The 1,153,433-nt window shown below is 45.9% G+C and overlaps 1 protein-coding gene across 2 annotated transcripts; it reads right to left on the bottom strand.

Moving 5' to 3' along the window:
• Positions 1 to 297,109: 297,109 nt before the first annotated feature.
• On the bottom strand, positions 297,110 to 1,014,048 carry CMBL (carboxymethylenebutenolidase homolog). 2 transcript variants are annotated; one of them, XM_078687646.1, is made up of 6 exons: positions 1,013,844 to 1,014,048; positions 836,942 to 837,165; positions 675,737 to 675,844; positions 607,500 to 607,642; positions 474,695 to 474,786; positions 297,110 to 297,369 (listed from the first exon to the last, which is right to left on the bottom strand). In XM_078687646.1, exons 2-6 carry the CDS (start codon positions 837,154 to 837,156, stop codon positions 297,190 to 297,192), a joined length of 738 nt encoding a protein of 245 aa, XP_078543772.1. In that variant the 5' UTR covers positions 837,157 to 837,165; positions 1,013,844 to 1,014,048; the 3' UTR covers positions 297,110 to 297,189. The 2 variants fall into 2 exon arrangements, with proteins under 2 accessions (XP_078543772.1, XP_078543773.1); XM_078687647.1 differs by lacking the exon at positions 675,737 to 675,844 and having other exon boundaries at positions 1,013,844 to 1,013,982.
• Between the last annotated feature and the right edge of the window lie 139,385 nt (positions 1,014,049 to 1,153,433).

Below are 1,153,433 nucleotides of genomic sequence, written 5' to 3'. Positions count from 1 at the left end.
GTCTAGCATACATGCCCCTATTATGATCAATCTAAAAAGGTATGCAGTTCCTAAGAGCAAAAGGAGGGGACAGTAGGACTGGGTGGTCTTCATTCCTAAAAGATTACAGAAGGAATGGGAATTCCTTCTGTTGGAATTCGGGACCTCACACAGCCGGCAGGGTGTCATGCTTCACCGCAGGGCGTGCTCCTCGTCAGGTCGATCCTGCAATACCTGACGGGCTACCTATGAGGGTCTCTTTGGCAAAGTTCTTTTATTCCAAAGTGCTGTTTGGTGCCGTAGGGGTGAGGGGTGTAGGTGTGTAGATGGATGAAGTGCAGGTGACTGATCAGGGTGAGTATTAAAATAGGGTATGGAAGTTCCAGAGAGAATCATTTTAATCAGCAAGACTTCCAACCTGATTAAAAAGAGGAAGGAACACTACTGAAATAATGAAGACCACCCAGTCCTACTGTCCCCTCCTTTTGTTTTTTCTCTTTTGAACTGCATACCTTTTTGGATTCAACACAACAGAGCTGCCATTTCACTAACACTTTGGGCTGATATTATAGCTACAAAAAAGGCTCCTTTGTGTAAAGAAATGTATTATCCACAGACATTAAAGGTTCAAAGGCATTAGTTTCAAGCTATTTAATAACCGAAGGAAGATCCTAAGGTGGAGGTACAGGATATTCAGGAGGCGTAAAAAGAGAAAAAACTTTTGAATAATCTAGAAACCAGCATGTCAGCCTCCAAAGGATTAATTAAATCCACAACAGTCATTTATAGCACACCACTGAGCCTTCACCGTAGAAAGAACAAGATTCATATGGAAACCATTCCATAGAAACTGTAAAATGAATGAAAAAGTACGTAAAACAACAGTTGAAATTGAATGTAGAGAGCACCATTTGTGGGAAGAAGCTAGTGTCTAGAACATCTCTTTGCAGTAAACAGTATTTCATATTTTTTTTAAATTTCAGCAAGATAAGATGGAAGACTTTTACTTGGTAATCCTTAGCTCTCGACTTCCAAACTGACAGATAGCTTGACTGGAAGGGGCAGAGTCGAAACTCATTACAGGAGATCAAAATATTGGAAGAATCCAAGAACGAAAGATAGCTAGAAACTGAAGAAGTGATTGATCCAGGATCTGCATGGACAAAAGGGTATCACCAAATACCACCCGTCTCCTCCTGAGTCTTGCCCAAGAGTTTTGGAAACAGAAAGGCTTTAGTTATCGCCTGGTCAAATCCCTCTTTAATGCATCTACTCCCAAGCTCCTGGAAAAACGGGGCAGAACCTGGATAGCTGGACACTGCTTCTTGAGGCAAAAGGGTCTAAACATTGGATGCCGAACACCTTGTGAAACTTTGCTGGGGACAATGACAGATTCTCAGATGAAGGCTGTGTTTTTGATAATGGAAATGACCCACTCTGTTGGTGTGCTCAAACATTTTTTATCGTTTGTTGTGCCTTGCTCCTCTTGCTGCTTCCATTGTCTCGCCTTTTGTTTTGCTCCCTGCTGTTTGTGATATTCTTGCACATATCATGCTCGATTGCTAGATTTTGACTTGTGTTTGGCGTGATTGTTTATCTTTCACTGTTTTTTATCCCACCGCTGTTCGGCCGATTCCCGCCAGCCCTGCTCTGAGCCTCCCAGCGACCCTCCCACCTCCTAGGACCTATTTAATGGAAGTCACAGCGTGACTTCATTGAGCAGGTTCCCGTGTCCTGCTCCCCTTGCTGTCTCCATTGTCTCTCCTTTTTGTTTTGCTTTCTGCTGTGTGTGATTTTCTTGCACATTGAACACTCGATTGCTAGATTTTGTTTTGTGTTTGACCTGATTGTTTTTCTTTCACTCTATTTGCTTTTACCATCATCACACACCCAATCCCAGCTGGCCCTGCCCTCGGCCTTCCAGCGACCCTCCCACCTCCCTGGACCCATTTAATGGAGGTTGCAGTGTGACCGCAGAGCAGACGCGCTTCTGGCGCACTAAAGACATGCCAAAGGCAAGCCTGTCTGTGCCTGAACTGCGCCCAGTGCCAGAAACTCTGGCAATCTGCTCAACCACAGATACTCCTCTGCAGAACTCCAAGCCCTGGATGCCGCAACAACTGCAGCCTCGCATCGCATTGTTCCACTGCAGGACCGTTCACCTGCCACCGCTGTCTCTTCATCTGCAACTCAGGACCTCCCATCCTCACAGCATCCCGCGCCATTCCCAACCCGCCGATTGAGACCGCCCAGGAACCACCACTCTGATGATGCTTCCTGCTCAACGCCCACTCTGATGATGCCTCCTGCTCAACGCCCAATCACTCTGCAAACATGGCACCGAAGTTTGGGACACCATCTCCACCCTCGCCCCGACATGAATTTCATCACAAAGGCCTGGCTCAACCCCTCCACCACCCCCAACATCACCACAGCAACACCCAAAGGCTACAAGATGACACACTGTGACCGCACCAACAAATACAGTAGAGGCATCGCCATCATCCACAAAGAAACAATCCACAGAACCACCACCGAAGATGACACCAAGCCGATCATGGAACACCTCAACTTCCAACTCCACACTGACCACGAACAACCATCAAAGACACCCTTGCCTATAGACACCCAGGACCACTCCCCGGCCTCTGCGACGCTATCACAGAGTTCATCGCCCCACTTGCCATCGAGTCCAACACCGGACGACCCCGCAGACACAAACTCCAGCAACCTTTTGGAACGTATGTGCAACAACGGCCTTACCCAGCTGGTCACAGACCCCCAGACCCAGAGCAGGAAAGAAACTGAACCAGATCTTCACATCCAGCGACAGAATCAAATACAGCCATGCCACAGAACTCACCTAGACTGGCCACTCCATCGTCCACTTCGTCATCGCAGGATCACTGCTAACAGCATTCCCAACTCCTACTTTTGCAGCTGGAGCAAAGTGACACAGACCCAGTGGATAGACTCCCTCAACATCACCCAGCCTGAGCCCGCAACCAACCTGGAACAAGAAGTCCAGAAATTCACCATCTGGATCACAAATGCCGCCGATCTAGTCACCCCCATCAAATCAGTCAAGACCCGCAAATCCACCAAACAAGTCAGCTGGTACACTCCAAAACTCAGGACAATGAAACACAGATGCAAATAACAGGAGAGAAGATGGCGCACCAGCAGAGACGGTGAACAAAGTGATAGAATGCACACCTCCTTGTACTCATTACTATTCACATTTTTCATAGTGGCAATTGATAATTCCAACCTGTCACCGACGAGGCCTGGATGGGCATGCCGGTTGCATTTGAAAAAGTGTGTAATAATGCTGTCCTTTAAGTGAATGGATAAAGAGTGGAAGAAGTTTGGTATGATAATAAAAACATGGATTATACATGGATTGCTTGATTAACAGTGGTTTATTGCGAGGAAAAAGACTTTCAAGGCTGCACGAAAGAGTTGGAGCTATTTGGGGCAGAACACATTATCAGTCTGCACGCCACGACTTTACAATGAAAAGGTGAATAGTAATGAGTAGAAGGAGGTGTGCATTCTGTCACTTTGTTCACTGTATTTCAACTATCTGTCCAAAATGACTAATTGCACCCGGACGTATAATTCAGTTAATAAATGGGGAAAAGATGGAGTATCACTTTAAGGGCAGAAGAAGTTCATCGCGTTTTCAACAAGGGAGCCCACTTGGTTATCTATGAATTGCATCAAAGGAACTGCAATATATTCTACAAAGGACATTTAAGTTTTGTTCAGGCTAATTTAGGACTTATGAACACGACGAGCTACATGCATAGTTTAAATATGTTTTCATCAAATACATTGTTGACACCTGGAGAATGAAATAAAGAGGGTTTTTAATTTTACGATGGTCGATTTTGTGTTGGAAAATATTAGAGGGAAGTGCACTATTTAGTTGCGGTGTGGGGATTATATTTCTTATAGGTTTATAGTTCAAACGGACACTTGGTCATGAGTATGTGTGTCTATCCTCCATGTGAGATGGCCTTCATGTGGGACATTTCCCAGGCAACGTTAAGACGAAGGAGTGGGAAATCATGGTGGGTTTGGAGAGTGCGGAAGAGGCGAATAGGCCGCTTGAAAGGTATAGAATATTATAAGTTGATGCTTCTGGTCGCGGAGCGGAGATTATGAAAGACTGTATTAACACTGGGTGATGAGTTTGATGTTTCTTACTGTAGTTCATTCACAATGGATATTTTTGTTTGTAGAATAAAGTGAAACATTTCTGCGTGATTGTTCACAAAAATGGGAGGAGTGAATCTAGTATTAAATTTATGTTTGAATTAGTCACAGTAAAACACAGTGGTAATTACTGACCAGGCAGTCTGTTTTTTAATTAAGTCATATTGGTAGGGGGGTTTCATTGGAACCGAGTAGAATATTTATGTGTCCTTTTTTTACCATTTCAGTTACATCTGACGAAGGGCTATAGAGCCCGAAATGCATTGGATGAAAAAGTATAAGGCTAGCTAGGATGAATTGTTAATCCTAACATGCCGCCGACAAGGCCTGGATGGGCATGGAGTAGCATTTGAAATAGTGTGGATTAACGCGGTCCTTTAAGTGAATGGATAAAGAATGGAAAAAGTTTGGTATAATAATTAATAAAAACATGGATTATTCATGGATTACTTGATGAACAGTGGATTATTGCACCAGCAGAGACACCACAAACCAAGCCACCTTCAAATCAGCCCTCCACAAATAACACCAATGACTCAAAGATGCAAAAAAAGCCACCCTACTAGACAACATCAAAGCAAGCGGCAACCACACCAAGGAACTCACCAGCATTCTCAGAGAATCCTCCTGCCCTTCAACCACTAAGAACAAAATCCCTCCTTCACAGGAAGTCCGCGATGCTCTAGCGAACCACTTCCACAACAAGATATCCACCATCTACCTGAACTTCGAATCCCAACCCACTGACCTTCCAAAACCTCTGCACTCCAACGAATGCCCTCCCGACCAGCCACTCACCGTATGGGAACAGATCACATCACAGAACACTACTGCCATCATGAACTACATCCACTTAGGAGCACCCACGGACCCCTGCCCTCACAGCCTCTTCAATCTAGGGAGTTAAGATATCAGCCGCCAACTCACTACCATCCTCAATGCATCTGTCGCCACAGCCACCTTTCCCAATGCATGGAAACACGCAGAAGTCAGACCTCTCCTCAAGAAACCCTCCGCCAACCTGAGCGAACTCCAGAACTACCGCCCCATCTCCCGGCCTTTTCCAGCCAAAGTCCTCTAGATGGTCCTCTAGCATCAGCTCACTGAACACCTGGAGAGAAACAACCTGTTAGAAGCCTCCCAATACGGTTTTGTGCCACCCACAGCACAGAGACCACCCTGATCACTGCCACTGGCTACATCTGCACCCTACTCAACAGGGGAGAATCAGCAGCCCTGGTCCTCCTCGACCTCTCCTCAGCATTTGACACTGTGTCCCACCATGCACATAAGAGACTGCACCACATCAGGATCCAGGGAAACACACTCAGAGGGATCGCATAGTTCCTTACAGGACTGAATCAGAAAATCCTCCTACCTCCCTCCACCTCAGAACCCAAGAGCATCATCTGCGGTGTCCCTCAGGTTCATCCCTCAACCCCACCCTCTCCAACACCTACATGACACCTCTAACCAACATCATTAGAACCCATGGTCTCAAAATCATATCCTATGACAACGATACTCATCTCTTCCTCTTGCTCTCAGCAGACCCCACCACCTCAAAGACCAATTTCCACAACTGCTTGAAGAATGTGGCCGACTGGATGAAGGCCAACTGTCTGGAGCTCAACACTACAAGACCAAAGTGCTGATCTTTAGCAATAACACTTCCCCTTGGAATAACACCTGGTGGCCCGCCTAACTCAGATTCACTCCCACACCGACGTACCACACCCCCCAACCTCAGCATCATCCTGGACAGCAAACTCCCCATGAAACGTCAGATCAAAAGCAGTCTCCTCCACCTCACTCTCTCTGCATGCTTCGAAGAATCTTCAAATGGCTATCCCATCGGTGCGAGGAAAAACCATCATTCAAGTCCTAATCACCAGTGAGCTAGACTACAGCAACACACTGTATATGCTAGAACCACCACTAAACTCATTCGAAGGCTCCAGACAATACAGTACTCAGCAGCCAGGCTCATCCTCATTTAGCCCAAATGGATCCACATCACCCCACAACTCAGGAACCTCCACTGGCTCCCCGAAGAAAATGATTGTTAAAGATTTTGACGCACGCCTGCATAGCCCTCCATGACCAGGGACCAACATACATGAACCACCGCCTGAACATCCACCAACCATCCAGAGACCTTCACTCTGCCTCCCTCGCACAGACACCCCACACCCGCCGAAGCCAGAGCAGAGGCCATCCTTCTCCTACCTCACCGCCACACATAACATTCTGCTGAATCATCTCGAGCGCAGCGGCATCTCAGGCAAGGTGCTGGAATGGATTAAATCGTTTCTAACTAACCGCAGACAAGCGGTTACGTTGGGGACGATCCTTTCAGCAGAGCGGAACATCTCAATAGGTGTCCCTCAGGGTTCCTCATTGAACCCATTGTTGTTTAATATTTATATGACCCTGTTTATCTCTCTGATTGGATCATTTGGGATAGAAGTTACATCACATGCAGATGACACCCAAATGAACCTTTCCTTAGATGATACCACTTCAGATGCAGAAAGTAATTTCAAAAGTTGCCTAGCGGCGGTCTTCCAATGGATGAGGAACAACAACCTTAAATGCAACTCAGACAAAACAGAAATCCTCCCGGTGGGGAAGGGTGTTCTGTTCCAGCCCGAGAAGTGGTGGCCGGAGGGCACCACCCCTCCGCCAGATGTGGTCAAGGTGGCAAAGAGTTTGGGAGTACAATTTGATGCCGGACTCTCCTTTCATCCTCATGCTACAGCAGTAGCGGGGACATGCTTCAGTATTATTAAATCATTAAAAAAAATTCTTTCATTTTCTTCCACTGGCAGCAAGGAAATCAGTGGCAGTGGCCCTGATTCTCTCACGTTTAGATTATTGTAACAGTCTGCTCGCGGGAGCGAACAAAGTAATCTTCAAGAAACTGCAGGTGGTACAACATGCAGCGGCACAAGTGGTGTTTAAACTCCCACAAAGATCGTCAGCATCTGCAGCATTGAAAAGCCTGCACTGGCTTCCAGTGCACAAGAGAGTCCTCTTTTAGATGCTCTTGATTACCTTTAGAGCCAGGTTTAGTTTAGGACCCAAGTATTTGGTAGGACGTTTTACTCCTTACACTACAACTAGGTCCCTCAGATCATCCTCAGCCAATTTGCTTAACCCCCCCCCCATTTTCAGATTTAAACGGAAAGGAGGCAAAACTGTGGCAGTTCTTGGGACCAAAGCCTGGAACTCACTTCCATCACAGTTAAGGCTACTCAACACAGAATCACAATTTAGGAAGGCCCTGTAGACGTGGGTCTTCACTGCCCCAGATGAACTATGTCTTTCCCTCATCTAGCATCTCTTTGGTTTATTCTCACTTCCCTCCAGGATAGCGCCAGGATACTCCTAGCGGAGTGACAGTTGCGCTCTACAAGTACTGAATTACATTACATTACATTACAAGTCCTGGAAGGGCCTCCCCCTCGGGACATCACAATCACTGGCGTACTTCAGGTAGAGAGTCAAGACCAGGGTTTTTAACTTAGGCCAGCAACTGAGTGCCTGGATACACTTACAGGTGATTAGCAGCGCTCTACAAATACTGATTGCTTGATTGAACTGCTGATAAAGATAGATGTTGAGCCTCTGTCAAGATTGCACTATAAGAACAGAGTTCAGCGGCTTCAAAAGGGTTCTCTGAGAAAAATGATACTATGTTGTCTGATTTCCCCAGTACATTGTTCTGTTGAACCTCTAGCTGAAAGCGTAGTGTTCTCAAAACTGTTGTCAGTTCTCTCCAGTTTGAGGATTGATTACCGTCTATTGGAACCACATGGCTTGAAAAGATTGGGAGTCCAGTGATGCTCCCTATCCCATTTAATTGGCCTCCATTGTCAGCCCTATTAGAGGATCTGGGTGCTTCATGACACTCTTGGAAAGAAAGACCGGTCCAACCACCATAGAAAATTCATTTTGATTTCTGAAAACCCAGGAACCATGGACTTCAGTAACTGGAAAGCTCGAGACCAATGTTTCTGTACCTGGCTTATTAAAGGGCCAAGATGCTAACTGGATTGTGAATACACAAGTGGACTTATGACCATAGCAAAAAGCAATGTCTCTTTCCAATTCCGGAAGGAACATTTTTGTTCAGGTCCATTCTGAATCTTGCTCCAAAGAAGATTGTCTCTGGATGAAATTAGTTGACATTTCAAAATATTCAGAAGAGATTTGTGATAGATCAGAGTGGACTTTGTTATTTCCAGCTACTGTAGAGTTTTGATTTCTGATGACCTTGAATCAGCTAGCCTTCAAGATAAGGATATATTGGAATCCCTCGGAGATACAGGTGAGCAACAAGCAGAACCACCACCTTTGTAAATACTCGACACTGAAAGGAGACCACATGTGAGAACCTTGAACTGCCAGTGCTGTTACTGAATGCAAAACCACAGAACCTTCTGGTGGCAACTTGCAATACGTATGTGGAAATAAGCATCCATCAACTCTATTGTAACCATGAAGTGATTCATGGGTACTGGCAGAAGAATTATTTGTAAAATCTAGCTCTTGAAAGGGATGTACTTTACCCACTTGTTCACCTTTATGTGGTCTGTCACTAAATACTACCGTTGCCTTTGGTACCAAAAATACTATTGAGCAGGCCCCATCTCCCTTGCTCAAATGATGGAACTGGAATTATTTTGTTATTTTCCACTGAGACATTTAGAAATATATATTTTTATTTTCATCCCCTGGGGAGCAGCACCATTGCTGTCATCATTTCCTGATGTATCCAAATATAAATCATCATGCTCTGGTGATTTCCTTCTTTAAGCATCGTTCTTCTATTTCTTAGAAGCCAAAGACTCAACAATAATCATCCCATCCTATCCTCATCATTGCTTTGGCTGTAATGCCTGCATCTTTGTGGCTAGGAGGATCCTGAGGAGTCTAAAGATGAGAGGGGTACATGATTCTTCTTTGCAGTATGTTCCTGCATAGCAAGGACTGGATTAATCCGGTATTCAGCCAAGAACCCAAGCACAGACTGAAAAGACCTTCATTACTACTGATATGGCTTTCTTCAAACAACATGCGGCTGCCGTTGCAGGGCCAAAAAGAAATACTTACTGCTCAAAAGGTTCCACCACTCCAATCCAAAATCCCTTAAGTTCTTGGGCACACTGCTTAAATAACCTTGGGATCCCCTGTTGCCTCTCCGAATTACCAGGCCAAAAATAAAAGCTAGTACTTCCTTCTGCCATCTCGATTTATGGTAAATGCAGGTGCCTCAGCTGCTTCCGCTTTGCCATAGTAGGAGGACTGAATTTATTGAACACAGCTCTTTGTCCCTTGCTAAGGACCCAGTATGAGCTCCAGTGGCTAAGGGTCAAGTCAAATCGCTCCCAGTGCTAGTACTCCCATAGTTGTTTTCTGGTCCACCTGAATTCTAGCATTGAAAGAGCTCAGACACCACACTAGTGGCCTAAGAACAGCAGGGATCTCTGCCCCATGATATCCTGGTCTCAGTGGAGATGGGAAGCAAACAGGTGTTTGTTGCGAATGCCAGCTCTGTCGGGGCGCCCAGCTGAGGATGTGTGGGGCTTGCATTTTGAGTAGTCCTGTCTCGATTAACCGCACCTCATAAGTAATGGCTGCAATGAGACATCTAGAGGTAATAGCTCATCTACTACTCATTTTCTTTGTTCTGATACTTAAAGACTTAAAGACTTGCAAGAGATAAAAGCAACTCTGCTTTTTATACTGGCCTGTTAGTAGTATCCTACTACTTTTGATTAACAACTGCACAGCGCTGGTTCCCGGAGCTTTTCCGGCCCTCGGGCCTGTGGAGTCCTGGAGCCGGGGCCTCGATTTGTGGACCTGGGCCGGGCACTGGGCGGTGGGCGGAGACGCTAGCAGAGGGACGGCGGGGGTGTGCGAGCTGCGCGTCCGGGCAGCCATGGGGCGCCGCTGTGCGATTTTCGGCGGCCCGCACTGTCACCACTCGTAGGGCCTTTACACCCCCCCACTCCTCCTGCTCTACGTGACGGGAGAGGGCCGCTTCCCACCACACCGCACTTTGAGGGTGCATTCTTCACGCTGCATCTGACATTGGGCCTTGGGCCCTGCTGAGGCTGACCAGACCCTTATTCACCTGGGCCGACTCGTCTCGACTGTCCGACTACTGCGACACTGCTGTCGGTGAGACGCACTGGAACTGGCTGAAACTTGGTGCTGTCCTGCCGCTCTCACTCACCACCGACCTACCGGCACCGCATCTCCCGACTCTGCTTCACCCTCCGGGTGTCCGAGGAGATGGGGAAGAGAGATCCTAACCAGAGGAAACTTAGCTTTGACAAGACTCCCCTTCTCGCCACGGACCCCCCGCCAGGCTCGGCGACCGGGGCCTCCAACTCTGCTGACCTGGGGTACGCGGTGGCAATGGTCGCCACCATGATGGGCGAGATGCGTGCAGGCTTCAAGGCGCTCGACACCCGCTTTGACAGTTTGGAGCAAAAGTTGGCGGACATGGGTTCGAAAGTACAGGCCCATGACAGAAGGCTCGATGTGGCTGAATCGCGATTGCCAGACATTGAGGATGGTGCGTCGAAATCGCTTAAAAGGCTGGAGCGTGTGGAGAAAATACTCAAGGACGTGGCCCTAAAAAACGAGGATTTGGAGGCGCGCAGCAGGCGCAACAACATTCGCATCCTAGGTGTGGCGGAAACGACGGCCACGGGTCGGTTAGACGTTTTTGTCGAAACTCTTCTGGTTGAGCCATTTGGAAGAGACACCTTCACTGCTGGCTTTGTGGTTGAACGGGCACATAGGTCACTGGGGCCTATACCTCACCCTGGCCAGCTACCATGACCCATCATCGCCAGGATCATGAACTTCCGCGACCGTGACGCTGTGCTGCGTGCGGCGCGTGAGGCGGGAGACATACAGTGGCAGGGCAGCAAGCTGTCCTTCTTCCCAGACTTCACACTCATGGTCCAGGAGGCGCGTCGCAAGTACAACAGAGTTAAATCCTCCCTCCGCAACTTAGGCTTGAAATATGGCATGCTGTGCCCTGCCAGGTTGAAGGTAGATGTGAACAGCAGATTTCGCGTTTTTAATTCTCCTACGGAAGCGCAAGACTTCTGCCACAATTACAAGAAGCGGGGTTCTGCGGCTGCTACTGGTTCGCCTCCCAACACTCCAAATCGGAATGACACACAATTCAGTGCTGACCTCTTTGCTGAGACTGGCCAGGGCTGACCTCCCAGTGATGAACACAGTCGCACCCTTCTTGAACTGCTGTTCTCTGGATGTGGACTCTCCAATGTTCATTGACTAGGTCTCCGGTTCGGGGGCCGCCTGTTTGGTTGCCCGCATGGAGTGGCGTTGCCACCCCCATTGGCGCGGGCCATGTTGTTGCTCTCTATTGGGACCTTTTCACATTTTTCTTTGCAGTTTTATTATTTCTTTGACTGGTTGTCATCTATGGTAATCTGCACTATTTTCAAGCGATGGTCTGGGGATTGCCTCTCGTGGGGTTCTGGGAGGCTGGGAGGTGGGTGGGGGATGGGAAATGTTTTGTTTCAATGGTCATATATGTTGGTACTTAGCTGCGAGTATTGTTTGAGGAACCTGTCGTATGCACACTTGTTACAGGATGTGTTGACATTAGGGGCATGGCCGGGATAGGTCTACAGACTGGTCCTTCCAGACTGACTTTGATGTCGTGGAACGTTCGCGGCTTGAACACCACACGGAAGCGCAAACAGGTGCTGGCTTATGCGGCGCGACACAGGGTGGACGTCCTCTTTCTGCAGGAAACCCACTTGGTGCAGCTGGACGTGGCACCGGTGGCTAGGGGGTGGGGGACACACAAAGTGTTTTCCTGCTATAGTAGGTATGCTAGAGGCGCAGCGATTCTTGTGCACAAACGAGTACCGTTTGTGATGACTGGCAGTAAATCTGATGTGGAGGGTAGATATGTGCTTCTTCAGGGTTTGCTGTTCGGCTACAAGATCGCACTGGTGGGGGTGTACGGTCCTAATGTGGATTCCCCTGCTTTTTTCCAGGAACTGCAGATGACACTGCTTCACTCCGACATCGACTTGCTGGTTCTGGGGGGAGACTTTAATATATTGATGAATCCGGATAGGGACAGCACTTCGCCTTCTCCTGACTACAAGCCGAGGTCCTGTGCGGTGCTGGCGGACATCTGTACCCACTTTTCTCTAGTAGATATAGAGGCCAGATTGCACCAACATACTCCTGCCTACACGCATCACTCTGGCTTCCACAACACCAGTACTCGGATTGACTAGTGGCTCCTCTCCCCTGGCATTGCAGGTTGGGTGGATGGCCTTTCCACACTACCTCGCACCCTTTCGGACCACTCTCCCGTTGTTTTAACTTTAGCGATCCCCAGATTGGGGGGATATGAGAGACAGTGGCGATTTCCTAGTAGGGCCCTGCTAGATCACACATTCAAGGAGGACATACGCACTGCTATCGACGACTACTTCGACATAAACACAGGCTCTGTCCCCTCCTGGTCCACGCTATGGTAAGGCTTTAAGGCCACCTTACGAGGGGTTTGCATCACTAAGAGTGTGGGTTCCCTTCGCGAGATTCGCTCCACCTTGTCTCGCATTGAAACGGATATCAGTGGGTTGGAGAAGGAGTGCCTTGAGGATCCTTCGGTGGACCGCGAGGCTAAACGCCTCAAATTACTTCTGGAATTCCGTGACGCGGCGGATAGAGAAGTGAAATTCATGGGCAAACATTAAACTGCACGGCGGTACGGCGAGGGGGACAGGCCAGGCAAATTGTTAGCGCAATTGCTTCGTCCACCACACCAAACTGCTTACATTACGGAGGTACTTGACACCCAGGGCACACAACACCATTCCACCCCCGAAATATCCGACACCTTTCTATCATATTACAAAAACCTTTACACTTCCACGCTCGCGGGGGATCACCGCCACCCGGGCTCTTACCTGAATGAAATCGCCATGGTGTACCTAGAAAAGAACATGCAGGAGTTTTTGGCCATGCCCATTACACCAGATTTTATAAATGAGGCAATTGATTCAATGCGGAGCTCTTCTGCTCCCGGCCTTGACGGCTATACTGCCGACTTTTATAAAGAGTACAAGGAGGAACTCGTACCTAAATTGGTCGAGGTATACGCGGAGGCACTGGAGACGGGCGTTCTTCCACCCACGCTCCGGGAAGCAGTTATTGTTCTACTTCCCAAACAGGGCCGTGATCCCTCGCTATGCAGCTCCTACAGACCCCTATCCCTCCTAAACTTGGACTACAAGATTTTGGCCAAGGTCCTTGCGATCCGTTTAGCGCTTTTAGTGGAAACTATAATCTCGCCGGCTCAGTCCGGGTTCGTACCACACCGCTCCACTTCTCTGAACCTTCGGACACTGTTTTCTGTTCTACACAGAATAGAGCCCTCCACACCGGCTGCGGCAGTGTTCCTGGACGCAGAGAAAGCGTTCGACACCCTGGAGTGGCCTTTTTTTCTGTCTATAATGAGGAGAATGGGGATGCCTGACATGTTTGTGGCGACGGTGGAGTTACTGTACTCGGCCCCCACCGCCCGGATCCGGCTCAACGGCACTATTACCGAAAACGTTGCGCTTTCACGTGGCACCCGACAGGGATGTCCACTGTCCCCGCTCCTGTTCATCATTGCCATGGACCCGCTGGTGCGACACTTCCAAGAGAAGCATCTCCACCGCAGGCTCCAGTTTTGCACCGGCCCATTGCTGATCTCGTTATATGCCGATGACATGGTTTTGTATGTTCGAGCTCCCCAGTCCAACTTGGAACCTCTATTGGTCGAGCTTTCCCGCTTTGGGGATTTCTCGGGCCATAAAATAAACTGGCATAAGTTGGTGATTTTCCCTCTCACCCCCTCCACTGCGCAATGGAACTGCTCGTTCCCTCTGGACTGGAGCACGGACTCAGTGAAATATCTGGGAGTACACATTCACCTGGACACGGTATCCATTATCCGATTGAATTACGGACGAGCCCTCGATTTTTTAGAAGACAATACAGATCGCTGGATTCGCCTCCCGCTGTCTATGGCTGGTAGGATTGCCATCATTAAAATGATTGTACTTCCCAGGTTTTTGTACTTGTTTAACAATATTCCGATCCCCCTCACCAAGATTTTTTTCTCCCAACTTCGCTCCTCGCTTCTGCATCTGCTATGGGGAGGCAGGAACCCACGTGTGTCCTGGTGAACGTTAACACTTATGAACGAGGCGGCTTCGGAGTGGCAGACTTTTTTCTGTATTATTTGGTGGCGCAGAGTTCTTACGCGTACCCGTGGTTTCACCCTGATGCCAGGATTCCCCATCTGAGACCAGAGGCCGACTCGGCGCTCCCTGTGGCCCTCTCCTCTGTCCTTCCTAAGGGTCTCCCCCGGGACCCGCAGGACATACAACCTTTGTCCGCCACTTGCTGGGCCTGGGACAAAATTTGTCGCCTCTTACATTTCGAGAGGCTGTACTCGCCCGCTCTGCCGTTGCCCAACCCCCACTCGATACCCATCACTGGTGAATCAGTGGTGCGTCGCACACTATCCAAATTTCAAATACACACTGTCCGGGACCTCTTCCCGGACGGCCACGCCTTTTCCCTTACTGAGGATCCCCGATTCACGGATAGAACCTTCATGGACTCGTTCACACTGACCAGACTTCGCTCCATGCTCAGGGCTGAGTTCCCCACATTCCCTCTCCCTCCTGATGACACACACGTGCTCACATTCTTAATACAGAATCAAACGGGGGTGCATGTCGTCTCCAAGTTGTATAAGCTGTGCCTAGCCTCGGTTCCCTCACTCGACACTAAGGTGCGCGCTGACTGGGAGGGTGACCTGGGTATGCAAATCACGGACGACCAATGGGCTGCTTGTTGTGCCACCACAAGAGACGTGTCCATTAACTCCAGACATAAACTCATACACTTTAAGTTCCTGAGGAGGGCGTACCACACTCCCGCTCTTGCTCATAAAATTGACCCAAGCAGACCGCACACTTGCCCTAAATGCAGTGGCCCACAGGCTGATTTCGCCCATCTTTCCTGGACTTGTCCGAACCTGCACGCCTACTGGCTGCAGGTGCACCGGGTTTTGGGGGAGATACTTGGCATGGATCTACTACCCACCCCTGAAATAGCGCTGCTTGGTTACGTCGCCAACTTCCCGCGCCCACTTCGTAAACTGGCGTCCATTGGTCTCCTTTTGGCTAAGCGTGAAGTGGCACTGCTCTGGTGTGCTAGGCGCGCTCCTACTGTTCGTGCTTGGCTACGTAGTATGGCCTATTGTAATGTGAACAGTGCTGAATACTCCGAGACGGTTCCTACCGCTTCCAGACAGCTAGATATATGGGGACCATACCGGAAATACATTGTGAAACTTGCCCAGGAGACACAATCCCCACCCGTTGACTCCTTTGTCCCTGTGGGGGTGGGATAGGAAGAGCCACACTACCTCAGGGGGACTGACTCTGACGCTATTCCACTCTGAGGCGTGCTTATCTGACATTGCTAGACCCTGGGATTGCTCGCCCTGGTTACTTGCTTATTGTTATCTGCGCCCGCACGGTGTGTTGACTTTATCAATGTGGGGTTCCACCTTCATCACTGTGAAGTTAGCCACATTGCGGGACTGTGTCTAAGAGTTTTATTGGCCCATTCGATCTGGGCCATGCTGTGGATCCATTGGATCTTGGTGCTGACTTGTTTGCTCGATATTGCTTGCACTATTAATGTCTTCTATCATTCTTTGTACGTGTATGACCACCTTTTATTTAGTTTTACTATGATTTTTCATTTACTTTCATGTTTGATCAACAAAATTAATAAAAATGGTACTATCGTATTATGTCAATCAGACAGTTTGCAATCCCACTGTAATTTGCTACCTTATTGTTCCCTTCGCCGATCAATGCTTGGCTATGTTTGCAATGATACATTTGTCTGTAACGCTTGGATTGCTTCTTTCTGTGCAATAAACAGAATTACAAAAAAAAAAAAAAAACTGCACAGCGCACACCAGTTCACACTACATTAGTCTCTGAGATATCCCCAACTCAGAGATATATCTCACGATTTGAATTTGCCAGCTGAGGGCCATGATTACTGCAACTAGACAAAACCAAAGATAACTCACAAATTTCCACACATGCATGCGTCGAAGACCAAACAAGCTTATCATCTCCTATACTCGGAGGCAGTAGCCAGTTGATCAAACCAAAATCCTCTGTGACAGACATGGAAGCCACCTCTTGATTCACCAGACTTTGCATTAACTATGCTTATGAAGGAACTGGTGAACATTAAGGTCTCAATTGTTGCACTGGCTACGACAAACATGGAATTACAATCTGTGAGAGGTGACATTACCATGTTCAGAAACCAACTCACATTAATGGAAGGAAGACTCACCGAAGTAGAAAAACGCCTGAATAATCAACCTGACTAGGGCCAAGAAATATGGAGACTATATAAAAAAGACTATTGACCTGGAGGACTGCAGTAGTAGAGATAATGTACAGATCTCTGGGCAGCCAGAACAAGTGTAAAATGGATGACCCTGCAACATTTCTGGCATTTTAATTCAGAATCTGATAAACCTCACATTCGACCCACCAATTGAGTTTTTAAGGGCCCACATGTACATTCCCGAACCGCATCTGCTGGAACCCACACCAGACACATTCATAAATGGTGTGTTCAATGTCAGTGAGACAGTCACACTTATGAATGCTAAGAGGAAATGGTTCATTGCTGTACACCCAAGTCTATGGCAGAAAGACATCCAGTAGTAACCTCCTGGACCCCTGCGACAACTTTGATAATTCCCCACGCGACTGAATAAGATGATGCAGAAATACCAGAATATTTAATAGATGACATGGAAACTGTGAATATTGGATTGTAGACATCTAAACCCTCTCTAAACCATCACCAGAGGAATCAGGAAGAGAAACAACTGCTGACCAGGAAGAATGTTTACTCTGGTAGAAAATAAATGACATGGAAATGATCATAGAAAATTAAACTGCAATCATGGACACCTTCAAAAGTGAGGAATAAATCCAGATCTCCCCTTAAGGCTTGAGACAATGATTGTGCCCCTGGCTCACCCACAGGTTACTGGGGACAAAGACGTCTTGCCTTTTTGTGTGCTTCCAGATAAGAAGGGCACAAGAAGTTGGTTGGGGAAAACCCCTATCTCACTTTTAGCGAAAGGCTCGTCAGTACTTCCACCTTGTCTCTCCTACCGATTTCCCCACTTCCCTCCTATTCCTTGGACAGTTCCAGAATGAAGTACTCCCCGCCTGCTTCTTCTTATTGATCACATCCCTGCAGCCAGCTGAATATAGATTACTAGAATATTGCTCAGTGGCCCTGCCCCTGCTGGTTGCGACACCACTCCTAGCACCTAGTAAAGTGTTGACACCTTAGTCGTTACCTCACTGAACACTACAACACCACAGACCCTAATCGCTGGGCTGTGACTTTGTTTTATCTTTGACTGTCTGAACTCCCTGGTCCCATATCCATACTAATATTATAAAGAGAGAGCCCAAACCTTTGAGGCGGGTAATCTCAGTAACCACAGCACCAATCACAACATCCAATGCAGCGTTGGAAAGGGCAGTTGCAGCGGAAGGACATAGGCTATGCAGACGGCCACCATATTTTTTTTTTGCATAGTTTTATATAGCACGAACTTGACCTGAACTGAATCAGGTATCAGAGCGCTTTAAATTGCACCAGTTACGTTACATGTGGACACACATTCATTTTTGTTAGGCACGGGGAGATTAAGTGATTTGCCCAGAATCACAGGATGTTTGGCGTCGTTACCAAGACTCGAACCCAGATCCGAGGTCGAGTGCCTTAGCCGTTAGGCCAACTCCTCTATACATTTAAAAGGTAAAAGAACCGTGCCAGCAAAGTAGTCCCTTGTGGGCGTGTCTGCGTTGTGCTGTGGGCGTGGGCTGGGGGCGTGATTAACGCTGGGGGCGTGTGGTACGGCCATCACATCGCGGGCTGTGGGCGTGTGCTGGGGGGCGTGACAAACGCTGGGGGCGTGTGTCCACCCTTCATGCCATGTGAGTCGTACATACAAGCGACAATTACCTTGCTGCGCAGCATCAAGGGGCACGCTGGGGGCGTGACACGCTGGGGGTGTGAGAAACAATGGGGGCGTGTGTCCGGCCTTCATGCCATGTGAACACAATTGCGCCGCATCAAGGGGCACGCTGGGGGCGTGAGAAACGCTGGGGGCGTGTGCTACGTTCCGCCCTTCATGCCATGTGGGTCGTACATTAATCAGAAGATCGTCTGCTGTGACCGTGTGCTGGGGGCGTGACAAACGCGTTCACCTGGAGTCCTGGTAAGTAACGTTACTGCAGCCTCTCCTGCGCGCTGTTACTGAACTCTCTCATTCAACAAAATTACACGCGCCTGCTACCATCAACCAGGGCTCTAGCCGGGCTCAGGCGGCGGATCAGTACACTAATTACACACGCCTGATAACATCAACCAGGGATGCAGCTGGGCCTCAAGCGGGGGAAGACACGCCTGCTAACATCAAACAGGCCTGCATCTGGGCCTCAAGCGGGGGAACACGCAAATGAGCGTGTCTGCTGGGACAATTACTGCAGCCTCTCCTACTCGCTGTCACTCAACTCTCTCATTAAACGGATTTACCCGCGGCTGATAACTCTCTCATTTAACGACATTACACGCGCCTGCTAACATCAACCAGGGCTGTAGCCGGGCTCAGGCGGCGGATCACTACACCAATTACACGCGCCTGCTAACATCAACCAGGGCTGCAGCTGAGCCTTCTCCGTCCCTATTCTAATGAAACAAAAAATGTTGTCTACCGTGAGATTTTAAAATAAATTGCCCTTGCCAAATACACACATTACACACGGACAACGTCGGGATGGGCTGCTAGTCACAGTATAAAGCAAATGGTTCATACCCTCCACAAAACTGCAAGATCTTTAGTCATTCGACATATAGCAATATGTATTACAATACTATTACAAACGCCTCTAAATGATGCCTAATCCCTTCTTTCTGAATGAGATAAAACTTACTGACATCAGTTCATTTATTCTTGGGACTTCAATTACAATCCCTCTTTTGCCAGAGGAGCCCCTACAGGAGATCCGTCGCAGACACACATACCCTCCAGCCCCAGAAACCACTGAAGGTAACCTCTCTAAACATAAACAGCCTAACATATTTTATAAAGGTTAAGAAGGTATTTATATTCCTTGGCCGTGAAAAGCCAGACCTAGCCTTCTCACAAAAGACCCACCTTACACTTGTAGAAAGTTAAGAACTCCTTGGGGACTGGATGGGTAGGGTTATCCACACGAGCTCCAATAACAATGAACAACCCCCATCCCTGTACCAGCCTCTAGAAAACTGAGAGTAACAATACTTGTACACAAATCACTCCCTTTAAAAATTCTGCTGTCATGGTCAGTTGTAGATGGGAGCCATGTCTTCGCAAAAGTCTGCATATTTGGCACCAACATAATAATGGGCTTTTTTTTATGGTCCTGTAGGTGACAAATACGACTTTCTGTCCAAACTAAGTAGACTGCTTTCCTAATTTGGGAATATGAAGATTCTTTTCCAAGGCTTGGTCTCCACCTTGATAATACAGACTGTGGTATCAGACCATGGATTGATAGACATACTGCTGCACTTAGATCTGATAGCATCCCGAGAGGATCCTGGAGGGTGAATGTCTCCAAATAGACAGTTCCAAAAAATGAAGCATGCCTTGGTTTTCATTGTTCAGCATTCTGTCCATCAGTTCTTCGTTTCGCTTTTGTTGACCTAAATGGGAAAGGTATGCCCAGACGTTGGTCCTGTGCTCACTGCGCCACTGGATTCAAGTTAGCCTGGCTGATGAGGGATGATGCCCCGAAACAGGCCCCAAGATGCTTGTTTCTGGCCCAGGGAGGACATGGCTAGACAGTTCAGGCTTGACAGGGTCAAGACTGATTTGCATATGGCTGGGTCCAAACTGGAGTGGCATAGTGAGCAAAAGAACAATGGATTACACTCAGATCTTTGTGACTGGGGGTGAATATTTGCATTGGTCAGCATTCTGTCCATCATGTGTTCCTTTTCCTTTCCATATGCGTCATTTTCTCGCAAAAAAACAAAAAATCAGTGACATGCACTTAGAGACTGTAGAGGCGAGAAAGGCGGGTATAAGAGGTCTCTTAATAAGAGAATTGGCTATAGCCTAGAAACAACTCCATGTGACTTGGCTCCAATTAGAGTTGAAAATCAAACGCATGATTGCTGCTTACTCTAAATCTCCCACACATGGCATCTTGCAGTAACTACTTGTAGCCAAAACCAATATCAATGTCTTGTCTACTTCAGATACAGAGAAACTTCTCTTTCTCTTACACCAACAGCATTGTAAAAGGGGAGAAAGGGGGCGTGGCCAAGATGGCGGCGGAGTAGGACGCGCTTTCAAGTCCCTCCGGCGCCAAACCCTACTAAGCCTTGTGTAGCACTCTCCCGGGCTGTCGGGATCCGAAAACCCCCTGCTGCTTCTTCTCCCCGGGCCTCCGGTGCTGGAAACGGGGACTCCTGGAGCGCCTCCGGCGAAGGTAGACGGCTGTACGGCAACTCCGGAGCCGATGCGGCCCTCGCGCGGTGCTCCAGTCGGGGGTGCCCTGTGCTGTGTCCATCGGAGACCGCGACCTGCTTAACTGCTCCCGGCAGGCTGGCGACGGACTCCAGACGCCCTCTGGGCGCCGGCCTCTGCCGGCGGAACAGCGGATCCTCCGCGCTTGGTGTGCGAGGTGAGCAGCGAGTGGCGTGGTGACTGCCCGGCGGCTCGGAGGTGAGGAAATTTAGCCTGGGGATCCCCGGCCTGCGTTGCTGGCCGACGGCGGCCGTCTGGACTCACCGAGCTGGGTGCCCGGCCTTCCTTCCTGTGCCCGACCCGGACCCAACTGCATGCCACACCGGGACAGCATATTTTCCCAGCGCCGATGAGGCAGCACCCCTGGGCCCAGTGAGTGCCTCGAGTCGCGGGGCCCACAATCGCGAAAATCGAGCCCGGGGATCATGGGCCTGCGGCTCCCACAGACGCCCGGGGCGGAACTACCGAACTGGCTCCTGGCTCCCACGGGGGGCTCTTCATAGCGTACCTGCAGACCGCTTAGGGAGTGGCATAGAGCTACAGGCACCTCCGATTCATCAGCGAGACGTGGGATACTCCATGGACGGCTGGGCCTGAAGGTGAGGCCTGCTGGTGAGGGGGCTGGGCACAATCTTAGTCCCCCACGTACAACCTCGAGCTTAGCCTACAAGGAAGGACACCAGTGACTTGTGGGGTATAACATCTCGACATGATACCCCCCTCCGGCTTACCTGATCAACTTTGCATGAGGGGAGAGACCGTGATACGGAGAGTGACCAGGGCGGAGACGGACGTGTGTGAGGTGGTCCACCCCGCTGCCTGTCCGCCCTGCGGAGTCTTTGGTCCTGCACCACCCACCAGACGAACTGGACATTTGCTGCCTGGAGTTGTTCTTTGGAGCGAAGATCGCTGGCCGGGGCTTGCCACATGCTCGCAAACGGGTGCCTCACTGGAGAGGTGGTGAGATCATCGGATGGTTCATTGATTCACTGGCCGACCAACGTTGGAACGCCTGTATTCGCCCCTGCTCCTGGCACAGACGCCTGCACGCAATTAGGGCAGCGACACTGAGTAGTGGGGCCTCCTCCATTGGGCCCGTATCTGGCGGTTTCGCACGGACTTCGCCACCTGGGACTTCCTGCCCCGCTCCCTGTCTGGAGTTGCCTGGGACAACGCACCCGACACAGCCTCGTCGTGGCCTCACCCGGGTCCGTTGGACGGGGCTGTTCTTGCTTAACGCCTCTGGAGTGGTGGCCCCACCGAGCAGAGGCCATGTCCAACCTAACGCGTAAAGGGAAGCCGGGCAAGGATGCCCCTTCGAGGGGCTCCCAGCAGCCGGCGTCGCCTGGCCCCAGCACCTCGCCCAAGCCAGGAGATGATGAAGCACCTGCCACCAAAGCCTTCATGCTGGAGCTGTTCTCCGCCATCAAAGAGGATATCTCAGAGCTCCGCTCCCAGCTCGCCTCGGACCTCCGTGAGGTGAGGAGGGATGTGGATGACATTGGGGAACAGGTGGCCACGTTGGAGGAGCATGACCTAGGGGTGGCTGACGAGGTGCATCAGCTCCAACAAGATGTGATCTGCCTCACGGAACAGAACTTAGATCTCCAGGCACATGCGGAGGACCTGGAAAATAGATCCCGCCGGAATAATATCCGTATTCGAGCGGTGCCCTGGGATGGAGAGGCTGGAGACCTGCGGGGCTATGTAGAGGCCCTTTTTCTGCAGATTTTGGGTGAGGAAGATCTTCACGAAATCCGCATGGACAGAGTACATAGAGTGGGCCTGCCTAGAAGCGGTGGAGCTCCCCCCCCTGATATCCTCGTTTGTGTGCATGACTTTCAGTTGAAGGAACGCATACTTAAGAAGGCACGGGGGCTCCCCACGCTGCAATTCCGGGATCACCACCCCCAGCTCTTTCAGGACTTAGCAGCTTCGACTCTTCAGAAACGACGCGAATTTCGACCAGTTACCTCCTTTCTGCGCGACCAAAATGTGGCCTACTCCTGGGGCCACCCCTTCAGACTCATCTTCAGATGGCAAAACAGATTGGTGCAGCTTCAATCCCTGCAGGCCGCCAAGGATCTCCTGGGACTGGACGACGCGCCCCCCCCCGGGAGGGGGGGGCTCCCCATCGAGGCGAAGGAGGCGCTCTCCCTCCTGGTGCCGAGTGGGCAACGCGACCACGTTAAGGAGGCCGGATCCAGCGGCTAGTCTTCAAGAACGGGGGGCTGCAGTCGCATCTGTGACCACGGTCACAGTAGCTTCATCGCAGGACAGCTCCGGAGCGGCCTGATCTTTGGTCGAATGAATGGTTCGTGTCGGAGGGACACCTTCGGATCAGACACCCCGGTACGGCCCACTGGGGGATCTCTGACTATCCCCCGGGCCCCCTTTTCCTACGGAGGCCCGAACCTATTCATGGTATGGAACTGTCGATTCCTTTGATCTGTTTGGGGGGCTTTCCCCTTGCCTCCCCCCACTGTTTCACTCTGTTCTGTTATTTTGTGAGGGGTTTTCGGGGACCATGGGGAGAGATGGGTTTTGGGTGGGTTCCTGCGGGAGGAGGGGATGTTGGGGAATGGGGGGGGGCGGTGGTGGTGACCTAGTTGGATGCGTGTGGACGGATGCCTGTTGTTGGACTGCTGTCTGTTGTAGGAGAACGATACCATGCCACGACTCTGGGCTGCCTCATGGAGGGGGGTTGGTGGGGGTTTTGGCGGAGTGCGCGCAGCGAGGGGGGAGGTTTACTTACGCTATGTTACTTAATGTAGGCACGTGGAACGTGAAAGGTATGAACTCCCCGCAAAAGCGTCAGAAAATCTGGAAATATGTGCAGGACCATCATTTGGATGTGGTGGGCCTCCAGGAGACTCACCTTGCGCGCAAGGACGAGTTGCGCCTCAAACATAAAAACTTCCCCCTTATATATAGATCCTCGGCCACCACGAAGCATAGGGGGGTTGCCCTTCTCTTCCGATCTACTCTTCACTTTCAGCCCTTGGGTGTGCGCAGCGATAAGGATGGGCGTTGGCTGATGGTCAAGGGGTTGTTGTTTGATAGAATGTGCACCTTTGTGGTGGTGTATGCTCCGAATGTGGGCCAGAATAGCTTTTTGCAGGACCTGCTGGGGAGGGTGGAGGACTTTGTGGAGGGTGCCCTGTTTGTGTTGGGTGATTTTAACCTGGTTTGGTGCAAGGAAGTGGATAGCTCCCACAGTCCGAGATTGGACACTGGGGTGTTTTCCGCTGCAACTCAACGACGGGTGGGTGACCTGGGGCTGGTGGACGGGTGGCGCTCTTCCCATCCCCTCTCTCGAGATTACCCCTTCTTCTCCCATGTTCACCACACCTACTCCCGCCTGGACCACATTTTTTTAAGCCAGTCACTTGGAGGAGATGTCCGCGACGCACGTGTGTTCCCGCTCTCGGTCTCTGACCATAGCTTGCTAGTGCTAGGCCTACATTGGTCAGCAAGGGGGGATGGCCTCCGCAAATGGTACTTCCCGGCCCGCTTGTCCGGGATGACACCTCGTGTAAAAAACTGAGCAAGTCCATACGTGAATTTTTCGATCTTAATCCCGTATCTGACACGTCGGTGTTTACCACCTGGGACGCCTTTAAGGCTTCCACAAGAGGTACTTGCTTGGCCCTTAATGCCCAACTTAACAGGTTGCGCCATAAAGAACGTGAGGAACTGGAGAGCGAACTCTCCATTCTTGAACAGAAACATAAGCAGAACCCCTCTAGAATGACCCTTCGCCCATTAACAGCAGTCAGGGGGAAACTTAGAGCCCACTACAATAACAGAGCTGAGTTCACTCTATTGAAACTTCGACGCCTCTCCTATGCCCAGGGGAACAAAGTGGGGAGACATTTGGCTCGCCAGCTCCGAGACAAGCGAGAGCGGGAATATGTGGGAGGGATTCTGGACTCGGCAGGGACCCTGCACCATCGAGATGGGGCCAAGGCCGATCTCTTCGGCCGTTTCTACGAGGCTCTCTACAGGGGGGAGCCCTCTGATCCTGGAGCCCAGCGGAATTATTTGGGGGAGCTTCCGCTGCCCCGAGTCTCCACGGAGTGGAATGGATTGTTGGAAGCCCCGTTCACTAGAGAGGAAGTTCTAGCCGCTATTAACAATTTGAAGCCCCACAAGGCCCCTGGGCCTGATGGCTACACCGCACTCTTCTATCAGACCTTAGCGTCTGAGGTGAGCGACTTTCTGGTCTCCCTTTTTAACACCATGGCGGACACTGGGGAAACGACGGGCTCAATGGCCGAAGCTGTGATCTCCGTTATTCCCAAGCCGGGGAAGGACCCATCCAAATGCTCCTCCTACCGGCCGATAGCCCTCCTCAACATCGACGCCAAACTGTATTCCTCCATCATAGCAGGGAGGCTCCAGGACTTGATGCCGGCTCTCATTCACCCCGATCAATCTGGTTTTATTAAGGGGCGCCAGACCCATGATAACACAAGGAGAATCATCCATCTGATTGAGAAGGCTCGCAGGTTCCGGATTCCGGCGATCCTGGTGGGCCTTGATGCCGAAAAGGCCTTTGATCGAGTGGACTCTGGCTTTTTATTTCGCACCTTGGAGGCCTTCGGCTTTTCAGCTAAATTCATCTCGATGGTGAGAGCGAATTACAGCGACCCTCGCTCGAGAGTTGCAGTGAACGGTCACCTTTCGGCCTTTTTCTCACACTCGAGGGGCACCAGGCAGGGCTGTCCCCTTTCCCCCTTGCTCTTCGCCCTGAGTATCGAACCGCTGGCGCTAGCATTCCGTGAACATGAAGAGATACGGGGCCTTCCCTTCTCCGGGGAGCAGCATAAGATCACCTTATTTGCGGATGACGTCCTCCTCTCTATTGAGGACCCAGCCCGTTCCCTCCCTAACGTCCAGCAAGTTTTGCTACGTTTTGAGGGCGTGGCCGGCTTCAAAGTTAATTATGATAAGTCCTTTATTCTTAATCTTACGCTTCCCGAAGCGGAAGTGGATCGGCTACGGCCCCTCACGCCCTTGTCGTGGGCCTCTCGATCTATCCTGTACCTCGGGGTCCGGCTGACTCCCTCGATTGGGCAGCTGTACGCCGCAAACTTTCCCCCGCTGCTGGCACAGACTCGTGCGGAACTGGAGCGCTGGAAGCCGAAGTACATCTCGTGGCTGGGTAGAATCCATGCCCTTAAAATGGTTCTTCTCCCCAAATTTTTATACCTTTTCCAGGCACTCCCTATACCGCTTGAGGCTGACTTCTTCCGTCATCTTAAAACCCAGATGCTGTGGTTTGTCTGGCAGGGAGGACGGGCACGCTTCTCCTTTGCCACTCTTCGCCGACCGCGGAAGGAAGGAGGCGTGGGCCTCCCCGATATGCACTTATATTATAAGGCTGCGCAGTTGCGGGTATTGGTGGAGTGGTCCCAACAACTCTCGGAGAAGCACTGGCTGCACATGGACAGATGTGTGGCGGGTCGATCGATTTGGGATCTGGCATGGAAACCCAAACACGACAGGCCCAGGAATGCTTACATTAGTACACCCACTAGCACTACTCTAAAGGTTTGGGACACGGTGACTAATGATGACCGCTGGACTACGTTCCCCTCTCCCTTCACTCCAATACACTTTAACCCGGCCTTCCCACCGGCGCTGCATGATGGACCCTTTGACGGCTGGCGGGAAGGTGGCTGTCACGCTCTTACACATCTGTTTCATGGCCACGCTACTCTCACCTTAGACAATAGTATGCGGGACTATGGAGTGCTGCGATCCGAGCGCTTCCACCATGTCCAATTGCTCCACTGGGCTACGTCCCCTGCGGTCAATGCCGCAGCCACGAGACCCCCCTCCGTCTTTGAGGCCTTCCTCTTGCGCACCTCTTCTATGAAAGGAGTCATCTCCTTCCTCTACAACCTCCTGCTCACTTCCGCGGTGGCGCCTCGCCCCCGTTACATGAGCACTTGGGAGGACTGTCATGTATTCCTATAGGTTCTGAATCGATCCCCCTATTCCTGACCCTATTCTGGTTAAACTAACTATCAAGTTAACTAACAGTCAGCCCATGAGGCAAGAAAAGCCCCCATGATGCAGATACCGTTATCTGACGCAGTCACACTACGGCACAGGAACGTGTTATCTGATTAGGTCATAACGCTTGAGATCTAATTAGACAAGCGACATTCCTCCAGCCCCTGATAAGGCATACGACGTTCTCATAACAAATCAAACCTATGACAACCTGGAAAATCCGTGCGGCCATTGTTTTGATTTCACAGAGAACTTCAGTAAAAGAATGTGCTAACGAGCAAGTCGTATGACATCTTTATTGACGTATCTATGTCCATCCTTACGTCAATCTCGGCACCTTTAAGGTATAAATATTGCCGATCTTGCCCTATGCAAACACACGCGTGGTGACGAGACGGAGCAGCCATACTTGCCGAAGCCCAGAAGCAGAGCAGACCCCGCTGGCAGCAGCCCCGCCTTCCTGACGCGCTGAGAGACGCGCTGCTATCTCCTGCCGAGAGACCCAGCACCGGCGCTTTCGGGCAGCCCTCGCAGGCAGCCTGGAATATCGAGAGCAGAGAAAGAGATACCATTCCTCATTCATCCTAACTTCCAGGTACAGAACTGAATAACCCCTCACAGAGAATTCTTTAGTTATTCACTTGGCAAAAACAAACTTAACTTAAACTGTAACTTTCTATTCCCGCCCACGCATTAGACTTAGGTCAGGTACACGGGGTAGGCGTATTTAGAAACACCAGTTGAGTACGTTTAGTCAAATGTATATGTGTATGTAAATATATTTTAATCATTTTAAACATCATATGGCTCAGAAACCATATCAATGTTTTTACAGTATTATTTTATACTATTGCTTTTAATGTATGCACTTTACTTAACTATAAGTATTGCAATAATATCGATCCATTTCTCTTGTACGAGAAAAGAGACTGATCAATAAATAACACCTTTTTATTGAACACGCCCGTCTCTTCCTTTTCTCTACAATCTGATGAGACTAAGAATGCACGTACTGACTGAGTAAAATAATTGCCTTGTGCTCACACGACTCTGGAGATACACTCTTGATTAGGGGAGAGCAAAGTTGTCATGTTCTATGGTTGTCAGAAACTAAATCCCTTCTTGTCTAATCAGGGGAGTTAATTCTTTCCTGAACATTCGAGAAAGTTTCTAGCGAACTCTGAGCTACGCTGGCAAACCCAAAACTTAAGTCTAGTATCGACAGTAGTAGACCTAGTTAACGTCTGGCCTAGGCCTTTACTGCTGTATGTATTATTCCAATGCGCAGAGCCTATTGGGACGATAGGAACTACACTACATGGCGCCCAACGCGTTTGGAAAGGGCGGTAAAACTAACGTAAGACATTTAGAGTAACTCAGTCGTGCTTTCTCACTCAGACCCCTTTTCCCAAATACTCCAAAGACGTCTGGAGTGGGTGAAAGGTAATATCCTCCAAAACCTCGCAGGAGGGAACTCCTATGTAAGGTTCTTGGTTTAGTCAACGTTAAAGGATACACTGTTCCAAAATATTGTGCATCTAATCTTTGTTCCATAAGAAACCTGATCTGCAAACAAACATAATACCATCCTGTCGGTAAAATGGGAGACAGTGATGAAGAAAGAGAGGCAGTTAGATTAGCAGCTGAAATAGCAGCAGCTGATACTGCAGCACTAGATGCGGACGGGGATATAATACTCATCCCGGTCGCCAAAAGGAAATCTATAACCTTAAAACTTATAGAAAATGGACTGACACCTAGAGGTGGCACAGTCATATTCGTAATTGAGGCACACGAATATCGGCAGACAGAGGTATACTATACATGGATACATTTTCCAGCAGCAAATGCTGTAACAAAGTACTTCCACTATTACAAAATAGAGGTTCCACCCGACATTTACACTCCTTTCGAGGAGGTGGAAGTACCACTCAAATTCCAAGAGCATTTGCTCTTATTTGATGGCGCCCTAATACATAATAATCACATCACCAGGCTCGGTCCTTTAGGTAGACCAGGAGCAACGTGGCCGGTCTTAGCCGGATACACACCACACCCAGACATCGAAGGGATGTCTACTGGAGAGCTGTTAATACAGCTAAAACAATTACTAAAAATTCATAGACAATTAGTCCAGTATGTAATGTGGACTTCAACAATTCAGCCAGCGATTAAACTTCCACAGCTGACCCCTCACCAGGGGAACACAAATAAAATCACACCACAGAACATCCAATCCTGCCTAGGTAAAGTTCCGGCTAAACGAGAACAAATACCATTCTGGTTGGCACAGAAAATCACCCAAATAGAGGCGGTGTTTCCTGACACCACCCCGCTAGAAAAACACAGGATTCTGACTATATGTCTCCCAATGGGAATCGCACCACACATAGAGGACTGTGACAATTGGGGTACAGTCTTTGCTTCAATCTACACAAAAACGCACGGTGTTCCATCCATTTCGGTAATACCAGATGTGCTAAAACAAATTCAAGATGAATACGGTCCAGAACCAGCTTTAACTCTTGGTATGAAATTACTGAAAGACTTCAAGCAGGTCTCGGCTATATTATTAGCCAACATAAAAGGTGAAGCAGCAAACGTGGCGATCCGCCAGAGGTTAAAAGAGACAGATATAGCAGACCAACCAGCTGAAATTGCCAGAATCATAGAAAAATCCTATGAAGAACTAGGTAGAGACAGTTTAGGTGGAATACCAGTAAAACCGCAACTGACTGAAAGTCCAGAAAAAATATTTTTTAATAATAATTCACCAAAAAAGAACTGGGATGGAAACAAACAATCCAATCCAAAAGAAAAGAAATTCCAGTCCCGAGGAAGGTCTCCTAGGCGAAGGGAGAAATCTCCGAACCAGAGACACAGGTCACCCCAGAGTGACCCCTCTGGGAAAAGATATGACCTTAGAAATAGGGATAATATTAAAAAACCTGATAGATATCAAGACATTGATACACGTCCCTCTCAATCTTTTCAGACTTCCTCGCAGAAATCGGAAAGAAGAGGACGATCAGAACAAAGAGAAGAGCACGCCAAGTCCAAAGACAAGGAACCTGCTCAACAAAAAAAGAAATTACAATTTCCAAAAAAGAAGGTAGCCAGTATCAAGGTAGTTAACAATGCCGAGAATACTGAGGACACAACTGAAAAACGGAGAGTGGGCTCAGACAATGCTAGACAGCGCAGCAGAAGTGAGCATAGCTTGCAAAGTCCTTATGAATCATCTGGAGACAGTGGACACGAATGAATATCTTCAAGTGGAAACTGCAGACACCAGAGTTAGCAAACCCCACAAGATATACGAGATAACATTACGTATAGAGGGAGATAAGACTAGGAAAATAAGGGGACTATTTTGGGATAACCTCTCCAAGGGTTATGACATCCTTCTAGCTGAAAAAGACTGGCCACCAGAGTTTGTCAGGGAGTGCCCTCATGGCGAAGAAGTAATTATGCCTGCCTTCTCGAATCAAATCCCGATTCATAAAAAATACACACTTGCTAGAAAGTGGGCAGTGGCCTTAGCACCTGCTTTATATAAAAATCATGTAGGATGGGATGAGGATTCTCCTCCTCACAAAATCCAGTTAAAATCACAACCTACTGCACAAAGGCAGTACCCAATTAAGCAAGAAGCTAAAAAACAGGTAAATGAAATACTAGATCAGCTAGAATACCAGGGGGTGATTGAAACTTGCACCTCACAAATGAACAATCCTTTGTTTCCGGTCTCCAAACCAGACAATTCATATCGTCTAGTTTTGGATTACCGACACCTTAACACATGTTGCAAAACCTTTGCAGTGCAAAACTCACACAGTGCTGCACTAATGAATAACATAGTGCGCAAAAAATACAAAACAACCTTGGACATCTCCAATGGATTCTTTTGTCAAAACATAGCACCAGAGAGCAGATATTTAACTGCATTCTCAGTAAATGGCACTCAAAAGCAATTCTGTCGGTTAGCCCAGGGGTACAAGAACAGCCCGGGGGTATTCTCAGCGAGAGTAACAGAATTACTACAACTATATGATGATGAAGCATTATCTTATGTCGATGACATTTACTTAACAGATGATGACTTGGAGACTCACTTGAAAAGAGTGAACACCATAATACTTGGGTTCGCAGCAGAGGGTTACAAATTCAACTTTAAAAAATCCAGAATTGCCCATCTGACAGTCCTATTCTTAGGATATGAGTTATCAAGTGAAGGTAAAAGCCTGGCTGACAATTTCCAAGAGAAATGTGCCGTAATCCAAGCTCCTAAAACACTAAAAAACCTACAGTCAATTCTAGGCTTCCTAAATTTCGGAAGAACATACATTGCAAATTACGCAGAAAGGGTCAAACCCCTTTATGATCTAATTAAACCAGACTTTAAAAGATCCAATTGGACTCAAACACACACAGAAATTTTGAGATCCTTACAGACATGCTAATTAAAACAAAATTAGAAACACGTGATAACACACGCAATCTTGTGATTCGAGTCATCCCAGGGAGATACGGATTCACATACCTGACCTCTAATGAGGGAGAAAAGGTACCAATTGCATTCAAATCACACTTGTACACAGAAGCTGAACAGAAATTCAGTAATACAGAAAAAATCATTCGTGCAGTTCAAACCGCAATAGCTAGAGAAAAAGACATAGCTGACGGTAGACATATCACAGTCAGAACAGCAGAATCAGCCTTTGAGGCACTAACAACACCATGTAATTTACCAACAACAACATTGAATCCGGAATGGATACAATGGGTGAATTCAATCACAACGGACAAAGTATACTACTACTTTGATCCAGAACTAGAAGAATTAAAAAATCTAAAATATGAAAAGACGTATCCTCTGCCAATCGACATTCTGCCTCTACGACATTACGCCTGTGTAATCTATACAGACGGACATGCTCAACCCTCCGTTTGGGGAGAACAAGCATACAACCCCACATGTGAGATTACAAAAGAAGTGTGGCGCGGAGGTAAACTCAAACCTCTATTAACAAAAACACACTCAGTAGAAACTAATTCAGAACAACAAACTGAAATAATAGCATTGAAAATGGCGCTAGATAATGCGGATCGCGAATTCCCGACACTTATAGTGTCAGATTCATATTACTGCGTCAAATCATATAACAAGGATTTGCAGACATGGATTCAGAACGGTTACAAAGATGACACAGATGCACCAATAAAGCAGAAACTGCTCTGGGAACAAATAGCTCTTTTACAAAAAGAACTACCAAAGACTCACGTGATACATACACTGAGTCATCAACGTGATGGCGTTCACGTTGTAGGGAATTCATTGGCTGAAACAGCCACAGCGGCAGCCACTAAATCGGCTCCCGTAGTTCGAAAAAAGCGTACATTAAAAAACATTGACGGTGAAACAGTGCTGGCAGTGAAAACGTCATCAAAAGGCGACTGCTCAGCGTTACCGATCAACTATCCACTCAATTATACATACATAATCGATGCAAACTCCGTCCCTTTTGCTCGAATCCCTGGAGTGGGGGATAGAGTGATTCCAAACATGGACAGGAGAAGCTTGTTAATCGCAGACGCACATATGGGCGAGGGTCTTAGACACCTTAAATTAAAAGATTCTCTGGAAGAATTACAATTACGGTACTGGTGGCCAGGCATGAGCCTGCATCACACCATGTTTGTAAAAAACTGCCCAAACTGCAACAGAGATCGCAGTGGGGAGAGAAACAGTTTAATACCTCGTCGTATCAAGGCAGATAATATGACCAATAAAAAGCAGGGCTTGCGATTAACATATACAGGCTAGTTTCCACTTATAATGTCGATCCTCAGCACTCGTCTGACGTCCGGACTATTATACAAAGATTTGCGAGTCTAAATGGCATATACGCTAAGAGCATGCTACGTTCGACCATTGTTCTCACTCAAGCCCTCCGGCCGGGGGGGAAACATGGCCAAATGAGCACAGCCCAGCGGGAATCTTCTCACTTCCTTCCTGAGGGTACGGGATGGTGTAAAGAAAAAACCAAGGCAGAAAGCAATCTATAATGGAAAGGATATTAGGTTCGGGAGCTGGGTGGGTCAAACATCTAATAAGTGTCCAACGTAGTCTAAATAACTTGCCAAGAAATTCTCTGAAGGGATTCAGTCCGTACGAATTATTATTTGGAACTAGAATGATTATCTCTGACCTCGACAGTCAGACTTCAGTGGTTAAAGAAAAAAGCTTTGATGTCAAAGACCGTTTGGCTATTTTGCAGGACTTAAACAAAACAAGAAAAGACCTGAGCAACATACAGTTGAAACAACAGCCAACAACCACTGAAGAATCACCACCTGTCCCAGCAAGACCTGTCTGGATTCCAAAAGTCGGGGATCTAGTCAGGGAGAAGATCGCGGTAAAGAAGGAATTTGGGCCTTCTTACAGAAAAGCAGTTCCTGTCTTGTCTGTCAACGGGACAAGATCAGTTGTACTACCGCCACTTGCTGGTAAAAAGGAGAACCGAGTTGTATCCATCGACCTGGTAAAACCACAACATGTGGCCGATAACAAACAGTAGGCCAAGTGGACTCCCAATAAGTAGCAGAACACCAAGGTTTGCTACCAGTACAGAGGTCCTAACAAAGAGGCTCATCACATTCGAAACGCCTACAGAAGAACAACAAGGACTATGCAACAATGCAATAGAACTCAGACCTCTGAAAACCCAAATAAAAACATTTAGCAGAGACACACCAATCTATAATGAAGTACCAGGTGAAAATGCAAGAAACAAAAATCCTGAAGCAATTGGAACAATTGACAGAACTGCATCCGGCTACTTCATCAACTTCGATGATTCCTCTGAAAGCCTCAGTGAATCAAAGACACAGCCATCATCAAAATCCTTTAAAGACAAAGCTAAGGAACTTTTGAACCAACTGAAAGAAACATATCTGATTTCTCCATGGATTGAATTTTGGGTGGGTTTTGGTGCATTTATCCTCATACTTTGGCTCATCATGGTATTAACTTTGGGACGCTTCATTGAGGGAAAATATGCTAAAATGGACACAGCAAGTCAGGACATCAACTTGGTCCTCAAACCACACACATCTTCACACGTCGAGAAAAGAGAACTTTCTTCAGCCAACTTCACAGCCAATCCTATACCTGGTGGGGTAGCCTGGGACAACACTGACTATGAAATGTATGGTCCGGTCGAGATCCTGAAATATCCACACCAAATCAAGATCTCCTTGAGTGACTTTGCAAAACCAAACTCATTTGCTGATGATTGGGACTTCGAAAGCATTAATAACATGATGTCTGACTTAGTAATGTCTGCTAAATTTACAAAACATGATTATTTGCAAGGTTCTACAAATTATGATAGTATGTATTGCTATAACCACTATGGTAACCATTTTTTACATAAATCTGCACAACCTAGAAATGTTTTAAATTATAATCAATGGGAACATTGTGCAACACCTCCAAAAGGGAGCTCAAGAACCGTATACGACAAATATTCATATTTTTCAGGTTTTAACACAAGTAATGCTGAAACATTCTATTTTAAATTGTCAAACAAGACAGGGATGAAAACCATGATAACCAACACAAAGTTGATATATTCAGATTCATTCTTCGAAGAAATGAATACTTTTGGATTTGATTATTGGGACAAAAATGTTGATTTGAAAAGTGTTTGGGGTACAAAAGAATGGCAAGTACAGGGTTTAGAAGCTTTGTTTAGAGCTTGCATGATCCCAGAACAAATGATATTTTTAAATGACACTGTTCAACAAACCACCTGTCTTGGCCTAGCCAAAATCAAAGATTTAAATAAACCGTCTATTCCAAAGCCAACAATGTTTAGCAATAGCTCTGATACGGATGAAGAGATAGACGTAAACCATATATTAAACCAAAACAGAACACATCCTGATTGGAAACAATGGTTAATCTGGCCCACAGATACAAATAACTGTCAAGACAGATTCCTGAATAAAACACAGGGGGCCTCGTCTGGCGTATTCTTCGGCCCAACTCTCATCTCTCTCTGCCTCAATCCCTCTTTCCCCATCTATAGCTCTACACTTATCCTCGCATGATATCTACGCCCCCCCCCTCCCCGGTGTCATTTTGCCTTCTTCTTCTTCTACAATCTCTTCTCTGCCTTCCCCTCCTTGTGTTTCCCCTGTCTCCCTTGATGCCTCTGCTATTCTCTTGAACACACGCTCTGCTGTAAAAAATCAAACCGCCCTTTTCAACCTATTGGATACGGACCCCCCGGACTTTCTTTTCCTCACTGAGACTTGGTTTTCCTCCCATTCACTTCCTGACCTTCTTGCTATCCTCCCTGCATCTCACTACGCCCTCCGTGCCGACCGCCCAGATGGAAGAACTGGGGGTGGCGTGGCGATGATAGTCCGCCGATCCCTGCAATTCCAGCTTCTTTCGCATCCTGGCATCACCAATGTAGATTTTCTGGTGGCCCGCTCTCTCAACCTCCCGGTCCCCCTCACGGTGATTCTTCTGTACCGCCCCCCTCAGTACATGTCCTCTTTTGTGTCCTCTTTGCAGGATCTCCTGGCCACCCTGGCTGTAGACAACTCGTCGCTAATTCTGCTGGGGGACTTTAATTTCTGGCCGGGCGACCCGCAGGAGGACCCCCTCGCGAAAGACTTTTCCGCTACTCTCTGTTGTCTCAACTTCTCATCCCACGTCTTGACCTCTACCCACATTCATGGTCATATTCTCGACCAGATCTGGTCTCTCCGTTGCAATCCCCTGGTGTCTTCTATCTCCCCCTGTGGTTGGTCTGATAATTTTTTGATCTCCTTTTCAATCCCCTTAGGTCAGCCCGAGAAAACTACTCTGCCCAAGAACATCTGGGCTCGGTGCTGGAATAAGGTTGATCTCAATGATCTTTCCTCCTCTCTCTCTCTATCGGCCCCCGCTCTGACCGACCTCTCTGTGGAAAATCAGGCGGCTGCCATCCACACTTGGCTTTCCTCGGCTTGCGATCAGGCCGCTCCTCTTAAAAAGATTCGATCGGCCCGTCTTCACGACGCCCACAGGTGGTTCTCCGATGACCTTAGATCCCTGAAGCTCGAGCTTAGACGGTCGGAGCGTCGTTGGCGTCGCACCTATTGCCCCACTCTCCGCCTGAAATATAGGGCCCTCCTCAATAATTACAAATCCGCCATTTTAGCAGCCAAATCCAAATACTTCTCGGACCGCGTTGCCCTTTCGGCCAACAAAACTCGTGAGATCTTTTCTCTGGTCCGTAGCCTTGCCACCTCTGACCGTGCTGGTCTTTCCCCTGCTCCTTCGCAATCCCTCTGCTACTCGTTGAACTCCTATTTCATCAACAAAATAACCACCATCAAGGCCAACATCCCGATTGTTCCTCCCCTTGATTTACCGGACCATCCCCCTCTCTTTTCCCCCGTTTTTGATCATTTCACACCCATCTCACCCGAGCTTTTTCTCGACCTCCTTATTAAGGTCAAGTCCGGCTCCCCGGTGGATTGTGCACCTGCTCGTATCCTCAGACCTTTATTCACTAGTTGTCCCACCCCCCCCCCCTAACTTTTCTCAACTCTTGTTTGGCCCTGGGCTCTGTCCCTTCTTTCTTTAAGTCTGCCATCGTGCTTCCCATCCTGAAGAAAGCTGGCCTGGATCCCTCCCTTCCATCGAGCTTTAGGCCGATTTCCCTCCTCCCCTATCTAGGGAAGATTCTTGAGAGCCATGTAACATCTTGTCTCTCTTCTTACATCGAGGGGAACAACATCCTGGCCTCCCACCAGGCCGGCTTTCGTCCGGGCCATTCCACTGAGGGCGTGGTCCTTGCGGTCCTTGACGAACTGAAGGGCAAGGCCGATGGCAACCTTCCTCAGGCCTTAGTCCTTTTGGATCTGTCCGCTGCGTTTGACACGGTCGATCATACTATTCTTCTTGATCGTGTCCGCGCAGCGGGCATCCAGGGCGCTGCCCTCTCTTGGATCGCGTCCTTTCTGCAGGGACGCTCACAGGCAGTTCACCTCTCCTCCTTCTCGGCTCCTCCCCTTCCGGTCACGTGTGGGGTACCCCAAGGCTCCTCTCTTTCCCCCCTCCTCTTTAACCTCTATATCCGTCCTCTCATTTCCTCTCTCCTTGAGCTGGGGGTCTCAGTGTATAATTACGCTGATGACCTCCAGCTCGTCTTTGATCTATCCTCCCCCACTCACTCTCTTCCCAAGCTCAGGTCAACTCTTGTCTTTATTTCTCAGTGGATGAGCCTCAATCCTTTGAAGCTCAACCCTGACAAGACAGAGCTTGTCCTCACTGGTGGCCCCTCCAACCCTTGGTCCTCTGTCCACTGGCCCCTTTCGTTTGGTCCTCCACCTTCCCCGGTTCCCTCTGTTCGGACTTTGGGCATCAAGGTCAGCAATGACCTCTCGATGCACGCGCACATTAGTTCTGTTGTATCCTCTTGCTTTCTCTCCCTCCGCCTCATCCGTAAGATCTCCCGGTTTTTTTCTGTTGATGCCCTCAAAGTTATCATCACTGCCCTTATTACATCCCGCCTGGATTATGGCAATGGCCTGTATGTAGGCATTCCTGCCTACGAGACCCGTCGTCTCCAGGCCATCCAGAACCAGGCGGCCCGTCTTGTCCTTCGTCTTCCGAAGTTCTCCCACATCACTCCCGCCCTAAAAACCCTTCACTGGCTCCCCGTTCAGTTCAGGTCCCAGTTCAAACTTGCCTGCCTGGCCTTTCGGGCACAGGCCCGGTCCGCTCCTCTCTTCATCAACTCTCTGATCTCCTCCCATGCCCCTCCCCGTTCCCTCCGATCCTCCTCCCTTTCTCTCCTTCATGTCCCCCGCTTCCGTAAGTCCCGCACAGGGGGCACCCGCTTCTCTGTGCGTGCTCCGCAAATCTGGAACTCCCTTCCCATCTCTATCCGCTCCATTCCCATTTTTTCTCATTTTCGGAAAGCCCTTAAAACTTTTTTCTTTCATCAGGCTTTCCCGGGCTAAACTCTCTCGCACCAGTTAGGCAGATACCGATGTGTTCCTTAGCGCCAGGAAGCCGCTTGGCCACAGAGCGCTCTATAAATTTCTTTTTCATTTCATTTCATTTCATTTCGTTCAAAATGACCAGGCCAGACCCTAGATATCCCCAAAGACATCACCCAGGGATAATAACAACCTACAGTGTGGGCAAATTATGCCTTCAGTGGCTACAAACTTCCACACTGCCTGAAATTAAGCAACACCTAACTTTACTTACTGATGGTGCTGACTTGCGTGATTTCATAATGGGACCACACAAACAGCGTCAAAAGCGTTTCATAGCAGCCTCTGTATATGCAGCATACAATGAGGCCTGGAAGGTTAATCAAATTGAAACAGCAGAGAGAATACGGGAAATTGACCGTATTAATTTGGAAAAATCACTTTCTGTAGTGGACAATGGGTTAATGACTCTGTCCTCCAGAATTTTTTCATTGGACAGCATTGTGTCTTCAGCAATCGATATATTATCGCAAGACTTACTGTTATTACAACATGGTCAGTCACAATTGCGTTCTATTGTACAGCTTGGCTGGACGTTACAAAATCTTCGTTCAGGCTATGTGCCTTGGCGTTTAATCAACACAACGTCACTATTCCAAATCTTTAACCTTACTGATAGACAAATCGGTATGGCGCAAAAGGGTGCTGATTATACAATCTTGAGCATTGAAAAACTAGAAAGATTACCAATGACAATGTCAGAACGACCTGTCAGTGAATGGATAATCCACGGAATCATAAATATTCCAATCTCAACCTTCAGGTTTCAATACTGCCAAAAATATATACAGGCTGGCATGTACGAGAAATTGGGGAAGGGGTACCTTAAAACAACTTGGAACCTGCCCTATTCACATGCATGTGTCAGTAATAAAGGACAGAAAGTGTTTCTTAGTGGCAACAATTGTGCCATGTCACTAAGCGGCACGCTTCTGTGTAACGGAATTAGTTTGCATGGAGCCTGTGAAGGGAATTCATACAACCTTTCATGTCACCAGCAAGGCGCACCTGCAACTGAAATAGAACCATTCTTTCAAAGACTCTATAATGGGAGTTACATTCTTATTGTAGACCGCAAATGTTGTAGTCTTATGCCCGGGACTCCTTATCTAGTCACTACGACTGCGAAGGTCAAGTGCTGTGGACGTTCTTTGTTCCCCAGCTCCTTTCCAGACAGGGAGGCAAGGGCATGACCCAGTTTGAAAATTACTTCTATTCGAATAGATACTTTAAGCAGAATGAAAACAGTGCTTCTTCAGACGCCTACAAGGCTCACGTCATCAAAAGAAACATATGATCTACAAGTCGCAAGGACGACTGCAGAGATACATACATTATTATCGACTAATTCCCCCGTACATTTCGCGGAAATCCTGAGCGAAATCTTAAATATTTCTGATACCACTGGGGTCTCAAAGGTATTTAAGACAGTATTTTCGATGGCATTAACACCATTCAGAGCCATACTGGGTATTTTTCCAGATTTCGTCCATTCGATTTTTGGCGGACTTCCCCTGATCCTGGGACTAATTGCAGGAATCCTATTCTTAGTCCTTATTTTTCGTTATGGCAACCCATGTCACAGATCAAACTCTTGCGACAATGGAAGAAACAATCCTAGCCATTGGATACCGGGACCGGATATCAAAAATCCTGGGACTCTCCCGGCTTAGAGACCTGAACATGACTTGGTTTCTATCATTTCGACCAATGTGGCAAAGATGTGTTTTACCTGTATTAAGGTGTCTGCTATGCGGAGAAGAATGCGTGTTAGACACCTGTCTGACGCTACAATCGGATGCGCCAGTGGATGCAGATACATTGTTGGTTCCTACCAAGGTTCACGCTTTGTGCTGCCCTCAAAGGCTGCCAATCCTGATGACGGCATTCGTGGAATCTTCACCACTACGATTGAAGAGTAGTGAAGTTCAAGATGAAAGCAGCATCGATCAGGTACGACCTTCTGTCAGCAATGCGAATCAGAATGTCAATGGAGGCAATCATGCGCACGAATGCATGGTTACACCTATTTCCGACTTAGTGGAACTTTCCCATGAAGCTGTTGACAGTTTTTTCGAAAGCCTTAATGATATGATGTTCTCTCCAGAACAGAAATAGAGACTTTTGAGCAAGCTCGCACACGGCGTTCCCTGAATTCGGCCTTCAACTTTAAAAATAAAGTCACATGAACAATTTTTCCCACCAGTTCACGGACAACAATTTTTTAGCAGCCCCAAATTATTTTTTACAAAATTTTCGGGACACTTATCTTCTGCTTAAAGTAAGAAACTATTCCTAGAGAACTAAGATTTCTATTTTTAGATACTTTATAAACTTTAGTTGCCCGCTGGTATGTTCACAAATATTCTATTATGTGATGAAATGGTCTCGAACTTTCTTTCTGTATAGCCATATTTAGAGCCATTTCATGTGTATTTCTCATATACCAAATGAGCAATAATGTCTACAAATGCGTGTTTACTTTAGCGTTTAATTCATAGCTTAAGTGCATACAATATATATGACTGCAATTTTTCAGTATATTTGAAAATTTCAAAATGCATTTATGTATTTTGGGGTGGTGAGGTATACACTATACTCTATAGTATGTTGTACTATGTTATACTATGCATAGATTAGTAAATATGACCATAGTTAGCGTGGAGTGGGTGTCATGTATTCCTATAGGTTCTGAATCGATCCCCCTATTCCTGACCCTATTCTGGTTAAACTAACTATCAAGTTAACTAACAGTCAGCCCATGAGGCAAGAAAAGCCCCCATGATGCAGATACCGTTATCTGACGCAGTCACACTACGGCACAGGAACGTGTTATCTGATTAGGTCATAACGCTTGAGATCTAATTAGACAAGCGATATTCCTCCAGCCCCTGATAAGGCATACGACGTTCTCATAACAAATCAAACCTATGACAACCTGGAAAATCCGTGCGGCCATTGTTTTGATTTCACAGAGAACTTCAGTAAAAGAATGTGCTAACGAGCAAGTCGTATGACATCTTTATTGACGTATCTATGTCCATCCTTACGTCAATCTCGGCACCTTTAAGGTATAAATATTGCCGATCTTGCCCTATGCAAACACACGCGTGGTGACGAGACGGAGCAGCCATACTTGCCGAAGCCCAGAAGCAGAGCAGACCCCGCTGGCAGCAGCCCCGCCTTCCTGACGCGCTGAGAGACGCGCTGCTATCTCCTGCCGAGAGACCCAGCACCGGCGCTTTCGGGCAGCCCTCGCAGGCAGCCTGGAATATCGAGAGCAGAGAAAGAGATACCATTCCTCATTCATCCTAACTTCCAGGTACAGAACTGAATAACCCCTCACAGAGAATTCTTTAGTTATTCACTTGGCAAAAACAAACTTAACTTAAACTGTAACTTTCTATTCCCGCCCACGCATTAGACTTAGGTCAGGTACACGGGGTAGGCGTATTTAGAAACACCAGTTGAGTACGTTTAGTCAAATGTATATGTGTATGTAAATATATTTTAATCATTTTAAACATCATATGGCTCAGAAACCATATCAATGTTTTTACAGTATTATTTTATACTATTGCTTTTAATGTATGCACTTTACTTAACTATAAGTATTGCAATAATATCGATCCATTTCTCTTGTACGAGAAAAGAGACTGATCAATAAATAACACCTTTTTATTGAACACGCCCGTCTCTTCCTTTTCTCTACAATCTGATGAGACTAAGAATGCACGTACTGACTGAGTAAAATAATTGCCTTGTGCTCACACGACTCTGGAGATACACTCTTGATTAGGGGAGAGCAAAGTTGTCATGTTCTATGGTTGTCAGAAACTAAATCCCTTCTTGTCTAATCAGGGGAGTTAATTCTTTCCTGAACATTCGAGAAAGTTTCTAGCGAACTCTGAGCTACGCTGGCAAACCCAAAACTTAAGTCTAGTATCGACAGTAGTAGACCTAGTTAACGTCTGGCCTAGGCCTTTACTGCTGTAGGTATTATTCCAATGCGCAGAGCCTATTGGGAAGATAGGAACTACACTACAGGACCTCCTGGGAAGAGACATCTCGGATGCTCAGTGGTCAAATTTGTGGCGGGACATCACTGCGCATAATCATTCCGTGGAGCTCAGGGAGGCCCATCTTAAGACTCTCATGGATTGGTATCTGCATCCCGTCCGCTTGCATCGCATCTTCCCAGCTACCTCTGACAGGTGCTGGAGGGGCTGCGGCCTTCTCAGGGATTTCCGCCACATTTGGTGGGACTGCCCGATCATCCGCCCATACTGGGAGGAGATTCTGTCCCATGTCAAGGACATTCTAGGATATCCAGTCGCTGACTCCATGGCTCATGTCCTACTGGGTCTTCGAGACCCGGCGCTCGAACACAAGACCCGAGCGGACAAACGGATTCTATGGTTGTGTTTAGGTGCTGCTAAACTCACCTTGGCAGCAGCATGGAAGTAATTAGAGGCACCGGCGATCTCCCTGTGGCACGCGAGGTTATGGAAACTGCTGAGCATGTAACGGGTGGCGGACATCTTCCTGGGTAACTTCAAGAATTTTATGTTTCACTGGGGACCCTTGGTGCGCTTCCTCTCCAGGGGACTCCCGTCCGCTGTCTGTCCGGCCACGTTTCGAGCCCTCCACCTATTTCAAGTCTGAGTGTTGTTTTCGGTTTGCCTGCTGAGATGAGTGCTGTCACCACCACTGGGGGGAGGGGGGAGGGGGTTTGTTCCTTGTTCTCTGTTATCATGCGTCACATCTCGTAGCATCGGCAGCGGACGTACGCCTTACGCCATAGGCTACGATATTTGCTGTGGACTGCCTTCCTATATGACTGTCCTTCACTGCCATGCCCTTTGCTTCACGCCTCTCTCTTCGGACATTGCCGTGATTGCCTTGAGACCTCCAGTTCTGGCCCTTTGATCTGCATGATGTGCGCTCTGTCGCCAGTAATGCCCTGCGTCCAAGCCACTATGATTGCCTCCTGTGTGAGGAGATGTGCGGGATTGTCGCTGATTGATCTTTTTCTTCCTTCTTTCTCTCTCTCTTTCTGTTTCTTCCTTCTTAAAACGAGAAATAAAGGTTTTACAAAAAGGGGAGAAAGTAGACCAACTGTTAGCCTTTCAACTCCACTAAGTAGAATCAAACATAACAACACCAGCCCTAAGAAATGTTATACAAAATCTCCTAACACGCCCTACTGAGACATACAGCGAACTTTGAACGTATTTCAAGACTCTGACAAGTTCTGATCAATGGCCATGGTTCACTGGAGAGATGGTGTTCTTTGATGGTTTACAGTTACCCATCGTAACGAAGGACCATTCTGATGCAATGGAGGGTGAAATCTTCGAAGTAGAGATCACACAGGTGATTGACGATATGGTCACTAGGAAAGGAGGTGCCTAGGCCCTGCCCTCTCTGGACTAGTCTTCTGACCAGTCATGGCCCTTGTCGACCCGGCTTATTCATCTGAGATTACTGCCTCTGCTCAAGCTCTTGCTCTTGGCTCCAATATTTCCTTTCCTCTCTTCTGGCACTCTGTGCTCAGTCTTCCTCGCTTTCTGCACTTGTTGCCTTGCCTGTTATCTCACTCACTCTGCCCTCTCTTTCGCAGTCTGCTCACTTTGCACTCTTTGCTCATTTCTGCACTTTTACTCTTTTCTTCTATTGCTTTACTTACTCCTCTATGACCTTCTTTTGCCTCTTTTACCTTGTCTTCTCCCCTCTTGGTCCTTGTTTTCTGGCCCCCCGTGCCCCTTCCTCCAACTCCCTGCTACTTTCCTGCTCATGCCAGCATCGCCTATTGCCATCCTGTAAGCCCCTCCCACTGCCCCTGCACTCCTCCTCCCGCCTGGAACTACTTAACAGCGGCCGCAGCGCAGACAGGCAGCGGGCACACCGCTGGTGCAGTTAAGGCAAGCCTGTCCGCCCCTGGACCATGCCTAGCACCACAAACCCTGGACTTTCCAACCCATACGCCACACAGTGGTGTTCCTTTGGTCATTCAACCCAGGGTGCCCTTCCAAGCACTGCTGCTGTGCCGCACCATGCTACACAGAGGGAGCATTCACTTGCACCCACTTCTGTTTTGCGTGCATCACCACGCCCACACCACCGATGCCCACCAACAAACACACCCCCAGGACAAACTTTCATGAAAGCTCCTTAACACCTGAACACTTACCAAACGCTCCACAGAAATCTAGGACATCCTGGACAATGACGAACTGTGCCTTCTCTTCCTTACAGAAACCTGGCTAACTTCCGAGTTGACACCCGACATCACTACGGTCATCACAGCTGGATACGAGATTGCACATCAGAATCGCCAACACAGAACAGGAGGAGGAATTGCAATAATATTCCAAGAATCCTTCAGCTGCACTACAATCGCAGAGAACACCACACCTTACATGGAGCACCTATATTTCAAAGTATGAATCACTGCATTCTACACCGTGAGCGGATCCCTTGTCCACTGACCACGAGCTACTTTCACCGATGACAACGCTGATTTTGTTAACCATCACCATCAACTACATCCTAACAGAAGATTTCAACTTCCACCTGGAAGACGGGAACAACACCATTGCACTCCTCAAGAGCTTAGGGACTCTCAGATTGACACAACATGTCATCTGATCTATACACTCCGCCGAACACACCCTCAACCCTGTCTTCACCACCTCCAACGACATTGAAATCCCTGCAACCAAGCCTCACATCAGGACCGACCACCAGCATCATCCAATTTAAAATCGGCATCTCCCTCCAAACAAAACCTGCCACCACAAGTCTGGCAAGATGCAGCAGCATCATGGAATCCAACTGGCTTGACACCCTGCACCCAGCTAAACTCTACCAATGATCTCAACATAGAAATCAAACATTTCGACAAATTGATCTCAGTATGCACCGACTCCCTGACACCAGCAAATCAAAGAAACCAAGAGGAAGGCCCTAGCAGAATGCATAGACAACTGCTTCAAAATCAACAAAGAAATCTTTGGAATAATCAAAGATTTTACTTTCCAAGCTTTCACGACGAACAACATCACACCCTCACAAGAAATATTTGATAACCTCTTGCACTTCTTTAGCAAGAAAATTAAAGCAATCTATACCAACTTCGAACTCCTGCACCCTCTCCATGACCCTACCTACAAATAGCCACTGAAAACCCCTAACTTCCATGGGAAACATTCACTGTGGAAGAAACAGCAAAAATCATGAGGACCACCCACTCCGGGTCTCCAGGGAACCTCTTCCCCCTCCACATCTGTAATATGGGTGCCACCTTTATCAGTGAAGTCTTTTCTGCACCTTGAACAACTCCATCACCTCCGAGACGTACCCGGATGCCTGGGAACGTGCATGGGTCCTCACTCTGCTAAAGAAAACTTCAGCAGACCCCACTCAACTAGCAAGCTACCATTTGATCACCCTTCTACCCTACCTAGTCCCGGTCATGGAAAAAGCTGTCAACAAGCAACTCACTCACTACCTCAACATATACCAGCTCCTAGACACAACGCAGTCAGGTTTACAGCCCAACCACAGCCACAAGAATGCACTTATCACAGCCACAGATGACATCAGGCTTATCCTCAACTGTGGGGATACAGTGGCCCTCATACTGCTCGACCTCTCAGCAGCCTTTAACATGGTCCCCCACTCCATCGTGATCAGAAGACTACATGAAACAGGCATTCAAGGACCTGCCCAAAACTGGATCTGCTCCTTCCTCACAAGAAGAACACAAAACATCAACCTGCCACCCTGCACATCAGATACCGAGAATCTCATAGGATCTTCTCTTAGTCCGACACTTTTCAACATCTACATGAACCCACTAGTGGACCTCATCAGATCATATAACATCAACCTACTCTCGTACGCGAATGACACCCAACTGACAATCTTTCTGTTGTAGAAGATCCTCACAACAAAAAACAACTTTGCCACCTGAATGACTGGTAGCCACTTGGATGAAATCCAACTGTCTCAAGCTCAACACAGACAAATCTGAACTGGTGATATCCGGAAGGAAAGCCTCAGCCTGGGAATACAACTGGTGGCCAACAGACCCCGGCCCCACACACACCCCACTACCTACTCCTGAAATCTTGGAATTGTGGAAATTTGGCAGAGATCAATGTTAGCATTTAGCTGAAGCCATCTTGTTTCCAGCAGCCATTTTGTCTGCCATTTGCTAGCCATGTGCTCTTTCCTTCTTCTCTGTCATTTACCCTTGTGCCTTGCTCAACTGACTGGATATACTTATCCTCTGCTACCCTACACATGCTCAGTTGAGCGTGTAGCTGCCCATGCACCTGTTAAGGTCTGTTACTGTCAGGATGTTGAGGTTCTGAAAAACTGGATTTCGTATAATTACTCGAGAATTAAAACTTCGTCGAAACATGACGAATTTGGTATCAAAAGACCGAGAATGACGAGTACATCATGTACATATATTTTCAGCATACTTGAGTGGCGATTTCACCTCGAAATCACCATTCACGTTCTGACCCTTGGCTTCATTTATATGTTGCCCTTTACATAGGCCTTAATCCAGTTGATTTCAATTCCACAAGGACACGTACTCCTTAATCAACTTTTCCATGACCTCAGTGCAAGTTGGAACCATTGCCCCAGGCCGAACTCGTTAGGTCAGCTCCCTCCCAGTGGCCGAAGCAAGATAACATCTAGGCTCAACAAACCATAAAACCATTTCAGCGCGCACACCTGCCATATCTCGCTCACATCTATCTTCACTCTTTTTGCTTCACTTACTTTATGGTGGGGAGGTGCCCGGTTTTATTAGGGGTCCAGCGATATCTGATGAAATGTTGGGCCTTGCCAAATGATTTGTTGTAGGCAGCACGAAGTGAAATATGGACATGTCATCATGACTCTGCTTTCTCTTTGTATTGGAAATATGTTAACGATTTACTTTACAACCAAGAATGTTTCGCTCTAGGCCAAAAACTGTGTATAAGAAGAGAAGCCTGACTTTGCAAAGGTGTGCAGTCTCCTGAGAATATACCCGTGTTGTACTTCTAGGACACTTGTTACCTTGGTTGCAGCCAATAAACTAATCTTTGACTTCACCTAGAAGACTCCGAGTTTCTGTAGGTCTGGATCAGGAAGAACCCGAGGTCTCTGGGTGTTGATCCCCTGGCACCGCTGGGTTACCGGTTCTGTGCCGGTTCTTAAAAACCCAGTACCTCAGTTGGCGCCCAACGTTTGGGGCGATTCCAGTGGTACCAGTCAGCCAGAAGATCGTGAGGAGCTTCGTGTGGAAATTCCGGAGGACGGCCAACCACCTCATCGACCCCTGCATGTCGACGTGGTCCGAAGGTCTTTGCTGCGAGGTTCCCCGCTTCCCGACGGCTACAAGGACTGCTGCCCTGGCTATCGCCCTGATTTGGACCCTTGAAGTTTTTGGTAGAGCGAAACACTGAGACGAGTCTTCTGGTGACGCCATCGATATTTCAGTTAAGTATAAGTGGAGCGTCTCCCAGTCCTTAGTTGGACCTAGTTTTGTGTATCCTTGGGATACAAAGGTTTGTGTTGGTACTTGCAAGCACCAAAACCGAAGGACTCGTGTATTCACGAGAAATATCGTAATCGATAATCCTTTGAAGTTTGGAACTAGACTAGAGAGCGAGGATGCCTAGTCTTAGACTTGGGAATTTGTTTTGTCTTGGTAGTAATAATAGGGACTCCCGATTGGAGGACTCATGTCCGGTTCCTCCAGTTGGAACTCCGACTTACGAGCTATATGTGAAACATGGGGTAGGCCCCATCACTTACAACGAAGTATGGATTAAATACACCAGGAAAGATGGTGTTCTAAAATGGCCCCAATATGGTAGCTTTGACTCCGAAATCTTAGACAACCTTGAAGTAAAGCTCTTTAAAAAGAAAGCCCGGCCGGCGATGTTTGACTCTTTCCGCCTATGGCGCAAAGAAGCCAAACAAAAAGATATTAAATTAGCGAAGAAACATAAAAGAGAGGGAGGACTTTCAGTAATGCAAGCTGCTGAACAGTTTAAAGACAATGAAGAAGAGCAGATGAATGAGCAGTTGCACAGGCAACGTAAAATGGCAATAGATAAGTGTTATCCAGTTTTACCGTCTCTTCAGCAAGAGGCAGCAAAAGAGCGTGAAAAAGACTCATTAATGTCGCAGTTACTAAATTCACCACCCCCCTATGCGCAGAATGCCACAGCACCCCAGCAACCTTTAGTTGCACAAACTGCGCCTCCTGCTCCTCCACAGCACCCACCAGCTGTTCTTCAGCTGGCTCCTACTTCTTCGGTGCAGCCTCCTCCAGGCCCACCGACCACCTCTGTTTCACCTGTGTTTTCTACGGTTTTACCTACTGTATTCTTTTCGGCTCATAATGCTCCCTCTACGATTTTGCCTAGTGCCCCCTCTATTTTCCCTGACGTCCATTCTACTATTTCTACCCCTGTCTTATCTCACCCCGTTTTTCCATCTGTTTGTCCTTCAGTTTCACCTTCCATTCGGCAGAAAATGGCCAGCACTGTTACTAACCTTCTTTTACCTTTTTTCGGGTCGCCTACTACGACCCCTAACACTGGAAGAAGACAGTTGCGAAGTCAACTGCCTGATTATCAAGAGAGAGATTCACTGAATAGTTTAGCACGGAAATGGGTCATGGACACTGTAAAATATGATGTACAGTCTGTCATGGAAGTTTTCCAACAATGGGAAACAGCTACACAGAGATATGTTTTCGAACAGATGTGTGTTTTCCTTTGCGAGGATTTAGAAGACAATGATCAGGATTGCCTCCCACAAGAGATGTGTCGTGTGCGGTTTAAGTTTAGACAGGGTATGATTGTAGGTCCAGATGTGGAGAAAGCAGTTGAAATGTTGTTATCATATCGAAGTAAGGGAAGTAGTTCTGGGTCACCATCTGCATCTAATACATCCAGTAGGAAAAAGGCGCGACAATACCCTATGAGAGAAGTTCCCCCGCAATGGAGAGAGGGTGACACAACCGCTAACCCACCTATTCTGCCACACTTCCAGCGTGTATGGGTACATGTCCCATGGAAGCGAGCTGAAGTTTTAGCACTCAAGCAAACACTACCAGATCCGCGTAAAAATCCTGCAGGGTACTATAAAGAGTTGTCACAAACTGCTGGGTCATGTATAATGAATCTAGCCGATATCGATATGTTATTTGGGAACGTTGTTCCACAGCCTTTATGGGGAAAAATTCGTCATGTAGATCATGACCAGGAATTAGGTGACACATGGGCTAATATTACTGCTGTAGATGCCCGACAAGTTGGTGGTGCCAAGCCTGAGCCTTTGATAGCAGAACTCCCTGGTAAAATAATAGATTACATGAAAACGATAATGCCTGCAATACGCGTAAATTGGGATAAGTTGTCTGCGTGCAAACAGAAGAAAGAAGAAACAGTCTCAGATTTCTTCACCAGATTTGAAGAAACATTCGTTGACCACAGCGGTCAAGATATGACCACAGAAGGTGGTCAGAGATTGTTTGTCGATAAATTCGTGCACAATCTGCTTCCAGAATTGTGTAAAAAGTTAAAAGATTCAGAAAGTTCTTGGGCAGTCTCATCTTCAGCCCAGATATTGGCTACCGCACAATATTACGAGAATAGAGACAAAGATGAGAAAGATAAAGTAGAAAAGAAAACTAGAGAATTAAAAACGAAGGTTTTGCTACAGCAAGCCTACCCACCACGTGGTGGTGGTAATCACAATAATAATGGTCAGAATCACTACCAAAATACTTTTCAGCAACCTCAACAATATCAGAGAAACTTGCAAAGATTCGATTACACTCAACCCCGTGTAGGCCCCAACCAGTGTTTATATTGCAAACAAGAGGGTCATTACAAATATAATTGCCCTGCCCTATCACAGCGTGCAAATGGAGTTTCTGGTGTTAGAGGTCGTGGCAGTCAGCAAGCACCTAGAGGTAGAGGGCGTGGAAACGCCCCACAGGACACACGTCCCCTTCCACCACAAAACTCTATGAACGGGTTTGATCAGCAAAATAACGTATCTGACAGGACAGCTCAATACTATGTTGAAGATTATTACACAGAAAACGAGCAGTGGGAGAATAATGATTGCTAGGACAGCCATAAACAAAGAAAGGGAGTTGTTTCAGTTCCAGTAGATCAGAGTGGACCTTACGTTGAGGTGATTACATCAGGTGTGTCAGAACCTTTTCTGTTGGATACTGGTGCTACAAAGAGTTCTATTATGCACTCCAAACTCCCTGGCGCACCTTTGTCTGGCGAAATGAACGTTTCAGTAGGTTTTTCTGGCGCCCCAGTTAGGAATCCAATTTCTGACCCTTTATCTCTTTCTGTTGGTCCTTGTGAATTCGAAGCACCCCTTATTCTGACAACAGGTTGTGGTGAAAATTTGCTAGGATTAGATTTGCTAAAAAGATTGTATGCGGCTTTGTACTGTTCTCCTTCAGGAGTACAACTCACTTTAGGTAAGAAAGTGGTTTCTCCCATGTATTTGTCGAGAGATGCACTCCCAGCTGAATTGTCACTCCTCCCAGATATTCTTTGGGCCACTGGAACTAATGATGTAGGTCTTTTAGAAATTCCACCATATGTTGTAACATTGAAGTCCAATGTCAAAATGCCACGAATCCCCCAATACAAAATATCTAATGAGGGGGAAAAAGCTTTGCTAGCGATTGTTTACGAATTGATTGCAAAAGATGTGATTGAGGAGACACGAGGCAACGTGTGCAATAGTCCCGTTCTGCCTGTTTTAAAACGAACTGACCCTTCTCAGCCACCTGTGTACAGATTCGTAATTGATCTTCGAGAAGTGAATAAGATAGTTGTGCCACAATTCCCAGTTGTCCCCGATATTACCACATTATTAACCATGATTCCAGCTTCTGCTTCGTTGTTTTCGGTAATCGACCTAAAGAATGCTTTCTTCAGCATTCCAATTGCTGAGGAGAGCAGGGATATTTTTTCCTTCAGTTTAGGAGGTCGAAGCTTCCGCTTTAAACGCGCTCCTCAAGCCTACTGTGAAAGCCCCTCAATATACAGTCAGGCTCTGAAAACATAGCTTGACACGATTGTTTTGCCAAAAGGCGCCACTCTTGTACAGTACGTGGACGATTTGCTCATTGCTGCAGATACTGAGAACATTTGTAAAGAAGCCACATTGACATTACTGCGTCATCTGTGTGATCTGCATCACAAGGTGTCACTTTCCAAGCTCCAATATTGCCGACAAGAAGTGACCTACTTAGGTCACCTCTTATCGAAGGAGGGAAGGAAACTGACCCCAGAAAGAATCCAGGCAATAGCGAAATTGAATGTGCCAAGAACACAGAGAGAAGTGCGTGCTTTCTTGGGCATTACATCGTACTGTAGACAATGGATTCCAAATTTTTCATTATTGGCCAAACCCTTGGTGGCATTAACGTGTAAGAATACACCCAATCCCATTCCTTGGTCTGAAGCGTGTCAGAAAAGTTTTCTCGAATTACGCACAGCATTATGTTCAGCTCCGGTGTTAGGTACCCCCAACTACAGTAAACCTTTCACATTGTATGTCCACGAGAAGGAGGGCTGTGCATTGTCTGTGCTGACTCAATTATTCAGAGGTAGACAGCGGCCATGCGCCTATTTTTCATCGACTTTGGATCCGGTAGCTAAGGCATTGCCAAGTTGTTTGAGGGCCACGGCAGCAGCAGCTGTTTCTATTCGACAGTCTGCTGGTCTAGTAATGAATAATACACTAATTGTGATGGTTCCGCATGCAGTGGACACATTGTTAAATAGGACCAAGACACAGCACTTAACTAGTGCTCGACTGTCAAGCTACGAATTGACACTGCTAGCGAGCCATGTGCACATAAAAAGGTGCAGTACCTTAAATCTAGCCACATTGTTACCAATTACAGAAGAATCAGATGCTTTAGAACAGCACGATTGTTTTCTCACAACAGAGGAAGAAACAAAAGGGAGAATAGATTTACTTGACACTCCTCTTACTGAATGTGATGGTACATTATGGGTGGATGGTTCATGCTTTAAGCTCCCAAATGGCAACGTGACCGCAGCATATGCTGTCACGACTTTGCACACAGTTGTTGAAACTGCACGAATACCACATGGTTCAGCTCAAGCTGCAGATCTGATTGCGCTCACGAGAGCATGTGTGTTGTCTAAAGGAATGAAAGTGACTGTCTATACCGACAGCCAGTATGCATTTGGAGTGGCTCATAGTTTCGGACGATTGTGGAGAGAACGTGGATTTCTGACTTCGCATGGAGCTAAGATTCAGCATGGTCAGTTGGTGAATGAGCTTCTTGAATCACTGACCTTACCCCTGCAAATGGCGATTGTGAAATGTAGTGCTCACAAGAAGGTGACTGATGATGTTGGTCGTGGGAATGCATTTGCTGATGAGACCGCTAAAGAGACGGCAAAGAATGTGATGAGCCGAATGTATGTTGCAAGCCCTGAAAGATGGACTGGTGATGTTGGAATATGTGAGGACACGATAGAAAGTGTGAAGTCCATCCAAGCTGAGGCTACAGAGAAAGAGTTGAACACGTGGAGAGAGAGTACAGGAAGAATGGATGCAAATGGTTGTTGGATTGAATTGGCAGAGCATCAGAGATGGTTGTTACCCGATGCATACGTGCTTGCAGTGGTTACAATGGCTCATGGAATGGCTCATATCGGCGTGAAAGGGATTTGCGAGTTGTTGGCCCCAGTATGGAAGAATTCAGGGATTCCCAAGTGTGCAGAGAATGTTGTCAAGAATTGCATGGTATGTCTGAAGCACAATCCTGGTAGGGGAACCCCAACTCCAGCTGGTCATTTTGCACCTCCTACATATCCGTTCGAGGTTTTGCAGCTAGATTTCATACACATGGAGAGGTGCAACAACTTAAAATACGTGCTCGTGGTTGTTTGTGCTTTCTCAAGATGGGTAGAAGCCTATCCCCTAAGAGACAACACTGCCTTGTCCACAGTAAAAGCCCTTGTAAAAGAGTACTTCCCCAGGTTGGAATGCCTAGAATGGTCTGGTCTGACAACGGGAGTGAATTTGTGGTTCGTGTGATGAAAAGAGTGTGTGAAGGGCTAGGCATTAGGCAGAAGTTCCACGCTGCAAATCACCCCCAATCAGCTGGATTAGTAGAATGTTACAATGGCACACTTAAACTTAAATTGGCCAAAATCCAAGCAAGCACAGGTCTTAAATGGCCTGACGCTCTACCCTTAGCACTCCTATCCACCAGAATGACTGTGCATTCGCGAGTGAAACTCAGCCCTTATGAAATTGTCTTTGGCCGGCCAGCCAACATATGGGGAGTGCCTAGGCCCACAAAGTTCAGCGAGCTACAACACCCTATTTTGCTTGATTACCTGTATGAATTGACGGCTAAATTGCGTGTTTTGCATCAACAGGTTCACAACACCCTGCCTCCGGTCTCTGAGACTCCCGGTCACTCCATTGATCCTGGATCCTGGGTTCTAGTTAAAAATTTCCAAAGGACAAAGAACGACCAGCCCAGGTGGACCGGGCCTCACCTTGTCCTTCTTTCTACAAGATCTGCAGTTCGAGTGGAAGGGAAGGCCAACTGGGTCCACGGGATCCATTGTAAAAAAATAACATTTCCTCAGCCCCATGACCAATGGGTCCAGAAAAGTGTCACTGATCCAGGACCTGACACATTGCCACATGCCACCCCTGTTAAAGATTTACGCACAAAAAGAACTGACTCTGAACCAGAAAGTGAGAACATTTCGCACAAGGCTGTGCCACCGTCCAAGCTATTGAACACTGCAGAACCTGACTTGTTGTTTCCGGACCAGACAATACCTGGGAAACAACGGTACGACCTGAGACCGAGAAAAACGAACTAATGAAAGTTTTCTTGCAATTTGAGACCAAAACCTATGGACCAATAAAATATTCCTTTTTTCCTCCCAAGTACTATTTTTTAAAGTGCAGATCTCCCATCTAGGTAACTTGCTTATTTTTGTTTTTCGAACCGCCATCCGGGTTCCGCTGCTAGGGCCGCGGTTGACTAAAGTCTTTTGGGTGCAGCTGACGACGTTAGGTCGGTAGTTCTGGTCGGTCCAAGGGAGTTGCCCTAGACTGACGGAAGCATCCTTTAGCAGAGGCAACCTACCACCGCGGGCAGCACCTTAGAGAGGATGGAGTTTCCTGATGTGGAGAGACCTGCCAAACAAACGAACTTTAAGCAGAGACTGTGTAACACGATGACAAAGAAAAGTTTTATAATATTGTGTATTTTTATGCTATCTAGCGTAATGATTTTTTTGATAAGTTATGTTTTATTGTCCTTCCATATAACATTTGTGCCCACAGCATCACCCATACCTCCTCCTACTGTTTCCTCTCATTCTTTCCACCCTCTACCTGACCACGAATCGAATAGGAGACTAGAGTTCATTAATAACTCCTTTGTTCAGCTATTACACCAACACCAGCTTGTAATAAACACAACCAACTGTTGGGTGTGCGGTCTCATGCCTCACACCACGGATAAAGGTATCCCCTATTTAGTCCTGCCATTTAGTCACAATGGTTCAGTATGGGCATATAGGACAATGTTCATATATGCACGAGAAATCCAACCCCTACGTTCTGTAAAAGACAACCTCAAAACTAGCGCCCTAGTCAAAGGTATAGTTGACATGATCAAGGAAGTAACTTCGTATGAAGATACTCCGGATGATGAGATACTTGCATATGTAGGTTGGAACGTGACCGGGTATAGCACTACCTTAAGTGAGAAACAGCAAGCCAAAAGACCATCCCCTATCTGGATCATACCCCATCAAGGTCACCTGTGTCTGCAAGGTATTGGCAAGAATCCTAGAGCTCAGCTAGGGAAGAGTATCTGTACAGAAACGTATGTTTTTGGATCTCAGACTTCCCCTGCGTTTTTAGCCGCTAAGGGTACTTATTTCATCTGCCATGATAGAGCCTATACATGGTTGCCCCCTGACTTCTTGGGCTCATGTTTTGTTTCATTCCTGTTACCTCCCACCTACACAGCAGCGGCGGATTACCACCGGACAAGGGTAGTTAGAGGTGTCTTGAGTAAAGAAGACACTGCAGGTCAAGAATTTGGGGACTTTGCAAAGGGTTTTCTGCCGTTCTGGGGATCCATGGCTAACAGTAGAAACATAAGGCAATTAACAAGGGTGGTTGAGTCCACAGTGACTGAAACTGCGGGTGCCCTTAGTAACTTGACTGCTGAGCTCCAGTCGGATCGACTTATGACCCTTCAGAACCGGGTCGCTTTGGATGTAATACTTGCAGACCGAGGTGGAGTATGCAAATTGATCCAATCTAGTTGTTGCATTTTCATCCCAGATAATGCTCCAACCGTGTACAAGGCCATCTCCAAACTACATAAGATTTCTGAATCTATTCATGTGGATAAAGGAGATTGGTCCTTAATGGGATGGTTCTGGGAACTGATATCTGCCTGGGGATGGAAAATTCTAATGGTCATTGGGATGGTCTTAGCCATTCTTTTCCTGTTCTGTCTGTGTATACAGTGCGCTCCTGCAATATGTGGCCTCTGTGCTACATCATGTGTGAGGAAGCCTGTGTCAAGAGATGAACTTAGCACTAGAATGATGTTACAGCAACATCTCAATGACTTCACGAATATCGATCTGGACTCAGACTAACATGAGGATAGATTAATTGCCTATGTAAGGGCAAAAGGAGGGGGTGAGGTTCTGAAAAACTGGATTTCGTATAATTACTCGAGAATTAAAACTTCGTCGAAACATGACGAATTTGGTATCAAAAGACCGAGAATGACGAGTACATCATGTACATATATTTTCAGCATACTTGAGTGGCGATTTCACCTCGAAATCACCATTCACGTTCTGACCCTTGGCTTCATTTATATGTTGCCCTTTACATAGGCCTTAATCCAGTTGATTTCAATTCCACAAGGACACGTACTCCTTAATCGACTTTTCCATGACCTCAGTGCAAGTTGGAACCATTGCCCCAGGCCGAACTCGTTAGGTCAGCTCCCTCCCAGTGGCCGAAGCAAGATAACATCTAGGCTCAACAAACCATAAAACCATTTCAGCGCGCACACCTGCCATATCTCGCTCACATCTATCTTCACTCTTTTTGCTTCACTTACTTTATGGTGGGGAGGTGCCCGGTTTTATTAGGGGTCCAGCGATATCTGATGAAATGTTGGGCCTTGCCAAATGATTTGTTGTAGGCAGCACGAAGTGAAATATGGACATGTCATCATACTCTGCTTTCTCTTTGTATTGGAAATATGTTAACGATTTACTTTACAACCAAGAATGTTTCGCTCTAGGCCAAAAACTGTGTATAAGAAGAGAAGCCTGACTTTGCAAAGGTGTGCAGTCTCCTGAGAATATACCCGTGTTGTACTTCTAGGACACTTGTTACCTTGGTTGCAGCCAATAAACTAATCTTTGACTTCACCTAGAAGACTCCGAGTTTTTTTAGGTCTGGATCAGGAAGAACCCGAGGTCTCTGGGTGTTGATCCCCTGGCACCGCTGGGTTACCGGTTCTCTGCCGGTTCTTAAAAACCCAGTACCTCAGTGTTTCTACTATAGTCAGCAACTGTTAGCTCCTCCTTCTTTGTTGACTGTGCATTTCTGTATGACCATCTATGTATGTAACTCTCCTATGTGTGCTTGTACCGCCTTCTTTTGAGCCTCTGTGTGGGTATAAAAGGCCCATGGTTCTTCTACTCCTTGTGCTACTTCATACACTACCGAAGGGTGTTGTGTGACTGTAGTTCCACCTCATGAGGTTTAATAAATATCTCTTTTACATTTCAGTTTCCGTGCCAACTTCTATTTACTGGTCTGAGGACTTGTGTGCAGAGAAGGGTGAACCCCTAGCACTGGTAGGCCTGGCTGAGGCCCACCTCTACAGATTGGCACCCAACCACTGGGGCTCATCAGCGACTTGGATGCCCGAAGGAGTGGTTGAAACAGAGGATTGGAATCTCGCTACGGACGATCACTGCCCGAGGAGACCTACGTCTTGGCACCCAGGGCGTTTTTCCTCTCTTCCTGCTCTGACCCTCCAGGTGGTGCAGGTCCTTGACTGAGATCTCTTCTGGTGTTCGGCGTGCAGAGACCATTTGGTCGATTCAGAACTTGGCAGTTGGAATCTGGAGATTTTTGCTTGGTAAGGTCGTTTGTTGCGACGCTTTTGGTTAAGGTCGTTTAATGCGACGCTTTTGGAATTGTATGGAAATTGGCCAATATTTGGAATTTGGATATGTATAAATTGTAATTTATATAGACAGGTAATGAAGAGACTTTTCTCTACTTTTTATAAAATCTGAACGGCACACCGTATTTTAAGTGCTACTTTGCGTATAATATTGCATATGCTGCAATACTTTTGGCATGCCTATTTTGAGCACACTTCGTAGAATGTGCTGCTTTTGTGGAAGTACTCGTATGTAACTCGAGCTGAATCAGCCGGCTCCCCCGGAGGGGACACCAAATAGGGACATGTATATTAAAATTGGTATTTCTTCTATAATGTACAGCACGTTATGGAATAAATACACTAGTAAGGATCCTGAGTTGCGTTGGCCTATATATGGGTCATTTGATCTTCAAAAGATTCAGTATGTGGAACAATGTCTGTTTAAACGTAAAAGTAGACAGGTTATGTTTGACTGTGTATGAATGTGCAAGAAAGAAGCGCGTGAATGAGTGAGAAGAGAGCAAGCTTTGATAGAAAAAGAGCAACGCAAAAGTATCCATGTGAAAGCGCTGGAATTGAAAAATAAAGAAATGAAGGAGATAAAAGAGAGAGAGGATAGGGAGCGTCGTTTACAGGTAAATGGCCAATACCCTATCCGATGCCCCCTTTACCCTCTACTAAATAAACCTCAAGATGATTACATTTTGTTATATCGCTTCCCGCCTCCATATACTTTTCCCTCTGCCCCTGAAGTTGATTCTGATGATGATACTTCTCTTTCCGATAAAGAGAAGTTAAGGTTGGATGCTTTGCGAGAGACTCGCTCAATGCTGACCGCTGATCGTGCGGCTACCCTTAGATCCGCTGCTCGTAAAGCTGCCCGTGAAAACGTTTGCTTCAGATCTTTCAGCTGAGGTACAGCAATGGCAGGATAGAGAGCAGTTATATTTTGTAGAAATGTTTGCTACAGAAGTGATTGAACAGTTTAGAAAGCATTCCACAGAGTCAGAGCCTCCTGATATTGCAAACGATTGTAAGCAATTACATGACTGTCCTTTTCTTCCCTCTCAGGTGGCTGACTTAATTAGACACCTGGCTAAACTGCGATCTGATGCACTCCGTTTGCGAGAGGAGAAAAGGGCAGCAGGATGACATTTCAGGGACAGATAAGGATATTGTTGTTCATGTAAAACCTATGCGGGAAGCCGCGCCTTTGTATGTCCCCCCTAAGGGTGCGGGAACAGATGATAATAAGGATTCCACTGAAGCGAAGGGTTATTTTTTTTATAACTGGGTTTATACTCCATGGAATAGAGCAGATCTTATGGCTCTTAAAGCTGCTTTGCCTGACCCGCGCAAAAATCCGGCCGCTTTTTATGAAGAAGTTGAGGGAGCTACTAGTTCTTGTACCATGACCTTATTGGATATTGATATGTTTTTTGGGCTTATTTTACCCCCTGATATGTGGAGATCTATTCGTAAAGTCGATGATCATACAACTTTTGGGGATGTTTGGAAGGAGCTAGAAAGGATTGATGCAGTAAGGGAACCTGCGCAGAAACCACAAGTGATTTTAGATCTTCCAAAAGCTATAGTAGTTAACTTGAAAACTCTCATTTCTCCTAAAAAGATAGATTGGACTGTGTTAGCATCTTGCAAACAGAAGGTAGATGAATCAGTCTCTGATTTCTTTACACGTTTTGAGGAGGCATTCCACGACTTTAGTGACGGATGACACAGGCAGGCATCTGTTTGTAGATAAGTTTGTTGCGAACATGTTGCCAGGACTAGCTAGTCGCCTAAAGGCCAGCGAAAGTTCATGGACTACATCTTCCCCAGTCTCTCTTTTGACTATGGCTCAGTATTATGAACGGCAGGAATTGGAAGCTAAGGGAAATGAGGATAAGAAGAATAAGGAGTTGAAAACAAAGGTTATGCTAGCTCAGGATTATGGCCCGTCCTATAGGGGTGATGGTAGAGGCGGACGTGCGTCTTATGATCTGACCTTGTCCACTTATGCTCGACCGACTCTGTTTTCTGATCAGTGTGCGTATTGTAGAAAGATTGGACATTGGGCTGTTGATTGTCCGGCATTGCATGCTCAGCAGTATCAGCGTGGTCGGGGACAAATGAGAGGTCGCCCGGGGAATCCAGGACATAGGGAAGGTATGGATGATTGTGCTAGATTTGAGACTGTTGGGCATCCTCCAAATTCTTCAAATACATTTGATAGGCGTAACCAATACCAAATGTCTAATTATTTGGATTCGGATTTGAAGGACTCTGCTTATGCATAGGAATGCCTAGGATGGGGTAAGGAATCAGTTGAAGTCCCAGTAGATCAGAAGGGTCCGTATGTCCAAGCACATGTTTTGGATTCTACTGATCGGTTTCTGGTCAACACAGGAGCTACTCGTAGTGCACTGTCTAAACAATTGGTTCCAAGGGCTCCCCTGTCTGGCTTAACTATTACATAGATAGGTTTCAATGGAACACCTTCCCTTAGCCCACTGTCACAACCACTTGCATTTCATATTGAAAAATTTACTGCTCCATGTCCATTTTTGCTTTCTCCTAACACACCGGATAATATTGTGGGTCTTGATATGCTCAAGTATTTTAGGGCTATGATACATTGTTCCCCAGAAGGTGTGCGTATTAATTTATGGTTTAAATCTTTTATTGAGTTTTTACACAAAACAAAATAACTTGACCCAACCGTATCAGACATGTACAGGGCGGTAAGCTTCAATGTTCTAGGCACAGGCGTGTCCGTTGGTGAAAGAAGCCTATCTGTGCTGGAGGTCGTGGAGAACTTCCAAGAACAATCCAACAAAACCCACCCCCCTCCCTGCCCCCGAAGAAGAAGTGAGTCAATGAGCAAGAGTAGCCTCCGCGCATGGCTTCCGTTTGCGCGCGGGCACCTGCTTATCCGGGATGGGGGTGTCTGCTTATTGGAGAAGGCGAAGGTATCGGGGACAGCTGAGCTCTCGGAATTCACCGGTGAGGAGGGACAGGAATGGCCGCCAAAGTTCCGGAAAGTCACCTCCCCTACCCGCCTGTACCAGGGACAGTTTCTCCATTCCAAGGACCATCCACAACCTGTGTAACTAACCAGTATGAGGGGGAGCTTGCACAGCCGCCCCCAACGCGATAGCAATCAGGCGGCCCCTCCGGGATTTCAGGGGGTATATTAGGGCATTAGGCAATCCCAGCAAAATGTACGCAGGGAACCGCGGGAGTTGGGTGTCCAGGTGTGAGTCAATATCAGCTAGGATCGTGTCCCAATAACCCTGTATGCGGTCGCAGCTCCAAAGCAGGTGTTCCAGTGTACCCAGTTCCCCGCACCCCCTCCAACAGCGATCACTGATGTGGAATCGAACTGGCGTAAGCGCTCAGGCGTGTGATACCAGTAGGTGGCCACCTTGGTCAAAGTCTCAGTCAGCCCAGAGTGATATGCGGAGTGTCGTGCTCTGTAATAGATGTTACCCCACTCCTTATGTGTTAGGGGCCTCCCCAGTTCCCACTCCCACCGACATCTACCCGCGTTGTATGTATGGATGCCTGTGAGAAGGAGATGTTGATAGAGGTCTGAGATTAGTTTCTTCTCCGAGGTACGCGTGACCAGCCACTTCTCGTATGGAGTTAATGGTCGTTGTGCTCCTGGTCGGACCTCCGGGTGGAGTGCCCAGTGACGCACCTGTATGTAGGCAAGCCGGCTGTCTTCCGTGATGCCATAGTCCTCTTTCACCTGTGTGAAGGAGAGGATACCCTTCAGGTCAAAAAGATGCCCCAGCTCCCTAAAAGGGGATTGCCGCCAGGCCGCAAAGGCCCGATGGTCCAGGCCTGGGGTGAAGTCGGGATTATCAAAGAGCGGTGTCATAGGGGAAGGGAATGATGTCAATCCGTGCGTGGTCGCGGTCCGATCCCAAGTCTTCATAACCGTGCCCGTGATCTGGGATGCGTAGAGATTGGGCGGCCTGTGGCGTTTGGGGAGAAAGGGAATCCCCTGGAGGGGTCTGCCTGCCACTGCCTGGTCCTGAAAGAGCCAAATTTTCCCAGACTCCAGTTGATACCATTCCACTAGGCATCGGAGTTGTGCTGCGTTAAAGTAGAGTTGGAGGTCTGGGACTCCCATGCCACCATGTTCGGGCGGGAGGATCGCTATTGGGTGCTTAAAGCGAGGGCGCCGCCCCTGCCATATAAAGCGCGCTAGGTCAGACTGCGTGCGTTGGATCCAACCTGACGGTGGTCGTAGGGTCAGGTTCTGGAACAGGTAAAGTATCTGTTGCAGCAGGGTCATTTTTGTAGCGGCGATCTTCCCGAGCCATGAGAGAGAGTAGCATTTCCAGCGCCGAAGTTCATCGCAGAGCTGCGAGCGGAGTCTGGCGTAGTTCACCTCAATAGTTGCCGGGATGGTGGGGCCCAAAAGGATGCCGAGGTAGGGGACCGTGGTGCAGGACCACTGCACATCATGTTCCTATTGTACCTCTACTAACGTCGCGGGTGCCAGGGACATGTTAAGGGCAGTCGATTTATCAGAACTGACTTTGAACCCGGAAGCGAGGCCAAAATCGTGAAGCTCAATAAAAAGCGCACGAAGGGATTGGACCGGCTCAGTAAGCGAGAGTAAGATGTCATCAGCATAAAGCCTGATTTTGTGAATATCACTGCCAAAAGATATGCCCTTGATAAGGGCATGCTGCTGGATCCGCTGCACCAGCGGTTCTATATAGAGGGCAAACAGGATAGGAGAAAGGGGGCATCCTTGACGAGTCCCCCTACCGATCGGAAAGCGGGAAGAGGTGTGACCGTTGACACGGACGGATGCAGTGGGCCGCCTGTAGCAGTTCAGGATGCGGGTGCACAAGGTTTCCCCCAAGCCAAAGTGACGTAGCACCAGTTCCAGATAGGGCCAGTGCACCCTATCGAACGCTTTTTCGGGGTCGATAGTGAGGAGCATGCAGTCTGGCCGTGTACGTGAACCAGCTTCGATGAGGTGGAGGACCCTCCTCGTATTGTCGCTTGTCTGCCGTTGCGGGATAAAGCCCGCTTGGTCCGGTTCGACCAGTTGTTGCATATAGGGTGCGAGTCGGCTTGCCAAAATCCCCGTGTAAAGCTTAAAATCCACATTAAGCAACGAGATGGGCCGGTAAGAACCGCAGTGGGTTTTGTCCCTGCCTTGCTTCGGTAGAACCGAAATTGCAGCCTCCAGTAAGTCTGTAGGGAGTGCGCCCGGCTGTGCGAAAGAGTTAAAGAGATCGCGTAAGAGAGGAGCGACCTGGTGGCAGAACGTCTTATAAAAGGATGCAGGGTACCCATCAGGGCCAGGGGACTTCCCAAGCTTCAGGCGGGAGATCGCCGACACCACTTCCTCCAAGCCTATGGGTCGGTCCAGGAACTCCGCCTGAGCCGGAGACAGGGAGGGGAGGCGCGCCCCCCGAAGATATGTCAGGCCTGCCTGAGGCTCAAGGGTCTCGCCGGTGTAGAGGGACTCATAGAACGACCCAAAGGCCCCCGCTATTGCCGCATCGTCCGTGACAACACTTTCCCGATCCGTCTGTATGGCCTGCACCCCCTGCCGTTGGTGCCGCTCCCGCAACTTATTCGCCAGCAGCCGCCCGCACCGGTCACCCCCAGTATAGTAGGCGTGACGGAGACGGAGAGCAGCGTATTCCGCCGCATCTTGATCCAGTGCGGCCAGCATCTTCCGCTCGGAGCATAATTGGCGCCAAGCCCGTGCTGCCCCCGTGCGCTGGTGCATTTGCTCCAGCTCTGACACTCGACGTGCTATCTCGGCTCTTTTCTGCGCTCGCTCCCGATTATTGGCTGTGGCAATGGAGATAAATTCACCGCGCAGTACCGCTTTGAGGGCTGCCCACTGTGTGGCTTGTGTTGTGTCAACGTTGTTATTGTGTAGCTGGAAGTCCTTGATGGCGCTCTGGATGCGTTCCACTATCGATGGGGTGGAAAGAAGGTTCTCCCTAAGACGCCAGTGTCGCTGCGCGGGTGGTGTGGCAGGGAAAAGGAATGAGGCAACCACTGGGGAGTGATCGGACAGCGAGGCCGGCAAGATCTCCACTTCCCGTGCTCGCGTTAGCATCTCAGATGTGCAAAGAAAGTAATCGATTCTGGCATACGACTTATGGGCCCCCGAATGGTATGTGTATGCGGTGCTGCGTGGGTGGAAGTGTCGCCATAGATCCGTGAGGCCCAATTCTTGAAGGTGTGCGTGCCCGGATTTGGAGAGGGACCCCACTTGACCCGACCTTTGGCAGGAGCGGTCAGCCACGTTGTGAAAGACAAGATTAAGGTCGCCCCCGAGAAGCAGGTGTCGTTCAGTGTTGGCGGTGGCGGCAGCCAGCGCGGTCTGGAGGAAAGTCTCCAGCCCCTCATTTGGCGGGTAGATTGAGCCCACTAACAGTGTCAGCCCCGCTATCAGAAAGCGGTATACCAAAAGCCGCCCCTTTATCTCCGCCTCCCGCTGCAGTACTCTACCCTTAAAGGTTCTAGACAGAAGTATTGCTACTTTTATTAATTAACAACAAGAGAGGAAGGATTAGAAAAGGATCACTCCTATATCCCCAATAATAAATACAAGAAACAACTAAGGAGTGACTTATTGGAGCCTTGGACATGAAATTAGAGTCAGACAACCCATAGGGCAAGAAATTCTTCCACCTCCTAGTGAAAAACCGATATTGGAACCAGACAAAGGAAAACAAGTGAAAACACATACATAGGAAACAATTAGTAATTAATTAAGAAGAACCCTCACTCACCCTAGTGGTGACATGCTTCATCACGGGGTTCCCACTGGAGGAACCGAATGTCCCTCCAGTGTGCTTCAACGCCTGATTTACAGCGGAGCAGGTTCTTGTGAATTGGTCTTAGTGTATGTGATTAAGTGCAGGTGGTAGTGAATTAAAAAATATTAGTTGTACCCAAAATTATTTTATTCAGTGGTCAACCAATATTGTTAAAAACAATGTGTGGGATATTCTGGGTGGTAATGTTATTGACCACTTCTATCCCTTCAAAGGTAGGTCGACATGTTTCAGCTGTCTCTTTATATTCATGCAGCTTTCTTCAGGACCAGTGACGTGAAAATCCCTGGTGGTCCGTGCTCGCTAAGGCACGTCCGACCAGTGGATATATGTGAAAAATAAGTATTTGAAAAAATTACCATAAAATACGGTTGCTGCACCCTAGTATTTCCAGGTGCACAAAAAAAAGCACGGAATTAAAGTGCTGTCATCTGTGGGCTTAGGCGGGGGAGGCTATCTTCACGCTACTGCCATTTGCTCGTAACGGCTCGCCTCCTATAACCTACTGGATCCACTGCCGCCGCCCGGAAAAGTGTGGTGGTGTGGCAGGGAAAAGGAATGAGGCAACCACTGGGGAGTGATCGGACAGCGAGGCCGGCAAGATCTCCACTTCCCGTTCTCGCGTTAGCATCTCAGATGTGCAAAGAAAGTAATCGATTCTGGCATACGACTTATGGGCCCCCGAATGGTATGTGTATGCGGTGCTGCGTGGGTGGAAGTGTCGCCATAGATCCGTGAGGCCCAATTCTTGAAGGTGTGCGTGCCCGGATTTGGAGAGGGACCCCACTTGACCCGACCTTTGGCAGGAGCGGTCAGCCACGTTGTGAAAGACAAGATTAAGGTCGCCCCCGAGAAGCAGGTGTCGTTCAGTGTTGGCGGTGGCGATGGCGGCAGCCAGCGCGTTCTGGAGGAAAGTCTCCAGCCCCTCATTTGGCGGGTAGATTGAGCCCACTAACAGTGTCAGCCCCGCTATCAGAAAGCGGTATACCAAAAGCCGCCCCTTTATCTCCGCCTCCCGCTGCAGTACTCTACCCTTAAAGGTTCTAGACAGAAGTATTGCTACCCCAGCCACCTTTTTAGAGGAAGAGGAGAAGAGTTGTGTGGAAAAGGCCCGTGTCCTGAGGCGGTGGTGGTCCTTGGGCAACAAATGAGTCTCCTGGAGGAGGCATATGTCAGCCGAGGAGTGCTCCAAAAGGGAGAGGACTGCACGGCGCTTAATCGGGTTATTGAGTCCCCGCATATTGAGGGAGAGGACTTTAAGGCAGTGTGGTGTTATAACTTATCACAGTGGGCATCGGGCTTCCGCATAGCGCATGAGAAACAGGAGAAAAAAGAAAAAGAGTGGACAAAGGGAAACACCCCCTCCCAAAAAGTCCCGACCCCCCCCAATATCCAAACTTCCCACCCATTCCACCCTCCCTCCCCAAACCCCCACCCCAGCCCCAACCTCAACCCCACCCCCCCCTCCCTCCATCCCATCCCCAACATCCCAACTGTGTGAGTTCAAAGTCCCAGTCCTGCCAGTCCAACACAGGGCTGCGGTAGGTTTACCTAGGGGAGCAAAGTCCATCGAGGATCCCCATGGCCCCCCGCCCCTCCCCTGTTTGACATGCAAGCGTGCTGAGTTGATCCCCCCCGGGAAGTGTAGTTAATCAGAGGGCGACGTTTCTTTGGCCACTTCCAAGATGGCCTTGGCTCTCTCATGTGAGATGATGTGGGCTTCAGGTTTCGAACGCAATGTTAGGGAACGTCTGCGGCCCACCGTGTGCCAGCCGTCCCTGGAGTGTCCTTGTGAGGGTGTTACAGGCGACGTGTCTTCTGTCTGCTCTATGCCCAGCAGTGCACAAGTGTCTTTGAGCGAACGCAGCTGATGCAGGGACCCGTTCCATTTGAATATACGTCTGAATGGGTGACCCCAGGAGTATGGAACCTCATGTTGCCCTAGGAAGTCTGTGGCCGCCTTGAATACCTTCCTCTTCTGTAGAGCGTCAGCCGAAAGGTCTTGATGCAGGGCTATGGGCTGGCCGCGGAATTGAAGGGGTTGGGCCCGTCGGGCCTCGCGCAGACTCCTTTCTTTAAGCGGGAAATCAGGGAGGTGGGGCAGGTGAGCGTCTGGGGAGTCCCACTCTATGCGCCCTGTCTATCCTTATGACAAAGTCAGAGGGTTCCCCAAGGACCTCGCGGAAAAGATCTTGCAGGTAGCTAGTGACATCCGCCCCCTCTGCCTTCTGAGGGACTCCGCGGACCCGTATGTTGTTCCGGCGGGACCGGTTTTCTAAGTCCTCCGCGTGGGCCTGTAAGTCAAGCTGCTGGTCCTTGAGCCGCAGGACCTCCTGTTGGAGGTATTCGATCTCCTCACTTCTGGCTTGGTCGGCATCTTCAATAGCGACCATGCGCTCTCCGAGGCCCTCCACGTCTCTCCTGAGCTCTCTCACCTCCCCGGCAACCTCCTGCTTCAGTGATTTGAAATCGTCTCTAAGGGAGTTAAACAAGGACTCCAAAAATGACTTGGTGATGGGCATCTGGTCTTCAGAGGGCGTCGGCTGTGATTTTGCGACTTCGGGGGAAGGGGGCCCTTTTTTGGTCCTAGGTTGACCTTTCGCGAGCATTTCTGGGAGCGTGCGGTCCCCTTTCTTCCTGAGACCCGCCATGCTGTCCACAGCACCACGTCTGGGTCAGAGTCCCGGGGTCAAGGACCCGCGCACCGGTGTTGCCGCAGATATAGTCCACTCTAATTGCGCTATTGGTGTAGATGCTGCGCAAACGCGGGGCCACAGCCCCTCCAGCTCCAGCAGCCGACGATGGGCCCCGTGGTATGGCGACCGCCACCCCAGGGGCCGTCCGACGCAGGCCCGAGACCCAAGCAGGGTCTGGCCAGGGAAATCACTTAGGCCTTCAATCGCGCGCTTCAGGGGGAGGCCCCGGGACAAAGGCAGATCCCTCGCAGGAGTCAGGCTGGTGGAATCCCTTCCTCGTGTGGCAATCTTGACCCAGGGGCGGGCTGGCGCTTATGTCTCCCACGCAGCACGCCACCCTCGCATTGAAAGTGTGCGGCTGTGAGGCCTCGCTAGGCCCGACGCCGGGGGCTCGAGTATGCCCCCCGAGCTGTCTGCCCTCCCCAGCTGCACGCAGCGCCCCGCACCTGCTTAGGAGCCCCAGGGGCCGCCGCTCGATCAGCTCTGCTGCAGGCCGCCAAAATCTGTGCGCGGGGCCCTGTCCACACTCCAGGGTCTCAGAGGGTGTGCGCAGCGGTCCCCGCATAGGCCCAGAGCAGGGGCCTCGATTTCCGTTCCTCCCAGTCGGCTCCGTCTCTCGACGCTAAGAGAGACGCGGTGGCTGCTGTGCCCTCCGCCCGCCGTGCACGCACCTTCCAGCCTCCGGGGACAAGCGGGCAGAGAGCTCGGGTTGTGCGCTGCTGCAAGGCGAGCCCGGGCGAAGGACGAAGACCGAGGCAACCGCACTCACTCGGCAGGACCGGCCGCCATCTTCTGCGCCACACGGCGGGCAGGCTCCACACAGCAATGAAAGAGCCCGGAGGCCTCGCAAATCGGGCCACGTTCACACCGGGGCGGCCACAAGATGCCTCGACAAGGCAGCTGGGTGTCAAGGTGCGTGGGGGGGGTCTGGCTGCTCTGAGAAAGGGCGTTAAGGGGAACTAGGACGGGGAGCCATGAAAACAAACGTCCGTTCAGGCCGCCATCTTGGCCACACCCGTGCGTGTTATTTTAAATGACAACTACCCCATGGTTGAGAAGTCTTGTCTTTTTAGAGAAGATGTTGCGTTGGCTTCACTCCCTAGTACTTTGTGGATTACATCACCAGTGCATATTCAGGTGAAGGAGGGTGTTTCATTGCCTCGATTGCCTCAGTATAGAATTTCTCGAGAAGTTGAAGAGGCACTGGTACGCATTGTGCATGATCTGATTGACGTGGGGGTTGTGGAAGAAGTCCCTTACAATATTTGCAATAGCCCTATTCTGCCTATTTTGAAGAAAGGCACTGATACTAAAATCTACAGGTTTATCATTGATTTGCAAGAGGTTAACAAGATCGTAGTGCCACAATACCCGGTAGTTCTGATATTACGACACTCCTTACCATGGATCCCCCGACAGCGACCACCTTCACTGTGAATGATTTAAAGAACGGTTTCTTTACTATCCCTATTCATTATGACAGCCGATATTTGTTTTGCTTCACTATTCACATAATCGATCCTACCGATTCTGTAGAGTTCCTCAGGAGTATACAGAGAGTCCTAGTATTTACAGCCTAGCATTGAAAAGACAACTTGATTCTTTCCCTGTACCCACAGGGGTGGCTCTCATACAATATGTCGATGAGATCTTGTTGGCAGCTGATACGCCTGAACAGTGTGAAGAAGGCACACTGTCCTCACTTTCATTTCTTGCATCACACCATCATAAAGTTTCACGTAAGAAATTGTAATATTGTAGACAGAAGGTTATCTACTTAGGTCACCTCCTGTCTAAGGAGGTACTTGCACTCACACCAGATCACATTCAAGCTATTTTAGACACACCAGTGCCCCGTACTCAGAAAGATGTTCGTGCATTTATTGGTCTTTTTGTAGGCATTGGATTTTAGGCTTCTCACACATTGTTAAACCATTTGTTGGCTCTTTTGACGAAAGACACTCCAATGCCCCTTCCATGGACGACTGAATGCCAGAATGCTTTCCAACAGTTGCGACAAGCTCTTTGTTCTGAACCAGTATTAGGCACTCCAGACTATACTAAGGCTTTTACCCTCTATGTACACGAGAGAGATGGTTGCGCACTTTCAGTGTTAGTACAGACACACGGTGACAAGCAGCGTCCTTGTGCATATTTTTCAGCTGTTCTCGATCCAGTTGCCCGTGCATTGCCTCGGTGTTTTCGCTCTGTTGCAGCGGCAGCTGTGTCCATACGTCAGAGTGAAGGGATAGTCTTGTCACACAGACTGTTGGTGTTGGTACCCCATGCAGTTGATTCCCTTTTGAATCAAACTAAAACACAGCATTTAAGTACTGCTAGGTTGACAGGATACAAATTGACACTTTAGGCCCCTCATATCACTTTAAAAAGATGCTCAAACTTGCATCCAGCTACTTTATTGCCATAACCAGTGACTCAGTCCCAGTCACAAGAGCTTCATGATTGTATATTCCTTACTGAGGAACAAACAGATCAGTTGACAGGGGGTGAGTGCTTGTATTGTCAACGCTCCGTCCATAATTTCCTTTGGTTTTGCTTTGTTCAACATAAGTTGGCAGGGTATGCTCAGACGTGAGTCCCTTGCTCACTTTGCCACTGGATTCAAGCTGGCCCGGCTGAAGACGGCTGCAATGCCAGAAACCGGTCCTGGGTAGCTTGTTTCCAGTCCAGGGAAGGCATGGCTTGGCAGTTCGGGCTGGACTGTTCCCATGAGGCACAGGGTCAGACTGATTTGCATATGGCCATGTCTGAACTGGGGTGGCAGAGTGGGCTAAAGAATGGTGATGGATTAAACCCAGATCAGTTGACTTGGGGTGAGTGCTTTTATTGTCAACGCTCCGTCCATCATTTCCTTTGGTTTTGGTTTGTTCGCCTTAAGTTGGCAGGGTATGCTCAGACGTGAGTCCCTTGCTCACTTTGCCACTGGATTCAAGCTAGCTCGGCTGAAGACGGCTGCAATGCCAGAAACCGGTCCTGGGAAGCTTGCTTCCGGTCCAGGGAAGGCATGGCTTGGCAGTTTGGGCTGGACTGTTCCCATGAGGCACAGGGTCAGACTGATTTGCATATGGCCATGTCTGAACTGGGGTGGCAGAGTGGGCTAAAGAATGGTGATGAATTAAACCCAGATCAGTTGACTGGGGGTGAGTGCTTGTATTGTCAATGCTCCGTCCATCATTTCCTTTGGTTTTGCTCAGCGCTGTCTAATAGACACCAGCAGCCATATCATAATAGGCCTCTGCAGAAATACATGAGAGAGTGTAGGCAGAGGGTGCAGGCAAAGGGAGAGGGTTGGTGCTGACAGAAAATTAGATAATGCAGGCAGAGACTAAACTGGTACAGGCAGAGGATAGATGATGCAGGGCTGCAGGTAGAGGGCAGATGGTGCAGTCAGAGAAAAGATGGTGCAGAGAGAGGGTGAGATGGTTCAAGCAGAGACACAGATAGTGAAAGCAGACACAGACATGGTACACACAGAGGATAACATGGTACAACAGAGAAGAAATGCTGGAAACAGTAATACAAATGCTACATGCAGAGGCAAATTGGAGCACACAGAGGGGGAGAGAGTGAAAACAGAGATAAAATGGTACACGCAGAGGGTGCGAGACTACAGTCAGAGAAGGAAAAGATTTAACATGGTAGCGCTGTCTAATACACACCAGCAGCCATATCATAATAGGCCTCTGCAGATGTACATGAGAGAGTGCAGGCAGAGTGTGCAGGCAAAGGGAGAGGGTTGGTGCTGACAGAAAATGAGATAATGCAGGCAGAGACTAAACTGGTACAGGCAGAGGATACATGGTACAGGGCTGCAGGCAGAGGGACAGGTGGTGCAGTCAGAGAAAAGATGGTGCAGAGAGAGGGTGAGATGGTTCAAGCAGAGACACAGATACTGCAAGCAGATACAGACATGGTACACACAGAGTATAACATGGTACAACAGAGAAGAAATGCTGGAAACAGTGAGACAAAGGCTACATGCAGAGGCAAATTGGAGCACACAGGGGAAGAGAGTGAAAACAGAGATAAAATGGTACACGCAGAGGGTGCGAGACTACAGTCAGAAAAGGAAAAGATTTAACATGGTAGCGCTGTCTAATACACACCAGCAGCCATATCATAATAGGCCTCTGCAGATGTACATGAGAGAGTGCAGGCAGAGTGTGCAGGCAAAGGGAGAGGGTTGGTGCTGACAGAAAATGAGATAATGCAGGCAGATACTAAACTGGTAGAGGCAGGGGATAGATGGTGCAGGGCTGCAGGCAGAGGGACTGTTGGTGCATTCAGAGAAAAGATGGTGCAGAGAGAGGGTGAGATGGTTCAAGCAGAGACAGAGATAGTGCAAGCAGACACAGACATGGTACACACAGAGGATAAAATGGTACAACAGAGAAGAAATGCTGGAAACAGTGAGACAAAGGCTACATGCAGAGGCAAATTGGAGCACACAGGGGAAGAGAGTGAAAACAGAGATAAAATGGTACACGCAGAGGGTGCGAGACTACAGTCAGAAAAGGAAAATATTTAACATTGTAGCGCTGTCTAATACACACCAGCAGCCATATCATAATAGGCCTCTGCAGATGTACATGAGAGAGTGCAGACAGAGGGTACAGGCAGAGGGAGAGGGTTGGTGTAGACAGAAAATAAGATAATACAGGCAGAGACTAAACTGGCACAGGCAGAGGATAGATGATGCAGGGCTGCAGGTAGAGGGCAGATGGTGCAGTCAGAGAAAAGATGGTGCAGAGAGAGGATGAGATGGTTCAAGCAGAGACACAGATAGTGCAAGCAGACACAGACATAGTACACACAGAGTATAAAATAGTACAACAGAGAAGAAATGCTGGAAACAGTGAGACAAATGCTACATGCAGAGGCAAATTGGAGCACACAGAGTGGGAGAGAGTGAAAACAGAGATAAAATGGTACACACAGAGGGTGCGAAACTACAGTCAGAGAAGGAAAATATTTAACATGGTAGCGCTGTCTAATACACACCAGCAGCCATATCATAATAGGCCTCTGCAGATGCACATGAGAGAGTGCAGGCAGAGGGTGCAGACAGAGGGAGAGGGTTGGTGCAGACAGACAATAAGATAATACAGGCAGATACTAAACTGGTACAGGCAGAGGATAGATGGTGCAGGGCTGCAGGTAGAGGGCAGATGGTACAGTCTGAGAAAAGATGGTGCAGAGAGAGGGTGAGATGGTTCAAGCAGAGACACAGACAGTGCAGCCAGACACAGACATGGTACACACAGAGGATAAAATGGTACAACAGAGAAGAAATGCTGGAAACACTGAGACAAATGCTACATGCAGAGGCAAATTGGAGCACACAGAGGGGGAGATAGTGAAGACAGAGATAAAATGGTACAAGCAGAAGGTGTGAAACAACAGTCAGAGAAATAAAAGATTTAACATTGTAGCACTGTCTAATACACACCAACAGCCATATCGTAATAGGCCTCTGCAGATGCACATGAGAGAGTGCAGGCAGAGGGTGCAGGCAGAGGGAGAGGGTTGGTACAGACAGAAAATAAGATAATACAGGCAGAGACTAAACTGGCACAGGTAGAGGATAGATGATGCAGGGCTGCAGGTAGAGGGCAGATGGTGCAGTCAGAGAAAAGATGGTGCAGAGAGAGGGTGAGATGGTTCAAGCAGAGACACAGATAGTGAAAGCAGACACAGACATGGTACACACAGAGGATAAAATGGTACAACAGAGAAGAAATGCTGGAAACAGTAATACAAATGCTACATGCAGAGGCAAATTGGAGCACACAGAGGGGGAGAGAGTGAAAACAGAGATAAAATGGTACACGCAGAGGGTGCGAAACTACAGTCAGAGAAGGAAAATATTTAACATGGTAGCGCTGTCTAATACACACCAGCAGCCATATCATAATAGGCCTCTGCAGATGCACATGAGAGAGTGCAGGCAGAGGGTGCAGACAGAGGGAGAGGGTTGGTGCAGACAGAAAATAAGATAATACAGGCAGATACTAAACTGGTACAGGCAGAGGATAGATGGTGCAGGGCTGCAGGTAGAGGGCAGATGGTACAGTCTGAGAAAAGATGGTGCAGAGAGAGGGTGAGATGGTTCAAGCAGAGACACAGACAGTGCAGCCAGACACAGACATGGTACACACAGAGGATAAAATGGTACAACAGAGAAGAAATGCTGGAAACACTGAGACAAATGCTACATGCAGAGGCAAATTGGAGCACACAGAGGGGGAGATAGTGAAGACAGAGATAAAATGGTACAAGCAGAAGGTGTGAAACAACAGTCAGAGAAATAAAAGATTTAACATTGTAGCACTGTCTAATACACACCAACAGCCATATCGTAATAGGCCTCTGCAGATGCACATGAGAGAGTGCAGGCAGAGGGTGCAGGCAGAGGGAGAGGGTTGGTGCAGACAGAAAATAAGATAATACAGGCAGAGACTAAACTGGCACAGGTAGAGGATAGATGATGCAGGGCTGCAGGTAGAGGGCAGATGGTGCAGTCAGAGAAATGATGGTGCAGAGAGAGGGTGAGATGGTTCAAGCAGAGACACAGATAGTGAAAGCAGACACAGACATGGTACACACAGAGGATAAAATGGTACAACAGAGAAGAAATGCTGGAAACAGTAATACAAATGCTACATGCAGAGGCAAATTGGAGCACACAGAGGGGGAGAGAGTGAAAACAGAGATAAAATGGTACACGCAGAGGGTGCGAGACTACAGTCAGAGAAGGAAAAGATTTAACATGGTAGCGCTGTCTAATACACACCAGCAGCCATATCATAATAGGCCTCTGCAGATGTACATGAGAGAGTGCAGGCAGAGTGTGCAGGCAAAGGGAGAGGGTTGGTGCTGACAGAAAATGAGATAATGCAGGCAGAGACTAAACTGGTACAGGCAGAGGATACATGGTACAGGGCTGCAGGCAGAGGGACAGGTGGTGCAGTCAGAGAAAAGATGGTGCAGAGAGAGGGTGAGATGGTTCAAGCAGAGACACAGATACTGCAAGCAGATACAGACATGGTACACACAGAGTATAACATGGTACAACAGAGAAGAAATGCTGGAAACAGTGAGACAAATGCTACATGCAGAGGCAAATTGGAGCACACAGGGGAAGAGAGTGAAAACAAAGATAAAATGGTACACGCAGAGGGTGCGAAACTACAGTCAGAGAAGGAAAATATTTAACATGGTAGCGCTGTCTAATACACACCAGCAGCCATATCATAATAGGCCTCTGCAGATGCACATGAGAGAGTGCAGGCAGAGGGTGCAGACAGAGGGAGAGGGTTGGTGCAGACAGAAAATAAGATAATACAGGCAGATACTAAACTGGTACAGGCAGAGGATAGATGGTGCAGGGCTGCAGGTAGAGGGCAGATGGTACAGTCTGAGAAAAGATGGTGCAGAGAGAGGGTGAGATGGTTCAAGCAGAGACACAGACAGTGCAGCCAGACACAGACATGGTACACACAGAGGATAAAATGGTACAACAGAGAAGAAATGCTGGAAACACTGAGACAAATGCTACATGCAGAGGCAAATTGGAGCACACAGAGGGGGAGATAGTGAAGACAGAGATAAAATGGTACAAGCAGAAGGTGTGAAACAACAGTCAGAGAAATAAAAGATTTAACATTGTAGCACTGTCTAATACACACCAACAGCCATATCGTAATAGGCCTCTGCAGATGCACATGAGAGAGTGCAGGCAGAGGGTGCAGGCAGAGGGAGAGGGTTGGTGCAGACAGAAAATAAGATAATACAGGCAGAGACTAAACTGGCACAGGTAGAGGATAGATGATGCAGGGCTGCAGGTAGAGGGCAGATGGTGCAGTCAGAGAAAAGATGGTGCAGAGAGAGGGTGAGATGGTTCAAGCAGAGACACAGATAGTGAAAGCAGACACAGACATGGTACACACAGAGGATAAAATGGTACAACAGAGAAGAAATGCTGGAAACAGTAATACAAATGCTACATGCAGAGGCAAATTGGAGCACACAGAGGGGGAGAGAGTGAAAACAGAGATAAAATGGTACACGCAGAGGGTGCGAGACTACAGTCAGAGAAGGAAAAGATTTAACATGGTAGCGCTGTCTAATACACACCAGCAGCCATATCATAATAGGCCTCTGCAGATGTACATGAGAGAGTGCAGGCAGAGTGTGCAGGCAAAGGGAGAGGGTTGGTGCTGACAGAAAATGAGATAATGCAGGCAGAGACTAAACTGGTACAGGCAGAGGATACATGGTACAGGGCTGCAGGCAGAGGGACAGGTGGTGCAGTCAGAGAAAAGATGGTGCAGAGAGAGGGTGAGATGGTTCAAGCAGAGACACAGATACTGCAAGCAGATACAGACATGGTACACACAGAGTATAACATGGTACAACAGAGAAGAAATGCTGGAAACAGTGAGACAAATGCTACATGCAGAGGCAAATTGGAGCACACAGGGGAAGAGAGTGAAAACAGAGATAAAATGGTATACGCAGAGGGTGCGAGACTACAGTCAGAAAAGGAAAATATTTAACATTGTAGCGCTGTCTAATACACACCAGCAGCCATATCATAATAGGCCTCTGCAGATGTACATGAGAGAGTGCAGACAGAGGGTACAGGCAGAGGGAGAGGGTTGGTGTAGACAGAATATAAGATAATACAGGCAGAGACTAAACTGGCACAGGCAGAGGATAGATGATGCAGGGCTGCAGGTAGAGGGCAGATGGTGCAGTCAGAGAAAAGATGGTGCAGAGAGAGGATGAGATGGTTCAAGCAGAGACACAGATAGTGCAAGCAGACACAGACATAGTACACACAGAGGATAAAATGGTACAACAGAGAAGAAATGCTGGAAACAGTGAGACAAATGCTACATGCAGAGGCAAATTGGAGCACACAGAGTGGGAGAGAGTGAAAACAGAGATAAAATGGTACACGCAGAGGGTGCGAAACTACAGTCAGAGAAGGAAAATATTTAACATGGTAGCGCTGTCTAATACACACCAACAGCCATATCGTAATAGGCCTCTGCAGATGCACATGAGAGAGTGCAGGCAGAGGGTGCAGGCAGAGGGTTGGTGCAGACAGAAAATAAGATAATGCAGGTAGAGACTAAACTGGTACAGGCAGAGGATAGATGGTGCAGGGCTGCAGGTAGAGGGCAGATGGTGCAGTCAGAGAAAAGATGGTGCACAGAGAGGATGAGATGGTTCAAGCAGAGACACAGATAGTGCGAGCAGACACAGACATGGTACACACAGAGGATAAAATGGTACAACAGAGAAGAAATGCTGGACACAGTGAGAGAAATGCTACATGCAGAGGCAAATTGGAGCACACAGAGGGGTAGAGAGTGAAGACAGAAATAAAATGGTACACGCAGAGGGTGTGAGACTACAGGCAGAGAAGGAAAAGATTTAACATGGTAGCACTGTCTAATACACACCAGCAGCCATATCATAATAGGCCTCTGCAGATGTACATGAGAGAGTGCAGGCAGAGGGTGCAGACAGAGGGAGAGGGTTGGTGCAGACAGAAAATAAGATAATGCAGGCAGACACTAAACTGGTACAGGCAGAGGATAGATGGTGCAGGTTTGCAGCAGAGGGACAGGTGGTGCAGTCAGAGAAAAGATGGTGCAGAGAGAGGGTGAGATGGTTCAAGCAGAGACACAGATAGTGCAAGCAGACACAGACATGGTACACATAGAGGATAAAATGGTACAACAAAGAAGAAATGCTGAAAACAGTGAGAGAAATGTTACATGCAGAGGCTAATTGGAGCACACAGAGGGGGCGGATAGTGAAGACAGAGATAAAATGGTACACGCAGAGGGTGCGAGACTAGAGGCAGAGAAGGAAAAGATTTAACATGGTAGCGCTGTCTAATACACACCAGCAGCCATATCATAATAGGCCTCTGCAGATGCACATGAGAGGGTGCAGGCAGATGGTCAGGCAGAGAGAGAGGGATAGTGCAGACAGAAAATACATTTCCAATTTACAGCACTATCTCTATACCAGCATTTAATCAAAACATGGGACACAATATCAAAATAAAGAGTACCCTATAAGCAGAGAGATGCAAACTGTGAGGAGACACAGGTGACATTATAGAAAAAGGTGCAAATATAATTCTTTAATTTACACAGACACTCAGTGTGATCCTAGTCAAAAATGTTAAAACCATACATTTTACCAAAACACATATACCACAGTATATAATTTAAGAGACAAAACACAGCCCATGTAAATGAGCACTACATTACAGTGCAGAAACCTGACTCATTTCCAAAATACATTTCCAATATGCACCATTAGTTTTTTGCCAGCATTACATCCAAACATGATACACAATGCAAGAAGAAAGAGGCCCAATATGCTTGTTAATCTGCCCAAGAGTGTATACAGCACTCCTCTATATTAAGTGGGTCATTGCTAAGAGGAGGTTCAATAAAACAGAGAGTATTATGAAGAAAGCAGAGGAGGGAGTACAAAAAGAAAGGAAACATTAAGGGACAGTAAAGACAACCACGACAGAGAGAACACAAGAAACAGACAGTTAAAAAATAGCACTCTCAAGAAAGACAAGAAAAAATAAGGAAATAGTGGAAATTTCAGAAAACAAAGGACAGTATAAGTAGAGAGAGGTAGACTGTGAGGACAGACCGGGTGGAATTATAGAAAAAGATCAAAATGTAATTCTTTCATTTAGACAGACACTCAGTGTGATACTGGACCAAAAATGTAAAACCATACATTACAGCCAAAAACAATACATGATGCAGGGCTGCAGGCAGGGGAGAGTTGCTGCAGACAGAGGGCATATAAAACAGAGACAGGGTAATATGGTTCACACAGAGAGACAAATGGTGCACACAGACACAGAGATAATGCACACAAAGGGATAACATGGTACAGCAAGAAAGAAATGCTGCAAACAGAGAAAGAAATGTTACATGCAGAGGGGAGATGAAACACACAGAGAGGGAGATAATACACACACAGAGAAAATGGTACAGAAAGAGGGCGAAAAGCTACAGGCAGAAAGAGAAAAGTAAATTATTCTGCCAGAATCTTCTAAAATTAATACTGACTCACACTGTGATCTTAGACAGAAATCCTTGCAATTCAGTCAAATGATTACTACAGTGAAAGGGGGGGGGTATTGCTAGTAGTGTTGTATAAAGAGAGCAAAGGTGAGGGAGAGAGAAACAGAGAGTAAATCAGATGGAGAGAGGGAGTTAGAAAAGAGGAGTAAAGGAAAGGGATAATGACAGTGAAGAAAAAGATATGAGGGTAAGGAAAGGAGAGTGAGAGAAAAAAAGCATATTAAGAAAAAGGATAAAGGAGTAAGTGAAACAGAAGAATTTATAGAAAAAGAGAGGGAGAAAAAAGAACAGTGGTGAAGAGAAAGGAAGACAGTGAGAGAGAGGAAAAGAGAGGGAAAGTGAGTAACTTCCACATTAGAACACATTTTTATTATTAACTTAAAGTGCACAACATATATCCCCTTACAAATTAATAACTCACCTTTAAAACTGATTTTGAAGATTTAGAACTATGTCAATCACACACCAGATGTACTTAAGCAGAATCTCTGAAATGTACCTCAGACACTGCAACCACAAAATGGCCCCGATTCCCTCTCTTTTTTCACACATATCCCTGTACATAACCAATGAAATTTCTTCCCACACAAATTCAAAAACAAACTAACATTTTAATTGGTTGTATATTTCAACACTTTCAACCTTACCCCACTGCTCTCTCTGCCTGTTACCATGATAACTCTCCATAGAACACCTAACTGAACTCAAAAGGTGAAAAGTGCATCACTCAATGTTGCAAACCAAAGCAGCAAGTGTGTTTGACTTCTCAATATTCCAGCTTATCCTGTGCAATGTTCTTTTCAATGACTTTTTCTAAACCAATAGTATTATTCCTTTTAAAAACCAATAGTAGGCACCCTAGTTTTCAATGTTAAATTATCAGAAAACACCAATCATTTCTTAGTTTTTCAACTGCACTGAATCTCATCCACATTTTTTTCTAAACTCCAAGTTTTCAAACTGCCATTTCATTTCCAGAGCCTATCTGAGTACAACCAGATCTGCCTTCAAGATGCTTAGAGTGTGGATTGTAGGACACAGTTTTATATTCTGGAGTGAAATGTATGCAGCAAATAGATGCTTTCTCAACCTTGATTTACAAAATGTGGATATTATGTGGATTGGCCAGAGAGGATTAATATGTCACCAATTGATGCCATTGGTAAAATCCTTTTTGCATCTCCCACACCCTGACCTCATAATTGTGCAATGTGGTGGAAATGACCTGTGCACTTTGACTGGGGAAGGTCTGGAAATGCTTTTAAAGGACACCTTTGGGCAATTGATGTCACTTTTTCCACAAACTGCCTTTGTATATTCTAATATATGCCAAAGGCAAAAATGGAACTGGTCCAACCAATATTGTCCGCAGATTGAGAAAGCAAGGAAACATGTGAATGAGTCTGTTTCTGCTTTCCTCAGAGACTATGGTATGGGTTCTATATACCACAACAACTTGCGTTACAACATGCAAGGCATCTATAGGAGAGATGGTGTACATTTCACAGATGAGGGGAACAGAGTCTTCCTTTTAAACTTTAGACTCTGCATCGGTACTTACTTGTAGGTACAAAAAACACTCAATGAACACAACGGCTCTTTTTAGAGCCAACCAACATCTAAACACTCAAACTTATTATTTAACTGTCTTTTTTTGTTGTTTTTTTTCCACCGTGCGCGCACCTCGCGATTTGTTTTTTTTGCCCTTTGGGGTCCGCCAGGGACCCCCTGAGAAGGCCTAGGGGGTCAGGGAGACTCTACCCTGCCCCCTTTTCACGTTTTCCACTTTTGTTTTTCACTCTCTTCTGAAAATACACAAAATGGCAGCTGAAGGGTGCGCGCAACGTGCGCGCACCTCGAAATAAAAAAAACAAAACATTTTTTCTGCCCTTTAGGGTCCTTTAGGGACCCCCTGAGAAGGCCTAGGGGGTCAGGAAGACTCTACACTGCCCCCTTTTCTCATTTTCCACTTTCGTGTTTCACTCTCTTCTGAAACTACACAAAATGGCGGCTGAAGGGTGCGGGCAACGTGCGCGCACCTCGCAAATTTAAAAAAAACAAAAAAAACATTTTTTGTCCTTGACCCCCTAAGAAGGCCTAGGGGGTCAGGAAGACTCTACACTGCCCCCTTTTCACGTTTTCCACTTTCGTTTTTCACTCTCTTCTGAAAATACACAAAATGGCGGCTGAAGGGTGCGAGCAACGTGCGCGCACCTCGCGGTTTAAAAAAAAAATGTTCTTTTGGCCTTCGGGGTCCTTCAGGGACCCCCTGAGAAAGCCTAGGGGGTCAGGGACTCTCTACCCTGCCCCCTTTTCATGTTCTTCACTTTTATTTTGCCCTCTTTTCAGTCTCACACTGACAAAATGGCGGCCAACACTTCCTGGTTACCACCGAATCGAATGTTCACAGATGTCTAACAGCAAATCAGAATTCCGCTCGCGCATGCTAGGTGCGTGCACTGTGCGCGCTTATAGATATATACATTTTTTCACATTTGATTTTCTCAACAACTACTGGAGGGATTTACACCATTTAAACAAAAGGGCGATCTGCGAATAAGACTCTACCATTTTGCCAAATTTCTTGTAATTCCGTTCAGCCGTTCGGGCTGTAGCCGTGTCTAATCGTCCTATGGAAAATAACATGGGGAAAACACGTTTTGCGACCCCCCTTTTTCTCAGCCCCCACTTGACAAATCCCCCCAAAACTTTCAGGGAAGGAGCGGAGCGGAGCGGAGCGGGCCATCTTCTTTGAGAAATTCACGAAGATTCATCGTCCGCGGCAAAGTTATTCCCTATAGAAGGTTGCGGATTTCCTATGGAAACTAGGTCCTAACTATAACTACCTACTGGCGTAGGCAAGGTGTATTGAAGGATGAGTGGGTGTGTAAGTGTCTGGATGGAGGATTTAGTAGGTGTGTGACTGACTGTTTAAGTGAGTGATTACATGTTTCTTACTGAATGCACAGGTTAGTGACTGATCCAAACATTCACACAGTTTAGTTTGTCAGTAGGTGTGTAAGTGGTTGCATGGGTTGGTGAGTAGCTAAATGAGGATATATATGGGTCATTGATTGGCTGTCTGAATATCTGTATGGGTATGTGTGTGGGTGCGTCGGAGGTGTGTGAATCTGTGCATAGATGTTTGAGTGGTTGATTCACTGTGTGTATGGTTCCAAGACTGCATGTGGAAACAGCTGTATGAGTGTGTGTGTGTATGGTGTGTTGGTGAGAGAATGGATGTCTCAATGTTACATGTCCAAGTAACTACATATATAAAAGGTAGTGTATATGAAAGTTGAAGTATATAAATGACTATACATGAGAGTTAGTGATTGTGAGAGTGGCTGCATGGATTAGTGTGTACTTGTATCAGTGATTGTAGAAGTATGAATTTGTTTCTGTTTTAATAACTGATGTGGTGTGTGTATAACTATATAGGACAGTAAATGGAAGTGTGATTGATTATTTGCATGACTGACTAGGTGTGTTAGTAACTCTGGTTGAGTGGTGGTGTGTGAGTGTCTGTATAGATGTATGAGTGCTTATGATTGTGTATTGATGAGTGACTACATCTATGAGTGATTCTATGGGTGAATGAGTGGATGTGTATGTAGACTTAGGAATCAGTGAGTGTGTATGTAGTAACTGGTACAGTGGGTGTATCAAAGATTATATTACAGTGTGAGGAGGTGGATCAGATTTTCACGTGGATGATGTCATTTGAGATGTCATCAGTGATGTCATCAGTGATGTCACTGACCATGTCATGAATGATGTAATATGTAACATCATCAGTAGTGCATTGCGGGGGCGCAAGTTATAGTTAGCTGAACTAACTATAACGGGGGAATTTCTATGGTTTCGTACGAGTGAAATGTCCAACTAACTATAACGTCCCTGAAACCTATGTTTTTTTCAGTGAATTTCTAAGGTTTTTAAATGCTAATTTCTAACGATAACGTGCCTGAATACTATGGTTTTTTCAGTGAATTTCAATGTTTTTTAAATGCTAATTTCTAACTATAACGTGCCTGAAACCTACGTTTTTTTCGGTGAATTTCAATGGTTTTTTTAAATGCTAATTTCTAACTATCCCTATAAAGTTAGGACATGTGAAGAAAGAGGAAGAAAAGTGCAGCAAGAAACAAGACAAATGCAGAAAGAGGCAACAGAAGTCCAGAAAGACAAAGAAAAGTGCAGGAAGAAGCAAGAGATGTGCAGAAAGAACCAACAGAGGAGCAGAAAGTCCTCCTGTGCCCCTAACCTTTTAGTGATGGGTACCGGTGGTAACTGACTCTGACTAACCAGGACTGGAGCCAGTGCTGTGCTAAAAGACCTTTAGAATACAGTGAAAACACCTATATATACCAGGGAACACTATGCGTTGGGGTACCCCTGTAATGAGCATGACCTCCTCTGTATTGCCATGAGTTAGTGCCTGAGTCATTGCATGAGTACATGGGTACTGACTGGAAGATTAGAGTACTGCAAGGAGAGTGCATTGTGAATTTATAAGGGCCTGGGTTTTGGCGGAGTGAATGGATAAGTACATGGTGCTCGCTGGGTGATTGGAAGAGTGCATGGGTAGTGACAGGGCAATGGCTGGACTGCATGGGTACTGCTCAGGGTATGGTAGCAGTGCATGCGTTAGTGCATGGGTCATTGCATGAGTGCATGGGTAGTGACTGGATGATTAGAGTGCTGCAAGGAGAGTGCATGGTGAATTTATAAGTGCTAGGGTTTTGGTGGAGTGATTGCATAAGTACACACATGTCACACCAGGCCCGCCCCCTCCCTTCACCACTGTGCAAACGCGCCCCGTGGCGGGTTTTAATTTGGGGAATTAATTACCCTTGAATCCTGATGGTCCATGGGGGGCCACTAGCCCACCATGTACCTCCAGCAGGTGCCAGATTACAGTGTTGCAGAGGTGGTCTGAGGCCACGCTCCTTTTGACACCTCTCTGCAACGCAACTCTGTGGCGCTTCCTGGACGTACCTGGTGGGCTAGTGGCCCCTAAGGACTCTCAGGATTCAAGGGGACTTAATCCCCCAACTTAAAACAGGCCAATGGGGTGCGTTTGCACAGTGGTGCAAGGAGGGAGCGAGACCTGAGGTGACGAGTGTGCAAATGCGCCCTGTGGCGCATTTTAAGTTAGGGGATTAAGTCCCCTTGAATCCTGAGGGTTCCTGTGGGCCAACTAGCCCACCAGGTACTTCCAGTATGCGCCAGGGAGCTGCGTTGCAGAGAGGTGTTCAGAGGCTACACCCCTTTTTACACCTCTCTGCAACGCAGGTCTTTGGCGCTTACTGGAGGTACCTGGTGGGCTAGTTGGCCCCCAGGGACCCTCAGGATTGAAGGGGACTTAATACCCCAATTTACAATGTGCCAGGGGGTGCATTTGGACACTTGGTATGTCAGGCCCCACCCCCTCCGTGCACCACTGTGCAAATGTGCTGCGTTGCAGAGAGGTGTAAAAAGGGGCATGGCCTCAGACCACCTCTCTGGAATGCAGGCCTCTGGCACCTACTGGAGATACCTGGCGGGCTAGTTGGACCCCAGGGACCCTCAGGATTGTAGGGGAATTAATTCCCCAACTTCAAACGCGCCACAGGGCACATTTGCATAGTGTTGCTGGGAGGGGGCGGGGCCTCCGGCTTTTTTTTAATTTTGTTTTTTAGAAGGGGGGCTGTGTGGCCCCCCTTCCTTTCCTATTGTTTGGACCCTAGGGACCCCATCCCACAGGGCCTGACCCCTAATTTAGTTAATTTTTTTTTTTAAATGGAAGGGGGCCGCCTGGCCCCCCTCCCGAGGCCATTTTCGGCCCCGGGGACCGCATCCCCCAGAGCATGGCCACTAATATATATATTTTTTATATAATTTCAAAGGAGGGGGGGCTGCGTGGCCCCCCTCCTGAGGCTTCTGTTAGCCCCGGGGACCCCATCCCCCGGAGCTCTGCCTTGTTTTATTTTTGTATTTTACTGGGGAGGGGGGCCACATGGCCCCCCTCCCGGGCCACTTCTGGACTCGGGTACCCCAAACCCCGGGCCGCCCCTCTCCTTTGGGGACTGTGGGGGGAGCCCCAATGCCCCCACTGTCCTTGCCAGCTCCCCGCCTCCTGCTCGAGCCGGCATTGCTTTTTCCACATGGGGAGCTGCTAACATGCAGCTCCCTGTGTGAAAAAGCAATCTGCTTTGCTTCATTGAAGCGAGAGCAGGTTTCCCTACTCTTTTAGTGCCCTGGGGAGGTGGCGGTTCCCGGGGCGTGTGGGGGGGACCGCCACACGCCCCGGGGCACTAAAATGCCCCGGGGCGTGTGCATTCTAGTTTTGCAGAGCGTTGACTCATCTCATTATGAAATTGAATTTATTGCTGTCACATCGTTTCCTCCTCAGGTCAACATAACCTATTAAAGTATAAAATAGAAACTGTGTGACCCAAGTAAATATGTAGAACTGTGCAGTGTAGTGTTTTTGTTATATGCCACAGGCACAGCTTGCGTGCTGTGTTGTGTTCTTTTTTCATCCCACCTTTCGTATTCTCGCATGGGTTAAAGAAGCTTAGCATGGGGTTTATTGGCCTTGTTTACAAGTGTCTTTGGATCCTCAACAGGGCCCATACTCCCTATCCTGCTAATCTTTTGATGTTCGTTTGGGGTTCATCATTGCCGCTAATATGGTGACTTTTGGTCAAGTCCAGAAATCTTACTCAACTTTGGCTGGTCTGAGAGGGTTCAAGGAGAGCGCCGGAGACTAGCTTCAGATTTGTGAATATGCTCTTCCTTCTTGCTGCGATCTCTTCTGTCAGCTTTTGATCCATCCTTTTGTTTTTTACTGTTTCCCATCTTCCTCATGTATTCCTCATTTCTAATTCACCCATTGTGGCAGAGGATGTACTTTAACAATTTACCAATTTAGTCCCAGAAGTGTGCATGTCTCAACTTTGTTGTGTTTCCTCCCACTGGTAGATGATCCGGAATAGGTGACATCAATCTGTGTTATATTCATTTGGCCCTCAGCCATTGGTAACAGGTCTAATTGATCTGCCATCCACCAAGGAGATGGGTGATGAAGCTTGGAACAGATGTATTGACACTTCATTAAAGGAAATGGAACCCTCTCAAACTTGTGTGTTATAGTGGCTTCTTTCTCCTTGAAAAAGCAGACTATACTCAGGACATCCGGTGTAACCCCTTTACACCCAAAGATTGGTAGGTCTATTCAATTTAATTAGTTCTAGGCTGGATCAAGAATGCTCTCAAAAATATTAGGTCCTTGTTGCGAGTATCCGTAAGTATTCCGCAGATGCAGATGTTATTTCATTACAATAATTTTTTAACTGTTTGCATGTTTCTTGTAGACTAGCATGTTGTTCCTTGAGGATAATCATGTGCAGTTTCATGTGTTCGCAGTTGTTTACTTGTTCATAAACGGCTTTTTCTACTTCATCCACAAGACCTCTAACGTCTGTTATTTCTCCTGTCCAGCGGATCTCTTCAGACATCAGTATTAACTGTTAGTATGTCCTCTTTGACCCCCTGAAAGACTTGCATGAGGAAATATCTGGTGACCCCAAGGCAGGGTTAGATTGGGAACAAAATTAAGCCAGGGGAACAAAAGAAAAAGTGGGCCACATCTGTGGATAATGACCTGTCATGAGATTCTGCTTACTAGCTGTAGTAGTATTGGGTGAAATATCTGATAAATTAAGCTTTCTAAACTCTTGACTCTTGGAAGGGCTGTAGCATTGACCAAGACTAGACACACCATTATTCCACTGCAACTCACCCACAGGTCTCCTCACCTGATCCTCAGGCCTATACATTTCTGTAGTTTGGGTGCCTAAATGTGTTAGTCACCTATTGGTCCCTTATTCTGCACTCCTCCCCCCAAAGATCCCTGAATATCCTGTATTACATCAGGCCATGAGTCATAGAACCATGCGCATCATTTGTGTCTGGAGGCTTCTGTTCATCCTCCAGGAATCAGGGGTCTTCCTCTTTTGGTTGTCACTTGGGAATCTCTACAAGCAATGTCTTTGTAGATTTCATACAACTTCATACTTGATATCTTTTGTATTGTGGGTAGAGAATTGATTTGAATCTGGAAAAGCTGCAGGAATTCACTCCAAATACCATTCATTCTTTCTGTCTCTATACCCCTTTCTTACTTGGTGTGTGCACCTCTCTCGTTCTTCCTATCACTTTTTGCCCCTCTACTAGTTCTTCCTTTTTCTCTCATACTATACCTGTTCCGGGTAAGGAGCTGACACCAGCTACAAGGGGGAGCACAGTGTGTGAGAAGTTGGCCTGGTATATGATGTTCACTATTCTAGTGAGCACCTTGCACCAGTCCAAACAACCCTTATGGTGATGGTTGTAAAGTCAACCTTATAGACCAGCTATCCTAGTGGTAGCATGGACAAAGCAGTCTTAGGCTAAAACTTCAGAGAGCATGTGAAGCAAGCTGTTTTACCATATGTAACCCCTTGAATACCAAATGAAAGGACACCACACAGGTTATATATAAAATATATATGTATTTATTATCAACACAACCCCTCTGAACTCTTTATGAGGTCAGAGGACAAAGCAAATAACAAGTTACTCAATTATCATACAATAAGTTGCACAAAATACAGTCGTGCCCTAGGGGCACCGAAGACCATATACAAAAATAGTGGAATGAGAACCACGTCACGAACAGAGGATAGGCCTAGGGCCTAGGGAATTGCTGGGGCTACGCTGAGCTAACAAGAGTTAGGAAGCAGGAGGCCCACGCGATGCGTGTGCAGTGTCTAAACACACACGGGAGTTACCATAGGGAAACAATGGGAACGTAAGAGTTAGAAACTAGTTCTTTTAGGACACTTCCGTATGTACTAGGAGAAAGCCACTGAAAACTAGGACACTAGGATAGTCAGTACCCACAGGAGCAATGGAGTGCCCGTGTTACCTCACCCACAGGAGCCGGGTGCATAGGTGTCCAGTTGTGTCGGGTTTCGGCGCTGAATCCTATGGAGACCTGTAAAAAGATGCTGCAGGCGACCAGGAGAGAAGTGTCCAGTTGGATCCAAGAGCGGATCGAGGATGAAGAGTACCTGAAAGCAGAGGGGACAGAGTCTGGGTCAATAGCCAGTGACCAGGAAGGAACCAGGCGATGCCGCGAAGCAATCATGTGATATCATGAAGCTTGACTCTGCAGCCACGTAGATCAGGAGGCGTCGATGACAAACAGGAGCTGGATACGGACTGTCCCACAAAGGATCTCGCTGTTGGCGGCATCGACTTCCGGATTGGAGTAAACAGGCCTTGGCAAATGCAACCCACGCAGGAATCAAATATTCGCTTCGAGTTAGACCAGCAAGGTCTAGGGGGCTTCTCCTTTGCAGGGAAGCAGGGGCCCACCTGGAGCAACCAGGCAGGTGGTTCAGATTCAAAGGTTCATCATCACAGAGGCCACTAGCCAATGGGCAAGTGACCGGACAGACGCGTCAAGCACAAAAACACTAGCAGGCCCCACGCGGCACTCATGGAAAGTGAAGGGCTGTGCGGCAGTGCAGAAGGTGCTCGGGGCTGGGGCTTCCCAATCCCCAATGCACAACTTCGAGGGTGCCTCAGAAGCTGCACAAGTAGCAAAGAGCAGGTTATTCAAGATGGCCGGTCCCACTTCTCTTGTCGCCTCCACAGGTCTCAGCTTTGCTATGGCTGTGGATCGTGGTCAAAGAAGTTTGGAAGTCTGGCTCTTGTTGGACTCTGTGCTCGGGCTACGGCAGGAGCGTTGACAAAGTAAACCGCAGATCGCTGAATGGTGCCTGTTTGCACAGGGTGGTCACTCCTTGACCACAAGGGAGATTCTTCAGTCTTCTAGTTGCAGTAGAATGTCGAAGGTCCAGAGTTTCGTTACAAGTTTCAGTTCAGGATAAATCTAAAGTCTCTTGACTCAGCTCCTACCTATATACCAATCTGAGGGGCTGGATTACCTGCTAGGTCCCTCCTATGGGTGGGACCAGGGAAGGGGGTGGTTACACCCCTTCCCCTTTGTCCAGTTTCGCGCCAGAGCTGGGGCTGGAGTGCCCCAGCAACTGGTTTGACCCGGGCTATGCATGGGACACCTTGTGTGCCCCTGGCAGTGTCTCATTTCATTCAGCCCTCCCAACCCCAATACACTAATGCCTGTCTGGGGTGGTGCTGTGGAAAAGTAAATTTTGCCATGTTCTGTGTCCCTACGTGTTCCCCATCTTATGTTATATGTGCATGATTAATATGCAATATGTATTCCCCATGACCGATTAAAGACGCAATTACAGTTGTGTCCATCTCTAGTATGCCAAGTTCCCAGTTCTCGTGAAAGCTACGAGTATTAGGCCTATGTAAAGCTATGTTGCCACGTTTCACAGTGTGCACGTTAATTCAGTAAAAGTCCCCGTTTCTAGGCCTCAAAAGGGCCCGGACACCAGATTCAGCTCCTGTCTCCTGAACCCTCTCCGAGGAGCGATACAGCCCCCACCTGTATCCCTGACCCTTCACTTACTTCATGCCTCACAGTGCCCGGCTCGGCCTGGCTCTGCCTGCCAGTCTGCCAAGAGTATGTTATGATTCTAGTTATCAGTCCAGCTCTCCTTCTCTGCATTCCTAAGCTACTGAATCGCATCAATAGTTTCAGTCATCGTCTAGCCTTTACGTCTCCATGTAAGAGAAATACTGTATTAATGGTCATTTAATATTCCTCAACACACACTACATGTAGAATAATGCATGCACCAGTCTTAGAGTCTGTTAGCCTTTACCCTGATAACTTTTGGATTCTATCAACATGTTCTCTAAACATCAGATACATCAGATACTAGATAGTGTTTAGGTACATGTCGCTCTGACTCTCCAGACTTTAGTCTCTCCTTCTAGCGCAGAAGTCATAGCCCCCAGCTTCTCCCTAGTAACACGTCATTGCCAGTTTGCGCGCATCTCTAGGTTAGAGGTCCCGGCTCCTTAGGTAGCCCCCTCCATGTTTCCGCCCCATTTATGACATATTCTGTTACGTTTGCATCACATGTCTATGTATACGCCCTGTTCACGCCTCTTGTTACACCTACTTTCTGCCTTATCTTTCGCGACTGCTACAGGCCCTGCCCACTGCTACGCCTATTGTATTGAATACCATGTATTTTGTTTAAGTATATATACTTGTGCACTGTTATTAAAAGTTACCATTCCTTTGTCCCTGCCCCAGGCAGCGCTGCCATCCTATTCCCGTGCAGGTTGTCCTGTTCCTGTCCTTTATGCTGTATTAAAACCTGCAAACTCCAGCTACCTCGAATCTTGACTCTTATTTATTGAGCTATCTGTTATTGTATATCTAGTCAAAAATAGAGGTATTATTTATTTATTTACCACATAATGGCGCCCGAACAGGGACTTGCCCTTTCCCCACGCGCCGGAGAAGCCACGCAGGCCCCCTGATCCTCTGCAGCCGTGACGGAACCATACCGTGCCCGTGCAGATATTTCTGCTTCAAGTATCCCTCAGGCCCACGGAGGAGACGGAGGTTGCGGTCCAGCATCCAGACGAGGCGGTGGAGGAACGCGGCGAGTCCCGACCAGAGCCCAAGCCGAGAGTCCAAGGTCCGAGGTATCCGGAGGCCCACCCGTAACTGAAGTCCGAAGTTCGTCCGTCCGTCGTCGTAGCAGTCCAGTCCAGTCCGAGGCCTTCCGTTCTTGCTGCCCGGTGAGTACCGTTGCTGGGGTAGTATCTAGACAGGGTCAATTGTATTGTCTCTGGTCCGTGGGTTTGGGTACACAGATCCAACACGAAGTGTCCACTTAGGTGGATGCGGGTCCTGACGTGTCTCTTTATGAGACCGGTAAGTTTCGTACTGTTTTAGCAGTGCATCTAGTTTCTGTTCTAGTCTGTTCTGTTCTCGAGAAATTTGTGTATTCTGTTTTTGGTATTCCAGGTAGTATTTTGTCCGAACTGTTATCCTAAATGTCATTCATGTATTTCAATGTCGTGGTATGAATGTGTTGTTCTTCAGTAATTATCGTGTTCGTTGTGTATTGTATTGTGTCTAGACTCCAGCCCAATCATGCCTTTGTTCTCCAAATTACGTCAGTTAAAAACTAGAAAAGGTCTGTTAGAAGAAGCAGTTCCTGTCCCGCCTAGGGACAGTCCAGGTCATTTTATGTATCAAAAGCATGGCATAAGTGCCATATTATATCTAGATTTATGGGTGGAGTACACCAAACAGTTAGAAGAAAAGTATAGATGGCCCGTATCGGGTACATGGGATGCCGAGTGCATCATGCGAGTAGAAGAAGTATTATGGAAAAAGAAAGCCAGACAGTCACAGAAAGATGCCATCGAGTTATGGCGCAAAGAATCTCATAAAAGAACCGAAAAAGAAATCAGAAAGTCAGAATTAAGTAGAGAATCCTTAGAAAGAGCCCAGGAAAGGGAATTAATCGAAATAGGTGAACGAGTTAAAACCGAACAGTCAGACAGACAGAGGAATGCCCTCATTAAGGGTATGTATCCTCTTCTTGCCGAGGGCTTGCCAAAAGCAACCCCGGAGGCATCCAGTAATTTCCCGCCACCATTAGTTCCGACCAAGCTACGTCACAAACCGACCGCAGCTGATATTTTTCTCTCGTCCTATTTGGACGACACAGTCCCAGAATATGCAAATCCTGTTCCACCAGCTCCTGTAAATAATGTAATTCATGGTCCTCCAGTCACCGGGGCACCTGTTACAGCACCTGTTACGGTACCCCCGGTCCAGTCCGTAGTACAAATTCCCGCCACACCAGTCACTTTGCCAGCACGAAGAGTATCAGTCGACGATTCCAGTTCAGGGGCCCCGGGAGGAGGTCCTCCTGGTACCCCGCCGCCAAATAGACGTCTAGGGGTAGTCGAGTTACATGAACGTGCGTTACAGCGTACGCCCAAATACCAGTCCATTGCAGAAATCAGGCGAGCTCTTACTGAATGCTGTTATGATCCAGTCCCAGGCGAGGATAGTATGGTTATATATTCCGTACGTATAAGGCAGGTGTCCGAGTATTTGGTCACCCTACCGAATATGAAAGAAGATCTAGACAGAATGTATCGTTTCATTCGTACAGGACAAGATCCAGAAAGTATCGGTGAAGTCATGTCTCTCAGGAAATCTGAGATCCAGTTCATGCTATTAAAGTTTCTGATCAATTGTTTAATTAGGGAACAAGATTCCCCGACTAAAGACCCGAACGAAATGAAAATTCTGACAAAGTGGAGTGATAATATAGCCGAGGGTAAGCACAAGACACTCAATAGTATAGAGAGTATGTACAAGAAAATACGTAAAGAAATAATAAGGTTACACGATAAACGCAAAGAAGCTCTAGGAAGCGAGAAAGAAAATGACTCTCCTACTGAAGAGGTAGACGACGAGAATCCCGCCAGAATAGCGTATGTAGGTAAATCTAGATTTCCAGACCGACATTTACGCCTAGAGCACAAGAAAGTCTTTCATCTTCCAGCACCAGAACAAGGCTCTCTAGAACAAGTATTTCAAGCTACCGATCAAATTCTGAAATCACGAATCGGTTATAGTGAGTTAGGTACCATGCATGAACAAGAACTAGCCCGATCAGCAGTCCGATGGATTACTGATTCTACCACTTTTCCAGACGAAATAGTGGCACAAATGTTTCTGAAACTGCCCCCAGCCGAGCAGCGACTGGTGGGTATGTATATGATCCAGCACCTCATTACACTGTATGAGGGTCAACATTCTGATCCAGGTCCGTTACATGATGTCCTGAACGAGTTACTCCAGTATAGATGGAAAGGTTTAGGTACCGATTTAATTAGTGTCATTCTAGAACAGCGCCATAAATATAGAACGTTTCTGAACCCGCATTTTGTTCATGTCTCACCTCCAGAAAGTAAACCGTTTTACATAGACAGACAGCATCCGTTACGAGAAGTACACCCAGTTAGGACAGCGGGTGGTGAAATGCAACGAGTATTTGTTTACACCCCAGTTACCAAGATGGAACTCTTAGAAATGAAGAAGTTAATTCCCTGTCACGACAAAGATCCAGCAGGGTTCCACCGAGAATTAAAAGACATGCTCCGTATGGGAGAATACACGTATCCAGATATTATTAAAATGTTAAAAGTCCTGTTGCCTGCGGGCATATATGAAAAACTCAAAGAAAAAGATTGGGAGGTGGGAGAGAAAAAGATCGATTGGACAGCTCTAGAAGCTGAAGATAAGATACGAGTACCAGGTACCGGTCTTGGAGACAAATGTAAAGAATTACCAGAATTATTAATACAAGTTTTACCTAGATTATTAGCCACTAAAAAGGAAGACTGGGATGCAATCTCAGCATGTAAACAGAAACAAGACGAAGACACTAGTGATTTTTATTCTAGATTCGAGAAATGTTTTATAATAAACAGTGGTTTAAAGACGAGTAGCGAGTCATACCCTCATCTTTTTGTTACTAAATTAGTCGAGAATTCAAGTCCACAAGTTAAGAATCGAGTTTTGAAAGTCGAAGGTACATGGCAAGCTAGTACTCCGTCCCAGATGTTACAGATGCTCCAGTATCACCAGAATAGAATCAGAGAAGAGCAAGAACACGAGAGAAGACGTATGAAAGACACGAAAATGAAAGTACTAGTTGCACAATCTGTTCCACAAGACAGTCAGAAGAGGGGTCCGAATCCAGCCAGTCATCCTGCAGTTCCTGTTAAAGGGACCTGCAATTATTGTAAACAGCCAGGTCATTTTATAAACGAGTGCGCAGTTCTGAAACACAATATAGCCACTGGTAAGACTAAAGAAAGACCACGTCCGCCTAGACAAGAACAAGTTTCACAGACTTCTCAGTCACCCCAGAACGCACAACAGACAGTTCCAGCACCGCAGCCTATAGCTGCAACACAGCATGTTACACAGCAGATGTACCAGTATGCTCAGACAGAGTATCCAGAGTATCAAGCGTATTCATGAAACAGCCTAGAGAGGGAGGTAGGCTTGCCTCTCATCGAGATTCCTGTAGATCAAGAGGGTCCCTATGTTCACAGTCAAGTATTAGGGAAAGACAGAAAGTTTCTGATTGATACAGGGGCAAGTAGGACTACTATCAGTCATGACGAGGTTCCAGGGGCTCCGCTCTCAGGCTCTAGAAATATTTCCCTTGGATTTTCCGGAAAGCCTATTGTAAACGAGATATCAAAGCCAGTTACTCTAGAAGTAGGTCCATTGTCCCGAACTACTGACCTGTTACTTACGAAATCATGTCCAGAAAATTTATTAGGCATTAAGACATTGAAAGAATTAGGTGCAGTCATATGTTGTTCCCCAGAGGGAATACGTTTGTTTTTGCGTGACTTCAAGGGTCACTATGTATTACGTGATTTTGATCCGAGATTGTCTAATGTTCCGCAGCATCTATGGGCACAAGGTCCAACTGATGTTGGTTTTATGCAAATCACACCCCATCGTGTGACTCTCAAGCAAGGTATAGTCTTACCACGAATCAGACAGTACAGATTGCCACCTGAGGCTGTAGCAGCCTTATCCAAAATTATTGACGAGCTCATTGCTCAAGGAGTAGTTGTAGAAACTGACTCCAATGTATGTAATTCTCCTATCATTCCAGTCATGAAACGTACTGATCCAAATGCACCCCCAGTATATCGATTAGTGATTGACCTTCGAGAACTCAATAAATGTATCATTCCCCAGTACCCAGTTGTTCCAGATATTTCATCCCTATTGACAGCTATTGATTCTGAAGCTGTATTTTTTACAGTAATAGACCTCAAGAACGCATTTTTTAGTGTCCCCATTCATCCAGACAGCCAGTACCTTTTCGGTTTTTGTTTAAATGGAAGGAGCTATAAATTCACACGAGCTCCTCAAGGTTTCACAGAAAGTCCTAGTATTTACAGTCAAGCACTTAAGAGACAACTAGACAATATTCACATGCCAACTGACACTGCCCTGCTCCAGTATGTCGATGATCTACTGATCACAGCCCGTTCTGAACGTGCTTGCGAGCGTGCATCACTTACAGTTCTGTATTTCCTAGCCGAGATGGGGCACAAGGTGTCCCCTTCGAAGCTTCAATTCTGTGTCCAGCAAGTTATCTACTTAGGCCACTTGCTGTCCAAGAGGGGTAGGCAGTTGACACCTGACCGTATCCAGTTAATAGCGAGTCTTCCTCAGCCCAAGACCCAGAAGGAGGTACGTGCTTTTATCGGCCTCACTTCTTATTGCAGACAATGGATTCCTCAGTATGCATTTCTAGCCAAGCCACTGATACAGTTAACGACGCAGGAGGCAGCCACATCGACTGTTCTCCCTTGGACATCTGAACATACACTTAGTTTTAATGAGTTGAAGAAAGCCTTATGCCAAGCTCCTGTTCTAGCAACACCGAACTACAGTAAGCCTTTTACGCTTTTTGTCACAGAACGTGAAAAACAGCATTATCTGTTCTCACACAAGATCAAGCCGGACAATACAAGCCCTGTGCTTATTTCTCGAGCACATTAGATCCAGTAGCCCAGGCTCTGCCTGCGTGCCTCAAGTCAGTTGCAGCCACAGCACTAGCTATCAGACAAAGTGATTCTATAGTGTTAGGACATTCCTTGACAGTACAAGTTCCACACTCCGTGGAAGTTCTTTTAAACCGAACACAGACTCAGCACTTGACAATTGCACGTTTAACAGGTTATGAACTGACACTGTTCCAGCCACACATAGAAATCAGACGCTGCAACGTTCTAAATCCTGCTACACTGTTACCGTCAGTTACTTCAAATCCTGCCACACATGACTGTGTGGAAGTGGTTAACACCATGACTAAGCCAAGACAAGACCTGACAGATATTCCATTACCTAATCCCGACCTGACACTTTATGTGGACGGTTCATGTATGAGAACTAGTACAGGAGAACTAGTAGCCGCATATGCAGTGACTACTGACACTGAAGTTATTGAAACACACCGTATTGACACTCTGTCCGCCCAAGCAGCAGAGCTAGTTGCTCTGACCCAAGCCTGCATACGTGCCAAGAACCTGAAAGTTAACATTTACACAGATTCACGCTACGCATTCGGAGTCGTACACGACTTCGGAGTGCTCTGGCAAGAAAGAGGTTTTATGACTTCTCATGGAACCAAGATTCAGCATGGTTTCCTTATTCAAGCTCTGTTAGATGCAATACATTTACCGACAGCTATCGCTATCATGAAGTGCAAAGCACATACGAAAGTCACTGACACTATTTCTCAAGGAAATGATCTAGCAGATCGAACAGCCAAGCTTACAGCACAGACACCAGACATACCAGTTAACAAGACACCGACATCCACTCCAGATCAGACTACTTGTATGACAGTTAAGGAGCCCACTCAAGATGTCATAGACATACAGTCACATGCTACTCCTGAAGAAATCAAGAAATGGTCCGAACAAGGAGGGGTCCAGACAGATCAGGGATGGTTGACGAAGGGAAAGGCCACATGGTTTCTCCCCGACTCAATGGTTCAAGTCATTATCAATACCACACATAGTCCAGCACACTTAGGAGAAAAAGCCATGTTAGACAGTATCCAGAACCTTTGGTTCAACAAGCACTTACGAGCTGCAGCCAAGCAGAAAGTCCGTACCTGTATGATATGTTGTCAGTTCAATCCAGGTAAAAGTGTCCCGGTGGAACAAGGTGGATTCCAGCCCCCTGACCACCCTTTTGAAGTCCTCCAGATGGATTATATTCAGATGGAGCGATGTTGAGGTTTCAAGTATGTCCTTGTAGTTGTATGCGCTTTGTCCAGGTGGACAGAAGCATATCCAGTCCCAGATTACACAGCCGCGACCACTGCCAAGCAGTTGGTTCGTGAATTCTTCCCTCGTTATGGACTCCCTAGGGTCGTGTATTCTGATAACGGCCAGCCATTCTCATCTGAACTCATGAAGCACGTTTCCCTTTTGTTAGGGTACCAGTGGAAGTTCCATTGTGTACGCCATCCTGAAGCAGCAGGTCTCGTAGAGAGACATAATCAAACCTTGAAAATCTGCATCGCCAAAGTCTGTAAAGAGAAAGGTGTAGACTGGCTAGTAGCTCTGCCAGTCGCTCTATTCTATATGCGCATGGTCGCACACTCCAGATCAGGTCTGTCCCCTTATGAGGTCGTATTCGGCCGCCCCCCGAATATGTGGGGTACACCTAGACCCCGAAGTATTACAGATGTTTCCAGTAATATGCTGACAGATTACCTAGCTTCCTTGATGTCTGCCCTACACTCTTGTCGTTCACAGGTTGCCGCTGCATTTCCCGACAATACTGAAGTCAAGCCACACGAGGTCCTTCCCGGCACCCTGGTTTTAATCCGGAATTTTGATCGTTCAAGTCCGCTGGAGCCTCGCTGGAAGGAGCCGAAGTTAGTCCTTCTGACCACCCGTACTGCCGTCAAGTTGGAAGGCAGGAAGGGGTGGGTGCACCTGTCGCATGTCAAGAAATTTCACGGACTCCGACTAAAAACTGTTTCCAAGAACATTTCCAAGGATTGTCAAGATTTTAAAGACTGCCAAGATACTATTCTTAAGGACTGTCCCGCTATTGACTTTGACTCAAAGCCCTCCCTGTTAGAGAAAACTCCGCAGCAGGAGTATAAAAGTAAGCTCCGGTCTAGTAAAATAAGTCAGCCAGTTTAATTGTCTAAGTCCCCCTCGGGTGAAACGGTTAGACAGGTATCTGACATGTATGAGATAGACCCCCATAGTGAGAGAGTTAGTCAAAACTCAATCCGATGTATCGTTTTTCTAAGTTTTATATTATTTCTAAGTTTGATGGTTACCTGCACAAGTTATGCATTTCATTTATGTTTTCCAATTTCTCATGTCAATATGTTTTCTAATGCTACAGTAGAGCACACGTTTAGTGATCTGCCTCCTCACGAACTATCCTATCGTCTTGCTATGCGCAACAATACGTTTATCCGTATGTTACATTATTCACACCAGACCAGCAATGCCACTAATTGTTGGGTGTGTGGTCGACTCCCCCCTTTCCAGACACCGAAGGGAGTTCTGCCACTGTTTCCTTATCCATTTTCACATAATGGTTCGTGTGGAGCATGGTCCATGTTAACGTCATCCTCAACAGATATGTCTCTTCTGAACAGTACATGTTTTCCAGACAAGCAAGGTCTTCCCCACAGAACAGGGTTAGATCTAGAAAATGAAGTTTATAATTTGGGTAATTATTCTTCGAATTTTATGGTCCTGAATGTTCAGTCTGATCCTACTCCAGACTTACCTGCTATTTCAGTACTACCAGTCAAAGGCGAATTATGTGTCAGAAATAATGGTTCCGCACATGTAGGACATAGTGATTGTACTACTATTGTCGAGTATAGTGACAGTGGGAAATCTATTTTCAAAGCCTCACGTCATTCTTATTTTGTTTGTGGTCAGACCGCATATGTTCGTCTGCCCCTCGATTGGGATGGAACCTGTTACATTGCCTTCCTACTGCCACCAGTTTTTCTAGCCCCATCTGATTATCATAGAAACACACATCTAGTACACATTAGACATAGAAGGGAGATCGAGTCCCCAATTGTCGATCAAACTGAAACTGCTCTAGAACAGTATACAGATTTCAATAAAGGATTCTTCTTCTTTATAGGCCCTATCCAGAATAGTAAGCTAATCCGTAGGTTAACCAGAACCCTTGAAGCAGTAGTGAATGAGACTACTTCTGCTCTAGGTAACTTAACCGAAGAGCAATCTGCTATGAGATTTGTCGTGCTCCAAAATCGTCTCGTTCTTGACGTCATACTGGCCGATAGAGGAGGAGCATGTAGAGTCATCGGATCTAGTTGCTGCATTTTCATTCCTAATAACGCGCCGTCTGTTTATTCAGCTATAACCAGACTTCATAAAATTGCCCATCAGTTACACCAGAATCCAGGCACCTGGACATGGTCCGGTTGGTTCTGGAGTATAATTTCTGCCTGGGGATGGAAAGTATTGTCATTTCTAGGTATTGCAGTAGCGATCATATTCAGTTGCTGCCTCTGTATACAATGTGGCCCTGCGATTTGCGGCATTTGTGCTACCTCTTGTATTCCTAGTCCCAAGTCCCGTCCTAGATCCCGTTCCAAGACAATTCGAGACGAGCAAATGATACTGTATGAAATGATAGATGGTATCATGAATATAGATGTTTCCTGATGGAAACGTAGTGACAAGGAGGGAATGTGGAAAAGTAAATTTTGCCATGTTCTGTGTCCCTACGTGTTCCCCATCTTATGTTATATGTGCATGATTAATATGCAATATGTATTCCCCATGACCGATTAAAGACGCAATTACAGTTGTGTCCATCTCTAGTATGCCAAGTTCCCAGTTCTCGTGAAAGCTACGAGTATTAGGCCTATGTAAAGCTATGTTGCCACGTTTCACAGTGTGCACGTTAATTCAGTAAAAGTCCCCGTTTCTAGGCCTCAAAAGGGCCCGGACACCAGATTCAGCTCCTGTCTCCTGAACCCTCTCCGAGGAGCGATACAGCCCCCACCTGTATCCCTGACCCTTCACTTACTTCATGCCTCACAGTGCCCGGCTCGGCCTGGCTCTGCCTGCCAGTCTGCCAAGAGTATGTTATGATTCTAGTTATCAGTCCAGCTCTCCTTCTCTGCATTCCTAAGCTACTGAATCGCATCAATAGTTTCAGTCATCGTCTAGCCTTTACGTCTCCATGTAAGAGAAATACTGTATTAATGGTCATTTAATATTCCTCAACACACACTACATGTAGAATAATGCATGCACCAGTCTTAGAGTCTGTTAGCCTTTACCCTGATAACTTTTGGATTCTATCAACATGTTCTCTAAACATCAGATACATCAGATACTAGATAGTGTTTAGGTACATGTCGCTCTGACTCTCCAGACTTTAGTCTCTCCTTCTAGCGCAGAAGTCATAGCCCCCAGCTTCTCCCTAGTAACACGTCATTGCCAGTTTGCGCGCATCTCTAGGTTAGAGGTCCCGGCTCCTTAGGTAGCCCCCTCCATGTTTCCGCCCCATTTATGACATATTCTGTTACGTTTACATCACATGTCTATGTATACGCCCTGTTCACGCCTCTTGTTACACCTACTTTCTGCCTTATCTTTCGCGACTGCTACAGGCCCTGCCCACTGCTACGCCTATTGTATTGAATACCATGTATTTTGTTTAAGTATATATACTTGTGCACTGTTATTAAAAGTTACCATTCCTTTGTCCCTGCCCCAGGCAGCGCTGCCATCCTATTCCCGTGCAGGTTGTCCTGTTCCTGTCCTTTATGCTGTATTAAAACCTGCAAACTCCAGCTACCTCGAATCTTGACTCTTATTTATTGAGCTATCTGTTATTGTATATCTAGTCAAAAATAGAGGTATTATTTATTTATTTACCACAGTGCTAGCACTTCCCAAGGCAGGAAATCTATTGTCCTAGCCTCCCTGACTGGAAGGACTCTCAGCAGCAGGAGGTCAGACTTGTGTCTGTGGCAGCAGCATCCATTTTGTGATGCTGAGGCTCTGGTTAACTTTAACCGGGATTAACAGGAACAACATGTCTTCTCCCTAAGAAAGGGTGGAATGCTACCCCCGTTGCCAGAACTGGCGAGGGGGTAGTATTCCAAAGCGTATGACACCTTACACGACATGTTTTGATAAAGCCAAACCAAAGTTAGCAATAACCGCGAGGATCATAATGCACTTAAGAGTATATGGTATGGCTATATCATAGAACAGCTATAAGGACATGGTTCCGAAAGCTGCAGACAGGCTCAGCTCATGCTAGAGCCTCATCTCACATAAAACCAAACACTCTGCCTTCAGGATTGTTAAGGCCTACAATAGGAGTGACTTATAGGTATATATGTGTGTATATATAATGGTAGGTATAGGAATACTATACCTAAGCAAGGGGTGATTACACGACCTTGCCCCAGCTGAGTGATCAGCCAGTTGTGTCAGTTTGGATGGCCAGCCAGGGGTGGCATAAGATATGCTGCAGCCCCTGGTAGGCCTTGGATGCACCTATGCCCTGGGTACCTAGGGTACACTATACAGGGGCTCACAAGGTGACCCAACATCCAATTAGAGATGTACCTAAAGTACATGGAGTCCATTTTACAGTGAGAGCAGATAGCCTGGGGCCCTGATCAGCAGGATCCCAGGCCAACTAAGTCGAAAACCAGCTAAACACTAGGCAAAAAGTTGGGGGTAACCATAGTCAGGTATCCATCCTCCTACACAACCCCCCCAAACGAAAGGAGATAAGGCTATCTTTGACCAGGTAAGCCTATATTACCTGAGTGGCCATATAAGGAGGAACCTGCACTGGCATGGTTATCCCCTGCCTCATGGTCCACTAAGCAATCCCTCACCCTAGGGGTATCAGAGGTTCTCCACCATAGGGCATCCCTACCTGTGGTGTGCTTTGGCAAAGTAAAAGGCTGGTGTTGGGATGGAGTATTGAAGTGAGGCTCCACTAATGTAGGGATCAGCTTCTTCCAATCACTATCCACCATACATGCCTTTCTTTCCATGAATGAGTTGCACTGTGCTCTCAGGGTCAACCTCTGGCTACCTATAGCTGGAGGCTGGGTCCCTTTTGTGGGGCTTACTGGAGGGACAGGTCAGGTTTGGGGCCCTTAGGTCCCAGGTTTGGCTGTGCCCAACAGAGTTCATCTGGGGGAGGTTCCTAACTAAGAGTAAGGGAGATCCCTCAGGAGTTTTTGGAATGTTCACCTTGCTAGGGCTGCTAGCTTTGGTGCCCCTAACCTGCTGATGGGGGTGTTCTTTTGGACAGGGGTCCCTTTGGGGTCCACTGGCCTTCCTGACCTCTACAGCCCTGGGCTGACTGAGGCAGGGTAGAGAGGGGCAGGTTACCTGCTCCAGACTGGGTCCCACCTTGGAAGGGTCCACTGACATCAGAGGCTCTGTCAGGCCAGGCCTGGCTACCTCTGGGGCAGTTTCTTCACAAGGGGTAGGGTCAGTTCCCTGAGGAGGCTGACTCTCACCTAATGTCTGCTGGGAGGGAGACTTCTCTTCCTCTTCAATACTCTCTGTCTGTGTGGAGTGATCCATAGTTTCAGGCTTCACAACACAAAAATCGGTTTGCGTGTGGGCTGTGACCATCACAGCCCTGTCAACCTGTTCAGGGAAGAAATCTGCTTGAGATTGGGCTGAGACCATCACAGCCCTACCAACCTTTTCAGGGAGGAAATCTTGAGCTGGGGCTGTGGCCAGAAACCGGTCCTCGGAAGCTTGTTTCCGGTCCAGGGAAGGCATGGCTTGGCAGTTCGGGCTGGACTGTTCCCATAAGGCACAGGATCAGACTGATTTGCATATAGCCATGTCTGAACTGGGGTGGCAGAGTGGGCTAAAGAACGGTGATGGATCAAACCCAGATCTTTTGACTGGGTGTGAGTGTTTGGTTCAGATGCTCCGTCCATCACCACACCCTTTTGCACCGCTTTGGCCGCCATAAGTGTGGCAGGGTATGCTCAGACGTGAGTCCCTTGCTCACTTTGCCACTGGATTCAAGCAAGCCGGGCTGAAGATGGCTGTAATGCCAGAAACCGGTCCTCGGAAGCTTGTTTCCGGTCCAGGGAAGGCATGGCTTGGCAGTTCGGGCTGGACTGTTCCCATGAGGCACAGGGTCAAACTGATTTGCATATAGCCATGTCTGAACTGGGGTGGCAGTGGGCTAAAGAACGGTGATGGATCAAACCCGGATGTTTTGACTGGGTGTGACTGTTTGATTGGTTCAGATGCTCCGTCCATCACTACCCCCTTTTGAACCGCTTTGGCCGCCATAAGTGTGGCAGGGTATGCTCAGACGTGAGTCCCTTGCTCACTTTGCCATTGGATTCAAGCAAGCCGGGCTGAAGATGGCTGTAATGCCAGAAACCGGTCCTCGGAAGCTTGTTTCCGGTCCAGGGAAGGCATGGCTTGGCAGTTCGGGCTGGACTGTTCCCATGAGGCACAGGATCAAACTGATTTGCATATAGCCATGTCTGCACTGGGGTGGCAGTGGGCTAAAGAACGGTGATGGATCAAACCCGGATCTTTTGACTGGGTGTGACTGTTTGATTGGTTCAGATGCTCCATCCATCACCACCCCCTTTTGCACCGCTTTGGCCGCCATAAGTGTGGCAGGGTATGCTCAGACGTGAGTCCCTTGCTCACTTTGCCATTGGATTCAAGCAAGCCGGGCTGAAGACGGCTGTAATGCCAGAAACCGGTCCTCGGAAGCTTGTTTCCGGTCCAGGGAAGGCATGGCTTGGCAGTTCGGGCTGGACTGTTCCCATGAGGCACAGGGCCAAACTGATTTGCATATAGCCATGTCTGAACTGGGGTGGCAGAGCGGGCTAAAGAACGGTGATGGATCAAACCCAGATCTTTTGACTGGGTGTGAGTGTTTGATTGGTTCAGATGCTCCGTCCATCACCACCCCCTTTTGCACCGCTTTGGCCGCCATAAGTGTGGCAGGGTATGCTCAGACGTGAGTCCCTTGCTCACTTTGCCCCTGGATTCAAGCAAGCCGGGCTGAAGACGGCTGTACTGCCAGAAACCGGTCCTCAGAAGCTTGTTTCCGGTCCAGGGAAGGCATGGCTTGGCAGTTCGGGCTGGACTGTTCCCATGAGGCACAGGGTCAGACTGATTTGCATATAGCCATGTCTGAACTGGGGTGGAAGAGTGGGCTAAAGACGGTGATGGATCAAACGCAGATCTTTTGACTGGGTGTGAGTGTTTGATTGGTTCAGATGCTCCGTCTATCACCACCCCCTTTTGCATCGCTTTGGCCGCCATAAGTGTGGCAGGGTATGCTCAGACGTGAGTCCCTTGCTCACTTTGCCACTGGATTCAAGCAAGCCAGGCTGAAGACGGCTGTAATGCCAGAAACTAGTCCTCGGAAGCTTGTTTCCGGTCCAGGGAAGGCATGGCTTGGCAGTTCGGGCTGGACTGTTCCCTTGAGGCACAGGGTCAGACTGATTTGCATATAGCCATGTCTGAACTGGGGTGGCAGAGTGGGCTAAAGAACGGTGATGGATCAAACCCAGATCTTTTGACTGGGTGTGAGTGTTTGATTGGTTCAGATGCTCCGTCCATCACCACCCTCTTTTGCACCGCTTTGGCCGCCATTAGTGTGGCAGGGTATGCTCAGACGTAAGTCCCTTGCTCACTTTGCCACTGGATTCAAGCAAGCCGTGCTGAAGACGGCTGTATTGCCAGAAACCGGTCCTCGGAAGCTTGTTTCCGGTCCAGGAAAGGCATGGCTTGGCTTGGCAGTTCGGGCTGGACTGTTCCCATGAGGCACAGGGTCAGACTGATTTGCATATAGCCATGTCTGAACTGGGATGGCAGAGTGGGCTAAAGAACGGTGATGGATCAAACCCAGATCTTTTGACTGGGTGTGAGTGTTTGATTGGTTCAGATGCTCCGTCCATCACCACCCTCTTTTGCACCGCTTTGGCCGCCATTAGTGTGGCAGGGTATGCTCAGACGTAAGTCCCTTGCTCACTTTGCCACTGGATTCAAGCAAGCCGTGCTGAAGACGGCTGTATTGCCAGAAACCGGTCCTCGGAAGCTTGTTTCCGGTCCAGGAAAGGCATGGCTTGGCTTGGCAGTTCGGGCTGGACTGTTCCCATGAGGCACAGGGTCAGACTGATTTGCATATAGCCATGTCTGAACTGGGATGGCAGAGTGGGCTAAAGAACGGTGATGGATCAAACCCAGATCTTTTGACTGGGTGTGAGTGTTTGATTGGTTCAGATGCTCCGTCCATCACCACCCCCTTTTGCACCGCTTTGGCCGCCATAAGTGTGGCAGGGTATGCTCAGACGCGAGTCCCTTGCTCACTTTGCCACTGGATTCAAGCAAGCCGGGCTGAAGACGGCTGTAATGCCAGAAACCGGTCCTCGGAAGCTTGTTTCCGGTCCAGGGAAGGCATGGCTTGGCAGTTTGGGTGGACTGTTCCCATGAGGCACAGGGTCAGACTGATGATTTGCATATAGCCATGTCTGAACTGGGGTGGCAGAGTGGGCTAAAGAACGGTGATGGATCAAACCCAGATCTTTTGACTGGGTGTGAGTGTTTGATTGGTTCAGATGCGCCGTCCATCACCACCCCCTTTTGCTGGGGCTCTGGCTATCACAGCCCCACTAACCTTTCCAGGGAGACCTACCATTTTGGAATGGGTTTCTTGTTCTACCTCAGCCCAGGCTGAGATTTCTAGATCATTTCCCTGTAGACAATCTACAGGCAAGTTTGTAGACACTGCCACTCTCTTTGGGCCAGTGACACCTCCCCAGCTGAGATTTACTACTGCCATGGGATGATCTTTCTGCACTCCATCAATATTGACCACCTGGTATGTGTACCCAGGTAAAAGTTGACCTGAGGGGACTAGACTCTGTCACCATAGTGATGCTAGCCCCTGTGTCTCTATAGGCTTCAACTTTCTGATCATTGATGAGGGGCTCCTGTCTATACTTGCCCAAAGTGTTGGGACAAGCAGTGAAGTTGGCAAACCCCATGCCATTCTCACAGACAAGAGTAGCTAATGCAGGGGACCCGGTTATGGCAGAATCCACCTGAGTTCCCCAAGTAAACCCAGCCAAATTCTTGGGGGCACTCCCACCACCTGGGGGATTACTACTAGTAGTAACAGGAGGTGTTGGAGTATTACTTGGTGGAATGTTTTCCTTATTGTTGGCCTTTGGGAAACTACTGTCAGTCTTCCAGTGGCCAGGTTGTTTACAGACATGGCAATAAGGTTTCTTTTGGGTAGAGGAAGTGTTTTGGGACTCACCCCCACCATTGGAGTTTTGGGGCCCTGTAGGAGACTTGTCCTTGGATTTATCCCCACCTTTCTCTTGAGTCTTGGTATTATCTTTCTTTTGGTCACCACCCTGATTTTTAGGCCTAACCCTGGTTCTGACCCATTTATCTGCCTTCTTACCCAATTCTTGGGGAGAGGTCAGATCAGAGTCCACAAGGTGTTGATGTAGAAGCTGGTTCTGACTATTATTAAGGATCTGCTCCCTCATAATCAAACTATACAATCCTTGATAGTCATGTACCTTGCTGCCCAATAACCAGCCCTCCAGAGCTTTAGTAGCACAATCTACAAAATGAGTCCAGTCCTGAGTCTGTGTCTTCTGGGTATCCCTGAACAACAACCTATATTGCTCAGTAGTTAAGTCAAACCCATCAATCAGAGCACTCTTCAGGGCTGGGTAGTTTTTAGCTTCCCCATCACTAACTGTGAAGAGCTTATCTCTGCCTTTTTCTGAAAAGGAGAGCCATAAGATTGCTGCCCACTGACTTTGGGGTACCTGCTGTACTTTGCAAGCCCTCTCCAAAGCAGTAATCCACTTGTGGATGTCATCCCCAACTTTGCAGGGGGGCAAAATCTTGCTTAGGTTTCTAGTATCATAGGACCAATCTTTATCCTTGGGGATAATGCTGCCATCAGTGGGATCTAACCCACACAATTTTTGCTCTCTGGCAAGGGCAAGTTTCTCCTTGGCGAGGGCAGTTTCCTCCCTCTGGATCCTCAGATTGACTTCCTTCATTCTTGCCTGATGTTCTCTCCTCTGAGGAGAAGTAATTCCCCTCTGAGCAGAGCCATTAGAGCGTCTAGAAGCATTAGAGTGGAGAGAGTCCCTGGAGTGGGACCTTCTCCTCCTATACCTCTGGTTAAGTCCACTTGGAGGCCTGTATGGGGCTAGCCCATGCTCAGCCCCATGTAGGCTTAGGTTAGCCTGGCTAAGTCTTCTAACTTAGACCTGGCTGTCTACTTCCTCCCCAGAATCTTCTGCCTCCACCTCTTCCTCATCATCTATGATTGTAGGGTCAGTGGCATCTTCTGCTGAGGGTAGGACCTCATCTGCATTCCCTGAGGGGTCTGGGTTAGAGGCTTTTTGAGCATCATTACCTTCCATGAGCTCTACCAGGTGCTTGAGGGTAGGGTTGGAACCCTGTTTTAACCTTCTAGTTGTGCACAAGTGCCTCAACTCATGAAAATTAAGGGTATCATATCTGGAAGGTATCCTTGGAGGATTTGCCTCCACTGGGCGAGATCCACTTGGTTCTGCTCTCAGAGACATGATCTAGTGAGGTGTGGTGTGTGCACCTACCCACACTAAGTGTTTTCTACTGGAACCTCTCTAGGAGTTGTAGTCAGGGTATGCTAAGCCCTTTGCTCTACAACAACTAAGTTCAGTAGAACTTAAACTATTATAAGACTTGGTATATGTACCTATAGGTACCTAATGTGATCTTTCAAATGATATCTTAAGATTACAATTGGTAAAACAACAGCAAGCTCTTATCCCACCGCTCCCACCAATGTGAGAGGTTGGCCTGGTATATGATGTTCACTATTCTAGTGAGCATCTTGCACCAGTCCAAACAACCCTTATGGTGATGATTGTAAAGTCAACCTTATAGACCAGCTATTCTAGTGGTAGCATGGACAAAGCAGTCTTAGGCTAAAACTTCAGAGAGCATGTGAAGTAAGCTGTTTTACCATATGTAACCCCTTGAATACCAAATGAAAGGCACCACACAGGTTATATATAAAATATATATGTATTTATTATAAACACAACCCCTCTGAACTCTTTATGAGGTCAGAGGACAAAGCACATAACAAGTTACTCAATTATCCTACAATCAGTTGCACAAAATATAATCGTGCCCTAGGGGCGCTGAACACCATATACTAAAATAGTGGTATAAGAACCACGTCACGAACAGAGGATAGAGCTAGGGCCTAGGGAATCGCTGGGGCTACGCTGAGCTAACAGGAGTTAGGAAGCAGGAGGCCCACGGAATGCGTGTGCAGTGTCTAAACACACACGCGAGTTACCATAGGGAAACAATGGGAACGTAAGAGTTAGAAACTAGTTTTTTTCGGACACTTCCGGATGTACTAGGAGAAAGCTACTAAAAACTAGGACACTAGCATAGTCAATACCCACAGGAGCACCGGAGTGCCCATGTTACCTCACCCACAGGAGCCGGGTGCATAGGTGTCAAGTTGTGTCGGGTTTCGTCGCTGAATCCTATGGAGACCTGTAAAAAGATGCTGCAGGCGACCAGGAGAGAAGTGTCCGGTTGGATCCAAGGGCAGATCGAGGATGAAGAGTACCTGAAAGCAGAGGGGACAGAGTCTGGGTCACTAGCCAGTGACCAGGAAGGAACCAGGAAGGAACCAGGCGATTTCGCGCAGCAATCAGGTGATGTTGTGAAGCTTGACTCTGCAGCCACATGGACCAGGGGGCGTCGACGACAACCAGGAGCTGGATACATTCTGTCCCACGAAGGATCTCGCTGTTGGCGACGTCGGCTTCCGGATTGGAGTCAACAGGCCTTGGCAAATGCAACCCATGCAGGAATCGAATATTCGCTTCGAGTTAGAACAGCAAGGTCTAGGGGGCTTCTCCTTTACAGGGAAGCTGGGGCCTACCTGGAGCAACCAGGCAGGTGGTTCCGATTCAAAGGTTCGTCATCACAGAGGACACTAGCCAACGGGCAAGTGACCGGACAGATGTGTCGAGCACAAAAACACTAGCAGGCCCCACGTTTTACTCGTGGAGTGTGGAGGGCTGTGCGTCGGTGCAGAAGGTGCTCGGGGCTGGGGCTTCCCAATCCCCAATGCACAACTTCAAGGGTGCCTCAGAAGCTGCACAAGTAGCAAAGAGCAGGTTATTCAAGATGGCCGGTCCCACGTCTCTCATCACCTCCACGGGTCTCAGCTTTGCTGTGGCTATGAATCGGGGTCAAAGAAGTCTGGAAGTCTGGCTCTTGCTGGACTCTCTGCTCGGGCTCCGGCAGGAGCGTCGACAAAGTAAACCGCAGATCTCTGGATGGTGCCTGTTTGCACAGGGTGGTCACTCCTTGACCACAAGGGAGATTCTTCAGTCTTCTAGTTGCAGTAGAACGTCGAAGGTCCAGAGTTTCGTTACAAGTTTCAGTTCAGGATAAATCTAAAGTCTGTTGACTCAGCTCCTACCTATATACCAATCTGAGGTGCTGGGTTACCTGCTAGGTCCCTACTATGGGTGGGACCAGGGAAGGGGGTGGTTACACCCCTTTCCCTTTGTCCAGTTTTGCACCAGAGCTGGGGCTGGAGTGCTCCAGCAACTGGTTTGAACCGGGCTATGCATGGGACACCTTGTGTGCCCCAGGCAGTGTCTCATTTTATTCAGCCCTCCCTGCCCCCATACACTAAGGCCTGTCTGGGGTGGTGCTAGCACCTCCCAAGGCAGGAAATCTATTGTCAAAGCCTCCCTTGCTGTAAGGACTCTCAGCAGCATGAGGTCAGACTTGTGTCTGTGGCAGCAGCATCCACTTTGTGATGCTGAGGCTCTGGTTAACTTTAACCGGGATTAACAGGAACAACATGTCTTCTCCCTCTAGAAGGGTGGAATGCTACCCCCGTCGCCAGAACTGGCGAAGGGGGAGTATTCCAAAGCGTATGACACCTTACACAACATGTTTTGATAAAGCCAAACCAAAGTTAGCAATAACCGCGAGGATTGTAATGTACTTAAGAGTATATGGTATGGCTATATCATAGAACAGCTATAAGGACATGGTTCCGAAAGCTTCAGACCGGCTCAGCTCATGCTAGAGCCTCATCTCACATAAAACCAAACACTCTGCCTTCAGGATTGTTAAGGCCTGCCATAGGAGTGACTTATAGGTATATATGTGTCTATATATAATGGTAGGTATAGGAATACTATACCTAAGCAAGGGGTGATTACACGACCTTGCCCCAGCTGAGTGATCAGCCAGTTGTGTCAGTTTGGATGGCCAGCCAGGGGTGGCATAAGATATGCTACAGCCCCTGGTAGGCCTTGGATGCACCTATGCCCTGGGTACCTAGGGTACACTATACAGGGGCTCACAAGGTGACCCAACATCCAATTGGAGATGTACCTAAAGTACATGGAGTCCATTTTACAGTGAGATTAGATAGCCTGGGTCCCTGATTAGTAGGATCCCAGGACAACTAAGTCGAAAACCAGCTAAACACTAGGCAAAAAGTTGGGGGTAACCATAGTCAGATATCCATCCTCCTACACAGTGCACCACCTATCCACACACCTCGCCTCTTTGTTGGCTGCTTACGTGGCACTAGCGCGGCCGGCTTGCCTTACCATGCACGGCGGCCACATTGGAGGGGAGTGGTATCATGCCCACTGCATTTCAGGCTGGCAGAGCAAGGTCAAGCGATAAAATGAATCGGCTGGAGAGCACCAGAGAACCGGCTAAGCTGCCCAGACCCAGATGCTATTTAACCAGTCGTGTAGACCCTATTGACCCGTGCATTCCTCCTCTGTCCGGCGGTAAGGCCTATAACTTACTCTAAAAGCACCAACAGACTCTGGCAGGGGTGTGCCATTACAAACATCAGATGCAGTGGTGCAACATTGGTTGAAGCTCAGCTGCGCTTTCGACTAGGACTTGGGTGGTCGGAGGCAATACAATACCCACTTGAGCTGCTGGGACATTGGCAAATATGCATAGCGGTGTGGAGGGAGTGCAGCGAGAGGCTCCAGAGCTTGCCCAGTAGAGTCCTCAGGCAACCTCAGGGCGCCACAAACGGGTGAGCAGCCTCCCTCTTCAGGACAATAACTGCTAGCCCTCAATCCCACTAAATATGGGCAGACAAGAGGGTCCATCTTTTCCCCATCCGCGAGTGTCATTATTGTGAGTTAAATCCGTTTAAAGATGGCGCCGATTTTCGAGAGGGCGGTCCCATGTTAATGTTGATTACAAGTCCAGGAGTTCTTTAACGCGATAGCAATAGTTTGTAGCAAAGGAGCTGCCGACGAGCAGTAGAAGAGATTTGAGACGTTGTGGCGGTTAGCTTTATAGAAGTTTGGATTTTTGCTAGCAGGTACCAGCGTTAATGTGTTTCATGAGATCGGCTTACACGCCGAGCATCTGCGTGTATTGTGAGACTTACGTGAGTCGTTTTTTTTGCAGACTCACTCGGGGGTTTGTTTGAGGTGAACGAAGTCAGGGATCCAGGGAGAAGTTCTCGTTTTATCCTCGTTTGCGGTCAGCAAGGAGGTAAGAAACTTCAGATTCATTTTGGAAGAGTAGCGTGTTTGGGCACATTTTAGTACTGATGTCTAAATGGCGTTTTACCTCATTTCTCTCATTTCAGTTAATGAGGTTGTTTTCTACAGAAGCCGGTTGTTGTAAGTTTATTATCTTGTTACTTTTGAGTTATCACACACAGGTTGGTGAGGTGAAGGGTCTTTTATGTTCTTATATTTTGAAAGGTGGCAACTGTAATATGGTGATGATTCATAACATCCTTGAGAATAACATGTCATTTTTTTAAATGTTTATAAGTGCAATTTGAATTGGGTTGCTGAGTACTGTTCATATATCATTTTGTAGATACATAAGGCTCCTGATGAAGGGCCAATCTTCGGCCCGAAATGCATTGAGCCGGCAACGGACATCTGAAGAAGATTATTGTAAAGATGTAGTATTTGTTTAAATGTACCTTCGTTGATTGGTGTATTATGATTCGAAGAATATATGTGCTTTACTTTAATGAAAACATTTTTTGCAAAGTAAAAGCGAACATTGATGAAAAGATATTTTTGTGTTGAATTTAAATAATTTTAAAAAAGGGCAGACAATTCAATCAAGCATTAAAATAGAGTGTTTTAATACACAATTGAAAAAGTTGGGGTAATCACCATAGCTATAGTGCGCAGTGGTTGAGCCCTGCCAGCTCAAGGTAGGTAGAAAAACAAGAGGGTAGCCAAACCAAGCTTCCATTTGAGAGAAAGTGCAGTGCCAGACAAGCGGACCACGCAGAAGATAGTCGGGCGGTGCATAATCGAGCAGAGGACTCTGATGAGCATGATTTGGACTTAAAAGAAATACTTGTAGATGGTAAAACAAGCCTGAAAAACATAGATTCCAAGTTAGACATACTTACATCGCTTCTAGACAAAGTCAGAGGAAGAGTGGATGAGCATGATACCCGAATCGACCAGCTGGAGACTCGAGACTCTGACATAAATGACAATCAGGCAGTAGCAAAGGAACAACTTCTACATATGGACAATCTACTGGAGGTTATAAAGCTTAAGAATGAAGACCTCGAAGCCCGCTCTAAGCGAAATAACATCCGTATCGTGGGGGTATCAGAGAGTACTGTGATCACCAAAATGGAGCATTTCGTGGACACCCTGCTCAGAGACCTCTTTGGAGTTGACCTATAATTGGCATTCATCAACGAAAGGGCCCACAGGTCTCACTGCCCTAGACCCCCTTCCGGTGTACCCCCGGCCCATTGTGGTGTGACTGCTGTATTATAAAGATCAAAACGTATTACTCAGGCTGGCTCCAGAAGAGGGACAGATCCAGTATAACGGTGTCAAAATATCCTTTTACTCTGACTTCACAGTGGTGGTGCAGGCCGCCCTGTGAAACTTCCTGCTGGCCAAGCATCTGTTACAGCAGGCGGGTGTGCAGTAGGCCCTCCTCTACCCGGCCAAGCTCAAGATCATGGACGAGGGTAAGGCATACTATTTCACGACGCAAAGCAAGCCCTCAAATTCACCAAACAGAAAATAAAACCAGCAAGATCTCAGGCAGGCTCACCACACTCCTCTGCAGAGGCACGATAGAGTGACAATGATTAGCAATCATGAACTGTTAATGTTAAAGCACCACTTACAGCAGCCCGCAATATGTTTAGAACAGTTATTCCATTAACTGTTTTGAAATAGTTCTTAGACATAGAATGTTGTTACAGGCACCCGTCGCAATGATCCAGGCAGATCTGTTCCCCCGCTTTTACATAACAATGTCTACTTCTCCTTTTGATGCAGTTGGGTCGCCCTAATATAAGTATGCTTGGCCACCCAACCTCCATGGCTGGTAGTTAGCTCGGAGTTTCCACGGACCCAAGGGATTATTCCCAGGTACAAATGTTGTGGAGTTGGGTATCACAACCTTATTTGGGGGGGTCTGTGTAGGTGGGGAGTGGGTGGGAAGTTTCTTCAATGTTTCTAGGGAGCTGGGTGGGAGGAGGGTAGAAATGTTCAATTGTTGTTGGCCTACATCTACATATGGACGCCTTAGCATTTGACACTGTCATGGATCGGATATTGTCACAACATGCACACACCCAGGCTGTGACCTCCCTGCTGCAAGATCTTCCTTCCTTACTCCAATGCTGAAGTGAAAGGCCACTGTTAATTTCCTTAGGGGGAATATATGCGGGCTAAATGACGGCTGAAAGGTTTGACTAGTACATGCAAAATCAGCATCTATCTGGGGCAGGTCTCCTTAACTTGCTTACGCTGGGTGGGGTATGTTGTACACTTCATCCTATTCCAACTATGCACAAGGGATATGCATCCACATACTTAAGGGCCTTGCTTGGAGAACGACCCAGTTTATTAGTGACATGGACAGTCAATATGCCATATTAATAGGCATATTGTTTAACCACACTATAACACTGGCTACGGTCTGTGGACCAAATGTAGACAACCCCCAGTTCTTCATTAAAGTTGGTACCTAAGCACTGATACTGGCCTGCGGATAGTGCTGTGGAGCGGGGATTCTAATGTTTCTGTCACGGTTACCAGCTTCCTCTGGATCAGGGTGATGCTCAAAAGGGGTCCACCTCCTGACGTCCCCACACTCTGACTATGATAACTACAGAGCATAAAGGCAGTCAAGCGAGGGAAAGGGTAGGGTAAGGACAGCAGTGGAAGGGACAACCTGTAATGACACAAACACAGAATTAATACAACACCTTTCTCCGTCTGGCTACTCTGATATTATTCTCACTAGAGTCAGAAACATACCATAATCAAGAATGATCCCAGAGGTAAACTCCTCTTCTCACTTGGATAAGATACTTCTCTTTCCTTAGGAAGGTATTCACATCTATAAAACAAAACACAGGTTATACACCAGTTAACATCCCTGAGCTGTGAATGCACTGTCCTGTCGTTTCATACGTACCATCTGTCACACTCCCTTTATCCCAAAAGAAAGACCAACTCCAGCACCAGGAACAAACTTTTAAGGTAAGAATAATCCAAGAGTCAGAGTTCAATGTTTTCCTGCATGCTCCAAAGAATACCAGAAGAAAACCATAATATTGGGACTCCAAGAAACCTGTTCATAAATCAGCGATTCAGTTTTGGTAAGTCTGAAATGAATCCTTAAGGCAAAACAACAAGCCCCAGAGCTGGCAAGGGAGAGCTTACCGGCTTATTGTAGCAGGCACTGAAAGAATCCTGGCTGTTCAAACAACAGCCGCGGAGCGCACAGAGAACAGTACCTTGGAGACTTCATAGAGGCGCCAGCGGGACAGAATCCAAGCAGAAACGAACAAACGCTCAGCCAAGCGAAATGGATCTAAACAATCCGGAGAAGGAGCCCGATAGCCACCAACAGGAATTCTCCCGCCACGTTCACGCTCAGCCGAGCCAAAACGCGATCATCTGCTCACTAGGTAGGGAGCCAGCAGCCTCACAATCCTTAATCCAAAAACCCCTACAGGATCCAAGTAGGGAAGGTACACGAAACAGGAGGCTTCAGAGCGGCCGCTCTGAAGCAAACCGGAACTCCTAACAGTCAGAATCACGTACGACGCTCCTAGCGCCATTGTGATTAAATCATCCTGATTCCCCCAGAAGGCTTTCTGGGAATTGTAGTTCAGGAGTTCAGTTCCCGTCTGCAAGGTAGGTGCAATTGCTTCAGCACCTGACAGTACGCCCGCCTCCCAAGCACCTCCTAGCTCCAGGCTTACCTGGATTACAGGCATAGAACAAACGAACAGCACGTGGTGCATGCACATCAGAACTCGGCTCCCAGGAATAGTCCTCCGGCAGATACCCCTTTCAGGAAACCAAGAACCACAGGCGCCCCTGCTGATATCTGGAATCCAGAATACACCGCACCTCATATTCCAGCTGACCGTCCCTCAACACCGGCAGAGCAGCTCTTCTCTGGGCACCCAAGGCAGGCTTCAACAACCCACAATGAAACACAATGAAACACGGGATGTATTCTCAGAGAGGCTGGAAACTTCAGTTTGTATGCCACTGGATTGATTCTGCGAAGAACGGTATAAGGGCCGGTGAACCTGGGATGAAAGATGCTACGATATTTGAAGCGAATATTTTTTGTCGAAAGCCAGACCCTGTCGCCCGTCTGATATGAAGGTCCTTCTTGGCGATGAATGTCTGCCCATCTCTTGTAGGAAAGTTTAGCGTGATCCATATGGGTTCGGATTCGGTAGGATGATTTTGCACTTCTCTGGGAACCACCAAAGGCAAGGTATTCGCATGAAAACCATTGTTAGCTCGAAAAGGGGTTTCACCAATCGAGCTGTGCCACGCGTTGTTGTATGATAGTTCAGCCAACCACAAGAAAGACACCCAGGATGTTGCCGCTTCTTCAGAGTAGCAACGCAAGTATTTTTTCAGTGTCTGATTTAAGCGCTCCGTTTGACCATCAGTTTGCAGATGGAAACTGGTCGACAGGGCATCTTCCATGTGAAGAGCTTTGCACCACATGCGCCAAAATCGTGCTACGAACTGGGGACCTCTGTCCAAAATAATGACTCTGGGCAAGTCATGTAAACGAACCACATGAGTTAACAACAGTTGAGCAGTCTGGCTAGCTGTAGGTAGATTTTTACACAGAATAAAATGACCCATTTTAGTCAGGCTGTCCACAACGACCAGGGTAGCGTTGTATCCTTGATCTGTTGGCAGGCCAAGTACAAAGTCCAAACTGATGGTTTGCCACGGGTGAGAAGGCGTAGGTAGTGGCATAGGTTTCCCCTTGCTCTTGCTCTGTTCCCCCTTAGCGCGGGCACAGGTCTCACACTGTTTCACCCATCTTTCCCCATCCTTGGACATCCCTTCCCACCAGAACTGCCTCTGCGCCAGATGTAGAGTTTTCTTATTACCAGGATGACCTGCCAGAACAGCATCGTGACACCAGTTGAAGGCCTTCAAACGGAGAGTGTGAACAGGTAAGTACAGTTTGTTCTTGTACATAGGGACCCCATGTTTGAGGGAGCGGTCAACCCTGATGCTGCCCACTCCTGCCACTGTGCTGGAGAACGGTTGCCAAGGACTTGTGCCAGAAACTGATCCACGGTAACAGTGCTTACTATTTTGTCAGGGTTTGTAATGGCCTCTTGTTTTTCCTACAGAGGAACAACATCCTCACTTTGTCGGGACAAAGAGTCTGCCTTTTTGTTGTCTGCTCCTGGACGAAAAGTAATCAAAAAATCATACTCTGCAAAAAACTGCATCCACCGCATCTGCCTTTGGGACAGATGACATGCGGTTTTCATGAATTGAAGGTTTCTGTGGTCCGAATAAACAGTTATGGGGCGTTGAGCCCCCCAAAGGTAATGCCTACACTCCTGGAATGCCGTTTTAAATTGCCAAGAGTTCCTTTTCTGCCACAGTGTAATTGCTTTCTGATGAGTTCAGTTTTTTAGAAAGAAAGGCCACCGGATGTAATTGCCCGGTGCTCTTGTCTCTTTGGGACAACACCTCCCCAATAGCCACATCTGAGGCGTCTGCCTCCACTACGAATGGTACCTCCGGTTGAGGATGCCTCAAGATGGGAGCAGTACAAAATGCCTTTTTGAGCAGTACAAAGGCCTCCATGGCTTCGGGTGTCCAGAGGAAGGGTATTCCCTTACTCAACAATCTGGTTACTGCAAGAAATGCGAGATAAATAGTTTGAAACCCCCAAAAAACATTGTACGTCTTTCACACTCTTGGGCACCGGCCAATCCTGAACTGCCTCCACCTTTCTCTCAGACATCCTGAAACCTAGTGGATTCAGTATAACCCCCAAAATTCTACCTCCGTAACGCTAAACTCGCACTTGCTGAGTTTGCAATACAAGCTGTTGTCTAGCAGTCTTTTAAGGATCAAGATAACATGACTCATGTGTTGGGTCGGCGAGACGGAATAGACCAAGATGTCGTCAATATACACAATGACAAAGTGATCTATATAGTCTCTCAGTACGTCGTTGAGAAAGTACTGGAAAGCCGCCGGGGGGTTGCACAACCCGAACGGCATAACCAGGTACTCAAACAGCTCATATCTGGGTTTGAATGCTGTCTTCCACTCATCCCCACTGCAGATCCTAACTAGGTGATAAGCCCCTCTCAGATTTAACCGAGTATGAACCGTGGCCTCCCTCACCTGGTCCAACAATACAGGGATGAGTGGAAGAGGGTATCGATTTCGCACAGTGTTTTTATTCAGTAAGCGATAATCGATTCACGTTCTCATCTCACCGTTGGCTTTTGTCGTAAAAAAAAGGGGGGATGCTGCTGGAGAACGAGAAGGTCGTATGAAACCTATGGCCCTGAAATGATCCAGATATTCCCTCAAATGTTTGTTTTCGAGTTCGGAGAGCGCATACACCCTACACGAGGGGAGAGCTGCCCCCTCCACCAGATCAATGCGACAGTCATTGTCGCGATGCGGGGGTAATACCTCTGCCATGGCTTCACTAAACACTTCTCCATAGGCTTCATACTCACAGGCCAACACTGTATCCTTCTCGGCTGCTGTAGCAACCTGGTATATATGTGCCAGAGCCAATGTATGAGAGTTATACTTTCTGAAACAGTTGGTTATACATTTCGAGGATTGGAAGCCGATTGTTTTCTGTCTCCAATCCATAGTGGGGTTATGCTGCCATAACCACGGCATGCCCAAAATACCCTCATATTGAGGTGCTTCGATAATGTTCAGGGTGTTATCCTCAACATGATCCTGTGGATCCCCCTGAATAACCAATTCTACCTCCTCGGTGTGTTCCGTAAAGGGGCCTGATTTTAAAGGGGTGCCATCTACAGCTCTTTCTGGCCTGAGGCTGGGCACTTGTACTAACCCCAGGCGATGGACCAAGCCACAGTCAATAAAATTGCAAGTGGCACCTGAGTCAATCATAGTCCACACCTGATGTTGATGTTGCCCAGATCTTAGGATCATGGACAACACTATGGGGTCCATTAGGATGTCGGGCGGTGGCAACACCGCGGTGGTGGCGGGGCGGAAAATCAGCTTTTTCCGCCAACGAGCAGCGGAACTCACGTCCGCCACATTAGGATAGGTAAACACAGGTCATTTCCCGTCCGCCGCGGAGCGCCGCGCACCGCCATCAAAGTGCGCCCGCCACCGCGGCGGCGGGAGCCTATCGGGACCCTCCGCCGCGCCCGATGACGTCCGCCCGCTCGACAAATTAGGATGGCCCAAACAAGCAGACGCACCGCAGCGGAGACACCGCACAGCTGAAGCAGGCGGAAAGTCGACAGCGGAGCACGAACGCAGAGACCCGACATGAACCCCATGGACCCAGCCCTCCACATGCATCCGGTCATGTCCCTGCTGCAACACTATCGCCAGATGGGCCGCCGCGGACGCCGCCGCAGGTACGCCACTACACATATGCACCACACAACACACATGCCGACACAGGGCCCAAGCTCCACAATGGCATCCTGCTGGGGGGCACAACACATCCACATGGGCACCCACACATCACCCACCTCACAACAAGGCACCCCACAGCATCCGGAACACACAACGTCCGCCAACCAGCAGCAACGTTCCGGCCACGGTCACGTCACCGCCGCGGTTAACACATGCGCACTATGCAGACGGCAAGGCCACACCAAGGCATGGGCAGGGCACCAACATCACAGGGACACACCACCCCAAACCACACTGCACCCCACCCGAGCTAGCCACAGGCCAGGTTCTTATCCCGTGCACCCCCAGGCACACCAACAAGCACTGTAACAACAAGCACAAAACACACACACTGCAACACACAACCAGGGACACAGGCACTTCAGGATTGGCTGACAAGGAACACACAACACCAGTGCACTCCCCACAGCCCACACAATTGCATACAATCATCCACACCGGGCAAGACAAAACAAACAACAGGCATACAACTCCTGGCTGACACATGTGTGTCTCACACCATACAGGGGCACACATACATACACTACAAACTAACACCCTTCACACTGCACACCTCTGCCACACCCAACACCACACATGCCATGTAAGCCATGCCACCAGGACTAAGGGCCAACACAAGATGACCATACACATACACGCCTGGGCACACAGAAAGTAAAACACACATATACCTCAATACCTCATGACATCACAGATAGCTACAAAATCCCTGAACAGCTGTACACCCTGTGCTGCCAGTGTCCCCCAAGGTGACCAGTGAACAGTGTATGCAGCAATAGCAAATCACCAACAAGAAAACTGCATGGCCTGTAAAATAGCCATCACAGAGTACAACATCAGCTGGGCCAGAATGGACTGAAGACCCTGTCACCCCTGTCTAAAAATAAGATGGCCACAAAGAGCCTACCAATGGTGAACTGAAAAACAGAGCATGGTACACAGTCAAGCAAATGCACACAAGAAAAGGACTTTAATCAGCAAGGAGACTGATAAAACACACACCAGAAGTATCTGTATTTATTCATATATTGCACAGATGTAGCAATACAACATTAGTAGACAATAGTGTAGTGTAGTCCCTATTATCCCAATAGGCTCTGCGCATTGGAATAATATCTTCAATAGTATAGACCTAGGACGGAGGTTAACTAGGTCTTCTACTGACGATATTAGACTTAAAGTTTTGTGTTTTGCCAGCTAGCTCAGAGTTCACTAGAAACTTTCTCGAATAGGCAAGGAGGATTTTAACCTCCCTGGATAGACAAGAAGGGATTTAGTTTCTGACAACCATAGAACATGACAACTTTGCTCTCCCCTAATCAAGAGTGCATCTCTAGAGTCGTGTGAAAACAAAAGACAACTTATTTTACTCAGTCAGTTCAGTGCATTCTTAGTTTCACCAGATTGTAGAGAAAAGGAAGAGACGGGCGTGTTCAATAAAAGATGGTATTTATTGATCAGTCTCTTTTCTCGTACAAGAGAAATGAATCGCTATTATTGCAATACTTATAGTTAAGTAAAGTGCATACAGTTAAGACAGAATTATAAAATAATACTGAAAAAGCATTGATATGGTTTCTGAGCCATATGATACTTTAAAATGGATAAAATAGATACATACATATATACATTTGACTAATCGTACTCAACTGGTGCTTCTAACCACGCCTACCCCAGTGTACCTGACCTAAGCCTAATACGTGGGCGGGAGTAGATAAGTAGCAGTTTAAGTTAAGTTTGTTTTGCCAAGGGACTGACTCAAGAATTCTCTGCAAAGGGTTATTCAGTTCGGTACCTGAGATCTAGAATGGTGGAGGGCTGGTATCTCTTATCCCAGGTCTTGATATTCCAGCTGCCTGCGAGGGCTGCTTGGAAGCGCCGGAGCTGGATTTCTCGGCAGGAGAAAGGCAGCGTCTCGTTCTCAGCGCGTCAGGAAGGCGGGGCAGCGCCAGTAGGCTTCGCTCTCTGCTGGGCTCCTCGGCAAGTCTCGCTGCTCCAATCTCTTCACCACCGCGTGTGTTTGCTTAAGGCAATGTCGGTAATATTTATACCTGAAAGGTGCGGAGATTGATGTAAGGATGGACATATATACGTCAATAAGGATGTCATACGAACGGGTTCGTTCGCACATTCTTTTACTGAAGTTCTCGGTGAAATCAAAACAATGGCTACGGGAATTTCCAGGTCGCTGTAGGTTTGATTTGTTTTGAGAACTCCGTATTCCTTATCAGGGGCTGGAGGAATAGTGCTTGCCTAATAAGATGGCATGCGTTATGACCTAATCAGATAACGCGCTTCTGTGCCGTGGTGTGGCTTAATCAGATAACGGTTTTTCCACCGTTGGATGGCTGCTAGTTAATTATTAACCAAACCAGGGTCAGGAATAGGGGGATCGATACAGTACCTATAGAAATACATCACACCCACTCCACGTAGACTATGTCCATATTTACAAATCTAGGCATAGTGAAACTAGTAGCGTTTGTGTATACCGTACCACCCCAAAATACATTCATATGCATTCTGAAAATTGGAATTTATGAAATATACGAAACACAATCACATGTACTGTATGCACAATCAGTATAATAATGCTAAACATATAACGCATATTTCAAACTCAGCATGAATAAATTGTGAAAACTACACATGAAATGGCTCTTTTATACAGAAGAAAAGTGCGAGACCATTTCATCACAATCATAAAGTTTTGTATGAAAATGCTAGAGGGTAGCTAATGTCTCTTGACTACCTAAAAATAGAAATTCAGTTCTCTAAGAATAATGTCTACTTTAAGCAGAAGATTAGTGTCCCAAAAAATTGTAAATATTTTGGAATTGAGGGAGGTGAGAGGAGAAAAAAATATTGTTCCATTTCATTGCTCTACTTTTAAAGTTGAAGGCCAAATTCAAGTTTGCAGGGAACTCCGTGTGCTAGCTTTCTCAAAGTCATTCCTTCTGCTCTGGTGAAAACATCATATCATTTAGACTGTCGAAAAAACTGTCAGCAGCTTCTTGCGAAAGTTCCACTAACTCGGAAAAAGTTGTTATCATGCATTCATGAGCATGATTGCCTTCATTGATGTTTTGATCAGCATAGCTGACAGAAGGTCGTACCTGGTCGATGCTGCTTTCATCTCGTACTTCACTACCCCTCAATCGTAGCGGTGAAGTCTCCACGAATGCCGTCATCAGGATAGGTAGCCGCTGGGGGCAGCACAATGCATGAGCCGTTACCGGACCCAACAAGGTTTCTGCGTCCATTGGCACATCCGATTGTAGCGTCAGACAGGTGTCCAACACGCATTCTTCGTCGTATAGCAAGCACCTTAATACAGGCATAACACAACGTTGCCACATTGGTCTAAATGAAAGAAACCAAGTCATGTTCAAGTCCCGGAGCCGTGCTAGTCCAAGGACCTTAGTTATGCGGTCCCGGTAGCCAATGGCTAGGATCGTTTCTTACCTTGTCGCAGGTGTTTTGTCTGTGACATGGTTTGCCATAGCGAAATAACAGGATCAAAAATAGGATGCCTGCCACCAGTCCCAAAAGGAGAGGAAGTCCGCCAAAAATGGAATGGACAAAGTCTGGAAAAATACCCAGGATGGCTTTGAATGGTGTCAAAATCCCTGAAAACACTGTCTTAAATACACTTGAGACACCACTGGTATCAGAAATATTTAAGATTTCGTTCAGTATTTCTGCGAAATGTATGGGGGAATTTGTTGATAACAATAAATGAATCTCTGCCGTTGTCCTTGCAACTTGGAGATCATACGTTTCTTTTGATGACGTTAGCCTGGTCGGCGTCTGTAGGAGCACAGTCTTCATTCTGCTTAAAGTATCAATTCGAATAGAAGCAATTTTCAAATCGGGCCATAACCTTGCCTCCCTGTCTGGGGAATCGTTCGGGAACAATACCCGTCCACAGCACATGACCTTCCTAGTCACGGTTATGAGATAAGGTTTTCCGGGCAGCAAACTACAACATCTGCGATCTACTATTAGAATGTAACTCCCGTTCCAGAGTCTCCTAAAGAATGGTTCTATTTGTGTTGCAGGTGTGCCTAGCTGGTAACATGAAAGGTTATTTGAAGTCCCTTCACAGGCTCCATGCAAGCTAATACCCTGACACAGAAGTGTACCGCTTAGTGATCTTGCACAATTATTGCCACTAAGAAACACTTTCTGGCCTTTACCACTGACACATTCGTGTGTATAGGGCAAGTTCCATGTTGACTTAATGTACCCTTTACCCAACCTTTCATACTGGCCTGCCTGTATATATTTTTGGCAGTATTGAAACTGGAAAGTAGTTATTGGAATATTTATTATTCCATGTATTATCCATTCAATGACAGGTCGTTCTGACATTGTCAATGGTAATCTCTCAAGTTTCTCAATGCTCAGAATTGTATAGTCAGCACCCTTCTGTGCCAAACTGATTTGTTTATCAGTAAGGTTAAAGATATAAAATAATGACGTTGTGTTGATTAAACGCCAAGGCACATAGCCTGAACGCAGATTTTGTAACGTCCAGCCAAGCTGTACAATAGAACGCAATTGGGACTGACCGTGTTGTAACAACAGTAAGTCTTGCGATATTATATCTATTGCTGAAGACACAATGCTGTCTAGAGAATATATTCTGGAGGACAGAGTCATTAACCCATTGTCCACCACAGAAAGTGATTTTTCCAAATTAATACGTCAATTTCCCGTATTTTCTCTGCTGTCTCAATTTGAGTTTCTTTCCAGGCTTCGTTATAAGCTGCATATATAGAGGCCGCTATGAAACGTTTTTGACGCTGTTTGCGTGGTCCCATAATGAAATCACGCAAGTCAGCACCTTCTGTAAGTAAAGTTAGGTGTTGCTTAATTTCTGCCAGTGTGGACGTTTGTAGCCATTGAAGGCAGAGCTTGCCCACGCTGTAGGTGGTTACTATCCCTGGATGTTGTCTTTGGGAATATCTAGGGTCTGGCCTGGTCAATGTGAACCCCTGTATTTTGTTCAGGAATCTGTCTTGACAGTTATTTGTATCTGTGGGCCAGATCAACCATTGTTTCCATTCAGGATGTGTTCTGTTTTGGTTTAGTATATGGTTTACGCCTATCTCAACATCTATAGAGCTATTATAGTTCACTGTTGGCTTTGGAATAGACGGTTTGTTTAAATCTTTGATTTTGGCTAAGCCAAGACAGGTAGTTTGTTGAATAGTGCCATTCAAAAATATAATTTGTTCTGGGATCATGCAGGCTCTAAACAATGATTCTATACCTTGTACTTGCCAATCTCTTGTACCCCAAACAGTTTTTGCTTCAATATTATTGTTCCAGAAATCAAAACCAAATGTATTCATTTGCTCAAAAAATGAATCTGAATATATCAATTTTGTGTTTGTAAGCATGGTCTTCATACCTGTCTTATTTGACAATTTGAAATAAAATGTTTCTGCATTACTTGTGTTAAACCCTGAAAAGTATGAATATTTATCATAAAATATTTTCGAGCTACCTTTTGGAGGAGTAGCACAATGTTCCCATTGGTTATAATTTAAAACATTCCTAGGTTGTGCAGATTTGTGTAGATAATGGTTACCATAGTGGTTGTAGCAGAACATCTGATCATAATTAGACGATCCCTGCAAATAATCATGTTCTGTAAATTTAGCAGACATCACAAGATCAGACATCATATCATTAATACTTTCAAAGTCCCAATCATCAGCAAATGTGCTTGGTTTTACAAAGTCACTTAATGAGATCTTGAATTGGTGTGGATACTTCAGGATTTCAACCGGACCATAGATTTCATAATCAGTTTTGTCCCATGCTACACCGCCTGGTATAGGATTGGCTGTGAAGTTCACTGAAGAACGTTCTCTTTTCTCGATGTGTGAAGATGTGTGTGGTTTAAGGACCAAGTTGATTTTCTGGCTTGCTGTGTCCATTTTAGCATATTTTCCTTCAATGAAATGTCCCAAGCATAGTACCATGATGAGCCAAAGTATGAGGATAAATGCACCTAAGGCCACCCAAAATTCAATCCATGGAGAAATCAGATAGGTTTCTTTCAGCTGTTGATAAAGTTCCTTAGCTTTATCTTTAAACGTTTTTGTTGATGGCTGTTTCTTAGATTCACTCAGATCTTCAGATGAATCATCGAAGTTGATGAAGTAGCCGGATGCTGTTCTGTCAATTGTTCCAATTGCTTCTGGATTACTTTTTGTTCTAGAAGTTTCCTTTGTTTTATCAGCTTACTCATATGTTACTTCATTGTAGGTTGGTGTGTCTCGACTAAATGTTTCTATTTGCGTTTTTAGAGGTTCAAGTTCCATTGCTTTGTTGCATACTCCTTGTTGATGTTCTGTGGGCATTTCGAATGTGATTAGCCTCTTAGTTTGAACCTCTGGATGTGTAGCAAACATCGGTGTTCTACTACTTCTTGGGAGTCCACTTGGCCTACTGTTTGTTATCGGCCACATGATTGTGGTTTCACCAGGTCGATTGATACAACTCTGTTCTCCTTTTTACCAGCAAGGGGCGGTAGTACTACTGATCTTGTCCCATTGATAGACAAGACAGGAACTGCTTTCCTGTAAGAAGGCCCAAATTCCTTCTTTACCGCGATCTTCTCTCTGACTAGATCCCCGACTTTTGGAATCCAGACAGGTCTTGCTGGGACAGGTGGTTTCTCTTCAGTGGTTGTTGGCTGTTGCTTCAACTTTACGTTGCTCAGGTCTTTTCTTGTTTCATTTAAGTCCTGCAAAATAGCCAAACGATCTTTGATATCAAAGCTTTTGTCTTTAACCACTGAAGTCTGACTGTCAAGATCTTGGATCATCATTCTAGTCCCGAACAATAGTTCGTACGGACTGAATCCCCTCAGAGAATCTCTTGGCAGGTTATTTACTCTACGTTGGACACTTATTAGATGTTTGACCCACCCAGCTCCCGAACCTAATACCTTTGCTGTTATAGATTGCTTTATGTCACGGTTTTTTCTTTCTACGATTCCGTTTCCCTCGGGATGAAATGGACAAGAGTACCGCAATGCAATACCCATGCTGGTCATGGCCTCCTTATAAGCTTGAGAGCTAAAGGCAGGTCCCTGGTCAGAATGTAGCATGCCAATTGCGTATGTGCCGATAAAGACTCGCAAATCTTTTATAACAGTTCTGGCGTCAGCCGATCGCTGGGGCCACATCCATATGAATCTCGTACAAGAATCCACTGCGATCAAGATATATTTATAGTTACCATCCCTCTGTAAGGGACCACAGTGCTCCAGATAAACACAGGCTAATGGTTTATCTGAGATTAGAAGGGGCGTCTGTGCTGGTCGTCTCACTTTTGATACCTTCATTCTTTGACATATTTCACATTCTAGAACATAGTTCCTTGTCTGTCTTCTCATTTGTGGCCACCAGTATCTCTGCTTTAGTAATGATACTGTGGCTGAAACGCCAGCATGTAGAGAAGCAAGCCCTTCGTGTGCCGCTATGATGAGTCCTAACCTATGTTCCATGTTTGGAATTGCCCTATCCCCCACTCCAGGGATTCGAGCAAACGGAACATTATTTGCATCAGTTATGTATGAGTACTTTACTGGAAAGCCTTTTGGGAGTGTTTCTATCGCTTCTTTTACTGTAGCGCTGACAGCCTGTAATATTTCGCTGTCTATTTTTGTTTTTGACCGGGTGATGGCAGCTATGGAAGCCGTTTGCACAGCTGCCTTCGCGGCCTCATCAGCCAATGAATTCCCTGCAACGTGAACGCCATCACGTTGATGACTCAGTGTATGTATCACGTGAGTCTTTTTTAGTTCTTTTTGTAAAAGAACTACTTGTTCCCAAAGCATTTTATGCTTGATTGTGCCACCTTTCGCATCTTTAAAACCATTCTGAACCCAGATCTGTAAGTATTCATTGTAAGATTGAACGCAATAATACGAATCGCACACTATGAGTGTGGGGAATTCTCGATCTGTATTTTCAAGCGCCATCTTGAATGCCAGTAGTTCTGCTCGCTGAGCTGTACAATCTCCTAGAGATTGCGTTTTAGTGACCAGTGGTTTAAATTTTCCTTCGTGCCAGTGACCTTTAACAATCGCGCACGCAGCACTGTAAGCTTGTTTACCCCCCACTGCGGGTTGTGCTGATCCGTCTGTATATATTATACAGCCGTAATGTTCTAGAGGCAGAATTTCGGTTGGCGGAGGTCATTCAAATTCATATTGGAGAAATTCTTGTGTTTTTAAGTTGGGATCAAATTCGTATACCACATCTGTTGCAGCAAGAGAGTTAGCCCACTGTATCCACCTTGGATGGAGTGCTTTAGCATTCGGAATGCTCGCCTTCGTTACCGCCTCCAGGGCTGGTATCGGTGTCACGATGATTATTCGTTTACCTTGTGCTAGGGCCCGCTCCTTTGCTACAGCAGTCTGTACCGCGGTCAGAATTTTTTCCGTTGGGCTAAATTTCATTTCAGCTTTTGTGTACAAGTGTGATTTGTATGCAATTGGTACCTTTTCTCCCTCATTAGAGGTCAGGTATGTGAATCCGCATCTTCCTGGGATGACTCGAATCACAAGGTTGCGTGTGTTATCACGTGTTTGTAATTTTGTTTTAATTAACATGTCTGTTTGTAAAGATCTCAAAATTTCTGTGTGTTTTTGAGTCCAATTGATTCTTTTAAAATCTGGTTTTATTAGATCATAAAGGGGTTTGACCCTTTCTGCGTAATTTATAATGTAAGTTCTTCCGAAATTCAGGAAGCCTAGAATTGATTGTAGGTTTTTTAGTGTTCTAGGTGCTTGGATTACAGCACATTTCTCTAGGAAATTGTCAGCCAGGCTTTTGCCTTCACTTGATAGTTCATATCCTAAAAACAGGACTGTTAGATGGGCAATTCTTGATTTTTTAAAGTTGAATTTGTAACCCTCTGCTGCGAACCCAAGTATTATGGTGTTCACTCTCTTCAAGTGAGTATCCAAGTCATTGTCTGTTAAATAGATGTCGTCGACATAAGATAATGCCTCGTCATCATATGTTTGTAGTAATTCTGTTACTCTCGCTGAGAATAACCCTGGGCTGTTCTTGTGCCCCTGGGGTAAACGACAGAAATTTTTTTGCGAGCCATTTATTGAGAACGCCGTCAAATATCTGCTCTCTGGTGCTATATTCTGACAAAAGAATCCATTAGAGATGTCTAATGTTGTTTTGTATTTTTTGCGCACTATGTTATTCATTAGTGCAGCACTATGCGAGTTTTGTACTGCAAAGGTTTTGCAACATGAGTTAAGGTGTCTGTAGTCCAAAACAAGACGATATGAATTGTCTGGTTTGGAGACAGGAAACAAAGGGTTGTTCATTTGTGAGGTGCAAGTTTCAATCACCCCCTGGTATTCAAGCTGATCTAGGATCTCTTTTACCTGTTTTTTAGCTTCTTGCTTAATTGGGTACTGCCTTTGTGCAGTAGGTTGTGATTTTAACTGGATTTTGTGAGGAGGAGAGTCCTCATCCCATCCCACATGATTTTTATATAAAGCAGGAGCTTGAGCTACTGCCCACTTTCTTGCAAGTGTATATTTTTTATGAATTGGAATATGATTTGAGAAGGCAGGCATAATTATTTCTTCGCCATGTGGACACTCCCTGACAAACTCGGGTGGCCAGTCTCGTTCAGCTAGAAGGATGTCATAGCCTTCGGAGAGATTATCCCAAAATACACCCCTTATTTTTCTAGTCTTATCCCCCTCTATACGCAATGTTATTTCGTATATTTTATGAGGTTTGCTAACCCTGGTATCTGCAGTTTCCACTTGAATGTATTCATTCGTGTCCACTGTCTCCAGATGATTCATAAGGACTTTGCGAGCTATGCTCACTTCTGCTGCGCTGTCTAGCATTGTCTGAGCCCATTCTCCGTTTTTCAGCTGTGTCCTCAGTATTCTCGGCATTGTTGATTACTTTAATACTGGCTACCTTCTTTTTTGGAAATTGTAATTTTTTATTCAGATGAGCAGGTTCCTTGTCTTTGGACTTGACGTGCTCTTCCCTGTGTTCTGATCGTCCTCTTCTTTCCGATTTCTGCGAGGAAGTCTGAAAAGATTGAGAGGGACGTGTATCAATATCTTGATATCTATCAGGTTTTTTTATATTATCCCTATTTCTAAGGTTGTATTTTTTCACAGAGGGCTCCCTTTGGGGAGACTTGCGTCCTTGGTCAGGAGATCTTTCTCTCCGCCGAGGAGACCTTCCTCTGGACTGGAATCTTTTTTCTTTAGGATTGGATTGTTTATTTCCATCCCAGCTCTTCTTTTGATTGTTTAGATTATTTTTAATAAATACCTTTTCAGGACTTTCAATTAGTTGGGGTTTCACTGGTATTCCACCCAAACTATCTCTTCCTAGTTCTTCATAGGATTTTTCTATTATTCTGGCAATTTCAAATGGTTGGTCTGCTATATCTGTCTCTTTCAACCTCTGGCGGATCGCCACGTTTGCTGCTTCTCCCTTTATGTTGGCTAGTAATATTGCCGAGACCTGCTTGAAGTCTTTCAGTAATTTCATACCAAGAGTTAAAGCAGGTTCTGGACCGTATTCATCTTGAATTTGTTTTAGCAAATCTGGTATTACTGACATGGATGGTACACCATGTGTTTTTGTGTAAATGGAAGCAAAGACTGTTCCCCAAGTGTCACAGTCCTCCACGTGTGGTGCGATTCCCATTGGAAGACAGATAGTCAGAATCCTGTGTTTCTCAACAGGGGTGGTATCTGGAAACACCGCCTCTATTTGAGTGATTTTTTGTGCTAGCCAGAAAGGAATTTGTTCCCGTTTTGCGGGTACTTTACCTAGACAGGACTGTATGTTCTGTGGTGTAATTTTATTTGTGTTCCCCTGATGAGGGGTCAGCTGTGGAATTTTAATTGCTGGTTGTACTGTTGAAGTCCGCATTACATATTGGACTAATTGTCTATGTATTTTTATTAATTGTTTTAGCTGTGCTAAAAGGTCTGCTGCAGGCATTTCTTCAATGTCTGGATGTGGTGTGTATCCGGCTAGGACCGGCCACGTTGCTCCTGGTCTACCTAGTGGACCGAGCCTGGTGATGTGATTATTATGTTTTAGGGCGCCATTAAATAAGAGCAGGTGCTCTTGGAATTTGAGTGGTATTTCCACCTCCTCAAAAGGAATGTACTCATTAGGAGGTTCCTCTGTTTTGTAATAGTGGAAGACCTTTGTTACAGCGTTTGCTGCTGGAAAATGTATCCATGAATAGAATACCTCTGTCTGCCGATATTCGTGTGCCTCAATTACGAATATGACTGTACCACCTCTCGATGTCAGTCCATTCTCTATAAGTTTTAAAGTTATAGATTTTCTTATGTTGACCGGGATGAGTATTATATCCGGGTCATTTCCCTGCATAGTAGTATCAGCTGCTGCGAGTTCAGCTGCTATTCTAACTGTCTCTCTTTCTTCTTCACTGTCTGCCATTTTACCGACAGGAAGGTTCTTCTGTTTGTTTACAGATCAGGTTTCCACGGAAACAAAGATTAGATGCACAATATTTTGGAACAGTGTATCCTTCAACGTTGAATAAACCAAGAACCATACATAGGAGTTTCCTCCTGCGAAGTTTGGCGGATATGACATTTCACCCACTCCAGACGTCTTTGGAGTATTATGGGAAAAAAGGGGCTCTGTGTGAAAAAGCACGACTGAGTTACTCTAATGTCTTGCGTTAGTTTTATCGCATATCCAAACGTTTGGGCGCCATGTAGTGTAGTTCCTATTATCCCAATAGGCTCTGCGCATTGGAATAATATCTTCAATAGTATAGACCTAGGACGGAGGTTAACTAGGTCTTCTACTGACGATATTAGACTTAAAGATTTGTGTTTTGCCAGCTAGCTCAGAGTTCACTAGAAACTTTCTCGAATAGGCAAGGAGGATTTTAACCTCCCTGGATAGACAAGAAGGGATTTAGTTTCTGACAACCATAGAACATGACAACTTTGCTCTCCCCTAATCAAGAGTGTATCTCTAGAGTCGTGTGAAAACAAAAGACAACTTATTTTACTCAGTCAGTTCAGTGCATTCTTTGTTTCACCAGATTGTAGAGAAAAGGAAGAGACGGTCGTGTTCAATAAAAGATGGTATTTATTGATCAGTCTCTTTTCTCGTACAAGAGAAATGAATCGCTATTATTGCAATACTTATAGTTAAGTAAAGTGCATACAGTAAAGACAGAATTATAAAATAATACTGAAAAAGCATTGATATGGTTTCTGAGCCATATGATACTTTAAAATGGATAAAATAGATACATACATATATACATTTGACTAATCGTACTCAACTGGTGCTTCTAACCACGCCTACCCCAGTGTACCTGACCTAAGCCTAATACGTGGGCGGGAGTAGATAAGTAGCAGTTTAAGTTAAGTTTGTTTTGCCAAGGGACTGACTCAAGAATTCTCTGCAAAGGGTTATTCAGTTCGGTACCTGAGATCTAGAATGGTGGAGGGCTGGTATCTCTTATCCCAGGTCTTGATATTCCAGCTGCCTGCGAGGGCTGCTTGGAAGCGCCGGAGCTGGATTTCTCGGCAGGAGAAAGGCAGCGTCTCGTTCTCAGCGCGTCAGGAAGGCGGGGCAGCGCCAGTGGGCTTCGCTCTCTGCTGGGCTCCTCGGCAAGTCTCGCTGCTCCAATCTCTTCACCACCGCGTGTGTTTGCTTAAGGCAATGTCGGTAATATTTATACCTGAAAGGTGCCGAGATTGACGTAAGGATGGACATATATACGTCAATAAGGATGTCATACGAACGGGTTCGTTCGCACATTCTTTTACTGAAGTTCTCGGTGAAATCAAAACAATGGCTACGGGAATTTCCAGGTCGCTGTAGGTTTGATTTGTTTTGAGAACTCCGTATTCCTTATCAGGGGCTGGAGGAATAGTGCTTGCCTAATTAGATGGCATGCGTTATGACCTAATCAGATAACGCGCTTCTGTGCCGTGGTGTGGCTTAATCAGATAACGGTTTTTGCACCGTTGGATGGCTGCTAGTTAATTATTAACCAAACCAGGGTCAGGAATAGGGGGATCGATACAGTACCTATAGAAATACATCACAACAGCAAACCACAAAATCATGTACAAATGGAAGAGACTATGCACAGGTCAAACACAAACAGGAAGGGCAGAGTCCATGGCAGGTGACACAGCAAGTACATGAGAGGCTGCACAGTGGAGAGTACAGCACATCAGAGCAACAGGCCCTGAGTCCTTGGCAGGGGAGAGTACAGCACATCAGAGCAGCAGGCCCAGAATCCTTGGCAGGGGAGAGTACAGCACATCAGAGCAACAGGCCCAGAGTCCTTGGCAGGGGAGACAGCAAGTACATGAGAGGCTGCACAGGGGAGAGTACAGCACATCAGAGCAACAGGCCCAGAGTCCTTGGCAGGGGAGAGTACAGCACATCAGAGCAACAGGCCCAGAGTCCTTGGCAGGGGAGACAGCAAGTACATGAGAGGCTGCACAGGGGAGAGTACAGCACATTAGAGCAACAGGGTTAGCAACACACCCAGGTCGCAAACAATGGTCTTGACTAGCACACCTGTGTGGGGCACAGGCGTATGAGGGTGTTGACAACTCACTCCTGGCTGTCATGCAGACTGGGACCTGGCTGTGTGTCAGGGACAGCAGGCCCACTTGACTGCTGTGACAGAGGCCCATGTGATGTGGTAATAACAGAGGGCCTGCAAGGTGGAGGGCTGTGTGGACCAGGTGGCACTGTGGCACGTGGAGGTGGAGTCATGCACACCCCTGACACAGTGTGGGTGGGAGAGGTTGGAGGGGTGCCCTTCCACTTTTTGGGAACATGAAATGGCTTCCCTGTCTTGGGATTGATGGGAAGTGGTGAGGACACAACAGGTACACACACCAACTGTCCCACATCAGGGGCAGACACTGGCACCCCCTCTGGTGATGTGCTTGATCCTGCAGAACGCTTGGGCTGGCTACGCCTCCGGACCACCTTACCCCCTCTGGAAGGTGTACCCCTTACAGTGCCCACCTTCCCACTCCCCCCAGGGGTGGTGTCTACACTGCCTTCCTTTTCCTGAATCACTGGACTGGTCACAACAGGGCTCTCCTCTGCCTCAATGACTGGGCTGGTCACAACAGGGCTCTCCTCTGCCTCAATGACTGGGCTGGTCACAACAGGGCTATCCTCTGCCTCAATGACTGGGCTGGTCACAACAGGGCTCCCCTCTGCCTCAATGACTGGGCTGGTCACAACAGGGCTCTCCTCCACCTGCCTCGATGTACTTTGTTTTGGGGTTGATGTGGTGGGTGGTTGTGTCCCTGTGCTCTCCCCAGGTGTAGCCATGACATGCCACACATCCTCTGTGGGCATAGGTGAGTCCATTTCTGGCGATGCCTCTTTATCATGTGAGCCTGATGTCTGCCACAATGATCTTCTGGCCTTGCTCTTCTGTGACTTCACCTTGTCTGTGCATATTGGGGGGGCCCTGCTCTTCTTTGGGGATGGAGTCTGTGGACGGGATTGTTTGGTTTGGGTCTGACCTTTGCTCCTAGTGTTGTAACGTTTAGTTGACGTAGGTCCCAAGTGGTCAGTGTCATCTGATGTGGCCACTGAATGGGTGGTCGTCACAGGCACCTGAGCTGCAATGGGACCATGTGCCTGTTGGAGCGCTGACTTGACTGTGGCTGACAATGCCTGGACTGTACGGTGTAGCCCACCCACGTCAGAGTGTATGCCCTCCATGAATGCTAGAACCTGGCCTAATTTGTGCTCGTGGGTACTGAAGGCATTGAGCAGGGCGGTTTGGCCCACGCAAAGTTGTCGCAGGAGCTCTACGCACTCTGCACTGAGGGCAGCAGGGGGGACAGGTGCAGGGGCAGCGGTGCCATGTGTGAATGTTACATGTCCCCTTTTAGTAACACGGATACGGCCAGCACCAGAGGAAGTGGATGGGAGGCTGGGCAGTGGCCACTGGGTGTCAGATGTTGCAGCAGACTCCCCATCCCCTATGCCTGCCAACAAGGACGCATCCCGGCTGGCATCAGAGGAAGTGGTACTCTGTGTCTCAGCCATAGATTCCTCATGCACACTCCTGTCACCCTCAGGAGCGCTGGTGTGCTCAGTGTCACTTGGCTCAGTCTCACTCGCCTCCGCTGCCGCGTCGTGCTGGTCTCGCCACCACTTGCTTCAGGATCATGTACCGCCGTGGCGTCTTGCGAATCTGAATTAGTGAGAGAAACATGATTGTGTAAGTGTCATCATCTGTTCACACGATTTCAGATCAATGCAGCACAGTAGAGGCCTAGAGCTACATGGTAACCACCACACCCTGCAATCACTGTGCATCTACACCCTATATAGACCACAACAGTGCCTGTTATGTAGACAAACTGCCATGAGTGAGGCATGTCCATGCCACACAGCACTACACCCTGCCCATGGATGGTGTTCCCCCAGCCCACATTGACCTGTCCCATGGACATGATGTAGCCACAACACACATCACCACTCACAGCCCTACAGGGAACCAGAGGGGACCACACACACCTGTATTGACTACACATGCCACAATGCCAACTAGGCCATAGCAATCATCATGTGCCAATCAGGGTTCACATTGTCGTTGGATGTGTGGGCCTCAACCATCATGGTGCATGCAAAGTAGACAGACATGGTCTAACACTCATTAAGTGGACACTGCAGTTCACCACAATATGGACTCCCCACACCATCACAAAGAAGAGTGACCATGTGTACACAAAAAATCTGTCAAGGACTGAGAACTGCATGCATGAGCAGAACAGTAAGGCCATGGTGGCCCAATGCCTCATACAGGCACACATCACAGTCGCCACTCACTTCACATATCACAGCATTGCAACACATGCACATCACATGTGTCACCGCTGCCACAGGCCCTGTACACATGCATCCACTCCCAGACAAACTCTCCCTCCCCAGATACTCACCATCTCTGTCTTGCTGCTGATGCACCTTCAGACGTGCATCCAGGTCTGGATTGGTCACTGCCAGTATGCGTTCCATCAGCGGAGTCATGGTGCGCCGTACCAAACGCCTTGTGCGTGGTACCATCCCCAAGGTCATCTCTGCCACTTGCTTAGCCAGCTGGCTGATGTCGTCCCACCTCTTGTGACAGTGTGTGTGTCATCTGTTTGATACCCCCAGGGCTCGCACCTTTGCTGCCATGGCCCTCCACACGGCCTTACGTTGGTGTACCTTGAGCTGCAGGTATGAGAGTAAAGAAAGGCAAATTAACAATTACACAATGTCAGATGTCAGCATCTATCATTACAGCAGCCAGACACAGACTCAGGACTCACAGTGACCTCCCTCCCTCCAGAACTGGGGGTACCCTAACAAGGGCACTCTGCATGGCATAAACATTAGTGAATGCATGCACACATTGTGGTTCCTAGTCCCCATGATATTCACACAAATGCCTGATGCCTCAACACAAATGTACGACAGCAGTGTGTAATTCAGAAATTGTACAGGGCACTGATGGGGCATATCTACTAATCAGTGTGAAGCAACTGTAGCATGTAAGTTGGCTGATGTTCAACGTTTGGCTGTGCAGCCACTGAACCTACTCTGTGGGTCACACTCACTCTGACTACAGGGGCACCCTGAAATGTCCTCACAAGCGTTCACTGTCCTGGCATCTAAAAGGCTAACAACCGTTGGTTCTGTATGCCCGGGAATGTAACACACCCCACTCACACATATGAGTACAGGCCTAGGAAAGAGTCACATTGCAACACACACACTCCCTCGGCCCGGATACAGCTTGTCTGTCAGTGTATGTCATCACCCCACATCCACAAGCATATACTGCAGCATCACGACTACACGTCTGACACCACCCTGCCCTACAGCTCCCTTCATGGTGACTTACCACAACATTGGGACCACCAAACAGCCGTGGGTACTGTGCCAGCACCTCGTCCACAAGGACATCCAGCTCCTGACTCGTGAATGGACTGGCACGGATCTTATCTGTTCTTGACATCCCTGTGGATATGGCAGACCTGTTGCGGAAGTGAGTTGTGAGGGGTCCCAGGCAGCAGGCTCTTGAAGCAGCAGGACAGGGTCCCAGGCAGCAGGCTCTTGAAGCAGCAGGACAGGGACCCAGGCAGCAGGCTCTTGAAGCAGCAGGACAGGGTCCCAGGCAGCAGGACAGGGTCCCAGGCAGCAGGACAGGGTCCCAGGCAGCAGGCTCTTGAAGCAGCAGGACAGGGTCCCAGGCAGCAGGACAGGGTCCCAGGCAGCAGGACCGGGTCCCAGGCAGCAGGTTCTTAAAGCAGCAGGACAGGGTCCCAGGCAGCAGGACAGGGTCCCAGGCAGCAGGCTCTTGAAGCAGCAGCAGCAGGAGATGGTCCCAGGCAGCAGGCTCTGTGAGCAGTGGGAATGTGAGGCTCACTCCCACAGATTTATAGCCCCCTGGGGTCATTAGGAAGCTTGAAAGCTGCTACAATTGGTTGTCCGGGTCTGCCTTATTCAAAAGCACCCAATGACTGCCTCCGCGGTAGCGGAGCTCACCTTTCGCGATTTTCAAATATGTATCATGCCACCGCGATCATCGCTGCCATTGGCTGTATGCAATGCTCCACGGCGGTGACGCACCGCGGGTGCCCGGGGTGTGCTACCGCGATGGTGCATCATTTAAAAGGATCCAATGACCGCCTCCGCGGTAGCGGAGCACACCTTCCGCGATTTTCAAATCTGAAACATGCCACCGCGATCATCGATGCCATTGGCTGAATGCAATGCCCCATGGCGGTGATGCACCGCCGGGGCCCGGCGGTAGGTACCGCGACTCATGCGGCGGAGCATACCCACCGCCATATACACATGTCCATATGCCAATGGCACCTTGGCTGGGTAGATGGTAGTGCTGGGGTCACACCGCCGGGGCCCGGCGGTAGGAACCTCGACTCATGCGGCGGAGCATACCCACCGCCATATACACATGTCCATATGCCAATGGCTACCTTGGCTGGGTAGATGGTGGTGCTGGGGTCACACCGCTGGGGCCCGGCGGTAGGTACCGCGACTCATACGGCGGAGCATACCCACCGCCATATACACATGTCCATATGCCAATGGCTACCGCACTTGTGAAGGGGGTGGCGCTGGGGTCACACCGCAGGGGACCGACGGTAGGTACTGCCATGTTCGTACACATTGCTGTGTATGTCAATCAAGGACACTGTATCAGCACCCTGCAGCAACATGATGAAGGGAACATCATTGTACACACGATGCCACGCAGCCATGTCATCCACAGGTGGACGCGCGTTCAGTGTGAGACAATCAATTTCAAAGCTTTATTCGACTTTTAGTCATAAAAGCAAACCTCCTAACCAGCATACAATAAATACTAAATATAAGAATAATTCATTAAAAACATATTAAACAGCGACAGTCGAAATGCTAATAATTCTAAAAGATGTATACATGCAATTTTATAAAAAATCATTTAAAAATGTTAAAAGGGAACAGGCAAATTTATACAGGCAATTAATAATTCATATTAATCAATAGGCTTTAGAGCACGTGATCTTATTGCCCACGCCCAGGCAAGGAATTTTGCTACGCCTATTACCAATGGTGTTGAGGAATCAGATGTTAAGATTCTTAGGGCCTGTGAGGAACAGCGGGTGCCCATGTTCTTACAAATTGGTTTTAGCCACTTTCGACGGGGAGTGGCATACAGGGGACAGGAAAAGAACAGGTGTGCAATGTCCTCTGTTTGATTTTTACAATGGTCGCAGTAAGCGTCCTGTAATGGGGACCAGTTTTGTGTAAAAGCATTCACTGGCAGTGTTCCCACACGGAATTGGAAATATAGTTTCCTATCAAATGGACGTTCAACTACATCCCAATATTTTTCGTATAATGGAAGTTGTTTAGTATCCAAAAAACATGATGACAGGGAAGATTGCAAACCTTTACGATACAGTGTTACGTAAACTGACTCCCAGTAGATATCCTTCAGTTGCTTTTTAGAAGGAAATAGGGCAACATCCTTATTACCCCACAAATGGTCCAGGCCCAATTTCACCAATGTTCCCCGAAGTTCCTTTAGCCATGCAATGCAGTGAAAACGATCAAAATTCACAACATCAAAAAGAGCCGATGCATAGTGACTTAACTCTGGGGTTACCATTAGCCGCCTCCAATACAACAAGGGACGTAGGCGGGCAATATCTTCAATATTTTTTCTACCTAGGTCCATCTTAAGTGGGATTATAGGGGTACTTTGTGGGGCCCTAACAAGCCCTCGCAGAAATCTATTTTCCGCCCGCCCTAGGTCTCCTAGGTTTGAAAAACCCCAGAGCTCAGACCCATATAAGCATGCACTTACTACTTTCATACTATAAACTTCAAGTGCACAATTTATAGGTCTTGTCAAAGAAGTGTTATGTTTGATGGTAACTGCACCTGCTAGCTGGCTGAATTTTAAAGATGCCATATTGATGTGTGATTTCCATTTCATGTCCTGTTGAAGAGTGATTCCTAGATAAGCAAAAGCATCTACTTTTTCCAGTGGTTCACCCTTATATTTTATCACCCCCTTAAAACCTGTTTGGGAACTCAGGCACATAAATTTGGTTTTGCTGGTATTTAATTCCAGGCCCCGGCTATCGCAAAAAACCCCAAAGGCATCAACCGCTTTCTGCAATCCACTGGGCGTACGTGATAATAAGAGCGTATCGTCCGCGAACATTAGTACGGGGATGTGTACACCTGCCATGATTGGAGCATCATTTGGAGATTTATTTAAATGCTCCACAATTCCATTTATATAGATTGAAAAAAGCGTTGGGGCCAGGACGCACCCTTGCCTCACCCCTCGTTCTACTGGGAAGGGGGCCGTCACTTCCCCCTGTTTGCCCCACCTTATTTTTGCAAAATTATTTTCGTGAAGGCGCACCAGCAACGTAAGGAGCTCATGGCTTATTCCCGCCTCAACCAGGGTTTCCCACAGTTTCTCTCTCGGCACCAGGTCAAACGCAGCTTTTAAGTCCACAAAAACTGCATACAATGTGCCTTTTCGCAGCGTGACATTTCTCCAATAAATGGCTAGAAAATAAAAGACTTGGTCAACACTACTAGTCAAGGGGCGGAATCCCGCTTGATATGGCGACAATATATTTTGGTCTTCAATCCACTGCTGTAGTTTATTCTGGACTAGTCGACCCATTATTTTCTGCGCTGTGTCAATTAGACTGATGGGTCTGTAGTTGTTTGCCTGGGTTTTATCCCCCTTTTTATATATAGGGATGATTTCTGCCCCTTTCCATGAGGCTGGGACTTCTCCACCCATAGCTATTGCATTTGACAACATTGTAAAATATGTGCACCAAGAGATCCGGTCAGATAGGAAAACGTCTGCTGGGATGCCATCCATGCCTGGCGCCTTTCCACCCGACACGCAATCCAATGCCAAGCTAACATCCTTTTCAGTGAATATCTGATCACTGAAAAAGACAGCTTGGGGGGGAGATATGGATGCATATATCGGACATCTGGCATACTGAGGTTGAAAAAAATCATTCCAGCCATCTTTTGGCACATGGTTTTGTGGTTGGGCAGCTGTCCCACCCCTGTTCCATTTAACTAGGGCCCAAAACTGCTTGGAATCTTTGTTGGTACATGCCTGCTTTAATTCACTCCAGCCCTCTTCATCCCAGCACCTCTTTGCTTGCTTTTGTGTCAGCCTATAAAAATCCCTTGCCCTTTTAACAGCTGTTGGGTTTCCAATTTTTAATTCTTGACTTAAGTTTTGCCTTGCCATTCTACAGCTTTTATCATACCAGCCTTTAACGGCTAGATGTTTTCTGGCTGCGGTTGGGTCTACTGTTTTAATAAAAAAACTTTGCAGTTTATAAAATAAATTTTTATGAGCCTCCATCATGTATTCCTGGAAATTAGGATTCCCAGAATGCGTTTTGATATTGCTCACTTCCTCTCTTACCTGCTTTTTCAAATGTTCTAATTTTCTTGCATCTCCTAACAACATTCCCCATTTCAAATGTCTTTGATTATTTGAGCACACAACATCTCGTGTTACCATCAACTTTTTGTTTGTGAGTACTCTAGACTCTTGATAAGAATGAAATGTCATGTACAGGGGGTGGTGATCACTCTCTAATCGTGATACAACTGCCATGTCTAATAGCTTGGGCCATGCTCTTACATCAATTAAAAAATAGTCAATCCTGCTTGTAGCACGACCATTGTCAAAGGTAAAATTGCCATTTAAGTCGGATTGTGTTCTCCCGTTCGTGGCTCTCAAACCTCTGGAGAGGCAGAGGCTCTTTATTCTAATGGCCGTAGCACTCCATCTTTTTATAGGAGGAATCTCCAATTGCGGTATTCCCCATCTACTATCCTCCTCTTCCGTTAGACTCCTATCCTCTTCTCCTAAGGGCTCAAAAGTTGAGTTAAAATCGCCGCCCACTATAATGTGGGGATTAGGAAGAAGAGTTTCAACATCTTGTTCTAGGATGGAAAAGACATCAGATGGAATACCTGCGCCAACCCCCCTAGCATAGATGTTATACAAAGCTACTTCTTGGCCATTTGGCCATCTGATGTTCAGTGCTAGGATGTCATTAGATATTATTTGCCTTTGTGATATAGTGCAAGTCAATGCTTGACGAACCCATATCAACAATCCTCCAGAGGGACGTCCTTTTCCACCTCTAGATGCAGGTTTAAAAAAATGTAGATACCCCATTCGAAAAACTGGGTTGACTGACCAGGTTTCTTGCATCATGACTATATCATGCTTGGCAATATAATCAACCCATTCTGGGCTATCTAGCTTACTAGCTATGCCTGCTATGTTCCAAGATATAAAAGTTAATGGTTGTTCTCCTGGAATTTGGCCTAATGTACATGGCACCTCCATATTTCTCCTAACATTCACACTTGGTGGTTCCCCCTGCTCAGGGCTTAAGTCATCCCCATCTGTTAGTCTAATATTAGTAGAATGCTCTGACCCTGATATAGGTACGTTACTATTTGGACTTAGGGGGACCTTATAATCGGGATCCAAGTTTTTTTTATGTTGGTCCATTAATTTGTCTAGATGACATGTGGGATCACTCGACTCGTGTTTCACTAATGATCCTTTATCTATTGTGAGTCAGTCACACTCGTTTAGATTAGACAATGCTGTGAATCTATTATCTAGGTTTAGCCCCCAGACATTAGATGGACCCTCCCTTACACGTCTACTGGCCACTGTAGACCATTTGGTTCTCAGGATGCTCGGGTTTGACACTAAGCCTTTCTTCTTATAAAAAAAGTCCAGGGTGAGTGGAATTAACTCCGCTGTTCTGCGTTGGGGTGGAAGAAGGTTATTCAAGATTTCAGGTAAAACTTCGGGGCCTTTAAGACTCAAGACCACGCAATCCCCTGAGAATTTCTTAATACTACTCCCTATCCATTTTACCCGTCTTGCGGTTAATAAATCTGCTGCCAACTTGTGTTTACCCCCAGGACCCATATGCATGTTGTTATTTAGCCATTGGAGTGCCTTGTTTAATAGGGATTCAGGATGTTCTATCTGGCCTATATTTAAAGGGGGAACATTGGCAAGTACCAGGATAAGAGGTGAAGCTTCAACAATTAGCTCCATAGGGTTGTTTTCTGTGTTGGGCCCCTGTAGTATACAATTCCCTTTCGGCTCTATAGGTGCAGTAGTAGCAAGATTAACTTGATCTGGGCCAGGCTCGGATCGAACCTGCTCGTTCTGTGACAGCTCTATTACACCTTGAGATGGGCCTTCTAGTCGAGTTTTTTCAGCCAGTTTTTCTACCAGCATGGTCGGCAATTCCTCCATTTTATTATTAGTTGCTTTTATATAGTCCTCCATTTTATTTATTTTAGCTGTAAGATGATCAATTTTTGACAATATGGGTTTTACTAGCTGATTTAACTTGATGTCCAGCATGCCCATGAGTTTTTTTAATATACCATCATCATCCCAACCTTGGTTCACATCTCCTCTGCCCGCATTCCCATCTACATTTTTCATGTTAGGCGGAGTAGCTGGCCTTTTCCTGCTAGACCTTAACCCTTCCCTTTTTGTCGAGATCTTAGTAATCGCTTTTGTTACTCTTGGGGCAGGAACAGGAACAGGGGGTGAGAGGGAGGTGGAATCTACTATTTCCAAGTCTGGGTCTGGATCGTGCAGAGAGACATCTAAGTCTAGGTCTAGATCCCCAGTTGTCGTTTCAGCATTAATAGCTGAATGTACCATGGCCGATACATTTTGTGGTAACCCCATATCCAGCCCATGGGAGGCTGGGGATGAGTTATTTGAGGTGCCCTGAAAAATTGGATCCGTATTTAAGATCTCATTTTGGGACAGCGTCGGTGGGGTGCCAAGACCCAACGATGACCTCCGCTCATGATTAATTTTTTCCACAACTTGTACCAAGTAATTATCCATGGTATTACCCGGAGCAATGACATTTTTTACCTTCGACATTTAAGTACTAGTTAAAATTACTAACAATCTTTGCCCCTCTATAGTCAATATAGTCAATTGGAATCACCAAAAAGTCTTGTTACCTTCCTGCTTAACTTCCCAAATGGTCCTGGTTCAGAGCAGGCAACAGTGAGTAAGAAGGGAAAACTTTTGTAGGCTGCAAGTAGACGTGAATCCTGGGAGTCTTGAAGATAATGAATCTTTGATATGCAAAACGAAAGAGGGGTGGCCCGTCCCGTCACCTTAGGTCCCCTGAGGGCCACAGAGGGCCCGCCCTTTGCCCGGGCTTCGCACCGGGCGTCCCGCTCGCGTCCAGCGAGACGGTGGTGACGCCTTTTTTATGCGCCTCCTGGCGCTCCCTTCACTCGCGGACCCCAGCAGGGCTTCTGGGTGTTGTAGTTCTGCCTCGCCTGTCTCCGCTCGGCGGCTCCCGCTGAAGGTGGAAAAAGCGGTAGAGCGGCGGGAGACTGGCGGGCGGGTCAGCGGAGGGCTAGGCTGGACAGAGAAAGTCTTTTGGAAATGCAGCAGCACGGCAAAGATTAGCACAGGCTCGAGCAAACAGGAAACCCACTTTCAATAGTGGTGACGCCTTTTTTATGTGCCTCCTGGCGCTCCCTTCACTCGCGGAGCCCAGCAGGGCTTCTGGGTGTTGTAGTTCTGCCTCGCCTGTCTCCGCTCGGCGGCTCCCGCTGAAGGTGGAAAAAGCGGTAGAGCGGCGGGAGACTGGCGGGCGGGTCCGCGGAGGGCTAGGCTGGACAGAGAAAGTCTTTTGGAAATGCAGCAGCACGGCAAAGATTAGCACAGGCTCGAGCAAACAGGAAACCCACTTTCAATAGTGGTGACGCCTTTTTTATGCGCCTCCTGGCGCTCCCTTCACTCGCGGACCCCAGCAGGGCTTCTGGGTGTTGTAGTTCTGCCTCGCCTGTCTCCGCTCGGCGGCTCCCGCTGAAGGTGGAAAAAGCGGTAGAGCGGCGGGAGACTGGCGGGCGGGTCCGCGGAGGGCTAGGCTGGACAGAGAAAGTCTTTTGGAAATGCAGCAGCACGGCAAAGATTAGCACAGGCTCGAGCAAACAGGAAACCTGACACTTTGGCCTGTGGTTCAGCCATTTTAGTAAGAAATTTGATGGCTGATGATGATTGACAGACTTCAGCTGGTGTAAATGTTGTTCTGACGTTAAATGTGTTGTGAGTCAGTACAGACCATGACCTGGATGGTGTCACTGCATTGTATCAGACCAGACGTGTGCATTCACAACTGCTCATGCACACAACCGGAAGTGTCCCTGCTACTGTGATCATTGTGTTGATTAATGTGTTCTGACTTTACATGATGCATTGAGGTGTGGCAGGTACAGCAGATGGGTATGATAGACATGGTAATTCACAATACATTGGCGGCTCTTGCTGCACCTTGTCTGCACATGTGAATTGTTCATCCATTATATCCGCATTCACTGCCCCAGACGTGTTTGTGGCACTTGTGTTTTGTCACTGGAGAGGCGTGCCCTCTGTGTGTAGCTATTGGCCAGCCATGTAACCTGATGTGCCATGCATCTCTCTGGAACTCGTTGTTTTCCCATTACATCATTGATGCTTTGTGCTATGCTCATCTCATGATGCTTGTCACTGACATATTCATTTCACTCCTCAACTAGGAGGAGGCCGAATCTACTACGTCACCTGACAGTTCTGCAGGACCTGGAGAATGAGGCAATCATCAGGAAATTCAGGCTGGACAGACCAACACTGAAGATCCTGTGTGACCTATTAAAGCCCCACCTGCAGCCTCGCAGTCACTATCCTACGGCATTCACACCCACCTACAAGGTAATGGCAGCCCTCTACTTTTTTGCGACTGGTTCCTTCCAGGAGACCGTGGCTAACGCTGGGGGGATGTCACAGCCCATGTTCAGCATGGTGCCGAGGGATGTTCTTGCGGCCATGATGCTATATCGCAATCGCTACATACATTTCCCCAGGGGACGTGAATTGGCTGCTGTGAAGGGTGACTTCTATCCCCTTGGGCGCATCCCACATGTAGTCGGTGCCATTGATTGCATCCATGTAGGTCTGTTGCCACCGCAGGCGACGGAGCACATTTATCGGAACCGCAAACACTACCACTCCATAAATGTGCAGGTGGTGTGCCTTGCGGACATGACCATATCACATGTGTGTGCAAAGTATCCTGGTTCGGCCCATGATTCGTACATCATGAGGAACAGCATGGTGCCACGGATGATGGAGAATCTGCATCCCGAACGTGCCTAGATTGTGGGTGAGTTTCACTACTGCTATGGCGTGCTGTGTGTCACTTGCTGCACTCTGGCTGTACAACATTGCAATGTGTGTTTGTCATTCACAGGTGACTCAGCGTATCCCAGTCGGCCATGGCTGTTGAGCCCACTCCGGAATCCCCGGACACCAGTAGACATCCGCTACAATGAGGCCCATGGCAGGACCCTACGGGTAATCGAGCGGACTTTCGGCCTGCTGAAGTCAAGGTTCCGGTGCCTTGACAGGACCGGAGGCGCACTGGCATACTCACCTGGGAAGATCGTTATGGCATGCTGTATGCTGCACAACCTGGCCATCCACAAGGGGATCCCCCTGCTCCTGGACGATGGTGAGGAACCAAGGCCACAACCTGCTCAGGGACCTAAATCAGTGATGAGGACAGTGGAGAGGAGGAAGGAGTTGTCCTGCGCCAGCAGCTCATCGAACGCTACTTCACTTGAAGGTGGGTGACGAGGTACAACGTGTACATTGTCTGGTGTGGTTGCTTTTGTTGTGTATGGCTATGCGCGGATGTAACCGATAGGCACATGTTCTGTCACCTATGTGTGGTATTGGTGAAATTGATGTTCCGTACGGAGATGTATGCTGGACCGTATTTGTGCACATCTGCTAGACATTGTGTAGTATGTCTGTGATGTCTTGGATATTTTTTGTGCAGTGATCTGTGTGTGTTGCCACAATTAGACCAGTGACTGTTGTCCTGTTGTGTCTCCCTAGGTGCTACAGAGTGTTCCTGCCCTGCATACTGTACATCATTTTTACACATCATGGACATTATCAACAATGTAAATACTGCACTAAAGTATTCACTACACAAAATCTGGGGTGTCAGGTATTTTATTTTGGGAGTGGACATGTGAATTGTGCGGGAATATTTACAGGAAGGTGGGGAATGAGCAGTGAGTTGACAGTCATGGTCGCAGAGATGCAAGAGTAGACACCACATGGATGTGGTGACCCAGTCCAACAGAGAGAGGTGCCATTGCCAAGGCAATGTGGGAAAAGACAGTCCAAACAGTGAATGCAGTTGAGGAGAGGGTTGTCTTCACGGCTGGCTCAGTGACTGGCGTGTGGCAGGTGCTTTGCCTCCAGAGACTCCCAGGCTCTTCTTTGGATGCCCCCTAGATCTTTTTGGCGGTGGGGGGCCTGCTGAATGGCCAGCGGCGTCAGAGGACTCGCCCCTCTCTGTTGGCGCAGGGGAGAATGGTGGACTGTCATCCTGCGGCACAACAGGAGGGGACGGAGGTGGTGGTTGGGACACAGGCCTGTCCCTCTGCAACGCCACTTGCTGGCCCATGAGGTCCACCATCTGTCCCAGGCGGTTATCGATGGACCTCATCAGCAGGATGAGCTCCCTTAATAGTTCATCAGACCGGCCACTTTGTCCCTGGACCTCTTGATAGGCCTGCACAACTCTGGTGAAGTGGTCCAGGAATGGTGTCCACTCCTCCCGAGGTCTGGTGTTGTCCCTGGCCCTCCCACCTGCTCTGCTGCCACGGACATCTTCCCTCGCCACTGGGGGGCCACGCACTCTCTCCCTGGCCTCCACAGGTGTTGCTGTGGGATGTTCATCCCTAGGGACAGGGAGGGTGCTGCAGGTGGTACTGGTGGTACTGGTGGTGTTGGTGTTGGTGGCAGTGGTGGTGGTGGTGATGGTTGTTGTGGTGGAGGCAGAGGACGTGACAGCAGGGGTCTGCTGCGTTGTTGTTGCAGCAGAGGTGGTGGTGGGGAGGATGGGGACCTGGGACCTCTGGGTCTGTGGCACACCAGATGGGCCGGGCTGGAGCTCATCATCCAAACTGTCCTGGGAGTCCACATCTGAGAGTCCATGTGCCGGGGGTGGAGACTGGCTCTGCTGGTCATTGGTGTGGTCCTCAGCAGTGAGTTCTTCATCACCTGTGGAGTAGATGGGGAGTGGTCAGTGTTTGTGTCATCTGCATGTCATCATCTGTCTGTACACTAGTTATATATGCAGTCATCAGTAGTACAATATATGGCAACACCGTGTAACATTTCATAGTGCAGAGGGACCACATGAAGTCATACATGTTGAATGTCGATGCATTGCGTGCAGTTGTTGTTGGTTTTCTAGATGCAGGTCCTCCACACACACTTCATGAAGATTTACGGTAGGTACGTACCTGTTAGGTGAGTGTGCACAGTGCAATGGCTGACACATGCTCCTGGGTGGGGGAGGCCTCCATGCTGCTGGGGTATGGGCCAGGGGGTATGGTGGTAGTAGTAGTGCAGGCCTCCCTCCCCCACACACCCTCCCTGTGATGATGGCTACCAACCTGTAAGTCTGTTTGTTAAACAGTGCAATGGCTGACACGTGCTCCTGGGTGGGGGAGGCCTCCATGCTGCTAGGGTGTGGGCCAGGGGGTATGGTGGTAGTAGTAGTGCAGGCCTCCCTCCCCCACACACCCTCCCTGTGAAGATGGCTACCAACCTGTAAGTCTGTTTGTTAAACAGTGCAATGGCTGACACATGCTCCTGGGTGGGGGAGGCCTCCATGCTGCTGGGGTGTGGGCCAGGGGGTATGCTGGGAGTTGTGATACAACCCTCCCACCCCCAAACAGTGCTCCAATGCAAGATGGCTAACAACCTGTAAGTCTGTTTGTTAAACAGTGCAATCGCTGACACATGCTCCTGGGTGGGGGAGGCCTCCATGCTGCTGGTGTGTGGGCCAGGGGGTATGCTGGGAGTTGTGATACAACCCTCCCACCCCCAAACAGTGCTCCAATGCAAGATGGCTACCAACCTGTAAGTCTGTTTGTTAAACAGTGCAATCGCTGACACATGCTCCTGGGTGGGGGAGGCCTCCATGCTGCTGGGGTGTGGGCCAGGGGGTATGCTGGGAGTTGTGATACAACCCTCCCACCCCCAAACAGTGCTCCAATGCAAGATGGCTACCAACCTGTAAGTCTGTTTGTTAAACAGTGCAATGGCTGACACATGCTCCTGGGTGGGGGAGGCCTCCATGCTGCTGTGGTGTGGGCCAGGGGGTATGGTGGTAGTAGTAGTGCAGGCCTCCCTCCCACACACACCCTCCCTGTGAAGATGGCTACCAACCTGTAAGTCTGTTTGTTAAACAGTGCAATGGCTGACACATGCTCCTGGGTTGGGGAGGCCTCCATGCTGCTGGGGCGTGGTCCAGGGGGTATGCTGGGAGTTGTGATACAACCCTCCCACCCCCAAACAGTTCTCCAATGCAAGATGGCTACCAACCTGTAAGTCTGTTTGTTAAACAGTGCAATGGCTGACACATGCTCCTGGGTGGGGGAGGCCTCCATGCTGCTGGGGTGTGGGCCAGGGGGTATGGTGGTAGTAGTAGTGCAGGCCTACCTCCCCCACACACCCTCCCTGTGAAGATGGCTACCAACCTGTAAGTCTGTTTGTTAAACAGTGCAATGGCTGACACATGCTCCTGGGTGGGGGAGGCCTCCATGCTGCTGGGGTGTGGGCCAGGGGGAATGGTGGTAGTACAGACCTCCCTCCCCCCTACAGGCCTCCTAATCAGGGTGGCTGGCTACATGATGGGTGGGGATGGACAGTGTAATGGTGTTTGGGTATTGCAAGGAGGTAATTCTCATTGTGGTGTTAGACATTTGTCTGTACTTACCAGCCTCCGCTCCCCCGGCTACTCCTGTGAGACTCTCAGGAAGCCGGATGGCAAGCACCTTCTCCTCCCATGGTGTGAATGTCTTCTGTGGGATGGGAGGGCCACTGCCAGTCACGTTTGCCAGCGTCCAGTTCTTGCTCCTCTTCTCCTTGACAACCCTCTTGAGATCATGCCACCGCTTCGTGATCTCCTTCTTGGATCTTGGGGTGGCCCCTACTGCATTCACCCTTTGGACTATCCTTTCCCACATTTGTGTCCTGGTGGCTAATGGTGACTGTTGGACCAGGCTACCAAATATTTGTGGCTCTACTCTTACAATCTCGTTATTATTATCGTTATTTATGTTTTTGTGTATGTGTGTTGTATATTTTGTGTGCAGGGCTACTTTGTTTATGCAGTGTTAGGCATCACTGCGGTGTTTTCACATCGACCGCCATGTTTATCATGTTCGTCCGCAGCGGTGGCTTTGCTGCTGCTTGACCGCCATTTCTCCCATTCACTCCTGGGTGCGACCGCGGCGGTCGGTGTCGGCGGTTCCGGCCGCGACACCCCCGGGGATATCGTAATTTCCCGTGCGGTGTCTCTGCTGTACCTGTGGACGGTTATGTCTTTTCCGCTGCTTTTCTGGCCGCCGCGGTCGGAGTTTTGGCATCACCGCACGCGTCGGGCTGTTTTGTTTCGCCCGCTACCGCCACGGTCGGTTTTTTGTGGCGGTTGATCCTAATTCGACCGCCGTTTTTTCCGCGGTCATGGCGGGCGGTTGTTTTCCGCCTCCATGGCGGTCGGGTGGTTTTCCGCCCGCTATCCTCATGGGCCCCTATGTGTGTTTCTGTTGTTTTCATGTCGGTGACCGCTAAAGATGGTATTTTCCATTCCTTCTCTATGACTTTGTCCCTACTGTTTTCTGGTGGAGAGGAGTCCCTTTTCTCAGTATTCCCTACTGTAAGAGAAGCCACTTGTTTGCCTTAATAGTACAGGTTCCTTTTCTTAGGTTTCGTTGTGCAATCCCTCACGTAGTGCCCCTTTTTTCCGCAATACATACAGAGACCTAGAGCACGCCGGTTCTCTCTCTCTGTTTTGGATAACGGAGGCCTGACAGCACCTACTTCCATAGGCTCAGGATCTGACTCTTTGAAGGAAGAAGAGGAATGGTTTTCATGTTTTAATCCCATCTGGGTTCTCTCATTTTTTTTGCGTTCACCTCCTCACTCGGCCAACCTATGATCCAACAGTAGCATGAGGTTGATCAAATCAGTACAGGTCGTAGGTTGGGGATCTATTTGGGCTAATACATCCTTCATTTCGTCACTTAACCCCATGTAATATAAGGACATCCGTATTTCTTCTGGCCATGCTGTCTCGATCACTAACGTCACCAGATCTTTCTTACCCTGACGCAGCTCAAGCAATTCTCTGTCTGCACTCAATTTGGTGGCACGTCGATCAAACCCTCTCTCAAAGCCACCCAATCTGTAAGTAGAGGATCATCGTTCTTTACTAGAGGAACCTCCCAATTGGCAGCGTCCCCTGTAAGATATGAAATGGCAAAAGCTACTCTCGATAGATTAGTGGGAAATGAAGCAGGTTTACATGAGAAATGTAGGGTTATCCCGCATGATTCATGACATCTTCCCAACTCCCCAGAGGGCACTGCAAGACCTGGAACACATATACACTATTACCTCACAGGGCAAGAAGATAACGCCTCTTTATCAACACATGGACCAGACCACACCAGTGACTACTTCAAAGACGCGCTAGGCCTGGAATGCAGACCTAGCACTCACCCTGTCCGACACACAATGGTCGATTTGCTGCAATCGGGTTTGAATGTTTACATAGACTATACCGCACAACAGCACAACTATTTTGGATAGGGCTGTCTTCTGACTCTCATTGCCTGCGCTGTCATGGGTAAGTAGACATAATATCGAGTATAAAATATTGTTGTATAATAATACCGGGTTTTTAACGTCGATACTTGAAAATATCGCTGTATGTAATATTGATATCAAGAATATCGATTTAGTATGGTGTATAAAATATCATTGTAGGAAATATCGTCAGTAAAAATATCGATTTGTTTTAGATGTAATATATTTTTAATAGTATACATTTTAAATATCTTACTATTTTTGTTTATAATTTGAATGTTTTATAGACAAATTGTTTTCGGAGCAGGATGTTGGGTTTATAGGGAATAAGGGTGGGAGGTGTTTTAATATATTTTTTTAATTTGAATAAAAATTTAAATTAATATCAAAGACATTTTAAGTCATTTTTTAGGAGTGGAATGTTGGGTTTATAGGAGATACGGGTGGGGAGTGTTTTAAAATGTTTTCAATTTTTCAAATGTTAAAAAAAATATATTTTTAGGTGTGGGATATTTGGCTCATAGGAGAGAAGGGTGGGTAGTGTTTTAAAATGTTTTTTAATTTTATTTTTAGGTGTGGGATGTGGGGTTCATTGGGGATAAGGGTGGGGAGTGTTTTAAAATGTTTTTTTATTTTGTAAGTAATAAAAAAAGTTTAAATATTATTTTGGAGTGGGAGCTTGATGGTACAGGGGATAAAAGTGGGTATTTTAAAAAAAATATTTTTATAAAACAATTTAGATTAAATAAAATGAAATAAAAAAAATTATAATTCATTTTTTTACAATAGTGTGATGTTGTGTTTATAGATGTTGGGAGTGGGATTTTTGTTTTAAAATAATAAAATGTGTAATATTTTTTTTTTAATTTACAAAAAAATTATATTGATTGTTTTGTATCTTCTTGTTATTGCAGATAGTTTTATGGTGTTTTTCAAAAATTAGACTAAATTAAAAAGTATGTATATTTTAAATAATAAATTAGTAACATTTTTGTCATTAGGTGTTTGTTTATTAGGGGATAAGAGTAGTGGTTGAAAAAAATATTCAATTAAAAAATAAAATTGCAAAATGTGTAATAATAAATTGAAATGTGAAATATTTTATAAAAATACAAATAAAAAAATAAATATTTGTGGAGGGGAACTATTTGTGTTTATGATTTATAATATCAACAAAAAAAAATTTCAATGTGGGAATTTTTATGTTTGTATAACAAAAAGTAAGTCAAATATTAATTTTCAAACATCAAAATTGGTATTATATTATATTGTAAAAATGAAACAATTGTTTTTATAAATAATTTTGAAAAATTTGTATAAATATTTTTGGGATATGTTTTCACAAGTGGAACTAGTATAATATACATGTGTAGTGTGTACCATTTTTATGTTTTAATGTAGGTTGCTGTGGGTGTATTACATTATATGATGTTATTGTCCAGCACCTTCTCTTTTTTATGTAGTTTGGAGTGGGAATAGTATATTTGCTATGTTTAGTTTCCAGCACCTTCCTTGAGTTTATATAGCTTAAAGTGGGAATAGTAAATGAAATATGTTTATTTTCCAACGCTTACCCTGCTTTAATGTAGCATTGTGAAGGAATAGTTAATTATATATGTTTAGTGTCCACAACTTTACCTTAGTTAATGTGGTTTGGAGGGGTAATATCAAATTATATCTGTTTACTATCCAGCACCTTCTGTCTTTTAATGTAGTTTGGAGTGGGAATAGTATATTTTATATGTTTAGTGTCCAGCACTTTCCCTGAGTAAATCAAGGGGGACATTAGCATGGCGGGTGGACTTTGTCCGCCCGCCATACCGTCGGGAAATGGGTCCGCCCGCAATGCACGCAGCGGTCCCGCACATCCCATTTGGATGCGCCCGCCCGCATTTCTGACATTGCGGCCCCGCCCGCAACAATGCCAGAAATGCAAGTTGTGCATTTGACAGTACAACGTGGCAGGCACCGTGTAATGCCTGCCATGTTGTACTGTCAAATGCAGGGGGGTACCATAAGTACCCCCCATGTGCATACCCCCACCCCCCAGAATCCCTGGTGATAACCGCCTGCCTTTCCGTGGCGATGTTGCTGCCACAGAAAGGCACAACCCTGCATGCATCTTAATATTGATGGCGGTGTCTACCAGACACCCCCACCATATTAAAAAAAATTCCGCCCGGTAGGCAATCGGGTAGATTGCCTACCGGCGGACGGTCTTTCCGAAATTGGCATGGGGGCGGGCAAAAATGTCAGGCGGAACGCCACCGCCATGAAGGCGGTGGTGATCCGCCCGACATACTAATGGGCCCCATAGTTTCAGTATCGACGATCTTCACTCGGATTACGGTAGGATTTAATTTTGTCAAGTGGCTGCTTTTAATCGACTCGAATGTGGAATAACTTTACCTGGCTAATTGCTTCCTATGAGGACATTTGGGAGTAATCAGACACACTATTCACCATGTCCTGTAAAGTTGTGCAATTTTAAAAAGTGTGCTTTCTGCAGTTTTCAGGATCGCAGTGGAAGTTAATCTACGGGGATTGTTCAATTTTTGGCAACCGTTGTGTTTGTTGGACGCGCATTTTATAAACTATTGTTAGACATTCTTCTTTACCAGCGTTCTTTCTGCTTACGACATTTCTGCATTCCGGAACCTGCTCTCCTGTGCAGAGAACTCTGGGATTACATGACGTAGCACGTCCAGCAGTGCCGGTGTGCATTCTTCGTGCTAGGAACCACTCGTTCAGTTTGTAAGAAAGTGGGCCACTTTCAAAAAGTGTGTAGGTTTCAAAAGAAAAGTGTAAAAATTAACAATGTTGATTGGGATGATTGTTCTGAATCCATGGACAATCTATTGTTAACCTTGGACACAGGAGAAGAGGAGATTAAAGGTCCTTTATGTTTATGCTTCAATTATCAACGGAGTGCAGTTGCAAGTGATGGCGGACTCCGGCTCGCCCATCACTATTCTTCGGGATTCTACCTTCTATGAAAAATGGGGCAAGGAAATGGTGCTTTTGGAAACAGACGTCAACCCTAAAGCATTCGGAGAAAAAGACATTGATATGCTGGGGTTCTTCATGGGTAGTTTAGAAATCCTGGAAAGATCCATATGTACAAAAATATATGTGGCAATAAAAGGGAAGAATATCGTGGGATGGAAAGATCTTGCCAGAATGAGGCTATATTTAGTTCCAGGGGACGAAAATCCCATAAGGGCAAAAGATTTACCAATTTGTTGTATTGAGAATACGAAGATTGATCGTGGAGATCTGGTAAAAGAGTTCAAAAATGTTTTCTGTGACAAAGTGGGCCTAGTAAAAGGTGTAGAGCATAAGATTAGACTACTTCCCAATGCTTCCCCTGTTGCTCATAAGGTTCACAATGTACCATTAAGTGTAAGAACTGAGCTTAAAAAAATGTTGGAGGATTTATGTACACAAGGGATCATACAGCCTACTGAGTCTTCACATTGTGGTCGCTCGAAAAAAAAAAAATGAAATTAGGTTGTGTGCGTACCGCAGAGGGTTGAACAAGAACATCAAGGTGGATTGTCACCCTCTCCCAAAGATTCCGGAGTTATTGGCAAATCTGGGAGGTGCAAAATGTTTTGTGTTAATAGATCTCAAATCTGCCTACCACCGGGTCCCACTATCTAAGGAATCCCAGAAATTGACCACTTTCGTCACTCCGTTTGGGGCGTTTACATTTTTGAGACTCCCTTTCGGATTGGCGTCAGCGGCCAGCGGTAAGTGAACGGGGAATGACTATTAGAGAAGATAAATGCAAGTTTGGAGTGGAAGAGCTGGAATATCTGGGACATACCACATCAAGTGCTGGTATTAAACCAACATTTTCTGTGATTAAGTCTTTAAAAGAAGCAAAAGCTCCCACTGACAAGGATTCACTGCGCTCTTTCTTAGGGCTAGCTGAATACTATGCTAGGTTCGTTAGTAACTACGCCCAAATGGTGGAACCTCTTAGGATTTTACTGAAGAAAGGTCAAAAATGTGTGTGGTCAAAAGATTTGGATGTAACTTTTAATAATGTGAAGGAGTTGATTGTTTCAGCTCGCCCTTTACATGCATTTCGTGATAACTGTATTTCTACCATTGCAGTGGATGCAAGTATAAGTGGTTTATGAGCTGTTTTAAGCCAGGAGGTTGATGGTACAGAAAGGACTGTGGCTTTTGAGTCAAGATCTCTAAAGGAATTCGAGAAGCGCAACAGTACTATAGAGCGGGAAGCGTTAGCCTGTGTTTGGGCAGCTCAAAAATTCAAGATGTTTGGGGTCGCAAATTTATTATGTTGTCAGATCACAAGCCTCTTTCCTTTATATTCAGTAAGGTGTCTGGAAGTAACAATTTGTCACCTAGAATAACAAGATTAGTTTCGAAGTTACAGGAGTACAATTTTGATTTAAGGCACATTCCTGGCGGGAAAATTTTTCGGCCGGATTGTTTGTCCAGAATGTCACTGGATAAGGATGAGGTGGATGATTTAATTGAAGATGATGTGGAATGCCATTGAAGAATTGAAACTTCCGGTTTCAGAGAATGATTGGAAAGTGGCAGGAGAGAGAGATACAGTTTTGTCCAAGGCAATTGAGTTCCCATCTGGGAGATGGCCAGATGTGAGAAATTTGTCTGGAGATCTAAGAACTATGGCTCAGGTCTCTGAGGAGTTGCCTGTAAAAGAGGATATCTTACTTCGGGGCGATAAGGTTGTTCCCCCTTCTGAATTCAGAAAGGATATTATAAGATTCGCACATAATGCTCATTTAGGGGTGACAAAAACAAGCATGAGGATTAAGTTACATTATTGGTGGCCTGGTCTGGACGCGCAGGTTAACTCAGTGGTAGATAATTGTGAAGAATGTTTACTTTCGGATAAACATTGGAAGTCATCTAGCGCCCCTTTACATCCTACAGTTTTCCCAAGTCCGCCATGGGAAAAAGTCGGCTTGGATTTTTTAGGACCTTATAATGTCTTACCTGAGAAAATGAAGTATCTGATTCTAGCGGTGGACTATTTTTCGAAATGGTTGTATTATAAATTTGTGGATGCCTCTAATTCGGAGAATACCATTAGGTTTTTGAAAAAGTTATTCATGTTGGAAGGTGCTCCTACGTTTTTGGTGACGGACAATGGTACTCACTTTGTATCTGAAAAGATGTGTACATTTTTGACCTCCCAAGATGTAAAGCAACTTAGAGTAGCCCTTTACTCTCCCGCTTCGAATGGTCTAGTTGAACGCGGTAATAAAGTTATGAAAGAGGGTATCCGGATGGCCATTTCTTCAGGTTTGGATGTAGGGACCGTTATTGAAGAAAAGGTCTGGAATTATAACACCTCTCCACATTGTACTACAGAGGTTACACCTTTTGTATTACTGAGAGGAAGGAAAGTTCATTCGACGTTGTTCCCTGCTTAGTTGGATAGGAAATATCCCGTGGTTGTTAGAGAAAACTCTGGTAAAAGTTTGTTAGAGGTGGTTAAAGAGAAACAAGAGATAATGAAGAGAAATTATGAAGGGAAAAAGTGCTCGAGTTATGTGGGAATTTCAGTAGGGGACTGGGTGATGATCAAAAAACCTTTCAAAATTGCCAAAGAGAATTCCGTTTTTTCCAGTCCAGTTCAGGTAGTCAAAATAAGTAAGGGGGCAGCTTTTTTTTAGGAGAGAAGGGCTGGTGGAATGTGAGACAATTGGTGAGAATGTCTAGGGATCAAGCCATGGTGGTCAACAGTGCTAAAAGTGAAAATGTTTCGGATAACTGTGGTTGGACTCATTGGTTACAAACTGATATGGGGGAAAAAGTCAGTGATCAGAGTAGTTCAAGTCTGAGTGCTTCTACTTCCAGTTTACCTTCTACTTCTTTCAGTCGGAGTGGAAGACTAAGAAAAGCCCCCACGAGGTTCAATGAATTTGTTAGATATTAGTTTTAACATTCTTTATTTTTACTGATAAGGGGGGAGGTGATGTGGTAGAATGTTAAGATTGTTAACAGTGTTTCTTTAAGATTGCATAGTTTGTATTCTTTGATATGTCATGACTTGCTTGTATTGCTTTAAACCACATGGAGTGTTCTGGGCTCGTGGTTCCTTCTTTTAAAAAAATCTAACTGCCCTACCAAGCACATTTTGGTAATCCCCTGATACTGAAACTCGTCCACCCAACCCTATTTAGAATAGTGATATTCATTACCACTTACTTGGTCCTGATGAAATGCCATGGATCCCTCCTGGACCACTGAGGTGTGAAACATGTCAACCTACATACATTGTTAGATTTTTTTTCTTCATAATTAGAAGTAAACGATTGACACATAGTTTTTATCCTCACCAAGGGGACCCTGGATTAAAAATATTTTTGGTACCCCTTAGGAATTTTTAAATTCATTACTTCACTGATCCCACACACCCGCACTCATCATCACAGCTATTTTCATAAAAAGATCTGCACCAAAGAGCCCTCTCGCCAAGCCCATTGGGGAATGGCAACACCAACCCCACAAGGAGCTAAGAATGATGATGAAGCATGACACTCTTACTGGTGTGTGAGGTCACTACTTCCTAATAAGGAAGACCCCCTCACTACTTCCACCCGGAGACACACCACTACAGGAACAGTTACCCTACTGGTATTTTTTTTTTTTTTCACAACAAATTTTTATTGATTGATTCAAACAGGATCAGGAAATGGTTCCCCACAATCAGGAGATCGCCACCAAGTATCGTGGTACAGTTTACATTGCAATCACCATGACCAATCAAGAATAGGAGCAATACCAAGTAAAAAAAAAAAACCCTCCCTCACCCCTACCCCAACCAACACCCAGTACCCAACTACCCTACTACCCACCCCTTATCCCTCCCTAACCCGATGCACGTGCAATAGAAAACCTTCGGTGTTTGGACGTAGTGCGATGGGCATGACACAATTTACAGGCCCGTACGGTACCCATCATTTACACATCTTCCTCATGATCCACAGGGGGATCTAGTGGCAGCTCTCTATAATCCGCCCACCTCTTCCAGATCTTGAAGTGTTTGCGGGGGCATCCTCTCGCCTCAAACACTGGCCGTTCCAGTCCCATATAGTAGTCTAGTCCAGCCTTCCATGCACATAGGGGGGGGGCTCGTTCACACTTCCACGCTCGGGCTAGATCCCTCTTGGCAACCACCAGCCCTAGCAACAATAAATGGCGCCTATATATATTCCCACCAACCCCTTCGAATATGTGGAGCAACCCCAATCGATGAGTGCGTGGGAGGTCCCATCCCAGAACTTCAGACAGGCAGCCCCAGACACCTCTCCAAAAGCCAGTCAATCGAGGACACGACCACACCGTATGGAGCAGCGTGCCCGCTGCACCTCACATCTCAGACATTCCGGCGAACCAATCAGTCCTGCCTTCCAAAGCCGCTCTCGGGTATAATAGGCCCTATGGAGATATTTAAATTGAACCAATCTAAGCCGCATTGCTATTGCGGTCCCACGACGGGATTCTAGGGCCTCCCTCCAGTCATCCTCGTCCAGGGGGCCAATATCAGCCTCCCAAGCCGTCTTCAGAGGAAGAAGGGTGGAGGAGCAATGAGTGACCATCGTTTGGTAAATGCGGGAGACCTTCTTATCTCCGAGATCTCCCATGAACACCTTCGCGTCAACAGGGCTAAATTCAGGGAGCGACTCCAGGTTGGCTATACTGGGCGTAAGTGCGTGCCGAAATTGTAAATAGCGATAGAACTGGGTCTGGGGCATGTGGAACTCAGCACTAAGTTCCTGGAACGATTTAAGGGTGACCCCAGACAGTACATGTCCCAGCGTCGAAATCCCAATTGCATCCCAGCCACCAAATCCAGACAGCGTGGACAGTTCGGGGAGTCGTCCATTGTGCCACAGCGGCGTCTCCGCAGTTAGCCTGCCCCACCAGCCCATGCGACGCAACGCCTGCCGCCACACCGCAAAGACAATTTTCGTGACGCTAGGCAAGGTTCGCCGCAGCCGGGCTGAATAAAGTATCGTGTGTAGGGTATTGTCTCCCATAGGAGAGCGCTCTAAGGCGTATGCCGGGTCCCCTCTGTCACCGTACCACCATTCATTGAGTATTAGCAGCTGGGAGGCTTGGTAATAGGACAGCAGATCCGGGGTGGCCAAGCCTCCACAATATGTGGATAAGAAGCATGTCCGCAATGCCACTCTGACCGCTCCTCCAGCCCACAAGAAACGACCCAAGGCCGAGTTGACCTGCCGGAACCACTGGGGAGGGATGGGGTAAGGATGGTTCTGCAGCTGGTATAATAGACGCGGGAGCGCCACCATTTTGAACATTGCAGACCTACCGTAAATGGTTAGAGGCATGCGGGACCATGTTTTAATATCTGCCTGAACCTTATCCCACACCGGTACTATGTTGCGGTCCCATGCGATGTGCTGTGACTCGGAGAGGAACACCCCCAGATATTTCAATCCACCAGTCGCCAATTGTAATCCCGAGGCCCAGGGGTCCTTCACATCTCCGCCTCCCAGCACCCACAGGGTGGACTTGCCTAAGTTTAGATAAAGGCCTGAGACCTCTCCAAAGATTCTCATAATTTCTAATACTCGGGGCCCCGAGCGACACAGGTCGGTAACGAAGAAGAGGACATCGTCCGCATATAAGGCAATTCTGTCCACAAGAGTCTCGGACCACACGAAGCCGCGCATCTGTGCGTCAATGCGCACCCAAGAGGCCAGCGGCTCCATGGCTAAGGCGAATAAGTATGGGGAAAGGGGGCACCCCTGACGGGTCCCCCGACCGATGGAAAACGTTTCCGATATCGCCCCAGCGACCCGGACTGATGCCGTGATATCCGTGTACAGCAATGATATATACGACAGAAAGACTGGGCCCAAGTTGAGACGAGGCAGGAGCGCGAAGAGGTACGTCCAGCTAACCGAATCAAAAGCTTTATGAATGTCAGCCAGTAACAGAGCCGCCTGTTCCCCGGTGGCCCCCATGGCAACTATTGCCGCCTGTGCGCGCCGAATGTTATGTCGTGTCGCCCTATGAGGCATAAAGCCGGCCTGGTCAGGGTGGACTAGATCAGCCATATATGGGAGTAAGCTGTTAGCTAGAGCCTTAGCCAGTATCTTAGCCTCTATATTGAGCAGTGATATGGGGCGATACGAGTCATGTCTGTCAGGGGGCCTACCCGGCTTTTGGAAAACTACAATTTCAGCATGGCGCGAGTCAGGAGGCAATTTACCCTGCGCCCGTGCCGTCTCCAGTGCACAACGATAATGGGACCCTAGTTGAAGCTGGAATTTCTTAAAAAATTCACAGGGGTAGCCGCTCGGGCCGGGTGCCTTCCCGACATTAAGTTGACCCAGTGCTTCCCCTAGTTCATCAGCCGTGAGGGGAGCATCAAGCGTTCTCTTTGTTTCATCGCATATCGCTCTAGGTGGCAAGTCGACTATGAATTTAGTAACGTCGTCTACGGAAAGGCAGTCCCGCGGGGTGTATTGCACTTTGAAATAAGTAGCAAAACTCGCCGCTAGTGCGGTCGGGTCCGTAATCGCCACTCCATCCTCAGCAGTGAGACCCGGCAGCGTGATCGGTTGAAGACTGCGCTGACACAACCGATGTGGCATGGTACAAGATTTATCTCCCCACTGGTAGACTCTGCTCCGTGTGGCCAACCACGCCTGCCGAGCCTCATCCATCAGTATAGAGGCATAGGACTGTTGTGCCTGGAGAAGCAACCGTATCGCGACCTCGTCTCCCCCTCCCCGGCTCCGCCGCTCCAAGTCTTCCACGAGCGCGGCCGCTGCAGTGGCCGACTCCCGATGTGCGCGACGAGCCGCAGCACACCACGCGATGTCTATCCCCCGTATAGTGGGCTTCATTGCCTCCCAGACGATTGCCGCGTCCATATCATCTGTCAGATTCTCCCGCCAGTAATGGGCGATCGCCTCTCGTAGGTGTTGGACATAGCTGGGTTGCTGAAGATGCCACGAGGACATCCTCCACCGGAATGGTTGTCGTGTCCTAAGGAGGTCTACTTGGACCAAAACAGGGGAATGATCAGACAGCCCCCTTGGCAATATCACAGCTTCCCTTACTCTGCTCAGGCAGACACCATGCACAAACACATAATCCAGTCTCGAGAAGGAGCCATGTACTGCAGAGACATACGTGTATTCGCGCGCTGCGGGGTGCATATGTCGCCATACATCCACCCATCCCATTCCCTCAACCATAGCATGCAATCGGGTAGGGGAGACGGGGAGAGGACTAGCAAGTGACCCCTGTCGCCTCTGACGATCTACACACACATCCATCACCTCGTTCCAATCGCCCCCGACCACAGCCAACGACTCCGGGTTGTCACCCCACACCATAAACAATCTCTCGGACAGGGCCCACTGCAGAGGGGGAGGGGCATAGACACTTCCCAAGACCACTGGTTCAGCTCCCACCATTCCCTTGACAAAAATAAAACAACCTTGTGGGTCCGCCCACTGCTTCTCATGTACATAGGCCACTCTGCGATGTATCAAGATAGCCACCCCTCTGGAACCCCTAGCAAATCCAGCATGAAAGACTTGGTGATAACCAAACCTCTGTAAGCTAAGAACCTTAGACCCCATCATTTGTGTTTCTTGGAGCAAGAGCACATCGGCAGACTCTCTCTTCCCCCAACGCAAGACAGCTCCTCGTTTAATCTTATCTAGCATCCCCCTGACATTCCAGGTGACCACCCGCAGGGACGCTCCGGGGAGGCCAGGAGACATATCAGCCATAGCCAAATGAGAACCACCAATTAGGCCCTCTGCGCCACCCCCACACACTCCGCACCTTCTGTAAAACATCCATAAACAGCACGTGCATTACCCCCCGCCCCAAAACCCCCAAACAGCAACGATAACATCCCCTGCTTGACACCCCCCCTACACCTCCCTCCCCAGTCCTCAGTCCCCAACACCCTTCACCCCCATACCTCAGAAAACGCTGAAGTACCTGTCGCGGCATGGGCAGCCCCGGGTCCAAAACAGAGGGCCCAAGACCAACCATACCAATGGATCCCAACACCCCTTAGGAACAGTAAAGCCCGCCCCTCCCCCAGTCAACACCCACTATGTGGTAGTTGGAGGCCCCTGTCCAGTCGCCCCCGAGCCTCCATCCGCAATACCACTTATAGCTAAGCCATCTCTGAGAACATACAATGCAGGTAGTGTCAATGTTATCAAAAGATGAAACCTGACCGTGGGACCCGGACAGTCCTAGTCCACAGCATCAGCAGAGAAATACACCCCTCCTTAGGGTCTCAAGAATTATCTTCGGAGTGATCAGATGCTACAGCTCCATTATCTTGCGTCGCGCTGGCGGACGCGGATCTCTTCCGCGACCGGGACCGCCGATGTCGTCCGCTTCGGGCCGGCTGGCCTCTCTGCTCCTGCGATGAACCACCAGGGCCACCAGGATTCAGACCCGGTTGAGCATGCGGCCTGATCGGCACGGATTCGTCAGTCCATCGGAAGACTTCCTCAGGGGAGTCAAAAAAGTGAGTCCGGGACTGATAGACAACTCTCAGGCGGGCCGGGTACAGTAGAGAATACTGAATCTTCAGTCCCCGTAGTTTTGCCTTGGCTTCAACGAAGGACCGGCGCTGCTGCTGCACTAGCTTGGTGGTCTGCGGGAAAGATCATGATCTTCCGATTTTCATATGTGATGGCGTCCCTGGTTCTTGCTTCGCGTAGGATAACGTCCCTGTCATGATAATTCAGAAGCCTGGCGATTACAGGTCTGGGACGCTCACCTTCCGGCGGCCTCTGTGTCAAGGCCCGGTGTGCCCGTTCAATGATAAAGCAGTTGGAAAGGACCCCCGAGGGGAGCCAACTCTCCAGCCATTGGGTTAGGAACAGTTCCATATTGTCTTTCTCGCACCGTTCCGGAAAGCCAACAAAACGGAGGTTGTTTCTGCGTGCGCGTCCTTCAGCATCCTCCACCCGGGTTGCGAGGTTCTTTTGAGCGTGTTCCATCGCCGCCATCTTGCGTTTCAGGGACCCAACGTCGTCTTCTACCGTCGAGATCCTCGATTCTGCCTCCGTAATCCGTGCCACAGCATTTCGCAGATCCTGGCGCAACAGAGTCACATCTGCGCCCACGGCCCCAATCTTTGCGTCCAGCATGTCCCTGGACTGGGTGATCGCCGCCATGAGCGCCGCATTATCCGGCCCTGCTCCACTTCCACCACCGGCTGCTCCGGACCCTCCACTGGGCCCCGTAAATTTGTCGATGGGCCCCTGTTTGGGCGGACCACCGCCACCCCTGGTCATGGCTGCTCGTATTCTCAGGACAGCAATATGGGAAGGAGTTGCGCAAGCACGACTGCGCGGTAGGTCTTCTGCTGCCGGGCGAAAATGTCCGGGGCACCGCTGCTACCGGAGCTGAATCGATCCTCTGCCAAGCCAGGGCCAGCGTCACGGGTCAAGTGTAGTCCACCCCCGCTGTACCGGTCTCCGGGTGACCCTCTTAGCTCCACAGCCGACCCCACCAAACAATGGAATCGGAGCAGTCCCAGACAGCCCACAGGCAGCCCCAAGCAAAGCCAGCACACCAACCTGCACAAGGGCCCAAAAGTCCGCTTCAAGGGGCAGCTGCACAGTGTCACTCAGGGTCCGTCACAACTGCTTCAGCTCCCCCAGGCCCCACCTCAGGTCTGGGTCGGCCCCGGGAGCACGAAAATCGAGGCCCCGGCTGTGTAGCTTCCACGCAGGCCTCAGTGTCCTCCAGGGGGCCCAATGCGCACCCAGAACCTCCACGGGGAGCAGCGAGGCAGTCAAGTGTTCAGCCCAAGGCAATTCGGGTGCTCCCCGGTCCAGGGTCCGGCCACCGGCCGCACGGTCCGCCCAGCTGTCGGGCCACCTCCACCAAAATCTAGTCCCCGGCCTCGGCGTCGGAGATCAGGCCGCATGTCTCCGCCGGCAGCGCTGCCTCACCGGGCCGCTCAGGGAAGCCGCTCGCGGCACCGGATGGTTCCCAGCACCGTCTCTCACACTCGCCCCAAGAAGGTATGGCGGGATGGGCTCAGGGGCCAGGATAATGAGTCGGATTTCGTCCGGGCCGGCGGGAGCTCTACAAGGCTGCGACCGCCATCTTCGCCCGTCAAGCCACGCCCCCACCCTACTGGTATTTTTAATAGTGCCCCGATACACCTGAACCGGCTCAGATATAAGGTTCCCCATTTTGACCCTCGAGGTCAGTCGTTCATAAAGGAGTTTCAACAAGCGAAGGTATTGAGATCCAATACCATATTGTGGGAGGTTTTAGATTATGCTCATCGATGCTCTCGTAATGCCATGTATAAGTTGAGCATTCGCTGCACCATTTTCTTTTTCAGACTCTATATGAGTTTCTCGAAGCTGCTGCCTCTGTCCCATCGGAGGGTGCCTCGCCCAGCGGTTATCCCGACTGGAGTCCTGAATGGCGAACCCGTGATCTGACTGTTTGGTCCGTAGATTTGGCAGTGGAGAACTGGTCTATCTGTGCGTCTGACACCAGGTGAGTCTGTTTCAGTTTATGTGGCTGTGGTACCACTGTAAATCGGTGAAAAGTGTTTGCAAATACTTTGCCAGGTAAAATAACAACTGTTTTTTTTTTCTTTGCACTGTCCGGTTTTAGTAAAATTCGGAGTTTGTGTCATGGTTGTTTTTCTACCCAGGCACAGTTGGCAGAATCCCATTCTGCACCTCTTAAGGGCAGTCCTAATTTTGACATGTTTATAAAACATGGCCTTGGCACTGTTATGTTTAGTAAATTATGGCACGAACATACGAGGGACAATGCAGAGTTACAGTGGCCTTTGACAGGCTCCTTTAATGAACAAAAGATGGGATTTCTTCAAGAACAGTTGTTTAAAATACGCAGTATACAGTCCATGTTTTTTTTTTAAAAAACCTCTTTTTATTGGGTACATGGCTTGCGATAGTATTGCTTGCAGTTATAAAAACTTACATATAGCATATCCATGCTCCACTTTACATCATTCCATCTACAGGTATGCATTTCTATCACACATATACATTTGGTGAGTTATTTCGCCTGCGGCATCGTAGTTTATTAACTGTCTTCCAGTGATGGCCTCGTCAATGGTGGGGTACAGATGCCTCCCATGAATGTGTTAAATTTTCCCCACATCCGTTTCCACTTCCTGGGGCACCCTCTGTGAATATAAACAGCCTTTTCAGCCACCATGGCAATATCCATATCATTACATAGACAGTCCATGTTTGACTCCTTCCGTACTTGGCAGAAGGAGGCCAAACAGGCGATTAAAAATGAAAAAGGATGCTAGAAAGCGAGGTTTGCAGACCCTTACACAGAAGGCTGTTACTTGTGATAAGGAGAAGCAGGAAAAGGAATATAATGTGCGGACAGGAGATTTCGGTTGCAAATTGATAAGCCCCATATGGCTCAGGAGGACGGGGATACTTTTATGGAGACTATATTAGATGCCCGACCCCCACTACCATGTGTCCCAGAATGGATAACCCTGTTGTTCCCCATCAGCAACAACAACCTGCACAAGGTGCACCAATCTCTATAGCTGTCACACCTACCACCCCTGTTAAAGTACCCCCTACGTTTTCTCTTTCATTATAATCTCTGACTGGATCAATTCCTGTTACTCCCTTTCCAGTCATTCATCCTTCACTGTCACTAATTACTGACACACCAGTGTGCTGTCCGGAAGATAGAGATTTGAGCTGAATCAGAGAACGGTTAGGTCCTTTAATGCGATCTGGAGTGGGGGAGGAAGAGAAGAAAGTAATAGCAGACCAGGCAATATCGTGGGCTTGCAACCCAATTGACATTCTTTAGGATATCTGGCACGTAATGCGAGACATCGACCCTTTTCTGCAGCAACATGCCCTTAAACACTTGTCCTCCACCCTAATTGACCTCTGGCGCACACACATCGAAATGGAAGCACCTCAAATACTATTTGATATTAATGAAGGCCCTTATATAAATAATTTTGAGCTGACCTCTCTGTATAGGAATGTTTCAACACTGCTGACTTATAGAGGTAGGCTGCATGATAAGAATCCCACTAAAATAATTAAATTCCCAATGTGAGAGGTTCACCCCATTTATCACCCGGAGATTCCTGAAGTGGTGGATCAACATGGAGCGGTTACCAGACCGGCTGTGGCTGCCCGTTTTCAGGAACAATTGGTTTATACTTCATGGAAAAGGATAAAGTTCTGGCCCATAAGGCTATGTTGCCTGATCCTAGAAAACATCCTCCTGCTTACTATAAAGATTTGACAGAGGCTGCCTCTTCTACTGTGATGACCCTTGCTGATATTGAAATGTTTTTTGGCCTACTAGTTCCAGTTGATATTTGATGACATGTGCATACCCAAGACCATGTTGCCGAGTTGGGCGGAATGTGGGATGTGATTAAGGGTTGGGATCGAGATAGGAAGCCAGGAGAAAAAACATGTACTGAGCAATGTTCCCTCTAATTTTTTTCCTCTGTGTGCGGCAGTGGAGGGTCTCTGTGCGCTGCAACCATGGCTATGTACGCCAGGAACCAAACCGCGCGTGTCTGCAGCGCCAAATGGCACTCAAAACCTTTACTTTACAAAGTGAAAAGATGGTGCATTTTCACACATACAGCGCCACAATAAGGGTCTTAAGGGCAGTTTGCAAATTGGATAAGCACGCCATGACGTGATTTGGTTAAACTTGCCCGTTCTGCCCTCTGTTCCACTCGTTTTTCCCTCGTTTTTGTTCCCCTCTGCCATCTGTTCCACTCTTTTTTTTTGTGCCTTTCTGCCCTCTGTTCCACTCGTTTACCCCTCGTTTTTGTGCCCTTCTGCCCTCTGGTTCACTCGTTTGCCCCTTTTTTTGTGCCCTTCTGCCCTCTGTTTCACTCGCTTTCTCCTTTTTTTTTGTGCTCTTCTACCCTCTGTTCCACTCGTTTTTTGTGCTCTTCTGTCCTCTTTTCCAATAGTTTTTTGTGCCTTTCTGCCCTCTGTTCCACTCATTTTTCCCGTGTTTTTTGTGCTCTTCTGCCCTCTGTTCCACTCGTTTTTTGTGCCCTTCTGCCCTCTGTTCTACTTGTTTTTGTGCCTTTCTGCCCTGTTTCAATCGTTTTTCCCTTGTTTTTTGTGCTCTTCTGCCCTCTGTTCCACTCGTTTTTTGTGCCCTTCTGCTCTCTGTTTCACTCGTTTCCCCTTTTTTTGTGCCCTTCTGCCCTCTGTTTCACTCGTTTTCCCCTTCTTTTTTGTGCCCTTCTGCTTCACTCGTTTCCCCCTTTTTTGTGCCCTCCTGCCCTCTGTTTCACTCGTTTTCCCCTTCTTTTTTGTGCCCTTCTGCCTTCTGTGTCACAGTTCTTGTGTGCTGTGAGGACGCGGGGCAGACTCTGGCCTTTTGTGTTCTTTAGCACACGCTGTGTTTGGAAACTGTCTACGCTTTTGTTAGTAAAGCACAGGGCAGACTCTGGCCTTTTGTTTAGGTATTGCTGTTAATCGGAGCCCATAGAGGGGCTCTGATTAACAGCAATACTTAAACAAAAGGCCAGAGTCTGCCCCGCGTTCCCACATAGCCACAAGCCCTCCCCGCCTCCTTACCTGCAATCCTCACGACCGCTCCGCCGCATTCGGGCCGCTCGCTTCTTTCAAAGCGGCCGGCGGCGCGACGTCCTGACTGTGTGCGCGCTCCACGCGAGGGGGTGCGCGCTGAGGTCAGGAGCGGTGCGCGCGCGTGCGCCCTAGAGGGAACGGTGGTACTGAGTTACTTGCCTTGTCTGGTCACATAATAACATATATGCATACACTCATTTCTTCCAGGAAAGTTAGTTGAGACAGATTGACTGCCTGTCTGCCAAAGCAAGACGAAAGTGTTTCTGATTTTTTCACTAGGTTTGAAGAGACATTTCTGGATTACAGTGGGCAGGATATGTCTACGGTGGGAGGAGTCCGTCTATTTGTTGATAAGTTGGTTTCTAATCTCCTTCCCGAAATAATGTCTGGACTTCAAGCAACTGAGAGTCCTTGGTCTATGTCTTCCCCCTCTGTGATTTTAAATATGGCCCAATATTACGAGCATAGGAATAATGAAAAGACAGATAAAAGTGACAAGAAACATAAGGATTTGAAGACAAAGGTATTACTGCAACAAACGTATTGAGGTAACACTAGGGGACAGGGACATCATTAGCAACTGTTCCGCGGTAGACAGCCACCCATGACCCCTCTGGGACAGAATCAGTGTGCTTACTGCAAGGAAGAAAGTCACTGGCGTAACCAGTTCACTGTACTGTTGCGCAATGCAGCGTCCACTAGAGGAAGAGGTCCTGGAAACAGGGGCTGTGGGATCAATAGGCAGCAACACACTACTGCCTCTGTAGACCTTTCTGACAACTATTTTGACGACACTAGGGATAGGCAATACTACAATGACGACTATGATATTGATGACGTGACAGGAATGTGTCAGCTAGGACAGCCAGGGACAGGGTACGGGACCAGTTCACATACCTGCAGACCAATGTGGCCCTTATGTCAAGATAGATCTGCAAGGATCTCCTAAGGAATTCTTGGTTGATACAGGTGCCACAAAAAGCTCTATTTCCCAACACCTGGTCCCTGGGGCACCCCTGTCTGGCCATAATAATGTTTTGGTGGGTTTTTCAGGAGTACCGGTTGTAAGCCCATCTCTTGCCCTTACTGTTGCCACTTTTACCGTGGATTCCCCATTTCTTTTGACTTCCAATTGTGGTGAGAATTTGATGGGCTTGGACCTTTTAAAGAGGTTGCAGTCTACTATGTATTGTTTGCCTGATGGTGTCTATATTACCATAGGCTTGGACGTGGGTACCAGACAATGTCTATATAAGGATGCTCCCCTACCACCTGAATTTGATCAAGTAACACCCACGTTATGGGCCACTGGTGACACCGATGTAGGCTTGTTACATATACCCCCAGTTTCTATACAGGTTAAGGACAATGCCATATTGCCACGCATTCTTCAGTATAAAATACCACATGCAGGAGAACAAGCTCTTCTTGATATTGTTCAGGACTTAATATGCAAGGGAGTTGTTGAAGAGACTACAGGCAACGTATGCAATAGTTAAAAAGGGCACCTCTAGATTCTCCTAATAGTGCTAATGATGTATATCGTTTTGTGATTGATTTGCGTGAGGTCAATAAAATAGTGGTCCCCCAATTCCTAGTGGTTCCTGATACCACTATACTCTGTAGCGCTCCTCAAGGCTATACTGAAAGTCCTAACATCTATAGTCAAGCATTGAAAGGTCTGTTGGATTCACTTGCGCTTTCTCCAGGTAATGCATTGTTGCAGTATGTCGATGATTTGTTGATTGCTTCTGTTATGGAACAAGGTTGCAAGGATAGTACGGTGAGGTTGTTGTTACACTGTAGTGTAGTTCCTATATTCCCATTAGGCTCTGAGCATTGGAATAATATATCCTATAGATATGACGTAGGACTTAGGTCAGTAGGTCTCTATCAAATATACTAAACTTAATTGTGAGTGCCAGCTAGCTCAGAGGTCACTAGAAACTTTCTCGAATACACAAGAAGGGATTAGTTTCTGACAACTGCATAAACATGACTATTTTTTTTTCCCTAGGACTGGAATAACTATCTTCAGAGTCATGGAAACAATAGATAACTATTTTACTCAGTCAATCGTGCATGCTTCGTTTCTACAGAGGGTGCACAGAAATAGAGAGACTGGCGTTTCAATAAAAAGGGTTTATTGAACAGTCTTCTTTCTCATGCAAGAGAGGTGAACTGCTACAATCGTTAGGCAGAATGCAAAGTATAATGCGTACAGCGTAAACAGTAATATGAAATAATACTGTAATAGCATTGTATGTTTTTTAAGCCATATAAAAATACATACATAAATAACACAGGCTAAAATACTCAACTGGTGCTTCTAAAATATGCCTACCCCAATGTACCTAACCGAAGTCTAGTACGAGGGAAGAAGTAAGTATAGTCTTTAGCATAGTTTTAGTTTTGCCAAGAACTACTAAAGGTTTCTCTAGGTTCTAATCAGCTCCATACCTTAGAATGAAGGAGGTTTGGCATCTCTGTCTCGGACTCGATTTCCCAACGACCTGAAAAGAGGAGGGCAGCTTTCTGATCAGTGTGTCAGCTGGAGAGTCGGCTTCCTTCGGCACTTGCTGTAGCGAGCTGCGTCGGGCAAGTAGGTCGTCGAACTGCACCGAACCACACCGTGCTTTGCCATAGCAAGTGAAGGTATATTTATACCTTGAAGGTGTTTAGGAATGCCATCTTTGACGTAAAGTCGGGCATATGAACGTCATGAATGAATCCCTAAGGAATAGATGTTCATGCATAATAAATGAGTTCTGGAGAAATCAATATCCAGGCTGGGGGAAGTCCCTTCTGCTTAAGAGTCAGGTTTTCCAGGAAATCGTTGTGACGTTTGGTGAACGGATGGAAGTAGCCATGCCTGTATTTGGGCAGCATGGGCTATGCCTAAATAAGGACTGGATATCTATGCCTATATAAGGGCAACGCAAATTGTACCTATATAAGGGCATGAATCGGGAAAATTCATTCGGAATCTAAAACGCCATACAACATCCACTCCACTTTCTTATGTACGACTTCTACTAAGTACTAAGTTCTAAACATGTATAAACGCATCTAAAAACTATCTATACAAAAAGTGTTTAAAATCCACCCAAAATACATAATAAATGCATTGGTACTGGTTGTACACAAACGAGCATAGGTGCTGTACGCTTTCAAAGCAATGTTTCATTCTAAGCATATAGTTGACATTTGAAAATTCTTTCTGAATGAATCATGAAAATATACATTAATGAAATGGCTCGTAAATACAGAAAAAAAGGTGCCAAAACCATTTCATGTCAGATTACATAAAACTATTTGTATGTGGACAAGGTCAAATATAAAGAATTCTAGTTCTCTATGAATAGTTCTACTTTAAGCAGATTACTTTGTGCCAAAAAATGAAAAATACAAATTTGGAAAAAAAAATTATCAAAGGAAAAAGAGTTCCAAAGTCAGAACTTTGTTTTGAAAAATGAAGGTCAAATTCAAAGTCTCTCAGAACACTGTGTGCCACATCAAAAGTCAGTGTTGGTATTTGGAGAAAACATCAAATCTTCTAAATCTGTAAAAAAGTTGTCTACCATTGTGGGTGAGAGTTGGATTACCTCGTTTAGAAGATTAACCGCACATAGATGTGAAGCATCGCCGTCAGCATTGGTCGCATTAGCAATGTTCGAATCGGATGGTACCTGTGTGGCTATTGTTTCACGTATCTCAACAGTAGCATTTTGTGTCTGTGAGATCTCAATGAATGCCGTCATCCGAATTGGTAGCCGCTGGGGACAACACTGTGCATGGGCCGTTACTGGTTCAAGCAAAGTATCAACATCCGTTGGCATGAAGGATGGGAATGTGAGACAAGTGTCTAACACGCATTCTTCTCCGCTTAGCGGGCAGCGTAGAACAGGTAAGATGCAATCTTGCCAAATTGGTCTGAATGACAGAAACCATGTGGTATTTAATTCTCTTATATGAGGTAGTCCCAAAATTTGGACGATGCGCTCACAACACTTCATCTCCATGTGGAACTGGGTGTCGCTGGTCTATTGACTTGCCATATCGCAGCAGCAGGAGCAAAAATAGTATCCCTGCAGTAGGTCCCAAAATGAGAGGCAATCCGCCAAACACGGAGAGCACGAAGTTATGAAATATTCCTAGGACTGCTTCAAAAGGTGGTAACAGTCGAGAAAATTCGGTCTTAAATACGTGTGCAATACCACTCGTATCAGACATGTTTAAGATACGACTTAACATTTCTGAGAAATGTATAGGGGAGTTTGTAGTTAAGAGGGCATGTAGCTCTGCAAATATGCCTACCCCAATGTACCTAACCTAAGTCTAGTACGAGGGAAGAAGTAAGTATGGTCTTTAGCATAAGTTTAGTTTTGCCAAGAACTGCCCAAGGTTCCTCTAGGTTCTAATCAGCTCCATACCTTTGAATGAAGGAGGTTTGGTATCTCTGTCTCGGACTCGATTTCCCAATACCCCGCAAGGGGAGTCAGAAACACTGGAGCTGGATTTCTCGGCAGAGGAGGGCAGCTTCCTGATCAGTGCGTCAGCTGGAGATTTGGCTTCCTTCGGCACTTGCTGTAGCAAGCTGCGTCGGGCAAGTAGGTCGTCGAACAGCACCGAACCACACCGTGCTTTGTTATAGCAAGTGAAGGTATATTTATACCTTGATGGTGTTTAGGAATGCCTTCTTTGACGTAAAGTTGGGCATATGAACGTCATGAATGAACCCCTAAGGAATAGATGTTCATGCATAATAAATTAGTTCTTGGAGAAATCAATATCCAGGCTGGGGGAAGTCCCTTCTGCTTAAGAGTCTGGCTGAAATCGTTGTGACGTTTGGTGAACGGATGGAAGTAGCCATGCCTGTATTTGGACAGCATGGGCTATGCCTAAATAAGGACTGGATATCAATGCCTATATAAGGGCAACGCGAATTGTACCTATATAAGGGCATGAATTGGGAAAATTCATTCGGAATCTAAAACGCCATACAACAATACCTGGCACATCATGGTCATAAGGTTTCCCTTTCACAACTTCCATACTGTCGACAGGTGGTCACCTATTTTGGTCACCTTCTGTCGAAGGAGGGTAGAAGGTTAACGCCAGAACGCATCAATACCATTAATCAAATGCCCTGTCCACAAACTCAAAAGGATGTGCGTGCTTTTATAGGCATCACTTCCTACTGCCGGCAGTGGATCCCGAACTATTCCTTACTAATTAAACCTCTGCTTTCATTATTAACCAAGGCAGTGCATGAGCCTTGCCTTGGACTCAGATTGTCAGAAATCTTTTGAACAACTGAAACCTACGCTTTGCTCTGCTCCAGTGATAGGCACACTTGATTGTAGGAAACCGTTTGTGTTGTATGTCCACGAGATGGCTGGTTGTGCTCTTTCTGTCTTGAACGAAACATTTGGTGATAGACATAGACCTTGCACTTATTTCTCTGCTGTGCTCGATCCTGTTGCAAGGGCCCCCCGAGCTGTCTGCCACTTCAATTAGACAATCGGCTGAACTTGTACTTGATACTGACCGCACAGTGATGGTACCACATGCTGTGGATACACTTTTGAATAAAACAAGGACACAACACCTCACCACTGCACATCTTACCGGCAATGAATTGACAATGTGAGCTAAGCATATCACAATTAAAAGATGTGCCACGCTGAATCCAGCTGAATCCAGTTACTACCCCTCCCTTCCGAGAACGATGCTGTTGACAAACATTACTGTATTTTCCGGACAGAGGAAGAGACAAAAGGACGGGTAGATTTGACTGATGTTCCCTTATCTGATCCCCAAGGAGAACTACATGTCAATGGCTCTTGTTTTAAATTATCAGATGGCACCACCACTGCAACTTATGCTATCACTACATTGGGTACAGTAGTTGAGACATCACGGGTCCCCTAGCAATCCGCCCAGGGAGCAGAATTTGTTGCCCTTATACGAGCTTGTGAATTGAGCGAGGGGTTAGTTGTCAATATTTATACAGACAGTCAGTATGCATTTGGGGTTTCGCACAATTTTGGTCACCTGTGGGCAGAGCGAGGGTTCCTTACCTTATACGGTACTAATGATAAAACATGAACATCTGATATTACGATTGTTATCTGCAGTAACACTTCCTAAGAAAATGGCTATTGTAAAGTGTATTGCCCACAAGAAAGTGACAGATGACGTAGGTAGAGTGAATTCGTTTGCAGACCAGACAGCCAAGGAAATGGCTCAGAGTAAGTTGAAGAGACTGTTTGCTGCAGGCCCAGCTAGATGGGTTCCTGAGAACGCCATGCTTGAAAACACGGTTGAGAGTGTGACAGAGATTCAAAGTGTTGCCACGATAGAAGAATTATCGGTGTGGCAAGAGAGTACAGCACGTTTAGATGACAAAGAGTGTTGGGTTGATTTGACTGGAGAACAAAAATGGATGTTACCCAATGCATATGTACTATCTGTGGTTACTATGACTCATGGTCCAGCTCATATCAGTGCAAAAGGTATTTGTAAGTTATTGGCCCAGTTCGGTAAAATGATAATATTTCCAAGACCGCTACACATTTAGTGAAAAGTTGCATGATTTGCATGAGGCACAATCCATGGAAAGGTACCCCCACACCATCCCGTAACTTTGCACCACCTACATTTCCCTTCGAAGTCCTCCAGATGGACTTAATTGAGCTAGAACATTGTAACAATCTCAAGTATGTCCTAGTGGTTATGTGCACGTTCAGTAAATGGGTTGAGGCATACCTCACTAAAGACAATACGGCCACCACAACTGTGAAGGTCCTCTTTAAAGAGTACTTCCCATGATTCGGAATGCCCAGAATTATCTGGAGTGATAACGGATCTAATTTTAATGGGAAAGTGATTAGGCCAATAGGTGAAAGCTTGCATATTAAGCAGAAGTTCCATTCCATCAATCACCCGCAGTCAGCGGGTCTTGTTGAGAAGTAGAATGGAACATTAAACCTGAAATTGGCAAAAATTCAAGAAATGACAGTGTTAAGATGGCCAGATGCTCTTCCGTTGGCTCTTTTGTCAACCAGGACTACAGCACATTCTAGAACTGGCTTCTCACCCTACAAAGTAGTTTTCAGCCGCCCAGCAAATGTCTGGGGTGTCCCAAGGCAAAAAAAAATATTAAGACATTAAATATCCTGTATTGCTTGCTTATCTTGGACAATTGACAGAAAGTTTGCGTTCTTTTCACCAACAGATGCGAGACTTCTTACCTCCTAAACCAGAGGGACCTGGCCACAGCATTCAACCTGGGGACTTTGTCCTGATAAAGATTGTTCAGAGGAAGAAGAATTTGGAACCCCTTGTGGAAAGGTCCGAAGCTAGTCCTTCTGGCTACACAGACGGCTGTGAAGGTTGCTGGTCGAAAGAATTGGGTCCATGCAACCCACTGCAAAAGAATACCTTTGCCATTGCCTTATGATCAGTGGGTCAAGGAGGGCATAGGAGACGTTGAATGTGAACAGGTGCCCAGATTCGTGCCCTTTAGCAATGCAAAGCATGTTTGAACGCAAACTGACAAAGAGAACGACGATGTTTTGAATGAGGCTGTCCCACCAGAAATACAAGCTATCCAGGAGCCTCTGTTCAGTGATCACACAGTACCTGGAGCTGCCAGGTACAATTAATGTCCTCGGATGAGGACCTCCGAGTCTGGGAAAAAGAAAGACTAGTGATGGACTGCATAAGGTAGGAAAGTACTGAGTAGCAGTACCAACGAGGGAGTGGAATCAACGAAAGTTGCATCTGTTTTGCTCTTGTTGTTTGAACATTAGTCAGAAAAGTATACTTTGAAAGTATACCACCTTTATCAGCGTGGGATAGATTAGGAAAGAGCTTAGGACAGCACAAGCTTCAGAGCCTGTGCTCAAGAGCTCCAACTGATTGATGAACGATAGGATCCTGTACCAGTGAGGTTCTGACGGACACTGGAACACTCACATTTCTTGATTCCTTTTTTCCCCCCTTTCCCCCTTGTTTATTATGCATTCTTTTGGTAGACAAGTTACTGAGCCAACCAATTGCTCCTGTACAACGTAGTACGATGTGGTCTTTACGAAGTAAAATTGTGTGTGTCATTGTTTTTGTAACTCTGGCAATAATAATATGTGGGGTGTCGTAGTTTCTGGAAGGTGTACATAGTGCACCCACACTTGATGTAGGTGAACACATTTCCCCCAAGATGCAATAAAAGAGGGCAGCCACACATAATGTGTTTAACAATACATATTGTGATAATTTTTATATGGAAGCACAGAATATAAAACTAGTGGGTTGGCATGACAAGGAGTTGACAGTACCCTGAGGCTGGTTATTACCCTGCTTTTTGTCCCATAGTGAAATGTACAGATACTTTTTTGTACATCAATTGTTCAGGGACAATACTGTATAAAAATATCCTGACTCTAGTCAATAAAAAAGATTCAAGCACTTCAGGAATGAATTCCAGATATGCTGCAGTGAATTATGAGGGGCCGATAAATGCACATCCAGGGCTTTTCTTTCTGTCCAATGGGACTTATTCCAATGTCTATAATGGTAACGATGATGTGGCTCTTGAAATGGTACTGCGCTTGGGTGTTCCATGTAAATATGCTCAACCTAGAACAAGATGGGTAAAAAGGACTCTAACAAAATAATTTTGTGAAGGGGTAACATACTTGGAAGTGACCAGCTATAGTAATGGTATCACACTTGGATTCATCCTCTCCTCCATCTTTACATTGGGTGGGACATCCATGGCCAGGGGTGAAAAAGCCAGCTCAAAGTGGACACCATTGCCGTGAGGGAAACGGCCTCAGACCTCTGCTGCCGGCCATGAGGAAAACGGCCTTTTAGCCCTCTGTTGCCTGCCGTGAGTGGAACGGCTTTCAAAAACTACACTTCCCAGAAGCCCAGCATCGGCACCTGACGTGACGCTGTTGGCCCGCACCCGGAGGCGCGTTAAGAACCCTGCCGGCCTCCCGCAGCGCGGGCCGCCAGCTCAAAGTGGACACCACTGCCGTGAGGGAAATGGCCTCAGACCTCTGCTGCCTGCCGTGAGGAAAACGGCCTTTTAGCCCTCTGTTGCCTGCCGTGAGGGGAACAGCTTTTAAAAACTACACTTCCCAGCAACCCTGCATCGGCGCCTGACATGACGCTGTTAGTCTGCGCCTGGAGGCGTGTTAAAAACCCTGGCGGCCTCCAGCAGCGTGGGATGTGCGCGGACGTGCCCAGGCCAAGGGTGGGCCCCAGAGGCCGGAGGAGGCTGGGCTGGGCCACCCCCCTGAGAGGTGGTACACAACAAGCTGTGTTGCTGTGTTGAGGTGAGTGCCAAAAAATGATTATATCAACATGGGGAAGCGCACTACCATACCAACCCCCTGCTCTACCACTACTATAGACAGTATGTTAGAGAGAGCTGTCAATATCGGCACCACGGAAATTGAGCTAACGGAGAGGTGATTTTCCTTGGGACTTATAGTATCCCGAACAACTCCCACGGCAGGGGAAGACCAGGGGGAGTATATTGGACCTCCCCTATCACCAAATGTAATATTCACGACCACAAGACACTCACCAACCCAGAGAAGTGGCTGTGACATGGAAAGTAATCGGGGTAACAATGGTAATGAAATTTCTGTGGACGATCGAGCTATGGGTCATACAAAGGACATTATTCCAAACAAAGATGTTTCCCCAAACTCGATAACTACCGGAGCAAAAAGAAAAAGAGCAATAGCTAAACCAACCAGCTCTAAGATTAAACAACCCCCACGCTCAAAGCAACAACAATGCACAGCCTTGAGCTCATGGATCCAAAACACAGTGGTTCCTGCAACTTTAGCAAATGCGGAACCTTCTGATGCCACACTGGTTACCACAGTCGATCTAACCCTATCAGAAACATTAACTCATTCCATTCATACACAAACTGAGAACACTGTAGCCCCCACAACTCGCATGCGACCTGGCGATTTTTCAATTGATACCGTAGCGGACGTGGTATATGAGGGCATAAGAGACCTGGTGGATAAGAACTTTAATGCGCTCTGGAAATGCCTAGATCACTTGGAGACATTGATAAATAAATCAAATGTACATACCAGTATATCTAAACCTACAGAGAGAGCGAAAACGGGATGTCGGAGGAAGTAGCCCCAGACTTGTCTGGAGGTCTCAAAGCCTTTCCGCTACTAGATCTAGCTACCGTGGAAAGTCTCCTCAACAACCTGAAATCGGAATCCCCTCTGGATGTTGCGCCTCCGGCGGTTCTCAAACAGGTAGCGGGGACGGTTTGCCCGGCGGTAATGCAGGTCATTAACGCGTCTCTGACATCAGGAGTAGTGCCCCCCAATTGGAAGATGGCAAAAGTCAGGGCCCTGCTAAAAAAATCTAGTCTGGACCCTGAAGACCTGGCTAATTACAGGCCCATCTCGCTGCTACCGGGTCTCTGCAAAATAGCTGAAAAACATGTAAATCAGGTCCTGTCTTCTTTTATTGAGACCGCGGGTTCACTACATCCTACCCAGACAGGGTTTAGAGCCAAGCAAGGAACGGAGACGGCTCTGGTGACGGTGGTGGAGGCGGCCAGGGGCATTGTGGATGCAGGAGGCTGCGCTGCGGTGGTCCTGCTGGACCTCAGCGCAGCCTTCGACACTGTGAATCATTCCCTCTTGCTGCACCGGCTACGTCTTGCAGGGGTTTCCGGATTGGCCCTTAAATGGCTCCATTCTTTTCTATCAGACAGATGTTTCTCCGTCTTTGAGGAAGAGGTATCATCGAACCAGCTGCAATTGAGTCACGGCGTTCCCCAGGGATCATCACTCAGCCCCACCATGTTTAACATCTACATGAGACCTTTGGCTGAGGTGGTGCTTCCCTGGGGAATTCAACTTGTCACCTACGCTGATGACACGGAGCTGGTCGTCTCCCTGGTGAGGGACGATGCGTTAGATCAAGGGATCAACAATTTGACCCCGTGTCTCACCAAAGTCCTGGAATGGATGACCTCCTCTTTTTTAAAGCTAAATGGGGCCAAAACGGACATCATGCTTTTGGGTTATAAAGCCCCAATTAACCTGGACCCCTGGTGGTCACACTGTTTGGGACCCGCTCCGGTGCCTAAGACTCAAATAAAAAGCTTTGGGGTTTGGCTGGACTCCTCTCTAGGATTCCAATACCAGGCCAAGAAGGTGGCCGCGACTTGTTACGGATTGTTGAGGGTCCTTAAGAAAGTTTTGGATCTTCTTCCATTTGAAGCCAGACGCGTGCTGGTCCAGTCGTTGATTCTTTCACGCCTGGACTATGCAAATGCTGTCTATATGGGGGCCCCAGCAGGTCCTATAAAAACTTTGCAATCTGTGCAGAATTGTGCAGCTCGTCTGCTGATGAAAATCCCTAAACGATGCTCGGCAAAGGCCTCACTCCGGTGGCTTCATTGGCTACCAATCCAGGAAAGGATTATGTTTAAAACCTTGTGCTTGGCGCATAAGTCCATCCATAATGTCGGCCCTACCATTCTCGGCCCCCTGTTTCGTCGCCATCAATCGGTGAGACCTCTAAGATCCAATCAGCGAAATCTGCTGGTAGTACCCAGGGTGAAGTTAGCCCGGATGGGCGGCCGCCAGCTTTCCTTCCAAGCGGCCAAGGGATGGAACAAACTCCTAGATAACATCAGGCATGAAACCAACCATCTTGCTTTCAGGAAGCGTCTAAAGACATTTTTGTTTCAATAATGTCTCTTCACGTCCTCTGGTCTTACATCGCTGGAATGCCCGAGGGTAGCCATGCGCTCTACAAGAAAGTATTCATTCATTCATTCACAACCAAGCCAGGGGGGTTCAGAACCCTAAGTCTTTTAATGGGAGAACTCAAATGCCCAACGGCAAACTTCGAATCTTACATCTCTCGCCTTTAGAGATCCCAATGTAATATGCAGTAAAACTAAAGATAGCTTACCTTCTCAACCTATACCTATGCCCAGTGGAAATATCCCATTATGCACAAGGTATACTGACTACACTAGCAGCCCACACCCTAATACCGACATAGCCAATTGTGCCGCTACCACTAACCCTTTAAACTTCGCCCGCCTGAGGCGTGACAATCAGACTGCTATCCCCACCTCAGACAATAATGATATCCTAGAGCCTAGGGGCGGTGTTCTTAACTTACCACCTGCAGCATGTCCCTATGTCCTTGTTTTGGCAGGCGTCCCCCCCTAAGAAAAAAACAAAACGAGACCTGGGACCAGCTGCGGAATACAAGCGCGGATTGGCTGGTTAAACACAAAGGTTTTAGGGTGGCAAATATAGGTGAGATCATAATGGTACGTAGGGTTGGTTGGGTAGGATCTCCACAAAAGAATATTGATGGAGACTGTGTCGTCATTAATTTTAGACGACCGCCACTGGTAAAATCAATACTGATGACACAGGAATCCAATAATAATTTTACAACCATCGTATGGTCACTGCCCCTGAGTTTTTACTACAATCCAACTCCGGGTTCAAATACCTTTACCATTTCTCAACATATCATGCATAACAGATTCTCTGCTTTGTCGGGGTTAGATAGTATGGATTGACTACACCCTACTTCGATACCAGCTGCACCTGCCATTTCTGATTCCTTGTTCGACTCTTTGAAGATCATTACCTCACAATCACATGATCAGAATGATCCTAACTTGCAGGTACTTAGCTGGAATGTTGCAGGTTTGGCCTCCAAGTTAAGCTCCCCAGACTGGGTCAATATAGTCCAAAAATATGATATATTAATGTTCCAAGAAACATCGAGTACAAGGGATTTATTCTGAGAAGGCTTCGCTTGTTTTAATAATACTGTACCCGTCCCCAAAGTGGGTCGCCCATCTGGTGACCTTTCAATTTGGATTAAAATGTCATCAGGTGGTAGCGTAAAGTCCCTCCCTACAAATAATGACAATTTCCAAGCTTTGATTTATACACGGGGAGTCTCAATCTGTTTTATCCATTTTTATAACAATGATTTTGTAAGTCATCCTAACATGAATTTTATTTAATTGTTTGATTTTATTGCTAATTTGCAAAATCAGAACCCGTGCCGTAATTTGGCTGGAATCTGTCTTGGTGGTGACTTTAATGCTAGACTCTCAAGAGAAAATGGAATAGCTACCACATTTACAGCCCATGAGTTTGCATGTAAAAGATTGGTGGAATTGTTAGACCATTTGTCTACCTGTAATTTACTCAATGTGATGGAAATCGCAGATGCGTGCCAAGATAATAATTGCTCAATACCTACTTACAGGGGTCGTGGTTGCGCCTCAATTATTGATTATGTTTTTATATCTGCCTCTCTGGAAGATCTCTTATTAAAAGCAGAGGTCTTATGCACTTCACAAGGCGATCATAACCCAATTTTAACGACAATTGGATTCGCCCCCAGATCAAGTCTTGGCAAAGAGCCTGGGGCAAGTAACCTAGCATTTTCGACTAACAAATTAAGGGTTATTTGGAAAGGTATTGATAACAATATCCTATTTTCTAATATGATAAAATCGCACCTATTACTCATCAAAACCTGTTTGTCATCTAGCGACCCCAATCCAGAGGTTGTCAGGGCATTTAGTGATTTGTGTCTTGGCATTAAACAATTACTCTCTAGACCTGCGTTAAACATTAACCGGGACCCTTGATGGTTCAACAGTACTTGCTCGCGAGCAAATAGAGAACTACGTGTAGCATTAACAGTAAGAACAAGGGATGCAACTCTTATTAAATCTCTTCGGCGCCTTTATAAAAAAGCAGTCAGGCACCGTAAAGATGAGCTCCTTAAAGAACGTTGGGTCAACCTTGCTTGTGCCGCCACACTCAATGATGGAAATGGATTCTGGGCAGCAGTTAAAGACATGAGATCTATGGGCCAAACTCTCTACCCAATAAGCTGCAACATAGCTAGCGAAGCCTGGAAAGCCCATTTTTCTAAAATGTATAGAGCCTCGCCCCTGAATGAGGCATCGTTAAACAATCCTCCTGCCACCAAATTCCAATATCAGTGTCAGAAGTAGAGGATGCCATTAATCAAAGTTTAGGGAATAAGGCCCCAGGGTCCGATGGGCTTTCCATTGATCTTATTAAATATAAACCGGATTTCTGGGCGCCTCTTTTACTTAATGTTTTTAATAATTTAAAAAGCACCTTTATTCCAAGCACTTGGTCTACCAGCACAATTGTGCCTATTTTTAAAAAAGGAAATCGATCCAACCCTAGCTGCTACAGACCAATTTCTCTGATTGACAATACCTTGAAGATCCTCGGGAGGATTGTGTTTAACAAAATAAGGTTTTGGGCTGAAAGGGAATCCAATTTAAATAGTTTTCAACTGGGTTTTAGAAGAAAACTAGGAACAGTGGAACAGTGCCTTAACTTAAACTTAATTATTGGCAAGTACACGATAGCCCGGAAGTCACCTATCTACCTGGCCTTTATGGACCTTACCCCAGCCTTCGACTTTGTCAATAGGTTGCGTCTGTGGTCGGTTCTTTTAAACTATGGGTTGGATGAGACATTGGTTCATTTTTTAGTATACTTGCATAGAGACTTGAAGGCACGGGTGAGGATTAGCAACAACGGGGAGGTTTCAAGGGACATCATTATTGGCAGAGGGATCAGACAGCTGTGTGTACTGGCCCCTCTTCTATTCATTCTATACATAAATTAATTACATAATGTACTGTCAGAACTTAACAAGGACATACCCATAATTAATGGTAATGTACTCCACGCTTTACTATATGCGGATGATGCAGTCCTAATGGGCCGCACCCCGAATGCACTACGCACTTTAGAAAGGGGTTTTGTTGTTTTTATGGCAGATCTAGACATTTGCACTAATTTTAAGAAGTCTTTTATAATGACTTGTGGACCAAAAAAACATTGTATTAATTCAATAACCTCAGGTTCTGAACATTTAGTATGCACACGCACTTTCCCATTTTTGGGATCAGTATTTTCTGATACTGAATCCTGGGCGGCCCATGCTGCAAACAGCAGAGGTACATTTATGAAAGTGAGAAACTCGATTTTGAGTCTCCCTCAACCAAAATGTGCAGAGGTAGTTTTATCTTAACTAAAATCTATAAAACATAGTGTATCCCAACCACCACATATGGTGCAGAAGTTTGGGGTTTTATAAATTGTAGTGGAATCCAGAGAGAGGAAAACAGATTCTGTCAAACTCCTGGGGGTACAAATTTCCTCACCAAATTTTGTGTGTCATAAGGAATTAAATTTGTTTTATATAGAAGATTTTATAAGGTCTCGCCGAGCCATATTTTGGCTAAAAGTGTGGCAATATCCAGCAACTACCTTGACAAGGGATATTATAGTACCTCAATTGTGACAAGGGAGGGAGCATACCCTGGCTTTCCGCTGTTAGAAAAAGCCTAAGCAGCCTGAATATGGAGCATGTCTTTTTGAATCCTTTGGGCCACGAGGGAATAAGTAAAAGGGACCTAATGGACGTACTATATGACTCATACAATAATGTAAGACATGCCACAGAGCTTTCAAAACCGATGGTCGCCAGGTATATGTCGCTAGTGGAGGATGACAGCACCCTAACCCGTATGCCCTCCAAATATCTTTTGAAGAATTTAAGCCGATGGGAGAGAAGCCTGCTCTTTCACCTCAGGGACGGCACTTTAAAATACTCACTTTGCTTTCCTTTGGGATTTAACAGTAACCTTGAGCAAATGCCTTGCCCCTGTGGCACCCATAGAAATCAAACGATGATACATTTTTTTTATTTTTATTTTTATCAAAAATATACTAAACAATATTTGAGACCCTATTTTAAGGCATTTGCAAATATTAACTATAGATCAGCTTATTTGGAAATTCTCAGACTAGAGCAGGATGATTTGATTTTCCGCATCAGCTCCTTTCTGAGAGTGGCTGTCCGTTCACGTGCTTCTATGAGCACTTTGTAAATGCATTTTAGCGTTTGGGAACACACAACACTGTCTTTTTGTATGAACCTACTTACATTTTCAGTAGGGAACACTAAATGAAAGTGTTACTTGTAGATTTGACTGCCCTACAATATCAAAATAAATTGCACTTTATATTATGCTGCTAAAATTGTTTACAATGAACTGCACTTTATCATAATCTGCTGTTACCTGTTTCTCAGGGATTATTCCAGATCAAATTAAACTGTACTTTATATTGTGCTGCTAATTGTACATAATCGATTGCACTTTATCGTAATCTTCTTCTATTTGTTTTTTGAACCCCTGAAAGTGCTCAATATTCTCATATTTTGCCCATTTAATAACCTTTTCTATGATATTGTCGTTTTGCACAAAAATTTTTCTTTTTAACATATATTTATAATTGGAGTCCTTGTAATCAGATACTCTTCTTTTTATTATATTGCGTTTTAAAAAAAATTGTATGTTGCTATTTTTGACCTGTGCTTTCATGGATATTTTATATCTGAATAAAGATTATTGAATTAAGTTGAATTGAAAAGCCATAGAATATTTTGGATGTAAGTTACAGATTTTATCCAGTACTATAGTGGCAGGCTTGATAGACATTACTACTCAGTTAGAAAGCATGCGGTGTATTCAGAACAGACTAGATATGCAGTGGATTTTATCTTGGCAAGAGTGGTGGAGTATGCGCAATAATTGACTGTTGGCTTAGAGAATTTGGAAAAAAAATACAACACATTATGGACATCATTGAGAACGTCAAGGGGATGGAAAGTGGAAACTGGCGTTGGTCTCTTTTGGGTAATTGGGTTTGGATCCTCAAGGAAATTATTTATTTTAAAGCAGTATTACTATTCTGTTGCATTCTCATCCAATGCCTCCCCCTTTGTTGTTCCTATTGTGTCACTGCTTTCACACCCAAACAGAAAATATCAGCCCATGTTACCAACGCTGCAATGATGCTCTTATGAATATAGTTGAGGGAATATTCGAGGACTCATCCCTTCTTGCTCTCCCGATTTCTGATGTTGACTGTAAAGCAGAGTTCTTCAAACTTTTTTGCTCTGATTCCCCTTAAGCAAAATGTTTTGAGGTTGGCCACCCTCCAAAACTTTATGTATATACAAATTGGGGGAGCGGGAGGGACATGGCTATGTTTAGGGGCAGGCACCCTCCCCCCGCAAGCAATCAATCACAGAGCTAAATAAACCATATTTACAATACTTGTGCCTCAGTAGGTACTGGTACTCTAACAAAATAATGGCACTCCTAGGTACCATTCAGAAAAAAATTTAGAGACTCAAAGACCTAATTAGCTGCCACATGCAATTAATGCTGTCCACAATGAGTCACAAATATGTCCACATATGTGTTTTTGAGAAAATTTATCAATTTCCTTAGTGCACAATAACAGACACATGAAATTCTTGATTCACTGAACATAATAAAAAATGAGCAAAGTGTCCCCACTGAAACAGAACCACAAGGAAAAGAAAACAACATATTTTGACGTCTGCAACTTTAACAAGCAAACTAACAACATGGGGACATTTAAAGTAACATTAAGGCCATTAGACTACTAAAGATTATTTCTTGTAGTTGTTCCTTTTTAGAAACACACATGTACAGGTGAATGCTACATGGAAATCTATCTGCATTTTCCCCACATTCGCTCATTTATTCCTATTTTCTATTTGCCTTTCCCATCCATAACATGTTCAATTCATCTTACTATTCTACCTCACGCCTCATTTTTTTCCACCTAAACCTCTGTCCACTTTCCTCCTCTTCCTGTCTTCATAGCCCTCCACCCCCAACTCCTTCACGCCCCAAATATTTCTAATAATATACAATCACATCCACTTTGTTCCTTAAACACTCCACTACAGACCCAAAAAGTAAATAACAAACATTACAATTTATGACACCAATAGCTTTAACTTTTTCAAATGCCAGACCTTTACTTTGAAAAACACAAAACACTTACTTACATCTGTTCTCGTGTGTATGAAATGCGTACACCTGACAGAAACTTCCATGCAGGAGTGCCCACTTGCACGTGTCTCCTCTCTGTATACATATGATGCCAGTGATAATCCCCATTTGAGCTGTTTTGCTGTTTGAGTGGTGCCTGAACCCTGTATCGAGGGGGCGTCTGCCTATCACATTTCTGTATTCATAGCTTGACTGACATAGCTCAACATTCTGTCCCAACAGCTTGCAAGACCGGTCACTGCTATATGGTCCTCAACTGGAAATACAATGCACACAATGGTATACATTACATTGTTACCAGGGCAGAGGCCTTTGACTGAACCACCGCACACGCCCGCGATAAAATCTGTGCGCCTCAGAGCCATTAGGGATGACTTGATAAGTGGCGCGCGCTGCGTGCACTGTGCCTCGCGCTCACAAGATTTCTTTTTTGGCAACCTCCTTGACCCTGCCAGCACATTTACTGACCCCTGCCCTCACTGTACTCTGGAATAAATGAAGACTGCCTGGAAATGCGGAAATTAAAGATCGCCGCACTTCCAGACCATCTTCATTTACATGCATCTGCAGAGGTAATCGCGCCCCACAGGGAACCCAACCACGCCCCCCCAGGAGGGCGCGCCCCACAGTCTGAAGACCTCTGCTGTAAAGTATACCCATAGCTTCACCCTGATTGCATTTCTAATTTTGAGGCTCTCTCAGCTTTAGATGATTGTGTAGTGGCCGCGAATATGTGTCTATTTTTGAATAACAGAAAATGTCTTTAGCTCATTGTAACCGGGAGGCGGGGGACGCCCCCCCTGTATCCCGAAAGGCTAGTATAAACTATGACCCCCCCCTCTTCTTTCAACAGGTGGCCGAGGGAGCGAGCTGGAACCAGGGGATGGCCCAGTACAGCTGCGATGAGGAGGATATGGGGCACGGCCCCTTTAACTGGCCCGGACCGAGTGAGGAAGAGGAGGAGCACACCCTCTGCATAAAGGACGCCCAGCTGACAGAACAGGTGTGTTTATACACCGGAGGAGCGGTCAGGACGGAGCAGAGCGGAGAAGTGGCGTGGGGCAGCGGAGTCGAACGAAGGAGAGGAGCGGCGGGGAGAGAAGAGGAAGCGTGGAGTGGAGGAAGAGCGTGGAGTCGAGGCGAGACGGCGAGAGAAGCGGCTTGGAGCAAAGGAGCCAAGGACGTAGAGGAGGAGAGTGCGGAGAAGGAGGGCGACGGCGCTTCAGGAGACGGAGACCCACAAAGAGAGGAGAAGAAGGACGGAAGAAGAACCAGGGTCCTATTCAGAACACCGGGAGAGACGGTCCCAGGAGGGCAACGGAACCACGATTCGCCCAGCCACTCCCCTGGAGGGGCGTGGCTAACAGAGGTACGTGGCAAGGTTACTGGGTGGTGGCGGCTAAGAAAGGAAGAACCCAAGAGTCCATAGCATAAAGTCCCCGTGCACATCCCTCACAACCCGGGACCTAACTGAAGCACTAATTATTCCCTCACTCCTTTTCCCGAACGCAACCTGGGAGGTGATCCCTGTACTTATACTACCTCTGTTTCTGTCTCCCCCTTCGGCGGATCCTGGGCCAAGACGGACCACGACGGGAGAGGACGGCGGAGCCCGACCCGGCGCCGAGAGGAGGGCGTCATCCAGAAAAGCAGGAAGGAAAGAAGCCGCTCACCGCGGCCTGTGCAGAGTCGCCCTACCTGTACTGATAGACTCTTTCAGCTAATAAAACCTGGTTTACTCACAACTAAAACTCGCCTCTTGCCTATTCCCACCCAACCTGCAACACTCATGCTAAAAGGAGGGTTTATTAGATTATGCTCGTTGATGCTCTCATGATACCATGTATAGGTTAGCATTCGCTGTGCTATTTTCTTTTTCAGAATCCATTTTGTGTGAGGTTTGAAACTAATCCTTCCCTGTTCCGAGAGATACCCTTTGCGAAGTTTTGTTTCTTTACCGAAGAATTGCTTGCGCCAGTGCAAAGTTTTTCCTAGATAAAGAACCTCTCCCACCTGTCAGGCAGTTTGATCGCAGCAGTGCAGCACAGGATGGAACAGCCTTGAGAGTGTCCTGTACTGTGCAAGATATGAGAATAGAAACCTTTATTTGTGTCTTTCGCTGTCTGGCCACATCTGTTTGGAAAATTCCACTGTGGGTGTGTTCTTAGCCAACCATGCAAAGTACATAATGTATTTTTATGCTTTTTTTCCTCAGTTCCCTCTGTAGTACTCTTATGAGACTGTGTAGACGAAGCCCCGCTCTGAGCATATACCAATAAACGATTATTGGTACATATTCTCCACTGTTTCTCTGACTCTTCATTCGGTATGGAAGGCTGAGAGGTGGTCTTTGGTGACCCGGGTGGCCCTAAGCGGGTCACTTCCTTCAGAGGATCTGAAGTAGATAGGCCCATTCAAGGGTGTTGAACGCCTTTTCCAGATCTAGTACCAGGCATCTCAAAGGTGGCCAGGTGTGTGGGTCATAGCGTAAGATCCGAAAAAGGCATCTCATATTGAACGAGGTGGTGCAGGCCGGAATTAACCCATTTTGGTCTCCATGTATCAGAGAAGCCACTAAAGGTGCTAGTCTCTCATCCAATATCTAAGCCAATATTTCTATAATCTGTATTCAATAACACCAGTGGTCAGTAGGAGCCTGTTAGACCTGGCACCATTGGCGTGGGTCTCCCTTCCATTTTTTCTGTTGCCTTATGTGTTTTTGCTGGTCTTAGATGCTTTGGGCACTGTGCCACTGCTGTCACGTACCACAGTGCAAGTTCTCCCTATTCTAAATGTATGTGTTAATTCATGATTCCATGATTGGCTGATTTGGTTTACTTGTCAGACCCTCGTACAGTGCACTGAGTGTGCCCAGGGCGTGTAAACCAAATGCTGCTAGTGGGCTTGCAGCACTGGTTGTGCCACCCACAGAAGCAGCCTCGTAAAATGTGTCTAAGGCCTGCCATTGCAGAGCCTGTGAGCAGTCATGTACTGCCATGTCGACTGAGCACGTCCACCCACTGCCAGTCCCTAAACCTTCCCTTTTCTTCATATCAGACACCCCTATGGTAGGTCCAAGGGCAGGGTACATAGTAAGTATAAGGTAGGATATGCCCCGGTGTGTGTGGCATGTCCTAATAGTGAATTACAGCCATTTTCGTTTTTCACTATTTCAAGGCTACCTGTTCTCCATAGGCCAGAATGGGTGGTTAGATTGTTACATCTTATAAACCTAACTGACTCAGGGAACACAGTAGAAATTCGAATTTAGTATGCCTGGACTCAGAATGAAAAAATACATCTTTTAGTGAAGTTGGTTTTAACATTCTGTGTTTGAAAATACCATTTTTAGAAAGTGGGTATTTTCTTGTCTAACTTTCCAAGCCTGCCTCTGCTAGGTTGTGTATTCCTTGTCTGGAGTTTTGTGAGTGACAGGGCTGGGGGATTCCAGGAGACAGAATAGGGTAGCCCAGTGGTGAATAGAGAGATCTGCATCTAGATAGGTGGGAGGAGTTGCACCTGGGACCTGAATAGGGCTGGGCCTGCCTTCCACAATGCTGGCTCCACGTCCTGGGGGGAGTCTGATGTTTCTGCCCTGCACTGTGAAAGGAAAGAAGGAGCCATGTAAACAGAGTGCTCCAGAACTGGTTTGGACTGGGCAAAGGCCCCTCTGCCCTCAGAGGACAAATGATTTTGGGGTATAAGTATTGGGACCCTGATCCCAGGAAATTAGATCACTTTTGTACTACAAGAAGAGACCTTTGCTGAGGAGAGGAACCTGAAGAAACTGAGGAGAGACTATCCCTAAGCTGAAGTGCTGCTTGGGGGATTGGCCTGCAGTGGTTGCCTAACTGCCAAAGAAAGGAGAAATAACTTTGTGTACTTTACTTTCAACTTGTGAAGGATCTCCAAGGGCTTGGAAGAGAGCTTGCCCCCTGACCGAAGTCTCAGGACCAGTAGACTTCACCAGCCTTTGTGGATTGCTGCTGGAAATGCTGTTTCAGAGGCTACAGTGGCAGGGAGCTATGACCGACTCTCACGACCGGCCCAGTGTCCTGTAGGCTCTGCAACAAACAACGCACGCATCTTGCAACGTAAGCTCTGAGCTCACCGACTCCGTCCTGACGCCGTCACCCAGCCGTTGGCTGTACCGTAACCTGTGGACACCGCAACGTGCAATGCCTCGCTTCACCGACTCGTACTGGTCTAACCGACGCGGTCACTGCTGCTGACTTTGATTTCTGTTAACACATCGGAGTTGGGCATTGCCTCGCACGCTTTGAGACGCACCGCCCGACTCGCACCGCTGTCAGGACTGATCGACGCCGGCTCCCTAACTCCGGCTCTGTCGCCGCACCGCAAGCTGGAAGCACAGCAACAAAGCACCGTCTCGCCCTGTAACGTACGCCTTGGACCCACCGACTCCGTCAACAGGCCGCTGCCTGCACCGCATCGAGCGACAACGCGTGCTGCAATGCTTTCATTTCTGCACGGCGACGAACGCCTCAAGTAAAGGTACTGTGATTGAGTCTGTCGACATTTAAGTGGGCCCGGACCGACACGGTCCACTGGATTTGTTAGACTCTATGTTATTTCAGCAACGCTGTAGCCGGACAGGGCTACCGACTCACACAGACTGTGATTTAAGCATTTTTAACAAGAACTCTTGATCTTTAATAGTATTGTGGATTATTTCTGTTGTTTATGGTCTCGTGGTAACTCTATATAAAAGATACTTATTTTTATAACTATACAACCTGTGTGGTGTCCATTTGTAGTGTTGTCACTTGGTTACTGTATGTGTTCACAAATGCTTTACACACTGCCTCTGAGATAAGCCTGTCTGCTTGTGCCAAGCTACCAAGGTGGTGAGCAAGGGTTATTTTAGGAGTGTACCCCCTTACCCTGACAAGAGGAGAGGGTCCTTATTTGTCACAAGTCCCTACCTGTGCCAACTAGAGACCCCCAATTCTAACAAATCCGAACAGCATAGGACCCCTGTCAGGCTTTGGAAGGTTGACAAGTGTGGCCTCATAGAGGGAGTCGGGAAGGTGAGAGGAAAACAGCGCCTCATCGTACATACACTGAAGACGAGGGACCAAGAGCTCTGCATAGGCTTTAGAGAATTCAGTCGGATGGACATCAGGGCCCAGTGATTTCCCAGTGGCAAGGGCCCGTTTTGCGTCCCGAATTTCCACAGGGGCGATGGGGCCATCTAAATCTGATCATTGGTTCAGGGTTAATCCAGGAAAAGGCAGTGAGGACAGGAAGGAGTCAATTTCTGATGCGGCTGCTGACTGCGTACTGGTATAGTAAGGTGTAATGGTGAAACATCTGAACATGAATTTCACGTTGTGTGAAGAGTAAGGTACCTGCTGCTGGCCTCAATGTGACCATCAGTTGTATCGGCTGCTCATGTCGATTATCCATACAAGAAGTGGTCCAGGCCAGTCAGCAGTGGCATGTACCCTAGCAGAGTGGGCTTCGTAATTCAGATATTGTAAGCGCTCCAGCAGGGCTGTGTGTCCATGCGTTGCTCTTTTAAGGGCAGGTGTATGCAATGGCTCAGAAGCTATGCGGGTCTCCAGCGCCAGGCGATCCCATTCTTTCTGAGACAGTTTGCTGTCTATCTGCTTCCACATGCCACATCCCTGGCCAAGATAGTGACCCCTCAGTGCCACCTTCATTGCATCCTATTATAAATTCGAAGAGGACGTGCCTGTGACTTGGTGAAAGTAGTCTTCTATAGCAGTACCTAGGAGGCTCGTAAGGGAGGGTCTTCTAACATAGCGGGTTGTAGGTGCCAAATGGGGATCGGGGAAGGTCCAGTATCCCATGTGAGGTGCTAGTAGTCTGAGTTATGATCGACATGGGTGCATCTCAAATAATCTCTTTGCAGGATAGAGGGTAATAAATTCCTGTGCATAACAACCAATCTATCTTAACATGTAGTTTGTGTGGGTAGAAGTAGAAGGAATACACTAGGGTAAAAGGGTTTCGCGACCTCCAGACATCAGCGAGTTGCCAGTGACGCAGCCAATACTGCAGTGCCAATGCATTGGCAGAGGCCAAAGTATATCACAGGGGAGGGAAGGAGATGTCCAGACTAGTGTCTAAAGCACTGTTGAAGTCTCCTCCTAATAGCCACGGCAGACCACACCATCTAGAAAGTGTTTGGGATATCGACCGTAAGAAGGAGCCCTAATCAATGTTCAGTGCGTAAATTTTACTTAACAGGAAAAGGCGCCCATCTAACTTGCCCTCGATAATTATGTAGCGACCCTCGTCATGTATCTCAACCTCCTCTGCCTGAAAAGGAGTTCAAGGCCTGACCGCGATCCATACCCCATGGGCATAGGAAAAGAAATGTGTGGTGAAAACTGCCTCCTCTACCTGCTCTGCAGTGTAGTCGCCTCAAACAATGTTAAATGTGACTCCTGTACTAGTGCTATATTTGCAGCGTGACCTATGAGGTAAGAGTATACTTCATATAAGTGAGATGGAGCCTGCATAGCTCGCACATTCCACTTTATAATGTTAATGGGTCATAATGCAACTGGGTGAGAGTGTAATCAGTGATTTGGTCTAAGAGAGCACCCAACCCCATGTGCAGGAGCAGAACTGGGAACCCCCTGTGGGTAAGTGCAGCAAGTCCAAAGCAGCAAAAGGTGTGCACCAGACGGCAACCTGGCTTTTCTTCAATACTAAAGAAGCAGACCTCTTGAGAAGGCTGCCCAAACTCAGACATAAACCATGTCAAAGGTATTAAACTCAAAAGGTATAGGAGAGATGGGAAGCTTCGAAAGTCCAGAAGAAAGCACCCCCTAACTGGACGAAGGTGATAAGAGCACCAAGAGCGCTGTCTGCTGGTCAGCCTCCATCATATCCTAAAATGCACAAATACAAAGAGAGGAAGCGTACATCACCTAACGTTACCGGACCAGGCTCAGTTCGATGAGTACCATTGGGTTTCTCATACGGGTATAAGTGAGTGGGGATTTACAATAAGATTAACATAATTGTACAATTTGACACGCATTCGTAACAGTGAAAGGCATAGCAAAGGCGTAAATGGCGGAAAAGATTATAAGATGTTATTTAACATCTGCGGGTGATAGCAGGTGGAGTCATCAAGTTCGTTTTGGATGGACATGCGCAGATGATTCCTCGTCTCCAGAGGACCTCGCAGACACTGACTTCTGGTCAGATCCAGTTCACCGTTGCTAATCCGTGCTGCCTCCTGGTTGGCCCGTCGTCGTTCTGAGATGATCTGCTCTAAATTGTGGACAGCCATGGGGCATGGGGTTGAGTTTCCTATGTCTGCGGCACAGTCTCCCCAAATTCTCTATGATGTGGTACTGCCCCCCCCAAACATTACTAGTGCATTTTCCACCCTGATGTCCTTCAATTTCCAGGTCTCACACAATACTGAAACCTTGTTGCGGTAGTGTAACAATTTGAATATGAATGGTGTGGGGCCAGCACCAGGACCCACAAGCCTGGATATGATGTGCCCTCTTTATGGTGAAGTAGCTGAGAAGGAGGATTCTGGAAATAATTCCTTGAGCCACCGCTCGATGAATGAAACAGCGTCCTGTCCTGCTCCATCAGGAAGGCGGATAAGGCGAACACTATTTTGCTTAGAACAACCCTCCGCATCCTCATCCACGACTCCAGAGTCTGGATTCTAGCGCCCTATTCCCACAATTGCTGCTCCTGTTGATGGGTGGTTGGTTGTATCTCCGAGAGAGTTTGCTCTGTAGCTGTCACAATGCGGCTAATTTGTGATGAATGGTGTGCAGCAGCGTGAGGTCCGGAACTGCATTGTCAATTGTGGATTCCTGTGATACACAGAACTTCTCAATAGCAGCCAATACAGCCTCAAACCTGTAGTGTAGAAGCGCGAGGAGGATCTAGAGTTGGCATTTCGTAGGCGACCCATCTCAGCTATCACCGACATCAGAGGGGGCTGATAGAGCAGGGGTGATCGAGGTTAGGTGAGCCTGATTGATGATGCAGCAGTCAATGGCTCAGCACCGTAGCACGAGCAGCCGCAGAGTCTACTCCAGACATCAGCAGCATTCTGCTTCCTCCCTTCACTCAACAGAGAGACAGTTCTATCGGAGCAGTCCCTTCCTAGCTCCTCTCTGCAATCCCCCATGTGCTTTACAAACAGAGCCATGTGCTGCAGTAAACACAGGTTAAACCAAGTAGTCACTACGACCTGGGCGGAAGGTTTATATAGACAAAATGGTCCCAGCTAAATACACAATTAACTCAACTATAACATCAATAAATTATATACACGAATATTCATAACAACATTGTTTTTAATCACAACGTGTATCGTAAATTCATTCATGAGAAAATACACAGAATATATAGAATATACAATGCCCATGAAGGTTGAAAAGGGAAGGGTAGTGTTGGGATGGTGAAAGTAAAGAAAATCACGAGTCACTAAGACCTAAATACAACAAAAATATTGCTAAATTAACACAATGGAACAAGTAATTCGTCAATTAATTGGACAATCATGCCTCAGATAAAATCACAAATGATAATTCAGGGAAGAGGCTGAACACAAGAGGGAGTGTCGACGTTTCGACCCAAGTTGATGCAGGCGTGGTGTGGACCTTGCTAGAGGGTCTTTATCAGGACGGGGGTTGTAGAAAATGGGGCAGTGATTCTGTATGAAAGATTAATAAATATATTATTTTACCACGGGTCTCATTGGATCCCTAAAGAGCTCTTAAAAATAATAGTAAAAAGCCAAGCTGGGAACAAACTCATATAGTGTGGACACGTGGAATACATCATAGATAACATGGGGGTAGTTCTCAATGGACACTTTATGAGGCAAAATAAGTTGGAAAGAGGCCTCAAGAATATACTATGTTTCAGGTCGAACTCTTAATGGGACAACCTCGATTGACACTACACAGCAATAGTGGGACAACCTTGATTGACAACAATGGTTGGCATATAGTGTGCGTAGCCAAGACATGCGCTCAGATTATGAAGCCATACGTTGTCTATCAATTTATAGTCTGCAAGTCATGTAAGCACAGAGCAAGTCTGGGACAAGTAAAAAAGCATACCTTAAGATGGTATTGGGATGCAGTAATTTGGATTTGATAGCAGAGTCTTTGGAGTGAGGGTATTTCTAGGAAATCAAAAGTGGTTTTCAGATAACATAGACGAAGAAAAGAATTTTTGTTTTACTGTTAACCTCACAGATTTCAGCACTTTTATTACAAGAGTAAGTGTAAACCTCAATGGTTGCGTTAATTAACAAGACAGAATTAGGGCTGAATAGATACCGTGTATACAGGTCTCTGTATATAAACACCAAATGGTTATAGTATTTATTCCGCATCATACACATCGCTTGAGCAGTGAACAAACATTTAAACACCACATTTGGGGCTGTAATTATACTGATAGTTCCAAATCAGAATGGAAGAGAGAGCATCCAATGTTCACTCATAATACTTCATATGGGTGTCTGGGGTGTCGACAGTTAATGTCAAGTAGAAGTAAAATAACCCCACTTACAAGTTCGTAAATATCGATGACAACACCAGTTCACAAGTAAATGTATAGCGTTGTGGTCATGTTCCGGAAAAACGTGGTTGGATACAGGATCTAGACAGTAGCGTGGCAGAAAGTTAGTGCCTTAGCTGAGAAACAAACAACAGCCTTTACAGGATGCCTACAAATTTAACATACCTGCCAAACGCAGGAATCCAGCAGAAAAGGAGAATTCGGCTGTGAATGTTGATAAGTTAGTCACCGTTGGTTATAGAATCGAGGTAATCGGGATTCATTAGTAATACCAAATCTACGGGATGGAGCAGCGTATTAGTATTATAATTCTGGCGTCAATGCAAAAATTCACGTTCATGGTGTTCGCGGTGACATACCTGGTGAGGGCAGGATTACCACGCAGCGTGGAAACTAGAATATAACTGTAGATGAAAGACCAACGGCCGCTGTATTGTACAAACAGAGCCAACAATAAAGAATGGTGAGCAAGGAGTCAAGAGCTGGCCATAGCACTGGTATGGTTAGATATGGTCCGCCTCCTGAGCCTGCTTGCAGATGCCCCCACGTGGATCCTAAGCAACGCAGCATGTGCAGCTCCAGGTGCACCTGCCCTCAGCATTGGAGTAAATTCTTATACCTGGAGGTGGAAAATTTGTAGAGGTGGGGTGAAGCAGAATGTCACGGCTGTAAGAGCCGAGTCCTTCCACTATTGCATGTGCTGGTAGTCCATCCTAGGGAGCTAATCCCTGTAGGTCGGCATGGGCTGTAGTGAATATGATTCTCTGTTTTCTAGTGATCCAACAGGGTCCAGAGGGTGAGCAGTCTTCATTCTGTCTTCAAGCCACTACCCGGGGGAGGGGGGCTCCTGTTCCTCCTTATGCTGTTTTCCTTGTGCTGTTTTCCCCAGTGGTATGGCTTGTCTCCACCAAGTTGGCACTCCCTAGTGTGTAGGCCTTGGGCCTGTCTCAGTGGCACTGGCTGTGGCCAGACAGCAGCCCATCTTGATGTGTATCAGGGCCGGCTTGGATGGGGCGGGGCTTATATCCAGGCCTCCTCCGGTGGTGTTCGCAGCGGCCTGTGCTTAGGCTTCCTGATTTCACCACTACGTGGTTGTAGTGGCGCTGGCATGGAGGGTTTCCCGTGCGCACAACGCGCTGTGCCTCATTGGGCGCAATGCACCGATCACGTCTGTGGCCTTCCGCAGCCCCTCGTTCCCTTGGGCAGGCGGGGCAATGCCGACCGCTGTAGCACCACGTGGGCGGCACAACACAAGCTGCACGCAGCCGCGGTGATGGGCCACGCGGCAGGCGGCTCCTCAAGTGCGGGTCACAGCAGAAGCAGGCTCACCTCCGCAGGCCACACCGGGCCACGTCAACCGCACAGGACAGGGCTTCACTCGGGTCTCCGGGTGCCAGGAAATTACAGCGCCGGTCATCGGGGCACAAGCGCCATGAGCAGCACAACACGCTGGCGGCCGCCTCACTGAAGCGCAAGGGCACGCCCACCCTCGTCGCCAAATGTTGTGTTGTGTGCGTGGGCAGTGCCAACACTTGCAGGAGACACCAGGGATACTCAGGGCACACTTATTATTTAATGACCACAGGAGCCAGTATGCGTGGTTAACCTCATGGGGTTCGCCTCCGTCGCCAACAGGCGACGTGAGCGCGTCCCATTACTTTTATTAACTACGGGTCACATGACCCTCACGTTCCCGACGTGCCGATGAGGTCACGATATCGCGACATCACACATGGCAGTCTGCTGGCTACTCCGGCTTCAGGACAGCATGGCACTGGGGGAGGCCAGCAGGGCAGCATAGAAGGACCCCACAATTTTGTAGATGCCGCACCTGGGGTCTGATAAATGTTGAATAAAGGGAATGGGTAGCGGAGCAATGTTAAGGTGCGCCGCCATCTTGGCCTTGCAAGCCACGCCCCCACAAAGGAGTTCCTCTTTATTGTTAATTGCTGATATACCAGAAAACGAAGTCCCTCCACCAAGGAGTTACACACCTCTGCTCAGCCTCCCCCAGTTGATACTTAAGAACCTGTTCACCCCTTTTTGGCATAAACAATACCAGCTCCAGCATTTTAGGCAGTGCAGAGTCTATTGGGACATATACGAAGACTGCATGTAACACAGAGCACTCCTGCAAAAAAAGGACTATAAACGTCCAGCACAGCTTCTCACTGTACAACACAAACATATACAGCCTGATTCATGTAGCCAATAGCGCTCGCAAAAGGGCCAGATTCTGAGAATCTGGCCCTTTGCGAGTGCGATTTTTGCATTTGGTATTCATGATCCCAAATGCAAAAATCGCTATTTAAGAATTAGCAAATATGCGAGGAATAGCATTTAAGGAATCTCTATTAGAGATTCCTCAAATGCTATTCATGACACATCAAGAAATTGCGATTTAGCACTTTTGGGGCCGCTATTTACCGAGAGGTCAGACCTCTCGGTAAATAGCAAAAACTCAGAGAAATGCTTTTAAAAGCATTTTTCTAAGTTGCATGTTGCACACACACATGTCCTTTGGACATGTGTGTGCGCAACACCTGTTCAAATGTGCTTTTTGGGGTGCTACAGGGTGTCCTTTGGACACCCCTGGCACCCTTAACATCGCTATCTTATTTGCGAGTAGCAAATTGCTACTCGCAATTAAGGGATACTCCCCATTCATTCCTATGGGCCTCTTGGCCCATAGGAATGAATGGGGAGTTTTTGCGAGTAGCAAATTGCTACTCGCAATTAAGGGATACTCCCCATTCATTCCTATGGGCCTCTTGGCCCATAGGAATGAATGGGGAGTTTTTGCGAGTAGCAAATTGCTACTCGCAAATAAAGAACATGTAGGAATCGCTATTTAATTAGCAATTCCTACATGAATGCCGTTTTGCGTGTCCTCAATAGCGAGTCGCTTTGATTCGCTATTAGGGCCACGCAAAACGGCCTGTACATGAATCAGGCTGATAGTCCTGAAGACAGAACATCGAATTTGAAAGATCAAAAAGGGTAATGCATACAGGTACAACTAGAGGCGTAGCTTTAAGAGGGTGTTTAGGGTGTTACACCCCAATAATAAATGTATTCTGTAGTAAATCATTGGGTACAGGAGCTTTAAGTCAGGTATAGTGAGGTGTTTTGTTTGATTTCACTCGTTTTTTTTACATACACATGCAAACAAAAACCCACACATTCTTGTATTTGTTTTAAAGGTCTTAAAAATGGTTATTTTACAAAATATTGAGTTATAAGAACCCCTAACAATCTGCACTCCTCTCCCTTTCTAACGCTCCTTAAGTCCCCTCGCCCCTCTTCTTTTCATATAATGTATTTTAACCTGCGTGATTGTTGGGAAATCTGAAGCTCACCGCCCATTCTTACTGACCAAGCTACGCCCTGGGTACAACTATGCTGAACAATAATTGCATATTGTAAACAATCTTGAGAACTCTGAAGGTCCAAAAGCAACAGAGTTCATCAAAACCTGGCTAAACACCATGGCGTCTCCCCCTTCTTTGTAGTCAAGTGAACAGATAGGGGTAGATTTTCAAATATTTTGTGCTGGGTTAGCAGCACAAAATGTTTTTTACCAATTTACTTTGCAGCGCAAAACTTGTTTTGCTTTGGAACGTATCCTACAAGTAATTGCAAAGCAACGTGAAGCATTGCTTTGCATTACTTATTGCCAAGGGGGCGTTACATGATTGGAACATGGGCATTCTCATGCAACCCCCATGCCTTTTGATGCAAAGCCCTATCTACAAACAATTGTAGACCGAGTTTAGCGCCAAAAGTTAACCCCATCTAAAAGGAGGAGTTAAGAGTAGAAATGTTTGCACTTCTCCTTTCTTTTCCTACTTTGCATGCATGCTGCACTGTGCAGCACACATACAAATTGGGATAAGTGTTTTTATTTGTTTAGGCATAGTATTTTGTACAGGAAGCCTACCCTTCCGGTACAAAACCTATGCCAGACTCAGGTACGGACCTTAGCACTATGGCACTACAGTGTGTGTCTGGTGCCGCGCAGCTGAAATCAGTGCCGGCACTAGGAAGAGGTAGGGAGTGAGACATATATCTCTGTGGATATGGCGCTCGCCTGCTTCCTACCTGTCACGCAACGCAGCACAGCATTTTTGGCTGCTGCGCAACGTCTTTGAAAATCTTCCCCATAGAGTCCCGGCTCCCAGACCACCACCCAGTGCCGTACCCAAGCCCATTGTTGTTCAACTACTCAAGTATTGTGGTTGCGATAAAATCCTTCCAACTCTCAGGGCAAGGGGTTCATTGTCTTTCAAAGCCACACTGTAACAAATGGGTGTTGTGGAATGCCCACCACAACACCCATTCCCCAAAGTCTTCACACTAATTAGAGTGTGAAAGGCTGCCTTATTCACAAGGCTGCGTCCAGCCACGTCAACTGGCTTAACACAGCCTTGTGAATAAGGTGTAGCCCCTATTGCCAACACAACGCCAAGAAAAGTGATGCTGTGGAGGCAATAGTGCCTGGTGAATATATCCCTCAAGTTGTAGTAACAAATATGATCACATATACTTGCAAGATCGTCATGTAGTCCACAAGCCTGCATTGGTCATGTGGTGTGTGTCAGACAGACCATTCACATCCCTTCATGTAGGCAACATGAACAGAGACATGACTGTAATAGTTAATAAATTTTTATGTAGATGACTTCAGTATTGAACATGACACGTGGCAACTCATGTCTGATACACACTAGTTTTTCTTGTGTCACAATTGGTCGACCATTGTTCACTCAGGGTGATATTGATGACTTCAGGGATCCACACGCCACTGGTGAGTGCCTTAGGGCCGTATGTATGAAGGCAATTTTGCGATCGCAAAATAGCTAATAGGTATGTATGGAAGCAAAATAGCTGCGCAATATAAGGAATCGCAAATTTGCGATTCCCTATTTTGCGCATGCATTTAAGGAATCGCAAATTGCGATTCCTTAAATGCAATGTATGAGGCCCAGAAAATGTGCAATTTGGCCTTAAAGAGTTGGTGGTAATTTGCGATTCTTTTGAAAAATACACTTTTTTGCATTTTTCAAAGTGCCACATGGGCACACATGCCCATTTCAGGGGTGCAACAGGGTGTCCCTGGCACCCTTGTAATTGCATTCTCAATGTGCGATTCTCTAATTGAGAATCGCAAATTGAGAATGTCTTCCTATTCATTCCTAGGCCCATAGGAATGAATGGGGAGGTATTCCTTAATTGTGAATTGCGATTCTCAATTAAGGAATATGTAGGATTTGCTAAATTATTTGCAAATCCTACATACATAGCATTTTGCGATTCTCAAATTGCGAATCTCTAAAAATCGCTATTTGAGAATCTCAAAACTTAAGTTTCATACATATGGCCCATAGTCCATGTATTTTGCTTTTCAAAAAAAGATATTCTTAAAGGAATGCTCTGATATGTAGTTGAACACAGTCTGGGTGTTCTTGACATGCATATCACCTCTACCATGAGGAGGCAGCATGTAGATGAGAATGTTTGCACATATTTATGATGAACTGATGGATTACAGCAGTAGCCTTCTTGACTTTTCGTAGCATATGCCCAGTTTGTAAATGTACCCCTGCACTGTACTTGCAACAATACAACTCATTTCAGTGTTTTGCCCTGTCATGGAGAAAATGTTGTTGCCTCCGAAAGGATGTAGGCACTCTGGCATCATTGTGCAAGGAGGGCCTGCGTTGATGCTAGGCAAAAAAAGTGGACACTGATGTTAATGAAAACTGGTGTGTGTGCCCCCTAATATGACACATTCCTTGCATCCATGCATTTGCAACATGTTGGAGCAGATTGTCAACCAATTTTGTATGACACCACCCTACACCATTCTTCTCAAAGGGTGCCCACATACAATCTATTTATCTGATGGTCTGTCCTATCGTATCCATTGTGTTCCCCCTTCACATTTTCTTCGGATGCTCTGAGCTGTGGGTGCTTCTACCAAGATCAATACTGTCTGAAGTTGTTACACTATGGGGCATGTTTACAAGCCCCTGTTGTTACCACAATGCCACTTTTCCAGATGTTGTGGTTGCAATAGGGGCTAAGCCTTATTTACAAGCCAGCATTAAGCCACTTAATGTGGCGTAACGCTGCCTTGTACATAAGGCACCTTTTCACGCTGCACTTAGCATGAAAGGGGAGGGCAATGGTTGTTGTGGTGGGCGTTCCACCGCAACACCCATTGATTTTCATGCTGCCGCCTATTTACAGGGGTACCAGCCAGGGAATTTGTTTTAAAGAAGAATTTCCAGAAATCAGATTGTATTTAATACAAGAGGAATTAATCTGATTGAACCTTATTGGGGTCTGAGTATAATTTGTGAGATAAAATCCAGACAAATCAAATGTTATAAAGTTAGCAACACGGGAAATCTTTATGAAAGATAATTGTTTATTTAAATCAATAGAGACAAATTCATAGGGTACATATTTTGTCATGAATTAAATCAAAAGATTTACAAATGTTTAAAGGAATAAATAAATTGCCCTCTCAAACATCTGAATGCAAGTCCAATCCAAATAAATAACAAATGACTCCTATTGCACTAATAGTGAAGATCAAAAACGTAATTAATCCACAGTGGAGAAATGGACTTTGATAGTCGATGTTTCGGTCTTATGTTCTTAAATCGCAAGACCTTCTTCAGGACAACATGTATTTTGTGGCGGTAACCCCTTGCTCAAGAGAGCTAAGCTTTCTAATCCAAATTTAAAGCTTGCAATCAGTCACCTGATATATATAAGAATTGAGCAATCTGAATGGTTCTTATTTGTCTTAATCACTCTTATAACGCTCAGTGATCTCTGATTAGTAACTTCCAGAGAAGTTGTGGCGCAGGTAGTTCATATAGTTCAACTCTCAAGAAATGTTCATCTACCAACGAGGATTCAGTCACGTCTGGTTGAGCAAGGGGTCACCGCCACAAAATACATGTTGTCCTGAAGAAGATCTTGCGATTTAACAACATAAGACCGAAACGTCGACTATCAAAGTCCATTTCTCCACTGTTTTTTTTTATAAATCTTTTTATTATTATAACACAAGAGGAGAAATACACATATCAGATGTCATCAACGAATACAACACAGCTGTGGACGGGCAAGTGAAGTGAAGAAATACCGTACAGTCAGAATCAGCAAAGAAATCAACGCCAGCGTAAAGCAGAAGCATAACAATGAGATAGCAATGACCGCAGGCACCCCCCCACAGCGCCCGCCCACCAGGAGTACAGGATATATGAGGCAGACATATGACACCCAGATACGTTTAGGCAAAAAACAGGAGAATACGCCACATCTCTTGTGAAGAAAGGAAAAGGGAAATAGAATGGTCATAGAAAATAACAAAGGAAAAATAACCCCCCCCCCACAACCCCCCACCCTACACCCCTGCAGATGGCTACGACCTAACCCCACTAGCAGCGTGCCTGTCGCCCCCTAAACTACGCCCCAAGGAATGGAAAAAGTTGGAGGAGGAGAATGTTGCAAAACTATACGAGCTCCCGGACTCCCATCCCCCCGCCAAAAGCAGACACCCCCCACCGTAGTATTAAGCAAAGTTCAGCAGATCAAAAGACAGTCCGCAGGGGAGCCGCAAACAGAAAAAGGACCATCCCGCCCGACCCCCGGCACCGCAGAGGCAGCAAATCCCTTCCCGAGCATATCAGACTAATAATCAGACAATCAGATTCACATCTGGCCCTCGCTCCCACAGATACCACCCAGCAAAGACAAAAGAAACAGTGCATCAAAGTCCAATCAAGTTCAGCCCAAACCCTCGCGATCCATCACGATGACCCCGTCCAGTACAAATAGGTCGCTGCGTTTCTCCACGCAGGCTCTGTCCAGCCGAACCGCCATCCCAACAAGATTAACAGAAAATAGTAGAGTGTCAAGATCAATTTGATAGGAGGGAAAGCAGGATAGACGGGCACAGAGTCCAAAAGTCAAAGCAAATCCACTGCCCTCCAGCGAAAAATCAGCAAAGCGGTTTTGAGCACTCACAAAAAGAGGCAAAGGTGTAGGCCCACAGATGTTGGAGAAGTCACAATGGCTCACAAAGATAGTCACGTCCATCTCGGGCGGGGTCGACATAGGGCTAAAAAAACGTCCAGTTCTTTCGGGCTCGATAGCCGCCATCTTAGGGTCACAGTAGATGTCCGTGTCGATATCCTGCACAGGGTCCTCGGTAACAATCAAGGCGTTATCCGCGGAAGAAGTGTCTCGGCTCTCCAGGAACAAAGGGCTGGAGTCCGGTCCCAAGCCTATATGATCGGCAATCATGATCATCTCCTGGAAGGTGGCGGTGAATCGTGTGTGAATCTCCAAAATGGCGGCCATTACAGTGCGTAGCGACGGCGTAGTTTCAGCCCGCTCCATCGCCCCTCAATGAGCAACCGGGCGGGTGTCCGAACCTCGGAGGTCGACTTCTCCGGGGCACAGGGCAGAGGCAATGTAGAAACCACCATTAATACGTCCTAAGCACGATAGCAGTACCGTCGCCGCCCACGAGGAACCGAGCCCAGAAAACCCCGGGAGCTCAACGGGGCCTCCGGGCAGCGAAACCCCGAACAAATAGTCGGTACAGTAGGCCACCGTAGGTGCTGGGTAGAGCTGTCACCAAACCACCATCCATAACGGGAGAGGAAAAACGCCACTTCTGGAGACCGGAGCCGCCCACGGTCCGCGGCCGATGTTGTTCAACTCCAACTCGGCCGGATTAAAACTCGAGGCCCCGGCTTCAAATCTGAGGCAGGCCAAGAATGGCACACGACCTATCTTCGTCGTCCGAGCAGCTAGAAATTCCGGGAGTGCACCTTTCGAGTCAGGCGCAGTTCACCTGCACAGGGGTCCGGCGGGAAATCAGGATAGAAGTCAGGATTCATGAGCTTCTGGCGGAGGTCGGCGGAGCCGGGAGCTTATGCGGCCATCTTGGTTACGAGCGTAGCTCCTCCCCCATTTCTCCACTGTTGATTAATTACGTTTTTGATCTTCACTATTAGTGCAATAGGAGTCATTTGTTATTTATTTGGATTGGACTTGCATTCAGATGTTTGAGAGGGCAATTTATTTATTCCTGTAAACATTTGTAAATCTTTTGATTTAATTCACGACAAAATATGTACCCTATGAATTTTTCTCTATTGATTTATATAAACAATTATCTTTCATAACGATTTCCCGTGTTGCTAACTTTATTACATTTGATTTGTCTGGATTTTATCTCACAAATTATACTCAGACCCCAATAAGTTTCATTCAGATTAATTCCTCTTGTATTAAATACAATCTGATTTTTGGAAATTCTTCTTTAAAACAAATTCCCTTGCTGGTACCTTTCACGTTACACAAATTGCCCGAGCCCGCAAGGGTATATTGGGTCACCCACCTCATTGAACATTATTTACAAGGGTGGCGTAAGTAGGAGGCAGCGCAAAAATTAAGACCAGGGAAAGCATGGCCTTAAACAAGCTAAACAAGGACAACTGCTTTTATTCGCCTCAATTTTGCTGTTTCCATGTGTGCTGCGTTGTGCAGCACACATAGAAGCATCAAAAGGCCATTGATTGTTTATGTGCAAGAAGGTGTTCCTTCCTGCACATGAACATTTATCCCTTCAATGCAGCCTGCTAAATTTAGCACCAGGCAGAAGAAACGCTGGGCTGCACCATATTGTTGTACATATGGTGCAGCCCTGCGATTCAGAAGCTTCGGAGCACGGCATTAAGCCAAGGAGGCTTACGCCACGCTCTACCACTTCATGGTAAATATGCCTGTTGTGTTTCAAATTGCTGAGTTGTGACATACATCTACTCAGATGCTTCAAGTTGATGTATACAGCTTGAATCATCGCTGTGTAGATGTGGAGACACATCCCACTATGTAGTGATTTGATGATATCTGATTTTAGTGACTGTTGTACATGAGTAACCCTTTGGTGCTTAGTGGTCTGTCACTATTTTCACCAGTGCATCCTATGTCTTGGGTAAATGCAATGGGCCTGTAAAGCTGTCTTCTTGGGGACATTCCCCTGGTAAACTCAGCTAACCTTCCCGTTGTTCATGCACTCTGCCATTGCTATGTCCCATATCATACATGACCATGTCGGTATCACTGTCAGGTTGTGATAAGAGTTTTGCTTCACATGTAACTTGTCAGGTCACGCTAGAAGTATCAAACAGTTGACAAGTGTAAAGTTCATGTTTTTGTGTTCGGGAGATACATGCTGAACCTTGTTCTTTATTCTTACATCTTGCCATGTGTGTATTTCATTACAGACAAGTCAGCACTTTATGCAGCAAGTGTGTTGAATCTGCAGAAGGACCGTTATAAGCACATCCACAGAGTTGCTAAGGGAGACACCAAGGAGAGGAGGCACCATGAGGAGAGGGCGGCCTGACGGTTGAAGGCCATTCACAAGGGTGCCAAAAAAGCAGCAAACCAGAGTGGTGTGCTGCCTGCCTCTTCAGTTCAGCAGAGGGACAATGACAATATGCCAGTCCCTTCTGGCATACAACATAAAGGCACACATTCAGTGCCACCTGCTGCTCCCCAACCTCCAGCACCTGCCCTACCACCTTCAGCTCATCCACCGTCTGCCCATCATAACCTGCCCCGCCAAGCATAGAAGCTCAACTGGCTGCAGCTGCACCAGCACAACCAAGACATGCTATTGGGTACAGCCATGGGGACAGAAGGCTACTTTTGGACCTAAATGTTTGGGTTGCATCTGTGGAGCGGGGCATTTCTGAGGTACTGACCCACCTACAAGACATAAAGGGTCCCCGGGGGCTCCCTTTATGAGCCAAACCTGCTTTCGCACTCCCCCTTGTACAGTCCTTTTATTCCTTGGTACAAACTTTTATATGTTTTATTAATGTAGAGTATTATGTAGTGTTAAGTGTAGGTTTAGAGTAGGTTTAGTTTAGTGTTTTTTTTTTGTTTAAATCTTTTTATTGAAATTTTACAGATCAGGGCCCCCGAAAGGGGGTGATACATCAATCATGCAGCCAATATATCACACATTGAGGGGTTACATAAAACACACAATTACGATCATCTGCAATGTGTAAAGGTCCCCCCTGTCCAGCAAATTCACAATCAATTGTCCGCGGAAATGGTGGTATGGAAGTCAGTTGCGTCGTGGTAGGAATGTTTATGGTTCGCCACTAAAGCTGCATGCTAGCTGGGGTAGGGGTTGGTGTCGTCCCCGTGCGTGGTGATGTGACCCTGTATCAAAACGGCAGTTACCGTGAGTGAAGTATGTGTCGGTCTCCAACTACCGATGGAAGAACTAGGTGTGTAACTGCGGGGGAAAACCTTTCCTAGAACCATGGGCGGTGGGGATACGTGTGGCGGGCTGGCTATGACTGGTGGGCATGGCAGGTAGAGGGTGCCAGGGTCAATGACTCCAGGGGTTGGGGTCGCAAGGGCTTCCGGAGCCTGAGGTGGTGTTCCACCAGGGGTGGCAGTCCGCGGGTCCGCGAGGGAGCAATGCTCACCCTATCTCGTCTGGCTGGCGTGGGGCGCCGGCATCAAGCAATTGACTAGGGGGGTTGGGGTGTTGTGGGGAAGCGTGGGCGTGAGGCGGGGAAGCCTCTCAGAAGTCGTCCGGGGTTGTCTCCTGTCGAAACTGTACAAGTAGCTGTGCCCATTCCAGGGAAATGGGGTGTTTGCGCGTTCCTTTCACTTCCTCTTCGCGCAGGATGTTCTCTTCCGCTGCTCCCCACTTGCTCACCACTCCTACCCAGGCCACCTCCGGGGGGCCCGAAGGGGCTCTCCAGTGCATAGCGATAACACGCTTCGCCAACAGTAGGGCGAGGGACGCAAATCGCCACTGTAATTTTTCGGATTTCTTCCGTCTGTATGTTCCTAGGGCGCAGATTTCCCAGGAAGCAGTGTGTGGTAGGCCTACTATTGCGTGGAGTGTTTGGTGGATCGAGGCCCACTAATGTTGCAGAGAGGGGCAGTCCCAAAACATGTGTCGGAAGTTCGCCTCCGGCAATGCGCAACGTGGGCAGTTAAATTGCGTGTCCGGGTAGTACTGGTGCAGCTTGTCCGGCGTGAGATAGGCCCTGTGGAGGACGTTGAATTGTATATTTTTGAACCATGCGTTTCTGGATACTTTCTTGGTGTATTCCAGAGCGCGTGCCCATTCCGTGTCATGGAACACTCTGCCAATGTCGTCCTCCCAGGTTTGGCGCAAATGATCTAGGGGGCGTTTAGTAGTTCCCTGATGGCCTTATAGTGCCATGTAATGAGGTGCCTGCCAGCTCCCATGCGGAGCATCGTGTTGAGCACCGGGTGTGTGGGCGGTTCCCCATCGCGTAAGTTCCAGAACGGTTGCGTGCTGTCTAAGAGTTGCCCGTACAGAAGGAATTGTCCTTGTGGGAGGTCATTCCACTCGACTAGTTGTTCATAGGTGTGCAATTGCCCCTCGCGGAACATTGCCTCCATCTCCGTCACGTCGTGGTCGGTCCAGATTTGTAGGGCTCTAGTGGTGTAATGGTTGTCTCCGCGGGTGAGACCCACCAGGGGCAGTAATGGGGAATAGAGTGGCCGGTCTTTAGACATTCGATGAATACGCATCATACATTTGCGCGCAATGGAGACTTGAATTGGGTGGGTACGGGACGGCTTGGTCCCAGGTAAGAGCATCCGTCTGATGACTGGAAGAGGTATTCTACCGGTCTCCGCAATTGTTTCCCCGACATGTCTCTTCGCTGTCCAGTGGGAAAGCCACTGAAGTTGTGCGGCCAGGAAATAGGATTCGAAGGATGGGGCTCCCAAACCTCCGTCTGCAGTGGGCAGATACAGCGTGCTTAAGGCCACTCTGCGCCGGCCGGTACCCCATATGAGCATGGTGAGTAGGGTATCCAGTTCTCGGAAGAATGACCGAGGTGGGATCACCGGGAGATTGGTGAAGTGGTAGAGCAGTCTGGGCACCATCAGCATTTTCGCTATGGCTTCCCGGCCAATGGGTGCTAGGGGCAACGTTTTCCAGAAGGCCACTGCCGATCGCAAGCTCGTCAACACCTTACGGTGATTGCCTTCATATAAATCTTGCGGAGAGTGATAGAGTCGTACTCCCAAGTATCTGGGGGCAACCCCGCTCCAACGCAGGACCTGGGTGCCGAGTAACACCTCGTGTGGTGCCAAGTGGGGGCCGAGCGGGTAAACGGTTGATTTCCCCCAATTGACCGTGAGGCCTGAAATGGCGCCGAAGGCCTGCAGAGTCTCCCAAATGGACGGGAGATCTCCCGTCACGTTGCGGACATAAATCAATAGATCGTCCGCGTATAAGGATACGCAATGCGTCGTACCCGCAATCGGGATCCCCCAGGCCTCTCCCTCCAGTCATAATTGCGCGGCCAATGGCTCGACCGCCAGCGCAAACAGGAGGGGGGAGAGAGGGCACCCCTGTCTGGTCCCTCTCTCCACAGGGAACGGAGCGGAGATTAGTTTGCCGACTCTCACTCTGGAGGTGAGTCCCCTGTATAAGAGTCGCATATACGCCAGTAGGACCCGACCGGCGTCCAGCGCTCGGAGGACCGCAAACAAATGGGGCCATAGCAAGGTGTCGAATGCCTTCTCCAGATCGAAGATCAGGCACGCGGCGTGGGGGAATCTGTCCCGTGTACTGTCTTGGATATGGAAGAGCCGTCTCAGATTGTGGGATGTGTTGCGTCTGGGTACAAAACCACATTGGTAGGGGTGGATGAGGGTGGGCAGAATCTGGCTGTAGTGGTCAGCCAAAATGTTCCCCAGGATTTTACAGTCCGCGTTGAGGAGCGTAATTGGCCGATAGGAAGACGGGTGTGTGGGGTCTCTGTGGGGCTTTAGAAAGGTCACCATTGTGGATTCACGGAAGGAGGCGGGGAGAAGCCCCTTGGAGAGGGCCTCTGCATATGTGGTCGTGAGATGGGGTACCGTCTGGGCCGCGAATATGCTATAGTATTCTAGCGGGAATCCGTCCATCCCCGGCATCTTCTTTCGCGCAAGGGACCCAATTGCGTGTTTAATGTCGGAGGATGTAATCTTACTGTCCAGGTCTTTCTTCTCCGCTGGGGAGATTGTGGGGAGTGTGTGCGTGCCCAGGAAATGTGCTAGTGCATGAGGTGACGCTGGCGCTGGGGTACGGTCGCGTAATAGGCGTGAAACACATTAAGAATGTCGAGTTAGGAAGTGTGAAGCTGCCTGGACTCGTCTATCAGTTCAGTAATGGGCTGCGAGGTCATGTCCTGTTTGGCCATCCACGCTAGGAGTGTCCCCGCCCTGTTGCCCTGCTTGTGAGCCCGTGTAGCGTACATGCGGAAGTTATATTTCCGCGAATCCCGTAGTCTTTCCGCGTGTGTGAGCTTCGCCGCCGCGATATGTTCTAGAGTGGCCCCTCCCCGGTCCGAGTCGCGGGATAGTCTCGCAAGCGCTGTCTCTGACTCCTGCAGTGCTCGTTCTAATGTTTTGCACACCCCCACCACTTGTTGTATGCAATGTCCGCGCGCGGTGACCTTGTATGCGTCCCATTCTATGGCCCTGGAGGAGGCAGTGCCCGCATTGCGCTGAAAGCGTGCTCGAATGAAGTCCCCGTGTGTTTGACGAAAGGCTTGATCTCTGAGGCATTCCTGGGGGAGTCTCCATGTGGGGACCGGGGGATGGGGTGGTCTCCAGCGGAGGGTCACCGTGTGTGTGTCATGGTCTCATAGGATGCGCCCCAGCTAGTCAGTGTGCTGTATTGTGGGTAGGATTGTCGCGGAGCACATAAACCGGTCGAGCCGCACTCGAAGGTCGTGTGGGACCAAGTGAAAGGAATATAGCTTGGCTGTCGGGTTCCGCGCTCTCCAGACGTCTGTCAGCGCCCAGTGGTCCACCCATTGTTGGAATTGTTCGGTTTGTTTGTGTGTCGGGGAGTGCAGTGGGGGGGTGCGACCCGCCTAGGTATAGATCTAGTACACAATTGTAATCCCCACCCAGAAGCCATGGCATCGTCGTGTAGCGGGCTAGCACTGTAGTCAGCTTGTCCCAGTAGTGTCCCTGGTCTGTATTTGGGGCGTATATACTACCGATAAGTATCGGTTGGCCTTCTAACAGGCCATTGAGAACTGTATACCTCCCGTCGTGGTCATTGAGTCGGGACTGTTCTTTAAATGGAACACCGGGTCTAATCCAAATTAACGTGCCCCTAGCGAAGACGGAGTATTTCGTGGCACACACGATACCGCGCCATTTCCTATGCAGGTGGTTCACTTCTTGCTCCGTCAGGTGTGTCTCCTGGAGGAGGGCCACCTGTGCCTGCTGTTGCTTAATGTAGGCGTAAATCGAATACCTCTTCGTGGCCGTATGCATACCCCTGATATTTAAAGTCACAACTTTGAGGTCTGTGTTCGGTACTCTGGCTGTCATGGGTCAGTTACGTGGTTTGTGGACCCCATGTGAAGCCCTCGTCCCCTGCACCAGAGTCCTCCCCTGGCCCTCCAGCGCCTCCCCGGCCCGGGGATGTGTGCCATGATCCTGATGTGTCAAGCCCGCCAGCCCCAAAATGTCCAGGAAAGTAAGATCACAAAGGGGGATGAACCATAACTCTGGGGAACATTCCCAACTGGGGGGACCTATTGCTCGGGGCAATACGTCCAAACGATGTTGCATATGGGTTCTTTAGTTCGTAGTTGCGGGGTAGTGGACGACCGCCGTCCTCATCGCTGCGGCTCCACAGTCAATGCAGAGTGGTTGAGGAACTGGACCCTCAGGCGTCCCACGCCGTGTGAGTCTCCGGTGTAGAAGCGAAGTATTGGGGCTAGGCGCCCGAGCAACTGAAGAGCTGGCGACAGACTCGCCATCCCCAACGGTCGTCTGGGCCGCGCAGGGTGCATCAGAGGATGTAGTTCGAACTAGACCACGTTGTCAAGGGGTTTCCGTGGGTGTGTCACAGTCACATCAGCAGGTCCGCTGTTTGGGGTGTCACTGTTGGGGGTGTCTGGGACCCCTTGCGTGTGGCCGGGGCGTTGCTGGCTTCATCTTCCGAACTGAAGAGATGGGGTTCTCTGTCCACATCCAATCCTCCTTCCACCGGCCCGATCGCCAACACCACTTGGATCGCTCTCCTGCGCTCCGCAATGATCTGGGTGATCCAGGCATCCGCTTCTTTCGGGTCTGTGAAGAAGTGAGTGACTCCGTCGTGGAGGATCTTGAGTTTGGCAGGGAACAAGAGGGCGTATTGGATATTCTTCTGTCGGAGTGTACGTTTTAGCGATTGGAAGGTGGCCCTTTGTTGTGCACAGCCTGGGAATAATCAGGGAAGAGCATCACTTGCTTGTCTTCCACTTGCAACCGCCCGTGTGCTCTGGCCGCCCTGAGAATGGCGTCCTTGTCTCGGAAGTGCAGGAGTTTCAGTAGGAACGGTCGCGGAGGCAGGCTCGATTTGGGTTTGCGCGTCGGGACTCGGTGCGCTCGCTCAACAGAGAAGTAGGGAGTCAGGTCTGTGGCCGGTGAGAAGGTCCCGATCCAGTCTGTAATGTATTGTATGGGGTCGGCCCCTTCCGCTCCCTTGGGCAGGTTCATGACGCGGATGTTGCTCCTCCGGGAGCGCCCCTCTAAATCGCCCGTCTTGTATTCCAAGGCCTTGATCCGGGACTGGAGACCCGCAATATCATGGTGATGTTGCTGTATTTGCGGGGTGAGTGTTTGCAGCTTCTTTTCTCCTTGGGTGACCTTGTCTGAGAGCTTTCGATGATCATCCCGAAGAAGATTGAGATCCGTAGCCAAGGTGTCAAATTTGTTCTCCATTGCCTCTCGGGATTGCTCTATGGCTGCGAGTACCTGATCCAACTTTCTGGACGTGGAGTCTGCACTGTCGTGGCCGTCTCGCATTGTGGTTGGGGTTGGCTCTGGGGCAGTAACTTCTGGTGGTCCGGGCCCTGCGCGATTCCCCCTGTGCGGTGGCCCATTCTGGGGGTCAGGGGTCTTCAGTGGTGGTCCGCGCGAGTAATGGCTGGCGGGAAGGATGCTCTCAGGGCAGTCAGAGGGCCGCAGGCGTGTTCCCGGTGAGTGGGACACCGGTAGGCCCCGCAGCAGCTTGCGTCAGCTAAAAAAGAAGGGGGGGGTGGCTGTCCCTACACCGGCTCCCCACTCCTATGGCCGAGGGGGTGTACGCCGCCCTCAGTCAGTCGATCACCAACCGCACGTGTCCCTCCGCGTGTTAGTGGTGCACGGGTATCAGCGGGCGGGAGGTGGGGGATGGTCCAGCGCCGCGGATGTGTGGCGTGGGATCTCCAAAGTGGTATCCCGGGCCGTCTCACTGTCTCGCCGTCTCACTGGATAGCTGGGCCCCGAGGCGTCTAGCAGGCCGAGAGAATGTCGTCGCGGTGCTGGGCCATCCCCGGTGTATCAGTGCAGGCCGCCAACGATCCTCAGCACAGCAAGGCAGAAAGGTGTCGGGCAGCACCTCGGGTAGTGCTAGGTCCCAGCCCGGTTGGACTCCATCTCCCACAGGGGACGTTGATGTGGTTTGGGACCACGTCGAGCCCTGCGGGGTCACTGAAAGAGGGGGGGGGGGGGTTATTGGCAGGCGCCGTCCCGTCCCGTTTCCCCTCTTCTGGAAGGTGGGGCTGTATGGCGGTCGGGTCCGCAACGAGTCTCGTTGGGGGCTTCTTAAGGAGTGGGGGGGGGCAGCCGCACTCACCCCCCCAGGGCAGCCAATAGTGGTTTCTGCATCGCCGGGGCCCCGCACCACTCCTCAGCTCTGTCAAGCGGGTCCGGGGCCTGCACAGTGATGGTCGGGTCCGGCGGGGGCAGCCCGCCCCTCGTAGCATGGGCCGCTCGGGCTACCTATGGTGCCTCACCCCCGCAGCTGTGCGTCGCGCTCGGCGCCATGTCGCGGGAGCCGCCTCCTCACCTGGGGCGCAACAGATGCGCATCGTTGGGGATCACCAGTCTCTCGCCCCACGGAGTCAGCAGCGCCCGGGCGCCGTCGCACTACCCGGCGGCCGTCATTTTGTCAGGCCGCACCGGGGAGCAACGGCGGATCGCCGCGGGCCGCTCAGGGATCGCACACGGAGGCTGCAGGGAGTTCAGAAGGGTCCCGGGCGGTTCTGATCATCGGCGCTGCCCCAGTGGTCCTCGTGTTGGGTGAGGGGACGTCGTGAGGTGCTGAGGATGTGGGCCGGGAGTCGGAGCTTTACAGGGATCGGTCCACCATCTTAAGCGGCTTAGCCACGCCCCCCAGGTTTAGTTTAGTGTTAGGTGTAGATAAGGTTTTATATTGGTGTTGAGTTATACATAGCTTTTGGGTTACGTTTCCTTTTCCTTTGTGTGAAGTGGGGATGTTTTTTGACTTGTATAATAAAAAATGTTTAAATAAAAAATATATATTTGTTTAGATATATGTTTAGTTAGTGTTTGTCTAGGTTAACTTGTCCTTGTCCTGTCTCCAGATGTGCCTTAAGGAGGGAGGGGGGGTAGATTTTTCATATATGTTGTTATGTGTATAGTTTAATGTACAGTAGTTAGTTTAGTGTTTATAATAATTAGCATAAGTTAGATTATTGTAGGTTAGGATAGTTTATTGGAAGTATGTTTAGCATAAGTAATATCTTTAAAAAAAGTTATAGTGGTTAGTGATTTGTGGTGTCGCTGAGGTTTAATGTGAATCAGTGATCTTGGAGTTAGATTTTGTATACATCAGATTAATTTCCCCAAAACTCGATTTGATATCTAAAAATGCACTGACGTCATCTTCTAGGGACATGCTACTGGCATACTGCTGTTTGATTGGGATTTACAAACATGCATGATATGTAAGCTAGCAAAGTTAAGTTTTGAGATTGCTGGATAAGTTGTCATCTAAAAAGTATTTGCTTAGTATAAAAACACATTAGACAATGAAGGCATTGAACCCCCACCGGTTCCATGATGTAGGTATATTGGGTGTTTGGCATATTTCCAAGCCCCTAGTGCCAACCCAACGCCACTTTTTCTGATTTTGTGGTGTCAAAAGGGGCTTTGCTTTATTTACAAGCAGCAATAAGCCACTTAATATGGCTTAACTCTGCCTTTAACATAAGTGTAGGAGAGTAGAGTCTGCTTTCCTATGGTCACCCCAATTTTTGCTTTTTGCTTCACTGGTTTTCGACTTAATGTGGCTGTGGGCCTGCTAATCAGACCCACAGCCTGCTGTTTTCTCTCTAAATTCATATCCATGTACTATAGGTACATCACCAATTTGGTACTGGACACCTTATCAGCCCCTGTACAGTGTACTATAGGTACCCAGGGCATAGGTGCATCCAAGGCCTACCCGGGGCTGCAGCATATCTTTTGCCACCCCTGGCTGGCCATTCAAACAGACACAACTGGCTGATCACTCAGCTGGGGCAAGGTCGTGTAATCACCCCTTGCTTAGATATAGTATACCTATGTCTAAACCTATATCTGGACACATATGCACCTATAAGTCACTCCTATGGCAGGCCTTAACATTCCTGGAGGCAGAGTGCTTGGTTTTATGTGAGATGGTGCTCTAGCATGAGCTGAGCCTGTCTGCAGCGTTCGGAGCCATTTCCTTACTGCTGTTCCAGGGTATTGCCATACCATATACTCTTAAGTGCATTATAATCCTCGCGGTTATTGCTAACTTTGGTTTGGCTTTATCAAAACATGTCGTGTAAGGTGTCATACACTTTGGAATACTACCCCCTCGCCAGTTCTGGCGACGGGAGTAGCATTCCACCCTTCTAGAGGGAAAACACATGTTACTTTACTTAAACGCGGTTCAATCTAACCAGAGCCTCAGCATCACACAATGGATGCTGCTGCCCCGACACAGGTCAATGCCTCCTGCTGCTGACCGAAACCTGGCAGGGGAGGCTTGGACAAAGAGTTTCCTGTCACAGGGAGGTGCTACACCACCCCAGACAGGAGATAGTGGATTGGAGCAGGGAGGGTTGAAAGAAACTAGACACTGCCTGGGGCACACAAGGTGTCCCATGCAAAATCCAGTCAAACCGGTTCTGGGGCACTCCAGCCCCAGCTCTGGCGCGAAACTGGACAAAGGGAAAGGGGTGTAACCACCCCCTTCCTGGGTCCCACCCATAGGAGGGACCTAGCAGGTAATCCAGCCCCTTGATTTGGAATAACGGTAGGAGCTGTGCCCATGAGCATTAGATTTATCCTGACTGAAACTTTGATACAGAACTCTGGACCCTTCGACATCCCACTCGATGTGGAAGACTGAAGAATCTCCCTTGTGGTCAAGGAGTGACCACCCTGTGCAAACAGGCACCATCCAGCGCCCAATGGTTTGCTTTGTTGCAGTTCCCGCCAGAACTCGAGCAACAGAGATCAACAAGACCAGCTTCCCTCGACTTCTAACAGCCCGATCCACAGTCCCAGCGAATCTGAGACCCGTGGAGAAGACGTGAAGCGTGGAGCCGGCCATCATGGAAAAACTACAAAGTGCTGACCGTGCAGCTCCCAAGGCTCCCTCGAAGCTGTGCATTGGGGTTTGAGAAGCCCCAGCCCCGAGCAGCTTTTGCACTGAAGATCTCCCCTCCACACTCACCGAGTGCTGCGTGGGGCCCTTTTGCATTTTTCTACTCGACGCGTTGGTCCGGTCACTTGGCTGTTAGCTAGTGGCCCCAGTACCGACGAATCCTTGAATTTACACTGCTAGTCTGGTTGCTCCAGACTGGCCCTCGCTCCCCTAAAAAGGAGCAATCTATCTGACCTTGCTTGTCCGAACAAGAAGCGATCTTCCAATACTGCGTGGGTTGCACTTGCCAAGGCTTGTTAACTCCGATCCGGAAGCCGACACCGCCGACAGTGAGAGCCTTCGTGGGACAGCTTGTGATTGACTCCAAGTCATCCTCGGTGCCCCAGAGTCCACGTGGCAGCGGAGACAAGCTTCTTGACAACCACCTGATTGCGCCCAACATCGCCTGGTTGCTTCCTGGTTCCTTCCTGGTCACTGGCTAGTGACCCAGACTCTGTCCCCTCTGCTTTCAGGTACTTCACATCTTCGATCCACCCTTGGATCTAACCGGACTCTTCTCTCCTGGCCGCCTGCAGCATCTTCATCTCCAGGCTCCATAGAACTCCACGACGAAACCCGACACACTTTGGCACCTATGCAGCCGCTTCCTGTGGGTGAGGTAACGCATGAACGCCGGTGCTCCTGTAGTGGTTTACACCTCTAGTGTCTTAGTTTTAAGTGGATAAGTTCTAGTCCAGTCGGAAGACTTCTAAAACAGTAACTTTGTAACTTTTACGCACCATTGACTTTGCATTGGTGCATGCGTGTGCTTTTAGCGCTGCACCCGATTCCCACGGGCTACTCCCGTCCTAACTGCTGTTAGCCCAGTGTAGTCCCAGCGATTCCCAAGGCTCCAGGCCTTACCACTGTTCGTAAAGTGATACTTATACCACTTATATGGTTCGAGTGGCCACCGGCCTCATCCATAATTGTGCAACTTTCATATGTTAAACTGTGCTTTTGTTTAAACGCGTGTGCTTCTATAAGAGTACAGGGGATTATTCTAGTAATAAATACATATATGTTTATAATATATAACTTGTGTGGTGTCCTTTCATTTGATATTACAGGATTGCATATGGTAAAACAGCTGGCTTCACATGCCCTCTTGAGTTTAGCCTAAGACTGCTTAGTCCATGCTACCACTAGGATAGCTTGTCTACAAGGTTGACTTACAACCACCACCATAAGGGATTGTTTGGACTGATACAAGGTGCCCCCAGAATTGGAGACATCATACATCAGGCCAACTTCCCACATTGGTGTGCAGCGGTTGGGATTTGAGCTTGCTGTTGTTTACCATTGCAATCTTTTTATCATTTGAAAGATCACATTAAGTACCATAGGTACATATAAACAAAGCTTACATATTTAAGTTCTACTGAACTTAGTAGTTGTAGATTAAAGGGCTTAGCACACCCTGCCTACAACTCACTAGCAAGGTTCCAGTAGGAAAACACTTAGTGTAGGTAAGTGCATCACTTACACCTCACTAGAGTCATGTCTGGCACAGGTGAGCAACCCATTGCTCTGCCTGTGGTAGGTGACCTTACCAAGGCACCTTCCAGCTATATCAAACTCAGCTTCAAGGACTTGAGTGCCTGTGTACTACACGGAAGCTGAAAAAGGGTCACAACCCTACCATTCCTGTCCTGATAGCAATCCTAGAGAAGGATGATCTTGAGAAAGCTAATGCAGTTCCCTCAGGTAATTCAGGAGAAGGAGTGAACCCCCCAGATACTGAGAATACCACCCCAGTGGTAGAAGATGAGGAGGTGAACCCAGAATCAAGTGATTCAGATGAGTCATATCAGGATCAAGGGGATATCCAGGTACCAATTGGGAGGCTTAACCAAACCAACTTGGACCTACATGGAAATGGAGAGGGCCAGCACCTCCCCAGATTCAATAGAAGAATACTCCCAGGTAATAGAAGGAATAGATCCCCTTCCAGGGAATCTAACGTTTCTAATGCCTCAAGGAACTCTCAAAGGGGAATGACTTCCCCCCAGAGAAAAGAGCATAAGGCCAGGATGAGAGCTGTCAAACTCCAGATAGAGAGGGAAGAGATAGCCCTGGCCCAAGCTAAACTTGCTTTAGCAAGGGAACACAGATTGAGTGGGGAAACTCCCACTGGTGGAAGCATTATTCCCAAAGAGAAAGACAGGTCCTATGATACTAGAAACCTGAGAAAGATTGTGCCCCCCTATAGGGAAGGGGATGACATCCACAAATGGATAACTGCTCTGGAGACAGCCTGCATGGTACAGCAGGTTCCTCAAGAACAGTGGGCAGCAATCTTATGGTACTCCTTTTCTGAGAAAGGGAGAGACAAGCTCCTCACTGTTAGACCTGAGGATGCTAAAAACTACTCTGTCCTGAAGAGTGCTCTTATTGATGGGGTTGGCCTAACCACTGAGCAATACAGGTTGTTGTTCAGAGATACCCAAAAAGCTCAGACTTAGGACTGGACTGAATTTGTTGATTGTGCCACTAAGGCTCTGGAGGGATGGTTGCTGGGAAGTAAAGTCTTAGACTATACAGGATTGTACAATCTAATAATGAGAGAACAGATCCTTAACCACTTGGCTGCTAAGGCACCTCTGGCCCCTCAATGTAATTTCCATTGAAATCAATGGAAACTCCATGACGAGTTACCCTTGCCATTAGCACTGAAGGGGTTAATAACTGTCAGAACCAGCTATTGCATCAACACTCTATTGACTCAGATTTGACCTCTCCCCAAGAATTGGGAAAGAAGGCAGACAAGTGGGTCAGGACAAGGGTTAAGCAGAAACCCCAGAACCCTGGAGGTGATCAAAAGAAGGTAGACCAGAAGGGTGGAGATAAGAAAGAAAAAGACCAGAAGTCTTCTTCAGGCCCCAAAAATAATTCTAATAATGAGGGTGGATCCCAGAATGGAAACAAGAAGAAGAAGAATGATGGCCCAAAGAAACCTTGGTGCAATAACTGTAAATCAGTTTCTCACTGGGGTAGTGAGTGCACTAAGAAAAATCCAGTACCTACCACTGCAGCCCCTAAGGCACCTGCGCCCCCTAGTACAGTTAGCAGTGGTAGTGCACAACCCAAGGGATTAGTGGGGTTAACCCTGGGTACTGAGATGGAGTCTGGCCTAGTCAGAATCCCTACTCAGGCAGTTCTGCTCTATGATGTGGACATGTCTGTGTCCACTACAATGAGTCCCAATACTTTGGGCAAGTATAGGCAGACACCTTTATTTAATGAGAAACTGGCTCAGGCGTACAGGGACACATGTGCCAGTGTCACTATGGTGACACCTAACTTTGTGAACCCTGGACAAATTGTACTAGGTGAGAACTTCCTAGTGACCAATGCTAGCAAAGCCACTACTACGCACAGTGTGGCTGTTGTTAAATTCTCCTGGGGAGTGGTAACTGGCCTCAAGAAAGTTGTTGTGAGTGCAGACCTCCCAGTTGACTGTCTTTTCGGCAATGATATAGAGGAATCCTTATGGTCAGAAGTGGAGTATAGGACTCATGCAGAAATGCTAGGGATTTCAGCACATGTCCTTGCTGTAACCAAGTCCCAGGCCAAGAAGTGCCTACCTGAACCTGTGGTGGATCTTGAAACAATATACCAACCACAACCCAAGAGGAAGAGCAAGAGGGTTAAGGCAGTGCCTTCCCACTTGCCCCAGGTTGAGGATCAGCCCTCTCAGGAGGATGATTCTGTGATCCAGGAGGAGACTGTCCTGGAAGAGCTTGAACCTGATCAGGTTGAGTTTCTGGGGACAGGGGGACCCTCAAGGGCAGATCTGGGGCAGGCTCAGTTAACTTGCCCTTCTCTTGAACCCCTCAGACAGCAAGCTGCTGTGGAGGCTGCTGGGAATGCTCAAGGTACCCATAGAGTGTATTGGGATGATGGGCTCCTTTATTCAGAGGCTAGAGACCCCAAGCCTGGTGCTACCAGGAGGTTGGTTATACCTCTGCAATTTGGGGGTTCCTTCTCACCTTGGCCCATGATATTCCTTTAGCAGGACACCTAGGCCAGAACAAGACTTGGGACAGGCTTGTCCCTCACTTTCACTGGCCTCACATGTCAGAGGATACTAAGGAGTTTTGTCGCTCCTGTGACACCTGCCAAGCCAGTGGCAAGTCAGGTGGTACCACAAAGGCCCCCCTCATACCACTACCTGTGGTGGGGGTGCCCTTTGAGAGAGTTGGGATAGACATTGTTGGACCAATGGATCCCCCAACAGCATCTGGGCACAGATTTATCCTGGTGGTAGTGGATCATGCCACCAGGTACCCAGAGGCAATTCCCCTGAGGACCACAACAGCTCCTGTTGTGGCAAGGGCCCTACTTGGAGTTTTCTCCAGAGTGGGCTTTCCAAAGGAGGTCCTTTCAGACAGAGGTACCAACTTCATGTCTGGATACTTAAAAGCAATGTGTAAAGAGTGTGGAGTAAACTATAAGTTTACCACACCCTACCATCCACAGTGCAATGGGCTTGTTGAAAGGTTCAACAAGACCCTAAAGGGAATGATAAAAGGGTTACCTGAAAAGCTTAGCGAAGATGGGACATCCTTTTACCCTGCCTGCTCTTTGCTTACAGAGAGGTCCCACAGAAGGGGATTGGCTACAGCCCTTTTGAACTTTTGTTTGGCCACCCTGTGAGGGGTCCATTGTGTCTTGTTAAGGAAGGATGGGAGTTACCTCTCAAAAAGCCTAAGCTTGATATTGTGGACTATGTACGTGGTCTCCGCTCCAGGATGGCTGAGTACATGGAGAGAGCAACCAAAAACCTGGAGGCCAGACAAGAATTACAGAAAGCTTGGCATGACCAAAAGGCTGTTCTGACTGAGTACCAGGCAGGGCAGAAGGTGTGGGTGTTGGAGCCAGTGGCCCCAGCAGCTCTCCAAGACAAATGGTCTGGACCCCACACCATACTTGAGAAAAAGGGAGAGGTCACCTACTTGGTGGCCCTTGGCACCCCTAGGAGCCCCCACAGGGTGCTCCATGTAAACAGATTGAAGGCATATGTGGACAGGGAAGACATGGGCTTGCTCATGGCAACAGATGGGGAACAGGAGGAAGAGAGTGACCCTCTCCCAGACTTGTTATCCCAAAACCCTGATGATGGTTCAGTGGATGGAGTAGCCTTGGCAGGCAGCATCTCTGACCAGCAGCAATGGCACTGCAGACAAGTGTTGCAGGCTCATAGACATATGTTTTCTCCTACACCCAGTCAAACTAACTGGTGCACCCATGAGGTGGACACTGGTGACAGTCTGCCTGTGAAGAATAAAATCTACAGGCAACCTGACCATGTCAGGGATTGTATAAAGGCTGAGGTGCAGAAAATGCTTGAACTTGGACTTAGTGAGCCATCAGAGAGCCCTTGGGCCAGCCCAGTAGTCCTTGTGCCAAAACCTCATACCAAAGATTGAAAGAGAGAAATGAGATTTTGTGTGGACTATAGAGGTCTCAATGCTGTCACTAGGACAGATGCTCATCCTATTCCAAGGGCAGATGAGCTCATAGATAAGTTGGCTTCTGCCAAATTTCTGAGCACATTTGATCTTACAGCTGGCTATTGGCAAATCAGGTTAGCTGAGGAGACCAAGGCCAAAACAGCATTCTCAACCCCCAGTGGACATTATCAGTTTGTGGTAATGCCCTTTGGTTTGAAGAATGCACCTGCCACTTTCCAAAGTTTGGTGGATCAAGTCCTTGCTGGGTTGGATGACTTTTGTGCAGCATATCTAGATGATATTGCTGTCTTCAGCTCCACCTGGGAGGATCACCTGATCCACCTGAAGAAAGTTCTGGAGGCCCTGCAAAAGGCAGGCCTGACTATCAAGGCTACCAAGTGCCAGATAGGGCAGAGCAAGGTTGTGTACCTGGGCCACCTAGTAGGTGGGGGTCAGGTTCAACCATTGGAGAGCAAGATACAGGCCATACAGGACTGGGCTCCTCCAACTACCCAGACACAAGTCAGAGCCTTCTTGGGCCTGACTGGGTATTACAGGAAATTTGTGAAGAACTATGGGTCCATTGTGACACCATTGAATGATCTGACATCCAAGAAGATGCCTAAAAAGGTTCAGTGGACAGTTAGCTGTCAAAAGGCATTTGATGACCTGAAGAAGGCCATGTGCTCTGCACTTATCCCGAAGAGTCCTGACTACTCCAAAGAGTTCATTGTCCAAACAGATGCTTCTGAGTTGGGGGTGGGAGCTGTGCTTTCACAACTTAATGTAGATGGTCAAGACCAGCCCATTGCTTTTATTAGCAGAAGGCTGACCCCTAGAGAGAAACGTTGGTCAGCCATTGAGAGGGAGGCCTTTGCTGTGGTTTGGGCCCTGAAGAAGCGGAGACCATACTTGTTTGGCACTCACTTCCTAATTCAGACAGACCATACGCCCCTCTTGTGGCTTAATCAGATGAAGGGTGAAAATCCCAAACTGCTCAGGTGGTCCATTTCCCTACAGGGGATGGACTTTACAGTGGAGCACAGACCAGGGACTGACCATGGCAATGCAGATGGTCTCTCCAGGTATTTCCACTTAGAACATGAAGACTTATCTGGTCAAGGTTAAGTTTAATGTCCCTGTGTTGGGGGGGGGGGGTTATGTAGGAGAGTAGGGTCTGCTTTCCTATGGTCACCCCCATTTTTGCTTTTTGCTTCACTGGTTTTCGACTTAATGTGGCTGTGGGCCTGCTAAACAGACCCACAGCCTGCTGTTCTCTCTCTAAATTCATATCCATGTACTATAGGTACATCACCAATTTGGTACTGGACACCTTATCAGCCCCTGTACAGTGTACTATAGGTACCCAGGGCATAGGTGCATCCAAGGCCTATCCGGGGCTGCAGCATATCTTTTGCCACCCCTGGCTGGCCATTCAAACAGACACAACTGGCTGATCACTCAGCTGGGGCAAGGTCGTGTAATCACCCCTTGCTTAGATATAGTATACCTATGTCTAAACTTATATCTGGACACATATGCACCTATACAGCCACCTCCAATTACGATAACTGGATTACTAACACCCTGGACCAGGTTCTCCCGAAAGAATCTTTGCATTCCATAAAAAGATCTAAAGTAGCCCCATGGTACTCCTCTGCCCTGAGAACCGTGAAACAGTCATGCCGTAAATTGGAGAGAGCTTGGAGGCGAGATTACTTGCAATCCAAGAAAGCTGAGTATAGAGCTGCCATCAAATCATATAAGAATGAATTGAAGGCCGCACAAGTCCAATTCTATGACTCCAAAATCAACTTAGCTGCAAACTCACCCAAACAAATCTTTAAAATCGCTAAGTCACTAATCTCTCCCCCTCCTGAGCGTTCATCTCTGGTCGGCGCGCTCGCCCGATGCAACAACTTAGCAACCTTCTTCTCTCAGAAGATTCAGGCTATTTATTCCTCTTTTCCCACGGGTGCTAATGATCTGGACACCGGTACATGCATTAAGCCGGACTCTCCTGCCTCCTGCTCGCTCGATGAGTTCTCTCCTGTAGATCTTATCTCATTGGATAAAATACTCTGTAAAGTTACCTCAGGATCCCCCAATGACACTGCACCCCCGCTGACCCTTCTCAAAGTCATCGAGGCCATTCGTCCTGTCATCCTGGATGTCCTTAATTCCTCCATCTCCTCTAGCTCGGTCCCAGCCCAGTGGAAATGTGCGATGGTTAAGGCCCTTTTGAAGAAGCCTACCTTAGACCAGAACAACCTGGCCAATTTTCCCCCTATCTCCCTTCTCCCCTGGATGAGCAAGCTGTTGGAGAGGCACATTAACAACATCCTAGTGGATTATTTGGAATCTAATAATCTGCTATGTGCCTCCCAGACGGGATTCCGCCCCCAACACGGAACCGAAACTGCTCTATTAGCAGTAACGGAAGAAACAAGATCTGTGCTGGACCGGGGGGGGAAAGCAGCCATAATACTATTAGACCTCAGCGCCGCGTTCGACACGGTTAACCATGCCACATTATTACATCGTTTAGCGGGCATGGGCGTGTCTGGCGCGGCCCTGGAATGGCTGACTTCCTTCCTGGACGAGCGCTTCTTCCAGGTGTTTGAGGGCGTAGTAGCATCCTCGAAACAGCCACTGAGCTGTGGGGTTCCTCAGGGCTCGGCCCTGAGCCCCACGCTCTTTAATGTCTACATGAGCCCTCTAGCAGGGATAGTCCATCCCTTTGGTGTGCGTATTGTCACCTACGCGGATGATACCCAACTTGTGGTCTCCTTGGATCACACGGAGGGATCATCCAACACCCTGGGGCCCTGTCTAGAGGCTGTAGCCAAGTGGATGCATTCTTCGTGTCTCAGGCTCAACGGGGAGAAGACTGAGATTATGCTGGCAATCTCGCACCGACCACTCTGGTTTCCATCTGGCCCGCCTGTCTTGGCCCCCCTCCCTCTCCTAAACCCCATATCAAGAGCCTTGGAGTCTGGCTTGACAAAGCACTAGACTTATCTGTGCAGGCCACCAAAACGGCCTCCATCTGTGTCGGACTAATGAGAATGCTCCGGAAGATACTCCCACTGCTTCCTTTCCAGGCGAAGAGAATCATGGTTCAGGCCTTGATACTCTCCCGCCTGGATTATGGAAACGCGTTATACCTAGGAGCTCCGGCAGCAGTGATCAACAGACTCCAAGTCACACAGAACTGCGCTGCCCGACTTCTGTTTAACATCCCTCGTTGGCAGTCAGCAAGGAAGGCCCTAAAAGAACTCCATTGGCTTCCAATAGCTGCTAGAACACACTTCAAAGCCATGTGCATTGTGCACAAAGCCTTCCATCAAACAGGCCCAGCCATTTTGCTCCCTTTGGTTGTACCTTACACTCCATCAAGAACCCTCCGTTCCAGCGTCTTGCATCTAGCCACCACTACTAAAGTTAATAAAGCTCGCTGGGGAGGCAGGGCTTTCTCACATATGGCGGCGAAGATGTGGAACTCCCTCCCGCCGAATCTCCGGGATATCAACAACCGGATGACTTTTAGGAAAGCGTTGAAAACCCACCTGTTTGTTAAAGCGTGTTAACTACCCATGCCCTCGCCACAGTAATCAGTCGAAGCACTGCGAGGCTTCCGGGTATGTACGCGCTATATAAATATCATTTTTCATTTCATTTCATTATAAGTCACTCCTATGGCAGGCCTTAACAATCCTGGAGGCAGAGTGCTTGGATTTATGTGAGATGGTGCTCTAGCATGAGCTGAGCCTGTCTGCAGCGTTCGGAGCCATGTCCTTACTGCTGTTCCAGGGTATTGCCATACTATATACTCTTAAGTGCATTATAATCCTCGCGGTTATTGCTAACTTTGGTTTGGCTTTATAAAAACATGTTGTGTAAGGTGTCATACACTTTGGAATACTACCCCCTCGCCAGTTCTGGCGACGGGGGTAGCATTCCACCCTTCAAGAGGGAAAACACATGTTACTTTACTTAAACGTGGTTAAATCTAACCAGAGCCTCAGCATCACAAAATGGATGCTGCCCCGACAAAAGTCTGGCCTCCTGCTGCTGACTGAAACCTGGCAGGGGAGGCTTGGACAAAGAGTTTCCTGTCACAGGGAGGTGCTACACCACCCCAGACAGGAGATAGTGGATTGGAGCAGGGAGGGTTGAAAGAAACTAGACACTGCCTGGGGCACACAAGGTGTCCCATGCAAAATCCAGTCAAACCAGTTCTGGGGCACTCCAGCCCCAGCTCTGGCACGAAACTGGACAAAGGGAAAGGGGTGTAACCACCCCCTTCCTGTGTCCCACCCATAGGAGGGACCTAGCAGGTAATCCAGCCCCTTGATTTGGAATAAAGGTAGGAGCTGTGCCCATGAGCATTAGATTTATCCTGACTGAAACTTTGATACAGAACTCTGGACCCTTCGACATCCCACTCGATGTGGAAGACTGAAGAATCTCCCTTGTGGTCAAGGAGTGACCACCCTGTTGAAACAGGCACCATCCAGCGCCCAACGGTTTGCTTTGTTGCAGTTGCCGCCAGAGCTCGAGCTACAGAGATAAACAAGACCAGCTTCCCTCAACTTCTAACAGCCCGATCCACAGTCCCAGCGAATCTGAGACCCGTGGAGGCGACGTGAAGCGTGGAGCCGGCCATCTTGGAAAAACTACGAAGTGCTGACCGTGCAGCTCCCGAGGCTCCCTCGAAGCTGTGCATTGGGGTTTGAGAAGCCCCAGCCCCGAGCAGCTTTTGCACTGAAGATCTCCCCTCCATACTCACCGAATGCTGCGTGGGGCCCTTTTGCATTTTTCTGCTTGACCCGTTGGTCTGGTCATTTGGCCGCTGGCTAGTGGCCCCAGTACCAACAAATCCTTAAATTTACACTGCTAGTCTGGTTGCTCCAGACTGGCCCTCGCTCCCCAAAAAAGGAGCAATCTATCTGACCTTGCTGGTTCGAACAAGAAGCGAACTTCAAATCCTGCGTGGGTTGCACTTGCCAAGGCTTGTTAACTCCAATCCGGAAGCCAACACCGGTGACAGCGAGAGCCTTCGTGGGACAGCTCGTGATTCACTCCAGGTCATCCTCGGTGCCCCAGAGTCCACGTGGCAGCGGACACAAGCTTCTCAACAACCACCTGATTGCGCCCGACATCGCCTGGTTCCTTCCTGGTTCCTTCCTGGTCACTGGCTAGTGACCCAGACTCTGTCCCCTCTGCTTTCAGGTACTTCACATCTTCGATCCACCCTTGGATCTAACCGGACTCTTCTCTCCTGGCCGCCTGCAGCATCTTCATCTCCAGGCTCCATAGAACTCCACGACGAAACCCGACACACTTTGGCACCTATGCACCCGCTTCCTGTGGGTGAGGTAACGCATGAACGCCAGTGCTCCTGTAGTGATTTACACCTCTAGTGTCTTAGTTTTAAGTGGCTAAGTTCTAGTCCAGTCGGAAGACTTCTAAAACAGTAACTTTGTAACTTTTTACGCACCATTGACTTTGCATTGGTGCATGCGTGTGCTTTTAGCGCTGCACCCGATTCCCGGGGGCTACTCCCGTCCTAACTGCTGTTAGTCCAGTGTAGTCCCAGCGATTCCCAAGGCCCCAGGCCTTACCACTGTTCGTAAAGTGATACTTATACCACTTATTTAGTATATAGTTCGAGTGGCCACCGGCCTCATCCATAATTGTGCAACTTTCATATGTTAAACTGTGCTATTGTTTAAACGCTTGTGCTTCTATACTCATAAAGAGTACAGGGGATTATTCTAGTAATAAATACATATATTTTTATAATATATAACTTGTGTGGTGTCCTTTCATTTGATATTACAGGATTGCATATGGTAAAACAGCTGGCTTCACATGCCCTCTTGAGTTTAGCCTAAGACTGCTTAGTCCATGCTACCATTAGGATAGCTTGTCTACAAGGTTGACTTACAACCACCACCATAAGGGATTGTTTGGACTGATACAAGGTGCCCCCAGAATTGGAGACATCATACATCAGGCCAACTTCTCACAATAAGACACAAATTCACGCTATACTTAGTGTGAAAGGGAAGGGCAATGGGTGTTGTGGTGGCAGTTCCACCGCTAAACACCCAGATTTTGACATTGGCACGAGCAGAGGACCGGAACCTAAGCAGGTTGAAATACGGGGTGAGTAATCAAATTGAAGACCACCCACATTATCTTTCCGGTCCTGCGTGATACGCGCAGCTTTCCCGAATTGAATGGAGGTTGGCAGAAAACAGACACACTAACATATCACACACAGCGAGGAGCAGCTACTCTGCCCTCGTATAACGGAGAGAATAGGGACTCCCCATCCTAATAAATTTCCTCACATAGGGGGTTTCCAATTGCCCTGAAGAAAGTCCAGGACCTTTACGGCCACCCAGGACTGAAACATGTCGGCACCAGGGTCTTAGGACCATACTACTCCAACAAGACCCGTTTTTTAGATTTGTTAACAACCCAGACAGACTCAAGAATAAAGGGAAACCGGGGGTCTGACTGAGGTATTTTAATCTTTAACCTCCCTGGACTTTATCTATCTAAAGAGCTCCCAACACTGTGGTTGAGCCCACCCCGACTTCTAACTCTGCCTTTAACATAAGGCACAAATTTACGCTATACTTAGCGTGAAAGGGAAGGGTAATGGGTGTTGTGGTGGCAGTTCCACTGCTAAACACCCAGATTTTGACATTGCCCCATATTAACAAGGGTGTCGTAAATATGGGGCAGTGCCAAAACTAAGACCAGGGTTAACCTGGACTTAGCATTGTGCACCAAGTATAAATGTACAATTTCTCTTCGTTTTTGCTGGTTCCATGTGTGCTGCGTTGGACTGAACATATGGAAACAGCAAAACGTAATTGGTTTTTTATGTACCCGAAGGGACACCTTCCTGCAAATAAAAATAACTTCACCTGAAACACAGACACCCTTATGCTATGGTGCAAGGGTTCCTTCATAGGGAAAATGTTGGATCAGGCGCTGGAAGGTGCCCCCTCCTGCACATGCACTGACATTCATGTTGTTTACTGTCTAGATGTGTCCAGCAAAATGCTGCACGACTATGTATACGAACCAATGTTTTATTTACACGCCATTTATCCTCCGACAGCAATATTAGTACATCATCTTTGGGAATATGGTGAGGGATCTATCTTAAACAGTTTTTTTCCAGTTCAGCCATCACAACACCCATTGTACACAACATTGACAATAAGTATAGGGTAAAAGTATGCCTCGTTAGCTAGGCAAGGTTAAGCCACTTCAAGTGGGTTTACGCTGACTTGATTAGTGAGCAAGGCTCTAGCCCCACATGAATGTTGGGAAAAGTGAAATTCCAGTAACAATGTTGCCTTGGAGATTTAAAATATAAAATCTGTTTATTAGAGTTATTGTGTATACATATCAACGATAAACAACATTTCCCAGGTGGTCATACATAAATTGTTATTTCTCAGTACATACCTGTAAATGTTCAGTTTTGCACACATTAAACCGGTCGCAGTTTCTTCTTTTCATCTCTAGGTAACTTTATCCATAGTTACATTATCACAGTTACATTTCCATGTCCAACATCTCGCCTCTCTTGTTCACATGTGAGGTCAGACTATTGTTTTTCTTGTGAATGCTTTAGGGACCTCGCCCTTCAGTGACTCTTTCCTCGCTTCTTCCTGTTTTCACTCTCTTCTCCCGCCTGCAGTGGCCCATTTTGTGTGTTCTGCTCTGAGCTAGCCTGATCTGATTGGTGTTCCATCAAGTAATTCCGTAGGGGGTCCCATATATCGCGAGGTCTGGAGGTAATTGACATTAGCTCTGCGTATGCGAACAGTTGATCCTGGCAGTAGATGAGATCGCGCCTCCATTCCTTAAACTTAGTTGCTCTGCCCCTTCCCCATTTGCAAGCTATTCTCTGCTTGGCCAATAATATCCTGACTGATGTCTCTATCTCCGCTGTGTATCCCAGCAGTGTTGTCAGTGGAGTGTTTGGGACTGAGGAGCCAGTCATCTGCTCCAGTGCGTGTAGGACTTGTGTCCAGTATTCTTGAATGGCATATTCCCAGGCCAAGTGTAGGAAGTCTGCTCTTTCTTTATTACATCTTTCGCATCTATTGTTATCTCGGAGATTAAATCGATGAAGCCTAACTGGCGTATAATATATGGTGTAGCTATTTGAAGTGTATGATGCGTAATCTACTACTTGCTGACCGCTGAAGATGGTGGACTGAAGCCGCCGTGAGTTGCAGCAGGGACCCTCTCTCCGGTAAAAATGCGCACGGAGCACGGCGCACGGAGCTTGTAGTATGCACTGAGGAAAAAAAAAGGGAGCCAAGAAACCTACCGGACTCGATTGGTCCTGGCGCTGGTACTCTTACTGGAAGATTCAGAAGAAGAGCGCGGAGGACGCAGGCGGAGCACGCAGGTCAGCGGTGTGAGTGCGGAGTGGTCGGCCGCGAACCTGCATCGGAACTTGGAGCAAGGAGTGGAGGCGGAGTGAGAGACTGCAGCCCAATCTGATGAGGCAGAGGTGTCAGAAGCTGCAGCGTGTCGGAAGCTGCAGCGCAGACGCTGGTGTGGCCAAGATACACAGCGGAGCTCGATGAAAAACTACACCAAGACAAGTGAGTGGGTGGGAGAAGCTTCTCCCATACGAGAGGTTTAGGTTTAGAACTTTCGCCTTTGTCTATGCCACAATACTAAAAGACTTTGTTACATCATCTAAGACTGGGACAATTTACCACAATTATCACATTGTGGAACCCCTTTTTTTGCCATTCCCGGGGCCTGATAGTCTATACAAAAGTAACTAATTTCTGGGGCTGCTGTGGACATTGCTTTTCCCCTGACTCACCAGGACCTTCGGCGGCATAACTTTGGGCCCTCTGGACCCTCTGGTGCTTCCTGTTCTGTGCTTGTTGAGGTGCCAGGACAAGTGGGCGACGCGCTGGTCACTCGCGAGGCCCCGGACTCCAACTCCCAGGGGGCCTCACGGCGCGTACAGCCGTGACGCGGCATCAGGGCGACTGAGGCCCATAAGACCGGCCGTACACTCCCGCACACTCCGGATACTGTTTTGGGGGACTATCGGCACCGACCAATAACTTTCACCTCGCTGAGACAACTACCCGGTGTATTGTTGGACATAAAGCCTTGTCTTTAGCCGTGTTATTTAGAGACTTATCTTATTTTTATCATAAAAAAATTGTCACCTTGATCTATGTCCAAATCCACACATAAAGGGGGGAATGGGGTGGGGGCTGTGGGTACTTTGGATGCGTATCTTTCCAGGGCGGAGTCTATCATAACCCAGGACATCCAACTAACGGAGCAAAGGTTATCTTTAGAACCTTTTAATCTAGTTCTACCACAAGCTCCCCGCTAGAACCAATTATTACTGTAGTAAACCCCCACACAGGCTCACCGGTTATCCCACATACACAGCCCCAGGGCCTCTTCAAACCACTGACGTTGGTCAATTCATCATGTTTCTTACCACCCCCCTTCTACTCGTAGCAGGCAACTGAAAGCCATGCCTGCCTCTAAGGGCAAAGATCAAACAAAAAAGAGAAAAGCTTGTAGCATTCCTAAATCAAGCCACCAGACCGCAAAGTACGCTAAGAATAAGACAGACAGGGAGGACAGGCAGCTATATCCCCAGCCACAGATAATTCTAAGGGGGTTGGCAACGATACTAATCTACTAGTAGGTGCAGTGGAGCTTAATTGCCATCAGGAAACCGTTGGAGTTCTAAAACAACTAGAAGATAGGCTATCCAAAATAATTAGTCCTGTGATGGCCAAATTGGAAGCAATCGAAGAGAGGTTGGGTATGCTAAAGAAACATATACTTAAAAACCCTAATGCCACCATGGCACCCAATAGAGGAGAGTTGGCAGAGGTCATATCGGTAGAACAAATGGGAGATACCATCAAAGACCCTATAACCTCTAGTCCCCTGCAAATGCCAAATCCAGCTAATAGACCGATGGGTACCAGGAATAGTGACAGCAGAAGTAAGGGTGAAATGCCTTTTAACGCCCCAAGTCCTATTGTTTTACAATTCCACCCCAATCTACACCTTTGGTGGCAATTTTGGGGGATGTGCCGCCCCTTCCTCCAAGTTCCACTGAAGATTACCCCCAACTTAAAAACAAGGTCATCCACTGGCTATGTACTAACTTATCAGTGAACCCTACAATAAGCCGTAATATAATAATGGCCCGTCGTGTAGGATGGGTAGGTAACTGGAAGAGGTGTGGCGCCGCGGCCAGGGCGACTGACGCTGGAATCTGGGGACCACGGTTCGATCCCCGGCTCCGGCGGCAGGTTAGCCCAGCACCATGTGACTCTGGGCAATAGCTCGCTTAATCTTCCCGACGGCCCCCCAGCGCCTAGAGACCCTTACGGGTGATTGTGCGCTTTACAAATGTGGACTTTACTTTAACTCCAGGAGATCAGGCACGGGGGACTGTATTGTTGTGAACTTCAACGACTGTAAGCTCGTTGAAAGGCTATTCAGAGAACATAGTTTAGGTACATCCAACACCGGCTCCAGTATTCAGTTTCTCCCCTTGGGATTTTTTTATAAACCTGAGCCATCAAACCGTAACCTACAAACCCCACATACCAATTGGCAGGTACGTGGCAAGACTACAGCATTAAAGCCCCCCTCTTACATCCCCATGGTAGCTGAACAATATCGCCAAGGGCACCCGGACTTATCACTACCCAGTCTAAGCAACAGATTTGCTGCCCCAAGGCATCCTGACTCATTACCCAGTTTAGGTAATAGATTTGCTGCCCTGTCGTCCCTAGAGGACTGTGATTGACTGAATATATCTGCAGCCCATATCGTCCCTGCACTGCTGTATCCAAATAAGGTCTGTTTAAGGGCTCCACAGGGGAGGGTCCATTTGTCACTCAGACCAATGACTCAATATCCACCCAAATTATAGCTCCAGGTAAACATGTTGATTACAACATAATTTCCTGGAATGTTGCTGGACTGGCAGGGAAGTCTAAAGATCCCAAGTGGTTGGAGTTTATCAGGCTTTTTCCCGTGATTTGTTTACAAGAGACTTGGCTGATGGACTGTGCCTCTTTTTTTCTAGAGGGCTACAAGACCTTTTTTGTCCCGGCCAAACAATCATCTAGTGGCAGAGCCAAGGGAGGTCTGGTAACATACATTTCTTTAGCCCTGAAATGCACAATAACTCCAATATCCAGCAAAAATTGTAATTTTCAGGCAATCACCTTGAAACATGGGAATGTAAAGCTGCTCCTAATTAATTTTGATAATGCATGGCCCTTGACAGATTACTCAATTGAGCGGCTTCGTTAACAAATGCTGTAATGATGTTTCACATTGTATGCTGCTCTTAGGAGATTTTAACACTCACCCATGTGGCAACCCAACAACAACTGCCTTGGGAGACCTGGGCTGTGACAGAATGGGTAGGCTACATTTTGAACACTCTCCACGTGGTGAGGCCCTCAATCAACTACTAAATAAATATGACCTGGTTAGTTCCATGTCTGTGGTGGATGTTGGCAGTAAGATGGTTGTGCCAACATTTAAGGGACACAAGATTTCAAGATTTCAAGATTTTGATTTTGGGTGATCGATCTTTTTAAAAACAAAAACCATTACACCAAATAACAGTTTTTATGTTTCGACCTGGCGAAAAGCTGCGCAAGCAGCGATTCGCGCAGGCGAAATCTTTTGTTTTGCAGTATGGGGGACTTGAATCCGCCCCTTCTTCCATTGGCTAGCTCCATAAATGGAGGCTAGCCATTGGAAGACAGAGGCGTGCGTCATTCACCGAGGCGACTCGTGGGCGTTCCTGGGATGTTTTTCTCATCCAGCCCCTTTTAGGACGTCAGTGCGGCGGTGGGCGGGGTTTATTTTTTTGGTCGTCAACGTTTGTTTGGGTCATTTTGCGGCCGACCGGCGCTGGAGGAAGTCCAGGTCCAGGTGAGTGCTGGCTGTTCCCGCCGCCCCCCCCCTTCCCGCTGTCCATGTCTTTCCCGCCCCCCTCCCGCTGTCCATTCCCGCCCCCCCTGTTCGTGTGCCCGTAGGTGCTCGTTATGTTTTTTTTGACGAACGTCTATGTAGAACGTCTCTCGGATACTTTCTTATGCCATTGATCTTTCTAGCTGTTTAATATTGGTTTTGAAATCATCTTGGATTGCACTGTGGGCTTTTCACGTACTTACACGTGCAGAGTAGTTGGCTTAGCTTATCCAAAGTACACATACGCACAGCTCCATATCAGTGAAGTTTTGTGATCATTCCGACATTTGCGATTTCAACTGTTCGCCGTGTGTTTTTATCCGTACGTAGGCTTGATTTAATTATTAACCTTTATGCACAGTAATAGGGGCAGAATATATATATATTATTTTCCAGTATGTTTGGGCACATCGATATTACAGCACATGCGCATGGAAATAGTGTACTCGGTTCGCGCATGCGTTGGGCTTATGGTTACGTCTTCCATCACATGTGAGCCCCGATGCATGCTTTGATTGGCTTACATTACGGAAGGATTATCTCAAAAGGAGGCTTGAAAAAGTCCCGGTCCCTACGGCTTCAGGCTCTACAAATTGCTGCGTACCGACGGACAGGGAAGCCCCCCGCAGGTACTCTGTGTTTCTTATTTGTAAAACCGTCTATCGTTCGGTTTTTTAGCTAAGTGGGCTCCCTCTTGACCTATATGATCGTTATATTTAAGTCACCTGCACTTGTGACTTGCAGCAACCTTGTTATAATCCAGCCTCACCCTGATGTTTACACACTTTCAGGAACCCTTTCTTTAGGGGGTTGGTAGACATTTTCTACTTGTTTATGGTAAAACTTGTTCATGCGATGTCAGCCTCATGTTTTCTCCCATATTCATTTTTCGCGATAGGTTGGTCTAAGTGTACTGTAATAATGAAACTTCAAGCTTCCCCTACCAATTGAATAAAAATATGATACTCCATAGCGGGCCTCCGGTATAAAGTTACAACCCAGATGTATTACTGGTATAATATGCATTGTAAAATGGTGCATGCAAACTTCAGCAACGCAATTCAATAAAACTGTTACATTTGGACTACGCGACGCCATGGAATGCGGGGAATGTACCAGTGAAAGTGGGGCACTCTCTGGGTCTGGTCATCGGGCGGCACCCCGTGGCGCACCAGAAAGTGACATCTGTCATTGGCCATGAGCACGTATCTAGGCGAATTCTAGCAACAATGCTCCAGTGCGTACGTCTGACTCGGGGAATGTAAAAAAATGGAGATGATAAAGGAAAACAACGTTTGCGCGTAAAAACAAAGATAAGCAATACAAGGCAAAGAGCACGAAAAACATTTCGCCTGCACCGAATTGAAACGATCCCTCCCAATGTTTAGGCCAGAGCCTGAATACCTTGGAACCACTAGACAACAAAGAGGAAGACGTCGGAATCAAACTGTTAACACAACAAAACACAATATAGACAAATATAAGCTGGCATGGCACAACATTTGCAAAACATAGCATAGGCCAAAAACCAAACAGCATTGCATTACAAAACACAGCTTAGCATAGCAATATTTACCCTAGCGTCACATTACATTTCATAGTAGTCAGCAACGCGGCATAACAACTTAACATTGCGTAGATTCCCTTTATTTAATAACAAAGCATGGCAAAACATAGGATAGCTTGACATCATGCAACAAAACATAGCATAAGAAAATGTAGCTTGTCATTGCAAAGCATATCACAAAACGGTAGAACCGATCAAAAAAAATGTCGCGATTGTTTAGTTGTGTATAACAAACTGCATGATGGGGGAGGGGCGGGACTTCACAGTTCATCCATCAAAGTGAGCTTCTTAAAACTGATAGCTAAGGTTTAAATCAACAAAACGGGCATTCAAGAAATAAAATCAACCAAACCAGTTCTATCTGTTTGCCAATGCACCAAGTATATTAAATTAACTACATGGAAGTTAGATGAAACATGCATGAAAGCGGTCAGACTTGTCCAGAGTTGTTTGTGTGTGCGACATGCGAGATATATGATACATTTCAGTTAATTCCAAGATGCACAGACAAGCCCTGAGCAGCACCCTCCCTGTCTGAGCACGGCTCTCAGTTTTCCTGTTTGCTCTCTCGTAGTCTGTGTTTGGAGCCGTTCGACGCTGGATTGTTTGCACTGCAGTTTTTAATCGAGGCCCCTGAGGTGAAATGCATATGCAGATTCCCTTGCAGGTGTTCATGTCATGTTTGCAGACCGCATTCATGGGAAACCGGATGGAAGGGAAAGCTTGGAGCTGTGACTTGCGCTCAGTTTGTGCTTCTGGCTGGGGTACCTCGCCACAGCTGAGGGAAGGCGGGACTTAGCAGGGTTCAGGTGGTGATGGCACTAAGAATGTGAGGGTCATGGGTTCAAATCCCCACACTGACAGATGAAGTCTTTCAAACTTCATTTCCTTTCAATGACAGACATGTTAAATACCGGTCTCTGAGATGGCAGACAGGGCAGTCAGTAGAAGCAGAGGTCTCAGAGCATTTAAATCTACCTTTCCCAGTGTCTGCACCCCAAACAGCATCAAAAGTAACACGCTGCACATTCAGGGGGGAAAGGACAAGCAAGGCGAATGACATCTTTGCCTAATACCTTATTTAGAAGAAAATAGTAACCAACTATGTCCTGTTTATTTTTTGTGCTTTCAATCATTTAGAAGAGGCAAGAATATCACGACTTATTAAGTCCCCAGGAGCACTTGCTATGAAACTCTCATACCCCCTGTCTTGTCACTCACACAGAGTGGCAGTTCAGATCTGCATACCTAGAACTGGGGATTCGCTCTCCTCTATAAGAGGTGCTGGAAGGTTGAAAAAATCTGTGCCGAATGCTTGGGAGGCGCTGATATATTAGGGGTCAAATTCGAGGCGGATAGAGATTGCCTGGTCATCCTGCTGGTGTATCGTCCTCCTAGGGCTACCCCCGACTTTGCGGATGGGTTTGTGGAGCTGGTCCATGACCTTAGGACTCGTTACAAGGACCTATTGGTCATGGGAGACTTTAATTTCCATTGAGAGGTATCCCCCAAGGAGGGGCAGGCAAGTCACATAGAGGAAGCATTAACAACGCTTGGATTAACTCAACATGTAGTAGGTCCCACCCATGACAAGGGCCACACGTTAGATCTGGTGTGGTCGACTGACCCTGGAGATGGGACAATAGTTGGTCGACCCTGTGCATGGTCTGACCACTATCTGATTAGGGGACAGAAAGTAGCACCTAAATATGGAGCGAAATCCAGGCCGGCGTGGAAAACTGTGAGGCGATGGAACTCCATAAACGAGGAAGATCTGGTGAGAAACCTACTAAACCCCGTCGTTCCAACCACATGTGACGATAATCTTGAGGTTATCTGCCAGATGGTAGTGGACAAGCTAAAATCCACCATTGACCTAATGGCACCGGCCAGAAGGGTGAAAATGGTGGATAAAGGAGCAGGAGCACCTTGGTACAACGATGAGTTGAGGTCAAGGAAACAGGCCCTGCGAAAGGCTGAGAGAGCCTGGAGGCGGGATTACAGTCCGATGGCACAGAGTTTATATCAACTTGAGCTGGCTATGTATAAAAAGGCTATTTTAGTACGAAAATCCGAGTTCTTCGAGACTAAGATTGCCACAGCTCGCAACCCGCAGAAAGAAATCTTTAAGGTACTCTCCAAATTGAGGAAAAACAAGGAGCAGAGACTTGACTTCTCGCAGGAGGATTACCAAATTTTCCAGGACTTCTTCATTAAAAAAATTGAGGACCTTCTGTTAGAAATTTCGTGCACCCCTGCCCTGGAATGCTCGCTCCAAGTTAAGCCTATCACGCCTAAAGTTGATAACCCCTTAAACATCATCCCCTTGATTACGAAGGAGATGCTAGCCAGCTTGATAGGGAGGGTAAAATCAGGCTCCCAGGCGGACCCTTGTCCCCCGAGAGTTTTTAAACTAGCTATGCCAGGGATGGAGGAGGATATTCTTAACCTGCAAAATAAGTCCCTTGAAACTGGACAAGTTCCAGCTATGTTTAAGGAGGCCCGGCTGATCCCGCTGCTAAAGAAGCCAGGGGCGGACACAAAAGTTTAAAAAAATTTCAGACCCATTTCCCAACTACCTTTCTTAGCAAAGGTCTTGGAACAACATGTGCTGTCATATCTTTCTAAGCATTTGGAGACAAATGATCTGCTAGAGCAAAATCAGGCCAGCTTCTGGGTTCATCACAGCACGGAGTTGGTGATGGTGTCTATTTTAGACGAATTAAGGTGCAGAGCTGACAAGAGGATCCCTGGTGCCCTTGTGCTACTCGATCTCCCCGCGGCTTTTGACACGGTTTGTCACAGTCAACTGCTGTCGCGTATGAGAGACATGGGCATCAGGGGGCATGAGCTAGGTTGGCTCACCTCTTTTCTGCAGGATAGATCACAGAAGGTGCAGCTGTCCGACCTAGTCTCAACATCAGCGGCCATCACTTGTGGAGTGCCGCAAGGCTGTGCCCTCTCACCACTCCTTTTTAACATCTACCTGCAGCCACTAATTTCAGCTCTTAACCAGATGGTCTGTCAGATTTTTAATTACGCTGACGACATGCAGATCATCATCCAAATAGAGGACTCTCCAGGTGCTCAAACCAGGTTAAATAATATCTTAAGGTTTACAGTAAATTGGATGTCCGCCAACTCCCTGAAGATCAACCCGGACAAAACCGAGGTGCTGCCCATAGCCATCCAGGGCAGCCCATGGAATGACGGTTTTTGGCCCAGGGAGTTGGGCAAGACACCGGAACCAGAAACCGTGGTGAAAAGCCTGGGAATCCACATTGACAGCAAGTTGTCCATGAACAAACAGGTGTCTGTAGTGGTAGGCACATGCGTTGGTCTTCTGAGACAGCTTCGTAAGATCTCTCAATTGCTGTCATTTTCCACCTTAAGAAACGTTGTGTCTGCTATGATTTTGTACGCCTGGACTACGGCAATGCGCTGTATATAGGGCTACCTCAGCGATTACTTACGCGGCTGCAGACGGTCATGAACGATGCAGCGAGACTGATTTTTAAGAAGCCTAGGACAACGCGTGCTTCTCCTCTCCTGCATCAGTTACACTGGCTCCCTGTCAGACAGAGGGCACTGTTCAAAGGACTGTGTATTTCACACAAGGCACTTTACGGTAATGCGCCCAGCTACATTAAAACCAGACTTGCTGGATATATTCCGGGTAGGGTGCTACGGTCCTCTGAAGCCACTCTTCTGGCTAATCCACGATTCCGCCTGTCCACTCTTGGTGGGCGTGCTTTTTCCACTTTGCTCCCTGCAGCATGGAATAAACTTCCAATTAACCTTCGGAAGGAGCCTAATCTTCTGCTTTTCCGCCGAATGTTAAAGACAATACTTTTCCGGGAAGCATGGGGAGCGTTATAAGTTAGACATCTGTTATCTGTAGAGTTGGTTTCTCTTTGTACAAGCGCTTAGAGACCCTGGGGTGATAACGCGCTATATAAATTGAAATAAAAATAAATAAACTGGTCCTATGTTGATATAAGTCCCTTCTCTGACCTTGTTTTAAATTGTCATAGTCAGAAAACTTAAAAAGAGAAACAAAAAAAGGACTCTCTCTGACTCAATGTTTCATTCAAGGCCACTCTCAAGTGTTGGGATGTAGGCTTGTAATATATATGCAAGGTCTAGTATGGTGTGGTATGGTATAGTAGTGCATTGTATAGCACTTTTATGTACAGTATAATATTGTACAGAACAGTATAAAAGAGTGCAAAGTATAACAAAAGGAGAACAAATGGCCACAGTGTAAAATACATTATGTGTGATGTTAAGTTAAACAATTTGTGTAATGCACAAGTTTCTCGTTTACATGGCCTAGTGGCATAGAGTGTCATCGGCAGGGTGTGTGTTTCCCCTCTTTGGGGAGTCTCATGGGACTATCAATGGTCAAAACATTCAGTTTTTTCAAACACTAATTTTCCAAAAAGCTTAATCAAGCCAGTTTTGGAAGAATGTGTAGAGAAATTGTAATCACGTCAAGTATGGCAGCAAATATATCTGTCTCAAGGCCCCTGCCCCTGCTTACGGACCAATCCCCGCACCACACTGAATGCCCAACAACTCTGTGGTGGGTCAGCGATGGGTTTCATGAACAAACCTTGGCAAATTCTATAGTTTTAGTGTCATTGTCAACAGGACGCCCCCACAGCTATTGGGCAGCCCCCCCGTGTCCAAGGCACATCACTACCATGAACAGAGGGCTATAAGGTGACTATGTTTGCTCTATCAAACTGGCCACCAAACGAGAGGGACTGCCCATGCAACCCAGCATGGCACACTGCATAACATCATCGGAGTACCTGTAGTTCCAAAAAACAGGCGTTGAGTCGGAATCCTATCGGGCTCTCCATTTTTGCCCTCACCCACCGGTTGAAAAAAAAGTCTTACCTCTGCAGTAGTGTCATCCTTCACTGCCTTTGGGGTAACTTCGAAGAGCCTCGTTAACGTTCTTTCACAGTCTTAGAACTGAAGGATTGTTACATTATATTCAAGGAAATCATAGTTACTGCTTATGCAACTAACAACCATTGACACAGCCAATCATTTTGGCTTGCTGTAGGTGTGATGTTACTTGTATTAGATATCTGATTGCAATGACAGAAGCAGCAAAATACCAGTCGGGCAGCACACTATGCTAAGCCCTTCAGGCCTGTCCCCAGTCTCCCTCCCTGTGCAGGGAGACCCTCCAGGCCTGAAATGAGACTCCGCCTTTGTGCAGCTAGATCATGCAAGTGGGTTCTAGCCTGCACCAAAATAACAGATACAACTTTGTTTTGGTTTTTCTTGCCTTCTGCCTTTTGATTGTGCCTGTGCCTGTTCCCGACCCCCCTCCCGCTGTCCGGGTGCCCGTTCCTGCTCCCCCTCCCGCTGTCCGTGTCTCCGGCCCCACTTGTAAATGCTTGTTTTATTTTTGCAGTATATTTCCTTGGGAAAGCACATGTCTGTAGTTGCATTTGGGGAATGAATCTCTGAAACAGATCTGTTTTGAATTTGGGAAGTGCTTCTCTTAGAGACAGCAGCATAGTGTGGGCTATGAGAGCTGTGTGGGCTGTGAGAGCTGTGTGGGCTGTGAGAGCTGTGTGGGCTGTGAGAGCTGTGTGGGCTGTGAGAGCTGTGTGGGCTGTGAGAGCTGTGAGAGCTGTGAGAGCTGTGTGGGCTGTGAGAGCTGTGTGGGCTGTGAGAGCTGTGTGGGCTGTGAGAGCTGTGTGGGCTGTGAGAGCTGTGTGGGCTGTGAGAGCTGTGTGGGCTGTGAGAGCTGTGAGAGCTGTGTGGGCTGTGAGGGCTGTGTCGGCTGTGTCAGCTGTGTAGGCTGTGTGGTCTGTGTGGGCTGTGTGGTGGGCTGTGAGAGCTGTGTGGGCTGTGGGAGCTGTGAGAGCTGTGTGGGCTGTGAGAGCTGTGTGGGCTGTGAGAGCTGTGAGAGCTGTGAGGGCTGTGTGGGCTGTGAGAGCTGTGTGGGCAATGAGAGCTGTGTGGGCTGTGAGAGCTGTGTGGGCTGTGAGAGCTGTGTGGGCTGTGAGGGCTGTGTGGGCTGAGTGGGCTGTGTGGGCTGTGTGGGCTGTGAGAGCTGTGTGGGCTGAGAGAGCTGTGTGGGCTGAGAGAGCTGTTGGCAATGTAAATAACAATGCCATTTATTTATAAGTAAAAAAAAAAGAAATGTCATGAGCAATGCCAATAGCTCTAACTTTTCCAAAGGCGAAACCATTGCATTGTAAATGCTTGTTAAATAATACTACTACATATATACACATAGAATAGCTTGCTTAATCATACAAAAATAATCAATAAGTTACTTTTATGCATCTAATGTTTAAAATTTCGTTTTTAGAGAATCTTTTTTACTCTCTTTGTAATTTCAACCGATTTCTTTAAATACACCTTTACAAATTTCACCTCTCTACATGCTAGTGGGATTGAGGTTCCGCTTAGCCAGGTGATTACCGCTTCTCTGCATGAGCGTATAGTCAAATTGTTCAGTAGAGATTTTAAAAGTGCTTTCCGTTCTTTTAGTAAGACAGGGCATACACCAAAAATGTGTTGAATGGATTCATCTTTATAACCTCATAGTCTGCAGTCTCGATTTTCCCTTTTATCCTTCCATGCTGGGATTAAGTCTTTTGTTTCCCACATGCCCAGCCGCAACCTCATAAATTGATGTTTTAAAGTACGTGAGAAATATGCTGATAAATATTCCTGGGGCTTCTATTTCCCATATGAGTTAATGACTGTCCAGTCATGCCGTCTCTGTAGTAGGGTGTTCTCGTCCTTTGAATGAGACAAACATTTTATTGTGATGTTAATTAGTTTGTTGAATTCCTTTTTTCCTATGCTAAGATTCCAAATATCTAAAGCGGAGAGGTCCGTTATCACCTGGTTTAAGTAACTACCCCAGGAACCTTGCGTTTTCTTTCCTTTTTGACTTTCTATTTCTTTCCAGCATAGATGATCTATAGTTCCACTAGCAGAGGCACGCAACCTCCAGCACAGTTTTATAAAAGCTCCTTTGCTGCGAAATTCCTGGTTTAATAAGCCAAACTCTAGCCGCACCTGAGCAGGCGATGCGATTTGCTGGATATGGAAGACTTTTTTATATACTTTTGTTTGAATTTCGTTTAAAACCGTGATTTCACATCCTTTCATTATTCCAGTGCCATAGGTTACTGTTGGGATTAACTGTGCATGCATAACTGTTAATAAATTGCAATATGATGGACAGCTTAATTTCTTTTTTAATACATTGAAGCCATGTATTAGATTTTGAGATTTTGACTTCATTGAAATGAGCTGTGAGTTGAAGGTTAATTTTCGTTCTACCATAAATCCGAGATATTTGTATGAAGCAGCTATTTCTACTTTCTTCCGCTCTATATACCAAGTGAATTTCTTGTTTTTGGCATCAACTAGCCGTACGACCTTTGTTTTTGTTAAATTCAGTTCTAGCCCTTGTACTGTTAAATATTTGACTAAGGCATTCATTCCTCTTTGGAGACTGATTTGCGTTTGACTTAGCAGTACTAAATCATCAGCGTACTGAAGGCACCTAATTTCCTCATTGCCAATCGATGGAGGGTGACTATTGATTTCCAAAAGGGCATCTTCAAGATCAGATATGTACAGGTTAAAAAGCGTAGGAGCTAACACGCACCCCTGTTTCAGGCCATTTTGGGTGTTTATTTTCTTAGTTACCCACCGGCCATCTCCTACCTTTACCCGGCTCCATGTACACGAATATAATTCTCTGATGGCCTTTAACAGATTTATAGGGATGCCCCAGCTGGCGAGTTTTTCCCAAAGAATTTCACGGGGCACGCTGTCGAAGGCTTGCTTGAGGTCCACAAAACAGGCGAACAGGCAGGTTTTTTTTAATTTGGCTTTTTCGCCTAACAATGTTAATGCCGTTAGATTTGTTAGAGTTCCTGCACCCACCCGAAACCCTGTTTGAGATCTCGGGATGTGGTTATTTTCATTGGACCATTTTTTTTAGTTTGGTTAGTAGGCAACTTGCATATAGCTTTGCTTCGACATCAATTAAGGCAATTAGGGCTAGATGTAGGTAAATCAGATTTACCGATTCATAAATACCGAATTTTACCGATTCGGTATTCATAAATCGTTAAATCTGATGTAGGTAATTATTCGGTAACAAATACCGAATCGGTAGGATTCGGTATTTACAGATTCGATAATTACCGAATCGGTATTTGCCATTGATTCCTATGGGCCTTGAAGCCCATAGGAATCAATGGCAAATACCGATTCGGTAATTACCGAATCGGTAAAAATATCGAATTGCCAAGGGGGACAGGGTGTCACTTTGACACCCTGTTGCACCCGTTTCTGGCTTGTGTGCCATGTGACACACAGACATGTCTGTGTGCCACATGGCACAGGTGTACATGCACAGATGTGCATGTACACTGGAATTCGCTATTTACCATGCAATAGTATTACATGGTAAATAACGAATTCTTACTGTCCTGTGGCACTGTTTACTGTGCCACCTACATATTGATTTACAGAATCTGTAAATTTACCGATTCGGTATTTTACAGATTCTGTAAATTTACCGAATCGGTAAATTTACCGATTTTTTAAATCAAAGGCCTCCTACATTACAAAACTCAAATACCGGTCGGTAACGGCGGAAATCGGCCGTTACCGACCGGTATTTGGTCTCCTACATCTGGCCCTTAATCTATAATTGATCGGCATTGATGACTTTCCCCTTTGAAAATTGGCTGTATGATACTTCCCCTCCAGGATTCAGGGATTCCATTTGTTTCAAACAATTCATTAAAGAGTGGGGAAAAATAATGAGCCCAATATGAAGCTTCTCCCTTGAAGAGGGCATTTGGAATGCCATTTGGTCCTGGCGCGCCCTCCAAGTTTAGCTTCCTGATGATTTTTATTAGTTCGTTGACTTCTATTAAATTGTCGGAGCTTTTATTTTTCGGGGAGATTAGTTTGTTATTCGCATTTAGGCCCACTGGGAGACTTTGGCCTTTTTGTTCTATTTGGCTCCAACTGCCCTTTTTTGACGTTGGAGTGCCTGGGGTTGGATTAGGTTTTGATTCTTTATACATACTCTTTCTGTGGTCTACCCATTCTTCCTCGTTTATCCCAGCATTTTGATGTCTGTTTTTTCCGAGTGTCAGTAAATTTATCTGAGACCAGAAGTGTTTTCCATTCCGTTGTTTGCTAGCCAAAAGGAGTTTATTCCATATTGCGGCCTGATAACTCAATTTGGCTGCTCTGCAGTTTTTCTTGTACTGTTTTCTTAAGTTTTTGAGCACGCTTCTGTCAGGTCTACCCCCTGATTTTAATTGATTTGAGATTGATCTGATTCTGCGTACTATTAGGCTTTTTTGCTTGCGAAGTTCTTAATTGAACCAGGGATGGTGGTTGCTTGTCCACACCAGCTTCTTCTGGTGCCTGGCAGAATGATCACCTTTGTTGTCTGAAAAGAGTTCCAATAAGGATCATGTTAGGGTGTCCCAGGCTCTTACTCTTTCACCTTCCCTACTTTGTGATGGGTCTGGGCTTGCGGATTCCATTGAAATTTCTTCACTTGTACCCGCTTGGTGGTATACTTCTGCCATCACCTTTTCGATCCCTATTCCACGCCATTTCAGTCTTTTTAAATTGTAGGCATGTGGCGTGGAAAAAAGATTTTTTGCGGCTGTCAGCCTGGCTGTAAAGTGCTCTATTTGCAATAATTGTGGCATGTGGTCGCTTTCTATGTGTGGAACAATTAGGAATGTTCGTGTTTGGCATGCTACAGATTCACTCACTATGGTATGATCGATTATTGAGCTTTTTGACCCACTTAAATAGGTTATTGCTGCCGGTGAATCATCTTTTGTATTTCCGTTGAGGTGAATCAGTCCAAAAGATTCAAGTCGTCGTCTGTTGTTATTTCCCTTTTTATTCATATTCCCTGGGGAAATACAAAAGTTAATATTAAAGTCACCGGAAATGATGAACTGTACCTGGCAGTACAGCCTCTGAAATAATTTTATTATTCCTAACAACGTATTCATATGCTCATCTTTTGTCTCCTCACTCGGGTGGATATAAACATTAAGTAGTATTAATGTTGTTGCTGTCCCATTACTTTTGTGCTGTTCCAATTTGGATACAAGGACCCAATTCGTCCCGATAGTTAATTTTTCTAGGGTCCAATCCAGTTTGGTCGAGAAATAAGAAGATAGGCCGCCCTTTGGGTGACCAAATTTTGCAGATTTTGTTGCTGGCTCGTGATGGCCGGCAAAGCCTGTAATATTGTTCTCAGTTATGCTCCATGTTTCTGGGGCTAAGATGATATCGTGTTCTTGCAGAAATTACACTGCACCGGGGTTTCCTATGAGGTTTTCTAGGCCGAGGGTGTTCCAAGAGCAAATGTTAATAAGTGTTTGAGTTTCTTGCGATACTTAGGTTCGTCAAGATTGCGAGTTAAGGTGACGTTTTTGGGGCCCCAACCTATTGTCTTTAATCCCTTGTTTGATTATATTTAATTCATCTGTACTCCTATCAATTAGGGCTGATGCCCAAGGCCTGGTGATTATTAGTTTTCAAAGAATTTGTAGTTTGTTTCTGCTCCTATGGCTTCTCTCAATAGGGACCCCTCGATTTTCTTTTTGGGGAGAAGCGGACCTGGGTAGCATGGGGCCTCTATCCTTTGTAGTTCAATACCCCAAGCCTTAAACTTTTGCTGTTGAGCCATTATGTGCTCTGCAATTTCCGATGAGGACCAAGTTGTTACTGTTACCTCTCTCTTGTCCATGAATGGGTGTGATTTAAATTCAATCGATAGTAAGTTTGAAGAATTAATATAGGCTATTTCCTGTACTTCCTTTACCAGTTTTATAATTGTACCTCTGTTTAAGGTATCAAAATTACCTCTTGAGATATAGTTTGGAAGTAACATTATTTTATTTAATTCATTTTCCCTTGATATATTTGAACTTGCAGCTGCAACAGTGATGTGTCATTTCCTTCCGACCTGCGTGGACTTCTTATTCTAACAACTTCTTTGGTAGTTACTCTGAGCCCTGAACTCCTTTGATCCTCTTCCTCTGACTTGGAATTCCCCTAATTTCTAATGTTAGCAGATTCCGAACAATTATTAGTCATAGAGTTTTGCCTGCTTAGTGATGTCTCTTGTTCGGCTTCTGCTGACAATGGTCTGTTTTCAGAAACATTTGTCGCGGGTAAGCAGGTTGTTTCCTCGATTTCTATTGAATTGAGTTGTTGGATGATTGTTTTTGAGATTTTAGATTCTAAATATGATTTTGTATCATTATTTAAGGGACGTGACCTGCTATTCTTATGTTGCAAGAATAATGGCCATATTTTCTTTTGTTGGGCTACTTTTCCTTTGTTACCTGCTTTTCTTTGCCTCTTTTTTTCTTTCTTTGAGAGTGCTGGCTTAATCTCCACTATTTCTATATTTTTGTTATCTTTTTTTTGCTTAAGTCAGGGTTAATGTCTTTTGCCTTAGTGTTTATTTCACTTGTTTCTGTTAAGCCGGATATTTCCACAATAGACGTTTGCATAATTTGTGTGTTATTTAAGTCTTTTTGCGATAAGCCTGTTGTTTTCTTTGGCGAAACCTTCACTGCCCTATCTTTATTGGATGAACTGGTAGCTTGGGCTCTCACTTCCGTCAATATGTCCGTCAAAATTGTGGTGATTGTTAGTGAATTTCCGCATGGCGATATGCATTTGCAGTTTACTTGCTGTGTATAGTTATACTGTTGCGCTCTCGTAATCAGATCGTTCAGTGCCTGTAGCTTCTTATCAATACCGACTATGTATATTGCCATTATGTTTAATAGATTTACTTGGATGTCGTGTTTGTCCGCTTGGTGAGAGATTGCTGTGGAGTTTGTCTCCAATGTTGACAATAGGGCGCCCCAAGTACTGGAGTGGGCTTGATCTTCCATATTTGTTGAATGAATGGGTTTGATTGGGGATGAGTGCTTGCTTGGTTCCAGATATTGAGCCCCCAACTGTTGTATAATTTCTGAGACCTTTAGTTTTTCTGTTATTAAAGGAAGCAAGATTAATTGTGACTAAGCATGGGCGTAAAATCCGTTCCGCTCGCGGATTTTTCGGATTTTCGACAAATTTGCAATCCGCGAACGCTCGCGAATTTGTCGAAAATCCGTGATTTCGCTCGCGGCGGATTTTTTGCTTGGTGATACAATATTGCGGCGCGCGGCGTGGTGCACGGCGTTCACTTTACGTCATTTAGCGTTTGCCGAGTTGTTTTTCTCGATCATATTTAGCGAGTGCTGCGCCATTTTGGATCTTGCTGCGGGATCCCGCGGGAGTTTGGCGCCCGCGAATACGTAATCGCGGCTTGCCACCTTGCACAGCACGCCTCGCGAGAGTTCGCAATTGCGAACACGTAGTTGCGGCGGACAGGAACAATCTCGCACTCGCGAAATAGAGATTTTGCAATTCTGCACAAGAAATTCACCAGCAAACAGGATAAACCTTCAGAAAATGATGATTTTTATCAGAATCACTCCTCAGGTTGACATTTGCATGGCCTTTTTTTTTTGCAAGGAGTCCATTTTTTTGGGGGGGGGAGGAAGGAAGTGCCCCACAGTCTCCAACTTCCTGTTCCTGTCCAGCAGGCTCCTCCCAGTGCTTTCTTCATGTGCTGGTCACTTTCATTTGGACCTTGACCTGGAAGGATTACTTTTTGTGGGTGCGGCTGGATATTTGGATTTGAGGCCTTTTTGACTTTCTTTGGATCACTTTTGGATTATAAATCAACTTTCACAAGTAAGTTTGTTTGGGGCATTATAGTTGTTGCAACTACAATTTTGGAACTTTTTCAGAACATTAAATACAATATATTGTGGGAAGCCACAGTATCCAGTAGGACCAGGGTTGGTTATGGGTGCATGATACAACTGTTTTGTTGAATTTAAACACCATTGAGGCCATGGATGGGCTGGGATTGTGCTGATTTTTGTTGTTTTTGTCGTTTTTTTGGGGCTGCTGGTGGGGCCCTTTGCCCAGGGGTGGTGAGTGTTGCATGGGCCTAGTCTTTCTGTGTGGTGTCTTCTTGAATTTAAACATCATTGAGGCCATGGATGGGCTGGGATTGTGCTGATTTTTGTGTTTTTTGTTGTTTTTTTGGGGCTGCTGGTGTGGCCTTTTGCCCAGGGGTAGTGGTGCATGGACTGAGTGTGCCTGTGGTGTGGTCTCACTCTCTTTAATGTAAACATCCTGGATGGCATTGGATTGTGGTGATTTTTGGGTGTTTTTCAGTTTTTTTGGGGTGTACTGTTGATGTGGACTGGCCATGTGGGTGGTGGTGGTGGCCATCTTGAGTGCTGGCTGGTACAGGCAACATGTGCTTGGGGTGCAAGGGTCCATTTTGAAGAGAGGCAGTGTCTGAGGCCTGCACTTATTTTGCCTACTTTTCATCCATTATGCCCAGGGGTAGTGAGTGTTGCATGGGCCTAGTCTTTCTGTGGGGTGTCCTCTTGAATTTAAACACCATTGAGGCCATGGATGGGCTGGGATTGTGCTGAATTTTGTGGTTTTTGTCGTTTTTTGGGGCTGCTCGTGGGGCCCTTTGCCCAGGGGTGGTGAGTGTTGCATGGGCCTAGTCTTTCTGTGGGGTGTCCTCTTGAATTTAAACACCATTGAGGCCTTGGATGGGCTGGGATTGTGCTGAATTTTGTGGTTTTTGTCGTTTTTTGGGGCTGCTGGTGGGGCCCTTTGCCCAGGGGTGGTGAGTGTTGCATGGGCCTAGTCTTTCTGTGGGGTGTCCTCTTGAATTTAAACATTATTGAGGCCATGGATGGGCTGGGGTTGTGCTGTTTTTTGTGTTTTTTGTCGTTTTTTGGGGCTGCTGGTGTGGCCTTTTGCCCAGGGGTAGTGGTGCATGGACTGAGTGTGCCTGTGGTGTGGTCTCACTCTCTTTAATGTAAACATCCTGGATGGCATTGGATTGTGGTGATTTTTGGGTGTTTTTCTGTTTTTTTGGGGTGTACTGTTGATGTGGACTGACCATGTGGGTGGTGGTGGTGGCCATCTTGAGTGCTGGCTGGTACAGGCAACATGTGCTTGGGGTGCAAGGGGCCATTTTGAAGAGAGGCAGTGTCTGAGGCCTGCACTTATTTTGCCTACTTTTCATCCATTATGCCCAGGGGTAGTGAGTGTTGCATGGGCCTAGTCTTTCTGTGGGGTGTCTTCTTGAATTTAAACACCATTGAGTCCATGGATGGGCTGGGATTGTGCTGAATTTTGTGGTTTTTGTCATTTTTTGGGGCTGCTGGTGGGGCCCTTTGCCCAGGGGTGGTGAGTGTTGCATGGGCCTAGTCTTTCTGTGGGGTGTCCTCTTGAATTTAAACACCATTGAGGCCATGGATGGGCTGGGATTGTGCTGTTTTTTGTGTTTTTTGTCGTTTTTTGGGGCTGCTGGTGTGGCCTTTTGCCCAGGGGTAGTGGTGCATGGACTGAGTGTGCCTGTGGGGTCTCACTCTCTTTAATGTAAACCTCCTGGATGGCATTGGATTGTGGTGATTTTGGGGTGTTTTTCTGTTTTTTTGGGGTGTACTGTTGATGTGGACTGGCCATGTGGGTGGTGGTGGTGGCCATCTTGAGTGCTGGCTGGTACAGGCAACATGTGCTTGGGGTGCAAGGGGCCATTTTGAAGAGAGGCAGTGTCTGAGGCCTGCACTTATTTTGCCTACTTTTCATCCATTATGCCCAGGGGTAGTGAGTGTTGCATGGGCCTAGTCTTTCTGTGGGGTGTCCTCTTGAATTTAAACACCATTGAGGCCATGGATGGGCTGGGATTGTGCTGAATTTTGTGGTTTTTGTCGTTTTTTGGGGCTGCTCGTGGGGCCCTTTGCCCAGGGGTGGTGAGTGTTGCATGGGCCTAGTCTTTCTGTGGGGTTTCCTCTTGAATTTAAACACCATTGAGGCCATGGATGGGCTGGGATTGTGCTGAATTTTGTGGTTTTTGTCGTTTTTTGGGGCTGCTGGTGGGGCCCTTGGCCCAGGGGTGGTGAGTGTTGCATGGGCCTAGTCTTTCTGTGGGGTGTCTTCTTGAATTTAAACATCATTGAGGCCATGGATGGGCTGGGATTGTGCTGATTTTTGTGTTTTTTGTCATTTTTTTGGGGCTGCTGGTGTGGCCTTTTGCCCAGGGGTAGTGGTGCATGGACTGAGTGTGCCTGTGGGGTCTCACTCTCTTTAATGTAAACATCCTGGATGGCATAAGATTGTGGTGATTTTTGGGTGTTTTTCGGTTTTTTTGGGGTGGACTGGCCATGTGGGTGGTGGTGGTGGCCTGGCCATGTGGGTGGTGGTGGTGGCCATCTTGAGTGCTGGCTGGCACAGGCAACATGTGCTTGGGGTGCAAGGGGCCATTTTGAAGAGAGGCAGTGTCTGAGGCCTGCACTTATTTTGCCTACTTTTCATCCATTATGCCCAGGGGTAGTGAGTGTTGCATGGGCCTAGTCTTTCTGTGTGGTGTGGTGTCTTGAATGTAAACATCATGGATGGCATGGAATTGTGCTGATTTTTCTGTGTTTTTCCATTTTTTGGGGTGTATAACTGAACTGATGTTCCTCTGTCTTCCATTGCTTTTAGGTGCACAAGACTCAAGAGAACCACCAGTGCCAGGAAGAAGTCCTGCAGCGGTGTGTGTGTGCAGCATAACGGCACGCGACGTCACGTCTGGACACAGACAACTCTGCAACTCGTGCAACTGCTGCCTGCTGTTCTGACCTGCTCTGAAGAAGATGGCCCCAAAAAAAGTTCCCCGTAGCTCCTCTAGCAAGAAAGTTGCCAGTAAGAAGCAGAAGAAGCAAGTTACCAAGGAGACTGGTGTGCCGGCCGCCCCTTTTTTTGGGAGGAAAAAAAAAAGTATGCCTGCAGCAGCAGCGGGATCTGCTGGGGACCAAGCTGGGAGGAGCACCCCCGCTACATTGGGCTCAGTGCCACCACCACCACCACGCCAACTTAAGTCCAAGCCCTTGACTGCTGCAGAGGCAGTTAGTCTAGTTGTTCAATCACCATCGACCAGTGATGTTAGCTCATCGCAAGAAAGTAGCAGCAATGTCCCTCAATCAACACAGGTTGTTGTAACTCATCTGACGAGTGTTGAACAACCACAGCCGCAACAAAAACCACATGTGCAAGTACAAGCCCAAGTACATGTGGAAGGAGAGGCAGCGCAAGGAGATGCGCAAGCAGAGGTGCATGGAGGGTCACAAGTGCCCACAATAGTTGTTCCTCCCGAAGTAGGGGCACATCAGGAAATCGACAATCAAGGTGAGGTATCATTTGAGGAAGACACTCCTCCTGATGATCATTCATTGTCTTCCACACCCCTAGCAAGGAAGAGATCAAGGGTGGTGTCTACATCTTCTTCAAGCACACCTCCTTCTGATGATACGGATCAAAATTGGGAACCAGCACCACTGCCGTCTGAGAGTGAGGCACACCATGATCTGACAAAGGTAGTTAAGCGTAAAAGGAAGCTCGTCCAAAGTCTCAGAGTTATGGAGTGTGATGATGAGGCTCAACAAGAAGTGGCGGATACTGCTGCTGATGAACACTCTGACAACGCCGACCCAGTCATCATAAAGGTCACTGCAGCCCCAGCGGGCATGCAGCAAACAGACATTTTGACCCTAGCCCGAAAAGCTGCTGAGCGTGATGATGATGATGTTGTCGACGAGGAGGCAGTGGAAAAACCACAATCATTGGAGTTAAGTAGTACACCAACTCGTACCGCTTCCATATTTCTTTCTCACAAGAAGGGACCTCCATCCACCTAGACCTTAATTAGTGGCGGTGAAAGTGCACAACGTACAAAAGTTGGGCAATCCAGATCCTCCACTTCATCTGGCATTAGCAGCATGACCACCACCACCAGTATCGCCGCCTCCTCCAGGCCCCACAGACACTTCAAGTCCCCAGTTTGGAACTTCTTTACTGTTTGCCCAAAAAGGGAAAAGTTCGCCATTTGTACCCTTTGTAAGGTTGGAGTTAGTCGTGGTAAGTTAGGTACCAACTATGGTACCGGAGGCCAGAGAGGTCATCTTGAGAGACAGCACGCTGTCCTATGGTTTGCGCACCTAAAGGCGATCAAGGAAGCCCGAATTGGAAGTCAAGAAAACGTTGATGTTTCATCTGATGATGACGAGGAGGAAGAAGACGTGTCAAACACTTCACTTACACCCAGTACCCCTGTCAGCAGCACACCCCATGTGAGGCACACTAAGAGTGTTGGAGCGAGTGAGACACCAACGCGAAAAAGTTCACCAGCGAGCATAATTGGGTCAACAAAGTCATTATCATCCCGTAAATGCTTGGTCCAGGGCAACATTAGAACCATGTTTTGTTCAGACGCGCCATATGAACGCAACCACCCACTGACGCGTCTGTATAACACTAAGCTGGCTAAAATGCTAGCTGTGGACCTTCTCCCTTTTTCTTTTGTAGAAGCGGTAGGTTTTCTAGAATTAGTGGCAGCGCTCTGCCCTAAATGGAAGGTTCCTAGCCGGTTCTATTTTGCCAGAGTTGCGGTTCCAGCACTACATGAAGATGTGCTGGAGGTGATTGGGGCAGCTTTGCAGAAGAGTGCTGTTCACACTATACATCTGACAACAGACATGTGGACCAGTGGCGCAGGCGCTGATTACATGTGCATCACTGCACACTGGGTCTCTTTTTCAGGGGTTAAAGCAAAGCTAAACGCAGGTGTTGACCCGGACCAAGTTTTTAAAGCTGCTCGGAAACATGCAACACTAGCCATGTTTGGCTTGGAGAAAAGTCACACACCACGAAACATTTTGGACGAGTTTAACAAAAAGGTCTTTCACTGGCTGTCCCCAAAAAAACGCAAGATTGGTTATGTTTCCACAGATAATGGCGCCAATGTAGTTAAGGCCATGTCGCTGGGTGACTATTTCAGAGTGCCGTGTTTGGCGCACTGTATCAACCTGGTAGTTCAAAAATTCTTGAGTTATAAAGACAGTCCAGCGTGCGAGGTAATGGCCACCTGCCGAAAAATGTGCAACCATTTCAGCCATTCTTTTAAGGCCCGGAAGCATCTGAGGAGCCTGCTACATGAACGTCGAATGCCAGTGAAAGCACTCATCCAGGAGGTGGCAACACGTTGGAACTCAACCTTCTACATGCTTGAGCGTCTGTATGAGCAGTATACGGTACTCGATCACTATTTCTTAAAACAGGGTACAGCTCAGAAGGACCTGAGGATGGGTGCGGCGCAATGGGACATAGTTAAAAGCCTGACAGACATGCTTCGTCCTTTTGAGGTCTTCACGCGTGCAGTCAGCAAGGAGGACTGTAATTTGGGAAAAGCTATCCCATTGTTGTGCATGCTGGAGCACCAACTGAAGGCGGCGTCTTCTGAGTTAGAAAAAGATGAAAAAAACAAAGACCCTTTTGTTTGTCGGAGAAATTATTAGAGCGCCTACGTGGTGATGAACGTCTTAAAATGATCAACTCAGAACAGCATTACATTTGTGCTACTATTCTGGATCCACGCTACAAAAAGGCGCTGGCAGGCCAAGCATTCTTTCCTTTTGCTGATGAAGATGTTAAAAAGTACAAACGTTGGCTAGCCTGGTCAGCCAAGAGGTTTGAAAAAGAACGGCAGGATATTGAAGGAGAAGGCAGTACATCAGCATCAGCATCAGCAGGCCATCCCCAGTCAAAAGAATCCACTTCTGCACCTGTGGCTCTGGCACAAGTGACCTCTCAGCCGTTAAAGACACCGGCAACCGGATCATCTGCACCACTCACAAGAGTAACATTGGCTGCTGAAGAGGATTGGCTAACTTGGCTTGGGTATGGTTCTCGAAAACAGGTCACAAGCACAGCAAAAAGTAACCAAAGTGGAGGAACCGTTGAGGACCTTGAGTCGATGGTGCAGGACTATCTGACTGACTCAACAGAGGTCTTTCTTAATGATGAGCCATTGCAGTATTGGCATGGGAAAAAACAATTGTGGCCACACCTCTCCAACCTGGCTATAAACTACTTGTCTTGCCCACTCGCAAGTGTGTCTTCTGAACGTGTTTTCAGTGCTGCTGGTGGCATTGTAACTCCCAAACGGAGCCGCCTCTCGCCCAAAAATGTGGAGAGGCTAACAATGATCAAGATGAATCAGCACCTCATACCACCAGATTACAAAGTACGAGAAAGCACGCAGCATGAAGACGAGGAGGACAGCAACGTAGATGAGGGAATTTGTTCTCTGTTCGGTGACGCTGACCTCATCCTGCCTGAATTCGCAGAGTATGATGACGAACTCTTATTCTTATTCCCTGACACCAAGCCCTGAAAATGAGACAATGAATCAATAACTTTCTTTTTCGTCCTTATTCACTTTTATTCCTGTGTGTCTGTCTTTCTTTGTTTTGCACAGTTAATTTAATTCAAACTTTAATCACCTAATCACAAAAACAAGCCCATCAGCAGAACTGTCTACACTTGTTTGCTTAGTGATTTGAAGGTGCCGCAGTCTACATTCCTCAGGTTCACAAGTTCAGAAGAACATGCTCCTCTATCCTCCTCCTCCAGACTCCTATTTCCCTCAAAGCAGAGGGCTGGATTACGCCCAATGAAGAAAGACTCAGCACTTGTGGAGGTGTTCTACTTCTTTGCGGGTGAGTTGACGGCTCTGGGCCCATTGCTGTGAAGCTCTAATAACGGATAAAAGTGTTTTGGACCAAATATGAGGCGGAAATTTCTTGCCGTTTTTGCTGACTTGCTTGCCTTTGAGGTGCTCTTTGGCGGGGTTCCGGGTGTTTGTGGGTGAGTTTTGGGGTCTGGGAGCACTGCTGCGACAGTCTAATCTTGATTGCATTTGCTTTTCAGGAAATCCGTGGTGGAAAACAGGAGTTATGATGATGACCTAGCTGCACAGCGCGTTTGGACCGAAGGCCGAGAGATATTGTAAGTATGAGATTTTGCTTTTTGGCTGTTTGGGGGTGTTGTCGCGTGCTTTTTTGCGGGTGGGTTGGCGGGTCTCTTGGGGCATTCCTGTGAAGGTCTAATACCGGATAGAAGTGGTTTGGACAAAATCCATGCAGAATTTTTTTTTGCTATTTCTTCTGACATCTTGCTCAATGTAGCGTTTTCGGGGGCCTGTTTGGGGGGCTTCCTGGTGTTTGTGGGTGGGTTCTGGTGTCTCTGTCGGAGCACTGCTGCGACAGTCTAATCTTGATTGCATTTGCTTTTCAGGAAATCCGTGGTGGAAAACAGGAGTTATGATGATGATGACCTAGCTGCACAGCGCGTTTGGACCGAAGGCAGAGAGATATTGTAAGTATGAGATTTTGCTTTTTGGCTGTTTGGGGGTGTTGTCGCGTGCTTTTTTGCGGGTGGGTTGGCGGGTCTCTTGGGGAATTCCTGTGAAGGTCTAATACCGGATAGAAGTGGTTTGGACAAAATCCATGCAGAATTTTTTTTGCTATTTCTTCTGACATCTTGCTCAATGTAGCGTTTTCGGGGGCCTGTTTGGGGGGCTTCCTGGTGTTTGTGGGTGGGTTTTGGTGTCTCTGTCGGAGCACTGCTGCGACAGTCTAATCTTGATTGCATTTGCTTTTCAGGAAATCCGTGGTGGAAAACAGGAGTTATGATGATGATGACCTAGCTGCACAGCGCGTTTGGACCGAAGGCCGAGAGATATTGTAAGTATGAGATTTTGCTTTTTGGCTGTTTGGGGGTGTTGTCGCGTGCTTTTTTGCGGGTGGGTTGGCGGGTCTCTTGGGGCATTCCTGTGAAGGTCTAATACCGGATAGAAGTGTAGTGTAGTTCCTATTATCCCAATAGGCTCTGCGCATTGGAATAATACCTTCAATAGTATAGGCCTAGACCAGACGTTAACTAGGTCTTCTATTGTCGATATTAGACTTAAAGTTTTGGGTTTGCCAGCTAGCTCAGAGTTCACTAGAAACTTTCTCGAATAGGCAAGGAGGAGTTGAACCTCCCTGGATAGACAAGAAAGGATTTAGTTTCTGACAACCATAGAACATGACAACTTTGCTCTCCCCTAATCAAGAGTGTATCTCTAGAGTCGTGTGAAAACAAAAGACAACTTATTTTACTCAGTCAGTACGTGCATTCTTAGTCTCACCAGATTGTAGAGAAAAGGAAGAGACGGGCGTGTTCAATAAAAGATGGTATTTATTGATCAGTCTCTTTTCTCATACAAGAGAAATGAATCGATATTATCGCAATACTTATGGTTAAGTAAAGTGCATACAATAAAAGCAGAAGTATAAAATAATACTGTAAAAACATTTATATGGTTTCTAAGCCATATGGTGGTTTAAAATGGATAAAATAGATACATACACATATACATTTGACTAATCGTACTCAACTGGTGTTTCTAACTACGCCTACCCCGGTGTACCTGACCTAAGCCTAATACGTGGGCGGGAATAGAAAGTAGCAGTTTAAGTTAAGTTTGTTTTGCCAAGTGACTGACTCAAGAATTCTCTGCAAGGGGTTATTCAGTTCTGTACCTGGAATTTAGGATGGTTGAGGGATGGTATCTCTCGTCTTTGGTCTCGATATTCCAGGCTGCCTGCAAGGGCTGCCCGGAAGCGCCGGAGCTGGATTTCTCGGCAGGAGAAAGCAGCGTCTCGTTCTTAGTGCGTCAGGAAGGCGGGGCTGCGCCAGCGGGGTCTGCTCTGCTCTGGGCTTCGGCAAGTCTGGCTGCTCCGATCTCGTCACCACCGCGTGTGTTTGCTTAAGGCAATATCGGTAATATTTATACCTGTAAGGTGCCGAGATTGACGTAAGGATGGACATAGATACGTCAATAAGGATGTCATACGAACTGGTCGTTAGCACATTCTTTTGCTGAAGTTCTCGGTGAAATCAAAACAATGGCCGCAGGGTTTTTCCCAGGTTGTCATAGGTTTGATTTGTTTTGAGAACTCCGTATGCCTTATCAGGGGCTGGAGGAATATTGCTTTGACTAATTAGATGGCAAGCGTTATGACCTAATCAGATAACGCGCTCCTGTGCCGTGGTCTGGCGTAATCAGATAACGGTTTCTGCATCATGGGATGGCTGCTAGTTAACTTGTTAACCAGAATAGGGTCAGGAATAGGGGGATCGATACAGAACCTATAGGGATACATCACAGAAGTGGTTTGGACAAAATCCATAAGGAAAAGCCTTTTGGCACTTTTTGTAACTTAGGGTTCGTTAGGGTTAGCCCTAGCAGCAGGATTGCATGTGTTTCGGGGTGTTCTAGATTTTTGCAACTGAGTTCTGGGGTCTTAGAGCACTCTTGGAGCGATGCTGGCTATGGATACTTTTGCTTGCTTGCAAGTGGTTTGAATACAATCCACGGTGGGTAAGGGGGTATTTGGGCCTACTTTTACTTTCAAAGTCCGTTTTGTCACCATTTTTCTGCTAGGCCTCGTTTTTTGAGATCTGATTGGGGGTCTTCTACATTTTTGCGACTGGCTTTAGTAAGGGTCTGGGTGGGAGCACTGCTGGGAAGGTCTAATTTTGTTCTAAAACACAGTTCACAGTACACCGAGCTTGAGGGGAAAGATCCGCTAAATTAATTTGGCCATACTTATTTATCCTTCAAAAGGTGACTCAGACAGAGTACGCAATTTCAAAAATATTGTACTGTCTATTAGGAAAATCAAAGTGTGACTTTTTGCACCACACAGCGTACATACCTTATATTTGTTTATCAGTGGTATTGTAATAGCACTTCCTGTTTTCCGTTCAATAATTACAGGCCGGGTTTCAGTCTGTGCAATGGGGAAAAAAGATGGAGTCAGGCTTCACATTAACGAGCCGCAATTCAACATCCGCCAGGCAGGCAGTGGACAGGGTGTCTTCTGTCAGTGGTCACCAACATTGATGGACGAAGCGTCAGCTGGAATGGAGGAGTGCCGCTAATAAGAGGAATTGTTTGCTGCATGCAACTTACTTACCAAATTCAACAGGACAACTCCAACAACATACAGATACAGTATCCATTGTTTTCTTCTATGAGTGTGACTGCATTTCTTGGATCTCTCTCTGCTTCTAAATTGATCCCAGATTTCTTTATCTTCAATTATTGTTTGACCATGCTGTGCTTTTTTTTCTTCTCTCAACAAAACCTACCCAAAAAGAAACCCCCATTCCCATCCATTTTCCAAACCCTAACCCTCTTCCCTCGGGCTGTGTGGTTTTGCTTGATGTGTGACTAAATGACATCAATAATTCCACACACTTGCTGGGGAGGATAAGGTCATAGCAACAGGCTGGTGAAGGAATCCGAGGATATATTCTAGACTTACTCAGCTTCAGTACTATTTCTTGTAGTAGTAGGAGCCAATGTCAAATAAATTCAACGCAAGTACTAGTTATACTTGCAATACTTTACCATTTGTTAGGCTACATTATGGCACTGTTCTAGTGTACTGTCACCTGCTATATTCTCTATCGTACCGTAACCGTTGTAATGCTACAGTAAGGACAAACCAGGTTTCGTTTTCTTTTTTTCCATAGGCATGCAACTGCCACTGTGTCACACCACTAGTACCACCGCAATGAGGACATTTCATCCGCCCAGGATTGCCAACCTTAATCCCCATTTCCCGTGGAGCCTGCCCTGGGCCTAGCCCTACTTTCAAACACAAATTACAGGTAAGATAAGCGTTTGGTGGGAGGTAGTATAATGGACTATTAGGACTAGACGAGAGATTGACGGTAGTACTACTAAAGTCCTAGGACTCTTCAGGAAAACAAACTTACTGTTAAACCCCCACCCACCAGACTCAAAAGCAGTAAAAAACAGGTATGGTCAGATAAAGTTTAAAAAATTATATTTATGTAGCCCTAACAAAATAATCTCCCTCAAGACCCTCCCTAACCCCAACGATTGTCTTTCAAAAGTCCCAAAAAGAACCCAACTCCCAAATCCCGCCCCCCCAAAGTCTCTAAAAAAAGGGCAAGGGACACTACACTACTGGAGGGTGCTGTTGAATTTAGCGGCCAGGGCATCATACTCCTTGCGGAGGGTGGCATGGTCGAAGCGGAGGCCCTCCACCAAGTTCTTGTAGCTAAGGACCTCCTGCTCCAGGTAGGACATTCTTAGGGATAAGCGGCGCTGGCGTGCCTTGCAACTCCTGTGGGGGGCAGCTGATGTCTTTGCTGCTTGGCGGTGGCGGTTGGCTTTGGTAGCCCGGCTCCGTACCGCTGGAGCACTGCGCTGTCTGGCAGCCCGTGGGGGCACGGAGGAGGATGCAGCTGTCCCAGTGGAGGATGTTGTGGTTCCACCGGTTGACTGTGTGTCCTCCTCCTCCAGGGCCACCAGCCGCCGATATTCGGCGACAGTGGCATCCAGCCTCCGTTGCCGGGCCATTCGAGCCTGCTCCCTCCGTGATGTCGATTTGGAAGGAGCAACTATATGAAGAAAGAAAGACATAGTCTGTAACCAATGCTCCTTAACATTAATAACACAAAGTGATTGAGCCGAAAGTTGTGTCACAGTACAAGTAGAAAATTGAAAGCACAGTACATAACTATTGAGGACAGTATCTATCTAACCTCCCACTTCTGCATCCTTGCTCTAACATTAGTGGGAGTTTAATGAACAAATTCTACGACCACTATGGACTTCCATTACAGTCGACTATGACAGTACACCAGTCTTATTCTTCTTCTTCTCTCTTGTTTAGGAAAATTGGTACGTTATCTTATGCAAGCCGGCAGAATGTCAGCGCAGTGAACTTGCACCCGAGAAAAACAGACGCACACCATGATGAGTGAGACAGACTTGCGTTACTGTACCGGTCCAGTACATGCAGGTGGTGAAGCTATTACTTTTCTATTACGGGTGGCACTGAGAATACTCTGTTAAAAGGGCTACTGCTTAATTAATTTACCTTTCACCCTACAGTGCAAATAAGTACTAGTAAAGGAAAATGAAGAAGCTAAATAATTTGATTATCTATCACTTCACATGGGATGTATTTGATGACATATGGGATGACTTTAGGTGCTTTGCTTATTATTGAGTGAACAGTGATACACCCACACATGAATGACGTACTACTACTAAAGTAAAGTTATTAAGAGAGGTACGGAGTGTCCACCGTAATAACCGGATATATGCTGTGCTTGCAGTTGCAATACAAACTACTGCTACTATTCATGGTAGTATTGGACAAATTTACAACTTCTTTTCCTTGCCTTCCCTACACTGGAACGGACGTGCGGGTGCGGTGTTACATGCTCTTCAAGGTAACACTTAGTTCATCCAGTGACCATCTACTCTCTCTAGATACACATATGCTATCTAAGAGTCAGATAATACCATGCTCCAGGCATCCATCCATTCAAAGTATATGCACACATACAGTTTCTGTTTCACCCACCCAGGCTGTTCTCCTTCCACCCATCCTTGCTTCATCATTGACCCAGCCATGCACCATACCATATTCTTTCCTTCCCAGCCACCTCGGGGACCAAGCAAACACATATCATTCTTCTTTGCCAGCCATCATAAAATTTCTCGTCCTTCCACACTTACTTACACCCTTCTTTCGCTTTTCGATCATCCCATCCATCAAGTTCATCTAAGATCTTATTGGGATTCTTCTCACCAAAAACTTCACAGCTAAGTCGAAGTACATTTAGAGGAGGATACTACCTGGTTGATTTATAATACACCCGTGCAGAAAGCACACTATGCAGTCTTCAATCTCAATAAGTAAGGAATATATAGCTTACCTCTTCCCGCCACCACCGTGTGAACCCTCACAGGAACGTCCGGCACTTGCACCGCATCCTCCCCAGAGTCCTCGTCCAACACCACCACCTCCGCGCTGGCCCCGCCACCAGATGTTACACCTACAAAGTACATTTAAGAATGTTAGAAATACACCACTCACTACTATATAATATTTGGTCTAGGAGGAATAAAGCAATGTTAAAAAAACGAAATACAATGTAATAATTTGTAACTGTATACTCTAAAGTAAAAATGTCCCTTTTTCCAGGGAAGGCTGTTGTCTTGCAGCACTTTTTGGCACAACTGATGAATGCTTGCTTTTTATTTTTAACACGCACCACTTTTTCTCCTAACAGACAGAAGCTTGACTTCTAAGAACACGAGCAGGATCAAGTTCAAACCAGGTGAGAGCTCGGCTCGACCACAAGAAATGTGTCCAATTAATCGTCAGCACTAAGCACTTTTCCATTTTCAGTTAAACGTTTAGTTTTATGACAAAGTTGATTTTAATAAATGTGTTTACTTTTAATAAAGCTTTTAAACTTAAATAGACTCTGTGGTTTTTGGTCCTCCAGACTAGAGTGGATGAGCTAAAGGTTTTGGAATTTTTGCAAGCATGAGTCCGTGCCTCTGACACTTCTTGACTCTGACTCCGTACTCTTGTCCTGCGTTGGATAATCTAATCATCATTGGGGATCAATCATCGGTGACTTTGGGAGCTAAATGACTCTGCCACACTATCTAGTCAGTAAGGAGATTGGGGGTTCAACTACAAAGTCTGTTATCACTGAGGTATGTGGAAAGTCTAACAGCACCTATTATAATTGATAAGCTAAGCAATGCATTATTTAGTGTCCATAGTTCTGTTTGTGCAGATTTGTCCCTGCAACAGTAGTAGAATGGATTGTCCTACTATCCAAACCAAAAGTAAAGTAGTATCTTATTCTTTCTTGGTGGTCATTCACCTTTTTATTGTTGGCAATTGTCAAAGCATAAACATTTAGAAGACTTGAAAAGACATTATGGACAATCCCAGAGGACTGCACTCAGTGCATAGAGCTATTGCTGACTAGAATGGGAGTCCAATGGAATTGCCAAATGTGCAATCTTAGTTAGCTACACAGACAGACTAATAAGAATAATCTAGTAATACCACAGGGAGTCATAGTCGAGGCAGGATAAGAATTTAGATCCAGTCTACAAGAAGATCAAAGACGATTTAGAAAATATCGAATGAGGAACGCTAGGAAAAAATAGGTACTCTATATTAAAATTAAAACTTACTGGGGCCAGCAAAGGAGCCCTCGCCTGCCCGATCCTGGCCTGCATCCTCCTGAACAGCACCCTCCTCCTCCTCCTGTGTCCTCTTGCCCTTGGGGGGAGCTGATGTACAACATGAAAGAAAGAAAGACCAGAAAACATAGATGAGATTTGTCAACCAAATCAAACATTTCAAAAGAACAATAACAAAATATTTTGGAGAAATAGCAAATAGATAGACAACTATTCCACGGGATATATTGACCAATCTCATGTGGTATACTACGTTATTCGTATTGCCTGATTTGCGGACCGTTGACTTTCAAAGTTCCTATGTAACTCACTAAACAGACTACTAAAAAGGTTTGCCTAGGCCTGGCAGGCAGCAGTCCGCAGCACGCGAAGTGGCAGACAAAGTCCATCGTGCTTGCAGATCAGTGAATACTCAAACTATCAATCCACCGACCACCACCACTATTTCTTCTTATAGCCATGTGTCTAAAGGAAGTACTGGACTTCAGTCTGTTGGGGCTGATTTAGAAGTCCCTTGCGGCTCATTTTCCTCCATTGTTGCGTGACTTTTGTGACGCAGCGGCAGAACAAAAGAGGCGCCATGGTGCGGCGTATATAAAAAAAAAAAATGACGCATATGGGAGATGCATCAGTCACGTTGTAAAGCCCTGCGCCATCAGGGGGCGTTCCGGCGCAAGGGAGGGCGTTCCTGCGCAGGAACGAATCCTAAAAGTGGCTGAGGGAAATCTACAAGATGTCAATCAGTCACTTTTAGGACAATGATGCGTGATTGAAACCCTGCGCCTGCTTGAAGCCGACGTACGGCTTGATGCAGCATTGGGGAGATAGGGCGCTCCAGAGCATTGCTGGAGCTGCGCCATCGTTGGCACGCAACTCCAGCAATGCGCCGCCTTTACGGCACAGATGCGTAAGGCTTCTGTGACGTTTTGGGCCCATGGGTGGTGGTGGTGGCATGGCGCACAATTACTGCCGCATCCCTGCTACTTTGCAGGGATGCGCCGGTAATTGAAAATATGACCCTTAGTGTCTAGCATTACGCAGTTCTTTACACTACACTCATACATAATTTCTCAGGCCAATGAAATGAACACAAAATACAAAACAAATAAGCATAGTAGCAAGCAAGGCTACTGAGAAGGAGAGCAGTGCACCTGAAATGCATAGAAGATTTTGAAATATAATTTACCTACAATGTAATCGGCAGCATTATTGCTCTTGGTAAAGAACAAACATTTGCAAATAATAGAGCCAGATAAAACAGAGTAGTGATGAAATAGCTAGAAATAGCTACTACTACTCACCAAGCCCGGGGACCTCTTCGCCGAGCGCGTCCAGCAAGTCCCGTTCCCGGTCCATGACATCCGTCCAGCAGTGGGTGGCCTGGTTATAGGTGCGCCGGACCCCAGAGAGCTTAAACATGGCCCGGCACACCTTCTCCCACCGCTTCCGGCGCTCCCGGATGCCATAGCCGGTTGCGATCTTGCCGCCTCCCAGGATGGTCTTGGGGAGGCGGCGCTGGACGTGGAAGATTAGTGCGGCCACCTCCTCCGCGCTAAAGATCTCCCGTGGCATCACTAGGTCCCCCCTCAAACGCCCGCACGGGAGCCGGGCACGGGGTGCGGGACCCTTCCCCTTCTCAGGGTGCTTCCCGGCTCCCTTTACCATGGTCTGGGCAGAAATGAAGTTAAATAATAAAGAAGAAATAGAATAGGGAAGAAGAAAAGAAATGAGTTTAAAAAAGTAGTTTAAAATTAACAAAAAGTAGCAGAAAACACAAAAATATAGAGCTAGAAAAATAAAGGGATAGATAATAAGTAAAATAGATCAAATAAACTTCAAACAAGCAAAGGATGGCAGAGATTCAGAGAGGATACAGAAAGCATGCCCAGAACCATAGCAATGAATGAGAAACAAGATGGCCGGGCCCATTCACGACCGCGTGGGTAAGTTCGCGCGAGATTTTCCTCGCGATCACGCGCGAAATTGTACTAGCGAGCAGCACACTTTGTGAGATTACACATAGCGGCCGGAAACGGAATTATGTCACGCAAACAAGATGGCCGCGCCCGTGTACGACCGCGTGGGTAAGTTCGCAAACGTATCACTACAAGCGCCTTGCGAACACGCAAAAAATCACACGAACATACACGCCGCAAAAAAAAAATAGTGTATTCGCACGCATTCGCGGCTTCCGAAATCGATCTCGCACGGATTCGCGCCCCGCAAATCGTGCGAAATTGCAGAAAAACGATTTTTGCTAAACTGAAAGCAATCACCAGGTGCAAAAGTTCAAACTTAACATTAGTAACCATTCACTCTAGTGCTTCCTGAGGGGCCCCTCCAGAGTTCAGTTGCCTATTTGCAACTATTCTATGACCCTGCTATGACCCAAACAGCAGGCTCATAGAATAGCTACAAGTAGACCATAAAGGTCCTGTGAAAAAAAATTGCACTGCAACAGAAAGCAAATTACAGATAAGGAAGGAAGCAGGTGCCAGCCAGACTGGAAGTTTCAAAATTACTGACACATTATTCACCCCCAAATTAATTCATGGCAGTTGAAGAAGGGCAGGTGTGCTTGCTTTCACTGCAACAGAAAGCAAATTACAGATAAGGAAGGAAGCAGGTGCCAGCCAGACTGGAAGTTTCAAAATCACTGACACATTAATCAACCCCAAATTAATTCATGGCAGTTGAAGCAGGGCAGGTGTGATTGCTTTTTTTCACCCCCATAGTCTACAGTGATAAACAAACCTAATGGGTGGCAGTGAGGATGTACCAGAGGGTGGCATGGGTGTACCAGAGGGTGGCAGTGGTGAAACAGAGGGTGCTGTGAACCTGTGATGATAAACCAGACGTAGAAACAACATAGTCGCGCCCGTTGCGAGCCGAAAAGTAAGTTCGCAATTGCGAAATGGTCCACAAATCCTCGCGAACGCTCGCCAACACAAAAACCGTAAAAATCCGCAAATCCGCGAGAGTTCGCGTATTTTTGCGGATTGCGAATCCGTAAATTCGCAAATTCGCGTACGCGAGATCCGCTAGATCCGCGCATGCTTAATTGTGACCCTATGTCTAGTTCTAGAGGGCTTTCTACCATGCACACAACTATCCCTTCTCCTGGAGAGGTGGAGATGACACGCCCTCTCCTTTAATTAATGAGGTCTGTTGATTGTTGTAGTTTAGTGACCTCCTTACGCATGGAGGAGAAGTTGTTTCCAAAAGTTCCAATGCTTTGGGGTCAAGCTCTTTTCCTTGGACCGGTGAGTTGAATGACTCCTGTTGCTGAATGTAACTGAGTCCCTCTCTCTGATCTTCCCAATTACTGAGATTGAAGGAAAAGAGTGTTTCACTTAAGTTATGATTATGAATTACTGCGTTTGTTATTTTCCTGGGTGAGTTTTTTACTGTGTGCTTACTTTCTGAGCAGTCCTGATTTGAGACTTCTGCAACAATTTCTTTGCTTTGTACATCGTTTAAAACTGCTTTACTACTTATGGAATGTGAATCCCTTTCGTGATCAGACTGCTGTATCGTTGCAGATGCATCTTTGGTTTTGTTGTCCATCAATAGTGTCTCACTGTTTGCAATTCTCTTTTTTATTGACCCTTTTGTAGTTAAGAAATCTGTTATCTTATATCCTTCTTTCTTTTTGCTGTGGGTCATCCTTGCTTTCTTCATAACAGAAACCTTACTAGGAGATTCCTTTTCATTTTCAATGTTTTCTTTTGTATCATTCCGGGTTATTTTTAACTCCTGCTCTTGTTCCTGTCAGGGTGAATCTTTCCTTAGCCTCTTTGGGTATCTCTGATTCCCTTGTGAGAAGCCTTCCCCCTGGTCCTGGTCCTGCTCCTGGGCAGCTCTATTTTTTCCTGAGCGCATTTCTGAGTCCCTCGCTGCACCTTTGTTATGCTACTTGCCGTTGCCTTTCCCCTTGCTGGATGTTAAAGTGGATGTTGAAAAGTGGCCCCTGCCTTTTCGTTTTGTTTTTTTACCCCCCTTTGTTGTTTTACTTGCCTACTCCCCCGGACTTTCAGTCTTTCAGTAACAGTAAACAGTAACAGTACATACTCCGTCAGCAATACTGAAAACTGTACTCGAGAGGGAGCCTCCAGCAGTAATCCGTGCCTGTGCGTGTAACTTGGAGAACAGATGGCCACTTAAATATGATTAAATGCAGATGCCGGTGATAAGTTCCGTCCACCGCCACCCCTTTGTCACATAAACCACATAGACCACATAGTCCACCGTCTCCTGTACTCACAGACTCTCCTTGAATCCTTGAATCCTGCCGCTCCTCCCCGGGTCTTCTCAGGATCCTTACTCTCTGCTGCTCTCAGAATTGACCGCAAATCTCGAACTGAAGGAGGCCACCACACTGCGAGACTCTTATCAACGCCCTGCGGGTCCTGCGTGTGGGGAGCAAATCGCTGCCCCCCCTTGCAAAACAACTAGCGACCTGGAGGTGACCCGCGGCTCCTGCCACGCAAGATCACACAAGAAGCATGACTGGGCGGCGACTTTGCGGGCCCGCCGCACTAGGAGGTATCTCGTGGCTCCTACCGCTCTTAGAGGCACTCCGCGGGGGCACTGCAGAGCTCTCAGCTGCGTTCGGAAAAGCCCGGCGGGCGCGGGCGCTACTCCGACAAAGACCAGCTCACTGCCCAGAAATTCCGCTCCCTGAAGCCCGGCCCGCGGCTCACAGCAGCCTACAGCTCACAGGGAGCACAGGAGAGCACAGGTGTACACTGCAACACCTGTGGCTGCAGCTTCTGGCGTCTGACGTCACTTCCGACAATTCAATTCATGCCTTCCACTATTTTCAGGGACACAATGGGGGGACATTTATTGATCATATTTTAATCACGGAGGCCTTACGGTCTCGTTTATTGGGCTTTGAAATCTTAGAGAGTATATATAGCGACCACAACCCCGTCTGTATCCAGTTGTCAGGAAACTTGCTGATTGAGCGGGATAGGCCTCCCACAAATGGGGCGCAGAAAGCTACGGACGGAAGGCACCGCCTAAAGTGGTCTAAAGTGAATGCGGACTCTCTATATAGAAGCATACATAAAACGTGAACTCTAGAAATTGAATCATGTATTTGTCCCAACTCTGCACCTTCAGATATCCTGGGATCATTTGAAATGATTACAAGTAAAGTGGGGGCATTGCTGACTACCCCGTCAACAGTTGCTAAGCTCAGGGACCCAAGATGGTTTGACCACTCATGTTCCCTTGCAGCCAGGAATTTGAAGGAAGCCCTAAAGAGTATACCAATAGATTGACCATTGATACACTCATTACGTTTATCATACAAGAAAACTCCAACAAAGCGTAAGGCCGAATTGAAAGAGAAAATATGGAAGGATCTCTTGGACCCCAGTACTCTATCGGATAGCGAGAAATTCTGGGGTATTAATAACAGACCACTGTTTGATACAGGGAGGGATCCCGACATAGTAACTAACATTTCAGAGGATGAGTGGGTACAGCATTTCAGCTTAATGTTCAGGGCCAACACATCACAGAAAGACCTGTATAAGGATGGGCAGGGGGCACTATTACCACATTTCACTTTAGGCGAAATTGAGAGAGGAATAGCTGGTTTAACAAGCAAGAAAGCTCCAGGCCCTGTCGCTATACCCCCGGACCTCTTTAAGTTAAATGTGACACTATGGGCGCCGGTTCTCACAGCAGTGTTGAATGCAGCGGCAGTCTCTGGTTGTTCCAGGCCATGGGGTACTTCTACGATCGTCCCAGTGTTCAAGAAGGGAGATTGCAACAGTACCACCTGTTTTAGGCTGATCTCCCTGATCGACTCAATAGTTAAGGTTGTGGGTAGAGTGGCCCTGAATAGATTGTCAGCATGGGCCGAGGAGAAGGGGATTACCTCATCTATCCAATATGGGTTTCGCCCGCGACACTCAACGTTGGCACAATGCTTAAATCTATATATGATACTGGGGAAGTACACCATGGCAAGATAGGGCACCATCCACATGGCGTTCATGGATCTCTCCTCTGCGTTTGATTGTGTAAACCGGGGGAGATTGTGGGATCTAATGGGTGCCATGGGGGTGGAGCCTGCCTTGGTTTCGTTTTTAAGGGACCTCCATAGGGATACCAGAGCAAATATAGATACTCACAAGACCTTAGGGTATCAAGAGATTTCCCTGTTGAGAGAGGTGTGCGGCAGGGCTGCATCCTGGCCCCTTTCCTTTTTTTTTTTACTTTTTTGAAACATTTTGTATTTGCATTTTGAGTAAAGGTCAACAGTACAGTCATACATTTGGCAACGTTCATCCCTCTATTCCCGAACCCGCCTCCCCACAATCGTAAGCAGTTGGTATGCGTCATCTTATACAGTTGAAAAAGAATTGTGATCGAAGAATAAGCTTCTCTGAACGTCTCATCCCCGTCCCTCCCGTCGTCACCCACGGAAACCAGTAAATTAAGAACAGGCTCAGCCATCCCCCAACCCTCCATCGAGCCCATGATAGTGTCTCCATCTGGACCAAATCTTTCGGAACTTCTTAGGGCACCCTCTGGATTTGTAGGTCACCCTCTCTGCCGCCATGTACAGGTCTAGCCCAGTTCTCCAGTCATCCAAGTCCGGGGGGATCGGAGACCCCCACTGTTTTGCTATGTCTCTTTTTGCCACCACCAAGGCCAAAACCAGAAAGATCATGAGAGGGCGCGGCAGATCTACGTCATTAGACATCCCTAGTAAAGCCAGCTTGGGCTCCTGTGTAAGTGGTACCTCCAGTATCTCACGTAGTTCCGAGAAAATGCGGGTCCAATATGTTTGAATTACCCTACATGACCATAATACATGATAAAAATCTCCGCCTGCCCTGTGACATCTAAGACATTTGTCATCCTCTATTTTCCCCATCTTATAGAGACGCACCCTGTCGTAATATGTTCTGTGTAGCACATTGTATTGTATGAGGCGGAGTCTGGATTTAATCGCCACATCTCGGGGATGCATTAACACCATCTCCCAATCCAAGTCCTCAAGTGCTCCTACCTCACTCTCCCAAGTACTTCTAAGCTTCGCTAGGTCCCCCAGCATGTTGTTGGTTAATGTTTTGTAGGTGAGTGAGACAGCTTTTCCCTGAATCTGTTCCTGTAGGAGACTCCCCTCCAACGGTGCGTATTCTGATATCCCCGACAGGCGAATATTCTGCGCCTTCCAAGCATGGCGGAACTGGGTATACTTGAAAATCTGTGAGTGTTGGAGTCCAAATTCGGCTCTCATAGCTTGGAAGGACTTCAGATCCCCCCCGGCTATCACATCGCCAATAGTGGAGATTCCGATGTCATCCCATCGCCTGAAACCCTTTAGTTTGTGTAGTTCATGCAGCCATACACAGTGCCACAGTGGTGTCTGTCGGGTGGGAGTCCTAGCCTAGCCTGTGCGTTTCATAGCCTTATTCCAAGCACTTAATGTTATCATAGTCGCCGGAAGAAGTGCTCGTTTTGTGGGGCCTCCATATAGGTAATGTACTAAGTTGTGGAAGGGCAGTTTATGCCGTTCTAATGTATCAGTGGGATGGTCCGCAGATGTGTGCAACCATTCATTAATTGGAATCAGGTGTTCCGCCCAATAATAGGCTTCTAGGTTCGGGAGCGAGATTCCGCCGCTATATTGGTGTCGTTGGAGCGTAGTCAATGCTACTCTAGGTTGTTTTCCCAACCAGAGAAAGGTCCGGAGATCTGAGTGGATTTTACGCAGTAGCGTCTCCGGGAGGGGATAATATTCATTTTGTAGGGCGTATAAGTATTTGGGAAGAACAATCATTTTATACATGGCCGCTCGACCCAAGAGCGTCAGTGGCAGGCGCTTCCATCTCTCCATGTCTGCGGCGGAGTTTAGCGAGACCCTTTCTATATTTTTCTGGAGCGAGAGGGTCTTATCAAGGGTAATATAAATCCCTAGGTATTGAAAACCTTCAGTAGTAGTGATTAATTGTCGTGGCAAGGTTGTCCAGTGGTTACCGCCCCCAGGATCGTATAGGATTGATTTATTCCAATTAATTGTGTAACCAGAGTGGTGGCCATACGCTTCCAATTCAAGAAAGAGTTCCGGGATGGTTGTCACCGGGTTAGCGATGTATAGGAGTACATCGTCCGCGTAAAGGGACAACTTCTCCTGGACCAGATCCGTGTTTGTTATTCTAAATCCGCTAATTGTGGGGTTCTGTAGAATCCGGGACGCCAGGATTTCGATGGTGAGTGTGAATAAGAGGGGCGACAGAGGGCATCCCTGACGAGTCCCTCTCTGGATCTGGAATTCCAGAGACAGGCCGCCATTAACCCGTACTCTGGCTCGTGGCGCAGTGTAGAGGAGCCAAACCCAGGTCTGGAATTTAGGGCCAAAGCCAAATTTTTTCAGTACCCCCTCCAAAAATGGCCAATGAACCGCGTCAAAGGCTTTCTCTGCATCGAGGGAGAGAAACCAGTGTGGGGATTCTCTGTCCTTCATCTCTTGCAGCCAATTGTGTGTGCGTCTAAGGTTGAATTTAGTGGCCCTGTCGGGTAGAAAGCCGGTCTGATCTAAGTGTATCAGGTCAGGTATCACCGACCGCAGTCGCAATGCCAGGACTGTTGCAAGGAGTTTCACCTCGGTGTTCAGGAGAGATATAGGTCTGTATGACGCACAATCCTCTCGCGGTTTGCCCTCTTTATAAATCGGGACGATGGTTGTCGTGGATAGGTCAGTGGGGAGCTTCCCATCCTGATACGCTCTTAAGAAAAGGTTTTTTAAGTGTGCAGCCAGGATGTCCACCGTGCACTTGAAGAATTCTGCCGGGAAGCCATTGGGCCCCGGAGTCTTCCCAGATCTCAGTCTAGCAATGGCCAAAGAGATATCCTCAACCGTGATGTCGGCCTCCAGTGTCTTAACGGCCTCCGGGTCTAGCGAAGGAACCTCAGTCTGGCTCATATATTGAAGAGCAACGTCGCAGGAACCCAAGTCTCTGGCGGTGTAGAAGCGCTCATAACGGGTAGCAAAAGTCTCAGCGATAAGTGTATCAGTGCCGGCGAGCCTGCCGTCCGGTGCCCTAACTTGCTCTATCCAGCGTGCTGCCCGTTCCTTCTTACTGAGCCATGCCAGTAGCCTACCTGATTTGTCCCCCACGTCATATAAGCGATGGAGGGTGGCCAAATTCTGAGTTTTAGCCTCGTCAGTCACCAGCTCCCTATAGTGGCGCTGTGTGTCTATCAATTTCCGCAAGACAGTGGGGGATTTCGTAGTTAGGTGTTCTCTCTCTAGGTCTAGTATTGTCCTTTCCACCTCCGCTACCGTTCCCTGGAGTTTTTTCCTTTCCTCACTTAGTCTATTCATTATCCTGTCTCGCATGACCGGTTTTAAGGCTTCCCAGAGGGTTACCCCTGAGTCCACCGACCCCTCATTGTCGGCTAAATACACTCGTACATGAGCCCGCATTCCCTTTAGGACAGTTGGGTTTTTAAGGTTCTAGGCGTCTAACCGCCATGTAGCCCCTGTCGGTCTACGTGTCTGACCCACTCGTACCAACAGCAGCAAGTGGTCCGAGATTCCTCTCGCCCTGTATTCTGCAGTGGTGTCAGGGATCAAGTCCTGTCTGGACATAAAAATGTAGTCCAGCCGTGAGAACACCTTGTGTGAGGCTCAGAAAAAGGCGTATGTCAGCTGGCCCGGGTGCAACCACCTCCAGACATCAGTAAGGCCTATTGTGGCAATTAGCTGGGCTAGTGGGGTCTGAGTATCTTTGGGAGGTGGTGCCCCTGAGCGGTCCATCTTCCTATCCATAACATCGTTAAAGTCTCCTCCCACCAATTGAATAGTGTCCGCCGATTCGAGGAGTATGTTGGCCAGCGTTTTAAGTGTATTAGCCTGAAGTTTGGGGGTGCATATACCGATATCAACGTGGACGTGCGTCTACGCCATGTCCCCTGAACCCCTACGCAGGTCCCTTGTGGATCCTCCCAAGAGCGGGTAGTGCAAAATGGGGAGGTGTCCTTTAGAATTATGGCTACTCCCCTGGAATCAGTGGTGTATCCCGCGTGTGCCAGCACTTTATAACGCCCCCTGGCTAAGAAGGAGCAATTAGATCCCTTAAGGTGTGTCTCTTGTAGGAAAATTACATCTGGTCCTATTCTCCTAAGGTAGGCATTTACCAACCCTCTTTTAACCTTATTACCAAGACCGTTCACATTCCAAGACAGGACGCTGAGACTGTGGTAGTCAGCAGAGTGTGTTTCTAGTGTACTTGCCATTCTGAGGTATCAGCACAGTAATGTGGGTGGTTCCTGGTGCAGGAGTGTAGAATGTCGCAACCTTGTACATGACTGTATTTAACCAACTGTTTCCCCCCCTCTCCCAACAACCCCACCACCAAACTGTTTGAACGACCCAACACCCCCCCACCCCCTCCCCACCTTCTCCTCCCGTCCATCCCATACTCATAACCGACAAAGCACAGGACTTTCAGGTGGTAAAGGTCTGTCGCCCTCCCGCTAGCCCCCCCAACTAGCCTAACACTAGGGCTTCAGCCGTCGCTGTCCCCGGCTCGACTGTCTACTCAACGACAGTACGGGGAACCCCAGCCCCGTGAGCCCCTATCAATCAATCAATCAATCAAGACATTTGTAGAGCGCACTACTTACCCGGAGGGTCTCAAGGCGCTGGGGGGGGGGGGGTGCTGCTACTGCTCGAACAGCCAGGTCTTGAGCTTCTTCCTGAAGGAGAGGTGGTCTTGGGTCAGGCGCAGGTCAGTCGGGAGGGAGTTCCAGGTCTTGGCGGCCAGGTAGGAGAAGGACCTTCCTCCTGTTGTCGTTCTTCGAATGCGGGGGACGGCGGCGAGGGCGTGACTGGCTGATCGGAGATGGCGTTTGGGAGCGTAGAAGTTGATGCGGTTGTTGAGGTAGCTCGGGCCTTGATCGTGTAGGGCTTTGTGTGCGTGGGTGAGGAGACAGAAGGTGATTCTTTTGTTGACGGGGAGCCAATGCAGGTCTCTCAGATGTCCGGAGATGTGGCTGTGTCGGGGGATGTCGAGGATGAGTCTGGCTGAGGTGTTCTGGATCCGCTGGAGTCTCTTCTGGAGCTTGGCGGTGGTTCCGGCGTAGAGGGCGTTGCCGTAGTCCAGTCGGCTGGTGACGAGGGCCTGAGTGACCGTCTTCCTGGTCTCGGTGGGGATCCACCGGAAGATCTTCCGTAGCATGCGCAGGATGTTGAAGCACGACGAGGAGACGGCGTTGACTTGTCTGGTCATGGAGAGGGAGGAGTCCAGGATGAAGCCCAGTTTGCGTGCGTGGTCTGTCGGTTTGGGTGCGGTGCCCAGGGCGGGGGGCCACCAGGAGTCATCCCAGGCGGAGGGCGAGGAGCCCAGGATGAGGACTTCCGTCTTGTCTGAGTTCAGTTTCAGGCGGCTGGTCGTCATCCACTCGGCTACGTCTTTCATCCCTTCGTGAAGGTTGGATCTGGCGGCGGCGGGGTCGTTGGTCAGGGAGAGGATCAGCTGGGTGTCGTCAACGTAGGAGATGATGTTGAGGTTGTGTTGGCGTGCGATGGCCGCGAGGGGGCTCATGTAGACGTTGAAGAGGGTGGGGCTCAGCGAGGATCCTTGCGGGACGCCGCAGATGACTTCGGTGGCCTCTGACTTGTACGGTGGTAGGCGGACTCTCTGTGTTCTTCCGTCGAGGAAGGAGATGATCCATTCCAGTGCCTTCTCCTGGATTCCGACGTTGCTGAGGCGCTGCACTAGGGTGCGGTGGCAGACAGTGTCGAATGCCGCGGAGAGGTCTAGGAGGATGAGGGCCGCTGTTTCTCCGTTGTCCATCAGGGCTCGGATGTCATCGGTGGCAGCGATGAGGGCGGTCTCGGTGCTGTGGTTGGCTCGGAAGCCAGACTGTGAGGGGTTGAGGGATCCATTCGTCTCGAGGAAGGCGGCCAGCTGTTTGTTGACGGTCTTCTCGATGACTTTGGCTGGAAACGGGAGGAGCGAGATGGGGCGGTAATTCTTGAGTTCGGTGGGGTCCGCTGTAGGTTTCTTTAGTAGGGCGCTGAGTTTGGCGTGCTTCCAGCTCTCCGGGAAGGTGGCGGTGTTGAAGGAGGTGTTGATGATGTCCCGCAGGTGGGGTGCGATGACAGCGTCGGCCTTGTTGAAGACGTGGTGAGGGCAGGGGTCGGTCGGAGATCCGTAGTGGATGGAGTTCATCATGCGGGCGGTGTCTTCGGTGCTGATCGGAGTCCAGGCGCGGAGGGTGGTGGTGGGGGGCGGTGGTTCGGTCGTGGCGTGCGACGGTTGAGTGCTGAAGCTGTTGTGTATGTCTGCGATCTTGTTGTGGAAGTAGGAGGCGAGGGAGTTGCAGAGGTCTTGCGATGGGGTGATGTCGTTGTTTCCGGCGTTGGGGTTGGAGAGCTCTTTGACGATGTTGAAGAGTTCCTTGCTGTTGTGTGCGTTGTTGTCCAGCTGGTCCTTGAATGCAGTTTTCTTGGTGGCGCGGATCAGTTGGTGGTGTTTCCGGGTGGCAAGCTTGAGGGTGGTCATGTTGTCCGGTGTTGGTTCCCTTCTCCAGGCTTTCTCGAGGGCTCGGCAGTTCTTCTTGGAGCTCTTGAGTTCGTCGGTGAACCATGGGGCCTTCTTGCTGCCAGGTCTGCTGGGCGGGGTCCTCAGTGGGGCGAGTTCGTCCGCGCAGTAGCTGATCCACTTCGTGAGGTTGTCGGCGGCCTGGCTGGGGTTCGCTGAGCTGGCGGGAGGGTGCTGGCTCAGGGAGGCGGCGAGCTGGTCGGCTGTGATCTTGTTCCAGCTTCTTCGAGCAACTTGTGGCTGGTGGTGGTGGATCGTCGTTTTTCTGAAGGTGAAGTGGACGCAGCTGTGGTCCGTCCAGTGGAGTCCAGTGGCGTGGCTGAAGGCGATGTCTTTGCTGGATGAGAAGATGGCGTCGAGTGTGTGTCCGGCGAGGTGGGTGGGGGTGGACACCAGCTGCTTGAGACCGAGGTTGGCGAGGTTGTCGAGCAGGGTGATGGTGTTGCGGTCGTTGTTGTTCTCCAGGTGGAAGTTGATGTCCCCCAGGAGGATGTAGTCAGCGGAGGGGAGGGCGTGCGGGCTGATGAAGTCGGCGATGTCCTCGCTGAAATGTGTGCGTGGTCCCGGGGGTCGGTAGATCAGGGTGCCTCTGAGGGTGGTTTTGGGGTCCGTGTGGATCTGGAAGTGCAGGTGTTCGGCGGTTGTCAGGGTGTCGTCGGTGTTGGTCTTGATGCGGATGGTGTCCCTGTAGATGATGGCGATGCCTCCTCCAGTCTGGTTGTTGCGGTCTCTTCGGGTGATCTTGTAGCCCTCTGGGATGGCGATGGCGATGTCGGGCGCTGAGGAGTCGTTCATCCAGGTTTCCGTGAGGAAGGCGACGTCAGGAGCTGTGGTGTCGAGGAGGTTCCAGAGTTCGATGGCGTGTCTGTGGACGGAGCGGGTGTTGAGCAGGATGCACTTCAGGTGGTTGCTGCTGGTGTTCGGCTTGGCGGGTGCTGGTGCGGGGCAGGACCGGATGCAGGTGAACTTGCAGGCGTGGCAGCTGAAGGGTCCGTGGGTTCGTCTCGGGGTGGCTCGGTAGCATCCCGGGATTCGGCCGGTGTTGAGTGCGAAGAGGGTGGCGGCGTCGTAGGTCCGGCGGGTGGGCTGGTGTCTGCGGGGGCCAGGGGTCCTGGCACTGGGCGCGGTCCAGGCACGGACGGGCACAGACGGGCTTACCTTTGGTGCGCCTTCGGCGCGCAATCGGCGCGCCCGCTGCGCGTGCACGCTGCACGTTGGCCACTCTGCCATAAGAGGAGAGTGGAGGGGGCGGAGCGAGGGAGGGGCAGCTGAGAGGCGGGAGCGGGGCGGCGAATGGGAAGGCTCCAGGTGGAGGGGGGCGGGGCCGCAGGGGATCAGCGGCGGGGAGCGGGGAGGTGGCGGGGGCACGGCGGGAAAAACGGCGGACTGGGCAAGAGTCTGACAAGAAGATAGAAAGGCTGGGCAGAGCGGGGGAAAGCAGCCCCAACACAGGGGGACAGACGAGAGTGCAGAGGCAGGAACAAAAAGGTCACGCAGGCAGCAGTAAGCGGCGCTGCGCTCCAGAAGCAGAGACCACGCCTCGTGGTCAGGGGCACAGCTGCGAGCAGCGGCGGGAACGGGGCAGCAAGGGCACACCCACGGGGAGTGTGCGCAGTGCGTGGAGGAGTGACCGGCCCAGAGGCACAGAGGTCACAGATCACCACTGCGTGCACTCCTCCCTATATGCTCCAGTGGGAGGGAGGGGCAGCTGGGAGGCGGGAGCGGGGCGGCGAATGGGAAGGCTCCAGGTGGAGGGGGGCGGGGCCGCAGGGGATCAGCGGCGGGGAGCGGGGAGGTGGCGGGGGCACAGCGGGAAAAACGGCGGGAAAAACGGCGGACTGGGCAAGAGACTGACAAGAAGATAGAAAGGCTGGGCAGAGCGGGGAAAAGCAGCCCCAACACAGGGGGACAGACGAGAGTGCAGAGGCAGGAACAAAAAGGTCACGCAGGCAGCAGTAAGCGGCGCTGCGCTCCAGAAGCAGAGACCACGCCTCGTGGTCAGGGGCACAGCTGCGAGCAGCGGCGGGAACGGGGCAGCAAGGGCACACCCACGGGGAGTGTGCGCAGTGCGTGGAGGAGTGACCGGCCCAGAGGCACAGAGGTGGTAACAAGGCAAACAAGCAACAACAGTGTCAGAGTATATTCAGAGAGTAGTGGTTGTAACTTGCGTGTCCTCGGCAGCGGTGCACTGCCGTCACGGATATCTGTGCCATACTTCTTCACGAATGGGAGTCTTGTGTGTCCAGATCACGGTCGTCCGCACCCCCAGTCGCTCCCTGTTACATCTCTCGGATCGCTGCTACCAGCGGGTGGAGCGAGCGGTCTGTCAAATCCTCCAAGTCCGACAGATGGTCATTTTCAGTGTCTTCCATTCCTTCGACAGTAGGATGAGCCAGGTTGCTGAATCTGGACCCCGGCGCCGGATTTTCGTCCGTGGTCGCATCTCGGCCACGTTCACCACTGAGTGTCGCGGGCTTTCCTGAGTGTGTCGGTGAGAGTGAGTGTCGTTTCATTCTTGGAATATGAGACCTCTGCGATTTAGGCGGGCTTCTCCGGAAGTTGGCCGCCGCCATTTCAAAGCGGATCCTGGGACCTTCCTCCTCTGCTTCACGGAGCATCGGTCGTTCCTCCAGCCACTGCCAGGCCTCTTCAGGGCGAGTGAAGAAGAGCGATCTGCCTTTGTATAGTACCTTTAGTTTTGCCGGAAAGAGCAGCATGTAGGATATATGTAGATCTCGGAGTTTTGCCTTAACTGAGTCATAGGACCGGCGTTGTTTCTGCACATCCTGGCTATAATCCGGGAAGATCATAATATTTGCATTTTCCAGTCTGAGCTCACCCTTTTTTCTTGCCTCTCTCAGGATGAGGTCTCTGTCTGCAAAGTTCAGGAAGCGGGCAATGATCGGTCGTGGCCGAGCCCCCTCCGGTGGTTTCATGAGCAGGGCCCTGTGTGCCCTTTCTATTATAAAGCAGTTCGAAAATTGGGCTTGTGGAAATGTCGATGTCAACCAGTCACGGAGGAAGGCCGCCACGGTTGTTGCGCCGCGCCCTATTTTCGGCATCATCCACCCTCCACAGCAGCTGTTTGTGGGATGCCTGCAGTTCCGCCATATCTTTCCGGAGCGCTGTAAGTGAATCCTCTGCCTCGCCAATCCTGGTCTCTGTGGCGGTCACCCTCTCCGTTAGATTCCGGAAGTCCTGACGCAGTAAGAGGACCTCCGAGCCCACCTCACCTATCTTTGTCTCAAGTGCCGTCCTAGAGCTTTGAATATCTGCCCTCGAGGCCTGGATCGCTTCCATGATTATAGCTGTGTCCGTGCGTGCGTCGAGTGTCGCCGGGGCCGTCTCCCTCTGCGACCGTGTCGTGGCATAGCTATCGATGGTCTCCTGTCTGGCCGGCCTCGGCGGTGGGTCTCTTTTCCCCATGTCAAAGCTTGGCCCTGGGCAGGGGTCTCTTGGCGCGGCCAGAAAGTCAAACGAGGCGACAGGGAGAGAAAACACTCAGGTCCGGTCCCCCTCAGACCGGTATATGCCCCGCACGCAGGTCCCAGTTCAGTAAGCAATCGCAAGGGCCATGGCGGAGGGGGGTGGAGTGGTGAGGTGCTCAGGGTCTCGGGCACAAGTCTCCGGTAAATCCGACGACGGACCCCTTCTTTTCCCGCGTCCAACACTTACGGCAGGGCCCCCCTCGTGGAGGCGGCGGTGATCGATGGCCCCCTCGCCGCACCTCCAGCGCCGTTCCGTGGGGTCTCCAGTTGCCTCTGGTCGCAGTCCTCGGCCCGACCCCTCTGGGGGAGAGAGCAGGTGACCCAGCCCAGGTCGCGAGGCAGCAGGCGCCAGCACGGCCCAGCTCAGTCTATGGGGTACCCCAGGATGATCGAGGCCCTCTCTCCCTCGATGACAATCAAGACCTTGCCCCACCAGTTCGGGTGTTCCGTGGGCAGTGGGTCCAATCTTCTGCGGTTGATGGCGGTAAGCGGTCCCCCAAAAGATTTGTTCCAAGGGCCCACAGACCCAGAGGCGCGCTTCGTGTAGGGTTATGTGGTTCCCGCCATTCGGGCCCTCTGGCAATGGAGCAGAATTATGTTTGCACGGTTAGCCGCGCGCCAGCCTAATCCCCTCGGACCGATGATCCGGATCACTGCAGGCAACGTGGGTGCTCTTCCCCACAGCGCCCTCCTCTCAATCGCTTATGCAGGCCTGCGGTTCTTCTCCGATGGAGGCCCCGGCCCAGTCTTCACTCGCGGGGGGGGGATGGGTGAGGGGAGGGCTGGGTCACACTCACCGGCCGCCGGTCTTCGGCGAAGTCCTCCGTACCGGCCGCCCCCCGCCCCAGGCGGCAGCGCTCCTCTTCAGGGCCGGATGCAACAGAGCGGGTGTGCCCGACACCAGACTCGGAGGGGCCCTCCTCCAGGGTCTCTTGGGTAGCACCGTCTCTCGGCACCCCCGAGTCTGAGGGCTCCGGATCTCGCCCTGCAGCGACTCCCCCGGGGATCCACATGCCTCCGTCGCGGGCCTCCCACCCGATGGCTGGCGCCACCCAGTCTTCACTCGCGGGGGGGATGGGTGAGGGGAGGGCAGGGTCACACTCACCGGCCGCCGGTCTTCGGCGAAGTCCTCCGTACTGGCAGCCCCCCGCCCCAGGCGGCAGCGCTCCTCTTCAGGGCCGGATGCAACAGAGCGGGTGTGCCCGACACCAGACTCGGAGGGGCCCTCCTCCAGGGTCTCCTGGGTAGCACCGTCTCTCGGCACCCCCCGAGTCTGAGGGCTCCGGATCTCGTCCCGCAGCGACTCCCCCGGGGATCCACACGCCTCCGTCGCGGGCCTCCCACCCGATGGCTGGCGCCACCCAGTCTTCACTCTCGGGGGGGATGGGTGAAGGGAGGGCAGGGTCACACTCACCGGCCGCCGGTCTTCGGCGAAGTCCTCCGTACCGGCCGCACCCCGCCCCAGGCGGCAGCGCTCCTCTTCAGGGCCGGGTGCAACAGAGCGGGTGTGCCCGACACCAGACTCGGAGGGGCCCTCCTCCAGGGTCTCCTGGGTAGCCAGTCTCTCGGCACCCCCCGAGTCTGAGGGCTCCGGATCTCGTCCCGCAGCGACTCCCCCGGGGATCCACACGCCTCCGTCGCGGGCCTCCCACCCGATGGCTGGCCCCGCCGGGTGCGTCCCCTCAGCCGCTGCAGTTACCCCCCGCCGCCGCCCCTCAGGGAGCCACTCACCGGGGACAGAGTAGGCGGGGGGGGGCGCAGGGTGTCGGATCTCCACGCCGTTGGCTAGAGCCTCCCTCCGATCCTGAGGGCGAAGGCGCTCCGCATGCAGCAGACCCCTATGCCGGGGCAAAGTCAGACTCGGGCCGATGGAGCGCGCCCGGCCGCCATCTTAGGGAAGCGATCCCGCTCCGGCTTGCAATCACCCGCAGCCGACTACCACCTGCGAGCACTGCAGAATTTTGGCAGCAAAAGTGTCGAGGCTCGCCCCTAATTCGTTTTTTGGGGCTAATCAGGACGATTTGGCAAGGATATTTCGTCGGATTAATGCAGTGCACCGGGAGCCGAGCCGACGCACGTCCTACTCCTCCATGCGGCTGGCCACGCCCTCCCCCTTTCCTTTTTAATCTATATATCAATGAATTGGATACATTTCTAGTAAAAACAGACGCAGACTTTCCTTACGTTGGGCGCAGGGGCTTGCCAGTTCTGCTGTATGCCCACGATGCTGTCCTCCTGGCAAGAACCCGGAAGGGCCTACAGACTCTATTAAATGCATTCCAGGGCTTCATGGCTGATCGAGATCTTGCCCTTAATAACACCAAATCATTCATCATGCAGATAGGAGCGTGCCAGAAGAAACTGTACTCATTCATGGTCAATGATGTAAAGATAGCCCTATCTACTACCTTCTCTTACCTGGGAATCCTATTCAATGACCAGTTGAATTGGGCTGCACTGGTAAAGCCGAAAAGAGGCGAATTGATACGTACCAACGCAGCCATATTCAATTATGCTTCGAAAATGAGCAAACGCCCAGTGCCTGCCCTATTGAAGATGTACCAGGCCAAGAGTGTGGCACTAGGCAGCTACGGGAGTGAACTATGGGGTTACGCCCCAGTTAAAAGCATTGAGTTGGCTGAGAACAATTTTCTGAAACAACTACTGGGCGTCCCGAAGGGTACAGCTAACCTAATAGTCCATGAAGAAACTGGAACACCTTTCATTGGTGATATTTTATCATTACGGCCTTTATTGTTTTGGCTAGAATGTTGGCTGAACAAAGATCTGACCCTTAACCACCAGTTGCTAAGCAAAGTGCTTTCACAAGATCACGCGCTTAACGTCCCCTGGCTTAAATATTTAAAGAGATGTTTTACAGAACTGGGGCGCCCAGACCTGTTCTCTAAACCGAGTACAATTGTGAAGGCTGATGTAGAACTTGTCAAAAGACGTTTTTCCATAATGAAAAGTTTGGAACGTGAAGAAATGGAATTGAGAAAACCAAGTATACGATCATTCATTAAACTTAAAACTACCCCCTAATGGAGCCTTACTTATCATGGCCCATAACAAGCCATGAGCGGTTCCTATTAACAAGGTTCCGGCTGGATTACTACCATCTATTATTTGCCATTCCTAGGGGGTCCCATAGAGGTAAAGTGTTACCCTCCTGCGGCTGCGACAATTTGTCTCCGCAGGATGAGGTACACTTTTTATTTATTTGTCCATTTTACGACGTTCCACGCAGGTTCTACCTAAAGCCCATACTAAAGAGTTTACATTTTAAACAGGTCCATCCGGCCTTATATCACTTACAAATGGTAAAACCTGAAAGCACTTTATATCTGGTAGGGTTCCTTAAATTAGCTCTGAAAATTAGAAATAGACGGGAAGAGTGATGTTTCTCTTTTAGCTGTATTTTAATATTGTATTTTTATGAATTTGAAATGAACTGTATAATACCTTTGGGAATTCTGCTCATGTATTTATTTTATCAAATTTTATGTGGATATTGTAATATTGCTTTTATGGTTTTTAATATGAAAAACCGAATAAAGTATTTGATTGATTGATTGATACTTGCTGACACTTTGCCTGTTTGCTGACAGTAGTATGGCCACTGGTCACCACTAATGGCTGTCCCCAATTCCTCATCCCAATGTGTACGTGATTTCTGTTGCATAGTGGGGCTATGTGACTGGGTGGCCCGATATAGCATAGAGCCCACGTGTGGGTGTAGTGCTTTGGAGCAGCATATGCAGCGGGACAAGCGTTTCAGGCTCAGCAGGGAAGTCGAGTGTTGCCGTTTTTACATCCTGGCGTAAGCCAACATAGAGAAACAGTTCCATTGGTGTGTGTTGGCGCTCGCGGAAAGAAGGCCTCATGCGTACAGAAAGTGCCCTTGTCATACAGATCATTCCATGTTTGCCTGTCGACAGGCCATTTCATGTGTTACCGGTAGGTCTGGGTGATGTAGTATGCCCAGCAGCGGGGAGTATAGCATGGGTGTTTGCAATCGCCTGCCAATTTTCTGCCAGTCTGCATGTGTACAGTCGGCTGTCGTCGGGTTTGTCCCTCTCAATTGTTTGGCGGAGCCTAGGAATGCTTTGGTCAGGACTGGGTTCATGTAACCCTGTTCCACTGTTAAGGGTGGCATATACGGAGGTGGCCTCATCCAGTACGCTGCATAATGTGCCTGTGCGCACTGGAAATAAGATTCCAGGTCAGGTGCTTCGAAACTCCCTCTTGCGAATGGGTGGGTCATCAGCTCCCATTTCAATCTGGGTTGTTTTCCTCTCCAAGCTAATTGCATCAGCTGAGTATGAAGAGATTTGAAAAAATGCCTACTGGGTGCATACGGTATATTAATGAATAAATAGAGCAGCTTCAGGAGTATTATCATTTTAATTAGGGAGATTCATCCCGCTAAGGATGAGGGCATAGATATCCATTTCGTGATTGAATCTGCCAGAGACTCAAGTGTGCGTCAGTGGTTAGTCCACATCAATTCTGCCTTATCTCTTGTTATTGTTATTCCCAAGTACTTAATTTGTGCTTCGCACCATTTTAGTGGGTAGTCAGTATCAGATTTTCTGACCGCTTTAGTGAGGGGGAATATTTGGGATTTTTCCCAATTTATGCATATTCCTGAACGGAGACCAAAGTGTATGAAAACCCTAAGTAGCGCGTTAAGACTTATGCTGGATTCCCGCAGATATAATGTGGTGTCTACTGCGTACAGTGACACTAAAATCTGCCTGGTTGGGTAGATTGACGCATATTCCCTATGATGCTGTCAGAGTTTATATGCCAGGGGTTCCACCGCCAAGGCAAATATTAGGGGGGATAGCGGGCATCCTTGTCTTGTTCCCCTAGTGATCTTAAAAGGGGGGGAGCATATCCCGTTGATTAGGATTTTTGCCTGTGGCTGATTATATAACAGCTGGACCCAGGAGAGAAAGGGAGGGGTGAAGCCCATAAGTTTCAGTACACTCATGAGATAATTCCATTCCTGGGAGTCAAATGCCTTAGTGGCATCTAAAAACACTACTACCACTTCTAAATCAGTGGCTATATCCTGCATTAGAGTAAATAGGGTTAGGGGATTATGGGATGTTGCTCGTCCGGGCACAAATCCCGATTGATCTGGCATTACCAATACGTTCATGAGTAAACTCAGATGGTTGGCCAGTATTTTCTCTATTATTTTCGCGTCGCAGTTTATGAGCGACACGGGCCAATACGAATCACATTTGTATTGCCGTTTCCTGGGCTTTGGTCGTGATATTATGAGCACTTCCCGTAAGGTAGTCAAAAGTGTCCCTAGCTCACGTGCCTCCTCATAAAGTTTTTTCAATAGTGCGACCAGGCTTTCACTGTATGCTTTATAAAATTCTGCAGTGAGGCCATGCGGACCTTGGGCCTTTCCCGAGCACAATTGCATTTCTGCCACCCTAAACTCCTCCTCCTCGATCTCAGCTGAAAGGAACTCCCTCTGACCATCCCCTAACCAGGTTAGTGCTGTGTCTTCGAAGTATGATGTAAATTATATGGGGTATGTCCTCTGTATGCTATATAGTGCAGTGTAACATTTGTGAAATGCTTCCAGTATGGCTGGCCTATCCCTACAAATGGTGCCCTCTGGCTCTTCTATCTCTAATATAGTGTTGGAGAATCTTGGCTTCCTAATAAGCTCCACTAACGTCTTCCCTGGCCTTTCTCCTTCCCCAAATCTTCGGGCCTCATGATATTTCCTGTGGAAGCGGCATTCCCTCTCTGCTGTCTCCTGATATTCTGTTAGTTTTTTCTCTAATTTTTGCTTTTAATTCGCCATCCTTAGCCTCTCCCAACTGACACTATCTGATGGCTATCTGTTTCCAGGCCCCTCAGCCTGTTTCTAATGTCCCTCAGTATGCCCCCTCCTTTTGCGATGCATAATCCTCTGACAGTGACTTTAAACGCTTCCCATGTCGTGGCAAATGTTGGAACTGTGTCTATATTACGTTGAAAGAAGTCTGTTATCTCCTGTTGTAATTCTATTTTAAATGGGGCGTCTAGGAGGGCATGGGGTGTCAATCGCCAAGACTAGTATAGCGCTGTTAATCCTGGGGGGGTTAGTTTTATCACCAATGGCGAGTGATCGGTATAGGTACGAGCCAGATGGCCGGTGCTCGTTAGCCAGGGACCCATTTCCTTAGAGATCAACCAGGAGTCCAATCTCGACCAGGAGGAGTGTGCTGTGGAGTGACATGTGCCTTGTTTGCTTTTTTGGTGTGGCACCTGCCATGTATCTAACAGTTTGTGTTCCTGCATTATGTCTCTCATCTCTCTGCTGGGCTTTCATGTAGTGATAGGGTTAGGGGTGTAACCTGTCCATCCCAGGATTTAGTGTGATAATAAAGTCTCCTCCCCACAAAACATAAGTAGATCCTATAGCTGTGATGGTCCCCCATAGCACCCATTCTAGGTCATCTCTATTGGGTCCATAGCAGCTCACCATGGTTAGCGAGTATGATGCCAGTTTGCCCCACATTATGGAATAGCGCCCCTGTGGATCTTGCATGGAGCCTTGAGCTAGGCATGGGACTCCCTTCTTAATCAATATCGCTGTTCCGTGCGCGTATGTTGAATATCTTGCAACGCTTCATTGCGCTGCCCAGCATGAAGCAAAAGTGTTCGAGCGGCGGGCCTAAGTGTGTTTCCTGGAGCATAGCGCAGTGTATGTTGTGTCTATCTAGGTAGGCGAGGAGATGTTGTTTCTTACGCAGATTGCCGAGTCCCCTCACATTCCACGTCAGAAATTTATAACAAGGTAGGTCAGGTTTTGCGTAATTCTTGCATATAGCAATGTGATATTTAGAAGGTTTGCCACTGCGTTCTGGCCTCGTGTGTGTCTGTTGATCTCTATGCCTATTTGTCGTGTCTGTAGCCACCTTTAGCCATGTTCCCTCTTCCCCCCCACATCAGCATCCCAAACTTGCTGTGTTTGACCTTCCCTCGCTCCCCCCACCCAAAAAAGTTCCAACTACTGAGTTTCCACCATCCTCAACGGTCCCCAATCGCCGCACATTTGAAGTTTGGGCCTTATGCCTTGTGTATCGTGACTTCCCTATCCTTGTGGGATTTTTTCCAGTCCCCACCTGGGGAAGGTGCAGTATGGCCTTCGGCCTGGTCACCCCCATGCTCCTGTGCCTGCTGTCGCTGCCGCAGCCCCAGCCTCCCGAGGGCCGCCGAGCCCACACCAGCTTCTCCCGCCGCCCCAGCCTCCCGAGGGCCGCCAAGCCGGCTCCAGCTTTTCCCGCCGCCCCAGCCCGTGGCCCCGCCCCCCCGACAGCCGATTGGCTCGCGCTCCCGCCTCCCCGCAGACCCTCCCGACCGGCTCCCTTCTTATGACGTCCCCAGAGCGACCGCGCAGCGGACGCGCGCATCGGGAGCACCGATTGAACGCCGAAGGTGCGCCAAAGGTAAGCCCGTCTACGCCCGTCCGCGCCTGGACCGCGCCCAGCGCCAGGACCCCTGGCCCCCGCAGACCCCAGCCCACCCGCCGAACGTACGACGCCGCCACCCTCAACGCTCTCAACGCCGGCCAAACCCCTGGATGCTACCAAGCCACCCCGAGACGCACCCACGGACCCTTCATCTGCCAGTCCTGCAAGTTCTCCTGCACCCGGACCTGCACTGCACCAGCGTCCACCAAGCAGAACACCAGCAGCAACCACCTGAAGTGCATCCTGCTCAACACCCGCTCCGTCCACAGACACGCCGTCGAGCTCTGGAACCTGCTCGACACCACAACCCCAGACGTCGCCTTCCTCACGGAAACCTGGATGAACGCCTCCTCAGCGCCCGACATCGCCATCGCCATCCCGGACGGCTACAAGATCATCCGGAGAGACCGCGTCAACCAGACAGGAGGAGGCATCGCCATCATTCACAGGAACACCATCCGCATCACGACCAACACCGACGACACCATCGCACCCGCCGAACACCTGCACTTCCAGATCCACGTCAACCCCAAGACCACCCTCAGAGGCACCCTCATCTACAGACCCCCGGGACCACGCACACAATTCAGCGAGGACATCGCCGACTTCATCAGCCCGCTCGCCCTCCCCTCAGCCGACTACATCCTCCTCGGGGACCTCAACTTCCACCTGGAGAACAACGACGACCGCAACACCACCACCCTGCTGGAAAACCTCGCAAACCTGGGACTCAAGCAGCTGGTGACCACCCCCACCCACCTCGCCGGACACACACTCGACGCCGTCTTCTCATCCAGCATAGACATCGCCTTCAGCCACGCCACAGGACTCCACTGGACGGACCACAGCTGCGTCCACTTCACCTTCAGAAGAACGACGACCCACCACCACCAGCAACAGGTTGCCCGAAGAAGCTGGAACAAGATCACAGCCGACCAGCTCGCCGCTTCCCTGAGTCAGCACCCTCCCGCCAGCTCAGCGAACCCCAGCCAGGCCGCCGACAACCTCACGAAGTGGATCAGCAACTGCGCGGACGAACTCGCCCCTCTGAGGACCCCGCCCAGCAGACCCGGCAGCAAGAAAGCCCCATGGTTCACCGACGAACTCAAGAGCTCCAAGAAGAACTGCCGAGCCCTCGAGAAAGTCTGGAGAAGGGAACCAACACCGGACAACATGACCACCCTCAAGCTTGCCACCCGGAAGCACCACCAACTGATCCGCGCCACCAAGAAAACTGCATTAAAGGACCGACTGGACAACAACTCACACAACTGCAAGGAACTCTTCAACATCGTGAAAGAGCTCTCCAACCCCAACGCCGGAAACAACGACATCACCCCATCGCAAGACCTCTGCAATTCCCTCGCCTCCTACTTCCACAACAAGATCGCGGACATACACAACAGCTTCAGCATTCAACCATCGCACACAACGACCGCTGCAACGCCGCCCACCACCACCCTCCGCGCCTGGACTCCGATCAGCACCGATGACACCGTCCGCATGATGAACTCCATCCACTCCGGATCTCCGACCGACCCCTGCCCTCACCACGTCTTCAACAAGGCCGACGCTGTCATCGCACCCCACCTGCGGGACATCATCAACACCTCCTTCGACACCGCCACCTTCCCGGAGAGCTGGAAGCACGCCGAACTCAGCTCTCTACTAAAGAAACCAACAGCGGACCCCACCGAACTCAAGAACTACCGCCCCATCTCGCTCCTCCCGTTTCCAGCCAAAGTCATCGAGAAGACCGTCAACAAACAGCTGGCCGCCTTCCTCGAGACTAATGGATCCCTCGACCCCTCACAGTCTGGCTTCCGAGCCAACCACAGCACCGAGACCGCCCTCATCGCTGCCACCGATGACATCCGAGCCCTGATGGACAACGGAGAAACAGCGGCCCTCATCCTCCTAGACCTCTCCGCGGCATTCGACACTGTCTGCCACCGCACCCTAGTGCAGCGCCTCAGCAACGTCGGAATTCAGGAGAAGGCACTGGAATGGATCGTCTCCTTCCTCGACGGAAGAACACAGAGAGTCCGTCTACCACCGTACAAGTCAGAGGCCACCGAAGTCATCTGCGGCGTCCCTCAAGGATCCTCGCTGAGCCCCACCCTCTTCAACGTCTACATGAGCCCCCTCGCGCCCATCGCACGCCAACACAACCTGAACATCATCTCCTACGCCGATGACACCCAGCTGATCCTCTCCCTGACCAACGACCCCGCCGCTTCCAGAGCCAACCTTCACGAAGGGATGAAAGATGTAGCCGAGTGGATGACGACCAGCCGCCTGAAACTGAACTCAGACAAGACGGAAGTCCTCATCCTGGGCTCCTCGCCCTCCGCCTGGGACGACTCCTGGTGGCCCCCCGCCCTGGGCACCGCACCCACACCGACAGACCACGCACGCAACCTGGGCTTCATCCTGGACTCCTCCCTCTCCATGACCAGACAAGTCAACGCCGTCTCCTCGTCATGCTTCAACATTCTGCGCATGCTACGGAAGATCTTCCGGTGGATCCCCACCGAGACCAGGAAGACGGTCACCCAGGCCCTCGTCACCAGCCGACTGGACTACGGCAACGCCCTCTACGCCGGAACCACCGCCAAGCTCCAGAAGAGACTCCAGCGGATCCAGAACGCCTCAGCCAGACTCATCCTCGACATCCCCCGACGCAGCCACATCTCCGGACATCTGAGAGACCTGCACTGGCTCCCCGTCAACAAGAGAATCACCTTGCGTCTCCTCACCCACGCACACAAAGCCCTACACGATCAAGGCCCGAGCTACCTCAACAACCGCATCAACTTCTACGCTCCCAAACGCCACCTCCGATCAGCCAGTCACGCCCTCGCTGCCGTCCCCCGCATCCGAAGAACGACAACAGGAGGAAGGTCCTTCTCCCACCTGGCCGCCAAGACCTGGAACTCCCTCCCTCCCGACCTGCGCCTGACCCAAGACCACCTCTCCTTCAGGAAGAAGCTCAAGACCTGGCTGTTCGAGCAGTAGCAGCACCCCCCCCCCCAGCGCCTTGAGACCCTCCGGGTAAGTAGTGCGCTCTATAAATGTCCTTGATTGATTGATTGATTGATAGTGTGGTTGGTTCTCATTATATTGCAGTAGGTCCCTTAACAATTAGGAGTTTTTAGCCTTTCTATTTGCGTTGTAACTGATGACATAATAAAGTGTCATCGAAACAGATCGAGGAAGACGGCAGAAAAACCAAGCTAACATGCAAAAGAAAATACCCATTACGGGTCAGGCTTTTTCCTTCCGGGGGAATCGCAAGAGGGCACATCGGTGACTCCCTGATAATCAAGGGGTGCCCGGGCTGTCTTCTGTTGTCCCTTGTGCTCACGGTCGCTGTCTATCGTGTCTTTAATCTGTTGTCCTTCTTTTGTTCATATTTTTCTCTATACTTCATTTCTGACTTTCCCCTTTTGTTCCAGTATTATGGTTTCCCTGTTCTGTCTTATTGCCCAGTCACACTGTCTCTGACATCGCTGATGGTGAATGCGAGCGCTCTCTGGATGCTTGAGGTTTTGGGGCTTGTCTAGCTATGCTCTTTAAGTAGTCCGTGACTAGTTGGGGGTTTGCGGAAAAATGTTGTTTCTCCTGGTGTTCACCTGGAGACGTGCTAGATACAACATAGCGTAGGTAATATTGTCTTGCTGTAATTTCTTTTTGACAGTTTGACATTTTCGCCTAGCTCGTGGACCGAATTAGTGAAGTCCGGGTATATAGCGATGTTGGAGCCTTCACATGAGAGTTGCTGTTGTTCCCCTGCTAATCTCAATGCAGTGTCACGGTCACAATAATTAGGTAGTTTGGTGATAATTGGTCTTGGTGGGGCTCCTGGCGGAGGGAGACTCGCAAGTGACTGGTGTTCCCTCTCCACAATGAACACTTATGAAAATGCTTTTCTTTCAAAGATGGTCTTGAGTAGGCGCTCAACATATTCCTCCATCCTTCCAATGTTCGTCGTTTCTGCCACCCCCAAGATCCTGGTGTTATTTCGCCGGGAGCGCAATTCTAAATCTTCATTTTTGGCCGCTATTACTTTCAGTAGCCAGTCCATGTTCAATAGATGTTCTTTTCGCCCCACTGTATCTTCAAAGTTGGAGATGCGATGTTCTGTCTCTTTTAGGCGCTTGTCGTGTTGTTCAATTTTGTGAGTAATTTTATCCATCTGTGCATTCATGGCATCCATTTTAGATTTGATCGAGTTAAGGCTAGTATTCATAGTTAAAAGCAAATCTTTGAGGTCATTGACTGATGTTTGCTCCTCTAAGGGTGCCTTTTCTGCCATATTCTCAACTGTTTTGCTGTTCTGCACCCAGTCGATTCTTGAGTCTCAAATTGTAGCTTGGGTTGCCTACCGTCCCTCTTGCTCATCCTGCGGATGTTCCACTAAGTTGAAGCGTCGTTATGCCCCCTGGGCAGATCCACTATCCTTTATGCTATTAAGTGGCGGGTAGGATTATTTATTTCTGCAGGTCCTGCACCTTATTTTGCTATGGATTATTGCATGTTCGCGTAGTGCCTTTTCCCTTATTGGCGTTTATGTGCCCAGTATACTTTTTGCAAGGGTGAAGTTAGGTATGATGTCTTTGTTGTGAGTGGGGGGGGGTTGTTTGCTTGGTGGCTTTTTCCCCGCTCCTTCCCCCTGTTCCCGCTGTTCCATGCATAGGTGTATGGCCCCAAATGATGCGCATTCCAGTTCGCCATACAACGAAGAAACAGAAAGAAGTGGGGGGCAGCACCAGCACTTTATTGTTGGCTCTCAACACTTTTGCCATTCTGCAGCGCCCTCAGTGTGCTATTTTTAATGTACTGGGACGATGCCACCTCTCTCCTCGTGGCGTGGCCTACGATCTTACCCCATATGTGCCAGTCTCGGTGGAAAATTGCACTTTTTTACTTAGGGGGAAGCGGGAGTCCCAGCCTATAAATCTTTCCATGTAGTGTATAGGCGAGGAGTGGCAGCTTCTTTTGCGCTATTTGTACCCTTAATGCCTGGGCGCAGTGGCCATTTGCTTTCACTGGGTGTTTGTTTTGGGGGCAGTCCCCCGTGCCCAGTAATCACCTCCCCACGGGATGTGCCACGTAGCTTCCTCCGTTGCCTAGCCCTGCTATTCAGCAAGTCTCGGGCTGCAGCCGTTCGTTTCAATGGGATGTGGGGGAAAGTCAAAACGCTCCTTATTGCACCGTGTGGACAGAGGCAGCCCCAACACTTACTTTTCTTTGGCATCTTGGTCAGCAGCCAGAATCCTGCGCTGCCTCTTGTTGTACTGTCGGCTATTTCCCAGCGATTTGCACTAGTTACACCGATGCGGTCTCCGGGTGCAGAGTTCTCTGTTTCCCCGCAGCTCAGTTGTTCCTTTGGCAGCTGTCCGGAAAAATGTGCCCCGCTGTCACGGTGCTCAAGTTTCGGCAGGAATGTCATGCAAGGATGATAGGTCCAAACCTCCCGCGACCACTGGATTGCCCAACAAAGTCAAAGTAAAACAGTGAAATCTGGGGAAGAAGGGAAATAGTGAAGAGACACAAATAAACGTCCCTCGTCGTAACCTCTTCAAGGACAGGACCACACAATCAGGAAAGCCCTAAATAAAATAAGAAAAATCACTAAGTACTAATATTACACAGAAGCTATGTGTTGTTACTATATCATGTTATAAATGATTCAGAAGTACCTAGGTTGTCCCTTCTTCCGCTAAAGAAAAATAACTTGTGTAAATGAAGTACCAGTATAAATCTAAGACTAATAGTCTTTAGTTTTTTAAATAACAAATGAAGATAATGCCCCCAAACACCTATGTAACTATCGGAACAAACTCTTTATAGCAAGGTGGTGTTTCTTGAACACCATGGGGCAATCATGAAAAGCCAAAAAAGAAGGATGAATCTCCATGGACATGTCGTCACACCAAATGACCAAATGAAAAGGAGGAGTAATGGCACCGAGGGAATATGCCTAAAGGAACTGTCTCCCTGTAATTAAAAGAAGCGGAGGCGTTATATATCAGAGACAAAAAGGAATGCACCTACCGAGGATTCACTTTACCCCACGACTGCGGGGAACCGACGCAATGCCAATCTGAACCTCGGTGAATGCGGTTAGAAAATGAGGACGCCAACAATCAGCGCAGCCTCGAACAGGAACAATCGCAGGGGGATGAGGACGTCTTGAGCAGCAACCTCAAGTTCGAACTAGAGCAGGGAGACAAGGACGCCAGGAGCAATATGGGCAGAAGCGATTCAGGAACAGGAAGCCCGACGGCTAGAACGCGAAGCGGTCTAGTGCGGAGTCCGAGGGATTTTATTGTCCTCCGTCTCTGCTTGTGACCGCGAACTCAGACAGACCTGACACCCACCGTGTCACCTCTAGGCCTTTCTCGCTATTCGCTCATCTCCTCAGCGGGTGCCTGGTTCTCTTCTCCGGGTGTCCGTCATCTTGTGTATGCCGCGAGCTCCACCAGATATTTTGCCGTTCCCAATCTCTACTTGTCGCCAGCAGAAGCAGCCCTGCCTCACACCGATTGATGCACCTGATCTTCCGTCCCCATTATTTTAAGTGTTTTTATTTACATGTGGGAATTTGAAATAGTCAGACGGGAGCAGTTCTTTTGACAACAACCCCCAAATTGAGTACATAGGTAGGTGATGGCCAGACAGAGTCCTTGTGGGGGACATGTTGAGGAATCAGAAAACCTCAGTCAGGAGGATGATTGCAGTGTCATTGAGGATCAATGGCCACATTGACAGTCCATGAAATGTCCAAGGTAAACGTAGCAAAGCCAATCTGAGGACAGTGACTGGTGATGTTCAGAGACATGATGGTAAGCAGAGGGCTAAGCAGAAACTAGCCACTTGCAAGAACTGAATGCTACTGCTGGCTTCTCCTTATGATTGATTTATCATCCACATCTTCCTCCTCTAATGTGTCTGGTGCCTCCCGTGCGGGTGATGTTGGATTTGCGGCAGCCCAGGGAGACACAGACACATCAGAGGCAGAAGAGGTGGATGCTGTAGGTGCAGCAGCATTCATCTGTGCCAACAGATGAGGCATCAGTGCAGGGAGGATGAGCTGCAGGGCTTGCAGGACTCCAGCAACATCACAGTGGTAGGCAGCCATGGCAGCCAAGTGGGAATCCTGCTTCTGCTCCATATTCTCCAGGATCCTCCTCATTGCCCCCAACTCATAGGCAGATGAGTTGTTGTTGCCTCTGCATCATGACGCAAGCAATGTCAGCCAGGGACTGCTGTAGGCCACGGAGCAGACTATAGGTGCCTCTGATGGCATTTGAGTGGTCCATATTGGGACTGAGGCATCCACGGATCCTCTCAACTTCGGCTGCCAGGCTCTCCAACCCGCCCGCACCTTGTCTGTCATCTCACGTTGGACTCCTACCGCACTACATTGAAATTGTATCTGTGGGTCCTAAGAGTCCAGGTTTGTGGCAGTGGTAATAGGTGGTGCCTGCTTGATGTTTGGCGGGGTATTTGGAGAAGCCACAATGCTGCTGGATCGGGTGCCTGTGGAGTCAGGTGGCTCTTGATGGTTGTGACATCTTCTTCCACATCATTATCATTGAAGAGTGGGACAGGTTGCTGAGCAGGGGATGATGTTTCATGGGAAACATCCTTGAAAACAATTTTTTTTCCACGCAGTACCTTTACAACGCAGGAATTACAACGCAAGTCGTTACAACGACTTGCGCTGGAGGGCGCTGTAGGATAGGGAATAGTTTAATTTACTATCCAAAACCTTCCCTACTATCCACGGGGACTGGAGTTGGAATAGTAAATTAAACTATTCACTATCCAGTGCCCCCCAACGCAAGTCGTTGTAACGACTTGCGTTGTAAAACCTGCGTTGTAAAGGCATGTGTGGAAAAAGCATGCGTTGTAACGACATACATCCATGTTTCATCCTCTGCAATGTAAAGAGCAGATACTGTTGTATGTGTCTGTTCAATTTTTCAAGAAATTTAAGCATTTGATAATCCAAGGGCATGACACTTTACATTCTCTTGTGTTACATAGTACACCTGTTACACGCAGCTTTGTATGTCAGTGTACAAAGTCCGCAACTGTTACAATTAGGTTGTTCATTGATTTGGACATTTTCCCTGTATGCCAACAGTGAGGGGCATATCTATAAGCCCATACTACACCTGTTATGTTATCTATTCAGACCTGCCTGTGGTGCTGGTTACTTCACCTTATTTACAATGCTGCACTGAGCTACTTTACATTGATTCACACCGCACGGATGATTAGGAACCCTTCCATACTCCAGTTTGAGTACAAGATTTGGCCCCAGCACTATTGCATTGCCAGTACGTCACTTTTTTGACATTCTGGTGGCGCATTGTGCCACTGGCATATTTATAAGGCCACGTAAAGCCATGTTAGGTGGCTTTTCATGGCCTTATGAATATCTGCTCCTTTCACACAGAAAACTGCTTCAAAGAGGCGTTCATTGGGTGTTGCAGGAGGTGCTCTCAGCAACATCCATGTTTTTTTTGACACTGCCTTAGATTTACAAGAAATCGTTAGTTTGAGGCAGCACCAGAAACGTAAGCCTCCCAGGGGAGGCGTAAGGGCAGCACAAGAAGAAATATCTTAATATATCAAAATCTTTGCTCATTCTATGTGTGCTGCATTCTGATGCATACATGGAAAGAGGGAAAAGCCTATTGTGATTGGTTTTGTGAAGGAAGGTTTCCGTTCCTTCACAAAACAATGATCATCCCCGTCAGCCTTGCACCATGGTGCAAATGCTGCCTAAGATGGCCCCGGCATCCTATTGTGCACCAGCGCAGGGTAAAAGGACAGGAATGTGTCATATCTAATAGATACAGCCCAGCCCATTCCTGCCCTTTTCTTTTGCCATAGGGCAGCGCAGCAGCAAGGCCTGCTGCTCTGCCCTACAGCAAAATACACATGAATGCTGCCTAGAGTTTTGAGGTGGATATCCCACTGAAACCCCCACCTTGATATTGCCACTGCCACCTATTTACAAGTGTGGTTTAAAGATGAGGCCACTCATGCACTTGAGCCTAGGGATACCTAAATGTCATGGTTACTGAGACAAGGTTATTTGTTAAAATGATCCCAATCTAAGATGGGTCTATGTGTTTTAATGTGTGCAGCACACATTTAAACAGGTCAATCCCATGAAGGGATGTTTGTGTGCAGGAAGGAACACCTTCCTGTTTATTGACAATCATTCCCTCTACCCAGACCCCCTAGCACTTTATGCCAAGGGTGGCTTGGATGATGCGAGGTAGCTTTGACATACACAGGTACAATTACGAGCGCACGGTGAAGCTTAAAGTGGGAAATCTACACAACCCAGATTTTTCATGATGGTGACGCACGTTGGTAGTAAATTAAACTTATACACATTCTTTGCCTTTCAGTGGTTAAGGACTACAAAATGGCTACATCTATTCCTAACCTATGTATCACATGGTAATCACAGACATCCTTTGTAAGTCGATACCAAAGGGGACGGTGGACGGAGCATTTGAGCAAATCAAACACTCACCCCAGTCAACTAATCTGGGTTTAATCCATCACCATTCTTTAGCTCACTCCGCCACCCCAATTCAGACATGGCCATATGCAAATCAGTCTGACCATGTGCCTCATGGGAACAGTCCAGCCTGAACTGCCAAGCCATGTCTTCCCTGGAACAGAAACAAGAATCCTGGGACGGTTTCGGGTTCATAACCCTCATCAGCCAGGCTATCTTAAATCCAGTGGCAAAATGAGCACGGGACTCACGTCTGAGCATACCCTGAAAACGTAGGGCGAATAAAGCGATACCAAAGGAGATGATGGACGGAGCATTTGAGCAAATCAAACACTCACCCCCAGTCAACTGATCTGGGTTTAATCCATCACAATTCTTTACCTCACTCCGCCACCCCAGTTCAGACATGACCATATGCAAATCAGTCTCACCCTGTGCCTTATGGGAACAGTCCAGCCCAAACTGCCAAGCCATGCCTTTCCTGGACCGTAAACAAGCATCCTGGGACGGTTTCGGGTTCATAACCCTCATCAGCCAGGTTATCTTGAATCCAGTGGCAAAGTGAGCAAGGGACTCACGTATGAGCATACCCTGCCAACTTAGGGCGAATAAAGCGATACCAAAGGGGGGGTGAGGGTTTGATTTACTCAAACGCTCTGTCCATCATCCCCTTTTGTATCCTTTGTAAGTCAGCATAGGTATGTCTACTGTACATGGGTATGTGTCCATTGATCCCTCTGTGTATTTGAGACTGAGATCAGGACACAAACAACTGACTGTCACACAGTTATGTATCTGTTTATGAGTATTTTGTATTGTGGCTACTACTCTTGCGTATTTTGTGGCTTGCCATAACAGGAAAATGTTGCAATCTGTTAGAGGGTGACGTGTCATTCAGCTAACTAGGGGATGCTTTATTTTTGTTAATGGTGAGATTTGACTACATATATCCCATAGACCTTAGATTTTGATTGGACATTGTGCAGTAAATTGTTAAAGTGCTCAAGCCAGAATGTGTCCACAGACACGGGACTGAGCCAGAGTGAAGAAGTGCGCATCTTCCCCTTGTTTTTTCCACAGCAGTGACAATGATGACTTGATGCAAGCAGGAGGACATGTGACTCTGAGGTATGCTTAATGGATTGGTGCATTGTTGCATAGCAGACCTTTGTTGAACAGCACAGGGGTGGGGACATTGATGACATGTACTGTAGTGTACATAGTCCTTTGATGCATTTGTTACTGGATGAATGATTACAGACATCAGTAGCTATGCATTTTCTCCCAGGCACATTTGACTTTACCTAAGACCCATGTTCCACACATATCTATATGTGTCATTGACCAACAAACCCAGGACCATTTATACAATGACATACTGCCAACGGAACATCACATTAGGCAACTTGCACGTGGATAAAAGCATTGTGGAGAATAATAGCAAGGCAGGGTGTAGCCAAGTAACATGCATAGTTGCAATATTGTGAAAGAGGCCCATTCTTACCCTTCACTTACCATGATAGGAATGTGTGGTTTGATGAGAATAGCATACACAACAGACATGTTGATATTTATAATGAACCCATCCCTACAATGCTAGGGCAGTAAACAATAGTTAAAAATGCAGAACACATCTGCAAACATTGAATGCACATTCAGTATGTAATTTATATTCATTATAATGTGCCCATTAGCAACGTAAGGTGCTTCCATAAGTTGTACGGTTTTTTATGTTAACAACAGGAGTGAGTCACCTTCAAATAGTTGCATCCAACAATTTGAAATGTGGTTATGTCTGCTGCATCATTCACCTGCACACATCCGACCTGCATTTGAGAAATTAATGTGAACTGTTGCATATTTCAAAGCCACTATCACTATTTTGGACTTTTCTCGGTGAAACCGTGCTTCGCAGTATTTACTATATATTATGAACACGGGTCAACCCAAGAAGTCACTGGGACCTGGGCAGTATAGCAGTACAAACAAGGTGGTCCCAGTAATATAGAACAAATAGAGAACAATCAATAACAAATAAAAATAATAAATGTACAATTAATTATAGCAACACTGTTTTTAATCACAATGTGTCTCCAATCACATTACTTCATTCAATACATGTACAATATATCACTTTTTAAAGGTGCCCCTACGAGAGTAAGAAAGGGAAGGGTAGTGTTGGGATAGTGAAAGAATAAGATCTTCAAGGAAGGTCTGCAAAACCACAGTATAACCAATGGATTGTATACAGAATTAAATCATCTTCTATTAAACAGGATCATGCCTCAAGAAAAAACAATACTAATAAATGATAGTCGAGGCTGAACATAGAAGAAAATGTCGACGTTTCGACCCAAATGGAATGCAGGTGTGGATAAACCTTGCTAGAGGGTCTTCATCAGGACGGGGAAGTTGAGGGGTGGGGCAATGGATCTTCTTTTAAGGCAGGCTCGCTCAATATTCATACAGAAACGGTCATCAACACGCACCAGGGGCCAAATTCAACAGGAGGGCGATGTCGTTGCCACCCCTGACGTGCCGCTTTTAGTTGCAGAGTGGTTGTAACCCCTGCAGGGTGATTGTTGCTGGGGGTCGCGTAACTACTGTGTTAAACAGAAGAGGCTCGTTCTAAACAAGGGCGGTCATCTACACGTACCGTCTGTCAGGGTCGAGCCACGGCGAGGTAGTTGCCGACCTTGGGGTGATCAAATAACCAGCTCCCTTGGATGCCCGGGTAAAAGGCTTCGTGTTCCCAAGTCGAGAGCTTTTCAGCGTTGAATTCCGTCTGGCAGCCAGCGTCCATTGATAGACGCTGGCTGCCAGACGGAATTCAACGCTGAAAAGCTCTCGACTTGGGAACACGAAGCCTTTTACCCGGGCATCCAAGGGAGCTGGTTATTTGATCACCCCAAGGTCGGCAACTACCTCGCCGTGGCTCGACCCTGACAGACGGTACGTGTAGATGACCGCCCTTGTTTAGAACGAGCCTCTTCTGTTTAACACAGTAGTTACGCGACCCCCAGCAACAATCACCCTGCAGGGGTTACAACCACTCTGCAACTAAAAGCGGCACGTCAGGGGTGGCAACGACATCGCCCTCCTGTTGAATTTGGCCCCTGGTGCGTGTTGATGACCGTTTCTGTATGAATATTGAGCGAGCCTGCCTTAAAAGAAGATCCATTGCCCCACCCCTCAACTTCCCCGTCCTGATGAAGACCCTCTAGCAAGGTTTATCCACACCTGCATTCCATTTGGGTCGAAACGTCGACATTTTCTTCTATGTTCAGCCTCGACTATCATTTATTAGTATTGTTTTTTCTTGAGGCATGATCCTGTTTAATAGAAGATGATTTAATTCTGTATACAATCCATTGGTTATACTGTGGTTTTGCAGACCTTCCTTGAAGATCTTATTCTTTCACTATCCCAACACTACCCTTCCCTTTCTTACTCTCGTAGGGGCACCTTTAAAAAGTGATATATTGTACATGTATTGAATGAAGTAATGTGATTGGAGACACATTGTGATTAAAAACAGTGTTGCTATAATTAATTGTACATTTATTATTTTTATTTGTTATTGATTGTTCTCTATTTGTTCTATATTACTGGGACCACCTTGTTTGTACTCGCAGTATTTACTAGGCAGTGTTGACCCACCTGATGTGGCTTGGCAACACTTTGTATATGTGGCACACTTCCACACTGTACTTGTGTGCATATGTACAAGACTTTGACAGACCGCTGTGTTATCATTATTGGCTTGACACCACACTCAGCAACTTCTTACACACAGGTCTGATACATATTTACCACAATACAGTGCAGCATGCCATTTTACCCAGTGCCGCAGAAAACTGTATTTGTATATGGCAGATACAGTTGAAAATCATCATGCATATGAGAATCATCTGCCACCCCACTAACAATATTTTTAAAGAAAATCTTATACTCTTTCTCCCATATAAATCTCAGATTGCTTTTAAATCATGAAATCAAAGAATGAATCTGGTTACTAGAAACACGGTTGCATTTTTGTAGGCCTGATTTCACAATAGTATCATCTTCTCAGCAACACGGGCAACATCACAAAGATGAAACTTCATATTCCGTTAATTTTAATCATTTGTGCATTATTATCATAACAGAGTTGATTGTGAATTTTGCTCTCGGTCTCGTATTCAAATGTATTTATTCAACCACTCGATCATTCGTCTTCTTGCCTCCTCAATGTATGGTTTATCGTCAGGATTAATATCTTCCTTCCTGCGGTGAACAAAGCCATGGGTCTGTCCAGGATATACTTTAACTTCATAATCAACCTTACACTGTTCCTCAAGTTTCTGTTCCAGGAGGGTGACCTATGGAGAAAATTAAAATCAGTTTTTCTCTAGTCCACATTTTTGTTAACTCAACTTTTGTTTTCATGTTGAAAGCAAAGCCATCACAAATAAAAACATTTTGTTCATTGTAACATATTTAAACAGTTAATGCATGTTTTATCTTTTTATTTGCATTCGAGTACCATGAAGAAATCAAAACCATGAAATGAACACATTAACCAGAATGTGCCTCTCACCAATATGCCAAACACCCCTCCTACCAATGCCCTACCTCCCCCCACCCACGCACACAATAATCAATACCACATTCAGCTCAATGATCCTTACAGGAGTACTAAGGTTATCCGAGAGAAAGACTTCCTTGTGTCAATATTAATCCTGTCATATCCACTTTTTTCTTCCTTACTAAATTAAGACAGTAAGCACTTTAAATCTCCATGGACATGCACATTTCACCCTAAGCTTGACCAGGAATTGAACTGACCGCAGCTCCACAGAGCACACGTGTTCAGACTGAGACACTGTGTAAGCCTTTGAATCATTTGGAGTTTAACATAGGGCCAGGATTACTTGCACCAGAATCTTAGAGTGAGGTTGCTATCTGTTTGTGTTGCCCTGAGGGAGACCCCACACAAATCACAAAGAAACAGACATCCAATCCAAACGATGGTAAAGAGGCCATGCTCCAGGCAAGGGACAAACACGAGAGGAAGGAATCCCATCAAATAAGCAAGCGAATGAGAACACAAGAAAGACAACAAATAATAAGCAGTGGGCTGACATAAAGCCCACTGTCACTGCTGGCATTGCATGCAATAGGCCTTCAACAAGATACCATGGCAGGTTGTCTGTAGGAGACAAATAAAAAGGCCCAGACATGGAATTTCTACCAAGAAAGTGGCAGACAAACAAATACCACACACATTGCCCGATTTGTTTAGACTCCGATTCAGTTTCAATAGGAAACCACACTATTTTCACTTTAAATGAATGCTAAGATCCTGGTTAACATGTGTGCTATAGCAAGGAACTAAAGCCACCGGTTTGGCTATCAGATTGTTTGTCAACATTCACTTACATTTTTAGCAGCAATATAGGGACATGTTGTTATTGCCATGCTTCAAAAAAAATAAACATACTGTGGTTTGAAGAACCTAGAGTGATTTTAAATGTTACTGTTGTTTGAAAAGACAGGGGTTTGCACGGGGGGGGGGTATGTTAAATAAAACGAAATAATAAAAACTTACCTTACCGCCTCTGCTCCTGGCCGGGTCTTGACTACTGTGTTTCCTGGAACTGGAAGTATCAAGCATGCATCCTCCCTCCCCTCCCTAAGCCAATCGCAACGTTTTAATGGCGAATTGGTGTGAAGAGCGCCCCGCAGGTGCCTGTAAGGAGGCCATTTTCTCTATGTAGGTTGCATGCAGCCTACATAGAGAAAATATAGAGTGCGCATGACTGGTTTGGTCGGTCGGCCAAACAGTCAGGGCCCACAACAGTGGACAAGCCACTCCTCCACAACCCGCCTACCCGCTCACCCCCACCCAGGCATATCCTGCTTTCTGCTTTCTCCCAGTATTGTAAATACCATTTTATGTTTCTGCTTTTTGCACTGCGAGAAAGCAGTTGGGCGATGATCCTCCGCTCTAATGGAGGAGCTGCCTCTGATGTCACCAAATAGATGGAATTAGAAATTTTGAGTGGGTTTAAAGATGTCTTACTCACACATTTGTAAATTTTCTAGACCGTTCAAGCTTAATGAAATGCCTATCTTTTTTAAATTGAAATAATCTTTAATCTCTACATCGCCCCCTGGCAGACATTATTGGAAAATTTGGCGTGGTTGGATACTAAACTATCCTTCAAGAACCACACCAGGCGGGTGGCGGGAAAATGTTTAGGGATTCTGCGAGGACTCCTGAAGACCCTAGATGTACTTCTTGTTACAGCAAATAAAACAATGGTCCACGCTCTGGTGACGTCACGCCTGGACTATGGGAACGCCCTCAACTTGGGAGCAAATATCAAAAGTGTACAGAGACTCCAATGCATTCAGAATGCAGCGGCCCATCTCGTTCTAATGCTACCTAGGAGAGCTCCCTCTAACAATGCCCTAGCTACCCTTCACTGGCTTCCGGTTAGGGAACAAATTCTTTTTAAAGCTCTGTGTGTCAGCCACCGCATCCTACAGAGAAAAGGGCCCACTTATCTGCCTGACCTACTGACTCCATACGCTCAAACCCGCCGACTGAGCAGATTAGCATTCCGACCATCAGAAGAGAAAGGATGGGTGGTCGCACCTTCCACTTTTTAGCAGCCAACCACTGGAATAAACTTCCCCCCGGGGCTCCGGCTGGAGTCTTCGGAGACAATTTTTCGGAAAAAGCTTAAGACCTGGCTCTTTCCATCTCTAAGTCCCGTCTAATCTTTCTATGGTCTCACCCTACTGCCCAGAATTTGGTGTTTTCTGCCGCAGCGTGGGGCCATGCGCTTTATAAACTTGTTTAGAAAAATTAAAAAGCAAATATGAGTTGCCCTCTGCTGGGAGCCCTCCTTTCCATACCTCTTCCTCAAGGTGGACGCCCATTTGGCACACTCAACATTTTTGTGCTAAAGAATGTCCTACCTCAGACATTCTACATCAGGAAATCATCCTTCTTAGACGGCCAGAAAAGGTAAACCTTACTTTAACTATCCATTAATTCTCTCCCTCTCCTTCTCAATCTTTTGTTCTCCTCCTTTCTCTAGCCCATTCCTCCTCAGACTGCTATGGCAGCTGAAACTTTCTCTCGTATATGCAGGGCCAGGAGCATCAACTGCTACATTGGCTTGGCCGCTGCACTTTTTTCAGTTTCCCAGTCCTTTTAAGAAGTCCCTTAGGATCAGGGATTAAATTAGTTTGTGCAATGTGGCCTACAAATCACGACTTTATTTTATTTACACCACCTAGAGGGACCAGCTCAGGGAACTTCAGAGGAAAAAGCAAAATTCCCAATTTCACTCACCAAAGTGGGCATGATTAAAACATCTTCTAACTTTAGGTTAGAGAGTTAGAGCTAGAGAATTTGAGTTGGCCTACAATGCAGTGTTAGTGCAATGTAACGATGACCTGCTGGTCGTATCTAAGACAAAAGAGGACTGTAAACGTGATAAAATCTCCTTGTCGATTCACCTAGCTAATAATGAACATAAGGTTTCCCCAACTAAAATTCAGTATTGTAATAGTCATCTATCTCAGACGCCATATTGAAAAAGATGGGTATTTAGACAAAATATCGAGTTGTAAATGTCGTGACACAGAAATATCGACAGCAAGAAAATCGTGGTCAAGAATTTCGAACTTATAGTAAGAAATATCGTTTGAAAAACTGTCATTCATATAATTTGCAAAAATATAGTTGTTTAAAATATCGATTTTTAAATTAGTGTTATGTATTTTTGTATATATTTTGAATGTATGTGATGAATTTTTGGTATGTATATGTATGTATAGGCATTTTATATAGCGCACTACTTACCCGTAGGGTCCCAAGGCGCTTCGACCGCTGCGAAACCCTTCCTGGCTTCCCTGAGAGATGGTCCCTTAATGGGTATCTCCAGGGTGAGACCAGGCATCCCCGGCGGTCTGGTGGGGCCGTTAGTGAAGATGAGGCAAGCTAATGCCCAGAGTTGCCGAGTGTGAACGCTGATCAGAGTGGGCACCGAGGCGAGAGAATTATTGAGTCCGCTGACCCTGGTCCAGAAACCTGCCGCGCCGGGAATCAAACCCTGGTCCCGGGCCGTCCTCTGCTCTCGGGTCTGCCGCCTCTAACCAGTGAGCCACACTACTTCACTGGTATAAGTATTGTTTATGTTTTTTAATATATTTGTTAACTTTTTAGTAATTATCAATTTTATTTTGATTAAATTGTGCGTTTTTTAGTTCTGTTGCGGGTTGTGGGTTTATAAGGGAATAGGGAGGGAAGTAATTTAATTATAATTAATTAATGATAATTTTTTATTTGCTAATATTTATTTAATCAAGATTTATTAGTGTTAATTGTGTGTTTATATTTTTTGTGTGGGTTGTGGGATTTATAGGGGTATAAGGTGAGAAGTAATTTATTTTTTTATTAATTATTGATTGGTTGCTAATTAATATTAATTAATTGGTAATTAATTATGGTAATTGTGTATTTTTTAGGTGTAGGATGTGAGGTTTATGGGGTAAAGGGTAGAAAGTAATTTATTTTTAATTAACTAATAATTAGTTGATGATAAATAATTGCTTATAAATTTTGTTCAATGTTTAATTATTTTTTTGTGGTCTGGGTTTTGGGTTTATAAAGGTTAAAGGTGAAAAGTTATTTATTTTCAATTAATTAATAATTAGTTGTTAATTAATTGAAAACTAAATATGGAAATGTAATAAAGTTTAGGTGCAGGTTATGGGGTTTATAGGGATAAAGGGTGGGAAGTCTTTTTTTAATTAATGAATCATTAATAATTAGTTGATAATTATTATTAATTAATTAGATGATCATTAATTAGGGTCATTTATTTTTGTGTGTGTAGGTGTTGGTTTTATAGGGGTGAAGGGTAGAACGTAAACTAATTGTACTCACTTTATAATTAGTTTTTTAATTGAAAAACAATTTTAGTTGTACAATTAATTTTTTTACAGTTTAATTTTAGGTGTGGGTTGTGGGAATTATAGGGCAAAGGGTGGGAAGTTAATTACTTTTTATGTGTTTTAATTAGTTTTCCAATAATATTTATTTACTTGATTATGAATTATGTTAATTATGGAAATATATCCTTTTTTATTTAGTTGTGGGATGTGAATTGTGTGGTGTTATAGGGTAGGAAGTAAATAAACTAAATGTATGTAATTAATGTTTTTGTTCATAAATAATTTCTAAATAAAAATGTCTGATTTTTATTTTTCATTTTATTCAATATAATATTTGTAGGTATTTGCGATATGTATTTAACATTATAATATGTTTTATTTGTATTAATTTTTTTAATTAAATATATTTGCATTTTTATCATATATTTATTTTTATTTATTTAGTTTTCAAATATTTTGTTGTTGTTGACATCTAGTTTGTATTTAACTTTGAACTGACTGGAGTAGAAATAGTACATTTTACCTATCCGCAATCCAACACTTTCTTTACTGTTGCACTGACTGGAGTGGCAATAGTAAATTTTAACCCTCCGCTATTCAACACTTTTCCTACTGTTGCTTTCACTGGAGCGGGAATAGCAATGTTTACTGTTCCAGTATCCAACACTTTCTCTACTTTTGCAGTAATTGGAGTGGGAATAGTAATTGAACCCCTTTGCTATTCAACACTTTCCCTACTGTTGCACTGACAGGAGTGGGAATAGTAATTTTTACCCCTCCACTATCCAACACTTTCTGTCAGGCACTGAGCATAGGTGCCTACGAAACCCGTTTCATGAATATTGTGGGTTAAACTACATCTCCCAGAAACCCGGCAATTGTGGGAGGAGCCTCGGGGAAATCCCCAAGCAACGCACTCTTGGCGGCGTGCGTAATTCTGGCCGCGGGATTGAGTCGTGTGGACACACGGTTCTGGTCTCTTCCTGTTTGGGAGTTTTGGATTGTCCGCGCCACCTGAGGTTTCAGTGCCGTTCCGGTAAGCTGGTTGATGCTGAGAAGCTCCGCTGAGCTTCGCTGCCTGTGTCTGCTGTCTCGGAGCTGGGACGTGCCTTGTCCAGTATCCGAACTTGGGTGCGAGCATTCCGCTCGATATCGCTTTCCGGAAGCATTTTGAAGAAGGTCAGCTGTCTCTAAGTTACCGGAGTCTCTGTTCTTCGGTTGCCGAAGATTCTATTTTATGGATTCGTCGGAGGCTGGATATTCACTGCTGCTCGGGCTCGAGTAGCAGCAGAAGACAGTACTTATTTATGAATATACACCTTCCTAGTGTATAACAATTCTTTGACTGTGATGTGGGGGGTACATTATCATTTATAATAGCCATTGGAGGCTATTTTCTGACACTATTTAAATCTTTTTTGTTTGCTGTTCACCAAGACTAACTTTGGGCTCTGGGTGTGAGTTCTCTCTGAAGGTTCCATAGGAGGAAGGGGATTCTGGAAATTCCCTCGGTGGAACAGAAGACTATTTTTGCGGATACTGTTGTGCAGGAACACAGTATCCTTCCTCATTTATTTAGTCTTGGCTTCTTTTTCTTCTTTCTGTTGTCTGGAAAGAAAGGAGGGTACGTATGACCTGGTTGGGTTCACCTATGAAGAAGAGTGGTAATGAATGGTGTTATAATCTGTTTCTGCTTTGTTATTATAGGTACATATCATTCCAGTTTAAGAGGTGTATCTCTACTGGTGATAGAGAGGAACACAGCGGCCATTACTTAGGGTGTTTTCAGGTAACTGTCCGTTTTAGTGAGATTATATTGTGTAATCTCTTGTAGAACTGCATTGATCTTGTGTTCTTTTGATTACAGGTATCCCCATCCCCGTTGTTCCTTACCTATTTCCTTTCCCTCGCTTGATTGCCTCAATACTCTGTGCCTAACATTCAGAGTTGGGGACGTCAAGAGGTGAACCCATTCGTGCATCGCCCTGATCCTGAGGAGTACTGGGGACCATTACAGAATTACGCACCCACGAAATATTGCTCCTTCCGATTTGGGCGACGCACACAAATGGCGTCCTTAGACGATGTGCTGTAAGCACTGGTTTTGGTACAACAGGAATTAGTGAATTCAAAAGCCGAAATGGCTGCCCTTAGGGAAAGGGTTGATACACAGGCTAGAAATCCTTTTAATGCATCTCCATCTACATCACAAATACAGGTGAATGTACCTCCCCCTATACCATTGGCTAGTTCTGAGAGGTTTTCAGGTGATCCCTTAAAAATCCAAACTTTTCTAACACAGATCATGATGCATTTTTCATGCAAACCAACCTCCAGAATGGCTTTTGCCATTTCATACATGACAGGGGATGCGGCCAACTGGGCGGTACCGTTGGTTAAATATGACGTTCTCTGCTCTTAGGTTGGGATGCTTTTTCGCAGAGAGTTTGAAAGAGTATTCGATTGACAGGCCACCACATTTAGTGCCAATAGGGAACTGTTGAAACTAAGGCAGGGAAAAAAGACTTAGTTATCTAGCTGACTACCTTTCAATCGATTGATAGCAGAAACTGCAAGGCCTTAAGAGAAAAGAATGTCATTATATTACCAGGGTTGAAAGACGTGTTAGCACAGATTGATCCTCAAGCGAACATTTATACTGATTTAATGAATCTCACGTTATGTCTGGATCATCGGTTCTCTGAAAGGAGAGGAGAAAGGACTTATGCTCGCACCGGGAAAATAGAGAAAAGAGCTAGGCTGATGGTATCTTCCACGGAGCAGGGCTCGGAACCCATGGATGTGGGAGCCTTTAGAGCTCCACTGTCGAGAAAAAAGAGAGAGCCGTAGGGTACAGGGCTTATGCATGTACTGGGGAAAGAAGGGCCATTTTGTGAGAGAATGTCCAACTAAACCCAAGAAGCAGGGCTCTTACTATCCCATTAAAAAGGTGGCAGTCACAGTGGTGCAAGCAACCCTCAAGGAAGGTACAGTTACGGACCAGGTAGAAGAGGAACCACAGGTACAGGTGTTGAAATTACCCTCCCTAGCAGTGACAGAGTTGACTAATACTGAATTCCATATTGTGCTATCCATGTTTCTTACAGATGGTTCACAGTCACATCGGGTAGAGGTGAAGATTGATTCAGGGGCCATGGGAAATTTTATTGATAGTGGATTGGTGCAACATTTGGAACTCCAGCGTGTCCCCAGAGGGATTCAAGAAAAGGTATTGGCTGTTGATGGGAAACCCCTAAAGTCAGGTCCCATTACAGGGCCAACAACGGTTTTCATGCTAAACTACTTCCGCTGTCCATTCCCAGTGACATTGTTAATCAACCGAGTGTTTTGTAACAAATGAGGAATCTACAATTCATGCATAAAAAAGTGCAGTCCAATCTGAAACGAGCTAAACAGTTATACAAAACCTGGGCGGATCGTCACTGCCAGGAGGGACCTTCGTATCTGCCAGGTGATCATGTGTGGTTATTCACTAAAACATCCGATTCAGGATTCACAGCATCTTTCATCCCAGATTCATCGGGCCATATACTGTTCTGCGCAGAATAAATCCTGTGGCTTATAAGCTGAAACTGCCTGCTTCTCTGCGTGTTCATCCAGTGTTCCATTGTAGTCTGCTGAAACCGGCAATGGGGGCCAGAAGGATGGCAGTTCCTCCGGTGATTCGGGATGGGCAGCTGGAATACGAGGTTCAAAGGGTGCTGGACTCCAAATATCGGAGAGGGAGATTATGGTATCTCATCTCATGGAAAGAATATGCCAAGGAGGATGATTCCTGGGAGCCGTCTGTGAACGTTCATGCTCCCCGAGTGGGGAGCCCATGTACGCGTTGTAAGACCGGCTCCCATTGACTTCAATGGGAGTCCGACCGAAACAAGTCCGACAGCATACGGCCACATCGTACTCGCTCGGTCGGACTACAGGAGTCCGGATCGGTCGGAAAACATCCCGGATCCGACTCGGTTGGAGTGATTTCCGACCCAGATCGGAATCGGCCAATGAGTGTAGTCTCTTTTAGAACTGTATTGATCTTATATTCTTTTGATTGCAGGTATCCCCATCCCGCTGTTCCTTACCTACTTCCTTTCCCTCGCTTGATTGCCTCAGTACTCTGTGCCTTACATTCAGAGTTGGGGACGTCGAGAGGTGGACCCATTTGTGCATCGCCCTGATCCTGAGGAGTACTGGGGACCATTACACGTTCCCTACTGTTGCACTTACTGGAGTGGGAATAGTACATTTTATCCCTCCGCTATCCAACACTTACCATACTGTTGCACTCACTGGAGTGGGAACAGTAATTTTTACCCCTCCACTATTCAACACTTTCCCTACTGTTGCACTCATTGAAGTGGTAATAGTATTTTTTACCCCTCCGCTATCCAACACTTTCTGTATTGTTGCACTCATTGGAGTGGGAATAGTAATGTTTACCACTTTGCTATCCAACACTTTCCCCACTGCTGCACTGACTGGAGTGGGAATAGTAATTTTGACCTCTCCGCTATCCAACACTTTCCCTACTGTTTCACTGATTGGAGTGAGAATAGTAAATATTATCCCTCCGCTATCCAACACTTTCCCTACTGTTGCATTCACTGGAGTGGGAATAGTAATTTTTACCCCTCTGATATCCAACACTTTCCACACTGCTGCTCTGGTTGGAGTTGGAATAGTAATTTGTACCTCTCTGCTATTCAACACTTTCCCTACTGTTGCACTGATTGGAGTGAGAATAGTAAATGTTATCCCTCCGCTATCCAACACTTTCCCTACTGTTGCATTCACTGGAGTGGGAATAGTAATGTTTACCCTTCTGCTATCCAACACTTTCCCTACTGCTGCACTGACTGGAGTGGGAATAGTAATTTTTACCCCTCCGCTATCCAACACTTTCTTTATTGTTGCACTCATTGGAGTGGGAATAGTAATTTTTACCCCTCTGTTATCCAACAGTTTCCCTTCCGCTGCACTGACTTGAGTGGGAATAGTAATTTTTACCCCTACACTATCTAATACTTTCTCTATTGTTGCACTCATTGGAGTGGGAATAGTAATTTTTACCCCTCTGCTATCCAACAGTTTCCCTACCGTTGCACTGACTGGAGTACGAAATGTAAGTTTAAAGATTTTTAAATAGTTGAATGTTATAATTAATAATATAATGTTTTTTAAAATTGATTTTATGTTATTGGTATGAATATGTGTTGTTATCCCACAAGACATCACCCCGCATACCATCACTCGCATTTTTTACAACGCAAGTGAAATTACTATGCGATACCATCACCTAGCAAACTTTCACTCCGCATATGACTTTACCATGCATGGCATCACAACGCAAAGGCATGCGTTGTGAAGGCATAAACTGTGTAAATTTTGTAAAAGTGCTTTACCTATTTATGTTTTAATCAATATATATATATAAATTATGTATATATTTATTATTTTTAAAATACCCGCTAAAACCCATATGTGTCCATTTGTATCCCAATAACGAAACTTCCCCAAAATTGTTAAATTACTGATACCACCCCATACCCACTGAAATTACCATTGGCACCCCAAAACCACCCTTTACCCTAAAATTACCCTGCACACCCCATAACCCAAACCCACCCTGATCCCAAAAAATACCCCTGCACCCCAAAACCCTAACCCACCCTGACCCCTAAAAATAACTCTAAACCCAACCAAACCCATAAAACTAAAAATACCCCTGCACTCCAAATCCTAAACCCACCCTGCACCCTAAAATACTCCACCCCAAATCCTAAATGCACCCTGAACCCTAAAATTACCCCTACACCCCAAAACCCTAACCTACCCTGACCTCTAAAAATACCCCAGTACCCCAAAACCTAACCCACCCTGTACCCTAAAAATACCCCCTATACCCCAAAACCCTATACCACCCTGACCCCTAAAAAACCCAGCACCCAAAACCTAAATGCACCCTGAATCCCAAAAGTACCCCAGCACCCCAAAACCTAAACCCACCCTGAACCCTAAAAATAACCCCTGAACCCCAAAACCCTAACCCACCCTGACCCCTAAAAATACCCCAGCACCCCAAAACCCTAAAAATACCCCAGTACCCCCAAGCCGTAAAAATACCCTCTACACCCCAAAACCCTAACCCACCCTTACCCCTAAAAATACCCCAGTACCCGAAAACTTAAATGCACCCAGAACCCTAAAAATACCCCCTACACCCCTAACCCACCCTGACCCCTAAAAATACCCCAACACCCCAAAACCCTTAACCCACCTCAAACCCTAAAAATACCCCAGTACCCCAAAACCTAAACCCATCCTAAACCCTAAAAATACCCCAGCATCCCAAAACCCAAAAATACACTTAACGCAAAAATTACCTCTGAACCCCTAAAACTTATACCCCTACACCCCAAACCCACAAACCTATACTTACCTTATACTTACATATAAAAAACATATGCTTTTACCATTCATGCATTTGCAACGAATTTCGTTGTAAAAGCATGCGTGGTAAAAGCATATAAAATGTAATGCCATGCGTTGTAATGGCTATGCGGAGTTTTATAGTTGCGTTGTCATGGTATGCGGGGTGATGGTATGCGGGGTAAAAGATTTGTTGTAATGGTTGTTTACCTATTGGTATATGTATACATTTGTTACATTCTCATATCATTTTAAAATTATAAAATACATTAAAATGAATAGTTTATATTTGTTTTAAAGTAAATATATATTAATTATATATATATGTGTTTAACTTTTTCAAATGAAGTTTGTTATATTTGCTAAATTGTATATTACATCTTTTTTTAATTAATTGGATTATTTAATATATATATATATATATATATATATATATATATATATATATATACATATATATTCACTGAAAAAAACATAGGTTTCAGGCTTTATATAGTTAGGAATTAGCATTTAAAAAACCTTTAAAATTCACTCAAAAAACTATAAGTTTTAGGGGTGTTATAGTTAGCTGGACATTTCACTCATACAAAACCATTGAAATTGCTCCTATATAGTTAGTTGTACTAACTATATTTCACGCACCCGCAATCCACTGCTGATGATGTCACATATTACATCATTCATGACATGGTCAGTGACATCACTGATGACATCTCAAATGACATCACTGATGACATCACTGATGACATCATCCAGTGAATGTGGTTTGCTTCGTTATTTAAATATGCATTATATATATAGCAATTTGCATTGAAGAATGAGTGGATATATAAAAATAAATATTTGGATGGAGGATTTAGTAGCAGTGTAATTGACTGTTTACTTGACCAATTTATAGTGTCTCACTAAATATAGTGGATAGTGACTAAACTGTTTGAATATCTGTATCACTTTGTCAGTTGTTGTGTAAACTGGTTCTCCAGTTGGTTACTAGCTATGTGAAAGTCTGTATTAGTTATTGATTAGTTAACTGAGTATTTGTATGGGAGAGTGAATGTGTGTGTGGTTCGGTGGGGGGGATTGTGACTGCCCAAAGATGTGTGAATAGTTGATTCACTAGATATATGAAGTTAAAACTACATGTTCTAACAGTTGTTTGGGTGAGTGAATATCTTTATGGGTGTGGTGATGAGCAAATATATTTCTCAATGGTACATGTCCAACAAACTAGAAAAAAAGGCAGTATATGTGTCAGTTGTTGTATATTAATAAGTATACATAAGACTCAATGATTGTGTTAGTGACTGTATGGATAACTTTATACTTGTAATAATGATTTTATAATTCACTAAGTATGATTTACTATCTAAATGAATAGATGACGTTGTGTTTGTATAAGTGTGTAGCTAAGTAAATATGTAAGTATGATCCATTGTTTGCATAAGTGAGTAGGATGACTTCATATGTGAATAGGATGTGTGCTGGTGTGTAATGTCGATTTAGGTGTATAAGTATTTTTGATAGTGTTCTATTGTTCATTGACAGCATGTATGAGTGAATCTACAGGTAAGTGATTAGATGTGTGTATACATCTATGAATCACTGAGTGGGTTTTTAGATACTTGTATTGCTGTAACAATGGATTCAAATATGATACTCTGTATTTTACAAAGAGTGATGAAAGATTTTACTAGTGTATGAAAAGGTGTATGTGATTGTCACGTGGATGATGTAATCAGTGATGTCATCAGTGATGTCATTTGAGATGTCATCAGTGATGTCACTGACCATGTCATGAATGATATAATATGTGACATCATCAGCAGTGGATTGCGGGTGCGCGAAATATAGTTAGTACAACTAACTATATAGGAGCAATTTCAATGGTTTTGTATGAGTGAAATGTCCAGCTAACTATAACACCCCTAAAACCTATAGTTTTTTCCGTGAATTTTAAGGTTTTTTAAATGCTAATTCCTAACTATATAAGGCCTGAAACCTATGGTTTTTTCAGTGAATTTCAAAGTTTTTTTAAATGCTAATTCCTAACTATATAAGGCCTGAAACCTATGGTTTTTTCAGTGAATTTGCAAGGTTTTTTAAATGCTAATTCCTAACTATATAAGGCCTGAAACCTAGGTTTTTTTCAGTGAATTTCAAAGTTTTTTTTAATGCTAATTCCTAACTATATAAGACCTGAAAGCCCACCAGGAATCTCCAGTATGCGCCATGGGACTGCGTTGCAGAGAGGTGTAATGAAGCCACGCCCCTTTTTACACCTCTCTGCAACGCAGCCCCCGCGCATGTTTGAAGAGGGGGAACTAATTCCCCTTGCATACTGGGGGCCCCTGGGGGCCAACTAGCCCACCTTGAACCTCCAGTATGCGCCAGGGGGCTGCATTGCAGAGGTGTAATGAGGCTATGCCCCTTGTTACACCTCTCTGCAACGCAGCCCCATGGCGCGTTTGCAGAGGGGGAACTAATTCCCCTTGCATACTGGAGGTCCCTGGGGGCCAACTAGCCCACCAGGAGCCTCCAATATGCTCCAGGGGGCTGCATTGCAGAGAGGTGTAATGAGGCCACACCCTTTTTTACACCTCTCTGCAACGCAGCCCCCGTGCATGTTTGAAGAGGGGGAACTAATTCCCCTTGCATACTGGGGGCCCCTGGGGGCCAACTAGCCCACCTTGAACCTCCAGTATGCGCCAGGGGGCTGCATTGCAGAGGTGTAATGAGGCTATGCCCCTTGTTACACCTCTCTGCAACGCAGCCCCCTGGCGCGTTTGCAGAGGGGGAACTAATTCCCCTTGCATACTGGGGGTCCCTTGGGGCCAACTAGCCCACCAGGAGCCTCCAGTATGCGCCAGGGGGCTGCATTGCAGAGAGGTGTAATGAGGCCACACCCTTTTTTACACCTCTCTGCAACGCAGCCCCCGTGCATGTTTGAAGAGGGGGAACTAATTCCCCTTGCATACGGGGGGCCCTGGGGGCCAACTAGCCCACCTGGAACCTCCAGTATCCGCCAGGGGGCTGCATTGCACAGAGGTGTAATGAGGCTATGCCTCTTTTTACACCTCTCTGCAACGCAGGCCACTGGCGCGTTTGCAGAGGGGGGACTAATTCCCCTTGCATACTGGGGGTCCCTGGGTCATGTCTGCCCAAACGCCGAAATTCCGAACGATTGAAAATGACTTTTCTTGAGAAACATTTGGATTTGGATTATCATGTCCTATACTTTGGAATTTTTGAAAGACTGACTTTGAGGATGCTATAAATTACTCAAGTCTGCCCGAATTGTGTGGGTAAAATTGATACCTAGTCACTTTGAATAAGAATGTACTTACGTCTCGTCTAACATTTGGAAGAAATATCTAGTTATATGACAACAGGATACCGACATAACTTGAAGGAAATAAGAACGCCCTGAAGAAGTTCTGTTGTACAGAACGAAACGCGTCAGCTGGCTGTGGTACATAAACTTAAGGAAAATAAAAGCATTTAAATATACACCAAGATTAAGCCCTTCAATAAGGACTCTAAGTGATATGATTTGATTGGACTTATTGTGCAAGTGGTGCTGTGCCAAACTTTGGAATATTCTCCACTACTCTCTACTACTTACTCTCTACTACTCCACTACTCTCTAATACTCACTCTCTACTCCTCATTCTCTACTACTCTACTACTCTCTACTACTCTCTCTCTACTACTCACTCCCTACTACTCACTATCTACTACTCTCTCCTATTCACTCTCTTCTACTCTCTACTCTCTACTACTCACTCTCTACTACTCTTTCTTTACTACTCACTATCTACTACTCTCTACTACTCACTCTCTACTTCTCACTCTCTACTACTCTCTACTACTCTCTACTACTCACTCTCTACTACTCTCTACTACTCACTCTCTACTACTCTCTCTCTACTACTTTCTACTACTCACTCTACTACTCACTCTCTACTACTCTCTACTATTCTCTCTCTCTGCTACTCACTCTCTACTACTCTCTACTACTCACTCTTTACTACTCTCTACTACTCACTCTCTACTGCTCTCTACTACTCACTCTACTACTTACTCTCTACTACTCTCTGCTACTCACTCTCTACTACTCACTCCCTACTACTCACTATCTACTAGTCTCTCCTATTCACTCTCTTCTACTCTCTACTCTCTACTACTCACTCTCTACTACTCTCTCTTTACTACTCACTATCTACTACTCTCTACTACTCACTCTCTACTTCTCACTCTCTACTACTCTCTACTACTCACTCTCTACTACTCTCTACTACTCACTCTCTACTACTCTCTCTCTACTACTTTCTACTACTCACTCTACTACTCACTCTCTACTACTCTCTACTATTCTCTCTCTCTGCTACTCACTCTCTACTACTCACTCTTTACTACTCTCTACTACTCACTCTCTACTGCTCTCTACTACTCACTCTACTACTTACTCTCTACTACTCTCTGCTACTCACTCTCTACTACTCACTCTCTACTACTCTCTACTACTCACTCTAATATTCACTCTACTACTCTCTACTACTCACTCTCTGCTACTCTCCCTACTGCTCTCTACTACTCTCTACTACTCACTCTCTTCTCTATTACTCACTCTCTTCTCTCTACCTCTCTACCTCTCTTTACTTCTTTCTCTACTAGTCTCTACCTCTCTACCTCTACCTCTCTACCTCTCTACCTCTACCTCTCTACCTCTCTCTACACGCACACATATACACATATATATATTCATATGCATTTATGTATGTGTATTACCTACTGGCGGTCGCCAGTAGGTATATATAGTTAGGATTTTTTCCCTATGGGATTTTTGAAAATTCTATGTCTAATAACTTTGGCGTTTGTGGACGGAATTGGCTGAAATTTTCTGGAAAATGGAACATTTTCTTTCTGAGCAGCCCCTGAAAATTTGGGGGGGGTTCGTCCAGGGGGGGCCGAGAAAAAAGGGGGGTCCCAAAACGTGTTTTTAACATTGAGTTTTCCATAGGGCGGTTAGCCTCACTTTTAGCCCGAACGGCTGAATGGATTTGCACGAAACTTGGCAAAATTGTAGGGACTGGTAGCCCGATGTGCCTTTTGTAGGTCTCAATATATGTGCTGCAGTGGATTTTGAGAAATTAACGTTTAAAAAAAGATATATATCTGTAAGCGCGGACCAGGCAGCGCCCCGGTTCGCGGACCTTACGCGTATCGGAACTTCGCGTAGCGAAGCTGATTGGCTCTCCGGTGTCTGTCAACATTCTAAACAGTCCGGAGCGGCCGCCATCTTGTCTCTCGGTAGGATCGAGAGACAAGAGGAGGCCAAAACAAAGGGGGAAATAACCATAAGGGGGCATAGTAGATCCTCGCTGACCCCCTAGGTTTAATGTGGAGGCTTTAAAAGGGCCCCGCAGGGCAAAAAAAAAAAATTTTTTTTTGTTTTTTTGCGTGGGTAGCGCCCGGTCCGCGAACCGGGAAGCGTTCTGGGGAGCGTACTACAATGAAAAATGAATGATAGACTTTTCAAATGCTGTATGTTAATTGATTGTTGGTTTTGTTGATTATTTTTTATTTCCTTTATCTTCCAAGGGAGCGACCCGGTACGCGAACCGTTGAGCGCCTCGGTTCGCGGACCTTAAGCGTTCCGGGAGTCCACCATTTTGTGTTTCGGTCGAATTAAGATACAAGATGGAGGGCAAATAATGTTCAGAATGGGTAGAAGGGGGCACGGTAGAGTTATCTTGACCCCCTAGGTTTTCTGAGGGTGGCTGAGGAGGCTTATATGTGCGAAAAAAAATCATTTTTAAAAAAAAATTTCGCGAGGTTAGCTCCCGGTACGCGTACCGGGTAGCGCCCCAGGGAGCGTACTTTGTTGAAAATTAGTGAAAAAAGTTAGAGTAAAATAATAATTGTGAGTGATTAGATGTAGGGTAGCTCTGAGAAGAGCTTTTGGGTTTATGGTACATTTAGGTACTTATAAGTAGGTACCAATGCACATTTTTAAATTCAGAGTGAAAATTCTGTTGCCCTCATCTGAGAAGTGAACTCCATCTCCTCTGTAGATATCTTGCATGTAGTAACGCAAGTTATTGTTGTACAGGGAGCCCATTCCATGGTCTCTCATGTAAGCTGAAACAGATTTGTTTACATGCTTCCTCGACTTCTCAATTTGTGGACAAAATTGGTTTGACCACCTCCATTTCTGTCTTTGGCATATATTTGAATATACCAAGGCAGTCTGAGGAAAAAGTGCCATTAATTGCTCAAAGGTGTCCTTTAAAAGCATTTCCAGACCTACACCAGTCAAAGTGCCCAAGTCATTACCTCCACAGTGCACAATTAACAGGTCAGGTTTTGGCAAATGCATAAAGGTTTTCACCAATGGTATCAATTGGTGACATTTTAATCCTCTGTGGCCAAACCACTTAATTTCCACATCTTGTAAATTGAGGTTAGGTAAATTCCTGCTTTCAACGTACCTTTGAGCCCAGTGAATATAACTATGACCAACAATCCAGACAGAAAACATGGTGAGAGAAGGTTCTCCTGCAGTCAGATGAAGTGTGGCAATGAAATGGCAGTTGAAAAAATGAGAGTGTAAAATGAAAAAAAACCTGTGGAGTTTCTGTGTTCATGAAGCAGTAACAGTGATTGGTGGATTTTGATTGATGAAAACAGAAAGTTAGGGTGCACAGATGTGTTCTTTGAAAGATGTATTTTGAGTGGTCAATAAAAAATCATTAAATGAAAGAATGCACTGGATATGCAGGTGCACTGAGAGTTCAGAGTTCAATTGCAACATTGTTGTGTGAACTTGCAAACACCAGAGGTCTTCCAAGAGGTGGTTGCTATGGAAAATAGGCAGAAAGGGCAGAGGGGGAAGGGTTTTCATTTGAAAAAAAGTGAGGGAAGAGTTTTGATTGGGTGACATGAGAAATATGTGTGAAGAATTACAGCATTTCTGTGCTTTTGATAGCTGCAGACTCTGGAGTGCATACCTTTTGCTCTGCTGAAGACAAATTGGTGTGTTTCTGAGACTGTTTTCAAACTCAAAGTATTTGCTAAGGTGAGAAAATATTTCTTTAATTTAGATAGAGAATAGTGTGCTTTAAGGAGAAAATTATGATTTATGTGGCGCAAATTGCTTGTAAATATGCTTCCACATGTGCATGGAAAATTTTGATTTTGAATGTTTGTGTTACATAGCCATGTTAAAAGTGACCCAACCATGCTGGAAAGGCAATCAAAAAATGCTTTCATGTGTTTTAATGACATTTTAAGTCATTTTCCCATGTGCAGTGTTTAGAAATTATGATTTGAAAATCGTTTTTGGGGAAAAGGAATTGTTTTTAAATTCATGACAAGGACATAATGGTGTATGGTTCTTTATAAGGCAATTGACTGTCCCTGATGTTATTTTTCTCATTTTAGTGTAAGACATTTCTCTGTGGCGCAAATTGCTTGTAAATATGCTCCCACATGTGCATGGAAAATTTAGATTTTGAATGTTTGTGTTACATAGCCATGTTAAAAGTGACCCTACCATGCAGGAAAGCCAATCAAAAAACGCTTTTATGTGTCTTAAGGACAATTTAAGTAATTTTCCCATGTGTAGTGTTTTGAAGTTATGATTTGAAAATCGTTGTTGAGGTAAAGGAATGTTGTTAAAATTTATGTGCGCCATATGCCCCCAAATTTCTTTTTTAGGGGTGCAGCAGGGTGTTCTTGAGACACCCCTGCACCTTTGGAATAAATTCCTAATTTGTGATGAGCAAATTGTTAATCGCAAATTGCACCTTCATTTATATGAGCCTCCTAGCCCATGGAAATGAATGGGTAAAATAGCAATTAGCAATTTTCTCATCGCAAATTTGGAATGGTAAAGAATCGCTATTTATTCCTTAAAATTCGCTTTTTTGGAAATGCAAAATAGTTATATGATACATATGGCGGTTGATGTCTAACAAGATAAGAAGCTTATGGATTCATTTATGCTGACTGGCGCAATGAAGTAGACATCACTTACTTCATTGGTAGAGCTTTACATGTATTATCTCCTCTGTATTCTTCATCAAGCGTAACTTTAATCTGCAATCCTGAGTAGGCCTCACTTTAAACAAACCTCTGGATAGGCTACATCTTATTGTTATCCTGTATTAATCATTTAAAATGCTAGGGACAGATTTATGATAGGTGTATGCCTCTTTTGCGCCACTTAGAAAACATTGTCCATGGGGAAATGACTTAAAATGTCCTTAAGACACATGAATGTGTTATTTTAAAACGTTTGCAATTTTTTTGGGTCACTTTTAACATGGCTATGTGACTCAAACAGTCAAAATCTAAATTCGCAATGCACAGGTGGGAGCATATTTACAAGGAATGTGCTCCATGGGGAAAGGTCTTATAATGTAATATGGAAAAAATGACATCAGAGACACTGAAATGCCTTATAGAGAAGCATACACCATTATGTCCTTGTCATAAATTTGCAAACCATTACTTTTCCCCAAAAACGATTTTCAAATCATATTTTGAAAACACTGCACATGTGGAAATGACTTAAAATGTCAATAATTCAAAATTTGCGATTCCTTAAATGCAATGTATCAAACAAAAAATATGTAAAAAATGATATTAAGGATTTGGAAACTACCACCAACTTCTAGTTTGTGGTAATTTGCGAATTCTTTTCAAAAAGCATTTTTTTCTAAAAAACAAAAGGACCCATATGACGCCCATACATGCCCTTAGGGCATGTAGGTGTGCCATATGCTCCCAAATTTCTTTTTCAGGGGTGCAGCAGGGTGTTCTTGAGATACCCCTGCACGCTTGAAAAAAATCCTATTTTGTGATGAGCTAATTGCTAATCACAAATTGCAACCTTCATTCCTATGAGCCTCCTAGCCCATGGAAATGAATGGGTAATTTGCAATTAGCAATTTGCTCATTGCAAATTAGGAATAGTAAAGAATTGCTATGTATTCCTTAAAATTTGCTATTTAGGAAATGCAAAATAGTTTGATGGTACATATGGTGGTTCATCTGTAACAAGATAAGAAGCTTAGGGATACATTTATGATGACTGGCGCAATAAAGTGCACATTACTTACTTCATTGGTATGGCCTTTACATGTATTATCTCCTCTGTATTCTTCATCAAGCGTAACTTTAATCTGCAATCCTGAGTAGGCCTCACCTTAAACAAACCTCTGGATAGGACACACTTTATTGTCATCCTGGATTAATCATTTAAAATGCTAGGGACAGATTTATGATAGGTGTATGCCTCTTTTGTGCCACTGTGCGTCACTTTTATGATGCAGCGGTGGTGCAAAAGATTTGCTATGAGGCGACAACATTACAAAATGATGCATTTAGGCAGATATGTCATGGTGTAAAAAAAACGTACCACATAAAACCCAAGCAGCAGTGATGCAAAAGATGCAACATGTCGCAAGACAGGCCTCACTTGGGGCCATATGTATCAAGCTAATTAGCATTTGCAAAGATCAAAATTCTACGAATTTCGGCCTTTGCGAATGTTAATTAGACAAATGGTATGTATCAAACAAGTTTGATGCAAAATAAGGAGTAGCAAAATTTGCTATTCCTTATTTTGCAATTGCACTGAAGGATTTGCAAATTTTGTGACTACTTAAATGCAATGTATCAAACAAAAACTATGTAAAAAATGACATTAAGGATTTGGAAACTATTGTGGTAAATTGGTGGTAATTTGTGAATTCTTTTCAAAAAGCTTTTTTTCAAAAAAACAAAAGGTGCCATATGACGCCAACACATGCCCTTAGGGCATGTATGTGTGCCATATGCCCCCAAATTTGTTTTTCAGGGGTGCAGCAGGGTGTTCTTGAGACACCCCTGCACCCTTGGAAAAATTCCTATTTTGTGATGAGCAAATTGCTAATCGCAAATTAAACCTTCATTCCTATGAGCCTCCTAGCCCATGGAAATGAATGGGTAACTTGCAATTAGCAATTTGCTCATCGCAAATTAGGAATGGTAAAGAATCGCTATTTATTCCTTAAAATTCGCTATTTAGAAAATGTAAAATATTTTGATGATACATATGGCAGTTCATCTGTAACAAGATAAGAAGCTTAGGGATAGATTTATGATGACTGGCGCATCACCAGGGATGTGACAGTCATCCTGCGCCGCTGTTCCGCCACCCATGGTGTGCTGCATTTACAATGCGGTGCAGCATGGGGCAAAAACGGCACAGATGCGTGACGCATCTGTGCCGTAAAGGTGGCGCATTGCTGGAGTTGTATCGCAAGTGCGATGCAGCTCCAGCAAGGCTCAGGGGTGCCCCATCTCCACAATGCTGCGTCAAGACCTATGCCAGCTTCAAGCAGGCGCAGGGTTTTGACGCAGCTTTCTCCTATCTGATTGTAAATGCGGCACACCATGGGTGGCAGAGCAGTGGTGCACGTTAACTGGTGCATGCCTGGGGATGTGCCATTTAATATAAATCTGCCCCTTTACATTTAAGTATGTGCAGGGGACACAGAGTCGGTGAGGCTTATTCAAGGTTAAGAAGAGATGAGTCCTGTTCAGTGAAAAATTAGACATAGGCTTCACCTGCTCAGCATTGCTGGACATGGCTAAATAATAGCTGCAAAATGTTAATCTTGTTAAACAATTTTACTATTATAATCTCTGAGATTTGTCTCTTACTCTGCAACATCTCATTGTTGTTATCTTTCTTTAAAGATAAAGACAACCTCAACATGAGCGACAATCTGCAATCAGTTGATTTTGACCTCATCATTGAACTTGTAATTGAAACATCAGTGGATGTTGATCCTTTGGATGATTTAAATCCTGAGGATGAAGAAGAGCGTGATGAGGATGCAGATTTGTCCGAATTATATGATATAGGATGGGAAGCTGACCTGCTTGAGCCTTTGGAAATATAAACATTTATTTTTAAAATTTATAATTAATAAAAAGTAAAAAGGTAAACCGTTTAATTTAAAAATAAAGACACCTTCAAAAACAGGTTATGTGTAGTGTCTTCAATAAAATATTAAAATATGCTCATAAAATTAGATCAGATTCACATATAAAATAGCATAGGTAACATAAATATAAATGTCATTTCTTTTCTGGTATTTCTGTATTGTAAAATTGCCAATGACTAAAAAATCTTCAAATTAAAATGTCAAGTAGTGTGTTAAGTTTTTGATCACTGTTACTGATTTACTGTTTGGTAATAATGTTTAATAACATTTTTTATTATATTTTTCCACAGATTCAACTGCAGATCATTTCAAGATTTCACCATGCCTACAATAGAAAGACAGATAAAGGCTGCAAAACGTCAAAGACAGCAGGTGAAAAAAAAAACGCAGCAGTCCTCTAACAAAAAGATTTCTCAAGCCACGAAGAAAGCACCGGGTAAGAGCTCTAAATATTTCATAAGAAATATTTGTATTAAAAAAAATATTACTACAGAAAATGTTTCAGTCCATAAAACGAGAAGGAAATCAAATGGAAAGAAAAGGACAATGAAAAATGTTACTGCTAGAGCAAGAGATAAATCTGTGCATGATAGTAGAAGGAAACAACAGTTTAGGGAGATTCGTAAACGAATGTTCCGCAACAGGATAATTGGCAATTTGTTAAAAAATATTAAGAAAGGTCAACAGAAACTAGTTTTTTATAAGAGAAAAAAAAAAGTTGAGAAAGTTATTGATCAGGCATTTGAAATTAAACGTAAGTTATTTATTTTGATAATCAATAGAATTAGGAAGCTAAACAAGGCAATTTTTGATTTCAAAAGAAATAGTAGATGGAAGAGAATAGTTAATCGTAGTAATTTTTGTGAAGTTTTTTCTGGAGAATGGATGCATAGTTCAAGCTGTGAGGCATTTTTTAATGAGGAGAGTTATTTCCAGGATAATGATTTGGTGCATGCAGTTGACACCAGTGGTCGTGCTTATGAAGTGAAAGATGGTTGTCCAGTTGAAAAAGAAAAACTTGTGACAACAGAGGCAGAAGAGGTGTTAGGTAATGAGGTTTTAGGAAGACGTGCTAAGGGTCCTGTGTACACCTGGAAGTGTAGTAGTATTTGCAGTGTGCGACAGGATTCCATCAATTTGCTTTGTGATTTTGTACGGTCATTTAACAAAAAAAGTTTGAAGCAGAAAATGATGTTGTTGCAAGAATTAGATCCTTGCAGAGTAAGAGAAGTGACAGGTTTGCATGGTCATTCACTGGCTTGTCTTTCCAGGAGAGTATGCCAGAGTGTTTTTCATCATTTCAGGATGCTAGCAGTGCATCATAACAAAGTGAGGAAATTAGTTAGAATGTTGTATTATGCTAAGAGTCCAGCAATTATGCTGAAACAATTATGCGCTGCTCTTTTGCATGGTTCTGAAATAGATGTGAAGAATATATGTGAAGAAATTGAGTTTTGTTACTTTGGAAGTAAAGAGGAGAATGTTGAAATTGAGCAAGAAGTAGAGGGTCATGTGGAAGATAGTGTACAGGTTTCCAGTACAGATAATTTCCAGAGGGAAATTGCGACGTTTGACGTGAAATCAAGTGAGAGGCCTAATTTCACTTGTGTGTGTTGTCGACGCACTTATTATAAGAATCATACTAAGTTAGTGGATTTATATGCAAAAAGTGAAAGGGAAAATAATAGTGAATGGAAGGATTTTGCAACATACTTGATGGTAGAAAATTGTTTTGATTTGGGATTGGATCAACGTGTGTGTACTTATTGTTGTAACAAATTAAAACAAAACCAGATGCCTGCTAGAGCAGTTCATAATAATCTGGAATTGGTTGAGATTCCTTCTGAATTGAAGGACTTAAATACTTATGAATCTATTTTGATTCAAAGTATCCATCCCTTTCAGGCTATTGTAAGAATGGAGCCAAAGACAGGGAAATTGCCTCCATCAGATTTACAGAGAGGATTAAAGGGAAGAGTTGTTTATTTGCCTCTAGATTTCAAGAAAAACATTAACACAATTGGAGTAGAAAAAGTGGAAGAGGAACCTCTGGTTATCTTAGTTAATGGGGTTCCGACAAAGAATAAGAAAATATGGCAAGATTTAGTAGATGTTAGGAAAGTTAAAAAGGCAACATTGTATTTGAAAAAAAATAATAAATACTATAAGAATGTATATGTTGCAGAAGAGGAAGTAAGTGAGGAAGAGGATAGCGATTTGTGTGCTGGTCAAATTGAGAAAGTAGAACCCTCTACTAGTGAAGAAATATATGAACATTATAGTGTTCATCCTTTGCATTCCAAGGAAGTCATGGGGAATGCTATTGAGTTGTTTCAAATGAAACAAGCCAAAGGGAGTCCCATTAGTGTTTGGGAGGAAAGTTTGGAAGCTCGGTGTTTCCCACAGCTTTTTCCAACAGGTCAGGGAGGAAGATATGATGAGCGACCTCATCAAATTCCTGCTTCTGAATACCAGACTTTGCGATTGTATGCAGGAGATGCTAGGTTTCGACAATGCATTCCTTATTTGTTTCATCTCCTGTTTGAAAGCGATCTGTCTGGACTGTCATATGCAGTGAACCACATCTTGAAAAGTGGTATACACATGCAAAACATCTCGGCAAGTGACTTTATGGATAAAGTCAATGTCCAAGATAGTATTTTGGATTCTCACCTGATTAATCTCATGGCGTGTCAGCGTGGTACTAATGAGTACTGGTACCGTCGTCATGGTGATTTAAAATGTATGCTGAGGAACTTAGGTACTCCCACATGGTTCCTCACTCTGAGCTGTGCCGAGTATGGCTGGGAAGACTTACTTGAATTTCTACGAGAGGCAAATGCTAACGTAGATAACATCGAATTCAAGACACCTGGAGAACTGTGCTCTTTGGATCCAGTCAATGTATGTAGGTACTTCAATCATAGATTTGAAGCTATGATGTCTTTCATCATGAATAAGAAGAATCCACCTCTTGGAGAGGTGTTGGATTTCTTCTGGAGAAAGGAGTACCAAGCAAGAGGTGCTCCTCATATACATATGTTGCTGTGGATCAAGGATGCACCTAAATTTGGAACGGTTCCAGAAGACTCAGTGATGAGTTTCATCCAACAGTATTCTACGTGTGCTGTTCCAAACGCAAAGGAGAAGAAAAGCCTAAGAGAAAAAGTTCTGCGTTTCCAAAGCCATCGATGTGGAAAGTACTGCCGTCGTAAATTCCGAAACAAAGACAAGTTCTACACTAAATGTCGTTTCGGCTTTCCACGACCGGTGATTTCTAAAGGAAGAGTAAACAGTTTGATGTCTTCGTTGCGACACAATGTCATGAAGAAATCACCTAAAAACACTTACAATTTGAAGAGGAACGAAGAGTCCAAGTACATCAACGACTACAACCCGGTGATTTTGTCCATGTGGAATGCTAACATGGATATACAGTTTGTGGCTGATAACTGTATGGCTGTGGCTCGGTATGTGACGTCTTACATCACCAAAAAAGAGAAGACAGAATTGAAGGATATGTGGGAGGACATTTCCCATGAAAAGAGCCTCAGCAAGAAGTTGTACAGTTTCAGTCTGAAGATGTTGTCGCATCGAGAAATCGGAGCGTACGAATGTTCTGACCGGTTGTCTTCAGCAAGTCTCTATGCCAAGTCCAGGAGTATCGTTTGGGCGAGTCTTGGTCTTGCTGCAACGCGTAATCGAGTTCTCAAACCTGTGCGGGAAATTGAGTATTTGGCGGAAAAGGAGCCAAACAGTACCGACATTTTGAAGACAAACATGTTGGATACATATTATCCAAATCGAAGCAGTCACCTCGAGAATGTTTGTCTGTATGAGGTTCTGCAAAATTACATATTCAAGAGGAACATCAAAGAAGATACTGAGAAAGGAGTGTATGCTGTAATAGGAAGTGAGGGATGTCTGGTCAAGCAAAGAAAATGCCACTTGGTAAACCATCGAAAATTGAGTGGCGAATCTCCTGAAAAAAAGGAGTTTTTCTATTTAGCACTTTTGCAACTTTTCAAGCCTTGGCGTGCAGAAGAGGAACTGCTTGGAGATTTTCTCTGTTACGAAGACTCTTTCAATGCCGCCAAGGAGACCATAGAATGTCCTGCTTTTCCCAAATATGTAGAAATGTTGAATGCGGAAATTGAGCAGGAAGCAACGATTGCAGCCGAGATTGCCAGAGACAGTTCTCAGGACAGTCAGAGTTCTGCTTCATTGAGTCAGGATCCACTAGGAGGACCTGTTATCGAAAATGAAGCTGCCACTGCTATGAATGAAGTGGAAAGAGCCATGGCACATGCTCAAGAGGATGCGGTTAACTTAGAAGAGTTGGAAAGGCAACTCAACGTTGAGCAGAGGAAAATATATGACGAAGTTACCATGCAAATTGATCATGGATTAAGTCATGATAAGAAAGAGTGCTCATGTACGTCGTTGAAGCCTGTCCGACTGTACGTGAGTGGAGAAGCGGGAACTGGAAAAAGTTTCTTCATTAAAGCAATTTCATGCTATTTGCAGGAAAGGACAGAGTCATCGCTGTCTTGTGTTGTCACTGCTCCAACTGGACTGGCAGCACATAATATTAAAGGGATTACTTTACATCGTTTACTGATGCTGCCAGTGGAGCATGACAACAAATTAGAATATCACAAGCTATCTGGAGATGCTTGTTTTGAAGTTTCAAGAATCTTGAGGAAAATGAAACTTCTTATCATTGACGAAGTAAGCATGGTTTCCAATGTCATGCTTGCCTTTGTGCATTTGAGGATGCAAGAAGTTCTCAAAACAGAGTATGATGTGTTATTTGGTGGCAAACACATCATTGTTTTCGGAGATCTTCTGCAGCTGACACCAGTGAAAGGGCAACCTGTGTTCAAAATGCTCACGCATGAAGATACCAGGAAGTGCCTAGGCAGCATTGGCAACGTCAATATATGGTTAAACTTCAATTATGCTGAACTGCATGAAAATATGCGTCAGGCGAAGGATGACGTTTACAAGACTATTCTACAAGATGTTAGAATTGGAAAAGTGACCGAGCATGGGAAAGAAGTTTTACATGCACGATTACTGTCAAATTTATATCCAGAACAAGATGTTGTGCCTGAGAATATTTTTCAGAAAATTACTGAAAAGAAATCTGGAATATGTTTGATGCCAACTCTTGCAGAATGTGCCAAATTTAACAACAAAATGTTGCATTTAGAAAAGCAAGAGATTGTGAAACTGGAAGCTATTGATAGAGTAGAGCATATGGGATCAACAATTATTTTGTCTGAGAATCTGAAAACAAAATTGGATTCATTAGAGAAGAGTATATCTAAAACTGCAGGTTTTGAAAAGACTCTGAATGTGTGCTTGAACTGCCGTATAATTTTAAGAAGGAATTTACATGTTGAAAGAGGTCTGGTAAATGGATCAATGGGTAATGTTGTTGATTTTGTGAAATACAGAAATTGAGATGGAATTGAATTTTTAAAAATTAAATTTGATGGCATTGAGGAAGTACAGCTAATTGCTCGTTGTTCTGCTAGATTTTTGCTTGTAAAAGACTTATATGTTCGCCGTAAGCAGTTTCCTGTTTGCTTGGCATATGCGGTGACAATCCATAAATCGCAAGGTTTAAGTGTAGACTGTGCATTGGTGAATATTGGCAGTTCTGTGTTCAAGGAGGGTATGGCATATGTGGCATTGTCACGAGTTAGAACTTTATCGGGATTGTACTTGATTGAGTGTGATGTCACAAACATTTGTGCGGATCTAGATTGTGTTAAGGAATACAATATGTTAAGAAGAGAGTATGCGCCACATTTGCCTCAGTTTCCTTTGTTTGAGAAACGTGTGGTAGGCCGGAAACGAAGAAATGAGAACAATACTGGGGAGGTTGTAGCAAAAAGACAAAAAGTCAATGAACCTAAAATTACAAGCAGAAACAAAAAGGATTCTGTTGAAGATGTTGTTGGTTTTCAGTTTGAAAACAGTTCTGGTGTCAACTGCTATGCTAATGTAGTAATTAATGTTTTGTTTTCTCTAAAAAATGTAAAAGAAGAGATTGTGGTCAATTCTGATCAAAGATTTTGCAGTTTGTTAAATTCTGTGTTAGAGAAATGTACCACTGATAGAAGAAACATAGAAAGTGTGTCTGAAATTCGAAATCTGTTAGACAGATGTTCAGGCCAAACACAATTCTCTCAAAATATTCAGCAAGATTGTCAGGAGTTTTTAATGTATATGCTTGATGTATTACATGCTGAAGGTGTAGATGTAGATCAGCTGTTTGGGCTTTCTTATCAATGGCAGCATGACTGCGAGAACTGTATGGTATCAAGTACTACTAGTGTAGACTCAGAAAGATTTATATATTTAACTTTGCCAGACAGTAAATCAGTCTCCTTTAATAAGCTAGTAAAAGCTGCTAATCACAACATGGAGTGTAGCCAATGTAAATCTGAAATGATGTCCACATTATTTATACGAACATATGGCCAGTACGTCATTTTAATGTTCCAACGATGTAGGCCTGATGGAACAAAATTGACAACTTTAATAAAAAATTTTGTAGCTTCGCAGTTGTCAATATCAGGAAGGACTTTTGTAACTACAGCAATTATATATCATGACGGCCCTTCAATAACATCAGGACATTACACAGCTTATTTAAAGTCTAGAAATGGCTGGTCATTCTGCAATGATTCTGTTTTAATTTTCAAAAAAAAATTGCCGTATGACCTTAAAAACTCTTACCTGGTGTTTTTAAAACCAAAATTTTAGGGAAATAATCTCGGGATGTGCTCTGTGGAATTTCAAGAAGTTCTAATGGCTCCTACACAATTTGGCCTTGAGGATAAGTGTAGTTCAGAGACATAACTTCTAATCATAGGACTGGACATCATGGAGATATATGTGCACTTTGAATGAGTTCAGAAAAACTGTTTCTTTTTATAAGCTAATTGAAGCAGCCAATCAAAACATGGAGTAGAGGGAATGTAAGTCTGCAATGCTGTCTACTGTTTTACATTGCTTTGTGATTAAAAGTGATGTAGAGAATTAAATAATTGTAGTAGTCATAGAGGTAGTGTAAGTCTGCTTCATATTAAGCAGTATCAGTGTCTTAGGAAATGTAGAACATGACTGAGCAAGAAGGGGAAGATATTACTATTCCAGGATTGTGAAAATGATCTTCAACATTTTAATTCTGAAAGTTGCGGAAATGCCAAATGATGGGATTGGCTTACAAGAAATCCAAGAGTTATAAATGGCTCTGACTAGATTTGGCCTTGTGGAAAATTGTGGTAGAGAGCAAGAAGTCATTTATTGCATGTAACGTGTTTTTAAAAACGATGGAGGTTTTCTTTCAGAAAGTGGCGGGCTGAAAGTAATAACAGCACAAAAGAGTGTAAGCTGTTCATAGGACATCCTTGGACGTCATGGAAAGTAAGTTAACTTTAAGGAGTTCTGAATTTTGATTTCTGATGTTGTATGGGTTTTTTAAACACAATCATTTTGATTGTGTTTTTTTTCCCCGCTGTTACATGATGAATACCTTCAAGTCACTGTTTTTAGTGAATTTTTATACATTCTGAGAACAGCAAAAATAAACCATTTAACATGTATAATTAATTCTGTACTGTTTGCATTTATGATGTATATGTAGAACTGTGTAGGAGGCATGGAGAAGGTGAGGCTTCTGTAAGTGTCAAAGTTGTTGCATGCAGTGCTGCACTTCTACGTATTCTTTCATATGCTGGACTACATCTGCACAATGAGATACCTAAGCAAAGGAAACACAAGTGATGTGATTGTGAAATGAGCAAAATAAATTGCACATATTTCAATTACATCACCTGTGTTTCCTATCATTATGAATCACATTGTGCAGATCAAGTTTAGGTCTGTCCAAGAAAACATAGGAGGTTTCTACTTTGTTGAAGAGTGCAGTGGACATGACTCACTTCATTGGTAGACTTTCACAGATATTATCTCCTCTGTACACTTCAACAAGTGTAAATCTCACCTTGAACTCTGAGTAGGCCTCACCTCAAACAAATCTCTGGATAGGAGACATGTTATTGGCATCCTGAAGCGACACTTTTCTGAAACAAGAGCAATGCAAAAGATGCACCATGTTGTAAGATAGGCCTCACTTCATCTGCATCAAGATACTGTTAGTTTAAAATGTATATCTTTAGGACTGTGTAGGGGACCTGGAGAAGCAGAAGCTTCTGTCAGTGTCAAAGTTGTTGAAAAACTATTTGTCCTTCAATCTTTTCCCTTGTCTTTTGTAATTTTTAAATACATGTTTTAATATTTTTCAAATGTTGGTTCTCTCTTTCACAGATTGAAAGTATAAAAATAAAAAGTGATTAATTTAACGGCAATTATAAGGTAAATAGTTGTACTCTTTTCGTTACATTTCTATCACATTCACCTACTATTAGATCCACTGCTTCACTTCTTTAACCCTCAGTTTCCTGCCTTTGCTACTTTCCTCATTCCTTTCTCTATTACCTACTTACTCAACTCCTTCCACTCTTTTTCTCAGTCCCTCTGTTCTCATAGTTCCTCAGTCTTGTTCACTCACTCCGTCTCTATTACTCTTAGTGTCTGTGAATTACTTTCCCACCTTTTTTTTTGGACCGCTTCCCGGGAAGTGGCCCGGTTCGCAAACCAGCAGCGTTACGGGAGTCCACCATTTTGTGTTTCGGTCGAATCAAGATACAAGATGGAGGGCAAATAATGTTCAGAATGGGTAGAAGGGGGCACGGTAGATGTATCTTGACCCCCTTGGTTTTCTGAGGGTGGCTGAGGAGGACCATAGTTCTTCACTCTTGTTCACTCTCTCTGTTTCTATTAATGTCACTGTTTATGACTGATCAACATTTTTTTTTAAAAAAAAGAACAGTAACTATAAGGGAAGGAAACAGACAGTTATGTTAAAAGAAAGACAGCTATAGGGAGTAAACTAAGGATACTGTTACCCGCAATCCACTGCTGTTGATGTTACTGACCATGTCATGAATGATGTAATATGTGACATCATCAGCAGTGGATTGTAGGTAACAGTATCTCTTGTTTACTCCCTAGAGCTGTCTTTCTTTTCACATAACTGTCTGTTTGCTTACCTTATACTTACTGTTCTTTTTTTAAAAAAATATTTTTTTTGGTTAGCTTCCGGTACGCGTACCGGGTAGCGCTCCGGGGAGCGAACTAAGAGAAATAGAGGTTGGCAGAGTTCCAAATATTCTACCAATTTTTTTATAATGGGGAGGTAGTTCTGAAAAGAACTTTTTTTTTAATGTTTTTGTTGTTTTATATTTTTTTTAGTATTTTTTAAACATTTTTTTACTTTTTTTGTATTTTCTGAACGTTTTTATATTTTTTTTGGTTTTTTTTGGGGGGGGGAAACAAAAACGATCCATTGTAAAGGGCTCAACAGGAGCAACAAAAAAAAAAGAATTTATTTTTTGGGGCATTTCGGACAAACATTAACATGATTCTGAATAGCTCTCATAATCAAAATGATGCTACTTTCCCTGTAGCAGATGAAATCGCCGCAGTGCACGCACACTTGCTTCACGTGCCCAAACAACATTTGAATGTTTGGGATCATCTCCCTCGCCTCTGGTCCCGACACCTCTGGAACAACCGATCTTCTTGCCATTGGGAGGGGATTTTGTTGCTCATCACGTAGCTGGGCAGCACTATAATTATTTGGGTGCCACCTACTCATATGCCGATGCATAGTGTGATTGCCGTAACTGTATTTTTTTTCAGTTCCCCTTGACAATCTATCACCGCATATACGGCAAAACACGTAGCGTGCATTCACTTTTTTTTGCCCCTCAGGAATTCTATAGAATTGCCAAATGTAATTCTCTTTTCTATTGTACCTCCTGGGCTCCTCTGGCAAAAACCTTGGCTCTTCCTCCTCTTCCTCCTCTTCCTGTTCTTCCTCTTCTTGCAAAATTACTTCAGCAGGTGGTCCTCTCTTTCTTGGATTTGGTGGAGGTGGTGGGTTAGAACCAGCTGAAGCTACTAATGAAGCCATGTCAAAGTGTAAATAAAGGGTCTTTCTCTCACCAAGATGAAAGTCAGAGTGAGGAAAGAAGGAGGGGTTTTCATCATTTGGGAAAAGCAAAAGTTCTAAACCAATGAAAAGTGTTCATTTTAGATCACATGACCTAGTATTACATCATTAGGAAACCAAAAGTGAAATGAACCAATGAAAAGTGTTATTACCGAGTCACATGACCTGCTGTGTTTACGTTACGCGGTCGGCGCCGCGCCGCGGATCGCTTCCGGTTCGCGTACCGCTGCGCTTCCGGGTACGCTAACGTAGCACGTAATATGACGTATTACGCGAGAACGCGAAACGTCATGCTGACGCGACGCCTCACGATGTTGTTTTCTAACGCGAGAGGTGCGCAAACGGAACGTTTACCGGTTCGCGGACCGGGTCGCGCCTCCGAATTGAGCTAACGGGAAGCTAACCGGTTCGCGTACCGGGAGCGAAACAATAAAAATAATAAAACATTTTTTTTTATTAAAAACATGTAAAAAATATTTTTCTATTTAAAGAAGAATACATTGTAAAGGTTTTGATATTAGCTGTTAAAAAACCAATGAAATTCACTGAAAAAACCATAGGTTATAGACCATATATAGTTAGGAATTAGCATTTACAAAACCTTGAAAATTCACTGAAAAAACCATAGGTTATAGACCATATATAGTTAGGGATTAGCATTTACAAAACCTTATTTTACTCACACAAAACCATTGAAATTCCATATATAGTTAGTTGTACTAACTATATATCGCGCACCCGCAATCCACTGCTGATCATGTCACATATTACATCATTCATGACATGGTCAGTGACATCACTGATGACATCACTGATGACATCTCAAATGACATCACTGATGACATCACTGATGACATCTCATTTGACATCAATGATCACATCACTGATGATATCATTCATGTGACAATACAATGCATCTCCTCACACTTTAATATAACCTCTGTTACACCCAGTGTTAAATACAGAGTATAATTTTTGAAACCTTTGACACACCAATACTAGTTACTACATACGCACTCACTAATTCCTACGTCTACACACACATTCACTCATACAATCATTCATACATACAATCACTCATCTTTACAACACTATCATATGCACTCATACATCTATACAGACACTCACACTCTGCCACTCATCCATGGAGTTACTCACACACCTAGTCAGTCCTGTAAAGAATCAATCACACTTCCATTTTCTCATCTTTACAGTTAAACATAGAACACCTTACATTTTCAAACATATACTAGACACATACTTACTCTCTTATACAATCACTGATACAAGTACACATTGATCTGCACAGAGTCACACACCTCCCAGCCAGCCACACACACACTCAGTCTCCCATACAAATACTTGGGCAATCAATCAATAACCCATATAGTTACTCATATAGCTACTGATCAACACATGCAGCAGTTTACAGAACAACAGACATAATGATGCACAAATTAAGACAATTTAGTCACTAACCCATGCACTCAGTGAGACATATTTAATCACTCACTCATACAGTCAGTCATGCACCTACTAAATCCTTCATCCAGACACTTATACATCCACTCATTCTTCAATATGTAAGACATATTTAAACTTTACAGAAACATAAAATTACTGGATGTTTTTTTTCAGTGATGTCATCAGTGATGTCATTTGAGATGTCATCAGTGATGTCATCAGTGATGTCACTGAACATGTCATGAATGATGTAATATGTGACATGATCAGCAGTGGATTGCGGGTGCGCGATATATAGTTAGTACAACTAACTATATATGGAATTTCAATGGTTTTGTGTGAGTAAAATAAGGTTTTGTAAATGCTAATCCCTAACTATATATGGTCTATAACCTATGGTTTTTTCAGTGAATTTTCAAGGTTTTGTAAATGCTAATTCCTAACTATATATGGTCTATAACCTATGGTTTTTTCAGTGAATATATATATACATACATATATAAACATATATAATCTGCATATCTATATAAATACAAATATAAATGCATGCATACATATACATATATGCATCATATTTACATGAAAGTTTTAAAAACACTAATAAAAGCAAAGCTAAAAAGCCACCACATTACAAACAGAATGGCTTTAACTTAAACGAGGGCGAGATCTATTGCATTTTCAATGCTTGTTTACTTTGGTTCCATCAAGAAGGCATTTAGATGTGTCACACATTTGCCATAAATTCTGAATGTTAGCACTCTAGTTGCTCATTAGATCACTGTAGTAAAGCTACTGCTCATCAGGGAAGTCTGCTGCTAATCATACTTTCTATGGCAAAATCTTGGTGTATATTCAAATGCTTTTATTTTCCTTAAGTTTATGTACCTCATTTTGTTCCTTTTTAAATTAAATGTTTTCAGACTTACCACTTCATTCCATTCAAGATGGCTTCACGTGTGCCATACTTTTGTCATAAGTAAGACTGTTAGCGCTCTAGTTGTTCTTTAGAACACTCTGGGACATTCTGTCATTGGGCTATACCTGGGCTACACCTGGGTGATATTTGGGCTACATTTGGGCTCTTTTGTCTCTGGTGGCCATCTTGGGAGACTGCATGTCAGAATTTTTTAATGAAATAGAAGAGGATTTGGGAAGTCACTCAAAATGTGCCCTAATTTTTCTTTCTGCAGCACTAATCATACTTTCTATGGCAAAATATACCCCCTCATTTTGTTGCTTTTTAAATTAAATGTTTTAAGAGTTACCACTTTATTCCAATCAAGATGGCTTCAGGTGTGCCATACCTTTGTAATAAGTAGGACTGTTAGCGCTCTAGTTGTTCTTTAGAACACTCTAGGAGGCTGCAGTAGAACACAAAGGAATCGACTGACAGTCTCTGTCCTTGTTGGATGTACATGTTTTACTGAGAATGTCAGACTTCATTCTCACATGACTGAGAAAGATAATGTGAATTTACAGAAAATATGCTTTCAGTTTAGCTTATAGATCCCCTTCCAAACCACTGTGGGAAAAGCATGAGATAATAGTTTTCTTTCAAACATGATTCATGATATCCCAGCAGAAGGCTTTTTCACATGGTAAAATCACCTTAGAACACACCACAATTCCTAAAATGAGTATGGTACCATCAACAAATGATTTATAATGTAACTAAAGTCCTAAAACCCTCTATTAACTACAATGCTTTTTACTGAGGTGCTATCATGTATATTGGTCCCAAGATGGCTGCCAACACTTCTTGGATGAAGTGCTGACAGCCAATCAGATCTCACGATGAGATGTGTGGTTAGGCTCCGCCCAGATATATATGTGTTTTTGAAGTTAATTTTCATAAAAACCACTGGAGCAATTTTCACCAAATATAGCAAAGGCACTTCTGCGTACCAGTCCCTACAATTTTGCCAAGTTTGGTGTAATTCCGTTCAGCGGTTCGGGCTGTAGCCTTGTCAGAACGTCCTATGGAAAGTAACATGGGGAAAACACGAAACTTTCAGGGAAGGAGCGCAGCGGAGCTGGCCAAAATTTTGGAAAATTACACGCAAATTCCTCAACCGGCGCCAAAGTTATTCCCAATAGAATGTTGCGGATTTCCTTTGGTAGCTAGGTCCTAACTATATATACCTACTGGATATCGCCAGTAGGTAATATATAAAACAATATTTTGTACACCTATATTTAAGACATCGCTATTACACATAGATATTTATAACTCGATATTGTGGTATGGGGATATTTTAGGTGTCAATATTCTGTCAGTGAACCAAAACGATGTAAGAAAAGTCTCTAAAGAATGAGTTTCTGCAATTCTGAAATTGAGACAACCAACCACTCAGAGGTTTGCGGATTCAAGGAATTGTTAGTCACATTCATCAGTGGATTCCAAATATTTTCTTGATTGCAAACCCTTTTGTAGGGTTGAAATGGATTGATGTCCACGATCCTGTACCATTTGATGATGAATGCATTGATACATTTAAAAACCTGTAAGAGAGTTCTTGTCATGTGCCAACACTCAGGATGCCTGAATACAATTTAATGTTTTTTTAATTTTGTCATGAGAGGATTTGATGTTCACTTTCGATTCTTACTCAAAAACATGGAAGTTTAATGCATCCAGTGGCATATCTTTCTGCTGTATTGGATCCAATAGCTGTAAGTCTTCAAAGTTCTCATCATAAACTTTATTCGGTTTGATCCAAACCATCAAAGTGTACACAATCAAGAAATAACAATCATTGGCAAAAACGATCTTGCCTAATTTCCAGATGTAAAAACAGCATAATAACAAGCATTGGAAATGCAATAGGTCTCGGATTTATTTGAGTTAGAGCTAATGGCATTGGAAATGGCAATGTCTTTTAGCCATGTGTTATTGAGTGTATACATGTGGTGTGTAGTGGAATTATGTGGGTTGGATTGGAATTGTAGCAATAGCTGCATGCTGCGCTTTAGATGAATATGTTTAAAAGTAAAGTGCACCATACTGCGATTGCTACAATAGTTAATTGTGGATGCGTTAACAATTGATGTGTGCACTGATCGCTGGTGGTGTGTGTGCCTCGTGAAAGTGTGCACTGCCGGCTGGAGGTGTGTGTGCCTGGTGGAAGCGTGCACTGACGGCTGGTGGTGTGTGTGCCTGGTGAAAGCGTGCACTGACGGCTGGTGGTGTGTGTGCCTGGTGAAAGCGTGCACTAACGTCTGGTGGTGTGTGCCTGGTGGAAGCCTGCACAGACGACTTATGGTGTCTGTGTCTGGTGAAAGTTTGCACTGACGGTGTGGTTGTGTGTGTATGTGTGCTTGCGTGTGTGGTTGCATGTGTGGTTGTGTGTGGTGGTGAGTGTGTGGTGGTGAGTGTGTGTAAGTTTGCACTGAGTATGTGGTGATGAGTGTGTGGGGTCTTATGTGTGGGGTCTTATGTGTGGGGTCTTATGTGTGTGGTCTTATGTGTGTGGTGTTATGTGTGTGTGTGTGTGGTGGACTTAGTTTGAGTTTTTGTACCCTGCACACTCGCACACTGTTCACCCTACACACTCACCTAATGTTCACCCTGCACACTCACACACTGTTCACCCTACACACTCACACACTGCTCACCCTACACACTCACACACTGTTCACCCTACACACACACTGCTTACCCTACACACACACTGCTCACCCTACACACACACTGCTCACCCTACACACACACACTGCTCACCCTACACACACACACACTGCTCACCCTACACACACTGCTCACCCTACACACACACACTGTTCACCGCACACTCTCACACTGCTCACCCTACACACACACACACACACTGCTCACCCTACACACACACACACTGCTCACCCTACACACACACACTGTTCACCGCACACTCTCACACTGCTCACCCTGCACACACTGCTTACCCTGCACACTCACACACTGCTCACACTGCACACTCACACACTGCTCACCCTACACACTCACACTCACAATCCTCACCCTACACACTCACATTGCTCACCCTACACACTCACACACTGTTAACCCTGCACGCTCACACACTGCTCACCCTGCATACTCACACACTGTTCAGCCTGCATGCTCACACACTGCTCAGCCTGCACGGTCACACACTGTTCACCCTGCACGCTCACACACTGCTCACCCTACGTAATGCGAAAAGACCTAGCTCTGCCCTTTGGCCTGTGTTGTAATCGTACAGTAGGTTGTGAGTAGTTGCGCTTGATTGGTTGGGGCGTCCCCTCCTTGCTGTTCCCCTCACAGAGGGCTGGCTGCCTCCATGAAGCTCCCAAGACATGTGTTCAGCTGTTCTTTGTTTTAGCTCCTGTGTGTCAGTGCACCGTGTAAGCCCACAAGCATACCCTGCTCTCTCTGCACTCACTCTCACTCTGCACTCTGCACTCACTCTCACTCTGCACTCACAGTCACTCTGGCACTCACTCTGCACTCACTCTCACTCTCGCACTCACTCTGCACTCACAGTCACTCTCGCACTCACTCTGCACTACACTACAGTCAGTCACTCACAGTCACTCTGCACTCACTCTGCACTCACAGTCACTCTGGCATTCACTCTGCACTCACTCTGCACTCACAGTCACTCTCGCACTCACTCTGCACTCACTCTGCACTCACAGTCACTCTCGCACTCACTCTCGCACTCACTCTGCACTCACAGTCACTCTCACACTCACTCTGCACTCACTCTGCACTCACTGTCACTCTGTACTCACTCTGCACTCACTGTCACTCTGCACTCACTCTGCACTCACTGTCACTCTGGCACTCACTCTGCACTCACTGGCACTCACTCTGCACTCAGTCACCCTCGCACTCACTCTGCACTCACTCTGCAATCACTGTCACTCTCGCACTCACTCTGCACTCACTGTCACTCTCGCACTCACTCTGCACTCACTGTCACTCTCGCACTCAGCACACAGAGCCCCGCTACAGGTACCAGCAGTGTCTCACGGTTAGTTATGCTTCTCTGCATTGAGCGTGGTATTATGCTCACTCACTCTGCATACATACATCAGGCAGGCCACAAACTTCCAAACGAATCACTCATCAAAATATGTGTTTTCAAGCACTGGGACTACTTACACACGGGAACAGGCTGGACACACACCAGCACGAGGCAGGGCGACACGTTATCACACCGTTCGCACAGGGGCAACGCACAGAGAAAGGCACCCCCCAAACAGAGAGCACATTCACGGCAGAGAGGGGCGGCAATGGCGGCGAGAGACAGCACAACGGTTTAATAGACCTGGAGGACATGAACCTTCTGTGTGTGTGTATGTACTTGCGTTTTAGGGAGAGAGGTGGGGTCTCTCTTACATAAATTGGGGTGACTGCAGGTAGAAAGGCCGGTAGGATGGAATAGAGCCGGTCACGTCATGAACGTCAGGCTCTTCCCATGGGTAGCGCCTGACATGTGACAGACTCTAGCCGACACCAGCCTCCCCAGTAGATCACGTTCAGCCAGGGTACCCCCAAAAGACCCTATCGGACTGTTCAGTCTGCTAATGCCTGCAGCTTTTGTGCTGTTCGCCCCCTGAGCCCAGCCCCCGGGCACTGTCTGTCTCTGGCCCGCTCTGTGAACCCTGCTGATCTCTCGCCTGCTTGCTTTTGCCGTCTGTCTACCATCCAGTGGCCCTCTCACCCTTCACTGTAACACGCCGTATAGGTCACCCCTATCAGAACAGGACCCCTCCGAAGAAGAAGAAGCCTTCACCAGGCTTCAGATCTGCGAGCTGGAGAAGCGCTTCCACCGGCAGAAGTACCTGGCCTCGGCCGAGAGGGCGGCGCTCGCCAAGACCCTCAAAATGACGGACGCGCAGGTCAAGACCTGGTTCCAGAACCGGAGGACGAAGTGGAGGTAAGGGCAGCACGGCGGGACGGTAGAGGGGTGGATAGGAGAGGGGTGGAGGGGAGAGGACTGTGCGCATGCATTGTACCAGGGCCCTGGTATCACTGCACACGATGCACATTCCACACCGTGTTCATGTTTCTGTGAGTAATCTATGCCAGGATATTTGCTAACCATGGGAACAAGAGGGCGTTACAGCAGGAGGGACGCGAGGGAACATGTCACCCTTAATTTCGATTGGAGACACAGTTTTATTTTCTGTGGGTGGGGGGGCTCTTAAACACTCACATATACCTGCTTACAGCTGTGCGTGTGTGTGTGAGATGTATATGTATATGAAGGCGAGTTTCTCGTTGCTAAATTTCACCTCTTGGCGGTGCTTAGAAATTGTTGTGGGACTCACTCAAATTAGAAGGTGAGCAGGAAGGGGATTCCAGATGTGCCACAGCTCCTCGTCGGTGTGATTGAGGGGGGGGGGGGCTGAGTTGTTTATGGTCTGGGCACAAACAATGGAAGCGTCTTGCTGCAGCACGGTGCCACACTGATGGATTGTATGTGACTCCAGCGGGTTCAAATGCGTTCTGCAATTTTAGCAGACACACCACATGTGCATTGTAAGCCTTACATTCGAGCCCTAGGCTCATTCGAGTACATCACATACAGTTAGCAGTGAGACTAACTAGCAGAGAGCACGGATGGGTGGAAGATCTTTCAGATACCTTGCAGCCTCTAGATGGAACAAGCTACCCATGGCACTGCGATTAGAGCCATCAGAATCAATTTTTAGAGCTAAGCTTAAAACTGCTCTATTCGCTCAGTAGGTATGCCGCTTCTGTAAGTTCCAGTAATAAAAGTTTCTCCTCAGCGCGGGGACACGCCGTTGTTGCGTCACCATGCGCTTTATAAAACTCCCTAAATAGAAATAAATAGAAATAGACTGCATATTCAGAGAGTATTACTGAAATGAAAATATTGTCTCGAGATAGCCTTAGATGTACCGAGGGCCCCGGAACAGAAGGGGGGGGGGAAGTAGAGAGCTGCACGCGATGGGGAAAGCGTAGACACAGACAAGAGGTGCTGACAGGGAGAGCTCCGTGAAATGGATTTAAAAAAAAAGAAACGTGCGCCCAGCATCTGTCTTCAATTACCGCGGTCCCTGACAGCCGTGATAATTGACGAAATATGGCCTTCTGCTGCGCGTGACCGCACACAATATGCCATAGGCGGAGCTACTCTACCGCCTATGGCCTATTGCGTGCTCTCTTCGAAAAACACACGAATGCGAAGCCCAATTGCCATGCAGCTGGCAAAAAAAGGACAAAAATTCACGGGCAGCCAGGAATGTGTTAGGTAAGATTTCGGACACCCTCACACAAGGACTCTTGGGTTCCGCCCACACTGCTATGCAGTGTGACGTAGGCCCGAGCCCTAAAAACCTCCATAAAGCAGTTTAAAAAATACAATCAATAACATCCTATAATATATATATATATATATATATATATATATATATATATATATATATATATATATATATTCCAAGTAGTTTGAAATTGGTTGCAGCTGTTTGCATAGCCATTTAGCCATTTAACAGAGCGAGGCGCTTGTGATGGGTCATACTTTGATTGCTTTTGTCCCTCATTCGGTTGATATCCTTTTGACAAGGATCTAACACATGACTAATACCCGACTGACTTGTTATTAGCATATCATGCTTGTAGCAGAGAAAATGACCATTTGGAGATGCAATGTCTTTAACCCAGCAGCCCTGCTTCCTATTCAGATAAGAGTTGTGAAGAAAGGGAAAATTATGATGAAGTGGAATCATGAATTAGACCATGATTGTATTGAGGTGACTGAGTTATGCACAAAACCAAGACCAGATATTAAAGAAACACCTTTGGAAATGGCTGATCTGACATTGTTGACGAGTCTTATTTAAGAGACCAGTATGGAGCGGGAGATCTGCCTATGCAGTATTTTACATTTTTGAGATGTTAGAAGCATCCCCTTTACCGAATTTTACATAGAGGATTTGAGGCGTCTTCAGAAGCTCCCATTAAAAAAATGTGTGTACATAATGAATGTGTTAAAAGCCATGCAGGAGCCAAGAGAAATTGGTGTCATAAGGTGTACAGCCAAAATGTCTGGCAAAGATATGATTACCTTTGGGAATAGACATTCAGGTAGGGTGGGAAAATATTGTGCATTTCATGAAGAATCAACCCAGAGAATTGTGAACTGATTCAGTACATAGTGCAGACAATGTGAATTGAATCTTTATGGATTCAATGCTATCACCAATGTCATCAAGGAAACACCAAGTGGCGAGTCTAGGGGTCAGGGAGAACAGCCCAGCAAACTGCTTCAACACTTGTCTACAGTCTTTCTGCAGGAGGTCTGTCAACTTGGGCGAGAGTAATACTCTCTCCACCGAACCATCTTGTACATTAGTGGAGAGGTCTGGCAGAAGTTCGCTCTTTTCTTCCCCTTTTTCATCTGTGATCATGTCTGCCCTGTCTTGGTGGGGTTTCAATCTGTTGACATGGGTATCAAGGGCACTGTGACAAGTGAAGGACTCTAAGGGCTGTAGCACATATTGTGCCACCCTTAGAGGCCCTGTTACTTTTTCTTTTCACACTTTAGTTTGTTGTTAAACTTCTTTCTTCTCATTCATTTTACTTTCTTCTTGCTCTTTTCACTATTTGTCTTCATGTTCTTCTATTTACCGTTCTACTAGTTTGCACATTCTTTTTTCTTTTGTCTTTAAGTTCGTACTTTTCATACTTACTTGACTCTTTCTTAGACTAACATTCATCCTTTCTTTCTTCTCTTCCCTTCTTTCTATTGATTTGTTCTTACTGTTTCATTCTTTCATTCAATCTTTCATCTCGCTTTTTTCTTTCTTTGTACTTTTTCTATTTTTTCATTTGTTACATTTCATTCTTTTTCTCAATTTCTTTCTTTGCATTCTTGATTACATCACACTCCATCCTTCTTTCTCATTCATTCTCTCTTAATATGTCCCCCTTTTTCTCATCTTTTCTTCATTTCTTCCTTTATTTCATTTAAACTTATTTTCTTCCTTTGTTCATTCTCTAAAACGTATTTCCTTTCCCTCCTTGCTTTTTCACTTCTTGCTTCCTTGTTGTATTTCACTTTCCATTTCTTTCATGTTCCTCACCACTACCTTTCACTCTTTCTTTCACTTTAGCTCTTTTACGTGTCTCTTTCTTTGTCTTTCTTTTCTACTCCTCTTTCTTACTTTGTCTACAGCTTTCTTTTTTTCATAATTTTCATATTTTTGTTTCATTCCCTTTATGCATCCAGTTTTTCAGTTTGTTTGCCTGTTTTATTTTCCTTACCATTTTTAATTCCTTTTTCTTCTTTCTCGCGCTTGGTTTGCATCCACAGGCACTGCTAGTATACACTCCTTTACTCTCTTGTGCTATGCTTTACAGAATTACTTCAAAGTCAAAAGTCAAAGTCAAAATAACCTTTATTCGGATATTACATTATCCATAAAAGTGTGCACATAGTTACATACATGGTCAAATGCAAGGATCACCATTAAAACAGCAACAATATATACATAGGGCATATATTTAACAACATATGCTAAACACGTATTTTAAAATGAACATAAAACGTACATCCTAATTATTAAACAATCTAAGTAAAAGGCACAATATGATAGTACCCAGGGATCAGAAGGTTAATTATTAACTATATCTCCATATTTACTACAATACTGACATATAAAGGATAATTCTCATCTTTACAAATAGCAGCATAGGTTTTAAAGTGCCGATGTGCAAAAGTGCAGAATTCCAAAAGTGCCAGTGTGCAAAAAGTGCAAAGAGACCTCCTTCCAGTCTTGTTAAAATGGCATAGCAATATATATATAGAGCTTATCTAACAGTATTATACTGAACACCAATTTTCTAAAGTGCATACGGCATACATCCAAGTTATAGGATTATCTTAATAAAAGTGCATCGTGTAATAGCAGCCAGAGATCAAGAAATTAATTGATATCTATGTCTCTATATTACTACAGTACTGGCAAGAAAAGGGAGTATTCATATATTTACAATAGCAACATCGATTTATAGTGTGCAAATATGCGAATGTGCAAAGAAACATCCTCCCAGTTTGTTGGAATGACACCATTCATATAAAAATTAATTCATAGAAGTGCGCGATCGTACGGCCATTTTTAAAAAGGTACATACACGAAATGGTAATCCATCATCTTTAAGCTGTAAAACAGACTTATATGCCACATTAAAATCGTTTATGCCTTTAGCTCTAAAAAATGATATCAGGAGGGGCTTGCTGTATTTTTGGTAATTGGAACAGAAGAACAAAAAATGCATTAGTGTTTGCTTTCCAGCATTCGGACATGGGCAAACCAAACTCTCGATGTTACAGTGATATCCCAAGGGAAAACACAATAGGTGCATTATAGATCCTGCTCTCAAGCGAAACAAAAGGCTAAGCTCCCAGTATGTAATTTCTTTAGGGAGGTAGCCAGCTGGTGTAAGTGAGGTAAAAACAATATCATCTTCTATTTGGATATAACGCTTTACAGAAGATTTCATTGATTCTGCATTGTATTTAGTTTCCCCATAGTGCTTTTAAAGGATGTTCCGTATTAACTTCACGTTAGTCCCCTCTAGCCCATCTGGGTTATTAAATATGTGCCCAAGGTTGACTGCTGCCAGGCTTGCCTGAACTTCGGCAAGCCATGGGATTTTGTTACCCTGATCACATTTTAGGCAGTCTGCCAAAATTTCTCTTGACAGAGAGGCTTCGGGGTTTTTCCAGACCTTAATCCAGAACAACGCAGGACGTGCCTTGATGTAATCCTCTAAATAAAACAATTTTAGTTCGTTATGGCATATAAAGGTGGAAGATAAAATTGGTAACCCCAAGAGCCTTCTGCAGAATCTATTTTCCTCTGCCTGGGAATTTTTTAGGTTTGAATATCCCCAGATTTCGGCCCCATATGTCATAACAGGGGCACATTGTGTCTTATAAATTTTTAATAGGGGCTGGACCACCTCAGATCTCCTTGGCTTAGGAAGAGAAAGTACTGAGTTTATGGCCTTAATAAATTTAGTCCTGCCATATGCCAGGTGGGGGGACCAAGAGCCGTTGTCAGAGAATTGTAAGCCCAGATAGGGGAAAGTGCGAGTGCATAAAAGTGATCTCTGGTCTAAAACAATCTTATTAATGTGCGGTTTTTTGGGGCCGCAACACATTAAAAACGATTTTTTAAAATTAGTATTAAGATCAAGATTGTACATAAAATCCACAAATCCCCTCACTAAAATCCTCAGGGCATTAGGTGTACGACCCATTAAAACTGCATCATCTGCATAGAGTAGGGAAGGGAGTTTGGCGCCGTTTATTATAGGGACATCGGAGGTTAAAATAGACAGGGAGTTATGAAGTTCGTTAATATATAAAATAAATAAAAGAGGGGCAAGGACGCACCCTTGTCTGACGCCTCTGCAAACCGTTATGTCTCCTGACACTGCTCCATCCATACTTATTCTTACTCTGGCTTTTAGGTCTCTATGCAGGTATGCCAGGAAATATACCAGGTTGTTATCTAGGCTGTAGTCTAGTAGGCATTGCCAGAGTTTCGACCTGTTGACAAAGTCGAAAGCGGACGAAAGGTCCATAAAAGCCAGGTACAGTGGACTGTGTCTGGCGATAGTATATTTTCCTATAATTAGGTTCAAATTCAAACACTGTTCCACTGTACCCAGGTGACTCCAGAAACCTAACTGGCATTTATTTAAAATATTTTCTTCTTCAGCCCATGCCCTGATTTTGTTAAATAAAACTCTTCCCAATATTTTGAGGGTATTGTCAATTAAAGAGATCGGCCTATAGCAGCTAGGATCCGATCTTGATCCTTTTTTTAAAATAGGTACGATTACAGAAGTTGACCATGTCTTGGGAACATCAGCAGTGGTTAAGTTATTAAAAACATTTAATAATAGAGGGGCCCAGAATTCCTGTTCTGCTTTTATGAGGTCTATTGGTAGGCCATCAGGGCCTGGGGCTTTATTACCCATACTCTGGGATATTGCCTCCTCAACCTCGCCTATAGTTATTAAAATCTTGGACGGATGCATAATAGACGAGGAATTATCACGATGTAATGGAGGGGCATATATTTTGGAGAAATGGGTAACCCATGCTTCATTAGAGATGTTACAATCTAGGGGTGTGGAGGGATTCCCAAAAGTTCTTAGAGATTTGGTAGCAGACCAGAAGTTAGTTGTGCTTTTGGTGTTAGCAGCGCAAACCAGCTTATCCCACTATTCTTTTAAAACAATATCGCGCCTAGTTCTCAAGACCCTCTTATAGTTTGTCCTTAGGGTGCGGATAAGCATCGGATCTCTAGTATCTGCTGTCAGAGCCGCTCTCAACTCCCTATTGGCTCTGGAGCAGATATTATCAAACCATTTTGGGTCGGGGTTACGGGTGCCCACTGGTTTGGAGATCAAGTTTTTTATGCCTTCGCATAATTCTGTAAATGCAATGACTACAGAAGGATTGGGGTCTGATAAGACCAGACACGTTTTCCATAAAGTGGGGTAGGTTTTTATCATCCTACCAAAAAGTTCTTTGTAATCTAAACCTCTCCATTTCTCTCTCAGTGTGTCAGTGGAGAGTAAGTCACTCGCTCCTGGTTCCCTCTTAAAATTTTCACCACGTGCTACCTTTAATAGAACAATTATGGGATTGTGGTCTCCATAAGAAGATCGCTTTACCTCTGCCCCTAAGAGGTAATTTTGTAACGAGGGTGATAAAAAAACGTAGTCAATAACTGACCCTCGTCCTAATCCTCTATAAGTGGGCGTTGGGTTCTCATTATTATTAATTGGGGCGATATCCATAACGTTTAGGAGGCTTGAGTTAATTAGATGGTTAATCAGCTCATAGCCCGGTTTACATGGGTTATGGGTGTTTTGATCACAGGGGGATCCATTGGGGCCTCTTCCAATCCTTGCGTTAAAGTCACCCCCAAGAAAATGCCCGCCAAATTATATTTCCCTAATAGGTTATCTTGATCCATGATAAAATTAAAAAGTTGGACAAAATTGGGATTCGGAATTGTTAAAAATGCATTATTATAAAAATTGATAAAACAAATAGAGGGACCTCGTGTATAGATTAGGGCTTGAAAATTCGCGTGACCTGTTGGGATTAATTTTATTCTTCCTCCTAAAGCAATTCTGATCCATATTGATAGTCCCCCTATCGGTCTGCCATGGCTGGGGGTTGCGGGGATAATGTTAAAACATTCATATCCCTCGAGATATAATTCTTTAGGGGCCCAAGTCTCTTGAAACAAAAGGACATCATATTCCCTAATCTCATCCATCCACTCTGATAGTTGTAACTTTGAGGCCAAGCCTGCCACATTCCAGCTCAAGACATTCAATATAGATTCAGATATCTCAGCTTTACAAGGGATGGGCGCTTCAAGATTGACAGGGACAGACATCTCCGTGTTCCCATGCACCAGCGAATTATTAAGAATAAGTGACTTAGATGGTCAGTCAAGTGTGTCCAGATCAGACAGTGCCAGGTATTGATTTCTAAGCTGCGGGAAACTAGGGGCTGGGTAGTGTAACAGTGGGCGTTTGTAGAAAAACCCCAAGGGCAAGGCGCAGATGTTAGTTTCACCGGAGTCGCTCATTTCCTTAACTTCAAGTATTGAACCAGCAATCCTCGGGTGTGAAAAATTAATAACAATGCAGTCCCCTTTGATTGTTTTTGGTGCGTGGCCTACCCAGCCCACCCTGCGGACCATTAAGATGTCACTCATGTCAGGCCTTTTGAACTTTTTATGTTTAGCCAACCAGCCCATACATTTGTTTCTAAGCTGAACCCATGACTCAGGTTTATTTCTCTGTAGGGGGGGAACCCCTGCGAGAACTAAAACGTATGTGCAAGATGGAGGTGGCAGGTTCAAAATATTTGTTGGGTTCGTCAGGCGCTTTGTCCGTAGACACAGCTGTGTTGGCGCTATCTATCATCCTGCTATGAGCATGATTTGTATTAGTGTCATGTGATAGGCTGGGGCATGTGGGAGTATTACAATCAGTGGTGACTAACACAGATTTTGTGATTTGAATTGGTGAGGGTATTGATGCAGACAGTAGTGTCCCTGAGGGCTTAGGTGCTACAATTTTAGATGTTAAGGGCGGAGGGAGAGTCGATTGTTTCCCTGGCATATGTTTTTTCCGGGGGTTAACAGAGTTGGTAGGTTCGTTGGCTTCCTCATTAGACAAAGTGGGTTTTGAAATTAAACTTTCCAGGCGATCCAGTTGTTTCCACAACCTATCAAAACTAGGGTCTATCAGTCCTTTGATACGATTGCAGACTGTATCAACAATGATGTCGATAGCTGTGTCCCCAAGTGTAAAGTCAGAAAAACCAGTTTGTGCGGATTGTGTTTCTTTAAAATTACAGTGTGGGTCCTCCCCCATTACTGTGATTGGAACAGTGATGTCACTGCATCCGTTGCCAGTTTGGACTTGGTCCGTAGAGTGTTCGAGATTGTTGGTGAGATCAGTGCTAGTAGAGTTGCCCTTAAACCATCTGTTTAGAGTTCCTCGTTGAGGTTTCAAACAGGGTGGCTGTATTCTTTTGGGGTTAGGGCAGGGTTGTTTGGATGCCTTCCTTTTCTTTTTGGTACCACATAATTCGGGGTCAGGCGTGATGGATACATTCGCCATAAGTGAATCGTCAATTTGGCTTGGGTCGGCTTCGGCATTGCCAACCGGGCTAGTCAGTTCTGGCCCTACCAGTTCCAAAGAGTTATCTCCTATTACGGTTTGGGGTGGGTGTACAATAGCCTTATGCGACGAAGATTGAGCTGTGGTGTTATCTAAGGTGTCAAGAAGGTTTGTACCTGGTGGTTTAGTGGGACCCACGGACAATCTTTTTTTTGCCATTTGAATTTCATTACTCACCAGGGTCATAGCATGCTCCAGTGCGGTGTCGATAGCGTTTAAGTTAGTCGCAGTGGCTATGGCACCATTCTTTCCCATTATAAATTATAAGTCAAAATCTGGAAGAATTATAAGTGTAAAGGCACTCACCAACCGTATGTTAGGGGAACCGAAATGTCAGGGATGTGGCCCAGCCCTGCCTCCTCCTGCCCCGGACGGCCACAGACGGCCAGCCCTTTGCCCGGGCGTAGCCCGGCGCAGACCCGTGCGTGATCCCGCGACGCGGGGGCTGCAGTGATTTTATAGCGCCTCCGGGCGCCAAGCAGGCAGAGTTACTTCCGGTGCGGGGGCGCTGGGGAGCCTGGTACTTGTAGTCTCCCTCCGCTCAGCGGCCGCGGGATGACGTGCTGCGGAGGCGGGAGGGAGACACGGCAAGGCAGCAGAGTCACCAAGGGGCCAGGGGTCCAAGCAAAACAGAAGCAGGTACGTGATGCCCCCAAACAATCTCTCCCTCTCTCAGAATTACTTATGAGCATCCCTCTGAAGGTCTATAGACTCTAATCAAAATTGAGAGCCTATAAAGAACATTTCAAAAGTTTAAATTGCACTGGCTGTGGTGTGCGGCCAAGATGGTGGATAGTTGAGACACTTTTGCCTGTCTCTCTGTCCCCGCCGGCACTACTGCATACTGTAGCGCCCTTCCTGCCTGCTATATTGGAACCTCGGACATTCACAGGATCCTGCCCTTGCGCTGGTACTTACTAATCCATGCGGCACTCCTTTTCAGGCCCTTACCGTTGTGAGCTGGGGAACTGTGTGGTCACTCTTACAGGCGGGATGGTGGAGACTCCAGCAGAGTGCTGATCATCAATCAATCATTTAGGGGTTGGTGAAGCGCAACTACTCATCCATGAGGGTCCCAAGGTGCTGGGGAGGGAGGGGGAAGCTCCGTTGAGTGCGGGAATCATTCGAAGAGCCAGGTATTGAGGTCCTTCCTGAACTGGAGGAGTGTGGGAGCTTGCTAGAGGTGGAGGGGGAGGTCGTTCCAGGCCTTGGCTGTGAGGTAGAAGAAGGACTTTCCTCTCGTTCTGATCAGAGGTTTTGTTTGGGTGCATGGTAGGAGAGGCGGTTGTTCAGGTTATGTTTGTCCGTTGTTGTGGAGGGCCTTGTATGCGTGAGTGAGGAGTTTGAAGGCTATTCGTCTTTTGAATGGGAGTCAGTGGAGATCACAGAGGTTTTGGGTGATGTGGCTGTGATGGGGGATGTCTAGGATCAGTCTGGCTGTGGCGTTCTGGATGGTCTGGAGTTTGCGAAGTAGTTTCTTGTTGATTCCGGCGTAGAGAGCATTGCCATAGTCCAGTCTGCTACGGATGATCGACCTAGCTGCGCTTGCCTCTGCTTGTGAGGTTAGGTGGGTCGCGTCTGTGGCCACCCCTTGTGTCATCCAGCCGAGGCAAGTGACACCCGCAGGGAGCCCAGCAGGCTGTTCCTGTGACGGTTCCCCAGAGGTACCCGAGGCTGGGGAGGAGTTGTCCTCTGGGCCCGCTGCGAACAGGTATTAAGTGCACTAAGGTGCCCGGGCCCTTCTGGATCGCTGGGGGGGTGACAGATGGAGAATACACCCCCCCGCTAATCGTGATGCTTGTTTGCTGGGCCCCGCGAATCCCTGATGCCCATAGAGAGCCAATTGCTTCATTTGGTGCCCCCACACCGGCCTGGCTGCACCTCGAGTAGGCAGGAGGTACCCTTACAGCAGCTTTGAACTAGGTTCAGGTGATATAACTCCCTTCTACCGCTCATTAGTGGACCCCGTATTCTCCACAGGTTGCCATATCTTCTGGTAGCCCCCTCCCATCATTTTATGACCTGCTCTCAGCCTGGGCTTATGTGGGACACAAAGGGGTACCTAGGGTCCCCATGTTCTATCACTGAGGCAGGGGCAGAGCCCGCAATGCTGCCACATCGGAACGTGGTATAGTGGCTGCTGCTCTCCCGCCTTCAACCTGCTAAGACATATTTAGTCCGGAATGGTGTGGGTCTCTGACTTTCCCTGGGCTACCTAAACAGAACAACTCAGCTATACGACTCCCTCTGATCTCCTACAGCAATCACGGTCCTGGCTTCCCAGGGGGTCGAGGACAGTTACAAAGCTCCCCATAGCCCCTACTTTGCTCTCAGCATTTGTCTCTGTGCTCTCCTTGCCTGAATTTAACACAGCTCACTCCAAGAATTCCAGCTGGACTTTGTGCAAGTATTGGGGAGTGGCACTAGGAAAACTATTAGCAAATCTAAATCTGACCATTCACTTACCAGGACTTGGGAGGTGGCCTAGCACCTCCTCCTACCACTTCTCATCACTCCTGAAGGGTCTACAGTTCTTCCAGTTTATGGATGTGGAGTTCCTGACTGATGGCCCGATTCTGATCAGATGCCTTCCCCATACTCAGATTCACAAAGATTCTCACCATGTCTGCGACCTGCTAAAAAAAAAACACTCTCTTAAAGACATGCTCATAGAACCCACCGGGTCTGCGGGCCCCAGTAAATGAACCATGTTGCGCGTGGACCACACTCCTGACCCTGGGTATCCAGAGTGGCCGGTGACAAATTCCTTTTTGGAAGCACTTTTCACATCTCTCCAAGAAGATTTACAGGCAGTTAAGAAACATCTATCCGAGGACCTGCGCGAAGTCTGGCGGGAGCTTGAGGAGGTTGGTGAAAGGGTGTTCTCAATGGAAGATCACAAAACCAGATGAGACGATGAGATTGAATGGCTACAACAGGAAGTTCTGCGTTTTGAAAGAACAAGCCCATGCCGAGGACTTAGAAAACCGCTCATGACGGAACGTGCATATCAGGGGAGTCTTGGAGCAGGCAGAAGGATCCGATCTCAAAGAATAAACGAGGGCCTTGTTTCGCCATATCCTGGGTGTCCCAGATGACCCAGTTCAAAAGCTCGATTGAGTAAACCGAGTGGGTCCACCAAAACTGATCAATACTCCCACAGCTGATATACTGAACTGCGACTTTCAGATGAAAGAGAACATCCTCCGCAAGACCAGGGAAGTTAACCCTATCAATTTTCGGGGCCATACACCAGTGCTATACCAGGACCTGTCTGTCTGCAATAACTTCAGAAACGCGTGCCTTTCTCCCAGTCACAGCACATGTATGGGAGGCCGGTATACTTTACTCCATAAGCCATCCCTTTAGGATCATATTACGCTTTGATTGAAACTGTTTCAGCTATGATTACTCAAAGAGGCCTGTACTATACTCGGTATTACAGACATGGAGGTCCATCACGACAGCCCATCAGATTGCAAGAATCTCAAGAAATCCCATTGGCAGCAATTTAAAGGTCCTTCTGTTGGCTCTAAACCTGATCCAGTAACTATGGCCAAAGAGGGACAATCGGTGCTTCAAACAATGTCTGGGGATACTGAGAAGTGTGGAGGGGGAGGGTTCTGATGGCACAGGAATTTCACTCCACAAACTTGTTTACCGGGGGCTCCAGGAATGTGAGGGCAGAGAATGGGTCATCTCGCACAGTGAAGACTATTTAGAGACCCCTCTCTTGCTGAATTGTAGTTCCTTACACCATTTGCTTGCCCGATTACTCAGACTGCTGTCACTGTTGGACTTTTTTAACTTGCAGTTCTCTGTATGATGTTGTTTTTGGGGCTATTATTCCTGCTTCATGCATGATGATCTGCACACACTTCGGATCAGGGCTGGTTGTCGATTCTTTTACAGGGCTTTCCTCATTGTGTCCCTGCCCCATTTAGCGTCGGCTTGACCCAATACTCCATTGATGTATGGCTCTGGATATTAAAATCACAAGTCTCAATGTTTGGGGACTTAACAATACTACCAAATGGAAAACGACTATTTCTCTTTTGAAGCGTTCAGGTAGGGATATGTGTCTACTCCAAGAAACACATTTATTATCCAACTATGTACATCTCATGTACTCTTGCAGGTCTCCGCATCAGTGGTGATCCTCAAATTCCTCCAAAAAAGGGGTGGAGGTAGCTATTTTATTCCCCTCTAGATTTAGGGTTGACATACTTTCCAAGGTGACTGAGATAAAGGGTTGAGTTCTCGCTTATTGACTTTGTCTGGGTAAATTTCAATTCACACTAGTGAATATATACAAGATGCTTATATATTATGAATACCCTGTCCCCCTTACTTCAAATTCCAGATACAGCTCTCTTGATTGGAGGCGGCTTAAACTTGGGCATGGATAATGACATAGACAGCTCTGGCCATCGCTGGGACCAAGCAGGGGCCTTTTCTCCCCAGGGTCTCCATTGGCTAGCAGGCTGCTGATTGACCGATGTCTGGCAGACACAACACCCTGGTATTAGGGACTACACTTATTATTTAGCAGCACACAAAACATATACTCAGATTGTTCATTTCTTAACAAGCCCATGCTCTTCAGACCCTAATTTGCTATTCTGATATTGCACCCTGGTCACTCTTGGATCATGCACCCTTAATACTTATCATACGTATTTGCACCTCCCAAGCAAACACTCAGCATTGGCGACTTAGACACTGTAGGAAGGTGGATACCTGACTATGGTTACCCCAGATTTTTTGCCTTGTGTTTAGCTGGTTTTCGACTTAGTTGGCCTGGGATCCTGCTAATCAGGGCCCCAGGCTATCTGCTCTCTCTTAAAATGGACTCCATGTACCCTAGGTGCATAACTAAATTGGTACTGGACACCTTGTCAGACCCTGTACCATGCACTATAGGTGCTCAGGGCATAGGTGCATCCAAGGACTACCAGGGGCTGCAGCATATCTTTTGCCACCCCTGGCTGGTACTTAAATCGACACAACTGGCTGATCACTCAGCTGGGGCAAGGTGATGTAATCACCCCTTGCTTAGATATAGTATACCTATATCTAAACCTATATCTGGAGACATATATTTACCTATAAGTCACTCCTATGGCAGGCCTTAACAATCCTGGAGGCAGAGTGCTTGGTTTTATGTGAGATGGTGCTCTAGCATGAGCTGAGCCTGTCTGCAGAGGTCAAACCATTTCCGTGCAGCTGCTCCAGTGATACTGCCATACCATATACTCTTAAGTGCATTATAATCCTCGCGGTTAATGCTAACTTTGGTTTGGCTTTATCAAAACGTGTCGTGTTTGGTGTCATACACTTTGGAATACTACCCCCTCGCCAGTTCTGGCGACGGGGGAAGCAGTCCACCCTTCTAGAGCGAGAAGACATGTTACTTTACTTAAAACGCGGTTAATCCTAACCAGAGCCTCAGCATCACAAAATGGATGCTGCTGCCCCGACACAAGTTTGACCTCCTGCTGCTGACCGAAACTTGGCAGGGGAGGCCTGGACAAAGGGTTTCCTGTCACAGGGAGGTGCTACACCACCCCAGACAGGAGATAGTGTATTGGAGCAGGGAGGGTTGAAAGAAACTAGACACTGCCAGGGGCACACAAGGTGTCCCATGCAAAATCCAGTCAAACCGGTTCTGGGGCACTCCAGCCCCAGCTCTGGCGCGAAACTGGACAAAGGGAAAGGGGTGTAACCACCCCCTTCCTGAGTTCCACCCATAGGAGGGACCTAGCAGGTAATCCAGCCCCTTGATTTGGAATAAAGGTAGGAGCTGTGCAGATGCACATCAGATTATCCTGACTGAAACTTATGAAACAAAACTCTGGATCCTTCAACATCCCACTCGACGTGGAAGACTGAAGAATCTCCCTTGTGGTCAAGGAGTGACCACCCTGTGCAAACAGGCACCATCCAGCACCTCGACGTTTGCTTCGTTGCAGTTCTAGCCGGAACTCGAGCGACAGAGATCAACAAGACCCAGCGTGCCTGCCTTCTAACAGCCTGATCCACAGTCCCTGCAAAGCTGAGACCCGTGGAGGCGACCTGAAGCGTGGGGCCGGCCATCTTGGAAAAACTGCGAAGCGTTGACCGTGCAGCTCCCGAGGCTCCCTCGAAGCTGTGCATTGGAGTTTGAGAAGCTCCAGCCCCGAGCAGCTTTTGCACCGAAGCTCACCCCTCCACACTCATCGAGTGCTGCGTGGGGCCCTTTTGCATTTTTCTGCTCGATGCGTTGGTCCGGTCGCTTGCCCGTTGGCTAGAGGCCCCAGTACCGACGAACCTTTGAATTTGCTCTGCTAGTCTGGTTGCTCCAGACTGGCCCTCGCTCCCCTGAAAAGGAGCACCCGCTCTGACCTTGCTGGTCCGAGTAAGAAGCAATCTTTGAATCCTGCGTGGGTTGCCCTTGCCAAGGCTTGTTAACTCCGATTCGGAAGCCGACACCGCCGACAGCGAGAGCCTTTATGGGACAGCTCGTGATCCACTCCTGGACATCCTCGGTGCCCCAGAGTCCACGTGGCAGTGGAGACAAGCTTCGCGACAAGCACCTGATTGCGCCCGACATCGCCTGGTTCCTTCCTGGTTCCTTCGTGGTCACTGGCTAGTGACCCAGACTCTGTCCCTTCTGCTTTCAGGTACTCTACATCTTCGATCCACCCTTGGATCACCGGACACTTCTCTTCTGGACGCCTGCAGCATCTTCATCTCCAGGCACCACGGATCTTCGTGACGAAACCCGACACATCTTTGCACCTGTGCACCCGCTTCCTGTGGGTGAGGTAACTCTTGAACGCCGGTGCTCCTGTAGTGGTTTACACCTCTAGTGTCTAAGTCTAAAGTTTTGTCCTTCTAGTCCAGTCGGAAGACTCTTAAAACTGTAACTCGATAACTTTTACGCACCATTGACTTTGCATTGGTGCATGCGTGTGCTTTTAGCGCTGCACCCGAATCCCGCGGGCTACTCCCGTCCTAACTGCTGTTAGTCCAGTGTAGTCCCAGCGATTCCCAAGGCCCTAGGCCTTACCACTGATCGAATAGTGATACTTACCACTTTTTTGATATATGGTTTGAGTGGCCACCGGCCTCATCCATAAACGTGCAACTTTCATATGTTATATTGTGCCTTTGTTTAAACGCTTGTGCTTCTTTACTCATAAAGAGTATTGGGGATTATTCTGAGAATAAATACATATATTTTTATAATATATAACTTGTGTGGTGTCCTTTCATTTGATATTACTGGATTGCATATGGTAAAACAGCTGGCTTCACATGTCCTCTTGAGTTAAGCCTTTAGGCTGCTTAGTCCATGCTACCCCTAGGATAGCTTGTCTTTTAAGGTTGACGTACAACCACCACCATAAGGGATTGCTTGGACTGATATAAGGTGCCCCCAGAATTGGAGACATCATACATCAGGCCAACTTCTCACATTGGTGAGCAGCGGTGCGGATTTGAGCTTGCTGTTGTTTTACCATTGCAATTTTTTATCAAATTGAAAGATCACAATAAGTACCATAGGTACATATAAACAAAGCTTAGCATATTTAAGTTCTACTGAACTTAGTAGTTGTAGATAAAAGGGCTTAGCACACCCTGACTACAACTCCCTAGCAAGGTACAGTAGGAAAACACCTAGGGCCAGGTGTAGGTCGGTCGGTAACGGCCGAAAATACCGATTTTCGGCCGTTACCGAGCGGAATCGAACCATCGGGATGTAGGAGTCTGAAATCCGTCATAATCGGTAAATTACCGAATCGGTAATTAAACCGAATCGGTAAAATACCGATTCGGAAAAAACACAGATTCGGTAATTTTACCGATTCGCTAACATACAGAATCGGTAAATATACCGAATCGGTAATTATACCGAATCGGTAAAATACCGAATCGGAAAAAACACAGATTCGGTAATTTTACCGATTCGCTAACATACAGAATCGGTAAATATACCGAATCGGTAATTAGACCGAATCGGTAAAATACCGAATCGGAAAAAACACAGATTCGGTAATTTTACCGATTCGCTAACATACAGAATCGGTAAATATACCGAATCGGTAATTCTACCGAATCGGTAAAGTTACCGAATCGGTAAAATGCCGATTCTGTAAATAAGAAGTGTGAAAAATGAAGAGTGAGATGTAGGTAAGCTCAGAAATACCGAATTTGCCTAAAAATCGGTATTTAAGAGTCTGTATTTACCATGGATTGGAATCAGGTGGTAACCAGGTGCAACCTATAAAAACGGACCCAAAATGCAATTCTTCTTGCACTATGGCGGCATTTTATGTCATTGCATGACGGCTACGGCTACAGGAGGAAGGAGAGAGGGAATGGCTGAGACAGGAGCAGGTCTACAGGCAGAGGGTGACCCTGTGCATGCTCACAGAAGCAGAGATCCTACAGAGATACAGGTTGGCCCCAGACACCATCACTGACCTCATCAGGGATCTCCAACCACTGTTGGACCACCCCACCCCAAGGGCACACGCAATCCCAACAAAAGTGCAGGTGCTATGCAGCCTACACCTGCTTGTGTCTGGCAGCTATCAAAGTGTAGTTGCTGTGGCAGGAGGGGTGATCCAGAGCAGCCTGTCAAGGTTTTTCCACAAATTCCTTGACGCCATGATACAGAGGATGGACCAATACATTTCCTTCCCTGCAACCCATGCGGAACTGGTACAAACTAAAGCAGACTTTTACCAGATGGCAAGATTCCCCCATATCATTGGCTGCATTGATGGCACGCACATTCCGATTTGCCCCCCTGCTGACACAGAATACATATACCGTAATCGGAAGTCAACGCACACCATAAATGTGCAGGTGATTTGTAATGCTAAGTGCGTCATCACAGACCTGGTTGCAAAATTCCCAGGGAGTACCCACGACTCCTACATCTTCCAAAGCAGCTGCATCCATGCACGGCTGACGGAAGGGGAATTTGGTGACGGATACCTCCTAGGTGAGACACATTGTCAGACCCCCATAACAAAAATAGCAGTGTGAAGTACATGTATGCATGTGAGTAATGTTACCCCTTTTTCTTCTAGGCGACAGTGCATATGCCCTCCGCTCATTCATACTCCCCCCCTACCTCAACCCCTCAACACCCAGCCAAAGGAGGTATAACCGGGCCCACAAAAGCACAAGGAATGTGGTAGAACGGACCTTTGGCATATGGAAAAGCAGGTTCAGATGCTTGCACAAGAGTGGAGGTGCAAGGCAGTATACCCCCATCACCTGCTGCAAGATGATTGCTGTCTGTGCAATGTTGCACAACCTTGCGGTCAAGAAGGGCACTGAGGTAGAGTTGTCAGACTACGAGGACCATGACGACGACATTGCTGTGCCACAAACCCAACCTGCTGGAGTGTCAACACCAAGTGATGGCAGATACAGACGGGAGGAAATAACAGACAACTATTTCTGAGTGAGTACAGATGAACACACAGGTTATGGATGTGAAAAAAAATGTTAATGTTGGAAGAACGTTCAAGCACTGATGTGCAACAAGTGAAAATATGAAATTGTATGTGGGGACTGGAAATGCCCCGGGTTGCCTCACCCACACTGGCAGAGTCATTTTCTGAAGCGCTTCACAGTGCCACTGGGATGCTGATCACCCCCTTCAGCATGGCCTGCTGCCTCTGCGGAGCGCCTGCTGCTCCTGCGCGCCTCTGACACAGCGCTAGCCGGGCTGCTGCGGCTGCTGCTGTCCCCAGCCTCGGCCACGTCCAGGGCAGGATTGACCACTGTATTAGATATGATGAGGGCCTCCATGGCACTGGTGATCCTGGCCATGCCCCTGGTCACCTCCGCAGTGTGTTGTGTCAGGTTCTCTTCCAAATTTACCCCTCGGCGACATAGCTGGGACGTTGCGGCGGCAAGCCGGTTAATTGCCCTGTTTTGGACACGGGCATCCCTGCGCCTTGTGTGCTCAGTATGTTCCAACTTGGCACAAAGCTGTGTGATGGCGGTTATCATGCGTCCCATTCCTGTGGCAATGTGTCTGTTTGTTTGTGCCACCTCCTTGTTGCTTGCCACCAACTCACCAAAGCCCTTTGCCATTTCTACCATTTGCAGGCTGTGTACACGCAATTGGCGGTGGCATGCCAGGATGGATTTTGCCTGCAGGCGCTGGATTCGCAACATGCTCCCCTCAAGGCCTTGGAACACTGTGCCCTCTCCTGATGGACATGCACTGCTGGGAGTGCGTGGGCGGCGATTGGTGCTGGCCTGCTGGGTGGGCTGCTGTGCTACAGGTGTCGCTGGTGTCTGACCCGCAGCTCCCGCCATGATTGTCATTGGGGCCACAATACTCCTCCTGGCTGGTGATGTGGCAGGTGCTGGCTGGGACCGTGAGGGGGAGTTCTCAGCTGAGAACACCAATGGGGGGGGGATTGTGATAGTTGGGGGGAGTGGGGAAATACGAGGGCATGTACAGGGTCGTCCTCATTGAACATGGCACTGCTGTCCTCCTCCTCCTGCGAGGCATCCATGGTGCTTGGCCCTGCCACCACACTCTGCGCCGTCGCTGGAGCTGTCGCTTGTGCAGCTGATGCTCCACTGCCTGCACTGCCTGATGTTGCCCCTAGGTATAAAGAAGCATTTGTGAACTGAGTGCAAATGTCTTACAGTCACTACAATAAAAGCATTGCACATGTCACTTTCTTTACTCTGATTCTTTTTTCAAGTGCCTTGCAAATTAATGTGCACTGACAAATGTTCCTACATTAGCTGACTACATTTCCCATTATGCATTGCTCATGTATGGTGCTAGCAGTGCTGGACTGGGGTTTGACTGTACATTGAGGCTATAGGGGAGGTGTCTGGTTGGGTGTGTCATGCTGCGCATGCTTCTTACCTTTTGCTGTAGCTCTGGCTGAGCTGTCCATGTCCCCTACTCCCACCACACTCTCCGTCTCGATGGTCGTGGCCACCAGTTCCTCCAGGTCAGTCAGGGGGGGCGCGGGGTTCCTGCCTCCACGAGTCAGACCTGCCTGCTTGTGGAGCTCTGACAATTTCTTCTTGGTGAGGCTCCGGATGTCATAAAACCTCTTCTTGAGGTCTTCCAGGCTCCTGGGGGTCACACCAACAGCATTGACCCTCTCACTTATGGCACTCCACAGTTTCCTCTTGGTAGACTCTGGGACTGTGAGGGACAGCCTCCCATAGAGCTGCCTGTGGACCCTCGCCACCTCCTCCACCAGTACTTGTAGCTCCATGCTGCTAAACTTCACTTTGCGCTTCCTCTCAGCCTTCTGGCTCTCTGAGCTGCTTGCCATTTCCACTGTCTGCAAAATCAGCTACCACTCTCTCTGCTGCTCCCTCTCACTGCTCAGCTCTGGCTGCCTCTCCAGAAAGTTCTGATGAGTTGCACCTGCCTGGGTAGCCACTCCCTGGTAGGGTGGGGGAGGGTGGTTCCACCTCATTGGCTGTTTTAATTGGTTTCACTTTTAGTTGCTTGCCGATTCCGTATTTACCGATTCCGTATTTACCGATTCGGTATTTACCGAATCGGTATTTGCCGATTCGGTAAATACCGAATCGGTTTTTCCAATGCATTCCTATGGCCCTTTTGGCCCATAGGCTTGTATTGTCATTACCGATTCGGTATCTACCGATTCGGAAATTACAGATTCGGTAAGTATCGAAACACGCTACCGATTTTTACCGAATCGGTATTTTACAGATTTTTTTTCTCTACATCTCATTTTCTGATTTCAGAATACCGATTCGGTAAAAATCGGTATTTTAAAATCGGTAAATGACTTTTACCTACATCGGGCCCCTAGTGTAGGTGAGTGCATCACTTACACCTCACTAGAGTCATGTCTGGCACAGGTGAAGCTCTCAGCTCTCTACCTGTGGTGGTTGACCCTCCACAGGCAACCCCCAGCTATGACAAATTCAGCCATAGAGACTTGAGTGCCTTGTGCACTGCAAGGAAGCTGAAAAAGGGTCACAACTCTACCATTCCCATCCTGATAGGCATCCTGGAGAAGGATGATCTTGAGAAAGCTAGAATAGTTCCCTCAGGGTCAGGAGAAGGAGTGAATTCCTCAGACACTGAGAACACCACCCCAGAAGTAGAAGATGAGGAGGTGGACCCTGAATCAGAAGGTGAAGAGTCAGATCAGGATCAGAGGGAAAACCAGGTACCAGTTGGGAGGCTTAGCCAAGTCAACTTGGTCCTAAATGAGAATGGAGAAGGGAATCACTTTCCCAGACCCAATAACAGACTTCTCCCAGGCAATAGAAGAGAGAGATCTCCTTCCAGGGATTCTCACATTTCTAGTGCCTCAATAGAATCTCAGAGGGGAATGACTTCCCCCCAGAGGAAAGAGCGTAAGGCCAGGATGAGAGCTGTTAGACTCCAAATAGAGAGGGAGGAAGTAGCCCTGGCTCAAGCTAAGCTTGCTTTTGCAAGAGAACAGAAATTGTGTGGGGAGACACCCACGGGTGGCAGCATTATCCCTAAGGATAAAGACAGGTCCTATGAACATAGAAACCTGAGTAAGATTGTGCCCCCCTACAGAGATGGGGATGATATCCACAAATGGATAACTGCTCTGGAGAGGGCCTGCATGGTACAGCAGGTCCCTCAAGATCAGTGGGCAGCAATCTTGTGGCTCTCCTTTTCTGCGATAGGGAGAGATAAGCTCCTCACTGTTAGACCTGAGGATGCTAAAAACGACTGTCCTGAAGAGTGCTCTTATTGATGGGTTTGGCTTAACCCCTGAGCAATACAGGTTGTTGTTCAGAGATACCCAAAAAGCACAGACTCAGGACTGGACTGATTTTGTAGATTGTGCTACTAAGGCTCTGGAAGGTTGGCTACATGGCAGCAAAGTACATGACTATACAGGATTGTATAATTTGATTATGAGGGAGCAGATCCTAAGTAATTGTCAGAACCAGCTTTTTCACCAGCACTTGGTGGACTCGGATCTGACCTCTCCACAAGAATTGGGTAAGAGGGCAGACAAATGGGTCAGAAGCAGGATTAGGCCTAAGAATCAGGGTAATGACCAAAAGAAGGATACTTCCAAGGCTCAAGAGAAGGGTGGGGATAAATCTAAAGAAAAATCTTCCACAAGGCCCCAAAACTCCAAGGATGGGGGTGGGTCCCAAAACACTTCCTATGACCAAAAGAAACCGTATTGCCATGCTGGCCCCTGGCAAACAGACAGCTGTTGTCCAAAGTATAGTAATAAAGAAAATATACCTCCAAGTACAGCTCCAACACCCCCTGTTACTAACAGTAGTAATCCCCCAGGTAGTGGGAGCACCCCCAAGAATTTGGCTGGGTTTACTTTTGGAACACAGGTGGATTCTGGCCTAACCAGGTCCCCTAAAGTAGCTACTCTTGTCTGTGAAAATGGCATGGGGTTTGCCAACTTCACAGATTGCCCAAACACTTTGAGCAAGTACAGGCAAGAGCCCCTCATCAATGGTCAAAATGTTGAGGCCTACAGAGACACAGGGGCTAGTATCACTATGGTGACTGAGAACCTAGTCCCCTCAAGGCAACTTTTACCTGGTGCCACATATCAGGTGACTAACATTGATGGAGTGCAGAAAAATCATCCCATGGCAGTAGTACATCTCAGCTGGGGAGGTGTCACTGGCCCAAAGAGAGTGGCAGTGTCAACAAACTTGCCTGTAGATTGTCTACTTGGGAATGATTTAGAAATCTCAGCCTGGGCTGAGGTTGAACAAGAAACCCATTCTAAAATGGTAAAGGTCCATTTTTTTTTTTTTGGTTTTTTAAAAGATCTTTATTTTGCATAAGGTTGACATCATACAGGTTACAATTCACGGCCGTAGGGGCTGGCCGTGTCGAGAGCGATCAGACAAATTTTAACTAAGTAACACGGCCATTTAGCCGGCAACCCGGGGGTCCGGCGGCGAGTCTCATGAACCTGCATTTGTAGCCATCTGGTATCTAGCTATGTAAGTGACAGATCTTATGATTTTATCTTTTCTTTGTCAAAAGTACCATTGCAGTATCCACCCAGCAAAAGTGCCATGATGATAATCACCCAAGTCCCCACAAATAACCAGAGAGACAGCTATGGTTGGTCGATGGTGGGAGGGGGGGATCAACAGTAGGTGGTTCACCGAGTCAGTGTCCTTAATGCCGTCTGTGAAATGGCATAATGTGTGTTAGTATAGCTCACTGTTAAACAAAACAAGGGAAAACCCAAAAGGAATAATACTAGGGTCCTTGGGCAGTAGTCTATTATACAGAACAGAGGACCCTAGTCAATTTAGGATCAGACAGAAAATAGACATACACTAGATAGTATATATGTCCTTTGTCCAGCCGGACAAGAATTTATTTTTTGGAATTTTTAAATATTAGTTCATATAGCAAACATTTATACACAAGTGGGCACAGCCTGTGACCCACAACAAACAAGACAACACAGGAGAGAGCAAATTAAGCAAGGACGTTCAGGGCGGTCTGTACTAGTATTCAGTTTTTCACAGACTTAGATTCATTTTAGCAAACCATTGTAAAGCATAATGTGACTTTGCAACATACATATGGTGCTTTTAGGGTCGACGACGTTTCGATGCAATCTAAGGTACATGCATCATCATCAGGACAAAACGTCCTCTGTTCTGTATAATAGTATAGCTCACTGTGGCATAGGAGCAAGCGGGTATGCTCGGCAGGGGAGCCTGCAGCCGTTCCAAACAGGACTCAGGTATCCGCCAGTACGGTGTCTGTGTGCCTTCCCAGTTGCGGTGCTGAGAGATCGCGAAGGTCGTGTCAGTGGCTAATGTACAGCGCAGCGAATTCTTGGCTAACACGTGCAAGGCTGAATGCTAGGTCGCACCCCTCATAGTGTGTGGGTGCCATCGTGTCCCCGACATTCGTGGGTAGCATGAAGTCAATCGGGTATCGCTTCCTGGTAATGTCATGTTGCATCTAGTGTCCTCTTTGTAAGTAAGAAAGGGGGCCTGGTCAGGGAACTTGACCAGCGAACAAACTATTCCCTACGCCCATACAACGGCGGGGAAAAACCTGGGGTCAGGAGAGCAGAGGGGAGAGGAGGGGGGGGAGATCGTCGCGGGTTCTCACATATGGTAGTAAGCATAAAGCGGGGCCCGGCAGGGCTTCCTGCAATGTAAGAGGGGAAGTGGGGGGGGCTTGTAATCCGGGTAGGGGCTGGTAGGCGCTGCCCGTGGCACATAGGCAGCGTAAGCTGGCGTACCGTGGGGCATTGGTGCAGTCCCCCTGCTGGGGGGGGGAGAAAAGAAGGGGGGGCGCCTCTCTGTCAGTATCTATAGTCAGAGTGGGCAGGCTAAGGCAAAGGCAGTAATGTGTGCGTAGAGTCGTAGAGGCGTCTGGCGTGTGGCGGAGAATCGCAAGTGTCTGTATCTGGTTAAAATGGTAAAGGTCCATGGAAAGGTTAGTGGGGCTGTGATGGCCACAGCCCCAATTTAAGATGTCCTTCCTGAAAAGGTTGGTAGGGCTGTGCAAGACTCAGTCCCATCTTCAGCAGAATCCCTTCCTGAACAAGTTAGCAGAGCTGTTATGATAACAGCCCATACCCAAACTGAGTCCCTTCCTGAAAAGGTTGGTGGGGCTGTGATGGGCACAGCCCAAACTCAAACTGATTAATGTGTTGTGAAGCCTGAAACTATGGATCACTCCACACAAACAGAGAGCATCGAGGAGGAAGAGAAATCTCCCTCCCACCAGACACTAGGAAAGGATCAGCCTCCTCAGGGAACTGATCTTACCCCTTGTGAAGAAACTGCCCCAGAGGTAGTCAGGCCTAGCCTGGCAGAACCCCTGATGTCAGTGGACCCTTCCAAGGTGGGACCCAGTCTGGAGCAGGTAACCTGCCCCTCTCTACCCTGCCTCAGTCAGCCCAGGGCTGCAGAGGTCAAGGAGGTCAGTGAGCCCCAAAGGGCCCCCTGTCAAATAAAACACCCCCATCAACAGATTAGGGGCACCAATGCTAGCAGCCCTAGCAAGGTGAAAACTTTAATAATTCCTGAGGGATCCCCCTTACAACTAGTTAGGGACCTCCCTCAAATGGACACTGTTGGGCACAGCCAAACCTGGGACCCAAAGGCCCCGAAGAACAATAGTTACTTACCTGTAATCTGTGGTTCTCCAGTATTGGTGTCTTTCATAGATTCACATGCCTGAATCATTCCCCGTCGTCGGAGTAGGAGTCCCACGGTATATAAAAAAGCAGTAATAAGCCATTTGTACATAGCAAATAACAGTTACAATAAACCAGGAAGTGAAGTAGCCTCAGCTACCAATGAAAAAACTTCCACATTAGTGACCATCCAAGTCATTATGTTAGACCAAACTGCAGCCAATCAGGCCACAGCTCCCACCTAGGTATTCTCCCCAGAGACCCAGGCTGTCAGATTTTTGTAGCACTGGAGTGTACCAGAGTATATACAGCTATATCATAACAGTCTGGGTGAGACTCTGAGGGGAGGTGGGTGGGTGCATGTGAATCTATGAAAGACACCAATACTGGAGAACCACAGATTACAGGTAAGTAACTATTGTTCTTCTCCAGTATTTGGGGTGTCTTTCATAGATTCACATGCCTGAATCCGAGTAGTTAGCAGTAATACAATATCTCGCTCTTATACGCCAAAACATAGTTATCATGCATAAAAAGAAAGCAATGCAACATCATAAGAAAGCGTAAAGAGTGCAAAGGAGGTGGGAGAGAACACCAGAGGCTCACCTTACTGAAATAGATTTCGCAGGACTGCTCTCCCCACCGAGGCATCGGTGTCGCTTGAAGAATCCAGACAGTAATGCCTCGTCAATGTGTGTCTGCTGGACCATGTTGCTGCTCTGCAAATATGCGGGAGAGGCACACCAGCAAACAACGCAGTTGAAGAGGAGACTGCTCTTGTAGAATGGGCTCTAGGTAAGGTCTGTAAGGGTTTACCTGCTTGTTGATGGCAGAGCCCTATCGTGGATGAGACCCACCTGGCGATAGTCTGTTTAGTAACAGCACAGCCTTGTCTTGGTCTGCCATATGCCACAAATAGCTGATCCGTCTTCCTGATGGCAGCTGTTCTTGAAAGATAAAATTTAAGGCATCTCTTAATGTCTAATGTGTGTAAAGTCCGCTCAGCTGGTGACTGCGGATTGGGAAAAAATGTCTTAAGTATCACAGGCTCATTGAGATGAAAATCCGATGGTACTTTGGGCATGTACTTCGGGTTGGTGCGTAGTATCACAGAGTCAGGTGTGAATTGCAAGAATGGTGGCTTAATGGTGAATGCTTGCATGTCACTCACTCGTCTGGCTGATGTTAGTGCCAGCAGTAATGCAACCTTCCAAGTGATGAACTTGAGATCGACCTTATGAATAGGCTCAAAGGGATGGCGAAGAAGCTGTGCTAGGACTATATTCAAATGCCAAGATGGAGGTGGCCGGCGTACAGGTGGAAACATACGAAATAAACCTTTAAAGAATTGTTGTATTATCCTTGAGGAGTATAGAGAAGTCTTACCGTCCTGACGGTATCGTGATATGGCGGCTAAGAACACTTTAAGTGTTGAGTGCGCCAAACCTGATTTAGCGAGCTGCAAAAAGAAGGGCAATATCGCTTCTGGCTCCGCAGTCATAGGATGCAAATTCATAGTTTGGCACCAAACACAGAAACGTTTCCACTTTAGTTTATAAGTTTTGTTTGTGGAAGGCGCCCTAGCATTGGCCAGGACTTCCTGACAGTCTTGTGGAATGTTCAAGTGCGCAAACTCGTGGTGTTGAGGAGCCAAGCCGATAATTTCAGAGATTGAGGGTCTGGATGAAACACCTTGCCTTCTTGGATTGTTAGAAGGTGTGGAATTCGGGGCAGTTGAATTGGCTCGCACTCTGATAGAAGGAGAAGCTGCGTGAACCAATATTGTCGTGGCCACCGTGGAGCAATCAGGATAATTCGACACGGTTGCTTTCTCATTTTCTTGATGACTTTGGGTATTAGCGGAATTGGCGGGAAGGCGTAGGCAAAGATCCGTTCCCAATTGAGTGATAGAGCGTCCCCGCAAGAGTCCCTGTGGGGAATCCAGCTCGCAAAGTGAGTACATTTCTTGTTCTGATAAGTTGCAAACAGGTCCAGATCGGGGAGACCCCACCTCTGGAAGATCCGATCCAGCGCTGGCTGATGCAGTTCCCATTCGTGAGTGCTGTTCTTGGATCTGCTCAGCGAATCTGCCAGTACATTGGCTACTCCCGGAACATGCACCGCTGACAAGTTGATGTCGTGATCCAGAGCCCAAGTCCAGATCTCTTGAGCCTGTTGAGACAACCGGGCTGATCTTGTGCCCCCCTGCTTGTTCAGGTAATGCATGCTCGTTGTGTTGTCTGTTCGAATCAACACTGTGGAGCCTTGTAGGATTGCCAGAAAGGATTTTAGGGCGAGGAAAATGGCTCGTAACTCCAGCAGATTGATGTGCCATTTCTTCTGTTGAGCGTCCCATTTGCCGCTGATCGTCATCCCTTGAAGGTGAGCGCCCCAACCTTCTAGGGAGGCATCCGTGGTTAATATGAATCTTGGGACTTCTGCGAGGAAGGCACAGCCGATTTGTAGGTTGCGTGCCTGACTCCACCACAGGATTGTGTCCTTCATTCGAGGCGTCAGTGTAATGAGATCCTCGAAGGACCCCGATATCTGCATCCATTGGTGACTGAGTTCCTCTTGTAATGGTCTCATCCTCAGACGACAGTTTGGAGTGAGAGGGATGCACGAAGAGATCATCCCTAGGAAAGATTTGAATCTCCGAACAGAAACGTACTCTTTTCTGAGGAGTGTGGTTGCCATCGTTCTGATCTTTTTCTGCCTTTCGTTTGAAATGAAGACCTGGGCGAGCTTGGAATCCAGCGTTGCTCCTAAGAAGGACTTTCTTTGAGATGGAATTAGATCTGATTTCTCGAAGTTCACTGAAAACCCCAGGCTTTGAAACAGGCAAAGGCATTTTTGGACATGGTCGTTTGCTGTGGCGTAGGAATTGGCCTTGATAAGGCAATCGTCCAGATAAGGGTATATTTGAATTCCCTGCAATCGTAGGTGCGCCGCTACGGGTGCTAGCATTTTCGTGAATACCCTCGGGGCTGAACGTAGTCCAAAGGGAAGCACCTTGAATTGGAAATCCCTGCCAGCCACTCTGAACCTTAGGAACTTCCTGTGTCTGGGGAAGATAGGGACGTGGAAGTAGGCATCCTGAAGGTCGAGTGTTGCCAAGTGGTCCCCTTCTGCCAAAAACTGTAGGATCTCCTGGAGTGTTAACATTCTGAACGTCAATTTTTTGATGAATTTGTTCAGGGCACGCAAATCGAGGATTGGGCGCCATTCCCCTGATTTTTTGCGTATCAAGAAAAAACGAGAGTAAAAACCTGTACCTCTCTGGTGTCGAGGTACTCTCTCGATTGCCCCTTTTCGAATCATGGAATTGATTTGGATGAAGAGCTCCTTGAGATGTGCTGGGGGCGGCCCTTTTGGAGGAGAATTTGGAGGGGTTTTTACAAATTCTAAAATGTGTCCCTTGGATACCACATCCAGCACCCATTTGTCTGTAGTAATCTTGGACCATTTTGAGTAATGTTGGGATATTCTTCCTCCAATTCGTTTTTGGCGGGGACACTTTGGCGGCAGGAAGTGAACCTCACTTCTTGTTGGTGTTATCTCTTCCGCGATATGTTGCTTTTCCTCGGGGCTGTGTGTAAGAGTTACGTCTTTGGCCATAAGGCTGTTGCTTATATGGCTGGTACCTCTGCGTGTTTTGAGAAGTGGTGTAGTTGCGCTGTTGGTAATATCCTCCCCTATTGGAGAAATTTCCCCTTCCTCTTGCGCCACGAAAGGAAGATTTTCGAAACTGCAGAGTGCCCAAAGATCGTGCAGTTTCAGTATCCTTTTTGATGGCCTGCAAAGCCTCATCCACGTGCGAGCCGAATAGGAACTCGCCATCATAAGCCATATTTAAGACCTTGGACTGTACTTCATGTCTAAAGGATGTAGATTTCAACCATCCTTCTCTCCGAAGGACTGCGGCTCCTGCCAATTGTCTGAAGCCTGTAGCTGCTACATCCACTGCAGCGTCAATGATCTCTGACGACGCACACTCCCCTTCTTGTAAAATTTTGATAGCCTCAGACCGGTCCGGTTCAGGCAGTTTCTTAATATAAGGCGAAATGTCAGACCACATTTGCCTATCGTATCGGCCAAGAATCGCCATAGAATTAGCAACCCTTACTGTGGTTGCTGCAATCGTGGAAACTTTTTTGCCAATGGTATCGAGTCGTCTTCCGTCTCTGTCTGTAGGCGTGGAGATTTGAGATGATGGGTTTTTCGCCCTTTTTTGAGCTGCTTGTGCAATGACTGAGTCTGTCTTGGCCTGTCCAATCAGGCAAGCCGGTGAAGAAGCAGGCGCTCTGTATTTTTTATCCACTCGTGGCAAAACTGGAGGTAAAGAGTTTGGAGTGGCCATGATCTTTAGACCTTCTTTCCAAATAAACTCTATGATCGGTATCGACCAGCTCTGTCTTTGGGACAGATTTTTGAAATCATACAGGAAACAATCATCCTGTTTTGTCTCCATGGTAATGAGAAATCGTTTGGTAGCGTTATCCATAATCCTATGGAAATTTGCAATATCCACCGGTGGTGATTCAGCCTTCGGCTGTTCATCTGGAGCAGGGGAGTCAGCCTGATAATCCTCATACTCTGACGAATCCGAGTCATCCAATTCTCCTTCTTCCTGAGCCTCCTCTTCAGAATTGTCATCCACCGGTTGATTAGATGGTACCGGCATGGATGGGGCATGTATCGATTCTTCCATGTTAGGAGGGACTGAATGCGGAGTTCCTCTAGGCGGGGGGGAAGTGATGTGTGATTCGCCCGATTCCGAGGGTGGAAAACGTTGATAGTAATCATCCAACATGGACATTAAATTTCTAAATAATTCCATGGGCATTTGTGTCCCTGATGGGGGTGCAGGATCCAACCCTGTGTGTTGCGTCACCTGCTCCTCTTCCTCCTGTTCCTTAACGTGTATGAGCAAGTCAGATGGACTCGTAGCTGCCGGAAATAAGTCTCCACCAGAGTCCTCGTCGGAATCCAAGAGCCTGTCTGGCATCGTGAGTGGTGACATACATGCAGACTGTGATGGGCGTTGTAGAATCGCCGCAGTGGTGGCTGGAGAAGGCAACGATATGGGGTTGCTCTTTGCAGACCATACTTGAAGATCTGTGCAAGTTGACAGTTTTGGCGTCATTGGATTCCCTTGGGCCACCGAGAAGTCCTGTGGCATTGACTTTGCTGTGAGGGACGAACTCGCCGTCGTCGACGACTGTGGCTGGAGAGGTCTCGTCGACGATCCATTTTTCGATGTCGACGACGTCGTCGTCGTCGATGGAACACCTTTCGTCGTCGACGGAACATTTTTCTTCGTCGACGGCGTTATCTTCTTCGTCGACGAGGCCGTCGTCGACGACTTCGTCGACGGGGCCGTCGACGGTGTCTTCTTCGTCGACGGTTGGATCGTCGACGGAGTCTTCCTCGTCGACGATGAGTCCGTCGACGGGTGCTTCGTCGACGGTGAAGCCGTCGACGGCAAGGCTTTCTTCGTCGACGGTAGTGACGTCGTCGACGGGAAGGGATTTTTCGACGCTGAGGAGGGCTTCGTCGACGGAGGCTCGTCGACGGTAGGTGAAACTTTCTTCGTGGACGAGATGGGACGAATTTGAACATGCACATAAGTAGGTGAGGACACTGAGGACACCACCAAAGAGGGTTTTGGTGAGGAATAGGTCACAGTAGAAGTCACTGTAGTGGCAGTCTGACAGGAAACCGGCAGAGAAGCTGCTGCCTTGGTTGTAGGCCTCTGAGGTGACAATAAAGGGACAGTCTTTTTAATGACAGGCTGTTTGATAGATTTTTGACAGGCTTTCTTCACTTTAGAAGTCGAAGGTTCCTCAGCAGCGAGCGTGTGCTGGGCCTGTTTCGCCACCTTAGCCTTAGGGGTAGTTACTGTACCCTCAGCTATTCTCTTCCTAGATCCCATAGAAGACATAGAGGCCAAACTTCCTACCTCAGAGAGTGGCAAGTCCTTGTCCTTATTCCGTTGTATCCATAGTAGGAGGCGACCCTCTCTGTCCCTGAGGGTTTTTGTTGGAAAAGTGCGACAAATCTTGCACTCCTTAGCCTGATGGTCTGGATACAAGCAGTATATGCAGAGAGAATGAGGGTCTTCCTTGAAGAGCCTTGCCTTGCCACAAGAGTCACAAGCCCTGAAAAGGGACTTAGATGTGGACATGTTGGAAAGAAAGAAACTTTCAAACTTTCAAGTAGAAGAATAAACTGAGCAGAGCTCAGAGAGACTCCCTATCACACGACGTGCGGTAAAAAATCTGACAGCCTGGGTCTCTGGGGAGAATACCTAGGTGGGAGCTGTGGCCTGATTGGCTGCAGTTTGGTCTAACATAATGACTTGGATGGTCACTAATGTGGAAGTTTTTTCATTGGTAGCTGAGGCTACTTCACTTCCTGGTTTATTGTAACTGTTATTTGCTATGTACAAATGGCTTATTACTGCTTTTTTATATGCCGTGGGACTCCTACTCCGACGACGGGGAATGATTCAGGCATGTGAATCTATGAAAGACACCCCAAATACTGGAGAACCTGACCTGTCCCACCAGTAAGCCAACAAAGGGGACCCAGCCTCCAGCTGTAGGCAGCCAGAGGTTGACCCTGAGAGCACAGTGCAACTCAGTCAAGGAAAGAAAGGCACACATGGTGGAAGATGATTGGAGGAAGCTGAGTCCTATTTTATGGAGCCTCACTTCAGTACTCCATCTCAACACCAGCCTTTTACTTTGCCAAAACACACCACAGGTAGCGATTACCTATGGTGGAGACCCTCTGATACCCCTAGGGTGAGGGATTGCTTAGTGGACCATGAGACAGGGGGTAACCATGCTAGTGCAGGTACTTCCTTATATGGCCACTTAGGCAATAAAGGCTTACCTGGTCAAGGATAGCCTTATCTCCTTTCGTTTGGGGGGGGGGGGGGGTTATGTAGGAAGGTGGATACCTGACTATGGTTACCCCAGATTTTTTGCCTTGTGTTTAGCTGGTTTTCAACTTAGTTGACCTGGGATCCTGCTAATCAGGGCCCCAGGCTATCTGCTCTCTCTTAAAATGGACTCCATGTACCCTAGGTGCATAACTAAATTGGTACTGGACACCTTGTCAGCCCCTGTACCATGCACTATAGGTGCTCAGGGCATAGGTGCATCCAAGGCCTACCAGGGGCTGCAGCATATCTTTTGCCCCCCCTGGCTGGTACTTAAATCGACACAACTGGCTGATCACTCAGCTGGGGCAAGGTGGTGTAATCACCCCTTGCTTAGATATAGTATACCTATATCTAAACCTATATCTGGACACATATATACCTATAAGTCACTCCTATGGCAGGCCTTAACAATCCTGGAGGCAGAGTGCTTGGTTTTATGTGAGATGGTGCTCTAGCATGAGCTGAGCCTGTCTGCAGATGTCGGAACCATTTCTGTGCAGCTGTTCCAGTGATACTGCCATACCATATACTCTTAAGTGCATTATAATCCTCGCGGTTAATGCTAACTTTGGTTTGGCGTTATCAAAACATGTCGTGTTTGGTGTGATACACTTTGGAATACTACCCCCTCACCAGTTCTGGTGACGGGGGTAGCATTCCACCCTTCTAGAGGGAGAAGACATGTTACTTTACTTTTTTTTTTGGCAGAGTTTTATATAGCGCGAACTAGACCCGAACCGAATCAGGTATCGGAGCGCTTTACATAGCACCAGTTACGTTACATGAGGACACACTTTCATTTTAGGCACGGGGAGATTAAGTGATTTGCCCAGAATCACAGGAGGTTTTTGGCGTCGTTACCGAGACTCGAACCCAGATCCCCAGGTCCGAGGTCGAGCGCCTTAGCCGTTAGGCCAACCCCTCTCCCCTTACTTAAAACGCGGTTAATCCTAACCAGAGCCTCAGCATCACAAAATGGATGCTGCTGCCCCGACACAAGTCTGACCTCCTGCTGCTGACCGAAATTTGGCAGGGGAAGCCTGAACAAAGGGTTTCCTGTCACAGGGAGGTGCTACACCACCCCAGACAGGAGATAGTGGATTGGAGCAGGGAGGGTTGAAAGAAACTAGACACTGCCTGGGGCACACAAGGTGTCCCATGCAAAATCCAGTCAAACCGGTCCTGGGGCACTCCAGCCCCAGCTCTGGCGCGAAACTGGACAAAGGGAAAGGGGTGTAACCACCCCCTTCCTGGGTCCCACCCATAGGAGGGACCTAGCAGGTAATCCAGCCCCTTGATTTGGAATAAAGGTAGGAGCTGTGCAGACGCACATCAGATTATCCTGACTGAAACTTATGAAACAAAACTCTGGACCCTTCGACATCCCACTCGACGTGGAAGACTGAAGAATCTCCCTTGTGGTCAAGGAGTGACTACCCTGTGCAAACAGGCACCATCCAGCACCTCGATGTTTGCTTCGTTGCAGTTCCCGCCGGAACTCGAGCGACAGAGATCGACAAGACCCAGCGTGCCTGCCTTCTAACAGCCCGATCCACAGTCCCTGAAAAGCTGAGACCCGTGGAGGCGACCTGAAGCTTGGGGCCGGCCATCTTAGAAAAACTACGAAGCGCTGACCGTGCAGCTCCCGAGGCTCCCTCGAAGCTGTGCATTGGAGTTTGAGAAGCTCCAGCCCCGAGCAGCTTTTGCACCGAAGCTCACCCCTCCACACTCATCGAGTGCTGCGTGGGGCCCTTTTGTATTTTTCTGCTCGACGCGTTGGTCCGGTCGCTTGCCCGTTGGCTAGCAGCCCCAGTACTGAAGAACCTTTGAATTTGCTCTGCTAGTCTGGTTGCTCCACACTGGCTCTCGCTGCCCTGAAAAGGAGCTCCCGCTCTGACCTTGCCGAGTAAGAAGCGATCTTCGAATCCTGCGTGGGTTGCCCTTACCAAGGCTTGTTAACTCCGATCCGGAAGCCGACACCGCCGACAGCGAGAGCCTTTGTGGGACAGCTCGTGATCCACTCCTGGACATCCTCGGTGCCCCAGAGTCCACGTGGCAGCGGAGACAAGCTTCGCGACAAGCACCTGATTGCGCCCGACATCGCCTGGTTCCTTCCTGGTTCCTTCCTGGTCACTGGCTAGTGACCCAGACTCTGTCCCCTCTGCTTTCAGGTACTCTACATCTTCGATCCACCCTTGGATCACACCGGACACTTCTCTTCTGAACGCCTGCAGCATCTTCATCTCCAGGCACCATAGATCTTCGTGACGAAACCCGACACATCTTTGCACCTGTGCACCCGCTTCCTGTGGGTGAGGTAACTCTTGAACGCTGGTGCTCCTGTAGTGGTTTACACCTCTATTGTCTAAGTCTAAAGTCTTGTCCTTCTTGTCCAGTGGCAAGACTCTTAAAACTGTAACTCGATAACTTTTAAGCACCATTGACTTTGCATTGGTGCATGCGTGTGCTTTTAGCGCTGCACCCGAATCCCGCGGGCTACTCCCGTCCTAACTGCTGTTAGTCCAGTGTAGTCCCAGCAATTCCCAAGGTCCTAGGCCTTACCACTGATCGAATAGTGATACTTATACCACTTTTTTGATATATGGTTTGAGTGGCCACCGGCCTCATCCATAAACGTGCAACTTTCATATGTTATATTGTGCTTTTGTTTAAACGCTTGTGCTTCTTTACTCATAAAGAGTATTGGGGATTATTCTGAGAATAAATACATATATTTTTATAATATATAACTTGTGTGGTGTCCTTTCATTTGATATTACAGGATTGCATATGGTAAAACAGCTGGCTTCACATGTCCTCTTGAGTTAAGCCTTTAGGCTGCTTAGTCCATGCTACCCCTAGGATAGCTTGTCTTTTAAGGTTGACTTACAACCACCACCATAAGGGATTACTTGGACTGATATAAAGTGCCCCCAGAATTGGAGACATCATACATCAGGCCAACTTCTCACAGACACTCACTACTCTAATCTACCTTTACGGTCTCCACTCTGCGAAAGATGATTATTGATTATATAAAGACTAACGGCACAGCTCAGGTCACACATTCCTCCCTTTGGGAAACTTTAAGACTGGTAGTCAGAGGGGAATCCATTACAATATCTGCCTCAGAAAATCATCTCCGCAAAGAGAAGCGGAAGACCCTCAAACTGAAAGTCCTTGAACTAGAGACCTTTCACAAACGTACCAGGACCCTGCGGGTCTGGAGAGAGTTAGAAGGTACGTGTTTGCTCCTTAAATGCTTAGACTTAGAAAGAGAAGAATATGCCCCCATCCGCCTGAAACATAAGTTCTACCTGGGCTGTAACCATTGTGGCAGAATGCTGACTCATTGCCTACAGGCCACGGTACAATCTGGGTCCATTCAGACACTTCGCCGCACCCCAACAACAGAGGTACATTCAGCTTCACAAGTTGCTGACGTTTTCCAGGATTTTTATACATCTCTGTACACATAGCCAATGAGAGCTCCCGTTGACTCCACCAAATATCTCACATCCTGCCCTCCAACTCCCCTAACACTGCAAATAGCTGAACCTCTAAATAAACCCACACGTATTGAGGAGCTGGTTTAGGTTATTGCTCGTCATAAAGTCATGAAGTCCCCAGGTCCCGATGGACGGAATGCAGGACAAATCAAACTTTCACCCACAGTCAAGACATATAGGTTAAATCCATCATTATTTTGCTCACCATGCCACCCCGGATGTATGTCAATACATCGCATAGTAATACCACACGTGCCATTACAACGTGGGTATTACTACGCGATGTCAATGACCTCGCATACCATTACATCACATACTTTTACCACGGGTATGCCTTTACCACGCATGTCATTACAACGCAAAGGCATGCGTGGTAAAGCCATACTCGCAGTAAAAGTTTGCAAGGTAAGTGACATCCCTACCCCTACACCTACACAACACACTACTCACACCCCTACACTACCCCTAACCCAAAAAACACTACCACACTACTCCCACCCCTACACTACCCTAAACCCTAAAACAATACAACACTACCCACACTACTCCCACCCCTACACTACCCCAACCCAAAAACACTACCACACTATAACACTACCCACACTATTCCCACCCCTACCCTACTCTAAACCCTATTACACTACAACACTACCCACACTACTCCCATCCCTACACTACCCTACACCCTAAAACACTACACTACCCTAAACCCTACACTACACAAACACTACTACAATACCCTAAACCCTAAAACACTACACTACCCTTAACCCTAAAATACTACACTTCCCTAATCCCTAAAACACTACACTAAAAAAAACACTACTACACTACCCTAAAATGTAAATCACTACACAAACACTACTACACTACCCTAAAACCTAAATCAATGCACTACATAAACATTACTACACGAAACCCTAAAACACTACACTACCCTAAACCCAAAGACACTACACAAACACTACTACACTACCCTAAACCCTAAAACACTACACTACCCTTAACCCTAAAACACTACACTTCCCTAAACCCTAAAACACTACAAAAACACTACTACACTACCCTAAAACCTAAATCACTACACTACATAAACACCACTACACTACCCTAAACCCTAATACACTACACTAAACAAACACTACAACACTACACTTAAACCTAAATCACTACACTACATAAACACTACTACACTACCCTCCCTAATACACTACACTAAACAAACACTACAACACTACACTACACTACCAAAAAACACACTAAAACGTTTTTAAAAAACCACACACAACACAAACATTACCACACTACTTTACACTACCCTAAACACTACAAAGGTAACCCCCACCTCATGAGTAAACCCCCTTACCTCTCTCCTCTCCAGCGCTGCGGTCGGATCCTGTTTCCTCCTTCCTGCTTGCTTCACGTCGTTGTGAGGAAACAGCCTAAGTTTCCTTACAACGACTTGGATAGCCGCCGCCATTACACTGCATGCGTTGTAAAAGCGCATGCGATGTAATGGAATGCGTGGTTTTACCAAGCGTTGTAACATCACATGTGTTGTAATGCATGCGATGTAAAAGCAACGTGTTGTAAAACCTGCGTTGTAATGCCTGTTCCCCTGCCACCCCAGTTTAGACCCAGCCATATGCAAAGCAGTCTTGACCCTGTGCCTCTTGGGAACAGCCCAGCCCGAACTGCCAAGCCAGGTACTCCCTGGACCGGAAACAAACATCCTGGTACTGGTTTTAGGGCATCACCCATCATCAGCGAGGGTAGCTTGCATCCAGTGGCACAGTGAGTCCGGGACCCATGTCTGGGCATACCTGACGAACTTAGGGCGAGAAAGCAAAAGACACACCGATGATGGACGGAATGCAGAGCAAATCAAATATTCACCCCAATCAAGAGATCTGGGATAAATCCCTAGTACTTTTACTCACCATGCCACCCCAGTTTAGACCCAGCCAGTCTATCATCTGTTCTTTTCCCCTTTATAAGAGTGTCAGGTGCGTTGCCCCCCTATATTTGGTCCTCTTAGCCCCCAAATTTAATGCAAATAAACGTATAGTTTAAACATTTTGTTCTGCCGACGGGTGCTGTACATTTTTTTTAAAATTTGCCATGAACCGGGTAGCTTAGTGATGAGTTGGTGAGGTTTAAAAATAAAATATAGCAGCACCTCACTACACACTCGCACTTCAAAGTGTGCAGGTCAGGTTGGCCAACTGACTTTCAGCTCCCAGCCCGACATGCGCACTAGTGCCTATCACCATCTGTGCAAAGTGAGGGGAGGAGGGTGGTGAGCCGCAGCTCCCTGCCCTCACAATGATCCAATCCTGGCGCTGCTCTCAGCAAGGGAGCAGCATCAGGATTGGCTAGGACTTGCGGCACTAATCGTTTTTGCATGCTGCTACTGCTAGGTTGTGTTTTACTGTGGGTTTCGGCAGTTAGTTATTTCCTTTGTTGACTTACTGTGCACTGCGCTATGTTGCTGAAGGTGTTCTGCCTGCATTGGGACCATTCGGAACTCACCTTCTCACTGGATATGGATCCGAATTCCAGAACTTTCGGGCTTTATGCGAGCTAGGGAGAGGTGTGCCATCCTGGGAGAGCACGGCGAGTCAGCTTTAGCTAATTGGGGTCAGGCTGTTAGAGGGCTGGTCATAAAATAACCTAAATCTGTAATGTTGTTGTTTGCCCTCCAGTGTCTTGTTCTTGTTAAGTGTGTCAAAGGTCCTAATGCAATCAAGGATATGTTGCTGCTTTGTTGCGTAGATAAAGATAGTCATCATTTTGATGTAGTGGGCCCCTTGTACACCTGGCACACAATGCCACAGCACCTTAGGTACTAATGATAGGTTTCCCCCGTAAGCGCGTACAGATTTCCGATGATCTTGCAGTTGAAGCAAGGTATGGAGTATTCTAGTCAGAAGGTATCTGATTAACGTAACTGCTGTAAAAAGGGGAGACCAGCTGTGCTTCGACGGTCTTTAGCACGTCATCAGCAGAAACTCCGAGCGCAGACCCTGTGTGACAGAAATGTGGGTGATCTATTATTGTCTAAATTGAGGTTATTGATATAGCTAAAGCTCAACAAGGTTTGTTTGCTCGGATTCATTTGTTTTTACCTATAGAAAAGAAACTATGTAAATAAACTCATGCGATGAAAAATCCCTATTCAAACTGGTTTTATTTCTCAACAAGTCATAGAAATGTACATTGTGTATTTAAACAAATGAAGCGTTCTTCATAAATCAGTCCAAATAAACACCAGAAGATGTAGCCTAGTTCCTAAGGATGGTCCTACTGAATGAATATGTGTGGTATATACCTCCTTTTGGGGGTGTGGGGTTGCCCTGCTATTTACATGTAAGGGCTCACCAACCCCAAATACACTGGTGTTTGTGCTCTCTTTGTAGGGCTTGTTCTCATAACTCAAGCACTTTTACATAGAGCCATTTGTTATTGTGAGTCAGTGCAAATTGTCATTCGTTGACTGTTTGAAATGTGGCATCAAGTGGTGGCTTATTTGGCTTGACTACTTGAAGGTAAGTGATTGGTGATGTTTGACTCTCCCTTCCCTGTCAGTGGCGGTTCAAACAGCAAATGCCAGGGTCAAGTTCTTGATATATTTCATAGAATGCCTGCAAATTTCTTATGTGAATATTTTGCAAATGTTAAATGGCTGAAATACAGAGTATTTTATTTTTATTCTTTCTATTGTGAGATGTGTCCCTTGCTCTATGTGTTTTCCTGCTGCATGGAAGGAGTACTGCCAGCTTGTTCTCTGGTTCAAAGGCCCATTTTTAAAGTTCTCAGTTTTGCTAATCTTTCAGATCGAAGGAGTTTCTGGCGCTGCAGTTTCTCCTGTTCTCCCTTGAGAAGTTGATTTTTCCTTTATTTTCCCTACCCTAGGCTCACCATAGATGTGAGGAAGGCAGTGCTTTTTGAGGACAAATGTGTTCTCCACTAATGTTGAACTCGTTGGACCGACCCACTCTGGTGGAGATAGGCTTTAGTTCTCCATGTTTGTAGTACCCTTGTTCAGGTGTCTATTACTAACCTTACCTTGATGGTATAAGAGAAACCTTTGTATAGTGTGTCCCGGCATTTAACCTAAACAGCAAGCATTCCTTACTCAAGCTATCCCTATGCCCTTGTTATGAAGTGTGCATTTGCATAGATATCCTTGGAGGTGATGTGATCATATTTCTTCATCCCTAGAATGAGATGTAAAGTGTCTTGTAGGCTGCCCAACTGCCTTTTAATGTTTATTGCTAGCTGACGCCTTGTGTCCAATCCGACTAATCACAATAACTTGCATTTCCTCAGTAGATTTAATTTGTAAAGGTATATCACTAAGTAAAGAAATCTGTGAGGTACTCAGCATTGTTATCTCAAAGTTCTCTAGTTATACTGAATAAGCAGCTAACTACGTCATTATCATACGAAATGTCTTTATTTAAGTCATAACTACAATTTCACAATTGTTTTATGAACCTTGTTTTCTCAAATATGCTTAAAAATGCACCATTTGCCGACTCCTTTTTGACATTTTCCAGTGGGGAGAACCCACCTGAACTCCCCTATCACAGTCTGGCTCACTAACTCACTATGCACGCACGTCACAGGACACTCAGCACAGACCTTTACGACCCACCACTTTCTAAAGTCAGCAGCGGCCTTTGTTCCACTGGCCATACCATTTCAGGACTCTGGAAATCTTTGGCTTTAACACCAAGTTTCTTGATGGGTCAAGAGCATTTACAGCATCCCTAGAGCTGCAATGTGAGTCAATGGCCTTTTCTTATTGCCCTTTCCTGTATGCCGGGGCACACAACAGAGTTGCCCTATGTACCTATCCTTTTTGCCCTCTATATGGAATACCTGGCCCAACATATTCAAGCCCACCTTGACATTTCTGGAATTCAATTTGGGGGTGTCCAACATCTAACTAGCCTTTATGCAGGCAACATAATCCTGGCCATGTTTGATCCTTTGAAATCTCTTCCGTCCCTGGTTGCAGAGCTGCATACCCCTGCCACCTTCTCTGGTTTCAAAGTCAATGTACAAACATCGCATATTTTGAAGCTGTCATTCTCACCCACAACAGAGGCTACGCTATGGGCTCAATTTCATTAGTATGGGCTTCATCCTCAATTCCTTATCTTAGAATTCAACTTGCAAATTCTCTTCCCTCATTTACAATATCTTGGCCAAGCAAATCAAGACAGCTATAGGTGGCTGTGAACATCTAGGTCTTTCCTGGTTGGGAGAATGACAGCCATTATAATGACAATCTTACCGCGTATCCTCTATCTCTTTCAGGCTTTACCACTGACTCTGGCCGCACAAGCATTTTCGTCACGGCAGAGGGATATTGACAAGTTTATATGAGTGGGGGGTGGAGGCGGGAACCCCGCTTACACAAATACCAAATTTTTCATCCAACATTTGAGTGCGGCCTTGCGATATTACCAGGCCTCACAACTGTGGTTTTTAGTAGAATGAAGTAGACCGCTCACAGAAAAACACAGGTCTTTCATTTTACCAAGCAGTGGCTGGCTCCCATATTTGAAGAGATCTATGACTCCCTAAATTACACAGAGCTTAGGAACTTTATTCCTCCACAGTGATGAACGTAATGTTTCATGTGTGGGATGCAGTGGCGGTTAAAACTGGCCTGACATCCTTCCCTTCCCCTTTGACGCCACTTTTTAATAACTCTGAGTTCATGCCAGAGCTTCAGACCAATCGATTTCATCGCATCCAATACCTCCAGGTCCACCATGAGTTCCTGAAGCCCTACGTCCAGCCCTATGCGGCAAGACCCCTGACATCCCTTTGAAAAATGGTTAGTCTTGAAAGATAACAATAGGCGGCTAATCACAGAAATATATGCCATCCTTAACAGAGAAGAGACCACCTCTCATACACCCAGACAAAGATGATGGGAGGAGGAGATTGGCAGGCCACTTACTGATGCAGAGTGGGCGGACATTCACTAGAGGGCATGCCACACAGACCACAATATCTCCAGCACTGAGACAGCATATTAGATAACATCTAACTGGTATTTGACTCCAGCTAGACTTTGTGCATGGCAATCTGAGTGCTCTAAACAGTGCTGGAGGAGCTGTAGTGGACCAGGCACACTGCTACACCTTCTATGGCACTTCTCCAAACGTTTACAGTTTTGGGTGCAGGTGCTTGATTTTTTTCCCCCCCAATCAGATTTTATTAGGTTTTCAAAACATCTTCAGCATACATGACTCACATTCACGTTATACATTATGCATACATTGAATATAGTTGCTCTCTGGTGTATTTAGCCAAAATCCCCTGTAACTGAACTCCCTCCCCCTTGAGTTGCTATTGAGTTAAAGCAAGTGTGTCGCTTAGTGCTGCTAGGTCTTTATGGGTCGGATTGTGTTTCAGGGCGCTGACGTGCCGATTAATCCAGACCGACCTGTTCAACTCCTCTCCTCTCCTGGTCCTGTGCTGTCGGTTGTGGGTAGTCTGTCCCGCTGGATCCCTGCCTGTCAGCTGATAATTCGTCTACAAGGCATTCCCATGCCCTTGCCTGGTCTATTTTACCTATTCCCAGTCTGGCTTCTCTAAGTAAGAGTCTAACTTCTGCCCCGCCAATTTTTCCCATTTCTTTTTCCATGCGCCTATCCATAGCCCCCCTGGCGTTTTCCAATTCCTAGCTATCTCCCTCTTAGCCAGAGCCTAAGCTCTGGATAAGAATTTGCCTAAGAGCACCACTCTTGTTAGATATGTGCCAAGAACTGTGAAAACAGCTCTGATGTACAGGAGAATAAGGAGAACTTCTTTCATTTTCAGGCAGAATGTTGCTGGATGCCATACTCAACTACGCGGCAAGAAGAGGCGAGCAGCTGACGTGAGGAGCACCACCCTTGGAGTAAGTGTGACTATAGGGGGTCTCTCCTTGCCTACTACCGTTTCAAACAGGACTTAGGAGTAAACTGGTAAAAACTATATTTATCTTCGAGCAATTTCCTCTGGCACAGAACAAGGGGCCCTGACATCCTCTTATCTCAACTTGAGGTGGGAGAGCTACACAGTGACACGGGGCCGGCAGAGCCCTGAAGAAGGCCGACGTGACCCCAAATGATGGGTGCAGACACACGGCCGAAACATTCAGCTATAGAGGAGTCCACATGTAAATACTGCCTGTACCTGCCTAAAATGACGGCCGCAACAAACCCTCCTGCGTCTCTCCTGACCTTATCTCCCTCCTCCCCCTATCCCCTACCACTCTCCGCTCTACTCTTCTTCACTTTCCTGCTACTGACCTTTGCCCTCACCTGTCCTGACTCTTGGTCCCCACCCTATTTATCTGTAAATTTTCCCTCGTCAATTGAGATCTAGCTATTTTGTCTGATGCCCGATGAAGCTACCTGGTTTAGCTAAAGGGGAGACAGGCCGGGGATTCCCTCCTTGGACGTCACCTACCCAGTCGGTGTTTAGACAGACTTCCTTTCGTCTCTCCTATCGTCTCCTCCCGCATCTTGCCTCTATTTAGGTCTCTCCTTCTCTCCTCTACCAATGTATTGAGACTCTACTTTTTTGTCTGATGCCCGATGGAGCTACCTGGTTTAGCTATAGGGGAGATGGGCCGTGGATTCCCTCCTTGGTCGTCACCTACCCAGTCGGTCTTTAGACAGACTTCCTTTCATCTCTCCTTTTTGTCTCTTCCCTTTTCCCCCTTTCTCACCTCCCCTGTCCCCTCCACTACTTTTCTCTCTCCTTTCTCTCTTCGCCTAATTGTATTGCTTATTTTTTGATGTATTGTGTACTTGTTGATCTTTTTCTGTTACATTGTTGATTCTCATGTAAAGCGCTCTGATACCTTCGGGTCTAGCCAGCGCTATATAAAACTCTTTAAATAAATAAATGTCGACCACCCAGCAGCAAGGAGGGGTGTAAGCAGCACATTACATCTCCCAATCACCACCATCCTTCACGTTTTTAACCCTGGCCGAAGGGTCCAAGAATAAAGTTATTGGCACAGCGTTACCTCCGTGCTAGTTTTAATCCACATCACACTGCACTTTCACTTCCGGCGTTCCCAGTCACTTTTTGCATTGTTTCGTTTTTGTGTTGTATGGTCTTTCCCTACCCTATTGCTCCATCCCAGGCGTTGACTGCGCAGGGTGTACAGAAGCAGCCCTATGATGAAGCATGTCATACTATTAGTGTGAGTGAGGGCAGTATTATGACACACAGCAAGTGCCACCACCTTGGGATTGCACATACAATATACTTGTCCAATATATATTGTCAACCTAGAGCCATTTGTAGACCTTGAATGCTGTATATCCCCATGTCAAAAAGAGTGATGCCTTGGAGATGTAAGGACCAATCTGAAGTATCAGAGCTACAAGAAAATGTGTTTTGAAACTAAAACTAAAAGTTTGTTTGTACAATTTCTGTTTCAGGTTGAGCAGCAAGTTCTCATTAACATCAGGGAACAACTCTAGGGGATTATATGATACAGTGCTCCTGTGAGGTTCTGTCTCAGTCTAACTTCTACTCCTCTGAAGGAAAAACAATAAAATAGTGAATTATTATCAGACGGATTTATAGTTATGTGAAAATATTTTGGATTGTGAAATAGATATATTTGGGGGCAAAACCACAGAGATTTTGCAGATGTTTCCATTACCGCCTTTCTTCCCTAAATGTGCAAGATCAGGCATGAATATGAAGGCTGATAAAAACCAGAAGACCAAGCCAACAGCTCCTGAATGGGAATCCAACAGGACATTGGTGTTAACTATCAAGCAGATGCTTTGACAATAAGATTTGATTAAATGTACCCATGGACCAAACCTACAGTGAAACAGGTTCTGTGGGCAAAATATCTCAGAGGGATTGGTATGTATATTTACAAGACAATAGAGATAATTGCAAACTCTTAATTCTGAACTAGAATAAAGGACTAGAAGAGATTCCTAAGGTATAATCTCACTTGTATTTTAAAACCCCTGTGAAAAATATGGCAGATGGCCAACTGAAGAAGAGATATGGAAAACCCGATAGGGACAACACAATCCTCATGTACTTTTCTGTAAAAAGGGCTCAGTGCTCTATAGATCCTCGGGGATCACACGGAGCCTACCTGAAACCTATAACGGCCACAAAAATGAACTAGATTCTGAAATTTAACGCAGAGATAAGCCCAGAAACTGGACATATTCGGAAAAAGAACACATTCTCATTTATTTCCCTGTCTTCACATGTGCTGTGCACACAGTGAGAGAGAAGTGTAGAACAGTCAAGACTGTACTGGCATACTCAAGAGTGTGCCTGGATCTTGTGAAATATGCTGACCGGGAGGAAGACAAGCCTTCTCAATACATGCACTCAGGACCTGAAGTAACAGTGCCTCACATATTAATCTTTCTGCATAATTCCTACTGTTCTGCAAAGTAGTAAAGACCCATCTCTTTAAGCAGCACTATATCAATTAATTACAAGCACTGATTCAAGCTGTCGATGCAGGAGGGGCATGCAGTGCCAGAAGGCTCATTGTTTAACCCCGGTCAGGGCAGTCGCACGGAATGACTTTGATCTCCTGCTGACAACTCCCTGGCGGGAGCCTAAGCCCAGGGTGTTGCACTCTCCAGCTTTTCCAGCCATTCACCATCTTCTTCATTTTGCCGGCCACTCACCCTGGTGGGACTCGAAGTCCCAGGGTGCTTTGTGGACCTCTCCCGCCGCGTCACCGCTGCCACAGGTGAGGGGGGACGCGCCTACATTGCGCTACAAACGCTGCCTCACCTCCCACGGCGCGGGACACGTTTTCAACTGCGGGTCTCTGTTTCCCAGATCTCCTGCTGATAACACCCTGGTGGGAGCCTAAGCCCAGGGTGCTGCACTCTCCAGCTCTTCCGGCCATTCACCATCATCTTCATTTTGCGGGCCACTCACCCTGGTGGGACTCGAAGTCCCAGGGTGCTTTGATGACCTTTTGCCGCCACGTCACCGCTCCCACAGGTGAGGCGCCTACATCGCGCTACAAAGCGCTGCCTCACCGCACCTGGGCAAGGGCAGGCCAGTCCATGCCCATCACAGACCAGAAGAGACTGGACTGGGCCACTGCCCTAATATTTTCCCTGAAAAGGTACTGTGACTTTGCGACTTTGACCTCAGCGGGTACAACCAGAGCTAGTAGGGAGCTTTCCTATTTTAAGTGTTGATTTAATATATTCAGCCTATTATACATTACCTACTGGCGGTCGCCAGTAGCTAGTTATAGTTAGGACCTAGTTTCCATAGGAAATCCGCAACATTCTATTGAGAATAACTTTGGCGCCGGTGGACGAATCTTTGCAAATTTCTCAAAGAAGATGGCCTGCTCCGCTCCGCTCCTTCCCTGAAAGTTTGGGGGGGATTCGTCAAGTGGGGGCTGAGATAAAAGGGGGGTCCCAAAACGTGTTTTCCCCATGTTATTTTCCATAGGACGTTTAGACACGGCTACAGCTCGAACGGCTGAATGGATTTATAAGAAATTTGGTAGAAAGGTAGAGTCCGGCTCGCAGATTACGCTTTTCTGTGAATGGTGTAAATCTGTTCAGTAGTTGCTGAGAAAATTAACTTTGAAAAAATATATATTGGGCTACATTGGGCTATATATATATGTTAGAGCCCAAATGTAGCCCAATGTAGCCCAATGTAGCCCAAAGATGGCCACCAGAGACAAAAAAAACTAATGTAGCCCAAATATCAGCCAGATGTAGCCCAACTATAGCCCAATGAGAGAATGTCCCAGAGTGTTCTAAAGAACAACTAGAGTGCTAACAGTCTTACTTATGACAAAAGTATGGCACACCTGAAGTCATCTTGATTGGAATAAAGTGTTAACACTTAAAACATTTAATTTGCAAAGGAACAAAATGAGGGGGTTAATTTTGCCATAGAAATTATGATTAGTGCTGAAGAAAGAAAAATTAGGGCACATTTTGAGTGACTTCTCAAATCCTCTTATATTTCATTAAAAAAATTCTGATATGCAGTCTCCCAAGATGGCCACCAGAGACAAAAGAGCCCAAATGTAGCCCAAATATCAGCCAGATGTAGCCCAACTATAGCCCAACGACAGAATGTCCCAGAGTGTTCTAAAGAACAACTAGAATGCTAACAGTCTTACTTATGACAAAAGTATGGTTAATAAAACAAGCGGTTCTGTTGGGTACGAAGCATGAGTAATTCAAACAATACTATTATTGTGGTTGAGGAACCCCCTCCATTGACAATAGTTCAAAACCTCCCAACTAATGACTCAAGGTCTTATTTATTACTTTAAAGTCTTTTACTTGACTTTTTATTCAATACAAAAGAAATTTTTAAGAAAAGACTGTCCAGATAGAAGTTTGTGCAAAATAGTGACAATAGTGAATAGTGATCAAATAGTGACAAATATATACAAGTGAAAATAGAAATCTATACAATCAATATATACATATATACACAGTTGTTTTTCTGTAGGCCGTGATAATTGGATGTCTAGAGATTCTAGATATTTCTTTCAGTTTTGGAATCCTAGAGATCAACGGCCAATTACAGGATGTCGACGTTTCACCCTTCTGCGCCTAGATGTAAGGTCGTGGCGGGTCTTTCTCAAGACAAGGTGTACTGCACAACAGTCCACAGGACGTATTGAATCGCCTGTAGAGGTGCTGGCGCAAGGCCAAGAGATCTGCTTCTCGGTCCTATACGTGAGGAATTCGCTGGCTCAGTGGTCCACCGATCCGCTGTCATTCGTCAGCGCTAACAGTCTTACTTATGACAAAAGTATGGCACACCTGAAGTCATCTTGATTGGAATAAAGTGGTAACACTTAATACATTGAATTTGAAAAGGAACAAAATGAGGGGTTTCATTTTGCCATAGAAATTTTATATATATATATATATATATATATATATATATATATATATATATATATATATATATATTCACTGAAAAAAACATAGGTTTTAAACACGTTATAGTTAGGAAGTAGCATTTAAAAAAACAAAAACCATAGGTTTTACACACGTTATAGTTAGGAAATAGCATTTACAAAACCTATGAAATTCACTGAAAAAACCATAGGTTTGACACCAGTTATAGTTAGCTGGAAATTTTACTCGCATAAAACCAATGAAATTCCCACGTTATAGTTAGTTGGACTCACTATAACTTGCGCGTGCAATGCACTGCTGATGACGTCACATATTACATCACTCATGACATGGTCAGTGTCATCAGTCATGACATCACTGATGACACCATCCTTGTGACAGAGTGACAGACCTCTTTTCACTGTAATGTAACCCTTGAAACACATATTCAAAAATAGAAACTAAAATTTTCAAAAAAATGGAGATACCCATACCAGTTACAACAACCAATTCAATAATTCCACCATCTATATACACATCCACTCATTGATCAACAGTTCTATATAGTCACTCGTACATATACTCACTCATGATATGTAGTGATACACCTATACAGCCTGTTACACACCGACAGTCATCCAAAAGATACTCTCACACATATTCACACATGCAAATAAACTATTGAACATCCATTTATTTGCATATACAGCTATACACACACAACCACCTTACTTCTATGGAAACTTACACATACTTACTCTCTTAAACAATCACTTATAGAAACACATACTTATCTAAATAGGAACTCTTACAATCTCTTTCTCTCACATATACTCACTTATATACATCAATATTCACATATATTAGATTAAAACATATGTAGTTACTGATAAAGACACTAGTGAGACAGTCATTCACTCACTAACACACACATATACACACTCTTCCACCCATACAGTCCTGCACATATGCTGTCTTCAAAACACATACAAAGAGAGAGTCAGTCATTCATGCATCTATGTGTTAAGTAATACCCCCACCAAACCATACAAACACTCATACTGATACTAACGAAAACATCTAATAACCCATATACATACCCATGTAGCTACTCACCAACCCATGCAACCACTTATACACAAAGTGAAACACTAATACATATATTTAAATATTTAAACATTACTCTCTAATATATGTATTCACTAAGATACACTTAATAAACCAGTTAACCAATCAATTTTTTTTTAAAAAACATCCAAGTAATCACTTATTTAAACATTTATTCTTCCATCAACTTTTACATATACATATATAACACATTTATTTTTTAAAAAGACACACATTCACTGGATAGTGTCATCAGTGATGTCATGACTGATGTCACTGACCATGTCATGAGTGATGTAATATGTGACGTCATCAGCAGTGCATTGCACGCGCAAGTTATAGTGAGTCCAACTAACTATAACGTGGGAATTTTATTGGTTTTATGGGAGTAAAATTTCCAGCTAACTATAACTGGTGTCAAACCTATGGTTTTTTCAGTGAATTAATATATACATAAGTTGTCATATATATTAACTTAACATATTTGATAACAGTAAGGAAATTCTACCGAAGGCTGACACTGCTAGTTATCCGGGAAAATACAACCATGGGGAATAGAAAAACGCTGAGCGCATTGAACAAGAAGCAGCCCCTGTTAGGGATCCAGTTATGTCGGACCCTGATCAGTTATTTAACAGGAGCGGTGGGGGCCATAGAGCGCCAGATAAATACTGCAGAAGAGGCAATGAAACCAGGACAGATAGGCTCGGTGGAGAAATAGCCATAGCACAAATATCAAGTGAGGGGGCCGTTCCATCCATCGCGGTTCCAAGGTGTACTCAAGTTAAAAATGGCTGTATCATAAATACATCTGACAATATATCAGGTAGTGATCTTTTTTTTTTTTTTTTTTTTGAAACCTTTATTGTACAAAGAAAGCTCACAAATACGGGCCTACAACCCACGAGGGCTGGCCACCACATGGTAGATAACGTAATAAACGAAAAACAAATTTTCAGCAGGATATGTCACCAGGAGCACAGGAGAAACAATAAAAGCATCGAGCAATCAGCAAGAACAGGACAATAAAAGGTTAATTTTCTAATGCGGGGTGGGGAAACAGAAGAATCATGGGCCGTGCAAAAAAACAACCAGGGAGGGGCCGCGGCAAGCCGCCATCTTACGATCACAGAATGACAAAAGAGGCCATACCAACATAGCTATCAAAGAGTATAAACGTAATCGGAATATAAAGAAACGACAATGGCATCAATCAAACCGCACCCACCCGTCGCCGCCCCCACCCAAATTGAGGAGACATGATCAAAAAGGCCCACATAATAAAAGACAATACGATACGCACCCCAACAAAAATAAAAGGACCCCCATAAAGGAGGAAAAAGGGGAGAGGGAAAAAGGGAACGAAAGAAGGGACTCCCACCAAACCACGCACCCCCAGGAGTGAAAGCAGGATAATAGAGTCCGGCAAGCGACATAGCAAAAAATCGATACCGAATTACCCAGCGAGCCACAATCAGATACATACCGGAATACGAAAGTCACAGAAACTCCCCAGGGGGATACAGGAGGAGACGGCGTCCCGAAAAAAGTGAACACACAAGAGCCATAGAACAGAAAAAGAAGAAATAAGGGAGGAAAAAGACCCCCTAATACGGACAGACCCCCCCAACCCACCCCTAAAGCCCACCCTGCACCCCTGCAGAAGGCTACGGCCTACCCCCCCGCAGCGTGCCTGTCGCCCTAATTAGAACCCGAAATATAGCGGAGCAAAGTTAAGTCGGAAACAAAAGACAAAAATGGGAAGGGAAGAGAAGGAAACGAGGGATGGGAAACACACACAGACATACACGGGGGAGGGCCGGGAGACAGGAGTAAACGCACCCAGCCACCCGCCTGAGTCGAGGAGCCAAGTCCCCGGGAAGCCAAAGAACATCGGGTTAAAGTCCAGGGGCACCAGTCAATCACACAGAACCATACCGGGACAGGTTGACCATCCAAACCAGTGCAAGACTACCGCACACAGATGCCAATATACATCAGCCCTGTCCTTGTTTGTCCAAAGTGGAAACGGTCCGATCCAGCGAGGACCAGGTTACGAAGAACAGGAGACAGACAGCAGGAAGATCCAACGGCAGTCCGGAAAAGGCACGTAAAGTGGAACACGGACGATCCAGGAAAGTCACGAAGTGTAGCAAACGATGCAGGCACAAGTCCAAGGATATGTCCAGAAGAACCAACCCATCTGGGCCAGCACAGGAGACATCGCCGGGCAGCAGCGACCGAAAGGAAGCGGGAGAGTCATGAAGGCCAGGCCAAGTAAAATCCAGCTCCCGGGCCCGAGAAAAAGAAGGTAGCGCAGGAGGAGGAGGCGCCATCAAGTTCCGTACAGCAGCAGACGCGGTCGGAGCCGGGGCCAATTCCGCCAGGATAATTCCAGCCGCACCCCGCAGCGGCACAATCACATCTGGCCGTGGGAGCCCAGGAGGCCCGCCGTGAGGAACCATCTCCGAAGCTAGGACAGGCGCGGTCACACAGAGCCGCCAGGAGAGCAGGGTGTCCAGTACCTCCTTAAGTGTAGGAAAACCTTCACAGTATCCGGCACCCGGGCCATGCGGCGGGCCTCCAGCGCTCGCCCAGGCCCGGTCAAGACACTCGGGGTCGGCCGCCATTTTGAGAGTCCGACAAGGCAGCGCGGCTGTAAATCTCCGCCGGGGCGGCAGCAAGGCAAACAAAGTCCCGCCGACCGGCAACAGAGCACCCCGGGCAGGAAGGGGGGCCACCAGAAGAGAGGGATTTGCCGGCCACCCAACGCCGCCGGTCCCGTTCTCCGAGTCCGGGCGGCAAAATCAAAATGGCCGGACCGGAGAACAAAGGGAGAGCAAGCCGGACACACGAGGAGCTCCGACCACGGAAGGCAGCGCCTCCACCATAGGCCTCCTCCCCACAGGAATCGGCCAGGAAGGACCTCCGGCCCACACGAACAACGGCCCTCCGATCACCTCCTCCGCGCCCCGGAGAGTAGATCCGCAGGCTCCGTCCGGCCCGGGAGCCGGCAAGAAGATCCAGGCCAGTCCGCCTCCGACACCCCAACACAATCGGGGGCACTGCACCGGATCCACAGCAGCCAGGATAACCGGAACAAGAGGTAAGTGCCTGCAAGGCGTCGTAGCACTACCACTCAGCAAACAGGGCTTCCCGGGGCAGGATTACAGCAGGATAAATGTGAAAACACAGGCGGGCGAACGGAGCCGAGCTAAAGCGCGGCCATCTCGGTCGCGAGCTAGGCTCCTCCCCCTATCAGGTAGTGATCTTGAGAGCGATACACAACCACCTACTAAGCGGGCTAGGAACCCAGACATTCTAGCATACACCACAGGGGAAATGGACTTAACGGGCAGGGAGTCACTGCTTAAAATCCATAAAAAGACAAATAAAAAGGATAAAATACCTTCTGAACAGCATTTAGTTAAAGGGTGTAAATTGATAGATAGTGCTAACACAGAATGAAGAGATAAAGCTAAAACCCATAGTAGAAGCCCTAGATACCTTCCTTAGGGAAAGCTTAAACAACTTCACACACTGAATTGGTTCGATGGAGAAGTTGCTGTCAAAGTGTTTAGCGAACAGACAGCTTCCCAACAATGGGATAACCACAGGTCAAACTGGCAATCAGGATGACCTTATAAACAACCAATGGCGCTAAAATATCCAGCCTGTCATTGGCAGCCGCGATTAATTACCGTCTGTATCTAATAACTCTGTCCGACCCACCTCTAATATAAAACTCGTGTCACCCTCAACCACTATCCCCATAGTCCCAGCTATCTCTAATACCTCTAACTTTTTAGGGCATGTGAAAAAATACATGGTGGAGAGACACCCAACACGCTTGGATCTACCACCAGCGGTACCCCATATGTGGTGGTTCTAACTAATGTCCCAGTTTTACAACAAGCGGTGGACGAATCATGGGAGACGCTAAGGAACACGTTGTTGCATTGGCTTGGGGGAAGGACTGGCCTTACTGAGAGGTTATTTGATGAATTTAAGAAGGCCAGGAGAGTGAGTTGGGTAGGCAGGGGACAGAAAAGCTTGCCGGGTGACTGTGTGATGTTGACCTTCAAAACCCCCTTATTGGTGGAACTGATTTTGAGCAGAATAGGTAGCTAACCTATTTTAGGGTATGGTATTAGCATAGCTCCATTAGGCTACTTTTACAAGCCAACATTCGGTATTACACCTAATAACAGGGTGCCACTAGTTATGCGTCATAGGCATTGATCCAATGTTTCTACACAACAGTTTTGATGGATTAGCTAACCTTACGGCAGTGGATTGACAGCAAAGGATAGCCTCAAGGCAGCGCTACCCGTTAGGTATAGAGGAGTCTACCCTTGGTATGGGGCATAGGTTGCCTTTGTCCACTAATGATATCATTCATCATTATCATGATGATGGAACAATGGATGTGGAGGCTGGTACAGACACAGCATTGAATGCGACTACCTTGTCTATTTCGCCGCCTACTATACAATCTGGCCATGTATCACCTTCCTTACCAGATCAATAGTATGCACATCGATAAAGAATTTTGCATTGTCTTAATTAATTTTTATAATAATGCTGCACCTGAATTGTTTGAGGGAATCATGAGACGCTTGAATGGGGAATTGTACAACTTACTAGAGTACCTTATGTGATCTTTCAAATGATATTTCAAGATTATATGTGGTAAAAACAATAGCAAGCTCAAATCCCAACCGCTGCACACCAATGTGAGAAGTTGGCCTGATATATGATGCTCACTAGTTCTAGTGATCACCTTGTATCAGTCCAAACAACCCTTATGGTGATTGGTTGTAAGTCAACCTTATAGACCAGCTATCCTAATGGTAGCATGGACAAAGCAGTCTTAGGCTAAACTCTTTTGGCATGTGAAGCCAGCTGTTTTACCACCATATAACCCCTTGAATACCAGATGAAAGGACACCACACAGGTTGTTATGAAAATAAACAGTATATTTATTAATAACAACACCTCTGAACTCTTTATGAGGTCAGAGGGCTAAGCACATGACAATCTCTTACGAAAAACACTACAAATTGCACAAAATTACAATGGTGCCCTAGGGGCACGACAAACCATATACTAAGTAAGTGGAATGTGAGAGTCGATAAAAGGAATGGAGCTGTCCAGAGGCTGTAGGATCGATGGGACCACGCTACACTAACTTCAGGTAAGTAATAGGAGGCCCACGGAATGCGTGTGCAGAGTGTGAACTCACACGCGAGATGCGTAACAACGTCTATGGACAGTACAGTTCAAGTAAAAGGTGAGTACGGACAATCCTGACTAGGTAGGACTAAACCGACTGTGGAACTGGACACTAGGACAGTTAAACTACCCTTGAGCACCGAAATGCTCTTGTTACCTCACCCACGGGCCGCGGGTGCATAGGTGTCACAGTGCGTCGGGTTCTCGCGTTGAAGTCAATGGAGCCTGAAAGAAAAGATGCTGCAGGCGACCAGGAGGAAGATGTTCGGTGCAATCCAAGGGTGGATTGTTGAAGAAGAAGACCTGAAAGCAGAGGGGACAATGTTCACAGTCACTAGCCAGTGACTGGAGTGGAACCAGAAGGAACCAGATGTCGTTGTCGCGATCAGGTGAAGAGTGGACGCTTGACTCTGCAGCCACGTGGACCAGGAGGTGTCTTCGACGACCAGGATGGAGGCACGAGCTGTCCCACGCAGGCTCTCGCTGTTGGCGGTGTCGGATCCGGGATTGGACTCAACAGGCCTTGGCAAAGGCAACCCACGCGGTGAAGGGAAAAGGCATCTGGTGCGGACTAGGAGAGTCCGGAGTGCCCCTCTTTTGGAAGGGAGCAAGGGCCAGTCTGGAGCAACCAGACCAGCAGCAAAGATTCAAGGGTTCGTCGTCTAGGAGGCCACTAGCCAGCCGGCAAGTGACCAGACAACGCGTCGAGCAGCAAACAAGCAGAAGGGCCCTACGCAGATCTCGTGGATGCTGATCTTCGGTGCTTTTTTTAGCGTGCCCGGGCCGATTTTGAATCCCAATCCCATAGGCGGCACTCAACAGTTCACGATAAACAGCGGACTTCAGAGGGGGAAAAGTAGAGCCTCAGCCAGCCACAGCTGACTGGAAACAACTGGAGAGCGATCGAAAAGGGAAGGTGAGCCAGGATGGGGCTGCACATTGCACAGCGTTTCAGCACTTCCCGCAGTGCCTGCTCCCAGCCCTCCCGTGCACGACACGCACACCGCACAGGGGGTGTTTCGATCTCCAATCAATAAACCCCGCCTACAGCAGCCACAAACTATAGTGAACTGCAGTAAATATGAGCCAAACAGTGCTAACTAAACAAGCCCCAGAACACCATGCGCCACCCGCCTTCCTGCAGCACTCTGAGGTGCTTTTTAAATTCCAGCCGGGGGCCCTGCAGCGCGACTCAGCGCCAGGAAGAGCCTGGACGGACCAACCTCTTTATATCTGCACCTAAAAGGTACTGATATATATTGCTATCATTATCCATCTTTTGATTTGTTGGCTCCCTGTGCGAGTTTTTCATTTTTTCTTCTATACCCTGACTTCCCAATTGTAGTGTAGGGGGCCCCAGGCCCACATACTACATAAATAATGCACACAGAGGCATGCTTAGTGTACTGGTAACTGGCCCAGGGCACATACACCTGGCCTCTTTTATTTGCAAGGTCACCTGACTGGTGACGCCTGTGGTCGGTGGGTGTTCAGAGTGGGTACGTCAGGAAGCTGAACACTAGAACGTGTCCAACAGGACACTACATCTCTCCCTAACTTTAATGGAAAAGAAGCAAACAAAAGTCCATCCTATAAGAAAAACAAACAACAATACAGAGCCCCAATGAGTCTATTCAGGCCTTCTGCCGGGCAGTGCTGGCGCTCTGGACCGCATGGCCAGGATGATTTAGTCCACCCCAGCGATGTAGTTCAGACCGGCCTGGTCTCGCGGTGTTGGGGTGTATTTGCACAGTTCAAATAGCGGTGCATCTGGAGCAGTGGTGGAGTCCACTCTGGAGATCTTCTTGCAGGCGCTCAGGCTCCGGTGGACAGGCAACCTGCAAATACAGAGGATGACCTTAGTGGATGACAGCTTTCCTTGGAGGTGATAATGCTTTCCAATTCCCGATAGCTGAGCAGCTTCAGATTTGGCTCTCCAGCCTTACCTCCCCTCTCACAGGAGTCTTCTGGGGTGCCTTCCTGCCAGGATGCCATGGGACCGTGTGGACTGTGTAGGCCTCTTGTGGGAAGTGCAAAGGTGTCGTTGAGGAAGTGCCAACAGGACCACAGCCAAATCACTCGTGCAGCCTCAAAGGGGGGTGTCTCGAGTCTGAGTGCTCTCGCTGTGAGGACTCAGGTTCACATGCCTCCATTAGACGGTCTTTAAGTTACCAGTCTTCGTCTATGACCTCCATGCTTTCAGGTGCCTGTTGTGGAGCTGCTGCTGGCGCATCTCTCCTGTTTGTATTCCTCTCTCACAGGAACTTAGTTGAGGCCCTTGTCACTGGATCGCCACGTGACCGCGTGGGCTGTGCAGGCATTTTGTAGGTCGCGCATCGGGGTCGCTGCAGAACTCCCAAAAGGGCCACGTCCAAGTCTCGGGTAACCCCAAGGGTGGATAGTCCAGGTGCGGCCAGTCCATTTGGGCAGAGGGGCCACGCCCCTCCACCTTTTGCCCCATAGGAAGAGTGTCTGTCAGGCTGAACAAAGGTCAGCCTGACAGACACAGTTCACTTTCAGTTCAAGCAGCCAGGAGCCAGACATGTGCATTTAGCGCTGGCTCCTGGCTGCCTGAACTGAACTTTGCTGGCTGAGAAAGTCACAGCTCCTGTGGGAGTGACATTCTCAGTTCAGCAAAGGTTGCTGAGGCCCTCCTCTCAATGACTAGGGGTAGCATCACTGATTGCCTCACACCTGGTCACTTCAGTTTTAAGCCCTGAAGCGCCCAGGGTCGAGTGTCAATAAGTGACACTTCATCACAGAGTGGGGTGGGGACAGTAGTCTCACTAACCCCTTCCCACTTTGATGACGTTGGGACTGCTGCCTTCCCTCATTGGCTGACCTTAGATCAGCCAAGGAGAGAAGGCAGCAGTCCCAAGCCTTCTAGGACCGCCAAGGCAGCGCAGAGCTGTCTTAAGGTAAGTGTGTTTTATTTCATTTTTAAATTGTTTGGTGCGTGCATGTATGACTGTTTGGGAAAGAGTGTTGTGAATGAATGTGTTTGTGTGTGTGTGCACGTGTGTGTGAATGCATGGTTGTGAGTGTTATGTGTATGTGTGTATGTGTGGGTGTCCCATCCGCCCCCCTCCCTCCAAAACTTAACAGCCGCCACTGGGATCGTCCAATGGTCGGGTATGTTCTTCTTCGGCAGGTTTTAGGGGGCACACAGTAGGTTCTTGGGTGGCTAGCCTCCCACAGCGCCAGGAGTGCCTCGTTGAACTCCGGATGTCTTCAGTGTTTGGATCCACTCTGGTGGTGCGATGCTCCTTAGATGTGCTTGGTGATGATGCACTTGGGTGATGAATAAAATCATTTTCTTTCAGTTGGGCAAAAGGCGGCGATCTTTTGCTTTCGATGACCTAGTGAAGTGAGGAGGAGTGGAGGGACTTCATTCCTACTTACGGGTGTCTTCTGGCATGTGCATTTGCTAGATGTGGTGCCATAGATGCCAAGCAGCTGCTGACAAGTGAAAGGACAGTCGCACTGTGAAGCGTGGGGCCTCGAAGAAGATTTCGCTTGCTAGCGGCTTACGGTTGGTCCTCCACGAAGCTGTCTCCAGTGACATCTCTGCATCCCGGTGGCTGGCTTGTGCTGATGAACACCTTCTCCAATGCTGGCACATGACCTCTGTCCTGTTGCTTTTCTCTTTTCCCTCTTGTGAGCCTGTGGTAGTTGTTTACCCTGTGGCGCCGTGCCACTCTCCTTTCCTCCTTTGCGTAGTGGCGTCCTGCCACGCTCTTCTCCACCTTCCGACCCGGTTCCTCACTCGGATGGGGCATCCTGCTACATGTCTCCTGTTTGCGACACATGGACATCTTGCTGGTCGTGTCCAGTTCCGAGTACTGTCTTTACCTGCTGCAGACCTGTGGCAGGCCAGGCCTGTCCTGTCGCGAGGACATGCTTCTCCTTGTGGGCCTCTCACGGCCTCCCCAACTCCTCCTCAGGGTTTTTCGCAGTGCTTCTCTGCCAGGATGGCACGTTACCTTACTTACTCAAGGGCGTCATGCTTGCACCTAGAGCCTGCATCATAGTGGGGCCTGCCTCTGTTCAGGCATGCTTTGCGGGGTCAGTCACTTCGTGTGACATGCTCCTTGCTGTGCGATGTGGCGTCTGGCCAGGTATCGCCTGTTAGATGCACATGTTGCAGTGGCAGGTTGCCACGTGGAATATGCAACTCTCCTCTTGCCTGTCTTGGGCCACTGGCGACTCCATCTTGAGGCATTGTGAGGGAGGACACTATGCTGTCTTTGGCCTACTGCGAGGCTTCGCTGGTGCGGTGGAGATGTAGAGGCTCTTCCTGCTGTCTGCAGCATTACTTCTTTGTGGAGAGGTTTCTCTAGCTCTTTCAGGGACCTACCCATGCTATCCAGCTTCTGGGCGCCTGTTTCGGCGTACCTCGGACTCCATGCTCTTGGTTCTTCAAGGCACCCTCTTCTGGCGTTTGGCGTGCTTGCTCTTCTTTCTTGCCGTGGTGGCAGAGGGCCACTCTCTCTGGCATTCTTGGATATTGTCTCTAAGGGTGCGCCTCATGCCAGTCTGTTTCTTCTGCTAGCACTGTCGGGATGGAGCAGGAAGTTTTTTTCTAGTGGCACATTGCACTCTTGGACCTGGTGACTGTTGTTGCTGGTTCCTAGTAGCATGCTTTGGCGGCAGAAGATCACTGGTGGGCATGTGGCATTCAGTGTGTTGCTGTCTAATTAGCAGGACCTTTGGGAAGGTGAGACAGTCTCCTCTGCCCAGGGAGATCAACAGTTCCTTGTTCTCCTTGTGATAGCAACAGGCAGCCATCAAGGTTGTGTGGTGCACTCAGCCCCCTCTCAGCTTTTCTTGTCAAATTCGGCCACTGCTGGCAGTGTTGTATTTACTGCCACTCTAGGTCAGCCTACACAGTGCTGCTGGCAGTTTCCTTGCAGATTTGTTGAACCTGTATTTTTTTCTCTTTATGCAATACCTCCCAATGGCCACTAGGTGGCAGTGCAACACTATTCAAAGGCCCCGGCAGCTTTCTTGACGCTGCGGGCCGAGCAGGGCATCGAGGACGACAGTGCAGCGCGAGGAGACATTACTCAGTAGCGCCGCAGCCTGCAGGAATGAAAAAACAAGTATTCGCAATGCAATAGATCTTGCATTTGCGAGAGTTTAAGCTACTGGCATTGCAAATGACAATGCCTATTATGCACCTGTTTTGATAATTAACACATAAATAAAAGGAATTTTCATTTATAATACCAATAGCTGTAACTCTTGTAAATGCGAGACCTATTTCACTTTAAATTAACTGCCGCCATTGTCCCGGGCTGCTTGGAAAGTGAAAGATTGCATGGTGCGCTGAATGTTGTAGGAAAGTATGTCATGCCTGTAGTAGGTGAAACTCATTAAAGAAAATAGTGCTTACAGACTAAATAAGACATACGATGTAACAACAGACCAGTCCTAATGGAGATTACAAATAAAGACAAGGCGGTACTAAGGAGGGACTAACAAGCCTATTAATGAATCAGAAGCCAGCTTTTACAAAGGACAATGACACAAGCCTATGCAAAATATAGGCGGAGAGAGGGGGGAGCTTCAAGTCCATACTCGCATACAGCATGTCTCGCAGAGCAGCACATGCGCTGCCCAGGGTCAACCTAAAAATTGGGAGTCAAGGGGCTCTAAAAGAGGCATAGTGGCCTAAGAAACCTGACTAAAGGGGAGGACCAACAATTGTGTTGTAGAATCATGTGCTTGATAACTTCATAGACTCTTACTCGACTAAGAGTAACCAAAATAAGCAGGTAGCAAGATTTATTTAACAGTTAATAACAATACTGTTATTCGGCGTCATCAGGAATAAAACACTTGACAATGTACATTTAAAAGTTAACTGTACTTTGACTGCTTGCTAGGACTACCAGTAGAGAGATACACATGCAAAAGGGAAACTTAGTTATTTAGTTGGAATTAAATATTATCGGAGTCCTTGGAACATCAACACTAAAGTAAAGTATCCAGTACGGACACTGACTAGTAACCATCTCTTCCACAGGACCCAGAGAAAGTGTCTTGGAAGTGACATGTGCCTTTAGTCCATTATTTGCAGACATTGCGAATGCTCGGGGGCTTTAGTGGATCTGTTTGCCTTCTGTCCCTTATCTGTGAACATTGGGAGTGCTGAGAAACCGGCTCAGTTCTGATAGTGAGTTTAATTAAAAACACCTTGACAGGATCCCCAACTATTGGGTGGGCATGTCACTGGGGTGGGGTGGGCATGGCTGGCAGCAATACCTCCACCTACCTATTGATGTGATCCTGTTGACTTGGCACGTAATCCTGGCTTTACTCAAATATTTTGGTGATAAATTGTAAGCAGTTCCCACAACACACAGCATTTGCATGGTGCCATCAAACAAGCATTCCTGCACTCCTACACAGATTCTCATACTTGGCCTAATTGTTAGATCTTGTTCTCCCTATGCCTTCGTGTCTCTTATTCCCCATTGTGTAAAAACTACAAGATAGGTTCCATGCAACAAATTAGCTGAGAACATATTCTCGGAACATATTTTTCATTCAAACATGATTTTATCATACTTTAATGGGTAAATGGGTGTAGTTTACTAGATGATTACCTGGTGCACTAATTTAATGGAATGTCATAACACACAATTTAGTGTCAAGTTCTAGCCTTGCTCTTATCATTACAATAAAGATGTGTGAATACATAGAACACATAACACCTCCCAGAGGGATGTGAAAATGAATTTTAAAGATTACCGAAGTCTCAAAGTTGTATTTGCGGATTGTGTCCAAGGCTGATTGAGGCACATAGCCTGTGTCCACAGAACTGAGGCACACATGCTGCTCACCCAGGGCCCAGGCAAACTCCCTTACCTCACAGCACCCAGGCACAAACCACTGCGCTCAAAGAGCCCATGTACATAACGCTCCACTCAAAAGCCCGCAGCATGCGTGCAGATGACCTAGGCACACTAATTATACACCAGTGCAATACAATAGACACCATGCGCTCACTATATCAGATCACCTTAAGAAAAACTTTGATCTCTTTATGCTCCAAACCTTCTAGCACATCATCAATGAATCAGGGACCAATAGAACTTGAACCCTTAACCCCTTCACTGCTAGGCCTCCCCTCCCCCCGGGCTAAGCCTTTTTTGGCTATTTGGGGTAGTGCACGCTTAGGCCCCTGTAACTTTTTGACCACATAAGGTATCCACGCCGAATATGCGTCATTTTCTTCCAACATCATGGGGATTCTAAAGATACCCAGGGTTTGTGGATTCCCCTGGAGGGGTCCCAGAAATTAGCCAAAATATAGCTACATTTTGGTTTTTTGGGGAAAAATGGGAAAAAGGGCTGCAAATGAAAGCATCTGTGAAAATGGTATCAAAAAGGGTTTGTGGGGCTGAAATCACAATTTTCCCAGCTTTTAGGTAATGACAGACTTTTGTCAGAAAACCAACATTTTTTTAAACAGTTTTGGCATTTTTCTGGGACATAGCCTATTTTTGCTATTTTTTGTGCTTTCAACCTCCTTCCAGTTAATGGTAGAAATGTGTATGAAAGCAATAATGGATCCTGGAAAGCTATGCATTTGGGAAAAGTAGACAAAATTCTGAATTCAGCAAGGGGTCATTTGTGTAGACCCATCAAGGTTTCTTTATAGAAACTAACAGTTAAATATAGAAAAAATTGATAATTGGTTGAAAAAAAACAGTCATTTGTGTCAACGTTTTCACCTGTAACTTCTTCTAGTTATGACAGCTCTTTGAAAGCAATATACCGTTACATCTGCTGGACCATACTGGTTGTGGGAATATATAGGACTTGTAGGTTCACCAAGAACCCGACTAACCCAGAGTCAAAAACCGAGCAGCAATTTGCAATGGCTTTTTATTATGTACCGGGTATGTAGCAATTATTGTGGGAAAATGTATACATGGAAAAATCGGTATGAAAGACACCTATGTAGGGGACAAAATATAGAGTTTAGAAACAGTAGATATTTGCACATATCCGAAATTGGGAATACTCATACTCGCATGAGAATTATCGGTCATTTTTCAAAATGACTTCTTTTATACACAATGTCTTTCATTTGGAAGGCAGAAATGCATCGAAAGTCAATAGGTAATAACAGTTGCTTTGCTAATCATAATTACCCTAAGTCTCCCGATAAAAATGTTACCTCACTTGTGTGGGTAGGCATAATGCCCACGACAGGAAACAGCGCAAAACACAACGTGGACACACCCCAAATACACAGTGAAAATAACCCTTTTTTGGCAAAGTGCCTAGCTGTAGTTTTCGAACCCTAGCTCCGCCGGCACCTAGGGAAACCTAGCAAACCTATACATTTCTTAGAACTAGACACTGTGGTTCTGAAAATTCTGGACTCGTGTAATAATTCTGGACTCGAGAATTAAACTTCGTCGTAACATGACGAATTTAGTATCAAAAGACCGAGAATGACGAGTACACTATGTACAAGCATTTTCGTCAATTTCGAGTGACGATTTCACCTCGAAATCGTCATTTTCGTTCTGAACCCTTGGCTTCCATTTTGTATGCGGCAGCCATTTTGTGAGTTGCCCTTTACATAGGCTTATAATACAGCTAAATTCGATTCCAAAGGACACGTACACCTTGATTGACTTTTCTCTGACCTAGGCAGGCTGTGCAAGCTGAAACCATTGCCCCAGGCCGAACCTGTTTGGTCAGTTCCTCTCCCAGTGGCCGAATGAGATAGCATCAAGGCTCAACAGGCCATAAAACCTTTTCAGCACACACACACCCTGCCGAATCTTGCTCACACCTGTCCCTGCTCTTTTCTCTCACTTGCTTTATGATGGGGAGGTGCCCGTTTTTATTGGGGGTCCACCGATATCTGATGAAATGTTGGGCCTTGCCGGGTGATTTGTTGTGGGCTGGACGAACTGAAATATGGACATGTCATCATGACTCTGCTTTTCCTTTGTAACAAAGAATGTGAATAGTGTACTGTAAATTCAAAGAATGTTTGCCTAAAGCACAATATTTCGTATAAAAAGAGAAGCCTGACTTTGTGAATTTGAGCAGTCTCCTGAGAATATACATCCCGTGTGTTGTACTTCTAGGACGCTTGTTACCTTGGTTGCAGCCTATAAAATCGATCCATGACTTCACCTAGAAGACTCTGAGTTTCTGTGGTCTGAATCAGGAAAGAACCCGAGGTCTTTGGGTGTACCCTGGCACCGCTGGGTTACCGGTTCGTTACCGGTTCTGAAAAACCCAGTACCTCAGTTGGCGCCCAACGTTTGGGGCGATACCAACGGTACCAGTCCAGTCAGAGGTTCGTGAGGAGCTTCGTGTGAAAATTCTGGAGGAAGGCCATCCACTTCATCGACCCCTGCATGTCGACGTGGTCCGAAAGTCTTTGCTGTGAGATTCCCCGCTTCCCGACGGCTACAAAGGACTGCTGCCCTGGCTATCGCCCTGATTTGGACCCTTGAAGTTTGGTAGAGCGAAACGATAAGACGAGTCTTCTGGTGACGTCATCGATATCTCAGTTAAGTATAAGTGGAGCGTCTCCCAGTCCTTAGTTGGTTCTTAGTCTTGGGTATCCCTTTGGGATCATTTTTGGAACTTGCAAGTGCCAAAACCGAAGGACTCGTGTATTCACGAGAAATATCGTAATCGATAATCCTTTGAAGTTTGGAGCTAGACTAGAGAGCGAAGATGCCTGGTCTTAGACTTGGAAATTTGTTTTGTCTTGGTTGTAATAATAGGGACTCCCGATTGGAGGACTCGTGTCCGGTTCCTCCGGTTGGAACTCCAACTTACGAATTATATGTAAAACATGGAGTAGGGCCCATCACATACAATGAAGTGTGGATCAAATACACCAGAAAAGATGGTGTTTTAAAATGGCCCCAATATGGTAGCTTTGACACAGAAATTTTAGACAATCTCGAAGTTAAACTTTTCAAAAAGAAAGCCCGGCCGGCGATGTTTGACTCTTTCCGCCTATGGCGTAAGGAAGCCAAACAGAAGGAAATTAAATTAGCAAAGAAAAATAAGAGAGAAGGGGGAATTTCGATAATGCAAGCTGCCATGCAGTTTAAAGACAACGAAGAAGAACAGATGAGTGAGCAGTTGCACAGGCAACGTAAAATGGTAATAGATAAATGCTATCCAGTTTTGCCGTCTCTTCAGCAAGACGCAGCAAAAGAGCGTGAAAAAGATCAGTTAATGTCGCATTTATTAAGTTCGCCACCCCCCTATGCGCAAAATGCCACGGCACCTCCGCAACCTTTAGTTGTGCAACCTGTGCCTCCTGTTCCTCCACAGCACCCACCAGCTGTTCTTCAGCTGGCTCCTGCTCCTTTGGTGCAGCCTCCTCAAGGCCCACCGATCACATCTGTTTCACCTGTGCTTTCTACGACTTTGCCTAGTGCACCTTCTACTTCTCCTAATGATCCCTCTGCTATTGCTTCTACCCCTGCCTTATCTCATCCTGTTTTCCCACCCGTTCTTCCTTCAGTTTCTCCTTCCGTTCGGCAGAGAATGGCCAACACTGTTCCTAATCTTTTCTCACCTCTTTTCGGGTCGCCTACTACGACCCCTAACATGGAACGAAGACAGTTGCGAAGTCAACTGCCTGACTATCAAGAGAGAGATTCACTAAATCGTTTAGCGCATAAATGGGTTATGGACACTGTAAGGTATGATGTAGAGTCTGTCATGGAAGTCTTCCATCAATGGGAAGCACTGACGCAGAGATATGTTTTTGAACAAATGTGTGTTTTCCTCTGTGAGGATTTGGAAGACAATGATCTGGAATACAACCCGCCCAAGTTGTGTCGTGTACGGTTCGAGTTTGGAGAGGGCATGATCGTAGGTCCAGATGTCGAGAGAGCGGTTGAGACATTGTTGTCATTTCGGAGTAAGGGGGGCAGTTCTCAGTCGTCATTTGAGCATGGCACATCCGGTAGGAAAAAGGCGCGACAGTACCCCATGAGAGAGGTTCCCCCACAATGGAGAGAGGGTGACGCAAATGCTCACCCACCTATTCTGCCACACTTTCAGCGTGTGTGGGTACATGTCCCATGGAGGCGAGCTGAAGTTTTAGCCCTTAAACAGACATTGCCTGATCCCCGTAAAAATCCCGCAGGGTATTACAAAGAGTTGTCACAAACTGCTGGATCATGTATAATGAATTTAGCCGATATCGATATGTTATTTGGGAATGTTGTTCCACAGCCTTTATGGGGTAAGATTCGTCATACAGATCATGATCAGGAGTTAGGTGACTCATGGGCTAATATTGCTGCTGCAGATGCCCGACAAGTTGGTGGTGCTAAGCCTAAGCCTTTAGTAGCCGAACTTCCTGGTAAAATAATTGATTACATGAAAACGATAAAGCCTGCAATACGTGTAAATTGGGATAAGTTGTCTGCATGTAAGCAGAAGAAAGATGAAACGGTGTCAGATTTCTTCACCAGGTTTGAAGAGACTTTTGTCGACCACAGTGGTCAAGATATGAGCACAGAAGGTGGTCAGCGTTTGTTCGTCGATAAATTCGTGCACAATCTGCTTCCCGAGTTGTGTAAAAAGTTAAAAGATTCAGAGAGTTCATGGGCAGTTTCTTCCTCAGTACAGATACTGGCTACTGCACAGTATTACGAAAATCGAGACAAAGACGAGAAAGATAGAGCAGAAAAGAAAACTAAAGAGTTGAAAACGAAGGTTTTGTTACAGCAAGCATATCCGCCACATAGTGGTGGTGGCCAGAATAGTGGTGGTCAAAATAATAGTGGTCAGAGTAACTATCAGAATAATTATCAGCAGCCTCAACAGTATCAGAGGAACTCACAAAGAGTCGAGTATACTCAACCACGTGTCCCTGTAGGCCCCAATCAGTGTTCATATTATAAGGAAGAGGGTCATTTCAAGTATAGTTGTCCTATTTTATTACAGCGTGCAAATGGTGCTTCTGGTGTAAGAGGTCGAGGTGTTCAGCAGGCGTCTAGAGGTAGAGGACGTGGAATTTTCCCCCAGAACACACAGTCTCTTCCACCTCAAAATTCGATGAATAGGTTTGATCAGCAGAATAACACATCTGGTAGGACAGCTCAGCACTATACTGATGATTACTATACAGAAAATGAGCATTGGGAAGGTAATGATTGCTAGGACAGCCATAGACAAAGGGAGGGAGTTGCTTCAGTTCCAGTAGATCAGAGTGGACCTTACGTTGAGGTGATTACATCAGGTGTGTCAGAGCCTTTTCTGTTGGATACTGGTGCTACAAAGAGTTCTATTATGCACTCCAAACTCCCTGGCGCACCTTTGTCTGGCGAAATGAACGTTTCTGTAGGTTTTTCTGGCGCCCCAGTTAGAAATCCGATTTCTGACCCTTTGTCTCTTTCTGTTGGTCCTTGTGAATTCGAAGCACCCCTTATTCTGACAACAGGTTGTGGTGAAAATTTGTTAGGATTAGATTTGCTAAAAAGATTGCATGCGACTTTGTACTGTTCTCCTTCTGGAGTACAACTTACACTGGGTAAGAAAGTGGTTTCTCCAATGTATTTGTCGAGAGACAAACTTCCAACAGAATTGTCATCTCTCCCTAATATTCTTTGGGCTACTGGTCCTAATGTTGTAGGTCTTTTGGAAATACCACCATATGTTGTAACATTGAAAGCCAATGTTAGAATGCCACGAATTCCCCAATATAGAATTTCTAGTGAAGGTGAAAAAGCTTTGCTAGCGATCGTTTACAAACTGATTGAAAAAGATGTGATTGAAGAGACAAGAGGCAACGTTTGCAATAGCCCTGTTCTGCCTGTTTTAAAACGAACTGATCCCTCTCAGCCTCCTGTGTACAGATTTGTGATTGATCTTAGAGAGGTCAATAAAATAGTTGTGCCACAATTTCCAGTTGTCCCCGACATTACTGCATTATTGACTATGATTCCAGCTTCTGCAACATGGTTTTCGGTGGTTGACTTGAAGAATGCTTTCTTCAGCATCCCGATCGCTGAGGAGAGTAGGGATATTTTTGCCTTCAGTTTAGGAGGACGCAGCTTCCGCTTTAAAAGTGCTCCCCAGGGCTACTGTGAAAGTCCATCAATATATAGTCAAGCTCTAAAAACACAGCTTGATACGATTGTTTTACCTGAAGGTGCTACTCTTGTACAGTACGTTGATGATTTGCTTGTTGCTGCAGATACTGAGGAAATATGTAAGAAAGCCACGTTATCTTTGTTGCGTCATCTGTGTGATTTGCATCACAAGGTGTCACCTTCCAAATTGCAATATTGCCGACAAGAAGTGACCTACTTAGGTCACCTCTTATCGAAGGAGGGAAGGAAACTGACCCCAGAAAGAATTCAGGCAATAGCGAAATTGAGTGTGCCAAGAACACAGAGAGAAGTGCGTGCTTTCTTGGGCATTACATCGTACTGTAGACAGTGGATTCCAAATTTTTCGTTATTGGCCAAACCTTTGGTGGCATTAACGTGTAAAGATACACCCAATCCCTTTCCTTGGTCTGAAGAGTGTCAGAAAAGTTTTTCTGAATTGCGCGCAGCATTATGTTCGGCTCCTGTGTTAGGTACCCCCAACTACAGTAAGCCCTTTACATTATATGTCCATGAGAAGGAAGGTTGTGCATTGTCAGTTTTGACTCAGTTGTTTGGGGACAAACAGCGTCCATGTGCATATTTTTCGTCGACTTTGGATCCAGTAGCTAGAGCGTTGCCAAGTTGTTTAAGAGCCACAGCGGCAGCAGCTGTTTCTATTCGACAGTCTGCTGGTCTAGTAATGAACAATACACTAGTCGTGATGGTCCCACATGCAGTAGACACGTTGTTAAATAGAACCAAGACACAGCACTTAACTAGTGCTCGATTGTCAGGTTACGAATTAACATTGTTAGCTAGTCATGTGCACATAAAAAGGTGCAACACTTTAAACCTAGCTACGTTGTTGCCAATTGTAGAGGAATTAGATGCTTCAGAACAGCATGATTGTTTTCTTAGAACAGAAGAAGAAACGAAAGGGAGAGTAGATCTCTACGACACTCCTCTTGCTGAATGTGATGGTACATTGTGGGTGGATGGTTCATGTTTCAAGCTCCCGAATGGTGACACGACTGCAGCATATGCTGTCACGACTTTGCATACAATTGTTGAAGCTGCACGTATTCCACATAATTGAGCTCAAGCAGCAGAGTTGATTGCACTCACAAGAGCGTGTGTGCTATCAAAAGGAATGAAAGTGACTGTCTATACCGACAGTCAGTATGCATTTGGTGTGGCTCATAGTTTTGGACGACTGTGGAGAGAACGTGGGTTCCTGACTTCGCATGGAGCTAAGATTCAGCATGGTCAGTTGGTGAATGAGCTTCTTGAATCACTGACCATGCCTCTGCAAGTGGTGATTGTGAAATGTAGTGCTCACAAGAAGGTGACTGATGATGTTGGTCGTGGAAATGCATTTGCTGACGAAATCGCAAAAGAAACTGCAAGGAATGTGATGAGCCGAATGTATGTTGCAGGCCCTGCAAGATGGGTTGGTGATGTTGGAATGTGTGAAGACACGATAGAGAGTGTGAAATCCATTCAAGCTGAAGCCACAGAGAAAGAATTGAGCATGTGGAGAGGAAGTACGGGTAGAATGGATGCAAATGGCTGTTGGATTGAATTGTCAGAGCATCAGAGATGGTTGTTACCCGATGCATATGTGCTTGCAGTGGTTACAATGGCTCATGGAATGGCACATATCAGCGTGAAAGGGATTTGCAAGTTGTTGGCTCCAGTATGGCAAAATTCAGGAATTCCCAAGTGTGCAGAGAATGTTGTCAAGAATTGCATGGTGTGTCTGAAACACAATCCTGGTAGGGGAACGCCAACTCCAGCTGGTCATTTTGCACCTCCTACGTACCCGTTCGAGGTTTTGCAGCTAGATTTCATTCACATGGAGAGGTGCAACAATTTAAAATACGTACTCGTTGTTGTTTGTGCCTTCTCAAGATGGGTAGAAGCATACCCCTTAAAAGACAATACTGCCTTATCCACAGCTAAAACCCTTGTGAAAGAGTTCTTCCCCAGGTTTGGAATGCCTAGAATGGTCTGGAGCGATAATGGAAGTGAATTTGTGGGTCGTGTGATGAAGAGAGTGTGTGAAGGGCTAGGTATCCAACAAAAGTTCCACGCTGCAAATCACCCCCAATCAGCTGGATTAGTAGAATGCTACAACGGCACTTTAAAACTTAAATTGGCCAAAATTCAAGCGAGCACGGGTCTTAAATGGCCTGATGTTCTACCCTTAGCACTCCTATCAACCAGAATGACTGTGCATTCACGAGTGAAACTTAGCCCCTATGAGATTGTTTTCGGCCGCCCGGCCAACATATGGGGAGTGCCAAGGCTCACTAAGTTCAGCGAACTGGAACACCCTGTTTTGCTTGATTATCTGTACGAATTGACGGCTAAATTGCGTGTTTTGCATCAACAGGTTCACGACACCCTGCCTCCGGTCTCTGAGACTCCAGGTCACGCAATCGACCCTGGATCCTGGGTCCTCGTCAAGAACTTCCAGAGAACTAAAAACGACCAGCCCAGGTGGACCGGACCGCACCTCATCCTTTTTTCCACAAGATCAGCAGTTCGAGTGGAGGGGAAGGCTAACTGGATCCACGGGATCCACTGCAAAAGGATCCCTCTTCCTCTGCCGTATGACCAGTGGGTCCAGAAGGGTGTCGCTGACTCAGAAACTGAAACCGTGCCGCGTTTCCTACCTTTCATTGATGCACTTGTAAAAGGAACTGACTCTGAACGTGAAAGTGAGAACATTTTGCAAGAAGCTGTGCCACCATCAAAGCGATTGAACACTTTGGAGCCTGAACTCCTGTTTCAGGATCAGACAGTACCTGGAAAAAAGCGCTATAATTTGAGGCCAAGATCTATGGACAAATAAACAAAACTTTTTTTCACCTCCAAGTACTATTTTTGAAAGTGCAGCTCTCCCATCTGAGAAACTTGCTCATTTTTGTTTTTCGAACCGCCATCCGGGTTCCGCTGCTAGGGCCGCGATTGCCCAAAGTCTTTGGGGTGCAGCTGACGACGTTAGGTCGGCAGTTCTGGTTGGTCTAAGGGAGTTGCCCTGGACTGACAGAAGCATTCCTTAGCAGAATCAACCTCCCATCGCGGGCAGCACTTTAGAGAGGATGGAGTTTCTCGAGATGAAGAGACCTGCCAAGGAAATGAACTTTAAACACAAGATTTGTAAAATTATGACAAGGAAAAGCTTTTTGATGTTGTGCATTTTTATGTTATTCAGTGTGATGATATTTTTAATAAGTTATGTTTTATTCTCTTTTCGAGTAACATTTGCACCCACTACATCGCCCATACCTCCTCCTTCTACTGTTTCCCCACACTCTTTTCAACCCCTTCCTGAACACGAATCAGCTAGGAGACTAGAGTTTATTAATAACTCCTTTGTTCAGCTCTTGCACCAACACCAACTTGTAATGAACACGACTAACTGTTGGGTGTGTGGTCTTATGCCTCACACAACGGATAAAGGTATTCCTTATCTGGTCCTGCCATTCAGTCACAATGGTTCAGTGTGGGCATACAGAACAATGTTCATATACGCACATGAAGTCTACCCCCTACGTTCTGTAACAGACAATCCTAAAAATAGTGCTCTAGTTAAGGGTATAGTAGACATGATTAAGGAAGGTATTTCTTATGAGACTATCCCGAGAGATGAGACACTAGTATACATAGGATGGAACATAACCGGATATGGAGCTACTCTGAGTGAGAAACAGCAAGCTAAGAGATCTTCCCCGATTTGGATTGTACCCCATCAGGGTCATCTGTGTCTGCAAGGTAATGGCACGAATCCCAGAGCTCAGTTAGGCAAGAGTATCTGCACTAAAATGTATGTTTTTGCAGCCCAGACTTCCCCTTCGTTTTTAACAGCTAAGGGTACCTATTTCATCTGCCATGATAGAGCCTATACAAGGTTGCCCCCTGACTTTTCGGGCTCATGTTTTGTTTCATTCCTGTTGCCTCCCACCTACACAGCAGCGGCAGATTACCACAAGACAAGGGTAGTTAGAGGTGTCTTGAGTGAAGAAGACACTGCAGGTCAAGAATTTGGGGACTTTGCAAAGGGTTTTCTGCCGTTCTGGGGATCCATGGCTAACAGCAGGAACATAAGGCAATTGACAAGGGTAGTTGAGTCCACCGTGATTGAAACTGCTGGTGCCCTTAGTAACTTGACTGCTGAGCTCCAGTCGGATCGTCTTATGACCCTTCAGAACAGGGTCGCATTAGATGTCATACTTGCAGACCGAGGTGGGGTATGTAGATTGATCCAATCGAGTTGCTGTGTTTTCATCCCAGATAACGCTCCAACAGTGTACCAGGCCATCTCTAAACTGCATAGGATTTCCGAATCTATTCATGTAGATAAAGGAGATTGGTCATTTATGGGGTGGTTCTGGGAACTGATATCCGGCTGGGGATGGAAAATTCTGATGGTCATTGGGATGGTTTTAGCCATTCTTTTCCTGTTCTGTCTGTGCGTACAGTGTGCTCCTGCAATATGTGGCCTCTGTGTTACATCATGTGTAAGGAAGCCTGTAACAAGAGATGAACTAAGTACTAGAATGATGTTACAGCAACATCTCAATGACTTTAGGAATTTAGACCTGGACTCAGATTAGCATGAGATTAGGTTAAATTGCCTATGTAAGGGCAAAAGGAGGGATTGTGGTTCTGAAAATTCTGGACTCGTGTAATAATTCTGGACTCGAGAATTAAACTTCGTCGTAACATGACGAATTTAGTATCAAAAGACCGAGAATGACGAGTACACTATGTACAAGCATTTTCGTCAATTTCGAGTGATGATTTCACCTCGAAATCGTCATTTTCGTTCTGAACCCTTGGCTTCCATTTTGTATGCGGCAGCCATTTTGTGAGTTGCCCTTTACATAGGCTTATAATACAGCTAAATTTGATTCCAAAGGACACGTACACCTTGATTGACTTTTCTCTGACCTAGGCAGGCTGGGCAAGCTGAAACCATTGCCCCAGGCCGAACCTGTTTGGTCAGTTCCTCTCCCAGTGGCCGAATGAGATAGCATCAAGGCTCAACAGGCCATAAAACCTTTTCAGCACACACACACCCTGCCGAATCTTGCTCACACCTGTCCCTGCTCTTTTCTCTCACTTGCTTTATGATGGGGAGGTGCCCGTTTTTATTGGGGGTCCACCGATATCTGATGAAATGTTGGGCCTTGCCGGGTGATTTGTTGTGGGCTGGACGAACTGAAATATGGACATGTCATCATGACTCTGCTTTTCCTTTGTAACAAAGAATGTGAATAGTGTACTGTAAATTCGAAGAATGTTTGCCTAAAGCACAATATTTCGTATAAAAAGAGAAGCCTGACTTTGTGAATTTGAGCAGTCTCCTGAGAATATACATCCTGTGTGTTGTACTTCTAGGACGCTTGTTACCTTGGTTGCAGCCAATAAAATCGATCCTTGACTTCACCTAGAAGACTCTGAGTTTCTGTGGTCTCAATCAGGAAAGAACCGGAGGTCTTTGGGTGTACCCTGGCACCGCTGGGTTACCGGTTCGTTACCGGTTCTGAAAAACCCAGTACCTCAACACCCAGGGGAATCCAGGATGGTGTGACTTGACTGGTTCCCACCAGGTTCTGTTACCCAGAATCCCTTGCAAACCCCTGGTGTTTAGTGAGCTTGCTGCCCCCCTGAGTGGGCAGATTGGGGGCTACATGCCCCATCTGCCCCCCAGGGGGGCAGAAAGACAGAATTTAGCCCATTTCTTTATGGGGGAGCGTAGGCCTTTGCCCAAGGGGCCGCTCCCCCTCCCTGGTGTCCAGTGGGTGGATCCCTGCTTGGGGTTCACCTTCCTAGGGCGGTGCTGGGATCCCCTCCCGTCTTTCTATGTGCCCGGGGGCCTGAGATAGTCCCCATAGCACATAGAAAGTGAAACTGAAATGCCTAAAGGCTCATTTCAGTTTCAGTTTCTGTGCAATGAAGACAGCGCGACATGCGCGCTGATCTTCCCTCACCTAACTTGCGCTTGCTTGATTTTTTTCTGTACTACAGCGCCAAGACGCTGCGGCATTCGAGCGCTTTACAAACCCTTCAGTCAGTCAGTCATCTTCATGGCACAGAAACCAGGGAGGGGGCCTCGGGAGCTGGGGAAGCTCTTCCCCAGCTCCCAAGGTCACAGGGGTGAAATAGAAATGCCTCTGCGGTCTGCAGCAGAGGGATTTTGTGGCCTTGGCCTCATGACGGAATGGTTCCGTCATGAGCACAGGGGCACCGATGCTCATGACGGAACCATTCCGTCATGAGCATCGAAGGGGTTAATTGAAGAAAGTCCATTCTCTCTGTGACTGTCATTCCTAGCATGCAACACAACCCTGCTCTCAAGCAAAACATACCACAAACAGGGTAGCCCAGCAGCCCTACCACCTAAAGTCTAGCTACCCAAAACTTTGCCTGCCTCCACTTACCTCGGATCTTGAAGAGTTACAGACCACAAACAGAAAACAAGCATTGCCATAGCCAATAGGTCTCGCCTTTGGGACCTTATAAGTGTTTAGCCATGCAATTGTTGATGTTGTTGCAACAAGGATATTGTGCTGCATAACTAAATACTTATAAGGTCCCAAAAGTGAGACCTATTGGATATGCCAATGCTTGTTACAACTAATCTCCTAACTCTACTCTTTCCTTTATACTGCAGTATGCGACAAGGTAGCCCCTTATCTCCCCTGTTATTTATTCTTGCCCTGGACCCCTTTTTTGTATTGATTAAAACACTCTAATGATATCTCCAGATTCCTTTTGAATGATATTTACATTCAATTTACAGCATACACAGATAACATCCTTATTTAGGTTTCTAAGCCAAAATCTTCTCTTCCCTCTTTCTTTTAAAGAGTTACAAGCGTATTCGGAGGTATCTGGTTATCAGCTTAATGTGGATAAATCTGAAGTGATGCCACTGAAAAAGTTGTTTCAAAACCCCCTTTGCTGAGATGGTCATGTCTTGGAACCCAGGTAAAATAAAATGCCTGGGGGTTTGGTTTAGTAATAATCTTTGGGACACCCACACGGTCAGGGACATACAACATCTGGCCAGGGGGATCTCTGATCATTCACCCATACAGTGTTGTCTAGAGGTGGGCGAACCCACGGCTGGACGTGTGGCACCGATCAATTCCTGGTACCTTACTATCCCCCCCCTCCCCATCAGGGACAAAGTATTGAGCAAGTCGGATCTTTTCTTCCAGGAAAATGAAGGATCGGTCGCCTCAACAAACGTACTCTGGGAGGCCTATAAGACTGTTATATGGAGGTGGTTTTGGCCCAGATTGCCTGACAGCGTAGGGAGAGGGGAGCTGATATGGCGCGTTTGGAAGAGGAAATCTTAGATTTAGAAAAGGCAGTCCGGATTCAGGACTCGTGGAGGTGAGACAGAAGTTGCGCATAAAAATTAAGGAATTCTCTGATCCAGTTACGGAGGCCGCTAAGACACACGACAGGGCCACACTCAGCAGAATCTATGACATAGGTGATAAAGCGGGCAAGTTACTGACCTGGCTAGATCGCAGGGACAGGACCCAGTGCGTTGTGGTTGAGATTGAAACAGACTCACAATCCCGCCTTACTGCACCGCAAGATATAGCAGATGCTTTTGGCCAGTATTACCAGTCGCTTTATGCAACCCATACGGCACATACGGAGGAGGAGGCTTCCTCTCTCCTACATGATATCTCGATGCCATTACTTACTGAGGAGGAATGCTCCGATCTCGATCTCGACATTACAGTAGCTGAGGTCGAAAAGGCTGTACAAGACCTGTATGGGGGGAAGGCGTCGGGCCCCAATGGTATCCCCATAGAATTGTTCAAGCTCACGGCGAGCAAGACTGCACCCTTTCTCACCGAAATGTACTGAGAAAGTAAAAAAGGGAGTATACTTCCTGAGGATCAAAGACTGGCCATTATTGTTGTCATTCATAAGGCGGGCAAACTAGTCAACAAATGTTCATCTTATAGGCCCATTTCATTGCTTAACTGTGAAGCGAAAATTCTAGCAAAGGTTCTTGCCACTCGCTTGCTCAGAGTCCTGGCTCGCCTGGTCCATCCGGAACAATCAGGGTTTATGCCTGCGAGAAACACCTCCCTCAACCTGCGCAGGCTCCACAGAGTGATGGGCAGGGTTGACACAATCAGGGAAGATGCTGTCGTGCTATCTCTGGATGCTGCATAGGCATTCAACACCATCGAATGGCCCTAATTGTTCGCCGTACTCCGTAAATTGGGTTTTGGGCCCGAATGTATTAATTGGGTGCGGCTTCTGTATCACCAACCACTTGCCCAAGTAATCGTCAAAACAATAGGAAATCCCCCGTTTTTGTTCTCGGCAGGGGCACCAGACAGGGCTGCCCCTGTTCGCCACTTCTCTTTGGCCCTGGAGCCCTTGGCGACGTGGGTCCGACAAGACCCCGCCATTAGAGGCCTTAAGTGGATTTCGGGCTGGGAGGACCGCATCTCAATTTATATGGATGATATCTTGCTCTACTTGGCCTCTTTTTCTAATTCTAACAGTTAAGAACCGAGCCCAATTTTTAAGCATCAGGGGCATTTCTGAAACGCTCCCATCCCATCTCACTTTGTGGCTCATTCAGGGCTTTCTTCCATTTCCATAAACGCCCGTCACGTCACACGCTGCCACCAGCGTGTACGCCTTGTGCGGATTCTCCTTCATTAAGAGACAGCACGCCGAGTGCGGGCTGTTCCTTCCGGACGCATCGAGGAGAGCCCTGGGGTAAGATTTACTCCACTTTTTCGCCGTTTGAATAATCTCACGCCAGTCTACGCCATCACTGTTTCTTTTTATAATTTGGCACACCGGTAGGGTCCATTAGGATATTTAGGAATTGTAGTTTACAGCACCAAGTCACTAATTAACAAACTGTCAGTATAATAGTGCTATTTTCACTATGTTGAATAATCCCACGCCACTTGACGCCGATACGGTTTCTTTTTGTCTACTAACATGGCAAACTGTTACGGTCCATTAGGTAATTTAAGAATTTCCCGTTTACAACACGAAGTCACTAATTATCACACTGTCAGCTTAAACAGCTTTATGGAACTTCTTTAGTGTCCTCTCACACCATGCAGAGAGGTAGTAATTTGGCGGCCGACCTCAGCGCGATGCGCTGCCAGGGAGTTAATAGCACCTTACTTTTGATGTCTCCCCTTTTGACTTGGCACTTATACTGCTTCCATTGGGAATATATAGTGTATGTGATATCAGCAGATAGCTTTTATTGAGTTTAATACTGATAGAACCACTGCAACTATTCAGCACCTTTTGTAAACACAGCGACGGGCAGCCACCCCGAAGCCTGTTTAACCCTCTACCACCCATTTAATGCCTGCAATGCTGGATTTTTCACCAGACTCACCGGATCGACGCCGATTGTTCACAAGCCCATTATGATATGACGGGGCTTTATCCAGTAAACTGACATTCCAGTGTCAATTCAAGATTGTTCTGCTTTGTAATCCAACCATCTTATAATGGCCATTTACTGAGACTCGAGCAGTAGGTTATGTCATTCCTCAGCCTCTTCTCACTCACTTGAAGCGTTTGTCGATTCACACTCCTGCATGTTACTGTTTGCTGATAAATTCCTTGCCCCAATCAAGTCTACACTTGACTTCGATGCTTAGCTGGATGTTGTCTTTTCTCCTTCGTAGATTTAATCTCTGTCTATGCTATCGTTTGTTCCAAGCCTGGACGCTCTAGATACTTTGGGATTAATTTCCTTTTGGAAAGCAATAAATTGAGAAATAGGAACCTTGCGCACCACGCATCCGAATGCAGTAAGTGTGCAGCCCCCGACTATTTTGCAATAATTTTCGGACCTACTTCGTTTAGGTTAACTGCCACCTTTATCCTTTAGGTGACGCCTCACTCCTGCCATCATATGACAAGTCCGGAGAGCCATGGAGCCCCTTTCCTCCACAACTGACCTGTGAGAGACACCTCCCCCGTTGATACAATCTTGGTAATACTAATTAATTCTGTCCAAAGTCTTGGATTTTTATTCGCTTTTCAGATACCTGTCAGGCACTTACTTATTGTCCACCCTCTTTCCTTCTTAGGTGTCAACCCCCCCCCCCCTTAACTCACGAGTTGTCCTGAGGAAGACCCCGGTAGTAAGGTTCAAGTTATCTACAGACATAGGGGTCGAAACGTCGACTTCACAACTTTTGCCAATAGAGAATTGACAGTGATTCATAAACTTTTTTCCTATTTGTTATATGGCGAACATGTATATAAATTGTGGACTTAGACCCTGTGGTATAGGATGTATATATACCATAATTGTATGTGATTCTTTGTCACTTTCACCCAACCTCCCCTTTCACTACTTAACATCTTTCCCTCACTCCCCTTTCCCTTTGACACCACCAATTTCAATGTGATACCTGGTTAAGGTGTTATTTGCAAATTTGTTTCAAAAATGCATTTCCCAATGTGATTAAACAACATTGTTTTTCTCTCCTTTCATGTTGTTTCATGACATGTGCTTTTTAAAGAATATTATTTTTTTCCTTGCCCTTTGCTTTTAAGCCAGTAACATACTGGGACCACTATTACACATACCGTCTTGCACCCAGGTCCCAGTGATTCCGGGTTTACCCTTTCTTGTAACTACTTGGCCTCACCGGCGGCATCCTTAAATATGGTCTTGGATATATTCAGTGTGTTTCGTATGTTTGCGGGATATACGATAAACTGGTCTAAATCAGTACGCTCCCTCTGAGTTGCCAGTTAGCCGTAGCAGCTGACGGTTTCAAATACCTGGGGATCTGGGTTACTAAAGATCTCTCTAGATTTCATGACAAAAATCTCCAGCCACCTTTGGTACGTCCCAAATTGGACGTTCAACACTGGAAGTCGCTCCCGTTGACTCTTTCGGGGCGCGCAGCCCTATTCAAGATGATGTCCCTTCCTCGACTTCTGTATGTTCTGCAGAACGCCCCACTCGCCACGTCGTACTTTAAGGAACTCAACTGTATCGTTCGTGATCTGCTGTGGGAGGGTAAACCTCCTGTATCGCAACACACAAACTTACGCTAAGATGGTTTGATGGGGGTATTGGGCTCCCGAATATTAAGAGGTACTATTGGGCCTCGCAACTCGCAGCAATTAACCAATGCATATATAGATCGCAGGACGACCCGGCCTTTCGGATCGATAGGTGGCTCCTCCCAGGTGGCGGTTTCGAGGGAGCATAATATGCACGACCTTTGAGGCCAGCTTCAACTGGCCCTACCGGGTATGCAGTGCATGTATGGAAGGTGGCCAACAGGAGTCTGGGCTGGGAGGGTAAACTTACATAGGCCACGCCACTTTGGCACAGTGAACAATTGGGTAGGCTGATCCGTTCAAAGGGATTTGACAGATGGGACCTTATAGGTATTTCCAAGTTGGCGGATCTATGGAAGCTGGGTGAGGTTGTCCCCTTTCCCCGATTGCAGCAGGAGTACGAACTAGCCCAGTCCAAATATTTCAGATATCTCCAAATTAGGCATGCCCTGCTCGCAGTTCTCCCCATGGGTGGCGCTCTCCCTGAATCCTCCCCACTTGAAGACAGGATTGTGGACGGCGACCGACCGGAAAAAGCCATATCCCTCATCTATAAAAAACTCATCAATGATATGGCGGATCCCATGACCCGCGTGAGAGCCAGATGGGATCACGATGTCGCAGGTCAAGATGAGGAGTGGCGAGCGGTGGTGGCCTCCCCTCGTGAGGTGGCCATTTCCTCTCTACTCAGCCTGGTCCATTTAAAACTTCTTCACAGATCCTACTTGTTAGGGCCTTTGATGGTTCGCTTGGGCTACACCCTGGACAATAGCTGTGTGCGACAATGTGGGCAGGAGGGCACCTTTAACCACACTCTTTGGGAATGCGCAGTGATCCAGAGGTTTTGGGACAGGGTGGTGCGACAAATGGAAGTGGCACTGGGGCAACAGATCCACTGTAATTTTAAGTTGGCATTGCTGAACATCTGGGATCCTATAGACCTGAACTCCAAAGAGCAAATATGGGTCACGCTGGGGCTTATGGTAGCTAAAAGGAATATTGCACAGTTGTGGAGAGCTCAGACTCCCCCCCTCCCCCCCCCCCCCAAAAAAACAGCAGACTGGGCCAACGATATGGATTGGTGTATAGTGACGGAAAATTCCATATATGAAGCCAGGGGGTGTCCGAACAAATGGATGCAAATTTGGGGGCAGTGGAATGTCTACAGGGAGGCGATTTGTGAACCGCCAAGGATCAGAGAAGACATTATTGGTGGGATTTGACACTGTACGATGAATATTGTTCACCTGTGCTGTAACTAGTGTATTCCGGGGAACCATTCACTGTGTAACTAAAGATGATAGTTTGCCTAATATTGCCTTACTTCTGTAACATGCCTTCATTTCAATAAAAAGAACTTTAAAAAATAAATAAATTAATTTAACAAAAAAATCTTTGGGACACATTAAAATTTAACATGGACAATCACCAAATTGACAAAGGGTTGGTCATCATTATATTTGTCATGGTTGGACAGCCTTGATACAATTAAGACGATGCTCCTTCCCATTATTCATTTTTATCATATGATGTTACCTATAAAAAAGTCTGGGAAATATTTCGTAGCCATCGACAAGGTTCTATCATTCTTCCCTGGAATAGGAAACATTCTTGTAAATCTTTACAACACATGGGGCTATCTAAACCTCTGTGAGGGGTTAACTTCCCTGATTTCAACCTTTATCTTATTTGGCATTAAGCAGTGTCAAGGTTAGTTTATGCTCATCCTGTCTCGCAACCTAGATTGTGGTATTTATTTATCTCCCCTTTTGTCATCAGCGCGTTCTTTATATGTCTTGTTCTCCTAAGTATTGGATACCCTCTCTTATCCGACTCTTGTTGTTATACATGCCATTTCTTTGTTCAAAGTCCTATTTGTTGTAACAAATGGCTTTTAAAAGAAAGGTAAATCACTATTTTGTCCGGATTGGTACAGCAAAAATGTGCTCACAAATTCTCAACTGCTTCTTCATACGAGTGCAGCTCTTTTTGATGTTTACACATAAATACAGACAGAAAACAATGAGTCTGTCAAACCCTTGAAAAAAATACAAAAAATGTAGGCCCTTTTGCTTGACTTTCCATGCTGTCTTTCATTAGTTGCAAGTCAATAGCTAAGCAGATAGACAGAATAGGGAGTTAAAAACACAGAATAGAATGTCCTTACATAAAGGTGTTTGTCAGCATATAATTGTAGCATAATGACAATATTTATCTGAGGGGCTATTGTAATGTTCGGCTGCTTTATTTTCTAAAACACATCTGGCATCGAAGTATGTGTGCAGGTTTATCAGTTAAATAAATGTGGAAACATACAATTTTACAACTACATTTATTCACAAAATATACAATAAATATGGATAAATACTGATAAACTAGCCCAAAAATAAATGTGGATAAATACAGACTGCAATGTTAAAAAACAAATCCCATATAACCGGAACCTTAATTATACTCCCAAAAAAAGAAAACTCAAGCACAATTCAGTCTCAGTACATAAATCACCAATCCTAGTACAGACGTACATCTCACAGTCACCAGCACATACACTGGCACAATTGCACGCACACACACTCAAATCATAGCCCTCTCATGATTCGTACAAATTTACTCTATGTGATCCATCACAGACCCCCTTTAGGTCACCCGCAGCCACCAGTACAACTACTACAACCCCAGTACAAGTGCCACAGTCCAGAGTTCATGCCTCATCCCTGCCAGCATCCCTTCATAGAAGTACATGTGTCAGAGTTGGAAGTACACGCCTCTTATTGTACGTCAGTAATTCCATCACAGGCCTCGTCCATCACAACCCCCAGTACAAATGCCAGAGTCCTGTGTACCTGTCCGCACATGTATCTCAACACAGACCCCTCAGCCCATCACAGTTTCCCCCCACCCTCCCCCACCCATAGAAGCATGAAAGTTCCAAGTACATGTTCGGTCACAGACCTGCATACCGTCACAGACAACTTCAGCTCACCACAGCCCCAGTACGTGGTCCGTCACACCGGTGTATGCCATCACAGACCCCTTCAGCCCACCATAAGCATCAGAGTACAGTGTACATATCATGCACAGGCTCCTTCAGGCACGATAGCCCCCAGAGCAAGCCTCATAGTCTAAAACGCACGCCCCCTCTCAATGTACATCATGTATACAACACAGACCCCTCGAGTCCACCACAGCCCCCTGTAGAAGCAGCGGAGCCCCAAACACATGCGCCAGCACACACTTGAACAGGCTGAGCGCTAGATTAGTGCGGGCCGCCCTTATGGCGGTCGAGCCTGTACCCGGGGGAAAGGAGGAGGAGGGAGCACTCCCACCTCCCCCATTTTCATCCAGTAGGCCGGTTACGGCGGGGCGTGAACTGGAAACACTTTAGTGCTTCCGGTTCACACAGACACAGTTCAGCGGGGACAGACCAGTTTAGACTGGCCAGTGCCCCCCCTGTTAAAAGGGGGTGTGGGGAGCAGAACATTCTCTTGTTCTTACGCTCCCCACAGGCACAGCACCACCCGGGCTACCAGCGGCCCGTAATTTCATTTTCCCACCCACCATCCCCAAGGCAGGTAATTTTAATACGTTGGTCAGGAATGTATTTTGATGTTTCCCTAAAAAAGCTTTTATTACAGGTATCTCGGGTGACAGCATTAGTGTAAGCTTGATGATGTCTGTCAGTAATCTGTTTACTATGTTCATTTGCATTTTATTTGCAGGTATCTCAGGAGATCGAAGTAATGTAAATTTGTTATGTTGGCTTTGTTCTTTTTACTTCATTACAGGTATCCCAGGAGATAGTCAATGTGAATGCGATGTTTTGGTGAATTTATAATAGAAGTGTCAATATGTGTAAACTTGTCTAGAACAGGATCGGTTAGTACAAGAGTTATCTAATTGAAGTATGTAATGTTGAATAAATGTCAGTACATGTTATTTGATATCAGGAAAAAATGTTGTATTTAGTGGTGTGTCTCCGGTCAGGTGGTAAGGTCATGATTGGTAAGCATAGTCTTCGGTCCTTAGCGGTCAACATGTAACTCCAGGGGCAGTGACAGCCGGTAGGTAGGCTGTCGGGGTGTGGGGGCCGGGGGAGTCTTTTTTCCCAGTGGGCCTGTGGCCACCCCCGCACACGCATGCGCATCAGGGCGCAAGTATAAAGAGTTTCTGCAGCCCCCGTTATGGAGTTTAAGGCACAGGGCGTAGGGGGGGGGCCCGGTGGAAAGTATCTGTCCGATAAGCTGTACCCCCTGCGCAAGCCGACTCCGGCGTAGTAATTTCTCGTAGTTTGCTGGGATCAGGAGGCTGCCAGTCATTGACCTTGCCGTAGGCTCTAGAGGGGACACTCAGAAAGTGTAGTGTATATATGCATTGTTAGATTTACAGTAGGAGTGTCATGTGTATTAGAGTTAAGGTTAGCCATGTGACAACATCGGCCTAACAATGCATCTGGCCTTTCTGCGTAATTGTAAATAATGTTAATAAATAATGTTTTTTAATTTTGTAATAAATACGGCCGGGGGGGTTACTCCCCCCTAATCCAGAAATTTCAAAATTGGGGGGGGGGTCTCAATACTTGACTTGAAGGAGGGAGGGAGGCCCCATCCGGGCAGTGGCTGGCCGTAGGTAACAAAGGTAAAAAGGGGACTTGGGGGAGTACCAGGCCATAATGCACGCCGTCGTCGAACACCTTCACTTCGGTTACCAGGTGAGTCCATGCCATTATTAACACCGTTTCCTACTCATAGGACGTTCTTGAACACCTTAATGCATTTTGGGAAAGTGTTTCATCTTAAGCAACTTTACTAACACACCTGAAAACAGTGATTACTAAAAGGAAAGTCCTGGACTGGAGCACGGTCCCGGGTGACCTGGAGTCATCTGGTAACCATTGCCACCAGAGCACGAGTGTACCCTAACCGACCCAGCGCCCCCTACTGTTTTAGTACAGCCCCTGCTTGTGGGATTTTCAACATCCAGCCCCATTGTAGGTGTACAAGGCACTGTACCGCAGACGGGATTCTCTTCTCGCTGACTGACGAAGGTGCCTTGAGTCTCCGCGTCCAGCCAGAGGCGCTGCAATTCTGTGAGGCTGGGGGTCTCGTTTCGACAGACCCACCTAGTCTCTTGATCCGCACTGCGGGTCTGTGCTCCCTGCAGGTCCCTGCAGTTGTGCCCACACGGCTGAGCTCCCTCTGGCTGGAGGGCTTGTTCACGTGTGCCGCCTCCGTCCAGTAATCAGCACTTCCGCTCTCAAGTGCGCGCTTCCTCTTGCCTCCAAAGCAGCTCTTTTCCCCAACAGTGGCTCTACGGCTGCCGCCTGCTGGTGCCGGCCATCACCCCCAACCTCTGGTACTCTCCCAGTGCCAGTTGCGCCCCTCCCTTGCTTTCACAGGGCACAGCAGCAAACATGAGGCGAGGCAAACTGCCACACACTTAAGTTATTATCACACCTCCATGTCATGGGCCCTCCCACACACCTTTTTAATTTGAGAATTAATGGTATTCTTTTCGAACTGTTAGGCAGCGCTACCCTTCACACAGGAGCCTTTGCAGCGCTGTACCAAGAACGCAAAACAAGGGGAAAGAAAGTTCTGCCATTTGTGAGACAGACTCCATTCGGGTTCCTAGGATACCCAGAACTGACTTCATTCAGTCTGTCCCAAGGAGGCGATAGACTTGGATAAATGGATTTTTGTCAATTAAAATATCTCCATAAAAGTGACACCATAATGAGGAAAGTTGATTTATTTTTTTAGTTTTTAAACTTGCACACCAAATATATTTATGCACATGCCTCTGCTTGTTTAATAGCTTTGCTTCAGGTCATCTAGGGTTTTTGTGGATATCGAGTTTACAGACTTTTTTCATCTTCTTTCTAGAATATCGCGCAGACAGTGCAACTTCCCTTATTGCTGCGTTAACATCTCCCTTTTGTGCGACGCCAGATGTTGGTTTGCGTTACATATGTGATTTGTTTTTCTTTTCCCGTGAGAAAAATCCCAGAAATCTGGCGCTTGCCTCGAGGCACTTTACGTATCTCCGTAATTGTAGTTCACAAACCTTAGAAACCGTGATATATGTCATCCCCCAAATACTTAGCATGTGAGATTCAATGCCCTGCGTGTGTGTGATAGAGCGCAGGGAGGGGAACTGGTTTCTGTGGCCAAGGGGTTGCAGCATTAACGGGGCGAGGGGGAGTGTTGGATCTGTTACAGGCATGAGCGCTGGCTGTCCAAAAGTGAACGCCATCTGTTTCCACTTAACGTGACCGCGAGACAGGCAAATGTAAACAAGCGCGGGCGCGATAATTGGAAACAGATGGCGTCGCTGCTCGCTCCCGAGACACATGGGCTATGGGAGGGGACATTTAAAGATAAGGCGGTACATACCCGAGCCTTTGGCCATTTGCGTGCTTTCTTTTGTGGAAGCCTTACGCAATGGCCAATCAAATGCGTGGCAGTAAAAAAAACACGAGCATGGCTCTGGGAGTTGGAATTCTTTTTGGAAGTCCTTACAATAAGCAAAGCAGAGCAGCGCATGCACGCTGGCTCACGCGAGACCTAAAAAGGATCTTGGAAGCCTGCTACCCCAAAAATGGATGAGGTCAATGAGGCTGGGCAGCAAGAGTGTGTCGGGTCAGTGGCAGCGGTTTGTCATGCAGGATAGCAAGGGCCCCTGAAGCATCCTTGGACAAAGTTTCATACACCACTAGCTATATACCGATAACTTGTCTGCTGCCTCTCCCCAGGTACAGTTAACGAGAATCTCCAAACTACATTAAAGGAGGGAAAGTCAGAAGACCAAACTAACGGCACCACTAACTGTCTTCACATCTAGTCACAAAAGGGTTGTATAGTGACATTATGTTGCAGCGTATCCATACGTGTCTGCAGATGTACAATTTTTTGGTCAGAAATAGAAGACTATTTTAGACCCTTTTTCAGTCCGTTTTTTTGCTTGGCCAAGACTTAGCCTTGGAAGGGACTGGCCCACTGAAAGCACTGCAAATATAGATAGACCAGATGCACAGGAAAGAGGACACATACACATGAACACAAAGGAGCACACAAAAACTCACAAAGGGGCACACACACAAGCAAACACACAAGTGCAGACAAAAATTCACTCAATGAAATATGGGCAAATAGACAGGCACACGCAAACACCCTCTCACATGCACATAAAACCACACGAGCAAGGACAGAGCTTCCCATGAACACACACACAAACGTGCATAAAACATGCATAGATACACATATCATACAGAAAAGCACACAGATATAGCGTGTGAAATAGGGAAAGATGGAGATGATCAAAACTCCCTTGGAGATCCTGAACACTGGACTTCCCAGGCTCGATAACCACAGACAGTGACACGCATGAAGCAAAGGAAACGCATACACATGCCCTCATATGAACACACAAAAGTGTTCTGCCATGCACATGTTGCCATACATACATGAACGCATTCAGCCACAAAAGTAAGCAAACACAGAAAGTCACGCATGCACAGTAAAACATATGCACTGAGAAAGATAGGTAGACAAATGTGCGCCCAAACGTATTTACACATACAAATAAGATCTCACACACACATTTGAATAAAAATACAAATGTACATGATGAATGCGCAAAACACATCAGACAGAAAGAGATGCAAATGCAAAGATGCGCACATAAAATAATATATGTACACATGCTTGAACACACACGTATATCCTCAGTTGTAATTTTACAGGTGCATGTAGACGTTGTTAATTACGTTTATGTAGTTAAGCCATTGTTTCCTTTAATGGTGTTTAATCATTCATTGACAACGAGTATTCTTATTCAGTGTAGTTAAGTATGGTTGGGTTTTCCTTCAGTGAAGAAAATGGAATTCTAAACAATACTTTTCACTTGTCCTATTCTTTTCTAGGTCTCTCCGTTGGAGCGTCATAGACTTTCTTTGTTGTTTTTGTGCAATTGCCAGTCACTCTTTGTTTCCCAAACAGCAGAACAGGTCCCTTTCACTAAGCCCATTGTCCATTCCCTTTCACCAGTCGCTTGTTGCAGACAGTGCAGTGGGTTTCTCTGAAGGAACCTCATCAAGTTTCCTTTCTGCTTGTCTGCATGTTTGCACGACTTTACCAAGGAGCACATCAAAATCTGTCTTTTATTGAAATCCATGCAATGGCAACTTTCAAAACGACCGTGGAGTAGATTTTGGGATGTTACAGACTAATTTGCAACTTCCTGGGGCACAAAAGTCACCTCTGGGCCTACATAGTCTCTTCTGCGTCCCCACATCTGGAGTCCATCACTGCCAGCCTTAAGAGCATTTGAAGGCTCAGTAAAGTGTGAGGAGGTGTGTAGTGATGTCTGTCGCGGGGAACAGGTCCCTAGGCAGAAGTACCAAATTCACAGGAGCGAAGAGTGAGCCTTTCCCCCAGAGATACCGTCACCCTATGCCAAGCAAGACACACCAAGGAAAAACTGGTAGCCCTACGAGTGAAGAGACGATGTAGGACCACCAGGGAATCTTCAAACGAGACCAGCATGGAGAATGACCAACACAGGAGACAAGTAGCCCTGTAGCAGGAATGACAAGGAGGTAAAAAGGAACACAATTAAAGAGAACTCTCCTCTTAAGACGAGGGTAAGGTACAGCACAAATAAACAAGGAACGCAGGTTGTATACTATCACATACTCACTCGGGACAGTGTTATGAATATCACAGATTGTTGGTCTCCGGTTAAAATGATGTACGAAGAAGTAACTTGAAGAAACAAGTACTTCAGGATAGATCCAAACAAAGGAATGGGCGTGGTCGGGGAAGAAAGCCAAGCACCTGGAACGGGAACTGGAAGCTTATGAACTATAGTGGTCACTTGACTTCAGACCAAAGCAGCATGGGATAGCATACAACCCTGCACCTTTCTCACTGCATTATGGGAGTGGGAGTTTTGCTATCTCGCAACAGAGACAGGTTACATGAAGCATGGCGGCTAACAATGACTGTTGTTCCTTGATTTCAAAGTCCTTCCCTCACTAAAAATCCCTGCACCATGGGCATAGCAGTACAATCACATTTTCAAACGTAACCTTTCTGTAAAGCTTACCGAGTCCATTTTGCCTACCCGGCACCCTTTGAACAGTGGTGGAAATATAGGGAGTGACGATGTGGCGTTACGGCCAGAGCTGCAGACTTTGGTGCTAGGAAACGAGGTTTGAGTCTTGGAAAAAAAAATGAATGTGACTTTGTATAAAGTAACTGGTGCTAATGTAAAGCTTTCCAGTACCTTTGGGGTGACATCACGCTATATAAAACTGCAAAAAAAATAATGCAATCTGCTGAACACTTACTTTAGAAATGTCTTGATCGACCCTGCTTACCTGGCTAAACCAAACATATTCAAACACTGTTTCTAGAGGGGGGTCTTCGAGTTAGAAAGTTTTTGGTTTTATCTATTTTTTTTAATCTTCCACATGATTTTTGATATCTCACTGTTGACACTCAGTTTGTTTTCAGAGCAATATGAGTGTACTACTTGGAGTATCTCTGCAGGGTGTGGCATATTTTTTCCGTGGATCAAGGAGTCAATGGCTTAAACAAATTGAGGACGTACCCGAATGGAATTTTTTCATCCTTTGACTTTTTGATTTTTTGTTATTTGTTTATGTGTAAACTATAAAATGTTTGGCTCAGTTCTTGTCTAAAGGTAATATTGATTTGTAAACAGCATGGATTACTTGGAGGTCCTTCCGCTCACCTTGATCTGGACTGTGAATGCCAAGGGCAGAGTTCAGGGTCTGGGGGGAGGGAGTGCTCATCTCCATCTTTCCTTCTTTCACTCACCTTGCATGTGTGGACTGCATCTAGTATTGTCAGCCTCTCTAAGAGCCTGACATTAGAGTGACTCTGCTGCAACACTTCCGCCTTTCAATTTCACAAGCCTGTAAAGCCTGAGACGTGACTGGTAGCTTTCCTTATAGACGTTTGCACACTTGAACATCAAAACATGGAGGAGTGGAGCCATTTGGAATTGGTGGTCTAGCATGGGGACCACCAGCCCGAATTCTCCTCATTGCATTCCAAAACAAAACCGTTCTATACGCCCTAACGTCACCATGTTTTCTAATGCTTGTTTTTCTTCTCTGGTGCTCGCAAAAATCCATTCTATCAAGAACAAGCATTGGCAAATCTAATATGTCTGCCTTGCATTTCGAGTCCTGACTGAAATATATTAAAAAAACTTTTTACAGTGAAAGAAAGTTAAACAAAAAGCAACTATGAAACAAAGAAAAAATAATTTAACGTGTGATGAATTGGCACTCTTTTGAGATGTGAAATAGTCCTTTATACATTGAAATGCAAGCATCCAAAAGGAGGCAGAGTGATCCATTAAACAGCCAATGGCATCAAGTGAGAGAAAGAGCTAATGATCCGGTAAAGATTGGCCCACTATTTATATATTTTAAGGAACTGGAAACAATAGGTCAGGGGTGAGTGCGCTGTCAAGACGGCCTTAAAGGCACTAAGAGTGGAAGTAAAAGCACCGTTCGCATGAGAGCTACGCCCAGAGCGTTAGTGTGAAAAAAAAACAGTCAGTACATGAAAACTCAGGCATTAACGTAAACATTTATAATCAATGCAGCGGGATTACGTTTGTTACACTTACCAAGTGGATCTCTGTGTCAGCGTGGATGCAGGTGGTAAAATAAAGCCTAGCTGCTACCGATGGCTAGGTAGCCAAGTGTCTGTCACGATCCCTGGCTGCCAACTCAAGGGTACTTACAAGGCGGCAGGAGGGTTGTGCTGAATAAAAAAACAAAATCAAGGCGGGCGGCATGTTTATTAAAGAAAACATGCCGCGCGCCTCCTGCACTGTGTTCATTAAAGAAAACAAAAAAAACACAAAAATTGCAGTGCCAACCAAATGGCACTGTGCCTGTGGGCACTCCTAATAGGACGTAGTCTCTGTAATTGTTTACAGTGTAATCTGTTTCTTTGGGAAAAATAAACTGCGATCACTCGTTGTTGATCAAAACAATAGTTTGTTTATTACAAACATTTTTTTGTTGTTATGTATCATTTCCTTCATGACAATTCAATTTTCAATACCATGTAGATATCGCTCCTTCATTTGATTCCAGCTCAAATTACGATGTATATAACCCTATGCATTTCGGGACCCATGCCCTTCATCAGGGGAATAGTATACAGTCTGAAAATAAAGAAGTTCAATTTTAGTGTACTGTACAGGAGTGGAGACTCCTTCCACAAAAAGCCCTGGTGTAAAACGGAGCATGCTGATGGGTGAACTGGGAACACACTGTGGCTGTTGGTGAACGGGTAAACAAAGATTGTGAAGTAGCTACAGTTCTCATGGTGAACTAAGTTAGTTACATGAAGCTTGATTGGTGCCTGGTGCGATAGAAAGTAAGGAAATCACAGGTCGTGAAGTAATAAACAAACTCGAGCTGGGTGTATATCTGTGCGTGAGTATGGTGGAAAACGATGAAAAGGTGAAAGAATGGTGCCGTAAACGTTCTCTTATTGTCAGCAAATAACAATCCATAACAGGTGCCCAGGTGGATTCAAACACAAGATACGTAATAACCAGGTGATGTTATGTCGACCAGCGGAGGTTAACTGTTGTCAGGCAATCGTAGACGTGTTGTTACAATATTCAATGCCCCAGGGTCAGAGGGGACAATACCTGGAGGCACCCAAGAACAGCCATTTACAGCTTACCACTTGAATATCCAACCAATACGCAAGGTGTGCCGCACGTTCCATATAAATTCTTCATTAAAGAAAAGACACTGCGTACCTCACGAAGCGACCTGTACATTAAAGAAAAAAAGCATTGGTAACGCCAATCGGTCTCGTTCATTTGTAAAGTTGAGACAGGGTGGCAGAGGAAACAAGACGCGCAGCCGCCATTATTATATAATATGTTAATTTAAAAAAAACAATGGGCAAGCCACGCACAATGAGACGTGCTTCGTTCCTTTGAAAGCTGGCGCTGTGCTGAACCAGTGATCGAAGAGGCGGAAAAAGAAAAAGTACACATAGGTGTAACAACCAAGTAAAGGGGCCAGTAGCCATGGCTGTATTAAGGAGGGTCTAACAAGCCGGTGAAGGAATCACACACCAGCATTTAGGAAGGACAAAGGCACAAGCCAATGACAAATGTGGGCGGGGCTTCTCCTCCCTACAGTACCTACCCCAGATCGCCAGAGCAGCGCTTGCGCGCTGGCTCAGGCTCAACCTAATAACCAGGAGGCTGCCTGGAAGCACACCGTGCTCGTCAGGAGCTGGCAGCATGAAGATGAAGGCCTACTCACTGAGTTAGAGGCATGCGGTGCCCACAACTGCCGGAGGACACCACAGCTCCTGTGCACTTTCCTTTCTGTCTTCATAGTCTGGGGCATTGCTGGCATTTCGATGTGGGTAGTAAGTAGGGCAGATGCAGCGTTCCTGCTTTGCTGGAATGAAGTCTTCAATGCAGCCTTTAGCCGGGTTGCTTGTCTGTGCGTGTTGAAACCATGTAGTCATTTATTTATTTTATGCGAGCCCCGGCAGAGGCCTCCGCATTTAGGGCGCTCGGTGCTTCCACTGTACATGTGGGCCACCGCCGCCGCTCTATACATGTCACTGCAGGTGAGGGGTGGATGCCTGGGTGGAAACAGCTGGAGGCTGATCCATGCGTTTCTCTCCTGCGGGCGCGTCCTCAGCAGGCAGTCGGCACGCCTCTTGCCGGGCTGGCGCACCGCTCCTGTCTCCAGTCCGGCAAGGTGGGCGTAGAGTGGTGTGCAGGTTTCTAAGGGGGTGGCAGTGTTGAGGGGGGGCTCATGCACCAGAGACCACTCTGCTGATGTAGTGTTTCGCCACCTTCCAGACTGCTGCCATCAGCACGGGCTTAGCTTAATTACAGCTCTACCAGCTTTTCAGATGACAGCTGTAGGAAGGTGGATGCCTGGCATGGGTTACCCCAGATTTTTTGCCTTGTGTTTAGCTGGTTTTCGACTTAGTTGGCCTGGGATCCTGCTAATCAGGGCCCCAGGCTATCTGCTCTCTCTATAAAATGGACTCCATGTACCTTAGGTACATACCTAATTGGATATTGGGTCACTCTTGTGAGTCCCTGTACAGAGTACTATAGGTACCCAGGGCATAGGTGCACCCAAGCCCTACCAGGGGCTGCAGCATATCTTTTGCGACCCTTGGCTGACCATCCAAACTGACACAACTGGCTGATTACGCAGCTGGGGCAAGGTTGTGTAATCACCCCTTGCTTAGATATAGTATTCCTATATCTAACCTTATATATAGACACATATGCACCTATAAGACACTCCTATGGCAGGCCTTAACAATCCTGAAGGCAGAGTGCTTGGTTTTATGTGAGATGGTGCTCTAGCATGAGCTGAGCCTATCTGCAGCTTTCGGAACCATCTCCTTATAGCTGTTCTATCATATTGCCATACCATATACTCTTAAGTGCATTTTGAACCTCGTGGTTAAATGCTAACTCTAGTTTGGCTTTATCAAAACATGTTGTGTAAGGTGTCATACGCCTTGGAATACTACCCCCTTGCCAGTTCTGGCGACAAGGGTAGCATTCCACCCTTCTAGAGGGAGAAGACATGTTGTTCCTACTAATCCCGATTAAAGTTAACCAGAGCCTCAGCATCACAAATGGATGCTGCTGCCACAGACACAAGTCTGACCTCCTGCTGCTGGGAGTCCTTCCAGCGAGGGAGGCTTGGACAATAGGTTTCCTGTCTTGGGAGGTGCTAGCACCACCCCAGACAGGCCATAGTGTATTGGGGCAGGGAGGGCTGAATGAAATGAGACACTACCTGGGACACACAAGGTGTCCCATGCATAGTCCAGTTCAAACCGGTGCTGGGGCACTCCAGCCCCAGCTCTGGCGCGAAACTGGACAAAGGGAAAGGGGTGTAACCACCCCCTTCCTGGTTCCCACCCATAGGAGGGACCTAGCAGGTAATGCAGCCCCTAAATTTGGTATATAGGTAGGAGCTGAGTCCCAAGACTTTAGATGTATCCTGACAAACTCTGAAATGAAACTCTGGACCTTCAACGATCTACTTTGCAAGAAGACGACTGAAGAATCTCCCTTGTGGTCAAGGAGGGACCACCCTGCACAAGCAGCCACCATCAAGCGATCAACGGTTTGCTTTGCCGACGCTCCTGCCGGAGCCCGAGCACAGAGCCTGACAAGACCCGGACTTCCAACAGCCCGATCCACAGTCCCGTGGAGGCGACGAGAGACGTGGGACCGGCTATCCTTGAAAGCCAGCGAATTGCTTTCCGTGCAACTTCTGAGGCACCCTTGAAGTTGTGCATTAGGGATTGTGAAGCCCCAGCCCCGAGCACTAACTGCACCGAAGATCAGCCCTCCACACTCCACGAGTTCTGCGTGGGGCCCTTCTGCATTTTTCTGCTCGACGCGTCTGTTCGGTCACTTGCCCGTTGGCTAGTGGCCTCTGTGACAACGAAACCTTTGATTTACAATGCTGGTCTGGGTGCTCCAGACTGGCCCTTGCTCCTCTGAAAAGGAGCAGCCCATCAGACCTTGCAGGTCTGATTAAGAAGCCATCTTCGATTCCTGCGTGGGATGCCTTTGCCAAGGCTTGTTGACTCCAATCCGGAAGCCGACACCGGCGACAGCGAGAGCCTTCATGGGACAGTCTGTATCCAGCGCCTGGTCGTCATCGACACCTCCTGGTCCACGTGGCTGCAGAGACTAGCTTCACGACATCACCTGATTGCTTCGCGACATCGCCTGGTTCCTTCCTGGTTCCATCCTGGTCACTGACTAGTGACCCAGAGTCTGTCCCCTCTGCTTTCAGGTACTTTTCATCCTCGATCCGCCCTTGGATCCAAATGGACACTTCTCTCCTGGTCGCCTGCAGCATCTTTCTCCAGGCTCCATAGGAATCAGCGACGAAACCCGACACACTTTGACACCTATGCACCCGCTTCCTGTGGGTGAGGTAACGCGAGCATTTCGGTACTCCTGTGGGTATTGACTATCCTAGTGTCCTAGTTTCAAGTAGCTTTTCCCTAGTCCATTCGGAAGTGTCCTAAAATAACTAGTTTCCATTTCTTTTGTTCCCATTCTAACTCTATGGTAACTTGCGTGTTTGTAAAGACACTGCACGTGCATCCCATGGGCCTCCTGCTCCCTATCCTTCGGCAGTACAGCTTAGCCCCAGCGATTCTCCAGGCCCTAGGTCTTTCCTTTGTTTGTGACGTGGTTGTTATACCACTATTTTAGTATATGGTTCGAAGTGCCCCTAGATAGAATAGAATAGGGACCCCCTCTCAAATTCACTTCAGGTCAGGGAGTAGAGGGGAAGAAATAAACCATGACAATAAAGGGACTCCCTCATGACCTATATATACTTTTATCACAGGGAATACCTCTAACCACAATGGCATACACAAAACATATCTTCACTTTTTTTTTGATTTGCTCATTTATTTTATTTTTTAAAATCTTTTTTCAGTTCTTTATATCCTTTTTCTGAGTACAAAAAATTATTAGATATGCATTGCACAAAACTTATTGGAAATACATATCAACAAATTCAGACCATCAGTATATATCCAATACATGAATTGCACAAATTAATATATTCTAAAAACAAGATCAATTCAACTAAACCAGGTAGAGAGCCACAACCACACATACTCACACATACATTCTAAACATGCAGCACATCAGAAGCAAACACTAATCATCCTGTCGCATTGTATCTGTTGTCCAATATGCGACCATAGTCGTTTGATCTAAATATGGAGAAAATGGCCAACGCGTTTCGGTGGAAGAAGAGCAATGGAGACCACCTTCATCAGGACCCGCCAGAAACAATTCAACATGGGATCTCTAGACCTGGATTTTGAATCTTTTTCATACAAGCTATGTCTGTCACAATATAGTGACTATCTCACTCTTCATGGGAACACAGAGAAAATCCTTGTCATACTGGGTTGACCTTATCTCGTCATCAATCTGATTAGTCACTGTCCCCTAAGTGTGCTTGATAGCGAGGTAAACTTTATTCGTACTCTTCTTGTCAAAGGCCGGAGGAATTTATTACTTCATGTGTTGCACAAAAGACCGAAGGGACCCGGCTTGTTACATTCCTCATATGGGAGAGGCCCACTCTTCTTGTACAATTTGGAAAAATCGCCACACTTCCTACTTGGTTGTATTTAGCGATACACTTCGTATGTTCTAGGCGCCACCAAATTTCTTTATAACGTCAATATGTGAAGTGCTTTTCAAAACTTTTTAAATTCCCAATCGGTAGTCGCCTCAGCCTCCGACCGCAGTTCTCCTCACTGTTCCAAACTGTGAGGAGAACTGCTATATTGTGACAGACATAGCTTGTATGAAAAAGATACAAAATCCATTTCTAGAGATCCCATGTTGAATTGTTTCTGGCGGGTCCTGATGAAGGCGGTCTCCGTTGCTCTTCTTCCACCGAAACGCGTTGGCCATTTTCTCCATATTTAGATCAAACGACTATGGTTGCATATTGGACAACAGATACAATGCGACAGGATGATTAGTGTTTGCTTCTGATGTGCAGCATGTTTAGAATGTATGTGCGAGTATGTGTGGTTGTGGCTCTCTACCTGGTTTAGTGGAATTTATCTTGTTTTTAGAATATATTAATTTGTGCAATTCATGTATTGGATATATACTGATGGTCTGAATTTGTTGATATGTATTTCCAATGAGTGTTGTGCAATGCATATCTAATAATTTTTTGTACTCAGAAAAAGGATATAAAGAAATGAAAAAAGATTTTAAAAAATAAAATAAATGAGTAAATCCAAAAGCATCCCACCCTTCTAGAGGAGGAAGACATGTTATTCCTACTAATCCCGGTTAAAGTTAACCAGAGCCTCAGCATCACAAAATGGATGCTGCTGCCACAGACACAAGTCTGACCTCCTGCTGCTGGGAGTCCTTCCAGCGAGGGAGGCTTGGAGAATAGGTTTCCTGTCTTGGGAGGTGCTAGCACCACCCCAGACAGGCCATAGTGTATTGGGGCAGGGAGGGCAATGAGACACTGCCTGGGGTAAACAAGGTGTCCCATGCATAGTCCAGTTCAAACCGGTGCTGGGGCACTCCAGCCCCAGCTCTGGCAGCAAAACTGGACAAAGGGAAAGGGGTGTAACCACCCCCTTCCTGGGTCCCACCCATAGGAGGGACCTAGCAGGTAATCCAGCCCCTAAATTTGGTATATAGGTGGGAGCTGAGTCCCAAGACTTTAGATTTATCCTGACTGAAACTCTGAAACGAAACTCTGAACCTTCGACGTTCTACTTTGCAAGAAGACGACTGAAGAATCTCCCTTGTGGTCAAGGAGTGACCACCCTGCACAAGCAGGCACCATCAAGCGATCAACGGTTTGCTTTGTTGACGCTCCCACCGTAGCCCGAGCACAGAGCCTGACAAGACCCAGTCTTCCAGACTTCCAACAGCCCGCTCCACAGTAACAGCAGAGCTGAGACCCGTGGAGGCGACGAGAGACGTGGGACCGGCCATCTTGGAAAGCCAGCTAATTGCTTTCCGTGCAACTTCTGAGGCACCCTCGAAGTTGTGCATTGGGGATTGAGAAGCCCCAGCCCCGAGCACCAACTGCACCGAAGATCAGCCCTCCGCACTCCACGAGTTCTGCGTGGGGCCCTTCTCCATTTTCCTGCTCGACGCGTCTGTCCGGTCACTTGCCCGTTGGCTAGTGGCCTCTGTGATGTCAAAACCTTTGATTTACAATGCTGGTCTGGTTGCTCCAGACTGGCCCTTGCTCCCCTGAAAAGGAGCAGCCCATCAGACCTTGCTGGTCTGATTAAGAAGACATCTTCGATTCCTGCATGGGTTGCCTTTGCCAATGCTTGTTGACTCCAATCCGGAAGCCGACACCGCCGACAGCGAGAGCCTTCGTGGGACAGTCTGTATCCAGCGCCTGGTCATCGTCGACACCTCCTGGTCCACGTGGCTACAGAGACAAGCTTCACGACATCACCTGATTTCTTCACGACATCGCCTGGTTCCTTCCTGGTTCCATCCTGGTCACTGGCTAGTGTCCCAGACTCTGTCCCCTCTGCTTTCAGGTACTCTTCATCCTTGATCCGCCTTTGGATCCAACCGGACACTTCTCTCCTGGTCGCCCGCAACATCTTTCTCCAAGGCTCCATAGGAATCAGCGACGAAACCCAACACACTTTGACACCTATGCACCCACTTCCTGTGGGTGAGGTAACGCGAGCATTTCAGTACTCCTGTGGGTATTGACTATCTTAGTGTCCTAGTTTCAAGTAGCTTTTCCCTAGTCCATCCGGAAGTGTCCTAAAAGAACTAGTTTCCATTTCTTTCGTTCCCATTCTAACTCTCTGTTAACTTGCGTGCGTGTAAAGACACTGCACGTGCATCCGGTGGGCCTCCTGGCCCTAGACCTTTCCTTTGTTCGTGACGAGGATTGTGTTAGAAAAAATACATATATATTTTGATATACAACCTGTGTGGTGTTCTTTCATTTGGTATTAAAGGGATTGCATATGGTAAAACAGCTGGCTTCACATGCCCTCTTGAGTTTAGCCTAAGACTGCTTTGTCCATGCTGCCATTAGGATAGCTGGTCTAGGTTGACTTTACAACCATCACCATAAGGGTTGTTTTGGACTGATACAGGGTGCCCACTAGAATAGTGGACATCACATATCAGGCCAACTTCTCACAACAGCCCTGTCTCACCCTATTGGGCTGGCGCAGCATGCACTTCTTCACTCAGCCACCGCTTCACGCTATCTCCCGCAGGCGGGTGGTTGCAGGTGCACCGAGGTGGTGGAGGCGGATGGTCTCCTACTTCTCCCCCTGTTCGGCACACCTAGTCTTTTGTCTAGGGGAACTCGGTCACAGCCCCGATCCGGCTGCCACAGTCACAGCACTTCACTCTGGGCAGTCGGCCGGTGGGGTCAGACCCACTCATCGCCATTGCAGTGTTGTGGGCCTCAGGCCCACATGCTACATAAATAATGCACACAGAGGCATGCTTAGTGTACTGGTAACTGGCCCAGGGCATGTGCGCCCGGCCCCTTTTATTTGCAGCAGTGGCGGGTCCTCTATAGGGGCGTGGGTGTGTCGCCTCACTGCTTTCTCACAGTGCAAGAAGGCAGACATAAAATGGTAAAACTACCATTTTATGAATCTGCCTTCTCGCATTGCGAGAAAGCAGACGTGCCTGGTGCCTGATTGTGGGCTTGCGGTCCTGTACGAGTGCGGGGGGGGGGGAGTGGCTTTGCCCACTGTTGTGGGTCTGACTGTTTGGTCGGCCCCAGAGCCGGATAAAGCAGTCATGCACACTCCCTCTTTTCTCTATGTAGGCTGCTACATGCATTTATATCTTATATCAAAAAAGGGAGGGAAGAGGATTCACGGTCCATTCGGTTCCCCTGGTTCAATGCTGAATTAATCAAAATGGGAATGGACACTAGTATCTACTTAACCGTCGGCTAAGTATTGACAACCCTCATAGACCACCTGGTTCAAATCGTTGCGGTATATCTTTTTTCCGCCCCGCCAGGAGTCATGGCATAGTCATAGGGTTGCCAAATAACGTGCGGTATGCCTGCCTCACCCGAGGCTACCTCTGGTTCAGGTAGAAGTGTCCAGAAATCATAGGGAAGGGAAAAAAGGTGGTCTATGAGGGTTGTCAATACTTAGCCGACGGTTAAGTAGATACTAGTGTCCATTCCCATTTTGATTAATTCAGCATTGAACCAGGGGAACCGAATGGACCGTGAATCCTCTTCCCTCCCTTTTTTGATATAAGTCTTTAAGCAGCGTACAGCTGCGGGAAATTCACACTCAACCTTTGCATTTTTGGGTTTGAGGTGTTTTTTATCCTCACGCACAACAAGGAAGTAAGAATGGAGAATAATACGGGTTTAAGCTTCACAGGAGATGATATTGATGCTATACTAGCAGCTCAACCACTACTACATAATTCAGAACTTATCCAGGTCATAGCTCAAACCGATGACTGGGATACATTGACTAACAAAAAAAGGGAACAAATACGTACTGCCATGCACGGCATAATAATGACTGAATATTTAAGATCAAAAACAGCACCGAAGGGATTGTGGGTTTCGAATGCGCCAAGAATCTTTCTACATGATCTTGCATTTAGATGTGACTGGTCGTCCATATCTTGGAAATGCACCCTTGATTATCTGGTGCTAATAGTGAGGACAGCAAAATGACTGTCCGATGCGCTACTAGTAGAAATACAAGAATGCGAGAATGAAATGAAGAAAAACATCAATCCTTTGATATACAAAAAACGGATAGATGAAATCATGAAAGAAATGGATGAATCACAAGAATATTTAATGCAGAACAAATTGCAAAAACTGGGAAAAGACCTGAAAAAATTTAGCCAAGTAAAAATGCATCCCTACACAAGAGAAGATTATGTAGCAACAGAAAACGGTTCTGATACAGGATCCATTGGCTCAGATGCGAGCTCAGACGAATCAACACCAAGAAGGGGCCGGAATAATTTTAGATCTTATCGCCCCCGAAGAGGCAATAGGTGGCAACGTCCATCTTACTTCCATGGGAATCAAATGCCATATTACCCACCGTTCATACCTCCGTTTGCAGGTTGGATGGATCCATATAACCCCAATATCCACCCTCAACAACAAATGGATAATCACGGAATGTCTAATACCACGATCCAACAACAACAGCCTTTTTTAGTGAGAGGCCAAAATCAAACGCGAGGCAGAAAGAAAAACTTGACATGGCAAGACCAGCAACCCAATGTACAGACATGCAGTATGTCGTCAGCTCAACCAGGTCCCAGCAAGAAGACTCTTTAGTCGTGAATCTATCAGGTATCAGTCTAACCACAGACCAGTTGTCTGTCCTCAACAAAGGATTAGGCTTTGTACCGACTCCTCCTTTGGATTGTTTCCGACTTAAATGTGAGATCTCTGAATTTTGCCGGACTCTAAAACTTAAAGCCTTTTTCAATGAATCTACAATTCCCTATAACGAAGGGGATACCAACCTGAAGAGGAAATCCAAATTTTGTCCCCCGACGGCCACAGTACCCATCGAGATACAAACATTCGAGCAGGCAATCATGAAAGGAATTGATAATTTGGGTTCCAAAAAGACCTACCAAAATCTAAATAAAAAGGAACGCCTTGCACTGACCGAGCTCAAGGACAACGAGCAAATCGTTATTAAACCAGCAGATAAGGGGGGGGAGTAGTGATTTTGTCTAAGGATGGATATGATCAACAATGCTTGTCTCTTCTGTCTGATGAGAACTTTTACAAAAAAATTGAGGAAGACCCCACTGATAGACTGACGAACACCATAGCAATAATGGTACATGAAGCCGAAGTCAGAGGTTGGATCTCAAAAAAAGAAGCCGAGTACTTGACACCGAAAAGTCCCAAAATACCATTCTTTTATTCACTCCCAAAAACACATAAAAACAAATTGCCCCCACCGGGACGCCCAATCGTCTCGGGCATAGGGTCGTTGTTGGAGCCCCTTTCAAAATTTGCAGATGAATATCTAAAAGAGCTGGTTCAAAAAACTCCAACTTATCTAAAAGACACCAGAGACCTCCTGATCCAAATTGCAGATGTAGAATTTAATCCTAACACAATGCTGTTGGTAGGGCTTGATGTAGAAGCCTTATACACAAGCCTACCCCAGGAAGACACTTTGCAAATGTTAGAAGATCTACTTTTCCATCAAGAATGGCTTTATAAAACTCCTCGCCATTTTATTTTGGAATGTTGTCGTTTAGTGCTAAAAGAAAATTACTTTGAGTACAATGGACAATTGTTCCTACAAAGTCATGGAACCTCCATGGGGAGTGCCTGTGCTCCATCGGTGGCAGGGCTCTATGTGAGCCAACTCGAACAAGACTCTGTGCTGAACACGGCAAATCCGTACGTTTCCAGTATCATATACTGGAAACGTTATATAGATGATGTACTGCTGATTTGGGATACAAAAGAAGATCTTCCAAAATTCATGGAATGGCTGAACAAAAGAGACCGGTGGCTCAAGTTCACCTTTGCTGCCAGCAATAAAAGTATAGACTTCCTTGACCTGACCATTTTCCATGAAAAAGGAAAACTGGAGACTAGAACTTTCACAAAGCCAACGGCAAAAAATAGTTTGCTCTCCTATCGCAGTTATCATCCTCGACCCTTGCGGGACAATCTTCCCTTTAGTCAATTTCTCCGTCATAAAAGGAATTGCAGTAAGAACAGCGATTACTTAATACAGGCACAGGAATTGAGTCATAAACTACAAATGCGAGACTACACCCCCCCTGTGATCAAGAAATGTATGAAAAGGGCTAAAAATCAGCCACGAGAATGCCTCTTGCAAATCAACAAAAAGGAACCGATAAAAGACTTGGTAACGTGTGTAACCACTTACTGTCCAGCTACCAATGATGTACAAAAGCTCATCAGAAAGAACTGGCAGATAATTACATCTGGACAATTGAACTGGCCTAAACCCAGATTTGCCAATAAAAGAACTAAAAACATCAGAGACGTCCTGGTTCACACAAGACCACGAATAAAACAAATTATCCCTGTGATCAGGGATATAAGGATGGAACCAGTAGTAGGACATTACCCATGTGGTACTTGTGGAGTATGTAAACTAACAAAACCAACTAAAACTCTACAACTGACAGCGACCTTGAAATGGACCCAAAGGCAACACACCAACTGCAACTCAACGCATGTAATTTATATGGTCACCTGCCCTTGTGAACGTCAATATATAGGCATGACCTGCAGAAAAATTAAGTTGAGAATTGGGGAACACAAGAGTAATGTCAGGACGAAGAAAAATAACACCAAGCTTTGTACACATTTTGTAGAAGCAGGACATTCGTGTGAGGACCTACGTTGGACTGTAATTGAAATGCTAAGGAACAAGAATAACAACGCCGAGCAAGTTCTTTTTGAAAAGGAACAAAGGTGGGTGGACCGTCTTGGCACCCATGTGCGAGGAATGAATGACAATATTCCTTGGAACCAGTTCAATTAATTGGCATTCTTTATTATCATACATTCTTCAATATCATTCAATACTATACATTCACGAATTAGTTGAGTAGTGATACCCATCAGATTAGTATCTGTTCCCTATGCTCCTATCTATCTGATATCTGTGGGTAACTAATCACGACATCCACAGTAAAATCATATTAACTAGTGAAACATTCATATTCAACAGTGTGTTGTAGCTATGAGCATTTTTTTACTATAACTATGCTCTTATTGTGACCTACCTAAAAATATATTGCGAGGTAATGTGTGAGGTGAGCCATCTTGTAGTATGTTTGTAGCCGACCTCTTAGTCCTTTTTTAGTGTTTAGGACAATAGCCTTAAGCCCGGGAAACAGAGCTCCGCCTGTAACCAGGAGCAGAGTCAGCACAAGGACGGGAAGCCGGTCCATGCGGGTAAGAACGCTGCTTGAAACACGTCGTTTTACCGGTAAGAAGTCCATGTTATCCTTGCCTAATTGTGTGTATATTTTGTAGCAAAGACCGCGTACAGCGACTCTTCACTCCTGCTGATGTTGGCAAGCTAAACCTAACAAGGTATTTCCGCCGACTAAGTGTGTACTTGTTTATTTGTTCGAACGCTAAGGCGCACAACAATATTAGCGTGCTAGGGCCCAGGCTCCAATTCATTGCTGACGCTGGCGGGCCAAACTTAATAAGGTATTTCCGCCCACTAATTGTGTGCTTATTTACTTGGTCAAACGCTAAAGCGCACATTAACATCAGCGTGCTAGGGCTCTGTTTTTCCAGTTACTGTTTGGGAAATAAAACGACTAGTTCACGCTTCCCTTATAAGTGGCTACAGAACTAGAACTACTCATTACACTACCCCATGTATCCATGAATGTGATACTCTAACCGCTGCTTACTTAAACCTAGTCTCCTTCCCTTCCTATTGTGCGTAATATTATGTACTCTGAATTAGATACATATAAATTCTTTGCACTAGTAATTCTAGTATGTGCGTTTTACCTATTAGTACAATGCCTAATCACCAATACGGTATACTCTAATTGTGGTACTTTGTGTTCTCCCATTATAGGTGGCAAAACATGATAAGCTATAAAAAAAAAGCTAAATAGGACCCAACACTAGTTGTGTGAGTACCTTATATATGTTGTTTGTTTGTTTATTGTCCTGACGAAAGCTCTCCAGACCCGGCTGGGCCAAAAGAGCTGAAACATGTTGACACATCCATATACAGATAGATATATGGTAATCTAGTTACTCGATTATACCCTATGTATCGTTAATTTTTAATACAGTGTCAACCGTTTCTTATTAAAAAATCTTTTAAGGTGACACACTGTTCTTAAAGCCAATTTTTTCCCTTCCCTATGATTTCTGGACACTTCTACCTGAACCAGAGGTAGCCTCAGGTGAGGCAGGCATACCGCACGTTATTTGGCAACCCTATGACTATGCCATGACTCCTGGAGGGGCGGAAAAAAGATATACCGCAACGATTTGAACCAGGTGGTCTATGAGGGTTGTCAATACTTAGCCGACGGTTAAGTAGATACTAGTGTCCATTCCCATTTTGATTAATTCGGCTGCTACATGCAGCCTACATAGAGAAAAAGGCCCAGCCGGGGCGCTGCCCTCGCCAATCACAACGCTGCCATTGCAGCCTTGTGATTGGCTCAGGACCGAGAAGGAGGCTGCCTGTGGGTGGCTGCTCCCGTTCCAATTTAGCAGCAGGAAAACACGGGAGTCGGGAGTCGGGACCCGGCTGGCCAGAAGCTGAGGCGAGGTGGACCCGTGGGGTAAGTTTTATTTTATTTAATTAAAGACCTCCCGCCTCCCCCCTCCCACCCCGCCGCGACTGCCTAGCACACCATTCGCCTTGCCTAGCGTTCACTATGCACTCTGCATGACAGAGACAAGTACAGCGCCTTCAGTGAAGGGTATCCACATCCGTACCAGAGGACAAGGTCGGGTCCGTAGGTGCAGTTTATTAATGGTAACACACAGCTTAGTCTCTAGCAGAACCCTGTGCGCGCGCTTTACACGGGACAGACACTACTATTTGTGTGGCAGGGCCCACACACCCACCAGGAGCGCATATAGTTTATACAGGACACGATGCAAAGGTGCAGTTTATTAATGTGGCACGCACAACCTAGTCTCTGGAAGCTCTGTCTGCGTGTGCTCCGCGGGGCAGTTTTGCCTGTTGTCAGAAGCCACAGCTAGAAGGAACAGTGTACGCACGTTCACTGTGGTGTACCCACATCTGTGCCACAGGACAAGATCAGCAACAGCTTATTGTGTGCCACAGGGGCACAGCTGCTGGGAGCAGGGCATGCGCCACAGGCAGCAGAGTCAGTTTACTTTATTGACCTCACATAGTACATATGCATTACAAGCCGTTTCTTTAAACTTGCACACAAGTACACGTGCACCGACAGTAATTGTGCAAGATGTTCTTCACAAAGAGTGAGTAACATCACAGCGTTAGTTCAAGGCCCCCTCACGTAAAGCAGGGGCGCTGCTGGTCTGCGTGAGTGCCAGACAGATCTCTAGCTCGTCTAAACATACCAAGAGGTCCGGTGAACGACACACACTGTGCCAGGCTGACAACACCCGATGTTGCTGCCTTCTATCCTCCCAGCGGAGGTCGAACGGAGAGGGAGGAGGACGTACGGACATTATGAAGGACCCCGGCATTTGGCTCCATGGGAACGCTCACGATGGCTTGTGAAGGAGGGTACATGAAGCAACGCTCAGATACATTCTTTGCCTAGAAGCACTCCACTGCTCACTAGTTTTATACAATTTATGAGCCTAAACCGTGTGGATGTAATTTAATAGATAGCAGCCGAGAGGGGAATGCGTGATCCGAGGTGGCGCAGCGCCAGCAAATGGAGATTGATTAATGAAGGAAGTATGGAGCTATAACCCAGAAAGGGAAAGGGGTAATGAGGAGCTGGGACAGGAGTGCCACTAAGACCCACAGAAGGAAGAAGCGCACATAAAACTGACAACGTTTTCACATTATATTTCATGTGAAAACGGAACAGACTGTGCCTGGCTTCATGTGAACAAATACTGATGCTGCAAGAAAAGTGGGTAGAAAATCAAATGCAAAGATGTCACTTTTATTCAAATAGTAGGAGGAAAACAGAATATCTAGGTGTTGATTTTCTCCCTACTTTATGGGAAGGTTTGAGGCAAAGGCACTATGATCACTGGGAGTTAAACATATCCATTAAACTTACAACTGTCTCTGGATCCTTTTCATCTATTTATTTTTATAGGGCAAATAATGAAAATGGCAGTGAGTTGGCCAAAACTAGCACCTTTAGTCTTGCCCACATCGCACCCGCAGCTGCCCCTTCAGTCACTAGCCAACATTGCACCCCCAGCTGCCCCTTCCATCAATAACCCGCATCACACCCGCAGCTGCCCCTTCCATCACTAGCCCCCCACATCACAACCCCTTGCTAGCCCATCCATCAATAACCCGCATCGCACCCCCAGCTGCCCCTTCAGTCACTAGCCAACAGCTGGGGAGCTGCCCCTTCCATCACTAGCCTCCCACATCACAACCCCTTGCTAGCCCTTCCGTCACTAGCCCGCATCTTACCCCCAGCTGCCCCTTCAGTCACAGGCCTACACCGCACCCCCAGCTGCCCCAGTGTGATGCGTTGTGTTGAGCAAAATAATAATTATACTCTTTTTAAATAACAATTTGCTTGTTAGAATAGGGGGTAAAATGCGTTTTCTTAATGCAAGGAGAAATTGCTGATAAGCCAAAACTTTAAGGTTCTTACATTTTCGATGTGTGCTGCCTCTTTTGTGTTTTTCTGAATTAGGATAATGCCTTGATGTTGATCATTAATTGCAGATTTAATACGGAAGCTTTCCTGGTAATACAGTGCATCTCCTGGTAATTCTAAAACATGTCTCCGGAAACAAATTAAATCCGACATTACCAATTGTTATGCTCCATATCAACAGAACTGAACGTGATATGTAATGGTATACTTGCTGATAGGCTTTCAAAAGTATTTAGATTGGCGTAATTGGGGAATAACCAGTGGAAAAATTATTTCCACTGGCAAATTTGCAAGTTTAAGTTTTCCTCAACAGCAGAAAGCTTCCAGAAACGTCTGTGAGAATTACTGGGTGACTCATGGTATTTTTAGGCTACCTCCCTGGGGCACCACTGTATCTTGCAGTATTACGAACATGTCTAACCTCAATAGTGGGCTGCAGAATAAAAAAAAGTGGACATTTGCAAATTAGTCGAAAGGGGTTTCTGTGACCTCAAACTTGCTTGAAAATGCACCATTTGTCCACTCTTTTTTTTCAAAATGTTCTCGTGGGTAGAAACACCCCGGACCCCCAAAGGTTGTTAGGGCTCACTCACAACAGTGCAGTACAACAATTAATTTACGCCTCACCACTTTCAAATGTCACGAGACGCCACTGTTTTGCAGGGTCACCTGACTGGTCACGCCTGTGATGGGTGGGTGTTCAGAGTGGGTACAACAGGAAGCTGAACACTAGAACGTGTCCAGCAGGACACTACACCACTGAGTGTCTATGGGGAAACGGAAGTCCACACCAGCCCCAGGGAAATCTACTCCTTGCTCTACACTAGATGGCTTCTTGCAAAGAGCTGTGGGGGTTATTAGCAGGGAAATTGACCTGCAGGAGGTGTTTTTCCGTGACCTCCTTGCCGCAGCCACTTTCAGCAACTAGACAAGACCCTCTTGATTCACACGTGTCTGCTAGGTTGCCCTCCACCAGTGCTGCTTTTCCTCAATTTGTCTCGGGCTTCGCTGGGTCTGACCCTTCCACTGGTACAATCACTCTGCCTGCTGTCACCAATGAGGGACGTGATACCATGGAGCATAATTAGCCATCTGTCTGCGCAACTAGTTCGTCTAACCCAGAGGTCACAAACACAGAGGGGGTAAGAGAGAGAGACTGGACCGGAATGATAAGTTGAAAAAAACTATATTCAGAACCACCCACTGCTCCACCTATTCCAGACGTAGATCCAAACCGGGATATCAGCCCTTGACTTATGAGCTGCATGCAAGACTCTTTAGTGACTCTGGCTGGCGAATTATGCAAAAAAACAAAGTATTATCTTCATTTAATGCATCTCTGGTTCCAATCATTGATCGATTAGGCAAGGTTAAGGAAGCCTTGGCGAAGCTGAGAAATACCTTGTTGGTGCAACACCTTGTAAGACCTCCTTTGCCTAGTTCCTTTATAAAGGGCTTGAAACATGAACCCCCACTGCTATCGACCTATCCCCCTGATTAATTCCACTGTGAAGATCATGGGTCGAGTTTTTTTGGACCGTTTGCAGCTTTGGACCGAGGAATATTACATACTTTTAGATCTTCAATTCGGTTTCCATTCGGGCTTGTGTACAGTCAAAAGTCCTTATATCTATATGTGCTAATAGCTGTTAGACCTGGCATCATTGGCATGAGTCTCTCCTCCATTTTTTCTGTTTGCCTCCTCTGTTTACGATGTTTTTGCTGGTAAATGCTTTGGGCACTGTGCCACTGCTGATCAGTGCCACAGTGCAAGTGCTCCCTATGTGAAATTGCTGTATTGATTGAATTCCATGTTTGGCTTATTTGGTTTACTGTCAGTCCCTAGTAGAGTGCACCAGGAGTGCCAGGGCTTGTAAATACAAATGCTGCTAGTGGGCCTGCAGCACGTGTTGTGCCACCCACAAGAGAGAAAAGTATGTCTGAAGGTCTACCATTGCTAGACCACGTGCAGTCTGGTACTGTCACGCAGACTGCGCAAGTACACCTACTTGCCAATCCCTAAACCTTCCCTTAACTTCACGTTAGTCAACCCTATGGTAGGCCCAAGGGCAGGGTGCATTGTAAGCATAAGGTAGGACAAGCCTGACGAGGTTGGCATGTCCTAATAGTGAATTACAGCCATATTCGTTTTTCACTATTGTAAGGTTACCTGCTCTCCATCAGTTAGAATGGGCTGTCAGGATTATTAATACCATAATCCTAGCGGGCTCGGGGAGCATGGTGCAATGTCGAGTTTGGTATCCCTGAACTCAGGGTTTAATAACGCATCCGTTTGTGTGGATGGTTTTTGGACTCTGTGTTTGAAAATAGCACTTTTAGAAAGTAGCTATTTTCTTGTCTAACTGTCTACCGGTCTCTGCTGGTTCTGGTGTGCGTGTGACAGGAGCTGGGTGGCTCCAGAGGTCTGAATGAGTCAGTGTGGGATGAGTGGGGCATTTGCATTGAGAGTAGGGGATGAGTAGCTCCTGATAGCCTGCCCTGCCTGATACAATGCTGGCTCCGCCCCCCTGCCAGGCAACTGATGACTCTGTGCCTGCCTGGGACTTTCCTGCCCCACCTCCTGCCGGGCGGCTGATGGCCCTGCCCTGCCAGTGACAATGCTGGCTCCGCTCCTGCTGGGCGGCTGAAGACTCTGCCCTGCACAGTGAATAGGCCAGGTGCTTCGGCCTGGCAACACCCACAACAAACCCAAGATGGGGGGAAATTCCCCTGCATGGACAAAGGGATCAAAGCCAAAAAGGGGTATAAGAGAAGGACCCCTGAACCAAGAATTTAGATCACTTCTGACAAGGAAACCTGAACCAAGGACAAGAAGCCTGCTGATCTAAGGACTGCCTACCCCTTCTGCCAGAGTGCTGTTTGTTGGGGGAATCCTGCATTGCTTCTTTATTTTTGCCAAGGAACCAGGAGAGAGGAACTGTGTGTGTACTCTCAATCTTTGCTAAGAAAATCTCCAAGGGCTGGAAGAGTGCCAGTCTCCTGTTGAAGTCACAGGGCTAAAGGACTTCATCTGCTTAAAGTGCTGTTTGCTGGAACTTGTGAATCCAGCACCTCTGAAAGAATCCAGCAATCTCGACGCCGACGGACGTCGCCGAATCCAGCTCGACATCGTGAGTAACGGCTCCAGTGTCCCGCTTCCTTGACGCCGGCCGCCGGGCCCGATCGACGCCAGCAACAACGCCAGTGAGTAGTGAGTTCGGCTCCAGCTCCAAGTGACCTCGTGTCTGCACCGCTGCTGATCGCATCGACTTCGAGCCCTCTCGACGCCGTGAGCGCTGCTCACTCTTGCAACATCGACATCGACGACGCCGTATCCTGCTTCATCTCGTGAGCGCTGCTCCTGCCTGACTTCGGTCGACGCCGCTGCAGATCGCCCCGACTCCGAGGCCCGATCGATGCCGAAGACGCGACGCCGGACATCTCGACGCCGCTGATCATCGAGTGCTTCACTTTTCCAAGGTACTGTGTTGTGGGGGTCTGTGCGACTCCGGGCTCGACGTAGCGCTCCTCGCGGTCGACGCCGAACCTTTGGATTAACTTTGCCTCGACGTCGTGTGACTCCCGTGTGGGTTACATTGTTGCCAAGAACTTTGATTTAAAGAAGAAGAGTTGCTTTTGTTACTAAAGACTTTGTGCTAAGAAGAAACCGTGCTTGAACTACTATTTTTCCTTCCAAGAGTATTTATTAAGATTGTGGTATATTTTTGTCGTTACTTGTGCTAAGCCTTATATAAAAATCCTTATTTTTATAATACTACTGTGTCGTGTCCATTTGTAGTGTATTCACTTTATTACTGTATGTGGTCATAAATGCTTAACGCACTGCCTCTGAGATAAGCCTGTCTGCTTTGCCAAGCTACCAAGGGGGTGAGCAGGGGTTATCTAAGTGTGTGATCCCCTTGCCCTGACTAGAAAAGGTGTGTCCCTATTTGTCAGAAGTGTATACCTCTGCCAACTAGAGACAGCCGCTTCTAACATTGGTGGGTCAGCGGTGAGGATTTGAACTTTGCATTCATGACCCATGTGCAGTGATTAGTGTGCGCTACATAGTGAAAGCAGACCATAGCGCAGCCACAATCTGTTTTGGTTGGATATTCTATTTTTGTTCTCCAAATTTCCTGAAGCTTGATTTTTGAAACTGCCAGTTTTGACCATGAGTAATGCTGGAGGCACTACACCTGTTGTTGAGGAGGAATTTGATAGGAGTAAGATGAACGACTATCCGTTAAAGAAGCTGAAATCCTTTTGCAAGCAGTTGCAAGTTCCTACCACCGGCATTTCAAGGAGGCCAGATTATCTCAAAGCATTGCAGGCCTGGTTAGAGGCCAGAGATTCCTCTGATCCGGTGGTGGTACCGACAGGGGAAGGGGAGGAGGAGGTGCCAGTGAATGGGCCCACATCCCCTCCTGGCAGCAGTGTTTCCTCCAAAGGTCTTTCTCCTGAAGAAAGGGAAGAAAGGGCGAAAGAGCGAGCTTACAACATGGAAATGGCAAAACTTAAGATAAATGGGCAGTTGGAGATAGAGAATGCAAGAGGCAGGAGAGAAGCTGATCTGGAGATCAAAAGGATGGAGTTTGAAAGGGAAAAGTTAGCTTTGGAGCATGATACCAAGTTGAGGGAGTTGGAGCTCAAAGCTAAAGAGTTAGAATTGAATCCCTCTGGTGGCAGCATCCCATCTATGCCTGCAGAAAGTAGGTTTTATTTTCCTAAAGATGTGATCAAAGATTTTCAGAAGAATGAAGATATTGGTCAATGGTTTAAAGCATATGAGTTAGCATTGTTGGCCCACCGGGTCCCTGAGAAGGATTGGGGAGCGGGGTTGTGGGGTCGCTTTGTGAATGAGGGAAGAGATACCCTGTTAGACATGCCTGTTGAGGATAGGATGTCTTATACTCATATGAAAGATGCTTTAATGTTAAGGTATGGCCTAACCCCAGAAAAGTACAGACAGGCCTTTAGAGAATGTAAGAAGTTGCCTGGTACTACGTGGGTTGAATATGTGTCATTTTTTTGCAGAGCCATGGATGGTTGGGTAAAGGGCAGCAAAGTGGAAAGTTATGATGCTCTTTATGATTTGTTTGCTTGGGAGCACTTGTCTAATAACTGTTTTCCAGAGCTGCGCCAGCACCTTATTGATAGCAAGATATCTAACCCTAGAAAACTTGCTGAGGAGGCGGACCGCTGGGTCAGTACCAGGGTCCACAAGGGTGGGCAGGGTCCCCAGCAGAAGAGTGGGGGGACAAGGGTAAACAGAGGGAGTTCCAGAAAGGGCCCCAAAGTAATCCCCAAGGGAACCAAGGGAAGGGTTCCCAGCCTCCCCCAGATAAGAAATCAGAGGCCCCGACAGGTAAACCTGTTCGTAGGGGCCCAATGACCTGCTTCGCTTGTAAGCAGGTGGGACACCGTTTTTATGATCCTCAGTGTCCCTTGAAGAACTCTAGTGCACCACCCCGTCAGTTGGCGAGTGTAGCCCTGGGAGGGGAGGAGATGGTTGCCCATGGAGGGGAGGGTCCCGCAGAGATGTCCCTGGTCTCTCTAGGAGACATGGAATTGGTCCCTCCACCCCCTCTGCCTAGTAACACTAAGAAATATAGGCAGTGGGTGACCATTAATGGCCATAGAGTGGAAGCTCTCAGAGACACCGGAGCGAGTGTGACAGCTGTCAAGTGTCACTTGGTGTCCAGAGAGCACGTTGTTCCCCATGCATTCTACCCTGTGATAGCTGCTGACAACTCCCAGAGAGAGTGTGAGGTAGCTCAAGTTTCCTTTGAATGGGGGGGAGTTTCAGGTACTCTTCAAGTTGCTGTAAGGCCCGCCATGCCTGTTGATGGTCTCCTGGGCAATGATTTGGAAGACTCCCCTTGGGCTAAGGTGGAGAGGGAGACACATTTGAAAATGTTGGGTGTGCCAGAGTGGGTGTGTGCAACCACTCGATCCATGACAGCAAGTAAGGGTGTTGATGGGGTTCTGGAGCCTGAAAGTATGGCCCAGGACCCAGCTGTGAAGAGAAGAGGCAGGGGGCGCGGGAAACCGTCCCCCGTAGTTCCCGTGGTCCAGGAGGAGGCAGACCTTGAGGGGTATGCCCTGGAACCCACCGGTGAACAAGTTGCTGAACTGGGAGACCTGCCCTAGCTGACCCATTGGCAGCAGGATGGTGGTCCCTCCAGGGAGGAATTCTGTGCAGAACAGAAAGTGTGCCCTTCTCTTGTGGGTATGAGGCAGCAGGCCTCAGCCCAAACCTCAGGTGATCAGTCAGGGTCACATTTTGTTTACTGGGAGAGCGACCTCCTGTATAGCGAGCCTAAGGCTGCTGAGCCTGGGTCAGCCTGTGTGCTGGTGGTACCCCAGCGCTTCAGAGCCTTCCTACTGGGTTTGGCTCATGACGTTCCTTTAGCTGGACATCTGGGGCAGGACAAGACCTATGACAGGCTTGTCACCCATTTTTATTGGCCTCAGATGAGAAGGGATACAGATATCCATTGCAAGACCTGTCAAACTTGCCAGGCAAGTGGGAAAAGCGGGCGGAAGCAGAAGGCTCCCCTCCAACCTTTTCCCGTGGTCAGTACCCCCTTTGACCGGGTGGGGATTGACATTGTTGGGCCCCTGGACCCCAAGACAGCCCTGGGCAACAGGTTCATCCTGGTCTTGGTGGACCATGCCACACGGTACCCGGAAGCCATCCCTCTCAGAACAGTGACGGCCCCCGTGGTGGGACGGGCACTGATGGGTGTTTTCTCCAGAATGGGGTTCCCCAGAGAGGTGGTGTCAGACCGGGGCACCAACTTCATTTCCAACTATATGAAGTCTCTGTGGAAGGAGTGTGGGGTAACCTACAAGTTCACCACTCCTTACCACCCTCAAGGTAATGGGTTGGTTGAAAGATTCAACCGTACCCTTAAAGGCATGATTATGGGTCTTGAAGAACCAATGAGGCGTAAATGGGACGTCCTCTTGCCATGCCTGTTGTTTGCTTACCGTGAGGTGCCACAGAAGTCTCTAGGGTTCAGCCCCTTTGAGCTTTTGTATGGTCACCCGGTAAGAGGACCTTTGAGTCTGGTCAAAGAAGGCTGGGAGCAATCTCCCAGGAAACCTCCCCAGGATGTATACAGTTACATGCTGGCCTTTAGGAACCAGACTAGGCGCTTCAGAGATCTTGCTCAGGCAAATCTGGAGGCCAGCCAGGAGGAGATGAAGCGGTGGTACGACCAGAAGGCCACTCTGGTAGAGCTTCAGCCTGGACAAAAAGTTTGGGTCATGTCCCCTGTGGAACCTTGTGCGCTCAAGGACAGATGGACTGGACCATTTAAGGTTGTGGAGAAAAAGAGCGATGTTACCTACATGGTGGACTTGGAATCTCCCAGGAACCCCTTGCGGGTCCTGCATGTCAACCGTTTAAAGCCCCACTTAGAAAGGTCCGAAGTGGGCATGCTCCTAGCTACAGATGCTGGAATGGAGGAGGAGAGTGAGCCTCTTCCTGACCTCCTGTCTGCAAAAGAGCAAGATGGGTCAGTGGATGGTGTTGTCCTCTCTGACACACTGACCCCTGAACAGCAGCAGGATTGTCGCCAATTGTTGGGACAATTCCCTGATCTGTTTTCCTTGATTCCTGGTGTCACTCAGTGGTGTGTCCATGATGTGGAAACCGGGGACAGCACTCCTGTGAAGCACAAGGCTTACAGAGTGACTGACAAGGTCAGAGCATACATCAAGGAGGAGGTCTCCAAAATGTTTGCCTTAGGGGTGGTTGAGTCCTCTAGCAGTCCTTGGGCCAGCCCAGTGGTCTTGGTCCCAAAGGCTGCAGCGCCTGGTGCTTCACCGGAACTTCGGTTCTGTGTGGATTACCGAGGACTCAATTCAGTCACCAAGACTGACGCGCACCCCATCCCCAGAGCTGATGAGCTCATAGATCGGTTGGGGGCTGCCCGGTACCTTAGTACGTTTGATCTAACGTCTGGGTACTGGCAGATCGCCTTGACTGATGGGGCAAAAGAGAGGTCAGCATTCTCCACACCAGATGGGCACTACCAGTTCCGGGTTATGCCCTTTGGGATGAAGAATGCCCCTGCCACCTTCCAGAGGTTGGTCAACCAGGTCTTGGCTGGACTGGAGGATTTCAGTGCCGCCTACCTGGACGACATCGCAGTGTTCAGCGCCAGCTGGGAGGAACACTTGCGCCACCCCCAGGAAGTGTTGTTGGCCCTGCGCAGAGCAGGCCTCACAATCAAAGCCAGTAAGTGCCAGATTGGGCAGGGTTCAGTGGTGTACTTGGGGCACCAAGTAGGGAGTGGCAAGGTGGCCCCCCTGCAACCCAAGATTGATACCATCCTGGCATGGGCACCGCCCAAAACCCAGACTCAGGTAAGAGCCTTCTTGGGTCTCACGGGTTATTACAGGAGGTTCGTCAAGGATTATGGTAGCATTGTGCACCCCTTGACTTCGCTGACTTCCAGGAAGCAGCCACGACTTGTGATCTGGACTGACGCCTGTCAGACGGTCTTTGACACCTTGAAAACTGCAATGTGCACAGCACCCATACTCCAGGCACCCGACTTTTCTAAAGAATTTGTTGTCCAGACGGACGCTTCAGAGCATGGCGTGGGGGCTGTTCTAGCTCAGGTGAATGAAGAGGGCCGAGACTTACCTGTAGCCTTCATCAGTAGGAGGTTACTTCCCAGGGAACAGAGTTGGAGTGCGATAGAGAGAGAAGCATTTGCTGTGGTCTGGGCGCTGAAGAAGCTAAGACCCTACCTGTTTGGGACTCACTTCCGGGTTCAGACAGACCACAGGCCCCTCAGATGGTTGATGCAGATGAGGGGTGAGAATCCAAAGCTGTTGAGGTGGTCCATTTCCCTACAGGGGATGGACTTCACGGTGGAACACCGCCCTGGCACAGATCACGCCAATGCTGATGGTCTGTCCAGATTTTTCCGCCTTAGTGATGAGGACTCCCTAGGGTAAGGGTAGTTCTCCCCACATTTCAGCTGGAGGGGACACGTGTTAGACCTGGCATCATTGGCATGAGTCTCTCCTCCATTTTTTCTGTTTGCCTCCTCTGTTTACGATGTTTTTGCTGGTAAATGCTTTGGGCACTGTGCCACTGCTGATCAGTGCCACAGTGCAAGTGCTCCCTATGTGAAATTGCTGTATTGATTGAATTCCATGTTTGGCTTATTTGGTTTACTGTCAGTCCCTAGTAGAGTGCACCAGGAGTGCCAGGGCTTGTAAATACAAATGCTGCTAGTGGGCCTGCAGCACGTGTTGTGCCACCCACAAGAGCGGCCTAGTAAAAGTATGTCTGAAGGTCTACCATTGCTAGACCACGTGCAGTCTGGTACTGTCACGCAGACTGCGCAAGTACACCTACTTGCCAGTCCCTAAACCTTCCCTTAACTTCACGTTAGTCACCCCTATGGTAGGCCCAAGGGCAGGGTGCATTGTAAGCATAAGGTAGGACAAGCCTGACGAGGTTGGCATGTCCTAATAGTGAATTACAGCCATATTCGTTTTTCACTATTGTAAGGTTACCTGCTCTCCATCAGTTAGAATGGGCTGCCAGGATTATTAATGCCATAATCCTAGCGGGCTCGGGGAGCATGGTGCAATGTCGAGTTTGGTATCCCTGAACTCAGGGTTTAATAACGCATCCGTTTGTGTGTTTGGTTTTTGGACTCTGTGTTTGAAAATAGCACTTTTAGAAAGTAGCTATTTTCTTGTCTAACTGTCTACTGGTCTCTGCTGGTTCTGGTGTGCGTGTGACAGGAGCTGGGTGGCTCCAGGGGTCTGAATGAGTCAGTGTGGGATGAGTGGGGCATTTGCATTGAGAGTAGGGGAAGAGTAGCTCCTGATAGCCTGCCCTGCCTGATACAATGCTGGCTCCGCCCCCCTGCCAGGCGACTGATGACTCTGTGCCTGCCTGGGACTTTCCTGCCCCACCTCCTGCCGGGCAGCTGATGGCCCTGCCCTGCCAGTGACAATGCTGGCTCCGCTCCTGCTGGGCGGCTGAAGACTCTGCCCTGCACAGTGAATAGGCCAGGTGCTTCGGCCTGGCAACACCCACAACAAACCCAAGATGGGGGGAAATTCCCCTGCATGGACAAAGGGATCAAAGCCAAAAAGGGGTATAAGAGAAGGACCCCTGAACCAAGAATTTAGATCACTTCTGACAAGGAAACCTGAACCAAGGACAAGAAGCCTGCTGATCTAAGGACTGCCTACCCCTTCTGCCAGAGTGCTGTTTGTTGGGGGAATCCTGCATTGCTTCTTTATTTTTGCCAAGGAACCAGGAGAGAGGAACTGTGTGTGTACTCTCAATCTTTGCTAAGAAAATCTCCAAGGGCTGGAAGAGTGCCAGTCTCCTGTTGAAGTCACAGGGCTAAAGGACTTCATCTGCTTAAAGTGCTGTTTGCTGGAACTTGTGAATCCAGCACCTCTGAAAGAATCCAGCAATCTCGACGCCGACGGCCGCCGCCGAATCCAGCTCGACATCGTGAGTAACGGCTCCAGTGTCCCGCTTCCTCGACGCCGGCCGCCGGGCCCGATCGACGCCAGCAACAACGCCAGTGAGTAGTGAGTTCGGCTCCAGCTCCAAGTGACCTCGTGTCTGCACCGCTGCTGATCGCATCGACTTCGAGCCCTCTCGACGCCGTGAGCGCTGCTCACTCTTGCAACATCGACGACGCCGTATCCTGCTTCATCTCGTGAGCGCTGCTCCTGCCTGACTTCGGTCGACGCCGCTGCAGATCGCCCCGACTCCGAGGCCCAATCGACGCCGAAGACGCGACGCCGGACATCTCGACGCCGCTGATCATCGAGTGCTTCACTTTTCCAAGGTACTGTGTTGTGGGGGTCTGTGCGACTCCGGGCTCGACATAGCGCTCCTCGCGGTCGACGCCGAACCTTTGGATTAACTTTGCCTCGACGTCGTGTGACTCCCGTGTGGGTTACATTGTTGCCAAGAACTTTGATTTAAAGAAGAAGAGTTGCTTTTGTTACTAAAGACTTTGTGCTAAGAAGAAACCGTGCTTGAACTACTATTTTTCCTTCCAAGAGTATTTATTAAGATTGTGGTATATTTTTGTCGTTATTTGGTCTTGTGCTAAGCCTTATATAAAAATCCTTATTTTTATAATACTACTGTGTCGTGTCCATTTGTAGTGTATTCACTTTATTACTGTATGTGGTCATAAATGCTTAACGCACTGCCTCTGAGATAAGCCTGTCTGCTTTGCCAAGCTACCAAGGGGGTGAGCAGGGGTTATCTAAGTGTGTGATCCCCTTGCCCTGACTAGAAAAGGTGTGTCCCTATTTGTAAGAAGTGTATACCTCTGCCAACTAGAGACAGCCGCTTCTAAAAATAGCCAAATACATTGTAGCAAAGTGTGGCAAGTTGTATCTGTCTTTTATGGTTTTGAGTACTGCTTTCGAGTTTGTAAGCAGGTTCAAATTGTGGGACATTATGATTTTTTTTTTAAATAAATCTTTTTTTTAAAATTAAAATCAAGGCATGACAGAAGGAGAAGCCACGTTACATGTAGAATAGCAATATTAGTTACTTTACAAATGGTACTCGAGACATAGTGATAACGAAACAATAATGACACATATCCCTCCCCTGTGAGTGTTCCATTGCCCACAAACCTGCGTCCATATTTTCGGGCATCCCCTGGCTTCGTATATGGACTTTTCCGTGACCATGCACCAGTCCATATCCCTACCCTAATCCTCAATACTTGGTGGACTCTGAGCCCTCCACAATCTCGCAATGTTGCATTTTGCCACCATCAGCCCCAAAGTAACCCATATTCGCTCCTTGGAAGTTAGGTCGGTGGGGGCCAAAGACTTTTCAGGAGGGCCAGTTTAATGTTACAATCTATCTGCTGACCCAACACTTCTTCCATAAGGTTTCCAACCGCCTCCCAATACCTCTGGATAGTCGCCCAACCGCCATCTGAGCAATATTCCATGCGAACCAAGTGACCCAGACAGATAGGACCTGTGGAGAAGCTTCAGCTGTACCAGGCGAAGCCTGGAAGAGATGGCCACCTTGCGGGGAGGTCACTGCTGCCAGCCACTCATCGTGGGACATCATGATTGATACGGAGGTTGATCTCTGTTTTGTCAACTTTCTTAGAGATCTGCACAATGATGTGACCGCCAGCGTAAGGTACAGCCCAGGTGGGGAAACCACACCACACTTCAACCTGGCTGGAGGCATATGCCAGGGCTGAGTCCTGGCTCCTTTTCTGTTTTCCATTTACATAAACAGCCTGGAGTATAAATTAATTCATCTCAGGGTTGATTGCCCTCGTGTAGGTGTTCGGAGTATTCCGAACACTAATTTATGCGGACAATACAGTCCTAATTGCTAGGACTGCAAATGGCTTACAATGTCTGCTTGACAGTTTTTATGAGTTTATGGCCAGTCTAGATCTCATGGTCAACCAAAACAAGGTCCACATAATGTTATGTTATGTTATGTTTATGTTAATATTTATTTATTGAGCGCTCGTACGCCCTAGGGCTTCATGGCGCTATAGGAAGGAACTCAACACAGCAGTTAAAAGTAGAGACGGAACAACTCAGCAATAAGCCTGGGAAAAAAGCCAGGTTTTGAGAGAGTGTCTAAAACTCAGTGTGTTACCGCTCAGTTTCAATTGAAGAGGAAGAGAGTTCCAGAAGGTGGCTGCAAGGTGATCAAAGCAGCAACCGCCTAGACGCTTCCTCTTGTAAGAAGGGACACTCAAGAGGGATTTGTGAGCGGAGCGAAGATTGCGAGAAGGATCATATCTGATGAACAGATCTCTGACAAACTTAGGGCCAGAGTCATGTAGGGACTTAAATAGAATGCACCCTGTTTTGAAAGCAATTCGCTGCTCAACAGGCAGCCAATGTTTTGGGGGGAAGGAAGAAAAATAATGTTTCCTTTGTAGTGAACAGCAAGAAGGTTGGCCCTGTTCGCACCGTTACCTACCTTGGCATCCCCTTTGATACTCAACTCTCATGGGGACCTCTGAAGACTAGTAGAGCTACTGCCTTCTTCCAACCAGTGGAGGCCGTCCTCAATTTTGCCCGTACACTTGGTCAGAAACCAAGAAAGGAACTCTCGACAGTCTACAAAGCTAAATGCTGTGCCATTTCTACGTATGGGGCAGGGATGTGGGGCTCTGAAATAAGGGGCTCCGGAGAAATAAATCGGAATAGTTTTATCAAGAGATTGTTAACTATCCCCCAAAGCACTAGATCTTTTGTTTGCCACACTGGGGTAGGGATTGGCTACATTAACGCCCTCATTAAAATTCAACCTCTCCTTTTTGGCTGAGAATCTGGACCAAAAGCCAGACATCGTTTAATATGGCTGTGCTTGCAGACTGCTTAACACTCGACCACTGCTTGAGTATTCCTTGGTTGAAGTATATATAGAATTTATGATGCAGAGTTGGGCGGGAGTACTTGTTTACCTCTTTTATCACTGCTTTAGCCACCTCTATTAGGACTTTGAAGTATGCATTTCTAGAGGGATGCCTGGAGAATAGAATGTGGTGGGCTGCAGACAAACCTACGGTCCAGACCTATATGGGGATTTGCCCGGTTGAAAGTCTTGTGCCATATTTAGTATGGGTGGAAGACTTACACCACACATTTTTATTGAGGAGGCTCAGGCAGTGCACGGTGCACTTTCTAGCTGTCTTTCCGTCACAATGCACTTATTTTTCACAACTATTTTTATGCCCTTGTGATGACCAATCCCCACAGACTACCTTACATTTTATTATATTTTGTACATTTTATTTGATGTTGAGGAAACACTATTTGCTGGAAGAGGTGTGACACAGCAGCCAGGGTGCCTGACTCCGGACTACAGGGTTCACGGTTCGATCCCTGGTGCCAGCGGCAGGTTAGCCCAGCACCATGTGACTCCGGGCAATAGCTTGCTTAATTTTCCCGGGGGGCCCCAGCGCCGGGACTCCACTTTGTAGGTAGCAGTGCGCTTTACAAATACTGATATTTATTTCATTTCATTTTTAGGGTGGCCAACATCTGTTACTGTAGAGCCGATTTATTTACCTGCAAACCTTACCCACGATCAAGATCAGCTTCTCTGCTGCCACGTATATTGATCATGCTATTAAGCAGAGGGCTACAGTTCTTACATATTTTATGAATTTTATGTAGCTTTATGGATTTTATTTCTATGATAGATTGTCATGTTCTTGATCGTAGTACTGACTGTCCTCAATATGTCTGATTTTCTGCTTAGATAACCCAGGGGGGCTTAGCGGACCCCTAATGAGTTTTCTTCCAGGACTTCTCTTGAGGTTTTTGTACCTTTGGTTTTATCTGAGCTCTGTGATATTTTACTTGACGATTGATGCTGTATGATTATTTATTTATTGCTATGAATTGGGGTGAGTGTTTTTAATATACATATTGCTCTGCATTGTGCACTTCTATGATTGCAATGACCCAAAATAAAGTTTTATGATGATAACTCGGCAGTTCTAGCTGATTTTTGTATTAAGTCCTCAATTTGTTTGCTCATTGATGCTGTGTTCTCTCAACAGCAGAGATTATCCGTCTAAGTTTCCTTAATTGCCTGCCTTAAACCGTTCTTCATGTTCTCCATTGTTTGTTACAGATCTGTTTATAGATATCTGAATATTCCAGAAGTTCCAACAATGTCCCAGTGCTAGGTGCTTGATTGGATCCTTTTTTCACCATTGCTTGTTTCACTTCGTAGAACATCTGGACACTGTTTGTTCTAATTAATTCTTACAATCATTTTCCTTCATCTACCCATGCCTAATGTATTATTTTTACTACATCAAACACTTTACCAGCTCCTATTGTTGCAGGAATAGGGAAGTTGGGGACAAGCCCTAATATGTCTGCCTTTCAGTCTTAATATGTCCTCTTAACATGTCCTAGGTAGCATCAAGCATCCCTGTTTTGATGATTTCAGAACATGTAAACTTCAGTGGATGGTTTCTTCATGGTTATCTTTAGCTTATAATACATCACACGCCTATCAATGTCTCTTTGAGTCTGCACACTTGCTTCTTTCATTCCTTCCAATTTTCAAGTAACGTGTGTGCAGAGATAAGTTTGGATCTCCAAGACTGATCCTGATAAGGCTCTCATCTCTGAGCGAGTCCACGGGTCGGACCTGATTTAGGATGAGTGACTTTATTCTTTCTCCTTCTTATGTGGTTCTGAAAAATCTGGATTCATATAATAGTACTGGACTCGAGAATAAAAACTTCGTCGAAATAGGACGAATTTGGTATCAAAAGACCGAGAATGACGAGTACATCAAGTACATGTATTTTCGGTGTATTCGAGGGACGATTCCACCTCGAAATCGTCATTTACATTCTGAACCCTTAGCTCCCATTTATATGTTGCCCTTTACATAGGCCTTAATCCAGTTGAATTTGATTCCACAAGGACACATACTCCTTAATCGACTTCTCCCTGACCCCAGTACAAGTTAGAACCATTGCCCCAGGCCGAACTCGTTAGGTCAGTTCCCTCCCAGTGGCCGAGCAAGATAGCATCTAGGCTCAACCAGCCATAAAACCATTTGAGCACGCACACCTGCCATATCTCGCTCACATCTTTTCTCCATTCCTTTTCTTTACTTGCTTTATGATGGGGAGGTGACCGTTTTTATTGGGGGTCCAGCGATATCTGATGAAATGTTGGGCCTTGCCGGATGATTTGTTATGGGCAGCACGACGTGAAATATGTACATGTCATCATGACTCTGCTTTTCTTTTGTAATCAGTAACTATAAATGAAATACCACGAATTCAAGGAATGTTTTGCCCAGGGATGAAAATAATGTATAAGAAGAGAAGCCTGACTTCGTGAAAGTGTGCAGTCTCCTGAGAATATACCCGTGTTGTACTTCTAGGACCCTGTTACCTTGGTTGCAGCCAATAAACTAATCTTTGACTTCACCTAGAAGACTCTGAGTTTCTGTAGGTCTGACTCAGGAGAACCCGAGGTCTCTGGGTGTTGATCCCCTGGCACCGCTGGGTTACCGGTTCTGTGCCGGTTCTTAAAAACCCAGTACCTCAATTGGCGCCCAACGTTTGGGGCGATTCCAGTGGTACCAGTCAGCCTGAAGATCGTGAGGAGCTTCGTGTGGAAATTCCGGAGGAGGGCCCACCACCTCATCGACCCCTGCATGTCGACGTGGTCCGAAGGTCTTTGCTGCGAGGTTCCCCGCTTCCCAACGGCTACAAGGACTGCTGCCCTGGCTATCGCCCTGATGTTGGACCCTTGAAGTTTTCGGTAGAGCGAAACGCTGAGACGAGTCTTCTGGTGACGCCATCGATATTTTTCAGTTAAGTATAAGTGGAGCGTCTCCCAGTCCTTAGTTGGACTTACTTTGTGGTATCTTGGAGATACAAAAGGTTTTTATTGGTTCTTGCAAGCACCATAACCGAAGGACTCGTGTATTCACGAGAAATATCGTAATCGATAAATCCTTTGAAGTTTTGGAACTAGACTAGAGAGCGAGGATGCCTAGTCTTAGACTTGGGAATTTGTTTTGTCTTGGTAGTAATAATAGGGACTCCCGATTGGAGGACTCATGTCCGGTTCCTCCAGTTGGAACTCCGACTTACGAGCTATATGTTAAACATGGGGTAGGCCCCATCGTTTACAACGAAGTATGGATTAAATACACTAGGAAAGGGGGGGCGTGGCCACGGCGGCAACCGCAATGGCCGCACTGCCGTGAAGCTCCTCCGGGCGGGCGCCCAAATCGGACGAAACGGAATGTGATCCACGTCCCAGCCATCACCAACTGCACCGTCCAGCCGCCTGATGATCCTGGGCAGCCTTGGGGACGTTCCTGAGCCGCGAGGACGGCTGATTACCGCGGCCGCGACGGAGGGAATCTGAGGCCTCCAGAGCCTGGCGCCATCTCCCCCGCAACGCTGGAGAGTCGGGTGAGTGCACCTCGGCGGACTGCGGCCCTGCCGCCACCCCTTTCATCCCCTGGCTCTGGCGCTTCCGCGCGCTGCTTCCCCCTGGCCGCTCGGCCCGTCTAGGCCCTGGTTCCGGTCTCCCGGGGAGGGCAGCTATTTGGGCCTGCTCGGGGAGTGGAGCCGGGGACTGGATTTGGGTCTTGGGCCGGGTTGGAGGGGGGTGCTGCGGGCGCGTTCGGGGGTCCGGGGGGAGGGGGGGTGCGAGCTTGCTGGTCGGTCCGGGGGCGCTCCCTGGTAGCGTGTGGTGGCCCCGCACTGCGCCTGAACACCACGCCGCCCTCCGTCGCCCCGCACAGCTGCTACTGCTGACGCCTTGGTTGGGAGGCCTACCACTGATCCTCGTGGCGCCATTTTGAGCTCCCCGGCTGCCTGTATCCTGCTACCCTGACTGCGGCTTGGGCCCTCGCCTGCTGTCCTGTCCGCGTGCCCGGTTGCTGGTGGCCGTCCTGCCTCTGCCATTGATCCTCGCTCACCTCCTTTGTCGCAGAGACTGCGGCCACGCCACACATCCACCACGATGGGGAAAAAAGACCCGGCCCAAAAGACTCTCAACTTTGACAAGGCTCTCCCTGTCGCTGACCCCCCTCCGGGCGCTGCGGCTGGAACCCTGGCGACACAGCCTGCTGGAGATGCGGCGTCCATGATGGCCACTATAATGGGGGAGATGCGGGCTGGCTTCAAAGCCCTGGACACTAGGTTCGACAGCCTGGAACAGAAGCTATCCGCCATTAACTCCACAGTACAAGCCCACGATAGGCGTCTGGACCTGGCGGAGTCTAGAATATCCGACCTTGACGACGACTCCTCTAAAACCCGAAAGAGACTCGAGAGGGTGGAGAAAATTCTAAAGGAAGTTGCCATTAAAAACGAGGATTTGGAGGCGCGTGGCAGGCGCAATAACATCAGAATCCTTGGCGTGGCGGAGACGACTGCCATTGGCCGGTTTGATACCTTTGTGGAAACTCTCCTTATCGAACTGTTTGGTAAAGACACATTTACGTCCGGTTTTGTAGTGGAAAGGGCACATAGGTCATTGGGGCCTAGGCCGAGCTCGGGACAGCTACCCCGGCCCATCATCGCAAGGATCATGAACTTCAGAGACCGGGATGCCGCGCTTCGGGCGGCGCGAGAAATGGGTGAGGTGCGATGGCAGGGGAGCAGGCTGTCGTTCTTCCCGGACTATACAGTTATGGTGCAAGAGGCCCGGAGAAAATACACCAGCGTCAAGGCGGCTCTTCGTAACCTGGGCCTAAAATACAATATGCTCTACCCGGCTCGACTGAAAGTGGAAATCAATGGCCGGTATCGCATTTTTGACTCTCCAGCTGAGGTTCAAGACTTCTGTCACACTTATAGGTCTGGGTCTGGTTCGGCCTCCGGCTCTGGGCCCACTTCTCCCCCGCGGTCGGACACGCAGGTCAGCGCTGACCTGTTCACAGACGCTGGACAGGGCTGATTGCTCACTCCGCTTTAGTCTTGGATCCTTATTGGTTTCGGGAGTGGTTACTGTTCCTTCATGTTTATCCTGTTGTGACATTCTCAATGTTCCGTTGGATTGCCCGCCCGGGGGTTAGCGTTGCCTCCCCCCCTAGCGCGGGCTGATATGTTTCGTAGTGTCTTCTGGGGGTTTCTAGCTTGTGTAGTGCTACCTTGTATGCAAACTGTTCCTACATTACACTCGCTGTTATGCCTTTTGGATATGCAAATGGGGGGGTTCTGCCTCTCACGGGTTGTTGGGAGGCTGGGTGGTGGTGGGGGGTGGGGTTATTTGTATTTTTTGTGTTGTTTTCTTCTTCTGCATTTTGATCGCGAGACACATGGCACTGGTTTGTTCACGGGTGGCCTTCTGCCCACGATTTTCGGATTGGCTCTATGGCCCGAGTAGGATTGCAGACTGGACCTTCCATGCTAAAGTTGATGACCTGGAATGTCCGGGGCTTGAACTCCACCCGGAAAAGGAAACAGGTTTTACAGTATGCAGCGAGACATAATGTGGATATTTTAGTACTGCAGGAGACGCACATGGTGCACTCAGACACTTCCTCCTTTGCACGGAGCTGGGGCGCACACAGAGTGTTTTCTTGCTTCAGTAGATATGCTCGGGGGGTGGCGGTCTTGGTTCACAAACGCTTACCCTTTGTCCTGACTGATAGCAGGGTGGACCGGGAGGGACGATATGTGATTCTGCACGGGCTGCTGTTTGGGTACAAGGTTTCCATTGTGGGGGTTTATGGCCCTAATGTTGATTCCCCGGCCTGCCTGGCGGACCTGCACATGTCTCTGGTTCATGCAGATATTGACTTTCTGGCGTTGGGGGGCGACTTTAACCTGTTAATGAACCCCGGCAGGGACAGCACATCCCCCTCCCCTGACCGCAAACCGTTATCCCGCGCGGCGATGGCGGATTTATGCTCCCACTTTACACTACAGGACATTGAGGCTACCCGTAATGCCGCCTCCCCGTCCTTCACGCACCACTCTGGCTACCACAACACGAGTACCAGGATTGACTACTGGCTGTTGTCCCCGGGCTTGGCGGGATGGGTTACTGACTTGCGCACGCTTCCACGCACCATATCTGACCACTCTCCGGTGATTCTGGCGCTTGCGATCCCCAGGTTGGGTGGGTATGAGAGGCAGTGGAGATTCCCTGGGCGTGCATTGGCGGACCCAGTGTTCACGGAGGAGATCCGCTCGGCGATCGAGGACTATTTTGACCTCAACACCGGCTCCGTGACTACGTGGGCCACACTATGGGAGGGATTCAAAGCAACAATCAGGGGGGTCTGCATCACCAAGCACGTAGGGTCGCTGCGTGAGATACGGTCCACCCTATCCCGCATTGAGACTGACCTATCGGCCATTGAATCTCGGATCCTGACTGACCCCTCCCCGGCTAACGAAGCCAAACGCAACGAACTCCTGTTAGAGTTCAGAGACATGGCGGACAGGGAACTCAAATACTTAGGCAAGTACCATTCAGCCCGCCAATATGGCGAGGGGGACAGACCGGGACGATTATTGGCACAACTGTTGCGCCCCCCCCGGCAGGCAGCGTACATCACACAGATTGTGGCTCCAGATGGCACACCTCACTTTAACACTCCCGACATTTGCAACACTTTCTTGTCCTATTACAAGCATCTCTACAAATCTGCACTAACGGGGGTAAATCGCGACCCTGGCCCTTACATCAACGAAATAGCCATGGTGTTCTTGGAAAAGTACATGCAAGACTTCTTGGCGCACCCTATTACTCCCGAACTTATCGCAGAAGCGATAGACTCGCTGAAAGGTTCCTCTTCCGCCGGGCCTGGACGGTTTCACAGCCGATTTTTATCAAACATACAAGGAGGAGTTGGTTCCTATCCTGGTCGAGATGTACGCTGAGGCCCTGGAGTCCGGTGTTCTCCCGCCTACGCTCCGAGAGGCAGTTATTGTCTTGTTACCCAAACCTGGCCGAGACCCAACGATCTGCGGCTCCTATCGACCGCTGTCACTCCTAAACCTAGACTATAAAATCCTTGCCAAGGTGCTCGCTATGCGGCTCGCGCTGCTAGTGAATTCTATCATTTCACCGGTTCAGTCTGGCTTCGTGCCTCAAAGGTCGACTTCCCTGAATCTCCGTACGGTCTTCTCGGTCCTACACAGAATTGATCCGACCGTTCCAGCGGCTGCGGTCTTTCTGGACACTGAGAAGGCGTTCGACACCCTTGAGTGGCCTTTTTTTCTGGAAGTGATGCGTAGGATGGGCATGCCGGCTATGTTTGTGGCGACCGTCGAATTGCTTTACACAGCTCCCACGGCGCGTCTTCGCCTCAATGGTACTATCACCGACAGGTTCACTCTGTCTAGAGGTACCCGCCAGGGATGCCCCTTATCCCCCTTACTTTTTATTTTGGCTATGGATCCTCTGGTCCGTCACTTTCAGGAGAAGCACTTGCACAGGGGACTCCAGTTCCGCACTGGGCCTCTGCTAGTGTCGCTCTACGCGGACGACATGGTTTTGTACATCCGCGCCCCAGAAACCAACCTGCAGCCTCTACTGGCGGAGATTGTACGCTTTGGTGACTACTCTGGCCTCAGGGTTAATTGGCACAAGTCACAACTGTTCCCCCTAACCCTCGCCACTACAAAGTGGCCTTGCTCCCTCCCATTGGAATGGTGCGAGGACTCCGTTAAATACCTGGGGATTCACATTCACTTGGATACCGTGGCTATCATTCGCATGAATTATGGACGAGCCCTCGATTTCCTGGAAGATAACACTGATAGATGGCTCCGCCTTCCCCTGTCGATGGCTGGGCGCATCGCTATAGTGAAAATGGTGGTACTGCCCCGGTTCCTGTATTTATTCAACAACATCCCCATCCCTCTCACTCGGGTCTTTTTCGCGCAGCTGCGCACCGCCCTGCTGAGGCTGGTTTGGGGTGGGAAGCGTCCTCGCCTAGCTTGGAGCGCGTTGACACTGCCATATGAGAGGGGAGGCTTTGGGGTCCCGGACTTCTACCTCTATTACCTGGTTGCCCAGTGCTCGTATGCCCACTCCTGGTTCCACCCGGACGCCAGGATCCAACACTTGAAACCTGAGGCTGACGCCGCACTCCCTGTGTCTCTGAACAATGTACTCCCTAGGTCCTTCCTCGCGATCCACATGACATACTTCCTCTTACCACCACGGCTTGGGCCTGGGACAAACTTAGGCGCTTACTGCGGGTTGACACTTTGTACTCACATGCCCTCCCACTACCCAACCCTCATTGGCTCCCCATAACTGGCGAAACGTTGATCTGTCGTACACTAGCTAAATACCAACTGACTACGATCGGTGACTTGTTCCCCGACGGCCACGCGCTTTCCGTTTCCGAGGACCCTCGCTTCTCGGAACGCACCTTCATGGACACCTTTGTGTTTGCTAGAATCAAGGCCTTGATGCGTTCCACGTTCCACACCTTCCCGTTGCCACCGGACGACACTTTAGCACTCACTTCCATTATCCAGAATACTTCGGGGGCCCATGTGGTGTCCAAACTTTACAAATTATGCTTATCCTCACTCCCATCATCGGATGAGGCGGTTCGTGCCGCTTGGGAAGCGGATCTGGGTACCCAAATCTCTGACGATCAATGGGGCGCATGTTGTGCCACGAGCAGGGAGGTATCGATGAATAACAGACACAAGCTAATTCATTTCAAATTCCTTCGTCGACTATACCACACCCCAGCGATGGCCAACAGAATCGACCCTGCGCGCCCCCACACCTGCCCTAAATGCAACGCCCCACAGGCGGACTTTGCCCATCTGTCCTGGACATGCCCGAAACTCCACACCTTTTGGGTTACTATACATAATACACTGGGTGAGATTTTGGGCCTACCATTGGCTGTCTTACCAGAGATCGCCCTGATGGGCTATATGTCCGACTTTCCCCGAAAGATACGTAAATTGGCATCGATCTGCTTCCTTCTGGCCAAGAGGGAGGTAGCACTGCACTGGTGCGCGAGACGGGCTCCCACCGTTGCCGCTTGGCTGCGCAGTGTGGCTTATTGCAATATCAATAGTGTGGAATATTCTGACCAACTCCCAGCAACCTCCCGCCCCACGGACATATGGGTCCCATATCGCCAATACATTGCGGGAAAGACGAAGGAAGCTTCATCTCAGTCCTTACACCCCAACTTACCTACTGGGGTGGGCTAGGCCTCAGAAACCCCACTCTGCACTCCTTCAGTTAAGGCCTTTGCCACGACACGCTGCTCCCTTGCGACGTGGGGCTGGAACATCCCTTTTTCTTGTTGATGCACCCTGCTCTTGGCCCCCCTGGCATGTTGGCGCTCTGTGGCCTTTGGGTTTTACTCCTGTTCCTTCTGGGTAGGATGATTAAGTGTTTGCTGTTATGATAAATATGGTCATTGTCTGCGATGCCTCCTAATGTGATACGGAACGGACTATTGTGCTGATCTCGCACTCTGTTCCTTTTGCATGATATCTCCCCCTTTTTTTTTTTTTTTTTGAACTTTTGGATTATTGTTTCTGTTTGCTTTGCATTTCAGTTGCTTATCAGAAAATTTTCCTATTGTGACATTGGTTATGCTACACGGTGCGACCTAACTGTTTCTTACCTAGCGCCACGTTTCTGTTCCTGGAACTGTATTGATTATGCATGATTGGACGCTATGATCAAACTCTGTCTGTTGTATTACTATGGTTTGCACCAGGTTGCTCTAATAAAGTGTTTAAAAAAAAAAAAAAATACACTAGGAAAGATGGTGTTTTAAAATGGCCCCAATATGGTAGCTTTGATTCTGAAATCTTAGACAACCTTGAAGTTAAACTCTTCAAAAAGAAAGCCCGGCCGGCAAAGTTTGACTCTTTCCGCTTATGGCGCAAAGAAGCCAAACAAAAAGAAATTCAATTAGCTAAGAAAAATAGGAGAGAAGGGGGACTTTCAGTAATGCAAGCTGCTGTGCAGTTTAAAGATAATGAGGAAGAGCAGATAAATGAGCAGTTGCACAGGCAATGTAAAATGGCAATAGATAAGTGTTATCCAGTTTTGCCGTCTCTTCAGCAAGGGGCAGCAAAAGAGCGTGAAAAAGACCCATTAATGTCACAATTATTAACTTCACCACCCCCCTATGCGCATAATGTCACAGCACCCCCGCAACCTTTAGTTGCACAAGCTACGCCTCCTGCTCTTCCACAGCACCCACCAGCTGTTCTTCAGCTGGCTCCTACTTCTTCGGTGCAGCCTCCTCCAGGCCCACCGACCACTTCTGTTTCACCTGTGTTTTCTACGATTTTGCCTACTGTACTTTTTACATCTCCTAATGCCCCCTCTACGATTCTGCCTAGTACCACATCTATTATTCCTGATACCTCTATTGCCATCTCTACCCCCGCCTTATCTCACCCCGTTTTTCCATCTGTTTGTCCTTCAGTTTCACCTTCCATTCGGCAGAAAATGGCCAGCACTGTTACTAATCTTCTTTTACCTCTTTTCGGGTCGCCTGCTACGACCCCTAACATAGGAAGAAGACAGTTGCGAAGTCAACTGCCTGATTATCAAGAGAGAGATTCCCTGAATAGTTTAGCTCGGAAATGGGTCCTGGACACTGCAAAATATGATGTACAGTCTGTCATGGAAGTCTTCCATCAATGGGAAACAGCGACACAGAGATATGTTTTCGAACAGATGTGTGTCTTTCTTGGCGAGGATTTAGAAGACAATGATCAAGAATGCATCCCACAAGAGATGTGTCGTGTACGATTTAAATTTGGAGAGGGTATGATTGTAGGTCCCGATGTGGAAAGAGCAGTTGAAATGCTATTTTCATATCGAAGTAAGGGAAGCAGTTCTGGGTCACTATCGGAATCTAGTGCATCTAGTAGGAAAAAGGCACGACAATACCCTATGAGAGAGGTTCCCCCACAGTGGAGGGAGGGTGACGCGACAGCTGTCCCACCTGTCCTGCCACACTTTCACCGTGTGTGGGTACATGTCCCATGGAAGCGAGCTGAAGTTTTAGCACTTAAACAAACATTACCAGATCCACGTAAAAATCCTGCAGGGTACTATAAAGAATTGTCGCAAACTGCTGGGTCATGTATAATGAATTTGGCCGATATCGATATGTTATTCGGGAACGTTGTTCCACAGCCTTTATGGGGAAAAATTCGTCATGTAGATCATGACCAGGAATTAGGTGACACGTGGGCTAATATTACTGCTGCAGATGCACGGCAAGTTGGTGGTGCCAAGCCTGAGCCTCTGATAGCAGAACTACCTGGTAGAATAGTAGATTACATGAAAACGATAATGCCTGCAATACGCGTAAATTGGGATAAGTTATCTGCATGCAAGCAAAAGAAAGAGGAAACTGTTTCAGATTTCTTCACCAGATTTGAAGAAACTTTCATTGACCATAGCGGTCAAGATATGACCACGGAAGGTGGTCAGAGATTGTTTGTCGATAAATTTGTGCACAATCTGCTTCCAGATTTGTGTAGGAAATTGAAAGATTCGGAAAGTTCTTGGGCAGTCTCATCTTCAGCCCAGATATTGGCTACCGCACAGTACTACGAGAATAGAGACAAAGATTAGAAAGATAAAGTAGAAAAGAAAACTAGAGAACTCAAAACGAAGGTTTTGCTACAGCAAGCCTATCCGCCACGTGGTGGTGGTAATCAAAATAATAATGGTCAGAATCACTACCAGAACACTTTTCAGCAGCCTCAACAATATCAGAGAAACTTGCAAAGATTCGATTACACTCAACACCGCGTAGGTCCCAACCAGTGTTTATATTGCAAACAAGAGGGTCATTACAAATATAACTGTCCTGCCCTGCCACAACGTACGATGGAGTTCCTGGCGTTAGAGGTCGTGGCAGTCAGCAAGCACCTAGAGGTAGAGGGCGTGGAAACGCCCCTCAGTACGCGCGCCCCCTTCCGCCACAAAACTCTATGAACAGGTTTGACCAGCAAAATAGCGTATCTGACAGGACAGGTCAATACTACGTTGATGAGTATTACACAGAAAATGAGCAGTGGGAAATTGAGGATTGCTAGGACAGCCATAGACGAAGAGAGGGAGTCGTTTCAGTTCCAGTAGATCAGAGTGGACCTTACGTTGAGGTGATTACATCAGGTGTGTCAGAACCTTTTCTGTTGGATACTGGTGCTACAAAGAGTTCTATTATGCACTCCAAACTCCCTGGCGCACCTTTGTCTGGCGAAATGAACGTTTCCGTAGGTTTTTCTGGCGCCCCGGTTAGAAATCCGATTTCTGACCCTTTATCTCTTTCTGTTGGTCCTTGTGAATTCGAAGCACCCCTTATTTTGACGACAGGTTGTGGTGAAAATTTGCTAGGATTAGACTTGCTAAAAAGATTGTATGCGACTTTGTACTGTTCTCCTTCAGGAGTACAACTTACTTTAGGTAAGAAAGTGGTTTCTCCCATGTATTTGTCGAGAAATGCACTTCCGGCAGAATTGGCACTTCTCCCAGATATTCTTTGGGCTACTGGTCCAAATGATGTAGGTCTTTTAGAAATTCCACCATATGTTGTAACATTGAAGTCGAATGTCAGAATGCCACGAATTCCCCAATACAGAATATCCAATGAGGGTGAAAAAGCTTTGCTAGCGATTGTTTACGAGTTGATTGAAAAAGACGTGATCGAAGAAACACGAGGCAATGTTTGCAATAGTCCTGTTCTGCCTGTTTTAAAACGAACTGACCCTTCTCAGCCACCTGTGTATAGATTTGTGATTGATCTTAGAGAAATAAATAAGATAGTGGTGCCACAATTCCCAGTTGTCCCCGACATTACAACATTATTGACTATGATTCCAGCCTCTGCCTCCTGGTTTTCGGTAATTGACCTGAAGAATGCTTTCTTCAGTATCCCGATTGCTGAGGAAAGCAGGGATATTTTTTCCTTTAGTTTAGGAGGTCGAAGCTTCCGCTTTAAACGCGCTCCTCAGGGCTACTGTGAAAGCCCCTCAATATACAGTCAAGCTCTGAAAACACAACTTGACACAATGGTTCTGCCCAAAGGTGCTACTCTCGTACAGTACGTGGACGATTTGCTCATCGCTGGGGATACTGAGAAAATTTGCAACATGGCGACGTTGACATTACTGCGTCATCTATGTGATCTGCATCACAAGGTGTCACTTTCCAAGCTTCAATATTGCCGACAAGAAGTGACCTACTTAGGTCATCTCTTATCGAAGGAGGGAAGGAAACTGACCCCAGAAAGAATTCAGGCAATAGCAAAATTGAATGTGCCAAGAACACAGAGAGAAGTACGCGCTTTCTTGGGCATTACATCATACTGTAGACAGTGGATTCCAAATTTTTCGTTATTAGCCAAACCCTTGTTGGCACTAACGTGTAAAAATACACCCAATCCCATTCACTGGTCTGATGAGTGTCAGAAAAGTTTTCTCGAATTACGCACAGCATTATGTTCGGCCCCTGTGTTAGGTAACCCCAACTACAGTAAGCCTTTCACATTATATGTCCACGAGAAGGAGGGCTGTGCATTGTCTGTGCTGACCCAGTTATACGGAGATAGACAGCGGCCATGCGCCTATTTTTCGTCAACTTTGGATCCGGTAGCACGAGCATTGCCAAGTTGTTTAAGGGCCACAGCAGCAGCAGCTGTTTCCATTCGACAGTCTGCTGGTCTAGTAATGAATAATACACTAATCGTGATGGTCCCGCATGCAGTAGACACATTGTTAAATAGGACCAAGACACAGCACTTAACTAGTGCTCGACTGTCCAGTTACGAATTGACGCTATTAGCGAGCCACGTGCACATAAAAAGGTGCAGTACCTTGAACCTAGCCACATTGTTACCAATTGCAGAGGAATCGGATGCTTCAGAACAGCACGATTGTTTCCTTCGAACAGAGGAAGAGACGAAAGGGAGAGTTGATTTGTTCGACACTCCTCTTGCTGAATGTGATGGTACATTATGGGTGGATGGTTCATGCTTTAAGCTCCCAAATGGTAACGTGACTACAGCATATGCTGTCACAACTTTGCACACAGTCATTGAAACTGCGCGAATACCACATGGTTCAGCTCAAGCCGCTGAACTCGTGGCACTGACGAGAGCATGTGTGTTATCTAAAGGAATGAAAGTGACTGTCTATACCGACAGCCAGTATGCTTTTGGAGTGGCTCACGGTTTTGGACGATTGTGGAGAGAACGTGGGTTCCTGACTTCGCATGGAGCTAAGATTCAGCATGGTCAGTTGGTGAATGAGCTTCTTGAATCACTGACGTTGCCCCTGAAAGTAGCGATCGTGAAATGTAGTGCTCACAAGAAAGTGACTGATGATGTTGGTCGTGGAAATGCATTCGCTGATGAAACTGCTAAGGAAACTGCAAAGAATACGATGAGCCGAATGTATGTTGCGAGCCCAGAAAGATGGACTGGTGATGTTGGAATATGTGAAGACACGATAGAAAGTGTAAAGTCCATCCAAACTGAGGCCACGGAGGAAGAGTTACGCATGTGGAGAGAAAGTACAGGGAAAATGGATGCAAATGGTTGTTGGATTGAATTGACAGAGCAACAGAGATGGTTGTTACCCGATGCATATGTGCCTGCAGTGGTTACAATGGCTCATGGAATGGCCCATATCAGCGCGAAAGGGATTTGCGAGTTGTTGGCCCCAGTGTGGAAGAATTCAGGGATTCCCAAGTGTGCAGAGAATGTTGTCAAGAATTGCATGGTATGTCTGAAGCACAATCCTGGTCGGGGAACCCCAACTCCAGCTGGTCATTTTGCACCTCCTACGTATCCGTTCGAGGTTTTGCAGCTAGATTTCATACACATGGAGAGGTGCAACAACTTAAAATACGTGCTCGTGGTTGTTTGTGCCTTCTCAAGATGGGTAGAAGCCTATCCCCTAAGGGACAATACTGCCTTGTCCACAGCGAAAGCCCTTGTGAAAGAGTTCTTCCCCAGGTTCGGAATGCCTAGAATGGTCTGGTCTGACAACGGAAGTGAATTTGTGGGTCGTGTGATGAAAAGAGTGTGTGAAGGGCTAGGCATTAGGCAGAAGTTCCACGCTGCAAATCACCCCCAATCAGCTGGATTAGTGGAATGTTACAATGGCACGCTTAAACTTAAATTGGCCAAAATCCAAGCGAGCACAGGTCTTAAATGGCCTGACGCTCTACCCTTAGCACTCCTATCCACCAGAATGACTGTGCATTCGCGAGTGAAACTCAGCCCCTATGAAATAATCTTTGGTCGGCCAGCCAACATATGGGGAGTGCCTAGGCCCACGAAGTTTAGCGAGCTGCAACACCCCATTTTGCTTGACTATTTGTATGAATTGACGGCTAAATTGCGTGTTTTATACCAACAGGTCCACAACACCTTGCCTCCGGTCTCTGAGACACCGGGTCACTCCATTGACCCCGGTTCCTGGGTGCTTGTCCGCAACTTCCAAAGAACAAGAAACGACCAGCCCAGATGGACCGGGCCTCACCTCGTCCTCCTGTCTACAAAGTCGGCTGTTAGGGTGGAGGGGAAGGCCAATTGGGTCCACGGGATCCATTGTAAGAAGATACCCTTCCCTCTGCCACATGACCAATGGGTCCGGAAAGGAGGCACTGACTCAGAGCGCACAACTTATGAACGCGTAAAAGAAGCTAATCCTGATTGTGAAAGTGAGAAAAATTTTCAAGAAACTGTGCCACCACCAGAACAATTGAACTCTGTGGAACCTGAACTACTATTTCTGGACCAGACAGTACCCGGGAAAAGACGCTACAATTTACGTCCAAGAAAAACAGACTAAAGTAAAAGTGATTTCTTTTATGATCCGAGAGAAAAACCTGTGGACTAATAAAAAATGTGTGCTTCCCCAAATCCTATTTTTGAAAGTGCAGATCCTCCCATCTAGGTAACTTGCTTATTTTTGTTTTTTTTCGAACCGCCATCCGGGTTCCGCTGCTAGGGTCGCGGTTGATTAAAGACTTTTGGGTGCAGCTGACGACGTTAGGTCGCTGGTTCCGGTTGGTCCAAGGGAGCTGCCCTAGACTGACGGAAGCATCCTTTAGCAGAGACAACCTACCACCGCGGGCAGCACCTTAGAGAGGATGGAGTTTCCTGATGTGGAGAGGCCTGCCAAACAAATGAACTTTAAGCAGAGATTTTTTAACACGATGATGAAGAAAAGTTTTATAATAGTGTGTATTTTTATGCTATTCAGTGTAATGGTCTTTTTGATAAGCTATGTTTTATTCTCTTTTCATGTGACATTTGCGCCCACTACATCACCCATACCTCCTCCTACTGTTTCCTCTCATTCTTTCCACCCTTTGCCTGACCACGAATCAAATAGGAGATTAGAGTTCATTAATAACTCCTTCGTTCAGTTATTACACCAACACCAACTTGTAATGAACACAACTAACTGTTGGGTGTGTGGTCTCATGCCCCACACCACGGATAGAGGTATCCCCTATTTGGTCCTGCCATTTAGTCACAATGGGTCAGTATGGGCATATAGGACAATGTTCATATATGCACGAGAAATCCAACCCCTACGTTCTGTAAAAGACAACCTCAAGACTAGCGCCCTAGTCAAAGGTATAGTTGACATGATCAAGGAAGTAACTTCTTACGAAGATACCCCGGATGATGAGATACTTGCATATGTAGGTTGGAATGTGACCGGATATGGCACTACATTAAGTGAGAAACAGCAAGCCAAAAGATCGTCCCCTATCTGGATCGTACCCCATCAAGGTCACCTATGTCTGCAAGGTATTGGCAAGAATCCCAGAGCTCAGCTAGGGAAGAGTGTCTGTACAGAAACGTATGTTTTTGGATCTCAGACTTCCCCTGCGTTTTTAGCCGCTAAGGGTACTTATTTCATCTGCCATGATAGAGCCTATACATGGTTGCCCCCTGACTTCTCGGGCTCATGTTTTGTTTCATTCCTGTTACCTCCCACCTACACAGCAGCGGCGGATTACCATCGGACAAGGGTAGTTAGAGGTGTTTTGAGTAAAGAAGACACTGCAGGTCAAGAATTCGGTGACTTTGCAATGGGTTTTCTGCCGTTCTGGGGAGCCATGGCTAACAGCAGGAACATAAGGCAATTGACAAGGGTAGTTGAATCCACCGTGATTGAAACTGCTGGTGCCCTTAGTAACCTGACTGCTGAGCTCCAGTCGGATCGACTTATGACCCTTCAGAACCGGGTCGCTTTGGATGTAATACTTGCGGACCGAGGTGGAGTATGCAAATTGATCCAGTCCAGTTGTTGCATTTTCATTCCAGATAATGCTCCAACAGTGTACAGGGCCATCTCCAAACTGCATAAGATTTCCGAATCTATTCATGTGGATAAAGGAGATTGGTCGTTAATGGGATGGTTCTGGGAACTGATATCTGCCTGGGGATGGAAAATTCTGATGGTCATTGGGATGGTCTTAGCCATTCTTTTCCTGTTCTGTCTATGCATACAGTGTGCTCCTGCAATATGTGGCCTCTGTGCTACATCATGTGTAAGGAAGCCTGTGTCAAGAAATGAACTCAGCACTAGAATGATGTTGCAGCAACATCTCAATGACTTTAGAAATATAGATCTGGACTCAGATTAACATGAGGATAGATTAATTGCCTATGTAAGGGCAAAAGGAGGGTCTGTGGTTCTGAAAAATCTGGATTCATATAATAGTACTGGACTCGAGAATAAAAACTTCGTCGAAATAGGACGAATTTGGTATCAAAAGACCGAGAATGACGAGTACATCAAGTACATGTATTTTCGGCGTATTCGAGGGACGATTCCACCTCGAAATCGTCATTTACATTCTGAACCCTTATCTCCCATTTATATGTTGCCCTTTACATAGGCCTTAATCCAGTTGAATTTGATTCCACAAGGACACATACTCCTTAATCGACTTCTCCCTGACCCCAGTACAAGTTAGAACCATTGCCCCAGGCCGAACTCGTTAGGTCAGTTCCCTCCCAGTGGCCGAGCAAGATAGCATCTAGGCTCAACCAGCCATAAAACCATTTGAGCACGCACACCTGCCATATCTCGCTCACCTCTTTTCTCCATTCCTTTTCTTTACTTGCTTTATGATGGGGAGGTGACCGTTTTTATTGGGGGTCCAGTGATATCTGATGAAATGTTGGGCCTTGCCGGATGATTTGTTATGGGCAGCACGACGTGAAATATGTACATGTCATCATGACTCTGCTTTTCTTTTGTAATCAGTAACTATAAATGAAATACCACGAATTCAAGGAATATTTTGCCCAGGGCTGAAAATAATGTATAAGAAGAGAAGCCTGACTTCGTGAAAGTGTGCAGTCTCCTGAGAATATACCTGTGTTGTACTTCTAGGACCCTGTTACCTTGGTTGCAGCCAATAAACTAATCTTTGACTTCACCTAGAAGACTCTGAGTTTCTGTAGGTCTGACTCAGGAGAACCCGAGGTCTCTGGGTGTTGATCCCCTGGCACCGCTGGGTTACCGGTTCTGTGCCGGTTCTTAAAAACCCAGTACCTCACTTACCTGGCACTTCTATATGTAAATTGAGCATAGCTCCCTCGTGCCCACTCTCCATCGCCAGGTTTAAAGTCTTGCATGTCAGGACAGTGGCATCTAGTTGAATCTAGCATCTTACCCACTGAGGTTTTAAGAGTTAGTCATTTGTAGCCCCTCCAAGAATTTATGGGGCAGAGAAGTTCGATGTTCTTTTTTTTAACTAATTGATTTGACAATATCTATGCTCAATGCTTTGCCCTAAATATATGCTCCCGCCAACAACTTCTTTTAGCTGAGGGCCACCATGTTTCAGGCTCCTTCTCCTTCATGGAGTTCACGTTAAAAGCCTATTGTCAGCCTTGTCTCACATACCATGCACAAGGGGTTGGGGAACTGTGTTTTTGCAAGCCCATCTCCTACCTGGTGTGCCCCTTTTGGGGGTTTCACTTCACTAAACCTGCTTCTCAATTTTGGATGAAGAAGGTTAATGCATTGGGGTCCTATTTTACTTCCTCCTGCAACTTTGTGATCTGCCCTTGACTTCCCAAAAACCTGCTTGAAGCTCTGCACTTCGCTGCTCTGCTTTATGTCCTATTTTTCGCTTTGTCTCAAGTACCAAAGGGAGTGATGATCTGGGGGTCTTAACACGACTACACAGGTGGGAGGAGTTCACGTCGGCCTCTCCTGTGCTCACCTCGGCCCAATTCAAATTACTTCTAAATCAGGAGACCAGACATCCTCCCAGACTCCAAAAAGAAATCTTTAATTTGTGAGACAGAATGGAATGCAAAAGGAAAAAAGTCCACCAAACCACAAGTATCAGTTACAATGCATATAAAAAGATTGCCATATATTTATCATTTAGGATGACATTGTTACATTGACAATGAACATTAACTTACTTGCTCATGAGGAATGACACTGTCATTTTCACCAAAAATAAACAATGTGGGGTTTTTCAAAGCATATCGATCATCAGAATCTTTGATTATTCCTGAAAAATATAGAACATCTAAACATGTTAAAATAAGATTTTTCTAATTTACCAAAATACAATTTTCAGCAGATCCAGTAGAGAGAGACATTGGTTTACCAAAATGCCAAGGTTAGCAGAAATGATATCACAACACCTTTTGTCTTGTGCATGAGGTCATAGAAAATAGCATATTACCTCTGATGACGTCAAAAAGGTGATTTAATATGATCTCTGGACAGATTTCGAACAAGGGTTTTTTTTTTTTAAGAAAGGCTGATTTCTTGAAGATTACTAAAGAGACACATTGAAGTATTTGGTAGAGATTTCTGTGAGAGAACAGATCTACATGACGATCACACACTTTCTCTGCTTGTGGCTCTGGTCAATATAACCGTATACGGTACCTCTGGTAAAACAGTGCTTAAGATGTACAACTAGAAGTAGAAACAACATACAATGTGAGCAAATACTTCCTTGCATTTTTATAAAACGTTATAAATACACCGGACTTAGAGCCGAAGGAGCGAAGCATAGAACCCTCAGAAGAGATGGATGGGCCTGCTGTAAGGAAGAGACCTTGTGAGCAGCCCCATCGATGAAGACCTTTTGCATTCCAGGGCAGTGATTCCACCGGGAAAAGGCGGTGAGTAGAGGCAATGGCAGGATGCGATCGCCCATACTACTGCTGCACCAAAGACACAGAGCCTCAATTGAGAACTCTTCTTTCCTGCTGTAATGCACCGCTTGCTCCTCTTCTATTTTGTTTGCTCACGTTTGTCACTTTTGCCTCATGTAATGTAACGTTTGCTTTTGAAATGTGTTCGCTTGTAATGTTCTCTTGTTCATTTATGTATTTGAATGTAGTGCAGACCTCATCCAAACGTGTTAGTGTGCTTTACAATAAAAATGCACCATTACATAATGTACAAATAAACGGAGTCCTTATGTAATGTATCTGGTACGATTGTAAAGCGCTCTGACAACTTCAGGTAAAGTCCGCGCTTTATAAATGCGCAAAAAACGTTGCACTCTGCTTGTTATCTAACGGGAGGCTGTAGAGATGGTTCGTGTTTTTGGAGTCTGGGCCAGGTATGGCAGGCTCGAAGCACCTGGAAGGTGTAAATCAGAGGCAGGGTAAACATTTCACGTCTGAACACGACAGACCCACAGGGTTGAAAACGCTGCATTTCTCCGCTGGAAAAGCAGAAATCTGCAGGAAACCAGAATCGATAAATCAGGAGGTGACCCTACGCTCATAAACATGTCTTTTAAAATAATGTGAGATACAGGTTTCCTCCCAATGCTGGGTGAACGTACAGGGGACTTGATTTGGTCACGAAACGTCCAAGACAGTCCATGCACACAAACAACGAATCTCAGGACTAACTAACATGCTAGTAAACCCGACATTTAAACTTTGAACCCCTTCCATTGGGGTTGCGGTCAATTCAACCACAGCAAACCAAACACAAGTTCTAACGGAGCTTTATTTAAAGCTGCCAACATTTACAAACTACTCTGCTTCATAAAAACGGCATGTCCCTTTGCAGCGCATAGAGCTAGCTAACCCTCATCTAGACGCCCCAATGATTGGCACATTTGGATAAAAAAAACTGAAATAATTTGCTCAGGATCACACGGAGTTCTCAAGTGAGGGAGTAAGAGTTGAATCCATGTGTTTCTGTAATTTAGAAACGAAAACACACTCGACACAGAAATATATGCACAATATTGGAGCCTGTTTGCTCTGATATATTAAATTGCATTTATACAGCGCTTCCTATTTGACAGCATTTTTAAACTCTTGTTCAAGCTGATTCAAATTGCATTACGCCTTAAAACACTCCTAGCTGACAAGGCGCCATGCTACAATAGGTACGCTCAGTCAGACCTACGTTTCCTGTTATGCAGTTTATATCTCTGATACATTTCAAAAAGGATGCTCGTTTCCTTGGAAACTTTGCTAGTTGGAACTAATAGAACCATGCATTCAGAACTATGTAGGCAGCTCAGGAGAATAGTGTACCTGCTGCAGAATTCCGTTTGAAGACCCAAGCCTTCATGCTTCTGAGGTCGATAAAACCGAGTGCCTCTGATTTTTAAAACGGCACTTCTCCCTTGGACAGAGGGCGCTGGAAGTCACAGGGCTAAGAGAACCGATGAATAAACGAACATGACTATTTATTGTCAATAGCTGACAAATACCCCTTGGTGCATGAGTGTGAGTTAAAGGTGTGCACAGTGTATGCCATAGTAAGACTCTGCGTTGGGCGGGGTTCTCTTCTGAGACCATCGTCAGCTTAGTGTGATAAATTCCAGGCTTTGACATTATTGTCATCTATTCGTGGCTGACATGTTGTGTTTATATAAACTAGTATACTATTATGAAAGGATCGCTTTGGAGTTGCTCGCTTCAATTTAAGGAGAGTAGGAGACTCTTAGTAATGTAGCGGAAAGCACATATTTTGAAAGAAAATCCTTACAAACCTATATGAACCCAGCCCCAAACTGAATAAAAGCTTCAAAAGGAGGAACCCCCAGCCACCAACCTTCCCACCCAAATTAGGGGTCACACATTAAAAACACAGTGGGAACAAAGAACTTGTCACCATTTCTTTGTTTGTTTCTTTTTCTTAAATAATTTATGTTTGTGGCAGCATCAAGTGCAAGTACATACGAGTTCTGCTCATGTTGTCAGTGACTTATGATGTCAGAAAATGGGCACGGTCAGTGCCTCGTTCCCCACCACCATCAGGGCAATCCAAGCCTGTGCACAAAATAGAGTTATGTATATATGTTTAGGTCTCGACTACTGCCAATGCCACACTCCAACTCCTTCTCCAACTACACATCTACCCTATAAAAACACCATCCAACTCCACTCTCCAACTCCAACATCCAAATACACCCTACAAATTCACCCTCCAACTACAACTCCAGCCTCCAAATCCACACTCCAAAGCCACCCTCCAAATCCACCCGCAAACTCCAACTCCGGACTCCAACTCCACCCTCCAACTCCAACTCCATCCTCCAACTCCAACTCCACCCTGCACCCTCCAACTCCACCCTGCACCCTCCAACTCCACCCCTCCAACTCCACCTCTCCAACTCCACCCCTCCAACTCCACCCTCAAACTACACCCTCAAACTACACCATCCAAATCAAAATCAACCCCTCCAACTCCACCCTCCAACTCCACCCTCCAACTCCACCCTCCAACTCCACCCTCCAAATCATCCCTCCAACACAACCCCTCAGCGCCACTGCATTACTCAGCGCTACAGCATTACTCAGCGCCACAGCATTACTCAGCGCCACCGCATTACTCAGCGCCACAGCATTACTCAGCGCCACAGCATTACTCAGCGCCACAGCATTACTCAGCGCCACAGCATTACTCAATTTATTTATTTATTTTTTATTTTGAAAGTTTTATATAGCGCGGACAAGATCCTTGCAGATATCAGAGCGCTTTACAAAGAAGGGGTACATGAGGGAGCATAGTCAAACAGATAAGTCAGTAAAGCTAACAGTACATATAGGTGGGGGCAAAGCCAATCATGTAAATCAATAATACAAGAAATATAACTAAGCAACGGGGTCAAACATGTAGTACATATTGGTGCAGAGTCTTTAAAGATTCCGAAATAATAGTTCAGGTGTATTTAGCCATAAGGATAGCTTTTACTTCTTTCTTAAAGAGTGTAGTGGAAGAGATGAGCCTGGTTTCGGGAGGGAGTGAGTTCCAGATCCTGTGTGCCATTCCTGAGAAGGAGCGTTTATAGGTTTTTTCCTTCCGGAATCTTCGAGGTTTCAGCAGAAGATTGTTTGTGCCTCTAGTGTTTCTAGCGCCGCCAGAGATTGTTAGCTTCTGAGTGAGGTAGCCGGGTGAGTTCAGGTGTACCGCCTTGTGTGTCATGCAGGCGATTTTCAGATGTATTCTGGCTTCAAAAGGCAGCCAGTTCAGGGATTTCAAGTCAGGGGAGATGTGAGAGTGCTTTTTTGACCCAGTGATGAGTCTCGCTGCAGTGTTTAGAGAAGCTCTTAGGGGTGCGGTAGTAGTTAGGGGGAGTCCGCAGAGGGTGATGCTGCCATATTCTATTCGAGGGATGACTAGTGCTTGTACTGCTGTTTGGAAGTCTTTGGCTGGGAGGAAGGGTTTAAGTTTCCTCAGGGTATTGATTTGGAAGTTCGCTCCCTTAGTTGCCTTGCTGATATGTTGCTGCATGTTGAGATTGGTGTCGAGTGTTATGCCTAAAGATTTTGCTGAGTCCACTATGGTGGGTTGGACATTGAGTGCGGTTAGGTGTTTAAGCCAAATTTGAGTGGTGGAGATCTTCGCTGGAGGTGAGATCAGAAGGAACTCTGTTTTCAGAGCATTGAGTTTGAGATGATTATCGGCAAGCCAGGATTGGGTGCTTCTGATCGTTGAGTTCAGGAGCAAAATGTCTTTGGGGGATTGTAATTTGAGATAAAGTTGGGTGTCATCGGCGTACATGTGAAAGTGTACATTGGATGCTTGTAGCAAGGTGGTGAGAGGTTCCATAACTAGGTTGAACAGAGTCGGGGATAGGGAGGATCCTTGGGGGACACCTAGCGTTACAGGTATTGGCGATGACATCAGGTTGTTGCTCTTGAATTTCTGCGACCTGTTGTGTAGAAAGGAAGTGAACCACTTGAGAACAGTTCCAGATAAACCCATTTTTGTGTTTAGTAGTTCGAGTAAATTCTCATGTTTAACGGTGTCGAATGCTGAAGAGAGATCAAGGAGGATGAGGAGGCAGGTGTCGTTTTGGTCTAGCATTTGAAGTGCGTCGTCATAGCAGTTTCTGTACTGTGTCCTGCTCGGAAGCCTGATTGATGAGGATTGAGGAGATCAAACTGTTCAATGTGTTTAGTCAATTGTAGTTGTGCACATTTTTCCAGCAGTTTGGCGAGAGTGGGAATATTGGTAATGGGACGGTAATTGTTCAGATCAGAGGGGTCGGCTGTAGGTTTCTTTAGTAAAGGTGTGACTTGTCCAACTTTGAGGGAGCCAGGAATGGTTCCTTGTTGAAGTGAGCTGTTGATAATTTTGGTCCAGAGTGGGAGAAGCAAAGGGGTAAAGTCTTTTACAGCGTTAGCAGGAAGGGGATCCGTGAGGTGATTGGATGGTTTCAAGGTGCTGAGCAGTTTGCCAATTTCTTCTTCAGAGTAGGTGCCAAAGGTTGACCATGTAGCATTGTTTTTTGGATCAGTGGGTGCTATGCAGTGGGGTTTGGAGTAGAGGCTTGCGTCAATGAGGAGATCGCTCTTTATGTTGTCAGTTTTTTGGATAAAGAAAGCGGAGAAGTCTTCACAGGAGGGTGCTTCGTGTACAGTGCTGAGTGGTTGGGGTTGTTCCTTGGATTGTGTTCTGATTAGCTCAAACAGTTTTCTCGGACGTTTTTTTGCTTGGTCGAGCTGGAGGCTGAAGAAATCTGATTTTGAGCGTTTTATTTTCCTGAAATAGGCGTTTCTCTTTTTCTTCAGAGTTTTTAGGTGCAGTGCAGAGGAAGCTGATCTCCAGGTGCGCTCTGCCATTCGCATGTCTCGTCTATCCTCATTGAGACTCCCGTCGTACCATGGATTGGAGATTTTAGTAGAGACTCTTTTTAGCTGCATAGGTGCCGCCTCATTAATTATTGAGGTCATAGCGTTGAGATAGTGGTCAGTCAGGGATTGAACGTCCGTAGTGCCGGTCGGTGGGAGTAGGAGATTGCAGCTGTTAGGAGGCAGGAAGCTTGGGTTGAGTTTTTTCAGGTCTCTTTTCCAGACTTTGGGCTTGGAGGATTGAACCGGGTTAAATTTAACTTTTTCATTGATGAAGAATGTGACAATATGGTGATCTGACCAGTCACAGGGTTGGATGGACTCGAGTTGGATAGAGTCCTCTTTGGAGATGATAAGGTCGAGGATAGAGCCTTTCTCGTGGGTCGGGCTGTTGCATATTTGGGTGAGGTCAAGGGCATTGAGGAAATTTTTAAGACTATTTACCACCGCGTCATTGCGATCGTTCCAGTGGAGGTTGAAGTCGCCAAGGTATATTTGGGTGAGCTGCCGCCCGGAATTGGTTGAGATCATATCCATGATTTGTTGGGAAAAGGTGAGGTTGTCCCTGGGTGGGTGGTAAATGCTGTGAAGAGAGCATATCGGTTTGCCCTCACTCATAATGTCGAGGCAGATGTCATGAAGTTGGGGATGGTAGGGAGGTGGAATTGACTTTCAGAACAGAGAGGTTGTTCCTGTAGATGCATGCGATTCCACCACCTATTTTGCCTGACCTGTCAAGTCTAATGATGTGGTAGTTGGGAGGAACCAGAATGTCCATTATAGGTGACGAGGATTCAGTTAGCCAGGTTTCAGTCAGGATGATTAGGTCAAGGTCCAGCGTTAAGAGGAGATCAGCGATGGCGGCGGAATGTTTCGAGGCCGATCTGCAGTTGAGGAGAGTGCATTTGAGACGGGGTGTGTTGAGGGTGGTAGAGGGTTCTAGAGAGAGAGGGACTTTTCTAAGGTAATAGGGGATGGAGATTCTGCTGTTTAGTGTGGGGGGTCTAAGGGGATTTGAGTGTATCGTGGGAATGGTGAGGTGTGTGGTGCATGTGTTATTTTGGGGGGCTGGGTCGTAGGAGCGGAGGAGGGTGAGTGTGTCGAGGTCCGAAGGAGGGTTGCAGGGGCGACGAGGGCGGTTGTTGCGATTGCGAGCAGGGATTGAAGTCCAGTGTGGGGAGTGTTGAGTGAGAGAGTCAACCAGAAGGGTGGGGGACGTGTTGGGAGGGGAGGTGGAGGTGGGTGAGGGGTTGCAGGGGCGACGAGGGCGGTTGTTGCGATTGCGAACAGGGATTGCCGTCCGGTGTGGGGAGTGTTGAGTGAGCGAGACAGCAGGAAGGGTAGGGGACATGTTGGGAGGGGAGGTGGAGGTGGATGAGGGGTGTATGGGGTGTGTGGAGAGTTGTTCTTTGATGATGTGCATGTCTTCTTTGATCTGGATGAGGGTGGCCATAATCTTGTCCAACGTGGGGTAGGTGTTGGAGGTGGGGGTGGAAATCAGAGGTGAATGACTGACCAGGGAATTAGCGTGCAGGTGGGGGAGTGGGCTGGTGTTCGTGCAGGGCTCCGTTGTGTTAGTGTACGGGATGGTGTTAGGGAGGAGAGAGGGTTTGGGCGGGAGGGGTGTGGATGAGGTAGGGTGGAGGTTGGTGGTATGAGTGAGGGCATTGGTGGTAGGCGGAGAGATCAAGGTGGAGGATGGGTGTATGTTAGTGGTGGTGGGGGTGCAGGAATGGTAGTGGGCGATGAGAGTGGGGGGGAAATGGGATTGAAGATGGTCCTGTTGTGGGGAGGGGGAGTTAAATTAAGAGAGGAGGTGTGTTCTGCGTAGTTAGTTAGAGGGTAGTGGGGACTGAGAATGGGGGGGGATAAAGGGTGAGATTTGACGTTGTGCGTGTCGTTCTGGTGCTGAGCTAGGTTAGGTGTGTTGTGGGTGGGAGCTGTGATGTCAGGGGTTAGAGGAGTGTTAATGTCAGCTGTGATGTCAGGGGTGAGAGGAGTGTTGATGGTATGCGTGGAGGTCCGAGGGTTGGTAGGGGGGGTGAGGGTGCGAGTGGTGTATGAGGGGGAGAGATCTGTGTCTGTGTTTGAGGCGTGTGTGGTAGCTACCTGGTGCTGAACTGGGATAGAAGGGTTGTGGGTGGGATCTGAGAAGTCAGGGGTGGTAAGTGTGTCTCTAAATGAGGAGTGTGTAGTAGCTACCTGGTGCTGAACTAGGTTAGAAGGGTTGTGGGTGGTGGGAGCTGTGATGTCAGGGGTGGTAGGACTGAAGGAAATATGAGTGTCGGTCCGCGGATTGGAGAGGTGCTCTTTGAACGTGGGGAACAGGTTGTCTAGTAGTTCCAGGTTCCTGTCTGTGGATTGAGATAGGACAATCCCGTTATTGTAGATGGTAATGGTGGCTCTGCCTGGGAAGAGTTGGGATGGTGTGATGGAGAGAGTTAGGCCGTGAGTGGATTTCCTGGTGGTGGAGACGGTGAGTAAGGTGAGGAACGCTTTTCTCCATTGAGCTCTGCGTGTGGTGTGGAAGATGATATCGGTGTTCAGGGATCCATTGACAGGTGAGAAGTAGGTGTCGGCAAAGGGGGTTTCAGGGTGGGACCTCAGGAAGTTGTGTTTAAAGCGTTTAGCGGCTTTCTTGGTGAGTGTGGATGGGTGGTTGATTTTATATGTGTGCTTGCCGATGGGATCCATGTTGGGATAGTGGTTTAGGTGGGTATGGGAGGATGGACTATAGTGATACACATGTGCAAAAAACAAATGCAAACAGTAAGTTACATGGAACAAAAGTGACACTAGTGAGCAACCAACATAACCAAAAATATAAGAGGTAGCAATTGGTGCAATCCGGGAGTAAAAAGTGAAATGGGTGCAGCTTACAAAAATATATGAGGTAGCAATCAGTGCAATACAAGAATAAAAAGTGAGATGAGTGCAGATTATAAAAATGTACAGTATACAAGTAGAAGTATAATAATAATGATATACTGGAACAAAATACAGGTGCAAACAAAAAGCTACATGAGTCAATACAAGTAGAAGTATAATACTGCAATAAAAGGCAGACACTCAGTAGTTGAGATTAGTCTAAAGAGGCCAGATCTTAGGGTATGGTCATATAGTGAAAAAGACTAGTCCATGATGGCCGCCAAAGAGAGAGAGAGACCAGTCTAAAATTGCCGCCAAATAGGGGAGATAGAGACGATAGTCCTCTGTTTGTTGTTGTTGCTTTGAGAACAGGGAAGTGCATTTTCAGTTTCCGTTTGAGCACGCCCAGTTCCTAGCTTGCTTGGAGGGAGTCTTATCTCTATTTTGGTGGTCTTGTGTGGAGGAGTTAAGATGAGGAGCCTCGTGGGCATCGGAGGTACAGGAGGGGATTTATTGCTACAGTTTTATGGCCCCAATGCCACAGTATCACTCAGCACCACTCAACGCCACAGCACCACTCAACGCCACTCAACGCCACAACACCAATGCCACAGCATCACTCTGCACCACTCAACGCCACAGCACCACTCAACGCCACTCAACGCCACAGCACCACTCAACGCCACAGCACCACTCAGCGCCACAGCATCACTCAGCGCCACAGCATCACTCAGCGCAACAGCACCACTCAATGCCACAGCACCACTCAACGCCACAGCACCACTCAACGCCACAGCACCATTCAGCGCCACAGCATCACTCAGCACCACAGAATCACTCAGCACACCTCAACGCCACAGCACCACTCCGCACACAGCATCCTCAACGGCACAGCACCACTGAATGCCACAGCATCGCTCAGCACCACTGAATGCCACAGCATCGCTCAGCACCACTGAATGCCACAGCATCACTCAGCACCACTGAAAGCCAAAGCATCACTCAGCACCACTGAAGGCCACAGCATCACTCAGCACCACTGAAGGCCACAGCATCACTCAGCACCACTGAAGGCCACAGCATCACTCAGCACCACTGAAGGCCACAGCATCACTCAGCACCACTGAACACAACAGCATCATTCTGTGCAACCATTCAACAACAACTGGTTCTAATATGTTCTCTCAATGTTTCAAGCTTTTTTACAAATGTCACATAAAGATGTTAATATTTCACTTCTGTTCTTGGATTTTCATCACAATAAAATACACTGAACATAATCTTCCCAAAAGTTATTTACAAAAGTTTAAGCTATTGCCATTATAAATTACAATAACTTTTATTTAGGTATTAATTATTAAAAAACATAAAAGCCATTGTTATTTGTAATATTAATACATCTAAGTCATGTAAATACAACACATATTGCATTACAAATGCTATAGGTGCCACGTTTGCAAAAGCTAAAACTATTGGCATTGTAAATGACAAAGCTATTAATTTCGCTATTTTCAAAACCAACACATAAATAAAAAAATTGTCATTTACAATACCAATACTTCATACTTTCCTAATGCGAGACCTATTGCATTGCAAATGCTTGTTTAAATACTGGGATTATCTCTGCCCCCTTCCAGGAGGCCGGAATTGGGGCACCAAGGGCAATTGCATTTGCTAGGTGTCTAATGTACAATCGCCAGGAGGATTTGTAACTCAGGAACACATTCGCAGGGACACTATCTGTTCCTGGTGCTCTACCTGGTGTTATAGAGTTTAACGCCCTATCCACATCCGCTAATGTGAATATCTCGCTTGAGAAAAAACAGTGGGCAAAGGGATCCATATTCACCTCGTCCCCTGATGATGCATGTTGGGGTTCGAAGTGCTCAACCCAGGAATGGTGGGCAACATTATTTTGTCGGGGGTCTGGGCACCCCCCCCGGTCCCACTTATATGTGTCCCAAAATAATTTAGGGTTCCTGGACACACATGCCTCCTTTAGCTCCTGCCATCTCGCCTGGTCCCAGACCTTTTTTGCTTCTTTAATTACCTTTCTATATGAGTCACGTGCCAACCTTATTTTGACTGAATCCCGAGTGCCAAGTGCTGTCCCTAAAGACCTCCATGCTAAGCGACATTTCATATTAAACCACCCTTTTACTTTCTGGAACTTGGCTCTATTGGGATTACTAGGTTTACAGAAAAATATTTTTAGCTGATCGAAGAGGGTAGTATGTGTTACTGTGACATTAGACCATGGGTACTCACAAACTTTCCCTCGGGGCCAAATTTACAGTGTGGTTTGTGTCCGAGGGCCGCACCAGTGGGGGCGGGGTGAGTGGGGGAGGTTGCGGGGCTAGAGCAACAAAAAAACTGTTACCATGAGGTTGATCACAGGTCCCTGCAGCGGACGCCTTCGTCCACTGAGCCACCAGACCCCGCATACACACATATCTCTCTCTCTCTCTCTTTCTTTATCTCTATCTCGCTCTATCTCTCTCTCTATCACTCTCTCTGTCTCCCTCCCTCTCTCTAGCTCTCTCTCCCTCCCTCTCTCCCTGTCTCCCTCTGTCTCACTTATTCTGACTGTCTCACTCCCTCTCTCTCCTTCTGTCTCACTCTGACTGTCTCACTCCCTCTCTCTCCCTCTCTGTCTCACTCACTCTGACTGTCTCACTCACTCCCTCTCCCTCTCTGTCTCCACTCACTCTGACTGTCTCACTCCTTCCCTCTCCCTCTCTGTCTCCCTCTGTCTGTCTCTGTCTCCCTTGCTCTGTCTCCCTCGCTCTGTCTCCCTCTCTCTCTCTCTGTCTCCCTCTTTCTCTCTCTCTCTGTCTCCCTCCCTCCCCCTCTCTCTGTCTCCCTCCCTCCCCCTCTCTCTGTCTCCTTCCCTCCCTCCGTCTCCCTCTTCCTCCCTCCATCTGTCTGTCTCCCTCTCCCTCCATCCATCTGTCTGTCTCCCTCTCTCCATCTGTCTGTCTCCCTCTGTCTGTCTCCCTCTGTCACCCTCTGTCTCCCTCCCTCTGTCTTCCTCCCTGTCTCACTCTCCCTCTCTCTGTCTCCCCCCTCTGTCTCCATATGCCTGTCTCCCTCCCTCTGTCTCCTTCCTTCTGTCTCACTCTCTGTGTCTCCCTTCTCCCTCCATCTGTCTCCCTCCGCCTGTCTCCCTCCTCCCTCCGTCTGTCTCCCTCTGTCTCCCTGTCGGTCTCCCTGCCTCTGTCTGTCTCCCTCCCTCTGTCTGTCTCCCTCCCTCTGTCTGTCTCCCTCCCTCTGTCTGTCACCCTCCCTTTTATCTAAGCAGGTTGCAAATGGCACAAGAACAGCTCGCAAAATTAGGTCTAACTCTAGTATAAAACTCAGTCATACCAAGAAATACCTGAACATCATAAGACTAAACATCGATCACCAGACATCCACACAACTACATCAAACAGCAACATGCCCACCATCATATGTCAACACAACCACCATGATATGCCGCCAAAAGGACCATGCCTCCACACAACTAACCTGCGCCAGTTCACCCACCATCATACACAAACATGTGTTACAACATAAGTCCCCACACCCACCCTCATACATCCACACAACCACCAACATACACAAAAGCACCCACCACCATATATATGTAGAACTACACAAGGTCATACGTCCACAAAAGCAACATTGTAACCCAGCACACAAAAGTGAAAAAATATGCACAAAAATTCCTAGATTCACAGAAAAAAGTAAAGTCAGAAGGGAGTTAAAGGTAGCTAATATGTTAACAGTAGTGTCTTCTTAAAATGTAAGAAGTGATGAAATTATTGAGTTAAGGTTCTACCTTTGCTTTATATCACAGTTCTGTCATACTCAGTCAACCTTACCTCTCACAACTTCAATACAGTCTTGCTATTTTACCCACTTTTTCAAACAAAATGTAGCACACAACACAATATAAAACATGAATAACTTCATCATATGCCAACACACTACTATAGTATGCCATCACACTCACTGTAGATGTGTCCACCTAACATCTTAGGATAGCACATCCACCATAGTACAGCCGCCCACTAAAAGTTATATATGACCACTCAGGTTCCATTATGTGCTACTAGCCACAAGTATACACCCACTCCCACCCTTCAGACAACCACTTTCATACACCCACAAACATATCCATACACGCACCTGCAAATGCCGACACGTCAAGCTGCATCATAAACGCACACACTCATCATCATATGCCAGTACAATGATGGCCAGCATGTTCCTGCACAATTTTTATTTACCAGTGCTGACGCTTTACCTCTCTGAGACCGCAGTCAAACAATCATACATTCTTTTACAAATGTATAAACATAATCAATGATTCTGTCAAACACGTCTCATTTTAAGGTTTCTCGAATAATATAACACGTGGAAGTTAAGACTGAATTAGTACAACGGGCCATGACACCCCTAGTGCTCTTGCAATCTTCTTTCTAAAAATTATTTTGTTTCCTCTTTCGGGATACGGGATACCCGATGTAAAACGTCTGTAGAAATGCAAAGTGTGCCTTTTGTTTATGCCACGTGGGAAGTCCCACTACCTCCCTCTGTCACCCTCTTCACCTCACCCTGCGTGTGTCAGCCTGGGCTGAGACAGCCTCCTGGCACACACAGCGCCACCCGAGCACTCCACAGGTCTTTAGAAAGACCATTTGTATGTTAATGAGGCCTTGCTGTACTTAACCTCTTCTTAGGCCCCTGCAGCTCCACTATCATTGGAATCACCCGGCGGCCGGCCCCCACAGAGCAGCAGAGTGTCTTAGACTCGCGCTGCAGCAACCAGCAGTGTTTGAAGACACTATTTCCTTTTTTTAAAAATACAACACGGGTACGATGTCTGGAAGGTCAGCGGGCCGCCAGGGAAGGCTTTCCGGGCCGCCCCTGGCCCGCGGGCCGTACTATGAGTACCCGTGCATTAGACAATGAGGACTGGTTATCCTCACCGGTTCCCCACTCTTCCACTACCCTGTCCACCTCCTTATTCATGGCTAGCAAAGCATCTGGGGAATTGGAAACGTTACTCCATTTCAGGTGTCGCATGTCGTTAGATAATGCCAAATCACTACCCCCTACCTCTAACCTCGGGGGATTGGCTGCACCAAATAGGCCAGTTACCGTAACTATTAACGGGTCATGATCACTTTCGGCTCGTGTGATAACGGCCATGTCCCTTATAAACTGCCACAGTGGTAGGCTTACAAGGACATAGTCAATGCGGCTCGACCTGACCCCGTTATTGAAAATATTGGCCCCCTGCTTATCTGACTGTGATCGCCCATTCAAGGCTCTCAACTGCTGGCCCACGCACATCCCCTTTAGTTGGACTGCCGCGTCCGTCCACTTTTTAATAGTCTCGCTCTCAAGGGTAGGTATGCCCCTTTTCATATCTTCATCTTCCGTTAGGGCCAAATCTTCCACCCAAGTGGTTTGAACGTGGTATTGAAATCCCCCGCTATTATTACACTAGTGCCCCTTGGCATGCCATCCAACAACTGATCCAAATCTGCTATAACCTCAGAGCTTTTTCCACCTTTAAGGCCTCGTGCATATACATTAAAAATACACAAGTTAGGGCCAAGCACAGGGCTAATTCTTAACTGAAGTATGTCAGCGTTGTTGGTAGGGACCTGAGATATTTTGCAGCACAATGCCTGGCGCACCCAAACCAACAGGCCCCCCATTGCTATGCCCTTTGCTTGCTTGATCGCTGGAACATGAAAAGTTAGATACCCCAGTCTGAACACAGATTCAGTCGCCCAAGTCTCCTGTATGAGGCATATATCATCGGATTCAATAAAATCAGACCATTCGGGGAGTACTATCTTGGAACCTAGTCCTGCAACATTCCAGGATAGCAGAGTCACATTTGCCGCCCTATGAATCTCATAATCAATTGGCACCATATCCCCTTGCTGCCTGAGGGATTGGCCCAATCTCGGGGTCAGCTCCATGGCTGGTAACAATCCCTTTACCCCCGAACTACTCAGGGATCTCGGGTTCCTAGCCACGGGAACAGAGCAAGAAATAAGCCCCCCTGGCGGGATATCAATGGAGCTAGATATGGCATATCCTGGGTCACCCAATACATAATCAGAAATGGATGGATTGGCAGCATTCACGTCACCTAGTGGGCTCCGGTTACTAGAGTCAGTTTTAAGTCAATCGCACTCATCTAGGCCAGATAAAGCGTTGTACCTATTCGATGTGCGAATTCCAAAGCCATACTCAACACCTTCCTTAAACCCTCCTCTTCCTCCCTAGTCGTTCCAAGAACCCTGGGCATTTGATGGGTAAAAGTAGGTTAATGCAAATGGTTTAATGCAAGAGTCAGTGTCCAAATTACCCCAACTACAAATGTGATCCACAACTCTACGGTCTCTAAAGTTTATAATGACACTATCCCCCTTTATATCCTTGGGTCTCGAACCCACCCAATCCACTCTTTTTGCAAAAAGGATTTCCGCCGACATCCAAGATGGAAGGGACCGATTGGTATTAAGCCAATATATACACTTGTTTTTCAGGTCCGGGTAGTCCTCACGTTGGCCTGGTCTTAATGGGGGTACCCCCGTCAGAATACACACATAGGGGACGGAGGCTGGGGGGAGATCTATGCATGGGAGACAGCCCCATTGCATGCCTACATGCCTACAACCATGGAGATAAAATCATACATTTGACTATAACTATGGAGTTGAGTAAAACTAATCATGTTCACCAAGGGCGAATGGGATGGTGCATAGGCTATTTTAGAATTCCTTTGCTACTTCCCCTATTGTCATTAGTCGTCTGTTTCCTTTACTTTTCCCAGACAGCACAGAAAAGTTTATTTTTTATTTTTATTGGGAATGTTCATATGTATGCATCAATGACACAAGTTACTTCTACAGGTGTGTAGATTTGTAATGTGCACCAGCAGACAAATACTCCATGTGTAGGTTGGGGAGAGGTCCTTAGGAAAATTAAGGGATGTTATGTTTTTTATTTTATAGCATGGTATGATCTGGATGGATGGGAGATGGAACATGTTCATGGTAAAGTGGGCACTAACATACCCACCTAAGAATATCCAGCGCCAGGGAACATACCCAAAAAAGTGTACTCTCATACGCCCATGGAATGTAAACGGCCGGCCTAATAAGAACATACGTGGAGCAATCCATAATGCTACTAAGCAGCATAACTCTGACATTTTCCTTGTACAAGAAACACTTTGATGGGAATAAAATGCCACTTCCTGGCAAGCCAAAGTTTTTCATGCTAGGTTAACCAGGGCATCATGTGGAATATACTTAGAAACTGTCTGTCTTTCCATCCACTGCACTTATGTAGAGATCTGCAGGGCTGCTAAATCAAACTAATATGGACTCTACATGGAAAGCCCTTGTCACCGGTCAAAATGTACTCCCCACCCCCACTGAACGCCATGCCTCCAATACAAAGCTGAATCTTGTTGCAACTCCAGCCCCTCCCAGTTCAAAAGGAGCTTGCAGACCACAAACATGTGTTTTCCAGGTTTGACTATTTTCTTGTGTAAAGGACAGAGTTAGGTGCAGTTAGACAAGCGGATATATTATCCTGGGGTGTTTATGACCATTCACCAGTAGAGTTCGACTTTTGAACAGGGAAATGGATGAGGAGGAACAGTTACCCTTAGTGGATGGCAGTTGACAAATGTAGATTTTAAAACCTATTATCGCAACTGAGGTTGACTTTTACATCAAACAAACCCAGGACTGAGTGGTGTCACCAAGAGTGCTAAGGGAAGCCTTTGAGGAATTTATTAGAGGCAAAGCCATGAGCTATAAAATGGGGAACAACATACACCAACATGAGGTGTCTCTCCAGAATCTGAAGTCATAATACCTTGCACCTAAGATCCAGAAATGCTTCAGAATATTAATCATAACAGAATACTACTGAGGCAAAATTTGCTGGGAGAAGCAAGAGCAGCCTAACTCACTTCCCAAAGCCGTATGTATCAATGGAGTAACAAAGCCAATAAACCGTTGCATTGGCTAAGCCAACATAGTGAGTCAAACAGCAATATCAGCCATATATTCTAAGGGATGAATAACAAAGGACAACCTCTCCACATCTTTGCCAAATATAACTATTATATGCTGGACTGAACGCCCCAAATCCAGCAGACTTATGGGACTTTATTAGAGGCTTCCTAACATGGCGCCTTACAAAACAAGAATGAGAACTCCTAAAAGGGGATATCACGGATGAGAAGCTCTTGATGGTGATGGAGCAGGGGAGAGACGAAAATTTTTGTGTACCCCCTGTGAAGTCAAGCTCTCATAACTATAACGGATATAACAGTATGAAGCATGTAAAAAACTAACCAACAAAATGTACTTAGACATTTTACATTACACGTGGAAAACGAATTACTAGTTGCAAAAATAATATATTCATAATTGTGATCGATCATATTATAGTAGAGCTATAATAATATACATTAATCAGATAAGCATATGTGTTAATGCTTTATTAGAGAAAGTATATGTTGTGGCAAGAGAAAATAAATGCACTTGGTAAGTAAAATAAAGCTATAAGTGTCGCTTTTGCTAGGTAACAACTAACTGGGATGATTAGAATGGTGGGTGGTAAACAGAAGGGCTATAATTCTAAACCTAACTTTTGTTATGTTTGTTTTCACATTAGTTCTCATTGAGGCCTACGCGGCCTGTTTGCTGAAAATGGCTGGTGACTGAAGTGTTGACATCAGTTTGAAAGAAAAGGCCTCCACGCATGCGCGTAAATGAAAGCAGAGTAAGCAGAACGGCCTGTACGCGAAGTGAGTGATGTCAAGGTCAGCTTGGCCTAGGGCACGGAATTGTGCCAAAGGATGCTTGCATCTGGAACCGTGTGAACGGAACAGTGCTGAAGAAAAAATAACAAGTTGTGTAACAAAAAGAGAATGACAAGCATAAATCGGAGATGAATGCCATGGGAATATGTTGAAGATGAATTTGCTAAAATAAAAACTGGTTTGGGCAAGGTTTGAATGAGGTGATCTTCACCACCCCTCTAATGGACCAATCAGAATGAACTGTGGACCCTAAAAGTTTCAATTTTAAATTAGATAGTTAGAGAAAAAGGGTATAAAAGAGCTTATTCGAAAGGGTGAAAAAAGCTGGCTCCACTGATTTTATATTGCACCACGACCTGCTGTCGGTTTGGACAATTTTATGGTGCTTGAGACTTTGAAATATTTTTGGACTTTAGCTTTTATGGAGCAATGATGATGATCGAATGCAGAGTTTTTTTTGGAAGGGAGGCATTGAGGAGAATAGAGAGACAGATTGGGAACCTGTGCGACTGTTATTTTCATATAACAGAAGGGTAATATATTTTCTAATTTTCTTTTAACATGTACTAAATAAAATGCTTAATCTTTGCTTGTCTAAATAAAATCTAAGTTTCATCTCTTAAATGAAGTAGATAAATTCAATTAAAATTTAAACTAGAGTTTTTGGTTTTATTTTATTGAAATGTTATGACAGAATAAAATGCTAAAGTTATAGGATTACTATGATTAAGCTGGTCTTAGTCTCCATCAACTAACTTCTACTAGATGATCCATTGACCGAATAGTGGAGTACCTTGATGTAGGGTTTTCCGGGTAACAGGTTAGCATATGTTGAAAATCTATAAATGTACATAATGTATATAATATGAGCTTAGGTACCGCGCTAACCAGCAGCTCGCCTTCTTTGTCACTGATTCAGGAGTAATAGTGTGTGTGTGTGACTCACGGTGCTCTGGGCCCCACTGATGAGTAAAGTTAAATTGCTCCTGGGTAAAGTGAAATGTGTACTGAAGGTTGTTGGAGAGCTCCACTGGATCAATGGCTCTGAGCCAACTGCAGAATAGGGGAAAAAACGGGTCTGAATAGTTTCCCCACTGAATTTTTCAAACGCATCTCACACAACCTCTTCCTCCCATTCAAAGCCATGCTAGAAGTAATGCTGGCTACTGAGTACCTGCCATAAAACCTATAAGCTCCCAAAATCGCAATAATACTTAAACCAGACAGCCCACCAGAGATATGGTTCTCCTATTGCACCCTCTCTCTCTCTCTCTCTCTCACTAACGTAGACGCCAACATTAAAGTGAAGGACCCACCGGTACTCAACAGAGAAAGAAGGAGGAAGAAAAAGATAGAAAAAAAGTGGGGAAGCGAGAAACAGTGGAAGAAAAAGAACATACAAGAGTTAGATAAAGATATTATGGTGACAGGGAATGTAGGGTGACAGATGAAAAATGCATGATGTGGAATAAGGATACACAGTTTGAGAACTAAGAAATTCTTGAAATTCAGAAGCAACGGCCACAGGATTTTAAGCAAAAGGTTGGACCCCTGCACATGTTCATTTACCTATTAAGCATTGGTGGAAATTACCATAGTGGGAATTGGTTCAAGTTTCCAACTCTGGCTACGGATTTCAATACTTTCGGTATTTCTGGTCAACACAGATGTCCTAAACTGTGACTTCCCAGAACAGCAAAATCAACTGTATTACAAAACAAATCATAGAGATCTAAACTTTAGAGAATAGGGCAATTTTTCAATGTTCGCCATTAATATCGACATGTGTCACACTTAAACCCACCCCTGAGATTACACATATTTTATAGGCTCAGGCAGTAATTCCAGAGGTTGCAGACATTGAGAGTGGCAGGATTTCGGGGTTGTTAAAGACATGGCCAGGAATATCAGAAGGTTTAGTGAGGCCATTAGAGGGAAAGTGTTTCTTTTCGAGCAAATTGGGCTCTTAGCACTGGTGGAAATAAGATATAATTTGAAGTCATAGTTACAAGGGATTATGTGGAAGATTTATTGTCAAAAGCATGCATTTTAATCAATATTTAGCCAGTATAATTGGTCAAAAGTGGATAAGAGAAATCGACAACTACACAGGAGAGGTAAGAGTTCTGTCCCAAGGATGGCTTAAGAATATTTCACAATATCCCGCATGGTCGCTGTTTGTGCCTGGTTTAATTTGGTGCTAGAATTTCACACAAGCCAGGTCACAATGGTTTAGTAGATAGGGCTCTGCATGGAATCCTAGGGCTGTTTGCAGTATTCCAACCCCATTATACCCACTTTGCATATTACATCCATCAGGGAGTTGGGGCTCCGCAGTGTGAAGCAGTTTTGGCATTGCGCACGTGTTATCTTCCAGCACAAAATAGCTTTTGCTCACAAAGGTCTTTGTTCTCCTTGTGCTACTTTGCATTGTGTAGGACTGTTGATTGTGTGAGCGTCCACCCAATCTGGGCATAGGTCAGCAGAATTTGATCCAATATGGATGGGATGTAAGATTAAATGACAAAGGGACTGATAAGAGCCGTCAAGGTAAAACATTTAGACATGGATGCTAAACTGTGCAGTGCTAGTAACATAAAAACACTGTTCAAAAGTGATAACATGTAAAGTACTTTACATGGACACTTGTGGGTGTTAGAACAACTTGTGTGAAATAGTTATTTGTTTCTACATTTTAAGATAGAAACACATTGATGGAATATGGTCTGGTTCTAAAGACAATTCTAAAAGTGACCTTAACTTGGTGGCCAAACAATGTATGCAATGAGTAAACATAAGATGTAGCTCATGAAAGAAGGTTCAGAGATCAGTGTTACTGCCTCACTACCAATCTTGCTTCTATAACCTGGCACTGATGAACGAGTTCCAGTCCTCCAGCAACCCTCAGCACCATTGCTAATAGTCCTGGGTGACCAAAACCATTAATTCTGAAGCATAACGTGTCATCATCAGCTCAGAATAAAGATGATACCAGCATATTACCGTTCCTTATCACCATAACAACGAAAGGTTGGATATCAACATATACTCTACTTTGTACATGACTTAAAGGTGTGAAAGTCCCAGTTAATTCAAATTCATGGTACATAAAGCTACAAAACCAAAACATGAATGCATAACCTAACTGAAAAGTATATTCCACAGTTAGCATAAACCCCATCAGCACATAATTACTTTCCGCATTAAGCTCCATTAAATTTGTGGAGGAGAGTGTTGCGGTCTGGTCCGGTTAGGGCAGTGGAGGCAGAACTTCAGGCTCTAGGCAACCTTGCGCTTTGGCCGCCAACATCATATTCAGCGCCAGAAGGCGCCTCCAAATTTGCAACACGGAGGAGAGTGCTGCGGTCTGGTCCAGGGACAATGCTGGGGACAGGACTTCGGACCTCAGGCAACCTTGCAGCTAGAGCCGCCAACGCAATCTTCAGCGCCTGAAGGCCCCAACAAATTTCACTGCGGGTCTCTCGTAGGGCGCGAGATGCACGGCCAATACCGGGCCCGTCCGTGACCGGCGAGGCTGGGCCCACTCTCTGAGGCCCCGGCCACCAACCTTCATTTTTACCACAGACATCTTTGGTCATTGAAGTCAAGTTAACCAGCGAGCTGCTTCTGTCTTCGACCAACAGTTTAGAGGTACTTTTTTCTCTCACACTTCCTAGTTTCATATTTTGGGCTTATCTCCTCTCGGGAGCCTGACCTACTTGATTAGGCAGTTTTTGGTTCCAGCATTTAAGTGTTTCAACCTTGACTATGGGGAGAAGTCAAAGTCAAAGTCAAAAGAACTTTATTCGAATGTTCATAGTAACATCCATAAAAGCGCATTTCAATAAAATACAATTAATGCATATAATTCATATATTACTAAAAATCTCATAAAGTAAAAGTTTATAGGCAGACTACACAATAAAAAACACTTTTAAATAGTTAAACTTAATAAAAGAAAAACTCTCGACAAAAACACAATTATCCCTCCATGCTTTTCCTGAATTTGATCGCAAGTTTTAAAAAACTACATACAAACAAAGTGCAATCACTACTTAGTAGTTGGAGATGGATCACTGACATAACCTCGACAGACCGAATATCGACTGGACAAAATATCGATTACAAATTATCGACTACAAAATTATCGCTTGCCTATACTTAAACAACAAAACACTAAAATATCGAAACCACATCGACTAAAAAAAACAACGACTACAACAATATCGACTATCTACATTATCGATTTCTAAAACATCGATTATCACATCTATAAATCAAAAACAGTCAAAATATCGAATACAAAAATATAGATAGCAAATTGATCGTTTTTTTAAAATATCGAAATTACTACATCCTTGAATAAATCACTTTATTATCTTAAAATGTAGTCATACTAATCATAATTATTCACTAATTGTTTCTATAAAGCTATAAAACATACTATATATTTTCCTAACATTTATAACACAAAATAAATACAAACATACATTTTATAATACATAAACAATGTTTCCAACAACTAAACATTTCTTACTGCAAATTATATATATTCCTCCACTTTAAAAATATAAAGGTAACATTACCTATGCTAAATAAGGCCTTACACATTAAATAAACGTTAATTGGCGTCACCCATATAAGGAAAGCAATTTGCATAACAGGTTAAAAAATTCAAATCCACAAATAAAAACAGACTATCAATTTAAACAACCAATCCTATTTCACAAACAATTACACTCATACTATATAAACAAGATTACAGCAAACTAAAAATGCTGCCTACATCAACTAACTAAAGGAAGACGAAACTCTGCAGGATTTGTGAAAGAAAACTTCTTGACTTCAACATAAAGACAGCTACACCTATCTAAAGTAAGTACTACTACATTATTTGCCATCGAAAATGTAACTCTCAAACCTCACACCTATCTTTAAAAGCCAAATACCTAAAATATATATATTTTTTTTACTATTTATCCTACAGACAAAAAGAAAATACAGAAGACCTAGACAACACCTGGACATCAAAAGTTAAATATAAATAAGTAAGTATATAATTGAAATGTAACTTCGACATTTAATAGATAGGTAACTAAATTGAAACTAGCTAAAAACCTCTACCAAAATATCATAAATAGTTATAAAATATTTGTACACTTTTTCTCAACTTCCACAGGTACAAAAATATATACACTGAAAATAACAGTTTGAAGAACATCAACACCTGAAAAGAACTACTTGAAATCATCAAAAGATTTACAGGTAAATCAGAAATGTATTAAACTGTATTATTAGAATACAACATTATTTTTTCAAAAAATGTAATGACATTCTCTTTTAATTACCTCCTAGCACTACAATACAATCATGACTGAAGGAGCTAAATTCATTTTTTCACAAAAAGGGAAAATGCTTCTTTGTTACATGGGATATGTCTACACTCAAGAGAAACAAAAAGATTTGAAAGTGTTTTGGAAGTGTACGAAATATTATGCCAACAAATGTTATGGTAGAGCTATAACTCAGGAAACTACTGTTACTTATACTAAGGAACATAATCACCCACCCAATGTAACAGAAATAGAGATTAGACAAATGCTAGATTCCCTTAAAGAAGCTAGTACTAGTACTGATCAACCAACAACTGCTATTCTGAAACACCATTTAAGTGTACTTCCCCAACATGCTTCTAGCCAATTACCATCTATCGAATCCCTTAAAAGAACTGTAGCTAGACAAAAAAGAGCAACATGCACTACTCCTCCCACACCAAAAACTTTTGAAGAAGTGCAAATTCCCCCTGAACTCTCTGTAACTCACAATAAAGATACTTTTATACTCTATGACAACAAATCTAAAGATAAAAGAATTATACTGTTTGCCACAGCAAACAACATGACTAAACTTACCCAATGCCAAACTTGGATGATGGACGGTACTTTTTCTGTATGCCCCAAACCTTTTTATCAATTATACACTATCCATGGTCATTTCCAAAATGCTAAGATTCCATTCCTTTATGCCCTTCTACCAAACAAGAAGCAAGCTACCTATCAAGAAATACTAACTGAAGTCAATCAACATACTAACAACTATTTTCCACAAAAAATTATCATTGACTTTGAAAAAGCAATGATAAACAGCATCCTTAAAACATACCCACACACAGCAATACAAGGTTGCTATTACCATTTTAACCAATGTATCTGGCGACATCTACAAAAATCTACCTTGAGTATCCAATACGCCACTGATAGCACATTTGCTTATCAAATAAAAAAACTCATCGCCCTAGCCTATGTTCCACTGACAGATGTAACTGAGCACTATAACTTGTTAATAGACAGCCCCTACTATAAAAGAAACGAAGAAAGACTAAGCCCTATGCTTGACTACTTCGAAGACACATGGGTAGGAAGGCTACACAGATCAGGCCATAGAAGACAACCCAAATACCAAATAGCTTGGTGGAATGTCTACCTTAGCACACTAAATAAGGAAGCTAAAACAAACAATGCAGTTGAAGGATGGCACAATGCCTTTCCAAGCAACTACAGGCCGAGGAACGCCTACCCTTCACAAATTAATACAATCCTTACAAAAAGAACAGAGTTACCAGGAGCTCCGAATAGAGCAATCAGTAACTTTGATCGGACCTAAACTCACCAAAGAAACGAAAAAAATGTATAACACACTCCAAAGTCAAGTTACCCTCTATCCAACTAGCAAAGGACTAGAATATCTATCAATGATTGCAAAAACTATTCTTTAAAACATAACATAACTATACACGTTACATTAAGCATTTTTTTTTCTAAATTCCTTGATTTTTACATGTAACAATTTGCAATTAAATTATCAAATACATAATATGAACATATATAAAATGTATTTAGATAATGTATTTACAAAATGTTACATACAACGTAACTAAAGCAAAAATTACAACAGTTTCCCCACCCATCAAATTTTTTGTAAATACTTACATTTCTGTTGCAGCTTCAAACGTAATCCAATTCCAAGCAATCCATACGACACCATTGCAAAAACACATACAATCCATGGAAGCCCAAAAAAAAATGGAAAAATACAAGCAAATCCATAGCGACTCCTCTCCAATGTAATACACACGATATACGATTAAAAACCCGAAAATAGTAATGTTGAAAAAAAAACGCTCCTGGAAAACTTGAAAACTAAAATATTTGTGTGCAAAAATAAGAGTATATAATACTCGTCACACAACTCTGATCGAAAAAGAAGGAACTCCTCAAAAACAGTAAAACGCGACGATAACCTGGAAAAAATAAAATACATACCCACCCACACAAAAACACCCATACATATATAAAAACACATATTTATACACCAAACATATTATCTTTGTAACATTTAAACATATTAGCTCACGTCACACACCTACAACTAAAACGCGGTAAAAATCAAATATCGTACACTCTACCTAACACCGAAAACACAATCTTCTCTTAATAACCCTATCTACATACACCTAAACACACCACACATACACTAACACTAACTTCATTAACTTCTAAAATACAATTAAAACAAACTTACCCTCTCTAACGCGAAGCAGCATCCAAACGTGATCTGTTGAAGCACCAAATAAGCCTAAATAACATTACGCGGTTAAAAAGTAGTCCCTGTATACAGCAAAAACCTCTTTAATTTCTATATTCCAACACTTTAAAAAAATACACTGAGTATTATATTAAGTGTAAATAATTATTTAAATTGTAGAAAATTATTTCTTAAATATTCATTACTTTCAAATAATTATTCAACTGTTATCTGTTACTTTAAATAATATTTTATGATTTATATATACATTTTGAAAATAATCTATATGTTAAAAAAAGTCCATATATAACCTTGTTACAAATAATTTGTTTATAAAAATAGCTAATATGAGTTTAAAATTATGTATGTATATAAAAATGTATTTGTGTGTTTATCTATGTAAAAATTAATATTATAAATATGTTCAATATTCATAATATTAATAAAAAAAAAATATGATTACTTTGTAAGAAACAAAAATGTTACTGTTATAAAAGAAATATACATATTTATCTATGACAATATATTCAATGTCTATGTGAATAAAATAATTGTTATTAAATGAAAAGTACATATTACCAATTTGTTTCTTTAACTATTTAAATTACAATATATGTGAATAAACATAAAATTATGTTAATATCATTTATTTGTTAAAAACATATATATGCACTTCATATATTTTTTTGGATAATAAAAACTGTTTACTTACAATTTTCAATAGAAATAAAAAATACATCTCTACTTACAAATTATTTGTTATATGTTAATAAACTGTTTTCATTTATTGCATTTAACCCTGTGTATGTTTCCTTCTTTATTATTCTATATAAATATTAATTACAAATGAAATATTCTATGTAAAAATGCATTTTAAATTTTAATAATTTTAAAAATGTATTTATCTTTTAACTACTACAATAACAATAATTATAATTAATACAAAAATTTTCTATGTAAATTTAAAACTTTATTATAGTATCCTACCAATAATAATTATTTGTATAAAAAATGTTTTCTTATTTCCACTGCACCAATTATAAACTCACAAAACCATACTACACATTAAAACCATACAAATTACAATTCCCACTTCACCAATTGTAAACTCATGGAAGGTGCTGGACACTGAACCCATACTAATTACTATTCCCACTCCAGTGGGTGCAACAGTAGGGAAAGTAAATACTTCATATATTAATAAACAAATTACAAAATAATATCAATATAATTTTTTTTACAAATGATTAACTATTTAATTTTATATAATAATTAATATATTACAATTACTAATTAACTATAATTATTTCTATTACTTACCTATTAATACTAATTTACAACTAATTACCAATTATTTTTTTGATAATTATAAATTAATTTACAATTATTTTCTATTAAATACAATTAAATAAAAGATGTATGACATTTCAACGCATACCTTTACAACGCATACCTTTACAACAAAACTTTAACAACACAAATACCATTACACCGCATGTATTTACAACGAATGTTTTTACAACGCAAATACCTTTACAACGCATACCATTACAACGTAAGTATTGGTAATTATATAATATTTTTATTAATGTAAATAATTGAAATTAATATAATTAAAAATAATTTAATTTAAGTAATTTAATGTAAATTTAAATTTACGTTATTTTTACCCTGTACCCCTCTACCCAAAAACCCCAAACTGACCCTGAACCCTAAAAATACCCCTTTACCCAAAAACCGAAAACTGACCCAGAACTTTAAAAATACCCCTTTACCCAAAAACCCAAAACTGACCCTGAACCCTAAAAATACCCCTTTACCCAAAAACCGAAAACTGACCCTCAACCCTAAAAATACAACTTTACCCAAAAACTGAAAATTGACCCTGAACCCTAAAAATACCCTTTTACCCTAAAACTCAAAACTGACCCTGAACCCTAAAAATACCCCTTTACCCAAAAACTGAAAACTGACCCTGAACCCTAAAAATACCCCTTACCCAAAAACAGAAAACTGACCCTGAACCTTAAAAATACCCCTTTACCCAAAAACTGAAAACTGACCCTCAACCCAAAAAATACCCCTTTACCCAAAAACTAAAAACTGACCCTGAACCCTAAAAATACCCCTTTACCCAACAACTGAAAACTGACCCTGAACCCTAAAAATACCCCTTTACCCAAAAACTGAAAACTGACCCTGAACCCTAAAAATACCCCTTTACCCAAAAACTGAAAACTGACCCTGAACCCTAAAAATACCCCTTTACCCAAAAACTGAAAACTGACCCTCAACCCAAAAAATACCCCTTTACCCAAAAACTGAAAACTGACCCTGAACCCTAAAAATACCCCTTTACCCAAAAACTGAAAACTGACCCTGAACCCTAAAAATACCCCTTTACCCAAAAACTGACCCTGAACCCTAAAAATACCCCTTTACCCAAAAACAGAAAACCGGCCCTGAACCTTAAAAATACCCCTTTACCCAAATACTGAAAACTGACCCTGACCCCTAAAAATACCCCTTTACCCAAAAACAGAAAACTGACCCAGAACCCTAAAAATACCCCTATACCCAAAAACTGAAAACTGACCCTGAACCCTAAAAATACCCCTTTACCCAAAAACTGAAAACTGACCCTGAACCCTAAAAATACCCCTTTACCCAAATACTGAAAACTGACCCTGAACCCTAAAAATACCCCTTTACCCAAAAACTGAAAACTGACCCTGAACCCTAAAAATACCCCTTTACCCAAAAATCCAAAACTATAACATTTGAAATATAATTATATACTTACCAATACTTACGTTGTAATGGTATGCGTTGTAAAAGTACCTGCGTAGTAAAAACATTCGTTCTAAATACATGCGTTGTTATGGTATTTGCGTTGTAAAAGTTTCGTTGTAATGGTAGTCCGTTGTAAAAGTTGCGTGGTAAATGTTGTATACCTTAAAAAAATATTAATATTTCATTATTTATTATTAAATTACTTCCCACTCTATTCCCCTATAAACACACAACCCACTACGGGAAATAAAAAAATTTAATTAACATAATTAGCAATTAATCAATTAAATTGAATTAATTACCAATTAATTTTTAAATTATCAACAATTATATTTTAATTAACAATTAATTAAATATTACTACCAATTAATATATGTACATATTTAATTAATTATAATTAAATTACTTCCCACCCTATTCCCCTATAAACCCACAACCCGCTACATGACATAAATTATTTAAATTAACATAATTAGCAATTAATCAATTAAATTAAATTAATTACCAATTAATTTTAAAATAATCAACAATTATTTTTTAATTAACAATTAATTAAATATTACTACCAATTAATATATTTACATATTTAATTAATTATAATTAAATTACTTCCCACCCTATTCCCCTATAAACCCACAACCCGCTACATGACATAAATTATTTAAATTACCATAATTAACAATTAATCAATTAAATTAAATGAATTACCAATTAATTTTTAAATAATCAACAATAATTTTTTAATTAACAATTAATTAAATATTACTACAAATTAATAAATTTACATATTTAATTAATTATAATTAAATTACTTCCCACCCTATTCCCCTAAAAACCCACTACCCGCTCCTAGAAATTATTATAGTATTTGAATAATTTTTTTAAATTATTAATTTTTAAAACATTTATTTCAATATAAATAAATACAAAATTAACATATATTTTAACAATAAATGTAGTAACAAAAATTTAAAACAGTGTACATTTAACTATTCGATATTATTTATATCAATATTATTAGTCGATATTATGACAGTCGATATCATGACTGTCGATAACACAACTTTCGATATTTTTAAACTACTAGAAAAAACGATATTTTTTACTATCAATATTACTTACTCGATATTTTTTCAATCGATATTTTTTTACATACATGAAAATCGATAATAAATACATCGATATTACTTACCTCGATATTTATGCCATCTCGATATTCTGGAGTCGATATTATGTCCATTCGAAAAAAAGTACTCGATATTTAGACTGCACACCGTTGGAGATAATAAAGTGCTGGTCGAATTTGTGCAAATTTCAGCTGTTTGAGTATTGGTTTTAGGTATAATTTCCGTGGTACCAAATAAAAAGGGCAGATGAATAAAAAGTGTGCCAAATCTTGCGGAGACTTATCGTCGCAGCCGCAAGCTGGCAACACTTGGCCTCGATGGGCCCTCCTCGGTACTGCCAGTAGAAGATGAAATAAGTCTAGGCGGAACCGTGAGAGCAAAAAACTGTCATAGCCTGACAGGGGCCATGACAGGTACGGTTCCATGTGCACAGAGGTTTTTACAAGTACATGTTTCCGTACACTGTCTTTCTTTAGTTGGGCCTCCTCCCGGGCTAAGTACCTAAGAGAAATAAATGACTTCTTCACAGAGGTAACATCAGATTTTCTAGTAAATTCTGGGGTTACAAAAAGATCAGGTTGCCCTAGTTCAGTTAAACATTTTCTAATATATTTAAGCCAGGGGACTTTAGATCCGTTTTCCCAGGTTATTGCTTCTTTTAGAATTTGTTGGGTAAGGGGTATTTCAGTATTTACCCAGCAGTTTAGCCAACATAGTATAGGATTAACGGCTATACTGTCGCTTAGGTATGGCATACCCAGTTCTTCATGGACAGAGAAGTTACCAGTGCCCCTTGGTACCCTCAGAACACGTTTTAGGAAGTTATTTTCTGTAACTTCCAGACCTCTGGAAGGAGTAAACCCCCATAACTCACTGCCATAACACGCAATAGATATACTTTTTGCTTTGTACAATTGGAGCATTGCAGCCACTGGGGAATTTCCCATTTTTCTTGCAAAATCAAGTATGGCTGCATTAGCCCTTGTTACCTCTCCTATTTTCCTCTGTACAGCGTGTCCCCAATTTAACTGATGGTCCAAGAGGACACCCAGATAGGAGAATGTCTTAGTCACTGGAATTTTTTCCCCATTAACATTAAAGGTATTTGATTTTTTATACCCCAGGCCTACCTTCATGACATAGGACTTTGAGTTGTTAATACTCAAGTCCCGTAAGTACATGAAGTCGTGAAATGCTTTTAACAGGGTTTGTAGGCCTGCTGCAGTCCTGGAAATCAGGACTGCGTCGTCCGCATAAAGCAGTACCGGCAATCCTTTCCGGCCTACATAGGGGTAGTCGACTCCCGTGTCTAAGAGGTACTGTTCTAAGTCATTGATGAACAGGTTGAAGAGGAATGGGGCTAGAATACACCCTTGGCGAACGCCCCGGTGTATTCCAAATTCCCTTGTTACTTCTAAATATTGTGTATATCTGACATTTGCTCGTGTGTCAGAATGCATGTCTGCTAAGAAATTAATCAAATTCTGCTCTATGCCCATTTTTGCCATGACATCCCATAATCTACCTCTGTCTACACAGTCGAAAGCCGACGATAGATCCATGAATGCCATGTGGATTGTACCTTCTCTGGCCATAGTATATTTCCCTATAATCATATACAGGTTCAGGCACTGGGTAATCGTTGAATGACCAGGCCTGAAGCCATATTGAATTGGGGAAATTATATTATTTTCATCTGCCCAAGTTTTTAATCTATTTAAAATTACGCCCCCTACCACTTTTGCTACAGAATTGATTAAAGATATTGGTCTGTAGCAATGGGGAGAAGAAAAGTGGGAGGCACTGGCTCTGTATCCACCCCTCCAACAAAAATCATGTCAATCAATCGGATGTTGGAACGAGCCGTCAGCGTCATTTGCAATGAAACTGCCCGGACAGAACGAGGCTTTCTTTAAATCCTGGTGGGGATCCACTTGGCCTAATACCGGGATCCCTTCTGGACATGACCTCTGCCCTTTACATATGCTCCAGTTTCTTTAAAGACTGTCCTTAAATGATTTAGGGAACACAAAAGCCAAATAAGGTTAGAGTCTGTATTTTAATTCCATGTTTTGTTCTATTGGTGATTCCATTAGGGATTCATGATTAAATGTAAACTGTCAGTTGAATTCAATTTTAACCGATTGGTTATTATTAGGCCTGGGCGGTAAATCCCGGTCTGCTTGCGGAATTTGGGTAATTTCGCGTTCCGCTGAGAACGCGGAAATGGCAAAAAGTCTGCGATCCGCGGCTTCGTGGAATTTTTGCTTGTTCGCGCTTTCAAAATGCGTGTTCGCGAGATATTTCCCCCCGAGCACGCAAACATCGTTTGCGAACAGGAAAAAAGCATCGCGAACGGGCCGAACAAGAAATTCCGCGTGTTCCCGAAACTTTGGGCGGGCTCGCGGAGATTTTTTACAGTTTTGGGGAGCTTTGCGTAGCGCAGCTACGCAAATTCCGCCCACCCTTCGTTATTATTTTATTTGGTGTATTTATGCATGGTGCTTGTACGTAATTCTTTTTAATCACGTTTTATGTTTTATTTTATCTGCTTTGGCACTGTGTGAATTTTGGTTTTAGAAGATCAATGTTTTCTTACATAACAATATAATAATTGATTATAATATTTGTGCTTTTATGGCTGAGACTATTTGTGCCAAATAAAGCTTTTCTAACTGACTGACTTTTTTTGGTAAACAGATTCTGGCGTGGCTTGGAACTCCTCAGTAATTTTCGCTATTGTTGCTGTTACCTCCCCCCAGAAAGACCCAACCTCCGGCAGTCCCAAAACAGATGCAGGAATGCTGCATCTGTCTCCCCGCACCTTGAACACTGGGTCGCTCACATCCCAAAGTATTTTTTGATGTGTGCTGATGTGAGGTAGGCTCTGTGTAACACATAAAAATGTATTAATTGGTATAGAGCGTTTCTAGTGACTTGTGTTCTTCTCTACACTAGTGTGTCCCATGCCTTCTCCTCAATAACTGTTCCCAGGTCTCTTTCCCAAGTGTCCCTCAGTCAGGTAAGCGCAGGCAGTGATTAATTTCTGAGCGGTCGACAGAGACAGGTCACTGCATTAAAAGTCCCGGAAGATGACGCCACATATTGGCATCCTCCTAATGTGAGAGGTTCTAAGAGTCCCTTCTGCCACCCCCCCCCCCCCCCCCCACCCAGTGTTTTTGTATCACTTTCATGAGGGCATTGTATAGTAAGAAATGGCCTCTGGGTATATCATATTGTTCCCTGGAGTTATGAAACAGGAGTAAGGTTCCAGCCTCATATAACATGCCTATGGTGGTTACCCCTGCTTCTGCCCAGGTCTCCACCCCTCGCCATCTCCCTCCGTGGGGAAGTCCCGTGCAAATGGTCATTGGAATCTCTAGGGCATATGATTTTTTAATTTTAGCTCTCTGGTGGGTCATAATCAAGCATTTGCGTACTACCTTGATTTGATTATTTTCATCTCCTCTGCAGGGAGGCAGACGGAGCACTAGATTGGACAGTACAGTCAAACTAGAAACTGCATCATTTGGTTGGTCTACACCTCTCCCTTTCCCAGCCACCCATTCCGTGAACCACTGCAGTTGCGCTGCAAGGTAGTAGTATTTGAAATCCGGAAGTGCAAGGCCTCCTGTGCTCTTTGGTCTCGTTAATGTATCCCACGCTACTCTACGCTTACCTGTACCCCTCATAAAGACCATCACTAGAGACCTAAGATAGCCAAACATTCCTGCTGCGATCCAGACTGGCAGGGCTCCAAACAGATATAACAATAACGGGAGTGTCACCATTTTCAGCAGGGATATCCTCCACAGAACCGATAAGAGTAGCGTTTCTCGACTGACTGACTCTTACAACAAGAATATTCTACGGTGTTATAAAAATGTCTGTAGTTTTTATCCATGATATCTATATCGTTTTTAACTTTTTAATAATACGTTTTTATATGTTTTGTATATGCTTTTATGGTTGCCTAATAAACCAAATCTAATACATTTATTTTAATTTTGATTTGATTTGACACATAACATGTCTTAGTACTATATTAAGTGGATAGCACGATAGTCTGCAAAGCTAAATCAGCAGGCCTACGGACAGCACTCACAGTGATCATCTAGAGAATGATACCACTCAATGTCTCAAAGCCCAGTCGACATCATCAAACAAAGGAGCATTCTGGATTGGATACTGTTGGCGATTACCAGAGATGCCGGGCTGGATGAAGAAAATAGTTATTTTCACTTCAGAGTAAGGCCCTGACCTACTAGAAGATCATACTCAGACTAGACTGAAATAAATATTGGGTCAACTTAAAGAGCTGGAACCTAGGATGTGTGGTTATAAGATTGCTATACTTATGCTCAGCCCAGTCCTTGGTGTACTTTCAAGCGGGGCTTCATTTGCGCCAGTGGTTGACGTTGGGCCAATGGCACTTATTTTTGAGGATGGGCACTTATTTTTCTGCATCAGATAATTAGGAGGGCAAGTGTGGGCAAAGTAGACAAATCAGAATGACGTAGGAAGAGAAAGAACAAGAAACAGTGACAATGCAGTAGCTCTTTATTACATTTCTGACTTGACTCCTTTACTCCGGTTTAAATTGCCATTCTGGTCCTTATATAGATTAGGGATATTCCTTTATGGAACATGCCTGTAGTATTATCTCTATATTATTTGTAATATTCACCAATATAAGGGCCGATTCACAGAACTAATCTGAGACAAAATCCTAAACCTACTACTTTTGGTATTCACAGAAGGCACTTACGATTTTCGGTATTCACAGAATGCACTTACGACTCCTAACTTTACGTCCGCACTTGGCTGGAATTTATGCACCGGAGCATACTCTCGGTACCTGGAATGTACTCTCCGCACCTAGACCATACTCTCCGGCTCAAACCTTAATCTCCGTCTGGGGCCGGATAAAGTGTAATCAATGGGCCGGATTGCAATTTTTACAAAAAGGAACATTAGGAATTTGTGATAAATGGTAGAGGAGGTCATGGAAAACAGTTTGGGCAGGGAAAAGGGTACGGCCAGACACTACATCATAACCCAGAAAAGTTTTCTCCGGTCGGACGTAAAGTTAGGAGTCATAGGTGCATTCTGTGAATACCAAAAATCGTAAGTGCCTTTGGTGAATACCACAAGTAGTGAGTTTAGGATTTTGTCTCAGATTAGTTCTGTGAATTGACCCCATGGTATTTTACCTTACTTTGAAATATCGACCAAGGGATCATTTAAATGTGTAACAATGAATTAGAACTGGTAATAAAACCCTTCAACTCACATCAACTCTCTAATTTGATTATTGTAGAGTCCCAAATGGGCTTCACTGTTAAAGTGTTTGATGTACAAGCTTGCTCCTTTTAATCTCTCCTTGTTGATGATCAAAGGTCCATACAACCAGTGGCGGGGCTTATTGACCGATAACACTTGAAGAAGGAGATACAAAGATCCCCACACCGTCACTACTGGTGCTCTTCATTTTTCATCTCCTTTCGGACAGCCCTCGGCATGCTGCTACTTTTTCCCAAGTGACTACAGTTAAGACTGCAACTAATCTGCATTCTACTCGCCCTTGGCCACGTCTTTCACCGACAATTAAGACTGCAACCTGTCTGCCTCATCCTACGAAATCTATACAGCGCTCCATTTGCAGGATTATCAACGTTGCCGTTTTTGCTGCCACGCTGTCCGTTTTATCTTCTGATTTATAGCGGCATAGCGTTTCTTACATAGACCGCGCTGATTAAGACATCACTCAGATGGTTTTCACATTAAGAATCGAATCCAGTGTTCTACATGCTTGAGTGACTACGGTGTTGCCTCACACGTTGTGTGTCTTCCTTCTGATGTGCAGCAGTCACGCGTATCGTCTCACAGATTGCTCTGTTTTAAATACAATTCAGATGAGTATCTCTCTGCACTAAATGTGCCTGTAGACAGAGACGTGGACAATCTTTTGGCATTCCTACTGTTGAATAAGGGCTTTACAAATATAAATTACACAGTCCTGAAGATGGTCTCACCGATGAACACATAAGAGACCGAAACGTCGACCATCGCCTCCTCCTACTGTGAATTTATTTATAAACTTGTTGTATAGGAAGGGTGTTCTCAGTACCTACAGTGTTAAATATTGATTTACTACTGTAATTCCTGTAGGTCTGTTTCCTATATTTGTATATAAAGATTTGCTGCCTTTTTTTACTCAAAGATAAACTCAATATTCTCATATACACTTGTTTATCTCTGTTTTGTCTCTGTGTATTTGTTTGTTGACTGTCATTATCCTGCAATTTATGAAATTTATGTGACCAAATAATTTTTGATTGTTTAAATCTTGGGATCATTAATTTGTCCTACCAAATAGTTCGAAATCATAAATATATTTAGAACAAATTCCCTTGAAGGCATCTTTTACCTTTTCATATATACTTACCCAAGCCCTCAAGGGTAGTTTGGGTTGCTCACTGTTGTAAACCTTCATTATGAGCAACAACATTTTGCTTGCATGCATCCATATACAATTTAGTCTACTTCAGTGAATTTGTTTTTTGTTGTTGCAACGGGTCTAACTCTTTACACGTTTCTTTTATCAAAATTATACATCCCACTTTTTCTTTCATAAAAATGTAATGTTTTTTTTGCCAGAGCATGACCCAGCCGGGCCACGAGGATACATCATGTCACATGATAGAAATTATGACTTAATCCCCAGCAAAAGCTCCATAAACAAAATCAGAAAAAGAAAAGAAAAATAGAGAAAGAAAATCATTAATGTGAGCACATTATACCTCTAGTGCCCCCACCCCATCCAATACAGTGACCAATGTCCAATTCATGCATAATTCATAAGAACTGAATGTCCACTCATGTGTCCTGGCCATATTGCCTAACTTCTGCATTTAGTTGCTGTTGGGCAGCCCGTATATGCTCCAGAGTCAAGCCACGATAATCTGCCCATCTCTGCCATATTTTAGGATGTTTTTGGGGGCATTCCCTCGCCTGGAATACTGTGACCTCAAACCCATACAAAATCCATACATCACTGCCAAACACCCAAAAGCGATGTGTCTGCAGCTTTCCACTGTCGTGCGATGAGGCCAAGAAATAGCAAATGGCATTTATATCTATCACTGCCCATACCTTCAGTATTTTGGAGGAGGAGCAATTTCAGGTTCAACAGGATATACCAGTCAAGCACTTCAGCCAGGCAGGGCACAACACCATGCCAAAAGCGAGTTAGGACCCTGCTGTTCCAAACAGTATGGAGTAATGTACCAGCTTCAGTCTCACACTGTAGGCACCTAGGCAAGCTGATAAAGCCCATACGCCATAAGCGGTGCCTTGTAAAATGGGCTCTAGGAAGATACTAGAAATGGATTAAAAGCAGGCGGGAAGATATTGCTGCCCCGCAAGGAGACTCTAAAGCCGACACCCAGTCTTCATCGTCTATATAACCCAAGGCCCCCTGTCACACCGACCTGAGGGTAGCTAATGAGGTGGAGCTGTTTGTAACTAGAGTCTGGAATATTTTGGAGATTGTGTGGTAGCCAAGGTCACCCATTAAAAGTTTACCCTCAAGTGGATTGAAGTCCGAAAGAGCTGAAAGAGTGCGGATGTATGGGAATAGGGCATTGCGCAACAGCAGGAATTTATAGAATTGGCTGTGGGGCATTGAGAATTCAGATTGAAGCTCCCGGAACGACTTTAGTATGAGGCCGCGCATGACTTCACCCAAAGTGGATATACCTATGTGATCCCATCTATGAAAGCTTCTCATCACGGCAACTTGTAAAAGGAGTGTGCCCTGCCACAATGGTATCTCATGTGTTAGACACCTCCACCATCCCATTTTACGAAGAGATTGCCTCCATACCAGAATAACCTCTCTGGGGGAAGATAACCTACCTCCGACCCGCTGTACAATGATGTAAGCATAGATGTCTCACCCATCACCCATCATTCTACAGCATAGGCTGGATCCTCACATATGCCATACCACCATGCATTAAGAACCTGTAGGTAGGACGCGGCATGGCAGGATTGAATGTCAGCAGTGGCGAGGCCTCCACAGTATGTGGATTGAAAGCAAGTTCATAGGGCCACACAAAGGGTACCTCCCCTCCACAGAAAGTGACCCAATATTGTATTGATCTTCTGGAAGCAGGAGGCGGGAACATGATGTGGATAGCTCTGTAATTGATACAGAAGACGTGGTAGCGAGATCATCTTAAAGAGGCAGATTGGCCAAAGAGGGATAAAGCTAGCTGGGACCAAGGCCTGACCTTGGTCTTGACACGCTCCGGGCTAAATTGCGGGCCCATGAGACAGATGGGAGACCCGCTAAATGGACAAGTTACTTGCCTTCGGTAAAGCTTAACTGGTGGAGACATGACCTAGCCACAGATAACTTACCTTTGAACTTCTAGGCATCAGGCTGGATCCAGAAGAGTTTTCATAGCAGTACCCCTGCACGCCGATAGGTGGCGTTGGTTGACTACGCGTGACGTCGTAGGCGTCGGGTTTGTCATCATGACGCTCGCATCGTCTATATGAGGCACCACCTCGGCATGCTGATGTCAGTACTTCTCACAACTTTCCACACCTGAAGCTTGGAGCAACATGGTGTGTTAAAAAAAAAGAAGGCCCTGAAGGGAAACATCTCTGACACAAACACTAATTCGCAGTGCGGAGAGGATGGGTGGGTCGGTAAGGAATCTGCGGCTAGATCATGTCTCTACCAGATAAGGCGTTACCGAAGGTAACTAATTTGTCCGTCTGACAGAGACATCTAGCCGCAGATTCCTTACCTTTAAGCAGATACCCAAGCACAACTATCCCCGGAAGAGGGAAGCGGACAAGCTTCAAGCCAAAACGTCCTGCAGGACTGAACAGCCAAAATGGCCCTCACTGCAGACCTGGTTGTCTAGGCAGTAATGCTTAGTGAACATGTACAGAGACCCACACGTGGCTGCCTGACAAATGTCACGAACCGGAACACCACACTGAAGAGCCACAGTGGCTGCTTTCGCCCTTGTAGAATGGGCTCTAAGGCCTTCAGGAGGCTGTTTCTTGGCCAAGGCGTAACATATTTTAATGCAGAGGATGCAGCAACGTGATATGGTCCTCTTCTGAACAGCACGCCCCTTTATTGCTCCAAAATACTCAACAAAAAGCTGGTCTTCCACCCGGAACGTTTTAGTGTGGTCAAGGTAGAACAACAACACTCTTTTTGGGTTAAGATGGTGGAGACGCTGTTCTTCTTTAGAAAGATTTGGAGGAGCATAGAAGGAGGGCAAGTTGACAGATTTTTCCATATGAAAAGGTGTTACTAACTTGGGCAGAAAAGAAAGATGGTCAGGTAAGGAGGCTGAGATTATAGAGCCCGCAGTTCGCTCACCCTCCAGGCAGAAGTTATTGCCACTAAAAAAACGGTTTTAATAGTGAGCAGCCGTAGGGGACAGTTGTGCAGTGTTTTGAATGGAGCATACATCAAGCAGGTGAGAACCAAATCAAGGTCCCACTGGGGCATAATAAAAGATGTGATGCAAGAAACAAATGAGTGAGCCCCTTCAGAAATCTCAGTGCAAGAGGTGATTCAAAAAGTGATGTTTGGACTGGCAACCTAAAAAGCAGAAATGGCCGAAAGATAGCCCTTCAGGGTGCCCAGTGCAATGCCCTGCTGGGCAAAGGAAAGAATGAATAGAAGGATGTCTGAGAGGGAAGCAGATAAGGGGTCAACAGACCATTCTGTACAATATTTACAAAATCTTTGACATGAGCAGGCGTATACCAACTTTGTGAAGGGACACCTGGCTGCCAGGATAACTTCACAGACTTCGACAGGAAGGTTAAAAGCTGTCAACTGTCGCAGCTCAATCTCCATGCAAGGAAGAGGACAATGGACAGGTTCAGATGGAGGATCCTCCACTGCTACTGCAATAGAAGATCCTCCCGAAGGGGTAACATGATTGGAGGATTGATGCTCATGTGCGGAAGCTTGGGTTACCACACTCTCTGTCCCCAGTCCAGAGGCACAAGGATGACATCTGGCCTGTCTCTTCTGATCTTCTTTAGCACTCTGGGCAGAAGTGGTATGGGTGGAAAGGCATGCAGAAGGTCTGTGCTCCACTCGCGTTGAAAAGCGTTGCTGAGCGAGAGCTACCTCGGAAACTCCAAGGCACAAAACTGCTGACATTTTGAATTCTCTTCGAAGGCGAATAGATCTTACCAAGGCTCTCCACACTGTTGAAAGAGACCCTGCACCACCTCTGGATAGAGATGCCACTCGCGATAATGAAGGTACCAACGGGTGGATGAGTTTGTCCGCTCTGGCATTCAGAGAACTGTCCAGCTGTTGAACCACTAGGGAAATGCCCTGTTGTTGCAACCAAGTCCAGAGATGCAAGAGGGCCTCTTGACAGAGGGTCCACGACCTCACCCTGCCCTGTTTGTTGCAGTACCACACGACGGTAGTGTTGTCTTTGAACACTTGAACTAGCCTTCCCTTGAGGGATGGTAAGAAGGCTTTCAGTGACAATCGGATTGCACAAAGCTCCAGGATGTTGATATGGAGCCTGGCCTCCGCCGGAGACCAGTCCTCTGATCTCCACCTCTCCCAGATGGCTGCCCCATCCCAGTGACGCGTCCATCACTATTGTGACATCTGGTTGGCGAAGGCAGAGGGACTTGCCTCTGACCCAATTGCAGTTTGTTAGCCACCAACGCAGGTTGTTCACGGTGCCCTCCGATATCTAAACCAGATCGGTGAGATTTCCCCGATGCTGGGCCATTGGAACTTCAAGTACCACTGCAGAGCCTGCATGTGCCATCTGACATGGTCAAAAGCAGGATGCACGAGGCCATGAGGCCCAACAGCCTCAGTCATTCTCACAGTAATCTGGGATAGAGGTTAAAACATCAGTATCATAGCCTGAATATCCAGGATTCGCCTCTCGGGAGGAAAAGCCTTTAACTGCACCATGTCCAGAACTGCTCTGATTAAAAGGGGCACCTGAGCGGGAGTCAGGTGTGACTTCAGCACGTTGATAGTGAACCCCAACGAGTGCCGGAGGTTCGCCGTTGCCTGGAGATGGGAGACAACTGTTTCGGACGAGCCTGCCTTCAACAACCAGTCGTTGAGATAGGGGAAGATTGGAACCCCTGATCTCCGTGATGGGCTGCAACCACCGCCATCATCTTTGTGAACACCCGAGGGGCACTGGTAAGACCGAAGGGGAGTGCGGTAAAACAAATGTGCTCTTGGCCCACCATAAACCGCAGGTAGCGCCGATGGGCAGGCAACACAGGGATATGGAAATAGGCATCCTGCAAGTCCAACGCTACCATCCAGTCTCCCAGGTCCAGGGCAGACAGGATCTAAGCATTGGTGAGCATCCTGAACTGCTCCTTTTTGAGGAAGCAGTTGAGGGCTCTGAGGTCGAGAGTAGGACAAGTCCTCGATCCTTCTTTGGAACCAGAAAATAGCAGGAACAGCAACCACAGCTTATTTCTGGCCAGGGAAGCCTCTCTATAACTCCCTTGGCCAAGAGAGACTTAGCTTCCTCTCGGAGTAGGGTAAGGTCATCTTCCACCAGCCAATCATAATTTGGAGGCATTGAAGGAGGGATAGTCTCGAAGGGGAGGGAGTAGCCCCTTCAGACTATTTGCAACACCCACTTGTCTAAGGTGATATCTCGCCAGTGGTGGAGGCGATGGGGTATCCTACCACCAACTGAACGGCCATGATCCGGAGGGATCGGACTAGAATGGGTTTGTGGTGGAGAAGGGGTTTGTGGATTGAACGGACTTCTGGCCACCCGACCTGCGAGGTCGGGGTGAACCGCATTCACGGCACCGCAGAGGTTGTTGGACTTGCGGGGTCCTCTGACTGGAATAGGGTTGGCCAGTTGAAAGCCGCTTCTGTAGCCACAAAACGGTAGAATGGCAGACACTGGCCTGGATGAAGTGGAGAGGGACAGGGACTTGGCCATAGCCCACGAGTCCTTGAAGTTCTCAAGTGCTGCATCTGCCTTGTCTCTGAAGAGACAGGAGGGCATGTCCATGAGATTAGTTTGGACATGCCCCGAAAAGTCAGATGTACTCAGCTAGGTGTGGGGCCTAACGACCACCATCGAGAAAATTGCTCTGCCTTGCAAGTCTGTCGTGTCTAAGCCACATCATATGGCAAACATTGCTGCATCTCTGCCGTCTGTAACAACTTGGGAGAGGAGAGCCCGGTCCTCATCCAAGACTCTGGGCAGGACTTGTGCAACCATATCCCATTGTGAATAGGAGTAAGGCCAAGAGGCATGCAGTGTTTACCAGCAGCAATGCTAGGCTGGTGGAAGAAAAGATCTTACCGAAGCTGTCCAGCTTTTTGGATTCCCTGTAGGGGGTACAGAAGGGAACGTGTCATGGGAAGTGGAGGCTTCGACCACCAAGCTCTGTGGGGTGAGGATGGGTGGAGAGGAAAGCTGGTTTGCATGGTGCAGGGCGGTGGCGTCGGGCAATAGTTCTATTCGCAGGAACCCTGCGCTGGGCTTGGACCAGGTGCCTAGTAGAACTTCGGTCAAGGCCTCGTTGAAAGGCAGCAAGGGTTCAGAGGCAGAGGCACCAGGCTGCAAGATCTCAGTCAAGACAGTCTTGAATGCCACCGTAGGAAGCTGCAGATAAAAAACCTTCACAGCCCTACGCACCACCATTGCAAAAGAATCCGCCTCCTCCATAGCCTGGTTAGGAGGAGACAATATGCCAGAATCTGGGGAGGTGTTCAGGCTGCTGGCATCACCCAGGTCCTCATACCAGTCCAGTTTGTGGTTTGGTTGTAGGATTTCTAAGGGATCCTGCTTCCCCTCCAATCACCATCCATCCCTAGCTCTTCAGAATAGAGCAAAGTGAACAGCATGGAACTATACGACTCACTCAACGTCCAACCAGCTGCATGTCATCTGGAATTACGATGAGGAAGGCGTCGCCGGTGACGCCAAGGGTCTCAACGTCAGACGTGGCACTGGGAAAGGTTGATGTGGTGCCAGTCCGGATCCAGTAAACGGATCCAAGATGAGGCCATGGTACCAGATGCTACTAGTGGGCCTGCAGCGCAGATTGCGCCACCCACATGAGTAGCTTTAAAATAGTGACTCAGGCCTGCCAGCGCAGGGCCTGTGTGCAGTCAGTGGACTGCCCTGTCCCCCTGGCCAGTGTCTCCACTGGCTGGGCCTAACCCTTCCTGTCTGTGCACATCAGTCACCCCTATGGAAGGCTCAAGGTACCCCCCTGGGCAGAGTGCAGTGTATGGATAAGGTAGAGCATGTACTAGTGCAGGTCACATGCTCTAGTAGTGGGCTGCAGCCATTTTATGTGCTCACTGCTGTAAGGCTATCTTGCTCCATAGAGTAACATGGAGGAGGCTGGGCCCATGTGATACCAGCCTATCTTCCCATAGGAACAAGATGGGACATAAGTGAAAGATATCCCTGAACTCAGAATTTAATGACACATCTTTTAGTGAAGGGTGTTTTTAAATCCTGTGTTGGAGAATAGCACACGGCTATGCATCTGTTCCAACTCGTGTCCTTATAACTGTACCCCTACTGCAACCTTATTGTACGTCCAGCACCACCAGTTTACCCAATACCGCCTTCTCCTTGTTACAATAGTAAGGCCTGCCCTTTGTTAGCTTGCTTGGACACATCTGTCCTTTCCTGCCTCGACCCATCGGTTTCTCAGTGCCACTATCATCCCTTCCGTACCGCGCACAGACCGAGATCAAGCAATCTGCTCTCTCGCATCTGCCTGCGCTCGCGCTACCTGTCCTATGGTCCCTCGTGGACGCCGCACACACACAACATCCCGGCCAGATCAGTCTGACTCACAGAGACTGCGGGTAGCGATCGCGCTACTTTTCATCAGGTAAGACGCTCGCCCTGGGTATTCACATCCCTTTACCCACCTGTTGTGCGCCTGATATGTACTCCATGCCTTCATTCCTCTAGGCATCGTCCTGACTCACCTCATCCTAGGTCAAACAGCCTGACTCATGCATCCTTCGGCTGTCCCGGTGACATAAATTGGACACGATACTACGGATTTGTCACCTCATTAATCACCCACAGTGGTAAGTCTCTCTTTTGCCCGCGCACATTGCATAAATTGGGTGCCATGTCCCCCCTTTTAATGCCTATCTGTTTCCCTCCCTTGCCATGCCTTGAAACAGTACCCGGTCTGAGTCCACTGTAAGTAATTTTACATTACCTTCTCACGCATGGTTGGAACTTTAATAGAAGATATTCAGCCCTTCCTAAGCCAGGTAACTTACCTACACGATGGTTGTTTAATTCCACATCCCATTGTTGTACATAGTGTCCAAGCCCTGAAACTTTGTTTTTCCCCCCTAGATGTCCGACATCCCCTAAGTCCTGAAGAGACCCCCATCCTCTAGAGGGTCGAAACGCTGTCGACGCCACATGGAAATGAACCATAAATACAGTGTCTATGACTCAAAATAGTCCCTGTAATATTACTGTCTATCATAAATTGCTTTAATGGTCATTCTTCCTTCCCCTGTAAATTATCCCCTGCAGAAACCGTGTATTTATTTTGCACTTCGTGTCAATTCACTGTACAATTGTTCGGTTCTCACAATACACTTGGGACACAACTGCACTTCACTATAACACTATGTGTACAATGTTGATATTTATGTTGATTTCTTGTGAAACGATAAAAAAGTAATTGTTAGACCTGACACCTTTTGGCGTGGTTCTTCCCCCATCTTTTTGTCTCTGATTCATGTGTTTTGATGCTGTGCTGGATTTCGTTTTTGCTGATTTAGATGCTTTGGACACTCTGCCACTGCTGATCAGTGCCAGAGTGTAAGTGCTCCCTCTGTGAATTGTGATATTGATTGAATATACCTGATTGGCATATTTGTATCACCACGAAGTCCCTAGTAAAGTGCACTGTGTGTGCCAGGGCTGGTGATGACAGATGCTACTAGTGGGCCTGCAGCGCAGATTGCGCCACCCACATGAGTAGCTTTAAAATAGTGACTCAGGCCTGCCAGCGCAGGGCCTGTGTGCAGTCAGTGGACTGCCCTGTCCCCCTGGCCAGTGTCTCCACTGGCTGGGCCTAACCCTTCCCTGTCTGTGCACATCAGTCACCCCTATGGAAGGCTCAAGGTACCCCCCTGGGCAGGGTGCAGTGTATGGATAAGGTAGAGCATGTACTAGTGCAGGTCACATGCTCTAGTAGTGGGCTGCAGCCATTTTATGTGCTCACTGCTGTAAGGCTATCTTGCTCCATAGAGTAACATGGAGGAGGCTGGGCCCATGTGATACCAGCCTATCTTCCCATAGGAACAAGATGGGACATAAGTGAAAGATATCCCTGAACTCAGAATTTAATGACACATCTTTTAGTGAAGGGTGTTTTTAAATCCTGTGTTGGAGAATAGCACTTTTAGAAAGTGGCTGTTCTCTTGTCTAAACCTTTCTGTGTGCCTGGGTTTGTGGAATGCTTGGGTGTGACAGGGGGGCTGCAGAGCCCCCGGAGGAGAGGGTCGGAGCCAGCCCGGGGATGAAAGGGCACATCTGCCTGCCTGGGAGGTGGGAGGAAGGAATGCCTGATAAGTACTGGGCTGTGCCGGCCACCTCCCCCATGCTAGCTCCCTCCTGATGGTCAACTGACACCTCTGGCCCTGAAGCTGACAGGGAGAAGAAAACCAGAGACACCTCAGTGCTCCGCAACCCCCAGAACTGGTTTAGACTGGACCCAGGGCCTCCATGCACAAGGACTTCAAAGACATTGAGGGGTATAAGGAAAGGACCCCTGACTACAGAAGATTAGATTCCGAAATTCTGCAAGCAAGAAGGAACCTTTGCTGGAAGGAGGACGGCTAGAGGGTTGACCTGTTCTACTGTCCAACTGGAAGCTAAGGAGGAGAAAGGGACTTTGCTGTGTGCTGTGACCCTGCCTACTTGAAACTGCCAAGACTCTGCTGTGTGCTGTGTCTACAACTGAATCTCCAAGGGCCTGAGAAGAGCTGGCCTCCTGTTGGGAACCCAGGGCTAAAGGTTCCTAAAACTGTCCCAGAAAACAGCTGAAAGATCGCGCTGTGGTGACCTTGAACGAGTGGCACTCGACCGGGGAGCATGAGGAGGGGATCGGTGTGCTCATCGGCACATTCCCAGCGAGGGTTGGAGGCTTGTGGTGCCTCCCCTCGTGAAATCCGCTCCCAAGGGGTTGTGAGCCGAGAGGGGGGTCTCCTTGTGACCAGCGCCCTTGAAAACCCTTTGCCGCCAAATCCCCATCGCGGCCCGGGGCCAGGAATACCCCCCAGAAGGTCGCCGATCGTTGGGGAGCTGAAGCGGCGAAGAACGAAGCCGCCGCGCTCCCATTGGCTGAGGGAGCCGAGCCCCCTCACTAACGCCACGACGGGATTGGCCCGTGCGGCGCAGCGTCATCAGTGGTGGAGGGCCGTGATTGGCCGAAGGAGCGGAGCATCATCGTTGGCCTGTCCCGGGAGCCGCACTGCCATTGGCTGACTCCCGGGTGCTGCGGGAGGCTCGACCCAACGCCGCGACGGGATTGGTTGGTCCCGGCGTGGAGAGGAGACGACCCCTCAGCGAGAGCCGACCTCGCCGAGGGAATCTGAAGCGTCCCGCACCCCTGGCCAGCCGTCCCCCACCAGGTGAGCAGCACCGCCTCCCCCGCCGCTCGTTGGATTGTCGAGAGCGGGCGGGAGAGGACAGGGGACCGGCCGGGGCGGGGACGCGTGCGAACTGCACGGCCTGGGGCGTGTGAGGCCCAAGAAGGCGCGAGGCTGCACCTGGGGAGGGAAAGAGTCCCCGAGCCTCGCGTAAAAGCGCATTTGCAGCGCTGGAAGCCCCCACGTAGCCTGGCACGTGGGCAGTAGCGTTAATGTTCGTTTTTAGAGCTAAGTGAACATAAATCCGTGGCATTATTTCTCACGACTGATTAAAGAGACTTGAGACATTATTTTTTTTCCATAAGAACTTCCTATTTACAAGTACCATCCTAAAGATTAAGTGCAACCCGTAAGATTGAATGCAACATTTTTCTAAAGAAGTGATTATCATGCAACTGCTTTAATTACTTGCTGAAACTAGATAAAGCTATATATTTTTATAAAATATACTTACCTGTGTGGTCTCAGTTTGTGGTGGATTGGGGATTATTGTTGTGTTAAGTGCAAATGTTATCCACATTGCCTCTGTTTAGCCTAGACTGCTCGCGCCATGCTAACTAGAGGGTGAGCAGGGGTTATCTCAGAGGGTTATTCCGTCGCCCTGACTGGAAGCTAGGGTCCCTACTTGGTCTAAGGTACTTACCTCTGCCAACCCGAGACCCCGGGTTCTAACATTGGTGGCTCGCGGTGTGGATTTTTGAACTAATAATTGCACTTGACCGGCAGTGATCTCTTGTACATCACTAGTCTAGTTTAGCGGCACAGGTTGCACAAGATTTTTTTTCTTTTTGGTGAAACCTTTTTAGTTGAAAAGGTTAGGAAGCATCATGTCTCGGAAAGCGCCAAGCGTGAATGGAGAAGCGGAAGTGGAATTTGAAATCCAGGAGTTGTTAAACTATAACAAGGAGCAACTGAGAAAAGTCTGCAGACAGCTTGAATGCCCAGTAAGGGGCGGCGCAAATAAGGAAGAGCTACGGACAGCTCTGAGGGCCTGGTGGGAGGCCAAACATGGTGACCCAGAGGTTACTACTGGAGAGGGAGACACACAGGAGAATGGGTTTTTGCCCAGTGAATTGCCAGTGAGGAAGCCAGGGTCTAGGACCGGCAGCGACCACTCCAGTAGGGTTATGTCTCCAGAGGAAATAGAGGAGAATCAGCGAGTTAGGGCCCATGAGATTGAGCTTTTGAAGCTCAGAGCGGAAGCCGATGAGAAGAGACTGCGCCTGGAAGTTGAGAAAGAGGCGCAGGAGAGAGCGGCGCAGGAGAGAAGACATACTCTCGCTTTGGAGGAAAAGAAGCTCCAATTGGCTCATGAGAGGAGCATGAAGGAGTTGGACTTCAAATATAAAGAGAGGGTGTCCAGTTCTAATGGTGGCAGCGCACAACCAGTACAGGCGGGTAAGGTATACATACCAAAGGATCTGGTACAGAATTATCAGAGGGGTGAGGATATTTATGCGTGGTTCAGAGCGTATGAACTTGCCTTAAAGATGAATGAGGTGCCTGAGAAGAATTGGGGAGCAGGATTGTGGAAGCATTTTGAGGCCTCTGGGAGGGATGTTTTGGCACCCTTAGAAGCAAAGGATGCTTTGTCCTACTCCGCCATGAAGGAGGCTTTGTGCCTCAGGTATGGGCTCACTGCTGAACAGTACCGCCAGAAGTTTAGGAACTTCAAGAAGCTTGATTCAAGTACTTGGGTGGAGTGTGTGAGTATGTACACGCGTGCACTGGAAGGTTGGATGAAGGGCAGCAAAGTTACTGATTATGTGGGGTTGTGTCACTTGATTAGTAGGGAGCACTTAAGTAGTTTATGTGTCCCAGAGCTGCGCCAGCATCTTTTGGATAGCAAGTTAACTGATCCCAGTGAGCTTGCTAAAGAGGCGGACCGGTGGACGAGCACCAGGGTCCACAAGGGGGTGGTAAGTACCCCAGCCAAAGGTGGACAGGGTCCCCAGCAGAAGAGTGGGGGGGACACGGGTAATCAAAAGGAGTCTACTAAAGGGCCCCAAAGTAGTTCCCAGGAGAAGGTGTCTCAACCCCCCAAGCCTAAGAAGTCCTGGCCCCATAAGGGCCCGCAGGACAAAAACACCCTTACTTGCTATTCATGCAGGGAGGTGGGGCACATTGCTCCAAACTGTCCAAAGAAGAAATCAGCACCCACTGGTGCTCCAGCTCCAGCTCCGGCGTTGGCCAGTGTAGCTTTGGGAGGGGATTTGATTTCTAGTGGGGAGGAGGGGTTAGCATTGATGACCCTTGTCTCTCTAGGAGACCAAGAGATGGTCCAGGAAACCTTGCTGCCCCAAAATACTAAGAAATACGGGCAGAAGGTGACCATCAATGGACAGGTGGTGGAGGCTCTGAGAGACACAGGGGCCAGCGTGACATCTGTTAGGTGTCGGTGGGTGTCTGAAGAGCAAATTGTTCCCCAGGTACTCCGGCCTGTGGTGGCAGCTGACAGTTCAGTGCGCTACTGCAAGTTGGCGAAAGTTCCATTCGAATGGGGAGGAGTCTCCGGTATTCTAGAGATTGTTGTAAGTGATGCCTTGCCTGTAGATTGTCTATTAGGTAATGACCTGGAGAGCTCCCCATGGAAAGAGGTGGAGCACAGGACTCACTTGGAGATGTTGGGTTTGCCTGCGTGGATCTGTGTGTCCACCCGTGCAATGACACCCAGAGAGGGCGGTCTAGCAGAGCTGGAGCCTGGAACAATGGCCATGGGACCTGCCAAGAGAAGGAGGGGTAGAGGGCGCGGGAAACCGGCCCCCACTGTTCCCACGGTCCAGGAGGAGGCAGACCCGGAAGGGGATGCCCTGGAACCTACAGGGGAGCAGGTGGCCGAACTAGGGGAATTGCCTGAGCTGTCCCAGTGGCAGCAAGAGGGTGGTCCCTCCAGGGAGGAATTCTGCCAGGCTCAGAAGGAGTGCCCTTCTCTCATTGGTGTGCGGCAGCAGGCTGCAGACCAGGCCGCAGGCCTGGGGTCCAAGGAGCATTTGATCTACTTGGGAGGATGACTTACTTTATAGTGAATTTATAATCAACAAAATTGGACACTAGTTACACTGCTCGACTATTGGTTCAGTGCAAATAAGGAGACCCTCAGAGAAGTCAATGTCTGTTTGGAAATTGCGGTGTATTTGTTTCATCCGCCCCACATTGACATTCACGCAGTTATCATAGGGTTATTCCTGTTAGTGTGTACTGCTAGCCTCATCCAGAGGCACCTCCAGTCTCAAGTGCAGTGTCCAGAGACAAAAGGACTTCCCAAAAAAGGTTAAAAAATGAAAAAGGATGCCCTCAAAATTTTATTATAGGGCAAACTTTCATTAAATAAAATATTTAAATACTCAATTATTGGCCGAGTTACTAGGCCGTGTAGTATTACTTGGTTGAGATTGTCGACATGTTTCAGCTCTATTGGGCCAGGCGGTCTGTAGAGCTTTCGTCAGGACTTACAAAAAGATTAAGACAAACGATATTTACATATACACAAAGATACTACTCACACGAGTTGTGCGGTAATTCCAGAACTCATTGCATTTGCATGGGTATTGTACTCTTTACGATCTATGAAAGAATGTACAGGTGAAGGTTTCCTTAGTTAGAAACAGTGATTTTAAGAATTGGGTAAGTGCAGTAAATTAGCTAGTGGTCTCATTCACACTAGTGTTACTCATGAAGGGATTTTCACAAGGAGCGTATGAAGTTCAGGTAATAATTTTATTGACTCTGAGATTGCTCGTAAAGGAAGGGAAAAGGGGGGGGGGAAAGGCTATGAACACATATTCATTATATAAAGCAAGCGCTATTTGATATCAACATTTACTGTCGCTGCTGGCCAAGGGGACTCTTTCCGCCTCGGGTCGAATACCCAGTTGGTGATATTCATTCAACCCGGGGAGGTGTGTGTGCCCTTCTATTTTCTCTACTGGATTACACGTTAAAGATAGGCTATGAGCTGTATGGCCCTATGGTGTAATTGTTATCACTGTGATTCTCGTCATACAATATTGGGGTTTGCAAGTGGTCTAACCTTTACGATACATTGGGCAAATTTCTGTCTGGGGCTGCTATACGCCCTTGCGTGCAAAACAGCACGAAAATGAAGCCCGTTATTATTACGCAGTGGAGTTCTTACCTGCCGTAACTTAGAACTCTGCTTCCTGCGGGGGATGCCTTCGTTTGCTGCAGAGCTAAAGCAGAGCAAGGACCTCGGTCAGGGAAGGAGAACTTATACGGCTTACCCAAGACGAAGAATCAGAGAAGCCTTCCGCCATTACCCGCATGGAGACTGCACTCCAGCCTTGTGCTGACTCTGCCCCCGGAGTGCGGAAGTCAGGGTGTAGTCTCTTTTTTTAAAGGTGGTTGGGCGCCTTGGTATTGCCAGCACCTTGGCTACGTCAGTTTTTTTCATGTCGTATTACTAATCAGAGGTTCGTAGGCGGTCACCGATTATAATAACAACCTTTTGATGTGGGAAGCCCCGATTATAATTACAATATTGCGATGTTTAAAGCACTGGTGTAGTATGATTGGTGTTGCGATCTATTGAGTAGTGCCAGTTATAATTACAGTTACATTTACAAACTTTGGGTTGGGAGCCCCGATTATAATTACAACGTTGTGATGGTACAGAGTGATTGTATTATAATTTTTTTATCTGTTAGGTAGTGCCAATTATGGATGCTTGGGGGAATACAAAGGGGCAGATAATCATTTCTCATCTAGTCAGAGTGTCGGTAATTTACTTGGCAAAGTGGTGCCAAGCTATATTATCATTTAGCCCAGATTCAAAGGTACGCAAGCGGTCCACCCATCTTTGCTCCTTTTCGTACAGTACTTTTTCGGCATTGCCGGATTTGTTGGTCAGCATTTCTATGACTGTCCATTGCATTTCCTCATGAGTATGGTTCTTTTCCAAATAGTGTGAGCACAGCTTGGTGGTGTTCTTTTTCAGCCTGATGTTACTCTTGTGCTCCCCTATTCTGAGCTTGACTTTGCGGCAGGTCATCCCGATGTATTTTTTCTGGCACGGGCATTGAATCATGTAAATTACATGCGATGAATTGCAGTTTGTGAACTGTTTCTGAGTCCATTACAAATCGTTCTTCAATTGTAGAGTTTTTGTGGCTGTGGTTGTTTTGCAAGCCACACAGGTCCCGCACGGGAAATGTCCTGACAGGGGAGTCATATTGATACTTTTGGTTATAGGTGCGAGAGCTGTAGACCTAGGTCGAGTATGTACAAGGGTATCCTTGAGATTTTTGGTCCTTCTATTAGCGAACCTTGGTCTGGGCCAGTCAAACTGCCCAGTATTCACTATGTGCCAGTTCTTTTTGATTAACTTCTGGATAGCATATGTTGCTGGGTTGTACGTTGTCACACACGTGGTAAGGTCTTTTACTGGTTCTTTTGGATATGTTTGTAAAAGACACTCGCGAGGTTGGTTATCGGCTCTCTTTTTACATTTTTTAATGACTCTTTCAGTATAGTCCCTCATTTTCAATTTTTTGCTCAGGTCCATTGCTTGTTCTTGGTAGTCACAATTTCTGCTACAGTTCCTTTTGAGGCGGAGAAATTGACTAAACGGCAAATTGTCTCTTAGAGGTTTGGGGTGGTGGCTCTTGTGGGACAACAGGCTGTTTTTCGTCGTCGGTTTCGTGAATGTTTTAGTCTGCAGGATGTTACTTTCGTTAAATATGGTTAAATCCAAAAAATCCAGATGGTTGTTGCTGGAGGTGTATGTAAATTTTAACCAAGGATCCAGGGTATTGAGCCATAACATGAATTCTGCCAGATCTTGGTCGGTGTTCCAAACTAGGAAAATGTCATCGATGTATCTCTTCCAGTATATAATACTGGAAGAGAACATGTTGGTTTCATTAAAAACCAACTCAGTTTCGAAATGACTGACATAAAGTCCTGCCACCGAAGGCGCAAAGGCGCTGCCCATGGAGGTACCATGGGTTTGGAGGTACAGCTGGTCGTTGTACCTAAAGAAATTTTCTTTGAGTGCCAGTTTGCAGCATTCCAGTATGAAATGTCTTGGGGTATTATACTGCCATGTCTCTGAGTAAAGGACATCCTCTAACATCTGTAATGTTCTGTCTTGAGGGAGACTGGTGAAGAGGGATTCCACATCTAGACCTACTAGAAGCATCGTAGTGGGGTCGAAAGGCATGTTCTCAATTTGTACCAGGAGATCCCTTGTGTCTTTTAGGTATGAACACGTTTTTTGGACAAGAGGTTTCAAGAATTCGTCTGCGAATTTTGACAGTGGCTCTAACACTGATCCAATTCCGGACACTATCGGACGCCCCGGAGGTGGTGTCCTATTTTTATGGGTTTTTGGGAGAGAGTAGAAATAAGGAGTGAGCGGTTCTCTCGCCGTTAGAAAATCTGCTTCTTTTTTGGATATCCATCCTTTCGTTTCCGCCTCATACACCATGATCGATATGGAATTTTGCAGTCTTTCAGTGGGATCCATTATAATTTTCTGGTAAAATCTGGTGTCGGAGAGGAGGGCTAGGCATTGCTGGTTGTATCCTGCTTTGGAGAGGATTACTGTGCCTCCCCCCTTATCCGCAGGTTTTATCACCAGATCTTCATTTTTACTGAGATCTTCCATTGCTAGTCGTTCTTTCTTTGTCAAGTTTTGGAAAACTTTTGTACCATCCGTGTCCAGATTGTCAATTCCTTTGAGGAGTGCTTGCTCGAAGGCTTGGAATTCAGGCGGTATACAGGATGAGGGGGGGTTGAAAGTTGATTTCTTCCGGAGGTTAGTATCACCCTCAGATTGTTTTGTAGTAGAATTAGAGAAGTAGGCCTTCAGTTTTAAGGTTCTGCAGAATTCAGCCAGTTCGCTTTTGATTTTGAAAGTGTCTATTTTTGGGGTAGGAACAAAACCCAGTCCTTTGTTCAAGACGGATATTTGGTCACTTGTAAGTTCCGCGTCTGAAAGGTTCACAATTAGTGAGTGTTCTTGCTGGTTGACGGTTGTGCTGCTGCCATGCTCCGTGTTTGAACGTTTCTTTGCTGGTTTTGCCAGGTCAGAGACTTTCTTTTTCCTCTGGGCTGCGGTCGGCCTCGGGATAAAAAAGACGGTTGTTCTGGTTGGAGCTGGTTATGTTGTCCCGGCATTTGTTGGTCCATCAATTGGGGCATAGGTTGTATCCCTTGCATTCCTTGCTGGAAAGGATCAGCCCAACCTCCATAATGTGGCACAAAAGGTTGGTAATATGGCATATTAAAAGCTGGGTGGTAAGGGCGTTGCCATCTGTTACCTCTTCTTGGGCGTTGGTGACGAAAGTTGTTTCGACCTCTAGTCGGGTTATAGTCGTCTGAACTATTGAAGGAATTGTTTGATGAGTTTTTTCCAGTGGATTCATTGTCAGAATTTGTTTCTGTGAAGACAAAATCATCTTTGATATATGGGTGCATCTTTTCCTGGCTGAATTTCTTGATGTCTTTGGCAAGTTTCTGTAACTTATTCTGCATCAGGAACTCTTGTGTTTCTTCCATTTCTTTTGTTATTTCATCAAGTCTTTTTTTGTAGACCTGTGGGTTGATGCCTTTTTTCAGCTCGTTTTCGCAAGCTTCTATTTCTAGTAGTAGTGCTTCCGAGAGGCGTCTTGCTGTCTTTATAATTAGAACTAAATAGTCTAGGGTACATTTCCATGAGATGGACGACCAGTCTTTCCGAAAGGCTAGATCATGGAGAAAAATGCGGGGTGCATTTCCGACCCATAGGCCTCTGGGTGCTATTTTGGACCTTAAATACTCGGTCATAATAATGCCATGAATGGCAGTTCTAATTTGGTTCCTCTTCTTCTCTGATAGGGTGTCCCAGTCATCCGTTCAGACGACTATAACCCGACTAGAGGTCGAAACAACTTTCGTCACCAACGCCCAAGAAGAGGTAACAGATGGCAACGCCCTTACCACCCAGCTTTTAATATGCCATATTACCAACCTTTTGTGCCACATTATGGAGGTTGGGCTGATCCTTTCCAGCAAGGAATGCAAGGGATACAACCTATGCCCCAATTGATGGACCAACAAATGGCGGGACAACATAACCAGCTCCAACCAGAACAACCGTCTTTTTTATCCCGAGGCCGACCGCAGCCCAGAGGAAAAAGAAAGTCTCTGACCTGGCAAAACCAGCAAAGAAACGTTCAAACACGGAGCATGGCAGCAGCACAACCGTCAACCAGCAAGAACACTCACTAATTGTGAACCTTTCAGACGCGGAACTTACAAGTGACCAAATATCCGTCTTGAACAAAGGACTGGGTTTTGTTCCTACCCCAAAAATAGACACTTTCAAAATCAAAAGCGAACTGGCTGAATTCTGCAGAACCTTAAAACTGAAGGCCTACTTCTCTAATTCTACCACAAAACAATCTGAGGGTGATACTAACCTCCGGAAGAAATCAACTTTCAACCCCCCCTCATCCTGTATACCGCCTGAATTCCAAGCCTTCGAGCAAGCACTCCTCAAAGGAATTGACAATCTGGACACGGATGGTACAAAAGTTTTCCAAAACTTGACAAAGAAAGAACGACTAGCAATGGAAGATCTCAGTAAAAATGAAGATCTGGTGATAAAACCTGCGGATAAGGGGGGAGGCACAGTAATCCTCTCCAAAGCAGGATACAACCAGCAATGCCTAGCCCTCCTCTCCGACACCAGATTTTACCAGAAAATTATAATGGATCCCACTGAAAGACTGCAAAATTCCATATCGATCATGGTGTATGAGGCGGAAACGAAAGGATGGATATCCAAAAAAGAAGCAGATTTTCTAACGGCGAGAGAACCGGTCACTCCTTATTTCTACTCTCTCCCAAAAACCCATAAAAATAGGACACCACCTCCGGGGCGTCCGATAGTGTCCGGAATTGGATCAGTGTTAGAGCCACTGTCAAAATTCGCAGACGAATTCTTGAAACCTCTTGTCCAAAAAAACGTGTTCATACCTAAAAGACACAAGGGATCTCCTGGTACAAATTGAGAACATGCCTTTCGACCCCACTACGATGCTTCTAGTAGGTCTAGATGTGGAATCCCTCTTCACCAGTCTCCCTCAAGACAGAACATTACAGATGTTAGAGGATGTCCTTTACTCAGAGACATGGCAGTATAATACCCCAAGACATTTCATACTGGAATGCTGCAAACTGGCACTCAAAGAAAATTTCTTTAGGTACAACGACCAGCTGTACCTCCAAACCCATGGTACCTCCATGGGCAGCGCCTTTGCGCCTTCGGTGGCAGGACTTTATGTCAGTCATTTCGAAACTGAGTTGGTTTTTAATGAAACCAACATGTTCTCCTCCAGTATTATATACTGGAAGAGATACATCGATGACATTTTCCTAGTTTGGAACACCGACCAAGATCTGGCAGAATTCATGTTATGGCTCAATACCCTGGATCCTTGGTTAAAATTTACATACACCTCCAGCAACAACCATCTGGATTTTTTGGATTTAACCATATTTAACGAAAGTAACATCCTGCAGACTAAAACATTCACGAAACCGACGGCGAAAAACAGCCTGTTGTCCCACAAGAGCCACCACCCCAAACCTCTAAGAGACAATTTGCCGTTTAGTCAATTTCTCCGCCTCAAAAGGAACTGTAGCAGAAATTGTGACTACCAAGAACAAGCAATGGACCTGAGCAAAAAATTGAAAATGAGGGACTATACTGAAAGAGTCATTAAAAAATGTAAAAAGAGAGCCGATAACCAACCTCGCGAGTGTCTTTTACAAACATATCCAAAAGAACCAGTAAAAGACCTTACCACGTGTGTGACAACGTACAACCCAGCAACATATGCTATCCAGAAGTTAATCAAAAAGAACTGGCACATAGTGAATACTGGGCAGTTTGACTGGCCCAGACCAAGGTTCGCTAATAGAAGGACCAAAAATCTCAAGGATACCCTTGTACATACTCGACCTAGGTCTACAGCTCTCGCACCTATAACCAAAAGTATCAATATGACTCCCCTGTCAGGACATTTCCCGTGCGGGACCTGTGTGGCTTGCAAAACAACCACAGCCACAAAAACTCTACAATTGAAGAACGATTTGGTATGGACTCAGAAACAGTTCACAAACTGCAATTCATCGCATGTAATTTACATGATTCAATGCCCGTGCCAGAAAAAATACATCGGGATGACCTGCCGCAAAGTCAAGCTCAGAATAGGGGAGCACAAGAGTAACATCAGGCTGAAAAAGAACACCACCAAGCTGTGCTCACACTATTTGGAAAAGAACCATACTCATGAGGAAATGCAATGGACAGTCATAGAAATGCTGACCAACAAATCCGGCAATGCCGAAAAAGTACTGTACGAAAAGGAGCAAAGATGGGTGGACCGCTTGCGTACCTTTGAATCTGGGCTAAATGATAATATAGCTTGGCACCACTTTGCCAAGTAAATTACCGACACTCTGACTAGATGAGAAATGATTATCTGCCCCTTTGTATTCCCCCAAGCATCCATAATTGGCACTACCTAACAGATTAAAAAATTATAATACAATCACTCTGTACCATCACAACGTTGTAATTATAATCGGGGCTCCCAACCCAAAGTTTGTAAATGTAACTGTAATTATAACTGGCACTACTCAATAGATCGCAACACCAATCATACTACACCAGTGCTTTAAACATCGCAATATTGTAATTATAATCGGGGCTTCCCACATCAAAAGGTTGTTATTATAATCGGTGACCGCCTACGAACCTCTGATTAGTAATACGACATGAAAAAAACTGACGTAGCCAAGGTGCTGGCAATACCAAGGCGCCCAACCACCTTTAAAAAAAGAGACTACACCCTGACTTCCGCACTCCGGGGGCAGAGTCAGCACAAGGCTGGAGTGCAGTCTCCATGCGGGTAATGGCGGAAGGCTTCTCTGATTCTTCGTCTTGGGTAAGCCGTATAATTTCTCCTTCCCTGACCGAGGTCCTTGCTCTGCTTTAGCTCTGCAGCAAACGAAGGCATCCCCCGCAGGAAGCAGAGTTATCAGTTACGGCAGGTAAGAACTCCACTGCGTAATAATAACGGGCTTCATTTTCGTGCTGTTTTGCACGCAAGGGCGTATAGCAGCCCCAGACAGAAATTTGCCCAATGTATCGTAAAGGTTAGACCACTTGCAAACCCCAATATTGTATGACGAGAATCACAGTGATAACAATTACACCATAGGGCCATACAGCTCATAGCCTATCTTTAACGTGTAATCCAGTAGAGAAAATAGAAGGGCACACACACCTCCCCGGGTTGAATGAATATCACCAACTGGGTATTCGACCCGAGGCGGAAAGAGTCCCCTTGGCCAGCAGCGACAGTAAATGTTGATATCAAATAGCGCTTGCTTTATATAATGAATATGTGTTCATAGCCTTTCCCCCCCCCCTTTTCCCTTCCTTTACGAGCAATCTCAGAGTCAATAAAATTATTACCTGAACTTCATACGCTCCTTGTGAAAATCCCTTCATGAGTAACACTAGTGTGAATGAGACCACTAGCTAATTTACTGCACTTACCCAATTCTTAAAATCACTGTTTCTAACTAAGGAAACCTTTACCTGTACATTCTTTCATAGATCGTAAAGAGTACAATACCCATGCAAATGCAATGAGTTCTGGAATTACCGCACAACTCGTGTGAGTAGTATCTTTGTGTATATGTAAATATCGTTTGTCTTAATCTTTTTGTAAGTCCTGACGAAAGCTCTACAGACCGCCTGGCCCAATAGAGCTGAAACATGTCGACAATCTCAACCAAGTAATACTACACGGCCTAGTAACTCGGCCAATAATTGAGTATTTAAATATTTTATTTAATGAAAGTTTGCCCTATAATAACATTTTCAGGGCATCCTTTTTCATTTTTTAACCTTTTTTGGGAAGTCCTTTTGTCTCTGGACACTGCACTCGAGACTGGAGGTGGCTCTGGATGAGGCTAGCAGTACACACTAACAGGAATAACCCTATGATAACTGCGTGAATGTCAATGTGGGGCGGATGAAACAAATACACCGCAATTTCCAAACAGACATTGACTTCTCTGAGGGTCTCCTTATTTGCACTGAACCAATAGTCGAGCAGTGTAACTAGTGTCCAATTTTGTTGATTATAAATTGATTATTTTGGGGATAGAAACGGACACTTTAAATCCTCATCCCTCCCTGTTGATTAACTGCTTACTTTATAGTGAGCCTAAGTTCGCTGAGCCCGGTGCAGCCCGTGTGCTGGTGGTACCGGAGCGCTTCAGGAACTTCCTACTGGGTCTGGCTCATGACGTGCCTCTCGCAGGACATCTGGGGCAAGACAAGACCTATCACAGGCTTGTCACCCATTTCTACTGGCCCCAGATGAAGACACACGTCTCTGCCTTTTGTAAATCTTGCCAGACTTGTCAGGCCAGTGGCAAGAGTGGAGGGAAGCGCGTGGCCCCCCTCCAACCCTTTCCCGTGGTGAGCACCCCTTTTGAGCGGGTGGGCATTGACATCGTGGGGCCCCTGGATCCCAAGACAGCCCTAGGCAACAGGTTTATCCTGGTCTTGGTGGACCATGCCACTCGGTACCCGGAAGCCCTCCCGCTCAGGACAGTCACCGCCCCAGTGGTGGGCCGTGCCCTGATGGGGATCTTTTCCCGGGTGGGATTTCCCAGGGAGGTCGTCTCAGACCGCGGGACAAACTTCATTTCTAAGTATATGAAGTCCCTGTGGAGTGAGTGTGGGGTGACATACAAATTCACCACTCCTTACCACCCTCAAGGAAATGGTTTGGTTGAGAGATTCAACCGCACATTGAAGGGCATGATTATGGGCCTGGAAGAGCCCATGAGGCGGAAATGGGATGTCTTGTTGCCATGCCTGTTGTTTGCCTACAGGGAGGTGCCTCAGAAATCCTTAGGGTTCAGTCCCTTTGAGTTGCTGTATGGCCACCCTGTCAGAGGGCCTCTGACTCTGGTGAAAGAGGGGTGGGAGAAATCCCGTGGGAAAACCCCTCAGGTTGTGTTCAGCTATGTGCTGGCCATTCGCAACCAGACCAAGCGCTTCAGGAAGCTCGCTCAAGAGAACCTGGAGGCTAGCCAGGAGGAAATGAAGAGGTGGTATGACCAGAACACTTCTCTAGTTGAGTTCCAACCTGGTCAGAAAGTGTGGGTGATGGCGCCAGTGGAGCCTTGTGCGCTCCGTGACAAGTGGTCTGGGCCATATGAGGTGGTGGAGCGCAAGAGCGAGGTTACCTATTTGGTTAACCTGAAGACTCCCAGGCAGCCCCTGAGAGTGCTGCATGTGAACCGCCTCAAACCCCACTTTGAGAGGACTGAAGTAACTATGCTCATGGCTACAGATGCTGGAGGGGAGGAGGATAGTGATCCTCTCCCTGACCTCCTGGCAGTCAAGGAGCAAGATGGGTCAGTGGATGGTGTGGTCCTCTCCCCCACCCTGACTCCAGAGCAGCAGGAGGACTGTCGCCAAGTCTTGGGTCAGTTCGCCTCCCTGTTCTCCCTGACCCCAGGTGTCACCAAGTGGTGCGTCCACGACGTGGACACTGGAGACAGTCTGCCTGTGAAACAGAAATTTTACAGAGTGGCTGACAAGGTCAGAGCCAGCATTAAGGAGGAAGTTTCCAAGATGTTGACACTAGGGGTTATTGAACCCTCCAGCAGCCCCTGGGCTAGCCCAGTGGTCTTAGTGCCTAAGAAAGCTGCTACCCCCGGTGGCACCCCAGAACTTCGGTTCTGCGTGGACTACCGTGGGCTCAATGCGGTCACCAAGACTGACGCGCACCCCATCCCCAGAGCGGATGAACTGGTGGATCGGTTGGGAGCTGCCAAGTACCTGAGTACTTTTGATTTGACTTCAGGGTACTGGCAGATTGCCTTAACTGACGGGGCAAAGGAGAGGTCAGCATTTTCGACACCAGAGGGGCACTTCCAGTTCCGTGTCATGCCCTTTGGGTTGAAAAATGCTCCCGCCACATTTCAGAGATTGGTCAACCAGGTACTGGCAGGGCTGGAGCAATTCAGCGCAGCCTACCTGGATGACATTGCTGTGTTCAGCTCCACTTGGGAGGAACACCTGCAACACCTCACTGAAGTGTTGAAGGCTCTGCAGAAGGCAGGCCTCACTATCAAGGCCAGTAAATGCCAGATAGGGCAGGGATCGGTGGTGTACTTGGGACACCAGGTGGGGAGCGGCAAGGTGGCGCCCCTACAGGCAAAAATTGATACCATTCTGGCTTGGGAACCCCCCAAGACCCAGACTGAGGTGAGAGCCTTTTTAGGTCTCACAGGGTATTACAGACGGTTTGTCAAAGGCTATGGCACCATCGTGGCCCCTTTGACAGAGCTGACATCTAGAAATCAGCCCAGGAAAGTGAATTGGACGGAGGCCTGTCAAACTGCTTTTGACACCCTCAAAACTGCCATGTGCACAGCACCGGTGCTTAAGGCACCTGACTTTTCCAGTGAGTTCATTGTGCAAACTGACGCTTCAGAGCAAGGCGTGGGAGCAGTGCTCTCACAGATCAATGAGGAGGGAGGAGATCAACCAGTGGCTTTCATTAGCCGGAGGCTAATCCCCAGAGAACAGAAATGGAGTGCCATTGAAAGAGAAGCTTTCGCCGTGGTCTCGGCTCTGAAGAAGCTGAGGCCCTACCTGTTAGGGACTCACTTCCGTGTTCAGACCGACCACAGGCCCCTCAGATGGTTAATGCAGATGAGGGGTGAGAATCCAAAATTGTTGAGGTGGTCCATTTCCCTACAGGGGATGGACTTTACGGTGGAGCACCGCCCTGGTACAGAACACGCCAATGCTGACGGTCTGTCCAGATTCTTCCGCCTTAGTGATGAGGACTCCCAAGAGGTTGGGTAGTTCTCCCCACTTTCAGCTGGAGGGGACACGTGTTAGACCTGACACCTTTTGGCGTGGTTCTTCCCCCATCTTTTTGCCTCTGACTCATGTGTTTTGATGCTGTGCTGGATTTCGTTTTTGCTGATTTAGATGCTTTGGACACTCTGCCACTGCTGATCAGTGCCAGAGTGTAAGTGCTCCATCTGTGAATTGTGATATTGATTGAATATACCTGATTGGCATATTTGTATCACCACGAAGTCCCTAGTAAAGTGCACTGTGTGTGCCAGGGCTGGTGATGACAGATGCTACTAGTGGGCCTGCAGCGCAGATTGCGCCACCCACATGAGTAGCTTTAAAATAGTGACTCAGGCCTGCCAGCGCAGGGCCTGTGTGCAGTCAGTGGACTGCCCTGTCCCCCTGGCCAGTGTCTCCACTGGCTGGGCCTAACCCTTCCCTGTCTGTGCACATCAGTCACCCCTATGGAAGGCTCAAGGTACCCCCCTGGGCAGGGTGCAGTGTATGGATAAGGTAGAGCATGTACTAGTGCAGGTCACATGCTCTAGTAGTGGGCTGCAGCCATTTTATGTGCTCACTGCTGTAAGGCTATCTTGCTCCATAGAGTAACATGGAGGAGGCTGGGCCCATGTGATACCAGCCTATCTTCCCATAGGAACAAGATGGGACATAAGTGAAAGATATCCCTGAACTCAGAATTTAATGACACATCTTTTAGTGAAGGGTGTTTTTAAATCCTGTGTTGGAGAATAGCACTTTTAGAAAGTGGCTGTTCTCTTGTCTAAACCTTTCTGTGTGCCTGGGTTTGTGGAATGCTTGGGTGTGACAGGGGGGCTGCAGAGCCCCCGGAGGAGAGGGTCGGAGCCAGCCCGGGGATGAAAGGGCACATCTGCCTGCCTGGGAGGTGGAAGGAAGGAATGCCTGATAAGTACTGGGCTGTGCCGGCCACCTCCCCCATGCTAGCTCCCTCCTGATGGTCAACTGACACCTCTGGCCCTGAAGCTGACAGGGAGAAGAAAACCAGAGACACCTCAGTGCTCCGCAACCCCCCGGAACTGGTTTAGACTGGACCCAGGGCCTCCATGCACAAGGACTTCAAAGACATTGAGGGGTATAAGGAAAGGACCCCTGACTACAGAAGATTAGATTCCGAAATTCTGCAAGCAAGAAGGAACCTTTGCTGGAAGGAGGACGGCTAGAGAACTCAAGGAAGACTGCCTTGCTGTGTGCTCTAAGGGTTGACCTGTTCTACTGTCCAACTGGAAGCTAAGGAGGAGAAAGGGACTTTGCTGTGTGCTGTGACCCTGCCTACTTGAAACTGCCAAGACTCTGCTGTGTGCTGTGTCTACAACTGAATCTCCAAGGGCCTGAGAAGAGCTGGCCTCCTGTTGGGAACCCAGGGCTAAAGGTTCCTAAAACTGTCCCAGAAAACAGCTGAAAGATCGCGCTGTGGTGACCTTGGACGAGTGGCACTCGACCGGGGAGCGTGAGGAGGGGATCGGTGTGCTCATCGGCACATTCCCAGCGAGGGTTGGAGGCTTGTGGTGCCTCCCCTCGTGAAATCCGCTCCCAAGGGGTTGTGAGCCGAGAGGGGGGTCTCCTCGTGACCAGCGCCCTCGAAAACCCTTTGCCGCCAAATCCCCATCGCGGCCCGGGGCCAGGAATACCCCCCAGAAGGTCGCCGATCGTTGGGGAGCTGAAGCGGCGAAGAACGAAGCCGCCGCGCTCCCATTGGCTGAGGGAGCCGAGCCCCCTCACTAACGCCGCGACGGGATTGGCCCGTGCGGCGCAGCGTCATCAGTGGTGGAGGGCCGTGATTGGCCGAAGGAGCGGAGCGTCATCGTTGGCCTGTCCCGGGAGCCGCACTGCCATTGGCTGACTCCCGGGTGCTGCGGGAGGCTCGACCCAACGCCGCGACGGGATTGGTTGGTCCCGGCGTGGAGAGGAGGAGGAGAGGAGACGACCCCTCAGCGAGAGCCGACCTCACCGAGGGAATCTGAAGCGTCCCGCACCCCTGGCCAGCCGTCCCCCACCAGGTGAGCAGCACCGCCTCCCCCGCCGCTCGTTGGATTGTCGAGAGCGGGCGGGAGAGGACAGGGGACCGGCCGGGGCGGGGACGCGTGCGAACTGCACGGCCTGGGGCGTGTGAGGCCCAAGAAGGCGCGAGGCTGCACCTGGGGAGGGAAAGAGTCCCCGAGCCTCGCGTAAAAGCGCATTTGCAGCGCTGGAAGCCCCCACGTAGCCTGGCACGTGGGCAGTAGCGTTAATGTTAGTTTTTAGAGCTAAGTGAACATAAATCCGTGGCATTATTTCTCACGACTGATTAAAGAGACTTGAGACATTATTTTTTTTCCATAAGAACTTCCTATTTACAAGTACCATCCTAAAGATTAAGTGCAACCCGTAAGATTGAATGCAACATTTTTCTTAAGAAGTGATTATCATGCAACTGCTTTAATTACTTGCTGAAACTAGATAAAGCTATATATTTTTATAAAATATACTTACCTGTGTGGTCTCAGTTTGTGGTGGATTGGGGATTATTGTTGTGTTAAGTGCAAATGTTATCCACATTGCCTCTGTTTAGCCTAGACGGCTCGCGCCATGCTACCTAGAGGGTGAGCAGGGGTTATCTCAGAGGGTTATTCCGTCGCCCTGACTGGAAGCTAGGGTCCCTACTTGGTCTAAGGTACTTACCTCTGCCAACCCGAGACCCCGGGTTCTAACAGTAATGATGGTATACATTTTGTGTCATGTGCTTTGTTTCCCTCTTACATCCCCCGTACCTTAAAAAATGTTTATTATTACTATGTTATGTATTGACTATTGACTATACATTTATTGCGCCACTGGAACCATTGTTTCCTATATATAGCATGTACCCTGGTTCCGTAGTGAGTAGGGTTCCTTTGTTTTCCCTGTGACTGCCTGGTACCCAGGCAGATGGAGAATGGGGCCAAGATCTACCACGCGACTCTAACCGAGGCGGTCAAATCCATATACAATAGAGTAAGTAACACATGAGAGAAATCTAGGCCCCATATTAAGATGCAGGAGGAGCGCAAACAAATATGTCCAGCTCACTGAATCAAAGGCCTTGTCTATATCTGCCAGGAGAGCTGCTGCCCCCCCCCCCCCCCCCGGACGATCGTCGAGAGCCATGGCATTATGGACATGGTGAATGTTGTGGCGAGTGGCGCGGTGGGGAATAAAACCGGCCTGATCCCGATGGACCAGATCCGGCATGTGAGGCATCAATTGGTTGGCTAGGAGTTTGACCTCTAGGAGGGAAATTGGGCGGTAAGAGGAGTGAACCTTCAGCGGGTGAACCTGTTTAGGGACCGTCGCGGCATGTCTCCAACCTGGAGGCATGTGTGTCTCTTTTAGGGCATATTGAATCGCTTCAAGTAAGTGAACCCCCATCAGCTGCATGTATGCTCTGAAAAATTTGCTAGGGGACCCGTTGGGGCTGGGGTCCTTCCTGAGGCACACACCTGACCTCCTCCAGGAGCACTCTCTGCTACTGTTGCTGGGCCAAGCCTAACTGCTGTTGCACCATCCACCCCTTTCTCACGGCTGGGTTTCTCCAACTCCAGCATCTGGGCTTCTATCAGAGACAGCTCGTTTGACTATTGTTTATGCTCCGCAGCACAAAAACAAATATATCTGCACCTCTAATGGTCGGTTTCATCGCCTCCCATAGCATAATTTGGGAAGAGGTGGTCTCTATGTCATGGAAGAAGTAGTCTACCATGGCCAGTGCATGTGTGCTTCAAATAGCGGGTTTCTCAAATGGTACAGTGAGGATCACCATCTGAATGGGGGGTGGGGGGGACCCACCAAAAGCCATAACGTCACTACGGAATGATCGGACAATATTCTAGGGAGGATATCTACTGCAGAGATTCTGTGCAAGTGACCAGCTGGCACCAACATATGTTCCAACCGAAAGAAGGACCCATGTACTGTAGAATAGTAAGTAAAACCAGCTTCATTGGGGTGATATGCCCGTCAGGTGTCAGTCCACCACACCGTCTCAACCAGGGCCTGAACAGGGACCCCTTCATGCCCCCCACACCCCGCCTCCCGCCATTGATCACACTACCGGAACATGATGTAGTTCCAATCCCCGCCGATAACAGCCAAGCCTTCTGGCAGTGTTCCCAAAAGACCTATAATACGATCAACAAAATATTGCCCTAGCGGTGGGGGTTGGCATAGACACAGCCCATAACTACAGACTCCCCTTAAATTGTACCAGACACAAAATCTATCTCCTCTGTGTACCCACCCAGGTCTTTAGGATCGAAAAGGGAACCATCTGATGTATAAAAATGGCCACCCCGTGATCACCTGACAAATCCAGGGTGATATGTCTGTGTAAAACTAGGTGTGTCTCCTGTAATAGAAGTTTATCAGCCTCTAGTCTTTTAGCGGACGGAGCACAGCGCCCCTCTTTACCTTGTCCAGGATACCACAAACCTTATAGAGTCAGCTGGCAAGACTACCGAAATCTGTCTCAGCCATTGGGGCACCTTCAAGAATCAACCAATCTGTCCATGGACTGGGTTACTGTCAGGTGAGCCCAAGGTCTGCCCATAACAAGGTAAACCAGAACCATACAACAATCCCCCCTTCCTACCCACCCACCCGAATACTTCAAAACCATTGAAGTTTCTGTCAAGGAAGGAGCCCGGAAACCAACCCCAATGGGGGCCGGGAGCCAAGCTCGTGCAACGGATACCCATTTCCCCAAATAACAAAAAAGTTCTCTGGAGGGCTCTAGATGAGGGCAAACCAAAGGTGCAGCCAGTAGTGATAGGGCTTCATCGCAGATGCATATAACCATATGATAATGTCACTATCTATGGCAGTGGCGGCCACGGAAGCTCAGCCGGCCAAGCGCCAGACCCCTAAGCCATGGTAATCTTTGGAGCGCCATGAGGTTCTGCTGTATACAGCGATCACTGGAAGATAAATTCAAATTCATGCGTGGCAGAGTATGAGGCCAGACAGAAACTGTTTCATCCTGCTAAGCAAAGATCTCTTCTGGGATATCAAAAATCAGTGTTTGAGAATTGTGCACCACATGCATGCGGGTAGGGAAAAGAAGCATGTATTGAATTTTTGAGTTCTCGAAGGCGATTCTTTGCTGCAACAAATGATTGGTGCTGTTGTTGGACCATCATGGTGTAACCAGGTAAAATCATGATGCAGTGAGACTCAAACAGCAGCTCTTTCTGGTTGCGTGCAAATTTAAAGATGGTGTCTCGGTCGTGTACATTGAGAATTTGGGCAATAACAGGTTGTGGCCTGGTCCCAGAGTGGGGCTTCCCGACCAGGGCCCTGTGGGCATGTTCAATGACAAGACAGAGAGAGAGGGAGTCCGGCGGCAGTAGTTGAGTGATCCAGTGGTCGAGGAATTCACCCTTATTCTCTCTCTCACAGCCCTCTGGAAAGCCCACATAGTGGAGATTACCGCGATGGGTGCACCTTCTGCATCCTCACCTGCCCAGCTAGTTCCATTGTCACGGTCGTGAGTGTAGTGATTTTTTGTTGTAGTGAGATGACAGTGTCCTCAACATTAGAGACTCTGGTCTCAGCGTCTGTGATGCGCTCTAATGACTTCCGAAGGTCCTGTGGCAGCAATGTCACATCAGAGCCCACAGCACCAATCTTTGCCTCTAACATGCCTCTAGATTTGGGTGATGGCGGCTTACAGCTACACGTTGTCAAGGATAGATCAGTGGGTCCCACCAGAATCCGCTGTCACTGCCCCAGCCCTGGTTAACTCTACATCGTGCTCTGTTTGGCCGTGGGGCCTGAGGGCTTGTCTTTAGTCATTCTTGGCCCACAGCAGGTATTCATGTTATAGTCCCACTGAACGTACCAAGCCCCCTCATTGCGCCCGCCCCATAGAACGGTCAGGGCAAACCGAGCAGTTGCAGGAGCACTCCCTATGGACAAACAGGGGCAGGCAAGCAATCCAAGGCGGGTCGTCAGAGGGCCCTCTGATATGACAGGTGAAGTCTGAGGGGGAAGCCCCAACATAAGCCGCACCTAGACCTAGCCTGGCTGCCTCCACAGCCAGGTGTACATCCAGCCTCCTATCTCCTCACCTGGATGGAGATGGGGCGTCCAGAGTGTAATGAAAGTCCGGACACAAAGATGGAAGAAATAACTTCCTTTAATAGTAATTGCACAAAAACAAGCTCCATGGAAATCGGAGTGCAAGAAACGCCCCCGCTCAGCCGGCCACCAGCTGTCAACTGTCAACATTCCAGTGGTGACAGCTGGTGACTTAAGGAGCAGTGCTACGGTGTCCGAAGGCGGACACAAGACAATCATGACACATCTTCCTCCTTAAGAGAGAGAGAGAGAGAACGGATCAGAGTGAGACATAACAGGGTAAATAACTGGTGAGGGTATATAACAATATGTTACTCACAAACATAGTCTGACAATTTCACAGGTGGCAATAACCTCCTTCCTGCCCTACTGGTGGCAAAGTTTGAGGCAACGTTGAGTGCGGGTGTGGGAGGTAACCTTCTACCAGTTCTACTCATGCTTGTAGAACACGGCCATCTGTGGATGGAAGAGGCATTGTTTAGCTCTTGAGTGGGGTGCCCTGCTGTGTTGCTGGTTTGTGGTTCACAGTCTATTTCCTCGTATGACAACCCAGTAAATGAACTACCAAAGGCATGGGCATGTGGAAACCTTGCAATGGAACAGTTTCAAAGAATTGAAAGTGTTCTGACAATCTTCATCCCATATAAATGTGTTTTTCAATTTTAACAATTGTGTAAGTCAGTGTTTCCCAAACTGGGGTCCATGGACCCCCAGGGGTCCGTGACACATTCCCAGGGGGTCCGCAGGCAGCAGTTTTAAAAGCACTGCAAATAAACGTGTCAAGATAACACCAGTGATTAATGTACCTGCTGGAGAGAGATGAGAGTTTTGTCCAGTGGAAGGTTTGACTTATCTAATGAAGCACAGAGGGTTAATATGCCTGTTGCAAAGAACGTGATCCATGTATTTTAAAAAAGTCTTTTATGTGCATAGGTCAGTGGGTTACTGCTTTTGTCACAGAGATTCTTGTGTTACTCTGCAGCTCATAAGAGGCAATAAATCTAGCACAGTGGCCTATAAACGGTCAAAGAGCTGCTTACACTCTACATGGTACAAGTTAGTAACTTATGTTTTTTCCCAGTCTTTCATTATCCTGATGCTGTTCAAGGAGTTTAATTGGGTGGAAATACATCAATGCTAACCACTAGATATGTTCTGAATCCTGAGTTTGTGCTTTTCCAGACCAAGCACTCTTTAAAAATGCCTACCAGTATGAATGACATGTGAACCCTACACCATGTAGTTCCCTTTACCTTATGTAATATTTTCTCTACACTGATTCACAGGTATGATTCATTGTCTCTATATGTGTGTGATTTAAAGTGCTCTGACATACACTGGTATGAGAGATGCTATAAAACAAATGAAATACATGTGAGAGGGGCTATGGAGAAATGCGAGGCACTGTTGAAGGGTGATAATAAGGGAATCATTGAAGAACCCCAACAAAGATTGTTGTATCCTGGTGCATAGTAAGGTCATCATTTACTATTCTTTATAAGCTGATAAAATTCAATATATGATGATAAATGTGTCATAGATGGCACCATTGTATCCGAAATTTTCTTTGGGCGGGAGCCTCCCAAAGCCCACTTTGTAGTGGTCAGGCTCACACACTGCACTTGGTGTGCACTGTATGGGGACTGGTCTGAAAACATTTACCAGGGCTGCTTTGGGTTTCCACTCTGGCCCTTGCAGGAGCAGGAGCCTTGAACTACGAAATAAAACTAACCATTTAAAATTTAATCACGGAGATGCAGCACCAACCTTCCCATTAAAATTTTCTGTTTTTTGCAAACTCTTTCAATACAATATACTAAAATCCTTAATAATTCGAGTATCTGTTTTGCGTGCACGTGTGTTTATTTTTTTCGAATTACTCTTTTAATGTTTAAAAATTAGTTCATACAAATTGCTGGGGGTCCCCGGCTTCCAGTGGCGAGTCAATGGGGGTCCTGAGGATTCAAAAGTTAGGGATCCGCTGGTCTAAGTGAATATGTTTTGTGAGAGAAGTTCTTTATGAATTTCATAACATTCTACCAATCCTAGGAAGAATCTTAACTCCTCTTCGTTCTTTGGCACAGGAGCTTCATTGATGGCTTCCAAAAGTTCTTTCTTGGGACAAATTCCCTCTCCAGTTATTTCATGTCCCAGATAGTTAACCTTACGGCAAGCAAATCTGCACTTCTTGTATTCAGCTGTCAAACCCTTTGCCGCAAGTATGTCAAGAACTTGGTGTACCTAATCGTCATGCTCCTGCCTAGACCGTCCCATGACAAGGATGTCGTCTTGGAACATCAATAAATCTGGGATGCCTGCGAAGATGTTTTGCATTAGTCTCTGAAACATTGCAGCTGCAGACGCCAATCCAAAGGGTACTCTGTTGAACCGGTAACATCCGAAAGGCGTTACGAACGTGGTCAGTTTCTTGCTCTCCCGATGTAGAGGGAACTGGTGATACACTGGTTTCAAGTCTATTGTCGAAAACCATTTCACCCCTTTCATTTTGGCTAGCATTTCGTTGATCCACGGCAATGGGTATGGTTCAACCACTATGTTTTGATTAAGATTGCGCAAATCAATGCACAGTCTTAAACTGCCACTGGGCCGTTTGGCCATGACCAATGAGGCTACCCACTCAGATGCCACAACGCGTGCTATAATTTCATCCTGGAGAAGCTTGTCCAGTTGTGCCTTCACTTCTTCCTTTACTGAGAATGGCAAGTTGCGTACTTTATGCACTGCTGGCACGGCATGGCTCTTGACTTGTATTTTGTGCGTGTATCCCTTGAGTGCTCCTGTTTCTCCATTGAAGACACTAGGAAATTTATTTAACAAGGTCTTGCTGTAATTCTCACTGTCATGTATGACCAAAACTGGGTCGGACCTACTAGGGTCAAGCTTTATTCCCAGACCCCCTTGGTCCATCCACCACAATACGGAGGGTCCCACTGCAGACACGTAGAGCTTGCAGACAGATTCCCTTCATTTGAAGTCAAACTTCAATTTCCTAAATCCACATACCTCGATGGGGTCCCCAGTGAACGTCTTGATTGAGATGTCTGCTTTATCCAACTGTTCCCCTAGTTGAGGAGCAAACTTCTCCTTCCATACGTGATTGTTCACTATAGTGTACGGGGAGCCAGAGTCTGCCACAATACTAATCTCAATTCCTCTGATTGTCATTTCACAAACAAGTTTCCTTGTCCTGGACTTCTTTGCCACATCGACACTTGAGACGCATTCATCATTAACATTTAAACCGAACATGGTTACGTCTTCGTCATCCGATGTGTCTAGGTTGGATTTTTCCTCACATTCCACCATTTTCACTGATCCAGTGCCTCTTCTGTGGCACACCTTTTGGAAGTGACCAACTACACCACAATATGTACATTTCACGCTACGTGATGGGCACTTTTTGTCATCAGCCATGTGATTTGTGCTTCCGCACCTATAACAGCGCCGTCTGTTGCTGTACTGTGTTCTTCATTGCATAGGTTTGTAACTCCTATTATTACTGTTCAGTTTTATTATTTTTTTAGAGTCTCTCACCCTGTTTACTGTTCCTCCTTCTTTCTTTTCGTTGCTTTCAGCAATGACTGCTTTTGCGCATCGTCCTGTAAGTTCTGCCTTCTTCGCAATGTCAATTATATTTTGTAGTGGGTAATCACCCTTTGCCCTCAAATTATCTTGGATGTTACTGTTGGACCCCTGCATCACAATCTGGTCCCTTACGAACTCCTCATGTAAATCCCCAATGCGGCAGTTAAGTGCTAAGTTTTTCAACGCTGACACATAGTCATCTATTGTCTCCTCCTTGCCTTGTTTTCTGTGGAAGAATGTATATCTATCCACTCCTACGCAGACTGTTGGTTTGTAATAGGTGTTTAGGTCATCGATAGCATTTACAAATACATCTCCTTCACCTTCTCCTCTAGTCTTCTTATTAATGCTATTGTATACCTTTATTCCTCCTGCTCCTAAACTATGTAGTAATATTTTTTACTTTTTTCTGCTTTAAAGTCATCATCATCCTCAAAATTGGATATGTAGTTCATAAAATATTCCCTCCATTCCTCCCACTTTATTTCTGGTTCACCCTTACCTGGAAGGAAGGCTTGTGGAGGTGTCAGGTTCCACAGGTACCCTGAAGCCATGGTGTCTTATTATCAGTTTTTCTAACTGGTATCTATTATTAATTGTCTGTTATAAATTTTAAGGTCTTAGTTTTTTTGTTTTATATTTCCGCTATTCTGTATCACGTGTGAATTGCTTTGTTAAATATCCAGTTTTATTTTTTTTACCCTGGCTCACATTTTATTAAAGTGCCCTTTTTTTTTGTTGCCCAACGTTGAGCCGAGCTCGTAGCACAGCAGGTACCTAGCTTCTGCTGAGTGCCCGTGAAGAATTTCTCTGTATTTCCTTATTGATGCCGAGAAGGGGGCAATCTGACACGATGAGGCGTTCTCATGTGGGCTGAAATGCTGAACTTAGGTCTCCTAAGATGGCCTCCAGCACGTGACGTCAGCGTGTGAATTCTTTCATTTGCTGTGTGAGCCGGTTGCTCCTGAAGGGCGCACAACTGACAGTTGCAATCATCTGTTTTTCAATTCCGTTGGTAAGACGTAACAACACTCTCCTCACATTACTGTGCCCACTTGGTTTCCACATGACACATTCCTCCAGAATAATTATGCCCGATGTTCATTCACACTGGCATTTATTTCTTATTTCAGTCGGTTACTCACAGTCTATCGGTAAAGTGAAGTCTTCTTTTCTATATACGACATTTACTGACTGACCTCGGCTGAGATGAATTTCCCTTGAACTTTTCATCAGTCACTTATTATCCTTCAAATCATTTTATTGTCCTTTGTAGATGCTTCTCTTAGAATTTTTTTCGTCACTCTTGTTTTTTTTCTTTGTGAATGCTTCTTCTGTGGGTCCGTGTGTTGGTGCCTCGTCGCCAAATTCTGTTATGAAAGTCCGGACACGAAGATGAAAGAAATAACTTTGTTTAATAGTAATTGCACCAACACAAGCTCCGTGGAAATCGGAGCGCAAGAAACGCCGCTGCTCAGCCGGCCACCAGCTGTCAACTGTCAACATTCCAGTGGTGACAGCTGGTGACGTAAGGAGCAGTGCTATGGTGTCCGAAGACAGACACAAGACAGTCATAACACAGATCTGTGTCTCCACTGTAGTAGATACAAAAAAACACAAGGGAAACCCTACTCACAGAGAACCAGGGTAAGTACTGTGTATCAAGAAACCGTGGTTTTTGTGGTGAATATAATGGTAATAGTAATGCGCAATGGCAAAGAATGTTGGGTCATATGGATATCAGACAAAGAGGAGGCCGAATACAGTGTGATTGAATATTTACACTTTTTATCAATTATTTAAACAAAATTGCAAGTCTATACAACAGTAAGTGCTTAGTGTCCCCAGTGGGTGTTGGAACCAAATGAAGGAACAGACTAGTGACATTTGTGACATTTATAACTTGGTTCCATTGAACAAAAACCAACCATTTCTGACTATAACAATATAACAATATAACATCTGAATAACAGAGCTTCTTATGGAGATGGTCCTCCAGTTGATCAGGAGTAGGAACAGGATGTGTCCCATCAATGGATTTCTGGTGAATTAGTCAGAAATCAAGGAGTGCAGCCGCTACGCGCGTTTTCTCGTCAGCGTCTGTCTGGTGCAATGACCTCCATAAGAAGCTCTGGCATTTAGGCATTGGCATCCACCTTGCCTCATCTCGTACTGCTAGCCACTCGCCCTCCCTCACACTGAGCACCCGGCTGGATCCAGTGTGAGTACCCTCTCATTTTTTTTACTTGACCGGTGTTCTTCACTTCATGCACGTGGCTGTGCATAACTAATGATATTCATTCAGATGTCCCTATACTATTAGGTCCTGAAGAGACCCTATACCCCACAAAGGGTCGAAATGCCATCGACATTACTGAGAAACGAATCATTGCAGCAGCACTGTCAACTGCAAACAGTGTTTTGTAACACATCGTTATAGTCAGAAATGGTCGTTTTTTGTTCAATGGAAACTAAGATATAAATGTCACAACTGTCACTAGTCTGTTCTTTCATTTGGTTCCAACACCCACTGGGGACACTAAGCACTTACTGTTGTATAGACTTGCAATTTTGTGGACATAATTGATAAAAAGTGTAAATATTCAATCACCCTGTATTCAGCCTCCTCTTTGTCTGATATCCATATGACCCAACATTCTTTGCCATTGCGCATTACTATTACCAATATATTCCATTATCTTTGCCACAAGAACTGCTATCCCCTGTAGTAGAAGCGGGCTCCGAAGGAGGTCTGCCATGTAGGTAGCGTTTGAACACCCCGGCCAGGCCGTCCCAGAGGCTCTGCAGGAAAGGCGGTCCCACGTCGGCCGATCCCGGCGTCTGCAATGGAGGAGGCCCGGTGCACACCCCCTGTCTCCCAGCAGCGAAGCCTCCGTTTCCACCTCCTGGCCCCACGTGGCCGCAGCCCAGCTGAGGTGACTCCCTGGAGGCCCACCAGGCCGGAGCACCCTGACACCGGACTCCTCCTACCCTATCCTCAAAGGTGCAATCGGCCGCAGCACCACAGCCGCACACACAACAGGGCTGCCCTGGCCCGGAGCCCGACCGGAGCAAATACTGGGCCCAAAGGCGGATCACGACCTGGTTGGACACCAGTACACTCAGGGCAGCACAACACGTCTGCCGATACTGCTAAGGCCACCCGTTTGCCCTGCACCTCTATCATGAAGCTGGCTCGCAGCACCTCTAGCATCGCACCTCATCGGCTTCCGGCTGCCGCCTCTCCATCTTCTTATGCACTCCGACCTCTAGAGTGTAATCTGGAAGATTGTGCCGCTAATCCAGCAGGATGTTGAAGGATCCTAATGTAGGCTGTCGGAGCTTGCCTAAAGCGTGTCCGCCATGTTGGACCGCTAGGCCATTTACAATCCACTTTTAGTATTTTTTTAAAAATACTTTTACACATTTAATGATTATGGAATTTGTTTACAGGAGAACTTGCAGGCTGCCCAAAGAAAGGTCTACTAACTTTACCAATTCTTGTTTCAATTGATTATGGGTCTGGTGTAGCTTCTGCGGATCTTCTGCTTTGGGAGAAATTTTCTTTTTTTTCCAGGAGAACTTGGAGATTTTCAGCTCGTTCCCTTAGTACACTTGATATAACCATGCTCTATCAATGATTGAAACTGCAGAATGTGCCCTAATATGTTTACCCTCTTATATGATACTTTCTTGGGTTGTTGGGTTTCACTACTGACAGACAATTTCTAGGCTCTCAATGTGGGTGGGAGTGGATTCATATGTTTTTGGGCTTGACCGGGGGTAGTGTAACACTAATCTGTTGGGAGTTCTTCTAGACTATCTACTCTACGAGGGGTGGTCTGGTTAGCCACGAATGGGCCCATTCTATCAAGGAGGTTTGAAATGCGATCTCCAGTGTGGTTAGTTTGAGGGCACCTGGACCTGGAGGAATTTCCGAGAAGACTATGTGGACCAACTGGCTCCTATGATGCTAGAGATTTTCACTGAAAGTATATCCCGAAGGCTGCTCCTACTGACCATTCATAAGGGAGTACTAATGTTACTGCATGAAATAGATAAGACTATAGATCTTGCCACTCATGGAGACCTCTTTTTCTCTGCTAAATACAGTATATGAAATACTTGCTACAAGGTTGCTTTCTCAATTCTTCATCCCTCATATTTATCCTGACAAATCTGGGTCTGCCCCAGGGTGGTCCATCCACCTAAATTTACGATAGTATAATATGAAGGCCCAGCTAAACACAGTTTTAATGATGTTGCTGCTCTATTACATACTGAAAAGGCTTTCGATTCCCTGGACTGGTTGTTTTTGTGGAGTGTGCTTGGGCATTTCAAATCAGAGTGTAATATGCTCAATATAAGGCTTTAATCTCTTCTCTTTTTTTATTAAATCTGTTGGTTAAAACTCAGCACTAGTGTATTACATCACTGGCATAAAGCTTAGATATTGGCTTTTCAGATGAATATAAGGGCCAGCCAAAGCAATCTGTAGCAGAAACCTAAAAATAAGTCAGAAGTTTAAATTCTAACTCAATGCCCGACATAACTTTCAGTCTTCTGCTTTACAGTGGGAGTCTTTAGGCACTCTCACCTGCTTTTCACAGGCTATCACCACCTGTCCTTCAACTGGAAGAGTGAACTTCTTTTGTAGTAGATTTTACTGATTTATATGTCCAATTCTCTGTCCTCAGTTGCATCAGTTCTGCCAAAATGAGACCATAGTTCATCTCTAAAGAACTTGGTTGCTTTTCACCAGTTCTGAACAACAACACAACCGTTTATCCCAAAATCTAGTGAAGTAACCCACTAGTGACCCAGCTAATGCAAGTGTGACACCAGCATAAATGATCCTCGGAAATGACTTTTCTCTGGCATTTCGGAAGAAAGTCTTAGTGCATAGGCTCAGCAGGAGCCAATAAGGGCATCAGAAGGGCTATAGCAGGCCAAGAAAACTTAAATAGGTGGCCCCAGTGCCCACAAATCCTTGAAGCACAGAGAACAGAACCTCACACCCTAGACAGATTGTAATTTGTAATGCTGATATACTGAGAGGAATTAACAATAAAAGGGAGAAGCTCGTCACATGATAAAACATAAAACTTAATAGACAGGGCATCTGTCCATATATAATTGGCACAATTATTGCTTAAAAGTCAACTTGGATATGATGCAACATAGCTAGCTACTGTATTAATTATCCCATTTTAGTAGCACAATGTATGACCCAATAATAAAATATTTTCACTATATGCACGTGATTGAAACCTTTCGTTCCAGTTAAAGGCTGGCAGAGTGAGTGCTGTTTGGGATTTGGAGTTTTAGAAAGAATGTTATCGGATCAAGCACTGGCAAGACCAATAGCTCTGGCAGTGGCTGCCAGCATTTTGGAGAGAGAGAGAGAGAAGAGAGGAGAGAGGGAGAGAGAAGAGAGGAGAGAGAGATCTATCTGGTGGATGAATTTCAAAATGTGAACCCAGATAACGGAATAAATATGGACTTCTCTGCTCGTCCATATATCATGATCCTAGCCAAATATTTTATTTCAGCTAGCCTCTTTTTTCTTTATTATCACATATGAGCGCACTTTCAAATACTTGAGTTTAGGATGTGTGCTGTACAAGCACCTCTTATAGCTGATTTAATGGACTGTAATATTGAGCCATGTATAATAAGAATCCAGAACACATTTAGGGTTTACATGACTACTGACTTGCATTTTAGTGCACTATTTCGTTGGGGGGGGGGGTCAAATGTCTCCCTATGCATTGATATAAGCTGGGGTACTAAGGTGAAACGCTTCAGCATGTTAACGAAATACACTTTTTTGAATTTTTAAGATATGTATCATATTATATTATGTTTGTTGATCTACATTCAAAATATTTTCATGGCCTCGGCTTGTGCACAGACTCATGGAGCCAAGCCGGACCCATGGCTCGGCTCTTCCCACTCTAAGAATATGAGCGCATGCCTTCCTCTATTTGTGACTTGAGTTTAGTAAATGTGGTCATAAGTCACATGATAAAATGATTTGTAAAAAATCGAGGACTAAAAGCATGGAGCCCTGTCCACATGCCACAAATTGACAAATCTACCAAAAAGGTTTCTTGTAGCAGAGGCGAATAAGAGTGTGTGCAGTGAAAATGCATTTAAAATTAGTGATCCAAGAGGGCTCCAGGCCATTGTGTTGTATGTGACAGGCGTCAATAGTTTCCTGGGAGAACAGCCAGGCCCTGGTAGGATGGGCAGGGACATAGCTTCATCAGAGATGTTTGGGATGTACCCTTCAACTGAATTCTTGGTTTGGTAGTTGAGTCAGATCTGCTATGTCAGTCAGTTTTTCTCGGCTTTCTAATTTCCTTAAGAGGTTTTAACTTATTCATATTTTTGGTTGGGATCTTAAATATATATAGTGACCATTTTACCAAAAAAAGTACTAAATCTGAACATGTAGAAGTCCTCTTTAAATAGGTGCAAAATAACTACTGTTTGTAATATACACACAATGGCAGTAGTAGGCTTGGAAAGCTGCCCCAAGCTCAACTTTACAGGCATATTAAGCAATCAAACATCCAAAAGGTGATGGAATGAATTCTTACAAATAGTCTAACCAGTGGAAATCGCTCATTGTAGCATTCTAACCAATAAGTTTTCACCCACTGTGCAACTCTAGACAGAGGCCCAGCTAATGCAAAATAGTACTGACCCTGTTCCTCAAGGAAACAGTTCATTCCAAACTTTGATTACCTAATCTCTCCACCCTGCAGCACGCTGCTTTTTTAGTTGGGAAATTTGACATTCACCCCCCCACCCAAAAGAAATCTCACTGACTAAGCAATGCCCCTGCTTGTGAAAGAGCAGAATGCCATCAATCAATCAATCATGCATTTGTAAAGCACCGCTACTCATCTGTGAGGGTCTCAAGACGCTAGGAGTGGGGCTGCAGATCCATCTGGGAAATGGCTTCATTTGAAAAGCAGGTCTTGCGGTCCTTCCTGAAGTGGGACAATGATGGGGATTGCCTGGGGCAGAGGTGCTTGGAGTTCTAGGTCTAGGCGGCGAGGTGGGAGAAGTATCTTCCTCCGTTTCTGGTCCTGAGGATCCGTGGGATGGTAGTCCGTGACAGTTGTGTAGAGCGGAGACGTCTGTTGGGTGTGTGGAATGGGATTTTGGACCAGTCTGGCTGCGACATTTTGAGGTTGCATGCGTGGTCCATGGGTGTGGGGGTGTTCCCAGTGCATCGGGCCACCAGGAGTCATTCCAAGAGAAGGGGGTTGATCCCTGGATGAGGACTTTTGTCTTGTCTGAGTTGAGCTTAAGGAAGCTGCCTATCATCCAGGTTGCAACGGCTTTCATCCTTTCATGGACATCGTTCCTGGCGACTGTGGGTTTGTTGTGAGGGAGAGGATAAGCTGGGTGCTGTCAGCATAGGAGACAATGTTGAGTCTGTGGTTTCTGACGATGGTTGCGAGTGGGGCAATGAGAACGTTGAAAGGGGTAGGGCTAAGGGAGGAGCCCTGGGGTACTCCGCAGCTGATCTCTGTAGGTTCTGAGAGGTATGTTTGGACGGTGAGGAAGGAGCGGATCCAGTCCAGTGCTTGGTCGCGGATGCTGTCATTGTGGAGTCTTGTGCTTAGGGTGCAGTGAGAGACGGTGTCGATTCAGGAGGATGAGGGCTGCAGTTTTGCCCTGGTTGAGGAGGGAGCGATGTCACAGGTGGTGGCAAGGAGGGCGGTCTCGGTGCTGGGATTGCCTTAGAAACCGGACTGGGAGATGTCCGGGACATAGTTGGTTTGATGAACTCGGCAAGCTGGGTGTCGATGGTTTCTTGATGACCTTGGCTGCGAAGGGGAGCAGTGAGATGGACCTGAAATTGTTGAGGTCTGTTGGGTCCACAGAATGCTCCTTCTTACAGAGGGTTGATCTCAGCATGTTTCCAGTCATCGGAGAAGGTGGCAGTTTCAATAGAGCAGTTGATGGTGCAGTGTAGCTTGGGTGCTATGGCATTGGTGGTTCTGTGGAAGATGTGGTGCGGACAGGGATCTGATGGGGCTCCTGAGTGAATGCTCTTCAAGTTCTTGAGGGTGTCTCTGTGGTGAGCCGGGTCCAGTTGAACAGGATCTGATGGTGGGGCGGGGTGTTGGCTACGGTGGGGGCGGTTGAGTGGTCTTGGGCATCTAAGCTCTTGTAGATCTGCTTGGTCTTATAGGGGAAGAAGGTGCTGAGTTTGTTGCACAGGTCTTGGGAGGGTGGGACGTCTGTGGTCTCATTGTTGGGCCTAGTGAGCTCTTTAATGATGGCGAGAGTTCTCTGCTGTTGTGGGCACTGGCATTGATTCTGTATTGGAGGGTCATTTTCTTTGTGGTTTTGATGAGGTGGTGGTGTGCGGTGGTGGCTGCTTTGAAGGCCGCATGGGCCTCCGTGGTTTTGTTGCTCCTCCATCACTTCTCGAGCTGTTTACAGGTGCTTCTGGACTCTTGGAGGGCAGGGGTGAACCAGCTTGCTTTCTTGACGTGTTGTTTGGCGGATGTTTCTTGAGGTGAAACAGGGTGTTGGATTAGTTGGCGATCTAGTGATGGAGATTGCGTGTTGCAGTGCTAGTATCTGTGGAAGCCGGAGGCAGGGTTCTGCTGAGGAAGGTGTTGAGATGTTTTTCGGTAACTTTGTTCCAGCTTCTGCGGAGGAAGCGGTGGGCGTGGTAGTGTACGGTGAGTTTGGTGAACGAGAAATGAATGCAGTGTTGGTCGGTCCAGAGGAGTTCGGTGGTGAGGATGAAAATGATGCGGTAGCTGGTGGTGAAGGCGTGGTCGAGCGTGTGTCCTGCTGTGTGTGTTGGTGAGGTAACTAGCTGCTTGAGACGTACGTTGGTGAGGTTCTCTAGGAGGAATGAGGTGTTGTAGTTGTTGGGGTTGTCCAGGTGGAAGCTGAGGTCGCCCAGTAGAGTGTAGTTGGTGGATGCGAGGGCCTGGGGTGCAATGAAGTTGATGATGGGGAAAGGAGCCTGGGTGCTGGGTGGTCTGTAGACGGGGGGTGCCTTGGAGGGCAGTGTTCGGGTCGGTCTAGATCAGGAAGTGGAGGTGCTCCATAAAGGACGTTGGGCAGCAGCGGTTTCTGGGCAAGGGCTTCGGGCCTCTGCCCCCTTTACTTTTGCTTTCAGGGTCATTAATTACCATAGTTAAAACAAACCCTTTAAATCTGCTCCTTTAAAAATATTATATGCAGACATCTTTCTTGGGGCAGTTGTTGCTGTGATTACTCGCATGATAACACACCACTACCGAGTCAGCGTTGCCGATGATTTCACTAAAACTTCTGCCTGTGGGCGGGCCCACAGTCTATATTACTTGCTGGGCTGACTAGCTCACAGCAACTGAGGCGTGTGAGGTCATCACCTCGGCAAAGACAGAGCCTTAATGACCAATCTCCAACCACTGATGACGTGGGGATGAAATTTGCCCCGGGCGTTTTAGCCTGAAACCCGGATTCACAGGGGCTTCACGTCAGTCATGGAGTGGAGAGGATGGTCACCCCGCCCTTTCCCAACTCATCACAGGGGACTGGGTCTTGTCCTGTAAGGAGTTGGGAAAGGGTGGGGTAGAGGCCGCAGGCAGGCAGCAAGCGGAGAAATTGAGTCTGCACAATGTCTTTACACACTGCGCAGACTCGAGGTGTCTTGTTCCCGCGCTGCCGTTAATTCCAGGACCGTTGTTGACGCATTCATTTGAGCTCTTTCTCGGTGTATGCAGGTGGTATCAGGGTCACCTAGAAGCTTTCCTCATCAGTGACAGTCTCGTCGGTTCCAAAACAGCAGGCGAAATCAGTAAGCAAAAAAAATAAAGCTTAGCGGCTATTGCACACTGAAATGGCTGTCATTTTGTAAAGAATCACAGCAGTAAAAACAAGCGTTGCCAATAGGTCTCCCCTTTGGGACCTTATAAGCAATTATGCAGCACACTATCCTTGGTGCAACATCAACTGTTGCATGGCTAACCACTTATAATGTCCCAAAGGCGAGACCTATTGGCTATGCCAATGCTTGTTTATTTTGAGAGGGAGAGTACCAGCACTTCTCAAGAGAAATCTAATACTTTTACTTGGAGAGTACCGGCACTCACCAGAAACAAGCAGGTACTCTGGTACGGAGAACCTGCACTTCTATTTTTCCATTTCAAGCACTGCCTTCCTCTCCATATAACTTGCATTGATATAGCGCTTCATATCCCGCACGAAGGGCCAAAGCGCTTCAGGTGGACGGGCAACAAGCAGGTAAACGTGGTATACATTGAGATATGTCAAATAATTCAGTAACATTAATGATAGCTTGGTGAGACATCTAAACTGCTTGCGAGCCAGGTGATGTACAATCTCAAACCTGCACGTGCTGGCCAGGCGAGGGAGAGTGCCTCTACCCGTCCGCGAGGCACTTGAGGAGGCTCGGCGCTCATGATAACACTCCACAACATTCTGAAACCTGGGAGGTATCTCTCAGCCGAGGCGGCCGGTGGAAGGCCTCTCCTGAAGGAAGCGTCGGCAGCTAATCCCTTGTCAAACGCTTGAAGTGTCCTTGGTTCCTTTATAGGAGAAACATCCAGGCCCAGCGGCCTTTATCTAAAGCGGATTTGGGTTTTGACGAGTGGGCTTAACGAGCGGAGCACGGGAGCAGCCTGGAAGTGATGGACGCGTGACGCTTCTGTGGCTGTAGTGTATGAAAGGCGAAGGCATGATCAGTTTGTAAGCCGACATCTTCCTGAAGGTCGTAGAATACGCGCCAGTGCCTATGGGTAGAATAAACAGGTGCCATAGGTTCGTATCCTGAATGCCAGGTAGGGCAGGAGATGTGGCATGTTGGCGGGAGCAGTCCATTTTGGAACAGGAAGGAGTACATTCGAATCCCGACCTCACCATCACATCATGTGATTGTGGGCAAATCAATTTCCCTTTGCTCCCTAAAAAATACAAAATGTTATCATTAGCAAGGTTACCTCTCAGTCAACGTATGAGATCCTAGAATATGGTGCTAACTGGAGGTCGCGTAAAAGAAATATTGTCTTGAAATAATGAAAAGCAGATTAGAAGAACATTAGATGAGAAATGATTCAGTCACTGATTAAAACAAGCATTGGCCGAGCGGCCGGGCCGCAAAATGAAATAAAAACGCGAGTTGTGCGTACGCGCGCGATGGAAAAAAGTACTGTGCAGGTCGAACACGTGCTTGTGCGCGTGAGGGTGAGCTGATCGCCGCTTAGGAAGCACTTCCAAAAGCGGTTTCTAAATGTCTCGGCAGAGACCAGCGCATGAGCTGGATCAGGCCGAGGCCTAAGAATCACGGGAACAAACCATGTTGCTCTGACAGAGTCTGTTAAACCAGAGTCCGTACCAAGTAAGTTACCTGCTATACAGGAAGTATTATTTGTTTTCAACTCTGTAAAAGGGGATGCGCTGAGCTCATGGGCTGCGCAGGGCCTCTCTGCCCTATGAGTAAAATATGAGACAGTGGATTCAGGGGGTGGGAGAGAGGGCAGGCGGGCAGAGGGGAATCATGCACTGAAAAGCACTGGCCGTAAATTAGCTCACAGAGCAGCTGTTGGTCCATGGCCCATCTCCATATTCATGATGTTTGTCAGGCCCAGCAGCAATTGCATGTGCCATTTTGCAGACCCACAGAGTTGCAGATAGGAGTGGTCTTACGCTTGCACCCACTACTGAGGGCATTTACATCGTAACATTAAGCCTGCAACATCAGCAGGCACCCTTAGCCGAGCAACTTGCAGTCACAGTGTCCACAGTTGTAAAGTCGATGCTCGCGCCACAAGGTGCACAAGAAGCAGCCTCTGATGTCTACTGTACAGTGTATGGTACAGAGAACAGCTGAACTACTGCTTTTACTGTTCTTTGGAAGCAGGAGGGCACGTAAACAGGTTTACGGATGGGGAGTGTATGTTAAGACTCCCAACTCCATGCTCTTTTACACTGGAAACACTGAGAGCGTTTAAGACCACTCATCATTAGGTGCGAGTACTCCATAGTTGGTGCTGTCTGAGGGTGCCTGTTGGAACTGGGGTCACCAGTCCCCTAGGGTAGCATGGCACGAGCGGGTAGGCATCCGAAAGCACATGTGTTAAGCGATCATGCAGCACACACTCACACTGAGACAGAAACCTGGGCACGCAATAAATGACTCCACTCCAGAGCTTGTATAAAAACAAGTGATTTGTATTAAGATAAATAATCAGATAGATAGAGCAGGATCAGGGAAATCATAAATTCATTTAAAATACATGTGTCTCAAGACTTGCAATCAATATTGGATGAATAAATATCCGTTCTGCAATAAATATTAGATATTGGATCAATAAATAGTTAAATACATTTTTAGTGGGACACAGGCCCGACCTACGCCTTGCTTCTTGGTCAGTACCTGAAAGGAATACATCTCAAAGTCATAAGAACAACACTGCATTAAGCATCAATATCCATTTCCTCAGGTAAACAAAGGGGCAGTTCCATAACAGAAACATCTCCCCGCTGTAGGAATAAACAATTCGTTAAGTGTAGTTCAAACATTTCCTTAAATATGAAACATTTCATTTGCCACAAAAGTATGTGGACGTAACTCTCCTCCTGTAATAGGAATTAAACATTTCATTAAGAATAATTATTCCATATAACAAGGTTGGGCATCCCTTTGGGAGAACTTCTCATTGGGCCCAGCTAACCATTGCATTAGCCAGCACTAACTAGAAGAAAACATTGCAATCTAGGTAACCATCCCCTTGTGCAGGTTTAACTGTATCAGGGCTACACCAACATTCCATCAGGGAAGTAGAAATCCCTACATTGAGCAGGTGTAAGTAGATCTCTGTTACAGCAGGGGTATGAGACCCTTCCCTGGGCAGGAGTAAACATTGCCTCAAATGAGGTCAACACCTTTCATTAGGCATAAAGTATTTCTTTAGGCATCACACACCATCCTATTACCTGATGCCTGAAAAGGCAGGGCCTTCCCCCTATTAATCAGGAGCTTACAGGTAAAACATTTCCTGCAATAGAGATAATCAGTTTAGCAGAAGTAAAACACTTCACTGAGGGTAAAACATTTCATTAACCATTTCCTTAGGCAGGAATGAAACTCCTATGGCAGGAATAAAAACACGCCACTGCGGATAAAACATCTCATTAGGCAGTGTAACTATATCCTTATAGCATTAACGTTCCCCTACTCAGCAATCAACAGTTAACAACTCTTCAAGGCAGAGATAACCATTTTTAACAGGCAAGCCTGAGCTTAGAAGACTTGGTTTATGCATGTAAAGCCTTTTAGTAAATGTAAACATTTCTTTTAAAGCAAGGAGCACCTCACTCCATAACTGTGGGCATGTGCTCCACCTTTCAACCAACATGAATAAATGTTTCATTAGTCAGCAGACACAGTTCATTATGCAGCTGTTGGCGTTTCCACCCCCAGGCCAGGATCAACATTCTAATTCCTACATTAAGCAGGCATAAACCTTTCAGCACCCAAGAGTAATCCTGTAAATAAGTAGAGGTTATAACACTGGGGCAGGGGTGTAATAAAACTTCTATAGTTCAGAATAATCCTGGTTCCAAGCAGGAATAACCACTTCAAAACTCTTCCCCAATCATAGGTAACATCCCCCTAATCAGGAGTAAACATTACAGGGAAGGAATTAGGCATAGGCATTTCATTAAGTAACTTATAAATAGAACATTACTCATTGCTAGAGAGCAACATCTCATTAAGTAAGCACAGGCCTTGCTTTAGATTAGTAAAACATTTCTGTTAATTAAGGTGAACATTTCAATAAGCAATTCAGTAAAGCATTCTCAATGAGCATTTTACTATGCCTTGGACTCCCCTATGCAGGGCTAAGCCATCGCAGATGAACTCAGTATGTCTTTAGGCCTACGCCGGAACCAGGGCCCAAACAGTTCATGAATGGCAAGCCTGTCCTCAGGCATAAACAGTAACTTAATGGCCTCCACATCACTAGAGGCACATAGGGGCCAACAGGTGAGCACTTAAGGTCAAAAATACAGGGTTTCTCTGGGGCCTACAAGAGAGCGCTTGGAGGCACAATTACAGCGCTTCTATGGGACATTCAAGAAAGCGCTTGGAGTGAAATTACAGCGCTTCCCTGGGCACTACCTCAGTTCCTCACATGACAGCGCTTGGCCACAGGCAATGCTGGGGACAGCGCTTCAGCAGGCAATCAGGTTTAGATAATAGCACCCTGCAGGTACAGCACTTCACAAGGCAGCAACCCCCTTCAGTACCTCAGCACTCTTCACAGGGACAGCAAAGGAGCGTTGGGGGAGCAGGGAGTCAGCGCTTCAGAAGGCAGCAACTTCTAGAGCCACAGAAGTTCTTGGTGACACAGCACTTCAGGGGGATAGCGCTTTTCAGGATTCACAGCGCTACGATATAGCAGGCAATTCACAGCAGAGGTAGCGCTCGGCAGACAGTTCATTCCAGGTAGCGCTGCTGAAGAGCACCACAGAATATAGCGCTTCAGGCAGGAATCACGCCCAGGATTCTAGCGCTTCACAGACAGCAGGGTGCAGGGCTATAGCGCTTTGGCCCACACGAGGTGGGGGCAAGACCAGCAGGTCTAATAACATTCAGTTCAGGGTGCTGCAGTTCAGGCAAATATAGCGCTTCAGAAGGCAGCAACCCCCTCCATTACTTCAGCGCTCTTCACAGGGTCAGCAAGGGCAGCGCTAGATATACAGGACAGGTGACACCCCAGTAGCAGGTTAGCAAGGGAGACCCCAGGTGACATCAGGAAACGCAGGGTCAGTACCGCGCCAATACCTGTTTGCTTCTTCAAAAGTCCTGTGATGATTTAATTTCTTCTTAGCGCTTTAGGTTTCTTGCGCCCTTGTAAATAGAGGCTTAGTTTCTTGTTGGCGTGATGTTTCTTGCGCCCTTGTAAATAGAAGCTTAGTTTCTTGTTGGCGTGATGTTCCTTACGCCCTTAGTTTTGTTGCTTGGTTTCTTGTTCCTTGAAGGGGGGAATAGTTTGGTGGCTGGTGTTCCAAGTTCTTCTCAGCCAATCCCTTCAAGTGGTCCCTGGGGGTTCCCTGCCGCGGGGTTAGGTCAGTGGGGGGGGTACAGGATGCCTCAATACTTGTAAAGCAGCACACTAGGCCCTGTCATTCCAGCATCATAAGACCCTGCCCTGACCCCCACTGCCTATCCTCCTGCGTAGGTACTTCCCCAGGTCTCCCCTTAGTCCCTCTGACAGGAAAGTTTACCTTCCTTTCCTTATACAGTGCCAGTTGACAGTTGGCAGTGGCAGTTGGTGTCACCTCACCCGTTCCAGAAGGTTCCAGGGGGTTCTAGGAGGTTCCACCATTCTACCTGTGGGCAGGCTGGCAGGCTAAGTTGATACATTGTTTGGAGGGTTCCAGCCAGGCCCTAGCCACTAGAATGCGCCCACTAAACCCCGCTGCAGCAGCAGTGGTCAGTGGCAGCCATGTTAGGGGTATAAGACACCTGCATCTTAACATCAGTTTCACAGTACACAGGGCTTTCCTCACTACACAAGGCCTATACATTGTTGTTACCATGAGGGCATTCTGATTTAAAAGGGAAATAAAAAGGCGAAAAATTTTGGGGAAAGGGCCAAGTCTCACAGTGCCTCAGTAATATCTCGTGATTTCAGCAGTAACTTTGGACAGACTTCATGTGAGTCCTGATGATGGAAAAGGCCACGTCTTTGAAAAAAGACTTCTACCCCACTTATTGCTGGGATACCTCGTATACCATGACCTTACACCTGGAAAACACAAAAACAACATTGAGAGGTCTGCACTGGCAGACTTCAGGTGAAGGGAGCATTGTCCCGTGTGGGAGGGTAAAAGTAGTAGACATTTTATAAAGAAATATGAAGAATGTTTGATAGAAAGTGTGATGCACCTTTAATACATAAGCGTACAAATGTTGTTTAGTAAAGAGGAGTGGAATGTTCCACAGGAAACTGCTTGCACTTTCTGGCGTACATTTACCAAAGCTTCAGACAGATGTGGTGAATGGCCTGGTATTCATTTAGGGATAGGATTTGTGCATTTATTTTCGTTGTTGGGATGGCCTTTCAGGCATTCTGGCATACTGATGTATACGTGAGGGGTACCAAAGGGGTGCAACCTCAAGCACATTTGAGGGGCATTCTTATATATTTCGCATGCTTTTGAGGAAGACACGTTTATTTTATGACCTATTTCATAAGTTGGTTGTGATACACAAGGTGAATTTCAGACGTGATATTTTTGACATGCGTAGACCATTCTGCGTTACAGGCACAACAATCTAATTTTCTTTTGATCCCAAAACTGTAAGAATATTTTATATTTCAGAGGCTGGGTGTGTGACACCACTGACAAATCTGTTTTTTATGCCATTACAATTTATATGCCTGGAATGGGAGTTCATGCTTTAAAGTGGAAAACAAAAGTACATGATATAATGTAAAACATCTGTTGTCAGAACAAGGCAGGATTGCCAGCTGTCACATAGGCCAGGAATCACTTGGTAGTTATAGATTGGCTTCAGGGTTCTACTTGTAGTTCAGTAGTACATTAGTAGATTTAATGTCATGATATACAATATGACAGGGTAGCTCAGAGGTTTCAGCTCCTGCTGCATAGAGCAGTTTATCATTTTGAGGTCACAGTTTAAATCCTGATGCTCAGCCTTCCATCTGTCTGAACTGAAGAAAATGATTGTCAATATTAAACAGCTGCCAGATGATGTCTTTGTGAGATGGATGGACCAGTACTAAGCATTCATTTAACATCTATAGCATTATGGGTATTGCAGATTTTTTTAATTCCAATTGGCCTATTATCTTGATGCTTGGAGGTCGGACATTTTGCAGTGGCCTTCTTAGAAATGTTTGGACCCCAGCACGTAATTTCTTTGTACCAATTAAGCACTGGTAGAAACCAGTCAGTGAATATTTTGATGAGTGCCCTTAAGGAGTGTGGTAAAACCTGTGGCTTTTTAACAAACGTATCTGCAAACTGTATTGTAAAAAGTACAATTTGGCTCACTTTTTCTAAACGTTCTTGAAAAAAACATCTGCAGAAAGCCCTGAGGAAAATTAGTCTCTCGTTAGGCTCAGCTATTTCAGGTCGGATCACCAATTTAAGCCCCACCAGTTTAAGAATTCACTGGCTGCCACTGTTGTTGGGTCATCCGCATGGGTGGTCAGGTGAAGGGTGTTTTTGGGGACGATGGCAATGCCTCCCCTGGTCAGTTGGCGCGGTCCTTGCGGATGTCTTGTAGCCGTGTGGAATGGTGGTGGCAATGTCCGGCGCTGAGCTGGAGTTGATCCAGGTTTCCGTAAGGAAGGCGAGGTTGGGCGAGGCAGAGGAGGTCCCAGCTCTCTATGGCGTATTTGTGCAGGGATCGATTGTTGAGCAGGGTGCAATTGAGGTGGTTGGGTGCCGAGAGGGGCGGCTGGGCAGGGGGAGGAACTAGAGTGTGTAGGTGGGAGAATGTGTAGCTATAGTGGCGGCTTCGAGGACCAGGGTCCATGGTGCTGGGCGTGGTCCAAGCGCAGAGGGGCACAGCTGGGCTTGCCTTTAATGCCCACAGACCAGACACACCAAGCAATTGGTTCTATCAGACACATTTATATGGACGTAAATCAAACACACTAAATGTAACTCTCCACGTTGTGTGTACATGCTGACCTGCCCCTGTGACAAGAGGTATGTTGGCATGACCATGAGGCCCGTTAAGGTCAGAATCACTGAGCAAAAGAGCAATATTCGTTGCCATAAAACTACCACCAAACTATACAGACACTTCTCTGAACTCGGACACCCCCCAGAGAGTCTACGCTGGGTCATCCTAGTATCCCACCAAAAAATAACACAGGCTGCTTTGTTCAGCATTGAACAAAGGTGGGTGGTCCATCTTGACTTAGCAAATGACGGCCTGAATGACGCCATACCCTGGAGCACCATTAATTAATCTGACATATACAACCATTGTCAGCAACTTTAACAAATGAGTATATCAGCTTAGGACTCAATGCTAGTCTCTCACCTCTTAATACATCTCTGCCACATGATATCGACATCAGGCTAGTCAGATATGGAGATTAGGCTATGTTAGGACGATATATATAATAACTAACAATAGAGATGGCCGACATACGAATCACCCAATCGGCAGTCGCCAGCAACTTATGCAGGAATTCAGCGCAGTGACATGAGCACTCTTGCACTGTATAAATTCTTGTTCACATTGTTGATAAAACCACGCCACTCAATGCCAAGTTTGAAGCCCTTGATGCGCGTCCACATCAAGGTAATAGCCAGAACTATAGACTTTCACCGCATTCAAAGATGGCCTCCATGGTTACACTGTAGATGATGTCATGCCAACACCATCACACCACACACCAGGTGCGGCTCATTTACCTTGCTTAAGGGCACTAGGAGAGGGTTTTTAAGAGAGGAACCGGCAACCTGTCTTTTCCTTCCTGATGCAGCGGAGCAGGTAGGTAAGCCGGCCTGCTCTGAGCGGGAGCAGGTGAGTATGGATTACGGGTTGAGACTATGCCTTGTCACAATCTTTTAAGAGAGGTAAAAGGTGCTGGGAATCGCTGACAAGTTACTGCTGGTCTTTGGGAAGGGTACGCTGACTCTGATGTTCTGTAGAGCTCTGCACGAAGACATAGCTTGGGCGCTGTAGGCGCCCTTAACAACTTAGCAGATTGGCTTAATGTCGGAGCCCATGGTGAAGGCACCAGCAGCTACGCAGGCAGGTCTGGGGCACTTTTGAGTGTTGAATAACCTTGTCAATTATAACAATTTCACGACTATGGGATTACTTTAACCTGAACCATGCCCACTTTCACTTTTAATGCTCTAGAGTCATGGCCTTAGCAACTAAACGTTGTGCCTACAAGCCCACACCCAGGATATTTTGTTGTCTGTTTTTTCTTTTTAATAAACAGTGACACTACGTTGAGTGTCCATATACTCCGCTGCGGTCTGATGAAGCAGCACTTGAATCCTTAAGAGGTGAGCTGATACACACTCACCATGATGTTCAATTACTCTAACTGGTTACACAGAGGTTTTTATATTCTAAATACAAATGGAGGCACACTTAGAATGTGATATGCATGAAATCACGTTGTTTTTATCACTTGTATTGATTCAAAGAGGTTGTGTACGGTGAAACACACCCACTGGAATTAATAAGACCATGTACCAATATCTCCATTTGTTTTCTGATCCTTTTTGTTTGTACTCTAGGTTGGCTGCTTTTCTCTGCGGCAACGTCCTACAGAAAGAAGAAGTGGTATGTAGAACCACACCACACACTGTAGATAATTTTCATTTAGTCACTAGGTCCTGAGGAATCGCCAACTGATCTATTAGAGACATTTTATAGGCGAGAAGCACAAGTTACTACTTGTGTAACGATATATCTGTAAGAGACATTAGTTAGTATTAGATTCCTTACATTAGAATATCCCCAGGCGTCAGACTGGATCCGGAAATTTTTGCGTAGCAGTACCCTTGCGCGTCGGTAGGCGTCGTCTGCGGCTCCGCGTCCGTCGTCGGCGTCGTGGGCGCCGTGATGACGTCGTCGGAGTACTTAGACGCCGCCTCCGCGTGCTGACGTCAGTTCTTCTTTTTTCCGCGGGGTAGAGCTTAATTTTTGTCAGATTAAAACAGTAGCCCTCCTTTTTTTAAAAACTTTTTAATCAGGTTGTGACCTCTCCAGAATAAAAATACTTATAGAGGATTCCCTTACCTGTTTTAACCGACACACCAAATCTACATCTTACCAAGCCCCTCACACCCACGACACCTATACGGCAAGGAACAAAAGATCTCCGATAAAGAGCCCCTTTATGGGTGCCCGTCGAGCATTGCAGCACCGGCTCAATGAGGAGCAGACACATATGATGAAGCATGCCACCTAGCTTGCTGGGCGTGTGAGGGTCCTAGTTCCGAAAGGAGGTGTTCCCCCACCTCCCCACCACTCTGAGTACTCACCTGGTAGCCAACTTGCCACCCAGGAACACTGTACCTCTTTTGTCATCTTGCCTTTGGTGCGCCAGCAGCTGCCATTAAGTAGTGTGAGAGGGGAGAGCTAGACAACTGGGTGGTGTGAAGCAGGAAATGCTGCGCTGGAAGGGGGCGGGCCGCAGGGGTCTGCAGTGATGCGAAAAAGGGTGAAGTGAAAGTGAGAAAAGTGAAGAAGAGTAAAGAGAGAAAAGTGACAAAATGAAAAGAACAGCAGAAAAAAGGTGGAAGAAGGAGGGAAAGGAGTCTGAAAAAGATTGAGAGAGAGCAGAACAACAGAGCAGAGATGCTCTACCACCGGACCACCAGGGATGAGGGGCAGGCAGGAGCCTGCAGGTAGTGGAGGTTCTCAAACTCACTACCCAGCAAGTATCAGTGGGTATGCAGGGCAGAAGCTACTTGGTGGTGCTGTGTGGGAGGGGAGCAGGTCACTGACCAGGACAGTGGGGTTGTCCCTGTCTCCGTGCAGTGGCCGGCATTAAGTAGTGTGAGGGAGAGGCTGGATAGCTTGGAGGCGGGGAGTTGGAAACGCTATGCTGGAAGGGGGTGGGGCTGGGGGGTCTGCAGCGTCGCAAAAAAGGGGAGTGTGTTGATCATTTGTGCCTGTATTAAGCCGCAACAGAGGACTCCAGTGCCCAGAGGGTACCGCGGCAGGAGTCGTGTCACTTTCGCGCCAGCCAGCGCATATAACCTGCTTTCGGCTCCCGCAGGGTGGGAGCGTGTTGATCATTTGTGCCCACATCTAGCCTCAACAGAGGACTCCAGCGCCCAGAGGGTACCGCGGCAGGAGCCGCGTCACTTTCGAGCCAGCCGGCGCATATAACCTGCTTTCGGCTCCCGCAGTGGGGGACACACGTAGGTGCGCCCGGGCGAAGCCCTGGCCAAGGGTGGGCCTGACTGCGCCCGTCAGAGCCCAGAGGAGGCCGGGCCGGGCCACCCCTTTTTTAAGTGCCATTCCAAGCACATCAAGGTGAGCTAAAAACTATTGTATTTGTTACTACTACAAGTGCTGCTAAATACATAGATATGGGGAAACGCAATGGAGTATTAAGCCTAATCCCTCGGACTACAACAAGTATCAATAGCATGTTGGAGAGAGCAGTCAATATAGTCGCTAATGAAATAGAATTAACTGAGAGTCGTTTGTCATTGGGTTTAATGGCACCACCATGCAGCCTCACTGTCGGCGAAGCCTCAGACGACAATGCCGATAATCTAATGGAACTCAATACACAGACTGCTATGCCCACCAACAACATCTAGTGACTGTAATAATGAGGATGTATCGGTGGCACCCTGCAGTGGCGCCTTGGATGGTGCTGTTCTTCCCATAACAACATCAACAGGTGCAAAAAGTAAAAGGAAGCCAACTAAACATATTGTCTCCAAGAGGAAACAACCGCCCCGTGTAACCAATCCTCACACTGCTATGAGTGCATGGATCCAGAGTTCTGCAAACGCTTCCAACAGTTCTATGGCTGATTTAATAGCGGAGTCAACACAAACTAAGGCAACAACTTGTTCCACCTGCACACAAACTGACGCCGACGTGACCTTTTCCACCAGCTGTGGACTGGGCGACGCCTCAATCAATTCCATTGTGGACACTGTGGGCCCGCTCTGATGCCGGTTGGAAAGCATTCCCACCCAGGGCCTGATTCTGATGCGGTTAGGAAGGCCTCCTAATGGCATTTGCTCCTTCCAAATAGGATCGGGAGCGACCCAGTGCCCAATTATGATGCGGTTAGGAACATGTGCTCCCATTGAAGTCAATAGGAGTCCAACCAAATCGTATCTGGAAGCATCCAGATGCATCGTACTTGGTCGGTCAGACTTTCCCGATCCGAGTGGGTCGGAAACCATTTGCAACCCGATTCGGTCGGGAAGCATTTCCAACCCGCATCAGAATCAGCCCCTTAATGTGAACGCTTTAAAGACATTGTGGATAAGAACTTTTCCGTTCTTTGGCGACGATTAGATCATTTGGAGACACTGTTAGACAAGTTAAATTCCCAAATAACCACCCCCAAAGCTATCTCACAACATGGGTCAAATCCTAGTCTTGTCGGTGTATCGTCCGGTGGTCAGCATTCACAGACACCAGTCACAACAGTTACCGCCTTTTCAGAAACGTGTATCACATGCCATAAAGTTAAGGAATGTTTTTTATCTAAATCAACCTACATTAATGGTGAACAACCTAGTTCAGGGTTAATGAGCTGCCCACCTGTTATTTAACCTGTTATCTCACCTGTTATCCCATTACGTGGGCCATCAGCTCCAGATAATGCCCGAGTGAGCGCTGCAGCGCGAGTAAATTCGGGGAGTTCGAGGGACAGCCCACATAGCATGCATAATATACAAAGTGGTGGTGTCCCCAGTTGCCCGAGTAGCGAAATGACAGAAGGCAGTAGGGAAGTTCTCAGTCTCCCCCCAGCAGCTTGCCCATATGTATTGGTCTTAGCTGGAGTACCTCCACTTAAAAACGACCAGACAGAATCTTGGGTCCAGTTGCGCAATAAATGTGCTGACTGGCTTGGAAAACACAGAGGGCTGCGGGCAGCAAACATTAATTATATTATCATGGTACGGAGGATAGGGTGGGTTGGTATCTCTCCAAAGAACATCAGGGGTGACTGCATAGTCATCAATTTGAGAAAACCTGCACTGGTAAAACAATTATTATTAACCATGGAGGAGCCCAATACAGTGAATTCCACCCTTATTTGGTCATTGCCGCTGGGTTATTTTTACAAGCCAGTGATTGTAAAACAGTAATTCATGAGGCCCTCCATTGACTATGCATAACAAGTTTTCTACCCTGTCCGGTCTTGATATTCAGGATTGACTGGCACCTCTATCATTACCTGACATGATTATTCCCTCACCAACTATGCCCATATGTCCAGGCCGAGATCCCCAACCCATTGTTGAGAACAAACTTAGTTTAAATATTTTGAGTTGGAATATTGCCGGCTTGGCCTCTAAAATCGAATTGGATGAATGGGCAAAAACAGTTCAAGCATATGACATTCTTATGTTGCAAGAAACTTGGGCAACACGGGAATTACACCAGGAAGGGTTCGAATGTTATAATATAATTGCCTTATCCCTAAGATCGGCCGCCCATCAGGCGGTCTTTCTATTTGGATCAAAATCTCCGCAGCTGGCAGCATCAGTGCCCTGACAACTGACAATGACAACTTCCAGGCGTTAGTTTATGCCCTAGGCGTTTCCATCAGTTTTATTAATGTTTATAATGATTTCCATTTTAGCTAACCCTGGGCGGGCGGCTACGTTCCGTGCACGGAGTGTGCGTAGTGCCGGCTTCTACGCATTTTGCGTAGCAGGCGTAGAATCCGGCACTATGCACGCTCCGCAGACGGAGCGTAGCTGGCCGCCACCCGCCTCCCTCCCGCCCTCCCTAAATACTTTAAATTAAAAGTGTAAAAGAATTAAAAGGCACTTACCTTGCCCGCCGCTGCCCGCCGCGTCCCCGGGGCTCGCTATCTTCATGGCTTCCGTCTTGTGTATCTAATGCGCATGCGCGAGCGGCCGCGCATGCGCATTAGATACACAAGACGGAAGCCATGAAGATAGCGAGCCCCGGGGACGCGGCGGGCAGCGGCGGGCAAGGTAAGTGCCTTTTAATTCTTTTACACTTTTAATTTAAAGTATTTAGGGAGGGCGGGAGGGAGGCCTGCGGTGCGTAGTGGGGCTACGCGGAGTGCGGAGGTGGGCGTAGTTTCTCGCCCACTTCACGTAGCTCCACGAAGCCCCACTACGCCCACTACGCCCAGGGTTAATTTTAGCCCAAACGCGAATTTTACAAATGTGTTACATTTTATTTTAAATTTGCAAAGGTTGATTGATAAGCTAGCTGGTATATGTCTAGGTGGGGATTTTAGTGTCAGGATTTCAAGCAATAACCTACTAGACAAGGAACCCACCACAGATAAACGTCCGTGTATTAGAAGGGGTGGAATTGTTGGTCCAATTTTCCAATTACAATTTAATAAATGTAATGGAAATTGCGGCTGTATCCCATAGAGGGCGAGGTTGCGCCTCCACTATTGACTATGTGTTTATATTTGCCCCACTGGAAGATTGTCTGATAAGGGCTGAGGTCATACCAACCTCTCTGGGCGATCACAATCCTATTGCCACAATATTAAGAGTCGCCCCTAGTCCAAAATTTGTGAAAGCATGCGGGGTTAGTAACCTAATGCCCTCTACTGATAACCTAAGATTGGCCTGGCGAGGTGTTGATAATAATGATCTATTTCCTAGAATGATAAAACCTCATCCAACACTCATTGACAGTTGTTTGTCACCAGGTGATCATAACCCTATGGTAATTGAGGCCTTTGTCCAACTATGAGGGGACATTAAACAAATGTTATCCAGACCAATAACTAAGTCCAACCAAGGCCCACACTGGTTTAATAGTGCTTGCTCTAGAGCTAAAAGAGATCTTCGCGAGGCCCTTGCGATGAATCCGAGGGACCCGGTACTTGTAAAATCTCTGAGAAATCAATACAAGTGTATCACGAAACAACGGAAAGACGTGGTTCTAAAAGAGAGATGGGATAGCCTTACGTGAGCTGTTACACTTAATAATGGGAATGGCTTTTGGTTAGCAGTGAAGGATATGAGAACTGCAGGCCTCACATTAACTTCCAAAAGTTGTACAATTTCTAGTGAAGCGTGGATATCTCATTTTTCTAAGATCTATCAAGCCACATCAAGGAATGAGGAATCATATAACTATCAAAGACCCTCTAAGATCGAGATATCTGTATCAGAAGTTGAGGATGCTATACACCAAAGCTTGGGCAATAAAGCCCCCGGCCTCAACGGGCTACCGATAGATCTTATCAAACACAAACCTGATTTCTGGGCACCCCTCCTACTGAATGTTTTTAATAATTTAACTGTTGCTTCAATTCCCTGCACATGGTCTACCAGTATTATTGTCCCTATTTTTTAAAAAAGATGACCGTTCTATCCCTAGCTGCTACAGACCGATCTCTCTTATTGATAATACATTAAAAATACTCGGGAGAATCCTGTTCCACAAGATTAGGTCCTGGGCCGATGATGAACATATTTTAAATTCCTGCCAGTTAGGTTTCAGAAGCAAAATAGGCACTGTAGAACAGTGCCTAAACCTCCACTTGATCATCAGTAAATATACCGTAGCACCATAATCCCCTATTTATTTGGCCTTTATGGACCTTACTTCAGCTTTTGATTTTGTTAACAGGTCACACCTTTGGTCTATTCTTTTAAAATATGGGTTGGACGAAGTTTTAGTTCATTTTTTGGCGTACCTATATAGGGACTTAAAGGCCCGGGTGCGGATTGGTAAAGGCGGTGAGGTTACACAGGATATCACTTTTGACAGAGGGGTCAGGCAGGGATGGGTATTGGCCCCACTTTTATTCATTTTATATATTAATGATCTGCATGACTCCCTGACTAAGCTCACTAATGACGTTCCCATTATCAATGGTAATATCCTACCCGCCTTATTATATGCGGATAATGCGGTCCTGATGGGCCACACACCAAATGCACTGCGCACTTTAATACAGGGCTTTGTTGATTTTATGGCTGCCTTAGATCTGCGCACAAATTTTAACAAATATTTTTTAATGGCCGGTGGCCTAAAAAAGCACCTTGTTAAATAAATCACTCTAGGCAACGAATGTTTACAACGCATTTGCACTTTCCCATACCTGGGGCTGGTATTTGCAGCCAATGACTCATGGACTACTCACGTGGCACACAGCAGGGGAAAATGTGCTAAAGCAATTAATTCGGTATTGTCACTACCCCAGCCGAAAAAAGTTGAGGTGGTACTATCCATCACTAAAATGTTTAAATTACAATGTATCCCTTTTGCAACCTATGGGGCAAAAGTTTGGGGCTTCTCGGGTTGCAGTGGCATTCAGGGTGAGGAAAATAGATTTTGCAGGAAATTGCTGGGGGCTCCGATCTCCGCATCACAGTACATCTGCCACAGAGAGTTAAAATTGTCATATATTGAGGATTTTATTAGGGCACGGGCCAGCATATTTTGGCTTAAAATTTGGCAGAACCCAGCAACAATACTCACACAAAACATAATCTCTGATTGCCTTAAATGTGAAAAGGGGATGGACATACCGTGGCTCTTTTCCGTACGGGAAAGTCTGATCAGTGTAAACCTCGAACATATTTTCGTAAATCCAACTAATATGGGCGGTGTAAGCAAGAAATCACAGCAGGAGGCGTTATATGATAAATATAGCAAGGCAAGATATGATAAAGAGCTCCTAAATCCTCAGTAGTAAGGTACATGTCTCTAGAAGATGTACGATTGTTGCCATCCCATTTACCATCTAGCTATCTTTTGAAGAATATTGGCCGCTGGGAGGATTGTTGTTTCGTCTAAGAGAGTGTACTATGAAATATATGCTCTGTTTTCCCCTAGGTTTAATGCCAAGCTTGATCAAATGTTATGCCCATGTGATAACCATAGCAGACAAACAATGCCACATTTTATTGTTTTTGATTCCCTATTTTAGGAAAACTGATATTATTGATTACAAAATAGCCTACACAGAAATTCTTAAATTAGAAGAGGAAGCTCTGGTTTTTCGTGTAGGTTATTTACTGAAAGCGGAGTCCGCTCACGCACTTCTATGAGCACTAAATGAAGGTTGATTTCTATGCTTGCATTTTTACATGTTATCCCCTTTTTGGGACCACACGGAACTGAGGTATTTTATAAAGAATACATGTAATTAACTGTACTTAAGAGCTATATTTTAGTGCTATTTTGTATCAATAAGAATGTTTTTTATGGATATTGTTTTGAAGAAGGTTGCTGTTTTTATATCTATATTATGTATTTTAATATCGATTTATCTGACCTGTGCTTTTATGGATACATCTTTGAATCCGAATAAAGTTTAAATTATTGTGTTGTTAAAAAAAGTGAAGTGAAAGTGGGAAAAGTGAAGAGTAGAGAGAAAAGTGACAAAAAAGAACAGCAGAAAAAAGGTGGAAATAGAAGGGAAAGGAGTCCAAAAAGCAGAGCAGAGACACTCTACCACTTGACCACCAGTTGACACACAGTTAAATTAGCCATTGACTGAAATGCACTGACCAAGTGACCCATGCTGTATGCTAAAGTGGGCAGCAAAACAGATCGATTGATAAAGAGAGCAGGTTAAAAGCCCCTACAATGAAGTATATTAAACACTTTGGTGCTAAGGGCACTGCCTCTCAGATGCTAAGGGCATATCCAACATCACTTTATCCTTAGTGCCCTTCTCCATGGGTCCCTCACGGGGGATGGCCACCCCTAACTCATCCCTCAGCAAGTTCAGGACATCAGAGCTTGCATGTCGTGCAGACATCATGACACTGCACTGAGACTTGCTGAAGGCCACTTTGCTTTCAGCAGATCTCTGAGCAAGATCTAATTCTGATGAGATCTGCTAAATTGGAGGGGATTAGAAGGGAAAAGACACATTGGGGGAAAGATAAGTGTGCCTCCTATTCCCTGGTGTCTCTCTTTTGTGCATTCCTGTTTAGGGATTGTGGGTGGGATCATGATCCCTCAGCAGGAATGCCCTAGTAGATCACCAGGAAGTATTTGTTTATGATGTGTCTCAACGACTCAGGGAGATAGGGATCGGAGTCTCGGCTTTGAGGCTGCTCTCCTCTTTTCTGAGTGAAAGGGCCCAAACGGTCAAATTTGGCCCATTCTACTCGGCCACCACATCCTTGTCATGTGGTGTACCTCAGGGTTCTTCCCTGATTCCAACACATTTCAATATTTACATTGCACCACTGGCGAAGGTTGTTAGATCCTTTGGGTTGGAGGTGTTGTCCTATGCAGACAACACCTAAATAATGGTCTCTATTACCCAGAATATCAGGGACTCTGACCTTAATTTCAGGAACTGCATGCAAGCAGCCTCTTCCTGGATGATGAATAATTTTATGAAATTAAATGGAGATAAGACGGAGGTCCTGGTTTTTTGCAGTAAATTGGATGTTTGGTCTACTGACTGGTGGCCTGCCAGTCAAGGTGCGTATCTCTGTCTGGTTTCACATGGAAAGAATTTAGGGGTCATCGTTGATAATTCACCTTCCCTGGAGCGTCAGGTCAGTAGGACCATATCAACCTGTTTTGGAATCATAAGGGTCCTAAGAAAAATTGCTCATCTTCTTTCTTTTGAAGCACGCAAGCAGACTGTTATTGCACTGGTAACATCCAGACTGGACTATTGTAATGCCCTCTATTTGGGCATTCACAAGGGTCTAGTGTGACGTTTGCAGTTGGTGCAGAATGCTGCAGCGAGGCTGGTGATGAATCTTCCGAAATTTCATTCGGTTACAGCTTCCATTCTGTCATTGCATTGGATGCCTCTTGACCAAAGGATCCTGTTCAAATCTCTCTGGCTGACTCACAATGCCTATTATGGATTAGGCCCAGAGGGAATCAGGGCAATGTTCCAGCGGTATGTTCCTAGTAGACCTCTTCGCTCCTCAAACAAATACCTGGTATTATTGTCCAGGTTTAAAAAGTCCAGGTGGAAATCCCGCTCTGCGGTTACAGCAGGACTGATTTTGGACTATCCTGGGGTACCCTGCACCCCCCAACCGTGAAAGAGCCAGTCCGTGCACCTGATGCCGGCGGAACGCTGTAGAGCTATCATTGGGGTGAACACCTGCGCTTCACCAACTATTAAGGTATGGTGACTACAGAACCTAACATTTGCGTTCCAACCATCAGCAACATGAGTGGTAGGGGAACCTGTGTGAACCAACAGAGCAAATTGGATCAACATGCCTACACTAAAGACTTCCCCCCGCTCCCAGAGAAGGCGAACCGACCGAAGAAAGACGCAGTGGCGTCGGGGGGGACCTAAGGTTACACTGGAGGACATTATGGCAGCCCTAAATAGCGTTCAGACGACGGTAGGCTCCATATCATCAGACATCACTTTCCTACGCGTCAACTTCCATACAATGTCAGCTAGTGTAACGGACATTGAACAAGTGACAACATCCCTTTCAAAGGACTCTGCACTCCTGATTCAGAAAGTCACGCGCTTGGAGGATGAAAACAGAAAGATGGCGGCGAAGCTCGACGACCAGGAAGGACTTTCCCGCCGCAATAACGTTCTGATTACGGGGCTTCCGGAGACGGAAGGCGGCCCTGCAATGGACTTATATGTCGAAGAACTCATCAAATCACGCCTGCAACTGAAAGGTCTTTCAGCCTTCTTCTCGGTGGAACGGGCGCACAGAGTGCCGGGTGGACGTCCAAAACCCGGGGCACCTCCTCGACCGGTGCTGGCCCGTATCTTCAATTTTTTTTTCACAACAAATTTTATTGGTAGGAATAAGCAAGCAATTTGCGTGGCTCCCCACAATCAGGAGAACACCACCAAGCATCAATTCTCCATTTTAGTACAGAACCAAGTGGCCAGCTAAGCAATCCAGAAAAGACAGATATATAGGAACATTATCATGCCTTCCCCCACCTTTTCAAACCCAAACTACCCATTCCTCCCCCGTATCTTCAATTTTAGAGACAGAGATGCGATATTGCAAACGGCCCGGGTGGCACCACCGGTTAGGGTCCACAATTCGGTCATCTCCTTCTTTCCAGATTACACTGCAGCGGTTACAGCAAGGCGCAGGAGCTTCTTGGCGGTAAAGAAGGCGCTGAGGGCCTGTGAACTGTCGTACTCAATGCTATTTCCAGCTAAATTACGTGTTGTAGCAGACGGCAAGACGTAGTTCTTCGAATCACCGGAGGAGGCCCACGACTGGTTAGAAGGGTGGAGAGAGGTTGGAAAGGAAGGCAAAGCACCAAAAAGTAGATGATCTTGTGACAGACATGAAAGCACGGAGAAATATGAGCACTGTCAAGACGACAGCAACCAGACACAGGAGAGGCTGGACGACGCGGTGAGCTGAAAAGGACACAGGCACTTCTTGGCGATATACCGGCAATGGGACTATAGATGAAGCAGACTCTGCAGTATGGGGGAGCTGTTATCCTCCCTGGACTTCCCGCTCCCAAAAGTGCAATTACTGTTTACAGGGTTGGGTATTAAGCACTCTGCTCAGTTGGGGTGGCGGGCAGTTTTGAGTCCGCAAGGCAGGGAGGCAGGGAGGGGTTCGGTGGGTGGGATTGTTCGATGTTTGTTCTAACATGAGTTTTCTTAGGAATCAGCACACGGACAGCAATGTTGTACCACGGTACATAAAGCATAATTCTTACTTTATCCTATCTGATAGCGTCAGTCGAGGTGGGTATGGAGGGAATGTCATTGGAAGGTACGAGGCGGACTGAGCCTCTGAGGGTCACTGCTACCATGCGGCCTACTCTCTCACTGCTAACATGGAATGTGAGGGGTCTAGGGGACAAAATAAAGAGAGGAATAGCTTTGCAGAGTATAAAGAGAACGGGAGCGGCAGTGATACTACTGCAAGAGACACACCTAACAGGTACAGCCAGCAAAGCGATGGATAGATGGGGATACAAAATGGTAGTCCACTCAGAATTTACGTCAGGCTCCCGTGGTGTAGGCATATTAATGAAAAAACAGTTCCCACTGATAGTGCTCAGTACTAAAACGGATGCACAAGGGAGATTTGCAGCAATCAGTACGCAGTGGGAGGGACGACCCCTTAACATTGTCTCAGTCTATGTTCCCCCAGCATTGCATACTGTGGTTTTGCCGGACCTCAGTGAATTTCTACTTGACCTTCCGGGGGGAGAACTCCTTATTGGAGGGGATTGTAACGCAACATTGCATGACACCCTGGACAGACTCCCGGCGAGGGTGGGTACATCTGGAGGGTCGCGCCTGCAGAGTTTTCTGGAGGCAGTGGGCCTTATAGATCTTTGGAGGCAGAATCATCCTACAGAACGCCAATTTACGTATTATTCAGGGGTACACAACAACCTTACCAGGATTGATTACCTCCTAGGCTCCTTGTGCAGTCTGCAAAATATTGACACTATAGAAATCAGACCCCGGGGTATTTCCGACCATTCCCCACACTTACTTCAGTACCCGTATCACCAACAGACACGCCATAGGGTGTATCCAATTTGCCCTGGGTATTTACGTGTGCCTCACATCAGGAGGGAGCTCAAAAAAGGGATTGACCACTACTTTAACGAGAACGTGGGCTCAGTGGCATCCCCTACCACCCTTTGGGAGGCCTTTAAAACGGTGATTAGGGGTAGAGCTATCTCTTCCATAGCAACACATAAAAAGGAGGGGCAGGCAGAATTACAAAGATTAGAAACCGATCTCTGTGCAGCAGAAGCCTCACATGCTAGAAATCCCACCCCAGATGCGACTGCTGACCTACGACGCCGACAGCTCCAACATAAGGAACATCTCACCACATTGACTAAGCAACAGATACAGACCACGCGCCACAAGATATATGAGGTGGGGGACAAAGCAGGGAAGTTGTTAGCCTGGTTAGACAGAAGAGAAAAAAGTGACAGATGGATAACGCGGCTCCGTACTGATGGTGGTGACATTACGACTGACCCACACACGATAGTAGACATGCTGGCACATCACTTTCAAACAATTTACTCTTCCGATTCAGCCATGACCGAGGAAGAGGCACTGACGTACATCCAAGATCTCCATATGCCCACACTGACGCCGAAGGCAGCGACCGAATTAGAGAGCGACCTGACGTTAAGTGAGTTGACGGAGGCCATGGGGGCACTGCAGTCAGGCAAGGCGGTGGGACCGAACGGGATCCCGGTTGAATTTTATAAAAGTGCAGCGGATCACCTTGCACCTCACATGTTAAATATGTTCCTTGACAGTCTGGAAAGGGGTGAACCACCCCCAGACCAGCGTACGGCCACAATCGTGGCAATTTTAAAACCCGGTAAGCCGGCGGAGAGGTGTACCTCATACCGACCCATTTCCCTAATGAACACAGAAGCCAAAATCCAGGCGAAATTGTTGGCTAAGCGACTCACGCCACACCCCGCAACACTCATACATCCAGACCAGTCTGGCTTTATGCTAGGTAGAAACACAGCATTGAATCTACGGAGACTACATGGGGTGTTAGCATGTGCGGAGTACGTGGAGGAACCGGCGGTGGTACTCTCGTTAGATGCCCATATGGCTTTTGATATGGTTAAGTGGCCATTCTTATTTGCAGTGTTAAAGCACTTGGGATTTGGTCCTAACTTTATTTCATGGGTACGACTCCTCTATACCAAGCCATTGGCACATGTTACTGCTAACGGTCACATATCACATGACTTTCCCCTGGCACGGGGCACACATCAAGGCTGCCCGCTATAGCCATTACTTTTTGCATTGGTCTTCGAGCCTCTGGAGGCATGGCTACGATGGGAGCCAACGATCAAGGGCCTTAAATGGACGGACGACTAGGAAGACCGAGTGTCACTCTACGCCGACGACCTGTTGCTCTACTTGACCAACCTGAGGCGCTCTATACTGACCCTCCTGGATGTGTGTGCGGCCTATGGTTTGGCTTCAGGATATACCATTAACTGGTCAAAATCCACACTCTATGTGCTTCATGGCCTTCCACCACTCCTCCCTGACGACTGTCCGCTTGCAATAGCCGGAAGCTCGTTCAAATACTTAGGGATTCATGTCACCGCTGATGCCAGGGACTAAAAACCTACAGCCCCCACTAGAGCGGCTTAAGAGTGATGTGCGCCACTGGGAGACGCTCCCACTTAATCTGCTGGGAAAGGCGGCACTTTTCAAGATGATGGCCTTGCCTCGCTTCCTCTATGTTCTGGAAAACACACCGTATCCGATACAACCTACTTACTTCAAAGCTATCAAAGCGCAGGTCTCTAGCCTCCTATGGGGTAATAATCCGCCGCGCATAGCCCAGGTCAAGCTGGTGAAGGGATGGTATGACGGTGGTATAGCGCTCCCGGACGTACAGCTCTATTACTGGGCAGCGCAGCTTAAGGTAATCAATCACTGGCTACATGTCCCACACTCTGACCCAGCATATAAGGCAGACAGGGCGCAACTCTGCACCAGCACCATACTCTCTCCCCTCTACGACACAAAATTGGCGCTGACAATGTTTGGCCCACTAAGGCATACGCTGGTATTATGGCATGCCGCACAGACAAAATTGGGATGGAGGGGGGTACTGACGCAACTTACTCCATTGTGGGACAACAAAAAACTGGGAAAGCTTCGAAACAGTAGGGGCTTCGCCCACTAGGATGACATAGGAATATCGACAGTGGGAGACTTGTGGCAGGGTGGGGAAATGGTGTCTTTTGAACGTCTCCAACAGTTATACGATATGGCGCCCTCTGAACGGTAGGGATATATACAAATTAGACATGCCCTAATGTCGGTGATTCCTCCTGGCTCGGATATTCCTGAGGCGTCACCTATGGAGGATAGACTGTTGACAGATTTTATGCATAAGAAGGCTACGTCATTCACATATCAAAAATTGATAAACAACTTACCTGACCGCACAGGCCCACTCACAGTTAAGTGGATACAGGACGTAGGTGAGATGGATGAATCCGAGTGGCAGGAAGCGTTGGCATCCCCGAGGGAGGCTGGAATACCCTCACGCCTTAGACTAATACAACTGAAAATTCTGCACCGTTCATATTACACCAGACTAGTTTTACACAAGATGCAACAAATAGACCACCCCTTTTGTCTCCGAGGGTGTGGAGATGAAGGAACGTTCTTCCACACGATATGGGAATGTCCCAGAATAACAACATACTGGGCCCAGGTAATGCGTACTATGTCACAGGTGCAGGGGGTATCGCTTGTACCTGACCCACGCAGATGTTTGTTACATGTGTGGGAACCCAATAATCTTACACGCCACGGACAAACTTGGGTCATGCTCCGAATAATGATAGCTAAAAGGAATATAGTGCATAGATGGGGCGGGTGGAGGTGCCTTATCTCTCAGCATGGAGCATGAACATGGATGAGGCTATGATAACTGAACGGGCAGTGTTTAGTAATAGAGGATGCCCCAGAAAGTGGTCTAAAATTTTGGGAGGTTGGAATGATTACAGGGAGAATATTTGTGATCCACCTGCGGACAATGACAGTGAAGGCTCGGATGGGGATGAGGAATGAAGGGGGAGAGGTAGGAATGAACGGAGTGGTACTGATAGGCAATCAGAGGGATAGATTATGTATAATAATTGAAGAAATGTATATTGATGTCTTGAGATGTGTTCCAAATTTGATGTGTACACGATTGATTAACTTGCTGACGTGATGAAAACAATAAAAATGTTTAAAAAAAAAAAAAGTCCAGGTGGGGAGGTAGAGCCTTCTCCTTGGGTACAGCCAGGCAGTGGATTGCCCTCCCGGAAGAGCTTTCTGGTCAGGTTTCTCATTCTCTCATCCGCAAAATCTTAAAAACCTGTCTCTTTTCACATATTCCAGTATGATCATGTTGTCCAGTTCGCTCCTCTCTTTCAGTTTTCATTAGCACCTTGATGCCCTTGGGCTCAGTTCGCGCTGTATAAATCCAATACTTACTTACTTGATGGAGCAGGCGCCTGGCTAAGGGTCACACCCGTTAAAGGTGGCTATATTTGACCCCCCCAACTCCTGGGCCAGGAAGACCATTTTTCATGGCTGATCTGTTCCTCAGTGTGAAACTAGTTCACCAAGGATATTTTTGTTTGTGGGAGAAGTGGCTCCCTAGCTTACAGATGATGTCTGCAAGTGGGTATATATTTATCATCATCATTGATAACTTTATTTCGACCACTGTGGGCCATAAAAGTACATGTTAAAACAAGCATCAAAACATTAAAATCCATTTTTAAGTAATACATAAAAATAGATAAAAAACAAATTTCATCCATGTACACCTATTGACAACAAAATCTATCATGGTTAAAAATAGAATTAAACCATCTAAAAAGTTATCAATGCGATTCAAAACATTCTATGAAGACCATTGATCTGTTTCAAGTCATTATGAGGGTTCTGCGTTTAATCCACATACCATATAAAAAACGAGAATCAGCAAATACAACAAGGGGGTATGTCATACTTTAGTACTCTAAGCGCATATTCGCAATTGCGAAATCCCAGATTCTTACAAATAGGTTTTACCCATCGAGCGCGTGACAGCCCATAAGCCGGACAAAAAAAAATACATGACTTTCATTTTCCAGCGGGTGTCCACACGCCAGGCACTCAGTGCTTTTATTAGCATCCTATTTGCTGGTTATTGACCTCAGTGGTAGGGTACTGTCAGGGGGTGCCTGTCAGCCAGGGGCCGGGTGAGGACTTTAATGCTTGTTCCTTTCCGCCCCGAGTGCAGGACGGCCACGGTCCCTTTAACGCTGCTTGGACCTTCCCGGAGATGGGAACTCCGCCGGTGATGTCATCAGTCGTTCTCCTATCAGGAGCGAAGGAGGAGCTGAAACGCGATACCCGGAAGAGAATTGCGTGCCATTGACTGCCGGAGCAGGTGTGGGAGAGAGCCGTCCAGTGTGGCTACGGAGGCGTTCTGCACGGAGAAGACGGAGGATTCGGGAGTCGCGCAGCCCCAGGAACAGAGAAAGCCAGGAGGTCAACGAGACCACGAGCCGCCCCGCCACGCTTCAGGAGAAGTGTGGCTCCACAAGGTACGGGCCCGCATAAGGGGACTCGTATTTGCACGGGGAGGGACTGGGTAGGGGTGGTTGAGGGAGGTCACGAAACGGGTCTGCGTGTTGAGTGCCAGAAGCCGCAAACCTTCCCCTTCGAACACACCTAAAAGCGCCTTGGTATATCTCGACGTGTTGTGGTGGCAGTCCCTGGTGATCCCCTCACTCCCCGCCCCCCTTCTTTCAGAACCGGAACTGCGGTGTAATCAGTAACCAGGGTTTTTTTTTTTTGTCTTCTTTCGAGTGCCTTTATGGACCCCTGACGTCAAAGGACCTAAAAGGCCAGGACCCTTGAAGAACGACAGTCGCCAGGTACCCTACCACCAGCGCTGCTATCTTGTGACAAAGACGCTTCCCTGTTTGCTATGTTTTAAGCGCTGAACTTTTTGAGCCACTGAATAAAAGTGCACCCCCTTTCTAAAACATACTTGAGTAGTGGTACTTCTCGTTTATGGTCCCCCCCCCCGTCCCAACCATCACAAGTGGCGAGCCAGATAGGAGCCTATAAGGAAGAACCAGCATCTGATACAAGATGGAAACCCTCATTCAACAAAAGAAGGAGGGGCAGGACAAACTTGAATGGGCAATAGGACAACGTCTACCCAGGCTGAAGCAGACCGCACTACCTTCACCGCTGCTATACAAGCCCAATCGGACAACTTACTGAAGCTTGCTGAGGGTCAAAACCAGCTCATGGTCGTTCTGGGACAAGGGAGAACAAGTGCCCCTCCCCCCAGGAACGGTGGTACCTCTCCAGAAGTTTACGCCCGGGGATGATCCTTTGGCTTTCTTTTTGAATTTGAAAGGGCTGCCAGGGCCAGTGCTTGGCCCGGTGATAGGTGACCGTTTTACCTCGCCCCTCTTTCAACGGGTGAGGCCCAAGCTGCATACCAGATGGTCAATAAGGATGGCACTTCCGTCTACGCTGTCGTAAAACAGTACATACTAGACCGTCTGGGTGTTGATGAAGAGACCCATAGACTGAAATTCCGACAAGAACGCGGAACCCCAGGAGATCTTCCCAAGACTCTCTTTTACAAGTTAAAAGCAGCAGCTGACTTGTGGCTCAAACCACAAGAAGGGAACATGGATGACGTGATGAATAAGATTTATCTAGAACAATTTTTGGAGGCTCTGCCCTATGGGACCCAACGTTGGCTAAAACAACATGCAGGTTTAACCCTCGAACATGCAATTGAAATGGCCCCATCATATGCCCGTGAGGACGACCTCCCATACAAGAACCCGAAAAACTCAGCAAACATATCCCCGGAAAACCAGATAAGAAATACCCAAAGATACCAATAGAACCTCCACGACCACGGTTCCCTAAACCTGATTTGCAACCCACTCCAGGTCCCCAATGTTATGACTGTGGCGAGTGAGGTCATGTAGCGCGGTATTGCCAAAAAAAGAGGGATAAGGAGGAGGAACCTATGGATGTGAGCTACGCCCCGCATTCTCTTCTATACGCTCAGGAAACGGGTCCAGTATTCTACGTGAGTGTGAACATACATGGCAGTGTGGTTCGAGCGTTACTTGATTCTGGTTGCAGGCATTCGGTAGTAAGACAGGAATTAGTTCCCCCCTCCTGCATTAAGCCAGGGAAAAGTGTTCACATCAGATGTGTCCATGGGGACGTTAGGGAATATCCCTTAGCTACAATCAGCCTCTGCACTGCCTCAGGGACTAAGACAGAAGTAGTGGTTGGGGTTTTGGCTACACTCCTGAACCGGTGATTATTGGAACCGATAATCCAGGTTTCATCACCCTCATGTCTGATGCCATACAAAACTTCCCCCAGAATAACCTCCTTACTTCAGAGCCATGGGCTAGGGATACTCATTTCAGAACGGCACAACTAAATGATGCCTCTCTCACCAATGCCTGGCAAGTAGCTCGCTCAGATCAGGACCCTGCGAATAGAACCTATCCCACCTTTATCGAAAAGAACGGGTTATTATATAGGCTGGCCAAACACGACGCGGTTCCCCAGCCCCTGGTACCCGCAGATTTCAGAGACCAAATCCTATTTTTTGCACACGCACATCTACTAGCAGGACACTCAGGCGCGGAAAAGACAGGGCAGGCCATTTTGCAACACTTCTTTTGGCCGGGGGTCTATGCACAAATTCAACGCTATTGCCAAGAATGTCACATCTGTCAGCGGCGAAACCCATATGTTCCCCCTGCTGTACCCCTGAACCCTCTACCTATCATAGGTAAACCTTTCGATAGGTTGGGGATGGACCTCATAGGGCCTTTGCCTAAGTCTGCAAGGGGTCACCAGTACGCCTTAGTCTTAGTGGATTACGCCACTCGCTACCCTGAGGCCTTTTCCCTCCGGGCAGCTACCTCATCCGCCATTGCCCAAAAGCTCGTCGAGGTCTTCTCTCGGATGGGTTTTCCTCGCAAAATCATTACAGATCAAGGAACGCCTTTTGTTTCGGGTTTAATGACACAGGTCTGTAAGCAACTTCTATCACTCACATTAAAACATCGGTCTACCATCCCCAGACAGACGGACTGGTTGAGCGATACAATGGCAGCTTAAAGCTCACCTTGAAGAAACTTCTATCCGGGGACGGTAGAAACTGGGATCAGTTATTACCCTTGGCTCTTTTTGTTCTTCGCAGCCAAAAACAAGCCAGTTTAGGAGCATCCCCTTTTGAGTTGCTATTTGGACGGAGTCCAAGAACTCTCTTGGAAATAACCAATGATAGTTGGGAAAGAGAAGGAGCACATGAGGCAGAAGCCTTACTGGACTACACCCGACAACTACAAACCAGGCTTCATAAGCTTAGAACCATGGCCCATGATCACCTAGCTATCGCTCAGACCAAACAAAAAACGTTTTATGGCAAGGGCAAGAAATGGAGGGAACTGGACGTTGGTAATTGGGCTTTGGTCCTGTTGCCTACATCCACTCATAAACTAAAAAAAGAATGGCAAGGCCCTTTTAAAATTCTCAAAAAGATCGGCAGAACCACGCATCTCCTGCAAGTTAAGGGTACTAAGACTCAAATGTACCACATAAACTTGTTAAAGAAGTGGCTGGGAAAACCTCCCCAAGCGGTTCATACCCTTACAACTACCAATCACACTGTTTATGACACTCCCATTAATCCAGATTTAACAGAGATACAACAAGAAGAAGTTCTGTCTCTTCTTCTCCGTTACACTGACGTTTTCTCAGACCAACCAGGGAAAACACACATTGCAGTGCATTCCATTCCCACTCCTCCCGGGACAGTGGTTAAACAAAAGCCCTACCGTGTCCCCGAAGCCAGTAGAAGTGCCTTCCAAGATGAGATCAACCAGATGCTCCGCTCTGGGGTAATAGTACCCTCACACAGTAATTGGTGTTCCCCAGTGGTACTCGTTCCAAAACCGGATGGTAGTATTCAGTTTTGTATCGATTTCAGAGCAGTAAATAGGGTGTCCAAACAAGATGCTTACCCACTCCCTTGCGTGGATGAACTGCTAGAACGCCTTGGTGAAGCTCATTATATCACCACTATAGACCAAGGGGTATTGGCAGATTCCTCTAGACCCTGCAGACCAAGAGAAGACCGCCTTCTCTATACCCTGTGGTCATTATAACTTCACTGTTCTCCCGTTCGGATTGCACAGCGCTCCGGCGACCTTCCAAAGGGCTATGGATACAGTATTGTCACCACACCACCAATATTCTTCCGCTTACTTGGACGACATCGTCATTTTCAGTAAGACGTGGGAAGAACATACCAAGCATCTAGACAATGTACTCACTAGTCTGAGAACTACAGGGTTCCACATAAACGCCAAAAAGACTAGGATCGCCTTTAGGAAGGTGAAATATCTAGGATATGTCTTAGGTAATGGAAGGATAGAACCCCAAACAGAGAAGGTTAAGGCTATCTTAGAAGTTCCCTATCCTAAGCCCAAAGGGATCTGAGAGCGTTCCTGGGCCTTGTGGGATACTATAGGAGGTTTATCGCTCAATTTGCTGATATGGCCGGACCACTCACTGATTTCTTGAAGAAAACCCAATCTTCTCCCAGGTTACCATCCCCCACTCCCAAAGAAACAAAGGCTTTTCAGGCACTAAAAACTGTCCTCACTACCGCACCAGTATTGATCTCCCCGGACTTCCAAAAACCCTTCATCCTACAGATGGATGCCTCGGGCGTAGGTATCGGGGCGGTTCTTTCACAGGAGGACGCGGATGGGCTGGAAAGACCGGTTCTTTACATCAGCCGTAAACTGTTCCCCCGAGAAGTTGCCAACTCTACTATCGAGAAAGAATGTCTGGCGGTCCGCTGGGGTGTGGAAAAGCTCCGATACTATCTCGAGGGAAGACCCTTTGTTCTGTATACGGACCATGCCCCACTGACCTGGCTTCAAAGGAATCGTGGTCACAATGATCGCATTCTCAGGTGGTTTCTGGCTCTTCAACCCTTTCAGATTGAGGTTCGTCATCGAAAAGGCCTGAAACAAGGGAATGCTGACTTTTTGTCCCAGTTTCCTCTTTCCCCCGATCGGGGATATCCCGGGGGGGGGGGGGATGTGTCAGGGGGTGCCTGTCAGTCAGGGGTCGGGTGAGGACTTTAATGCTTGTTCCTTTCCGCCCCGAGTGCAGGACGGCCACGGTCCCTTTAACGCTGCTTGGACCTTCCCGGAGGTGGGAACTCCGCCGGTGATGTCATCAGCCGTCCTCCTATCAGGAGCGAAGGAGGAGCTGAAAGCGCGATACCCGGAAGAGAACTGCACGCCATTAACTGCCGGAGCAGGTGTGGAGAGAGAGTCGTCCAGTGTGGCTACGGAGGCGTTCTGCACAGAGAAGACGGAGGATTCGGGAGTCGCGCAGCCCCAGGAACAGAGAAAGCCAGGAGGCCAATGAGACCACGAGCCACCCCGCCACGCTTCAGGAGAAGTGTGGCTCCACAAGGTACGGGCCCGCATAAGGGGACTCGTATTTGCACGGGGAGGGACTGGGTAGGGGTGGTTGAGGGAGGTCACAAAACGGGTCTGCGTGTTGAGTGCCAGAAGCCGCAAACCTTCCCCTTCTAACACACCTAAAAGCGCCTTGGTATATCTCGACGTGTTGTGGTGGCAGTTCCTGGTGATCCCCTCACTCCCCGCCCCCCTTCTTTCAGAACCGGAACTCCGGTGTAATCAGTAACCAAGGGTTATTGTTTTTTTTGTCTTCTTTCGAGTGCCTTTACGGACCCCTGATGTCAAAGGACCTAAAAGGCCAGGACCCTTGAAGAACGACAGTCGCCAGCTACCCTACCACCAGCGCTGCTATCTTGGGATAAAGACGCTTCCCTGTTTGCTATGTTTTAAGCGCTGGACTTTTTGAGCCACTGAATAAAAGTGCACCCCCTTTCAAAAACATACTTGAGTGGTGGTACTTCTCGCTTATGGTTTCCCCCCCCCCCCTGTCCCAACCATCACAGGTACCCATTCTCAATTGCAAGTACAGCTTTCTTGATTGGGCAGGGTGAATCATATCAAGGAATTCCTCTTTCTTATAGTCTGCTTTGATATCGAGGAATTGAGTTGTCAATCTGCCAACTGACCTGCTAGCATGAAGGATCATCAAATTATGGGACCTGTACCTTTTTACCAGGTCCGCCCTGGTATACGCTGGGCAGGCTGACTCCGGAAATTCCCATAACTCTGGGAGACCGATCCTAGCACAAAGATCCTTAATATGGGATAACCATGGGATTTTCTTAGCTCTAGAGGAAACCCAAACCTCCTGAAACTCTGCACGATACGGAGCAAGCTCTGGAACAGACCAGAGTCTTCGCCAGTAGGTGAGTGGCCTCAGGGCCACCTCTTCTTCCAAAGGAAGTAGCCCCAGGTCGAGTCTTAATGGGACCAAGGGCGTACTGACTGGCAGGGCAAACAGATTTCTCATAAAGGTATGTTCAACCCTTGCCAAACTTTTAGGCCGATAGTGTCCCCAAAGTTCCGCCCCATATAAAGCGGATGATCTTGCTTGAACCATGTATATTTCAAGAACAGGAGCAGCCGGCTTACAGGAGGATGTTCTGTACATTTTGGAAATCCCACCCACAGTCTGAGTCAATTTCAGTGCAGACTTGGCTAGCTGTACATTCCACCCCAGATGTTCCTCGAGAGTAATACCAAGATATTCAAAGGTCTTTACTCTCTCGAGGGGTGTGCCGTTCAAAGCCGGGTTTGGCCGCGTCTACCTCAGGGGATTAAGTATCATGAACTTAGTTTTGGCCAGGTTGATCTCTAAACCACTTAGTTCACAAAAATCTGCAAAACCATCAAGGATACGTTGAATACCAGTAGCTGTTCTAGACAACAGTAGAGTGTCGTCCGCAAACATTAATGCAGGCACTCTTCCTGTCGCTAGCCTCGGAACATCTGTATCCTTTATGCCCAGAAGGTATTTAATAAGCCCATTGATATAAAGGCAGAAAAGAGTGGGGGCCATCATGCATCCCTGGCGCACCTCCCTTTGCACCTGAAATCGTGCGGACAATTCTCCCGCTTTTCCACATCTAACCTGAGCAGAGTTGCCTAAATGAAGTCTCCTCAGTACTTCCAAGAGGTAGAGTGGCAGACCCAGATCATGGAGAACTCTCCACAATTTGTCCCTAGGGACCCGATCGAAGGCGGCCCGCAGGTCCACAAAAATGAGGTAGAGGCTGCCACCCTCCACACTTACTGTTTTCCAGTAAAGGACCTGTAGTCGGAAGATCTGGTCGATTGTGGATGTGCCTGTCCTAAAGCCTGCTTGTAGTGGACTCTTCCCATGTCTGGATTCTTTCCTGAAGTATCTGCCCGAATATCTTCAATGGTATGTCTATCGGGCTGATAGGCCTGTAGTTTGAGGGTGGCAGAGGGCAGCCTTTTTTATAGATTGGGACTATCTCCGCACCCCGCCACGTCTCTGGCGGCTCGGTCCCCATCAGGATTGTTCTAAACAGGACGCAGAGGTAAGGAGCCCATATTTTCGGTTCCGACCAGAACAAGTCCCCAGGGATTTTATCAAGCCCTGGGGCTTTGTTGGGTAGTAACTTCCTAATGGCAGATTGCATTTCAAGAATTGATATCTCCTGAGACCCCCCAGTCCATGCTCGTGGAGGGGACTCAGAGACGCCAACTCGGAATCACCATTAGACGGTCAAGCATAAAGGCTGCCAAACTGTTCCTCCCATACTGCTGGGGCTATGTTGGGGCTGACTGCATTCTTCCCGCCCCTACCATCATTACTAACAATTGCCCAGAATGTTTTGAGATCTCTGCACTGTAATGCCGTCCTCAATTCATCCCACTTTTCTGCCCCCCAGGACTTTCTTTCCCTCTCTATAGCTTGCTTGTACTGAACCCTTAGTGACCTGATCAGGGATCTGTTATTGGCCTTAATTGCTTCAATCAATTACCCTTTCAGTTTGCGGCAATCAGCAGTATACCATGGGTGAGTCTTGGCAGATTTTTCCCTGTAGGTCTGTAGTGGGAAAAGAACGTCTAGCATTTTTAGAGCTAGCTGGTTGTGTATTTCAACGGGCCGGTTATTCCTCCCATCTGCAAGACCCAATGACTCTACCTCTGCCATGTCTTTAAGAAGGGGCAGAACCTGAAGATATATTTGCAACTGCCTGTTTGGGCAGCCCATTATGTGGGGCCATTTTATTCTCCGTCTATTATTATGGAGGAGGAGGGGCTGTCGGGCATGATTCTGCTCAGTCTGAGTATTGGTCAATCCCCAACTCCCTGGCTATAGAGACAAAACCAGGGTGTTGCGATCACTGTCCATCCGTTGGTAGATCTTAAAATCCTGGACCTTGTCCCATGATCTGGATGCGATCAGGATGTAATCAATAATCGATGATTGACCTACTCTATTAAAAGTCACATTTGTAGGCATGTCTGATTTTAGCCGACCATTGCATAGCCTTACAGACAAATACAATGTAAGGGAGGTGATTTGCAGAACCAATGGGGTCCACACTTTCACCGGGGGAATAGGGGTTTCCAGAATATTCCAGTGCAGGTTCTCCTTCGTCAGGGTCCTCCAAACCTGGTTTCATAAGGGGTTCAAACTGGCAGTTGAAATCCCCCCCAATGATTAAACCAATCTCGGGGTCAAGAGTCTGCGCAAATTCCATCAGTTGTTTGAGGACTATAGACTCTTGCCCGCTATTGGTTGGTCTAGAATAGATGTTAATTAAAGCTACATACTTATTCCCCGGAAGGGTTAACAACACACATAGGATATCCGGGGAATCAACTGTCACCTGCTTAGCTGTTGCACCCAGGTGAGTAGCTACCTAGGTACTTAGCCCTCCTGCCGGTCTTCCTCTGCCACCTTTTGTAGCAGGGAAATTGAATGTAGCAAACCCGCTTCGCTGGAGGTTGTCCAGGGCCCACGTCTCCTGCAAAAGGCAGATGTTAGTTTGTTTTTCAAACCCGCCATATTCCAGGAGAGTATGTTAATACTCCCGTTTTCCTCCCTGTGTGTTGGGCTTGTGCTTTGGCCACAGTTTAATAGTCTAAACGCACAGTCGGCCACCTGAGTAATTCCCTTCCTCTAACTAACACAGCTGTCCCCCCCCCCTGGCTCTCCTACCCTAGCACCTCCATTGTCCACGCTACCTCCTGTACCAGTACTAAGTTCCCTCCTCTTTTGGCCTATTTTATCCCTGTATATACCTGCATCTCCCATGTATCCTACCAAAGTAATGAGGCGCTTCATCTCACTGAAGTTAGCTTTTACTTCCAGCAAGTTCTTACTTTCTACTATCGAAGAAGGGGGATTCCTGATTTCTGACAGTCAATCTACAGATTCCAGGTTGCCGTACCTATTGTGGTGATGGAACATGTCAAACGACATGGGGCTATTTAAAGGCCTATTCCAGGTGACATTACCAAGAGTGGGGTAACCTCCCTGGGTTTCCTCGTCCGCCCAATTTGTCCCCTCCCACTTTTGTGCTAAGTGGGCATTACTGTGGGTACCTGGATAAAAATAAGTTAGTGGCAGGGATTTTATTAGTGTATCTGGGCTACCTGACTCCAAATTACAAATGTACTTGACTGTCCACCTGTTCCTAAAATTAATCACAATGCAGTCCCCTTCTATATTTTTCCCTCTGGGCCCCACCCAATCTACTCGTCTAGCAAATAATATTTCACTGGTTCCCCCAATTGGGAGGGGTCTGTTATGGTTCAACCAGTGAATACATTTATTTTTAAGGTTTCTGTAATCCTCGACCTTGCCCAGGCTCAGGGAAGGAACCCCCGCAAGAACCACCACAAAAGTTAATGACTCCGGAGGCAGAGTTAGGCGAGGCAACAGGGGTCTGCTAGGGACCAAAGGGTTCATCCTTTGTTCTTTATTTGTTACCTGAGTTGGGTCTTGACCAGAGCTGCTAGCCCCCATAACCCCCTACCCCCTCCATTCCTTGTATTAGTCGGGTCACTAGGTACGACTAGCATTGACTGAGTAGTTGAGTGAGAACTTGGGCGAGTGTCTGTCGTGCCAGTATGAACTGGGAAAGCCCTTTCTATATTTGTGACTACCGGGATTAAACTCTGTATGCCTACCTGGCTGGGGCCAATTAGACCTATGCCATTACTGGCAGGTTCCACACCCCTTCTACCCTTCCCTCCCAATTTAGGTAGACACAATGATTCGAGACATGACAGTCTTTTTTCAATAGAGTTCAGTCTTTCATGAATCGGGAGGCAGTACTCTATAAATATCCGTTCCATTTTAGCCCAAAAGTCCCCTCCTCTCCCTGACAGTGACGGTGACAAGTCTTCATTGGCTTCTATGAATGGTGATTTATGCACTTCAGACAGCGACTCTTCTAGTACCACCACGGGAGTTTCATTTTCCATATTGGCCCGTTTTTGTTTTTTCGATTTCTTATTTACTAGTGCAGTTCCCCCACGCTTTCTTTTTGCTGCTTGGTCAGGTACTTTACTCCTGGGCCCTAAGTTAGTGTCCAAGGCCTGCCGGATTGACTGCCCCGATCTGGTAGTTCCTGGGCTTTGAGGGGGCGTTGCTGGTTCAGATACTACTAGTGCCACATTTGCTGGCGGGCTGTGCACCATGACTGCCACATCTATCAAATTATTACTTTCTCCCGCCAATCTAATAGGTACAGTATCAACTACTGTTTGTATTGCAGTCAATGGTATTGTAGGTGAAGGTTCAGATATTGGTGAAGGGGCCTTGGCTAATTGACCCAATGAAGACCGTTTATCAAAAATTGGGTCCATGGACAGCTTTCTTTCTGTTAGGTCAATTTCCCGTTGCAACATGGACGTAGCCCTAGTTAAAAACTGGTCAATTGTCCCTACAACACTGCCTGTGGTAGGCTTTCTCCCCTTCGTGGCCATGGCCGTGTTAGTTCAATAGTGGATACCTTAGCGATCAGTTATTCAGTAGCGATTGAGTAATAACACTATGATATAGGACAAGGCTTAAAGCTACCAAGCAACACACTAACCTTGTTGTGCAAGTCTGCGGTAAGGGCCAAAGAGATGGGTCCCGTCCCGTCCTCGATCGTGCTCGGACGGGCTCAGACGGGCCCGCCCTTGGCCCGGGCCTCGCCCGGCTCGTCCCGCGACGCGGGTTGCTGCACTGGCTAAATGAGCCTCCCGGCGCTGCTGCGGCGTCGGTAGGGCGCGCTGCCGCTGGGACTGCCGGGAATTATAGTCCCGGGGCGGCGGCACTGGTGGTGCTGGTGGTGGCGTCCAAAGACTCCTGGCGGTGGCGGCAATAAGGTAGGGCTCTCACTGCCCTGCTGAAAGGCTCCCCTTTATTTTCCTTCCACGGTGGGGAGGCTCAGCTTTTTTTTTTTAGGTTGATCTGCCCCCTGGGGTGGAAACCCCACTAGTTCATCAGAATTACATTTGTTTTTTGGGGGGTGAGCAGCTCCCTTCCTAATGGTGACTTCCCCTGAGGAGGCATATGTTTATTTTTGGTTTCTGCCCACCAGGGGACAGAATAGCCATTTGTTAGGCCAAAAGAAACTCCACTAGACGCCCAGGTTGTTTTTAGTTCACATGGGAAGCAGTCCCCAGTATATGTTTTCTCCCCATGAAAATAATGTTTACACCACTAGATCATCAGGGTGGTGGATAAAGCTAACAACTCACTGGGGATTGTAATGTGAAGAGTGTAAGTAAGCTTCTTGCACAGTGTTTGGGGCAAATACTGTGTGGCTTGTTTTTCACTCCCCTCAAAGGACAAATTGGTCAGTATTATTAGTGGGATAATCTCAAACGGGGCTGGACACCAACACTGGAATACTACTAGCATTTTCTTGGAGGTAGCAAATTTGATCTCCTTAAGGGGCATGGTACCCCTCGCTTGCTTCAGCCTATACTTTTCTCACTAGCTTCTTCAAGTCCTTCAGCTTCATAGGGAGTGGAATGCATGTGCTATTTGTTCACTTTTTCCCACAGCTTGTTTCTTTGGCCCAGATGCATCAAGGTAAAATCCGCTCGCAAATGGGCAGATTCTCAGAATCTGCCCCTTTGCGACCGGTATTTTAGCATTTGGGATTCATCATCCCAAATGCAAAAACCGCAAATTAAGAATTTGCTAAATTGCGATTACTTGCATTTATGGAATCTCAAATTGAGATTCCTTAAATGTAATGCATCAAAGTTAGAAAATTAGCGATTTCGCTAATAGGAGTAGCAAATTACCATGAAATTCAACTTCATGGTAATTTGCAAAAACTTTGAAAAATGCACAAAAGTGCATTTTTCAAAGTTTCATGTTGCGCACACACATGCCCTAAGGGCATGTGTATGCACAACATATGTGCACAGATCAATTTCAGGGGTGCAACAGGGTGTCCTTTGGACACCCCTGCACCCTTGAAATTGCATTCTCAATTTGCGATTCACTCATTGCGATTCGCAAATTGAGAATGTCTTGCCATTCATTCCTATGGGCCTCTAGGCCCATAGGAATGAATGGGGAGGTATTCCTTAATTGTTACTCGCAATTTGCGAGTCGCAATTAAGGAATTTTAAGAAATCGCTATGTTTTGAGCAAGTTCTTCTTGCATAGCATTTTGCTATTCCTTATTACCGATTCCTTATTTTTCGCTAATAAGGAATCACAAAATGGATGCTTGATGCATCTAGGGGTAAGTGCTTAATTTATTACATTGCCTGCTTATTTTTGGAATACTGTATTTGTGACTGGGAGCCCAGGGCTACAACTCCCACAATACATTGTTAGAAATGTAGAGTGGGTGGGACACCTTTGACCAGAGACAAAGGCTGTAGGCTTTAAATGTGTAACCCAAACTTAACCAATCAGAGCTGCACTGTTGCTTTCAAGAAGTGTTTGACATACTTGCAGCCTTCTGGCTCATTTTCAGCTTTCTTTGAGTTGTGAGAGGTACTAATTTTAGTAGTTTAAGTAATGTTTTTTCTTTGTTTGTATATTTGGGCTTTGCTTTGTAGGAATTGTGCCATAGTAGTGTTTGATTTGTTGAGAACTTGTTTTCTTCCTCTTATGCGTTTGTGAAGGGGGGGTAATGTGTTTGTTGGTCATGCAGGCATTTGTTTTGGAGTTCTGTGTTAAGTCTGTTTTCCTACAAATGTATGCTTTTCTGAATGTATTCTGTAAATTGTGTTTGCTAATTGTGTGTGCAATTGGGTTTCATTGTTTCGGAAACGTTTTGAGTGTGTTTTGTTTTTAAACACGTTTTAATTTATGTTCATCATAGTGCCCTGCAAAGCTTTCAATATTCAAAATTCCATGGAGCTGATTATATTTATCTGTATCTTCTCGTTCATGTTTGTTGGTGTCTTAATTATACCCCTGGTGATTTTACAGAGACGTGGTGGCAACTTCACAATGCATTCATCCTTTGTTCTAAGATGGCTGGTGGTGGTGAATGGTGAGTTCGTGCTATATGGTGGGTGACTCCTGTTTTCCAAATGGCTGCACCACCACTACATGTTTTTGTTACTCCAATACAAGTAGAAGTGCCTGCCATTTTGAGATTGCTTTGTAATATGTGGCTGTGGGATGAGAGAGGGCAAGTAATACACTTTTCATGGAACTGTGCCTCCTATGTGATTTCAGTGTTTTTTTAATCTTCTCTGTTTTTTTTTTTTACTCTTTCCCACAAGTTACACTTGTTTATCAACTTAACTTTTTACAATTTTTTTGCAGAGCCGAAATTTTGATTTCCTTAGCGGCAAATACTGCATGCAGTTTCGGCACAGGTAGATCTGCAGTTAGTATAGTTGCATGTGTTTGTTTCAGGGAAGCAAAACGCATAGTAGTACTATTACCTGAACTAAGTACCATTAACCATGATCTAAGAAATAAGTTAGGAGTTCAGTATCCAGTTGCAAATCCTTGGTATAAATCTACTTGGAAAATACATTTCAAGATGGCAGCTGATTAACATGCTAGCAGTCTGCGAGTTGCAAGAGCGATGTCTTGTGATACTTGCAGAGGGATATCACTGATGCGCGCATCTTCAACTTCGCACTTCAACTGTTCTTGTCAGGTGGTGAGCAATATCCCAGTGGGCGTCGCTGAGGAGCGTGCCACTCCCATTTGAAGTTAAAATGTTGTTCCCATTTCTCTTCCCTTCCACCTTTTTCCCTTTCATGGAGGCATAATACAAGCGGCTCATCTTTCAGTGCGCATGTGTTGTGGGAGAGCCAATTCCTCCTGTTCTGTCTTCTCTGGTGAGAACTATTTCTAGTCACACTTCGTTTCTCACTGCATGTGTACTGTGGAAAAGCCAGTTTCTCCTACCCTGTCTTCTCTAGTGAGAACTAATTCAAGTGCTGCTTTGTCTCTTAATGCGTGTGTGCTGTCGGAGAGTCAGTTCCTCCTGTCCTGTCTTTTCTGATTCTGATGAAGATTACCTGTGATTTGTGAGGTGAGGTACTTTCTCGAAACTGTTCTAAAGAAGTTCTGCAGTGGGTACTGGTGGGTTCCTCAAAAGCAGACCCAGAGAACTTATTGAGCTGAAAAAGACTTGTAATATCAATTCACAAGAGAGGATAAAGTTTTTTGACAGTTGGGTGTCAAGTTTCCATTAACCTTAGTATCCCCAATTGTGGAAGGGAAGATGGCCCAATCAGTCTCTCCTAGAACCGGCTCCAACCCACTGCTATGGTTCCAGGACCTCAGCCAAAGTACTGCACAAAAGGATTTTCCACGCTGTTGCCTCTTTATAACAATGCAACAAACAAAACTGTGACTGCAACGTAACAGTGCACGTCGCCCAATCGATGTGCGGATTATGTAATTGAAGCCATGGCACCCCAGGTATGGCTTCAACATTAGGTGTGTCAATTAAAACAAACCGTATAGTTTCTGAATACCCATTCTCGCACATCATGATCATATCACTAGAATGTTACGCGATGAGCCCTGACGACAATACAGACCCATCCACAGCTCATACAGGTTCCGGATGCTTCTTTTTTTAAAACAACTTTATTTTTTGGTTATACAACATGTATAAACCCCCCCCCCTCTCAAATTGACATTGTTACAATACATGTAGACAGTTCGATAACCTCATAACGGCACTTGAGGACACAGGTATCACCGGAACAGGTAAGACACATGAGGAGTAACAGAATGGCAAAGAATAAAAAAATAGCATGAGGAAGCAGCCGAGCACCACCCCATCCCTTGTAATAAAAAAGCCCTAGCAGTCCCCCCCTCCCTCCCCGTCAGACCCAGACCTCACTGGCGATAACAATTTGTCGGGTTCCGGATGCTTCTTAGGGACAAAACCAACCCCCAGAGCCTTAGCAAGAGTAATATCCCCAAAATTACCAGTAGCTCCTGATTCCAACAAAACCGGCATGGTTTTCGTAACTAAGCAGTTATGACAAGAACTATGGTTAAGGTGAAATGCTTAGGAACACGCCACAGTATTAGCTAAATACTGAGAGATCTCATATTTCCTGAGACTCGAAGATTCAACCACAACCCCTCTCTGAGCTTGCTAGTTTTCCGACACCTTCATCTGATGAATGTGGGGAATGTTAATTCTGTTGGGTACAAAACTGATTCTTGGTTTACTGAATAATAACTTATAGAAAACAGTACTCAAACCATTTAGTAATATTCAATGAAAAAGAAAGAGAGGGAAAGACAAAAAAACTGCAGAATATTAAATAAATCTGAAGTTGTATGAAGGATAAACCAATATATTCTTTTACATTTTAGGGTATTGAGAAATCAGAAGGCTGGCACAGTTCATGAACATACAAATTGTTCAAACGACGCAAGTGATATGGGGAAAAAAGTGCAAAATGTGAACCAGATATATACAGTGCTGTACGGATGGTTAAAAATGGTCATTCAAAGGACATCCATTCCTAGGTACATACATCTCTGCGCCGCTTGGGATTTAAATTTCCATTTCGCATGGGGCGGAGAGAGTAGGGTCAGGATTATCACAAGCACATCGACGTATCGACCCAGAGAAGTGCGTGATTGACTAGTAGGCACAGCGGGTCTTCCTCAGGACAAGGCAAACCAAGGGACAGCCCAAAGGGAAGGTTTTTAGGGTATTGTCCACCGCAAGTTGGATTAAAGGAAGCAATGACTGAAGTGAGGTACTTGATGGTAATGAATCACATCAATGGGGCAGCACAGTTCTGTGGCTCGGCGTCCCGAGCCACACGGACTAGGATCAACAGTAGACCATGGCAAGTGCACTACTCTTGGAGGTCCTTCTCCCCAAGATCAAACATCAACTTTGCCCAAGGCAGAGCAGGATGGCCTATTTGTATCAGTTCACACAATGATGCGTGAGAAAGATGTGTTTTGACTATTATGTTTGGTGTTAACAGTAGCTTGTGAACAATAACAATTATATTTAGATATTAGGCCTATTCATTTAGACTTGCAATAAAATGTAGCGTAACATTGAGTAACGGCGGGAGCTAATAATGCTACTATGAAATAAACAACATAATAAATGTAAATGTAAACAAAGCTATAGGTCAAAGGCTAGGGGTTATGCCAATAGGCCACAGGTCACACTGCGCTAACGTTACGGAAAATATGCATGGTACACTCCCAACTAACATCTGCTTGTCTGCTAAGCTCAAATGTAGGGAGGATGAGGAAGAAGGTAGACCTGCCTGATCAGGCTGACACTGCGACAGAGACTGCCCACTGAAATATTCAGGCATCAAGTCTTCAGGGATACCAGAAAGAAGTGAGACTTTGTCCTTTAATCTTTAATCAGGGTGGCAAATACGGGCAAGATGGAGGACTACATAGAAAAGTTGCTCAACACAGTGGTTGGCACAGAGTCACTTTCCTCCCAATTTATTGTGGAGAGAGCCCATTGATCTCTCGGCCCACAACCTCCTCCTGGAAGCGCTCCCAAGCCCATCATAGTGTGCCTACTGAATTATAAAGATAGAGACACTGTATTGCGTGTGGCTAGGGAGAAAAAACAATAGAACTATAAAGGTGTGTCTTTTACCATGTTCCCTGACTTCACCACGCATGTGCAGGAGGAGAGGCGCAAATTTAATGTAGTCAAACAGAAACTTAGGCAAGCTCAGATGGATTATGCCCTACTGTACCCAGCACGCCTCAGAGTTATGCACCAGGGTCACCAAACGATTTACACAAACCTGCAACAGGTGGAAGAATTTCTTAAGAAACTTAAAAGAAGGAAGGCTGCAACACCCGAAAATGACGACCTATCGGAGGCACACCTGTCAGACGTGGAATGAACCCCTCAGTGGTTGGCGAAAGTTGCTATACAGTTCCAAACTTATATTATGAATGTGGCACCGACTCACTTGAACAAAGAATCGTACGAAGCCCACTGCCAAACTTGTGCACCAGGACTTGCGATGGTGGTAGCGCAGGCGGGCAGGACATGGACACAACAGATGGCCGGACACCCTTGATGCCTCTTCGGGGACTCGTCCGATGGCGTGGGTCTCCTGGACAGGCGAGCGGTACCTGTGGGCCGCCTAGTGGAACTTCCCCTAATGGGTGCACCCCTGTTGTCTTGTTTTCTTTGCTTTGGGCATCTGTTTCTCTTTATCCCAGTTTATTACCTGGCTGGGTGCGTTACACTGAATGTGTTTTTTTGGGGTTGTATGGATGGGGTGGGGTGGGAATGAATGACACTGGCATAATTGGGATGCTTCAGTGGGTGAGGGAGGTTGGGAATTGGAGGTTCACAGCTTTGACAACACTGGCATGTGCTATATAGGCGAGACATGTCACTCATGTACTAGAGATATGTTGCATCATTTAATGTCACAGGTTAATCGATATTGTGATATAGGACATCATGTCTACACAGAGGGATGACTCGGTTCTGAAGGTGTTATCCTGGGATGTTCGAGGGTTGAATGATTCAAGAAAATGCAGGCAGATTTTGGCTTATCCGGATAGGCAGCAGATACAAGTGGCACTGTTGCAAGAGACGCACATAAATCCTAGATCTCGCAATACATTTGCAAGCAAGTGGGCGAGTGCAAGAATTTTCTCTTCTTATTCCTCATACGCATGTGGCACTGCCATCTTGGTTAAAAAGCAGACACCCTTTGCACTAGCTGGCACACTGGTGGACCCATAGGGGAGGTATGCAAGTGCATAGGGGAGATTAGGTAGGGATTCGGTAACGATAGTGAGCTGTTATGGCCCCAACATTGATACGCCTGAATTCTTTACTACCCTGTGGGGGAAAATTGTAGAAGTGGGGTCCACTCACATTATCTGGGGAGGAGATTTTAACGCTGCCCTGAAAATTGGATAGGTCCAAAGCTGCTAAACAATACTCTCCCAATTCTCAGGAAGTGTTAGCGGGTATTATGAAAGAGGGTGGATTGACTGATGGATGGCATTATATGCACCCGCGGGTGAGGGAGGGGACTCATTTCACATCTTGCACCGGGACATGGGCCAGGCACGATTACTGCTTGATTTCTAGGGGGTTAGTGACTAGCATACGCAATGCCACACATCTTGCCAGAACTTGCTCAGACCATGGCCCCGTAAGAATCACGATCAGTCCGCCAGGTTATGATAAGCCCAGGCCAACTTGGCGACTGCAGCCGAATGCTTTGCTAGACACAATTGTTCAGTCCGAACTTGGGGAGGAAATTAGGGACTTTTTCTCCGCAATGAAAGCTCAGTAGATAGCGTGGAGGTTATCTGGGAGGCATTTAAGGCCACGATTAGGGGGTATTGTATCTCCAAAAGTTTCAGAGTGTTGTGAGACATACAACGGACACTTCAGAATCTGGAACAGAACTTGAAGAGGCTGGAAGATCGAATGGTAAATGGTGAAACGGGTCATGTACTGAAAGTTTTTAGGGAGAAATTATCTGAATACGAAGAGGCTGCTACCAGGGAGGTGAAATTCAGAGGCCGCTACTAGGTGGCTTGCAGGTATTGTGAGGGGGAGCGACCAGGAAAGTCTCTGGCTGAGATAACACGATGCCCGTGGTTTACCACTCATATCCTAGAAATAGAGAAGCCTGAGGGGACGGTCTGCCAGGATACCCTTGACATCCTCAAAACATTCACCTCACATTATGCCACTCTATACACCACGCAGCGTCAAGGGACGGTGGATATAGGTGCATTTATGGGGGATGTGGCGTTGGGCTGGTTCAGTGATGTCCACAGGGAGTTCCTTAGTGCTCCATTTGAGATTGATGAGATTAGGGAAGCCATTATGGCTTTGAACAACGGGAAGGCGCCAGGCCTGGATGGCTTGCTCGCTGAGTTTTATAAAAGCTACATTGATATCATGGCACCAGTCCTTAAGAAGGTTTTTGAGGAGTCCCTGGAAGTCGGGATACTTCCCCCCTCGATGAGGGAAGTGGTGATAACGTCCCTTTTTAAGCCAGGTAAATCCCCTAGAGCCTGCGATTCCTACAGGCCGTTGTCACTTATAAATTGTGATACAAAAATTCTAGCCAAGGTACTGGCCACTCGCCTGACTCTTTTGATGGACAAGCTCATCCTTCCGGATCAGTCCGGTTTTGTAGGGCTATGTCAGAAGTCAGAGGGTCTTAACAGACCTCTTCCTGTGTCTTCCCCCTTGCACCCCCTTTTTTGTCTTCCCAGCCCTCTGAAGCTGAAAGCCCCGGAACTGACCTCGAGTGGCCTCCGTGTTACTGGCCCTTTAACTGGGAGCAGGAACCAGTTTTCCATCCAGCTTTGGAGGTGGGGCCTCGAGTGATGACACGAGTCAAAACGCCAGCAGCCAATGAGTAAGGGGAAGCAGGAAGCATCAGCTGTTGCGGATCCAGAAGCCGAAGCGCAGGACCCGAGCCGTGTTGCGAGACGCCGGAGACCGAAGACGCCCTCGAGAGACCGCCGGATCAGGACCCTGGAGGGCAACATCGCATTTTGCCCCGCCACGTCCACGGAGTAACGTGACAGGCTACCACCCACAACTTGCGCACTTTGTTTGTCCTGATGCAGACTGTGGCGCCAGAATTCCCTCTTGTTGCTGCCTTTTTAGATGCCACCAAGGCATTCAACTCAGTGGAGTGGGATTATCTATTCGGCGTACTACAGAGAATGGGTTTCCCTAGATTATTTATCTTTCGGATACAATTGCTATACCATCAACCCTCTGCTAGGGTTTTGATAAATGGACATTTGTACCTGCTTTTACTATATTGCGGGGTACTCGGCAGGGGTGCCCGCTATCCCCACTACTATTTGCAATAGCGATTAAGCCGTTGGCGTCTAGGCTGCGCCAGATACACCGAGACAAAGCGTTTCGATGTTTTCAGCGTCAGATCCTAAAATCATGATATGCTGAGGACGTTACACTATATATTAGGGACCCTCAACAAAATCTCAACCCTCTATTGAGGGAATTTCTTGTTTTTGGCAGGCTATCTGGTGTTAATATCAATTGGGGGAAATCGCAACTATTTCCTCTCACACCTGCGGTTACTGAGTTTCAGCTAGATTTCCCTCTTGAGTGAAGCGGCTCTGACCTTCGATACCTAAGCATACAGGTTTCCAGAGACAAGGAGGAAACGATAAGACTGAATTATGGGACAGCTATCACACAATTGGCCAGCAATGTCACGCACTGGATCTCTCTACCTTTATCATTTGCAGGCAGGGCTTCCCTTATAAAAATGATCGTACTTCCCCAATTCCTTTATCTGTTTCTTAATATCCCATATCACCCCAGGCGTTTTTTTTAAAAAACCCTACTTGCTGAATTGATTTGTTTACTCTGGGGAGGCACACATTCAAGACTCAAATAGTCTATTCTCACGAAGCCATATGACCAAGGAGGCTATGATACCCCAGACTTCGAGGTTTACTACGTTAGCGCGCAAGCCTGTTATGCGTACCATTGGATATGGTCCACACAATATATGCCACAAGTAGCTACTGAAGATTGGCTGGCAAATCCTATACCACTGAGTGGTCTCATTCATGGACCTGCTCGTGCTCGCGGGGAACCGCCCACAACGGTTACTAGCACAATGGATGCATGGAGGCGAATGGCAGATCTCCTCGAATCACCTTTATTGTACTCCTCACAGCTTCCGCTATCATATCACCCAGCCAAGGTGCTATTGCAGGAAAAGGGTTTTAAAAATCTGTGTGCGCGGCTTCATGTCACTGTCTGGGGGGACTCGTTCCACGAAGGCATGTTCCGATCCCTGGAGCATCTGTTCCAAGGAGTTCAGCCTACGCCACTGGATGTATTTTTATAGGTGCGACTAAGGCAGGGGATGAGGGCAGTCCTTCCTGACTTACCCAGAGAACCGGAGAATTTTATCCCGCTACATTTCATGATTACTTCTCTGGATGGGAAGCATCTGGTATAGGATATATATCGTAGCATACGTGCGCAGCAGAAGGATGTTGATGGACTGGCCCACACGTATTGGAGTGAGGAGCTGGGACCGGAAGTGACAGACGACCAATGGTCGTATTGCTGTACACAAACCAAACGCATTTCTGCAAGCTGTCGATTAAAGGTGATACATTATAAATGTTTGCAGCTCTTATATTACACGCCCGCTAAAAAGTACAAATTCCAGCTATCAGATAACGATAGGTGTGAAAGGTGTGGAAGGTCTGGGGTAGGACTTTTTCACTTGGCGTGGGAATGTCCGGCGGTGGGGGAATTCTGGACACAGGTGCATGAGGCCCTTGGCAAAATGATAAGTAACACACTGGAGAGGGATCCCCTATTAGCGTTACTGGGTTACACTGCACGAATACCCAAACAGCACAATAAATTTATTGATATTGCTCTACTGCTGGCCAAGCTTAGGATGGCATGCCGGTGGGGTAGGGTACGGGCTCCAAAGTTTAAGGAGTGGCTCATGGACGATTTATATTGTCAGGAGCAAATGTCTGTATATGCTGAGACACAGCTGATGGCCTCGAGACCTAGGGATATCTGGGGACCGCTTCAGATCTTCCTCTTCCAAGGGGGGATTGGGGACGCGGACTTACCTCCCGTTAGTGGTTCATAAAAATTGTATGGTACAAGTGGATCTCTCTGGAACCTCAACAGGTCTTTATAGGCCAGGTGGTGCTTCCTCTGCGTGACTCTTTGAAGATATAGGGAAGCACGCCCTGCTACTGATCGATACTGGACTTTTGTGATGGACTCTTATTCTATTATTTTAGACTTTTCTCCCCTTTTACGTATTATGATCCTATAGGCTATCAATGCATCATATATGGACAGGTGTTATTGATGTCCTTGTGAAAAATATTTGAAACATATGAATTGCAATGTAAACAAGGGGTATGCATAACACTGTTGAGGTGGGGGGGGGATGGCGGCGATGGGGTCGTTACCTGATTTGAAGTGCCTCACATGGAATGTTCGTGGACTCAGGACTATGTCAAAGAGATACAAGGTGCACGCCTATCTGGTGAGGAGGGGCGTTCAAATTGCTCTGTTGCAGGAAACTCATTTAACCAAACTAGAGTGTGATGCATTGCAGAAGAGATGGCGTGGCCATGTGTTTGGTACCTCTTATTCAGCGTTTGCAAGGGGGGTACTGATATGGGTCAGGGCGGGGATACCATTCCAGGTCACGAGTCAGTTGGTGGACCCTGGGGGTCGGTTTGTGGCGGTGGAGGGGAGGCTTTATGGCCGTGAGGTGGTCTTATGTAGTGTTTATGCCCCCAATGTTGATCAGGCCCGATATTTTGATACTCTCACGGGCTCGCTGGCCCACTTCCTGGCGGGTCCCATTATACTGGGAGGGGACTTTAATTCAATCACCGATGTAGCGTGGGATAGATCACACCCGCCATTGGCCGACTCCCCGGTGCTTAAACTGGCAGCGCATAGGAAGGATTGGCAGGAGCGGTGGGGCCTGCTGGATGTATGGAGGACACAACATCCTAATGTTAGGGACTACTCCTTCTACTCGGCAATGCACGCTCTACATGTCAGAATAGATTCCATCCTGTGTAGCGGCCTCCTGGCAGCCATGGTGACGCACACTGAATACCTTGCTAGGACCATCTCGGACCACAATCCCTTGCTGATGGCGGTAAGATGGCAGGGGACGAGGTCTGCGGTCCCGACATGGAGGCTACGGCCTGATACTCTAGAGGACTTGGTGTTTGGTGACAGGGTCAACCAGGGTATAGCGCTTTATTTCAATGAGAACGAGGGATCGGCCGCCACGAGATCGGTAGAATGGGACGCGATGAAAGTGGTGGTGAGGGGTGTCTGTATGGGCAGCTTCTCGAATGTAAGGACAACTGTCTTGGCGGATCTGGAGAAGGCGGAATGTGTGCTGAGAGAGATTGAACGGTGCAGGCCTGAGAGACCGGACCTGCAGGATCGACTGCTGGAAGCGAAGGAGGTGGTGGCGAGAGAAACGGAGAGATTGCGATGCTCTGACTATAAGCTATACCTCACTAAGGTGCATGCGGAAAGGGATAAGGTGGGCACACTGCTTGCAAAACTTGCTAACCCGGAACCTAGGAGTGGCCCGATTATGTGTATCAGAACCGACAAGGGGGAGGTGGTCCACTCTCCAACAGCAATATTGCAGCGCTTTCAGTCGTATTATACGAGCCTCTATGATACTCAGTTGGAAGCGGAACCCTCCGAAATAGGCAACTATTTACACACGGTGCGGGTCCCGGTGCTAGATGAGGAAACGGCGAAGGCCTTGGGCGGACCGATCACCTTAATGGAGATTCGAGGGGCTATTGAGCAGATGGCCAAAAACAAGACACCGGGGGTGGATGGCCTGCCAATTGAGTTCTATGCGAAGTACGTTGATATATTAGCGCCCAGGCTACTGACAGTGTACTCTGAAGCGGTAACCCTGGGGCACCTCCCCAACTCCATGAAGGAGGCACTGGTGGTGCCGCTGTTGAAACACTGTAGGGATGCATTGGAGGTGACGTCAAACAGACCCCTCTCTATGCTGACGGTGGACTACAAGATCTTGAGCCGTATTCTGGCCACTAGACTGCTACCTCACATGACCACGCTGGTACACGAAGACCAGGCAGGGTTCATTCCTACCAGAAACACGGCCATTAACACCCGCCGGCTGATCCGCATACTGCAAGACGCCTTAAGCTCGGATCATACGTCGGCTGTATTATCGGTGGATATTGAGAAGGCTTTTGACAGCCTTGAATGGTGCTACCTAGATGGGGTGTTAGAGAAGTTCGGAATAGGTGGAGGCTTTGGAAGTTGGACGAAAGTTCTCTATTCCTCTGCCACCGCTAGGGTGCGATTGGGGTCACTCATATCACCCGCTTACCCGGTACGTAGGGGGACTAGGCAGGGATGCTCGCTCTCTCCCCTTCTGTTCGCTCTCGCGATGGAACCACTGGCGGCACAAGCCAGGACGGGGGCTTCCTTTAACGGAATTAGATATAAAGGGAGTACTCACTACATCTCGTTGTATGCAGACGACCTGTTGCTGTATTTGGAGGACACGGAGGTGGCTTTCAGAGGGGCCATGGGGATGCTCTCCTCCTTCAGCGGATTGTCAGGACTTAAGGTGAACTGGACTAAGACATGTGTTTTCTCGCTGCGAACGGATATCCAGTGTCTTCCACTTGCAGTAGACGTGGTCTGGGAAGACAGATGCTTTACGTACCTAGGAGTCAGGATCTATCATGACGCGGCGAGCCTCCTAGAGGGCAATATAGGTCGCTGTATCAGGGGATTGCGTGGCTGCATGTCCTTCTGGGCCTCCCTCCCTTTATCGGTGCAGGGTAGAGTGGCATTGTTAAAAATGGTAGCTCTCCCTCGACTGCTGTATTACTTCTGAACTTTGCCTATCTGGATCCCACAACGGATCTTTAGAGACTTGAGGTCGATGGTTATTGAGTTCCTCTGGGGGCCTGGCAGACGCAGGGTGGCGTTGCACAATATGACTAGACCCAAACTCGAGGGAGGGATGGCGGTGCCGGACTTCGAACTGTATTACCTAGCGGCCCAGCTCCAGGTTCTGACACAGAATGTCGCAAGGGAATTTAGGGGCCCTGACCAGATTCGTGGGACGGGTCTCCAGAGGCACGTCCTCTCCTATATAGTTATGCAACAGAGACTGGCATTAAGCGAGCTCACCCTAGAGGAAAAAACCCTCCGGTTGTGCTGGAACAGGAGCCTGAAGCGAACACGAGCTGCGCGCCCTTATGCCCCGGAGATCCCTCTTGGGATGCTGACGGCGCTGCCGCACGGAGGAAACTGGTCTCCGCTGTCGGAATGGGAGGAGCTGGGCCTACAAGTAATAGGTGATCTGTATGTGGAGGGATTATTAGCCCCATTTGGGGTGCTGCAAGAGCGATTCGGCCTCCCGGATGGGGGTTATCTCCTGCATGCGGCGATCTCTGCGGCAATACAAAAACACTGGAAGGTAGGACTGACGGAGCCGGACACGAACATGGCATGTCAGTACGTGGTGATGGCTGCGGGTACGATCAAAGCGGTAACCTGTCTCCAATCACGGATGATGAACGCAGGGCTAGAACCGCTCACTGCGATGAAAGCTGCATGGGAGGAAAGTGTAGGCAAACCTATTCCGGATGCGGATTCGGGCCACATTTTGGCACGGACGTGGAAGGGTAGTAGGAATGCCAGGTTCCAGCAGGTGCATTTTTTCCTTTTGCATAGAGCTTATCTGACCCCAGGGAAGCTCCGCTGGCACTTTCAGGTGCAAGATGAGGCATGCCCGAGGTGCTCGGCACCGGAGGCTGAACTGGATCATATGTTGTGGGACTGCCCAAGGCTGGGTACATACTGGCCTGAGGTGGGTGCACTTCTGAACGAGGTCACGGATAGGGAAGTGGAGTTTGACATGGCGGCGTGCCTATTACTTTGGTTTCCTCACACAGCGAAAACGAAAATCACAAGCAAGTTCATGGATCTGGGGCTCATGCTGGCCCAGAGGGAGATTACATGGCTCTGGAAGACTAAGGAGGGCCCTTCTGTAAGGAGGTGGACGAATGAGTTGTTGAAATGGTCGAGGTGCGAGAGTGTACTGAGAATGCGGCAGGCCACCAGAACGGGTAACGAGAGGAGCCTGGAGATGGCTAGGGCTTGGGAGATGATTGTGCAGGCATTGTGTGATTATTTGACGGGAGATGAGGAGGAGAGACTTTCGGAGACTGAGGTTCCATGAGACCAGAGGCGTGAAGTCATAATTTCTATTGATGGCGCGCCATTCTGTCCGAAACCCACAGTCACAACCCACATCAGCAGCAGTTAGGGGGTGGGGGGGAGTAGGGGAGTTCTTTGACCACCCTGGTAGGGATAGGAATACGGCTAGCGACAGAAGGGAACATGGAGAGTCGACATGGGAGTGCACTAGCGGGGACCTGCTCCACAGATCCAGTGGGTCCATGTGTTGCCCACATGGCAGGAACGACTCCTCCAGGGGGTGTCTGGGGGGAGGGGGGGAGTTGATGAGGGGAAACAAAAAAGCAGATGCTTCATTGTATTGTTGGCCAGAAACCCCTCTGTAACACACTAGGAGACCTTTTGTTGGAATTTGATGTTGCGCCGCCCAGCCTCCGGGATGTGGGCTGATGGGCTGTGTACAACCCTGAGAATGTATGGTACCTTGTATTGAGGTGGTGATGATGGTTGATTTACCCCGGTGTTTTGTCAATAACTCTGCAATAAAAACAATTTTTAAAAAAACCAAAAAACAAGGGGTATGCATAAGGCGACAACTCATATTGTACTGCAAAATGCTATGTGGATGTCAAGCTGTAAGTTTGTGTTCTATGGAAAAAATTATAAATACAAAAAAAAAACTTTTTAAAGAGGTTTCCAACCCTGCAGCCAGGTGACAAGTACCCGCAAACCTGTGAATGGGAAAAGGCTAGGATGTAATTGTAATTTCATCTGTACAATCCACATTTTCATTATCTGACCAAACATTCAATTAAAAGTGTTTAATAAAGTGAACTGATACAATGCCGGAGAAATGTTTTAATTACGCTGACAATATTCAGGAAATTTGCAAACTTTGCAGATGTGAAATAGTGTACATTTCATAATGCAGTTTCACACAATTTTCAGCCACTGAGCCTAGTTCACACAGAAAATGTTTCACTAAAGAGACATTTTCTTCTCTAGCCATTGTTCCTACAGCATGCAGTTTGACTTTCTTTACGCTACATAACCCCTCGTGTCAAATGTTTACTCAAGACATTGCCATGCCACATTTGCATAATTCAGTCGAAAACCCCCTTGAGCCACATAAGGTATGCAAGAGAGGAGTAAATGCATAAATCCTTCAGGCTTACCATAGAGAGACACTCCTGCCTTTATTTCAGGGTGTGTCAGCATCAGGTGATGTGTGACGGTTCCACCCCAGCAGAACCCAATTACAGCAAACCTCTTTGCATTGTAGTGCTCCTTTAGATACCTTAAAGTAGCATTTGCTTCTCTGCAATAAACACAGTAAAATAAGAGAGGAATACTACAAGTATAGATCAATCAGTCATAAAACTTTAATCGATTTACAAAAACCCTAACAGCACACAGCAAAGTTGCATGCATCATACATAAGAAAGTACATCTGTGAATCAGCAATTTTATCATCATCCCATAAACAATAGGTAAGAATATTGATGTAAGTTGAGGAACAACGCTGGAACTTCTCTTGGTAAGTAGAATCTTTATTAACAGAGAGCAGATAAAGCGGACACCTCGCCAGCTGACCAGACCTCCAACTGAAAAGTATGGAACTCTGCTTGGCTAGGAAATAATGCATCAGAACATAACAGGGATTCTGGAAGGATGGGGAGGTGGGAACACATATGAAGGGCTACAGCAAAGGAATAACAATGTTATAAGTAAACATTTAAAACAAATATCTTATCCTAGAAGAGAGTGAACCTCTTCTTAGTGCTCACAATACCTTAACACATTTTAAGGGACTCGGAACAGTATAAAAACCGGATACTGTTTTCGTGTTAACAGCAAGTTATTCAATCTCAGAAGGGGCAATAATAGATTGAGGTTAAGGTTTTATAAAAAGGAAGAAACAATTGAATTAAAGTGCATTAGTACAAGATGTTATCAGCGAAATTTCATACATAATTCAAATATTACACCTCTAAGACCACGATTTCCTCAATGTTCAAGGAACGGGCACTAAACCGTAGCGCTTCCTAACAGAAAGAGCCCCTCTTTTAAAGTTAACTACGGCGTAATAGATTTCAGAGGATTAAAGGAAAAAGGAAAAGTAAAGTCTTCCTGATATGAGCAAGGGCTATGTAATCTCAAGAGGGGAAGTAAGAAAAATGTTCTCAGGGTTTTATAAAAAGCACAGAAAAGTAAAAAGTGCAATGTAGATTGCTTTGAAATATTATCACAAGGCCATGGAGGAAGGTTTTTCATTCATCAACCTTGAGTTGGAAATGTCACCCAAAAATGTACGGTGCCCAAGCGAAACCTAGTCAGATAAAAGCTATGCTGTGAATTCAAGATAATAAAAACGAATACAATTGTGTCTTCTTACTAAAGGAAGCATCATTAAAAATACTAGGGAATTACTGTTGAGTGGGTAATTGCCAGCGTTTAGACAACACCTTTTCGGAATATCCTGCCTTAATTTGGGCTTTAATTAAGGGCGGGATAGGAGCTTGGCCATCAAAGAACTCAATAAGGCCCAATAAATCAAAAGTGCATCTAACATATCCCAGCCAGGACATTTTTTCGACATAATACATAATACAAAGTCAGGCAGTCCAATAGGTATGTTTTGAAACTTCTAGTTCCGGTGTCATCCATATTGTGACCTTCAATAACAGGGCGTCAGGTTCATACAGTCTTCTATATATTTCAAACCCACATGAGAATGGCAAAAGAGCTTGAGGAACATGGGGAACCATCAGGAGCCTCCTAGGGAAGCTGTTCTCCACAACCTGAAGTCTGGAGCAGTTACTGTAGCCCCATACTACAGCTCCATAGGTAGCAATTGAGAGGATTTTAGCTTTATACAGGGTCATCACTTCCCTAACAGGCTTTTGGCCAAGATTGGCCGTAAAGCGGAAGAGTACTCTGACTGCTCTATTTGTTCGCTGCACCATTAAAGTTAGAAGAGGGTCCAATTTTGCTTAAGTTTAATTAAATGTTAAAGATAATCCCCAGATAGCAAAAATGTGATACTTTAACAACAAGATTTCCTTGCACATAAAAGGTTTTGTATCTGGTTGTTTTTGGAATACAGACCATCATTTAGTATTTCCTGTAATTTACTTTCAGGTCCAAAGAGGACATGAACTCCGCAAAAGCATTGCAGACTATTGGCAAGACGCATGCAATGCTTTGTTATTACTTCACCTTTGTAATATACTGAAATTATGACTCATACACTTTTCGTCTGTTTAAGAATTTAGGTACTTCTTAAAGAAGCAGATGCTAATTGTCTCCACGTTGATATCCTAACAAACATGTGTTGTTCACCATCTACCCATTCCTTCCCTTTTTCTCCCCTTTGCTTTCCCTTGTTCTTCCCTTTGTTTTACCTAGGGCTCTGAACTGGGAGGACTCTGGAAGCTGTTGGTGTATTTGGTGAGGACATGGTTTCCTATTTGTTCACCTAGATGTGAACCACCCTCTTATGAGTAGTTAATAAATTGTCTCGGTACTGATGAAATGCCACAATCTTTAAGAAAACGTAGGGCAGGAAACATGTCGACCACTTTCCTCACTTATTGCTTAATGAGATTATTAGAATCTCTGCGTACAAGCAGCTAGGTTTTGAATCATGACATGGAACCTGTTAATTAAAGTTAGTCCAGCTGGTTCCCATAGTTATTTTTAAACTCACACCTTTTTCACACACTGCTCACATTTGTATATACACCACATGCCATACACACACACACACACTTCATCTACAGCCAGGGATACAGGATAAAAGACCTCCGGCAAAGAGCCCCACAGCGGGATCCATTGGGCATTGCAACGCCAGCCCAACGAGGAGCTGCCCTATGATGAAGCATGACACCATTCGGGGTGTGGGAGGGCCCTTGATCCTTATAGGAACTATTCCACCCCAGTTTCCTTTTTCTTCCCTTAGGAACAGCACACCTTACTATTTACAGTTCATATTTTGGGGCTTGTGTACTGCACCTTTATCGCCCCTGATCCCCCTCTTTGATGTGTTATACTTGATAGAGGGACAGCATTATCTGCATAAAGATGCGTGGGAATAAAATGCCCATTCTCTGATAATCTAGTTTCTTTTGCAGCAAATATATCTCCAGACCATTTATGTTGACAAGGAACACAAATGGGCACAGGATGCCCATCCTGCAGACACTTTAAGTGTCTGCATCCCTGGCAGACACCCTAAGTTGAAATTAATCAGTGTATGCTCTCACCGTCGGGTCATTATGTATTTTAACCGTGGTATTCCAGTGTAGTCTCTGAAGAAGAGTAACCAGGGGTTCCTCTACCACACCATCCTCCTTTCATATTCAATAGCTCTGCCGTAACGTTTGGTTATGTGCGGCCTGCCTGAGCCGCGGAAAGGAGCCCCAGTGCTGTCATGGCACCCCTTGAGTTCTGTCGTAACGGCAGAGCTATTGAAGGAACAGGTGCTTGTGTTGGAGGAATAGAGGCAGTTGCGGGGCCTCAGGACATTGTGCCACACTCCACTGGGAGTTAATATTGAAGCATTGTATTAGCCGAAGGAGCGGCAGCTCACTGGAGTTCAAGCGGTACTACAGCTACCAGAAGGCCATAGTGATGGCCACGCCTCAAACGCGGGGTGCTGTAAAGAACAACTGACGCTGTAAATTTGCTGAGCCTTTGACTGCAAGTTCAGAGCCCTTGAGGAAGTGATCAAAACGAAACGCGTCGGGCCGAACATCCTATTTTTGTGGACATTGCAAGTGACTCTGCAAGTGCTTCCTACCAATAAAGAAGTGTTGGCTTATACAAACCTGCGATGGGCCCTTTCTTAGCAGGTAACTGTTACGTTGGATATGTGCGGCCTGCCTGAGCCGCGGAAAGGAGCCCCGGTGCTGTCATGGCACCCCTTGAGTTCTGTCGTAACGGCAGAGCTATTGAAGGAACAGGTGCTTGTGTTGGACGAATAGAGGCAGTTCCGGGGCCACAGGACATTGTGCCACACTCCACTGGGACTTAATATTGAAGCATTATAATAGCCGAAGGAGCGGGAGCTCACTGGAGTTCAAGCGGTACTATAGCTACCAGAAGGCCATAGTGATGGCCACGCCTACAAAGGCGGGGTGCTGTAAAGGACAATTGACGCTGTAAATTTGCCGAGCCTTTGACTGCAAGTTCAGAGCCCTTGAGGAAGTGATCAAAACGAAACGCGGCGGGCCGAACATCTTATTTTTGTGGACATTGCGAGTGACTCTGCCAGTGCTTCCTACCAATAAAGAAGTGTTGGCTTATACAAACCTGCGGTGGGCCCTTTCTTAGCAGGTAACTGTTACGTTGAATATATATATATATATATATATATATATATATATATATATATATATATACACATTAATTTAATATTAAATTAACAATGCATTGTTTTCTTTTTTAGTAGAAACCCCCAACTTCCCCCTTTTTTAATTTACTCCTAAACTTCCTTTACCGATACCCACCGATAAACCCTATAATTACCCTTACCCCCTTCATCACTACCCACCCCTAAACCTATAATATTTTTTTCTATCCCCAAATTTTAGCATTACTTGAACCTCCCTTTAACACTACCCACTCCTAAAGCCTAAAACTACCCATACCACTCTTTACCACTACCCACCCCTAAACCATAAAATTACTCTTTCCACCTTTTACCACTTTCCACGGCTAAACCCTGAAATTACCATAGCCTCCCTTTACTACTACCAATCCCAAAACCATGAATTTAGCCTTACAGTTATTTGTAACACACACACACTTACCTTAAATATACTACCCATGCGTGGTGAAGGCTGCATAGGAAAGGCATCCTGTGATGCAGGCTGCGTGGTAAAGGCTGTTTGCAAGGAAAGTCACTAGTCATGATGAATGACTCCCCATTATACACCACATGAAACCCTGTGAGATGTGCAGCTATGACAGAAGCCACAGCAGGATGAGCACACTAAACCTAAGACACCACTTGGGTCACAACGCCACCTCCAGTCACAATGGGGAAGCCGCAGATACTAACATCCAGGGGAAACTACAGCAGCCATCTGGTATTTTACTCTACCCATCTCAGCTTTTGGTTCCTAAATTCACTGCCTGCAGCTGCAGACATGTTCCCAGAAGTGGAATATGTTCCTACCTGTCCTCAGTCAACACTGATAGGCGCTGGTGCATCCTGTCCCTTCATTTAGTGTGCATCAAAGGAGAAAGTTTATTGGCAGTGGGTAGGGAAACATCTGTGTGTTTTCCATTAGGAGGGTTGGCTTGCCGGGAATACCCTGCTTCCTGTGAGGAAGGGTCACTTCTCCCTCTTGTCAGCAGCTCTATCTTGACCAACTCACAGAGTGGACAAGAATGTGAGGACACAGATGGGAACTCCAATGAACAGCCACTTAAGGTCTGGACAATTCCCCCCTTCCCACCCTATTTCAAAGCACCCTCATTTTATCAAACTTGGCGACAGAATGGGGCAAAGCGGTGGGTCGCAAGCAGGAGATACCTGAGGCCTCTCAGAGTACAACTTTATTTGATTAAAAAATATAATCATAAAAGCGGAACATACATACCATACGTATACAAAACTAAGAGTTTAAAATGACCAACATATGATAGGACTGCGTATTTTAAAAAACAACAAAGCAGCAAAATATCATGAAAATCAATCAATAATATAAAAAGAAACTGAATGGTGCTGCTAAACATTACAAGTAAGACAGTGAGTTGCATAGGGACCCAAAAGATAAAAATCAATCAATCAATCAATCAGAGAATTTATATAGCGCACTACTCACCCGGAGGGTCTCAAGGCGCTGGGGGGAGGGGGTCCGCTATTGCTCGAACAGCCAGGTCTTGAGCTGCTTCCTGAAGGCGAGGTGGTCCAGGGTCAGGCGGAGGTGGGTCGGAAGGGAGTTCCAGGTCTTGGCGGCCAGGTAGGAGAAGGACCTTCCTCCTGTGGTGGCTCTTCGGATGCGGGGAACGGCGGAGAGGGCGTGGCTGGTCGATCGAAGCTGGCGTTTGGGAGCGTAGAAGTTGAGGCGGCTGTTGAGGTATCCTGGGCCTTGGTTGTGTAGGGCTTTGTGTGCGTGGGTGAGGAGCCGGAAGGTGATTCTCTTGTTGACCGGCAGCCAGTGTAGGTCTCTCAGGTGTCCGGAGATGTGGCTGCGGCGGGGGATGTCCAGGATGAGTCGCGCTGAGGTGTTCTGGATCCGCTGGAGTCTCTTCTGGAGTTTGGCGGTGGTTCCGGCGTAGAGGGCGTTGCCGTAGTCCAGACGGCTGGTGACGAGGGCCTGGGTGACCGTCTTCCTGGTCTCGGTGGGGATCCATCGGAAGATCTTGCGTAGGATGTTGAAGCACGACGAGGAGACGGCGTTGACTTGTCTGGTCATGGAGAGGGAGGAGTCCAGGATGAAGCCCAGGTTGCGTGCGTGGTCTGTGGGTTTGGGTGCGCTGGGCGGGGGGCCACCAGGAGTCGTCCCAGGCGGAGGGTAATGATCCCAGGATGAGGACTTCCGTCTTGTTCAGTGAAGCAGCTATCAGTTGTCTATGGTCAGTATCAAGTCATCGCGATCACATTCTATAGTGTTGCAAGGGCAGAGAACACGGGTTTTATACAGAGACACCTGTGCACTCCCTCGAGATTGTTACCGAGCCTGCAAGTTGCTGGTTAAATTTGCGATATGCATGGTGAATAAAGATTATGACGCTTATATTTAAAGCAGTGAACTCTGGGTTCAATGCTGCAATAATTGCCTGCCTAAAAAACCGGACTCCCAATCTGTTCCACTCTGTCCTCAATTTTAGTCTGCGCTGAGCAAGCAATGCAGGGCAGAGGCATACAACATGCTCCATTGACTCCAACAGGTCCCCGCAACCCCTGCACTGTAGCTCATCTGATGTGCGACGCCAAAGAGCTAAATGTTTCAAAAAATGGCACTCCCCCAATCTAAGTGCCATAAACCGCAATTTTAAGTACAGGGGGTATGGGCAGGGCAGGTATGACGCAAGAGAAGCCAGCTGGTAAGAGTTAATTACTGCCCATGCATGCTTGCGTTTTGCAAAAAGAACTTTGTTGGTATTATGAGTCCACATATGGATGCGCCTCTTAATACTTGTTTTAAAGACTATGGGGGTCATTAGGATAGCGTGTGGAAAACCACCCCGACCGCCATGGAGGCGGAAACCAACCGCCCACCTGCACCGCGGATACGCCGGCGGCCACATTAGGATCAACCGCCACGAAAGACCGACCGCGGCGGTAGTGGGCCAAGCAAAGCCGTCCGACGTGGGCGGTGATGGCCAAAAATCGAAAGCGGCGGTCGGAAAAGCTGCGGAAAAGCAACAACCCGCCGCAAGGACAGCGGACACACCGCACAGGAAATTAGGATATCCCCGAGGGTGTCGCGGTCGGAACCGCCGTCACCGACCGCCGCAGTGGCACACAGGAGTGAATGGGAAAAATAGCGGAAGAGCTGCAGCATAGACACCGCAGCGGACGGGACATGAAAATCATGGCGGACGATGCCAAAACACCGCAGTGATGCTAAACAGTGCACTAATAAAATCAGCCATCCCCCTAAAATAAATAACACACATAAATAAATAAAAATGAAAGTACAAACATACGAAAATACCCTGGAAAAATCCCACAACACACCTGACACCCAAAATCCACTTTGACACACCCACACAGCTGAGTATAAAGCCAGCCACTTCACTAACCACAAGCCTTTGTAACACTCCAGATTAGAAGGCCATACCCCACAACTAACAGGAGAAGCAAAAGAGCACAGCACACACACACATCCACCACCACCACCATCACCACCACCTTTACACCAGCACAAATAATCCCCCAGCACACAACACATCTCACACCTCCACACCATACCCCTGCACCCACACCCCTGCACCGACAAACACCTCAACCACCACACACAATGACAACTCAAAAAATTCCCAAGTTCACCGACAGTGAGTTGACAGTTATGGTCAATGAGATTGTGACAGTAGAGCCACAACTGTTTGGTAGCCAGATCCAACAGACACCATTAGCCACGAGGACACAAATGTGGGAAAGGATAGTCCAAAGGGTGAATGCAGTAGGGACCACCCCAAGATCCAGGAAGGAGATCATGAAGCGGTGGCATGACCTCAAGAGGGTTGTCGAGGAGAGGAGGAGTACGAACTGGACGCTGGCGAACGTGACTGGCAGTGGCCCTCCCATCCCACCGAAAACATTCACACCATGGGAGGAGAAGGTGCTTGCCATACTGCTGCCTGAGAGTCTCACAGGAGTAGCCGGGGGAGCGGAGGCTGGTAAGTACAAACAAATGCCAAATAACACACTGAGAAGTACTCCCTTGCAAAACCTAAACACTATTACACTGTCCACCCTCACCCAACAGGTAGCTAGCCGTCTTGCTCAGGAGGCCTGTCCAGGAGCAAGTGTCAGCCATTGCACTGTTAACAAACAAACTTACAGGTAGGTAGCCATCTTCACTTGGAGGGTTGTTTGGGGGTGGGGGGCCTGTATCACAACTCCCAGCATGCCCCCTGGCCCAAACTCCTGCAGCATAGAGGCCTCCCCCACCCAGGAGCAAGTGTCATCCATTGCACTGTTAACAAACAAACTTACAGGTAGGTAGCCATCTTCACTTGGAGGGTTGTTTGGGGGTGGGGGCCTGTATCACAACTCCCAGCATGCCCCCTGGCCCACACTCCTGCAGCATGGAGGCCTCCCCCACCCAGGAGCAAGTGTCAGCCATTGCACTGTTAACAAACAAACTTACAGGTAGGTAGCCATCTTCACTTGGAGGGTTGTTTGGGGGTGGGGGGCCTGTATCACAACTCCCAGCATGCCCCCTGGCCCACACTTCTGCAGCATGGAGGCCTCCCCCACCCAGGAGCAAGTGTCAGCCATTGCACTGTTAACAAACAAACTTACAGGTAGGTAGCCATCTTCACTTGGAGGGTTGTTTGGGGGTGGGGGACCTGTATCACAACTCCCAGCATGCCCCCTGGCCCACACTCCTGCAGCATGGAGATCCCCCACCCAGGAGCAAGTGTCAGCCATTGCACTGTTAACAAACAAACGTACAGGTAGGTAGCCATCTTCAACTCTTCCTGATGTGTATGTGGGAGACCTGCATCCCGAAACGCAGCTACAATTGCATGCAATGCAGTGACATCCAACATGTATCAGTAAATGATGTTCCTCTGCAATATGAAATACACACACTGTTGTCATGAATTGTACTACTGCAGAATTCAAATTTGTGTACTGTACAGACAGGCCACTACACCCAGCTGAGACAATACTTGCACTGTGCCTAACACTGACCATTCCCCATCTACTCCACAGGTGATGAAGAACTCACTGCTGAGGACCACACCAACGACCAGCAGAGCAGTCTCCACCCCCGGCACATGGACTCTCAGATGCGGAGACCCAGGACAGTTTGGACGATGAGCTCCAGCCAGGCCCATCTGGTGTGCCACAGACCCAGAGATCCCAGGCCCCCATCCTCCCCACCACCACGTCTGCTGCAAGAACAGCGCAGCAGACCCCTGCTATCACGCCCTCTGCCTCCACCGCAGCCAACACCACCGCCACCGCCACTACCACTACTACCACCAGTACCAGCTGCAGCACCCTCCCTGTCCCAGGGGACGACCAGGCCACAGCATCAACTGTTGAGGCCAGGGAGAGAGTGCGTGGACCCACAGTGGCGAGGCAAGAGGTCCGTGGCAGCAGAGCCGGTGGGAGGGCCAGGGTCACCAGCAGACCTCGGGAGGAGTGGACACCATCCCTGGACCACGTCACCAGAGTAGTGGAGGCATACCAAGAGGTCCAGGGACAAAGTGGCCGGTCGGATGAACTTTTAAGGGAGCTCATCCTGCTGATGAGGTCCATTGACAACTGCCTTGGACAGATGGTGGACCTCATGGGCCAGCAAGTGGCGTTGCAGAGGGACAGGCCTGTGTCCCAACCACCACCTCCGTCCCCTCCTGTTGTGCCGCAGGATGACAGTGCACCATCCTCCCCTGCGCCAACAGAGAGGGACGAGTCCCCTCACGCCACTGGCCATTCAGCAGGACCCCCACCGCCAAAACGTTCTAGGGGGCGTCCAAAGAAGAGCCAGGGAGTCTCCGGAGGCAAAGCACCTGCTACACGCCAGTCACGGAGCCAGCCGTGATGAAAACCCTCTTCCCTACTGCATTGATTGTTTGGACTGTCATTCCCCACATTTCCTTGCCAATGGCACCTGTCTGTTGGACTGGGTCACCACATCCATGTGGACTGTACTCTTGCATCTCATTGAACAGGACTGTCAACTCACTGCTCATTCCCCACTGTCATGTAAATATTTCCGCACAAATCACTTGCCCACTGTCGAAATAAAATCCTGATTCACAGTTTGTGTGCTGTATCGTCTTTAGTGCAATATTTACAATATTGACAATGTCCTTTATGTGTCCTAATGATGTACAGTATGTAGTGCAGGATTCGTCTATAGCACCTAGGGAGACACAACAGAACTACAGTCACTGGTCTCATTGTGGCATCACAGGCAGAACAGTACACTAAACATACACAAGACACTACAGACATACTAGACAATGGGCTGCAGGTGTGAACAAATAAGGTCCACCATACGTTCACATATGGAACAGCAATGTCACTTTTACCACACACAGGTGACAGAACGTGTGCCTGTCAGTTACATCCGCGTATAGCCCTTCACAACAACAGCAACCACACCAGACAATGTACACGTTCTACCTCGTCACCCACCTTCAAGTGAAGTAGCGTTCGATGAGCTGCTGGCGCAGGTCTACTCCTTCATCCTCTCCACTGTCCTCATCACTGAACTCAGGTCCATGAGCGGGTGGTGGCCTTGGTTCCTCACCATCGTCCAGGAGCAGGGGGACCCTCTTGTGGATGGCCAGGTTGTACAGCATACAACATGCCACAACGAACTTGCACACCTTCCCAGGTGAGTATGCCAGTGCACCTCCGGTCCTGTCAAGGCAACGGAATCTTGACTTCAGCAGGCCAAAAGTGCGTTCGATTACCCGTCGGGTCCTGCCATGGGCCTCATTGTAGCTCCTGGGATTCCTTAGCGGGCTCAACAGCCATGGCCGACTGGGATATGCAGAGTCACCTGTGAATGACAAACATTGCAATGTTGCACAGCCAGGGTGCATCAGGTAACACACAGCACGCCATATCAGTAGGCATACTCACCCACAATCCAAGCACGCTTGGGATGCAGATTCTCCATCATCCGTGGCACCATGCTGTTCCTCATGATGAACGAACCATGCGCAGAGCCAGGGTACTTTGCACACACATGTGAAATGGTCATGTCCGCAAGGCACACCACCTGCACATTGATGGAATGGTAATGTTTGCGGTTCCTATATATGTGCTCCGTCGCCTGTGGTGCCACCAGACCTACATGGGTGCAATCGATGGCCCCAACAACACGTGGGATGCGCCCAAGGGGATAGAAGTCCCCCTTCACGGCAGCCAATTCTCCTCCCCGCGGGAAATGGGTGTAGCGATTCCGATACAGCATCATGGCTGCAAGCACATCCCTCAGCACCATGCTGAACATGGGCTGTGACATCCCTCCAGTGTTAGCCACCGTCTCCTGGAAGGAACCAGTTGCAAAAAAGTGGAGTGCTGCCATCACCTTGTATGTGGGTGTGAATGCCGTTGGATAGTGACGGCGAGGCTGCAGGTGGGGCTCCAATAGATCACACAGGATCTTAAGTGTTGTCTATCCAGGCGGAATTTCCGTATTAATGCCTCATTCTCCATGAGATATGCATGGCACACCAGGTGACATGGCAGGCCTTGTGATACACACGGAGGGCACACCTCGCCACTGTCAATACACAAGTGACACACACACATCGGACAATGTGAATGCACACATAGTAGAGAACACAATTCTGATGTGCAGGCAAGGTGCAGCAACATCCGCGAATGTTTTAGAAATTACCATGTCTGTATCATACCCATCTGCTGTACCTGTCACACCTCAATGCATCATGTAAACTCTGCACACATCCATCAACACAATGATCACAGTAGCAGGAAAATGTTCGGTTGTGTGCATGAGCTGTTGTCAATGCACCAGTCTGATACTATACAATGCTGTGACACAATCCTTGTGAAGGTCATCACTGACTCACAACTAATGGATTTGTACCACATCATGAACACAAGCTCAAGAGTGTCAAGCATCATCAGCAATTAAGTGCATGAGTAACATGGCAGGGAGCACAGACCAAAGTGTGGCACACATAACATGCGTACAAATGTGGATGACATGGTAGTATGGCATTGTGTGTACAATGATGTGCCCTTTAGCATGTTGCTGCTCTGTACTGATACACTCTTCATGATTGACATAGCCATTAGTGGTAATGGAAATCGCGGTACCTACCGCCTGTCCCCGGCGGTGTGACACCAGCACCACCCCCTTCACAAGTGCGGAAGCCATTGGCATATGGACATGTGTAGATGGTGTTAGGCAAGCTCTGCCGCATGAATCGCGGTACCTACCGCCTGTCCCCGGCGGTGTGACACCAGCACCACCCCCTTCACAAGTGCGGAAGCCATTTGCATATGGACATGTGTAGATGATGGTGGGCAAGCTCCGCCGCATGAATCGTGGTACCTACCGCCTGTCCCCGGCGGTGTGACACCAGCACCACCCCCTTCACAAGTGCGGAAGCCATGGCGGTGGGCATGCTCCGCCAGCACCTAGGCGGTCATTGGATGATTTTGAATGATGCACTATCGCGGTAGCGCACCCCGGGCACCCGCGGTGCATCACCGCCATGGAGCATTGCCTACAGCCAATGGGAGCGATGATCGCGGTGGCATGAAGCAGATTTGAAAGTCGCGGTCATTGGATGATTTTGAAAGAGGCAGACCTGGACAACCAATTGTTACAGCTTTGCAGCTTCCAAATGACCCCAGGGGGCTATAAATCTGTGGGAGTGAGCCTCACATTTCCACTGCTCACAGAGCCTGCTGCCTGGGACCCTCTGCTGCTGCTGCCTCCTGAGCCTGCTGCCTGGGACCCTCTCCTGCTGCTGCCTCCTGAGCCTGCTGCCTGGGACCCTCTCCTGCTGCTGCCTCCTGTGCCTGCTGCCTGGGACCCTCTCCTGCTGCTGCCTCCTGCCTGGGACCCTCTCCTGCTGCTCACCATTCACTTCCGCCACAGGTGTTCCATGTCCACAGGGATGGCAAGGACAGAGAAGATCCGTGCCAGTCCATTCACCAGCGAGGAGCTAGAGGTGCTTGTGGACGAGGTGCTGGCACAGTACCCAAGGCTGTTTGGTGGCCCCGATGTCGTGGTAAGTCACCATGAAGGTAGCTGGCGGGCAGGGGGGTGTCAGACGTGTAGTTGTGCTGCTGCAGTATATGCCTGAGGGTGTGGGGTTGTGTCGAACACTGACAGAGAAGCTGTCTCCAGGGCGAGGGAGTGTGTGTCACAATGTCAGTCTTCTCCATGCCTGTACCTGTATGTGTGAGTGGGGAGTGTTACATTGTCAGCCATACAGAGCCAACAAATGTATGCCATGTAGGTGCCAGGACATTACTTGATTGTGTGAGTATTTCTGTGTGCCCATGTTGTGTGACTCAGTGTGACCCAGGGAGTCGGAGCAGTGGCTGCTCTGCTCACACAAACGATAAACACCACCAGACTCACATGTTCCTTGCACCACTTCCTTCACAATGATCAATAGCTATTGTGTAATAGCAGACTTACACACTTCAGTCGATGCATAAATTGTAGATGCATCTGGTATTTGTGAGATTATCCTGGACCCTCTACGCCCCAATGTGTACATGCAATCACATCTGTGTGGGCCATACTCACTGCCCTTGTGAGTGGTCCCCCAGTTTGTGGGGTCCTGAGTGTGGGTCTTGCTACTGTACTGATAGATGTTGCGACGTCATGTCATGGTGTTTATAGAGCGCACTGTCACCAGACGGACACCTTGCGGTGTCGCCTATTCGGCTTCCTGGCGCTAATACTCATACCGCTGTGGAACCCCTCCTGGCTTTCCCTGTGAAGTGTCCACTCCTGGGCACCCCCAGGGTGAAGCCAGGCATCCTTAGCGCTGTTGGGGCCGGTGTGGAGGCTAAGCAAGCTATTGCACACAGTTGCAGCGTGGGGCTTGTGATTAGAATAGGCACCGAGGCGAGAATTAACAGGTCCGAGGAAATTGAGCCCGAGACCCCGCTGAGGCAGGAATCGAACCCTGGTCCCATGGCCAGAACTCTGCATCAGGGTCTGCCGCTCTAACCATTGGGCCACACTCCTCCACCCTTCTTTTCTCTAATACCTGCAGCTCAAGGTGAACCAGCGTAAGGCTGTGTGGAGGGCCATTGCGGCAAAGGTGCGAGCCCTGGGGGTATCCAACCGCCGACGCACACACTGCCACAAGAGGTGGGATGACATCAGTCGGCTTGCAAAAACCCTGGCTGAGATGACATTGGGGATGCTACCACGCACAGGGCGTTTGGCACGGCGCAGCATGACTCCAGTGATTGCCCGCATCTTGGCAGTGACTCATCCAGACCTGGATGAACGTCTGAATGAGCATGGCGAGCAGGGCAGGGCTGGTGAGTATCTGGGGATCGTGACTTTTGCTTGGAGTGGATGCATGTGTACAGGGCCTGTGGCAGCGGTGAGCCATGTGATGTGTGTGTGTTGCTGTGCTGTGTCATGTGAGTGGCTGCTGTGATGTGTGCTTGTATCGGGTATTGTGCCACCCTGGCCTTACTGAGCAGATACTCCCTGCTGTACTTTCCCATTGCCAGATGTGTTGGGCTCCACATGGTCATTCAGCGTTGGGATGGTGTGGGTGATCTATTATGGGGTGAACAGCAGTGTCCACTTGCTGAGTGTGAATTCATGTATGCCGACTTTGCCTGCACCAAGATCGTTGGTGCCCCAACATATGCAAACGATGTTCCCCAGATTACCACATGGTGCTTGATATGGCCTACGTGGCATTGTGGATTGTGATGTCCTAATAGGTGTGTGTGTTGTCCCCTCCTGTTCCCTGAAGGTCAGTTAGTGGTAACAAGTGTTGTGCCCTCATCATGTCCCAAGGTGTGGGCAGGCCAAGTTGTGTGTGGGGCACACTTCATGTAGGGGCAGGGTGTAGTGCTGTGTGGCATCAACATGCCTCACTCATGGCAGATTTTCAGCGTTGCAGGCAGTGGTGTGGTCTATGTTGTGTGTAGCTGCACAGTGATTGCTAGGTGTGGTGGTTAGCATGTACATTTGGACCTCTCCTGTACTGCATTGCTTTGAATTCGTGTGACCAGATAATGACACTTACACAACCCTGTTTCTCTCTCTCATGCAGAATCACAAGAGACCACGGAGGGACATGAGCCAGAAAGCAGTGGTGGCGAGAGTAGCACTACAGCTGCAGCGGAGGCCAGTGACACAGAGCCCACCAGCGCATCTGAGGGGGACAGAAGTATGCAGGAGGAATCCGTGCCTGAGACACAGAGTAGCACATCATCTGATGCCAGCGAGGATGCATCCATGTTGGCAGGCACAGGGGATGGGGAGTCAGCATCATCATCTACAACCCAGCGGCCAGGTCCCACCCTCCCATCCACTTCCTCAGGAGCTGCCCGTATCCGTGTCACTAAGAGGGGACGTGTGACATTCACACCTGGCACCGCTGCCCCTGCACCTGTCCCCCCTCCTGCCCTCAGTGCAGAGTGTGTAGAGCTCCTGCGCCAGATCTGTGTGGGCCAGACCGCCCTGCTCAATGCCTTCAGTGACCAGGACAAGAAATTAGGCCAGGTTGTTGCATACATGGAGGGCATACACTCTGACGTGGGTGGGCTACACCGTACAGTCCAGGCATTGTCATCCACAGTGATGTCAGCCATTCAACAGGCACATACTCCCATTGCAGCTCAGGTGCCTTTGTCCACCCCCCAGTCAGTGGCCACATCAGGTGACAGTGACAACAGGTCACCTGCGTCACCAAAAAGATACAGCACAAGGAGCACACAACAGACACAACCCAGGCACTCCCGCCCACAGACACCATCCCCACTGAAGAGCAGGGCCACCCCACAATGCACAGACAAGAGCCAGTCAGGGAAGACCAAGGCCAGGCGATCAATGAGGCTGACATCAGGCTCACATGCCGCAGAGGCATCACCAGCAAAACACTCTCCTGTCACTGAAACTTCACACAGACCTATCCATGCAGTGTCTGTGTCCACTGAGGAGGTGTTGCATATCAGGAGTACACCTAGGAAGAGCACAGGGACACATCCACCCATCACTTCTTCCCCAATTCCGAGTACATTGAAGCAGGTGGAGGAGGGCACTGTAGACACTACCCCTGGCACAAAGGCAAAGCAGGGCATTGTAGACACCACCCCTGGCACAAAGGCAAAGCAGGGCACTGTAGACACCACCCCTGTGAAAAAGGCAAAGCAGGGCACTGTAGACACCACTCCTGGCACAAAGGCAAAGCAGGGCACTGTAGACACCACCCCTGTGAAAAAGGCAAAGCAGGGCACTGTAGACACCACTCCTGGCACAAAGGCAAAGCAGGGCACTGTAGACACCACTCCTGGCACAAAGGCAAAGCAGGGCACTGTAGACACCACCCCTGTGAAAAAGGCAAAGCAGGGCACTGTAGACACCACTCCTGGCACAAAGGCAAAGCAGGGCACTGTAGACACCACCCCTGTGAAAAAGGCAAAGCAGGGCACTGTAGACACCACCCCTGTGAAAAAGGCAAAGCAGGGCACTGTAGGGGTACACCAGGAAAAGAGGGGAAGGAGGACCTGAGGCGTAGCCAGACCAAGCGTTCCGCAGGATCCAGCACATCACCTGAGGTAGTGCCAGTGTCTGCACCTGATGTGGGACAGTTGGTGTGTGTGCCTGTTGGGTCATCAACACTTCCCATCAACCCCAAGACAGCAAAGCCAATTCATATTCCCAAAAAGTGGAAGGGCACCCCTCCAACTTCTCCCACCCACACTGTGTCAGGAGTCTGCATTAGTCCACCTCCACGTGCCACTATGCCACCTGGTCCACACAGCCCTCAAGCTTGCCAGGCCACTGTTAGCCCCACAGCACCTGGGGCTCTGTCACCCCAGTTAAGTGGGCCTGCTGTCACCGACACACAGCCAGGTCCAAGTCTGCATGACTTCCAGGAGTGAGTTGACATCCCCCTCATGTGCCTGTGCCTCATACAGGTGTGCTAGTCCTGACCATTGTTTACAACCATGGACACTGGCCCTGTTGCTCTGCTGTGTCGTGCTCTCACCCGTGCCTTGGACACTGGCCCTGTTGCTCTGCTGTGCTGGCCTCTCCCCTGCCTTGGACACTGGCCCTGTTGCTCTGCTGTGCTGGCCTCTCCCCTGCCTTGGACACTGGCCCTGTTGCTCTGCTGTGTCGTGCTCTCACCTGTGCCTTGGACACTGGCCCTGTTGCTCTGCTGTGCTGGCCTCTCCCCTGCCTTGGACACTGGCCCTGTTGCTCTGCTGTGCTGGCCTCTCCCCTGCCTTGGACACTGGCCCTGTTGCTCTGCTGTGCTGGCCTCTCCCGTGCCTTGTACACTGGCCCTGTTGCTCTGCTGTGTCGTGCTCTCACCTGTGCCTTGGACACTGGCCCTGTTGCTCTGCTGTGTCGTGCTCTCACCTGTGCCTTGGACACTGGCCCTGTTGCTCTGCTGTGTCGTGCTCTCACTTGCGCCTTGGACACTGGCCCTTGTGCTCTGCTGTGTCGTGCTCTCACCTATGCCTTGGACACTGGCCCTGTTGCTCTGCTGTGTCGTGCTCTCACCTGTGCCTTGGACACTGGCCCTGTTGCTCTGCTGTGCTGGCCTCTCCCCTGCCTTGGACACTGGCCCTGTTTCTCTGCTGTGCTGGCCTCTCCCCTGCCTTGGACACTGGCCTTCCTGTTTGTGTTTCACCTGTGCATGGTATATAGCATTTTTGCATCATTTTGAGCCTTGCTGTTGTCTACTATTGTTGTTCCGCTGCATCTGTGCAATATGTGAATAAATACAGTTACTTCTGGCGTGTGTTTTGTCGGTGTCCTTGATGATTAAAGTTTTGTTTCTGTTCCCATTTGATTACCTGTGCACCATGCTCCATGTATCACTTCAACATTGCATGGCCCTTTGCAGCCATCATAATTTTGGGCAGGGGTGACAGGGTCTTAAGTCCATTATGAGCCTGCAAATTGTGTGATCTGTGATGGCTATTTTACCTGGCATGCAGTAATCTTGTTAGTGATTTGCTGTTGTTGCCTACACTGGTCACATGTGTGGTTGGGGGACACTGCCAGCACAGGGTGTGATGCTGTGCATGATGTTTCGAAGCTGGCTGGGATATGTAATGTAGTATGTGTGTGGATTGCTTTCGGTGTGCCCAGCCTTGTCTGTGTATGGTCATCTTGTGTTGGCCCTTGGTCCTGGTGCCATTGGCCTACATGAGATGCGTGGTGTTCGGTGTAGCAGAGGTGTGCAGTGTGAAGGGTGTCAGTTTGTAGTGGATGTGTGTGTGCCCCTGTATTGTGTGAGACACACGTGTGTCACCCAGGAGTTGTATGCCTATTGTTTGTTTTGTCTTGCCCTGGGTGGAGGATTGTATGCCCTTGTGTGAGCTGTTTGTAGTGCACTGTGCTGTGTGTAGGTGTATCGGTGGTGTTGTGTGAGTCGCCTCCTTGTTGTGTTTGTAAGTTTGAAGTGTACAAAGTGTGTGAGTTGTACCTCAGTGTTGTGTTTGATTGGTCCTCAATGTGTCTTGGGTGTTCTTGTGTGAACTGTGTGGCCCTGCTGCTCCACACAGGCATTGTGTTTGTGTTTGTCATGCATTGCAGGCATAGTTGGTTTTTCTACTCCTGTATGGCATGGTGTGAGTGGTTTTAGGCCATCCCCTATGTGTGCCACTTGTGCTTGGCCATTGTGGGTGTTCCGTCCCTCTATTTGTGTGTGGTACACCCCTTACATGTCTGCTACTGACATGCAGGCTGTTTAACTTAGATGTCAGCTTTCCCCTTGGTTTCCATGTGTGTGTGTGCCTCCCCATCACTTCATATGTGGGCTTGTGCTTTGTGGTGCAGTTATTGGGCCATATGTGTTGTTCCACTCTGGACATTGCCCCAAAGGTTTATGTGTGCTGTCCTTGTGCTAATGGTCATTCTGTAGTGGTCATGTGCACTTCAGCTGTGTGTGCTGGCCAGTGCTGTGGTGAAGGTGGCTTTGCTCTTGTATCCCAGAGTGGTGCATGTGTAGTTGTTGTGCTGGATGTGTGGATGTACGGTGTGGTATGGCTTCAGTTCCTGGGTGTGGTGTTGTATCTGTGCAGTGCTGATTTGTGGTGTGTGATGCGGTTGTGTCAATCATGCCTGTTATGCAGACAATGCTTGTCGTGCAGGCGGTGCTGTGTGCTGTGTGTATGTGTATCAACAGTAGCATCTCTCCCCTCCTGAGGCGGAAGACGGGCGGTCTCGTTCCTTTACTTTGAGGCATTTAGCACTTTGTATGCATATTTAACTTCGTGTGTTCGTGTGTTTTAAACGCTTGATTAATAAGCTCTTGAGACTTCCTTTGTGCTCCATTGCACTTTGTGCCCCTTTCCCCCCCTCCCTTTGCCCCCGGACCGCTCTCGGCCGAGTATCGACGCTGAGAGCTGGTTCCCGGTTTTTGGCGGCCATATTGGGTGTGGGTCAGGCGGGTCACGCGCTCTAGCAGCGCTTAAAAAGGTAGGCTATGACTCAGCGCAGCGGACGCGTACTGCGGACGCGCCGGACCTGCGCCGGAGTCGTGCCAGAGTCCTGCCTGTCTGCGCCCGTCCGCGCTCGGTCGGGGTAAGGGGCCAGGACTTCTGGTCGACGTCAGGTATTTACATCTAAAGACTTGCTAGACCTGGATAGGGGCAGGCAGAGTTTAGACCCTATTACTGTGACTAGATTAAATGACTTATGTCTCTTCAAAAGCACCGCATCGAGGTATTTACTCTTCTTCAGGACGATGCTATTGATATTCTAACTCTCACGGAGACATGGTTGGGCGAAAATTCCCTGCCAGATATTATAGCTGCCCTTCCCAGCAACTATGATGCTGTATGGCACAACCACACGGAAAATGTCCGGGGTGGGGGGGTAGGAATTTTGTTTAAGAAAAACCTAAAAGCTATCAAAATAATTGCCGAAACCATAGAACTAGCTGATATACTCGGAGTGAAGATTATGCTGAATAATTCATGCTTAGTGATCCTCACCCTATACCGTCCTCCAAACTCCACTTCAGTATTTAATGATCTGTTCGCTCCGATCATGTCTGATTTATGTACTAGATACCAAAAGATTATGGTGACAGGGGGTTTTAATATGCACTGGGATAAAGCGCAGAAGGATCTGCCATTTAGACAACTGGAGAATACTATGTCCTCACTGGGTATCAGACAGCTTGTGGATGCCCCCACTCATGTTAAGGGACACATCTTAGACCTTATCTGGACATCAGACCCAAGGGTAAACCTTGTGGACATTGTACCCTGTATCTGGTCAGACCACTATCTGGTAAATTGCGAGATCCCGTAAGCTATCCGTCCCAAAATCCTTCTATACTGAAAAAAGTCCGGCAATGGACAAAAGTGGATTTGCAATCCTTGACCTGTAGTCTTCCCGACCGTGTCCAAACATTAATCTCAAAGGGAGACCTAGAACAGGACTACAAGGATTTAATGTGGAATCTGAGTCAGGCAATCGACCAGATAGCACCTGAGAGACTACAAAAAATAAAAGGAATAGTAAAAGGTGCCCCATGGTTCACCCCACTTTTGAGGGACCACAAAAAGAAACTCAGATGTTTAGAAAGGACCTGGAGGAGAACTAAAGTCGGGACAGACAGGGAACAATACAGAACCTCACTTAAGTCATATAAGAAATTGATTGTGGCAACAAAAGCAGATTTTTATGAAACTCGTATAAGTCAAGCTGACAATATTCAGAAGGAAACATTTAAAATCTTGACTGAGTTAAGCAAAAAATCTGACACGGTGGAAACAACAATAACTACAGATAATTTTCAAAGTTTCTTTCTTGAGAAGGTGGAGATTATCCTTTCTGAGATTAAGAATAGTGCCCTGATGGGCCCTTGTCCGTTACAGGAAGCTCAGCTATCCTCTGAAGCATATATTTCTAAGCTTCCTAAATTAGACTCTCTAAATCTTGAGCAGATTATGAAGAATACCAAGTCAGGCTCCCCAGCGGACCCGTGCCCCCCTAGGATCTTTCGTTTGGCACGCCCTATCATGGAAGATCATATTATCTACCTTCTTAACAGCTCAATGGAGACTGGTTACTTACCCTCAAGCCTCAAGGAGGCACGTGTTAGGCCCCTGTTAAAAAAGCCTGGAGCCGACCCGGCCATTTTAAAAAACTATAGGCCGATATCCCAACTGCCTTTCCTGTCCAAGATCTTAGAGCAACATGTGTTGAGATCCCTTTCCTCATTCCTGGAATTACACCATCTTCTCCAGGAGCGTCAGGCGGGATTTCGCGCACACCACAGCACCGAGTTGGTGATGCTCTCGGTGCTGGATGAGCTGAGAGGTATGGCTGACAGTAAGAAACCGAGCGCCCTGATACTTTTAGATTTATCGGCGGCATTCGATACTGTCAGTCATTCCATGCTACTGGACAGATTGGCTGCATTTGGGATAAGGGGTCAGGTCCATCAATGGCTCCAATCTTTCCTGACGGGTAGGACCCAGAGGATCCAACTGGGGGATGCCATTTCTAAAGTGGGTATTCTGGAGTGCGGAGTCCCTCAGGGTTCCGCACTGTCCCCACTGCTCTTCAACCTGTACCTCCAGCCGCTGATAGACTCTCTAGCTAACATTGGTTGCCGTGTATTCAACTACGCTGACGACACCCAGTTGTTGCCGAGTATTGATAACACGACCTCGGCACAAACTAGCGCCCAGAACATTCTCAGACACACCGTTAGCTGGATGACGGCCAACTTGTTAAAAATAAATCCGGAAAGAAACGGAGGTACTGGTGGTCTCCACCGCAGACTCGCCCTGGAGTGATCTCTATTGGCCCCAGGAACTGGGGCCTTCACCGATACCGAGCGACAAAGTAAAAAGTCTTGGAATCAAGATTGACAAAGAGCTGTCAATGGGCAGTCAGATCTCCTCAGTAGTAGGGATGTGTACTGGCTTGATTAGACAGTTACGAAAGTTGGCCCCCCTCCTTTCCTTTTCTGCACTCCGTATGGTAGTCTCTGCCACCATCGTTTCGAGGCTAGATTACGGAAATGCTTTTTATTTAGACCTACCCAAGTTCTTGATCAACAGACTGCAGGTGGTCTTGAACGACGCGGCGTGTCTGATCTTCAAGTTACCTAGAATATCCCATGCTTCTCCTCTACTACTCAAGCTACATTGGCTTCCCATTGAACAGAGGGTGGAGTTTAAGAGCCTCTGTACGGCCCATAAGGCCATCTATGGGCAAGCACCTGCGTACATCAAAGAGCGCTTGGAGTTGTACATCCCCAAGCGAGCCCTGCGGTCTGCCGAATCCCAGCTTTTGGTCTGCCCTCGGTATAAGTTAAAAACCAAAGGAGGTAGGTCTTTCTCGGTTCTGGTTCCTCAGATCTGGAACAATCTACCAGGATCACTTCGGAAAGAAGCGAATCTCTTGCGTTTTAGGAAGTTATTAAAAACCTTTTATTCAGGGAGGTACTTGATCCAGTTAAATACATTTTATTTTGTGCTCATGCTTCTCTTCTGTCCTCAGGCACGGTTGTTTGCTGTCTGGTTGAGCGCCTAGAGACCTGTATGTGAGTTGGCGCTATAAAAGACTAAGTTAACAATAACAATTGCCTGATGTACATCCCCTGTAGTCTTGTGGTGTTTGTTGATAGTGGTTTCATGTGCATCTGTGATGGGTTTTATGTGGCTGTGTGTGTTGGTCCCGATGCAGTTCTTGTGTGTTTCCTGTTATGGTGTGTGTGTTTATTTCCTGGGTGTTGTTGTTGTGTACTTCTGTTGTGTCTGTGCTCCCATTCATTTCCCCCAGTTTGGATGACAGGTTATGTGTGTTTGTGTTTGAGTTCAGTATTGGTTCCTGTATTGTTTGTGTGTTGTTCTTGTGCAGGCATCGGTTGAGGCATCACTGTTTGTGTGTGGTGCTTGTGGCTACACCCAGGTGTGTGTGTGTGTGTGCGCGTGTGTGTGTGTTGGCAAGTATTGTGAGCCCGGAGTGTGTGTGGCAGTGGTGTTGTGTGTTCCTTGTCAGCCACTCCTGCAGTGGCTGTCTCCCTGGTTGTGTGTTGTGTGGTGCAGGGTGTGTATTGTGCTTGTTGTTGCAGTGGTTGTTGGTGTGCATTGGGGTGCACAGGATGGGCACCTGGCCTGTGGGTTGGTGGGGTGTGTTGGTGTGTGGTTGGGGGCTGTGTGTCCCTGTGGTGTTTGTGGCCTGCCCATGCCTTGGAGTGGCCCTGCCTTCTGCATAGTGCGCATGTGTTGACCGCGGCGGTGACGTGACCGGGACCGGGACGTTGCTCCTAGTTGGCGGTCGCTGTGTGTCCCGGATGCTGAGGGGTGCCTTGTTGTGAGGTGGGTGATTTGTGGGTGCCCGTGTGGATGTGTTGTGTCCCCCAGCAGGGTGTCTGTGTGGTGATTGGACCATGTGTCAGCATGTGTGTTGTGTGTTGCCATTGTGTAATTGCGTACCTGCGGCGGCGTCCACGGCGGCCCATCTGACGAAAGTGTTGTAGGAGGAACATCACCGGATGCATATGGAGGGATGGGTTCATGGCGGTCAGGACCGGGTCTCGCCTATCTTGCTCCGCTGTCGAGTTTCCGCCTGCTCAGGCTGGGTGGTGTATCCGCGGCGGTGCGTCAGCTTGTTTGGCCCATCCTAATTTGTCAAGCGGGGCGGACGTCATTCAGCACCGCGGTGAGTCTTGATTGGCTACTTCCGCCGTGGTTGCGGGCGCACTTTGATGGAGGTGCGCGTAGCTCCGCGGCGGACGGGAAATGACCTATGTTTACCTATCCTAATGTGGCGGACGTGAGTTCCGCAGCTCGCGGGTGGAAAAAGCTGTTTTTCTGCCCCGCCACCACCGCGGTGGTGCCACCGCCCAACATCCTAATGGACCCCTCTGTTATTAGGGTTAAGATTCCAGAGCTCACTTGCAGATAATTGCTGCACGCATTCATGGAAGAGCTGACTATAGGACCCACCTGGGCTATTGAGTGTAATATCTGACCACAACAATGACTTAAGGGACCCCGTTCCAGCCTGCCTTAACTTATGACACAATTTTAAATAAGAACATGCGCTTATGATTTCGTAATTTAAAAGGCCCAGTTCTAATCGTATCTGTGCAGCAGAAGCAGATTTTGGCATGTGAAAGACTCTTTTACAGATCTTAGTCACGTGTTGATTCAATATTGCACTCAGTTTGCCCCTGGAAATAGCAATGCCATATGACAACGTGGGGCAAAGTTTGGCTTTCATTACTTCCAACATTGGAGCTAGGCTTGGGCCTGTCAGTTTTTTTTGAGAATTTTGAAAGGTTCACTTAGAGAGTCTCAGCTTTCATTAAGATGTCGTCGCTGTGTTTGGCAAGGGTGCCCCTAGAATTGAAATTAGCCCCCAGGTATTTGTAAGATTTTCCAACCACAAGTACGGAGTTGTTATACGTCCAACCATGGCCTCGATAGTGTTTTCTGCAGAAAAGGACTACTTGGGTTTTCTTTGAGTTAACCTCTAAGTTATTTGTAACGGTATAACCATGTAGTTTATTAAACAATCGTTGCAGCCCTACTCGAGTGAGACTGAAAAGGATGAGGTCGTCAGCGTACAGAAGGTTGCGTAACTGGACACCACCAATCTTAGGGGGGGGATGGCTGTTTATCGCATCTAGTTCCGCTGAAAGGTCGGCAATGAACAAGTTAAAAAGCAATGGAGCTAGCACACATCCCTGTTTGACTCCTCTTGTCGTCGTGATTTTTTGTGACAGGTGTGAGCCGGTTCCAAGCATAACTTGTATCCAGGTGTTAGTATGTAGTTGGACAATGGCCTCCAAAAGTTTCACCGGGATTCCCCCTTTCATTAGCTTCGTCCAGAGTGCTGCCCTAGGGACCCGGTCAAAAGCTGCTTTAAAATCAACAAAGCAGCAAAAGACTACCTTGGATGAAATAAGTGCTTTGTCGATGAGTATTGATAATGCCAATAAGTTAGACATAGTAACCGAATTTGCGGTAAAACTGGTTTGATTTTTTTGAGTCAGACCTTTCAGGTTAGCCCAGAAGCTCAGTTCTTTGAGTAAGACACTCGCAAAGTACGTTGCCTCATTGTCCAGTAAGGCTATCAACCTATAGTTATTTGGAAATGAGTGGGAGCCAGACTTATAAATTGGGTGGATTATTGCACCTCGCCAAGAGTCAGGTATAGAGAGTTTCTAGTTGTTGTGACCAGAGAGGGAGATTTGTTTTGAAAAGGACCTGCAGCAGGCCGTTTGGACCTGGCGCTCCATCTAGTCTCGCCTTTGTTTTTAAAACTTTATTTTCAGTTTTTGCATAGTAATGGAGGCTGAACATTACAGTACAATCTGCGGTAGCAATGACATTAAATCACGCGCAAAAAGGAGTTACATGGACAATATTCATAGCCAATATTGTGAATTGCAAATATCATTCAATTAAATGTCAAATTTGTCTGGTTAATTCAAGGGTCACAATTTTTTAGCAGCAAAAGTGAAACAAGAATCATAATAAAAAACACATGGCGTCCGCAAAACAGTCTGGTCAATAAAGAGCAGTGACATAAATGAACAGGGGTCTGGCATCGAGTTCGGGGCTGTTGCTCAACCAATACCCGCAGGCGTAATGCCACTCAACACTAGTGTGTCGTGCCCAGCCCGCTTCCTGTCAATGTAATCCCGATATGGCCCCCAAATGTCTACAGGGCGGGAGGCGCAGGGGATCAAGGCGGAGTACTCTTCACAATTAACATTACAATAGGCTAAACTACGGAGCCAAGCCTGCAGTGAAGGAGCCCTTTTGCTGCCCCACAATAGAGTAATTTCGCGCTTGGCCAACAGGAAGCACAGCGCTGCCAGTTTTCTGACCTTTTTGGGAAAATTTGCTACATTGCCTAACAGTGCGATCTCAGGGGTCGGCAGTAGTTGCAAAGTCAGGATGTCACTCAGTGTGTCGTAAACTTGAACCCAGTACTGGTGTATTTTAGTACATGTCCACGCTAGGTGGGCAAAGTCGGCAAATGGGGCCAAGCATTTCGGGCAGTGATGAGGCCTAGTAGGATCAATTCTGTGGGAGCGGGCAGGGGCGTGATATATCCTGCGAAGGAATTTAAAATGAAGCAACTTGTGTTTGCTGTTTAATGAGATCTCCTTGATCGCCCTACCGCACCATTCCCATTGACTGTCAGTGATAGGCCTACCCAAATCCCCCTCCCAAGCAGCGCGCACTCTAGCATCAGATATAGGTCTAGATGCCCCACATTGTTTGTAAAGCTTGGAAACCAAATGCGCACCAGTGGGGCTCTGTATCAATAGTGTCAGCGGTGGGGTGGGATCAGGGGCAGCAGGGAATGAAAGGAAAAGTGGCACGAAGCATGGAATACACCCGTTTCATTACAAAAGTGTCCATAAAGGAACGGTCTGCAAATCGGGCATCCTCCGATACGAAAACATGTGCGTCGGGAAACAGATCACCTACTGTACGGATGTGAAACTTTTCCAGTGTGCGCTGTACAAGAACTTCGCCAGTAATTGTAAACAAAGAAGGGTTTGGCAGGGGCAGTGCGGGAGAATAGAGCATGTCAAGCCCAAGTAACCTACACAACCGAACCCATGCCCAGCATGTGGTGGAGACTGTTTGAATGTCCTGGGGATCACGCGGGAACCCCGTGGGAAGGATATTAGACAAAAGGCGTGGGTGTACCTAGTCAGCCTCCGGCTTCGAATAAGGGATGCGAGCATTGGGGTGAAACCAAACATGTGCGTAACAGCATTGCGCCACTAGATAATATAAATAAAAATCAGGAACCCCAAAAGCCCCCCTCTCATACGGTAAAGTCAAGGTCCGCCAGCAAACCCGAGGCGCCTTGTCCGCCCAAATAAGGCGTAATAACAATGTACGTAATTGTGTGAAAAAGGTTTTAGTAAGGGGAATGGGAATATTGTTAAAAAGAAACAAGAAGCGGGGGAGGACGACCATTTTGATTATAGCAACCCTACCTGCCATCGATAGGGGCAGGTGCAACCACCGTTCAATTTGCGATTCCAGGGACCCAACGGCCTTGTCGTAATTCAGTCTGATGATGGTGGCGGTATCAAGGTGAATATACACACCCAAGATATTTAATCGCATCATGACACCACTCTAGCGGGAACTCACAGGGCCAGGTAGGCGTGTTGGCCGTGAGCGGAAAGATTACTGATTTATGCCAATTAATGCTGAGTCTGGAGAATTTGCCAAACCGTGCAATTTCCAATATCAAAGGTTCCAGGTTTAAATGGGGCATTCTAACATACAAGACAGTATCATCCGCATAAAGCGAAACAGAAGAGGGCCTGTGCGAAACTGGAGACCGCGATGTAAATGCTTCTCTTGGAAATGGCGGACTAAAGGATCCATCGCCAGCATGAATAATAATGGGGACGGGGGCAGCCCTGCCTAGTACCGCGAGATAGGGCGAAAGGCTCCGAGAGGATACCATTTAGTCGCAATCTGGCGGTAGGCCTAGTATATAAAAGCGAAACCGTGGAGACAAAGCATTCTGGAATACCCATGCCTCGTATAACTGACAAGAAGAAAGGCCATTCGAGGGAATCAAACGCCTTCTCTGCATCCAGGAGGTCCGCAGCAGCTGGGGTAGCGGGGTCAATCCTGTGCAACACCGTGAATAGAGTGTGACGATTTAGGGAAGTGGATCTATGAGGGACAAAAACCAGATTGCGCCGGGGCAATAATGTACTCCATTAATAAGGACAGTCGTATTGAGATAATCTTGGCAAGAATTTTATAATCAGTGTTGAACAATGATAGCGGCCTATAGGAACTGCACATTACGGGGTCTTTTCCTGGCTTGGGGAGGAGAATAATGACCGTCTCTCTCAACATCGGGGGGAGCAATGTACGTCCGTCGGAATCAACCACAGTCTTTTGCAGTGAAAAAGGGACCCGCCTTTGGATTAATATTGCCACCCCCCTGGCATACCCACTATAATTAGAGAAATATCTATGAGTGCCCCAACTCCGAGCTAGGGTAGCGTGGTCGGAACCGGACAGATGCATCTCCTGAAGAAACACCACATCGGCACGATGTCTAGTAACATAGTTGATGACCTGTCTACGCTTCCAATTATTGTTCAACCCCCTGACATTCCAAGACATCAAAGAAAGCCCGGAAGGTCTTAAGTTAACCATGGAGGGATTGGTGACCCAATTGCAACGCAAGGCATGTCTATCGTTTGCAGCCAACCAGCCTTTTGACTATGAAACCAGCAAAAACCATAAGAACAGAACGAAACCCACCCTTCCGCCACCACCCAGCCTCCCATGAACACAGAAGAGGCACACCTTTACCCCATAAACCAAATGCAAGTGCAATTAACTCAGAACATCTATATCAGGAATCAAGATAGCACATAGCAGATCAAACAGTTTAGCAAAGAACATTTTGGTATACACCCGAGGGCGTGGCAACGCCACACCGGCCAGACAATAGTTGAATCATAATCACATGTAGTAGAAATAGGCATAAGGAATAAACAACATGAATATGGTGCAGCAGAATTGAGCAAGCCAAAGGTAGGAGCGATCAGCCAGTCCCTGGTTGGGAGAAGAGTTCAGCACTGTTCTGTGAGCTGCCCGGAGATGGAGAGGCCGGATGAGGCACAACTGGCGACCCAGAGCGATTTCTTTTATAGGTTTGACAAAATTCCTGTGCCTCCGTTGGAGTGTCGAAAATGCGAGGCCTGCCATCCACATCAACTCTCAATCTGGCTGGGTATAACATACCGTACCGGAGTCCCACATTTTTTTTATGTGGCCTTGACTCCTTAAAATTTACACCTCGCCTCCTGAACAATGATGGTAAAATCCGGGAAGAAAGCCAATTTACTGCCCTGCCACTGGACGTCTTCCATATCGTGGGCCGACCGCAGGACAGCGTCCCGGTCTCGGAAGTTCATAAGCCGAGCAATAATGGATCTCGGGGGGAGGGGGGGGGGGGGGGGAGCCCGGCCGAGGGCCTAACGACCTGTGAGCACGTTCAACCACAAATCCCTGCGTAAAGGTCTCCCTGCCAAACAGATCAGTAAGCAGCTTTTCCACAAAAGTGTCCATACGCCCAGTGGCAGACGTCTCCGGCACGCCATTAATTTGAATATTATTCGGGCGACTGCGAGCTTCTAAATCTTCATTTTTGATAGCTACTTCCTTGAGTATCTTCTCGACCCTCTACAGCCTTCTGAAAGAAGAAGATGCGCCGTCCTCAACATCCGATACCCTAGCCTCTACGACATCCAGCCATCGGTTATGCGTCTGAATCTTCGTGCCCATCTCGGCCAATTTCCTGTTCAAATCATCGAAGTGGCTATCCAGCGCTCTGAAACCTGGCCGCATCTTGGTTTACATGGCTGTCACCAGGGAGGAGGGGTCGCCGGAGTCCTCATGGCCTGCAGCCTCATCCGGCCGATCAGGGGGAGCCTCCAAAGTAGGCCCAGCAGCCGTATCAAACTGCAGCTTACTCTGCTTAGGGTCCTTCTTTACCATCATGAGTGGAGCGAAAAGTTACGCAGTGACAGAAGAGCAGGAGCGCCACAACCCCGAGGGTCAGTAGGTAACAAAATGAGAGGCTAGGGCAAGATGGACGTCGAGTGCAAGCATCGAGTTGAGAATGCCAGCGATGCCACTTGGAGACAGGCAGCGAAGATGTATAACCAGGCAGCAGCCGGAGACAAAGCAGGTCCTCCCTGCTGCATGGAAAGGTACCGGGACCACAGCACACATCAGACCAGGCCCAAATGAGGTCGCACACTGCTCGTCCCATCAGCGTGTGACCCCGGAGCATGATGGTCGATGTGGTCGATATCAGCGGGTGCGCTTCTACCCGAGTTTAGAGTCTTGAGGGTGTTCACTGGTGTGCTTGCCATCCCTGGACACGTGTTTCGCGTTCATTAACGCTCATCAGCAGGGATTAGGCGTGTGCACGGGGTTGCTGCGTGGGCTGCCGAAAATATTCATAGGTCCAGATACCTCTTAAGGCGCGCAGGTGCGTTGTCTCGAGGTCGTCACCTCCACCGGCTCAAGGGAGCCTGTATAAATAGTAAGTCCATATGAGGTCGCACACTGCTCGTCCCATTAGCGTGTGACCCCGGAGCATGATGGTCGATGTGGTCGGTATCAGCGGGTGCGCTTCTACCCGAGTTTAGAGTCTTGAGGGTGTTCACTGGTGTGCTTGCCATCCCTGGACACGTGTTTCGCGTTCATTAACGCTCATCAGCAGGGATTAGGCGTGTGCACGGGGTTGCTGCTTCGGGGCAACACGCTGATAGGACAAGCAGTGTGCGACCAATTGGACTTTCTTTTATATTCAAGCTCCCTTGAGCTGGTGGGGCAGACGAGCCCGGGTTACGCACCTGCGTGCCACGAGTGATACCAGACCTGAGGATATTTTTTGGCAGCCTACGCAGCACCCCTACAAATATGCCTATTCCCTGCTGACGAGAGGTAACAACCTCGAAACACGTGTCCAGGGATGGCCAACGCGACAGTGATTTTTTTGCTCAAGACCTTGGCAGAGGCGCACCCGCTGATGCTTACTTCATGGACCACAATGCTTTGGGGCAACACGCTGATAGGACAAGCAGTGTGCGACCAATTGGACTTTCACATCAGACCAGGCCTCAGGGCGAACTCGGGCAGACAGGCACCCAGTATCTCAGGCAGGCACACAACGCCATGCAGGGAGTGCAGAGGCTGTAGGCATAATGAGAGGAGAGTGAAACGCAGGCATCAGGAGCCTCCCTGCATGAATCAAAGGCGACGGTCAGCACCAGGCACCGGCAGCGTTTTTTAAGGGCCCATAGCCCAGTCCCTTGACAGGATCATAGCATCCAGGGGCAGAGAGGGCCCAGCAGCGCAACCATGTGCCAAAGTGATGGCATCTGGGCGGGCCGCCACACACAAGCTGGGGCTTGGGGGGGAGACAGCGTACCCAGCGGGAACCAGCACCGCCACAGCTCCTGGGGGACAAGCCTGGGCCCTCCCACTAGCCCACCACACCTCCCGCCAAGCGCAAAAATAGAGGCCCCAGCGCGGACACGCCCACAAGGCCCACCGAGCCCCGGGAGCCCCTCGCCACGAACGGGACCCAGAAAAGCCTTAGCAGGGAGGGGGGGCGGGGGAGAGGGAACCGCAGCGAGGAGCGTGAGGGGGAGAACGTGGCAACGCCAGAAGCCTGCAGAGGCAGCCAGTCACCGCACCTGCCAGCATCGAGACTTCCTTTGGGGCCGGCTGCGAGCAGCGCAGGGACGACGTGCAGGTCTCTCAAACGCCGGCCCCGGGCATCGCAGCCGGCAGCTCCCAGCGTCAATGTGTTCTCCGCAGTCACAGGGGTAAGCGGGATGAGGTCTGCATAATTTTTGTGGCTCCTACATGGGGCAAATGAGAGGTAGAATCGCCTGGCCGGCGGAGCTTCAGGCGGCTGCGGCCATCTTGGTCGCTGCCATGGCCATGCGCCCTGGTCTCGCCTTTGTTAATATTTTTGTCTGCCTTGCTTGCGTGATAGAGATTTTCTCGCATTGAGGTTGCATCAACTCGTGTGAACAGTCCTGGCACTCCGTAGGGTCGTCTTTGATCAGTGTAGGGCTGTTTATTGCTGTAGGATCTACATCTCCATTGACCCTAAAATGATCAGTCAAAAATTTGACCCATTCTGCCTCTATGATATTTGCACTCCCATGGCTAATTGTTCAGTTGATTTGTTTATTCATTAGCGCCCAAAATTTTCTTGAGTTGCGATTTTTACTTTCCCAGAGAAGTTTACACCAAAACTATTCAAGGAAAGATCGTTAATCCTTTTGGTGTGCCTGTCTGAAGTTTTTTTGTGCAATTTTATAGTCATGCAGTCGTTCATTAGAATCTGGATGCTTCCTACTTGCACATAGAGCGGTATTTCTGATCTTCTTTAGCACCATAGTTTAACTTGAAATGGGAAGCTGGGTGCTACGAGAAACCGTATGGGAGGGTGAATGAGATGGAAAAAGACTTAACAAATGAGAGCAGAACTTTGACCATTCAACGATAGGAGAGGCTGTCAAAGGAGGATCACCTAGTGTAAGTGACTGACATTCCTTCATGATGTTAATGCTGATGTCGTCATTCCATCTTAAACCTTTTAAGTTTTCAGAGTGAACTCCCTTGTTAGTTGTTGGAGCAGAATCATGATAGGCTGGGTTTAGGGTGACAGTGACGACTCAGATCGAGCTATGATGCTATAGTTTTCCAAGTATGAGAACAAGGCTGAGTTGCAGATGGTGTAGTCTAAGTAAGTCTACTTTCGACCATTTGTCCATGACCAATTTGGGGGAATGTCCTGTGAGAACCTACTGTTCATTATGATGAAAACGGCGCTGGAAAGTTGCAACACATAGAGCTCCCCTAAGCTGCAATGTGATTGATTTGGTGGTTTAAACTGATCCTTCAATGCCGGCGAAGGCAGTGTTAGAAGACCTCCAAAATCCAATGGATTTACCTGAAAGAGATTGGTATTAGTCCTCTGTAAGTAGGCAATCAGCAAGAGGGAAGTCCTCAGCCAAATCACACAGAGTTTTAAGCAGATGGTTTAAGTGAGCCCTTTTTGTTTGTGCACTTGGATTAATATAAACATTAAGAAGCAGAAGGGATGGCTGTTGTCTCCACAAGCTGATTTTATCTCCAAGCAACCAGTCCTCATCGAAATTTAGTAACTCTGTTGGACCCTTTAGACTGCAAGAGATGTAAATGGACAAACCCCCTTGGGGCGTCCATAGTTACAATCTCTAACGGCTGGTTTCCAATATTCGATAAATCCCACATTGGGGCAGTTGTGAGTGGCCATGTTTCCTGGAGGGCAATTAAATCATGGCTAAAAATAAAGTTTCGAGTTTCCAAAGAGGTCATTTTATGATGAAGGCCACTAATGTTCCACGAACACAGAGATAGACGAGCCTGCAGCTGAAGATTTGAAGGGTTTGTAGGTTGAAGCTGAGGAACACTAGGTTTAGCAGCCTCCAATGAATTCAGTTTTGGTGAATGTTGGCCAAGTGGTCAGGCTGGGTTTTTATGGGACAGAGCGGCTGGCAGCCATCCCCAGTCTTGAGCTTCATAGAGATTCGAAGGTGTGCTCCATGAGCTTTCTGTTAAAGATGCATCACCTACTGCATTTTTTAAGATTGAATACGGCTTGTTTCTATCACATTCAGGTTCCGACGAACACTTGTCTGGGGAGCTGATTGCTTGGCTAGCACTGTAGGATAGCCTGGATTGAGATGTGGGCAGATTTTGATTCCCCATGACCGGAAAATGTCTTTACAAGCTAAAAAGGCTCGAGCCCAGATAGTGGATTTGAATGTCACCACAGTTACTTCAGAGGGTTGCGACCCTCTTGGAGGGAGAAATTCTATGTATTCAATGTCTTCGGATGCCAGTGTATAAATCCCTGTACTGCTTTCAATAGTTTGATGATTTTAGCTCTGTTAAGGACGTCATGGTGACCTTTTGATTTATATTCAAGAGCAAGGAGAATATTGGAGAACTGGAGATCACTGGCGGCACTCTGATGGCGAGGGCCCTTGTCAATTAGGATTTTTTTTTCGGTTAATGAGCCAGGAACTATTCCTAATTTAGGCAAAGGGTTTTTCGGGACTCTTGCAGACTTGTCAAAGAGTCCTCAGATGGCATTGGGGGTCCTTGAAGGTTACTTTAAGTGGTTATCTCTGGTGCTTAATGGAACAGTCTGAAAGCAAGAATAAGGAGAAGATGGAGTTTGAATAGTCGTTTCTGTTGGCAGGTTTGTTTTCAATACTTGTGATTGTCCAGTTACTTTGTCTGTGCTACTTAAAGACTCTATTGGTTTTTCAGCAGCTGCGACTTCGTGAAGATTTAATGAGGGACCTCTTGAACAAGAGGGAGAAGCGTATTGAACCTGGTGGTGTACTGGAATGGGCTGCTGCGCATTTGTTGTTGGAAGAGCAGTAGTGATTTGTTGATCCTGTTTTAGTGGACTAGAACTTGAAACTTGTTTATTGTCCAAGGTCTTGAACAATGGGAACAATTTAAGGGTTTCAACTGTAGATTTTACTGTTAACTTGTTTCTCTGTTTACGTTGATGTTTTCTCTCTCTCTTAATGAGAGGGTGGAGTGATTGTGGGTTTGTCTTTGAGTGAAGTGAGGCAGGTGTGGGTAGCTTAGGGTCCAACTCTGCATGAGCAGGGTCAACTAAAGATGTTAAGTCACTCACAATTTGAAGGCTCAACAGCAGGGGTGGTATGGGCTTGGCTGGCGGTATCAACCCTTGATCCTTAAGATGCAAATTTGGTGCTACAGAAAATGTTGCCTCTGTACTCTCTGACATCCCGGAAGCCACTGGTGTAGGAATGTTGTTGTTTGTTTAGACGGGGCTTAAATCTGTACACTTCAAGTACTCCTGGTCCTGGAGCTTGCTGATACTACCTCCTGACAGTTGTTTGACTTCATCTAGGACACAGTTCAAGAAAGCTGGAAGCGCTGAAAGACTATCAATAATGGGTGAACAACAGCAAACTGACTGGACCAAGTTTGAAGATGATTGAGCCCTTATTATCAGGTTATTTAGATTCTCTAACTTGTTGTCGATACCTGCTGTGAACAGGGCTGAGGTGTTTAAAAGGTCAACTTGGGTGTCCAGTTTGTCTGAATGGTAGTTTAATGCCGTGACTGTAGTTTGAAAGGTTTGCAGCAGTTGTGGCCATACATTCGACATAAATGTAGGGGGGGAGGACTGTGAGTCGGGTTCCAATTTCAGATTAGATGATTTGTCTGAGTCTTTAAGAAAGAAAGATAAATCCAATAGTGATTGGTCATTTGGGTTGGTTCCTTGTTGGTGCTTTATAAGAGCTGTAGCTGTTACTGTAGCTGAGTTTGAAGGGGTTTGAGGCAGAAGCGATTTAATGTTCCCCTTCGGTGGTCTATCCCATTGAGCTGCAAGAGGGCTAAATACGTCAAAGCTTGGTGTTTGATTTTTTTGTGCAAGAAAAAGACTTGGAGACAAATGTTGTGGTAGAGTGGTCATAAAAATGTCTGTTTATTGTGACGAAACATTAGGTTTTGGCTCAATGGTTTAGATGTAAGAGTGATTATTTAAAGTGTGTGATACTTGACTTTCCTGGGGGGAAGATGGGTAACGAAGTGGAGAATGCTCGAGGGCCGAGAGAGCCCCCAAAGAGTGCCTCGGTGGTGGTTTCTGTTCATCCACAGCTGCTTGTACGCTGGGGATGACCAACGGTGATATAGTTTTATCAGTTGGCTGCATGTGGACTGTTGCCTCTGTTATTTGTTGGGAGTTGGTAGCCTTAGGCGCCTCCAAAACTTGGGAAGGAGGGGAAGGCTTAACCCCTCCGGGTACTTTTTTGAAGCAGTCCAAGATAGAGAAAGATTGCGGATTCTTAAGACTGGCCAGAGGAAGGCGATCCCTATTACTGTCAGGGTCTGGTCCATGGAGACAAGGACTCCGTGAGTGCGACGGGGACGTGGGCGCCAGTTGTTTGGTGGTATTCGCTGCGGCTCCTACCACTGCTGCCAGCCATTTTAGTTTTTTTTGCTTCGGTGATGGGAACGCCTTCCTTGTGCTCCCAGATCTCATCCCTCTGCTTTGTTAGGCTGCGTCGCCGGTAGGGAACTGCTTCTGCTGAGTCCTGGGTTCACAATGGGATCACACTCAACAGCTAGTGACTACAAGCGCTACGCGTTGGACACCCCCGTTCTTCCCCATCCTCCTCCCTGCCCACAATAACCTGCCTTATGACCCTTGTGACCCAGCCACCGCAAACAGCACTAAAATAGAACTGGTGCATAGCATGATATACTGAGTGCGGTGTATGCAAGGCCTCAACAGGAGTTCAATATAGCCAGTATAAAAGTGTGGACAGAGATAACAAAAGGGAAGTGGTTCTAGGAGGAGGAGCGATGCCGGGTGAGACAGGGCAGGTCGACGCTAGAGCAGAGCAGGACAGTACCAGGATAATTAGAGCTAGAGCTAGAGGCAACCAGACAGACCAGCAAGTACGACAGGTATGGCAGCTGCTGTGAGCAATTCAATAGAAACGAATGCAGCCAAGACTGTCCTCGGTCCGTTCAATCTAAGCAACACAGTCGAGAAAATGCAGGTGCAACTGGCACTATTAGTATAACCAGGTGAAGGGAGGACGGTGGTACTGTGCTGGGAAGTTAAACACCATAGTCCAACACCATAGTCCAACATGGTACTACTATCTCGTGTGGCTGAAGGGATCTGGGGGTCAGGACTCACCTCAACAGGCTTCACCGACCGCCGTCCCCCTCCGCGGGAGTCCACAGAAATCACAGGAGCCCCCGTAATGTCTCAACACCGCACCGTTTCCTTCATACCTCCTCAGACCTCGCCACCTCATCACGCCTTGCCACGGGTGCCACACGGGCACCGCAGACTGTGAATGTCACCAGAATGCCGCAGACTGTGAATGCCACCGGCACCGGCCGGACCGCCGCCACTGCTGTCTGAAGCTAAGCCCCCAAGCTCACGCTTTACGCTCTCGCACCACTAGGCTCTGCTCTCACCGCCTTTCTCTGCTCGCTCGGATCTCGCAGGTCTCCTCTCCGATACCTGAGGCAAAAGTGGTGCATTGCTGTTATTTTCACTAACTCACCTATACAGATCAGTGTTCCTCATTATGCAACCCCAGGCCAAACACATCCTGCCTATATTTTTACCTCATTCCTTTCTCCCAACCTGGGAAGCATATACTTTGAATTACTGACATAATATTGATGCATACAATATTGAAAAACACAAAAATATCAGAAAATAAATATTGTTAACAAAAATATTGGCTTCCGATAATTAACTAATAAAACTGCAAATATCGAGAACACAAATATCATTTTCAAAAATATAAACAGAAATATTGTTTTCCCTTCCCCCCTGGTCCTTGTTTGTGGGTGTTGTGGGGCACCTATGGTGCCCCGCTATATACCTCTGTACTGTGATGCCTGCCATGTAGTACAGGAATATGTTACATGTCCCTTTTTTACTTTGAGGTGGGAGCTGCAGCTTGCAGCACCCGCCGCAATGTAAAATATAGGCATTGTAACCGCTGTGGTGGCGGTCGCATTGTAAGGTCTACTATGCGACCGCCGACAGCATGTAAGGCAGTCCCAATCCCCCGATAAGATGGTGGATGGATTGAAGTCTGTCCGCCATTGTAATCAGCCCATAAGTTATATTCTTGAGTGACTGGTACTTTAGGAACCATTTATATGATATTTGTCTTTTCCTTATTATTGACAAGGTTTTTCTTTTTGCATAGTTGATCTGCATCACTTGGGCTTTTGCATGCTGTGATAACCTATTAATCAGTCGCTGTAACCCAAGCTTATTTTGGCTGGCTAGGACTACATCATCTACGTAGAGTAGATTAGAGATGCAAAATTTGTTCAGTTGGGGCGGGAGTTAAATATCTTTACCTAGATCATGTCCGAGGTCAGCCATGAGGAGATTGAACAGAATGGTGCCAGGACACAACCTTGTTTTAGACGTTGCTTTGTTTATGTTTTACCTGATATTCTATCACGGGCTTCAAGTTTTATTCCTCTCCATGTCTTTGTATAAAGAAGTTAGATTGTTTTAATTAGTGGTGCCGATATGCCCTGCTTATGCTTCTTAGCCCAAAGAATGTTCATGTCAGCTGAGTCAAACTTAGACTTGTAGTCCAGAAAGTCGAAATGCAAATTCTGCTTGTCAATTAAAACAGAGAGAAGTACAATATTTGTTGTCGATGCAGTTCCCTTTACAACGCGAGGCTCGTCTATCGGGATCAATTTATGATCCTCAACCCAACTGGTAAGTTTATTTTAAAGGACTGTGACAAAATATTTAGCTTCAGCATCTAATAATGCTATCAATTGATAATTCACCTGGACTGTTCAGTCACCACCCTTGAATATTTGGCTTCTTATTCGGCCTCGCCAGCTGTCATAAGTAAAACAGTGTATGAAAACTCAAAATTATACACTGGTAAAAACACACTGTTAATAATAAAATTAAATGTATGAAAAAAACTCACAAACAACACTATAAGTAACCTCTAGACCTTCCTCAACCCTCAAAACCCTTAAACCAACCTTTAAAAAGGATTTACCTGTTCCGACAAACAGCAGCACCTTACCCTGACCTCGATCTCAGACAGCAAACGAGAAATGACTCAAATAGAGTACAAAATACAGAGTAGCCGGAAATAAAAAAAACACTAAATGAAACTAAAAAAGGACTATCCTCCCATAGAAATGAATAGGATAAAACATCTAAAAAATATCAAAACATGTTTACAAAATGTATATAAAATTGTAATATTTAAATTAAATATTAGTATGAAATATATACCATAATTTAATATATACAAAAAGAGCTTCGGTGAAATGATGTCGAAAATATGTATATAAAGCAAAGTAGGAAAAGTCACACAAATGACAAATAATGGAAAAATATGTAAAACGTTAAACAAGCAATACAATTTACAATTGTTTGACATTATATTATATTACAAATATGATTTACATGCAATAATAGAAATTAATTAAAAATGTTTTATTTATCGATATGTAAACGTACATTTTTAATGTGAAATTTATGTTTAAAAATATAAAAAATAAAAATAAAGTTTGAAAATATAAATAAATTTAGTAAAAAATGTGTTACTCTTCTTTATTGCATACAATATGTAAATTAATATGTATCACAACATATAAGCAACTATGTTTTTATTATATTTCTAAACACCAACAATACTAATTAAATAACAAAAACTATTTCTACTACATATAAATACATTTTAAATAAAGTACTCCTCGCTAAAATTATACAAATAAATAATCACACTCTAACATAAACCATTTTTAAGAAAGTGTTGGACACTGAAGGGGTGACCTTTACTATTCCCACTCCAATCAATACCAATTTGGGGACGGTGTTCGACACTAAAAGGGTAACATTTACTATTCCCACTCCAATTTAAACCAATTTATGTAACTAAAGGGGTGACATTTACTAAAGGAGTGACATTTACTATTCCGACTCCAATCTGAAACTATTTTGGGAAGGTGTTGGACACTAAAAGGGTTACATTTACTTTTTCCACTCAAATCTAACCCAATTGTTGGAAGGTGTTGGACACACAAGAGGTAAAATTGACTATTCCTACTCTAATCATACCCAACTGGGGGAAGATGCTTGACATTAAATAAGTGACATTTACTATTCCCACTCCAATCTAAGCCAATTTGGGGAAGGTGTGGGACACTAAAGGGAGGAGATTTACTATTTCCACTACAATTAAACCATTTGGTGCAATATGGTAGAAACTAAAAATGTTATTTATAGAATGATTACTCCATACTCACAGAAAATTTAGAATACAAAATTAAACTAAAATCCATTCAAAATACACACTAACCATTACTATAAACTGATTAATTTTTAAACATTAAATTATACCAGAATGTTTTAACAATATTAATAAATAATATATTTTTTAATTATTTACTATCATACATAGAACCAGAAAATAAAAAATAAACTCATAATCAAAAATTAACATAAAAATAAAAACATATAACACCAAATCTCTATCCACCTTTTTCTCTGCCACCGCTTAATGGATCACCCTGAAATTTTCAAGGAAGGAGCTGAGGTTGATGAACATTTTAATTGAAAGTTTTGTGAAGATTCGCCAACTGGCACCAATCTTATTAGCAAACCAAAAAATCTATTTTCCATGGTAACTATATCCTAACTATAACTAACCAATGGCAACCTTCACTGATATTAAATATATATATACACATATGTATATATTTTTGTATTCTGTGGATGACTGGAGGTAACAGGATATCCTTGAGGGCCTACTACCTCTCCTGTTACCTTCAGTAAGTCCCACACAGCGGGATTGCTGAGAGGTTGTCGGAGGCCATGCCCCCTTTCTCCAACACTCTGCAAATACGCCTCCTAGTGCACTACTAGTAGGGGGATGAAGTCCACTTGGCTCCTGAGGGTCGTTGGGGGCTAACTAACACTTATGTTACCTCCAGTAAGACCCACACAGCTGGATTGCTGAGAGGTCATCAGAGGAAACACCCCCTTTCTACACCACTCTGCAAACATGACTCCTGGTGCACTACTTCAAAATACAAAGAGTGGTAGGAAGGAATCGATCTTCGATTTTACTGTGAGTACAGGGACTATAAATTCCCTCTACAGTGAAAACATAATTCTCAATCTTAGTTTTTAACTTTGAACACAATGATCACATGCCATGTAGTCATCACGATCACCAATTTTATTTATGGCAATCTGTACTCCAAAGTAGTATTTTTCTTTTTTTATATATGATTAGTCATACCAAATACACATGAAATACAAACAAAGGAAACTAACCTTGAACAACAAACTAATACATTTTGTTTTCTTATTTTCACCCAATAAGATATACAAAATCAAAGAGGTGTCCCCCTATAAGATCAGGTGGTACACTAAAGAGGAAGTTGTGTATTCCCACAATCCATTCTAATAAATACAGAACCTCATTTCAAAGATTGTGTACATCCATACAATTAAATCAAATACAAAATATCACAATGATTCCTCTTGTCAGAATGGCATGTCGACGTGGACGCGTTTCGGCCTCCAGGAATCTTGGCCTCCTCAGGACAAGGGTGAACAAAGAACCTAAAAAAGTACACAAAGAAAAAGAAAAGGGACCCACAAGGTATTACACCTATCCAAACAAATTTTGTCCATCTCCACGTCACCCAGGCGCAACGTGGCCGCCCCCAACACCGAGAGTGTACACAAAAGGAAAAGCCATTTCCCCAAACTATCAATCAACTTCAACAAAATCCGAACGGATGAATAGTGCCAAAAAAAAAGAACAATCAAGGGACTACTACAATGTCACAAGGCTGAGCCACCTTAGAAAACATACTCAATATAAGCACAGTGAAAGATGAGACAACCACCTCTCACATCGCACAACTTATAAATCCACATGATAATCTCAACCCAAAAAGGGAAATGTACACCAAAACAGAAAATATAGAACTCACTACTCTCCCAAACTTCACTGTGCTCCAGGTAATACCGCAGGTACTCAATTAAATCTTCACGCTGCAAGAGGATTACACAGGCATCTATGAGGTATGGACCGGTAGGTTCCCCCATATAGAAATATAGGAAGCAAACAAATTAACCTACCACTACGTACTACAACTAAAGCCAAAAAAGCACAAGTCTCTTACCTGGCAGGCAAACACAGTCACAGCCTGGCTGCTAAAAGCCCTATGTTAGCGAACCACCGGCTCCTCTTCCTGTTCTCTAGAGTCCGGCAACTCAGTAAAACAAACCACAGAGACACATATAGTTCACCACACGGGTAACTAATTAAAAGTATATATATATACAGTGAGCAAGGGCGTTCACGCCCGAAGCGCGTCTGTTCGACGATTTTTGCACCCCTGCACTTTATGTGTGATTAATAAAGAATCACAACCTGAAGACTGGCTTTGGATGTTTACTTCGTTGTCTGCGTACTGGTGAGCGTGCATGAGGCTTTGTTGCACAGGGACCAGTTGGAGTTACATATATATATATATATATATATATATATATATATATATATATATATATATATACACACACACATATGTATATACTTTTGTATTCTGTGGATGACTGGAGGTAACAGGAGGGGTAGTTGGCCCCCCGAGGATGTCCTTGAGGGCCAACTACCCCTTCTGTTACCTTCAGTAAGTCCCACACAGCGGGATTGCTGGGAGGTTGTCAGAGACCACGCCCCCTTGCTCCAACGTTCCAAACACGCCTCCTAGTGCACTAAAAGTAGGGGGATGAAGTCCACTTGGCTCCTGAGGGTCGCTGGGGGCCAACTAACACTTATGTTACCTCCAGTAAGACCCACACAGCTGGATTGCTGAGAGGTCATCAGAGGAAACGCCCCCTTTCTACACCACTCTGCAAACATGCCTCCTGGTGCACTACTGGCTGGGAGAAGAAATTCACTTTAGTCCTTTGGCCCTCAGAAGGCCAGGGGACATCATTCCCCCACCAGCAGTGCTCAGAGAGATGCCTTTGCACAGTGGTGGGGAAAGGGGGCGTGGCCTCCGACCACCTCTCAGCAATCCAGTAGTGTGGGACTTACTTGAGTTAGCAGGAGATCTTGCTGGTCCCTAAGGACCCTCAGCAGCCACCCCACAGCCAGCAGCGCATCAGGAGTCGCGATTGCAGAGTAATAAAGAAAGGGAGGTGCCCCCCTTTCCTGGGCATTATTTGGCCAAGAGGACATGATCCTTTGGTGCCAGGCATTTTTAGAATGGGGAGGGGGCTCGCATTGCCACCCTAACCAGGCCGATAACAACCCCGGGGACCCCATCCCCCAGGGCACGGAGTTACTTTTTTTAAAAATCTTTTTTTATTCAACGGAAGGCGGGCCACATGGTCCCCCTTCCCTTGCCCGATTATGGCCCGGAGGACCCCATCTCCTGGGTTCTGCCCTTTATATATATTTTTTTCATTTATTGAACAAGGGAGGGGGGCCATGGGCCTCCATCCTGGGCCAAATTTAGCCCAAGAGACCCCAGCTCCTGCGGCCTGGTCACAATACTGGGTGCTCTGGTCCCTCCCTGGGAACCCAATTTTTTCACATTGAGGACAGTGGGGGGAGCCTGAAGGCCCCCACGGTCCTTGCCGGCTCTCTGTCTCCTGCGTGAGCAGGCATTGGTTTTAGACAGTCTGTCCAAAAGCAATTCTGTTACGCTTCAAGTACGCAAGAGCATTTTCTGCCTACTCTAGGCAGAGCAGAACTTGCCGTGGATTGGCAGGACATTGCTGGAGCCGGTCCTGGGGGGTGGCAATCCACATGGCCATCTAGAGCTCTGGGGGGGGGGCACAAGGCCCCCTCTTTTGTATATGTTTGTGCCTGCACAAAATCTAAAAAAAGCCCCGGGTAGGCGGCAGTCCCTGGTGTTGCAGGTGGGGGGGTCCACGCGATAAAATTAAGACCCCAGGGTGGTGGCGGCCCTCCGGGCTGCAGGGGGTCCATGCGCGCCCTCACAAATAATATACAATAAGCCCCGGAGAGGTGGCCATCCCTGGGGCTGGGCGTGGCTGAGTGGCCTCCCCAATTACAATAAAATAAGGTGGTGATCCCCGAGGCATAGTGCATAATGAGCCCTAGGAGGGGAGGCCCGTGCGCCCACCCTCTATTATTAAAACAATACCCCCCAGACCTGGCTCACCCAGGGGCAGAATAATGAACAAAACGCTGGAGCACAAACTTCGTTTGAAAACAAGAAAAGAAATTACGTTTTTGCCCGAATCCGCAGATCCCACCAAAATGTTGGTTTTTTTGGCCTGGGGGGTTCCCTTATAGCTTGATACGGAGACCTGTCCCTTTGGTCAGAGATGCCCCTCTCATTCATTTTCTCATCACTAAATAGTTTATGCCAAGTTTTTAAGAAAAACAATAAAAGCTGTATATTGAAAACAAAGAAACCATTACTACATAAAAATGTAATTAACAACAATCAAAACAAGCAAGTGTCAAATATCCCAATCCAACAAATGTACACCAACAATTATTCTGTGTAGGGGCCTAAGGCTCAAAATACATATGATTAAACAAAAGTGTTACCTTGGTGGATCCTTATTTGTCTGCTCTGGAAATTTTTATATAACCAAATCACTTTCATTCCACATACCAATATCTCTTGTTAAAACCACATATTCATCATACTTTGACGTTACTCACCCCCTTGCTATAAGTAGAACCACAAAAGGCACTTAACCCAATGAAAAATATTCTCAATGCCAATTATACATTACGTTCCATTTTATTAAAACAATAAAAAAGATTTTTTTTTTAAAACACCTGTCTTCAATATATCAATTAAAAAATGTGCTTCTCAGTTTATAGCAGCACATCGAATATCTACAGTCAGAGAAAACATTTACTGCATTGTCACACTTAGCAATACATAATCACAATATTCATCATATCATAAACAAAAATTATATATGTAAATAGTATTGATAAAACCACAGAGGTTTATTGTCGACGCGTTTCGGTGGATCCTGCTTTCGCACCACCTTCCTCAGGACAGTTAAAAAAACACACAATAATCTGTGACTAAAAAAGCCCCAAATCACTAATGTATATTGGCAAACGGTTCAATACATATCATATTACAATATTTGATAAACATAATCCTTATCAGCACCTCTTATACTTTGCTATTTGTAGTCCCACTTAGATCAAAGAGTGAAAGTCATCCAGACATTCTCTCAACCCAACATTTCAAACTTGGCTTTTGCATGCCACCATCAAATCTATCATTCCTACCGCATTGACTCCATTAGTACTTCTAAATCTGATGTTTTAAACCACTAATCTGCATACCTTTAAAAATGTATGCAGATTCTCTGCTAAGTCATCTAGGGAGCTCATAGTTCATACATGCCTCCACCAAATCTCTCAATCCCTCCACATTTACTCCATTGATTCTTCCGAGTCTGATGTTTTAAACTGCTAGTCTGCCTACCTTTAAAGACTTGTGCAGATTCCCGGCTGAACCATCTAGGGAAAGTGCAGACAACTTCACCACTTATTAAAAATGGCAACTGCAAGGGCAAATGATTATATATTGTAATTCCTTAGATAGCCTCTGTTCGTTTGTTTAGTATTTTACATCTAATTATACACTCACCCTTATATATGATGCTGTTTTTTTTTTTACTATATCTCAACCCGGTCATCCTATCCTTCTTACAGGGTCACTTTCCTTGTTAGCTCTTCATATGTTGTATTCACCTAATGCAGAGTCAATGTTTTGAAAAGCCATTTTAGAATGATTCACTTGAAAACCTCAATTCAATGCACAGGTCAACATGTTTATTTAGAAGCGCTCACCTATCAACACGTGGTATTCTCTCTCCACTGTTGTTGTAATAAAAGCCTGCATGACCTTGGAGCACCCCTCTATTTTGGGATTATTTAATTGTCCTTGGGTTTCGCTCTAAGATAAAAACACAGTATTAGATTGTATATTTGTTATTATGATGTTAACCGATAGCCGCGTATTCTATCCGCCCTTCTCTGGCTGCCAGTTCCATCATCACAACCTATTCTTACTGTGTCCTCATATACTTCTTACTCCCTTTTGTTTAGTTCTCCCTCCTGTCTGTACTACAATTCCAGATCAACTATATCGATCCTACCAACATTATATCATTAAAGATACCTTCTATTGTATCTTAAAAATGGATTGTGCCATATTTTTAACGATTGTACTTGATCACTCATAGTGTATCCGACATAGCACACGTGCATCCCCCTCCTTTTTATTTTCAAAGCCTGCTTGTTAGACCTGTCTGCCTTTGGGTAGCCCCTCCTATTAATTATTTATTTTTGTCCCCTTTTTGCCCCTCATAACCTTTCATTCTTTTTATGTCCACTAGATTTTTGAGATGTTGGCCTAGGGGTTAGGTGTTCTTGCCCACATAGTCTTTTCTTGAGGCCTTGGCGCCTTTCTGACTAGTTTCACAACCCACAAAATGGTGGCCAGTAACTGCCACAACTGCCACCTTAGGGACTGGACCCATGGGTTAGCATAGGAATGTTCCAGAACCCTCTGGATCCTTCTGGACCCTCCGGGGACAGCCTATATAAGGCGGAATGTTTGGCAACCATTTTGAGCAGTGACCAGTGGGTGTTGTGGAGACTGGACACAGGAGGAGTGAGGCAAAATTGTCAGAGGAGAGACGCATTAAGCTAAGGGAGATCGTTCTTTAGATCGACTACCTACTTGGATGACGTTCTCCCCCTGCTATTCGACCCAGCCCTTCTAACAAGGATTGACTCCAGTCTAACTGTGGGTGCCCAGCGCGCTTAGAGACAACTGGAAACTATTGAGGAAAGCGAGGAACAGGAGTCCCTGAAAACGTGGGCCCACTCACAGTGTGGAAGAGGCTGTCGCGTTGTCTCCAGGCGTCTGTTGAGACCCACCATCCGCGCCGAGGTGCGCCGTCATTGTGGTGCGCTCCCTCCGTGGTGGCTGAGGAAGGAGTGGGCAAGATCTGTGGTGGCGCTGGCAGAGGCGGGAGAACCCCGTAGAGGCGGCCGAGCAGACGGAGGAGTCAGCTTGAGCGGACTTGGTCAGCTGTATTGCCGGAAGCAGGGAAGCGCCGCAAGCGGCGTGGCGTCGTGACAGGAGGCGGAGCGGAGGTGTGACTGAGGAAGAAGAAATCAGCCGCATCCCTGGAAGAGGCCGTTCGCCCTTGAGAGAGGCGGAGAGAAGGCGGAGCCTACGACGGAAGGAGCCGGAGAAGGAAGGGTTCCCGAAGTCTCGTCGAGTGCGGTGAGGAACGCCAGATTTTCATTCTCCCCCCCTGTTCCCTGAACTGTAGTGAGGAAGAGTGTAAGACCCCCAGCCTCAGCGAGGACGGAGTCATCGGGGACAGGACACTGAACCAGCCAGCTGTCTCGCCAAGTAAGCGGGGAGAGTGGGCGGAGATCGCAGGAGCTGCTGTGACGGATCCTTCGATCGCCGGCAGTCCCGAGAGAGAGGCAAGGATGTAGGTGCTGTCTGAGTCTTGGATTGAAAGTAAGCGGGCCCATTCCTTAGTTGCCTCTCGGAAGTTCATCAAGAGTGTGTGGGGGCCCGGGGTGTTGTCAGGGTGACACTTTGGGCAGGAACCACGCTTGACTGAGGCCTTTTCATACTTGAATGCTGACAGGCCCGAATTGGGGATTTTGTTACTGGTTGAAGCTGAGTGTAGCCATAAAATCGTGGAAATCCCCACCGCTCTTTCTACCTAGAGTGAATAGTAAACTGACCAGTTAATGTGAATAACTTTCTACCTGTACTAATTTACAATTGTGAATTTTCTCCTTAAATGAATGTGAAATGTTTCCATTGTGTAACTGAGCAATTGTTCTAATCTGCAGGCAGCCTTTCAGTTAACATCTCTTGGTTCCTGGAGATAAGATATCAGAGCTGTGGAAGTATTATTGAAAATTGCCCTTTGGCAAGAGGGGTAATGTAAAGAGTTTCTGTTGATAAACGCATTGCTCCTCCTAATTTAGAGAAAGCTGAAATACTTTGCAAATGTAAATTGGACCTGGCTCTTTAGAAAAAGAAGACCTGCTAATACTAGTGCTCCAGAAGTAATGTTTATAATGTGATGTATTGAATGAAGTGCAACTGAAAAACTCACTGAAGGAAGGATAAAGCTTTTCTACTTTTATAAAAAGAACGGTGTAGTTTCTTTTTTGGATGGATGGGCACTGAGTTACAGAGTGGGTGTGACGCAAACTTTACACATGTACTTTCGAATTAGGCCTTCCTGTTTAGTGCCAAGCTACCCTATGTGACTTGGAGACTCCAGGTCTAACACTGCTGCTTAGCTTTCAATAATGCTTTGTTACGCGGCACTACATACGCTAATAAAAACTGTACCTACCCACCATTACCTAAGTCGAGGGTCTTAGTATCGCTATTATTGCTATATTGTGGACTCAGGGGATACCCACAAGAATGCCGTTGGAGCAAGTCTAAACTCCACTCTCTCCCTACGCTGCACGTACCACTTGTGGGCTTGCAGCCATCCCGCGATTATCTCACCTCTTGGTCTTTACCGCAGCACTGCACGTACTCCTGGAATGACGGGGAACAAGAAAAGAAACATGCCATAATCTTATCCGGCATTATTTACCCAGGTCACGTGATACCGGGTTCTGGTTTTACGAGGTTGAGAAAGATATAGAGGATCTCCTGAAGGTAGAAATTAAAACATACAATAATAATTTGTCCAGAGAATGCAGAGAAGCCCTACAATGCTTAGAAACATGTGAGAGTTTGACCATAAAACCAGGAGACAAAGAGGGAGTATAGTCCTATTAGATACTGAGAATTATAATAAAGGATGATGTCCCTCCTAGAAGTAAAAACACTATAGAAAGTCTTCTCGAGAGGAGTGGAAAAATCAAATCAACATCAAAAGGCTTTTGGATTTAGCGAAGGAAGACGAAATAATCTGTATGGATCAATATCAATTCTTATACAATTCACATCCTGTCTTACCAGCGATATATGGATTACCAAAAGTCCATAAGAAAATACAAGACCCCCCAATGAGACCTATTGTCTCTAGTTTAAACTCACTAACAGAACCCCTTAGTAGTTATGTAGACAGGTTTCTGAGACTGTTGGTGTCGCGACAGAAATCGTACATAAAAGACACCACGGATATGATCAAGAAAGTGGAAGGTCTTAAATTTGATGGGTGCAATCAATGGCTAGTCTAGACATTGAAGCACTCTATACAAATATACCGCAGACAGCCACAGTAGACACAGTGAGGGATATTTTGAAAGATGAGAGCGGTGATCTGTCTGAGCATTCCTATTTTGTGTTCGAGCTGACAGAGTTGATCTTGAAAAATAATATCTTTATATTTGAGGATGATCTCTACTGCCAAATCAAGGGCACCAGCATAGGGGCTACATGTGCTCCTAGTTTAGCCTGCCTCTATGTTGGTGCCTTTGAAGAAAAACATATATACAATGAAGCCGCCCGCTTCAACATGACCCATTGGTCATGTTTCATAGATGATATATTCTTTATTTGGAATGGGGAAAAGAATGAATTAGAAGAATTCATTGACTGGTAGAACTGTGGGGATCCTAATTTAAAATTCACTTCTGCTATGAGTCAGAATCACTGTGACTTTCTGGATATTAACATAATGAAGAAAGATGACCAACTTATGGTTGATCTTTTTCTGAAAACTACAGATAGAAACTCCATTTTACACTATAATAGTGATCACCCCAAGTGTCAAAGGTATAATATTCCTTTTGGCCAAAGGTTATCCGAATAGAATCATAAAACAGGCTTACAAAAGAGCAAAATATTATAATCGTGACACCCTATTTGAGGATAATAAGAGAGAGAAGCAGGAAATGGATAAAATAACTTTTGTCACAAACCTCTCCATAGTGAGCAATAAAATTAAAAATATAATTAACAGAAACTGGAGCTTCTTGCTGGATAGAAACTCAGCACAAATAGAAAAACCTCTGTTCTCCTAAAGGAGAAACAGAACTATCAGAAATAGACTGGTGAAAATGTACTGAGAAGAAGGGGGAGTACAACAGAGAAGCATTGATACAAATAACAAAATAATAGGCACATTCCCATGTACCACATGTTCGAATTGTAAGTCAGTAATAAAAGGTCAGAAAATTGTGCTCAATGGTGCTGAGCAAACTTTTAAAGACATGTTTAATTGCAGATCAAAAAACGTAATCTATTTAATCCTGTGTCCCTGTGGGATGGGATACGTAGGTGAAACCATGAGAGAAATCCGGGTACGCCTAAATGAACACAGATCTGCCATAGGGACAAATAAGTGCAATGCCCCTCTAACTGAACATTGGAGTCAACATAGGCACAAAGTGGAAGATCTACGCTTGTGCGTATTAGAAAGAACAGAACTGTCTAAAAGAGGGGGAGAACTAGATAAACAAGTATTTGCAATGCAATAGGTCTCGCATTAGGAAAGTTTGAGCTATTGGCATTGTAAATGACACTTTTTTTTATTTATGTGTTGGTTTTGAAAATAGATACATTAATAGCATTGTCATTTACAATGCCAATAGCTTAAACTTTTGCAAAAGCCAGACCTAAAAACACAGAGCACAATAGATACACTGGGAAAGTTCTACTGCACTAACATGCATGGTCATTTAAATGTTCACATCATATACCGCAGCATTTTCATGCTAGAAAAATACAAGCAACGAGGGCTGCAACACGATCTTGGCGTCTTTTAAGGTAACATACCACTTAAATTACAACCACACTTAATTTAAAGTAAAAAGCTTCCTCCCCTGCAATTACTTCCTTCTGAAATGAAAACTATTTTTTCACAAAACCAGTATAAATTGTACTTTGAGCATAAAGGCGCTCTCTTGTCAGTAAAACCGCTTATATCTAGAGACTTGGCCTGACGAGAGCGTTTAACGTGAGGTCTGAATGTACAGCAAGACACCCCAATGGTCCAATTTGAGCTTATTCCATCAGTTAAATCGTAGCATGGCCAACGTGAGATCACGGTTTGCAGCCACTACAATATGTGCTGTTACAGCATCAAAAGGAACCACAGCGGTACGGAAATAGTGCAGCACCGAAATTAAATATTTAACGATGGATGACGTTATGCAGCCAATACTGAACATTAGTTCATAGGCAAAAGTATTACCGAAATTAAATATTTAACGATGGCTGACGTTATGCAGCCAATACTGAACATTAGTTCATAGGCAAAAGTATCTGAGAAGCCAGAGCACGCCGCAGGCCTAGCTCAACAGCATCCTAGAGTACACCTGTTTCATCAGCACACAAGAAAGTACCACCAGGGAGCCAGTTTTGCGGCAGCAGCAGAACACCCCACCTGAGATCGACACAAACGCACGTACAAAAATAAACTACTCTCTAAAGAGCCCAAAACATCATCTCCTGCGAGGAGTGACCCTGGAGACTAACCTGAAATAGAATCTTTTCTGCTGGTGCAACCAAACATCCCTAATAGGATCTGCTGTACTGTACTAGAAACAGGGCACTATCATCCTGCGGGCACAAATAACATCCTGAAACAGGTAGACGACAGCAGGCTCTGTCCAAGTCATACATAAGTCATACATAATAACGTGTATTTATAAAGCGCAGGCTCACCCAAGGGTATCTTATTTACAACAAGGGGTGGTGATGGACAGAGTCTCTGAATTAAGCAGAGTACTCTCACCCAGTCAAGAGATCAGGGCTAGATCCAACACCGTTTTTTAGCTCATTGCACCATCCCAGTTTCAGAACCTGGCTGTATGCAAATTAGTCTGTCCCTGGCCCAGTGCATCATGGGAACAGGGCAGACCAGACTACAAAAGCCAATTCTTACACTGGGAAGGAAACAAGCTTCCGGGGACCGGTTTCTGGCATTCCAGCCGTCTTCGGCCCGGCTTGCTTGAATCCTGATGGTGCAATGAGCAAGGGACTCACATCTGAGTATACCCTTCCACGCTTAGGGTGGACAAAATTATTTACAACAAGGGGTGGTGATGGACAGAGTCTCTGAATTAAGCAGAGTACTCTCACCCAGTCAAGCGATCAGGGCTAGATCCAACACCGTTTTTTAGCTCATTGCACCCAAGGGTATCTTGGCGCCGAATAATAATATATGTTTGTTGTTTCCCCATCTCAATGGTACTTATTCTATCTACCTCAGAAGGATAAAAGGCTGAGTGGACTCGCTAGGATTTGACCCTGTGACAATCAGGTCGAACACAGGACCACACAGTGGACGCGTTAGACCACTAAGCCACTAGACAGCACCATAGCTATAACTTGGCACAACTGCATCTCGCCAGAAACGAAATTTTGAATAGCAGTGAAAAGTGCAATCTGAGCCTACATACAAGAAAGGACGGTGCTTAACCCGTTCTACCCTCCCACTCGAATGGGCATGTGATTAGCACGAGCTCGCAAGGGAAGAGACTTCACAGCCACAGGTCAAATAGGAGGACATTACAGTACCATAATTTCCTAATAACCAACAATGTCATAACGCAGTGCCGCGAGCGAGCCTCAATAATATCTAGGAGACTTCTTCGCAACAAATGACTGCCTATTTATTGTTCACTCGTGCAGCTGATATTATTATATTACCAGGTTTTGACATGGGTTGCCCTCATACTGGAACAGTTTATGTGCAGAATTATATATGCAGTCCAGAGGGTGCACCTAAAGGTTCCTTGCAAACGAAATGCACCCACATCCGCAAGTAAATGGCGCCTGCATTTATGCTAAAAAGAGTTGGTGACAGCCGACTGCAAACTTGATTTTTTATGACCTAAGCACACGCCTTACCCGGTCCACCTTGTTCTTGTACTGCATCCTCAGTATATGGGCCCTGTTTTCATCCTAGCATGCCCCCTACATCCCTCGCCCACCAGGTGCTTTGTCCCCCCACCCTTGCCCTGGAAGTGCCCGCTCACCCGGTACTGCCCGTGCGTGCTCTCGGGGTCCTCGATGGGCACCCGTCGCAGTAAGCCAGCAGCCAGTGGGAGCAGGGCTGGGGGGTCCGCGGCAGCTCGCGGCTCAGCATCTGCACCAGGCTGCCCCCCGAGAGGCCGAGCGAGAAGCGCCCGCCTGGCCGCCTCCTGCCACACCAGCGCCGCCTGCGAGGCGCCCAGCTCCGGGCCCGACGGGTAGACCGACACCTGCGCGCGCCCTGAGCCTGGCACCGGAAGTGGGGCAAGGATCGCACGGGAAGTGTGGCACAGGCCAATACGGAAGTGGGGCACAGGGAGAATATAAGAAGCAGGGAAAAGGTGTTGCAGACAGCAAGGTAGGATGTGAACTGAAGTAGAAAGTAGAAACGAGCGATTACCTAATGGCCTGAGAGTCTGCGCGCTCAAGGCCTCCGCCTACCCTTCCTGCAGTTTCGCTTGCACTTTCTCCGCCGCACCAGTCCCTTTTCTATGTCGGCGCTCACTGAAGGACACAGTCAGCGGCTGGATCTGACGTCACCTCCCCGGGCGCCGCAGCGTTAGTGTGAGCACCGGGGCAGGGCCACGAACTTGGTGCCACGTCAGGGCTAAAGCTGGGGCGGCGGAACACCGTGAGAGCAGCAGCCGCAGCCATGGAAGCCCACTACAATCTGAAGAGCCCCGGTAAGGATAATCAGAGCCGTGTCACCCAACCACCGTGTGTGTGTTTGGGGGGGGGGGGTCGGCGTGTGTATGCGTGCGTGTCTGTGTGTGTGCAGAGGGGTGGGGGGCGGCAGCGTGTGTATGTGTACCCGCGCCTGTGTGTGTGTGCATGCACATGCAGAGGGGTGGGGGCTGGCTGTGTTTGTGCGCCGTTAATGCATGCGAGAGCAGGGGCTGTGTGTTCGTCTGCGCAAGCGCGGCTCAGACGCGCGCTCCCGCGGTCAAAACTGAGACTGCAAAAGCGCGCGTCTGACTGTTGTCCACATTCCCAAATACGGCTCACAATAGGTCTGAAGCAGACAGCTTCAATGCTTACGCATTGAATGCAGGTCTGCTCGACCTAAAAACGGAAGATGAGGGAACAGTTCTTCATGTGTAAATTCAAAACATTTACACATGGTCTAAATAGTCACGAAGAATGGGAGAGGCTATATAGATAAAGAGGTGACACTATGCACCTTAATCATTCAAGACTCAGGCTGGTTAATAGAGGAACTGTACAAAAATAGGTAGGAAAACATCATGTAGATTTTTTAATTCACAATTCCTAAAGCAGAGGGGTGTCTAGAAAGCCGGGATTAGACATTGGATTATGCACTACATACATATATACATACCTGAGTGTGATTATTTTTATGAACACTTGGGGCAACTGTTATAATTATACACGTAGTGCTAGAAATGTCACATTAGGACCTGTCAGTATGTATAATGATAATTTAGATGACGGGTTTCAGTAGTGAGAAAAAAATGGATAGAAGATGAATGATTATCATGATGATGCAACATTGAGGATAGATTCGTATCATGCATGACTATTAGGAATATGATCTAGGCTGGTTTCAAAATGGCTCCGAAAATTCCCTAAACACTCCTGCAACTGCTCAGGGAAGATGTAATGAGGTGGTGTAGATTAACAAGCCTGTGAATAAGCGTGAAACTCCCCCAAGAATTTTATTAATACAGACCGACATTAGAGAGAAATTCCCACGCACTGTTGAAGAGGTTGTAACAAATCAATCAAAAAAAAGTAATGAATAGTACTGATTGGGAACGGGAGGTCGCTTAATAAAAACAAATGCAAATACTGGAGTTTTGCAACACAAATGCGTTAATAATATGGGGCACTTATATTATTCCTTATCAAAGCACATCAGGTTAAGATGGCGCCCTTTTATAATAAGAAATACACGATGGATAGGGCGGGACTCGTAAAACCGGAACCCGGTATCACGTGACCTGGGTAAATAACTTAACTGCCGGATAAGATTACGGCATGTTTCTTTTCTTGTTCCCCCTGTGGTAAAGACCAAGAGGTGAGATAACCGTGGGATGGCTGCAAGCGCCCATGTGGTCCGTTCGGCGTAGGGAGGGAGTGGAGTTTAGACTTGCTCCAACAGCACTCTTGTGGGTATCCCGTGAGGCCACAATATAGCAATAAAAGCAATGAATATGTGATCTTACAACGAATTCCGTTGCAACGCATGCCTTTACCACGCATGCGTTACAACGGAATGCTTTTTCTTCGCATAGGCTTTTCCTCTAATCCTTCGTGGTGACGTCGTACGTCGTTAAGAGGAAACGGAAGATTCTTTCCGTTTCCTCTTAAAGGACGCCATTTTCCTGCACAACTCGACGTTTTTTTAAGGTGAGTTTCTTTTTTTGGGGGGAGACCTCCCGAAGCCCCCCTTTTTTTGTTACCCTTTAACACACATACCTTTACTACGTACCTCGTAGTAATGGTATGCGTGGTAAAGGCTTTCGTGGTAACCACGCATGCGTTGTAATGCATGCGTGGTTAACGTTTCCGTGGAAACGGCCGCGTTGTAGTGGCTGTTTCCCATAGCAATACTAAGATCCTCACCTTAGGTAATGGTAGGTAGGTACAGTTTTTATGAGCCACGTAACAAAGCATTATTGAAAGCTAAGCAGCAGGTTTTGAAAATAAAAAGGAGGGGGATGCACGTGTGCTATGTCGGATACACTATGAGTGATCACGTACAATAGTTAAAAATATGGCACAATCCATTTTTAAGATACAATAGAAGGTATCTTTAATTATATAATGTTGGTAGGATCGATATAGGTGATCTGGAATTGTAGTACAGACATGAGGGAGAACTAAACAAAAGGGAGTAAGAAGTATATGGGGACACAGTAAGAATAGGTCGTGATGATGGAACTGGCAGCCAGAGACGGGCGGATAGAATATGCCGCTATCGGTTAACATCATAATAACAAATATAGAATCTAAAACTGTGCTTTTATCTTAGAGCGAAACCCAGGGACAATTAAACAATCCCAAAATAGAAAAAGAGGGGTGCACCAAGGTCATGCAGACTTTTATTACACCACAGTGGAGAGAGAATACCAAGTGTTGATAGGTAAGCTCTTCTAAATAAACATGTTGAACCTATGCATTGAATTGAGGTTTTCAAGTGATTCATTCTAAAATGGCTTTTTAAAACATTGACTCTGCATTAGGTGAATACAACATATGGGGCCCGATGTAGGTAAATCTTTTTTACCACTTCTTAAATACCGATTCATACCGAATCGGTATTTAAGAAGCGGTAAAAAAGAGGAGGGCAGATGTAGGTAATTTTATTTTCATAATTACCGAATCGGAAGGAATCGGTATTTACCGATTCGGTAAATACCGAATCGGTAATGCCCATTGATTCCTATGGGCATTGAAGCCCATAGGAATCAATGGGCATTACCGAATCGGTATTTACCAAATCGGTAAATACCGAATTTTGCAAGGGTGCAGGGGGTGTCACTTTGACACCCTCTGGCACCCCAATTACAGGCATGTGTGCCATGTGGCACACATACATGCCCTAAGGGCATGTCTGTGTGTCACATGGCACAGGTGTGCATGCACAGATGTGCATGCACACCCGGATTCGGTATTTCACCACCCAATTGGATTGGGTCATGGTAAAATACCGACTCCTAAAGGCCTGTGGCACTGTTTGCAGTGCCACCTACATGTGAGATTTACCGAATCGGTAAAATTACCGATTCGGTATTTTACAGAATCGGTAAATTTACCGATTCTGTAAATTTACCAATTCTGTAAAATGGTCCCCTACATCTCAATGACCCATTTACCGGTCGGTAACGGCTGAATTTGGCCGTTACTGACCGGTAATGGCCACCTACATCGGGCCCATGAAGAGATAACAAGAAAAGTGACCCTGTAAGAAGGATAGGATGACCGGGTAGAGATATAGTAAAATAATACAGGATCACATATAAGGGTGAGTGTATACTCTATATACATAAAAACGAAAGTATGTCTGTCTGTCTGTCTTTTTGTCCTTTATGCATTACTACACCATTCATCCGATCGCCATGAAACTTTGGGAAGTTGTTGAGTACACTCCCGCGAAGGTTTCTGGCACAACATTTGTTAAAATATCGGCCCCCCCAGGGCCCTCATAATCTTTCGAATACTGATTTACGCACCAGATGGAAAAACAAAAAATTGTGTATCCACAAGCACTCGAATAAATAAATAGAATTAAAACACCATTCATCCAATCGCCATGAAACTTTGGGAAGTTGTTGAGTACACTCCAGCGAATGTTTCTGGCATAATTTGTTTTAAAATATCGGCCCCCCAGTGCCCTCATAATCTTTTGAATACTGATGTACGCACCAGACGGAAAAATAAAAAATCGTGTATCCACAAGCACACGAATAAATAAATAGAATTAACACAACACTTTGAAATGTTTTCCATATTAAAATGAATACGTTTCAATAAAAATGACAGAATGTAAATTGAATGTTATAACGAGTTTCCTTGAATTTCCTGTCTTCTGAGATCGCAGCAACGCGCAACGGTTAAGCTAGTTAGATATAAAATACTAAACAAACGAACAGAGGCTATCTAAGGAATTACAATATATAATCATTTGCCCTTGCAGTTGCCATTATTAATAAGTGGTGAAGTTGACTGCAGTCTCCCTAGATGGTTCAGCAGGGAATCTGCACAAGTTTTTAAAGGTATGCAGACTAGCGGTTTAAAACATCAGACTCAGAAGAATCAATGGAGTAAATGTTGAGGGATTGAGAGATTTGGTGGGGGCATGTATGAGCTCCCTAGATGGCTCAGCAGAGAATCTGCATACCTTTTTAAAGGTATGCAGATTAGTGGTTTAAAACATCAGATTTAGAAGTACTAATGGAGTAAATGCGGTAGGAATGATAGATTTGATGGTGGCATGCAAGAGACAAGTTTGAAATGTTGGGTTGAGAGAATGTCTGGATGACTTTCACTCTTTGATCTAAGTGGGACTACAAATAGCAAAGTATAAGAGGTACTGATAAGGATTATGTTTATCAAATATTGTAATATGATATATATTGAACTGTTTGCCAATATACATTAGTGATTGTGGGCTTTTTTATTCACAGATTATTGTGCGTTTTTTTAACTGTCCTGAGGAAGGTGGTGCAAAAGCAGGATCCACCGAAACGCGTCGACAATAAACGTCTGTGGGTTTTATCAATACTGTTTACATATATAATTTTTGTTTATGATATGATGAATATTGTAATTATGTATTGCTAAGTGTGACAATACAGTAAATGTTTTCTCTGACTGTAGACATTCGATGTGCTGCTATAAACTGAGAAGCAAATATTTTAATTGATATATTGAAAACAGGTGTTTTTCTAAAAAAATCTTTTTAATTGTTTTAATAAAATGGAACAAAATGTATAATTGGCATTGAGAATATTTTTCATTGGGTTAAGTGCCTTTTGTGGTTCTACTTATAGCAAGGGGGTGAGTAAAGTCAAAGTATGATGAATATGTGGTTTTAACAAGAGATATTGAAATGTGGAATTAAAGTGATTTGGTTATATAAAAATTTCCAGAGCAGACAAATAAGGATCCACCAAGGGAACACTTTTGTTTAATCATTGTGACTTACCCAGTTCCCTTCTGGTTAAAGGGTGACTCTCTATTTTTATTTCTGTCAAAATAAATATGGGCTGCTCTTCCATAAAAAATATGAAAATTATAGTGCCTTAAGATGCACAATACAAATTTGTAAATAGAAAGCTTAAACTGTCTTCATGATGTTTAAAGTGAATTATGTATAACAAATAAATAACAACTCAATGTACTACTGGTTCACAATAGTATTTTTCTAGTTTATCATAAACCTAGGTCCCCAGAGCTTTCCTTCTCATTATTCACATTTATGGCTAGGCCCCATTGATCGCCTAGCTTATAGCAAAAAGCATGACTGGTAAGTAGTGCCTATTGCCCAAGCTTTAAAAATTAGGGGATAAACCTGTCCTTATTTCTGTGTATAGAGGACATAACATACATGTCTGAACAGTACTCCTGTCACACAAACAAACCATATAGCTCTGATCTAGTTTTGCCCAAAATGCAATGCTTAAAGGTAGTTTAAAACTTACACTTTAACTGCAGTCAATCCGAATTTTAAGAAGGCACATTCAGAGTATATAAGTAAAAAGAGGCCTGCACTGACGAGGAGGGCGCCCCTTAAACTAGTTCATGCGCTTTCATGCAGAAGTATAACTACAAGATAAACGTCATGTGGCTTGTTTCAAACACCTCTGGGGTTTCCCACCAAGGGCCTCATTTATGGTATTTTGACGAAGGGCAGCAAGCTTCCCTACGCCAAAGTGAAAGGGCAGGAATGCACTTAATTTAATAAAAAATACGATTCATTCCTGCCTTTTCTGCCTGTGCTTGTGCCGTTTTGGCAGCTTAGTGCAAACGTAGACACCCTTGCCTCATGGTGCACCATCCTGCACAAAAAACAATCCTACGAGGCATTTTCCTCTTTCTATGTGTGCTGCAGAATGCAGCACATATGAAAAGAGGAAAAACAAGGAGAAATAAACATATTTCTCCTCGTTACGCCTCACCTCGGGAGCAGAGTCAAATTTCCTGGGTGTTGGTGGGAAAACCCACCTCAACGCCCAAGGAACGCCTCCCGGGCACAGAGTAAGGCAACGCTGGGATTTGCTGTGCGTGTCTTACTCATGATTTATGCAGCCACTCAAAGTGTTGTATGGTGGGACCATGCATGCGATTAGAATGCATGCCTTCAACTGCACGGTCTTTACTTCGACCGCATCTTTACCAGGCATGCCTTTACCACAGGAATTTTGTTGCAAAGGCATGTTTGGAAAAGGCATGTGTGTTGTAAAGATTACACACCAGCCCCCGCCCAGAGCCCTAAAATCCAGCCCTGAAAACTACCCCACCGCCAGCCCTAAAAACTGCCCAACCCCCCCAAAACCTGAGCCCTAAATCCCAGTCCTCAACCCTAATAACTGTCCAACCACAGCCCTGAACCCTAAAATGCATCCCCCAGCCCTAAAAACTACCCACCCTCGCCCTAAGCTCTATAACTCGGCCCCAGCCCTACTTACCATGCTGCGTGCCGATTCCTCCTGTCCCTCCTTCATTATCCCTGTCTATCTGCTCTGAATCTAGAGCGCTGACTGTTTTTACCACGCATATGCAAGGTAAAGGCATATGCGTGGTAAAGGTAAGAGTGGAAACGCTTGCAGGATGACGGAACGCGTTCTGCCCGGTTTGTAAATGCCATTTACCCAATTAAAGCCATGCAGGCCAGCTTTGCATGGCATTATAAGTCTTTGAGAGTCCCTGTGTGACATATGTACCACTTTACTTGGTGCAAAGGGTGCAAAAGTGGCACAGGATTCTCATAAATAAGCCCCCAAGTTTTCAGCTCCAACTTACCAAGGCTTGTCTTAACATAGTTAAGCTGCAGTATCTGGGCTTGCAGCTTGTGCCATAACACCCCTCAGTGTGTGGTGATTAAGAGCTTTCCTAGGCATGGGCGACAAAGAAATCCAAAGCTGCTACATTTGGCCTCCTACATTAACTGCCACCCCTGGTTGAAATGAACATAAAAAGTCATTGGGACTCCAATAGGCATTTAAAGAAATATCAGTTTCAAACCCAGCTGTTACACCTGGTATGCCCGACCCCCACTCGAGGACCACTCCAATGACTCTGCCTCATACATTTTCAGAAAGTGCTTGATGGAACTCAACCTGTACTCTGGGGTATAAGTGAATATTTTTATAGTTGTTGTTAGGTAATAATTTCACAACGTGTAGACCAAGTAATTGTGCAAGAGGTCTCAGGAAAGAGCTTGCACGCCCCCATAATATTTTGGGGCACCCCAACTCTAATATTATGTTTTCAGATTCCATGTGTTCCTCTTGTGACTGGCCTTAGTAAGCTTTATCAAATATTGATCCCTGTGTAACTTAACGCAACCTTCAACATCGCAATCTGTTGCGGGAAATTTACGCCGTGTTAACCAAGTATTCACAACATGGCGGCAACATGCAATAGTCCCCAGATAACGCGTCAAATGACCGTGATAAAATCAACGCCATGCTGCAAAAATGCAAAACAAGTTGCGATGAGGCCAATCGCGATACAAAAAGCAGCGAAAACCAGCGACAAGCCTGCAAATCCCACGCGTCTGGGGGGAAAATGCACTATAAAAGCAGAACAAGAAAAACACACCAGAAAAATTTCCAAAGTGTGTAGCAACATGGATGCACCCTGACCGAGTGCAGAGGTCAACACGAACCCCACAAGCCCCACAGACCACCAGCAAGGACCAACAGGGTCGGGGAAGGCCAAGGAGAAGAGGGAGAGGAAGACGGGTTGAAGTCCGCAGGAAAACAAGTTTAGCGTCACAGAGGTGACAGAACACTACTAGCAACTGACCCACAATTAGACTACCTTGAATGCAGTCTGAGTGTCGAGGAGGCCAAGAGGCACTGGCATGATGTGAAAACCTAAACCAGGCATAAAGCCGCTGCTAACAGGAAGGCAGCAAAGGCGACAGAGGTGGGAGTCCTGCGCCACAGGAGAAGCGGGAGGAAATGGAGGCCACAGTCATCAGTTTGGAGATGGTGCAAGGAGGTGGGAGTATGGACACAGCTCGAGAGGACCTGACACAACAACAGTGTGAGTAACGACCAGGGACTGGGGGGACGGGGTAGATGGGCACAATGGCACACATGCCCAATGATGTGTAGCACACTGCATACCCACAATGACGCAGGACCATGTACCTCCTCCCCGTGGCACACTGCAGCACACACACATAGCAATCACAGCACATCCCATGACAATGTGGCACAAAGTGCAACACCGACACTGCAGAACAGGGGACACAACTGGGTCTGCTCATGCGCAGATGCAGGCCAATCAGATTTGACAGAGCAGGGAACTGTGAGATGCATATGTACATGTACAACCTCACATCCGTCACAGAGTTCAAATGTCCACTGTCCCCCCTCAAATTGCCAGCACCGCCCAAACAGTCACAATGTATATTGTCACACAGTCTTCATGTCTACAAGAACAATGCACCAACATAAATGTCAACACAATGTCAACATGCATATCCCCTTCACATTGCAGAATGACAAACAACACCTCCAGCAGGTCAGACCAGAAACCCATCAGTGATGCCGGAGATGACCACCACACCTTCGATACCAACGCCATACAGCAGCTCATGGACATCTCAGGCAACCCTATAAGGAGACCCACACTGTGACAGAGACACATGCATTTGCACATTTCTTGTACTGAACCACGCCCACAGCCATGGAATTACCATTCACACCCCCACGCTGGACCTCCGTACGATGGCCCCGACCATTCTTCTTACGTATTGAGTGGCTGACGACAAAGCTATGTCCAAGGTCATACCCGCTGCCTGCGATGACATGGTTTGCGCCCACAGTACACAGCACAATGTAATGTTGTAGGGCCTGGGGCCCTCATGCACACATCATGACCACACGGACACACACAGATAGTTTTTGCAACTGGCTACGGTCCCGTGCGCCCGGCCCCTTTATTGCCAGGGTCATGTGTACAGTGAAGCCTGTGCTGGATGGGTGTGGGGTGAGTGCAAGCCAGCCCTCAGGGAGTTTTTGGTGCTGGCAACAAATACAACAGTGAACACTATGAATACGGAAACAGACAACACCAGCCTTACAGGGACAACTGCGGCGCATCATGGAGGTAGCCGGAGAAGGTCCAGAGGTCACAAAATGAACAAACAGAAGTGTCCGTGAGTTGCTGAGGTTGGGGCACTAGAGCTGAGCACGCTCATGTGAAGAAAATGTCTAGGATTGTGTCCCTTCGGGACATTCCTGATGCAGCTGCAGTGGGGGTGTCACGCCTGCATCATCTTCGTTCCAGGTCTCCCACACTGCCTGAGGTGACATTGCTGTGTGAGCTCTCCACAGCACATAACAAAACAGTAATGGGTGATGATTCTTGGTGCACTGAGTTAGTGGCACCTGGAGTACTGAGCAGGGGATCAGGCAGAAGATGGCATCCACGACAGGTGTGAGCAACTCCTTAAGTCTGCCAGTACAACCGTTTCGACACTGGCAGTTGACGGTTGGAGTTGGTCCTGGTGGTGGTGGCGTGTGCCTCCTGCGGTGATGCGACGTCTGCGCGGTCAGGACTCGATTTGATGTGCGAGCCCTGGTGGGCTGCAGTTGAGGCCGGAGGCAGAGTACAGCGCAGGGCCACAGACACATGGCATTGATGACCCCAAGGCCTTCGCCTCAGAGGCGAACCAATATCTCAGAAGAAGGGGTCCCTGACCGGACCAGCAGAGAGTTAGTGGCTTGGATGCACAGCGGTTGGCACAGGCACCCTGCCACGAGACAGTGACTTCGGGTGCAATGAGGTAGGGCCACGCGGACTGAGCGGGTCCTCATCGATATCCCAGGTGAATGTGGTGGAGGGCTGCTGGGGACAGTGGAGGGTGTCCTCCAGGGCATGATGCAGAGGGCAGTTGCTGTCCAGAAGCAGCAAATGGATGAGTGGAATGCTTCAGCCTTGTTTTCACCACCATTTAGGTATCAGCTACATGAGGATGATCACAACCAGACTCAGCCGCCACCAAAGTTCAACCAGAAAGTGTCCATGGCTGTCGGGGAACAGACTTAGTGGCACCGGGGCAGAGAGGGGATGCAGTCTGCGATGATGCCGGTACAATGATATGCACTCCGCCATTGCTAAATCAAGACTCAGTCCCAAATGTGTGACCTACTTGACCGCAGTGTAGGCCGGAGGCAGCAGTCAGCAGTGGCCCACAGCCACGTGTTGTTGGCTCGCGATGCAGAGAGTTAGTGACACCAGAGCAGTTGTCGGTAGTGTTCGATCACCTCCGTAACGATGATCCTATTCCCTCCGGACTGCAATGCTTCATCCTCTTACACCTCTCCGTGCGTGCCATTGAAAAATCGATGCTCAGTTCCAATTGTTTGACCTACTCGGGCACAGCGTAGGCCGAGGGCAGTAGTCCACGTGGGCCCACAGAAATGTGCGGTTGTGATGCACTACTAAGACCTGGTGGCACCACATTGAAGGGAGTATAGTGACATAAAATCAGCCATAATTGATGTTCCCAGCCATAGTGTTATCAAGGCTCAGTTACAAATGTGTGCCCTACTAGTCCGCTCTGTATGCCGGTAGAGTACGTCAACGAGAAAGGAGTACTGTGGGCCTTGCTCGCGGAGGCCGGGATGGTCGTAGCAGGTTGCCAAGTTTGCATGCCTCGAGTTTGGAGCTTGCATCGGCATGAGGTGGTCCCTTTTTGACACGCCGGTGTCAGCAGGTGAGCAGTGAGGTCTGGCTGCGCAGGGGCAAGCAAGTCGGGTTCGGAAACCAGCGGCCTGGGATGCAGCAGGCACACAGGATCGCAGTCAACACCACTCACGGCAACGGCGTCGGCCTCGTGGCGGGCTGAGGGGCACCGCCCTGGCAGAGACGTTGGGCATTCGAGAAGAGGACCATGCTGTGATGAGGAGCCACCTGTGGACTCCTCCTCCGCTGTGGGGACAGATCAACTACCCCCTTACTTGTTGCCTTATCCCCTTCTCTGTTTCCAGCCTTCCACCGGACTGAGCGGGATGCACTGGCCCTTTAATTTCTCTTCACCCTTGACTTCCGCATCGGATCACGTGTCCTCGTCAGCTGATCGTGACTCCTTCAAAGAGCCGGATACGAGCTGCAGAGGAGGGTCACTAGCCCCTGCTCATGGGGTAACGGCTTCCTGGAGAGCCGAGAGAGGAGCGGAAACCTTCTTTGTATCACCGGGACTCGAGGACCCAGGAACCTGCATCGGGACGGAGCCGGGAGCCCAACGAGAGGAAGAGGCACCATCCCCGAGCGAGGAAAAGAGGGAACCGGACCCCTTCCGGCAAAACGCCAGAGCCAGCCACGGCCCAGTAGGGTCGTGGCTTCTGAAGGTACGGTGCCACCTGGGGCCCGTGTTGGATAAGGGGAAGGTGGGAGAAAGGGGCGGGCAGCCTGACTAGTGGGACCCTTAGCCACACGTAACTCACTTCAAAAAGATAGCGTGTCTCACGGTGACGGTCGGGTGCCAGTCCTTCACTCCTTTTCCCCTGTATGATTTAATTAGAGGAACGCCCCCTTACCGAGTCTTTCTTTTCTTTTTTGGCCCGGCATATACAACACGGATCGAGGAACCAGAGCCTGCTGTGTTAAGGAAGCGGAACCTCAAGGAATAACTCCATACTTACTGAAGAAAGAGAGTGAAGACCCCACTAAAAGACATTCTTTCTTTCATTTGTTGTTCATCATTATAGAACTTCGGCCAATAAACCCCTATTTCTTTTTGAACTTCCATATCGTCTCCCTGTCTACTTCTCCACCGCGTTACACATGCCCAGAGCTACGTGCTTTTTTTTCACACCCCTACGCTGGCAGCCCACGGCGCTCACGCTTACGGGAGGGGGGACTTAACAAGCTGCATTTCCGAGATGTTCCCCACTAGCTGGGGTGACATGGTTGCGTCCACTGTCCACTACACTCTATACACCAGCGGTGTATGTCGACATGGTTATGTGTGTTTTTTGCATACTGCAGTCTGGCCATCACATCCACGCCACACTTGGCAATGGGTACCTTCTCACTCATAGGTCACTTGCCTCCTTCGCACATGCCTGGTTCCCACCTCTCCCCACATTCAGATATTGTGTGGCTGAGGTGCCATGACATTGATGGCTCATGTACATGGCTAGCCCAGGTTCCCACAGTAAGTTGTGCTGTTGTGTCTGGTTGGTGGGCATGTTGTTTGGCACGTTGTATGTGAGTTTGTAACGTGTGCATTCCCAGTGGTGTGCGTTGCATGATTGTGGAGTTCAGGCGTGTGTTGTGTTCCATTGGTACTTGCCAACGAGCAGTGCATTTCCTTAGGTGCCATCCTGGTAGCGCTGGTTGCTAATGGACTGTTGGGAGATGTCGGAGTCATGCACACTTCCTTGGTGGTTGTCTTCGAAGTTTGTGGCGATTTCCCGGGGGACCGCTATTGCATGCACATTGATGGAATATGTGTGCTTTCTGTTGCGGTTATTGTGTGCAGTTTTGCCAGGGGCACCAGTAGGACACGTGTGCAGTCAGTTGCACCCACAACGGGTGGAAGGCCAGCTATGGTGTGGACGCCTTGTTTATTTATTTATTTATTTTCTTATATAGCGCTTGAGTCAAATCCCGAAGGGATATCTCCGCGCCTATGCTCCTATCTGATAGACTCAAACATGATAATATGCTAATAGCAGAAAAATGTTACATTAAAACTGAGTGAATAAATGGGTTTTAAGATCTTTCCTAAAGGATTCTAAATTGGTAATTTGTTTCAGCATGGGTGGGAGAGAGTTCCAGAGAACAGGGCCTTTGTAGGAGAGGGCGCGACCTCCTTGTCTGGTTCTTCTAAACCTTGGGACCTGTAGTAACTGGTGACTACTGGAGCGTGAAGTGCGTCCAGGGATGTATGGTACAAACTTTTCCCTCAAATATTTGGGTCCTGTACCAAACAGACATTTATGTATTGTACAACACGTCTTAAATTCTATACGTTGCCTTATTGGCAGCCAGTGAAGCTGGTGAAGAAGAGGACGAGAGGGAGTTCTAGGTTGAGCATTACCAACCAGCCTCGCCGCAGTATTTTGGACCACTTGTAGTTTTTTTATTTGTTCCTCATTTGCCGCGATAAGCAAACCATTACAATAGTCCATCCTACTGATTACTAATGTCTGGACTAGTGTTTTCCTGTAGTTATCGGGCAGAAACGGAAAAACACGCCATAACAGCCCGATAACGCGGAAGCATGCTCCTGTAACTTGGTTGATGTGTTCTTTGAATAGGAGTGCTTGATCCAGACGTACTCCAAGATTTTTAACAACTTGTTTCGGGCTAGGAACAGGTCCCAACTCCAAGGGCCACCATTCTGGGGACCATAGAAGAGTAGCCTCACCAAACAACATGACTTCCGTCTTGGCTACATTACACTGGAGGTAATTCCGTGCCATCCAGTCTGACACAGCTCTCATCTCACCTGCAAAAGATTTTTGAATTGCGGGCGTGAGAGTCTGGAAGGGGAACAGGAGTTGGGTGTCGTCAGCATACGACACCGGGGTGAACCCGTATTTTCTTACAATGTCCGCCAAGGGGGCCACGTACACGTTAAAAAGCGTGGGGCTTAGGCATGAGCCCTGTGGCACTCCCTTGGTGAGCTCCCTTGAGATGGAATTATGGGAGCCCAGCTTGACTCCTTGTAGACGACCCGAAAGAAAGCTTGCTTGGTCGCTATCTGTTCCTGCGCAGTGTGTGGGAAGTATGGGTATGGGGTGCCAAGCTGGCATTCAGGACAGGTTTGTGGAACTTTGATAGGGCTCCTCCGACTCTGGCAGTTGTTGGTTGGTAGGTACCAGAGGCCAACAGGTGCAGCACGGCCAGCAGCTTTGGCTAAGGTGGGATGTTGGTTGTCCCTTTGAGCCTGTGGTGTGTAATGTCATTCTCTGGTGTTGGGTGTGTGCGGTTGGTGCGTTTTCAGGGGGTCGCTGTCTTTGCCTGCGCTGCCTCAGTGTGGTCGGAGGGGCAGTGGGGGTCCAGGGGGGTGTGGTGTGGTCCTGGGGGTGGTGGTGGTGGGTGTTGTGGCCCTCTCGGTTGTCCAGGCCACATGTTCAGTGGCTCCATGGCATCTGTTGTTCTTCAGGTGTGGCTGTGGGCTGGGCTCCCTTTCCTGGTGCAGGCTGTCGTCCGACTTTGCACCAGGTCAGAGCAGGTGTTTATTTCCTGCTGCTAACGAGCCATATTGCATGTTTTGTGATCTTATCGCCGATCTGGCTGGTCGTTGAGAATGTGGCGAAGTGGTGTTGACGTGGCTTTTTGCACGGGAACGCTTACTCTGCATCTCATTAGCAATAGTTGCCGGGGTCATCTGTGGCGATGTTTTTTGAGGCTGCTATCGCAGGTAAACTGGAGCTATGGGCTGTTAGCACCGGCTTGTGAATGGGGTGATAAATTTATCACGACTTTGGCTGCGATAAAATGCCGATAACTCAGCAAAAACTCCTTGAGAATATGCCCCTTTGATTCTAGCCTTGGAGACCGCCGGGCCTGATGTAAATGGAGGTAGTGGAATGACCTGGTACCCAGGCCACCTAGAGAGGTGAAACTCAGGTAACCACAAAGGTAATGGGTAGAATGCTTGGAAAAAGTCTCAGACACTTCCAACCTCTAAGTGCCCTAAAATGTACACACCAATCGATCACCCCTGAGCTCCCTTAGTACCTACCTGTTCCCTCTCTGAAGTCTCCTCAGGTTCTTTCCTTCCTGGGAAGATTCATGCCTTCCAATGAGTGCTGAGCGTCAGCTTCCTGGAAGATCCTCTCTCATCCTGCAGCTCAACTCTAACTCTCCCTCCAACCCTCAGAACATTTCGCTCAGAGAGGACTCCGACCGTCCCATCTTCCCATCCACCCGCCGGCCCAATTGCTTGCTCACACCAGGAACATTAGCAGCAAGGCTTTGCGCAAGCACACCATCAGACCATCCTGGTATTTCAGAAGTGTGCATGTCAGTTACCTTATGTCCATTAAACAGAGTTCAACAATGCAATTTAAGAGACTCAATGAGAGCATCACCAAGGTCATTTTCATCCTCCTAATTATGATATTCATACCAGAAACCTTGACACTGCAGGCTTTCTCACCCTGTACGTATCTAAAATAAATTGCGACATAGTTCAACATTCTTGTCATATTAAGTTAAAACATTAGTTAACATACAACTTACTTGTCAATTTTCCTTGGCTGTCGAGTTTCTAACCATTTTGTAAAGGTGGCCCAGTCACTAGAAGGAGTCCATGGCTCTTGTCCAACAAAGAAGTCTGGGCAGATGGCTCTGTATTAAAATAATGCCAATATTAGCACCAGTTTACTAGTTCTAGGATACATTGGTAAAACGCTCCTACGCCTATGATTCTAGATGATGGACGATCTTCGTGTGCAGGGAAATTGCAAACATTCCAGCAGACGAGGGAAGCGTGCTCGATACCAGAAGGGCACACAATGGGATAAAACGCATGTGATGCACTCTCTTGGGCAGAAAGAGACAGAGCCACAGGTACACAAGCTACTTCACACTCTAATGGGACTGGGGAAAGGCCCAAAGGCAAAATCCTTGATCTACCAAGCCCGGCTTTCCAAAAGATACATAACCTGGAGAGTTTTCATAAAAGAAGATATTTAATAGATGATCAACATAGTAATCTCTCTGATGCCGACTGGGGGAACACATCGTTCTACCCATTAAGAGTCTCAAGAAAAGCACATTTCAAACATATTCAATTTAATTGAAAACATTGCACCTACCTTATCCCCTCCATATTACATAAAATATCTGTGGCTACCCCCAACTTGCCCAAGATGCTGTTCACCACATGCTGACTTTAATGTCTCCGATTGCTCATTCAACCAAACGTATTGGCCCCATATCACTACTGCCTTTGGATACCACAATTCTTCCATACACCAAGAATTCAATTTTTGACCTGATACCATATGTTAAAGACATAAAATAACAGCTCAGGCTAAGTGATGCAGCACACCTGCTCAAAAAGCACAAAATATCCATGTCAAGATATCTGCCCCCTCTCCAAAGCTAGAAAGCTGGTTATCTGTTGTGAGCAAATGGTCCACAGAACATGTGCAGCGTTGGGGGACTCGTCCTCCCCCCCTACGAGAAAGCATAAGCATCCTGAACCTTCAATCGTATGGGGAACAAAGGGTTACACGGTGACAGTGGTTCCACCGGTTAAGTCGGTTTGCCAGAGGAGGATGAGTCCAGGCGGGAACACGTGCACCTGTCAGCGTCGTTTAACATTGTGCACGTGCACTGACAGGGGCGGCTTTAGGCTCATGGTGGCCCTGAGCAGGGAGCGTAGGTTGGGGGCCTTGGAAGAGGGGGTGCGGGTGGTGCCGAGCCCCCCGGAGCTCAGGAACTAGGAGCAACGCAGGCGCAGAGGCCAGTGAAGAGGCGTGGGACCGAGGTCATGGTGTTTGGAAGTGGAACAGAGCCGGAGGCCGCAAAATCCCTGCCAGGGGCCACTACGCAAATATGTATCCATCCTCAGAGGATTATTATCTTAAGGATATATATTGACGTGGAGGCTCCTGGGTTTAGTGGCCCTGTGCAGGTGCACAGCTTGCACATGCCTAAGGCCGCCCCTGGCACTGATAAAGCGATGTCAATATGTACGGTAATGCTTTTACTTTGACTACTCATATTATTGAATGCTTATATGTGCACATTGTTTCTCTTATGGAAAATCAAGAAAATGTGGTTTTTGAGAAAAGAGAGTGGGAAACCCTGCTACTGAAGTTTAACGGCGCAGAAGATGGGCCAGCCCTGGGCAACCGTGATGTCCCTTCCAGGATACAGCGGCAGGCAGTCCTTATGGGGCATTGTCTCGGAGGGAAGATAGGGCACATTTCCCACAGATGGAATTGCATGATATTGAGTGATTGATTATTCAATAAATGAGTCATGCACGTATGGTCCTGAATGGAGAGATGCACTGCTCTCTTTCTGGAGCCCCTGATAAAAGCGTGTTTTTGTATTCTTTACTTGGACTGTGGCTGGTAGGTGGGAACAGGCTGTTCTTTCTTCTACCGTGTTTGAGTAAAGGACTAACTTACTGTATGCATGTTTTTATTTATATTGATTCCACGAATCCGTTGGCATAAACCAAATGATGTTTAGCCGCATGCGCGCTAGCGGTTTTCCCGCTGCGCGCTGCGATTTAAAAAAACCCGCGTTACGTGACGAGCTCAGCTCTTCATCCGCGTAGCGCAGGTTACGCCCATGACGAGCGGAGCTCGTCATCCGCCCCGAAGGGGTTAAACAACATAAACCAAATGAACTATTGAAAGAGGTCTTTATCCCGGGGGCCTGAGAGTATTTTTGCCAGGTGATTCGCTGGTACTGAATATGGCTTTGCAAAAACACCAGTTAATGAACTAATCAGCTGCTTTATTTGAACGAAGAAGCGTTATTATTATTAATGTGTAGAGGTTAAGATGCACTAGATATGTGAAATACGCATACGACATGTAGATTAAAAAACAAAAGCATTGACAACTTTGGGAAACAAAAAAAGAATTACAATTGGCATCTCTGGGGAGAAGCTGAACAGAGAATTCCACTATTTCGAAAATATAATTCCTACATCTTTGTAGTGGAAGTTCTAGTTCCTCGTCAAGTAACTTTATTTCGCATTTAAGAAAAATGCATAAAAGTACATAGGACAAATAACATTTCAATAAATTAAACCAAAAACAACTCATGGGCATATATTCTTTCTTAAAATCCTAAAAAGATAACAAACATCACATACAATTCATTTCTATTAAAAAGGTTTACATTTGATTGGTGATTAGCTAGAATGCAAGTTTTTACACCTGCGCATAGAAATGAGACCATTACAAAACACACATCTGGGGCCGTATTACACATGGCTGCGCTGGCGCTTGTTGTCGCTGTGCGCCAGAGTACGTTTGTGTTTATGTACAATATGCAATCAGACGCAAGCGCACACAAACAAAGAGCTCAAAGTCTGCGCCAACATCACGGTGCATTACAAACCGATCCTCTGTAATGCGATCGGCGCATACTATGGCACACAGCGACATCTAGCGCCGGTGCAGTCATGTGTAATATGGCCCCTGGTGTCTCTAGCTGTTCCATAACAGACAATGCTGTAATATGGCTGCGGAAGCTACATTTCTATAAAAAGGGGATAATACATCTCTTTCTTTTTAAATAAATGAGAAATAATGTGTATTTGGTAAAAGTGTAAGAACTATTATTACGTTTGCGGGAGTCAATAGAAGTCTAGTAGTTAGATATAGGTAAGTAGCAGATCCCTACCTATTACCACTTGAGTAAAGTAGCTACTCCATTTTACAGTTATCCACTCTATGCTACTATGGTATACGCTACTCCACTCTAAACCGCTCCATTCTATGATACTCTCCTCTACTCTATATAACTCCACACTATAGAAGTTTACCACACTTCATTGCACTCATTGACATTTTACTCCACTCTATCCCCATACACTCTACTTCCCAACTCTGTACTCCCCTCTGTGCCCATACAACACTTTTCTTTATGACACAGAATTCCACTCTAGTGTACGGGACTACATTCCAATTTATAACAGTGTTCTACATATGCTACACCAGTATACTCCACTCCATTCCTTTCTTCTCTATGACACCCCAATATGCTCTATTGTACTTTACTCCACACTAGGACCACTCCACTAGATTCTACTCCATTGTATGCGTCTTTACCTCAGTGTACGCTACTATATAACAATCAACTCTACGCTATTTCCACTGTTTCACACACTACTGTACTCTATGCAACTCTACAATATTCTGCTACACTGTATGCCCCTCTCCAACACTTTACTCGTCTATACCACTTCACTCCACTCTATTCTACAACACTCTAGCCCACTATACAACACTGTAGGCAACTCGTTACATGCCACTGCACCCCACTCTACTTTGACACAGTACTCCACTCCACTCTACTCCACTCCACTCTACGCCATTCTATGCTATTGTGCTGAATAACACTGTACACCACTACACTTTATAAAAATCAACTAGCCTGTATGCAATTCTACTCTACTGTAGTCTACATCATTTTCCAATACTGTACAACACCCCACTCCACACTACTGTTCAACATGGTGCTCCAATTAATGACACTTTACTCAACTGTATACTACACCACTCCACTCTACTATAGTCTACAACACTTTATTCCACTCTGACACTTTACTCCACTGTACAGTACCTCAATCCAGTGTACTCCACTCTGCTACACTTCATCCCACTCTACGCAACGGTACTATACTCCACTCTACTGTCCGACAATGTACACCACCCTATGGCCATCCACTATACGCCACTGTACTACACTGTATGACACTCAACGAGACAAGAACCTTTAAATGTATTTCACAACGTTAAATGCTTCCCCTTCAAAAACTGCTTTAACCTTACATCTCTTTCACACTGTTTGATGCTTCCCAGTCAAAAACTGCTTTAACCTTATAGCAATTCATCTGTATGCCTTCTTCAGAGAGAATGAAGCCCAAAAAACTGAATCTAGTTCAAATGGAATTTCTCTCATTTTTGCATACACTGAATGCTTCAGAAGTCAAGGCAATACCTCCTTGAAATATCTTCGATGTTCTTTCACAGAGTTAGAGAAAAATAAAATGTTATCAAGATAAATGACTTATTGATCCAAGATATCGCTGAAGATGTAATTTATAAGTGTGGGCATGCAGCCATGACATTATATAGATCGAAAGACGTGATGAAATATTCTAAATAGTTATACCTGGTGTTAAAGGGGGTCTTCCACTCATCGCCGTCTCTGATACTTACCAGATCGTATGCTACGGAAATCCAGCAAGCTTGATTTTGTCCGTTAAGACCGAGATTAAAGGTAAGGGATTCTGGCTGTGAACAGCTATGTTTCTAAGTTCACAGTGATCATGATACTGTCTGTAAATCTCATCTGATTGAGGAATAAAGGAAAATGGGGGCCCCAGCTTGAGAAGTAGTTTATATGATGAACCCTTTCTTTAGGTTTTGGCAAGATATTCCTTAAGAATTGCTCATTCCTTGAAGGTCAAAAAATAAATGCATCCAATAGGAATCACTGCCTCCAGAACCAAATTAATGGAGTGATTATAATCCCTATGTGGTGGCAGAGAGTGAGTTTGAGCTTTACTAAAGACATCAACAAAGTCCTGATGCACCTCAGATATGGCAGATAACAATGACTCCTCTTGTCTCAATGCCAGACATACAAGGGTCTGGTATTTATGCAGATCACCTCTTAGAAAGCATTTCTGATAGTGTTTATTAATTTATGTATTGTGTTTTATATAGCGCTGGCTAGACCCGGAAGTATCAGAGCGCTTTACATGAGGAAGAAGCATTATTTCAGAACATGGTTACCTGTTTTTGTCAGTTTTTATGTCTTGTCTACAGCCAGTGTAAGCTATCTGTGAGGGCCCATGTCAGCACACAACACATATACCACCACAATATACTAGGAACAAAATATGAACAGTTGAAGGTTTTTTTAGACAACCCCTTTCAGCCATTGGCTACAGTGGTTCAGTTGACATCAGGCACTATTTGATAGGACTGGCCATCAAAGTTGGTACCAGACTATGGCAATTCGATGACAGGTCTGCTTAAAAAGTCCACATACACTCTTAAAAATGCATTGTTTCCTGTTTTCTACTTTTTTTATTTGTATCTGTTGAAAAAGCATCTGCCTCCATGCACACTCTGTCATTAAACTCCCTCCACCGACCCATGTCTCCTTTTTCCCAAGCGCTTCATTTCCTACGTTTTATTTTTATTTTTTATTTCTCCCAGGCCCAGCACCCGCATATTTCTGCCAAACCTCTCAGTTTACTTTTCACTTTTCAGTGCACTGCAGTTTTAGTCGTTCTGGCTCGGCCAGCAGCCATTTTGTTGAAAAGTATCAATTATATGAGCCTTCCAATTAATAGTAGGATTAAGGATTCACAAACATACATTTTTCAGCACAATGGGAAATGATGAGACATTAATTACATCGAAACTCAGGTTTGTGAGATATCTTCAGAGGTTAAGGGTTTCCCATCTATTCCTGGAATGGGTACCACATATGTCTTGTTCTGTACAGGTATTTCTGCCATCTTCTCAAATGTATAGTCCATGAAACAATCAGACACTTCACATTGAATCACAGCCAAAAGAGTGTACTGCACATTATGTGATGTCACTTAAACTGGAAATAATAATGTGCTTGTGAAGGTGCAAACTCTTTTGACACAGAAAGGTCTGTCTTTAATTTGCAAGTCAAGGACAGGCCTGCTCGTTTTCCTGCAACTGGGGGCAGCTTCTTACAAAATGTCCAAATTTACCACAATAAAGGCACAGCACTTCTTTGCGACGATGAATCATCTTTTCTTTGGTTAATGGACTTTTCAGATTCCCAATCTGCACAGGTTCCTGTACAATTTTGTGAGGCCTGTTAACAGGGGTAAACCGCGTCTGGGATTTGAATCTGCTGCATTTTCACCAGCCGGCCATGACAAGACTTGTGGGGTCGGCACTAGAGGTTAATCTTACTTAACAAAAATGTTTGTTCTTGGCAAGCCACTTCCAATTCACGCTGAATTTTATTAATGGCTTTTGCTATAGCCTGAAGTTGGTAAACACAGGAATCCATGAGCATATGTGGCCCTGGTAAACTGTTAGGAATGAGCCTATTCTCTCGACGCTTTACACAATAATCTACCAATCTGCCCGTAAAGACTTCTGGAAACGTAGAATGGGAACAACATCCCAGGTCAGGTCGGAATAGGGAAAGAGGGGTGTAGGTGCATGGAAGGTGAAAGAGAAACACACCATGCCGTTAGGACACGTCAAAGTACATTCTTTCTGTACACTCAGAAAAGGACAGCTTGGACTCTTAAACACATGTGGGTTCAATTTGATAATAAAGGTACTTGGGGCACTTGGTGAAGGTTAGGAAGACCCAACTTGATAGGTCCATTGCTGCAGTCTTTAAGTTTGAGGCTAAATTAGGCTCTAAACCCCTAGATGTAATGATAGACTTATAGAAGGCCAGATGTATGTCAGTGGCCACATTTGGCTCGGGCATATGGGAAGTTTCTGACACAACACAAATCCAGGTCAGAGGTAATGGCTTTTAAGAAGGTTGCTATCTGTCTCCTCTGGTGTACCCATCTATTCCTGTCATGCGAGTTTGGAGTTATTGTATATCGAGGATTGAATACAACTTGCACTCTTAATGTTATGGCTTCGATTTGGGCCAAAACAGAAACATTGTTCAAGCAAGCCATAATTATTGATTGATTGAGGCTCGATAAAGCTAATAGCATTGCATGGCTGATATAGATCATGGATCAACTCTGCTTGATTGGGCGTGCGGATTTCTGTAAAAACCCACACAGAATTAGTTTGGCATCCAAAAACACGTATCAAAGATGAATTCCTTTCAATGCTTATGGAAGAAGAGAAACTCAGGAATGTAGTAAGAGAAGGGTGGATGGCTTACCAACTATTAACCACCACACATAGTATGGAGCCCAATTTAAACTTGGTGCCATGCCAGCATCATAGGCACTACTTAATGAGGTTTCACTGTAACATTGCTCACCTCCTGGTTTCTTATCCTAGAGAAGCGTTTGGTGATTCAGACCTTGTACCCATGTTGTTCATAGTCTGCACAATCTACACTACACTTTTTTCAATTTTGCAAACTTTATAAAGCTCCAAGGAAATTTTCCTTAAATCCGCTACTTAGACAAATGAATATTAAAAGCTGCAAGTCAGCCCTACTTTATTTATAACTTCTGCAGCCCTAATTTATTTGTTATTTGGTGTATATAAATTGATCACAGCTGCAGTTAGATTATGAAACATGGCGGGAAAGAAATCTAGGGTAGTGATATGATCCGTGGAAAGAGATTAATTACGTGTCCTTATTGCCTATAAACTTGTTGTGCTGTACTTTATTGGTATTTATTAGATAAATTAATTGCTAAAATGTCTCAGGGCCTACATTTACAGATCCCTATTCTTGTAAGCTTGCTGTTATGATTAGCCTCAATTTCCTGCACTTTGCAACCAGATTCACAAAGGTTTGATTGCTGCTATATCTTTCTGTTTTTTGTTTTTAGCCTATTTTAATGTTCAACTAATTTGTGGTCAAATTTGTAAACTATTAACACAAGTTTACATGGTGGTGTTATATGTGTAAATGAAATTATTTAAAAAACAATATTTTATGGTTTTCTAAAAACCGAATAAAAATAGATTATTGATGATAATGTTGTAATAAGTGATCCCTGAGTGGGGACTAAAGGCTCTGAAACAACAAGTGGCTCAAATATATATACATACATATATATATTTATATGTGTATATGTGTATATATATATATATATATATATTTACTGTTTCTAAATAAATTACTGAAAAGTACCTCCGCGAGTGCTTTCCTTCTTCAGCGGGAGACTGCTACAGGGAGGTGGAGCTGTATTTGACGTGCGAGTGCACCCTCGCAACGGAGAGCACCCGCCTGGGAGTGCGGCGCTCTGGTGTTTCTGGAGCTGCAATATATATATATATATATATATTCACTGAAAAAACCATAGGTTATAGACCATATATAGTTAGGAATTAGCATTTACAAAACCTTGAAAATTCACTGAAAAAACCATAGGTTATACACCACCATATATAGTTAGGAATTAGCATTTACAAAACCTTATTTTACTCACACAAAACCATTGAAATTCGCATATATAGTTAGTTGCACTAACTATATATCGCGCATCCGCAATCCACTGCTGATCATGTCACATATAACATCATTCATGACATGGTCAGTGACATCACTGATGACATCACTGATGACATCACTGATGACATCTCAAATGACATCACTGATGACATCTCAAATGACATCACTGATGACATCACTGATGACATCTCATTTGACATTACTGATCACATCACTGATGACATCATTCATGTGATGATACGACAAACCTCTTCAGACTCTAATATAACCTTAGATACACTCAGTGTAAACAGACACTCACAGACTGTCACTCATCCATGGAGTTACTCACACACCTAGTCAGTCTTGCAAAGAATCAATCACACCTCCATTTCCTCAACTATATAGTTACACACACCTTACTTATTGAAACATATACTAACACATATTTACTCTCTTATACAATCCCTGATACAAGTTCACAATGATCCATACAGCCACTCACACATTCACTGGCTCTTATGCACAGTTATTTATATATGTCAACTCTCACATGTACTGTGTTTTACATATGTACTTACTTTGACATGTAGCACTGAGATATCCATTCACTCACCAATACACTCATGCACACAGTCAACCGCCCATACAGCTGTTTCGACGTGCACTTTTGAACCCATACATCTAGTGAATCAACTGCTCACACATCTATGCACAGAGTCATACACCTCCCAGCCACCCACACACACACTCAGTCTCCCATACAAATACTTGGGCAACCAATCAATAACCCATATAGTTAGTCATATAGCTAATGATCAACACATGCAGCAGATTACAGAACAACAGACACAATGATGCACAAATTAAAACAGTTTAGTCACTAACCCATGCACTCAGTGAGACACATTTAATCACTCACTCATACAGTCAGTCATGCACCTACTAAATCCTTCATCCAGACACTTATACATCCACTCATTCTTCAATATGTAAGACATATTTTAACTTTACAGAAACATACAGTCACTGGATGTTGTCATCAGTGATGTCATCAGTGATGTCATTTGAGATGTCATCAGTGATGTCATCAGTGATGTCACTGACCATGTCATGAATGATGTAATATGTGACATCATCAGCAGTGGATTGCGGGTGCGCGATATATAGTTAGTGCAACTAACTATATATGGAATTTCAATGGTTTTGTGTGAGTAAAATAAGGTTTTGTAAATGCTAATTCCTAACTATATATGGTCTATAACCCATGGTTTTTTCAGTGAATATATATATATATATATATATATATATATATATATATATATATATATATATCACTGAAAAAACCATAGGTTATAGACCATATATAGTTAGGAATTAGCATTTACAAAACCTTGAAAATTCACTGAAAAAACCATAGGTTATAGACCATATATAGTTAGGAATTAGCATTTAAAAAACCTTATTTTACTCACACAAAACCATTGAAATTCCATATATAGTTAGTTGCACTAACTATATATCGCGCACCCGCAATCCACTGCTGATCATGTCACATATTACATCATTCATGACATGGTCAGTGACATCACTGATGACATCACTGATGACATCTCAAATGACATCACTGATGACATCACTGATGACAACATCCAGTGACTGTATGTTTCTGTAAAGTTAAAATATGTCTTACATATTGAAGAATGAGTGGATGTATAAGTGTCTGGATGAAGGATTTAGTAGGTGCGTGACTGACTGTATGAGTGAGTGATTAAATGTGTCTCACTGAATGCATGGGTTAGTGACTAAACTGTCTTAATTTGTGCATCATTATGTCTGTTGTGATGTAAACTGCTGCATGTGTTGATCATTAGCTATACGAGAGGCTATATGTGTTATTAATTGGTTGCCCAAGTATTTCTATGGGAGATTGAGTTTGTATGGGGGTGGCTGGAAGGTGTGTGACTCTGTGCATAGATGTGTGAGCAGTTTATTCACTAGGTGTATGAGTTCAAGAGTGCATGTGGAAACAGCTACATGGGCAGTTGACTGTGTGCATGAGTGTATTGATGAGTGAATGGATATCTCAATGCTACATGTCATAGTAAGTACATATGTAAAACACAGTACATGTGAGAGTTGGCATATATAAATAACTGTGCATGAGAGCCACTGAATGAGTGAGTGGTTGTATCGATCATTGTGAACTTGTATCAGGGATTGTATAAGAGAGTAAATATGTGTTAGTATATGTTTCAATAAGTAAGGTGTGTATAACTGTATAGTTGAAGAAATGGAGGTGAGATTGTTTCTTTGCATGACTGACTGGGTGTGTGAGTAACTCCATGGATGAGTGGCAGTGTGTGAGTGTCTGTATACACTGAGTGTATCTAAGGTTATATTAGAGTCTGAAGAGGTTTATCGTATTAGCACAAGAATGATGTCAAATGAGATGTCATCAGTGATGTCATCAGTGATGTCATTTGAGATGTCATCAGTGATGTCATCAGTGATGTCACTGACCATGTCATGAATGATGTAATATGTGACATGATCAGCAGTGGATTGCGGGTGCGCGATATATAGTTAGTGCAACTAACTATATATGGAATTTCAATGGTTTTGTGAGTAAAATAAGGTTTTTTAAATGCTAATTCCTAACTATATATGGTCTATAACCTATGGTTTTTTCAGTGAATTTTCAAGGTTTTGTAAATGCTAATTCCTAACTATATATGGTCTATAACCTATGGTTTTTTCAGTGAATTTCAATGGTTTTTTAATAGCAAATATCATAAGCTGTCGAATGTCAAGTACGTGGTAAGTAAAAACATTTTCGTGTTTATGCACACTGATCTGCTTTGAATGCTGCCCCCCACCCCTCATTTCTATTAGGAGTACTCTCTCTTTGCAGATAGTGAAGGGTAGTTAACGCAGGCCTTTGCCCCCGTTGTAATCCGTCGTGCCTGCTTCTCTCTCCATTTGATTGATTGTTCTCTTTGGTTCATTCTCTATTTACAAACAAGCACAGAGTCGCAATACTCTGTTTAGTCTTTGCAGATAGCGAAAAATCGTGTAAAAAAACAAAAGGAATCGAGCAAAATCAGTAGGCCACTAATGGGATCTCTTTTTGACCTCCCTAAAATAGAAACATTAGGAACAACCTGTTGATAATACCAATGTGTATGTACATAAGCGGCGTTCATTTGTGTTCACAGTACCCCTTGTTGATTGTTTGAATCGAGCATTGAATTGTTCGAAGTTGGTTCTCTTAAGAATCTTCTCTGCCTGCAAACGAGGAAGAATAGGAATATTCTCTCTCCCTTTGCAGATAGTGAAGGGTAGGTAACGCAAACCTTTAACACGTCGTGCCTATTTCGTTCCTCATTGATTGATTGTTTCCCCAAACATTGACTGTTTGGGAATTGGTTCTTTTTGGAGGTATTCCCTGTTTGCAAATATACGTAGGAAAATCTTTGCAAATAGTGAAAGGGTACGTAATGCGGACCTTTCTCCCCCGTTGTAATCTGTCATGCCTATCTACTCCCCACTGATTGATGCACCTGTTTCACCCGGACCATTTACTAGAGATACGTCATCTGGCCCGACCAGAGAGCACCCCTAGTGAAAAGGACATATGCAATAATAACGAAGTGATCACTGTATCCTGTTAACAGAAACTTTAGCATGAAACAACCTGGAAAGAAAAGAATAGGAAAACGAAAATCAGTAGGCCACTGATGAACATGAACTTTTATTAAACAACGAACAAAGAAACGATAACATAACGTAATGATAAAACCTATTAATGTCCTAGAAACAAGAAAACGTTAGAAATATGCCAGTGGTGAGAGACCAGAAAAACAGTAAGAGAAACCAAATCACCCCTCGCTGTCCCACCGCCTGCCACGCCCAAAAAATCGATAGACTAGGGAAAATGCAAGTCAGTAGAACATCCGCCCCCACTCTGGAAACTTCCAAGGTGGGGCAGGGTTGCGGCTACGCCCAGCCGGGAGCAGCCCATATAAGGCGGGTCCTGCTGCCACGCCTCGGCCAGGAGATCCTAACGTAGGGTGTAGCCGGAGGAGAGGCCGAGGCCAGCGGGACCCGGCCAGGGGATTGCCTTTACAACGCTGAAGAGTTGCAGGGGGGGGAATGTCTCCTCGACCCTCCCCTCTCTCTCCCAGTCCGGCCGCGGTGGCCCTTGAGAGTTTCAGGTAGTCCCGCCACATGCTCTTCCGGTCCGGCCACCAACGGTCGGGGGGCCGAGGCCGACGGGATCCGGCTGCAGCCGATAAACCAAGGAACCCGTTCATGGGGCCAGAGCCAGGGGCGTCCGGCCGACATCCACCGGAAGCCCGGCCCAAAGACGGACGGGACATTTTTTCTTTTCTCCTTCGTAATAGCAGCGGCAACACGCCAGGCACCACTTCTTTCTTCAAAAATGGCTTTGACAACACTGGGGGGGATGTCTTGCACATGCCTCCGACCCCCCCCCCGTCCTCATCGCCACCGGCCATAACAAATGTCAAGCGGGGCGCCGTGGGGTGCACTGGGAGGGAGAGACGGTGCGAACAGGCCTCTCCCGCCTCCTCAGGTGAAGGCTTCCCAGCTGCACCCTCAGCGCTCCAGGCGCCCCGAAAAGGGTTCGTCCACTGTGGCGATGCTGCAACGTCTCGCCCGGCAGGGTGGAGCCCGTCCGCTCATGTGACCCCGCGATCGCCGGTAGCTGCCGAACTCTCAAAATGGCGATCGACCTGGCAAGAGCGGGCCCAGCATGAAGAAATGGCCCGGTCACTGGTTGACTCCACCACCGTAGTCCTCCACGACCTTGAAGATTCTAGAGGAGCCGCAGGAGTCTCCGACCCCCGATGGGGAATGACTGCCATGATCGCCCGTGGAGTGACGAAACTGTATCCGCGGGACGTCGGCGCTCCCATGCTGGCGCCAGCCTCACTTTGAATTACTAGAATCCTGCAGACCTCAGTTCCGGTGAAAGTACAGTGTGACCCGGTAGGAAAAATTGTTGCACCCCCTCCCCTTTTTGAGTGATAGTTCAAACCACCGATCCTTTCCTTTGCCCTTTTAACGGAACTTTGGACTGCCTCCCCCTCTTTTACATTTTCTAGAGAAAACAAAACATTAACCACTACATTAGCATAGCAGTTGACACCAGAACTGTTTTCAAATTGAAAACCAACAACATCTTCAACAGAATCCTTTTTGTTTCTGCTGTGACCCTGCTACAGCACAGGCATTGTCCCCAGCAGTAATTCTGCAATGCCGGTAAGAATAGCTGTGGTGCCTACTGGACTCACTCACCCCCGCGGCGCCCCACGCCGTTATTTGCTGGGCGGCAACTTACTAGACATCACTTTCGTGCCATCTAGATTTCAGCGCGTTCTGCTGCCTTGGAACTATTCGCACAACAGACTGCTACTGACGACCCACCCCCAGGCAACATCTTCTGAATTTTCATAATTTGAAAGAACTAGTAACATGTCCTCATCAGGAATTCAAAAGAAATTGCCACGGTCTCTTCGTTGTTTAAATGTTTTTACTGTTTTTGTTTTGTTGTATATATTTATATGTTATTAAAGTTTTATATTCCTACTACTTTGTTGGAGTGCTATATATTTTTAATGTGACACATAATTGTAAAAACTTTGATGTACAAAGAGTCATTCCTGGAATCTTCCGCTTCAGGCTCGGTCCCCTCCCCAATCACAATACAGGATGGTTTTCAGATAGTAGGAACACGTGTGGTGTGACGGATCTCATCGGGTGTGGGCCTTGATCTACTATAACTCCTTTGAAGAGGGGTGATTCTTTACAGCTGGAGCCATAAACTACATCTGCAGGGCTAGCTGATAGCCTGGACAATCGGACACAGAGGAAGAGGAGTGTCAGAGGGTGCGGTAGTGAATAGGGCGAAAGGGAGGTGTCGGGCGGGCACAGAGTGTGATTCTCAGGGAAGAGCAGCGCAGATGGGGGGAGGTTTATTGCCCATGCATAAGACAGAGAGCGGGGGTGACCAGTGCCTGGGGAAGATGCTTGCGAGGGTGGGGAGCCATGCTAAGGATCGACAGCGTGCAGAGAGTGGGTCTGGTCAAGGCATCTAAAATGACTGCCGTGCACGACAAAAGTGTGGCATTTGAAAAAAGGCAAGATGGCGCAGACAATGTTTTTCAACACTTCCTGATTTCCTTCGAATCGAACGTTAACAGACGTTGGGGCATATTACCAAAGTTAAGCGATATTTACCTTCTTAGGTACATCAAACCTAAGAGGTCAGGGAGGATCTACTATGCCCCCTTATGGTCATTTGCCCCTTCGCTTTGGCCTCCTCTTGTCTCTCGATCCTACCGAGAGACAAGATGGCGGCCGCTACGGACTGTTTGGAATGTTTACAGACGCCGGAGAACCGATCAGCTTCGCAAACCTCCGTTACGCGAAGCGGAGCGCTGTTACAGATATATATCTTTTTTTGAACGTTAATTTCTCAAAATCCACTGGAGCACATATATTGAGACCTAGCAAAGGCACATCGGGCTACCAGTCCCTAATATTTTACCAAGTTTCGTGCAAATCCATTCAGCCGTTCGATTATTATTATTATTTTTTTTTTTTGCCCCGCGGGGCCCTTTTAAAACCTCCACATCAAACCTAGGGGGTCAGCGAGGATCTACTATGCCCCCTTATGGTCATTTGCCCCTTCGCTTTGGCCTCCTCTTGTCTCTCGATCCTACCGAGAGACAAGATGGCGGCCGCTATGGACTGTTTGGAATGTTCACAGACGCCGGAGAACCAATCAGCTTCGCTTCACAAAGTTCCGTACCGCGAAAAGTCCGCGAACCGGAGCGCTGCCCGGTCCGCTGTTACAGATATATATCTTTTTTTGAACGTTAATTTCTCAAAATCCACTGGAGCACATATATTGAGACCTAGCAAAGGCACATCGGGCTACCAGTCCCTACAATTTTGCCAAGTTTCGTGCAAATCCATTCAGCCGTTCGGGCTAAAAGTGAGGCCAACCGCCCTATGGAAAACTCAATGTTAAAAACACGTTTTGGGACCCCCCTTTTTTCTCGGCCCCCCCTTGACGAACCCCCCCCAAATTTTCAAGGGCTGCTCAGAAACAAAATGTGCCATTTTCCTGAAAATTTCAGCCAATTCCGTCCACAAACGCCAAAGTTATTAGACATAGAATTTTCAAAAATCCCATAGAGAAAAAATCCTAACTATATATACCTACTGGCGACCGCCAGTAGGTAATATATATATATATATATATATACACACACACACACTGCCTCACATCTCAGCACTCAAGTTTGCTCCGATTCATCATAGTAAATGCAGTGCATGATAACACTTGCTTCGGTGACAGGCTTTAGTTTTTCACCCTTGTTGGTGCAGCCAGTGCTGTGGATCTCTAAACACGTGTTTCAGGATAGTTGTCCTTCTTTAGTAGAGAGCAACACATTCTTTATTATGCAACCCAAATCACATCTTATTCAGCACGCCTGTCAATTAAGGACAAAATCACTCATTTACTTTTTCGAATACCATCCTTGTGTTGCTGAAAAAGTCTTTACCTTAGGCAGCCCTTTTAACTCGCTGGTTACCGTGCCAATAAGTCTGCAAATTTATGTTGCCTCACTCCAGTGTGTTTGCTCTGCCAAAATCATTGGAGACTTTAATCAAAAAAGTAAATGAGTGATTTTGTCCTATATAAAACTTTATAGATAGATAAATAAATAATTGACAGGCGTGCTGAATAAGATGTGATTTTGGTTGCATAATAGTAAGCTGCTTTTACGAACTTCATGTTAAATGCCATTTTGTGTATACCTTCTTTGGGATACGAAACTCCTGCAGTGAAGATGTGTTTTCATGGACTGTTTCTCGGGACTACATTCTATCAATACGCACAACGTGACAGAAATGAAAGGATTGATTTTTGGACATGCAGCAGTGCACTTCTTTTTAAACGTGATGTGCTTTTATGGCATTGGGAGTTCTTGAGCGATTTACAGACTTTTTAATGCATACACATATCAGACTCATTGCTTTATACCATTTGAGCATGTATTTTACAATTGCACATTGCGTGACTTTTATTTTGAATTATTATTGAGTGAGCAGTTTTTTTATGAACACTTAGGGGTTGATTAGGATGGCGGGCAGATTGCCACCGCCAGCCCGGTGGTGGCGATCCACCCGCTATCGCAACCCGATCTACCCCCCCCCCCATATTATAATGGCGGGGGTATCGCGGCGGACGCAAAGTGCATCCGCTGGTTTTCCACCGATTTTCCTCCGGTCGACAATTGTTCTGATTGCCGGCCGGGCGGATTTGGGCAATATTAGGATGTAGGGAAATCAAGGCTTGGCGGGGGTTCACTTTGGGGGCCTGTTGCGGGCCCCCAGGGGGGTGGGGGGTGGGGGGCTGTACTTGGGGGGTACCTATCCCTACATTGGCCTGCACAAGGTGGCAGGCACCGCGCGGTGCCTGCCACGTTCTGCATGGCAATACACAACATGGCATTTCACCATTATGGCCGCGGTGGCGTTCGCATTATGATTTGGGTGGCGAGACTGCCGCATGGCTGGTGGGCGGTCCCATTTCCGCTGGGTGGCGGGCGGTCCCATTTCCGCTGGGTGGCGGGCGGACTTAAGTCTGCCTGCATCCTAATCACCCCTTAGTGTGCTTTTTATGGAAATAGGACATTTCGAGTGACATGCATTATAAGATCTGTGCTAATAATAGCCAATAATGTATTACGTTTTAGGTATTTACTGTAAGAAACTGACTCTATATATACTGCACCAAAGTGAGGTACAGTGTATATAGAGTCCAAGGGTCTCCAGAGGTTTGGCAAAGGTTAAAGTTAGATAGAACCTTACTCTCTAAAGTGGTAGCTTGGTCGAGCAGTAAGGCAGTATCAGAGGACAGTGTTAAGCATTTGTGGTACACACTCAGTCAGCAAATAAATTCACACACTCAAGAACTGAAATCTAGGCAAATTGTTTACGTATAAAAAAATATATACTGTTGTTTATTTTTAGAACCAAGCAAGCCTGGCACAGGTAAGCATTAAATTACTTTTCAGATATGAAATGCTATTGTTGAGTACTTTCAAAATACAGTAGGACTTTATACCAATTCAAGTTTACAGGGGTTGCAATGCAAAGCACAAACTTAGTAGACTCAGTACATAGAATAAATAGGCTTTTTCAGTAAAATGCACTTAAATTACTTTTCGGATTACTGTTACTAACACAGTGCCAGATCCTAGATTCAGCACTGGGGCATTTCCTGAAAATAGTTGAGTAAATGCGTTTTAGTTAGTTGTACGATTTTTTTAGAGTCAATTATTTTTTATTGTGTGGAAAAGCAACGTAATACACAGCCCAGCTGCCTACATCAACTTGACAGCAGGGCGTATTCTCTTGGCAATTACACAGCGTCTGGGCCCACAACCCGGAGTGTGACCCCGCGTAAGAGAGTTGAGCTGTGAGAGCAACCTTTAAAATGCCTTAGCCACCACGTTTAATGGAAAAAACAAACATAAGACACAAATACCCCTGCCTCCCACCCCCCCCTAGTCCCCCCGCCTCCACCCTCACCGCACCAGCTTCGAACTCTACCATCTAACCACTAGGACACACCGAATCTCCCTATTACCATTCAGTCAGCATTCGTAGCCCCCTGAGGCTCTAAAGGAATGAGTTGCACGATTTGTAGATATTTCGGGCACGTTACTTCTCGTAGGTCTTTAGAAAGGAGTTGTAAGAACGAACCCCAGAGCTTTGTGTATTCATTGCCCTTTCCATCCATGCCCAGTGAGAGACGTTCCATAGCTAAAATGTGCCAAAGCCTTTGTAACCAATCCCGTGGGTCTGGTATAACCGGGGAACCTCACTGTGCTAAAAGGACCTGCCTCTTCGCTAACAAAGCTAATGCAATCTGTCTACCCCTCAGCGAGCGTAAGGGAAAGCACTTAGGGTGGGGAAGCCCCAACAACACATGCTCAGGTGCCCAGGGAAATATAATCTGAAATGCATCATCTAGGTCATCCAGAACCGCCGCCCAATATCTCACCAACTTCGGGCAATGCCACAGTAAATGCACCAAAGTTCCTGAGCGGCCACACCCCCGCCAGCAGAGGCCTGACTTCGCTGTGTCCCATGCCTTGATGCGCGCTGGGGTATAGTACCAATAAGCGGCCACTTTGTAGGCCGATTCGGTACCCGCAGTGTTAGAGGCAGTGTGGTGTACACGGTAAAAGATATGTTCCCACTCCTTTCTCATCAAGGGGCGCCCCAGCTCTGTTTCCCAGAGGACCTGCGCCTTCGCACGCTGCTTCTTAGGATGGTGCAGAATCCTCGTGTATAACTCAGATATGATCTTGTGGTCATCCGTCTTGCAAACTAACCATTTTTCAAACACCGACAAGGGGCAAGACATGGAGGCGAGATTGGCTGGCTGGGTCACCCAGTGTGCTAACTGCGAATAGTGGAAAGCATCAGAGTCTGGCAGCTGGAAGTACTCCGTATGCAATTTGACGAGTGCGATCAGGCCATCAAGGTCGAAGAGGGAGCCCACCCTCTTACAGCCCTCCTCACGCCAGCGATGAAAGACCGGAGACGCGCACCCCGGTGGGAATTCCGGATTATCAACAATAGGAGTCATTGGGTGGGGAAAGGTAGTCCACCCCCTGCGCTGCGCTAATTGGTCCCATGCCTTGAGGGTCGAGAGGTCACCGGGGAAGAGTAAAGGCCCCACGCCCTGTGCTTACGTGGTAACCACAACTCCCACCAAATGTTACAACCCGCCACCGTCTGGTCCATGAAGTTCCAGTGCTTGCTAGACAGAGGCCTGTTCCATTCCGCTACATAACGGAGGGAGGATGCTTGGTAGTAAGTCGTCAGCAGGGGAAATCCCAGCCCGCCCGCCGCTTTCGGGGTAGGGGCGAGGGACATCGCCAGCCGCGGGCGCTTATTGTTCCACAAAAACTTATTAAGGAGCCCCTGCAGTTTCCGGAGTGTGCCCGGCGGGTGACTCAAGGGCAGCATTTGGAAGAGGTAAAGGACCCGTGGGAGCACAGTCATTTTCACCGCCGCCAACCTCCCGTACCAGGCTAGGTTGAGGCGGGACCAATCAGAGAGGGCCTTGACAGTTTGTTCAACAAGCAGTCTATAATTAAGGGACACCGTTTTAGCGATAGAGAGGGACAATCAGATACCCAGGTATGGAATATCGGAGTGCACCCATTGGAAGGTAAAGTCTTGTCGCAGGTCTTGCACTTCTGCGTCAGGGATGGAGACGTTAAGGATGTATGACTTGGAGAAGTTAACTTTAAATCCCGCTACCTTTTGGAATTCAAGGAGTTCCGCCGAAAGAGATCGCAGGAAGGAGTGAGGTTGGGTGAGCGACAAAATAACATTGTCTGCGTAAAGGCTAATCTTGTGAGTATCAGCGCCAAACTGGACCCCGTGATATCCATGTTGGAACGAATGCGTTGAGCAAAAGGCTCCATATAGAGCGCAAAAAGCAACGGGGATAGGGGACATCCCTGTCGCGTTCCCCTAGTGATGGGGAAGAGGGCTGTTTTACAGCCATTCACCCGTACTGCCACTCTAGGTGCCGCATAGAGGCATTGAACCCAACGCAGGAAATTGTCTCCCGCCCCGAAGGCCTTCAGAGCAGCAAACAGGCAGTCCCAATCGACCCGGTCAAAGGCCTTCTCCGCATCAATAGAAAGCAAGAAGGCCTGAGTCCGAGAGCGATGAACTAAGTCTATGAGGTGGAGCAGCTGCTTGGTATTGTTCCCCCCTTGCCGAGTTGGGATGAATCCTGCCTGGGTCCGGGTCAATGATCCCATCCATGAGGGGGCTGAGTCTCGCCGCCAACACACTCGCATCTATCTTGAGCAGCAAGATCGGTCTGTACGAACCACAGTCCTTGGGGTCTTTCCCAGGCTTAAGGATGACCGTAATCGCCGCCTCAGCCATGGAAGGAGTCACCGCCCCCGCATCAAGGAAGGAATTAAAGAGACGGGTTAAAAGAGGAGCCAGCTCCACACAGTAAGTTTTATAGAATGGGGCAGAGAAGCCGTTCGGACCCGGGGACTTAGCTACCTTCAAACGAGCAATCGCGGATATGACCTCCTCTATGCGGATCGCGGAATCTAAAGCATCCGCCGACGTCTGGCACAGGGGCGTAATGCCACAAGATGCCAAATAATCTGCTATTCCCTCAGAGGCCCCTTCCTCCCTCCTGTATAAGGTCTGATAAAACTGTTGAAAGAAGTCCACAATGAGGGCATCAGTGGATTGCTCAACTGTTTGAGGGTCCCTAATGGATTGGATAGTCGCCAACTGAGTTCGTGCCCGCAATCTGTGCACCAGCATCTTCCCCCCCTTGTCCCCGCTGAGGTAAAACTTCTGTCACAAGCGCAATAGGGCATGTGCAGCTCTATCAAGGTCAAGGTGCTATCACAGGACGGGCTCTGCGCTTCCCTAAATTCCTCCTTTTGGGCAATTTCAACATTCATTTAGATATCCCGGAGTCCCCTGATGCCACTGCTCTATTGGATCTTCTGGCCATGACACAGCTGACCCAGTGGGTCTCCAAGCCCACCCACTTGAGGGGTCATCTGATTGACCTGGTATGTTCTAATTTTGAATTGCATACAGAAGATCCACTCCCTGTCTCCTGGTCTGATCATTCTCTGATTACCTTCTCTTGGGATATGGGGAAACCTTCTCGTAGGCCACTTGCTCCATCTGGCCCCCCCACCCGTAAGGTTGACATTTTGGGATTAATGGAGACCCTTAGGCACTCTCAGGTCGACCCTGTTGCCAACCTGGAGGATTATTTACAACAAGGGGTGGTGATGGACAGAGTCTCTGAATTAAGCAGAGTACTCTCACCCAGTCAAGAGATCAGGGCTAGATCCAACACCGTTTTTTAGCTCATTGCACCATCCCAGTTTCAGAACCTGGCTGTATGCAAATTAGTCTGTCCCTGGCCCAGTGCATCATGGGAACAGGGCAGACCAGACTACAAAAGCCAATTCTTACACTGGGAAGAAAACAAGCTTCCGGGGACCGGTTTCTGGCATTTCAGCCGTCTTCGGCCCGGCTTTCTTGAATCCTGATGGTGCAATGAGCAAGGGACTCACATCTGAGTATACCCTTCCACGCATAATTTTGTCCACCCTAAGCGTGGAAGGGTATACTCAGACATGAGTCCCTTGCTCATTGCACCATCAGGATTCAAGCAAGCCGGGCCGAAGACGGCTGTAATGCCAGAAACCGGTCCCCGGAAGCTTGTTTCCTTCCCAGTGTAAGAATTGGCTTTTGTAGTTTGGTTTGCCCTGTTCCCATCATGCACTGGGACAGGAACAGACTAATTTGCATACAGCCAGGTTCTGAAACTGGGATGGTGCAATGAGCTAAAAAACGGTGTTGGATCTAGCCCTGATCTCTTGACTGGGTGAGAGTATTCTGCTTAATTCAGAGACTCTGTCCCTCACCACCCCTTGTTGTAAATAATTTTGTCCACCCTAAGCGTGGAAGGGTATACTCAGACATGAGTCCCTTGCTCATTGCACCATCAGGATTCAAGCAAGCCGGGCCGAAGACGGCTGTAATGCCAGAAACCGGTCCCCGGAAGCTTGTTTCCTTCCCAGTGTAAGAATTGGCTTTTGTAGTTTGGTTTGCCCTGTTCCCATCATGCACTGGGACAGGAACAGACTAATTTGCATACAGCCAGGTTCTGAAACTGGGATGGTGCAATGAGCTAAAAAACGGTGTTGGATCTAGCCCTGATCTCTTGACTGGGTGAGAGTATTCTGCTTAATTCAGAGACTCTGTCCCTCACCACCCCTTGTTGTAAATAATTTTGTCCACCCTAAGCGTGGAAGGGTATACTCAGACATGAGTCCCTTGCTCATTGCACCATCAGGATTCAAGCAAGCCGGGCCGAAGACGGCTGTAATGCCAGAAACCGGTCCCCGGAAGCTTGTTTCCTTCCCAGTGTAAGAATTGGCTTTTGTAGTTTGGTTTGCCCTGTTCCCATCATGCACTGGGACAGGAACAGACTAATTTGCATACAGCCAGGTTCTGAAACTGGGATGGTGCAATGAGCTAAAAAACGGTGTTGGATCTAGCCCTGATCTCTTGACTGGGTGAGAGTATTCTGCTTAATTCAGAGACTCTGTCCCTCACCACCCCTTGTTGTAAATAATTTTGTCCACCCTAAGCGTGGAAGGGTATACTCAGACATGAGTCCCTTGCTCATTGCACCATCAGGATTCAAGCAAGCCGGGCCGAAGACGGCTGTAATGCCAGAAACCGGTCCCCGGAAGCTTGTTTCCTTCCCAGTGTAAGAATTGGCTTTTGTAGTTTGGTTTGCCCTGTTCCCATCATGCACTGGGACAGGAACAGACTAATTTGCATACAGCCAGGTTCTGAAACTGGGATGGTGCAATGAGCTAAAAAACGGTGTTGGATCTAGCCCTGATCTCTTGACTGGGTGAGAGTATTCTGCTTAATTCAGAGACTCTGTCCCTCACCACCCCTTGTTGTAAATAATTTTGTCCACCCTAAGCGTGGAAGGGTATACTCAGACATGAGTCCCTTGCTCATTGCACCATCAGGATTCAAGCAAGCCGGGCCGAAGACGGCTGTAATGCCAGAAACCGGTCCCCGGAAGCTTGTTTCCTTCCCAGTGTAAGAATTGGCTTTTGTAGTTTGGTTTGCCCTGTTCCCATCATGCACTGGGACAGGAACAGACTAATTTGCATACAGCCAGGTTCTGAAACTGGGATGGTGCAATGAGCTAAAATACGGTGTTGGATCTAGCCCTGATCTCTTGACTGGGTGAGAGTATTCTGCTTAATTCAGAGACTCTGTCCCTCACCACCCCTTGTTGTAAATAATTTTGTCCACCCTAAGCGTGGAAGGGTATACTCAGACATGAGTCCCTTGCTCATTGCACCATCAGGATTCAAGCAAGCCGGGCCGAAGACGGCTGTAATGCCAGAAACCGGTCCCCGGAAGCTTGTTTCCTTCCCAGTGTAAGAATTGGCTTTTGTAGTTTGGTTTGCCCTGTTCCCATCATGCACTGGGACAGGAACAGACTAATTTGCATACAGCCAGGTTCTGAAACTGGGATGGTGCAATGAGCTAAAAAACGGTGTTGGATCTAGCCCTGATCTCTTGACTGGGTGAGAGTATTCTGCTTAATTCAGAGACTCTGTCCCTCACCACCCCTTGTTGTAAATAATTTTGTCCACCCTAAGCGTGGAAGGGTATACTCAGACATGAGTCCCTTGCTCATTGCACCATCAGGATTCAAGCAAGCCGGGCCGAAGACGGCTGTAATGCCAGAAACCGGTCCCCGGAAGCTTGTTTCCTTCCCAGTGTAAGAATTGGCTTTTGTAGTTTGGTTTGCCCTGTTCCCATCATGCACTGGGACAGGAACAGACTAATTTGCATACAGCCAGGTTCTGAAACTGGGATGGTGCAATGAGCTAAAAAACGGTGTTGGATCTAGCCCTGATCTCTTGACTGGGTGAGAATATTCTGCTTAATTCAGAGACTCTGTCCCTCACCACCCCTTGTTGTAAATAATTTTGTCCACCCTAAGCGTGGAAGGGTATACTCAGACATGAGTCCCTTGCTCATTGCACCATCAGGATTCAAGCAAGCCGGGCCGAAGACGGCTGTAATGCCAGAAACCGGTCCCCGGAAGCTTGTTTCCTTCCCAGTGTAAGAATTGGCTTTTGTAGTTTGGTTTGCCCTGTTCCCATCATGCACTGGGACAGGAACAGACTAATTTGCATACAGCCAGGTTCTGAAACTGGGATGGTGCAATGAGCTAAAAAACGGTGTTGGATCTAGCCCTGATCTCTTGACTGGGTGAGAGTATTCTGCTTAATTCAGAGACTCTGTCCCTCACCACCCCTTGTTGTAAATAATTTTGTCCACCCTAAGCGTGGAAGGGTATACTCAGACATGAGTCCCTTGCTCATTGTACCATCAGGATTCAAGCAAGCCGGGCCGAAGACGGCTGTAATGCCAGAAACCGGTCCCCGGAAGCTTGTTTCCTTCCCAGTGTAAGAATTGGCTTTTGTAGTTTGGTTTGCCCTGTTCCCATCATGCACTGGGACAGGAACAGACTAATTTGCATACAGCCAGGTTCTGAAACTGGGATGGTGCAATGAGCTAAAAAACGGTGTTGGATCTAGCCCTGATCTCTTGACTGGGTGAGAGTATTCTGCTTAATTCAGAGACTCTGTCCCTCACCACCCCTTGTTGTAAATAATTTTGTCCACCCTAAGCGTGGAAGGGTATACTCAGACATGAGTCCCTTGCTCATTGCACCATCAGGATTCAAGCAAGCCGGGCCGAAGACGGCTGTAATGCCAGAAACCGGTCCCCGGAAGCTTGTTTCCTTCCCAGTGTAAGAATTGGCTTTTGTAGTTTGGTTTGCCCTGTTCCCATCATGCACTGGGACAGGAACAGACTAATTTGCATACAGCCAGGTTCTGAAACTGGGATGGTGCAATGAGCTAAAATACGGTGTTGGATCTAGCCCTGATCTCTTGACTGGGTGAGAGTATTCTGCTTAATTCAGAGACTCTGTCCCTCACCACCCCTTGTTGTAAATAATTTTGTCCACCCTAAGCGTGGAAGGGTATACTCAGACATGAGTCCCTTGCTCATTGCACCATCAGGATTCAAGCAAGCCGGGCCGAAGACGGCTGTAATGCCAGAAACCGGTCCCCGGAAGCTTGTTTCCTTCCCAGTGTAAGAATTGGCTTTTGTAGTTTGGTTTGCCCTGTTCCCATCATGCACTGGGACAGGAACAGACTAATTTGCATACAGCCAGGTTCTGAAACTGGGATGGTGCAATGAGCTAAAAAACGGTGTTGGATCTAGCCCTGATCTCTTGACTGGGTGAGAGTATTCTGCTTAATTCAGAGACTCTGTCCCTCACCACCCCTTGTTGTAAATAATTTTGTCCACCCTAAGCGTGGAAGGGTATACTCAGACATGAGTCCCTTGCTCATTGCACCATCAGGATTCAAGCAAGCCGGGCCGAAGACGGCTGTAATGCCAGAAACCGGTCCCCGGAAGCTTGTTTCCTTCCCAGTGTAAGAATTGGCTTTTGTAGTTTGGTTTGCCCTGTTCCCATCATGCACTGGGACAGGAACAGACTAATTTGCATACAGCCAGGTTCTGAAACTGGGATGGTGCAATGAGCTAAAAAACGGTGTTGGATCTAGCCCTGATCTCTTGACTGGGTGAGAGTATTCTGCTTAATTCAGAGACTCTGTCCCTCACCACCCCTTGTTGTAAGCCAACCTGGAGGAGGCGGTTGACCGGTTTAACACCTGGGTTAGCTGGGGGGGTTGAATCCTCAGGCAAACCTCTATCCCCTAAGATTCATCGGCCTTCTCCTTCTCAGCCCTGGTACTCCCTTGCCTTAAAGGAGATGAAACTGGGCTGTAAGAAGTTGGAACGCCAGTGGAGGGCTGCCTACTGTCCCGCAGCTAAGGCCAAGTTGCGTACAGCACAGAGACTCTACTATACAGCGGTTAGGAAAGCTAAAAGCGTTTTTTTACGCTGATAGAATAATGAAAGCCAATAACAACGGTAAAGAGATTTTCTATTGTTAAAAGCCTTATGTCACCCTGTTCGGAACACAAGGCCACTCCTGCCTCCGCAGGATGGTGCGAGGAGCTATCAGCTTTCTTTATTCATAAGATACAAATAATCCAAGAATGCTTAGATCTATCAGTGCCACTTTTGAACCCCCTCCCAATACCTCCCCCGGGTATCCCCCTTAACACATCACTCTCGCAGTTTACTCTGGCTGAGGAGTCTGACATTCTTTCTATTCTGAAATCTCTCAAGTCAGGCTCACCCTCTGACCCGTATCCGGCTAGAGTCTTAGCAGGAGTGGCTGATATTGTCTGCACTGAAGTAACGACCATTGTCAACTGGTCACTTCAGGCGGCGATTGTACCGGGACAGTGGAAACAAGCCAAGCTTCTTCCTCTCCTTAAGAAGCCGACGGCGGACCCCGCCAGTTCCTGCCAACTATCGCCCTATTTCTTTATTACCTGTATTGGCGAAGGTCTGCGAGAAAGTGGCCTTTAGCCAACTAGATGCCTTTGTGGAATCCTCGGGGGCTTTACATCCAGCCCAGTCAGGTTTCAGAACATCGTATAGTACAGAGACAGCTCTGGTGGAAATGGCAGAGGCAATCAGGGAGTGCTTGGATGGGGGCGGCAGAGCGGCTCTGATTTTATTGGACCTCTCTGCCACCTTCAATACGGTCCCTCATCAGCTTCTCCTTTCCCGCCTTTCCGCCATTGGCATTTCTGGGGCAGTGTGGACCTGGCTGGAGTCCTTTTTGGATGCTCGTACCCAGCAAGTCTGGATACCTCCTTTCTCATCCTCGGACAGGGAGGTCGTAACTGGAGTCCCTCAGGGCTCGACTCTGAGCCCTTTGCTTTTTAACATCTATCTGACTCCTTTGATCTCCCTGGCTGTAGAGCTGGGGGCCAAAATTATGACCTATTCTGACTTCACCCAGCTTTTATTTACTTGGAACGGCCCCGACCTGTGCACTGGGGCTGCTCAGAGCTGCCTTACTGCAGTGTTCACATGGCTAGCACAGGCTAAGCTAAAGTGCAATGAGGGGAAATCGGAAGTTCTTTTGTATGGCCAATTTCCGCCTCATTTTGTGGAGGCTTTGTGGCCCTCCGATTTTCCCTGCCCATTTTCGGAGGGAGGTCCTGCAAAAAATGTGGAGGTTTGGTTCGGGAAGGATCTTAGATTCTCCGATCACATCAAGAGACTGACGGGTGTCTGTTTCCGTACACTCAAGTCACTTAGTAGATTTTTCCCTTTGCTTCCTCAGCCAGCCAAGGAAATGGTGGTGCGGGCACTTATATTGTCCCGTTTAGATTATGCAAATGCGCTTTTCATTGGCATTCCGGGATATTTAGTGAACAAACTCCAATTGATTCAAAACGCGGTGGCCAGACTCTTATTTAACATCTCTGAGATAACCAGCATAAGGGCACACCTCCGTGACCTTCACTGGCTGCGGGTGGCCCAGAGAGTGCAGTTTAAGGGCCTCACCTTAGCACATAGAGCCCTGCATGACTCTGGTCCCTCTTATATTAGGAAACGTGTGGCCTTTTATACTCCTCAATGCTCTTTGCGCTCTGCCTCTCACCGTCTGATGGCCACCCCCGCTTCCGACGCTCTAGATTGGGGGGTCAGTCACTCTCGGTCAAGGTAGCCTTGCTCTGGAACAGTCTTCCAGTCGCCTTACGTCACACGCAGGATCTCGGTGCCTTTAAGAGACTTCTCAAAACCCACCTTTTTAATCAAGCTTTCGTTTAATCTTCTCCTTCCGCACGCCTGAGTCCGTATCGCGCCAGGATACTCCAGAGTAATTGTACGCGTTATAAGTCTCCTATAACATAACATAACATAACATGCGTCTTTTCGTCTCCAACTCCCTCCAGACCCTCAGAGCCCCAGTCCTTTTATGTATCTAATGTCTCTTTGCGCAGTCGAGAATAGGTCGCTGCGAGCGCTATAAACTTCCCCCGCATCACCAGTTTCAAGGCCTCCCAGAACGATGCTAGGGGTGTACCCTCCAAATCATTACCAGCAAGGTAGTGGAGAATAGTATCCCGTATCCGCGTGACTACTGAGTCCGAATAAAGCAAGGAGTCGGGAAGGCGCCAGCCAGCCGGAGGCGGCCGAGCACCATGGGAGGTGAGCAAAACCGAGATAAGGTCATGATCCAACAGGGAGCGTGGCGTGATGTTAGCCGCTGACAGATGAGGTAAGAGAGAGGATGTGGCCAAAAAGTGGTCCAAGCGCGCATACGTCTTGTGAGCTTCAGAATAGTAGGAGTAATCACGTTCTAGGGGGTGCTGAACACGCCATACATCATGCAACCCTCCCTCCAGTAGCCACTGTCTCCCTCCCTGCCACATTGCCCCGGCCTGATGGGACCTCTGCTCAGACCTGTCCACCCCCGAGTCCATCACAATATTCAGATCACCACCCACCAGAATCGAGGCATGCAGTGACGCTAACACCTCGGAAAGGGCCGCCTTTAAGAAAGACTCCTGTCTCTCATTCGGAGCATAAATGGATCCCGCTGTGAGCTGCGTCTCCCCCATTGGATGCGGACAGCCAAAAACCTTCCCTTAATGTCCACAATCTCAGAGAGTACTTTGCAGTGTGCACGCGCACTAAAAAGAATCGCCACCCCATGCTTCTTAGCTGGGCTTGAGGACCATAATTGCAGTGGGAAGCGTTTATCTGCCATGCGCTTAATATCTTTAGAGAAGAGGTGAGTCTCCTGTAGTAGGCACACGTCGCCGTCCGCATTCCCTAGGAGGGAGAGGATAGCTGAGCGCTTAACAGGGTTATCCAGATCCCTAACATCGAGGCTCATAATCTTTAAGTCCCTACCCATGACGCCCACAAGAGGGATAGCTACTGCAACTCCTAACGCCAGCGCCCCTGGAGGTGCCACAGTACCCCTTCTGTGCCCCGGGTCCTCGCCTAGGTCCCCTGAAAGCTGGTGCGGAGCCCCCAAAACAACCCCAAACCCCTAACCAAACCCCCCTCCCTAACCCCAACCACATGAAAACCCCAACCACATGAATACCCCAAATGAAAAAGGACTCAGAGCTCGCCAAAAGTAACAACAGTCTGTCAGACAGGCCCAAATAGCAGGAACACATGGCACCTTCATAGAGCCCCTCCGATTCCTGATACAGGACACACTAACTTCCGAGGACATAGGAGTGCAACAACCCGTCATTGGAGAACCGTCCTCCTCCGGCGCCAGATACATACCCTACTAGTGCCAAACTGGTGGGCCTCAAGAGACCCCAGGGTTATCGGTTACCAGTGCCACGGAGGTAACAGCAGCCTCCCTCTCTAACAGACTTGCGGACACATCCGGTTTGGCAGATGTAGAGGGCTTCCCCACACGCTGCCATTCTGTGGAACGCCTGCGCTGCCTGGCAGGCGACCTGCTGCCATCAGACGTGGAGGCTGTCCGCTCCAGGCCCAAAATCTCGAAGGCCGAGTCCAGGGAGCAAACTTGGACCAGATTGCCATTGTACTTGAAAATGAGCCTAAACGGGTGGCCCCATAAGTAGGGGATGCCTTGCTCTCGCAAGTGAGTAGTGATGGGTTTAAAGTCCCTACATTTAACGAGGGTGAAGGCCGCCAGATCCTAGAAAAGCGCTGGGTGGTGGTCCCTGAATTGTATGGGGTTGAGATCACCGGCTTTCCGGAGGATCCTCTCTTTAATCTGAAAGTCATGGACACATACCAATATGTCCGGGGGAGGTGCCCTGGCACCACGCGGCAGGCCGACACGGTGGACTCGGTCCATCTGGATGTCCAGGACCCCTTCCTCACCAAGGATTTGACGAAAAAGAGCCACCACATACTCACGCAGGTTGGCCCCCTTGCCTTTCCATGGAACCGCCCTGATTCTAATATTGTTTCGCCGGGACCGGTTCTCTAGATCCTCGGCGTGTGCCTGGAGGTCCAGTTTCTGTTCCGTGAGGCAAAGTACATCCTGCTGAAGTCGGTGAATGTCTTCCGCGGTTCCCAGGTCGTATTCCTCGAACGTCGCCACTCGCTCCCCAACAGCGTCCACATCGCGTCGCATCTCGCGCAGATCTGAGGTGAGTTGCGAGCGGAGCTCTAAGATGTCTTCCTTTATGGCAGAGAAAAGTTCTAACATAAAGGCCTTGGTTGCCGGTACCTCATTGTCCTCAGAGCGCGGGGATTTGTCAGCAGACGAAGAGGCAGGCTGCCCCGTCGCTTTCTTGAGCAGATCCTTGAGAGGTTTATCCCTCCGGTTCCTGGCAGCCGCCATTTCGCCCCGGAGAGGGGCCTGCACTCCAAAGCACAGAGATAGGGCAAGTGTGTTGTCAGCCCCCAGGAGGTGCAACTGAAGGCCCACACCTCAGTGCCTGCACACCAGTCCAGCCTCGAGCCCTGCACTCGTGTCCCACCGAAGGGGAGGGGGTCACCAGATGATCAGGGCCCCGTTGAACGCTTCAGAGACCCAACTGCTCACCCTGGCTACAGCATACGTCCGTTAGGGGACAGAGGGTACTGCCGAAAGGCCAGGCAGAAAGCGCAGCCCCATGTGCAGAAGAAGCAGAGGGGGCCGACCACGGCACAGTGTCTCAAGCCCGAGCCGCCCCCATGTGCAAAGTTATGCTGCGCCGCCGTCCGCCGATACGCGGACTGAGGAGGCGACCAAAGCTCCCACAGACACTCCAAAGCAAAGATGCAGCCTTAGGCTCCCCCCGGAGAGCAGGCTCACTCCGCACGCCGCTCGCAACTGCCAGCCAAGGCGGGCCCCGCCTCAAGGTCAAGGTTGCTGGGATGCCGCCCGCCGAACCGCGGGCCGACGGCAGGCCGCTCACTCCCAGTAAACCTCCCAGGTCCCAGCGGCGCAGGCACCTCCACACTCTACACTACCCAGATGAGGGCCACACACCCCCGTCACCGGCCCACAGGCCTCGCCGCTGCAGACCCGCAGGGTGGTCTGTCGCCACACTCACCAAGCCGTGTCTCGCTGCTAATCAGGCGAGGGGGGGGTTTCACCAAAGCGGCCCAGTCATCGGCAGCCCCAAATGGGCGGAAAGGCAGTGGGGTAGGCCCCTCTCCCCCCGCTGGGCCCCTTGGCCATCTGCCGCCTCGCTGACCCAAGTCGTGGCCCCAGACCCACCAACCGCCTCCTCTCGTCCCATCTCACCTCACTGCACCCGGGCCTCCGTCCGGCCGCGCTGCACAGCTCCGCACCTCTTCAAAAAGCACTCAGCCGGCTGCGACGATGATCATCAGCAGCTGCCGCCTCAGCAGCGGCTCCGCCGTGTCTCTCTGTCCAGGGTCACAGCTGGGCTGTGCGCGCCACCACTCACGAGGCCAGGCAGCAGAGGGACAAAATGGCGGCCACTGTCCGGGGCCGCCGCCGCTGCCACCACACCGCTGCTGCACTGCTCGAACCTCTGCTCAGGTAAGGAGGCCGCTGTCCCGGTCCCGACGGTATCAGCCCTTCCACGCCGCCGTGTCTCCACCGAGCAGCAACCGCTTTAAGCGCCCCGTTCAGCCAAGGTCGCTGGGCCTCCGCCGAACCAGGGCCGCACGTCACCAGACAGCAGAACACCACACCGGGCGCAGAAATAGGGCCCCGAATCAGCGGACAGGATGTGAGGGGAGACAGAAGACCCCCGCGGCCAGCACAGATGGGCAGTAGTAGGGGCGAGATACAAAGCGATATACAAGCGGCACCGGAGGGACTGTAAAACACGTCCCACTCCACCGCCATCTTGGCCATGCCCCAGTTGTAAGATTGTTAAAGAATATTCTTGTATTTCAAAAGTTGACACTAAAAACTTTTTCCCATAAAATCACCAATGTTATCCTATGGAAGGAAATTCAATTCGCAGGTAAGTTACTTTATCGTTACTTTTCTTACTCAGTGCTGGATACCTAGATTCAGCACTGGGACATTTCCTGAAAACAGTTGAGAAAATGCGTTTTGGTTATTTGTGTGATTTTCAAGGAATATTCTTAGTTTTCAAAAGTCAACACTTTTGGGAGAAAAAGTGTCAATGTTATTCTATGAGGAAAAACAGGTTATCAGTTTCGAGGTAAGTAATCGGTCTTTTGAGTTAGGGTTCCGGGGTTAGACTCAGGGGTCTCCCAGGGTCAGTGATGCACTGTTATTGCACCCTCAGCGCACTCGGGCGGCCAGGTGCAGAGTGTTGAGGCCCAATATTATCCTATGGAGGCCACGGTGTTGTGGGAGCAAAGCTCCTAGGGTTAAGCTCAGGGCAAGTTGTGGACCAAGTTAGCACGAAAGGGGCACCCTCAGCAGCACTAGGGCGGCCGGGTGCAGGGTGCTGTTTTGAGGTCAGGTGCCCTGTTGATTTCAATGGAGATTCTCCGGAACAAAGATACACTGCAGGCTCGGGGACAAGATTCTTCCCGGAGCACCACCACTTCGAGGGGTAAGTAGGGATGTTGAGGGTTGGTTAGGCACCGCTGGGTTGGGCACACAAGGCCGTGGGGCATCGGGTGTAGGGGTGGCTTGGGACATCGGATTTCTTACCCGCTCTGGTCATGGTAGGGAGGGTCCTTTGGATTGAGGCTGCAGGCATTGTCTGGAGGCTTGAGGCTGGTCAGGGGTCGCTGGATCTCGGGTCAGGATCGCCGGGGGGACCTCCTCGTGGTGTTTTTCCACTCAAGCTCGGACCAGGTTCAGCGGGTGCAGAGTGGGCTGGATTCACGGTTTCTGGCTGGCACCAGAAGCTGCAATCTAAACACATCCAGTGTTCATGGGTGAAACAGTCCATAACGTGAAGGCAGGAATGTCCTCCGGGGTTTTTGAGGTTGCTGGCCGCTGGACATGCCAGGGTTTTGCAGGAGCAGGTTCGAGGGGAGACAGGCCTGTAGGGCTGGGGCCAAGTCAGTGAGCGTCATCCTCTTGTTAGCTCCGCACAGCTTTTCATCTTTCTTCTTCTCTTCTCTTCTTTTCTTTTGGTTGCTGGATCTGAGGGAGGAAGGTTCAGGGTGCCCTACATACTACATTTAGGGGTGTTACAGGTAGGCAAAAGGGTAGGGACCAATGGGTCACTTCCCTGGGTTGGGTACACCCCCTATTCTGCCACCCTCCAGTGGGAGGGGGGCAGGAGCCTGTCCCTGGTTGGCTGGGTCCCCCCATCCTCAAGATGGCGGGGACTCGAGGTTGTGCTTCACCTCGCCTCCCCCACCTTAGGGGTGGAGTTGGCAGAGGTGGGCACAACTCTCTTCCTCACTTGTTTTTCCTGCCGGTTCTCCCGCCCGAAGTGGGGGGTAGAACCAGTGGGGACCAGTTGCTGAGAGCAGCAAGTGGTCTGGAGAGGCTCACAAAGGCGGCATGCCTTTGAAGCTTCTCCTTCGTGAACCCTGCTCATCCTGGGGGAGGCAGCTTGGCACCTCGTCCCAGGATGTGCATTGTTTCAGGCCCCTGAGAGCGGCAAGCTCTCGACCCAAGGGTCCAGAAACATGTTGGTGGTGGCAGCCTAGGCAGCCACTCAGTCAGGTCACTGGAGGTTGGTCGAGTTTCAGGGGGCATCTCGAAGATGCCCTCTGTGGGGCATTTTACATTAAATACCACACTCGCATCAGTGTGGGTTTAATGTGCTGAGAAGTTGGATACCAAACTTCCCAGTCTTCAGTGTAGCCATTATGGTTCTGTGGTGTTCGTAATGACAAACTCCCAGCACCATATACTCTTAATGGCAGCACTGCACTTACAGTGCCCAGGAATGAACCTGGGTGCTATAGGGGTACAGGGCTCAGGGCTCATGCACCTGTACCCTCACCACTGGCATAGGGCACCCAGCTAGAGGGGTGACTGATGTATGCCAGGGCACTGGTTTGTGGCCATGGCACACAGGGATGTGTGCCATGTCGACTTTTCACTTTGTTCTGCACCAAGACATGCAGCCTGTAAAGGTAGTGTGTGAGTGTCAGGGTACAGGGCATCTAAGGGAGGCACAATAAGTGCTGCAGCCCTTAGGGGCCTTCTCTGGTCACAGTGCCCTGGGTACCTGTGGTACCATTTACCAGGGGGTGACATGTGGCCAGAGATGCCAATTGGGTTTAGGCTTCAATGCAGTTTTAGGGAAGAAACATAAGCCCTGGGCATCTGATTAGCAGCAGCCCAGGGCACACTCAGTCAAAGAACATCAGCAATTCAGCAAAAAGTGGGGGCATACCATGCAAGAAAGAGGGCACTTTCTCACATTTACCTATGTAATTAACATGGTTAGAAATGTCTAAAGTAATTTTTGCAAATGCTGATGGTTATATTTAATCCCCCGAGTGTCTAATAATTATTATTAATTATTTGTCTTATCTGTGGGTGCGCATGGAACAACATAGGAATATTTTTTCTAAGTTGTAACAACATCGGAGTATTTTCACTATGTTCATGCTATATTTAGTATATAAATGGGTCTCAAAATGGAGCTCCTTAGATGATTAAACGCATATTCTGTCCAGAGTGGCATGTTTAAATAAACCGATCTAAGATTTACTTTGTCCTTGAGTGCCATTTCTTTCTTCAGTACAGAAGAGTTTTTGTGGTATATATATATATAAAAGAGAGAAGCAAAGCGGAGTGAGCAATTGGTTTCCCTTTTTGATGAAAGTGCAGTAACACAGCAGAAAGACTCTAATAAAGACAAAACACAGAAATCAGACACTAGGAGCAAATTGAAGGTATGGGAAAAAGTGAGTAAAAAAGAGATAAACAAATGGTGGGAATTGATTACAATAAAAAAATATCTGGAGGTGAAAAGAGTGCCTAGAGGCTTACGGCTGTCATTAATGCCCAGTCAGCAAGATGTCACGGATGAACTGTTGAATGAATGGGGGCAACACCTTTTGGAGTCCTCGTTGGGACTTATGATTATATTGGTGAAGCATCTTGAAAAATCACTTACAAAGATCAAAGAAGAATTGCAGGAATTAGAAAAAGAGCTGGCCAAAATAGAAATGAATGAAGAAATGACCAAATTAAAAACGGACCTGGAGAAATATGTGGAAAAACATGAGGACACTGTAAGAAACCGTAAGGAAATGAAATATCAAAGGGACAAGGAAGATTATATTCATGGACGGATATTCACATATGCAAAAAAATTTGATATATTTCAAAGCCAGAAATCAAATCAGGGATATAGGTCGAGTGGCACATCGCTGACATCAGTGGGGACGGACGAAGAGATATCAGAAGAGAATATGGACCAAACTACCCGGGATTTTTTAGGGGATATGAGGCTTGTTCTCAGCCAAAGATTGTGGGAACAAAATCAAAATCAGAGCCAAGGTGGAAGAGCCAGAGGGAGAGGACGCAAATGGGTGCCCAGATCAGGGGCTACGGCAGCACCAAAAAAACCAGGAGAGGCAACAGGAGGAAGTGGCTCCTCCGAGGAAATCGGAACCAAAACCAGGAGCATGCGTCAGAAAACCTTGAAATAAACTGGCAGGATATGAATGCAACAGATGACTTGGTGATAATAAATCTATCATCACGTCCCCTAAACCCAAATGAACAATCGTTATTAAAGTATGGCATTAATTTCTGCCCCACGGAAACAATGGATATGGCGCAAACGCGCATAGATATATACAAATATATCCGAAAAATTAAACTGGCAAAGATATTTCAGGACAATCTGGAAATGTCAAGTTTTGCAAAAAGGAGAAAGAGCAAGCAAACAGAAATGAACACGGAGGCGTATGGCCTCACAACAAGTAATCTCCCGGCGTTATTAACACTCGTGAATTTAGATGTCATGGAGGAAAGCGACATGATCCCTGTAGAAGTGGTCTGCCCTCAAAAAGGAGCGGGCCTCAGTGGAAAGAAACCTCAGTCTAAGTTTTATCCGCAGTTGCCGCAAGGAAATAAGATCGACCTATTTCAGGATGCGGTAATCCAAGACATTAACAAAATTAAAGGCACGAAATATCGGGACAACCTAAAACAAGAGGAAAGAGCTGCTCTAAAAAACCTGATGGAGGATCAGAATATAACAATAAAAATGGGCGATAAGGGTGGGAATATTGTTATTTTGGACAAGAAAGACTACATAATTGAAGCACATTCTCAGTTAAAAAATAAGCAATACTACAGGAAATTAGAGCGGAATCCCACCCAACTCTTTAAAACAAATCTGGATAAGAAAATAATGGAGTGGTGCAGTGAGGATCTAATTGATATGGACGAAAGCAAATTTCTAACGACGAAACATCCGGTGACTGCAACCATCTACTTCCTACCCAAGGTTCATAAGAACCCACTGAGACCACCAGGGAGGCCGATTGTTTCGGCAAAGGGCTCGCTCATGGAACCTGTGGCGAACTACATTGACTATTTCCTCATGCCATTTGTTCTGAACCTGAGCTCATATCTGAGGGACACAGGTGATCTTTTGAAAAACCTGCAAGAGCTATCATGGCAACCTACCTATATGTTGATCACGATGGATGTAATTGCCTTATACTCCAATATAGATCACAGTATCGGCATAAATGCTTGTGCTTTCTTTTTAAAGGAAAGGAACATACAATTCAATAAGCATAACCAGATGCTGTTGGACATGATTGAGTTATGCCTTACTCAAAATATCTTTCTTTTTGGTGAAGAGATATATCAGCAAGTCAAGGGGTGTGCGATGGGGTTTTCCTTCAGCCCAGCCTTCGCATGTCTCACAATGGGATGGTGGGAGCAACAAGTGGCCTGGCATCCGGACAACGATCTTCATGTGAACAAGATAGCCAAATGGCTGAGATATATAGATGATCTCCTGATAGTGTGGGACGGAACAGCGGAGGAATTTGAAATCTATTTCAAAATCCTGAACTCCACAGATACAAACTTAAGATTCACTTACACTATCAACCGGCAGGAGGTAACCTTTTTGGACACCAAAATCTACATTAATGAGAACAAAGTGGAGACCACGCTCTACAGAAAGGAAACAGCAACAAATGCCACACTGCATGCTGAAAGTTTCCATCAACCCTCAGTAAAAAACAATATCCCTTATGGGGAATTTCTTAGACTCCGTCGCATCTGTTCTCAGGAAAAAGATTGGACAATGAACAGTTGCGAAATGGCGAAAAGGTTTGCTCGACGAGGGTATAAGAAAGGTACTATCGTGGAGGGTTGGACAAGAGCAAATGCGACGAAAAGGGAGGACATATTGCAAACGAAACCCAAAAAGACTGAAAATCAAAAAGTAAGACTAATCATGGACCATTCAAGAGAATCCAAACAAATTGTTAGCATTCTCAGGAAAAATTGGAAAATCTTGCACCTGGATGAAACTGTGGGGAAAATCATGGGCAAGCATCCTGAGGTGACATATAGAAGGGCCACGAGTTTGAAGGACAAATTAGTTCACAGTCACCACCAAAATCCAGAAACAAAGAAAAAAGGTATACAATGGCTGAAAACGAAAGGCTTTCAAAAATGTCAACAATGCAAAGCTTGCCAAATTGCGGTGAATAAAAAAGAGGTGGTATTACCGAATAAAAAATCTTGGGTCATCAAACAACTAATCAATTGTAAAACGGAATTCGTTGTATACGTGATTGAGTGCCCGTGCGCTTTGAAGTACATCGGCAGCACAAAGAAAGAATTGAAATTACGAATTTTGGAGCACATAAGGGCAACGGCAAATAAAGACAGAGCTAATGCCGTGGCCAAGCACATGGAAACAGCACACAACGGAGACTGGAAACTTCTAAAATTCTACGCATTGGAAACCATTGTGCCTCATGAAAGAGGTGGAGACAGGGAACGTAAATTAAGATGCAGGGAATCCCGACAGATATTAAACTTTAGAACTCTTCATCCGGGAGGTCTGAACCAGAGTGAAGAACTTTATGTTCATTTGTAAATACATTTGTAAATATGTTGAAATCGTAACTGCAGCAGATTCAAATTGGGGCTATGTATGGATATGAAAAAGTTTTTTTCTTAAGTTTTTCTTCCGTTAATGTCAATGTAAATATAATAACAGCTTATGTGAAATAGAAGGAGATGATGATCAGGTGGAAACTAAACCTCACGTTGCAACAATTGAGGGATGTATATAGTATGCAAATACCGTTAAGCCCACTGGAGGGCGAGAAATCAATTGTACATATCATGTATATGTGGCCCACTAGAGGGCGAGATTGAAGAATTTTGGTGTCATAACTATACATCACAGAGTGAAGTATAAGCGCAGTAAGTGGCACTCTGCATAATGATTGTAACATATTGTAAATACTAAGGGACTACGTTATCCACAATCCTCTAGCTTTGACAGGAAGTGGTGGTATGTCATGTGACTTTGCACAAGAAACACCTTATAGGTGGTTGGAAATGGAAGATTACTGACCGTGATCAAGCCGTCTGTGAACGGTGAAACGCGTTGGTAACTGCAAGGAACTGTGGTGCAATAAATAACTGGAAAAAGAAAAAAGATCGCTCGAGTGCGTTTTCATTACCTGCAAAGGTGGTTGTGAAATATATATATATATATATATATATATTACCTACTGGCGGTCGCCAGTAGGTATATATAGTTAGGATTGGCTACCATAGGAAATCCGCAACATTCTATTGGGAATAACTTTGGCGCCGGTTGAGGAATTTGCGTGTAATTTTCCAAAATTTTGGCCAGCTCCGCTGCGCTCCTTCCCTGAAAGTTTCGGGGGGATTTGTGAAGTGGGGGCTGAGTAAAAAGGGGGGTCCCAAAACGTGTTTTTCCCATGGTAATTTCCATAGGACGGTCTGACAAGTCTACAGCCCGAACCGCTGAACGAATTACGCCAAACTTGGCAAAATTGTAGGGACTGGTACGCAGATGTGCCTTTTCTATGTTTGGTGAAAATTGCTCCAGTGGTTTTTATGAAAATAAACTTCAAAAACACATATATATCTATAGCAGCTCACCCTAAGCTTACCCCTAAGCTTACCCGTACGCGTACCGTACGCGTACCGTACGCGTACGTGCGCGTACCCCTACGTGCACGAGCTGCATGCTGATTGGCTGCCACTGTCTGTCAACACTCTAAAACAGAAATCGTGGGCAGCCATCTTGTGCCTCGGTAGAGTGAGGTACAGGAAAGCAGAAAAACAAATGTGTAGAACTCAAAAAGGGGGCAGGGTAGAAGCACCCTGACCCCCTAGGCCTGCTCAGGGGGTCCCACAAGGACCCCCAAGGCAAAAAAACATTTTTTTAAAGTCGCGGGGTACGCGTACCATACGCGTACGTACGCGCACGGTACGCGTACCCCACGGCTTTTAAATTTTTTTTTGGGTGGGACCCCCTGAGCAGGCCTAGGGGGTCAGGGTGCTTCTACTCTGGCCCCTTTGCGAGTTTCACACATTTGTTTCACTGCTTTCTTGTGCCTTGGTTCTAACAAGGCACAAGATGGCTGCCAACACTTCCTGATTTGGAGTGTTGACAGACAGTGGCAGCCAATCAGCATGCCTTCCCGAAAAAGCTGCATGGTCATTGGCTGTCAACACTTCTAACCAGGAAGTGTTTGCATCCATCTTGGGTCTTAGTAGACTGAGGCACAAGAAAGCAGAAAAACAAACGTGTACAACACAAAAAGGGGGCAGGGTAGAAACACACTGACCCCATAGGGCTGCTCAGGTGGTCCCACTAGGATATTAATATATTTAAACGTTATACGTTAATAGAATTAGCATTTAAAAAACCTCATGCAGATGAATTTATGCAAATTAAAAAGGTCGCTAAACATGTGGTGTAATTAGCGACCTTTTTAATTTGCATAAATTAATCTGCATGAATGAGACAAGGACACATGTGTATATATCTGTGCCAGAGAACCTTTTGTAAATATGCAAACAAAAACTGCCACGTTCCTTAAATGTATGAATAGAAAATAGTAACTACTAGTACCATAATGCCTCATAATAGGCCAGTTATGACTGACTGGTATAAAAGGTAGAAACAAACAATGGACAAATGTTTGTAACCGTGATCAAGATCGTAAGATCGAAACGCGTAGGTAAAGTCTGTGTGCTGTAATGGCACATAAATAAACCTGCTATGAACTAATTTCCTGGTGGAGTGCGAGTATAATTTCAATTTTGGTGGAAAATTAACTGCAGGGAAAGCCCGTCCCTGAAAAACTCGCACCGGTTGTTTCAAGGAGTGCCCTCGGTAACGGGATTACTTTGGTGACGAAAATATATATATATATATATACATATATATATATATATATATATATATATATATATATATATATATATATATATATATATATTGAGCCTCAATTATATATTTTGGATCAACTGAGAGAATAGAGAATTATACTTAAGAAATTGTCATGTTGTTTGATCTGTAGATTTTCATTTCTTTACCTGTGGTGAACTCGGAGACAGTTCCCCTTTATGGGCGTCCAAGCTCCGCCCTTTAATTTTTCCAACCAAGTTAAATTTCCTTTCTTTATATATTTTGAATGTGAATAAACAAATAAAGCTACAAACACAAATGCACTGCCTGATGACAACACTCAAAAAAAGGTAAAAAAAAGTCAAATTAGGCTTTATTCGATTTAAGACAATTAAATCATAAAAAGCACATCATAAAACACAAAGCATTAAAAACACAATATACCTATTTGTATAAATAAATCATAAAACATTTTATAAAAGCAATGTTTTAAAAAGGAGAGAGGAAACATATTAATAACCTTACACATCCCAGATAAAATTCCAAACCGTAAACAGTTACAATAAAGGGGGTCCTTGCATTGAACTCCTAAATCTAACCACCCCTTTTAGATATTTTGCAATATGAGTCGTGTAAATTTCTTCGTCTAGAAGTTGCAGTTTAATAGACGCAGGTCGAAATTGTCTCAGAGCTTGTGATTTCAGAATAGGTAAAATCCATCTTTTCCTAATTAATAAAGAGAACTTGCAAAAGAAGATAACATGGATTGTCGTCTGAGGAGAAATACCGTTGCAAGGACATAAGCACAAAGAACGAGACCAATCGTTTACCTGGGGGAATGTGACCATGATATGGAAGTTGCCTGAAAGTAGACGCGTAAGAATTATCTTATCGTAAGCACTCAGGTTAAAAGTTAAATAGGGTTGAATTCCTGGATGGGTCAGGTTCAGTTGGTTAGCACTTTCGTAATATTGGAAGACAATCTTAACATCTCCAGGTGGCTAGTACATAATGATTTTAGTTCCTTTCTTGTGACTTTGGTCAGACAGTCTGGATCGACAGGGTACTCGGGGTGGTCGATATCATTAAATAATTTTTTAATGTAAACAAGCCAGGGAATACGTAGCGTCCCTTGTAGACCTAAACAATTATTTATCACATCCCAGTTAAGGCCGGTAGAAACGCCAGTCCAAACTTTGTGCCATAATATTATTGGCTGGATTTTAATTAAATCAGACACGTATGGTAGTCCCAATTCGGCATGACAAATATACGTTGTAGTACTATTTGGGACAGCTAGAAGATATTTAAAAAATCTATTCTCAAGTTTCTGGATGGACTCTACATTTGCGTAACCCCAGATGCCTGCTCCATACAGGGCAATAGAAATGCACTTGGCTTTATAGATTATCAACAGATCATCAATTGGGCGCTTGCCTAACCTCCTAGCGAAGTTTACCAAGGCTCCTACAGCTTTTGCAAAAAGCAATTTCCTGGAGTTAATTGCATTGACCCAAGAGCCCCTAGTGTCAAAAACAATGCCCAGGTACGAGAAGAACTTGGCAAATTCAAGCCTATTATTATCAATAAAAATCTCTCAACACTTGGTGATGGACTTACTGCATTTCATTGTGAAAGTTTTGGCGATGTTTACATTGAGGTCCAGGCTAGACATGTAGGACGCAAAGCTTGTGTCAATTCTCTGCAGGCTGTTTACCAATAATAGGTAAATCCCAACATTCCCTGGCTAAGGTATCCCCCAAGCTATTTATGTAGAGTGTGAATAGGAGGGGGGCTAGCACGCCTTACCCCCTTCCTGACAGGGAAATTATCGCTAAGTTCACCGGTTCTCCCAAAATGAACCCTGGCCCGGGCGTCTATGTAGGACTGTTTTAGGAAGTTAATAACAGGAAGTTCTACCCCCGTGGCCTCTAATTTGCCCCACAGCTTCTGATGGTTAGCGCAATCAAAGGCCCAACTCAAGTCGACAAAGCACAGGTATAAACTCACTCTTTTAGCCTGTATATATTTCCCAAGTAGGAGGAAAAGGTTCAAACTCTGTTCCACAGTACCCAGGCCTGGGAATCCATACTGTAGATGACATCAATGCCCTCAGCCCACAACTGCAGTCTATTTAGGACAACACGCCCGGCCACCTTCAGAAAGGAGTCCAGCAGCGAGAGGGGTCTATAGCAGGCCGGGTCATTGCGGTCACCCTTCTTAAAAATGGGGACAAGTATAGATACCGTCCAGGTGGGGGTGAAACCTTGTGTAAAACAGGCCCGTAAGACCAGGGTTAATAATGGGCCCCACAGCAGGGGGGCAAGATTTCTATAGGTCCACTGGTATACTATCTGGACCCAGAGCTTTTCCACCTATGCTAGCACTCATTCTCAGTGTTCACTTTGAACACTGTTTGGTCTCTGTTATACGCAGCTGCGAATGTACATGCATTTGCTGGGCTGGCATTCACAAAGCCTTGAGACCTGTGTGCTGAGCTCCACCTCCTGAAGACGTAGTTGTGAAGTTTGTCCTGGGTGCTACGGCTTCAAGGCCTGCAGCACCAGGGGCTTGACGTTAATTAGGAACTGCAGTCTCAGCCAACCCACCCTTTCACAGGGTGGGGAGGGGTCACCAAGCCTTGCTAGCCTTGCTAGCCCCACCATTTTCCCTGTGATGAACTGTGAAAAGGTGAAGTTTGAGGGTTCAGGTGGAAGCTGAGCTTTAGGGCAGGGTTTTCGAAAGTCGGAAATGGAGGGCCGGATCCATGCCACATTTTGATGATAAATATTTTTATCTGAATGGGGATATGCTAAAAAATCAGCATGGACCCAGCCCTTGGAGAGCCCTGCTTTAGAGAGTGCGTAGTGTGCCAGCATAGGGTTTGAAGTTACTCTGTGCAGGCTCCTGGGCCGAGCTTCCCTCTCTTTGCTTTGATGGCACTGCAATACACTAACTAGCTCGAGCTGGAGAGTATATACTACAGAGTTCGCTCAAACAGGTGAGCTTAGTGCTATGTACAGTGAGATGCAAGACAGCAGCTGGCTTTCTGTTATAATGTGGAATTCAAGTGGCGTGGTCTCTGTTTACTCGTCCACAGCTACTGTCTTTCTAGCCTGGAAGCATGCTTGCTGGTCTGTCCTGGGAATATCCCCTTTTTTGAGAAGGCACGTGTTATATGCAATAAAACTCAAAAGGGACAAATGTGAGCCCCAGAGATGAATATCACAATAAGTATCTTCTGATATGCAAGAACATGCATGTCAAAAAAGTGATTTATTAAAATGCCAACTCACATAAACAAAAGACACACAATTGATGGACGGAGGGCAGAACAAATCAAAACATTCATCCCCCAATCAAGAGATCTGGGTTAAATCCATCATTCTTTTGCTCACCATACCACCCCAGTTTAGACCTAGCCATATGCAAATCAGTCTTGACCCTGTGCCTCATGGGAACAGTCCAGCCCGAACTGCCAAGCCAGGTCCTCCCTGTGCCGGAAACAAGCATCCTAGGACCGGTTTCGGGGTTTCACCCCTCTTCAGCCAGGATAGCTTGATTCCAGTAGCACAGTGAGCCCAGGACCCACGTCTGGGCATACCTGGCGCACTTAGGGCGAGAAAGCAAAAGACACACAATTGATGAACGGAATACAGAACAAATCCAAACATTCTCTCCTAGTCAAGAGATCTGGGTTAAATCCATCATTCTTTTGCTCACCATGCCACCCTAGTTTAGACCTGGACATATGCAAATCAGTCTTGACCCTGTGCCTCATGGGAACAGTCCAGCCCGAACTGCCAAGCCAGGTCCTCCCTGTGCCGGAAACAAGCATCCTAGGACCGGTTTCGGGGTTTCACCCCTCTTCAGCCGGGATAGCTTGATTCCAGTGGCACAGTGAGCCCAGGACCCACGTCTGGGCATACCTGGCGCACTAAGGGCGAGAAAGCAAAAGACACACAATTGATGGACGGAATGCAGAAAAAAATCAAAACATTCACCCCCAGTCAAGAGATCTGGGTTAAATCAATCATTCTTTTGCCCACCATGCCACCCCAGTTTAGACCTGGCCATATGCAAATGAGTCTTGACACTGTGCCTCATGGGAACAGTCCAGCCCGAACTGCCAAGCCAGGTCCTCCCTGGACCGGAAACAAGCATCTTAGGACCGGTTTCGGGGTTTCACCCCTCTTCAGCCAGGATAGCTTGATTCCAGTGGCACAGTGAACCCAGGACCCATGTCTGGGCATACCTGGCGCACTTAGGGCGAGAAAGCAAAAGACACACAATTGATGGACGGAATGCAGAACAAATCAAAACATTCACCCCCAGTCAAGAGATATGGGTTAAATCCATCATGGCTTGGCAGTTCGGGCTGAACTGTTCCCATGAGGCACAGGGTCAGACTGATTTGCATATGGCCATGTCTGAACTGGGGTGGCGGAGTGAGCTAACGAATGATGATGGATTAAACCCAGATCAGTTGACTGGGGGTGAGTGCTTGCAATGTTCAACACTCCGTCCATCAACCCCTTTGGTTTTGCTTTGTTTGCCCTAAGTTGCCAGGTTATGCCCAGACGTGGGTCCCTTGCTCAATTTGCCACTGGATTCAAGCTAGCCTGGCTGATGACTTGCAAAAAACACAGTTGATGGACAGAATGTAGAACAATGTCTTACATTTACCCCAGTACAAAGATCTGGGCCTAAATCCATCGTTTTTTTGCACTCCACACCACCCTAGGTCAGACAATGGCTATATGCAAATCAGCCTTGACCCTGTGCCTCATGGGAACAGTCCAGCCCGAACTACCAAGCCATGTCTTTCCTAGACCGGAATCAAGCATCCAAGGACCGGTTTCTGGCTATCAGCCTTCTTCAGCCTGGATAGCTTAACTCCAGTGGTGTGGAGAGCCTGGGACTCACGTCTGAGCATACCCAGCCCACTCGGGGTGAAAATTGCAAAAAACAAAGTTGATGGACAGAATGTAGAACAATGTCTTACATTCACCCCAATACAAAGATCTGCCTGGCTGATGACGGCTGATTAGCCAGAAACCGGTCCCAGGAGGCTTGTTTCCGGTCCAGGGAAGACATGGCTTGGCAGTTCGGGCTGGACTGTTCCCATGAGACACAAGGTCAGACTTATTTACATATGGCCATGTCTGAACTGGGGCGGCGGAGTGAGCTAAAGTATGATGATGGATTAAACCCAGATCAGTTGACTGGGGGTGAGTGCTTGCAATGTTTAACACGCCGTCCATCATCCCCTTTGGTTTTGCTTAACTCACATAAACAGGTCAGGGTTATGTAATTAAGCACACTCTAAATTGCAAACCTATGCTGACAGCTGGTGGTGTTTTAGGAAAGAAAAATGATGGTCTGTGTTGTCTAGATGGAAGAAATTAGGAATGCTTATTTTTTTCCCCCTGCTACAGAGCAACAATGATTTTGGAAGAAGGGAGTTGAGCATGATAGCACAGAGGTGTGATTTGGCGCCACTTTGCACAAAGTACAATTGTTCTGTTTTGCATATTAAGTCAGTTCTTTTTTCAGGAGCGAAAATTAAAGTTTGAAAAGCGAAATCACAAAAAAAACGTTTTTGGTGCCATAAAACAGCAGTGCTCACCCCAATTCTGGGGGCCCACTGAGTGTATAACTCAGTCATGATCGGCGACTCTGTGCACACATCTTCACATAAAACAGCGGGTGCATCGCTCAGTACCAAGCAGAAAAAGACAACAATTATTCTACATCTGTGTTTATTTGCTACTTGGCATTTCATAAGTGCTATTTTTTCCTATTAATTGTGGTAGCACTGTTTTGATACTGGTCACTCTACTTTTATTGAAAACGTTTTTTCTGGTAACCTGTAGCCATGGTCTTAATGATGTTTGGAGTGATAAATCAATGTGTAATAATGCCGCTAGCACTGTAAGCTTATGACTTCTTTCAGTGTGCCCTGAAAGAATAACACAGTACGCAAAGTGCCAATACATTTTAAGGATGACCCAATATTTTTTCTACAGGATTTTATGATATTATGCAGTTGTTTTTGGTACTAAGTAATAATATGCTCCATTGTCTTAGACTCTTTCATTTGGTAGCTGACTGTCAGAAATGGTACTCGCTTGTGTTAACTGCCCACTGGTGTTAGTGTAGAGATATTTATCTTCTCTGTATTTGACAGAAGAATACATCACGAGATTTGCACCTGTCTTAAAACTTAATTGTGTTTCTATACAGAAGCCGGGCAGGTTTGCTAGATAATGTTTAAATACTCATGGAAAGTAAACAAGTAATATGCCTTCACTGATGTGCAGTCAGAACAGAAAATATTTCTGTTCCAACAGTGCATATTGTCTAGGCAATGCCTTATGCAGAAACAGTGTTACAGCAGGAGAGCGTGTTAATTAAGCAATAATTATCTTTGTTGTCAAGCTTCACTGCAAAGGGCATTCTTCAAAGGAAGATGGCTCTTTAATAGTAAGAGAAACTTGTCTTATATTTTAATCTATACCAGAACCCATCCACACAAAAAAGTGCACACTTCTGTGTCATGCCCAGTTCTTCTTCTTTCTCTTTAAAATGACTTATCTGAAGAAAGTGTCATGTGCCAAAAGTGAAAATGTAACTGTAATCGAAAATCCTCTTCCTGTTTTCCCAATATTTAAAAAAGGGTCTCCTCTTACTTCTGGAGTTGCAGTCTTACAAGATGTCCATTCTAGTGTTAATGTATAGTCGGCTCCCTAAAATTGTGACTCCCCCGTGAAGGGGGCCCCCGTGGTTGTAACAGGACAAAACGCCAGAAGGGAAAAAAAGAGAAGAACCTGATGTATAACGAAATGTAAGTCTAAAAAACGTAGGTTTTCTAGTTAATGTCCTGGAGGAGTCCCCTCCCATTATTCAGCTTCGAAAAGTAGAAGGGACAGAGAGTGATGATCTTTATTTAGGTCTGGAGCTTGAGTTCCCAGAAGAAATGAGTATGCCTTCCGTTCTTAATATACTATAAGTACCAGCTTTAGATTGCCTTCGGCTGGAGAAGGGGCTCACGGATAAGGGGGTAACTGTCCATAATAACTGGGATGGTGTGAATGGGAGAATAGTGAAGAATAATGTTGGGGAATGGATTGTGGAATTGGATGGATCCGAAGTAAAAGGTTGTGGAGTCCCCCAAGAGGTTAAGTGTATTTGTAGAAGATCTCCTCCAGTTTCCCCTCATGGAGATTGTTCTTCTTGATGTTCTGCTCCCAAATTCGTGAGGACTATGAATGGGGAGACTCCTCCTTTTCTTCTATCAGTACAGCAACCTAATCAGGGGCTGGGCCAAGGCATAATGACAATTCCACTAAAGGACTTGGTTTTGGCCATTTTTCTAATAACTTGAATGTTATCTCTTTGATTAATAATGAACTGGATCCTCTGAGTGGAAGTTTTATCTTGCAGTTCCTATTAGAAATTGAGGCTTTGTGTCTGGTGTCAAGTAGAGATATTGAGGAGGTGTATTTGAATCCCCTTGCTGCACTTACAAGTTCTAGGGTCACGTTTAAATCTAGGATTGTTGTAATGCTAATCCTAGCCAATGTGGACCGTTTCCGGAGAAACAGGATTGATGTTTCCCCGTTGGAAGAAAAGATAGATCTTAAGCCTAATAATCATAGATTGGGCACTGTTGTAATCCTTGTACATGCTTAGAGTTATTAGTTTCTATTGTTCCATGACTCTGCAGTCCAGTCTCCATGGTGATGCCTCTCTCAGGTAGTATGAGACTGGAGACTGGAAGGGCAGGAAGCGTCAGTTGGTGGTGTCTCCATAATAAACTATCTTTATATATATATCCAGTGTATATTTTATTTAACACTGGCGATGAAGGAAAGCTTGGAAGGGACAAGCTCTTAGACCACCACTTAACCCTGGAACCCACAAAACATATTTGATTTGCATCTAGTGTGTATCTTCAGAAATTGCCAGCTTACAAGAAAGAAGGATTGGCATCGAAAGCAGTTAACACATGGAATGACTAATTTTTGCTTTATAACAGACATCTGTAAGTAAAATATTTTACTTCTTGGTAGTCTACTGTGCCTGTTGTTAAAGCGCTGCGGATTAGTGAACTTGGTGTGACGCATTCTGCCACGATTTGGATTGTAACTCTGCTATTGTTGCTGAATGACTTCATACAGCTTAGCCATCGCGCATTTTACAAAACTGTTGCCTTTCGAAAGACTGAGATTCAATGCGCAACACTCTTTGATGATTTTCGACTTGCAACGGTCACACTCACCTTTCTTTACTCGCGCTGTTGTTTTCACTCGCGCGCAAGCTCCATGGAGTAGGAGGTCTTCCTTCTCTCGACGTGTGTGGTGCGACGTGCGTCTTGACGTCAGAACACCGCATCGGCACGTCACCAACGGAGGCGTGGAAGCCATCTTGGAAACCCATGGCAACGCACTAACGGAGCTTTTAAAGCATTTACGAAGCTCATTATTCAGAAGTATTAAACGTGCAAAAGGAGCTTTTAAAGCATTCACTAAACTCATTGTTCAAAAGCATTATTTCAACATTAAGATATCAAGTTTTTTGTTTTTTTTTATCTACAAGCACATCTGTTGCCATTTTTGATTAGTGTATTACTGCAGTGATACACACACTTGTGGATTATTCATCAATAATGTGATTCTCCTGTAACACACACACACTATTTGAAACATTGAAATATGTGTGTTCAACAGTGACACACACACTTTCACAACTTGTTTCCTGTGTATAATCTATGTACCTCTGCTTATAGTGTAAATTAATGTATTAGTTGAAATTCAAACGTATTATCTTATTTTATTAACTAATACAGCACTACATGCTGTCTTCAACTTCTATGAGTCAGCCTCCAGCCTTCCTCTGTGAAAAAGGTGAGTCTTTACTTCCATGGAAGAACTTATTTGACTCTTATCTAGTGGCAATTGGTGGTGAAAGATTTTCTGCATTCAGGAAGCAAGCTATACTTCTTCAAAATCTGGGGGGTGGAAGGTCGCAATATCTATGACAGTATTGATGAATTACCGATTGGTGAGGGTTCTGGTGAACCTTCTGACATTTTTGAAATGTCGTTGAAAATGTTGGAGAATTACTTTGGGCCACGGATTAATGTTGTTCTTGAAAGGCACAAATTTTTCATGAGGATACAAGAGCCTAATGAAAAAGTTGGAAATTATGTGGCTACGCCTCAGACGCATCGTTTCTGACGATCAAACTTTCAAACAAAGAATTCATGAAATGCACCACCGGTTCCTTGATAGGGGATATCCTGAAAACATCCTCATGGAAGCTCAAAACAAAATTATGGACATTCCCAGACACGACAGTCTCCTTAAGAAATGCAAAGAAGTTTCAGAACGCATGGTTCTAGTTTCCAAGTACTCTACAGCTAGCCACAAATACAAAAAAATCATTCTAAAACACTGGCCAGTTCTACAAATGGAACCTGATTTCCAGGACATTTTTCAAACTCCTCCACTGTTTGCCTATACTCGTAGCAAGAATTTAAAGGAAATCCTGTCTAATCCTACGCCTAGCCACTCAGTCTACAAAGGTACACAACCTTGTCTCAATTGCAACAATTGCAATAGCATCATCAGAGGCAATACCATTCAACATCCTATGAAGGGACACTCAATCAAACTACAAGTTAACGCCACATGCGATTCCAAAAATTTGATTTATGCACTGAAATGCCCTTGCGGAAAAATCTACATCGGTAAAACAGAAAGAAAAATCTAAATCCGCATGAATGAACATAAGTCAAATATTCGCTTAAAACAGGAGAAATCCAACGTTGCCATGCATTTCCATGAGTGTCATCATACTGTTGCACAACTTCGATTCATAGTGTTGGAACTCATCAACATCAAAGAAGGCATTGACAATCGCAAGTTTCTTCTGAAAAGGGAACTTGAATGGATTTACCGTTTACAGACTTTGAAGCCATATGGGTTAAATGATCGTGTTGAATATAGCTGTTACCTTTAATATCCACAATTATTACCTGCCTGTTGTTAGTAATGTTACTGTTGACTCATTGCTCTTTCCCTGCCACTTCATCCTTCCGTTCTATCTTCCCTCTTTACCTTTTTTCCTAACGTTATATTTTTTTCTTATACTGAGCATTTTTTCTTTTTAAGATGTATTCTATACTCTTCACCCCCTTTAAATTGTCCTTTTTTCATGCTGTTACTTTTTCCTCACTTCATGTTATTTCACCATTCCAAGATGTCCCTCATACTTTTTACCTTTTCAGTAGTCCTTCTTCTATGTTGCCCAGCCTATCTTTATGTCTACCTTTGTTTTTTATACTGTTCACGGCACCCCGCGTTTAGTCACTAGAGTGCATTCACTCTGACAACTTTAAACTAGTGAACTGGAGTAGCGAGCGCTACCGCGACTCTGCCAAAGTAAGTTTTGTTCGTTTAACGCTTAAGTACCCCGTCTTTTTAAAGCGTTACTGCACTCGCCTGTCACCTCGCTGCAGATTATATCTCTCACCGCTTTCACCTTTTCTTCTGTTATTCACCGCTTTTTTTCGGTTATCCTGCACTTTCTTTAGCCCAGTACCCCACATACTGCACTCGCGTATAATTTTTAATATTTCACTCCCCTTCATTGATAGGCACTTTAATGCTATTAACGAACAGTTTCCATTATTACTCGTTTTTACTACCCTAATTTGGGCTCGTTTTCATTCTTTCAGCTCTCCTTGATAAAGGGCGTTACGCCCGAAATGCATTGGAGTTCGTGATGAACATATTGATATGTATGCATTTAAACCTACTGCCACTGATATGACTTAAATATCAGTGTGAAACTGCTACCTCATTACCTTTTGAACACTAAAATCCTGCAAACCTTCAAAGAAGTTCTGGAATCACTTTTTTGATCCCTTCTGGAGTGCCTCACCAGGGGATGTCCTTGCATGTTCCATGCAGACACTACACATTCGTATTTATCAAGCGTTGACGGTAACGCTACCCTGAGTGCACCCACACTATTTACCTATAGATACAAGTGATTACTCTAGCAGTGCACCACCTATTTTCTTCTCCTTGTTAATCCAATTTGTACCGCCTCAGGTGGATTGCACGCCATACAAACATGCAATACGACGAGATCAGCAAAAGCACTAACGTTAGAGCGCACACTTTAGCATATGATAAAGATGAGCGACAACGCATCTACTCGTTGACAGAAGAAGATATTAGCCCATCTACTATCCTTCGCAATAAAGAGCAATGTACGAGACAGCTATTATACCTCTCCAAACGTCACATCAACCAAAAGCTCCATGCGAGCACTTTACTTAAATATCACCGGGCGCTCAGAATCCCACGAGGATTACGGATAGCTTTCAAGCCCTCTCTATGTAAGAATTCCAAGACATTTAAGGACAAATGGAACGGCATTTTGAACAAGTGCAGCCTGGATCTAATCCTTCTCATTGTTGAAGAACTTTCGGGGATTCTAAAAGAGCTTGAACAAGAAATCAAGATAGTAGACAGTGAACTGAAAGACCTCTTAACACCTGAGGAACTTACTACCACACTCGAAGATATCAAAAACACTCTTGATAAACACCAAAAAGAAATCAATGAAAGGAAAGTTAGAAAGTTCCGAAGAGACACGCTTGACTACAAGCTTGATGAAGTTTACTCCTGGGCCGATGTTTACGCCCAACGACGACTAAATAAGCCTTTTAATGCACAAACTGACACATCATCATCTGGAAGCGACTCCTCTATTCGTCCGCAACAAAGTACCTCCAGAACCACCACGGCTAGTCACACCACTGCCCAAGATCAAGCATCTACATCCCAAACAAGACGTGAGGAACCTTCTGCGGTTCCTTTTTTATGATTAGACCCAGAAGCAACCGAAGACTCCAGCGGAGCAAAAAGAAAAGAGAAAGAAACAAGTCCTCCTACATCCCGGAGTACAGTATCCAGGAAGGACCCGAAGCCGAAAAAGCCCACCTAGTCATCAATATTTCTTATACTCCTATTTCTAAACATCAAATGAACTTACTTGAGAAAGGTACATCTTTCATTCCTGTGACACAGACTAATCTACTCGAACTCGAAGTGAGCACGTTCAAATTTACAAGAAAATTGAAACTACGTCACTTTTTTGACAACACTCTACCCTTGAATACCAGTGTCAACAGGGACCAACTCATCGGATTACGACCACCTAGCACATTTCAAGCGCCTACCAGCCACAAGTGTATAGACCTTTTTGAAAATCTTGTACGTCATGACCTCACAAAAATCAATTTCAAATCCACCACTAAACACAAGAACATCACAAGGAAAGATCGTGATACCCTCAAAAGTCTCGCGAACAATCCGGAAATCAAATGCACCAAAGCAGACAAGGGCGGCGCCCTTGTGATCTTGAATTCGAACATGTACAACCAAAGACTCAATGAACATTTAGAGGACACGTCTACCTACATGTTACTTGACAAAAATCCCACACTTGAGTTTCAAAACACCTTACAAAACATTGTATCAAAAGCATACCAAAACGGGATTATTGAAGATCGCACAAAAAATTATCTTTTGCTTGAAAATCCTAAGAGTCCAACAATTCACATGTGCCCTAAAATTCACAAGAATCTGCTTGACCCTCCCTTTAGGCCGATTGTTTCGACCAAAGGATCTATACATGAACCTATCGGCAAATTGATAGATAAATATCTCCAACCTTCAGTCAGCAAAGCCAAAAGTTACATCAAAGACACCACAGACTTCTTGCTCAAATTAGCTGAAATTCAATCCGGTCAGAATGATTCTCTAATACTTTGCACAGCTGACGTCAGCTCACTCTACACCTCCATACCCCATCAGGGAGGTATAGAAGCCATCGAACAAGCTCTACTCGACAGTAACATTGACACACCCATGAAAACTTTCATCATGGAGCTCATGATGTTTACACTGTATCACAGTTATTTCCATGTCAACAATCAGTGGTATCTCCAACTATCTGGAATGGCTATGGGAAACTGCGCTGCCCCAACATATGCCAACATTTATATGGAGAATTTCGAGAACCAGTACATATATGCCAACCACAACATCTCTGACAACATCAGCATGTACGTCCGATATATCGACGACCTATTTTTCGTATGGACCAACACCAAAGACTCCCTCATCAGAGCTTTAACAGAACTCAACACCAAAGACCCACGGATCAAACTTACATGGCTTATAAGCGACACTGAAATATCATTTCTTGATGTTCATATCAAAATCACTGAACATGGATTCAGCACCGATTTACAACGGAAAAGCACCGATCGTAATAACACGTTACATTTCAATAGTTTTCATCAGGGATCGCTTAAGAGACATTTACCGTTTTCTCAAATGCTACGCCTCAGACGCTTCGTTTCTGACGATCAAACTTTCAAACAAAGAATTCATGAAATGCACCACCGGTTCCTTGATAGGGTATATCCTGAAAACATCCTCATGGAAGCTCAAAACAAAATTATGGACATTCCCAGACAAGACAGTCTCCTTAAGAAATCCAAAGAAGTTTCAGAACGCATGGTTCTAGTTTCCAAGTACTCTACAGCTAGCCACAAATACAAAAAAATCATTCTAAAACACTGGCCAGTTCTACAAATGGAACCTGATTTCCAGGACATTTTTCAAACTCCTCCACTGTTTGCCTATACTCGTAGCAAGAATTTAAAGGAAATCCTGTCTAATCCTACGCCTAGCCACTCAGTCTACAAAGGTACACAACCTTGTCTCAATTGCAACAATTGCAATAGCATCATCAGAGGCAATACCATTCAACATCCTATGAAGGGACACTCAATCAAACTACAAGTTAACGCCACATGCGATTCCAAAAATTTGATTTATGCACTGAAATGCCCTTGCGGAAAAATCTACATCGGTAAAACAGAAAGAAAAATCAAAATCCGCATGAATGAACATAAGTCAAATATTCGCTTAAAACAGGAGAAATCCAACGTTGCCATGCATTTCCATGAGTGTCATCATACTGTTGCACAACTTCGATTCATAGTGTTGGAACTCATCAACATCAAAGAAGGCATTGACAATCGCAAGTTTCTTCTCAAAAGGGAACTTGAATGGATTTACCGTTTACAGACTTTGAAGCCATATGGGTTAAATGATCGTGTTGAATATAGCTGTTACCTTTAATATCCACAATTATTACCTGCCTGTTGTTAGTAATGTTACTGTTGACTCATTGCTCTTTCCCTGCCACTTCATCCTTCCGTTCTATCTTCCCTCTTTACCTTTTTTCCTAACGTTATATTTTTTTCTTATACTGAGCATTTTTTCTTTTTTAGATGTATTCTATACTCTTCACCCCCTTTAAATAGTCCTTTTTTCATGCTGTTATTTTTTCCTCACTTCATGTTATTTCACCATTCCAAGATGTCCCTCATACTTTTTACCTTTTCAGTAGTCCTTCTTCTATGTTGCCCAGCCTATCTTTATGTCTACCTTTGTTTTTTATACTGTTCACGGCAACCCACGTTTAGTCACTAGAGTGCATTCACTCTGACAACTTTAAACTAGTGAACTGGAGTAGCGAGCGCTACCGCGACTCTGCCAAAGTAAGTTTTGTTCGTTTAACGCTTAAGTACCCCGTCTTTTTAAAGCGTTACTGCACTCGCCTGTCACCTCGCGGCAGATTATGTCTCTCACCGCTTTCACCTTTTCTTCTGTTATTCACCGCTTTTTTCGGTTATCCTGCACTTTCTTTAGCCCAGTACCCCACATACTGCACTCGCGTATAATTTTTAATATTTCACTCCCCTTCATTGATAGGCACTTTAATGCTATTAACGAACAGTTTCCATTATTACTCGTTTTTACTACCCTAATTTGGGCTCGTTTTCATTCTTTCAGCTCTCCTTGATAAAGGGCGTTACGCCCGAAATGCATTGGAGTTCGTGATGAACATATTGATATGTATGCATTTAAACCTACTGCCATTGATATGACTTAAATATCAGTGTGAAACTGCTACCTCATTACCTTTTGAACATTAAAATCCTGCAAACCTTCAAAGAAGTTCTGGAATCACTTTTTTGATCCCTTCTGGAGTGCCTCACCAGGGGATGTCCTTGCATGTTCCATGCAGACACTACACATTCATCTTTAAAAACATTAGCACAAACCTGTGAATTTGGGGAACTTACTGAATTATTAATTTGCGATCAACTTGTGAGATGCATAAATTGTTCCAGAGTACAGGAGAAGCTCTTATCGAAAAATAGTTCCTTAAGAGAAGCTATATCTATTGTGGAGGGTATAGAGAATGCTTCAGGATGGGCAAAGGAAATGAAGGAACATAAGACTCCTACAGACTGTTCCCCCATTCCCAGTAATATTCATGAAGTTTCTAGTGGTATTCAACCAATTGCAGCTGGGGACAATATTTGTAAAGTTCTTCAAAATCCTAGAACAAGAGGTCAATTTGATCGTAGTAGGATAAAATGTTATCGTTGTGGAAGTGTTATTCACTCCTCCAGTTTTCCTAATTGTTATGCTAAATCAGCAACATGTCTAAAGTGTGGCATAAAAGGACATTATGCTAGAGTTTGTAGGTCTGCTGGGAAGGTTCATTGTCTGGTGAATATTGCAACTGTATCTGCCAATCCAAGGCTGTTTATATCCAGCGTAAGAAGTAATGATGCTGATCCTATCACTATGCCTGAATGTAACATTGAGATTGTGGGTGAAGTTTGTGTGGTATTAGCAGACTCAGGCTCTCCCTTCACAATGATTGGCAATGAGATATGGAACAAAACCTTTCCTTTTTTTATATATTTTTTATTAATTTCAAGTCAGCAAGTAGTTATACAAAGAAGAAATCTCTCTTGTAAAAGAACCATGTAAGAAGTCATTATGTACAATAACATATAAAGCAAACAGCATTACAAGCTCATAAATTAATCAGTCACTACACAAAAATTCAAATCCATTTTGATATAGGAGCCCATACATTTCGACCAAATAACTTTTTTTTTTACTCCCTTCAGTTTGTAAACCGCCATCTCCAAATGATATATAAATAGTAGTCTAGATTGCCAATTACTAAAAACAGGTGGGTCAGGATCTAACCATCGGGAAGTAATACAAAACCGAAACACCGACATACAGATGAATACAAATCCTTCCTCTGCTGCTGGTCTGATTTTAACTCGATTTGTCTGAAGTCCCAAAATTACTATTTCTGCAGATAATTGTATATGGATTCCCAAACTCACATTTAAAAAAATTGAACATCCATGATAAATTGAGATAATTTGGGGCAGTTAAAAAACATATGAACAGAATCAGCAGCAACATACCCACATCGGTTACACTTATCACCACTTTTTCGACTTCCATTTTGCCAATTTAGCAGGAGTATAGTATAAATAAAAAATGGACATAAAATGTTGACTTTTAAGTGACCCATTAAACAGAGTTTTAGTTGATAATTCAATTGCTCTGGTCATATCTATTGTATCCATTTCCAGTTTTCTTTGTCATTTATTTTCAAACAAACATAAATCATCTTGTAGCCTGTTTAACATCACCTGATACACTAAGCCGATTTTCTTCTCCCGTCTACTAACTTCAAGTATATCAATGTTATTCATCAATGGCTGATCGAGAAGCCCTTTATGGTCTAAAAAACTTTGTCTTGGAGATATTTGAAAAAATCCGTTCTCACCAGATTATATTTATGTTGCAGATAAGAGAAAGACGCAACTTGATCCCCCTGATATAAGTCTCCTAACGTACGGACTCCTACAGAATACCATCTTATCATCACTTGGTCCCTAAAAATCCCTGGTAGAGCCTGACAATTAACTTGGGGCGTATAATAATTCAAATCAAAACATAAGCTGAATCTCTTTTTCAATTGCTTCCATATTTGAAAAGCAGTTATCATAATTTTGAATTTTGTTTTTTTGTGATAGCTGGGCTCGATTATTCTAACTAGGCATTGCCTAGCCTTCTTCCCTAATACCATTTCATAGATTGAAGGGCTGACCGGTTCTTCCAGACTAACATCCTGGAAAATTAAAATACCCATATATTTCAGAAGGATCGCCCAATAACACAAATGAAAATTCGGGGTCCCCCAGCCTCCTCTAACTCTCGGGAGAATGCACCACTTCATGGCTCTTTTAGATCTATGATAGCCCCAGAGAAACCTGGAGGACATTCTATCTATCTTGCCAAAAAAAGCGGAACAAAACCTTTCCTAATGTACAACTACTTGAACCTGATATTAACCCAGTCAGCTATGGTGGTTCTCATATTGATGTCTCTGGTTATACCGTTATGAGGATACATTTCAAAGGAAGAGAAACTGTTGGTAAAATATATGTTGCACACAGAGGGGACAATCTATAAGGATGGAGACATCAAAGAGATTTGGGTATCATCCTTAATCCCAATGCCCTCAAACCGTCTGATCAAGTCATGTTAATTGATCAGATTTCTTCTTCTAACATATTCTTTGATGAGTTTCCACAAGTGTTCTCAGACAAACTTGGTTTGCTGAAAGATTTTGAACATCGCATCATTCTCAAGAAGAATGCTATACCATGTGTACACAAGGTTACCTCACCTCAAAGCTGAACTTGATAGACTGAAAGGAATAAACATAATTGAGGAGATAGAATCATCAGAGTGGTTGGTCCCAGTGGTTTTGTCCCCTAAGGATGGTGGGAAGTGTATTCGCATGTGTGTGGACCTCAGGGGGTTGAATAAATGGATATGGGTAGATCGACAACCCCTCCCAAATATTGCTGAATCTATCAGAATGCTTGCTGGAGCCAGAGTCTTTTCAGTGCTTGATTTGTCTTCGGCGTATGATCAGGTGCCTCTTCATCAAGACTCAAAACATCTGACGTCCTTCGTTACGCCGCTGGGGGCATTTCGTTTTGTCAGAATGCCTTTTGGTTTGGTGTCGGACGCAGCATGTTTTCAACGGATTATGAAGTTGGTAATTGGTGAGATGTCGAATGTTCTTTTTTTCCAAGATGATATTTTGATTTATGGCAAGGATGATTGTGAACATGACGCTGTTTTGAGAGTGGTTCTAGAAAAGCTGGCTAACAAAGGTCTCACTGTGAACAAAGCTAAATGCAAAATTGGAGTATCTTCGGTGACTTACTTAGGTCATGTGATTTCAAGTGAGGTAATCCAACCAAATTTGAACTAGCCAAGAGTATTGTAGATGCTCCTACTCCTGGTGACAAAGATCAAGTTAGATCTTTCCTTGGTTTGGCAGAATTTTATGCAAGTTTATCAAAGGTTTTGCATCTGTCGTGGAACCAATTAGGAATTTATTGAAGAAAGGTACCCATTTTGAATGGAATGATGAGTGCAAGAATGCTTTTATGCTTGTTAAGAAAACAATCAGTCAATTACCTAGTCTTGGTCATTGTGACACTAAAAAGAAAATCTTTTTAACCACAGATGCCAGTTTATCTGGTCTTGGTGCCATCCTCACTCAAAGGGATGCTGGAGAAGAGAAAGTTGTGGCATTTGCTTCACGAGCATTAAAAAGGCTGAAGAACAATATTCATGTATAGAAAGGGAAGCTCTGGCCATTGTCTGGGCTGTCAAACATTTTAAGTTTTATCTTTGGGGAATTCCTTTCATTGTGAGATCAGATCATCGCCCCTTAGTGCAGATGTTTTCTTGTATGGAGAGCGAAAGATTAACCCCAAGTCTAAAACGATGGAGCGAAGGGTTAGAGGACTTTAATTTCCAAGTGCAATATCTGCCTGGTTCCTCTAATAATGCTGCTGATTGCCTCTCCAGGTTGCCTTTGCAAAACCAAGAAGATCATATGGATGTTGAATCTATCAATGTTTCTTTGGTCAGAGAAACTGCTATTTCTCATGAAAAATGGGCAGAAGCCAAATCTCATGATCATGTATTTCCCCTTGTAAAAAATGTGGTCATAAAGGGTTGGCCTGCACACAGCAAAGGGATTGATTCTGATCTTATGCCTTTCTGGTCTGTGAAAGATGAATTGACTGTAATGCATGATGTCTTAATGAGGGAAGATAGATTAGCTCCGCCTGTGAATTTGAGGTCTAAACTGATCAATCTTGCTCACGAAGGACACCTTGGAAGGAGTCTCACTAAGTCGCGCTTGCATGAGAGGTATTGGTGGCCTAATATGGATCATCAAGTTGAGAGTGTAGTCAAGGATTGTTACCAGTGACAAATCTAAAGTTGTCAACAATGTGCCTTTGTCACCGGTTGAAGTTCCCAGTCAACCCTGATAAAAGTTAGGATTAGATATAATGGGACCTTTTGATCTATTGTTACTTTCTGAAAAGTTTGTGATTCTTTTAGTAGACTACACCTCTAAATGGGTCTCCACAAAGTGTGTGGGTACTGTTAACACTAAATTCGTCTTGGAATTCCTAAGAGATGAATTTGCATGTGAAGGGATCCCTAAGTGTCTTATCGCAGATAATGGAGTGCAATTTGTTTCCATTGAAATGAAAAATTTCCTGGATGACCACGGAATTTTGCATCTCAAGACTGCACTTTATTCTCCACAAGCAAACGGTCTTGCTGAACGCATGAACCGTGTAGTTAAAGGGTGTGTTCAAAGATCTTTAGATACTAAAACTCTGCTTAAGGATGTTTTACGCAATACTTGGTGGGCTCATCGCACCACAGTCAATCACATCTTAAAGAACTCTCCTTTCTTTTTATTGCGGAGTAGACAAGCCAATTCCAAGTTGAATCCTGCATGGCTACCTGCTCAAAATGTTGTTCCTTTGGAAAGAGAAGAGGTGGAATCTAGAATTCACTCATATCAAAATAAATACAGGGAACATTATGATTCAAGGAATTCTGCAAGTTGTGGAGCATTGGTGAATGGGTTCTGGTAAAAAAAAACAAGGTTCCATAAAAAAGGTATTACTGAATTTATGGGTTCTTTTATGATTACTTCTACATACAGAAATGTTGTTTCTATACGAAATGGTTGTACATGGAGCATGTCAAGACTTGTTAAATTCAGTGATGCTAAACCTCCATCTCCATCGTGTTTTGATTGTGCTTCACCTTCTCCCATTTCTTTGAATTCAGGTGATGTTCAATAAAAGAGGTTTCCTCAGAGATCCCATCGTGCTCCTGCACGTTTTAAAGATTTTGTGTAGCTTATATTTTGTTCATTGTGTAGAGTGCTTGCATAATGTTGTTTCTTTTTATTTATGCCAGTTCTTCATTCTTTTTTCCTTATTTTCTGTTACTTTCATTTAGTATAGGGGATGTGTTGTAATCCTTGTACATGCTTAGAGTTATTAGTTTCTATTGTTCCATGACTCTGCATTCCAGTCTCCATGGTGATGCCTCTCTCAGGCAGTATGAGACTGGAGAATGGAGGGCAACCAGCGTCAGCTGGTGGTGTCTCCATAATAAACTATCTTTATATATATATCCAGTGAATATCCTATTTAACAGGCACCCAGGAGCCCACTTAAGACTCATGTAGGAGCGGGGAGGTGCAAACCTGAAAGATATCACAATCTCAATGGGTACAGATTCGGGGAGGAAAGTGATAAAAATAAAGAGATAGAAGGACCAGTGGGTCAGGGAATCCGGAAAGAGAGATGGGTTAGCCCAATGAAGTTGGGTAACTGGCACACTGAATGTTTACAATAAAATATACAATTTCAGATGTTGCAGAGTTAGCCCTTTGGGTAAATTCCTTTCCTGGAATATGGAGGGCCTGCGACAGTCTGAATCCAAGTAAACATTTTTAATGCGTTTTTGACCATTGATAAATTGCTTACAGGAAACTTGGATATGTTCGGATTTTCAGTATGAGAATTATTTTTTATTTTCTTGTGCAACAAAACCCCCGGTAAATGTCATACCAGTGAAGGTCTAGTTATTTTACTTAGTAGTACTATAAATTGGAATCCCTCAAAACTTTGCATCTGTCTGAAGGTAGCCTTGTGTAATGCAACAGGAGGACCTAACACATTCCTTCTTCTGGTAAATGTGTATATCCTCCCTCCCCCACCCTGCCGGGGAAGGCCGTCTGAATTGTTTTAGCTGAGTCTATGTTTTCTATTATACATAATATTAGCATTTCGGAAGACTGTACATTGATAATTACTGTGGGAGATTTTAATTTCTAAAATCTCTAATTGTTCTTTGACCTTTGGAAATACAGAGTTGGATGAGGTGCGGAGTATTCCTAAGGCTGCCTTGTCTGGTAATATTAGATCATATAGGAGGGGCTTATGCTTTCTGGATTGCCTGAGATCTAATGTCCTTATTGCTTTAAATGGTAGGTTCCTGGAGGTTTATCCAGCCTCTCTCACCTTTCATTGCTCTCGGGGGAAATCATTAATTGATTATATGGTGGTATCTTATCAAATGTTTGGCGCTTGCTCTCAATTATAGGTACTGACGATGGAATTAAGTAATCATAGTATTCTCTCAGTAGTATTTGACCTAGAGTTTAAGGCGTTTGAGTCCTGGAACTCCAGAAATGACACTATTGTTTACAGTAAAACAAATGGACGTACTTTTTGGTCAAATAATAATATGGCAAACCTGGTCGCTCATGTTAAAATAGTGAGTTAGGACCCCTCTGTCACTCCACTAGAGAACCCTATTTCCCAGGTTGAAAAGCAGCTGTCCCTGATTCTGCCATGTGGGAGTAAAAATAGTACTACTAGTGTTAAACCCTCTGTAGGTATTTCCTAGGAGGTAAAGAATGTAAATTGTGGTTTAATTCACTAGTAAGGAAGCAATTTAAGCAGTTGTCGCTATTGAGGCAAACAGAAAGCAGTTGTTTAAAACAGGTGAGAACTAGATTGAAGATGTCGGAACGGAGGAGGGATGAGGACCAGAAATGGACCAAGCTGAGAGAAGTCACTTTTTCTGGTGACTCGCGTAAATACTGGTCTTTAATAGCTGAATATTGTGATACTAGAATTAAGGGTGAGGCCATTCCTATATCCGATGCAGAAGGGTCCCAATATATCTTGCAGTTATATGCCATCAGTTCTAGTTGCAGGATGTTGTTGGAGTTCAGTGGTGAGCCTCCTGATTTGGACGGATATGGCACCTCCCTCCTGTGAGGAGAAACAGAGTTTTATTAAGAGAGCAAGATTCTCTGGGGCGATGGGCCCAGACGAACGTCCGATATCTGTCATCAAACAAGAGGTTCCATCCTGTGCCCAATGTTCCAATACTCTTATAGGTATGGGGTTATACCGTCATCCTGGAAAGGTTGTTTTGTTGTGCCTCTATACAAAAAGGAGGGCCCCTCAGAACCTGGGTGTATAGGAATGTGGAAAATGTTGGTTCTGTCGGGTACAGAATTGCCTCTTATTTCAATGAATAGTAATCAATAATAACAAGCCTTTCAGTAATAATCAATGAAAAAGCGAAGAGAAAAAAGGCAAACAGCATGGATCAAAACAACATAAAAGGAAAAAACTGAAAAAACACAATATTAAATCAATCAAAGTCTGTATTGTAAGGATACATCCATACGTTTTTTTACATTTTATGGTGTCGAAAATGACATTAACAGGCTGTCGAAGTTCATGAACATTCAATTTGTTCCAACAGCGCCAGTGATATGGTGAACAAAGGTGAGAATGAGGTGCTAAATCTGAACAAAATATATACAGTGCTGTACAAAATGCTGAAATTGATCATTCAAAGGACATCCAACCATTGGTACATAAAGTTTCGTGCCGCTTGGGATAAATTTCAGTTTCACGTGGAGCGGAGAAAGTGAGGTCAGGATTGTCACAAGTACGTTGACGTTTCGACCCAATGAGGTGCGTGATTTACTAATAGGCACGGCGGGTCTTCCTCAGGACAAGGGGATACAGGGAACAGCCATAATTAATTAGAGGTCTTCAGGGAATAGTCCACCAAGGGTTGGATTCACAATGACTGTCGAAAGGTCCTAGATGGTGGTAAATTGCATCAATAGGGCATCATCGTTCTGTAACTCTCCGGTGCAGTTCGGGAATTGCAATTCGAGCTGTGCAGAAGAGTGCGATTTATTACCATCTAGGACCTTTCCACAGTCGTTGTGAGTCCAACCCTTAAAAATTTAAAAATGGTGAGAGTGGGATGCCTCCCCTTCTGAAGCCCACCTTAAAAAATGTGATCGAAAAATCAATTCATGAAGTGAGCCAAAAAGGGATGTATTGTTGTGTGCTCATCATGCCCGGAAGGAAATAATATTGGAGAGTAGCATTTGTAAAAACCCGCAACCATATGCATTATGGAACCTCTCCCATAGTGTGTGCAGAACTGTTTTTTTTACTAAGGTTGAATTTGCTTCCGTTACGAATTATTAATAGATCCTGGGAAGCACTATCAAAGGAGAAGAGGTTTTGTGATCTTGTGAGAATTTAAATCATGTACTTTTTGTATGTCCTTATCTCTATTCACTTCAGTATCAACTGCTAAGACAATTGTTTTTAAAGTACAACATCAGCTCGGTAGAAGAGGCCCAGAAAGGTTTTTTTAACCACCATCAGAAATAGTTTGTGCAAAAATTTAAAAGTTTTGTAAACAATTTTAGAATATTTTCTAGAATAGCAGAACTTTTGTAACTATAGTAATTGTACTTGGTCATGAATTTGTGGAATATGGAATTTTAGGCCTTAAATAATTTGCACAGTATAAAATATATTATATTAATCTTTGTTCGTAATGATGGATGTAATGCACAAAATAGAAGTACTGTATAAGTGTTGCACTGTTAAATATGATACATTACTCGTTTGTTATACTTCTTACGTCTGTCTAGTATTGGGTTGCAATGTTTAATCAAATTGATTGCATATTTGCACTTTTCCTGTCCATGAGGCCTCTTTTATCTAAAGTAAAGTATAGGGGTACATTGATATTTTTTTGTGTACTTCAGAACTCCATGTACTTTATATCGCATGAATTGCTTTTTATGAACATTATTATTGTATTTTATGTGGTTCTCTTGAGTTCCAAATCATAATACAAAATCTTGAATCTAGACAACATTTGTAAGTGTAAGGCCCTATCAACTTGGTTCTCCTACTTCACATTTATCAGGAACCAGCACAGGTGTTCACTTCATTATTAGGTTATTGTATGTTGATGTGTTTGGATAGTTTATTCCTCGACTTTGACCACAGGTTCAGCAGTTAAGAAAGCGGGTCTGTGGTTGAATGATGCATCCAACAAACTGTCTTTTTCTTTCTCATCATTTTCCCATCAACATTTCTGCTGTCCTCTTTTGTACAGTGGCTCAGATCTAGGACTGGTTGACTAATGAAAGGCTGCATTAGCATTGTTTTTTTACAAGGCCTGCCAGTCTTACACACTTATGCACCTGAATTTACACCAATGGTGCAGTCAGGATGTGCAGCTGTCCTCTTTTCTCACGTCAGTCCTTTTTGGAAGCGGGCTATTACATAGTCTAACATGATTTGTACTTTGTGGATTGTCTGGGTTACTATGCTGCCTTTCCTGCCATTACAAGTTCTCAATTGAGTCAACAACCTCAATTGAAAGCAAGGTGTGTATGGACTGAACAGGGTACTTCTATGGCTTGTTGTTTGTCTTTACAGAATTAATACCTTTTCTGTCAGAACCCCACAAGACTTACCTGGAATGCTTGTGGGGCTATCTCACAGGGACGACGCGAACAACGTCCATCGTCCTCCTCCTTACCCTATCAAGATGGATATACTGACCAAGGCAACGATGGGACCAAGGGAAGGAGTCAAAAGGTGGTGGGGTGTGAGTTGCTGATATTGTATTGTCTGGTTATCTTATACATTCTGGTATTTGTAATTTTGCAGCAGCTGGAGCCAGCCAACGTTCTTTACAAAATGCAGCAGAAGTGTGGTGGGAAGTGCTAAATATAATATTACTTATTATTGCATCTCTGCATGTGTGAGTGGCTCATCCAATTCAGAGGGCATTTTCTGCATTATAGTACCTGTCTCTCTTTCTTCTTGATTGCTATGAAGACACTTTTCAGTTCCAATACCTCTTTACAAAACAATTGCAATATTGCACTTGGAATGAATGAAAAAGTACTACAAGTAGCAGACGCCTGTGGGGTGAAATATGGACTGGATAAGCACTCGTGCATGAATTCAGGAAACTTGACAGTTGTTTCAGATGCAAACCTATTATGGGTGACACCCGCGCTAATCCTGTTTTTGAGCTAAATGCATGAGTACAATTTGTTTTAGTTGTCATGGTCACCGGGCCCTTATGTCGCAGCAATTAAAGTATTGATTATTTAGAACATGCATTGGCACATACAATAGTCCCCGCATTTGTCAAAGTTTTTTTAACAATGTTGTACAGCAGAGCACCTACCTGCATGGCTGAAAGTTAGAAAAAAGTGCTATGATGCTAATGCGTTTTTTTGTTTTTTGTTGCTTTCAACCATGCTACACAGCTGACACGCTGCTGTACAACCTGGCTAAATATACACTGAAAAAAACAATAGATATTGTATAGGAACTACCTATTGGCATTGCCAATTCTTGTTACATTTTTTATTTTCAAAGGGCAGGTTTTGAAACCAAGAGCTATCCCTAATCAAGTTGAGACTGCGATGAGCATGATTAGGACTATGAGTAATTGTCTATATTTCAAACATTCTGTGTAAAAATTCCTTGTTTTATCTAGCCATTGGGTATACGTTTTGAGGTTAAGTCTGTCCAGCACTTGTGCTGTGCTTGTGAAGTCTTTTGTAATGAAAACAAAATCTTAAAGGGGGCTTACAGTCTGCCCTTACTTTCCATTTGTACAGCTGCTTGTCACTCTGTTTTGTTTTCCTTGAATTCTGTTGGTTGCAGCTTGCTATTTCCTGTTGTGTTTGTCTTTCTCTTTGTGTGTTTACTTATCAGTGGAGCTTGGACAGGTATTTCGTTTGAACTTTTCCTGCGCCTTTTATGGTCCTATGTTTTTCTTTGTGAGAGTGTTGCGCGACTGCATGTTATTTGTGTAGCTCTGCTTTTTGCGGTATGTATGTGCTCCGTCTTTCTACAGCCCATTGTTTAACAAACTCCCTTGTGCTTCTGTACCACCCCCTCCTGCTTTTCATTTTTTTGTTACTATTTTGAATAGTGCAAAATCGACCCCAAGGTATCTGAGCACTTTACACGAAGAGGTTAAGGGCCTGATTACGATCTTGGTGGATAGGATACTCTGTCACAAATGTGACGAATATTATGTCCAACAAATTACAAGTTCAATAGGATATAATGGAATTATAATTTGGTGGACGGGATAGCTGTCACGTTTGTGACAGAGTTACCCTGTCCGCCAAGATCGTAATTAGGCCCTTAGTGATTTTCCCAGAATCACAGGATGTTGAGCATCCCACCAAGACTCGAACCGGTCCCCCAGCATCACGGTCGGGTACTCTAGCCCTTAAGCTATATCCTTTCCCCTCGAGATCAGCATATAAGATGGCTGGCACTTCTTTGGAGGGAATTAATATAATGCATTCCCATTATGTGACCCAAAGGAGCCAAGGCCATCTTGTTTTTGTATGACGCTTGGATTTTTCACAGTTGCCATAATTCAGCCACAAGTTTTAGATATATATGTATTTTAGGCAAACTACCTTTTAGCACCTTCAAAATGCTTAATAGCCACGGTCTTATAGACAATGACATCTTAAAAACCACCGAGGATTGGCAGATTTCAAAGCGTGAATTTGTATTCATTCTGTGACAGACAGCTTCTTATGTTTAGTAACGGAAGCTGGCAGTCCTAACAGTGTCTTTGTACAGGTAGATTTCAAACCTGAAGTCAGAAAGGCCATGTGGCTAAATGGCAAAAATGCATGCTATAAAAGCAGGAGTCTCGCCGTCACAGTGGGACATTCTGTTGAAATAACGTGAAATTGTAAAGTTGGGCTTTATGTTCGCCTGATCCGTGCTGCTGGCGCATTAACCAACTGAGCAGTATCGCACCCAGCTTTCTTCTATCTATCATAGTGGAAATTGCAATGGAATCCCAGCCATGACAAGTAACGAACCGAGTTTGGGACGAGAGGCAACCAGCTTTGTCACGGGGGCATGTAATATACGGTGGCGTGCCTCTGAGAACGATTTTTGCTTATCAGCAAACCTGTAGTTTCCCAATGCAGAACAGTTCTATGTCGAGACTTTGTGCTTCACGGAAGAACCTGAAAACAGACTTTTCCATCTTGCCTAAAATTAAAGTGTATTTTCTTAGGGGACGTGACGAAGTATATCAGAATGGGACTTACGCTTCATTAACTGGATGAGGCGTTATGGCCAGAGCTGCCAACTTTGGAGCTGGGGAACCAGGTTCCAGTCTAGGTGTTGGTGCAACATCCTGTGATTCGGGCCAGACTACCTAATCTCCGCATGCCTACCAAAAATGAATGTGCGCTTGTGTATTATAACTGGTGTTCCTGTAAAACGCTCCAATACCTTTAAGTAGGGTTTGAGCTATATAAAACTGTGAAAAAAACAACCCATTTGCTTCTTTCCATTCCCGATACAAAATTAGCAGGGCCACACAAGAGTGCCTTGGACCACAAACGTTTGCAAAAAGGTGTGGATGTAGGGTCAGCAGTCTCCATATCCCTATAGCCTAGCCGTGCCGAGCCTAACCACGCCCCCTCAGACCAAGTACAGTGATCGTCGAGAGTTCGAGAGATTGAGCGGAGACGTGCGGAGCAGTGCGGGGACTCGGCGCTGGAACCTACGGAGGTATTTACTGACACAGGTCGCTTGCGGTAAATGCGCTAACCGCTAAGACCTTTTCCCTAGCCTCCGCCCCAGCCGCGGACATCAGCGGCGCCCTTGGAGGAGCAAGCGGTAAATGCGCTAACCGCTAAGATCTTATCCCCAGCCTCCGCCCCAGTCGCGGACATCAGCGGCGCCCTTGGAGGAGCAAGCCCTCGCCTTGCGGTAGAGGCAGGAGCAAGTAGAGTTAAACGCCTAGCCCACCCCCCCCCCCGCCTCGGATAGCTGCGGAGCACACGGAGCAGCGAGAGACGGGGGGTGTGGGAGTGAAACGCGGGAGCAGCGCGTGTGTAAGGCCTGCGGGACACAGGAAAAAGCAGCTGTGGCAAAAAACAGTTGCGATTGAGAACGCTACTGCCCCAAAGTTTAAACAGTCACCGGTATTCAGAGGCGAATGCAAGCAGGCTAAGCAGAGCCGATAAGACTGTTTAAGGCAAAACGCTGAGGCCGGAAGCGGATATTAGGGCAGCGCAACAGACACCACAGGCAGCACAAGGAGCATAAAGCCTAAACCCCACAAGGAAGTGGGTGAAAACAAAACGGATAGAGATACAAGAGGGGCAAGGCAGCAGGCAGCAGGCAGAAGGCACTAAAGGCAGAACAGAGGTAAGTGAGCACTCTTTTAAATATAAGTAAAAATTAAGTTACCACCTTCAGTATAGCAACAGTTTTGTGCCTAGAAATGGCACCTAAAAGAGGCCAAAAATTACCGGACGAAATAGGAAAGAGTAATTCACTGGAGGGCTCAAAATCTCCGGATGAAAGCCAGGAAAGCCATGCCACATCTGTGGAAAATAGTAAAGGGAGACGCAAGAAAGGAAAAGCTAAGAGAGTAACGAAGAATCCCGTGAAGGCAAAAAGAGGATGCAACCAAATATCCAGTAAACTGAGGGAGAACACGGCAGCATCAAAGTCTGTAAAAGAGTTTGTAGGCAAACACTACAAATCATTAAACCCAGCAATATCATCGGCTCTAGATGAAGACATAGTGGAAATTGGCGCAGATAGTGGCGAAAACGCAAGCCTATCCGACGAAAAGAAGAGACGGGCTAATAAAGGTGAATGCCAGGAAGAAGCCAACCCCGATAACGAGGAGATAGGGACGAACCGCAATTCTTTGAATCAGACATTGTTGAGCCAAAACCACCAAATCTCGGCGCCACGCCTATCATCTTCACCAAAGATGTTCTCACTACTGTCACTAGGGATTGAGGATCTCAGGGGTAATGTAGATCAGAATCAGAGTGCTATCTGGGGGGGTGCACCAGATCAATTCCATCATCATCCTCCACTGCAAAAATCTCCAACTCAGCGAGATAGCTTAAAGGTAAGCTATCCAGCAATCCCAGCAAGAAATACGACACAGGATTCGGATATCTCCTGTTGAAAATAATTGGGGGGCACTACCAACCAGAATATAAGATCCTTAAGTATTGCCCGGCGGTGTCGCCTCTTGAACCCACAAAAAAGTTAAACTATTGAAGAGGCAGGCGCTGGAGTCTGGAAGGCAGGAAACAAGGTTTTTATTCTCTCCGGAGGAGAACACAACAAAACCGGCAGAAGGTATCGTTCTGAGGTGCTCTAGATACATTTCTGAGGCCTGGCCTCTTATACGCTGTTTTATGACTTTATTGTAGATTACACATTCATGTTAAAGCTTTGATGTATGGAAAAGACATTCCCGGAACTCCCCTTTGGGCCCGTTCCCACACACATTTACAGTTGAAGTCCCCACCCTAGTCACAACAGGTGATGAGTATCACGCAGCTGGATATTCCGCCGATTCACGGAATGTGGGGGGTTGGATCGGATCTCATGGAGTGGGGGCTTTGATCAACCCGGGGATCCTTTGATGGGGGAAACTTTCTATTGTACGGGGAGGGGCAAGGAATGGTATCGGCAGAGCTGGGTGTCGGCCTGGGAACGGGGAAGACAAAACGGGCACACGGGGAAGAAGGGGGTTTGCATCTAAGGGCCGGAGATCATGAAAGGGAAGCAGGGGGGTGTCGCGCTGGGAACAGGATGAGGGCCTGGGGCAGAGCAGCGCCGAAGAGGGGTTTATGACTCAAGGCAGGTGCAAGCAGGGGGTGGTCAGCGTGCAGGCTTAGTGAAGGCGAAGGGCTATGTCAGGGGCCAGCGGCATGCAAAAGGGTTCGTTCTGATCGGGGCATCTTAAAAAAATGGCGGGCGCGCACGACAAAAGTGTGGCATCAGGGGAAGAGGCAAGATGGCGCAGATAATGTTCACCAAAACGTACTAATTTTCAACAGTCCTCCCTTTAACATATTCAAGACATCTTGCTGGTTCATTTTCTACTCGGTTCTATTGTGGTGGGCATGAGAAAGAAAACGGTAGGAACCCTAGATGAAAAGAGTTGTAAACAATACATTTTAACATTTCTAGTTTTTAGGAGGTGAGCCTATTTGATAAACTTTGATCAATTTGTTTAGCAGGAAAGTCATAGGAATGCAATACAAAAACGATTCTGTAGCGAGAGCAGCAAGCATATTTCATACTGGCAGGTTATTACATATCTATCAGGTTCGGATTGGAGCATGATCAATACAATGGCGGCTGGGAGAGAAATGAGGTCTAGCAGAAACGGCGATTGGGGATGTCAAATGTTCGAAGTTTAACGAGTTCTCATCATTCTTTGTTGCCTTTCGTTGGCGCTGTTGAGCACCGGCGGTGGAGCTACAAGTCCAGCTCTGTTCTAAGTTCTGCGTTGCAGGGCACGACCCTTTCCTCGCGTTTCTGGTCGGAAAGGTCCTTTTCGCCCTGTGTCCTTTGAGGTGATTGTCAGAAAGTTCAGATGGAAGAAGAGCGTACAAAACAGTCCATAGGGTAGGTCAGAGGAAAAGGGGGATGGAGCAAGGCCAAATTAGGAACAAACTAGGGAAACGAGAGACTTCAAATAGGCGGGCCTGTGACCGAATTCAGAGAGCGGGGACTTGTCGACCAACACTGGACATCGAGCAGGGGCATCAGGTCGACCCTTTCTTCTCATGTTGTCGAAAACAGTGCCTCGTCCTGCAGCTCTTTTCTGTCGTGGTCTCGCCTTGGCTAATGTCGCAGGTGTTCCTTAGTCTGCAGTCAGGCCTCGTGCTCCCACATCCGGTCCTTCTCTCCTCCAACAGCAGTACCCTTAAACAAGTTTGAAAAGACAGTCTTTAGAGAATTTGTAGATGAAGATAATCAAAAAGTCTATTTCTCTCCCAGCTCCAGGCAAAGAATGAAAATGCCCGTTATATTAGTGTTCACAACTGGCATATGAATGACCGGTGACGGGCCTGTTGGATTTACTATGACTTTCCTTTACAATTATTTATTACAGTCACGACAGTTCATCTGATGGTGACCCACCTTCGTGAGACGATCCTGGCTAAGATATGCCGTTCTCTAGAGTTTTACATTTACAAAGGGTACTGTGAGTCGTCAACATGGTACTACACAGGTATTTTGCTGAGAGACGATCATGGCTAAACATTTCCTTTCTATCGATGCATCCTGCTTTTCAACTACTACGGGGTTTATTTTCGATGATTTCTTTACCTTGGACTAGTCTGTTAACCTTGTAAAACATCATTCTGGATCCTACGTAACCTTTTACAGCCCGATTACTTAATTAGGAAGGACAGGGGTTTTATGGGAAACAACCAGGGACATAGGAAACTTGTGGTAAGGGCATAAATCGACCCATCTCTCACAACCGGAAATGAGGGGTAGTTTCATAATTCCAGTTTTTGGGCGGCTGATACAGGGGAGGTAACAGGGGTGATCATTTTTCCGGTTTGGGTATTGCGACAATTCGGGGAGGGGAGGGTCGCGTATTCTGAGGTCCTTGTTTTATACCATAGGAGCCGTTGACATGTAGTTCCCTTATTTCGGGTCAGATTAGGGAACCTCTGTCGTCTTACCTGTCCTTTCCCTTACGGCCCAACCTCGGTTCATTGACTTCTAGCGGAAAAGGAGAGGTAATGACGCGGCCTCAGGGTGATTGTATTAAAGACAAGTTTTTGTGCAAATACTGACGGTATTTGAAGCCAATTAGGTGGTGTGCTAGGGGTGGCAGTCTGCCAATTTCGGGGCTAATCACTCGGAAGAGTGGGAGTGCAAAAATAGAGGGAGAGAGAGAGAGAGAGAGAGAGAGAGAGAGAGAGAGAGAGAGAGGGAGAGAGAGAGAGCGCAACGGCAGGCTAAATAGTACACGTGCAACAGAGAGGGTGGCAGTGTATTCAAGAAAGGCTATTTAGTGCATTACACAGTAAAGGGTATTCACGGGTCTGCGTTAGAATCTTGTAATCATGCAGTTTGAGCATTAGACAGGGTAGAGGGGACGTGCCTTGAGAAAAAGGAAAGAAGAAAGGAGGTACCATTTTGTCGCACTTTCTCACATTCTCGGTCCTTCGACCAGTTGGGTCAACGCCTCAGTCACACACACACATTCCCTCATAGTTTCGCATCATACGTGACATGGGTTCATTCGTCCGGTCTGGTTTAAGGGTGATCACTTTTTATCAGGTTGTGCTAATTTTTCGGGTTTATTCGATACGTGAGTAGTTTGCAGGCGTGCTTAGACACCACCTTGCGGCGCTAGTCCGCTTCGTGTATTAGACATGGCAAGGCTTCAGATCTTCGCCACACCTCGGCTGTAATCTCTGATGTAACCTGCAGAGGGAGGAAAAAAAGGGGGTGGGGGAGACAGCATTCGCGCATATTCAAATACATGGATTCATAAGTCCTTTACTTACCTCTTACTCGTCTTTCCTCCTCGGGGCAGGGTCCCCGGGGATATGGTTTCTGGAGTCGAGGGGGGTAGTGTGTCCATATAGGTCGTGTGCGGGGAAACGTAAAAAGGAAACCAGAGGTGCTTAGTGCGAGGTATCTAGTCAAAGGATGTATCTCACTATCGGGATCCTTAAACCTCTTTCAACGCTGTGGCGTTCTAAGGTTCTTCGGTTCTTGGGTCAGCTCCGTTCCCTGATACTTTGGAACGTTGTACTTTATAACATTTACATTATTCCATTTCACCCTCCTTTTACATTCCCTCATTTACACCGTTCGTTTTACCCATCCTTGGAAGTCAGGGTCTTCCTCTGCGCGAGAGTTCATGGGTCAGTCGCGTACTTTGAAGGCGGAGTGTCGTGTTGTCGATCCGATCCGTCCTCCAGGGCTGGGCAACCATCTTCTTTTAACCTTAAAGAGAGAGCAGAGTAGGGTGCACAGAAAAGAACTTTCCCACCGATCCCACATTTTTAAAATAAAGCATGCAATACCCGTCCATAGTTTCAAAAACTTTATTTTGCAAAATCATTTCAGCATGTGGATTATGAGGGTGCGGTCGTATTTGGCCGGTCGTGGCAATGGCTAAAGTGCGTACAGTGGGGGGTGTCGTTTGCAGCAATAAAAACATCGGAAAGTTTTACTCATTCATTTGTAAGAAACTAAAACGTCTATTAATTGGCTGGGGGTTCGGGGGCATTTATTTTCATAATTTAGAAGCATAATCATAATAGTTGTAATCAGATTTCCTATATGCATACCGTACGTGTGCGTCGTAAATGAGGTTTACATCAGTTATAAAAATATAATACATTGTACATTTGTAATCAACATTTGTAACGGGGATCCTTTCATACTGTTCGTCGAGTGAGTTCTCCTTGTCTTTTCTAGCCAAGTGTACAAAGGACCATATAAAATCTCAGAACATCAAGTTTATATTAGTGCGAAGGAACACCACGAGGTGTTCGTAAGTTCCGATTGATACCAGCGCCATTTTGGGCGGGGCCGGCTCAGTCCGGAAGCAGCATCAGGGGGAAATGTTTCCCATTACTGGCAGTTTGGACCAGAGTCCTTTTCGGCAGTTCTAGAATTCATGCTAACAGAAGGAGTGGCAATGTCATGTTTGTTTCGTTGGCGATCAAGGCAGCCGTCCCTTACCGGAAGCCTGCAAAGGCCGAAGGTTCCGCCGGGGACCTTTGTAGGATCTTCAAGGCTGCGGAGATGCTGTCGGAGATGGGGGCTCGTGCTCCAGGGGGCAAATGTTCGAGTTATATTGCTGGTCAAAGTTACTCTAGTGGCCGGGGCCCGCCTTCCAGCGGACCCAGACGCCATTTTGAGGCCCTACAGGGGCCACTCTCGTCGAGTTTGCAAGAGTGGGAGAGATCCTTCGGAGTGAAAGGAAGAGGTCCCTGTTGTGTGAAAGCGGGACGTTCAGCTGGGGTGCAGCTGTGATGCCCCCACCCGGGGGGGGGGGCGAGGGAGACTCGTCCGCATCGTCTCCTTCTCCCGGTGCACTCCATGCCGCTCCTTTTCATCGCCCCGCATGAAGGTCTCTCCACATCCGGTGTTCCCCAGGTCCTGTGCTCAGTGCTGTGGGAGTATGGCCACCTGTGGCGCGCATTCGGCGTGGCACGAGTATCAGTGCAGTCATTGCAGGTTCGGTGTTCCGAAAATATGGCCACCATTGCACGTTCGGTGCTGCGCAAGTACTGGGGTGCCACCATGGTGTGTTCGGTGCTGTGGAAGTATTGGCACCATCGCCTGACTGGGGGTGTTCGGCATTGGGCCGGGGGCTGGGAGACCTCCTATCGGTGGAGGTGGGAGAGGCTCGTCCGCGTCGCCTCTCCCTCCCAGCCCAACTTGGACAAATTGTTGTGGAGGCACGTGCAGGACATCCCGCCGTCCAGAGCTGCTGCGGCTGTTACGGAAGGGAAAAGGAAGAGGTGCCTCGTTCTTCTCTGGACATGTGGCGGGACTACTTAAGTCTATCCAGGCCCGTTGCGGCTGGCCGAGGAGACATGTGGCGGGACTACCTACAACTGCCCGGGCTGCTGGCTCCTGCCTCTCCTCCGGCTCCCCCATACGTTAAGATTTCCTGACCAAGAGTTGGCGGCCGGGCCCGCCTTATATGGGTTGCCGTTGGTTGGGCGTAGCCGTGACCCTGCCCTACTTTGGAAGGTTCCAGAATGGGGGGGGGGCGAATGTTCTGTTTGACTTTCATTTTCTACAGTTTACCGTTATTATTCCTTGTTTGTTGTGCTAAATTAAAAGTTCAAGTTCATTAATGGTCTACGGATTTTGTTTTACCATTTCTTTCTTTCCAGGTCGCTTTTATGCTAAGTTTCTGCTAACAGAGGTTGAGTAACACGGAAACACGTGTAGAGGGATGACGCAGATTTGTACATTACATACACACAAACTCAGACGGGGGACAGTACAAGTACGACATACAAAGACCCAAGACGAATATAAAACAGTTATTGGTCGTAATTATCTCTTTCCGTCTGCGAATTTGAAACGAGGCTGGGTTCCCGTCTTGACGTTGCCCGACCTAGGAGAACTTGAGCATGCCGCTGAAATTGTCCTGGCGAAATCTGTGCCATCGGGCATAATCAAACGTGGTGGTTCTGTCTGGTCTGTCTATGTAAGTCGGGTTCTTCTTTGTCTCGCGCTTTTTCTCGTACTGCCGGTCTGTCGTTCCTGTCGGCCCTTTGCCTTTACTCACGCTCAGTAGAGTCGGGCATTGGGCTTTCCAGTGTCCGACATACCTACAAAAAGCGCATTGGTCTGGCCCTAAGTCTGGTCGTCTTTTGCATAGTGTCGGGGGATAAGTTGTGGGTAGCGGTGTCCTGGGGTTGTCCTGTCGGTATATTTCTCTACTTGGTTTGTCCTCGTCTTTTCTCTGTCGTTGCATAGCCTCTCTGCGCCACATACCGAGACTGTCGAGCATAATTGGCGTTGTCTTATTATTTCGAAGGGCTATTTCTAACGTTTCTATTTTATCAAGGTCAAAGGATCCTGCCAGTGGCCACTGTTTGTCTTGACTCTCTTCGGTATACCTGTGCCACAATTTATTATAGGCTATGGTGACTAATCCATAGTTTATGAACATGTCCTTATTAGGGGTGCCTTCTAGTGGAGCTATATGGTCCACCTCTAATACACGGTCCGGGCTAAACAGGCTATTAATCAGTGGGGAGAAGACAGACATGACGGCTCGTAACGAGGGACTAAAAAGTCAGCACTGCCTATCTTATCACTAGGTGCAAAGACTGGACAGAATATTTCTATTCAACGTTGTTTGCAGGCAGTGAATACCTCATGGATCAAAAATAACAAAAAGACCAATAAATAACAATGGGGAGAATGAGTAGGTCCGCAAAGATCTGCGTTACCTACCCTTTTCACTATCTGCAAAAAGGGTGGTCTCTTCCCTGTTTGCAGACAGGGAATCTCCAGGAAACAATAGTTTTGCGAACAACAGTTCAGTTTCAAGTAATTATTGAGTGGGGGAGAAAAAATAAGCACGGCTGCTGCCCTACCTATCCTCCACTGCTTGCAAAGAGAGAGAGCCCGTTGTTTCTCCGTTTGTAGACAGTGAATCTCCAAATAAATAAAGAGCAATACTAGTATTTTTTTAAACGATCAAACAATCAAGCAATCATTTCGCAACTTGTCGTGATTACACGACCTTACCCGGACCATGCGTACAGTTTCTTGTCTTCCGAATCCAGCGCCCGATCGTCCTCTTTTTCTCGTATTTCTCACGGCACTCCTGATGGTCCCCAGTCAGGACCGTAGATCACTCGAGAGAGGTCTGTTCGGAACTAGTGAAGTTCGGATGATCGGCTGCCAGACGAGGGTCTATTGGGCAAGAGCTCTCCCGATCGTTGCAGTCGTTCACTCTGTCGTCGGGACCTCTCCCACTGGATCCACGAGTCGCTGATGGGCCCCACGCTTGGGACGCCAATTGTTGAAAATAATTGGGGGGCACTACCAACCAGAATATAAGATCCTTAAGTATTGCCCGGCGGTGTCGCCTCTTGAACCCACAAAAAAGTTAAACTATTGAAGAGGCAGGCGCTGGAGTCTGGAAGGCAGGAAACAAGGTTTTTATTCTCTCCGGAGGAGAACACAACAAAACCGGCAGAAGGTATCGTTCTGAGGTGCTCTAGATACATTTCTGAGGCCTGGCCTCTTATACGCTGTTTTATGACTTTATTGTAGATTACACATTCATGTTAAAGCTTTGATGTATGGAAAAGACATTCCCGGAACTCCCCTTTGGGCCCGTTCCCACACACATTTACAGTTGAAGTCCCCACCCTAGTCACAACAGGTGATGAGTATCACGCAGCTGGATATTCCGCCGATTCACGGAATGTGGGGGGTTGGATCGGATCTCATGGAGTGGGGGCTTTGATCAACCCGGGGATCCTTTGATGGGGGAAACTTTCTATTGTACGGGGAGGGGCAAGGAATGGTATCGGCAGAGCTGGGTGTCGGCCTGGGAACGGGGAAGACAAAACGGGCACACGGGGAAGAAGGGGGTTTGCATCTAAGGGCCGGAGATCATGAAAGGGAAGCAGGGGGGTGTCGCGCTGGGAACAGGATGAGGGCCTGGGGCAGAGCAGCGCCGAAGAGGGGTTTATGACTCAAGGCAGGTGCAAGCAGGGGGTGGTCAGCGTGCAGGCTTAGTGAAGGCGAAGGGCTATGTCAGGGGCCAGCGGCATGCAAAAGGGTTCGTTCTGATCGGGGCATCTTAAAAAAATGGCGGGCGCGCACGACAAAAGTGTGGCATCAGGGGAAGAGGCAAGATGGCGCAGATAATGTTCACCAAAACGTACTAATTTTCAACACTCCGAAACTCCCACATCCTCACTGATGGAGCTAATCTTGTTAATGCAGAAAGCACTCCAGGGAATCCTGGAAGTATCCCTCTCAAATAACGGAGTGTTAAAAGCACAGAATCATCACTTAAAGAAAATTGAAGATGAACTCGGAGAAATAAAGAGCCATTTACCAAGTAGGGTGATGTCAACAGATTCAGCCCAACCAACGGAGGAAAACGTCAGGTTAGTACTGGAAGAAGAAAGTGTGATATCTCTGGAAACCCAAACGAATTCCGTAGAACATATAGCAAAGGACTCAGCAATCACTATGGACAACGTGTATATTTCAAGAAGACCAATGCTGATAAAAAGTTGTAGAGGGTATACCACAATCGGGCCAAGGTACAGGACAGGAAGAACCAGGCAAAAGAAAATAGCAGGATTAAGGAAAGAGAAAGAAACAAGGAAGGGGAGGAAGAAGTCAGGACTAAAAGCAACAGCCCCAACATTGATAACACATAGACCTGCCCAGGCAAAGGCAAAACCTCCTATGCGCCTTAAAACCCCGAGAGTGTCAAGGAAAAAGAAGACGCATCGGGAGGCAATAGAGATCCCTCCCCCCACCCGCATGATAAGCCAAAGATCAAGGCCAAGGGAGGAGCGGTCTATTAATCAAAGGACGATAAGACCACAGATACATGGTGAATCCAATAGGAGAAACAAAGGTCGGAGAGGAGGAAGAACAAGTATCAACCAAGGGAATGAAATAAATAAGAATCTATGTGAGAGTGCAGATAACAAATGGTTATTCCTGGATCTGATAACAGCAGGGAGGAAAAGGAAGTTGACAAGAGTCACAAACCCCCCGAATAGAGCACAGATTCTAGCCGCATTTGCAAAATGCGGCAGCCTGAGAGGGATCGGTACTAAAGATCTTCAGCAGCTTGGTTTAGAAGAAAACAAGCAGGGAAAGGAAATAACAAAAATCACCCTATATTCCGACCTGGTAAAAAGGGCAATCCTGAAAGCCTCAAATGAAATAACGCAACAGGGAATAAGGATTATCCCCGAGTGTGAGACAAAAACTGCGAAAGAAACTAACTTTTTAAAACAGCATGCGGGGCTCCAGAAGAGACAAGTGACCGTCTACAAAGAATCAAAAGGCGACCGAAGCGCGCTGAATATTGTAATCGATAACTCAGGCAATGACTCTTCATGGGGTAACTGGTCGTTATATAACACCCCCGAGGGGGAAAGCATTGAAAGAAATACCATGGATACAGAGGATGAAGGCGGTATGAGCGACGTCGAATAGCATGGAGGGGGCTCGCAAGAACTAGGTCTCTTATCTTGGAATGTAAACGGGCTAGGCAATGATCAAAAATGGGAATATATAAAGGAAACCATAACTAAGGTAGACATTGCCTGCTTACAAGAGACCTGGTTATGCGACGATACCCCAACTCTGGTCGGTTATGCCCAGATTAATCATCCTGCCATAAAGAAAAATCGCGGGAGGCCGTCTGGGGGCCTGTTGACATTGGTATCAACAAAAGTAATGAGGGAAATAAAACTGTTGAAGACAAAATGCAAATGGGTCCAAGCAAGTAGGATCGAACTCCTGACGGTGGATCAAAATTATAAAATGTTGATTTTATTAAACGTATACATGCAGTGGGAAAATGGGGAGGAGTATGTAAGGGAAATGAGACTTTTTAAAAAGGATATAGACATTATTCTAGAAAATTATCCCGTAGACACAGTAATGATATTGGGGGACTTCAACCACAAACTGAACCCAAAAAAGGCAGACATTTGGAACAGGGAACAGTTAGAGGCATACGGTATAAACCCAGCAAGGTTCCCAGCTGGGGAAATAACGAGACAAGACCGTGACTTAACAAATATCCTAGGAGGCAGGGGCTTCCATTGTGTAAACGGAAGAACTGAGACTGATACACCGGCGGGAAAAACATTTATTCCAGGGCAACAGAAGTGCCCAATTGACTATATTTTTTTACAGGCTTGGAACTTCCACCAGATTAGGCACTTCAAGGTAGATCAGAAAGAGGTGAGCGACCACAAAACCCTACACATAGTAATAGCGGGGGGCAGGAAATTACAGCGAGAAACAGTGTCTAATCAGGAGGTTGAGTATCCTAAACGAGTGACGACACGTTTAACAGAGGAATTCGTAGAAAAACTGAAGGCCACGCAAATAAAAATGGCCCCCGAAAACTATGAGAATAAAAAACTGGAATGGTTTATGGTAAAACTAGAAGAACTAGTTCAATGCCTGGCGATAAAATTAAAAGGGGATAAGCCGATAAGGGCAAAACAATCAAACCGTGGTAAAGGGTTCTCGGTGGAGTGCCAAAATAAAAAAAGGGAGATAAGAGCTGAACAAAGGAAACAAAAAAAGAAGTTTACACAAGAGAGATATGATTACCTAACTAAGCTGAAAAAAGAATTCAAGCAAATGGTACTTGAAGCAAAAAGGTCACACAAAGAAAAATGCTGGCTAGAACTCTTAATTGCCATAGAGAATAAAAATCTAAGGCAATTCTGGCAGCTAGTAAAGGCAGCAGCTGGATCATCAGAGGGCGAATTAAGCTGTGTGGTGAGTGAGGCAGCATGGGATTCCTATATAAGAGAATTGTATGGGGTGAGGGGACTGTGGAAAAGTAAATTTTGCCATGTTCTGTGTCCCTACGCCTCATCCATCATATGTTATGTGTGCATGATCAATATGCATATGTTATTCCCCATTTCTGATTAAAGACGCAATTACAGTTGTGTCCACCTCTAGTATGTTAGTTTCCAGTCCTCGTGAATACTACGAATATCAGGCCTATGTAAATAATGTTGCCACATTTCTCAGTGTGCACGTTATTCCATTATAAAGTCTCCGTTTCTAGGCCTCAAAAGGGCCCGGACCACAGATTCAGCTCCTGTTTTCTGAAAGCCTCGCTGAGGAGCGATACAGCCCCCACCTGTATCCTCGACCCTTCACTTACTTCCTGCCTTGCAGTGCCCGGTGCACCCCGGCTCTGCCTCTGAGTCTGCCAAAAGTATGTTATAGTTCCAGCTATCAGTTCAGTCCTCCTCCTCTGCATTCCTAAGCTACTGAACTGCATCAATAGTTTCCGTCATTGTCTAGCCTTCTCGTCTCCATGTTAGAGAAATACTGTATTTAATGGTCATTTAATATTCTTCACGCACTACATGTAGAATAATGCATGGTCCAGTCTTAGAATCAAGTTAGCTTTTCCCCTCATGACTTCTAGTTTATATCAACGTGTTCCCTAAACATTAGATACCAGATAGGGTTTAGGTACATGTCGCTCCGACCCTCCAGACTCTAGTCTCTGCTCCTAGCCCAGAGTTCGTAGCCCCCAGCTTCTCCTAGTAACACGTCATTGCTAGTTTCCGCGCACCATTAGGTTAGAGGTCCCGGCTCCTTAGGTAGCCCCCTCCTATGTGTCCGCCCATTCAGGACATATTCTGTTACGTTTTTGCATCACATGTCTAAGTAAACTCCCAGTTACACCCCTTATTTCTGTTATCTCTCGCGACTGCTACGCGTCACGCCTTCTACTCCACCTACTGTTACGCCTACTGCAATGTAATGCTATGTGTTTGCGCTATGTATATAAGTCAATGTTTTGTTATTGAATGTTAGCGCGCTCATCCCAGACCAAGCCCCGGCAGCTGCTGGGCCCCAGTTGTCCTGCTGGGCCCTGTCATTCTGTTCCTATGCAGGTTGTCCTGATCCTGTCCTTATGCTGTAATAAACCTGCAGAAACTCCTACTACCTCGAATCTTGACTCTTATTTATTGAGCTATCTGTTATACTATAAGTCTAGTCAAAAATAGGGTATTATTTATTTATTTACCACATAATGGCGCCCGAACAGGGACTTGCCCTTTCCCCATGCGTCGGTGAAGCCACGCCGACCCCCTGACCCTCTGCAGTCGTGACGGAACCATACTGGCCAAGTGCAGATATTTCTGCTTCAAGTATCCCTCAGGCCCACGGAGGAGACGGAGGAGGCGGTCCAGCATCCGAACGAGACGGTGGAGGAACGCGGCGAGTCCCGACCAGAGCCCAAGCCGAGAGTCCAAGGTCCGAGGTATCCGGAGGCCCACCCGTAACTGAAGTCCGAAGTCCGAAGTCCGTCGTAGTCCAGTCCCGTTCGAGGCCTTCCGTTCCGTGCTGCCCGGTGAGTACCATTGCTGGGGTAGTGTCTAGACAGGGTCAGTCTAAATTGACTCCTGGTCCGTGGGTTGGTGGTACCCAAGCCCACAAACGAAGTGTTCACCTAGGTGGATACGGGTCTTGATGCGTTCCTTTATGGGACCGGTATGTTCCGTACTGTTACAGCAGTGCATCCAGTAACTCTAGTCTGTTCCGTTCTCGAGAATTCTGTTCTGTTTTCAGTATTTTCAGGTAGTATTCTGTTCGAACTGTTATTTATAATATTGTTTAATGTATTTCCAATGTCGTGGTATGCCTGAATTGTTTTCCCAATTGTTATTGTTTTTCGTGTATTGTATTGTGTTCCGATTCAAGTTTAGAATGCCGCTCTTTTCCAAGTTACGTCAGTTAAAAACTAGAAAGGGTCTGCTGGAAGCAGCAGTTCCTGTTCCGCCTAGGGACAGTCCAGGTCACTTTATGTATCAGAAACATGGCATAAGCGCCATATTGTATCTAGATTTATGGGTAGAGTATACCAAACAGTTAGAAGAAAAGTATAGATGGCCCGTATCGGGTACATGGGATGCCGAATGTATCATGCGAGTAGAAGAAGCATTATGGAAAAAGAAAGCCAGACAGTCACAGAAAGATGCCATCGAGTTATGGCGTAAGGAAGCGCATAGAAGAACGGAAAAGGAAGTCAGAAAGTCAGAGTTAAGTAGAGAATCCCAAGAACGAGCCCAAGAAAGAGAATTAATCGAGATAGGTGAACAAGTCAAAGTCGAACAGTCAGACAGACAGAGGCATGCCCTTATTAAGGGTATGTATCCTCTCCTTGCCGAAGGCTTGCCAAAAGCGACCCCAGAGGCACCCAGTAATTTCCCGCCACCATTAGTTCCGACCAAGCTACGTCACAAACCGACCGCAGCTGATATTTTTATTTCGTCCTATTTGGACGACACAGTTCCAGAATATGCCAATCCAGTTCGCGCTCCACCTGTCCCTGTAAATCAGGCACTTCCCGTTTCTCCAGACACCGGAGTACCTGTTACGGTACCCCCGGGTCAGCCTGTCATACAAGTTCAGCCCACGTTACAATTACCGACCCTGCAAGCACGAAGAATGTCAGTCGACGATTCCAGTCTAGGGGCCGCAGGAGGAGGTCCTCCTCAAACCCCACCGCCACACAAGCGTCTATCAGCACTCGAATTACATGCCCAAGCATCACAGCGTACTCCTAAAAGTAATAAGTCTGTTACAGAAATCAGACAAGCCCTTGCCGAATGTGTCTATGACACAGTCCCAGGCGAGTATAATATGGTTTTATATTCCGTACGCGTAAGAAGGGTGACCGAGTATCTAGTCACCTTACCGAATATGAAAGAAGATCTAGACAGAATATATCGTTTCATCCGTACAGGGGATGATCCAGAAAGTATTGGCGAGATTATGTCTCAAAGGAAAGCCGAGATTCAGCTCATGATATTAAAGTTCCTGATCAATTGTCTAATAAGAGAACAAGATTATCCGTCTAAAGATCCCGCCGAAATGAGAATCTTAACAAGGTGGAGTGATAATATAGCCGAGGGTAAGCACAAGACCATTAGTGCCATGGAAAGTATGTACAAGAAAATTCGTAAAGAAATAATAAGGTTACACGAACAGCGTAAAGCAGCACAAGTAAGCGAGAAAGAAAGTATCTCTGATCCTGAAGAGGAAGATGAGAATCCCGCCAGAATAGCGTATGTAGGAAAATCCAGATTTCCAGATCGCCATTTACGTCTAGAACCCAAGTCTATTTTTCAACATCTAGCACCAGAACAAAGCTCTTTAGAACAAGTATTTCAAGCTACCGATCACATTCTGAAATCACGAGTCGGTTATAGCGAATTAAGTACCATGCACGAACAAGAACTAGCCCGATCAGCAGTCCGATGGATTACTGATTCTACCACTTTTCCAGACGAAATAGTGGCACAAATGTTTCTGAAACTGCCCCCAGCCGAGCAACGACTGGTGGGTATGTATATGATCCAGCACCTCATTACCCTGTATGAGGGTCAACATTCTGATCCAGGCCCGTTACATGATATCCTGAACGAGTTACTCCAGTACAGATGGAGAGGTCTAGGTACCGATTTAATAAGTGTCATTCTAGAACAGCGCCACAAGTATAGAACGTTCCTGAACCCGCATTTTGTTCATGTCTCACCCCCAGAAAGTAAACCATTCTACATAGACAGACAGAATCCGCTACGAGAAGTCCACCCAGTCCAAGGGGCGGGTGGCGTAATGCAACGAGTGTTTGTATACACTCCGATATCAAAGATGGAACTTCTTGAAATGAAGAAATTAATCCCCTGTCATGACAAAGATCCAGCGGGGTTCCATAGAGAATTAAAAGACATGCTCCGTATGGGAGAATACACTTACCCTGATATCATTAAAATGTTAAAGGTCCTGTTACCCGCAGGGGTGTATGAAAAGTTAAAGGAAAAAGAATGGGAGGTGGGAGAGAAAAAGATCGATTGGGCAGCTCTAGAAGCTGAAGACAAGGCACGAGTACCAGGTACCGGTCTTGGAGATAAATGTAAAGAATTACCAGAATTATTGATTCAAGTTTTACCCAGATTATTGACAACTAGGAAAGAAGACTGGGATGCAATCTCAGCCTGTAAACAGAAACAAGATGAGGATATTAGTGATTTTTATTCTAGATTTGAGAAATGTTTCAGTATTAATAGTGGTCTCAAGACAAGTAGTGAGTCATACCCTCACCTTTTCGTTACCAAATTAGTCGAGAATTCAAGTCCACAAATTAAAAACCGAGTTTTGAAAGTCGAAAGCACCTGGCAAGCAAATACTCCGTCCCAGATGCTCCAGATGCTCCAGTACCACCAGAATAGAATCAGAGAAGAGCAAGAACACGAAAGAAAACGTATGAAAGACACGAAAATGAAAGTGCTAGTTGCACAATCTATTCCTCAAGACAGTCAGAAGAGAGGTCCGAATCAAGCCAGTCATCCTGCAGCTCCCGTTAAAGGGAACTGCAACTATTGTAAACAGCCAGGTCATTTTATAAACGAGTGTGCAGTTCTGAAACACAACATAGCTACTGGTAAGACTAAAGAAAGACCACGTCCGCCAAGACAAGAACAAGTTTCACAGACTCCTCAGTCACAGAATGCACAACAGACGGTTACAGCACCGCAGCCTATTGCTGCAACACAGCACGTTACATCGCAGATGTACCAGTATGCACAGTCCGAGTATCCAGAGTACCAGTCATATTCATGAAACAGCCTAGAGAAGGAGGTAGGCTTGCCTCTCATCGAGATACCTGTAGATCAAGAAGGTCCCTATGTTCACAGTCAAGTATTAGGGAAAGACAGAAAGTTTTTGATCGATACAGGGGCAAGTAGGACCACAATTAGTCATGCCGAAGTTCCAGGGGCTCCGCTCTCAGGCTCAAGAAATGTTTCCCTTGGATTTTCAGGAAAACCCATAGTTAATGAAATATCTAAGCCAGTTACTCTAGAAGTAGGTCCATTGTCCCGTACTACTGATCTGTTACTTACTAAGTCATGTCCAGAAAATCTATTAGGCATTAAGACACTGAAAGAATTAGGTGCAGTTATTTGCTGTTCCCCAGAGGGAATACGTCTGTTCCTACGTGACTTTAAGGGTCACTATGTATTACGAGATTTTGATTCAAGATTGTCTAATGTTCCGCAGCATTTATGGGCGCAAGGTCCAACTGATGTAGGTTACATGCAAATCACACCCTATCGTGTGACTCTCAAACCAGGTGTAGTGTTACCACGAATCAGGCAGTACAGATTGCCACCTGAGGCTGTAGCAGCCTTATCCAAAATTATTGACGAGCTCATGGCTCAAGGAGTAGTTGTAGAAACTGACTCCAATGTTTGTAATTCTCCGATCATTCCAGTCATGAAACGTACTGATCCAAATGCACCCCCAGTATATCGATTAGTGATTGATTTACGAGAGCTTAACAAATGTATTATTCCTCAGTACCCAGTTGTTCCAGACATTTCTTCCCTGTTAACAGCCATTGATTCCGAAGCCATGTTTTTCACTGTTATTGACCTCAAGAATGCATTTTTTAGTGTTCCAATTCATCCAGATAGCCAGTTTCTTTTCGGATTCTGTTTAAATGGAAGGAGCTATATGTTTACACGCGCTCCTCAAGGTTTCACAGAAAGCCCTAGTATTTACAGTCAAGCACTCAAGAGACAACTAGACAACATTCACATGCCAACTGACACTGCCCTGCTCCAGTATGTCGATGATCTACTGATCACAGCCCGTTCTGAACGTGACTGCGAGCGAGCATCACTTACAGTTCTGTATTTTCTAGCCGAGATGGGGCACAAGGTGTCACCTTCGAAGCTTCAATTCTGTGTCCAGCAAGTGGTATACTTAGGACACTTGCTGTCCAAGAGGGGTAGGCAGTTGACACCCGACCGTATCCAGTTAATAGCGAGTCTTCCCCAGCCAAGAACCCAGAAGGAGGTACGTGCCTTCATCGGCCTTACTTCTTATTGTAGACAATGGATTCCCCAGTATGCATTTCTAGCCAAGCCACTGATACAGTTAACGACACAGGAGGCAGCCGTATCGACTGTCCTCCCTTGGACATCTGACCATACACTTAGTTTCAACGAGTTAAAGAAAGCCCTATGTCAAGCTCCAGTTCTAGCTACACCGAACTACAGTAAGCCTTTTACACTTTTCGTTACTGAACGCGAAGGTACAGCATTATCTGTCCTCACACAAGATCAAGCAGGTCAATACAAGCCCTGTGCTTATTTTTCGAGCACATTAGATCCAGTCGCCCAGGCGTTGCCTGCGTGCCTCAAGTCAGTTGCAGCCACAGCACTAGCTATCAGACAAAGTGATTCTATAGTTTTAGGACATTCCCTGACAGTACAAGTTCCACATTCAGTAGAAGTTCTTTTAAACCGAACACAAACTCAGCACTTGACAATTGCACGTTTAACAGGTTATGAATTGACACTGTTCCAGCCACACATAGAAATTAGACGCTGCAACGTCCTGAATCCTGCTACACTGTTACCATCAGTTAGTTCAAATCCAGACACACATGATTGTGTGGAAGTAGTTAACATTACGACAAAGCCAAGACAAGACCTGACAGACATTCCGTTACCAGATCCTGACCTGACACTTTATGTGGATGGTTCATGTATGAGAACTAGTACAGGAGAACTAGTCGCCGCGTATGCAGTGACTACTGACACTGAAGTTATTGAAACACACCGTATTGATACTCTGTCCGCTCAAGCAGCAGAGCTAGTTGCTCTGACACAAGCCTGTATACATGCCAAGAACCTGAAGGTTAATGTTTACACAGATTCACGTTACGCATTCGGAGTTGTACACGACTTCGGAGTGCTCTGGCAGGAGAGAGGTTTTATGACTTCTCATGGAACCAAGATTCAGCATGGTCTCCTTATTCAAGCCCTGTTAGATGCCATACATTTACCGACATCTATTGCTATCATGAAGTGCAAAGCACATACTAAAGTTACTGACATTATTTCCCAAGGTAATGATTTAGCAGACCGCACAGCCAAGCTTACAGCACAGACTCCAGACATTCCAGTCAATCTGACACATACTCCAGATCCGATTACATGCATGACAGTTAAGGACCCTACACAAGATGTCATAGATATCCAGTCACATGCTACTCCCGATGAAATCAAGAAATGGTCTGTACAAGGAGGGGTCCAGACAGATCAAGGATGGTTAACGAAGGGTAGAGCCACATGGTTTCTCCCCGATTCTATGGTTCAAGTCATTATCAATACCGCACATAGTCCAGCACATTTAGGAGAAAAAGCTATGTTAGACAGTATCCAGACCATTTGGTTCAACAAGCATTTACGAGCTGCAGCCAAGCAGAAAGTCCGTACCTGTATGATATGTTGTCAGTTTAATCCAGGTAAAAGTGTTCCGGTGGAACAAGGTGGTTTCCAGCCCCCTGACCACCCTTTTGAGGTCCTCCAGATGGATTATATTCAAATGGAGCGATGTCGAGGTTTCAAGTATGTCCTTGTAGTTGTATGCGCCTTGTCCAGATGGACAGAAGCATATCCAGTCCCAGATTACACAGCCGCGACCACTGCCAAGCAGTTGGTTCGTGAATTCTTCCCTAGATATGGACTCCCTAGAGTCGTATATTCTGATAACGGCCAGCCATTCTCATCTGAACTCATGAGACACGTTTCCCTGTTGTTAGGGTACCAGTGGAAGTTCCATTGTGTACGCCATCCAGAAGCAGCTGGACTAGTCGAAAGGCATAATCAGACTCTGAAAATCCGTATAGCAAAAGTATGTAAAGACAAGGGTGTGGATTGGTTAGTAGCTTTGCCAGTCGCTCTGTTTTACATGCGTATGGTCGCACATTCCAGATCAGGTCTGTCCCCGTATGAGGTCGTTTTCGGCCGCCCCCCTAACATGTGGGGTACTCCTAGACCCCGAAGTATTACCGATGTTTCATGTAATATGTTGACAGATTACCTAGCTTCCTTGATGTCTGCCCTCAACTCATGTCGTTCACAGGTTGCCGCCGCATTTCCAGACAATACTGAGGTGGCACCGCACGAGATCGTTCCAGGCTCCCTAGTGATGATCAGAAATTTTGACAGATCAAGTCCGCTGGAACCACGTTGGAAGGAGCCACGTCAGGTCCTCTTGACCACCCGAACTGCCGTCAAGTTGGAAGGCAGGAAGGGGTGGGTCCACCTTTCTCATGTAAAACTTTTCAAAGGACCAAAACCAGTCTTTAAAAACATTCCCAAGAACATTTCCCAGGATTCGAAGGATTGCCAGAACATTGTTTTAAAGGACTGTCCCGCACAAGACATTGTTACATTCCCTCCCTTGTTAGAGAAAACTCCGCAACAGGAGTATAAGTTAAAGCTCAGGTCTAATAAGTCAGCCAGTTTGATTGTATAAGTCCTCCCCTAGGTGAAACGGTTAGACTGTTTCTGACATGTATAAAATAGACCCCCATAGTGAGAGAGTCAGTCAAAGCTCAATCAAATATATCGTTTTTCTGAGTTTCGTATTATTCATCAGCATAATGATTTCCTGCACCAGCTATGCTTTCTATCTGTGTTTTTCAGTTCCTCATGTAAATATGTCTGCTCATGCTACAGTAGAGCACACGTTTAGTGATCTGCCTCCTCACGAATATGCATACCGCCTCGCTATGCGTAATAACACATTTATCCGTATGTTACATTATTCACACCAGACCAGCAATGCCACTAATTGTTGGGTGTGTGGTCGACTCCCCCCTTTCCAGACACCGAAGGGAGTTCTGCCACTCTTTCCTTATCCATTCTCACACAATGGTTCGTGTGGAGCATGGTCCACGTTAACGTCATCCTCAACAGATATGTCTTTTCTTAACAGTACATGTTTCCCAGACAAGCAAGGTTTCCCCCACAGAACAGGTTTAGATTTAGAAAATGAAGTATATAATTTAGGAAATTATACGTCGAATTTCATGGTTCTGAATGTTCAGTCTGATACTACTCCAGACTCACCCGCTATTTCAGTACTACCAGTCAAAGGCGAATTATGTGTCCGTAGTTATGGTTCTGTACATATAGGTCATAGTGAATGTACTACTGTTATCCAGTATAGTGACAGTGGGAAATCTATTTTCAAAGCTTCACGTCATTCTTATTTTATTTGTGGTCAAACTGCATATGTCCGTCTGCCCCTCGATTGGGAGGGAACCTGTTACATTGCTTTCCTACTGCCACCTGTTTTTTTAGCCCCACCTGACTATCATAGGAATTCTTTCTTAGTACATACTAGACACAAGAGAAATCTCCCGATTGTCGATTATACTGAAACTGCCGCAGAGCAATTCATTGATATAGATAAAGGTGTTTTCCCTTATTTAGGTACAGTTGTAAATAGTAAGCTTATTCGTAGGTTAACAAGAACCCTTGAAGCAGTAGTAGATGAGACTGCCTCCGCTCTAGGTAACTTAACTGAAGAGCAATCCTTTATGAGAATTGTCGTTTTACAGAATCGTCTCGTCCTTGACGTCATACTGGCCGATAGGGGCGGGGCCTGTAGAATTCTCGGATCCAGTTGTTGTATTTTCATTCCAAATAACGCGCCGTCTGTTTATTCAGCTATAACCAGACTCCATAAAATTGCCCATCTGTTACACCAAGATCCAGGCACCTGGACATGGTCCGGTTGGTTCTGGAATATAATTTCCGCATGGGGATGGAAAGTCCTGTCCTTCTTAGGTATTGCAGTAGCGATCATATTTAGCTGCTGCCTCTGTATACAATGTGGCCCTGCGATTTGCAGCATGTGTGCTACCTCTTGTATTCCTAGTCCCAAGCCCCGTTCTAAATCTCGTTCCAAGACAATTCGAGACGAGCAAATGGTACTGTATGAAATGATAGACGGTATCATGAATATTGATGTTTCCTGATGGAAACGTAGTGACAAGGAGGGAATGTGGAAAAGTAAATTTTGCCATGTTCTGTGTCCCTACGCCTCATCCATCATATGTTATGTGTGCATGATCAATATGCATATGTTATTCCCCATTTCTGATTAAAGACGCAATTACAGTTGTGTCCACCTCTAGTATGTTAGTTTCCAGTCCTCGTGAATACTACGAATATCAGGCCTATGTAAATAATGTTGCCACATTTCTCAGTGTGCACGTTATTCCATTATAAAGTCTCCGTTTCTAGGCCTCAAAAGGGCCCGGACCACAGATTCAGCTCCTGTTTTCTGAAAGCCTCGCTGAGGAGCGATACAGCCCCCACCTGTATCCTCGACCCTTCACTTACTTCCTGCCTTGCAGTGCCCGGTGCACCCCGGCTCTGCCTCTGAGTCTGCCAAAAGTATGTTATAGTTCCAGCTATCAGTTCAGTCCTCCTCCTCTGCATTCCTAAGCTACTGAACTGCATCAATAGTTTCCGTCATTGTCTAGCCTTCTCGTCTCCATGTTAGAGAAATACTGTATTTAATGGTCATTTAATATTCTTCACGCACTACATGTAGAATAATGCATGGTCCAGTCTTAGAATCAAGTTAGCTTTTCCCCTCATGACTTCTAGTTTATATCAACGTGTTCCCTAAACATTAGATACCAGATAGGGTTTAGGTACATGTCGCTCCGACCCTCCAGACTCTAGTCTCTGCTCCTAGCCCAGAGTTCGTAGCCCCCAGCTTCTCCTAGTAACACGTCATTGCTAGTTTCCGCGCACCATTAGGTTAGAGGTCCCGGCTCCTTAGGTAGCCCCCTCCTATGTGTCCGCCCATTCAGGACATATTCTGTTACGTTTTTGCATCACATGTCTAAGTAAACTCCCAGTTACACCCCTTATTTCTGTTATCTCTCGCGACTGCTACGCGTCACGCCTTCTACTCCACCTACTGTTACGCCTACTGCAATGTAATGCTATGTGTTTGCGCTATGTATATAAGTCAATGTTTTGTTATTGAATGTTAGCGCGCTCATCCCAGACCAAGCCCCGGCAGCTGCTGGGCCCCAGTTGTCCTGCTGGGCCCTGTCATTCTGTTCCTATGCAGGTTGTCCTGATCCTGTCCTTATGCTGTAATAAACCTGCAGAAACTCCTACTACCTCGAATCTTGACTCTTATTTATTGAGCTATCTGTTATACTATAAGTCTAGTCAAAAATAGGGTATTATTTATTTATTTACCACAGGACCCAGAGAGGAGATGGTGGCCAAAACTTGGCAAGGAATCTCAGAAGATCTTCTAGTTAACTTTAATGAAGAACAAGTCGAGCACACAATAAAAGATCTTAAGTTGCAATAATTTTGAAGACCGAGGTCAAATGGTGGGCAAGATTCCTTGCAAAGATGTTCCAGGTAGTGCTATAAGAAGGAGTAATACCCCCAACCTGGAAAGGGGCCATAATCAGGCCGATCCATAAAAAGGGGAGCAAAGATGCGCCAAAAAATTATCGGCTGATTAATCTCCTAGATATTGGAGAAAAAGTATTCGCTAAGATTGTCCTAAAACAACTGAATACATGGGTAGAGGCGCACCAAATAATCCCCATAGAACAGGGCGGTTTTAGACCGGGCCACTCGACAATAGACCACGGGTTTGCCCTATGGGCGATGGCGAGGAAGTCGACGGAACAAAATGGCAAGCTATGCTGTTGTTTCGTCGACTTCAAAGCAGCCTTTGACTCTGTGGATCGAGTTAGCCTATGGGATACATTAAAGAGGCTAAACATCCCAAAAGACCTTCTCACTATAATAACAGAACTCCATAGGGAAAATTGGGGGCAAGTAATTAAAGACACTGGGGGCTCCCTAACTCCCAAAATACCCATCGCCAACGGGCTAAGACAGGGTTGTGTGCTGGCCCCCCAGTTATTTTCGATTTTTCTGTCAGATCTTCCGGCACACCTTGAGGTGGAGGGTAGTGCCAGCCCCAAAATGGACGGAAACAAGATACCCTGCCTATTGTACGCGGATGACCTGGTGATAGTAGACCAGACCGAGAGAGGCCTCCAAAGGAAGCTAAATGCTTTCAATACCTACTGTGCCAACAAATTCTTAACCATCAATCTGGACAAAACAAAAACCCTATGCTTTGGGAAAAAGCCAAGCAGATTTAGTTGGTTCATAGGGGACCTCAAACTAGAGTCAGTAGATGAGTACCGATATTTGGGTATCTGGTTCGACAGGGCCTTAAACTGGTCTACCCACCTGGAAACGCAAAAAGCAAAGGCACTCTCCTCCATATGCGGCCTAAAAAGGTTCAATGGGGACTATGGCGAGAAGTCACACCGACCATTACTCAGAGCCTTTGACGCAATGATCCCCCCGCAAGCTTTATATGGCGCAGAGATCCTTTATTTGAGCGGTAAGGGATCTTGGGACATGATAGAGGGAAACTGCATAAAAAGGCTCCTATCTCTTCCTCAATCTGCAATGATACAAGCCATCAGAACTGAATTAGGTACAAAGTCTTGGGTGACACTAACCCAGATGGCCGTGATCAGATTCTGGAAGAGACTAGACGACCCCGAAAGTAAAAAAGTAGCATATTGGTGTCGCAAAGAAATTCAGAAAAGCGAGTTAAAATGGGCAAAGTCCAGTAGGGAAAAATTGAAGGGAATCTGCAACGCACTTGAGATCGATTTGGATTTGAGTTCATATCAAATACTTATCTCTAAAGGCGATCTGAAGCAAAGGGGGAAAGAAGTCTCGAAATCAATTGATTTAGGTTACCTAACTAAGAAAAAATCTGTGGCACATATGCTAAATGCGTGGCCCCAGGAAAACTGGTTCCCATATCTCGATAGATTACCCAATCGTGGCCTCAGGCAAGAGATACTGAGGCTTCGAATTGGTATCAACCCATGGGTAACAAACAGAGACCTCAATATAAGAATGCTAGATGAGGAAGGTCACTGTAGGTGTAACTTGGGAACCAAGGGTGACCTGATGCATTTCCTGTTAGACTGTGCGGTACTCTTAGAATATAGGAAAAGGTGGCTGCGCCCAGTATTTCTAAAATATGAGGTAAAAACAAGGTTTCAGGCGGCCAGCCTCCTATCTGAAATCCCATACTTGGATATTGTAATAGCCCTCGGGAAGTTCTTAAAGGAGGCCCTGGGTGCGCTGAGGGCCAAAGAATAACTTGCATTACTGTACTTTTATCTTAGCGGAAGGGATTCTTGGAGTGATAAGAATGTGTATAGGTTTTAACATTTGTATATATTTTTTGTATTTTTGATAATGGTGTGTACGAAATTTTAATGGACATGTTTTTAAAAATAATAAGTGTACGATTTTATGACGCATACTCCACTCGGCGTTTTACTCACTGTATTGTTTAAAGACTAAGGTCATAATAAACATATATTTTGACTTGACTTGACTTGAGTGCCTTGGAAGATTCCTTAAAGTTACATTAATAAAAATAGGTCCCGAACTTGCGGAGTCATCTCAATGATTGGATCCTGTAACAAGCATTAGCAAAGACAATAGGTTTTGCCCCTCCAAATCTATTGGTTTCTTCAATGTTTTATTAAGACATGTTGCACAGCAGTGAAAGGGCGAGATTTTGATCGATACCTTATATCTATTGATCCAAACCTCGATCTGGTCGACTGAACCTTTGTTGCCTGTCTAGGAGGAAAACAGTACACCCATCTGCAAGTTAGTTCACCCAATAAAGGACTCTACTCCCAAAGACCACAGACAACTTCTAACTTTCAAAAGTTTATTGTAAAGAAATGATAAGCTGCAAATACAGACATCTCAGAATGAGATTCACGAGATACACAGGTCCAATTACATACATGTGCTCTCGAAAAGCCCTTAGACGAGCAACAGAAATCACTAACACAAGTTCTAAAAATAGTAAAGCTATCAGCATAGACGCATATCTCTCCTTCATTTAGGTTGGAGGAAAACAAACACAGGTTAGGCGTCCCTACCCTGTTCTAGATGGTATCCCTACTTAACCAAATCCCAACCTAATAAAGGTGTCAGCAGTGAATGACCCCCAAGGGAAGTCACTCACTCTAAGTCTCTTGGTGAAAACCTAAAGTTCTCCAGTCATGACCCCTCACTGCCTACCCATCCGCTCTCTAAAGGTCCTCAGGTATCTGCTCTAACTCCACCCAGGGGTGCTGTCCCTAATACAAAACAGTCAACAACATTTGAGACGCCCCTTGCGAAACGCCTCTCACGTGGTGCAACTTCAGGCTTTTTCCATGATGCTTTGTATTGGGCCTCAGACGTTAGAGTTGACCTTGCTTCTCAGGCTCTTCTCCGGCCCGCTGATACCCCTTAAACATTCCAGAACCCTCCTCCATGTCTGGGCCGTCTACTGAACAGACCTCTATTCATTCATTTATAATTGGATCCCCCCTTTCCTGTTGCAGACAGATATCTGCCGCCAAGAACCCAACTCTCATAGACTTCTAAAAAGGCTTGCAACATTTCTCAGCCCAGACATGTACGTGTAAATCAATGCTAAAACATTTCAGGCCTACAATATTTCTCCTAATGATTTATAGCATTCAACTTCTTCATTTAATTAAAGCATGTTAATACTCTTATTCTATTATTCAGTAAACATTTTATAAATCCTGGCCCATTAATGAAATGACCAAAAACGTTAATATAATCTGTGTCGTGAAAAGAACCATCTTCCCTTTCAGCTCCAGCTCTGGCCCTGAGGCCTACCACGTTCTGCGTTCAACCACCTACCATCTTACATGTTAACAGCTACACGACATAGATTAAGAAATAATCACGTCTAATAAAATCATATAATGTCACACATTTCTGTATTAGTTCCACTTCTATTAAATCTCTACATTAGCTATACATTTTTGATATATTTGCAGATACTATTAGCACTCATGGCATTTCTCTTCATGATTTGTGCTTACTACAGGTAAGTGTGATGTACTCATACATTTAAATCAGTTTGCGCTCTCTCAGTTCCCCCCTTTGATGACCTCTCGGGGTCATCACTAACATTTAAACTGCAGTTATGGGTAGCATTCTCTGCGCTTCCAGAGCTCTCAGGCTCCTGTACTGATTATCTTGTATGGCAGCCAATCTCTGCAGCTGCTCTCTGTGGGCCCTTTCTGACCTTCTTGCTCTGTACCATTTGAATACCCTCACCAATCCCCACAATATTATCCCACAGATCAATATTATGATGATAGGCTTTAGGATATACCAAACAAAGCTTTTGCCTAAGGTGGAAAACCACCCTCCAACTGTACTCATTCCGTGGCCCACCTTTTCCCAGACATTTTCTCTACTCAAGTCTTCGATCTCCTTGTGAATATTAGTTATGTTCTTAATAACTTTCTCAAGGGGCTTCGAATTGTCTGGAATGTAAGTGCAACATTCCTGGACCTTCAAAGCCTTACAGACTCCGCCCTCTTTTGCTAGTAGGACATCTAATGCAAGACGATTTTGAAGAACCATAGCCCTTATCGATTGCATCTCTCCTTCTACCAGCATTAAGGACTGAGCAGTGCTGGCAGACAACCTGCCGACAACTGTTGCCAGTCGTCTAATTTTAACATCATTAAGGATTATTCCCAAAAGAGGGAACATAGCTCCAAAGACATCTCCAACCATTTCAGCATCACCTACATCTCTCCTTCCCCTCGATGATGTCTGACCCTCAATGATCACTAAGTCTTGTGCATGATATATTTTGGGGAAGACAATTGCCAAGTAACATGATCCATACCAGTTGTCAGGTAGTCTCACGTAAGCATTTCTTCCACATACAAAATACACATTTGGAATCACTTGCATTCCCTTCAGGAAATCCTTAGTGTAGTACTCTAAATTAAAAGCATGCTCACAGTCAACTTCACCTACGTATACATTTTCATAATACGTTTTGGCTCGGTGAAGACATAACTTTCCTCTCTGCGCTTTATCTAAAGCTATTGGACCACTACTACCCTTTCTCTTATGTGACTTCTCTTCCTCGGTCCAATCTATTTTCCCTTGTCCTGATTTTTTCAAAATCTTTTGTCTCCTGTAACGATCATCCACCTGCCCTATGAACTTCTTCTCGACTTCTGACACCTTGCATGTCAGGTTATTTCTACGGGCATGTGAAGTATCTAAGGTAATCCAAGGAATGAAGAATTTGGCCAATCTGTCTTCACTCTTCCAGTAATCCCATTTATTCATCTGCTTATAATTCGGGACTTCTGGCAACACTGAATCATAATTAGAGAAATAGTATTCAAAACTATCTCTCTCATAAAATATACTAAGCAATAAGCTACATGTAATGCCATATGTCAGAGGGAGGTGATGATAGCGAATTCCTTCATCTACAGACGCAGGCAACTGCATGCAGACGTAGCAATCCTTAACCTCCATGGCATCCACGTATTCATATAAAAGTTTAGCATAAGCATTTGACCTAAAGTCTCCTTGGGACTCGTCTACATGTAACCTGCGGGCTTCTGCAGCCAATAACGCTTTCTCTTGAGTGTTTTCCCTTTTCTCACCAGCAACTGTGGGTGTAAGCGTTTCTGCAGAACTCACATCAGTTACCTTTGCCTCTTCTTCATGTCCCTTTACATAAGAAATTGTTACCACTAAAGCTATTAATATTATCACTCCTACTATTAGTGTACCTATTATACATTTAGCTCTGCGGTTCGGGGTGCCGGCCTCCATTTCGTCAGACAATCTAGCTCTCTCTTTATCTTTGCAAAAAGTTCTTTTCCTCTCGTTCCTTTACAGTCTCTTTTCAATCCTTTTGTCTTTAGAATCCACACAACTGGAGGCTGACAACCTTCTTCGCAAAAGTCCTTTAACAGTTCAAAAAGACAACCCTAGCCCTTCTCCATCAACTCAAGGGAAGTTCCCTAAAATTCTCTGCTTCCTGGGCGCTAGGTAATCTTCTTTTTCTGCTTGCTTTATTTACAAAGTCCTTTAACAGTCTACTATCAGATTTGTGGTTGCAGCTTCAATAGCATAGTTCAGTATTTCCAAACGAAGATTGTGCTCTTCATGTGCTGTTATCGTTGTACCAAAGTCGGGGAATTGCAATTCTGTAAGAAACATGTGTTTTAACTTGCTGAGGCGGGGAGGTCTGGGGAGCACGAATGTTAGTGACCCTTCTTGTTCGACACCGGGTACCAACAGTCGTATTTCCACGGTGATAATGGGCTCAGAACTGGACACCACCACCGCTCGGATCCTCCCTGTCTCCGGTTTCACAGACATTTGACGCCAGATATGTCCACTCAGGTGTGGAGTATCTTCTGTTAGGCACTCGCACTCTTCTTGACCTTCTTCGGTCCGGTGCTTCAGCGCCCTGAGCACCTTCTTCTGGATCTGAGTCTTCTGATATCGGAGGAAGGGTTAACTCTGGAGTTGACCTCAGGCTAGAGCTCCTTCTTTGCGGCCAATTAGCTTCTCCACGTGCCCTTCTACTCCTTCTCCTTCTGGTCTGTTCTCGCTCTCTTTCAGACCTGTCAGGGTCAGACTCGTACTCCCAGCTACTTTCTCCTTCTGTAGCGTCTTCTGTTTCGCTGTTGTACTGACCGTCCTCAGCTTGGTCAGACTCGTTCCCTGCTTCCGCTGGCACCTCTACAGCTTGGCTAGCCCCCTCTATGGCTTCTCGGTCCTCTGCTGGACGTCTATCCGAGAGAGGAGCTGTTTCCAGAGGTGCTGGAACCCTTTTCGTATGTGACGCGTGGATCCAATTGGGCAGGCCTCCCACCTTTACAGCTGTGTTTGTGATCAGGATGACCTGGAAGGGCCCACGCCAACGAATATCCAGACAGCTTCTTCTCACGTGTTTTCTTACCAGGACCCAGTCCCCAGGGTTCAGGTCATGGCACGGGCCCTGGCACGCTGGAACCTCTGCAGCCTGCACCTGAAGGGACACAGAACGCATGGCGTCAGACAGCCCCTTACAATAGTCCAGGATCATATCATCTGTGATATTTAACAGTGCAGTAGCTGGAATAGATGGCAGCCTCATTGCTCTCCCCATTAACACCTCATGTGGTGACAACCCTGTTCTTCTGTCTGGGGTACTACGAAGGCTCATGAGAACTAATGGCAGGGCATCAGGCCAACTCAGGGTCGTTGAGGAGCACACTTTCGCTATTCTGGCCTTGATTGTTCCATTGATCTGTTCCACAATTCCTGAGGCTTCTGGTCGGTAACTGCAATGCAGCTTTTGGTCAATATTTAGTGCTACACAAATCATCTTCACAAGCTCGCTGTTAAAATGTGTTCCCCTATCTGATTCCAAAAAGGCCGGCACCCCGAAGCGAGGGATGAGTTCTCTAAGCAGTAACTTGGCCACTGTGAGGGTGTCGCACCTACGTGTAGGGTATGCCTCAACCCATCTGGAGAACACACAAACAACCACCAGGACATAGCGGAGGCGGTTGCACCTTGGCATTTCAATGAAATCTATCTGCATTCTATTGAATGGACCTCCAGACCTCCCTATGTGACTTAGTGCAACTGGTGTTCTTTTCCCTACGTTCAGCTGCTGGCAGGTCACACAACGCTGGCACACTGCTTCTGCTGCTATTCTAAACTTAGGATTGTACCAAGTCTGTCTAAACACTCTCAGCATAGCATCTCTCCCTAAGTGTACGGGACCATGTATGAGTCTAGCCATTGGACTCACCATCTCATTGGGCAACACTGCTCTGCCGTCTGCTGAGACCCAAAAATGGGTCTCACCCATTACACATCCTGCCTTTTCCCATGTTTCTTTTTCAGAATCAGGAGCATTTTCTTGCATGGTTGACAGTTCATCCCAAGTATCAACAGTTTCCAGTATCATGGCTAATTCAGTTCTTACATTTATTCCACCCACATCCACCTCTGTGAAAGAGTAACCTTGTTCCGCGCAATACCGCGCAACTTCATCAGCATATCTATTGCCTTTCGAAACAAAGTCCTCATTTCTGGTATGTGCGATGCACTTTACAACTGCGATACTTGCTGGGCATTGCAATGCTTCTAACAACAGGCGCACAAACTCTCCATTGCGAATGGGAGAGCCTGAAGAAGTCATGAACCCTCTTTGAGACCATAACTGCCCGTAATCATGAACTACCCCATACCCATACTGGCTGTCGGTGTATATGGTAACTCGAATTTGATTGCCTGCTAAGCAAGCACGTGTCAGGGCAATAATCTCGGCTACCTGAGCGGAGTGTACTCCTTCCAGGCACCCTGCTTCCACAACTCCTTCAATTGTGCAAACAGCATAAGCTGCTCTCAACTGCCCAACTTCGTCTCTTACACATGAGCCATCGACAAAGAAAACTTCGTCTGGGTCGGTCAGTGGCTCATCTACGATGTCGGGTCTGGGTTTGGTGCATAGTTCAGTCACATCGAGACAGTCATGGTCTGTATATTCATCATCATCCTCAATATCATTTGGAAGTGGCATCAATGTAGCAGGGTTCAAAACAGAGCATCTCTTGAGGGTCACGTTCTCTGCAGCAAGAATAACTTGCTCATAGCGCGTGAGCCTACTGTTGGTCAGATGCTGTGTTTTGGTCCTGGTCATCAACAGTTCAACAGAATGTGGCACGCACACCTCTAACGGGTGCCCCATAACGATATTTTCACATCTTTCAATGCTGACACCCGTTGCAGCAACGGACTTGAGACATCCGGGCAACGCTGCGGCTACTGGGTCTAAAGTAGCCGAGAAATAAGCAACTGGTCTACGGGCATTCCCATGGATTTGGACCAACACAGACAACGCACAACCTTCTCTCTCACAACAGTAAAGAAAAAATTGTTTATTGTAATCAGGCATTCCCAATGCCGGAGCACGACACAGGTCCTCTCGCAGCTGTAAGAATGCCATCAAACAGTCTTTGTCCCATGGTACCGGATCACTCACCTCCTTGTGCGTCAGTTTTTGCAAGGGCTTTGCTTTCAGTGAAAAGTTCACGATCCACTGTCGGCAATAACCCACCATCCCTAGAAACATCCTGACCTCTCTCTGTGTCTTAGGCGCATTCATTTTCATGATCGCCTCTATCCTGTCTGGTGACACTTTTCGTTTGCCTTTCTCAATTCTGTGTCCTAAGTACTGCACTTCTGTCAGGCAGTACTGCAATTTTCCCGGGGACACCTTATGCCCATTGGCAGCTAGGTGATTTAACAAAGCAATGGAGTCTTCTCTGCAAGCTTCTTCTGTCTCTGACGCCACAAGGAGGTCGTCTATGTACTGGACCAGAACTGACTTCTGGGGCAGCACTAGACTTTCAAGATTTTTCTTCAAAAGCTGGTTAAAGATCGATGGACTCTCTGTATACCCCTGAGGGATACGACACCATGTTAGGACGCGATTTTCCAGCTTAAATGCGAAAAGAAAATGGCTATCTTCGTCCAAAGGGATCGAAAAGAAAGCCTGACAAAGATCGATCACTGTGAACCACTCAGCTTGGAATGGAATCTGAAACAGTATCACTGATGGATTCGGTACCACTGGACAACACGAAACGACTATGTTATTAATCTTTCGAAGGTCCTGTACTATCCGAAATTTCCCATTTGGTTTCTGCAGACCCATAATCGGGGAGTTGCATGGACTACCCACGATTTCTTTCAGTATTCCCTGTTTAATCATGGACTCGATCACGGGCTTTATGCCTGCAATCGTTTCTGGAGTCAATTTGTATTGGGGTGTTCTTGGGAACTCAGCATGCGGTTTCACTACTATTTTCACTGGGTCCACCCCTTTGACCAATCCAATCTCTTCCCCAGTGAAATCCCATACTTCTGATGCCACTGTCTCTCTCAAGTCCCAGGGAAGCTCATCTACTGTCAAAGTAGGGTACAGCTCCACGCATATTCTGGAGTTTGCAACTTTGAAATCTGCGTCATCATCATTGGTCAATACCTCCACTCCCTGAGGTGTACAATATATAGTACAATTCAATTTACACAACAGGTCTCTTCCTAGCAGACACACAGGGCTTGAATCGCAAACCACAAACTGGTGCTCATCACTGTACTTCCCTATTTTCACCTGTACCGGTTCTGTCAATTGGCTGGTTATTCTCCTGTTTGCGACCCCTACCACCTGTATGGTCTCTCCAGACATGGGCAGGTCTGGAACTGCAGCTGATCTGATCGTGGATCTAGTGGCTCCTGTGTCCACCAGAAATGTCGTAGGGCACCCTGCTACTTCTGCTTCCACATAGGGTCCCCTCTGATCTACCTCTAAGGCTGCCCCAAGGGTGCAGTCTTCTCTTTCCACTCTCTGTCCGGTTAATGGGTCCACATAATAGCACTCTTCCCCTTCCACAAACAGGGGCATTTGTCTATAGGTCTTACCCATACTCCCTACTCGAGGAGGTTGCGGGAACTGGGCTCGGGGAGGAGCCCCCCCTTTGAGCACCTTTCCTTGGTATGGCGTTACCCCTCTTGTAGGCGCGCTCTGAACCTCTTCCTCCTCTATCTCTTGTTCTCCTATCTCTACATTGTAGGGGCACTCGCGTTTCCAATGCCCCAGCTCGTTACACTGGTGGCACCTAGTCGTTTTCTTCAGGGTAGCTATGTCTATTCTGGGTCTAAAGGTGGAACTCTCCTCATTACCCTTGTTCTGACTGTACTGCTTCTTTCCTCCTGTACCTGTTCCTTGCTGCTGTTGCTGCGGCCCCCCCTTCCCTGCTGCTTGCATCTGTACCACCATCAACTTTTCTTTTAGTTTCTTAGCCTTGGAATCTATCTCATCACAGCAGTACCTGGCATATCTCAGTATTTCATCTAGGGGTTTAGTTTGCCAACAAATCGAGTGTTGCTGAATCATTAAACTAATATCCGGTCTCAGTCCCAGAACGAACTTGGACACGAATTGTCCTATGTCTTTTGGGTCCATTACATCCAAGCCGCTATACTGTTTAAACGCCTTCAGCAGTCTCTCGTAATATTCGTGGACTGTCTCTTTGGGTTCCTGTCTCGTTCGGTCTATTCTGACCCAATCTATGTCTTGCATTGGCACCTTTTCTTTCAGCCAAGTCATCACTCTCTCGAATTTTGCCATCACAATCTCGGACGGCCCATTAGTCTTGGCATCTCTCTCTGGCTCCGTTGTGGGCCACTCAGCGCTAACCTTACATGCTGTCCACAGATCTCCAGGTACTACAATGTCAAACAACGTGTTCAGATCTATCCAAAGGACCTTAGAGATTTTTACAAACCTCTCGACTTGCTTGTACCACTCCACAGGGTTCTCTCGTAATTTGGGGAAAGAGGTGGTAAAAGCAGCTAAATCTCCCCTACTCCAAGGGACATGTACATAGTTCCCATTTGCAACTTCCCGCAAAGGGTAAGCTTCTATTCCCTGCTGTCCTGGTGTCATACCAATCATGCTTCTCCTGCCGGTCCCTTTCTTGGACCACCTCTCTTCCCACTTATCTAGTGCCCTCCATGTCCTTATTCCAGTAATCAGTTCCCTTATGTGTGTTTTCAGCCCAATCGTTCTCCTCTCATCTAGGTCTCGATCTGAGTAATGTAGCCTGTGGTTACCCTGTAATGCTTTGGTTCTTGACAAGTCCACCATATATTTGCCTGCTAGTTCGACTAACTTCTCATGGACTGCTCTCGCCTTTCGAGTGATGTCCTTTGCCATATACAGTATTTCATCCTGTTCATACATTTCCATTCTTTCTAAAGGCAGGGTACCATCTACCATGTCATCCAGGTCTGACCTTAAACTGGAGACATCGAGTCTCTTGGCTTTTATCTCAGCTCGCAATATGTCTTTCGAAGGGGGCTCGCTGGTCTCCCTACCATCCCAACTTCGAGCTCTGCGTTTGGGCTCAGGAGAGTTAATGGGTGGCCTCCCTTGCTCCCATCTCTCCAGGTCCCATGCTCGGCCATCCGATCTTGGAAGGTGATGGAACACGGGCCTGTTACCCCTATTCTGGCTCTGCCCATTCTCTTCTTCTTCTCTCCTCTCACTGCACACCTCTCTGTTATTTTCCCTCTGGTCGCTACTCTCCCTTTGCCTCGTATCGCTCAGTATCCGATACGATCCTTCCTGGTTCCCCATATTCCCTGGGCTGCGCTCATTTCTGTCATCACAGGGACTATGGTGCGTCCTCTCACAACTCCCATTCAGTTCTCTGGTGCCAGGTACACAGTGTGGACACTTAAAGCTGTTTCTGTACTCTTGTGCTCTCCTCTCTTCTTCACTGAGTATTGGGCGCGCCACCCCTCCACTCCCGGGGCCCCCGTTTTCCAGGTCTGTTCTACCTCCACTCCGGGCCCAATGGGTGACTCCCCTACTCCCTCTACAGTCCCACTCCGGGCTACTCTCCCCAGCCCCGCAGTGAGTCCGTGCTCTGCTGTCCTGACTTTCTCTTTCAGCTTCCGCAGCATTGATGCACTTTTGAGCCTTCACTGCCTCATCCCACTGCTTCATGTACTCATTTAGCTCTTGAAAGGATTTTCGTCCAGATCCCCTCAGATCCATTGGCCATCTAGGGCCCCCAGGATCTCCTCCCGAGTCCCCTGCTGTGTGCATCGGTGTACTCCACTCTCTGGGTATCGGCATCTGACTTGGGGAATTAGTGGTATCGTTCCTCCTTGCCTCCTCTGCTCTTTCTCTGTCTTTCCGTTTCCGTTCTTCCCCTCTTGCTCTCTCTTGGTCATATATCGATATTATAGGACCTATGGTAACAGGTACCTGTAGTGCATCTGGTAATGGGTAGGATGTGGCGCTTTCCGTTTCCGGCGCTCTTTGTACCACAAACCTACCGACTACCTGTTGCACCTGACTAGGCTGGAACAACTCTTTCTTTGGCTCAGGATCCCACTCTGAACTGGGAAGCGGTCTATGCTCTCCTGCATTGCCCCCCTTTGCTCCTTCAGTATTCTCGACCTCTCCCCCTGCTCTATTATACGGGGGTGGCCTGTCTGTCAGTAATCTGTTTATCAGGCTGTCCTCTGTTTCGCTCTCATCATCTTCTTCCAGGGGACTTTTATTTACTGGCGCCTCTAACACTGGGTACAGTTTATTCACTTCCAGGTTATGCACTCTCCATCTTTTAGCATCCGCATCCCACCTGGCATCCTGCACTGCCCTTACCGAGCGTTTCACCCTTTCTTGTCGTCTGTTCATATTCTTTTCATGCGCTGCCCTAATCCATGCTTCAAGAGCTTCAAACTGGGTTGGTCTAGGCAAGGGTCTCTTTGAGGTCATGACTGATTTCAATCGATGTAACACCTCTAATCTGAACGTCCCGTACTTCGGGAACGTCAGTTCCTCATTTCCTTCAGTAATCTTACTCCACTCTGATATCCAAAGGATCGTATGCAACCCAACATTTACTGCCATATAACGAGCTGGCGTACCCTCCGGCGGGGCTTCTTCCCCTTCATACGATCCCCGCTTCTCTTTTTTAAACAGCGCTTTCAACCATTTAAAACACTTCATAATTATGCGCACAAAATCCAGCCTCGCTACTCTGTTTACTTCCTGATGACAATCCACCAATCCTGTCGCGGCTTTGCTAGCTTGGCCTATCACAGCGCGGTCTTTCTCCTGTCGGCCAATCACGTCGCGACCCTGTCTGACGTCTTCGCTAGCTGGCCTATCACAGTGCGGTCTTTCTCCTGTCGGCCAATCACTGCGCGACACTACCTGACGTCACTTTTCTCCGCTTCGCAGCAGCACCCCTCCTTTCTCAACTCGTCTCCCGGTTATGCATGCGTCCCATTCATACACCGAAAAATGACTACTTCCGACCAAGCGGTCACTTCTCTCGACTGTACGTCCACAGTCTATCTGTAATTGTCAACACAACTGACGAGATGTCTATCGTCCCTCTGATAGGTTGCTTACACACACAGTAACTTCCGACCAGCGTCCGTTACTCACGCACTCACTCTTACGTTCCCCCTATCTCGGTCTCTCGGGTGATCAATGGTACCTCATGACCCCCTTCACACTAGTTGACAATTACTCTGGGTGTCCGATACACCCGAACCACTTAAGCTCTCCTTGAACTTAAGATTTCCACCGGTTGCGCGCGCTCACAACCTGTTCCACAGTCACTCTACAGACATTCAACTCCGCCAGACATTACAACATAGATACAATACAAAAACACCGCAATCTAACACGCATAACCCTTTATACTCACTCTCGACCGATACTGCTGCTTTTTCTGTCTCACGTCATCCGGATCTTCATCTGCGGGCTGTTCTTCCGATCATCGATTTCTAGGGGCCTTGGGGTAAGCTAACCTGGCCTAGGTCACCGTCCTCAAGAAGGCAACCATCCTCTATAGCTACCAACTGAAAGGGCGAGATTTTGATCGATACCTTATATCTATTGATCCAAACCTCGATCTGGTCGACTGAACCTTTGTTGCCTGTCTAGGAGGAAAACAGTACACCCATCTGCAAGTTAGTTCACCCAATAAAGGACTCTACTCCCAAAGACCACAGACAACTTCTAACTTTCAAAAGTTTATTGTAAAGAAATGATAAGCTGCAAATACAGACATCTCAGAATGAGATTCACGAGATACACAGGTCCAATTACATACATGTGCTCTCGAAAAGCCCTTAGACGAGCAACAGAAATCACTAACACAAGTTCTAAAAATAGTAAAGCTATCAGCATAGACGCATATCTCTCCTTCATTTAGGTTGGAGGAAAACAAACACAGGTTAGGCGTCCCTACCCTGTTCTAGATGGTATCCCTACTTAACCAAATCCCAACCTAATAAAGGTGTCAGCAGTGAATGACCCCCAAGGGAAGTCACTCACTCTAAGTCTCTTGGTGAAAACCTAAAGTTCTCCAGTCATGACCCCTCACTGCCTACCCATCCGCTCTCTAAAGGTCCTCAGGTATCTGCTCTAACTCCACCCAGGGGTGCTGTCCCTAATACAAAACAGTCAACAACATTTGAGACGCCCCTTGCGAAACGCCTCTCACGTGGTGCAACTTCAGGCTTTTTCCATGATGCTTTGTATTGGGCCTCAGACGTTAGAGTTGACCTTGCTTCTCAGGCTCTTCTCCGGCCCGCTGATACCCCTTAAACATTCCAGAACCCTCCTCCATGTCTGGGCCGTCTACTGAACAGACCTCTATTCATTCATTTATAATTGGATCCCCCCTTTCCTGTTGCAGACAGATATCTGCCGCCAAGAACCCAACTCTCATAGACTTCTAAAAAGGCTTGCAACATTTCTCAGCCCAGACATGTACGTGTAAATCAATGCTAAAACATTTCAGGCCTACAATATTTCTCCTAATGATTTATAGCATTCAACTTCTTCATTTAATTAAAGCATGTTAATACTCTTATTCTATTATTCAGTAAACATTTTATAAATCCTGGCCCATTAATGAAATGACCAAAAACGTTAATATAATCTGTGTCGTGAAAAGAACCATCTTCCCTTTCAGCTCCAGCTCTGGCCCTGAGGCCTACCACGTTCTGCGTTCAACCACCTACCATCTTACATGTTAACAGCTACACGACATAGATTAAGAAATAATCACGTCTAATAAAATCATATAATGTCACACATTTCTGTATTAGTTCCACTTCTATTAAATCTCTACATTAGCTATACATTTTTGATATATTTGCAGATACTATTAGCACTCATGGCATTTCTCTTCATGATTTGTGCTTACTACAGGTAAGTGTGATGTACTCATACATTTAAATCAGTTTGCGCTCTCTCAGCAGCGCTGTACAATATGGCTTAAAGTGTTTTTTATTTTTAAAACAGCTATGATGCGAACAGCGCTGAGCGTGTCACAGTCCATTTTTTTCTTCAAAAAAACTTTAAAACATGCTATACAGCTGCTAGTGCTGCTGTGTAACGTGTTGAACAAAACATTAACAAAACCTATAGAATTCGCAGAGGCGAAACATATTGGCTTTGCCAATACTTGTATGACAGATGTTTATTAGGCTCAAGAAGATTTCGCGAAGGAGTGCTCAGCAGGCACCACTTGTCCCCTTATTGCCAGTAAATTTTTAAGTCTGTATGCATCTATGGGGCATAGCAATGGTATATAAAAGAATGCCAAATGGAAGGATTACACAGCAGCTTGAGTATTGGCAGCATTGCCTGTAATTGGTTACCCTGTTTATAAGCACTAGGGCCTGATTTACAAACTGTTTGCGACTCAGTAACGAGTCGCAAACTGGTTAGAAACTGCTAACTGTGCTGTTTGCATCTCTAGGGACACATGATACAAGTGCTTTTTGGTGGTCTCTAAATTAGTATTTCCTAAAATTGCACACTACGCAGACTAAATACTGATTTCTTCTTTTTGCAATAGGAATTTCCACATCTCTAAAAGCGATTTAGAGATAGCGAGTTGCTATTTTGATTTACAAAACATTTGCAATTAGGAAATTCGTTAAAACACTGTTTTTTTTTTTTGCATGTGCCAAATACCACGGATTTGCTACACGGTTTGGGGTTGTACAGCACGGAATCACTTTTGCTAGTGGAGGGGCGAGGGGGGTGACCTCCTGTCTCCAAGAGTTTGTCTCCTGGACTGTACCACTTGACCCGAGATTGATTCTTTCACATATTGCAGACGGACTTGGTGGAAATAGATACAATCATGGCAGCATATTCTTTGGGTTAACATTGGCAAAGCGGTATATAGCCAAGTCACGGAAGGCAGACCACATCCCTTCCTTGACAGTGTGGAAGCAGCGCTTAGACCATTGTATGGGGCTTGACGTTGCAGTGCACTAGGTGAGGGGATCCCTCCAAAAACATATCAAAATCTGGCAAAGGTGGGCTGACTAAAGGGGTATTATTCAGGAGCGGGCTCATTCCCTTGCCTCATGTATTGAAGAGGAGATTCAAACCTATGGGAATATTGAAGGTGGACAAAGGGACCAGATTTGAACTCTTGGTTATTGAGAATTCTGGGTCCGGCCAATTAGGAGGTGGGGGAGATTTGTGGAACTTTCTGTGCATGTTTTATGTTTAAGTTTATGATCAGTTTGTATCTTTTATTTTTCTTGTATACATTGGCCAAAGGGGAGTATTATCTCAGCAATACCTAATAAAATGTGTTATGAAAAAAAGATACCATGGATCTGAATCAGGTGGAAACCAGGTGAAAAGTATAAAAGGGGGTCCAAAATGCCTTGCAATCTTTCACAATGGCTGCACTCAATGCTGTAGTGAGGAGGATGGGAATTCTGGGAGCTCAACAACAGTGGAGGAGAGAAAGGATATTAGGCAACTTGGCTGTGCATAGGATTCTACGAATGGAGTCAGCAAGTGATGAGTCTGAAGAGAAGAATGAAGATATTCTCCCTTGCTTGCCACCTCCAGGACTGGAAACAGCAAGAGGAGCAGAAGGACATGCATGTCCAGATGATCAAACTGATCAATAAAGAAAACATTTTTTAATGTTGTTTAGTTAATACATACAAAAAAGCATACACAGTGGGCCTGATTCACATAACTAACTTAAGACAAAATCCTAAACTTACTACCATTTAGGTATTCACAGAAGGCACTTACTAATGTTGATATTTACAGAAGGCACGTACTCATCAATGAGTAAGTGCCTTCTGTGAATACCAAAATGGTAGTAAGTTTAGGATGTTGTCTTAAGTTAGTTCTGTGAATCGGGCCCACAGTTCTGTTATCTTTACTTTCTAAAGTGTAAACAGTTCAAAAATTATTATATATTTAAGTATCACATTATTAAATAACTAACCTTGAGTATCTGATGCAGGGACAAAGGTATCAATAGTTGCTTCTCCAGGGATAGCTTCTGGCTGCAAGATGGATTCCATCATCTCCTCCATTGGGGTGGGTGGTGATTCCTTACTTTCCCTTCCCCCCTGGCTGCTGCATCCTTCTTTTGTTTTGCAACTTCCTCCTTTGTACAGGAGTCGAGGTCATACCACTTCTGGTGTATTTCTTCCATCAACCTTTTTGTCACTCCAACAGTATTTATTCTGTCCTAAATCGTGGTCTATATTTGTGTCTTGATGGTTCCTGGAAGAGACAGGGAAGCCATTCATGCTCCCCACACACTCTTCCACTAAAGTCTCTAGCACTGCTTCATTAAATGTTCTTTGTTGCTTGATCACCACCTACTCCTGTGGCTCCAGGCTCGACATTTTCAATAATGATAGTGCTTGGCTGGAAGGTAAACAAAAACTGTTTTCTGCTGCTCCCAGGTAATACACTTTCTGAACTGGGTGTCGTCTTCATTTCATCCAGGTGCAACATTCACCATTTGTGATTCATACCAAATAGCATTTACTGGTTTGACATTATAAAATGTCAAAGCGTAACAAACCACTATTTCCATTATGTAAATCTTGACCATTCATTTTTAGTGTTTCCTATTTCGCCATTTTGTATGAGTGGCAAATTTTATTACAAGACCGGAGGCTTATATTATGCTGTCTTTTCTTGCTTTGAATTCCATAGCAGCCAAGAACAACACAGAAAACTACACAGCTCAGAAAAACAGGGAACCAGAACTACCAAATGGCATCGTAATAGGCTATCCAATTAGATTTCGTACATATCAATATTTTTATCTTGACTGGGAGCAACAAGTCCTCTTTTCTTGCTGCACGCAGTCAAGATAGGTACATTATTTCTCTATTCACTTTGGTGTACTTATTAGTATTAATATAATTACTTATGGTAGTTTTGTGTGTACTCAGCAGCGCTCACAAGCCCCTTTGAGGGTAATTGCTTACTGTTAATGCCTGCGTGGTATCCTCCTTACTTTGACAGCTCTTCGCATCTCGGAAGGCTGTTTCTTTTTTTTTTGATTTCAAAAAGATTTTATTAGAAAGAGATTTTTACAACACAGTACAGAGTAAGCAGGACGAAGGCAATACTGGTCTTGTTGTCGTTACAAGCATAAATATTGATACATTCTGGCTTGCTGAGACGCTTGGGTGATGGTTATACATAATAACTTGAGTCCTTGGCGTTACCTAAAGGTTCATAAGCGTTGCCTCCGTCGGACGGAAGAGATAGTGTATATAGGTAAGTAGGAGAAAAGACGAGAGTAAGAAAGAGAAAACGGACGTAAGTGTGGCGGGTTGTAGGTTGCTTGACTACAGAGTTTGCTGTCGGGCGGTCCCAGGGGTGGGGGGGGCAGGGGGGTTGCGGGGGGGGGGAGAGGCCATTGAGGGTGTCTAGCGGTGTGGTGCGTTCACAGCGGTTTTTGCGAGTCAAGGTATTTGTCCAGGGAGAACCACATCTCATTGCCCGGTCCCACCTGAGGTGTTTGATTTTTTGTTATGTTATCTGCTCCCCTTAGGAAGGTGACCCAGTTGAACCAGACTTTGAAAGTGGCTTTCCCCGTGTCCTTCCAGTTAGAAAGGATTGTCTTAGTTGCCGCCGTGAGGAGTAGGTCAATGAGGGTTCTGTCGTTAGTAGAGTGTATCTCTGGGGCCAAGAAAGCGTTTGTTATACTGAGGAAGTCAAGTTGTAGAGTGTACCCCGTTACGTTATAGATTAAATCTCTTACTTTCCCCCAGAATGTTTTAACTTTGGGGCAGTGAACGATCATGTGTGCTAGGTCTCCTTTCTGTTTCTGGCAGTTCCAACATAAATCATTGTCTATGAGCCCGACCGCCGCTAGGCGCGCCGGGGTACAATACGCTCTGTGTAGGAGCCAGAATTTAGTTTGTGCTAGTATGGTGGTGACTTTGTTCCTGCTCGCTGAGGCCCAAAGGTGAGCTTCTTCCCTGTCGCTGAAGTGCCCAGAGAGCAACGTTTCCCAGTATTCTATGGCCTTCATGTTTAACCTGGTTGTTTTTGCACTTAGGAGTTTATATAAGTGTGACGTTTGGTGCCCAATTTTGTTGAGGTTGGTCAGGTATTGGTAGATTGATGGTGCATCTTTGCTTAGTCCTGCTTTGGTGATTGCCGCCTTTACTTTAAGAAAGTTATATAGTTCTATGTCTGGGAGGTCGTGCACCCGTTGTAGTCTACGTTAATTAGAGAGATAGGGCGGTAGTTCTGCGGGAATTGTGTGTGTTGGCCTCCACCATTGAGTTAGTCATTTTCCCTCTTCTGATACAGTGTGCGAAGACCTCTTTCATTGTGTTCCTGATTAGGGGGAGGAAGTGTTTGTAGAATTTTGCAGTGTACCCGTCCAGTCCCGGCGCTTTGTTATCTTTTAGGGCCGCCACAGCCATGTCTATATCTGCTCCTGTTATATCTAGTTCTAGGGTTGCACGTTGAGCCTCTGTTAGCCTGGGTAGGTTTAGCTTATCCAGGAGGGCAGCTCCCCCATCCGGGTTTAGATCTTTGTCCTCTTTGTACAGTTCCTCATAGAATTCTTTAAAAACCCTGAGGATCTCCTTATTGGCTGTTAGTCTTGTTGGAGTCAGCCACGGCCGCAATGGCGTGTTGCCTCTGCTTACTTTTAAGGTATGAGGCCAGGGCTTTGCCTGCTTTATTTGCTGAACAGCAGTTTATGGCTTTGTACCTGTTTATCCATGTGCCTGCCCTCTCACTTAATACCTTATTAAGTTCATATTTTTTCCTCGTTAGGGTCGTAAGTGTGTTTTTGTCGGCTAGGTTGGAGCTGTGGTGCATCTCCAGGTCTTTGATCTGTCTCTCTAGTTCTAGTATTGTTTTGTTTCTATCCCTGTTCATTCTGGACTTAATGCTTATTATTTTCCCCCTGATTGTGGCCTTCATGGCGTCCCAGAGTACTCCTTTGTTTGTGCCTGGCTTATCATTGATTTCTAGGTAATCTTTAATGGCTTCCTCTATGGCAGCTGCATTCGCTCGGTCCCTAATGACATCGTTGTTGAATCTCCATCTACGGCTTGTTTGTTTGTTGTGATGACCGCTAAGTGTTAGGCTGATGAGGGAGTGATCTGACACTGTTCTCGGTGCAATCTCTGTGTGTTCTATGAGGTGGGTGTGTGTGGCTGATATAAAGATGTAATCTATTCTGCTGTACGAGTTGTGGGGGTGGGAGTAAAAGGTGTAGTCTCTAGCGTCTGGGTATTGGAGTCTCCGTGGGTACCCGAGGTGGCGTTTGGCGCATAGGTTCTTAAGTGTGTGTTGAGCCTGGGTTTGGTGGCTGGTTTTTTGTGGGTGTCTGTCTATGGCTTGGTCTAGCACCTGATTGAGGTCCCCTGCTACTATCAGGAGTCCATCTTGGGGAAGATTGCCCAGTTTGTTCCCCACCTCTCTCCAAAAGGACTCGTCTTTGTGTTAGGGCCGTAAATGTTGGCGACATGTACTGTTTCCTCCCCCCGTTTGAGAGTGGTTATTAGCAGTCTCCCATCCTCGTCTGCATAAGACTCGTGTAGGATTAGTCTGGCCTTCTTATTTATTAGTGTTATTACCCCTCTCTTTTTGTGTATGGCTGGTGAGCAGAGGGTTAGCCCTATCCAGTTTGCCTTGAGGCGTTGAGCGACATCCTCGGAAAGTTTTGTTTCCTGCAGGACGCACACATCGCATTTTTGTTTTGTCAGGTAGTCGATCACTTTCCTTCTCTTGATCGGGTGGTTAAGCCCTTTAACGTTAAGTGAGGTGATTTTTAGATCTGAGTGTAGCTGAGAGTGCCTATGTTGTGTCATGGTTGAAACTTATTGTCGCCATTCTTGGTGTTGTCATTGGGGGGTGATTCCCCAGCCCTTTGGTCCACCCCCGCCCTCTCCTGGTGCTGCCATCTGTCGTCAGCCGGGATGATCTGATAGTCGTGCTGGTTGTGTATGTGTGTCCGTTATGAAAGTGAGATTTAGAGAAATAGAAGTGTGTGCTCTGTACAGGAAATGCCCCTCCCCACCCCCCTGCCCATCCACCCTCCCTCCTCCCCCCGCATTTTGAAAAATGGGCGTGCGTCAGAAAAGTTCCCTCCCCCCGCTCCTCCCCCCGAGGTTTCTCTAGAGAGCCGTTTTGAGTCCCGGCCTGAACTTAACCGAAGATCACTAGTAAAGGATATGTTTGTGGACCATGTACCGCAAAGTCTATGCGTTGTTGCCATTCCCCCTGTCCCTGGGTGGATGTGGTAGGCGTGTCTGCCCTGAGGTAGATTCGGTGCAATGAGGTAGTGTCTGGAACCACCCCGGGACTGAGGAATGTTTACTTGTTGCAGTATGAAGTTCAAGGTAGAGCTGTGCGGTGAGCTAGCATGGTTGCTTGAGGTATCAAATGTTGCTCTCGTGGCTGGCGTTCCTTGTTTTGCACTAATTGGCCTTGGCGGGGATGGCCCGATGCTTCTATGTTATCCTGCGAGGCTCTTCTCTTAGCCGTATCCGAGCGTTGCGCCTCCATATCCTCTCGAGTCGGACCTCGGAGGTGTCTTCTTAGTTCACCCGGGTCGTCGAAAATCAGGGTACGCCCTCTGTCCATTATTCTCAGTTTTGCTGGGCCTGCGAAGCTGAAGGTGATGCTGTCCTTCCTCATTCTTTCTCTCAGTGCCAGGTGTGGCGTGAGAAGACTTGCGTGATTATTATCTTGTTATCCTTCCATTTTAGGGTCTGGTTTTTCCTAGCCACTGCAAAGATAGCCTCAGTTTGCTGCTAACGTAGGGGTTTGCAAATGATTGGGCGCGGGCCACGTGCGTTTTGGAGTTTCATCACTGGCACGCGATATGCTTTGTCCAATTCAAAGTGCTTGTCAAACTTAAGGCCCGTAATTTGGGGAATGAGCTCCTCTAGGAGGGCTGAGCAGGATCCTGGCCTATCCTCTTCCCCTTCCGGGACTCCGCGTAGCCTTATGTTCCCTCTTCTTGTGCGGTCATCTTGCTCAGCCAGCTGCTTCTGGAGGATACTGGTGGCCTTGGAGACTGCAAGTAGAGTCTTGCTTGACTGTGTGTTGGCATCCTCAATGTCGCTTATACGTTTTTCTGCTGTGTCGATCCTGCTGTTTGTATTGTGTTGAGCTGCCCTTATAGCTGCTAGCTCCAGCTGCATGTTGTCGATTGTTTGTTTGGTGGACTTCGCAACCTCATTACCTTCGTTGACTTTCCTGAGGATTGTTTCCAGAGTTGTCATTCTTAAGCTTTAAGGGCGAGTCTGGAGGCTTGTTATTATATTTCTTTACCTCGCCGGCTCCTTTCCTTCTTGGCTTGACATATCGCTGAAACGCCTTCTGGCTAAGTAATGTCTAGCCTGCCTCCTTTCCGTTGTGCTGTTGCAGCTGAGCTGGTGTATTCTCCCAGCGGGCCTGGTGGGGCTTTCTTTGTGTGCTGGCCGTCAAGTCTGTATCTGCTTGGCTCTCGGATGGACCTTGTTCTTGTTTTTGCACCCGCCAGTTCCGCCTCAGGGTGTTGGCAAGAAGCCCTCAAGCGGGCTGCCGGTTTCGTTTCGTGCCCCTATCCTTGTTCCTGTAGTTTCCCTCGTGTCCCGGGTGATGTGGCGGAGCATAACTTCTGCTGCTCTGCTGTGCTCTCTCCGCTGCTGTGTGCGCCTTTGGGTGAGTGCGCTATAGTCAAAATGGCCGCTGCCTGTTTGCACTTCTCGTTTCGGTTACGCCGCAATACCTGTTATACGTCAGCGTTGCTGTCTTCGGGCGGTGACGTACAGTCGCCCCCATGCCCTGTCAAATGGCAGGATACTGCCCTCAGTCGCATCTAGGCCTATGATTTGTCATGTTGGACTCGGAGTCAGACGTGCTGTGACGCGGGACCGGCCGCCGGCGGAGGACATGCCTCATCCTGGTAAGTTAAGTTTAGTTTTTATTGTATTTAATTTAATTTGGACCGTTGCTTTTCCTCTTAAAATGTATATCTTTATCCTGCGTAGATAGTGCCCAGACTGCTAAATTATAGCGCCATGTAGGAGCAGTCATCTCATTCAAAAAGTATAGTGCCCTGATTACATGGATGTAGCGCCGTGAATTCCATGACTGTGATCCGTGTGTAGATATATTCTTTTACTATTTGAGGGGGGCTTCATGGTGCACAGACATAGTGTGTACTGCATGAAAGTTAACTGGCTGAAAATATAGCACACGCTTAGCTGCTTGCACTAAGAATAAATCAATTGACGGACATAGTGCACTGTTCTGCGTGAACGAAATTAACGCACAGATGTGGGGGCCTGTGCTTTTGGAGTGAAACAATCCGACTTATTGCTTCCTGTTCCGCAAAGGCGACTATAGTGCACACTTAGCGCGGCTGTTCCATGTGCTAAGCAGCACGTGCCCATATTGCATTGCATTTAATTTATTTCATATTCTACTTCCTAGCCCTAGCGAGGCACCTGAAACACTGCCGCAGGTTCAGAGCAGTGTTGGTCATTTGCGGGCTCTGGTGTGCCAATTCTTGGTTAAAAACGCCAATTTCGGAGGAGGAGCTTAGCGCGCACCCAAGATGGTCGCGTGAGCTCAGGGCTCCCGGACCTTCGCCACCTCCACCGACTATCCTGTACCCTATCCTGACTTAGAGGACCGGTTATTGTTGGCACGGCCCTGCTGATCGTTTATCCGTTTTCGGACTTCGATTCGGACTTCGGGAGCCGAAGATATGGACTCTCGAACTTCTCCGGCCTGCTCCATGGTGCTGCCCCGGGCTCGGTTTCTCTGCCAGCCGGACAGTAATTGAATAACAACAGATCATGCGAGCCTCCCTTGCCCGGTCGTCTACTTTCGGTTTCGTTTCTTGGGCTTAGACCTATCTGACTTTGTCTCGCTCGCCCTGGCTTGCTGCTTTCGACCTACCCACGCCTCAACAACTGGTGACTCGGCCTCCTGTTACTCTTCACCTGGTGATAGGTCCCCATCTTACTTTCCACATTGCAGCGGGCGCATCGAGTCTAGCCATTTTTACTAGGTCTCAATCTACCCTTCGGGGCGCACGAACTAAGATGGCCGCCAAGCCTGAGGGTGAGAAACGCAAGACCAGACCGGCAATGCGAGGGGGCTCCGTGCAATCAAATGTCATGGACAGGTACACCCTTGCTAAGGGCTCTCCGGGCGGATCGACTAAATCCCCGGCCAACGTCATAGAGGAATCCCCGATGGATGAAGATCTGTCGTTGAGGGACGTCATGGGCACCATTGCCGGGATGAAGGCCACACTGGGTCAACAGTATGATGCCCTGGCCACCAAGTTAGATACGGTCGCTATCGACGTTACCCTGATCAGGGCTGACCTTGCGAAAACTAATGAAAGGGTCAAATCCCTCGATCTAAAGACGTCTAGCCTTGTTACTGACGTCGCCGATTTACAGGCAGAGGTCGGTAACTTGCGCGCCGCCCGTGACTATCTCACTCGACGCTTGGACGATTTTGAGGGCCGAGCGAGACGGAACAACGTCCGTTTGGTTGGTGTCCCGGAGACATCGGAAGCATCCTCGGTGGACCTGCTGGTGGAGGATCTGGTCCTGAATCACCTGGCACCCAAGGGCCTCAGCAAGTTTTTTGCTGTAGAACGTGCACACAGGATCCCGGGTGGCCCGCCTAAGCAGGGAGCCACTCCGCGTCCCATCATTGCTTGTATCTTTAACTTTCGGGACAGGGATGCGATCCTGCAAGCGTCCCGCCTATCTGGTCCTACGGCTTATGAGAACGCTACAGTCAGCTTCTACCCGGACTTTACCCAGCAGGTTCAGAAACAGCGGCTAGGGTTCCAGGGGGTGAAAAAGAGGCTGAGGACTAGAGACATGAAATATGCTATGCTTTTCCCGGCCCGGCTGCGTGTGGTGTACAATGAACGAACATTTTTCTTTGATCATCCAGGGGCGGCAAGTGACTGGCTGGATACGCTGCCTCCGGGGCCAGATCATTCTGCACACTGTGGACACTCCGGTGGAGCGGAGGGCGGCCCGGTGGAGCAGGAATAGGGGGCGGAATCGGCTCCCGGTCCGTAGTATTGACTTTCGGCTGTGGTCTGGTGTTATACCACTATTGCTTGCTAATGTGCTATCTTATTGGGGTGTGAGCGGGGGGTGGGTGAGTCTTCCTCCTCTGGGGTTCTTCTCGTAGAATAGTTGTATGTTAGGGCGACAGGCACACTGCAAGTTGGGGTGGCTTTTGAGTCTTACGCAGGGGTGCGGGGTGGGGGGTGTGTTGCACAGGGTCTGTTGGGGGGTTGGGGGGTTGTGGTTTACGTTTTACTGTTTTCTTCAAGGCATAGTATCGATGATCTCCTGCTGTATAGTGTCGCATCGGGTGTGGGGTGGGGATGGGGTTGATCTTTGGGATGGGGGGTAGGGGACTTAAGTTACTGTGTTGGAACGTTAATGGGTTGGGGGATAGGATCAAGCGGTGCGTGGTGTTGCAGTTGTTGCGACGTTTGTCCCCTGATGTGGTTTTGCTTCAGGAGACGCACTTGCTTGGCAATACGTGCCATGCCATGACTAGGCGTGGCTATCGTCTCATGGCGCACTCAGGTTTCACTTCTGGCTCCAGGGGGGTGGGCATTTTGGTTCGGAACTCCCTCCCTCTTGCTGTTGACGACATCATCCTTGATGATAGGGGACGGTACGCCGCCATTGTGGGGCGCTGGGAGGGGAGGGTTATTACCCTGCTCTCCGTGTATGTACCGCCGGGTCTCCAGACTACTACTTATGAGGATCTGGGAAGAGTGATCTTGGGAGTCCCCGAGGGTCTACTTGTAGTGGGCGGGAATTTCAACTCTGTAGTGTTGGGGATGTGTGATCGCTACCCCCCCCCCCGTGAAATTGCGAAGTCACAATCCTGGTTGGGGGACTTCCTGGAGGCTCTGGGGCTCACCGACTGCTGGTGCCTGCTTCATCCTGGACGCTTACAGTATACCTTCCACTCTGGGGCCCACGGCAGTCTTTCGAGACTTGACTATGTGCTGATGCCCTCCTCACAGGCCTCCTTCATAAGGGAGGTGAGGCATTTAGCTAGGGGTATCTCGGACCATTCCCCACTTTGGTTGGTAGTAGACGCTCATTTGGGGTCAGAGGGTAGAGTGGCCCCGATAAACCCCTGGTACCTCCGCGATCCCAAGGTCAGGACGGAACTCATTAAAGCGATTGACCAATACTTTGCTGAAAATGTGGGTTCTGTGTCCTCCTCTGTCACGCTGTGGGAAGTGTATAAAACTGTAATTCGGGGCCAGGCCCTCTCCTTGATTGGCGATGTTAAGAGATGTAGGCGGGAGGAGGTTGTCCGACTTGAGCATGATATTACTGTTCTTGAGGGGGAGCTGGAGTCCGTGGTCACCCCGAAGAGGCTGCACCTTTTGGGTCTAAAACAACTCGAGTACAGGGCGATGGTGACGGATGCGGCGAAGGAGATGAGCAGAGGACAGCAGGGACGTTTGTATGATGTGGGGGATAAGGCGGGGAAATTGCTCGCTTGGCTGGATAAGAGAGAATGTGCAAGTCCAGTGGTCCCTGTGATTGTGGATGTGAATGACGTGAGTATCACTGACCCTGCTGATATTGTTGAATGTTTCTCTGACTATTTCAGGGAAGTATACTCCCCTGTATCTGACAGACCTGAGCAGGACTCCCACTTGCTCCTGCGCGATATCTCACTGCCACGTTTGTCCGACCCTGAAAGGGATCTCCTAGAGGCTCAGCCTACAGTTGATGAGGTCGCGACCGCCATCCGCTGGGTCCGCTCGGGGAAGGCCTCGGGACCCAATGGACTCCCTATCTAGCTTTACAAGCTCCGTCCCGATGTGATAGCACCGTATCTGCGGTCGATGTTTTTAGAATCACTGGAGGTAGGCTCCCTCCCTCCTGACCAACGGTTGGCTTCCATAGTGGTGATTCACAAGGATGGCAAGCCACGTGACCGCTGCGCCTCCTTTAGGCCCATATCCTTGATTAACGCCGAACCGAAGATCCTGGCCAAAGTGCTTGCTAACCGCTTGGTCACTGTCATTAGCGATCTGGTCCATCCGGACCAATCCGGATTCATACCCCATCGCAATACAGCACTGAATCTCCGACGCTTGCATGGAGTCCTCGCGCGGGCGGCGACTCTGCGAGAGCCGGCCGTCTTGGCGACTCTAGACGCCACCATGGCGTTTGATACGTTGGAGTGGCCATATCTTTGGGCGGTTCTCTCTAAATTCGGCTTCGGCCCTACCTTCATTGACTGGGTGAAACTGCTCTACACTGACCCTTTAGCCCAAGTGGTGGTAAACGGTCGTGTCTCAGCCTCCTTTGCCCTCGGTAGAGGAACGCGCCAGGGCTGCCCCTTGTCTCCTCTCTTGTTTGCCCTTGCTTTAGAGCCACTGGCGGCATGGCTGAGATGGAAACCGTCCTTGAGGGGCATTAGATGGACTCCGGAGTTTGAAGATCGCGTGTCCTTATACGCGGATGATATACTCCTGTATCTAACGTCGCCTCGGAAATCGTTGATCGTCCTTTTTGACGTCTTGACTTCTTTCCGTACAAATTCCGGCCTTGTCATTAACTGGTCGAAGTCTTGCGTCTATGTTCTCTCCGGTAAGGCTCCTCTCCTGCCTCGTGGTTGTCCTATCTCGGTGGTGCGGGAGGGCTTTCAGTACTTGGGTATTTTTATCACCTTGGACCCTGTGCTTCGTTATGAACGCAATTTGTTGCCCCCTCTCCAGCGCCTCCGTGCTGATGTGACTGCGTGGGGTAGGCTCCCTCTCTCTCCTCTGGGACGGGCGGCGTTGTTTAAGATGATGTCGCTCCCCCGGTTCCTTTATGCGTTGCAAAATACACTTGATATTGTGCCTGCCCGCTATTTTCGTGAGATCGAAAGCCTAAAGAGACAGTTGATATGGGGGGGCCGATCTCGCATCGCTCTTGCGAAGCTGACGCTCCCGTGGTACGACGGGGGTATTGCGCTCCCGGACATCCGCCGCTACTATTGGGCCTCTCAGCTAGGGGCCATCAACCACGGCACTTACGGTCCTTTGCCGAACCCGGCGTTTGAGATGGATAGATGGCTGCTACCCGGTGGAGACTATAACAGGGCTCTGTACGCGAGATCTGTTGGCAAATCTCTCACGGGCCCCACTAGGACGGCAGGACAGGTGTGGTATCGCGCTACTGCGGCCCTGGGCTGGGCTGATAAGCCGACTCGTGCTACCCCGCTGTATGCATCGGAAAAACTTGGCTCACTCTGGCAGTCGAAGGGTTTCGATAAGTGGGATATGATCGGTATCAGCAGGGTGAATGATGTGTGGGTCAAGGGTAGAATCAAGACGTTTGAGGAGCTGAAAGTGGAGTATGACTTGACGGATAGAGAATCCTTTCGGTATGCGCAAATCCGACATGCGGTTTTGTCCGTCTTTCCCCTGGGCTCGGATATTCCGGAGGCGTCCCCGCTTGAAGATCGGATACTGGATGGGCATGTCCCTGATAGCACGATCTCGCTCATTTACAAAAAGTTGATCAATTCCAGAACTGACCTACTGAGTAACCTTCGCGAGGAATGGACTGGGGACGGTCTGGAACTCGACGACGAGGATTGGCAGGCTGCGACTTCTTCCCTGAAGGAAGTGGCTATCCCGGCGCGCCTCCGGTTTGTCCAGCTCAAAATTCTCCATAGGGTTTACGTGACTGGTCCGCGACTGGTGCGCATGGGATTCTCTGTGGATGGTCTGTGCAAGCGTGGCTGTGGCTTGGTAGGCACGTTTCTCCATATCATTTGGGAATGTCCTGTAGTGAGGCGCTATTGGACTCGGGTGCACGAAGTTATGAGTGAGGTCACGGGTGTGCAATCGATGCCAGAGGCGAGACGGTGTCTGTTGAATGTCTGGGAGCCGAATGATTATGACCTGGCGCAGCTTCGATGGGTGACCTTGGGTAATATGATTGCCAAGAGAGACTTTGCTCAGTTATGGGGTGCCCAGAGGCCGCCGACAGTTCTGGTGTGGCAACAAAACATGGACTGGTGCATGTTTAGGGAAAAGACAGTGTATGTCTCCCGTGGCAAGCCCCGCAAATGGGGGAAAATCTGGAATCATTGGAATGCATACCGTGGTGATATATGTACTCCCCCCCGTTCAGCCTTGGACACTGACCCGTCATCCCCCCGGCCTGATGTTTCCTCCACGGGACTCTAGATGTCTTGGTTATCCCTGGTCTCCTCCCCAATCTCAACACGTGTTTCTGATCTTGATTTGAGAATGTACCCCCCCTCCCCCGGCACCGAAATGACACATTTGTAATGTACTGCCTTGTTTTTTGTTTTCTTTTCTATGTTTTTCGTTCTTTGCATTCAATAAAAAGATTTAAAAAAAAAAACGCCAATTTCTCGAAACATTAACCGAGTCAGCGCATTTGAATGAAAATTTTGGCTCTGCACTTCCGCGCCAGGGGAGCTTCAACACAGACAGCCTGATACCCAGCGTGCCCTACACGCGCAGAGGGTTCTCCTCCTTTCTTGGGTCCCGGTGAGTTCATTATTATTATTTATTTTTGGTCGAGAAATCAAATCATCCAATCCAATATACACGCTCATGTCTATTCCTTCTCTTCCTTTTCCTCCCTTCCTCGAGATAATCTTATCCTCTCACTTGTCATCCTTCTGCTCTTTATTTATTAAGACAATGCAAGCCCCTTATCAAGTTCTTTAATTTAATAACATTAAGGTTTCAACATCGACAAGTTCTTATAATTGTGAAATAAATAATTGCTTCCCCAAACCGTAGTTACTATGGGCAGTCTGCTGTTCACTTGAACACAAGCAGCTTGATGAGCACTAACCGCTGCAGACAGAACATTTCCAGGAGCCCTCATGCGGGGGAATTCTCATTAGAGGAAGACGCCACTTTAAAGGACTTCTAACTGTGCGCTGTCAGTCATTATAAGGAGAGCCCCTGGGGAGAGCAGGTAATAACGCCTGCCAGGATAAGGCAGGCGTTATTACATAGGGAACAACCTCATTTTATTCCTGCTTTAATATTTGACACATTCTAAGCATTTACCTATTTATGAAAAGACGATGGGTTATAAAGATATTCATCAATATACGGTTTTGAAAAACAAATAGTGATATATTGTGCATTTTACACATTTCTTCCAACACAATACACTAAAAGCAAAGGCTTCCCAGCCAGTACTGAAAGGGTAATGACATCATGGAATACAAAAATACCGCCCCAGGTCTGCATCAATTTTGCCAGGTAGACCTTGTGAAATTTGTTTACTCAAACCTCCAGTGCACCAAGTCCGTAGCATGTAAAAAGCTAGGTGTGCAGCAGGGGGTAGCTTTCACTGCTGCAGCAGGTGCAGTGGCACTGCTACCCAAAGTCTTGAGGGCCCGCTGAACCCTGATTACGGTTGTGTGTCGCATGTCAAAAGGCGGTGTGCTCTACCACTAATTTTACGCCTCACCACCTTCAAATGTCACCAGCCGCCACTGCGAATGCTCTATCTGCAACCAGAGATCTTCTCCGGACCGCGCAAGGGCGCCCACAGCTTATTTTCCTACTGCGACTCGTGCTGGGGCACAGAGACGCTTACATTTGTGTGTTTGCATCCAGCGCAGGAGCGCTTACTTCCTTTCCTACTGTGTCTCGTGCTGGGGCACGGAGACGCTTACATTTGTGTGTTTGCATACAGGGCACGAGCGCTTACTTCCTTTGCTACCACGTCTCGTGCTGGGGCACAGAGACGCTTACATTTGTGTGTTTGCATACAGCGCAGGAGTGCTTACTTCCTTTCCTACCACGTCTCGTGCTGGGGCACGGAGACGCTTACATTTGCTTATTTGCATACAGCGCAGGAGCGCATAATCCCTTTCCTTTCGCACAACGCAGGAGCGCTTGCCTCTCCCCTTCACAACAGCAACTAGTGTGGAGGTACCGTGTTGCTGTTCCTTGATTCCTGACGTTCGCAGGAGCCTCTTACCTTGTAGGTCCACCCTACAACTGACAGGACTACTTCGCCTCCTAGGCGCTGCTCCTCAGGTAACGACAGCGTTTTTGTGTCCTTTGTTTGTTGTGCTTGTTTGCTGTGAATGGCATCAGTGTTACTCATTTGCTCCATCCCCCAGGCAGTGTGTTCCACGAGACCCAAAGGACACCAGAGGGCAGATCAATTAAGCCTCCGTCTATGCTATCTTCACCTTTATTTTGGCAGCCGTCCCCCATCCCCTCGTCAGCCTGGTTAGTATTCAGCCCTTTCTGGGAGAAGGAGGGAGATGGAGGTGGTTGTCCACACCATCCCTGCGGGATCACTTCACAAGCAGGAGGTAAGTCTTGTGGGGTCATGACAGAATATGAAGCCCACACTATATATCCCGCCCGGACGACATGGACAACCCAGACGTTACCTTACAGGACATAGCTGTCATGTTCGCTAATATGCAAGCAGAAAACCAAAGTCTACGACAAGACATAACAACCTTACAAGGGCAGTGGGCACAGGTCTTACGAGGCCTTGGGGGCCCTCTCCGCCGATCAGGGTCAGACAGGAGGGGCTGTTGAGGCCTCCACTGCTCAATCCTGGGGGTTGTTTTCCATCTCCTTCTTCTACTTCCCCACCATACAGGTGATAGCAGAACATTCCATTCCGCACAGTTGGCCGCTGCAGAACGCTTTTACGGTGACAGCTCTAAGTACAGCATTTTCCTTAACAAATGGCACCTGCACTTCATGGCTCGAGCATCTGCCTTTCCAGATGATGCCTCCAAAGTTGCCTTTGTTCTTTCATATTTGGGAGGCGATGCCGCCCAGTGGTCTATACCCTTGGTGGAAAACGACGAACCTCTGCTGTACAATTTTCCTGTATTCAAAGAAACCATGCGGCGTATGTTTGCCTGCCATACGTTTGTACAAGCTGCGGACAATGAGCTGCTCAACCTAAAGCAGGGCAATACAGACTTGCTGCACTACATCACCGCATTCAACTGGCTGGTGGTAGAAGCTCTATGGCCTGAGTCCACACAGGTGTCTGTTTTCTACAGGGGCTTACGCGATGAGCTAAAGGACCTCATCTCCCGGATGACAGAATCTCCAGAGTAGATCGATCCCTTTATCGACATGGTAGTCAAGCAGAACTATCGGTTACAAGAACGGAGAACCGAAAGGAACAAGGGTGGCGAGGCTAGACCCCTAGTGTACAGAGAAAAAACAAGAGACGAGACAACAAAACCTCGCGATACCTCAGAACCCATGCAGATAGGCGGCATCCGTGGTCCCCTAACCAAAGAAGAAAAAGAAAAAAGGCGAAAACAAAACCAATGCCTATATTGTGGCAAGAGTGGCCATTTTGTTAGGGAGTGCCCAGTGAAACCTTGCAAACCAAGAGAGAAGACACCTTTCGTTCTCCCAATATCCAGAGGAGATGGGTCGGGAAACGGAGTAACCCAGTAGCAAACGGGGTCTGTCTATTGGGGTTGTTAGCTGATGAAACACCGACCCCTACCTTCTATGACAAACATCGACACATGGGCGTGCCTGTGTTCTTGCAGTCTCCCACAGGGCAGTCCTGGCACGTCACCGCACTGATCAACTCAGGAGCTACTGGGAACTTCATAGACACCCAGTTCATGGTAGGCCTGGGCATGCCTTTGAAAACTAAAAGAAACCCGGAAACAGTCAAGGCAGTGGATGGCACAGACCTGAACTCTGGGTTGATCCGTTATCAAACCGAGTACTTGGAAATGGTGCTGGAAAACAAACATACAGAGTCCATCGCTTTCGATGTCACCAACGCCCCGCAATTCAGACTGATAATGGGCCTCCCCTGGCTGGTACAACACAATCCCCACATAGATTGGGTAACCAGGAAATTGACGTTAGGATTAGTCCACTGTGTTCACTCTTGCTACCCATCAGCTGAGGACTCCAGTACAAGGGTAATACAAGCCTGTGCGCTGCCGTTGAATGGGATGGGTACAGCCACACAGGGGGTCATACCCGTGTAATACCGAGACCTGATTCAAGTGTTTGACAAAAAAATTCACCGACACGCTACCCCAACATCGAAGCTTCGACTGCAGAATCGACTTCATTCCGGGTTCATCGTTCCCCTGTAGCCGTGTCTACTCCTTCACTGAAAAGGAACATCTCCGTACCTATCTCAACGAGAACCTACGGAATGGGTTCATACACCATTCCAAATCTCCTGTTACCTCCCCTCTATTCTTCGTGGTAAAGAAAGAGGGGGATCTACGAACGTGTATTGACTTCAGGGCGATGAATGCCATAACGGTCAGAAATCGATACCCCTTACCACTGATATCCGACTTATTGGAGCTAGTGAAAGACGTGGCTGTATACACCAAGCTGAACTTACGCGGTGCCTACCATCTTGTCAGGGTCCGAGAGGGAGACGAGTAGAAAACCGCCTTCAAAACACGGTACGGCCTATTCAAGTACTGCGTCATGCCTTTCGGGCTCTGCAACCCCCCTGCTGTCTTCCAGTATTTTATCAACGAAGTATTGAGGGAATACATCGACCTGTTCTGCATAGTCTGTATTGACGACATACTGATTTACTCCGCAAACATGTTGGAACATCTACAGCACGTACGTACCATTCTCCAGCAACTACAACAACATGGTCTATATGTTAAGCTGGAGAAAAGTGTGTTCCACACGACCACAGTTGTGTTCCAGGGACACAACCCGACGGGATGGACTCGAGAAAAGTGGAAACCATATTACAGTGGCCGTCCCCTGGTTCCGTGAAGCAAGTCCAGAGGTTTCTGGGGTTCGCGAACTACTATCGCAGTTTCATCGTGGGGTTCTCCATGATTGTCACCCCCATCACATGCCTGTTACGTAAAGGTGCACGTTTCTTATGTGACAGCAAAGCTGCAAAAGCATTTCAGGAGCTAAAGACAAGGTTTACCTCTGCTCCTTTGTTGAAACACCCCGATCCCAACCAACCCTTCATAGTGGAAGCCGTTGCCTCACAGAACACCCTAGGAGGGGTTTTGTCACAAAGTGACATCGAAACAGGTCTGTTACACCCAGTGGCCTACTACTCCAGGAAGCTACAGCCAGCAGAATGCAACTACTCAATTGCAGACAGGGAACTCCTGGCCATCAAGGCGGTATTCGAGGAATGGCGCCACTACCTAAAGGACGCCACACACGCGGTGACTATCTACACCGATCACAGAAACCAGCAGTTCCTTCGCTCGGCCAGGGCCCTTACTGCCCGACAACTGCGGTGGACCCTGTTCTTTAACGAATACAACTTTCAGATAACCTACCGACCTGGAAAGGAGAATGCCAAGGCAGACACCATGCCCAGGCTGGAAGAAACCGTAGATAGCGCTCCTCCCATAGAACCGGTGCCCATCATCCTGGATCGCTGTTTTCAGGGGGTTGTGGTCACCTCCTCCTTCCTGTCTCAGCTACGCAACAATCTTGAACAGAAGGGCCCGAAAGACTGGACAGAAGACGTCCAGAGGCTTACTGAATGAGATGGGATCCTGTTCAAAGAGGGGTGTTATTTCCTTCCTTTGGCAAGTCATCAACAACAAGCATTGTTCATGTGTCACGACCACCCCTTATCTGGTCATCCCGGGTACCAGAAAACTATGGACTTGATACAGATGCATTTCTGGTGGCCCACCATGAACACTGACGCACTTGCTTACATAGCCCATTGTACCGCCCAGATCTTTTAAAGGACGCTGACTGCAAGCGCCACACAGAGACTGAATCTCCTGAGGCGGAAGCCGGGAGCACGACCACCTATCTTTTTTAAATAACTTTGAGAGTCACTGTTTGTGTTGTGTTTTTAACTTAACCTACCTGACCTCCATTCCTGACATTGGATCGAGGCTTCAGCACGCTCCTGACTAGCCCGCGCAGCGGATCTTAGCGCTGCCGCGGGAGCATAAACAAACTTCATTGCCGCCATTACCGGCGCACCCTCAGGCCACGCCCCTTTTCGGAGGCCACGCCCCGCCCAGATCTTTTAAAGGACGCTGACTGCAAGCGCCACACAGAGACTGAATCTCCTGAGGCGGAAGCCGGGAGCACGACCACCTATCTTTTTTAAATAACTTTAAGAGTCACTGTTTGTGTTGTGTTTTTAACTTAAGAGAACAACATAAAAGGGGTGTTCCCAAATAGAACAGACCAAAGTTTAATAAATATTAACAGAATGCCCACCAATTCACAAAAAGAGAAAATATATTCAAAAAAAGTTTTTAATTTTCATTTTGACAATCAACACGATCTTTTTTTGGATAATAAATAAAGTGATTCAATTTGAATAATGCATAACATTTGGAAAAAATATACATAATCAGAAAAATACAAAAACAGTCTAAAAACTAGGACACGCAAAAACACTTCTAAACGGACAGAAGAATAAATCCACTCACACATCAAAGCATACCTATTATACAACCAAATTCATACTCAGACATTCACATCCATATCACTACACACAAGGACAAGAAAAGCGCCGACGCGCGTTTCGGACAAGTGCCAGTAGAGGCTTCCTTCATCAGGGCGCACTTCAAATATTGTACAGACAAAAGGAGTAGATATTGTCTGTGACACGGTCCTGACAAGCGGTCCTAGTAGCAGCAAGGCTGTGTGTGGGTATTCTACAAACCCAATAATAACGAGGCCCCTTAATTATGTGGCTCAAAATCCAAGGGTTTAATCGGTCAGGAGTAGCGCATATTGGAATAGGTCCACAAGGGATCCAAATGTACGAGGGCACCAGGAATAAAAGCAGTACAATGAAATAAATTCCAGGTATCTTAGAGCAACAAGATAGAGCCATCCATTGAGAGAGGTGAGATAAACACCAAAGATATCGTGATCTGGCACAGCTTCAACCCCGGGGAATAAGGGGCCTGAAAAGCGGCCCGGCAAAGCACGTAAGGATGAAGTCCAGGGTCGAGGGAAACGGGTGACTCCTTCACCTGCCCCTGATACGGTAGGTCCGACCTAGCTACTAGGACCGCTTGTCAGGACCGTGTCACAGACAATATCTACTCCTTTTGTCTGTACAATATTTGAAGTGCGCCCTGATGAAGGAAGCCTCTACTGGCACTTGTCCGAAACGCGCGTCGGCGCTTTTCTTGTCCTTGTGTGTAGTGATATGGATGTGAATGTCTGAGTATGAATTTGGTTGTATAATAGGTATGCTTTGATGTGTGAGTGGATTTATTCTTCTGTCCGTTTAGAAGTGTTTTTGCGTGTCCTAGTTTTTAGACTGTTTTTGTATTTTTCTGATTATGTATATTTTTTCCAAATGTTATGCATTATTCAAATTGAATCACTTTATTTATTATCCAAAAAAAGATCGTGTTGATTGTCAAAATGAAAATTAAAAACTTTTTTGGAATATATTTTCTCTTTTTGTGAATTGGTGGGCATTCTGTTAATATTTATTAAACTTTGGTCTGTTCTATTTGGGAACACCCCTTTTATGTTGTTCTCTCATGTTCTCGCCCTGGCGGGTTGTTCCCTTGTTGTAGCTTTTTCTTAGATTCAGGGTCCCTCTGCTGTTTTAAGAAGTGTTTTTAACTTAACCTACCTGACCTCCATTCCTGACATTGGATCGAGGCTTCAGCACGCTCCTGACTAGCCCGCGCAGCGGATCTTAGCACTGCCGCGGGAGCATAAACAAACTTCATTGCCGCCATTGCCGGCGCACCCTCAGGCCACGCCCCTTTTCGGAGGCCCCCCCCCCCCCCCCCTGCCGTCTCCCATCTCTTACAAATCATGTGCATCTTCCGGACGCGCAGCGGACGAGCGCAGCGGGCGTGCCTAAGGCAAGCCCGTCTGCGCCCATCCGCTCCAGTTCCGGGCCTAGGGCCAGCCATGCTGCCGGCTTTCCTCCCGCACAGAGGCAATTCTGGACTAGGTCACAGCTTATTGACCTAGGAAAGACATCTTGCACTTCCTCTACACCGTGCAACCTTTCTCTGACTTGCCCTCTCCTGTTTAAATGCCATAACTACTCTTTCACCTTTTCCTCTTACACAAACTGTCCCTATGACTCATTAGTCAGTCATCCCACACCCATAAAAACATACTCTATGGGACTGTTGAACTGTCGCTCCTTACCATGCCACGCTAGCGACATTTGGCTGCTGTTGTCTTTCCTGTCATGGGACCTACTGTTCCTAACTGAGACATGGATTAAGGACTCCTCCAACCCTGATATTTCCCTTGACGTACCCTCGGGCTACCGCCTTACAGGTTTAAGCCGCGAAGGTTCTAAGAAGGGAGGCGGAATCGCGGTAATCTTACAGACTCACCTGACGATCACGTCGAGAAAATTACGAACATAGGGCCCATAGAGGCACTATATTTCTCCGTTTCGGACACTACTACAGCCATCTTATCTGGGATCCTGGTCTACTGCCCCCCTAATACCCCACAGTCTGCCATCTCTGAACTACTGGCAGTTACCGCAGATCTGTCTCTTAAACATCCCCATTTTACGGTATTGGGAGATTTTAACCACCATGTAGATGTAAGTGACTGCAGTCGTACCACCCATCTCCTAGACTCCATGCAAAGCATGAATCTAACACAAGGGGTAAGGGGCCCCACACATGTTGCGGGACATACCCGTGAGCTAATCTTCTCCAACTGCACGAAGCTGAAATTCCTTCCTTCTACACCTCTGACGTGGTCTGACCATTCACTGATTCCATTCGAGGTGTCTTTATCCCAACCTCTTAAGAAGGAATCTACCATTAGAGCACAAGGCAGAAAATGGCACAAGATCTCATGTACTGCCCTAGCGCATGCGTACAACAATAGTTTAGATTCACTCCCTGACGATCTCAATGGGGCGGTTCTTACATTTAATAAAGATCTCTTGACCGCCATTGAGAAAGTCCCACCCTTACAGACCCTTACCTCCCGCAGATCAAAACCGTCAGCTCCCTGGTTTACCCTGGAATGAAGGGAAAACAGAAGCAGATGTAAAAAGCTAGAGCGCCAATGGCGTCGGACCTATGACCCTGCAACCAAGTCTCTTTACAGATAGGCCCTCAAAGAATTTCATAAACTCAAACGTAACACCATGAGTATTTATTTTGCAGAAACTATTGCCAACGCCAAAAATTCCACTAAGGCCCTCTTTAACATCGTTAAAGAGTTTACTAATCCCACTGCCCTGCACGTTCCCGTCTCCCCTTCCCAAACACTTAGTGAAGACTTATCAGATTTCTTTGCGGAAAAAATTGCCAACATTACGGCAACAATCCTTCAGAATTGTACAGAAAGCACCTCAGTTCCTGATATTACCTGCACCAAAGCACTTACAACGTTTAAACCACTCACCAAGGAGCACGCCCTGAATCTTTTTTTAAAATGTAAATCAGGCTCACCACTGGACCCAGCCCCGGCTCTGATTCTGAATGAGATCGCTCTGCTAGTTATTGACCCCCTGCTTGAAATCTGGAACTCTTCCCTATATTCAGGTGTTGTCCCTTCCGTTTGGAAACACACATTGCTAATCCCCATCCAAAAAAAAGCAGGTGTCCATCCAACATGCTTGAGTAACTACCGACCGATCTCACTCCTACCTAAGCCTGCCAAAGTGCTCGAGAAGGCGGTACAAGAGCAGCTGTCCAATTATTTGGAGTCAAATTTGCTGTTCCATGACTCCCAATCAGGATTCAGGCCGGACTTCAGTACTGAGTCAGCTCTACTTGAAGTGTCCGAGTCGATTCGTGAGTGCACGGATAGGGGAGAGGAGGCCATGCTGGTCCTCCTCGACCTATCCGCAGCATTCGACACCATCTCCCATGACACACTACTCACACGCCTGCATGAGGTGGGAGTTGGCGGGACTCCTCTTGCTTGGGTCAAATCATTCCTCACGGACAGATTCCAACAAGTGATGCTGGGCTCCTTCCTTTCTACCAAGAAACCATTGACCTGGGGGGTACCACAAGGTTCTGCCCTTAGCCCGCTCCTGTTCAATGTATACCTGAAGCCACTGGCAAAAGTGGTAGAATCATGGGGCGTCAGAGTGATCTTTTACGCTGACGACACTCAGCTGGTGTTTTCTTTCAGGGATCACTCTAAATGCTCATTATACAACTTTCGCCACTGTATAGTGAATATCGCCGCCTGGATTTCCTCTAACAATTTAAAGCTTAATACAGACAAGACGGAAGTCCTGTTTTTTAACCAGAAATCCCCCATCTCTCCTAGCCTCTGGTGGCCGACCGAATTAAATCCTCCCCCGTTACCTGTCCAAGCTGCCCGTAATCTGGGCTTCCAAATTGATACCGCCCTCTCCTGTAAGACCCAAATTAATAAAGTCACATCTTCCTGTTTTGGAAAGCTCTGTATGATAAAAAAAATCATCCCTTTTCTACCATTAGACTCACGCAAGACAGTAGTCCATGCCCTCATCACCGCCCATTTGGACTACGCTAATAGTCTGTACATTGGAGCCCCGACGTATCTCATAAATCAACTACAGACAATACAGAATTCAGCGGCCAGGTTGATCTGTAAGATTCCCTACCGTCATTCCATCACACCCCATCTGATCAAACTCCATTGGCTCCCAGTGAGACTACGCATTCAGTTTAAATCCCTAACCCTTGCTTTTAGAGCTCTTAATGGTCGAGGTCCCATTTACTTGAGACATAGACTGAAGATCTCACAAGCACCCCGAAACCTTAGATCTAACCATCTCCGTCTTATGATCAGCCCCCGCTTTCACCTAGCACGAACGGGAGGAAGGGCCTTCGCAGTAGCCACCTCCAGACTGTGGAATAACCTCCCTACAGAACTGAGATTCCTGACCTCTGAGCCTTTGTTTCGGAGAAAACTTAAGACCTGGCTCTTCTCCCTGATCTAACCCATTCTTTTCTCCTGTACCCTTCTTAATCTCACGAGATATTGTCTTTAGCGCCGGGACACCTCCGTCGGAGGTAGCTGCGCGCTCTACAAACTTCTAAATAAATAAATAATAATACCGTCTTTGCTCAAGGAAAGGTCTCATCCCAACCCACAGTGGGACTGCATCATCCAATTCCTGTTCCTCCTTACTCGTGGCATACCGTCTCAATGGACATTGTAGAACTCCCCAGGACCAAAACAGGGTACACCACCGTTCTCACTATCGTGGACCACCTAACCAAAATGTCACATTTCGTGCCATTGAACAAACTACCTACAGCAGCAGAACGGGCGTCAGTCTTTATGCATAACGTGATACGGTTACATGGCATCCCTTCGGGCTTATTACGGATAGAGGATCCAAATTCGTATCCAGGTTCTGGAACGAGGTCTGCAACGCCATAGACAAGGAGGTGCGTTTGTCCTCCGCTTACCACCCCCAAACAGACGGGCAGGCGGAGAGAACTAACCAAAACCATGGAACAATACCTCCGTTGCTTACTGCTGTCCATAGAAAAGGAATGGTCAGAAGTGTTGTTGATAGTGGAATACGCTTACAATAACAACAAAAATGCTGCCACGGGGGTGTCACTATTCTACTGCCTAGAGGGCCAACATCCCAGGACAACTCCCTGGGAGGAGACCCAGACCAGCGACATGCCCACTGTACAAGCATACCATTCATTGCTCTGCACCATCTGGCAGCAAGCCCGTTTCGAGCTAGCCTGACTGCCTGAGTGCTTCTCCCCCACCTCCTGTTCTCGTGGACGAGCACGAGGAGTACGAGGTCCGGGCTATCCTTGATTACCGTAGGACTAGGGGTAGGCTCTTTTACCTAGTGGATTGGAGGAGGTACGGTCCGGAGGAGCGGTCCTGGGAACACCTGTCCGATGTTCGCCTTGCACCGCGTCTGGTCCGTGCTTTCCATGCCCGGCATCCCCAGAAACCTCATCTTGGGGCACGGAGACGCTTACATTTGCTTATTTGCATACAGCGCAGGAGCGCTTAATCCCTTTCCTTTCTCACAACGCAGGAGCGCTTGCCTCTCCCCTTCACAACAGCAACTCAACTAGTGCCGAGGTACCGTTTTGCTATTCCTTGATTCCTGACCTTCGCAGGAGCCTCTTACTTTTTGGGTCCACCCTACAACCGACAGGACTACTTCGCCTCCTAGGCGCTGCTCCTCAGGTGACTACAGCGTTTTTGCGTCCTTTGTTTGTTGTGCTTGTTTGCTGTTAATGGCATGAGTGTTACCCATTTGCTCCATCCCCCAGGCAGTGTGTTCCACGAGACCCAAAGGACACCAGAGGGCAGATCAATCAAGCCTTCCCTCATCCCCCTCAACTTTACTCATGTTAAGGACACGGGTGATGATGTGTTTAGTAATGTGAATGATCTTGATAATACTGCAGAGTTGTATTTATATGGGTTTCCTATGAAAAGGTGCAAAATTTATTTTTCTAAAAGCGGGGTATGTTCTATCCCGGCTTCTCCAGATTTAGTGGGCCATTTCAGGGCACCTATTTTCGACCCTACTCTAATTAATCTCCAAACTCTACTGAGTGGTTCTGTTCCGATCATGTTTCCTATTGTGTGTCCTTTTATTTGAGACATACTTTGGATAAAGTTACCAGAAACAAATTACACTCCGAGTGCCCCTGCCCTTTCCTTCCTGATAATGTCACTGCTACTCCTCTCATTACAACTCCTCTCATTATTATTTTTCACCTAATTTGGTAAATTTGTGGATAGGGCCTGGTCTAACGGCCAGAACAGAGTTTTGCATTTGGTCGGTCCCCTAACCAGGATTTTGGACATGGCTGAACAATCCAAAATGGAGGGTTCGCAAGTGGATCCGGATGATTAATCCAACTGGGCCCAAAGGGCTATTTGTCTTTTAGGAAATGCCATTTCATTCCAATGAGTCTTTTATTAAAGATAGATCCTAAGCTTAGTAGTCTCTCCAGAAAAGAAGAGGGCACATGAGCCAATAGACCTTATCTGGGGATCCCTCCTTTCGGAATTAGGGCCCTCACACACCCAGCCAGCTGGATGGCATGCTTCATTATAGGGCATGCTCCTCATAAGGTCGGTGTTGCAATACCAGCGGGGATCTTCCTCCTTTACAGTTCTCCAATTAGGCCCCTCTTTTCTGCAGTTTAGACTGACCCAGGTTTTTGCATGTATTTAGAAGCTTCATTTTGTGTTTGATACTCTGTCTTGAGCAGGGGGTGCTTTTTTCCATTAATTAGGCTAGTGTGTGGGTTTGTGTTTCGGTCTTCAAATCTCTGACTTTTGTTTGGCTTGCATATGAGTTTCTGTGATAGCAGGATATTTCCACCTCATTATATATTCAAATTCCTAATACTCCCATTGTACACTAGTGCCATCTTGTGGCCTTTGAAAAAGGAGCCCAGCTTTTATGCGTCCTTCCCAGAAAAGCGAGAAACTGGAACTACATGGTTTTATCGCACTTCAGGACACCTTTCTTTTGTGTGACAATCTCAGGCATTGCGGTAACATGGGAAAATTACTGCAAATGTGTTATTCTTAACGCAAGATGTGTGGCACTTGGCAGGACTGATCAGAAGACCCACAGCGTTAGGAAGAGCATGGGTAGCCTGATGACTAAAGCCATTTTGGATAACATGAAGTGAAAGGAAGAGTACAGGCACGTAGTAATGACTGAAGCTGTTTTGGTAATGCCTTTACTATGGAAAGTCACAAAAGAAGCTGCATAAAAAAGAAACAATGATTTTTCTAGGCGTGATGTAGACTAATATATGTTCACAGTCCTTTCCTTGGAAGAAATGAGCCCCACTCTTGAGTTTGAAATGCACTTTAATAAATGTATAATAAAAAAATTAAAGTGTATATTTGAGACGTAGATGCGTATATTTTCAGAACTCGTAAGCTGATGTTTGGAAAAAAATAGTTGAATTTCTAAAATATATTCAAGTGGCGCTGGATAGAACCACGCTGAGTGACGTCACATGCTGCTCAGCGATAGCACGGACGGTGAAGCCGGACTATCCTATCTCTCACTTCCCAGCTCATGACTCCCTGTGGGCTGCTGATGTTGGTGGCACCCGCGACTTCTGCTGCTTTGTTTCCCACCTCAAGCGCAGTCCAGCTCTGAGAGACAGGGTTGTGGAATTCCTATAGCCCGACGCCCAGGATATATTGTTTGGAGTCAAGGGCAAGAAGTTTTCATATGCATTTTGTCCTTGGGACAAGTAGGCCCAATCCCCTGCAGCACAAATCCTCTGGCGGCCAGTTTGCAGTACCACATTATGGATTAGGAAAATGCACTGTCTGCAGTTAAGGTGATATCTTGTCCATATGTTGATGCTGTTCAAACTTGTATTTATGGTTCATTAATTGAAAGCATTTAATATTAGGGGGAGCGCTCTAAGTAAATGTTGTAAACTCTGACTGCACTACGGACAGTGGTTCCAGTATAAAAACGTGTAGTCACGTTTTTAAAGGTAGCAATATGAGGCTATGTATAATGCTCCCAGAATGCTCTCTGATTTGATGCAAGAGATTCTTTGCTTAAAATAAATGTTCATAAAAACATTTCGCTAAAACGCTGTAAACTTTTCGGTACCATTTCTTTGCAGCATCATTTAGTAACATATTGATGCATGCTAGTATTTCCCAAAAATATTCAAAAAGGAAAACCAGTGTAACCAGTTTCAATGAGATTATGGGAAACAAAAATAAACAAGCATTGGCAAAGCCAGTAGGTCTGAAATTGGTGGTCAACTTTTTAGTTTTGTTAATGTGTGACTTGTTTTGGTATGGTTTTTGTAAAACCTTATTGGTGTGGGAGCTGCGAGGCCTTCACAATTATAACAAACATTGGCAAAAGCAAACGTTTTTGGTCTCAAAAAGCACACACTGTCACAGTTACTGGCAATGAACAAAATTACTTTGCGTGCCAATATGCTCCTTGTGAAAGAGCAGAATGCTGTTACTCACAGTGAAGACAGATGATACAGAGAGAAGGAGATAGAATTTTAATAAACTCATAAGGTCACGGTCAACAACAGACCAAATTAGGGGCCCAATTATTAAAGAAAGTCTCAAATGTGCACCCATAGTATATGGCCTTGCATTAAGTGCAGCTATACAGCTTGAGTGAATTTCCAAGAATTTACACGAGTAGGTCGAGAAATAGTACTCCTAGAAAATATTTATGAACTGCATTTTAGTATGAGCAAATTTGCATGTGTAGATTTGCTCATGCGAAAATCTGAGCGTTTGCAACCACTTTTTCCCAACTCTGGAAGAAGGTTTACATCTGCCATTGTCAGGAGTAAATTGCCAACATTTCTCAGTATGGGAACAGATTAGAGAAGAGTTGTTGAAAACCCTTAAAACATGCAAGTTAGTAGGTTTGCACAGACTCAAAAGGGCATTCAAACACTGGAACTATTGCTTACCACTACCTTCACCCCCAGTATGTAGATCTGCGGAAACGTGGCAACATAAGGGCATTGCAAGTATTGAAACACTACTATGGTAAGAGCCCTGGCATAATAAGAGAGGCGATATCAGAGCTCTTATATATTGAGATTGCTGCCATAATTTGTCGCCGCACTACATGGCACCAAAGGGACAAGTGAATTTTGTTACAGGGTAAGTAGATTTATGAAGCAACCTGCCTAAATGGACGAGTAGATATTTTGTTTATTCCACACCCCTAGAGAGAGATTTCCACAGAGGAGGCCTGGTTAGTACCAGGTGCAGCCTGCAGAAGAGCCTGGTGGGCCCCACTCGCCGCAGGGGAAAAACGCCACCTGGATTCGCCCCCACCCACCTGCCACACCGCCCGCCATCTACGAAGAGGCTGCCAGTGGAGCGGAGTGTAGAGAAAAGCTGAGGCCAGAGGGCACCAATTGTATGCGGGGTCGCGGAAAGCAGGTCTCTTATAGGGGGGTTGATGTCTCTTGGCTGAGCTTGGCAAGTAGCGTTGGACCAGTGAACCAGTGAACAGTGCCCTCATTTTAGCACCCTCTCCTAGGACCTAAGACAACTAATCTGGAACCTTACTCCGGACCCCTGCTCCCTGCCATATTAGGGGAACAGGTTGAAGAAGCCCTGGGTTGAGACTGAGCTACAAGTAGGCCTACAGGGCAGAAGCAGGGTCAACTGAAGTAAGGAAGAGGCAGGGGGGCTCCTGCAACCCCGGAGTACCAAGCAGGCCTTGGCAGAACTTTAAAAGAGACTTTATAAGCTCCCAAGTTCCTTGAGGTTACTGGAAGTTAAAAGAGCTCCCATCCTCATCCTACACCAGACGGACCTGGGAGGACCAATTACTTCTAGCAGCACATAAAGCCCTGTAGACTGCCCATTCAGTCTGCCCATTCATCTTTTGTGTGGTACTTGAGAAATGGGTCCCAAAAAGAAGGCCACCAGCCGTCCAAATACAGCACCTGACAAAAGAGTCATCCCGCAGACTCCGACAAAAAGGGCCACAAGGAGCACAACCCGGTCACATAGCTCTAATAAGATCTTACAGGATGTCCCTAAAAGGGGATCAATTATGCAGTTTTTCCAAAGAAGTGGAAACCTCAGTATGACACTGGGCTGCCAAACAGATTGTCTTCCGGACTGAGAAATCCTCGGATATGGCACCTCATTTTTTCAGGAAGACAGCAACTTGAGAACAAATACAGAGGCCTTTCGGTGTTCACCTATCCCCAATAGAGAATGCTTCCAAGTCCAGTGAGCTGGAGGGAGCAGGAACTCTCCTCCCCCGTTATCCCAGGGAGTCACACTAGTGATACTATCTCTAGCTTAAAAGAAAAGGTGTCTGACTCGCCAACCAACAGGAGCAATAAGGCAGCGCATCCCAAAGCGGAACAAACCCCACAGACAGTGGCACAAATTCATCAGCATGAAGATCAGAAATTTGAGACACCACCACCAGTCTCAAGCCCCTTTTCACCCACAGGTGATCTGACATCAGACTCCCCAGCGGCAGGGGACTCACTGCCTCCTTTCTTCAAAATTTAGGGCAAAAACTTTGAAAGAACTTTGGAGCTAACCCCATAGTTGCTTGGGCTATTAGAGGTAGCACGGGATACACAGCAAGGAAGCCAAATATTGAATGATAACGACAAAGAAGACTTATAACTGAGGACCTTAAACGAGATACACAACTCCATCAGCAGATCCCTACTATGGCAGTCGACAAAGATGGAGGTCCAAATAGACCTCCTACAATCGATAGCATTCCGCCTAGTCAACCTAAGTAGCAGTGTGGAGGCACTGGAAGACAACATTGTCAGGAATTTGGACAACAAACCTTGTTCATGCTCTTGTGCAACAATCATTGACAGGACAGCTTCCCTCCCGATGATCTTAGGGGAAATAGTAGAGATACCCAAAGGGAAAATGATCTTGCCCAAAGGCTTGGTCGCCCTGAGCAGGGGCTTGAAGTTAGATCTGGCCAAATGAGAGCCAACAACAGTGAAAGCGATGTGTCCTTAAGGAAGAGCCAAGCTTCAGGAGGCCTAAGTTCACAAGCCATGCTAGATGCCCCCCTATCAAGGAGAGCAAGAAAAAGTTGAGAAAACAACTCAAAAAGTCCAAAGCAAAAAGAAGACAATTTCAGCCACTTATTACAAACCAACCACCCCCATATATTGAACTTAAAGACAGACAGCTTTATCCAATATTTACAGTCAAATGGGGGGTCAAGATGGGTGTTTCACCGGGCTCGTTAGATGAACAAAACGAAGGGCAGGCAATTCCAGCAAGTCATAACCATGCACAGGATTCCCCACCCCTTGCCTGACCAAGTTTTAATCCAGGTACCAATACAGCAGCAGGAATTCGCCTCATGAAGGTGGATGTCAGCACCCAGCAACAGTAGCCACTTTACCAAAGAATACCGACGTACCCTAGCAACTGCAGCCAGGAACGGATAAGAAGACAAGATTGCAGAGTACATTAGAAAGGAAAGCCGGCAACCAACGAGGCAACGATCTGAATTACTCAGCTAGCTCAAGCTCTGTGATAAGCACGGAAGACCAGGATTAAGGAACAGGAGAAGCACCAACCTTAGAGGCAATTACAAACATCTAAGTGATGGTACTCACTCCTAGATACCACATCAAGGGACAGCATGATATCCTGAATAGGAGTAACATCTTTCGCCTATTTAAACATGTAGCCTCACTGAAACAAATCCAATCAGATGATCTATAATGGGTCAGATTCATGAAACTTCGGGGGGGGGACACTCATGGTGATTCGACCCTGGTGGGCTTAAGGCAAAAGAGACTCCAACGGGGGGCTTGTGACATTCACTGGGGGGCTTGCTCACCTCCACTGGCTGCCCTGATAGCCGCGACTCCTGTTGGCTGCCCTGTTCTCCCTCCCGCCGCCGCAGCACACCATCTAGCGGCCGCTGGGAGGAGGGAGAAGAACTACACCACCCGGGATCCTTTGCGGCCGCTGCCGCTAATCCTGCACCCGGAGGCGCATAAAAGAATCTCGAGCCCCGGTGGAGCGGGGGCATGTGACATTCACTGGGGGGCTTGCTCACCTCCACTGGCTGCCCTGATAGCCGCGACTCCTGTGGCTGCCCTGTTCTCCCTCCCGCCGCCGCAGCACACCATTTAGCGGCCGCTGGGAGGAGGGAGAAGAACTACACCACCCGGGATCCTTTGCGGCCGCTGCCGCTAATCCTGCGCCCGGAGGCGCATAAAAGAATCTCGAGCCCCCGCGTCGCGGGACCGCGCGCGGGCAAAGCCCGGGCAAAGGGTGGGCCCTCTGTGGCCCTCCGGGGCCTGAGGAGGACGGGACGGGCCACCTCCCTTGGTTCCCCAACTACACAAGGTACAGAGATTTATATTATTTATTGACCTTCCATGAACGGGGAAAGACACTAACTTTGAACACATCTCGTCAAGAATGATGCGAAAGGAGGCATTTAAAAACTCATTTTTACTGCGGGGCTCGGGGAAGGGGTTGGAAAATGAAACTACGAGAAGTAATACACTGTCCCCTCCAAGAGAAGTAGACATTGAAGTATCTTTCCATCTTCTAGATAGTAAGCTATCTCCCCCATTAACCCTTGGAACACCGCAAAACTTGTCTTATTGGGAGGAACTAAATGCGTTGTGTGGTACCAAGTTCGTTCCAGTAGCATCCCCCTCTCCTGTACAAAACTCTTGTATCGACATCCCTATTGGCAGACAGTGCGAACCATCCCTACCACCTAAAGAGGTCAACTCCCAAGCCGCTGTACACCCGCAGGGTTCAAGTATTAAAAGGAAATTCGACGGGGCTAATGACCATGGAACCCAATGCCTTTGTGTTGGTCCCACATCGCCTGTTATGAACTCCGCCGTATCTAAGGGGGGTGATGAATGTTTGGACGACCAAGTACCACTGCCCCAGTTGCCACTATTATTTCATTTTGAGCAAATGCTAAGATCCATAATAGCACCCCTGATAGAAAAAAATATTATCCTGGGGGATAGGCTGACAAATATAGAGACAACCATTAAAACCAACTCCTTACCTCCTATAAAGACGGCAATATCTAAGCATCCCAACCTACCCACTGCTTCCGAAGCCCCTATGCCAATTAACACTAGGGAAAATGTCCTAATTGAAAGTCAAAACTCCAAAATACCATCCCCAACTGCTACTAAAATTCCCCTCAAACCTGTATCCACAAATTTCCCTCTGGTTAGAGTAGAGCAAAATAGAGTAACACGCATCCATTTACCTCCGGAAGCCGCCCCTTTTGTGCTTGTTCTTTCTGGAATACCGGCCCCCTCTCATGGGAAACCCGAAAGACACAAGGACCTTCTAAATAAGGTCATATTCTGGCTTAATAAAAACAGACCCCTTCCACCCAATCAAGATGGTGGAATTCTGAGTGTTAGAAGGGTGGGCTGGTTAGGATCCCTACCTAAAGAAATCCCTGGGGACCTAATCCTAGTGAAATTTAAGAATCGGAATATTGTCCCCCATTTACGATCCTCCCAGCCCAAAGATGGAGACGGCCCCATTTCCATCTGGGACTTGTACGATTTCTACCCAAGTACCCCACATATTCCTCCACTTAGATCAATGACAGCATATAAATATCTGATGGGAAGTGGATTTCGTGCTCTTACTGGTAGTAGCTCTCCTGCCCGTAATAGATTTGACTTATTACACAAACATTGTAATTTCTGAAGGGACAAACCAACGCATTAGCTCAGACTGTAAATGCTAATCTTATGTATAGTGCATTGTAATTAATGGATTGTTCAAAGAAGGCCGGGAATACGTTCTTTTTAACTTGTAGATATATTTCGTTTGTATGTTCTTCTTTATGTTTGTTTTGTATGCTTTTATGATTTTTAATTCAAAAAATCGAATAAAGCTAAGAATGGAACAGGAGTCCGAGGAACGCAGCAGTACTATTCCTAACAGAAGCGACAGCCAGCTTGGCAGAGTGGAGGAAAGGGATGTAAACCCGTCCCAGCAACAACTCACCATAATCTCATGGAACATTGCAGGGATCGGTAAAATCGCTAAGGAAAAATGGACACAGGAGTTTAGACAAGGGCGACATATTATGCTTCCAGGAGACATGAACCTTGTCCAGCACCCACCTTGCAGGGTATTACAAGCACCACGTAGCAGCTACTAAACAGAACATCTGTCTTTCTAAAACATTCATGCAGACCCGTGGCTACAGAAATTCAAACAAAAACACCTGAGTCCCAAGTCTTATTGAACAAAGGCCTGAATTTAACCTCTCAACCACTTCGCCTCCTGCTAATAAATTGTTATATCAATCTAGCACAGACCAACTGAAAAGATTTTATGGATGCCCTAACACGTTTTTTAGACAACCTTCCAACTAAATATAAATTCCATCAAGTAATCATAGCGGTGGACTGTAATCTGAGGGATTTAGCTAAATTGAAAACCACACCCAGGTGCAGGGGTCGTGCAGGGGTCGTGCAGAAGCCCTTTTCAATAACCAAAAGCTACGCTCAACCCACACACTAAAAGAAGCAAGCTCTCCATCCTGATGCCCGAAACCAACTCTCTGGAATTTTTCGACAATCAACTATATTTTTGCCAGTCAAACCATTGCAGCCAGACTGACAGATTTCTAATTCGAAGACGGGGCCGAAAGGGGCCACAGGCCCCTAAGGGCTAAGCTACAACTCGTACAACTGACAGCAACCAACGTTCGTCCAATAGGAGGGATGAGAAGAAACACACAGTGCTCCAAAGGATAAAATGGTCCACAAAAATTGGAGACAAACTGAGCATGGATGGAAATAAAGCAGCAAGGCACAACCCCACTAACTCAAGTATCTTCATTAAAAGACTGGGAGAACATTGTAGGAGATCTCCAATTAAATCTGGAAAAGGTACAGAAACAGTGCTCGAGCAACAAGCCCCAGCTGACCTACAGAACTGCATGCCATTGGAAGGACATAATCAAGTGCAAAGGTGCCATACCATAGGCCTTGGAAGACATGAAAAGAGGGTGTATTCCAACTGAGGGTCTTTCCATCACAGCCTTGAGGTCAGCTTACAAAAAGAAAGTTTGAGAGCACAAAAGGGGAAACACAGAAATGGAATGGCTCAAATTGGTCTCCCTGTTAAAAGAGAAGAACCACACCGGGCTGTGGAGGCACATTAACAAGGTGAGTAATTGAGGAGCATCAAGAGAGAACGAGGTGGCAGAGTGTGATTGGGCAAAACACGTAAAACAACTATACGCAGGTGACTCTTTTGACAAAGGGCCCCTGGAAGCGATCTATCTGGGAGTGGGGTACTGCGGGCTAAATAAAGCAAAACAACAGCACCTTACCATCTCTCTTGAAAAAGGTTTCATAGAATCGAATAGCTTAGGGGTACTGTAGGTCCCCAGGTACATCAATAAAAGCTGATGCAGTTATCAAGACCATCATGAAAATGAGGAACGATGGAGCATCAGGGCCTAATGGGTTACCAGCACTGGTATTTAAAACTGCACCGGATTTTGGGCATCAGTCCTAACCCTGCTTTTTAACAACACCTTCTTAACAGCAAGGGCACCAGACTCCCGGAGGGGTTTCATCACTTTCCCTATCTTCAAGAAAGGCGACCGCTCCAAGCTATCAAACTAAAGGCTTGTCGCCCTTCTTGAACTAGAAACAAAGGCCTTTGCTCGACTCCTCCTGAAGGATCTGGATTCATGGGCACAAGAAAAAGGCATCATTCCATTCTACCAATCAGGCTTCAGGTTACACTCCTCAACCATGGACAACATCATAGCGTTTTCTCACTTATACAAACAGGCGGTTAAGAAGAAGAGCATCCCATTGATCTGCTGCTTCATCGATGACAGCACAGCTTTTGATAAAGTGGACCGCAGAAGGTTATAGTGGAAACAAACCCGCTGGGGGATTCCACCAAATTATTAAAAGCAATAACATCGCTATATGAAGATACCTGGGTTCAGATCAAAATAAGCGCCAACACAGTAACCTCTATAATTCCTACAAGCAACAGTCTTAAACAGGGCTGTTTACTGCCCCCCCCCCTGTTTGACCTTTATACCGCAGACCTGGGCCGTGCTGCAAGGTGCCAGCCTAGTATCTCCAAGGCTGGGCAGGGCGAGGCTTCTGGTGCTACAATACGCAGACGACACAGTAATAATGGACCACACCAGAGTGGGTCTCAGAGAGCCTAGCATGCACTGGATCGCTTCAACCAGGTCAACTTTCTACAGGATAATCAGGGGAAGACTCAGGTAGTGGTGTTTGGGAAAAATCCATGAAAATGGCAAGCCCACTGGCATCTAGGAGAACTACAAATTGCCACAGTAACAGCCTACAACTTACCTTGGGGTCTGGATCTCAGAAAGGTCCAACTCAAACATTCACCGAAAACATCCTAACTCTAAGGCCAGTAAGGTCATTCACCTATTAGGGCAACTGAGCCACCATCTGTTAATTCCATTAGCCGAGCCAATACTGAGCGTCTTAAAAGCAAAATTGTTACCTGCCATCTGCTATGGTCATCTGGCTTATCCTGGAGCGCTGGACAAGTTCCTAATCACAAGCCAAGGCATATATATTAGTGCTGCTCATTCCGCGGTCAGCAAGGAAATCAAGGCTGAGACTGGAGCTCGGCCTCAGGAGGCCGGATTTGACATGCCAGGGGGACCTGATAAAGCTATACCTCAGGATCATGAGAGCACCAGCAGACTCACTTAGACACACTTAGACACCAACTGAGGTCTGTTTTTGAGGAGGTAGGTTCAGCCTGGCACTCCAGCCTTGGCAATGCCATAAAGATCCTGAGTGTAGAGGCAGCAAGCTTACAACTACCTGAAATTCCTCTATCTGCTTGGAGGAAAGAGGTGAACAAGCAGGTTTGGGCTATGCAGTAGTTAAGGGACCCCCTCTAAGGATACATAAAAGGTCAGGGAGAAGAGAGGAAATACAACACAACAAGAAAAAAGACTCCCTCTTGACCTATATTTCTTTAGACTGATTTAGCACAAATTCAGAAAGTGGGCTAACTATCAATTAACAACAAAATACTGTAACAATTTACAGTACTCAGTCGATCTGAGGGCTTCTCGCACGATGTGAATAAAGGCAAGGATCCATATAAAGCGTGGAATAGAATATATTGAGGCTCTCGGAGAAATAATTATTGCCTGACACTGGCACAGGACAGTCATTCTTGAGAGGAGGGAGTGTAAAACCGAACATCGACATAAAAGTTACGGAGTTCCGTTATTGCCAAAATTTAGGCACTACGTGCACAAACAGGAGGAGTTACCGCGTTTACCCAATCTCGTTTCTAAAAAGGATACCAGACCTCAATATTGGTGCATCTATGACTAGAAGTTGTCACACAATGCCCTGAAGTTGGTTGAGAAAGCAGAAACTTGTAATTGGACAAATAATTGACACAGCGAAGTCAACCAATTGAATGTCAGTGGAAAAGAATCTGTAGTTTCCCCCTCCCCCCCGGTTGAGCGGCTTTTTGTGATCTGATATTTGGCAGGTCCTGAGGAAGGTGGTGCTTTATTCCATTACAAGCCACAGAAACGCGTCGACCATTGCTTTTCAGATCCTGCTATATGCAGATATTGTAATTGGTCACCAAGATTATTATACCATCTTTTGTTATTGACCTCCCAGATGTATGAATGGATGTGTATGGTATGTAGGGATTGTAAGATATTTGTATGAATGAGAGTGTGTTAGGTTGCTATTTGTCTCTCTACCTGGAGTTATTCATTATTTATTGTTCCTTTGTGATTTTTCATTGATATGTAATTACACAATCTTTTGGATAATAACGTGTTGAGCTGTTTATGGACAGTATAATTGAAAAAAAGAAAAATATGAAAAAAGTAACTTTGGTAAAAGAAATGAAATAAAAATATATTTTGTAAATTGTTACAGTATTTTATTGTTAATTGATGGTTAGCCCACTCTCTGAATTTGTGCTAAATCATTCTAAAGAAATATAGGTCAAGAGGGAGTAGTTTTTCTTGTCAAGCAGGTTTTGGCAACATCATTCGCACAAGACATTGAAACCCTCCACCCTAGCTCAATTACAGAGCCTTGGAAAAATCATACATTCCAGGACAGCCTCAATCTTATTTACGTGAGGCATTGACAATACAAGTCCGAAAGGAAAATACTCTTCATGAGACTTATCACGCTACGCATTACAGACTTCAACCCAGCTTGGGCACCTAAGGGGGAAAATATCGAGTGTAGGCTATGTTCCTTCTTCAAAGAATCCTGGTTCCCCTCCTGCGCTGTTGCCCCAAAATGAACAACAAGCATCGGTGTCTTCTTCATCCGATACTTAATCGTAAAGGGGGTAAGGACCTGTAGGGAGGCTTCGGCCGTGTTTTTCACCGAATCAGTGACAAGAAACCTATCAAGCCTGGGGAAATTTACGCACTCAATCAAGATCGCCATAAATGAGGTGTTACATGGTGATGTCACTCCTGCGACAGACCAATGACCATTCATCTTTATCGGTATGCCGCATTTTAAAATACGATGATTGCTGTAGGGTGGGTCCCCGCCAGGCACTTGCGGAACCGTCCTTTTTTATTTACAGTTTAACTGACTAAACCAGATTTTAATGCACCAGTATTTATTTGTTTTTATCAAACAAGTAATTACCTGCAACCCCGAGAACTTGCACAAACAAGTTACGGTCCAAAGGCTGACCATTAAGGACAAAGTCATTGAAGGGGAGGGGGTAGAGGGGATTGTTTTAAACAATTGATCATCAAGAACAGGTAATAAATATTCAATAAAAATTGTTTGAAAAAACTGCCCTCACTCACACACAATGGGGCCGATTATGATGGCGGACGGACCTGAGTCCGTCCGCCACCATAGAGAAGGAGGGACCGTCCGCAGGGGCAGCGGCGGTCCCTCCATGCAAATTAGGATGTGACCGCCACCCTGGCGGTCACATCCTGTATTTTTATCATTGCGGCGGGTGCTGCTTGAAGCAGCACCCGCCGCAATGATAAAAAAAGTAAGTTGTGCATTTGCATGCACAAAGCGGCAGGCACCTCGCGGTGCCTGCCGCTTTGTGCAGGCAAATGCAGGGGGGTACCATAGGTACCCCCCATGTGCACCCCCCACCCCCCCATCACCCCTGGGGGCCCGCAACGGGCCCCCAAACACAAATCCGTATGCCTTTACATGGCGGAAATGCCGCCGTGTAAAGGCATCTTTCCGCACTCATCCTAATATGGCTGGCGGTGTCTGATAGACACCGCCAGCCATGTTAATGCTTTTCCGCCTCGGCCGGAATCCGCCCGCGGCGGAAAAGCGGCGGACAGATAGTGAGACCCACCAGCCATCCTAATGTGGCGGTGGGTCTTGCAAGGCTCCCCGGCGGATTTCCCGCATCCTCCGGGCCGGCGGTGGCTTCCGCCGGCCCGGTGGATGCGGGAAATCCGCCATCATAATCGGCCCCTATGTGTGTGACATGCTTCATCATCGGGTCTGCTTACAATACGCCCCCGCGTAGCCACGCAGGGGGCGGAGCATAGGGAGGGGGGAAAACACAAAACTCGAAACAAATAAAGAACAACACAAAAGTGACAAACAGTGATCACTACAATGAGTGTTGTCCCTAAGGACTGGATGAGTGACAGACAGAAAGTGCAGTTCGATAGTGCTCATTAAAACTGGCTCATTGATACCTGTTGGTACTTTATTCATAGGTTCCACGGTCAGGATTAAAAATTGTGAAGGATGGCTAAGTGTTTAGGCAGGAGGTCAAGATCCAAAAACACTCCTCCTTATACTGCGATGGTCAACATGTTTCGACCGTATTCAAGTGCCCGCAATTACATGGGTCACGTTGATCTTCTTCAGGACAGTCTATCTGTCCCAGTCCTTATTCACCTCTTACCTTAATCTGATAATTAGCAGAGGGAAACCACGTGGAGGGTGCTTCCACAACCGTGGATAGTTATTACGAGTCTATTGTTTCTTAAGGCTCGAAATGGCGTCAGGCGGGTGGAGTTCCAGAGAACACTACTGTTTTGATGGAAAGTTCCAACACCAATAGTGCCCGCTGTCCGAAACGCCGTGTAGATTGGACGGCGGCCACTATTGGTGTTGGAACTTTCCATCAGAACAGTTGTGTTCTCTGGAACTCCACCCGCCTGCTAATTATCAGATTAAGGTAAGAGGTGAATAAGGACTGGGACAGATAGACTGTCCTGAAGAAGACCGACATGACCCATGTAATTGCGGGCACTTGAACTTGGTCGAAACATGTTGACCATCGCAGTATAAGGTGGAGTGTTTTTGGATCTTGGCCTCCTGCCTAAACACTTAGCCATCCTTCACAATTTTTAATCCTGACAGTGAAACCTATGAATAAAGCACCAACAGGTATCCATGAGCCAGTTTCAATGAGCACTATCGAAGTGCACTTTATGTCTGCCACTCATCCAGTCCTTAGGGACAACACTCATTGTCGTGATCACTGTTTGTCACTTTTGTGTTGTTCTTTATTTGTTTCGAGTTTTGTGTTTTCCCCCCTCCATATGCTCTGCCCCCTGCGTGGCTATGCGGGGGCGTATTGTAAGCAGACCCGATGATGAAGCATGTCACACACATTGTGTGTGAGTGAGGGCAGTTGTTTCAAACAATTTTGATTTTTCACAGCCCGGTGTCTCTGTCTGTTTTGAGTTCCTTTCTCCCCACCCCTTTATGTGTTTATATTAGTGACTAGGGGGTTCGGGGTGGTGGAGTTCTTTTGTTGACCCTCTCCCCTCCTTTGTGAGAATTGAATAAATATTCAATAGTCAAGTGGCGCTGGGGAGACTTGCTGCTATTTTTATTACCTTAGTGCTGGGAATTACATCTGTGGCTGTTATGTATTACCCACATAGAGCCATTCGACAATGACAGCACCTTTTTTTTATATTACCACTGGCAACCGTGCCTGATGAACTGAGGTGATCACTGCTAGTTTTCTTCTATATAGCAGCCACTAATGTAATCGTATCTGGTCATTATACAACACTAATAATAATAGTAGCTCCTGATAATTTTCATTGAAATTAAGTAACTCTTACTACTGAAAAGGTTGGAGACCCCTGATGTAAATAACTACATAAAAGCGTAATTGTAGCTGTCATTTTTGTAAGAAAATCTGATGTTTTTCTGCAACAAATGAAGGAAAAATACACAACACATGACCTAGCTAAAAAATAGACCTGACAAGTATTATAGTATAGAAACATACTTATTTATGAAGTACGTCAGGTAAATATTTCTTTATGACACTTTATGGGTTCTTTCCAAGAATGCTTCTCTGATTACAAGATATTCCCTGGCAGCTGCTGCTGGTCCCGAACTTAATGCAACGTATTCACTGCAGACGGAAGCTCTCATTTGGAGGGTCAAATATGCCCAATATCTAATAGCAGGAGAGCGAGGGAGAAGTACTCAACTGGGCTAAGTCAAGATATGATTGACCCTGTCTCAAAGCTATGGCAGAAAGGGACTGACCAACATAAGCAAATGGATTAAGTAGGCTAACACAAAGCCCATTATTTCTTGATATTGTTTCCAAGGGGTCTAGCAAACAGCTCAAAATAAGAAAGCACGATCTAAGAAAACAAATCTGAAGGCACTCGTTCAAGAATCACACATCTACCGTCTAACAGCTGATCTCAGACAAGTGGGGTCCCTGCCACCTCTGTGAACCTCTGTCCAAATGGTTGTTTGATGTTACTTGGGGAATCAATCTTTTAAAGAACCATCACAGCCAGAGGCAATCAGGACAATCAGTTTGCCTGGTGATAGAAGGGCCAGCCTATCAGCTAGAAAGAGCCACAGTCAGTTACTGGAGCGTTAGTACAGGAATTACTTGAGTACAAAAGCATAGCATAAACATGAGGGGGAAAAAATAGGCAAGGGGAGAGAAGATTAGGGGAGAGAGGGAAGGAATAGGGGAGGTAGGCGGAGAGTAATGGAGGGAAGAGGAGGGTGTAGGAGGCACAACGGGGAGACGAGGAAAAACAGTGTCCGACGTCCGGCTGGGTAGATGACGGCCGAGGGGTGAGAGGATGAAAGGTACACTAGGCCTGCTGCAGTTCAAACCTGTGACCATGAGTCAAACCCAGATTCCTGCAGTGGGAGTACTACTCCATTGAGCCATCAGACTCAGGCATTATTAAGAAGCCTCTTACTCTCAGGTTTCCCAGATGGCGCTGGCCACATTAACCTCTTGTTATAGTTAAAAAGCTATCTACTAAGCTACTTTAATATTAAGAAGAGGAGGGTAAAAGCTTTTGAAAGAAAGCGAGAACACAGGAAAGAGAAAGCGTGAGCTGTAAAGTTCAGCCACCATCAATGGTATTTAGGAAAAAGCATTGAAAATGGAATAGGTCTCGCCTTTGATTAAGTTAAAGCCAATTACTTTGCTAATGGTATTGTATAGCAAAGCAAATGGCTTTAACTTAATGAAAGGATAGACCTATTGCATTTTTAATGCTTGTTATCTAATAGTATAAGGACATGCAATCAGGCAATGAACTGGATTTTTAGCACCATGGTGCCCTTCGAAATGGCAAGAATATGCAAATTCTATTAAAGCTGTGCAGGACTCCTTTACAAACTAACACAGCATGATCGTGAATAGATAACTCCTGGGTTTTGTACCATGGACATTAGGTATTGTAGAGTTTGGTCATTTTGCACTGTCTGAGATGGACTTGGTAAGGTATTTCAGCTCTTCTATAAAAAAAACTCAAATTGGATCAATCATAACAGACTGCTAATAGTTAAATTATCCGAAATCTAACTAAAATTGCTTAAATACTTTGAATTTTTTAAATTTTCTTGGGTACTATGCGTTAGTATCTTACAGGGCCTTGTAAGGAATTACCATTTTCTCTGTCATTTTGTGTATTATGTATTTTTTTATGTTTTATATTGTTATGGTTTTAAGTAATTATACAATAAATGATGCATTGCTACTGACCAGTAGTTGCATTTGTATAGTGCCTCATACCCATGACAAGGCCCCTAGGCGCATTCATTGAAAGGGTAGCAGGCTACTCAAATTGTGGACAGTGTTTAAAGAGGGACAACATAGTGTGACAGGTGAAGTGTTTTGGTGTCATTAAGAACAGAGGGGTCGCCGTGCCGTCTGTGCATGGGGAGTGCACGTGCCATCCTTGTGCACAGTGGCCTTTGTGATAAGTGCTACGTGTCACGCGTGACGAGCACGGCTCTTACAGCAGACAGTGCCCAGACTGTGCGTTCACCACACTGCACTCACAGAAAGTAGTGCACAGACTGTGCATGCACCGCTCTCCCACTAACAGAGCACGGCTCATAGTGGTTAATGTCAATCAGACATGAGGAAGGAAGATCAAGAGGAAGGATTATGGAGGTAAAACTGGAAGGAGAGATGGGGGCAGCAGCACTGGGAGGAGGGAATGGCAGAGTAGTACAGAGCAGAATGAAAGGAAAAGCAGTACCAGGAGGAGAGAATAGGGCAGAATGCCTGGGAGGAAGGAATGGGGCAGTAGCTTTGGGTGGAGGAATGGGGCAGTATACTGGGAGGAAGGAATGGGGCAGTAGCTTTGGGTGGAGGAATGGGACATTAGCACCAGGAGGAGGCAGTAGGGCAGAATAACTGGGGGGGGGAATGGGGCAGTAGCACCGGGAGGAGGGAATAGGGCAGTAGACCTGGGAGGAGGGAATAGGGCAGAATGATTGGAAGGAAGGAATGGTACAGTTGTATCGGGAGGAGTGAATAGGGCAGAAAGTGGGAGGAAGGAACAGGACAGTAAATTTGGGGGGAGGAAGGGGCAGCAGTACTGGGAGGAGGGAATAGGACAGTATAACCACCTATCCTACCCCCACCATCCTAGATTTTCGCAATAAATCGAAAACCTGGTTCTTCCAATGGATCCCCAGTCAGGAGAACCAGACCCCCTCCCTCACACAAACACTTGGGCACCAGGGTACGCACTGGGTAATATGTGTGCCCTACAAACATTACCATAGCAGCAGTACTGGAAGGAAGGGATATGGCGCTGTACTGGAGAGTGGAATGGAGCAGAAAGTATGGGGGAAGGTAGTAAGGGGGAAGGAGTGGTGGCTGGGCAGTAAGTTTGGGGGAAGAAAATACTGGGGCGGTAGGATTGGCACAGGGGAAACAAGGTAGTGGGCTGTAGGACTTGGGAGACGACAGCCGGGACGGGATGGAAGGTGAGGGGGGGACTTGGTGCTGCATAGGTAGGGACATGTGGCAGTCGGTTTTAGCCTCCACTCCACCCCTCCTCCCCAGAATACACCTTGGGTGTAAGAAGCTCCCAGCCTGCCCTCCGGAGACGAGTCACTGCGGCGGTAATGTGAGCCACACACCTGGCAGGCAAACAAACACCCGGCCAGACCTGCAGAGCTATCAGAGGGTGGGGAGGTGTCACTACATCAACTCCCTCCCCCATCCCCGGTTAAAAAAAAAACAGGGCCAGGCTATCTGGGTTATAAGAGGAGGCAGGGACGCATCACTACATCTATCCTCTCCCCCCCCCCCCCCCCCCCAGTTTAAACAGCTCATGCCCTGGCTATATCGGTTATCACAGAGGGGGGGGAGGTGTCACTACCCACCCCCCAGCCAACTATAAACAACATATGTCCAGACTGCCTGGGTTATCATCACAGAGGGCGGGGAGGTTTCTCTACGTCTACCCCCTCACCAGGTTTACAATACACAAGCCCAGACTGCTGTCTGAGATAGCACAGGTGGCGGGCGGGGGGGTATCTCTACATCTGCCACCCCCCCCCCCCCCCCCCTAGTTCACACTACACATGCCCAAGTTGTCTGGGTTGTCACAGGGGGCTGGGTGTATAACTACACCCCCACTCCTTTTTTAATTTTTTTTTATTGTTAACAGGCTGACAAGGAAGAAATACATTAAATCATTAATGCGTATGTTAACAGACATGTATATATGATACGATAAAGCAAACAGGACATGAAAAAAGAAAGAAAAAATACAATAGAAAAAGAAAATGATAAATGAATTCACTAATACAAATATGAAAAAGTTATAACAGTTTCTTTCGATAGTCGGACAAAATATGTTATCCTAGAGACGCTGATTATCAGTTCATTAAAGCATGATATTTGCCTATACCCGATAAAGAGATAGAGCGTCATCATTCCACAAAAGTTCCCCAATTTTTTTCATGTTTACTCAATGAGCGTGTTCCCCTAATATTCGCTAAGGCTAGTTCCATCGAATGAATCTAGGTTACAAGTGCCCACCAGTCCCAGACCGTGGGTGATTCGGCGCAAGTCCAAGCTCTGGCCAAAGTTAGCTTGGCACAAGACATGAGTATAATAACCAAGGCTGCATGTGGAAATAAAACGGGATAGATGTCTAGCAAAACTGAAGCAGCCGTAAATATAGGCAGCTTGATCTGCTTCATTTTCAAAACCTTCTGAATATCGCCCCAGAAGGCCTTAAGATTAGAACAGGAAAACAGCATGTGTGCCAGATCGGCTGCATCAGTAAAACATTTGGGGCATTTTGTGCGATCGCTATAGGAATTATTAGAAGGCCATTGGAGATTCTTTCAGGGGTATAGTATAGCATGCAGGTTGTTCTAAATTGTTGGAGCCTTAGACTAGACGATCGTACTCGCTTATTGATATTGATCAGGCAGCACTCTATTTGTTTTGATGTAATATTTGAACCCAACATTCTACTCCATTTGTCAGCTAATTTAGTACAATCGTTTGATTTGAGGTCGATTAGAAGTCTATATGTTTCGCTTATTACTGACTTATTTTTTATGGAATATAAACAGGTCCAAATATCACAGTCAAAAACCTCCATAACTTGTTTTTTATTAATCAAGTAATCATGTAGCTGTAAGTATTTGTACCTCATGTTTTCAGGTAGGTCATATAGCCTTGGGTATAAATGCCGCCAAGCATCTTTGATATTGTGGATACGGCATAGGTCAAGAATGGACGACCTGGTTTTGTGCATCCTTTGATAGCTACTAGACCTAGTTGTATCTATTCTGTATTCCATGATACAATTAAAATCCCCCATGATGATAAGTTCTCCCTCCCAATCCAAAAGTTTAATATTCAGTTGATCAAAAAGAATAGGTTCATCTGTGTTGGAGCCGTAAACCACGCATAGAACATATTTGTGGTTCTCGAAACTAATCTGCGCTACTGCCCATCTGCCACACTTGCCACAGGAGGTTTGTATTATTTCAGCCCTAAATCGCCTGTCCTTGAGAATAGCAACCCCTCTTGTGGAGTACCCGAAGGTGGAGCAAACTACAATGTCGTATCCCAATTGATTGAGTAGCTTTTTATCCTTCCCCGCAATATGCGTTTCGGATAAGAGAGCAAAGTGAGGGTTGTGTAATTTTAATTCTTCTCTTATCAAACATCTCTTGTTTTTACTATTTAGCCCCGCTACATTCCAAGCTAAGCACCTAAATTCATACATTTGAAAATAAAAAAAAACCTTAAACCTATCTCTGGGTGTCCAAGGTGTCCAAGTGTCCTAGTAAGTCTCCTATTTCTCATACCATTATTATACAAATTGAGAAAAACAAAAATGTCCTCGCAGCGTTCTACCCCATCAGCCTGAAAGCACCCCCCCTCCCCCCTCCCCCTAGCTCTTACCCCAGCCGGGGAAGAGCCACCCTTCTGCAACTGCTGCCGCTGGAGAGGCAGCCTGCATGGCAGGTCACCTTAAGAGGCCCCCGCCCTCCCTCTATCTTTAACAGTTTATCAACTTAAGCAAAAAAAAAGAAAAAGCAAACTAAACGTTTTTCAAATTCTCAGTGATGCATAAATGGACCCCCCCGTGCAACCAATGTTTCTAGATACAGAAGCTTCCAATAAAAGTTAGCACTTTGCACATATAGTTAGAACTAATCCTTTAGGACTAATTTTTAAGTCTAGCTCTTGCCCACGCTGGTGCCAGCTAGATACGCTTCTGCTTCCTTTACATCTGTAAAGAAATTAGTGCATCCGTTTTTAATGACCTTGAGACGGGCAGGTTCTTGGAGAAACGCCTGACCCCCGCTAGACTTAATTGGATCTATCAGTTTGCGTAGCATCCACCGTCTGTCCATAGTGTCTTTGCTTAAATCAGAACGAGCAAAGATTGAGAGCTCACCAATGACTACAGGGGTATTGGGACGAGCTCTCTGCCAAACTGCCTGGCGCAATAAAAAATTACCCAAAAAAATTAGAAAGGGACGTGGAAACTGATTCTCCCTGTTTCTCTGAACCAAAGGCAGTCCCAGTCCGCTAAGTCTGGGAAAGCTTTCTGAAGCAGCCCCACTAAATAGGCCCTCGGATCAGATCCCTCTGATCCCTCCGGTATCCCAAAAAGTCTTAGATTAGATCGTCTCTGTCGATTTTCCAAATCTTCAACCTTCAGTTGGAGCATTGACAGCTGAGTCTCGTGTTTGTCAACTGCAAACGTCGTTTTTGTGCTCGTTTCCTCAATGTCGACCACCCGTTGTTGTAGTTCAACAATATCCTGTGAGATCCCCCCGAGTTTGATAGTGAGTTCCTGTAAGGAAGATTGTACTTTGCTATTGTCCTCCCTCAGTTGAAGATAATGTTCCTGCACTTCAGCCCGTTGATTGCTCAGTAGCTGGAATATTATGTCGAGTGGAGAGGGATCACTTGATTCTTGCCTTTGGCTTTGTCCCTCTTTAAAAGCACTCAGGTGTTTATCTATCTCTAGGTTGGTTGAAGGAGGTGTCGATGCAAAAGAAGAGTCCCCAGGGGAGAGGAGGGTGGCGTTTATCGCTGAAGTAGTGACGATTGCGTTAGGTTGTGGAGTTTCAGCTTCCAATATTGGTGAATCAGCCACAAGTTCTTGCATCGACAGCAGTGCTTGATCAGTTAACCCGTCCAATGACGGGTTAGGTGAGATGGTTGGGGCACTGCTTTCCAAAGCAATAGGACTGGCGGTAGTACAGGACGCTTCTATAGTAGGCATTGTTTCTGTGGGACTGGCCCCTGATAGTCTCAGTGTCATATTTTTAACTAAGCCTTTTGCTTCAATCCATATTCTCAAAGGACTTTTGTCCAGAAGAGTCTTTTTCGAAATTTGATTATTATTTGCGATGGGCCGGTTTAATATGGCACCAGCCTTGCCATCTTTCTTTGCCCTAGTCTTACTTTTGTGTTTACGCCCTCTTTTTACTGGTGATTTTGTCATGTTATCTATGTGGTCGTCCTTCTCCCCCTTCTCGCCCAGCTCATCTTCTGTTTCGGCGTCAAAATCCTCAAAGGAGCCTTGTTCGATGAATTCAATAGACTCAGCATGTTCCATAAGTTCGACGGGTTTGATAGGCTCCTCACTTTCCTCTGCTAGCCCGTCTGTCTCAACTGCAGGGACGGGGGTAGCTGGTTCAGTAGAAGGTAATAACCCCGCGATGTTAGCACCCACTCCTCCTGTCAAAACCTGTGCGTCTGTTCTCACATCAGGACACAAGTTATCCACTATTCCAAACTTTACGACAGTGGCTGATTCGCTAGTCTGTATCAATGACGATTCTATTGAAGAGTTACTATGAGTCCCTTCCAAAACCACAGGAGTGTTGCCGCTCTGTGAAGTTAATTGTTTGCGCCCCACAGTATCAGATGTTTTTTCAATCTCTAGAGCGTGAGGCGCCCTGTCTATTTCACCCCCAGTCGCCCCCCCCTTCCTGCCATTGATTTGGCCACCGACTTGGTTATAACTTTGGTTGCAGTCTGACCAGGTTTCTTAGTGTTGTTGTGTGCGCCCGAGGGTAAATTAAATGGTCTCTGTACCTGTCTGCTGATGTCTCCACTCTCCTGGTGCAGACCTCCCATCGCGTTAGGCACCGTACCAGCTTTCATAGGCCCAGCAGACGAGGAAGGTGCTTTCTTTACCCTTTTCTCTCCCTCCGCAGCAGCGCTAGAAACGTTCTCGAGTGTGGAGTTACCGACGCCCCCTGTAATCGTGGTGGCTGGGGAGAGCGCAGCTGTTACCGTGGCTTGTGAGGTTATGGCCGGGGGGGGAGAGAAGGCGCTGCAGCTCCTGCCGGTTGTCTGTTGTTCCGAGTCGTCCGTGGAGGGTTCTTCGGAGACATCCTCCTTAGCCACCAGGTGTGTGATGCACGAAGATTGAGACCTAACCAGCCGAGCCCTGAGCTCCCAAGCAGGCCGTGAATCGTCCGCCTGAAGAGCTTAGCTGTGTCCGGGAGCCGGAGCATCGGTAAGGAACGCCACCAATAGCGCCGCGTCAAAGCTCCAGAAGCTATTTGTGAGCGTTTTCTTTTTTTTCGGAAACCCCCGCTGCCTTTCTGGGGTCAGACACGGGGCTTAACACCGCTTCTGCATCACTATCATTTACTCCGTAAGGGGGAGAGAGAGGAGCCTCCAGGTGAGCTGCTCAGCGCAGATCCACACTCCGCCATCTTGGATCCGCCCTCAACTACACCCCCACTCCTACACGCACAATTTACCCTACTCCACTCCCGCAGGAGCCACTTCCATGCACTGTCACCACAACAATATACCTGGGAAGTGAGGCCACGCCCACCCCGATACACCGGTGCGTGCAGGCCCGAATGGGACTCAGACCCACGTTCATTACAGCACAATGAAGCTTCACCGGCGTGACTAAGCACCCCCCTATCACCACAGCTTGGGAGGGAGCCACCCTCCCCCACGAGCATACCTGCCCGGGAGGGAGGGCGGCCTAGGTAGACTGCACTGCGTGGAGCGGGTGGGCACAGAAGGAGGGGGGAGGGGTGGTGTGTGTAAAGAAGGAGGAGCAGGGAGTCAATTGGGAATAAACTATGGTGAAGAGAAAATTACTACAGTGGGTAAAGAAGGCAGAAGTAGGTGGTGAAGGGGGGCTGGCTGGGGAAGGGAAGGATTAAGAAAACAATTTAAGAATTATGAAAAGAAAGGCGAAAGAATGAGAAAGAAGAAAGGGAGGGGCTAAGGAGTTTCAGGAAGAACTAAAAGCAGAAGCAGAAGCAGAAGACAGACAGAAGGGAGTAGTAAGGGAAAGTAAAAGGAAAGAGTGCATTTAGCAGATAGAGTAAAGGAGTGAGTCAGAGGAGACGGTTTGAGGAGGGGTAAAGGGGTGTAAGGATAGAGGGGCTGGGGGATGGAGGAGAGGTCAGAAATTGGTGTAGGAAGGTACAGAAGATATAAACTAAATGAGGGAGCAGGAGGCGGGTGTAAAGTGTGCTTCATAAGTTTACTGATCGATTGCTGGGGATAGAAAAGAAGCGTATAAAAGGACTGAGTGGGAGTAATGTTATAGGGGAAAAGAAGAGTAAACGTAACATTTGTAAAGCACATGTTCACCCCTGGGTATCCTGGCACGGCATAACAGATGTTTATTCAAATCCCACTCAACCGCAATCATTGTAAGAATGTATTTATATTTACTATAGCAATGACTGCGGGGTTTCGAGGCGCTTTATATAGGCAGGTATGAAAAAAACAGCAGGTAGAAGTCAACCATGAGTTAACTTAAGACATAAAGCACATGTTTCCAATACATCGTGTTATACGAACACACGGGATTTGAGTACAGTGATGTGTGCTGAGCAGTGGGGACGGTTAAGTGCATTGATGAATTATAGAGGATTTATCGACATTGGGAGGCTGATGAACCGAGCGGGCCCGCACGGATTGGAGCCGGTGACCATAGGGTCTAACACAGATCTCCGCAATCGGCACCAATGGAGGTAGAAGGAAGGAAAAGGGTGACTGGCTAATGGATCGAGGGGGGGGGGGTGCAGACGGCCGTGCAGAGGAAGGGGAGACAGGAGGGAGGAGAGGTGAAAGCAGTGCTGAAGTGGAAGGAAGCACGGAGAGAGATAGTTATTAGCCACGGAGGGAATGTCGGAGCCAAGAGAAGGGGATGTGGGAAGTTACAGTAATGACTGAAGGTGAAGAGTGACTGCCCTGGCATGAGAGGGGCAGTGTTAACCCCAGTTCACCCCATACCACCCAGGCTGGCCAGCATTCATTAAGCCCATGCTTCTTGCACAGCACAGCACGTCACCTCACGACCGCCTCACAGCACTTTATTTTTATTCGTGGAAGCATAGCAACGCCGGCGGATTCTAGGCGCTGTGCAAGAGATCTTCGAGAGGCTTTCAAAAGAGGAACAGAGGAGGGTGAAACGATAGAGAAATGGTTAGGACTTAACAGCAGCCCCATCCATTTCTGAAAACGCAAGCCTTCTTCCTTTCTTGCATCACGCAGCTTTCCTCGTGCTGCCTGTAACGCCTCTCCGCACTGCGCTCAATAATATTTAGTTACACAGACCTCCAAAGCTAGCTCCCGAGAGCTGGGGCTAACCCCGTACTCCATTTAGGACACCACCACGGTGCACCTGGGTACTCTTACCGATGGGCCCGGGGACTTTGCAGCCCCTCTGACGGCTCCCGGCACTCACCTTTTACCGGTGGGAGGCTCCTGGGTGATGTGAAAACCTCTCTCCTGAAGGGAGTGTCCGTGATTCACTCTTAGCCCCGCCCAGTGCATGCCCACCTGGTGCAGTGGACCTGCTCCGGGCACAGGGCAGGTGAGTGTGGGAGGAGCACTCCGCGGAGAGAGGGTGCGAGTAAGGCGGAAACATGAGCGCAGGACAGGGCCGCCTCTGCCCCGGGCTCAGGACCTAAGACGGGCCCACCTCTCCCCCTTCCTGTTTCTGGCTCACATTTAAATGAACTTTATTGCCACGACAAGGCAAACGGGGGTTGCCGAAGTTAACCGCAACGGTAAGTTAGCCCTTCCTTTAATATACAACACTAGTTCGGTGGTCAGGGCTGTGCATTTTACAAGTTATACAAGCTGTGGCAAAGTAAATTTGTACAATAGACAAACCACCTACATCTGTTGCCAGGCGATGCTGTGCATTTCTCCACACCTTATCGCTTCTGACCCATGTGATGATGAGACAAATGTTACATAATGCCATCTCACTGATTCTGACAGCATACCAGAGTTTTCCCTTTTTATTTTCGAACATTTTTCATCTATCTCGCTGCAAAGTACACGTAAATCAGTCGAAAGAAGGATTGCCGGTTTTGATTTTTGCCGAAGTCTCAAAACTGTAGCTAGATCAAAGCTCTACAATTTGTGTTTGAAAAAGGATCCGCACAACTGGGATTGGTCGCTGTTTGAAAACACTGTTACAGGGAGTTACAGTAACATTATTGTGTGTGTGCGGGGGGAGACTGAGAAAAAATTCTGTCAAAATTGTTATCTACTAAAACAAGAACGGCCCACTTATGACGCTGAGTTTTCTCTATTTCTGTCGTCCCACTTGTACGGGCTCGGCCGGACTTCCTGCTGGCGTAAGGTTTATTGTCTTCTTTATGGGGCCATCTGTTTAGACCTATAAAGAAGATAACAAACCTTTTACGCCAGTAGTAAGTCGGGGCAGTCCGTCCAAGTGGGACGGCAGAAATAGAGAAAACTGTACGTCAGAGGACGCTCTTTCCCAATGGCTGGCCACCGTTTAGCATGAACGGTGATGCCGGCCAGTGGGAAAGAGGGGCGGGGCTTAAAGCCCGCTAGTGAAATCTCCCCAATAACACTAACTCTCGCCAGTGAGACTGCGCATGTGCGCAGTCTTACGCTAGGCTTCGACCTAATAAGTATGCAGTGACATTAGTCACAGAGACAACCGGACCCTGCTTGAGAGCCTACTTGAAACTCTCTTGAAACCTTCAGACCCATTAGGAACCCAGGGCAATTATGTATGCCCTTTCATATATAGACTAGCTGTTAGCCTCCCATCAGGACCCAATCATAGTGTATCCACAGACCACAGGCTAGGGACATTAGGTGCACCCATTCTTGAGTCGGCCAGGCGCCAGCTCCCACACAGGACACAACCAGCCAGTGTCACCAGCCTGCCACAAATGTGTGAAAAGATTTTATAAAGGCTTCAGCCTTTTTTTTTAGGATGCCTTTCTACTTTCAGAGAAGAAGGCTGATGAAAAGATGTTTTACGAATGAAGAGCCCTGATTATATAAATTGGCACAAATTTTAGACAATTGCAAAAGAAGCTTAAAATTATGGGTTCTATCCAGGGGTGCAGAGGTATGTTTGAAACCAAGCCCATGCCAAGCTTGTGAATTGGTTTAGGCGATTCAGTTTTAAAATACATTATGTTGGAATATACATATATATACACACTCTTGAATAGTGTTCAGAAGAATATGTGTCTTACATGTAGCCATTGGCAGCAAGCAAATCCACGATGAATCGTGTGTTGGGGAGATCCCATCCGAAAATGTCTTGAACGACAATTACAGCCCGGTCCTGTGGTGACTGTGGCCTGCAGATGTATGCCTTGAAATGCTCGATTTCGACTTCCTCTCCTAGTCCCCCATATTCAAACTTATCTCCAATGTCACATGGGCATGGGCGCTCTTCGTTGGCCATTTTCAAACTCTGTGAACGCAAAGAAACAGAACAAGAAAGCATTATGGCACCACCTGGTAATGATGTTAAACTACAAGTTTTATTTCCATTTAATGAGAATCGAACCTCAGTTACATTTAAAGCATAATATATGTCAACTTGTTGAGGAACTGATCCTTTTATGAGAGGTTAACTTCTTCCTCCTTTACAGTCCTACACCTACACCCTGTGGTGTAGGACTGTAAACTTATTTTGTATAGTTTAAACTTTTAAATGTAATCTGTCTTACAATAGAAGGAAAATAATAGCAATGCCTTAAACTTTGCTAATACAATATTTGTTCTTAACAGTGTTACAAAAGAAAAAGAAGCTGGTCGCATAAGACGTATATGAAAATGTGCAGTTATTCATAACATTATTATTTTTATTAGTAGTAGTTGTTGTAGCCGCGTAGTCATAGTACTAGTAGTAGTAGCAGTGATGGTAGTAGTAGGGGTGGTAACAGTACGAAATATTAGTATTTATATTTATTAACCCCTTCGGGGCTGATGACGAGCTCAGCTCATCATGAGCGTAACCTGCCGTGCGCTCACGACGAGCTGAGCTCGTCATGTAATGCGGTAATTTTAAAATTGCCGCGTACAGCGGGAAAAGCCGCCGCATTGATGCGGTTAAGAAAACATTCATAATGATGAAGAGCCTCATTTCAAAGCTTTCTTCTCAAAGGGCCTATAACTGTTTTTGTCAGTTTTTAGGTCTAGTCTACAGCCAGTGTAAGCTATCTGTGAGGGCTCAGGTCAGCACACAACACATATACCACCACAATATACTAGGAAAAAAATATAAAGTTAAAGGTTTTTTGGACAACCCCTTTCAGCCATTGGCTACAGTGGTTCAGTTGACATCAGGCACTATTTGATAGGGCTGGCATCAAAGTTGGTATCAGACCATGGCATTTCGCTGACTGGCCTGCTTAAAAAGTCCACACACACTCTTAAAAATGCCTTGTTTACTTTTTTCTACTTTTTAGGTCTCGCCTACGCAGCGCGCGTTCACTGCATAGGAGGCGACCTTTTGGAATCGATCAGCATTTGGGCTAAAAGCGTGCACGTTTTGCATAGCTTTCTATTGCAATGCGTGCACGTTTGGCGTTTCCCTTGCGGGAGCGAGCATGTGCACCATCTGTTTGTAATTATTTTGAAAACAGATGGTGGCCCTGCTCGCTCCTGCGAGGGAAACGCTGTGTGTGTGGTCCACCCCATCTTCCCTCTCTCACTCCCTTTATTCATCCCACTCGATCTGTTTTATTTACCCCCTTTTTTGTCCATTTTCCAACTTATGACCTGCTGATTAATTGAAATTGTAAGCACGCATTTTATGCGAGGCTACCTTGGCATACATTTTTCGTTCTTAAAGATATTGCGCCCCACTGTAAGTCGTACTGAGTGGCAAATGAGTGTTGCATGCTGCCCCCTATTTTTGTCCATTTTCCAACTTATGACCTGCTGATTAATTGAAATTGTAAGCACGCATTTTATTCCAGGCTACCTTGGCATACATTTTTCGTTATTATAGATATTGCGCCCCACTGTAAGTAGTATTGAGTGGCACATGAGTGTTGGTTGCTGATAATACCTCTATGCATAATGACATGTATGCTGTTGCGCGATCGTTTTTTTATTTGAGTCCCTTTTTTTTTATTCCGTTTTTTTCAATTTATTTGTGTTTATTGATTATAATTTGTTTTTTGTGCTTTGAGACTTTTTTCCGTTTGTCAGAAAATCGCCAATTTTGCTGGGTTAAATATTGTTCACAACATATAGCCTTTAACTCGATTCCATACCGCACGGCGCACTTTTATCCCCTTCTGCCCTTTTCCTTAAGCTGCGTCAATTTTAAATACGTCTGGCTCTAAGTTTGTTTACGACACATGGCCTTTTAACTGGATGTCACGCCGCAGGCTGCACCTCTACCCCCTTCTCCTCTCTGCCATTCCTGGGCTGCAATTGCCTCTGTATATTTTTTATGTTTTAGTTTGTTTTCTGCTCCACCCTTCCGCACTATATCAACTTCCATTCTTTCACGCCGCGTCCGTTTCGGGTTGGTCTGGGCTAAAATACAGACATAGGTAGGCCTAGTGAAATGTTAAGAAAATATTGTTGGTTGCGTACGTGAGCAGCTGCTTCTCACTGGCATATACCTGCGTTTCAAATGCGTTTCATTAGTACTGTGCTAAACGTTGGCTTTCCCAATGTTTTCTTGTGTGTAAATGTTTAAAAAAACAGACACTTTTATAACACACATCAACTTGCCCCCTGGTACAGTGCCTGCTGTCAGCATCCCAGTGGTATTTGCCCTGTCAGCTTTAAACTAATCGGAGGGTAGACCACTGTGCTGCCTACATATTACACAACAAATTACAGCAGTGAACACAGAACTTGCTGAGCTATCCAGACAGTTGTAATAATGCCTTGAGCTAGGGGAGTCCCGGAGAACAAACATTTGTTTTCCCTAATTTAAACCCTGCTGTACTTGCACTACTCGCTCTGGCAGTTGAGTTATAGTACAGATAAAATCTGTTTAAATTCTCTCTCTCTGTCTTGTGTGCTTCCCTCTCTCACGCCCTTTATTCATCCCACTAGATCTGTTTTATAATTCCTGCTATTTGATAATACCTCTATGCATAATGACGTGTATGATGTAATATTACCAAGTTATCTGATGATATCGCAATGCTACCTGCGTTACCGGTTCTACCTTCGCAAAACGAGTGAACTTCCGGGAAGGTACAGGGCCAAAGTACTGAAAAATTTAGCAAATATCCCAGTAATACCGCAGTCCTTCTGTTAATTCCCATTCCAGAACTTTAACTCGTAAATGCCTGTAAATGGGTGATAATACTATATAATGGTACAGGGCTCCATTTAACTGACACTTGTGGTAAGAGCTCGGTACAGGCCGCGTCCGTTAGTAGCTGTTTCCCGGGCAATTACTCATTTCAGGCTAATCTGCTGGTGGATGTCAGTGGGTTATGGAATATTTGTTGAGTTTCTTTTAGCTCCTGCTTTCTGCCCCTACTGTTGCGCGATCACTTCTTTATTTGAGTCCTTTTTATTTTTTACACCGTTTTTTATTTTATTTTATTAGAGTTTATTGATTATAATTTGTTTTTTCTGCTTTTAGACTTTTTTCCGTTTGTCCGTAAATCGCCTGTTTGGCCGGGTTAAATATTGTTTACAACATATAGCCTTTAACTCGATGCACCACAGCACACCCCACTTTTACCCCATTCTGCCCTTTTGCTTAAGCGGTATAAATCTTAAATGCAGCTGGCTCTAAGTTTGTTTAGGACACATGGTCTTTTAACTCGATTCCACGCCACATGCCGCACCTCTACCCCCTTTTCCTCTCTGCCATTCCTGTGCTGCAATTGCCTCTGTATATTTTCCATCTTTTAGATTGTTTTCTGCTCCACCCTTTCGCACTATATTAACTTCCATTTTCTATACTTATTTATTGTGCGAAGTGTCCCTTTCCCTTTTGTTACATCTGTTTTACCACTCAATACAACATAATTACACGACACATAATTACACTCTACTCAATGCAGAAAAAATACACTCCACACAATACCAATCAGTGCCATGTAATTACATGCCACATAATTACACTCTACTCAATGCAACATAAATACACTTCACATAATAGCACTCAGTCCCACATAATTACACTCCACATAATGACATTCTCCTCAATGCAACAAAAATACACTCCACATAATACAACTTGGTGCCACATAATTATATGCTACATAATTAGTCTGCACTCAATGCAACATACACTCCAAATAATACCACTCACTGCCACATAATTACACGCCTCATAATTACTCTACTAAATGCAACATACACCACACATAATACCACTAAGTGTCACATAATGACATGCCACATAATTACACTCTATTCAATGCAACATTAATATACTCCACATAATACCACTCAGTGCCACATAATTACACACCACATAATTACTCTCTACTCAATGCAACATAAATACACTCCACATAATACCACTCAGTCCCATATAATTACACTCCACATAATAACACTCTCCTCAAGGGAAAAAAAATACACTCCACATAATACAACTAAGTGCCACATAATTATATGCTACATAATTAGACTGCACTCAATGCAACATACACTCCAAATAATACCACGCACTGCCACATAATTACATGCCACATAATTACACTCTACTAAATGCAACATACACCACACATAATACCACTAAGTGCCACATTATTACATGCCACGTAATTACACTTGACTTAATGCAACATAAATACAGTCCGCATAATATCACTCAGTGCCACATAATAACACGCCACACAATTACACTCTACTCAATACATATAAATACACTCCACATAACACCACGCAGTAACACATAATTACACACCACGTAATTACACTCTACTAAATGCAACATGCACTCCACATAATACCACTCAGTACCACATAATTACATGCCACATAATTACACTCTACTCGATGCAACATAAATACACTCCACATAATACCAACCACTACCACATAATTACACACCACATAATTACACTCTACTAAATGCAACATACACCCCACATAATACCACTAAGTGCCACATTATTACATGCCACATAATTACACTTGACTTAATGCAACATAAATACAGTCCGCATAATATCACTCAGTGCCACATATTAACACGCCACACAATTACACTCTACTCAATACATATAAATACACTCCACATAACACCACGCAGTAACACATAATTACACACCACGTAATTGCACTCTACTAAATGCAACATGCACTCCACATAATACCACTCAGTACCACATAATTACATGCCACATAATCATACTCCACTCAATGCAACATAAATACAATCCACATAACACCACTCAGTGCCACATAATTACACACTACTCAATGCAACATAAATAAACTAAACAAAATACCACTCAGTACCACATAATCACACGTCACAATTACACTCTTTTCAATGCAACATAAATACACTCCACATAATACCACTCAGTGCCACATAATTACACACCACAAAATTACACTCTAATCAATGCAACATCAATACACTCCACATGATACCACTCAGTAACACATAATTACACGTCACATAATTACACTCTATTCAATCAAACATAGATACACTCCACATAATACCACTCAGTGCAACAGAATTAAACACAACATAATTACACTCTACTCGATGCAACATAAATACACTCAACAAAATACCACTCAGTACCACATAATTACACGTCACATACTTACACTCTTTTAAATGCAACATAAATACACTATACATACTATTCAGGGTCACATAATTACACTCTAATCAATGCAACATAAATACACTCAACATAATACCACTCAATACAACATAAATACATGCAACGTAATTACACTCTACTCAATGCAACATAAATACACTCCACATACCAGTCAGGGCCACATAATTACACACCACATAATTACACTCTAATCAATGCAACATAAATACACTCACCGTAATACACTTAATACAACATAAATACACATCATAATTACATTATAGTCAATGCAACAAATACACTCCACATAATACCACTGTGCCACATAAGTAAAAAAAAAAAGACATTTTTTATATTAAAATATTTTTTAATCAAGGTTGTTCAGTTGTATATAATGTCGTCTTAATTTTTATAAAGGTAACAAAAATGCTTAACACTTTTTATTATAACTTTTAAACATAATGCACATCAGCCACGAAGCTCCACAACATAGCCAAAACTTCAGGATAAACACATAAGGTCCCAACAGCGAGACCTATTGGCTGGGCCAATGCTTGTTTTATTTGTATCTATTGAAAAGGCACCTGCCTCCATGCACAGTCTGTCATTAAACTCCATCCACCGACCCATGTCTCCTTTTTCCCAGTGCTTCACTTCCTATGTTTTATTTTTATTTTATCCCAGTCCCAGCACCCACATATTTCTGCCAAACCTCTCAGTTCACTTTTTCACTTTTCAGTGCTCCGCAGTTTTAGTCATTCTGGCACGGCCAGCAGCCATTTTGGAAAGGTAAAGTAATAAACAGAAACTCAGGCGGCATGTCATGATGCATGCTTCACTGTGCATCTGTATCAAAATGGCAGCCATATGTGCACATGTGTGGGCTCAGGTTGTGACATGCGTCATGATGCAGCAACAGATATACTAGCCTTTTTTTCGCTTACTTGATCGTTTGTACATGGCCAATAAAAACATCTGTCAAAATGTGCACTTATCGCCAATGCAAATAAGCACACGCAACAAAAGCAGGTTGGCACTCACCTTTTACAGGCCATACTTATTGGCTTTACCAGTTCGTGTTTTTCTACAACTTGGAATTATGTATTCCATTATGTTGTTCTTTATACTGAAAATACGATTCTTTTTCAGCACATTATTGCACCTGTGGGGAGAGACGTCATTGTGGAAGTGCACTAGGTACATGCAATTAATTAGCTATATGAGAAATCATTATTTGTGTCAGCTTTCTAGAAACTACAGAAACAGAGGCAGCCTTCATTCAGAACACTGTGTGGAAGGCAATAAGGTGACTCACAGGAAAAAGAACCCCTTTGGGAGATATTAATCTTAGATATGAAAGTACTGCCATATAGTACGACAATGCTCAAGCAACAAAACAGGACTCTTTGGCACAAATGGACACTGATTCTGAGTAACAGAAGATATTCTTGTACAGTACCGGGTCAATGAATTCTGTGCCCTGACACTGGCAGAGGAAAAAAAAGGCTTCCTGGCTCATCTAACTCATCCTGACTCATCTAACTGAGGTTCAGTGCCAGTCATGTTCCAGGAAGACACACCACTGTGGTGAAACTTCTTGAATGCTGACACATTTTGAGTGACTTCTTCAGTCCCACAATGAGCAGTAAGTTTACTGCCTCTCACACGGATGATGGTCCATGGGAACCTCTCAAAAGTTAGTCTAAACTTACTTCTGGGGAAATAATCTTTAATGAGGACTAAGTCTCCAACTGCGAGAGTGGATGATTTTGCATGCCGCCGTTGGCTAGACCCATCATTGGCCTTCTATCTTTTCTCATGTACTCGGTGGTCATCAATAGAGGCAGGTATCCATTTATGGTGATGAAGGATGGTGTTTTCAATTACTCTACCCATTGAGCGATGTCCAGGAGTCCACCCTGTGTTGGAGTGTGGAGTATGGCAGTTGTCCAGTAGGAATGAGTAGATGGCCAATTCAGGAGCCTGTTGGCTGGCAGAGCTGGTCCAAATTACCTTGTTTAATGTCCTCATGAATTGCTCTACCTTACAGTTCGCTTGAGGCCAACGGGGTGTGAATCATTTATGGGATATGTTCAGGGATTTTAGATAGGTTGCCACTTCTTGGTCTTGGAATGGGGGACCCTTGTCAGTCTTTAGCACTTTTATCAACCCATGTGTCACCATGATCGCCTCAATCTTGAGTACTACTTCACTTGCACTTAGAGAGGAGAGTATTTCTACAGCGGGATATTTTGAATAGTCATCAATCATGACAATGGTGTGTCTTCCTTCCGTGAGGCTCCCAAAATCAAGGCTAGCACTCACCCACGCCTGCTGGGGTCCCACTTCCGTCATCACCGGAGTCAGTGGATTGGCTTCGCCTGATGCTTGACACCAGGTGCAAGACCTTATCCTCGCTTCGACTTGTTCAACCATCAAGGGGAGTCAAACTTTGGTTTGTAACCGATTCTTGGTCTTGACCATATGCTGGTGCCCAGCATGAGCAAGCTGAAAAACCTGGTCCATGAGGCTGGTGGGAATGACTAATCGATGCCCTCTCAGGAGGCAGCCACCGAGGCTAGCACTCAGTTCCTAGCGAACATGATAGAGACTTTCCCTGATGCATCTGGCATTGGGGTGAGTTGAGAATAATGTTTTTTGAATGCAAACCACTGGTTGGTCTTTATGACATTCAGTACTTTTTGGAGGCATTCATCACCGGTTCTAGCTTGACGGATGACTTCAATGGAGAGCGGAAGGGGGTGAGACCGATCGGGCACGTATCTCACGTATTCCTCTGTTCTGTCCGCTTCTTCTTCCTATGTGTTAAACCATCTCCCTGACCATCAGAAGCTCGATGGGCATCGAAGCCCATCAGTGACTTTCAACAACAGTAGCAGTTAGGGATAGGATGCCATGTCCTTCATCTGCCCTATAATAATAAGGCTTCCTAACCAACCCCTTTTACAGCCACTTATTCCAACTAGAAACACAGTACCAGTCGAAAGTAGCCTGAAGCTTTATCGTGTTAGGGTGTCCCACGGGCCTGGGGGAATTCTTTATGCAGTTTAAAAGGCAAATACATGGAAGCATTGAATAAAGTTGACATAGGACTCCCAACCACTATTCCTGGAGTATCTACCTATTTACATAAAGCACATCATTGAAGTAGCGCACAGCGTACAAGCCACAGACAGGTTCCAGAAGTCTTTTTTGGTTGAAAATAGATAGCACAAGCAGGGCTACAGTGCTTTTTTTCCACAAGAGAAATTTACTCCATCACACAATATGCAAAAACTTGCAAATGGTCTACTGAATTAAATCTGATCTGCTGATGCAAGAGACCGTAGACACATAGCAGGTGAATCAGGATCATGGAATGTCTGCCTATGGATCAGGGCAGGGTTCTCCAAAGTCGGTCCCGGTGGGTCGGATCTGCCAGAATTTTAAGATAATGCATCAAAATGGCAATATGCTAAAAATCTGGACCAACTTTGGAGAACCCTAAATCAGTGCCTTGAGCTAGTAAAATACACTTATGTGCAGAATGTGGAACTTTATGAATCACTTCACTTAGTCCAGCCTATGATCGTTCTCCACACCACAGAAATGATCCCTTTGCAACAATGGTTTTATACTCCTTTAGAAACCCACCTTGTTAAATACACAACCTGTGTTTCACCCAGGGCCTGCTTTAGCGCTGGTGGCGCCTGGTGCGACAATCACTTTGGGCGCCCCCACGTCCTCTGACCGTCACCTCGGATTCTCTCACACTCACCTGTAAAGGTGCTCCTCATCTCTCATATCATAAGATATTGCTATACACAGCATCCCCCTCCACAGGTCAGCGCCCAATGGGACCGCACCAGTAGCACTGCCCTAAAGTCGGCCCTGGTTTCACCTACTAGTGTACTAGGGAAGGGAAATGGTTGTCACAATGCACACAGACCCTTGTATAAGACAGTGTTCAAATTTGCTGATTGAGTATATAGTTTGTGCACAGATGGAAATAATTTCAAGCAGTTTTCAAAAAGCCCACAACCCTTTGCTTCAGTAAATGGCGGCACAAGTGAGTGGAGGAAAACTAGCCTAAAGGTTTCTAAAACGTTTTCCTCCAAATAGCATAAATTAGTCCAAGAATAATATGATGGAAGTTTAAAAGAGGTCACTTGAACAATGCACAACTACAGCACTCAAAGCAAAAAGGCAGCAAACGAGAAAAAATAGGAAGCACTGAATATAAACCGAGTCGGAGTGGTGCGCAAATGTCAATTTTAAGTACTTCACATAGCGTTTACTAATAGTTTTTGGTATGTTTCTAGGCACTACGGGAATTGAAGGTCAGTGAGATTTTAGTACTTATACAGGATCACACAATGATGCTGGGCCTAGTACACCAGGTCTTTGGAATCCTGAACCAGGAGTTTGAACAGATAAGCGTGTCTCGCAGTACTATAGCGGCCACTATGCAACCCACCTAGGAAAGACACCCCAACAATCAAAGCTAAACTTTTTTATGAGGATCACATATGTAAACTGTGCGATTTCAGAAGAAAATGTTCTATAAAGATATAAACGTGCATTTTCCGAATACCAGAAAATCTAACTCTGCGCAGGTTTTGGAACTATTAGGTTGTCAAACACAAAGTCGTGGGGGAGGGAGGATATTTGAAGGAGCGCAGCGTTGTATACATCAAACACTCAGAACCCTTCCAAAGCATGAGGAATTCATTAGAAAGGGTTTGCCCTATTCAAGTAAAATAATTTGTGCGTACACTTCCAAGTCTTTGTGACACACACTTTGGAATACTTGATGTGATTACTGGATCTTACCTTCATCTAAGACGTTACGCCAACGCGGCCCGAACCGACTCCTGACTCCACCCTGCTCCTGGCCGAAGAGAGTAGAGACTGTAGGCCAGGGAGCGCGTGCGCCGGGCGTGCTGCGTCACTGCTGAGTGGGGGCTGGCCAAAATGATGTCCAGGCCCGTCATTGGTAGCGCTACCAGATTGACGGTCCTGGGATCCACATCATTAAACGCCTGCCGCCCGCGCACCGCACCACCACCACTAAGTTAGGTGGTGGGGTGCGTGCACTGTGACGGTGCACTAGTTCCACTAACTTGCAGCGCTTTCCGCATTTCATGTCGGGCAGGGCCTACTGATCTGCGGTCTACTCTGCGGGGCCTGCGGCGGGGCCCCTGAGCAGCTGCCCATACCGCCCATGCCTAGGACAGGCCCTGGGACTGCCGCCGGCGAACAAGGTAGAGCAAGATATCGAGGCAGGAGAGGAAGATGTGGGTCATTCCATGCACAGACAGCGGTGGGTAAGGGGGGTGTCGGCGTGTGTGTGTGTGTGTGTGTGCATGGGGGGGCGGCGGCAGTGTGTGTGTATGTGTGTCTATGTGTGCATGTGTGTGTGTGCCCGTCTGTTTGCGTGTCTGTCTGTGTGTGTGTGTGTGCGTGCCTTCGGCCGGCCTGTGTAAGCGCGTTCACAGACCCTGAGCGGCTCGTGCACCGGTCTGTCTCCCTTGGGAGGCAAAACAACAGCAATAGGTCTCGCTGGCGAGACCTAAAAATGACGGCTTTTAATTAAAATCTTCAGAAGCTTATTGGTGAGATGAGGACAAAAAAAAAAAAAAAAAAATCCAAATTAATTTAGTTTTTGTTTCAAGATTCACACTTGCTGCGGTGCAAGGTGAGGCCAGAGTCTTGAATCCGGGGAAGTACTTTCTTCAACCTCATGTTCTGGAATGGTCTTGGCATGCATTAAGATATCGTCGCTGACGTTGACAACTCCTGGGAGGTCAACTAAGAGTTCATGTATAGCATTTTCAAATACTTTGGCGGCACTTGAGATTTCAAAATTTAGCTGCTTGTAGCGCCGCAGACCTACGTGAGTAGAGAAAGGCGTGATGTAGCGGGGCTTCTCTGCAAGGCAAGCTGGTGATAGCCAGAAAGCAAATCCAGTTTGGGGAACTCAATGGGGCCTCCTGGTTCTCCTACCAGGCCAGGGGCCAGTCATCATGCCCGACCCTTAACATATTCAGCAGATAGGCTGAAATCTCTGCAGGCCAACCTCGGGATAGACCCTGCTTTACTCTACTCCCTAGAGCAGCAGGGACTTCTATCCCTTGTCTCCAGTTCATCCACATCGAATCCCTTACAGCCTAACACCGTAATACCCACTGCCACTATTCCACTCATTAAAGCTGCAATGGAGTCCACGCCTCACATGAACAGGGAACATGACCTATCTATTTATTACCTTAATACTCGATCACTGGGTAAACACCAGATAGAGTTATTTTCCCTGATCGATAGACACAAGCCGGATATTCTGTTTCTAACCGAAACATGGCTCTCCCCTGATTCCTCCCCGGACATTTTGGCTGCTATCCCCGAACCCTATTACTTGCTCCAAGTTGATAGAGACGCAGGCAAAATGGGCGGTGGAGTAGCTGCCATAGTTCACAAAAAGCTTCAATTCTCCATGTTGACAATTACACAAATAGCGCACACAGAAATCCTTACAATTAAATTAGAAGCCCAACTCTCTTCCCTTGCCTGTGTTGTCGTCTATCGACCATTTCTATACATGCCTTCTTTTCCGCGGGACTTTGGCGACCTAATTGCCCAAATGGTGATTAATCACTCAAAAGTACTGATCGTCGGTGACTTCAATTACTGGCCGGGTGATATAGAAGAGAGTTTATCCTCCCAAGAATTCACAGAAATTGACGTGCCTAAATTGCATTCAGCACGTACGTGCAGCAACGCACAATAAAGGCCACATCTTAGACAAAGTATGGACATTAAATCTAGATAACTGAATCTGCAGACACAACTGGAATGCACTGTTCAAATTTGCTTTAGTGCACTGCGTTTTTTAAAAAAATATGACTACAACGTATACCAAAAATTTTTTCAAAATATCAACCAAACCAATTAACTCCAAGTTACTTGTGCATACTTGTGCTCATGGAAACATCCATTTTGTCATTTTCAATTTTTTATGGATTCGTAAACGTTCAATTCTTTTCAGCAATTCAATATCATTGCAAATACAATCCAAATGTTCATGAAAAACATCCGTTCACAACGAAAATCCTGCTAGCTTCATCTGTGTTTTTCGTGGATTCCCAATGCATTTCGATGCCACTGCATCTTCGTCAGGGGAATGAACTGTATAAACAAATAATAATGGCCATATGTTCTAAATGAGAACAACATCATTTTTTAAGAAATCATTTTAAAACAGGTTATCTCATCGGCATTTTGCTCGAAAATAAAATACAACTCTATTGTGTCCAAACACACTGCCCTCCCAAGCATAAATATGTTAATCATACTGTGGTGTTCCCTATACATGCCATTAGATTCAAGCAAGTGTAATCAACGTATGTGTTACTGAGTGCAAAACATAACTCAAAAAGTTCCAAATGCAACGTACCCTTCTTAACAAACCCTGATGTTTGTATCCTTATTTACAGATGAAATGTCTGACCTGCAAACCAAAAATGAGGCTTGTATAAATGGACAGTGATATGCAGCTGATTGCCAAATCTAAATGGTGTAAATCATTCTTTTACTCACTGCTCTCTGGACAATCGAGTCGAGTCTTCTATTCGCACTATTCTCACGCTCTGCAAAAACGTTAGACCCAAATTACTATCGTAAGTATATTAGCGCATACTGACAACACCACTTGTGTTTATATGTCAAGCTCCATATCGCAAAAATTACCGTATCTGTGTCGTTTATCCCGTACTAGTTTCCTCGATCCTTCCCAAAGCAGAAAACGCCGCGGTGCAACGCGCCATGCCGGGCTACATTTAAACCCGTCATCACTAATGGACCGTGGTCCCCGCCCCCTCTTTCTCATTATCGCGTTTAAGACGTGTTAGTAAAAACGCGAAAATCATCGCTATATTAAGAACCGCTTTATGGATTTGAGTCAATGCACTAGTGAAATACAATAATGCTCGCGCAATTTGAATTGAAGCCTACGATGTTCGTGTTTACTTGTTGTGGACTACAAGACCCGCCCATCCCTAGTCATAGAAAGAGGACTCATCTATCTTCCTTATCCCACCGGCCATTCACTAAGAGTACCTGTGTCCATCATGTACTCAACATTAATTCCTATTGGACCTGACCAATAGTACTTTTTATGAAATATAATGAAAGGCGAAAAAGTGAATAGAAAGTAAAGAAATAAAAAATAAATAAAGTAGAAGTCAAAATGTGCTCTATGTACACTGCGTTGTTAACACTTGTCTGAAATCCAATCCTGTATTCACAACTTTCTTTTTTCCACAGTAATTCATGTGATCATTTATAGGTAACATGCAAATTCAATTTTATCATTGAGCCCACCCGGTTTCACGGTGTTCAAATATCTCATCCAAAATGTCTCTCTCTGAGCTATTCTTATGGTCGGGTCCACATGGGGTTCGACCAACACCTGCTCTAGTACAGTGAATTTTAATTGCGGAATTGTATGTTGTCTTTCTTTCCAATGTTGCGCCAAACTTGACTTTTCCTGCCCTAGTCTTATATTAGATTTATGTTCCGTGATTCTTATCTTAATCTTTCTTGTTGTGCGTCCCACGTAAACTAAACCACAAGGGCACTTGATGGCGTATATCACAGAACTGGTGTTGCAGTCTGATGTATGTCTCAATTTTATCTGTTTTCCTGTGTGTGGGTGTGCAAAAGTCTCTCCAGTCTGTACATTTCCACAGTGACCGCAATTATAGCATTTGCGCATTCCTTTGGTCCTCTCCTGCAGAACCTTTATGTTTTTTTGTTTCAGTAATTCTTTGAGATTTTTCGATCTTGATAGTGCGAATATCGGTTTGTCAACAAAAACAGTCCTGAAGTCTTCCTCTTGTTCAAACAACTCCCACCTCTTCGATATACTTTTCTTGATTTTCGGTGTGAGCGTGGATTGCTTCAGCACACATACTTCTCGTCTTGATGGAACCTTTTGAACCTTTTGTAATAAAGCTTGTCTTGTTTTTAAAGTTGCTTTCTGCTTTGCCTCTCTAAGTACCTGTTCCGGGTACCCTCTCTTGCTGTATTGTTGAGCCATTTCTTCTATGTCCTCCATCGCTTTCGATTCATCACTACTGATTCTCTTTATTCTTGTGAACTGTGAAAATGGCAGATGATTTTTCAAACTGGTTGAGTGAAAACTGGAATAATGTAGTGCATTGTTCCTATCAGTTGGTTTTTTAAACAGTGTGGTGATGATTTTATCTCCTTCTTTAGTTAAAGTGATGTCCAAAAAGTTCACAGTTTGTTGATCAATGTGGTTAGTGAATTTGATCATGGGATGACATTCATTCAGAATCTCAATGGCTCCTTCCAGTTGTTCCTTTGTTCCTTGCCAAATTATCAAGATGTCATCTATATAGCGAACATACAATCTTAGATGTTCTTTGCAATTTGATTTTTCCAAAATGTGTGACTGTTCGAATTTGGCCATAAAAATATTTGCGTATGTGGGCGCCCCCGTGAATCCCATTGACGTTCCCGTCTTTTGAAGGTAGAACCTGGACTGCCACGAAAAGTATCCATGGTACAGACAAAATTGTAGAATTTCCAGTAAAAAGATGTTTAGTGATTCCTCATATTCACTTCTTAACAGCATCCATTCCACAGCTTCTATTCCCTCTCCATGGGGAATTGATGTATAAAGTGCTGTCACGTCAATGGTGGCTAACCACGTTTCACAATCATTTGCTATTATCACACTGCTGAGTTTATTGAGGCAATCAGTGGTATCCTGTATATACGATACCCAATTTTGTACTAGAGGTTGCAAATAGTGATCTAGAAATCTGCCTATTGGTTCGTGAAGTGAGCCGCAGCCTGCCACAATGGGGCGGAAAGGAGGGTCTCGAGCATTCTTGTGCAGTTTGGGTAGCATGTAAATGTGAGGTCTCTTTGGATATTCTGTGATTAGATATCTATAGGTCTTATCGTTAATCCATCCTAGGTCCTTTGCTTTCTGTAAAATGCCAAGTAATGTAGTTTGAAAAATCATGGTTGGGTCTGTATCTAGAGCAATATAAGTGTCAGTGTCCTCCACATGGGATGAAACCTTTTGATTATAATAGACGGTATCCATCACCACCAAGGCTCCTCCCTTATCTGCTGCTTGAAATGTTAGTTCATGATTATCCCTTAAGATCTTTAAGGTTGTCAATTCTGAGTGTGTTAAATTCATGTGTTTAGGTGCGCTCTTGTGTATCTCCGTCAGGTCTTTTTTCACCAATAATTCAAATAGATCCAAAGTTTTGTGTGATGTCGGAGGGACGAATGTACTTTTAGGTTTAAAGACCTTCGTAGGGACATCAGTATCGGGTACTTGAGGTAAATTGTGGAAGAACCATCTTAAACGGAGTTTCCTTGTGAATTTGTACAATGCTACTTCCGTCTCCAGTGGGTTAGTGTTGTATGTCAGTACAAAAGACATCCCTTTGTTAAGGACCTTCAGTTGGTTATCTGTAAGTTCAGTACTTGAGATGTTCACCACCAGATCTTCTATCGATTTTTTCCTCTCGTTTTGGTCTTTTTTTGCTGTTGATCCTTGTCCCCTTCTGATTCGTTTGCTCTGCTTGCTTCTTGAGGAGGATGGTTGCTCCTCCGGCCTGTTTCTAAAAAAGACTCCTTGCTTGACCCACTGGTGGATGCTCCATTACCACTGCTAGTCGTGGTTCCTGTTGCTGGTGCTGGTGGTCTACTTGGCATGGTGTCCTGTTCAGTTGCCACACTTTCTTCAGAAGAGGCCTGAGTTTTCTTAAATGGACGTCTTTGGGCATACACCTCCGCCCACGTGTACACTTCGTCGAGTTTGTAATCGATCGTATCTCTACGAAACTTCCTCAACTTCCTCTCGTGTACTTCTTTCTCATGCGCATCTATTATATCATTGATTTCTTTGAGTGACGAGTCCAATTCTTCCTTGACATCCGTGCTTCTAAATTGGTTTTCAAGTCTTGGATCTCCGTCGTCAATTCCTTAAGAATCTCCGATAGCTCCTCTATGATTAGGAGTATCAAATCAAGTGAGCACTTATTTAGAATCGAGTACCACTTCACCATGAACGGTTTATTAAATTTGAAGAGCATGGGTTTCAAAGCGATCCTTAACCCTCGTGGGATCCGTTTCACCCGGTGGTACTGAATGAGCGTGGAGGCATGGAGCCTCTGGTTTACCTCTTTTCTGAGTGTATATTGCAATTGCTTGAGAGTTTAGCTGGTTGTGCCTGGTGCTGCTTGAAAAGCTGTTGTTTCCTTAATTAAAGAGTAAATATTTGTGGCTTCTGCCTCCGTGTAACCTTTTACCTCAGCTTGATTAGCTGTTAGATGTGATATTTCTTCGAAATTCATTTCTGTGAACCTTGGGTGCTGGTTACTGAGTGGGGTAACTTAATAAATTCAAAATGTGTGTATAACCTGCACACCACTATTTATCAAGTGTACTCGAATATTTTACTAAATGGTGCAGACCTGCTTCCTGACTAACCCCTGTCAGGTCTCTATAATAACTGAATCTGCAGACACAACTGTGTCTAGTGCAGGAATGCACTGTTCAAATTTGCTTTAGTGCACTGCGTTTTTTTAAAAAATATGACTACAACGTATACCAAAAATTTTTTTCTAAATATCAACCAAACCAATTAACTCCAAGTTACTTGTGCATACTTGTGCTCATGGAAACATCCAAACAACAAATAAATCATTTTGTCATTTTCAATTTTTTATGGATTCGTAAACGTTCAATTCTTTTCAGCAATTCAATATCATTGCAAATACAATCCAAATGTTCATGAAAAACATCCGTTCACAACGAAAATCCTGCTAGCTTCATCTGTGTTTTTCGTGGATTGCCAATGCATTTCGATGCCACTGCATCTTTGTCAGGGGAATGAACTGTATAAACAAATAATAATGGCCATATGTTCTAAATGAGAACAACATCATTTTTTAAGAAATCATTTTAAAACAGGTTATCTCATCGGCATTTTGCTCGAAAATAAAATACAACTCTATTGTGTCCAAACACACTGCCCTCCCAAGCATAAATATGTTAATCATACTGTGGTGTTCCCTATACATGCCATTAGATTCAAGCAAGTGTAATCAACATATGTGTTACTGAGTGCAAAACATAACTCAAAAAGTTCCAAATGCAACGTACCCTTCTTAACAAACCCTGATGTTTGTATCCTTATTTACAGATGAAATGTCTGACCTGCAAACCAAAAATGAGGCTTGTATAAATGGACAGTGATATGCAGCTGATTGCCAAATCTAAATGGTGTAAATCATTCTTTTACTCACTGCTCTCTGGACAATCGAGTCGAGTCTTCTATTCGCACTATTCTCACGCTCTGCAAAAACGTTAGACCCAAATTACTATCGTAAGTATATTAGCGCATACTGACAACACCACTTGTGTTTATATGTCAAGCTCCATATCGCAAAAATTACCGTATCTGTGTCGTTTATCCCGTACTAGTTTCCTCGATCCTTCCCAAAGCAGAAAACGCCGCGGTGCAACGCGCCATGCCGGGCTACATTTAAACCCGTCATCACTAATGGACCGTGGTCCCCGCCCCCTCTTTCTCATTATCGCGTTTAAGACGTGTTAGTAAAAACGCGAAAATCATCGCTATATTAAGAACCGCTTTATGGATTTGAGTCAATGCACTAGTGAAATACAATAATGCTCGCGCAATTTGAATTGAAGCCTACGATGTTCGTGTTTACTTGTTGTGGACTACAAGACCCGCCCATCCCTAGTCATAGAAAGAGGACTCATCTATCTTCCTTATCCCACCGGCCATTCACTAAGAGTACCTGTGTCCATCATGTACTCAACATCAATTCCTATTGGACCTGACCAATAGTACTTTTTATGAAATATAATGAAAGGCGAAAAAGTGAATAGAAAGTAAAGAAATAAAAAATAAATAAAGTAGAAGTCAAAATGTGCTCTATGTACACTGCGTTGTTAACACTTGTCTGAAATCCAATCCTGTATTCACAACTTTCTTTTTTCCACAGTAATTCATGTGATCATTTATAGGTAACATGCAAATTCAATTTTATCATTGAGCCCACCCGGTTTCACGGTGTTCAAATATCTCATCCAAAATGTCTCTCTCTGAGCTATTCTTATGGTCGGGTCCACATGGGGTTCGACCAACACCTGCTCTAGTACAGTGAATTTTAATTGCGGAATTGTATGTTGTCTTTCTTTCCAATGTTGCGCCAAACTTGACTTTTCCTGCCCTAGTCTTATATTAGATTTATGTTCCGTGATTCTTATCTTAATCTTTCTTGTTGTGCGTCCCACGTAAACTAAACCACAAGGGCACTTGATGGCGTATATCACAGAACTGGTGTTGCAGTCTGATGTATGTCTCAATTTTATCTGTTTTCCTGTGTGTGGGTGTGCAAAAGTCTCTCCAGTCTGTACATTTCCACAGTGACCGCAATTATAGCATTTGCGCATTCCTTTGGTTCTTAATATAGCGATGATTTTCGCGTTTTTACTAACACGTCTTAAACGCGATAATGAGAAAGAGGGGGCGGGGACCACGGTCCATTAGTGATGACGGGTTTAAATGTAGCCCGGCATGGCGCGTTGCACCGCGGCGTTTTCTGCTTTGGGAAGGATCGAGGAAACTAGTACGGGATAAACGACACAGATACGGTAATTTTTGCGATATGGAGCTTGACATATAAACACAAGTGGTGTTGTCAGTATGCGCTAATATACTTACGATAGTAATTTGGGTCTAACGTTTTTGCAGAGCGTGAGAATAGTGCGAATAGAAGACTCGACTCGATTGTCCAGAGAGCAGTGAGTAAAAGAATGATTTACACCATTTAGATTTGGCAATCAGCTGCATATCACTGTCCATTTATACAAGCCTCATTTTTGGTTTGCAGGTCAGACATTTCATCTGTAAATAAGGATACAAACATCAGAGTTTGTTAAGAAGGGTACGTTGCATTTGGAACTTTTTGAGTTATGTTTTGCACTCAGTAACACATACGTTGATTACACTTGCTTGAATCTAATGGCATGTATAGGGAACACCACAGTATGATTAACATATTTATGCTTGGGAGGGCAGTGTGTTTGGACACAATAGAGTTGTATTTTATTTTCGAGCAAAATGCCGATGAGATAACCTGTTTTAAAATGATTTCTTAAAAAATGATGTTGTTCTCATTTAGAACATATGGCCATTATTATTTGTTTATACAGTTCATTCCCCTGACGAAGATGCAGTGGCATCGAAATGCATTGGGAATCCACGAAAAACACAGATGAAGCTAGCAGGATTTTCGTTGTGAACGGATGTTTTTCATGAACATTTGGATTGTATTTGCAATGATATTGAATTGCTGAAAAGAATTGAACGTTTACGAATCCATAAAAAATTGAAAATGACAAAATGATTTATATGTTGTTTGGATGTTTCCATGAGCACAAGTATGCACAAGTAACTTGGAGTTAATTGGTTTGGTTGATATTTTGAAAAATTTTTTTGGTATACGTTGTAGTCATATTTTTAAAAAAAACGCAGTGCACTAAAGCAAATTTGAACAGTGCATTCTTGCACTAGACACAGTTGTGTCTGCAGATTCAGTTATTATAGAGACCTGACAGGGGTTAGTCAGGAAGCAGGTCTGCACCATTTAGTAAAATATTCGAGTACACTTGATAAATAGTGGTGTGCAGGTTATGCACACATTTTGAATTCATTAAATCTAGATATCACAAAACCTCTAATTTGGCCTTGTACTTGGTCAGATCACAGTCTAATAACCTGTTCGATCTCGAACACTGTGGTGGCCCCAACTGCCAAATCCAGCAGTATGCTAGCCCTTTTGTCGAGGAGTCTTGCTATCTGGACTCCCATCAGGCTGGTTTCAGGCCGGCCCACTCGACCGAAACTGTCATCTTGACTGTCATGGACGAGCTATGCACTGGAGCTGACCTTGACTCCCCCTAGGCCCTGATCCTCCTCGATCTGTCCGCTGCATTCGACATGGTCGATCATAACATTGATCGACCGTGTCCGCAACGCGGGCATTGGGGGTCAGGCCCTAAGCTGGTTACACTCTTTCCTGACAGACAGATATCAATCCGTCCGTCTGGGTAACTTTTGCTCAAAAAAAGGCCGCCTTACTTGTGGAGTCCCACAAGGCTCCTACCTATCCCCCCTCCTGTTCAACCTGTACATGCAGCCTTTGATCACTGCATGGAAGGACATGGATGTCTTGGTGTTCAACTATGCAGACGATCTGCAATTAATTTTTAATATCCAACCCACGAGTCATTCTGAACTTAATCTGCAGGCCATAATGACCTACATCAGCAAGCGGATGAAAATCAATCAACTAAAATTGAACCTAGACAAAACAGAGCTAATTCTGACAGGCGGAACGATGAACCCCTGGAAGACCAATTTCTGGCAATCATCCTTGGGCCCTTCGCCTGATCCAGCATCCTTGGCAAAAACCCTAGGGATCAATATTAGCAAGGACCTCTCGATGAAATCCCAGATTAGCTCAGTGGTCTCGGTCTGTTTTCTCATTCTACGGAAAATAAAGAAAATAAAACGATTCCTCTCAACAGAGGCACTAACTCTGCTCGTCCTTGCACTCATCATCTCGCGACTCGACTATGCCAATTCACTCTATGTAGGAATCCCGGCATACCAATCACAACGCCTTCAACTAATACAGAATAACGCGGCAAGACTCATTTTCCAACTCCCTGCCCGTCAGCACGTAAAGCCACTACTTAAACAACTGCATTGGCCCCCTGTAGAACAACGCAGCGTTTTTAAGCTAGGCTGCATTGTACACAAGGCACTACTAGGTGAAGGCCCTAAGTTCATTTCTAAAAAGATAAGGAACTATACCCCCTCCCGTACTCTCCGTTCATCTTGCCAACATCTTCTGATCGCCCCGAGATACAAGCGCCTCAAATATGGCGGAACCCGGTTTTCCACATTGGCCCCCCCAAACATGGAATCCCCTCCCTTTCTCAATACGTTCCACTCACTCTCATCTCCAGTTTAGAAAAGAGCTGAAAACATGGCTGTTCCGACAGGCCTTTTCCATTTGATCCCTTCCAAGCTACACAGAGCATTGTTTCCGAAGCGCCAAGAAACCTATCCGGTGTACGTTGCGCTAAATAACATAACATAACATAACATATATGGTTGGCGGTGGGAAACAACCATCACAACGCAACTTTCACAAGCACTACCATAACAACGAAACTTTTACAACGCAAGATCCATTACAACGCATGCTATTACAACGCATGCCATTACAATACAGATGCTATTACAACGCATGCAATTACAACGTAAGTATGGGTAAGTATTTAATTTAAATATTAATCTTTTAATTTAATAAAATTAATTTAATTTTAAATATTTAAATATTTTTATTTTTAATTAAAAAAATGTTTTTAATTTAAATCAATTTATTTAAAATAATTATAATATTTTAATTACGTTTAATATTTTTAAAATTATAATTTAATTTCCTTTAATAATTTTTAATGTTTTAATTACATTTAATTTAAATTGAATTTATTTACATTAAACCCCCTGGAGTTAGAATAGTAATGTTAACCCCTACACTATCCAACAATTACCCTACTATTACACCCCCCTGGAGTTAGAATAGTAATTTTAACCCCTACACTATCCAACACTTACCCTACTATAACACCCCCCTGGAGTTAGAATAGTAATTTTAACCCCTAAACTATCCAACACTTACCCTACTATTACACCCCCCTGGAGTTAGAATAGTAATTTTAACCCCTACACTATCCAACACTTACCCTACTATTACACCCCCTGGAGTTAGAATAGTAATTTTAACCCCTACACTATCCAACACTTACCCTACTATTACACCCCCCTGGAGTTAGAATAGTAATTTTAACCCCTACACTATCCAACATTTACAGTACTATTACACCCCCAAGGAGTTAGAATAGTAAATTAAAATATATTAAATAAAAATAAAAACTAATTTAAATAAATTAATAAACAATTTTTGTAATTTAATTAAAATTAAATTAATATTAATTAAAATATATACTTACCTATACTTACGTTGTAATGGCATGCGTTGTAATAGCATCTGCATTGTAATGGCATGCGTTGTAATAGCATGCGTTGTAATGGATTTTGCGTTGTAAAAGTTGCGTTGTGATGGCATGCCTTGTGAATGTATGCGTTGTAACGTCATACATTCGTTGGCAGTAGATGTCACTCCCTCTTGATAGTGACATTGGGTAGGGGCATGTCTACACATATCCGGACCTCAATGGGTTGTTTAGACGTCCTGGCCACCATGATTGGAGACACCCATGAGGTGGCCCCTGTCACTTTCGCAGTTATGCCAGTGGCTTCAAGTTTGTCTAGTTCTTTTCCACTTGAGGCCTCAGATGTATGCAAGTAATTTATAAAGCGCAACTGTTACTCTGAGGAGTGTTCTGGCGCTATAGCATAGGAGCCGTCTACAGGCAAGGAACGGAGAAGAGTCTAAGTGGAAGAAAATAGCCAGGTCTTAAGTTTTTTCCAGAAGATTTATGTTTTCTTTATGGCCCTGAGAGTCAGCAGCAGCTTGTTCCAAAGAGAGGGGCCTAGAAAGAAGAAAGATCTGCCCACCGCCCTTGTCTTCCTAATCCAAGGGACTGTGGCCAGACAGAGATTTTCAGAGCGAAGGTTTCTCTGGGGAGTGTGGAGCTTGATTTTGTCTTGAAGGTACCCTGGGCCGGTACCGTAAAGTGCTTTTTGGGTTAGGAGCAATATTTTAAAAGTGATCCTCTTCCTGCCTGGAAGCCAACGTAGGCTGTGAAGGAGGCCTAAGACATGGGAGTGGTGTGGGAGCCCAAAGATGGTTTGTGCTGCTGCATTCTGAACTAACTGCAACCTGTCTAACAGGTGCTTTGGCAACCCTACGTTAAGGCTGTTTCCATAGTCTAAACGTGAGATTATCAAGGCATGCGTCACTTGTTGTCTAGACTGAAGGGAGAGAAGATAAAAAAAAATCCTAAAAACACGAAGAAGGGCAAAGGCCGTGCCCACCACAGAATTGATTTGAGTGTGACACGACAGTTGTTCATCGAATTTGAAGCCCAGGTTTTCAATAAAGGAGGGGGGCATCCTTCGTCCAAAATGTTCCCAATGTTGTCTTGGCCTACGGGTCAAAGAAGAGGAGCTCAGTCTTACCCACGTTACATTTGAGTTGGTTATTTGATAACCATCGGAATGTTGCATTCAGGCACTTGCAGATTTTCTCACCAGGGAAGGACTCACCCTTCCCCCAGGAGAAAAGGAGTTGGGTGTCATCTGCATATGACACAATTTTTGCGCCTCAGAGTTCTACTAAGGAGGCCAAGGGACAGAGTTAGATATTAAATAGTGTCCGACTCAGCTCTGAGTCCTGTGGCACTCCAACCTTTAGCTTGCGGGAGGTGGCGGAAAAAGGGCTGCACCAAACCTCTTGACCTCTGTCTTCCATAAAGAGGCAAGACACTGCCAAGCCGACCCTGTGATCCATATTGAGTGTATACGAGCTAGGAGGATAGAGTGGGATATGGTGTCAAACGCTGCCGATAGATTGAGTAACACCAGAAGCGCTCTATCGCCCCTGTCTGTACTAAGACGAATGGAGTCGAGAACTTCCAGCAACTATATTTGGGCCAGATTGACTTGCATGCAACAGATTATTGCTTTCTAAATGTGCGGAAATCTGTTGATTGACATGTTTCTCCAGTACTTTTAGGGCTGGGAGAAGGGAGATGGGTCGGTAATTGATTGGATCATTTGGGTCTGTCAGGGGTTTTTACAGCAGTGGTAGAACTTTAGCTTGATTCCAAACCATGAGCATGTTAGCTAATGACAGAGACGTAATAAATAACTGATGCACTAGTGGGGTAATGGCCTTTGCCCGTGGGCTAAAAGAGACACAGGGCCCTGGATCTGAGGGGAAGCCCGATTTTAAGCGACTTATGGCTAGAAAGGTATCTTCCACTGAAATGGGAGAAAAAGAGTCTAAGAAGCCAACTGTGCTACTGAAGGTAGGCATTGGAGGAATCAGGTCTGTCTCCTTCCTCTCTTTTATGTCTGTGAGTTCCTTCGAACTGTTTTTATCCAAGCAGTTGTTGACTTTTGCAGGTGGGAGGCTAAGTTGAATGGAGGTTATTTTGTCATGAAAGGTGCTAGCAAGTTGTTCGCACCATTTTTGAGAAGATGGTTTAAAGTTAGTCTCTGCTTCAGGCATGGTGAAGGATTTGACGATTTTGAAAATTTTCCTTAGAGCAATTGCCAGCAGTTAAAAGTTTAGCCTCAAAGTATGATTTCTTTTGCTAATGTAAACTCCTTATGATATTTTAAGAGACTTTATTTATAATCTGATTTTTTTGTTGTGCAGTATGAAATTCTCCACTGCCTTTCTAAGTGTTTGCATTCTTGCTTTAGACTTTTTACCAGGGACCAGACTTCTTAAGGCGATGTTAATGAGACCTCCTTACTGGATCAAGAGCTAGGGTTGTGGTCTCCAACCAGCTATTTATTTGAGTTGTGTCCGCATCCAGATTACTTGATAGGGTGGGTTTGTCTACTTCAAGTGCAGAACATAGGTCCTCCGGTTGAATCTTGTGAAAGCCTCTTACCATACTGGAGTTGCCTTTCGGAGCCGGAGGGATAATACGCTTAGGCCATTTAAATCTAAGCAAGTAGTGGTCGGACCAAGCCAGAGGCAGGGGGGGTGCACTTCGAGAGGGCAAGAGGTGAAGATTTGGTCCTTGGTGTGACCGGCCAAATGTGTGGGGGTAAAAACAGACTCAACCTGGCCCATGACAGCTAGATTCTCCTGAAGAAATGCATCATCTCTTGCCTCTGCACAATCCATGTGAAGGAAAATCACCAAACACTAAGCAGTGTGCGAAATTAAGAGTAATTGGGGTCAGGACGTTGCAGAGAGAGGCTAAACATCCTCCTGAAGGGCCAGGAGGCCTGTATATGAGTTCCCCTGATACGCATTGTTTCAGTGAGATAGAGAGTGTGATGCCCAGAATCTTTGCCCTAACTAGATCCATTGTGGACAGAAAGGTGAGTGTATAACACTCTTTGTAAATAATTGTGAGACCTCCACCTCTACCTAAAACGCGGTCTTCTCCAGGGATGTGGAATTCCTATAGCCCGACGCCCAGGACATATTGTTTGGGGTCAAGGGCAACAAGTTTTCATGTGTATTTTGTCCTTGGGACAAGTAGGCCCAACCCCCTGCATCACACACCCTTTTGGCTGCCAGTTTGCAGTACCACATTATGGATCAGGGAAGGGCATTGTTTGCAGTTACTGTAATATTTTTGTCCATATGTTAATGCTGTTCAATCTTGTATTTATGGTTCATTAACTGAAAACCTTTATTATTAGGGTGAGCGCTCTAAGTAAATGTTGTAGGCTCTGATTTGATGCAAATATTTGCAGAAGCTTGAAAGCAAGATTGAGGATTCTTTTGCTTTCAAAATAAAATGTTCATAAAAAATGAAAGCAGAAAAAAAACATTTCGCTAAACTACCTGTAAAATTTCAGGTACCATTTCTTTGCACATCATTTAGTAACATGTGTTGGTGCATCCTAGTATTCCCCAAAAATGTCATAATTCATAATCAGTGTAACCAGTTTCAATAAGATTATGGGAAACATCAATAAACAAGCACTGGCAAAGCCAGTAGGTCTGAAATTGGTGGTCAGCTTTTTAGTTTTATCTGTGTGAGAATTGTTTTGGCATGTTTATGTAAAACCTTATTGGTGTGGAAGCTGCCGGGCCTCACCATTATAACAATGTCAGTTCAGACCGGGTTGAAGATGCATAGAGGATGGAACGTGTTTTTAACAACCCAGGGCAGGTATGTGCACCAACAGTTGTATGAATTATTATGAGGGTAGCAATCCTAAAGTATATTTTGAAGACAGATTTTTGGCAAAGTGCTAATTCAAGTTAAACGCATGGTTTGAGCATAACATGTCTAGCAAAGGGTTTGCACACCAAAGTAATTCAGGCACAATGTCATACGGCACTCTGAGCTGTTGAAATAAATGATGAAGGATGAGGGTTGTAGCAGTAGGTATGGAGTTAGGGATTTAAGCAGGAAGGCACGAGGTGTGTGATCTGCATTGCTTATGCTTAAAGAAAATGCTGCTGCTGGATTAGGAAGGGCGAGTTTATTTAGATAAAAATGAACACTTTGCGCAGTTTTGTTTTTGAAACCCTGAAAATGAAACATAACAGTATTGTAATGCTAGCGATTTAATTAATTGGAGATTGTTTTTATTGATTGTAGTGACCCCTGAAGAAGTGCTTTCAAGCACGAAATGCATTGGGTTATGATGAATAAATACTGCCCTGAATGAAGAAATGCTTAAGTCGTGTTCTTTTTTGAGAGGTCCGGATGGGCACAATGAGAGCACCAGAAATTTGGGATACAGCATGATCACTCCACGAGTGGAATTTAAGAGTGTTGAATCTTTAAAAAAATGAGTAAAATGAACAAACAGATGAAAGTAAATGGAGTATGTTTTTTGAAGTAATTGCCGAGTTCGGCGCAACTAAGCAGTGCGTTTGGATGGTGCGCGATCTCGCACCATTGTTAAAGTGTAATATACCAAGAGTGTAATTTTGGGCTTAACACTCACCATTCAGCACGAAGACAAAAAGTAAAGAAACTAGCAAGCAAGCAAAAGGAGTGCATCCTGTTTCTATATTAGTTATTAAGTTACAATTAAAACCAGTAAAAGGGTTGTAGATCAAGGGGAATGATGCACGCGGTAATGAAAGCACCTAAGAACGGGAAAGAGTAAAGGAGCCCGCCAACGTTTCTGCTATCGGTGAAAAGCAATCCATCGGTGACGGAGGGCTATTGGCTGCTCTGATGTATTTATGTTTAATCTCATCTCCTTGCACCCGATGTGTTCGAACACAGTAGGGAATTTATCAAGGATGTGAGTTATGGCTTCTTGGTATACTCCGAATGCAAAACTTACGATCTCAAGGGCTTCTGCTGCTCTACATCCTAGTAGCATGCTGTGACCTCCTCAGCAACATATATTTGCATATCTACAGATTGAGATCCATATGCGATTGTCATCCAGAATTTACCTTTTACATCTAGCGACTTGTTTAGGCCCAAGGCAAATACTTTGACCATTGCTTGGTGTAAACGTGCGGGCGGATGCATGGCGCAGTATGCTTCGGAGGACATGATGTTGATGGATGCCCCAGTGTCCACTAATGCTGTTGGTGGATGATTCCAAACGAGCTTTTGGCACAGGGGTGACTGGATGCTGTGCCTACAGTGAAAATTGAGTGGATTATGTGCTCTACATTGTCATCCATATGTCGAATTCTCTCTTGTACTTCTGGTACAGCACTCACCATGGTGTGCGGTGCATGCCCTTTTCCGGAACAACACACTTTCACAAAATGGTTGAGTTTTCCACAACCTGCACATTTCTTTCCTCTGGCTGGGTACTCTTAGGGTTGGTGAGCTGGTCCTCCGCAGTAGCCGCATGGTGCCAGGCGTCAAAGTGACAGCATTGACTGGTTCCACTTTCAGAGGTTTGTTCAGGACGGCTTCCATATGAGAAGCGCAGGCTATCAAGAGCTCTTTTGTTAGGTTCATTGTTAAGATGTCTGCTAGCGATCTTCCAGACTCCTTTAGGATGCGTTTACGGAGCTTAGCGGATGCACATCATTGAATTATTTGACTATGTATTTCTTCGTTCTCATCAGACCCGCATATTGTCTTGACAACTGAAATGTGGAAACACAGGCTGTTTCTACGTCTTGTGGGGCCCTGAACTGACTGGGAATATGCAAAGACCCTATAAGTTGAAACAATATAATATAAAAAGTTGTGCCAATAATTAACTGGCATTGTTCAAGCGACTTTCCTGATGCAGATTTCAAGAAAACCATAAAACCTAACCAATAGCCAAATAAAATAAGTACATCTATATTAAAGCTGTATGAAGTGGAAATATATTATATTAGGCACACTTGCTGAAAAAGCTTGGAGCATGTTTCTACAAAACATATATCTTTACTAACCGAAAGGAAGAGAACTGTAGATAGACCTAAGGCAAAGACGCAGTCAACATTTGTTAGGAGGAGTAGCTAGTTTGTGCACTGTTACCTAATCATGGTGTAGTGTTCTTTAAATTGGAATTAGGTTGTGGCTGTCCACAGGGATATGGGGAAATCATTCTAGTTCATTGGTGCACAGGTGGAGAATGCCTTATTTTCTTATTTTTCTCCTACTGAAGGCGTCCTGGCTGCGGCTGTGTGGAGAGCCACCCAAAACGGCAAGCTTGTCATCCAAGTAAGCAGGGGTGCCGCTCATGATGTAACTGTATATGATGTATCTGCTTTTAAAGGTGATGCTGGCTGGCATGGTGAACCTGTGGAGTTACGTCAGGGTGGGGTGAAGTGGCTCTATATTTCTTCAGGCCCCAATGAGGTGTGCTGCAGCTTGTATGAAGCCCTTAACGGTCGTTGGCTTCCCAGATACACAGCGCAAGTTAAGGTGTGTGGTACGGTCGATTCTTGAGGCAGAAAGATATGAAAGGAAACAAAACAGTTGAAAAAAAGCTTGCCTTCTACTGAAGGCATCTCTCAAATGCCTTTAAACGTTAACAATGGGATTTATTGAGATAAATGTGAGTGCTATTATGCTTACCTTTTTATTTCAAAGAATATAAAGTACAAGCGAGACCCAGGAAAATGGCAGCAGTGTTCTGTATAAAGCATTATTATTTAGGATTTTTTCTGACAATGATCAGCATTCTGGGGTTTTCCATCCCAAAATTACATTCTTAATTGTGAAACTTCTAAAATGCAATGATATGTATGCTAAAAGCATCTAATGGCATGTGTCCTCAGCCATGGCTACAAGACAGTTATCACTCCCCCAAGTAAAATTATAATAATAATTATTCAGGTGTTAGAGCTTTCTTTGGGTGCAGATGCGATTTCTCTTGATGCCACTAAGACATCTGATGCTCCTGAATGGCTGTACCTATTAGCGTATTTTTTATTTCTTTTTTTATTTATAATTTTCAAACCACAAAAGCACAGTGCATCTGACCAATATACATACAATGGTTATCTCATACATGCCCGTAGGCTCCAAAGCAAATTCATACAGAGAATAGTGCACAAAAAAACAGAGAGATACAAAAAGAAAGGGAAAAAGGAGTCCGGAAGTGCAAACAACGCAGTTAAAGCAGCCAGTCCTCATCACAATGTTCAATCCTCTGTAGAGCAGGTCAGCATATAGACGGTGTATGACCCCCACACGTCCCGAGGCCGTGACGCACTCGGGAGTTCTTCTGCGTAGCACAGGAGTTGAACACGGCAATAAGCAATGTCATGCAACCAATTTTTCAACAGAGGGGCAGGTTTACCACCCTTCTCTTAGCCAATTGCAAAGTCAACACCACCAATTTGCGGGCCCCAGACGGCAACTTGGAAACATTGCCCAATAGACACATTTTCACATCTCTTTCAAGCGTCACGCCCACCATTTCAGTTAACGTAGTGATCACTCCATCCCAGAAAGTAGCCACTCTGGGACAGTCCCAGGCTAAATGCATAAAGTCTGCAGCATCCATACCACAGCGCTTGCAGCACGATGAGTCCCTCAGACCATATTGGTGCAGTTGGACAGGTGTATAATACATCTGATGTATATGAATTTGAATTTAAAATATTTATATAGCGCTACGTTCACCATACGGTTTCTTGGCGTTTGTGGAGACTAATTTAGCAGTAGGAACAAGGAATCCAGTGAGGGAGAAAATTAAAATCAGATTACATTAGGAAAAGCCTGGGTGAACAAAAAAGTCTTAAGATCTTTCCGGAAAAGGGAATAATGTCTGGCCAGACGTAGGTGATCGGGGAGGGAGTTCCAGAAGGATGGTGCCAAGAATGAAAAATTGGCTCCGCCCCATTTCTTACGTCTGTAACGGGGTACATGGAGAAGAGATTGGGTGGATGAGCGGAGCTCACGGGCTGGGGTATACTCTTTTAGCAAGGAAGAAATGAAGGCAGGAGCCGTGCCCTGGCGCGCCTGGAAGACCATGCAGCCAGTTTTAAAAAGGGATCGCTCCCTAACAGGTAGCCAATGTAATGCCTTCAGTAAGGAGGTGGAATGATGGGAGCGGGAGAGACCATACACCAATCTGGCCGCCTGGTTTTGAACCAGCTGGAGCTTCCGCAGGCTATACGCCGGAATGCCGTTGTATAGAGCGTTGGCGTAGTCCAGCCGGGAGATCACCAGAGCGGACATGATTAGTTTAAGTGCAAGGGGAGAAAAGAATCGAGAGACAGAGCGGATAGTTCGAAGAGCAAGAAAACAAGAAGAAACAACAGAGTTAATTTGTGAATGAAGATTAAGTTGGTTATTGATTTTAATGCCCAAGGTTTTATCTGAGGGGGAAGGGGTGGGAGGGGATCCTAGAGAAGAAGGCCAGAATAAAGAGTTCCAGGGACTGGAGGGACCACCCGTAAGGACCAGTTCTGTTTTGTCAGGGTTCAACTTCAGATGGTTGTGGTCCATCCAGTCCCTGATGAAAATCATAGTGGTCTGAAAGTTGGAAATAGAGTGGGAAGAAGGGGAAAGAGAAAAGATAAGCTGGAGGTCATCCGCATAATTATAGACGGTGACCTCCAGTTGTTGAAGTGCAAAGATCAGAGGATAAATATAGAGATTGAACAAAAGAGGGGATAAAGAAGAGCCCTGGGGAACACCACATGTGACCTTGAGTTGGGTGGCTGAAAAGTCCCCCAGCCGAACCGCCTGGGTGCGGTCCCTCAGGAAGGATGATAGCCAAACCAGGGCTGAGCCTCCGACCCCCGCCGCTCCGACACGGGAAAGTAAGATGGAATGGTCCACCGTGTCGAAGGCGGCGGAGAGATCGAGGAGTACCAGGGCCTGGTAGTTGTTTTGGTCCATACCCTCCCTGAGGTTGTTCAGGACCGACACCACAACGGACTCGGTGGAGTGCCTAGGTCGAAAGCCTGCCTGGCTTGTAATGAATGAACTTAAAATTTCCATTAATCACAAAGCTCCCAGTCATTCGACAACACTCCTCCCACTCCTCATCTGTAAGTGGCTGTGGAAGACAAGCATCTCACTTGGCTTTGGAGGTAACCTGTGCAGCACCCTCATCTAGCTGCGAAGTATAATACAACCTTGAAACCAATTTCGCCTGGGTTTGTGTAGTGTAAAGTAGCTGCAGTGCCCCCAACTCCAAGGGTTCCTCAGGAAAGCAGGGATATAAGCTGCTAAAGCAGAGCGGAGCCGAGCATAAATAAATGTGGACATTGCCTCACGCGCCCCGGCGCTCATAAAGTCCCGTAAAGAGAGAAATTTCCCCCCTGGAAAAATATCCCCCATGGTTCGCACCCTGGCCTGCCTGCAATACCTTCAAGGCACCAGCCTCACTCGTCACGGACAGTGCCGCATGATGTAGCAGAGGCATCGCTGAGGCATACAGAGGAAGCCGCCTCGCCCGCCGACCCAACACATGCCACGCCCCTGCCGTGCATTGAACAGTATCTACCTCATCACGTTCAAACACCGAGTGCGGATTCGCAACCATTGCTATTAGAGGTAAGGGGTGGACCGCTCCAGCTTCAACCGCCACATGCGGCGTGAATGGCGGCGCATGTTGCCAATAATACGCAAACTGTGCCTGAGCACAAAGATAATACAATTGCAGATACGGTACTGCAAACCCGCCCAGTATATATGGTTTCGTCAGAGTGTCCCAGTCAATGCGGGACTTCTTGCCCCCCCAAACCAGAGTAATCAACAGTGAGCGTAAGGTAGTAAAAAAAGTTGCAATAAAGGAATAGGAACATTAGCAAATAAATATAAAAACTTTGGCAGCAGTACCATTTTAATTATTGCTACTCTGTCCGCGAATGTGAGGGGCAGACGAATCCAGCGAGCCACCTGATCCTCCAACTTTGATATTGCAGTTCCAAAATTGGCCTGAATGACAACCTGGGGGTCCCTATGGATCCAGACCCCAAGATACTTCACGGGATCATCAGCCCACTCCAGGGGGTAGTTCAACATAAAGGGTTTGGTACAATCCGTAAGTGCAAATATGACCGACTTGCTCCAATTAATAGACAATCCAGAGATCCACTCAAAACTAACATACTCTCGTATGACCGGCTCAAGATGTGTCTCCGGCTCCCTCACGTACAGAACCATGTCATCAGCATACATGGACACTGCCAAAGGACGTTGGTAAAATCGCAAGGCAGATCCAGCATGCCGCTGTCGCAACACACACGCAAATGGCTCCAACACAACCGCAAAAATCAAGGGCGACAGCGGACAGCCCTGTCGTGTTCCCCTCTAAATTGGAAACAGCTCTGACGTATGGCCATTTTTACGCACTCGGGCTACGGGCTCAGTATAAAGCAGCTTTATCCAGCGGGTGAAGAAGAAGGGAACTCCCATGCGATGCAGTACAGTGAACATATACGTCCATGCAACAGAATCAAATGCCTTGGCGGCATCCAAAAGGACTGCCGCCGCTGGCAGATCGGGCTTTAACAAGTGCAGAACCGCAAATAATGTTCTCAAATTATGCGCTGTGGAGCGGGTGGGAGAAACTCCGACCGGTCAGGCAGCACCATAACCATTAACAACAAGCACAGCCGGGTAGCCAAAACCTTTGCCAGAATTTTTACGTCAGTATTCATAAGGGAGAGCGGCCTATAGGACTCGCACCGGTCCGGTGGTTTGCCCGGCTTTAACAATGCAACAATTAGCGCTTCGCGAAGCGAGTCAGGCAGCCGCTGTTGCTCGAAAGCCTCATCATACATAGCCGTTAAATGAGGTAATAGGATATCAATATACTCCTTGTAAAACTCGGGCGGTAGCCCACCAGTGCCTGCCGCTTTTCCATTGGGCAAGGACGAGATGCCGTCTGTAATTTCTTCGGCCATTAGCGGTTGCATCAGGAAACCTTGTTGCCCTTTAGACAACCACACCAACGCCACATCATCCAAGTATTTCCGCAACTTCCTCCACACCTGCCGTTCGCCTATCCCCATACATGTCTGCATAATACTGAACAAATTGTGCTAATATACCAGCCGAGTCTGAATGAATAGTATCTCCCTCTGCAATGCCCTGTACCGTACAATATCTCGCCCAAGGTTCCGAAATCCTGTTCTCCAGCGCCCGCCCTGGCCTGCCACCCTCCCCATAATATCTAGCCCTGCAACGCCTAGACAAATGGCGCACTTCCTGGTATGCCAACTCGTTATATTCAGTGACACCCGAACGGATAGCAGCCAGAGTGGCACTATCATGCGTCTCCTCATACTGTCTCTCTAGCTTCACCAGGTCCTGCTCTATCCGGTGCATGGAGCCGCGCAGAGATTTAAGGACTCCCGCACTCAGGCAGATACATGCTCCCCGAATAGTGACCTTGAATTGCCTCCCACAGCGTACACATACTCTGTACAGAGCCAAGATTGTCACTAAAGTACTTCTCAACGGCATCACAGAGGCCCTCTTTAAATACCTGATCTAGTAAAGCTGAGTGCTGCAATTTCCATTGTAACGGGGCCCGAGCATAAGTGGGCACCTGCAGAACCAACAACACAGGGGCGTGGTCCAACAGAGTGCGGGACAAATGCTGCACACAGGACACCCAGGTACTGACATCGATTGTCGTAAGCCAATAATCCAAACGGGACCATGTATTATGTGCATGTGTATAGCATGTGCCCTCCCTTACTCTGGGATGTCGCGCTCTCCAAACATCAAGCAATCCCATATCTCTCATGCCGTCATGCACAGCCTGCACAGCTTTTTTCACAGAGACAGAGGCTCCCCCACTTCTATCTAGCCCTTGATTTAACACCACATTAAAATCCCCCCCGCAAAGTATGGCAGACGGCGGCAAAGTATAGACTTTGTTCCATAGCACTTTAAAAAACTCAGGGTCGTCAATATTTGGACCATAAATATTCACCATTGTGATGACAGTACCACACAGTCGCCCCTGCACAATTATATACCTGCCATCAGCATCAACCTCCTCAAAGCTACATTAAAAATTCACATTCTTTTTGACCAACACCATCACACCTCTTGCATACGAGGAGTAAGTAGAGGCAAAACGTGCCCCCGCCCACTTTTTCGCCACAGCTGAGACCGCATGCTGATTAAGATGTGTTTCCTGAAGAAATGCTATTTGAACATTGTGACAATCCAAATATGCCAGTACCTGCCTCGTTTTCTTAGGGTTATTTATCCCCCTGACATTCCAGGTGATCCAAGTGATCTTCCCTGCTCCCTCCATTATATGCAATAGTGAAACAGCACATAGAGCATAACATCAGACTCTGCACTACCAGACATATGAGATAAAATAGGAACACTCCAATTGATACAGATGCACAGAAAAACATCCCAACAGTAGCCTCCCCCTCCCATCCCAGCATCATAACCATGCCAAGGATGTCCCTAAACCACCCGGAGCCCCCCACTCTCCCAGGCCCACCAAAACAACACAAACCAAAAAACTGGAAACCAAAAATCCAAATCCCACCCTCCCACCGAGGTGCGCAATCACACTCACCCCTCTCATCCCCACTACACAACATCTTGGGGTGCTCCCACATGAGGTACACAAGCGGCCCAGTGAACCCCTCCAACAAGAAAAGAGAGGGGCGGACAGGGCTCTATTCCATCAATGTACCCCACCACTCAAGAGTACAGGCCCGTATATGTATAACTCAACCAATACAAACGGACCCCTGTTTAGACCATGTACACTTCAACACCCCAAACTAGGATCGAGGCCCCCATGTAACAAAGAACACAAACTGCATCTAAATACACTGAGCTACCCCTGTGCTCAGTTCAGCATTGTCACCCAAACAAGGTCAAAGCAATCAAAGCACAAGAAGGTAACATTAAAGAAAAACAGTGATATACCCTTCCATGCGCCCTGGCAAATCACATGTAACAACACTTCAGCAATAAACTTACAGCTCCGCAATGCAGAACACCAGAGCTTTACTAGAAGGGGAAAGGGATTATGTAGGAGCACACAAATGCCAACAGTCTCTAGGGCATAACACATTAGAGTAGAAGAATGGTAAACCAGCATCCCATAAAGACATCAGTCTTCACCGTCCACCTCGGTCCCCTTTGCCTTCTCCTGACGTTCCAGCTGTTTCAGAAACTGTAAGGCATCCTTAGGCATAGAGAAAAACCTCGGCTTGCTACCATGTTGAATTCGCAATTTCGCCGGGTAGAGCATTGCATATTGGATTTGCAATGCTTGAAGCCTTTTCTTTACCGGTTGAAACTCCCTCCTGGCGTGCTGCACGGCTGCAGTAAAATCAGGATAAATCGCAATCACCATCCCTTGATACTGAGCCTTGCCCACCTCACGCACCAGCCGAAGAGCTGTGTCCCTGTCCCGGTAATTAAGAAGCCGGGCAATGATGGGCCTAGGAGGAGCTCCCAGGACAGGTCGTGGTGCAAGGGAGCGGTGCGCTCTTTCCACCACCATAAGCGAGGAGAAGTGTTCCGCCCCAAACATAGACTTAAGCATCTCCTCCACATACAACTCCATCTTTCCCACATTGGTCGACTCCGCCACCCCGGTGATGTGCAGATTATTGCGGCGCGATCTGGCCTCCAAGTCCTCATTCTTGGATTATATTACTGCAAGTAACTTATCCATTTGTGCACACGAAGAAGTGACCGCTTCAACCCTATCCTCCGCCTTGGATATACGCTGTTCCGCCTCCATCAAGCGAGCACCATGCTTATCCAACTTGGACGCCATTGTATCAATGCGAAGGTTCAGATTATCTATTTTCCCATCGATTGTACGCAAACTCTGCTGCATGGCCAGCATCATGCCCTCCAGCTTACTGCAGCCGCTAGCCTCCATGTCCTGTTCGGCGTCCGACTCCGCCGGGGCATTGGATTTCTTCTGCCTCTTGGTGTCAAACGACATCTTGGACTGCAACTGCCTGTCCATTTTCCCCATGTCAGCCGCACCCACTCCACCTGTCGCGAAGCCCACCAGCACAACACTCCAGCCCAGCAAGAACCACCGCCCAATGACCACCTTTCAGTCACCGGCAGAGTGCAACTAGCACCGCGAAGGAGAGTCACAGGGCAAGTCCAACAGTGGGTCACCAGGCGCTAGAGCAGGCCTACAATCTCCACTGATCGCCACCAGAGCAAAAGCAAACTGCAGATGTCTCTCGCACACCGTAGCACCCAGGAAGCCGAACCACAGTGTCACTGATCTCCAGTGGCAGGGCACTATCAAAATCTGCAAGGACTCAACAATAGGTCACCAGGCTCAGCTGCAGGGCACACAGCTCCTTGTGAATGAGCCCTAATCCAGCACATATGGCACCAGAAACAGTTCCAGCTCCCCCGCAGTGTATCCCAGGGAAGTTGACGGCAGTGGGATTGATATATGAGGCTGAGAAAGGAGCACCAGCCCAAGACCCACTCCAGCCATTTAATTATTCAAGCCAGCCGTCAGCAAGGACCCGCGACGGCAGGCACAAGATGGCGGCGCGCCCCAGCATCAAAATCAGGCCAGAGGACCGCAGCAGCTCAGCCCAGCCGGGGGTAGGCCACAGCAATCTCACCAAGCTGCCTCACGGCGCACCGCGGCTCCCGCCTCTCCCGCTGCCACGCCGCTCCAGCACCCCGGTGAGCAAGAAAGCGCCAGAAGCATCGCAGCTCCGCTAGGCACCGCTCCGCGGCCTACCTTACCTCTGGCCCTCGCGTACGTAGCGGCCGCCCCGCGCCAACCTTTCTTCCACTGCTGCCGCCAATCGCCTGAGCCACAGTCCTCCTCAATGACCGCAACCACTGGGAGCCGGCAGACAGCGTTGGCTCCCCACCAGCAGCGGCAGCGCAGGCAGCAACAAAGAGCCCCAGGGGAGCACAGCAGGCAGGCAGGATGGGATCATCGCCGCAGCGCCCCGTCACAGCAGTCGGCCACTCAGCTACCACATGGACAGGCCGCAAACCCCCAGATGCCGGTGATCCGCCAGGTAAGCGCGTTAAAACTCCATACAGCATTCAATATACTGCCAGTGACTTGGGATTTCAAAAGCCTGCCCTCAGAGGTGTGATGGCATGCCAGAATCAGGATTATTGCAGGATATTAGCCCCGACCAGCAGAGCTGCACTAAGGTGCTGCCATCTTGCTTCGGGCTCGCTAGCGCCCCCCCACCTATTCGCATAGTTGACTCGCCTGGGACTTAGTCACAAATTCATCCAATTGATTGGTCTTCTTTACTCTAATCTTACAGCGCATCTCAGGATTAATGTGTTGATCTCCCCCTTTTCCAGTTTTACTGGGGATGAGGCAGGGGTGCCCGTTCTCACCCATCCTTTTTGCCATAGCAATGGAGCCCTTGGCTGCGTGCCATAGACAGTATCATGCACATCGGGCCTGGCATTCCCTCAAGTGGTGCTGGTTTCCATGTATGCCGACGATGTCACCCTGTATGTTAAGCACCCGGCTGAGGATTTGGATCCATTGATCAGGGTATTCAGCAGATTTGGTGGACTGTCTGGAATCTCCATTGTAGGCGGCTGGCTTAATATATGGTGCACACTTATTTAAGTGAAGCACCTTGCACTAATCCAAGCAACTCTTATGGTGATTTTAGTGATCTTAGACAACCATTGAAAGCTCTATAAGTGGTAGCTGTGGAGAGCAGCCTCCAGGCTTACCCAGATGGAGTGTTAAGCAGCTTGTTTAACCAGATCTAATCACGTAGTGTAGGTTAAACGAAAAAGAACTACACAGTGTATGTATAAAAATATGTGTATTTATTACATAACACTCACTAACACATTGGTATATCTCCTTTTCCTGGAGAAGACTGTGCAAGAGTGGATTCTTAAAGTGAAGAAAATGCGAGCTGAGGGGACAGAGTCCATGCCACTCGGAGATGACCAGGAGGCATGGAAGAGCAATGCCCACCGATGTTGGATGGTTCAGAAGAATTGACTGTGACCTTGTTGCTGAAGCTGTGGGGAGCAGGCAATGCTGAGGAAGACCAGGCACTGTGCACGAGCAGTCTCACATCGAAAGTCGAGAATCATGGGGTTGGTGTCCGGCAGAAGCACCAACAAGCCTTGGAGGCTGCAACAAGCATTGAAAGGGAAGAAGGAGCAACCTTACGACCAGCAACGTCCAAGGGACTCACCACAAGCAGCATGAGAGTCAGATCAATGCTACGAGGAAGCAGGGGAGCCCACTAGAGCAGGAGAAGAACCTCAAAAGGACCCACAGGCTGAAGGCACTGGAGTCGTAAGAGGACCTAGAGCAGCTCACAAAAGATGAAGGAACACGGTGCAGAGGATGCAGTGAAGTTGCTGATCTTGGCAGATGTTGGAGCTTCTTGTAGCCGAAGATCTGTGGAATGCAGAGCCCACAAGCCTTATATATATAAGGGGGTATACCCAGCTAAGTCACTAGGGACCTGGGTGCAATGCAATACAATGTAAAGGGGTCCCAGTGAACAAAGAGAAAATAAATAACTATCATTTACAATGAATCAAATAAGGACAATAAAGAGAAATAAGGCACACTGTCATTTAATCACAATGAGCTATGATCATAATTATTAATACACATTAGCAAAATAGACATCATAGTGCTCCAGGGTAGAATAAGGGAAGGGGTGGAATGGAGTGATAGTGAGAAGGAATTGTGCTAGTGGAACAAAGTGCAAGTACAAAATATCACAATTTGAAGTACAAATATTAAACAGGCTTCAGATCCCTGAGCCAGTAAATAGAATAACTAATATTCAAAACAATTTGAAGAACTCATGCACAAGACACTGCTAATTTATAAGCAATGTAATGGTGGCGTCAGCTGGTGTGAAATAGTAGCCGTCGACGTTTCAACCCCGATACTACAACAGTAGGTGCAAGTCACACCTTACACTGGGGTCTTCATCAGGACAAGAAGAAACCCAGGGGTACACTAGTTGTTCACGGTCTATGGGTCATTAGTTGCCCACATGGATCGATGGATCATTGCTCATCAATAACACAAGTCAATCAATAGAGGAGGATCGATACACCTCGTGGATGCAGCACAATACGACGCATAAAAAGTAGTCAATTATCTCAATTGTATCAACAAAATTAATGCCCAAGCGCGTGCCAGATAAGATCGAAGGGTACAGTTCATGTGACCAAATCAACGTGCCTGCCCCTCTTAGCCGACCTGTAAGGGCTATGCTGGTAGCCGACAAAGCGGTCATCCCATCTCAAGCTTCTATCAAGGACGTATCTGTGATTTGCACGAATACTTCCGGGTTCGTAGATACCGGAAACAAGCCTTGGCAACGGCAAGTGGACACAGATCACAAGGAGTTCCGTCCCACCGGTTCTGACAAGGGAAGTCCGTGGGACGTCAGGAGCAGCAGACTGGTCAGCTTTGTTGCGATGGTGAATGTAAATCAGGGTAGTGGGACCTACTGTTATAAGTTACAAGCTTTGCTGCAGTGCCTGAAGATGCAAGGGTGACTCCTTCACTCCAAGGAAGATTACTTCGGGTGTCCTTGATGCCCAGAGGTCTGTTGAAAATCCTGGAAGAAGCACAAACACAGACAATTAAGAAGACTTGCAGAACAGCGAGACCAGGAGCAGCAGGAGTTTTCCTTGATGCAGTCTTGTTGCCAGGCGAAGTCCAAGTGTCCAGAGGGTTGAAAAGTGACGTGATTTCAGGCTTGAGTCTTGTCCCATGACGAATGTAAGGACTCATTCACAGCAATACAAAGATTTATCTGGTAAAACAATACAGGCTTGAATCCCAACCGCTGCACTCCACCATGAGAAGTTGGCCTGGTATATGCTGTCCACTAATTAAAGTGGGCACCTTGCACCAGTGCAAACAACTCTTATGGTGATCAAAAAGGTCAAATATAACCTTACAAAGCTATCCAAGCAGTAACTGTGGAGAGCAGCCTTCAGGCTTAGTCTTGAAGGAATGCAACCTTATAGTATTGATTAAATGAAAGGAGAACCAAACAGTAGTTATAAAAATATGTTTTTTATAATATAACACTATCCAGTACAACACAGTATCTCCTACACGGAGATAATCATAAAGCACACAATACTTAAGCACAGAAATGATAGTAAATAGCACAAATACCCAGTGGGCCCCAGGGGGGACCAAACCATATACTAAGAAAGTGGTATAAGAACCACGACTCGAGTCATGACAGTGTCGAGAGGACATAGAATCGGTGGGACCCCAAGGAACCACCCAAGGTGATTAGGTAGAGACCCCACGGAGGACAGGTGCAGTGTGGGAACACGACTGTGTGCGCCGTATAATTCTATTGGAAAGTCGCAGTTGAAGTTTTAGTGTTTAAGTACCCCACCCAGTGGACTTCGAAGAAATCCTGTGGAAAATAGGAGGTTGGAGAGCCACCTCACCTGTGGATACCGAGGTACCCAAGTTACCTATCCCAGGGAAGCCGGGTGGATAGGTCTGAAGTGGTGTCGGAAATCGCCGTTGAAACCAATGGAGGACTTCGAAGAAGAGCCGCTGACGGAAGGAAGAAAAGTGTCAGTTGAAGTCCAAAGGAGGATTCTTGTTGAAGAGTACCTGAAAGCAGAGGGGGCAGAGTCAGGGTCACTCAGGATTGACCATGGGCTCGGTAGACGAATGTCCACCGACGTCGGGTGCTTCAGGTGCGTTGATGGAGTCCTTGACTCTGCAGCTACGGGGACTAGGAGACGTCGAGGACAACCAGGAGCCGGATATGAGCTGTCCCAAGAAGGATGTCGAGTGCTGAGGGGTCGGTGTCCGGTGGGAGCACCAACAAGCCTTGGCAACGGCAACCCACGCAGAAGGTCAAAGATGTGTACGGTATGGACCAGCAAGGTCCGGGAGACTCACCACAACAAGGAGAGTCAGAGCATGACTGGAGCAACCAGACGAGCCTAAGAAAAGGAAAGTTGACCCTCAAGTGGACTCACAGGCCAGAGGCACCAGAGTCGCGAGAGGACCTTGAGCGATTTCACAAAACAATAGCCCACGGAGCACTCGATGCGTGGAGGCCAAAGTTCTTGGTAGGAAATGGTGCCAGAGGTTGGGGCTACTCAGAGCCCAATGTACCTGTTCCGGAAACACCAACAAGCATATGCATTTGCAAATATGTGTGGTGCACACGGGTTCAGGTATTGCAGCCCCCACAAGGGATTCTGACCTCAAACTTGGTGAGAGGGCAGCTCGGACCTTTGAGGGACATAGAAACCCCCCTTCTGTGTTGCTGAAGCGTTCAGAGTCCATAGGAGATCTGGGTCAGCAGACCGGACAGCAGTGTTGCGGTGCCTGCGAATGCAGGGGAGTGACTCCTTCACTCCAAGGGAGATATCTTCAGTTGTCCTTGATGCTCCACAGGTCCTGCACAGATCCTGTATGGTGCACAGGCACAGACGATGCTTCAGACTGAAAGGGAGACTAAATCGGGCCCAAATGAAGTCCAGAGTGTCCAGACGGTCGAAGTTCAGTGGTTTCTGGTTCAGAATCTTGTCCACGTCGAATCTAAGGTCCTACAGCCAATGAAGACCTTAACTACTCACAGGAGTGGGTAGGAAAGATTCAGGGGACCCTCCCAGGGGAGGATCTAGACAGTGGGGAGCTTACTCCCATGTCCTTTGTCCAGTTTGTCGACAGAGCGGGAGCCAACGGCACCCAGGCCTGGTCAGAACTGGACTATGCACAGGGACACCAAATGTGCCTCATGCAGATATTCAGTCGCTGGCAAGCGCACCCACCCAGCCCTAATACACTAAATCCTGTCTGAGTGGTGGTCACACCTCCGTGTGTCGGGGTACATATTGTTCTCCCTCCCCTGCTCGAGCTTCTCTCAGCAGCAAGAGGGCAGAAATGTGTCCCTGGTTGGCAGCAACAGGGACTAGAAGGCTGGTACCGGGAACACCAAGGACCTCATGAAGCTTGCTTCTGAGGGTTGGAATCATACCTCCCAGGGTATGATTCCAACATGTTTGACCCCAGACACAATAGGGTTTTCTTCAGCCATTTTAGAGTTGGTCATCAAGCGGTCGCATAAAGCCACTCTATATGTCGCAAATGGCTGCCTCATTGACAACCCGGAAGAATGGACTCCGTTGGCTGCAGGGGTGTCCTGCTCATGCAGTTGCACCCTCTCACTTAGAACCAAGCCAACCTGCCCTCAGAATTGTAAAGGCCTGCTAGAGGGTGACTTATAGGTTTTAAGTGCAGTGACCCTTAGATACAGTAAACCTATATCTTAAGTAAGTGGTGCATGCACCACCTTACACAGGTTGCAATGGCAGGCCTGTTTTTCTTTTAATTTCTTTATTGTGGTTTTTATGGTACACTGCATAGGATAAGACAGTAGTATTGTAAACACAGCTTAGTCTTTATGTTGAATGTGGACTATGACATTAGTTCTTTTAAATACATTTTGTTTGTGAGAGTACAACAGCACCTGTTATTTTATGCATAAGAGCATGTGGAGTAAATTTGCATATTTCTTTGTAGATAAAAAAACCTGTCCTGAAGAAGGTGTGAGATCATCAACTAAAGCACCGAAAGGCCGCGTCGAGTGTTTAAGTTTTTTTGAGAAATGAATTGTTGATTTTTTATATTTTTTATGTTGTTGTGCAATGAAGTATTGTGTATTAATTTATATATGTGATGTATAAAATTTTGCATGAGGTAAATATCTCGTTCTAAAAAAAAGAATTGTAAAATAAAAATTAAATCATTTTTAACTCAAATGTATTGACTCATGCATTACAACTCCAGTGCTCTTATGAAGGTGTTTTACGTTTTCATGTTCTACAAACATTGTGTTTAGTAAGAGGAAGTTTTTCCTGTAATATCAGATCTGTACTTACGAGTGATTCACTCACCGCCTACAGTGTTACCAAGGTAGGCGAGAGAACATATCTGTAGAACGGAAAACTTTTTTTTATTGTAAAGTAGTATTTTACAGACAGCTCTGAGCAGTAGGTCTTTCAATCTCTGTACAGCAACAGGTAGTCTAAGTTGAGTTGCAGTGGAAGCTTATACCAAACCAGCAAGTAATGCATACATTGGCTGTATCAACCATACAAACATTTTAACTAGAACCCCCCCACTCTCCCAGTACCCTCCCCCCCTACGAGGCACATCCATCAAGAGGATCCTCTGACACTTTTTCAAACAGGGGTGACCTCCTGTTCCTCCTCCCGTCTGGGGGATGCGGTCCTCTCGTGGCTAACTGCGGATGACATAGTCTGTGTAGCATCCGAGAAGCTCCTCCCAATTTCCTGAATCATCAACCCCCATGCCTGTAATACCTCCGGGAGTTTGGCATCTCTCCTTGTGCTGCGTATGTGTCGGATGTATGACAGTACAACGCATGCTTTTACCATGCATGCTGTTACAACGCAGTTTTTACAACGCATGCTGTTACAACGCATAGTGCATAGGGGTGCTGGATAGTGAATAGTTTAATTTACTATTCCAACTCCAGTCCCCGTGGATAGTAGGGAAGGTGTTGGATAGTAAATTAAAACCATGCCCTATCCTAGAGCGCCCCCCAGCGCAATGCGTTGTAATGACATGCGTTGTGATAGTTGCGTCGTAAAGGCACTGCGTGGTAAAAGTTGTGTTGTAAAGGATGTTTCCCGTATGTGTCCCTCCTCAGCCAATGCCCACTCCCTCAGATCAGTTCTCCAGCTCGCCACCAACGGCCCAGCCGGCGTCAGCCAGTGAATCGCTTTCCGTCTTCTGGCTACAACAAGTCCCAACACCAGGAATTTTCGGCTAGTTTTACGTTTCGGGTCCCGGGGGATCAGTCCCAGGATACATGTATGCAACTCCAGGGCCACCCTCCATCCCGTTATTCTATGCTGGTCCTCTATGATAGTTGTCCAGTATATCTGTATGATTGGGCACGCCCAAACCATATGTGGGAAATCTGCCTGATCGTACTGGCATCTGGGGCACCGTGGATTTCTCGAGTTATCTATAACGGGGAGGCGTTTAGGTGAAAGGTAGGTCATATGGACCATATTCTATTGTATCAGTTTGAATTTATTGGAAACCACTACTTTACGGACCCCCTTATGGATTTTCACCCAGTCCCGTGGCGTAATCTCTTGGGGGCTCTTGGGGGCTCACCTCCTGCCATCTATCTTCCAGTGTGAGAGGCGTACATTGCTTGTCCTCACTAAGTGCCTTGTACAGGTGAGTGACCAGTTTCCGTTCTCCCGCCATCGCTATCAGTGTGACTAAGGCGTGCCAGTGGTCTGGGGCATTATAGTACAGAGAACAGAATGGCTGCATTGCCAGCAGTCGGCCCAATGGGGGGCACCGGACCTGTCGCCCTTTTGCAAGCCAGAGAAGCGCACCCAACTGCTGATCCCCGTACGTATCAGCCAGGAGTGAGCGTTCCCACGATGGATCCGTATCAAGCCATGTCACTGCGTGCTGTAATTGGGACGCAAAAAAAAAATAATAAAGTTCAAGGTCAGGGATTTCCAATCCAACTCTGCCCCATGTACGTTTCATTACTTCTAGGCTCACCCGACATCTTTTACCATTCCACAATAATTGAACTAACGTAGCATCCAGGTCCCGGAAGACCTGGCGTGGGAGTTCAAAAAACGAGCCCTGCAAAGTGTAAAAGCAGCGAGGCAACACCACCATTTTAATAAGGGCGATCTTCCCCATCAGCGAGAGCCGGAGCGTGTTCCGAAAATCGATACTGCCGCGGAGACCTCTAAGTATCCTCCCCATGTTATGTTGGTAAAAAACGTCCCTGTCTCTGCTGATCCAAATCCCTAGGTAGCGCAATGCACTCAACTCCCAGGGGATCCCCACTTCCGGGAGCGGAGACCCTCCCCTCTCAGTCTCCGACCCGATCAGGTATAGTTGTGATTTGGTATTATTAACATGTAACCCCGAGACCTCGGCAAACCTCCCCAAGGCCGCCATCAGTAGCGGAAGCGAGTGGGTTGGCTCCCGCAGATACACCAGAGCGTCATCCGCATGCAGTGATATTATATGTTCCCGGGCCCCAGTTTGGAATCCCTGCCCCAGGAGAGCCTTACAGAGGTGGCACGCCAATGGCTCCATTGCCAGGGCGAACAGCAAGGGGGAGAGCGGACACCCCTGTCACGTCCCCCTTGCAATCGGTATTATATCGGAGACATAGCGCCCCGTGCGGACCCTCGCCACCGGCTGAGTGTAGAGCAGTCTCACCCAATCAACAAACCCCTCACCTACCCCCATTTTCAGGAGCACCCGCCACAAGTATTCTCATCAAAGCGAATCGAACGCCTGTTCGATATCAAGGAATACCAGAGTATTCTGTTCAGCCCTGCACTCTAATGACTGCATGACATGGGCAAGGCGGCGGATATTATGCAACGTGTACCTACCCGGGATAAAGCCTGACTGGTCGTCATCGACCAGCTGTCGAAGGTAGGGGAGCAAACTGTTGGCCAGAACTTGACTAACGATCTTAAGGTCGACATTAAGCATTGAAATTGGTCTATAAGAGGCGGAAAGTAATGGGTCTTTCGGCTTAGGGATCATCACTATCAGCGCTTCGCGCATGGAGGCAGGCAAAATGCCGGACTCCCCGGCCTCATTAACAATGTCGAGGAGTCTAGGGGTCAGAACTCCCCCAAACTCTTTATACAATTCCGACGCCATGCCGTCCATTCCGGGGGGACTTAGCTGTTTGCAGATGGGCACTCGCCGCCTCTATCTCCTCCCTCCTGAAAGACACCCCCAGAGATTCCTGACCATTCGGATCAAGGCAAGGTAATTCAATCTCAGTAAGGTATGCCTCTAAAATCTGCGAGTCAACGGTGGGCTTAGGCTCTGAATATATATACCGTAGGTGGGTGGCGAAGACGCTAGTAATTTCATGCTGAGTGTAAACCAGCCAGCCCCCCTCTGTCTGCAGGGCCAATATCGGGAGATGTTGCGTCTCAACCTTTATCAAACGCGCCAGTAGGCGCCCAGCTTTGTCCCCCTCAGTGTACCACCGACCTCTACTCAGGGTCCTATTATACTTGCCCAGCGATTCCCACAACTCCCCTATCCTCTGTCGCTGTTCCGTCCACTGGGCCTGACCCTCCGGGTCTGTGGGGAGGTTCTTCTCTAGGGTCTCTAACCTATCTTCCTGCTGTCGCAGGTCTCGCTCTAGTACCCTCCATACCCATGCCTCCGTAGACATACATATCCCCCTCAGCACCACTTTCATTGCGTCCCACTCGACCGCCCTGGAGCTCGCAGTGTTCCAGTTCTGTTCAAAGTAACCTTCCAACCCAGTCGCGACTACCTCTTTGTATACCGGGTCCGTCAATGCCTCAATTTTAAGTCGCCAGAACGGGATTTTGGAATGCGGGCGGCCCAAAGAATAGGCCACCAACAGGGGGGAGTGATCAGAGAGATATCTGGCCAAATACTGCGTCTCCAGAACCCGTCCGGCCGCCGTTTATTGTAGGAATCAGTAGTCCAGTCTGCTGTAGGTATTGGCCGCTGGAGTGCAGGAGTACACACGGCTATCCGGGTTGTGGTGCCGCCAAATATCCAATAAGTGATAGTTGCTAATCATTTGACGCATGGCTTCCCGCGTTTTGGGTTTAGCATCCCCTTTAGGGGGATGTCTATCCCAGTCCCCATCCAAAGCACAGTTAAACTCTCCTGCCACAATGAGTTCTACGTCCTGCGTTAGGTCCAATGTGCCCAAGACCCCTGTCAAGAATTCCCCGTCGTCGGTGTTTGGAGCATACACATTAATTAAACACAAGTGTCTTCCGTCCAGCGTTCCTTCCACCACCACGTACCTCCCGTTAGAGTCAGGATAGCATTTTAACATCTTAAATGGGACTCCAGGTGCCACACATATAAGTACCCCTCTTGTAAACCCCGAGTACAAGGTCGCAAAAAACTGGCCCTGCCATCGTCGCTGGACATACTTCAGGCAATCCCCCCAAAGATGGGTCTCCTGGAGAAAAGCAATTCTAATCTTGTACCGCCTCAGGTACATTGCTATCCGGATCCGTTTGACCCTGTTATTGAGCCCCCTAATGTTCCACGTTATAAGTTTATAGGTTTGTCGATCCCCTGCCATAGGAATAGAAGTTTGGCGAACCCCCACAACAGATGCTGGAGAAGGAGGAATCGTAATGCCCAGCGTTGGGACCCTCTCTGCCCCCCACCTAGCTCTCCCATGACCTCTGGTGACCCGGTATAGAGCATTCCCCTGATAGAACAAAAATGGAAAACCATATGAAACTGTACCCCCCCATCCTCAGCCTGTAGAACCTCATTCACACAGCCCAACCTTGGCCCGAAAATTCCGGACTCCGCCCCACAATCAGCACCCCACCCTAAAGACCCCCCCTCAACAGTGTAAACAACAGTAACAGGCTACAGAAGAAAGAATCTCAGTCCTTGTAATACAACCAAACTGCCCGGTGCTGCTCAACTCCTACCCGACCAACAGTCTAGCCGAGCCACCACAGCACACCACAGTCTGGGCACCTAGACCACATTGTGGCGGAATAGCACCCCCTTCCCCAACAGCTACGTTCCCTCCCCCGCACAGTCCCTTAACAGCCCCCGAGCGGGGCTCCCCTACAGGGGGTCCACAATAAAGTCAGAGCGCCGCCGCGGCCAAGTCCACAGTCCACGCTATCCATAGGACAACACCATCCATCATCCCCCCAATCTCAGCCCCCATACTTGCAACAAGGCGTCTCACGGGCCATCCGCTGGCGGGCTAGCCGTGCCCTCTGGTTCCGATTGAGTTTCTTGGACTAGGCACAACGGAGAAAATTGGTTCTGCGTCGGTATACCCCCTCAACTCCTCTCGCAGGGTGCCATCCGGTTCCACCAGGATGCAGCCTCCGTCTGGCTCGCCCTGTGATCTGGATCATTGTCCACCATTGCAGCGACGCTGATTTTGTTGCCGGCCACTCCATCTCCTCTGTTCCTGCCAATCGTGTTGCTGATCCTGCCCTTCCACAACCAAGGATTCCATCCAGTTCACCGCCTCTTGCGGGGTATTGAAGAAGTGGACCCTATCCGCGTGCTGTACTCTAAGTCGGGCCGGGAACATGAGACTGTACTTTATTTTGAGGTCCCTCAGCCTCCGTTTAACCCTCAGGAAGTCGTTTCGCGAATCCTGCACCTTTTTGGTGTAGTCTGGATAGATATTGATCTCCTGGTTTTCGAATCTTGGGGGACCATTCTTACGGATATACTGCAGGATCATGTCCCGGTCCCTGAAGTTGAACAGGCGAGCAATAAGAGTCCTAGGCGTCGACCCCGGTTTCAGTGAGGGACCAAGGGAGCGGTGGTCCCGTTCCACCGCAAACATTTTGGACAGGCGAAGACCCGGGAGGGCGGAGCCAATCCACTCTTCCAGAAAGAGGTCCGCTGCCGGAGACTCGGCCTTCTCCGGAAAGCCCAAAAAGCGAAGGTTATTCCTCCTCGAGCGCCCCTCTGCATCCTCAGCCCTGTTTTCTAGGCGGGAGGCATGTTCTTTAAGTGCAGCCACCGTCGCTTGTAAGTGCTGAACCTCCGTCTGCAAGGAGGCCAGGCCCCCCTCCGTGACAGTGACCCGGTCCGCCACCTTCCTTAGGTCCAGGCGTAAGTGATTTATATCCATGGCCATACCATCCATCTTCGACTCCAGTGCTGCTCGAGAGCCCCTAATGGCTTTCAGGATATCCGCTTTGTCTTGCGCTGCCGACCCCAGCGGCGGTCCCTGCTCATGATTCGGTCTATTGCGATCCAACGTCACTCGGCCCTGCACAGTACACTGCATGATCTTGTTCGCTTGAGCGCCTCTAAGAGGCCTATCTTTCCCCATGTCCGGCGCAGGCAGATCAGGGTAGCAGCAGGGGCCCGACCACTCCGCCTCCCTGGGCACTAAAAGTACAGCACAGGTCAAACCGGGCCCAATATGTGCTTGTGCGGACCACCAGCCGTTTCTCGGGGTAGCAGGCGTTAAGGCGGCGTTCAGAGGGACAGTCTACCACGCCGCCAATGGCAGGGCCCGGGGCTCCACGGATCTTTTCAGGGGCAGTCTTCCAGCAGGCGCGCAATCAAGGCCTCCCCCGACCCCCCACCGGGCACCAAGGCTGAGCGCACATCAGCCTTCAGGGCGGCCTTCTCCCTCCAAGGTCATCCCAGGAGTGTAGGGAGCAGATTCTCCGGGGGAACCCACCTGCGATTAATGGCCCGATCCCCCCGAGCAGCAGCCCGCTCACCGTGAATTCTGTAGGCCGTAAGTCGTCCATTCAGGAGCGTGTTCACCGGCGCCGTCAGCCACACCGGGCCCACCAAGGAATATGTCCTAGGGCCCCGAAAACAAATCAGTCTTCCTCAACACCACACTGCGCAGGGCTCAGAGCGGGCCTCTTCCGTGCAATGCCGCAATCAGGGTGAAGTGGCAGCGTTATGGAAGGATTACATAACACAGGGTCCAAACTCCGCCCTCGCTTCCATGAATAAACGGGGCCCCAGCGGGTGTCCAAAACCTCAAAATCGGCAGGGTCCACCTCCGTACATCGTGTCCCAGCAGCTTGAAGGCCAGTGCATAAAGTCCTACCGCGGCCTTCTCGACATGAAACCCAGAGGTCCCGTGGGACCCGCCCCCGGGGACTCTGGCAGGCGTCCACAGGCAGGCACCTGAGGACCCGTGCCGCGGGTCAATCTGCAGCAGGGGCTCCCTGAACCCCTCAGGAGCCTCCAACTATCACTCGCCACACAGCGCTGTTCTCTGCGGCAGGGTCGACCCCCCGCCGGCGCCGCAATGTAGGCGAATAGGCAGACGCAGTCGGCGCTGCCATGTTGTGGACAATGAGGCCGCCGCCACTTCAGAAAGAACCAGCCTGGTTCCCTATCCGTCCGCTAGTGGGACCCCTCTGAGCGCAGGCCTCCCGGACCAGAGGGGGTTCCGATCCACTTTTGTTCAAATAAGGGCGCAATTCCGCCAGGATTTCAGCAGGATACTGGCTTGTGGGGCCGGAGCTGCGCTAACCAGCGTCTAGCCCGCCATGCGTCCAAGCTACGCCCCCAATGGCAGGCCTGTTGTTCCATTTTGCATGGCCTCTCATGGGTGGCATAATACATGCTTCAGCCCATGGGAGGCCTCTGGGGTACCTATGCCCTGGATACATGGGTACCATATACTAGGGACTGACAAGGGTATCCCAGTATCCAATCTGGAGTGTACCTAATTACATAGCATAACTTTTTAAGGAGAAAGCAGATAGACTGGGGATCTGATAAGCAGGATGCCAGTCAGACTAGTCAAAAACAGTATCACATTTACCAAGAAGTGGTGGTAACCATAAGAAGCAGATCCTACTTTCCTACAGTATGCCTGAGCCCTCTCTATGATGAACAATGCCAGTTACCGTCAAATAAAAAAACGCTCCTCTCACGGAAACAACAAGCACCCACCGGCGACCGCCAGCAGGCAACACACCATACACATATGTGTGTGTATGTATATACATATATATATATATATATATATATATATTAACTGAAAAAACATAGGTTTCACACCAGTTATAGTTAGGTGGAAATTTTACTCGCATAAAACCATTGAAATTCCCACGTTATAGTTAGTTGGACTCACTATAACTTGCGCGTGCAATGCACTGCTGATGCCGTCACATATTACATCACTCATGACATGGTCAGTGACATCACTCATGACATCACTGATGTTTTGGAGTGCCCTTGTGGGCTGAGATACGTGGGCAGTACGAGGCCCCAGGTCCACAAGCGCATTCTCCAACATTTACGAGCAATTTGTAACGTTGACACCTCATATCCAGTTGCCCGGCACTTTGACAAGTGCCATGGCAAAGATGCTTCCCTCTTGTCTTATTTTGTGATAGATTGTGTTCCTCCCCAGAGGAGAGGAGGTGATAGAGAGTCCCTGTTGCGGAAATTAGAAACGCGCTACATTATCCTTCTAGATACCAAGGTACCACAGGGCCTGAACACTGGGGAGGACTGCCACACCTATCTATAATGAATTCTGTCCACTGTTATATGTAATTACATTGCCTTTCTGTAGCTGTATTTGACCTAAAACTTTATCATGTACCCTAGACGCCTCTCCATATCATTATGTAACTGATTTTAATCACATTGTAGGGATTATCACTAATTTTCACTTTATGGTAGCACTTTTTTCAGCCATCTGTATATATATCAATTTAGATATATTTTGCACAAACTTTGCTATTTGCACATTAGTCAACTGTACTGCATACGCTACACATGAATATAGTTACCAATATGGTCAACTATATATAAACCTAGGAGTGAGTTCCACCATCAGGACATGGTTTTAAATGTTAATATTTATGTTTTTAACTTTTATATGTCCTTTTGAGCTTTTACCAATTATTGAGTAACCATTGTGATTTGATGTGTATATATGAAATTTTGGTAATAGGGAATCCATAGGAATTATCAATGTGTGGTGGTAGTTTGTATTTTGCAACCAGTTGTACAGATATCAATTGACATTATTTTGTTATGTGCAATAGTGTGCAAATCAACAGCATTCATGCTCCAATTTTGAAAGACATGTGCGAGTTAACTCATAACATCATAGTAACTCTTCTATTTTTGTATCATGTGATGGCTATTATGCACTTTAAAAGGGTGGCCAGCCCTCGTGACGTTGTCATGTGAACAAGGCTACGTTTTAGCCGAAACGCGTCGTGGCGGACTGGTGCTGGGTTTAAAACAATAAAATAACTTTGCACCGCATTTTGGGTCTCGTTGGTTCCAGTTCGTTTGTGTGGCAGACTGCAGCGCTTGTGGACGAAGGAGCTTGACATACCTCGTATTTGGCATCCGGGACTGCTTCCCCGGACTTTACGAGACCCCTCCACGTTCTGGGCAACGGCGGCAAGAAGCAACGTTCTTTTGGGGACTTTAACTAAAGGTCCGTGTAGGAGACGTCGCCAACGCCCCAGGGAAAGCGGAATTGACTGCGGCGGCGGGTCAGAGGAAAACCGGAAGGAGTTCGGGATTCTGGGTCGGCGGAAGCGGATTGAGAACCTCTGGACTCCCCGTGTGTGTACCTGGGACGCTGTGCGGACAGACCGCGAGATACCCTGTGTGGAGTAGCAGGATCGGCTCGGCGGCATTTCAACCGGTAGGAGCATCGACTGCTGTGTGCACTTTTATATTTTACCCACTACTACGCACCATGTCGGCGGACACGTTAAGGGGGCGTGTTGAGGCGTCCAGGGGCATGTTCACGGATTCCCCGGCTGGGGGGTCCGGGTCTAACACTAATTCCATTGTAGTTGCGGTTAGCGGCACGAGAAATGAGGCAAAAGAACTGTTCAAACGTTTGGAGAAGTGCAGTAAGAGAGAATTATCCAAGTGGTGGGAATTTACCTCCTTGACCGGCTATTTGGACGTGGGGCGAGTACCGCGTGGCTTGCGCATTATGCTAGCTCCGTCTTATGACCAGCCTGACCCACTTATGCTACAAGCTTGGGCGCTCTGCAACTTAGAAAATTCCAAACGATTGATGGCCATATTAGTTCAGTTCGCTGAGAGCGATAGATTGAAGCTCTTAGATTAAATTAACTTGATTGAAGCTGATATACTCAAATTGCCTCCTTCTCCGGAAATTGACAAGTATAGAACGGACATGAATGCACGACTAGCACGTGAGGAGGACATTATTAAGAAGAGAAAAGCCTTCAAGTTCATACGAGATAGACTTGACTATGAAAATGGCAAAATTTTTACTTTTGCAAGAAAGTACGACAGCATCAAACAAAGTAAAAATGTATCGGCCGTTGCTGCTACAAGTTTAACTGATACCACTGTACCGCCACAACAGGTAGAACTGTCCTCAATTTCGGGGGATAGCTCACAACCCGAAAGTGAGTCGGATTCGGAAATAAGGCGACAACAACGGTCGGGGTTTCGAAAATTTACCCCAGGGCAGGAGTTGGAGTTGGTCCAGCGGGATCGCAAATTAACTTTGCGCTCAGCAAATCAACCTACCGCAGGCAGCAAGCCAACCGGAAACGCTCAGAGAGGCGCAAAAGCAACAAACGCCGCAAGCGTAAAGGGAATCCCAAGGAGACAGCGTACTCGCTGGCAGCGCAACAAAGCACAGCCAGCACCGTCACAGGATTGAACGCCAACACAGTAGTTGATGAGAATGGACACTCTGTCATCAACTTGACTGACATCGATCTAACCCCCAAAGAAACCAGCATTCTGGCGTTAGGCTTAACGTACAGTCCAAGGGGAGACTTTGATTATACGACCACGAAGATCGATGTGTTTAAATTCGTGCGCAAACTCAAGTTGAGGAAATACCATAATGCGCACAAAATAACTGAGAGTGGGACAAATAGCAGTGATCAACCTGTAGACCTTAGCCTTGGCACCCCTGCAATTAGGAATGTTGAAACATCTACGGGATCAGCTCTAACGCAAGAACTCTTTGAGCTTCAAGAGGAGGAATCCTCCTCAGGATCTTACAACTCAATGACACTTGGGGGTGAACCTGCCACTGCCTTATGTACAACACCCTTTAAACCGAAGTCGAAATTTTGTCCACTCATGATAAAAGATAATGTGGATATATTTCATGACAAAGTGGCACTACAATTAAAGGAGCTACAGATTAAGAATGCCCACAGAAAGAAACGCTTCAACTACAGGGACAGTGAATATCATCAATTAATCACAAAGCTGAGTGCAAACAAAAATGTGGTGATACGTCAATCAGACAAAGGGGGTAACGTGGTCTTATGGCCACGTAAGATGTACCTAGAAGAAGCCCTGAAACAACTGAATGACAGGGACTGTTATAAACGTATTACGCCACAGGATGCTCTACAGGCGAGGAACACAATATATTCAACATTGATAGCCTGGAGGAGCAAGGGCCTCCTCACTATGGATGAACTTAAATTCTTGAGGAATGATTTCCCGGTCACACCAGTTATCTATTTCATTCCGAAAGTTCATAAGTGCTATCAACAACCTCCAGGTAGGCCCATAATTTCGGCTTGCAATAGCATGTTGGAGAACATGAGCAAATACATTGATTTCTTTTTGCAAGATTTTGTGAGAAACCTGCCATCTTTTATTTTGGACACTAGTGACTTATTAAGGAAACTAGCAACGTTCCAATGGAATACGAACTATATATTGGTATCTATGGATGTCACCTCTTTGTATACCAGTATATTTCACCAAGATGGTATGAGAGCAGTACAGCATTTTCTTGGGAAAAGACCAACCTGTTTCCAGGATCATTCTAAAATGCTGATAGACATGATTGCAATCTGCTTAGAGAACAATATGTTTTTGTTTGCCAAACAGCTTTTTCTTCAGACCAGGGGAGTGGCCATGGGGGCCTGCTTCTCTCCCAGTTACGCCTGTTTGCACATGGGGTACTGGGAGGAGCAGGTCCTGTGGCAAGAACATTTGGCCATTATGACCACTAAGGTCAAACTGTGGTCAAGGTATATTGATGATTTGATTTTTATTTGGGAGGGCACTGAGACGGAGGTGATTGATTTCATTGAGAAACTGAATGATAATGATCTTAACATCCGTTTTACCAGCAATATCAGTGCAACCTCTATAGTGTTCCTTGATGTTGAGATTTACGTCCAGGCAGGCAGCCTTCAAACTAGATTGCATCGAAAGCCCACTGCGGGTAACACAATGCTGCATGCTGGGAGTCATCATCCGGCACACCTGATACGGAGCATACCCTATGGGGAGATGCTCCGTGTCAGGAGGATCTGCAGCAGTGAGGAAGAGTGCCGGCTGGCACAACTCCACTGTAAATCTCGTTTCCTTCTTAGAGGCTACAAATCAGAGGCCATTGATGTGGCAATTCTTTTTTTTTTTAAGTTTTATTTTGCAGTATACCAGTTGAAAATAGAAAAGGGGTGGGAAACAGCAAGAGGGGAATCAGAAAGGGAAAAAAAAAAAAAGACAGGCGACATACCGCCACAAAACCCCACACAGGGGGCGCAAAACATAGGTAGGGGCTCATCCACAGAAGAAGGGCGATAGTGCTCCATAGTCCACAGGCAGTCGACAATAGTTCGACAGGCAACGGGGGAACTTCCACCCACTGCAGATTCTATTCCAGAACAGGCACCTTTAGTTCGAAAGAACCGCCCAAACTCCGCTCATAGCCCAGTAGCCCTCCCTAGGCATATCTAGTCGCAACGAGAGAGAGAAAAGGAAGAAGAACACAAGACAATTACCCCAACTATCCCCCACCCTCGTCCCTCCCCAACACCACCCTCCCCCCAGTGGCGGCGACCAGCAAGCACACAAAGCAGTACAGACAGTCTCGAGATCAAATTTGGAAGAGATGGAGAGATCGCAGCGTTGAGGGGCATACAGCCGAAGGTAAACCTCGGGACAGAAACCTCACAAGCGAACCCCAATTGTACATAAAGTTCTTAAAATTCCCCAGGAAGATGTCAGAGAGGCGTTCCATGCTCAACAGACGCCACAGTCGGGCATGCCACAAGGAAATAGCCGGGGTAGATGGGGACTTCCATGCTGCCGCTAGAGTCATCTTGGCCGCACCCAAACACAACCACATAACACGCTTATCCGCCCTAGTCTGGTGTTCAAGCAGCGAGTCCCTAAGCCCTAATAGTACAAAGGCCATGGAGTTCGGAATCGGGTAACCCAAAATGTCCTTTATGTGAGATAGAATCTCAGCCCAAAACGGCTTGATGGTGGGGCAGTCCCACCATATATGAGTAAAGTCTCCCAACATCCCACAGCCCCGCCAACACCTGTCAGAAGTAGCTGGAAAGATGTGGCAATTCTTAAGGCCAACAGAACGGACAGATTGTCACTCCTGGGCTCAGGAGGGACTAATTCAAAAGCACAGGTTAAGGACTCACAAGGGGTAACAAGGATGATTATGGGTTATAGTAACCAGCATAATAGCATCTACAAAATCATCAAGGAGAATTGGTCCTTACTGTCTGAGGATCCTATTTTGGGTCCAGCTATTCCAAAATTCCCCAGTATAGCATACCGCAAAGCTAGGTCAATGAACGATAGCTTGGTGTCTAGCAGTCCTGAGGTGGTGATGGGAACTTGGCTTAACGAGAGTAAGGGCTTTTTGAGGTGTTCGAGTTGTAAGGCTTGTAAGAATGGCGTTAGCAAAACTGAAGTGAAAACACCATTGTCGCCATTCCCAATCAAGATCAAACACAAGCTCAACTGCAAGACAGAGTTTGCAGTTTATGTTTTGGAGTGCCCTTGTGGGCTGAGATACGTGGGCAGTACGAGGCCCCAGGTCCACAAGCGCATTCTCCAACATTTACGAGCAATTTGTAACGTTGACACCTCATATCCAGTTGCCCGGCACTTTGACAAGTGCCATGGCAAAGATGCTTCCCTCTTGTCTTATTTTGTGATAGATTGTGTTCCTCCCCAGAGGAGAGGAGGTGATAGAGAGTCCCTGTTGCGGAAATTAGAAACGCGCTACATTATCCTTCTAGATACCAAGGTACCACAGGGCCTGAACACTGGGGAGGACTGCCACACCTATCTATAATGAATTCTGTCCACTGTTATATGTAATTACATTGCCTTTCTGTAGCTGTATTTGACCTAAAACTTTATCATGTACCCTAGACGCCTCTCCATATCATTATGTAACTGATTTTAATCACATTGTAGGGATTATCACTAATTTTCACTTTATGGTAGCACTTTTTTCAGCCATCTGTATATATATCAATTTAGATATATTTTGCTGTTGGGTGTGATTGTGCAACTCGAAGCAGGGCATTTGAAGCAGCAGAGCGAGCCAAGAGGAAGAAGCGCCGAAGCCGCCCCAGCGCTTTTCATCTGTTAGCGCATTTGGCAGCGCTTGCTTGAGACTACTGCTCGCGTTTCCCGCTTCGCGGGAAACACTCGCCAGGAACTGCCGACTGACCGCTGGGTCTAAAGAGACCACATTGACCAGAAGCCTCTGGTAACACCAACTGTAACGGACACGCCCTCCCTCACCTGCCTTCATTAGCGCCTGAGGTACGCGCATCGCGGAACGCGCGCGGGCGGCGCCGGGCTAAGCCCGGGCAAAGGGCGGGCCCTCTGTGGTCCTCAGTGGCCGAGGTAGGCCGGGCTGGGCCACGTTATTTGGATTTTGTGTTTTCCTAGTGATTTTGCGTGCTGTACCATATATATTAATTTAAGGTATGAAAATACGCTGATAGGACTTTTGTCACAAAATTCTCTTTTGCTGGTTTGTCTCACGCCCTCATCTCCTGTGGTTATTTATTATTTTAATTTTTCGCTCTAGTTTAATGGTGGGAATTTTGTTGTAGGACCTGATATTTTTTTCCCTCTAATAGCCTTATGGAGGCAAAGAAATTACGCTCTGGGAAAGTTGTAATGGAGAAACCTGGGATATTACCGGGTTCTACTCATTTGAGGAAAAAACAAGCTACTATTGATCTTATGAAGGGCCAGAAGCAATTGGCTCAAATTTGGGAGAAAAGTTTGAATAAATCCTTAGAAAGTTCTAGGGTGAGTGTTAAAGATAAATCTTTTAAATTAGATTTTTGTCCAAATGTGGAGGGAGTTTGTTTGTTGGAACCTATGAAAGAAATAAAAGGGTCCGTGAGTCAGCCAAATGAGGGAAATCCTGCCCTATGTCCAGTAGATGTGGCTGACGTTGATCCTTTGATGATATCTCAAACTTTGGGCCCTGATGATCTTAAGGGAATTGATATCTTGGATGAAGCTAAGGGTGATGTCTCAATAGCTACTAGCATTGACTTAGAACTCTGTGGCCGATATGTAGATAAGACATCGTTATCACATATAGCGGTGAATAAAACACCCTGTGGAGAAACACCCTCCGGTCTGCTATTATATAGCAGTACCCCCTCTGTTAAATCTAGCGATAATCTGTCTACACAGAGTGGTATGCAATCCCCGCATCTTAACTTATCGGGGATTTGTGCCCTAACATCATCCAGCTATCCAAACAATGACAAACCTATCTCTGAGTCCCTTATTGCCTTAGAGCAAATTCTCTCTTCAATACTACTTTTAATGGGTAAATTTGCTGTAAATTCTGATTGTATTTTGTCTTCGGTTACTGAGATATTGCAGGCATTATTGGCAAAAAATGTGAAAACTGTTGAAAATGTGATTAATCCTTTGTCTAAATCTGCTAACCTTGATCTTTCTGTACAAAGAGAATCTGTTAAAAATACTGAGGTGAGGGGAAATGTCCCTTCGGGTGGTATCATAGAGGCAGATATTCATAAGGCCCTTGATCAATCCTCCTCATTCCTCTTGCCCCAGATAACAGAACCAATACTGGCTGCTCAGGAAGAAAATGTGATTGAAGAGCCACATATGGGGGCTCATGATCTTTTTCCTATTTTTGTGCTTGATAAAAAAGAGCCTGAGGGACCTATTGGGACTCCTCGGGCTGCTAAAATAAAATCAAGAGGGAAAAATAGGAAACAGATACGTAAATATAAAAAGAAAAGACCTAGACAAATTATCTTTCAAAAACAAATAACAACGGAAACACCCGTTCGCATAGAAAGAGAGTACACCCCTCCTCCAGACATCCCTGATAAGGTGGAAGTTGAAAGCACTATTAAGGAAGAAAGTGGGAATACCCTGGTTGGTCTAATAATGAAGAGGGAGTCCCCACGCCCAATGGTAAATGTTCCGGCTCAGCAACACTCAACAAGTACCGATGATAATTTACACGTGCTGCCAACAATATCAGTATTTAATCCAGCTGCCCCCACTTTTAGCTCTCAGAAGGAGGTAGTTAGGAATGTAAAATCTCAGATTGCAAAAAGCCCTATTTTATATGTTGATACTCTAACACTGGATTTTCTCCCATTATTTGACTTTGATCTAAAAATGAATAGATCCTGGCTACTTAATTGTTTTAAAAAATAGATAGCTTAAAGTTGATTTCAACAAACGACATTGATTTAGTTCTCCCAATAAAATCTTTAAATGGGCAAAGAACAAGGGTAAAATTTTACTCGAAAATAATTGCTAACTTAGTTCTTCAGCAAGCCGAAGCCTTCCAATGCAGAGGAATTGACGTGCTACCCATTGTTAATAACAATTTGTGTTTATCTTCGATTGAACGAAACACAAAATTGACCTCTGGACATGATGACTTTTCCCTGGGTAATAATGACCTAAAGATCTGGCTTTCCAGGGGTAAACGAATGGTCTCCCAGGTACTCCCCGTACCTGGTAGCACTGATAATCCCTTAAAGGAAGACATTTCGATGTGGAACTGGTTACCCGGAGTTCTTTCAAATTCCTCTTCGGGAATTCAAAAACCAGCTTCGCATCTTTAACACTGGTATAAAAATTGTCTCTTGGAATGCTGCCGGTTTGTCTAATTGCCCTGAGAAACTTGATTTTCTTCTTTCCTTGAATGCAGATGTGGTATGCATTCAAGAGACATGGTGCAAAAATCTTCCATATGGAGGGAATGATTACTTCGTCTTAGAGGCCCCTGCCACCCCTTCAAAAAAAGGTCATGCTAAAGGTGGAATTGCTTGCCTATTATCAAATGCATTGCAATGGCACTTCTCTCATTATAAAGACGAGAGTAACCTATTCCAAGCCATAACCATTACTAATTTAGATCCCATTGCTCAACGGTCCTCGCTTATAATATTAAATGCTTATATTCCCCCTGAAGATAATTTTATCATAATTTTAAAACGTATGTTTTCCTATGTACAACAACAAATAGAGGTCGATCACCCCCCATATTTATTATTGGTGGGGGACTTAAATTGTAAAGTGTCTAATACCTCTTTAGATGTGTTTAGAAATAAAGTAAAAGAAGAAGTATATAACATACCCCAAGCTCTTCTGCCCTCTAAAATAAAAACTAATAAAAGAGGCAAGATTTTACTTGGGGAACTAAGTTCTGTGGAGGGAAATATTATAAATGGCAGAATGCCATCAGATACTCCAGCTAATTATACACATGGCTCCATTAAGGGAGAATCCATCTTAGACTATGTAATAACAGACTTCGATATGTTCTCTTCTCTTAAAGATTTAGTGATCTCGCATACCCCCCTGAGTGACCATAAAGTCCTTAACTTAACTGTCTCTCTAACTCCCCCTGTAACTAGCCTCTGGTCTTTAAAGAATAGAGGTTTTTCTATTAATTATAAGAAAGATAGATGCTATTGGGGATCTATTAACAATACGAACGTACAAATTATTCTTACCGAATTACAAATGGAGCTTGACCACTGGCAAGGAAGGGAATTCTTGTTTCTTGAATTTCTTATTAAAAAAGTCACTGCAATGGCTAGAATAACAGGAAATCATAAAAAGAAATACTATTCTCCTAGTCCCTTACTCAAATTAAATATCGAGATTAATAAACTTGTCAGAAAGCAATATCCTAATAGATCAGGGGAAATTGACTCTCAGCTAGCTATACTAAAAAGAAGGAGGGTAAGATTGAGATCCAAGTTAAAAAGAGAAAAAGAGGATAATTTATGGATCAAGTTAAGAGAGGTATCAATCCGCAAAAACTCTAGAGAGTTTTGGTCCGTAATAAGGCAAGGATGTGGATCTGTAAAAACGTCCACTCCTATAGCAATTTCGGAAGATGCCTGGACCCAATTCGTAACCACCTTATACGCGCCAAATGGGGCAGGGGTGGACTTATGGGATCCAAGGCTTAATAGTGATCTTAAAATGGAACTCCCTACTGAGTTTTCCATTGCTTCCGTAATAAAGAGCATGCGCTCTTCTGGGGCTATGGGACCCGATGAACTACCCATGTCTATAATTAAGCAGGATATAATTTCCTGGAGCAAGATTCTCCTCCCAGTATTTATAGCGTGTTTTAAGACACAAACAGTCCCTGAATCGTGGCGGGGGAGTATCCTAATCCCATTCTTTAAAAAAGGTGACCGGGATAATCCCTCTAATTATCGTCTAATAGCTTTATTAGACTCAATAGGGAAAATTTTTGCTAAACTCCTATTGGTTTTAATAACAGATTGGGCAAATTCAAATAATATTATACCTATGGAACAGACAGGTTTTCGAAAAGAACATGGAACGTTAGATAATTTAACATCGTTACAGGTAATAATGGATAAATATGCTCGTGTACGGGGGGGAGGCGTATACGCAGCATTTATAGATTTCTCCACTGCGTTTGACAAGGTGGATCGTCCTACGTTGTGGAGAAAGTTGGCGGCACTGGGTATGCCGGAATATTTATTGAATTTAGTTAAGGCTTTACATTCAAATACATGGGTTAAGGTGTTACAAGGTGGTGAAAGGGGTCTTTCCCAATCGATCCCTTCCCGGAATGGATTAAAACAAGGCTGTATTTTGGCACCCACTTTGTTTTCCTTGTATATGGCTGATTTACCAACAACAGTTGCAGATTGTGAGGGAATAGCTCCGAAAATCGGAGGGACAGGGATATCGATTTTAATGTATGCGGACGACATACTGGTATTAGACCTGACCCCTAAAGGTCTCGCTAATCGTCTTCACGCATTGAATCAATTCGCCGATGCACACTTTATGAAAATTAATAGCTCTAAAAGTAAAATTATGTGCATCTTTGGAAAGAAGAAGTGCAGATCTAGTAGCTATAACTGGTTAATTAACGGAGAAAAACTTGAGGTAGTAAAATCCTACATGTTTTTAGGCAAATTAATCTCTGCTAATCTTAGTGAGAAGCCTCACATTGAACATAGCTCACGAAAAGCAATGGCCCATGGAAGGGGACTATGTTCCCTGTATAAAGCTACTGGGAAGAGGCATTTCTCTTTATGCTTAGATGTGTTTAGAGCGAAAATTCCTGCAACCCTCCTTTATGGAATAGAATTAGTGGACTTGAAACAATGGGGTTTCATGCATAAAATGGAAGGAAAGGTACTAAGAAAAATCTCCTCATTTAATTCTGCCTGCTCTACCTCATCATGCAGGCTGGAATTCGGACTGCGAAGCAGTTGGGCTCAGGGGTTGGCTGCCCTTGTAAGATGGGTAGCCTGCTTAGCCAGAGGTAAACCAGGTACCTTACGAGCAATTTTAAAAAAGGAATTATTGGGCAACTTTAATGAGTTCTCGCAGCTGGTAAAGAATTTTAGAAAAGCGATCTTGCTGCTTGAATTGGATGAAAGCACGTTATTCTTGCTCTCTCCATTAGAGTTAAAGCTAAAGTTAAAAAGTATGTCCTGGGAACTTTGCTATAAGTCGGATATACTCGCCCAAAGAAAGCTTAAAGAAAAGGAAACCCTGGTTATAACCTACACACCAAAATCAGCCCAACAATACTTAACTTGGAATATTCCGCATGGAGTCCGTAGAATGTGGTACCTATTACGTCATAATTTACTTCCACTTAATCCACTTTTAGCAAAATGGTATGGAGTTTCTCCCATATGCAATCATTGTAATAATGCTATTCAAGATCTTAACCATGTTTTGTTTATCTGTCCGGTATTGTTCCCTTTGCGTCAAAAATGGATAAAACCAATTTGTTTACAATTGGGAATTGTAAATGTAAACATATTTCTCCTTGCACTTTATTGTCCCCCTAACGAAATGTTCTGTTCCAGAATTTTTAAATATTTTAAAGAGTTCTTAGATATTTATTAATGAATTTACAGGAGATGTTGATGTTTGGATTACTTGTAGATAATTTGTGCCTGATCCTGTTGGCGTGTGATGTTTTAATTCTTATTAATATACAAATGTGTATGTATTTTTATGTGGCCCTTATTTAGAGCCAAATCATAATAAACTTTGAACTTTGAACTTTGAACTGTTAAAAAAATATATTTTGCACAAACTTTGCTATTTGCACATTAGTCAACTGTACTGCATACGCTACACATGAATATAGTTACCAATATGGTCAAATATATATAAACCTAGGAGTGAGTTCCACCATCAGGACATGGTTTTAAATGTTAATATTTATGTTTTTAACTTTTATATGTCCTTTTGAGCTTTTATCAATTATTGAGTAACCATTGTGATTTGATGTGTATATATGAAATTTTGGTAATAGGGAATCCATAGGAATTATCAATGTTTGGTGGTAGTTTGTATTTTGCAACCAGTTGTACAGATATCAATTGACATTATTTTGTTATGTGCAATAGTGTGCAAATCAACAGCATTCATGCTGCAATTTTGAAAGACATGTGCGAGTTAACTCATAACATCATAGTAACTCTTCTATTTTTGTATCATGTGATGGCTATTATGCACTTTAAAAGGGTGGCCAGCCCTCGTGACGTTGTCATGTGAACAAGGCTACGTTTTAGCCGAAACGCGTCGTGGCGGACTGGTGCTGGGTTTAAAACAATAAAATAACTTTGCACCGCATTTTGGGTCTCTTTGGTTCCAGTTCGTTTGTGTGGCAGACTGCAGCGCTTGTGGACGAAGGAGCTTGACATACCTCATATATATATATATATATATATATATATATATATATATATATATATATATATATATATATATATATTACCTACTGGCGGTCGCCAGTAGGTAGTTATAGTTAGGATTGATTTCCATAGGGAAATCGCAACATTCTATTTGGAATAAATTTGGCGCCGGTTGAGGAATCAGCCTGAATTTTTCAGCAACTTTGCCTCGCGGCGCTCCGCTCCTTCTGTGAAAGTTTGGTGGGGATTCGTCAAGCGGGGGCCGAGATAAAAGGGGGGTCCCAAAACATGTTTTCCCCATGTTAATTTCCATAGGGCGGTCTGTCGCACTTTTAGCTCGAACGGCTGAATGGATTTTCACCAAACTTGGCAAAATTGTAGGGACTGGTAGCCCGATGTGCCTTTGCTATGTCTCAAGATATGTGCTCCAGAGGATTTTGAGTAATTTAATTTCAAAAAAATTTATATATCTATGGCAGCGCCCCGGTACGCGCACCGAGGAGCGCCCCGGGCGCGCCACGCGACTTGCGCACGGGAAGCTGATTGGCTCTCGGGTGTCTGTAAACATTCGAAACAGTCCGGAGAAGCCGCCATCTTGTGTCTCGGTAGGACCGAGACGCAAGAGGTGGCTAAAAACAAAAGGGGGAAATGACCAAAAGGGGGCAGGGTACACCCCCCCTGACCCGCTAGGTTCAATGTGGGGGCAATAAAAGGGTCCCACGGGACAAAAAAATATTTACTTTTTTTTTTATTTTCGCCGGGGGAGCGCCCAGTACGCGCACCGGGGAGCGTACCGGGGAGCGTACTTTGGTGAAAAATAGTGAAAATAATAGTGTAAAATAATCATTTTGAGTGATTACAGGTAGGGTAGCTCTGAAAAGAGCTTTTGGGTTCTGTGGCTGTTTTAGGTACCTACAAGTACGTCCCACACACACCTCACACACGCACACCTCCACCCACACCCAAACACCCCACACCCCCACACCGACACCTTACACATCCACACCCACATCCCACACACCCACACTCACACACACACCTCACCCCCCCAACACACACACACACGCGCACACACAGATACCTCACAGACACACCCCACACATCCCACACACACACCTCCCCCCCCACACACACACACCTCACAGACACATCCACACATCCCACACATACACACACATCCTACACACATACCCCCCACACCCACACACACGCCACACACACCTCACACACAGCACACTCCCACCTACACCCAAACACCCCACACACCCACACCCACACCTTACACACCCACATCCCCACCCACACCCACATACCCCACACACCTATACACCTCATCCCCCCAGACACACACACACCCCACTCCCACCTACACCCAAACACCCCACACACCCACACCTTACACACACCTTACACACCCACATCCCCACCCACACCCCCCACACACCTATACACCTCATCCCCCCAGACACACACACACACACACACCTCACAGACACACCCGCACATATTTACCTTACTCCTACACATACACCTCATCCCCCTTCCAACACATACACACACCTGTAACATACACCACACACACACCTCATACACACACCTCATACACACAAAAAATCCTCCCACACACACTCCTCAAACACACACACACATTCCATACACACACATACATCGCACACATATACACCCCACACTCATACACTCCTCAGACATATTTCACACACCCTCACCTCCACCCACACCGAAACACCCCACACAGCCACACCCACAGACACACCTTACACACCCACACCGCGACCTACACCGACTGACTCCCTATAAGTCACACACACTGCATTACTTATCTTTTTTTGCTGTTCTACTCAAGCCCATTCAGGTACTGTTTCCTTTACTCTCTTTGTCCTCTCTCTTTGTCACTCCCCATGTGTTATCCTAATTCAATTTTTCTCCCTCTTTCACCCCTCTTTACTTATACTACCTGGTATTTTCTTACTTTCCCTCATCGTTCTTCATTTATCGTTGTTCAGCCACTACCCTTCATTCTCCATTTTTTACTGTCCTTTCTTTTTCTTTTAACAGCCAATCACAGTCTCACACTATCTCTACTTTAGTGTTCTTCCTCTCTCTTCCTTTCTTTCGCTCTTTTAGTCATTTTACTTTTCTCACTTTCATCCAATTACACCTTCTCTATTTTTTACTATGTAATAAACAATCCCTCTGTGGTCATCTTGTAGCTCTTTTTCTCTTAACATAACTCTGTTTGTGTCCTTCCCTCATGCTAACTGCTTCATTAATTTTCTTTTTGGGGGGGGGGGGGCGCCCCGGTACGCGTACCCTAAGGACAAAAAATTGACAGAGATCCTTTAAAAATATAGGTTTAATTTTATAAATGTGAGGTAGTTCTGAAAAGAACTTTTTTTTAAATTGTTTTTGTTGTTTTATATTTTTTTTATTATTTTACTGAACATTTTTTATATTTTTTGTATTTTTGAACAATTTAATATTTTTTTTGTGTTTTTAAGGGAACAAACAAAAAACAGGGAAGTGGAAATGGCTCAACAGGAGCAAAAAAAAGAAAAGAATTAGTGCTTCCTTTTCTTGTTGCATTGGTGGTTGTCCACAGCATAATTTATTAAGGTGACACTAAGTTCACCATAACATAATGTTTTGCCACAGAAAATGCAAACATGTTTTATGGTGCCAAATTTTGGTTGTATATTTGGCACCATTTGGCGTGCTTCAGGACCAGAAAGTGAGTTTTCAGTAGAGGAGGTGCTGGCCACAGGGGGTGGGTTGTTCTGAAGTTCCTGTAGTTCAGCGTGGGCTAAGTTGTTGGGATGAAACCTCTCCATGTGGCGGATCATGGTAAAATTACCAAATGAATATTTCTTTAGGGGATTGCCCCTGGAGAGGACTGAGCCACAAATTAGACAGGTGACTTTGGGGGCGTTCACCTTTTTTTGGCCTTCAGGCATGGAAAAGAATTGCCAAACATAGTGCACTTTAACGTGCCTTTGCCTTGGTTCTTCACGCAGGAAGCGCCTTGATTGTTGCTCCTCTTCCTCTTCTTCTTCTTCTTCTCCTCCAAGGAACTGTGGTGGTGGACCTTCTTTTCTTGGTGGTGGTGGTGGTGGTGGGGGTGCACCAGCTGCAGCTACAAGTGATGCCATTGCAGTGATCAAAAATAGCTCTTGCTCTCTCAATGAAGAAAGTTAGAATGAGAAAAAAAGGAGGGGGCTTTCATCATTTGGAGAAAAAAAATGATGAGAACCAATGAAAAGTGTTATTTTCAGGTCACATGACCCGACACATAACCCGGTGCGCTTACGCTATGCGCACCGGGCCGCGCCGCGGAGCACTTCCGGGTGCGCTTACGAAGCGCGTCATAAGACACATTGCGCGGCAACGCGATACGTCACGCTTACGCGACGCGTCACGATGTGGTTTTTTCGATCGCGGCAATAGCGCTTACGGGACGCTCCCCGGTACGCACCCCAGGGCGCGCCGTAACATTGCGCTTACCCGTGCGTTCACCGGTACGCGCCCCGGGAGCGCCCCAGGGCAAAAAATAAAAATAAAATTATTTTTTTTTAAAATTACATAATTATACAATATAAAATTCGTTATAAAAAATATTACTTTTCATACCTATAGAGATTTGCTATTAAAAAACCATTGAAATTCACTGAAAAAACCATAGGTTTCACACCAGTTATAGTTAGGAAATAGCATTTAAAAAACCTATTAAATTCACTGAAAAAACCATAAGTTTTACACCGGTTATAGTTAGCTGGAAATTTTACTCCTTGAAATTCCCACGTTATAGTTAGTTGGACTCACTATAACTTGCGCGTGCAATGCACTGCTGATGACGTCACATATTACATCACTCATTTCATGGTCAGTGACATCACTCATGACATCACTGATGACACCATCCTTGTGAAAGAGTGACAGACCTCCTTTCACTGTAATGTAACCCTTGAAACACATATTCAAAAATAGAAACTAACATTTTCAAAAAAATGGAGATACCCATACCAGTTACAACAACCAATTCAATAATTCCAACATCTACATACACATCCACTCATTCACCAACAGTTCTATATAGTCATTCATACATATACTCACTCATCATATGTAGTGATACACCTATACATCCTGTTACACACCGACAGTCATCCAAAAGTTACTCACACACATACTCACACATGCAAATTAACTATTGAACATCCATTTATTTGCATATACAGCTATACACACACTACCACTTTACTTCTAAGGAAACTTACACATACTTACTCTCTTAAACAATCACTTATAGAAACACATACTAATTTAAATAGGAACTCTTACAATCTCTTACTCTCAGATATACTCACTTATATACATCAATATTCACATACACTAGATTAAAACATATGTAGTTACTGATAAAGAAACTAGTGAGACACTCATTCACTCAGTAACACACACATATACACACTCATCCACCCATACAGTCCTGCACATATGCTGTCTTCAAAACACATACAAAGAGAGAGTCAGTCATTCATGCATCTACGTGCTAAGTAATACCCCCAGCAAACCATACAAACACTCATACTGATACTAAGAAAAACATCTAATAACCCATATACATACACATGTAGCTACTCACCAACCCATGCAGCCACTTATACATAAAGTGAAACACTAATACATATATTTAAATATTTAAACATTACTCTCTAATATATGTATTCATTAAGATACACTTAATAAACCAGTTAACCAATCAATTAAAAAAAAAACATTCATATAAACACTTATTTAAACATTTATTCTTCCATCAACCTTTACATATACATATATAACACATATTTATTTTTTAAAAAGACACACATTCACTGGATGGTGTCATCAGTGATGTCATGAGTGATGTCACTGACCATGTCATGAGTGATGTAATATGTGACGTCATCAGCAGTGCATTGCACGCGCAAGTTATAGTGAGTCCAACTAACTATAACGTGGGAATTTCAATGGTTTTATGTGAGTAAAATTTCCAGCTAACTATAACTGGTGTAAAACCTATGGTTTTTTCAGTGAATATATATATATATATAAATATATATATATATATAATTTCTATGGCAAAATGAAACCCCTCATTTTGTTCCTTTTCAAATTAAATGTATTAAGTGTTACCACTTTATTCCAATCAAGATTACTTCAGGTGTGCCATACTTTTGTCATAAGTAAGACTGTTAGCGTTCTAGTTGTTCTTTAGAACACTCTGGGACATTCTGTCATTGGGCTATAGTTGGGCTACATCTGGCTGATATTTGGGCTACATTTGTTTTTTTTTTGTCTCTGGTGGCCATCTTTGGGCTACATTGGGCTACATTGGGCTACATTTGGGCTCTAACATATATATAGCCCAATGTAGCCCAATATATATTTTTTCAAAGTTAATTTTCGTAAAAACCACTGGAGCATATATCTTGAGACATAGCAAAGGCACATCGGGGTACCAGTCCCTACAATTTTGCCAAGTTTGGTGGAAATCCATTCAGCCGTTCGGGCTAAAAGTGAGTCCAACCGCCCTATGGAAATTAACATGGGGAAAACACGTTTTGGGACCCCCCTTTTATCTCGGCCCCCGCTTGACGGATCTCCCCGAAACTTTCAGGGAAGGAGCGGAGCGCAGCGAGGCAAAGGTAAGGAAAATTACAGGCAGATCCCTCCTTCGGCGCCAAAGTTATTCCCAATAGAATGTTGCGGATTTCCTATGGAAAACGATCCTAACTATAACTACCTACTGGCGACCGCCAGTAGGTAATATATATATATATATATATACACATACACCACCCACTGGCAGCCGCCAATAGGCAGCTACAGCCAGGACCCAGCCTCCACAGGAAAAGCATCCCCTAACCTGCATTTAACCTTGGCGTCGTTTGACCAATATTCATGGAATGTTCCCCAAAAAAGTGTCAAAGTAGGCTCTGTTTGTCATGGAAAGTTTGGGGGTGAACTGTGCAGTGATGACCGAAAAATATGGGTGCAAAATAAGGGTGCGTTTGTAATGTTAATTCCCATAGGAATGCGTTGTCGAACCTACAGCCGGAACTGCCGGACAGAATTATACCAAATTTAGCATAAAAGTAGATGTTGTTTGGCAGATTGCGCTTTTTGTTATTTGGTACAAATCCGTTCAGTAGTTTTTCAGAAATTTAAATTGAAAATTATAGCGATATCGCTGGTAAAAAGAAAAAGAAAATTGATAACTCCGGTTACACTGTATTTATTAAATTTATTTTGTTGTCTAAAAATATATAAAAATCTGTGCAATTTTTAATTACTTATCACCCATGTTGGTGATCTGAAATGCTTAACACATGTTACTCTAACTAGCCTGTCTGCTCTTTGCCACTCTACCAGGACTGAGAGAAGGTATCCTGAAAGAGTACCCGGGGTCCTTCTTTGTGTACTGTGCTAGCATTACATGGTAAGGCACCCCTGCCATACCACATAATAATTTCACCTTACAACATTGTAGGAGAGTAGGGTCGGTCACCCCAATTTTTGCTTTTTGCTTCACTGGTTTTCGACTTAATGTGGCTGTGGGCCTGCTAATCAGACCCACAGCCTGCTGTTCTCTCTCTAAATTCACATACATGTACTATAAGTACATCACCAATTTGGTACTGGACACCTTGTCAGCCCCTGTACCATGCACTATAGGTGCTCAGGGCATAGGTGCATCCAAGGCCTACCAGGGGCTGCAGCATATCTTTTGCCACCCCTGGCTGGTACTTAAATCGACACAACTGGCTGATCACTCAGCTGGGGCAAGGTGGTGTAATCACCCCTTGCTTAGATATAGTTTACCTATATCTAAACCTATATCTGGACACATAAATACCTATAAGTCACTCCTATGGCAGGCCTTAACAATCCTGGAGGCAGAGTGCTTGGTTTTATGTGAGATGGTGCTCTAGCATGAGCTGAGCCTGTCTGCAGAGGTCGGAACCATTTACGTGCAGCTGATCCAGTGATCATGCCATACCATATACTCTTAAGTGCATTATAATCCTCGCGGTTATTGCTAACTTTGGTTTGGCTTTATCAAAACATGTCGTGTTTGGTGTCATACACTTTGGAATACTACCCCTTTGCCAGTTCTGGCGATGAGGTTCCGTGAATTCTGAACCCATGTTTCAAATGTCATGGTTCCGTTACGATTTGGGTAACGAGGAACCGTAACCGATGAGTTCGGCAAGTACGAGTGATTTCGCTACGTTACGCACAAGGGTTCGTAGTGTATTTAAAGATTCCGTTCTGAACCTTGGGTTCCATTTTGAATATGGCAGCCATTTTGTGGTTGCCCTCAAATAGACCGATGACTTCGGCCGAACGAATCTTTAGCACACGTACACTTTAGCTGACTTCTGAATGACCTGAGCGAACTGACCCTCTTGCCTGAAGCCGACCTTGTTAGGCCAGTTCCTTTCCCAGTAGCTGATCAAGATTGAGGATCAAAGCACAGGACATCGTAAAATTTTACTACACACAAATATGTCTTATCTTTCTCCCACCTGTTTCTGTTTCTTCCTTTATGGCTTATTTATGATATGGGTTGGGGCCTTTTTTATTATGGGTTCGTTCGACCTGTCTAAAGAAGAATGTTGGGTTTGTCCGATGATTGATCATGGGCCGGGTAATTGAAAACTGGGTTTTACCGTCATGCGATACTTCTGGTGTGGATACATGTGATTGGACAGTTCGTAAATGTAAGGTATTTGTCTGGAATGTGATTTTTGGCATAAAAAGGGATGACTTGCTTTGTAAATTGAGCAGTCTCCTGAGAACTCATACCGTGATGACTTCTAGGACTTCTGTTACTGGCTGCAGTCAATAAATTCGATCTTTGACGTCACCACGAAGAGTCCCGTGTCTCTGTACTCTAAGACAGGTGAACCCGAAGACTTTGGGCGTGCCCCTGGCGCCGCTGGGTCTTAAATAACCCGGTTCTTCAGTTGGCGCCCCACGTGGGGCGACTTCAGCGGTACCGGTCCAAGCCTGAAGATCGTGACGAGCTTCGTGAGGAAATTCCGGAAGAGGGCCCCCACTTCATCGACCCCGGTATGTCGAATGTGGACTGAAGGTCTTTGCTGCGAGGTTTCCTGCTTTCTGGACGGCTACGAAGGACCGCTGCCCTGACTGTCGCCCTGTTTTGGACCCCCCTTTGTGCTGCTTTGCAAGGCGAGACGATAGACGGGTCTTCGGGTGACGTGACTGATACCTCAGTTAAGTATAAGTGGGTCGCTCCCAGTTCTTAGTTCTTGGTTCTTGGTTCTTAGTTTGTTTGGTCCTTAGTTTTGATTTGAAAATTGCAATTTCCAAAGCCGAGGGACTCGTACATTTGCGAGACTATCGTTGTAGATAATCCCTTGAAGTTTGAAGCTAGATTAGTGAGCGAAGATGCCTAGTCTTAGCAAAATTGGGAGAATATTTTGTTGTGGTTGTAACAGGGATTCCCGATTCTAGGATTCATGTCCGATACCTCTAGTTGGAACTCCGACTTATGAGCTCTATTCTAAACACTGCGTGGGCCCCATTTCGTTTAATGAAGTATGGGTCCGTTACACTAGGAAAGATGGGGTTTTACGATGGCCCCAACATCGTAGCTTTGATACTGAGATTTTAGATAATCTAGAAACGAAATTGTTTAGGAAGAAAGCCCGGCCGGCAATGTTTGACTCCTTTCGCCTGTGGCGTAAAGAGGCCAAACAGAGAGAAATCAAACAAGCTAAAAAAGATAAGAGAGAAAAGGGGTTGTCGATAATGCAAGCTGCCAGGCAGTTTAAAGAAAACGAAGAAGATAAAGCAATAGAGGTATCACATAGGCAACATAATATGGCTATTGATAAATGTTATCCAACATTGCCACCTATTCTTGAGAATGCAAAAAAGGACCCTGAGAAGGATCCTTTGATGTCACATTTGTTGAGATTACCACCCCCTTATGCACAGAGTGCTACGGCACCTCCGCAACCTCCAGTTGCACAACCTCTTTTTGCTGTTCTGCTACCGGCTCCTCCTCAGCTGGTTCTTCCTCCTGCGGCGCAGCCTCCTCTGGGGCCGCCAACTTTGCTATCGGTTTTGTCTGGAACTACTTTGCCTTATTCTCCTGTACCTTCAACTTCTCTTGCTACTAACCCTACGCTTCTATCACCTCAAAATACTTTGTCTCCTGTCCTTATGACAGCTTCTCCTTCTGCTCGACAACGAATGACTGATACTGTTACTGGTCTTTTGTCTCCTTTCTTTGGGTCATTGAGTATGACCCCTGTTTCTGCACGAAAACAAATGCGTAGTCAGCTACCTGGTCCCGAAGAACGGGCAGTGCTAGATCTCTTGGCTCGCAGATGGGTTTCGAATGTTTCGAGGTATAACTTAGAGTCAGTTATGGATGTTTTCCAGCAGTGGGAAGCACCCAAGCAAAGGTATGTTTTTGAAGTTATGTGCACTTTCCTCCGTGAGGAATGGGAAGATATTGAATCGGGTCAGGTCCCGTTGGAGTTGCTTACTGTTCAGTCTGAGTTTGCGAAAGGGACGATAGTGGGTCCCGGCGTTGAGAAAGCAGTTGCGACGATACTTGGGTTTAGGAGCGATTTCCCTTCTCAGTGACTATTTGAACCTGATTCCGCAGTCAGGAGAAAGGTACGACAATATCTAATGAGAGAAGTTCCTCCAGTATGGCGCGAAGAGGTAGCTGCTGGTGCTAATAATAATCCCCCAGCTATAGCAGCACATTTTCAAAGAGTATGGGTACATGTGCCATGGAAGAGAGTAGAAGTTTTGGCCCTTAAACAGTCTTTACCTGATCCCCGTAAGAATCCAGCTGGCTATTACAAAGAATTGTCTCAGACAGTCAGTGGAGAAGTGTGGCTCAATGGTTAGAGCAGGCAGACCTTGATGCAGAGCTCTGGCCAGGGACCAGGGTTCGATTCCCACCTCGGCGGGTCTCCGGCTCATTAATTCCCCTGACTGGATATTCTCGCCTCAGTACCTCTTCTGATCATGGGTCCCACGCTGCAACTCTGGGCAATAGCTTGCTTAGTCCCCACAACGGCCCCAAAAGCGCTGGGATGCCTGGCTGCACCTGGGGGGTGCCCAGGAGTGGACATTTCCCAGGAAAGCCAGGAAGGGTTCCTAAGCGGTATACGGACAGCGCCGGGACACCTCCGGCGGAGGTAGCTGTGCGCTTTACAAATTCCGACATTCCGACATTTACAGTTGACGCATGCATCATGAATTTGGCTGATATAGATATGCTCTTGGGCAATGTAGTACCTCAACCTCTACGGGCAAAGATTCGTCACGAGGATCATGCAGTTGAATTAGGTGACACATGGCTCAATATTGCTGCTGCGGACGCTAGACAGGTTGGTGGTGCTAAACCGGAGGCTCTAGTGGCAGATCTACCTGGCAGAATTATAAATCTTATGAAAACGATGATGCCAGCATTACGAGTAAATTGGGACAAGTTAGCAGCATGTAAGCAGAAGAAGGACGAAAGTGTATCTGATTTCTTCACTAGATTTGAAGAGACATTTATAGATCATAGTGGTCAGGATATGAGTACGGAAGGTGGGCAGAGATTGTTCGTCGATAAGTTTGTCTTTAACTTACTTCCTGAACTGTGTAATAAGTTGAAAGATTCCGAGAGTTCTTGGGCTGTTTCCTCGTCGGCCCAGATATTGGCAACTGCACAGTACTATGAGAATAGGGATAAGGACGAAAAAGATAGAGTAGAGAAAAAGACTAAAGACCTAAAGACAAAGGTTCTTTTGCAGCAGGCGTATCCGCCTCGCTCGAATCAGCAAGAATCACAGCAACGTCCACAGTTTCAGCAACCTCCGCCATTTCAGAGGCCGCAACAGAACGTTGGGTATTTTCCTCCAAGACAACCATTGGGTTTGAATCAGTGTGCGTATTGTAAGGAGGAAGGTCATTATAAGAATGAGTGCCCTGTTTTACGACAATGTGCGAGTGGAATGCCGGCCCGAGAGGTCGTGGTGGTTTTCAGCAAGTGTCAAGGGGTAGAGGACGTGGTGCGCTTCCTCAGAACGAACGTTCATTTCCTCCACAAAATTCTATGAATTATTTTGATCTACAGAAAATTGCATCTGGTCAGTCGACTCAGTATTATGCTGATGACTATTATGTTGAGAGTGAGAATGCTGACTATAATGATTGCTAGGACAGCCATAGACAAAGAGAGGGAGTAGTGTCGGTTCCAGTAGATCAGAGTGGGCCTTATGTTGCAGTAGCCACATCGGGTGTGGTAGAGCCTTTTCTTTTGGATACTGGTGCAGTGAAGAGTTCTATCATGCACTCTAAACTCCCTGGCGCACCTCTGTCTGGCTTAACGAATGTTTCGGTAGGATTCTCTGGCGCCCCAGTTCGTAATCCAGTTTCCAGTCCCTTATCTCTTTCTATAGGGCCTTGTGAATTGGAAGCACCTCTCATTCTAACGACAGGTTGTGGTGAGAATTTGTTGGGCTTGGATTTGTTGAAAAGGTTGAATGCAACATTGCATTGTTCTCCTTCGGGAGTACAGCTTACATTGGGTAAGAAAGTGATCTCTCCAATGTATTTGTCTAAAGATCGGCTTCCACCGGAATTGCGTTCTCTCCCTGATACTCTTTGGGCTACTGGTCCTAATGATGTGGGTCTTTTGGAGATTCCACCTTATGTTGTAACGCTTCAAGCGAATGTCAAATTGCCACGTATCCCCCAGTATAGGATTTCTAGTGATGGTGAAAGAGCGCTTTTAGCAATCATTTATGATTTGATTGAGAAGGATGTGATTGAAGAAACGAGAGGTAATGTGTGTAACAGTCCGGTTTTGCCTGTCCTGAAGCGCACTGACTCTTCTCAGCCACCTGTTTACAGGTTTGTGATCGATCTTAGAGAGGTTAACAAGATAGTCGTGCCACAGTTTCCAGTTGTTCCAGATATTACTGCTTTGTTGACTTTGATTCCTGCTTCAGCTGCCTGGTTTTCAGTCATACACTTGAAAAATGCTTTCATCAGTATTCCAATTGCTGAGGAGAGTAGGGATATTTTTGGCTTCTGTTTAGGAGGACGAAGCTTCAGGTTTAAACGCGCTCCTCAAGGCTATTGTGAAAGTCCTTCCATTTATAGCCAGGCTTTGAAAACTCAACTTGATACTCTTGTGTTGCCTGCTGGTGCTGCTCTTATTCAGTATGTGGATGATCTGTTAGTGGCCGCTGATGATGAGAAAATTTGTAAAGAAGCTACTCTTTCTTTGTTACGACATTTGTCTGACTTGCATCATAAAGTGTCACCTTCTAAGTTGCAGTATTGCTGCCAAGAAGTGACCTACTTAGGTCATCTCTTGTCGAAGGAGGGAAGAAGGTTGACCCCAGAACGAATTCAAGCGATTGCTCGAATGACTGTGCCCAGTACGCAGAGAGAAGTACGTGCTTTCTTGGGTATCACGTCATATTGTAGACAGTGGATTCCGAACTTTTCATTACTGGCGAAACCTTTGTTGGCATTGACTTGTAAGGATGTACCGAATCCTATTCCTTGGTCTGACGATTGTCAGAAAAGTTTTTCTGAGTTGCGTGATGCGTTGTGCTCTGCTCCAGTGTTGGGTACTCCCGACTACAGTAAGCCTTTTACGCTGTATGTCCACGAGAGAGAGGGTTGTGCATTGTCAGTTTTGACTCAACAATTTGGTGATAAGCAACGTCCTTGTGCGTATTTCTCGTCGACTTTAGATCCGGTAGCTAGAGCGTTGCCAAGTTGCTTAAGAGCTACAGCGGCAGCGGCTGTTTCTATCCGACAGTCTGCTGGATTGGTGATGGATAACACGTTGGTTGTGATGGTTCCACATGCAGTGGATACATTGTTAAATAGAACCAAGACTCAGCACCTTACTAGTGTGAGGTTGTCGGGTTATGAATTGACGCTTTTGGCTAGTCATGTGCACATCATGCGGTGCAATGTATTGAATCCAGCGACATTGTTGCCGATCTCTGTGGATACAGATGATCAGGAACAGCATGATTGTTTTTTGTGGAACGGAAGAGGAAACAAAAGGGAGAGTCGACTTGAAAGACACTCCTCTTTTGGATCCTGATGGTACGCTATGGGTTGATGGGTTATGCTACAAGCTCCCGAATGGTGATACGACTGCAGCATATGCCGTAACAACATTATGCACAATTGTTGAAACTGCTCGAGTGAGCCATAATTCGGCGCAAGCAGCAGAGTTGATTGCATTAACGAGAGCGTGTATTTTATCGGAGGGAATAAGAGTGAATGTGTACACTGATAGCCAGTACGCGTTTGGTGTTGCTCATAGTTTTGGACGCTTGTGAAAAGAAAGGGGATTCTTGACGTCGCATGGGACTAAGATTCAACATGGACAGTTGGTGAATGAGCTTCTCTAATCACTTACTTTGCCGAAGCAAGTTGCGATTGTGAAGTGTAGTGCTCACCGGAAGGTTACGGATGATGTTGGTCGTGGTAATGCGTTTGCGGATGAAGTTGCGAAAGAAACAGCGAAAAATGTGATGAGTCGAATGTATGTTGCAGGCCCTGCGAGATGGATTGGTGCAGCGGGAATGTGTGAAGATACGATTGAGAGTGTGAAATCAATCCAAGCTGAAGCTACTGAAAGTGAAAAGAATGTGTGGAGAGAAACTACGGGTAGATTGGATTCAACTGGTTGTTGGGTTGAGTTATCAGAACACCAAAGATGGATGTCGCCGGATGCATATGTGCTTGCGGTGGTTACGATGGCACATGGTTTGTCTCACATTAGTGTGAAAGGGATTTGTAAGTTGTTGGCTCCAGTATGGCAGAATGCTGGAATTCCCAAATGTGCGGAGAATGTGGTCAAGAATTGTATGGTGTGTTTGATGTATAATCCTGGCAAGGGAACTCCAACTCCAACTGGTCATTTTGCGCCCCCGACGTATCCGTTCGAGGTTTTGCAATTGGATTTTATCCACATGGAAAGGTGTAACAACCTGAAATACGTCCTTGTAGTTGTTTGTGCCTTTTCTAGATGGGTAGAGGCATACCCCCTAAAAGACAATACGGCCTTGTCCACAGCTTGAGTCTTGCTCAAAGAATCTTTTCCTAGGTTTGGATTGCCAAGGATGGTGTGGAGTGATAATGGAAGCGAGTTCGTGGGGAAGGTTATGAAGAGAGTGTGTGAAGGGTTGGGAATCCGTCAGAAGTTACATGCTGCAAATCACCCCAATCAGCTGGACTAGTGGAATGTTACAATGGCACTTTGAAGCAAAAGTTAGCCAAAATTCAGGCGAGTTCTGGTCTTCAATGGCCAAATGCTTTGCCGTTGGCACTTTTGTCAACTAGAACTACAGTGCATTCCCGGATTGGCCTTAGTCCTTATGAAATCATTTTTGGTCGTCCGGCGAATGCGTGGGGAGTGCCGAGGCCAGTGAAGTTTAGTGACATCGAATATCCTATGTTGGTGGACTATTTGTATGATTTGACAGCTAAATTGCGTGTCTTGCATCAACAGGTTCATGATAACTTGCCACCAGCATCTGTGGATCCAGATCACACCATCAATCCCGGTGACTGGGTCCTAGTGAGGAATTTTCAGCGGACCAAAAACGAGCAGCCCCGCTGGACCGGCCCCCACCAAGTGCTCCTGTCCACAAGAACTTCGGTGAAGGTCTTCGGGAAGAAAAATTGGATCCACGGCGTACATTGTAAGAGGATGCCTTTACCTCTACCGTACGACCAGTGGGTCCGTGATGGTGTTGGTGATTCAGAGACAGAACGAGTGCCGAAATTCAAGCTGTTTAGCGATGCACATCTAGTATGGACAAATTCTGAACGAGTGGACAATGACATTTTACAAGCAGCTGCACCGCCACAATTGAGATTGGACACCACTGAGCCTGAACTCTTATTTACAGATCACACAGTGCCTGGTAAAGGCCGTTATAATTTACGACCGAGAAACAATTGACAATTAAAGTTACATTTTTTCCTTTTGCTTTTGGAGAACTGCACTCTCTCATCCAGGAAACTGTTTTGGCCTATTTTTCTTTTTCGAGCTGCCATCTGAGCTCAGCTGTAGGGTCGTGGTATAAAGACTTGGGATTGCAGGCTGTGTAGACACAAGGTCGACGGTTCTGGTTGGTTTCAGGGCGTTCCCTGGACTGACAGACGCATTCCTTAGCAGAAGAAAACCAACTGCCGCGAACAGCACGGTTAGAGGATGGAGTTTCCTGGAACAGAGAGAGCTGCTGAGAGAAAGAACTCTAAAATGAAACTGTGTAAATTAATGTACAGCAAATGTTTCCTGATAACATGTGTCCTGATGTTTTTAAGCATGACGTTAGCATTGGCGGGTGGGATTGTTTTCGCTACCCAATTGACTTCTGCACCCACCTCCCAACATATGTCTTTTTCTACTGCTACTTCCGTGCATTCCTTTCATGTCCTACCTGAACACGAGCAGATTAGAAGGTCAGAATTTGTACATAACACATTCATACAGCTACTACACCAGCATCAGTTGGTAGTGGACATTACTAATTGTTGGGTGTGTGGTCTTATGCCACATACTACAGGTAGAGTTGTTCCTTATCTGATTTTACCGTTTAGTCAGAATGGGTCGATATGGGCTTTTCAGACTATGTTCATTTACGCCCTGGAAGTTTGTCCTCTGCATTCCATGAGAGATAACTTAAGTAATCAAGCTTTGGTGAAGGGAGTTATGAATATGAGCAGAGATATCGACACGTACAGGACCATTCCTAAGGAAGAGTTAGCGGCTTATGTTGAATGGAACACGACTGGTTACAGTGTTAGTCTGAGTGAAAAGCAGAAACGAAAGAGGTCACCTCCGATTTGGGTCGTACCCCACCGAGGTCAATTTTGTCTGCAAGGTGAGGGCGTGGCTAGCAGCATGGCCGGCTGAGACGTGTCCTGCCGGAGCTCCGGCCGGGCTGCCAAGTGATCCGTCATTTATTCCCCACTCCGGAAGAAGGATCTCGCAACAGGCGATGCCTATAAGTGTTCCCCATCAGGGACTTCCTTGCTGGCGCTGAATATAGCGCGGATCCCCTGCAAATCAGACAAAATCGGCACCGGACGGGGTGCGCTCGCTCTGGTCAAGATGGCGGCGCCGGCTTAGGAGGCGATAGCGGACGAGCGGACAATATCACGGAGATCTGCCCAGGTGCGGAGGAAGATCCGGCTGCGGCGCGGAAAGGCTTGGACCCGACCCCCGCCCAGGGGCGGAGGAGTGGAGCCCTCCCAACACCGGAGACCCCGAGCCCAGCCCCGGCAGCCTTTACCAACATGGCGGCCGCCCACAGACGGACCTGGTGAGCGTCGGCGGGGAGTGAGGCACCCTCGCCTGTAAACGGGGGCGTTGTGCGGTGGCGTGACACAGGAGCGGGAGGAGCCTGGGGCTGTCCTCCCCCCTCCACCCCCCTGCCCGGCGACGAAGACCACGGCCATCAGGAGAGGTGGAGATCCCCCGCACCCACGAAGTGACCGGGAGCGGCTGCTGCGGAGAAGGTGAGCCCAGGGAGAGACGTCCTGGGGGTGAGGCCAACCGGAGAAAGGATTCTGCAGGTGTTCCCCGCAAGGCGCGAGGTGGTGGCACCCCCCCCCCCCCCCTCCGGGCACCCGCTCCGCTTGGCTAGGTGAGCAGCAGTACAGTGTGGCCCCTAGGTCGCGGGCCCGACGGCAGGCTGCGACAGCGGACATCGGGCGGCGACAGGCAGTGACTGCACACATAAGGCCCGGCCTGGGGGTGCACTCTGGCCTCTGAATGCTGCTCCTTCCCCGCGGACCAGACGCTGAGTCCTGCGCTGGGGGTGGTGCAGTGGGAAATCATCACAACTGAGTGCTTGACAAGAGGGGAGACCCCCCAGCGATCACCCCATTTCGGTCCTGCACGGCAAGAGAGTACGCCTCGGACACTCTGGATGCCACGGAGGGAGCGGCCACCTGGAATACTTGGGATCTGACCTTGCACTAGAATCTTCCCGGGTGGCTAGGAGGGGGCAGGACGAGGTGCCCTCGGTGGGGACGTGGGGTGCACGAACCGACAGCCACACGGCGCTGCCCCCCCCCCCCTCTTGGGAGCGACCCTCGAACCGACGGCGGCCACCCCAAAACTAAAGCTCTACACGTACCGGGGACGGCATCAGGGCTACAAGAGATCATCTCCAACAAGTCGCAGGCGCCAGCAGAGATCGCGCCAAGATCACAGCCGGAAACGCGGCAAGGGCAGCCATGGGGAAGCGAGATCTGATCCCCAAGCCAACGAAGCAAGGCCCCATGGACACTTTTGCGACATCTAGGCTGAACACGGAACAGAGGACGGACACGCCGGGACCGCTCACAGAAACGGCAATGCTCCTGGCAGCCATCCAGGCATCGAGAAGTGATATCCAGGAATCGCGGGCGGCATTGGAGGTAAAAATTGGTGAAGTGGGCTCGGAGATAACGCTGCTACGCCAGGACTTTCGCAATTTAACGGAGAGAGTAACGCTGGCTGAGAACAGAGTCACGGACAATGAGACATCGATCACAGCGTTAAAAAAGGACATGGCGGAGCTACAGGCCTCTCATCGGCAACTACAATGGAAGGTGGATGATGCCGAAAATAGATCCCGCCGCAACAACCTTCGCTTTGTGGGTTTTAGGGAGGGACTTGAGGGGAGGGATGTGGCCTCCTTCCTCCACGCGTGGCTCAAGACTACTTTCCCCGCAGCTAAGTTCTCCGAATGTTTCGTCATTGAGAGGGCGCACAGGGCGCTGCTGGCCAAACCGCCGGAGGGCGCAAGACCAAGACCGGTCATCGCTAGATTCCTAAATTATGCTGACAGGGACTTAATCCTTAGGGAAGCCAGGAAGCTGGGGGAGATCCGATTCGAAAACTCCACCATTATGATCTTTCCGGACTATAGCCAAGAAGTGTCAAAGCAACGCCGCTCCTTCGACTCAGTGAAGATGAAACTACGTGCCTTGAAATTAGACTATATGCTCCTTTTCCCGGCAAAACTTAAAGTCATCTATAAAGACACAACCATTTTCTTCACGTGTCCGGAGGACGCCTGGCAATGGCTTGAGGAACGCCCGATTCTGAACAGTAGGGAAACAGCGGGTAGAGACGCCATGGACAGATCACTGAGGGAAAGGGCCCGGTGGGAACAGCCGAAGCCACAACGGAGAAGGTCCGGAAGGAACAGAAGCCGAAAACCAGCGACGCCCTATCAGACCCGAGGTGCCGGCGGGAGGAGAGGGGGTAGATCGACATCCCCGAATAACGACTCTGCGGAGGGCTCCAGGTTCAGCAGCCTTCGAAATGGTATCCGCTCGGAGGGAGACGAGGACGAGGACGAGGAGGGGCGGGAATCTGGGGGAGATGGAGAGAACAGCCGCTCAGAATCAGTCCACCCCTTGGTCACCGAGATACAACTGCTGGAACAGGACTCCTCGGGTCTAGGTCCCGCGGCGAACACTCAGGACTCGCACTCGTGAGCATGGCCTTCCAGGGGACACTGAGATAGCAGCCCGGCAACGGGACCACGCAAGTTGACACGCCTTCATATGTTGTTTTTCTTGTTTTTACAGTTGTTTGGTTTGTGATGGGAGGGTATTGTGGGAGGGCGACAGGCCTTCTCCCGCGGATGGTTAGGTCCCCGGAAGGGCCGCGACTGGAAGGGGAGGGAGGTGGGGTGGGGGGGGCAGGGGGGACATGGTTTTTCTGCAATTGGGAGTTTGGGGATCAGGGGTCTTGGGGAGGGAGGGGGACACAAGTTGAGAAACAGCGACTGCATGCCATTACGCACCTTACACTATACCACTTTGAGTGCCATGCTTGGACAAACAGAGGGAACACACAATGGCAGACCCACTAGATCACAATCACACTGGTGACACAGGTGTCACGATACTCTCTTGGAATGTGAATGGTCTTGGGTCCGAGATCAAAAGGGGCTTAGTGAATGCATACCTCAAGAGGCTAGCGCCAGACATTATATTGCTCCAGGAGACTCATCTAAGAGGCACTCAGTGCGCCTTTATAGCACGAGGCAGGCATGTGGTACTAGCACACGCAGGTTACACGGCGGACTCCAGGGGGGCGGCTGTCCTCGTTCAAAAATCCACACCGTTTGTGGTCACTCGCACATGGTTGGACCCACAGGGGACATATGCAGGAGTACAGGGAACATGGAGGAGGTGCAGGTACACAATCGTCTCAGTCTATGCCCCGCCGAAACTACAGGCACGCACTCTCACTGCAGTCACTGCTATCCTTCTAGAAACTGCCGATACGATTCAGATTGTGGGGGGGGACTTCAACGATGTAATGTGTGCCATGAGAGACAGATCGGGGTCCTCGCACGTAGCGGGACATGGTACGGCATTGGCAAGACAGATGCACACTTTGGGCCTCACGGATGTCTGGAGATGGCTCCACCCAACACAGGAGGCGTACTCCTTTTATTCCGGGGCTCACAGGGTCTTTTCCAGGTTGGATTATATCTTTACTTCTAGGCAAGAACTCACGGTCAATGATTTAGCGGAGTATAAAGCACGGGGGATCTCGGACCACTCCCCCCTATATGTACACTTGGGACGAGGGAGGAAGAAAAAGACTGTGGAATGGCGCCTTGCGGCATGGGACCTGCAGTCACCGGACCTATTGAAGGGAATTAGAGCAGACATAAAGGTCTATGTGGCTGAGAATGAGGGCTCCGTAGACTCAGGGATCACGCTCTGGGAAGCATTGAAGCCAACCCTTAGGGATCGTATAAATAGCAGATTGGGAGCGGCCAGGAGGGTGTTACATCAGGAGGTGGCGAATGAGGAGGCCACGATCTTAGCCCTCGAAACAGATTATCACCAGGGGAAGGAGGAAAGAATACTTAGGAAACTATTAGACACACAAAGGCACTATAGAGAACTTGTCACGGGGGAAGCGCGCACACAGGCTCTGGCTACACTCCACCGTCTATACGACGTGGGTGACAAATCGGGCAAACTTCTAGCATGGCTGAGCAGGAGAGAGAGAGCGGCACGTTGGGTGGATCGGATTGAAGTGCTAGGGAACGGATCAGCCTGTTCGGACGAGGCTATAGCAGAGGCCTTTGCAGCATATTACGAGGACTTTTATAGAGCTAGGGACTTGGGTGGCGAGGCGGAAGCCAGCCAATATCTGTGCGACATGGAGGTCCCAACACTGTCCCAAGAGGACGCCACGGACCTGGAAGCAGAGATCACGCTAGAAGAATTAGCAGAGGCAATAGCGTCCCTGAAGTCGGGGAAGACGCCGGGACCCAATGGCTTCCCGGCGGAGTTTTTCAAACGTGCAGCAGACCTGCTGCAGCGCCATATTAAAAAGCTATTTGTCGAGGCTTTCGAAAAGGCGAGCCTGCCACCCGATCTAGCCACGGCCACAATTGTCCCTATCCACAAGGAGGGTAAACCCAGAGACAAGTGTGCCTCCTACCGCCCGATCTCCCTCCTTAATATGGAGACGAAGATTCTGGCTACGGTATTAGCTCGACGCCTGCGGAGGGTAATTTCTGGTTTAGTACACGCGGATCAGTCCGGGTTCCTTCCAGACAGGGCAACCAAATTAAACCTCCGCCGCACCCATAACTGGCTGCAGGAAGTCAGAGAGAGGAGCGAGCCCCACTGGTTCCTCTCGTTAGAAGCCGAAAAGGCCTTCGATGCAGTCCACTGGCCCTTCTTGTTTGAGACGTTGCGGAGGTTCGGCTTTGGCCCCAAGTTTCTACAATGGATTAGACTCCTATACTCAGCCCCAAAGGCGCGAGTGCGCGTGAATGGCCGACTATCACGTGAATTCCGCATTCACAGGGGAACACGTCAGGGATGCCCACTGTCCCCCCTCCTGTTCACATTGACAATAGAAATACTAGCGATCCGGATCCGACAGAACCCAGGGATTAGGGGGTTCACGAGGGGCGACTCGGAAGCTGCCCAGGAAAAAATCTCATTATATGCTGACGACGTTCTGCTGTTTGTGACGGACCCGGATGCTACGATTCCGGCCCTCTTCAGAGAGTTGGATGACTTCGGGGCGAGAGCTGGTCATACTATTAATTGGCATAAATCGATCCTCTATGACCCACAGGGCCGAGAGCGGAGGGAGTGTCTACCTGAACTCCTCATTCACACCACGGAGGGATTCCAGTACCTGGGGGTATTCCTAACACTAGACGTACCACTCTCCCTTAACAACAATGTGACGCGCATCGTGGCAAATGCGAAGCTAGAAATGGACCGGTGGAGGCAACTTCCTCTTACCCTACTGGGTCGCGCAGCTCTGTACAAAATGGTTCTGCTGCCCAAATTCCTCTATGCACTGCAAAATGAGTACTACCCGCTCCCTCCCACAACCTTGTCCAAAATTCACTGTGATTTGCGAACATTCTTATGGTTGGGGAAACACCCGAGAATAGCCCTGGCCACACTACAACGCCACCAGTACAACGGTGGGATCTCCCTTCCCAACCTAGAGGCATACTATTGGGCAGAACACCTTGCCCCGATAAATGAATGGTTACATGCGGCGGTAGATCACCCTACTTATGCACTAGAAAGAACACAATGGTCTCACACGAACGTTCTGCACTACCTATACGGGGGTCCAGCGGGGAGACACCTTCTACCGGCTACTAGGATCACGCTGGCCGCGTGGAACAGGGCGACCAAACGAATGGGATGGGACAAACGACCCACCCGACGGACCCCGCTATGGCACTGCAAGTGGCTGGGTGAACTCAACAAACTGACAAGCTTCAGACAGTGGGATACCATCGGTATCTCGACCGTAGGGGACGTGATTGCCAGGGGAGAACTCAAAACATTCCATGCTTTACAGGAGGACTTTGGCCTACACAATACTCAGTACTACAGATACTCACAGCTCAGGCACGCATGGAGGGCACAGAACATTGATCTGACAGACATCCCAGAATACGCCCCATTGGAGGGTAGGTTACTGCAGGAACAGATTGGGAGGGGGGCGGTATCCCTTACGTACAGAACGCTGACCAACAACACATTAGGAACCCTACAAGACCTGCGTACCAGATGGGAGGCAGACACGGGGGAGATGGAAGACCTGGACTGGGAGCTGGTTCTCATGCACCCTCGTGAGGTCGCGATTAAGTCCAGACTCCGTCTCATTCAGCTGAAGGTGCTGCATAGAGCGTACTACGATAGGGTGCGATTGTACAAAATGGGGAAGGTCATGGATACGACATGCCTTAGATGCCACCAGCCAGAGGGAAATTTCTACCACACACTATGGGGATGTAGAATCATACAGACATACTGGGAGGACATATTTGGGGAATTGGAGGTGGTACTGGAGACTACTCTACCACGTGACCCAAAGTTAGCGCTGCTGGGGTTGACGACCGAAGTCGACTTGGCCCGCCCTCTGATCATATTTCTGGTGCTGGCCCTAGTGGTGGCCAAGAGAGACATTGCTCGGCGCTGGGGAGCGGCCGAGCCGCCAGAACTGGAGGAGTGGAGGAGGGGGCTCGACCTCTATATGGCGGCGGAGAGAGTGACTTATAAGGCCAGGGGTTGCCCAAAGAAGTTCCGGAGAGTATGGACAAAGTGGAGGCAATACCATGGACTAGAGTGAACCTACGGGAGCTCTATAGGAGAGTGCTCCCATACCTGATGATTAATCTAGGCATGGTAGGGGGGGCGGAGATTGGGCCTCTTCAACGGTATCGTTGTAGTACCCTGTGCTTGTTCGATGGGGGTATTTTCATCAGGAAAGGGTGGACAGACTCTGGGGTGGGGGTGGGGGACGGGCAGGGCAGGAGCTGTTTGTTAGGGGTTGTTTTTTCTTATTCATCGGCATTTGTAACATGCTTTGGTTTGAATTGCAATGTTGTGGTTGATTGGTGGGTGATCCTCATGGGCAAAAGAAAAGTTGCGGAACCTACGGATACTGGCTGAATGTTGAAGCCAGCCCGTGTCCCCATGTATTCTCCTATGATGCGATTAGTGCAACAATAAAAATTTATTAAAAAAAAAAAAAATAATAATTTTTGTCTGCAAGGTAATGGCAAAAATACGAAAGTTCAGCTGGGGAAGAGTGTTTGTACTCAGACGTACGTTTTTACGTCTCAATCTTCTCCGCCGTTTTTGGCAGCTAAGGGCACGTATTTTGTTTGTTACAACAGAGCATATACATGGTTGCCCCCTGATTTTTCGGGAACGTGTTATGTTGGATACTTGTTGCCTCCTACGTATACTGTTGCTGCAGATTACCACAAGACGAGAATTGTTAGAGGTGTCTTCGATCAGGAAGATACTGCTGGACAAGAAGTGGGAGACTTCTTTAAGGGTTTCTTACCGTTTTGGGGACCTATGGCTAACAGTAGAGGCTTACGACAATTGACGAGAGTGGTTAAATCCACCATAAACGGAACTGCTGGTGCCCTTAGTAATCTGACAGCTGAGCTTCAAGCGGATCGCCTTATGACGTAACAAAATCGTATGGTTTTAGACGTCATACTCGCAGATCGAGGTGGAGTATGGAAAGTGATCCAACCGAGTTGTTGCGTTTTCATCCCAGATAATGCTCCGACAGTTTACGAGGCCATTTCTAAGTTACATAAGAACTCCGAGTCTATACATGTGGACAAAGGAGATTGGTCGTTAACTGAACGGTTTTGGGGACTATTATCCGTTTGGGGATGGAAGATTCTGACGATCATTGGTGTGGCTTTAGCAATTCTTTTTCCGTGTTGTCTTTGTATACAGTGCGGTCCCGCCATATGTGGCCTTTGTGCTACTATGTGTATCAGGGGATCGCCTGCCTCGAGAGATACACAGAGGAACAAGATAATGCTTCAACAGCATCTTGATGATCTGATGAATATAGACCTGGACTTAGATTGACGTGAGTTTAGGTTATTGCCTATGTAAGGGCAAATGGAGGGTCTGAGGTTCCGTGAATTCTGAACCCATGTTTCAAATGTCATGGTTCCGTTACGATTTGGGTAACGAGGAACCGTAACCGATGAGTTCGGCAAGTACGAGTGATTTCGCTACGTTACGCACAAGGGTTCGTAGTGTTCTGAACCTTGGGTTCATTTTGTATATGGCAGCCATTTTGTGGTTGCCCTCACATAGGCCGATGACTGCGGCCGAAAGAGTCTTTAGCACATGTACACTTTAGCTGACTTCTGAATGACCTGAGCGAACTGACCCTCTTGCCTGAAGCCGACCTTGTTAGGCCATTCCTTTCCCAGTAGCTGATCAAGATTGAGGATCAAAGCACAGGACATCGTAAAATTTTACTACACACAAATATGTCTTATCTTTCTCCCACCTGTTTCTGTTTCTTCCTTTATGGCTTATTTATGAAATGGGTTGTGGCCTTTTTTATTATAGGTTCGTTCGACCTGTCTAAAGAAGAATGTTGGGTTTGTCCGATGATTGATCATGGGTCGGGAAATTGAAAAGTGGGTTTTACCGTCATGGGACACTTCTGGTGTGGACACATGTGATTGGACAGTTCGTAAATGTAAGGTATTTGTCTGGAATGTGATTTTTGGCATAAAAAGGGATGACTTGCTTTGTAAATTGAGCAGTCTCCTGAGAACTCATACCGTGATGACTTCTAGGACTTCTGTTACTGGCTGCAGTCAATAAATTCGACGGGGGTAGCATTCCACCCTTCTAGAGGGAGAAGACATGTTACTTACTTAAAACGCGGTTAATCCTAACCAGAGCCTCAGCCTCACAAAATGGATGCTGCTGCCACTGACACGAGTCTGACCTCCTGCTGCTGACCGAAACTTGGCAGGGGAGGCCTGGACAAAGGGTTTCCTGTCACAGGGAGGTGCTACACCTCCCCAGACAGGAGATAGTGTATTGGGGCAGGGTGGGTTGAAAGAAACTAGACACTGCCTGGGGCACACAAGGTGTCCCATGCAAAATCCAGTCAAACCGGTTCTGGGGCACTCAAACCCCAGCTCTGGCGCGAAACTGGACAAAGGAAAAGGGGTGTAACCACCCCCTTCCTGGGTCCCACCCATAGGAGGGACCTAGCAGGCAATCCAGCCCTTTGATTTGGAATAAAGGTAGGAGCTGTGCAGATGCACATCAGATTATCCTGACTGAAACTTATGAAACGAAACTCTGGACCCTTCGACATCCTACTCGACGTAGAAGACTGAAGAATCTCCCTTGTGGTTAAGGAGTGACCACCCTGTGCAAACAGGCACCATCCAGTACCTTGACGTTTGCTTTGTTGCAGTTCCCGCCGGAACTCGAGCGACAGAGATCAACAAGGCCCAGCGTACCTGCCTTCCAACAGCCGGATCCACAGTCCCTGCAAAGCTGAGACCCATGGAGGCGACCTGAAGCGTGGGGCCGGCCATCTTGGAAAAACTACGAAGTGCTGATCGTGCAGCTTCCGAGGCTCCCTCGAAGCTGTGCATTGGAGTTTGAGAAGCTCCAGCCCCGAGCAGCTTTTGCACCGAGGGCTCACCCCTCCACACTCACCGAGTGCTGCGTGGGGCCCTTTTGCATTTTCCTGCTCGACGCGTTGGTCCAGCCGCTTGCCCGTTGGCTATTGGCCCCAGTACAAACGAACCTTTGAATTTACACCGCTGGTCTGGTTGCTCCAGACTGGCCCTCACTCCCCTGAAAAGGAGCACCCGCTCTGACCTTGCTGGTCCGAGTAAGAAGCGATCTTCGAATCCTGCGTGGGTTGCCCTTGCCAAGGCTTGTTAACTCCGATCCGGAAGCAGACACGGCCGACAGTGAGAGCCTTCGTGGGACAGCCCGTGATTCACTCCAGGACATCCTCGGTGCCCCAGAGTCCACGTGGCAGCTGAGACAAGCTTCGCGACAAGCACCTGATTGCGCCCGACATCGCCTGGTTCCTTCCTGGTCACTGGCTAGTGACCCAGACTCTGTTCCCTCTGCTTTCAGGTACTCTACATCTTCGATCCACCCTTGGATTGCACCGGACACTTCTCTTCTGGACGCCTGCAGCATCTTCATCTCCAGGCACCATAGATCTTCGTGGCGAAACCCGACACGCTTTTGCACCTGTGCACCCGCTTCCTGTGGGTGAGGTAATACTTGAACGCCGGTGCTCCTGTAGTGGTTTACACCTCTAGTGTCTAAGTCTAAAGTTTTGTCCTTCTAGTCCAGTCGGAAGACTCTTAAAACTGTAACTCGATAACTTTTACGCACCATTGACTTTGCATTGGTTCATGCGTGTGCTTTTAGCGCTGCACCCGAATCCCGCGGGCTACTCCCGTCCTAACTGCTGTTAGTCCAGTGTAGTCCCAGCGATTCCCAAGGCCCTAGGCCTTACCACTGATCCATTAGTGATACTTTTACCACTTTTTTGATATATGGTTTGAGTGGCCACTGGCCCTATCCATAATTGTGCAACTTTCATATGTTATATTGTGCTTTTGTTTAAACGCTTGTGCTTCTTTACTCATAAAGAGTATTGGGGATTATTCTGAGAATAAATACATATATTTTTAGGTCTCGCGCCTGCGACGCATATGGCGAAGCCATATGCATCGCGCAGGCGCGATACTATAGCTGTGGAGTCTGCTTCCCAGGAGACAGAGACTGGCGCGCGCACGCTCTGGAAAGCGATCGGAGCCGGCCGCGCGCGCGCGTTCCCAATCTCCTGTCTCTCTGGTTCTCACTCCTGCTGGACGTCCCACAAACCCTCCCTCGCTCCCGCCGCTTTCCCTCCCTGCGCGATGCTCTTTTAACAGCCTGTGCTGCGAGAGACCGGCACACGCAGGCTGCTCTCCGGAGCTCCGAACCCTCCCTCGCTCCTGCCGCTTCCCCTGCGCGCTGCTCTTTTAACAGCCTGTGCTGCGAGAGACCGGCACACGCAGGCTGCTCTCCGGAGCTCCGCAGCTCCTGCCTCCGCCCCTGGTCCTGCCCTGCCCCGCAGCCCATGGATCACCCACCGCATGCAGAGGTGGCTGGCGGGCCCGTGCCGGAGTCACCACAGCCGGAGAGCAGGGGCTCTGGAGAGGTCCACGCCAACCACCGGGCCGAGCTGAGCGCTGGACAACTCCTCATGTGGATCGACACGGCCGCCTGCCTGACCGGTGAGAACTGCGCCCGCGGGGGGCGCTGCGCGCACTGTCCGCGGTGCTACCTGCTGCTGACCTACTCTCAAATGATATCCTGAGCCTCTGACCGGCATTTCTGACAATGCGCTGATACACCCCATACTAGCACTCAGTGATACATTTAATTATACAATGCCCGTTGGTATGCCACTTGTTTTCCATGGAGCCTGGTTCACGCCCCTCGCTCCTTGTTTTTTAAAGTTACCCACGGGCGCGCTCGTGCGTGCGGGCGTGCCTTTATATTGTTTATGAGTCTGGCCATTACAGCGTAGTTCCCGTAGTTGCTCCATTTGCTCAGGGATATAACCTGAGCAGATAAAGCTGTTCAAACGGCAACAACATCGCATCATAATGGCTAGTAAAATGTTTTATGCTTTTAGCATTCTATGGCAAGTAAAATGTTTTATGCTTTTAGCATTCTATGTGGAGATCCACTCTCGCCTCTTCAGGGTGGGAAGGAAGGGTTGGGGCTCGTTCACTTCTACATGGACAGACCTGGCAAACATCCTCGAAGCGGGTCTCAATCACGCAGGGGCAACTGCGGTTTGATTAATTGGCCCGCGTGATCAGGACTTCTGTGTCAGGCCCACAGTGTTGTCAACTGCAAGGAATCTGTGTGCTTTTTGACGGCCCTGAAATATGAGCTTTAGCTCCGTTGCGAGCATTCTAGTGAGGAATTTATCAGGCCATGGGGAAGCTGTTACAGGCACCATGTCGAGGCTGAAACAGTATTCTCTCATCATATTGTTCCTGTTTTATAGGCCAAAGATATGTTTATGGATCTTTATATGACTGATGTGCTGTACATCATGCACTGATATACTGCAGTGAACATCAATGAAGATGGAAGACCTTACAGGTTAAGAGGGATGACTGTTACTTCTTTACGGTGAAACCACCCAGAACAGGTTGGCTGATGAGCGATGAATAACTCTGATTACGACACACAATATTACTGCACTAGGTCTGAGAGTCGTAAACCAGGACGCTGCAAGCTTAAAGCGATTGCAGGTCGGAAACAAGGGAAACAATTACTAGAACGTATTTCACCAAAAAGTAAAATCAAATGTTTCCTGAAAACTGATCCAGCAACACATATCTCAAAACAGTAGCCAAATATTGCAGTTTGTTAATATTTACTCCAAGTCCTACGTTTAATTGGCATAATTAAATAAGTAGGGCAACTGAATCAGAAATAACCAGCATTCTATATGCATTCTGAAAAATAGATTTTACAATCTGGTTCAGTATCATTTAACCAAGACCCCACTAGTAGCACTATTGGAATAGATCAAAGATGCCACAGACAAGTTTCAAGTTTTGTGGCGAAGGAAATACTGCTTGTAAAACGTAAAGCGCACTTTTCACCATTGGGAAGAAAATCTCACAGCAAGGATTGTGATGTAACAGCACGACTAGAACTTCAGACCGAACTCGGTGAGATAGCTCAGTGAGTTCAGTGCTAGCTGATGGCGCCTGTCGATCCATCAGACGCAACTTGAATTCCTAGAGCCAGCTAAGCCTCTTCTCGCTCACGATGAGCTTAAACTGAGCACCATCGAGCAGGTGCCTCATAACACATCTTCTCTATAGCGGTTCGAATCGGTCGACATGTAACCAAGCACTATAAAGCCATGTATTATTATGTGTAGAGAAGTATTTATATTCTGTGCTAAAACAAAGAAACCATTTTTATTTTGCTTCTTGCTAAGGGCGCTAGCATGGGCGGGCAAAGCTAGGCTCGCATTTCACTTGTCTAAACACGGACTAATTTATTTGTATCCTTCTGTTTGTGTAGGGGATACTGCATAACCCATTGGCTTCTAGGCGATTGATAGAACCAGTCCGGGGCTGGGGTCGTGATTGCAAATCTTAACCTGCCGAGGCCTCGCAGTAGTGAAGGAGTTGTAGGTTCTGTAAAGCTTCAGTTAGGGCCCGAGGCCTCGGGGCGCTGTAGGGAGCTCAGGAACCAGCCCTGGAAGCCCAACAAGAGAAACAGAGTCGGGCCAGACAGTTTATTAAACATCAAGGGTTATTTTTTAATGAAGGTAAGTTAGGATGCTGGTTTATGTGATTGTTATATGTTTTTAAAGATGTTGCTAATTACGTTTTATGGAGATTTTTTTAATAAACGTATTACTACTGCAACCAGAAGCGACTAGAATAGATAGCAGGCACTACACGCCTTCAAGGCACACGTTTCTGAGCTGGCTAATCGGGCCCCCGAAGCGCAACTACTTCACTCATTCAGAGTGCACTGTGGGACAAAGTGATCCAGGAGGGAGCTTGTCAACTCACTCCTCACGTGTTTTTGATGGCTGAATGGGACCCTGCTACCTCTTGAGAGATAGTTCACCAAAGATAAGCATTTTGTGAGCGTTTCCCCTTATACACGCAAAGAGGTTAGTTTGTATCGTGCGTTTATGAAGCGCTTCATACTGTTGTCTGTGCCTTCTTCACCCCCGCCCTCCCTCCATTTGTCTGTGATACCTACCGTTTGCAATAGGTCTCGCATTTACGCGAGTTTGCTCTGTTGGCATTGTAAATGGCAATGCCTTCTATTAATGTTTTGGTTTTTAAAACACAAATAAAAGGCATTGTCATTTACAATGCCAATAGCTTAAACTTGCATAAATGCGAGACCTATTGCATTGCAAATGCTTGTTATAATATATAACTTGTGTGGTGTCCTTTCATTTGATATTACAGGATTGCATATGGTAAAACAGCTGGCTTCACATGCCCTCTTGAGTTAAGCCTTTTAGGCTGCTTAGTCCATGCTACCCCTAGGATAGCTTGTCTTTTTAAGGTTGACTTACAACCATCACCATAAGGGATTGTTTGGACTGATACAAGGTGCCCACAGAATTGTGGACATCATATACCAGGCCAACTTCTCACAAACATGCACTCTACGCAGCACTCCACTCTATGCCACTATACTCTACTCTGCACCACTGCACTCTAACGTCATTGTATTCTACACCATTGCATGTTATACCACTCTACTTTGCACCACTCTAGTCTGCACCACCCAACTCTGCGCCGCTGCACTCTACACCGCTGGACTTTACACTGCTGAATTCTATGCCGCTGCACTCTACGCCACTATACTTTGCAACACACTACACCAATGCACTCTACACTAGTCAATTCTACGCCACTCCACTCTAACCTACTCTATGCCATTGCACTCTACAGCACTCTGCTCTGCCACTCTACACCACTGCATTCTACTCTTAGCCACTGTCCTTTATGCCACTACACCACTGCACTGTAGGATACTCTACTCTGCAATACTGCACTCTGCGTTACTGAACTGTACGCCACTCTACTCTGCACTACTGCATTCTTTGTCATTATACTCTACGCCACTACTCTGCATCACTCTGTTTGCTACTTACGCTGCAGCATGCCACTCTATGCCGTGGCACTGTATGACACTGCATTCTACTGCACTATACTCTACTCTGCACCACTGTATTCTAAGCCACTCTGCACCACTGCACTCTACTATGAAACACTCTAATCTTAATCTATGCCACTGTATTCTATGACCCTGTATTGTACACCACTGAATTCTGTGCCGGTGCACTCTGTGCCACTGCACACCAATTTTTACTTCAACACTCTAAGCCAATGCACTGTACACCACTCCACTGTACGCCACGCGACTCCACTCTATGCCACTCCATTACAGGACACTCTGTGCCACTACACTCTACAACACTCCAAAACACTCTCCTCTATGGCACTGAATTGAACAGCAGCCACGCTGGTGTACAACATTGCCAATACACATTGGAAAGGCCATAAATTCTTGCATGGGCGATACCTTTTGGCTTTGCCAATGCTTGTTTGTATTTATAGTGAGCTATGTAGAGTGCTGGATTAAAATAATTCGACCGCTTAATACTTTTCTCACGTATGATTTAAGACACAGGAGGATGAAAGAAGACAGTGCTCAGTTTGGCTATTACACAGAAACATCACAGGCAATGTGCCCTATGCACATGGATTTATGTTTGATTCATTCCTCGGCTGGCAGACCGTTTAGTGAGGTAAAACTAGGCCAACACAAATCCTCTATTTTACCTAAATCAGTATATACAAATTACCTGCATTTCTAACAATTGCACTCTAGTAATTTATTTTGCTCCTAAACTACAGATTTTGGCATTTTTGACTCAGACTTCAATCTTGCGATTCCTTCATGAACATGTGATCCACATTATGGCACAAGAGCTGGATTCCAGAACTGGGAATTTAGGCACATGAGCTTCAGCCATGAAGATCTCCATAGGGAGAATTCTTGACAGAACAGACTGGCAAAGATCTGCTTTGGTGTTTGCCTCACTTGTGCGTTGGTGCAAACATCATTCTTCTATATAACACATTTTACAATTCATCTATAGGTAGCTGTTAGCTACCTATCAAATGTGATGACAATCATGTCTGCCTAACAATACTGTTGTGCTTGCAGTGTTATATTCCATATGGGTACCCCAATATAGGCCTGGGTAACATCCCAACCTTTCACCTATATTCGTCACACAAGCAACCCCTTCTAGGGTGGGGAGAGCTAAAGGTGGCTTAGCTACCTTAATCCCAGTAACCTCACCTTTAACATTAAAGAAAGTTTACACCGCGTCACAGTTCTATCAGTTTGTACATCTTTACTCCGAGGGGAATCAGTCTATTATTGTAATAAATATCTAAAGTAACATATTTGATAATACAAGACATAGGGTAATTAAGACATTAGAAAAAGAATTAGATAACATTTTAAGGGGATGGAAGAGATTATCTACTTATTTCTGGGGCTGGAGATTTTAATTGTGAAAAGTGTAAAATTGTAGTGGGAGAATAATGTGGATACTGCGATCGTTTTGGTGACCCAATCCTTCACTTCCCACATAATATTTACGGGGAAGAAGTTAACTCTACTATCCATAGATACAATTTAGAAGTCATAGAGCGGGTGAACACAATGGAGAGATGATCACCCAAACAAAGGAAGGGGCGAGATCTTCCTGGAATATAGATCATATAAGTATCACGGAATTGTAAGGCACAAGTAGAAAGTTTTTTCATTTATGCAAGCCTGTTTAGCGACCATCATCCGTTATTCATGACGCGGAAGCTAAATCTGCCACGGCAATAAAGGGGGAGGGCAGCTGACATAGACATAGAAACAGAAGGTAATAATGGAGTCTCAATTAAATGGGCGCGTGTGAACCCAACTGCTTTTATGGAAAACCTAATAGGGACAAAACAAAAAGACATCAATACTTGTCTGGATAGTTCCTCTTTAAACACAGATATTGTAAGCACTTTTTATAACATTATGTCCGAAATCGCCAGTGATTTAAAATCGAAAAATACAAAAAATGTGAACATAATCCCAGATGGTTCAATCGTGAGTGTTCAAAGATAAATAGGGAACTAAAAAGAGCCCTAAAAGTAAGACCCAGGGATAGTGAAAGGATCAGCAACCTAAGGAAAACTTATAAAAACACCTTGAATCTAAGGAAAATAGAGATTCGCAAGAAGGCGTGGGAAAAAGTGGTTCAAGCTGCAGAGCACTCGATGCAGTTTTAGTTTGGAAAACAATAGATCACCCTTTTTTTTAAAGATACAACAGCGGCTAAAATAGATACCATAGTAACACCTGATGATTGGATAATGCATTTGAAAGCATCTTTAATCCCGGATGCCATTACAAATATGAAGAATGGTAACAGCAACCTTATTTTAGTGGAAACTGTCAAAATACCACCAATCTCTTTGGATGAAACTAAACATGCCCTAAATAAAAGTGCAAATGGTAAAGCCGCAGGGCCAGATGCGGTACCTATTGATGTTTTTAAACATAATATCGATTTTTGGTCACCGATTTAAAAAAAAAAGTTTTTAATGCTACTATAGGAGGAGTGTTACCAGCATCATGGGTAGAAAGCATAATAGTACCTATTTTTAAACAAGCATTTGCAATGCAATAGGTCTCGCATCTGCGAGAGTTTAAGTTATAGGCATTGTAAATGCCAATGCCTTTTATTTATGTGTTTTGATAATCAACCCATAAATAAAAGACTTTGTCATTTACAATGTCAATAGCTCAAACGTTTGTTAATGCGAGACCCACTGCATTTTAAAGAAGCAGCCGCCATTGACCTAGGCTGCTTGGAAATTGAAAACGTGCATGACGAGCTGAATGATGCAAGAAAGCATGTCCTGCCTGCAGTAGGAGAAACTCATTAACACCTTAGGAGCTTGTAAACAAACCTCCCCAGTGCTGCGCTGTCCATTATCCAGTGCTGAACTGGACGTCCAGCGGTCGCACGCAGCACTGGGGAGGTAGTGCCCGTGACGACCGTTGGCCGACGGCAGCACTTAAAGGGTTAAACAAATTAGTGCTTGCAGACTTAATAAGACGTACTGTGTTACAAGCGAAGTAAAAGGGCCAGACCTCATGGGAGGTTACATATGAAGACAAGGCAATACTAAGGAGGGACTAACAAGCCTATTAACGAATCAGAAGCCAGCATTTACAAAGGACAATGACACAAGCCAGTGACAAATAGGGGCGGAGAGTGGGCTAGGCTTCAAGTCCATACTCGAATACAGCTTTCACAGAGCAACGCATGCCCTGCCCTGGCTCAACCTAAAAATAAAAAATAAATGCCTCACTTGTTTTAAATCCTTTAAAGGGAACTCTTATTTGTTTTGATGTCAGATGGCTATCTGGGGCTGCAGGGATAAAGGCAAATCTGTCTTGTGTGATAAACAATACACAGTTTGCTGTTGTTTTTTCATCCATCAATCAGAAGGTAGAGGAAGTGAAAACCAGTAATCAAAGGCAGGAACACACAGAGAAAGGAACAAGGGAATAAGAAAAGGAGAAGACTTGAATGAGAACAATGAAAACATGGAGAAGGCGACAGAAGAATAAAGGAAGAATTCCAAGTGATGACGATCTGGGAAAGAGGGGGGGAGGTAAGATCCTTAGGCTACAGAAACAAGAAAAGAAAGAAGATGGGGAACAAAGGGAGAGCTAGCTATGATGTGATGCAAAGAAAGGAACCAGTAAGAAGGGGAAGGGGGAGGGAAGAGAAACAGACAAAATGATAGCCATTGGTGGAACAGTGAGAGATGCGAGATGAGGGTGAGAGAGTGAGGTGCTACAAATGAGATATTGAGGTATGGGAGACACAAAGGGAAATTAATATCTACAACAGGGGGGGGGTCGGTGAAACAATGAGGGAGATAAAGAACGGAGAAGATATGAGTGGAGTACTGTGAATTAAGGATGGAGCCACGGGGATGGGAGAAGACAGCTATGCAAGAGAAGCAAAAGGAGAACAAACAACATAAGAGAACAAAAAGGAAGAGGGAGTGGAAAGGATATGGATAGCATGAGGAAATCTCAGGGGAAAGACACGAAAGAGAAAAATCAAACAAGGAAAAAAGAAAAAACACACAAGGTCACAAGGGAGAATGAAAGCTAATGTGAAAATCAAAGCATAAAAGGTGGCAAAGATGAAAATGATGTCAGAGACAAAACGAGTGCGAGACTGAAGGGAGAAAGTGGGAACATGTAAAATTAGAAATAACTGAGGCAAATGGAATCACAAAAGAAAGAACAAGGAAGCAGACAAAGAGGGCAGGTTGGTCACACAGGAATGACTAGTTTAAAATATGGAATGGTAAGCTTGAAGCGCAGCATTAACATAACACACCAACTTCAGCTCTACTGGGAGCGATCAACTGAGTGACAAATACCCAAGAGGCAAATGAACAGCGCACCAGCAATTATGCAGTGAGAACAGCCGGAATGATTGTAAGCCACTGCGAAGGCCGCTTTGAGTATTTCCTGCTAGGAAAGACTCTGAAGTAAGTAAAATACTTGATAAACACTGGGAATCTAAACTGGGATATTTGAACAGAGTAAGCTATTCTTTTAAGTGTCCTTGCAGCCCTTGCAAGGGAAGGAGCTAAAGATGCAATGTAGGAAAGCAAACGAGTGAGGAGAAACATGGAAATATAACCAGAAGATGAACATAATTATGAAGGAGATAGAAGGCAGGCAGAAAAGGAGAACAAACTGCAAAGCAGGCGTTGAGGAACAAAGCAGCAGACCAGGTAAAACATGGAGCCGGGGGCTGCTGCAATGCCCATTGACTTCTCGTCATGTGATGGCCTATGCACTTCCTTGAGTGAACATACAGTTCACGTGCCGCTGAAAGCCGATATTACACACAAACATACAGCAACATGCACACGCACAGAAGCCTTGTAGTTTTGTTTACAGCGCTCTACACCACAGTGGGTACAGTTCGGACTAGCACTCACAGGGCAGACAGCAGGAGGGAATGAAGCATGTGCGACCTCCACCCTCAAAAGAGCAGTGCTAGGGGCCCCACAGAGTGGACAGGGGCTCTAGTGTGGACACCTTCACCCTCGGAAAAGCAGTGCTAGGGGCACCCCCAGGGAGGGTAGTGGCTCCATTGTGTCCCCTTCGAGCAGACACAAGGAGGCAGCAGCGGCAGCGCCAGAAGGCCCGGTGCAGCCACTCGCTTTAATGGCCGGGATGTGGCCGAGTCCGTGAGCCTAATTAGGTCCCGGGGACCACACAGAGCAGGGCTCGGAGGACGGCGCCACATTCTTCGGGAGATCTGGACCGAAGCGCGTGACATGGAGGGCTCTGCACAGTCCCAGACACACGCATGGTATTATGCCACGACGGCTGCACGCGGGCCCCCTGGAAGGTGCACTATTACAAACACTTGACGTATCTTGTCTACTTCGGAGCCGTGGTACTTCTGGTTTATGCACATATGACACCTCCAACCACAAAGACAACCAGATGGAGACAGGGCAGTAACAAGGCGGGCCTAAGAAGCCTCATTATCAATCGGAAGCCCGCATTTACCATGGACGATGACACCAGCCAATGATAAATATGAGCGGGGCTTTCCCACCACTTCTAAAAAATACCCTAACACAGCATGTCTTGCAAAACGATCAGCGCATGCGCTGCAACGCTAGGCAAGACCTAAAAAGGGGACAGAGGTACCGCTACCATCCCATATCCCTTCTTGATTCTACATCTAAATTGATGGGTAGAATCATGTTAGGAAGACTAGAAAACTGGGTCACTGAGAACAACATCCTTACTAAGGTCCAGCATGGATTTAGAAGGGGTATTTGGACAGTGGAACAATGTGTAAACCTTGAGCTATTAATAGGAAAATACACCCTAGCCAAGGAAGGTCAGCTACACCTTTGTTTTGTCGACCTTACCAGTGCTTTTGACATGATTTACCATGCTAAACTATGGCAAACACTGAAAGGGTTAGGTGCCCCATATGATATGAACAATAGTTACTTACCTGTAATCTGTGGTTCTCCAGTATTGGTGTCTTTCATAGATTCACATGCCTGAATCATTCCCCGTCGTCGGAGTGGGAGTCCCACGGTACATAAAAAAGCAATAATATGCATAGAATAACCAAGAAACCTTGGTAATAACCATCCAGGAAGTAAAGTAGCCCTAAGCTACAGGAGCAAAAACTTCGACACTCATGACTATCCTAGTCATTATGTATAGACCAAACTGCAGCCAATCAGGCGTCAGCACCCACCAGAATGTTCTCCACAGAGGCTCAGGCTCTCAGATTTGCTCGCACAGGAGTGAAACCAATATACTCGCCTGAGGAGCTTCTGAGGGGAGGTGGGCGGGTGCATGTGAATCTATGAAAGACACCAATACTGGGGAACAACAGATTACAGGTAAGTAACTATTGTTCTTCTCCAGTATTGGGGTGTCTTTCATAGATTCACATGCCTGAATCAGAATAGAAAGTAGTACACCAACAATAAGCTCGTAGACGCTTCTTGTGTTACATGCATTACTAGCAGCAGAAACCAACATGTCAGAATAAGCATCTAAAAGAGCAAGAGGAGGAGGGAGAACAGAGGCTCACCTTATTTGAAAAGATTACGAAGAACTGCTCTTCCCACGGAAGCATCTGCATCACTTGCAGTGTCCAGACAGTAATGTTTGGTGAAGGTATGCCTGCTGGACCAAGTTGCAGCTTTGCAGATCCGATGAAGAGGCACACCAGCGAAGGGAGCGGTAGAAGAGGAAACCGCTCTTGTAGAATGCGCTCTAGGTAAAGACTGTAGAGGTCTTCCTGCTTGTTGATGACAGAGTCCAATTGCTGAGGAGACCCACCGGGCTATAGTCTGCTTGGATACGGCATATCCCTGACGCAACCTTCCGTATGCTCCGAACAGTTGGTCTGTTTTCCGTATAGTGGCAGTTCGTTGAAGATAGAACTTTAGACATCTCCTGATGTCTAATGAATGTAAGGCCCTTTCAGCTGCTGATTGCGGATTTGGGAAGAATGTTTTGGGAATTACTGGCTCATTAAGATGAAAGTCAGAGGGAACCTTTGGCATGTACCTTGGATTGGTCCGCAACACCACTGAATCTGAAGAATTGCAATAAAGGAGATTTTGCTGTGAACGCTTGGATGTCGCTGACTCTCCTTATGGAGGTCAATGCTAAAAGCAAAGAAACTTTCCATGAAAGGAATTTGAGATCCACTTTATGAATGGGTTCGAAAGGGTGATGCATGAGCTGAGTGAGCACCAAGTTAAGATACCAGGATGGAGGTGGATGCCGAACTGGAGGAAACGTACGGAATAACCCTCTAAAAAATTGCTGAATTATTCTTGATGAATACAGAGAAGTAGATCCATCCTGACGGAATCTCGAAATGGCTGCCAAAAATACTTTCAGAGTTGAATGAGATAAACCTGATCTAGCCAGATGCAGAAAGAAAGTCAATATCCGTTCTGGTTTAGCATGAATGGGATGCAGATTGGCATAGTGACACCAGGCACAAAATCTTTTCCATTTGAGTTTGTCGGTTTTAATCGTGGCCGGTGCCCTAGCATTGGCTAGAACTTCTTGACAATCCGCAGGGATGTCTAAATGGGCAAATTCATTGTGTTGAGGAGCCAAGCTGCTAATTTCGGGGAAGCTGGGTCCGGATGGCAAACTTGACCCCCTTGAATTGTCAGGAGATTCGTTATTTGTGGCAACTGAATGGGATTGCACTCCGAGAGGAGTAGAAGCTCGGTGAACCAATACTGTCGAGGCCACCTGGGGGCAATGAGTATTAGGCGACAGGGTTGCCTCTTCATCTTCCAGATGACCTTAAGAATCAACGGGATTGGCGAAAAAGCGTATGCAAATATCTGACACCAGTTCATCGAAAGCGCATCCCCGCATGAGTCCTTGTGGGGAATCCAGCTTGCAAAGTGTAGGCATTTCCGGTTCTGATGCGTAGCAAACAAATCCAGGTCGGGGTGACCTCACTCTCGGAAAACTTGATCCAGGGTCGGCTGATGGATCTCCCATTCGTGATTGGAAACTGCAGACCTGCTGAGGGAGTCTGCTAACACGTTGGAGACCCCTGGGACGTGAACCGCTGAAAGATTGATCTTGTGATCCAGGGCCCAATTCCAAATCTCTTGCGCTTGACGAGATAGTAGGGCCGACCTTTTACTTCCTTGTTTGTTGAGATAATGCATACTTGTCGTATTGTCTGTACTAATTAGAACCGTGGAACCCTCGATGATTGTCCGAAAGGATTTCAGTGCTAGAAAGATCGCCCGCAGCTCTAGGAGATTTATGTGCCACTTTTTCTGGTTTACGTTCCATTTTCCGTTGATCGTCATTCCTTGAAGGTGTGCACCCCATCCTTCCAGAGAAGCATCCGTGGTGACTATAAATCTGGGCACTTCCGTCAGGAATGTACATCCCTCTTTTAAGTTGCTCTTTTGCATCCACCAGTGAATAGCGTCCCTCATCCGAGGAGTTATGCTGATCATGTCTTCGAATGATCCTACCAGTTGCACCCATTGAAGACTGAGTTCCTCTTGCAAGGATCTCATTCTGAGATAACAGTTGGGAATCAAGGGGATGCAGGATGAGATCATCCCTAGGAAAGATTTGAACCTTTGAACTGAAACACACTTTTCTTTCAGAAGTCGGAAAGCCATCTGTGAATTTTTATCTGTCTTTCTTTTGAAATGAAAACCTGAGTGAGATGAGTATTCAATGTCGCTCCCAAGAAAGACTTCCTTCGAGAGGGAGTTAGATGGGATTTTTCTAAATTGATTGAGAAGCCCAGGTTCTGGAATAGCGACAGGCACCTTTGAACATGCGTCTTTGCTGTGTCTAGAGAATTGGCATTGATAAGGCAGTCGTCCAAGTATGGAAAAATTTGAATGCCTTCCAAACGAAGATGAGCTGCCACAGGAGCTAATACCTTCGTGAAAACTCGGGGAGCTGAACGGAGTCCAAATGGGAGAACTTTGAACTGAAAGTCCCTGCCAGCCACTCTGAACCTTAAGAATTTCCTGTGCCTGGGAAAGATGGTACATGGAAATAAGCATCTTGAAGGTCGAGGGTTGCCATGTAATCCCCTTCTGAGAGGAACTGGAGGATTTCTTGAAGTGTTAACATCCGGAAGGACAGTTTTTTGAGGTATTTGTTGAGGGCACGCAGGTCGAGGATAGGGCGTAATTCCCCTGGCTTCTTGCGTATAAGGAAAAATCTCGAATAAAAACCTGTCCCTCTTTGCCATTGGGGTACTTTTTCGATCACTCCCTTTCGAATCATAACATATATTTGGGAGAACAGCTCCTTGAGATGAGCTGGTGGTGGACCTTTGGGGGGGAGAATATGGAGGGGCTTTGACGAATTCCAGAGCATGGCACCTGGCTACAACGTCCAGGACCCATCTGTCCGTAGTAATTATTGACCAATTTGATAAGAAGCAGGATATTCTTCCTCCAATTTTCAACTTTGGAAAGGGTTGAGGAGGTGGCAGGTTGTCTGTCTCACTTATTCTTGGCGGTGTCTCGTCCCCGATAAGAGGACTTCCTTCTTGTTTGCGAATAGTTGTTTCCTCTCTGACCGTATGTCTGCTATTTGTACGGTTGGTATCTTTGGTTACCTTGTGAGGCGTGATATGAACGTTGTTGGGAGTTTCCTCCTCTACTGGAAAAATCGCCTCGTCCTTTTGCACCACGAAAGGACGACTTACGGAATTGTAGACTTCCCAGCGATCGCGTCGTCTCTGTGTCCTTCTTGATGGCCTGCAAAGCGTCATCCACGTGCTGACCAAAGAGGTACTCCCCGTCATAAGGCATGTTCATGACCTTAGTTTGGACTTCTTTGCGGAATGATGTTGCCTTAAGCCAACCTTGCCTTCTCAATACCGCTGCACCCGCCAACTGCCTGACACCTGTAGCTGCCACATCCACAGCGGCATCAATTATTTCAGCAGATGCACATTCTCCTTCGTGTAATATTTTCTTGGCTTCAGACCTATCAGGCTCCGGAAGCTTCTCAATATATGGCGCTATATCAGACCACATTTGTCTGTCATATCTCCCGAGTATCGCTAGGGAGTTCGCAGCGCGGACAGTAGTTGCAGCAATAGATGAAACTTTCTTGCCAATTGAGTCTAGACGTCTCCCATCCCTGTCAGGGGGAGAGGTGACTTGAGAAGATGGATTCCTGGCTCTTCTCTGGGCCGCTTGGGTGACGACTGAATCCGTCTTAGTCTGTCCAATAAGGCATGCTGGTGAAGTGAGAGGCGCCTTATATTTTTTATCTACTCGAGGTAGCACTGCAGGGAGAGAGTTTGGCTAAGCCATTATCTTTAAACCCTCCTTCCGAATAAAGTCAATTATTGGGATTGTTTTTATTTGTCTCTGTGGTTGATCTTTAAAATCGTACAGGAAACAATCATCCTGTTTTGTTTCCATGGTGATTAAAAATCTTTTTGTTGCCCTTTCCATTATCATATGAAATCCTCCGATATCTACAGGCGGAGAGTCTGCAGTAGGTGGACCAGTTGGAGAAGGGGTTTGAACTTGGTATTCGTCACACTCGGACAGTACTGACTTGTCATCCACCTCTCCCTCTTCTCGTTCTTCCTCAGAGGTTTCATCGTCCTGAGTATGGTGGGATGGTATTGGCGATGGTGGAACTGTAGGTCTTGTATCTGATACTGGCAATGAAGAAGATTGTCTTGGAGGTCTAAACGCAGCCGTAGATGTTTGAGGCATAGGCGTTGAAAGGCGTGATTCACCGGATTCGGATGGTGGGAACCGGCGGTAATAATCACTTAACATGTGTTGCAAATTGTGAAGAAGATCTAATGGCATCTGTGCCGTAGGCACCGCAGCAGGAGCCCGACCTGTAGGCTCAAGGAACTGCTCCTCTTCCTCCTGGTCCTCATCCTGATACTTTATAAGCAGCTCAGATGGACTTCTAGCTGCACGAAAACTCTCATCCTCATAAGATTGTTCCTCCTCTTCTTCCGAGTCCAATAATTCCTCCGGCAATTTCAGCGGTGAATGAACCGCCAAAGATGAGCCCCGTCTTTCTAGTAGTGAAGCTGTCATAGACGGCGAAGGCAAAGAGACTGCAGACGGAGCAGCTGACCACACTTGTAGCTCCTTACATGATGAGAGAGGAGGCGTCGATGGTACAACCGTCGTCAGTGTCGCCGAAGGAGAAGGAGTGAATCCAGTAGTCGTCAATGGAGTAATAACTTTAGTCGACATCGACTGTGTTTTCGCCAACGAGGCAAACTTCGTCGACGATGATCTCGATGACGAGATAGTCTTCGTCGATGGTGTGGCCGTCGACGATGTAATCTTCGTCGACGATGAGTAATCTTCGTCGACGAGGATGGCGTCGACGGGAAGGCAGCTTTCGTCAATGAGGAGCCCGTCGACGGGGTGGCTTTCGTCGACGGATGTTTCGGCGACGATGAGCTCGTCGACGGTACTTTCAGAATCATCGTTGACGGAGGAGCGTCGACGATTGATGGCATTACCTTCGTCGACAAGATGGGACGAACCTTCACAGAGACTAGCATCGACGGTGAAGAAGCTGACGACATTACCATCTCAGGTCTTGGTGAGGAGAAGGTAACCGTCGACGTCGAAGATGCGTCAACGTTGAGAATCGTCGACGGTGGAGCTGTCGTCAACACTGTAGACGACAATGTCTTTTTCTGAGGTAAAATTTTATGAGAAGTTCCTTTGGAAGATGCAGATTTTCCAGATCTCCTCGGGGGCGTACCAGGTCCAGATTTAGAAGGTGGAGATGCCTTTTTTGAGGTAGAAGTCGAAGGCACGCCAGAATCCTTGAAGGATTGGGCTTTTCTCAACACCTTTGCCCCAGGAGAAGTAATTTATACCTCAGCCTTCCTCTTTCTAGAGGACATAGTTGACCCCGAGGCTATACTTCCTACCTCAGAAAGGGGGTTATCCTGGTCCTTGTTCTTCTGGAGCCAGAGGAGAAGGCGACCCTCCCTGTCTCTGAGGGTCTTCTGAGGAAAGGTTCTGCAGATCTTACATTCCTTTACCTCATGGTCTGGATACAGACAATAAATACATTTTTTTGTGGGGATCTTTCTTAAAAAGCCTAAGCTTCCCACAAGAGTCACAGGGCCTGAAGAGGGTTTTTGAAGATGACATCTTCAGAAGGTGAAAGGAGACTCCCTTCACATGATGTGCGGTAGAAAATCTTAGAGCCTGAGCCTCTGGGGAGAACATTCTGGTGGGTGCTGACGCCTGATTGGCTGCAGTTTGGTCTATACATAATGACTAGGATAGTCATGAGTGTGGAAGTTTTTGCTCCTGTAGCTTAGGGCTACTTTACTTCATGGTTGGTTATTACCAAGGTTTCTTGGTTATTCTATGCATATTATTGCTTTTTTATGTACCGTGGGACTCCCACTCCGACGATGGGGAATGATTCAGGCATGTGAATCTATGAAAGACACCCCAATACTGGAGAACATAATATATCTATCAGAGATTTACACTTTTTTAATTTCTAGAGTACGGTTTGGCAGAAAGGGTGAATGTACCTCCAATTTCAGGGTCACTCGGGGATACAACAAGGTTGTGTTTTAGCTCCCCTTTTATTCTCCTTATATATAAACGTTGATCCCTTTTTACAAAATGTAAATGTGGATGCTCCTAAAGTCGGCTTATGTGCCACCCCAATACTCCTATATGCTGACGACGGTCAGCATATACACCACTCTTTTTACACAATAAGCTATATAATTATAAACACGCTTTTAATTATATCTGTAGTTTGGAAAATGACAAATTATGAACCCAGTTATCGTTTTATACAAATGGCAATCAGGAAAAGAAAGTAAAATTCTCATTTAGAAGCCCTGACGTATGAAAAATCAGATGATTGAATATCACAAGATCTATACTGTCCTTTTCTGATATTGGTTATTGCCTCGCACTTTATGCACTTAATGTAATTGTCCCTTGATTAAATTAGTTAAATGATCTTGAAAAACAAAATGCACTGACCCTAGTTCCCCAATTTCTAGTTTTTTAAAAATAAGTTTTATCTTTTTGGTAGGGTAATGATGTTTTTATATTATTATATGGAATTTAATATGTTTTCAAATGCTTATTTATATTTGAATTTAGTAATTATCAATTGTCCTTGTATTATTAATTGCTATATTGTTGTGAGTTAGTAATTGTGATCAATATGGAGTAGTAATTTGCTTATAAATTGTTTGTGAAATGCCTGCATGTAGGAAAAATCTTTTTAATATCAATTTTAATGATAATTAGGAATGCTAATCCTTTTGATTAGAATGCTTTCATGGTTGTATATTATGCACCGAATAAAGCTATTTGACTTGACTTGATTGAGAGAGGTATACCCAAGTAAGATTGTTAATTCTAGGAAGGAATACAAGCATATCTTGCTGAGGGCTAAGAAAGAGTGGGTTAGCAAATAGATGGAGGGAGATATCAAAGGCATGTTTGGATAGAGACCACAGACATTTCTAGAAGATGATTGCCAGTGGAGGGACCAACATAGGGTTCGATCCAGCAAACTATGTTCCAGCTGCAGATTGGTTTTACACTTTTCAGCACTGTACCATGAGGAGGGCATTAATATCAGTGAGGTTGCTCTGTTATATAGTAGCCTTCTGAGTTGTAATATCCCACCATTTACAAAGGAGGATGCTATTGATTCTCTAGCCTCCTTCGCAAGAGGGAGGGCTCCTGACCCAGATGGTTTACCCATAGACATGTTTGTACATGAAAGTGCCACCTAGGTAGCTTATATAGTACCTCTATCTAATGCTATTGCAATTGGGGTCCCTATCCCAGAATCATGGCAGTAGCTGAAGAGATCCTCGTGTACAAAATAGGAAACAAGCCCCTACAGGCTAACTATAGGCCTTCTAGATTGTATGCAAAAGGTTTTCTGTCGCATGATCTTAGTAAACATCCAAGCATGGATATCCAAAATGGTATTATAAGCCCACTCCAAGTGGGATTCAGAGTTAAAACATCCACAGTAGACCAGGTCTTCAGGTTTGTTTTAATCTACTGGAAGACCATTTTGATCAGCAAGGGCAACTTGTTTGTAGCCTTTTCTATCTTAAATCCGCTTTCGACCTGGTCCCAAGGATGAGATTGTGGCAGGTTCTGCAGGAGATGGGTATGCCCCATGAAATTCTAGCCTTACTGATCAAGCTTCATGAAAACAACTTTGCCATGGTTAGATTGGGTCCCAGGGCCAACTGACGGACAGGATCCCGGTGATGAAAGGCATAAGGCAAGGGTGTGTATTGACCCCTACCCTCTTTTCTTTATATTTGAATGGGATGGTAGATTCCCTTTATGAGTGCATAGCGGATGTTCCAACCATAGCCTTATAAAAAGAAACCCATACTGCTGTTTGCGGACAACACTCTTTTAATCTCAAAAACCCTGAGTTGCCTCTAAAAGCTTCTAAAAAAATGAAGTTTTTTTGCCAGGATCATGGCCTGGAAATCAATGTAGCTAAAACTAAATGTATGGTGTTTAGCACCTCGAAAAAGGTCAAGGGTAACCTGAGGCTAGGGGATAGGTTCCTAGAGAGGGTTGGCTCATTTGAATATCTAGGAATCAAACTCTCGCCCAACATATCCTGGCCCCTGCACATTGAAAAGGCTTGTTTAAAGCGCATACAGAATACTGAAGCTATTTTAAAGAACATTGTGTATCCTTTACCAAGCCAGTTGAACCAGCCCTTTAGGTGTATGAGGCCAAGGCTATTAGTGAGGCGCTTTATGGTGCTGAGCAGTGGGGGTGTGGCGATGTTTCTGCTCTGGAGCGGTCAAAGAATTTTTTTAAGAGCTCTGTTCTCAGTTCCATCCAGTACCCACCTGTACTCCCTATTTCTGTACATCGGTGTCAAAAAGGTTGCCCTACGTTCTCGGTTGCTTTGGCGAATACTTTGGGCTACTCCAAAGTTAAGGCATTATGCTCCTGCCCTACAAGATGTCATCAATGCTGACAGATCCCCCAAAATATCTTGGCTGTGTTCAATCAAGAAGCTGTTGATCTTGCTGATCTTGTTAGGTCATGATATTCTTTGGTAACATCCAGCTATGGATAAATTTCCGCCTAAGGGAGCATTGAAACAACAGTACTGGGCCTTGGTAATACAGAGGGAGGTGCAAAAAGTGGTAAGCACCTTACTGCTGGGGGATTTTGTAAATTTAAAGTAGTGCAGGGGTTAGAGATGTACTGGGACCTAATGACGGTCCCGTTAGATAGGAAACTATATAATCTATTTAGAGTAGGGACACTCCCTTTAAAGTATTTTACTGTAAAGTGGTCAGGCTCTGATACTGGTAACTGCCCCTATTGCACTGGATAGGAGACCGTTCCACATCATGCCCAGCCTATGCCAAGGTTAGCTTAGCTTGGCTGGCACCTGTGTGTAGACCAATGGGGACTTCGTGTCACCACACTGCCTTGAGGATACTAAGGACGGACCCTTCTACACTGTATGTTAGTGCAACAGCAACGTTTTTGGTGTGGATGTGGTCAAAAGGATGACTAGCTATCAAATGATGATGTTGCTTCTTAGATAAAATTGCGACTGTCAAATGCTGATTTGATCAATTTTATAATCAATGCTAATTTTTAAATATCTTTTTTAACTATATATAATAATTTGTACAAACATAAGATGTGAAACGATTTTAGGCTGTAATATATGATAGGTTTTAATAGCACTGAATGTTGCTTATTAATTATATTGATGGAAAACCTTTATGGCATTGCTGATAATTGAAAATATTTTGTTTTATTTGATATGGTATGCACTATTAAATAAATTATTTTCATTTACATTACCATTGAAGAGTGTTTTAAATTTCATTTAGAAACTAGTGTTTCTGTGCCATAAGTCTAGTCAAAGACATGGTCATTTACTATTGATGTCATGTATATAAGGGTTTTGTAACAGACATTTGGCACTGACCATGTTGCTCAAACTTCGGATAAGCACACTGAGCTGCTATTCCTTTTACCTTTGGCGAGGTTAGATTGAGAATTTGTTTTATTTTTAGACTTGAGTCAGGTTCTATTTTGTAATCCTTGAATTCTATAGATCACACCCCAAAGGTAATAGGTTCAAATTCAGCCAGCGCCTACCCAGGTTTTCATCCATCAGTGAGTATTACTGAACTGAGGTAACACTTGTTTACTCCAGTGCTCCGAAATCCAAAACTAGCACTATATTAAATATAGGCTATTGTATACTGGGTTTTTTTAGAATGGGAGGCTTGGAGGTGGCATTCGAGGAATGTCCACCCTCGGGCTGCTTCGGGCATGTTATTGCCCAGAGAGAGCGCGCGCAGGCGAGGTGCCTTCTTTAGAATGCAGCGGTTTCAAACGCAGCGTTCTAATTAGTGCCAGTTGGGGGTCCTGAGGCAAGATAGACATCAGCGCGGCCGTTTTAGTGCCATATATGGGCTCAAAGCTTGCCTTTATTGTTAATTGAATTGATGTATTTAGTGTTTCTTAATGGTTTGTTGGAGCTTGAGTTATTTTACATGAACATTTAGGGGTTTAACTTGCTAAGAAGAGTGACTGTGCCATTTAGTGGATAAAAAGCGTTTGTGCAGAAGATAGTGAGAGTATTTTTAACATTAGGATAAAATGCTTTACGAATGACTGTGGATGAATCATTGCTTATGTTCCTGGTTTTGTTTACTATGAGCCTTTAAAAAATTTTGTGTGAGTGAAAAAAACCGATATGTCTTGTGCTTATCTGGGTTTCTAAAAGCTTGTGAATGAATAACTGACACCATTATCAAAGTGCCGCGACTGAAATCGGAGCCCTGCCCGCAGCTAAAACCTCCGAGAAGCAGCCTGTCTTCGCGCTGTAAGCGCCTGGTGACACTGATTGCTGCCCCCCCCCGCCGCCGCCAGTTCCACCAAGCGGCCGCAGAGTGGGGGGGACTACTAAGCCCAGAATCCCTGGTGGCTTCTCCACGCCCACCCATGCCCACTTCCGCGCCCGGAGGCGCTAAAAACATCGTAGCTCCCTCCGCGTCGCGGGACGTGCGCAGGACTAGCTGGGCTAAGCCCGGGCAAAGGGCAGGCCGTCTGGGGCAGGACGAGGCTGGGCTGGGCCACCCCCCTTTCGCCTTTGTTGCATTTGATCTATACATTTAAGGTCTGAGAAAGTTTGTTATATTACATTGTTATGATCTATTGTTCACTTTCTTTAGTTTAACTAAGTTGTTGAAATATAAGTAAATTATGAACACTAGACCAAAAACAAGTAGGAACTCACTGGGGGGTGGGTCCGTCCAAGGGACCTTAGAAAAATTCATGATAAGGGCTGCCTCAGTTTTAGAACGCGAAATCATACTTACAGAGCGGTGCTTATCATCTGAGATGCAGAAAAACGTAGTTCTTTAGGACACATTCAGTCGGCTACAACCCCATCCCATCATGCCATTAGTACTGAATCTACAAGCGACATTGGTATTCACTTACTGTTAGCAGATCTACCAGAACCTCAGGCCGGGAGGAGAGTATCCAATCCTATAGACATCAGTACAGGATCTCAAATAGAGACTTCCCCTGAGGAGCGAAGAGTAGCGACACCCAACACTCTCACGATTAAGAAGACCACCACAAACACAATGATTCCACTTCCCGTAACCAAAAGGAAGCGCGTGGGAACAAGCAAAAGGGAAGTCGAGCTAAAATCCCAAAAGTAGTTACAAGCCCTAATACTACAAAAACACTAAGGGCCCTGTAGAACTGAAAGCAGACCAAGAAAAAGATTCAACTAAGATAAATCATCAAGAATTACTATCTAACATAGAACAATTGGTCAAATCCCTTTTGTTACCGCTAGTAGAAAGGGTCAAAAGAATGACAGCTCAATTGGAGTCTATCCAAGACTTGGGGATTGCCAACGCAAATCTACTTAAGGACCTATCAGCTAATCAGTCCGCCCGATCCCTATCGCCCCCAAGGCAGTATCAAATCTAACAACCCAAGTAGACCGTACAGTGCTGCCGCCTTCTGTATGTGATAACATCACGGTCAAACAGACCACGATCAGTGATCCTGTGCCCGCACAGCCCAGGGGCACAGGAAACAGAGGGCAAGGAAAAACTAAGGGCCATGTAGAAGTAAGAACTAAAATTAGACCTCATCTGGATTAAATCCCAAAAGGGCCTGCCCAACATATTGATCTTCCAACAGAGGCAGAACCCTACGTTATTGTACTTACAGGGGTACCAGAGCTACCAGAGGGAACATTCGAAGGCCATCAGAATCTTAGGAATAAGGTTGTGCACTGGCTGAGTGTGGACAGACCCCTACCCCCCAACATTGACGGCCAAATTTTACATGTCAGGAGATTGCGTTGGGTGGGTCAATGAACTAAGGACTTACAAGGGGATATTGTGATTATTAATTTTAAGGCTTTAACTTTATTGAGTCCATCCAGCACTCTGGTAATTTTATTATTTCTTCTTAGTTACTCCTTTCGTTGTTGTGCAACACTAACCAAGTGTTTAGTCTGAAAACACTTTCCTAAATGTGAGAAATTGGGAGTCAGCGGACCATCCCGCTGTCTGAGTGGTAATGTATAGCACACTTTCACTGGGAACCCACTTGGTTCTCTTCTGATAAATTCATAAACAACAATAGTCCATTCACTGTTTAATCTTGTTTCAAGACTTTCATGTTTATTGATTTTGTTTCATCTTTTTAATTACTGCGAATCCTTTTATATCCATGACATTTCAAATAAACATTTCCCATGTACCCAATGCATTTCGGGTCTATGGTGACCCTTCTTCCGGGGTCTCTGTCAGAAAAATCAAGAAAAATGCAATCAGCCTCATAGCCATCTCTCTATATAAACAACTAGTACATTGGTTAGCATTCTGTGTTTATATACAATAGATCGGAATATTTCTGGATAAAGAAGATGGGAAGTCTACAACCTAATGGACTGAATGACAGGATAGAATTATCCTGCTTTTTATAAACTGATTTTGGGAGAGCTGTCAATATTTCCTTGCATAACATGAAGTGTGAAAACTCCCCTATCCAAGATGGCCGACAGGATTTTTGTGCAACTGTTTATTATTTGTTGTTTTATTGCTTTCTTATTCGTGCAGATTAATAGCAGTATGAATTTAGTGTTGGAAACATAACTATGATTAATATTCAACAGTGTTTTTTGATATGCGAATTTTTTCAGACATGTCACGAATTTTTTAGTTTATCATCTAACATTAATGGCATTTACGCTCTGTATCAGCGCGATATCTTGTGTACCAGCTACTCACATTTATTTGAATTTTATTAAGTACAAATGAGGGCTTAAAGACAAGTCCGTGGTTGCGGTCATGTGATCGCATGTTTAGCCAATCACAGTGCTTAGAGCACCATATAGCCTCATTCCAAATGTGAGGAAGCAGCGGATTGGTCGACATTATCGAAACTGAGGACGTCTGCATTTCCTAGTGAGTAAGCGCGAGCGTAGAAAGCAGGGCGTTTGTTTAGCTCGAGAAGCTTTGGGTTCTTTTGCTTAAGTTTATTTTAATTGCATTAGACAGGACGCACTGTTTGTAAGCGCGTAAAGAGTACTTTCGCTCATTTGCGCTAGCAACTTTTTCAAATGTAGGTCATTTTCGGGTGGAAATGAACATGGAAGGGGGTGACTTTTTTCAGTTGGGATATGGATTTCTGAGTTTTTTAGTTTTCCAATTGGGTTATGGATGTATTGTTATACAACTCGTTTGATTGTATATAAACACAGAATGCTAACCAATGTACTAGTTGTTTATATAGAGAGATGGCTATGAGGCTGATTGCATTTTTCTTGATTTTTCTGACAGAGACCCCGGAAGAAGGGTCACCATAGACCCGAAATGCATTGGGTACATGGGAAATGTTTATTTGAAATGTCATGGATATAAAAGGATTCGCAGTAATTAAAAAGATGAAACAAAATCAATAAACATGAAAGTCTTGAAACAAGATTAAACAGTGAATGGACTATTGTTGTTTATGAATTTATCAGAAGAGAACCAAGTGGGTTCTCTATTAATTTTAAGGATCATAGGGCAACAACCCACATTAAAGACTGGCTCCAAAAGGGCTATGAGGGTGGCATATCTACAAGAGATCTAAGTTACTTTTACCCAAGGGCCCTAGTAGGAAACCCACCAAGTTTAGGTTTTTTGAAAGCTGGCCCCATGATGGGCCCTTTTTACAATTTTACCACATCCAACCGCTTTGCCCCTCTATCTCCTCTGTATGGTGTAGATTGACTTTCTAGTCGGTCTGAGGAGACAGTGTGGGCAAAGGAAACGCCTATAAATACTGTAAATGACGAAGTAGATAGGATAAGAGGTCAAATCGACACAGGTTCTAGTCCGGGACAGTCTGTTTTCAATGCTAAGATTATCCATAAAGGCCAATGGTTTTTGTCATGGAACCTAGCTGGATTAAAAGATAAAGTAGACCGTCCGGAATGGCACAAAATAATAGATAAACACAAGATTTTGTGCTTTCAAGAAACCTGGACGGCCCATGAGACCCATTTATTGGGATATAAAACTTTTAATTCTCCAGCCATGATTAGCAATCATGGCAGAAATAAAGTAATGCCCATGCCTCCACCTGGGAAGGGATAATTTTTTGTCTTCGTAGATCTATAAGGGAATTAGAAAATACAGGCGACGGGGATCTTGCACTCTCATGGGTGGGTGATTTTAATTGTTCCCTATGCACCAACAACGCTACAGACACCTGTGTCCTGGCAGAGAGTAGGGATCATACACCAACCCACTTCATTCATTCAAGGTTGGGGGACTCGATTAACTCCTTGATTTATGAGTTTGATCTGGGTTATATCAATGAAAACTGCTCACCAGCGGTAGAGTTTAAACCCACCTTTAATGGAAGAGGGGTTAACTCTACAATTGATTTCACCCTTCTATCCACTAGACATCGGTCACTGGTGCTGGCCTGGGAAACATTAGATGTCGCCCTTAGTGACCATTATCCCATTTAATTTTGCCTAATAAACAAGACACCTGATCCATCTATTGAGGTGTTTTATAACACTCCAATTGAACTGGCAAGTACAAATGGCTACTACATTAAATGAACGAAGGTGGAGCCAAAAGTTTTTATGAATAAATTGGTGCCCAGAGTTTCCGCCCATTTGCAAATTTGTCTAGCAACATCAGCAAGTAGCCACCAAGTCCTGGATTCTTTCAGGGAAATCACGACCGAAATCAAAAAACTGTTATTTAGAGAACCTAAACCCCGAAAACATAAAGTAAAGGGCTGGTTCGACAAAAAATGTTCAAAGGCGCACCAGAACTTAATGGCGGCTTTACACGAAACACCCAGATGTATGGAACTGGTAAGGCAGACCCGAAAACTATATCGGGACGCCGTCACCAGCAGGAAAAAAGAGATAAAGAATGAAATTTGGCAGGACCTCCATGAGGCCTGCTTTAATAGAGATAACAGCCTTCTGGAGAGCTGTCAATGCTCTTTTTCTGTCAGATAGAGGAACGGACACCATTGACATAGCTCTCTCAGGAGAGACCTGGGTTGAGCATTTTTCCAATTTATACAAGGATCCCAATGTGACTGAGAATAATATCGCTATAGATAATCAGGAGCAGTTAGCACCATTCCCACTGGGGGTTGTTTTTGACCATGCGGAGGTTCTCAAGGCTATCACGGACAGTGCTTCAGGGAAAGCACCTGGACCGGATGGCGTCCCAATTGATTTATATAAAACAGAGTTACCCCTATGGTCGCCCCTTTTAACAAATGTTTTGAACTGTGCAAATGCTTCGGGCTTTATTTCAACCTGGCCGGAAGCTATAGTAATACCAATTTTCAAACAAGCATTGAAAATGCAATAGGTCTCGCCTTTGATTAAGTTAAAGCCATTTGCTATGCTAATGGTATTGTGTAGCAAAGCAAATGGGTTTAACTTAATAAAAGGCGAGACCTATTGCATTTTTAAAGCTTGTTTTTAAACCAACTTGGTTTCATTGTGCCTCTGTAGTAGGATGACCAGATCTCAAGAAGCTACAAAAACTGGGACATTTTGTAATATAAAAGTAGGACTACAATTTTACATCCCAGGAGCGGCGTAGAATGACAGCTCTCATCAACATAGAAACACTGAAGAGGCACTAAGGAAATAAAAAAAATGTAATTTGTAAAACCAGCATCATACCTGTTAATTAAAATGCTTACGTATAAGAGCTGCTAACTAGCACAGCTTAGAACCCCCCAAAAAAGTGCCTATTATTGTTTTCAGTCGATACCCTCTAAATACAGGGACATTAGCCAAATTTACCGCAATCTGCCGGGACAGCGGGCGAAAACTGGGACTGTCCGGGCAAATCCAGGATGCCTAGGCACCCACCCTGTAGCTTCGCCTTTAACAATAATCATGGGCTTAGGTTTCCCAGCACACAATGTGATTTTGGTTAATGTGTCACTTTCAACCGTGCTACTCTGTCCCCATATATACGATACAGCAATTCCGTTATGCAGTGTGCGCTTATAGTAAATTGATTGCATGCATCTCTCCCACTACCTCCTGAAGTCTCCTGGCCACGGTATCCTTCCACTCCTTTGCTGCCCGCCTCCCCAACGCCCCCGGTGCCAGCCCTCACCTTCCATCCCTCGCCATGTCTGCCACCACTCACCTTGTGGGCTCCTGGTAGTGCAGAGCTGCATTCCTCCGGGACGGGTACATCCTCCTCTTCCGCTTGTGGGGGCAAAATCACTGGGGTCGAAGAGGCCGGGGAGTCATCGTCCCCCCTCCCCCTTAAAAACGATCACCTTAAAAGATCCGTCATCCTGTCTGGGTTCTCATCAGCACCAGCGCCTTGGAACACTGCACCCCTCCTCTTGTGTCTGTCTGTCTGTCCCTGCCCTCACTCTCCGGGCCTGGAGACCCCACCGCCCTGGTCCCTGGACCCCTTGCTGCTCAGTGTGTAGCCTCTCGGCCCCTCAGAGGCTGCGCTCACTCTGCTCCGGTGCCACCTCGACTGCTTCCGGGGGAAACAGAGGCCGCGCAGGAAGGTTCCCACCGGGGGGCGGAGTGGCAGGGGGAGCCGGAGGGGCTGCCTGTACGTGGCGAGGGGCAGGGGAAAGACGAGGGCTGTACGGGGGCCTGTGGGGGGCAAGGTTAGCATAGAAGCGATACCACGCCGGGCGAGAGAGCGAGGCGGCCGCGGGGAGGAGGAGAGCCCAAGAGGAAGGCTCCTCGACAAAGAGGGGGGCGGGAGGATGCCGAGCAGAGAGGAAAACTTAGAGGGCTCGGTCCTTGTAGAGCGTTTTTAAAGGAGAAACAAGAGCGTTTTATGTATTTATTTTATTTGTTTTTATATAGCGCGGACTTTACCCGAAGGTGTCAGAGCGCTTCACAATAGGAACAGTAGTGAAACATGGGGAACCAGGGGGTGTGTAGAGCTGAGGAGCGGTCTGGGGCGGCCTCAACATCTAAGCGAGTCCGCTGCTGCGCACGAGGCAACCAGGCCAGGTGGTGCGGTTTGGGCGGCGGCAGTGGAGAAATTGGCCTGAAACCCGGAGCGGTGGGCGCGACTGCACAGTACCTGGTGGTGAGAGTCTCTGGTGATCGGAAGCTAGAGGCGGATAACATTATCCTTGCTGCGGAAGGAGGCGGAAGGTGAGCGGTGGGACGCGCTGCTGGCGGCGGTGGGCCTGGGCTCCTCGGCGGTGTGGGGCGCGCCGCTGCCGATATACTAATAACATTCTCGGAGCCCGGAGGGGCCCTGGAGTGACTGCGCCCTCCCTGCCACCTCCCGAACTAGACATATAACGCCAGGCCGTGCACGCACACCAGACGTCCTGTCTGGTTGGGTCTAGGGTGCCGGTGGTTCCCGGAGACAATGGGGCTGGTAGCTGCCGCCTTTGTTCACCTATTTCCCAGAGACTGGCCTAATTTTCACTTGCGGCCCCCTACGGAGCATGCCGAGAGGCGTCCCACGCTGCTGGAGCACTCAACTGCGCATTAATTATAGTTGAGTGCTCCAGCAGCCTTGCGGCGCCTGACGTGCTGCGCGCACAAGCTGACACTGTGAAGCGCGTTCACAGACCTGAATCGGCTCGTGCACAAACCTGAATCGGCTCGTGCAAAGGTCTGTGTCCAGGTCTGTCTCCCTTGGAGGCAAACACGGCGACTATAAGTCTCGTTGGCGGCAGCGCTTCGCGCTGCAACTCCAGCGAGACCTAAAAAGGGGATAGAAACAACCCTGCCTGTTATCGACCAATATCCCTTTTGGACGCCTTAATGAAGGTTGCGGGCAGAATAATTCTCAACAGACTCCAGGGATGGGCAGAGGAGAACGAAATTATTTCAAATCTACAATATGGATTCCGCAGTGGTAAGGGGACGGTTGAACAGGGCCTAAACCTAGCCTTATTGACTGCCAAGTATACTCAGGCCAAGAAAGAAAGCCTTTTTATTACATTTGTGGATTTGAGCTCCGCGTTTGACTGCGTGGATCACTTCTTGCTATGGACCACGTTGAGCGATATGGGTATTGACCATTGACCAGCAGATCCTCACATTCATCCGAGAGCTGTATAGGGATGCGGGCGCCAGGGTACGCTTTGCGAGGGGGGTGAATGTTCTGATAAATTTAATATTAAGAGAGGTGTGAGACAAGGGTGCATCCTTGCACCCTTTCTCTTCATCTTATATATCAACGGCGTGGGTCAACATCTTAAGGGTTTTCAGTTCGATTACCCCGCCGTTGGCAGAACACCCATCCCCATCCTCTTATATGCGGACGACACCGCAATAATGTCACGTACATTTATCGGCCTACAAAGGGCTGTGGCCGAATTTTCTGACTACATGAGCTCTCGCGGGCTGCTAATTAATGTCTCTAAAACTTACTCAATGATATGCAATTATTAAAAAAAAAGAGTAAGGCAATCTTCCTGGAAGATAACAAGATCAACAACACCAACAGTTTTTGCTACCTGGGGGTTAACTTCGATAGTAGGGGTAGCTGAAAAGAGGCTGTCTTTGCCAGAAAATTGGCCTTTAGTAGGGGAAATGGTGCGTTGATGAATTTTTCAAGGAAGTTGGGCGGGAGACCTGTTAGGGAACTCACCCAAATCTACAAAGCCAAATGCATTCCTACAGGAACGTACGGGGCTGGTCTTTGGGGGATTTCAAACTCAGAGCAGATTCAACGCTCTGAAAATACTTTTAATCGTTATCTACTTGCAGCCCCCAAATCTTTACCTATTTATTTTGGTCATAGCGAACTGGGGATACCCTTCATTGAGGACACAGTCAGGTCATCCCCAATGCTTCTATGGCATAAAATATGGGTAACCCCGGAAACCCAGTTAAACAGGGACATAGTTACCGATTGTTTAGAGCTAGATGGAGTAACCAAGATTAAGTGGTTAAATCACATTAAAACAATGGCATCAGACATAGGACATAAAGAATATTTCGATAATCCAGCATGCTTAGAATCAGTCCCAAGACGTAGGATTTAAAAAATTGGTTTTGGAATTCCTATACAACGCAAGATGGCTCGCTGTAAGAGACAAATGTACCACCTTGGAGAACCACTTACTTATCACACATGCTGGCATACAACCTTACCTACTGATGGAACCTAGCCCTTTCAAGAGAATGCTGCTGACTAGGCTCAGGGTGGATACCTTTTTTCGTATGATAACATTTCCAAATTGTAACTACTGGTCTAAATCCCTAGAGAAGTGTCCTTGTGACGATTTATCCGTTCAGTCTAACATTCATTGTATCCTGTTCTGCAAATTCTTTGTGAATCCCAGAAAAAGATATTTGAGGCCGATCTTCATAAAATGGGGTGTCAGGGAATGCAGAGCCGCTTATCACAAACTGAAACAATTGGAAACAGAATACGTAGTAAAAGCAGTCTCCTCTTACTTGAGAACAGTAATCGGCTTGAGGAACACCATGTGATTGTGGATAATCAATGGATGTAGATTTTGTGTCTTTCTTTTTAAATTGTTTTATGAAAACCATATGAATTTTAAGGTTTTTAAAAATTTATTTTTTCATTATCTACTGAATTATCGCAGAATATTCGATCTTTTGTTGTATATGACTTTTTTAACTTGTATAAATATAAATGACTTTTTAACTTTTTAAGGATTTTTGATTGTATCATGTAACATGTGCTTTTATGATTTTACAACAAAATCGAATAAAGCTAATTGTGAACCTTTGAATAACTGACACGGTGATAATACAATCGGCTCTATAACTTGTAATTCAATATTTCGTCATTTATATATGGGGTGTAGGGATGGGATTTACGGCTATTGTGCAGTGGTCATCTTGACAGTAAAGAATATGCATTATTGCAGAGCGCCTTGTTTTTGGTGCCGTTTTTGGTGGGTTTTTTGTCGCTTTTTTGTTGTTTGTTTATTTTAAATTATGGGTGAGTCCTAGAGGACGTTAGGGAGTCTTTTGGGCTGCTTTGTTTTGCACGGTAGGATGGTTTTATTGGTTCCAAGGGTGCTGGGTCAGGCTTTGACAGGATGTGCTTTTGGTAGGAAATTGGGTAATGGTGCCACCTGATGGGATTTTATATATGGCTAATGTTGATGTTATTCAGGTCACTGCTTGCTTAAGTTCAACTACTAAACATGATATTCCTATATTATTTTCTCTTTTTAGGATTTGAGGTTGGCAGCGTCAGTGATTCTTTCAGTCAGCGATAATAGTGAGCATCAAGGGCAGGGACAATGGATGTGGGTTAGCAATGAAGGTAAAGAAAATTGCTACTTCATCCGAGCTAATGTGAGTCTACATGTCTGCAAGTTCTAGTGTCTTGCAGGCCATCGATAAGACAAGTCTGCAAAAGGGCATCAGATTCAGTAATACACCTTGAACAGGTATCAAGCGTCCTGTTTGTTTCCTCATCAGCAAAAGGAAAATCACGGAGGGGGTTTTCCTAATGTCTTCGTCCAACCACAAAATTACACAGTTCAAAAAAGCAGTGAACTGGAGACACTTTGATGGTGGTGTGGGCGTCGGAGCCCCACCATCCTGCAGTGGGGCTCATCAGGGGGTTTCATGCTAATGGTGACGATGAATTATCTGATTTGGAAGAGGGTGAGCTTGCTAGCAATGATGATTTGTCTAAATGCCTTTTTTCTCTCCAAACGGGGGGGGGGGGGGGCGGGATTACTAACAAGACTTCCCGAGCTAATATTTTGCAGATAAAAGAATCTGAAGGAGTTGGAAGGATTTGGAGCAAACGTCCAAGGCATCTGAAGGCGCCAGCAAGAAAAAGCTTTCAACACCGGACACGCCCTGTCAAACAGGTTAGCCTCTGATTGATAATTATTATAAGACAGTTTCTAAGAAACGTTAAGTGTGTTCAGGTTACTGCATAGGGAGATTCAATCCAAAGAAGGATCTAGGGAGGAGGCTTGGGAGCTAGCTAAAAGACCAAGGGTTCCCACTAATATTGACTCTTGGACCTCAGCCTTTCTGAATTTCTGCAAGTGTTTACTGTGAAAAGTTTCTAGATTGTTTGGTCTCAATTTCCAAATACTTGAATACAGTTAGAAAGGCTCAGTCAGAATTTGGAGGTTTGGCCTGGCTACATTATGACGAAGATTTTAGAGCCTGTCTAATCCTCATTTCAGAGAAGCCTTGGGGTGAGGTGGATAGCGAAATATGGGTGGCATGGATGTATCCTTAAAAGCCTCCCCCTACGATGCATACTGCTAGTGGGCTTGCTATTGCTCCCCGGCCCTTTTCCCAATCTTTTTATTTTCTCCCTTGGGGGTGGTTCCTAAAAAGACTCAAAAATGTTCTCATGATACATTTGTCCTCGCCACAGGGTTTGTCGGTGAATGATTTATCCCAAAGGAAGACACTGTGGTGCAGTTTGCTTCAGTGGATGTAGCTTTTGATCTGGTAAAGAAGGCCGGCTCAGAAGTGGAGTTAGCCAAATTGTGACATCAAATCTGCTTTTAGGTTACTTCCAGTTCATCCACAAGACTTTGGATTACACGGAATACACTTTCAAGGACATTTCTTTGACAACAAAGTTTTGCCTATGGGTTGTGCAGTCTCTGGTCAGCTTTTCGAAGACTTTAGCTCTTTTGTGCAATGGTTTTTCTCATTCAGTTCAGGTCATACACTAGTGTCCCATTATCTGGATGATTTTCTTTTTGTTGGCATGAAAGGATCACAACAATGTGATAAGGCACTCCATTTATTTAAATCTTTAATGCAGGAGTTAAGCGTGTCTCTGGCTAAAGAGAAGACAGACAGATCTGCTACATGTCTCATATTTCTAGGTATTGAGATTGATACAGTGAAAATGGAGGCCAGGTTGCCAGCTATTAAAGTGCAGGAAATTGTGAATTTGTTGGAACATGTTAGGATGTCACCGAAACTCACTCTTTTTGAAATGCAGCGGTTATTAGGGCACCTAAACTTCGCTTGCAGGGTAGTAAAGGCTGGGAGATCCTTCTGTTGGAGGTTAGGCTTTGCTATGGCTGGTGTTTCCTTACCTCATCACAGGGTTAGAGTGTCTCTGTCCATGAGATCCGATTTTGAGGTTTGGATTCTGTTCTTTAACCCTATCCATGCTGATGACGGAACTGCTCCGTCATCAGCCGCGGTGGCGCTGTGCTGATGACAGAGCGATTCCGTCATGGCCCGGCCGCCGCGCCTATGTGGCGCTTATTTCGCGCCTGCGCGGCGCGTTCTATTGAGCAGGCGGGGCCATGACGGAACCGCTCTGTCATGAGCCCAGCTCAACCGCGGCTGGTGACGGAGCGGTTCCGTCACCAGCATGCGCCCGCCGCGCGGCCCCCCTGCCCCCTTAGCGCTGCGGCGGATGTGGTTAAAGGCTTCAACTGTGTTTCTATTAGGTCTTTGGACGAACGGTTTGAATGGTCAGTGCAAAAAAAAAAATTACGCGGTTTAGGCTTTTCTGGGACGGAAAATGGTGCGCGGAGCCATGGCCTCATAAGTGGGTTAATGAGAATGGCAGTATTGAATTCTTTGAATTCTTTCCCCTGATCGTAGCTTTGACAGTTTGGGGCATGTTTTTGGCAAACAAGTCAGTTCTTTTTCATGTCGACAACAAAACTATAGGTGATTTGGTGAATGGTTAAAAGGCAAAAGAGACTTCCTGCAGACCCTCGACTGACATTGGGGGGAACATATACAAACGGCATTTGTTATTTCTGGGACTTACTTTGGCCAAGCGGGACATAGCGCAACAGTGGAAGTCCTCTTCCCCCCCAGGGTTGGGGCCTGGAAATCCGCTTTAGACAAATGTATGTCAGCTGAAGTGGTGATGTTTCAAGCCCGGGGTTGTCCGCAGAAGCATGGGAAGATCTGGAAGGCGTCGGCTGCTTATCGTGGCAGAGACCTCTCCCTCTTATCACCATCAGTAGATTCAGACCCGATAGACAGACTTACTATTTAGTGAATCCTCACTTGAAGACGCGGATGAACCAACGTGGATATATGCTCATATGCTTTTATGCCTGTACAATGTTTTTAGTGGGTAATGTGGTGCACGGGAGTGGGGTGGCGGGCGGTGGGGGTTATTGGTTTCAATGCGAAACTGCTCCTCAAATGCTACCCACATCAGCAGTTTCTGTTTCTGTAATTTGTGACTCGCATGATTTCTATTTGCCAGGGTATCTCCCCGTTGGTTGTAAAATTTAAATAAAATTTATTGTAAAGCCGTCTGCTTAAGTTGTTGCAGAGATTTACGCTGGGTTGCTTGATGTTTAATATAACGTTTAGAGTTAAGTATATACCTGGTCTGGACAATAATATAGCATATGCGTTATCTCGTTCTCAGTGGCAGCGATTCCGTGGTTTGGCACCCAAAGGGGAACCAGAAAAAACTCAGATTCCTCAGGAGGTATGGTTTCTAGCAGACTGAAGATAAAGATGTTGGGGGGGAACACTCTCTTGCTATCAGCACACGTTTAGCTTACAGAAGGGCTTGGGCGGAATTTCTCCAGTCAGGTGCGGCTTGTCGTAACAATGATCAAGTAGGCTCTTTACTACGTAACGCTGACATACTGCGTTTTGTTCTGAGCAACATTGGCAAGAATATATCTGCTACCACCATTGCGGGGAAGCTTTCAGGCATTTCTTTCTATGGTAAGTGCTTTTGGGGTTATGACCCCTCTTTAGGTGAGTTGAGAAGGAGAATTTTACTAGGTTGGTCTAAAATAAAGAGACGCGGCACTGTACTGTGCAAACCTATATCTTTTTCCTTACTGGGGTGCATTACTCCAACACTGCCTAAACTTTGTTATTCCAATTTTGTAGCTTCATTGTTTAAACTTTGCATGTTATGGTTATTCGTTTGAGCTTTTAGGATATCTGAGTTTGTTAAGAAAATTGTTTCTTCAAGGGCTAAAATATTCCAATGTGTCAATCACACCAAATTCGTTAAGTATTCTTTTAGAATCATCTCAAACAGACCAAAGAAGAAAAGGGGCTACTGTTGAATTGCGGAAGCTTGGTGGTATGCTATGCCCATGGACAGCTTGGTTACAATTTAAAGAATTTGAACATTATCCAAATAATAATTTTCTTTTTCAACATCAGGACAGGTCTGCCTTAACCGCTTCACACCTTTTAGTAGTTTTGAGAAAATCTTTGCTTTTATTAAGTCTTACCCTTTAGAATTTGGTACCCATTCTTTCAGAATAGGAGCAGCTTCAGATGTGGTTAGAAGGGTTGTTTTCTTTACAGCAGCTGTGAAGGTTGGTCCATTGGACATCAATTTGCTGTTTAAAATATGTTAGAGATTTGAAGGAATTTTAGACATTGTTTTTAGGTCTCGCCTTTGCAGCACACATGCGCTGCATAGGGGACCACTTGTAATCGATTCGCTTATTCGGTGAAAAACGTTCACGCGTTGCAGTGCTTTCAATAGCAACGCGTGCACGTATGACGATTCCCTTGCGGTAGCGAGGTTTGGATGGTTTCCCTGCTTGCTCCCGCAAGGGAAATGCTCCGTGTGCTCTCTGCCGCACTCCCCCCCACCCCTCCACCCTCAGCGTCTACAGGCGCGCAGGGGCCATATGTTGCGTGCTCGCTCGTTTTTTTTGGCCCAAAATGCTTTAACCATACTTATATTATCGCGTTGGCAAGACAACACTAATAAAATATACTGCCACGAGTAGCTCTAGCAATCACCAGCGGTCTTGTTTGTACCGTCGCGGTATTGTTGTACCTCAACCGCAGGAGATTCCATGGCTGGTTGTCTTTCTTTGCCAACTTACTCTGCTGTACTCCAGTACACCCGGAAAACTCCCCCTCTCAACGTGAGTTGTTTGCTTTGCGGCTGGTGACATTTGAAAGTGGTGGGGCGTAACATTATTGTCGTACTGCACTGCGGCGAGCGAGTGTAGCGAGCAAGCCTGAACAACCTACTCGGCGCTTGGAGGGGTTCTCTGCCTAAGAAATGTTTGAAAAAAGAGAGCACAAATGGCGCATTTCCAATCATAGTTTGAGGAAGCAGGAAGGTTAATAAAGCCATTAGTGCAGGGCCTAACAAACATAGATCAGTCACTGCATCTCCCCTCACTTCACACAGCTTTGCTTACATCTGTTTGTGATCAATGTAAAACAAGGTGGCGCAACTTCAGTTGGGTCAAAGATTTGTGCCCCTTGAGGAGAAAACATTGGGTCAGCCAGAAAAGTGAAAATAGAACAAGTTGAAACAGCTGTCTGAAGAGTGTGGGGAGTTTCATCCTGGTACCCTAAGAAAATCACAAAAACACTCAATATATCACAATTCACATGCCACTTCACAAATCTGCATATAAGCAGTCTGGGAGCTTGGAAGCTATGAGGACATACAATGACATACAATAACAAAACCACACACCACCTACCTATGGCACAGTGAAGGCCCTATAACGAAGTGTACTCATGCCATTAATGTATCTGAATTGCTTTGATTTGCAATTGCATTTGCCATATATAGAACATCTCTTACTCCTGGCGATTTTGAAAGGTTAACAAGAATACTACAAGCGAAACCGCTTGTCCTAATGCGCACAGTTGCTGTACCTGCTGGATTGCTACTGTTCAAATAATATACCTTACTGAGCAAACATTACTTGACAATACGTTATTCAATCAACATTTGCAAGTCAAAAATCATTTTGAAAAAATCTTTTCTATTCAATTCTTTATACATTAGACGAAGAATCCACATGTTATGCGCCAATTATATGCATCATTGGGTAACATTATCACATTCTCAGTTATTACATGAACTTATTGTACATTTCTTTGTAATGCCCTATGCATTTCGGGCCCTTGGCCCTTCCTCAGGGGCAAAATCTGCAAGAAATCAAAAGAAGATACATCGTATTTGATTTTGTTCAATTTCTGTGAGGGATTTACAGTCAGATAAACTAGTACAAACATTATTCCTAAATGCCATAGTATTTAATCATGCCAAAATGTCAGTCCAAGTGTTGGCTGTAACAGATGGGAAGGTCGGAAAAAATGATACTGAGAGAGGCTAGAAAGATAACAAGAGGAGTGAAGTGCAAAGGTGAAAGGACGGATCGATTAAAGTGCCAATACTAAAAACGCCCCGTGGCGGTCAATAGTGCAACCAATACTTTTAACCCAGAGGTAAAGGACGATCTCGAGGTGCGGGGTCACTGACCTTGTTATACTGAGTTTTAACAATGGGGTGATACAAGGAACATTCTTCAATGCCCTGCGCGGATGCTAGAAAAATACAGAGGAGAGTGTTTAAGAACGTTGCATCTGACCTGATAAACAACGCTAGGCAACAAAACGGTGAAAAATCGTACCTCGCCGGGTTCGTGGAAACTAGTCACGTGGTGATCGATGGGTAGATAATTCAGTCGAGTGGGTTCTTTACGCTAAAGATACAAAACGAGCGGGGCTGTTTAATACTTATAAACGGACCCTTACAAAAGAGCAGACAAGGCCCTTGCGGTTTGTAGGGAAAAAAATTTACCTTGCACGAATTGAAGGTCCGCTGTGACACTTCCCAGGAGAGTTCCGGATTGACTGCTAAGTCGATTGCGGGATGCCGCGCATGCGTGTAGCAAGCTTAAGAGAATAGTCCTAGAAAACGGACTAAGTTGTATATATCGAGGTAAATTACAAAATAGTGGCGGCCATTATTAAATGGAGTGAAGTACTGTGAATATTAGTGAAGAGAAAGCTTCAAAAGTGATGAAAACAGGAAAGGGTCAAGGTGTGTATAGAAAAATGACTACACAATACATGGCATTAGTATTCCAGATAATGAGTACAATATTTATATTAGACGTGTATTTACATAGCAAACTCATACAAATAATTGTGAACAGAGTACTGAACTCTAGGATCGCACGCAAGCGGCTAGTGGGGCATTATCACAGGTAACACCCTAGATCTGCTCTATCATTGATCCCTTTGGGATCTTGTGTGTCTAGTTTTTTTATCCAGAATGTTTCTCGTTGGAGTAATTTTTTGGTGGTGTCCTTCCCAGGGGTGGATTTGACTACTTCGAGGACCTGGAACTTGAGCTGTGCTATCGTATGTCTATTTATGGTCCAATGCGTTGCCAGACTGCTGTTAGGGTTATTGTTGCGAATAGTGCTTTTATGCTCTGATATCCGTGTCTTAATCTTGCGTTCAGTCTTGCCTACGTATAGGAGGCCACATGGGCATTTTATGGCATAGATAAGATGGGTGGAATTACAATCTGCGTTATGTTTAGTTTTGAAGGTTTCTCCGGTATGAGGATGTCTGATGTTATCACTCACTATGACGTTGTTACACTGGACACAGTTCTGGCATTTTCTTGTGCCACGGTACACTTCTTGAGTGCTCACAGTGGGTGCTTTCAACATCTCTTTTACGTTTCTGGACCTTTTATAGGCGAAAATTGGTCTGTCTTTAAACAGCCCTTGGAAGTCATTTTCATTGCTGAGGAGATCCCAGTGTTGAATAATACTCTTTTTGATTTCTCTTGAGCTAGTTGAATATTTAGAAACAAATACTTGGCGACTCGTCTCAGATTTCGTTTTAGATGTAAGCAATGACACCCGATCTTTTTCTGCTACTTTCAGTTTGGTATTGTCTAGAAGAGCCTGTGGATATTTCTTCTCCAAATATTTATCAGAGATCATTACAATGTTGCGTTCAAGTGTGTCAGTTTCTGTACATATCCTTTTTGCTCTCAACATCTGTGAGTATGGTAAGTTCACAATCAGGTTTTTTGGGTGAAAACTATTAAACATTAACGCTGTGTTTTTGTCTGTAGCTTTGTGATATATCTCAGTTCGAATTTCATTGTCTTCCAGTTTCACTAGTACATCCAGAAAAGGAATTTCTTTTGACTCTATTGTGCTGGTGAACTGAAGGTGTTCATCAAGTGTATTTAGTTGGGTTATTTTCTGTTCGAGCATTTCCCTGGTATTCTGCCATATGAGGAAGATGTCATCTATGTATCGGCAGTACATAGTTACGTTGTCATGCCATTCAGGGTCAGTCAATAGGTGCTCCTCCTCAAATTTCGCCATATAGGTATTGGCGTAGGCCGGTGCCCCCGAAAATCCCATAGATGTCCCTTTGTTCTGTAAAAAGAACTCATTTTTGTATTTAAAGTATCCATGGTGGAGACAAAAGTGTAGTAATTCAAGTAGGAATACCGTGTCAGCTCTTATTGTTTCTTGTTTTAAAAGGGCCCATTCGACAGCTTCAATTCCTCCTCTGTGGGGAATGGATGTATATAAGGCTTTTACATCAAGACTGCATAATAAGAGTCCTTCCTTGAACTGAACTGTAGTCAATTTTTGTAGGAAATGTGTTGTATCTTTGATATATGAGTACCAGGTTTGTACAAAAGGTTGCAAAAAATGGTCGAGGTACTTTCCCAGGGGTTCGAAGATCGTTCCACACCCTGCTACTATTGGGCGAAAAGGAGGTTTCTGAAGGTCCTTATGAAGCTTGGGTAGCATGTATATGTTAGGTTGTTTAGGGTGCTGTACTGTAAGAAATTGTCTTGTCTTCATAGAGATCCATTTCATGTTCTCTGCCTGGTCTAGCAGTTGGTTCAGAGTCTTTCTCAAATCCTCTGTGGGATCTTTGTCCAATTTAAGGTAAATTTCTGTGTCGTTAATGTGAGCTTGCACGCTCATTTCGTAGAATTGTTGATCCATAACCACAATGGCGCCGCCTTTATCAGCTCTCTCAATGTGAATATGAGGATTTTCAGCCAGTTCTTTCAGTGTTTGTTTTTCATATATAGAAAAGTTTGTGGTTCTCTTTTTCCAGGTGTTAATTTTCTTGATGTCATTCAATACTAAATTCTCAAATGCACCCAGGATCTTATGTGAAGTTGGGGCCACAAAGGAAGACTTGGGTCTAAACTCCTCAAATTCGATGTCAGTTGAGGTGGTTCCAGAATCTGGAATATTTTTGAAAAAGTATTTCAAACGCAAGATTCTCATAAACTTGAAGGAATCGATTTCTGTCTCAAGTTGATTGGTGTTGTAGGTAGGCACGAAGTTGAAACCTTTATTTAATACTTTAACTTGCTGGTCAGTGATAGCTTGAGCAGAAATGTTAACCACTATGTTTGTTTTGTGCTCCTCAGATTTGGTTTTATTATTTCTTTTGCCTCTCCGGGTTTTCCTTTTTGTCTGCCTGGTGGTTGGCTTGTATCTCCGTCCTGTGGAGAAAAAGACGTTTTAGCACCTGTCGCTCCTCCAGTACTTGTTTCACCAGATGTTCCTGCAGCTGTTTGTATGATAGGAGGTGTTCTATTAGGATTTGTTTCACTTTCAGAAGTTACACTTTCTTGGGATGAGGTGTTGGTGGTTTTTTTAAAGTATGTTCTCCTCTGGGCATATACTTCGGCCCAAGTATATACTTCGTTCAACTTGTAGTCCAGGGTGTCTCGTTTATATTTCCTAAGTTTACCTTCTTGTATGTCTTTAGTATAAACATCAAGCTTTTTATTCATTTCTTCCAGAAATTTGGTCCAATCTGTTGCATCCATGCGACTTTCTAGATCTGCTTCTATTAGATCAATCTCCTCTGTGATTTCTTTTATCACTACTGCTAATTCTTCTATCAATAATAATAATAAGTCAAGGGAACATTTATTAAGTACAGCGTACCACTTGTCCATAAAGTCCTTTTTCATATGAAACCTGAATAACATCGGTTTTATCGGCATCCTTAGTCCTCTCGGGATCCTTTTAGCTCGGTGATATTGCACCAGGGTCGATGCATGCAGTCGTTGGTTCAGACGTCTTTTGGTGAGGAATTCTAATTGTTTGAGTTGTTGCGGAAGACTGCTTCCCTGCACATTAAAAGAACGTATGTCCTGTATTAATGAGTATATTTCGGTGGCTTGTTCGTTTGTGAAAGCCAATGTACTGGCCCTATTATCTGTGAGCCCTGTAATTGCGTCGAATGACATTTTATATCTGGGGGTGCTCCTGCCTGGAGGACAAACTACTAGATAAATTAAAGAAAAGGCTGGGCACACCGTTTTTTAACTGTATAAGAGGGTATTCAGTGTATACACTATTATTACATGCGTGCTGCTTAGGTGGGCACAATGTCCATGATGTGCTTAATCAATTAACAAGAATACTACAAGCGAAACCGCTTGTCCTAATGCGCACAGTTGCTGTACCTGCTGGATTGCTACTGTTCAAATAATATACCTTACTGAGCAAACATTACTTGACAATACGTTATTCAATCAACATTTGCAAGTCAAAAATCATTTTGAAAAAATCTTTTCTATTCAATTCTTTATACATTAGACGAAGAATCCACATGTTATGCGCCAATTATATGCATCATTGGGTAACATTATCACATTCTCAGTTATTACATGAACTTATTGTACATTTCTTTGTAATGCCCTATGCATTTCGGGCCCTTGGCCCTTCCTCAGGGGCAAAATCTGCAAGAAATCAAAAGAAGATACATCGTATTTGATTTTGTTCAATTTCTGTGAGGGATTTACAGTCAGATAAACTAGTACAAACATTATTCCTAAATGCCATAGTATTTAATCATGCCAAAATGTCAGTCCAAGTGTTGGCTGTAACAGATGGGAAGGTCGGAAAAAATGATACTGAGAGAGGCTAGAAAGATAACAAGAGGAGTGAAGTGCAAAGGTGAAAGGACGGATCGATTAAAGTGCCAATACTAAAAACGCCCCGTGGCGGTCAATAGTGCAACCAATACTTTTAACCCAGAGGTAAAGGACGATCTCGAGGTGCGGGGTCACTGACCTTGTTATACTGAGTTTTAACAATGGGGTGATACAAGGAACATTCTTCAATGCCCTGCGCGGATGCTAGAAAAATACAGAGGAGAGTGTTTAAGAACGTTGCATCTGACCTGATAAACAACGCTAGGCAACAAAACGGTGAAAAATCGTACCTCGCCGGGTTCGTGGAAACTAGTCACGTGGTGATCGATGGGTAGATAATTCAGTCGAGTGGGTTCTTTACGCTAAAGATACAAAACGAGCGGGGCTGTTTAATACTTATAAACGGACCCTTACAAAAGAGCAGACAAGGCCCTTGCGGTTTGTAGGGAAAAAAATTTACCTTGCACGAATTGAAGGTCCGCTGTGACACTTCCCAGGAGAGTTCCGGATTGACTGCTAAGTCGATTGCGGGATGCCGCGCATGCGTGTAGCAAGCTTAAGAGAATAGTCCTAGAAAACGGACTAAGTTGTATATATCGAGGTAAATTACAAAATAGTGGCGGCCATTATTAAATGGAGTGAAGTACTGTGAATATTAGTGAAGAGAAAGCTTCAAAAGTGATGAAAACAGGAAAGGGTCAAGGTGTGTATAGAAAAATGACTACACAATACATGGCATTAGTATTCCAGATAATGAGTACAATATTTATATTAGACGTGTATTTACATAGCAAACTCATACAAATAATTGTGAACAGAGTACTGAACTCTAGGATCGCACGCAAGCGGCTAGTGGGGCATTATCACAGGTAACACCCTAGATCTGCTCTATCATTGATCCCTTTGGGATCTTGTGTGTCTAGTTTTTTTATCCAGAATGTTTCTCGTTGGAGTAATTTTTTGGTGGTGTCCTTCCCAGGGGTGGATTTGACTACTTCGAGGACCTGGAACTTGAGCTGTGCTATCGTATGTCTATTTATGGTCCAATGCGTTGCCAGACTGCTGTTAGGGTTATTGTTGCGAATAGTGCTTTTATGCTCTGATATCCGTGTCTTAATCTTGCGTTCAGTCTTGCCTACGTATAGGAGGCCACATGGGCATTTTATGGCATAGATAAGATGGGTGGAATTACAATCTGCGTTATGTTTAGTTTTGAAGGTTTCTCCGGTATGAGGATGTCTGATGTTATCACTCACTATGACGTTGTTACACTGGACACAGTTCTGGCATTTTCTTGTGCCACGGTACACTTCTTGAGTGCTCACAGTGGGTGCTTTCAACATCTCTTTTACGTTTCTGGACCTTTTATAGGCGAAAATTGGTCTGTCTTTAAACAGCCCTTGGAAGTCATTTTCATTGCTGAGGAGATCCCAGTGTTGAATAATACTCTTTTTGATTTCTCTTGAGCTAGTTGAATATTTAGAAACAAATACTTGGCGACTCGTCTCAGATTTCGTTTTAGATGTATGCAATGACACCCGATCTTTTTCTGCTACTTTCAGTTTGGTATTGTCTAGAAGAGCCTGTGGATATTTCTTCTCCAAATATTTATCAGAGATCATTACAATGTTGCGTTCAAGTGTGTCAGTTTCTGTACATATCCTTTTTGCTCTCAACATCTGTGAGTATGGTAAGTTCACAATCAGGTTTTTTGGGTGAAAACTATTAAACATTAACGCTGTGTTTTTGTCTGTAGCTTTGTGATATATCTCAGTTCGAATTTCATTGTCTTCCAGTTTCACTAGTACATCCAGAAAAGGAATTTCTTTTGACTCTATTGTGCTGGTGAACTGAAGGTGTTCATCAAGTGTATTTAGTTGGGTTATTTTCTGTTCGAGCATTTCCCTGGTATTCTGCCATATGAGGAAGATGTCATCTATGTATCGGCAGTACATAGTTACGTTGTCATGCCATTCAGGGTCAGTCAATAGGTGCTCCTCCTCAAATTTCGCCATATAGGTATTGGCGTAGGCCGGTGCCCCCGAAAATCCCATAGATGTCCCTTTGTTCTGTAATGTATAAAGAATTGAATAGAAAAGATTTTTTCAAAATGATTTTTGACTTGCAAATGTTGATTGAATAACGTATTGTCAAGTAATGTTTGCTCAGTAAGGTATATTATTTGAACAGTAGCAATCCAGCAGGTACAGCAACTGTGCGCATTAGGACAAGCGGTTTCGCTTGTAGTATTCTTGTTAATTGATTAAGCACATCATGGACATTGTGCCCACCCAAGCAGCACGCATGTAATAATAGTGTATACACTGAATACCCTCTTATACAGTTAAAAAACGGTGTGCCCAGCCTTTTCTTTAATTTATCTAGTAGTTTGTCCTCCAGGCAGGAGCACCCCCAGATATAAAATGTCATTCGACGCAATTACAGGGCTCACAGATAATAGGGCCAGTACATTGGCTTTCACAAACGAACAAGCCACCGAAATATACTCATTAATACAGGACATACGTTCTTTTAATGTGCAGGGAAGCAGTCTTCCGCAACAACTCAAACAATTAGAATTCCTCACCAAAAGACGTCTGAACCAACGACTGCATGCATCGACCCTGGTGCAATATCACCGAGCTAAAAGGATCCCGAGAGGACTAAGGATGCCGATAAAACCGATGTTATTCAGGTTTCATATGAAAAAGGACTTTATGGACAAGTGGTACGCTGTACTTAATAAATGTTCCCTTGACTTATTATTATTATTGATAGAAGAATTAGCAGTAGTGATAAAAGAAATCACAGAGGAGATTGATCTAATAGAAGCAGATCTAGAAAGTCGCATGGATGCAACAGATTGGACCAAATTTCTGGAAGAAATGAATAAAAAGCTTGATGTTTATACTAAAGACATACAAGAAGGTAAACTTAGGAAATATAAACGAGACACCCTGGACTACAAGTTGAACGAAGTATATACTTGGGCCGAAGTATATGCCCAGAGGAGAACATACTTTAAAAAAACCACCAACACCTCATCCCAAGAAAGTGTAACTTCTGAAAGTGAAACAAATCCTAATAGAACACCTCCTATCATACAAACAGCTGCAGGAACATCTGGTGAAACAAGTACTGGAGGAGCGACAGGTGCTAAAACGTCTTTTTCTCCACAGGACGGAGATACAAGCCAACCACCAGGCAGACAAAAAGGAAAACCCGGAGAGGCAAAAGAAATAATAAAACCAAATCTGAGGAGCACAAAACAAACATAGTGGTTAACATTTCTGCTCAAGCTATCACTGACCAGCAAGTTAAAGTATTAAATAAAGGTTTCAACTTCGTGCCTACCTACAACACCAATCAACTTGAGACAGAAATCGATTTCTTCAAGTTTATGAGAATCTTGCGTTTGAAATACTTTTTCAAAAATATTCCAGATTCTGGAACCACCTCAACTGACATCGAATTTGAGGAGTTTAGACCCAAGTCTTCCTTTGTGGCCCCAACTTCACATAAGATCCTGGATGCATTTGAGAATTTAGTATTGAATGACATCAAGAAAATTAACACCTGGAAAAAGAGAACCACAAACTTTTCTATATATGAAAAACAAACACTGAAAGAACTGGCTGAAAATCCTCATATTCACATTGAGAGAGCTGATAAAGGCGGCGCCATTGTGGTTATGGATCAACAATTCTACGAAATGAGCGTGCAAGCTCACATTAACGACACAGAAATTTACCTTAAATTGGACAAAGATCCCACAGAGGATTTGAGAAAGACTCTGAACCAACTGCTAGACCAGGCAGAGAACATGAAATGGATCTCTATGAAGACAAGACAATTTCTTACAGTACAGCACCCTAAACAACCTAACATATACATGCTACCCAAGCTTCATAAGGACCTTCAGAAACCTCCTTTTCGCCCAATAGTAGCAGGGTGTGGAACGATCTTCGAACCCCTGGGAAAGTACCTCGACCATTTTTTGCAACCTTTTGTACAAACCTGGTACTCATATATCAAAGATACAACACATTTCCTACAAAAATTGACTACAGTTCAGTTCAAGGAAGGACTCTTATTATGCAGTCTTGATGTAAAAGCCTTATATACATCCATTCCCCACAGAGGAGGAATTGAAGCTGTCGAATGGGCCCTTTTAAAACAAGAAACAATAAGAGCTGACAAGGTATTCCTACTTGAATTACTACACTTTTGTCTCCACCATGGATACTTTAAATACAAAAATGAGTTCTTTTTACAGAACAAAGGGACATCTATGGGATTTTCGGGGGCACCGGCCTACGCCAATACCTATATGGCGAAATTTGAGGAGGAGCACCTGATGAAGCAAAGCTTCGCATATTTTGCGGCTTGCCGAAGTCAAGAACCTCGTTTATGTGTAATAAGGTAACAAATGTATGTTTTACTAACGTTTATGTTAAGTTTGAACATAGATAGTGAAGCTTGCACATGTGTTTTACTAAAATAATTTACCCAAGTCACCTAAAATGGCCGCCGCTTGTATTTAGTTACTGCGCATGCGTCAGCCACACTCACGTGTCTTGACGCGTCTGCAGAAGTGGAGGGAAAGTTATGCGCATGCGTAATTCATAGCTGTGCTTATCATGTGGTACTGCTCGTGCCACTGCTCTTGTGACTGTGTCAATGTAGCTAACATTTTAATGCAATAGTTTTATTTCTTGATGATGAGTCAAGAGTACAAATCCTGTGATGTATTTTCATAATGACATTATTATGTATTAATTTGTTTTTAGCTTAATTTTTATGTACCGCGGGAAATGGGGTTTGTCTGTGCCGAGAACCATTTTGGAGGTCCTTCTGCGCCTGCGCGACCTGGCAAGCCAGAGACAGACCTTGAATGATGGAACTCAGCCAGTTGGCAGTGATGAGCAAGATGCTCCTGAGAACGACCCGAAAACTCGGCTGAACCAATCACATGTGCTCACAGAGCAACAATGTTAAAGTTGCCAGTGTATTTCTGCACCAGTTCTCATGAGAACCCCAATCTAGTTAGGCGGTACCCTATTATGCAAATGTAGGCTTGAGTCTCTATGTCGTGATTGGTGTGCTACCCAAATCCTACCTTAGGACCAATCCAAATTGAAGGATTTTGACACTTTGCAACATTGGGGGGTGGTACACTGACCCCAAACTGTATATCTACCCTGGGTTCACCTAGTGAACCGTCCGACTTGTCTGGTTTAGCTGACCTGTCACTGACCCAACGCACTCAATAGGTGACTGAAGATACAGAGCGCTGCGAAGCACTCTGTCCAAATTTGACCATAGACTGAGGTTCTACTGAGCCTTAAAGTGCTGGCAAAGCACTTAGCTGGGAGTTCGCTGACCCAATCGGGGTCTTGATCGATAGCTGCAGAACGGGTGGAGCGCAGGCGTTGCTTCCGAACTGTGGGTTCCGGTCCTGTCCTGAAGAGGGTCCTGTCCTGAGGGTTTGCTGTCCTGTCCTGAGGGTCCTGTCCTGATTCCTATTCCGAGGGTATCCTGTCCTGTCCTGGGTGTCCATTCTGCACCTGCTGTCCTTTGAGGGGTATCCTTCCTTGAGGGTTTCCTGTCCTTAACTGACCCGTGGCCAGGGTTTGGTTTCCACACCTTTCTAGGTAAATATTGCTCTGAAAACTCTTTAAATCTTGCACCTTCTGAATTTCTGACTTTTGCTTTAATAAAGTTCATCATTGCATATGTTATATTTTCCATGCCTTTCCGCAACTATTGAAAGTCAATTACATATTTTTCCATAAGTTTTGTTCCTATGTCTTCTCACTGGTTAGAAATTATATTTTGCATTGCAGTCTGTAATTTTATGATATGGTCTAGAACTTCATTGCCTAGATTGTTCAAAGGCCCATTCACCTTAAGTGAAGCGTGTTACTCTTTATAGGCTCTCCCATAGTTATTCATGCATAAAATGTCCATGCTTAAACATTTCTGAGATTTCATAGTAATTTCCATCTGTATTTCATATTACATTTGAATGATTACCCTGTCATTATTTCTTTATGCCTATATAATTTACGTTATCTTGGTTATTGATTGCCTTATTTTACTGTACCTCCTGCAAGAAAATATTGAATTTAGATAAACATTTTAAAACTTCCAGTTGTCCGTGGTCATTTAAACAGTATTTGAATGTTATTGTTTGGGTTTGCATTTTGCTGCCTTTCCTTTACAGCTAGCTCCCTGATTCATTGTGGTCATTAGGTACCCGCATCGGTGGATGGTAAGTCGGGTGCACTGAAAATTATTAGCAGGGAACACACACACACATCAACTTGGTAGAGCTCGTGAAGTCACCCGATCGATGTATATGGTGATTTGAAAGTATATGGGCCCTGAAGCCGGAAACGGCGAAAACTATTGCTCGGGTGGCCTCGCGCGCTCTATCAGTTTTCTGGTAGCTAGAGGATGGTTAGGGACTAGTTGAGAGTAAGGCAGGGATTAGTTGGACTAGTTGAGTCGGAAGCTGCTATTATATTGATGCTGCTAGAAGAGCGGCTGTTCTAAGAGACCTGATCATTCTCTTGTGAATACGCTGCTGAAACTCATGAATTTTTGCATTATTTTTATTCTTGTTCTTATATTGCTATATGTACTAATCCATGCATTTGTAAACCGTATCGTTTCGTGTTGTCCGAACTCCCCGGGGAATTGAAAGGGCAAGTGGTGAATAGAATCCATTGTCCTGAGGTCACAGGTTCGAGGAAAGTTAGGTGCAGGTTAGGATAACCGGGAAGCACTAACTAGGGTTTTCTGAATACATGTGTGAATAAATGACAGTAACGGGGTTCATTGGCAAAATTCCCATAGTGGCGTAACCTAGTAAGGGTCACATCGGAAGAGTAGCAGGTTCCTCGGAGCTAGCGTGAAAGCAGAGGGGTCCGCTGAGAAACCTTAAACTCGGAATATATCCCGGAAAGAAGTGGATGAGTTTAGGGGAATAACAGGTTCACCGATGCTAGAGTGAAGGGTAGGCGGAAGAGATCTGCCCGCAGCGAGTGAAAAGTAAATGGAAGTAGTTTACTTGCAGTAAAACAATTCTTTCTCTGTCTAGACACTTGAGCACTGTGGCGAATGTGTATTTGTCGTAAAATAACCAAGCACTGAGCACTTTAAAAGAAAGAAAGTTTCCGTTACCTTGTGAAGGGAGGGAGTCAGTCGCGAAGCGCCTCTGACGTCACTCTGTGCCGCGCTGGGGTTGGTAGAAGCAGCGGGCGGGTAGCGGAGCTGGAATTGTAAAGGAGGGGTGAGCGCCGGAGCGTGGGAACTGTCTCACGAAGGGGCCGCGCACCCATTGGCGGAGCTTATTTAGTGTCGCGCACCCATTGGTTGCACGAATTTCTGAAGCGCATTCTGATTGGAGGTAGTTTGTAAACAAAGTTTAGCGCAGAAGTCGTATGTGGCACTCGCAGACTACAGGAACTCGACCTGATCCAAGGCACCTAGGGTTTGAAAGGGATCAGTGGAAGACTAATAGATACGATATTATGTACGGAACAAAGAGAAAAATGTCCCTTATAAGTAAGGTGAAAAATTATTTTAAAACGGACAAACCGATTAAATCTAGGGAAGGTGTTCTTGTCCCACCACCTAATACTCCTGCCTCATTCATGATGTTTGACCGAGGGTACAATACCTGTGTGTGGTTGGAGAATTGGGTGAAATACACAAAAGATGACGGAGTATTGGCTTTTCCGTTAGATGGTACCTTCAATGGTAGGATCCTATTTAATTTAAGGACTCGGATGAACGAATTGCATCCCAGACCGAGACTAACGCAGTATGAGGCATTAGAGGAATGGGAGATTGAGGCTTTTGAAAGAGAAAGACCCCGAATGGACAAGGGTTTGACCAAGTGGTACCCCAGGCAGAAACAGGAGTCCAGGGATAAAAGGATGAAACAGTGGAGGCAGAGCATGATTGTTGAGGGTCTGTTTCCCATGATGCCGGCATGTCATAACATTGGAGCGGGTGAGAAAAGTACTGAAAAATGTAAGCATTGGGGGGCCCTGGGGGAATCAGATGATGAACTAATAGATGACATCTGTACCAGAAGTCCGCCACCTTACAATGAGGGAACCCGACCTTCCAGTGTAGGAGATGTTCCCCGACGCCACTTCCTAAAGGAAGAAGACAGGTCCCTGGGACTGGGAGGGGGTGGTCAAGTATTGCCCTATCCTGAAAAACCCGAACCGACGGAAACAAGGGATATATATCCCAAAGTGCCCGCGAGCCAGGAAGAAAAATATTCACGTACGAAAATCTTTTTTCCCAGACCCTTGTATGAAAACGAAGAGAAACCATCGAATTCAGGACTGCCTTTTGTTCAACCTCCCTATGGGGAAGAGCGCAGGTCCTTTAATACTGGAACTTTATTCCCGAAACCTAATTATGGGGGAGGACCAAGTGAAACGCATCCTACTGCCCCGAGTTTTACTCCTCCGTTGACCCCACAGATATTACATGACACAACTTTAAGAAGGGTACTAGTGGAAAAGGAACAAGAGGCTCTAGATAGACAAAGGACAGAAATAATTCAGAAAATTTCCCAGTTAAATACCAGTCCTGAGGCATTGACTATTCCAGTAACTATTGGACCGGTGGTCCCGTTATACGGAAATGGTCAGGGAAATCCGATTACTCCAGTTATGACCCCAGTCATGGCAACCCCGAGACAGGAACCGATCATCATAGATGATCAGTCCAGTGAGTGCGAGTCTGAAGTTGCGTTCTTGGAATTGCCAAACAAACAGACTGGAAAGGGAATACAGCAGAGGCATAACCCTTTTAATACAAAAGAAATTAAATTAGAGACAGCAACAGGTACTAGGAATGTCTCTCTGGTAACTCCGGATGAAATTGAGAGTTGGAGTCGTGAATTAGAGAAGCAGACTCCGCAAACAAAACCTTTAGACCTCTACAAGCTGAGGATCGAAATAGAAGAATTAATGGCAGGAAATGTGGGGTTGGATCGATTGAATACCTACTCTGAAGAAGAATTGTCGTTCATATGTAAAAGCTTTACAAGGAACACCAGAGTGCTCCACGAAAAACTGACCGAAACAGCAGTTAGTATGGGGGTAGATATCTCAAAATCCAAGCCCTTACAGAAACCATACAGAGCTGACTTCTCAGACAAAGATATAGAACACCTGAATGTGGCAGGGAAGAAGTTGCAGATTAAAGAATTAATGGGGGTACTGCAGAAATGGGGAGATGTGGAAAGATGGAGAAGCAGGTGGGCGAAAAAGAGGGAAGAGGTTCGCTCCCGACAAGTGACTCCTGAGTTTGCTTTAAGGGAGGTAGAAAAACCTGAGCAGTTATGCCCCATGCGCGAAGTTCCAGGAGGGAAATATGTGCATGTCCCCTGGTCTAGGCAGGATATTGTGTCCTTCACGAACGATTTTCCAAAATTACGAGAGAAACCAGTTGACTGGTACAGGCAGGTGGAGAGGTTCGTGAAGGTACAGAAATGTCTGTGGAAAGACCTGGATGGATTTTTCGACATTGTGGTTCCAGTAGATTTATGGACCCAGTGTAAAATAGCCATAGACTGGCCCAGTGAGGAGTACCCCAGAAACAAGGAAACTGGGGAGCCATCAAAGGATGTCATGCGAAAATATGAGCAGGTAATTCAGCATTTGAAAGAAAAGGTGCCCGCAAAAGAAACTGATTGGACAAAAATAGATAGAACAACACAGGAAAGGGACGAGACAGTGCACTCCTTCTATGAGAGGTTATTGCAGGTATTTAAAACATACAGTGGTATTGATAACATCGATTTGAAGGACATGACGCACTTTATTTACAGGTTTGTAAATGGTTTAAGACCTGAAATTTGTCAGTGGATAAAAGATAATAAAATCTGTTGGCATACTAAGAAAATGGATGAGGTCCTGCGGTACGCTAAGTACTGCGAGGACGAGATGGCAGAAAAGAAAAAGGCCCTTAAGGAAAAGGTGATGTGGGCTCAGGTGAAGCTCGCAGAACAGCAGGAAAAACAACTGAGTAACATGGTTAAGAATGCTGAGAACAAAAGTCCTGGGGGAGGGGGTGGAGGAAAGCCCCGGCCCAAATTTAGCAGGGAAGAGGCTATGAAGAAATTTCCCTGCCATCAGTGCGGCGAAATTGGACACTGGCGAAACGAGTGTCCCCAATTAGTAGATATTAATGAAAAAACTCCTGATTTAACTCCACAGACGCAGAAAGAAAGACCAAGAAAGACTCAACCCCAGGTAAAAACAGTTCAGGTGCCTCGAGCACCCAAGCAGGTATACAGGGGAAGACAGGCAGAAGATGAAGAGATAGAGGTTTGGGAAAGCGGGGAGAACAGAAATACAGCAACTTCGCAGTATCTGCTAAATGATACCTTCCTTTGTAATGATCAGGACTGACGGGGCCTGAGAGGGGAGGACGAGGAGTGCGTACTTGGCGCTTCCTTGCCGGTAGACCAGTCTGGACCATATATTGAAGGAAAGGTTGACGGAAATGATGTCACTTTTCTGTTGGACACTGGCGCTACCCGTTCTACTGTAAGAACAGTGGACGTTCCAAACCTACCCCTCTCGGGAGAAAATATCCAAGTAGTGGGTGTATCTAATCAATTGATTAGTACTCCTGTTACCGAACCAATGGAGATTTCAATTGGAAATTTTAAACAGATGCATAGATTTGTCGTCTGTGACACCAGTCCAGTGAATCTACTGGGTCGTGATTTGCTGTGCAAAATGAACTGTACCATCTTTTGCACACCAAAAGGTGTTGAGATACAGACCCCAGATGAAGATGGCATTTATAAATTATTGTTACTTAGACCTGACTCAGAAATTAAAAGATTGACCCTGCAGGACTTGCCCCAAGAACTCCAGGAAGCCGTAAAGCCAGAGGTGTGGGATTTCACTGGAAAAGATGTGGGTTTGATGAAAGATGTGGACCCCATACAGATAGCCATCAAGGACAATGCAGTATATCCTAACACTAGGCCCTACCGAATGAATGCTGAAGTGAAAGCAGGTGTCACTCTGGAAATACAAAAATTATTAGAAGGAGACATCATACAGGAAGTGATGAGCAGCCCATGCAACTCACCGATTATGGGCATCAAAAAGCCTAGTGGCAAGTATAGGGTAGTGCAGGACCTGAGAAAGGTTAACAAAATTGTAGTTCCTTGCTGCCCTATTGTCCCGAACCCTGCAGTGATATTGTACCAGATTCCTTGGGATGCTGAATGGTTCACTGTGATTGATTTATGTCATGCATTCTTTTCGATACCCCTGCACCCCGACAGCAAATTTCTTTTCTCATTTGCCTTCGAAGGTCACGTGTATTGTTGGAACCGGGTCCCTCAAGGGTATACAGAGAGCCCCTCTATCTTTAATCAGATCTTGAAAAAATGTCTAGAGACTTTGACCTTACCTGGGAACTCTGTGTTAGTGCAGTACATAGACGACCTTCTACTGGCGTCTAAAAGTCACAGGGACTGTGTAGTTGACACCATTGCCCTCCTAAATCATCTGTGTGAGAAAGGGCATAAAGTGGCCCCTGACAAACTACAGTTCTGTGCGAAATCAGTAAAATATCTAGGACACCAGATAGAAAAGGGTGTCAGAAAAGTCACATCAGAAAGAGTGAGAATAATTCAAAAGATGCAGTTGCCCCGTACTCAAAAAGATGTCAGAATGTTCCTGGGTGTATTAGGGTACTGCAGGCAGTGGATTCTGGGATTTGCAGCTTTAGCCAGGCCCTTGATAAAAATGACCACAAGAGGAATGCCAGATATTGTAGAGTGGGACGATGAAAGCCTAATGGCTTTCACAAGACTGAAAAACTGTCTGTGTACAGCCCCTGCGTTGGGAATGCCAGATTATTCCAAAGAGTTTGCCCTATTCTGTGACACTCGCGATAATTGCGCATTGTCAGTCCTGACTCAAGAACATGGCACGACCAGAAGGCCTGTGGCCTATTTCTCTGCCACTTTGGACCCAGTAGCTGCTGGGTTACCAGGCTGTCTGAAAGCAGTAGCTGCTACCTGTGCAAGTTTGGAACAGAGTGAGTCCATTGTCATGGGACATCCTGTGACCGTGTATGTTTCACATGGAGTGGTAATTCTATTGACCAGAACTAAAACACAGTATCTCACCCCTAGTCGGCTGACTAAATACGAGAGGATTCTTGTGGGTGCAGCAAATGTAAGCATTGTTAGGTGCGGTATTCTGAACCCTGCCACTTTACTCCCCGACCCCTTGGAAATAGAAGGTGGGGATGATGATGAACATGATTGTATTGACCTGACAGAGTTCAGTACTAAACCACGCCCAGACATAAAAGAAACGCCATTGCCTGAACATGATAAAGAACTATTTGTGGATGGTTCCTGTCTAAGACATGAACTAGGAGGCCTGAGTGCTGCTTACGCAGTAGTCTCTTTCACAAAAATTGAAGAAGCAGGTTACCTATATAACATCAAGTCTTCACAAGTAGCCGAATTGATAGCTATGATAAAAGCTTGCAAAATTGGGAAGGACTTACGCATAACAGTGTATACTGACAGTCAGTACTGTTATGGAGTTGTGCATGACTTTGGCCAATTGTGGCTGCAGAGGGAATTCATGACTTCCTCAGGTACTCCCATTCGGAATGCAAAGGTTGTTCATGACCTTTTAGAGGCCATCCAGTTGCCCAAAGAACTGGCAGTGGTAAAATGTGCTGCTCATAAAAGGAGCATGGACAAAGTATCACTGGGAAACGATTATGCTGATCGAGTGGCCCAATGGTGTGGCAAAGATCGGTATATTGTAAATCCAAAACGAGGGGGGCCAGGAACCAGCTGCCAGCTTCAGGTGTTTGAAGAAGTGCCTACATGGGATGAAGTGAGAGAGTGGCAGGAATCGGCTCCTTGGCAAGAAAGAGAGAAATGGAAGGAGGATGGGTGTAGACCGAGACGTGTGGATGGTGTGATTTTGGGCCCAACTGGTATGCCTGTGTTACCCCGACACTTGCTTGGCACAATGGCAAGATTAATACATGAAGGATCACACATTGGTAGGGATGCCATGATTCTGGTATTTCAACAGACTTGGTACAGTAAGAAGTTCAGGAAAGTAGCAGAGTCCCTCTGCCAGAGGTGCCTGTCATGTCAACAGATGAACCCAGGCAAGAGGACAATGGTTGAACTGAGCAAAATTGGGAGATCAGGGGGTCCCTTCGTAAGGATACAGATTGATTTCATCACCATGCCCCGTTGTGAAGGGAAGCGATATGTCCTTGTCATTGTTTGCATATTTTCAAAATGGGTAGAAGCTTACCCTACTTCCCAAAGTGACGCACTGACAGTAGCGAAGTGTTTACTAAAAGAACTGATACCTAGATTCGGGGTGCCATTCATTATTGAATCAGATAAGGGTGGACATTTCCAGAATGACATACTGGCTGAACTCTGTAAGGCCTTTGGAATAAGGCAGAAACTCCATTGTGCATACCACCCAGAGGCTTCTGGAATAGTGGAACAAGTAAATGGAACTATAAAAAACAGACTAGCAAAGCTGACAGATGCTACTGGCATGACCTGGGTGAAGGCCCTGCCTCTGGTCCTAATGGGACTGAGAAGTGTTCCTGACCGCAAGACAGGCCTAAGTCCCCATGAAATCATTATGGGAAGAGTGATGAGACAAGCATGGGTGCCAGGAAGCAAACTGTTGAGTATTACTGATGATTTGGTGCTTGAATACTGCAGAAGATTGGGTGACCAAGTGCGTTCTATCTCTCGCCAGATTGGAGACGACGGCATCCTCAATCCAACGACTCCTCTCCACAACTTGGTTCCAGGAGACTGGGTCAAAATAAAGAAGCACACTCGATCTAATTGTCTGGCACCAAGGTGGGGAAAGAAACGCCAAGTAATCCTGGTAACAACAACTGCAGTGAAGGTCGCAGGTGTTCCCCAGTGGATCCACGCTGGACACACCCAGAAGGTATTACCAGACAAAGAATTTGCAGAAGAAGGGCAACCAGCAGAGGACCCTGCAGGAGCCGGACCAGAAGCAGCTGACAACGAGCAGCCCAGCACCAGTCAGGTTGCAGGAACAGCAGACGTTGGCCCAGGAGTAGTTGACTACGAACTGCCAAGAATCCAGCCGGCTGAAGAGGTCCAGGAAACTGAGCCAGGAGTAGCTGAAGACGAGCTGCCAAGCATATGGCCAGAAGAATGGATACCGATGATTGATCTGACCGAAGATCCTATCAGAACAAGAGAGCGACTTAGTGAAGGTAGAGAGTGGACTAGTCAGGAAAAGCAAGGCACAGGCGAAGAACCTCAGCAGCTTGAGATTCACATCAAAACTGAGGAAGGAGAAGGTCAGACAGGGACAGAGCAGGTGTTCGATACACCACCGCGAACACCTGATGCAGATAAGGGAGAGACTAGAAATAGAGTGATAGTTCGAGCAGAAGAAAATCAAGAGATCGAAGTGCTTGAACAGGATCAGAGAGGGTTAGAAGAACGGGTTCAGGAAACAGAAACAGAAACAAAGACAATCGAAAGCCAAAAACAAAATATTCCCGAACAAGGCCAGATTAGCAACCAGGCAGAAGAATTTGATGCTAGCCCTGGAACTAGCCAGATAGGGGAAGTAGAAGAAGAAAGTGGAGAAGAATTACCACAAGATAAAGAGAACAAGAGAATAAGAGAAGAAAGTGAAATCCAAGTACCGACTAAGAGACTAAAGAAAAGAAACAACCTTGAGCCTAGGTTTGTAAAAAGATTGAGACTAAGGATAAAGACAGTGGAAGAAAAACGTGCAGAAGCAAGAAGAAGTGCTCGGATAGCAGAGCAAGAAGAAGACTCTTCCAAAAGAAGGAGTGAACGAATAAAAAGACAAAACAAAAAGTACAAGTCTCCTGAATGGACACTGGTTTTGGAAGAACTTGAAGATCTTGATATAACTGACGTGAGCGACGGAGAACCCGTCCCAGAGTACTCAGCTGAAGAAGAAGACGAACCACCGTGAATTTGCACAAAGTAAGCTAATTGTGGAAAGCCAAAAAGAGGGGTTCGAGAAACTCCTACTGAGCCAAAATGTCTGATTCAACAGTGAATGGTAGACCTAGTTGCAGCCGTCTTAAGACGTGTTGCAAGGTGTGTATATGTAGTGTAGTAGTACTGATAGTTATCTGGATAGGATTAACAATTTTCATTCCCTTTGCTGTAAGTAAAGATACTAACATTGTCCCTACTGAAGTTGTAAATACTGACAGTGAGGAGCTAACAACACAGAGTGTAGCACGACATGAAAGAGCCCTGAGACAAACAAAACAGAACTTAGAAGCATCAGATGAGGGAGGACTACATTATCATGGAGTTAAGAACAAGACACACTTAAATGTTTTCGCAAACTTATTAATACACTATGTAGAGACTATGGAAATTGAAGATTGCTATGTCTGCATGAAGCTACCTACTTCTGTGGCTGAAGGCGTGACATACCATCACCTGCCATTGACATATGGAATCTCCTGTAGCATTTTAGCTAGTTTATTTTACAAAAGGGGACCGTTACAATATTATTACTCTAACAATGACGTGATCTTTTCTGAACTTCCTATACGTGGGAACTTGAATCCTGTACATACCAAAACTGACACCATAAGATATATGGGAGACTACTTTCTGACTATAGGTAACATTGACATAGCAGACGCACACAGAGATAACTTGACTTGTTCTTTGCGTGAGCAGGAAAAGATGTTCCTGAACATGGCAGAGAAAAGAAGGATTAAAATACAAAAGAAGGCTAATGACGAAAGTCAGAAAAAGCCAAAGTGGGCAGAGAACATGGAAGGCACCTCATCTGGTGGAGCGGGTCCTGCTCTGTTGCTGGATTTTGAAAAGAAAGGCAAGCTATGTCTTCACCGCGAGAAGACTAGCTATTATAATAATGTTTTCATTGGTTCCAGTGAATGCGAACATAATTACAAGGTAATTGGAGGTTGGGGTTTCAAAAATGGGTCAGAGCCTGTGTTTCCTGGAATTTATTATATTTGTGGGGACAAGGCTTATTTCAAATTGCCGGATCACTGGTATGGAAGCTGCTACTTTGGCATTGTCTTCCCGAAAATATACCATGTGAATGGGAAAGCTGGAAGCAATGAAGATACTAATGGCTTAGTGCGTAGTAAAAGAGAAAGTATAGGTGAAATTATGGGTAGTATTTTCAGTGCACTGATACCTGGAGTGGGAGTGGTTCTGAACACTCACAGAATTTGCAAATTATCTACTATAGTAGATGTGCTGTCTACTGAAACAGCTCATGGATTTCTGCTGGTCAATACTGAAATGGTTGCGATCAGATCAATGGTTTTGCAGAATCGACTTGCTCTTGACACCTTATTAGCGAAAGAGGGCGGAGTCTGCCGGATGTTGAAGGCGCAACATTGTTGCACTTATATTCCGGATAAAAGTGTACAGATCAAAAGATATGTGAAAAACATTACTAATTTGGCGAAGGAACTCAAACCACTCGAGGTTGATAGTGCCTGGAAGAGACTGGTAGATGGTCTCTCAAATGTAGGTCATTGGCTTGCTAGCATAGGTAAAAGCTTATTGTTCAAAATTCTGATGCCAATTGGTATTATAGGTCTTATTATACTTTCCATTTTCTTATGCTGTAAATGCCGCAAGCGCACCAAAAAGCACGAGGTAAATGCAAGAGGAGTGAAACGAAGTGTGGATGAGATTGAATTAGAGGAAGTGAATGATCAAATATACAAAAAGGTGAAGACTTCTCACCCTGCTAAAACTGAGAGAGAAAAGTTAGAACGGTTGCTGGAAGAAATAGAACTTTATAAAGTGTGAAAGGAAGTTGGTATCTGGTTCCATTATAATTTGTGATGATAGTAAATATCATCAAAGAGGGGATTGATGAAGCAAAGCTTCGCATATTTTGCGGCTTGCCGAAGTCAAGAACCTCGTTTATGTGTAATAAGGTAACAAATGTATGTTTTACTAACGTTTATGTTAAGTTTGAACATAGATAGTGAAGCTTGCACATGTGTTTTACTAAAATAATTTACCCAAGTCACCTAAAATGGCCGCCGCTTGTATTTAGTTACTGCGCATGCGTCAGCCACACTCACGTGTCTTGACGCGTCTGCAGAAGTGGAGGGAAAGTTATGCGCATGCGTAATTCATAGCTGTGCTTATCATGTGGTACTGCTCGTGCCACTGCTCTTGTGACTGTGTCAATGTAGCTAACATTTTAATGCAATAGTTTTATTTCTTGATGATGAGTCAAGAGTACAAATCCTGTGATGTATTTTCATAATGACATTATTATGTATTAATTTGTTTTTCGCTTACTTTTTATGTACCGCGGGAAATGGGGTTTGTCTGTGCCGAGAACCATTTTGGAGGTCCTTCTGCGCCTGCGCGACCTGGCAAGCCAGAGACAGACCTTGAATGATGGAACTCAGCCAGTTGGCAGTGATGAGCAAGATGCTCCTGAGAACGACCCGAAAACTCGGCTGAACCAATCACATGTGCTCACAGAGCAACAATGTTAAAGTTGCCAGTGTATTTCTGCACCAGTTCTCATGAGAACCCAATCTAGTTAGGCGGTACCCTATTATGCAAATGTAGGCTTGAGTCTCTATGTCGTGATTGGTGTGCTACCCAAATCCTACCTTAGGACCAATCCAAATTGAAGGATTTTGACACTTTGCAACATTGGGGGGTGGTACACTGACCCCAAACTGTATATCTACCCTGGGTTCACCTAGTGAACCGTCCGACTTGTCTGGTTTAGCTGACCTGTCACTGACCCAACGCACTCAATAGGTGACTGAAGATACAGAGCGCTGCGAAGCACTCTGTCCAAATTTGACCATAGACTGAGGTTCTACTGAGCCTTAAAGTGCTGGCAAAGCACTTAGCTGGGAGTTCGCTGACCCAATCGGGGTCTTGATCGATAGCTGCAGAACGGGTGGAGCGCAGGCGTTGCTTCCGAACTGTGGGTTCCGGTCCTGTCCTGAAGAGGGTCCTGTCCTGAGGGTTTGCTGTCCTGTCCTGAGGGTCCTGTCCTGATTCCTATTCCGAGGGTATCCTGTCCTGTCCTGGGTGTCCATTCTGCACCTGCTGTCCTTTGAGGGGTATCCTTCCTTGAGGGTTTCCTGTCCTTAACTGACCCGTGGCCAGGGTTTGGTTTCCACACCTTTCTAGGTAAATATTGCTCTGAAAACTCTTTAAATCTTGCACCTTCTGAATTTCTGACTTTTGCTTTAATAAAGTTCATCATTGCATATGTTATATTTTCCATGCCTTTCCGCAACTATTGAAAGTCAATTACATATTTTTCCATAAGTTTTGTTCCTATGTCTTCTCACTGGTTAGAAATTATATTTTGCATTGCAGTCTGTAATTTTATGATATGGTCTAGAACTTCATTGCCTAGATTGTTCAAAGGCCCATTCACCTTAAGTGAAGCGTGTTACTCTTTATAGGCTCTCCCATAGTTATTCATGCATAAAATGTCCATGCTTAAACATTTCTGAGATTTCATAGTAATTTCCATCTGTATTTCATATTACATTTGAATGATTACCCTGTCATTATTTCTTTATGCCTATATAATTTACGTTATCTTGGTTATTGATTGCCTTATTTTACTGTACCTCCTGCAAGAAAATATTGAATTTAGATAAACATTTTAAAACTTCCAGTTGTCCGTGGTCATTTAAACAGTATTTGAATGTTATTGTTTGGGTTTGCATTTTGCTGCCTTTCCTTTACAGCTAGCTCCCTGATTCATTGTGGTCATTAGGTACCCGCATCGGTGGATGGTAAGTCGGGTGCACTGAAAATTATTAGCAGGGAACACACACACACATCAACTTGGTAGAGCTCGTGAAGTCACCCGATCGATGTATATGGTGATTTGAAAGTATATGGGCCCTGAAGCCGGAAACGGCGAAAACTATTGCTCGGGTGGCCTCGCGCGCTCTATCACACCTATTGACTGACCCTGAATGGCATGACAACGTAACTATGTACTGCCGATACATAGATGACATCTTCCTCATATGGCAGAATACCAGGGAAATGCTCGAACAGAAAATAACCCAACTAAATACACTAGATGAACACCTTCAGTTCACCAGCACAATAGAGTCAAAAGAAATTCCTTTTCTGGATGTACTAGTGAAACTGGAAGACAATGAAATTCGAACTGAGATATATCACAAAGCTACAGACAAAAACACAGCGTTAATGTTTAATAGTTTTCACCCAAAAAACCTGATTGTGAACTTACCATACTCACAGATGTTGAGAGCAAAAAGGATATGTACAGAAACTGACACACTTGAACGCAACATTGTAATGATCTCTGATAAATATTTGGAGAAGAAATATCCACAGGCTCTTCTAGACAATACCAAACTGAAAGTAGCAGAAAAAGATCGGGTGTCATTGCTTACATCTAAAACGAAATCTGAGACGAGTCGCCAAGTATTTGTTTCTAAATATTCAACTAGCTCAAGAGAAATCAAAAAGAGTATTATTCAACACTGGGATCTCCTCAGCAATGAAAATGACTTCCAAGGGCTGTTTAAAGACAGACCAATTTTCGCCTATAAAAGGTCCAGAAACGTAAAAGAGATGTTGAAAGCACCCACTGTGAGCACTCAAGAAGTGTACCGTGGCACAAGAAAATGCCAGAACTGTGTCCAGTGTAACAACGTCATAGTGAGTGATAACATCAGACATCCTCATACCGGAGAAACCTTCAAAACTAAACATAACGCAGATTGTAATTCCACCCATCTTATCTATGCCATAAAATGCCCATGTGGCCTCCTATACGTAGGCAAGACTGAACGCAAGATTAAGACACGGATATCAGAGCATAAAAGCACTATTCGCAACAATAACCCTAACAGCAGTCTGGCAACGCATTGGACCATAAATAGACATACGATAGCACAGCTCAAGTTCCAGGTCCTCGAAGTAGTCAAATCCACCCCTGGGAAGGACACCACCAAAAAATTACTCCAACGAGAAACATTCTGGATAAAAAAACTAGACACACAAGATCCCAAAGGGATCAATGATAGAGCAGATCTAGGGTGTTACCTGTGATAATGCCCCACTAGCCGCTTGCGTGCGATCCTAGAGTTCAGTACTCTGTTCACAATTATTTGTATGAGTTTGCTATGTAAATACACGTCTAATATAAATATTGTACTCATTATCTGGAATACTAATGCCATGTATTGTGTAGTCATTTTTCTATACACACCTTGACCCTTTCCTGTTTTCATCACTTTTGAAGCTTTCTCTTCACTAATATTCACAGTACTTCACTCCATTTAATAATGGCCGCCACTATTTTGTAATTTACCTCGATATATACAACTTAGTCCGTTTTCTAGGACTATTCTCTTAAGCTTGCTACACGCATGCGCGGCATCCCGCAATCGACTTAGCAGTCAATCCGGAACTCTCCTGGGAAGTGTCACAGCGGACCTTCAATTCGTGCAAGGTAAATTTTTTTCCCTACAAACCGCAAGGGCCTTGTCTGCTCTTTTGTAAGGGTCCGTTTATAAGTATTAAACAGCCCCGCTCGTTTTGTATCTTTAGCGTAAAGAACCCACTCGACTGAATTATCTACCCATCGATCACCACGTGACTAGTTTCCACGAACCCGGCGAGGTACGATTTTTCACCGTTTTGTTGCCTAGCGTTGTTTATCAGGTCAGATGCAACGTTCTTAAACACTCTCCTCTGTATTTTTCTAGCATCCGCGCAGGGCATTGAAGAATGTTCCTTGTATCACCCCATTGTTAAAACTCAGTATAACAAGGTCAGTGACCCCGCACCTCGAGATCGTCCTTTACCTCTGGGTTAAAAGTATTGGTTGCACTATTGACCGCCACGGGGCGTTTTTATTATTGGCACTTTAATCGATCCGTCCTTTCACCTTTGCACTTCACTCCTCTTGTTATCTTTCTAGCCTCTCTCAGTATCATTTTTTCCGACCTTCCCATCTGTTACAGCCAACACTTGGACTGACATTTTGGCATGATTAAATACTATGGCATTTAGGAATAATGTTTGTACTAGTTTATCTGACTGTAAATCCCTCACAGAAATTGAACAAAATCAAATACGATGTATCTTCTTTTGATTTCTTGCAGATTTTGCCCCTGAGGAAGGGCCAAGGGCCCGAAATGCATAGGGCATTACAAAGAAATGTACAATAAGTTCATGTAATAACTGAGAATGTGATAATGTTACCCAATGATGCATATAATTGGCGCATAACATGTGGATTCTTCGTCTAATGTATAAAGAATTGAATAGAAAAGATTTTTTCAAAATGATTTTTGACTTGCAAATGTTGATTGAATAACGTATTGTCAAGTAATGTTTGCTCAGTAAGGTATATTATTTGAACAGTAGCAATCCAGCAGGTACAGCAACTGTGCGCATTAGGACAAGCGGTTTCGCTTGTAGTATTCTTGTTAATTGATTAAGCACATCATGGACATTGTGCCCACCTAAGCAGCACGCATGTAATAATAGTGTATACACTGAATACCCTCTTATACAGTTAAAAAACGGTGTGCCCAGCCTTTTCTTTAATTTATCTAGATTTTGAAAGGTTATCATAGGCAGTGACACAATCATTTTGCGATTTGAAATAAACAAAGTCGGGTGCAGAGGGTGAAAGGTAGGTGCATGCATGTTATGCATTTTTCACAATATTTGCACTGTACATTTCGCTGGATACACTGGTTCAGAGTTTCTCCTTCAGCGCTTACAAAAACACATTTACATTCCACCAAATGCAACTTCTGACACATTTTAAAAGCAAATATAATAAAGTGATGTTGCGTTCATATAATCCCAATTTCTTGTTAACATGTATGCCAGCTTTAAATTATTAACATTGGTAACTGTAACTCATTAAGACAAGAGATGTTTTAAAACAGTGTAGAATTTCAACAGAAAATCTGCTGTGCCTCTGAAAACGGACTTTCCGATGATATGCCTTTACTACTGAGTGCCCAAAGAGCAGTTCTTTGTGGTGTCTTTCATGCGCTCTTCACAGTCCCCTTGTGCGTCTCTGAGAGTTCCCTCACCCTTGCTGTGGCCCTCCTTCTCTACCCCTTCTGTCTGTCCAGCGCCTCTCCTGCCGTTACTCTCCTCACAGTGCTCCCACAGTCCCTCAGTCCCAGAGTGTCACTCACAGCCTCTCAGCGTATCACTCAGTCCTTCGGTGGCTCTCCCCTCACGATTGCCCCTGTTTCTTATTATCTTCTCCCTCCCTCTCCCCTTCTGTCTGTCCAGCCCCTCTCCTGCCGTTACTCCCCTAGTCGCAGCGCTCTCCCTCACACTTTACTCCTTCTCTTTACACTACTCCCTCTTGCTCATTCCCTCTGCCCCCACCCCGCTGCTCTCCAGACGCTTCCCTGGACAATTACTTCTTGTAGCGGGCAAGTGCGTGACTGAGCTCGTCTTGGCACATACTGTATACATGACACCGTCCTTAGTGCGGAGCTGGTTGTTCCATTAGTGCAGTGCTGCGAGTATTATAAAACGAAACGCACGTGGGCGGTTGTTTTGTCACTACCAGTTCAATGGGTATATGGTAACTCTGCAGCTATGGCCGACATTCGCTTTACTGCATTCTATATATGTGGGCAGGGGACAATGAGGCAGCACGGGTGCCACAGGCCTTAATGCAAGCAAGGAAGTCGGATTTTAAGGCTACATCCCTGTCTGAGGTTAAACGGGTTCCAGCTGGGTCAGATAGAAACCGCGTGAGCCTCGGGGTGGGGAGGGACGACAAGGTGGCAGGCACATGGGTCATGGGTGACTGACTGTCTGTTTGTTGAATATATAGACACAGCACGGCAGTGAGGACATTTGTGGAGAAGGTGGTTATGGGGTGGGGGGGGGGGGTCCAAAAAAGACAGTTTCACTGGGCACCTCCAGTGCTACATTCGGCCCTGGTACGCATTTTACCACATAGATAGACTATAGTCCACAACCTGGAATGAAGGATTGCCGCCGCTGAAATCTCATAGCTGCGCTGATTCAATCACTGCCTGTTAACTTGTGGGTTGGGGGATAGCCGGTTGGGGCCTTTATTGTGCGGCAACTTGTGAGATTCCTCTGTAGGTACTGACTCCTCGAGCAGCCTCTGAGGGGCGCACACATTGCGACTGCGGGAAGGAGGCAGGGCAGGGGGCAGGCAGCCGCAGGCCAGCTGGGTCAGATCAGATAGAAACCGCGTGAGCCTCGGGGTGGGGAGAAGAGAGGCAGGGTGGCATGCACATGGGTCATGGGTGACTAGACTGACTGTTTCAATATAATAAAAATTATTTATTTACCGTCAGAGTCAGGAGGAGGCTGGCGAGCTGCGAGCACACAACGACGACGAAGGACGAACTGGTGGTCACACGTCTTGTCTTCGTGACTCTCCACAGACTGTGCTTTACGGAGTTCTTCTACTTTCACTTTCTTTACTTGAGTTGTTGGTGAAGAATGTGTTCTGGCCGGGTTTCACTTTCACCTCGACATGGCTGGATATAGCGATATGGTGATTGGCCATGCAGTGCAGGGCAGCCAACACCCATGCGCGGCCACATCCTGCTGCAGCAGCCAATCCTGGTGCAGCGTTAAAAGCAACACTGCGCCAGGATTGGCTACGAGCAACATACTATCTGCCCATTTACGAGACCGGGGCCCGGGTACCTGCATGACGGTGCCCTGTGTCTCGAGAGGGGGGGGAGGGAAGGTCTACTTTGCGCATGCGCGGACCTGTCGAAATTTGTATTACTCCTTGATACCACATGCGCATTGCGCAGTACGGTCTACCCGTACTCAGCTATTCTCTGCCTGTGCACTGCCTGTCACTCTCTGCCGCAGCCCCGCCCCCCACGGCCCACTTCCTACACGATGCCTGATTGTGTCGGGCTTGTCCCGGCGCCGGTAGCGCGCAGTGCGCTCCGATTTATTTTTAATCAGCTGCTGACAGCAGATGCATTTTAAAACCCTTTCAATGCAAGTGCGGTCGTCCATGGCTAGTGGGGCAACGCCCCAACGCCCCCAATGGATGCACCGCCACTGCATCTTTATCTACAAATCCCCTTTCCTGTTTCTCCACTGACAGCCACGGGTCATAGAACATAATGATTCTCCGCTCGCGAGAAATAGTTACTTGTTTCACTGGGCATTGTCCTGGAGAACTAGAGCCATTGCAGACGGTTTTAAAGGAAGGGGGGCTGCTGCCGCCTCTGCCACTTTCTCCAGCTCCATTAGGTAATTACCGTAGGCAAAGAGGGGGGGGTCGAGGGGGGGTCTTTAGGAGCGAGCGGGGCAGGGAGAGTAACGAGCAATGGTTAGTGAAACACTCCTCCAAGCGCTGCTTTTGGTTCCTGCCTACAAGGGTGTCATAGGATGCCTGGCTAGGACAGGCATGGGGCTTGAGCACTGGCACTCCACAGGGCGCCGCGCAGCTTCCTTCACGGATCGCAGTAGCTGCTTGGAAACCTGCTTGGACCCCACCACAGGCAGAGCACGTGTGCCAGCAGTGCACGGAGGTGTGCTCTGCATAGGGCCTGTGGGAAATGGAAGGGCGCGGCAGTGAAGAGCTTTATGCCAACGGAAGTGGTGGCTTCCAACGCTCCCTTGTGCATTAAAAGCTGAAATGCAGTAAGATGACAACACACACCCCTGATTTCATCGTAGTAAAAATGGGAGGGTTCAGTCTGCAGGTAAAGGAGCATTTATATTGGCATGGAATTAAATAATCGCCTTTCTTCTGGGTGTCGAAGGCCGAAGGAGGGAAAACATACATTGGTTCAGCGACGTCTCGCTGCAGCATGTAATGATGTTCGCACAAGGCGCTACACGTTTTCTCCCATGTGCCAACGCATATGTATTCCAGAACTCACCGCAAGCAAGCTTCAAATTATGTATAAACATTCCCGCAGCCCCTTGTCAGTGCATGAGGCATGCCATCATGGGAAACGTACACACGCAGTACTGTTAAAACTTGGCAGGGTCACTACCTGAAACAAGCACTGGCAAAGTCAAGTGGGCTGACTAGCTCCCGAGCTGTTGGCTTTGCCAACATGTTTCCTTTGCATGATTTTTAATAAAGTATAACACAAACCATTCCAAGCTGGCCACCCGTATGCACGAATTAACATTTTAATGGTTGTAAACCCATTTAACAGTGGGTAATGCTTGCGGTGCATTAAGGGTCTGCTAGCACTCTGGGGCGCTACTGGGACTTCGCAGCCAATAGGTGTGGCCTTAATGTGCTAACACAATTACAAAGAGGCACAGATACTTGTGACATGTTTCTGTGCGACCTGCATCTTTCTGTGTCTCCTATGACTGTGCGCTGTTCTGTAATTCTTGAAGAATGTGGTGCTGCATGATAGCAGCACTGGAATAAAATAATACAAGCATTTGCAATGCAATAAGTCTCGCATTTACGCAAGTTTAAGCTATTGGCATTAAAAATAACAATGCCTTTTATTTATGTTGTAAAAAACAAAACATAAATAAAATGCATTGTCATTTACAATGTCAATAGCTCAAACTCGCTAAAATGCGAGACCTATTGCATTGCAAATTCTTGTTTGGTCTTGCTAACATCTATTTCTTTATAGGTCGTCAACTCTTTTTTGCGGCATCCTTGACGAGAGTCTGAATCGCAGGACACTCATTCGTGAGATGGGCAGCCAAACAAGCCGAGAGGAGCCACTATGAGTCTATTTGGGTTTTAGTTTTGAGGACACTGAAATTATCTGGTTTGGTAAGAGTGGTATGCGTTGGGGTCAACTGTTAGCCGGTTTATCCGAATTGGATTCTTCTAAGCCATCCCCTATGATTTTCCTGATTCATCTGGGTGAGAATGTCTTGGTACAGCTGTTGGGCCTAGGTCTTCTGCTTGACATTAAAGTTGACTTGGCAAAGGTCGTTACATCTCTGCCTTCTACAAAAAATTGCATTCACTGCTCTGGTTCCAAGGCGGGTTTGGATGGGTGCCGAAAAGTTTTCAGCTATTGACAGAGCCATGCGCTAGTTCAATAGAGAGCTTAATCAGTTCTGCATCATTAACGATATCAGCTGGCTATCTCATGATGACATTGGTAAAGACGATTTTCATTTTTTTAGGCCGGATGGTGTTCATCTGTCTTTTATTGCCAATGTACTGTACCTTGTGAATATTAAAGACAAATTATCTTACATTTTGGCTCTACAGCCGTAGGGTAAGGGACTGCATAAGCGGCTTTCCCTTCTTGGATTGGTTTTGAGCTTTCTGGTATTATCTGGGAATGATTTCTCATTAGTAGTTTGTTCTGTAACAAGCTGAGTTACGAAGTTATTTTATTCTTGCTTTAGCCCATAGAAGTTTAGATTTAACTTCCAAATCACAAGGAATAGGGGGTGGGGGGACAGGAAAAACACCCTTACATGGTTTTTTCCTGGTGGCAGATTTGGACGGGATTGAGGCAGGCTGGAAGGGTTGGTGGAAGGCAGAATAGCTTAGGACAGAGGGTAAACAGAGGACAGAGGAATGAACCAGGAGGTAGGAAGGGGGACAAACAAAGGGGTTGAGGTTGAGGTTCAATATGGGGGAAAATTCATGAGGAATCAATATGGGGAAAATATCCTGGGGGATCAATATGGGGGAAAATTCATGGGGGATCAATATGGGGGAAAATGTGTGGGGAATCAATCTGGGGGAAAAGTCATGGGGGATCAATATGGGGGAAATTTCATTGGGGATCGATATGGGGATATTTCATGGGGCATCAAGGAGGGGTTGCGGGGTGGGGTTACATGCAAGTTCATTCATTGCATTATTGTATTGAATTCTTGTTGCTGAAATAAAAGCGACCTTTTAACCCCATCGGTCTGTGATGTGATGTGATTCATTGCCCGATGGGGGGCTTGGGTCCAGGGCTGCTTCGGGTATGGTATTGCCCAGAGCAAGCGCGTGCAAGCGAGGCAGGCGCCTGCTTTAGACCGCAGCAGTTTTAAACGCCGCATTCTAATTAGTGTCAGTTGGGGGTCCTGAGGCAAGGTAGGCAGCAGCACAGCCGTTTTAGTGCCCCTCCCACCCTCCCTTTATTCATTTTTAGTTGCCCCTCATTTTGGGTTAGCTTCCCGGGTTCTCACGGCTGGTTCCGTTACCTATTGGCAGATTTGGCTGGGATTGAGGCAGGCAGGAAGGGTTGGGGCAGACAGTATAGCTTAGGACAGAGGGAAAACAAAGGAATGAGGCAGGAGGAAGGAAGGGGGACAAACTAAGGGGTTGGGGTCGAGGTTCAAGGTGGGGAAAATTTATGGGGGGATCAATATGGGGGGAAAATGCCTGGGGGATTAAAATGGGGGAAAATTCATGGGGGATCAATATGGGGAAAGGAAAAATTTGTGGGGGATCAATATTGGGGAAAAGTCATGGGGGATCAATATGGGGAAAATTCATGGGGGATCAATATGGGGATATTTCATGGGGATATTTCATGGGGTGTCAAGGAGGGGTGGCGGGGTGGAGTTACATGTAAGTTCATTGATTGCATTATTGTATTGATTTACCATTGCTGAAATAAAAGCAACCTTTTGGGGGCCCTAGGTGGTGCGCGACCAAAATAGCCGCATACCAGTAAGGCTCCTGCCTGCCGGGCGGAAAAATATTCTTTAAACCGATCCTGAGAGGTCATAAGAGACTTAATTTCATATAAATCGCTGCCAGAATCCCTGACGATCCTTGCGGTGAGGTTGATCCCGTGTTGGTGCCGAGAATCGAGAGACTGAGGGTTGCGCAACCCCGCACTTGTTACCGCGCTTCAGGCCTGGGACAGAAGGACGGCAGCAAGAGGCAAACAAGCCCGCCGTCTGACGCGGGACTGTGTGCCCGAGCTGGGAAGTGGCTGTGGTGCGAGACCCCGCAGGCGGAGCCACCGTGATCGGAAGGCCCGCGAGGACACATTGCCGCACCCCCGAGGTGAGCCATAACGGAGGGGGATAATAACGTTTGCCAGCCGCCCATACCGGTTTGGGGGACAGCCTACAGGGAGGCTGCCAAGTCGGGCCGAGATTCTCGGCAGCCAGGGGACGCCCCCTCATGAGGCCCGGTTGCCCGCTGACTGCGAGAGAAGTGTCAGAGAGGCGCTTGCCTCTACGGGAGCTGAAGGCCTGAAATAGAGCGATGGAGCACTGCTAATAAACGGACTGGGGCCCAAGAACACACAGCCTTGCCTGCTACTGCACCCAGCAAAGCGACGTGGCGGCGCACCATTTTCCCAGACTAGCAGGACCAGCACTACATGGTAGATCTGGGTCTGGCGCTGAGAGAGAACAGAGACTTTGCAGTCCAGTCTCACAAGGCCCTACCCCCGAATTGTGGGACATAACTACCCACTTCGGTGCAGACGCCAAGAATAGTCGCTGGTCCTTTCCCGGGTGCCACAACGAGACCGCGTGGGTGACACCAGTGACAGCTATTTTGCAGCACATCGCGGACGATAAAAGTCGGTGGCCCACCCTAACCCTGCTTAGCAGGACCCTTCTTACTGTTAGTGGCGCAATGGGACGAACCGATGCGAAACAGACAAAAATACCTTGCTAATTACGTAAGGCACCCAAAACCGGTTCCTCAGACCATGCCGACTCAGATACCGCGGAAAGCCAGGAAGAAGAATGGAAGACACAGCTACTCAGCATGAAACACAGCCTGACATCTATAGACGTGAAAATGGGCACCATGAATGCGAGATTTTATTCTGTGGTGCACAAACTAGATCAGCATGATCAAAGGCTCAAGGAGACGGAAACCAGAATCTCGGACCTGGAGGATTGGGCCACGGTGAATAAGGAGCGAGTCTTGCATATGAACAGGCTTCTCAAGATCATAGCAGATAAAAATGAGGATTTGGAGGCCCGCTCAAGAAGGAACAACGTCCACATCCTAGCATGGCAAAGACGACCAACACTGGCCGTATGGAGAACTTTATTGAGCGGCTCCTTGCTGACCTGTTTGGGAGAGACTCTTTCTCTGCTCACCTGACAGTAGAAAGGGCGCATAGAACCCTGACCGCGCGCCCGCCTCCAGGAGCACCACCGCGCCCGGTCATAGTCCGATTCCCCAATTATCGGGACCGGGATACTGTCCTATGCCTTGCCCGGGAGAAGAAGCAAGTACCCTATGAAAACACCACTATTGACTTCTTCCTGGACTTTACACAAAATGTACAAGCGGAGGGACGCAAGTATGCAGCCGTCAAGAAAAAGCTACAAGCTCAAGAGATCCCAAACACGATGATGTACCCAGCGAAGCTACGCATCACGCACCGAGGAAAACAGCACTTCTTCCAAAATCCACAGCAAGCAGAAGATTATCTTAAACATTACAGCCGGACATCCCCCACAGAAACAGATGCACGCCTGGGTTCCAGATCCCAATCACCAACAACGAATCCGGACTGATAATGTGATTCCAACCTATATCATAATGACTGGCTCTAACCGGCCCTCTACCACCAATTGATGAGAACCAGTGATTTATTGCATCCGAAATAACTTTGACCAATGGCCTGCCCGGCCACTCACCTCCCTCCCACACATGCTGCTAGCCTGAGCAAAAGAATTATGGATTTAACCCAGATCTCTTGACTGGGGGTGAATGTTTTGATTTGTTCTGCCTTCCGTCCATCAATTGTGTGTCTTTTGCTTTCTCACCCTAAGGGCGCCAGGTATGCTCAGACGTGGATCCTGGGCTCACTGTGCCACTGGAATCTAGCTATCCTGGCTGAAGAGGGGTGAAACCCCAAATCCGGTCCTAGGATGCTTGTTTCCGGTCCAGGGAGGACCTGGCTTGGCAGTTCGGGCTGGACTGTTCCCATGAGGCACAGGGTCAAGAATGATTTGCATATGGCCAGGTCTAAAGTGGGGTGGCATGGTGAGCAAAAGAATGATGGATTTAACTCAGGTCTCTTGACTGGGGTGAATGTTTTGATTTGTTCTGCATTCCGTCCATCAATAGTGTGTCTTTTGCTAGTCTGACAAAGGCTCGGTGGCAAGTGGGTGAGACAGAGGAGGGGAGAGGGCAAGTCGTGGGCCCCTACCGACTATCCCCGTGAGGGTGATTCCCATATTTCTTCTTCTAAGCTTTATTGTTAGTTTGGCCTTCAGTTTAGGTCTGATTGGGGAAGTCGGAGTGGGATGGGGGAGGCTGTCCTAGCCCTGAAATTTTATATTTAGTTCAGCACACCAGCCTTTGCAACTCTAGCATCACACTAACTTATTTGAGAAGGGGAAATGATGGACGCTACAAATAACAATAACAAACTGCTTGCATTATTATGGAATGTCTGAGGTTTGAAGAACCCACGAAAGAAGAGGCAGGTAATAGAGTATTTAGAGAGACACCACATTAATGTAGCCCTATTACAGCAAACTCACCTAGACCTTGTGACTAAACGCCAATTTGCTGCATGATGGGCTTCGCATCGTTGCTTCTCGTCATACTCTACATATTCCAGGGGGACGTGGCTGATGAACTGATGGCGACGGACGCGAGAGCTTGGAGCTCCGCGCCAGCCCAGCTCATTATTCTGAATGTAATCGATGCTGCCTCAGATCCGGGGGCATGTGCATAACCCCATCAAGACTGGGGGTGACTGGTTCTGATTTCAGCCTGATCTGAATCCCTGGGGAGCTGTGTGACCTGGGGGAGGTGGCGGTGGAGGAGCCGGCCCGGTATCTGTCAGGATGGCGACGACCGCTTCTCCGACGAGATTGTAGCAGAGGGCGTGAGGTTGGCTCGACTGCTCTTCCTGCCGGCGGGCTTGCCTTGGTAGTGCGGTATTGTTTACCACAGGCTGCCCAGCGGTGACATCACCTTTGCCGAGGTACAGAACTGGAGCTGCGGTGGGGCCCGTTACCGTGCGGCGGCTGGGGAGACAAGATTGGAGCAGTGTCCTCTGCTCCCACCGGAGCCCTGGTGATTTTCTGGGTAACGGAGGCATCGCCATTGCCGAGGTACAGAGCTGGGAGCTGCGGCGGGGCCGTTACCGTTCGGCGGCTGAGGAGACAAGATTTGAGCAGTGTCCTGCTCTCCCACCGGAGCCCTGGTGATTAGCGGGGTATTGATGATATCGCCTTTGCTGAAGGTACAACGCTGGGAGCTGCGGCAGGGCCCGTTACTGTTCGCGGCTGGGGAGACAGGATTGGAGCAGTGCCCTGGTGATTAGCGGGACATCGTGAGCTCACCCCCCCCCGGCCCCACCGAGTCACAGCCCGTGGAGCATCTGCTACAGACTGGCCCGGTTGGGGCAGAGTTTGCCGTAGTTTTCCTGACTGCTGAGGTGAGGGCATCTGACTGTTGGAGAGTTGCTGGACATCCTGCCCTGGCCCAGGTAGTTGCAGAGGGACTGGGAGCCTTGTCTAGTGAAGTATACTGCGTTGCTCCTGGAAGTGAGAAACTCAAGCCTGGGATTGCTTCCCCCCTGGGGCCCTGCCTCTTGACCTGTGACTGGGAGCAGCCTCTGGGGGGCCCTCTGGTCTGTAACTCCATACCTTGTGGCGGAGAGGCTTTGGACCTTACGTGCCACTGTGGAACTGCTGGTCCGACTGGGAGAAAACGCGGTTGGGCGTGTGGGCAACCGGGCCCCCAAGATTCCTAGTACTGGGGTGCCACACTGTTCGCTGAGAGAGAGGAGGGGCGCGCGCCCTTGCAGGACTTGGTGCAACTATTATTGGAGTTGTGGGGGGTGGCAGAACGTATACGCTAGGTCTCACGGCACCGCAGGGACAGTTTGAGAGTGAGTGCGGCCCCCACCCCGGAGGTCAATACAGCAACTCGCGACTGAATCCGGGGCTGCCCTTTGGGGACTAGTTGGTGCTGCTGAGTCCTTGGCACTATGGGGAAACCGAGGGGGAAACAGGCGGGGGCTCCTCTGGACCATGACGATTCAGCATCGGACCGCCGGCGGCAGGAACTCTTTTGTGCCCCCGGCGGAGAATCTGGTACAACAACAGTTGACCCAGATTTTTCAGACGATAGCGGGTACAAAGGATACTCTTCACCAGGACATTGCGAACGTGGCGGTAGGGCTGGGGCTCCTCCGCACGGAACACACTAAATTGGCTGACCGGGTGAAGCAAATGGAGGTGACCCTGGGGAGCATGGAACCGGCTCAACAGTCCCTAACCGTTCAAATGGGAGACATCACCCGCAGGGTTCAAGCATTGGAGAAGAGAGCGGAGGATGCCGAAGGCCGCAATCGCAGAAATAATGTACGCGTGCTTGGTCTGCCGGAGGGAGTGGAAGGAGCTAATATGATTGAGTATCTCGAGAAAGGGCTTCGTGATGTAGTGGTGCCGGATGGGTTGACGCAGTTCTATACTCTGGAGAGGGCCCACAGGGTCCCTGCCCGTCCACCGCGCTAGGAAGGCCTCCTCGGCCGGACTTCCTGTTACAAAGGGCACGCACGTCGGGCCCTATATCGTGGACAATTGTAAAGTATCATTGTTCCCTGATTATACATTGGATGTCCAGCGTCGCCGCACCTCTTTTCTGATGGTCAAGAAAGCATTACGTGACAAAGGGCTGCAGTACTCTTTGATGTTTCCAACTCGGCTTCGCATAATTTTGGATGGCAAGACACACTTTTGCGAGGACCCCAAGGAAGCATGGGATTGGATCGAATCCTACAAGACTGGCCGCGGGCCAGCGGGGCAACGCAATGAACCAGCAAACGCAGATCGAAGCGCATGAGGCATCGGCGTACTGTCCTGCAGGCAACTACTGCGTCCCAGACGGAGAAGGAGTCTGAACTGTTTCAGGATCGCCAACAGTCATCTGCAGTGGACACTGGATCGGAAAAGGGGACAGATGGTTCTGCATCTGGATTGTCTAACGTTGATAGTGTAACAATGCCGCATGTTACCCCGGGAACAGCTGATGAAATTGTCTGACTGTTTTGTTGACTTACTATAACTTTATTACGCTTCTTTTCTTTGTTGATTGCCAGCTACCTTGATCTGTTGATGGGGTATTTCATTAATTGCATTGCTGAGCTGTTCGAGGGGTGGGCCTATTGTTTTCAGGTGTGTTCGCCCTCGGATGCGGGGCAGTGTCTTCTGTATGGGGTATGGTGCTGATTTGTTACTAGTATCTTAGTGAGGTAGTGTCGGATGGTCGCCGCTCCCCCCCTGGATTCTCTGTAGCTACTAGAGGGTGTTGTGTGTTTAGTTAGTTTGAACAGTGACTAGTGTTTTAGTTCCTGTTCTGGGGTGGGGTAATTGGGTTTTATTGGAGTTTGTTTTGGGGTGTTTAGGGGCCCTGGCGTGTCCCTCTGGAGGGTCCTATTTGGGGATGGTGTACGATTGTATCATGGGATCATTACTTGAGCTGAAATGTTTATCATGGAATGTCAGGGGTATACATACAATGGTGCGATGCCACAAAGTGCACGCTTATCTAGTGCGTAGAGGAGTTCAAATTGCTTTCCTTCAAGAAACACACATTACACACCACGACGGACTCGCCTTGCAGCGTAGATGAAGGGGTCAGTTTTTTTACACAACGTATTCTGCTTTCGCACGGGGAGTGTTGATCTGGGTTAGAGCAGGGGTACCTTTTCAGCCGATACGGCAGCTAGCAGATCTAAAGGGGAGGTATGTGGTGGTTGCGGGCCACCTCAATGGTAGAGATGTGGTGCTGAGTAGTATCTATGCGCCCAATACGGAACAAGAGTCCTTTTTTAATCAGTTGTCTTGAAAGTTGGCGTCCTATTTGACTGGTTCAGTGATTATGGGTGGGTATTTTAACTAAATATCTGATGTTTCCCTGGATAGATCCCATCCGCCTCTCCCTGAAGCTCCTATTCATAAAACCTCTAAAGCCAGAAAGGACTGGCAACTTCGGTGGGGACTGGTTGACACCTGGCAGACACTTCACCCAGGAAAGCGCGACTATTCGTTCTTCTCAGCACTGCACAAGCTCCATGTTAGATTAGATGCGATCTTATGCTCCTCGGACATACATGCTGTAGTTAGACATAGTGAATATCTTACTAGAACATTGTCCGATCATAACCCACTCCTACTATGATTCCATTGGACCCAGGTGTGCCCTGCAATCCCAACTTGGCGCTTACAGCCAGAGCTCCTAGATGATCAGGTCTTTCGTGAGGCGGTGGGGGCTGGTATTACTCAATATTTTCACGAGAACGCAGGCACGGCCTCCTCGGTCACAGTGGAGTGGGATGCTTTTAAGGTTGCGCTGAGGGGTCATTGTATTGCTTATGCGTTGGGGGTGCGTAAAATGCTACTGCAGGATATAGAAACTGCGGTTCTTCGCTTGCGCGCAGCGGAACGGGCCCGACCTGAGCAGCCAGATGGGCAGCAGGATGTATTGGATGCCAGGGAGGCGGTCGCCACGCAAGTTGAAAGGTTGCGCTGTTACGACTATAAAAAATATTTTGCGCGCGCCCATACAGAAAGTGACAAGGCCGACCCTGCCTGACGGGGGATGGTTATTTTGGAATTGTGCAGTATGGCGGGGGAATCTATTTATACACAGCAGGAGATTAATGATCAGTTTTTTGCCTATTATAAAGACCTTTATCGGAGCAGGGTGGTACTGAATGAGGTTGACCTGAGAGAGTTTTTAGGTCGGGCTGAACTTCCGCACCTTGATAAGCCACAGGCCGACCTTCTGGGACAGTATATAACATTGGGAGATGTTAGAGGAGCGATAAAACATAAGGCGCAAAAAAAGACGCCTGGGGTCGATGGATTGCCGATCGAGTTTTATTTGACCTATATTGATCTGTTGGCTCCTAAATTAATGACTCTTTATAATGAGGCAAGGGTGCGGGAGTGCTGCCTACTTCTACCCGTGATGCCATCATTATTCCTTTATTGAAGCAGGGGAAATCCCCTTCTGACAGGACTGCTTATTGAACCCTGTCCATGCTTACCACTGATTATAAAATATTAAGTCGGATACTGGCGATTCGATTGCTCCTGCATATGGTACACTTAGTGCACAAAGATCAGGCGGGTTTCATTCCCACTCGGAACACCGCCATCAATGTGAGGCGACTACTTCACATTTTGGACGTTGATTCCTACCCGACAGACACTGCTGCCATCTTATCGGTTGACATTGAAAAAGCCTTTGACAGTCTGGAATGGCCGTGTTTGTTTCAAGTTATGCGCAGTTTTGGCTTGTGCGATTACTTTGTGGCTTGGACGGCTTTACTATACAACTCTTCTACTGCCCGAGTTAAGACAGGTGGCCTGAACTCGGCTGCTTGCAAGGTGGGCCGTGGAATGCGCCAGCGTTGTCCACTCTCCCCTCTGCTGTTTGTGTTGGCCATAGAGCCCTTAGCGGACCAGGCCCGGATGTGTGTGGAGCTATTCACTATATTGCGCTGTATGCTGATGATCTGCTTATGTTCCTATCGAATATACGTCTGACGCCCTTGCCGGGGCGAAGCGTTTACTTCGGAATCTTGAGGCGGTCTCTGGCCTCTAGATGAATTGGGAGAAGTCTTGCCTGTTCCCTGCTGCCACGTTGGATGGGGAGCCATTGCTTACTGATGGGGTGCAGTGGGAGTACCGATGTTTGTCCTATCTTGGGACCCATATTTATCATAAGCCTGCTGACCTGCTCGACTGTAACGTAGGGAGAGCTCTGCGGACTCTTAGGGGTAACCTGGAATTCTGGGGACCTTACCTCTGTCGGTAGCAGGTCGAGTGGCCCTTCTCAAAATGGTGGCTCTCCCTCAGTTAGTGTACTATTTTCCAACGCTGCCAGTCTGGATTCCAGCGTCGACCTTTAAACAAATTCAGTCAATGATCAAAGGTTTTATTTGGGCAGCTGGCAGGCGACGGGTAGCGCTGAAAACTTTAATGCGACCGAAAGAGGATACTGGGCTAGCGGTCCCTGATTTTGAGACATACTATATGGCAGCGCAATTACAGTGGCTTACTCAGGCACTGGCGCTGGAGTATCGGGGCAGGTGTTGTCGTCTATTATTTTACAACTGCCTTTGCGGCTCCAGACCCTTCCTAATGAGGTACGGACGCTTCGGCTTTGCTGGAATGGGAGTCAGCAACGGGCGATGATTGAGCGGCCTTATGCCACGGAGATCCCTTTAACCATGTGTACTGCTTTCCCGCACGGGGGCAATTGGTCTGCATTGACCGACTGGGGAGAGAAGGGGTTGTATATGTTGGGTGATTTGTACGAGGATGGAACTCTCCTCCCTTTTGACACATTACGGGACAGATATGACCTCTCCCGTGGAGATTTTTTGCTCCATTCAGCTATGGTATCGGCCATCCAAAAACACTGGCGGGAGAGGTTGTCTGAGCCGCGGACCTCCATGGCTTGTCAATAAGTTGTGATGGCGGCGGGGACCTTTCAAGCTGTTACTTGCTTATATAGGCGAATGACGTGTGAGGCGCTGACCCTGCTGCAGGAACTGAAGCGGAAATGGGAAGAGGAACTAGGCAAAGAGATACAAGAGAAGGTGTGGTCGGCTTTGGTTCAGAGGGCATGGAAAAGTACTAGAAATGCCCGTTTCCAATGAGTGCACTTTTTTATACTGCATAGGGCGGATCTTACCCCGGCTAAGATTAACAAATACTTTGATACGACACCACGAAATGCCCAAGATGCAATACAGAGGGGGCGGATTTCCGCCACATGTTGTGGGATTGCCCACAGTTGGGGTCATGCTGGGAGGCAGTGGTTACGCTATTGAGTGAAATCACTGAACGGGAGTTAGAGCCCGATAGAGGCACTTGCCTGCTTCACTGGTTTCCCCACACATCCAAGTCCAAGATCACCAGTACATTTTTGGACTTGGGTCTACTATTGACCAAAAGGAAGATTACGGCACATTGGAAGTCTAAGCGGGGCCCCAGTGTACAGAGGTGGAGAGCTGAACTCCTTAGATGGGTGGAATGTGAGGGTTGAGCTAGATTACAACTGGCTAGCCGTGCGCACAGCGACAAAGCTTTGGAGGCCGTAAGGGCCTGGAAGGCACTGGTGATATTATTGAAAGCCCCGGAGGCTGAGTTGGATGGGGTGTCTATGGCGAGTACCCCAGCCGCTTCGACCTGCTTAATATATTTACTGTCTGGCTGAATATGCCTGTCATATTTATACATGTACCTCTCACTGGGGGGGGGGGTGTACCTTGATGTGTGTCTCATGATATCGATTTTGTGAGGATTGTGAACTATTTCCTGATACCATTGCAATGTTTGACCTGTGTGACATGCCGGAGGGGGAGGATAAGAGGGTGGGGGGGTTAGTTGTAGATTCATTTTTTGTTTTGTTTCTTTTTGTTTGGTAGCTGCGGAAATGATTACCCGACATCGCCATCGCCATCCCGGACGGGTACAAGATCATCAGGAGGGACCGCATCAACCAGACCGGAGGTGGCATCGCCATCGTCCACAGGAACACCATCCGCATCACGACCGACGCCAACGACTCCTTCGCCGCAGCCGAACATCTCCACTTCCAGATTCACACCGACCCTAAGACGACCCTCAGAGGCACCCTCGTCTACAGACCCCCGGGACCACGCACATAATTCAGCGAAGACATCACAGACTTCATCAGCCCGCACGCCCTCCCCTCCACTGACTACATCTTTCTCGGGGACCTCAACTTCCACCTGGAGAACAACAAGGACCGCAACACCACCGCCCTGCTGGAAAACCTCGCCAACCTCGGACTCAAGCAACTGGTCAACACCCCCACCCACTACGCCGGCCACACGCTTGATCCCGTCTTCTCTTCCAGCAACTACATCACCTTCAGCCACGCCACCTGACTCCACTGGACCTACCACAGCTGCGTCCACTTCAGCTTCAAAAGATCCACGACCCACCACCACCCGCAACAGGTACCTCACAGGAATTGGAGCAAGATCACCGCAGACCAGCTCACCACCTCCCTCAGCCAGAGCCCACCCGCCATCACAACGGACCCCAACGAAGCAGCCCGCAACTTCACACAGTGGCTGACCGCCTGCGCCGACGACCTTGCGCCACTAAAGAACCCTCCCAACAGACCCAGAAGCAAGAAGGCATCCTGGTTCACCGACGACCTCAAGGACTCCAAGAAGACCTGCCGCACCCTCGAGAAAGCCTGGCCCCTCGACCGGACCACCGACAACATGACCGCCCTCAAACACGCTACCCGCAAGCACCACCAGCTCATCCGCACCACCAAGAAGAAATCCCTGAAGGAACGACTGGACAACAACGCCCACGACAGCAAAGAGCTCTTCACTATCGTCAAGGAGTTCTCCAACCCCAGCACCGGCACCAACGACAACACTCCGTCACAAGACCTCTGCGACTCCCTCGCCTCGTTCTTCCACCGCAAGATCGCCGACATCCACAACAGCTTCGGCGCCCCACCCACGCACCCAACCGTCGAACCAACGCCCCCCACCGCCACCCTTCGCACCTGGACCACGGTGACCACCGTAGACACAGCCCGCACGATGAACACCATCCACTCCGGATCACCGACCGACCCCTGCCCAAACCACGTCTTCAACAAGGCCGACTCCACCATCGCACCCCAACTCCGGAACATCATCAACGCCTCCTTCAACACCGCCACCTTCCCGGAGAGCTGGAAGCACGCCGAGATCAGGGCCCTCCTGAAGAAACCTACAGCGGACCCCACCGATCTCAAAAACTTCCGCCCCATCTCGCTTCTCCCTTTTCCTGCTAAAGTCATCGAGAAGATCGTCAACAGACAGCTGACCGCCTTCCTCGAGACGAACGGATCCCTCGACCCCTCGCAGTCCGGCTTCAAAGCCAACCACAGCACCGAGACCGCCCTCATCGCAGCCACCGACGACATCCGGACCCTGCTCGACAAGGGGGAAACAGTGGCCCTCATCCTCCTGGACCTCTCCGCTGCGTTCGACACGGTCTGCCACCGCACCCTAGTCCAGCGCCTCAGCAACATCGGTATTCAAGAGAAGGCACTGGAGTGGATCATCTTGTTCCTCGCCGGTAGAACACAAAGAGTCCGCCTCCCCCCGTTTCGCTCCGAGGCCACCGAAGTCATCTGCGGCGTCCCGCAAGGATATTCACTCAGCCCCACCCTCTTCAACATCTACATAAAACCTCTCGCAGCCATCGCACGCCAGCACAACCTCAACATCATCTCTTACGCCGACGACACCCAGCTGATCCTCTCCCTCACCAGAGACCCCGACACTGCCAGAACCTGCCTACACGAAGGGATGAAAGACGTCGCCGAGTGGATGAAGGACAGCCGCCTGAAACTGAACTCGGACAAGACGGAAGTCCTCATCCTGGGATCTTCGCCCTCCGCCTGGGACGACTCCTGGTGGCCCCCTGCCCTGGGCACCGCACCCAAGCCAACCGACCACGCACGCAACCTGGGCTTCATCCTGGACCCCTCCCTCTCGATGACCAGACAAGTCAACGCCGTCTCCTCATCGTGCTTCAACACCCTGCGTATGCTTCGCAAGATCTTCCGCTGGATCCCGACCGAGACCAGGAAGACTGTCACCCAGGCACTCGTCACCAGCCGACTGGACTACGGAAACGCCCTCTACGCCGGAACCACAGCCAAGCTACAGAAAAGACTCCAGCGCATCCAGAACGCCTCCGCCCGACTCATCCTGGATGTCCCCCGACGCAGCCACATCTCCAGCCACCTGAGGAACCTGCACTGGCTCCCCGTCGACAAGAGGATCACGTTCCGGCTCCTCATCCACGCACACAAGTCTCTCCACGACCTGGGCCCCAAGTACCTCAACGACCGCCTGACCTTCTACACGCCCACCCGCCAGCTACGGTCCACCAGCCTCGCCCTCGCAGCCGTACCACGCATCCGAAGAGCCACCGCCGGAGGAAGATCCTTCTCTTGCCTGGCTGCCAAGACTTGGAACTCCCTCCCCATCCACCTTCGGCTGACCCAGGACCATCTCGCTTTCAGGAAACAACTCAAGACCTGGCTGTTCGAGCAGTAGCATACCCCTCCCCCCAAGCGCCTTGAGACCCTCCTGGGTGAGTAGTGCGCTATACAAATGGCATGATTGATTGATTGATTGATTGATTACAGGCCTCTGTTGACTCCTTGCTTATTATTGCACAGTGTGTTCCTCCTTTAGTAGATTACCACATGACGCTCTTTTCTAGAGATTGCTGAATATATTTCTTCTTTGAGAGTATACACTTTGCGTTTGGAGCTATATAGAAATTGTTATTGTCCAGAGTGCAGCTACTAGCTTTTGTATCCTGTGAATGGCTGAATGTTCTTGTTTGGAAAAATGGATAAAATAGATATATATAAAAAAAAAATACTCTTCGTATTCCAGAGGGATCACCATTCTCATTAAACGCAATGTGGCTTATGTGGTGGGGGGTCTGAGACTGATTTGCAGGGGAGATATTGCTTGGTCTGGGGGCGTTTAGCCTCACACGATGTTACGATTGCTAATTATTATGGCCCAAATGTCGACGATCCACAAGCCCTAAATATATTGTGGAGCAAGATTCACACTCTTGGTACCACTTACCTAATCTGGGGAGGGGACTTTATTACGGCTGTGTGTCCGCAGATGGATAGATCCCGGGCCACTCCCTTGCACTACACGGACACACAAAGGCTATTAACAGATCTGGTGGATACCAATTATCTTCTCAACACATGGCGCTACAAACATCTTACACAGAGAGAGGGTACACATTACTCTGCAGTCCACTCAACATGGTCCAAGCTGGACTACTTGTTCGTCTCCGTGGGAATGGCACATTGGATAGAAACAGCGACACACCAGGCCTGCACGTACTCGGACCACTCTCCCGTTCAATTAGTACTGCAACCTAGGTGGACCAGTCCCCCTACGCTAGATGGCGCCTTAACCCCATGCACCTCCTTGACACGGTCTTTAGGACTGAGCTTGAGCAGGAAATTCAAGACTTCTTTGCGCGTAAAGCAGAGTCGGTGCCTAGTCTCACAACTGTATGGGAGGCTTTTAAAGTCACGGTTAGGGGTTGGTGTATTTCAGAAGGCGGGGGAATACTCAGGGATATTAGAAGGGAACTTCACCGGCTGGAAAATGAAATTAAATCACTTGAGAGAGACCTTGCCTCTGTGGGGGTGGGAGGGGAGACCTGTGCCAAATTACGAGACAAGTTGACAGAATACACGGATACTGTGGAACGAGAATGTAAATTTCGAGGGAAGTATCATATAGCGAGAGTGTATGGGGAGGGAGACCGCTCGGGGAAGGTCCTAGCGAAATTGGTGCGTCCACCCAAGTTCTCCAATTATATAGATGAGATCAAAGACTCACATGGCGAGACTCATAGAAACCTTCCAGAACAATTGCAGATATTTGTGGAATATTATAAAACACTATATACCTCCCAGAGGGGCCAGCCGCTCGACCTCCCACAGTACTTTGAGGACACGGGTCTGGCCTGGCTTGGGAACACTCAGCAAAAATTCCTGAGTGCTGACTTGAAAGTGGACGAAATTACTGAGGCTATAATGCAGATGAAATCCGGACGCATGCCTGGGTCGGATGGCCTCCCTATAGAATTTTATAAGACCTATGTGCAGCAATTGGCCCCTATACTGAAAGAGATTTTTTATGAAGCAAGAGACGAAGGTTACCTCCCGAGAACCATGAGAGAGTCACAGATAGTCTCCCTCCTAAAACCTGACAAATCCCCACTTCACTGCAAGTCCTATCAACCCCTCTCATTGCTAAACTGTGATACTAAGATACTAGCTAAGGTCCTATCTAATCGTCTCAGCCTGATGATGGAGCAACTGGTCCTGCCGGACCAGGCTGGGTTCATTCCGAACCGTGCAACATCGCACAATCTTAGAACGCTATTAGCAGTCCTGCAGGACATAGACCCTAACAGTTCGGCAGTGGCGGTGTTCCTTGATGCCACCAAGGCATTTGATTCGGTTGAGTGGGACTATCTGATTGGTACTTTAGGATACATAGGGATGCCCCCAGCTTTTCTAAACTGGGTGGGACTGGTAAACAGTCAGCCGCTCGCCACTGTATTGTTAACTTGAGCCAGATCCAATAATTTTACCATTTCCAGAGGCATGAGACAGGGCTGCCCCCTGTCTCCAATTTTGTTTGCCTTAGCGATAGAGCCCTTAGCTGCAAAGATCCGGCAACATCATAAAGACAGAGCATTAGTATACCCCTCTCGACAGTTGATAGTCTTGCTCTATGCAGACAATATTACATTATACATTAAAAAGCCCCAATAAATTCTTAACCCTGTTTTATGGAAAATAACCAAATTTGGCGCCATTTCTTGGATACAAATAAATTGGGCCAAGTCTGCAATCTTTCCCTTAACAGACTTGACTATACCACACCAACTCGACTACCCCCTGGTCTGGAAGAGTGACGAATTATATAGCTGGGAATAGGCATAACCAGGGATAAAGAAGCTCTCATGCGCAATAATTATGGGACCGCGATAGACAAAGTGACGGATAACATTACTCTATGGTTGAATCTGCCCCTCTCGATGGCAGTAAGGGTCTCGCTTATTAAGATGGTCCGTTTACCGAAATGTTTATACCTATTTATTAATATTCCATATAATCCTGGGAGGTTCTTCTTCAAAACGCTAAAAACACAAATCACTCGACTTATTTGGGGAGGGAGACAGGCACGTCTAAGCCTTACAACGCTGGTGCTACCCTACAGCCAGGGAGGGTTGAATTCCCCAATTTTGAATACTATTACTATTGCGCCCAAGCGCACTTTGCAGCCTACTAGTTTCACCCGCCTCCATTTATGCCACACTTGGCTGTGGAGGACGGTTATATGGCCCCTGTTCCACGCTCGGGTTACCTCTTCAAGGTAGGAAAAGATCGGAGTGTGACCCGTCCACGGTCGACTGTACTAATACAGCTTGGCCCCAATGAGGTATTCCCCTAGAATGCCCTTGATACGTCATCCCTTATTACAGCTCACTTATGAAGGGATATACCGGTGACTGCTAGACAGTCTCAAATAGACTACTTGGGGGGACCTTTATATAGGAGGCAAATTCCGTTCCAGGGAGCAATTCTTTGGCATGCATAACCCTACTTCTATGGACCTATTCATGTACATATGACTCCCGCAGAGTGTGAAAGCTGCCACTTCATCATTCCCTTTGGAGCCGCCTACCTTACCACCGCTACACGCGCTCTTGCAACCTGGACCTCCCAAACATGTCACATCCCTGCTGTACAAACACACGCAAAATGCCCCACCTCCCTACACTCCACTTGCTCAGGCAGAATGGGACAGGGATCTAGAGGCACCCTTTACGGACGAGCAGTGGGAATTTAGTTGCATGCAGACAGAAAAAAATACGGCTAGCAGCCGGTTGCGACTTATCCACTATAAATTCCTACACAGGCTATACTATACTCCTGCTAAACTTCATAAATTCTAATTACGGGAAGAAGATAGATGTGCACGATGTGGAAGGGAAGGGGCGGACTTTCTTCATTTAGCATGGCAATGTCAACAAATATTTGAATATTGGTCGCAGGTATTTGAAGGTATGTCACACATGATAGGGATACAACTGCAGCCGACCCCATTGGTGGCACTACTGGGCAGTACCCACGATATAGTTACAGTAAATAAAAAATACCTCGCACTAGGTTACCTCATTGCAAAACATTGAATAGCCTGTAAATGGGGATGAGGCAGCGCTCCTAAGTTTAAGGACTGGATATAAGACTTGACCACTTGACATGAGCAGTCGTTGTGCTATGCTAAGCTTCTTCCTCTGTCGTCGAGACCAAAGGACATATGGGGCCCTCTAACTGCATATCTCCTATCACAGAAGGCTGATACGGATACGGAACAGGAGGAGGAGGTGGGCGGGGCGCAAACTGTGGAGCTGGCTGTCGTGCCCTCTCTTCCCTATCCGAATGGTAATGAAGACCCTGAGCCCTGAACGTTGATAGAGGTGGAGTGGTGAGAGATCTGGATAGGGTGGGGAGGAAAAGTATCTGTACATATGGGAGCAATGACTACCCTGTTACTTTGTGAATGGGTGTACTGCCTGGTTAGCACTCAAAGTTATATCCCTCGGACCTCAGATTTGAGTTATGATACAATCCACGTTTTTCCCTTTTCCCTGTGGTACTTTTGCTGAAGCTGTGCAAGTGTATGGGGCTGGGCAGGAGAGGGTATTCTTTTATGGTTTCTTTGTAGTGTATTCATTACTCCTTCGGGAAGAACGGGTTGATGTAACTTGAGAATTCAATGATTGCAAAATGATACTTCTATGATGTACAATGTGAAAATACAATAAAGGTTTTTAAAACTTAAAAAAAATAAAAATAAAAGCGACCTTTTAACCCCATCGGTCTGTGATGTGATTCACTGCCCGAAATTAGGTGGCAGATCAACAGCGATCTCATGTTTCTACGCAGTGAAAGGCCATTAAAAATGGTTTACTGATCACCCTTCAGCAGCTTATTGCTGTATTTGGTTGTTAAACTAGTACCAATGAGGTGAAAGGTTTGCCAAAACACTGTTAAGGTGTAAAAATGACAAAATAATGAAGTGATATTATCACAAAATTACACTTTTGCACATACTTGCACATTTTCTACAGAAAGGGCACCTTTCAGAAAACTCTCTACTCACCTAAAATTGCACAATCTGTACGCAGTAAAACACGGGAAAGGAAGTCGATCCCTCCGCTTCTGAACGCAAGCAATATCCTTTCTTCCTATGTTCTTCTCCTGCACATACAGAGGGCAAACTGGTCAGCTAAATAACTTCTGGTTTTCAAGAAGACTGACTGCTTTTCCAGCGCCACTTGCACTTTGCTCACTCGTGACTGCAACAATCTCTTTTAGCGATCACACGAATTCTATTCACGTTAGCCATGTGTTTAAACTAGACACAACTGGACTGCTAACTTTGCATTCATTACGTCCAGCTGTGGGCGCCATGATATGGATGCGAGCGGTTTCTTCGTTTTATCTTCCATGTGTTTTTTGTACAGTGTAGTTGACAACTGCGGGAATAGAAACTGTTTTTTCAGTCTGTAACACATTTGTTGTTCCACATTTCTCTTCAGTTTGCACAGTATTACAATAAAAACGTTTTGAACTTTGTTGGAGCTTCGAGAATATACATGCTTTGCCAATTTTATAGAGCAATGTCATACATGCCAACATTTTAGGACAGGGACGTGGGAGATTTAAACTACAAAAACGGGAGAATGAAATTTCCCCATTGACTTCTATCGTAAAAAATACTATTTCAGGCGGGAGACAGCTATAATTAAGCCATTTTTGGCTTGAAAAATCGGTAGTCTCCCGCCTGAATCGGGTCTATTGGCATGTATGCAATGTGTTACTGCGGGTTTTTTTGTTTGTTTGTTCTTTAAATCTGGCAAGAGACGTGTGACTTGTCTAACAAAACCATCTAGTCATTTTCAGCTTGCTTATGCGTGACCTATATAGTTATCAGGTGTGCTTATATGTGACATTTTTAAAATCATGTCTAAAAATTTGTTGTAAATATTGAAGCTTTTTATTTACTTGCCCATCTGTATGGTATCCTAATGAATTGTTTTTTAAATCAATGGTTTTAATGTTAATTTTTTTAATTTTTTTATTTGTTTTTAATGTAACATACATTGAGACTTTTAACATGCATTGTAATATCTTAATTCTGTACTTTTTATGGTTTCGTTATGTGTAACCGAATAAAAGTTTATCAAAGACTATGTGACATTTTAAGGCCATATGCGTTTGATACTTTATCGTGTATGGAACAAAGCAGTTATAGCCGTGAAATACGAGAAGTTTAGGACAACACTCAATTTGCACAATAAAATGGTTTAGGAATGGCATTAAAACAGACCAGAATGGAACATGATCTTATAAAAAGTAAGGACAGGGCGAAGCAGCCCTGCCAGGTGGCACGCATCGTGGGTTAGCCTAACACATTTCAATGCTTGGCCCCGGGTTACCACGCTGAAATTCAAGATCACGCAATTTAGAGCCCCTCTTGGATCTGCTCTTGGCACTCTTCTTTGGCAGGAAAATCAAACTGGTGCTTCGAGCAGCTCCTGGTCTTGTGATAAGGGAGACGATCAGCAAGATGTCAAAAAACACATAAAGGGAAAAAGCTACCCTTACCCAATCCGGTCGGGCCTGAGGGGAGCAGTGCTTACTTTGTAAAATATGAAGTCCAGGTGCTCAAATATTTGTCGGAGGTCACACCTACTTTTCTCCAGCTCCACCCACTTACTCTGTTGGCTCCACCCACATCCTCAACTGGCACTGCTAATAGTCAGAGGTAATACCCTATCTGAATTTCAGCAATGGAGCCTTCCTCATAGCAAAGTTCTGATAGAATGTTTCCCTACCCTGGGACATTTTGAAAAAGATTAAATCATATCATATCATTCATCCACATGTGAAGGAGAGCAACATAGAATGTGCACTTGAGAACAGCGTTGCTCAGCCAGTATGCAGTTAGATCACAAAATATATTGCAAATTACATTAAGAACACCTTAATAAAAATACAGAAAGAAAAGGTAAACCTCTGATAACTAAAGGGTTCATTCAGCAAATACAGATGTTCTCCACAAAGCACAAAAAGGTCAGCAAAAGATTTAATGTAAAATGTATGTGTAAATCCTATTTACATGTTGGTAAACATTTGTCTTCATCAGAACATTCTCAACTTGCCAGTCGTAGCGTTGAGACACTCTTGCTCCAGGGCACTGGTTTTAAAAGAGGGAGGAGGCCAGGTGAGAACCGAAGTGATAAGTGACTAGTGACTGGTGATAGAAGGAAAGAGGATGGGAGAAGAAAGGGAGCTGAAACAGACCAGAGAGGAGAGAATGCTTGAGAAGGGAGAAAGATAGGAAGTAAGAGTTATGAAAATATTTTAAAGGGCAGAAAGAGGATGTTGCAGAGTGTCGGAAAAGAGTTAGAGAAAAAGAGATGGGGGTTGACACAGTGAGAGATGCTTGGCCGACATCTGCGCTATTGCTTTTTTGTAACCAAGACACACTGACTCGGTGGAGGTTTGGGTGTACTTGGTTATATTTCTTCCCACTGAGTTCCAGTGGCTGGAGAGTAAGGTCCAGTATGGAAGGGGCACCTGGGACACTCTGCAAGCAGTACTACAAGCAGTACTACAAAGTGATATATGCACACCTCTGTGGTGCAAGATGGGGGACGTTTTCAAAGGGTCCTAGATTGGCAGCTCCAGCCCAGACACTGGTAGAAGGCTAGAAGTTAACGATCATAAAACTAATGAGGTAGGTGAAGGGTTAATGGGGATGAATGCCGTGGGTAGCTAAATTGTCAGGGCCACGGGCACTACTGTGGCGTTTGGTCACATCACCAGTGTTCTAGGTAGTGTTTCAGGATCATGTTTCCGGTCCTACCCATATATTGGTTGAATGTAGTCTAATTACTCAAATTAGACCCTTGTTTGGTGACTGCTAGAAAGAATAATTTGCTGGTTTCTTCAGAGAAAATATCGGTGGTGGTGGCCCGGTTTGAGAATCAAAGCACTGCACACTTTATGCCGCACTGCCTTTCAGACTCCACCCTGCCAGCTACAGAAAGCATTCTCCCACGTGTATTTATTTCTCACGCTCTCCCCGCTTCTGGCTTTGCCCATGAATTCAGACCACTCGCTTTGTTATAGCAGAAAAGGCCACTTTATTCAGGATATAAATAATCATAAAATTTCCCAACAGATCATCAATCATGTAACTTTGGCATTTGAACGCAAACCATTTATTTATTTATTTATTTATCTCATTTCATTCAAAATTTTGACTTTATACCGAAACCATCAACTAATCATCAATAACTTCCCCAACATTTTCCTTCCATTTTTTCCCCTCCATTGTTGTGTCTAATTCCCCCTATCTAACTAATAACTAGAGGAGCCCGCTCTAGGCTTCTCTTCCCTGGGGATTTTATGCCGCAGCCATCTGTTTGGGAAACGCATCCTGAAGTGGCAACTAAGATTAGAACTCTTAACTCATGAATGTACCAGCCTTCCAACAAGTACATCATGCGTTTTTTTTTTAAAAAGGGGTGGGCGGGTGGGATTCTGTTTTTACAGAAAAAACGCCCTCTCTATCTTACGCCTGCTCTCCTCACTAAAAAACGCCGTCTAATCTGCCCTAACGCTCTCCCTGCCTCGCGCTCCTGGACCCTACCATCTGTGCAAAAATCCGCAGGGGGAGACGTCTCGCGCCGCTCGCCCCTGCGGAGGCATTGCCCATGAATTCAGACCACTCGCTTTGTTATAGCAGAAAAGGCCACTTTATTCAGGATATAAATAATCATAAAATTTCCCAACAGATCATCAATCATGTAACTTTGGCATTTGAACGCAAACCATTTATTTATTTATTTATTTATCTCATTTCATTCAAAATTTGGACTTTATACCGAAACCATCAACTAGTCATCAATAACTTCCCCAACATTTTCCTTCCATTTTTTCCCCTCCATTGTTGTGTCTAATTCCCCCTATCTAACTAATAACTAGAGGAGCCCGCTCTAGGCTTCTCTTCCCTGGGGATTTTATGCCACCCAGGAAAACCAACGAGTTTTCCTGTCCCCACCTAAAATAGGACAAACATCTTGTTTATAACTTGGAAGTGCACCAAACGTTGACCTGTAGTTCTTGTGCAAGCACGTCTCTTATTTCCACTAAATAGTAGGCCATGCCTATCTGGGACAGATGGACCCCGTCATCCCGGAAAAGGTGGCTCTCGCTACCCGAGATGCTCTCATGTCGCAAAACCCCAATCTTCATAACCTTACAAAAAACTTGCATGGCTTTATTTAGTTTTCTCCTGGCCTTTTCGACTGCTCCATGGGACCTGGCCTGCCGCCACGATTGTCTGTAAACAAACTCAGTCCAAAACACACGAGTGGTCGGCCAATTTATCCTCAAAACTGTCAAGTCAAGTTGCATTTGCTTGATGAGCGTGAGTCCTGACCTTTTAACCAAGTCATTCTCACCCAGATGCATTACCAGTTGATCCGGGCATCCTCGTACGTGGAACATTTGCGATAGAGTAGGAAACAAATCAACCCACTTCATTCCTCCCTTACCCTTCCATACTACCTCGTGCGTCACGCTAGGGATACCCAATGACCGTCCATAAACCTGCTTCTCCGCAAACAGGGCTGCCCACTTTATAAACAAATGTCCCACCATCCAGGTCTGTTTCTTAAACTTCGAAGTTGCACCCCGCACTGTACCTGGAATGAAATGAAAATTAGACCCACACAACCTATCAGTTTTTTTTTTTGTTTTTTTTAAACAACAGCAAAATCATTTTCTAACATAACGTTTGTAGCTGCTAGATTTCCATCTGCCTATGCGTTTCAGCACATCCACACCTAAACCCAACCTGCCAGCCTCTGTAGCCGCCCCTATCCGAAAAGAGTGTGTGGCAAAAAACTGCGGGTTTTCCCCCATAAAGGTCAGCGCTTTTCTTAACACCGCTAAGAATTGAGAACTTGTAATCTTCCTCCCAGATTCATGTATGAAAATCGGTCCCCTCTGAAACTTGTCCCCAGAAGCAAAATGAACCCACTCTTGCACCGGGCAACAATCTGCTACCCCACTCTTGCTCAGAAAGACCCACGTCCCTCGGCCTAGCTGATCTGTTTTCGACCTCCTCACCCAAATTCCCAATCTGTGTTCTCTTACCGAAATCTCAGCACTGGATAAACCTGTGTCCTCTCCCACCCCCAAAACTTCCGACACCCTGAAAGCCCCAAAGAACATCCAAATCATAGCTAACCTAAAACGCCCCACCTCCCAAAGATCATAACAAATTAAACCTAACTGATCTAACAACTTCTGCAATAAGTCAAACGTGATGGGAGCTCGCGGCTGCTGAACAACACTTGACCCCCTCTGTACCCCTTTCAACATTCTTCTAACTAATTGGTCCTCAACCGGGTCAAAACCCCAGAACAACTGACCGTAAAATGATAAACCTGACAGTTTTCCTGCTATGGTTGTATGTGACAAACCTTTATCTATGAGAGTCAAAACAAAATCACAGATACTACCTTTGACCTTCCCCACTGACTCAGCTCTGCCCAAACTCTGTGTGTACTGTACAAACTCTTGCCACGCCTGCACATAGCTTCTTCTTGTCGAAGGGGCAATGGACTGCTCGACTATCTGACGTATCCTCACTCCCCTAGGGCCCATATGTTGTGCGGCACTGATGTTTTGTGGAAATCTGCCCCTGGCGCCAGCTCGCGGAACTTCTGCCACTGAAATCGGGAAAGAGCATCAGCGATGGAGTTATTAACCCCTGGGACGTGTTTAGCCTTAAACATCATGTTGAAACTCAGACTTAAAAGCATAAACATCCTCAGTAGTTGCAACACTTTAACATCCTTAGCCTTTTGGTTATTTATCAAGTTCACCACTGCCATGTTGTCAACATGAAATAACACTGACCTGTTCTGAAATTCTTTGCCCCACACTAGCAATGCTACAATCAGTGGAAAGAGCTCCAAAAAAGGCTATGCTCCTGCCTTGACTCTTCCAATGTACTGGCCAACCCTCTGCACACCACCTGCCTTCCCAGAAGATACCAAAACCATTGGATCCCGCTGCATCTGAGTATATTTGAACTTGCCAAATGAAGTTGTCATCCACAAACTGTAAAGGTACACCATTAAAATTGTCCAGGAAGCACAGCCACACTCGCAAATCTTCCTTGATGTGTTTCGTCACTCGCACTTTGTGGTGTGGGAGATACGCTCCCGATAAAGCCATGCCTAGACGTCGACAAAACGTCCTCCCTGCCCTCACCACCCGGCAAGCAAAGTTCAGATAACCCAACAAACGCTGCACCTGCCTCACTTCAATCTTATTGGTATCCATAATCGTGAGGAGAAAAGCCTTAATTTCACAAATTTTACTCCGTGGTAGGCGCGCATACATCTGTGTGGTATCCAACTCTATGCCCAAAAAGGTTATGACTGTATCCGGTCCCTCGGTCTTGTCTTGTGCTAACGGGACCCCCAAAACTTCGGCCCATCTCTGAAAATGCATCAATGCCTGTTTACATTGCCCAGTGTTTGCTTTTCCTACGAACAGAAAGTCATCTAAGTAGTGACAACTGACACTCTCAGGACACGTCTGGGAAAAAATCCATTGTATGAATGTGCTGAACATTTCAAAAATCGCACAAGAGGCCACACAGCCAATTGGCAATACCTTGTCGACAAAATAATGTCCTTCAAAGAACATTCCTAATAGTTCAAAGTCAGTAGGGTGAATTGGCATTAAACGAAAAGCAGATTGAATATCACATTTGGCCATTTCAGCTCCCTTGCCCATTTTCGTCACAAGCTCCATTGCCTCATCTACTGTTGTGTAGGATACTGATGTGTCGACTTCTGATATAAAATCATTGACAGATCCCCCCTCTGGCCAGGATAAATGCTGTATCATCCTATATTCTCCAGCAGCTTTCTTGGGAATAACTCCAAGAGGGGAGACCATCAGATTCGGCAAAGGGCAATGCCGGAAAGGGCCCGCTATTCTACCAACTTCGATTTCAGTTGCAAGCTTCTTACGGACCACCTCCGGCAATTCCTTCGCCAAACGTAAATTGTCAGCCCACCTCTGGTGCCTGGGTCCCTGGTATCCCAGTTTAAAACCTTCTTGAAACCCCCAGAACAATCGAGCTGCTGAATCAGTATCAGGATATCTATTCAACCAGGGCACTAAGTTGTTCAATTTAATTGGAGTAGGCGCCTTTCGGGAAAGTATGGAAAGGGGCACCTCTGCCTCTTGTTGTCCAGCCCCCCTGCTCTGGGAACCGCTGCTGGTCACCGCCTCTGTACCCACCGAAATTCCCTGCCGGTGCATTACATTGCGTAAGCGGATGCCGTCCCCCACAATGGGAACAGTCGTGTTTGAAACGGCATAATGGCCTGTTGCACATGCCCCTGTTGTAATTCCAGCAGGCTCCTGTACCTGAAGAGAAACCTCTTCCCCCGGTACCCGCTCCGAATTGAGCGGGACGCCATAGAAAGGGCCGGTATGGGACTGGCAAGCCACTCGCTGTATGCGTCGTAGCTAATGGATGAGACGTGGACATCCATTGAAGCCACAACTCTGAATCCACATCACCCCAAGGCTTTTCTACACAGATGCTAATACGAGCTCTAAATTCCTCGTCATAATTCAGCTAAGAGTATCCACCAAAATGTGAATGTGCCTTCCTAACTATGTCCATATATTTGTACAAGGCCACAGATCTTTCAGGATACCTTTCACAGTAGATGCTCGCATAAATCAAGAAAGCTGAGGTCCAGTTCTCAATCGTGCGAGGCACCCTGGGACATCGCGCCAACTCCCATTCTTCCTCTTTTGACCCCTCTTTGGCCTGTGGATCTCGGTGAAGCAACTTGAATATGTCCACAAACTCGTGATTCCAAATTTGCTGTTTAGTTTTTTCTGATAAGTGGGAACCCAAAGGCATCGCCAGACCCATATAGGGAAGCTTCTGCCCAACATTAACAGTTACTCTTTGATCGGACGCCGCCTCCTTCGTATTCCCTCCCACCACGACCGGTAACTCCTGGGGTAAATCTAGCGTACCTGTTGCTGCACTGGACGGCAGCTTACCTGGAACTGCCGCGGCACGCGGTACCACAATCTTTCTGCCCTCTCCTCCCCCCACCAACTCCACCACAGGTAGTTCCCTGACATTCACTCTGTCGCTCCTTCCCTCATCCCACACTGCCCACCATTGATGCATACCGCATGGTAGCTGTCCTGTCCGCCGCTGTAATTCCATCGGAGCCATCCGCTCTTGATAGTCCCGTGGTGTCACATTTTGAACCGAAGAGTCCGCACTTGACCTCTGGAACAACAAAGAAGAATTTGTCGCCCCCTCCCCAATCCTGACCTCTTTCCCCACATTGCCCCCAACACTTTGTTTTGAATTTACACTCTTTTTGCTTTTCTTGAAAATCCTAGCCTGACTCCTGGATGCCTGACTAAACTCACCACTCCCTTGAAAACCAGCACTAGTCCCTGGGCAAGCCCCGTCTCCCACCCCCCCATCAAACTGTGACCAAATCAGACTTGAACTCCGCTCTTGAGGCCTATCTGATCGCACAAAATCCGCTCTGGATTCGCTAGAGTAAACTTGATCAAGCTCCCCAGTATCCCTTGACACTATAGGGGCAGCCGCATTAACAAATGGCCCATTCAAAGAATTCACCATTTGCGCTTCAACCATGTCGCTCTGTGCTCTCGAGTTAGCCACCTCTCTGGAAACATGGCGCACATCTTGTTTGTCAGTGAACATTAGGCGCTCCACCCAAAGCAACTGACCGTCTCCGCTCTCGCCCCGCGCGCTCTTCCTGTGTGGAATACCATATGGTGAAGGGCGTGCACATGGAAAAACATATCGAGTGTCCCATTGCCCGGCGTCTTGATCCCTAGACAAAAGTCCATGTCCTTGGTCCTGCTCGCACTCTACTTCTGAGTCAGTCTCTTCATAATATTCTTCTTCTACCTCAGAATCACTCACATCCTGAGTCCCCTGACCTGAGCCATCTCGCTGACCTGTCTGATGCCCCACCGCCGAATCCAATGGAGGCTTCCTCGCTCCAGTCTCCACCACTCTTGTCAACCTGGCACTATTCTGAGGTATAGGGATAGGAATCAGCTGAATGAGGGGGGCACTGGTGGGTTGCGTGTCATAAACTATTTCTTCTTCGCTGTCGCTTGAATACGCCACTAAAGAACCCAACCCACCTCTCATGATGAAGTTCTGACTGGCAGAACTCTGCATATAGTCCTTGCCCGTCGCATCCCGCACGGGAAGACAGCTAAAGGGGTGGGAAAGTAATGCCAACCCCTGTTCACCTATTCTGTCTTGCGTAAGGGCCACCTTCTTAATCGCTTTTTCCTTCCCTTTTCTCTTCGGTGCTACCTGTGTACCCTTCGTAGCCGCTCCTGAAGGTACCCCCGCCACCTGCACATTTACCTCAGCTCCAAAGTCACTTGCTGCCTTCTGCCGTGTGAGGGAAGACGCTCTTCGCTCCTCTGTACCCCTTTCTGTCTCCACAGTTCTTAAGGCTGCTTCCGCACCCGCGCTCAAGGACCGAGCTCTCACCTTCTTCTTCTTGACAGAAGCCGGTTGACAGGCTTCAATGGCAATTTGAACCCCTTTTGCCGCTTGTCTCCGTGGTGGGCGCTTCGGGGGAAGCATTTCCTCAAGTGCTGCTTGTGTCAGCATGTCCTCCCTGCCTTCCTGCTGTATTACCCTTAAGGCAGCTATTAAATTTTCACTCATATCCATTTCTCCCCTTCAACAAAAACCTCCCTTTCTCTCACTAAATACACTATTTCCTACCGTAATGTCAATATAAACACTATCTACGCTCACTATTCTGTTTTTACTGAAAAAACGCCCTCTCTATCTACCTACGCCTGATCTCCTCACTAAAAAACGCCGTCGAATCTGCCCTAACGCTCTCCCTGCCTCGCGCTCCTGGACCCTACCATCTGTGCAAAAATCCGCAGAGGGAGACGTCTCGCGCCGCTCGCCCCTGCGGAGCCATTTTGCTTGCATTTCGGCCTGTTGCTGTTCTCTGACCCCTTCCCTGGCGTGTCATGAACCCAAGAGGTTTGGGCAGTAAACCAAAAGTATGTGCACAAAAGAAATTGGCACATTAATTGTGTGCTGCTGTAGTCACCATTCAGGCGCGCATTAAGTAAAATATTGGTTTCATTTCTGTTGTGTGTTCAATATCTTTCAACGAGGCGCTGCTTTAGATGAGTTCGGAGCCTCAATAAAGTTTCAGCAATCTCAGCAAACACCGTGGTAGCTCCGGCTCCACAATCTCAAAATCCGACGATGCTCAGGGGGCCCTGCCCTAGCCGTACATTATATCACGATATGGCCAGGATGGCGGGCCGCCCGGGGTTATGTTAAAGGCCCTGCCCAGCCCCTGCCCTTCTAGCCTCGTCGTCCTGGCCAGGGTGGTAATGAAGACCACGTGTCACTTTAACAATTGTTATACACAGTAGCTCAAGAATAGTCCGACAGTGCACTGGTTATTTCACGAGTGCGGTAACCTCAGCTACAGAAGCCTACAGCACGGTTTGCTGAGATTTGAAACATAATCGAGGCTCTTGGTAGTACTTACGGTTTACTGGTGGTTGGCGGCCGGAGCACTGACTATTTAAGTGATAGGCCTGGTGCAGCTCCTGCTGCCTGCCCTCCACATCGTCGGGCTGACCTGGCTGAACCGCTGATGCCTCGTGGGGTGTGGGCGTGCTGGGGCGCATGTGCGTGCCATTCTGAAAGCAATATGTGCACACTGCCTGCCGCACAGCCCCCACCCCGCAGAAACCTAATCCAGCCTAATCCGTGTCCCGCCCGGCACCCGCCCACCAGCAACAATGAACTAAGGGCTGTCTCTGCGCGCCAAAAGCAAATTCGCAATGCGCATGCAATATGGAGGATATTGGGTAAATAATTATGGTTAGAACAGTAATTTATCATATCATTTGAATCTTGGCTCTCACAGCCGTAACACTTCACTGGGACTCACACGAGGTACAAACAAATACAACACTTTCTGCCCGAGTCAGTGAGGTAAATTATGTCATCAATGCCATTGACGTGCACATACGTGTAGACCCGGCCCTGATAAATAAGTGCCGGTGCTAAGCACCGGCACAAATTAAGCACTGCTTGTAATGCTTCTTGAGTTTTATCTTATGGAGGAAACCTTTCAATAAACCTAACTCACTTGAAAATACCTCGGGGTAATCCTCACACACTTCAGCACCTATGCTTGGTTGCTCTACCAAGTATACTGGTTCAAGGGCATTAGGATCTAACTTGATGTCTAGGTCTTTTTGATGTCTCCACCCCAGTAAGCATGACCCTTTCTTTGTTAAATACACTTTTCCTACAGTGACTCTATCCTTGAATCTGATGTGCATAATGACCATTCCTACTAGGGGTATGGTGTCCCGATTGTATCCTCCTGGGTTGATGTCTGGAGGTAACACATCATACTCTCTGTTAACCGACCTTGTTTTAAATACAGTTTCATCTATGAGTGTGTAAGGTGAGCAAGAATCTGCAAATACATTATAGGGCACATTGTCAAGCATAATCTCACACTCAGGGTAATTACAATCAGAACTCTCAAGAAGTTCGTTAACCTGGAATACAATGTCCCCTCTGGGTTCCTCCTCATCCAAAATAACATGGGTCACTTCTTTTTTCATGTCATGACACACCTTGGTAAAATGTCCCCTCTTGTTGCACTTCTTACACATTGCTCCCCTTGCTGGACACTTCACACTATTAGCTAGGTGATTGGGATTGCCGCAACGGAAACATTTCAACTTTTGGGTTTCATCTCTTAAAAAGGAACTGCCTTTTTGTACATATTTGCTTTTGTCATGCCTATTAGACACTTTCAGTATCTCTTCCTCACAAACTTGTTTCACTTCAACAGCATCCTTCATCTCATTCATGCAGAATGCCGTGTGCTCGATGCTTTTTGCTATATCCACAGCTTGTTTCAAATCTGGAGCATCTGCTAGTAATTTTTCTTGTATTTTTCTATCTGATGTGCACCTAACCAATTGGTCTCTGATAAGAGAATCTGTTATGTTTCCAAAATCACAAGTGGAAGACAATCTCGGGTAAATTATCATAAATCTCTCTAGCGTGCTTTCCCAAGTTATGTAGCAAAATGTGAAGCTTCCTTACAGATGAGAACCTGTTGCCTCCAATAGCTATTAGATAGGACTCAAAAATCCTTTCCCAATTTTTCTACGGAGTGAGAGGTTCACCATCATCATTTAGGCAGGGAGGTGGTTGTGACATTGACATTGCTGTCGCCATTTAATGATTAAGCCTGGAATGAGTGCCAAATGTAAGTATATGAGCAGGTACAGTGGCTGTAAAAATTACCAGTGAAAAGTGTCAAAAACTGCCCTGTCTTCAGAGAAAGCCAATGGCTGGTATGAGTACTACAGGAAGTGGTCTGGGTATGGGGGTCTACTATACATCAATTACCATATGTTATATATGTACCTACTAAGTCACACAGTTTTATACTATTTAGATGAACTTGTCAATACACTCAGATATATCACGCAACAAAATTGTGTCTTGTTAAAAATTACTCATAAAAGATTTATTTACCTCCCACTAGGGTTACAATCTAACATCTATCACAAAAGTTAAAAAGAATTTTTTAAGAAAACTCATACATGATTATACATTTATAAAACAAGTCAAAATTTGATCAAAGAAACAGTCGACGCAGCGTTTCGGTGTTATTCCTCTTTTACACCTTCTTCAGGACTTTACATTTTGACTCCATAAATTCTGTTTATTGTTAAAAAGTTTGACATTTCGAAAGAATCCCACACGAATCTGCAGGCTGTTCAGGTTTTTTCAGATTCCTTTAGTTATACTCGGTATCTGAGTATCTTTGTGTTCTATGTGCAACAATAAACAGAATTTATGGAGTCAAAATGTAAAGTCCTGAAGAAGGTGTAAAAGAGGAATAACACCGAAACGCTGCGTCGACTGTTTCTTTGATCAAATTTTGACTTGTTTTATAAATGTATAATCATGTATGAGTTTTCTTAAAAAATTCTTTTTAACTTTTGTGATAGATGTTAGATTGTAACCCTAGTGGGAGGTAAATAAATCTTTTATGAGTAATTTTTAACAAGACACAATTTTGTTGCGTGATATATCTGAGTGTATTGACAAGTTCATCTAAATAGTATAAAACTGTGTGACTTAGTAGGTACATATATAACATATGGTAATTGATGTATAGTAGACCCCCATACCCAGACCACTTCCTGTAGTACTCATACCAGCCATTGGCTTTCTCTGAAGACAGGGCAGTTTTTGACACTTTTCACTGTTTGAACCCCTCACCCTGTACAAAAACAGGGGTACCTCCAAACTCTTTTTATGTAAAAATTACCAACCACAACAATTTACATATAATACCCTAAATCAATTTGCCTAACATTTGTGTAAACAGAAAAGTACAACACATTAACCCCTTTTTCCACCTTCTCAGGACTTGACTTCTCCAGGATAATAATTTTACATCAAAATAAAAGAAAATGGTCAGGTTGTTAATTTACATTTGAATACAATTAAACCTTTCACCAATACAGTTCCACTAGTCATTGACTACCTATGTTTAAAAGTTTACGAATGCTGTGCCTATCAGCGTGATACCACGGAGCAAAATCCTGACAGGCTTTAAAAGTTTTACGATTGCTGTGCCTATCAGCGTGATACCACGGGGAAACAATCCTGACAGGCTTCCTGGGTTTAAGCTGTGCCTGTCAGCGTTGTTAATAAAATATTTCCTTCCTCAACTTAGAACCAATAGGCTATTACTAGCTGTGCCAATCAGCGTGCAGCCAACTTCAACGCTAATACGGCTTCCATCTGGAGATTACTAACTCCGCATGAACAGGCGCTTCCTCTGCTCCCCTGCGCCGTGACTTTCACACAGAATGCCTTCAAAAGATCGGAAAGTGTTAGCACCCTCCACAGCCTTGCTACGCAGATGACAGATCACCGGGCACCTCACACGGCTGACAGCAGCTGACAGACTTCGCCTTCTAAAGATCGGAAGCGTTCGCGCCCTCCACAGCCTTGCTACGCAGATGACAGATCACCGGGCGCCTCACACAGCTGATAGCAGCTGACAGACTTCGCCCATATTTCATTCAATTACACCTTCCATCAAGTCTCCTTCAACGACTTGTTCACGAAGATGTAGAGGAAAAGTTGTACTGGAACTTGGCACAGTACTACCTCTGAATAACAAAGAAATTTGTGATGAACTTCGGCTAAATCGCCGACCTCACAGTAACGCATCTCGCCTTGCGGTCGATGTTCGTTAATGTTTCACAGCTGACAGAACATGAAGCGAGGCGCTGTCAGACACTTCAAATGAGCGCAGACATAACTTATAAATACGCCTTCATAAAAGTCTTTGAGCAGAATCCTCAAGGAAAAACGTTTCTCACAATGCGGTAAAATAAAGTAAGCGCACACTGTTTCACCAGCAGTCTATCACTATGCGCCTGTCGAGGAAATCATTGCGCTTCCAAAAGTTTTTGACTCACGGTTTCCTTAAGGATCGGTGTATTGGCTCACGGCAGTGCTGTATCAACGGGGGAAGACCAGACCTGCCCCCCGCGAGCGGCCCCGTCGCCAATTATTAAGTATAAACACAGCCACGCAGTTGAAGAAAAGAAGAGCTGGTTTTATTACGTCCTGGTCCCTGCACTGCCAGCCTCAAACACAACGTTCTAAGTCGAGCGCCCAACCAACATTCCATGGGCCTGTAGAACAATGAACAGGGGAAGGGGTGATGGAACATACCATTACAAGTATAACGTTACAAAAGAGATTACAACAATAACCCAATCCAATGGCTAGAGGTGCTGGAGTGGGATTGAGAGGTGGTAAGGAGGAAGAAAAGGCCACTGCTTTCCTTTACGTGTGTGAACACAGCATACACCTGAATCCCAAATGGCTTAGTGAGTAGGCCTAGTTTTTGCCATGTGTTTTCCATGTCAATCATTACCATTTAAAAAATATCTCTGTTTTAACATGATTCCGTTTAGCACTGTAGTGGTAGACCAGATGTTGCTTTCATGAGGTTTTTTTTGGTGGTGGCTGTCTGAGATTACCACGCATTGTTATTGATATATGTTATGGTTTAACAAAGCAATCAATTTCACTGAAATGTGTAGTAAGTATAGTATTAAAGTTTACTAAACCATTGTTATGCTCCTAAAACATGCATTTTATTGGTTATTACGATGAGGTGACCATGATAGCAAAAGAAAGTACGCTTGCGATCTTGTGTAAACCCTATAGGAGTATTGGGCAATTTTGAGGCAGTTTTTATTCCATACCATGGGCCAATATGTGAAATCTATCTCACTGCATGGGTATAGCTGTTGTTCTCTATTGAGTTCTCAGTTCTCTAGTCCACATTACTGGAAGTGCCACACATAAGGCATACATATGTCCCACAGGAATACTGAATTTATGGATATGTCACACATAAGCAGCCTCAAACCTTGCCAGCTATGTTGTAGGCACCTTCTACAGGACAACTCGCCAGCAATGTAATGGCTTGTTACATTCCCATTCATGAGAAAACAAGCAGACATCACACAAATATCCACTGATACACAATTACTAGATTTTACTAGCATTGAAAAGGCAGAATTAAGGGCAGGTGCTTTTTCTTTGATCGCCTCTCATTGAGGTGAAAACAAGGCCATAGAATCTATCTTAACGCCTAAATTGACGTAGGTAGATGTCTCATCAATCATGGTTCCAATAAGGTGCCATTTGCACTGGTTTAAGAGGCTTTGATTAAACGAGATGACTCGTTTTCTTACGGTTTATCTCCATTCAGCCCATTGTCCTCTGCGTATAATCCTACACACTCAAGCTACCTCTGCAGGCTTATTCTGCGATTTGTCTACAACGCAAACATAAGTGAGGATAGCTGGGACTGAGTATCTGCAGTCCTTTAAAGGAAATATCAACGATGCAGCTGGCCTATAGTGGTCTCAGGGGAATAACTGGATAAATGATGCTACTGGCCAACTATGGGTACACAACCGTAAATAACTAAAATCATCGAAGAAACCCGGTCTGACTCCACCCCTACTGCAAGCGGAATCCCACACGCACTCTTTAAACATTCCACCTCGCGGTGGGCCAGCTTCCTGACCGCCATGTTTAACACCATCCTACTAGAGGAGCCTATCACCGAAAGCTGGAGAGGCTCTATTAGCAACCCCATTTTCAAAGAAGGAGCTGCTTCATTACCCAGTACCTATCATTTAATTGCGCTATGATGTAGAACTCAACTATTTTCCCACTCTGTTGCTTCAGGACCTAGAGGCATTGGTCTTCACCCACAGGCACCAAATAATAATAAAGATTTGTTTTAGCTTGCTAAAGATATACATTGTTAATTAATTATATTTTATCTTTTTATAAAGTGTTAAAGCCCAAGCATCTCCTCCGGAACTGGTTAGACAAAAGAATACGTTTGAGACAGGGTCTGGTGCATGCTTGTTTGTGGTTTTTAATGTGTAACTTTGCCATCAGGCATTGACCTTTGAGGCCGCAGTTTAATTGTTTTAGTGAAGTACACAAACTTACCTGGCTCAGGACATCGCCTTGACTTGGCTCTGGTTCATAATTATCTGAGGTAGGGGTGCTCTTGCAAGAGCGCTGACTGCTTCTGTATAAATCATACCTCACAGTAAGCCGCCTGCAGAGCCAGGTCGCACTGCTAGGAGCTAATTTAAAATGTGGGCTAAGCATTTCTTTTTTAAGAACAGATTTTATTTGCCAAATAACAAATATAGTGCAGAGCACTGTAACCCAGCAACTCATGCATGTAGAATGTACATTGAATTGACTTTGACCATTTCAATAGCAAAATTGGACAACTGAAGAGCAATGCATTTGAAATATTGACAAAAAAATGAAAATAAACAAACCCCCCAGAACCCACCCCCCATCTCACTCACCCTACCCCAGAGCAGCAACACAAGAACACAGTCTTGTCTATCCAGACATGATACACCAATATCCTAAGGGCAATAGTGCATGTCGACTAGAATTGGAGGGAAGCCAAATCAGGAGACTTGGCTACTGAAACAGGTTCCAGCTCTAGGCCACAATACTCTGCCCATCGCCGCCAGATTTTATAATGTTTACGCGGGCACCCCCTGGCCACAAAGATGGGGATCTCCAGCCCCATACAGAAATCCATGCCATTTTTTCCACACAGATACAGAGGGCGCCCTCGGAGCCTTCAAGGCTTTGGCAATATTCCTTTTGGCCAAGGTGAAACCTAATAACATAAGATGGCGTTTGTATATGTTACCTCCTATATCGACCAACTTCGGGGAGCGGGGGAGGTCCCAGCCCAGTACCTCGGAGAGGCATGACAGAACCCCCGCCAAAATCGTGCTAATGTGGAGCAGTGCTAGATAGTATGGAGCAAGGTACCCTCCTCATGTTCGCATCGAAGACACACCCGGGAGGCCACCAATCCCGCCCTCCAGAGTCTGACCATACTGAAATATACCCGGTGGAGATACTTAAACTGGATAAGGCGAAGGCTTATGGCTATGGCTGACCCCCGCAGGGAGGCCAAGGCCTCCCCCCAGTCCTCCTCCTCCAGCGGGCCTATGTCTCCCTCCCAGGCCTCCCTAAGGCGCTGCAGTGTGGGGGAGCTATGTGTGACCGGGGGACTGATAAATCTTGGAGCTCTTGTGGTCATGGAGATCTCCCATGAATACCTTTGCCTCTATCAATCAATCAATCATATCATTTGTAACGCGCACTACTCACCCATGAGGGTCTCAAGGCACTGGGGTGGGGAATGCTGCTACAGCTCGAAAAGCCAGGTCTTGAGTTTTCTGAAGGTCAGCAGGTCTTGGGTCTGCCGTAGGTTGATGGGGAGGGTGTTCCAGGTCTTGGCGGCGAGGTGGGAGAACGATCTGCCACCGGAGGTCGCTCTTCGGAAGCGGGGGACTGTGGCGAGGGCGAGGTTGGCGGAGCGGAGCTGGCAGGTGGGGGTGTAGAAGCTGAGTCTTCTGTTGAGGTACGTTGGTCCGGTGTTGTGGAGTGCCTTGTGTGCCTGGGTGAGGAGCTTGAAGGTTATCCTCTTGTTGACCGGGAGCCAGTGCAGGTCTCTCAGGTGGGGTGTGATGTGGCTGCGGCGAGGGATGTCGAGGATCAGGTGTGCAGAGGCGTTCTGGATGCATTGGAGCCGTCTCAGGAGTTTGGCCGAGGCTCTTGCTTAGAGGGCGTTTCCGTAGTCCAACCTGCTGCTGACGATGGCCTGGGTGACCGTTCTTCTCGTTTCAGTGGGGATCCACTTGTAGATCCTGTGGAGCATGCGGAGGGTGTTGAAGCAGGACGAGGAGACAGCGTTAACCTGTTTAGTCATGGAGAGGGTGGAGTTGAGGATGACCCCTAGGTTGCGTGCATGGTCGGTGGGTGTTGGGGCGGTTCCCAGTGCGGTCGGCAACCAGGAGTCATCCCAGGCCAAAGTGGTGGATCCAAGGATGAGGACCTCCGTCTTGTCCGAGTCCAGCTTCAGTCAGCTGTTCCTCATCCATTCAGCGACAGCCTTCATTCCTTCGTGAAGGTTGGTTTTGGTGGTGTGGGGGTCCTTGGTGAGGGAGAGGATCAGCTGGGTGTCATCGGCGTAGGAGATGATATTGAGATCGTGCAGACAGGCGACATGGGCAAGCAGTTCCATGTAGATGTTAAACAGAGTTGGGATGAGGGATGAGCCCTGGGGTATGCCGCAGATGATCTCGGTGGCTTCAGAGCAGAAGGGGGGCCGGCCATCTTGGAAAAACTACGAAGTGCTGACCATGCAGCTTCCGAGGCTCCATCGAAGCTGTACATTGGAGTTTGAGAAGCTCCAGCCCCGAGCAGCTTTTGCACCGAAGCTCACCCCTCCACACTCACCGAGTGCTGCGTGGGGCCCTTTTGCATTTTCCTGCTCGATGCGTTGGTCCGGTCGCTTGCCCGTTGGCTAGTGGCCCCAGTACCGACGAACCTTTGAATTTGCTCTGCTAGTCTGGTTGCTCCAGACTGGCCCTCGCTCCCCTGAAAAGGAGCACCCGCTCTGACCTTGCTGGTTCGAGTAAGAAGCGATCTTCGAATCCTGCGGGGGTTGCCCTTGCCAAGGCTTGTTAACTCCGTTCCGGAAGCCGACACCGCCGAAAGCGAGAGCCTTCGTGGGACAGCTCGTGATTTGACCCTGGTCATCCTCGATGCCCCTGAGTCCACGTGGCAGCGGAGACAATCTTCACGACAAGCACCTGACTGCGCCCGACATCGCCTGATTCCTTCCTGGTCACTGGCTAGTGACCCAGACTCTGTCCCCTCTGCTTTCAGGTACTCTACATCTTCGATCCACCCTTGGATCACACCGGACACTTCTCTTCTAGCCGCCTGCAGCATCTTCATCTCCGGCCTCCATAGATCTACACGACGAGACCCGACACGCTTTTGCACCTGTGCACCCGCTTCCTGTGGGTGAGGTAACTCTTGAACGCCGGTGCTCCTGTAGTGGTTTACACCTCTAGTGTCTAAGTCTAAAGTTTTGTCCTTCTAGTCCAGTCGGAAGACTCTTAAAACTGTAACTCGATAACTTTTACGCATTATTGACTTTGCATTGGTGCATGCGTGTGCTTTTAGCGCTGCACCCGAATCCCACGGGCTACTCCTGTCCTAACTGCTGTTAGTCCAGTGTAGTCCCAGCGATTCCCAAGGCCCTAGGCCTTACCACTGATCAAATAGTGATACTTATACCACTTTTTTGATATATGGTTTGAGTGGCCACCGGCCCTATCCATAATTGTGCAACTTTCAACTGTTATATGGTGCTTTTGTTTAAACGCTTGTACCTCTATACTCATAAAGAGTACAGAGGATTATTCTGAGAATAAATACATATATTTTTATAATATATAACTTGTGTGGTGTCCTTTCATTTGATATTACAGGATTGCATATGGTAAAACAGCTGGCTTCACATGCCCTCTTGAGTTAAGCCTTTAGGCTGCTTAGTCCATGCTACCCCTAGGATAGCTTGTCTTTTAAGGTTGACTTACAACCACCACCATAAGGGATTGTTTGGACTGATACAAGGTGCCCACAGAATTGTGGACATCATATATCAGGCCAACTTCTCACAATCGATCTTTCCTTCTTGAAAGTGGGAGGTTCAAGCAGTAGATTTTCCGCATTTTGTGATGGTCTAGAGCCTCCAGAGAGTTTCAGTTTATTCGCCAAGTAGCGAGGAGAGGAGTAGTGCAAGGCTTTGTGGGTGATGCAGGCAGTTTTGTAGATAGATCTTGCCTCGATGGGAAGCCAGAGGAGGGTGGATAACATGGGTGTGATGTGGTCGCTTCTTTTGGCCCCATAAATGAAACGAGCTGCTGAATGGAGAACAGACTTAAGGGGGGACAGGTGGGATTTGGGGAGGCCAGTAAGAAGAGAATTGCAGTAGTCCAGTCTGGAGAGGACCAGCAATTGGACCAGGGTTTTAAGGTCATGCTCCGGGAAGAAGCGACGAATCCCCACAGAAGGCGCAGTTGGTATCGCGCAGACTTTGCAATTGAATTACTGTGGGAGAGTAGATTGAGTTTTGTGTCGAGTATCACACCAAGGGATTTTGCACTGTCGACAATGATGGGTTTATTGTTCAATAGATTCATCTGCTCCATCCATGATTGACCCGGGGGAGGAGAAAGTGAGGAGGAGAGGAGGAGGAATTCAGTTTTGGAGGGATTCAGAATCAGTTGATGTGTTGACATCCAGTTTTGAATGGAGTCCAGAGTAGAGCTTAGGACGGAGAGATCGTGAGTGGAGGCAACCTTGAGGTAGATTTGAGTGTTGTCTGCGTAGAGATGATAGTGGACGCCGGATTTACTTAGGAGATTTCCCAGTGGTTCCAAATAGAGATTGAACAATGTGGGTGCAAGTATAGAGCCTTGAGGAACACCTTGACCCACCGCCAAAGGAGATGAAAGACTGTCCGCCATTTTGATCATTTGGGATCTATCAGAGAGGAAGGAAGCAAACCATTTAAGCACAGTGCCCTCCATGCCCATTCTCTGTTGAAGAGTTTTGAGGAGGGTGTTGTGATTGACAGTGTCAAAGGCTGCAGAAAGGTCAAAGAGAATTAGAAGACAAGACCCCCCTGAATCGAGTATCTGCAGCGCGTCATCAATCACTTGCAGCAGGGCTGTTTCTGTGCTGCAGTTTTGGATGAAGCCGGACTGAACATTGTCAAGAAGATCATTGTCCTTGATATGACGAGAGAGCTGTTTCGCAACACATCTTTCTGTGATCTTCGCAAGAAAGGGTAGGTTAATGATGGGCAGAAGTTGTTGAGGTCATTCGCATCAGCAGTGGGTTTTTAAAGCAGAGGGGTGACCTGCCCAGTTTTGAAGGGAACAGGAAGGGAGCCTTGACAGGGAGAGAGGTTGACCAGAGTGGTCCAATAGGGAAGAGAATGGGTATAGAAGTCAATGGCAATGGCACTAGGGATGGGGGTCAAGAGAATAGTTGGAGGGTCTTGTTTCGAGGATGCACTTGAGGAGGACATCTTCAGAGATGAGGTCGAAGTTCTGCCAAATGCCTAGTGATTTGCACTCCTCTGGAGGGGTAGGATGAGCGACCTGATCCACAAGTGATTTCACTTTTTCGTGAAAGAATACAGCGAAATCCGCAGCTTTCTTTGTGGAATCCTCCAACTTGGAGGTTGGGGGAGAGCAGTTAGTATTCTTGATGAGATCAAATAGTTTTTTGGGTCTATTTTTGGCTGAGTCAAGGAGGGTTCTGAAGTGTGATGCTTTTCCAAGGAAGATGTGCTTGTGCTACTTGGATCTTGCTGAACGAAGTGGGGCCAAATTATCGATGGAGGGCGCTTGCCTCCATTGTTTCTCCAGGAGTCTTAGGTGCTTCCTTTCTTCATAGAGGGATTTGTTGAACCAAGGTGCTGAGGAAATTGGCCTTTTCTTTTTGCTTTGGAGAGGAGCGATGTTATTGATTTCGACTGCAAGGACTGAGAGGCATTGGGAGGGGAGATCGTCAACATCTAGGTTCAAGTTTAGCCTTGGAAGTGACAGCAAAGCTGATTCACAGAGGGAAACGGTGTCAATATTTTTAGTGTCACTGAACCAGGAGGTAGCCCTCTTAGGTTGGCCAAGAGTTATGGAGTGTGGTAGGTGAAGAGAGAATGGGATGAGGAGGTGGTCAGACCAGTCTACGTGAATAGGGGTAGCGATAGAAAGCATGCCTGCTTTAGAAATAACAAGGTCCAGGATTGAGCTCTTAGAGTGTGTTGATTCTGTGCAGTGTTGGATAAGATCGTTTGTAGAGAGGAAGGTGGCCAGCAAGTTCGCGGAAGAGTCTTGCAGGGAGCCCCAGTGGAGATTGAAGTCACCCACGAAGGTCTGATTGTCACTTTGCGAGTATTGGTCGCTGATGAAGTCAGTGAGTTCCTCCTTAAACGAAGGGCCGCTGTCAGGTGGGCGGTAAATGACATGGAATCTGAGGGGTGAGCGGTGGTGTAGTTGAAGCTCAAGGGATAGACATTCAAAAGTGCGGAAGGCGCTGATGGGAGAAGCCTTAAGTTGAAGGAAGTTTCTAAAGATGACTGCAACACCTCCCCCAACTTTGATAGGTCTGTCACTCCAAAAAATAGAATAGCCTGTGGGTAATAGGAGATCAAACATAGAGTGAGAGATATCGTTGAACCAGGTCTCTGTTAGGAAGAACATGTCAATATTGTGAAGGGTGATGGTATCAGAGATTTCGAGTTTGTGTTTTATTGCAGATCTGCAGTTGTGGAGCAGACAGCGCAGCTCTGTCGAGATGTTTTGGTGACGGGGGCACTTGGGATAAGAAGGGTGATAGGGATATTGTACTTATACGGGGGTGCACGGGAGGGTTTAGGTGGATGCTTGATTCTGACAGAAGAGATGGTCGGAATAGTGTAGACAGTTGGGTTACTCGAGATGCAAGTTGAAGAAGGGTGGCATTCAAGGGCTTGTGTGAGTGAACGATGTTTGCAGACTACAGGTTATGCTTGGCTATGATAGGGTGAGGGGGGGAGGTGCATCTCGTGGGAAGGTGAGAGTTTTCCAAAGGAGTTGAGGTGAATGGGAAAGTGGAAATCTTGGAGCTTAAAAGTGAAATGGAAGCTACAAGCTGGGAGATGGAGGTGATAAGAGAGCCTAGCTTAATTTCAAGAGAGAGTAGGGCAGAGCATGGAAGGTTGGGTGTCTCGATGGCAAAAGGAGGGGGTGAAATTGGTGGTGGAAGGCAGGGAGAGGTGGGGGGACAGGAGGAGAGTTGGGGTATAGGGTTCATAGGTGGAGAAAGGTGGAGGTTGAGAGCGGGGGTTGGTGTATCAGGGCACAGGAAGGAAAAACAAGTTTAGGTAAGAAAACAGGTACAGGCACAGAGGAATAAAAACAAGTCTGGGCAAGAAAACAGGTACAAGCACAGAGGAATACAAACAAGTCTGGGCAAGAAAGCAAGTACAGGCACAGAGGAATAAAAACAAGTCTCGGCAAGAAAGCAAGTTAGGCACAGGGGGAAAATACAAGATTTAGGCAAAAACAATGCAGGCAGAGCTGTGCAGCAGCGTGGGGAGTGACCTGCCTGCGAGCAGGGTTAGAGGTCGCTCCATGGGACTAAACTCAGCCAGGGACCCCAACCCCTTGATGTAGGGAGTGATGGCATGTCGGACCTGTAGATATTGGGTTTTAGGCATTTGAAAGTTCTTTTGTAGATCCTGAAAAGACTTCAGAACCGATCCCCGCATGGCATCCCCAAGAGTAGAGATGCCGATACGGTCCCAGCCCCGAAAAACAGACAATGCAGCTAGTTGCGGCAGTCGTCCATTATACCAAAGAGGAGTTTCCGGTGTCAACTTATTCCACCACCCGGTCCTCCGCAATGCCTGTCGTCATATTTGAAAGATAAGTTTCGTGGCGGTGGCAAGGAGCTGCGCAGTGGCGTGGAGTAGAGTACAGTGTGCAGGGTGTGATAGGACAGGATATTAGAGGTTGCCAGTCCCCCACAATATGTGGACTGGAACAGGTCCGCAGGGCCACCGTCGCCATTCCACCAGCCCATAGAAACTGTCCCAAGGCTGTATTAACCTGTTGGAACCATCTGGGAGGAATCGGATAGGGATGGTTTTGTAATTGATAAAGGAGGCGGGGAAGCGATACCATCTTAAAGATGGCCGACCGGCCATATATTGACAAGGGCATATAGAACCAGATTTTGAGATCCTCCCGCACGCGATCCCATACAGGGACTAAATTCCTTTCCCAAGAGGTGATTTGCAAATCCGATAAAAACACTCCCAGATACTTTAACCCCCCAGAGGCCCCTTGAATGGAGGAGGCCCAGGAACCGGTGCCTGCCCCTCCCCCAAGGACTCATGGGGTAGATCTATGAGGGTTCATGTTTAGACCCGAGGACTGCCCGAAGATCTGCATAATGCGCAGTAAGCGCAGTCCTGTCTTATCTATGTTTGTAAGAAAAAAGACTACATCATCAGCGTACAAAGCAATGCGATCCGACAGACTCGCCGCCCACTCAAGACCAGTCACTTGGTCGTCTATCCTCACCCAGGATGCTATAGGTTCCATTGCTAATGCAAACAGATAGGGGACAGCGGACAATCCTACCTGGTGCCCCGTCCAATAGAGAACGTGGAGGCGACAGGGCCCGCCACCTATACAGACGCAGTCAGGTCTGTAAAAAGGAGGGTCAGATAGGACAAGAAACGTGGTCCAAAATGTAAACTATGGAGTAGTGCGAATAGGTATACCCAGCTAAGGGAGTCAAAAGCCCTATCCATGTCTGCAAGTAATAGCGCAGCCCGCTCCCCCAGCCTCTGGACAGTCGCCACTGCAACATGTGCAAGCCGAATATTGTGGAGGGTCGCCCGCTGGGGCATAAACCCGGCTTGATCGGGATGAACCAAAGATGTAATATGGGCACTGAGGCGATTAGCCAGCACCTTAGCCAGAACCTTGGCCTCTACATTAAGAAGAAATATAGCATGATACGAAGCATGCTGATCTGGAGGTCTTCCGGGCTTGTGGAACACCACAATCTCCGCGTATCTCCAATCACGAGGCAGGCGACCCTGCTCCCTAGCCTCCTATACCACTCTAGAAAAATGGGGCCCCAACTGCAGAAAATAGCGTTTAAAAAATTAATATGGGAAGCCATTTGGTCCCAGGGCCTTTCCAGGTTGCATCTCAATCAGCGCCGCGCCCAGTTCCTCCTCCGTGAGCTGGGAGATCCAGCTCATCACGCAGTTCATCAGAAAGGCCCTTAGGTGGCAGATCATCGAGGAAGCGACCAACTACAGCTGCGGGGAGGCATTCCCTGGGGGCATAGAGGTCTGCATAGTACATAGCGAAGCTTTCAGCAATCGTGAAGGGGTCCATGAGAGAGGACCCATCCGGGCCCAAAATGCCCGGCAGGGGCTGGGAGTATGGCGACCTCTGACATAACCTATGCAATAACTTGCTGGACTTATCTCCCCACTGGTAGGTCCTACTGCGGGTCGCCAGCCATGCCTGCCAGGCTTCGTCTAGAAGAAGATGGGCATATTCCTGTTGCGTCAATAGGAGTTGGCGGCTAGCCTGCTGATCCACACTATCTCTACTGCGAGATTCCAATTCAAATTGCTTCGCCTCCGCCTGAACGAGGAACTCCCTACGCAATCTGTGAGCTGCTGCACAAAAAGAAATGTCCACACCCCAGAGCGTGGGCTGCATTACCTCCCAAAGGCAGTCAGCCCCCTCTACCGTCCCTACGTTAGATGACAAACATTGATCAATGGCACCTTCCATATGATCACTATAATCTTCTCTCTGGAGGTTCCACACTGAGAGACGCCACCGAAACGGCTGCTGTGCTTGGCCCACACGTAACGTGAGAGTGATCGGCGAGTCCACGCGAAAGAATATCACTCTGTTATCTTTTGCTCGGGGAATGAAGATATAATCAAGGCGGGAGAAGGAGCCATGGACGGCCGCCAGGTATGTATAGCCCTGCGCCGTCCCATGTAGACGTCGCCAAGAGTCCACCCAATCTAGACCCATCACTAGTGAATGCAGCTTGGTAGGCCTTCCTGTGGGATGTATGACATTACAACGCATGCTTTTACATCACATGCCTTTACCACGCTGTTTTTACAACGCATGCCTGTACAACGCATAGTGCTTTGGGGCGCTGGATAGTGAATAGTTTAATTTACTATTCCAACTCCAGTCCCCGTGGATAGTAGGAAAGGTGTTGGATAGTAAATTAAACCTATTCCCTATCCTAGAGCGCCCCCCAGCGCAATGCGTTGTAATGGTTTGCGTTGTAAAAGTTGCGTCGTAAAGGCACTGCGTGGTAAAAGTTGCGTTGTAAAGGATGTTTCCCTTCCTGTGTCCACTGGGCCCCCAGGCCGCCAACGATCCCCATCTAGGTCTAGGTCTAGCACGTCATTCCAATCTACCCCCACAGCAGCTAACCCATCAGGCATGTCTGTCCACAGGGTCATGAGTTTTTCCACCATGACCCAAGAAAGGGGTGGGGGACATAGACACATCCCAATACTATGGATTCAGTCCCTATCGTCCCCTGAAGAAATAAATATCTACCCTGCGTGTCCCTCCATGTCTTCACCTGTGTGTATGGAACCTGTCTATGTATCAGGATCGCAACTCCCCGGGACCCCCTCACAAACCCAGAGTGAAAGACATGCATGTACCCAAAGCATTGAAAGCATCGTGCCTTAGTTCTCATAAGATGTGTTTCTTGTAGCATGAGAACGTCTGCATGTGTTTGCTTTGCCTGTTTGAGTATTGCGCCTCGCTTGAGTTTGTCCAGCGCCCCCTCACATTTCAACTCAATATTTAAAGGATCTCAGAGGGATCCCGCTTATCACTAGAGGAACCCACCATGAGAAGGTTTGAGGTATGAATGTGATCTAGACAAGAATATGTGGGATGGATAAGGTTACTATGAAGCAATGTAGGTCAGTGCGATCAAACAACAAGACCCCCTCCCCCCAAACATCCCAACAGCACACACATCCCCCACCCTATACCTCAAAACCGATGAGGTATCTGTCACGGCAAGCGTGAGTGGCAGGCCCCAACAGGAGGTACCCCCCGCCCGCCAATGGATCCCCAACTTACAGCCCATTGTCAGCTGGCCCTTTCCCTGTCAATTGATGTGTTGCAGGGATATCGGCCCTCTATTGTGCTTCCCCGGTCAAGGCAAACATATCAAGGAACTATTAAAATAAAGCACCCCCCAAAAGTTAGTCAGATGAGGTAGGCAGTTGCTGGGCCGATGCAGCTCGGGATGAGGTGCCACACGACTGAGACCTGCATCTGGACCTGGAGCATCTGTTCCCCTTCCCCTTCTGCGTAGGTTGTTTCCATACCATCCAGTTCGACAAAGAATCAGAGTCCCTCCGGGGTGGTGTGTGCGGGCGCAGATGCACTGTCTCATCTGTCCATTGGAAGACCTCTTCCAGTGAGCTTGAGCTCTCAGAGACAGGCCTTTGCCGCCATAAAAGACTGCCGTCATTGCTGGACCAGTTTAGTATAGCCGGGGAATATTAGGATACGGGCATTGTCAAACAGCAGTGGTGCCTTGGCCCTAGCCTGCTTCAGGATAATGTCTTGGTTATTGAGTAGTTTCGGGATAACAAGTCTTGGGTGGGCACCAGGTGGGGACTTCTGGATTTGTGCCCTGTGGGCGCGCTTCACCACGAAACACTTACACAGTGACCCCAGAGGGAGCCAACGAAGCGCAAGTTGTTGCGCCGGGCCTTCCCTTCAGCATCTTCCACCCGGGATGCCAGCCCACGTTGGATCCTCTCCGGGGAGGCTACTCGCTTCTGCAGGGTATCGACCACGTCTTCCACCCCAGAGACCTTTGTCTCGGTCTCCGTGATCCGTGCCACTGCGTTGCATAGATCTTGTTGCAGTAACATGACGTCGGATCCAACCGCCCCAATCTTGGCATCCAGGGTGTCTCTTGACTGGGTGATGGTGGCCATGAGGGCGGGAATTGTCAGACACATCACTAGGCGTCCTCCCCGATGCCACTGCAGAGGCTTCCCTATGGCCAGAGGGTGTCGTACCCACACCTTGTGCAGTGTAGTCTGGATATTATGGGACCCCAAAATGCCACTAGGGAGTAGGGTGTTTTGTAGCTCCACTGTTATGTCAATTCACCCCAACACAAGAAGCTAGTGTCCATCAGGGGGGTCCTCTCCAGTTGGTGCGGCCTGGCTGCCGATCACGGGGTTGGCAAGAGGACGAGAAGAAGGGGACCTCAGGAACTCCACACAACCTGGGGCCACATTTAATAAGGACACCACTCACCGGGCCCGCTCACAGTCCAACAGTCCTCGTCAAGCACTGCTCCCAGCCAATAGCACGAGGGGCCACTGACGTACCATAAAAAATAACATAAGGAACTATACCTACTAATTGCCCCAATACCAATTACCAAATAACCAGTCAGTTGGCAGTGAAGAAAGTTCAATCGTTTATTATGCAAAATACTCTATAGAGGAGCCTCTCCAACCCTCACCCATCAGGTGCGCGGAGAAGACTGCTGGCCCACATTCAAAACTGTACATATATACTTTCAGTTCATCACATGAAGTCACCGTTAATGGAAAAACACCACTTGGCCCTTGGGCCTCAAGGAAGGACCATATATGGCACACATAATTGGTTCAAAGCTTTGCTTAGTTATTATTGGGGAGGTCAGGAGGGGTGACTCCCTTTCGTCCCGGTGCCCGGGAGTGTAGGCACGGCTCCTCCAGGAATGCGCTTATTGCACCCAAAGCCAGATGCGACCTTGAGTCCCAGGGCAGAGGGAGAATAGTCTGCATTCAGCTGCTCTCAGTAATTCAAATGAACTGGGACCTGACAGCTACTGGAGAGTAACACGTGATCACAGCCCGGGTCTGACACAGGCAGAGAAAAGATGGCGCCTGTATGGTTTCTCGACCTACTCTATTAGTATAAAACAAACAAACAGAATAAACCTTTCCTACTAGCTAAGACAGATCGAGGTTATGCAGGGTGCATGTTAAGCATAGAGGATATATAGGTACATCATGCTAACACAATATATATGTCTGATACTTATCGTGTAGGCGAAATCTAACTTTTATCCCTCAGAACGGCCCTTTTAGCATGATGTAAGCTAACTAAATGGTTTCTGTCCTCAAAAATCCCTCCATCAGTCTGCATCATATCCTTTATTTCTTATTGAACTAATTGGGCTTTTACCGTTGCTGGGGAAGGACCAATCACAGAGGAGGTGAGTTTAGTAGCACAGTAAGAGGAGCATGCAGGCCCACATTGTATACAAAGGCAACAGGTGAATATGATACCGACTATACCCGCCAGTATCATCAGAATTTTCCATCACCAAGTAGACAACAGACCCCAAAACCAACCAGATAGGGACCAGGTACCAGTTTCTGCGTGTACTTTAGATGCCAAGAGATGTAACTTTTGAATGGCCAGATGAACAGAGGGGGCGGAGTCAGGGATATATACACAGCAGGAGCTGCCGATCACGCGGCATGCTCCTCCTCAGTCAGCCAGGATGACGTCTAAAACCATTCAATTCTGAAGCGAGACGAGTCTCGTCGCTTGAATCTCCGCAGTTAAATTGGTCAATATACCTGCGGTAGTATTGATCACCCTCTCGATTACTCTGGACAGACGCCGCACTTCCTTACTAGTGATGATAGGTCCCCAAATAGGAAATACTCCTTTTACGACATCAATAAAGTGCTGCTCAGGAGTATCTGTTTGATCTATGTCGATGGTATCTATCGCTCTCTTATCCCTGGCAAGTGGCAAACTCCGTTTATCCAAGCGATGATCCTTATGATAATTAGGAGGGGCTATATAGACTGGAGGGTACAAGAAGGACAAATAGCAACGGCCGGCCCAGCCACGGGGAAGCCAGGTATAAGCATTTTCTCCACAGACAAAATATACATTAGGGTGAGTTAACAATGGAGGGCTACTGAAAGTACGTAATCGATAGGTGTAATTGCATCGACTTTCTCCTACCGATATGTACCCCGCTCCCTGAACACAAAATGCCGAGGTACTGTTTAATATAGGCACTGGAATTGCTCTATCATCTGTGACATTTCTTCCCTTAAATTGTTGGAAATACTGGGTGAAATAGAATTCTTTAAAATCCTGGATTTAATTTTTAACCAGTTGATGTTTTCATGTTCCGTATACAAATTCATACATGCATTCGGATCTAAGGACCCCTCCACTTCATTTCCTTTCGGGTCAAAATCTTGGTGTACCTGTATATATGCTAAAATCATCTCGTAGTCCTTCTCCGAATATCTTTGAGTATCTACTGTATAATGCATTTACATCATAGATAGTAACTTAAACCATGCTTCACAACTTCCTAAATAAGACAGGGGCAAAGAGATAAATAAATCATGTTTGTGCATAACAGATGGCTGAAGGCCACAAACCCAACAGTTCGTAGTATTCGTAGCACTGTGTGTTTGATGAAGCATTTCAACAAATACCTTCTTCGTATAAGTCTGACGGTGCCTTTCTTTCTGTGGGGCTAAGGTATAAAATATATGTTACGGAGGCGGGGCAGTTGTTCCTAAAACAGTATGCATAGGGTGTCGAAATTCTAAATATATAAACATACTCATTAATATTACAAGCAGAATCGCTACTCTGACCACAAATGCAATTTTAACATGCTGGGTCCAACTCAAAAAGTCAGGCATATATTCATGGTAATAACGTGGTGCAAGAGGACGTTTCTCTTCGGGAACAAAACGGGCAAAAGGATACATGCTAGCTAAAAGTCCAAAACTAAACTCGGGCAATGCAGTCCAACCTGCCAGAGGGTGCTTCTTCCCTGTGTCCGTCTGGAGCCTCACAGGCAGGCTCCTATCGTTCATCACAAAGAAAAACCAAAGCAGATTCTCACATTGGAGTTATGTTTTCACACAACCCTTGAAGAAATCAGAATCTAGGCCCCTTTTTAACAGGATATTCAGTCTTTCTTTCTGAACAGAGCAAACAAATGTTCCAGGCTCTCAAAGCGTTCAGTCCAGTGTCTCGCTCAGTACCCCAGAACTCTTCCTGATAGACCCTGGTACTCAAGTCTTTCCCTATATCCTACCATCTTCATCTGGGGTACTGTCGTTTTCTGGGCTGCAGATTGTATCAAACATGGCCAGGCGTTTCCTGATCAGAGAACAAAACAGAGGAGGATAAATCTGTTGCAACAGGAATATCGCGAGCCTTTCGCTCAACTGCAGGGGCAACAGAATCCGGGCAATCACTAGCACAGATGATAAACCCCTTCTGATCCCGGTGCTCCTTCTCCTTGCCCTTCTCTTACTTCCAGGGCATCAGAACAAGGGACAAAGCGAGGGGCTTGTTCACTCTCCTGGGTCAAAATTCCTTCCTGGTTTCGCTGATTATAAGAAGGGAGATAAAAAGATAATAAGAAAATAAGGGAGCGGCAATTTCTTGACGTAGGAGACATCTATCCAATGTCTCTTTCTGTTCACCTTCACCGCAGTCCGCGTGACCAGTAGAATCTGATGAGGCTTGGACCAACGGGGGTCTAGGCTGGATTTCCAATGATAGTTGCGGACCAGAACCCACTGTCCTGGCTCCAAACGATGTCCGGGACCCTCCAGCAGGGGCTGCAACACTGCTGACACCTGTTGATGAATGGAACGATGATCTTTAGTCAAAGCATACAGACAATCTGTCATCATAGGATATTCAATATCACAAAATGTTCTGGGTCTTGTGACACCCCAAACATTAGCAGGGCGTCCAAAAATGACCTCATAAGGTGAGAAGCCAGATCGAGACTGTGGGGTAACTCGTATTGACATCAATGCTAATGGTAAGGCATTGGGCCACCTTAACCCAGTACTCTCTTGAATTCTTGCCAGCTTTAATTTCAGTATTCCATTATACTTCTCGACCAATCTAGCAGACTGAGGGTGTCGAGCCGCATGGAATTTCTGCTTAATTTGCAACCCATTACAAACATAACTGATAAGATCTGCATTAAAGTGCCTCCCGTTATCACTCCAGATCACCCGAGGCAATCCGTAGCGTGGGAAGTACTCCTTTATAAGAGCCTTTGCTGTTGCCAGAGCAGTGTTTTTTTTAGTCGGGTAGGCCTCCACCCATTTACTGAAGGCGCACACCACGACCAGGACACACTTTAGATTATTCACACGCTCCAGTTGGATTTCATCCATTTGGAGCACCTCAAAAGGCAAAGTTGGTGGTGCAAAATTCCCACTGAGAACAGGTTCCCTGCCTCCAGGATTATGTCGTAAACAAACCATGCAGTATTGAAACAAATGATCACCAGTCCTTGGGATATTAGGATTATTCCACACAGGGTCCAAAAGTGCACAAATGCCCTTTGCCCCAATGTGTGCTGAGCCATGTGGCATGGTCACTACGGCATTCACTAATGCATTGGGCAACAACAATCTCTGTTTCTCGGTTAAATCAACCCAGCAATCATTTTCATCTAATCTCCCCACTTCCCCTTCCCAGTGAGCCAGTTCAGCACACCTAGCTTCCTTCTGTATCTCTCGGACACTTTCCATAGTGTTATCAAACATTTCCGTCTCCGTCACCCACCTAGCAGAAGTAGTCACGAACATTGAGGACATTTTAGATTTGGCAGTTTTTTTAGCTATCTGATCGGCAAAACCATTACCTTCACCTACTGTATCCACCACTGTCTTATGTGCACTGCATTTAACTACAGCCACCTTTTCTGGTAATGTTAAGGCGGTCACTAATCGTAGAATCAAAGGGCCATGTTGTATTCTCTGACCATGGGAAGTGAGAAAACCCCTTTCCGCCCACAGTCGGCCAAAACTATGAGCCACGCCGAAGGCTCACTGCCTATCCGTGTATATATTTACTCTCAAACCTTCACTTAACTCACAGGCCCGGAACAACGCCACTAACTCAGCTGCCTGTGCTGACTGATAGGGTACTCGAGAAGCCTCAACTACAGTGTGAAGAGTCGTAATCGCATGTGCAGCTGTTGTTGTGCCATCTGGTAACTGGAAACAAGAGCCATCCACATACTATTCCCCTTGGGTGTCAGATAGAGGAATGTCTGTGAGATCTACCCGTCCCTTCGTCTCTTCCTCTGTCCGAAATATACAATCGTGTACATCATTATTTTTCTCGTCCGAAGGGAGGGGTAGTAACTTGGCAGGATTCAGAGTGGCACACCGTTTAATGGTAATATGGGGAGCAAACAAAGTCAATTCGTATCCAGTAAGACGCGCACTCATAAGGGCTGGGTCTTCGTTTTGTTCAATAATGTATCCACAGCGTGTGGTACCATCACTGTGAGGTCAATATTCAGAACGAGCCCTTCTGACTGCCGAATGGCCATCGCAACTGCATCAGTTGCACTTAAACAGCTAGGAAGCGCTCTGGCGACGTTATCCCACACCGCCGAGAAATAGGCACAAGGTCTCTGCTTACTACCAAATCCTTGTGTTTACACAGAAAGCGAGCAACCGTCCACCTCGTGTACATAAAGCACAAAAGGTTTTCGGTAGTCAGGAGTACCCAAGACGGGTGCAGAAAAAAGGGCAGATTTCAAAGAGTCAAAAGCTTTCTGGCACTCATCATTTCAAAACGATTCATAAAGGGGGGTGGTGATGGACAGAGTATCTGAATTAAGCAGAACACTCCTACCCAGTCAAAAGATCAGGGCTTGATCCATCACCGTTTTTTAGCTCACTGCACCATCCCAGCTCAGAACCTGGCTACATGCAAATTAGTCTGTCCCTGGCCCAGTGCATCATGGGAACAGGGCAGACCAAACTACCAAGCCAATTCTTTACTGGAAAGGAAACAAGCTTCCGGGGACCGGTTTCTGGCATTACAGCCGTCTTCTGCCCGGCTTGCTTGAATCCTGATGGTGCAGTGAGCAAGGGACTCACATCTGAGCATACCCTTCCACACTTGTGGTGATGGATCAAGCCCTGATCTTTTGACTGGGTATGAGTGTTCTGCTTAACTCAGATGCTCTGTCCATCACCACCCCCTTTTCTGAATAGTTTTGGCCACTATAGGAGTGGCAGGGTATGCTCAGACATGAGTCCCTTGCTCACTGCACCATCAGGATTCAAGCAAGCCGGGCCGAAGACGGCTGCAATGCCAGAAACCGGTCCCCGGAAGCTTGTTTCCTTTCCAGTAAAGAATTGGCTTGGTAGTTTGGTCTGCCCTGTTCCCATGATGCACTGTGCCAGGGACAGACTAATTTGCATGTAGCCAAGTTCTGAACTGGGATGGTGCAGTGAGCTAAAAAACGGTGATGGATCAAGCCCTGATCTTTTGACTGGGTATGAGTGTTCTGCTTAACTCAGATGCTCTGTCCATCACCACCCCCTTTTCTGAATCGTTTTGGCCACTATAGGAGTGGCAGGGTATGCTCAGACATGAGTCCCTTGCTCACTGCCCCATCAGGATTCAAGCAAGCCGGGCCGAAGACGGCTGCAATGCCAGAAACCGGTCCCCGGAAGCTTGTTTCCTTTCCAGTAAAGAATTGGCTTGGTAGTTTGGTCTGCCCTGTTCCCATGATGCACTGGGCCAGGGACAGACTAATTTGCATGTAGCCAAGTTCTGAACTGGGATGGTGCAGTGAGCTAAAAAACGGTGATGGATCAAGCCCTGATCTTTTGACTGGGTATGAGTGTTCTGCTTAACTCAGATGCTCTGTCCATCACCACCCCCTTTTCTGACTCATCAGTTCAAGGCAAAGGTTCATGCACGTCTTTAGTATTCAAGTAAAGGAGAGGTTTAGTAAGAAGAGAGAAATTAGGAATCCATTGGCGACAGTAAGAGGTTATGCCGAGAAATGCACAAACTTCACGCTGAGTACGAGGTACAGACATGTTAGAAATGGTAGTCACACGCTCAGGGGTTAATCTCCTCCCCTCTTTCGACAGAAGATGACCAAGGTAGGTCACCTCCTGGCGACAATATTGGAATTTGGAGAGGGATACCTTATTACCGTTAGCCGCCAAATGAGATAATAATGTAACAGTGGCTTCCTTACAACCTTCTTCAGTATCAGAAGCCACCAACAGATCGTCAACATACTGGAGGAGCACATTACCAGGGGGCAGGGTCAAATCATCCAATACCGCTTTCAAAGCCTGACTATAAATGCTAGGACTCTCGGTGTACCCCTGGGGAGCGTGACAAAACCGGAAGCTGCGACCGAAAATATGATGGCTATCAGGGTGGATCGGAATGCTAAAGAAAGCATTCTTTAAATCAATAACAGAAAAATACTTAGCAGTGGGAGGGATCATAGTGAGAAAAGTAGTGATGTCAGAAACCACTGGGTATTGCGGCACCACTATCTTATTAATTTCTCGCAGGTCAATTACAAAACGGTAAGTGTCAACCTGGTCAGGGTCGCTTCCAACCGGGGCCTTTTTCAAATTGTCAATATAGGACTATTGCATACATTGGCAGCCGTTTCTTCCACCACACCCTTATCGATCAAATCTTCGATAATGGGGAGTAGAGCTTTCTCACCTGCCGGTGAAATTTTGTATTGAGGTATACGTGGTAAACGAGCATTTTGTTTCAGAGTAATAGAAACCGGAGGAATCTTTAATAATCCTACATCTGTATCGCCGGTGGCCCACAGTGCCGTTGGGATAGCAGCGAGTTCAGGAGGGAGGGGTTAATTTTTGGCAAAACATTGCAACGTGTGTTTGCCGGGGGATTGTATAGTAAGGAAAACACCGTCGGGAGAACAATGAATCTTCGCATGCAACGTCTTTAGCACATCCAACCCTAATAGATTTTCCCCGCAATGCGAAGTCAACGAAAACAGAGAGTCCACTGTGACTGGACCAATTGTAAACGGGATAGGTTTAGAGATGGGGCTCACCACCAGAATTCCAGAAAACATTATTTTGCCCGTACAAAGCAGCCCCTGGGACAGGCGAATGAGAGATAGAACTATTCATCGCACCTGTATCAACTAGAAAGTTTTCGGATGTCCCCATCAACCGCCCTCGCACATAAGGGCCTTGCTGATTAACGGGTACTGACACCTGGCCCCCACTCTGTCCTTGGCTGTCCTATGTGTAAGCATACAATTTGGTCCCATCAATCACACAGTCTTCGTTATAGTACTGCCTACCTCTCGGATTATCGAAATAATTCTTTTCAGATTCGCTGTGTGTTGCTTCCTCTATCCGCATATCTTTTCGATCCACACCACCTTGACCTCTCCCTCTCCCTCTTACTGCCCTATTCTGAGCCAGCAACAATGGACACTGAGCTCGCCAATGGCCTTCCTGTTTACAGTAAGCGCATTGGTTTATTCCCAAAGCAAAAGCTGGACCGCCGCCTTGTCCAGTTCCTGCCCCCCCCTCGGTACAAACCCTCTACCGCCTCTCTCTCTGCCTCGTCCCCTGATGACTTGATATAACAACACTCGTGTTTTAAGATCCTTTGCTTTCTTTTCCGTCTTATCCTTACTCTCATTTTCCCTATGTTCGTAATACTGAGCCATACTCAGTATAAACGAAGGTGTAGAAATGGTCCAAGTACTCTCATTGGCTTGGAGCCGCGTGGAGATCTCGGGTAACAGATTTGTCACAAAACGATTAACAAATAATCATATACCACCTTCCACTGACAAGTCCTGCCCACTAAAATCAATGAACACACCCTCAAATCTGGTAAAGAAATCCAAAACACTCTCTTCCTTCTTCTGCTTACACTCTGTCAATTTATCCCAATCTACCTTATGGGGCGGAATTAAGGAATGCATTTAGGTAATAATCCGACCTGGTAAAGCCAATATTTCGGGTTTAGGTTTGTCGCCAGGCTTTCGATCCTTGTCCCAGTCTTTGATCTGATCCCAAGTTCCTCCCAACTCTGCGGCATGATCCTGGTCATGCACCTGACGCCAGACATCAACGGGAACTAACAAGCTGAAAATTAGCTCTATATCAGCTAGAGTCATAACATCCAAGGAGGCTGCCTCTGTAAGTTCCTTATAATAGGCTGTTGGATTTTTACGAGGATCAGGGAGTTGTGATTTTAGTGAAATAACCTCACTCCTTTTCCAAGGTGTATAAACCCTTTGTTCCTGAAATCGTGCCTCCACACGATGTCTAGTTACTTGATTCTGACCGTCCCTTAATTCTGGTAGTTCAGGATGGTAAATAGGATGGACTTCCCGCATAGGGTGCTGAGAGTCCCAGTTTGGACATTTTGAGAGCAGCCGCCCTCGATAATTCACTAAAACCCCGACGTTTCCATACACTTCCTCTAGTCCTAATTCAAACATATGAGCCCTGTCCAGAATATCATGCATCACTTGCGGGGCCTTCCCTCCCGGGAAACACTGCTCCCATAAAGAAATAAGACGTATGACCATGTGCTCCAGGGCATGCTGCTGCATAACAGGCTCATAGTCTCAAAGTGTACTCCATATATCAGCCAAAGTATAAATAGGGTTGCGCATTCACTGGGATGACTGATTCGTAATCGTCTCCTTCTCTTCCTGTCCTACCGCTGAACGAGGAAACAACCTTCGTGCGCCAAGATCTCCCGGAGCACGAGAGGGAGTAGGGTCAGCTAGGGTTGGGGTTGTGCTCGAGGACTGGGAACCCCAGGCTGGAGTTGGAGGAGACAAGACAACTGTGGGCATAGTGGAGGACTGCAACACATCGGGCCATAAAGTAGCTGATCCAAATGCTAAGGGAGACGAAACAGAGGCCGCTCCCAGAGGAGCGGGGGAAAGGGAAACAACAGGCGCCGAAGCCGTTGGAGCCGAAGCTGGAGTTAAAGAGACTGCAGGATATATGCGCTGGGGAGCAAAAGGGGGAGGCGGACGCGCATGCAATAAATCCTCTATCTCATCCTCTGGCTCAGTCCTAGTTACATAGCTCTTGTCTACTTGCAATCTAAATTGCCTATCTGTGCAGTCAATCCCCTTCTCAGTTTGAGATTTATCATAAGCTATGGCTTTCTGTGTGATCGTCTGACCTCCTTTCATTTTACATAACTTCTCCTCCCTGATGAGTCTACACTTTGCTTCTTTTTGCACACATGTTTAAAGAATCAAACATAGCCTGCCGACTTCGTTTGGAAAACAATCAATCCTGCAAGAAATGTATCTTTTTCTCATCAATAGACCCGGTCAAGGGTCATTGTAGTTCCACATTGTCTTTAGTATATTTATGCCATAACGCATTAAACAGAATAGGTGAAATACCATGTTTAACGTACATATCATAACTTGGGCTGCCCTCCGGCGGGGCAGGCTGACTTTCATCCAAACGTGTGCCTTTTCGGCGACAACAACATCCAAAACATAATTTGCTAAAACACGGCATTCTTATGACTAACAGTCAGATCTTATTCAGAAAAACAATCTTTCAAACATGGCCATGTTCATACATTCTCAACATTTAATTCACTCTCAGAATAAAAAAATGCTGACAGAACAATACATACATAGATACATCAAGAGAGAATTTTCAAAACTACATGTCATTTACCAAACAAAGGAACGGAGCCCGTCACTCCCGTTCATGGAGAACTTAACCGATTCAGATTCCAGACCAACAGATACCAAAATCAAGCAGTCCAAAGACTACCAAGAGACCGCCGAACAGGTATTAACGACAGATTGCCCTACAGACCATCCCGCAATCTTCCTGGTTCACCCTCGGGACTATTCCGACTAAGCCCGCTACCTTAGCACCACTTCAGATGTGTTCCAACGGCTACCCAGGTACAGCCACGGGCCTTTCCGAGAGCAGTCCGGCTGGGTGTGCACCACGGGATACAACCTTAACAACGCAACTTTTATGACGCACTACCATTACAACGAAACTTTTACAACGTGAGATCCATTACAACGCATGTCATTACAACGCAGTCATTACAACGCATACCATTACAACGCATACCATCACAACGCGTGTCATTACAACGCAGTCATTACAACGCACACCATTACAACGCATACCATCACAACGCATAGTACCCTTACACTATCCAACACTTACCCTACTGTTGCACCCCCTGGAGTTAGAATAGTCATTTTTACCCCTACACTATCCAACACCTACCCTACTGTTGCACCCCCTGGAGTTAGAATAGTAATTTTTACCCCTACACTATCCAACACTTACCCTACTGTTGCACCCCCCTGGAGTTAGAATAGTAATTTTTACCCCTATACTATCCAATACTTACCATACATGCAATGTAATGGTATGCGTTGTAATTGTATGCGTTGTAAAGGTAGTATGCATTGTAATGGAATGTGTTGTAATGGTAGTTTTAGGAATTTCATTGTAATGGCATGCATTGTAATGGCATGCGTTGTAAAGGATGTTGCGTTGTAAAAAATGCGTTGTAAAAGTATGCGTTGTAACGTCATACATCCGTGCACCACACATGCCACACCAAGGCGTCCGATCAGAGTCTCTATTGTTCACCAAACAAGTCCGTGGAGATCTACCCGTTTAGCCACAATGCTGCCCCATCAGACCCCCAAAGTCCTACGTGGTACACCGACCACCAAGTCCAATACAGGTAACTGCTTCAAAAGCGCTGCTCAACAGCGCGTTCCAAAAAACACCAAAATCGGTTCACTCACCTGGTGCATGCAGGTACAATTGTGTATTCTCCACTGCCAACCTCTGAAGACCAACACAGTCAGCTCCCGGGTTACGCCCGTAGGACTCCGGCGAAGGGTCACTAGCAGCTCGGGCTCCCAGATCGCGAGAGCGGAATAAATCTGAATTTTCGGTTAGTCCACCCACTCGACCAGAGCTCACCCTTCGTTGTCCTTTCTACCCGGTTACGGGAGGACGACCCTATCGCGGAGTCCCACCAGAGTCGCCAACTGACGTACCATAAAAAATAACATAAGGAGCTATACCTACCAATAGCCCCAATACCAATTACCAAATAACCAGTCAGTTGGCAGTGAAGAATGTAGAATCGTTTATTATGCAAAATACTCTATAGAGGAGCCTCTCCAACCCTCACCCATCAGGTGTGCGGAAAAGACTGCTGGCTGACATTCAAAACTGTACATATATATACTTTCAGTTCAAAACATGAGGTCACCGTAAATGGAAAAACACCACATGGCCCTTGGGCCTCAAGGAAGGACCATATATGGCACACATAATTGGTTCAAAGCTTTGATTAGTTATTATTGGGGAGGTCAGGAGGGATGACTCCCTTTCGTCCCGGTGCCCGGGAGTGTAGGCACGGTGCCTCCAGGAATGCGCTTATCGCACCCAAAGCCAGATGCGACATTGAGTCCCAGGACAGAGGGAGAATAGTCTGCGTTCAGCTGCTCTCAGTAATTCAAATGAACTGGGACATGACAGCTACTGGAGAGTAACACGTGATCACAGCCCGGGTCTGACACAGGCAGAGAAAAGATGGCGCCTGTATGGTTTCTCGGCTTACTCTATTAGTATAAAACAAACAAACAGAATAAACCTTTCCTACTAGATAAGACAGATAGAGGTTATGAAGGGTGCATGTTAAGCATAGAGGATATATAGGTACATCATGCTAACACAATATATATGTCTGATACTTATCGTGTAGGTGAAATCTAAATTTTATCCCTCAGAACAACCCTTTTAGCATGATGTAGCTAACTAAATGGTTTCAGTCCTCAAAAATCCCTTCATCAGTCTGCATCATATCCTTTATTTCTTATTGAACTAATTGGGCTTTTACCGTTGCTGGGGAAGGACCAATCACAGAGGAGGTGAGTTTAGTAGCACATTAAGAGGAGCATGCAGGCCCACATTGTATACAAAGGCAACAGGTGAATATGATACCGACTATACCTGCCAGTACCATCAGAATTTTCCATCACCAAGTAGACAACAGACCACAAAACCAACCAGATAGGGACCAGGTACCAGTTTCTGCGTGTACTTTAGATGCCAAGCGATGTAACTTTTGAATGGTCAGATGAACAGAGGGGGCGGAGTCAGGGATATATACACAGCAGGAGCTGCCGATCACGCGGCATGCTCCTCCTCGGTCAGCCAGGATGACGTCTAAAACCATTCAATTCTGAAGCGAGACGAGTCTCGTCGCTTGAATCTCCGCAGTTAAATTGGTCAATATACCTGCGGTAGTATTGATCACCCTCTCGACTACTCTGGACAGACGCTGTACTTCCTTACTAGTGATGATAGGTCCCCAAATAGGAAATACTCCTTTTACGATATCAATAAAGTGCTGCTCAGGAGTATCTGTTTGATCTATGTCGATGGTATCTATCGCTCTCTTATCCCTGGCAAGTGGCAAACTCCGTTTATCCAAGCGATGATCCTTATGATAATTAGGAGGGGCTATATACACTGGAGGGTACAAGAAGGACAAATAGCAACGGCCGGCCCAGCAGCGGGGAAGCCAGGTATAAGCATTTTCTCCACAGACAAAATATACATTAGGGGGAGTTAACAATGGAGGGCTACTGAAAGTACGTAATTGATAGGTGTAATTGCATCGACTTTCTCCTACCGATATGTACCCCGCTCCCTGAACACAAAATGCCGAGGTACTGTTTAATATAGGCACTGGAATTGCTCTATCATCTGTGACATTTCTTCCCTTAAATTGTTGGAAATACTGGGTGAAATTGAATTCTTTAAAATCCTGGATTTAATTTTTAACCAGTTAATGTTTTCATGTTCCGTATACAAATTCATACATGCATTCGGATCTAAGGACCCCTCCACTTCATTTCCTTTCGGGTCAAAACCTTGGTGTACCTCTATATATGCTAAAATCATCTCGTAATCCTTCTCCGAATATCTTTGCGTATCTACTGTATAATGCATTTACATCATAGATAGTAACTTAAACCATGCTTCACAGCTTCCTAAATAAGACAGGGGCAAAGAGATAAATAAATCATGTTTGTGCATAACAGATGGCTGAAGGCCACAAACCCAACAGTTCGTAGTATTCGTAGCACTGTGTGTTTGATGAAGCATTTCAACAAATACCTTCTTCGTATAAGTCTGACGGTGCCTTTCTTTCTGTGGGGCTAAGGTATAAAATATATGTTCCGGAGGCGGGGCAGTTGTTCCTAAAACAGTATGCATAGGGTGGCGAAATTCTAAATATATAAACATACTCATTAATATTACAAGCAGAATCGCTACTGTGACCACAAATGCAATTTTAACATGCTGGGTCCAACTCAAAAAGACAGGCATATATTGATGGTAATAATGTGGTCCAAGAGGACGTTTCTCTTCGGGAACAAAACGGGCAAAAGGATACATGCTAGCTAAAAGTCCAAAACTAAACTTGGGCAATGCAGTCCAACCTGCCAGAGGGTGCTTCTTCCCTGTGTCCGTCTGGAGCCTCACAGGCAGGCTCCTATCGTTCATCACAAAGAAAAACCAAAGCAGATTCTCACATTGGAGTTATGTTTTCACACAACCCTTGAAGAAATCACAATCTAGGCCCCTTTTTAACAGGATATTCAGTCTTTCTTTCTGAACAGAGCAAACAAATGTTCCAGGCTCTCAAAGCGTTCAGTCCAGTGTCTCGCTCAGTACCCCAGAACTCTTCGTGATAGACCCTGGTACTCAAGTCTTTCCCTATATCCTACCATCTTCACCTGGGGTACCGTGTCGTTTTCTGGGCTGCAGATTGTATCGAACATGGCCCGGCGTTTCCTGATCAGAGAACAAAACAGAGGAGGATGAATCTGTTGCAACAGGAATATCACAAGCCTTTCGCTCAACTGCAGGGGCAACAGAATCCGGGGCAATCACTAGCACATGTGACAAACCCCTTCCGAATCCGGTGCTCCTTCTCCTTGCCCTTCTCCCACTTCCAGGGCATCGGAAAAAGGGACAAAGCGAGGGGCTCGTTCACTCTCCTGGGTCAAAATTCCTTCCTGGTTTCGCTGATTATAAGGAAGCGGGAGCGGCAATTTCTTGACGTAGGAGACATGTATCCAATGTCTCTTTCTGTTCACCTTCACCGCAGTCCGCATGACCAGTAGAACCTGATGAGTCTCGGACCAACGGGGGTCTAGGCTGGATTTTTTTGATGACATCAGTTATTTCCTCAACCGTGACCGGCCTCGCCAGATATTTCCTATGCGCATCTGAAAGCCATGCAATTTCTATATCCGCCATATATTCCAGGATGTCAGCGATCGGCTGAGTGGGTTGGGACTGGTATAGTTGGCCGTATGTATGTCTAAATTCCTCCAGTATACGTCTAGTGTCATGTTTAGGCGTCCCTACCATGTCTTTTATTGTCTGAATCAATTGCGGCGCGCGACCCGTACAAATTTTGTGTGCCAAGTTTTTCCCTGGTCTGCCTTCCTCCCCGTAAACCCGTGCTATGCGTATTTTCGTAGTGTATTTGATTTCATCCTGAGCAAATTCTAGGTGTTCAAACAAAATCTTCTTAATGTCACCTAGTATTTTAGAGTCTTGGGTATGATTATATTGTTGTTCTAGAGTGTGCAGGTTTGTTTCCTGGACAGTGAGCTGTCGTCTGATATCTTTAAGGATCCTCGCAGTGGTGCTAATACAAGTGCCTCCAATAGTGGCCTTAAACGCTTCCCATAACACACCTGGGTCCTCAGTCGTGGGCGCATTTATTTCAAAATATTCCACAATGGCTGAGTGGATAGTGTCCGTATAGACTTTGTCTAAAAGTGCTGTGGCATTGAATCTCCACTTAAAAGGAGGGGGTACGTAGTGTGGTATTTGTAGCGTCAGCAGCACCGGGTTGTGATCAGATAGCGTGCGGGGCAAATGTTTAATGGAGGAGGTCCAAAGAGAAACCTCTCCCGTCCCAGCCAGTAATCAATGCGGGACCAGCTATTGTGTGCCGCCGTAATATGTGTGGCTTCAGTATGATTAGGATGCCTCATTCTCCATATATCATTAAGTTGTAAGTCTTCCATAGCACTTCTCAGTGTGTCAAGGGCCTGTTTATGTGGTTCTGCAGAGCGGTGTGATCGATCTAGCCCGTCCTGGAGGGTTAGGTTAAAGTCACCACCCCATAACAGATGTGTGATTTGCAATTCTAAGAGTGTATGCCATACTTTGCTATAAAACCCGGGATCGTCTATGTTCGGGCCATAAGTATTCACCAATGCCATGTGTCTGTTGCGTAAGGTGCCCACTACAATTACGTAATGGCCATCTCCGTCCTTCAAAACCTGCTCAACTGTAAAATGGACCACTTTCCGTATAAGGATAAGGACCCCCTTTGAATAGGAGGAGTCATTCAAACTATGCGTCGATTCAGCCCATCTTTGACCTATTTTTATGGGAGCGTTAGCTGCAATGTGAGTTTCTTGAAAGAGTGCTACATCCACAGGCAACCTGTCTAGATAGGCAAAGATTTGGCGAATTTTTTTGGGATTATTGAGCCCCCTTATGTTCCATGTCAGAAAATTTAGGTGGACTGCGTGTAGTGTGTTAGCGAAGTGACCATCTATAGGGTGCTGGTCTAGTGAACATCAACCGCGATACTTTGTTTTTCTGCAAGGTGTTAAAAACATAGGATAGTGTGATTTCGTACCACTGGTGTAGCCAGGATTCCGCAATGTTTCTCAGGTGCGTCAGTCTGGATGCAACAACCCAACAATCCCCCCTCCACCCCCCACCCACTTTAGCATCCCAACCGTGCCAAAGTCATTCCCAGTAACAAACCAAACTATGGCATAAACTGTGTTTGGGGAACACCCAAGTGGGGGATCCACCTGCTGCACTCAACTGCATCCACATCATGGATGTGGACGGGCTCCCTGACCAAAACATCATAGGATGAGGTAATACCTCGGAAATGTGATAACATAGCATTTACAATGAACCTGAAGAAAAAGGGTTGTCAACATATAATAAATAGCATTTGCAAAAACAAATAGGTATCCAAGTGTTGTATAAATGACAATAAATCATCTCCAATCGAATCGGGCAAACCGTACATGTAGAACAGTGAGACATTTACCTTGTGCAGGCGTCATCTAACACAACGTGCAAGCCTTTGAACTCACTCATAAAAACAGCATTTCCTAAGTGCTTGCAATTTGGCGCAGCTGGGTACATCCCAAAAAATCTAAATCAAATCATGGAAAGCTGCACCGTAAAAAACACTGTTGTTTAAGTCTCTGTCCGCTATTGGGGTAGGACCCCTGCAGGAAGGTGCAGGCCAAATGTCTGGTGATAACAGTTATGTGCGTCATGCAACATAAGTCCCCAGAGCATCCCGAAATGTTCCATATATCCTGCACATGTCTGACATCACGATGCAGGGACAACAGGCAGCCCATGACATTGGTGTCAACCAAACAAATGTTTGTAAAGTTTAAGGCTTACCACGGATGTGTACATAGTGCATCAGTCGCTTCCCATAGGTGAAGGGTGCCTTATTCTGAGTCGCGTTGTTGGTCCTCACGAGTGGATTCCTTGCGCTTGCGGCCGAGCTTTTTCACAAATTCCTGCGCAGCTTGTGGTGTAAGAAGGACCGTGGATTTGCCAGCATGCGTCACCTTAAGCCTTGCCGGATAAAGCATGGCATATTCAATGTCCAGTTGCCGCAGTTTCTTCTTTGCTGGATTATATTCCTTGCGCGCCATTTGGACTGCCATGGTGTAGTCTGGGTAAAATTCCAAATTATTACCTTGATGAGTTATGTCGCCTTTCTCGCGAGCCAGACGTAAAACAGTATCCCTGTCTCTGTAATTCAGCAGGCGGGTCACTATGGGATGTGGTGGGGCACCTGGTTTCGGACGTGGGGCTAGGGAGCGGTGCGCTCTCTCCACCAAGAACACTGCCGTCAGTTCCTCGCCTCCAAAGATGTCTTTCAGCAACTTTTCCACGTAGGTTTCCATTTTCCCAGTATTCGTGGACTCTGGAAGGCCTGTAATTCGAACGTTGTTATGGCGCGATCTAGCTTCCAAATCCTCCACCTTTTTTTGCAGGACTTCTAGCACTTTTTTCATCGTCGCGCAAGATTTCGTGGTGGTCCTAGACTCATCCTCCACTGCAGAGATTTGTGTGTTCGCCTCGACAAGCCGTTCTCCATGCTTGTCCAGCTTGGCTGCCATATTGTCCACTCGGTGCGTCAGGTGATCCAGCTTACCATTCATCTCTTGGAGGCTGTGCTGTATAGCTCGCAGCACCTGCTCCATACCGCTCCCCTCCGCAGGAGTATCATCTGTTTCTGTGTCCGATTGTGCAGGCCCCCTCTTGTTTGCTTTTTGGCCTCAAACTGCAGCTTTGTTTGCCTGTTATCCGGTTTGCCCATGTTCCCTCCGTTAGGCCGCAGCTGGGCCCACAGAAAGGCGTCTATCCATCTGAAGTAGAATAGAAGTTGAGCACTCACACGTACACAGCGGTCTGTCGCCCGTTATCGCCTACTGAAGGGAGAGGGCTGCAACACCTAGCTCAGCAAAGCAGTGCCACCACATCCGCAGATATGACGTTGATATGTCGTAGTTACCACTGTATCACATTTAGCTGTAGAGCAGCACACTGGATTCCATCCCGGCATGAGTCAGCAACCTGCCTTCGTTAATGTGGAGCCATAGCACGCAACCCCACCAAACCACACACGCATGATGTCTCTTGTAATGCGGTGGTTATGCAGGCGCAATATAACATATCCGTTAATATCTGCCAGCGTCCTGTTATTCATGAGCAATGCACATCAGCATGCAACGTCACCATTCGTTGCTAAAAAAGGTTTGAAACTTGTGATATCATGCGCAACGTCCCAGCAGGTCATAGGGAGAATTCTCATGTGAAGTGTAACTAACACCATCTGTGGAACGCACAACCCCACGTAGGCAAACACATGTAGTTTTCAGTAGCGGACTCCACGTCTGCCCCGGGACCGTGTCGTAGGCGTCACACGGGATCGCAAGTAGTCCCGCTATCTGCAGTCACATCTCAGGTAAGGATCAAGCGGCGAGCACTCCACGGTGTCTCTGCAGCAGATGAGTGGCGGTGACAGCCGCGGACACATAATACCCACTATTCGTCCCGGCCGTTAGACGCACAGCCCGCCATTTTGCCTGTCCTCAATGATCACGCAGTACAGCTTGCTCAGACACCGCAGTTGCATATTATGCACGTATATTCCATATTTTGTTGCAGAGCTTATTTCCCCCGGTCACTGGGTGCATGCCGCTCTTACTGTTTGTGTTTACACCAGATCGGTAGATCTCCGCGAACCTCTCCTGGCTTCATCATATGGGCGCCGCCATTTTGAAATCCGCGGGGTCGGGAGGTCTCGGCCCAAATTCACAGGGATCTACCTGGCGTTACATAATCTGCATCCTCCCAGTTTGTTCACCAGCGTTTCCGATTTCGAAATCAGGTTTTGGACAAGTTAAAATCGTCCTCAGCGCCACATTATTGACAGGAGAGAGCGCCCGTCCGGCGGAGCCGTCTCAGGTGCCGACCATACCGCAGTGCGCCCTCTAGCGCCCCATCATTACCTACAGGTAGGTATATATAGTTAGGATTTTTTTCCTATGGGATTTTTGAAAATTCTATGTCGAATAACTTTGGCGTTTGAGGACAGAGTTGGCTGAAATTTTCAGGAAAATGGAACATTTTGTTTCTGAGCAGCCCCTGAAAATTTGGGGGGGTTTCGTCAAGGGGGGGCCGAGAAAAAAGGGGGGTCCCAAAACGTGTTTTTCCCATGCAATTTTCCATAGGGCGGTTGGCCTCACTTTTAGCCTGAACTGCTGAATGGATTTACACCAAACTTGGCAAAATTGTAGGGACTGGTAGCCCGATGTGCCTTTGCTATGTCTCAAGATATAGGCTCCAGTGGTTTTTACGAAAATTAACTTTGAAAAATATATATTGGGCTACATTGGGCTATATATATGTTGGAGCCCAAATGTAGCCGATTGTAGCCCAATGTAGCCCAAAGATGGCCACCAGAGACAAAAAAAAACAAATGTAGCCCAAATATCAGCCAGATGTAGCCCAACTATAGCCCAATGACAGAATGTCCCAGAGTGTTCTAAAGAACAACTAGAGTGCTAACAGTCCTACTTATTACAAAGGTATGGCACACCTGAAGCCATCTTGATTGGAATAAAGTGGTAACTCTTAAAACATTTAATTTAAAAAGGAACAAAATGAGGGGGTTAATTTTGCCATAGAAAGTATGATTAGCGAATATATGACGAAATCCCGCATACCATCAGTCCGCAAAAAAAATCCCGCATGTACTATTAGGCCGCAAATTAAAATAACGAAAACTTTTAGAACGAATATGCCTTTAGCATACACTAAACAACTAAACTACCCTAAACCCTAAAACACTACCCCCAGCATGACCCTACACTACACAAACAGTACAACACTACCCTAAACCCTAAAACACTACCCCCAGCATGACCCTACACTACACAAACACTACAACACTACCCTAAACCCTAAAACACTACCCCCAGCATGACCCTACACTACGCAAACACTACAACACTACCCTAAACCCTAAAACACTACCCCCAGCATGACCCTACACTACACAAACACTACAACACAACCCTAAACCCTAAAACACTACCCCCAGCATGACCCTACACTACGCAAACACTACAACACAACCCTAAACCCTAAAACACTATCCCCAGCATGACCCTACACTACGCAAACACTACAACACTACCCTAAACCCTAAAACACTACCCCCAGCATGACCCTACACTACGCAAACACTACAACACTACCCAAAACCCTAAAACACTACCCCCAGCATGACCCTACACTACGCAAACACTACAACACTACCCAAAACCCAAAAACACTACCCCCCAGCATAACCCTACACTACGCAAACACTACAACACTACCCAAAACCCTAAAACACTACCCCAGCATGACCCTACACTACGCAAACACTACAACACTACCCAAAACCCTAAAACACTACCCCCAGCATGACCCTACACTACGCAAACACTACAACACTACCCAAAACCCTAAAACACTACACCCCAGCATGACCCTACACTACGCAAACACTACAACACTACCCAAAACCCTAAAACACTACACCCCAGCATGACCCTACACTACGCAAACACTACAACACTACCCAAAACCCTAAAACACTACCCCCAGCATGACCCTACACTACGCAAACACTACAACACTACCCAAAACCCTAAAACACTACCCCCAGCATGACCCTACACTACGCAAACACTACAACACTACCCTAAACCCTAAAATACTACACCCCAGCATGACCCTACACTACGCAAACACTACAACACTACCCAAAACCCTAAAACACTACCCCCAGCATGACCCTACACTACGCAAACACTACAACACTATCCTAAACCCTAAAACACTACGCCCAGCATGACCCTACACTACGCAAACACTACAACACTACCCTAAACCCTAAAACACTAGCCCCAGCATGACCCTACACTACGCAAACACTACAACACTACCCTAAACCCTAAAACACTACGCCCAGCATGACCCTACACTACGCAAACACTACAACACAACCCTAAGCCCTAAAACAGTACCCCCAGCATGACCCTACACTAAACAACCACCACAACTCTACATTACACTAACACAACACTACACTACACAACACTACACTACACTACACAATCACTAACCCACGAAAAAATTAATACAGACCCACTTACCTCTCTCGTCATCGTGGTTTTCACAACGCAAATGCATTTACCATACATGCCTTTAAAACGTAATTCTTTGTAAAGGCATGCGCGATAAATGCACATGCGTTTTGAAAAAATGCGGGATAATGGTATGCGAGGTCAATGACCTTGCGGGATAATGGTATGCGGACTGAAAGTCTGCGGGATAAAAAATGCGGGAAAATGGCTGCAAACCATGATTAGCAGCAGACTTCCCTGGTGAGCACTAGCTTTACTACAGTGATCTAATGAGCAACTAGAGTGCTAACATTCAGAATTTATGGCAAATGTGTGACACATCTGAATGCCTTCTTGATAGAACCAAAGTAAACAAGCATTGAAAATACAATAGATCTCGCCCTCGTTTAAGTTAAAGCCATTCTGTTTGTAATGAGGTGGCTTTTTAGCTTTGCTTTTATTAGTGTTTTTAAGACTTTCATGTAAATAACATGCATATGTATGCATATATGTATATGTATGCATGCATTTATATTTATATAGATATGCAGATTATATATGTTTATATATGTATATTACCTACTGGCGATAGCCAGTGGGTATATATAGTTAGGATTTTTTCTCTATGGGATTTCTGAAAATTCTATGTCTAATAACTTTGGCGTTTGTGGACGGAATTGGATGAAATTTTCAGGAAAATGGCACATTTTGTTTCTGAGCAGCCCCTAATAATTTGGGGTGGTTTCGTCAAGGGGGGGCCGAGAAAAAAGGGGGGTCCCAAAACGCGTTTTTCCCATTCATTTTTCCATAGGGCGGTTGGACTCACTTTTAGCTCGAACGGCTGAATAGATTTACATGAAACTTGGCAAAATTGTAGATATGGTTTGCCCGACGTGCCTTTGCTATGTCTCAATATATGTGCTCCAGTGGATTTTGAGAAATTAACGTTTAAAAAAATATATATATCTGTGACAGCGCTCCGGTTAGCGCCCCGGTTCGCGTACCTGACGCGTAACGGAACTTCGCGAAGCGAAGCTGATTGGCTCTCCGGTGTCTGTCAACATTCTAAACAGTCCGGAGCGGCCGCCATCTTGTCTCTCGGTACGATCGAGAGACAAGATGTGGTGAAAAACGAAGGGGGAAATGAAGGAAAGGGGGCAAGGTAGACCACTCCTGACCCCCTAGGATTGATGAGGGGGATATTAAAGTGCCCCGCGGGGCAAAAAATAAAAATAAATTTTTTTTTGCGATTTTACGCCGTAGAGGCGCGTCCCGGTACGCGAGCCGGGCAGCTCACCGGGCAGCTCACCGGGCAGCTAACCGGGCAGCTAACCGGCAGCGTAGCTGTCAACATTGTAAACAGTCCGGAGCGGCCGCCATCTTGTCTCTCGGTAGGTTCGAGAGACAAGACGTGGTGAAAAAAGAAGGGGGAAATGAAGGAAAGGGGGCAAGATAAACCCCTCCTGACCCCCTAGGATTGATGAGGGGGATATTAAAGTCCCCCGCGATTTTTCGCGGTAGAGGCGCTTCCCGGTACGCGAACCGGGCAGCTAACCGGCAGCGTAACGGGAGTCCGCCATCTTGTGTTTTTGGAGCGTCCGGTTCACGTACCGGGTAGCGTCCCGGTAAGCGTAACAAGGGGAAAACCAAGAGAAACAGTAAAAAAAAAATTAAGGGAATAGATTTCCAGCAAACTTGGCAAAATTGTAGGGACTGTTTGTTTGATGTGCCTTTGCAAGGCCTCAAGATATGTGCACGTGTGGATTTTGTCTAATTAAGGTTAAAAAAATATATATATCTGTAAGCGTGCTCCGGCACGCTTACGTTACGGGTTTTGTTTGCGCTGCAGAGCCGATACGTCACGGTTATGCGACGCGTCATGAGGCGTCTCACGTGGCTACGTGATACGTCACGTAATAAAGAATATATTTTACAGCTATAGATATTAGCTTTTAAAAAACCAATGAAATTCACTGAAAAAACCATAGGTTATAGACCATATATAGTTAGGAATTTGCATTTACAAAACCTTGAAAATTCACTGAAAAAACCATAGGTTAGAGACCATATATAGTTAGCTGGACATTTTATTGACATAAAACCAATGAAATTCCATATATAGTTAGTTGCACTAACTATATATCGCGCACCCGCAATCCACTGCTGATGATGTCACATATTACATCAGTCATGACATGGTCAGTGACATCACTGATGACATCACTGATGACATCTCAAATGACATCACTGATGACATCACTGATGACATCTCAAATGACATCACTGATGACATCATGACACACCAATACCAGTTACTACATACGCACTCACTGATTCCTACGTCTACACACACATTCACTCATTCACCCATACAATCACTCATACATACAGTCACTCATTATTACAACACTATCATATGCACTCATACACCTAGTCAGTCCTGTGAAGAATCAATCACACTTCGATTTCCTCATCTATACAGTTAAACACAGAAAACCATACTTTTCACACATATACTAACACATACTTACTCTCTTATACAATCACTGATACAAGTACACATTGATATGCACAGAGTCACACACCTCCCAGCCAGCCACACACACACTCAGTCTTCCATACATCCACTCATTCTTCAATATGTAAAACATATTTAAACTTTACAAAAACACACAGACACTAGATGATGTCATCAGTGATGTCATTTGAGATGTCATCAGTGATGTCATCAGTGATGTCATTTGAGATGTCATCAGTGATGTCATCAGTGATGTCACTGACCATGTCATGAATGATGTAATATGTGATATCATCAGCAGTGGATTGCGGGTGCGCGATATATAGTTAGTGCAACTAACTATATATGGAATTTCATTGGTTTTATGTCAATAAAATGTCCAGCTAACTATATATGGTCTCTAACCTATGGTTTTTTCAGTGAATATATATATATATATATATATATATATATATATATATATATCCAAATCAATTGGAGGTAGCCCAAGTGAAGCAAAACCACTCGAAGTTTAAATAAGCACATTTATTTGCATCCATTTCACTGCTCCTTCAGGCAGCTAACAGAGCCGTCTTCTGACATGAAAGCCTGACGCGTTTCAGGAGTTAATCCTTTCTTCAGAGTCAAATGTTCGTGAAGGTTTGAAGGACAATTTTGGGTCACGTCTAATATTGCTCTCACCTGCCACAGTGGGCGTGGCTATGTCGCACTGCATCCTGTGCTTCGTAGTCCGTTGACCCTCTTACCACAGGGCTTGCAAAGACGGAACGAAGACAAGAGCAGCTCCAATGCAGGTGGTGCTGCCTTGAGCACGAGTTCACTGCTACAAAGCGCAATCTGAGGGCTTACAGCGCTTTACTTTACTCCACTTGGTGAATACTTGGTTCAAATTGCAAGGACTGTTGAGTTGCCCTACTGTGGGAAGAGGGCCAGCGTACTACAAGGCACAGAAGGCTTTGCGACCAAGCCACGCCCACTGTGGCAGGTTCCAGTGATTATATGAGCAGACGCGGCCAGAAACTGCTCTTCCAGCCCTTCATGAACAATGCCTCTGAAGAAAGGACTATTTCCTGAAACGCGTCAGGCTTTACATGTTCAAAGATTGCTCTGAAAGCTGTCAAGGAGCGAGCAGTGAAATAGATGCAAATAAACGTGCTGATCCGAACTTCGTGTGGCTTTGCTTCAATGGGGCTTCCTGTTTAGATTTTGATATATATATATATATATATATATATATATATATATATATATATATCAAACACAAGAACCTGACCGCGTGCAAATTTCTCAGCATTGCAACAGGAACGGACCTCCACACAGGAAAGGTGAGTTTCTTCAGTGCTTTATTCTCCCATATCACAACATGACGCGTTTCGACCATGTCGCCTCGGTCTTGATCACATGACATGTTCAAGACCAAACGTGATTCAAAAACAAATTTACCACAGTAATCTCCTCCCCTTATATAACATGAAAGTTGAAGACAGAATTCTCATTTATTAAAAATTGTTCAAAAAGAAAATGCGCAAATTAAATGTTTCTCATGCATTTAGAAATACTTTCCCCACAGGTAATCATATATATATATATATATTCACTGAAAAAACCATAGGTTATAGACCATATATAGTTAGGAATTAGCATTTACAAAACCTTGAAAATTCACTGAAAAAACCATAGGTTATAGACCATATATAGTTAGGAATTAGCATTTACAAAACCTTGAAAATTCACTGAAAAAACCATAGGTTAGAGACCATATATAGTTAGCTGGACATTTTATTGACATAAAACCAATGAAATTCCATATATAGTTAGTTGCACTAACTATATATCGCGCACCCGCAATCCACTGCTGATGATGTCACATATTACATCATTCATGACATGGTCAGTGACATCACTGATGACATCACTGATGACATCTCAAAGAACTAGTAACATGTCCTCATCAGTAATTTCCTCTTCAATCATCTCATCTGGAATCTCCTCATTAAAAGTCTGCAATGATGATTCTTGTAACTCTATGGTCTCCAAACATTCGATAAATTCGCCATCAACAGATTGATCCAAAAAATCATTCAAGTCATCCCCTCCTTGTGACAATATTTCATTATTGGTGCTGTCAATTTCAATCAATGTAGTGGAATCATTCAAGTCATCTCCTCCTTGTGACAATATTTCATTATTGGTGCTGTCAATTTCAATCAATGTAGTGGACAATTCAAAAGAAATTACCACGGTCTCTTCATTGTGAGCCATTTTATTTTGAAATTGCTTGCTGTAAATTGCAGAAAAAAATAATCACTTTCATTTATCGTTTTTAGTAATACATAATATAAAACTAACTTTATCAAGTATTTAGTATAACAGAAGGACTGCAAATAAATAACAGAAAACATTTTTCAAATTATCTTCAAGTGTACAACATAGTTCCCCTTACAAATTAACAACTCACCTTTTTAAAAGTAGGAGAAGTGTTAGTACTGTGTAAATCAAACACCAGAAATTCACCACCAAAAACTCCTCACAAATGTACCTCAGACAGTAGTATCACAAAATGGCTGTGGTTTCCTCTCATTTGAGATATATACATAACCAATTAACTTTCATCACACACAAATACAAAACCAAAGTAACATTTTAATTGGTTCTAAATTTCAACACTTTCAAATGTGTTTTCCCCATGCAATTTTCCATAGGACATTTACATACGTCTACAGCCTGAATGGCTGAACGGAATTACACCAAACTTGGCAAAATGGTACATCAAACCTAAGAGGTCAGGAAGGATCTACTATGCCCCCTTATGGTCATTTGCCCCTTCGCTTTGGCCTCCTCTTGTCTCTCGATCCTACCGAGAGACAAGATGGCGGCCGCTACGGACTGTTTGGAATGTTTACAGACGCCGGAGAACCAATCAGCTTCGCAAAGCTCCGTAACGCGAAAAGTACGCGAAGCGGAGCGCTGTTACAGATATATATCTTTTTTTGAACGTTAATTTCTCAAAATCCACTGGAGCACATATATTGAGACCTAGCAAAGGCACATCAGGCTACCAGTCCCTAATATTTTGCCAAGTTTCGTGCAAATCCATTCAGCCGTTCGATTATTATTATTATTATTTTTTTTGCCCCGCGGGGCCCTTTTAAAACCTCCACATCAAACCTAGGGGGTCAGCGAGGATCTACTATGCCCCCTTATGGTCATTTGCCCCTTCGCTTTGGCCTCCTCTTGTCTCTCGATCCTACCGAGAGACAAGATGGCGGCCGCTATGGACTGTTTGGAATGTTCACAGACGCCGGAGAACCAATCAGCTTCGCTTCACAAAGCTCCGTACCGCGAAAAGTCCGCGAACCGGAGCGCTGCCCGGTCCGCTGTTACAGATATATATCTTTTTTTGAACGTTAATTTCTCAAAATCCACTGAAGCACATATATTGAGACCTAGCAAAGGCACATCGGGCTACCAGTCCCTACAATTTTGCCAAGATTCGTGCAAATCCATTCAGCCGTTCGGGCTAAAAGTGAGGCCAACCGCCCTATGGGAAACTCAATGTTAAAAACACGTTTTGGGACCCCCCTTTTTCTTGGCCCCCCCTTGACGAAACCCCCCCAAATTTTCAGGGGCTGCTCAGAAACGAAATGTTCAATTTTCCTGAAATTTTCAGCCAATTCCGTCCACAAACGCCAAAGTTATTAGACATAGAATTTTCAAAAATCCCATAGAGAAAAAATCCTAACTATATATACCTACTGGCGACCGCCAGTAGGTAATATATACATATATATATATATATATATATATATATATATATATATATATATATATATATATTACCGCCAGTAGGTAATATATATTACCTACTGGCAGTCGCCAGTAGGTATATATAGTTAGGATTTTTTTGAATAGGGATTTCTGAAAATTCTATGTTGAATAACTTTGGCGTTGATGGACGGAATTGGCTGGAATTTTCAGGAAAATGGCACATTTTGTTTCTGAGCGTCCCCTCAAAGTTTGGGGGGGTTTCGTCAAGCGGGGGCCGAGAAAAAAGGGGGGTCCCAAAACGTGTTTTTAACATTGAGTTTTCCATAGGGCGGTTGGACTCACTTTTAGCTCGAACGGCTGAATGGATTTCCACAAAACTTGGCAAAATTGTAGGGACTGGTAGCCCGATGTGCCTTTGCTATGTCTCAAGATATATGCTCCAGTGGTTTTTACGAAAATTAACTTTGAAAAATATATATTGGGCTACATTGGGCTATATATATGTTAGAGCCCAAATGTAGCCCAATGTAGCCCAATGTAGCCCAAAGATGGCCACCAGAGACAAAAACAACAAATGTAGCCCAAATATCAGCCAGATGTAGCCCAACTATAGCCCAATGACAGAATGTCCCAGAGTGTTCTAAAGAACAACTAGAACGCTAACAGTCTTACTTATGACAAAAGTATGGCACACCTGAAGTCATCTTGATTGGAATAAAGTGGTGACACTTAATACATTTAATTTGAAAAGGAACAAAATGAGGGGTTTCATTTTGCCATAGAATTGTTATATATATATATATATATATATATATATATATATATATATATATATATATATGTATATATATATATATATATATATATATATTACCTACTGGCTTTTTGCCAGTAGGTATATATAGTTAGGATTTTTTTGAATAGGGATTTCTGAAAATTCTATGTTGAATAACTTTGGCGTTGACGGACGGAATTGGCTGAAATGTTCAGGAAAATGGCACACTTTGTTTCTGAGCGTCCCCTGAAAGTTTGGGGGGGGTTTCGTCAAGTGGGGGCCGAGAAAAAACATTGAGTTTTCCATAGGGCGGTTGGACTCACTTTTAGCTCGAACGGCTGAATGGATTTCTATGAAACTTGGCAAAATTGTAGAGACTGTTTGCCCGATGTGCCTTTGCTAGGTCTATAGATATGTGCTCCAGTGGATTTTGAGAAATTAACATTCAAAAAAAAATATGTATCTGTGACAGCGTCCCGGTTGTTGTGTTGTGTGGGTGATGTAAGTACCAACATGTAGGTACCAATGAAGAGTCTAAAATTCAATGTACACCGTCTCCTCTGTAGATATTTTGTATGTTCTAATATGGGTTATTTAAATGTAAATGTGTGGAAAAGCACTTCATGCTTTAAAGCAATTGTATTTTTGAACTGATTGTTCTTTCCTCTTAGTCCTCCTCTTTGGGGTTTTTTCCCCACACTCTTCTTCAGCATGATAGTTGATAAATTCGTTCCCTCAAAAAATTTATATACATAAAAAAATTATATTAAATACATATAAAATATATTTTTCCTTTAAAAGAAGAATACATTTTACAGCTTTTGATATTTGCTATTAAAAAACCATTGAAATTCACTTAAAAAACCATAGGTTATAGACCATATATAGTTAGGAATTAGCATTTACAAAACCTTGAAAATTCACTGAAAAAACCATAGGTTATAGACCATATATAGTTAGGAATTAGCATTTACAAAACCTTATATTACTCACACAAAACCATTGAAATTCGCATATATAGTTAGTTGCACTAACTATATATCGCGCACCCGCAATCCACTGCTGATCATGTCACATATTACATCATTCATGACATGGTCAGTGACATCACTGATGACATCACTGATGACATCTCAAATGACATCACTGATGACATCACTGATGACAACATCCAGTGACTGTATGTTTCTGTAAAGTTAAAATATGTCTTACATATTGAAGAATGAGTGGATGTATAAGTGTCTGTATGAAGGATTTAGTAGGTGCATGACTGACTGTATGAGTGAGTGATTAAATGTGTCTCACTGAGTGCATGGGTTAGTGACTAAACTGTCTTAATTTGTGCATCATTATGTCTGTTGTTCTGTAAACTGCTGCATGTGTTGATCAGTAGCTATATGAGTAACTATATGGGTTATTGATTGGTTGCCCAAGTATTTGTATGGGAGACTGAGTGTGTGTGTGGGTGGCTGGGAGGTGTATGACTCTGTGCATAGATGTGTGAGCAGTTGATTCACTAGATGTATGGGTTCAAAAGTGCATGTGGAAACAGCTGTATGGGCGGTTGACTGTGTGCATGAGTGTATTGGTGAGTGAATGGATATCTCAGTGCTACATGTTAAAGTAAGTACATATGTAAAACACAGTACATGTGAGAGTTGACATATATAAATAACTGTGCATAAGAGCCAGTGAATGTGTGAGTGGCTGAATGGATCATTGTGAACTTGTATCAGGGATTGTATAAGAGAGTAAATATGTGTTAGTATATGTTTGAATAAGTAAGGTGTGTATAACTGTATAGTTGAGGAAATGGAGGTGTGATTGATTCTTTGCATGACTGACTAGGTGTGTGAGTAACTCCATGGATGAGTGACAGTCTGTGAGTGTCTGTTTACACTGAGTCTAAGGTTATATTAGAGTCTGAAGAGGTTCATCGTATTATCACATGAATGATGTCATCAGTGATGTGATCAGTAATGTCAAATGAGATGTCATCAGTGATGTCATCAGTGATGTCATTTGAGATGTCATCAGTGATGTCATCAGTGATGTCATCAGTGATGTCATTTGAGATGTGATCAGTGATGTCATCAGTGATGTCATCAGTGATGTAATTTGAGATGTCATCAGTGATGTCATCGGTGATGTCATTTGAGATGTCATCAGTGATGTCATCAGTGATGTCATTTGAGATGTCATCAGTGATGTCATCAGTGATGTCACTGACCATGTCATGAATGATGTAATATGTGACATGATCAGCAGTGGATTGCGGGTGCGCGATATATAGTTAGTGCAACTAACTATATATGCGAATTTCAATGGTTTTGTGTGAGTAAAATAAGGTTTTGTAAATGCTAATTCCTAACTATATATGGTCTATAACCTATGGTTTTTTCAGTGAATTTTCAAGGTTTTGTAAATGCTAATTCCTAACTATATATGGTCTATAACCTATGGTTGTTTCAGTGAATATATCTATCTAACTATCTATCTATCTATCTATCTATCTATCTATTTATCTATCTATCTATCTATCTATCTATCTATCTATCTATCTATCTATCTATCTATATATATATATATATATATATATATATATATATATATATATATATATATATATATATATATTACCTACTGGCGGTCGCCAGTAGGTAGTTATAGTTTGGACCTAGTTTCCATAGGAAATCCACAACATTCTATTTGGAATAACGTTGGCGCCAGTGGCCGAATCTTCGTGAATTTCTCCAAGAAAATGACCTGCTCGGTTTCGCTCCTTCCCTGAAAGTTTGGGGGTGATTCGTTAAGTGGGGGTCGAGAAAAAAGGGGGTCCCAAAACGTGTTTTCCCCATGCAATTTTCCATAGGGACCTTTAGCCAGGGCTACAGCCCGAACGGCTGAAAGGAATTAAATGAAATTTGGCAGAGAGTTAGAGTTCTGTTCGCAGATTGTGCTTTTTGTTAAATGGTGTAAATCCGTTCAGTAGTTTCTGAGAAAATTGCAAGTAAAATCATAGCGATATCTAGAGACGGAGTTCAGCACGCGTACGGAAATCTGTTCAATTACGAGCGCGAGCTGCATGCTGATTGGCTGTGAACTGTCTGTCAACACTCGAAACCAGGAAGGGTTGGCGGCCATCTTGTGCCTTGCTAGAACCGAGTCACAAGAAAACAGTAAAACAAAGTTGAGAAATAAGGGAAGGGGGTAGGCTAGAAACATTCTGACCCTCTAGGCTTGCTCAGAGGGTCGCACATGGATGTTTAGGCTCTATTTTTTATTTTTTTAAAGAAAAATCGTGGCGTACACATATGGAAATACGTACAATTACGAGCAAGAGCTGCATGCTGATTGGCTGCCAATACTCCAAACCAGGAAGTGTTGGCAGCCATCTTGTTTGTCTGGAGAGCAGAGTCACAAGAAAACAGTAAAACAAAGTTGAGAAATAAGGAAAGGGGGCAGAGTAGAAACATTCTGACCCTTAGTGTTGGTCAGGGGGTGGTACATGAATCTTTAGGCTCAATTTTTATTTATTTTTTTAAATAAAAAATGACGGGGTACTCGTGCAGTACTTGTACGCGGTGGAAAAGGTGGAAAAAAAAATAGAAGTCTGTTTTATTTATTAGGTTCCGGGGGGGGCAAATTACGGGGGCAATTTTTTTGCATAATGGGGGTTTGTAAGGTGCTCCAAGCACTGGGGAATGGCAATCCTCTGGTTTTATTTTTTAGTATGCGCGGGGGGGTTACGGTCCTATTCCCCGCAGTCTCGGTGAGCGGCACCCATGGGTCTTTTAAAAAAAAAAATATGTTTTGAGCTCTCTCTCTCTCCCCGTACACGTTGCGGGGAACGCCACCTTTCTGGGGCAGTGATTTGTAAAATGACCTTCCAGCTCCGGGTACCTGCATTGTCTGGAGTTTTTTTACTAATGTTGGGAGGGTGGGCTTGATAATACGTACTTGTAAATAACCATAGCAGCCCAGGTTAACACCAGAACCTGGGCTGCTATTGGAAGTTACAAGGGCCTATTATCAAGCACATTATCGCCGCTTTATCGGCAGTTTCCTGTCGATAAAAGCGGCGATAATGTATTGCCTTTTGTTGATAATATGCTCCTTCATTTCTATGATAGTATGTAAGGCTTTCCTTTTTTTTGTGTAGCAGATGTACTCTCTACGCATGCGCAGCATCGTTTCGAAGCCCACGTTTTCTTTTTCTTCAAGTTCAACAAGCAAACCTTTCTTTATTTCAGGTAGTAAATCTGTCGCTTTCTTTTCCCGGTTCGTGTGTGTCATCCGCTGCTGTACTTTTGTACAGTATTAATAATCATATTTTTTCTATATTTATTTGAAAGGTAGTGCCGAGGCGCCAAACGTTGATTTCGTACTCCGTCCACCGCCATTTTAGTAGTTTTTCACCGTTGAATTTAATATATCTGTTAGTTAGAACTCAGTAGTTTTCAATCCTTGTCTTGAATATCTTACTATAGTATTTCAACATTATTTTTATTGTGGACCGTCATACCCCTCCCCCCCAAAATAAAAGTATGTTGTTTTTTTTATTAACTTTTATTAAACAATAAATATAAACGAAACTCAATTATAACTATATTAGAACTAGAAAAATTACTTTAACAAACAATGTTATAAACAAATTGTGAAATGGATTCCAAAAGGTGTCCGATTGGTAATCTGCAAAAGAAAAAAGAAAATTAGAGTTTAGAATTTTGTAGATGTGAGTAAATGAGCTGAAGCATTACGGGGCATATTATCAAGAATGGCGATAAAATGATCGCCGTTTTAGCGGTAGGAAACTGCAGCTAAAGCGGCGATAATGGGCTTGATAATATGCTCTTGTGAATTCCCATAGCAGCCCAGGTTCTGGTGTTAACCTGGGCTACTATGGGAATTCACAAGGGCATATTATCAAGCCAATTATCGCCGCGCATACGGTACGAATATGCTTTGACGTTACGCGTCGCATTAAATGTTCCGTGTGACGTCATGTACGGTGTTCTGTACGGGAAAGGCGGCAATGATTCTACTTGGTTTAAAACATTTATTTATGTATTTAATGAACATACTAAGGGCAGACATTTGGGATAACTATGAATTTTTTTAAATACTTGTAACAATCATATATTACTTTCAAAAATAATTACACAAATCGTGGTAGAACATCATGCGTACTGGTATTGAAACAGCTGTGTAAGCGCATCATAAGCGTACGCAAAGGCATGTGACTTTAAAAGTAGAGATTTGATTGGTTCATAACTTTTCCTATTGCGACTGTTGAAAGTTCCGTCCCATTATAATTATTCGACTTTGAGTTTCTAAGAAGAAGCATTTCTTCTGAGAATCTTCTCAAATAGAAGGAAGATCACAATAATACGAGCAATAGAGTCATCTTCCAGCAGTTCTTCCGAGGGAGATTTCATTCCTGAAGAACGTCCAAAGAAGAGGAAAGAAGCTCTAATTTGGAAGTTTTTTACTTTCCCAGAAGGACAAAAAAAGGTTAATGCTCCAAAAGTAACCTGTAAAATTTGCCAAACAACTCTTTCAAGGGGTGATCCATGTAAAAAATACTCCTTTGGCACAGCAAATATGGTGCGACACGTGAAGAACTTGCACCCCAAGAACTTTGCTCGAGCTGGAAGACGGAGGTTGCACAAGAACCCACCTGCTGCTACACCAAGCACATCAACTGCTGCAACAGCATTTTCAGCAAGCAGTCCACACCCACATATTGATTCTGACTTTGCTAAAGTTAAAATTCTATGCATTTATTGCAAGAAACTTTTGTGTTATGGGGAACAGTCTATAGACTTGATGAAACGCAGGATGCAGGATCATTGCTGTCCTCGACATTAGTTGTTTTTTTTTCATTCTTTTGTTCCGCTTGGAATTTGTTGAGAAAACACAAAAAAACTACAAAACAAAAAAAACTGTTCTTTTTAGAACTACCTACACTGGTCAAAGAAAGAACTACATTTCTATGTTAGTGTGTAAAAGTTTGTCAGAATGAATGTGTAGTTCATAAATGAATGAATGAATATCTTACTAGTGTATGGAGAATGTGAATGTGCAGAACTATAAGGAAGTGCTACTGCATAAATCTATAAGGTGTTTATTTATAGTATACTGTAGTATGCCCGAAGCACTTGAATGTAACATATGTTCATAAATATGTTATAAGTCTATGCTTCAATTTGCGCTGCTGGTGAAACTGCCTGGGTGAATTTGTATGTGTTAGGGGCGGATTTACAATCCCCTTGTGCCTCTTTTACACAGCCGTTGCGTCACTTTTGTGACATAGCGGTGGTGCAAAAGATGTGCCATGGTGTGTGCTACTAACAATGTGACGCATCTGGAGGGTGTATTACATTGTAAAGCGCTGCGCCAGAAGAGGCTTTCTTGTGCAGAAGGGGGTGCAGCAAAGGCTCCTAAAAGTGACTGAGTGAAATGTATAACATTTCATTCAGTCACTTTTAAGCTTATGCTGCATCAAAACCTTGCACATGCTTGAAGCAGGTGTAAGGTTTGATACAGCATTGTGAGCATAGGGCCCCAAGAGCATTGGTGGAGCTGTGTTATACTTGCAACCGACGTTAAGCAATTATTAATCCCAAAATTCCTTTGCAATTTAGTTTTGTTATTATTTTATAATAAGAATATGAAATATAATCCAAAAAATAAAATAAATATAAATATTTATATTAGAAAATATAAGAAATTAGTATAAAAAGAAAGATATAATAATTAATACATTTATAAATTATCATTTACCAAACCTTTGAAATTCACTGAAAAAACCATAGGTTTCACACACGTTATAGTTAGGAATTAGCATTTAAAAAACCTTGCAAATTCATTGAAAAAACCATAGGTTTCACACACGCTATAGTTAGGAATTAGCATTTAAAACACCTTAGAAATTGATTGAAAAAAACATAGGTTTCACACGTTCTAGTTAGCTGATCATTTCTCTCATACAAAACCTTTGAAATTCCTCCGTTATAGTTAGCTCAGCTAACTATAACTTGCACGCCCGCAATGCACTGCTGATGATGTCACATGTTACATCAGTCATGACATGGTCAGTGACATCACTCAAAACATCACTGATAACATCTCAAATGACATCACTGATGACATCATCCTTGTGGCAGACCTCCTCTCACTGTAATATAACCTTTGATACACACAATCAAAAATAGAAACTAAAATTTTCAAAAAAATTGAGATACCAATTCCAGTTAGAATAACCTATTCAGTAATTCCAAAATCTACATACACATCCACTCATTCACCAACAATTCTATATAGTCACTCATACATGTACTCACTCATCATATGTACTCATACACTTATACATCCTGTTATACACCGACACTCATCTATAGTTACTCACACACATACTCACACATGCAAATAAACTATCTAAAATCCATTTACTTGCATATACAGCTATACACTCACCACTACACTAACTTCTACAGATTCGTACACATACTTACTCTCTTAAACAATCACTTATAGAAGCTCATACTTATTTATACAGGAAGTCTTAGAATCTCCCGCTCTGACATATACTCACTTATATACATCAATACTCACATATACTAGTTTAAAACATATGTACTTATTCATAAGGATACTATTGAGACAGTCATTCACTCACTAAGACACCCATACACACACTCATCCACCCATACAGTCCTGCACACATGCTGTCTTCAAAACACATACAAACAGTGAGTCAGTCATTCATGCATCTGTGCGCTAAGTAATACTCCCCACCGAACCATACAGACACTCATTTTGGTACTCAAAAAAGCAACTAATAACCCATATACACACGGTTGTAGCTACTCACCAACCCATGCAGCCACTTATATACAAAGTGAGACACTGATACAGATATTTAAATATTTAAAGATTACTCGCTAATACACCTATTCACTTAAATATACTTAATAAGTCAGTTAGACAATCAATTTTACAAAAACCCCCATCCATTTAGACACTTATTTACCCATTTATTCTTCCATCGACGTTTAGATATACATATATAAAAAATATTTATTTTTCAGAACGACACACATTCACTGGATGATGTCATCAGTGATGTCATCAGGGATGTCATTTGAGATGTCATCAGTGATGTCATGAGTGATGTCACTGACCATGTCATGAGTGATGTCAAATGTGATATCATCAGCAGTGCATTGCGGGTGCGCAAGTTATAGTTAGCTGAGCTAACTATAACGGAGGAATTTCAAAGGTTTTGTATGAGAGAAATGTTCAGCTAACTATAACGTGTGAAACCTATGGTTTTTTCAATGAATTTCTAAGTTTTTTTAAATGCTAATTCCTAACTATAACGTGTGTGAAACCTATGGTTTTTTCAATGAATATAAATATATATATATATATATATATATATATATATATATATATATTCACTGAAAAAACCATAGGTTATAGACCATATATCGTTAGGAATTAGCATTTAAAAAACCTTATTTTACTCACACAAAACCATTGAAATTCCATATATAGTTAGTTGCACTAACTATATATCGCGCACCCGCAATCCACTGCTGATGATGTCACATATTACATCATTCATGACATGGTCAGTGACATCACTGATGACATCACTGATGACATCTCAAATGACATCACTGATGACATCACTGATGACATCATCCATTGACTGTGTGTTTCTGTAAAGTTTAAATATGTTTTACATATTGAAGAATGAGTAGATGTATAAGTGTCTGGATGAAGGATTTAGGTGCGTGACTGACTGTATGAGTGAGTGATTAAATGTGTCTCACTGAGTGCATGGGTTAGTGACTAAACTGTCTTAATTTGTGCATCATTATGTCTGTTGTTATGTAAACTGCTGCATGTGTTGATCAGTAGCTATATGAGTAACTATATGGGTTATTGATTGATTGTCCAAGTATTTGTATGGGAGACTGAGTGTGTGTGTGGCTGGCTGGGAGATGTGTGACTCTGTGCAGATCAATGTGTACTTGTATCAATGATTGTATAAGAGAGTAAGTATGTGTTAGTATATGTTTGAAAATGTAAGGTACTCTATGTTTAAATGGAAAATTGAAAAAATAGAAAATGGAAGTGTGATTGATTCTTTACAGGACTGACTAGGTGTGTGAGTAACTCCATGGATGAGTGGCAGAGTGTGAGTGTCTGTATAGGTGTATGAGTGCATATGATAGTGTTGTAAAGATGAGTGATTGTATGTATGAATGATTGTATGGGTGAATGAGTGAATGTGTGTGTAGACGTAGGAATCAGTGACTGCGTATGTAGTAACTAGTATTGGTGTGTCAATGGTTTCAAAAATTATACTCTGTATTTAACACTGGGTGTAACAGAGGTTATATTAAAGTGTGAGGAGATGCATTGTATTGTCACATGAATGATATCATCAGTGATGTGGTCATTGATGTCAAATGAGATGTCATCAGTGATGTCATCAGTGATGTCATTTGAGATGTCATCAGTGATGTCATCAGTGATGTCACTGACCATGTCATGAATGATGTAATATGTGACATCATCAGCAGTGGATTGCGGGTGCGCGATATATAGTTAGTGCAACTAACTATATATGGAATTTCAATGGTTTTGTGTGAGTAAAATAAGGTTTTTTAAATGCTAATTCCTAACGATCTATGGTCTATAACCTATGGTTTTTTCAGTGAATTTTCAAGGTTTTGTAAATGCTAATTCCTAACTATATATGGTCTATAACCTATGGTTTTTTCAGTGAATTTTCAAGGTTTTGTAAATGCTAATTCCTAACTATATATGGTCTATAACCTATGGTTTTTTCAGTGAATTTCAATGGTTTTTTAATAGCAAATATCATAAGCTGTCGAATGTCAAGTACGTGGTAAGTAAAAACATTTTCGTGTTTATGCACACTGATCTGCTTTGAATGCTGCCCCCCCCCTCATTTCTATTAGGAGTACTCTCTCTTTGCAGATAGTGAAGGGTAGTTAACGCAGGCCTTTGCCCCCGTTGTAATCCGTCGTGCCTGCTTCTCTCTCCATTTGATTGATTGTTCTCTTTGGTTCATTCTCTACTTACAAACAAGCACAGAGTCGCAATACTCTGTTTAGTCTTTGCAGATAGCAAAAAATCGTGTAAAAAAACAAAAGGAATCGAGCAAAATCAGTAGGCCACTAATGGGATCTCTTTTTGACCTCGCTAAAATAGAAACATTAGGAACAACCTGTTGAAAATAGCAATGTGTATGTACATAAGCGGCGTTCATTTGTGTTCACAGTACCCCTTGTTGATTGTTTGAATCGAGCATTGAATTGTTCGAAGTTGGTTCTCTTAAGGATCTTCTCTGCCTGCAAACGAGGAAGAATAGGAATATTCTCTCTCCCTTTGCAGATAGTGAAGGGTAGGTAACGCAAACCTTTAACACGTCGTGCCTATTTCGTTCCTCATTGATTGATTGTTTGCCCGAACATTGACTGTTTGGGAATTGGTTCTTTTTGGAGGTATTCCCTGTTTGCAAATAAACGTAGGAAAATCTTTGCAAGTAGTGAAAGGGTAGGTAATGCGGACCTTTCTCCCCCGTTGTAATCTGTCATGCCTATCTACTCCCCACTGATTGATGCACCTGTTTCACCCGGACCATTTACTAGAGATAGGTCATCTGGCCCGACCAGAGAGCACCCCTAGTGAAAAGGACATATGCAATAATAACGAAGTGATCACTGTATCCTGTTAACAGAAACTTTAGCATTAAACAACCTGGAAAGAAAGGAATAGGAAAACGAAAATCAGTAGGCCACTAATGAACTTTTTATTAAATAACAAACAAAGAAACGATAACAATACGTAATGATAAAACCTATTATTGTCCTAGAAACAAGAAACGTTAGAAGTAAGCGCGTAATAAGAAACCTGAAAACAGTAAGAGAAACCAAGTGTGACATTGCAACGGCCACAAGGCAACGAGGCTTCATCGCCCCTCACTGCCCCAAAACGTGTCTGTCCCACCGCCTGCCACGGCCAAATAACGGCAAACTGGGAAAGATACAAGTCAGCAGACATCCGCCCCATTCTGGAAACTTCCAAAGTGCAACAGGTTTCCGGCTACGCCCAGCCGGAAGCAACACATATAAGGCAGGTCCTGCTGCCAACCGTCGGCAGAAGATCATCACGTAGGGTGTAGCCGAAGGAAAGGCCGAGGCCAGCGGGACCCGGCCAGGGGATTGACAACACTGGAGAGTTGCAGGGGGGGGAATGTCTATGTCCTCGACCCTCCCCTCTCTCTCCCAGTCCGGCCGCGGTGGCACTTGAGAGTTGCAGGTTGTCCCCCCACTCTCTCTCCCGGTCCGGCCACCAACGGCCGGGGGCTGGGGCCGACGGGATCCGGCTGCAGCCTATGAGCCAAGGAACCCGTTCATGGGGCCAGAGCAAAGGGCGTCCGCCCGCCATCCACCGGAGGTCCGGCCCAAAGACGGACGGGACATTTCTTCTTTCTTTTATAATGGCTGCGACAACACTGGGGGGGGATGTCTTGCACATGCCTCCGACCCCCCCCCTCGTCCTCATCGCCTGGTCCGGCCATAACAAATGTCAAGCGAGACGCCGTGGGGTGCACTGGGTGGGAGAGACGGTGCGAACAGGCCTCTCCCACCTCCCCAGGTGGAGGCTTCCCAGCTGCACCCTCAGCGCTCCAGGCGCCCGGAAAAGGGTTCTTCCACTGTGGCGATGCTGCAACGTCTCGCCCGGCAGGGTGGAGCCCGTCCGCTCATTTGACCCCGCGATCGCCAGTAGCTACCGAACTCTCAAAATGGCGGTCGACCTGGCAAGAGCGGGCCCAGCATGAAGAAATGGCCCGGTCACTGGTTGACTCCACCACCGTAGTCCTCCACGACCTTGAAGATTCTAGAGGAGCCGCGGGAGTCCCCGACCCCCGCAGACACCCCTGATGGGGAATGACTGCCATGATCGCCCGTGGAGTGACGAACCTGTAGCCGCGAGACGTCGGTGCTCCCATGCTGGCGCCAGCCTCAGTTTGAATGACTAGAATCCTGCAGACCTCAGTTCCGGTGAAAGCACGGTGTGACCCGGTAGGAAAAATTGTTGCACCCCCTCCCCTTTTTGACTGATGGTTCAAACCACCGATCCTTTCCTTTGCCCTTTTATCGGAACTTTGGACTGCCTCCCCCCCCCCCGCTGCGCCCCACGCCGTTATTTGCTGGGCGGCAACTTACTAGACATCACCTTCGTGCCATCTAGATTTCAGCGCGTTCTGCTGCCTTGGAACTATTCGCACAACAGACCGCTACTGACGACCCACCCCCAGGCAACATCTTCTGAATTTTCATAATTTGAAAGAACTAGTAACATGTCCTCATCAGGAATTTCCTCTTCAATCATCTCATCAGGAATCTCCTCATGAAAACTCTGCAATGATGATTCTTGTAACTCTATGGTCTCCAAACATTCGATAAATTCGCCATCAAGAGATAATTTCATTAAATGTAGTGGATAATTCAAAAGAAATTGCCACGGTCTCTTCATTGTTTAAATGTTTTTACTGTTTTTGTTTTGTTGTATATATTTATAAGTTATTAAAGTTTTATATTCCTACTACTTTGTTGGAGTGCTATATATTTTTAATGTGACACATAATTGTAAAAACTTTGATGTACAAAGAGTCATCCCTGGAATCTTCCGCTTCAGGCTCGGTCCCCTCCCCAATCACAATACAGGATGGTTTTCAGATAGTAGGAACGCGTGTGGTTTGACGGATCTCATCGGGTGTGGGCCTTGATCTACTATAACTCCTTTGAAGAGGGGTGATTCTTTACAGCTGGGGCCATAAACTACATCTGCAGGGCTAGCTGATAGCCTGGACAATCGGACACAGAGGAAGAGGAGTGTCAGAGGGTGCGGTAGTGAATAGGGCGAAAGGGAGGTGTCGGGCGGGCACAGAGTGTGATTCTCAGGGAAGAGCAGCGCAGATGGGGGGAGGTTTATTGCCGATGCATAAGACAGAGAGCGGGGGTGACCAGTGCCTGGGGAAGATGCTTGCGAGGGTGGGGAGCCATACTACGGATCAACAGCGTGCAGAGAGTGGGTCTGGTCAAGGCATCTAAAATGGCTGCCGTGCACGACAAAAGTGTGGCATTTCAAAAAAGGCAAGATGGCGCAGACAATGTTTTTCAACACTTCCTCATTTCCTTCGAATCGAACGTTAACAGACGTTGGTGCATATTACCAAAGTTAAGCGATATTTATCGCTAACGATGCTTAGCAACAAATTTTTTACCGCTAAGCATCGTCAGAAATTATCGCAGATAAACCTTGCTATTATCAAGGTTTATCGCAAATGCGATAAAAAACGGCCGCAATGCATGAATATCGCTAAAAAGTCAGCGATATTCATGCATTACCGAGCTAATGCTCTTAGCCATGTTATCCACCTCCCATTGGATAACATGGCTAAGAACTGCTCAGGGCAGGTGTTATATTTTGGAGATATTCGCGCTTGGCGCGAATATCTCCAAAAGTTGGTAATAGGAGATAGATATCTTGCATGTTGTAATGCAAGTTATTGTGGTATATGGAACTCATACCATAATCTCTCAGGAAAACATAAACTGATCCTTTTGGGACCGCCTGAGAAGGCCTAGGGGGTGAGGGGTACTCTACTTTGCCCCCTTTTCACGTTCCGAACTATTTTATTTTACTCTCTTCTATAATTACACAAAATGGCAGCGATAAGATGCATCAGAGACAGACAGTGAGAGAAAGGAGGCCGGAGATGAAGAAGAGATGTCAAATACACATTGGAGATAATATAGTGGGAGAAGGGAAGTAAATATGAGTAAACTTACCATGTAACATAAAAATGTTGCACTCTATACTATAAGTCTCATTTTATACTACAATCACTTCGCTACAACCTCATAAATTAAAAATAAAAATGAATAATGTCTCAACCAATTTTTGATTTCTAAATATAAATTTATTCTTCTGAATTTTCAAAATTTGAAAGAACTAGTAACATGTCCTCATCAGGAATTTCCTCTTCAATCATCTCATCAGGAATCTCCTCATGAAAAGTCTGCAATGATGATTCTTGTAACTCTATGGTCTCCAAACATTCGATAAATTCGCCATCAAGAGATTGATCCAAAAAATCATTCAAGTCATCTCCTCCTTGTGAGAATACTTCATTATTGGTGCTGTCAATTTCAATAAATGTAGTGGATAATTCAAAAGAAATTGCCACGGTCTCTTCATTGTGAGCCATTTTATTTTGAAATTGCGTGCTGTAAATTGCAGAAAAAAATAATCACTTTCATTTATCGTTTTTAGTAATACATAATATAAAACTAACTTTATCAAGTATTTAGTATAACAGAAGGACTGTAAATAAATAACAGAAAACATTTTTCAAATTATCTTAAAGTGTACAACATAGTTCCCCTTACAAATTAACAACTCACCTTTTTAAAAGTAGGAGAAGTGTTAGTACTGTGTAAACCAAACACCAGAAATTGAGCACCAAAAATTCCTCACAAATGTACCTCAGACAGTAGTATCACAAAATGGCTGTGGTTTCCTCTCATTTTAGATATATACATAACCAATTAACTTTCATCACACACAAATACAAAACCAAAGTAACATTTTAATTGGTTCTAAATTTCAACACTTTCAAATGTGTTTTCCCCATGCAATTTTCCACAGGACATTTAGATACGTCTACAGCCTGAATGGCTGAACGGAATTACACCAAACTTGGCAAAATGGTACATCAAACCTAAGAGGTCAGGGAGGATCTACTATGCCCCCTTATGGTCATTTGCCCCTTCGCTTTGGCCTCCTCTTGTCTCTCGATCCTACCGAGAGACAAGATGGCGGCCGCTACGGACTGTTTGGAATGTTTACAGACGCCGTAGAACCAATCAGCTTCGCAAAGCTCCATAACGCGAAAAGTACGCGAAGCGGAGCGCTGTTACAGATATATATCTTTTTTTGAACGTTAATTTCTCAAAATCCACTGGAGCACATATATTGAGTCCTAGCAAAGGCACATCGGGCTACCAGTCCCTAATATTTTGCCAAGTTTCGTGCAAATCCATTCAGCCGTTCGATTATTATTATTTTATTTTTTTTTTGCCCCGCGGGGCCCTTTTAAAACCTCCACATCAAACCTAGGGGGTCAGGGAGGATCTACTATGCCCCCTTACGGTCATTTGCCCCTTCGCTTTGGCCTCCTCTTGTCTCTCGATCCTACCGAGAGACAAGATGGCGGCCGCTACGGACTGTTTGGAATGTTTACAGACGCCGGAGAACCAATCAGCTTCGCTTCACAAAGCTCCGTAACGTGAAAAGTACGCGAACTGGAGCGCTGCCCGGTCCGCTGTTACAGATATATATCTTTTTTTGAACGTTAATTTCTCAAAATCCACTGGAGCACATATATTGAGACCTAGCAAAGGCACATCGGGCTACCAGTCCCTACAATTTTGCCAATTTTCGTGCAAATCCATTCACCCGTTCGGGCTAAAAGTGAGGCCAACCGCCCTATGGAAAACTCAATGTTAAAAACACGTTTTGGGACCCCCCTTTTTTCTCGGCCCCCCCTTGACGAACCCCCCCCCCAAATTTTCAGGGGCTGCTCAGAAACAAAATGTTCCATTTTCCTGAAAATTTCAGCTAATTCCGTCCACAAACGCCAAAGTTATTAGACATAGAATTTTCAAAAATCCCATAGAGAAAAAATCCTAACTATATATACCTACTGGCGACCGCCAGTAGGTAATATCAAACAGGAAAATCTCTACTCCCCATCAGGAAAAGAGCACGCACACGAGGACCATTTGGGTTAAGGCCTTTTTATTAAATGAGCCTCCTCCAACCCAGCATATATATATTCACTGAAAAAAACATAGGTTATAGACCATATATAGTTAGGAATTAGCATTTACAAAACCTTATTTTACTCACACAAAACCATTGAAATTCGCATATATAGTTAGTTGCACTAACTATATATCGCGCACCCGCAATCCACTGCTGATCATGTCACATATTACATCATTCATGACATGGTCAGTGACATCACTGATGACATCACTGATGACATCTCAAATGACATCACTGATGACATCACTGATGACATCTCAAATGACATCACTGATGACATCTCTGATGACAACATCCAGTGACTGTGTGTTTCTGTAAAGTTTAAATATGTTTCAGTGAATTTTCAAGGTTTTGTAAATGCTAATTCCTAACTATATATGGTCTATAACCTATGGTTTTTTCCAGTGAATTTCAATGGTTTTTTAATAGCAGATATCAAAAGCTTTAAAATGTATTCTTCTTTAAATCGAAAAATATATTTTATATGTTTTTAATACAATTTTTTTATGTATATATTTTTTTTGTATTTTTTTTTTGTTTCGCTACCGGTCCGCGCATCGGGTAGCTTCCCGTTACCTCAATTTGGTGCCGCGACCCGGTCCGCGAACCGGTAAACGTTCCGTTTGCGCAACTGCCGCGTTAGAAAACAACATCGTGACGCGTTGCGTAAGCGCGACGTATCGCGTTGCCGCGTAATGCGTCTTATGACGCGCCGCGTTAGCGCACCCGGAAGTGCTCCAGAGCGTGAACCGAGGCGCGAAGCGCAGCTCCCCGGAAGCGATCCGCGGCGCGGAGCGCGTAACGTAAGCGTAACAGGTCATGTGACTTGTTAATAAAACTTTTCATTGGTTCATTTCACTTTTGGTTTCCTAATGATGTAAGGCAAGGTCATGTGACCTAAAAATAACACTTTTCGTTTAGAACATTTTTTTTTCCCAAATGATGAAAGCCCCCACCTTTTTTCTCACTCTGACTTTCAACTTTGTGAGAGGAAGACCTATTTTGATTAGTAAGAAATGGCTTCATTAGTAGCTGCAGCTGGTGCACCCCCACCACCTCCTAGGAAGAAAGGACCACCTCCTCAGGTCATCCTTAATGAAGAGGAGGAAGAAGAGGAAGAAGAGGAAGAGGAGCAAGGGAGGAGACAGTTTTTGCCTGAGGAGCCAAAGAGGTCCCATGTAAAGGATAGTTACATCTGGCAATTCTTTACATTTCCCCGGGGCCAAAAAAAAGTAAATGCCCGGTACGTCACATGTCTCATCTGTGACAAATCTCTGTCCAGAGGGACTGATAAGTAGTACAGCTATGGTAATTACACCATGCATCGGCACATGGAGAGGTGGCACCCTATAAATTATAGTGCTGCGCAGGTACGTGACCTGCAGGAAAACCCCCCTCCTGTGGCCAGTACATCAACAGAAGAGGCAGTGACGGGACCAGAGGCGAGGGAGACGGTCCCAAACATTCAGATGAAGTTCGGGGTCGTGAAGCAAGTGTGCATTTTTTGTGGCAAATTAATTTGCTATAGGGAGAGTAGCATCACTTTAATCAACAGAGCTATTGACAATCATAAATGTCCAAAACGCCCCAGAAACTAAATTATCTTTTTTTTTGTTGCTCCTGATGAGCCCTTTATAACAAATGGTTTTCGTTCCCCCCCCAAAAAAAACAAAAAAAATATAAAACCGTTCAAAAAATACAAAAAAAGTAAAAAAAATTGTTCAGAAAAAAAATATATATATAAAACAACAAAAACAATAAAAAAAAGTTCTTTTCAGAACTACCTCCCATTTATGAAAAATTTCTAGAATGTTTAGCACTCTGGCAACCTTTATTTCTTTTGATTCGCTTCCCGGTTCGCGCGCCGGTACGCGAACCGGAAGCGAAACAATTTTTTTTTTTTTTTTTAAAAAGGAAGAGTGAGTATAAGGGAAGGAAACAGAGAGTAATGTCAAAAGAAAGACAGCTAGAGGGAGTAACACAGAGATACTATTTAATAGATCTATTTACCAAAGAAAAGATGTAAGAGTGTATAATTGAGCAAAACAACATAGATAAGGAAGTGAAAGAAAAAAGGAGAGTAGAAGAATAATAAACAAGAGTTTCTTAGAGAATGTGAGTGAATGTTCAAATTAAGAAGAAAAACAGTAAAGGATGTGGAATGAGAGGTAGGGATAGAACTTGACTAAAAGAACAACCCTGAGGGAAAGTGTTAAGAAAACAGTGAGCGAAAGTAAATAGGAATAAAACAAGATGTATGACAGTGACTAAGGTTAAAACATGTGGAATAACAGAGAGAAAAAACAGAAAGCAGACAAGAAGAAGTGACAGAAAAGGAATAATTGAAACAGCAAAGAAATGTAAATAACATAGTGTGCTTGAACTACAGGGAGAAAGCATAATGAACAAGTAGTGAAAGAGTGATGAGTCAGAGACAGTGAGAGTAATAGAGAAGGAGTGAGTGAACAGGAGTGAGGAACTATGAGAACAGAGGGACTGAGAAAAGGAGTGGAAGGAGTAGAGTAAGTAAGTAATAGAAAAAGGAATGAGGGAAGTAGCAAAGGCAGGAAACTGAGGGTTAAAGAAATAAAGCAGTGGAACTAATAGAAGTTAAATGTGATAGAAATGTAACGAAAAGAGTACAAAACACTTACCTTATAATTGTCGTTAACTTAGTCACTTGTTATTTTTATACTTTCAATCTGTGAAAGAAAGAACAAAAAATAGGAAAAAAATTAAAACATGTATTTAAAAATTAGAAAAGTCAAGGGAAAAGATTGAAAATCATCCAATTTTACAAAGAAATAAAGTTAGAGATAAACATGCAGAAAAAAAGAGAAAGAAACGGTGATAGACAGTCAGAGACAAAAAGAAATTGTAATTGAGTAAATTACTAAGAGAAAAAAAAGGAAGATACTTTTAGTGACAGAAAAGAAGGATAGAAGAGAAAACTAAATTGAAGTTGTGTAAGCTACTAAAAGAAAGTGAGTAAGGTAAACTATATAAGGAAAGGGTGAATAAGGAAAAGAGAGTGAGGGAGAGAGGAGACAGAGGAAGTGAAGGAAAGAGTGTCAGATACAGACTGAGTGAGGCAACAAAGAAAGATAAATGAGTGAGGGTGAGATATACTAAATGATTGCACCAAAAAAGGAGAACCCAAAAATATTTAATTTAGAAAAAAAAGGGAGGAAAGATGGAAAAGACAAGCGAAGCAGAAGGTTTAGAAGCTGGAAAATAGTGCAAGGGAGAAAAGAAAAACGCAGAGTTGGAATAGGAAAACAAAGGTTGAAAGATAAGTGGAGTTAGAGAACAAGGGTGAAAGAGAATAAAACAAAAGGCAATGTGAGTATGTAAAGAGGATTGATAGAAGGTAGTAAAAGACAAGTGAGCATGAGAGAAGATGAGTACAAATTAAAATTCATTATACAAAGTACAGAATTAAATATTTTTTTTTTTTTGTTAAAACAATTTTTATTGCGGTGAAATGGAGAACAATCAGTGTTACAATGCACAATATACAGTCCAATGTTGCATTATATAGCGAATGTCTTCCAATTACGTCGAACACAGCCATTTAGCCCACATCCCGGAGGCTGGGCGGCGCTAGTTTTCTACATTGGGTATTCCGCGGGCCGGGCCCGACAACACTGTCAGTACTGCAGGAGCATTTCTCCCCGCTTTTTCAACTTTATAACGTGGCGTCCCATACTGCTAACCTGTGACGCTGTGCGCGGTCAGCAGTGGGATCTGCAATCTTATCCCCCCCCCACCCTTGAAGTACAGAATTAATTATACATGTTAAATGGTTTATTTTTGCTGTTCTCAGAATATATCAAATTTCACTTAAAATAGTGAGTTGAAGGTATTCATCATATAACAGCGGGGAAAAAAAACACAATCAAAATGATTGTGTTTAAAAAACCCATATAACATAACCAATCAGAAATCAGAACTCCTCAAAAGTAACTTACTTTCCATGACGTCGAAGGATGTCCTATGAACAACTTATACTCTGTTGTGCTGTTATTATTTTCTGCCCGCCACTTTCTGAAAGAAAAGCTCCATCGTTTTGACAAATATGTTACATACAATAAATGACTTCTCGCTCTCTACCGCACTTCTCCTCAAGGCCAAATAGTGTAAGAGCCATTTTTAACTCTTGGAATTCTTCAAAGCAAATCCCGTCATTTCCTTTTTCAACAACTTTCCGAAAGAAAACGTTCAAGATCATTTTCACAATCCTGTACTAGTAATATCTCACCCTTCTTGCTCACTCATGTTCCACATTTCTTACGACACTGATACTGCTTACTATGAGGCACACTTACACTACCTCTATGACTAGTACAATTATTTAATTCTCTTGATCACTGTTAATCACAAAGCAATTTAAAACAGTACATAAAATTATGTCAACTCCTAGAATCATTATAGGCCAGTTACCTACCCTAAATTCTCTCTTCTGAAAACACAAAGTAAGAATATTTTAAGTCAAAAGGCAACATTGTATCATAGTCAAACGGGAATCATTTCCGAAACACCAGCTTTTTTTACATTTTAAATAAGCTGTGTAATAAGCGGATGTTGTCAAAGGACCATCATGTCATATAATAGCTGCAGTTACAAATGTTCTTCCTAAAATCAACGACTGTGTAGCCACAACATTTGTAATTAAAGTTGAAAACTTACTTTCATCAGGTTTATATACCTACAGTTCTCGCAGTCATGCTGCCATTTATAAGAAAGGCCAAACAGATGATCTACATCTACACCTTCATCTTGCAATACATCAAGCATATACATTAAAAACTCCTGACAATCTTGCTGAATATTTTGAGAGAATTGCGTTTGACCTGAACATTTGTCTAACAGATTTCGAATTTCAGACACACTTTCTATTTTTGTTCTATCAGTGCTACATTTCTCTAACACAGAATTCAATAAACAGCAAAAACTTTGATCCGAATTGATCACAATCTGTTCTTTTAAAGTTTCTAGAGAAAATACAACATTAACCACTACATTAGCATAGCAGTTGACACCAGAACTATTTTCAAATTGAAAACCAACAACATCTTCAACAGATTCCATTTTCTTTCTGCTTATAATTTCGGGTTCATCGACTTTTCGTCTTTTTGCTACAACCTCCCTACTATTGGTCACATTTCTTTGTTTCCGGCCTACCACACGTTTCTCAAACAAAGGATATTGAGGCAAATGTGGCGCATACTCTCTTCTTAACCTATTGTATTCCTTAACACAATCTAGATCCGCACAAATGTTTGTGACATCACACTCAACCAAGTACAATCCCGATAAAGGTCTGACTCGTGACAATGCCACATATGCCATACCTTCCTTGAACAGAGAACTGCCAATTTTCACCAATGCACTGTCTACACTTAAACCTTGCGATTTATGGATTGTCACCGCATATGCCAAGCAAACGGGAAACTGCTTACGGCGAACATATAAGTCTTTTACAAGCAAAAACCTAGCAGAGCAACGACCAATTAGCTGTACTTCCTCAATGCCATCAAATTTAATTTTTAAAATTTTTATTCCATCTCTATTTCTGTATTTCTCAAAATCAACAACATTACCCATTGATCCATTTACCAGACCTCTTTCAACATGTAAATTCCTTCTCAAAATGATACGGCAATTTAAGCACACATTCAGAGTCTTTTCAAAACCAGCAGTTTTAGATATAGTCTTCTCTAATGAATCCAATTTAGATTTCAAATTCTCAGACAAAATAATTGTTGCTCCCATATGCTCTATTCTGTCAATAGCTTCCAGTTTCACAATCTCTTGGTTTTCTAAATTCAACATTTTGTTGTTGAAGATGGCACATTCTGCAAGAGTTGGCATCAAACATATTCCAGATTTCTTCTCAGTAATTTTCCGAAAAATATTCTCTGGCAGAACGTCTTCTTCTGGATACAAATTTGACAGTAATCGTGCATGTAAAGCTTCTTTCCCATGCTCGGTCACTTTTCCGATTCTAACATCTTGTAGAATATTCTTATAATCTTCATCCTTCGCTTGACGCATATTTTCACGCATTTCAGCATAATTGAAGTTTAACCATATATTAACGTTGCCAATGCTCCCTAGGCACTTCCTGGTATCTTCATGTGTAAGTAGTTTAAACACTGGTTGTCCTTTCACTGGTGTCAGCTGCAGAAGATCACCGAAAACAATGATGTGTTTGCCACCAAATAACACATCATACTCTGTTTTAAGAACTTCTTGCATTCTCAAATGCACAAAGGCAAGCATGACATTGGAAACCATGCTTACTTCGTCAATGATAAGAAGTTTCATTTTCCTCAAGACTCTTGAAACTTCACAACAAGCATCTCCAGATAACTTGTGGTATTGTAATTTGTTATCATGCTCCACTGGCAGCATCAGTAGACGATGCAAAGTAATACCTTTAATGTTATGTGCTGCCAGTCCAGTTGGAGCGGTGACAACACAAGACAGCGATGACTCAGTCCTTTTCTGCAAATAACATGAAATTGCTTTAATGAGGAAACTTTTTCCAGTTCCTGCTTCTCCACTCACATACAGTCGGACAGGCTTCAACGACGTACGTGAGCACTCTTTCTTCTCATGACTTAATCCATGATCAATTTGGTTGGTAACTTCGTCATATATTTTCCTCTGCTCAACGTTGAGTTGTCTTTCCAAATCGTCTAAGTTCACCGCATCCTCCTGAGCATGTGCCATGGCTCTTTCCACTTCAATCATGGCAGTGGCAGCTTCATTTTCGATAACTGGTCCTCCTAGTGGATCCTGACTCAATGAAACAGAACTCTGACTGTCCTGAGAACTGTCTCTAGCAATCTCGGCTGCAATTGTTGCTTCCTGCTCGATTTCCGCATTCAACATTTCTAGATATTTTGGAAAAACAGGACATTCTATGGTCTCCTTGGCTGCATTGAAAGAGTCTTCGTAACAGAGGAAATCTCCAAGCAGTTCCTCTTCTGCACGCCAAGGCTTGAAAAGTTGCAAAAGAGCTAAATAGAAAAACTCTTTTCTTTCAGGAGATTCGCCACTCAATTTTCGATGATTTACCAATTGGCATTTTCTTTGCTTGACCGGACATCCCTCACTTCCAATTACAGCATACACTCCTTTATCAATATCTTCTTTGATGTTCCTCTTGAATATGTAATTTTGTAGAACCTCATACAGACAAACATTCTCGAGGTGACTGCTTCTATTTGGATAATATGTATCCAACATGTTGGTCTTCAAAATATCTGTACTGTTTGGCTCCTTTTCCACCAAATACTCAATTTCCCGTACAGGTTTCAGAACTCGATTATGCATTGCAGCAAGACCAAGACTCGCCCAAATGATACTCCTTGATTTAGCATAGAGACTTGCTGAAGATAACCGGTCAGAACATTCGTAAGCTCCGATTTCTCGATGCGACAACATCTTCAGACTGAAACTGTACAACTTCTTACTGAGGCTCTTTTCATGGGAAATGTCCTCCCACATATCCTTCAATTCTGTCTTTTCTTTTTTTGTGATGTAAGATGTCACATACCGAGCCACAGCCATACAGTTATCAGCCACAAACTGTATATCCATGTTAGCATTCCACATGGACAAAATCACTGGGTTGTAGTCGTTGATGTACTTGGACTCTTCGTTTCTTTTCAAATTGTATGTATTTTTGGGTGATTTCCTCGTCACATTATGTCGCAGCGAAGACATGAAACTGTTCACTCTTCCTTTAGAAATCACCGGTCGTGGAAAGCTGAAACGACATTTTGTGTAGAACTTGTCCTTGTTTCTGAATTTACGACGACAGTACTTTCCACAACGATGGCTTTGAAAGCGTAAAACTTGTTCTCTTAGACTTTTGTCTTCCTTTGTCTTTGGAACAGCACATGTAGAATACTGTTCTATGAAACTCATCACTAAGTCATCCGGATCTGTTCCAAATTTGGGTGCATCTTTGATCCATAGCAGCATATGTATATGAGGAGCACCTCTTGCTTGATACTCCTTTCTCCAGAAGAAATCCAACACCTCTCCAAGAGGTGGATTTTTCTTGTTCATGATGAAAGACATCATAGCTTCAAATCTATGATTGAAGTACCTGCATACATTCACTGGATCCAAAGAGCACAGTTCTCTGGGTGTCTTGAATTCGATATTTTCAATGTTTCCATTTGCCTCTCGTAGAAATTCAAGTAAGTCTTCCCAGCCATACTCGGCACAGCTGAGAGTGAGGAACCATGTGGGAGTTCCTAAGTTCCTCAGCATACATTTTAAATCACCATGACGACGGTACCAGTACTCATTAGTACCACGCTGACATGCCATGAGATTAATCAGGTGAGAATCCAAAATACTGTCTTGCACATTGACTTTATCCATAAAGTCCCTTGCCGAGATATTTTGCATCTGTACACCACTTTTCAAGATGTGGTTCACTGCATATGACACTCCAGACAGATCACTTTCAAACAGTAGATGAAACAAATAGGGAATGCATTGACGAAACCTAGGATCTTCTGCATACAATCGTAAAGTCCGGTATTCAGATGCAGGAATTTGATCAGGTCGCTCATCATATCTTCCTCCTTGACCTGTTGGAAATAGCTGTGGGAAACACCGAGCTTCCAAACTTTCCTCCCAAACACTAATGGGACTCCCTTTGGCTTGTTTCATTTGAAACAACTCAATAGCATTCCCCATGACTTCCTTTGAGTGCAAAGGATGAACACTATAATGTTCATATATTTCTTCATTTTTAGAGGCTTCTACTTTCTCAATTTGTCCAGCACACAAATCGCTGTCCTCTTCTTCACTTGCTTCCTCTTCTGCAACACATACATTCTTGTAGTACTCATTGTTTTTCATCAAATACAATGTTGCCTTTTTGACTTTCCTAACATCCACTAAATCTTGCCAGATTTTCTTACTCTTTGTCGGAACCCCATTAACTAAGATAACCAGAGGTTCCTCTTCCACTTTCTCTACTCCAATTGTATTAATGTTTTTCTTCAAATCTAGAGGCAAATAAACAACTCTTCCCTTTAATCCTCTCTGTAAATCTGATGGAGGCAATTTCCCTGTCTTTGGCTCCATTCGTACAATAGCCTGAAAGGGATGGACACTTTGAATCAAAATAGATTCATAAGTATTTAAATCCTTCAATTCAGAAGGAATGTCAACCAATTCCAGATTATTATGAACCGCTCTAGCAGGCATCCGGTTTTGATTTAATTTGTTACAACAATAAGTACACACACGTTGATCCGATCCCAAATCAAAACAATTTTCTACCATCAAGTATGTTGCAAAATCCTTCCATTCACTATTATTTTTCCTTTCACTTTTTGCATATAAATCCACTAACTTAGTCTGATTCTTATAGTAAGTGCGTCGACAACACACACAAGTGAAATTAGGCCTCTCACTTGATTTCACCTGAAACGTGGCAATTTCCTTCTGAAAATTATCTGTACTGGAAACCTGTACACTCTCTTCCACATTACCTTCTTCTTCTGGGTCAAGTTCAACATTCTCCTCTTTACTTGCAAAGTAACAAAACTCAATTTCTTCACAAATATTCTTCACATCTACATCAGAACCATGCAAAAGAGTACTGCTTAATTGTTTAAGCTTAATTGCTGGACTCTTAGCAAAATACAACATTCTCACTAATTTCCTCACTTTATTATGATGGACTGCTAGCATCCTGAAATGATGAAAAACACTCTGGCATACTCTCCTGGACAGACAAGCCAGTGAATGACCATGCAAACCTGTCACTTCTCTCACTCTGCATGGATCTAATTCCTGCAACAACTTCATTTTCTGTTTTAAACTTTTCTTATTAAATGTCCGTACAAAATCACAAAGCAAATTGATGGAATCCTGTCGCACACTGCAAATACTACTACACTTCTAGGTGTACACTGGACCCTTAGCACGTCTCCCTAAAACTTCATCACCTAACACCTCTTCTGCCTCTGTTGACAAAAGTTTTTCTTTTTCAACCGGACAACCATCTTTCACCTCATATGCTCGACCACTGGTGTCAACTGCATGCACCAAATCATTATCCTGAAAATAACTCTCCTCATTAAAAAATGCCTCACAACTTGAACTATGCATCCATTCTCCAGAAAAAAATTCACAAAAATTACTACGATTAACTGTTCTCTTCCATCTACTATTTGATTTGAAATCATAAATTGCCTTGCTTAGTTTCCTAATTCTATTGATTATCAAAATAAATAACTTTCGCTTAATTTCGAAATCCTGATCAATAATTTTCTCTACATTTTTTTTCTCTTATAAAAAGCCACTTTCTGTTGACCTTTCTTAATATTTTTTAACAAATTGCCAATTATCCTGTTGCGGAACATTCGTCTACGAATGTCCCTAAACAGATTTTTCCTTCTACTACCATGCACAGAGTTATCTCCTGCTCTAGCAGTAACATTTTTCAGTGGCCTTTCCTTCCCATTTAAATTGGCTCTCTTCTTCTGGACTAAAACATGTTCTGTAGTGATACTTTTTCGTCTGCAAATGTTTCCTAAAAAAGATTTTGTTGTCTTACCAGGAGTTTTTCTGGTGACTTGACAAGTTTTTATTGTAGAGGACTGCTGCAAAGGTTTACCAAGGTGGGGTGTAAGTCGCTTTGTTTCTTTTCTTTTTCTTTGCCTTGAGGGCATTTTTGAATTTTTCAAAAGATCTTCAGTTGAATCTGTGGTAAATATTTTTAAAAAAAGGTATTAACCACTATTACCAAACAGTAAATCAATAACAGTCGTCAAAAAATTAACATACTAGTTGTCAATTCTACATACAATAATTTTTAGTGCATTGACAAATGTAAAACTCACAAATAGTAGCAAAGAAATGTAATGCTTCTACATTTGAACTGTGCTCTTTTATATGTGAATCTGAACTAATTTTATTAGCATATTTCACTATTTTATTAAAGACACTTCACACAAGCTGTTTTTGAAGTTGTATTTAATTTTAAATAAAACGGTTAACATGGTTACTTTTCATTTCCAGTAACTTTTAAAAATAAGTCTTTATAGTTCCATAGGCTCGAGCAGGTCAGCTTCCCACCCTATGTCATACAATTCTGACAAATCGGCATCCTCATCATATTCTTCATCATCCAGAGGATCTAAATCATCCAAGGGATCTACTTCCACTGACGTTTCAATGACAAGTTCAATGATAAGATCAAGATCAACAGATTTCTCATTATCACTCATGGTTGATGTTGTCGTTATCTTTAAAGAAAGAGAACAACAATGAGATGTTGCAGAGTAAGAGACAAATTTCAGAGACTATAATAGTAAAATTGTTTAACAAGAGTAACATTTTGCAGATATTATTTAGCCATGTCCAGCGATGCTGAGGAGGTGAGGCCTATGTCCAAGTTTTCAGTGAACAGGACTCATCTCTTCTTAACCTTGGATAAGCCTCACCGACTCTGTGTCCCCTGCTCATACTTAAATGTAAAGGGGCAGATTTATGTTAACTGGCGCATCCCCAGGGATGCACCAGTTAACGTGCGCCGCTGCTCTGCCACCCATGGTGTGCCGCATTTACAATGCGGAGCACCATGGGGCAAAAACAGCACAGATGCGTCACGCATCTGTACCGCAAAAGCGGCGCATTGCAGAAATCACGCCGCAAGCGCGACATGACTACTGCAATGCACAGTGGTAAGCCACACATTGCATGGTGCATCACTCCTTATGCCTGTTTCAAACAGGCGTAAGGATTTGATTCAGCAATACCATAAAGCTGACTCAGTGAAATCTTGTAAATTTCACTGTGTTAGTTTTACAGGGCTTTCATGCAAGTGAACGCCCACCCTGCAACAAAACGCCCACATGAAACCTGACGCAGGTTTCATGTGGCACAGGACTTTACAGCGTGACGCATCTGCCTAGGTGCATCAAGTTGTAAATATGTCGTAACATAGCGCATCTTTTGCGCCGCTGCTGCGTCACAAAAGTGACGCAACGGCGGCGCAAAAGAGGCACACGGCCATCATAAATCTGCCCCTAACATTTTAAATGATTGGTTCAGGATGCTGATAAGGTGTGGCCTATCCACAGGTTTGTTTGAGGTGAGGCCTACTCAGGGTTGCAGATGAAATTTGAGGCTTGTTGAAGAGTACAGAGGACATAATACATGTGCAGGCCTACCAATGAAGTGAGTCATGTCCACTGCACTCTTGAACAAAGGCCAGACCTCCTCTGTCTCCCTGGACAGGCCTAAACCTCATCTGCACAATGTGATTCGTAATGTTAGGAAACACAGGTGATATAATTGAAAAACGTGCAAATTATTTTGCTCATTTCACAATCACATCACCTGTATTTCCTCTGCTTAGGTATCTCATTGTGCAGATGTAGTCTAGCATATCAAAGAGTACGCAGAAGATGAGCACTGTATGCAACAACTTTGACACTTACAGAAGCCTCAGCTTCTCCATGCCCCCTACACAGTCCTAAATATATACATTTTAAGCTGACGGTATCTTGTTGCAGATGAAGTGAGGCCTATCTTGCAACATGGTGCATCTTTTGCACCGCCGCTGCGTCACAAAAGTGACGCAACGGCGGCGCAAAAGAGGCGCACGGCCATCATAAATCTGCCCCTAACATTTTAAATGATTGGTTCAGAATGCCGATAAGGAATGGCCTATTCAGAGGTTTGTTTGAGGTGAGGCCTACTCAGGGTTGCAGATGAAATTTAGGCTTGTTGAAGAGTACAGAGGAGATAATACATGTGCAGGCCTACCAACGAAGTGAGTCATGTCCACTGCACTCTTGAACAAAGGCCAGACCTCCTCTGTCTCCCTGGACAGGCCTAAACCTCATCTGCACAATGTGATTAGTAATGTTAGGAAACACAGGTGATATAATTGAAAAACGTGCAAATATTTTTGCTCATTTCACAATCACATCACCTGTATTTCCTCAGCTTAGGTATCTCATTGTGCAGATGTAGTCTAGCATATCCAAGAGTACGCAGAAGATGAGGACTGTATGCAACAGAGCAATGTACATTACTCACCTCCCTTGATATTTATTTAAAGAAGCAGACACCTTTTTGTCATTGTCATAAATGTAAAAACCATTCCTTTTCTTTATGAACCATTTTCATGTCATAATTTGAAAACACAGCACAACTCCTATGTACAAGTACACCCTGTCAGTACTTAAATTTGCCAAGCACACATGCGGGCGTATTTACAAGAGCCTTGCACCACGGAGAAATGACTTAAATTTACCAAGCACTCATGAGGGCTTATTTACAAGGACCTTGCACCACCTTTAAAGTCACTTTTAACGTGGGGAAAATAACGTGAATGTGGCTCATAAGCTTTGTAAATTTGCCCCCATGTTGACTTTGAAACTCTTGCAGAACATATTGTGAAACCTTAATGACTTCAAGAAACGTGTTTTTAAACCGGCAAACAAGGAAATTATTCTCCCATATTCATGGTGGAAAGTGAAATATTTATTTAAAGAAGCAGAAACCATTTTGACCTTCTCATAAATGTAAAAAGCATTTCTTTTTTTAAAAAAACGATTTTCTGGTCATAATTTGAAAACACAACACAGCTCCTATGTACAAGCACACCCTGTCAGTACTTAAATTTGCCAAGCACACATGGGGGCGTATTTACAAGGACCTTGCACCACGGGGAAATGACTTAAATTTGCAAAGCACTCATGAGGGCGTATTTACAAGGACCTTGCACCACCTTTAAAGTCACTTTTAACGTGGGGAAATTAACGTGAACGTGGCTCAAAGGCCTTGTAAATATGGTCCATGCTGACTATGAAACTCTATCAGTACATATCAAGTAACCATAATGATTTCAAGAAACGTTCTTAAACACATCAAGTAAGCAAATTTTTCACCCAGATTCATGGTGAAGTGACTTAAAATGCCCTAACACACATGTCCGGTCCTCGGATGCTTGATTCCGGTCTGGGAAAGATATGGCTGTTGTAGTTCGGACTGGACTGTTCCCATGGGGCAACAGGGTCAGAGCTGATTTGCATAAAGCCATTATCTGACCCAGGGTGGTGTGGAGTGCAAAAAAACGATGGATTTGGGCCCAGATCTTTTGACTGGGGGAGTGTGTGACATTGATCCACATTCAGTCCATCACTTGTTGTTTTTTGCAATTGCCGCCCTAAGTGCGCTGGGGATGCCCAGACGTGGGTCCCAGGCACTCCACACCACTTGGAGTCAAGCTAGCCGGGCTGAAGAGAGGTGTTACCTCGAAACCGGTCCGGTCCTCGGATGCTTGATTCCGGTCTGGGAAAGATATGGCTGTTGTAGTTCGGACTGGACTGTTCCCATGGGGCAACAGGGTCAGAGCTGATTTGCATAAAGCCATTATCTGACCCAGGGTGGTGTGGAGTGCAAAAAAACGATGGATTTGGGCCCAGATCTTTTGACTGGGGGAGTGTGTGACATTGATCCACATTCAGTCCATCACTTGTTGTTTTTTGCAATTGCCGCCCTAAGTGCGCTGTGGATGCCCAGACGTGGGTCCCAGGCACTCCACACCACTTGGAGTCAAGCTAGCCGGGCTGAAGAGAGGTGTTACCTCGAAACCGGTCCGGTCCTCGGATGCTTGATTCCGGTCTGGGAAAGATATGGCTGTTGTAGTTCGGACTGGACTGTTCCCATGGGGCAACAGGGTCAGAGCTGATTTGCATAAAGCCATTATCTGACCCAGGGTGGTGTGGAGTGCAAAAAAACGATGGATTTGGGCCCAGATCTTTTGACTGGGGGAGTGTGTGACATTGATCCACATTCAGTCCATCACTTGTTGTTTTTTGCAATTGCCGCCCTAAGTGCGCTGGGGATGCCCAGACGTGGGTCCCAGGCACTCCACACCACTTGAAGTCAAGCTAGCCGGGCTGAAGAGAGGTGTTACCTCGAAACCGGTCCGGTCCTCGGATGCTTGATTCCGGTCTGGGAAAGATATGGCTGTTGTAGTTCGGACTGGACTGTTCCCATGGGGCAACAGGGTCAGAGCTGATTTGCATAAAGCCATTATCTGACCCAGGGTGGTGTGGAGTGCAAAAAAACGATGGATTTGGGCCCAGATCTTTTGACTGGGGGAGTGTGTGACATTGATCCACATTCAGTCCATCACTTGTTGTTTTTTGCAATTGCCGCCCTAAGTGCGCTGGGGATGCCCAGACGTGGGTCCCAGGCACTCCACACCACTTGGAGTCAAGCTAGCCGGGCTGAAGAGAGGTGTTACCTCGAAACCGGTCCGGTCCTCGGATGCTTGATTCCGGTCTGGGAAAGATATGGCTGTTGTAGTTCGGACTGGACTGTTCCCATGGGGCAACAGGGTCAGAGCTGATTTGCATAAAGCCATTATCTGACCCAGGGTGGTGTGGAGTGCAAAAAAACGATGGATTTGGGCCCAGATCTTTTGACTGGGGGAGTGTGTGACATTGATCCACATTCAGTCCATCACTTGTTGTTTTTTGCAATTGCCGCCCTAAGTGCGCTGGGGATGCCCAGACGTGGGTCCCAGGCACTCCACACCACTTGGAGTCAAGCTAGCCGGGCTGAAGAGAGGTGTTACCTCGAAACCGGTCCGGTCCTCGGATGCTTGATTCCGGTCTGGGAAAGATATGGCTGTTGTAGTTCGGACTGGACTGTTCCCATGGGGCAACAGGGTCAGAGCTGATTTGCATAAAGCCATTATCTGACCCAGGGTGGTGTGGAGTGCAAAAAAACGATGGATTTGGGCCCAGATCTTTTGACTGGGGGAGTGTGTGACATTGATCCACATTCAGTCCATCACTTGTTGTTTTTTGCAATTGCCGCCCTAAGTGCGCTGGGGATGCCCAGACGTGGGTCCCAGGCACTCCACACCACTTGGAGTCAAGCTAGCCGGGCTGAAGAGAGGTGTTACCTCGAAACCGGTCCGGTCCTCGGATGCTTGATTCCGGTCTGGGAAAGATATGGCTGTTGTAGTTCGGACTGGACTGTTCCCATGGGGCAACAGGGTCAGAGCTGATTTGCATAAAGCCATTATCTGACCCAGGGTGGTGTGGAGTGCAAAAAAACGATGGATTTGGGCCCAGATCTTTTGACTGGGGGAGTGTGTGACATTGATCCACATTCAGTCCATCACTTGTTGTTTTTTGCAATTGCCGCCCTAAGTGCGCTGGGGATGCCCAGACGTGGGTCCCAGGCACTCCACACCACTTGGAGTCAAGCTAGCCGGGCTGAAGAGAGGTGTTACCTCGAAACCGGTCCGGTCCTCGGATGCTTGATTCCGGTCTGGGAAAGATATGGCTGTTGTAGTTCGGACTGGACTGTTCCCATGGGGCAACAGGGTCAGAGCTGATTTGCATAAAGCCATTATCTGACCCAGGGTGGTGTGGAGTGCAAAAAAACGATGGATTTGGGCCCAGATCTTTTGACTGGGGGAGTGTGTGACATTGATCCACATTCAGTCCATCACTTGTTGTTTTTTGCTAACACACATGAGGGCATATTTTACAAGGCCCTTGCACCACTTTTGTGTCACTTTTAACATAGGGAAAATAACATGAAAGTGGCTCAAACATGAGAGTGTATTTACAAGGCCCTTTCATCACTTTAGCGTCATCTTTAACATAGGGAAAATAAGTTGAAAGTGGCTCAAAGTCCTTCTAAATATGACCCATGCTGGCTATGAAACTCTAGCAGCACATATCAAGAAACCTAATTGACTTCTAGAAACGTTTTTAAACACATCAAGTAAGCAAATTATTCATCCAGATTCATGGGGAAGTGACTTAAAATGCCCTAACACACATGAAAGCGTTTTTTTAAGACCCTTGCACCACTTTTGCGTCACTTTTAACATGGCTATGAAACTCAAAGAAACTAAATCTATTTGTAAAACACTTGACACAAAGCAACATTTTAAATACACAACTTTCTTCATAATTTTCTCCCTAAAGCATACTATTCTCTATCTAAATTAAATGAATCTTTTCTCACCTTAGCAAATACTTTTTGAGTTTCAAAACAGTCTCAGACACACACCAATTTTTTACCCAATCAAAACTCTTCCCTCACTTTTTTTCAAATCAACACCCTTCCCCCTCTGCCCTTTCTGCCTTTTTTCCATAGCAACCACCTCCTGAAAGACCTGTCATGTTTACAAGTTCACACAACAATGTTTCAATTGAACTCTGAACTCTCAGTACACCTGCGTATCCAGTGCAATCTTTCATAAAATGATTTTTTCTTGACCATTCAAATTACATCTTTCAAAGAACTCATCCATGCACCCTAACTTTCTGTTTTCAGCAATCAAAATCCACCAATCACTGCTACTGAATAATTAGCACAGAAACTCCACAGTTTTTTTCATTACAAACTCCTACTGTTTCAACTGCCATTTCATTCCCACACTTCATTTGACTGCAGCAGAACCTCCTCTCACCATGTTTTCTGTCTGGATTGTTGGACATAGTTACATCCACTGGGCTCAAAGGTATGCTGATAACAGAAATTTACACAACCTCAATTTACAAAATGTGGAAATCAACTGGATTGGTCACAGAGGATTAAGATGTCACCAATTGATACCATTGGTGAAAACCTTTTTGCATTTGCCAAAACCTGACCTGTTAATTGTGCACTGTGGAGGAAATGACTTGGGCACTTTGACTGGGGTAGGTCTGGAAATGCTTTTAAAGGACACCTTTGAGCAATTGATGGCACTTTTTCCTCAAACTGCCTTGGTATATTCAAATATATGCCAAAGACAGAAATGGAGGTGGTCCAACCAATTTTGTCCACAAATTGAGAAATCGAGGAAGCATGTAAATAAGTCTGTTTCAGCTTACATGAGAGACCATGGAATGGGCTCCATCTACAACAATAACTTGCGTTACTACATGCAAGATATATACAGAGGAGATGGAGTTCACTTCTCAGATGAGGGGAACAGAATTTTCATCCTGAATTTAAGACTATGTATTGGTACCTACTTATAAGTACCTAGAACTTACACAGAACCCAAAAGTTATTTTCAGAGCTACCTTAACTATGATTACTCTTTAAAAATTTCAAATGTACCTTTTTTCACTAATTTTCACTTTTGTTCGCTTCCCGGTTCGCTACCCGGTTCGCGTACCGGCAGCTAACCTCGCGAAAAATTCAATTTTTTTTCTTTTTCGACATATATGAGCCTCCTCAGCCACCCTTAGAAAACCTAGGGGGTCAGGATACGTCTCCCGTGCCCCCTTATACCCTTTCCCAACATTCTTTATCCTCCTTCTTGTGTCTAAATTCATCAGAAACACAAGATGGCGGACTCCCGTTACGCTATCGGTTAGCTTCCCGGTCCGCGAACCGGGGCGCGCAACGGCAAACGCAGTTAAAAAAAAGGTGGGAAGTTAATTTACAAAGAAAGCACTGCAGACACTTTCACCAAATTTGAAATAGTTCCTAATGCATACCAGTCCCTACCATTTACCCAAATTTGAATGAATTCCATCGAGCCATTCAGGCTCTAGCCCTGTCTAAATATCCTTAGGTAAATTACATGACAAAAACACATTGGAAAGAGTTGACATTTTCAACCAATAATAACATAACTTTCAAGTTGTATTTTTATGTGCTGTCATTTGATTGGTTTGGTACATGAATATGAATGAAAAATGAGAGGGAATGACAGCCATTTTGACTGGAACTCTTTGAGGCACATTTAAAGAGCATTTCCTGGCAAAACCTTAGACACTTTTGTAAAGGTGAGTTAATAGTTTCTATGAGGAGATATGTTGTGCACCTAAAGTTATTTTTATTAAAACGTTTTCTGTTAGTTATTTACTGTCCCTCAGTTATAGTTATGGATTGACTTAGGCTTCTCTGTTGTAGTCATGGTTTGAGTTAGAGTTCATCACATGCTGTACTTTATATTTCTACTTCCTGCCTTGTACCATACACTGCCCAAACATAAATTCACTGTTAAAAACTCAGAACTATGTTGTACACGTTAATTAAAAAATAAAAATGTAGAAGTTTCTAACTTAAACTCTATTTCTCTCTCTCTTTTTATGCTACCTTAACAGCAATTATGGATAAAGAAGCTCAGGAAGCCAAACTTCAATCAGAAATTCAACAGGACATAGATGATTTTTATAATGAGGCTGTGGACAAACAACTTTTAGAATTCATGGACAATATTGATAAAAAAGAGACAATTCATGAAAATAAAGATGAAGAAATTCCAGATGAACTTTTACTCGAAATCTCCAACAATTTTTAAATTTAACATAAATAAAATGTTATTTATAAATTAAAAATTGTTTGAGACATTATTTTTTTTTCCAAATATAAGATATAATAGTAGAGTAATTATTTAAAAAAGTCAGACTAATGGTTAAAGATTCAACATTTTAATATTACTATGTGCTCAGGGAGTGCTCAAAGGATCTGTTTCTGCTTTCCTGACAGACTATGTTATGGATTCCATATTAGAACATGCAAGACATCTACAGAGGAGACGGTGTACATTGAATTTTAGACTCTTCATTGGTACCTACATGTTGGTACTTTCATCACCCACACAACACAACAGCTCTATTCAGAGCTACCCTACCTCAAAGCACTCTAAATATATTATTTTACTGTTTCCCTTGGTTTTCCCCTTGTTACGCTATCCGGAACACTACCCGGTACGCAAACCGGACGCTAACCGCGCAAAAATTTGAAAAAAATGTGGTTTTTTCCCGCATATATGGGCCTCCTCAGCCGCCCTCAGAAAACCTAGGGGGTCAGGATACATCTCCCGTGCCCCCTTATACCCATTTCCCACATTGTTTTTCCTCCATCTTGTGATTAAATTCAACCGAAACACAAGATGGCGGACTCCCGTTACGCTACCGGTTAGCTACCCGGTTCGCGTACCGAATAGGGCCTCTACCGCAAAAAAACTGAAATATTTTTTTTTATTTTTTGCCCCGCGGGACCCTTTAATAGCTCCCTCATCAATCCTAGGGGGTCAGGAGGGGTCTATCTTGCCCCCTTTCATTAATTTCCCCCTTCGTTTTTCTTCACCTCTTGTCTCTCGATCCTACCGAGAGACAAGATGGTGGCCGCTCCGGACTGTTTAGAATGTTGACAGACACCGGAGAGCCAATCAGCTTCGCTTCGCGAAGTTCCGTTACGCGTCAGGTACGCGAACCGGGGCGCTAACCGGAGCGCTGTTACAGATATATATATTTTTGAACGTTAATTTATCAAAATCCACTGGAGCACATATATTGAGACCTAGCAAAGGCACATCGGGCAAACAATATCTACAATTTTGCCAAGTTTCGTAGAAATCCATTCAGCCGTTCGAGCTAAAAGTGAGTCCAACCGCCCTATGGATAATTGCATGGGAAAAACGCGTTTTGGACCCCCCTTTTTTCTCGGCCCCCCCTCAACGAAACCCCCCTAAATTTTCAGGGGCTGCTCAGAAACGAAATGTTCCATTTTCCTGAAAATTTGAGCCAATTCCGTCCTCAAACGCCAAAGTTATTCGACATAGAATTTTCAGAAATCCCATAGGAAAAAAATCCTAACTATATATACCTACTGGCGACCGCCAGTAGGTAATATATATATATATATATATATATATATATATATATATATATATATACTGCTCCTGGGTCTGCCACAAATAGAAGGATCACTCGAACAACTGACAAAGGTATGACCCTTAACCTTTAATAAAATGCTATGAACAGCAGCGCGTGCAGTCAGGATATGCAGGACCTCCGTCTGCCTGACGCGTTTCAAAATTGCTTTCTTCCTCAGAGGCTTAAATGATGAAGTTCACGTGCGTCACTACCACGCACTGCTTTGTGGGAGTGGTAGTGTTCTGTACCTCTGATGGTTGCACTGGATTAACTGCCGCTCTGAATGAGCCCCAAGGCTCCGAATGAGCCCCCGCCCGCGCTGCTGTCCTCATCCAAATCAGCTGCTCCAAAAAGAGAATGGTGAGATTCCGCGAAGGAGCACCACCCTGATAAAAACACGGGGACCAGGAGAATGGAATCTCACCATTCTCTTATATATATATGCATCAATAAATATTCGCATACTGCATTTCCTCTTTTCATCACATTGTTGCGAAATAGTGCAAATTAGCAATACTGGGCAAGTGCCCTAATCCTAATTGGCTTGTATTCCCTAACCAACATTCAAAACTACACAAGTTCATAATAAGTCTGTCCCTATGTTAAAGTGAAAAGTGCATTTTGTTCCAAGTCCTATCATTGGACTATAGTGCATATTTCAACTCTAAAGTGCAAATAAATACCGGAAAACTATTGACAACATAGTTAAGACGATACAACTTTGTTTAGAAAATATTTGTGTTTTTGTAGAAAGTGCGGATGTTAATACTGTTTCATATTTGTAAAGTATTTTATGTAAATATATTTCAATACCTAAGAGCAGTTTATCGAAATTACAAACCGTAAGGATGTGCAAAATATCTGCATAGAAAGTGCAATTCATAAATACATAAATATGTGCAAAATGTACGCAACATCAGGTGTATATATATATATATATATATATATATATATTCACTAAAAAACATAGGTTTCAGAGAAGTTATAGTTAGTTGGACATTTCACCCGTACAAAACCAGAGAAATTCAGCCATTATAATTAGTTGAGCTAACTATAACTCGCGCCCCCGCAACTAATGTGTGTGAATGTCTGTATCAGTCTGTCAGTTGGTGTGTAAGCGGCTGCCTGGGTTGGCTGCATGAGTGTCTATATGGGTTATTGACTGGTTTTATGAGTATCTGTATGGGTGCCTGAGTGTCTGTGTGGGTGAGTGGGGGGTTTGTGACTGTGCATATATGTGTGAGTGGGCGATTCACTGGGTGTATGGGTTCAAGAATGCATCTGTGCAGGGCTGTATGGGTGGGTGAGTGTGTGTATGGGTGCGTTGATGAGTGAATGACCGCTCAGATGGGGAGTCCCACAGGGTTCCCTTAGTCCGCTTTTGTTTAATGTTTATTTTACCCCCTTGGCTAAGCTGATTGCTCAGACTGGGATTAAGTCCATATCCTATGCTGATGACATTCAGCTACTTTTCACGTTTGATACCCCTTCTGCCTCTGCCTTCGAGCCATTGAAATCCTGCCTTAGAGACATTTCTAACTGGATGGACGCCAATTCCCTCCGTCTCAACGCAGGCAAAATGGAGATCCTGTTTTTTAAATCTCCTTCTCCCCTTGACTCCAGTCTGTGGTGGCCCTAGACCTGTGCCAAGCCCCCACGCCCAAAGACTCTGTGAGAAATCTAGGAGTACGCTGGGATAATAATCTCAGCTTCAACACCCAGGTACAGACCGTAGCAGCTTCTTGCTTCGCTAAAATTAGAACAATCAAACGGCTTATAAACTATCTGCCGGAGGACTACCGTAAGACTGTGATCCAGGCACTAATCATTTCCCATCTTGATTATGCCAATGCCCTTTACCTTGGTATCACAGCTGGCCTGTGTCACAAACTACAGACGGTCCAAAATGCCACTGCTCGGCTGGTGGAGAGAATTCCCACCAGATACCACATCTCTCCACTTCTCCGTAAACTTCACTGGCTACCTATTGTGAAAAGGTGTGTCTTCAAGGCAATGACGCTGGCCTTTCGTGCATCTAAAGGCACTGGGTCAGCTCATCTAAAGACCACCCTGCGCCCTTACGTCAAATCCAGGCTACTCCGCTCCTACGCCCTATTATTGCTGGAAACCCCCCGATTTAAACGTTCCCGTGGAGGTGGAAAAACCTTTGCGGTTTGCGCCTCTCAGCACTGGAACCAGCTTCCCCTAGCTCTTCGCTCCTCCCAAACAGAACCCATATTTCGTAAATCCCTGAAAACCCTTCTCTTTTCTTCCTAGTTTGGTTTCCCTCCTGATTCCTCACGTTGTCAGAGCCTTTTTTTTAGCGCTGGGATGCCGCGTTGGGGTCGCTGTGCGCTTTATAAAATACACAAATAAATAAATAATAATAATGAATGGATGTCTCAGTGGTACATGTGTTAGTGTCTGTATGGGAGAGTGGGTAGCAGTGCCAGTGACTGTGTGTGAGCGAGTGGGTGTGTGAGTGTGTGTGTGTAGATGCGATAAGAAAAACACACTAATCACAAACACTAGATCTGATTCCACTGCAATAGATTAGTAATGCATTCATATTTAGTAAGGATTTCAGAGCATTTTCAACATGGAATATAAGAGGAAAAACATTGACTTTATCTTTGTTAAGCCCAAGATATTAGAATAATTTGTGGTTTACAGAAGTGCAGTTTCAGTTGGGGCACCTGCTATGTGTGCATTTGTAACATGTTCCCATTGACGTTTAATTTCTATCAATGAGCATCAGGCCATAATGATTGCAGGTTTTTTTATGAATAGTCCACAGTTTCTTTTCCAAAATGTGTATGCAATAGTTGCAGTTTACATAACTTAATTAGTGAGTGCTACCATGTTGAGTAAATTCCTAGTCCATACTCTGTACTACAGGCACATTCACAGATTGTGAGGTAGAGTCTGAGGTAACCTTGTGTGAATTTTGTTTATTAAATTTGCATTTCTTCTTGAAATTTGCAGGATCTGCTGTTTTTGAATTTCTTTACAATTTTTTTTAATGATTCCGATATGTATTTTGTGGTACTACTGGAACTTCGCAAAACCAGTATGATTTTTTTTAAACCCATACACTGATTTATAGACATATATAAGAATTAATATTTGAGGTAAGTGGTTGATTAATGCTATGTTTTGACTTATGTAGTCATAAGAGTTTTAATGTTATACACATGTTTTGATATATATTTCAGTATTCGTGGTGACGTCGTGACATCTTCACGAATCTCATGTGACACATGAATAAAAGAATCTGATTGGTTGAAATCGCTTTCATCCCTCAACAGAAGAAGAGACCTCCCACTTTTCTTTACTTCTGGGTGTAGCTGTCTTGTTTCACACCTCCATTTAGAGCAGCTGCATCCAGAGAGAGATGTCTCTAGAGAGCAGAGAAAGAAAGTGAGGCAGTAAGAGCACCTGCTACAGGAGAACGAGCAGTTGGTGATACCATTGGTGCCCCTGGGACTGAAGTTTTCCCTACAGTAATCCCTGACCTAAAAGATATGTGCACCATTTGCAGTAAGTCACTTTCTGCAATCCTGGAAGCCAAACAATGCTACAGATGTTATTTTTTTAAGTAAAAAAATACACTCAAATTAGTTTTAAAATTCCAGAAACTGAAAAAATATATGTTCCAAAATGTTTTTCTTTTCAAAACCAACATATCCGGTTTAAAGAAAGAATAACTATGTTATTTGTTGCGTCATTGTAAACATGTGTTATTATGAGTGTGTGTATATATATATAAATATATACACACACTTCCTCAGAAAACGAAATGGATATCCTATTTTGAATATATATATATATATATTACCTACTGGCGGTCGCCAGTAGGTATATATAGTTAGGATTTTTTCTCTATGGGATTTTTGAAAATTCTATGTCTAATAACTTTGGCGTTTGTGGACGGAATTGGCTGAAATTTTCAGGAAAATGGCACATTTTGTTTCTGAGCAGCCCTTGAAAATTTGGGGGGGGTTCGTCAAGGGGGGGCCGAGAAAAAAGGGGGGTCCCAAAACGTGTTTTTAACATTGAGTTTTCCATAGGGCGGTTGGCCTCACTTTTAGCCCGAACGGCTGAATGGATTTGCACGAAACTTGGCAAAATTGTAGGGACTGGTAGCCCGATGTGCCTTTGCTAGGTCTCAATATATGTGCTTCAGTGGATTTTGAGAAATTAACGTTCAAAAAAAGATATATATCTGTAACAGCGGACCGGGCAGCGCTCCGGTTCGCGGACTTTACGCGTTACGGAGCTTTGTGAAGCGAAGCTGATTGGTTCTCCGGCGTCTGTGAACATTCCAAACAGTCCGTAGCGGCCGCCATCTTGTCTCTCGGTAGGATCGAGAGACAAGCGGAGGCCAAAGCGAGGGGGCAAATGACCATAAGGGGGCATAGTAGATCCTCCCTGACCCTCTAGGTTTGATGTGGAGGTTTTAAAAGGGCCCCGCGGGGCAAAAATAATAATAATAATAATAATCGAACGGCTGAATGGATTTGCACGAAACTTGGTAAAATATTAGGGACTGGTAGCCCGATGTGCCTTTGCTAGGTCTCAATATATGTGCTCCAGTGGATTTTGAGAAATTAACGTTCAAAAAAAGATATATATCTGTAACAGCGCTCCGCTTCGCGTAACGGAGGTTTGCGAAGCTGATTGGTCCTCCGGCGTCTGTAAACATTGCAAACAGTCCGTAGCGGCCGCCATCTTGTCTCTCGGTAGGATCGAGAGACAAGAGGAGGCCAAAGCGAAGGGGCAAATGACCATAAGGGGGCATCGTAGATCCTCCTTGACCTCTTAGGTTTGATGTGGAGGTTTTAAAAGGGCCCCGCGGGGCAAAAAAAATAATAATAATAATAATCGAACGGCTGAATGGATTTGCACGAAACTTGGCAAAATTGTAGGGACTGGTAGCTCGATGTGCCTTTGCTAGGTCTCAATATATGTGCTTCAGTGGATTTTGAGAAATTAACGTTCAAAAACAAGATATATATCTGTAACAGCGCTCCGCTTCGCGGAGATAAAATTATCTCTGTATTACCTAGCTGTTGCTAACACCAGTTAGCGACGGCTAGTAGGAGATAGCGACCATCTTGGGCCCCACTTTGCATGTGAGTGATATTTATCACTAATGACAAGCAAAGTGGGCATGCCAAGATGTTAGCGACTGGAAACAGTCGCTAACATCGCTATCTCCTATTACCAACTTTTGGAAATATTCGCGATAAGCGCGAATATCTCCAAAAGCTACCACCTGCCCTGAGCAGTTCTTAGCCATGTTATCCAATGGGAGGTGGATAACATGGCTAAGAGCATTAGCTCGGTAATGCATGAATATCGCTGAGTTTTCAGCGATATTAATGCATTGCGGTCGTTTTTTATCGTATTTGCGATAAACCTTGATAATAGCAAGGTTTATCTGCGATAATTTCTGAAGATGCTTAGCGGTAAAAAATTAGTTGCTAAGCATCGTTAGGGATAAATATCGCTTAACTTTGGTAATATGCCCCAACGTCTGTTAACGTTCGATTCGAAGGAAATCAGGAAGTGTTGAAAAACATTGTCTGCGCCATCTTGCCTTTTTTCAAATGCCACACTTTTGTCGTGCACGGCAGTCATTTTAGATGCCTTGACCAGACGCACTCTCTGCACACTGTCGATCCTTAGCATGGCTCCCCACCCTCGCAAGCATCTCCCCCAGGCAGTGGTCACCCCCGCTCTCTGTCTTATGCATGGGTAATAAACCACCCCCCATCTGCGCTGCTCTTCCCTGAGAATCACACCCTGTGCCCGCCCGACACCTCCCTTTCGCCCTATTCACTACCGCACCCTCTGACACTCCTTTTCCTCTGTGTCCGATTGTCCAGGCCGGTCCTAGGCTATCAGCTAGCCCTGCAGATGTAGTTTATGGCCCCAGCTGTAAAGAATCACCCCTCTTCAAAGGAGTTATAGTAGATCAAGGCCCACACTCGATGAGATCCGTCACAGCAGACGCGTTCCTATTATCTGAAAACCATCCTGTATTGTGATTGGGGAGGGGACCGAGCCTGAAGCGGAAGATTCCAGGGATGACTCTTTGTACATCAAAGTTTTTACAATTATGTGTCACATTAAAAATATATAGCACTCCAACAAAGTAGTAAGATTATAAAACTTTAATAACTTATAAATATATACAAGAAAACAAAAACAGTAATAACATATAAACATTTTTAGGGAAAAACAACGAAGTAGCGGTCGGCTGTGCGAATAGTCCCAACGCAGCACAACGTCCAGATTTCACTGATTTCGGAATCCGGCGTGGGGCGTCGCGGGGGGTGGGTCATCAGTAGCAAACTGTTGTGCGAATAGTTCCAAGGCAGCAGAACAATGGCACCAAGGTGATGTCCAGTAAGTTGCCGCACTGGTTTTGGTATCCTACAATGCTGCTCCGAATAACGGCGTGGGGCGCCCCGGGGGAGGCGGCGTGAACGGGCCTCTCCAGGTGGAGTCTCGTCTGTTGTAGTGGGGCGCCCCTTTACCGTTTCAGTTGCCATTCCGTCCGCTTTTGGTCCACTGTGTCAAAAGCCGCAATTCAGCTGAGTTGCGCCCACTCTTGCGGTGCAGCGATAGGCGGCTGTCACAGGACTCTCAAAATGGCGGCAGGCTGTTTCTTTTTTGGGCCTGGTCCACTGAAATGGCCCTGGGACACCTTGGAAATCGGACGTTTGTCTGCTAGGTCTTGGACCCCATTCTCGAAAGCGTCCCCTCCGCCTTGAGGATTCATCAAAAGTTTTGGGGCCCCCCGACTCCTGCAGGCTTCTGGTGGGGAGCGGCTGCCATGATTGCTCGCGGAATGACTACGACGGAGCCACGAGATGGTGGTGCTTTCATGGTGACGCCAGCTTCAGTCTGAAACATCCAGAAACAAGGTGGGGCTTTCATCGTTTGGGGAAAAAAAAAAGTTTGTTGTTTTTAGGTCATATGATCAAGCCTTCCATCATTAGGAAACCAAAAGTAAAATGAACCAATGAAAAGTTTTATAAACAAGTCACATGACCTGTTATGCGGCATAGGGTATAAAATGCGGAGGAAATACGTTGGCACGTGAGGCGGCGTCAGTAGCGGACCGATGTGCGAATAGGCCGAAGGCAACACAACGCGCCAAGATCCGGATGGCACCGAGGTGGTGTCCAGCAAGTTGCAGCACTGGTGTGGCCATCCTACAATGCTGAAAGTCGGCGTGGGGCGCCCTGTTGGCCTATGAGTTCGCGTCAGTAGCGGACCGATGTGCGAATAGGCCGAAGGCAGCACAACGCGCCAAGATCCGGATGGCACCGAGGTGGTGTCTAGTAAGGTGCACTGGTGTGGCCATCCTACAATGTTGAAAGTCGGCGTGGGGCGCCCCGTTGGCCTGTGAGATGGCGTCAGTAGCGGACCGATGTGCGAATGGGGCCAAAGGCAGCGCAACAATGTTTTCTGAATAGAAGACACCACAAGGCGCTGAGATGCCAAGATCCGGATGGCACCGAGGTGGTGTCTAGCAAGTTGTGGCACTGGTGTGGCCATCCTACAATGGTAAAAGTCGGCGTGGGGCGCCCTGTTGGCCTGTGAGATGGCGTCAGTAGCGGACCGATGTGCGAATGGGGCCAAAGGCAGCGCAACAATATTTTCTGTATGGAAGATACCACTAGGCGTTAAGATGCCAAGATCCGGATGGCACCGAGGTGATGTCTAGCAAGTTGCCGCACTGGTGTGGCCATCCTACAATGCTGAAAGTCGGCGTGGGGCGCCCCGTTGGCCTGTGAGATGGCGTCAGTAGCGGACCGATGTGTGAATAGGCCGGAACCAGCACAAGGCGCCAAGATCCGGATGGCACCGTGGTGGTTTCATAGTTGAGAGGCACTTCATCTGCAGTGGGGCGCCGAGATCCGGATGGCACCGAGGTGATGTCTAGCAAGTTGCTGTACTGGTGTGGTCATCCTACAATGCTGAAACTCGGCGTGGGGCGCCCCATTAGCCTGTGAGATGGCGTCAGTAGCGGACTGATGTGCGAATGGGGCAAAGGTAGCGCAAGAATATTTTCTGAAGAGAAGACACCAGAAGGCGCTGAGATTCGGTTACCACCGAGGTGATGTCTAGCAAGTTGCCGGACTGGTGTGGCCATCCTACAATACTGCTCCGAATAATGGCGTGGGGTGCCCGAAGGGGGGGGGGCGGCGTGAACGGGCCTTCCTAGGTGGAGGCTCGTCTGCTGTAGTGGGGCGCCCCTTTACCGTTTCAGTTGCCATTCAGCTGAGTTTCGGCCGCTCTTGATGCTACAGCGACAGGCGGCTGCAACAGGACTCTCAAAATGGCGGCCTGTTCTTTGGATTTGGGCCTGGTCTACTAAAATGGCCCTGGGACACTTTAGAACTCGGACGCTCGATTTTTTTTTTTCCTTTCCTGTACATGCAAAAAAAGGTAAATTCCCGGTACGTTACACGCTTCATCTGCCACGATGTACTCTCCAGAGGAACCGAAAAAATGTATAGTTATGGTAACTATACCATGCATCGTCATATGGAGAGGTGGCACCAATTAATTATAGTGCTGCATAAAAGAGAGATTTGGAGGAGAACCCCCGACCTGCCAGTACATTCATCAAAGAAGTGGCACTGACAGCATCAGAGGCAAGGGAAATGGTCCCAAATATTTAGAACTTTGGAAAGATTAAAATGACATGTTTAGATTGTGGCAAATTAATTTCATGTGGACAGATGAGTGTTACTCTAATAAATACAGCATATGAACATCATCATAGTCGATGGTTGGTAGAGACATTTTGACTATATCCTGGACCTGCCCGTCCTCGCCCAAAATGGCGCCGGAATAAATGGGACTCGTAACTCCTTGTTGTGTACTGGTTGCAGAACCTTGAAATCACGAGATACGTATGCAGTTTTGAAGCATATGGCGGGCGGGGACGAGAATTGATTGAATATTTCGACATCCCTATTGATATTAAGTTCTGATGTGTTATTGATTACTGTACTATTGAAAGTTCGAATTAACGTCACCCATGGTACTTGCCCGCAAATGTATATCTAGATAATTTTATTGTAACTGGCCCTGTCGTATTTTAATTATAAAATGTACGTCCACCGATTCCGCAACTGTTAGACACCTTAGTTCTTGCAACCTAATGGCCCGCCCGTTACGTTCCTCTACAGTGTAAATGTCTACTCATCATATACGATTACAGTTTGCTCCGTGGCCGGCCCACGTGGTTATAGGCTCGTATTTGTATAATCAAATTTTCACAATAAAGGTTTAAACATGGTAGTAGTATATACATTGGTAAAGTTTTTAATAATAGTCAGTGTTTTAGAATCATTAAAAGGCAAGTGAAATAAAGCAGACCAATTACATGAAGGGTAAAAGGTATAATACGCAGGAACGCAGTAAAGATAAATGGTCAAGGGCTGTTGTGTTTTCTACTCCTGCAACATAAAGTGATCGATAAGAATCTCATATTCAGGCGTATAGGCGACTAAGACAGCAGGTCGACCCTCTTTTGCTCAACGGCTCCGTCATGGGACGAAGAAACGCTCTTTTTCTCGAAAAAAGAATATATTTTACTTGCAGGACAGTTGTAAATTTTCCGGGAAAGTACATTAGCCTGGAACATTATAACATATATTTAAGAAAAAATAATGTTCGGAAGTAATAAAAAGCGTAATTTTTAGGTCATATGACCAAGCCTTTCATCATTAGAATAAGAAAAGTAAAATGAACCAATGAAAAGTTTTATTAACAAGTCACATGACTTGTTATGCTTACGTTACGCGCTGCGCGTCGCGCCCCGGATGACTTCCGGATGCGCTAACGCGGCGCGTCATATGACGCATTACGCGACAACGCAGGTCCAGAATATAGTCAAAATGTCTCCACCAACCAGCGGTCGGAACACAACCCCTTTCAGCAGGCTAAATAGTTCTGTTAAATGACAACAGAAGGGACAGGCAACAAGAACCATCAGTCAAAGAGGGGAGGGCTAGTTCTTCTCTACCGGGTTACATTGGGGCGCTACCGGAACTGATCGAATTGGTAGTCTACAGTGTTTCTGGATGTTTCAGACTGAAGCTGGGGTTAGCATGAGAGCACCACCATTTCGTAGCTCCGTCGTGGCCAGTCCGCAACCAATCATGGCAGCCGCTCTTTATCGTTATTTTGGGCGGGGTGGGTGGCGGAGCCGAGCTGTTTTGCAGCCATCATTGTGTGGAGTTCAGTTCATCTCACTAGTTTTGTATTTGTCATGAGGGGTTGTTCCTAATGTTTCTATTTTAGCGAGGTCAAAAAGAGATCCCATTAGTGGCCTACTGATTTTGCTCGATTCCTTTTCTTTTTTTTTACACGATTTTTCGTTATCTGCAAAGACTAAACAGAGTATTGCGACTCTGTGTTTGTTTGTAAATAGAGAATGAACCAAAGAGAACCAATTCTAAAACAGTAAATGCTTGGATAACAATCAATCAAATGGAGAGAGAAGCAGGCACGACGTATTACAACGGGGGCAAAGGCCTGCGTTAACTACCTTTCACTATCTGCAAAGAGAGAGTACTCCTAATAGAAATGAGGGGGGGGGCACCATTCAAAGCAGATCAGTGTGCATAAACACGAAAATGTTTTCACTTACCACGTACTTGACATTCGACAGCTTATGATATTTGCTATTAAAAAACCATTGAAATTCACTGAAAAAACCATAGGTTATAGACCATATATAGTTAGGAATTAGCATTTACAAAACCTTGAAAATTCACTGAAAAAACCATAGGTTATAGACCATATATAGTTAGGAATTAGCATTTAAAAAACCTTATTTTACTCACACAAAACCATTGAAATTCCATATATAGTTAGTTGCACTAACTATATATCGCGCACCCGCAATCCACTGCTGATGATGTCACATATTACATCATTCATGACATGGTCAGTGACATCACTGATGACATCACTGATGACATCTCAAATGACATCACTGATGACATCACTGATGACATCTCAAATGACATCACTGATGACATCATGACACACCAATACCAGTTACTACATACGCACTCACTGATTCCTACGTCTACACACACATTCACTCATTCACCCATACAATCACTCATACATACAGTCACTCATTATTACAACACTATCATATGCACTCATACACCTATGCAGACACTCACACACTGCCACTCATCCATGGAGTTACTCACACACCTAGTCAGTCCTGTAAAGAATCAATCACACTTCCATTTCCTCATCTATACAGTTAAACACAGAACACCATACATCAGTGACATCACTGATGACATCACTGATGACATCTCAAATGACATCACTGATGACATCTCAAATGACATCACTGATGACATCATGACACACCAATACCAGTTACTACATACGCACTCACTGATTCCTACGTCTACACACACATTCACTCATTCACCCATACAATCACTCATACATACAGTCACTCATTATTACAACACTATCATATGCACTCATACACCTAGTCAGTCCTGTGAAGAATCAATCACACTTCGATTTCCTCATCTATACAGTTAAACACAGAACACCATACTTTTCACACATATACTAACACATACTTACTCTCTTATACAATCACTGATACAAGTACACATTGATATGCACAGAGTCACACACCTCCCAGCCAGCCACACACACACTCAGTCTTCCATACATCCACTCATTCTTCAATATGTAAAACATATTTAAACTTTACAAAAACACACAGACACTAGATGATGTCATCAGTGATGTCATTTGAGATGTCATCAGTGATGTCATCAGTGATGTCATTTGAGATGTCATCAGTGATGTCATCAGTGATGTCACTGACCATGTCATGAATGATGTAATATGTGACATCATCAGCAGTGGATTGCGGGTGCGCGATATATAGTTAGTGCAACTAACTATATATGGAATTTCAATGGTTTTGTGTGAGTAAAATAAGGTTTTTTAAATGCTAATTCCTAACTATATATGGTCTATAACCTATGGTTTTTTCAGTGAATTTTCAAGGTTTTGTAAATGCTAATTCCTAACTATATATGGTCTATAACCTAAGGTTTTTTCAGTGAATATATATATATATATATATATATATATATATATATATATATATATATATATATATATATATATATATATATATATATTCACTGAAAAAAACATAGGTTTCAGGCCTTATATAGTTAGGAATTAGCATTTAAAAAACCTTGCATATTCACTGAAAAAACCATAGGTTTCAGGCCTTATATAGTAGATGGCGGACTCTCCGGACTGTTTGGAATGTTCACAGACACCCGAGAGCCAATCAGTTTTCCGCTCGCGCCCTTCCGTGGCGCGCCGGGTGCGCTTACTGGTACGCGTACCCAAAGCGCTCGAAGCGCGCATATAGATATATACTTTTTTTGAAGTTAATTTTCATAAAAACCACTGGAGCGATTTTCACCAAATATGGAAAAGGCCCTACTGCGTACCAGTCCCTACCATTTTGCCAAGTTTGGTGTAATTCCGTTCAGCGGTTCGGGCTGTAGCCGTGTCTAATCGTCCTATGGAAATTAACATGGGGAAAACATGTTTTGGGACCCCCCTTTTTTCTCGGCCCCCGCTTGACCAATCCCCCTGAAACTTTCAGGGAAGGAGCGGAGCGTAACGGGCCATCTTCTTTGAGAAAATCGCGTACATTCATTAACCGGCACCAAAGTTATTCCCAATAGAATGTTGTGGATTTCCTATGGAAACTAGGTCCTAACTATATATACCTACTGGCGACTGTTAGTAGGTAATATATATATATATATATATATATATATATATAATATATATTCCAAAAACAATGGTGAAATGAGCCTTAGCCACTTTCTGATGGCGGGCCACAGCGGGGTTCGCCTTACCCCAATAAATCCAACAAAGAGGTTGTCACTCGATATCCAAAAGACAACAAGCTGAGGCCCAATGCATTCAAGGTGAGTTTTTATTGACAAAAACACCTTTTTTTAATTTATTTTTTTGCATTCAAGGTGAGGTTTTAATGACAAAAGCACCCAACGCGTTTCGCAGCCGCAGCCGCTTGATCACGAGTGAAGGTCAGTGTTCAACAATAAAGTTATATACAAAAAGAACATTTGGTCATGTGATCCAAAAAAAAGTGAAAACATACTCTCTTTTTCTATATCGTGGCGGGTCAATAATCCGTTTTTCTACCCGTCATAAAATCATTTCATTCACTGATGTCAACGGTTTGTAAACATAACAATATGTATAGAAACTGTTATTTAATCATAGTTTATTTCGTCATGAACCTTCAATGTTCAAAACTACACCCCCCATAATTCTTAGCGAGCTTATTCTCATTTTGTGCTTATCCGGTATGACCAGCACTGATGCTACTGATTAACAAATTAAATACAGCCACCGTGGGCAAAACAATTTGGGTACATCGCCGGAATACTTTTTATGAATTGCATCAAATCAATGTAAGCTAATATTAAGGTCAAAGTCACCAAAATGTGCTCATCATTACGCCCAAGTGGGCATTGTCAATTCTATTGAAAACATTTGTTACCATAGTAGGTATCTTGATTCAACAAGTCTCTATCTCCATATATTGTCCCAGATCATCTCATATCGTATTTGCAACTTCATCCAGATTAGTATTCCGTAATGTAACAAGTGTTAATTTCAAAGGTCACATCCATTTGGCAGCATCCAAATTGTCCAATTATCTTTTGCCCTGGTGGGCACCAATCAACCATTCTCTCATGGCGATTGTATATAAATCCAAAAGTCTCATACTAATTGGGTGGGTTTTGACCTTTCTAACAGTAAATTTTACACTATACAGAGTGTAAAAATACAATACTTTTGCTCTTTAACATCCAAGAACAGTAGAACCATCGATTATCTGTAACAAGAGAGTAAAACCATTAAAATTCAATCTAACAACACTTGACATGATTACAATTAAAAAGACAAAAGTCTGCAGCAATTTTACTTAAGAGTAACTCTAGACACCTCTTTATATTTTAACCAAGATGGACCGCTAGTGCCTCATCCCAGTTATGTCCTGATGGATACAATGTTTGATATTTGATTATCATTCTCGATTCTAATGTTCGTAATTCCTTCAATCTGTCACCCCCTCTTTCTCTTTTGGGAATACTATCCAATACTACAAAAGAAAGGAGTCTGGTATTCTGTTTGTGTTTTTTGAAAAAGTGGCGAGCAATGGGATATTGCTTGTCATGGTGGTTAATTGCCCTTAGGTGCTCCAAGGCTCTCTTTTTAGCTTTGTGTTTCGTACTGCCAATGTAGTACAAATTGCAAGGGCACCTAAGGGCAAATACAGCATATTCAGTGTCACATGAAACATGCTTTCGAATTTTGAAAGGACCACAGTTAGCTGATAGCTTAACTGATTTTACAACTGGGACTGTACTTACAGGCTTTGCACCTCCCACATACAAAAAATCCCTGTACAGCCCCAGTTGATGTTTTAGTATTTTTAGGTAACATTGCTGGACTTAACACATCCTTAAATGACTGCGCTTTCCTAAACGTGATTTGTGGTGAATTACTCACTGCTTTTTCTAAGTCTGGATCTGTCTGTAATATGCTCCAATGCTTGTCTAGAAAAGGGGGTGGTGATGAACAGAGTGCCTGAATTAAGCAGACCACTCTTACCCAGTCCAAAGATCAGGGCTTGATCCATCACCGTTTTTTAGCTCACTGCACCATCCCAGCTCAGAACTTGGCTATATGCAAATTAGTCTGTTCCTGTCCCAGTGCATGATGGGAACAGGGCAAACCAAACTACCAAGCCAATTCTTATACTGGGAAAGCCCTGATCTTTGGACTGGGTAAGAGTGGTCTGCTTAATTCAGACACTCTGTTCATCACCACCCCCTTTTCTGAATCGTTTTTGGCCACTATAGGTGTGGCAGGGTATACTCAGACATGAGTCCCTTGCTCACTGCTCCATCAGGATTCAAGCAAGCCGGGCCGACGAGGCTGAAATGCCAGAAACCGGTCCCCGGTAGCTTGTCTCCTTTCTGGTGAAGAATTGGCTTGGTAGTTTGGTCTGCCCTGTTCCCATGATGCACTGGGCCAGGGACAGACTAATTTGCATATAGCCAGGTTCTGAGCTGGGATGGGGCAGTGAGCTAAATAACGGTGATGGATCAAGCCCTGATCTTTGGACTGGGTAAGAGTGGTCTGCTTAATTCAGACACTCTGTTCATCACCACCCCCTTTTCTGAATCACCAATGCTTGTCTAGGCATTTTCTCATTTCATATGCTTTATTGCTATAAGTTGCCACAAATCTTACTTTCTCAGAGTTGGAGATAATATTGTCTTTAATTTTTAATAACTCATCTCTTTCTCTTACCTCAACTTTACTGCATGCCGTTGCTATGCATTGATCACTGTACCCTCTCTCTTTGAACCGTTTGATCATGGTATCACATTCACTTTGGTATCCTTCTACCGTACTACAATTTCTTTTTGCCTGTAGAAGTTCTCCGTACGGGATACTTTGGATCAAATTAATGGGGTGACAGCTCCGGGCATGCAACATACTGTTCCCAGCTGTACTTTTACGATGTAATGATGTCTCAATCTTACCTTTCTGCACTTTTAACATAACATCTAGGAATTCTATTTTTTCTGAATTGATTTGGTGTGTAAATCTTAAGTTTAACTCATTTTTCGAGTGTCAACAAATTCATTAGCTTCCTCTTTTGTACCATCCCATATACAAAAAACATCGTCGATAAATCTCGACCAACTTCTTAAATGTTTTTTGTAGGGATCCAGGGTCCGGACCACCTGCTCCGCCCACCAGCCAAGGTATAAACACGCAAAGCTGGGGGCAAAGCAGGTGCCCATCGCTGTGCCCATGATCTGCCGGTATATCTGCTTGAAATAATTCTTCGTAAGGCATCTAAAAATCATGTCCATTAGTACTTCTGTATGCATCAAATAGGAGATTGATCTTTCACTTCGATAGTGCCTACATGCCCGCATCCCCAATTCGTGCAGGATGCTTGTGTACAAGCTGTTTACATCAAGACTAAGCATTAAGCAATTAGCATCCCATTCCACATTAGCAATCAAACATAAAAAATCTCCTGTGTCCTTAATATAGGACGGCAATTTCTTCACCAGCGGCTGGAGAAAGTAACGTACATATCTAGATGTATTTTCCAACCCTGACCCTCTAGATGGAACTATTGGTCTGCCCGGGGTTTTTCTTTGTCTTTATGTACCTTTGGTGAAAGGTATAAAACAGGTGTCTTTGGAAATTTGCAACACAAATAATCATATTCATTTTGTTCCAACCAACCCTTCTCCTTCCATTCCTGCAATTTTTCCTGATATTCCTTATTAGAAGCATCGTAACAATTCAAGGGTGTTTTTGTCATTAAAACCTCACCTTGAATGCATTGGGTCTCAGCTTGTTGTCTTTTGGATATCGAGTGACAACCTCTTTGTTGGATATATATATATATATATATATATATATATATATATATATATATATATATATATATATATATATATATATATATATATATATATATATTCACTGAAAAAACCATAGGTTATAGACCATATATAGTTAGGAATTTGCATTTACAAAACCTTGAAAATTCACTGAAAAAACCATAGGTTAGAGACCATATATAGTTAGCTGGACATTCTATTGACATAAAAGCAATGAAACTGGGGCAACCTTTTGTTTGATGAAATTTAGCGACCGGCCTGGCCGCGAGAATGGCCCGCCGCGTAGCGGATCTGCGGCGCCCAGAAACGCTGGGTGCCGGTTTGGAAGTGCCGGGCTCTGAGTGCTGGAGGGCTTAAGGACAACGCAGCTTGACTTTTGGGGTTTCCTCAACCCACAGGGGTGTTTGATGGACGCAATGGAGGCAGGCAAAAGCCCCCACTTGGTATGAATATTCGTTGAGCACCGCAAGTACCAGAATGCATGGCGCATGGGTGAGACATGCGACACGCCCACTGAGGCGGGATTAAATAATAAAAAGCAGATTGGTGTTCAATGCAGCTGCTGCCTGGCTCGTCATTTTGGCTTGTGAACAAGAACTTCGGTTCGAAACGCGTCGAGCCTATTGATTTTGAGGGACATCGGAGTGCAAGTGCGCTGTCATCCGCACTGCAGAGAGATACCTGCATTGGGGCCATTCTCACTGGGGCAACCTTTTGTTTGATGAGATATATATATATATATATATATATATATATATATATATATATATATATTCACTGAAAAAACCATAGGTTATAGACCATATATAGTTAGGAATTTGCATTTACAAAACCTTGAAAATTCACTGAAAAAACCATAGGTTAGAGACCATATATAGTTAGCTGGACATTCTATTGACATAAAAGCAATGAAATTCCATATATAGTTAGTTGCACTAACTATATATCGCGCACCCGCAATCCACTGCTGATGATGTCACATATTACATCATTCATGACATGGTCAGTGACATCACTGATGACATCACTGATGACATCTCAAATGACATCACTGATGACATCACTGATGACATCTCAAATGATGTCATCAGTGACACTAGCCCCAGCATGACCCTACACTATGCAAACACTACAACACAACCCTAAACCCTAAAACACTACCCCCAGCATGACCCTACACTACGCAAACACTACAACACTACCCTAAACCCTAAAACACTACCCCCAGCATGACCCTACACTACGCAAACACTACAACACAATCCTAAACCCTAAAACACTACCCCCAGCATGACCCTACACTAAACAACCACCACAACTCTACACTACACTAACACAACACTACACTACACAACACTACACAACACTACACAATCACTAACCCACGAAAAAATTAACACAAACCCACTTACCTCTCTCGTCATCGTGGTTTTCACAACACAAATGCATTTACCATACATGCCTTTAAAACGTAATTCTTTGTAAAGGCATGCGCGATAAATGCACATGCGTTTTGAAAAAATGCGGGATAATGGTATGCGAGGTCAATGACCTTGCGGGATAATGGTATGCGGACTGAAAGTCTGCGGGATAAAAAATGCGGGAAAATGGCTGCAAACCATGATTAGCAGCAGACTTCCCTGGTGAGCACTAGCTTTACTACAGTGATCTAATGAGCAACTAGAGTGCTAACATTCAGAATTTATGGCAAATGTGTGACACATCTGAATGCCTTCTTGATAGAACCAAAGTAAACAAGCATTGAAAATGCAATAGATCTCGCCCTCGTTTAAGTTAAAGCCATTCTGTTTGTAATGAGGTGGCTTTTTAGCTTTGCTTTTATTAGTGTTTTTAAAACTTTCATGTAAATAACATGCATATGTATGCATATATGTATATGTGTGCATGCATTTATATTTATATAGATATGCAGATTATATATGTTTATATATGTATATTACCTACTGGCGATAGCCAGTGGGTATATATAGTTAGAATTTTTTCTCTATGGGATTTCTGAAAATTCTATGTCTAATAACTTTGGCGTTTGTGGACGGAATTGGCTGAAATTTTCAGGAAAATTGCACATTTTGTTGCTGAGCAGCCCCTGAAAATCTGGGGGGGTTTTGTCAAGGGGGGGCCGAGAAAAAAGGGGGGTCCCAAAACGCGTTTTTCCCATTCATTTTTCCATAGGGCGGTTGGACTCACTTTTAGCTCGAACGGCTGAATAGATTTACATGAAACTTGGCAAAATTGTAGATATGGTTTGCCCGACGTGCCTTTGCTATGTCTCAATATATGTGCTCCAGTGGATTTTGAGAAATTAACGTTTAAAAAAATATATATATCTGTGACAGCGCTCCGGTTAGCGCCCCGGTTCGCGTACCTGACGCGTAACGGAACTTCGCGAAGCGAAGCTGATTGGCTCTCCGGTGTCTGTCAACATTCTAAACAGTCCGGAGCGGCCGCCATCTTGTCTCTCGGTACGATCGAGAGACAAGATGTGGTGAAAAACGAAGGGGGAAATGAAGGAAAGTGGGCAAGGTAGACCACTCCTGACCCCCTAGGATTGATGAGGGGGATATTAAAGTGCCCCGCGGGGCAAAAAATTAAATTCTTTTTTTTGCGATTTTACGCCGTAGAGGCGCGTCCCGGTACGCGAACCGGGCAGATCACCGGGCAGCTCACCGGGCAGCTAACCGGGCAGCTAACCGGCAGCGTAGCTGTCAACATTGTAAACAGTCCGGAGCGGCCGCCATCTTGTCTCTCGGTAGGTTCGAGAGACAAGATGTGGTGAAAAAAGAAGGGGGAAATGAAGGAAAGGGGGCAAGGTAAACCCCTCCTGACCCCCTAGGATTGATGAGGGGGATATTAAAGTCCCCCGCGATTTTTCGCGGTAGAGGCGCTTCCCGGTACGCGAACCGGGCAGCTAACCGGCAGCGTAACGGGAGTCTGCCATCTTGTGTTTTTGGAGCGTCCGGTTCGCGTACCGGGTAGCGTCCCGGTAAGCGTAACAAGGGGAAAACCAAGAGAAACAGTACAAAAAAAATTAAGGGAATAGATTTCCAGCAAACTTGGCAAAATTGTAGGGACTGTTTGTTTGATGTGCCTTTGCAAGGCCTCAAGATATGTGCACGTGTGGATTTTGTCTAATTAAGGTTAAAAAAAAAATATATATCTGTAAGCGTGCTCCAGCACGCTTACGTTACGGGTTTTGTTTGCGCTGCAGAGCCGATACGTCACGGTTATGCGACGCGTCATGAGGCGTCTCACGTGGCTACGTGATACGTCACGTAATAAAGAATATATTTTACAGCTATAGATATTAGATTTTAAAAAACCAATGAAATTCACTGAAAAAACCATAGGTTATAGACCATATATAGTTAGGAATTTGCATTTACAAAACCTTGAAAATTCACTGAAAAAACCATAGGTTAGAGACCATATATAGTTAGCTGGACATTTTATTGACATAAAAGCAATGAAATTCCATATATAGTTAGTTGCACTAACTATATATCGCGCACCCGCAATCCACTGCTGATGATGTCACATATTACATCATTCATGACATGGTCAGTGACATCACTGATGACATCACTGATGACATCTCAAATGACATCACTGATGACATCACTGATGACATCTCAAATGACATCACTGATGACATCATCTAGTGTCTGTGTGTTTTTGTAAAGTTTAAATATGTTTTACATATTGAAGAATGAGTGGATGTATGGAAGACTGAGTGTGTGTAATATGTGTAATATGCTAACTATATATGGTCTCTAACCTATGGTTTTTTCAGTGAATTTTCAAGGTTTTGTAAATGCAAATTCCTAACTATATATGGTCTATAACCTATGGTTTTTTTCAGTGAATATATATATATATATATATATATATATATATATATATATATATATATATATATATATATATATATATATATATATATATATTCACTGAAAAAACCATAGGTTATAGACCATATATAGTTAGGAATTAGCATTTAAAAAACCTTATTTTACTCACACAAAACCAATGAAATTCCATATATAGTTAGTTGTACTAACTATATATCGCGCACCCGCAATCCACTGCTGATCATGTCACATATTACATCATTCATGACATGGTCAGTGACATCACTGATGACATCACTGATGACATCTCAAATGACATCACTGATGACATCACTGATGACAACATCCAGTGACTGTATTTTTCTGTAAAGTTAAAATATGTCTTACATATTGAAGAATGAGTGGATGTATAAGTGTCTGGATGAAGGATTTAGTAGGTGCATGACTGACTGTATGAGTGAGTGGTTAAATGTGTCTCATTGAGTGCATGGGTTAGTGACTAAACTGTCTTAATTTGTGCATCATTATGTCTGTTGTTCTGTAAACTGCTGCATGTGTTGATCAGTAGCTATATGAGTAACTATATGGGTTATTGATTGGTTGCCCAAGCATTTGTATGGGAAACTGGGAGTGTGTGTGGGTGGCTGGGAAGGTGTATGACTCTGTGCATAATGTATGGGTTCAAAAGTGCATGTGGAAACAGCTGTATGGGTGGTTGACTGTGTGCATGACTGTATTGGTGAGTGAATGGATATCTCAGTGCTACATGTCAAAGTAAGTACATATGTAAAACACAGTACATGTGAGAGTTGACATATATAAATAACTGTGCATAAGAGCCAGTGAATGTGTGAGTGGCTGTATGGATCATTGTGCTCTTGTATCAAGGATTGTATAAGTGAGTAAATATGTTTAGTATATGTTTGAATAAGTAAGGTGTGTTTAACTGTATAGTTAAGGAAATGGAGGTGTGATTGATTGTTTGCATGACTGACTAGGTGTGTGTGTAACTTCATGGATGAGTGACAATCTGCGAGTCTGTGTTTACACTGAGTGTATCTAAGGTTATATTAGAGTCTGAAGAGGTTCATCGTATTATCACATGAATGATGTCATCAGTGATGTGATCAGTAATGTCAAATGAGATGTCATCAGTGATGTCATTTGAGATGTCATTTGAGATGTCATCAGTGATGTCATCAGTGATGTCATTAGTGATGTCATTTGAGATGTCATCAGTGATGTCATCAGTGATGTCATTTGAGATGTCATCAGTGATGTCATCAGTGATGTCATTTGAGATGTCATCAGTGATGTCATCAGTGATGTCATTTGAGATGTCATCAGTGATGTCATCAGTGATGTCACTGACCATGTCATGAATGATGTAATATGTGACATGATCAGCAGTGGATTGCGGGTGCGCGATATATAGTTAGTACAACTAACTATATATGGAATTTCATTGGTTTTGTGTGAGTAAAAGAAGGTTTTTTAAATGCTAATTCCTAACTATATATGGTCTATAACCTATGGTTTTTTCAATAAATTTCATTGGTTTTTTAAAAGCTAATATCTATAGCTGTAAAATTTATTCTTCTTTAAATCCAAAAATATATTTTATATGTTTATTAATAATTTTTTTTAAATATTTTTTTTGTTTCGCTCCCGGTCCGCGAACCGGGAAGCTTCCCGTTAGCTCAATTTGATTCCGCGATCCGGTCCGCGAACCGGTAAGAAATCAACATAGTGACGGTATCGCGTTGCCGCGTAATGCGTCTTATGACGTACTGCGTTAGCGCACCCGGAAGTGCCCCGGGGCGCGGACCGAGGCGCGAAACGCAGCTCCCCGGAAGCGATCCGCGGCGCGAAAGCGCGACGTATCGCGTTGCCGCGAAATGCGTCTTGTGACGTATCGCGTTAGCGCACCCGGAAGTGTCCCGGGGCGCGGACCGGGGCGCGAAGCTTAGCGACCCGGAAGCTAACCGGGGAGCGTTCCGCAGCGCGTAACATGAGCGTGAGAGGTCATGTGACTTGTTAATAAAACTTTTCATTGGTTCATTTCACTTTTAGTTTCATAATTATGGAAGGCTAGGTCAGGTGACCTAAAAATAACACTTTTCATTGGTTGAGAAGTATTGTTTTTTCCAAATGATGAAAACCCCTCCTTCTTTCCTCACTCTGACTTTCATCATTGTGAGAGGAAGACCTATTTTGCTTGTTGGAAGACCTATTTTGCTTGTGTGAAAATGGCTTCATTGGTTGCTTCAGCTGGTGGACCCCCACCACCACCTCCACCTTCTCATGGGAAGAGAGGACCACCTCCCCAGGTGATTACCAACACTGAGGAGGAAGATGAAGAAATGGATGAGGAGGGAGAAGAACCACAATTCCTGGAAGAGTTGCCCCGGGTTTCCAGAAAGAAAGCCAGTTTCATCTGGCAGTTTTTTTCGATGCCTCGTGGACAAAAAAAAGTCAACGCGAGGTATGTCACCTGCCTCATATGCAAGGAACAATTGTCCAGAGGGACGGACAAAAAATACAGTTATGGTAATCACACCATGCATAGGCACATGACGAGGAAACATCCCCTAAATTACAGCCGGGCGGAATTAAGGGATATGCTGGACAATCCTAGACCAACTCCTGTGGCCAGACCAACAATACCGGTTTCTTTAACACCAGAGGAGGCACGGGAAACTGTGCCAAATATCCAACAAAATTTTGGGCATATGATACATTTATGTATGCACTGTCGTGCATTATTAGCTTGTGGCAACATGAGCATCAATGCACTCAACCTTTCATATGAACACCATGATTGCCCTAACCGCCCCCAGTAATTTTTTTTTTGCTCCTGTTGAGCCCTTTTCAACGCCTGTTTTTTGTTGTTCCCCCCCCCCAAAAAAAACAAAAAAAATATAAAATCGTTCAAAAAATACAAAAAAAACAAAAAATGTTCAAAAAATAAAAAAAAATATAAAACAACAAAAATATTAAAAAAAAAGTTCTTTTCAGAACTACCTTCCCTTTCAAAAAAAATTGCTACAATGTTTAGCACTCTGGCAAGCTCTATTTCTTTTGGTTCGCTCCCGGGTTAGCTTCCCGGTACGCGGACCGGGAGCTAACCAAAAATTTCTTTTTTTTAAAAAAAAAGTGTAAGTATAAGGAAAGTAAACAGAGAGTGATGTTAAAAGAAAGACAGCTATAGGGAGTAAAGAAGAGATACTGTTTAATAGATCTATTTACCGAAGAAAAGACAGAAGAGGGTATAATTGTGAAAAACAAAATAGATAACGAAGTGAAAGAAAAACAAGCATTGGCATAGCCAATAGGTCTCGCCTTTGGGACCTTCTAAGTATTTAGTTATGCAGCATAATATCCTTGGTGCAGCAACATCAACTGTTGCATGGCTAAACACGTATAAGGTCCCAAAGGCGAGACCTATTGTCTATGCCAATGCTTGTTTCTTAAGTAGTATTGCAATACGTCTGACTCTTCCATGTGAAAAGATCTTATCTTGTGCTCTAAAGATTGCTAAAGTCTCGACAGAGAACAGGCTAGGCTGTAAGTAGGGTAAATTGCGCTTGGTGATCTGTTTGAGGGAGCGTCTGCTTTGCCTGGTGTCTTTGGAGAGCAATTTTGATTGGTATACTGGACAATGTTAGTTTTATTGGTCCAGTAGACAATTAAACTGCTGCATGACCACACTGTGTGATCCTGGGCACACTTTACAAATCCTACCTACCATCCAGCGGCTGAAGTGCAAATTGTAAAACCTGATAGCTGGGCACAATTACAGTGTCATTGCAAGCACACCCTGTGTGATCTTGGACATTTATCACATCTCAAAGTACTTTTAAATGCTTGAGCTTGGGATAAACCCTAGAAAAGTACTCTCATGCATTTGACCTACCCAGGTGTTTGCTGCTACGTGCTTGATAAGAAATAATGCAACACACAATTGCAACTTCTGTGCCCCTTCCAAATAAACACTAGAAATCAGAGTTGTAATTAGTCTCTAGAATGAGTAAGATGCCCTCCAGCCTCCACTTGAAAGCAGGGGTGTATAGTTTGAGGGGAGTGAGGGGGGGGGGGGCGAGGGAGGCATGCAATACTTTAACGCAGGTAAAAGTGTCCAAAGTCACACCATCTGCCCACTAAAGAGCGGCTCGCAGTGGCCGGCTGGCCCGGCTGATTAGGGGAGCTGTTGGTGCCGAGCCTGGTGGGACAGGTCCCAGCTGTGCTCTGCCGGGCTGCAGGCAGCTCAGTTATTAGGCAGCTGGTGGCGTGGGGACCACTGCTATTCCGTCTGTAATGTGCCCGAGCCTCCCGGCAGGCGGGGGGATCACAAGAGCGACCGCTCCCACCCTCGGAGGCTAATTAATTGGCAGAACAAGAGCGCATTAAGGCGGATATAGGAGGGAGCCCTGTGCTGGCACCTTCTGAGTGTATGAGCTAAAGGCAGGTGGTTGTGTGTTTCAAATGCCTCTCAGACTACAAAACGCAGCGAATGCTACGTCCAAATCTGAAATTAGGAGTGCTCGTGTGCACGTGCCTAGGTATGTCTATCTAAGTGTGTGTGCTTCATAGTAATAGTCTATGTGTCACTGCATCTTAGACTGTGTGCCACTTTAAGCATGTAACAGTGTGAGGGTATGCACTACTGCGCTTGTGAGTCACGCTGTTTGCGAGTGGGTTTGTACCTGACAATTACTGACCTTGCAGTTGTGTGTGACTCACTCTGTGTCTGTGCCACTTTATGCGTGTGCATTTAACCTTGAGTGCCTGTGTATGTGGAGCGTGATGTACTGCGTGTGTGTGCGCGTGTGTGTACAGCGAGTTACTGTATGTGGCCTACTGTGAGTGTGCGTGTGTGAGCCACTGTGTTTGTGTGCGTGTCCCACGCTGTGCTGTGTATCTATCTATGTTTGTTAGTGTGTGTGTGCTGCTGTGTAGGTACCACTGTATGTGTAAGCGGGTGCTGGAGTGTATAGACAAACACACGTGAATCCTCAGTTTGTATGCAATGTACGTCACACGTAATTTACGGTCCTGTTCCGCTTTATTTTATTTTGATTGCAGTATAAAAAATGCTTGTTTATATTAGACTGGGGAATACAAACAGGAATCTAGTCTTCAAAGGGAGAGCTGCATGCCAATGTAGAACAAGCACCGGCCAGCTTATAACCCTACTCTGCGATGTTCTTGACTCCCATGCCATTGTTCACCATTTGAGTGAAGTCATGACCCCGCCTACCGAGCGGGGTAAGAAATGCTGTTCACAAGTGTGGTTGTAGCTGTCTGGGCACTTAAATATGTTGCAGCTGTCACGTTACTTAAAAACATTGTGAGAGCCTAAGTAAAACTAGAGTGAATTATCGCATGGCATTTTATGTACAGCCCTAATGCTGCTGCGGCAGAATGTCACCATGTCCTGGAAATACAATAACAGAGACCAGAGCGTCTGTAAATGTCCATGAATCGGGCACCACGCTGAGCCAGGGAAACACTCGAACAATAACAAGGAGAAACACGAGAGATGGCCTGCGGCCGTCAAAGTGAAAGTACGGCCGGCGGAGGAGAAATGCGACACGGCGGGCAGGGGAGGGGGCGGAGTGGGGAGAGCGGCATGAGGGTGTGAAGCAGCAGGGGCCTGAGACGAGGCCGCCTTGCCTTTGATGTGGTAATGCGAGGCAAGCGGCTGGTGGCATTGTGCACGCGCTTTCACGTGCACTGGAAGAAATCGCCTGGGAATCGCCTGATCTCGGTAAGCTCTGTTTAAGCTGCAATAGATCGAGCTCCCGATCTCAATGCGCACATGCGCATTGAGATAGGTCGCTCGACCTAAAAAAGAGAGTATAACATTAACAAAGAAGAGTTTCTTGGAGAATGTGAGTGAATATTCAAAATAAGATTAAAACATGGGGAATAACAGAGAGAAAAAATAGAAAACAGAAAACAAAAAATAACAGAAAAAGATTAATTGAAACAGCAAAGAAATATAAGTAACATAGAGCCATATCATCAACATAGGCAATAAAAGTTTTGCAGCTTTTATTGGCAGAAATGTGTCGCTAAAGCTGCTTTTGCGGCAGAAAACTGCCACTAAAACTACTTTTGCACCAGTTTTCTGCCAATAAAAACAGCAATAATTTTATTGGCTGTGTTCATAATATGCCCCTTAGTGTGCTTCAACTACACAGAGAAAGCATTATGAACAAACAGTGATACAGTGATCAGTCAAAGACACTAAGAGTAATAGAGACGGAGTGAGTGAACAAGAGTGAGGAACTATGAGAAGAGAGGGACTGAGAAAAAGAGTGGAAGGAGTTGAGTAAGTATGTAATAGAGAAAGGAATGAGGGAAGTAGCAAAGGCAGGAAACTGAGGATTAAAGAAATGAAGCAGTGGAACTAATAGTAGTTCAATGTGATAGAAATGTAACGAAAAGAGTACAAAATATTTACCTTATAATTGTCGTTAAATTACTCACTTTTTGTTTTTATACTTTCAATCTGTGAAAGAGAGAACAAACATTTGAAAAATATTAAAACATGTATTTAAAAATTACAAAAGACAAGGGCAAAGATTGAAGGACAAACAGTTTTTCAACAACTTTGACACTTACAGAAGCTTCTGCTTCTCCAGGCCCCCTACACAGTCCTAAAGATATACATTTTAAACTAACAGTATCTTGATGCAGATGAAGTGAGGCCTATCTTAAAACATGGTGCATATTTTGCATTGCTGTTGTTTCAGAAAAGTGTCGCAAGACACTAAAATTTTAAATAATTGCTTCAGGATGCCAATAAGATGTCTACTATCCAGAGTTTTGTTTCAGGTGAGGCCTACTCAGGGTTGCAGATGAAATTTCGAGTTGTTGAAGAGAATAGAGGACATAATACATGTGAAGGTCTACCAATGAAGTGAGTCATGTCCACTGCACTCTTCAACAAAGTCCAAACCTCCTATGTTTCCCTGGACAGACCTAAACTTGATCTGCACAATGTGATTCGTAATGATAGGAAACACAGGTGATCTAATTGAAATACATGCAATTTATTTTGCTCATTTCACAATCACATCACTTGTGTTTCCTTTGCTTAGGTATCTCATTGTGCAGATGTAGTCTAGCATATGAAAGAATACGCAGAAGTGCAGCACTGCATGCAACAACTTTGACACTTACAGAAGCCTCACCTTCTCCATGCCTCCTACACAGTTCTACATATACATCATAAATGCAAACAGTACAGAATTAATTATACATGTTAAATGGTTTATTTTTGCTGTTCTCAGAATGTATCAAAATTCACTAAAAACAGTGACTTGAAGGTATTCATCATGTAACAGCGGGGAAAAAAAAACACAATCAAAATGATTGTGTTTAAAAAACCCATACAACATCAGAAATCAAAATTCAGAACTCCTTAAAGTTAACTTACTTTCAATGACGTCAAAGGATGTCCTATGAACAGCTTACACTCTTTCTTGCTGTTATTACTTTCAGCCCGCCACTTTCTGAAAGAAAATCTCCATCGTTTTTAAAAACACGTTACATGCAATAAATGACTTCTTGCTCTCTACCACAATTTTCCACAAGGCCAAATCTGGTCAGAGCCATTTATAACTCTTGGATTTCTTGTAAGCCAATCCCGTCATTTGGCATTTCCGCAACTTTCAGAATTAAAATGTTGAAGATCATTTTCACAATCCTGGAATAGTAATATCTTCCCCTTCTTGCTCAGTCATGTTCTACTTTTCCTATGACACTGATACAAGCAGACTCACACTACCTCTACGACTACTACAATTATTTAATTCTCTACATCACTTTTAATCACAAAGCAATGTAAAACAGTAGACAGCATTGCAGACTTACATTCCCTCTACTCCATGTTTTGATTGGCTGCTTCAATTAGTTTATAAAAAGAAACAGTTTTTCTGAACTCATTCAAAGTGCACGTATTTCTCCATAATGTCCATTCCTATGGTTAGAAGTTATGTCTCTGAACTACACTTATCCTCAAGGCCAAATTGTGTAGGAGCCATTAGAACTTCTTGAAATTCCACAGAGCACATCCCGAGATTATTTCCCTAAAATTTTGGTTTTAAAAACACTAGGTAAGAGTTTTTAAGGTCATACGGCAATTTTTTTGTGAAAATTAAAACAGAATCATTGCAGAATGACCAGCCATTTCTAGACTTTAAATAAGCTGTGTAATGTCCTGATGTTATTGAAGGGCCGTCATGATATATAATTGCTGCAGTTACAAAAGTCCTTCCTGATATTGACAACTGCGAAGCTACAAAATTTTTAATTAAAGTTGTCAATTTTGTTCCATCAGGCCTACATCGTTGGAACATTAAAATGACATACTGGCCATATGTTCGTATAAATAATGTGGACATCATTTCAGATTTACATTGGCTACACTCCATGTTGTGATCAGCTGCTTTTACTAGCTTATTAAAGGAGACTGATTTACTGTCTGGCAAAGTTAAATATATAAATCTTTCTGAGTCTACACTAGTAGTACTTGATACCATACAGTTCTCGCAGTCATGCTGCCATTGATAAGAAAGCCCAAACAGCTGATCTACATCTACACCTTCAGCATGTAATACATCAAGCATATACATTAAAAACTCCTGACAATCTTGCTGAATATTTTGAGAGAATTGTGTTTGGCCTGAACATCTGTCTAACAGATTTCGAATTTCAGACACACTTTCTATGTTTCTTCTATCAGTGGTACATTTCTCTAACACAGAATTTAACAAACTGCAAAATCTTTGATCAGAATTGACCACAATCTCTTCTTTTACATTTTTTAGAGAAAACAAAACATTAACCACTACATTAGCATAGCAGTTGACACCAGAACTGTTTTCAAACTGAAAACCAACAACATCTTCAACAGAATCCTTTTTGTTTCTGCTTGTAATTTTAGGTTCATTGACTTTTTGTCTTTTTGCTACAACCTCCCCAGTATTGTTCTCATTTCTTCGTTTCCGGCCTACCACACGTTTCTCAAACAAAGGATACTGAGGCAAATGTGGCGCATACTCTCTTCTTAACCTATTGTATTCCTTAACACAATCTAGATCCGCACAAATGTTTGTGACATCACACTCAATCAAGTACAATCCCGATAAAGTTCTAACTCGTGACAATGCCACATATGCCATACCCTCCTTGAACACAGAACTGCCAATATTCACCAATGCACTGTCTACACTTAAACCTTGCGATTTATGAATTGTCACCGCATATGCCAAGCAAACAGGAAACTGCTTACGGCGAACATATAAGTCTTTTACAAGCAAAAATCTAGCAGAACAACGAGCAATTAGCTGTACTTCCTCAATGCCATCAAATTTAATTTTTAAAAATTCAATTCCATCTCTATTTCTGTATTTCACAAAATCAACAACATTACCCATTGATCCATTTACCAGACCTCTTTCAACATGTAAATTCCTTCTTAAAATTATACGGCAGTTCAAGCACACATTCAGAGTCTTTTCAAAACCTGCAGTTTTAGATATACTCTTCTCTAATGAATCCAATTTTGTTTTCAGATTCTCAGACAAAATAATTGTTGATCCCATATGCTCTACTCTATCAATAGCTTCCAGTTTCACAATCTCTTGCTTTTCTAAATGCAACATTTTGTTGTTAAATTTGGCACATTCTGCAAGAGTTGGCATCAAACATATTCCAGATTTCTTCTCAGTAATTTTCTGAAAAATATTCTCAGGCACAACATCTTGTTCTGGATATAAATTTGACAGTAATCGTGCATGTAAAGCTTCTTTCCCATGCTCGGTCACTTTTCCAATTCTAACATCTTGTAGAATAGTCTTGTAAACTTCATCCTTCGCCTGACGCATATTTTCATGCAGTTCAGCATAATTGAAGTTTAACCATATATTGACGTTGCCAATGCTGCCTAGGCACTTCCTGGTATCTTCATGCGTGAGCATTTTGAACACAGGTTGCCCTTTCACTGGTGTCAGCTGCAGAAGATCTCCGAAAACAATGATGTGTTTGCCACCAAATAACACATCATACTCTGTTTTGAGAACTTCTTGCATCCTCAAATGCACAAAGGCAAGCATGACATTGGAAACCATGCTTACTTCGTCAATGATAAGAAGTTTCATTTTCCTCAAGATTCTTGAAACTTCAAAACAAGCATCTCCAGATAGCTTGTGATATTGTAATTTGTTGTCATGCTCCACTGGCAGCATCAGTAAACGATGTAAAGTAATCCCTTTAATATTATGTGCTGCCAGTCCAGTTGGAGCAGTGACAACACAAGACAGCGATGACTCTGTCCTTTCCTGCAAATAGCATGAAATTGCTTTAATGAGGAAACTTTTTCCAGTTCCCGCTTCTCCACTCACGTACAGTCGGACAGGCTTCAACGACGTACATGAGCACTCTTTCTTATCATGACTTAATCCATGATCAATTTGCATGGTAACTTCGTCATATATTTTCCTCTGCTCAACGTTGAGTTGTCTTTCCAACTCTTCTAAGTTAACCGCATCCTCTTGAGCATGTGCCATGGCTCTTTCCACTTCATTCATAGCAGTGGCAGCTTCATTTTCGATAACAGGTCCTCCTAGTGGATCCTGACTCAATGAAGCAGAACTCTGACTGTCCTGAGAACTGTCTCTGGCAATCTCGGCTGCAATCGTTGCTTCCTGCTCAATTTCCGCATTCAACATTTCTACATATTTGGGAAAAGCAGGACATTCTATGGTCTCCTTGGCGGCATTGAAAGAGTCTTCATAACAGAGGAAATCTCCAAGCAGTTCCTCTTCTGCACGCCAAGGCTTGAAAAGTTGCAAAAGTGCTAAATAGAAAAACTCCTTTTTTTCAGGAGATTCACCACTCAATTTTCGATGGTTTACCAAGTGGCATTTTCGTTGCTTGACCAGACATCCCTCACTTCCTATTACAGCATACACTCCTTTCTCAGTATCTTCTTTGATGTTCCTCTTGAATATGTAATTTTGCAGAACCTCATACAGACAAACATTCTCGAGGTGACTGCTTCGATTTGGATAATATGTATCCAACATGTTGGTCTTCAAAATGTCGGTACTGTTTGGCTCCTTTTCCGCCAAATACTCAATTTCCCGCACAGGTTTGAGAACTCGATTACGCGTTGCTGCAAGACCAAGACTCGCCCAAACGATACTCCTGGACTTGGCATAGAGACTTGCTGAAGACAACCGGTCAGAACATTCGTACGCTCCGATTTCTCGATGCGACAACATCTTCAGACTGAAACTGTACAACTTCTTGCTGAGGCTCTTTTCATGGGAAATGTCCTCCCACATATCCTTCAATTCTGTCTTCTCTTTTTTGGTGATGTAAGACGTCACATACCGAGCCACAGCCATACAGTTATCAGCCACAAACTGTATATCCATGTTAGCATTCCACATGGACAAAATCACCGGGTTGTAGTCGTTGATGTACTTGGACTCTTGGTTCCTCTTCAAATTGTAAGTGTTTTTAGGTGATTTCTTCATGACATTGTGTCGCAGCGAAGACATCAAACTGTTTACTCTTCCTTTAGAAATCACCGGTCGTGGAAAGCCGAAACGACATTTAGTGTAGAACTTGTCCTTGTTTCGGAATTTACGACGGCAGTACTTTCCACATCGATGGCTTTGGAAACGCAGAACTTTTTCTCTTAGGCTTTTCTTCTCCTTTGCGTTTGGAACAGCACACGTAGAATACTGTTGGATGAAACTCATCACTGAGTCTTCTGGATCCGTTCCAAATTTAGGTGCATCCTTGATCCACAGCAACATATGTATATGAGGAGCACCTCTTGCTTGGTACTCCTTTCTCCAGAAGAAATCCAACACCTCTCCAAGAGGTGGATTCTTCTTATTCATGATGAAAGACATCATAGCTTCAAATCTATGATTGAAGTACCTACATACATTGACTGGATCCAAAGAGCACAGTTCTCCAGGTGTCTTGAATTCGATGTTATCTACGTTAGCATTTGCCTCTCGTAGAAATTCAAGTAAGTCTTCCCAGCCATACTCGGCACAGCTCAGAGTGAGGAACCATGTGGGAGTACCTAAGTTCATCAGCATACATTTTAAATCACCATGACGACGGTACCAGTACTCATTAGTACCACGCTGACACGCCATGAGATTAATCAGGTGAGAATCCAAAATACTGTCTTGGACATTGACTTTATCCATAAAGTCACTTGCCGAGATGTTTTGCATGTGTATACCACTTTTCAAGATGTGGTTCACTGCATATGACAGTCCAGACAGATCGCTTTCAAACAGGAGATGAAACAAATAAGGAATGCATTGTCGAAACCTAGCATCTCCTGCATACAATCGCAAAGTCCGGTATTCAGAAGCAGGAATTTGATGAGGTCGCTCATCATATCTTCCTCCCTGACCTGTTGGAAAAAGCTGTGGGAAACACCGAGCTTCCAAACTTTCCTCCCAAACACTAATGGGACTCCCTTTGGCTTGTTTCATTTGAAACAACTCAATAGCATTCCCCATGACTTCCTTGGAATGCAAAGGATGAACACTATAATGTTCATATATTTCTTCACTAGTAGAGGGTTCTACTTTCTCAATTTGACCAGCACACAAATCGCTATCCTCTTCCTCACTTACTTCCTCTTCTGCAACATATACATTCTTATAGTATTTATTATTTTTTTTCAAATACAATGTTGCCTTTTTAACTTTCCTAACATCTACTAAATCTTGCCATATTTTCTTATTCTTTGTCGGAACCCCATTAACTAAGATAACCAGAGGTTCCTCTTCCACTTTTTCTACTCCAATTGTGTTAATGTTTTTCTTCAAATCTAGAGGCAAATAAACAACTCTTCCCTTTAATCCTCTCTGTAAATCTGATGGAGGCAATTTCCTTGTCTTTGGCTCCATTCTTACAATAGCCTGAAAGGGATGGATACTTTGAATCAAAATAGATTCATAAGTATTTAAATCCTTCAATTCAGAAGGAATCTCAACCAATTCCAGATTATTATGAACTGCTCTAGCAGGCATCTGGTTTTGATTTAATTTGCAACAACAATAAGTACACACACGTTGATCCAATCCCAAATCAAAACAATTTTCTACCATCAAGTATGTTGCAAAATCCTTCCATTCACTATTATTTTCCCTTTCACTTTTTGCATATAAATCCACTAACTTAGTCTGATTCTTATAATAAGTGCGTCGACAACACACACAAGTGAAATTAGGCCTCTCACTTGATTTCACCTCAAACGTGGCAATTTCCCTCTGGAAATTATCTGTACTGGAAACCTGTACACTATCTTCCACATGACCCTCTTCTTCTTGCTCAATTTCAACATTCTCCTCTTTACTTCCAAAGTAACAAAACTCAATTTCTTCACATATATTCTTCACATCTATTTCAGAACCATGCAAAAGAGCAGCGCATAATTGTTTAAGCATAATTGCTGGACTCTTAGCATAATACAACATTCTAACTAATTTCCTCACTTTGTTATGATGCACTGCTAGCATCCTGAAATGATGAAAAACACTCTGGCATACTCTCCTGGAAAGACAAGCCAGTGAATGTCCATGCAAACCTGTCACTTCTCTTACTCTGCAAGGATCTAATTCTTGCAACAACATCATTTTCTGCTTCAAACTTTTCTTATTAAATGACCGTACAAAATCACAAAGCAAATTGATGGAATCCTGTCGCACACTGCAAATACTACTACACTTCCAGGTGTACACAGGACCCTTAGCACGTCTTCCTAAAACCTCATTACCTAACACCTCTTCTGCCTCTGTTGTCACAAGTTTTTCTTTTTCAACTGGACAACCATCTTTCACTTCATAAGCACGACCACTGGTGTCAACTGCATGCACCAAATCATTATCCTGGAAATAACTCTCCTCATTAAAAAATGCCTCACAGCTTGAACTATGCATCCATTCTCCAGAAAAAACTTCACAAAAATTACTACGATTAACTATTCTCTTCCATCTACTATTTCTTTTGAAATCAAAAATTGCCTTGTTTAGCTTCCTAATTCTATTGATTATCAAAATAAATAACTTACGTTTAATTTCAAATGCCTGATCAATAACTTTCTCAACTTTTTTTTTTGTCTTATAAAAAACCAGTTTCTGTTGACCTTTCTTAATATTTTTTAACAAATTGCCAATTATCCTGTTCCGGAACATTCGTTTACGAATCTCCCTAAACTGTTGTTTCCTTCTACTATCATGCACAGAGTTATCTCTTGCTCTAGCAGTAACATTTTTCATTGGCCTTTCTTTTCCATTTGATTTCCTTCTCGTTTTATGGACTGAAACATTTTCTGTAGTGATATTTTTTTTACTACACATATTTCTTATAAATTGTTTTGTGCTCTTACCCGGTGCTTTCTTCGTGACTTGACAAATCTTTTTGTTAGAGGACTGCTGCGTATTTTTTTTCACCTGCTGTCTTTGACGTTTTGCAGCCTTTCTCTGTCTTTCTATTGTAGGCATGGTGAAATCTTGAAATGATCTGCAGTTGAATCTGTGGAAAAATATAATAAATAATGTTATTAACCATTATTACCAAACAGTAAATCAGTAACAGTGATAAAAAACTTAACACACTACTTGACATTTTAATTAGAAGATTTTTTAGTCGTTGGCAAATTTACAATACAGAAATACCAGAAAAGAAATGACATTTATATTTATGTTACCTATGCTATTTTATATGTGAATCTGATCTAATTTTATGAGCATATTTTAATATTTTATTGAAGACACTACACATAACCTGCTTTTGAAGGTGTCTTTATTTTTAAATTAAACGGTTTACCTTTTTACTTTTTATTAATTATAAATTTTAAAAATAAATGTTTATATTTCCAAAGGCTCAAGCAGGTCAGCTTCCCATCCTATATCATATAATTCGGACAAATCTGCATCCTCATCACGCTCTTCTTCATCCTCAGGATTTAAATCATCCAAGGGATCAACATCCACTGATGTTTCAATTACAAGTTCAATGATGAGGTCAAAATCAACTGATTGCAGATTGTCGCTCATGTTGAGGTTGTCTTTATCTTTAAAGAAAGATAACAACAATGAGATGTTGCAGAGTAAGAGACAAATCTCACAGATTATAATAGTAAAATTGTTTAACAAGAGTAACATTTTGCAGCTATTATTTAGCCATGTCCAGCGATGCTGAGCAGGTGAAGCCTATGTCTAATCTTTCACTGAACAGGACTCATCTCTTCTTAACCTTGGATAAGCCTCACCGACTCTGTGTCCCCTGCACATACTTAAATGTAAAGGGGCAGATTTATGTTAAATGGCACATCCCCAGGCATGCACCAGTTAACGTGCACCACTGCTCTGCCACCCATGGTGTGCCGCATTTACAATCAGATAGGAGAAACCTGCGTCAAAACCCTGCGCCTGCTTGAAGCAGGCATAGGTCTTGACGCAACATTGTGGAGATGGTGCACCCCTGAGCCTTGCTGGAGCTGCATCGCACTTGCGATACAACTCCAGCAATGCGCCACCTTAACGGCACAGATGCATCAAGCATCTGTGCCGTTTTTGCCCCATGCTGTGCCGCATTGTAAATGCAGCACACCATGGGTGGCGGAACAGCGGCGCAAGATGACTGGCACATCCCTGGTGATGCGCCAGTCATCATAAATCTATCCCTAAGCTTCTTATCTTGTTAGAGATGAACTGCCATATGTATCATCAAAATATTTTGCATTTCCTAAATAGCGAATTTTAAGGAATAAATAGCGATTCTTTACCATTCCTAATTTGCGATGAGCAAATTGCTAATTGCAAGTTACCCATTCATTTCCATGGGCTAGGAGGCTCATAGGAATGAAGGTTTAATTTGCGATTAGCAATTTGCTCATCACAAATTAGGAATTTTTCCAAGGGTGCAGGGGTGTCTCAAGAACACCCTGCTGCACCCCTGAAAAAGAAATTTGGGGGCATATGGCACACATACATGCCCTAAGGGCATGTGTTGGCGTCATATGGGATCTTTTGTTTTTTTTAAAAAAAGCTTTTTGAAAAGAATTCACAAATTACCACCAATTTACCACAATAGTTTCCAAATCCTTAATGTCATTTTTTACATATTTTTTGTTTGATACATTGCATTTAAGTAGTCACAAAATTTGCAAATCCTTCAGTGCAATTGCAAAATAAGGAATAGCAAATTTTGCTACTCCTTATTTTGCATCAAACTTGTTTGATACATACCATTTGTCTAATTAACATTCGCAAAGGCCAAAATTCGTAGAATTTTGATCTTTGCGAATGCTAATTAGCTTGATACATATGGCCCCAAGTGAGGCCTGTCTTACGACATGGTGCATCTTTTGCATCACTGCTGCATCGGTTTCATGTGGTACGTTTTTTTTACACCATGACATATCTGCCTAAATGCATCAATTTGTAATGTTGTCGCCTCATAGCAAATCTTTTGCACCGCCACTGCATCATAAAAGTGACGCCCAGTGGCACAAAAGAGGCATACACCTATCATAAATCTGTCCCTAGCATTTTAAATGATTAATCCAGGATGACGATAAGGTGTGGCCTATCCAGAGGTTTGTTTAATGTGAGGCCTACTCAGGATTGCAGATTAAAGTTACGCTTGATGAAGAATACAGAGGAGATAATACATGTAAAGGCCTACCAATGAAGTAAGTAATGTGCACTTTATTGCGCCAGTCATCATAAATGTATCCCTAAGCTTCTTATCTTGTTACAGATGAACCACCATATGTACCATCAAACTATTTTGCATTTCCTAAATAGCAAATTTTAAGGAATAAATAGCAATTCTTTACTATTCCTAATTTGCAATGAGCAAATTGCTAATTGCAAATTACCCATTCATTTCCATGGGCTAGGAGGCTCATAGGAATGAAGGTTGCAATTTGCGATTAGCAATTAGCTCATCACAAAATAAGAATTTTTTCAAGCGTGCAGGGGTATCTCAAGAACACCCTGCTGCACCCCTGAAAAATAAATTTGGGGGCATATGGCACACCTACATGCCCTAAGGGCATGTATGGGCGTCATATGGGACCTTTTGTTTTTTGGAAAAAAATGCTTTTTGAAAAGAATTCGCAATTTACCACAAACTAGAAGTTGGTGGTATTTTCCAAATCCTTAATATCATTTTTTACATATTTTTTGTTTGATACATTGCATTTAAGGAATCGCAAATTTTGAATTAAGGACATTTTAAGTCATTTCCACATGTGCAGTGTTTTCAAATTATGATTTGAAAATCGTTTTTGGGGAAAAGTAATGGTTTGCAAATTTATGACAAGGACATAATGGTGTATGCTTCTCTATAAGGCATTTCAGTGTCTCTGATGTCATTTTTCCCATATTACATTATAAGACCTTTCCCCATGGAGCACATTCCTTGTAAATATGCTCCCACCTGTGCATGGCGAATTTAGATTTTGACTGTTTGAGTCACATAGCCATGTTAAAAGTGACCCAAAAAAATTGCAAACGTTTTAAAAAAACACATTCATGTGTCTTAAGGACATTTTAAGTCCTTTCCCCATGGACAATGTTTTCTAAGTGGCGCAAAAGAGGCATACAACTATCATAAATCTGTCCCTAGCATTTTAAATGATTAATTCAGGATAACAATAAGATGTGGCCTATCCAGAGGTTTGTTTAAAGTGAGGCCTACTCAGGATTGCAGATTAAAGTTACGCTTGATGAAGAATACAGAGGAAATAATACATGTAAAGCTCTACCAATGAAGTAAGTGATTTCTACTTCATTGCGCCAGTCATCATAAATGTATCCCTAAGCTTCTTATCTTGTTAGACATCAACCGCCATATGTATCATATAACTATTTTGCATTTCCAAAAAAGCGAATTTTAAGGAATAAATAGCGATTCTTTACCATTCCAAATTTGCGATGAGAAAATTGCTAATTGCAAATTACCCATTCATTTCCATGGGCTAGGAGGCTCATATAAATGAAGGTGCAATTTGCGATTAACAATTTGCTCATCACAAATTAGGAATTTTTTCCAAAGGTGCAGGGGTGTCTCAAGAACACCCTGCTGCACCCCTGAAAAAGAAATTTGGGGGCATATGGCGCACATAAATTTTAACAACATTCCTTTACCTCAAAAACGATTTTCAAATCATAATTTCAAAACACTACACATGGGAAAATTACTTAGAATGTCCTTAAGACACATAAAAGCGTTTTTTGATTGCCTTTCCTGCATGGTTGGGTCACTTTTAACATGGCTATGTAACACAAACATTCAAAATCTAAATTTTCCATGCACATGTGGGAGCATATTTACAAGCAATTTGCGCCACAGAGAAAGGTCTTACACTAAAATGAGAAAAATAACATCAGGGACAGTCAATTGCCTTATAAAGAAGCATACACCATTATGTCCTTGTCATGAATTTAAAAACAATTCCTTTTCCCCAAAAACGATTTTCAAATCATAATTTCAAAACACTGCACATGGGAAAATGACTTAAAATGTCATTAAGACACATGAAAGCGTTTTTTGATTGCCTTTCCAGCATGGTTGGGTCACTTTTAACATGGCTATGTAACACAAACATTTAAAATCTAAATTTCCCATGCACAGGTCGGAGCATATTTACAAGCAACTTGCGCCACAGAGAAAGGTCTTACATTAAAATGGGAAAAATAACATCAGGGACAGTCAATTGCCGTATAAAGAAGCATACACCATTATGTCCTTGTCATAAATTTAAATCAATTCCTTTTCCCCAAAAACGATTTTCAAATCATAATTTCAAAACACTGCACATGGCAAAATTACTTAAAATGTCCTTAAGACACATAAAAGCATTATTTCATTGCCTTTCCTGCATGTTTGTATCACTTTTAACATGGCTATGTAACACAAACATTCAAAATCAAAATTTTCCATGCACATGTGGGAGCATATTTACAAGCAATTTGCGCCACATAATTCATAATTTTCTCCTTAAAGCACACTATTCTCTATCTAAATTAAAGAAATATTTTCTCACCTTAGCAAATACTTTGAGTTTGAAAACAGTCTCAGAAACACACCAATTTGTCTTCAGCAGAGCAAAAGGTATGCACTCCAGAGTCTGCAGCTATCAAAAGCACAGAAATGCTGTAATTCTTCACACATATTTCTCATGTCACCCAATCAAAACTCTTCCCTCACTTTTTTTCAAATGAAAACCCTTCCCCCCTCTGCCCTTTCTGTCTTTTCTGCATGGCAACCACCTCTTGGAAGACTTCTGGTGTTTGCAAGTTCACACAACTTTGTTGCAATTGAACTCTGAACTCTCAGTGCACCTGCATATCCAGTGCATTCTTTCATTTAATGATTTTTTATTGACCATTCAAAATACATCTTTCAAAGAACACATCCGTGCACCCTAACTTTCTGTTTTCAGCAATCAAAATCCACCAATCACTGTTACTGCTTCATGAACACAGAAACTCCACAGTTTTTTTCATTTTAAACTCTCATTTTTTCAACTGCCATTTCATTGCCACACTTCATCTGACTGCAGGAGAACCTTCTCTCACCATGTTTTCTGTCTGGATTGTTGGACATAGTTATATTCACTGGGCTCAAAGGTACGTTGAAAACAGGAAATTACCTAACCTCAATTTACAAGATGTGGAAATTAAGTGGTTTGGCCACAGAGGATTAAAATGTCACCAATTGATACCATTGGTGAAAACCTTTATGCATTTGCCCAAACCTGACCTGTTAATTGTGCACTGTGGAGGTAATGACTTGGGCACTTTGACTGGTGTAGGTCTGGAAATGCTTTTAAAGGACACCTTTGAGCAATTAATGGCACTTTTTCCTCAGACTGCCTTGGTATATTCAAATATATGCCAAAGACAGAAATGGAGGTGGTCAAACCAATTTTGTCCACAAATTGAGAAGTCGAGGAAGCATGTAAACAAATCTGTTTCAGCTTACATGAGAGACCATGGAATGGGCTCCCTGTACAACAATAACTTGCGTTACTACATGCAAGATATCTACAGAGGAGATGGAGTTCACTTCTCAGATGAGGGCAACAGAGTTTTCACTCTGAATTTAAGAATGTGCATTGGTACCTACTTATAAGTACCTAAATGTACCATAAACCCAAAAGCTCTTCTCAGAGCTACCCTACATCTGATCACTCACAATTATTATTTTACTCTAACATTTTTCACTAATTTCCAACAAAGTACGCTCCCTGGGGCGCTACCCGGTACGCGAACCGGGAGCTAACCTCGCGAAATTTTTTTAAAATTTTTTTTTTTTCGCACATATAAGCCTCCTCACCCACCCTCAGAAAACCTAGGGGGTCAAGATAACTCTACCGTGCCCCCTTCTACCCATTCTGAACATTATTTGCCCTCCATCTTGTATCTTAATTCGACCGAAACACAAAATGGTGGACTCCCGGAACGCTTAAGGTTCGCGAACCGGGGCGCTCAACGGTTCGCGTACCGGGTCGCTCCCTGGGAAGCGCACCATCAAAAATGGTGGGAAAGTAGTTCACAGAAAAGCCACTGGAGACAATTTCACCAAATATAGATTAGCTCATACTACATACCAATCCCTACCATTTTCACAAATTTGATTGGAATTCCATTTAGTCATTTAGCCTGTAGACCTCTCTAAATACCCTGAGGTAAATTACTTCACAAAACACATCTGAAGTGTTGGAATTGACAACCAATGAAAATGTTACTTTCATTTTCTATTTTTTTTACCTGACATTTCATTGGTTATATACCTGAATATATATAAAGGAAGAGAAGAAAACACAGCCATTTTGACTACTACTTCTTGCTGTACATTTCAATAGTATTTTCACTAATTCCTTCAACTTCTTTCTAAAGGTAAGTTTTTATTTTTAAAACTGAAGTATATTGTGCACTATAAGTTAATATGGTAAACTTTTTCTGATAGATATATACTATCCCTCTGTAGTAGTTATAGATTTAGAGAGACTTCTCTGTTATAGTTATGGATGGAGTTAGGCTTCTCTTGTATAATTATGAATTTACTTACGTTAAATCACATACACATTTTTATATTCCTACTTCCACTCTGATACTATACACTGCCCAAAGATAAATTCACTGATAAAAAATGCCTATCTAAAATTATTCCCAACATTGCCCTATCTCTACTAATATATATTTTTTTAATTCAAATTTCAGGCAAAATGGAAGGCGAAAACCAAGTTTCTTTTGAAATGGACCTGCAAGACAGCAGCCAAGAATTGATTGATACAATTGATCAAATTGACATTGAATTTTTCGATGAAACTTGGGACAATGAACTACTGCAATGTGTACAAGCAGTAGATAACCTCCTTGCAAAAAGGACATTTTACACCCTCAGAGACTACAATGTATATTCCATGATAATTATGAAATTTCTGACAATGAAATGTTAGAAAGTTTAATAAATTATGAAACACAATCACATTAAAAAAAAATGCTTAAAAAATAAAGAAAATAAAAAATAATCAACAAAAACAACAATCAATTAACATACAGCATTTGAAAAGTCTATCATTCATTTTTCATTGCAGTACGCTGCCCAGAACGCTTCCCGGTTCGCGGACCGGGCGCTCCCCACGCAAAAAAAAATAAAAATATTTTTTGTTTTTTTTGCCCCGCGGGGCCCTTTTAAAACCTCCACATTAAACCTAGGGGGTCAGGGAGGATCTAGTATGCCCCCTTATGGTCATTTTCGCCTTTGTTTTGGCCTCCTCTTGTCTCTCAATCCTACCGAGAGACAAGATGGCGGCCGCTCCGGACTGTTTAGAATGTTGACAGACACCGGAGAGCCAATCAGCTTAGCTACGCGAAGTTCCGGTACGCTTAAGGTCCGCGGACCGGAGCGCTGCCCGGAGCTTACAGATATATATCTTTTTTTAAACGTTAATTTCTCAAAATCCACTGGAGCACATATATTGAGACCTAGAAAAGGCACATCGGGCTACCAGTCCCTACAATTTTGCCAAGTTTCATGGAAATCCATTCAGCCGTTCGGGCTAAAAGTGAGGCCAACCGCCCTATGGAAAACTCAATGTTAAAAACACGTTTTGGGACCCCCCTTTTTTCTCGGCCCCCCCTTGACGAAACCCCCCCAAATTTCCAAGGGCTGCTCAGAAACAAAATGTTCCATTTTCCAGAAAATTTCAGCCAATTCTGTCCACAAACGCCAAAGTTATTACACATAGAATTTTCAAAAATCCCATAGGGAAAAAATCCTAACTATATATACCTACTGGCGACCGCCAGTAGGTAATATATATCCAACAAAGAGGTTGTCACTCGATATCCAAAAGACAACAAGCTGAGACCCAATGCATTCAAGGTGAGGTTTTATGTATATATATATTCACTGAAAAAACCATAGGTTATAGACCATATATAGTTAGGAATTAGCATTTAAAAAACCTTATTTTACTCACACAAAACCATTGAAATTCCATATATAGTTAGTTGCACTAACTATATATCGCGCACCCGCAATCCACTGCTGATCATGTCACATATTACATCATTCATGACATGGTCAGTGACATCACTGATGACATCACTGATGACATCTCAAATGAGCGGGGTGCTGGGCGGGAGTGCGGCTATCTGCCTAATAAAATTGTTTTCTGTTAGTGACAGACTGCGGCATGATTTGTGTCCCCAAAGTTCAGCCCCATACAATGTCGCTCCCCTGGCCTGGGCTTTATATATCTGGATAAGTGACCCCAGCGGGCGGTATGAAGAGCCAATCATCATCCGGGCAATACCCCCGGTAGTTTGTGTCAATTTGAGGTTCGCCCTACTCTGATGGGATCCCCAGGACATGGTTTCGTTAAGAGTCACACCAAGATATTCAAAGGTGGGTACTCTCTCGAGCCGTACTGCTCCTAGAATCGGGTTCGGCCGCAGTTTTTGGCTCGGATTCAAAACCATGAACTTTGTTTTAGTTGCGTTAATTTCCAACCCTCTGTCGGTGCAGAAGGTCACAAATGAGTCGAGGATCCTCTGTATCCCCATAGGGGTTTTAGATAGCAGCAGGGTGTCATCTGCAAACATTATTGCAGGCACCCTGTTGCCATTCAATTTAGGAGCGTCGGTATAGTCAGTGGCATTCAAGTGGGCGATTACCCCGTTGACGAAGAGGCAGAACAGGGTCGGAGCCAGCACGCAACCCTGCCTTACCCCCCGGTCAACGGGGAACTTTTCAGTGAGCTCCCCGGACCTCCCACACCTCACTCGGGCATAATTGTTATAATGCAGCCTCTGCAGGATTAATAGGATGTCCAGAGGAACGCCCATCTCTGCCAGGACGCTCCAGAGTTTCCCCCTGGGGACCAAATCGAATGCGGCCCGTAGGTCCACAAAGATGGTATAGAGACTCCCGCCCTCGAGTATTGCTGTCCTCCAGTAGATAATGTTTAGTCTAAAAACCTGGTCCACTGTAGAAACCCCCTTCCTAAATCCTGCCTGGTAGGGACTGAGGGCACCCACCTCCTCTGCCCAGTCCTGAAGCCGGTTCAGCAGAACCCTGCCGAACAGTTTCTGCGCAACATCAATTAAACTAATGGGTCTGTAGTTGACTGGGAGGAGAGGCGAGCCCTTTTTAAAAATGGGCACCACCTCCGCCCCCAGCCAAGAACTAGGGATTTCCATGCCACTGAGCACTCCATTAAAAAGAGCAGCAAGATAGGGGGCCCAGACAATAGGTTCCTGTTTAAACAGGTCTCCGGGCAGGCCATCCAGTCCTGGCGCCTTTCCCGAGGAGAGTCCGGCTATAGCAGCCGTAACCTCGCCCAGTGTTATTAAATCCCCTTCATAGTCTGGCCAGCCAGCCCCGGTGTCAGAGATTAGTTCTCCTGGTTCAGAGCTGTATAAGGACTGGAAATGTGCCTGCCAGACCTCTGGAGCAATGTTTGGCTCGATTGCCCTTTGGAGATTTCCCGACCCCCCACTCACTATCCTCCAGAACAGCCGCTGATCTTTCGTTGCTAGGGCCTTAGTGAGTTCTTCCCACTTATTTTCCTCCCATTCAGCTTTGGCATGGGCAGCAAGTTTCTTATAAGCCCGTCTTCTTTCTCTTAAGATATCCCCCCCTAGACCCTCCTTGATGGATCTGACAAGTTCCCCTTTTGCCCTTCTGCATGCTTGGTTGTACCATGAGAACTTACAGTGCTGCCCCCTAGTTGGTTTCCGTGTGTTACTAAAGAGGATAAGGCCCGCTGCTTTTATAAGGTTCTCGTGAGCCTTACCTATTTTAACCTGGGCATCTTTGTTATTTAACTCCGCCTCCAAACTCCCCACAGTTTCCAATATTGGAATCAATCCCTCATAAAGCATGGGGAGTTTCTTCTCACTTGCAGCCAAATGCTCCCACCTGATTCTTCTCCTGCTGTTTTCCAGGAGAAGCGCCGGTTTGCTCCCCTCCAGAGCGATCATTGGAGTCTGAGGGTCAGGGTGGGCTAGGTCGAGCTCTAGCGCATTATGATCACTGTCTACCCTTTCCGTTACCCTAAAGTCTCGAATGGTTGACCACTTCTCTACTTGGGCCATGACATAATCCAAGCGAGACTCTCTTCCCACCCTATTGTAGGTGGTTCTGCTGGGTATGTCAGATTTCATTCTCCCGTTACAGGCTCTAAGTCCAAACCTTAGGGTGAGGGCTGTGACTTGTAATGCAAGTGGGGTCCATGCCCTCGGTGGGGGAGCTTCAACCGCGGGCACCGCCCATCTAACCTCTTCTTCCAGTGAAAAGCCCTCTGGGAGACCTGGTAGTGGCTCAAAATGCGAGTTAAAATCCCCTCCCACCAGATAGACTGAGTCCCTCGGTAGCTCGGTTAAATAGTTCGTAAGTTCAGCTATGGTCGGCGATTCCTTGGCAATTCCCACAGGCCTGGAATAGATGTTGATTAAAACAAGTTTGGTTTGATTTGGCCAGGATAGTGAGACCGCAAGAATATCGTCGGAGCTGACTGCTAACCGTGTAGCCTTACAGCCTAGATGACAAGCAACCCATGTTGTAAGCCCGCCTGACGGGCGTCCTTTACCCTCCCACCTAGCTGGAATGAAAAATGACTGGAAACCTTGATGCCCATGATCTTCTCTTGCCCAGGTTTCCTGGAACATGCAAACGTCTCCAGTCTCAATGTAGTTCGCCCAGTCGGGATCGGTCAATTTGTTGGCCAATCCGGCGACATTCCACCATATTAATCTCAAAAGTCCTGGGGTGATGGATGTCGTACCAGAAAGAAGAACAGGGACGGTTGCAGGTTCTGGGGCAATCGATTGTTCAAGAACATTGCCATCAGTGGGGGCGAATGGATGAGGGTGTATTGGAGAGCCAATCGCCAGAGTCGCAGGGTTGCTAGTTGGCAGTCAATCAACCCCGTCCAAACCATTCAGGCAGTTGAAGCGATTGAAGTGAAAATAGGGTGTGTCCGGTAATTGGAAATTTGGTCGTCGGGCATAGTCTGTATGCCTGTGTCTGCGTTCCACCCTTT

The sequence above is a fragment of the Lissotriton helveticus genome, chromosome 4_1, assembly GCF_964261635.1.
Source record: "Lissotriton helveticus chromosome 4_1, aLisHel1.1, whole genome shotgun sequence".
In the NCBI taxonomy this organism is placed as follows: domain Eukaryota; kingdom Metazoa; phylum Chordata; class Amphibia; order Caudata; family Salamandridae; genus Lissotriton; species Lissotriton helveticus.
Note: the sequence above shows the minus strand (reverse complement) of the source record. Positions and strands in the feature narration are given on the sequence as shown.

What these genes read in the sequence shown, in the direction of transcription:
- CMBL (XM_078687646.1), bottom strand. Translation starts at nt 837,156, where the DNA reads ATGGCCAACGAAGAGCGCCCATGCCCATGTGACATTGGAGATAAGTTT. An exon ending in GGCAGGAGTGTCTCTCTATG is followed by an intron (nt 474,787 to 607,499) that starts GTAAGCCTGAAG and finishes TATATTTTTCAG; the next exon opens with GAATAATCAAAGATTCTGAT. An exon ending in GTGTCATTCCTCATGAGCAA is followed by an intron (nt 297,370 to 474,694) that starts GTAAGTTAATGT and finishes TTTTCTCCATAG; the next exon opens with GTCACCCTCCTGGAACAGAA.